The 1,153,433-nt window shown below is 45.9% G+C and overlaps 2 protein-coding genes and 1 long non-coding RNA gene across 6 annotated transcripts in view; 1 reads left to right on the top strand and 2 right to left on the bottom strand.

Annotated features, from left to right (window-relative positions):
- The window catches only part of MYO1B (myosin IB), a 1,142,119-nt gene extending 711,464 nt beyond the window's left edge, over nucleotides 1-430,655 (bottom strand). For 3 of the 4 annotated variants that reach the window (XM_069615681.1, XM_069615682.1, XM_069615683.1), the window contains exons 1-5: nucleotides 430,485-430,619; nucleotides 277,561-277,701; nucleotides 225,787-225,902; nucleotides 70,422-70,516; nucleotides 4,022-4,126 (exon numbers count right to left, since the gene is read on the bottom strand). In XM_069615681.1, coding sequence (XP_069471782.1) covers nucleotides 4,022-4,126; nucleotides 70,422-70,516; nucleotides 225,787-225,902; nucleotides 277,561-277,695 — 451 coding nt within the window. In that variant the 5' untranslated portion in view covers nucleotides 277,696-277,701; nucleotides 430,485-430,619. Of the gene's footprint in view, nucleotides 1-4,021; nucleotides 4,127-70,421; nucleotides 70,517-225,786; nucleotides 225,903-277,560; nucleotides 277,702-430,484 lie in introns of all 4 variants that reach the window. The other variant, XM_069615684.1, reaches the window with a different exon arrangement.
- Nucleotides 430,656-504,110: 73,455 nt separating this feature from the next.
- Nucleotides 504,111-1,136,406, top strand: STAT4 (signal transducer and activator of transcription 4). Its single transcript, XM_069615680.1, has 24 exons — nucleotides 504,111-504,405; nucleotides 546,861-546,989; nucleotides 600,297-600,441; nucleotides 681,815-681,913; nucleotides 701,567-701,659; nucleotides 720,458-720,536; nucleotides 759,762-759,859; nucleotides 810,337-810,488; nucleotides 818,049-818,207; nucleotides 840,924-841,016; nucleotides 841,473-841,532; nucleotides 842,145-842,165; nucleotides 861,480-861,570; nucleotides 870,088-870,132; nucleotides 890,648-890,731; nucleotides 899,571-899,669; nucleotides 904,932-905,067; nucleotides 972,916-972,968; nucleotides 980,347-980,441; nucleotides 994,480-994,616; nucleotides 1,014,149-1,014,340; nucleotides 1,047,080-1,047,140; nucleotides 1,066,331-1,066,442; nucleotides 1,135,327-1,136,406. Exons 2-24 carry the CDS (start codon nucleotides 546,862-546,864, stop codon nucleotides 1,135,351-1,135,353), a joined length of 2,259 nt encoding a protein of 752 aa, XP_069471781.1. The 5' UTR covers nucleotides 504,111-504,405; nucleotide 546,861; the 3' UTR covers nucleotides 1,135,354-1,136,406.
- Nucleotides 959,256-974,613, bottom strand: LOC138488585 (uncharacterized). The gene is made up of 2 exons (XR_011274687.1): nucleotides 974,481-974,613; nucleotides 959,256-962,945 (listed from the first exon to the last, which is right to left on the bottom strand). It is a non-coding gene; the product is annotated as an uncharacterized lncRNA (long non-coding RNA).
- Nucleotides 1,136,407-1,153,433: the final 17,027 nt, after the last annotated feature.

Genomic DNA, 1,153,433 nt, shown 5'->3' with positions numbered 1-1,153,433 from the left:
GACTGTGTCAAGGTCTCATGAGACTTGGGAGAGCAACCATGTTTTAGCATTGTTCTTGAAGGAGTGGAATGATGGTTCAATTCTGATAGGTGTGGGCAAGGTGTTCCAGAGTTTGGAGGCCAGGACGGGGAAGCTCACCCCACCAGCTTTTTGGAGTTTGCATCTAGGCACGATGAGGCTGTGAGTTTGGGCTGCTCTGGTAGGTCGAGTGGAGGTGTGGCGTGAGAAGCGAGTGGACAGGTAAGGTGGGGCGTTGTTGTTCAGACATTTGTGAGTCAAAGCTAGGGTTTTCAGGGCAATTCTCTGTTTTACCGGGAGCCAGCATAAGTCCAATCTGACGGAGGAGATATGAGAGCGTCTCGGGATGTTTAAGGCTGCCCTTAAGGCATTATTTTGTACAGTTTGCAATTTATTAAGGTTAGACTGACTGGTCCCTAGGTAGAGAGCACTACAGTAGTCGATTTTGGCCATAACAAGAGTTCTGGCGAGTGTGATACAGTTGGTGGAGTTTAGGAAGGGTCTACAGGCAGTGATAAGTTTGCAGGTATAGGCCGAAGCTGACCTAACTGCATTTATTTGTCTGTTCAGAGAAAGCGAGGAGTCAAGATAGACCCCTAGCGTCTTAGTATCTTTGGAGACTTTAATGTCATTGCCATCAATAATGAAGGACTTGTAGGTTTGGTCTAGTTTGTTGAGCCGATGATTTGATCCTAAAAGTAAGAGCTCAGTCTTATCATCGTTAAGGCAGAGTTTGTGCTGTGCCATCCAGGCCTGGATGACCGAGTAAACATCGTTAAGGGCTTTGGTGTCAGCTGTGTAGTCTCCTGTGATAGGGATGAGTATCTGGGTGTCGTCCGCGTAGTTAGTGTAGGAGACACCCAGATAGTCAAGCACATCGAAGAGGGGCTTGGTGAATACGTTATACAATGTAGGGGATACACACGAGCCTTGAGGAACGCCACAGTGAATGGGGGAGGGATCCGCTGATGCCAGCGGTGAGAAGACCCTCATGGATCTATTGCTCAGGAATGAGTGGATCCAGGCATTGGCAGAGTCGGAGAAGTGGGCTGCGGATTTGAGATGCTGGCAGAGTATTTGGTGGTTGACCAGATCAAAAGCCGCAGAGAGATCGAGGAGAAGGAGAAGAGCTAGCTTCCCATTGTCCTTCAGTGACTCCATCTGAGTTTTCAAGTCGATCAGAGCTGACTCCCTGCCATGTTTAGGGCGGAACCCTGATGGTCTTAAGCCCAGGAGATGGTTTAGTTCGAGGTAATCCTGAATCTGCAGGTAGGCTGCGTGGTCCAGGATCTTGAGCAGGAATGGGACTGTAGTGATAGGTCTGAAGTTAGTTGGGATATTAGGGTCAAGGGAGGGTTTTTTGAGGAGTGGGATAACCCATGCATCCTTTAGGTTGTCGGGGACAATACCCGTCTTGAAAGAGGCATTTATGAATGCTGTAATGAACGGGGTTAGCTCATGAGATGCTTCTTTGATAATAGGTGCTGGGCAGGGGTCGCCTTGGCAATTGGAAGGTTTTAAATTGTTTATGATGTTTTCTACTTCGAGAGTAGTGAGTGGGGAGAAGGAGAAAGGTTTATGCGGATAGGTTAAATGTGTATTAAGTGTAGGTGTGGTCGGTGGTTGGTCAAGCTGTAGGGATTTCTGTCTGTCCCTGATTTTAGATTGGAGGGTAGCAATTTTACCCAGGAGTGCTGACTGAATATTGGTGCACCAAGTGTTGTCTTTGGAGCAAGAGTCAGGGGGGGCTGCAGGTGTCTCGAGTTCCTTAAGGATATTAAAGAGTTGCTTAGTATTGGACTGGGCTGACATAATGCGGTTATTATAAGAATCTTTTTTTGCCTGGAGTACAGCTTCTTTATAGTTAAGGGTGGCTATCAGAAGACTGTCCTTGTGGGCGTCGGAGTGGTGACTTCTCTAGCGTGACTCTGCTGAGCGTTTCTCTTTGCGTAACACTCTAAGCTGGGGAGTAAACCATGAGCTAAGGTGTGCTCATTGTTTGGGTTTCCTCAGTTTGAGCGGGGCGATAGAGTTGATGGCTGCAAGCAGTGACTGGTTATACATGTCGGCTAGGTTGGTGGGGTCTGAGCGAGTGTCAGGAGCGTTATTTAGTGTGGGAAGGATAAGGGGGAGTATTTTTTCTGTCGTAATGTTCTTTTTATTTCTAGTGAGGGTGGCTGGGGCGACCAAAGGCCTGGGTGGTGGGGCTGCTTCAATGCTGAAAGTGATGACATGGTGGTCAGACCACAAGCAAGGGGCATTGGAGATTACGCTAATATTGCAATTGGTGTCACTAAGCCAGTCAAGGGATCGCCCTTTAATGTGGGTGGGTTCCTGTATGTGGTGAGTGAAACCTAAATCTGTTAAGGTATTAGCTAGGTCGAGGGCCGCAGGATCATTAGGGTCTTGATGTCCTAGATTGAGGTCGCCAAGAATGATGGTTTGGGAGTTGGATTTAGCATTGTTGAGTACTAACGTAGAGAGATCATCCACAAAGGATGTGGGTGGACCAGGGGGTCTGTATATTAGGTGGATGGTAGCCGTTTGGTTAGCTGAGAGTCCAAGCTTGACAGAGAGTAATTCTGCAGTTTCCACCTTAGTGCTTGGGATGGTTCTAAGTCCTAATGAGTTTCTAGCGATGAAAGCAATTCCTCCAACTCTCGAGGTGCGATCACATCTGATGATGGAGTAATCAGTGGGGATGGCCAATGAGAGTGCCGGGCCGGAAGCCGCGTGCAGCCAGGTCTCGGTGATGGCGATGAAGATGAGTTCCTGAGTTTTGATAAGATCAGCAATGTCCAGAGCGTGCGCAGCTAGGGATCTTGCGTTAATCAGGGCAGCTTTAATTAAACCAACGTTGCTTGATGAAGCTGTGATGGTTTGAGTGTGATGGGGCGTGGGTGAGGTGGCCGTTTGTGGAGGCGGGCTGTGCGTATGAGTTTTGAGGTATGAACTCAGGTAAATGGGGTGTCCCTTCTTACCCATAAGTCTAGATCCTAATCTTAGGTTTCTAAGAGTGATAGGACATGGTTGGTTAGGTGAGGGTTTTTTGGCGAAATGGTCGAGCCACAGGGCCGGATCATTGAGGTAGATGTTGTGGTTTGAGGTGCAGTACTTTGGTAGGTATCAGGAGATCTGTGAGAGGTGGCCATGGATGAGGTGTGCAAGGAGCTAGGTGCAGCTAAATCGGGAGGTGGTAGGTGTGATGACCTGGTAATTGACCACACAGAGTAGTACTTGTAATGAGGAGAGCAGTGACCTTAGGGTGGACCAGCGTGGTAGCATGTTACCGAGGCTAGAGAGGAAGGGCTGCTGGGTCTGTGAGGCAGTTATAGGTAAGCGTTACAGGCACTATTTGGCTAGGCAGTGCGTGCTCTGTACGAGCAATGCAGGCTAATGAGTTTAAGACAGGTTAAGTCTACTTATTCAGAGTCAAACAATGGGGGTGCATCAGATCAGGGTACACAGGCAAAGCAAATACCAAAGCTTGCATATACATTAGCATGTTAGGCAGGGAACAATGCAGAATGCAAGAGGCGTGATCTAATTGTAACGGTGCAACAATTCAGGCAGAGAAGACATTCTTGTGTTGGCAGCAAGTATTGGCAGATCAGGTAAATGTCAAGTTGACAATGTCAATGCCCCCTCACTTCCAAAGTTCATGAATAAGCTCAAGACTCTCCTCTTCAAGGAATGGCTCCCCCCTAACACCAATTTCCACACAATCTCCACACTCTAGATAAACCGACTGGGTGATCTGCTCAGCCTCTTTCCAACCAAGGTTGTTTGCACATCCCTTGCTGCCAAATTGCCCACCTCCCAGCCTACATAGTTAGCAACCCACTTCCTTATATTGATCCCTTGCAATCTGCTTACCTGGTCATTTATTTTCCCCTATGATTTATAAAGCAATTTATTGATTCCCAAAGTTAGGTCTGCGCTCAAATACCCTACGACAAACAAAAATAATAATAAGATCAAAGAACAATGAACAGGCACTTACCTTCTAGCACTGGATTTGACTGTAACAGCTGCTCCTTCACCTGGTTCACTTCTGCCCCTTTACCACAGACTGCAGCCACATAGGACATAACCAGCTTGCTCGCCTCTGCAGGACAAGATGTATTTTATTAAAAGTACACAATATTGAACTTCAAATCGTGAACCTGCATGTTTTAAAATAGCCAAAGATAAAATGAAATCCATTTTGTCAAACTTTAACGAATTATCAACACATCAATACATTAAATAAATAATGTTTACAAGGGTCAATATGGGAATACATTCAGCTGGTCTACTACAGCATGGTCAATTTGACAGTGCAGCAACAATATAATGCAGCTAACAAAAAAAGACAGGATGTCATACATGCTAAAAGTCAAGCCAGTACCATTGTATTCTGTTAGAATATGCTAATACAGAAAGCAATTAATATGCTAATATAGAAAGCAATGCATACATATAATATAATAGAAATGCGAGCAATCAGTAGCAGATCTAAAACCGATTCATCAAAATTGGGGTAAATGTAAACACTGTATTCTACTTCAGTTACCTGCAAGTATGTCTAAGATTCTAGGATTGAAAACACCATTGTCTGCTATGATAGAAAACAGTACATTTATGGCCTGCACACATTTCACTCACTAACCAGAGCTTCTTTGGGGATTGAAGAAGCTCTTGTTTGGGAGTGAAACAAAAATATTCCATGAATGCAGTTCAATTAAATATACAGAAGACTCATGTTTTATGCTTTATATCATATAAAGGTACATTTCAAAAATCAATCTATGGTGCAATATTTGCAATTAAAGAATCGTACAAATACGTTAACAATGTAGTAGGCACATAGTCTACTATCTATTGCCAACATAAAAAAGATGATCAAAAACAAAATTTTATATAAAAAGCTGTGAATGGTAATTAAAAGATTAAATGCAATCCAAAAGATAGCTGGCAGAACCAACAACTGTTTTGACTTGTTGGGCTCCGATTCCGGTGGCAATAGTTGTTCATACACAAAATTAAAGTTACTCACTGTAAATGACTAGAGTACTCATAGTCCTTAGTCCTCTTCCCCTCTATCTCGTGGGCGTCCCCCAACATGGGGACGGTACCGCAACCTTTGGCACCGAAAAATTGAGCTTCCCCTTTAAATTTAGTACAGTACGCAGACGTGCAGCCCGGGCGTGGGAACGCCTGAGTAAACACCCTCCAGCACCTCTCCTCACTCCCTGTTTAACACATTGGACACTTTAATACCTGGCTATGGCGACCAATTTAGCCCCTGGCATACACACGGGGGAAGGTGGGTGGGACGTATGGCGGATAGGGGACTAAGGGCTACGAGTACTCTAGTCAATACAGTGAGTAACTTTAATTACTACTACACCCAGTCCCATGTCCTCCATCCTTGTGGGTGATTCCACCGAATAAGACTATACGGTGGAGCTGTGACAACCGGTCTCATATTTAAAATGAAGCAAAATGATTCTTCAGAACCGCCGGACCAAACTCTGGATCTCGCCTGGAGCAAGTATCCAGGGAATAGTGCTTATAGAACGCTGATGGAGTGGCCCAAGTAGCTGCCCTGCTGATGACGACATCCCAATACGCAGGTCTCTGAAACGTGACGACCGTGGCCTTGCCTCTGACCCCATGGCCATATGTTTGCCTCCAAAAATCGTCTGGATCACCCAAAGGGTGATAAAACTTTAGAAGCTTGTGTGCCAGGAGACGAGCCCCGAAAGGTGATGAACAATGCCTCAGACTTACTGAAGGATTTCATCTGAGAGAGAGAGAGAACTGGAGGACTCTTGAGGTTGAGGGAATGCAAGGCCCTTTCAGCCTCAGACTGCAGGTTTGGAAAGAACATCGGCAGGCAGATTTCCTGATTCAAATGTAGTGTATGGACCACCTTGGGCAAGAAGTTTGGATGAGTGTGCAAGATGACCTTGTTGTAATGAAATGTAGTGAAGGGCTCACATGATGACAAAGCCTGCAGCTCTGAGTGCCACCAATAACACTGTCTTCAGTGTCACCAGCCGGATGTCCATCGAGTCCATCGGCTCGAAGGGCTGGCGCTGCAAGGCCGCCAGAACCACATTAAGGTCCCAGAACAGATGCAGCCTATGCACCAGAGGAAATTGTCTGGACAACACTTTGAGGTGGACCTTAACCAATGAGTTGGCTGCAGATAAAACGTGCTCTGGGGAATTCCTGTAGGCCCCAATGCGGGAGGTATCGACCTGAACGCCAGAAAGAGCAGAAAAAGCAGGTAATCCAGGGAGCAGGTAAGGGGATCCAGCCCCTTGTCATGAGCCCAGTGGCAACATCTAGTTCACCTACTCTTGTAATGAGATTGCACAGACAGCCTTCTGGCCTCTTGTATGATGTCCCAATTAGGGTCCGAGAACTGAGCGTGGTGCAGTCTCAGCTGGTCAGGAACCAGGCTGCTGGACCAGCTGGCTGGGTCCGGGTGCTCCACTGCCCCGCCCTGCTGCATCAGAAAACCCCTGCTGGGGATCGGAAGATGGACGGGCCCCTGGAAGCACAATTGCACCAGATCCGAGAACCAAGCCCTCGACAGCTAGTGAGGGGCAATCAGGATGAGGCTACAGCCCACTGACACTCAGTACTGGTGGAGGGTCCGCTGGAGCAACAGAGGAGGAAACACATAGAACCTGCAGCCTTGCCAACAGAGCTGGAACGTGTCCCCCCAGGCCCACCTGTCCCCGCCCTGCCCACAAAGCAAACCAGAATTCAGAAGAGATGCAAATGAGTCCAGATCCGGAAACCTCCATCTCTGGAACAGGGGCAGTAAACAGTTGATGTGTAACTCCCATTTGTAGGTGTTGAACCCCAAGTGGCTGAGCTGGTCTTCTTCTGCATTGCTGTCCCCCGGGAGAGGGACCGAGGAAATCCATATCCCCTCTGAGAGGGCCTATTCCCAGATTGCCACCGCTTCCATGCACAGGAGGGGGGAAGGGGAACGGGTGTATAAGGAAGGCAGGGTATGGGGCGTGGCTACGAGAGCCATGTAGGAGGACGCGTTCCAGCGGAGCTCCCGAGATCCTGAACAGATCCGGGCAAATCAGTGCAGTACGACTGCTTATTGAATACCGACGATATGCATGCCAGCGTGTGAAGGTGCTACCGAAGTACTGTGAACTTTTGGAGGTCATAGTAGCTACGACGGCTGAGATCGGAGAAGAAAAGTCGAGAGACGCTGAGAACAAAGGGCGACTCAAAATGGCCGACATAGACCTGAGACGGGATTGAAAAGAGTTGCTGGAAGACCTAACCAGGTCAGCGTGCAGTGCGCCCACTCATCATTCGGAAGACCTGCACATCCTCAGAACCATGTCCAGTAAGGCAGTGCGACCTAAGGCGAAACAGCCCACGCTGGATGACTTCACCAAAACGTCCCCGGGCTCGGACGCCACCAAGAATAAGGATGCACCGGTCGTGGGTAGCGCGACGACTTCGAGCTCTAACCAAGAAATCCTAGCAGCGATTGCGGACCTGAGAGCGGCCTGGGAGTCGAAATTAGAACTGGCTGTCTCTGAATTAAAAACGGCATTGGACCTCAAAGTTGGGGAGGTCCAGGAAGACGTCAATCTACTGAGACAAGACGTTAGGGTTCTGGCGGAGCGCACAGAGTCCCTAGAAAAAGAAGTTGGCCCGAATACGGCGGACTGTGCCACCCACAAGGCAAAACTGCACGCCCTAATCCAAAGGGTGGGCAACCTGGAAAGTAGAGCGGAGGAGGCGGAAGGACGGGCCCGTCGCAACAATATCCGCATTGTGGGCCTACCGGAGGGGACGGAGGGCCGTGACCCTACTGACTTTGTTGAGACCATGTTGCTGCAAGAGATATCCGGAGGGGCCTTATCCCAAGGCTTCGCAGTGGAGAGAGCACATAGAGCCCTAACGAGGAGGCCGCCTCCTGGAAACCCGCCCAGACCCATCATTGCCAAAATTCTTAACTATCGTGATCGGGAAAGAATATTAGAACATTTTCGAAAAGGAGGCACGATCAAGAGAGGAGCAGCAAACATCACGGCGTATCCGGATTACACCCTAGCTGTGCAGCGGAGCCGCATGAACTTTGGGACTGTGAAACGGAGGCAGGTTACAAATATATGTTGCTTTACCCTGCAAAACTGAAGGTCATACAGGCGCATAAAACTTTATTTTTCGAGACCCCAGAGGACGCCATGGAGTGGCTCGACGCACAAGGGTGCCCTCAAGAATCGGCGGACCGGCCCCAGAAGGACTTGGAGGAGCTGCGGAAGACGTAAAATGGCGTCGCAAGATGGCACGACTCAGGGACCCTAAGACTTGATTATAGTCGGTTCGGAACCTTCGGTATGGAAGGTCAGTTGGTTGTACTGTTTGTCACAAACATTGAGATTATCATTGAACGGGAGCCCCATGGAGCGATACTCTCTCCCCACAATAGCTTAGGTTAGGTGGCCATTAGGGCGACCTCACCCTACTGGGCTCCGTGCACGGACCGGTGTTTGCGGAACCAGATGTGGGGGTGCCTGAGCTCTTTTGTTGAAGCTGGGCAACAGTTGGGGTGTGTGGTGTTGGGGGGAGGGTGGGAGAGGGAGGGGAAAGGGGGTTGGAGTTTGGTTGTGTGTGTGGTTAGTTTGGGAATGAGCTTATTCGCGGAGTGGCTGCAGTGGGACACCTTCTGTGTCATGAGAACTGCTGGAGGTTCCCGTAAGTGGGGTGGGAAGACACATAGCTGCCATGGGTGACCTCAAGATTGCCACCTGGAACGTCCGAGGCCTCAATAATTACCTGAAAAGAAATAAAGTCATGTTGTATCTTAAACGACAGAAGATCGACATTGCCCTGCTACAAGAAACGCACCTGGCCCAACATAAACTAGACCTTGTTAAGAAAAAATGGGGAGGTACAGTGGTGGGCTCCCCGTACTCGGCCTATGCCAGAGGTGTGCTGATCTGGGTGGCCCCGCATGTCCCACTCAGAATTGTACGAGAGGAGGTAGACACGGAGGGTAGGCTGGTAATACTGAGGGTACTGATTGAGAACAGAGGACTGAGTATTATTAATTCATATGCCCCCAATCAGAATACTGCTGTATACTTCAGAACTCTATGTACACGCCTGGGCCAGTGCGCAGGGGAACCGATCATCTGGGGGGGGGGACTTTAACTGTGTTCTTGACCCCAAGATAGATAGGTCCGACAGGAAAGTAGACAGGCCCACCCCAGCGGCCAGGGCTCTACGGGTACTATTAGACGACTATGGACTAGAAGATGTCTGGAGATTGAAACACCCCACGGCCTTGCAGTACTCTCATTATTCGGCCCCTCAACAGTTGCACACGAGACTAGATTACTTCTTTGCTACGCCAGAAGTGACGATAACAACTACACAGGTTGAATACAGAGCGAGGGTCCTGTCGGACCATTCGCCCTTGGTGATGGCCTGGCAATATGGCCGCCCCAGAGGGCGGATTCCAACATGGCGCCTTCGGGCGGAGGCGCTCAGAGACCCGGTCTTCAGAGAAGATATTAGAGAGACGATTACAAGGTATTTTGAGGAGAACACGGGCAGTGTGGATTCGGCTGGTACACTTTGGGAGGCCTTCAAGGTGGTAGTGAGGGGCGACGCTATTTCTAAATCAAAGGGCCTTCAGGGGGGTGTTTTAGCTGAGCTGGAGAAAGTGGAGAAAGAATTGGAGCGTGAATGTACCAGAGGGGGAGGGGACACAGACCTAGTACTCGAATTACAACAACGATGCTCAGAGCTTTGGGAGCGGCTTTGTGACCTCAATTACAGGAAATATGTGGAGAGGCAACATGCAGGAGGTGACAAAACTGGTCGCCTACTGGCATGGCTTTATAAGAGGGAAACCCCCAGGGCCCCGGTCATGATGATAGAAAGGGAAGACGGAGAGGAGGCTCACACTCAGGAAGAGGTTAACGCTGCTTTCTTAGATTATTATAAAGCGCTGTATGAGGACAAAGGGGAAGACAATCTGGATAAAATCAGGGACACACTGGAAGATATAGAACTGCCCAGGATTAGTGCAGAGGAAAGGGAGGAGTTAGATGGCCCCATTACGCTAGATGAACTGGAAGAGGTGGTGAAACGGCTGCCTACTTGTAAGACCCCGGGCACTGATGGACTCCCGAGTGAGTTCTACAAAACGTATAGCGCAGAGATACTCCCCCCTATGCTGGAGATGTACAACGAATCATTCGAGGGAGGCCGATTGCCAGACACGCTCAGAGAAGCGCTGATCGTACCACTGCCCAAGCCTAACAAGCCGAGACAACACTGTGGATCGTACAGACCGCTGTCGATGTTAAACCAAGACAGTAAGATCCTGAGGCGGCTCCACCGAGTGATAGAAGAAGGGAACAGAAGAGATGAGGAAATGGCAGTGATCTCCCTAGACGCAGTTAAGGCGTTTGATTCGGTGAGGTGGCCATGGCTGTTTGCGGTCCTGAGGGAATATGGATTTGGGCCAGGCTATATCAGATGGGCGAGACTACTGTATAGCCAGCCTACGGCTAGGGTGAGTACGGGATCAGTGATATCCGATAAGTGGCACCTAAGTAGGGGTACTAGACAGGGATGTCCTTGGTCCCCGATGTTATACATATTGGCCTTGGAACCCTTAGCGGTATATCTTAGACAGCAATATGACCTGGTGGGCATCGAGGTGGGAGGAAAGAGCCATTTGATATCCTTATATGCCGATGACTTGCTGCTGTACCTAAAGTATCCGGAAGAGAACCTCCAGTATGTTTTGGAGGTCATGCAGAAGTATGCCGAATTGTCCGGCATAGTGGTTAATCCTGACAAGTCGAGCATGTTCCCCCTAGGGTACTATTCGAGGGTCCCCACGGAACGCTTACCGGTATTGCCCGTGCTTTGGGCAGCCGAGTCCTTCCGATACCTCGGAATAGACATATCACACTGTGGGAAACGAACATCTGCATAACACCGAGGTTGCTGTGGATAAAATCCGTGCGTCTATGCGATTTTGGGAAAAGCTGCCGCTAGCGATGATAGGGCGAGGGGCGTTGCTTAAAATGGTTGTCTTGCCTAGACTGCTGCATTTCTTCAACAACATACCATACTTAATAGCTAGGAAGTTCTTTACCAAACTCGATAGTATGTGCAGGGACTTCCTATGGCACGGCACTCGCAACCGAGTGGCGCTGTGGAAGCTACAAAACTTTTACGATAAAGGAGGGATTAAATTACCACATTTTGAGGCCTATTATGTAGCGAGCCAATTGCAATATGTTACACAGTGGCTCTCTGATGAGGAATCTCCCGAGTCCAGGTTGGTTGGGACAGATTGCATCCCGTTTTATTTGAAGGAGATCATCTGGGTCCCTAGACAAGACTTAAATCTTTGCCCTGGTATGCTGTTACTTGGGTGGAAAATGTGGCGTAGAGCATGCCGGCTACTGGAAAGCCCGGATCCGTGTTCGCCGCAGGTGCCACTGGTTGCCTTGACTGCGGGGGATGGTCAACTTAGAAAATTGATCAGAATGTACTGGGAACCGGTTGGGTTGGCCACGTGAGGAGATATATGGCAAGATGGGGCCATCAAGGATTTTGCAGACTTAGAAGAAGAAGCTGGGTTACATGGGGGCCAATATGTTACATACCTCAGGTTGGTACAGATTATCCGAAAATCTTGGCCTGAGACGGTGTTAGCGGAGGATCCGGACGCCCTGATTGATACAATATATGACATATCAGAGGGCGGACACGAGATCTCCAGATTGTATGAGGTGGTGATGTCCCGAGTGGGAAAGGACTTGACAGACTTGAGACTAGAATGGGAAATGGAGGTGGGGGTTCAGATGACTGATGGGATGTGGGAACGGGCTGTGGGATATCATAAAAAAGTGTCCAGAAATGCTAGATTACAGCAAATCCAACTATATATCACACACAGAGCGTATTTGACCCCCAAGAGAATAGCTAAGTTTGCGAACTCGGGCAGGCAGGCATGCCCGAAGTGTAACGAGGAGAACGCAGACATGACGCATATGTTCTGGTCCTGCCCAGTAATTGAAGTCTTCTGGGGAGAAGTGTCACAGAAGTTGGCTGACAAAGGGGTCCCGATAAGCATTGACACGACCTGGGCTTGCCTTTTAGGGGGGTTCTCCAGACCAAAGAACACCAGACATCTGGGGAAACTGAGAGACCTAGCGTATATACTCGCTAAGAGGAGGATAGCTATGAACTGGAAGCAATGCTACAAACCTAGGAAAGAGATGTGGTGGAGGGATCTCCAAAAATGGGCGGAAGCCGAAACCATGGTCTGGCAAGAGGCATGCAGTAAATGCGGGGAGGAGGATGTGGGCAACCTAGTAGCCTGGAGGTCATTAGTCACTGGTCTGTTTGGGGCACGAGGAGAACCTACTGCCTCGGAGGAGGAAGTCACCCGGCCACACCAGGTCGATACGGAACTACCCTGTGGATGAGCTCTTGGGGGGGAGGGAGGAGTGTAGTGTTGTGTTTTGTTAAGTGTTTATTGGCTTATTGTGTATAATGTCACAAGTTTGTTTATACTGTTTTCACTTAAAATAAAATAAAAATATATTTTAAAAAAAAAAAGGAAGGCAGGGTATCAAACAATAAGCCAGACACAAGTAACAGTTCAAGGATGTTTATTGAACTTCAATTGGGTTTGAAAAACACCCATCTAATCCTAAATCTAAAGATGGGAGCAAGCTACGACCATCAAATAATAATAACGAAGTCCTACAAGTGCCTGGTCAAAAAAAAAGGGCCTTTACTAATAACCTATTGCCAATCCTTACTTCTAAATACAAATAGTGTGGGAAACTATGTTATGCAAAAGAAAAGGGTTGAAGATAAGATATGTCAGGATATTCAAGCCGCTGGCTTCCCTTCTCTATGTTTTCAGCACAGGACAATGCGGCACACTCACGCTTAGCACAGTATCTGGCTTCTCCAGTACGAGGATGCAGTTCAAGACATCAACATCAGGACCTTCTGTGCCAAAGTCTCTGTCATTCAAAGTCTCTCATTTCAGAGGGCCTGATGCAACACGACAAAAATATAAGTTCCTTCTTTCTTAGGATTTTCCCTAATACAACTTCTCAGGTGATTTACTATTCCCACCCGGCTCCCCTGCCGCCGAGCTCAGAACCACTAACACAAAACCTTCAATTGGTCTCCCTCCGCCGGTCTCAGACCAAATTTATCTACTGTTATTACTTCACAGCTGAGACCGTTGAATGAGCATCCACGCGGTGCCGGACCACTCCTTCAAAAGGTATTGTAGCTTGCTTTAAAGTTCAATCACTCATCAGCAGTTAAACTTGACTCGCGTCTCTTATCACAAACGTTTTAACAATGTTCATTCCAGCGCTCGCCATACAATGTTGCTGCTTGCAACCTTGGCTTCAACACAGACCTGTCTTGTATCAGTCTCACCAACTCAACGGCTGTGTTGCTTTCAGTGACGCTGCTTTGTTCTTGGAGTCAAGGGCGGTACCACAACGGCTGGTGATTCTCCCCGCCTGGATTATTGATGCAGGAGGGCTCTGGGTATCTCAGACACATAATGCAGGATTATTCAGCCTGGTTTCCTGGTCTTACACCTTCTATTCAAGGTTTTTGTAAAGTAGGAATAGAGCGGTGTCAAGGTGCCTAATGGAGGCTAGACGCAAAAGGGAAGAGAAAACAGTGAAGGAAGGGAGCAGCCCAAGATGGAGAGTGTAGGTTGGTGAGCAGGATGCGACAGGGGTAAAAGTTGGCCAGGAAGAAGCAGACAGAAGATACTATTTGGGCTACAAAGTGGCTATCGGTAACCAAGAGACTATAAACAGGCCCAGAACAGGCATGTTCCTTGGTTCTTAGAGGGAACAGCAGTGAATGGAGTGTTACCATATTGAAGGATCCCTGGTGTGTTAGCAGGAGTCATGCAAGGGTGAGCACAGTGATGTCCTGGCACGAGCATGGGTCTTTTCCCAGCCCTAATGGGCAAAACAGGGAGTTGCCCTTTGCTGCTCATGGCCCATAGCTGCAGATGCCCGGGCTGGACATCTAAACTAAAACAATTTCAAAAATCTAGCACCAATACAATCAAGTAAAACACCTGTGTTACTAGCAATACATTTCCCAACCTATCAAATGGTCACACAGAATAAATGGAAAACCGTTAAGGTTTTTTTTAATCCAGAGGTTAAATTCAGACAACGCTGCTGTGCATGCCATGCGGCAGCGATAAACTGATGTCGAAAATGCAGCATCCATATATACATGGCTGTTTAACAGAAAATCATGGCACCAGTCTAATCCTTCTCAGAGGCAATCCACATTTTCCTACCAAGTTTAAGTAGAGAGGAGCATGAAGTGGATTAAGTGCACATTGTGTTAATGATATTCTCAAAATGTCTATTCTTCTCGGGCCAAGAGTGACAAATAACTAGATTTCATCCTCTTCTTCTAAAAGGTGTCAGATGGGACTCTCAGAAAACACAACGTCTTAGTGTAAAAGCATTGCCAGGATGTGCTGAAATACCCGTCACATGCAGAATACATTACTTATGAAAAAATGATGTTTTGATCCTGTGCAAAACTGTTACTCTGCATTTTTGAATTTCTGTTGCCGACATGGGCTCAGATTTAACCTCCTTTTAAACGTACATTAGACAGACCTTCAGGAAGCCCTTGGAAAGGTACTGTTATTCACTGCATATCACAAGAAACTATTCTGATTATGTGGGTTGAGTGTTTAGTGCATTTCCAATTGACTTGCTGCAACCCTAGATGCTGTCCAGATATTGCTCTAAAGAATAAAGTGTCTAGTTTAACGTCAACAGAGCTAAGAATGAGCTGTTGGGTGGCAATAGGACTACGTGTTTCTGACACCTGAAGTAACTGTAGATAAAGGCAATAAAATAACCGATATGCCTGGTGATATTAATTGCAGAAAACAGTGTGCGGTCAATCAATAACACAGTGGACAGTGTGAGAAATCTGAGGGCATTCTCACTTCTCCCTTGGGATCTTCTGTACAGGTGGCCAGGGAAAGGCCATCACTCATATATCCTGACCCTGGGGGTAGAGAAGCGACTGAGGATCGCCTGGGTGGAGGTTCCCTAGAGATTGGGAGTAGGACATACTCAGGCGAGACACAGTACTTCCCATTTCCCTTCCAAGAGGAACCCTCTATTCCAAGGCCAGCAATGGTATATAGTTATCCATGTGCCATTGACCAAGAAGACAGTATGAGATACCATCAGACTATACGTACCAGAAAAAGGCTAAATATGGGGAATCACTAGGCAAGACATAATACCCCTCTTTCTGCTGATGCCAAACCTGGCCAGCCTCCCGACCATTATGGGCCATTATAAGCCAGCTCCCCTCATTTTTCCACTCGTGACATTTGACAGTACTGGGACGAGGAAGAGACGACTAGGAGTTATCCACACCACTTTTGTACTGAGACAAGGAAGAGGGCCTCAGAATAGTACAGTTGTCAAGACCAGGCATGTCTTACTAATCAGCCTAACTATAGCCAGACAATTAAGGGAACGGACTCGCACCTGCAACCCTTTTACACAAGCCAGGTGTAAAAAAGTGGTGTGGACAGGAAGGGGAGGGTGGGAGGCGAGACGCTGATGGAAGCCGTGGCGAGCCGTTCTGAAGCCAGAGAAGCACACCGAGGACAGAGGTAGCTGAGGGCCCTGACGTGGGAAGCAGTGAAGTGGGAGCAGGAGCTGCATGGTTCAGAGGTGAGGCAACGGAAGGAGACCAGATGATGGGTCTGCAAGAGCGCGAGAGTGCCTAAGGAGCGGAGAGAGACCCCTGGAAGGAAGCGGCCAAGTTTGTGACCAGCATGATATGGAAATGGAGTTCACAGTGAGTCAGTGATTTTCCCAGATTGAGAAACCTGGTATTACTGTAACCGCAAGGCTAATAAATGAACTGCTATTGTTAAATGGGAGCAGAGCCTGGTACAATGTAGCAGAATGGTTGCATGCCTTGTTAAAGGAACAATAACGCTTTTGAATGTCTCTGGATGTTATGCATCCTTCCTTTTGAACCAATTAAAGTGTTGTTGAAGTTTTTGCATGCCTCAGAAGGAATGTTATTGTGAACTGGATGATGACATGGACACGGGACGGCCACAGACAGAACCGCGGACGGAGGCTCCACAGTCAGGACAGCAGAAGAGAGGGCCTCAGACGGAGGTCCCAGCCGCAACGGAGATGAGAGAACGGACCCGAGGGGGAAAGTGACTCACGGCCGAGTCTCAGGACGGAAGGCGTTGAGATAAGCCGATAAGCTGCAGGTGCTCTTCCGGCCTGGCCACGTAGGGGCAAGGTAGGGAGGTGCGAAGGGGTTAAGTGGGACCTTGGCGTGGAGAACCCAAAAGTAGGGGAAAGAGAATGGTGTCTCTGGCTTCCTTTCATAAACGGTCATGCAAAGGAGGATTATAGCAGGCGGACAGTAGCAGACGCCGAGCAGGGTGAACCGCGTGAAACTGACTGCTCGGTACCCGCTCCCCTATCACACCTGAAATCAGAACACTCGCCTTTCTTTCCTTCCAGCAGTGCTTCAAGTGGGTCGGAGCCTCCAGGGGTGCCCGGGGGTGGCAACCGCTTGCCTTTTGCCGGTTGTAGCGGGAAGGACATCATGGCAAACTTAATTCAGAGAGAAAGGGGGCAGGGCTTGTGGGGTTACTTATAGACTATTAAACCAAACCCTTCCTAATTGGCTAAGACCCCTCCAGCCCGTATATAAAGTAGACACTAATGATGGACTGGGTGTGTTTCGTCTGATCTCTTTCAGAACAGAGGGAGAGAGAGCCACACCGGAGACACTCTGTGCATATACAAGGATTAACCTATGGAACCAGCTGGTTCATCCTTACAGAAGAGCGAACAGAAGACTGAATTGAAGTCCCTGATTTTTTTTATTTTTTTTTTCCTTCTGGACTCCTTAATCCTGAATAAAAGGCTAATTCAGTTAAAACCACTCTGCCTTCCCGCCTCATCCTTACAAATTTGGTGGCATCGGTGGGATAAGGCAGCACGCAGTGGAAGGCAGAATAAAAGCCTTAGCTGAAGGTCAACCGCAACTTCAACAAATCATACATGTCCAGTATCACCAGACACTGACAGATCGTCAAACCTTATAGCAAGCCTTACAGCTGCAGATGTCAGTCAAGACGCTCTAAAGAAGGTAACTGAGGCTGTGGTGTCTAGCAGAGGAAACCCCATGGCCCCAACGACAGTCCTACAGAAATTCCAACCCGGTGAGGACCTGTGCTACTTTTTTACCAATTTTGAAAGAGTAGCCCTCAACGCCCAGTGGCCCGTGGAGAAGTGGGGTAACTTCATTGCCCCCTTGCTAACTGGAACCATGCAGGGTGCATATCAGGCCGCTAATCCAGCTGGGGACACATTTTACGCTGAGATTAAAAGGACAATACTCGAACGTATGGGCATGGGCGAGGAAGTTTATCGAATCAGGCTCAGGGACACCAAGCTAAAGCCAGGGGAAACACCCTGACAGTTGTACTACCGCATCCAGGATATAACGGACAAGTGGTTAAAGCCTTCTAACAGTAGTGTCCAAGATGTGGTGGACAAAATAAAGCTGGAGCAGTTTACGGAGGCCCTGCCCGCTCAGATGCAACGATGGGTTCGACAGCACAAACAGACTTTGGAGAAGTCGAGAGCCCTACTTTCTAGACGTCCGAGTGAATGAACACCCAGACAAGCCCTCCTAGACAGCGGAAGTGAACAAACGGCCGTCAGACTGGAAGTAAGTGGGCCCGGGGTAGGGGTGAGCCTCAGATACCTATAAAATGTGTACACAGGGACACTAACTCCTATCCCTCAAAAGAAGTTACCATAGAAGTAAAAAGGGTGGAGTCTGAGATGAAGGTTGCCATCATGCCTCATATACCAACACTGGTACTGTTAGGGACTGACCTTTCCTCATTTCAAGATTGTGTAAAAGATGTAGAATGGTCACAAACAGCTCCATGCTCTCGAACAGACCTAAGATTTCCACATACGAGACCCCACAAGAAAAGCAGAAATGAAGTAAGAAGAGTAAAGAGGGAGTGGGCCGAAAGGAACAAGTTTACGGGAGTCATAGACTGGTTACTAGAGGCTAAACAACATATGTATCTAAGTGAACTAGGATCCAATCCCACCTCGAGAACGGCATGGGAACAGTCCTTTGCTCATCCCGAGACGGGTTCAACCTATCCGTGGTTCAAGTCATCAAAAGGACCTTTTTATCGAGTGACTAGTGATCGAGCAAACCAAGAGGTGGAACAATTGTTAGTACCCCTAAGTTTCAGGTCAACGGTAATAAAATTGGCACATGATGAGACAACAGGTGGTCATCTGGCCAGGGAAAAAACCCAAGAAAAAGTGTTAAAAAGGTTTTATTAGCCTGGGGTATATCAGGTTGTGACCCGATACTGTGAGGAGTGCGTTGTCTGTCAAAAAACCAATCCAAGGTTACCTCCTAAGGCACCCTTGCACCCAATGCCTCTGATAAAAGAACCCTTCTTCAGGATAGGGATGGATATCGTGGGACCCCTTGAGCCTAACAGCCATAGTGTCATGTGCACGGGCGCATGGAAGATGAGGCAACGGTTTCGTTGGGGCGGCCATTAGTGTTCCGGAACGTTTCTTCCCCCATCCTGGGTGACGGTCTAGTCTTTGCACGTTATCTCAGTTGCGACCGCGGCTAGCTGGGAAGTACTGATTTCCGGTCTTCCCAGCTACCGGCGCATTGCAACGTTTGTGATACGTTTTCCGCTTGCTCCTTGGTTGCTGCAACGCTTTTTTCTCTCGTTTTCGCACTGCGTGTGAATTCGTTACGCTCTCGGCACTCCGGGCCTCGCCCCAACCCTCTTTACATTTCCTACTTACCTTTTGTCTTTTTTTGCTTCTACTCGTCTCGCGAGTGTCTGCTCTTTTCTGACTGGCTCTCGCTCTTCCCTTTGCTCCGGTTACTTTCTTTTTTCTCAGTTTTCCCTCGTACTTACCATTCTCAGTTCTGCAGTGGATTCTTGTTGCTCTCACGGACGGCTCCTCGTTTCACAGTTGGAGAGCTCTTGTCGCTGGATTGGATTACTCTACCTGCACTTTCCTAACAGACATCTCAATGGATACCGCACCAACCGGACCACAATCTGGCATAGGGTTTTTTTATGCCTGTGGCTTTTTCCCCTATTTTTTTGCCTGTTTCGGTGGAGGGGCCGCAGGGGCCACAGCTCACAGGTGGCCGCTGTGGCTTCCCACCGAGGAAGGCTTATATCTCCAACCACTCGCCAGTACAGGGAGCCAACACAATACACCACTGATTCCAGTTCCACAGGTGAGGAGTCGGAGGAGGGTAAAGGGTCTGAAGAATCGGAAACTTATTGTGACACATAGCCACCAATACATCCTGGTCATCGTGGACTATGCAACAAGGTACCCAGAAGCTTTCCCAATCAGCAGAACAAGTGCAACCCAAGTATGTAACCTACTGGTACCGCTCTTTGCCCGGGTGGGTTTACCCGCCGAAATAATCACTGACCAGGGAAGACATTTTGTCTCCAGGGTAATGCGTAAAGTCTGCCAACAACTGAACATCAGGTAGATCCGAACATCGGTCTATCATCCCCAGACAGATGGCCTTGTGGAACGGTACAAGACCATTAAGCAGATGTTTAAAAAAATAACCAAACCTTCAGGGGCAAATTGGGACAGAGTACTACCATGGGTCCTTATGGTGCTAAGGGACACCCCTCAGTCTTCCACAGGGTTCTCCCCATTCAAACTGTTTGGACACAAACCTCGGACAGTACTTGATATAGCCAGAAGTGAATGGGAAGATCAAGAAGAGGAGACCCAGCTCACTGACTATGGTATAGAACTTCGCAATAATCTCACAAAACTAAGAATTGGCCCAAGAAAACCTCGGCCGGTCCCAGGCTACACAAGTGAAGTATTATAACCGCAACGCCAGGGTACGCACCTTTCAGAAAGGGGATAAGGTACTAGTGTTATTACCCACTTCATACAACAAAATGCTGGCCCAATTGAGGGGTCCATATACTGTATCAGCGCTGCTAGGGCCAGTCCATTACTTAATAGAACAACCAGACAGGAAAGAAAAGACCAAGAACTATCACGTAAATCTTTTAAAAGAATAGAAGGAACCCACTATGATCCCAATGGGGGTGCATGCAGTTATTTAACCAACCATCAACAGTGTGGCAGAGCCACCTGCCCTTCAGTCGGTTCAGTGCGGACCCGGGTTGACAGAAGAAAAGAAAAGAGAACTGCTTGAGTTTCTTACACCTTTAAGTAGTGTGTGTTCATTTTTTCCTGGTAGGACCACCATCATAGAACACAGCATAGAGACACTTCTGAACCGGTTTGTCAGAATACGGCCCTACCGGTTGCAAGAAAGCAAAAAGAGCAGTAGTTCAGGCAGAAGTGGAGGAAATGTTGAAGCTGCGAGTCATCGAACGCTCTACAAGTCACTGGTCCTTCCCAATAGTGTTGGTACTCAAACCGGATGGCTCCACCCGGTTTTGTATTGACTACAGAAAACTAAATGACATTTCTACCAACCAAGCCTATCCTATGCCTCGCATAGACGAATTATTGGGAAAACTAGGGGCAGCACAGTATCTTACCACAATAGACCTTACCAAAGGTTACTGGCAGATACCTTTAAGACAAGAAGACAAGGTCAAGACGGCTTTCACTACGCCATCAGGGATATATCAGTTCACTGTATTGACTTTTGGACTACACGGCACCCCAGCAACTTTTCAATCACTAATGAACATGGTACTAGCTTCCCATGGAGACTATTGTTCAGATTACTTAGACTATATAGTCTATAGCAATTGCTGGAGCAACCATCTCAACCATCTGCAGAAGGTGAGAACAGAACTGGGTACAGCAGGTTTAAAAATCCACCCAAAGAAGACAACCATTGGAGCACAACAAACCCGGTATCTGGGTTATCTGGTTGGAGGAGGGAAAAATCAGACCCCAACTAGATGAGGTAGAAGCCATTCTACGTCTGCCAATGCTAAGTAACCGGAAAACGATAAGAGCCTTTTTTTGGGTTTTGTTGTTTATTATAGGCGGTTTATTCCCTTACTTTCTTCAGTAGCAGCTCCATTGACGGAAGCCCTGAATTCTACCTACAAAAAGGACACACACTGATACGGATGCCCTTCAAGCGTTCCACCGATTGAAGAGAGCCATCTCAGTCCTACCGGTTCTGCGCTGTCCCAATTTCAAAGAGGAGTTCTTTTTACAGATGGATGCCTCTGGTTCTGGTTTAGGGGCAGTACTCTCACAGGGGGTTGAGGAGGATTTATACCCTATTGCTTTTATCAGTCGAAAACTCTTGCCTCATGAGGATGCTTACTACACTATAGAAAAAGAACGCCTAGCCATTAAGTAACATTAAGGTATTATCTCTTGGGCCGGACATTTACGGTCTTTACAGACCATGCCCCTTTACAATGGTTGCAATTCAAAGGGACTCCAACCAGTGAGTTCTAAGGTGGTTTCTCACCCTGCATGCTTTTTGTTTCAAGACGGTGCACAAACCCGCATCATTCCAGGTGGTCCCGGATTACCTGTCCAGGAGCGTTGATCGACCCGAAAGGCTCAATCCTCCGGGGAGGGTTTGTCAACTGGATGACATGGACACGGGATGGCCACAGACAGAACCGCTGAGGTTCCACTGTCAGGACAGCAGAAGGAGGGCCTCGGACGGAGGTCCCAGCCGCAACGGAGATGAGAGAACGGAACCGCAGGGAAAGTGACTAACGGCCGAGTCTCAGGACGGAAGGCGTTGAGATGAGCCGAGAAGCTGCGGGTGCTATTCCGGCCTGGCCGTGCAGGGGCGAGGTGCGAAGAGGAAAAGGGGGACCTTGGCGTGGAGAAGGGGGAAGAGAACAGTGTCTCTGGCTTCCATTCATAAACAGTCATGCAAAGGAGCAAAGGAGGAATATAGCAGGTGGACAGTAGCCGATGACTAGCAGGGTGAAACTGACTTTTTGGTACTCGCTCCCCTATCACGCCTGAAATTAGAACACTCCCCTTTCTTTCCTTCCAGCAGCGCTTTGAGTGGGTCGGATGCCTCTGGGGATGGCAACCGCTCGTGTATCGCCGGTCTTGGCAGGAAGGACATCATGGCAAACTTAATTCAGAGAGAAAGGGGGCAGGGCTTGTGGGGATACTTATTGACTATTAAACCAAACCCTTCCTGATTGGCTAATGCCCCTCCAGCCCCTATATAACTTAGACACTAATGATGGACTGGGTGTGTTTCGTCCGATCTCTTTCAGAACAGAGGGAGAGAGAACCACACCGGAGACGCTATGGGCATACCAGGATAAACCTACGGAACCAGCCTTACAGAAGAGCGAACAGAAGACTGAATTGAAGTCCCCAATTTATTTATTTTCTTTTCCTTCTGGACTCCTTAATCCGGAATAAAAGGCTAATTCAGCTAAAACCACTCTCCTTCCTGCCTCATCCTTACAGTTATCAAACTGTAAGAAAAGTCTTCAACCAAGGAATGAAAGTAAAACATGTAAAGTGTGTTAACTGTGAATTGAGAAAAAGCCAATGCATGCTGAACTCTGAACTAAAAGGGAAAATGTAAAGAAAGTCAATGCATATTGAATACCGAACCCAAAGGAAATTTACCAATGAAGCTACCAGTATAGTTTTAATACTGAATGCATGTTGCACAACAAATAAACTCAAATCTTGAATCTGAATATGACTAATCAACCTAAGACTGGATTAAATTCTGAACTGCAATTGAATAATAATGAATGGTTGTTGCACAACGAATGAACCCAAACTTTGTGATTCCCTCAGCCTTTAATATATTTAGCTTGAAACAGCAAACTTAAGTGAATACAGTGTGACAAGGCTACCATTTCAAAAGGGGTGTTTAAAACATGCTGGCAGAGCAACGAGGTGGCTAAGGAGAAACCAGAGGAGCCCAAGAACAGATCCTAAACCATGAAGCCAATTAAGGAAACCAAATAAAGGTGACTTGGTGCACAGGGAAGGGAACCCAGAGACTTGGCAGGTCTATATGTGTTGTCTTGGGATCAAAGTCTCAAGATGCCTTTTTTGATTGGATTGTGTTATTTGAAACTTGGGAAGGGAACCCCAGGATTGGTTCTGAACTATATTGCCTTGAACTGTAGAAAGGTAAATCTCAAGACTCTTTTTCATGGAACTTTCTTGTGCTTGTAGAAGGGGAGCGGAGAGAAAGCTGTGAGCTGGAAGAAGCTCAGAACTTTGAGTTAAACACAGTTTATTTTGATTTTGACATCCCTACACATTTGTTTGGTCTAGTTGTAAGGGCAAGAATAGGTTTGGACACAGACAGAATATTAAATTGAACTCTTTGACTCAGACTTTCTCCAGTTTCATTCATGAAGAGAAATTCCACCTTAGCATAGGGCAAGTTAAACCTTCAACCATCCTGACATTTGATTTAATAAATATTTATTGTTTGAAATTTAAGTCGGTTTGTGTCTTGCTTCATGATGCTTCAGTATTTGTGGTCCTTTATTACACTATATAATGAAAGAAAAACAAAGGTTTTGGAACATGAAAAATGGAAACCCAAAACAAAGGTAAGCTTAGCGGATGTTCAGCAATCAAGAGAAAACTGTTTGCAAAGACATCTTTGACAATCTATTTCAAATGTTAGGACATTTTACAACAAAGAATGGGATATGGGTTCAAGAAAGTAAAGCATGCATGTCAAGATTGTTTGAAAAACTACTGGAGACGTATGGCTGGTAACGGCAAATTGAAACATATCTGTTCAGGATTTTCTACTTTTGTTTTTCACTTTTGCAGGGCACTGAACTTACTTTTGGGTTAAAATCGCTGTACTTGGGAACAGTAACCACACCATAATTAATAAATCAGGACGTAATAAAGAAAACAGGGTGCAGCATTCTCCATAGGAATCCCAGGTAAATCAACAGATAAAGAGTAAATGGTGCTTGGAGGAAACTCAAATTACATCATGACCCTAATAAAGTTGCTGTCTTAAAAAAAGTCTACACTAACTGCGACTGCATGCATGTAGATTGTCTAGTGCATTAAATGGTGCTGTTGCAAGTAAAGTTCAATAGCAAAACAAGAGGTTTGTTATGAAAACAGTGCCACACCTTACACAGTAGCAACCAAGCACAAAGAAGCTAAATACTCCAAATATGCGAAGACTGACAAAATGGTTATCATTTGCCACTTCCAAGCAAGACTTGTGTGTACATGTAAATTATTTTTCAGAAATCTCACAGAACTGGTTTACTGGACTGAAACGAAAAATCCTTCTGAGCGTTTGAAACTTGGGTGACATCATTCCATCTTGAAACTTGTCTAGCTACATTAACAACATTTTCTGAATTCCACAATGTGGGGAATTCATGCTCTCGCCATTTGCCATTTGCTTCCCCACTCAAATGATTACTGAACAGGGAATAAACACTGGAAGGAACAAGTTACCTACCTGTAACTGTTGTTCTCCAGCATGGGTCTGGCATGGAAATTTCTCATCGTCAGGACGGGAATCCTCGGTAAAAAAAGGAAGCGGTCTTGCTTTTAAGCTTGAAAGACTGAATTTCTCACTCTAACCAATCACTGATGTTTGGGTCATACTGCACCCATCCAATGACAACCATCTCCCTAAACCCCCAGCCACGATGGCCATCTCAGTTTCAAAAGCATGCGAGTTGACAGTATGAACCAAGATGAGCCACATCGGGACGGAGGGAGGGTTCGCATGTGAAGCCATGCCAGACCCATGCTGGAGAACAACAGTTACATGCAAGTAACTTGTTCCTTCTCCAGCATGGAGTCTGGCATGGATTCACATGCTCATGAAGCAGTACATAAAACAACCACGGGAGGTGGGAAGGCTCAATAGAAGTACAATCACTTACTCCTGGAACAAACTCAACTCAAACAGACCAGTTGCGTTGCACTGCCTGTCCTACTCTGGACTCCTCCATGGAATCCCTGTCGACACAGTAGAATTTCATGAAGGTGTGCATAGACCTCCACGTAGCAGCCCTGCAAATATCCAGCAGGGGAACACTAGAGAGAAATGCCGTTGTTGCTGCAATGGCTCTGGTGGAATGGGCTCTCGGCCGGCGTGGGATAGGTCTGTTGGCCAGGCGACGGTGCTTGATGCAGCCAGAGAGCTTTTCGACAGGGCCTTCCTGTGACTCACAGGTCCAAAATTCACAGCTGAGACCCCTAACGAAAATCCTTTGTGTGTGCCACAAAGAACGTCATGGTACGAGCAACGTCCAGCGCATGCAGAAACCTTTTAGCAGGTGCGAAAAAGTATTCAGAAAGAACACTGGAAGCACCAAGGGTTTGTTGAGATGGAATTCAGAAGGAGCCTTTGGCTTAAAGGTGGAATGGGTACGAAGCACCACCCACATAGCATCGAAGGACAAGTATGGGTGCTTGCTGGAAAGAGCCTGAATCTCCCATTCCCGCCAAGCTGAGGCAACGGTCACTAGGAAAGCAGTCTTCCACAAGAGAAACTTCAAAGCGGCCTGATGCAATAGTTCGAATGGAGGCCTCATGAGTTTAGTAAAAATGACATTGAGCTCCAAAGCCGGGGCAGGAGCCTTCACCAGTGGAAAAGTTTTAAGAGGGCTTTCAGAAACTCCTTGAAATACCTGTGAGACCACAGCGATGGCCTGTGCGGTGACCGGGTGTACTGGGATATTGCCACCAGATGCACCTTGATGGAGGTGTAGGCAAATCAGGCCTTGGCTAAAGACAACAGGTACGGCAGGAGCTATGGGGCTGTGACACGCAGAGGTGTAATCTTTTGCGCCCTGCACCACACAGTGAAGCGCTTCCATTTGTGGCTGGAACACAATGGTGTAAAGGAACATTGGCCAGGACCTTCCTACATTCTAGAATATTGTCATAATACCCAAACTATAGGGCTGCAGGAGCCAAGCTGTGAGGTTCAGCGATGCTGGGTCGAGGTGCCGAATCGTTCACTCTTCTCCGGAGAGGTCGGGGAGAAGAGGTAGCCGGGTGGCCAATGCTACTGCCATGCAGAGCAGTTCCAGGTACCAGATCTGGCGAGGCCACGCTGGGGCGGTGAGTATTATATTGCCGCAACAGCGTCTGAGTGTTTTGATCACACGTAGCAGCAGCGGGATGGGAGGGAACCTGTACAGTAAGAAGCCCTCCCATGTGAACGGGAAAGCACCTGCAAGGCTCCCCAGGTGAGGTGGGGAAACCTGCTGGCGAAAGCCTGGCACGTCGAGTTCGCTGCTGTCACAGAGAGGTCGATCTGGGGTCAGCCCCAAATGCTGAAGAGACGTGACGTCTCTGCCTGCTGGAGCTCCCATTCGTGCAGGACTGCAGTTCCCAGTTTAGGGATGCCCACCAGATGAAATGTGCCAAGAAACATGTCCTATGAGAATGGCCCAGAACCACGGGGGCTGCGTCTCCAGGGAAAGAGCGGGGGAGTGGGTCAAAACATAGTGGTCGTGTTGTCTGTAAAGATCCTCACCTGCCGCCCTCGCAGAAGAGGTAGGAAAGACTTGAGGGCCCAAAACACGGCCCACAGTTCCAAAACACTTATGTGCAGAGCCTGCTCCTCCAGAAGCCAGAGGCATCTGGTGTGTGATTGTCCGGTGTGAGCCCCCCATCCGTCCAGAGAGGTGTCCATGGTGACCATAGCCTGCACCGGGGGAACCTGAAAGGGGGCTCCCTGTGTAAGGTGCTTGCGTACTCCCCACCACTGAACAGCTTGTCTGAAGTCTTGGTTGAGGGCAACCCCGTCTGTCCACTTGCCCATGATCTAGAGACACCTAGCATCAGGAAACTCCTGCAGAGGTCTCATCTGTAGCCTGTAAAACTGAATCGGGTGAATGCAGGACGGCATCATGCCCAGGAGCAACTTGATGGTACAAACTGCCGTGGAGTGAGCCGTGGCTAGGCGGTGTAATTTCCCCAACATAGCTCCCACTCTCTCCTCCGAGGGAAATGCCAGAGATGCCACGGTTTATCAAGTTTATACCCATCGAAGGTATTTGGGACCCTACACCATCAAGACGATTATCAGTCCAGCGGCCGTCAAGTTAGATTTACCATCCAATCTACGCATCCATCCGGTATTTCATGTGTCCCTTTTAAAACCAATGCAACCTTATACACGGATTGAAGCAGCTCTCGAAACCCATTCTTGTCGATGGAGAACTTGAATTCGAAGTTAAAGGCATACTGGATTCTAAGTACTCAAGGGGGAGACTATACTATCTAATAGATTGGAAAGGTTTTGGACCCCAAGACAGAGGGCCTTATCACGACTTTGGCGGTAACGCCGGAGGTATTAGCCCTACCGCCAAACTCCCCGGCGCTAATAGCGCCGGATCACGAGTTTGGCGGTAATGTTAATCCCCATTCACCATTCAGCCCATTCGGGAATGCCCCATTCCAAATTGGGCTCAATGGGGAAAATTTGCGCTCTTACCGCCAGAGCTGGGGCGAAATCCGCCAAAGTCCTTATTTGGCGGACCCTTAAATCCGGCGGTAATAGCGCTACTGCCGGATTTAAGGGTTACCGGCAAAGTCGTGATCCGGCCCAGATCCTGGGAATCCTGTGAAAATGTTCAAGCACCGCGTCTGATCAAAAGCTACCATCGAAACTTCCCAACTAAGCCTGGGCCGGACAGAAGGAACACCTTGAGAGGGGCCTTTGGAAGGGGGGCGGGGGGGGAGTGCTGTCACAACCCACACTCTGAAGACCCCCTGACCAAACTAGGAGCCAGGGAGAGTCTTGATTCCAGTCCCCACTAAACCCAAGAAATTGCAGCCTAGGCCTTCTTGGGGCCAGTCCTGGCGCCTTTGGCGCCAGGCTCATGTTTGAATATGGACTTGTGCTTTGGGAACTACTTTTCATTAATGCAAGTCATGTGGAGGCATCCTCATAACCTGGCTCCTTGAAACCAGGCTTGCAGTGTAGTGTTTTTGGGTGTGGTACCATGGGGCCTATTTTACCTGGACTTCTTCTTGAAGCTATTTAAACCACTCCCGAATAGACTGACACGCTTCGCGTTAGTTTGCATTACTGCAACGTAACGCTCACCGTGTTCAGCTTTAGCCACGAACCTCGTAAGAACAGCACCTGCAAAGGAAAGGAGAAGACATCGTGAGAAAAAGGCAGCAGCTTACCTGAACTTCATCGCCAGCAGTCCGCAGCTCTTCTGACCATCATCCTGGAACCAGCGCTCCAGGGAAGAAACAAACCATTAGACATTGTACAATTAACGAACTGTGCTTACCTCGCCAGCCACTCCTCAATCAGCATCACTAGGGAAATTCCATACTCCGGCTGAGTACCGCGAACTGTGAAAAGGAAAAGATAACAGGTTAGCAAAGAAAAGGCATCTTAAGCGCAACGCATAGCACCTACTCACCGCATCAAGGCGCTCCAAAAACACCCATACTTACCGGCGAAACACAGATTCTGCCTTGCCACATATTGGACTTCCGCATATCTAGGAAGAAAAAGACATTGTTTAAAAGGCATGCAAGAACAGCAATATTCACAGCAATAAGACCTACCTGAAAGACTCAAGACGGGCCAGCATCAGTGAAGCAACTCGATTGCCATTGCCCACCAAGCTCAACACGCCCCTGCCAAGACAGCAGGACGGAGAACCCGCCAACATCTAAAACAAGGCTGAACTCTTCCGCTGGTCGCATCTGGGCATTGCACGGAGGGACATCTGAACCCCAACTGCTGGGTGGCGCCCCCGTGGAACCAGGTGAGCGTAACAGTATGCCCTTGAGACGCAGGTGCGCTGCCACCGGGGCCAGGCACTTCCTGAATACCATTGGTGCAGATTTCAGACTGAAGGGAAGACGCTTGAACTGATAGTGACGTCCCAGAAACACAAAGCGCAAGAACGTCTGATGCTTCGGATGTATGGGGACATGGAAGTAGGCATCGTACAGGTCCAATATTGCTAGGAAATCCGCTTCTTGAAGCTGGCCGAGCGCTTGCTGCAATGTGACCATCCTGAATTTTTGGGATTTCCGATACCTGTTGAAGCGTTGCAAGTCTTGGATCGGACACCACCCTCGACTTCTTCCAGAGCAGAAAGTATCTGAAGTATATTCCAGAGCCCCGGAGGCACGAGGGGATGGGATCCATTGCCCCTTTTCTTAACATGGCCTGCACCTCTTGTAGCAGTTGGGCCATGTGCAGTTCCTTCCTTGCCACTGGGAGAATGCGAGGGTACCTGTGTTCGAATTCCAGAGTGTGCCCTTGATGAAGTATGTCTAGCACCCACTCGTTGGTTGTGATGTTCTTCCACTAGTGGACAAAGTGCATCAGACGTCCCCCCACAGGGGTGTGAAAATGGGGGTCCGGCCCTGGGCCGCATCAGGCTTGCTTGGGCATTTGTTTCCTGGCTTGCGGACGACACCAGCGCTGTGCCCCTCCGCCAAAAGCCTGTGACCGGCAACTCTATGCCTCCAGGGAGGTGGAGCAGGAGGGTTGACCGTACGAGATGGATGCGTAGCCCTTAGAGGATCTGCCGAACTTCCCTCTAGAAGATCAAAAGGACGAGACTGTCACTGTTGCAAGGTCCCCAGCGATCATTGTTTCAGTGTCCATTTTAATAGCTTGCAGTGTTTCGTCCTCCACCTTGCCGAAGAGGTTATCCCTATCGAAGGGCATATCCAACACCTTGGATTGGACATCCGGTCTGAAATAAATGTGTGGCCTTCAGCCAACCTTGGCATCTGAGTGGCGAAAACCTGAGTCTGCGACATCCAACGCCACTGTGATGGCGTGGTCAGAAGCCACCTCGCCCTCCTGAAATACAGGCTAAAGCCTCAGTCTTTTTGCCCTGAAGCAAGAAATCTAGGATCGGGCCCAGCTTGATCCACAACTCCCTGTCATACTGGGCCAGGGCATTGGCGGCGTTCACCATTGAGGCAGCGGCAAAGATGATAAGCTTGCCCATCGCATCCAGCTTCTTCCCTTCCTGGTCAGGGGGAACCATGACTGAGGATGACGGGTTTGCTGACTGCTTTCTGGTGGCAGTTGAAAGAACAGAGTCTGGGGACGGCTGCGATCTGAGGCATTTAGGGGCCGAGTCAGGCACCCTTTACTTTTTCTCAAGTCTGTACCTCTTGACTGGCATAGAGCTTGGGGTCTTCATGAGAGCTAGGCCTTCATTCCAAACATCCTCCAACAAAAGAATGGACATTACGGTCTTCCTGGATGATGCACGTCTCTGATAAAGGATTCCCTCCTTTTGCTGAGGAACTAGGTTGAAAAGGGTAGATGCCCTGGAGAGCATGGACTGGAAGGAAACCACCTCATCTGGTGGTGATGCCCTGGGAGTATCGTCAGCACCCAGTGGTTCTCCATCCAGAGGTACAAAGTCATCCAACTCATTGGTCTCTGTAGTGCCTGTATCTGTGTCCATTGCAGTGTCCGCATGGAGTGGGATCCACCACTGGTGTAGCCCGAGTGGAGGGTGGAGTTGGCCGCCTCAGTATAGGACGACGCTTTGGAACACGGGGAGGAGTTTGTGCTGTGGACTTGGTGGGCTGTGCCTAGGGGGTGCAAGGGGTACGCACTGGAGCGGGATCCGTTTTTGTATCTCGGACACTGAAGTGTGCAGTGTATTCAGAATATACAGAGACATGTCTCTAGGGCCCTGTTGAGGGTCCACATGGGCTAGCACTGATTGAGGGCTTGCATGTTTGCCGGGATCAATGGCCGTACACTTCCTGGTCCCATCGGGTTGTCCCCTTCCTGGTCCGAGAAGCAGTCATCTCACAATGACTCCTTGTCAGAACTTGCGTAGATTGCCATGACAGGATCCCTTGCTACCTCCTATAGAACCATCATAGGTCTGGGGAGAAAACCAGTCGGTGGCAACAGCTCTCTTTGCCTCCTATGGCAAAGAGACGACTGGGGCCTTCACAGCCTGGGTTGTCGTGGTTGTGGCGGTCCCAGTCGTGGTGGGGGCGTGAATAGCCGCTGTTAGGCAGAAACCTATGCACTTCCCTTAGGGACCACTGCAAAAACTTTAGGACTACAGGAGTTAGCAGTAAACCCAATTGGTAGCAGTCTGCACCACCCAGATTTACCCGGTAGCTGTGGCTGAGCAGTCAGACTTCTCTCAAGAAGAGTTAGGTAGTATACAGAGCATACACAATAGGGCAGGCAAACACAGTAGAACAAGCAAACACTGACCAGAGATTTGGTGTAAAAGATGAACAAGTTACTTCTTACCTTGTAACGTTCTTTCGACGGGATGTTCCTCCGACGTATTCCTCATCTTAGATATATCCTTCCAGCTCTGCTGGCCTCGGAAAATTTTTTCAGTAGAGGGCGCTGCGCGTCGCCGTCCCTCGAGTCGATGTCCCTCGACAGCCGCCGTATCGACGCTCGACGTCATCCTGCCCATAAAGGCCGCGCGCAGCGTCCGTTGCTCAGTTCCGTTTTGAAGCCCACAGTATTACTGTTTGGACTAGACTAATCACCCTGAAGGAGCGTAAGCTGCAACAACAAGGGAAGTAGAACTGCGGGGATGGATGGGAGGGTCGATGAGGAATACGTCGGAGGAACATCCCGTCGAAAGAACGTTACAAGGTAAGAAGTAACTTGTTCTTCGAAGGGATTGTGTCCTCCGACGTATTCCTCATCTTAGATAGGCTCCCATAGCAGTATTCTATGTTCGGAGGAGGGAGTACTGACTTCACGCTGTCTTCTATTGATGAATAGAATGTAGTACAGCCCTTCCAAACCTAGTCTCTTGACTAGAGGAGGAATCCAGATTGTAAAAAAGTGAAAAGGTATGGACAGACGACCATGTGGCGGCCGCACAGATGTCTTTAACCGGCACGCCTCTTTTGAGGGCCGATGAAGCTGCAATACCTCTGGTCGAATGAGCCCTAAGGTTTTGAGGGGGCTCTTTCCCTGCCAGTTTATAACATTCCAGAATGGCTAGAATGATCCATCTGGAAATGGTCTGTTTAGTTATAGGTAACCCCAGCTTGTGACCTGCGTAACCTACAAATAGCTGGTCTGCCTGTCTTATCCTGGATAGTCTACTAATGTAAAAACTTAAAGCCCTCCTAGGGTCTAGTCTGTGTAACCTCTCTTCCTCTTTCCCCGGGTGAGGAGGAGGATAGAAAGATGGCAGGGTAATCTTCTGAGAGATATGGAACTCAGAAACTACCTTTGGGAGGAAATTAGGCTTCACTTGTAGGACAACCTTGTCTTTGTGAAAGATTGTATGAGGGGGTTTACAAGAAAGAGCTTGTAATTCGCTCACCCTTCTAGCAGATGTGAGTGCTGTTAATAAAACAGTCTTAAGGGTAAGGAATCTTAACGAACAAGAATGGAGAGGTTCGAAAGGTGTACCCATCAGGAAAGTTAGTACTAAGTTTAAATCCCATAGGGGAACTTGGAATGGTCTTGGGGGATAAACATTGGTTAACCCCTTGAGAAACTGTATTACCAAGGGTAATTTGAAATAGGATGGCTCCTCCGCAGTCCGCTTAAAGATAGATAGCGCTGCGAGATAGCCCTTAATGGTACCAACTTGAAGGCCTGAATTTGCCAAATATAGTAAGAAGGACAAAACCATTGGAGTACCACATGAAAATGGGTCGATATTCTGTTCTCTACACCAGCTGCAAAATCTGTTCCAACGGCAGCGGTATAAAGACTTAGTTGCTGGCCTCCTTGCCGAAAGCAACACCTCCATAACATCATCAGGGAGGTCCCAATCCTTGTACCTCAGCCGTTCAGAAGCCAAGCGTGTAGGTTGAGGGTTTTGATGTCCGGATGGAGAACCTGACCTCCCTTCTGAGAGAGAAGATTCTCTCTGAGCGGAAGTCGAATTGGAGGGCAGATGGACAAGTCTAGAAGGTCCGGGTACCACGTTCTCCTGGCCCAATCCGGGGCAATTAGGATCATGGTTCGCCGGAATCTTCTCAACCTCCTGATCATTTGAGGAATGACAGGGACCGGTGGGAACGCGTACAGAAGCGGAAACTCCCAGTCCACTATGAATGCGTCTCCCAGAGCTCCTCTCGGAGGAAATTCCCTTGAGCAGAACAGGTCGCATTTCCTGTTTAGGCTGGTGGCGAACAGGTCTACCTGAGGGGTTCCCCAAAGGGCGAAGATCTCTTGAAGGACTTCCTGAGCTAGTTCCCACTCGTGGGAGACTGTGTTCTGCCTGCTCAGAGCGTCCGCTGTCAAGTTCTTCTCTCCGGCTAGGTGAACTGCCGATAGAGAGATTCCTTCTTGGATTGCCCAAAACCAGAGCTGCATCGCCTCTCTGCACAGGGGTAGTGATCCTACGCCTCCTCTTTTGTTGAGGTAGTGCATGGCCACCGTGTTGTCCGTCATTATCAGGACGTTTTTCCCCTGTACAACCGGCAGGAAAGCCTTCAACGCAAGTCTGATGGCTCTCAGCTCTAACAGGTTGATGTGTAGTCTGGACTCCGATGGAGACCAACGACCGCTGATGGTCAAGTCGTTGGCGTGGGCTCCCCACCCCGTGAGTGAGGCATCCGTGACTACTGTTATCTCCGGCCAGGGTTGCCAAAACTGTTCTCCTTTCAGAATGTTCTCCTGACAGGCCCACCACTGAAGGTCTCGAGCCACCCTGCCGGGAACCTGAAGAAGATCTGTCATTCTCCCTGAGAATTGTGACCACTGAGTCCTCAGTGCCCACTGGAGGGATCTCATTCTCAGGCGAGCCTCTGGCACAAGGAAAATGCAGGATGCCATGAGGCCCAGCAGCCTCAAAAAGTCGAAGGCTGGGAGATGTTGGGCATGTTGGAACTTGGTAACCATCTGTAGAATATCTTGAGCCCTCACCTCTGGTGGCGAGGCTTTTCCCAGGGAAGTGTCCAGGATCGCTCCTATGAACTGGAGTCTCTGCGATGGTATCATTTGAGACTTCTTTAAATTGAGGGAGAAGCCCAGTTTGTGAAGGGAGTAGCACACGTGATTTAGCTGGATCTGAGCTTGCTCCGGAGAAACAGCCCTGATCAGCCAATCGTCCAGGTAGGGGTAGATGTGAATCCCTTCCCTCCTTAGACTTGCAGCCACTACCGACATTAACTTGGTGAAAACCCTCGGGCGGAGGTCAGCCCAAATGGCAGTACTCGAAATTGATAGTGAGAGTTGCCAATTGCGAACCTCAGGTATTTCCTGTGTTTGAGATGGATAGGCACATGGAAATAAGCGTCCTGAAGGTCCAGAGATACCAACCAGTCCTGGAACTGAAGGGCCTGGAGGATCTGAGAAAGAGTGACCATCTTGAATTTGTCCTTTCTGAGGAATTTGTTCAATTCTCGCAAGTCCAAGATGGGTCTCAGTCCTCCGTCTTTCTTCGGAATGAGAAAGTAAGGGGAATACCAGCCCTTGTTCCTCTCCGCTACAGGTACCGGTTCTATGGCACCTTTCTCTAGCAGGTCTGAAATTTCCTGCAAGAGGAGCGGATCTGGAACTTTCTGAGAGCTGATCCCCGGTGGATGACTCTGAGGTGTACGTAGGAAAGGCAGGCAGTAACCTTGGCCGACTGTTTCCAATGCCCAAGCATCTGACGTGATAGCCTGCCATACCATCAGATGTTGAGTCAACCTGCCTCCTACAGGTGTCCTGTGAGGGGAGTCCTCAGAGTGGTTTTGGGGCGGCTGATGCAGATGCCGATGGTAAAGAGGCACCTGCTGTTGCTGCGGCTTTAGAGTATCTACCCCGTCCACCTCGGGTAGTTCTTCTTTGACCCCTTTGAGTCGGTCGTCCTCTACCTCTTCCGAAAGAGGAGTAGAAGCGAAAGGACTTGCCCCTCGCAGAGGTTCCCGTGGGACGAAAAGGAGTCTGACGGATTGCAGCTCCTAGGGATTTTGCTGCTGCCTTTGAAGTTTGCAGTTTCTCTAAACTGTCATCCACCTTTTTCCCGAACAAAGAAGAGCCATCAAATGGCATGTTCAAGAGCCTGGCTTGCACATCTGGGGCAAAACCCGACTTTCTCAACCAAGCGAACCGCCTGGTTGATGTACTTGCCGCCATTGCTCTGCTGATACTGTCAGCCGAATCAATGCCCGTCTGGAGGGATTCGCACATAGCGTCTTTACCGTCCTGTATAATATTCAGGAACGCATCCCTTTCTTCTCCCTCCGGGATGCAGTCAGCCGCTGTAGAAGCACACTCCCAAAGTGTATGGCTGAACCTAGCAAGAGTGCAAGTAGCATTAACAGACTTTAACGCCATGCTACATGCTGAAAAGACTTTCTTTGCCATAGCATCATACTTTTTATCGTCCCTATCCTGTGGGACTGTAGGATAAGCCGTCTTGACATCGGTAGAGGATGCTGCTTGTACCACCAGACTTTCTGGGGATGGATGTTTAGACAAGAACTCTGGGTCTGTGGAAGATACCCTGTATTTTGCAGACAGTTTTTTATTTACTGCTGGTATTACATCTGGGGTTTCCCAGTTTGTCATGATCTTTCTCTGAAGAGCTTTATGAAAGGGCACCACTGGATCTTCTTGTGGGCCTTTATCAAGAATATCCGTGAGGTCATCTTGCTGAAAAGATTGTGAAGGTGTAGACCACCCCATGAACTCCGTAATCCTGGCCATTAAGGCTCTGTAGGGAGTTTCAGCATGCTCCCCCGGGTCTGGTTTAGCAAAATCCACCTCAGGGGAAGTGTCTAACCCACTTGCCTCATTTAAAGAATCATGAAGATCCTTTAATCTGCGCTCTTCAGAGGAAAATTCCTCTCTAACCGGGGTTACAGGTCCCTGTAACTCAAATGTGTCTTGTTCAGACAAATCACCCTCTTCTAAAATTGAGGATATAGTTCTCAATTGTTCTGAACTCATAAAGGGAGTAAATCCCATTTCCAAGGCAGAGGGTGCCGACGTTGTCATAATTGGCCTCGAGAGTGTCGATGTCGTCGACGCCGACGTCGAAGGCTTCGAGCGTGGCGTCGAAAACAGAGGTGGAGGCCTCGAGGACCTCGACAGAATTGGAATTCTACTCGACACTATCGACGCCATCGACGTCGAGGGCCTGGGGATCGTCACTGGATGTGTGGACATCGTGACTTTTCTCGGCGTCGACGCCGGTGTCGAGGCCGGCGTCGAGTCGACAGACCCGTGTGTCGAAGGTCTCCTCGACAACGGCGTCGAAGACATCGACGTCGACGGAACCGTCGTCGACGGCGTCAACGGAACCTTCGAGGAAGGTTTGGAGGTCATAGTCCTACTCGAGGCTTCGAGACGCACTCGAGAGGTTTCTTTCGCCGGGTACTGCGACTCGCGGCGTTTTTGACCTTCGGGTCTTTCGACCAGAGCATCGCTCTCGGCAGTCTTCGAGGGGGTCAAGGCCGCGTTCTCGAAGACGCTCATCATATTTTTACTGAATTCCTCCCATTCAGCCCGGGAACTATGTTTCGTGGGGCAAGGGATTATTTTTGGCGAAACAGAGGAAGAGGAAGACGGAGATCTTCGACGTCTCCTCTTCGAGTGTTTCGATCTCGAGGAGTGAAGAGACCCACTCCGAGACCTGGAGCGTGAATGGTGACGAGGAGACGAATGTCTCGACTTCGTCGACGAAGAAGAAGCTTTAAAAGTCTTACCTTTCTCCAGCTTCCCCCTACGCTCCTTCAGGGCCTTAGCTGTCATGGACATACAGTCCTCGCACTCCGAACAATGGTGTTCGGCTCCCAAGCACCACAGACAATTTCTGTGAGGATCGGTCAACGACATCTTTTTTCCACAATCTCGACATTTTTTGAAGCCGGATCGAGGAGTTGTCGGTTCCGACGAGGAAGCCATCGAGTACGGTATCGAATAACTCGAGGTAAATAGTATTTATTAAACTAATAACTGAGCAACGGTATTCCGAGGCACCGAGTAGCGCGGAAAAACGGAACTGAGCAACGGACGCTGCGCGCGGCCTTTATGGGCAGGATGACGTCGAGCGTCGATACGGCGGCTGTCGAGGGACATCGACTCGAGGGACGTCGACGCGCAGCGCCCTCTACTGAAAAAATGTTCCGAGGCCAGCAGAGCTGGAAGGATATATCTAAGATGAGGAATACGTCGGAGGACACAATCCCTTCGAAATATAGTTATTTATTTAAAAACACATCTATGAAAACACACTGGCACGAATATCAAGCAAGTTCAAAAACACAGTCACTAAAGTATATACACTCCCTTAAAAGAATATTAGACAAGTCTTAAGTAAAGCCCCACTTATTTTCAGACAGCGGTGAGCGCTTAACGCAGATGGCACTCTAATAATTCGGTTTCGAAGGGAGAGAAAGGCAGAGCATAAATTGAAACAGATCCCAACACTTTCAAAAGAACACAGCAAGAGAGGAAGGCAGAATCAAACCGTGAAGTTAGAGTTCAGAAAGCCAGATTGTCATGATGCCCGCTCCCGGGGAGCCGGTTCAAGCCCTGTGTCCCCGAAAGCGGACATCCAGTCCCCAAGGAAGGACCCAGCAACCCCATATAGGGGCCCTTTGGACATAGGCGCCAGGCTCATTATGGGAGTGCTTGGGTGCACTTACCTGATGCAGACCATGCTGCAGGATCCCGGCCTCCTTGAGGCCTGAAAGGAACTACTTTACCTGTGGGACTAATTTACCATCCGGGCGTGGTCGGGGAAGGATACATACCTGATTGGAGGAAGGATACATAACTGGAACTTCTTCCAAGGCTATTTAAACCCCACCCGAACAGCCACACGTGCTTCGCGTTGTTCTGCATCTAGCAGCTGGACGCTCACCGTGTCTGCTCCTGCATCCTGACTTCTGCCACGCCTGCCAGCATCCTGGATCACCAGCAAAGGAAGAGAAGAAGAGAACAGAAGAAGGAAAAGTCCTTACCTGCTAAAACCGCATCCCGGAGACATCTCGCCGACAATCCTGAAAAGGAAGACTTATTTAAAAGCTCATCGCGTCGATCGCTGCAGCGCCGCATTCCACTCACCTTTATAGGGCACCTCCATGTTCAGCAGCGATCATCCGGATTCGCAGTCACGCCCCAGCGCCTAGGGAGAAAAAGACCAGAACAAAAGGTGAGAGAGAGAAGGGAATAAGGAAAGCTAAATCTCCATGTTAAGACTTACCTGTTGATTCATTCCCTCTCCATTTCAGGTCCGCGCCGCATTCTGGCATTTCCGGACCCCGGCCCCTAAGGGGAAAAAGAGACATCAGCGTTAATGAGCGAATGAAAAGACATTACAAAAAAACGCTCATTAAAGACTTACCTGATTTCTACAAGGATTTCACCTCTCATCTCGGGTCGGTGCCTGTTGCCCGGCATTCCGTACCCCGGCCCCTATGGGGAAAAAGACACTAGCATTAGTACATTAATGCATGGCCACAAGGGGAACCTCTTATCAAAAAAACTTACCTGGAAGCCAAGCAAGTTTGGTTCTCACCAATCTGAAAATCCAGTGAAGTAACTGGATACCAACGCGCCCCTGCATCAGAAGCAGGATGGAGAGCTCGTCCTTCCAGACCCTAAGGTGAGACGCTACGAGGAATCACAGAAGGGTTTCGAGGAGGGTGAGAGGGGAAAGTGGGAGGCCGATTGCATTACCCCACAGACAGTTAATCCCCTATTTTCGCCTACAGAAGAATACTTCTGCGAGCCAGACAAGCCAGATTTGGGGGCCCGGTGCAGTCCGTCTTCCGAACCCTGCGCATCACCTTAGAAGAGGTCACAGCAGCGCGAACCAGGCCAGCGCCTCCGTGGGAGTCAGGTGAGCTTCACACAGATCCGCTTTAAGAGGATCAGAACGAAATGTGTCCAAGGTCACATGGTTGAAAAGTGCACAAAAGTCTTGAAAAGGTTCAGAAAGAAGTTGAACCAAAAGAAAGGGACCAGTTAGATGGTCAAGAGGCCAGCCCAGTCTAGAAGGTTAAGGATTTACTGTCACCTTGTAGCAATCTATAGAAAGGGAGGCCAGGCGGACACAGTACCTTGAAATGGTGAGAACACTCCAGCGGGGGCAGTTGTTCCTGGCAGCGGTTGCGAGTCGGTGCTTCGTCCGTCAGAAGAGAAGATCTCGGCAGGGAGGAAAGCAGGAGGTCGTTGTGCTGCCAGGGAAGAAACCAGCCGTGGAGTTTCTCGATTAAAAGGAGTGGTCCTTTCTTTCGCGGTTCAGTGGTAAGTGGCTATCCGGTTTCTGGGGTGCTTGGCAAGGGCAATTCGAGCACTAGACGTCCTGGTAGGCGAAAAGGAAAGCGAACTGGTTGTCCCCACCAGCTCAAGGGGAAGAGACTCTCCGGCAAGAAGATCTCCTCTGTCGTCGGGAAGTGGTGAGACGGTTCAGCAGGGCTCCACCGGTGGTGTCGTCATTGCAGGTCGGCTCAACTTCTCCCTCTTCGGATTCTCAGGTCCTGTGGCGACTTCTGAAGTTCCAGTCACAAAAGCCCTGCTTTTATGAAAGATACCCCCATTCATTCAGCCTAGCTGCCAATCAAACATGCTAAGTGGTGAGCCGGCCGGATCACCACTTGGGCCAATCACACAAGAGTGCGACTTGAGTTGCCAAAGCAACTCAGTCCAGGGTGCCTAAACCCCCTCCCACACCCCCTGTGGTACCCAGACAGAGTGGCACCACTTTTGGAGGCTTCTGTGGAGAAGTCCACCAAAAAGTGGAACAAAAGAGCTCGAATTGGGTTGGAGTCACAGAAGAGAACACAAACACCATTTTAGAATCGAGTTCTGGCAAAAAATACCAACCAGTGAATTAATATTAAATCAATAACCCGGCGGTATGTTCGAGGCTATAGGAATTAAATAATTAAAGTTGGTAGCCTCGAACAATGGGAAAATCCCATAGAGATATATTCGCGGTCGAATATAAGAAGTAGTATCCACTGCCACCAGCCAAAACTCGATCAGGGGGGACGGAGACGTGCCCCCTCGAATAACAAACCCCGGGGCAATCGAATTGCCCCGACCAGTACGTCCACAATATGATGGTTTGTACTGGTTTCTGTTCATAATTCAGTACTAGTAAAGCCAATGGTGACTTTACATGCCCTGGGAGACAGTAGTCAGTCCCAGGGTATGGAGTCTATGGTGGGGTGTCACTTCCATTTCGAGACGCCGGTCCCTCTGCTGCTCGCCGTGACTTTTTGCAGGGCATACGAGACAGCAACCCATTCCGAGCCACTCAGCCCTGATGACTTTGCTCCTGGCTGCCTCCTGACTCGGCCCCCCTCCTTCTGACTTGGGCTGCGTTCACCAACCAGTTCCAGGTTCGATCCCTTCGGACCTCCATTGGACCCCGCACCCAGCACCAGGGGTCCCGCACCAGTTGCCCACGGGCCGCCCACCTCCACTCTGGCCGTCCTTTCTACCTACGCCTCCACAGACCACTCCTGCGTTACCATCTGCCCTACGATGAAACCCTCTTGTGTTTATCTGCTCCGACTGGAAGCACGACCAGTGAGTCTCCTGACTTTTTTGGCCCCAGAAGAAGGCTACCATCCATTCTGCCGAAGACACATGGCAATATAAGTTCGGTCCAACCTATTTGTGTGCCATTTACCCAACAGTCAAGAGCCTCTAGGCCAGTCAACTACTGGAAAGGCAGTCTTCCGCCCACCAGGCAGTCGCTTTTTGTGTACACACCAACTGGAAATATATGGTTTGGACATCATGGTTTCTAGTGTGTGGTTTCTTTCCCGAAGGCACAAATGTTTGAGGCTGACGTACTGCTAGATATTGAGAGGTCCCCAACTACGCACAAAGTGGAAGAAATCACTCATGGGACATGCAATGCCACATTGGATGCAATGTCAGTGCTGTTATTACCGCAATGCCACACCAAGGTGCCACCAGCCCCCAAACCCTCCCCAACCCCCAGACAGTTAATCTCCTACAAAACACACAGTACTGCATTGAGATTGAGAAGCCTCTAGCAGGCTGCGTGCTTGCACCTTTCAGAGGGAAACTTTCTGTCTACGAAGGATGCAAAATACAAGTGGCTCCGTTTTCTGGCACTGCACTAAAACTAAAATGATCATACCGGAGATGAGCAACAAGACAGAATTTTCTTTTTTTGTAAATCGAAGTTTATTGGTTTTGAACAGTGACAAGCACCGAGAAAAACAAACACAACAGGAGCATGCCCTCTACAAAACCTCCAAACGACTCTACTTATCCCCTCTGAAACTCCTCACCTCCCCCCTATAGCCCTTAAATTCAATTAAACTCTTCAATAGGAAACTGAGTAAGACAGACTGTATGCTTATTGATCGATAAATGTCAGGTGGTCGATAAACACGTGCTTCACCTTATATCACGGTCGGTGAAGCACCCCTACAGTTCAACGTTTTTCCGGACCATGCCGGCATTCTCCTTGCAATCCATCCTCCCACTCAACCAATTGCACTGCAAAATTGGAGGCATTCCATCTATATGGATGCACCTGAATTGCTGCGTTGATCCTTTTCATTGCATATATGCCTTTTGCTGTATTTTACCACTCTTTTACTGTGGGAAGGAACATCCTTTTCCAATATCTAGCACGGCAGGCTTGTGCCACCAAAAAGGAGAAAGTGCACCAATGGTGTGAGGGGAAGCCACTGATCCTCCTGCCTCTCTAACCCAAACAGTACCAGCATGGGATTGAGCGTGCATTGCCCTCCCCTTGCATCCTTGATCCAGCCTTGTACTTCCGTCCAATACACCTGCACCCTGGGACAGCCCCACCACATATGCTTGTAGTCGGCCCTGGCACCGCAAACGTGCCAGCAGTGAGGGTCAACCGTGGTGAACATTTTGGACAGGCGCATCGGATCATATTGCCACCGGTGTAACAATTTCACGTGAAGCTTGTACTGACATGCTATGGAAGTTTTAAAGGCTCTCTTACAGATCAGCTGCCATAGGTGCGCCCTCACCTCCATCCCCAGGTCCCTTTCCCACCGTGCTCGAAGCCCCAGTATGGCCCCCGACCTTCAGTTCAAAGAGGGCTCCATAGAGACATGAGATAAGGCCCCATTTCCGTATGTCCATCCAGAAACTTTTCAACTGGCGTGAGCTCTCTCTGTATACACTCTCGCCACTTCTCTGTTGTGAAGATCCCTTTTAACGGACAGCATTTTTTACCACTGGGTATATAAGCGCTTTACTGCCAAGGATGTGGTAAAGTCTATGCCCTGTGTTATCCCTACAGAGTGCCAGGATGTGGATGGCCAGGTCTTCTAGCAGATGCTATGATTGTGGGTGCAGCATTTAGTATTTTTTTTTAAAGGAGCATTGGGATTAAAGCAATCTAGCAATAGCTTTTAATTCTGTGCACACAAAAGATAATTACGTTATGTTATCTTATGTTAAGTTAAAGGTACTTATATAGTGCACAGTCACCAACGAAATTGGTCCCCAGGCGCTCTGGCGGATCTGTAAACAGGAAGGGTGGGTATGGTTAGTCTGGAGGAGGGGAGCAGGAGAGGTGATGTACTGTTGGCAGCTTCAGCTCGGTATACACCGAGTGCTGGGCTTTGGTGCTAGTATCGGATCGGGCGAGACCTCGAGTGCTGTAGGTGATGTTTATGTGTTGTTGACGCAGCGTGGTAAATTGCGTTAGGATTGCTGGGAGACAGGTGGTTTAAGTATGCAGAAGATTGAGGGTTGGGTTAGTGGGGTTTGTGTCCCGATTCAGGTACTTTCTGATTTCGTTATAGTTGTACCCCTGTGTGCTGGTTCCTCGTGGGCCGACTCGCTTTGTTGGTGCTGCGCTGACCCGCAGGCTGCAGGGTGCTCCATAGATGGATGAGCGCTGTACTTTATATCAGAAATTAAATGCATTTTCCTAAGCCAAAAAAAAAAATCTTTCACTGCTTTATTGAATTCTAAGTGTTTTTATAACGTAATTGTTCCAGTCTTCAAGATGATAGAAATGTAGATAAAGAGAAATCCCCAATGTCCTCATTTCATGGGACTAACCTGCTGACCCATTTAAACTTGCACAAGTATTTTTGATATTTTTTATTTCCCTTTTTGCAGAAAGCAGAAATGCGGGTTGAGCAATTATGCTCCAACATGAGTGAGGGTGAAAAGAAAGCGTGCTTTCTGTGCAATAAGGTAAAGCTGCTTTCCGATACACGAGGCTGTTCCCTATATCCATCGCATGAACACTGATATGTAGTTGCTGCACACAGTGGATTGAGGCAGGTGAAGATGCTGCTCGCATACAAAACATGTGTCAACAGGATAGCATTTCAGAAGAGAGGACAGCTGTACATTCACAGCTGAACCATCCAACAAAGGTGCAGGTCTCTGTGCACCATCTCCAAGAGTAGCCCAGTACAGGGTCATCTTTGAAGGGATAAAGGACATAGACGTCAAGGAGAACATTGTGAAGTGCTGTATTCAAGGGGGTTTTATGCTGAAGACACCCGTAAACTTGGGACAATAATGGCCAATAGCCTAATACATTCCTCTGCTATTCCATCGAGCACCGGAGGACCGGTATGGGTCAAAACTCGGTGTCCAGGTCTAAATTCCACTGGAAACGGAAGGGTGGCGTCCTACCACATATATTTAATCATTTTACATATACATTTTTTGTAAACACTTAACCATTTGGCATGCTTAGTATATGGAGAGCTGTGTTACTAAGCTGACTCTCATACAGAGAAGGTGAGCAGACAACCCGTTAAAGAAACCACTTAGGCTTATTTATTTAGCCAGTGTTTTGAGGTGCAGATTCAAATCCGCATTGTGTTCACATGTACAATTTTAGCATTTCGATTGTATTCAAAGTCATAAAGAGACAAAAGCATTAATTAAATCAACAAATATATAGGTAAACATTTACAAACAAACATGTACAATCACACACTGAGCAGTATCAGAGCCGTGAGTCAATAGTGGTTGGTCTTAGTGTACAACATATACAAAGGAATAATCTTGAGTTCTTTCATAAGGCAACCACTTGCATAGTACAAGATATTCAAAATCAAAATCCAAAGGACCATACTTTCTGACATTGAATGTTTTAAAGTTGACTGGTGGGAAAGGGACCTAGTTGTTGGTCTACGTCTGGAAGTAGATCGAACTGTGGTGCGGGATGAGGGCTGGTTAGTCCTCAAGATGGAGTGATCCCATGACGTTTCTGCAAGGAAGCCTTCTTCATGGGCCTCGACCGGGTATCCTTACACGGGGAACAGAACAAGGGAAAAAGAGGCTCAGACAATATGGAGGTCACCTTGGAAAAAAGGGCCTAGTGGCTCTAATGTTACTGACCTGGAAAAAAGTCGGGTGTGGCACTTCTTCCAGTGAGGGAGAAGCGAAGGGGTCAAAACCCGTTAGTCTGGGGGAGGTAACTCCTTGGGACTAGTATGGCGACTAGTATACTGGATGCACTGGAGAAGTAGTGGTAAAAACAGGGTGGCTTTTAGTGGACTGAACAGGTCCTATGAAGGTAAAAGCAAGGCTGTGCAAGGAGGTGAATAAATACCTGTGCTGCCGGGTGGCGAGCTAGTGAAGATGCTGAGCTGGGCAGAAATGGTTGTAGACCAGAAGCAGATTCCTGCATGGAGAAGAAAAGGAACTGCCATAAATGGGATGAAGACTGGCTAACCACGTATAGAGCAGTAAGGTGATGGCACTGCATATAGATGTGGGGCGGCTGTAGATAAAGAGCGTCATACCTGGATGTTCGTGGTACAATCCAGGTTGTAGATATGCAGGCTTTCAGGCCAGTGTGGTAATTAGAAATCCGTGAAGCTTCATGGCACTCGAGTCAAGCGAGTCTTCTGAACCCTGGAAATGGAGCAGGGCAGGGTGTGTTGACAGTGCAGATTCTGTGTGTGAGCTGGCAGGGGCTGGCAGGACGGTAATGTCCAGGGTTGGAGGGAGCTCAAGTGAAGGCTGGCCCAGCGTTCAAAGATTCCTGAGAGGGAAAGTACCAGGCTTACCTGGAGGGGCGAAGTGTGTGCGTGTGAATCGCACAGGACGCGGACAGCATAGAGACAGCTGTGCAAGCAGCAGTTCGTTGATTGAGCCGTGTCCTTGTATCGAGCAGCGCATGCGTCCGAAGGTAGTGTGCCTATATGGGCGCATGTGCGCTGGTGTTGGTGAGCGGGTTGGTATGGCAACCTGAGTGTGTATGTTTACAAGCGAGGCACTTTCCCAACGGTGCATAGCCGTGCGCCCATGAGGTGTGGGACCCTACTTGTGTGGCGACGGATATGGAGTATGCAATTTGGACGTATTTATGAGTATACACATATTCAAACATTTAAATAAACTCATGAATAATAAACAGTCACATGAATGATAAAGTAACAACTTGCCAGCCAAAGTTGGGAATGGGGTGTTGTCCCCCGCTCCTGTAGTGATGGTGCTGCTGTGAGCACCTCCAATTGGTCAATAATAGTGGAGGCACATTCATAGCTTGGGCATTCAAGTATAGGTAATCGGTAATGCATGTAGTGCATGTTGTCAGTCTGGGCCTATTACCCGGGAGACGCCGGGAACTGGTGGTGCAGTGATAGAGGGGAAGGTCCATCCTCTAGAACTGACGCTGGGGTACTGAATTGGGTTTGGTGTGGTATGGCAGTGTGGTGGAGCTAGACACGTGGGATGGAGAGATGGCTTGCAGTGTCCTCTATTGTGTCAGAATGAGGGAGGATCGCAGATGAGGCGGGGCATATTTGGGACCATCTCAGTAAAGGGTGGTCAACTGGAAACTGAGATGGTGGAAGTTGGACCCAGAAGTGAGCAAGTGGAAGGTATTTCATGTATAGGTGGTGAGCATCGCTTCGTTGAGCCCCTTGGTGGTAGCTTCAAGTTTGAAAATCCACCAGGATTCGTTGCGATTCAGCACATTGGAGGTATTGGTGGTGTTGAGGATGGTGTCCGCAACCCACCATTGCATGTCATCCGCACTGTGTTGGTAGTCAATGTAATGTGAAACTAAGGGTGCTGTGTGGACACGGCAGCGGATCCAAGATCGATGCTCGCCAATCCTTTTGTTCACTTGCCTCTGGGTTTGACCTACATACCTCAGTCCACATGGGCATTCGATTATGTAGACAACATTTGTAGTTTTACAATTGGAGAAGTGTTTGATCTTCCATTCTTTTTCTTCGATCATGAATGATGTCTTTTTCGTGAGTCTACACACATTGCATGTACCGCAGGGATGGTGCCCCACAATTTCACGCATGCTCCAGAGTTCCGAGCTTTGGGACTTTTTGTTGAGCCTTGCATGTGTCAGCATGTCTGAGGTTTCTACCCCATTTGAGTGCCATCCTAGGGATTGGTTCATTTGGAAGGCTGAGCTGTACCAAGGGTCCAAACTTTCTTGATGACGGCCTTGAGTCTGGTCGTATTAGGTCCAAAGGTGGTGACGCACGTCATTAACTTTTGACTGTCTGTATCTTGTACTCTTGGTGTGAGCAGGGTTTCCCTTGGGGTATACCGTGCTCTCTTTATAGTATTACGGACCAGTTTCTTCGGGTAGTCTCTGTTTTTGAATTTGTTTTGTAATACAGTTGCATGTTTTTTTATACAGATAGAAACACCCTCCTCCACTACAGGAGCAACCACCCGAGTAACCCAAGGAACGATTTACCATTTAGACAGTTCTTACGGCTTAGACGCAACTGCATGGAGCTTGAACAATATAAAAAACATGCCACTATATTAGAAAACAAATTAAAAAACAGAGGCTACCCGAAAAAACTAGTCTTTACAAACATTTTATATGTAAAGTGATTAAATATATGTGGTAGGACGCCACCCTTCCGTTTCCAGTACTATTAGCTCATAAATCCTCCCACAGTTTCTGAGCTGTCCCTTCAGTTACCCAGGTCTAAATTCCAATCAAAATGTTCTAGGCACACCTCAAGAGTTATTTGCCAAACCCAGGAGAAAAGCGGAGCTGTTGCAGGACATCAAAAAGCATTGGTTGTAGGTACTTTCAAATGACATTGGCTGTGGGAAAATGGAGCGTCAGAAAAGGTGCCTCCAGTCGATATTGTAAAAAATGGAGCCAAGAAAAACATGTGATCCTCGATCCCCATGATTGCCGTGTACCTCAATAACTGCTTTTGGCCTGGGCAGAACTACTATAAATGTATTCGACAATTCCTACTCATTGCAGGTTTTGCCAAATAAGAGAAAGGCCCAAACCCCGCTTCCAACGGTCATTAAGACTCCTCTCCTCCCAGACTCGGAGAACTGGAGGCCACATGGCACTGCTGGATCCAGTATGGACTGCTCACGCCACTTTACAACCACAAACATGCCCAATGCTGGTTTCCACTGTGAAGCAATAAACAACAAGAGCACTAAAAAAAACAGAACAGGAACCAGTTTGTAAAGAATACAAAGTCCAGGCTGCTAAAGGCTCCTTGACCCACCCACAACTGGCGCACCCCTAATGTCACCATCACAGTAGTTTGAAGTGTTCAGACATTTTAAACCATGCCAGGACAGTAAAAAGACTGAGGGAAAACAAAACTGAAAACCAGCGTATAACACAGGCATGGAAACATTTCATATTTAAATCCATGAGAAAAAAACCTCCATTTGGATACAAGCGCATATTTCCTTTCCTCATTCATTTATACGAACCTCAGAATGTAAGGTCAAGTAGCTAAAGTCCATATAAATTAAATTAAATTGAATTCCCCAACCATTTTCACTATTCTGCCCTTTATTATGGCAGGTCACATGCTTTGCACTCTTACCAGGGAGGATAGCTCAGCGGCAACGTGCTAGTCTTGGAAGCAAGACGACACAGAGCAACACAGGTTCGATCCACGGTGCTGCGCTTAGAAATCTCTGGGTATTAAGCGCGTTATAAATAACATATACCAGAGAACCTTAAATGAAAAGGTTACCACGGATGAAAAAGTTACTTACCCCTGGTAACGTATTTTCGACTGGATGTTCCTACCACATATTCCGGCTGGATGTTGCTCCCACATATTCCTCATCTTTTGACATGTATTGTCCGGCTTCAGCTGCTTCAGAAAACAAAATTCGGCAGAGGGTGCTGTGAGTCTATGGCGTCGACTCAATGTCCCTCAAAGGCATACATAGCCGGCGCAGCGCCCCTTGGCTTCAGTTCTGTTTACCCCCCCTTTACAGCAGAAATGCCCGCATAACCACGGGAATGACCGTACTCCGCCTTGAAGGAACGAAAGCTGTAACAGCATGGGAAAGTCTAATGTGGGGTAGGTTGGGAGGGCTATGAGGAATACGTGGGAACATCCATTCGAAAGACCGTTACCAGGGGTAAGTAACTTGTTCTTCAAATGGATGGTGTCCTCCCACGTATTCCTCATCTTTTGACAGACTCCCAAAGCAGTATTTGATTTGGAGCAGGGAGTAGAATATTACTTTGCATGTTGTCATGAACCGAGCGCAGGACTGCTTTACCAAAGCTACCATCATGACCGAAGGAAGATTCCAGGCAATAATGCTTTGTGAATGTGTGGATAGTATACCATGTTGCCGCTTCATAAATGTTTATTGGTATACCCCTTTGCAGGGCTGTAGAGGTAGCCATGCCCCTGGTGGACTGTGCCCTTAAACCTTCCAGAGGCTCCTTTCCTGCCAATCTCTAACATTCTGAAATGGCCAGAATTAACCATCTGATAGGCTCTGCTTGGAGACAGCTTGACCCAGTTCATGACCTGTATATCCAATGAAAAGTTGATCAATACGCAGTTTTGACATTCTAATCATAAAAGATTAAAGCACTACGACGGTCCAACCTATGTAGGATTTCCTCCTCCTTGCTAGTATGAGGTGGGGATAGAAACAAGGCAGATCAATTTTCTGTCCTACGTGGAAATCAGAAATGATTTTGGGCAAAAAGAGTTTGACCCTTAGAACAACCCTATCCTTGTGGAAGGCAGTAAAGGGTGACTTGGACAAAAGTGCCTGCAACTCACTCACTCTACGGGTTGATGTTAGAGCTATCAATAGAATGGTTTTAAAGGTTAGCAGCTTTAAAAAGGACAATGGTTCAAAAGGTGCACACATTAGGAATTTTAGAACCAGATTAAGGTCCCAAATTGGGACCTGGAAAGCAGATGGAGGGAACACATTGATGAGTGCCTTTAGAAATGTTGTCGCTAGGGGAATTTTGAAGTAAGAACATTCCTCTGATGAGCGCTTGAAGATGGACAGCGCTGCCAAATAACCTTTAATAGTACCAATCTGGAGCCCCAGATTAGCCAAAGATAGCATAAAAGATAAAACATCTGGTGTTTTACACATAAAAGGATCTACATTCTTTTCTTTGCACCAGTTGCAATATGTATTCCAACGGCAATGGTACAAAGGGTTTGTTGCTGGCCTTCTGGACAAAAGAAAAATCTCCATTACGTCATCCGGGAGGTCCCAATCGTATCTCAGCATTTCAGAAACCAAGCGTGAAGGAAGAGTGTCTTGACCTCTGGATGGAGAACCCGACCCTCCTCTCACTAGAGAAGGTCCTCTCTTTTTGGAAGACGTACTGGAGGGCAGATGGACATGTCCAGAAGGTCTGAGTACCACGTCCTCCTGGCCCATTTGGGGCAATTAGGATCCTGTGATTACTGAACTTTCTCAATGTCCTGATCACTTGAGAAATGACAGGGACTGGAGGAAACGTGTACAGCAGTGGAAGCTCCCAGTCTACTATGAACGCGTACCCTAGAGCTCCACTTGGGGGAAATTCCCTTGAGCAGTACAGTTCACACTTCCGGTTGACACTGGTCGCAAACAGATCCACTTGAGGGGTTCCCCAAATGGCAAAGATCTCTTGAAGGACTTCCCGAGTTCATTCCCACTCGTGGGAGGCACTGCTTTGCCTGCTCAGGGCGTCTGCCACCGTGTGTTCTCTTCTCCTGCTAGGTGAATTGCCAGTAGAGACCTTCCTTCCTATATTGCCCAGAACCAGAGCTGTATTGCCTCTCTGCACAGTGGTAGTGACTCTACACCATCTCTCTTGTTGAGGTACTACATGGCCACTGTTGTCCGTCATTATCAAGACATTCTTTCCCGTACAAAGGGCAGGAAGGCCTTCAGCGCTAGTCTGATTGCCCTCAGCTCCAAAAGATTGTTATGTAGTTTGGACTCCGATGGAGACCAACAACGGCTGACTGTCAGATCTTTGGTGTGAGCACCCCACCCTGTGAGAGAGGCGTCCGTCACTACGGTTATCTCCTGCCTTGGTTGCCAAAAGGGTTCTCCCTCCAGAAAGTTGTCCTTGCAGGCCCACCACAGAAGATCCTGTGCGATCCTGCTTGGAACCTGAAGTAGGTCCGACATCTTTCCTGAGAACTGGGACCATTGAGTTCTGAAGGCCCATTGAAGGGAACTCAGGGATCTCTTTCTCAGGCGGGCCTCTAGCACCAGAAAAATGCAGGATGCCATGAGGCTGGACAACCTAAAAAAAAACAACAACAAAAAAAAAAGGCCTGGAGACACTGGGCACTTTGAAATTTGGTGACCAGTTGAAGAATGTCTTGAGCCCTCACCTCGGGTGGCGAGCTCTTTCCCTAGAAAGTATCCAGTACAGCTCTGATGAACTGGAGTTTTTGTGAAGGTATCATATGGGACTTCTTGTAATTGAGGGAGGAGCCCAGTCTGTGAAGAGAGTGGCAGGTGACATTGAGGGAATCCAGAATTTGTTCAGGAGAACGTGCCCTGATCAGCCAATCGTCCAGGTAGCGGTAGACTAGAATCCCCCCTTCTCCTGAGACTCGCTGCCACCACCGCCATCAGTTTGGTGAAAACCCTTGAGCGGAGGTCAGCCCGAATGGCAGAACTCGAAATTGATAATGAGAACAGCCAACTGCGAACCTCAGGTATTTTCTGTGCTTGAGATGAATTGGCACATGAAAATAAGCATCCTGAAGTTCCAATGACACCAATCCTGGATTGGACGGCCTGAAGGATCTGAGAAAGTTTACCATTTTGAACTTGTCCTTCCTGAGGAACTTGCTCAAGTATCTGAAGTCCAAGATGGGTCTCCGTCTCCGTCCTCAGTCCTTTTTAGGTATTAGAAAATAAGGGGACTACCATCCCTTCTTCCTCTCCACTACAGGCACTGGTTCTTTAATGCCTTTCTGCAACTTCTCAAGACTCTCGTCAGCCTTGTTGCCAAAAAGGTGAGACCTGTCCAAAGGCTTGTTGAGAAGTCCGGATGCTGCCATGGAAATGCAGTCCCATAGAGTGAATGGAAACTTTCTGAATTTGCGAGGGCACAAGTGGAGTTGGCAGATTAGAGTGCCATACTCCCTGCAGAAAATACCTTCCTTGCCCATCCATCTACTAGTTTGTCCCCATCAGGAGGGATAATAGGTTATGCAGCTGGTCTAGATGTCGCAGAAGCTGTCTGCACCACCACACTCTCTGGAGTGGGGTATTTTGACAGGTACTCAGGCACACTACTGGAAGGGCGGTACTTCTTGGTCAAGTTCTTATTAACCACTGGATTTGACTCCAGGGTCTCCCAATTCGTTGACACCCTTGTCTGCAAAGCAATGTGAAATGGTAATATAGGATCAGACTGTGGACCCTTGTCTAAGATGTCAGTAAGGTCCTCCTGTTCGTATGGCAATGACGGTCTACTTCAACCCATGTAGTCCACTACCTTTTACACAAGTTGCCTGTAGGGTGCTTAGGCATGTTCCCCAGCCTGCGGTTTCCGAACCTCCAATACAGGTGAGGTATCCAGCCCACATGCATTCTGCAGCTTATCATAGAGGTCCTTCATCCTGGACTCCTCTGCAGTAAAACTCCCAGGAACATTAGGCGTACCATATTGTAGGTAAAATGGGGCCTCCTCATCAGACTGCTCTTCCTGTTCATAAAATGGGAAGAAAGACTTCCTGGGTAGTGGCCCATATATTTTCTCAGGGATAATGTTTTTTTTTGTCCGTAATGGGTACGACACTGTAGTAGTCGTCAAAACCTTAAATCGGCACCATTGGTTTAACTGGGGCGCTCAGTGTCGATGGCGCAGCTGGCAATGAAGGCACAGCTGTTGACGTCGACGTCAAGCATTTGGCTGGCATCTAAGGCGCCGCCAGGGTCGAAGGTGTCAATGGCGTCGACTACCTAGACTTATGTTTGTGGCTCGACTGATCCTTCCATGAGACTTCATCAGATCGAGGCCTTGAGGGATCACAATGCGGATCGGGCCTTCGTCCCGGGCTCAAGGGCGCATGGGATTCAGGTCGAGCTTCTTTCGAAGGCGCAGTAGGAGCATGCCTTGGAGGCTTTCGTTTTTTGAATATTTTGAGCATCTCTGCTCGCAAGACCTCCCACTCGGCCAGAGTGGACTTTTTGGTTGGAAGAGCAACTCTACTGGGGGAAGCGTCCTGCTGTGCCTTCTCTTCGATTTCTTCGAGGACGAAGAAGAGTGGTGTGAGCCACTCCTCCATCTCTACCGCTTGGCCTTCTTCTTCCGAGGAGAGCTACCTCTCGACTTGTCGTTCGAAGGTTTCACGGTCCAGGTAGGGGTTTTAGGAATTCAGCCTACCTTCAACTTCCCCTTACATTCCTTCAAGGCCTTTCCAGTCATAGACTGGCACTTGGAGCAGTCTGAGGTGTCATGGCCCGCCCCAAGGCACCAGTAACAAATTTGGTGGGGATTGGTCAGACATTTTCGTACCGCAATCCCGACACGTTTTGAAATCGGACTTCGGAGTCGTCAGTGTGTTTGATGAAGACGGAACAAGTTACTTACCTGTAACTGTTGTTCTCCAGCATGGGTCTGGCTGGATTCACATGCTCATGAATATTCCCCGTCGTCAGGCTGGGATTCCTCAGCAAAGAAAAAAATCAGTTTAATGTCTGAACTGTCTTTCTCCTAACAACCAATCACTGGTCTCTGGTCCTACTGCACCCAGCCAATGACTGCACTCTACCTAAGCCCCTCCTCTGGCATCCATCTTCAGATTAGGTAGCACGTAAAGTGGCAGTATGACCAAGAGAAGAGCCGCAGAGGGTTAGGTGGGAGGGTTCGCATGTGAATCCATGCCAGACCCATGCTGGAGAACAACAGTTGCAGGTAAGTAAGTTGTTCCTTCTCCAGCATAGGGTCTGGCATGGATTCACACGCTCATGAATAAAGAATACATAGCAGTACACACATGCAGAACCACGGCAGGTGGCAAAGGCTCAACATAAGCATCTCTTACCTCCTCACCATCAAGCGAACAGCTTGTGCAGCACTGCTTGGCCGACTCTGGACTCCTCCATGGAATCCCGGTCGACGCAGTAGATTCTCATGAAGGTGTGCATCGACCTCCACGTAGCCGCCCTGCAGATGTCCGGTAGGGCCACACCAGACAGGAATGCTGTAGTTGCAGCGATCGCTCTGGTCGAATGGGTTCTCAGACGGCCAGGCAACGATCAGTTTGCCAACCGGTGACAATTGGTGATGCAGCCGTAGAGCCACTTGGAAATGGAAGCCTTGGAGAGGGCCTTCGCATGGTTCACAGGGCCAAAGTTCACGAAAAGTTGGGACGTCTTCCGGAAACTCTGTGTGGTCCGCATAGAACTTCAGTGCTCTAGCCACATCTAGTGAGTGCAAAGTCCTCTCAGCCAGCGACGAAGGCATCGGAAGAATACAATTAACACAAAGGGCTTGTTTAGATGAAAGTCCGATGGCACCTTGGGAATGAAAGAGGGGTGCGTCCGTGGCACTACCCTCATCTCGTGAAATGTCAAGTAAGGTGGTTTACTTGCGAGGGCATGGATCTCTTCCACTCGTCGTGCGGAGGTGATGGCCACAAGAAAAGCTGTTTTCCAGGACAAAAATTTCAGCTGCGCCGAATGCATAGGCTCGAACGGGTGGCCCATGAGCCTAGTCAGCACCACATTGAGTTCCCACGCCGGGGCTGGAGCCTTCACCGGCGGTAACGAACGGAACAGTCCTTTGACAAACTCCTTAACCAGGCGGTATGACTAGAACGACGACCGTCCGAGATCTGGTGTAGCGAGAGATAGCCGCCACATTAACTTTGAGGCATGCGCCAGTCCAGACTTGGCCAATGACAGCAGATACGGCAGCACCTGGGGAGCCGTGACTCAGAGGGTCGATCTTCTGTGTACGGCACCACATGGAGAACCTCTTCCATTTGAGTCCATAGCATTTAAGAGTAGACTATGCCCTGGCCTTGGCAAGCACCTCCTTGCAGTCCGCTGGGAGATCATATCCCACGAATTCCAACCCTGCAGGAGCCAGGCCTTCAGGTTCAGCAATCCTGGGTCATGGTGCAGAATTGCGCCTCCTTCCCTGGCGAGAACCTCTGTGACCATTGGGAGCTTGACTGGAAGGAACGTTGACATGCTCAGAAGGTCCGGGTACCATATCTGCCTCGGCCATGCCAGTCCGACGAAGATCATCCTGCACCGGGACCGGTTGAGTTGACTGATGAGTCGAAGATGCAGCGGCAGCGGAGGGAACGCATACAGAAACAGGCTGTCCCAGGGGAATGAGAATGCATGCCCCATGTTCCCCGGCTGGGGAAACCTGCTGGTGAACCTCTGGCACTTGGTGTTTATCGCCGTATTTGTATTTATTTTATTTATAAAGCGCTGCCAGGCCTAGGGGCAAACGGGCGCATAAGTTAGATCTGGTTAAAGTTACAATTGAAAGCAGTCAAAAGGGTTACGTTACATTACAGTTCCAGGTAGGTACAAATTTAGTAATGCAAATGGGTACATACATAGACTAGTATAAATACATTACTTACAATAATGTGCCAGTGACGGTCAATCATGCTGGGAGCAGGCGGTTAGGCTGTCATAGAGTCCATGTTGTGAAGCCAACACTTTGTGTTGTGTTTAAATAGATTAAAAGATGTTTCTCCTCGCAGAAGCGCAGGGATTGTGTTCCATAATTTAGAGGCTTGTACAGGGAAGCTAGCACCACCCGAGTTATGAAGTTTGAATCTCGGCATGGACATGGTGTTAGCTTGTGCTGCTCTAAGTGGTCTTGAAGAAGTGTGAAGTGTAAGTTGGTTGGTGAGGTAGTCTGGTGCAAGGTTGGCCCTGGCTTTGTGTGTAAGGGCCAACGTTTTTAAGGGAAGTTCTGTGCTTGACTGGGAGCCAGCGTATTTTGCGTATGGTCTCGGAGATGTGCATCTTTTTAGGGATGTTGAGGGCGGCCGTAATGGCATTGTTTTGAATTACTTGCAGTTTGTTGATATTTTTGTGGCTAGTACCTAAGTAAAGGGCATTACAATAGTCTCTCTTGGATAGGACTAATGCTCTAGCAAGAGTAATGCAGTTGGGTGAGGAGATGAACGGCCTACATGCAGTGATCAACTTACAGGTGTAAGCGGCTGAAGATGCTACTGCATTAGTTTGTTTGGTGAAGGATAAGGTGGCATCGATGTACACACCAAGTGTTTTGGTGTTATTTGACACAGGTATGAGATTGCCATCTATGGTGAAGGATTTAAATGCGGGATTGAGATTTTTGAGTTTGGCGTGAGTGCCAAGGATGATCAACTCGGTTTTCTCGTCATTAAGATAGAGTCCATGATGTGCCATCCATGCTCGAATTACTGAGTAGATTTCATTAAGGGTTTTGCTGTCTGTTTCATAATTACCAGAGATAGGAATGAGTATCTGGGTGCCGGCCGCGTAATTGGTATACGTGACACCCAGATAGTCAAGGATATCAAAGAGGGGCTTTGTGAATACATTATATAGTGTCGGGCACACGCAAGAGCCTTGCGGGACTCCACAGGGTACTGGTGAGGGTTCAGCAGAATCAGTGAGAGAGAAGACCCTCATGGTTCTGTTCGCCAGGAAGGAACTGATCCAAGCCGTGGCTGCGTCAGAAAAGTGTGCTGCAGTTTTCAAGTGGTGACAGAGTGTTTGATGGTTGACCAAGTCAAAAGCTGCTGACAGGTCAAGCAGTAAGAGGAGTGCAAGTTTGTCATTGTCTTTCAGGATTTGGATCTGGGTAGTGAGATCTGTTAATGCAGTTTCCGTGCCGTGTCTCGGTCGGAAACCTGATTGCCTAAGTCCTAGGAGATTGTTTGATTCTAAGTAGGCCTGTATTTGTAAATAGGCTCCTCTGTCCAGTATTTTTAATAGGAAAGGTACAGTTGTTATCGGCCTATAATTAGACGGGTTGACTGGATCAAGAGTAGGTTTTTTAAGGAGTGGGATGACCCACGCATCTTTTAGGTTATCAGGTACTACTCCAGTTTTGAAGGAGGCATTGATGAGGTTGGTTATGAATGGTGCCAGATCGTGCGCAGCAGCTTTGATGATCGGGGCAGGGCAGGCATCGCCTTGGCAATTTGAAGGTTTAAGTTTCCTGATGATGTTTTCTACTTCCCAGATTGAAAGGGGTGAGAAGCTGAAAGGTTTACAGGTGGACTTGAAAGTAGGCGATTTGTTAGGTAGTTGTTTGTAGTCCAGGTTAGCTAGTAGTAGGGATTTTTTGCATTTATTTTAGATTGTAGGCAAGCTATTTTGTCTAATAGAGCTTTCTGTATATTATTACAACATAGTGCCTCTGTAACACATTTGTCTATGGGGGCGATAGGGGATTCTAGTTCTTTCGGAATCTTAAAAAGTTCCTTTGTGTTGGATTCCGCTTGTGTAATCCTTTTGTTATATGTGTCTTTTTTAGCAAGAAAGATGGCTTCTTTGTAACTAGAGGATGCTATGGTTAGCTCAGTCTTATTGGATGGTGTGGGGTGTTTTTTCCAATGTGCCTCTGCGGTTCTCTTAGTTTTGCGTAATTCTCTTAACTGCGGCGTGAACCAGGTGTTAAGGTGACGCTGTGGTTTGGATTTCCGCAATTTTAGGGGGGCAATGGTGTTCAGTGCTTTGAGTATAGCCTGGTTGTAGATATCCACTAAGACTGTGGGGTCAGCATCTGAGTCGATATTGTTCAGAATGGGCAGTAATATAGTTAAGAGTTTGTCAGATGTAATATCTTTCTCATTTCTCATGCTGGTGGCTGGGGCGATGATAGGCGCCAGGTGAGGTGTATTGGTTTTGATAGAGAAAGTTATTGTGTGATGATCCGACCAAATGCATGGGTCATTGGATAGGAGGTCGATAGAGCAATTGAGGTGGGTGTGCCAGTCCAGTGTTCTGCCTTTGATATGGGTGGGCTCGTGAATAATGTGCGTGTGACCCAAGTCAGATAAGGTGTTGGCTAGGTCATGGGCGTTAGTGTTCTTAGGGTCGTTAAAACCAAGGTTAAAGTCCCCAAGTAAGATGGTTTGTGAGTTGGGTTTGGTATCTGTGGTTATGAGTGATGTAATGTCCTCTATAAATGAGAAGATGGGACCTGGTGGTCGGTAAATAAGGTGCATAGTTGCCGTGTGGTTGGGTGATAGAGGTATCTTGATAGACAAGGATTCAGCAGAGAGGATTTGTGCGTCCTGGATGACTTTAATGTCGAATGTATTTCTGAATATGAGGGCTAGTCCACCTCCCTTCGTTTGAGTGGTGTTTCTATCGCATCTAAAAATAGCATAATCATTAGGTATAGCAAGGGCCAGAGATGGGCTGGAGGCAGCATTAAGCCAGGTTTCCGTGACTGCAAGGAGATCTAGCTTTTCGTGAGATGTAAAGTCAGCGATGTCGAGAGCATGGGGAGGAAGAGACCTAGCATTCACCAAGGCTGCTTTAATGAGTTTGTCTTTTTGGGTAGGTTTTTCAGGTGGTATGGGTAAGTCATGCGAATGGGTCTGGGCTAACTTGTCTGAGTCAGTGGTAGAATTGGCGAGGTTGTGGTCAATATGCGAGTGTTTAATGCTGCGGGCTCTTAATTTAAAGTTTCTGGTTAAGATGCTAGGGTGGAAAGAGCATGGAGAGGTAGGTAGGCTGGTTCTGGAATTCAATCTAGAGTTTCTATTATAAATGCTAGGGTGGTGCGAGCATGGAAGGATCGGTAGGCTAGTTCTAGAATTCAATCTAGTGTTTCTAGTAGCAGTAGTACAAGGTTGGTTAGGTGTTGGTCTAGTAGCAAAGTGGCGTATCCAGAGTGCTGGATCATCCAAATACAGGTTAGCAGGTGTCATTGTGCTAGGCCACGAAGTGAGGGTGGTGGTTATCATACGTGTGCAGATGTAGGTGTCTTGATTAGGATATAGAATAGGTTGACTAGTCCAACGTCTAGTGTAGATATGCAGTAGGTGGATGAGAGTAGAAAGGCACCAATACATGATGTGGGTAGTGTTGCTTGTAAGCAGGGGTTGCAGGTGTGGTCTATTAGCGACCAAAAGGCACAACACAAGTCAGTCAAATGTGGTCTGTAGGTGACCAAATGGCGTAATACAATCAGGTGTGGGCAGTAGGCGACCATAGGGCACGACACAATTAGTCAAGCGTGGTCTGTACACCATAAGGCACAACACAAATCAATCAAATGTGGTCTGTAGGCGACCATAAGGCACAGCACAAATCAATCAAATGTGGTCTATAGGCGACCATAAGGCACAGCACAAATCAATCAAATGTGGTCTATAGGCGACCATAAGGCATAGCACAAATCAATCAAATGTGGTCTGTAGGCGACCATAAGGCACAGCACAAATCAATCAAATGTGGTCTGTAGGCGACCATAAGGCACAACACAAATCAGTCAAGTGTGGTCTGTGGACCATATGGCATAATACAATCTAGTGTGGTCTGTAGGCGACCATAAGGCACAACACAGATCAATCAAATGTGGTTTATATGCGACCATAAGGCACAGCACAAATCAAACACGTGAAGTCTATGGTTGGCCATAGGGCGTGACATTACCAGGTGTGGTTTATTACTGACCATAAAGGCACAAAATAATGACTTAATAGGGAATAATCGTGTGTAGTCTGTTTAGAGACCATAAGGCGCACTACCATCACAGGACATGAGTGCCAGCAATAGGTATCAGTGCTACAGATCGTAGATTACTGGTGAAGACTGTGGTGAGCGCTCTACACATGCTTGGTGTACATAGCAGAGTAATCAGGCAGTATGCATGCATTGCAGTGAGCAAAGACACGTATCAACTTCATTAAAGGCGGCGATTTGGGCAAAAGTCTTACCGGCCTTCTACGGATGAGGTTGTTCAGGTTCGATCCTGCTCGTAATTAGGCAGCATGAGTGCGTTGAGGTGTGGGTAACGTAATGGGCCCAAAGAGTAACGAAGAGCAGATATGCAGAGCAGTGTCACGCGCCGTGCCGCTGGTGCGGACAGGTGCAGACAGGAAGGGGCCTTACTCGTTGTGGGCCTTTGTTGGGGTGGGCTGGTTTCCGCCTCCGGCTCACCATGTGAGATTTCAACTCGTCACACAGCGGTTGCTAGGCAACCAAAATAAACAAAGGCTGCGCGAGCAGGGCGGTGGCCATCTTAGCGATCGGGGAATGGAGCTCCGGCTCCTCGTGGTGGTAGGAAGCCGAGTGGCGCTTCATACCTTGCTGGGAGTCGAATGCAGGTGATCGGAGGGCCACGATGGGGAATACGCAGGTCGAAGATGATAAGCTCCGTTGTCGGGAGCGCAGATGCTGAACTGCTGGGCTGACGTCCAGCTGCCCCTGCAGCACACGAACTCCGTAGGCAACGCGGTGCTGCTGAGTGAGGCAGGGCTCCTGCCCTGGGGAAATGAGCTGCAGCTGAGGTGCAGACAGGTCGCTAACAGATCGACCTGGGGATTGCCCCATCTGCAGAACAGCTGATCCACTTGGTCCTGCCGAAGTGCCCACTCGTGGCAAGAGCGCAGCTCCCGGCTGAGAGAGTCGGCGACAGTGTCCTTCACTCCTGCCAGATGAAACGGGATGCAGGACATCCCCTGGGTTACGGCCCAGTGCCATAGGTCCTGCTTCCTGATGTAGAACATTGTGGTGGTGGTGTCCGTGAAAACCCGTACCACTTTGCCCTTGAGGGACGGAAGGAAGGACTCGAGGGCCCAAAACACTACCCGCAGCTCGAACACGTTGATGTGCAATGTCTTCTCCTCCGGTAGCCACAGGCCTCTTGCGTGAAGACTTCTGGTGTGCGCTCCCCATCCTTCCAGGGAGGCATCCGTCGTGACCGTCTCCTGATGAGGTGGGGTCTGGAAATCTGTGCCTGTGGACAGATTTGCGCGCACACCATACCACTGTATCACTCGACGGAGCCTCTCGTTGAGTGTGATCTTGTCCTCAAAGCTTCCGACACTTGTATCCAACGGGCATCGAGGAACTCCTGCAGTGGACGCATCCATAGCCTGCACAGCCAAATTAGGTATATGCACGACGACATCATGCCAAGCAGGGACTTGATGAACCTCACCCTTGCGATCTTCAGGGCCAACAGCCGTTGTACCTTGCCCAAGAAGGTCGTTATCCTCTCCTCTGACGGAGATGCCAGGCACGATACGGTGTTGAGTCGGGATCCCAGAAACAGCGCGTCCTGCGATGGAATCAAGCAAGACTTTGCATAGTTCACGTGAACCCCAGCTCAGTGAGCAGGCGCACAATCTTCGCTGTATGGTCGACGGCAATCTCCTTCGAGCTTCCCGGATGAGCCAGTCGTCCAGATAATGGTAGACGTGAATCCGCCAGTAGTCGCAGCTGCGGCGCCACTGGCGCTAGGCACTTGGTGAAGACCCGTGGCGCTGACTTCAACTCGAAGTGAAGGGCCTTGAATTGGTAGTGCTTCCCTTGCACCATGAAACGCAGGAACTTGCGGTGTCCTTTGTGAATGTGTTGGCTTTTGCAGTGTCACAGAGAAGTCCTTTGGATTTCACTTAAGGTTTAAATACCTTCTCTTGGTTAAACTACTGTTCCCAAGAGTAGTAAAGTGAAATTGGCTTTACTTACCAGTTTTTCCTATGTAGGTCCAGTACAAACCATCTTATATGTGGAAGTACTGGGGGGGTTACTTAGTAGCCCCTTTTCCTACTTTCTCATGTAACATTTTTATGTTACCCTCACTACAATTAATGGCTGGTGGCAGTGGTTTTAATTTTCCTACCATTGTGCGTTTTTACCGCAGACTGAATCCTCAGCTGCAGTATTGCACCCATGGGTGCCCATTTTGTCAAAATGGCCCGGTCTTTTTTTTTTAGCCATTTCTTGCTTGTCAGGTCTTTCCTGGCTTTTACTCTGCGTGCCAAACGAGGTTTGGTCCCATTGTTTGTTTTGCTTTGGCGTGCTTCAGTGCTGAAACCTGCCTCAGGCTCCAGTGTGTCTGGCAGGGCTGCAAGCGAGGGAGGTTCCCGAAAAACTCCCTGTGCTTAGTCTCCTTGGTTACAGCAATGCACCCAAAGGTGAGTTGCTGGCTGGCTGTCCTTGGAGGACAGCCACCATGCGGTGCGAGTGACAGTTAGGCTGCGAATGAATGGGAGAAACCTGGATAAAAGGCGAGATCTCTTGGAGAGAAGGCAGAGTCGACCACTGGACGAAGGAACCTAAGAAGAAACTGGAAGAGAAGCTTGCTGCACCCTCCTGGACTGTTGGTTTGCCCAGTGAATCCTGCTGCAGTGCTGAAACTCCAATTTTCGTATCCACTAGAGAAGCCCGAAACTGACTTTTTCCCTAGCGTTGGTGGGACCAACTGACCCCAAGACAAACTTGACTGGAACCCCTCTCCCTGCTGGCTGTATTGCCAGGTGACAGGAACATCGGGAACGAGTGCATCGTCTAATATCCTGAGGACACTCCTGAAGCAGGGTGGCCCAAGCCTGAGCCACCTCAACATAGTGCTGGACCCCAGAAGCAAGGGGAGCCCACAAGGTGTCCAAGAACTGTGGTGGGGCTATTTACTGGTAGCTGAAACCGTAAAGTGCCGCTGATCTGGAGTAAGCACATTGCTGCCAACGACCCTCGAACTGCAGGAGTCCTACAGACGTCCTACATACTAGAAGGTCGCCCCATTCACTCCCTCACCTTCATGTGTCCGCAGAACATAATCTCAGAAAGATCCCCAAATGTCTTTTGGTCTACATCTGGATATAACCATTGCGGTATAACCCTCTGGCCTTTCATTACACTAGGTTAATTATTTGAGCCACTCTGCTCCAGCAGGAGCTGTTTGGAGTTCTATTATTTCAAAATACATTTCTTAGCAATCCTTTAACTCAGAATAAAGAACCTACAAATCTTTACAGTGACCTTCCTGATGTCTCCCAGGAGGTACTTAGGGGTAGAGAGAGAACGGGGGGTATTTGCACAGTTTCATACAAGATGTCTGCAATCTGTTGCCAGAACTGTGTAATCATCAGGCATTCCCAGAACATATGGAATGAGTCAGCATTAGCCCCGCCACATTTCACGCATTCATTAGCAACATTTGGCGAAAATTGTGAAATGCATGCAGGGGCATAACATAATTGATTCAATATTTTAAACTGTCTTAAACGTAACTTTACCTTAAGGGAAACCTCTTTCGTCAGACGACACCAGCGCAACCATTGGTCATCTTGTATGTCAATACGTAGATCTTTTTCCCATTTTTCCCTAGCCGCATTGACTAATATCTGACCCGCCTATCACACCATGTATAGTCTAGACCCAAGTCTCCTAGGATCCCCACTGCTTACTATCATTTTGACAGGCTTGCAAGTATCTGGCTCCTGAGGGAACAGACACCATTGGCACTGAGCCGCAGCCCTCATTCTAAAGTATTGTTTTGTGTCCTAATCAGGTTGTCACCCAACTTGGCCACAAAATCCTCAAGTGTAACAAACATCCCATCGAAGAATATATCAAACAAGGTCATTAATTCCCCCGCATCCCATGTGCTCTTAATGCCATTGTCATATGTTGGAGGAAGTCCTGGGCAATTCCAGGGGAACAGATCTGCAATATGTGGCCGTCACGTCTAGCCTCTTAAATCAATCTCACCCATGCATTTACTGTTGTGCGCACTGGATCAAACAAACACAAATCATCTTGTTGATCAGCAAAGATAATAAACTTCAAATGTGATGGCCCAGCACTATAGGACTCTAGAGTCCGATGTATCGGTCCTGGATCTCTAGAGTACCAGTGGCCAACAAAATGTGCCTGTGAGATAATGTAATAGAGCTCAAAGTCAGGTGCAGCCAAGCCCCCTTGATCAAATTGCTCGGCCAGTCCATCCCATTTCAATCGTGGCCCACCTGCCCCGCCATACATATTAAGTTGTCAAAGAACAGTCTATTAAAGAACACTCGTCCAGGCCATATAGGGATATTACTGAAATACAGCAGTTTCGGGACCACCACCATTTGAGGTAGGGAAAGTCTCCCATATAATGACATTGGCAGCTTAGCCCATAATTGTAACTTAATTGCCAGGGCATAGAGAGAAATCTCACGATTGTCGGCAAGTAAGGAATGATGTGAGCGAGAGACCAGTATGCCCAAATATTTAAATCTATGTGCGACCCATCTAAATCACAGCAAGTCCCCTGGCATGGGCGTGCTATCAGTCAGTGGGAACAATTCTGACATTGCCTCGTTTATTCGGTAGCCAGAATAGAGTGTAAATCTATGAATCTCCTCCATCATTGGGGCTATGTTTTGGTTCATGGTTATATAGCAGTGTAACATCAGCATACAAGAATGTAACCTGTGGAGGGCCTGCTGTACAGATCCCCCCTATGACTGTGCCCATCACACATTATTTGCGCTAGAGGCTCTATCGGCAGAGTAAATAGTAATGGGGACAGCGGACAAGACTGCCCCATCCCGTGCTTCATATAGAAGGTGGTTGATAGCATGCCATGAAACTGCCTTGGCCCTTGGGGTTAACTGAGAGATGATACAAAAGAGTCTGTCAATTAAGCGCAGTGGACTTCTCCGGGATAAATCCAGATTGATTTGGATGTACTAATTCTGACATACATGGTAGCAGGCTAGTCGATATTTTTGCAAAGACCTTGGTATCAGTATTAATTAATTTCAGATGCTGGTCTATTTGGTTTAAGTAACACTGTAATCACATCTACGGAGAGCGTAGGTGGTAATCGACCGAACTGTAGGGATTCTTCCCAAACCTTCAACAGTTTAGGCGCCAACAACTGTCAAAATTCCTTGTATAACTATCTATTCCATCTGGACCCGGGGTTTCCCAGACCACAAGGCCATGATTGCAACCATAGCTTCCTCTAGTGTAATCGGTTGGTTAAGAGTCACTTGTGCCTCATCAGAAAAGCTCGGGATGGAATCTCCCTCTAAATATTGGGCTAAAGCGTCATCCGTGGAAGTATCTGTATTGGTAAATAAAGCCTCATAGTATCAATGGAATTCTCGGTTAATTTCCCCATGCGTGGTTAACATGTTGCCCATCTGACCTTTAATCCCCCTGATATGTTGTATTCCCCTTTGACCCCAGATTACACTGGCCAAGAAACAACCAGGTCTATCCACTTCCCCCATATCGTCTTGCCTGAACAGGTTGACTCAAATCTGCCAGCTTGCAGCACTTCAATAAATTCCCCTTAATGAGCCCAAATAGTGCTCTGTCATGTGAGGTACCATAGTCGTTTCCAAGTTGTCTTAAATCTATTCAAACCGCCCGTAATTCTCTTCTAATCTCTTTCAAATTTCCAGTAGTCATAAAAATAATTTTCTCTCTCGACTGTACCTTGAAAGTCTCCCATACACAGTAGCAGAGTGGAGAACTGATCCCTCATTCCTTAGAAAAATAAATCTTCAATCCTATCTTGTCGCGTCATCAACAAGTCTGCATCCAGCAGAAACCAATCAGTAATCAATCCTGCACTGTGCATCGTGGACCGTCCAATAATAAGTGAACTCACGCACCCCAGGGTTACAGACCCTCCAAACATCCACCAACTCCATCTGTGATATAATTTGACAAACCATGTGCACTGCACCAGACAGACTACACAGAGTGTCTCTGGATCAGTCAAGTACACAGTCCAGGACCATAATAACCGGGGCAGCAGTCCCTTCCAATAAAATCTCAGACACGTGCCCGTAAAACACAGGGCCATCAAGTTTGTGGGCCATTCGTGTTAAACAAAACAGTCAAACCAGAAATCTTTCCCCATAACATCACATATCGCCTTTGAGGGTCTATACAGCGTTTTTCCTCCTGGAAGCGCAATGAGTGGTGTATCATGGTAAGCAACCCCCTGGCTTTTGATGAATAATCAGTATAGCAACATTGATCTCCCCACCTGGATGCAAATCCCTTATTTAGCGCCCCATAGACATGGGTTTCCTGCAGCATTACAATTTTAGGAATGTGGTGATTTAAATATGCAAGTACCTTCCTTGCCTTAATTGGTTTATTAAGTCCACAGCCATTCCACATCAAAAAAGCTTGTTCACCCATATGTTCTACTTGTCTCATTAAATAAGCCCATCACGCTCTGCTATTTCTGCAAATAGTTCTATTCTCATGTTGGTCAAAAAACAGATCTGCTGATTTTCAAAATAAAACAACTTAACTTCATTCCCCCCCAGCGCCCCCAACAGTTGATTCCCGTACTCACTGCCATCCCCAACTCGACCCACCCATACCCACACCTCCCTCATCACCATGCCCAACTTGATGATGTGGCCCAACAACAACTATGGTGACCTTCCGGGAAGCATTGCGATCAGCCATAACGACCATAAGAGTCAAAAAGAGTGACCTGTCCCAAACACCAAAAGAGTGACCTGTCCCAAAACATAAGTGTTGTGCGCCAGAACTTATTCATATTGCAAGCAGACTATCTTAACCGGTGCAGTTCAGTCCCCCACGTCAGCATGCAACCCATTATTTTGTGGTCGAGGACCACGATCGTGGCCGCGGGCCTGCTGCAGGACAGGGATTGATGCGTCTATATATGCAGTGGCCTTCAGTGAATTCTCAAAGAAACGTGCACCACCTCCATATTGTATCCACAGCTCGGTTGGACACATAAGGGCATATTGTACATATTTGGCTCAAAGAAGCTTCTTAACAGAGTCATATGATTCCCGCAAAGCCTGCACATTAGCAGCAAAATCTGGATAAATGTGAATATTGTGAGCCTCATAGTGAAGTGTGCCTTGTTCCCTGGACATCCAGAGGATAATGTCTCTATCCCACTAATTGAGTAGCACAGCTAATTGAGTGGCACAGCTAATTGAGTGGCACAGCTAATTGAGTGGCACAGGTACCAAAGCACAATGAGCCCATTCCACCAAAAAGTGTGAAGAGAATTTCGCAGTATCAAACTGTTTTCAATAATTCCTCAGACAAATGTCTCCACAGGACCCCTACATGCCGCCTCAGGGACACCGACAATATGGACATTATTTTCGCACTTATTGCACATTTTGTTCACTTCCAGCTTCAGATTGGTTATGTCACCCCGATTCTGGTCTCTGCCTCAGTGGGTTCCAAGTTCTACGACTGCCTTTTAAACTAGTACATAATTACGAAAAAGGTCACATTTTTCCTCCCCAAAACTGGGTTAAGAGGCAGTCGTAAAAAAGACGGTTGATGAAACAACGTTATACCCCTCAGAGATGCGCCCACTTTCTTTTTCCCATCTGGATTTTAATGAGCCAATGGTAGCCACAATATCGTTCAACTTCACATTTACTGACATAAAGCCCTTTTGCATCACCGCCATTAGAAGATCCTCACGGGCGAGGTCGTACCAGGGTCTTCATTGGAAGTAGCGATCGCAGATCCAGAAGCCTTTGCCCGAGTGTTGGTGAATTAATCCATGGGTCCCTTTTTTTCCCCAGCTCCTTTGGTCATGACTCCACACCGATTGCAGTCGCTGATGGCAGCCAAGGGACTGGAGTGCCGAGCCATCCAAGTATCTGGGCTTCGGGACCACTCGAGCCAGATGGGTGCAGCCGAAAGAAGTCGGTTCCCAGAGCAGCCCCTCAGTTCACTAGGCAATGCACTCCCATGACAAAGTACAGACGCTGATATGAATGCTGGCAATTAAGTCCCAGGTCGGCCGTAGTTGAAGGGAGCCAGCCCAATTGGGTGCAACAGCAGTGTTTACTAGAAGAGAGGCAACTACAACACAGCTACCCATACGTGGGTATGTCAACCCTCACTCCCGTATATTGGTATAATGTCAGGTGTTACAAGCTGCAGGAGGATGTATAGACCATTCGTTTGTTCCAAGGAGTTATTCAGGATGATTTCGCAGTGTCGTTTACAATGCCAGTATCAGTCCGGTCCAATCGGTGCACACAATGGCAGGTCTGTGTCCACTCAGCGTATATGCAGCACGCCGAGATGTTGGGTTGCAATGAGTGTGCTTGCACAGTCCCACACACCTCAGCGTGGGTCAGCAACTCTCAAGGTGTAGGCCAGTCCTCCCCACCGAACAATTAATTAGCCCCTGGGCTACTGGCACAGCAGCAGATTATCAGCACATATGTTGTGCACATAGGAGCATAACTGAAATGGCCATTGAGAGCAGGGTAGGTTTAACGAGTGAGAAGTGAAAGTACAGGCACAGTGAACACCATTACAATGCACACCCACGCAGGATGGTACCCGATCTCACTCCTTGCAAGCCCACTAGTTCCAGGAAAGTGCAGCGCCGGAAGGTCAAGGACTACCGTGAAGTCGGCAACACAGGAGCACACAGCCATTCATATAAGAGTTCCTCAGGTGCGAAGTATTGCACAAAAATAATGAATCGTGGTCAGCTGCATGACACCTGGCACTGCGCTCCGGCACATTATTTGTAGCACCAAGTGCTGCAGGTCAGGCCTCTCCTTCATGCAGGCTGTGTGGCTCAGTGAACCGGCGCCCCAGGACCTGGAGATGCCAATGGGCCGAAGTTCTCCCTCACTCCGCAGTGACTCACAGATCAGCCTGCGCAGGGCGAAACAGAGCGAAACTCGGTCCCCAGGCGCTATGTGTCGTCGGTTGTGCACCAACAGCGCTTGGATCTGTGGCACACAGCAGGATCTGCAGTAAAACAGGATTATAGTGGACCAGAGCTCAGACTCAGGCCACCATCGTTCTTGCTGCTCATCAGCACCCCCTCAAAACCTACGTCTATCCTTCACACTAAATAACTAAAGTGAAACAAAAAGTGCCTTCTTTAAGGAGAATGGCTCACTTCTCGTTCTTGGGTAATGTTCAGAAGAGTGTTCTCTCAAACCAAAACTACCAGGGGGAATGACTTACTTCCCCTGGTGTCTGCAGCTCAAGTCTCAGTTCAGAACCAAGAGAATGCCTCCCTTCTCTCTGTATATTTTTGCACAGTTCAACACAAGGCCTGGGGGGGAATGGCTCACTTCCAATGGCGTCTTTATCAGAACTCCCAATGTAGTACCAGGAGAATTACTCCCTTCTCCTGGTAAGGCTCGATATTTCTTTCTCAATGTTTTCAACTTCACACAAACTTCGCCCTGTTCTCAACAAAATCACAATTATTGTCAGGGTCCCAGACCCTTTGCTGCTAGTCAGTGGTTCTCTTTTTACAACTGTGATGAGGAAGATGTTCTCTGATGCCTTCGGTCTCCGATTTCGCGCCCCAGACACTTCTCTGGTGTCCAATGGTCTCATCCACGCCTCTGGGATGAGGAAGCATTCCCTGGATGTTTTCTGCATCAGCGGTTCCTTTTGTGTCCCCACCGGTCCTCCCATGACCCCCCCTTTACCTTCACGCGGGGTCAGGAACTGCTCCGATTCTTCCAGGGATTCAACTTCCGGTTTGCTGCTTCCAAGCGCTTGCTCCTTTGGCAAGCTGGCCCCAAAGCATTCCAGGTGGATTTCCCAACTTTGCGGTCTCAGCATCTCTGTGGGACCAGTCAGTCCACCTGGCTAAGTTTATGCCACCGCTCTTCTCTACAGCTGGGGCAGAAGAGCCTGCTCCTACAGGGTCCCCGTCGGACTCTCACAGCGTCTCGCTGGCATATGCTGCTCCGCCTGCTTCGGTCGGGATTTGAATCTCCAGGGTTCCTCTAAGACAACCTCAAGTCCATCTTCAGTTTTCTTTATGTAGGACTGATCCCGCCTCCGCCTATCGTCAAAACCTGCAGTGTACGATTGCGGGGCGCTCTTCATGCTGCTGGTGGCAGTACTTGAAGGTGGTATCTTCTTACCTCTGTTCTTCCTCATCCTACTTGGCTGGTAGCATCACTATCATAATAGTACATATGTCTGTTCGCTAAAGAAGGATTGCAGGTGGAGTGTACAACTAGATAATGTGTATGGGTGATGGAATTGCCAGGGCTGCACCCCAGGTGGTCATCCTTGTGCCCAGAGGGGGTGTCTCTCCCTATTCGGTCCTCCTGCATTAAACCCCTCAGGGACTATTGGGTACTGGCCTCCCCTCCCTAACCTCATGATAAGGGGCTCCCCTTCGGGAGAAGTGACAACACCTCGTGAATGGACACACCTTAAAAGAACATTCACTTCCTCTCCTGGCCTCCCACTGCCAGCAAAACAAAATGCAACACTACCAAAAAGCTCTCGCCACTCATACACCAACCTCCTCAGTACAAAATCAAATGGGACAGACAAGCCTGTTTTTGGACCACGCACGTGGAACTTCCTTTCCCTGTATTGTAGAGCCATACAGTCTTCCTGCTCTTCAGGGTTGGAATTTAGGCCATCCTTTTCTAACCTACCCGCTTGACTTCCCACTGGACTACAAATTCGACCTCCTTTTCGCTGGCCTTTTAAAATGTGACCCCCTTTTATTCTTCCTACTCCCATACCCATCAGAAGTGACACATTCCTTTGCCCAGCAGGAAACTTAGTTTGTGTTCTGCAGGATGCACATCGAAATAAGCAAACAAACCCTTTAGAGTCGTATAAACTTATGCTATGTTGGAAGGATGACGCAAGTCGGAGACAATTCTTTGAAATAAAAAGTGCAACACACACATGCAAAAATAACATTCTCTTCTTACTTTGATAATCTCTCTCCATCTCACACTTTAGTATTTGTTCTAGTTACTGGAGCCCCAGAAGAGGAGGTTGTCTGAACTACCCTACAAAACTAAAAATTGTGTTAAAATCCCAAAATACTTAAATACTGGGTACCTACCTTACTATTCAGCAGAAAGATAGGGTGAATGCCAAGTGTTTCTATTCCTGCTCTGGCCCACAATATTTCTTTACACTGCTCTCATATGCAGAGGTCATGATAAATTTTAAATTTGACTCGCATTCACTGAGGATTTACAAAGCTTTGCAGTGAAGGTCATATCTTCTGTTTCTGCACTAGAAAGCTAAGACGCCAAGAGAGAAGCACCGATATTAAACGGTACGAATAAAAAGAAGGTCACGCTCTACTAGAACCAGATCTTGTAGGGCTCCTTTACAACTTCTTGCAGTTGTTCCAAAGTGCTGCTTTGTACAAAAAAAAAAAGATGACTTACCCGTCTTTCCAGCCCCACTTTCCCCAGTGATTAAAATGCACTGGTCTTTGTCCTGGTCCCGCAGGGATCTGTATGCCTCATCTGAAAGAGCATATCTAGAACAAAAACAAAGAATATGTTGAAAAGACCGCATACATTAAAGAATGATTGCTGTTCAAAATTGACACATCTTTACTAACACAACATCATCTAATAATTGTTGGATAATTTAAAATGTAGTTTAACAAATATACTGCAAGCAAAAATATGAGGGCTAGGCAAACAATCCACATTTCTAGGCTGACGAAACCATCCAAATAAATCGAAAAAAAGGGATATGAGTGACTGCATTGAGGGTTCAAATGCCTTGTGGGGCAATGTATGGAAGATTCACAAATTACATGTGGGTAAACGTGCTGGAGAGCAGAGGTGTGGTTCGCCTACCAAATTTACAATCTCCATTTCTTACAAATATACCAATATTTTACAGCCCACACCATCCAAGCATCTCTAAGCAGTGTTAAACTGAAATAAAGACTATTATTATAGTGACAAAACCAATTCTACAGGCTGGGCATTTCTTTCATAGCCCACTTACCTAGCTATACAATCTCCCTCTGTACTCTTTGCTAAAATCGCATTTGCAAATCCAACACTACAATACTATTCCCACTTCCAGAACCAGATATGCTGCCTAGTAGGTCCACATTCACTGCAATGGTCTCCCCTGGATATGGAGAGCATCTACCGCCAATCTAACTTCCATGCAAAATGTTCAAGCAGCTCTCCAGAATAAGTGCCTCCTACTTAAAGATCCACAAGAGTTAAGGAGCCTGCGACGCTTACACGTACAGATTGCACACTGTAGACCTTCTGGCCTGATATATATATATATATATTGCCATGTCATTGTCTATTCTTGGTTTTAATCCCTCAATTTAGGAAAGTTTTTTCCCCCACATTAATGGGAGTTTGTGTAAAGGCTTACTGTAGTATTCCTAAGCTTCAGTCCACCCACATCGGAAACCAACTATTCACAGATTTCAATGCTCAATGGCCTCTCAACTTACACCTGCCTTTTTCGTAGCTTAGCTCAGCTAACAGCATAAATACTGCAGCAAGTTCTTGGAGTTTCCACAGGTGGCACAGGATGCAAACAAAATGGCCGCCGGTGGAAGTCTTTAGCAAGCCATAGATAAGGGGCAGAGTCAGGATGAGAGATGTGGCCTGCAGGGATAAGTTACGTTTATCATTAGTCATTGATCTTAAGTGCTTCAGAGGTAGAGATCAGTGCAGAAAGTGTTAAAATTAGCCAGTATCTCTTGGAATCATTACATTTGATTATTGAATGTTCTCAGAGTGGGAGCTCATGCCAATTCATTTGAAAGCACAGATACTCATTTGAGCGTGACTTGTGAGTGATGTATTCAGCCACCTGACCATCCCATCCAATTAGGAGTAGGCACGTAACCCCAAGGCATATAGCACGCTCGGCCACCTCAATATGGGAGGAAGCAAGCAGGAGTGCAGATTTGCAGTTGAGAGCAGTTCTCCACTGCACATTGATGCCATTCATCTTTTAAAATATGAGCCATAATTCAGAAAATGACAGTGGAATGAAATTAACCTTACAAACATCTACACGTTTTGAAAATAGGAGGCTGCTTGCACACTGAAATGGTGGAAGTCTATTCATCCTAGCGACCAGCTGGGCTGGTCTTAGAATCTTCTGTCCCTTACAAGAATTATTTGTGAAATCTGTTGCAGGCATACGGGTTACCATCCAAACCGATTTCAAGGTGAAGTCTCCAAAGTGGTTACATTTATTATATATGAATATCCAGCAGTGGTGTAATCATATATATATATATATATATATATATATATATATATATATATATATATATATATATATATATATATATATATATATATATATATATATATATATGACAATGCATTACTTACCGTAAAAGCATTTCTGATGATTGTATCTGCTTAGATTCACATGCTGTGCATAGGTCCGACATCCAGTGGTCACTGCGGAGTATTGAATTTTGTTTTTCGTAGTCGAAAAGGGACGTCGACAAGGCGTGTCTGAAATACTATCCCTATAGTGACGTGTGTTGTACCCACAATCCCTCACGCGTCGAGGTCCCTCTGTTTGTATTTTTCTGCCCTGAGGGAGCCTTCTAGACGTGAGTGAGTACAGAAAAGAGATATAAAAGGAAGTCTATGTTCCTTCCATCCGAGCGGGGAGGAAGGGTGGGCGCATGTGAATCTAAGCAGATACAATCATCAGAAATGCTTTTACGGTAAGTAATGCATTGTCTTCTGATGCTTGTTAATCTGCTTAGAATCACATGCTGTGCATAGACTAGCGAGCAGTACCCGGAGTTGGCGGTGGGTTATGAGAAGGAACAGTAGAGAAAAGATGTCTTAATACTGCCTGACCCACCTGGGAGTCAGATCTCGAGTGTGCATCTAGACAGTAGTGTTTTGTAAAGGTGTGCACAGAACTCCAGGTAGCCGCTTTGCAGATGGACTCAAGGGGAACATTTGCAATGAATGCTATGGACACCCCCGTGCCTCGAGTAGAGTGTGCTCTAGGCTTAAAGGGCAGTTCTCTCTTAGCAAGAGTATAGCAGAGAGTGATGCATTGAACAATCCATCTAGAAATAGTGGACTTTGAAACTGCATCCCCTTCTCTTCCTGCTGCCACCGAGACGAAGAACTGATTCGTCTTCCTCAGTGGTCTGGTTCTTTCCATGTAGAACATGACCGCTCTGCGCACATCTAGTGTGTGCAGAGTTTTTTCTCCCAAGTTGGAAGGATTTTGAAAGAACGTTGGCAGTTCTATAGACTGGTTTACGTGGAATTTCGATATGAACTTCGGAGCAAACCTTGGGTGCGTGCGTAGAACCACCTTATCTCTGTGAACTGTAACGAAGGGGTCTAGAAAAGAAAGAGCCTGTAGTTCACTTACCCTCCTGATGGAGGTGATAGCTATTAAAAAAGCAATTAAAAAAGCAGTCTTAAGAGTGAGGTCTTTAAGAGATGCTTTGTGCATGGGTTCGAAAGGTGAGCTCATGAGTCTGGTAAGTACCACGTTAAGGTCCCATCCGGGAGCTGGGTCAGCTATCGGGGGGTGTATTCTCTTTATTCCCTCCATGAAGGCCTTTATAACAGGGATCTTCCACCACAACACCTTGAGTTGGGAAGTGGTGTATCCAGAAAGTGCCGCTAGGTGGACTTTAATGGAATTGAACACTAGACCTGAATCCAATAAGTGGGTCAGGTATAGAACAATATGTGTGGGAGAGCAGTCAATTGGGTTGATGCTTTCCCCTCTGCACCAGATGACAAATCTCTTCCACTTGCTAGAGTAGCAGTGGCGAGTGTTAGGTTTTCTGGCTTCCCTAAGAATGTCCATACATCTCTGCAGGAGCAGTAGATGTCTAAATTCTATGATCTCAGGAGCCAAGCTGCTAAGTTCATGTTCTGGGGGCATGGATGCAGAGTCCTGCCCTTGTCTTGTGACAGCATGTTGTACGGGCAGGGGAGTTTCACTGGGGGAGATAGAGACATCTCCATCAAGTGAGCAAACCATGGCTGTCGGGCCCACATTGGGGCCACCAGTATCATGGTTTCTTGTTCCTGGTGCATCTTGTGCACCACTCTGTTGAGAAGGGGAGTCGGGGGAAAAGCGTAAACAAATTTCCCTGACCATTGCATCGACAGACCGTTCCCCTTGGATTGGTTCTGGGGGTACCTGGAGGCATAATTTAGGCATTGTGAGTTCTCCAGGGTTGCGAATAGGTCTATGTCTGGGAATCCCCATTGTGTGAAGACGTCGAATACGATGTCTTCGTGCAGTCGCCATTCGTACTCTTCGGGCAGGGGGAAATCTCTGCTGAGTTTTTCTGCCAGCAGATTGAGTTCCCCCGGTACATGTTCTGACAGTAGGAACATGTTTTGTTTGAGAGCCCACTTCCATATATTTTGGGCCAGTTTGGACAGTCCTGGAGAGTGGGTGCCCCCCTGCTTGTTGATGTAGTACATGGCTGTGGTGCTGTCTGTAAGGACCAACACAATCTTGCCTTGTAGGTGTTCCTGGAAGGCTTTTAGCGCCTTGAACACCGCTAGTAGCTCCAGTAGATTTATGTGTTTGGATGCTACGTTCGGAGTCCACACTCCGTGAGCAGTCTGATGGGATAGGTGAGCCCCCCATCCTGTTAGGGATGCGTCTGTAGTTAGAGTGGCTTCCGCCGCGGGTGTGGCAAAGGGTTTCCCTTTTTCCAGGTTTTCCTTTGTCCACCACCGTAGCGAGAGAACCAAGGCCTGCGAGACCACCACTGGATCGTCCCATAGTCCGCTGGCCTGACACCACTGGCTGTTGAGCCACTCTTGCATAGGGCGCATGCGCAGGCGCGCGAGGTACCAAATAAATACACGACGCCATCATGCCTAGCAAGCGCATTGCTTTGCGTACCGTCACCTCTCGACCGGTCACATATTGAGGGATCTGAAACAGCATGTTTTGGACCCTCTCGTTGGAGGGGAAGACGAGGCCGTCCTTTGTTTGAATTAGAGCCCCTAGGAATTGGTTGACTTGGCTGGGGTCTAAGCTGGACTTCTTTTCGTTGATGGAGAAGCCCAACTGGAATAAAAGGTCTACCGTCTTTTGGGTATTGGAGAAGCATGTTTCGTAAGAATCCCCTGTTATGAGCCAGTCGTCGAGGTAAGGGTAAACTGGGATGGACAACCTGCGCAGGTGGGCCGCTGCCACTGGCAGTACCTTTGTGAATACCCTTGGTGCTGATGCTATGCCGAAGGGTAGCACTCTGAACTGGTAGTGTTTGCCCTCTATCATGAACCTGAGGTATCTTCTGTGCGCTGGCAACATTAAAATATGAAAGTATGCATCTTTCATGTCCAATGTTGTCATGTAATCTCCCTGTGATAGCAGTGGGATCACTTCCTGTAAGGTCACCATACGAAAATTCTGGGGTTTGATAAACTTGTTTGCTGGGTGCAGATCTAATACAGGGCGCATGGTTAGATCCTTTTTGGGTACAAGGAAGTACACTGAATAAATACCTTCCGTTACCTGAGATAGAGGCACGACCTCTATGGCTCCTTTTTCCAGCAGTTGTTGTACTTCTTGGAGAAGGATAGCAAGGTGTTCCGGTGTCATGCGTCGTCCCCTCGGGGGTCTGTATGTTGGGGAACTGTTGAATTCGATGCAGTATCCGTGGGCTACGGTGGAAAGTACCCAGCGGTCTGACGTTATTCCCTCCCATGCTGGAAGAAAGGATGTTATCCGGCCCCCGACCGGTGTTGCATGGGAGGGGACGCGAATCTTCGCGTCACTTGGTGTTGTTGGGGGCTTGGGAGCCTCTGGGGGTGGACCCCCGACCTCTTCCTTTGCCCCTGCGCTGGCCTCTTTGGCTGTACTGGCCACTATTGGTCTGGTAACTGGTGGCAGGGTACTGTTGCTGCCGATTCTGCTGTTGGCGTTGGACACGAAAAAAGCGTTTGTTGCCATAGCCGCGTCTGGTAGTGGGTTTAGAGATCTGGTCAAGAGTTTTGATAGTATCGAACTCTTTTTTAGCCATTTCCAGAGCCTCATCCACCGCTTTCCCGAAGAGGTTTGAGTCTTCAACCGGTTTATTTATTAAAGCCGCCTGTGTCTCCGGTTTGAACCCCGAGTTGCGCAGCCATACATGGCGTTTTAGGAGTATTCCCTGAACCAGGGAACGTCCCGCTCTCTCAGCAGCATCCAGAGAGTTCTTTACAATACTCTGGTTGACCTGGGTTCCTTCGCCAATAGTTGATAGCAGGCGTGTACGTAGTGGTTCCGGTGCTTCTTCGGCGTCGTTGCGCAGTTTGGCCCACTGCGCGTCCGCGTAGCTAGCTAGCAAACAATTGTTGTTCGCAATTCTTGCCGAAAAGGCAGCCGAGGACGTGACTCTTTTAGCAAGGGCATATAACCTCTTGCCCTCCTTGTCAGGTGGTGCATCGCTGGTGGACAGCGGCACCCCTGCCCTCTTCCTTGTATTAGTGACTACAAGGGAATCCGGAATGGAATGTCCCCTGATGTACAGCGGGTCTGAGGGTGAAGGAGTGAAAAGTTTTTCAATCCTTGGATTAACTCCTCTGATTAGTGCGGGTGTGGATAGCGAAGGGATGATTCTTCTCTTCACTGAAGCGAGGAGGGGAATGGTCTGGCTGACTGGGGGTTTCTCCTTAATTACTCTTTCCACAAAATCTATTTCCGGAGAGATCTCCCCAGTGTCCAGTTCGAAATGTGCTGCTGCTCTGCGCAACAGGGCATTGAATGTGGGCTGATCGTCAATGGGAGATGTGTTTCTAACAGGTGAATTGTCAGGGGATTTAGGTTCAGGACATCAGTGTCCGAATATACTGATGGGGATTGCCAGGGATGAGAAGGTCCTTCTTCTGGATTTTCTCCGAAGCCTTCTCCTACCATGTCTGGGCTGTCTTCCAGACCTTCCTCTTGGTTCTGTCCCTCTTCATTGTCCACAAATTCATCCTCCTCTTCTAAGAATTGTTCCTCACCAGTGAGGTCATACACATTATGGAAGTCTAAGGCTGTGTCCTGCCTTGGATATTTGGCCCTGGGGTCCTCCTGAGGCCCTTCTCTTGTTCTCTTGGGAGTAGGAGGGTTCTGGGTGTTCATAAACCTCTCCATTCTCTCCATGCAGAGATGGAGCCTTTCCATGGTTTCATGGGGTACCCCTGAGCGGTCTAGCGGGGGAAAATTAGTGTTATCTTGCTGAAAACGGCTCGACCTCTCCCACAACGTCGAGGAAAGTGTCCCGTCGCCCTCCAAAAAGCCTTCCGGTGTGCTGGGGGTTCCCCCGACTGAAGGGGGTAGTCCCTGTTTTTCTTCGGGCTTTTTCGGCGTGTCTTTCGACCTTTGCGTAGCGCTCGACGTGTCCTTCGGCGTACGCTTCTGGGCGTCGGCTACAACGATCCTCGCCAAGCTCTCTGTGACTCGTTTGTCAGCAGAGGGCTGTGGTTTCGACGTTACGGGTGTCGAACGTTCTACGGCGGCGTGTGCTCTCTGCTGGTGCGCGCCGGCCGATGGTTTTGGGGTGGCGCCCTTATTTGCCGAAAGCCCAGTCGCTGGTCGCGGCTGCGGTTGCGAGAGGGGCTTCGAACCCGAACGGTCAGAGGAGGCCGCCGGTGTAACCTGCGTCTCCTTGGGCGCTGATGCTTTCTTCGTCTTCGACGAAGAAGAGCTATGGGTTGTGTGTTTATGTGTTGTATCGTGTGCGTCAGTGTCGCCGGGGTGTTCATCCCCATAAGCAGGGCGTGAGCTGAGCCCGTCGGGGCCGGGGACAGACGACAAAGAGCGCGAGCGCTCTTTAGAGGGGTGTATGACTTCCGTAGCGGAGGTCGTGTTATCACGTTCCTCGTCACTGTCGGTGGTAGCAGCGGCGGGTGAAGACCCGGCCTTCGACATAGCGTAGGCCGCCCACCTCTTGACCCAACGGTGTTTTAGAGTCTTTGGCTTTAGAAGCCGACAAGCCGAGCAACCCTCCTCTACGTGATCGAGGGGTAAGCAGCGGTTACACCGTGAATGCTTGTCCTTCCAAGTAAACTTGCCCTTACAAAGTGGGCAAAACCTAAAGGGTGTCCTCTCCATAGCTGAGGCAATAAACGGTGATAACTACCCAAGGGAAAGGAAGGGGAAAAGGAAAGGCATTCTCAGAAAAATAATCGGAGATGTCCCACGACCCCACTCTCCCTACTGTATTTGGCCTGCGAGGCCAGGCCACGTGTTCGGCAACGCCGAAGGATCCCCTCCGCTCGTCCCCTCCGTCGAAGATATATATACTGGGGAGGTTTTCTGGCACTCATATGGCTCTGCAAGAAAGAGGGCAGAGTGCATTGGTGAGGGTAGAATGATAGGATAGGATAGGCCCAGAATCAGGAGAAACTCCTGTCTGTGTGTTGGCTTGTAGGTCCGTTGGTAGCATGCACTGGCTTGTTGTATCCGTAAGGGTAAGACCCAATGCTTCAGTTGTTTGGTATATACGAATGGTGTTATGTTGGGTGCGTGTGTGTTTCATGTGTGGTTTTGGGTGGTCGTTTGATCATGTGCAATGGCTTTTATCCATAAGGGGAAGCTCCATTGTCCTGGTTGTTAGTTGCATGCAGGTGAATGTTATGTTGGGTGTGGGTTATAGTGTGTTTCATGTGTAGTTTGGCTGTTCGTTATGGTTGTGCGCACTAGCTTGCTGTATCCGTAAGGGTAAGGTCCAGTGTCTGGATGGTTTGTTGTGTGTTAATGTTAGTAAGTTTGTTGTGAGTTTGTGTGCAGTTTGGCTAGCCCACAGGCTTGTATAGTACTTGTGAGGTATGTTGAAGGGGAGCAGGGGGGTTAGCACATTGGTTATGTTGGGAAGGGGGGGGGGGACAATCTTCCAACACCCCCAAGCGGTTCAGATTAAGGCAAAGGCTGTGAAATGTAACATAAGATACCAGTGGGTGAGGGAATACTCTTAGGGTCCTTCACACAATCATATTATAACATTGCTTTGTAGACATAGGACACATGTGGGAACAAACACCATCTTAGATATTAGCAGCCATATTGGGACAAAACGCACAAACATGGCGCAGTAGCCAGCAACCCAGGTCTAGGCAGCAAACATGAGGAAAGGAATAGGTTGTACCTCAGGCACTGATGAGAAAGGCCAAAGCTACAGAGATCCATAAACCCTTCATTGTCTTAAAAGTTGCCAGCCTTCGTGCACTGGGAAGAATGTGCCCTGCAAGGCCATGGAATGAGGGTTGAGCTTCTTTGTGTAACACAATCCCACGAGAAAGAGGGCACGGGCCTCTGACCCCCACCAGACCCAACTAGCACCCAAATGCCCCAGCCTGAAGACCTCTGAATTCCAAGGTACCAGCCAGCCCCAGACCACTAATCATAAACCTGTTAGACCCCTGATAGATCAAGAAAGACCAGAAAGCAGGATTTTCTGCCTTCACTTCTGGGCTACGTGATTTGTGTTGCGAGGTGCGGGGAGGGACACAATTATAGCCCAGAATGAGGGTGAAGACCTTGGAGAGGTGCCGGCCAGTCTGGGATCGAATGAGGTTTGTGAGTTGGTATGACCTCTGCTTTTCCCCTCGGGCCCCTGTCTGTTTGTACCAGGTGGACTGCTAAATAGAAAGGGATGTATTGTTTATTTTGTACATGATCGCCAATTAGCTGCCACCTCATGACCGATGACGACTGCAGCTTCACCCACGTGGAAGATGATGGACAGAAGGGGCTGGGACCAATGGCCTGTCATCCTCTATGGAGCAGGCGGCCTATGTACAGGGTCTCACCAACCAGCAGCGCAGGTTTCTCCTGTATGTAATGATGTCACTGATGATGCTATGTACCTTCTTAATGTGCTGCTTATGCAGATTTTGCCAGAACATTCGGTAGCAGCAGAGCTCTTTGATGACGCGCTCCATTTTTTTCGGAATAGCATACTTGTTAACCTTGCAAGAGCTGCCTTGGGCCTCTTTCCCTAGTTGGTTGTATTTTTTCTGGTGTGAGCGTCGAGGGGCTTTCCTACAGTTACTCACAAAGTTCTTCCAATTAGGTCCTCAGAGCTCTTCCAGCTGCAACTCAATGGTAGCCTTCAATTCTTCATGCTGTGGCACACTGGCCGCACAGAGCCCCACCACCCAAACAGCCCTCCAAGCTCAATGCACTTGTTGCTCCCACAAATTCCTTGCAGTGCAATACATTGCTAGTCCCATTAGTCCATCTCTGCGCAGCAAGAATTACCAGGCACAAAGTGTGCTTCTGGGTGTAGGAGTGTTAGTGGTCAGAGCCTTTCCTTCAGTCCCTATTGGTATTGCTGGTATTTTTCACTTTGTGCTGGTGATTGCGGGGTTGAACAGCCAAGTTTTCAGTCGTTTTGTAAATGTGACATCGTTTTGAATTGTCCCGATTTCCTTTGGCATTGTGTTCCAAAAGTTGACAATCGGGCGCGAGAATGCTGTTCCTCAGAATGTCCTTTTTTCATATTGTATCCTTTCGATTTGTCGTCACTTGTTCGTAGTTCTCTTCATATCATATATGTAAAACTATACACAATATCCACGAACTGGGTTGCGAGGGAGGAGGGGGACCATGATGGGGACAAGACAAATCCCAAAAATCGCCTTCTATTAGCTAACAAATTTCACCTGGCCATTTATCGAGTGAGCTGTTCGTGCTATTGCAGAAAACATTGTAATTTGACGTGTTACATGTTCTCCTTTATCCTACGGCAGAAGAACAAATGCACGCCACCTTTCTAGAGCGAGATCATTGCCATCTCATTTGTACTCAATCCAAGGAATCGGTGAGCACTAAACAGTGGTTTTGCCCACTGGCTTCTGAACTGTAGGCTGCAGCGGTCCTAGGGTCGACCCTTCCTTCTTAGCGGAAGAAGTTCCATTAGTCTTCACCCCTGCATGTGGGAGAACATGTATTTGCTGACTCAGGCTCAGATTGAAAGGTTTGCCATATTGTGTTGATGGCAATTCATTAATCCAGCTTTCTTTAAAGTTTAGAAAATACACATTTGTCTTATTAAAAAATCAAATGATCTAGGAATTGCAGTAGACAATCACCCATCACTCAGAATGTCTATTGTCACCCAACATATGTATAAACTGCCAAGTAGTGACCAAACTGAGAATTTATATCGTTTTTTCAAATCATACTTTTGAAAGATAGTTTGGAGAGGCAAGTCGACCATAGTGAGCATAAAAATACTACAACAGCAGAAAAAAGAAATAAGACCACATTTGTATCTCAGACTTGTAAAACTACATTATTACTGCACACCATGGGGTGCGGACATGTTGCTAAACTAAGCCTGTGCATGCTTCCGGAAACACATCACACATCGATTGCAACATCGGATTGTGTCAGCCACTCCCAGTAAAGCTGTTATGGCTTGTAAGACAGCCATAGTTACACCCTTCATGGATGGATATTTGTTTCCCCTTATTGTCTGGCTATATGCCACTTTAAAGAATCGTTGATCTAGCCAATTTATTATACCGTGAATTTTACAGTGTTAATGAATGGATCAACATTAAATATGGTGTGTACTTATTTCATTTAAAATAGCCTAACCATTAAAACTGCAAAGGTCCAATCCTGCTGTGTTGACGGTTTTTCTTTTGAACAGATTTACATCAGAATGCCGAATTTTTAAGATGTTCTAATCAACTCTCTAGATGCCACAAGGAAGTCATGCTTTTATAGGCAATGCTGCCAAGATTTTTCCCAAAAGTGAGTGGTACATTACAGTTTGCAAAAGCTTTTAGCCAGAGAAAAAAACATGTAAAGACCCATGTGGGGCCACACCAATACAGAATTTATGAAAAATCCACTTTAACTATTATGAGGGGACATGGAGGTAATGGAAACTTAGACAAGCTGTATTCATTGTGCTAACCATTTGGCACATCCAGATACTTTCATTACTGTAAAGATGGACAGCTACCCAGTCTATAAAGGAGTCAGATCTTGGAAGCTAGAGGTACGTAAATAACATTTATACACATTAAGATGAAGGGGACTGAAGGAATGGGAGAAATATAGCCTGGTCAAGATAGACATGTGAAGTTGATGAAGCAGTGTTTGCTTTCTGGAGGAATCCGACCTCATGCATTATTCACAAAATGCGCAAATAGGTCTTCATCGAAAAGCAGAAATTATGCATTTATTACAAGGAAAATTCCAATGGGGAAAGAGGTAGTGGCAGAGTTTGAAAGAATGATAACTTTCACGAGCTTGACTTGTCAGACTGCTTCAAAGTATTTGGTGTATTTTCAATTAAGCAATTTTCAGCTAAATGTAAAATAAAGTGCATTATTACGTATTCCATGCTATGACAAATGGTAGAGCTCAGTGAAAAGTAAGGCAGCAAGGCAACAATGTATTCATTAGTCTAACAATTCGACTGCAACATTATTACTGCCTTGTAATCATAAAGATACATTTACTGGGATGGACTAGCTTTGTTCAGGCACCACTGAAGATGGTAGAGTTAGGAGCCGCTAAACCCAGGAATGCTGAAAAGCTTAAGTTCCTTGCAGGAGAACACAGAGAAACTTACTTCTACCCGTGGACCTCCTGTTCATCGCGATTAGAAATTAAGTATTAACAGTACTGAAAACCGTGAATAACATGAAACTGTTCTAGGCGGATGACCATCTGCTAACACCATCAAAGCCAAGTAAATCTATGAGAGAGGTGATGAGTAGTGAAACAGTTTTTGCATTTCTCAAGATGCAATGGCAATTGACTTCATACTACTGTTCTCCATCATTACAATTTGGCTGAAAGATCAAAATATAAATTCCACTGTATGAGGAATCGGAGGGCATCCTCACTTCTTTCCCCAATATACGCTCCCCCCAGGTGGGCAGGGAAACTCTGTCATTTTCGGATCCTGACCGCAGGGGTATATTTGCAAGGGAGGTTCACCTGGGTGGAGGAGACTTGGAAGTGGAGATTAAGCACCCTTGGGTGAAACATGGTATGCCACATTCCCTTTTCCAGTGAACCTAAAATCCCCCAGACCTTTATAGGTTACCGTCAGTCCCTTCCCCATCTTTCCCATACATCATTTCCCAGCAGAAATTAATCAGGAACTGGGACGAGGAAGAGACACGACAAAGTCATATATCATCTTTATAATGATACTTAGATACACAGACATCACTTTGGTACTGAGATGAGGAAGAGGCATCAAACACGGAAGAAAGAATTGGTTTGACACTGAGCGGTCTAGTCTGACATCAAATAAACGCCGGGAACTTTAAAATCGAGGACACAATGGCAAGATCACAGCAGGACACGAGAGGAGAAGTGGGGAGGCTGCAGAAACAGACTAACAGGAACTGCAGAGCAGCCAGGTCAAGACTTGCGAGAAAGCTGGGAGAAGTGGAACCGGCGCTGTGGGAAGCTGCAGAGACGCCGAGAGAGGAGAGATGCTCCCGGGGCATTCGCAGCGTCAGGATCACGAGGACAGAGGGCATGTTTAACGTTGATGCCGAAACCCGATGCCCGCTGCAGGCCCTACATTCGTCACTGAGTCTTCATTGTGGCCGAACCACTTTTCATCGAGGAATCCCGACAGCAGAGTTCACATTCTTCGAAGACTCTCGGCCCCTTGTGGCTCCTGCTTTAAAGGGAGTCCACCCTCGAGGGATCAGACGACGAACCGTCGAAGAAACTCTGCAAACTCGGGTACATTGGGGTAGTTCATTTTTGACTATTTTAACATGAATGGACTTGTTAAAACACTTTATTACAGGTTGCCCAGGTGAGGGGGAACCTCACTCAGCATTGTGCCTTGGTAGAGGGAGATAACATTCTGCCATTGTTTAAACTAACTTGTCTTCCTTCTTATGCCCTATGCCGATACACATTACTGTTCGATTTGTATGCCACTTGAACTGTCCGCAGTTAATGCATTGTAAAGGAGTCAATAGTTAAGTATGGTACCACGTAGACATTGTATATACATGTGCCATAATAGATTTACCAAAGTACAAAGTGTGTTATTAATTGTGTACATATATTGAACCTTATTTTTATATAAAGAACTGTGTTAGTACATAACAGTGTGTGGACATTTTGTGGGGGGCTTGGGCACTACACTGTACTTAAGAACCAGCCTGCATCACCTCCTGAGAGCTTATACCTTGGTTGCTCGTCCTTAACTACCCTATAGAGAACCTTGGCTGGGGTGCTCTGTGCCTCTACTCTGCCATATAGAGAGCAGGAGTACAGATACCCCCTCCAGTCTTTACAAGGCCAAGTATAAGACACAGACAGACATTTGATTTGGACTTCCTGACAAAAGGATAATTAAAGATCTTAAATAGCGGATTGTGGTCAATATAAGGATGATTGTTATACAGGCAAATAATCTGCTTACACTATGGAAAGTAGAATTTCTGGCTTTGATAGATGGAATGCTTTACATTTTGCCTTCAGGCCTTAGAAGGAACTAAAATGACAACCATTCCTAAATAGGATTTAATCTTTCAAATGACATACATGTACCTTTTTGAAGGAAGGATGTGGTATTTACGCCTTTAACATGAGGCGTGATGGATAAATACTATGCTTAAATGATACATCGGGCCCAAGTCTGGAGACCTCAAATTTCACTTTCTGAAACTATTACTTGACTTTTCAAACAACATTTCTAATGAAGAAAGTGCAGAACTCTGGACACTCACCTGATTGGCTCATAATTTGAAAATCATTGTGCATTGGGTTGCCACCAGGGATTAGCTCAACGTTGTTGAAGCCTGAATGTCTAAAAATTCAATAAACACTACAACCACACAATGAAGCTCAAGACTACAAGGACCACTCAGCGTTGATACACTTATAAGCAGCCTTTCCACTTATAAGCAGACTTTACACTTATAAGGAGGCTTTTGGAACAATTACAAATAGAAAATAGGGGGATCCTCTTTAGATGACACTAACAGGAGAACAATCTAATACACAGGGTCTGGATGGAAGTGCATATAATACAGTTTGAATACTTACAAAGGCAAATACATTTGTGCCAACTGAAAATATCTACAGGTTAAGATAAATGTATATAACAGGCCATCCTTGAGAGCCATCTGTCTTGGGTCGATAAAGCCATGTATAAAATAGTGCCGCTTTGTAAAACAGAATTTTCTGAAACAAAATGCATGCTTTTGAATAATTTTCGTATCGACAATGCATTGCTCGTTGCCTCTGAACTGGAGGGGAACTAGGGATTGCTAGTGGGAGGTGCTGTGGAAACTTGGCTGAAATGGCCCATTCTATGCAGTCAAGACCCCTGGGCGTAACCTGCAGCGGTGACATAACACAAATAGTAGCACTATTTATCGACTTTAACAGAAGTGTATTATATGTAATGTAAAGTAACCATATTCATAGAGCGATATCTACTGTCCAAAGGCATCTAGGTGCTAGAAAGAGAGGAACGGAACGAAAAAACAATTGTGAGCAGGATAGAGGGAAGAAACGCGAAATAAGAAAAAGTCTTCAAAGCTTTACAGAACCTAAGAAGGTGTCTAGTTTCGCAGAGCTGCAGTGGAAGGGAATTCCACATTGAGGCCCAAGAAAAAGCAAACAAGAAAAAGCGAAACAGAGTTCTTGGTGGCGCATACAGAGTGAGATTTTCTTGAAGATTCTCTGCTCCTGCAGAATGGACTGCCCGGTGAACAATGCAGAGCACCTTAAATATAATATGGCTGTTGACCGGGAGCCAGTGGAGCTGAGGGGTGGGGGGGGGGGGGGGGGGGGAGTTCCTGAAAATGGGCAAAACGGGTGGCACCAATGGCAAGCCGTGCAGCAGCGTTTGGAGTAGTTGAAGCCGCTGGTTTAGGAAGGCAGGCTGTCGCAAATAGATTCCATTACAATAATCCAGGGAATCCATCTACTAGATGCCTGCATGGTCCCAGTTATTCTGGCCAACAATTAGTGGGCCAGGCAGTCTCAGTCTCAGTTCCGGTGGGCCTACCACCACGATCTCGATTTTATTTCGGTTATGTTTAAGGCAATTTTTGCCCATCCATTGCCCTATTGCTGACAAGCTATTTCTAGGCTTGGGAGAGGGGGAGATAGTGGGGGTTGAAGGGATACACTGGGAAGCCCAATCAACATGTGTAAAAACGCACCTTGTGCTCATAGATCAAATCTGCTAGTGGTCAGAGATCAAGATTAAAAAGAAGCGGGGACAGGGAAGACCCCTGAGGGATCCCACAGGAAAGGGAGAGAGAGAGAAACTCTCTGGCTACCGTCAGAGAGGAAGGATGTAAACCATGCCAGAGGTAGGCTGGAAATTCCTGCCTCTTGCAGGCGGCAGAGAAGGATCTGGTGATCCACAGTATCAAACACTGCAGAGAGGTCAAGGAGGATCAACACTCTAACCTCTTCATGCTCTTGAAGCGGAGCCAGATCATCCAGAACCAATATCAGTAACCTTAGAAAGCTGGAAACCAGATTGATATGGATGGAGCAGGAATTGTGATTCAAGGAAAGAAGAGAGCTGAGCAGTTACTCTAATTTCCATCAACTTCATAAAGAACGGAAGAAGTGAAATAGGTCTGTACTTTACTGCCCTGAGATGTGTCAAGATGTGGCTTTTTTGATAGAGGGGACACAACGACATGCTTTATTTGGGACGGAATATCACCTGTGGACAGGGAAAAGTGAAGGGCTGCAGTAAGCAGTTGAATAAAGATAAAGGGTAAAGACTGACAGAACCAAAGAGGAATGGAGTAAAAAGGAGATGCTGATTTGAGTTTATGGCGGGCACTCATTGCTACCTCATCAGTGACCGGCTCAAATTGGAACCTGTGTGGGGACTTAGTTCTGGTCGGAGGCTGCCCTTTGTGTATGTCTACAGTGCCCAGTTTTTCACATCAGACGATGGATGGCCTGGATTTTCTCATTGAGAAAGACGCTGGTCAGGTCACATTGTGTTTAAGTACGAAGTGGGTCACTAAGGGGTACCACAGCCAAAAGTTCCTTTGCTACTTTAAAAAGTTCTTGTGATGAAGCGGAGGCAGAAAGAATATGATCTGTATAATGTTGGGATTTAGCAGATTTGATGGCTTTATGGTATTGTGAGATGGCCTGCTTATAAGTCAGCTTGGAAAGAGTGCTGTTGTCCACTTGCTTGCTTCAGAAGTGGTATAGTCTCCACTGGTTAAGATCTACAATTGCAATGGAAACTTATCAGAAATATTAAAACTAGTTTGGAGACAAATTACCCATGGATGAGAATTCTATCCACCACATGTAAGATATCAAAGCAGCAAGAGCAACATTTGCAGCATTCAATTGTTTACTTTAGTACAATGACCCCCGACCCTTCGAAATTAAAGCAGATTTGACAAATAAGGACAACTGAGGTTTATCAAAGCAGATTATACATACATTGTGGAGCTCTCCTAAATTGGAGGATTCTGCATAGAATACATCAAGTGGCAAGTGCTAGGTTTAAGGCACAGAGAGAGGGTGTCTGATGAGTGCAGAAGAGGGGGGGCTGTAGGGTTACAGATACAGACCAAAGTGCAAGGGTTGCCAGGAGGCAGTGCGAGTGTGTGGCAGGGTGGGCAAGTACCTGGGCCCGAAGTCAGAGGGAAACCTGATGCAGTGCCCAAGCAGAACAGATCAGCAGGGGAGAGGCAAAGAGAAAGGTCTTGAGGTTCTTCCGGAACCAGAGATGGTTCTCCTCAAGTTTCAGAGTGGCAGGGAGGCTGTTCCATAGGGCAGCCCCAGCCGAAGACAGATCTACCCCCGAGATCGTTTCTTTGAGAAACGACTAACCATGAGGGAGTTGGAGGTGGAGGAGCGAAGAGCTCGAGTGGGAAGGTATTTACGGAGGGAGAGATGAAGGTATTTTGGACCGAGGCCCCAGAAAGCCTTGTGGACAATGCAAAGGGTCTTGAATTTAATCATTGCAGCTACTGGGAGTCAATGAAGAGATTTCAGGGCAGGAGAGATGATCCCAGGGCTGGAGGTCAAGGACAAGTCCCGCAGTTCTGTTCTGGATGAGTTGCAAAGGGCGGAGAGTAGAAGCAGGTAGATTTAGAAAGTCTGTTGCAGTAATCCAGCCTAGAGAACCAGGGCTTCAGAGACAGTGAGCTTCTGGGTGAAGGAGAAGAAATGCAGAATGCCTCTGAGGAGGTGCAGTTGGAAGTTTGACTTTTTAGTGACATCAGAGATGTGGGCTGAAAAGGAAAGCATGGGTAGAGTCTTAGATGACCCAGAGGTTCTCAGCCTCGCAGGTGGGGGTAGGAAGAGTGCCAAGGGAGGCCGGCCAGAGAGTGACAGGAACGGAGGATGAAGGTGTGCCAAAGGGGAGAATCTCCGTCTTGCTGGCATTAAGGGAGAGGTCGTTGGCGGCACACCCCTCCTGAATAGCAGACAGAATTTGAATGGGGAATTAGAAGACACTTACATGCCTGTCTTTTAGCTATTAAGTTGTATTGTAGATAAACGCCAATTCCTGAGGTTCAGGTTAAATCTCGTACACATGTGGGAGATTTCACATATCCGCTCTAAAAACAGAAATCCAGATGCTAATTTTTGTAATTTCTTTAAGAATCTAGATGCGATACAAACCCTCAAACACATAGTGTTTGAATGCCCTCTGCTAGTGTAAGAAAAAAATACTTGGGGCGTTGCTTTAGATCGAGGCAAAGTTTTTGTATAGAAGATATTTTGTATCGTGTAAGCGCAGAACATTAACTTTTCTTTAACTATGGAAGTTGTAGAAATGTTAGATGAAGTAGTTATTTTATTTATTAGATTAAATGTGTATTTTACAGAATCTAATGAGATATATATAATGATTGATCATGTACACATTTTATTTTACTTTTTTATTTTTTGTATCGTTTCTAAAAATGAATTTTGAAAGATGTTTTAAGTGTCTTAATGTTTAATCTGTTTAATTGCTCAAATTCATGGATATTGTTTTTAGATTCGTAAATGTTTAGTGATGCATTTCTTTTGTGAAAGATCAGATTTGATCATAATAAAAAAAATATAAAACGCCCAATGAAAATGTATACGACATAATGCGTTGAATTGTGGGTTTTGTTAAGTTAATGTGCTGGGACTGCAGGAAATCTATATTCTTAACTTTTTTATAACCGAATATATCTTGCACAGAGACAGGTGCTCCTTATAGTAAAGGAACCCAGGGTTGCTACTCCCACATGTCCCCAAACAATGACTATTTCAACCCACAGCGAAAATAAAAACGAATTTGGCCCCAATTCACTCTTACCGCTGTGTACTTACTCCATTTAAGTGCATTACACTCCTGCAGACCTTTCATCATTCAAATCACTACAGGAGTGCCTATTCCTAGACTTCAATGCCCATAACATTCAGACTGGCATTAGCAAGAGTCTGCAAGAGAGACACCACCCCCGCTCTGACAAAGATGGCAGTGCTCCTCAAGTAGTTACATATTTCAGGGACATACCACATGCGATAGACAGTGGATACAGGTACTGAGGTTGTGTTTGGAAAGAGAAAGACATCAGGGTTAAATGGTACACACTTTCAAAAAGTTGCGAGAAGGGAGTCTGGATTCTCCCATTCTGCTCCACTAACACTGGCATGTGGGAATGGCTGTGGTTTTCCCCTTCTATCTGTACCAACGGACGAACTTTGAATAGCAGCGGGCAGTTTGCAAATCAAATACTCGTGGAAGAAGCTTGTTAATATACTGATGAACTAGGGTATTGTTGATTCTATGGTTAACTGTTTATATATATCTATATGAATTTTCTTCTGTACAGTTAGTGGTGTTCGTAGAGATTTATTGTTCTATGAATTATCTTTTTGTAGAATTGTACAGTGTGGAAGTTTCAGATTGTTGCATTATTTTGCTTGGAAACTAGAACACAACATAAATAAATAATACTGCGTAACAACTCCGATTACATGGTTTGGAGCATCACTGATAGCCTGGGTCAAGAAGTGCAACGCTGCCGATGAAAGCACAATTTTCACTAGACCTTCTATACACAATTAGGGGGTTGAATTGGGACTTTACATCTGCCTTGTATGCAGGATGTTAAAGGCCTCAGGTTGCTAGCAGGAAGGTTATACGTTTTCTATACTTACCCTCCCATCTTCAAGTAGGTTTCCTGACTGGGTTTATGTTCCACAGGGTCAACTAATATTTAGATGATAATTCTATTTCATTGGAGGACTATTGCTAGAAATGCCGAACCAAAAGCCTAATCTATTTGTTCTGTCAATGTTAACTTCTTGGCTATAGTCTGCTTTAAAATTATGAATGCCATTTTGCACCTTGTTGATGGGCGGGGGTCATCACTTACAAGACACATTTTCTTGGGTTGTAACTTTCACAGGTTTACCTACCTACTCTGCCAACCAATACCTTCCCCCCCCCACTTCAAAGCTCGCCAAGACCACGAAGACAAGATGGATGAGAGAGAGAGAGAGAGGAGACAGGGTTATGGGGGTGGGAGGATGCACAAAACACTGGAAGCTGGAGGCAAAGGATGAGAACTAGGAGGAAACAAACTGCTGTCTACTGCCAACATGGGACCTCTCAACCAGCACATGGAAAGGAATTGCCGAATGAGTGTGCAAGGTGAGGTATTGGTTGGTGAGAGAAAGTGGTACTTGACTGATAGAGTGAAAGGGTGATTGGGAGAGCAGATGCGAGTGGAGGGAGGTGTAGTAGTTTTTTTTTTATTTTTATTGACATCAGTTTGTACACAAACACACAAACTTTTTTGTCATTTCATCTCTACATTCAATCATTGACTTTATACTTCATTTCCGTTCATTTTATCAACTTGTTTCAGTCTATTTGTTACGATCATGTATTAGTTATTTAAATTCCAGCAATTCCTTAAGTATCATTTAATTTTCTCAATTTTCCAATTTCATGTCTTTATATATCTGGCCTCCTTTCTTATGATTTCTCAAGTTTTTGGTAATATCATATCCATGAAATTTATTACTGCAGAGGTTAGTTGGGTATTTGTACCCGAAATTAGATAACTCCACCATAGTTCCAAATTCTCGTTTTTTGGTGCAAAATTCTCCAGATGAAGTGACCGTTGAGGCGTTATTTTGGGACATTCAATTATTAAATGTTTGCTCGATTCAACGACCATTTCACAAAAGCGGCATTTATTGTTATTAGTTTGCAAGTCTTTTCTTCTCATTAAAACCTCGTTGGTGGGATAGAGGTTTAGTCTTAATCTTAGGAACTGATTCCGATGATACTGAGACGGAAATTTAGCGAGGTACCTCGGTGTTTCTCCCATTTTGTGCCATGCCATTCCCAAATCAATTGTAGATGTCAGGCGATTACGTGCCTCTAAGTTTGCTATCCAGTGCCAACGCCTAAAATGGACCTTAGCTACTTGCGGAATTTGTAGGACAAGAGACCTGCTTATATTGGCTGCTTCAAGAATTGCCAGTAATTTATCTTCCCAGATGTTCAGAAGAGTAGCAGATGGATCCTTACATCTTTCCTTTAGAATGTTATATGGTTTCACTGTCGGTTTTAGGCGCATTTTGCGAAGTGCTGTGATTGATTCCCACACTACTATAGAGTGTAATGAGTCGAGACCAAGTTCATGTCTCATTGCTGTCATTGAGGTACTCTGAGGTACTTTTAGTATTTTTTTCCAAAAAAGCCCCTCCAATGGACAGCCTTGTTTTATCCCCTTCGTTGTTTTGATGTTATCAGACAAGGCGCCTTTGTTATTTAGGTGTACTCGGATGTTGGTGTTTGCATACAATGCCATCACGGGTAACAGTAGGTCATGCAGACAACCCCAGTTTGCTAATTTTGTCCACAGTAATTCTCGGTTTATACTGTCAAATGCCCGTTTTAAATCTACAAACGCCAGGAATAGCCTTTTCTTGCTTCTTAAGGCTTCCAGTTTTGCCATATTCAACAGTATTAAGTTGAGCTCCACTCCTACGCCTTTCGTAAATCCCGTTTGCCTCTCATCGATTCTATTCGCAGCTTCAGCCCAAATCGCAATTTTCTTTTGGAGAAAAGATGCAAATATTTTCCCCATTGTGTCCATTAATGCTATTGGGCGATAGTTTTCTGGCTCTTCTCGATTTCCCTTTTTGAATATTGGAACCACAACTGCACTTGACCATGAGTCCGGTATTGTCGATGTTACTGCAATTTGCTTAAATAGCCCATGTATGAATTTTGCCCAGTTTTCTTTATTTGCTTTCAGCATCGAATTAGAAATGCCATCAGGCCCCGCTGCTCGCAAGGTTTTTAGATGTTGTATGGCATTTTCGATGTCTTCCCGGGATTCAATTACTCTCCATTTGCATAGTTCAGGGCTTAACGTTATGATGTTATCTGCGTTTTGGTTATTGAAGACGTTATAGTAGTGTTTTACCCAGGACTTAGCATTTACCCCATTCGATAGCGCAAAGCCCCGATTTAAATTTCCGTTGTTAATTATTTGCCAGATGTTTCTGGTGTCTTTCGTAATTATTAGCCGCAACATTAGTTCAGCTTGTTCTTGTAACCGAATTTGGTTGAAGGATTTTAACCAGTTTCTATAACGGATACGTCTTTTAGCAATTAGGACCCCTTGATTTATTCCGCCTGATCTCTTTAGCAACCTTAGATCTTTTTTTAGTATTATTTTTGCCTTTCTTAGCACCGGGCTATTTGGATGTTTGTTGTTTTGTATCTTTAGATTTTTCTTGTGGGCCCCTGTATTGAATTGCATCAACAGTGGAGTATAATTTACCTCCAAGTTTCTTATGGTCATTTGTTGAAAGTCTATTGCCAATTTGTTGATCTGCTTGGCATTTATTCGGAGCCGGTTTTGAGCTTTGTTAATGTTTAGCGTAGTTGAGTATATTGGCTGTATCTTATTCTGGATCTCCCAGTCAAGAAGCAGAACGTTGTGGTCACTTTTGGTTGAATGCATTATTGACAGCTTTACTATATGTTCGTGCAGGTTTTCCGAGACATATGTAGTCAAGAGTTTTGCCTGAGTTTCCGCGATGCCAGGTGTCTGCCGCCGGAATGTCACCTCTGGTACAACCATTTAGCATCACGCAATGGCTTAGTGCTAGTTCGTATTCCCACTTGAGACCTCTATCATCAGTTTCGGTCAGGATTTTGGTTTTGTCACAAGTATTGCGTACTTTTTCCTTATTGAACCAGCTGTAGTTGAGGTCTCCACATATCAGAATAAATGGATCGTTGTACTCGTCTACACAATCGTCAATTTGCGAAGTAATTTCTGATATAAAGGCAGAGTCACTTATCATTATTGGATTCCAATATATGTTTAAAAGCAACAATTGTTGTTGTTTTTTTGTTTTGTTCATGCGATTTCCACTTTCTCGCTCTAGAGTTAGTGCCTGAATGAACAGGTTGGGATTCTTTGAGGTTATTTCCCAACCTGACGAATTGTCAATCATCGTTACTAGACCAGAGAAAGGTCGGCCAAATAGATTTTTCCCAGCTTTATTTAAGAAGACAGTGTAGCCATCGCTCATCGGTACTTCCCGTAACCATGTTTCTTGGAGACAAATTATTGCACTCTTTATCTGCTTAGGGCCTCCTTCTTGGAATAGATGGGCAAAACCTCGAGTGTTCCAAGATGCAAGTAGGTGGGTCAAGCTTTTTGACCCTTCGTGGTCCTACATGTCATTACGCCGGTTTCTTGAGTTAGCTGAAATATTGGACTGACTTTTCAGCTCTTTCCACAGGTCCTCTCGGAGTTAACCCCTCATCATGTACAGATAAATCAAAACCGTAGCACAGTAACTCTTCCTTTACTTCAATTATCGGTGTTGCTAATTTCTTTGACTTCATATGAAGGATGACCCAGTCTGATCTTGCTTCCGATTTATATTCAACTATTGCAATATCGTCAGATCTTATATTGCGTAGAGCTGGAATATAGTGCAGAAGCCTCATAACGTTTGCTCTATTAAGATTTACTTCATTTTGTTCCTCTAGAATGTTTTCCAATTCCAATTTAAACCCCCTTGCGCTTACACCTTCAAGAGCTTTTGCTTTCTTTCCTTTTTTGCTGTACTTGTTTTTGAAGTTGAGCCACGGTTTGCTTTGGGTTCAGTTTTGATAAATTCGTTTGGTTGGTTTCTCTTGACTCTTCTAGGTTCATTCTTCCCTGGTGAGACTCGTCTTCCTCCCCATATCCTCCATTTTCTCGTGAAGAGTGATGATTTCTAGCTGTATTCCATTCTTGACTGGACCTCTGTTTTTTCTTGGTCGGTTCAGTGTTTAAACTTGACTCTTGGGGCGGTCCTCGCCTACTGTCAGTAGCTGTTTTACTATTTGCCAGATCGTCTACTTCTTCTACTGAATAGGTGGAAAGATCAGCCAAATCAATCGAAGCGTCGGTGTCACTGTCGTCGGACGAGGCAGAGACTTCCCGTACTCGTTTTGCAGCAGTTCGAGAGGTTTCCATCGCAATGTTACTGCTGCTATCAGACGCTTTTATCTTTCCTTGCTCTGTCCCTGTCGCTATAGTTTTCGCGACCTCTTGTCGAGGGGGCGTTGAGAGGTTTCTTATGAACTTCTTTGCCTCATTTGATCGTATTCTCTTTGGAGCGGGCGCTTTTAAAGTAATTTTCCTATTTGTTTTTGTCTGTTTAATCTTAAGCAGTGCTGGGTTTGTTGTTGTTGATATGATTGATTTTGCCGAGCCTGTAAAAATTCCAAACAAAATGTTTTGTCCCACTTGTGCTACATTTGCTCCATTTTCATTTTGTGATCCTGAAACTATATCTTTTGTTTTGTTACTTTGTGTTACTATAGGATCCGCAATTATCTGCTGCGTCTTAGTTAGGTCAATCGCATCTATCGGGATTGTCTCAGTCTTGATAGCTCCTTCTTCATTTATTTGTAACGATTTTTCCTCACCTTTTTTTTTGTTTTTCTTTCCCTTCTCAACATTCTTGGTAGGTTTATTACTATCTGTTTGGTTTTGTGGTTCCACAGGTTTCTCCCGATTTACGTGCTGACTTTGTGAAGTTTTGTGTTGATGCAAATTTTGGGTGACGTTGCTATTTTTTAGGCAATTACAGCTATGTTCAATAAGAGAACCACGTGGCTGTACCGCTACGTTGTGTCTTATCCATTTTGTACATTCTACAATAGCCTCACCTAGGTCAGCTTTCTCATGTGTTTCTCTCTTCGTTATTTCGTTCAGGCGTGCGTGCCATCCATGGGAGACTGCCGCTTCTGAGTCAAGACGACGAATCATGTACTCATTGAATTTTTCTAACTCAGTTACTTTGTTGTTAGTTAAAGCTAGTAGTGAGGTCTGATCCCGTAAGGTATCATTCAATGACTCGTATAGCTTCATGAATGGCATTAAGGCTATAGAGGTGGCTGCCAGCACGTTGTTGTGAATTTGGAGTCCTGCTGCAATGGATATGTTTCCTTTAGATTCACTCGACTCGAACGATAATCTAGACGCTGATGGAATGTTGCTTTCTGAGTCAATGGAGTCTTTTCCAGGTTGAGTCTGTGCATCCTCACTAATTCGCGGAGGGCTCACTTTGATGTTTGTCTGTTTGCCGGTATATTCATTGTCTGATGTGTCGAGGTTAATTAACCTGACTACCGGAGATGAATTATTCAATTTCAATGATTGCTTTGTTAATTGTGTCGCATTCTTGATAGAAGTGCTAGTTGTCCGTTTCTTGCCAGAATTTGTATGCTGTTTAGTTGCAAAGCTTTCATTCAAGCGTTCGCTCATTAGAACAAAGTCAGCCTTCAATCGCTCAGATAAGCGAGCTTCGCGTGCCACTATATCGTATGACATGGCAGTACCCACAGACATTTCTTTAGATATATCCTTTATTGACCCTATAGAATCAATTTCTCGTTTGTCATTGGATACAAGTACTGATTTCCCACCACGTTCGTTCGCAGTTCTCAAATAACTCCTTTTGTTTTCAGTTGGTTCTGTAGTTGTCTGCGTGTTTTTCAATATCGCCGTATTTCCGTGGTCCCTCACATTTGCAGGTCTCTCAGGTACTATTCTCTCCTCGGACAACATGGAATAGTTTTGCTGCGTTTCGACAGCCCTTTGGATCTGTAGTGGCAGTGGTGTTGTTATTTGCACCTCCACTGGTGATCGTATAGTCAATAAATCTGCATCTGTTATGTCGAAAGAAAAGGTGGCATCTGAAGCATCGAGATACACAGATGGTGGCGGTGGTGAATTTTTTGCTGTCATGTTTTCTAAACTTGAGTTGGGTGTCTTTTCAGGAATGTTTCCTTGTGTTTTTGCAAGCATCTGCATAGGAGCCAAAATATGTATTTTGCCTCGTTCTGTGTTGGGAGTCAAATGATTTTCCTCGTTCACATCCATACTTAGTTTCCTCAGGGTACAGTCAATCGCTGCCAGCGTGGTTAATGGCAACTTTCCTTCTAACCGCTCGGGATAGAGTGGACCAAGTGTTTCCAATGATACAGGTGTTTTGCAGTTCATTGCTACATTAGTTTCAGTGGCCACTACTACTTCTGAATACAGGTTTTGAGGTGCCACTACAAAGCCTGTCCCTTCAGTGTGATTACTGTTGTCACATTGTGCAGAGGCATTTTTTGTTATTTGAGAATCGCTTACCTTTAATTTCGCTGTTTTCGCATGCTGTAGCTTCAGCTGATGTAATCGATTACGTGTGTGCGGGCCGGCGTCGTTTACTGCCATGTCCGTTTCACTCGCCGGTAATGGCTCCATCACAATGTCTCGGATTGATCTAAGCTGTACAGCAATCGACACCGCACTCCGCTCTTGTTTCAGTTGTTTAAGTGAAGTTTTCTGTCTTCTGTTCTGCACCGCGGAACCAGCCGTAAACAGTGGGAAACAGTGAGTTCAGATGCCCTTTACACCTTACAGGCTTCACGCCGCAAGGGTTCTGGTGTCGTTGATTTATACGCCCTACTACATCCGGTGGGCGTGTACTCCGATAACAGCTGTGCAGTTCGATGGGCGAACGCACTCACTTTCAACTGCTCCTGGGTCCACCCAGAAGTCTTACGCAAGTTGTAGCGCTGCTTGCTCAATTTTCTTCAGTGCTCCCGTCACTCCTAAGGCACTTCACCAGCCGGACAGTGGGAAACAGTGAGTTCAGATGCCCTTTACACCTTACGGGCTTCACGCCGCAAGGGTTCTGGTGTCGTTGATTTATACACCCTACTACTTCCGGTGGGCGTGTACTCCGATAACAGCTGTGCAGTTCGATGGGCAAACTGGCTCACTTTCGTGTAGTAGTGTGGAGAGGGGGTAGAAAGGAGATCGTGGGGTGGCACACAGTAAAGAATGTAGGATGATTATAGTAGAGGGGGAAAGAGTAGAAAGTGCAAGGGAGGGAAAGGAGGGATGGTGGGTGGAGTAGAAAGAATGAGAGAAGAAAAAAAGGGCGAGAGACAGAAAGATGTAGGGAAAGCAATAGAACAACATAGAACTAAGAGAAGTCGGGCCAGAGTATTTGAAGGGCACCTATCCTTGCAGACTGCTGCCTTCGAGGACTAGGTCCGGAGCCTAGATTGTTCCCAGAGTGAGCTAGATAAGGCGTTCGCCTTTACTCCATCAACTTCAGTCACAGCTATCAAATAGCAGGGGCTACCAACTCTAGCGACAAGCCTAGGGTGAGTAACAGCTTGGTTAGGGAGGGAACGGTCCGCACTAGACGAGAGGGATGGCCACAAGGGAGCCCCTTGACAAACCCTAACAAAATAGCTTGACCTGTCGAGAGTTGGTGCGTTCTTGCTGTGACCTGGGCGTTATGCATACTGGTGGGTATTTTGGAAAGCCTAGCCCCCTTTTCTGACCAGAATGTTAGATATTGATTTAAAAGGTAACTTTGCCAAGCTCGTTCTGGTTGTTGTTCCAGAGGAGGCATTACGTTACAAAATATCACTTATTGTCTGGGTTTGGTGTTACTGATGGTGTGGAATTATTCCCTGGACACAGGACAGACTGGGCAAAGCATCTGCTCAGATAGTTTGCACCAGGACGTCCCTACCCAATGGTCTAATTCTGCTCCCAAAAAGCTGAACAGGACGGCCATCCAGCATACGTTAAGATATGTTTGACTGCATATTTTATGAAGGAAAGGAGCCAAACGGACTCCAGTCTGGAAAGTACAGATCTATCCGATGGATAACCTGAAACACTGATGCATAGAACTAAAGACATCAGTGCTGGAATAGCATTGTTTTTTTTTATTATTGCACAATGCACCTATTATTGGATATGATATAAAGTAATCATTGATGTACTGTCCACCGTGGGATTTGAAAGTTTATTTTACATATGCTCAACTCTTGCCAGTTTTCTTACTGTATTGGAAGGACCATACACTGTTGTATTGAAGACGCATGCTTGTTGCATTCATTTCTTTCCAACAGACTATGTCCCATGTGGTTGGAGTGAAGTGGTGCTTTTAATTTGCTGTTAAGAGACTGATTTGGCAAAGAGTATGTGTGGGACGAGATCGGGGAATGGCACAGGCCAACCATATCCTCAGTGTCAGGGAACTGTTATTCAACCAGCACAACATGTTTATTCTTTACTTAAATGTGTTGAGTTTCAAATTAGAAGAGCGCGTTGTGGGCCCTTCAGATCCCCCCACTTTCGAAAAGCTCTCTTAACACACAAAATATGTTCGCCATGCCAGTTTTCGATAATGCTGACACTCGCAATGTAATTTTTAACATATGCCTGCACAGCTGCTTTTGAGTAAAAGCTCTTAGGATGTATTTATATTCTAAACTTTTATAATGACTTGTAACTGTGGTATGTGGTTTAGGCCCGTAGCTATAAATATTGACAGGACAGATAGTCATTACAGTTATTAAGGGGTAAAAGAAAGTGATGGAAACTTTATGACTGAAGGAAAAATGCTTAAGATCTTGGAAAATTAAATTTAGCTCAGATTTTGGAGGCGCAGTAATTGACCGTAGACTGCTAGAATGATGCCATCTAAAATAAATTTAGAACACGAGGGTGTGGTCTCAAGAAATTATACGATAGGTCTCCTTTTCCTTTAACTGGAGACATGGTTCTGAATGTGCTGGTGCCAAGAAGTCCATGAACTCTGATGTAAGGACAACTCTCGACTTCCCTTCCCCCCTCGTCTACACGGTCTTTTGTTCGTGCTGTTGTAGTAAGCAGCAATGAATATTAAGGGCATTGGAAGCAAGCTGAATACTGCAAAGACAAAGAAGCGTGAAGCCTCGGTTTTAAGGTAGTCTCTTTGCAGGGACGGCATCCCAAAATCAGGTTGCACATTGGCTGCAAGATATGGTATGGTCCTACAGCAGGGTGCACGAATTGCAGTTGTCGCTAAAGATATTTGTGTGCTATATGTATGTATACAATTGAGGTGGCTAGTGACGTTATAGCTGGCTAGTGGATTGCAACTTGGATTTTTTTTTAACCCCTGTTCTGGAGTCTTGCTCTCTTCTCACCCTCCTTTTTGTCCCTCTTCCAGGTAAGTCTTTCAGTAAAGTGGATATCTCGAATCAGAGCTCTTCTCTGACAGCATGGCAATCATGCGAGAGACCACAGACACCCACAGGGGCAGATGCTAATAGGTCTTTTTGGCCCGATATTCTGTGCCCATATTTCAGACGGACCGATGGATGATGCCTAGAAGCTTGGATGCCACCCTCTCTTCTTTTGGGAGTCGGTAGACCGCTATCCGTCCAGGTGCAATACAATTTGGTTTTTTGTATTCCTGGAACGAATCTGGGCACTCTGTTCTAGACTTGTTCAAGAGCTTTGAGAGTGTGCATAGTTAGCCCTGCATAGGATTAGCACCTAATCGATATGACAAAAAGTTCACTAAATCCCAAACGCACCATTACAGTGACTTTTGCGCTACTGACAAGACTGAATCCCCTTTCCCCCGTCAAGATGATCAGGGATTGCAGGGATGTCCCTCGCTTCCTCTTTTGGCATAAATACACTGGAGGGGCTCTACAGGTTTCCCCGCTTCCATTACAGAGTGCGAAAATAGTCGCATAAAGGGGATAACAACGTTAAGAACAAAAAGACACGCACTAACGCGGGAGTTCCTGCCCACTTACGGAATAAGGAAAGCAGGTTTGCTACACACGGGACAATCGAGGCATCCTACACGAGGGAAGCAATCCAGCAAAAACATGAACAGTTCTGTGTCAACGTACAGGTATCACGTTAGGTTTGATTTTAAACCAAAGGACTGGTTCTTTTCACTTTACATAAAATTTCCAAAATGGAGACGATTTTTCACAGCATTTGATGTTGAGAATGGATACCACTCATGTTGAGCTGAAGCTGTGGCTGAAGGGTGCACACAGACATGCGTCATGATAGGGGGAATAATTAAATGTACCAATCTTTAGGTTTTCCTTTTAACTTGCATGCATTTAGAGGGTGTGGGCAAGCCACTTGTGGATTTGTTGCAGGAAACTTATTGTGTTAAGGAGGTTATACTAGCTATTGTCCAGATAGTCTTGCAACTGTGAATCAGTGTAAGGTAGACGAAAAGCAGCAGAAATCTATGACCCTTGTCGGAACCTGTATGATTGGCTGTATGGTTTTTAGTGGAAGGTTTGTACAGACCAAAAAAAACAAAGAAAACCCAAAGCGAGTTGGCATTCCAAAACTAGTGTAGAGAATTCCATATTGTGGAAGAGTCTTCTGCATAGGTCAAAGAGAATTCTTTCTTGGCTGGTTGCAGACAATGGCCTGAAATATTTGATTCCTGAGATGGAGGGATGTGACTAAAATAATAAAGGGAATTCATCCTCTCTTCCGAAGCGGGAGCCACCCCCTTTGGGACCAGGGAGGTGAGCCCACTCAGCTTAAAACCCCCTAGGGGGCAGGGCAAGTGGGATCCCACTGGGTTGAACGCCTGTCTCCACTCATTAGGAGACAGGCAATCCCCAAAGAGTTATATATATTATCCTCCCTTGCCCCAAGAGTAATAGTGTTGGTTATATGGGAATTAACTTTTATACTTACTTGCAAACACAGATGACCAGCATGGTTTCTGACCCTTTTTAGACTCTGCAGAAGAGCAAGCAGGACACAGACCCACAGTCGGAAAGATAAAGGTCCAACAAGCATTGCTGGAATGGAGGAAGCAGTGGAAGAAGCAGAGCTGTGGGACTGCAGGCGGCGAGACATCACAGTGGGGAGGTGTTGCAGGAGGAATTTAATACTCTCCTGATGTGGCGGATTCAGCAGTGGCAGAGCCCACTGAATGCTGAGAGTCTCTGCTGAGTCACTACACAGGAGAATCCAAAGCAGGAAACTGCTGAGCAGTCAAATCAGCTGAAGCAGTGGAGTAATAGCACAAAAGGGAGGCAGAGTCCCCGCGGGAATGCAGCGGGAAGAGAGCAGCAGCTCTGAAGTTTGTGGCACACCAGAGAGGACTCAGACAACCAACACTGTGTCGGGCCTACCTGAAAGCCCACAGACAAAATATACACGGTTGCCCCAGGAGGAGGGCAGAAAGGCATACCAGAGAGACCCCATAGTGGGGGTAGCCCAGAGCAATCCCCAGGGCAGGGGTAACCCAAACCAATCCCCAGGGCCAGGGTAACCCAAACCAATCCCCAGGGCAACCCAAACCAATCCCCAGGGACGGATGCCAGAGAGTCAACCCTGAGGCGGGGCATCCAAGATCAAACCAAGGTAACCATAGCTAGACCACAGGGTAAGGTATATGCAAACAAACCCCAGGGAGGGGTGACACACACGAAATCCCAGAAGAGAGAGTGAGAGGGGAGAAGTGCAGGAGGATTTAGAGGATGCAAGAATGGGAGCAACTGATGAACGGTGTGCGAAAGGAAAGTGAGTGGAAGGAAAGTGAGTGGAGGGAAAGGTGGAAGTAGGAGTAGAAATGGGGAGCGCAGAGAGAAGGCGGCAAATGCAGTTGGGAGAGAGTGTGTAAAATCAAGATACAGAGGAGGTGTAGACAGGGGCTGCTAAAAGAGGTGGGTGCAGGTACAGAGAGAGGACAGAGGGGTCAAGAGAGAGGTTCTGGTAGTGCCAAGTGGCAGAAGTAAGGGGGGGGACTAAGAGGGGAGCAAATCGAGTGAACGAAGTGAGAGTAGAAGGAAAGGGGTACTAGAGAGTGAGGGGTACTAGGAAGGTCACAGAGGGAGTGGAGATAGCGCTAGAGGGAGAGATCAAGAGAGAGAAGGGGAGATAGTGGAATCGAAAACTCTGGTGACATCCGGCAGTCCCAACAGAGGCATTCCAATCATGACCGTGACCGGTGGAAACAAGGATCCCTCCTAAAAGTCAAAAGACTGAGTTTGATGTTTTGGGGGCCAAGTCCCGGTTACCCACTCACGTGTGATGCACATTACCAAGAGGTAGCATTCTATGTCACATGATGCCTCCCAGTTCCTTTTATGGTCAGAGTCCTCCCTTTTCGGTTTCAAGACTCCCAACTCCCAGAGTGCACCTTGGAGCCACCAAGAAAGCCCAGACTGGAGCCAAGAGAGCAGAATCAAGAAGAGACATGGAATTAACTGGTACGTTATTTGCCAAACACACATTAAACACCCTGCACCCGGCCTACCAACTCCCACACGTGCCCCCGGCAAATGGCAGGCCCTTGAAATAAATTGCCGTACGAAGAAACTTCAGGGGAACAGGAGAGAAAAATAAATCCTCCCCCCAAACGGAATTAGCAACAAACCCCACAAGAAGCAAGGAATCCTCAGGAAGTGAAAACATTGCGAGCCCCATTAGAGACTGCAAACAAAACAATGCTGGAAAAGAGATTGGCCCACAGAGTCAGATGAGAGCTGAAACCAATGAGTGGTGGGGGTTTAAAGGCAGGAGACACATGGAAGAAACGTGTGGTGCAGGATGAGATCAGGCGGTAGACCAAGAGACCAGGGTTAGGATTGATGGATGAGTGGAGTGCTGAAAAGTTGTTGGCAGAGTTGGAACAGAGTGCAGGTGAGGTTTTTGGGTGAGTGAGTAGTTCTAGTCATATGTGGTGGAAGGTGAGAAAAGGGGTGTAGAAGAAGAGCGGAAGAAAGACTGATGGAAGAGAGAAGGGGAGAGAAGGTGCAGTATATTCGAGTGAAAGTGAGTCTATGGGGAAGGGTGGGAAGAGGGTACCAGGCTGTAGTGGGAGTAATGGTAAGGGTGGAGTGAAGCAGGGGTTAAGGTAGAGGTAAGAGAAAGACAGAGTGTGTGCGGTAAGGCATGGATAGAGAAGAGGGGCATAGTGAGTTGAGCAGAGGGATGTAGTGAGAGGTATGGGAAGGGGTTAGTGAGTGGTGTGGTGAAAGGTAAGGAAAGACTAGAAGGACAGAGGAGGGAGGGACAGGAGGACGAAGGAGGAGCGAGAAAGAGGGAGGTCAGTGGCTAAGGAGCAGGGTGCCTGAGTCTGGCAGAATCTTAGCAATGAGATTTGTATCCAGGGAAGGCTAGGGTACTCTTAAGAAGAACAGAGGGGAAAAGATGGTTAAGTCTCTGGCCTTTAGTCCTCCCTCCAAATCCAGCCAGTAATTAGGTAATTGGGGTAACCCATCTCTAGTGACCATCATCTTGAGGATGAGGGAAGCCTGAGTGAAGGTGGAAAAAGCCCACAGGAAATGAGTGAGTGGGACCATCCCCTTAAAATTAATACAAAATCTTGAAATGTGAGACTGTGTGGGTGCGTTATTGAGGCCATATGCCACACCGTTAAGACTTAGCATGGGGTTACACCTTGCTTTAGAATTTATATTTTTTGGGATTTAGGACTCCAGGGGTAGATTAATGGAACCATGGGCACCCACTTTGTTTCAATCATCTTTGTATTCCCAGACCAGTTCTTTAAAACATTAATACAACACCTTAAAGCTACTTTGTCCAGGAATTTCTGATGCCATCTGTGACAGTTGGGATATTTCAGAAGCAGTTACACTTGCCTTATTTAGCTTGGTGGAGACCATTTGTATTTCAAAGGAGGGAGGAGGTGGGGTGTGATGGGGCCAGAATTCCACTGAGCTACGACCGTTTTCCAGAAAATGGTTGGTTCATAAACATGACATTTTAATACTCAGTTCCACTTTTATGAGAAGACCAACTGATCTGGACATGAAGGATATGTAAGAGGATGTAAGGTGTGTGCAAGATTGAATGTGGTGGGCTCGTAAGAATTTACGGCAGCTGCAATTTCTTCCATTTTGTTATTGAAAGTGGTTGATATGTCAGTTTCAGTATGAGGGCCATAACCTTTTAGAGCTTGGAGGGACTTAGTTAGCTTGCATATTTTGAAGGTTTCTACTTACATGGTAGATTTGTTAATAAGTTGATCTATACATTTATAAGTCAAATCATCTTCAAATATCCTTAGGAGTGGATTTTGTATGCCAATCTCAGACTCAATTTGGCCCATTCTTTTTCGAATCATTTGTTGGCTGTAGGTGGTTGCACATCAAGGAGTTTTTTTTTTTATTTGTGTTCTTGGTTTATATTTAAACCTTACACAATAAAATGTTACATAAAGTATGCATGCAATACATAGCACTAAGGTATTTAAAACTAAAAAGACTTTGGCATTTGTGACAAATCTAGGGTATTCGTCCCTTCTCCCCAGGGGGATGTCAGCCCTGTAAGACTAGGCAAGTGAGCCTGCTCATCAAGAATCTCCCTAGGGGTTTGGGCAAGTGGAACCTCACTGGGATTGACTCCCCTCTAGGGAACAAATACTTCAATTTCCACGAGGAACTACCTCTGCAAGCAGAAACATTTGTATGCGTGGGATTACCTTTGAATACCAATAACATGCTTTCCTTTCTATTGGCTTCCTGTAATGCTGGATAGGGTACGAAACCTGAAGAGAAACGCAACGTGTTTTGGAACTCAAAACAGCCTGTAAAAGGAACAAGTGAATCATTAAGGCGGGGAGAGAAGCATATGCAGGGAAAGCCCTCTGACATACGCACGCATTGGAAAGGCGGAGCAGGATTGATCCACGGAGCCAGAGGCAACCTGAGAAAAGGAGAACACCACTGGGAGACGCCAGAGGCCCGGCGTAGCACACAGCTCAGCAACTGCTGTACGGACGGGGATCAAGAGACCGTGCTGAGGGGTGGAGTGACCATGAGAGGATCATGATGGGTCAGGGATTCAGCTAACAATGTCGAGACCCTTTACAAACTAGAGGGACAAATCCTTCTGTCTGCTGGTCCTAACCTTGAAAGCAGAACATGTCTATGCACTACCTTCCGGGATCACTGCAATCACTTGCGCAGGTTATGTTTGCTGAGCAAATTAAGGGTTACTCGCCGGAGTGACTAACGTACTCCAAGAACATACTAACCAACAAGAAGACCCACATGGGAGGGGGTCTTAAACTCCACTGTGCATATCACTAAACTAATGATTCTATGTTCTAAAAACCTAAAGTTACATTATATTCAGGGATATTCTTACAGCAAAGACTACCAACAACAGACTCAGTCCCCTAACGAGCCTGACACCGAACAGTAACTACGATACGTTTTTGGTCTATCAACTGTGCATGTCCCTCACTTCTACTAGACATTTCTGGCTTAACAAGATTGTTAACGTAATCTACACGTTGCTAGGCACCCACTGATTGCTACCCAATTAAACACTTTACAAATGTCCTTAGGTTCTTAGATTATATGGTGAATAGTTCGGTTTCACAAGACCTTTTAGTGGTTATTAGTACCACTGGTAACCAAGGTGGTGGTGGACACAGTGATGCATGGCGGGTTATCTTTGTGGTCCCACATATCGGAGAACTTGTACACTTTAAGAGAAATTAACTCACAATGTTCATGATGATGTGTATGTCACTAGCTCTAAGGGCATACATGCTAGAGAACACGCACACAAAAAGAATACTTAAGTTACAATGTAATATGAAATAAGTATAATATTATGACAAATTGCTCAATGTTTTTACATATTTGTTATTTTTAATTTTGCTTCCCCCTGCTGTGGAACAAACCCCTGGTACATGACCCGGACAGTATTCAACATTTATTAATGATTTCTATTATGTTTCTTCTTATATTTACTGGTACCATGTTGATTGATGTAATGTTTAATTTGATGGCACATGAAATATTATCCAATTTGAAGTACTGGTGTGATCAAATGATAATGTAACAGTGCAATGTTTAAAGGTGATTTACCAGCCCTGATGAAGACCTATGTACTGGGGGGGTCGAAACACGCGTTGGCAGGAGTATGAAAAGCACCATAATGGTATCAATATTAAACTAAGGACATTTGTAAAGGGTTTAATTGGGTATCAGTGGGTGTCTAGTAACTTGTAGACAGCGGTAAAATTCTTGTTAAGCAAACGTATATAGTAGAAGTTGTGAGGGACATGCGCAGTGGACAGACCAAAATCATATTGTAGTTACTCCTAGTCCATAGTCCCCCTTCTTCCATCCTCTATGGGTATCCCTCGCGAGGAACGGGAACTGAACCCTTTTTCGCCAGAAAAATAACTTGCCCTTTAAATTTACAGGTGCGCTGGGGCGCAGCACCAGGAGCATGAGCTCCCTTAACCCTGCCCATCGGTGCCACGCCTCAAGAACCCTTTGACTGTTATGCTGAACAACCTCGCTGCTCTTATTAGGGGTAAGGATGGTGGGACATATGGAGGAAAGGAAACTATGGGCTAGGAGTATGTTAGTCACTTTGGTGAATAACAGTTAATTACTCCTACATCCCATTCCCTTCCTCCATCCTGTATGGGCAATTACCACTGATACAACCGCCCTGGGGAGGAGAGCTTGCCACTCTATGCAAAAAAATGATGCAGGACTGCTTGGCCGAATGCTGCATCGGCTCTGGCACTGGTATCCAGGCAGTGACTTTTGCAAAAAGCAGATGGGGTGGCCCATGTTGCCACCCTGCTAATCACCTGCCATGATACGTAGCGCTGAAAAGCGACCACTGCTGACTTGGCCCTGATAGCATGAGCATGCATGCCCATTGCACACCTTGTATGCCTCTTGGATCGATGTGGTCATCCACCTGGCTATGGAAGCTTTGGACACTCTGTGACTCGGCTTTGAGCTGCCGATCATGATAAACAAGGCGTCCGTCTTGCGGAAGGCCTTTATTCTGTTCAGATAGAATTGTAATGCTCTCCGGACGTCTAGGCAATGAAGAGCCCTTTCTGCCTCTTCCTTGGGGTCTGGAAAGAAAGTGGGTAGCACAATCTCCTCGTTAATTTAAAAAGAGGAAACCTCTTTCAGGAGGAACTTCAGGTGCGTGCGGAGCACAACTTTGTCCCAATGAAACCTAGTATAGGGCTCTGAAGCCACTAAGGCCAGTATCTCGCTGACTCTGCGAGCAGAAGTAAGCCCCACTAAGAGTGCTGTCTTTAGCGTGACCAGTTTGATATCTATTGTGGCCATGGGTTCAAAAGGTTTGTGCGTCAGGGCACTGAGCGCCACATTAAGATCCTAGAGTGGGAGCAGGCGTTTGACCAGTGGGTACAGTCTTGTGAGACCTGTCTCTTTACGACAGGATTGGCAGAAGAGAAAGTAAAGTAGTCCGAGTTTGTGTATGCGCCGATAGCCGCTAGGTAAGTCCGGCAGGTGTCCACCTAGACCGCTGATCTAGCCAAGTGGGCCAAGAAGGATAAAACCTGGTCCAGAGTGCAGGTCAGGGGATGTGCACAGTTTTCTTTGGACCATAAGCGGAACCCAGTCTATTTGCTTTTGTACTGCTTTCATGTAGATAAACTCCTGGCTCCCTGAATGATTTCCAGGTTGTCACGAGACAGCTGGAGATATTGAAGAGTTACAGACTCAGGTACCAGGCTACTAGTACCTGTGCCAGGAGAGGGCCCTTCCCGAGCGAGAGGGGCATCTCTGGCAGGGCTGACATCTGACAAAGGTCGCAGAACCAGGGCCTTGCAGGCCACTCCGGTGCTAGGAGGAGGAGACGCAACCGCTGGGATTGTCTGATCTTGCCAACTACCTTGTGAATGAGCGGTGTGGGGGGAATGCGTACGCCAGCATCCCGCCCCAGGGTATCTGAAGCTCATTCCTAAGGGAGCCACGCAAACAGGTCTGTGGCAGGGTGCCCCCATTTGTTGAAAATGTCCTGGAGCACTCTCCCATTCAGTTGCCATTCACAATTGTCGGTGCTCAATTTACTGAGCCTGTCCGCCTCCAGGTTTGATTCTCCAGGCAGATGGATCACTGAGATCCATACCTCTTGTGCAATCCCCATTCCCAGATGTCTAGGGTCAACCAGCTAAGAGGAGGGGCTATGGTGCCCCCTACTTGTTTAGGTAGTACATGCAGGTAGAGTTGTCAGTTTGAATACACACTGCACTGCCCCCGATTACTGGAAGGAAAGACTGGAGTGTGTGCCAAATGGCCATCAATTCTAGCCAGTTGATGTGGCTCTGCTGTTCAGTCCGAGACCATAGCCCATGCACAGCCTGTGCCCCTAGGGATGAACCCCACCCCTGGAGAGAGGAGTCTGTTGTCAGAGTATGCTGTATTGTAGGCAGTCAAAACACCCTGCCCACCATTAGGTTCCCACCCTGGGCCCACCATTTGAGGTCTTGCTGTAAGTGAGGAGGGGTGATCACTAGTGCCCCCTGATCGCCTGATTTCTGGTCCCAGGAGGCTGTGAAATGCAGCTGCAGCCTCCTCATTCGGAGCCTGGTGTACAGAATAGCTAGGAGACATGCCGGCAGCACTCCCAGCAGGTGCTGGAACCACCACGCCGTTACTGTTCTGCTGTGGAAGTGAGCGACAAAAGCTTTGATAGCTGCCAACTTCGACCCCGGTGCCAATACCTTCTGCTTCTGCGTACCCCAGAGCAGCCCCAAGAACACCAGAGTTTGAGTAGGGCAGAGCTGTGATTTCTGGCAGTTGTAAAAGAAAAAAACTGCTCGTAGAGTGTAGTCATGAGTCTCATCTGAGGACCTGACCTGCTCCGGAGACGTCCCTCTGACTAACCAGTCATCAAGCTAGGGATATACATGCAGGTCCTCTGTTCTCAGCAGGGCCGCCACAGCGTTTTTGTGAACACACTCTAAGCTGAATTCAGACCAAACGGTAGCACCTTGTATTGAAAATGCAAGCCCATAACCCGGAACCCGAGGAAGGCAAAGTGAGGTTGCACTATGGGGACATGAAGATATGAGTATTCCAGATCAGGGGAGCACATCCAGTGCCGGCCCACGCAGCATCTCAGCTACAATAGCTGGCGTCACCATTTTGAACTTCTGCAAAGGTAGGTACAGATCAGGAGCAAAGATCTAGCACCACTCACAGGCCCGCCTAGTTCTTCTTTTGAATGGTGAAGATGCAGGACTAAAAGCCCTGGCCCTGTTGAGGGAGAGGAACCTCCTCCACCGCCCCCCTCTCCACGAGGGAACAAATCTTCACTCAGAGTGAGGACGTTCTGATCTGTGGGAGGGGGGCATAAGAGGAAGGGGATGGATAGGGAAGCCGGAAGCCTGAGGAGACTACTGAGATCACCCAGGAGTCTGAACAGTGACTGCGTCAAGCTGGACTGTGTAGGGCCAGCATGCCTCCAGTTGGGGTGCTGTGGACCTGAAAAGAGCTGTCATTGTACCTTTGGGTCTGAGGCCAAGGACTAGAAGAACCCCTTGTCAGCAGACTAGTGATATTTCCGCCTATGCTGGCTAGGGGACCTGTCTGGTTGCCTGGTTCGGCGGTCCTGCAACCCCCGGAATCCGCTGAAGGAGCGTCCCTTGTCGGAGTGGGATTGGCTCTGAGGGAAGGCTTTTGCTGCCGACTTGGTCAGAATGGCCAGGGTTTTGGCCATCTGCGAGCTGCTTTTGTTTTTGTAGAGCTCTTCGTCCAAAGTGTAGAAGAGATAGCCACCCTCGAAGGGCAGGTCTAGGATTCTCTCCTAGACGTCCGGGTTGACCCTGGTGGCCTTAAGCCAGGCCAATCTCCTCATGTCGGTTTCCACACAGATCACCCTACTAGCGGTATCTATGTGGGTCCTGGTGGCCTCCACGACATCCGGCTCCACTATTTTTGCCTCGGCAAGCTCAGCCTTGAAAGAGGCTTGCTTGTCTGTTGGAATGTCCAAAATAAAGTCTGCCATCTCTCTCCACAGCCATTGACTGGCCGCCGCCAGGATGGCATTGGCGTTGGTCTGTCTGAGATGCAGGCCCACATTGGAATACATATTTTTTCCATAGGACTCCAGGGTTTTCTCCTCTTTGCCTAGTAGTGCTGAAGAGAAAGTACTCGAAGAGGAAGCCTGAGGCTTGGCATTCATAGATACTGCTGATCTAACTGAGGATAATGGCTGCGGGTGTACCGACAGGAGTATGGGGTCACCCTCCACCTGCCTGAACCTTGCATCCAGCCTTTTGTTGACTAGCTGAGTGGAATGTGGTTTGAGCCAACCCTTCTTAGCCAGTACTTCGACATATTTCTGCAGCGGGATGCCAGACCTGCTTGTTTTAATGTTGAGCACTTGCGCCAAAACCCCCGATTCTGGTTGCTCCTTCTGGGACTGAGGGATGCCCAGGTATTCAGCTGGGCCCGCTATCCTGTCATGAAAGGCTCTCTCTGAGGAAGGCATGTCTTGCTCTTCTTCATCAGCCTCAGTCTCATTAGTCGGGACCACTGGGTCCGTAGGGGGCGTTGATCAGTACTACTGCTACTGAAACCGGAGTTACCACCACCATGGGTAGCGGTGGTGGTGGAGTAGGCTGCGTAGGTGCCGGCTGAAGAGGCATTGCGGGAGGCAGCATGTTGTGTATTAGGCCCTTCAAGATGTTACCCATTTGCGGGGACCTCATGAGGGCCAAAACCCGTCAAAGAGGCAATCCCCCCCGAGAGTACATGCCCTCATTGTACCAAGCTCCAGTGAAGGTCGGGTACGACGTGGTGCAGGTATCTGAGTCATTGGAACCCAGTCTGACCTGGCTGTGGGTCCGCGCCTCTGCGGTTCACTCAGTTGGCGGGCTTCTGTTCTGGCTGGGATACTTTCACACCTTGGGGGTCTGGCCGCCATCTTGTCTGCATACGCCACCATCTTGTCCATGCCTTCCGCAAGTGGGACCGTGGTCGATGTCGGCCTGGGCTCAGCCTGCATGCCTCATGGCATCAGCTCTGCACTGCCCTGCACCTCAGGTGCATGTCTGGTAGGCGTTGGCCCTTGGCCATGGGGCCAGTAGTACTGTGTGCCGCGTGTAGGCACCCCCCCCCCCGTGTGCCTGCTAGTGTAGAGCTAGGCCCCTCGGGAAGTGACCCAGTAACAAAGCCTGTGGGCTCCTCGGTGGTGGAACCAGTGGAGCATGTAGTCCCCTCGGCCATTAAGCCGGTAGCTGCAAGACCCTTGGTGTCCTTTATGCCAGTGTGAGAGTCCAAATGAACCCTCCCGTGAGCAGACTTCCCCGGGAAGGAGATACCTTTACGGGTTCTTTTTTTTTTTTTTTTAAAGAGAAGAGTATGCTTACCTTCCTGGTCCTCCTCCTTATGTATTCCTTAATGTTCTCCGGCAGAGTCCTGGAGAACACCTCACGAGCAGGTTTTTGGGGGACTGTGGTGCGGGAGCATTGCACGCCAAGCAGTCTTCCCATTCGTGGCCCTCGCCAAGGCACTGGAGGCAGAGCGTGTGCCGATCGGACATGGGGAAGGAACTGTCGCACGATGGGCACCTGCTGAAACCGGTCGCGGTGGACATGCACCGGGGACAGACTAGGGCACTGGTATACAGTGTTCCCAATTTCTGAAAAAAATGTTTTAAATGTTATATTAGGGACAAAGCGTGTGGAATTGCAAGGCTTGAGGCCTCACCCAGGAGTGCTGGTGAAATTGGTCCACTCTCGCATACGCAGAAAAGAGGACTGGGGTGTGGCACCGGTGGGCGGGGTTAAAGGAGCCTGTACTCCTGGGGCCGTGCCCCCATGTACCTGTAAATTTAAAGGGAAAGCAATTTTTCTGGTGAAAAAGGGTTCCGTTCCAGTCCTTCGGGAGGGATGCCGATACAGGATGGAGGAAAGGGGGCAGAACGTAGGAGTAGGGTTGTGTTACATGTCAGATACTATTAGATCAAATAATGGACTTTAAGGTTAATAAATTAAGGTGCTACTCATTCAATTGTTACAGATATTGTGCCAAGTGAATCAGCACAGAGGTTTGTGTGGCTTGAATATATGAAAAAACAACTGAATATGGTTGCCCTGCCAGAATATGTCAGTAAATTCTAGATCAACGTGGTGAAGAAAGTCCCCCTTTGAGAATTACGTTCTAGAAGAGATGACGAACTACACAAAATTGTCTGCGCCTATCCGCTGCTCCTGAAAGGTATGGAGTACATTCCTGAATGTTTTGGTAGGGCTAGGGCATTAAACAAGGGGAACTAGATTACCGACAAAAGCAATGCGTTGCCCCTAGCCACAATTTCTAAGTGGGAAGGAAAAACGAACTGCATAGATCACTTTTAGGAAGCAGAATTTAAAACCACCATGCAATTTATATTGTGCTATACTCTATGTAGCACTGCCAGACTGCACCCGATTGAACCCACTTATTTTATGTATTCCTTTATTGTTTGCTTGTTAGGCGCTTATACAGCAAATACATTCTGTTTCAAGCACTCATTTTATCTTATTGGTTGTAATAAAACGATTTGCTGGAATTTGCAAGACTTTTAGCGAAAGGTCTCTACTGGACACCACCTTATGAATTCACTTTTGATACAACAGCCAATAATTGGGCAAGGCTTGGCTTTATAACATCAAAAAGTCTTTGTTCGAATTGATGAATGCAATTCATAAAAGAAAAAAATATATATCTTAACTAGATAAAGGAGAATCAGGTAAAAAATAAAGTACATATCCATTTATTTATTTTTGCATTTGTAGAGTGCACAAAACCTGCAGGCATGCAGGCGCTGATTGTGGAGGGGAGAGTGGAACGGAAGGGGGCATTAGAAGGGATGAAGTACAGAGGATTCAGTTGAACAATCTGGTTCTGAGTGGTTTCCTAAGTGGCCAGTATGCAGTGTCGGCCCTCTGATGGGGCAGTAAGGTGTTCCAGAGACATGCAGCAACGGTTGGGAAACTGCCGTCTGCAGATTTTGAGCTTGAAAATCGTGAGACGGTCACTGTAGTCTGCTCTGGTAGGTCTGCAGGAAGTAGGTCTGATGATTGTGTGTGCGCGAGCTAGGGTGGTGCAGAGCTCGAGTGGCAGCGGTGGGTAATCGACTTAACTTCAAAATTCTCGGTCTCTTACGGTTAACCAATGGGCGGCTTTTCTGTGGGCTGACCGATGATCCCGTTTGGCCAGGTTCATGGCTGCATGGATAGCATTGTTTTGTATCATTGTTGGATAACACTTTTCTCCCAAAAATATTCTTTACATAAAATCAGATAATTAAAAGCCAGAGCACTCTAAAAACCACCATCAGGTATTGTTTATACAACAAAAGTAATGACCGGTGCATGCATTTGTACAAAGGTTTGCATGCAAGAGTAACCTTGGTTTTGCAAATTGTATTCACAGAGGTAAACATTTCAAGGTATTAGGCAGCCATAAAAAGACACCTCAATTCTACACATACACACACACACACACACTTCTTACTCGGCAAGAGACAGTGATTACCAACCATGGTAATATTAGATTGTCAGCCACGTGATTTATAGCTTTCGAGACTTCAGAACACTAAACATTTACTTTATATTTTCAGCAATTAATCTGGGCTTTTTAAAATAAACTTAATTTTATAATTTGTGTGCATAATAAATCTCGTATTACATGGATTTCTTTCTTTCTGAATAAAATTGTAATGAACGAACAAATGAAATGTTTGAATATATTGCCGAAGGTCACCAGAACGTCCACCATATTGCTCTTTGGTTGCCAGAATCGAAACCTTCTAATTTATTTCTCAAATTTGGGGTTGGTAGCAGCCTAGTATTTTAAGTGAACTTCCCGTGTGTTCCTGATTTGAGCAGTGACATCACCACATTGCATTAGCAGCTGCTGTTACTATGGTGACACGTTCACTCCAGGGGGCAGTGCTGTGCTGAGGACGGCTATGCTACTTGGATGGACCCCCGTTGAGTGGAGCGGCAGGTAGTGTAATCAAGTGCATTGATTGTTTTCACAGTTGGCCCTGTGAGCGAAGTGCACGTAAGGGAGTGGGTGGCTGGGGAGATTAGTGGTCACAGGTTCTGGAAAGGGGACACCCAATCATGCACCAGAACTAGGTGTTTTTCTTGTGAAACTCGTGTTCCTTACAATATACAAAATAGATCATCTTGCTCTGCAATTGTAGGGTTTTTGGTTCACAGAACATTCTATTAAAAGTAATAACGGACTGAGTTTGGGCGTCTGTGGAGAGACAGTAGGACTGCTGACAGATTAGTATATTCAACAGAATAAGGGTATGCATGCCTCTCTGCAGTGGCTTGCTTAATTCGTGGCCATCTAGGAATTTCATTATGCTTGGGTGCTGTATCGGAGTGTCACGCCAGTTCTCCAATTAAAAGGTACTGTGATGCAGGAAGGCCCTATTAAAAGGCGCATATACAGGACCACCAGGCCAACATGTATACAAGACATTGCTTTGATTTAGGCATTGGTACATACATTATAGGGACCTATAGGTGCTCATGGAGAGAAGTGCAGCTGCGATGCAGGTGCAATACTTACATTGGTGTACCCCACAGGTATTCCTTCGCAGGCTTAGTGAAGTACACATGCGCCCATAGAATGGCGCTAGAATTCAAATGTGTTGACTAATGCGCATCATAGATTATCTGGGGAGAAGACCACTCCTACTGCTCTTCTAATTCCAGCTAATACGGAAAAGGTGCAGGAGGGCACATTACTGAGAAGCTTTGAAAAAGAAATGGACCACGAGTACATATTTACAGTTTGGCTGTATGCATGGTTGTGATTTAGGGGTATGCTGATCCATTTAAATGAATTTAATGCTAACAAGCAGTACAGTCGTTTTAAAATACCCTATATCAAATTGCATCCAAAGAGTACTGGGATATTTACCAGCCCATTACCTGTCTAAATTGTAGATTTTCATTTAGAAAGGAGCAGGGAAAGAGGAAGCTACAAGAAGCAACCCACAAATGGCCAAATACGTGTTTAACATGCAGGCAGCATTAGGCTGCAGGCCCAGAAGGATAGATCAATTATTTGTGCTGCTTTTAGAAACAAATCGTATTCAAATGAATGGCACTGGTAGAGCATACTTTCAAAATGAAAAACTAAGTTGTATTTACAGTGACACATTTGAAAGTTTAGACAGCCACATAGGACATTACCCCCAAAAATATGAGATTTTATTGTAATATGTCTCAACGTTTAACATCTCTCAATGCATTTTTAAGTTTTTAATAAAACAGTTTTAAGCATTGTTTACCAGCCATTCTTTTTAACCTCCAAACCACGCTTAAAATAAGTAAGGATTATTTAGTATGATGTCACACATACCTTTCTACCAACCAATCCCCAAAAACTCGTGTACTGTCGCATACAGAAACCCTTTAGCCTGTGCTCAAAACATAGGACCGCCCAATCCATGTTTTGGAGTTCTCAATACCCTTGCCCCTATTTCTCCCCAGAGACTAAATAACTAATTCTGCAAGTAGGACATTTTAATGGAAAATGGCTTCTCTTGTAAATGCAGGAAGGGGAGATACAATTGTTCACCCTCGAAACAGTTCAATCATCCAAATATTGTCAGTAAGCATCAATGGCGCAACGACCATTGGGCTGATCAGGCTTTAGCCGCCCGAAATGTTGGCTATGCTGACCTAGCCAACCTACATAGCGGTGGCCGGACAGAACAGGACAAAGGCATTAAACGGTGCCTGGGCGCACTCTTAACAAAGGCCCTGCAATTGCTAACTTTAAGCATTTCACTGGTAGCACCTGCATGCTTTTGCATAGATTTTTAGGCAATTGAAATCGTGATGGGAGTTAGTACTTCAAGGTAATGGGCACAAACCCATTATCACATCAGGTCTTAAGGGTGTGGTTTCACACGCAAAGGAGAGTTAACGTCTTGTAACATTGAATCTGCACTAGCATAGTCTCATTAGAATGTGTAAAGAAGTTAGATTCCCTGACACTAGTAAGTTTGCCCCTCCCACACAGTCTCTGAAGTGAGCCCCTCTCCCAACATTTGAGGGGTTAGCTCTCCCCACTCCCTCCTCCGAAAGTTTAGTCTAGGTGCACCCCTGTGTAGCAAGATAGCAATAAGTGGACGGTCAAGAAAATAAATAATGTAGGTGCAATTGGCCCGATAGTGCTGTAAAACCTGCAGTTCCTATTAAGCCACACGGATGGCTACACAGATACTTTTCTCAGCAGCAGGGCTGATTGGGTGCAGCTCGTCGGTTGCGCAGTGCAGCCGAGGATGGCGTGCACATTTCCGATTGGTCTGACACGAAACACACCTTCTCCGTCAAGTGCTTGGACAGTGTTCCTATTGGCTTGCCCGTGACACACCCAGGAACGTGGACAACGAGCTTCCCCTGGCACCTAGCAAGGTCGACCTGTGGTACGGGTCTCTGTGACAACGTGTATGCCACGCCTGGTCTGCCTTTCACGGTGGTCCATTCTATTAAAATTATTCCCCGTACGATCGCACAGATGTTTCAAGAACTCCGGGATCCATGACCGGAACGCAGCTAATCTCTTGCTCTTCGAATATCGCAGTACTTTGAAGGGTTTCGTATGGCCACCAGGTAGGTGAAGTACGGTGGTTCCTTTTTTGTTTCAACCAAATTGCAAGCCTCGGCTAAGCTACTGAACACAAACACATGCAGGTTCTAATCCGTGACTCCGCATTTGTTTCTTACCTTTGCTACCTATGCCTTATCAAGTCTCGGCACGCAACAACTTTGAAGTTGATTTTCAGCGGTCGAGCTGTATGCACACAAGGATCGCATCACAGTGGTTTTTCAAACATCTACTATTACATGGCGCAGAACAAAGCTGGGTAAGACTTACCTGGCCTGTTCTTATTTGACGGCCTATCCATCTACCGCATTTGGCCGCACATGGCTTAACTCTTTCATCATGCCCTGTTTCTGTGCCGCCCCCCCTCTTCCAGAATGACGCTAACACATGGTAGCAATCCAGCACAATACAGGAATTCCTGATTAACTGCCAGAATCACAACACTCCCGATTTTTCATACCCACCCGAGCCCGGCAGCCCATGCGGATCTCGTGTTTTGGGGCCCAGCATTGAAGAAAGGGTACCTCAGAATCTCATGGTAAGCGCTTTACCGTGAACATTTCTGACTGCTGCCAGCCAAAATAATCTTTTTGGATTAACTTTTCACTGTGACTCAAGCCTCCTGTTGCCAAAATATACATAGAGCCCTGTAAATGTATCCTTTTGTATATATATCCAACAAGGTCTTCGAGTCACAACCTGACGAAGGCGGCCCCACCACTCCGGTGCCGCCGAAAAGTGACTAACTAGGGGTTTCCTTGGGGTCCACCTGTTTGACACTATCTACAACCAGTGGATAGCTTTTCTTCTTGTTCTCCGTCCACACCTGGTCGCGTCGGCAGACCCTATTGATGTTCACTTCCAAGGCTGATGAAACACTGAACTACAGCAGAACGAGGAATTGTACTGTATACACTTAATAGCAGCTCTTCAGACTTTTTTCAAATGTGCAGAATGATCAACATATCAATGTGTGACTACTTATTTTGTAAAGTTACGGTAAATCATCTTTGTGGGGTTTTATGCCCCTCAACAGACGTACCCATTGACTTATTTCTCAAATGTAGATAAAACTATATCCACTAACGGCAGTATTTCGGATACTGCCCTGTTAAGTTGTGGTACTGTCTGAGGATGACAACACCATTTTTTGTTTGTTGTAAAATTAAGTTCAAAGTCCTTAGTAATAATTGGACTTCCTTGTAAATATTCATATCTGTCTTTTGCATCCTTTGTACTCCTGCTGCCCAGCTTTGGTCCTGCACACCTTAGCACTGGGTCTCTTACTAATCACAACACCACATAAGTACTTATTAACATAAGGTTGTGGATATATTAACCCACTCAACCGTATTTCCCCACATCACCAAGCTGCATTTGCGCAAGAAACGGCATCTTGGCTGCGCTGGCTCCTGTGCGCACCAGGACCGCAAAACTGCATTTTGGCAGCAACAAAAAGATGGCTGCACCATCCTGCCTAGCACACTTCAGGCAAAATGGAACAAGGGGACACACTGAAAAAGCATGCCAGTGTGTTCTGAAACCTATAAATGGAATCAAGTGAAAAGGCAAGCCTGCCATTGCTGCAAAAGCCAAAAATCCCCTTCAAAAATTAAACATTTTCACCCTTTAAAAATGCTACTTTGATGCTAATTCCATCTGTTCATTCTGAAACCACTGATTCAAAAGGCCATGTCATGCCCAGGATATTTCACTGTGCTTCACCAAAACCAGACATATTTCCCGAGTGACAAGCCCAGTCACACCAACTCTGAGAGAAATCAATAAGCAACTTCACTTTAATTTGCACGGGAACACGCGTTTATTTCTTTTCAAAAAGTATCCAGGCTCAGCAGTTCAAAGTGACTAACTCTCTGAGCCAGGCCAAGTGTAAATGTATCTATGCTTTAGATAAAACACCTGCATTCAAGGAAATGACTACAGCTGCAAAGACAGTATGGGCATCTGAGGGAGCTGGCAAACCAAATTTAAAGAAAGAAATGCTAGCAGTTTTTAACACATATGGAAAAATGGGCTTTGCTGTCTGAAGGAAAAAAATGACTGGTTTAAAATAAATTGTTGAATGAAAGCCTGCTTACTTAGCAATGTAAAGTGGTTGTGTTAGTGGTGATAATAAACACATAGGCTATCTTCTTACACAGATTTGTTTTAATTCAGGACCCAAAATAAGAAATTAAAGAGTTTAAAACCCATGGGCTGGATTTGCAAGCTCTCAGAAAAACCAGTCATTCCAGTTGCCAGCCATGAAACTTCCCCAAGGAAGGGAGATACACCATACATCCAGGACACGTAACTGATAATTGTCAGCTTGAAAAACTTTTAATGGGCCAGAACAAAGAAAGTGCACACGCTCGCCAGACACTCGTCTGTGCTCCAGGCTGGGACACTAGAAGTCCTGGGACACTAACCTGTGAAGTGTAAGGGGCAATAAAACCTTCAATTAAGATGAGAAACTCCCACATTGCCTTGAAGGAAATGACAGTTGGCAGCAGTTGAAGTTAAAGAAAAAAAAATGACCCAACAAAGGAACTGTCATTTGGTGCCAAAGACTATATTATAAAGAAACTTTAAAGACTATCTCTGCAGCAAGAATTAGTAAAAATGTAAAAAAAGGTTCGCAGTTTCAAATATAATTTATAACATATCTTTCATGTTTAAAATTACCAAAATGTATCAGAAGGGCAAAACAAGGTCGCACGAATTGAGGCTTGGGCTGATATGTGCTATACATAATATGTAACCTATGTGTATAATTTGCCAAGAGATTGCAATGGTGTAAATGTACGTTTTTGCAAAATCAGATTTTCAGTAAAGTAAATGTGGGAGTTTTTGGACATTGTAAAACTCGCCTCAAACCTGACATCATTCCCTTGGAAATCCAACCAGTTGTGAGCGAGGCAGAGACTAGCACCCCTGCCCAACCCAAGTAGTTTAGGGTAGTGCGTAGTTAACCCTGCCCAGCTTAGACTTGGATGTCATGTTGCACTATAAACAAGGGTCCCTGACAAGGCTCTAGACACAGATTCTTCCTGATTTCATGCACTGCGTTCCGGTACCCGTCATCTATCCAGACTCCAGATCCCAACTACAAGGCCAAGCTTTGCTAATCCTGCTCCAGCAAGGCCTCAAATTCTGAAAACCACTACATTTCCCATTAACAAGGGGAAAACTGTGGTACCTTTGGCATCCTGATCCAGCCTTGCTTACCGCCACTCACTGCATGCTGCTGCCATCCTGCTACCCTGATGATCTATATTATCCAGTGACCAGAATTGCCAGTCCAGAAGTGCTACCGGGTAACCAGTCCATGCCCAGCTGATCCTGTCCCGCTGATTTTGTCCAGCTGTCCTGTGTTAGACCAGATCCGTGTGGTGACCAGAACGCTGATTGTCCAGAATCCAGAAACTAAAAAGTGGACAGAGTATAAATTGCTATCCCACCTAAACCCATAGCCTATCTTGTCTGTGTCCTCATACCACTGTCTAAGTCACCCTATCCTTATCCCGATACCTTGTTCAAACTGTCACAATCATTCTTTCCACCTTGCCTTTGATTTCTGGTGCTCGCGCCATCTTTTAGTAATTTTGTCTTGCGTAAATCCTAAACTATTAATCCTATTTCGAGTGATTGGACTGGTTCCGCCAGGGTGGGTGCTGGGGAGCTAGGGTTGAATTTGTGAATCAACCCTGGAGCTTAATGTGTCCCTCTTTGATAGTCTAGTCTGAATGCTCTAGTGTAGAGTAAAACTGTTCTTGCCAAAACGGATTTCCTTTCCTTTTTCACTGCTCCATTTTACTCAAAGCGCACCTCACTCTATCTTGCATAACTCACTCAATATACCATCTAGAGACCTCATTTCACTTTCATATGGTACCTATGATCTACAGCTACACCCCAACACAACACATATTTCACCCGTATTTATAAAAAACCTTTTAGGTAATTTCAGGCAGGAATTGCAAAGTTTGCAAAGTTTCCAACGTGTCATTTGCTGCCATCTGTTTTAAATCTTCCACTCACTTTTTGAACTGTATGCTCTTGCTAATCCATTGCTTGCGATTGTTAGTACCTTTACATTGTTGCTTTCGTGAAGAACTGCATTTGTTTCAAGGTTTTTGCACACATTCATTATTTTATTCATCCATTTCCAAGTGTCATTTTTAGCATTGCCAGGCTTTAAAATCTGTTTTTCTCTCTTGTTTGGGGAGGGAAGGTCGGATTGTAATTCTGTTTCCCGTTTGTCATTCCTGATTACCCGCTGCTTCTGTTTATCCATTTAGAATTGATTATTTGTGGGTTGAGGGAACATTGCAGGGGGAAATTCTAACTCAAGTGCTATTTTACCTAAAATCAAAAAGTGCTCCTATTCCCTGGTGTTTTGCAGAGGTGTCAATTGAAGGTTAAACTAAGTGCTTGCTTACATTCCTATTGTTCTTATCACCCCATTTGTGATTGTTGCCCCACATTAAAAATTGTATGATTTCTTTAAATTTTCAAATAAATATTTTTTACCAACCAGCCTGGTTCATGGTCCATTGTGACCCGGGGCATTTGAAAAGGGTGTGTGTTTTGAGTGGTGTACCATCTCAATATTGAATCTAACATAAACATAAGCATAAGCATTTAAATTGTGCGCTGCATACTAGGCCGAGATCAAGGTGTGCGTCGCCTGATTGAAATCCTTAACAAGGTATACATATTGCATTGGATTTATCATTTTGGTTATTACACATTATAGTGCAATGAAATGTGTTTTTATTCCATGCTGAAATGTTAATAAAACAACATCTCATGTTTTATGAATACACTAGAGTGGTCTGTGTGTTTTTGGCATATAACTACTTTGTTCTGATTTAATCATTTCTCAAATCATTGGTTGATACCAAAAAGGTTTTGAATTATTAACCACAGTGATATCAACCTGTGGCAGCAGTTCCTTTTTGTTTTGGTGTAAGTACTATTATTGCCCATTCTGTCGCCTGTCCACTACGGCACCCAAATGTCCCTGCCTTGTAAAACCATCAAGAAGCTTAGGCATACAGCAAATACGCAATACTGAAGCAGGTACGTGTGCATCATCAAAGCGTCAATGTTCGTGTCACCAAAAAATAACCCATTTCTGTTGAATGGCAATACTTTAATCACTGCCAATGGGGTCTGATAAGAGCCTACAGGTCACAATGAAGCCTAGCAAGCCACCATCTTGTTTCACTGGGCAGACCAGACAGTGGCACTGGTACATTGACCCCGCACAACCAGTCTACCAGTGCCAGGCAGAAACTACATGCTTTAGAAAGAGTCAAAACAAGACCAACCCTCCACAATTATGCAAACAGTTTACACATCAAATACTAATAACTAAAATGTCCCCTCCAGAACAACTAAACATCAAATGGAGAAAAAGAAAGTCTTCAAAGAATTCATAAACGTATTATTGAAAGGTTGAAGCCTCTTTAACATCATCATAGCATCTCAGAAATTAACTTAAACATTATCCTTGATGAACTAAAAGCTCAGAAACCCTCCAATCACGCATTTCGCAGATCGACTCCTCTGAGCAGAGAATGGCGAGTACCTTTGTCACTCCACAGACACTATCCGCTCACACTTACATCACACCCCTCCCAATGAGAAGCTGCTTCTAATGCAAGAAGGATGCAACCTGTGGTTCACCAGGTGTTTTGTACTAAGACTTCCCTGGCCGTCACCATGGACTATGCAGACTAGACCTTAATTCAGCACTAGTCCAAAACCTGTGAGGATCTCCACGGCATTTACATTGGTGTGCACCGTGCCAATGCACCATGGATTGGCTAGCAATCCACAATACTAAAACCTGCCTTTCAGTATTCAGAGAGAGGCAGGAGAGCATTTCCTTGACTTTGGGAAAGATAACTCATACTCTGCCCCAAGTAAAAACAGACAACAAAATAACCATTAGTTTAGACTGGAATAGCACAAAGAAAACCATACCAGGGAAAAACACAAATAGTAATTTCATGTTTGCATAGGTAGCAAGCACAGCTGTTCTTTGTAACCGGCTATACACAAAAGTCTGATCAGGTGCATAAAGTTTTTAAGACAATCCAAAAAGTGTTGGCAAAGCCAATAGGTTTTGGCCTTTAGTCAATGGCAGCCTCAAATGTCCTAAAATCCACCATGTCATGATTTAGGGACAGCAATAAACTTAAAACTTGATAAGAAAGATAAAGTACTGTACACAGAACAAGCAAATACAAAAGGCAAAATGTACTGTATTTTGTCAAATGTTGGCCTTTCAGCAAATCACAATTCTAGCAACCTACCAAAAGACGCAATAAAATCACCAAGCAGATGTGTGTTCATGCACATTTGCCATCGACCACTATCCACATCAATAGTTTTTTGCTCCACTTGGTTGCAAAATAGACCCCCACAACACACAATCCAAATATGTCCTTATTCTCCCCACCTCACGGCTGGTTTTCCCATTCCCCACTATTTGATCATCAGCATCCCTTATCCCCATTTATATAATGGCATTTCTCAAAGTAGCTAATGCCACCTCCCCATAACATTTCAGCCATACCTCTTGCCTTGACTCTTGTCCTTGCCTCCTGCTAAAACACTGGGGTTCCTAGTGCTTTGGCGTTCCTCTGCATACACCTCCCCTCCACCCCCTCATCTCACCAGAGCTGTGTATTAAATATTGTAGGATTTGGAAGCCGTTTTTGACATAGGTTCTCTAAAACAGAAAACTGAACATGGCTTGCTTTAGAAATCCTGAGCTTGCAACAACATAGAATGCCCATGTATGAACTCAGCTGCCCCCTTGTGCTTACAAAGCAAGCTTAGTATGTTATATAACCAACGAACAGCTGCAAGAGTACCCCTCCCCGAGAGGCCCCCAGGGATCGGCATTGTCAACACTTTTGTTCAATGCCTAAATTAACCCTTTGAGGAAATCAATTGAAATAAATCTACGTGTTTTACAATGGTGCCGATGATTCACAGCTAGTGGTCCACTTGCACCCAGAAGATAGAGTCTACTACTAACTTTTCATCAACAACTACATCAGATAGACACGTGGCTGCCCAAAAGACAAACTAAACACTCCACAAATGGAAATTATGATTGTTGGGACAGTGACACAAACCTATACCATTCGAGACTTGGCCCACAAATTAGGCCCATCCCAACAATTAAGCCCTCTTCTGGTCAGTATCAAAGAACTTGGGTAGTGATGGGCATCTCCCCTTCTCTGCCACTCCAAACTGTGTCAGTTTTGTAGATCATATCCATTGCTTAGAGGCGGCCCAGACATTGGCAAGGTCTTCATTAGATTATACAAAGAGCGTGTCTATAGGACTTGCGCCATACCTCCTAAAGAGGCAGCAGTGTTTACAGACTACAGCTGTCAGCATGTTGCTGCACCTCGAGCTGAGAGACAGAAATACCCCTTGCCCTCTCTTTATTTACTACCAGTTTATCAGAGTGTCTAGTTACAAACGTTTTAGATAGCAACCAAGCTTTTATGGCAAGGCCCTTCCTTTCTGCTAAAAACACCTGCAACACTGCTCCAGAGTGCTCAATGCGATCATCAAGGTTTTGCTGCGTATTAACATTTGATAAACGTGCATTGGATGGACATTGCTTCACAGTCCTTCATGCCAAGCAGTGGTGTATTTAGGCTTTCTGCTGCCTTAGACCCAAAAAAGTGCAGGCGACTCCCCCAACTTTACTCCACTTCTCCACCTTCACCAGATTCCGTCCCTTCAACAAACTGTGTCCGTGTTGTCCAAAATAAACCCCTTCGCCCCCATGTTGTCCCCCATTTTGGCTCCATAACATTATAAAGACATTTTTAAAGCTGCAGGCATTGGAAAGTTAGTGCTTCTGCTCTATTAATTCAAGCCTGTTATCTTCTATGTTATGATAGTTGAAATAGTGTTTTCAGATCCCTGCTGCCCACGATTTGGAGAAGGCAGTATGTTCTACAGCGGAGTGCACTAGAGGCAATTGTTGTGGCTAATTTTCTACTTTCGGTTAGGTCCTAAAACAATCTTTTAGAGGAAGCGATGAGAGCACAAACTGTCTGCCAACTGACAATTGAGAGAAGGTTGGAACGAGGAATTTTGGTTTCAATGCTAAAGTCTGTTTTCTCTGACAAATTGCCATCACTCTCTGAGAAGCACCTATACTTATTTGTAATATTAATGCAACATAACTATATGTCTGCATTTGGTCTTGTGAAATGGTAATGTTTACATATGAATTATATGCAAGTGGTACAGGCACATTTTATACAAATGCTGAATGAAAAGAACTCAACCCCTTTCTCATGTTTACATTTCAGGTGTGAGCAGCGGGCAAAATGGAAATAAGGCAAGTTACCTGCTGCAGCCTATGTACCTCCAAATCCCTTAGGCTGGAACGCCATTACAATATGGCAAAATCACAAGTGAAGTATGTAAACTCTTCCTAGGCCTAAACACCTCAGTAGAGCAAAGACAGTTGGAGAAGGTTCTTGGAATCTTTGGCTTTGCGTTCTCACGGCGGAGTAGTGGATAAGGTCAACCCTAAACATTTGTTTGTGAAAAGCAACAACATTCCTAGTAGCTGCACAATGCAGGCACCTTTTTGTAACAAATGAAGTGGTGCATACGGTTTACATAATTGCTGTTTGTGCAATTGTTCAAAATACCCAACACTCCAAGAGTAAAACTGAGCAATGGATCGGGCATTTCAACACAGTGTTACCTTTGTTGGTGTGGTTTTTAGGCCATGGGTCTTGCCAGCTTACGTTTAAAGGATAGTTCCGGGACTTTTTTTTTATTGTCCCTACGGGTCGGCCATGTGTTTGTAAGCATAAATCGGTAGATCGTAGGAAACTTTCCTATGGACCTTACCCGACTTTTCGCCCATTATCGCACTCGAAATCAGCCTCCATTTTGTGATAATCCTATCATTTCGCCCCATCGACCTGGCTCACCTGCCTTTGCGGCACTAAATCAAATCCCCCGCCCCTGAGCCTGACATCAGCAGACGCGTACTGCCCATTTCAAGCACGTCTCGTGTCAACAATCGCTGCGCCTCAGCTATTGACGTGTTGCCATGGAAATGGCAGGACGCCTCTTTCCCCAATAAGTATAAACAGACCGTTTCACAACATACAGCAGCAGATTTTCGATTCCATTCCTCTCTCTGTGTTACTTTGAGTATTCTGTGACTCGTTTCAGTGCTCTGGTCAGCTACCTTCGCCGCTTGTAGCCCGTGTGAACACCTGTACCATCTCTGTAAATTATTTTACTATCTTTACCGCACAATGGCCACAATAATGCCGTATATGTACGAGCCCGAGTACACCGAGGAGGAACTACTGGAAAGGCAAGCACGCGAAAACGATGGGGATTCGGACGGCAGTTGGGAGGACCAGTCAACGGATGAAGAGCCTGGACCATGTCGCATGGACGGCGTCTCCACCTGGTGCACGTGCAATCGGTGCGAGCTAATGCCAACTGAGGAGGAGAACTGCTGCTGCCGTGAAAATTCCGGGTGCTTGGCCTACATTTCGGAAAGCGAGCAAAGTCTGCAGGAAGGCGAGCAAAGTCCGCAATGCATCACCGAGCTGCCAGAGTTCAGGGAAGCCTGCCTCTCACGGACAGTGTTGAGGATGATGATGGTGCTTATGCACGAACTTCGTGGCACTGTTCGTCCGCGTAATCCGAGTAACGAGTAAGTATACTCTGTTTGTGATGTCAGTGATGCCACCACTATTTCATGGTCGTCTCCCACATATAAAATTACATTTACATATCATTCGAACGCATGTAAATTGGTTCCATATAGTGCATTTTCTAGATATAATTTTTTTCTAAGAAAAATGACATGTGTTACCTGAATCGACATTGATAAGAAAGTTTGGTCAGTTTAATACAGTTTGCATCTTTTTTTTCACAGGTGGTACAGGCTGGTGGCCTATCGTTGCTTCACTTGGTGGCTTCACGGGAGGCTCGGACACCGCGTTCGGAGAGTAATACCTGCCTGTGCGGTACTTGCCATTAGACAACATTTCCCCAGTGACAGTGGACAATACCGCGGATTTTCCCTCGATGTGCTGCAACCTCAACTTTACAATGTGTAATGTTTATTATTTATGTTTAATTAAAATCTAAAATAAAGCCCAACATATATTTTAACAATGGTTGTTTTGATTTTTTAAATGAATCTAGTGTGTCTCCGTTGAATAGCCTTCCAGTGCCTTGTCTTGTCACACCACATGTCTCCGGCCAGCATCCTCCCTCACGCTGGCCGCACACCTTCAATCCACATAACCGTTGAACCCATATATGCAGCAGTCATACATATATTATTTTGTGGGTTGGCATCAAGCGTTGGCAATAAAAAGCTGTTGGATTTTATTGATACAAAACATGGTTATAGGTAAATAATAAATATGGTTGATCATAATAAATCCTCTTTTTGGGCACCGGGTACAGAGATGACCCCCATATATTCTCCTGGGAGGGTGAGGTATTTATAAACTCACCCCCCTGCCTTCCATGTAGTAGATCCTGCAGCCATCCTCTTACATTCAGTTAGATGGCCTCTCCTTGGTGAGGCCCTGCGGCAAACGGGTCTTGTCTGCACGACCACCGTCCCGATCCACCCCCCGCCCTATCAAAGGCAGTTCGCACCAGGGTACTTGCGCTGCTGGCAAGTGGAGCTGTCAGGGAGCGATAAAGGCCAAGAGGTGCCAAAGACCATGTACACTTCAAAGTGGTCTATAGAGCATGGGTTGTTGTTCCCATGTCTACCTCCAGACCCCGTGTCTCCTGCCAAGCATCCCCCCTCACGCTGGACGCCCCCCTGCAATCCACATAAGTGTGTCTCCATTCACGAGTCTTCCTGTGTCTTGTCTGCACGACCACCGCCCCGATCCACCCCCCGCCCTATCAAAGGCAGTTCGCACCAGGGTACTTGCGCTGCTGGCAAGTGGAGCTGTCAGGGAGCGATAAAGGCCAAGAGGTGCCAAAGACCATGTACACTTCAAAGTGGTCTATAGAGCATGGGTTGTTGTTCCCATGTCTACCTCCAGACCCCGTGTCTCCTGCCAAGCATCCCCCCTCACGCTGGACGCCCCCCTGCAATCCACATAAGTGTGTCTCCATTCACGAGTCTTCCTGTGTCTTGTCTGCACGACCACCGCCCCGATCCACCCCCCGCCCTATCAAAGGCAGTTCGCACCAGGGTACTTGCGCTGCTGGCAAGTGGAGCTGTCAGGGAGCGATAAAGGCCAAGAGGTGCCAAAGACCATGTACACTTCAAAGTGGTCTATAGAGCATGGGTTGTTGTTCCCATGTCTACCTCCAGACCCCGTGTCTCCTGCCAAGCATCCCCCCTCACGCTGGACGCCCCCCTGCAATCCGCATAATGCCACGACATATACACGTCATTCATTCACAAACACACCCCTGTTTCGAATTCTTTATAACCCACTTCATATTTCTAATGAGAACTTCTTTGCGCTTTGCTAGTCAACCCGTGAAGGTGCTGGTTATCTGCTCTTCGTCTCTGTGAACTTCCGTGACCACTTTGAGCAAACTCGTCAGTTTGCAACCTGTGAACTGCTCCCTGTTCTACGACAAGAAACTACTCTTATCCCTGCATCTAACTGTTTGTTCATCAAGGTAAGTCCATGTACCATAATCATTTTGCGTCCAATTTTTTAATTTATATCTATTTGCTAGTAGTCATCAAATTGCATCCATGTTTTCTTTTCGTTCACGACAGTACATGCAAGGAACTAGTCACATGTTCTGAGTTTAGTCAAATTACTTTTTCTATTTTTTGAAAGTTATTGAAATACTTATCCGCATGTGAATAACGTGTATAGTTCCAAGAACCAAAACGGACCTCGCATTGAACCTTTTATGTGTCATTTAATGTTTTAACACATTGGTATTCATAGAGAATTGTTGATCTTTACTTTTCAGAACTTTCCATAATGCCTGCCTGTTCCATTGGCGGTTGCCCTTCGAAGACCCATAACAAATCTGAAGGTACTATAATGCATGTTTTCCCTAAGACAATAGATCAGATAAGAGAATGGGTCCGATATTGCGGATATCCAGCCTCTGAGATAGAAAGTAGAGTCCTAGAAGTCTTTGCGGACAAGAGGGGTGATCGATACCGCATCTGCAGCAGGCACTTTAGCCCAGACATGTACTCCACATCATTGCTAATAAAGAAGAAAACACCGCGAGCGAGGCGAAAATTGCTCTCAACCGCTATTCCCACTCTATTCGTCCACATCCCTCCACTGGTGAGTCAAGTTTACGTATTTATCTCTCGGCATTGCGGTAGTGTGTAGCATTAGCTAACAATAATTTCCCCATTTATGTATCCACTCAATATGAAGGCGGAAGATTCTCCATCCGTGTCGTTATTGCAGTCATCAGCCACTTCAAGCGCCTATCGGGTAATCTTACTTAGCTATTCTGACACTGAATTGTTTTAGGCATGTAAATCAATAGTTTTAATTGATCGTGTAATTATTTTACCTAATGGTACACCACAGTACTCGTCCTCTAGTCTTTGTTTTCAGTTATAATTATTGTTATCCAAAATAATGCAAGTACTGTCTTTCAGGGAGATGCTGAGGAGTCCAACGCATTGACGACAACCGTAGATGTCACTCAGATGCTCGAGGTACGTTTCCGGACAGTTCCATCGATGGAGATCATCAGATCTTGCATTCTTGTAGCGTGATTGTTACACACAATGTTTCTTTCGTTTTTAGCCATTGGTATGTCCTTCTGTCGTCGCCCTCCTATGTGTCTTCTTTTTTCAATATTGTGTTCATTACCAATGAAAGTCCTATGTTTCAGGGAGTCGATGGAGCATTAGTCCAAGAAGAAGGGGGAGCATGCAGTTACGGGTCGGCGCAACAGCTTGCAGAAGTGTGCACCGCAGTTACAGCGTCCCTTGATGTTCTTATGCATTTCGAGGTATGGATACTGACAGATGAATCATGCGAGATCAAATGACGTGATTACATCCGCTATACTTCCTTCTTTATTAACGCAAGTACTATGTTTCAGGGAGCTGACGGAGCTTCTTCAACAAGAACATCACCCCTAGTAGTTGATGCAGATCTCTGGGTGGTGACACTTCCAACGATGGAGCAAATCGAATAATATTTAGATATCCATTATTTATTTTAGACAACTGATCATTTGTGCAGGTCTATTTAGATGAGCCGTTGACGCCTGCAGAAAGTTTATGTTCTTTTAAACAAAATAGAAAACCATACTAATGCAATTACTGTGTTTCAGGGAGTTGCTGAAGCGTCATCTTCAATAATATCATCAATGGAAGTCTATGCGGAGCCCGAGGTATGGATCTTGACAGTTCAATCTAACTAGATCAACAATGCGTGAACTATTGTCGTTTGAATGTTCTACACAATGCGTTCATTCGTGTTTTGCTATTGAGATGTACGTATGGGTATTGGTCCCCAAGTACATTTTGTGTTTTCAATATTATTATACATACTAATGAAAGTTCTATGTTTCAGGGAGTCGATGGAGCCTCAGTGAGTGATGGATGTGCTTATCATGAAAATATAGTCGTTTCAGCGCGAGAGGAAGTGGAGACATGCACACACGAGTCGGAGCAACAGCGTCCAGATGTTGAAGTTCGAGGCAAGAAAGTTTCAAAGAAAAGAAAGCAAAAGAAGGTTAGTGTCCTGTTCACTATATTATGTTGTCTTTCACTGTCAATAGTTCAATACTGTAAGTTGTGTTTAAACTGAACATCCCTTTTCTAATCTGTCCTCTAGTTGCGAGTGGGTGTAAGAACTAGATCTACACAGACAGTGAAGCGAACGAGAGATGTTGCTTGTCAAACCTTTTGGCAGGGACTTGAGACTGGAGATGCATCGTGCCAATGGGAAGAATATGAAGTGATTGACAACGGAGCTATACCACCACCAGCCATTGATAGTGAATGTCCTCCTGGTAGTTTGGATGCAGTCGGAGATCAATTCACAGAATCCACACCCGCAAAAAATAAGAGCGCGCGAAAGTTGAAGACATTGTTTTTTTCTCCCATCTCCGGACAAGGAACAGTTGTTGCAGTGGAAGAGAATGACATGGACGACAATGAAACACCATCAATATCACTCAGCATAGCGGAAGACGTTATCAGAGATTGTACCTTTCATGCGAGTGACATGTCCTCAACGTTACAGGCCGAACCAGCTGGGATGCAGAGTGACAGTATAAGGAAAGAGGCCAAATTCATTGTATTCGATAGCTGTTTGATGGATATTATTATGATGATGAAATGTGGGCATTGGGTTGGTGGGGAAGTATGTGGGGAGCCATTGATTAATGTGACTCGTGCAATTCGAGGCACTAACCTTAAAATACATGCCACCTGTACACAATATCATCCGTTCGCATGGTCTGCACAACCCATGCTGGGGCAACTGCCAGCAGGCAATCTACTTTGTGCAGCGGCCGCACTTTTTAGTGGTTCAAGTTTTAAAAAGTTACAGTATTTCTTTCAGTTTGTGGGAATCCATTTCATTGCGAAAACTCAGTTCTACAAATACCAAACCGATTATCTATTTCCAGCCATCAGCGAAGCTTGGAGAATGGAAAAAATGTCAATGGAAAGTACATTCGCGGGCAAACGCTTCAGGCTAGCCGGTGATGGACAGTGCGACAGCCCAGGATTTTCAGCCAAGTACTGCACCTACCACTTTCAGGACATGGAAAGTAAGAAAATTGTGAGTTCGGTGGTCGTGCAGGTGTCACAAAGTACATCCTCAGTGGCCATGGAGAAAGTTGGCTTTGTAGCATCATTGCAAGAACTACAATCGCGGGGAATGGTGATCGACCTGATAGCCACGGACAGACACGTTTCAATTGCCAAGACAATGAGAGAACAGTACAAAAATATAAATCACCAATTTGACGTTTGGCATCTTGCAAAATCAATCAATAAAAAATTGTCGGCTGCAGGTAAAAAAAAAGAATTGCAAGGTATTTCACAGTGGTCCAAGTCAATCAGCAACCATCTTTGGTGGAGCTCAAAAACATGTGAAGGGTCGTTGGAAATTCTACTGGAAAAATGGCGGTCAGTAATGTTGCACTGTAGCAACGTACATCGATGGTCGACAAATGAACATTTCCACAAATGTGAACATGGCCATTTGTCCACAGAGGAGGCACGGAAGAAGAAGTGGTTGATTCCTTCATCACCCACTCACAAGGCCATTGAAAAGATTGTATTTGATAAAACTATAACAAGAGATTTGAGGGGACTCACGGAATTCTGCCACACAGGAGATTTGGAGGTGTTCCACAATATGTGCCTAAAGTACAGGCCCAAAAGATTGCATTTTGGCATGGAAGGCATGATAAATCGGACTCTTCTAGCGGTCTTGGCACATAACCATAATGTTGGCCGTCAACAAAGTAGGACGACCGGAACTTTAGGGACGCTTCGCTACAATAAGGCCTTCACTAAAAGAAGTAAACAATGGGTGATCAAACCAGTGTTTGAGGATATGCAATATGAGTTTATTGAGAGACTTATCGTAGATGTCCTCGATAGGCACATACATGGAGTGGTGAACGAACCTATGCAGGGGACAACTGCATTGCCACCCAACATTGCCTCTGTTCCATGTCCACCTAAAGCAGAGCTCATTGAGAAATACACATCACGGTTTAAATGATTGTAATTTGATTGTCTGTTCTCTCGAGTCTCCTCATGTTGCAGGCCCAAACTAGAAATGTGTGCTCGCTCAAAGTGAAGGTCAGCTGCTTTGATGTTTTGCTCGGGTGGCGGAACGGCCCACGACCCAGTATAAGGTTCTATTGTGATTTGACCTTGACAGGCCGGGACCATCCCGAAAGACTAAGAAAAGATAATGAATAAAATTTCAGAAACGAAACGATGAGCCACGTTCATTAGAAGAAGTAACGTCGGCAAAGAAGGAGTGGTGTTTCGGGTCTGCCCTACACAGACACAATGGAAAATGCAAATATAATGTAAGTAACTTTTGATGAGTTTATACCGCAATTTCATTACTATACAGTGGCTTTAAAGACGGGTTCAGTTGTACTTGTTCGTTCTATGTGGCATATTGTTTTCTACCGCGCACTATCTTGAGGAGAAACATCTGCTTTTACTGAAGTACCTCAAAACCTTCCTCTTTGCTTCTGCTTTCTCTCTCCCTCTCCCCTGCTACAACTGGTCCACTGTCTGCGACCTCGGTCCTGGGCCCTTCCACTCTCCACCTGCACTGCCTCCCTGTCAACCCCTGCACTGGGGGACTGTCTCAGTATCCTACAGCCCCCCCTTCCCAGCACTTGTTCTGCACTTACCTTGCACTTGCCACCAGCTGGCCCTATTTATTTATTATTTTATGCTACTTACCTTGTACTCCACTCCCCCCCCCCTCCATGCCTCGCCACGCCTTTAAACACTTGTGTACACCCAGTAGCGCTGTCCTCGCTATGAAATGAATAATTTTAATAAGGATCTGATGGTGAGACTAATTTCATTTTTTATGTTTTTAGGTACATCATTCACTACTGTCTGTGTCACGAGTACCAGACACCGGCGGACGGCTTCTACAGCCGCCAGTTGCTTCTCCGCGTGAACAACGTTACCACCCTGACCATTTTATGGGACGATCGCCAAGTACAAGTATGCCCTTACGCGGTACTAACGGTTAGATGCAACATACCTACCGTTGTGGTGGCCTAGTGCCTCGTTGTTGGAACAGCCATGCGATTATCAGTGCGACCGAAGAGCTTATTTTTATCGTAAACCAACACCCTGTGTACTGCACGCGAACATCGCTTCCCTCAAGACGAACTAATTTGGATCGAGAGCAAAGAAAAATGCAAATCGCTGAATATTCTCTAAACATTTGATGTCCAATAAATGTACTTTGCCAAATGTACAATCTTGCCGTTTGCTTTTAAACCACGGTTTCACATTCCGAATTGTGGCGCTGTATTGTGAGATGCTCTAAGACCCTGTGTACAGCAAAGGACCATCGCGTTCCTCAATACGAACTTTTTGGAACATGAGCAAATAAAAATGCAAATCGCTGAATATTCTCTAAACATTTGATGTCAAATAAATGTACTTTACCACATTTACAATCTTGCGGTTTGATTTCAAAGTACAGTTTCATATTCCGAATTGTGGTGCGCTGTATTGTGAGCTGATCTGTGTTGATTTCCGGGGTCTGTGTGGAGTCGCGTAGAAGACGCCTGGGCGCGTTTGCCTACGCAGCTCAGTCACGTCACGGATAGAGGCGGGGAATATGAATGTTTTGATAAAGTCTGTTTCAGGGGCGGGGGATTTGATTTAGTGCCGCAAAGGCAGGTGAGCCAGGTCGATGGGGCGAAATGATAGGATTATCACAAAATGGAGGCTGATTTCGAGTGCGATAATGGGCGAAAAGTCGGGTAAGGTCCATAGGAAAGTTTCCTACGATCTACCGATTTATGCTTACAAACACATGGCCGACCCGTAGGGACAATAAAAAAAAAGTCCCGGAACTATCCTTTAAGGTCATTTTTTTGTTGTTGTTTTAACTCTGTAGAGTTGGTTGGACTGTATAATGAATAGGAACATTTTGAGATTTGTGGGTGTAGATATAGATGTCCTGCTATAGTATGAAGTACTGTTTCAGAGTAAAAGTCCTACCTTGTATTTAAAATATAATGAATGTAAAGAGCACTTATAAACATCACAGTTATGCATTGTATGACATTTTGCAGTTGCTTTTTCTGGTAGTACTGAGCATGCAGCAGAATGTCAAAGACACATGAAAAACCCAGCAGGGAGCCATTTGCCTGCTTAGCACTGAGCAGCTTCTGTAAAGATAACTGAATGGATATCTTTATGGGACACCTTTACAGCTGTGAAACGGTGTGTACCTTTGCCACACAGTTTTTGTTCTCACCCTTCTATGGCTTTGGGTATGCTTTCACAGGTTTCTTGATGCTCTTGTGCATTCAGATTTACTTGTCATTTTAACTTCTCTATTATCTTTTTCATGCTTGCACCTTTTGGGCGGCCACAGACCTCTGAAATGTGAAGCCGGGAAGGGAAATTAGTGCTTCCTTCTGAATATCATTTTAGTGCCACCTGTGGGAACTCTGTGCTTGACTTAAGCATAGGCATGCATTTAATTTTGTAAAATTATTAATCATTTTAAACCTTTACTTTTCTGAAGGGGAAAACCCTCATTTTTTAAACGGTTTAAAAAACATGTTGTGTATTTGAATATAAAAGTGATTGCTTAACACAGTTGATGTGTATATTGATTAGAAAGAACTCCAAAGAGAATGTGAATTGCCACCAATAAAACCAATGAGGCTTTAGCTGTTTTGCGTATTAAATAGCATTTTGGGAAGATAAGAATGACTGAAGAGCTTTATATCGGTCATATATGTCTGAGAGAGTTGTATGACCATCACTAAATACCTAAAGCACATTTTGGTATGCGTTTCCTTTTTTTTCCTTTTTATTTTTCAACAAAAGTCACCCTAACAATAAAGCTTTTGTAAATATCAAGCATAAATACATGTTTGGCCATCAAGCACTTTAGCTGTGATAGTGCAATGACTGCTAAGAACTCAAAATTACTCACAGTTTTGTGGATCAACCAGACTTGAAGAAACAAAATTGCAATATTTAAAAAATGACAACCAGTTAATTGAAAAACAATCCTACTCCTCTGGCAATCTGCCACTCTAGTCGGCCTTGTTTTAAATACATCTATGCTACCAAGACAGTAGAGTAACCTGCTCCTTACTCTACAAATAAGGTAGACCCTTTTTGGAACAAAAAGACCACCAAATGAATAGCTTGTTAGAGCTAGGAAGCTACTTTGGAAGCTGCTTGGGCTCTATAAGAAACATTTACATAGCCTAACTTGGCTAACACCAGCAGAATACATTGTTGATATTCAGAGGCTTGGTGAATATCCCGTTCCAGTGATACGCTACCTGTATTTTGGAAGGCCAGCTGAACCTGGCATGATAGAGGCTGGCTCCCTCCAGAAGTCGGTGGAAAGTCTTTGCAAATAAGGACTATAACAGATGAACTGGATATAGGTTCACAAGGCTCTAATTAAATAACTTAACTATTATTGGCATAAAGTAAACTGATGTTTGGAATAAAATGTATGGGGTAAGGGCATCCGTTATCAACTTGCATACATCCTTGCATTAGCACTTTAATGTTTCATAATCTTTTTATTGAAGGAAATCTCACGAGTCAAATGCACTATTTAAAGTAGAATAGAGTGGGTTTTGCATTTGAGTTGGGGTGAAAGAGGATTTCCGCTTTGGGGGGGATTTAGCATTAGGAATCATATTGCAATTCAGTGATCGAAAGCTGTAAGACAGTTTGCAAATAGTTTCGAGATGTTGGGATGAAGGAGGGGAAGATTTGTGTTGTCAGCAAAGGGGTAGTATTGAAAGCCAAAGGGTGAGAGGAGTTTTTCTAAGGGATGTGGTGTAGAGCGTGAAGAGGAGCAGGCAGAGGATGGAGTCTTGGGGGGATTCCCACTGGAAAGGGTATGGGAGGGAGATGCTGAGCTACGTGACGAAGGAGCGGTCAGAGAGATGAAAGGCTACTATGATGAATCTGATGGTATCATCACTTCTTTCCCTGAAGTAGCCTCTCCCTACGTGGCCAGGGGACAGCAGCCGCTACCTGATCTGGACCCTCCAGTGGCTATATGAGGAGGACCACCTGGGGAGAGGCGACCCTCGGGGGGAAGAGATATTTTCGGGGAAAGACACATCCCCCATTCCATTTTAGAGATATTCCTTCCATTTCTCAGACCTTAATGGCATATTTCACCACTCATCCATGTACTGAATCCAGTATTACTATTCCCTGACATAACCAGACTAATACATTACTGAGATGAGAAAGATGCAGGAAGCAGTAATGATTACTCCCGAAACAATCCCATACCAGTTTCCTAAACAACACACAGATCAGTAGATTATCATCCATCAACTACTGAGATGAAGAAGAGACGAAGAACACTTAAGATCACCAAGTCTGGAAAACCAATGATGTGGTCTAGTCTTCGGAAACTCTTTAAATCAGACTGGGAAGTTCAAAACCTGCAAAGCCGACAGCAATGAGAACAAGCTGCAGATGGTGAGCTGTGCGCTTACCTGCATGAGTACTAAGCTGCGCGCTTACCTGCACGAGCACTGGCCGAAACGTTGGTGGAGAAGACGCTGCAGAAAACGCTACCGAAGCTAATCCGCCCAGCAGGAGAAGGAACTAGAGTGCAGAGGACACGTTGCCTAAGAGAGGAAGGCAGTAGAAACCCAAGGCCACCAGAGGTGCAGCAGATGACAAGTCACCCACCAAGCCCACAGCCCAAAGAGAATGGAAGCAGAGATGTATGAGAGACACTTGGGGCACACGGTAACCTCAGGGAAGTTGAATGGGTTACAGGGTCCCGCGAAAGTGTGTGCTGCTTTTCTGTGAGCAAAGTGAAGTTGGGAAGAAGCAGACAAATCTAAAAGCTATACCATAAGTGAGCAAAGTTAATTATGTGAAAAAGCTAAAAGACCCATAAGCAATTCCATGAACGGGTCGTTAAACCCACATCTTAAAGGGACAGAGGGAAAACCGAGTAAAGGTGAACAAACTTGAGAGGGGGGCAAAAGCCCAATATATGAAAGAGAGCCATTCAAGAAATAAGCCAACATTGGCCCGGTATTGTTTCATGGGTAAAATTATGGTATGAAAGTCCTGGCAGCAGAGTACACCATGTGAAGAGAAATGTTGTATGGAAGTCCTGGTAGCAGAAAATACCAGGTGATGTTAAAATGTGTAAACAACTGTAAAGAAGTCCTGGCAGAAGAATATACCAGGCCAAATCAGGTGTGTGTTCAATTCATAAGACAATCTCAAGGAAGATACATGTCCTTGAAACTGCAAAGTAAAAGAAGAGTGAAGAGCCTGGCAGGCAAGTATACCAGGTGACCTGCGAGTCTCGCACCCGCATCCAAATTCAAAAGTCAGAGGAGAATCCTTAGGAAGTCACCTAAATTACGATCTTGAAAAATGATTTGAACCTACCTGCTAAACGGAAGTTGAGGAAGGGAACTATTTCCCCAAGAACTGTGTGTGTGCCAAGAGGTAGGTGCCATCCTTTTGGGCTACAAGACTCTTGCATATTGGTAACAGGAATCTGGAGAAGGGAATCACTCAATGGAACTGTGAACATTGCACACTTGGAACTTTTTGGTTGAAGTTATATATATATTCCATTGAATTGGAACATGTGTGCACCTTGAGATCTAAAGAGAACATCCTTTGCACCTACATTTTTAGAGTGTGAGGGCCAGAATAGGATTACGGACACAGGATTTTTCATTTATCTATTTTTTACATTTGTACTGCGCACAAACAGCCCTTGGGCATCGAGGAGCTGTTACTTGCAGGGAACTTAGTTACAGGGGGTACAGGTATGTAATGCATTTACAGGTCATAAAAATCATACATTAGGGTACAGTTTAGAAAACATTTTGCAGGTTACCAAGAGATGCATTCCGCAATTACAGGTGATGAAAAAATAAATAAAAAATAACCAGTTTTTACTTTGGACATCTTGAAAACGGACAGACCCCCCCCCGCCCTCCCCTTAGTTGTTTTGGTTGAGATAGGGAAATATTTCCTAGGATAGGGATGGTAAGGCATATCCCCAACTCTTCTGATTTTGAATAAAAGTGTATAGCCAAAACTATGAGTCCTCTGTGTCCACATCGCATAACCTGGCTCTTCACACTATCCAGTTTCTAAAGGAGCTGAGGGTTAGAAGGAGGAAGCGATGGTCCACATTGTCAAAGGCTGCGGAGTGCTGAAGTAGGATAAGAACAGAAGAGAGGCGAGGGTGGTAAGTAGTGGTTAGAAAGTTGGGAATGTGGGTTAGAGCTCATTCAGTTGACTTGTCTGCTACAGAAGCCTGAATGGATGGGATTGTAGAGTGGTCCTTGAGGAAGCAGACTGTGCAGTTAAAGAGGACTCGCTCAAGGACCCTGCTACTGCAGTGGTGGTGTTGGAGAGGGACTGCTCTGCAGAGTGCAGTTGTTAGGTTAAGCCATAGGTTTCTTAATTATGAGCATGGCTGTGGCTAATTTATAGCAGGCAGAGTATTCTATGCAAGCCGTCGCTCTTACTCATTAGATGAGAACATGTAGTGCAAGTGATGTTCTATAGCACATTTGTGCCACTTTTGGTGGCCATTGCTGCAAGTGGATCTAAGAAAAATGGGGGGTAGTTAGCTGCACTTCTGAAACCTGTGGTGCGATTGGTGCAGGTCAGAAGTAGCCAGTTCCTGTGTGACAATCTCCTTTCTATGGGTTTGGCAGAGAAACGTTGCGTATGTTATCCATAGGAGAGAGCTCACGTTCAGAAAGACTAAAGAGCAAGGGGTCTGGTTAGCCACTGATGCTAGAGAGTGTTATGGGGGGGGTTCTAAAAAGGAGAGCTTGGTAATTGCTCGATTATGTTCATGTGCTAACGGCTAGGCATGTGTTGGCAGTCTGTGGGGGATTTGTGTAAGTAGTAGAAGGTGGCAGACCTAGCTTAGAGGGAGTTGGTTGGTCAGGGGGTGAGGAGGGAAGAGGTAAGTATGCCTTAGAAAACCATCTGCAACCCTGCACTCCTACCACTGCCCTTTGCATTATATTTGCATATCAATCTCTGTCCACATTAGCAGATTATCCCATCTCACCTTCTTGTCAGGCTGGACCACAGTTCTCTGTGGAAGCATTTTGTCAGCACTCTGACAGGGGGTGTGCTGGTGAAACTCTGGCAGACCTCTGCAACTCCACTGAGAGACTAGCAAACATTCTGCTACTGTTCCAATCCCTTGGAGTATCTCCAATGCTCGAGCCTTAAGAGGCACCAAGGCTTCAAGACCAGGTTGATGGCGATTTGGCTGGGCTTCCTAATCTTGGCTCCTCACTTCTTCTTGATATGACCTTTCCACAAAGGGATAGGAACCGCTCTCATCCTGGGGTAGGAGGCCTACCAGGGTGCAAGCCAAAAGTCTGTCGTACCCCAAAGGAGGATGGTGACAATTTAGGGGGCCCCCAATTCCCGTTTGCTCCTCAACATGAGCAGTACCCATTTTCATCACCCCATGCCTCTTGACAAATGCTGACCAAGTACTTTCTTTTTTCTAGATCCAAAGTTAACACTGCAACAACATGGGGAAATCAGCAGAGAGAGAGCACTACCCATCAGCGCTCCATGGCATCTGCATTTCAGCTACAGAGTCCCCAAAACAGCAAGCAGAGAGAAAGGAGCATGCCATGCCATGCACTGCTCACCATTGAGGACACGCACAGCAGCAAAACTGCTGCAGTCATCCCCAGACCACGAGGGACTTGCAGAGTCGCAATCACAAAACGAGACTGTACGTACCACACAAGGAAAGCTACACCAAGGCCCTAACATGGACTTGGACACTGCAACATGTGCCACGATTGCTACTCATGGCAGCCCCCAAGCAGCGAAAAGGGGTGGGGTTTAACTTGCCATTTTCTGTTTGTAACACCACCCGGGTGGGGAAGACAGGGCCAGATTGGCCAGGAACAGCAATCCAATGGGAGACCGATGGGAAGGATAAAATGAGCAGTATTAAGCTTTTGGTTGTTCGCATATGGTCAGAAGAGGAGACCAATCGACCAGTAGAAGGACTGTGGATTGCTGTCTAGTGGGGACTTGGAGAAAAGGTGAGGTATTTGTTGATGAAAGCCTGTGATATTGTGTTCCAAGTGTGCACGCAAGGTAGGTCAATAAGTGTTAGAGGGATTATATAAGGAGCGAGTGGAAAGTGCCTGAGCAAGTGAATGGAGGATTTTCCCAATTTGTAAGACAGAGGGCAGTCCCATATCATGCAGAAGAGATCAAGCCTGGGCTTCATATTTAGAGTAGATTTTTTAATTTTGACTAAAGAGGAGATACTGTACTGACAGAATGCCATCTGTGAAGGTGGAATATCCTGAGTAGTTATGTTTTTAAGTATGAAATGAAGCTGGTCATTCCATCTTAAAGTTAGATCTCTTAATCAGACCTCACTTTCATAATGCTCTCTGCTCAAACAATCTAGTGCAAAAATGCAACTGTGCGAGGACGGTCTACTGACTCCCACCGCAGCTGCCCTGCCATTTGGCAACATTGCATTTAGAGTAACGTGTACATTCCTGAAAAACAAACTGTTAAGACAGGTGAAGCTGTCTTTCACTGTGGGCATACCTGATCTAAAATCTTTATAATTGTGTGCCCCCGCAGCCCGGTGGCAGATCAAAAACCAAATTGTCTAGTTTGACATGATGGCCTCTGGGAAGATGCAATGTAACCGGCCAAAACCTATTACCATCACATTGATGAGTTAATAGGGCCTGGGATATTTTACATTATTTTACAAAACATCCTGTCTCACACTTGATTGTGTGGCCCTGTGGGGAATGGCAGAGCATGCATATAAAAAAGCTGGACAATGTCAGATCGTCTAACAAGTCCAGAGGACAAAACCACACATTGTAGCGGACACTAAAAGCATACCAAAAGAGAGTAGTTAATACTTCACAGAATGGATGTTTTGGGGACCATCTGCTGATTATTTCAGGCATGTTTAAAAGGGAACATAATATTTGCTCAACTGAAGCTCGGTTTGTGGGGCAGTCCTTTTCTGAAGAGTAATTTATTAATTAATGGTAAGAAGAAAAATACAACGTTATCTGTAAGAAGGTAGGGTAAGTGACTGATTAACTCCCTTGCCTTATTTTGGGGATCTTTAGTTGGGGAAACCAAAGGCACTGGATATCTCCCTTAACTAGTGGATGATGGTACATGGGTAGTAGCGGGAAGATAAGTCTGGTTACCCCCCCCTCCCACTTAGTCCTGCTACTGAGCAGGCGACAGCCACATGCGCTACCAAAACGCTAATGGCCATTTAAATGAGAAGGCTTTAGACCGATTGCATAATACACGCACAGCAGATCTAGTAATAATGAGACAGCGAGTGTGCAACTCCCCTTGCTGGCTAAGTGTACATGCACCACTAGTTCGGCAGGGCCTGGGAAAGCTTCATCTCTGCTCCTAGAACATCAAGCGTAATTTAGAACACACCCACAGGGAAGGTGAAATTCCAAGATGGTGGGTTATCTAGAGAATCTGCCCACAAACAGGTAATCACGACGAAAGCTTCCACAAACAAAACACAAACACCAATACAAATGGGCCAGTCACAATCGGACATTAATTTCCCAATACAGGTCAGAACCTTTCCCATAACAACCCCAAGCAGAGGAGAAACCGAGGTATAGAAGGGCCGCCCATCAAGGGAGTAGTGGGGATGTTTATAGAAGGGCGTAGTCCAGGTTTAGAGCGAGTTGGCAGTAGGACGCAAGTGGGAGAAAGTCTGGAGATAGCGAAGAAAGCATAGAGGAGCCTGTAGCCAATAGGGGGAGAAGGAATTTCAGGGTGACCACAAAATCAGGACCATGAAAGGTGACAGCGGCAGGACAGGACATCAGGAGATGGCAAAAGATAAACTGAAGGATGCTGGGAAGCCAAAGGATACATTGAGCACAAATGAGATGCAAGATAGTGCGAGCAGGAAGGAACAAAAAGGTACATATCACCCAAGGATAGTGTAGATAGTGGAGATACCCCGATTAGAAGGTATTGAATATAGGGGCGAGGAGGTAAACGTACATAGCAGTGTATCAAGGAGGGTCAGTACAAGAGAAAGGGACAGAGTACACCTCAGAACCCTAGAGAAAGCGTTCTTTACTCTCAGAAACCAGAAATTGTATGAATTGTGAAAGGAGACTCTTGAACTGGTGAAACCATATTCAAAAAGCACTATTCTGACACTTCTATGTTTAAGTTTGAACTCGATAAGGAGTTCATTTGAGTTTGGGGAAGAAAGACCGGGACATAAATACTGCCTCAAGTGAAAAGGATATGGGTTAAAATTACATCCACACCCCAATTATTTTATGGTTCCTGTACATTAATTGGTAATGAGCAATAAATAAACCTCTTACCAGTCAAGCAAGGCTTGTTCTGGTTTATTGATTATTGCCTTTGATAAAAATGACAATCTGTTATCAAGTGTTTTTTCATTATGTACCATTTAAATAAGTTTCTTTGATTAACTGGACTTCCTACTAAATGTACAAAGTAATGCGTTAAGCCAGGTCAGTTCCTAAAAACAACACTGGTACATTTGTATTTGACTACGCAATAAACAATTGTATACAGCACCGAAAAAAGCAGTTGATACATTAAGAAGGAACTATTCAGGGCATACAGTCATTAACAATTTAATTGCTGAGATGACAGAAAAGCTGCAAATGGAGACATTTGAAACTGTGAAAAAAGCACAACTTGAGGCATCTATTTTAGTTTAGTTATCTACTGAGCAGCAGAAACAAGGGACTAGACTATATAGATTGCAACATCCCATCAACTTTAATTTGGAGGTCAATCTAATTGAGAACAATCACAAAACATTGGGACATTCTTATCATGCCCTCAAAGCAATAGTCTAAACATGTCCAAGGGCCGGCACCCTCCGTAATTCAGGGTGTACAGAGTTGGAAATCAAACATGAATTTTGGACACAAAAGGCTGAATTAAATAACGTGAATGATGTTATGCATTCAAAGCTAATGTTAAAAGAAAGCTCAAAAAGAAAACCGCGCCACACTCAGAACTAAACATGGAAAATATATTCAAATAAATTAAAGAGGCATGCAAAGAGATTCACAACTATAGGCCTTTTCTTCAAGGACACAGACCACCAAATTACACAGTGAATATCCCATTGTATTTGGTACACTGACCCCCTTCTCCCAGGAGCTTTGTGCACTCCCAATGAGCCACTAATCTGGTAAAAAGTGTTACTAAGTGCAATTTTACCCTGATCTTATTAAGGGGCTCTGGGGCATAGAGTCTTCCAAAGTCTCAGTGCCTATGTAGCCTGCAAGACCAGAGGGGGTGGGGGCAGAAAGAAAGGTCGCGGTAGAGAGGTGCAGAGGGGTGGGGGGAGACGAGGCGTGCCTCAGTGCATATTGGATTGCTGCGTGTGCATTAACAAAGTCTCTAAGCAAGCCTCAGCAGCATGCTGGGGGGTGGGGGCTTTTTCAGGAGGCATAGTGCCAGCATAGTGCCAGGCCAATGCACGATAATTTGGAGGCATATACTGTCACCAGGATGTCCTTAATCAGGGGCGATGCCAGAAGTGCATGGGGTCCTGTGTCGGGTCTCTGCTGCACCAGGAACTGCACAAAATAAAGCGGGAGGGCATTCTCCTCTCTGTACCCGGCTCACCTACAGGCCCCGATGAACCTGCTCCCCTTTTTAGATTTCGTTTCACACACAATGGGTGATTGGGGATAACCAGTGTGGGAGTGTGGGAGACATTTAAAAAAATTGGATACAGGGCTCTTGAATACTTAGACCCCTTCGCCGTGGAGTGGGCAGGAGCCCCCCACCACCGTCCTGGACATCGATACAGACGACTCGACTGGGCCGAAAGCATCGGATCACACGGCAGCGGTGATCCATTCATAGGATCCAAAGCAGATCCCTGTTGCCCCTGCATCTAGCCAATCTGCCCCCCCAGGGCACCCCACCTCTTCAAAGGAGCCCCCGCAGCCTCTACATCCCCCAGGTCCGCTCGCGCCGACTTTTAGAAAAACAAAATGTCGGGCGCGACACGGCCTGAAAGCGAGGCTGAGCGTCCCACGTTGCTGAGCAACCCTGCGTAGGCTGCTCTTAAGCCTAAACATCCGCCGGCAGGCGGAAGCCGGCGGCCACCTCAAGGCCACCATAAGGCTGCTTGCCCTGTTTGCCCCTGTTCGCCACGGAAGCATACTGTTGGACCCCGATTACCATCATAAAGGTCGCGCTGTACAATTGCCTCATATGGGGAACTCTGCTTCTTTTTCAATTGCATGCTCTGTACGTGGATGATCAACAGTATACTGGACCGCAAACCACGTGAGTACAATCACTGGCTGCTCATTTGCTATGCTATGCTAGGTGCAGTAGTGCCTTCCCTGCTACCCTGACAGATCTCGAATCTAGCTGACACCATATCTGACACCTGTGTTCACTCAGCTTCTTTGTAAGATCCATGGTGTCCTTGCATGAGCTGCCTACTTGCCCAAGCGCCCTCGTTTGAAACTGACTTCACAATCTCGCTAGTACGCCACCACTCGTGGGCATGCGAATTGCATTTCTGTTATCGTGATACTTCCTGTGTTGTGCCTTATGGTCGCCATTAGACCACATTTAACCTATGCTGAACCCTGTGTTGTGCCTTATGGTCGCCAATAGACCACATTTAACCTATGCTGAACCCTGTGTTGTGCCTTATGGTCGGCAATAGACCACATTTAACCTATGCTGAACCCTGTGTTGTGCCTTATGGTCGCCAATAGACCACATTTAACCTATGCTGAACCCTGTGTTGTGCCTTATGGTCACCAATAGACCACATTTAACCTATGCTGAACCCTGTGTTGTGCCCTATGGTCGCCATTAGACAGCTCTCTCCTAGAACTGGAAGGATGCCACACCTAGCATTAGCCCTCTGCATCATGGCTACATTCACACAATCGGTCCTCAGCAGTCACATCCACATTACTCAGTCACCAATACCTACTTCAAACTTAAGCCAACTCACTACTAACGATATGCAACTTAAGCTCCCCACATTCTGCAAGGCCCAAGAAACAATACTATATGCCTCCCTTCCTTGTACCACTCCTAATAGAAACAACAGACTCCGCGCAAGACTAACCAAATTACATGAACCATTGAGAAGAACCCTTCCGGCCTCCAACCTCAAAACCAATTACAAACCTAGCTCACGAATGCCTAGCCATTCCAAACGGCCTACTCAAACATTTACCTCGAATGAGAACACCCTCCAGCTTAATAACCTCCATCCCAAAGCTTGCACTACCACTGACAAACCCATCCGAGTCAACAAAACTCCCGAGGACCCCCCTCTCAAGGGAGCGCTCCTTAATGCTAGATCACTAGTCGCTCACGCTACGGATATTGCCGACTTAATTACAGAAGGGAATCTGGATTTTCTCGCAATCACGGAAACGTGGCTCCATACTGCAGCAGGACCTACCCTCATGTTAGCTGTCCCAGACGACTACACCATTCTCAGACAAGACCGTGATAATACACGAGGAGGCGGCATCGCTATCATCTCTAAAACGGCTCTTGGTCTCAGACTAGCCCCCACCCAATCTCTACAATCATGCGAATCCCTCACCGCCAAAATGCAGATTAATGAGTCACAATCCATTACCATACACCTCATATACAGACCACCTGGCCCTCTTGGTACCTTCGAGGAAGACTTGCATAATATAATCATGAACAACCTGAAACCCTCCACCCAACTACTTATATTAGGCGATTTCAACTTAGGATTCAACGACCAGACAGACAAAAATGCCACAGAAATAGCCAATACGATCAAAGCACTAGGCCTTACTCAAAAAGTCTCTACACCCACCCACATAAAAGGGAGAATACTGGACTGGGTAGCCGACCTCAACTGCTCTGCCACTATCACATCCATCCTGCCTTTAGCATGGACAGATCATTCTTTGATCTCCTTTCTCTTATCCACTGTCAGACCCACTCCACTGGTCCGACCACGAGCGCCACCATGCCTAACCAGAAGTAATAAAAGTATTACGGTAGAAAAAATCATCCCCGCCATACTGCCTACTCTCAATACACTGTCTGATAATCTCGACCCCAGCGGCCTAGTTCAGGAATTCAACAATATTATGCTTACCACTCTGGATAAAATTGCTCCTATCAAACTCAGACCGAGCAAACCCATAGCCCACCTAAACAAATGGTTCACCCCACAACTCAAAGACCTTCGCACCCTAAAGAACAAAAGTGAAACAAACTGGAGACGATGCCCATCTAGCGAGAATAAAGCCAAATTAACTGTACTCTCCTCACTCTACAAAAAGGAAATCTGCCAAGCAAAACGTAACTCATATGACCAACGCATTGCTAGCTCAAACTCAAGCATGAAGGAACTCTTCTGCATACTCAAAGAACTAGAGTCCCCTATTGCTACCCCGGACGTCTGCACCAAGGACAAATCCTGGTGTACTGACATACAACAAGCCTTAGAGCATAAAATCGATACACTTCAGAACAAAATCCAATTAAAAAAGAAGGCTCTAAACTTACAGCACCTCCCTAACATTCTCCAGCCCAATGAGCCACCACCGGCACACAATGCCACATTCCACTTCTCAAAAATGTCCATCCTAGAGGTAGAAAAAATCATCCTATCTTTAAAACCCTCAAACTGTAAAGGGGACATCTGCCCTGCACAGCTAATAAAAGACGCTGCTAGAGAACTCTCCCCATTTATAACTAAACTGATAAATGCCTCTTTTGCTACAGGTACTATACCTGCCAACCTCAAGCAATCCTGGGTGCTACCACTCCTCAAGAAACAGACACTTGATCCCCTCATTCCCACTAACTATCGAACTATTACCACGGTCCCATTTTTACTAAAAATACTGGATAAAGCCGCCTACACTCAAATACAGAAGCATTTAGAACTGCACAAACTCCTGGGCAACAGACAATCCGGCTTCCGTCCAATGCACGGAACTGAGACTGCCTTAATCGACCTTAAGCCCCAGATAGACGAACTGAGAGACAAAGGAAGGACGGTACTCCTGCTCCTACTCGACCTTTCCGCTGCTTTCGACCTGGTCAACCACAAGGTCTTATGTCGGCACCTTGACTCTGCAGCTCACTTCTCCACGGACGCTATCAAGTGGATCGAGTCCTTCCTGAGTGAGAGGACCGTGAGAGTCTTCTCCTCCTCAGCATCTGCCGAGCCTACACCCATCCTATGCGGCGTTCCGCAAGGATCCTGCGTCTCGCCCACCCTATATAACATCTTCACTAAGCCATTGTTCGACGATCTGGACCAGCTGGGTGTCACCTACACAAACTATGCAGATGATACTCAGATTCTCCTACCACTTTCTGGGGATTACAGTGCGGACACGGGCCTAGTGAACAAAATTTACCTTATCATCCAAGCATGGATGGCCACACACGGCCTATGCTTGAACGATGATAAGACTGAACTAATAATATTGGGTTCGCAGGCCAATATTAAAAAACTAGGTCAAGATTACTCTTCCTTCAATATTGACGGCAACACCATTAAAGTCTCCAAGGAAGTAAAAACCCTGGGATTCTACTTGGACTCCACACTATCCTTTGACAAACAGGTCAAATCCCTTACCTCGTCTACGGCTTACACATGCAAACTTCTTAGAGCTGGTAAACCATTCCTCTCTGACTATAGCTGTCTGATCCTGGCTAGAGCTCTTATACTCTCTAGAATCGACTATTGCAATGCCCTTTACATTGGGGCTAACAAATCCACCACTAATAAACTCCAAACGCTACAGAATAATGCCTTAAGAGCAGCCCTTGGCATAAATAAGAAAACCCACATCTCTGCCTTGAGACATCAACACAAATGGCTCTCCACATCCAATAAAATACTTCTAAAAACACTCTCTCTGACACACAAAGCTTTGAACAACGCGGCCCCCAGTTACCTCATAGACAAACTTCAGAGAAGAACTTCTCTCAGACCCACTAGAATGGGGAACACTAACTGCCTAAATATCCCCAAATACAAACTGACTACCATCGGGGGCAACAGCTTCACTGTTAAGGCAGCCAGAAGCTGGAACTCACTGCCCCAGGAGTTAAGAGCTGACCAACCATATCCACTCTTCAGGAAAAACTTAATAAAGCATATCACTGCCACCAATCCTTAGTTACCCTTCACCCTTCCCTGAGGACACTATCCTGCAATCAAGAAACAGTATACCTTGCTATACTCTCTCTTTATGTAAATACTGCTGCCCATGCATGTGTACTCATATAAGTTTTATATCCTAGTGCACGCACCTTTGATCCAGCCCTATTGTTCATATTGTATATATCCTGTAATCATACTATACTGCCACAGCCCTATTGTTCATATTGTATATTTCCCGCATTCATGCAAACTAGCCACAGTCCTATTGTTCATATTGTATATATCCTGTCTGTAACCTGTGTAATCATGTAAGCCTTGCATTTCCTTGTCATTGCGCCCTTTTACTTACGAGTCTGGTGCGCTTAACAAATGAATAAACAAACAAACAAACAAACAAACAAACAAACAAACAAACTTAGCATATTTGACAAGATATGTCTTGGTCCTCGTGGTGTGCAGGTGGTCAGTACAAGCCAGGTAAGTTGTCACAGGAGCGTTCCCCGGTTATTGCTGAGCCGGTAGGTATTTAGGAGCGAGGGGGGTGGGTCAGACCTTGTTCACAAAGGCATCTCTTGGTTCAGGTCTTTCGGGTTTATAAACGTTAACAATAACCATGATCCGAAACCAATCCTTTTACATATGGATCCATAATATCTGGCATTGAGGTCTTTGTAACATGTAAAGCTCTCCTCGATGGAGGACAGGTTGGGTTATCGTGAAGCATCCAGAAAACAATGATTTTGGGTGGCATGTCGGGTCACATCCTACCTAGCAAACACCAGTCCACCAAGATGGGGAACGACCCCTAAGCCACACTCATCAAGGATGCCAAGGCCCCACTCACAGTCACAAATAAATCACTCATTACTCAAAGAAATCACTCATTATTAAAAAATCTGTATTAGAGAACCCACAAGCCCAAATCGCTACCAAAGTCTGCTGAATCACATAGAAGTGAGAAATCACTAAATGTCCTCATACCATGCCATTAAGGTCACCATGTCTGGAGGCAAACATCCCACCAGAGGTCTGGTGCCTGAGTTCCCAAACAAATTTAAAAAAAGGATAAACAAGAAAACAAATATTTAATTGCGACTGCTCCAACTATACTTCAAGAAATCAAGACTTATAACTTGATAAGACAGTCACTAGATCCCAACAGATCTCACCTACCAGCTCACCCATCCTTCCTCACCACTTCTACGGTTATATTGTACATCCATGTGTCCAGTGCTCCGTTCCTTCGCAACTAGGTTTCTACTAAAGATATCTCCATGCATAGGGAAGCCACCTGTTCCAAACGTTTCCTGCCCAGTTTTTGGCCCGTTGGAGATTGGCATTAAAGAGTAGATTTTCACTGCCTCCACCACCCCATCAGCCTCTATTAAACACTACTGCATTGCAGTGGTGTCCTTTACTTCTACGCCCAAGAGTGCTCTCCAAAAGAAACCATCTGAAAAGAGGAGAATCATGTACCATGAGATTACCTCCTCTGCTCGTGTCCTTCCAAGGGGTGGTCACTCTTTGACCTCCATTATCCCCTTCTATTTTAACATCCTTCTCCACTTTGTAATAGTCTGGCTCCTCCTTCACACCTAACCTGATCAGGCCGCTCTCTCCTCTACTCATGTACTTCCTTTACCCTCTCAATAGCTCTCAATGTCAGGCTTATGCTCCCCTTCTCTCATACAAGATGTTTTCACTTTTCATGTCTAATTTCAACATGTCATGCCTAACCCAGACTTGCCCTTTCAAATGAAGGATTAGGTTGAAAACTGCAAGTTGTATTTTGTCACTCTAGAAGCACCAAATCACATGTCCTTTTGGTGCTCAATCTTGGGAGTTATTTCTGGGAAAAAATGTTTTAGCATGATGATGCTTCAGAAGTTCTGTGGCTTCTGACGGAGTAGATCATACGTTTTTCCAGACTAATATCTACAACTTACTGAAAGGGATCCACTGTTGCTCCCTTCTTAGGTAGAATCCAGCAGTTCTCGGTGGCAGAATGGCCAAACAAAACACAAACAGTTACATTTGAAGACTGTTTTCGGGTAAGGTGGAGATAAATGTATGTATTGGTGAGGGTTTTACCTACAACTAAAAGGGTGTTCCTATCTCGGAACAAAAAGGTATCAGCATTGAGACTAAAAGGTGTCAAGGTTCTTGACCTAGTAAGTTTACTAACCAGTCTTATTTTGCCGCTGCTTTAACTAAGCTGGCTTTCCTCTTTGTCCATTTCACCAAGGGCATCTGCCTTTATTGGCTCCCAATCTTTTTTCAGACAGCTTTCAGCTCCAATCGCTTACCCCACCCCGCCCCACACATTCGCCCGACAAGAGAGGTCCACATCAGCACAAAAGGTGACGGGCAATGGAGGCCATCTTTGTTGTTGGCAGACATCCTGCCCTGTATCCGGTGCTTTGTTCCAGCAGATCATGGTCCTTAAGCAGCTGTCTGTTCTCCGGCCACACAACTGTCCCCCAAACGTTGGCTTCTCTTTGGTTACTGGTGAACGCTTGCAGAGCCAATCTGCTGCACAAGTGCCCACATAGCATCTCGGCATGCATTGACTGTTTTTATACACTGGAATTGATCGTTTTAATGTGTTCACCATCTCCAAATTTAAAATGATGCAAAACCTTCCTACCCACCTCTTCCTGAGACCAGATCTCTCCTGCCCATTCTTCAGCCACTGGCATCTTGGAATCATGGCAATACAATTTAAGTGGCACAACACATATCGTGGAGCTTCATGAGACCACGTGCGTGTATACACCATCTATAAATATTCAAATAACTAAGAAAAGTGCACTATAGGGATAATGGGGATTGAGTTCATAAATACCTACATGCACACATGTGACAGCCCTGTAAAATTCATGTATAAACCACCAAACGTGGTGCCCTACTACACAGGCCACTAATTCAGGAGATCTCCAACATAGGCACCAACCCAGGTGACTCAAGACAATACAGAGTACACCCAAGCAGACAGAACTAAAGCGATGCATGTGTGCTTCCACTCCCATATGAACCATATCTGCCTTCCTAATTGGGTATTGGACGGAAAGAAAATATTGTAAATTAAAGTTTCTACTGTTAAATATTAACCAAACTTTAAATGAAAAACGCAAAATTCCAAGTGATTACAAAATCAATAATTAAATATGGGAAGAATGTGTTCCGTATTTAATGTACTGCTGCTCTTTCAATAAAAAAGAAACAATGTAAACCAAATAATTAGTTTGGCTAGGTTCTTCTGTAGGTCATTACAATCTTCAAAACCTTGACCCTGTATATGAAAATGGGTCGTCCATCCTGTTCTGGAAGAATTGCAAAGCTTCCATGCATGATGTGGGATTCCTTCCAGAGAATACCCAAATAAACACCCATAAAGAGGGTGACTGGGTTCCAATGAGAGTACAGATGTGGGGGGTCCTCTATAATAAACAACCAGGGGCCTGCTCCGCTGGTATGACTCTCCCTATGACTTGTATGGCATTCTGTTGGTACCCAAAGCTAGGTCCCCACTCAAAACCCCAATAATGGTATGGATATATGGCTTGGAGCAGACATTGGTATGGGTGAGCCTCCGCCCGTGCAAGATGAACTTGGCACGGTTTCTGTACAGACTGCATTCCCAAGGTCTGCCTCCACTCGATTTTCCCCTACTTTGTAAGTAATTTCCCTTCGATATGACACCACCTTGTGTTTTTATAAATACAAAGAAAATACTTACAAGGGTAATTCGGTACCAATATTGTGGCACAATGAAGATTCCCCCTGCTAATAGCACAGGGAGCTCTTGATTCTATTAAAGACAAGGAGGTGAGCATTAAGCTTTCTCTTCTTTATTTTTCTCTCTCCAGCAGTTTCAACAAATAATTTTGTAAACTTTCTTTTTTTTAAAAAAAATGTTTCTTTTTTCTTTTTTTTAAAACTTCAAGTCCCATCATTTCTGTAGTCCTCTAGTTCCTGGTCACGTGACCTAGTCCTTCCTTTTCCCCTGTCCTTCCTCTTCTTTGACCGCTTCTTACTGCAATCGTCTCTGAACTGTAATCAACTGGGTCAACCTGTGCCCTGAACTTCTTGCCTCATGCTGAGCTGGTGGTCTGCATTTTAACTTGCAGACTCGCTCCGAGGAATTTGCTTCTCAAGTAATCAGCTATTGTTTTGCTCATCTCCTATTATCAAAAGAAACAATCATACATGTTAGGGCGGGAATACACACCCTATTCTGAAAGAAAAGTTCAAGTCGATTAATGCAGTACATCATTACAACATTACATCCTGACTCATGATTGTGTATTCAGGCTGGGAATGTAATGCTCGCCTCCTTGTCTTTAATAGACTCAAGAGCTCCCTGCGCTATTAGCAGGGGGAATCTTCATTCTATGTCAAGACGGAGGCGAGCATTAAGCTTGTTCAAAGCTTCTTGCTACTACTTCTGCCATTGCATTGATCGGTAGTAAAACGTTCTGAACGTAGTATCGCTAGTCCAATCCGCGGCTTTCATAATGTCCTGTAGCGCTGCGCCTTGCCCTAACGCTTTCGAGGCGATAGCTCCTCTAACCGAATGTGCCCCGAATCTTGTCATGTCTATGCCCGCTAGACTCATGATGTTTCTGACACATCACGCTATGGTGGCTGTTGCCACTCCTCTGTGCGGTTTCCTGCGTGCAATTAGTAATTGGGTTGTCCCGGCTGGTCTTATCTCGTCTGTTTTGTTTTCGTATTCCTCTATACATGCTGCTACACACCATTTTGGGTGCTCTTGCATGTACGTGTACGCGATCGTGGTAGAATCTGTTTTAGTCCTTCTCGCAAGGTTAAACGTTACGCCTTCCGGTCCGTACGTTTTCCTATTTACTTCTAACGCTCTCACGTCTGCCACTCTCCTGCATGACACCATGCATAATAACATGGCTAGTTTCTCTGACAACTGTCCTAGTGACAAATCTCTGTTATCAGGCCATTCCACTAGCAGTTTCAATACCACTGATACGTCCCATAGAGACTCGTATCTCGGCTGAGGTGGCTTCCTGAATCTTATTCCTTTTAGAAGCCTAATTACTGCTACATTTTCTCCTACTGATGCTCCTTCCACGGGCAGGTGACCTGCTGAAATTGCAGATCTGTATACTCCTATTGTTCTGTATGCTTTGCCGTCTTGGAGGAGTTCAGCTAAGAAGTTCAGAACCTCGACTAGAGGGTCAGAAACGGGATGAATATTTCTCCTTCTGCACCATGTCGACCACTTGTTCCAAGCTGCGTCGTAGCTCCTTCGAGTTGACGGCGCACATGACTCGGCGATGAGGCTTGCAGCCTGAGCCGAAATGCCCGGGAGGTTCCAGCGTCTCCTGCTATCTTGCACGCCATCAATGGCAGCGTCCCCTTCACTCTGAGAGGGTGAAATGACCCAACTGGGTCTGTGAGGAGGCCCTCTCCTTGGGGCAGAATTCTCGGGTGATCTGCTATTAGTTCCATGAGTGCTGGGAACCATACTTGTGACTTCCAGATCGGAGCCACTACTATCAGTTTTGCTGCCTCTCTGCGTACTTTTGCTAGTACTTGGCTCATCATTACAAATGTGGGAAAAGCATAAAGTGTCTGCTCTCTCCAGTCTTGCAGGAATGCATCCACTCCGGCCGCAGCCGGATCTAATCTCAAGAACCTTATTTTCTGGGCGTTCAGCCTGGATGCAAACAGATCTGTGTGTATCGAGCCCCAAAGCTTTCCAGTTTCTGAAATATCACTCGGTCCAGCATCCAGTCACTGGAATCAGTGATGTTTGGAGTTCCAGTCCGCCACTACATTCAACAAACCTGGTAAGTATTCATCTACTACTGAGATCCCTGATTCTAGGCAGGAATGCCAGAAATCCTTGGCTATTTCCGCTAGTAATTTGGATCTCGTTCCTCCTAAATGGTTGATGTACTTGACTGCCGAAATGTTGTCAATTTTCAGCAGAATGCAGGAATTCACTTTCCTTCGTAAATGCCTTGATCGCAAAGGATCCGGCTAGTAACTCTAGACAGTTTATGTGTAATTGGAGTTCCGTTGCGCTCCATCTCCCTCCTGTCTGGGGATCTCTGCAACGTGCTCCCCAGCCTGCTCTGCTGGCGTCTGATTCTATTATCAAGTCTGGGCGGTCACCGAAAATGGCTCTCCCGTTCCAGGCTTCCATGTTCTCCAACCACCATTCCATCTCTGTCCTGGACTCTTGGTCTAAGAGTACTAGCTGATGGTAGTGTAGGCCTTGTTGAAGATGTCGTATCTTCAGCCTCTGCTGGGCTCGGTAGTGTAATGGCCCTGAGAATATTGCTTGTATCGATGCTGCTAGTAAGCCTACCACTCTCGCTATGGTGCGGAGTGAAATACTCATCTTGCTGAGGCAATTTCGTATCTCTCTTTTTGTGTCGTTGATCTTCCTGTTTGGGAGTTCCAACGTCGATGCCTTGGTGTTTATGATAAAACCCAGGAATTCTATCCTCTTCGCTGGTGTCATCCCTGACTTCTCGCGGTTCACTAGGAAACCGAGCGAGGTCAAGAGTTCCACCACCCAGTCGGTCTGATAGGTCAGGGTCTCTCAGCTGTCGGCCATCAGTAGGATGTCATCTAGATATATAATCATCCGAATCCCCTTCTGTCTGATCGCCGCAGCTACTGGTTTCATGATCTTCGTGAATGCCCATGGAGCTGAGGAGAGCCCGAATGGCATCGTTGCGAACTGCCATAATTGCCCGTCCCAGTCTAACGCTAGGAACGGACAAAATCCCTCTGTACGGGAATCGTTAGATAAGCATCTTTTAAGTCTATCCTGACCAGCCAGTCGCTCTGTCTGAGCGTGTCTCCGAGTTGGTGGATTCCTTCCATTTTGAAGTGGTTGTAGACCACCCAGCTGTTCATGTGTTTTAGGTTTATCACTGGCCTCACTTTGTCTTTCCGATGAACCAGTATTGCTCACAAATTTTGGTGGTGTTATGCATGGTTCGATCGCCCTTTTCTCTGCCAGGCTTTGCAGTTCTGCGTCTAGCAGCTCCTTCTCGGTCTGTGTCGCTGCCAATGGGCGCGGAGCTTGCGCTTGGACGGGGATCCCTATGAATTCTATGTGCATTCCCTTCACTGTTTGCAGGACCCAGGCGTCGCTGGAAAGTGAGCGCCAATTTTCCCAGAATATAGCTGTCCTCCCCCCTACTGGTGGGTATGTAAAATTTCTCACCTGTGGGGAAGTTTTGTCCTCTTCTCTGTCCTCTGCCTCGTCTTCCTCTAGGGAAGTGGCCTCTTGGGGAAAAGACGGTATCTGGTTGTCTGGACTCCCAGTATTGGTTTGTTGTTTTGAGGCCTCCTAAATGCTTGGTACCGACCGGTCGAGCGGCCTCCGAATGTTTCTCCGAGCAAAAGGCCCTGGGCCGCCTCGCCGGCCTCGTATGAGGATCTCCCAATTTACGGTCAATTTTTAGAAGGAGGCCTCTCCTGCGCTCAGATGAAATAGCGCAATTTGCATTTCCTAACATGTATACGGCCCGCTGGGCCCAATTCGCCAAGACTCCAGGGTCTACTTCTTCACCTGTATCCTTGGCTCGCTCGGCCAGGTCCATTATTTTGGCAAGAGGACCGGCTAGGTCGAGGAGTTTTTCTTGACAATTTCTCCACGAGTGGTCTATGCCGTTTCTCAGATCTCGATTAGATTTGGAGACAAATTACAACATTTTAGGGTCCAATTCCGGGGCTTCTGCTACCTTCCCTGGCAAGTCCAGTCTTGGACATTCGGCTCTCATTCTTTGTCTAACCTCTTTTTCAAGAGCTTTCCGCAATCTTTGCGTCATATACTTCGCGATTCTCAGCGAAGGTACCCACTCCGAGGATCTCGGATTCCTGATTTCTTCCGGTTGAAACTTATCTAATGTTTCATCCTCTTCTATGTGATGGTTTTCACTGCCTTTTCTTAGGCGGAGGCTGGCTCCCCTCGTCCCCTTCATTATCTGCATCCTCTTGAGTGGATGTCGGGGATATCGGCGGCTCCTCTTCTGGAAAGCTTTCTGGGGATTCCTCCTGTGGGTAACCCATATGGTCTTCCACTGGGTAGGGGGTCTGAGAATCTTTCATGAACGCTTCTTTTAGTCTGAAGAGTGCGTCTTTAGCCTCTGGGGCACTTGTACCCGCCCCTTTCAATTGGCCCGGGGGGTCAGAAGAGTCTTTGCTCTTCCGGGCCTTATTACACCCCTTAGGGTCTTTCAAAGTTGCTCTTGTGGACGTGCTTTCTTCCTGCTTGGTGCGTTCTTCCTTCTGGCTCAGAAATAGTTCTATGGTATTTAGCCTTTCCTGTAAAGGTGTGACTCCTTGAGCCACTGCCTCTGTCAGTGAATCTCCCAGCACTTCTTTGAAGCTATAGGCTAGGTCTTCCTGATAGACTGCCTCTTGCTCCTCTTCGCTCCATTCGAAGTTTGACATTTTCTTTGTGTGCTGAAAGGTGCCTTAAACAATACCTTACTAGGTGTAGTGTCACGTCCACAAATTCACTTTGCTTTGAGGCTGCACCTCCATTGCACAGTATGCTGTATGTTTGCAGGATGTATCTTGCCAGAGATCCCTCCCAATATTGGGAAGAATACTCTTGTTTCTGTCTGGTAAATACTCTTGTGTATTGGTGCGACTCTGCTCCGTAACATACAGATAAGGGAATGAATCTCCCTCGGAGCGTTCTGTATTGTGCCCCGCCCCCGCGAGGGTGGGGGCCGTTGCTCGGAGCAGTGCCTTTCTATTGGCTTGCTGCATGCCCGGGGCCCGCCCTCGCGAGGGTGGAAGCCGCTTTTCATTAAATCTCGGCTCGCATCGCGAGCTACGCGGACTGAGCGCTCCGCCCCCACACCGGTGGGGGCTGCCTTCGGCTCTACGTGAGGGGAAATCACCTGCTAGTGTTCAGCTCCGCCTTTCTAAAGGAATGGGAATTCGGCAGGCCCCTGATGTGTCGTATAGTGCGGCACAGGGCCTCACTTACGCTGCTGCTTCACACGCACAATTCTATACGTTACTATCTTCTATATCACTGTGGATACATTTTGTTAGATTTACTACATAATACATTCTTTTTGCAAACTCTACGCAGCTAAGATCTTATGGTACTTATCTTGTGGAGAGCAGGAAAAGAAGAAGAGGAAGGACAGAGGAAAAGGAAGGACTAGGTCACGTGACCAGGAACTAGAGGACTACAGAAATGATGGGACTTGAAGTTTAAAAAAAAAAAAAAGAAAAAAAATGATTTTAGAAAAAAAAAGTTTACAAAATTATGTGATTTGTTGAAACTGCTGCAGAGAGAAAAATAAAGAAGAGAAAGCTTAATGCTCGCCTCCGTCTTGACATAGAATCCCCAGAAAGTGGACTCTCCAAATGGGCACATGCACCTGGGCGCCATTGGAGTATGGAGGCATTTAGTCCCTGATGCAATGATTTTGTGTCAATATTAATTGTTGAAACTATGAGCAAATGAGAAGAACGCTAGAACGACTATGGTTTCATTAAAAACATACTTGCAGATTGAAAACTCCCATTCACAATGACCGTGCTATACATTTTCTGGGGGAATGGGGAAGTATGGGGGGGGTGGGGAGTAGATTCAAATGCCTCTAATGTTTTAAAATGCCACACTGCTCACCTAACACAATGTTTCGGGGAGCACCACCGAACTGCTAATTTAACTAGAAGACCAACTTTGTTTTAAATAACCCACTTGTCTCTCAAGTTCCTGTTTGCATACAATATGCATAACTGTTACCTCAAAGGCTCAAGGACCATTACTGTTCTGGGCCGGTTAAGTGTCTCTTGGTTCCCTGTAGCCTCATTCTAACCCAACTCAGAATTTACACCTGCTTCTCAGCCAACCACCTCCTCCTCTTTCAGCTCACCCACCTAGCCCCCCCCCCCTCTGTGTTTGTTTGTTTGTTTATTTATTTATAACGCGCACCAGACCCAAGGGTATTAGGGCGCAGAAGAGGGAAAAGAGGATTGTTCAGCTTAGGTTACATTGCTGTGCGTTACAATACACAATATTAATAAACAGTGCCGGCATGCATCATACAAATGAACAAATGGTAGCAGTGATCATCAAGCAACAGTTATATATAACATATACAATTATACGCAGTAGTGGACAGTGGTAGGCAGTGTGGTAGAAGGGCAAATGTCATGCTCCTTAATCCATTGGATGAGGTTAGATGTGAAGTTAGGGAGGCTGATTTGAGGAGAATGTTATCTTTGGTGGAGAGCCAGTTGATGGATATTCTAAAGTCAAATATGTGGGCTTTCTTGGGAATGTTGAGGGCTGCTCTCAAAGCATTATTTTGTAAGAACTGGATATGGTTGGTAATGTATTTGTTGCAGCCTATGTTACGCTCACCTGGTTCCCACAGGGGTGTCGAGCGGAACTGGACAGCCACGGTCTCCACCAACGTGATGCGTAGTGCAGAGATGACTGACTGGACTGGCCCACCTAGCAGGCGGAGAAAGGGAATTAGCCACCCATGGATTTGAGTAATAGCCCCTCACTGCGTCCCCATTTATCACCTCTGATCTTCCCGTTCACAAAGCTCACCTTATCGTTTTGAATGATGAGCTCTCCAACCTGCGAGGAATGCAGGGGCGCATTGATGGCCAGTTACTTCACTGGCTTGAGGATATTGGAAGAGTTCTAGACAAATCTTGGCTCCAAACTTCCTGGCGAAGGACCGTAAGTATATAGTTCTTAAGAGTTCAAAAATGTCTGAATAATCACTCTTGTCCAATTCCTCTGTTTATCTTGCAGCTTAGACCCAAAAGAAGATCGTACTGTGGCAGCGGAAAGCGTTCAGGTAAGAGTCTGTGCTATCCCACACTGTCTGTTAAATGAAGCCAAGGTTTAACTCGCTGCTTTCTCTTTTCTTACAGGTGCGGCGTAAGAAGATTTGGCGTGCTGGTGAATAATACCTCCGGCGGTAAAATCAGGTAAGTATATGGTGGCAAGAGATTGTCCTCGCTTGTTCCCTCGGCTCACCTTGTTGTTTTCTTGTCCCCCTTAGGTGCTGGAATGCGGCAACATAATGATGGAGACAGTGCCGGATCGTAGAGATGCTGCGAGGAACGGCGAGTATGGCGCGGCGCTGCTGCTGGCGATGCGACGTGCTTAAAATAAAGTCTGTTTCTGGTTCAAAGGTGCGATGAATCCGGAATCAGGTAAGAAACCCAATAATGTTCTTGTTCTAACCTTTCTTCTTCTTTCCCTTCTTTCTAGGTCCTCTGCACTCGAGGCGGGCGTGGCAAGAGGCTGGATGCTGACTGCAGGCACAGTGAGCGTTACACTGCAGGATGCAAAATAACGCGAAGCGTGTGCTGCTCTTCGGGCGTGGTTTAAACAGCCTCCAAAGTAGTCCCAAGTAAGTATTCCTCCACAACCACACACGAGTAACAAAATAGTCCCTAGGTAAAGTAGTCCCTTCCAAGCCTCACATGGTCTTGGATCTCTTGCAGCATAGTCTGCATCAGGTAAGTTTTAACATAAGAGCCTGGCGCCTATGGCGCTAGGACTGATGCCCCATATAGCCCCTAACAGGGGTTGCTGGGTTTGCTCCAGGTAACATGATGCCTGCTTCCGGGGTTGATGGACTTGGTCTGGATGCCCGGGGGTAGGCATCATGATAGCCTATGTATAGGGCGTTGCAATAGTCCAGTTTAGATAATGCCAGGGCTCTTGCTAGAGTAATGCAGTTGTTAGGTGTAAGGAATGGCTTAGCTGCTCTAATTAGCTTACACGTGTAAGCGGTGGCCGAGGCCATGGAGTTTACTTGTTTTTTGAAAGTGAGAGTAGAGTCTAGGTAGAAACCAAGAGTTTTCAGTTCCTTGCCTACTGGGATGTTGTTGTCTATAGTGAAATTAGAATATAGAGGGCCTAATTTATTGAGATTAGCTGTGGTGCCCAAAATGATGAGTTCCGTTTCATCATCATTCCAGCATAGTCCATGAGAGGCCATCCATGCCTGGATGATGAGATATACTCTGTTCACAAAGGCCAAATCCTTGTCGTAATCTCCCGTCAACGGGATGAGGATCTGTGTATCTTCTGCATAGTTAGTGTAGGTGATACCCAGGCCATCTAGATCATCAAAAAGGGGCTTTGTGAAGATGTTGTACAGAGTGGGCAAAACACATGAGCCCTGAGGCACACCACAAGTGATGGGGATAGGGTCTGCGGCTGCTGAAGGTGCAAAGACCTGCATGGTCATATTGTCTAAGAAGGATTGAATCCAGCCTATGGCTTCTTGTGAGAAGTGGGTGGCTGAGTCTAAGTAGTGGCAGAGAGTCTTATGATCAACCAAGTCAAACACCGCTGAGAGGTCAAGCAGCAGAAGTAATGCTGTGTTACCATTGTCTCTCAGGGTGTCCATTTGTGCTTTAAGGTCGATCAGTGCAGTTTCCGTTCCATGTTGCGGTATAAAACCAGATTGACGTACTCCTAGGAGGTGGTTGCATTCCAGATATTGTTGAATTTGGAGGTATGCTACCTTGTCCCGAATTTTAAGCAGGAATGGCACTGTCGTAATGGGACGATAATTAGTGGGAATGGATGGGTCAAGTGTTTGTTTTTTTAGAAGTGGGAGAACCCACAACTGTTTCAGATTGTTGGGAATGGTACCGGTGGAGAAGGAAGCATTTACAAGTTTGGTTATGAATGGGGAAAGGTCCCTTGCGGCATCCTTTATGATTTGTGCAGGGCAAGGGTCGCCGTGGCATTTGGACGGTTTGAGAGTTAAGATGACTTTTTCAACTTTTAGAATGGATACTTTCTTAAAGTTGAAAAGGGGTTTGGGTAATTTGGGCTGGGTGAGAGGTGAGGTGTTCACGGGCACATGGGCCGTAATATTATTAGAGTCAAGGAGGAGGGATTCTTTTTGTTGTTTATTTTAGCCTGCAGGGTCGTTATTTTATTAGCAAGGGCACTCTGAATGCTGGTGCACCAGGTTTTGTCCTTAAGGCAGGTGTCAGGGGCTTGGATAGGTGATTCCAATTCTTTAAGCATTATGAATAGTTCTTTTGTATTGGAGTTGGCTTGGGTGATACGCAAATTGTAGGAATCTTGTTTAGCAAGGATTATTTCTTTTTTGTATAGGGAGGCTAGTTTTGTGAGGTTGTTTTTGTTGGTATCAGAAAGGTTTAATCTCCATATCTGTTCACATTTACGTTTCTCAAGTCTAATGGCTTTTAGGTGGGGAGAGAACCATGAATTAACATGTTTTTTCTGTTTGCATTTTCTGATTTTCAAGGGTGCTATAGTTTCCAAAGCGGATAACATTACCTTATTGTACTCTTCGACCAAGGTAAGTGGGTCTGCAGAGTCAGGGAGAGAATTCAAAGAAGGGATGATCAGAGGAATTAGTTTGTCTGCTGTAATGTTCTTTTTATTCCTTGTAGGAATAGCATGCGCTATACTGATGGTATGATCGGGGGCTGTGACTTTAATGGAGAAAGATCAGGTGGTGGTCAGACCAGGGCAAGGGTGTTATGGCATTGATGGACGTTACACAATGGTGTTCTGCTATCCAATCAAGGGTTCTGCCCTTAGTGTGAGTGATGCCTGTTACCTTTTGGGTGAAGCCTAATTCCACGATGGAATCGTTGATCTGTGTGGCATTAGGATCTGAGGGGTCTTTGTAGCCAAGATTAAAATCTCCTAGGAGAAGAATTGGTGATGTATTTTTGAGGTTATCCGAAAGGATGTTAGTGAGATCTTCAAAGGATCCTAGAGGACCTGGAGGTCTGTCAATAAGGTGGATATATATGGTTTGAGTAGTTGAGGTAGTTAGTTTGACGGTCAGGAGTTTGCAAGAGTCTACCTTTAGTGGAGGGGCAAGTCTCAGTGCTAGGCTAGCTTTTGCAATTATGGCTAGGCCACCGCCTCGAGAGGAAGTGTGGTCTATTCTTAAAAGAGTGTAGTCATCAGGAATAGCTAGCATAATTGCTGGGCCAGTTGCTGAATGCAGCCAGGATTCCGTAATGGCGAGGAAGTCCATCTCTCTCTCTCTCTCTCTCTCTGTACCCCTTTACTGTCTGTGCTAAAACATTTCTTCTCCCCGCCATCATGCACCCTGACTTTCCTACATTCCTCCTTGCACTCAACTCTTCTCCTTACCTTCTCTCGAAGCCTACAGCCTCAACTGAGTCCAACTTCTGCCTCACGGTCCCCCCCGGACCAGTTCTCTCTCCTTCCTCCCTGCACCTTTCAAACACCATCTGTTTCTTTGAGAACCTCGAATATCCTCTTATCCCCTGGCCTACAACACATCCTCTACTCCTGTCCCCGACCTCATATTACTCTTTTACTTGGCCACTGTAATGTACACTTCCCCTGCAAGAAGTCTTTTGACCTCAAAGACCACTTCGACTCAACTCCCATCAAATTTCACTTCTTGCTACCATAGAAACCTGGCTCTCCCCCACATGACTCCTACACTTGCAGTTCGCCACACTGACCCTGTGCCTTCTCTCACACTTCCCGACCTGTTGGGACAGGTTGCACTGTGGAGCTTATCAATAAGGCCCTCAGTACTGCCGCTCTACCCAGTACCCAGTCTGATATCGCCTCTTTTGAACATGTGAACACCTCTCACTGTTCTGCCTTTCTATAAACCTCCTGGTTCTCTCAACTCCTTCCTTGACCTGAACCTTCTCATTAAGACACTTCATACCAATATCTCCATTATCATGCTGGGGGACTTTACCTTTCCCAAGCCCTCTGCAGCTACCTGCCTTGCACTCTGCTACCTCCTATCGGACCACCCCATCTTCTCACTCCTCAACCACCCTACCAACGCTAGCAGAAACTCTTCAAATATCTCTCTAATTCACTCTCCTCCTCTGGCCTCTCCACTAATCCCTCTCCCTTGGATTACTTCATTCTTCATTTTAACATCCCAGGGCTTACATATTCTACTTTTCCTCAACCCACTTCAATGATGAAGAGTAAATTTGGGTAGGACCTTAACCTTACACAATGATGACCTCTCTCCTGTCTATCCCCCATTCATCCCTCTTCCATCGACCATGCTTTGTCCGACTTTCACTATGCGCTTCTAACTCTTTTAGATCAACACTATCCTTCTACACATTCCCTTCCTCAGCTCAGTATCATCTCCGATACTCAGACCTTCAAAATACATAAGCACTTTGAACTACAACACTGGTGTAAATCACAGACCCCAACCGTACTCCTAGCCTACAAAATGTCACTTGCTGATCTCACCTCTGCAAAGGACTCAAAACTAATCTTGGCCCATCACAATCACACCACAAACTTTCATCTAGCACGCAAGCTTTGCTCACGCTGACGAACCAATATCCATCATCTCCTTCCTTTTGTCAGATTCCTTAGATATTTGCCCCTTGTTGAACACGTCGTGAAGTAAGGAATTCTTCCTATCAATGTGATTCTCAGGGGTACCAGAGGACAGACTGAGAAACTAATTGATCGAAAGATGTAAATTCGTTGGAACCGCAACCGCATCACGAAAATGAGGACATCCAGGTTACTCCCAATAACTGCAGAAATATACAACAAATTACCAACTATTATAGAACTCTCTAATAATGCTTTACAATATTCAGAGGACTAACCTGCAGAGAAACGTGACATTAACCAAAGAAGTTCCATATAAATTGGTCCTCAAGGCTGGTGAATTCTGTAGACCACAAGAAAAAGGTGTTTAGCAGAAGAGGTAACAAGAGATACAGAAAAATGGCAAGAGAAGTGAAAGGTTCTTACCAGTGTTCTCAGGGTGTGAGAGATCCCAGACGAGTACTTGTCCTTGTCATCTCTCGGAAATCCACTCCAGTTCAAGGGTACGTGTACTCCAAAACACCAATCACCTATCCCGACGGCACGAGGACGCCTACGGTGCCAAGGCAGTCTCTAGTCCAGCACCTAAACCTGTGCCCGCCGGCACGAGGACACCTGAGGGCTAAACGGGATGAATGGAAGGAGGAACAAGAATAATAGGAGAGCTAGAAAACAAGCAACCAAGTACAAGTCCCAGAATAGAGGAGAAACAAGCGGAAAGTATCAGAGAGGAAGCGGTCACAAACCCACCAACGTCCAGAATCTACTAACACAAGATCACTGGGCAAGACAATCCTAGAACGATCCGGGGTCAAAATTCCAAGAAACAACAAGAAAGGGTAATCCAGGCAAGGAATCCAAAAGACGTAATCCTAGGTCAAAAAGTACCAGAAAATCCAAGCAAGAACAAACGCTGCTGTCAAACACGATCAGAAGCAGCGACTGAAGGGCGAGGAGGAGTTAAATACCGGACTACCGGCAATAAGTCGATCACATGACCCCTTACGTATGGAATCATGTGGGACACGACGCGGCCACTGCCGTAATCGCCATGGTACCTTCCACACAAGGCGTCGGAAACGCGGTTTCCGACGAACGCGTCTGCAAAAGACGGTTCGTGGACAAGACACTGCTGCCCCCCGTCTTTCATCCGGTAAGAGCACCTGCTGCTGCTTGCGAGAGGACAGGGTAACGGGAGGGATGTTGCGAACCCGGGACCGTTTACTGACACCTTTCTGATAAGTACTTTGCTCACATTTCCTCTCAAATTAGTGACACCATCACAGCCCTGCTCTATCTCTTGCTCTGCCTCTCTCCATCCCCAATCCTCCTCCTGTCCATTACCTCTCACTTTTCTAATCTGGACTGCCTCTACCATAAACACCCATCCTTTGCAATGCAAACTCATCTTGTGCTACTATTGACCCGTTTGCTATCCAAATGGTCAAGAACTTCGTCCTATTCACCTATCCTCATCTCTCTGAGCTATTTAATCTCCCTCCTTCCCTCCCTTCCTCCTTTCCTCCCTCTGCTGAACTCTTCCCTGCCTCCTTCAAATGTGTAACTACCCAAGCCATATTGAAGAAATCCTCTGCTGATCCAAACATCAGTGAAAACTAACACCCAGTTTCCCTCCTTCCCCATTATTCAAAGGTCCTTGAGCGGGTGGTAGTCAACCAGCTCACTAAGCACCTGAAGAATAATGGCTTTGGAGATCCACTACAATCTGGCTTCCGTAGTAAACACTAATCCAAAACTGCATTTGGGCATGTCTCCAACTTTCCCTCGGATGTTCACTGCTCTAAACTCTGCTTTACTAATTCTTTTGAACATCTCCGACGCTTTCGACACAGTTGGCAATGGTTCTCTCCTATTCACTATCAAAGAACTTGGGTTCCACAAATCTGCTCACCTGGATCTCTTCCTACCTGTAAGGTCACATGACCACACCCCTCTCCCAGTTGGCATCCACCCTCCAAGGATCTGCTCTTGGACTGCTGCACTAGGAAGACTAATCTGACTCTTTGGTTTTCAGTATCGCCTCTTTGCTGGTGCCACTTAATCTTTTTTCTCTTTTCCCTCTTTCACCCTACCCATCTAGGAGCAGATTACCAACAGGTTCACTACAATAAGTCATCGGATGGCTCTGCTCTACCTCATGGTGAACTCTTCATAAATGGAGATCATCTTTCTCCCAGCTTCCAAGGCCATGCCAACTCTCCTCTCTCCTATCTCCTAGCCACCTGACCATCTTGCTTCTTAGCCAAAGGCTGATAACCTTGGGGTTCTCTTTGATAGCAACCTCTGATTGCAACAATGCATCACTACCAATGACTTTTCTGCTCCTATCAACCTTGTTAACATTTGGAAAATTCCTCAATTTCTAAGTAACCAGTCAGCGAAAACTCCAAGCTTTACACTCGTGCTCAAGAAACTGGAATACTGCTCAAGCCTACTCCTCTTCAACGCTTGACAAAGTCCTCAACGTTGCTATCCACACACTCTACAAGCTCCCCAGATCCTCACCCACATCTACCTACCAACAAGAAGCTGATTGAAACTCCATGCATAACCACTCCCTTTTTCAAGCTCTGAATGGTCTTGCACTTCAGTACACGTCTAATTGTACCTCTCTGTACTCACCATCTCATTTGCCCCCATCCTCCGCTGCACTCCACCTCATGGTTCCATGGGTCTCCCCCTGTGCCTCCCTTTACTTCGGCTCTCGCTCTTCTCCCCTGCTCCACTGGAACCAGCTACCCATTGCAAACATGGCCAGCCCAACTGTAGATCACTTCAAAGCTCAGCTTAAAATTGATGTACTTGCTAAAGAGGGAACTCTCCTGCCCTCTCCCGCATCCCATATATGTGATCCCACCACTCCTTCAAGTGAAATGTAATTTTGGATATTTCTATAATACTCTTTATTTTGAAGCACTTTCTCCCTTAGGTTAATGTATTTTAATCCAATTTGATCACCACCTGTTCTAAACTTTGTGCGGGGGCAATGCTTCCACAATCTGTAATGTATTAATTTAAGTAATTTCTGATCGAAATTTACATCCATGCTTTTCAAATAACTACGAATACAAACTACAGCATGTATTTTGCATTTCAGTAGCTACTGGTTTGTTGCAACACATTTGTACATTTCAGCGGTTATTTATTCATTGAGGAGTGCCCTCTCGATAGACGCGTGACCTCTAGTTTTTGGGCCTCAGGTAAACAAACACCTGTGAGAATCTACCTTTACTCTAATGTCATAAGCTATTTGGGATGCCCATATGCAGTTTTAATGATGCACAGTTAAATGTCGCCCATGCAGTATTCGAAGACATTCAAAATCTCACTTAAACTGACTCAATTTATTATTGCAGCCCAGGTATTCCTGGATGCTTCAGACTTCAATGTTAAGAGTGAGCTGGTCTCCAGAAAAGTAGGCTCCACTGCCCTAAGGCAATCAGCACCCAATTATTTTTTTTAAACTGGAAGCCTAAAGGATGCAATGCAGCACGAAGCCAAAGAATAGCTAACATCCGAAAACTCGTTTTAAAAAAAGAAAAGTGACCTATTGCTAAATTTCTCCAATTATTTTGCGCATTCTACTAGCTTCAACTTTCCTAGAAGAAACGCCCCAAGAACGTCACTATCTTTTGATTCAGTTCGTTCCCGCTGGCTGCTTGCAACATTTAATTTTCTGGAGCGGTTCAAAAGATCATAAGACTAATTATGTCACATGTGGAGAATTTAATCGCTACAAAAAAAATGCATCTAGTTTCCGACAGGTCCCTGGGGACAAAGAAAACTCATGCCAGATGTTCTGGTTACCGGGAAAGGGAAGTGAAATGGTAGCTGTAGAAAAGGCAGAAGCATTTAAAGTCCTTGGGGAGTTGCAAAGCATTTGATCAAACAGCAAATCAAAAGTCACTGCTTTACCAGCCTTTACACAGCCCAGCCATCGACATGTGCACGTCCATTACTAAAGGGCAAAATTCTCCTCTCTCAATGCTCCACTACGCTAGGGCTTGCCCAACTCTCTGCAGCAAACCAGTTTACTACGACTAGTCCACCTTTCAGCTAAAAAATCTCTAACCTGGAACCACCATAACTTTCAACACACTGATGCAAGAGATAATCACACTCTTATGTTACTCTCTGGTGGGATATGGTGCATCTGAGTCCATCACATCTGGCAAAAGTCCCTTTGCTGCACTGCAACTCTACCGGGGCAGGTAGCTGCTTTTTAAGTGGGAAAACTAATGCATAAGTATGAACAGAATGTATACCATTCATGATCCAAATCTCAAAAGGGAACCATTTCTGTCAATCCATAGTCTGGTCATTTGTACACTCACTGCAACAAATGTGTTTTAGTTGAGGGTATTACACTATAGATAAGGCACAAGCCCTGGATCTCCCTTTATCCAGACAGAGGAGAGAGTGCAGATGTACACCAATGTTTCAGAACGTGCTTTACACTCAAAATGCTTTGTCAAGCTCAAAAATACTTTTGATCTCCCAATGTAATCCCTGCTCTGTCTATGGGATTCATTACTCCAATTAGGAGCAGTCCAGAGCCTGCCAGGCAAGTTCTGTTCAAGATTCCACTGTACAAGCTTGTTTTTAATACAATTACTTATTGCTCATGTTCAAAGCATTGTAAAACACCAGGTGTCGAAAGTACAGTGGTGCCTTATGTAGCCGTTTCCAAACAAGTATACACAGCTGAGTGTTAATGGGACAATTGGCAACATGTCCTACTAATGTTACAAACACAAAAAGGCTGAAGTCATACACTCTGCCCATATACTACAGACCCATTTTTATAATTGTATCCATTGCAGTGAGCTTTAAACTATATTCTGCTAAATTGTAATTAAGGTTTGGTAGAACTTGCTCAGTTGAAACTACCTGAACCTCCACCTTCCCTTTCATCGCTGACACGCAATGGAACTCCCTTCCACCCCACCTGTGATCATAAACCTCCCACCTAGTTTTCCGTAAAGCAATCAAAACACTGCTATTTGTCTGAACTTTACAACTGTTAGCTACGCACACTAAACCATGTAAAAATGCCATTTGATGTAATACCCAACTGTATGTAATCTGCATATGTAACACCTCGGTATGTGCATTGTAACCAAGTCTCCTTCTTGTAACAGTGCAATGATGCCCCAGGGCTGTTGTGCGCTTTATACATTTAGAAATAAAAAATAAAATAGGTTGGCGGTCCTGTACCAAAAACGCAATGCAAATAACAAATCCATTGCAGATGCCAGTAAGGCATTGTCACAGGTAGAAACCAAATTCAGTGAATGTGAAAAAGCACTTGTGACGACTATCTGGGCACTACAACATTTCCGCCCCATTATACAAGGGGAATGGGTGATTCAAACACGTCATCAGCCTTTACAGTTTTTACAGAGCAAAAGAATCTGATCAGGGAATTTAGCCCAGTCAGGAATTACTTCATGGTTGTTAGCGTTGCAGGGATTCCCAGTGGAAGTGAGAAATCACAGGTTAAAAACAGCACAGTTTCCAAGGGACTGGCAGATTTACATGATTGTGCAGGTCTATGCACTTGAAAACACTAGAAACAAATTTAACTGAATTTGAACAATCCCCACACAAGGCATTCAATGAAGAAACATGCAGTGTATGAAAAGGAATTAGTGTGAGAATAGGAAATGTTTGGCTCAAGTGTAATGACATTTCAAGGGCAAGCATGATATTGGGCCCCAAAAGCAGTCAAGTCGCAGAATTGGCCGCCATCGATAAGGCAAATTTCCACAGCAGTAGAAAATTATTTCAAAGAAATAGTTTTAGTCAACGATTGTGATTATGCCCAAAATAGTTTTGTGGAATATTTACCCTTGGGTGGGGGGGGAGGGGGCGTGAGATGGAGAATAATGGTCACATATAACAAGAAACCTCAACCATGGCAAAATGATCCAAGCCATAGACAAATTTGTTTCAGAGAATTGCCCGATCATTCACTGGAGGAAGATACAAGGCCATCTGAAAACCCCAGGGGAAGACAAGGGAGGGAATGACAAGGCAGATCAGTTCGCCAAGATTTGGGCTGTGATGGGGCTGTTCTTTCCTAATGAGCACCTACTTGGTGAAATCCAGGTGGATGCAAAAACACACTCCAAATCTCAAGAAATAGTTGAACAGCCTGTGGCACAGTGGAGTTTTGATACCCCTGATCAGGACTTGGTCAGGGGCACAACAAGACGACCCTATTTTAGGCCTATTATATAAACACTTGCTTAATGCAGAGCAAACTCCTCTGAACGAGGAGGACTGTAAAGGGAAAGAATAACTGAGGTCATTTCCAGTGCAGAATTTGATTGCAGGATGGACTGAAGATTCAGGAATCTGTGTCAGGCCAAATTAGGATGGGTAAATGTAATTTGTTATTTATAAACGTGCTTACTATCCATAGGTTTCTAAGCACTGACCCGGTGATAGAGCCTGCGTTGTTCCCCGCATCGTCTTGCTTCCAAGGCGGGCACGTTGCCCCTGAGCTATCCTCCGGAGTCGTACCATTGTCATTTTGAGGACTGATGCTACATCATGCCCATGATGTCATAACTGTAGGCCACATAGGTTCCCAGAAAACTTTGGACATTTTGAAAGCTTGTGCCCATTTGCCACATGTCCCAAGATGTAAAGCTATATACAAGGGGATGCTTGGTGTGGTCACAGTTTCAACCTACCTCCCCAACACACAGGGCGCCTTTAATGAAAAGAGGTTGGACACTTCCATGGTCAGATTTAGAAATTGAATTTATTGGTCCTGTGCAAATGTCGATACGGGGAAACCGGTATTTGTTGATGGTCGCTTGTTTAATGTACAAGTGGCTGGAATACATTCCAGCACCAGATTGCAGTGCGCAAACGGCAGCCACTTTGCTAGTCAACCATATTTTCTCTAGGTCTGGTTTACCTCAAAGGATAGAAAGAGTGTGGGAGTTTTTCACCAAAGCAATGATGACAAATATGTGGCAAAATGTGGGTGTAAAAAGGAAGCTGCACATTGCATACCGGCCCGCTTCTTCTGGGGATGTGGAATGTTGCAACAGGTCAATTGTTGATATTTTAAAGAAGTTTGTAGCCGAGGCAGGTTCCAGTTGGGATTTGTGACTCCCTCTGGTGCTAATGGCTATTAGGTCAACACTGTCCAGATGAACAATCTTAACACACAAGGGAAGAATACTCAAAGGTATACAGGGGACAAATGAGTAACAAGATGAACACACGTAGGGGAGTGCCCCGAATGAACCATTCAGCAACTAATTTGATAGCCCAGTTTTAGCTCATACTAGGTCCCATTCCATATGCTGTTTTAATCACCACACAGAATGTAAAATGTAATACACAGTGTTTATCATTTTGTACAAAAAAGTAATAATTTATTACATAGGCCATTGGTCCTACGTTTACACAAAAATATAAAAAAAGCCACATGAATACATATATCAATATGGGAGATGTATATATACATCTGATGGCATTTTAGTGATTTAATCATGAAACGAAAGGTGACACAAAAACAATTCCATAGTATGGAGGAAAGCGGGCACAAACCACTGTCTTCCTGGCCCTATCTGGCTAATAAGTCACAGAAATCCTCCAAAACATGTCCTGGGATGTGTATTTTTAGTCAAGTACAATTCTTGTCATGCATAATCAATTTTAGAATATGTATTAGGTGACACTATGTTTTGGAGGATTTCTGTGACTTATTAGCCAGATAGGGCCAGGAAGACAGTGGTTTGTGCCCGCTTTCCTCCATACTATGGAATTGTTTTTGTGTCACCTTTCGTTTCATGATTAAATCACTAAAATGCCATCAGATGTATATATACATCTCCCATATTGATATATGTATTCATGTGGCTTTTTTTAAATATTTTTGTGTAAACGTAGGACCAATGGCCTATGTAATAAATTATTACTTTTTTGTACAAAATGATAAACACTGTGTATTACATTTTACATTCTCTGTGGTGATTAAAACAGCATATGGAATGGGACCTAGTATGAGCTAAAACTGGGCTATCAAATTAGTTGCTGAATGGTTCATTCGGGGGACTCCCCTACGTGTGTTCAGATGAACAATCTAACAGGCAGGAAGATGGTATTGCCACAACATTTACTGTACCGGTCCAATGAACAGGCTCTCGTAAATGCAGCCACAATTCACGAATATGTGGAAGAGCTGAGAAAGCACTTGCAAGATTTTATTTATTTATTTTACATTTGTATAGCGCACAAACAGCCCTTGGGCATTGAGGCGCTGTTACTTGCAGGGAACTTGGTTACAGGGGATACAGATACAGGTAGTTAATGCATTTGAATGTTATACAATAGTACAGTAGGGTGCAACATATAAACATTTTGCAGGTTATCAAGAGATGTGTTCCGTAGGTAAGGATTAGGAGCCCCATCAGGTGAAAAGTGCTGTTTTCATGGCTTTGCAGAAAACCATGAGAGATACCTCACTTCGCAGAGTAGGAGGTAGGGCATTCCAGTGTGAAGGTGCAAGGTAGGGGAAGTTGGCGTCACCTGCTATGGCTCTTTTTACCAGGGGTACGCTCAGCATGTAGGCGTACGGTGTCCTGGTAGGCCTTGTAGAGCCCATGCATTTGCGTTTGCACAGCGGAATCTGGAAAAAGCCGCTGACAGTGCAAAGTCATACTATGACAGGAAAACATCCGTGAGGAAATATGAAGTAGGTGATCAAGTCTATAAGATGGACTTTGGGAAAGGTAAAAATAAAAATGCCAAATTCCACGCATCCTGGTGTGGGCCATTTAAAATTGTGGATCAGGTTTCACCTGTGGTCTACCGGATTTCTGTAAAGGAGCGAGAGTTGACTGTGGAACAATATGTTCATGTTAACCAAATCTAACCATTTCACCCGAAGCATGAAGTGAGAAGGCTTGAACGAACTGGAGAAGCTAGTAGGGAGTAAAAGATGTAGTTGTATTCAAGCACTGTTACCTCGAGGAGGTTCACAGTAGCAGTTAAGTAGGTATTATGTAAATACTGATTTAAGTGGAAAAAGGGGGGTAATAGAAGGGTACATCAGGTAAGTGTGAGTACAATAAGATTTATGTAAAAATGGAGGGATGAAAAAAGCGAGTATAAGTGAAAGTGTGAGCACAAACTATGTAAAGAAATATATAAAAAGAAAAGTATAAATTGGTCAAAAGTTCCAGATTGGCCTTTGCTTAGTTTAGTAAGTGTCACAGGTTGATGTTCGATTAGAATAGCATGTGTTTTGAATCTGTGTAGCAATGATTAACTGCTTTCTGTTTCTTAATTGAGAATGCTATGTTATGTTGAACCCATTTTCATTTCCAGCCAAATATCAAAGAAAATGTAATAATGGTATGGTTTCCATGTTTAACCCATTTGTTTATTCCCAGCTAACTATTTAGTGCACGTGTTTATTGCCAGGTGGTTATAAAGGATCATAATTGTATATGCTATTTTGCTTAATCCAGTTTTATTTCAGGTAAACCTCAAAGGAAAGGGAAAATGAAAGGGTTTGGTGTACTGTATTCTTAATCTGTCTTTTCTCTTTTGATTTAGAGACTAACTTATTGTCCCTCCAGTGCGCCTGGAGTTGGCCACCAGATCCTAGCACCTTGGAGTCCACCGGATGCACGGAAGTCCCCTGGATGGATGAAAAAAAAAATGGCACCAAAGAAGGGGGAAAAGATGTACGACTAGCAGACCTGAAGGAAGCCCTAATTGCAGAGGAGAGAAGTTTGCTTCATATTAAGGGAAGCTGCGGCAAGGGCACAGGCCCGTTTGAAAATTCAGCATTAGGCTTTGCTGAAGTAGGAAGGGAGCCTTAAAAAAAATGATATTGAGGGATGTTGTGTTCATAGTCCTACCTAAAAGAAGCTCAGTCAGTTTAGGCGGATCATCATTCTCCGCCTTGGCCCTCCACGCTGTGGAACGCACACCCACCCTATATCTGCCTAACTGAAGATCTAATGTCTTTCCGCAAACTACTGAAAAATTGTCTCTTCCCCTAAAACCAACACCGTACGCAAACTAACCGAAACTGAATAACAGCATCTCAATGACACCAACCCAACAAACTACTAGATCTTGAATAACAATAAGACAAATAACAATACAACATCAAGATCCATGCGAGAAATTGACAACTAATAACCGCCAATGTAAACTAAAAGGACAGACAGAATAAGAACGAGTAAAGTAGATCAAAGCAGTGAAGTGGATAAAAAGAATAAATCGTACGAAAACTGTAATGAGGTTTAAATTAATGAAATGGATGTAATGAGTGCAATGGACAAAATTAACAAAATTGGGCAAAATGAATAAAGAGAAGATGATGGAAAGATGAATACAAGAGACTGATGAGTACACAGACAGAACACACCGACTGTATGAGTGCATGGCATAAATGAAAAGTACAGAATAGACGATTCAAGTACATGAGACGGGTGTAGTGCATGAAACAGATAGAGAGCACGGAACGGATCCAGTGCGTATGACTGTGACATGGCCTGAACCGATAATGCATGATGAATGAACGAAGTGAATGGAGCGGATGAAATCGTTAGAATGGATGAAGCGCGTGGAACGGATGAGTGCGCTGAGCAGATGAATGCGTTGTGCAGACGATTGTATAGATCGGATGAGTGTATAGAACGGATGAGTCTGTAGAGCGGATGTGGTGTAGTGCTGATGAGTGCGTAAGTGCTGAGGAGTGCGTAGAACGCAGGAGTGAATAGAGCAGATGAATGTGCAGAGCAGAGGAGTGTGCAGAGCAGAGGAGTGTGCAGAGCAGAGGAGTGTGCAGAGCAGAGGAGTGTGCAGAGCAGAGGAGTGTGCAGAGCAGAGGAGTGTGCAGAGCAGAGGAGTGTATAGAGCAAACGACTTTGTAGAGCAAATGAGTGCATATAGCTGATGAGGGCGTGGAGCGGATGGGTGCGCAGAACGGACGAGTGTATGGAGCAGACGAGTACGTAAGAGTGGAGGGGTGCGTAAGAGCGGAGGGGTGCGTAAGAGCGGAGGGGTGCGTAAGAGCAGGTGAGTGCGTAGAGCGTGTCAATGCGTAGTGTGTGCATAGGCATAAAGCGGACGAGTGCCTTGAGCGGATGAGTGCACAGAGCATGTAGAGTGGGTGAGTGCCTACAGCGGATGAGTGCCTTGAGCAAATGAGTGCATAGAGCCGTTGAGTGAATAGAGCGGACGGAACGGGTGACGTATGTGGATGGAACGGGTGACGTATGTGGATGGAACGGGTGACGTATGTGGATGGAACGCGTGACGTATGTGGAGGGTATGGGGAAGTATGTGGATGGTACGGGTGAAATACGTGGATGGAGTGCATAAAACTTTATATATAAATGCAAAGTAACATAACATAACATAACCACCATCACCGCCAAGTTAAGAGAACTACTATCTTGTACTTGGTATTATGCATCCTATCTTATTCTATGTTTTAATTAACCTGCGCTTCACGACCAATGAAGGTTGAACACTAATTTTGGGAGTACGTTTTCTTCAACAGAAACATTGATTTCAATTGATTAATTCCTAGGGTTGGACTGATGCAGCCATCCAATCATAGAATAGACACTATGAACAACAAGGTTTTAACATTTGGCTTTTCTTTCTAGAAAAGGGACTAGATATTACTTGCGCAATGATTATTTGTAAAAAAAAAAACTCAAAGAAACAAAAAGATAACTAAAAAAAAAGAAAAGGTGATTGAAAGAGAATAATATGTATAAAAGTTGATAAAGCATTAAAAAATCTAAAAACATCTAAAAACAAAATTAAATAAAAAACTAAAAGTATTAAACATTTAAAGAAAATGCTATCCATTTGAAGATTTTGGGGTACATAATGCATGGTATTGGATAACATGAACATGCGCGAGCGATTTTGCGTACAATTTGCTGAAGTCAAAATATAAGAATTCCTTATTTTCATACAATGTGCACAGGATCACATATTGGGATGAAACAGTAGCCGAGATTATTGTTCGTGTCTGCAGAGACTCTTCGGTCAGCTCACGACAGAAACAAAAACGGCAAAAAGTATATAGAGAAAAATAGGCTCTGAATTTCAGCCAGGACAGAATTTCAACAAAAACAAAGACTGAAAATAAGAGGTGCGAGACTCTGATGTGAATCTGGTGCGAGTCCACTCGGTTTACAAATCGAGAAGAAAAATGTGAACCTAGCTTTGCATGGGAGCCATACCGTAGCATAGAGCACCAGACCATGGTATAGCATCGCTAAGTTGTAATGAAGCATCACATTAATTATTAACCCCTAACCTACTAATCCCTTGCTAATATTTACAGCTCAGTCCATAGCTCATTGGTGCAGGACAAATTGACCCAATTCATGTGTTTGCAAACACAAGCTGCTTCTGCAATGAAGACGTGGAATGTGAAAATCCACGTTGCTCAAAGTAGCTCCATTGTTCATGTTCTGCTGCAGGAAGACCGCATACAGCAATGTAACTTTATGGCATCGGTTTGCTGCCCTGAATCTCTGTGGAAACTTGTAAAAAATGTGTTCTCTGGAAGATTCTAGAGGTTTCGTCAGAGGAGGCGGTGTCTGATTGGCATGTGACATCACAGTCAGGGGCAAGCAATTCTTATATTTTCTGTAGGTAAATATACATCAAGGGGCAGATCAGAGAAAGGCCTTGAAAAGGGGGAAGTGCAGGGGGTGTCTCTCAGAGGACCTGCTGTTTTTGCTGAGTGAGGATCTGGTGAGTGATTTGCTGGGTTTGTCTTGCTGCAGAGGAAGGAGGGTGCACTGAGGGGGTGACAGTTGTGCTGAGGCCGAGGGCACACAAACTATGCCTTGCAGAGTCTGCTAGTGTGAATATTTCAAGCATTCTTTAGGTGAGAATGAAGCACAAGTGAGGTGTGTGTAACTTTTTACAATTACAAACGTAGATGCTATTTTCATGCGTTTTTCCTTCACTGTCCAAGAAGCAGCGATATATTTACATATATATATATATCTCCAAAAACTCACTGGTGTACAAACAAAGGCATAAGTGAGTTGCACTCACAGTCAAAGAGTCAATGAGTTAGCAGTTCTCAATCCCATAAGAACACCAGCATGCACAGTATTCAATTTAAAATGTCCTCTTTATTTTCAAAAAACAATATAAAAGTTTCCTCTATTTCACTCCAAGCGAGTTTTAGCAGGGGGCAGAGGCAAACAAATCAAACGTTTTGCAACACCTGGTTGCTTGGTCACATGCATACATACATATGTACACACTCTGAAAGCTCAAGGCTATGCCAAAGTGAATGATACTTCTGAAGGCCATTAGAAAGCAGTGTTTTGGATCGCAATGCTTGAATTGTCATTGAAACCTATTGTGGGAGCAAGGGTTTCATCGCGGGGAGGCAGTTACTGTGAAGTGTGCCCACAGCTCTGTTTTGTCTTGAAGTCGGGAGTCTGCCATCACTGAAAAAGGGAAAATATGAAATAGCGGTGTGTGCTTTCATTTCTGTATTGCAGAAAATGTCATAATGAACTTATTGCACATGTCATTTTGTATTACTCATCAACCCTAAGTGCTTATAAAGTACCTGAAAAGAATTAGATCAGCATTGGCCTATTTAGTTTGTGTTCTAGTTACTCTTGATGGCAAATAGACCGGTACAAAGCTAAGGAGGTACTTTCTATTAACGCAGACGGTTAAACGCAAGGTACACCAAAACACTGATCTGGGGCAAATCATAAAGAGCTGATTCCCCATATTACCGTTTCCAGGTGACCTGGTAAGTCTATTCAGAGTCCCTGCCACCAATAAAATACCACCAATGACATACCACCAAGGCAATACCACTATGGTGTGAGCACCAGGTCCAGTTTTTTTTCTAGCCGCTCATGATACGCCAACATAAGAACACCACCAGGTAGTCCTGTGTCTCTGGGGCTCACAAAATACCCCAACACCTATACGTTTCTTAATTTTGTAACTATTAGATTGATTTTAGTATAGTACATATAATAGAGCCCATAACAGAACTTTAATCACTACGGTGTTTCAAACTACACCATATTCATCAGCATCGTGAGAATACATTTTCAAAATTCCTAACACGAGATACATTGCCCTCTCCGAATTCCAAGTATTTTGATCAACCTCCCCTCTCTCCTCCCACCTCAGATGCAATCTAACAGGGTGTCCATTGCTCTTCCCCATCAGATGGTCAAGTAAATTCACTGCCATCTACACATATTTACCCTGGTGTATTCAGTGTGGGTTAGTATCCAGCTCCCACGGGAGTTAGGATATGCAAGCTAGCCATACATTTATGCAAGCACCGAGTATGAACAGGAAACACAAGCTGCATCCACTTTGGAGTCAATAAATGTTTAACTATCAGAAATGCAAACCCAAACTCTGTATTTACATTTCACTGTTGGCTTCACGTTTACCAAGCTGTGATATGTGGATACATTGGAAGTGGCGTTACAATAAAGTAAAAATCGTCTTTGACCAAATAAGGGGCCTCTGCGGACATTGCCATGACAAGTGGGGCACATCACTAGTGTCAAGGAGTTCCCCCCCCCCTTCTCACCTGGGTCCGTTCTTTGCTGGAGTCCTTGGTCGCTGCCTTCTTGCGGATGGTCCAGGTTTTGAACAAGGCTGCCCGAGTCTCTTCCGACTCCAGAGTGCGTTCAGTTTCCGGGATGCGGGTCCAGGACTCTGGGGAACTAGGAAAGGTGCAACTAGCACACGAGTCCAGGAATTAGGAGGAAAGGAAGGGGCAAGGAACGGGTAGATAGACAGGTACAAGGAAACAATACCGCGAGCTACGGGACACACGTTGGATCGCTACTTTGCAATAGCATTGAGACTTGCTGAGCCACGGAAGGCATGGTCTATTAATAGAATATGTTACATCCAGCGCGTGGAGCGAGAAAGGGGTTTCACGCTGGACGACCATGTTGTGAGTATTATGGAGTGCAAGCCCCGTTGTGACAAGGACCAGGAAGTCCAAAAGGGACGTGTTCTGTAGTTCATGACAGCATGCCTCCTCCGAAGACCCTTTCCTCCAGGTTTGCCCGGGTGTATGAGGTGAAATCCTCTGAGCAACCGAGGGGCCTTGATATTAGAAATAGGTTCCCAGGTTCTTTCACTAGGAGGGTATCCTTTCCATTCAACCAGGTATTGAAGCTGGCCCTGTTTATACCTGGAATTGCAAATCCGGGATACTTCATATTCCAGTTGGTTGTCGACCAGCAGAGGAGGAGGTCTAAAGGAATGTAGGATTTCAATAAAGCGGTATGAAAAACTGGATGAATTTTCTTCCAGGAGTCTGATAGTTTGATCCGGTATGAGACGGGGTTAATAATTTCCTTGATAGGAAATGGACCATAGTACTGGGGGGCCAATTTGTTTGGTCTTAGATGTCAGGGTAGTAATTTTGATGATAACCATACTTGGTCACCGACTGCATAAGAGGGGAATCTGCATATCTCTTGGTCTGCGATCTGGCCTTCTCTAAGTATTCCTTGGCCTCCTGGTGTATGTTGACGAGGGTTTCGATCCAGGAGTCAACAGTAGGTACCGGTGTAAAATGAGGAAGGACAGAGGGTAAAATCGATGGATGGAACCCTTGACTACAATAAAAAAGGACTGGTTGTGAGCGCTGAATGTTCGGAGTTGTTGTAGGTGAATTCAGCAACGGGTATCAGGAGTGACCAGTCATCCTGGACCTTGGTGGCGAAACATCGAAGATACTATTCCAGGGTCTGATTCGCACATTCTGTGGCTCCGTTGGTTTGGGGGTGATACCCTGAAGAGAGGGCACCTTGAATTCCCAGAATTCGACAGAGATGTTTCCAGAATTGTGAGACGTATGGAGGTCCTCTTTCAGATATGATCTTGGAAGGAAGTCCGTACAGGCGGAATGTGTGTTCCAGAAAGATTCCAGCTAGTTCGGAGGAGGATGGTAGTTTACTGAGGGGAGTAAAATGAGCCATATGAGTGAACAAGTCTATGGTAACCATGATAGTAGTGTATCCTCGAGACGGTGGTAGTTCCACAATGAAGTCTGTAGCGATGAATTCCCATGGCCTAGTTGGCAGTGTTGGTTGCAGTAGAAGACCCGTCGGTCTCTTGTTATCATGCTTATTTTGAGCACAGACAACGCAAGCTTCGACGTAGTGCTGTACGTCATTCTTCATCTTAGGCCACCAGAACTGTCTCTGTATAAAACGGAGGGTATTGGTGATGCCACGATGCCCGGAGTGAAGTGTGCCACGACAGAGGTTTATTATTTTCTGTTGTAATTTCTGTGTAGGAATGAGCAGTGCATTGTCCTTGAATAAATAACCTTCCTTGGCTTTTAGATTCCATTGATTTTTCCTCGACATATCCTTCCATAACTCAGAGGATTGGGTTTGCGCTCAGTTTTCTTCCAGGAGGTTGACTACTTGAGCTACGAAGATCGTGGGGGAAAACATCTTAGGATATGCCTTATCTTCAGTGGTTACATAGTCAGGACGTCGAGACAAGGCGTCAACAATCAGATTTTGTGATCCGGGGACATGAGTGATGTGGAACTGGTACTGGGCAAAAAAGTAGGTCCAATGCGCCTGACGACTATTTCTACATTCCAACAACTGTAGAATCTGAAGATTCCGATGGTCCATACAGACTTGGACTGGAAGTCTAGCTCCCAGAAATAGATGCCGCTATTCAGTGAAGGCTTGGCGGATGGCTAACAATTCCTTTTCCAGAACAGAGTAGTGTGTTTCACTCGGAGTCAGGGTTCGTGAAAGATAAGCAATGGGGTGTTCCAGCTTATCTTCTAATTTCTGTTTCAACACTGCTCCTATGGCGTAATTAGAGGCATCCGTTTTCACTAGAAATGGTCAGCTTATGTCGGGTTGGGCTAAGATAGGAGCTTGTGTAAACTCGGTCTTCAAACGCTGGAACGCTGTGTCTTGCTGTGTGGACCAGATAAAAGGGGTGTCCTTCTTTAAGAGAGCAACCATCGGTTGAACAATCTCGGAAAAGGTGGATATGAACTTTCGGTGGAAATTGGCAAGTCCCAGGAAGGAATTAACTTGTTTCACGGACGTGGGAGCAGGCCATCCCAGAATGGCCTTTACCTTTGAAGGGTCCATACCAATTCCCTCTGGGCTAAGGATAAATCCTAGGTAGTGAACAGAGGTAACGTGAAACAAGCATTTTTCGGGTTTGAAAAAGGATTTGAGAAAGGGTTTTCACGCTGGACGACCATGTTGGGAGTATTATGGCGTGCAAGCCCCGTTGTGACAAGGACCAGGAAGTCCAAAAGGGACGTGTTCTGTAGTTCATGACAACTAGTGATCAAATGTACATGATCAGCCAAATATGAAAAAATGTATGCTAATCACCCGATTATCTGTGTATACTTAAAACGTAATTTTTTTGTTGTTGCATTTTGCATTTTCCTTCCCTGTCGCGCCACTATCTTCACCAGCAGAAGCAGGCCATGACAGCCCACTACCCAGCTACTAGCCTGTGATGAAGTTTGGCAGACACTCAGGGGCTGAGAAAGGGTGGACATTCAGGTAAGCTTCAATTGTATTAATGAACTGAAAAGTCCACCAACTGGGAAGCCGGCAAACTTTTTGGTTGGGGCACCGCACAATTTCGTTTTTTTTAGTCCTGTGGCAGACTGCAGCTGATTTGTATAGGATAAGCGATGCAAGGTTTTCTTTTCTTCATCCTGAAGCAAGTAGACAAATACAGGAAGCCATTTCGAAGCAGTGTGGGAAAAGTACTTGTCTGTCAACATTTGTAGATTGTACTTCAAAATCCTGTTATGTGCATTGCATAGAGGGGATTTTATAGTGTAAGGAACCTGTAAGGGCAAGGGCATCAGTTTTAAGTTATCTACTTACTCTGTTTTTACTTCTTTACTGGAAGGTGAGGAACTCTGAACTCAATTTCTGTTGCATTGTAACCACTGTATGGAGGTATAAGTTAATTCCAAGAATAGTAATGCTGTGATGTGAGTAAGAGATGACAGAGTATGAGATCGTGAATAGAGAGACTAAAGGCAGATCGAGAGGCTGCGCGACAGGATCATGGGTATGACTGTAGTGTTAAGCAGGGCTGAGGTTCCCTAGCAACCTATCAGGGCAGTGCTAGAGCCAGACCTATCCCAGAGGATGTGTGAGTGAGTTGATGGGAACCCATGCCCTGATTATGCATGTAGCCGTGAATGTACATTGGTGTCTCCGTCTCTGACACAATACCCATCAGCCTCGGTACTGGCCAGGTCTTCTCCTCTACCAGGTGGTTCCTGGGAGGCATCAACATTGAGAGAAGAACTGAGAAAACGGGTATCACAATGCTCCTGGGCCAAATGGATAAGACCCAGCCTGGAACTGCAGGAACAAAATGGTTACCCAAATGGAAATGCAATAGGCTTCTCCATTGTGGAGCCAAATGGAAGACCAAACAAGCACAACAGACTACCCAGGCATGCTACAAGGGAGCGGCGGTGCTCGAAAGCACAGTGACATAGCCCTAGGGGAGACCAGAGAACACTCCAAAAAGGTTTGCAAACATATTTAATTTAGAAGGGAAACAAAGAAGATGATGCAGGAGACTGCATGGCAAGCTGGAAGGCAATGGAGACTAAAAAAAGGGGGTGGGGTCAAGTGCCCTTATGAAGACATCCCTAAAAAGTCCAAGCCCACAAAGGGGAGATTTGGGAGTAGCTTACCTAGAAAGTGGCTCATAGAAGCAGCTGACTCACAATGAGTGCAGAGGGGACTTTTGAAACAGGAAGGAGAGGGCTATTAAAACCCAGCAGAATCTGCTGTCACAGAGTGCTTTATTGGTGGGATAAGAAAGTATGTGACGAAGCAAAATACCACAGGGAACTGTGTAACATCTGAGGGATGGGCGTTTTGAGTGCTTACAGCGAGAGGAGGAAAGGTGTTAGGGTCAGAAATGAGTACCAATTGGTTGTGAGTGGGACAGGGATTAAAGAACATTTGGGAGGGAGAGTAGGAGGGGAATTATGATTAGGAGTGAGATGAGGGGGTAAGTGAGAGACAGGAGGGTTTAGGATAGAAGAGCCAGGGAAAGTGGGGGTGGGGAGCAAGATCTGGACGGAAGCAGATAAGACCAGGAGAGAGCTTGAGAGCAAAAACAAGATGGAGACAAAAGTGAAGTAAAGGTTGAGACACTCATCTGGAGGAAGCACACCAGGAGAATCAGTCTAACCCCACTGAATCACCTAGGTAGTCCTTGGGGTGGGGGGAGTTAGATATGGCTTGAGCCTTTAGGCCACTTTACAGCCAAGCCAGCCTAGACAGTAGTGACAGCTGACTAGAGAGACGCTGTAGGGAAATCTATACAAAAGAAAAGGTGCAAATTCAAATTTCACATTTAAGAAGTATATGAACTGCATTCTATGCAAAGTATTTGAAAGATACACATGCAAGAAAACGTAACGACAGCAGACCAAATACAACAAAAGTGCATTTTCTCACAGTAAATGACAAGGCGCAACAATAAATATTTTCATTTATATGCATGTATACAGCAATCTGTATTACATGAAGAACACTATCTGGGCTGCAAAAGAACAGCATTTCATAGAGAAATGGAGTGCTACATTATTTCTGCTTTTGTCTTTACAGGACTTAGAATCACCCTTATACAAGACTCCTACATAGACTTGTGTAAATTGATATCGACAGGAGCCGGATGGCAAAAATGTTATAATACCCAGTTTAAAAAACAAAATATAATGTGGAAATGAAAGTGGCTTCATATGTTACATTTGTGCATGAAGCCAGCGACATTGGCTAAAAAATCAAATGGCATTTTCTCTGACCCAGCAGTGGTGCCGAGAGGGAACATTGTGACAAGAAATGAAAAGAGGGCCTTGAGTTAAGACAGCGTCCTGGAACCAAACGATCAATTGCTCTCCTTGTTCTGAAAGCAAGGTAATAAAACTAATGATGCCCATTAACAGTTTCCATTTGACACTTGTTCTATCCGAGGATTCCTTAAAAATACAGAAATATATTTTGAAACCTGGGCTCACAGTGGATTGGCCCAAATCAATAGTAACTTTCATCAAACAGGCCTTGCATTAAGGATGTCATTCACGCTTGCAGAGACCAGGAGTCTGGAATTTGTGACAGTCAGTCTAATCAGTTAAGAGGCTGGAAGACTCAACATTTTGGCCCTGAGCCACCGAATTTCAAAGGATCATCTGACAATAGTGCCATGACAACTAGGCCTCTCAACGGTTATAAATGGCCTAGATCTGTGCCTCAAAGAACTGACACTGTTTGTTGCCAGGCCAGAGAATGGGAACTGCTAGATAATACATTTTTCAGACCCATTCAACAGACAGGAAAATCAATGCATCTTTACATTTTACATATGGGATAACGTTTTCCTCAATATGATTTGATATGAGTGTTTTAGCAACTTTTTGCACTCTAAACAATTTTTACATAGTATACACCGAATGCCAAACTATATTTTCTGATACATTTAACTATGCAAATTACATGAACATATCTTTTTGCACAGAAGCATTGCAAAACGGTGGTTCATATATCCTAGCCAATATTCTGAGATGGGAATAGAATATTTGTGTGAAAGTATCAGAATAAAAAGCAAAACTCACATGCACATCACACGTCTTGCCAAGATGAGACCAATACAATTCCAGGGTTCGAAATTGAGGGGAGCTATTTAGATCCTGGTTGTAGCATTGAATAGTCCAATTAGATGGACGCAAACCGCTACAAGGAGCTACTTTTGGCTGCCCCGGCCAAATGAGGCCAAACAATCACAACAATGTGAATTTAACTCTGAGTTTAGGACAATCTATAAATTAGTGTTAGGACACATCTATAAGACATGTAAAGCATAAGGTGAATAATGGACATTTTTAAGTTTACATCTTATATGAAAGTTAGATTTGTGGAATGCTATGTACTAGCTCCTGGTTTCCTAGCCGTAGCTCCTGGTCACTGGTAAATGCTGGATTCACAGAAGCCGCCTTTAGCTACCCACTGGTAAATGCTGGATTCACAGAAGCTGCCTTTAGCTCCCGTTTAGCCAACCTTAATTTCGATCCCTGCATTTGTTTCACCCGAGTGAGAGCAATCTGGCAAATTAGTAACTTAATCACTTGTGTGGAGCATAATGTTTTATAAAGTCACATTTGTTCAATATAAAATATCTAAGATGAAATCACCTCAAATTGGAGGGAAACTGGGATCGAATGTTATTACAATTGGACTGCTCTCCATTAGTATGCCCAATTAGTACAAAGGGATGATTTAGTCACATTTAGAACACTGTCCAATCACACAGAGTGGTCAATTAAATTAGTGAAATGATGCACACCTTTAAAGGAGTGGTTTCTAATCAATGAAAGTCCAAACCTCAGATTTCAGGGGACAGACAGACTGACTGGAGCCCAATGTGAAGAAGGATATAGGAGGAAGAATTGACAACAGACATAATACAATAGCTTGCTTTCCTTTTGACTCATTTTGGATTGCTGGCAGACCACTGTGAGAGGCTTATATGGAGTTCAGCCCCAGGCTTTGATCAGTGGAAAAGGAAGCAGATAGGTCTAATAAAGAAGCAGAGAAACTAGGCGGTGGAGGGAAGCTACCCATCTTGCAGACTGATGCCCACCTCTTACTAATTCCACCAGTCATTGAGAGGGTACCCACCAGCCGATGCGAAGGCCAAATGAAATGCATATGCAAGCATATTGACAAGGGGAAATATAATTCTTCGGGGAGGTACACACTAAAGCAGGAAAAGTTCAATCCCAGCCCCTCTAGCCTGCGAAAGTACCGACAGTGGTATATTACTTGAATGCACAAGCCTAAGAAAATAATATAATTGAAATCATTCCCAGATTATATCACAGAACAGAGTCCAGTTACTAGCTCTCAACCTCTCAAGGAGAACGGGAAAGGGCTTTTAACTTCCACCTGTTTTCCCACTTTAAATTGCCCATTGAACAATGAGAAATGTGCAATTCCTATACACTAATGCACTAGAAACAACATCAAAGGGAATCTATGAAACATGCAGGTTAAATAGACATTTTCCTTTTTGCAGCGATTTACATGCAGGAATGTCAAGTAACCAGCCTTTAAATTGAGTTTTCTGGAGTGCTGTTTGAAATACCAACATATCCACTGAAGAAAAAAAAGGAGATATGTATTTAATAAACAAAAAGTAGAGAAATTCAGATAGGGAAGAGATGTTCAGATTATATTTTGGTTTTCTGTAAAATTATAGCTTTTCCCTGAGCGCTCATTCACTTTTCTATGCATGGTGAATGTTCGCTCGGGTTAAAGGTAAATCAAATGCACAAATGTTGATGTGTGTGCTTTTAAAAAAGTTTGCATTCAAGATAAAATGCAGCTTTGACAATTGAACTGACCACGGTATTGATTAATCATAATTGAAGTAAGCATTGACATCAGGAATTCATAAGCAAATAGAAAAGTTGTATAATTTGTTTATATTTCAAATTGGTTTGATTATATCCATCTTAAAGAAACCTTCCGTGCAACAATGTATATTTATTTTCCCAAAAAGGGGGGGGCAGCAGGGAATCGATACTAGTAAAATGGTGTCTACAAGGCCAATAAGAACTTCTTTAAGTAAATAAAAATTGTGTGCACCCGATTTGGGGTTAAGGGAAAATTTCCTGAACCAGAGGTTGACGGACTAAATCAACCTCTTAGTCGGTCCTGGCACCAGACCTCATTGAATAGAGAGCATAGGCTAGGCAGGTGGCAGCCCCTTCATGGATAAGGGGAAGGATACAGGGAAACACCCTTAGACCTGGACCCCAATTGTGTCTCTGTGCTTATATTTGTAGAATAAAATGAATTAGACATGTCTTATGGCCCATTGGCAGGTTTTGTCACAGTGGCTAGAAAGGGGACAGCATGAGGTTGAAGAAAGAACAGGAAGGAGAGACGAGTAAAATCAAGGTCGGCTTGGGAAGCAGAATGGAATAAGTGAACAATTAGGAGCAGGACCCTGCTTCTCCATCACACCCTATCAGCGAGACCTGCCGAGGAGGGAAACCCTAAACTGGGACAGAGGAGGAGACCAAGATCGGCATTTCACCAAAACACACATCTCGGGGAGCTGTGGAACTGCATCAGAGGACTACCCATGGAACAGGGAAAGAGCTGGAGGAGATACTCTCCGCTCCTTAAGGGTAGTAGACAAATAAAGCAGAGCACCTCCTAGAAAGGACTTGCATAAAATACCTTTATTTGACTTTGTTGAATTTTGGGGTTTAGATTACCAGAGTTTTTAGATTTTTGTTAGACTTTTGGAAATCTGACATTGCACTGAGGAAACATCTTTGGCCTAAGGGGAAGTTCTATTCTTTAAGATTCTTGTGTTAGGATACCGCTTGGCCAAACGCCTCACTTAGCAATGCAAGTTTTGAAATCCTTCAACATTTTACTTTGAATCACCCTCATCATCCCGACGCTAAATATTTAGTTCTGGACAAAACCTGTTTCTTCCACAATTGTTAATAAACCTTTATAAAACCTATCTTTCTATATGTCTCTAACTCTAGTAGCACATATGACGAGCTGGGGAATCCAAGTAGATTTACCACAAGTGTGAAACATTCACTCCTAAACCCTGCCCACTGCAGTAAGACCATCTATTTGGAGTAAAAGCCTACTGTAAAAATACTCATCTCAATTCATTTAAATTCTGCCCAAGACACACAATCTATTAATTGCATAATACATGATTCTCCAACCCTTGTGAATTTGTGTTTTCTGAAATGCAGTGCGGCCTAGGAAACATTTAATGATTTTGAAAGTTGGGACCCAAAAATCATAGCTCCATGTCACAGCCATAGTCATCTTTTAACTAATAGCACTTTACATGCCCACAAAAAGAACAAAGGAATTGGCTCAAGGTGTTGCATGGCCTGGGGCAACTTGGTAGGTAAGCAAATATTTCCCTCTGGGAAATGGAGCCCCAAAATAAGATTAGTTGACAAAACACTGGGGAAACCTCAACCACGTCTGCTTACAGAAAATATAGACTTGCAACTTGTGTGTGCAGTAAATGTGCAGCTAGATGATTCCACCATGATGTGCAGTAATGCAACAAATAATGTGTACATGTGGATATACTGTTTTGTTTTGAACTATGACACTTTGCAAGAGTTAGAGGACACGTTTGTCCTTTACTCATATCGCACACCACTCTGCCAGCCTGTGGTAAGGTGCTTCCAAGGTAGCCCTACACATACCCGGCTAGAATGCATGTAACGGGCTCACTAACAATGTGTGCTTCTTACCAACGCGCTTAAGCAAGGGCTGCGAGTAGCACCGAATAGGCTTCCAGGCTCCTGGAGATGTCCCCAGTTTACGTTTTTTTTAGGGAGTCAACATGCGAGTTTGAGAGGAATATACCTGCCAGCATAAAAAAAGAAAAATGAAAGAAGAGAGTTCGGATAGATGCAGTAAACAGTAAGAATCATGTACTTTGGAAACCCACAACTCTCCTATGAAAATAGACATTTATGACAATTAAGTTGGTTTTTCCTAGGTCACTTTCAAGCGAGAACGAGCCTCAGTTTGCAGTTGCCAAGAGTCGGTTTGCCAGGCACCCATTGATTTCTGCAATTCGGACCCTCTTAAACTATGCTATGCTCCCCTGGGGACAATCTGTATGTACCACCCCTTTCCAACCTCCCTTCCTGAGCTGCATTTGCACACAATAGTACAAAAAATAGTGTCCAAAATGTAATAAATCCGTTTCCTGAGAGCCCTACTTTTTAGCTGAGACTTTGTTGGGACAATTGTTTATGAAACTGATAAGTTAAAGGGGGCAAAATGTAGATGGTAGTAGCAGTGGTCAGCAAAAAATGTTTTAACATTATAAAAGTGGGTATGTTTTACAAACTAAACCGTTTACATAGTAATATCAAAAAATACATTAGTCAAATTACATGTTATACCATAAATAAACGACTAACAATAAGAAATCTTAAGCAAGCATAACATCCTATAATCGGTGTTCACATCGCAGGGGCAGAATATAGTGTAAAACTAGCTTCCAGCTAGATGTGTAATGCTGCCAATATCAAAGAATTTGCTTAAGTTAGATACACCCAAAATTGGTTAGTTTAAATCCAAGCTAGATGGCATACAAACGTATATCCTGCAATGTTGCAATGTATGACATTAAGTCAATATATGACTAGATGTTTCAATTCTATCCTGATTCTAGAAGATGGATATTCTCCCCAGCGTCAGGATGTGAATGTCGGAATTATATTAAAGATGCACAATGAATCTTTTTAGATTCAGGTTATTTAATTTAATAATTAATTAAAACGGACAAGAAAGGGAATACCTTGCTTGACATCATCAGAACAAGTCTTTTCAGTAGCCAATAGGTTTTGATTATAGAATGCAAGTGTTTCGAAGAAGGAAGCCGACACAAAGGTGGCATGTTTGTAGCTATAAACTTATGTATAGTAAAAAATAAAACCCTCACTCTCACTATCTTCTAAGAGGGGCTTATTTCCCTGCCTCAAACTAACACTAGAGGATCTGTCGGAATGTCAGTCAAAATAAAACTCCACCATCCTGTTTCACAACCTACTTCGATCTATTACACTACAACTAAACAATAATCCAACAGAAAGTTCCTTCTCCAGGAGAATGACTTCCTTCTCCTGGTATTCGGGTGGCGTTCCCAAAATGATTTGCTGCAAAAAGCTGCCAGGGGGAAGGACTCCCTTCCCTTGGCTTGTGGTTCCAATAAGACCTTTGTACAACTCACTTTCGGGACCAGGAGAATTACTCCCTTCTCCTGGTATTGTTCACAACAAAGCGAGGGGGAATGACTCCCTTCCCCTGTTCTCTTGAGTATATTCAAAGGCTTTGGTTTCTTCACTGGGAGAATGACTCCCTTCTCCTGGTGTTTGAGAGTTCTTTTCCGTATCTTTCAACTTAATGTTTATTTTGCCACTCTCTCGCATTATTAGCAAAGTCCCAAATCCTTTTCTGGGTTTAAGTGGACATCTTGCTCACTGCAACAAGGAACATTTTCTTGGATGTCCGTTTCATTGCTGTTGGGGTCCCAGACCCTTCTATGGTGGTCAGTGGGCTTAAGTATGCAACTGAGACGAGGAAGTTCTCCTCTGATGCGCTCTCCTCTTTTCCCCAATAATTTGGTGGTTAGTACTGGGCCAGGGGAGAACCGCTCGAGCCTGCCTCTCTTCCACCCTGTGTCTCCTCCGGGTCTCTCATACCTCCCATTACCTTACCATTACCACAGGACTTCCTGGGACTGGGGCCCATCTCTCCGGGCTTCTCTCCTCTGCTTCCGCACTGTACTTCTTGGTTCTGTTTTCCCCCCCGTAGTGCTTTGGTCTGCTACAGCTGGACCCACAGAGAACTCCCTCAGCGATTCGCTGGCGTCCTGCGCTCTTGTGCATCTCCAGTCTGCTGACAGGATTTGAAACTCTGGCTCTGAATGGTTTGCACACTGGTTGCCTCTCCGGGCTAGGCTTGACAAGTTCTTTAGTCCATCGTCTCTTATACATTGCCGCCAGTTCTGCCCTGGTGGAATGTAAGTCCTGTGTTTATTGTGACACCTTGATCTGCATATCTCTTAAGGTAAGGGCCACCTCGTAATAGTACTAGCACAGTCTGTAATCTTCATGTCTTCTGTGCTCTTCTTCGTCCTAATACTTTGTTTTGTCCGTATCCCATGTACTACAGCAATACATTGGTCTACTCTAAAAAAATAATAAAAAAGTGGTTTGGAATCGAGGGGGGGGGGGGGGTTGGGAAGGTTGCGGTGTGATGTTGTTCAGTGGGCTGTACCCTAGGTGATCGTCCTTGTATCCAGAAAGGAAGACCCTCTGCATGAAGAGGTCCTGCATTAAACCACCCTTAAATCACCCCTAGTGGGAGTATTGGGTTGCGGCTGCACCTCCATAGGCTCATGGGAAAGGGCTCTGCCTTGCGGAGAAGTGTTAATACCTGGCGAATCGTCACTAGATAAAACCCCATACTAGGGTTTTTGCCTGAATTTCTTTCATGAATATGACATAATTAAAAAGACGCAGAAGGAAATCAGTCAATATCAGACTGGAACCTCTCATAAGATTTAAAGAATTAAGTCAAAGTGTGATTCGATAAACGTTTTTTTTTTAAATCATGTTTGCAAATAATCAGAGATCTATCATTGATGTGTTCTGAAAGAAGTTTCGTATAAAGGCAGCTGCAAGCAATTTTCCAGAGAGTAAGAAGCGAAGTGAGACTGAGTTCACAGCAAATTGCTTCAATTGGAACCGAACGAGGAAGACCAAGGACAGGGTGCCATAGCTTCCCCTCAACTAATGTAACCATGTAACAATGCTTCTCAGGAAAGCTCTCCAAACCCTAAAGGATGCCAGAGAGGATACTGGTTTTATATATTTTAAGGAAGCCTTCACTGGAGAAGAAACTCCTTGCAGAAATGTAATCTTGAATGGTTCCAAGCTTCCTTAATGCCTTGGGAACCCAAATGTTTGAGGAACCCCTTACTAGGGGATGTTATGAAGAGGAATCCCTAGAAATGTGCATCTTCTAATTACTTCAATAGGAGTACCATCGAGCATCCATATGAAGTTGTTCTTTTTGCGGCTAATAATAAAAATCCTAGTTTTTAGATTAAGGTTTAAGGTATTAACGTTTGAATAGTTATAGAGATCCTTCAGGGTGCACTGACGGCTCAATGGAGTGCGGACTAAGATAACAGTATCATCTGCGTAGGACTACCACGCAACATGTGGGTTGTCAATACGAGGTGGAAAGTTGTTGCCGTTTTGGACAGCTTCATGCATATCAGAGACAAATATTGTATATCTGTTTATTTATTTGTTTATATAGCGTTAAAGCCCGCGGGCATCAGAACGCTTACATATAGACTGGACAACAGAAAAAGAGACAGGACTAGGAGAGAGAAGGCCTAAGTTAACTCAAATTGATTCAGTATGTTACCAGGATTTACTTAAAAAGTAAGGTTTTCAGTTTTTTCCTGAAGGTGAGGTAGTTAGGCTCAAGTTTTAATGAGGTGGGTAGGTCATTCCATTTTCCGATGGCTAATGTCGGGAAGGCCTTGCCAAGGCCATGTTGTTTTTTTAGTTATAATGGTTTGTAGTTTGCCTGTATTTGATGATCTGAGGCTCCTGGGTGGCTCGTACCATTTAAACTGTTTCTTGAGGTAGGCCGGGGCTGCGCCATATAGGCAGCGATGTACCGTGGTAAGAGACTTGAAGGAGATTCTCTCCTCCATAGCCAACCAATGGAGGGCTTTCCTTTCTCCGGAGATGTGTTCTCTCCATGATTTTCCAGCGATCGTTCTGATGGCGTTGTTTTGGATGGTTTGACATCTTTTCAAGCACTTACTATTGGCTCCCAAGAGTAGGGAGTTTCCGTAGTCCAATCTAGACAATATAGTGGCCGTAGCGATGATGATGCTGTTCTTTTGGTCCAACAATGGCCTGATCTTTTTAAGGAGCATCTGATGGTACTGACAGTTTTTTTTAAGGTAGCTTGTATGTGCTTCAGCGCCTAGAGAGGCTTGAAGATACACACCTAGGGTCTTTACTTTTGCTGATATTGGAATCTGGATGTTTTTGATGGTAAATGAGTTAAAGGCAGGGTTCAATTTTTTTCTGGCCTGTGTAGATCCGAAGATCATGAGCTCAGTCTTAGAGCCATTTAGACACATCCAGTTTTCTTTCATCCAGAGTTCGATGGTGTTGTATAGGAGAGAAAGTTTATCATTGTCTATTTGGTGGTTCCCACTGAGTTCAAATACCAGTTGGGTATCGTCAGCGAAATTGGTAAAAAATATACCCATCTGGGATAGCATGGTGCAAAGGCATCGCATATAGAGGTTAAAAAGTAAGGGGGAGAAACTGGCTCCCTGAGGGACCCCACAGTCGACTAATTTGGTGTTAGATGCTTTGTCCCCCCAAACAATCTTGGATTGTCTGTTTTGCAGAAATGAGGCAATCCATTCGATGGCTCCTTCTGAGCAATTGCCTGATTTTTTGAGGGCCTCACGGAGTTTGACATGATCTAGCAAATCAAACGCCGCCGAGAGGTCCAGCAGTATCAGTAGCCCTGATTTGCCTCTGTCCAGAATGGAGAGCATTTCAGTTTGGAGGTCTAATAGCGCCGACTCAGTGCTGTGGCTGGATCTAAACCCAGATTGTTGTGGGTGAAGTAAGTTGTTTTCGTCTATGAAGCTTTGAAGTTGATCAGTAGCTATTTTATCCATAATTTTCAACAGAAAATTGCAATTTGTGATGGGCCTGAGGTTGGCAGGGTCCTGTTGGTTAAGGTCTGGTTTTTTTGGTAAAGGAGTGACCGTGACTGTTTTGATGATGTTGGGTACAGTATGGTCTCTGAATGAGGCATTTACCATTCTTGTGAGAAAGGGACCAAAGATATCAGGGTTTTCAAGAATAAGTTTAGGGGGAAGAACATTTTCTGAGCACGAGGTACACCTCATGGTGGATAGCGTTTTCTTCATAATATCAACTGTGGTGGGTCGGAATTGGAATTTAGGGGTTTCTGTCTCGATGTTGTGTTCTATGAGGTAAGTTTTAACTGAAGTGTTTGTGGTCTGGCAGTTAATGATGGTTTCTCTGGCTTTATAGTATAGGGGAGGGCAAGGACACATTGCTGTTTTAGGCAGTCTCAGAGGGAGAGGAAAGAAGGCCCATAAGATTACGTTTCATAGTGACTGTAGTGTCCTGATATTTTGGTTGATTAGACTAAGCAAAGGGGTGTCAATCCCTCATCTTTCCAACTTGCACCACAGTGGAACAAACTACACTGTCAAAGTGTCCTGCATAACCGATAAAACAGAGGTATAAGTGTGATCCTGGGGTTGTTCTTGTTGAACGAATAAGATATTGAAGGGACCGCATGTTGTTCAATGTTCCCAGGCCCTCACAGAAGCCCGTTTGTTTTTTTATTAATAAACACTTCTCTAGAGCCCATTAATTTATTTTTTCAGTAAAATATTATCAAACATCTTGCTTGATGAATCAAACATTGTATGCAATCGATAATTAGACGGATCCTAGCACAAACCCTTTCTATGATTCGGAGCAAGTATCTATTTCTTCCAACTTTATGGGATGCAGCACTCCTGGGAGATTTAGAAGAAAAAAAACAATTGTAAAAAAATACAATACAAAAATCAAAAATATCAAATCAGCCCAGAGAAGGTGCTTTTTTTTTTAAATCGCAATGTTGCCAATGCTGTCCAGCCCAAGGGCCCTGAAGGCTTGAATCAATGAATTATGTCCAGAATGTCTTCCAAAGTATTTCAAAGAAGGTAGCAGGCGCTCCTCTGCAGAAAGAACATGGCATGATAACCTGAGAGTTTGCAGCACACGCTTTTTGCTCACTGTACCTTTCACAGATGGGAAATACTCATTTGAATATCAGTCTTTGTCCCGCCCACATGGGCAGTCCAGCACCGAAATGCTAAGGCAATTCCTCTCTGAACAAGAGTACCAAAAGCAACCCCATACACGTGTTTCAGCCTTGTTGGGCCTCATCAGTGAGGTGAAGCTTTGTCTCTCTGAGCACAGTGAGCAGGGAGTCCACGTCTAGTTGCCCCCAGGTAACTCAGGGTGACCAACCCCAAGTTCCTTGCAAACATTTCAAAGAAGGTAGCAGGCGCTCCTCTCCAGAAAGAACATGGCATGATAACCTGTTCTGAGATGACAGTTTGCAGCACATGCTTCCAAAGTAGTTGCGTACTTGAAGGGTGAAAGGAATGTGCAAGATTTATCAGATTTAGTATTGGGATTATGGGGAACATGATATAAAGTTCTGTGTTACACACACATCAACTCAGGTATGGGATTAGTTTCATGTTTGCCGGACCACTGACATATACTTTTGATATAAATGTCAACACTTTTTACTATCATTGGTCCAAAGGGAACTGAATACTTGCTGCCACTGTGCATTCGAAGTCGAATATTTATGCAACGTGAGCCAGTTTTCATATCGCATTCTTAGACTAGCCATGAAAGGTGCCATCTGAATAGGCGCGTTAATAATTACACTTGGTCCATCTAATGTGGGACTTTATCTCTTTTCCTTGCTGCTATAGCTGCATAATAGAAAATAATTGCATCAGACGTAGAAATTGTAATCTATTTCTTGGGAGCTATTCCAGAAGGAATTAGAGTTTGAATCTCCTCTAGGATGGCATCCACACCCAAACTATTCAAAAAGCCAGTTGAGAAATGTAATGTAGAATTAATGATAAATGTTATATCAACGTTTGATTTGCTCCAGATAATTCTATTACCCTTGGTATTAACCATTCTTTCTTCGGCATTTAAAAAGGTTTATCAGTACCAAGTGTACCTAGAGTGAATTTTAGGATATAATGATCACTTAGGTATGTTAGGTAATGTCCCAAATGAACCACATTTGGCCCCTAGAACTCCCATGATCCTTCACGATTCACTATTATGGCTTCGGATCTGAGAGTACTAGTCCTAAACATCTAGAGAGCCAAAGGTTGCAGACCTTGGCATCTGAACACGAGCTGTGAATAAGTGACTGCCAAGCTGGTGCTGTGGGTGGGAGGAATACTTGGGTGGTCATGCTGTCCGCAGGAAATTGCACCCAATTGCTAGGAGACGAGGGCTACCCAGTTTAGAATACTTTTTCTGGTATGCTTCTGGGTAAACAGGACATTTGGAGCAACTGAATACCACTTATTGGAACACATGCATTAAATCAGATTTTGGGATGTAGTGGGTAACACCTGTGAAAGTAACAGCAAACCTGGGCCAAAACATTAGTAGAGCACATAGAAGTCAAAATCCACAAACATTCCTCACCCCTTCCTTCATATCAGCTGAGCCTGCCACGTCCATATTTAAGGTCTACTACAACAACACGATTTCAGACTACGCAGATGTCCCTACAACGCATATACATCTAATGAATTGGGGGTGGGGTGTCTGTTTTCACCCCCACCCCCCTGCTGAGCGCAGATCCATGCCACCCTAGGAACTCGACAATGGTATAGTGAAGGGGTTCTGGTGTACACTAGTGGCATGTACAGAATAGAATAATCTACTCAGCTGCAACAACCAGTAATTCCACTTTCTACTGCAAGCACTGCAGTAGTTCTATTAGCTATTAAGTTTACCATGAAAAGCTGTGAAAATATAAGGGGAAGAAATGTGTGATGAAATCAAACGGGGCATATACTTGGGAGATAAACAGTGCCGAGAGCCAACGCTGCTCTATGGAAAAGGTCTGAAACCATGTTTTGGGCTACAACTAGCATCAGCGCTAACCAGCATAGACAATGGCGAGGAATCGTGTAAGCCATTGTCCAAAACTTCAAGGGAGAGCCAAAGGTTGAAGACCCCTGATCTATGGGATGCGATTATCAGTAGATCAGCAGGTTCACTTTTGCGTGGTCGCTAATGTCAAGTTTGTGCAGATGATATCCATTGAACAGTAATTCCCGTTACTGAATGCCCTTTCATTGTTGCTTTTGAATCCAGGACCAGGCATCATTACCAGTCTCACTGGGCATCTGTAGTAAAATACAAAGGCTCAAGCAGGGTCAATATGTAGTAACATGCTGCAACGTTAATGTTAAAGGATATTTGTACCGCGCACTATCACCACTGGAGTGGTCCCCTGGCGGCTCTGAAAGAGATGATCCTAGGTAACGCTCTAAAAGGGGTTACAGGGAACTAATGAGTGGGTGTCCAACTAAATGTATTTACCAGAGAAACATTTTTGCCACGGAATCGTCTCCCTGCGTTATTTGGTCCGACTGCTTCCCACTTCAGTGTGGGTTGGGCCATCACACCTTCTCAATCCTTAACAGCACATGCAAATCCAATCCACTGCTTTCCCAAGAGACGCTTTCTTAAGCTGCAATAGACGCATTATGCACAATGACCTTCAGACCAGAATCTCTGGCTCACGTCCTCTGCTTGTACCTCCATAAGACTGACTTACTCGAAGTCCAGCCCTGCTGGTTCACACAACATGCAACAAATCGCATGTTCGGGCCAATGACGCGAGAGAAAGCTTCATTCAGTTTCAGTTCTGGCCTCCTCTAAATTCAAGTTTTCATTTATACTATGACAAATTGGAAACTCGATTGATAAAAGGTCTATTCTCAGCTCGCCACCTCAGCGTTAGTGCTTCCTAGATTTGAACAGATCTCGTTTTCATGAAACATTTCACCAGAATGGTTTTGAAATACTGGTGTAGCCTATTTTGGGTCCTGGTCCTTTCTGAGGTTATTCTTTAGAGCCCATAAAAAATACACGATATTACTATTTCCATACATACAGCCTTTGTTGCGGGTTACTCGTGTACATCATTTTGCCTGTTGCTGTAATTAGTAACTCTAATGAATTTCTTCTTGACATTTTAATAGTCATGCTCTTTATGTTTTAGATACAAGTCGAGAATGGCGATTGGGCACTCTTAAAAAAGATGCCACAAGAAGCCAGAGTGTGCCACCATCAGTGCCCAGAGACGTGGACTCACACAAAGCCAAGTCTCTGGGCAATTGGACTCCGATGCTGAGAGACTTTTCGCATGAAAACATTACTCAGGTTATCAGAACGGTTTTCAAGAATCTCACATTTCAACAGAATTATCCTTCATGTAGAAACCTAACCCCACAACCTAAATATCCCTTTACTGTTTTTTACTGATCAGCTAATAAGCAAACAAGTCACATTTGTGGTCCATTAACTGCTCTTCTCATCGTTCTTAAGATCAGGCTAGAACCCACTGATTTACAGTTCACATCGTTTCTCAAAACCCTTCTTCAGTTCATCTCGCAGAGTGCTTTATATAAAACCATCCTGCAAAATGCTTTATCAGAAAATCGCATCGTAATCGGTCTTGACCCTGTAGTTTTAATGATTGTAGAAGCATTCCAATACACTACGGACATAAGATACCAATTACTTGAAATCTTAAATGTATATCCAGACAACAGGATGTGGCTATACGGTCACCAGACAGTTTTAAATACCTCGGGTGCACTGTACATTACACAGAATGCAAGTGCGTATCTTGAGTAATTTACAGGTATTTGTCTGGTCACTATCAATACAATTCGAAAAATGGGGAAGCCTACAGCTTTTGATGATTGGACAAGTGGCGATAATCAGTTTTTAAAAAATTGATCACTTTTCCGAAACAACCTTAACAACCGCTTACAAACACCCATACGAGGTAGACATCAAGATATTTCATAAGTCAAAATCGCACAGTTAAATTACATCAACAGAAAGCATAAGACTGGACCCTTATTTTTATTTTAAATTGTATTGCCTAAGCGCTTATACAGTAAGTCAATTCTGTTTCAAAGCGCCCACAGGGCAACAGGGGGAGGGGGGGAACATGAGACTGAAAAACAATGAATACAGTGGAAGATAAAGACAAGCCTACTAGGCCTTGTGAGTATTCAGAACGTGCAAGTGCAGCGAGAAGAGGGGAAGTGGGGCTAAGTGCTGAAATGTCCATGCTTGTGGGTGAGCAGCAGATGAAGTGCAATGGTAAGTGCTATGCGGCCTGGGGCCACACTGGGCAGAAAGTGCAAGCCTTCAGGATTGAGGCCAGTGGGTGCCGAGATCAGTGCTGAGAGGTAGGCAGAGGCTGGGGCATTTGGGGATGGGAGGCAATGTCCCCGAGGATACATAAGGGGCCTGGCCACCAATCACATCGACTGTGAGATTAGGAGAGGAGTGATGAAGGGAAGTCTTGAAGAGCTTCCGGAATTTGAGGAAGTCCTCCTCAAGCCGAAGAGGGAGAGGGAGGCTGTTCCATAAGAGGGAGGCAATGAAAAAAGTGATCAGCCTGTGGCCCTCTTTTTAGCTAAACACTTAACACAGAGAGTTGGTGCAGGAGGACCGCGTAGGCTTAGATGGAGAGTATTTAGTAAGAGAAAGTTGCAGATAGCATGGTCCTAGGCTCCAGGCAGCCTTGTGGATGATGCAGAGGGATTTGAATTTAATCTGTGCCTCAACCGGGAGCCACTGAAGAGTTTTTAGGGCAAGAGAGATATGGTCCCTGGGCTTAAGGCCAAGGATAAGTCTTGCTGCCTTATTCTGGATTAGCTGGAGGGGTCGTAAAGTGGAAGAAGTTAGATTCAGGAAAAGGCCATTGCAGTAGTGAAGCCCAGAGAGAACCAGGGCTCAGGTAACATTGAGCTTCTAGGGAAAAGTGAGGAAAGGGAGAATTCCTTTGGGAAGGAAGAGTTGAAAGTGGGACTTCTTGGCAATGTCCTGAGTGTGAGGAAGGAAGGAGAGAGAGGAGTCGAAGACGATTCCAACGTTGGATGAAGGAGCAGGGGAATAGCCCACAGAGGATGGCCAGAGTGAGGGGGAAAGAAAGAGCGAGCAGGGGTCCCAATGGGAAGGATCACAGTCTGACTGGCATGGACGCAGATATCATTGGAATTACACCAGGACTGGATGGCAGATAGGCAGTCTGGGATGATGGAAGATGCAAGAGGGTCAGCAGCACTGGAAGTTGGCGGAGAAGGAAGAATTGCAGAGTGCTAGCAGAGAAAGGTACTTGTTGAGCCGGGGGGAGAGGTTTGAGCCCTGTGGCACACCACAGATGGAGAAACGTATTTGAGGAGAAGGTGCCCAAAATGACTTGGTATGAACTGTTAGGAAGGAGGTAAGCCAGTCCAGTGCACGCTCCGAGATACCAACAGTATCATGGAGCTATTTTATGAGATGGAATGGTTAACCGTATAGAAGGAAAAGGAGAGCTCAAGTAGAATGAGGACAGCTGCAGAGCAGGAGTCCAGAGATGTGAGCAGTTCTTCACAGGTGTTCAGGAGAGCATGCCTCTAGATGCTCGGAATCCAGATTGATGGTCATGGAGACCACCAACAAGTTCAGTGTGTGAGTTAAGTTGTGGAAAGGCCAGCTTCTCCAACAGTTTCCCAAGGAAGGGGGTGATAAAATAGGGCGATAGTTGGCTGGACAAGTAGGGACTGCTGAATGTTTTTTCAGGAGGGGGCGCACAGGGGGTGCTTGAGGAAGGATGGGAAAGATCCAGTGTAAAAAGGGTGGTTGCAGAGATCACCGAGTGCACGGGCAAGAGAGCCAATAATGTCCTTGATGGTTCTGGAGGAGCAAGGGGAAACCTGTTTGGAAGAGACCTTCGTTGAGCGGACAAGTCTGGTGACTTCTTCAGGTGTGACCGGGGAAAAGGAGGAGAGGACGGAAACTAAGAAGCCATAGGAAGAAAGGGACTGAGGAAGGGGTTGGGCGGGAGGGTAGCAAAGGTGCTCAGGATGTCCAGAGATTTAAAGTGTGTACCCATGCGTTGCAGAGGCCCTGGGACAGAAGAGGGGAGGAGGGGACTGCAGAAGCGTTGGCTAATTCCCTGCATATTTTAAAGAGTTCAGCCATGTTGTTGGATGCACCCAATATCCGTGGATGGATGTGGGCCCTTTTCTTTGCATGTATGGAGAGTCTGTATTGCCTTTGGAGCAGGCGGTAGGCCAGTTTGTCAGAGGGTGAACCTGAGGTTTGCCACTTCCCTTCTCAGCTCTGCACTTGAGATTCAGGGTTGCAAGTTCAGTGTCGTACCAGGCGTTACATTTGAAGGGAGGTTTCAGGGGGATCCTCATGACTGGGGCAAGAATGTCAAGGGTATTGGTAATGGCAAAATAGAGGTTAATGAGATTAGAGTTGGTGGTAGAGTCTGGGGGTGGGGGTAAAGTGGGGGTGAAGGTGGATGCTAAGGCATCAGCTGAAACTCGTTTCATTGGACAGATGTTCGTGAACGAGGTTGGCAGAGCTTTTGGAGGGGCTGTCAAAGGGCCGCGGGGACCCAGGTGCAAGGAGAGAATGGTCTGACCAAGAGAGTGTAGTGACCAGAGGGGGAAAGGAGGAGGGTCGGAATGGATGAGGGTGTCCAGAGTGTGTCCATCCGAGTGGGTTGGGCCAGAAGGGAGAATGGAGAGAAAACATAGCAAGCTAGTTGAGCGTAGTTGTGCAGTTCCCAGCTATACGAGATATGACTGGGCCATACAACTTCAAACTTACTGCCAATCAGTGTTGCAGGGGGCATGTTGCCTGACTGAAACTGTCCGTAGGTGAAAACTAAAAGTGTTATCCCTGTTAAATACTTTTGGAATACACACCAGTAGTTGACACCCTGACCGCTTTAGTCAGGACTTTCTGGGATAGTGTAAAGGAACCACAGGGAATGATGAAATCAGTTTAGATAAATATTAGCTAACCTTCCATATCTCTGTACACATCTGAATAACATTTTTACTGATTTACAGAGGAGGGCATGGTAAAATGGCTGGCATTCTGGGAGCAGGAATTTGCTATAACAGAACACCTCTAATGCAGACATAGGGCTTCTCTGCAAGTCAGACATTCAGATATATCCAGTTGCAAGACAAGAAATTCCATTTGGGATGCTGGCGGTATTTCCTAGGCAGTAAATTGACCATCATATCTTGCAGGCTGTATCCGACTGCCAGATTCTGGGAAACATAGGACTCTTGTTTCATAAGGCAGACTAGGCAGTGGATGAAGAGAGGGCACACGTGCACAAGGACCAAGAGAGCAGGCAGCGATGGCAAGAGTGGGCGGGTAAGGGCAAGAGGTGTTGAAAAGGAGTCAGAGACCTTTGGATGCAGGCCTAAGCTTCTCTTAATAGGTATGCATTAAGAATTTGGGGGTCACTTACCTTCAAGCTTCTTTATTTTGAATTCAGGTGAATACAGCAGCAGCTCTCAACACACCTGCCCTCACCTCTAGGTCTCTCCCCCTTCTTAACATAACATTCCAGCTCCACATAGTAAATTCCACAGTAGCCTTCAGTGAAGCTTCCAATTGCAGCCTCCTGAACTCTATCGATCTCCACCATTTACAAGCTGTTTTAAACGTCTGAATATTGGCAGTGCCAATTTATAACACCCCCACCCACCTCTTTTTGGATCCCAACAATCAAAACGTACCAGTATTTACAATCCGTTACTTAACATGAAGAATATTGGCAATCCCTTTAAAGATCCGAATAGTAAACTAACAAAAACATGCAGTCTCCGATGCCTGCTTCTCCGGTACTCTTACCACCCTTTCCTTTTTCCACAAATCTCCATTCTCCATTCTCACTGAATAACCCAAATCCTCCACAACCACCATCACCCTTGAATATCTTGAAAGCCACTTTTGAATGTTCCTTGCCAATTTAATCCTCACTAAGGTCCCTCGAGGCATACAGACTTCCCTCGCACAATTCAATCTGTAGTACCTCTCATACGTTAGTAATCCTCACCTCCTCCTCTACATTATTTCTCCTTTATCCAGCACAATCAGAGCTGCTCTTTTCAACCATCCCCGACACAACCTTATATTAGGTTTTTGACAACTAACACTCTCAAACAGACATCCATATAGCATCATAGGGCGTCATCTTGTATTGAAATACCCTATCACCCCTCGGGTCCAGTCACCCCCTGTGGCAGTGGCTAGCCTGACTACGTACATCAACATGCGATTAAACCGCTCTACTACTGTGTTCCACTTGGGATGATACAACAGTCGTTGCATGCTTCATTCTATTCTCCTCCAAAAATTCCTCAAACTCTCTAGCTGTGAATGCCAGACCATTATCCATAATTACCTTCCATGCAAAACTTCTCTCCAAAACACTGATTCGAAGAACTGCAATATTTTCCTTGCACCAATGCCTTTCATCACACACACTTCTGGCAATTATGTCAAAACATCAGCAGACACCACAATGTTGCTCCCTTGAGCCCCTCTCATACCCAAGGGTCCCAATATATCCACTTCCACCACATCCCAAAATGTTTCAGGCACTACAACTTCCTACATGGGTGGCTTCCTCACCTGCAACGCTTGTTAACTCTCTCTACAATTCTCACACTCCTTCAACCTCCTCTCGATATCTGCATCCATGCCACTCCACCAATAATCTGCTCTCAGCATTCCCGTGGTCTTAATCATACCTAAATGTCTCTGCATGGTCAATTACTATAATCATCTCCCTCATGCCTTCCGGCAGCACCACTCTTCCCGATCTGACCAGCCATTCAACTTTCCATTTCTAGACCATTCCTTACTCTTTTGCATCCTCTGAGCTCTTACCTAGGCCACCCATTACACAAACTTCACTGTTTTCTTATAATTTTCATTATTCTCCCAACACATCCTACATACCTTTTCATCAAAAATGTCATTACTCACAAATATTTCACCTCCTCTAGCCGCAACTCCTCGAACTTCCACTTCAACCTCATCTTCTAGATTCCTTGACAAGGCATCAGCAACTACCTTCTGGTTCCCTTTGAGGTAGTCCATATCAAAGTTGAGAACTTGTATCCCACTTATTTACCACACTATCCAACTGGATATTCCATTAAGACCTCGCCTACAAAATATCCACACTACCGGCTTGCGATTGGTCACTATGGTAAAAGGTCTGCCACTCACATAATGCTTAAACCCTTCTACTGCCCCCACACATGACAACGCCAAATGATCGAGGCTCCTGCACCTGCAACACCTCTTGGGTCCATTATATCTCGTGTCAGCCTTGGGCTTTACTTCCACTGTCTTCTTCACAGTGTGTCTTAACAGCTCCTTCCCAATCTTCTTGCTGGCCACTTCTAACTTATACACTGCATTTATATTATTTGACTGATTTTCTTGCCTGGCTGTCCAATTCCTTAATACATGTTTCAGTGTGTTCCACTATCTTGGCCACTTCTATGGCCCTCTCGAGGGTTATGTCACCCTCTCTCCATAACACCTCCCTAATCATCCAGTTGTAGCACTTAATCATCAACTGACCCCCCCACACACCAAGTGCCCCGGGTTGCGGTGTTCAAATCCACGTTTTATTGCCAACCCTTGCAATACCGTGAAAAATTCTTCCATCTTCTCACTCTTCTTCTGCTCTCTCGTGGCAAAGTGATATCTGGCCAGTATCTTGTTGCCTCTGACCACAAAGTGCTTATCTAGTTTCAGGAAGTTTACTTCAAAAGGTAGATAAGCCTTCCCGCTCCACCTCTGAAGGTTCAGGTAGTCTCGTGAATATTATTTGACCTTCATGCTCAGGGAAATGGTATAATAAGGAGTCCTTCCTATCCCATGCAAAGGATGCGCCGTATCTCTGTGTATATATATCGGAGGAAGCCCTCCTTCCAGTCCACCCATTTGATGGCGGGCTCCTCTGATGTATGCCCAAAGTAAGGTGGCCCGTTATGTTTGCCATAATTATCAATATCTAGCTAAATCCAGTCAATTGCTGCCAAATGGAGCAGAGTGTGTATGCCATACTTACATTCTCAATCTCCAACACCCGTGACCACAGCTGCACCACTGTAGTCAGCTGTTCAGTATGAGCCGAGTTTGCGTACTGCCCATGATTATCAGCTGCCTATAGTGGTTACCTGCCTCCCTTTTAAGCAGCAATGTCTCTTGACCTGCCTTGTTATCCTGTACTTAGGCCGAGAGCTGTGGCTGCCAGGACTCGCCATCCCTGCGTCGCTCATCTTCCAACTTTATTTTCAATTCCATCGAATACAGCAGCAACCTTTAACACAGCTGCCTTCTCTGAACTCCCTCCCCACTGTCTCTCCCCCTTCTTAACATAACATTCCAACCCCAAATGCTACATTGCATAACAGCATTCAGTGAAGCTTCCAATTGCAGCCTCCTGAACTCCATATCTCACATCACCATTTACAGGCTGCATTTTAACAGTATAAGCAATACCCGTATATAACATGCAATAGAGAAAAGCAAGTACAAAGGTTAAGAAGCTCTCAACCAATGAATGTCAAACCATGGAACATTTAAATGGCGAAAATATGATCCACATTTGGAGGAGTAGGTTTTTTTTTTTTTTACAGACAGATAAGGATCCAGCCACAGTACAGCCACAGTACAGGTGCTGCTTTCCTGTTAAGTTGCCCGGAATTCCCCGTATTTTGGTCCATGTAATGTAAGCAGATTTCAAATGCAATTGTATGCAAATAACGTGTACAATGGAACACTGCATTCCTTAGTCGACTGCAAAAAAACTGAAGAAATGTGAAGTTGAAACCCTTTCAACTGGCTAAGCAGCATTTTTTCATGGTGTCGACGTGTAATGAATGTCACAGATTTCCACGAGGGCGGGCCGATTTACAAGAAATGTCCGTTCAACGGTGCCAGCTTTTTTTAAACCAATGCACGGGAGTGTAGGTTTTTAATAATACGCCCGATGAATATGGAATAAACTAATGACACTGACGTTTTGTCGGGATATAAATATATTGACTGACAGAAAGCTAGTATGCTGTTTTTTCATATAGACCAAGTGCACTTTACATTTTTCGTATTTTTTTTTAAACAGACCTAGTCCTGATGTAGAAAGGGGTTCCATTTTGTGAATAACACTGTCCTCTGCATTGAAACATGTTGACAATATGGTCTGTGACAATACCATTACACAGGTATAGAAACAGGAACATGAATAATCAAATGAGACAACATAGGACTAAAGAGTAATATATGTTAACTCCGTTATTTAGGCCCTTTTTTTAATTCTATACATTGAAATGAGAAGTTTAACCTGCAGTGTACTAATTTAGCAAGACTTCTATGAATGTTACGAATGGAGAAACGTAGTGGTTAGTAATTTTGTCATATCGTAATATTGACCCATTTCCAATGTACCTTTCATGAGGCAGGATAGATGTAGGGTAAAACCATTTCATGAGCTAAACAACCTATGCAGTCATCTTATGGAGGGGTGGGGTGTATAAAATACCAAGGTGACTACAAGGGTGGCCATGTTTCTTTTTGGTAAAAATGAAACCACTTCTATTCTGCAACTGCCTACGTTACTGTCGTACAGCACTATGTTGCCTAGGTGTGCAGTGCTCTTTGGTTCGCCTCTGCACTGCTACCATCCATTCCAGCTCTGAAAACAATGGTGGTTGGTGGCTCACTCGTCACACCGCTCGTGAGCGCAAGGTTTGTGATGAGGAGTACAACTTGCAACTGCCCAATACACAATGGTTTCCCCTGTAGGACTGAACAAACCTTTCATGTTGAAGGAAAGGTGAATGGCCCCGAGCAATAGCTGGAGAAGCACAGGCACCTATGGTTACCCCTCAGCTGCTGTTAACATTACATTTGCTTCCCAGCACATACATCGTGCCTCTAGCTTAGACGCTACCTGCCCAACTCACAGTGGCCGGTTCTCTGCGTTTCTCACACATACGTTTTGCAGCTTTTTTTTCCACTGCATTTGTATGGGGGTGCATGGATAGGGAATATTTTCAAACATTTAAGGGTAGTTGGGGGAAGTGCTACAGGGCCCTAGAAGAAGACTATGGGGGCTTGCTCCCTCCATAAAAATGCCACAAGAAATGCAGGGAAATGCCTGCAGTGGGTTGGCCCACTATAAGCTGTACCAGATCCCTTTGAACTACCCAGAAGAAATGTTTTGCATTCGCCCTCATGAAAGATCTGAATTCTGAAACAATATTTAAACCAATAATAAATCATGTCTGAATATAAATAAAAGGCGAGCAAGTGGAGTATGACCTGGTTTAAAAATCTCACATTAAAGAGCACAGTGTATTTGGCAAGATTACTAGTGTGGCCCCAAAACATCCTTCCGATTATTAATGTATTTTCTTGCATTAATCTGTCCCTTTGTCCCCGAGACATGGTACTCTATTTAAAAATCAAGGCCAACGCAGCTCACTTTTATTTGTGAAATCTAGTAGTGGTGATATGCCAAGGCTGGAAGCATGCCCTTCACAACTTAAAACATCAAAGGGCGATTTGTTTTAAATTCGAGCAAACAAAGATAATTAGCATAGCCTTGGTAATTCTTTGCTTTGTCTATTCGCGAAGGTCAGTAAACATTAGCAAATAGGATGGTGGAACAACTTTGAAATACACTGAACTCATTTTCATGAACTAATCTGTAAAAAAAACTTTAACCCGCTAGACCATATACGTTTTTATACGGTTCCGGCTAAGTTTAGTCACCATTTCTTTTTGTAAAAGTCTTTCTCGCGTTTTACTCTGCGCTCCAAACCAGGTTTGGTTCTTTTGTTCGCTGTCCTTCCGCACAGAAGCCCTCCTTAGGCACCTGTATGTCTGGGCGGGACAGGATGCGAGGGAGGGGTTTAGGACTCATGTCATGACTGATGTCGCACTCTGATCTGATTGGTTGTGGTGACTGTCCCGGCGGGACAGCCACCCTGCTGTGTGATTGACAGCCAGGCTGTGTGAATGGGGGAAAACTGCATAAAAAGCAGGTCTCTGGGGCTGGAAAGTCAGAGTCGCCACTGGAACGAGAGAACCGAAGAGGAGCTGACAGAAAGGACCCCTACCACGACGGACTCTCCCGGTGAATCCCTGCTGCAGGTCCGAATCTTCATACTCCAACGACAGGGAAGATCTGCAAGGAATCTTCTCCCCTTGAGCTGGTGGGAACAACCAGTTTACCACACTGCTCGCTAGGCCTCCCTTCTCTGGTCGTTTTTGCTGTACAGAGCTACAGTGAATCGGATAGCCAGGAGGAACGGACCCTGCTTGCGTTTTAAGGAGCGCACATTTTATTTGTTGCTTTGCTCTGCTGCTGGTTTCTTCCCTGGGCACTGCAGGACCCTCCAGTCTTCCTACTTCGTGTCAGTCTGACAGTCGCTTCAGGAACCGTGAGCCTGCAGGACCTGCCAGGAACGTCCGCCTCCTCTACAGCCTTCTTCTCCATTTAAGGTACTGTTCAAATCTGGTTGTTCGTTTCGTCCAGCCGTGGTGAAAGTGTGTGAAACCTTTCGCCAATCCGAGGGCTTGTCCTTCTCCCTTCTTTAAGCTTTAATTTTTTTGCCGGCCAACTTTGTCCTGAACTCTTGGCAAAGACTTAACTGTGAACTACCCTGAACCGTGTGATCTAGAGCAACAGACTTTGACCCATTAACACTGGCCCAGGCCTATTGAATTGATTTCCTCACTGTTGTTCATTTTTCAAGATTGCCCTGCCTATTACTTGTTGGTACTACTACACTGTTTTTGAGAACTGTCTTTCCCTCCCTTTTTGAATTACTGGAGTGCCATTTTGCTCACACTTCATTTTGAGCCTAACTTGCCCAGAATCTATTGGGTGTGGTGTAGTGTATTAAGAGTGTGATTTTTCAACTGGTTTACTTTAGTGAAATGTTTTACAATTGAGGTGTAAATAAATGTATATTCTTTTACTCAGAAACCTTGAGTCTGTGTTTGTTTGAATCATAGTAATTGCTGTCCTTTGTGTAAATATTGATACTGCTCACTTTACTCTTGAGATACGTCTGGCTGCTCAGCCATCGCTGTCACTTTACTGTGTAGTACAGGCTTGTACCAAAGGTGAATTTGTACTGTCACTTGTAGTCCTAATTGTTTGTGGTGTTCCCAAAGGGTAATGCATATAATTCTGCCTAACAAACAATATTATAAATTACCATGTATGGGTACAAATACATTTAGAATATGCCTTTGCCTATTCCTAAACTACTCAGCGGAAGCATACATGTAAATGCATAACACTCAATGCGTGAGCCAACACACACACTACCCGGACTCACCAACTCATGAGATGGAGAGCAAGATCTCTCAGAGTTGAACATGGCTACCTCATTGGTAGCTTTACCAAGCTGAAAGTTGTAATGTTCAAACATGGGCAGCAACGATTGTCAAAAAAACCTCACGAGATGATCATAATATCCAAACAAAGGAAAGTCAGGAAATACGAGAAATATAGAAATAGATGCCACTTCTGTTTGGAAAACAGAATGTAATGCCACAATCATAAAGTAGATATAACTGGGTGATTTCAAAATAAATAAACCCATTTGGGCACCATTAAAGTGGATGGCAGTTGAGAAATGTGTAAGATATGTTGAATTTCATAATTTACAGCACAACCAAAGATAGCACAATATTTGGCCACAGAATCATCACCAATTGCTGCATTCCACCGGTATGGAATGAAAGGGAATTAAGTAAAAGGTGTAGAAATTCCAGTTCTGCATTTTTCACTGAACAATGGAATTCATGGCTGTTATAATCCAGGCTGGAAAGGGCCAAAGCCTGCTAAAGTTAGAGGGTGAGGCCAAGGAGCAACATTACCGTGGAACTTTATTCATTTGCCAAGACAAATGTTCACTAATACAAGACCTGGGTGATCAGGTTGCCTAAACATATTTTAATGCCAGTGTACTGAAAACCATTCAATCAGGATCTCTTGCAGATGGGGCCCGAAGTAGAGGTTGGTTGATATCCGCTCTATGGAGAGTTTTCAAAAGATGCTGGCGCAAAGGTTGTCCAATATCAGCAGCATAGCTTCAAGAGGAATCAGTCTCCTTTCTAACGAAGATGCATTTATCTTGCTGTGTGGATCATCAGGTGAATTCTTTTAAAATTTTTGTTTACTTGAATACATATATAACCTTTTATTCGACAATTCTGTGTTGAACAATTCTAGGATAATCGGAAAGGGGGATAACCATCCATTCAGTGACCTAAAGGAAAGTTCTGCTACTCAAAATGGCGAACCCGAAATCCAGCAAAGTCTTTGAGAAAGTCACTTCTGGCAAACGTGTTGCTCTTTACATTAACTGGCAATGCTTCTGGTTGCTAAACCCAAAGATTCAGGACATGTGGATGGTCTCCAATGTTGTCCATGTTTTACCCTGGGACAATTTTCTCACATACACATCCAGAGAAACTGGATGAACAAGGCAATGTTAACAAGAGCTACTTATGTGCTAGCCCTGGTCAACTTCGACAGGAGAGATTATATCCCGCCTGCTTCAAAATGTCTCTATATAATTCATCTTGCAATCAAAGTGTGTATGTGTACAGTTTCTTTTGGCACTCCAAATTTCATAATATAAAAGTGTTCATAGACTTCAGATGTCCTGTCCATGCCTGAAAGGAAACGTCCAAAAAGACTGTATAAAATCCCGAATGGGAGATTTGGCCGAATTTAGGCCGTTTGAAAATTCTAAACGGCCGAAAAGTTTGACTAAACCCCACATTTGGGGGCAAGGGCAGCGGCGGTGTCCCCTCATTTTCAGTTTCTCCCTCGAACATTTAAGCCACGGGCTGCCAACCCCAATCTGCCTGAAATACTAATATTCCCCATTTTAATCACGCATGCATTGAAATAAATGACCTCCTCAAGAGTACTCAATTGTGAAACTTACATAAGTCATTGAGGCCTTAATAGAATTGCAAGAACATAACTTTGTAACTAGGCCCAGGGTACACATCCTTAGCGTACACATTTAATGGATCTATGTTTTGCTTGAAATATAAAACTTTTAATACCTTTTGACTGCATTTTTATGGTGGGATAATGGGTACAAAAATAAAAAAATAAAATAAAAAAAAATCAAGAACATCTCTTTTTGTGGTAACATTTTCTCAAAACACCCGTCATTTCTTAAATTAGATAAATATTGTTGTGAACATTTAAATTCACTTACTGTACCATAAACTCAAGCATGCCAGACATGAATCTGCTGCTGCCTAAAAGAGAAAAATACGCCAGAGCCACAATGCAATGTTCGTGTGAAAGTATTTAAAGAACCCACACTGTTAGTGACCAAGATGCAATTCTTGTCTACACTTCAATCTTGAGTGAGGTTAACATGATTAATGTATCTTGTATATGAAGGGAGACCAGAAACACATGGAAAGAATGAAGGGAGACCAGAAACACATGGAAAGAGAAGGCTAACAGTTTTTTTTTGAGTTTTTCAGTGGTTCTACCAATGGAAGATATAATGATCTCCCAGGCGGTGAAAACCCAACTTTGCGTCTTAAGCGATAAGTGCCTTACTGCTACTTTACAGTAAGGTCACTACAGATAATCAAAAAAATCTTGCAAAATCACAATTCTACCAACAATGCATCCTTAAAATGGTCTTACATTTGGACAGGATCACTGGGATTACTAGGCAACAGCTCAAGAGACTTCCTTGATCTTTTTTATGGAGTTGGAATTCACTTCACAGTCCTGGTCTTCAAAATAACTCCTCCTACCCAAAAACCATGTGGTCAGCCTACCTGCTGACTAGGTTTGAGATTTATTTGGCTGTTTCACCCAGTCCAGCATTCTATACGACCAATAACCTTTAAGCAGTCTGCTAGTCAGAATTATAATTTCTGGGAGGATTTGCATGGAAACCCTTGCTTAAACTTAGGTTCCCATACACATTTAGCATAAAAGCTAGTTAAAATTGGGTGATTATAAAATGTGTTATAGAAACAATGTGACAGGCAGTCAATTGACATATTGATTTTAGCTCATTCTAAACTTTTGCATATAATATCGAGCATTTCTGTTCATTCCTCGTGCATGACTATCCCTCCTTGCAAACCCCCATGCATATTTGTACTTCCCATCGCCATATATTCATCTCCTCACCCCATTGCTCTATATTCTGGTTCTACTTACTCACTACTACCCTTCGTGTATGGCTGCCCCTACCTCAATTTGCATCAATCCCTCCCCCAACACCAGCTACAACGCCTGCCTCAAGGCTTGCAAAGAACTAAACCTTCAACCATGTATTATCTCTACTTACATGGTTGCCAGTATTCACCCAATTAACATATGGTGGATCCATCCCCACATGACCTACAACTACTAAATGCTCGGTCTTCACTCTTCTCAGCTCACTGGACTACTTCTGTATCCTCCTTCAGGGTCATCCTCTAATCTGCTGACTAAAACCTTCGCCGCTCCAAGTCCAACAGCCCTCTACCACAGGTCTTCATGAAGGATGGCTCTTGATTCAACACCGGCCCATCATCAAATGCCTCCTCTGTGAATTTAAACATTTTCACAGGCTTTCCCCACATCACACCCTGCCATCGCAAGCACTGATCAATTTGCCTGTCCTCATATCCCCCTTAAACCTTCATGCACCTTGCCACTGTACATTCACCCCCCACCCCCGAGACTCTAGATCAGTGAAGTATTTTGTAGTGGGAGGATTTTACTCATTCTTTGAAATTGTGGGTAAATATTTTTTTTTTGAAGCATTTCCCATACCAAATGGAATTATTATTTAAGAGGGGGAACATTAATTATAAAACATGTGCTTTTGGAACCATACTTCTTTGCACCTAATTCATGCAAATTAAAGGTGCATGTTTACACACCCTCTTCCTCTCATCTTCTCCCTGCTCCTTTTTCCTCCAGACAGTAAGGCCTGGATACTACAGAGCAAAAAATGCCAATCTCCAAACAAGACTAGGCATTTCTAAAACCACTACGATGGGTACTTGGCACAGTATAAAAGCTTTACACATCATAAGATAAAACCGCAAAAAGTAAAATATGTCCTAATATGCGTGCATTTGTGTCTTCAGAAGCAGCCGCTATAGGCTTCGTACATTTTTACTAAACATTTTTTAAGACTTGCTAGAACTAGCAGCCTACCTTAAGCTAATTAGTGCACACATCACATATGAAATGATCTGTTTTATTTTTTTAATTTATTTTAAGAACAGTGATGTCAACTTCTAACAGAAATTACTTACAATAACATTTACAGATGGCGGAGGCATTCCCACAAAGGGTGCCAGTACAATAACACAAAGATGAGAACAAGTGGTGAGCCAGTTTAGGAGGTTGTAAAAAAAGTGGGACTTAAAACAGAGACAACACAAACAGAAAAATATATCAATATACTTAAAAAAAAAACAGGTGACTTACAAAGGTAACACTAACCTAAGGGAGCAAGTGCTTCAAAAAGGAGTACTTGAATACACAAAATCGGATTATTTCCTGTCACTTGTGGTGGTGGTGGTGGTGGTGGGGTCAAGTAGAGAGAATAGGAGAAAGGGCAGGGAGTACTTAAATACACAAAAATGGCATTATTTCGTGTCACTTGTGGTGGTGTCAAGTAGAGAGAATAGGAGAGAAAGCAGGGGGATCGGACCTGGAGGGCAGAAAGGCACCCGTGAGCACAGCATGTCGGATGCACTGGCACCGTTATAAACAATACTGGTGCATCCGACCTCCCCATTCCCATTGAGCCCTATGGGGCTCAAATGGGAATGAGGAGTAATGGATTCTGGCCCCTGGCAATGGGGAAATAGAGGGTCTGCCAAAGTCGGAATGGCCCTGTATGTCCCCATTGCCAGGGGCCGGAAAAAATGCAACTCCGGCGGCAGCCGGCTACCGCCAGGGTTGTAATGAGGCCCATTGTGTAGAGTAGGGTAGGTGTCCGTAATTTGCACCAGCGCCATAGGTCACAGCGCAGGTTTGTTTAAAAGGTCACGGAGGGGAAGGTGTGCCTGTGTGAGGTTAGTGTTGGCCAAATGGAGCGATAAGTGCACAGTGAAAGTCGGAGGAAAGTCAGAGGAAGCATGGTCAATGGAAGAGGCATGAATAGGGAAAGAAAAGTACTTTTAAACAGTAAAATAATTGCTAAACATGATAAAAACCAACCCTAGTTTCAAAACACATTGCAAAGAGTAAAGGCAATAGATTGTGGAAGGAAATTATTTATGTAACGAAATAAATCAATTGAAACCGACACCCAGGATTTTAAATATTTTTAATTTCATTTACAATTATACAATAGATTTATGTTCAATGTTATGGTCTGGAAACATCGAACACACCAAAGGCATAAAAATGCTTAGGACCGGTTAAAAATGTCTTTCTTGCCTTTGCCTTATGAATTCAATTGAAGTGGGTGCACATGCTCTTTATTAAAGAGAAGCAACTAGCCTGATCAAAACAGGACAGAGATGCGAGCAGGAGTGACACATCCACCATATCTGCCGACAGCAGTGAAGGAGGCCTTTATCCCCCTTCTCTTCAAACGAGCTAATTGCTCTTACGCACAATCGCCAGTAAACGTTACTCATGCAAGACTGAGAGCTGTAATCATTGCTCGCTCTTTTCACAGGAACAATCTAGCTGGCCCTCTGTCTGCAGACAAAGGCGGCCGACAAATGCCAGTTCCAAAGGGCTTCTCTGCCTTTGTGTGTTGGGCCGAGCTTGGCATGACTGCCCACACTTACAATCCATAGTTTCATAAATGCTATTACACAAGCAAGATTCCCTGGCAAGAGCAAATGTCCAGCAGGTCAGTGCTCCCTCTCTGAAATCCACAGGGACGAAGTGCATTTCAAGTGTTCAAATTCCACCGATGATTGCGGCTGGTCAGCAGCTCAGGCCTTTCAAAGCAAGCGTTTTGTCCAGAGAGCCTACGGGTCGGGCACAAGCCTAGCTGACACTTGATAGAGGATGGTTTCATTCCTTACAATCCAATGAAGATCAGACTGCATCAGTAAGCCCTACCTGCAGCTCAGGTTTGCACATGCGTGGTGTCAAACGCTGAAGACACCCCCTAGTTCTGGATGACCTTTCATTTCAACAAGTTCACTGATCCGAGGAAAGCTACTGGTTTGGCAGTGGACTTTGTGCTCGCTGCAGCTCTTCAGTACACAACGCTCCAATTCCCAGATAGTGCATTCATTGAACGAGGTAAACCAGATCAATGGCCACAAAACGAAAAGGAGAAGGAGAAGGCTAACGCATCTATTGAGGCAGGGACATGGCTGGCCACTCACTGTAAAAGGTACCATGTATCCTTGCTGAGAGAGCACTGAAGTGGTGTGCTTCTACAGCAAAGGAGGAAATCTGCCTTTTAAAGAGGAAGCCTGTATCGAAAGAGGTATAGTCATCAGTCGCAGTGCACCCCGCCACAACTGCAGACACTCATTTTGAAACCCAATACTTGCTTTTAAATTTCACTGCACACCTTAAATTATTTCATTTACTGAAGGTTTTTGTAAAGCACTGCATTCTTCTGTGCTCTCCAACCTGCTCTCTTAAAAGTATGCAGTCAGTGCCATTCTGGCCTTGTTGTGGTTTGATTGCGAGCAAGCCTTCATCCACTTCTTTTGTAGGCGATTCAGTTCAAAAAGGCGTGGATGTCGAAAACAGTTTGGGGGAGATTCTTTTTCAGTGAATGGAGCCAGGCAGATAAAAAGAGAGCTTGAAAGAGGTCTTTCCTGACTCTTTGGTAATTGTCTTGTGATCTCAGCGAGTCATCCACACTGTTGCATAATTTGCGGACATCTAAGGCACCAGTGTTCTTCCTTCATCCTGTTCCATCTGAGCAGGCTCCAGGTTGGGCCATACTCGGGAGCTTTCAGAGGCAGTGTTAACATGATTTGTATTCTACAAGGTGAAGCGTGCTCTTGCTGACTTAATCTCCAGTCAGAGAAATTTCAGCATATTGGATTTGAAAGACCCCAATTTTACCATTTTGCCGTCTCCACTGATGTAAAAAGCCAGAAAAGCACACTTCCTTTTAGGCGTATCATCCTGGATACATCCGTCACCTGCACTTGTTAAACACCAAACTCACTTCAATCCTACACTCACAATCTTTTTATTTTGAAAATATCACTTTGCAACCAAAGATGTCCCCAGTCTGTAGCCCACCAGTAAACCTCGACCCCTCCCTCGATTTCAGTTTTCACATTCATATCCTTGTTGCATAACCTACTTCGTTCTTGGTCAGCGTTGCTAAAATACACAGATGCTCTATCCAGTCCCTGCTAAAATCCTGCTCTTCTCACATGTGGTTCTATTTAGTTACGACACAGCCTTCCGCCGGATGCTTCAACTGATCACATCTGAGTCACTCAAACTCGCATCCGGCGCATTCCTCAATTCTCAATCCTTTCAAAACCTTCCTCATTGTAACAACTACTCCTGGTCAACAGTTACCTACATAGCCTTCACATCTCCTTTCCCATGCTCTCAATGTACACCTTGAACATAAACTCTACTGGATGCCCCTTGCCCTCTTTCCTGCCCCAGTTTCATTCTTGCATTCTAAGCCAACCTGCATCGATCATAACTTTGGAATAATTGATTACCCACATGTGTGAGCAATGGCTATCGTCGATGTAGGGGTCCCTGTAACTTCTTTCACTGCTCCCTGGATGGCACAATGCCGCCAAAACCTTGAATATCTTAACAGATTGCATTCTTATGTATTGCTAATGAGTTTTGTAATTTACTGTACTGTAATAAAGAGACATGCAATATACTGAATCGTATATACACACATATATATGACAATGCATTACTTACCGTAAAAGCATTTCTGATGGTTGTATCTGCTTAGATTCACATGCTGTGCATAGGTCCGACATCCAGTGGTCACTGCGGAGTATTGCATTTTGTTTTTCGTAGTCGAAAAGGGGACGTCGACAAGGCGTGTCTGTAACACTATCCCTATAGTGACGTGCGTTGTACCCACAATCCCTCACACGTCGAGGACCCTCGGTTTGTATTTTTCTGCCCTGAGGGAGCCTTCTAGATGTGAGTGAGTACATAAAAGAGAGAAATATAGTAGAGGATGTCTATGTTCCTTCCATCCGAGCGGGGAGGAAGGGTGGGCGCATGTGAATCTAAGCAGATACAACCATCAGAAATGCTTTTACGGTAAGTAATGCATTGTCTTCTGATGTTTGTTAATCTGCTTAGAATCACATGCTGTGCATAGACTAGCGAGCAGTACCCGGAGTTGGCGGTGGGTTATGAGAAGGAACAGTAGAGAAAAGATGTCTTAATACTGCCTGTCCCACCTGGGAGTCAGATCTAGAGTGTGCATCTAGACAGTAGTGTTTTGTAAAGGTGTGCACAGAACTCCAGGTAGCCGCTTTGCAGATGGACTCAAGGGGAACATTTGCAATGAATGCTATGGAAGCCCCTGTGCCTCGAGTGGAATGTGCTCTTGGCTTGAAAGGTAGTTATCTCTTAGCAAGAGTGTAACAGAGAGTGATGCATTGTACAATCCATCTAGATATAGTGGACTTAGAGACTGCATCTCCTTCTCTTCCTGCTGCCACCGAGACAAAGAACTGATTAGTCTTTTTCAGTGATCTGGTTCTTTCCATGTAGAACATGACAGCTCTGCGTACATCTAGTGTATGCAGACTTTTTTCTCCCAAGCTGGAAGGGTTTTGAAAGAACGTTGGTAGTTCTATAGATTGGTTTACATGAAATTTCGAGATGAATTTTGGTGCAAACCTTGGGTGTGTGCGAACAACCACCTTATCCTTGTGAACTGATACGAAGGGGTCTAGTACAGAAAGAGCCTGTAGTTCACTTACTCTCCTAATGGAGGTGATAGCTATTAGGAAAGCAGTCTTAAGAGTGAGGTATTTAAGAGTTGTCTTGTGCATGGGTTCGAAAGGAGTGCCCATGAGTCTAGAAAGTACCACGTTTAAGTCCCATCCGGGAGCTGGGTTAGCTATCGGGGGGTGTATTCTCTTTACCCCTTCCATAAAGGCCTTGATAACTGGTATCTTCCACCACGACACTAAGTTGGGAAGTGGTGTATGCAGAAAGTGCCGCTAGGTGGACTTTAATGGAATTAAACACTAGACCTGAATCCAGTAAATGGGTCAAGTACAGAATAATGTTAGTGGCAGAGCAGTCAACCGGGTTGATGTTCTTACTTCTACACCAGATGACAAATCTTTTCAACTTGCTAGAATAGCAGTGGCGAGTATTAGGTTTTCTGGCTTCCCTGAGGATGTCCATACATCTCTGAGGGAGATGTAAATGTCCAAATTCTATGATTTCAGGAGCCAGGCTGCTAAGTTCATGGTCTGAGGGCATGGATGCAGTGTCCTGCCCTTGTCTTGTGACAGCATGTTGTACGGGCAGGGAAGTTTCATTGGGGGAGATAGGGACATCTCCATCAAGTGAGCGAACCATGGCTGCCGGGCCCACATTGGGGCTACTAGTATCATGGTAACCTGCTCTTGGTGCATCTTGTGCACCACTTTGTTGAGGAGGGGAGTCGGGGGAAAGGCGTAAACAAATTTCCCTGACCATTGAATCAACAGACCGTTCCCCTTGGACTGGTTCTGGGGGTACCTGGAGGCGTAACTTTGGCATTGTGAGTTCTCCAGGGTTGCGAACAGGTCTATTTCCGGGAAACCCCATTGCGTGAAGACGTCTAAGACGATGTTTTCGTGTAATTGCCATTCGTACTCTTTGGGTAGGGGGGAAGTCTCTGCTGAGTTTGTCTGCTAGCAGATTGAGTTTCCCTGGTACATGTTGTGATAGTAGGAACATGTTGTGTTTGAGAGCCCACTTCCATATATTCTGGGACAGCTTGGACAGTCCTGGAGAGTGAGTACCCCCTTGCTTGTTGAGATAGTGCATGGCTCTGGTGCTGTCTGTGAGGACCATCACTGTCTTTCCTTGTAAGTGTTCCTGAAAGGCTTTCAGTGCTTTGAACACTGCTAATAGTTCCAGCAGGTTTATATGCTTGGATGCTAAGCTCGGAGTCCACACTCCGTGAGCAGTCTGATGGGATAGGTGAGCCCCCCATCCTGTAAGGGATGCGTCTGTGGTTAGAGTGGCTTCCACTGCGGGTGTGGCAAAATTTTTCCCTAATAACAGGTTTTCCTTTGTCCACCACCGTAGCGAGAGAACCAAGGCCTGCGAGACCACCACCAGATCGTCCCATTGTCCGCTGGCCTGACACCACTGGCTGTAGAGCCACTCTTGCATTGGGCGCAGGCGCACGTGAGGTACCAAATAAATACAGGACGCCATCATCCCTAGCAAGTGCATTGCTTTGCGTACCATCACCTCTCGACCTGCCACATATTGGGGGGATCTGAAACAGCATGTTTTGGACCCTCTCGTTGGAGGGGAAGACGAGGCCGTCCTTTGTTCGAATTAGAGCCCCTAGGAATTGTTTGATTTGGCTGCGGTCTAAGCTGGACTTCTTTTCGCTGATGGAGAAGCCCAGTTGGGACAAAAGGTCTACGGTCAGTCGTCGAGGTACGGGTAAACCGGGATGGATAATCTGCGCAGGTGGGCCGCTGCCACTGCCAGTACTTTCGCAAATACCCTTGGTGCAGATGCTATCCCGAAGGGTAGTACTCTGAACTGATAGTGTTTGTTCTCTATCTTGAACCTGAGGTATTTTCTGTGCGCTGGCAACATTAAAATATGAAAGTATGCATCTTTCATGTCTAGTGTTGTCATGTAATCCCCCTGTGATAACGGTGGGATTACTTCCTGCAAGGTCACCATACGAAACTTTTGGGGTTTGACAAAGTTGTTTGATGGGCGCAGATCTAATACAGGGCGCATGGTTAAGTCCTTTTTGGGTACAAGAAAGTACACTGAATAAATACATTCTGTTACCTGAGATAGGGGGACATCCTCTATAGCTTCTTTTTTCAGTAGCTCTTCTACTTCTTGAAGAAGAATAGTGAGGTGTTCCGGTGTCATGCGTCGGTTCCGTGGGGGTCTGTATTTCGGGGAACCGTTGAATTCGATGCAGTATCCGTGGGCTATGGTGGATAATACCCAGCGGTCTGACGTTATTCCCTCCCATGCTGAAAGGAACGATGTTAGCCGGCCCCCGACCGGTGATGCATGGGAGGGGACCCGAATCTTTGGGTCATTTGTTGGTATTGGGCGTGGGGCCTTTTGGACTGGAGCCGCGCCCTCTTCCTTTGCCACGACGTTGGCCTCTTTGACTGAACTGGGTGCTTTGGTTAGAGGGCCAGTTGGTGGCAGAGTAAAATTGTTGTTGGCTTTGCTGCTGTCGTTGGCCACGAAAGGAGCGTCTATTGTTATAGCTGCGTCTGTTAGGTGGCCTAGAAATTTGGTCAAGAGTCTTGATGGTATCAAACTCCTTCTTCGCATGTTCTAGGGCTTCATCAACTGCTTTCCCAAACAGATGTGTTTGCTGTATGGGCTTATTTATTAGGGAAGCCTGGGTTTCTGGCTTAAATCCCGAATTGCGCAGCCAGACATGGCGTTTGAGAAGTATTCCCTGAACCAGGGAGCGGCCAGCTGTCTCTGCGGCATCTAAGGAGTTCTTTACGATGCCCTGGTTTACAAGAGTTCCCTCTGCTATAGTAGCCAACAGGCGTAAACGCAGGGGTTCTGGTGTGTCCTCTGCTTCGCTGCGCAGCTTGCTCCACTGTGCATCTGCGTAGCTAGCTAGTAGGGAATTGTTATTCGCGATCCTGGTTGAGAAGGCGGCGGATGTTGTGATTCTCTTCCCAAGTGCATAGAGCTTCTTGCCCTCTTTGTCAGGTGGTGCCTCACTAGTAGATTGTGGTACCACCGCTCTCTTTCTTGTGTTAGTCACTACCAGAGAGTCCGGAATAGAATGTTCCCTGATGTACAAAGGGTCAGAAGACGAAGGGCTGAAGAGCTTTTCTATCCGAGGGTTGACCCCTCTGACTAAGGCCGGATTGGAAAGGGAAGGAGTTATTCTTCTCTTTATAGAAGCCAGGAGCGGAATGGACTGGCTGACCGGGGATTTTTCTTTAATAACCTTTTCTACAAAGTCTATGTCCGGAAGGGTCTCCCATGTGTCTATTTCAAAATGCGCTGCTGCCTTGCGCAATAGTGCATTAAGTGAAGGCTGGTCATCTATGGGGGAGGTGTTCCCAATAGGTGAGTCCTTGGGAGGAGAACGATGAAAGACATCAGGGTCTGAGTGCACTGATGGGGATTGCCAAGGCTGCACTGATGGGGAGTGCCAGGGCTGTGAGGTAGCTGTATCTTCTTCAAAAGCTCCTGCGCTAGTGTAAGGGTCTTCCTCAAACCTCTCCTCCTCAAGTTCTTCCTCTCCACCTAAACACTCCTCATCCTCCTGGAGGTACTGCTCCTCTTCAGTGAGGTCATAAGCATCTGAAGAAGGGGTAAACAGCCTAGGAATCTTGACCATAGGGTCATCCTGGGTCCATTCTCTTGGTCTTTTGGGTGTGGGTGGGTTTTGGCTACCCAGAAAACCTCTCCATCTTTTCCATACAAGAATGGAGTCTTTCCAGGGTCTCATGGGGAACCCCTGAATAGTCTGGAGGGGGGAAATCAGTGTTTTCACCTTCAAAACGCTTCGAACGCTCCCACAACGTCGACGAAAGGTTTCCGTCGCCCTCAGAAAAGCCCTCCGGTAGTTCAGAAGTGCCTTTAGATGGATGGGGCAGTTACTGGCTACTCTTGTGCTTTTTCGGCGTTTCTATATCCTTGGGTGCGGTATTCGACGTCTGTTTCGTCGTCCGCTTACGTTTGTCCTCGTAAACAATTCTCGCCAGACTCTCGACGACGAGTTCGTCAGTCGAGGGTTCTGGAGTCGGCGTTGCCTGCGTTGCGCGTTGTTTTTCGACGGCCGCTCTATGCAGCATTACGTCGGATGTTTTTGGGGTAGCGCCCGTATTAGATAAAAGCCCAATCGCTGGTCGCGGCTGCGTTTGCGGGTGGGGCTTGAGCCCCTTGCGGTCTGAGGTCGACGCCGGAGTGCCCTGCGTCCCCTTCGGCGCTGGTGGATCCTTCGTCCTGGACGAAGAAGAGCCGTGGGTTGTGTGCTTAGGCCTATGGGGTCTGTGTGCGTCCTTGTCGCCGGGGTGTTCATCCCCATTAGCAGAGCGTGAGCCGAGCCCGTCGGGGTCGGGGACGGACGTCGAGGAGCGCGAGCGCTCCTTCTGGGGGTTAATGACTTCCGTAACGGACGTCGAGTTATCACCCTCCTCGTCACTTTCTGTAACAGCGGCGGCGGGTGAGGAAACAGACTTCGACATCGCGTAGTCCGCCCACCTCTTAACTTTCCGTTCTTTAAGAGTTCTTGGTTTCAAGAGCTTACAGGCCGCTCAGCTGTCCTCTTAATGATCGAGGGGCAAGCAACGATTACAGAGCTTGTGTTTGTCCTTCCAAGTGTATTTGCCCCTACAGCGTGGGCAAAACTTAAAAGGTGTCCTCTCCATAGCTGAGGCGATAAAAGCTGGTGATAACAACCCCAAGGGAAAGATAGGGTAGAAAGAAAGACATTCTCGACGAGAAGGTAAAAGTTCGAAACCCCCACTCTCCCTACTGTATGTTGGCCGGCGAGGCCTGGCCACGTGTTCGGCAGCGCCGAAGGATCTCCTCCGTCGAAAACTTGCTCGGCGGAGAAACAGCTTCACAGCTAACGTCGAGGGTAGGGATCTTTAACAATAAGTATATATTAAGGACCGAGGTCCGTAGTAATTGTTTAGCAATGTCTCTCTAGGAGCTCCGCGTAGGGCGACCATAAGCTGGGCGGAAAAAAACAATCTGAGGGACCTCGACGCGTGAGGGATTGTGGGTACAACGCACGTCACTATAGGGATAGTGTTAGACACGCCTTGTCGACGTCCCCTTTTCGACTACGAAAAACAAAATGCAATACTCCGCAGTGACCACTGGATGTCGGACCTATGCACAGCATATGATTCTAAGCAGATTAACAAACATCAGAAATATATATATATATATATATAAAGCGGAATGTATGTGTATGTTTGTCCAGCTATACAAATACACAACGCTGAACGCACTGCTACCACATTTTGCATCGATTCCTCATTTGTCTGGGACGAGATTGTAGCCTATGTTTGGATGCAAAGAATTCACTCCGTAGACACACTCATTTACGGATGCTCACCCAGATTCATTATAGTAGGCACTAGGAGGCAACACTTGGAAAAGTGTCTGAAGCAAAATATTCAATGTGTTGGTTATTCCTTTGAAATGTGTTACTACTGTATACAGTTCGAAAGTGTTTGTTTTATTCCATTTAAAAATGCTTTAATAAACAAAAACATGTTATATCACACCACTCCAAATATGGGAAATGGCAAGGTTACAGTTGGATTAGGTTCATTCACAAGAAGAGAGCACAATCAATCTTTCTTGGTAACTTTCTCAAATGTGCTAAAGCCACTGAGTGACAAACATGTCACACAAAAAAACTAACATCACTGGGAATAGCTCCATCTGATGCAAAGCAAAAAACAATATCAAGAGCTTCTGAAACAAAACAACAGAAAGCAGCACGACTTGCCCACCAGAGGACAAGAGCAACTTTCTCCAGGGCAAATGAGATGCCAGAGCAAACTGAAGCAAGACTTGCTGACATGAGGACAAGAGCAACATCTTCCAGGGCACATGATTGAGACAGCAAACTATCAGGACACGGGCAACGCCGGGTACCCCAGCTAGTCACTTATAAATTGAAAATGAGCCAATAAAGTAATAGAAGCCTGTACATGCAGCTAAAAAAAATACATGTCAGGCACCAGCATGACTCCCAAGCAACACCTATTCCCTGCCTCAATGAATCCTCTCTGAACAGTGCTACAGTTTCATTCTGGTGTAGCCGTTTGCATAAAGAAAATCCAATCAATAAATCGGACACAGATTAAAAATTGGCAATGCTATTGGTGCTTTTACGAGAAAATGGCAAAGTTGAGAACAAAAACATTAGGATTTTCACTTCATTCACAAATTGCAAATCTAAATTAGGATATTACACTTTAAATCAATAATAGGTAAAACAATCGCATTACACCAATGACACTAAAATCGAATAATGTTTCAATATTTATACACAATGTTCCAAATTTCAATATCCATGTGTGAAAGTGTATGAACTTTATGATTTAGTACCTTGTGACAACGCCTCGTGTAGAGATTATGTGAACAAAGCTTTTCCTGCAACTGTGCTCAGTTTCTCACATAGTTATGTTGGCCCATTTCTCCTTACAGAACTGCGTGGACGTGGTTACATTTGAGGGCCTACTTGCGCTGACAGATCACTTCAGGTACTGCCACAATTGTATGAAGGAGTTTATGCCTGAGCTTTCATCTGGTTGTTCTGAAGAGCAGTTTGGGGGCTTAGGTCTTTGCCTTGCTGCATTACCCAGTTTCAGTACGGCTTTAGCTCAAGGACATTCCAATTTAGAAATTCCTGAGAAAGCAGAATTCACGGGTGTGTCAATGATGGCAAGGCATCGAGGTCCTTAGGGGGCAAAGTACATTCAAAGCACTGCACTCCCACCACTTTCCTGGATTGGTGGAACAAGGTTTCCTTGTTCAAAATAAGCATGTTTAGGTGCTGCCAAACACATTTCTCAGTCATGCCAAAAAGTTATATTTGTGTCCACCTGGCTAATCTTCGACAAGCAAGAATTCTTGGTATTTTTTTTGCAGATTGTGTCATGAATCCTCACATTAGGTGAGATGAGAGGCCTGCATACCCTACGGTGTGCCTGTGGGTGTTGTGTGGACTTCCTGGATTACTTGCCCGTTTGTTCTTAGTACAGTTTTGATAGGACTACTCCTCTTCGGTGCAGTGGAATATGAAGAACGAACTTGCACGCTCTCCAAGACAGATGTAATGGAGACAGCTAAACATCTCATCTGTTCTTCCTATGCGATAACAGCGCTTAGACAAAAAAAGCACATATAGCCACAGGAATAGAGGCTCAATTACAATCGGAGTCAGACACAATATGGGCCCGCTATCTTAAAAGGTAATTCCATTCCTTTTATTTATAATCTGACCTACTTATGGCTACACAGTAAAGTTTAAAAGTTGAAACTGGCCTGTCCCTTGTGTAGGAAGTTGAAAGCTCATCATGCAAGGTAGACCAGGACACAGAGGAAGTTCATTAATCTCCTTACTGATGGGAATAATGTAATGGTACGAACTTGAGTACATTTTATGTTTCTATGTGTGTATGTATGCAGTAAAAGCGAATATTTTGTCGGCTGCATTACTAACTGGAATAATTATTTTATATGTTTTTTGTATGTGTATTGGCTATATTATAATACAGATTTTGTTTCAAATGGAATTAAATTAATTTGAACCCTTCTAGGATATTTCAGAAAATACTAGTTTTGATTCAAGAAGCCCATCATGGAAAAACGATGAAACGATTGAACTTTTGTAATCATTGGGCTTCACAATTATTTTCTAGACACTGCATCATAAGGATGTCTTCACTACCCCCAACATCATGCCACTTCTCTTTGCAGACAATTGATAGCAGTAGCAAATTTGATGCATAATGTCAATATAGGGAAAATGCCAGGATTAGAGCAAGCAGGTTGGAAATACTAAATGTGACTAAGGATTAGTTTTGGAAGTACAAACCCGATTAGTGCCTTCAGAAACCCTTGAAAGTAGACCATGAGGCTGCCACACAGTGTGCCACAGCAATTTTTCATCTTTAAAAAGCCACCCACTTTGCCATAGCTGCAACAATTTTAGGAAAGAAACTTGGATGTGGTAGCAAGCGGGCCAAGAGAATGCTTAGTTTACGTAAAAAGGCTTCAAGTTACCTACAACCCTGGGATACTGTGAACCAGAATATCCTGAGAGCTATAGCCGTCAACACTCTCCAACTCCACTCTACCCCTTGGCCTGCATGTCAAGTGCACTCGTCTTTGGGATGATGTTGAAAAACAGACAGTTCTCTACAGCCTTTTAGAGGGGTATAGCTTGTGAACTCCTGGCCAAGAATACAGAATGCACTCACATCAAATCAACCAAAGGAACTACTCAATGAAGCAGATTATCAAAATTATACGCAGGGCTCATATCGTTCCTCGTAAAGTACCATACTAGCAGGGAGTCAAAATCTTTTCATCAGTTTCAGGATCAACATTTCATACCATGTTACACCAAACAACCACTGTGCAAATAAAAGTCACAATACTTACATGTGTGGACTGAGTTCATAGAAGTTCCTGTTCCTGTATTCCTCCACTTTCTCAGGTGTATAAATGGGTAGGGACCGGTAGGGATTTACAGATATAACCACGCTGCCAATGTAGGTCTGTAACAAGAAACTCACAACTGTCAATGCAGCACTATTTCTACTCATTATTTCATCAGTTAATATTATTCAAGACACAACGTCATAATCTTAAAGCAAATTCGACCTGTGACCGCCATTTATTAACTGGACTCTTTTGTGACCTTTTCCCTTTTGAGTGGGGATCTCTCTGGATTAGGCCCAATAGCCACTTGAACAAGCCGTAGCACAGAGAGACTACCACAGTGGTACAGGGCGCAGTAGAAATATTATATTTGATAATGCATACTGACTGAAAGACTAAAGCAAAACATGGCACACCTCTGCCCCGAAAGCATGGGGCCACCTCCTACCACAAAAAAACCTAGTCGTGTCCACTATGAAAATCAGGTGAATAAACTAGCCCATAGGACCAGTGTATAGTGTGTAATGTTTTTGACATTGCTCATCAGCATACTTACAATAATGTACTAGTGACTTTTCATGAGATTGTGTCTATTTAGTCTACCAATATGCACAAAAGCTTTGATAACTTATTGGTCTAACTGAACATATTATGCTGACACGGTACATTCGTTTTTGAAGTCCCGCAGGCAAGTAATGCATTTTACCTTGTCTGCATAATATTGTCGGTTAATCCATTAAAGAGATCAAAACGGGTTCCCATGCGATTTTGAAACTGGAGTAACAATGCAACAAACATATCTTTGCATATTAGGATGTTGAACAATCTGAAGAGACTACAAAGCTGTACTAATGGGTGCTAGGCAGGGGATGGCTTGCCCAGATTTCCACAAATGCATGAGAACTAGAATAGACCACATGCGGTGGCTTTGGCACTTAAATAGTGAGTGTCAGTGTCTGGACATGAGGCAACAGGTATCATAATTCAGGAAGTATTGGAAGCAAAAATGATGGCTCAATAAGTGGTCAATATCATGCAGCCAATTCCTTAAGCCAAACCCATGAACATTGTGGAGTAACCCCTAAATGTTCACACCAGAAAAAATGCAACCCACTAGGGAAAAAAGCCCAGCAAACCTCTTGCAAGGAGAACAAGGTTGAATCTCACTAAAGATACAAGTACGCGCAAGCAAAGAACTCTGCTGCCACAGAACACTCTGACCAAACAGCGTGAGCAATAGGTTTTAAACGTCCACAGCGTCACCACAGACGTACATTGCATAAGTTACAAATTCAGGTAGCTGGTTGGTGCGAACCTATACACCTAAAGTCTGCTCCATACGGGATGCCAGGCGAATGGTCCCAGCATCTTCTGTCCATCTTCTTCCACGTTGGGGTCTTCGTTCCCTGTCATTGGGAACAGAGGCCCTAATTGGCAATTGAGTTACACAATTTACTAGTTGACAGTTTCTACAGTGCACCTGGTACCAGGAACATGAGCGAGGCGGGTACTTTAGAGGTTGTGACAACTTCTCAGGACTATGTGATTCCCCCGCTCCAATCCCAGACATGTTGGCACCTCCAACACCTTCCCACCTGCGGCATACATTTGTTACCTTCTCCCCTGGCACCTTGCAGCACAAATCACATGAACCGATAGTGGGGGCAGGCCACCCATGTTCTCTGATCTTCCTGATCAATTGGTCCTTTTACAGTTTTATGGTCAAGAGTCTTGGGCTGGTTAGTGCACTCAAATGTTTGTGTCTGGGGTTTGGACCATTATAAGGAACAAGTTACTTACCTGTAACTGTTGTTCTCCAGCATGGGTCTGGCATGGATTCACATGCTCATGAATATTCCCCGTCGTCAGGCTGGGAATCCTCGGTAAAGAAAAAACCAGTATCAGTTTCGTTTCTGATCTGTCTTTCGTAGTAATAACCAATCACTGGTCTCTGCGTCATACTGACCACAGCCAATGACTGCCCTCTACCTAAGCACCGCCTCTGGCAGCCATCTTCAGATTTGGAAGCACGTGAAGTGGCAGTATGACCAAGTGAAGAGCCGCAGAGGGGTAGGCGGGAGGGTTCGCATGTGAATCCATGCCAGACCCATGCTGGAGAACAACAGTTACAGGTAAGTAACTTGTTCCTTCTCCAGCATGGGGTCTGGCATGGATTCACATGCTCATGAATAAAGAATACATAGCAGTACACACATGCACAACCACGGGAGGTGGCAAAGGCTCAACATTAAGCATCACATCAACTCAACATTAAGCATCTTACCTCCTCACCAGGCTCACCTCAGGCGAACAGGTTGCGCAGCACTGCTTGGCCGACCCTGGACTCCTCCCTGGAATCCCGGTCGACGCAGTAGAATTTCGTGAAGGTGTGCGTCGACCTCCACGTAGCAGCCCTGCATATGTCCAGCAGGGGCACACCAGATAGGAACGCCGTGGTAGCTGCGATCGCTCTGGTGGAATGGGCTCTCGGACGGCCAGGCAGCGGTCGGTTTGCCAACCGGTGACAGTACATGATACAGCCGGAGAGCCATCTGGAGATGGAAGCCTTCGAGAGAGCCTTCCCCTGATTGACAGGTCCAAAGTTCACAAAGAGTTGTGACGTCTTCCGAAAACCCTTCGTGCGGTCCACGTAGAACTTCAGCGCTCTAGCTACATCCAGCGAGTGCAAAGTCCTCTCAGCCGGCGACGAAGGCGACGGGAAAAACACAGGTAACACCAAGGGTTCGTTGAGATGGAAGTCCGACGGTACCTTGGGCATGAAGGAGGGGTGCGTCCTGAGCACTACCCTCGTGTCGTGGAAAGTCAAGGTCGGGGCCTTGCAGGAAAGGGCCTGGATCTCTCCCACTCGTCGTGCGGAGGTGATGGCCACAAGAAAAGCTGTTTTCCACGATAGAAACTTCAACGGGGCCGAGTGCAGAGGCTCGAACGGAGGTCCCATGAGCTTGGTCAGCACCACGTTGAGCTCCCACGCCGGGGCCGGAGCCTTCACCGGCGGGAACGATCTGAACAGTCCCTTCATGAACTCTTTCACCAGGCGATGAGACCACAAGGACGTCCGCCCCGTGGTTCTGGTGTATCGGGAGATCGCAGCAAGATGAATCTTGATGGACGCGTGTGCCAGCCCAGCCTTGGCCAGCGTCAGCAGGTACGGCAGTACTTGGGGAGCAGTAATCCGTAGAGGGTTAATCTTCTGTGCGTGGCACCAGACAGAGAACCTCTTCCATTTGTGTCTGTAGCATTTAAGAGTCGAGGACGCCCTGGCCTTTGCAAGAACCTCTCTGCAATCGGCCGGTATGTCGTATCCTCCAAACTCTAGCGCTGCAGGAGCCAGGCCTGCAAGTTCAGCGACTTCGGGTCGTGGTGGAGGATGGCGCCTCCTTCCCTGGAGAGTAGATCCGCGTCCGCCGGCAGCTTGATCGGCGGGGACGCTGACAAGTCCAGCAAGTCCGGGAACCATATCTGCCTCGGCCACGCAGGTGCGACGAGGATCATCCTGCACCGTGACCTCTTGAGCTGATTGACGAGCCGGATTAGCAGAGGCAAGGGAGGGAACGCGTAGAGGAACAGGCCCTCCCAGGGGAACGAGAAAGCATCGCCCATGCTCCTCGTCTGGGGAAACCTGCTGGCGAACCTCCGGCACTTGGTGTTCGTCGCCGTCGCGAACAGGTCGATCTGGGGTGTGCCCCACCGTCGGAAGAGGCGATCCACCAGATCCTGCCGTAGTTCCCACTCGTGGCACGAGCGCAGCTCTCTGCTGAGTGAGTCGGCGATGGTGTTTTTTATCCCTGCCAGATGAAACAGCACCAGAAAAATCCCTTGGGCGACGGCCCAATGCCACAGGTCCTGCGCCTTCTTGGACAGCGCTGGGGACCTGGTTCCGCCCTGTTTCCTGATGTAAAACATGGTGGTGGTGTTGTCGGTGAAGATCCTCACCACCTTGCCCTTGAGGGACGGAAGGAAGGACCTGAGGGCCCAAAACACTGCACGGAGCTCCAGGACGTTGATATGCAGGGACTTCTCCGTCGGGAGCCAGAGTCCCCTTGCGTGCAGATTTTCGGTGTGCGCTCCCCACCCTTCCAGGGAGGCATCCGTGGTCAGTCTCCTGGTGGGCTGGGGTCTGGAAGTCCATGCCCGCCGTCAGGTGCGCGCGGGTGCCCCACCACCGTATCGCTCGTCGGAAGTTCTCGTCGAGCTTGATCCTTTCCTCGAAGCTGCCCGTCGTCTGGATCCAGCGCGCATCCAGGAATTCTTGCAACGGGCGCATCCGGAGCCTGCACATGGGAATGAGGTAGATGCAGGAAGACATCATCCCGAGGAGGGACTTGATGGACCTCACTTTGGCCGCGTCGGCCACCAACATCCGTTGCACCTTGCCCAAGATGGTCCTGGTCCTCTCCTCCGACGGGGAGGCCAGAAGGGACACTGTGTCGAGCCTCGCTCCCAGAAACAGTGCGACTTGCGCGGGCACCAGGTGGGATTTGGCGTAGTTCACGGAGAATCCCAGGTCCGTGAGGAGTTGGACGGTCCTTGCCGTGTGGACCACGGCGAGCTCCCTCGTCTTGGCGCGGATGAGCCAGTCGTCCAGGTAGGGGTAGACGTGAATCCCCTCGCGGCGCAGCTGCGCCGCCACCGGTGCGAGGCACTTGGTGAATACCCTGGGTGCCGACCGTAGTCCGAAGGGAAGGGCTTTGAACTGGTAATGACGCCCTTGGACCACGAATCTGAGGAATTTTAGGTGCCCCTTTAGGATGGGAATGTGGAAGTAGGCATCCTCCAAATCCAACGACGATAGGAACTCTCCTTCCTCCAGCTGACCCAGGACGTGCTGGAGGGTGACCATCCGGAACTTCTGCGCCTTGATGGACTTGTTCAGACGTCGCAGGTCTAGGATGGGGCGCCATCCTCCCGTCTTCTTCTTCACGAGGAAGTATCTCGAGTAGACTCCGGAGCCCCGAAGCCTCTTTGGGATGAGTTCGATGGCGCCCTGTCTGAGCATCGCCTTTACCTCCAGGAGAAGTTGAGGGACGTGAAGTTCTTTCCTGGCCACGGGGGGGACGCGCGGGCACCTTTTTTGAAACTCGAGCGCGTGGCCCCGGGCTAGGGCGTCCAGCACCCAACGGTCGGTGGAGATGGACTCCCACACGCTGACGAAGCCCGCCAGCCGGCCTCCCACCGGGGTGCTTCGGTGGGGGCCCGACCCCACAGCCGGTTCAATCCTGCTTGGACGCGGCTTTGCCGCCTTGACCTCCTTGGCGACGACGGCGGGGTCCGCTAGACTTGCCTCGTCCTCTGTAGGCCTCTTGCGACGACGAGCGTGCCGCTTGACGGTAGGAAGCGAAACCGCCGCCGGAACCTTTGGAGGCGCCCTTGCCTCCGCCGCTCCGAAAGGGCGTCCGTCGTTGCTGCAGGACTCCAAGGGCCCGGGCCGTCTCAGTATCCGCCTTGATGGCCTGAAGGGAATCGTCCACTGTCTTGCCAAACAGGTTGTTCCCGTCGAAGGGCATGTCCAGGACTCTGGTCTGGACGTCCTGCCGGAAGTCCGTAGCTTTGAGCCATCCACGACGTCGAAGGCAAACGCCGTTGCCCAGCTGGCGGAACCCAGTGTCGGCGATGTCCGTCGCCACGGTGATGGCGTGGTCCGAGGCCACCTCACCTTCCTGCAGGATCTCCAGGGCCTCCGCCCTCTTGTCGTCCGGCAGAAAATCCAGCAGGGGAGCTATCTTGTACCAGAGCTCCCTGTCGTAGCGGGCCACGATAGCCAAGGCGTTGGCCGCCTTAATCGTCGTTGCTGCCGACGAGATGACTCTACGTCCCATAGCATCCAATTTCTTTCCCTCGCCGTCCGGCGGGGAAGTCGATGTGGAGGCCGCACCCCCCCTCCGTTTTCTTCCTGGCTGCCGCGGAGACGACGGAATCCGCGGTAGGCTGCGCCCGGAGGCATAGGGGGGCCGTGTCAGGGACCCGGTACTTTTTCTCGTACCGGTCTCTTCTAGCTGGCGTCGTGGAAGGGTTCTTGAGGAGGGAAAGGCCCTCATCCCAAATGTCGTCCAACAGAGGCACTGCGAGGACCGTCTTCCTCTTGGCCTCGCGCCGCTGATAAAGGAAGCCTTCCTTTTTCTTCTCCTCAGGGCAGAGTTGGAAAAGCTCGGAAGCCTGGAGATCATGGAGTGGAAAGATCCGATCTCGTCGGGCGGAGAAGCCCTGGTGGGAGGCGACGACGGAATATCCTCGTCGTATGCCTCGTCGTCCGTACCCGTCGCTGCCGTGTCAGTCCCCGTATCATCCCCTCGGGTGGAAGGGGAGGAGGGCTGGACGGGGCGCGACGGTTGAAAAGGAGGTGGTGGATGGATCCTTCTTTTCTTGGTAGGGGGAACACCAGAAGGTCCCGGTTCTGGATCCCCCGACGGGAGAGGTTCCTCCGTCGGTAACGGTAGCCTCGTCCTTATCTCGGAGCATAAGGACTGTATGGCCAACAAAATGGCCGCCGAGTTGTCTTGCGGCGCTGGCAGAGGGGAATCCGACGGGCGAGCAGGGGCCCCGTCGGTATCCTCGACGATGTCGTCGTCGTCACCTGCGTCGGGGTCCATTCCGACGGGCTGGCCTTGTTCCACGCCTAGGCCGTGGCTTAAGACCTCGATCAGCTCCTCTTCTGAGGTTGAGGCCGAATCTACGACGACGCCCTGCCCCCCCTTCTTCTTCCCCACGGGGGGTTTCACGGGGGTCCTATCGATGGGCACAAAAGAAGACTCCCTCCGAGGAGGCATGGAGATTCTGGGCCCTGAGGTCGCCACCACTGGTGCAGCCTCCACAGGCTGAGCCAGGGCCGCCGCGACCGTTTCGATAGAGGGCTTGGTCGGATGGATCAAGGCCTTCACCACCTTAGGTGCGCTCACCGCCTTATCCTTGAGGGAGGGGGCACTGCCACGCTCCTCCTCTGCCTTAGAACTCGACCGGGGCCTCTCCAGGAGCTTCGCCGGGTGCTCGGCCTTCCTCTTACCCGACCCAGAGCGTTGGCTCGTGGTTGATGGTGCCGGGGAGGGTGCGCCCTGCCTGGCGCCCGTAGAGCCCGACCGTTCGGCGCTCCCGGTGCCAGCGGACTCGCGGTGCTTGGCCTTATGTTGGGCCCCCGTCGCCGGGGCGCCCTCAAAGGTCTTAGAAGACCGCTCGGATTTCTTCTTCTTCTCGCCAGACGGGCTCTTACCCTCCAGCCAGTTGGCGAGACGTTGATGACGGTCCTTCATGGTCCGTTCCGACATGTTGCCGCAAAACGCACAGTCCTTCTCCACGTGCGTTTTGTCCTCATGAAGGCAGTAAAGGCAGAAAGAGTGTTCGTCCTCCTTAAAGACGTTCTGCAGCTGGCATCCAGGGCAGACCCTGAACAGCTTTCCGGGCGTCGAGCTTCCCTTCTCCTGGGCCATCTCCGAGCCGGGCCTGAGAAGCTTCTGGAGTCCTCCGAAGTGTAGCTCGACGAAATCTTCACCCTTGAGGGGCACAGACGAATCCGACACGGGTCCCCGTTGATCGGATGTAGGATCGGTGGAGCTTGAGGCTCTTTTGACCGAAGGAATCGAAGTTTTTTGTGAAAAAAAGCGCGAAAATAGCACTAACGCTCGAGAGCAATAGCACGAGGATCCCAACACATGAACGTGCGGTAAAAATCTGAAGATGGCTGCCAGAGGCGGTGCTTAGGTAGAGGGCAGTCATTGGCTGTGGTCAGTATGACGCAGAGACCAGTGATTGGTTATTACTACGAAAGACAGATCAGAAACGAAACTGATACTGGTTTTTTCTTTACCGAGGATTCCCAGCCTGACGACGGGGAATATTCATGAGCATGTGAATCCATGCCAGACCCCATGCTGGAGAACTTATAGATCTGGACAGTGAAGGCATAAAGCCCTTGCGAGCTGCATGCACTGCTGATAAGATGCAATAGAAGTGTGTGTGTGTGGTGTGTGTGTATATATTCAAGGAATTAACCTTCTGCGAAGCTGCCAGGGCTGCGAGCAAAGAACGCACCGACACCTTTCTAACCCTCGGGAATTGATATAAGTGTACTAGCATAGCCGTGGCACTAGGCCTCAATTTCAAGATGGCGTCTAAATTCTAAAGTGGAGTTTCATTGCATACGTGATTCTAATGTTACAATTCACTACATTTCCACTACAATCCAGCTTCTATGAGTGTACCCACTCCATTCTCCAGGATCCCCTACAGCATCTCCTTCTACAACTGCTTTGTCCTAAATTGCCTGGGGGCCTGGGACTTTTGCCCCTGCTTCCCAACATTATAACAAATAATTCTGATGCATAGCTGCTGAAATCCCTAGTCTTCAGCAGCAGTCTCTAGATTTAAATAATATTCCAATGTCAGATGAGCCAGTAAGTGGGTTTTTGCAAGTGGAGCAGGAAAAGCTGCTCGAAAAGATAAAAAGGTATCACTTTTACATGTTTATTGGCAGACGAGCACATGCGAGTTCCTCCACATGCACAGCCCACCTTCTACTTGTGTATCAACAACCATCACATTCCTCTCCATAGTGCCCCGCCCCCAAGGCCCCATCCGAGGCAGTGGTAGCTCAATACATGTGCAGTGTCATGAAGCCGAGTGCGAAGGAATGAGACATGTAGAGTTGAGGTTTTAAAGCAGCTTTATTTAAAATAAAACAAATAAAAGGCACAATTCAAGCACAGAATAGGAAACGTCTTAAAATGGAAAGAAGGCAAACCAATATTTGGATGGCCCTTCCCTAGGTTGAAAAAAGTAGTTTAGAAGTCACTCTTAAACACTACACATTCTCAATTAACTGTTTCAATGCAAAAGCAATGCAAGGGCGCGATTTTCCTCACCTATGAAGGTCGTTCAAACACTCCCGCCCAGTCCTCTTGGTGTCGTCCTTTTCAATAGTGACAGGAGAGGAGGTCCAAGGGCCGCTCCCAGCTTTTCTCTACAGTGGGGTGATGTCGGATTACAGTGTAAAGGAAGTAAAACAGTAATCTCAGTCCATTCCCTGGTTTTAGTAGCTTGGCTGTGGTGCCGGAGGGAGGGGCTTCTGCCTCTGGTTTCGGGGCTTCTGTCTCTGGTTCCAGGGATCATTGGCCACTCGAACCCTTTATCATCATTATGGCTCACCTCCTCCAGGCCCCCTTCCTGGGTTTTGTCTTCATTGCATACTTTGTGCTCGACTCCGGACACCACCTCAGCGCTCTACCGTATGCCCTTACATCCTCCACGCCACAACTGGCCTACCAGATTGGAGCGTATCCGCGGGTGATACCCGCTCTGCCCGTCTGGGCTATTCCACTTCTCCATAGGTGGCTTTCCTCTTCTCCTTGACCTTTGATCTCAAAAGGCATCATTTAAAACAATGCACGCAAAATGCTTAAAAAAATTAAAAAATAAGGTTATCCTGCCCCATCTCTTCCCAGGGTACAAATGTGGGCAATACTCCGATTTACCAAGCTATGGCAAGAGTCACAATGACCAAACATGTCTGTTCGGAAGGCTGGGATTCCACGCTGCATTGCCTGTGTACACACTAGCATTACTCCTTTAAGCAATGAAAGCTCACTTCCTACAGCAGAAGTCCACCGATTGTCTGGTTTTGTTTCTAGGCAATCGTACTTCTAAAATTAAGGCAAAAGCTGATGAATGACTTTCTTACAGGGATATTTTATTTTACAGTGGTGCAGGCTCGTTTCTGGTGCCTTTAAATTTCTCATAGGGCGGCCTATGCTATTTAATGCCATTCAAGCTATGGCATTTTACGAAACATTGGAATATCTCATCGACCATTCTTTAGGTTTAGTCTCCAATGACACAAACCCATCAATAATACCAGACGATTAACGCATGCTTTAGAGAACACAGGGTGGAAAAGCAGAACCAAGCCGTTCATCAAAAACTGGAAATGGAAATCCATTGTTGCTAACCACAAGGTATCCAAGGTAACAAACAGCAGCTTTGTCGGTACTGTGACTCAGGAGACGAGGTTAAGATAGCTTTAGTACATTTTACTTCTGAGTCGTTAAAACCTCTAATAGTGCACATTCTAATAAAAGCTCCACCTACACCACTTTTAAACACCAGCTATTAACACCTGTGCTCTTTCCAGGATCGGACTGACAAAGGGCAACGATCAACGGCCAACCCGTAAGGCCACTATGGGCGAGTTTGATGGCTAAGCACCGTTACTTGATATTTTTGATCAAGGTTACAGATCCAATGTTCTTCAAAATAAACAATTTGCCATGATGTTCTAAATAATGTGTTGTGAAAAGTCGAAAATTGCAATCAGTGAATGTATGCTACTTTTTTGGTGCTCAGATCCATTTGTCATGGTCAAGCCCTGGCTCTTTCCAAAAGCTTCCAGCGTTCACAAATGTGAAAACTGCGCCCTAATGCAAAATTGCATTCAGTGAAAGAATACCTTATATACACATCAATGTAAATGAATTTACAACCATAGACCAGCATCACTCCTTTTAACTAATGCAGAGGTGCAGGGAGCAAGGGCAGTGCATGCAAACAGAGGAAGCTTAAGGGCAAAGAGTTGAAGAAAGACAGATGAAAGTGGCCCTCGTTGCACCGGTCCCCCTCGTCTCGATGTTAAAGGCATGAAAGATGTGAGAAACGCTATTCACTCAGACAACCATACAGACCCTACCCTGATGGCGTCGGAGAGGAGACAACCTTGCAGACAATGGAGCAATTGGACGGACTGTGACAGTGCAGGGAGCCAATGACATCATGGCCAGGACCAAGACAGATGCGTCAGAAACAAAGCATATACCCATCCATCACAAAGGCACACAAACAAATAGGCCATACTGCACATTGATACGAAGAACATGCTTTGACCCACTAACATAGATGACATATACTCTTTTGCTATTCTGAAACGCAAGACGCAGAAGAACAAACAAGAGGCTTGCACAATGCAGAACGCAGTTAACATAAGTAGGCATGGAAATCAAGGTGGAAGATGCAGCCACATTGAAGTGGATGGAAAGCACTGGGAAGGCTCAAGGACACAGGGAGAGGCTCAACTTGCTGATTTAGCAGAAAAACATAGACCGGACTGCTTGTGCAGCAGGTGCACATATTTATTGCCAAGGCTATCAAGGGAGGGAGAGTTTCACACCAGCACCTCAAGGTAGACAGGGGCAGACGTAAGAAACAAATGTTGCTGGCAGGATAGACACACCAAGTCTGACTGAACGTGAGCGAAACATAGCTTGAACAAGTCTATAAAGGCTAAAAAAACCTAAAATATTTAGCAGGAAAATCAAGCCAGTGGTCTCTACACACGTGACTCGAGACTGACGGACAAAGCCTATTCATTTGAGCCAGACACAGACCTTCATTCCCATCCATCTAAGGACAGACCATACAATGTACTACTAAGATGAAAGCTAAATGTCCAGACTCAGATCGAAAATGGTAACCTTATTGGTACAGACAGCATCTTTGGGGCTGTTCTCATCACCTTGAATTGTTGCTCATGGGCTGGTAACCTACCAAGGCTGAGAAGGCCCTCATTGACCAATCCCTACATGCCTCCTGCGCCAATCCACTCTTCGTTGCATCGACCAGTTATAATGCGCTAACCTTACATGCCTTGATTTGCAATATTTAGGAGGTGGTCACAGGTGGAGCCACCAGATAATGTGTAACCAATAGGAACACTAACCATATATGGATGCTATGTATAGTCTCCACCACTAACCAACCCCAGTCTACCTTAGGTTTTGTGGAGTCATTTGTCATTTCTAACGTCATAACCCTTAAAGACCTACTGACAAGCCTGTAACTAGACGACATTGGAAATCCTGAGATGTCCATTACTGTCCCTGTTTCACAAGATCTTGTTAATAAAGCAGTGGTTGCGTCACATTTCTGGACATTTCAGTTTTTTTGGGCATAAGGGCTTTCCCCTGAACAAAACATCTTGCTTTTACAAAGGGGACTTTCCCACCCCTCCACTAGAGAGTACATAGATTAACCTAAGCGAGCAGTGATCTCCCTTTAACTTCAATGCATAAAACAGTACCCTGCATGTTTAAACAAAGTCTTGCCTTTCACAAACCATTAGTAACCATATTCCAGAAACAGATCAGCAAATTAAATGCTTGCTTCACATATTTCTTCTTAACCTGCAGTCATAGGGTCAAATAAGAGCAGGACAGGCTCAGTCTTTTGTGCTTTTGATAAATCATGTAACATAGGTGTGCAATAACACTTTAAAAAGAAAACCCCTCAAAAATAAAAAGGTTTTATATTGCGCTTCATGCCGGACGCCAGCATCCAAGCGTATTTCCGGTACTTGGTACCGGACATGTGCTGCTCAGTTGAACAAGTTACTTTCTTACCTGGTAACGTTCTTTCGATGGGATGGTCCGACGACGTATTCCATATCTATGACAGGTAATGTCCACAGCTGTGCTGCTTTGGAAAATTTTTGGCGTCTGCGTCCTGCGTTGATTACATCGATGCGCCGTCCCCGAGGACCTCCTCCGACGGCAGATGTCACCCGATGTGATAAATAGGACGCACGACGCCTATAGCCTCAGTTATAGTTTTTTCCCAGAACGTGTGCCACCAGTTTTCTGCCAGTCAGTCACACAAGGCCTTGCGGAACGCAAGCTGTAATCGCAAAAGAAATTCTGCAGCGGGGAAGGCAGGGAGGGAGCGATATGGAATAAGTCGTCGGACCATCCCATCGAAAGAACGTTACCAGGTAAGAAAGTAACTTGTTCTTCAAGGGGATTGGGTCCTCCGACGTATTCCATATCTATGACAGACTCCCAAAGCAGTACCAAGCAAGGAGGTGGGAAAGAATTTAGAATACAAATTTAGCATGCCCAATCAAATTGCGGAATAGAGAACTGCCTTGCCAAAGGCCAGATCTTGCCCTCTGATGGAATCGAGGGAGTAGTGACGTACAAAAGTATGTACTGAAGCCCAGGTGGCTGCATCACAGATGTGGCGAATAGGAACTCCCCTCTGCAGGGCAGTAGACGCAGCCACTCCCCTGGTAGAATGGGCCCGCAAGCCAGCCGGAGAGTCCTTACCCACCAAGCGGTAACACTCGGAGATAGCTAAAATAATCCAACGAGACAAAGTCTGTTTCGTCACAGCTTGTCCCAAACGCTTTCCAGCGTAACCAATGAAAAGTTGTTCATCCACTCTGACCCGGAACATGCGAAATATAAAAGCTCAACGCTCTCCTACGATCAAGCCTATGGAGCCTCATCTCTTCCTTACCAGGATGTGGAGGAGGATAGAACGCCGGAAGAACACCCTTCTGGCTCAAATGAAATTCCGAAACCACCTTTGGAAGAAAAGAAGGGCGAACTCTAAGGACAACCCGGTCCTTCTGAAACACAGTGAAGGGTGGCATAACTGAAAGTGCCTGTAACTCAGTCACTCTGCGAGCGGAAGTAACCGCAACCAAAACACAGTTTTCAGAGTCAACAGCCTCAAAGGGCAAGAATGTAAAGGCTCAAACGGAGCACCCATAAGAAACTTAAGAACAAGGTTCAAATCCCAAACGGGCACCAGAAAAGGTGACGGAGGGAACACATTAGTGAGCCCTTTCAAAAACTGCGAAATCAAAGGAATCTTAAAATAGGAACACTCTTCAGACGATCGCTTAAAAATGGACAGTGCCGCCAGGTAACCTTTAATGGTCCCCACTTGCAAGCCCCTGTGGGCCAAAGAAAGCAAAAAAGACAGAACCATGGGAATGTCACATTCAAAAGGATCCACATTCTCAACCGCCTGGCCGAGAGCAACACCTCCATCACGTCTTCAGGGAGGTCCCAATCCTTATACCTCAACCTTTCAGAAGCCAAGCGTGAAGATTGAGGGATCTGACCTCTGGATGGAGAACCTGACCCCCCTCCCGTGAGAGCAGATCGTCTCGGTAGGGAAGACGACGTGGAGGGCAGATGGACAAGTCTAGAAGGTCCGGGTACCACGTCCTCCGGGCCCACGCCGGAGCAATGAGGATCATCCGGGAACCGAACCTCCGTAACCTCCGCAGCACTTGCGGGATGACGGGGACTGGAGGAAACGCGTACAGCAGTGGGAATGACCACTCCACCACGAACGCGTCTCCTAAGGCTCCTTTTGGAGGAAATTCCCGCGAGCAAAACCTTTCGCACTTCCGGTTGACACTGGAGGCGAAGAGATCCACTTGAGGGGTCCCCCAAAGGGCGAAGATCTCCAGGAGAATCTCCTGAGCCAGCTCCCACTCGTGAGAGATCGAGCTCTGCCTGCTCAGAGCATCTGCCGTCTCGTTGTCGTCTCCGGCCAGATGAACAGCCGAGATCGAAACTTCCTGCTGGATGGCCCAGAATTCGAGCTGCATCGCCTCCCTGCACAACGGTAGTGCAAGGCCACCGTGTTGTCCGTTAGAATCAGGACACTCTTTCCGTGCACAGTCGGCAGAAAAGCCTTCAGGGCTAGCCTGACGGCCCTCAGCTCCAACAGATTGATATGGAGTCTGGACTCCGACGGAGACCAACGACCGCTGACTGTCAACTCGTTGGCATGAGCTCCCCATCCCGTGAGGGATGCGTCCGTCACAATCGTCACCTCCGGCCAGGGCAGCCAAAATGGGGCCCCCTTCAATCAGATTGCCCTCGACGGCCCACCACAGAAGGTCCGGGGCCACCGAGGGCGGCACCTGAACAGGGTCCGACATCCTGCTGGAGGACTGAGACCACTGGAGATTGAGTGCCCACTGCAAAGATCTCATCCGCAGACGAGCCTCTGGCACCAGAAGAATGCAGGATGCCATGAGGCCGAGCAGTCTCAAGAACTCGGACGCTGGGAGATCCTGGGCAAACTGAAACTTGTGCACCATCTGCTGAATGTGAAGAGCCCTCACCTGAGGAGGAAAACACTGCCCCAGGGACGTGTCGAGCACTGCTCCGATGTACTGGAGCCGCTGCGTTGGTGTCAAATGGGACTTCTTTAAATTGAGGGAGAAGCCCAGCCTGTGCAGTGAGTGGCAGGTGACGGACAGATGATCCAGGACTTGCACGGGAGACCTCCCCCTCATCAACCAATCGTCAAGGTAGGGGTAGACGTGAATTCCCCCTTTCCTGAGATGCGCTGCCACCACCACCATGAGCTTGGTGAAAACCCTCGGGGCGGAGGTCAATCCGAACGGCAGGACCCGAAACTGAAAGTGCGAGTCGCGAACCTCAGGTACTTCTTGTGCTTGGGATGGATCGGCACATGGAAGTAAGCATCCTTGAGGTCGGGAGACACCAACCAGTCCTGAAGTTGAAGGGCCTGGAGGACTTGAGAAAGAGTCACCATCTTGAACTTGTCCTTCCTGAGGAGTTTGTTCAAACCGTGCAAGTCCATGATGGGTCTCAATCCCCCGTCTTTCTTTGAAATCAAAAAATAAGGGGAATACCATCCCTTGTTCCTCTCAGCTACAGGCACCAGTTCTATGGCGCCTTTCTCCAGCAGGGCTTGAATTTTCTGCGAAAGGAGCGGATCCGGACACTTCAAAGAGAGGTTCCCTGGTGGATTGTCGTGAGGCCTCTGCCGAAAAGGAAGACAGTAGCCGTGGGTTATGATCTCCAGAACCCACACATCCGAAGTAATGGCTGGCCACTCTACAAGATGATGCGCCAGCCTTCCCCGAACCGGCGAACCATGGGACCTAGCCTCATGACTGAGTGATAGCGGCTGCAGCATTGCCCTAGGGTAAAAAGGCAACTGCCCGAGCGGCCTTGGCACATCGAGTACCTTTATGTCCACCTCTGGCACACTTACGATGGCCTCTGACTGCTAGCTCCCCTCGCTTTACTGAAGGACGAGTAATAGCGAAAGGAACCTCCCCCTCCATTGCTGTCCCCTAGGACGAAAAGGCAGAGGTTGGCAAACTGCAGCGCCCAACGACTTCGCTGCAGCTTTGGAGGTCTGCAACCTCTCAAGGCTCTCGTCAGCCTTGCTGCCAAAAAGGTGTTCACCGTCAAAGGGCATGTTGAGGAGCCGGGACTGCACATCAGGAGCGAACCCAGACTTCCGCAACCACGCAAACCTGTGCATTACGGTGCTCGCCGCCCTGGACCGGCTGACACAATCCGCCAAGTCCAAACCCGACTGAACGGCCTCACACATAGCATCCTTGCCATCCTGAACTATAGCAAGGAAACCATCCCGTTCGTCCCCTTCGGGAATATGTTCAGCCGCTAATGCAACACAGTTCCACAGAGTATGTGTGAAACGAGACAAGGCACATATGGAGTTGGCCGCCTGAAGCGCCATACGCCCTGAAGAAAACACTTTCTTCGCCCAGCCGTCGAAACGTTTGTCGTCCCTATCCGGAGGGATGGTAGGATAAGACGCCTGCTTTGCCGGGACCGTAGCCGCCTGCACCACCAAACTCTCCGGAGTGGGGTGCCTAGACAAGTAGCAGGGGTCGCTACTGGCTGGATGGTATTTTCGCGACAAAGACTTGCCCACTGCCGGGAGACTCTCCGGAGCAGTCCAAGCCGACGCCACCCTTCTCATATGAAAAGGCAAAACCGGGTCAGTGGGGGGCCCGAGATCAAGGATGTCCGTGAGATCATTGTGAACGAACTCCCCTGGGGGAGCTGACCAACCCAAGTACTCGGTGACCCGAGACATAAGGCGCCGATATGAAGAATCGCCTCGAGTGCCAGGCTCCGGCCTACAAAACTCCACCTCCGGAGAGGTGTCCAGTCCACTGGCATCATGCAGCGACTGCCTCAGATCATCAAACTGGCTATGGCCCGAGATAAGGTCATCTGGAACCGTAACCTGAACCAAGCCCCCATCAGAGCCTTCATCACCCTCTGAAATGTACTCCAGGCGGGGAGAGGAAGACCTCTGTGGACCAAAGCAGTGCCTGACCTTAGCCATAGCCTTTCTAGGGGCAAACCCCGTGCCACGGGGCCCCTCCGACACCACCGCCTCGAAAGGCGTCGAGGGCGCCGAACGAGTCGGCATCGACAGAACAGGCGTCAACGTCGGGCGAATTGACGTCAGCTGCAGCGCCGCCAGAATCGGCGGCGTCGAAACAGGCCTTGAAGCCGGAGCTCCGAGCGGGTCTCTCGACGACCTAGGCGCCGACGGCGTCAGACGACCCCCTCGGAGGCGGAGCCTCAAGAGAAATCGTCGATGACCTCGGCGCCACAGGCATCGACGTCTTCTTCAAAGACGGCACAGGATCACGCGGTCTCGAGCGCCTCCAGGACCGGGACCTGGAACGGGCATGGCGAGAACGGCTACCCTTGTCCGAGCGGGACCTCTCCCGCGAGCCGTGCCGACCACCCGAGCCCGAAGGCGTACGGGCGGTGTCTCTCGACCGGTGCCGACCGACCCCACTCGGAGGCGCGGACGGACCGGTAGCTGCGATTCAAGAGTCGCTAGCATCTGCTTCCCGAAGGAAGCCCATTCCTCCGGTGTCGCTTGCATGGAGGGATAAGCGACCCGCCGACGGGTGGAGTCCTCGGAAGAGGACAGGGAAGGCGACCTATGCCGGCGCTTCCGGGAATGCCTCGAAGAGGCAGAGGAGTGGTGAGACCGACTCCTGGAAGGAGACCCACTGGACTTCCGATGATGACGCCGAGAGTCACCCCTCGAGTCATCCGTCGAAAGCCCCGCAGACCTCGACTTCCGGGGCTTAGACACCCGCCTACAGACAGCTTCTTCTTGCGTTCCCGCAAGGCCTTTGCCGTGAGCGACTGACAGTCGACACAGTCGTCCGTATCGTGGGCCTCCCCGAGGAACCAGAGGTAGGCGTTATGCGAGTCCGTGACCGACATCTTGGACCCACAGTCCCCGCAGTTCTTGAAGCCCGGACGCGGGGTTGAAGATGAGAAAGACATCGCCACGAACAGGTCTTCACAACAAACCGAACAGGTTCAACGAACCGAGAATTGAAAACCGCAAACTCCAACGAGTCGAGGCGTAGCGAGATTCACGAAGCGAACATGTTCGCGGAAAAAACGGAACTGAGGCTATGGGCGTTGTGCGTCCTACTTATCACATCGGGTGACGTTGGCCGTCGGAGGAGGTCCTCGGGGACGGCGCATCAACGCAGGACGCAGGAGCTAAAGATTTTCCGAAGCAGCACAGCTGTGGACATTACCTGTCATAGATATGGAATACGTCGGAGGACCCAATCCCCTCGAATAGTCTTGTTTACAAGACTAGAGTATTGCCCCTGAACTATCATTCAGTGTAATAGTGTAACTTCTATTTATACAGAAGATGAATCTGATCCCAAAATATATGCAACTTGACATTACTGCAAAACTTCTTATGAGGTGGTTGAAGGCCAGAAATCTAGGCAAAGCCTTTTGAAAGAGCTAAAAAAGTGCAGCAAACGTAATCATTGGCAATATTTTTTAAAACATGTTTAAAGTTATTAGAATGCCGATTTAATTATCAAAATGTTGGAAAGTACAAGGCGAGAGGCACAAGTGGATGCCTTGCCTACTATAGAAATTAGTACTCGGGAAAATTACTAAAAGTGCACAAGCTCTGACAGTGCACAAATGCTTTGCAGACGGTAGAATGTATCAACAGATTGGTAGTGTGATATGCCCGTGACTATCTAGCAAGTGATTTATATCAAGGATCAGAAATTCAAGTTGCAAGCTACAACCAATCATAGGAAACTCACTTTCCTCCTCAATTCTTTAGATACACACAATTTCCTACTCGCCTAGAGTCAAATATCACTAGCCAATGGCCAGTGGCGAGTGCACATTTTGTTCCCAGTTTATGTGTCTGTCTTGATGATCACTTTCACTTTTTAGATTCACCATAGTTGTCTTTCTTTGAAATGAATCTATCAAGTTCATTGATTAGAAACTCAGAAGAAACAAGTTTGCAAAACATGAGAATTTGTTAAAAAGTAATCCAGTAGTGTTCAATGCTACCATCGAGAAAATATATTGAGCTCATCAATACACAAGTACTTTAAGTACCACAACTTTAAAAACTAGAAAAGAAATGAAAAAGGCACATATTAAAACAATCAAAAGGAGAAAACGATTATTCAGAGAGCCCAAACTCAGAATGGTTTTAGGATGAGGGCAGTAGAGCAACCCTGACTGGGGGCCTATCGAGCATCGGCCAGAATGCAAAAGTGCAGAAGACTGGATGAAAAACTTGGTTTGCAATTCACGCTCAAATAGAAAACTGAAGGTTTTGGCTAAAAGGTCTGGGCCTTACCCCGTACAAATAAAAATCATGAATTTACCTATCGAGTATAACAAGCAATCATGCATGGAATTAAACTAAATCATTTGTTCACATGCAAAACACATTTTAGGAATACAAACCCGTCACTATAGTGTGCCATCTCATGCAATGGCATCAGAATCTAAAACATATGATGTGACCGCATTGAGCGTCATTCAAGAAAAAAAACAACAGCCTGCCTTCTATAAATATAACAAATGAAGAAAGAAAAGAAATGTGAACATTCGCCAATAACTGCAAAACGGTCATTGGAGCCGAGGATAAGGGGCGTTCAATTGTGATTGTCAATTCACATTATTACATCGATGAATGCATCAGCATGCCGCAGGACAGATACTATATGCAACTTCCAGATGATCACACAAACACTCAAGTAGACAATTTTCTTACCAAACAATAATTTGCCCAGTTATCAAATACTCCAAAATCTACAACCGATTTCACAACTTACAGATCGCTTTTGTAAGGGCGGTCACTCCAAAGATTAAATCCTTAGAGACACTGTCCCGACAATTGCGATCTTTGATGGACAATTTTCATGTTCAAACAAGATCTCTTTGCAACTTTGGCTATCAATTCTCTGTATTCTTACATCCCTCAGATGGAAACAATAAGGACTATTAAACTAATGATGCAAAATCATACAACCAATTTACATATTCCGGATGATTTGATTCTGTGGTGCACAGATTATGCCTGGGCACCGTTTTTTGAATTTAATGAAATTTTTCAGCAAGTGGAAGGCACTGTAATGGAGGCCAAAATGGCCCATGCTTAGCCAAAACATATGTAGAATAGTTTGAGGAGACTTCTCTATATCGCCACACCAATCCTTGTCAACACAACATAACGGCATGGAAGTATAAGATTGTTGAATTTTTTGGAGGTGTCGAAAAGAAGTCTAGCTAAACCATTAAAATTACATGGGTAAATTAATTCCCTCAATCAGCCTATGAACTTTAGCTGTCAAGATTGAAGCTAATAAACTCAACTTAAACCATGTACAGTTATGGGGAAAAACTAAAAGTAAAACCATTCTGTAAAAAGGCCTGCAGGAATTCCCTTCTATGCCATCAAAGCTTCCATCCAAGCTCTTTAAGAGAAAACCTCCTTTGCAGGCACTGTTTGAACATAATTCAACAGTAGTAACAGCATGCATTGCGAGCCATGTCTCAGCTCTTACAACGAAACCGCTACAGAAATGTTACTTGCGTGAAATTCTAAAATCTGCCAAGAAAATAAAGTGGAAGAATTATGGACCTGCTCTTTTAGATCCAACACGAGTAAAATAAAGTTGAAAAAAATGAGAGAATGGTTACAATCGAATCCACTCTGAAAAGATAACAAAAATCAGGAAAACGCATTTGAAGTCCTGCAAAGTGGAACTTATCCAGTGCCTCTCCCCGTTAGGTGTACAAAAGAAGCAGAAAACAAAGACTTGATAACAGGGAATGGCATCAGGCTAATAAATAAGCCAGCAAAAGGAATTGCATCGACTGTTCTCCACCTACCCCAGGACATGGTGTCATGATTGCCAGGTTCAGAATCCCCAAACATAGAGGTGGGAGTAGCATGGAAATGGTTGAGTTGGACCAGTGTCAGGTTATGTGTGAGTGGTAGTGATTATACACTAATACTGGTTGGTTGGAGTGGTAGTTTGGGCCTGAATTTATATTTTGCTTAATTAATTGGCTTCATAGGCCACCAGGGAGTTCCAACATGGCAGCACAGAGGAGACTGCAGGAGTCACATTTGAGCCGTTCTTGACCAGCAGAGCTCTGTGCGGCTTCCAACAGGCTTTCATCTGTTGAACTACAGCAAGGGTGGAGGCTTCTCTCTTTGCTCCAGCTGCAGGCCTCCTCCTGCATTAGTTAGCATCTAATGTGTGGTTGGAATCGATGGGATTGGAGGGCTGTTTCTGCAGGTTCTGATCATAAAGAAGAGTGCAACCTACTCAGCCTCTAAGCACTTAATGCGCATGTGCACCGCAATGACAATGCTGAGCAAGCTCGAAAGAACTTTGGAGACACCATCATTCAGAGTAGTGTTCCCAACAATGCAATGGCCAAGCTAGAGTTCGGTCCTTCAGATACATTCGCCCGAGCGCACAGCTAATGGAGGAAGTCGGAGTTGCATGTTTGGATGGGTCTGGGCTTCCTTGAATAGAGTAAGAAACTTAAGACCGACAGCAGGGAAGGATGCACGTATGCAAAAGGAACTACAAGGGTTGCAAAGGTGCAGCAACATTTTCTAGTTCAGACAGCATATCCAATGTTAGTCTAGGGAAATTAATTTGTAGTACAGACAGCATGTTCTAGATTATTTAGGCTTTCAGAGTAAAATAAAAGATCTTAAAGCCTGAAGGTTACAAGAGCAAGGCACTGTACGATAGTTTACTAGAGCCAGCAAAATCGTTTGACTCCACTCAAGATAATGAACTCAACATTTTACGTGGTTGACTGTTTGCAACCTCTCCCTGTGCCACTCTCCTCCCCAGCCCAATTTTTTCTCCAGCTGCAAACTACTAAACCTGCACTTGCCTTTGATCCCACCACTGCTACACCCTGACCTCCCATGCCTCTTCCACTACCACGGACCACTCCTTCAGGGCCACTATAGAAATACCAAAATTTCCTCGAAGTTCACGTTGGTTATTTTCATCACAGCCAACGTAACGGAATCTCTGCTCCTCACACACTACATTTTCCTCCCACTAAATAAATACAAATCACCCTTAACACCCCACTGGTTACCTCACATGCTAAGGGCAATGAAGACCTCTGGGAAGCAGCTACTGATACGATGGGTTATTTATAACGCGCCCAATACCCAGAGGTTTCTAAGCGCGGACCTGGGGATCGAACCTCTGTTGCTCGTGTCGTCTTGCTTCAAGGCGAGCACGTTGCCGCTGAGCTATCCTCCCGAGGATGGCAATTTACCACCAGTTTGAGGTTAACCAAGCTCAGTGAGGGACGTTGCAGTTGACCCCAAAGCAGGTTGCACTGCCAACTCACATCTAAGATCCAATTGTAGCTCCTGTACAAAGAACAAGAACTGCCCTTTTCAAGAGAACTCTGCTTTTCCGGTCACCACATTCCAGATTCTAGATCTCCACGTGGCATACAACCTACAACATATCAAGTGCTTCCATTCCCTATATTGCAAATAGCATAACTCAGCAGCAGGGTCTCATTCACAGGCAGCTCGCCCGCATCCCACAATTGATCACAGCATTGAGGTTCAAAAACCAAAACCTGGCGAGGCAAAATAACCTACCTCCTCTGTCCAGGACTCAAATGATCCTTCCTGGTGTGTACCCAAAGTGCTGCTCCACCAAGACATCACTCAGGTGACATACCTGGTCAACAACAGGATGCTTTCACAAATAACGACGTATGTTAGACTAACGCAATATCAACTTGCAAGGAAAGGTGAACACAACATTTACATGAAACTAGTAAGTCAGTTTTCTGCATGGAGCCCATGATTTGCCTTCTGTGGAGTTGCTAATGCACCATATATGAATCGCCATTTACAGTTTCACGCAATAACTGTGGCAAAAACAGGCACTGTGGTTGGGCGGTCCTTGCATAAGCGCATTTTTGCTCATAGCCAACTGAGGTTGGGCGGTTCTTACAGAAGCGCATTTTTGCTCATAGCTACAATGAATTGCGATGCTATGGTAAGCCGGGTTTCATACCTCCAACTGCAGTCAGCGCACAACAATGCAAATAGCAGGACTAACAATGAGCATGCAAAAACATACAAACTAATTCGTTTTGCTTTGTAAATTATGTTAAAAAGGGAGGTCATTTAGTTTTTCACCTCAAGTTGAGTCGGTAGCGTGGCAGTAACTGTTTAAAACAAACATCCACAATAGACCACATCTGACCACGTCCTCCCCCCACCGCCCTTCCCACAATGCACTGTTCGCTGCCCCCTGCAGGAGATGGGCAGTTCAGATGGAGTCCAGACTCATAGGAAAGAATTTAAGAAATGTCTGGTAACATGCCTTTCAATAGCCACTTTAACATTAATGGACACAGTTCATGAGAATTCTCTCTTCCCAGGGTCAGGCGAGTATTTTGCCAATCCCTGGGGACTCCCTTGAAATGTAAACAAACCCCAAGAATTTGCACCAGTACAAAAAGTTAGACCATTACTTCGGTGAAATAGAGAAAAACAGACAAAATACACAGGAAGGATGAGAAAGGCCCTGATTAATATAAAGGGCAGGGATGGAAAATAGAGATTTTTATTCAAGGTGTAGTTTGAAAGCAACAAACACATTTTATTCTAGATTCCGCTGCAATTTTACACAATTGTTCTCTCAATTGAAATGATGACCTTACGGACTGCGATTCCCCACCTGAAAAAGTGCACCCTGAAGACAATGGCCCTGTTGGCACCAAATAGGCTGATAAACACACAAAAGGTCATTTTGGCCAACAAAAAAAAAAATGAGGGCCAAGTCCGTAAAACGCGCAATGTTGCATTTTTATTCTGAAAATCACATATTGCATTTTTTTTAGAACACAAAATCAGACCTCCACACAGTACCCGGCTATATCCGAACTGCTGGCACCAACACAGCAATAAAAGCTACAAATCGTGCATGTCTGCACGAATGCACATCTCTCCCCACTAGCTTAACCCACCACCCTCAAGTGTCAGAGCTGCACGGTGTAAATCGCAGTAACAAACCAAACGTGAAACCTGTTCAACAGACAACGAGCTAGGACTCGTAACCAAATACCTTCCATTGCCACTTTGGGTGTTGATGTTCTCACCGACAAGTTGAAAGATGCGTAACCACCAAGTATGTAGGTGACAACTGCTAGTAGTGCCAGCTCTGTCCAATAGAACAAGTGGCTAATCCATGCAGCGCAGAAAGAGCCTTGCATTTCTTATAAAGGTTCAAGAGTGAGTCATATGAACCTATCCCTCTCCTTCACCCCACTAGACCCAGATAGTAAATGCATCAGCCTCTATCCACAGTTGGCTCAAAGCAGGTATCGCCCCCATCATCTCCCTTTGCCAGACACAGGACGGACGTGTGTAAAGAGCCCGACTGCTGATCATTGATGGGTCCCCTGCAAAGTCATCATTATGCTCATTAGGAAGCACTAATCGACCTTGTGTGCCACTTGTAAGATGTTATGCAACTCACGGAAACAGTGTGGTGAATCTAAGGGGAAATAATTCACTGTAGTCCTTGCACATTTATTTGGAAATCAATTCTCTAAAAGCAGGTAGGCAAAATGTTTGCCAAAAACTGGAATTCAATATTAAATAAAAGCGATGGATCTGGAGTTGGGGAACAATCCCTCGACTTGACCACTATTTACACTTCTCTCATAATGGCGGTAGGGTCCCCCATTCCTCAACATTTGTGGAATACGCTTTCCAACACGCCCACATGGCTTCCTTCACACAAATTGCAAACTGGCAAGTCACATCGCAGCAGCTTTCATTGTGGGATTCTTTCTTTTAATGGCGTTTCCCCTCGCTGCTCCCGTGCCCAGTCCCCCCGACACCATTTTCCACCCCCCTTACACCACTGACCCTTCGACATGTATCTGTTAACCCACCACAACCTCCCAAGATAAACCTCAACACAATATAACTGACCAATTTGTATGGATGAAACCATGGAATACACTTTCCAACTACAGTCAAATATTGTTCCCCAGTCAGTCAGGAATCTACCGATCTTGGTGTTCTGGTGGATTATCAATTGGGCTACTTGAGGGCTATGATAATATCCTCAAAAGACTACAGTGATTTGCTCTCTTCCTACCACCGCCGTCCCTCACCTTCTTAGAAATCAATTCACGATGCGAAAGGCAGACTAAACTATACCAAAATCTGACAGACTGAAATATAAGTTTACATTACAACAATCAACAACCAATTACCGTATTCTGCGCAGTCAGTTTTTGATACTCAGCAGAGTTGTTCAAAGAAGGAGTACTATTTTGAACAGAGATGTTCTGGCAAATCAGAGGATTCAAACATTCACCCAAAATAATAATTTCAGAGTGACCTCTAAAGAGCCTGACGCGTAAATTGAGCAGCACTACTTGCCAAAACAAGCATAACAGAACAAGGCCACAACCGTTGTCCCACAACCTTTTTCTAAATATGCAACCATTAAGAAACTCATCCTGGCACATTTAGCATTTGCTGAATATAAAGATTGAGCTTTTTACAAAACATATGTGGTGAAAATAAAAAAAAAAAAGAAACCTAGATCAGCTGGTGTATAATATGGGGTCCCCGGCCTTCACCCATGCAGATGTTCAAATCACCCTCTATTATCCACATAGTAACATCGGGCCTAGATTCCCACAGACTTTTCTTATATTCATTAAATGCATTGAAAGAGGCTCCTTGGGGAGCCCTATTTGCATTATACAAATTCCTAGAACCAACTGGGCTATTAGGCCGAACGGATCTCCACTTCACACAATGCAAGATGCCATTCACTTTGCATACAAATTCAGGCAGCTCAGTCATTGAGGAGGACACCAGAAATGCCCACCTACATTTCGCCCCTTCTTACTTTTTAAAGCCAGTAACATGAAAGACTAATAGCCCTCCATAATAATGTCCTCATTTTGTCATGTCTCCTATGTCTCCATCGTAGTTATAAATAAATTAAATATAGCTGGGGTTTTTCATATACTCTTCAATAAAGAGCTGATTACAGACAGGATCTTAAAAGGTTCCCACATCAGTCTCAGTTCTGGTTACACACAGCACCTAAATTCTTCCTGTAGTTGCGGGAGGAGCGGCGAAGACCCATGGCCCTGGGCAGCATGCCTCCCCAAATTACATATGACACCAGGCAGCAGTTGAGTTTTTATTCAAGTAACCGTTAAGAAGCTATTTGTTATTGTTAACAGTTGTTAGTTTAAACTTCTGTAAAGATGGTACCACGAAGCAGAGTAGGATCATTGGGAGGCACACCCTGCGCTGCATATACAGGGTTGGGACAAAATAAGAAGAGGCTTTCTCCTTAGGAACAGTGTAACACTATAGGACTCTTAAAACCCCACCAGTGTTCCCCCACTGAGACAGGTTGGCACTTCAGTAACTCACATTCTGGGGTTTTTAAAGTGCTCCCCGTGTTTCTTGCTGGTGCCCTTGGACTAAAGGTTCAAACCCTCTTCTCTGACTCGGTTACAGGAAGGACGTCTTCTCCCAGGTTCTTGGGCCTTACTGATGCTAGGCCAGAGATGCTCCGAAAGCTGGTGCCGAGTGTCCGAAAACAAAATCTTAAACAAGATGTGGACCACATAAGATTATCTACAGGCTGGGCCACCTATTCTTGCCACCCCTGACTCTTAGGTTCCAGGCCTTACTCCTCTCACCAAGGGTTGCAACGGTTTCTCACAAAGTTACAAGTCCAATGTACTGCACCTCCTTCCGACACTTTGCCACATGATATTACCTCCATCCCTCCCACACTTCCTGTTCACAGGCTTGTATGTGCCTGCTCCTTCCCAACCACTCCTCTCAAAGCTGCTCATCTCCTCTTCTAACCTCCCCACAAGCATTTGGTTTTAAATTTCGCCATACGATTGTCTCCAACCTTTTCCTCAATAATCCCCATCACCTCTTTATGCTTCTTCGGGTCAACTCCCACAAACTCCGCAATGCACTCTCTCCGTCTCCTTTTCTGCTCCCAACAGCCACCTCTCTCCAGTCACCCTGCTGCCTCCTGACTCCACCACAGTGGACTTGGCTGTTTCGAAAAAACATCCACCACTTACTCGCCAACTCAGTCTGGTTTGTGAATGTGTATACCTGTGCACATTGATTGGTCTTGTAACATGATTGGAGCTGCAGCTCTGTGTGGTCAGTCGCACCCAAATGCACAGAGGTCTGAGCTGGTGGCACATTAATGAGGGCCAAACCCAAGCCGCTGATGCTGCAGAGCGGTCTGCTTGTGTGTTGACGTCAAAAGAGAAAAGAATGCACCGCCTACACTGCTGCCAGTCTACCATGGAGACAATCCTTAGAACCAGTGTCTTTCTCATTTCCGTGACTATATCCAGTCACTGTACAAAGGGCTATTCATTCTAGAGGGTTGAACAGAAATATAAGGATTCCTTGGGGCCAAGGCAGCAATGTCAACATTGGGCCACTAGTAGGGCTACCCAGCCTTAACACGTCGAGGGGTGGTGTGAGTGAAAGGCATCCTCCATGTCCCTCCTCTAATCCCTCCATCATGATGCGGTAGTGGCATCACATTCCCATGAGCACCCCATGCTCTGTCCACAGGCAGGAGATGTCATCATAATGGACAAGCACCAATTCATCCCATTTGGCAAGGGCAAAAGGTCAAAACTCAAAAACCGGTTTCACCATTGTGGAGGTCACGCTATATACACCCAGAGTGGAGATTCTGGTATTGGCAGCTCTCTTAGGAATCCTAGGAGAGCTGCATCCTAAGAGAGCTAGCAGGTAAAGCAAAGCAATTAGGTAAAGCGAAGCGCTTAAGCCGGATTCCAGTGCATTACATGCTATAGGGCCCAGGGTGTAGAGGACAAAGTCCGAACAAATGAAATCCAGATGGTTGGGAGTGGGGAGGAGTGAGGGGTAAAGAGTCAAGAATACCAGGGTGGTTAGCTACATTCTTCGCGGGGTGTGAAATCCTACACTTCAACACCCACAAACTCGACTGCCTGCGAGAGAGAGGCACAGTAATTGGTGACCATTATAGCAGTTGCAGAGAAACGCACATTACAGGGACATAAACCACCACCTACTCTACCACCAGAGGATGGACATTTCCTGATGGATGCCCTTTTCAGGTTTCATTTGATCAGATCATTTATAATGATATGATGGCAAAAACCACCAAGAAAACTTATTGAAACTGGGCAATAGGTAAACAGCCAGTGCCTAAAAGGTGACGACTACCAGTTCTGGTCTAATCGGAATACCTGCATATTGAGAGACCATCATTTATTTTATTTTTATGGCATGGGACAAAGCCCTCTGGCATAGGGGCGCCTACACAGAACAAACCTAACAGTACACAAAAAACAGATCTGGACACAGAGAAGGGCTGGGCTGAAAGACCGTCGGTCGAGGACAAATATACTGGATTATAATAGTTTCTAGACATCGTTTGAAGGCAGACAGAGATGGGCATGCTCTCAGGTCAGGCGGTAGTGTATTTCAGGTTTGTGGGGCTCCATAAGGAAAAGAACTTTGAGCAACGGAGGACAATCTAGCCTGCGGTGTAGCCAAAAGACAGAAGTTATTGAATCGTAGGACTCCGACAGGTAGCCAAGCAATGCAGTTCTGCAGGTACTTGAGGCTTTTACCATACGGGCATTTGTGTGTAATACAATGAACTCTAAACTAGATTCTGCTAATAGGAAGCCAGTGCAGGGCACTGCGAGCTGCAGAGACATGGTCTATTCTACGAAGTCCCTCAACGATGCGCACAGCATTATTTTGAATGACCTATAGTCGTGTGAGTTTGCCCTTAGCAATACCCATCAGAAGGCTAGAGCAATAGTGAAGTTTGGCCCTTATTATAGCATGCGCAATCTTGGCACAGTTGATAGTGTTAAGAAATGGCCTTAGCTGGACCAGCAGTTTAAGAGGATAACAAAGTTACTCACTGTAGTTACTACCTAATCCCCTCTCCTCCATACTTGTGGGACATTCTGTCCTTCGGGACGGGACTGGAGCACTTTTGTTAAAAAGCATCAAAAATGAAAAATGTTGTCCTTCTCTTTTTACGCGGGGTACTGTATGTGCCATAACCCAGCCTCCTGAGCTCCACTCCGCACATCGCCCTTCAGTCCTTTTCTATCGCCAGGTCTGCAACCATTTAAGCAATAATAGAGGATACTAATTAGAGGGGACGGTGGGTGGGGGTATGGAGGAAAGGGGACTATGGACTAGGATTAAGGTAGTCACTACGGTGAGTAACTGTTATACTCTTACGTCCTGTCCCCTTGTCTCAATACTTGTGGGAGATTCCCAAGCATTCCTCACAGGTAATATGGATGGATGGAAACTACTTACTGAAAAAGGTTTTTAAGAACAGCCTGGTCGAATTGAGCATTGGCCCTGGAGCTCAGGTCCAAACAGTAATGCTTACAATAAGCTGATGGGGAAGCCCATGTAGCCGCCTTGACAATGGTTTCCCAGGGAACATATTTTTCTTTTTGGAAGGCAACAGCATCCGTTTTCCCATGTACAAGATGGGCATGAATGTCCTTCGGGGGTTGAAGGCCTTGAATGGTATACGCTTCGGAGATACAGGAGGCAATCCATCAGGAGATAGTAGCCTTCAAAGCAGGTTTCCCTTTCGGGTCTCCAAACTTAATGAAAAGCTGTGAGGAGCTCCTGAGTTCAATCCAGATAAAACTTCAGGGCTCATCTGACATCTAAATTGTGTAATAGTCTCTCGGCCTCTGAGGCCAGGTTCGGAAAAAAGACAGGTAGGGAGATAGATTGGTTCAAATGATAATCAGTCACTACTTTAGGAAGGAAAGAAGGATGAGTGCGGAGCACAACTTTGTCCTTACGGAAGGAGAGAAATGGAGGTTTCACAGAAAGATTGAAGCTCGCTGACTCGCCTTGCCAAAGTCACTGCAATCAGTAAAGCGACCTTCCATGAAAGGTATTTTAGATCCTCCGTAGCCATGGGTTCAAATGGTCTAGGCATAAGGTGTTGTGGACCACATTTAAATCCCATTTTGGATGAGGATTGCATACAGGCGAAAAAAGATGCAATTAACCTGTGAAATGCCTTTTAATGACTGGGTTTGTCAAAGAAAAGGAACAGCTGTCAGTGGACAAATAGGCGGCAATAGCCGACAAGTAAGTCCTACTAGACAAGACATTGATGCCCGAAGCCGCTAAGTGAGATATGAACGAAAGAACAGCATCAATCGTAGCGTGCCTAGGGTCGAGCTGCTTAGCTAAACACCAGTGGAAAACCAGAGCCACTTGGTCCTGTATTGAGACCTCGTAGACGGTTTCCTGGCTGCTTGAATAATGCACATATTGTCCTCGGACAAGTTAAACTGCGCTAAGGTTTTGAATTCAGGCACCAGGCTGCCAAGCTGAATGATTGTGGGGAGGAGTGCCTATCTGCTGATCGCATCGGTGAAGTAGGTCGGGAATCAACAGCAGTCTGATCGGTGGGCAAATCGACAGATGCTGAAGTTCTCAAAACTATAATCTGTCTGGCCGCCAAGGAGCTATGAGCAGGATAGTGCAATTCGACGTATCCCTGAGCTTGCAAAGCGAACGATGAATCAGAGTAAGAGGCAGGAAGGCTTGTATCTTCATGTTGTGCCAAAGAATAAGGAGGAGGCCCTGATACCATTCCTGGATGCATAAAGAGGAAGTTTCTTGTTTGTTGAGGTCCACTTCTGGAGTGGCCAACAGCTGAAAAATGGCGGAGAGAACTTCCGTGTTCAGTTCCCACTCGTGGCTGGTTGCTGTTTGCTGGCTGAGTGAGTGAGTCTGCAGCCACATTGAATTGAACCAGAATGTGTACAGCCAGTAGCCAAATGCCGTGCTGGATGGCCCATTCCCACATCTGAATAACAAGGTGCACAAGAGGGGGTGGTTTGGTGCCACCTTGCTTGTTGATATAAAACATCGACACTGAGTTGTCCGTACGGATGCGGACCACCCTGTTCGTGATTGACAGTTCGAAAGCTTTCAACGCCAGGAAAACAGCCTGGAGCTCCAGATAGTTTATATGAAACTGCGCAAGAAGAAGAGCAAGTACGCACAAAGCCATGAGGCCCAGAAGTCTCTGGAACCACCAAGCCGTCATGTGCTCTGACTGGATGAAGAGCTGACACGTGGCAAATAGATCTGCAATCCTGTCTGCTGTCAAATACACTCTGGAGTCGACCGTGTTCCAACAGAAACCCAGGAAAATCAGGTCTTGGGAGACTGTCATGGAAGATTTCCGCCAGTTCACTAACAGCTCAAGATGGAACAGGAACTGGAGGAGAGACTGGAGATTGCACAAAGCCGTCAGAGGACAAGGGCTGCTTTGGAGCCAGTTGTCCAAATACGGATATACATGAACACCCGGTAGCCGAAGGAAAGCTGCAGTGATCGACCTCTTCGTAAAGACACGCAGCGCTGAGCTGAGACCAAACGGGAGCACGCAAAACTGAAAATGCTCCTCTCCCAGGGAGAACCACAGATATTTTCGATGCAGCCTCCATATCAGGATCTGCATATACACATCCTGAAGGTCCACTACACTGAGCCAGTCGCCCTTCAGAAGAGAGGACTTTATTTGGCAGGGTGCGATCATCTTCAATTTCTCTTGGAGAGAAAAGTTAAACTGGGAAAGGTAGAGGATGGTGCGCAGGCCAGCCTGGTTGGGTTTGGGCATCATGAATAGACCAGAGTAGAAGCCCTCCCCTTGCTCCCCGAGGGGAACAGGTGCCATTGCCCTGAGGTCTAGAAGCTTCTGAACCTCGGCTCTGCCGGAGGTTGTACCGACCTGTTGGAAGGGAGGATTGAAGAGTGGGGTAAGGGGGAGGGGCAAGCAAAAGCCCACCCGCGCGATGGACAAAACCCACCGGTTTTCAGTGATGGTCTGCCACACCTTCTGTTGAGACGAGATTCGTCCTCCCACCCGAGTTTCGTGCGACCAACAAAAAATATAATTTTGCAGATTTGTTGGCAGGGAGACTACTTGTCCCTGGAGAGGAGGCTGATGGCCGAGAGAAAAACCGACCACGTTGTTGTTTCCGACGGGTGCCACCAACCAGAGGTTCAGTTCTGCGTGCCCAGCAGTCCGGAAACCCCCTGAAGGATCGAGACGGAGTTCCTGACCACTGAGTATAAGGGGCCTTAGTTGGACCCTTTGCCAGGACCGTCAAAGATTTGGCGGTATGCGTGCCAGCCTTGGTCTTTGCAAGTTCGTCATCCATAGAAGAATGAAACAATTCCTTGCCGCCGAAGGGAAGGTCCCGAACTTTATCTTGCACCTCCTTTGAAAAATTCATCACATGGAGCCATGCTTGACAGGAGGTGTTTGATTCTCACCATAAGGCCTCCAGCTGAGGTATCTATGTGGTGTGGTGTGCCGTAGCTTCCAGCAGATCCTGTGCCAACACCCTGGCATCTGGCAGACCAGCTTTGAAGTCGTCTAGCCTATCCGCAGGAATACACTCCTGGAAATCAGCCAACTCCCTCCATAGCTTGATATTGGCTGCAGCCAGGATGAGCTTGGTATTTGCTTGGCGAAGTTGAAGTGCTGAATTGACAAAGACTTTCTTGACCAAGGAGTCTAGAATCTTGTCTTCCTTGGATAGAATCTGAGCCGCAGCTGTCGATGTCACAGAGGCCGGCATGGATTGAAGCATGGCCGAAGCTACCACCGTCGAGGAAGGGGGCGGACAAGACGCCAAGGCCATCTCCTCAGAGGTGTGTAGCCTACAACGGGCTTCAACTCCCTTATTGATATGTAGCCCAGTGTGGGGCTTATCCCAGACCTTGCGGGCCTCAGCCAAGATGTCAATCTGGAGAAACATGGTGGTGCGCTCCTGTGGTGACAAGGTGAACGCTCCCGAAAGCACCCCCTCCTGCATAGTGGGTGCCTCAGGTAGTGGCATATCTAGGTGAGCCATCATATCCAGGACCCGGTCATGGAATGCTCTAACAGAGCGGGGCTGCTCATCACTATTGTGATCTGCTTGGGGGGGCATCCAGCGAATCGGGAAAGGGTGGCTGGGGCCGTGCCAAGTTTTAAAGTGCCATCCCGTTCCACCGGTGTCTTCTCTATGAGAGACACCGGAGGTAGGGGAGGAAGAGCTAGAGGCAGACCAAGAGGTAGAGGTGGTACCAGCGCAGGAGCTAGTGGAGCCGCTGGGGTAGAAGGTGGAGGCAGAGACGCAAGGTAGATTTCTTTGGAAAGACCCATTAAATTACTCCTTCATAGGGTCAGAGTGCATGAGAGTCTGAAATTTCCTGAAAAGGAACAAGATACTTACCTGTAACTATTGTTCTCCAGCATGGGTCTGGCATGGATTCACATGCTCATGAATATTCCCCGTCAGGCTGGGAATCCTCGGTAAAGAAAAATCAGTATCAGTTCCGTTTCTGATCTGTCTTTCGTAGTAGTAACCAATCACTGATCTCTGCATCATACTGACCACAGCCAATGACTGCCATCTCCCTAAGCCCCGCCTCTGGCAGCCATCGTCAGATTTGGTAGCACGTGAAGTGGCAGTATGACCAAGTGAAGAGCCACAGAGGGGTAGGCGGGAGGGTTTGCATGTGAATCCATGCCAGACCCATGCTGGAGAACAACAGTTACAGGTAAGTAACTTGTTCCTTCTCCAGCATGGGGTCTGGCATGGATTTACATGCTCATGAATATAAAAATACATAGCAGTACACACATGCACAACCACGGGAGGTGGCAAAAGGCTCAACATTAAGCAATACAACGACTCAACATTAAGCATCTCTTACCTCCTCACCAGGCTCACCTTAAGCGAACAGGTTGCGCAGCACTGCTTGGCCGACCCTGGACTCCTCCCTGGAATCCCGATCGACGCAGAAGAATCTCGTGAAGGTGTGCGTCGACCTCCACGTAGCAGCCCTGCAGATGTCCAGCAGGGGCACACCAGATAGGAACGCCGTAGTAGCAGCGATCGCTCTGGTCGAATGGGCTCTCGGACGGCCTGGTAGCGGTCGGTTAGCCAACCGGTGGCAGTGCATGATGCAGCCAGAGAGCCATCTAGAAACAGAAGACTTCGAGAGAGCCTTCCCTTGATTCACAGGTTCAAAGTTCACAAACAGCTGTGATGTCCTCCGAAAACTCTTCGTGCGGTCCACGTAGAACTTCAGCGCTCTAGCCACATCCAGCGAGTGCAAAGTCCTCTCGGCCGGCAACGAAGGAGACGGGAAGAAAACAGGTAACACCAGGGGCTCGTTAAGATGGAAGTCCGATGGCACCTTGGACATAAAGGAGGGGAGCGTCCTAAGCACCACCCTCGAGGCATGGAAAGTCAAGTACGGTGCTTTGCAGGATAGGGCCTGGATCTCTCCCACTCGTCATGCGGAAGGTAATGGCCACCAGGAATGCAGTCTTCCACAACACAAACTTCATCGGTGCGGAGTGCATCGGCTCGAATGGGGGCCCCATGAGCCTGGTCAGCACCACGTTAGTTCCCACGTCGGGGCCGGGGCCATCACCGGCGGGAACAACCGGAACAGTCCTTTCATAAACTCTTTTACCAGTCAATGGGACCACAGGGACGTAAGTCCTGTGGTTCTGGTATATCTGGAGATCGCCGCCAGATGAATCTTAATGGAGGCATGGGCTAGCCCAGCCTTTGCCAGCGATAGAAGGTACGGCAGCATCTGAGGGGCCGTAATCCGTAGGGGGTTGATCTTCTGTGCTCGGCACCAGGTAGAGAACCTCTTCCACTTGTGACCGTAGCATTTGAGAGTCGAGGACGCCCTGGCCTTTGCAAGAACCTCTCTGCAGTCGGCCGGTATATCGTACCCTCCAAACTCTAGCGCTGCAGGAGCCAAGCCTGCAGGTTCAGCGACGCCGGGTCGTGGTGGAAGATGGTGCCTCCTTCTCTGGAGAGAAGATCCGCGTCCGCCGACAGCTTGATGGATTGGGACATTGACAAGTCCAGAAGGTCCGGGAACCAGATCTGCCTCGGCCACGCCGGTGCGACGAGGATCATCCTGCACCGGGACCTCTTGAGCTGGTTGATGAGTCGAAGCAGCAACGGCAACGGAGGGAATGCATACAGGTATAGGCCGTCCCAGGGGAACGAGAAGCATCGCCCATGCTTCTCGGCTGGGGAAACCTGCTGGCGAACCTCTGGCACTTCGAGTTTGTCGCTGTTGCAAACAGGTCGATTCGGGGTTTGCCCCATCGTCGGAAGAGTTGATCCACCTGATCCTGGCGCAGCTCCCACTCGTGACACGCGCGCAGCTCCCTGCGGAGCGAGTTGGCAATGGTGTTTCTTTCTCCCGCCAGGTGGAAGGGAACGAGGAACATCCCCTGGGCGACCGCCCAGTGCCACAGATCCTGTGCCTCCTTGGATAGAGCTGGGGATCTGGTGCCTCCCTGCTTCCGTATGTAAAACATTGTCATGGTGTTGTCCGTGAAGATTCACACCCCCTTGAGCGACGGGAGGAACGATTTGAGAGCCCAGAACACGGCTCGGAGTTCCAGCATGTTGATGTGCAGGAGCTTCTCCTCCGGGAGCCAGAGGCCTCTTGGTGAAGATCTCCGGTGTGGGCGCCCCAACCTTCCAGGGAAGCGTCCGTTGTCACCGCCTCCTGGTACACCGGCGTCTGAAAGTCCTTGACCGCCGTGAAGTGCGCTCGAACGCCCCACCACTGAATCGCCCGCCGGAACACCTCTTGAGGGGGACCCTGTCTTCGAAGGTGCCCGTCGCCTGCATCCAACGGGCGTCGAAAAAATTCTTGAAGAGGGCGCATCCGTAGTTTGCATAGGCGCACCAGGTAGATGCAAGAGGACATCATCCCCAGGAGGGACTTGATGGACCTCACCCTGGCCACGTCCGTGGCTAGCAGGCGCTGCACTTTGCCCAGAATGGTCTTCGTCCGTTCTTCCGACGGTGCCGCCAGGTGCCTCACTGTATCGCGCTTCGCTCCCAGAAACAGGGCCACCTGCGACGGCACCAGGTGGGACTTTGGATAATTTATGGCGAATCCCAGGTCTGTGAGTAGCTGGACGGACCTCTCAGTGTGTTCGACGGCGAGTTCCCTCGTCCTTGAGCGGATGAGCCAGTCGTCCAGGTAGGGGTAGACATGAATCCCCTGCAGGCGCAGCCGCGCCGCCACAGGTGCTAGGCACTTGGTAAAGACCCTGGGGGCCGACTTCAATCCTAACGGCAGTGCTCTGAATTGGTAGTGGCGTCCCTAGACGACGAACCTGAGGAACTTTCGGTGACTTTTGAGAATGGGAACCTGGAAGTATGCATCCTCCAGGTCCCGCGACGATAGAAAGTCGCCTTCCTCCAGCTGTCCCAGCATGTGCTGGAGGGTGACCATCCTGAACTTTTGTGACCTAATGTCTTGGTTCAAACGACGAAGGTCCAGGATGGGGCGCCAGCTGCACGTCTTCTTCCTGACGAGAAAGTACCTTGAGTACACCCCGGAGCCTCTTCGAGACGGGCTCGATGGCACCTTTCCTGAGCATCGCCCGTACTTCCAACAGCAGTTGGGGGACGTGATTTGCCTTCCTGGCCACAGGTGGAACGTGAGGGCACTTCTTCAGGAATTCGATAGAGTGTCCTCTTGCCAGGGTATCCAGCACCCAACGATCGGTGGAGGTGGACTTCCACACGCCGACAAACTTCGTCAGCCGGCCTCCCACCAGGGTGCTTCGGTGGGGGCCCGAGGCCATGGCCGGTTCAGTCCTGCTTGGAGGTGGTGGCCTTGCCGCCCTGGCCACCTTGCCGACGGCGGCGAGGTGCTCCCTGCTTGCCGCGACCCCTGTAGGCCTCCTGAGACGAGGAGCGTGCCGCCTGGCGGTAGGACGACGAGCCACCGCTGGATCCCTTGGAGGCCCCCTGTCTGCCTCCGGAGCTCCGAAAGGGCCGTCGTTGCTGAAGGGCTCCTAGGGCGCGGGCCGTCTCTGTGTCAGTCTTCATGGCTTGGAGGGATTCGTCCACTGCATTCCCGAACAAGTTGCTGCCATCGAACGGCATGTCCAACACCCTGGTCTGGACGTCCTGACGGAAGTCGGTCGCCCGGAGCCAACCCCGTCGTCGTAGGCAAACTCTGTTGCCCAGCTGGCGGAACCCGGTATCGGCAATATCAGTTGCCACTGTTATGGCGTGGTCCGACGCCACCTCGCCTTCTTGAAGTATTTCCAGGGCCTCGGACCTCTTGTCGTCCGGTAGGAAGTCCAATATGGGGGCCAGCTTAAACCAGAGTTCCCTGTCGTAGCGGGCCACGATCGCCAGGGCGTTGGCCGCTTTGATCGTCGTCGCCGCCGACGAAATGACCCGTCACCCCATGGCGTCCAACTTCTTTCCCTTGCCGTCCGGAGGGGAATTCGACATCGAGGCTCCCGACCCCGCCGCTTTCTTCTTCGCCGCCGCCGCCGAGACGACCAAGTCTGGCGTTGGCTGGGCCCTGAGGCACAGGGGAGCGGTCTCGGGGACCCGGTACTTCTTCTCGTACCGGTCCCGTTTGGCTGGTGCCGTGGAGGGGTTCTTGAGTACCGACAGGCCCTCCTCCCAGTTGTCATCGATTAGAGGCACCGCGATGACAGTCTTCCTCTTGGCCTCCCGGCGCTGATAGAGGAAACCTTCCTTTTTCTGCTCCTGCGGGCAGAGCTGGAACAATTGAATGAGCCAATCTCGTCGGGTGGAGATGCCCATGCGACGGGAGACCCGTTCCGTCGTCGTCGCCCTCAGAACCCGTCGTCGAGCCCACCGCACCGTCATCTCCCGACTCGTGGGAGGATGAGGAGGGAACTGCAGGCCTTACGGGGGCGAGCGGAGGGGAGGGTTGGGTCCTCCGTCGTTTGTTCCGAGGACTTCCCGACGGGCCAGGTTGCGGGTCCTCCGGCCTGGGCCATGGTAATCTCGTCCTTATCTCAGAGCATAAGGACTGGATCGCAAACAAAATGGCCGCTGAGCTAGCCTGAGGCCTAGGTTCCGGCTGCGCCGGAAGGGAAGGCTGCTCTTCCTCAACATCGTCGTCTTCCTCGGTTATCTCTCGAGGATCTTCCTTGCGGGACCGAACCTTCTCGAATTGGACTTCGAGATTCCTCGCGACCTCGGTCAGTTCCCCCTCCGAGGCTGACTCCGAGCTCGAGGAGGCTACTGTGCCCCCCCCTTTTTCCATCACGGGGGCCATGACGATGGGCTGAAAAGAGGATTCCCTCCTTGGCGGCAGGGAAACTCTAGGCCCGGAGGCAGTCTCCGCTGGCGGGGTCTCTGCCGGTTTAGCCAGAGTCGGCCCGATCGCCTCGATAGAGGTCTTTGCCTGCTGAGTAGGGGCCTTCACCAACTTAGGTGCGTCCTGGGCCTTCTCCTTAAGGGGAGGGGTGACGCCTCGCTCCCCCTCTCCCGAGATCGGACAGGGCTTCTCCCAAAGCTTACCCGGGGTCTCGGACTTCCTCTTCCCCGAACCGGAGCGCTGGCTCGTGGTTGACGGTGCCGGGGAAGGTGCGCCCTGCCTGGCGACCGAAGAGCCCGACCTTTCGGCGCTCCCGGAGCCAACGGACTCGCGGCGCTTGGCCTGGTGTTGGGCCCCAGTCGCTGTGGCGCCCGCACAGGACTTAGAAGCCCGCTCGGACCCTTTCTTCTTCTCACCCGTTGAGCCCTTCTCCAACCAGCTGGTGAGACGGGATCGACGGTCCCTCATGGTCCGCTCTGACAAGTTCTTGCAAAACTGGCAGTCCTTCTCTACACGAGTCTTGTCCCCATGAAGACAGTAGAGGCATTGCGAATGTTCGTCCTCCTTAACATTCTGCAGCCCGCATCCAGGGCAGCTGCGAAACAGCTTGGGTTCGGGTGACAAACTCGCGTCCTGGGCCATCTCGAAGTAGGCCGCGAATCTTCTGGAATCCTCCAAGAGGTTGATTCGACGAAATCTTCACCCTTGATGGGCATAGGAAAATCCCGCAACGGGTACCCGTTAACGGGAGTAGAAACGGTGGAGCTTGAGGCTCGATTAACCGAAAAAATGTGAAAATTCACCTGAAAAAGAGCGAAACACGCAGCAAAAGCTCGAGAGCTAAGCACGAGGACTCCCAACACTTGAACGTGCGGTAAAAATCTGAAGATGGCTGCCAGAGGCGGGGCTTAGGGAGACGGCAGTCATTGGCTGTGGTCAGTACGACGCAGAGATCAGTGATTGGTTACTACTACGAAAGACAGATCAGAAACGAAACTGATACTGATTTTTCTTTACCGAGGATTCCCAGCCTGACGACGGGGAATATTCATGAGCATGTGAATCCATGCCAGACCCCATGCTGGAGAAATACATCCTCTGATGAAGGTGTAGGTGCTGTGGCAGGCAGGGGACTCTCATAAGTGCCGTAATCCCACGAACACAATGAGGATGGTTGCCAGAAAGGCCCCCCACCAATCGGGTCTGCATAGATCAACGGAGCAGAAGCAGGCAGAAGCGAGACAGTATGAGGCAGTGGCATCCAAGCACGCCAGTCATAAGAAGGGTGGAACAGATTTTTACCTTCACCATAAGGTGAAAACGGCTGCTCAGCCCCAAAATGTATGCTCCCAGCACCAGTTGTCGATAACGTAGATGTAAGAAGAATCCAAAATGGCCACCGTGGACCATGAGGGTTGGGCCGCCATTTAATCGATGCCTGAAGAGAACTGCGTCACATGTACAGGTGAGACAAACATCTCCTCAGGCTGGTCAGTGGACTTACACCTTAGCCTTGACACAAGGATCCTCGGCAGTGCCGGTACTAGGGGAGGGAGGGGGTCTCGGCTGTTTACTGGACATCATGGAGGTACCCCCAAAAGTAGCCTCCAGAGGAGGTACCTCGGCAGAGCCGGTAACAAGAGTTTCAGTCTATAACCACCCTCTCTTCCCCCTCGACAAAGCCAGTATCACTGCGTCCGAGCACAGGAATGCTGAGGTAACCACCTCACAGATAAGACCTTCAGAGCAGGCCTCTCGGTTTTGCTGGTACAGCCCTTAGCATCGAAAAGAGGGACCTTGGGTTTCCTCCCGGTATGTGTAGCTCCTGTGTGAGGGCCCTCAAGCCGTGGCTTGGTGCAGAAAGATCCAGAAAAGGACGACTCTGGGCATACCCGGTGGTGTCCAAAGCCGCATATGAACTGGTGCGAAAATTAGCACCCGACAGGTGAACCTCGGAACGTTGTTAGATATTGGCAGGTTCATCGTGGGAACCCTCGGAGAGAACTCCGGTACGCCTTTTAGGCCTGCAGGGCACCTCAGGGGAACCCATGGTGGTAGAGCTGCTCGAGCCCCTCCCGGACCTAGAAGACCCGTCCCCCTGCCGGGGCGCCCTAAAAAGTAAGGAACTTACCAGACGTCTCTTCTTTTCGTCGATGAAAAGCTGAAGATGAGGAACACGCTGAAAGACATCCTCCCACTGAAGAAGATGTCGCTGGGGTGCCCGGACAGAGTTGGAATCGCAGTAGAAACACGAATCCCAGCGATGGTCCGGACTGAGACACTTCAAGCCGAGGGAATGGGGATCCGTCCTAGGGAAGCAATGTTCGAATGAAGAACAGGACACGAATCCCAGAAGCCCCGGCAAGACGGAGGACTAAGCAACCACAGAACTGGAGCAGAAGCGAAGGACAACGGGAACAAAAGAAATCTCCCCGGTGATGTAGGGGCTGGATGCAAAATTTTCATTTTTGATGCTTTTTAACAAAAGTGCTCCGGTCCCGTCCCGAAGGACGGAATGTCCCAAAAGTATGGAGGAAACAGGACAGGTCGCAGGAGTATATGATGCTCCAGAAATGAGGCTGCTGACATTGGCCTTCATGTTCAGGTCTTGACAACCAGTGTTTTAGCTTTGGTTTGTGTATTGATGGCACAGCCAGCAATGTTAAAGCTCCGATACTCTGGGCCCAACTTCCAGAGCTGCGCACAGCCATCCATGACCATCAGATCGGTGTCAGGGTCACTAAGGGCGAGGCCATTTATGCACATCCAAGTTTGAAACCGGCCAAGGAACAAGGTACTTACCTGTAACTGTTCTCCAGCATGGGTCTGGCATGGATTCACATGCTCATGAATATTCCCCCGTCGTCAGGCTGGGAATCCTTGGTAAAGAAAAAATCAGTTTCGTTTCTGAACTGTCTTTCTACTAATAACCAATCACTGGTCTCTGGGTCATACTGCCCCCAGCCAATGACTGCCCTCTACCTAAGCCCCTCCTCTGGCAGCCATCTTCAGATTTGTTAGCACGTAAAGCGGCAGTAGGACCAAGAGAAGAGCCGCAGAGGTGTTGGAGGGAGGGTTCGCATGTGAATCCATGCCAGACCCATGCTGGAGAACAACAGTTACAGGTAAGTAACTTGTTCCTTCTCCAGCATGGGGTCTGGCATGGATTCACATGCTCATGAATTCAAGAATACATAGCAGTAAACACATGCACAACCACGGGATGTGGCAAGGCTCAACATTAAGCATTTCAACAACACAACATTAAGCATCTTACCTCCTCAGCAGGCTTACCTTCAAGCAAACAGGTTGCGCAGCACTGCCTGGCCGACTCTGGACTCCTCCCTGGAATCCCGGTCGACGCAGTAGAATCTCGTGAAGGTGTGTGTCGACCTACATGTAGCAGCCCTGCAGATGTCCAGCGGGGGCACACCAGACAGGAACGCCGTGGTAGCAGCGATCGCTCTTGTTGAATGGGCTCTCGGATGGCCGGGCAACGGTTGGTTTGCCAACCGGTGACAGTGCATGATGTAGCAGGAGAGCAATCTGGAAATAGAAGCCTTCGAGAGGGCCTTCCCTTGGTTCAAAGGTCCAAAGTTCACAAACAGCTGTGATGTCTTCCGAAGACTCTTCGTGCGGTCCACATAGAACTTCAGCGCTCTAGCCACATCCAGCGAGTGCAAAGTCCTCTCAGCCGGCGACTGGAAGAAAACAGGTAACACCAAGGGCTCATTGAGATGGAAGTCCAACGGCACCTTGGGTATGAAGGAGGGGTGCGTCCTCAGCACTACCCTCGTCACGTGGAATGTCAGGTATGGGGGTTTACAGGAGAGGGCCTGTATCTCTCCCACTCGTCGTGCGTAGGTGATGACCACAAGAAACGCTGTCTTCCACGATAGGAACTTCAGCGGTGCCAAGTGCAAGGGTTCGAATGGGGGACCCATGAGCCTGTTCAGCTCCACGTTGCGCTCCCACACCGGGAACAAGCGGAACAGTCCTTTCATAAACTCCTTCGCCAGGCGGTGAGACCACAGCAACGACCGCCCCGGAGATCTGGTGTAGCGGGAGATCGCCGCCAGGTGGATCTTGGAGGCATGTGCCAGCCCCGCCTTGGCCAGCGACATCAAGTACGGCAGCACTTGAGGGGCCGTTGTCCATAGCACTTAAGAGTCGAGGACGACCTAGCCTTTGCAAAAACCTCCTTGAAGTCCGCCGGGATATCGTAGCCTCTGAACTATAGTGCTGCAGGAGCCAGGCCTGGATCCCGGGTCATGGTGTAGGATGGCGCCTCCTTCCCTGGCGAGAAGATCCGCATGCGTTGGCAGTTTGACTGGGGGGGACGCCGACAAGTCCAGGAACCATATCTGCCTCGGCCACGCCGGTGCGACGAGGATCATCCTGCACCGGGACCGTCTGAGTTGATTGATGAGTCGCAGAAGCAACGGCAATCGTGGGAACGCATAAAGGAACAGGCCGTCCCAGGGGAAGGCGAATGCATCGCCCATGCTCCCCTGCTGGGGAAACCTGCTGGCTAACCTCCGGTACTTGGTGTTCGGCGCCATCGCTGACAGGTCGATCTGGGTACAGCCCCATTGTCGGAATAGGAGGTCCACTTGATCATGCCGAAGCTCCCACTCGTGGCAAAAGCACAGCTCCCTGCTGAGTGAGTCAGGGGTGGTGTTTTTCACTCCTGCCAGATGACAAAGTACCAGGAACATACCCAGGGTGACGGCCCAGTGCCAGAGATCCTGTGCTTCCTTGGATAGGGCTGGGGATCTAGTGCCCCCCTGCTTCTGAATGTAGAACATTGTGGTAGTGTTGTTGTCGGTGAAGATCAGTACCACTTTGCCCTTGAGGGACGGAAGGAAAGACCCGAGGGCCCAGAACATGGCCTGGAGCTCCAGGACATTGATGTGCAGGGACCTCTCCTCCAGGAGCCAAAGGCCTCTTGCGTGGAGATCTCTGGTGTGTGCTCCCCATCCCTCCAGGGAGGCGTCCATCGTCACCGTCTCCTGATGCGCAGGAGTCTGGAAGTCCATGCCAGCCGCAAGGTGCACACGGGAACTCCACCACCGGATCCCTTGACGGAACGTCTCGTTGAGGGATATATTGTCTTCGAAGCCGCCCACCGCTGGCATCCAACGGGCATCGAGGAACTCCTGCAGTGGCAGCATCCGCAACCTGCATAGACGCACGAGGTAGATGCAGAATGACATCATGCCGGGCAGGGACTTGATGGACCTCACCCAGGCCACTTCGATGGTCAACAACCGTTGTACCTTTCCCAGGATGGCCTTCGTCCTTTCCTCCGACGGTGAAGCCAACCGTTTCACTGTCTCTAGTCTGGCTCCCAGGAACAGGGTGTCTTGCGATGGTACCAAGTGGGATTTCGCGAAGTTGATCAAGAATTCCAGATCCGTGAGCAGGCGGACGGTCTTTGCTGTGTGATCGGAGAGTTCTCTTGACTTTGCTCGAATGAGCCAATCGTCCAGGTAGGGGTATATGTGGATCCCCTGCAGACGCAGCTGCGCCACCACCGGTGCCAGGCACTTGTTGAAGACTCCCGGCACCGACTTCAACCCAAAGGGCAGGGCCTTGAACTGGTAGTGTTGCGCTTGGACCACAAATTGTAGGAGCTTTCGATGTCCTTTCTGTATGGGGATGTGGAAGTAGGCATCCTCCAAGTCCAGCAACGAAAGGAAGTCGCCCCCCTCCAGCTGTCCCAGCACGTGCTAGAGGGTGACCATCCAGAATTTCTGGGACTTGATGTATTTTTTGAGTCAGCAAAGGTCTAGGAAGGGCCGCCAGTCTTCTTTCGGAAAAAGAAGTACCGCGAGTATACTCCGGAGCCCCGAAACCTCTTCGGGATGAGTTCTATTGTGCCCTTTTTTCAGCATTGCTCGTACCTCCAGAAGCAGCTGTGGCACGTGGTTTTCCTTCCTGGCCACGGGTGGTAGACGGGAGCACTTTCTTTGGAACTCCAGAGTGTGCCCATGGGCCAGGGCATCTAGCACCCAACGGTCGGTGAAGATGGACTCCCACACGCTGACAAAATTTGCCAGACAGCCTCCCACCGGGGTGCTCGGGTGGGGGCCCAACGTCACGGCCGGTTCAGTCTTGCTTCGCTGAGGCCTTGCCACCTTGGCGACGATGACTGTGTCCTCCGGCCTTGCTGCAGCCTCTGTAGGCTTCCTGTGACGAGGAGTGGGCCGCCTGGCGGTACGACATGAACTGCCACTGAATCCGTGGAAGGCACCTTGAGACTTGCCTCCAGAGGTCTGAAAGGACGGCCATCGCCGATGGAGAACCCAAGGCCTGGGCCATCTCGTTGTCCGCCTTGATGTCCTGCAGTGATTCGTCCACTGCCTTGCCGAACAAGTTGTTCCCGTCGAAGGGCATGTCCAGTACCCTGGTCTGCACATCCTAACGGAAATCCGTGGCCTTGAGACAACTGCGCCGGCAAAGGCAAATGCTGTTGCCCATCTGGCGAAAGCCGGTGTCGGCGATGTCCGTGGCCACCATGATGGCGTGGTCCGAAGCCACCTCACCTTCCTGCAGGATTTCAAGGGCTTCTGCCCTCTTGTCATCTGGGAGGAAGTCCAGGAGGGGAGTGATCTTGAACCACAGCTCCCTGTCGTAGCGTGCCGCGAGAGCGTTGGCCGCTTTGATGGTCGTCGCTGCCGACGAGATGACCTGTCGTCCCCTGGTGTCCAGCTTCTTCCCCTCGCCATCCGGAGGGTGAAGTGTAAGTTGATGTCATCGCCCCTGCCGATTTCTTCTTGGCCGCCGTGGAGACCACCGAATCCGGGGACGGCTGAGCTCTGAGGCACATAGGGGCAGAGTATGTGACCCGGTACTACTTCTCGTACTGGTCCCTCTTCGCAGGAGCCGTGGACTGTTTCTTCAGCAGTGCCAGTCCTTCGTCCCAGATGTCGTCCAGTAACAAGACTGAGAGGACCGTCTTCCTCTTGGCCTCCCATCGTTGGTAGAGGAAACCTTCCTTCTTCTGCTGTTCGGGGCATAGCTGGAAAAGCTCTGATGCCCTGGCGATCATGGCGTAAAAGGAGCCAATTTCGTCAGGAGGGGAGGCCGAGGCAGGGGGTGATAGGAGATCAATCCCATCGTCACCACCGTCGTCATCCGTCCCCGCCGTCTCCGTTCCCGTCTCATCCCTCGGTCATGGGGATGAAGGTGAAGGATGGCAGGGAGGGGGAGGATGGATTTGCCTCTGCTTGCTCGGTGGGCTCCCTGACGGTCCAGGCACCACTGGATCATCCACTGGGGGTAAGGGCAACCTTGTCCTTATCTCAGTACACAGGGTCTGCAAAGCCTTCAAGATTGCACCTGAATTGTCCTGTGGCGTAGGCATCGGGAGTAATGGCTGGGGCATGGATTCCTCCGTTTCCGCCACGGGCAGCGGCTCCTCGTCGGCTCCACCGTTGCTCTCCACGTCCACCTCATCGGGATCCCTCCCATAGGACCGGACTTCCTCAAACTTCTTGTCCAGGATCTTTTTGACGCCAGCCAGCTCATCCTCGGAGGTGGTATCAGTGTCTGTTATCGCTACCGTGCCCCCCTCCCCCCTTGCTCATCCCAGGGTTTCACAGGAGTCTTCTCGATAGGCTGGAAAGAGGATTCCCTCAGGGTGGCTGGGAAACTTTAGGCCCAGAAGTCGTCTCCACTGGGGTGGCTTTGCCAGGGCCGCCACGACTCCTTCGATCGGGGCCTACGCCGGGTGAATCAGGACCTTCACGACCTTGGATGCGTCGGAGGACTTCATTTTAGGGGGAGGGTCGCCACCTCCCCTCCCCTTGGATTTCTCCGTCAGGATCGACCAGGGCTTCTCCCGAAGCTTACCCGGGTTATCAGACTTCCTTTTCCCTGAGCCAGAGCGTTGGCTCGTGGATGATGGCGTCTGTGACATTGCGCCCTGCCTGGCAGCCGAGGAGCCCGAACGAACGGCGCTCCTGGTGCCCACGGACTCGCAGTGCTTTGCCTTTTTTTGGGCCCCCGTCGCCAGAGCGCCCTCAAGATCTTAGAAGACCGCTCAGACTTCTTCTCACCTGCTGCTGGGCTCTTCCCCTCCAGCCAGTTGGTGAGCTGAATATGACGTTCCTTCATTGTCCGGACGGACATGTTCCTACAGAACGCACAGTCCTCCTCCATGTGAGACTTGTCAGGGCCTCAAAGGTCTTCCGGAATCCTCCAAGAAGTGTAATTCGAAGAAAGTCCTCCCTTGAGGGGCGTAGACAATTCTAAAATGGGTTCCCGTTGATCGGAAGGGTGGAGCTTGAGGCTCGAATAGACCAAAAAAATAAGAGTAAACTCTTTTGAAAAAAACGCAATAGGCAGTAAAAGCTCGAGAGCTACAGCACGAGGACTCCCAACACTTGAATGTGCGGTAAAAATCTGAGGATGGCTGCCAGAGGAGGGCTTAGGTAGAGGACAGTCATTGGCTGGGGCAGTAGGACCCAGAGACCAGTGATTGGTTATTAGTAGAAAGACAGTTCAGAAATGAAACTGAAACCGATTTTTTCTTTACCGAGGATTCCCAGCCTGACAACGGGGAATATTCATGAGCATGTGAATCCATGCCAGACCCCATGCTGGAGAAGTGGCATTGATTGCAAGCGAGTCAGGGGCATAATTCCCAGTCAGAGGGGGTGGGGGAATCAGGCCCTGTGTGTCAACTTCATAGTTGGCATACATAATGCCTTCCTTGTCCAGCTGGTCGAACAAGGGGCAACATCAGGATGTTAAATTAATGTAGGTGACACGCACAACCCTGTGGTGCCCCAAGGTTTTCTGAGAACTCCTCAGCCATGGCATCATTGAAGAAGACCTTGGCCATGCAGTTTGAAAGAAATTATTTGAGCCAATCAGTTGCTGATGGCGAGAAGTCGGCAGACTGCTGCAATCAATCCATAAGAATGGCATGATCCGCCAGATCAAATGCTGCGGATAGGTCCAACAGTGCGAAAAGTGATGTATTGCCCTTCTCAGATGTTAGTTTTCGAATCAAGCAAGGTTGATTCTGCGCTATGAGCGCACCTAAAGCCTGATGGTTTCTCTCCCAGGATGTCATGCTCCGAGTGAAACTCCTCGATTTGTATATGGGCCACCTTATCAACGATTTTCAAGAAGTAGGGCACATTGGTAATGGGCTGATAGCTGCCTAGCACATTTCTAGCGATGGCTTTTTGATCAGGTGCGAGACCCAGGAATTTTTGATACAGAATGGAACCCAATTTTCTTTAAAAGAGGCATTGATGAATTTAGTGATGAGCGGAATTAATTGAGGTGCACATGACTTCAGTTTAAGTGCGGGACAGAGATTTGTGGGTTTGAGATTCTTCATGATTTTTGTCATTTGATCTTCGCTAACTGACAAACTCACAATTGGTGGGTGTACTCTTATTCTTTGCCGGAACGTGTTCCCTATTGAAGTTGTTAAATGGCAGCTGTTTATCAGCAATATCCTTCTGTATATTTTTAAGCTGGTCTGAAAAGGCATTTTGAATGTCCGTACACCAGCCAGCGTCTTTAAATCACCTGTGACAGACACTGGTGTGGATCCTCCAACTCTTTCAGGATTCTGTTGAGTTGGAAGCAGCATCCAAGATCTTTTGGTCATAGTATGATTTTTTGGGGGGGAATTGCAGATAGCAAGTCTGTAGGTTTTAGCAGCAGAGAAGTAGCTTATATTATACTGGGGGAGGGGGGTTGGTTTTTATCCACCGTTTTATTCTTAATTTGTTTAGGTTTCTGAATATGCTTTTAGAATCAGGCTTTATTTGGCTGTGTTCTCAAAAGGTGGGCTTTGACTGGGCTAGCCTATGGACTACATTTGAGTAGGTTCCAATATGCATCAGCCAATTCTTTGGCCGAGTTCACGTTGGATAGGTTATCTGTAACAGAAGACCCACCGTTTCTCAACTCTGGTTTTGACATCTACCAAAGCAAAAGAAGTTCGAGAATTGTTAAGGGGGCATGGCACTGAAGTTCATCCAATATTGAATATCAATCTAAATCCCTGTTCTCAGGTGGTCACGGATGGCTTAGACAGGGCATTTGTAAACATTTCAGCATGCGGGAGAACTTTTAATTTCACTGCCACTAAATTAGAAAACGGTGATAAGCTATAATGCTTTTTCACACATATGTTCTGTTATTTGATAATTGTATAGTCCCCACAGCCATTAGTTATGGCTTTGAAGCGCTGCAACGGATTAAACGCCCTTTGAAGACCATAGTATGTGGAAACATAAGAATAAAAGGAGCAATACAATGCGAGTGAACAGTAATTGACATTCAATGTTAAGCAGAGATGACTAGGTTGAAGTATTTTAAAGAACGACCGCTAGGTTACTGGCTAAGACAGCTCGACTGAATTCTTTGTGGGACTCGGCTATATTCTATGGGTTGCAGCGTGAAAGGGGGCAATAGTATGGTAGTGTATCAATCCGCAGGGCAACTGTCTACATTTGGAGGCTCTACTATACTTTGCACGCAGAACACCTGCATCAATGGTTAACATGCAATCAACATGCAAATTACATGCAGTTGTCAGATAAGAAACGGATACCACCATCGTAGGTCTTGTCTATAGCATCTCGTTATTGCAGTCAAACGTATGATGGATTCAAATGTGGCGGCGATAACGCGTAGTCACCTAGAGAAACATACCAAACTGGTTGTCTTTGCCATTGCCAGTCTCCAGTCCACCTGGTCCTCTAGAGAGCAACTGCTTGCTACCCTCCTCGTTGACCCATCCACCCCAGAATGTATATTTCCCACCTGAAAGTTGACTGCCTGATCATATCCGCCTAACGTGGTAGGGGAGCCAGAGGGAGAGGCTGAATTCCTACTGGGAGTGAAAGTTGCAGAAGGCTTCATATCAATGGGGAATGGGATGGGCTAGAGAGGCTTATGTTAGAAGACTAATTTCATAAATTCAGAGGCAAGTGGGCTCGCTCTGCACATTTTAAACCTACCTCTTTGGTAGAAGTGGGTTGAGCCTGGAAAGGTAAATGAATAACAGTTGAGGTGCTGCAAGGATCAAAAACAACTCAGAGTTTAACGCAACTAAGGCTGAAGGACTCTCTTCACCCCCTCACCTCCCACCCCCGCATCCAATCAATAAACATCTCTGTGACATATGTACCATGAAGGGCAAGATAGGAAAATGGAACACATGGATTAATTTGGTACATGCACAAAAGAGGCTCTATGGACACACTGCCACTAGTTTGAAGAACTATAACAAACTGACGGGTCAAAGCTATAAAGCTCTCGACCCTGCGGTAGGAAGAGGTTTTAACACCACACTCAGGAGATAGAACCTCAGCAAATTCTTGCAGTACAAAAAGGCTGAGACTACCCAGAGGCAGAGCACGCCTCTGCAACCCTGCCATTGGTGTGATTTACAAGTGCAATTTAACAAGCATGTGTTGTAGAAACACTTTCTCCCAAACAAACTGCACAGAGAATATCCTTTGCTCCAACCTGTCACTTTTTGAGTGCAATGACTGGAGGAGATTCATTTTCTTATGGATATAAAAGGAAGGAGATTTGGCCTTCCAGCTGTATTTTCATCAGGAAGGGTTTTCCCTATTTGAAAAACGCTCCAAAACTATATTAGAACAACTCTAGGAGTATCATCGCTCTTCCATCTCTGAAAAATCAAAAATGATATCACAATTAACTGTTCGTCATGTCCCAGGTTAGCACTGCAAAATGTAATCCCTTTTAGCAGCCAGTGATCGTCAATTACAATGAACATCACACATCTTAACAGTGCTAGGCACCATACATGGGGCTGTGCACCTGAAAACAGGGAACTGTTGGATAAGGACATATCAATGAGCTGTGCGCCAGAGTTTATCTCCTCTGTGCGCCAACCAACAGCTAAGAATTTCATCAGTGACTGGAAATTCTAGGTTGTGGTTCACCAAAACCTCTTCTATCAGAAAAGCAAGACTTCTTTATTTCTTGTTTTTGTCAAGCACAAGAACTGCCTGCAGAGTGAGTGTTTGCATAGAGTTAGAGAAACATGAACAGCATAAATAGATAGGGCTCAGATCAAAAGAAATATCTCAAAACGAAGCTACTTTTCCTTTGCAGAATATGATGATGTCCACTTCAAAGTAATGAAATGCAGAGAAATGAGAATTGTACCCTCAAAACACTTCTCTCACTTGGCCGGGACACAGTTGGTGAGCAGGAGCAAGTGGGTCTAGGTCACCTGGCCTAAGCCCCTCCCACCTGTCAATCACATTAAAACTGCTGTTGCCTTCCTATTTTGCCACCCTTTTCCTCTACTTAAACAGCCAAGACTATGGAACCTCCTCCCTGTCAGCATCAGACTCGCCCCCACGCTCCTACAATCCAGAAAAGAACTCCAGACCCACCTCTTCAAGCAATCTCTCCTCCTCAACACCTAGCCCATCACGTCACCCCTCACGCCACCTGACTCGCTAAACGCCACCCCGCCCCTTTCCTCCCCGGTTCAGCTGTATCCGTCCTCTGTGGCCCTCTGTATCCTATCCCCCCGCTGTATATCTGTTCTGCTACCTCTGAAAAGCACTCTGTTATGGATCTGTATTGGTGTATACCTCTGTAAAGCGCTCCGTTGCTTCTCGAAGCTAGGTCCGCGCTCAATAAATACCACAATAATAAACTGTTTTTTACAAAGCCAACCTTTGGTACTTGTTCAACTTATATAGTACCACCAAACTTTACAGTAGGCTGGTACTCTGCCATTCAGGGCTTTGTTAACTTGGCAGCAAGATTGATACACTATATTGTGAAACTAAGCCAGTGAGCCATTGTCTGGGCTAGTGTGGTGTGTTCCAAATGTTTTAAGCTTAATGCAAACCAAACTTAAGATCTGGACCCTAGTGAACAAACTCTGTAGATCCTATTGGAGTACTCCCACTGTAAAATGGGTAATGCAGGTAATGGGTGATGCCTGAGGCAGCATTAACAGTCATAGGCACTTGTTTCAGCAGCAAAGGTGGTCAAAGCAATGTGAACACTATTTTTGCCAGGAAGAAATGAGGTTTGTTGTCAAAGGTGAAACATCCATTACGGACAATGCGAGGACGGTATGGGAGGTGGGCACTTCAAACGGCAGCAGAGTGGTGGTTAGAGCAATAATTAATAAAAAAGTTCAATTAATTCAGAAAGGTAATCCACCAGACAAGGAGAACGATGATTTAACAAGAACGTGTACGACAGCCAAAAGGATTGCATACCAAGGTACAGTTGGTATCATCACCACCGCTGGGCACCATTTGTGATCTGCTTAAAAGTACTTCATGGGATGTGCAATTGTATAAACACATATGTTCTGCTGCTCGTTACATTGCCTAGATCAGTCCATGAGCACTTACAATGGCTCATAAGATTAAAACAAAAGAAAACTTAAAACTCATTTGCACATAAAGTCTTAGAAACAACCGCTCCAGCTCATGATAAAAGAATAATTTAAAGAAAAGTGAAATCCTAACCGACATTACTACACCTCACCGATATTCCCAGTTTGCAACACACTCCTGAAATACTCACATAGATTTCACCATGGTCGAAACGTTTTTTGAGGTTGTCAATGAAAGAGTCTTCATTTAAGGGTTCCAAAAGCACCATGTCTCCCAAGCCTATCATGTTATCCAGAAGAGAGGTCTTTGCCTCCATCCTGGCCATTTTGACCTGCAAACAAAAATCGAAAGATAAAAAAAGCTGTACTTCACCCCGTCTGTTAATAATTGCATAGTATGTTGACACAAGTAAACACACATCATGAAACTAAAGTGAATCATAAACATGCATGAGTGAACCACATTATTCTCATGTTCATCCCAATCAGTCCAAAACATTCCCTGGCAACCTGCTCACTTAATTGTCCGATAGTTGAATGAAGGAGTATTTTGCTTAATGTTTCGAAGTTCAAATGTACGTCCTTGGTGACCGCAATTCCTTTCCATTAAATTTGTGCAACGCAGGGTTCGAAATTAAGATTGGATAAGCAGGAGCTAAAAACAGCTCCTGGGTATCCAGCATTAACCAGCAGCTTCCATGGGGGAACGAGGAGCTAGTACATAGCGTTGCGCAAATCTAACTTTGAGATGACAAACTGTAATTATGTTCATTATGTTTGACCCCTTATGCTTTAATGGTCATACGGATGTGTCCTAATGTTGATTTATAGATTGTCCCAAACACACAAAATTAAATTCACATGGGTGTGTTTGTTCAGCATCAGTTGGCATGGGGAGCCAAAAATAGTTGGTGTGAAGCTAACTAGTCTCTTGTAGGCTACAAGCGGGAGCTAAATAGCTCCCAGCTGCCCTCAATTTCGAACCCTGCAGTGGCTGAGATGACAGTAATTTGTGAGGGGCCAGTCAGTCCAAACCTACTGTCCAAATTAGCACATTAGCATCCTTGTTATTCCGTCCAGGCAAACAGTCCTGGCCAGGGCTTGGATGATCATGGAGCGAGTGCACCATGCCTTTCCAGCCTGAGGTATGATGCAGGCTGGCTGGCAGGCACAATGAAGTGCCAGTTCCAGGGGCAAGGGAGTAAGAAAATGGGCAATTAAGGCCCACCAATATGGGTTGGGACGTTGCCTCTGCCTTAATGAAATAATGGGGCAACTGCACTTTGTCTTGAATGGAAGAATTCTCAGCACCAACCCTGCAGAACAGATTTTGCACAGCCCCAGGAATTTCAGTTTCCTATGAATTAACCACAAGCTAAGATGTGTACACTTTCTGGGATGTAGAGAACGTTGTGGCAGCAACATTGCCCCATGCAGGCATCTAATGTGAAGCCAGGACTGACTAAGTTCATACACACTAAACCAGAGACAGACAACCTAGCGATAAACACACGCCATTCGGGAGAATCAGATACCAAATTATCGAGAGGAATACAGAAGTGCACTTGGGCGCTGCTCAGTCAAATGTACTGGCAATAACACACATCAGCACATCCTCCAGATAGACAATGCTGAAACTGGGCAGCAGCCAGTTTTCTCATCTCTTCGCAGGATATTAATCTGATTATGAATGCCTTGAAACGGAGAAAAGAATGCGTTTTGACACGGTTTATTGAAGAGTGACGTATTCACACATCTCCTCGTGCTAAGATAGAATCCCTAAAACCAGACCATGTGCAACATAAATGCCAGATTGCATCTTAAATCACTGAGAACAGGAAATGCAGCCCCGGGACTGCTTTCTCACACAGTTAGAAAACACCAACCCCACAAAGAAATTAAATCTAGGAAATTCTTCCTGTGCAATATAATGAATCCCCTGCAGGTTGTAAGGCAAGAGAATGCCTCGTCAGTACTTCCATCATGAAAACTAGAAACTTGGAGAATGCATTAGTTCAACAAAGCTCAAGAGGCCCAAGGAGCAAAGCACCCACATACACTGTGCCACCATTATCAAACCTTCCCAACCATTAACCAACTCAACACCCTCTGCCTTTTCCCACCTTATATTACAAATAATCAAACATGTGCACAGCATCCATCTGGGCACTCAAACAGTACCCTATTGCACAATAACCAAACCTCATCCTGCCAACTGTTCCACCAATGAACACCTCCCAAACTCACCCATGCGCTCAGTGTGAAACTCGTTCCCACACAACCTAGTATACCATCAACAGAGGTTCCCCTATAGCAACCTTAACCCAATTCGGAGAATCTCACTTGCAAGCTGAGAACGGGAACTTTTGACCCTCGAGCATCTACTAGGTTTTACATTTTGCATTTCCCTCTGCTTCCACCAACTCCACCCTACCCGCTCTTGCTGAACCAAGCACCAAGTGGTCATCAGCATGGCGGAAGGTGTGTTATACTAGACAGGTTTTGAGCCAGTCAACGGTTTTCTGTGCTTTACCTTTTGACAGGATTTGGACATTTTTATAACAGTGTGTCAGAAAGGATGGTCAGTGGACGATATTTGTTTAAAGAAAACGTGCAATGAGATTTGCTGATTATACTTCTCCCTAAAAAGGGTTCGACAATCAAGAGTAGGTTCTTCTGCTTTTTTCTCTGTAAAAAAGTGTTTTACATGGCACATTTCTTGAAAAGTGCCTGCCCATTTAAGTGGCATACAATGCTGTTATGACACATAAAAAAGTGCCTTACTTTGGAATTTCCTTTGCTAGATATGCACTTCAAGTCACAAGATCAGGCTATCCTATTAAAGCTTGTTATGGCACTATAATTCAGGGTTGCTCTTAAACCAGACCATCTAATAAGGGACTGAAAAAGGACTGGACGAGTCGGCAATGGTAAAAGAATGACAAATAAACAGGGTAGGTGGGAAGGAGCAAGGGGCAACCAATGTTTTAAGGGATTGTAGATTGGACGGGTTGAAAGCCAAGTGCGTAAAATAGGCAAAACAACAGGTCCTCATTAATTTCTCTCAGTTGGTCAGTTAGAAGATGTCCATGTGGCCTTTCTGAAATCAATCACTTCTACTTGCTGATGTTAACTCTGCTGGAAGCCATACTTAACATCTAAATGAACATCACCGGCTTCAACAGGGGCCTGCCATAAGGAACACGTGTGCTGTTAAAGAGAATTTGGTAATTGAATCCCAGGCCTGAATCTTTTATCTCCTCTAGTCTGACAGAGTATGAGGGATGAATAGTTTGTGGTTCTGAAGTATTACAATAGTCCAATCGACTAGTCACTAAGGCTCCCCACAATTGAGACACTTGTCCAGTGGCATAAAGAGGTAAAACCCATGTAGCTACCCAACATTAAAGTACAATTTCAAACTGTCTCTCAGCCATTAAATATTGGATGGATTTGCACTTTCTGATGATAAACTCAACCAACACAGAGGTGCTCTTCTCTAACAAAATCTCTCTCTCATCTCTTGATCTGCCTTTCAGTTCCCACCTGACACTCACCTAGAAATCTCAGCATCGTCTATGACCCATCTCCCAGCATCTCTAATTTCATCCCCGAAACTGGAACAGCAGCTCACCTCAACCTCCTAAATATTAGGGGAATCAGGCCTCCTCCTTCCTTGCAATACTGCAAAGCATCTCTTGTCTTCTTTAAACTGGACTACTGTGCCAGTATCCTCTTTGGTCCACCTAACTAAGTAATCTGTACTCTCAAGAAGATCATTAACTTTGCTACCAGGACTCTTTGAACTCCCTCACTTCACACCTTCTTGCTCGTATTGTCACCAGGCTGGATGGCTGATGATGCAAAATAGGGCCAAAAGTTAAATGTCTTCTCCCGGTTCACAAATCTATCAACGGTAAGGCACCACTGTTTCCATCCTCCTCCATCCAACTCTACAAGCCTTTTTGTAACCTCCATTCTGCCTGCTCGACTACCCTTGTGGCTCCTCCCCCTCCCTGTGCTTCCTCTTGCATCTGCTCTTTCACTCTTCTTGCTCCACACTTACATGGAATTCGACATACGAGAAACAGTTCACACTGATTTGTCCAATACCAAACGAAAAGCCTACTGGCTAACAAGTTTCCCCCTCATCTCGAACCTTCGTGTCCCTCACTGCCTCAACTCTAGCACTTGACCCATCATGTGTATCTATTGTACAATCTTTTGTGATAGAAAAAAACTTTGTTCCAGTTTATAAATCAATAAATAAATAAAACTGGAGCATCTAAGCATTTAACCTGAGCCAACAACATGGCATGTTATTTCTTTTTATTTTATTGTTACGATCGGAAAAACCGACCTTCTAACTTTTGACTTTGTTACATAGAATAAAAAGACATAAAACATACATACATAAATTGTGAATATACAAAGAAATTATCAAAAAATATAAAATACACTCATGCTTAATTCATAGGCCAGTATAACGTCATCCTTCTTAATTTGTAGAGAACTTAAAAAATGTACAACCGCATATCTTAAACATTTTCTATTTCCACTGTGTAGTTCCAACCATAGCCGATCAGACGTTAATACTACTTCTTCATTAGAAAAAAAAACATTTAAAATGAGGTATCCTTTGTGGTAGTAAAACAATACACTCTACCAATAGAAGTTTCATTCTTTCCACCTCTTGTTTACAAAATCGACAGGTTGTTTCTTGTATAAATATGCTCTTCCATTTATACATTATTTCTTTTGTTGGCCATATGTTTAACCTAAACCTCATCAAGTCTGCTCGATGGGTAGGATTGGGGGACCTCTGCAAATACTTTCCAACCACTCCTTGAAGTTTTAGAGGAAAGGGATTTTGATTGAATTTTTGGATATTCTGACAGGCATCTCTCGTTGTAAACTAATCCGATTTCCATATATTTGACTTAGCTCTGTGTGGGTTTTCAATTAGGAGTGTTTCAGTTATGTCTGCTCCAATCAAAATTTTCTATGCTAAAGTACGCCAAGATCTGGCAAAGGGATCATCAGCTAATAGTAGATGTTTTGATATGATCCTAAGGAGACCATTGTCATTTACTCTCATTACACACTTCCTATACAGTTGCCATATTTTCCACTTGTAAATCGCATAACATGATATTAGTCCTAATTCATGTCTAATGACAGGCAAGGCTTCGAACATTGGTAACATTAAAGCTTTCTTCCAGTATGAACTTTCATACTTTGACCAATAGGCATAGTTTTGGCATTTTTTTGTCTCTGAACCATACAGAATAGTTGGTATGTACTTTTGCTTGTAATAGATTATCAGGGGATCTATTGTGAATTTACAATACTTGGCTCTTATGGTTCTCATTTGTGACAAAGCTAAATTATATTTTGTTTGCAAATGATCTTCATAAGGTTTATCCGAACGGTTATTAATACAGATGCTCATATATATATATATATATGAATTTAAAGACTGCGAGGTGGTATTCTGCAACTGCCATTCATAAGAGTTCTGCCCTTTGTTTGAGCCAAACTGCATCACTTGAGTCTTAATGTATATGCTAATGCAGCTTTTTACAGCGTATCTATCCCGAGCTTTCAACAGGGTACGTAGCCCAGAAGGGTTTTTGATATGAGCATCATGTCATCGGCATAAAGGAGCCAATTTATTGCGATCCCATGCAGTTTTGGTGGATCAGCGATCAAGCCCCTGAAGCTAAACCTATATCCAGCAGGAAAAAATTGAATAAGGCAGATGCCAACGGGCATCCCTGCTTCAAGCCTCGGGTTGTTTCTATTACTTTAGTTAGTAATCCATCGCTACTTATCCGGATTTGAATAGTTGTATTAGTATGGAGTTGTATGATCCATTTCAGGATATACCAGGGACACTGTAAATCAATATGTTTTTTATGCAGCAATTCCCTTGGTACAAGGTCAAAGGCCGACTTAAAGTCTACAAATGCAGCGTAAATAGGTTGCTTGAGTCGTTTTCCTTCTTGAATGATAGCATTGAGGGTTATAAGGTTAATTGCAGTGCCTAAACCTGGAAGAAACCCAGTTTGAAATGGATCCCTATGATGTAGGTTATCAAGCCATAATTAAATTCGCCCAAGATCATACGTGCAAAAATCTTTCCAGGGAAATCCAAGAGTGCAATGGGCCTATACGAGACCGGATCCGCACAATCCCCTTTTTTAAATATGGGTAGAAGCAGTGATTTTTGCTAAAATGGCGGAATACACAGACGCAATGATGTTTTTAAAAATTAGATATAATATATCCACCCACAAGTCGAGGTTCTCCTTTAACATACGATTGTGGAGTACATCAGGACCAGATACCCGGGAGTTACTCAGTTTAGTGATGCAATAACGGATATCATCCTGGTTAAATGTTACCTCATAATCAGCAATTATTCTGTTCAGATCAAAATTTACATCAGGAAAAGGTGTGCAGTAAACGTTGCCAAAATAGGAGGACCATAATTTTTCAGGAATGGGATTAACTTGAACTAGGGCTTGATGTTTATGACAGCCATTATTGAGGAGTACCCAAATTCCTTTGGACGATTCATTACGATCTGGCTCATCATAGCTTCTCCATCATGTTGATATTGTGTGGCACGTCTACTCCGATGCCACTTTTTATAGGCATTTTTCAATTGCTTTATTCACGTCACATTGTCTAATGAGGAGGCATGCATCGTATTAGGCAGGTTCCTTATATTTTTCCCTAACTCATACTTTCTCCATTTTACCTCAAGATCAAAAAGGCATGAGTGTGGCCTTGGTGGATCCGTTGACGACGCACCCCTCCTGTCAAACATTTGCATAGTCTGGACATAACATTTATCCAGATTACTAAAATGACAGTATTTATCTTCCAATATTTGCCTGAACGCAACCAGTTTTGAGGCCGACCATTGTATCGGGTTTCCAGCATTATTGATCGTTACTTCAGTTACATGGCAATTGTAATTCTGTACTCTTGTCATAGGCCATTCGCATTTTAAAAATAATTGGTTATGATCACTCATGTTTGACAGTTTTACAGTAAATTATGTTATTTGCGTCATAAATTGATTATTAACATATATATAATCCAATATTGCTTGATGTCCATCATTATGCCAAGTTTCTTTCGGAGGATGATCTCCTTGCATGGACCCATTCAACATAACATAATTTCTATCGGCCATTATTGTGGACCATAGATGTTTATCCACTGTCCTGGCATTAATGTTTGAGGACAGAAGATGAAGATTTAAATCACCCACAATAACTGTATTGGTGATAGAAGTGTCCAATAGCAGCTGATCAAGTATGCTGTTAAGGTGTTCAAAGAACTCCTCGGAGGACAGGTGTTTCTTACCCCAATATATATTAACAATGGCACAATAGCTGTCACCTCTGGATATCTTTGCAACTTGAAAACATGGTGATGGTGATTTATGCCAGATAACTTCTTAAGATGTTTATTTTTTCGAAAGGCCATCAACAGGCCCACCATTGGTCACCCTTGGGTTGGCTCGATCGCAGGGACTATATGAATATCATAGAGGTCCCATACGGGTGACATTCGTAGCCAAGTCTCCTGGAACACTATAATATCATATTGGAGGAGATCTTCACTTCCCTTGTTAATAAAATGTTTGTACCCTCTAGTGTTCCATGAGACTAGGCTAAAGGTATCAGATAGCTGGGGTTGTTATGATTTCATCTCCTGATTTTGGTTCTGCCAATTTTTTGCACAGTTGCTAAAGTGCTGAGAGCTGCTGAACTCTTATCACCATATATTCTCGCTCTTGGAGGAGCAGACACTTTTTTCGAATTCTCATGAGAGGGTGCATCTTGCTCAGGACAAATCCTAGTGGTAAAAAGCAGTTCGAGCCAACCATAGGGTATTCAAAACAACACCTGATTGAATATACAATTGGGCTTCTGACAAGACATTTTCATTAACAAATTCCACTAAGCTAATATCTGCTGACATCAGATCTTCTAATGCAGTAATTTCTGAGCAGATGTTCAGGAAGCTGGCACGATTTAAGTCATATTTTTGGAACAGGTGATTACGACATTTGATCAGTAATCGATGATGATTTTTATATTGATTCCTTCCTTTATAGCTTGACATTTCAGACTCTCTGTCCTTATGATCTATTAGTGTGGGTTTACCACCTATAGACCCCCGTGACAGGGGGACGAGACCTCCATCAATCATCTCATCTTTTGTAGTACCCTGTTGTAGTTGATAGGGACCTTTAAGAAGTGATTCAATGTTGGGTACTGCAAGATGTGAGGGTCGAACCTTATTTTCTGACGGCATCAATAGACTCTCCACCATAATTTTTTGATTGTCTCATTCTCTAGCTTATATTTTTCAAAGGAAGTCCGAATTTCATCTTGCAATTCCTGCATTATACAGTAATTTACTCTATCCTTCTCCCTTTCAGGTGAGTTATTTTTTAATACACATATATCCTGTTGATCAGCGGTTGTATTGATTTTAGTAATCATACCTCCTGCATTTGTGGATAGTTCGGGTTGCAGTTTAAGAGATGTTTTTGAAGTCATGTATGATTGAGGGGGATCTCCGCCCTGCATTGTCACAATGTTTCTCACGGGTGGTAATGCAATGGCAATAAGGTCATCTAGGAGGTTTGTATCTGAGAGCTGTACTTGGCATCTGCACTGGTGCTACTGTATTGCTCAGCCGTCTTCTTTTCTTGGCTGCTGTGACCAACCTCGCCGCTTTTCTAGCTTTATTAATTGTTTTCCCCAAATCGGATGTATTATTTGGAACTGGCTGCTTGTCTTTATCATTTGTAGCCAAGATGGCTTTGCAGTATGTTTTTGTATTAATGAACAAGGTTGCAATCCCCATGCTCCTGGGTTTCTCATGTGCACTTGCAGATGGAAGTGTGACTGGCTCTGGATGCACTCTACTAGGAGTTTGTGGTGAGTCTACTGTTGCTACCTCTGTGGTCATTTCATCTTGGGGCTCCCTAGATGAAACAATCTGGGATGGAAAACATCCCTCTTCCCAGTCTGAGTGTGCTGATGCATAACGTTCTGCATCTTCTGACTCTTATCTTGTGCACCAGTTATTAATAAACCATGAGCATCCGAATGAAATTTAAGTAGTAAAGCTGTTTGATTTTTCACTTTGTCATCCAATGACTCGTATAGCTTGGCCATGGTTAAAAGAGCTGTATGCATGGCGCTTAGGGTGTTATTTAGGGCCGGCGCCTCAGGGAAAGAAAAGCGGTTGCACATAAACCCAGCTTGACTCTCTCGTATAAAAAAAGGTTGTTTTTCAACAGGTTCACTAAATCTGGTTTGTCTAGGAGTGGGCGCAACAAAGGATGGTGATCTATTCGATTCAATGGATGACGATTTTTCAAACATTATCGGTGATTTATATAGAACCGACTTGTCGGCTTTCACCCGGGTTTTCATTTCTATTTCCTTGTTTACCACTTCATTGGCAAGTTGTTGATTGCCAGAACCCTCGTCAAACTGAATCAGATCGACCGTGTTAGTACATATATATAAATCTGAGGTATCAGCCTCATGATGGCTTGACGTGTTCATGAAGTCCAACATTTCTTTATCAACTTCACCAATCACCGTTAGTTTATCATATGCTTCTCTCAGCGCATGTTGCGCCTGAACAGTACAGAATGGTGGATTCTTTAAAGGTGGATTATACGGAACTGGGGGCAGTTTGTTTTCTCCATCGGGGGCTTGAGTTAAATAGGTTTCCCCTGGATTGCATGCAGCTGTTATTGTTAAATCAGACATCTCCGTCCATATGCAAAGGCGTTACAGCATTGGTCATCCCTGTGCTATTAATACATGTGGCCATTATATAAACTGGTATAGGTTGTATGCATTGCCTATTTGTGACCTCGGTGGCAGTTAGAGGATTTAAATTACACTCTTTTCTGCCATCCGCTTTGTAAAAGGCTTGAATATCGGTATTTAATGAGACCGAACGTTTCTGATCCTTATTTTTTTTTAAATGAAGGCCTTTTTATTTTGAAATGGTGAGAGGTTGTATATCTCTGGCCTAATATTCGGCATACGAGATTTTAACATATAAATCTGACTTGTCATGACAGTAAATATTTACAGTGCCCAATAAAAAAATGTAATAAACAAAACCATACAAATTACAAAAAGCGTTTAAGAATTACCACGCTATGTTTGCCCCCACTCTCGCTGTCCAGCTAGACAGCGAGACAGCGAGACAGCCAACACACTTAGCCAACGCACTTCCACCAACGCGCGGGCAAGATTATTTTGTAATGTGGAAGGCAGGATTCAGATCTAGGCAAAAACAAATAACAGGAGTGGGGGGTTAATACTAGCCCTTAGAAAAAGGTTGGCTTTCCAATAAGTCCAGTCCCAGTCCTTAGACTGGAATGCAGCCTACCAACACAGCCAATGGCAGAAAATTCTCCAACATCCACGTCCGTATCGCAGCAGGGAAAGAAGCTCCAATATCAAAAGTGCAAGAAAGCAGGTCACGCACAGCGAGACAGCCAACACACTTAGCCAACGCACTTCCGCCGACGCACGCCATGGCATGTTATACAAAAATATGGTGGAGATGGGGGTGTTGCTAGAGATCTTTTATTGTTAGCAGAACTTCCTCCAAATTCAAATTAAGATGAAGGCAGATGGAGTGCATCAAGGATGATAGGTCATATATGCGTGTGACTGTACAGTGAAACAGATGTCAGTTTAGCTGTAACTGTTGTAGGGTGTTAACATGAAGATCTACGTTTTAACTTTAAAAATAATTCTTTAGCAATGGTGAAAATGGTTGTAAAAAAAAGTAGTGGAAATGTTCACAGTAAGCAATAAAACATAGTGCTACTACACGCCCAATAGCTCCTGCTCACTTCAACCTCGGCAAGCGGGAGTTAAATGTAGACCTGGGGTATCAGACATCACTTAGTAAGCCATTTCTGCACGATAGGAGCACTACAGCTTTGTGTCCATTACATGGGACCAATATTGCTTCAAAGGCTGCCTCGAGGTTACTTACCATCCTGCTCAGATATAACCATTCCCAAACCCAAAATTACTCTAATAAGATTATCATTTTAGGATACCAGTTGGCTTAAGGAATGAAAGGAAGGGCACAGCTAACCAGGATCCAAGGGGACAGAAGGAGCACAAAACCTCCAGGCAATTCATCTGCCGGCCAGTCGAGGCACAGATTACATTTTAAATGAATGACCTTGTCCAGTGAACGAACATTTATTCCACTTTTCTTTTGTGCATGACATAGTGGAAATCCCGTAATCCCTCATTGAAGCACATTTGACATGTGTCACTGGCCATATTAAAAATTGGAATGTAATAAATTGGAATGTAATAGGGAGGTTGGAGGATGTCCACCCCTCCGCTAGCAATCCCCCTCCCCGAACCCACCGCGGCACGCCCATGAGATTTTTCTTTTAAAAAGGGAGTACAAGCCACTTTTTTATACAAATAAAACCAACCCATTAAACTTGAGTCCCCCCCCCCCTCCAAAACATTGGACAATAATCGAAAATGGTACAGGTTTAAATTCTGCAACGGCAGTTCCCCCCCCCCCCCCCCCCCCAAGTACATATTGCCCAGTATTTCCCCCCCCCCCCTGCTCCCCCAAGTTAGCCCCAGACCAATACACATCCTGTCAACATTGTGCAGAGTGGCCTTTGCTGTGAAGGCAGCGTGATCCTTGCTGTGGCACAGAGCATGGGACAGAATGGCCAGGGATGTGCTCTCAAGAGGAAGAGGCTTTCTGTTCTGGCCCGGGCAGCACAGGAAAGGAGAGAGAGGTAGCGCAGATCTTGAGAGGGTGCATGAGCCAGTGGCATAGGAGCACTTAATGTGCATCTAGTGTGATCCAAACAATGCGAGTGCATGATTGGGTCAGTGTGAGCAGAGGGTGATAAACCAGTGTTGGCGGTGTGAACTCAGCAGTGCATTGCGATTAGTGTAGTGTGAGCAATAAACTGTAGCAGCTTATCTAGACTCGGGTCCTAGACACAGTAAACAACGAGAGGTGAAGGGTGACAGATGAAGCCATCTGAGGCCTGCGCCATTTATTCTCCTGGGCTGGGGCTCCTGGGGGGTTGCCTCGGCGACTTTTTGTCCTGTGCAGATCAAATAAAATCAGTTACTTGCCGGATAACGGCAGGCCGGCCTGGAGGGGAAGAGGTTCTAATGCATTTGACTTCTGCCGCAGTACGAAGCAGGACAGCCTCCTCCATAGACAAAGCAACAGCTCGGCCTTGCAAGAGCCCACAATGCAGCAGCAGAGGGCACACGAGGATGGCTTTCACCTGCAGAACAACTGCACAAAAAGCACGGTTTTAAGTAAGGGACGCTCCACTAACCCCCACCCCCTCCCCCGCCCCCATTTTTAAAACGTGTACATCATGCATTGGCTATCGGTCTTCGACATTACAATCAAACAATTACCTTCTTTTCTCATCACCAGCTGAGAGAGCTACAGCTTTCTTGACTGAGCATGCTCACCATCAGCTTTTTGGGGACGTTTAACATCTCTGCAACTATTTGCCTTTAATTCTAAAGAATCAACACGGACTTCAATTCCATATGCAATACATTGGAAAAAAATAGGCTTGCTTTTCATTTTTGGATTTAATGCATGCTTACACTCAAGCCTCATTTTCTAAATGTTGCCCTTATTATATCACAAGTAACTCGAGAGAACAAACATGGTGGGGCTCGATGCTGTTACAATTTGAAATCATACATGGCAAAAAATAGAGTTCCAATCCTGACATATTATAGCCTTATAAACTGAGGGAGGGGTCGTTATCGTCAGAGAATTTCGCCTCCGGTGATAAGTTGGGGGGAAGTGTCATTATCCCAAGCGATAACACCTCCCGAGGTCTATAATCCAACTAGAACAGAGTGGTAGCAGCAAAACATGGTTTGGAGTTTTCGTGAAGTAAGCAATGGCGCTTAAAGAGTGAGTAAATGTGGTTTTGATTTGAAGTATTTGAATAACATGGTTGTCTTAATAAGTAAAGTATTTTATTTGCAACTTGGTTGACCTGGAACAGGTTTAAAATGAGCCTGCATTAGGTTGCATGTAAAAGTAAAGTTTCTCTATAAGAAAATGAAAGCATTTTTCAATGTTTGATCTTTCTCTTTCTGGTGTGTTAAGTAGACTGTTGCAGCAGGTCCTGCCAGAGAGGAAGTGTCTTGTTGAAATCAAATCTGGCTTGAACATTGCATTGTTGTTTCCCGTCTGTTTCTGAACACAGAATGTTCAGAATGCAGTCAATACAAGTAGTTATTGTATACTGCAGTCGGAAGCGGCCGCCCAATTCTCTGATCGACTGAGTGGGAGATTGTCTCTGCGGTGCGGCTTGACTGACGGCCGGTTGTTGCCAGAGGTTCTTTCCTCTAGTCCTCCAACACTCGCGTCTACCAGCTCCCGGAGTGTTGTGGGGAAGCTGGGTGCCGAGTGCTGGGCGTTGGGCATTGGAGCGCTGTTGGAGTGACCGGCGCGCTGTCGGGGGAACCCGGCCGGAGAGGCAAGTACTCGCTGCGAGTGGTGAGCTGCAGGGGGCCTCTTACGGTGGTCGACCCGCGCTTAGAAAAACACCTACACACCGAGTGTTGAGAACCTATACTTTCCCCCGACGAGGTGGAAGCGCGGAAGGAAGGTGCGGGTACGGTGCGGGTACGGTGGCCAGGACCGCTGTATGTAAGGTACCTGCATAGTTGGTGCCTATTTGTGACCCTACTGGTGCCTATTGGTGTCCTTGCTCCCCCCCCTTCCCCCTCTTCTTAGCACATTATAGTAAACAGCACCTGTGGTGTAGGGGACACCCTAAGTCTTTGCTGGGGTGGTGCTAGAACTGAAAGAGGGGTGGGAAATACTCCCTGTATCTACAGTAGAAGAGGCCCAACGGAGCCCCCCCCCTCTTTATTATAACCCCTTCTTTTTTGTGTTTGTATTTTTGCTGGGGGTGTGACGGACAGGATTACCACCCTCCCTCTAATTATGCATCCAGGGAAGAAGACAGCACAAAACAAATACAATCTACGAAAGACGTCGAAAGTTCGTGAAGTAGAGGCATTGTTGGGTGAGGAGAAGGGCAGTCCTAAGGAAACCTCTATGAAGAAACTCAAAAAATCCACCCTCCCAGGTCAAGGGAAGATTACTGGTTTTTTCCCTACAAACTGTATACCTGAAACTAACTCAACGATAATAGAGGAACCAACATACACTGGAGGAGGTGGGGGTGACTGTATGAGTTCCACTAATTTCGATGACATTGATAATAATTCTCTACTTGATTTATGCCTAAACATACAACGTGGGATGACCCCCCCTGATGCCTAAGAGGCAGGATGAAAAAGATCTGACACAGGGAACGCATCCTGTGGCTTCTCCTGTCACCATCTCGGGCTATTCTGAGCAGAGGGGCAGATTATCAGCCTCCCCCAACCTAGTAATGGTATCTATGGAGGACGTCCCGAACAATGAGGATGTGGACCCTTCTATCCTGTCTCCAGGAGCAAACGCAATAGCAGAGATACAATCCTCTGTAGCCTCTATTCAGTTCGCCCTAAAAATTCTGCTCCAAATGACCGGACGCATCCTAACCAATACCACTGCGCCGATTATTCCCCAAACTGATGAAAATCCTGTGGAAGATGAAGCAGAAATCAATTTAGCAGAGGCTATTGATATAGCTGAAGAGATAAATGTTTTGCCCAATAAAGAAGCATCCGCAAACATGGACCGGAGCGAGATGGTTTTTTACTCTCGCAAACAGCGCAAACTGGCCAAGAAGGCGCAACAAAACAGGAAAAAACTGTCAGAGTGCCCCTCAGTAGAAGAACTTGCGAAAACCGGGGGCCGTTCAAAAAAAGCAAAGAAGAGGGCTGCCCGAGCTAAGAAAAGGAACAACTCTGGAGGCGGTTGCCTGACTAGTTGGCTGATTACAGACCAAGATCAGAACAAGGAACAATCGAAGATGCCGTCAATGCCTGCCAGGGAGGATGAGGATATTGAGGCTAAAGGTACATTAACTTTGGATGACCTAGAAGCATTGGACGAAGAGTGGGAACAACTTGAAGATGAAGCTCAGCTCACTGAGGAAAGGGAATGTGGGCCCTCGGTGAAACCATCCCACCCGCCCCCCCCTCAGGCTAAAACCATCCATCCTCCTAGTAAACCTATGGAGGAGGGATCAAGTACTCCGTTCAGCAGGATATGTCGGATCAAGAACCTTTATAATAATGGCGGGCGCAGATGGTTGTCTCGGTCAGAACTCTTAACCCGCCTACATTCTGTTCCGGAATTGCGAGTATTGCAATCTGATGACTTTCAGTTTGTGGAGCCATTGAAGGGGCGGAATTCGTGTGTTTCTGCCCTGCATTGCAAGTTTCTTTCTACCGCACAGCTAATCAGGAAGTATCGTGACGAACTTTGGGCAGTTGATGTGGAGATAGATGCCGACTTGGATGATCCTGACACCTGTATCGATAACGGCGAAACAAGTGGTTTAGCTGTCCTAGATGTATGCCCGATTTTACCTAAAGGAAAGAAAGTAGAAATGGCAGAAATACAACGCGTGCTAAAATGGTTGGCTGAAACGCTTCCTGAAGCTCTATCCAATCATTGAACCTGGACATTACTGTCGTGGAATTGTAGAGGATTTACGCACCTGCTGTCCCCCGAGGGGTCAGCAAACTTTGTCGCCAAACATGAGTTACTATGTTTACAAGAGACCTGGGCGATGGACCCATTATTATTGGATGGTTTTGTGATTTATCAGTCTTTTGCGAATAGGGGAGAGAAGGGCAGACCATTCGGCGGGTTGTTGATTGGGGTAGCAAGTTGTTTGATCTCTAAACAGATACCCTGTAGCCTAGACAATAATCTTTTGGCAGTGGAAGTCAAATATGGGCCTAAGGACAAAGAAGAAAAGCTACTTTTGATAAATATATATAATCCTCCTCATGCCCGTATAAGTGAACCACTTCAAGCGGCCCTTCAAGAATTGTTGGCCTTCTGGTCAGCAACTCAGGGAAAGGGCGCGGTAATGGTAGTTGGAGATTTTAATTGCCGAATACCAGGGGAGGGAGGGTTACACCCACAAAATACTAGGCTTAGAAACAAGCGGTTACTCACACATAGCAAAAAAGATACTGAAGGCCCGCAATGGCGTCTTCTGTTTGATGACTGGGATCTTGAGATGGTGAACGGTTACACTATTAGTGATCATCCAGGAAAACAAACATGGACCAATGGTTCTTCCTCCAGTACAATTGACTATATATTTATGTGCCCTAAAATGTTGCAATGTGTTGTTGACCTAACGGTATCTTTAAATGAATGGAGTGACCATGCTGCACTTCAGTGTGTATTAAATATTGTTCACACTAAATCGAAGAAGAGCAATCTGGGTACAATCCAGGTAAATAAAAAGGGCTCTAGCATCAGGTGGACTGCCCAGAACATACATTTAGCCTCAGAAGCATTAAACATGGAGTATTGGTCCCTATTACCCAATTTCAATGATATGTCTATAGAAGCCATAGAAACCTGGATCAGTCGTTTTTCTAATATTCATGCCTCATCCCCTAATCGGTGTATGATCAAATTAGAGGGTGGGATACCCCCGTTTAACAAAAAGATTAGAGACATTAAGAGGGAACATAGAAGGGAGCTGCGCATGATCAATCAAAGGAGGGAACCCTTAGAAAATCTTAGGGCGGCTCTTAGGAAATGCAAGAATAAATATAGAACTAATATCAAAAAACTACGGCTTACCGAAAGAACTCTGGCATACCAGAAGTTGATTCACACCATCTGCTCGAAAAACACTCGTAGCATTTGGGCACTCCTGCGTGAAGCTAGAGAAACTACTAAGGGGCAACTTGCAAATCCTATTGGTGTAAAGGAATGGGAGAATTTCCTGTTGAATCGTAATGCTATCATGCAGCAAGAGGAGAGTCTGCCATCGCTTCTGCCGAGATCAAGTATATCATTTGACATGTCATACACAGCAATACTTTGTAAGATAAAAACTCTAAAATCCTCTAGAGCTCCCGGCCCTAATGGCCTAGCGAACATAGTTATCAAAACCCAACCTGAGTTTTGGGCGGGATTGTTGACAATTATGTTTGAGAAAATTCTGAGCCAAGGAGTTATACCGAAGACATGGCAAACTGCCGTGTTGATCCCGGTATTTAAAAAGGGAAACCGTCTTGACCCGAATAATTACAGACTCCTCTCTATGCTAGACACGACAGGCAAATTGTTTGCCGCTCTGTTGCTTAAGGACCTTCAGATATGGGTAGATGAGGCCCATATATTATCCAAATTTCAATGTGGTTTTAGAAAAGGCTACTCCACAGGTTATAACTTGATGGTAATGAACCTACTAAGAGCAAGAGCTCGCAAAAGGGATGAGCCACCATTGTATGCACTATACATTGACTTTAAAGCAGCTTTTGATATGGTACCCAGAGAACGCCTATGGTCTAAACTGGCTTCCCTAGGCTGCCCTGCTGACATACTATATTTTCTCAGATTACTGCATCATAACACCTCAGTCAGGTTAAAACTGGATCAGGAGGGGCATCTGACTGGTAAGGTATATCAAAACAGGGGGGTCAAACAGGGCTGTGTGACTGCCCCTCTAGTGTACAATCTTTATGTGCATGATATCCCGCTTGCTCTATCCTCTATTCGTAATTGCCCCCCCAAAATAGGGGACTCCGCTTGTACCGTCATGGCATATGCTGATGATTTGGTCATTTTTGACCATACCATCAGTGGCTTACGTAGATCAGCTACTGCATTATGGGAGTATGCCGAATCTAATGGTCTTATCATTAATCTAGACAAAACGAAGGTACTGAGATTTACTAGCAAAAAAGTGTCTCGTGTGAACCTTATGGTAAATAACAACCTGATTTCATACGCCCCACTCTACCGTTATTTAGGTATTGATTTTGAACCTAATGGGGACTATGTGGCCCTTAAGCTTTCACGTACGATGCGAGCAGCACAAGTAACATCCTTAATAGCCAATTTTACTAATCAACAAGGAGGATTTACACTTTGGGGTACGCGTCAATTATATATGCAGGTATTTATCCCTATGATGACCTATGGTCTAGATTCACTCCTAGAATTAGACTTTAGTTGGCTACAAATCATTGAGGGTAAGTTCTGGCGTCGCATACTTGGCCTGGGCCCGGGAGTCCCGATGGCAATTATTCGACTAGAACTAGGGTTACCCTCAATGAAGGCTATCGTCATGAAAAGGAGATTGGGGCATTTTCTGAAAATGCGCAGTACAACAGCTAATCCGCTCCTGCTTACCATCTTCCAAGAATTATGTAATAGACAAAACCCTCAGTCTCCATCTGTGACGATGACAAAATTTCTTGCTACTATTGGATGGACCTGGCGAGCAGGCCCATATACCAAGCAAGTCCAAAATGCACTTGATAAGAGGGTAGAAATGTGGGATTGGCTAGAGAATTTCGATCATCTTAGTACGTTAAAAAGCTACGCATTTGTACAATATAGGTTGTACTCTTTCTTGCAACCTCAAGGGTATCTCAATCTATGCCCCTCAAAAAAACTGCGACGATTTATCCTTTTATTAAGGATGGGCCAACTGCCCATTCTGTTGGTCACGGGCAGAAGACAGCAGCTGCCATTGGAACAACGCATATGTCGGTTGTGTGTAAGAAACAAAGTATTAGAGTCAGCAAGACATGTTTTGACAGAATGTGGCACTATGATTGATGTAATTCATTGTCATCTGGGAAAGTTTTCTCATAATCTAGCATCAATCGGAACGTCATTATTCTGGCATCACTGCATGAACTCTGAGAGCATGCGAGAAATGATAGCTCTCTTCAATATCTGGATTAAGGTAGAAGAATTATTGAATATTCAGATCTAAAACCAGTATCCGTAATTTTTAGCTATCTTTGACCTGGCCTTTTGGTCTTCTCTTTTTTGCACTTTTTTGTTACCGGAGCTTTGAGCTTTGAGATTGATTTATATGTGAAAATAGGTTATTATTATTACAGTATTGTATTTTTGCTATATTGTTATTATTCTGTTTGTGGAAGTTTAATTTTTATATATGATGTTTACTTATTAACATGTGTAAAGTTTATTAAATAGACTGTATCACATTAAATAAATAATAAAGTTATTGACTGCACTCTAAAACTTCCAATTGGCTGAGAGGAGGTTTCCATGTGCTAATAAGATTCCCTTCTAGGGTGGATGACGCTCTGTTGAACAGTGCCAGAACCAGCAATAGTATGTAAAGGTATTTCATATAGATTAACAAAAATCTACGCTACTCAAGTGTATTCAAATAATGATTTCATTATTTCGCAATAAGAGGAGATCAGCAAACCACTGGTAACAGATCATGCTTGTCAAGTTACACTAGATCCATTGCCTTTGACAGGTGCTCCAGAACAAATCAGAGGTACTATTTCTTGATTCTTGAAAATAACCACCTGCTCGTAATCTGCAAAGAGTATCTATCTGCTCATTGCTGGTGGAACTGGAAAATGCAATTGGAATGTTAAGAGAAACAGCCTATGCAAAAGGTTTGTAGTCGGACTAAAAATATGCACCCAAAGAAATGGTGTGCTATATACATGTGGGGAGGGCAAATGACTTTATGCCCGCTTAGTAGTTTGCAACATGGCATTTTCCCCCCTGGTTCTACACTGGGGCATGCCATCATATGCTTTACTGTGGTAAGATGCAATCTTTTCATGAACATCCTCCATTTAGAATGGCACATGCATAATATATTTCAGGCTAAGTACTGCGCGGGAGGAGTGCTTGGCTTTGGACATTTCCTTCATCTTTGTAGCTACTTCGAGCAGATCCATCATCTTCAACTCGTGCTTCAGTTAATAATGACAGGAATACACACTTGCTGAACTTTTTGTTGATTATTTGACTTTGATTGTCTTGTAACTTTTTTTTATGTAAAATAAATGTGTTGAACCGAAAATCCTCAATTAAAATTGCGTGCCAACATCATCACAACCAAAAGAAAAAGTTGGTGATACAAGATTACAGTGCCAGTTCACGATCTTTGAAGTCATGGTGCTAAGAGGTTTACAGCCTCATCATGTGTGGGTGGAATACGCATGTCTACATTAAACAAGGTGCGGGTGGGTGCAGACACAGACACAGACACAGACACACAGACACACACACATAAAACCTTTGATAGAGCCTCCCCTCCCCGCCACCACGGGTGCACAGACTGACGGAAGAAAAATGCATGTACTCCTTGGGTGACCACATGAGAGGTGCACCCAAGACGCACTGCAGCTGACCCCCCCCCCCGTCCCCCAAATTCCAATATTTTATATACACCTGGAGGCAAAACGAGACCACTTTTTAAGGCATCTATACTCTACATTGGGTTTGTGAATGGCTTAATAATCCTAACAGAGTACTAAACACTCATTTACAAGCTATACTTGCACAGGGAAAGGGGACACATACGCATCCTTCACACCCCTTTTCCTTCCCTTACCTTCCCACACAGTCACTGCAATCGTTGTGATCATCCTTTCCCACCTAGACTATGCCAACGCTCTACACCTAGGGACGCCTGCATCGCAGCTAAGAACTTCAATGAGTACAAAACTGTGCTGTGCGGTTCCTCCTAGACTTAGGCCCCAGAGAACAATTCTCCCCACACTCCGTGTCCTTCACTGGCTTCCGATCGGGCAGCAGTCCCCCTTTCAAAGCCTCAAAACGTGGCTCTCCCCCCCTCTACACCCTCGCACACTTCGTCCGGATGTCACGCCCAACTCTACATCTAACCCCCTGCCCATCTTCCAGCACAGGAATCGAACAAGTGGAGTCAGTTAAGTGGAACATGGCACTCCTACCCATGCCCCCACAATAGACGCCGCATGACTAAAGCCAATATGCTTCAGACCTACTTCACCCTATCCTCGTACACTGCGTCCCACGAAAAATTCAGTCCAGCTGTTCACATAGCTGCACACCCTTTGCCTTTGACATGAGTTATTTGACTAATACCTTGCTCTAGACCTACATCACATTCGACCCCTGTGCATTACAACCCATAGAATACAGCTGAATCCCACGATGCATTCCGTCCAGCTGTTCACATAGCTTTTGACACTGTCACTTTGACACACACCCGTCATCTCCACCCGTCATCTCGTCTTTGCAATACGGTTGCTTTTAGTCCACTCTCTGCCTACCTTCAATTCGGCTATAAAGGCACACACATTTTACCACTCCTCTCATTACATATCAACACAGACTACAGTATTCCAAAGTGCTTTCATCCACCAGAGCGCTTTAAGGCCATACCAATGGCAGTAGGAACAATACAAACATCACAACAAGGAACAGAGTTGGTGCCAAATGAGTAATGAGTCAGGGACTTGACATCCCAGTTTCCAAACATGCACACCAAATAGGCCCAGAAATAACAGCCAAAACGTTTGGCATATACATTTGTTTGGACCACAAAGCTATTAACAGTGTTAAAAGTATACCTTTGCTGCACTAGTTTATTCACCTGCATGCCAGTCCAGCATATCTGAATGAGGTGAGACAACAAGACCAGGGAGGCCAGCACGCAGAAAATTCATAACTGCAGCTTCTAGTGTCAATGGACACAGAATATTTACTTATTCCGGTTTAAACAAGCGGCAACATGCAAAGTGATTGCTTCAGGGAGCTTAGCATTAAAGAGGAATAGGGGCCATTGCCAGGGATGTCATTTCACCAAAATGCCAGGGGTAGCGGACGTGACATCAGACGGCCCTTGACCTCTGATAAAATCACAGGAAGTGATGTAATTTGATCCCACTCTGAATTTACATCACGAGAAGCGATGGAACACAACCTTTTACCCCTTGACAAAACAGGAAGTGGCATCACATAGCAGCATTGTTCCTAAGTACACTACAAAAAATATGGTTACGACATCACTGTAATGTGATATACATTTAATACAAGAATGAATCACCATATGCATCTTTAATATCAGTGTGTATAGACCCATATTACCAAATTACTTTCAATGCAAGCAGAAGTCCAAGGCCAAATGATAATGATGCGTTACTATATAGCACTTACGATGAAGCACTTTACATAGAACCAATATACATACAATAATCACCCAACCGGTGGTGGAGTTCTGAGGCGGCAGAGTTCTAAGGAGGCGGAGCTAGCAGTTGCACTCCACTCAAAGGAAATATTCAAACAATAGTTTACAAATGATGAAATTTATTTCATGCTGCTTTTTTCCAAACTCCACACTACATCAATTCCACTTTTAATCATTTCAATGGCAGTGGTGCACCCAAAGTAATGTTGGTAATGCAGTTATTTTTCATACATTAAGGGATCTATAGACCCGCTTTACAGTACAAGGCTACCAGGGAAGCTCAGCAAGTTGGCAGACTGTTACTAAGATTTGTTGTATTCAAAACTTGTTAATCGTGTGACTTTTTACAATTCCTTATAAAAGAATACAAGTGCTATCAAATTATAAAATGGGTTTGGCCAGGGGATGGGTTGGGCTGGTCGATGGGGATGGGTTGCTTATATTTAGGGCAGAGGTGGGGGTATTTCTGCCCCTGTAGTGGAAATCAAAAGTTGGCACCCATGAACCAATAACGGTCAGCAAAACAGAAGCATTTATTTGTGATTAACTAGTTTGGCAAGCATATAACATCTTTATAAATTTAACCTGTGATGAAACACAAACCAAGGGGCACACAAATTCCAGAGTATTGTTGTGGTACTCCGACAAAAAAAAAACATTTAAAAGAGAACTAGAGAACGCAAGCAGCATTTTTGAGTTTGGAAATGACTGTTTTCTATGAAAGTGTAAAATGCACATTTGGAAAACAATAGTGTGCCTGGCATGAAGAATGTCCTTTTTCAACAGTGATGCCCCCGCCCCAGTGATATTCATGGCCCATTGATTCCCGTGGTGTCCTTTACAGGACAGAAGAAAGAAAACAGGCTGAGCAAATAAAACCAGGAAACATGCGGCGACGGCTGGGGAAAGGAGGACAGCGCAGATTATGTCCAAGCCCCGTATTCCCTCCGTGAAGCTGGGGGCTCGGTAAAAGCCTGTTAAGGGCTGAGGCAGGCCGGGTTCCGGGATCCGGCCAGAGATCTAATGCCAGATCTTAGACCCAGCAAGAGCCGGCTCATTGACCAGTGCTGGCCACAGAATAAGGAGAATATGTTACTGAGAAAGTTTATGGGGAGGTGTAGATTATAAATGATTTAAATGATGTGTAGGAGCCCCTCTGTGAATGAATATGGGTCAAATATCCTGTTCTATGGAATTTCATCAACTCAGGAGGGTCTACAACTACGTTTTAGCTCAGTGCAACCTTCACAGAGGAGAAATCTCCATTGCATATCAGTCTTGTCCCACCCACAGAGGATATTTCTCCTCTGTCAAGGGTGCAGTGAGTTAAAACGCGGTTGTAGACCATTCTTAGAGGGAGAAATCACTTACAACAGGGTATCTGGCCCATATTCGTTCTCAGTAGAGAGGCTCCCACACCCTTGTTTAATTTGATAAACTTAAGTGACCCAGGGTAATCCAGACGTGGACTCCATGCTCCCTGTGCTCATAGAGGCTCGGATTCACCTCACTGATGAGGCCCAACAAGGCCAAAACACGTGTCTAGGGTTGCTGTTGGTACTCTTGTTCAGAGGAGATTTGCCTTAGCATTTCGTTGCGGGACTGCCCTTGTGGGTGGGACCAGACCCATATGAAAATGGAAATTTCTCCTCTGTGAAGGGTGCAGTAAGCTAAAACGTGGTTGTAGACCCTCCCGAGTGGGAGAAATCCCATAGAACAGGGTATGTGTTAAAGGGGTACCAGCGTTCCAAATGATGCACCGTCAGTCAGAGCTTGTGAATATGTTCAGAGGAGGGGTCTATATATCAGCCCAAATTAGCACCAAAGATGTGTGCATGCCCACCAAAGGGAGTAAGTCACCCTGGCCATAGCTTAGTTATAGATTTTGTAACCAGAATTGTTTTCAGATTGTACCCAAACAGTTTCAGATTTTGGGAAACATTTTAAAAATACCATAGTCCCTCGTCCCTCCCCCCCTCCCCCCGGCCCCCTTATCCTCCACATACACAGCCGGGGCCGCGATGTCATTGAGCTAAATCGGACTTCAGCCCCCTGACTCCCCACCCACCCCCGAAATGTGAGTTGAGGGGTGGGGCTTCCGTGCCGAGCCTTTATTTATTTATGGCATTTGTTAAACGCCCAAACCCAGGGATATTACGGTATTAGATACTTTAACAGTTCAAAGGATCAGGGACATAGTCCCGGGCGCATTTTGTTTCTTCTGAGGCAAATCAACCTGCTCGACTCGGATGATCAAGCACTGCCCATTTCCCCACGGGTCACTCGTACCCCCACCCCCGAGACACGCAGGCTGCGTCCCTGGCTCTGCAGCCAGTGCCTTAATGAACTCCAACACGTTTCTTTTGTCATCGGCAGCATAGCCTTTCTTATGCACGATGGTGAATATCCAACTGAAAGACTACCAGTCACCTTGCAAATCTGTGACTGTTAAAGTGAGCAACACAAAGCACCCTTTGAAATATTTGTTCATACCCATCATGTCTTATCTTGATATGCTAAAAACTAAGTTTGCTTTGACATCCTTAGTTGAATGTTCCTAAACCCATACATATCATGGTGGAGGTTTGTGACGAATCTCCAAACCTAAGTGAGTTTTTTACACAACTTCTTTTATTGAGTATCTTAAAGGGCTGAAAATAAAGTGGGTCAATAGATATTTTGCTATTTGCATCTTATTTTCGACATCCTGAATGGAAAACTATATGGTATACGGATATTATTTTGGCTCAACAGGCTGCAGTAAGGATTTACATTTTGTCATGATGCTCTACTGTCCAGAGTATTGCCCACACTCTGCTATGTCCGATTATGCTACGATATGGAGTCTTTCATTGAACACCATCTGCCATTTTCACACTTTCTAGGAGCTTCAGGTCATGCAAGAAATAGTGTAGGGGGCTAATGCAGTAGCAGAGGGAATCAGGCCAAGATTGCTTTGTTACAACATTGAGTGTGCAACATTGATGTGTGAAGATCTTAAAAGATATGGCTCTGTACAGTGAACGTTTTAGATATTTTGTCAGCTGTGTGGAGCAGTGGTTATGTGCGTTTCAGGTGGCTAAGGTACTTTTTTGTGTGAGTGACAGAAAATTGAAGAGTTTTGCTTCTTGTTGTTGTCACCGATTCACCAGAGAGCCAAAGACCAAAGGAGGCACTGACCAAAGGTCCAACTCACAAGGGAGTCAAGGAAAAGAGGGGCAACTGACAAGAGAGGTTGACTTTTATCTTAGTTTTACATCATTATATTTTTATTTGGCTGCATGCTGAAACTATTGAACTGCAGTACAATTAGGAAGGAGAGGACTTGTGAGGAAGGATGCACAGCTTGAGGGTTTATTTTTTTTAAACCAGCCCACTGACTGCCCATAGCCATGCTAATTCCTGTGGCCAATCCCCCCCCACTACCTGCCCTTCCCAAAACACATCGTCATGGGATCTCTTTGAGCTAGCTTTATCAAGCATTAACATCAACCATTAGCCATCCAAGGTTATTTCTAAGCAGTCTGCTGAGAGTTAATGGCTTAATTACAGTTGTAAATAGATTCTGGTGTAGTAAAAAAGCCCCAGCCAAGTGCGCCTTCAGCCACTTGATTTAGATCAATTCCATGCACTGAACGCCTTTTAAAAACAAGCAGCCACAAAACCAAGTGTTTTGGGTTGAACTATTAGAACGGCATTTGCCCGTTAATGCTACCATATACCTAGGAAATCACTGTTGCCATCTTACCGCAAGGTGATAATACCATGAAATCAGTGCCTATCCCATACTTGCACAAAAGCCCAAACTGCTGCCAGTGCTGGTTTCTTATTCCAGGCAAGGTCTAGTCTAGTCTAGCCACAAAGCAAAAAGAGACATTGTAGATGGCAAACCAAAAGTCAAACCCATCCGGCAGTCCTACCCTCCCCCACCTCCCACAATCCTGCGCTCTCCTTTTCGGATGCAGAGTACCACCAGTTCCTTTTATCCACTTCCCACACTGTTCTGAATACAGCACTTAACACAAATTAACAACTTTCTTGGCACAGGATGCAGCGCCAACTCTACTTGAACTTGCCTCCTTTATTCGAAAAAGGTATGGTTTGGAAACCTAATGTAAGCTTTGTATGGAATTAAAGGCATTGAAACATGCATCAGGAGTGACGGTGCTGGCATGTGGGTCGCAGGTCAGAAGCACCAGAGTCTTGAGTGATTATCTTCTTCAATGGGTTTGGGGATATGTTATGAAATGTTGAGAACCCGAGGTCTGATCCCTTGAAGTGTGTTGTGGAAACAATAGTTCTGTAAAGCATTTCATTCTTAGCACCTGCATTCATATGCATACATTTTTAGGTCATAGAAATAGTGATGTGGGGTTAGTGCTTACATGCCAGGAGAGGGATTGGAAAGGTGGGGGGTTAGGGGCAGGAGACAGCAGATTCTCACAGCAGTCCTTAAGTAGTAGCTTTAGACTTAAAGGAGAGTGTTAACTGCATGTAACATCGAAGCTGCAGAATAGTCTCATTACAATGCGTAAAAAAGTTAGATGCCCCTACACAAGTAAGTTTGAAGTTAGCGCCTCTCCCAACATTTGAAGGGTTAGCCCGCCTCCCTACATTTTAGCCTAGGTGCACCTCTGGACGTGTGCACTTGCTTTTTGTTAGGCAGAGAGGTGAGGAAAGCCTTTCTCGCAAATGCCGGTGTTATGTTTTACTCTGTTTGTTCAAGTATGTTTTTCTGAACAAACGCAGTAACTTTAAAGCTGCTACTTTCAAGAAAGGCTTTGATCGCCCCTTTGCATACTGCGCTTTAAAATGTACCATTTGATAGTTGGCCCCACATCAGACAATGGGGGTGGGGTATGGAACAGTGGGGTGGAGCCTCCAGGTTTGCCCCACCTATCTTCTGAAGTGGCCCCTCCCATCACCACTTAGCACCTCCCCACCCCCAAAATGTAGGTTTTATTGCACCCCTACACACAGCACATCATTTTGCACTCGCCAAGAACAAATCATCATCACTGGCCAATGGCTAGTGGACAGTGCATGTTTTCAGCCCTTTTCTGATGTGCCACCTAATAGTTAGGGTTGAAGATTCAGATTTGTCCCAAAAAAAAAACTGACCAATATTAAGGGTGGTATATTTTGTTTAGTTAACTATGGATGAGACCGAAGTACCCTTGCTCCTTCTCCCTGCTCGCTATAAGGCATCAACAACCACCTCCGTTCTAGGAGCCATCCAGCAGCAGTTAATTTCCACTGCTTCATCAGCCATGACAGTTTTCAATACTTTTTGCCAGAAGCACTAATCAGTGGCCTAACATTAGCAAGCACCTCACTTTGCCTGCAGAGGCCAAGCAATGAATGGGCATGAAGTCTGAACTATTCTCAAACTATAGAGGCTTGTTGCACGTAGATTTGCAATAGGAGAAGCACAGAAACACTGCCTGAGACGCATCCACAGAAGCCTCCAATGTGCGTGGCTCACTCCTTGTGTGCAATGGATGGACTGGAAAGAGACTAGGGGTGTGGGACACACATCGAGGAGGCTGCACAGTGTTCCATGTCATTTTCAGCAACACCCATTTTAACGACAGGTGTTTTTCTGCTGAGGTTTTGCCGAAAAAACGTTTCAAAAGTATTAATTTTTTTTGTGGGGGTTCCCCCCCAAACCCCCTTTCATTTACGCATTTTCTAACTCCCAAGCTCTGGTTCTCTCGAGGTTGGACTATTGTAACAGCCTCTTTCTAAATCTACCTGCCTCCACTCTCAGCCCTCTGCAACTAATCTAGAACAGGACTGCAAGACGTGTCCTTGGCCTTAAGCCCTGGGATCGTATCTGTCCAGCCCTGAAATCTCTCCATTGGCTCCCGGTGGATGGAAGGATTGAATTCAAAACCCTCTGCATTGTCCACAAGGCTTTCTGGGGCCTGGGTCCAAAATACCTTCAGCTATCCCTCCGAAAAAATTACCTCCCCTCTCGAGGTCTTTCCTCCTCTACCTCCAACTCCCTCAGGGTCAGTCCTTTTTCAAAGAAACGAGCTGGGGGTAGAGCTGTCTTCGGCCGGAGCCTCCCTCTGGAACAGCCTCTCTGCCACTGTGAAACTTGCGGAGAACCACCTCTGGTTCCGGAAGCACCTCAAGACCTTCCTCTCAGCTTCTGCATGTCCCCCCCCCGGCCCCCACACCCTCTCACCTGCAGATCTGTTCTCTCTCAGAGGCGTGCACCTGGCCTACCCTCGGTCTTCTGGGCCCAGGTACCTGCTCACCCTGCCACTCACCCGCAATGCCTCCGGGCCACCCCTCGCACTGGGGTCTGTATCTGTACCGGTACAGTGCCCCCCCCTTTTATTCCTGCACTTATCAGACATACCCTGTCTGATGCCTTAAACCCAGTACTTGCCACTTGCTGGCTGGACTACCACTGTTTGTTGCCTCCATCATTTATATATTATTTATCGGTTTCTCCTCTGCTCCGCACTTTTCCACCCCCCCCCTTCCATGCCCTTGACCCCTTTCCCTCTCCCATGCACTTGCGCGTTCTCAATGTCACTGGGCCTAGTAAGATCGTTGTTTTTGTCCTCCCCTGTTCCCCTCCCTTGCCTTGTTGCGCTCTGAAACACTTGTGTACGAGCGTGATACAAATAAAATATCAAGGGCCGACTTATGCTTCTAAATGTGCATCTTCGATCAGAGCTTTGAAACTTTGAGGAGTCACGCCGTGAACAATGATCCATTCGGGCGGTGTCAGGGCCTTTCAATACTTTCAGTTGAAAGGGGCCTCCGGGTAATGGGCACAGCAACTGCCCCCATGTTGCCAGTCAGTAGTCTTAGAACACGCAATATGTTCCTTTCTGATAACGTTCGTGCTGGAGCTTAAAATGTGTGCTTTGCAGCGCTCACCTTACAATGTGCGTTTGCTGGAGCCCTTCCAGTTGTCACTTCCCTCGGGCTATGCAGAAGTATTCTCGCCTCGTGGGCTTTTGACACCGGTCCCTCCAAATGATCCACTTGCTGAAAAGAAGGATTTATAGCTTTTCAGTGGGCAATGCTTTAGCTCCCTTTGGCTGTCCATCTCTTGATACTTAGTGGCTAATACCCTTCGGCTGAGTGCCTTTGTCCCCATTACAGTGTATGCAGCCCGTGGGTGCCTCGGAGGGTTTTCCACTCTAAGCAAGGCCCCTCCCAAACCATCAAGTTGAAAATGGTCCCACACAACTTCAGCCAGGTCTGGAACCAGTCTAGGGATTGTAAAATGCTGTTGAGGTGCGGGTTTCCTTGGAAGGGTTGAAAACGTGCAATACAAAGGGGGTGCAAGCACATCCTGCAGAGGGTTATAAAGTTCAAGCAGGAGCCAAGACTTTCCTTGAGCTTACCACATGCCCCAGAGGGGATGAATTGGGCAGGAACAAGGCAGAGTTGCGCTCTGCAAGACCGTTCTGTTTAGACGAGGCCAAAAAAACCTAGCCCCCAAGGTGAGGAAGCTCTCTGCCCCCAGACTGCCATGAGTTTCCTAAACGCTGTGCCTCGAGTTTTGCCGTGGATCAGATAAAGCGTTCAGGAAACTGCTGCAAGCGGCAGTCAGGGGCAGAAAGCATCCTCGACTTGGGGGCGTTTAATGGCGCTCGTTGAATATCGCTGCTCAGCTGCAAACATAACGACACAGCGCCAGGCAGTGTTTCTACGCGTGCAGCTGAGCACCGACAGCAAACGACTTTACAGACTGCATCTGAAAGTCATCCTTTGCTCAACAGCCCAAACTCCAGCAATAAAACCATCCAAAGCTGTGGCTCATGCTTTGCCCACATTTTACTGTGAGGGTGTCTATTCGGACCGAAGAAACTAGCACCATACCAAGTGTGCATTGCATGCTCAGAAGCAATGACTGTTTGAATTACCAGCACAGACATGTTTAATAAATTGGTGGTCATTCTTATATTCCCAAAATACACTTGGTTTTTATGCAAAGCAGCCAGCATTCTACATTCAGGTATCGCACATGTTCGTTATCCGTACTTGTAGAGCACACATGCACCAAAGGCATCTTGGCACTGAAAATACTGCAGGAACGATTAAGCAAGAAGATCCAGAGAGAACTAAAAAAAGAGGAGTCTTCAACATAATCCCAAACTTGGGCAGATTTTCAGTAGCCCTAAGGGAAGGCAGTACGGTTTGGCAGCTCTGATGGAAAAGGAGCGATCACCAGTCCTGGTTAGCTGAAACTGGGGAACAAAAATCAAACGAGCATCTGGAGAGCGCAAAGAGAGCAGCAGGATGAGAAGGTGAAAATATATCCTGCAAGTATTCTGCGCCATCACCATATAATGCCCGAACCATTAGTGTAGAGAGCGGAGCGTCAGGGCAATATGGGAACCGTAAGAAGGGTCAGTAGCTACCCATGAGGCCAAATTCTGGAGGAGCTGAAGACGCTGAATAAGGTACAAGAGTAGGGCAAGAAAGTAGTCGATCGACTCAAAACGGACGCTGTTGGGTCTAAAAGAATTAAATGGCCAACTACCCCCATGTCAACCAACCGAGTAAGATCGTCCATGACGTAGACCAGCATGCTCCCCGTGCCATGGCCCAGCAGAAATCCCGACTGAAAGGGATCAAATAAATTAGAATTCTCCAAGAATGAACTTAGAAGAGGAGAGAGCAGCAATTCTAAAGGTTTTATTAAAAAAAAGAAAGAAAAGAAATAGGGCAGACATGAGCATGTATAGTCAGAAGGAAGGCTTCTTCCAAAGAGGAATGACAAGTGGTCATGCAGGAACAATTCACTGCTTGGGCTACCCAAAGGGGCAATAGCCAGCATAGTCTCCTTGAGGATACTTAAAGGAATGGGATCTAATGGAGAGGATGACTTAACGAATCTTGTACAGCAAAGAGACAAGAGGGTTATAGTAACCAGCTTAAAGATTCTGTGATCTCACAGTTCTCTGAACTGCCAACCCGGGTCCGAATCCCGGACACAGCTCTCATCAAGTGGTCAGAACACTTTTTAAAATGTTTTAATGAATTGAAAAACACACAAGGGGACATGGTGCACCTGTGTGTTTCCTCAACTTGAGCGCTGGTCTATTTTTAGCAGATCGGTCTTCCGTTTGCCGGTCAACGAACCAGGAAATGACTGATCTGCTGGGGTCAATAGTTTTGAAATCCCCTATGCCACCAGACCAGGTCTTCGTTCACCTTGGGGTGGCAGAGAAGCCCTCAACTGTGTGCATCCGGATCCCGCTAGCAACTTAATGCACAAGCACAGAGGGTATTCTAATGTTTAAGGGGCAGGTGGAAGGACACAAAAGTCCACCAATTATGTGCTTTGTCTGCAGCGTCCGATAGCCAGACTACACTATTTGCCCACATGTGTCATGTGCAACCCAAACATAAAAGCAAGGCTGGCACACATCTACCGTCCTCCCATGAAGCTGAACGCAGAAAGGGGTTGCCACCGTTATAAGATTTAACTTCAATCCCTAGAAGACAGATAGTAAGGCGGAGTAAAAGAATCCGACCATATTGGAAGTCTGGGGAGGACATTGGGGTGGGGTGCTAGGAACTTGCATTTGTGGAAGCAAACCTTAGCGGAGGCTTCGGAGAAATGATACGAGTGCAGGCATAAGCAGGGAGAGGTAGCGAGGCCTGCCCAAAGTGGATGAAAAGACCACAAGCATGCAGCAGACCCCATAAAAACATTTAAAAAACATACTTGTTTACGCTCAAGGCATACTAGCAAACTAGATTACCCAAACTTTGGTATTTGCTTCTAGGTTCCAAGGATGTCAAATATTTTAGCACGCAAACTAAAACGTCAAACGTGCTTTCGCTGTGACAAAAACATACCCCACACAAAGGCGTTTAGAAGAAACAGTAGCATGTATTACTTTGAACGTGCATACTTCCCAGGAACACCATGTCACCTCCCCCGAATTCACAGAATTTAGCTTTTTTAGCGATGACGCCTGCAGTGTAGCGGAAAGAAGGTCGTTCGAGGAGAATGATGCACTCAGAATTAAAAACAACTGCCTGGATCTCCAGCCACACAACAGGATGCTGACGCAGTTACAAACAACTCAGGATTCAGAATGCACAATCCAGTTTAGATGCTGCGGGGAATTAGAGCCATGATAAATCGTACATCACAAAGGGGTTTTCATGGTTTTTATTGGGGTATAGTAATGCAAGGTTTTGGGCTGGATAAACGCCAAAAATGTTCTAGAAAGAAGCTATTCTTTAAAGCAGGGTCAAGGGTGGGGCAAAACCAAGTGGGTTTTTCAAGGCGATCCCTGCATTTCAGGGTGGGGACATCTTGCCACAAATAGTTGTAATCTTAAACGAAGTCCCTCCAAGGTCGCCCTAATCGTCCAGGGGTCTGGAACTATTGCCTTTCCAGATCTGTTTTTACTACATCACCCATCAGCCCTAGCCATCATAGTAGGAGGTTAGGAATGACTGAGCCTTAGTCCAAAACCTCTGGTGAGCCAGAGGATGCAACTCGCCACAACAGACCTAGAAAGGGAGGAAGATGTGTGTTCCTGCCTAATCTTTATTTATTTATTTATTTTAGGATTTTTAAAGTGCTCACACAGCCCGCGGGCATCGAGGCACTGTTACATGAATTGTTTGTATTTTTTAGTTTCGTAATAGGTTTTTTTTGGTCTTAGTTGAATAGTGATAACGCGCTTAAATACCCAGAGGTTTCGAAGCGCGGACACGGGGATCGAACCTGTGTTGCTTTGTGTCGTCTTGCTTCCAAGGCGAGCACGTTGCCGCCGACCTATCCTCCCGGGACAATGTAGTGCCTGCATATCGTTGTGCCTGCAGAAATCCATGGCTGCCCTCAGTTTTCTAATGCCCACTGATCTTTTTTTGGCTAAAGTGTCAGTAAAAACACGTTGTGCAGAAAGACACACTGCATGGTCAATCATACCTCATTGGCAAATTCTTATTTGGTATGCTTCCACCAAAGGCTGCACAATCCTGCTCCCATTTGAGGATACTATGGTTGAGCAGGTGACCATGTATGATTACCTTGGAGTGAGGTATGAAAGCAAGTGGGGACGGTCCAAACAATGCGCTAAAGCCGAACAAACTCTAGAGAGTTAGTAAAGCTCTACTATGTTATGGGAATGCCCAAATGCATACAAGCACCACAGCATTGCCCAAAGTCACTTTATGGTGCACAGCCCAGCTAATGTGGTGGACTGCAAATGAAATCATTTCATTTGTATTGCTGCACAGCAACTGGGGACTGTGCACCCCACCAAGGCCAATGGCAATCCCCTTCACTGGAGAAAATGCACAACAGGCACCTATGCCAATTACAGCCACACGACAAGAGCATCATCCTTCTTCTCTAGAGCAATAAAGTAGCAATACGTTCACTCCATTAACCTCCATCAACTCTGAAACGGAGGGAATGGACGGAGAAGCAGATGTACAGTTAGTGTTCAATGTCAGCGTGGACTCAGATCTGCACAGTCTGGAGGCTAGTTCAGGAGATGTCAAAATGACGGTAGGCCATCTCATCCTTATTGGCAGACACATGGCTTCTTCCGGCAGGCGTGACTGGAACTTAGAACTAACCAATGTAATTGCAGATAAGGTAGAAAATGGCCTATGCTGTGGAAGGAGAGATTGCAAGGGAGTGGCAGACCATATAAAAGTTGGTTTATGAGACAAAGAGGGAGAAGTCATCCTGACCTTGGAGGAGTGTAGAGGGGTCAGAGAAGAACTCGAGAGAAGAACAAGTCACTTACCAACTGGTAACGTTCTTTCGACTGGATGTTCCTCCAACGTATTCCACATCTTTGACATGTAATGTCCACAGCTGTGTACTTCGGAAACTTTTTCGGCAGAGGGTGTCCTGCGTTGATGGCGTCAGGTCGATGTCTCTCGAAGGCACCCGTCGAGGGCGACGTCACTGGATGTTATCAATCGGACGCACGGTGCCCATAGCCTCAGTTTATGTTTTTTCCTCCAGAACATAGGACATGCACATATCGAATGCCTGCTTGACTGCATATAGCCTTGCGTGAACGTAAGCTGCAATGGCATAGGAAATTCTCCAGAGGGGCAGGCTGGGAAGGCGATGTGGAATACGTCAGAGGAACATCCAGTCAAAAGAACGTTACCAGTTGGTAAGTAACTTGTTCTTCGAATGGATTGTGTCCTCCAACGTATTCCACATCTTTGACAGACTCCCAAAGTAGTACCAGAAAATGGAGGAGGGAAAAGAATTTAGAATACCCAATCAGACAGCAGAATAAAGCACTTCCTTACCAAAAGCCATATCTTGACCATGGAGCGTATCCAGGGAGTAATGTTTGACAAAGGTGTGGACAGAAGCCCAGGTAGCTGCGTCACAAATATTCCTTATAGAACTCCCCGCCGTAGAGCTGTGGAAGTAGCCACGCCCCTAAAGGAATGCGCTCGCATCCCTTCCAGAGGGTCCTTGCCCGCCAATTGGTAACATTCAGTAATGGTGAGGATAATCCACCGGGACAAGGTCTGTTTGGTAACAGCCTGGCCCAATCGGTGTCCAGCATACCCCGCAAAGAGTTGATCGTCCACTCTGAACCTGGACATCCTAGAAATTTAAAAGCTCAGAGCTCTCCTAGGGTCTAACTAATGGAGTTGCTCCTCTTCCTTACCAGGATGAGGAGGATGATTTAACGACGGAAGAACCACTTTCTGGCTTAAATGAAATTCAGAACACTACCTTAGGTAGAAAGGAAGGACGTACCCTCACTACAACCCTATCCTTATGGAACACAGTAAAGGGCGGCTGAGATTAAAGTGCCTGCAATTCACTCACTCTTACCCAGAAAGACAACTCCAACTCTGCTCAAGAGTGTCGTAGGACCATGTTTTGTAGGAGCGTATGTTGTAGGGGCGCATGTCATAGGAGCACGTGTAGTAGGAGCACGCATCATAAGAGTGTGCATCGTAAAAGTGTGTGGGATGTGTACATCATAAGAGTGGGTGTGATTGGAGCAAGTGTTGTATGTCCATATGTTGTAGGTGCATGTGTTGTAGGAGCGCTGATATATGTGCCCATGTCACAGGTACACATGTTTTACATGCATATAGGACTTCTACAATTTGTACTTTTATGTAATGTATAGCTCTAAAAACGTATAAGCCCTGACTTTCCTGTCATTTTTCAAAAGATATAAATTGCATTATCTACGAACTATGAAAATCATACGCCTTATGGTACAGTTCTTATTAAAAACATTTTTTTTACATCCCCCGAAAACTAACATCAAAATCAGCCCCGACTTTAATGTCAGTTTACAGATGTGAACTCAGGGATCGAAATTAACATTGGATAAAGTAGGAGCTAAAAGCAGCTCATGGATATTTTGAAAGCATCATAAAGTAGACACAGAAAACAGGTTCAAGTTCGGTTCACAAAAGTTTTATTAACTTAAAAGGCAGGATGGAGTAAGCCCTATCTTGCCTTATGTGAAGGTGGGATTTCCCTACTTAAAGAAAACTAAGGATACTCTGTGTCCGGAAGTCTAAATCAAATTTCTGTGTCCAAAACCTATACTTGCCCTTACAACTAACCGTAGACAATGTGCAGGGATGTCAGCAGCAAAATGAGTAGTGCTCAAAATATAAAGTTGCTCTTGGCTTCAAATCCGCTTCCCCTTCTCCAAGTTCAAAACTGACCACATAGCATTGGGGTTCCATTCTCCAAGAGTTCAAATCTTCCAGCTTTTCAACAAAAGAAAACAGTTCCTTGGGACTCTTCCTGGCTCTTTCAATATTGGCAATTTTCAATAATTCAGATATGCCGTTCTGTTTCTTGACTTCAAAAACACATAAGAGGTTGTTGAAAAACACAAGCTTCTTTGTGGAGACTTTCAGTGGCTTTTCCATACAGGGGCCCTCGGTCTGGGTGCAGTTGTCGGACCACACGGTCCACCAATCACAGGTCATGCACTTGACTGCTTTCCTTCAACAATGTGCCACTGGGGGGCGTGGCTAGCAGCCATCCGATGAGGACGTGAGCTCGCGCTGCTCCCGCACCACTGGCTCCATCCTGCGAAATCCTGACAAAATAGATCTTCGTGCGAAATCCTGAAATAACCCAGCAGTGGGAGAGACTCTCCTGCACCGAATCGCGGCGCTCCGACACAAATCGGTGTACGGATTCACCGTCCAGACCGTGTGGAAGCGACACGACCCGCACCAAGTGTTGAACTCAAAATGGCCGCCATGTCTGCGCACTAATTGTCGACCGAAGGCCGGGGCACGCAAATCCGGGCCGGGCGACGGTGGCATGGACCTATTGGCCGTGGTCCGATACATCCAGCGATGTGGTAAGGAGAGGTGGAGCCGGAGCAGAAGGGGCTGGTGAACGGGCCTTTCCCCCCACGGGCGAGAGACCCCCGGTCGGAGCTGCGACTCCCGCCTGCGAAGACGGAACCTCAGAGCTGCTAAGAGCGGGGCTGCTCGTGGAAAGAGCCAGAGCGGCAAAGACACAGTCGGTCGCAGTGCGTCAACACCGGCTGCCCCCCTACGTTTGGGATTAGACATCGGTAGATTGTACCAACACATTGCCGGACAGAGAATGGGCAAGGAGAAACCCAGGAAAACGTCCACCCAGAGCAGGATCGAGCAATAGGCGGCGATGCCAGCACCCCGCTCACCAGAGAGAACGCCGCCGGTCACCCCGGACCCCATGGATAACATTTCCCTGAAAGATATCATGAGTGCCATCACCAGCTCCAGGACTTCGATGGAGAAAAAGATGGACAGCATCGGTGCAGATGTGTCCCTATTACGGCACGACCTCCAGAAGCTGACCGCCCGAACGGTTGAGGCGGAGGCCCGAATCTCTGAAACCGAGGATGGCCTACGTGGCGTCAACAGGCAAGTGACGAACATGTTAGCACGGATAAAGACCCTGGAGGCAAGGGTGGACGATAGCGAGGGCAGATCCCGACGTAACAATGTCCGCATAATCGGCCTGCCCGAAAAGGCCGAAGGGGATTGTATGGAGCTTTTCCTGGAGGACTGGCTGATGAACATTTATGACAGAGAGGCTTTCTCTAAATTTTTTTCTATTGAACGGGCCCATCGCATTCCGACTGGCAGAGTGATACCTGGGGCCCCACCACGCCCAGTGATTGCCAGGTTTCTGAATTACAGAGACAGAGATACGGTACTCCAGCTAGCAAGATCGAAGGGCATGGTCACATTTAACGGATCCAAAATAGCCTTTTTCCCCGATTTCACCAAAGAAGTCCAGAAAGCACGCCAATCATTCGATCCGCTTAAAAGACGCTTACAATCAGCAGGCGTCAAATATGGTCTGATCTTCCCGGCCCAGCTCAAAATATTCCACGGTGGCACGTCAGTGCACTTTACCGACCCCAGAGAGGCATGGAACTGGGCCGAGCGGCACATAGAAGGGGATTGGAATGCGGAGGAGAGAAGAAGAGGCAGACGCAACAGCCCTCGACCGGAGCGCCCACCGGAGCAAGGCCAACAACAGCACCAACAGCCTGCTAATCCGCCGCAGGGAAATATTTGAACTGGGGAACAACACGGGAACAACACGGAGCACGAAACTACGATACTGGGATTTGGACTACTATCGAGTAAACTTGTGCCCCCTCCCCGGGCAGGTCAACGCACGGATTGCAACCAGGCCAGTGGTCGGACGGCCGCCCACCCCACGGGCAAAGTCTAACACCGAGGAAGCCCACGACAGCACCACGGACAGTTGCGTAAGCTATATGGTGCAAAGGCCACTGACTGTGGCTTAGTTTAAAGTTTATTTGTTCTGGTTCAAACTTCGGGCGACAGATACTCCAAGTTGGGTGGGAGTATAGGGAGGGGGGATAGATAACACAACCGGGGCGGTAGATGCCCCCAAGGGAACAAATGTTTGAACAGATGGGAGGAAGAATCTACTCCCGTGTTTGGAGGCTTGTTTTCAGGTTCGTTTTAAATTTTATTCATGTATGGTCCGACAACAGTACACAACCACTTTCACGCGCTTGCGCCTCACAGCGAAACACCAGCGCGTGCATCCCCACGGAATCCCACACATTCTGCTTCACAACAACCCGCTCCCCAGCCAGATGACGCATGACAGATATGATACGAGAACATTGCGTTTTCTTACTTGGAATGTCAACGGGCTGGGTAGTGGGATTAAACGCAAACTTGTCACCCAAACATTAAACAGACACGCGCCGGATGTGGTGATGCTCACGGAAACCCATCTAGCGGGTTCCACATGCAACCTATTTAAACGAGGCCACTATCATATTGCACTACACTCAGGTTTCACCACGGGCTCCAGGGGGGTCCTCATACTGATTCACAAAAGGCTGCCATTGACTCTATCCAGTGTGTCACAGGACAGGGGGGGCAGATTCGTGCACATGACAGGATCCCTATGGAATCGAACCATAACAATAATAGCCGTGTACGCACCACCCGCGCTGCTGCCAAGTCTCATAGAGGACATAACTCCCCGGATAGCACAGGACTCCTCAGACACACTAATCCTTGGTGGCGACTTCAACGAAGTCATGAACCTGGGCATGGATCGCACACACCTAAGGGGCAGGAATCCTGAACTACACACCAAGCTAGCCTCCTTCATATCAGCACTGGGCCTGAGAGACGTGTGGCGGGACCTTCACCCGGGGGAGCGGGAATACTCTTTTCATTCGGGCGCGCACGCTTCCCTCTCCCGGTTAGACTACTTTTTCGTGCCAACCACCGAGATACATAGGGTAACTAGTGCCGCACTACTTCCACGCGGCATTTCTGACCACTCTCCCCTACTAATGGAATTATCAACATCACGACCCATTCCCCCACCCTCATGGCGCCTCAACAATTATTATCTAGGCTTCCCAGAGCTAGTTGAGCGAATACAAGAAACCACAACCAAATACTTCGAGCTGAACGCTGGGTCAGTAGACGACCCGAGCTTATTATGGGAAGCGTACAAGCCGGTCTTGCGGGGAGAGATCATCTCCTGGATAGCGGCGCAAAAAAAGGCCCACATGCAAAAATTACACGAAGCGGAAGATCAGGTGGAACGGGCAGAAAGTGCGCATCTGGCGCGAGACCTGCCCGAAACGAACCGAGCTTTAATCCTGGCCCAAAAAAAACTGCACAATGTAGCCTTAGACAATGCCAAACAGGCACACGCCACAATGCGAGCCAGATTATATGAGACAGGCGATAAGGCGGGTAGAATGTTGGCCTGGCTGGAACGTAGGGATGAAGGGCACAAACAGGTCAGGATGATCAAACCCGACAATTCAGAACCGCTGTGGACAGACCAGGCGATCGCAGAAGGCTTCGCTAAATACTACGCAGGGCTCTATGGGTCGCCGGAAGCCCCCATTGATCTCTCTGTGCTGAACGGGATCACCCTACCCAGCCTAACGGACACACAAAGAGGGCTGCTTGAGGCAGCCATTACCGAGGAAGAGCTTGGGGCGGCCATGTCTCAACTAAATCCTGGGAAAACTCCGGGACCAAACGGCTTCCCGGTAGAGACGTGGAAGGGGGTGGAACCGAGTGCGTTAATCCCGCATCTCTTGCAGATGTACACTCACTCGAGGGAGCAAGGGCAGCTTCCCCTGGACCTAAGAAGGGCCACTATAGTGGTGATCCCCAAAGCAGATAAACCACCAGAGAGGTGTAGCTCATACAGGCCCATCTCATTACTTAATACCGAGACCAAAATCCTGGCGAAAGCATTGGCAATCCGCCTGCAGAAAGTTATCTCATCACTTATACACCCTGACCAATGTGGCTTTATGCCCCAGCGGTCAACGCGTATGAATATCCACCGACTGCACACTGCGATTGAAAAATCCCCCCTATTGCGGGACCCCCTAGCCCTGCTAGCAATAGATTTTGAAAAGGCTTTCGATTCGGTACACTGGCCAGCATTGTGGGAAATAATGCGCCGAATGGGCTTCGGTGACCAGTTCCTGGGATGGGTACAACTACTATACGAATCCCCTGAAGCTGTGACCAGAGTAAATGGTTGGTCTTCGCAACCGTTCAGACTGGGCAAGGGAACACGACAGGGGTGCCCCCTGTCTGCAATGCTCTTTGCGCTGGCCATAGAGCCACTGGCAATTCTATTACGTGAATCTCGACTATGGAAGGGCTTCCGGTGGACAGAAAATTGGGAGGATAGGGTCTCGCTGTATGCGGATGATCTGCTTTTGTATCTAGCGGACCCCATAGTCTCGTGCCCAGTGGTGATTGGTATATTGAAGGATTATGAATCCTTTAGTGGGTTGAAGGTGAACTGGTCGAAGTCCACACTATTCCCACTGAGAGAGGTGGACAGCGCTGAACTACGGGACTACCCATTTCGCATAGAAGTTGACCAATTCCGCTATCTAGGGGTACAGATAACGACGAATCTGGCCGAGTATGTAGAGAAGAATCTCCACCCGGTCACTAATCGCCTTGCGGACGACGTCAAACACTGGAACGCCCTTCCACTGACCCTATTAGGGAGAGCAGCGTTATTCAAGATGTTGGCGTTACCTAGATTCCTGTATATACTCCAAAATGCCCCGCTACACATCCCCAGACATGAGTTTCACAGAATTGACAGGATCCTTCGGAAACTCCTGTGGAATAACGGACACCCAAGACTGGCGCTCCACATCCTGCAGCGCTCCATCTGGGAGGGAGGCATAGGATTGCCGCGTATACAGACATACTATTGGGCGAGTCAAATGGCGGTGATAAACGACCTCCTACACGGCGATTCCTCGCTACCCCACATAAAATTCGATACTCTCGATGGGACCAGCACAACCCCATTAGAATCCCTATACCGGAAAACTAACAGCAGTAGTAACAAAACAATGGCTAATCACCGAACGCTAGTCTGGGAAGAGGCACACAAGCACATACACTGGGAGGGGAGAACCACACCAGTACAGCCACTGTGGGCGAACAAAAATATCCCGGAACTGGGCAAACTTCCAAAATGGCGGAACTGGGTGGCTGCGGGAATTTCCAAAGTAGGAGATGTGTTCCGGGAGGGGAGTCCGGTGACATTTGAGAGGTTAGTGGAGGATTCTAATCTGCCCGCCACGGACCGATATCGGCATGTGCAATTGTGTCATGCTTTACAACAGCATTTACCTGCACTACGAGATATGGCGGACTGCACCCCCATAGAAAGAAACCTGGTTCTGGAGAGCATAGATGTCAAAATTACCTCAGTAATGTACAATGTCCTCACCTCGTTTGCCACGCCGGAGCTTTCAAGCCTAAAGTCTAAGTGGGAGAGGGATGTGGGAGCGATATTGCCCGAAGATTGGATAACGATCCTAATGTACCCAAGAGATACGGCCATCTCGGCCAGGCTACGCCTGGTACAACTCAAAATCCTGCATAGAATATATTACCCGCGGGTAGCGTTATACAGATGGGGCAAGACCACAGACCCAAACTGCTTGCGATGTCTTCAAAACGAGGGCACCTTCTTTCACATCATATGGGATTGCCCACACATCACGACATACTGGCAGCACTGTTGTGACACACTCAGTAAGGTTTTGGGTCGAACTGTGCTCAGAGATCCAAAGCTGATGTTGTTGGGAGTGGAGGAAGAGGGTGAAATGTCTCGCTCCGATAGACTATTATTTGCAACCTCCACGGCACTGATTAAGCGCAACATTGCCAGGCTGTGGGGCTCGAGCGTTACCCCTGTGCACGCACAGTGGTTGGATGATGTGGAAGCATGCATTGCGATGGAGCGAAGGGTATATGCGGCCAGGGGATGTCCTAGGAAAGCGGGGAAAATCTGGGAAAAGTGGGAGAATGCAGTATGAAATTCTTTAGTAGGAACTAGGCCGACGGCCAGCATGTGATGGCAGAGCAAGAATGTGCATAACGCTGACAATGTGTCCTCAAGATGTTGTAAAACGGACCATACACTCTTTACTGTTTATGTTATTATTGATGGTCGGACCCTTCAGGGTCACTGTTTTTTCTTGTATGATGTAATAAAACCAATAAAAGTGTTTGATCAAAAAAAACAATGTGCCACTGCTTCCATTTGACAGTGATTCCGGCTTTATTCACCTGTGTCACACTCTCCTGACACTGTACAGTGGCTTGGTTTGCCACCATGCACTTTTTACACTTTCTTGTATTCTTCTGGTATTCAAAAGTACTTGTAATGCTTCTTTCGGTATTGAAGCGCCCCACTTGTTACACTTTTATATTCTTCTGGCTCTTGCCAATGAAGGTTTCCTCACAACATACAGTGCCTTGAACTCTTGGCTGTTGCCAATACTTGTTTTAGTATACAGTGAAATTCCTTGAATTCTATTGGCTTTAGTCAATACTTATTTCGTTCGGTATTCAAAAGTACTTATAATTCAACCATTTATAAGGGCTCAACCGCCCCCTCGCCATACCCGGGCCCCCTCTTTCAGACGGACTCACCAGTTTCTGCAAACAGCGGTTCTGCCAGTCTCCCACCTGCCACACTTCAGCTTCTTCATACGGCGTCTTGCATCTGGGGTGGACTGGCGTTCAGCGGCTTTGCTTCTTCCACCGGCAGGCTGTCAGCGGGACAGAGACTTCCTCGCGAGTCCTCCGTCTATCATCTGCTTCACTCCAGCAGCCCTGCCTGCACCTCCCATCCCACTCTGCCTCCTCCTTCGGCTGTGCCAGCTCTGCACTCCTCGGTACTCCTGCAAACCTCTCGCCTATGAGCACACCACAGATTGTGGCTCCGGCTCTGCCAGCTGGCTTCAGCCGCTCCGACTCGGTCTCCGTTTCTGCGAGGCTTCTGCCTTTTAAAGTTCCTGCGATCATGATTGGACCAAAAAGACTAGACCGCTCACTGCTGAAGCGGTAGTCCTGCCTAACTCTTGCTGTCCTCCTCATCATCTCAGTTGAGGTCTATATGTGTGTACATTATTAGAATGAGGTGTTGCTCTAGTTGGTCTCTTCCTTATCTCTCTCCGTTTCTGCGAGGCTTCTGCCTTTTAAAGTTCCTGCGATCATGATTGGACCAAAAAGACTAGACCGCTCACTGCTGAAGCGGTAGTCCTGCCTAACTCTTGCTGTCCTCCTCATCATCTCAGTTGAGGTCTATATGTGTGTACATTATTAGAATGAGGTGTTGCTCTAGTTGGTCTCTTCCTTATCTCAGAGTACTGTTGATTCTTTGGGAATGTTTCAGGAGAGAGAGGGAAAGGGCTGACAGGATGGAGGCTGTAGGACAGAGGGTTCATTATGAAAAGGAAATGGAGGGTACCATGTCTAACCCAAGGATGCCCTCTCCCCACTCCCCAAGTTCCATCCATCTAGGTGATCCTCCTTCGCATATCCACCCCCCAGGGTCAGGATCCAAAAGCAATGGCCTTTCCCCGGCCATCCGTGAAGGAGGATTCAGGGGGAAAAGAAGTATGCCCTCAGGTTCCTCACCGTATCCAGCAGCTACCACTGAGGAACAAGGAGTTAGCCTACTGTAGACCAATTGATCTAGCCTACTGTTTACTAATTGATCTAGCCTACTGCCTGCTTACCAATCGATCTAGCCTACTGTTTACCAACTGATCTAGTCTACTGGTTACAAAGTGAATTAGCTCATTGCTCTACCATTAGAACTAGCCTACCAAGAGCCAAGTGAACTAGCCTACTGCTTACTAGCTAACCTACCCTTTTTTCTTATCAATTGAATTAGCCTACTAGTCCTAGATTGTTCAGCAACGCTCCAAAAACAATATCCGACAAATGTATCTCAGACTGCACAAGTCAGCAGCTGCAACGCCAGGCTGGCTGATAATACTACTGCTATCCATAATTAATGCCCAACAGCAACCCCACCATCCTAGTAAACCCACTACAGACTCGGATCCCTGCACACTCTCCACCTCTAAAGAAAAGATCACCCATACCACAGAGTTCACCATATGCTCTAGAGGCAACTTCATCCATCTAAGCTTAGGCCTAGTGTGCATACACTGCCCCAGACACCTCCCATTGCAATGTCCCACCTCATTTCTACCCAACACACCAGCATTCATTTCTTTAACCACCACCACTCACAAAACACCCACCACCATACCCATCACAGGCACACAACGCCAAACTAGGCTCTCCTCCAGGACACACAGACTCCCTACATGCACAAAGCCCATATTAGGCCCTATGACAAAAATAAGACTTTCCAGCTGTACTACCATCAAACATCACACCGCACATCATCCTAACACTACAGGCACTCAACACCCAACCAGCACCCTCAAAACCTTGAATCATAGTACACTGTTGCTCACAAAAGCTAATAGCAAGCAAGTTGTTAGACATAATCCTGTTGCACATCCACCACGAGAACACCCAATACCCACAATACATAACCCCACCAGAACACACCACCACTAACAGGTGCACTACTCAATGTAAGAGCACTAGGAGCACATGACATCGACATACAGGATCTCATCCTCGAATTCAAACTTGACTTGCTAGTTTTAATGGAAACCTGGCTACACACAGCTTCAGGTCTATTACTCACCTTCGCCATACCAACTGACTACACAATTCTCAGAGCTGACCAGCAAGAGACCCCGGGTGGCAGAGTAGCCATCTCCTCAAAATCCTCACTCCAATTTAGAGAATGCAATACCGAAACCTTACCAGGATACAAACTCCTAGCTCTCAAACTAGCAACCGACTCGAAAACCACCATCAACTTCCTAATAGTTTATAGAGCCCCCAGTTCTGCCAGTAGTCCAGACACAGAACGTCCTCTCCTCATTTCCCCTGCTCTTAAACCCAATACTAAGTGAATTCTCCTAGGAGACTTCAACGACGCATCCAACCTCAAGGCCAATGCCTTCCACAATGCATTCCGAGAAATGCAATTCTCCCAAACTGTTAATGCCCCAACCCACTCAAAAGGTTGAATCCTAGACTGGATCCTCACAGTGAATACCACAATTCTACTAGAAGAGATCCTAGAAATCTCCTGGACAGATCACTTCCTTATCAGATTCAATATTGTCGTATCCAAAGAATCCTCACCACCCGTTCCTATGCTAGCAATCCCTGCCGACATCTCGCTACACTATCACAACTGCCTTAAAACAGCCATAGATGACATAGCAACGCTCAAACTTAAGCACCCTAAGCTTAAACGCAGCAACACATGGTCAGAAGAAAAACAAAAAGAGCTCTAGAACACCACTATAGAAAAAACGCCACCAACAAATCCAAAAAACAACTTGAGGATATTTCTAAAACCTATAAAGTGGAAGTATTTACCCAGAAAGCCAACTCCAACGTACGCATTACTAACGCTACCTCCAACAGTAAAGAACTATTCTCCATTCTCAGAGAATTAGAAATGCCCACGCCCCCTCCCCACCTAGTTAATGTAAACAAGGAATGGTGCACCACCATTCAGAATGCTCTAGCATCTAAGATAAACACTCTCCAAAATAAAATAGAGTCACACAGAAAACTCCTGGCTCCCACTTCTGAACAATCATTACCAGCGCCGACACACGCCACATCCAACTCTCCCGAATTTCACTTCAAATCAGTGAACACTGATTCCGTGCTTAAAACCATCGCCTCACTCAAACTTTCAATTGCAAAGGTGACAGTTTCCCAGCCAAACTAGTTAAGGACTGCGCACCCATCATCACCAACTTCGTTAACGCCTCTTTTAAATCTAATACGTTACCAGCCAATATCAAAAAAGCCTGGGTCACCCTACTCCTCAAAAAACCCACAGTAGACCCCACTGCACTCACAAATTACAGTCCCACCACCACAGTGCCCTTCCTCCTCAAAATAATAGACAAAATCGCATACACAGAAGTCCAATCCCACCTTGAAAGCAACCAACTACTAGGTGAAAGACAATCAGGTTTCCGCCCCAGACATAGTATGGAGACTGCTCTACTGGACCTAAAAAAACAGATGAATACCATCAGAGACTCAGGTAAACTATGCATCCTACTACTCCTAGACCTATCAGCGGCCTTCGACTTAGTAGACCACAACAAACTGTCTTACGCTTGCTAACAATGTTCACTTCGCTAAAGAGGCCACTGCTTAGATTAAGTCTTTCCTCGCAGACCACACCTCGGGAGTAGCAATAGGAGATGTTGCCACAGACCCAATCCCAGTTCCACTGGGAGTCCCCCAAGGATCTTGCCCCCCCCCCCTGACACTCTACAATGCATACACAAAACTACTATTTGCAGTACTTGACGCCACGGGAGTAATATATACCAAATTTGCAGATGACACACAAATACTCATCCCCATCTCTGGCAATCTCGAACAGGACATCATCACCATAAACAAAATGTACTCAATCATCCAGAATTGGATGGCGACAAATAGCCTCTGCCTCAATGGAGAAAAAACAGATTCCGATAGTAGGATTCCTAGACCGACTAAGCAAATTACACCCACACTACACAGCCATAGTCATAGACGGAACACCAATCAATATTTCCAAACAAGTCAAAACCCTAGGGGTTTACTTAGACTCGAGCCTTACTATGTGCAAACACATTAGTGCTCTGTCCTCATCCACAGCATACACAGCCAAACTCATCTCCCTAAGCAGACCTTTTCTCACACCGCAGAACTGCACCACCCTAGCCAGAGCCCTCATACTAGCAAAAATCGACTACTGCTACATACTACTACTAGGGACCTAAAAAAAAAAACCTAAACAAAATGCAACTAATTCAGAACAAAGCCCTCCTCACAGCACTAGGCATAAAAAAGAGAGATCATATCTCCCACCATAGGAGAGCAGCCCACTGGCTGCCAATACAAGCTAGGATCCATCACAAAAACCTCACTATAGCACATAAATGTGTTACAGGTACAGCTCCAAGATACCTCAACCAATGCCTAACTCGCAAAAAAGAAAATCACCCAGAACACTCAGATCCAAGACACTCTCCTTTGCATCCCCCGCTTCAAAAATGTGAGAACAGTTAACTGCAGTTTCCCATTAGCAGCCCACAGAATCTGGAACTCACTTCCAACCGCCATCTCCAATGAGCCATCCTTCCCCAAATTCAAGAAATCCCTCAAAACCTGGCTTTTCAACAAATTCTAAAAAGCCCCAAAATCCATACCACAATAACCAAAACTGAAAGTATGTATTTGTTGTAAGAATGTATATATATATATCTACTGTAAGTACTACTAAGCTCTGTCTGACTCTGTAACCCTATGTAAATGATCTGCATAACGCATTAAGAATAATTATTGTTCAACACTGTAACCCTATGTACATAACCTGCATTAACTCATTAAAATTCAAAACTGTATGTTTACAAATATGCCAATATTCACCAAGTACCAAGTTATCCTGTAACAATTAAGCACCAAAGTATTCTTGTAACCTATGCCGTGATACCCGGGGGTTTGGGCGTATAACCAAATGTAATAAATAGAATATTTTGACTATAATCTTCAGTGTTACGTTTCTACCGTAATATGTGTTTCTACTTAATTGAATGGTAGAAAAGGCGACACTGGTGAAATTAAATATCTGTATCACATAGACTGAATTTAATTGTATGTGGCAAGTGCTTCACTCACCAAGCTCTTGCTATATGAATAACACACGCTCTCACACACATTACACCATCAGTTATGATTATCTGGACTCCAGGGTTAAAGAGACCTTTTTGAAATTTGTATTAAAACTTTGGTGCTCCTCAACAAAACTTTACATGAATAATGAATATGTAAACGTTGAACGCTGAAGTTTTCCAAGAAAGTACAAGCGATATTGCATGTACGTTTTACTAACTTTGTAACTATAAACATGAGGATGACGACAGAGCTGCTGGATTCCTGAAGGCTCTCGATTAATAGCTTGTAGTCATTTCTTCAAAGAAAGTAACATTTTTCTTACTGATCTCGTGTACCAAAAAAGCATTCAGACACCTTTGTCTCTATTTTATCATAGAAAAGTACATAGTACCACCAAGATGTCCATCGGAGGAACACCCTGCTGTAACAGAGGTTGCATTAACTACTACCACCAAGATGTCCATCGAGGAACACCCTCCTGTAACAGAGTTTGCATTAACTACTACCACCAGGATGTCCATCGGAGGAACACAATGCAACCTCTGTGACAGCAGGAGCTACTACCACCAAGATGTCCATCGAGTAACACCCTGCTGTAACAGAGGTTGCATTAACTACTACCACCAAGATGTCCATCGAGGAACACCCTGCTGTAACAGAGTTTGCATTAACTACTACCACCAGGATGTCCATCGGAGGAACACAATGCAACCTCTGTGACAGCAGGAACTACTACCACCAAGATGTCCATCGAGGAACACCCTGCTGTAACAGAGGTTGCATTAACTGCTTGAGAAATAAGCCAAGAACAAGAGCCGTTTTGGTATCCATGCTGCATCTATTGCAGAAATTGAACACAAAAAAAAGTTGTGCTCAAATCAAAGTTCACCCACAACTTCGAATCTAAAAGCACGATTAGTGTTTTATAAATGTCAGATTATGTCATTTTGATTGGCCCATCTAAAATTTAAAAACCTCATTGGGACCATGACGAGTGCAAAACCTACATCAGGGCTATTAAAGCCATCGCTCTTTCATTGTCATAAAACATGAAACTTGTCATGTATATTCTAATCGCATCAACTTAAAGCGAACATGTGAATTTAGAGTAAAGTTTTCATCTGAAGAAAAGGGTTTGATAGGGGCTCCAGATAAGATTTCGAAATCAGTATTCTACAAAGTTCGTGCAAAAAAGTAATTTCCATTCTTAATGGGGGTATTTTAGGCAAATTCAAATATATTTGAACTCTACGTTTTTAAACCACACTTTTTTGCACCCATTTATTTATGCAAATCAAATTAAGCAAGAGATTTTCATCTGGAAGTACTTCTGGTCAAGCAGTAACATAATGCAGTGCCTTTTTGTGGCCACGCTCTGCTGGTACACTGATTCAAGCCGATCTGTCGAGCAGTGCTGGTGGTAGCACGGGCCAGGCTCCTCTGGGTCAGTTTCCTAGTTTTTGTTTGGAGCAGTGGCTTGTTTTTTTAGGAGTTAAAGTGGCTGCTATGCCACTTATCTATAGGATAGTTTCATTTTGAGCGCACCAACTTCCCCTTTTGTGTTTCTCTGCAGTGGAGAAACAGTAAATCAGGATGCCGTCTTTCAAGGTACAGGAAGTAGGTGAAGTAGGGAAAAAGCTAACATTTTAACTGTTCTATGTTGTTTTATGCTATGCTAGTGAATTACCTTGTGGTAAAATAACCCTTAAAGTTTCTTTTTTATATGGGTGGTCCCACCTTCACCCTCGCACCCCTCCAATACTCCTTACTCCTCAATAAAATATATTTTTACTTCCCTGCACAGTTATTTTGTCGAAGTGAATTACCACAAAGTGATTCCTTTCGTTAAATCAAAGCTATACGGTTCTTATTGTCCTTTGGAGCAAAGTTCAAACGTTTAGCAGATGGCACACCGAGAAACCCACTGGGGCCAACCACCACCTCGGTCTGCCCTCCTTCAGCTGCTGCTGCAAGAAAACTCAGCCCACACTCGCCCCACATTCCACACTGCCGCGCTCCAGACAAAAAAAAAAAACAAAAAAAAAAAACACACACACTTCACTAGCACCATTCCAAGTTCACCATTTCAGGCGAGTCAAATTACCACCCCCTGTTCCTCAATGGCACCAGTCAGAAAGAGCAGACAGTGACAGGACTGGGAAGTGTAAAGTCACGCAAGTCAGAGGCCGATTCCTCTGCTGTTCTAACATGCAGCGTTTTCAAAAGATGGAGTCATTTACTTATGCAGTAATGCGGCATTATGACAGTATTGCCGGCTGGTATAGCACCGAGAAAGGGGCGTTACTGCGACTGTTAAAGCATGCCACCCAATAAGGGTAGAATGTAAGGAGAAAAACTAGAGTGTTGGGATGAAGGACTGCTACTTGCCATTATTGGCCCCTGCCAGCCCTGCAATGTTCTAATCGATGGTTGCCATGGTAGAGTTTGGCTGTGTATTGAAGATAGCAGTGAATTCCCTGAATGAGATGCTTTTCCCGCAAATTTAATATCGGAGCCAGCAATATGGGAATGTTATGAATACTCCGAAGTTCTGTTATGACATTTGCGCTTATGGCAAGTCGAGCGGAACCCTGGCCGCAGTGCCACAATTATCCCATGTGGTACTTACTCACCACGCAAGGCACCCATATCTCAGTGCATCAGCTGGCAAGTGATCTTACTGTCCCCAATTAAACAATTGATCTTTTAAAACCCCTTAAGTGCCAAGGACGAGTATGCTCGTCCTTTTTGCATAGACCTGCATAATAGCCTGGCACTTAAGGAAAGTGTTCACTAGTCTTAATAGCGAATTGCTTACATAGGTGAACAATCGTCCCAGATGATGAACATGTTAGGTGCGGCTGTACGTTTTCAATAATCCTGGCTTAAAATATTACACCAATGGGCTAACCGTTGTGTGGGGACAGCGTCACGTACACTGCTCCCTTGGTTCTGGTGAAACGCCACTAGACTCTGGGTCCACCTTAAAGAAGTCTGTCAAAAAACATTATCCCAAATGTATTAATATCAAAGAGACGATAAAGAAATAAAACCTTTTCCACCACAGGTCTGCCTTTCTAGGATGCCTCACGATTTGATGCAAGACTTCAGAATCGTGCTATCTAGTCTTGCCTAAAGCATATTCAATGATGGGCTATATCTAAAGTGCTGGGTACCAAATGTTCCTGATCTAAATTATACAACAGCATGCTAGACAACAACAGCATGCTAGACAACAACAGCATGCTAGACAAATTTCCATTTTGGAGGGATGGTCAGTCGCACTCTAATACATTGACGACAGTGGCAGCGTTTTAAGAACAAGCTGGGAATATTGGCTGGCCAAGCAGTCGATCAGCATCTTCAAGCGAGAAGAGCAGTGCAAGAGATTTTTTTTGCTGGGGTACAGTGGTAGTGAGCCGCACTTTCTTCAACAAATGCCACCTCATTTGCCAATTACAGTCGTGCTGCTTTCTGGGAGTGTAAATATATTGAGCTTCGAAGATAACTAAGACTCATTGGGCTGGACATAGCCTTGGCGGGGAATGATTCAAGGGAATAAAACAATACTGCAAAGACGCACAGCAGGAAGGGAAACAAGCAGTCTCTGCAAGCACTCCAGCACCCGCGCCAATCCTGCCAGGGATCCTCCAAGGGGTCGTCATCTGCATTTGGGAAGCAGTAGGCAGAAAGTAGACAGAGTGGCAAGCGTGAAGATTAATTGCACGCATCATGGGCCTAGAGCCCACAGGGACAGTTCAAGCGAGCAGAGTAAACCTGGACGCCCCACACAGTCATTAGAAGCCACAACAGGAGGAGATATAAAGACCGTCGGTTTGGTCACAGCGAGTTTTTCTGCCTTCAAGTTCTATTAATCATGGTAAATCGGGAGAGCTTCCTATTGCCACACGACCCTTGACCTCATGCTTCAGTTGAAGGTTCGCAATACTTGGTGGCATGATATGCTTCAGGCGCCCAATCCCTTTATTGTATGTTTCCACATAGCGCTTAGACTAGCATCTGTTGGGATTACAAAAACCAACGACAACCTGACTATTTAGTAACAATTTATGGCTATGTGGCTACCGAGTTCAAAAGGTTGTTTTTTTGTAGGTATTGGTTATAGCGTGGACCCATTGACAAGCATCAGCAGATCACGTTACACAGATTTTGTCCATCATTGCATTAGGAGGACCCAAAACACAGAGGCACTGCACAAGTAAACACAGAACTCAGACCAGCAAAGTGTACGCTTGGTCCAATGGAGGCAAGATTACAGAAAACCAGGATGTGACGAAGAAGGGGTGGGAACCTACAATCGAGACAATAGCAGAGAGGACGTGGCATGGTCAATATTCCCAATGTTTTCCTAGCGCTCAAATTGCAAATATAGCAAAGTGAGTTCTCACAAAATTGGTCAAGTGACGAAGCCAGGATTACAGTCCAGGTTTCCAAGTTTTAATGTCACTAAGTTACCTACATCAACACATGACCACAGCGGCTGCAAGCCTTCCAACAATGCAGATTTGATAGCGCAGTAAACAGGTGATGTACACTGAATAAAAGACAAAAAACATGGCCACAGAAGATGGAGGAGGAGGCCAGTTATCCTACGGGTCTGGACACTTCATGCGCTTACCAGCCAACATGCATTTATAATATGAAATGGGATGTCAAACACTTTAGAACAATTCCAAATCTAGCCCCATTCTTTGATAGCACCAAAGAATGAAAACCCTTTACCTGATGAGTGTTTCTGAAAATCCCCAAATCTCCCATCAGTATTTGCTATAAGAATATCTTTAGGGGTTATGTTCCCGTGCACTCTGCCCCAGTGTTCATAAAACAAGTAGACTGTCCCACATCAAGAGCGACTCTGCAATTACAATGCTGCTGCATTGTATTGTGGCGAGAGTACAACGTCTGTCTGGCAACTGGAAAACAAATAAAATAAAAAAAAAAAAAAATATATATATATATATATATATATATATATATATATATATATATCCCTCGCCTTATCACATGCTCGGGTCTTCCATATCCAGTGCCTATCCATAAGCAGCAAGTACCTACCTTGCTACCCTCTCAGGAAGCGCTAATAATCCTCTGGGAAGTCGCCGCTGCTTAGGCAGGAGTCAGCCCTGGATACTCTTCCCTCCAAAACGGAAAAGCCCCAAACTTGGCCACCAGGGGATTGTGCACGCTTGGGATCCCGTCATGCAACTGTCGGGCACACAGACACTGAACACTAACCTCCTCGCGCTCGACAAATAAACAGCAAGCAGCACAAACACACACAGATGCAACACCAATTTCGTTACATGGTCAAATAAGAAAACACTTTCCAGTTAAAGGTCACAGTTGCTCAGTTGCTGAAAAAATAAAACTGCCGCTCTTCGGCACCTTGCAATAGCCTTTGTGACGGGGCACAAGCCGCCTCACCAACCGCATTAAGTGAAAGTATATAACTTTCAACGTAGCCAGTCCCTCAATGCACGAGTACAAAAGAACAGTTACCTCGATCACACACCGGACAAACTGCTTCAGAGAAAAGCGCAACTCCTTGTTAGTTCAGCCTCCCTGTGTTCAGAAAGTATAGCGGAGAGTGGCCTAGAACTGCTACCCAGTGGTCGGCGAAAGAAACTGGCTGAAGGAAATGTGGGCGACTCCTCAAGTAGTGAAGTACCCAGAGAACAGTGGTCATCAAACTGGGGCTACCCTCCACCTTCCTATTTGGGACCCAGAGGTCTCCCCGGGGGTGCGAGGCTCCTTTAAAAATGAGTAGGGCGACTCTGAAGACCTGACAACATGGGCTCAAATGAGTCTCAGCATAAAAAAAGCAAGGACACCCCTGCCCCCAGGCAGAAGCTGCATTACACTCAATTGACCACCACACATGCAATCACTGGTGCCCGAAACGTAATTATTCCCACATGAATGGTGTGCATGCATGTCTAAGGAGTACAGCGTCATACAGGCAGAGCCTTTCTAAAATAGCTGAACCACTACAGTGACAGTACTTTTGTAGCGGCACTTATTACAGAAATAGTTCATTATGTTAGAAAAAGCATGAGAGATTTTAACATCAAAGCACTGACAAACTCAATAGGCTTCAAGGAATAAAGCGTGTGTGTGTGGACGTTGCAAGATACATGGGTGTGTTGGCATTCTCAGAGGAGAGGGCAAGGGGTGAGTGGGGAATCTTAACAACCCAGCCATATTTTTGGGGGACGATGCTAAAACTTATTAAAACAGAGGATATACTTTTGTTAGTACTGTAGTGATAGGCGTTGGCAGCTTCACTGGAATCTATGGTTTGAACAGGTGTGGTGCTTGGACTCCCCTTTTACACCGCTGAACAGCTGTGCTGCACACAGCAATTTGGCCCACCAGGCTGCTTTCAGAAATGAGCCCAGCCCCAAATGTGACTAACATGAACCCAAGCATTTATGCAAGGTCCTCAAAGGAAAGGCCTTGGTTATGCATTGCAGCAAAGCAGTCGCAAAGTGAGCCGTTCCTCCGAAACTCAAAATCATTCCCCAAATAAAAAGCATTTACAAAAGCATCCACAGGAAATGGAAAGAGACTGTAGCAAATTAATGCAAGGACATGTTAAATGTAAAACCTCCAGGTACTGTTATGCCGGGGGTCATTAGATGGAGCGAAGCCGAGCGATCCTTCTCTTAACGGATCCTGATCACTGCATATTAAATACATAAATATAACATGCCGTATGAAGATTTGGGATAGCAGGACAAGTGAATTGAAGCCCTGAACCTGTAAATGGCTGAGAGCAATGGGAAAAGCAGGGACGATACTACAGCAGAGGATGGAATGCTACGCTGCTGCTCAGCCAGTGCTGCGTGCCACATAGACCCTATGCATCCCAGCAGGGTGCCCGCGGCGGCCTCAGGTGCTGGAGTTCAGGACACTGCAGCTGTTCTGGAGGAGGTGAAGGAGGCATCCAGAGAGGCTATTACTCCCAAGGTAGAAGATGTGGCTGTGAAAAATGGACCTTCTGCATCAGAGGGTCCATGGCATAGGGGAGCAAATATGTGCAGCCGAAGAGAGAATAAGGCCCAAGTGAACAAGCTAGAGAATCAGGTTAGCTCCCGCTCAGCCAATGGCAAAGAGCTCCCTGCCAACGTTAAGGATACAAACTACTCAGCGATATTGGTTATTTGTTTGTAATTACACCTCATAAGGGGATTAGGACCTTCCTGTTAAATGTAATCGGTTAATAACACACACAAAAAGAACAGGTGTACAGTCAATTTTTAACATAATTTGCTTTGTCTTTTATTGCATTCCCGGTCTCTAACCCTAATAGGAAGAACACTCTGTCCCTCTGTGATGTTCTCACCCCTGGTAACGCTGGTGTAACGCCTATCTAACAGGATAGGTAGAAGAGTGAGCTGACCCTATCGCTACAATGAAAATGATATTCTTATCATTTAATAAAACACAATCGGGGAACCAGTCCCATGATTGAGAGGCGGTATCCTGAAGCAGTTCACATGGGACTATTCAAGGAATGCTGTGTACCATATAATGTATTAACCCTCCGTGAAGTGTGCTTCACCCTACCGAAAGTTGAGGTACAAAATGGAGGAAGTGAGGATAGGCTCACTTCAGAAATTCTTTCTTAAAAATACATAGGTTACTTCTTACTCATTAACACAAAGAGGACTTGGCAAAATCAGTGATTGCATCTCTTTGGGCACAAGTTATGGAAAACATAATGAATGTAAATGGGACTACTATTGTGTCATATAGACACAGGTTTTTAATCAGAGACAGTCCTGCCACACCGGTGGGGTGAGGCAGTTGGGAGGGCCTTTATCTCTGCTTCCTTGTATGTGCACTGTTCAATGAATATGGTGCCTCTGTCAATCACTCCATATCTCGTCTGTTTGATTCTGGACGGTGTAGTGAGTTTTATTTCTGAACTATCCATAGCGGCATGCTAGCCACTAGAGACAGCAGTGAGCTGAATGAAGAAACCAGCAGTCCCAGCAACATCTCTGAAACTCCAGCACTCCAAGAGCTACACGCCACGCAGGAGCAACTAGACTCCCAGCGACGCCCAAATACACTGGGGCAGAGCGAACACCAACTTAACCAGAGCCTCGAACCAGCTTTGAATGTCACTTGGGAAAAGGCTGGTGGGGCCAGAAAAGTGGTTAATCAAGACTTGCCACACGAAAACCCAAACCTGGGAAAGAACCTGGAGGTAAGTATAAAAGACCGGCCAAACAAAGAGCGGAGGTCTGAGGTCAGGAGAAGAGGAAGTGGACCAAGATAACAGTTGGAGGATTGCCGGTGGAACAGCGCAGTGAAGAGATTTTGGAAGAGATTGCTGGTGAGAGCGAGTGGTACAGATAGTGAGGCTATGAGAGTGTTTGGTGGGGTTTAGTGAGCAGGTCTAGCTGTAGAGCAAAGGGGATGAGAGTCTAGGTGTAGAGGAGTAGGGGGTGAGAGTAGGCGTAGAGTGAGAAGGGGGATGGAAAGTCACAATCAGGAGATGCCCAACTCGTGTTTAGTTTTATTCAAGTACCAAAATGCCCTATCCTACACCTTCCCTTACAGTCCCTATGCAAGATGAAAGTAAAGAGTTCAAAAGGGTGCACATCAGAATGTCCTACAAAATAACATGTCTGGCATCTAGAAATATATCCTACCCCAATTCCTGCCGCTACCACTATATAAAAGAAAATAATCTAACAACCAAAAGGGTATCATAAGTGTCTTTTACCCAAAGGAAAAAGGGGTCTGGTTTCTGAACACATCGTAAAGTCTCGCTGGATTACAAGAGGTCTTTCCGCCAGAAGCAAAAGTCCAATGAGGTAGATTGCAAATGCATCTGGGCTTATTGCCAGATGCACAGTTCCAATCACGTAGCTAGTAAATATCTTCTAGGGTTTTCCCTTCATTAAACAGTTCAGGCAAAGTTATCAGTAAGTGTCTCTAGGACCCATTGTCCATTACACCGCATCCCGTCAATTGTTTCACGAAGTCCTCTCTTTCTCCCTTGAACACCGGAGCCGCTACTTCCCCTCTTCGGAACCCCTTTGGTTTCTATCCCACCTTACGGTCTTGGGTTTCCTATCCCCCTCTTGGGGTTGATCGGTTTCTTGCCTACTCTGGGCCCTTCTGGTTCTCAGCCCACCCTAGGGTCTCAGGTAGCCTTCTCTGTCCTCCTCCCGGGTTCTTGGAGCGACTGTGTACGTTGGCTCTTAGCGTGGTGCTCCTTAGAGTAGGAGTTTCATTCAGCGAACTCAGCTTCTCTATTCCGGCTTCATCCAACAGCTCTGCACTGGCTACAGAAGCTATGCCCTCCTCCTAGGGGTGTGTTAAGCTTAGCAGGATCACCTCCCTAGACCCAAAGGGGTTGGCGGCCCCTTGGGAAGAAGGTGACGAATTCCCTGGATTTGTAACATTAGGTGTAGTGTGAGGAGGCGGTGAAAGAAACTTGGTGTAGAGTGAGGAAGGGGGTGAGAGACTAGGTGTAGAGTCGGGAGGGGCGTTGATGGGGACTAGGTGTAGAGAGAGGAGAGAAGGGAGTGGAGAGAGGGTAGGAACACTGCAGAGACAGACAAGGGATGAGGATAGAGAAGGAGAAGAGGGAGGGGGGTAAGAGTAGAATAGAGTGAAGAGAAGGAACATCAGGTAAAGAATGGAGAGCAAGCAAGTGGAAAAAGACAAAAAGAGCCAGGTACCTACAGAGGTAAAATATTGATAATCTTCTACGATCTGATCAGGGAGTATCGGGATAGGGAATCCCGTAAAATAACTCCAGAGGGAGCCAGTGAAGGCTGTGACCTTTTAGCCATATTTTAGATAGTAAGAGTTAACTAACGTTAGTTACCACACCGGGATTTAGAAATGCCTGGTCTAGGAAGGTGGCAGCCAACTAGAGTACGAGAGATAACAATCCTTGAATACACCTTCGAGTCAAACCGTTTTGGTGAAATGTTGAATCCTGGATTAGAAACTGAATATTCAGGTTCTAAAGTTCCCAAATTAGTGGCTAGACTACATCTGCCTTTCCCCCTTCATCCACAATATTATCTATTTTATCACTTGATGCTGGTGGTCATTTTATTTCGAAGCTCGCTCATTGGAGTACAGAGAGCTAAAGCGGTGTGCCTCAAATCACACCATCTTTGCCAAGTGAGGAGTGCAGAAATAGAATCCATATCTTCAGGTTCACAGCGCTCTTGACCAGTCTTTTTTGGTTTAGCAAAGTGTGTTATAGTGGTGTTCAATGTATTTCAAAGCAATCAAATTAGCTGATCAGTAAACAGAAAAGAGCAGTTTGCCCAAGACAACGCAATGTTTGTCAAGTTAGGATGCCAAGATTAGAACTCTGAATGTCTGGTTCTAAATTGGCAGTTTCCAAAAGACAATCCATTTAACTAGTCTTCATTCTCCCCTCCTCTCTTCTTTATCCCCACAATTCCCCTCCTATGGTCTCTCCTACTGCGGCTGCATGCGCAAATCAAAAGCTGCATGGAGGTCCAGGGTGTGCTTCGAAAAGGGAACATGCAGGGTGTAGTAATCGTGGGTTTGGTAGGGTTGTGATTTGCATATGGGTTGGGTTAAAGTAGTGCTATGCCTTTTATGGGGGCACTTTGGGTGGTTTGAGAGCAGGGCACAATATATGCGAGGGAAAATGAGTGCAGTGTGCAGAGGGGTGTTTTGGTGTAGAGCGTGCAGATTTGTGAATGGGGTACCGTTAGAGGCTAGGGTTTTAGCTGTGAGGGACGGGGGCGGTAGAATTCAGTCTGCAGGATTGCGAGAGGAGTGATGGAATCTCTCTGTGGGGGGAGGGGGTGTTTGGGTGGATGGAGTGTGGTTTAGGGCCACAGAAGGTGGAAGATATGCCTGTGTGGGGAGAGTGGGGCTTGATCTGTGGAGTACAAATAGATGGAGATTTTATTGCTCATTTATTCAGCCTGTCTGAGGTGACTTTGTTGCTGAATCTGCAGGGAAATCATTGCAGATAATCCAGTCGGATTGCTTTCATAAAACCAAGTAAAAAAATGTAAATCAATAGTTGATCCCCTGTTTGCCCCCATCACTGCTAATGGTCTGCTAATTGATCATTAACGAGCCTTGGGGCATACAGTGGTTATTTGGTGCAGTATAAATGCTTATTAACTTAACAGTATAGCAAATCTATCTGCTCATCAGCATAGGGAACCGTGCTTGGTGGTCATTATTACTAATAACTCCAAGGTCAATAATGCTAGCCCTTTGCCTGCCAGTCAATATTGTGACTTCTAGACGAGGCATATATCTCATTTTCACAAACATGTACCATTAAGAGTAATTCTTTTTCAGACTATTTAAATAAGTACAGGAGCCAAACCAGGATCAATTTTGTCAGGTTACTCAAAAGGCCATTTATAGCAGGTAGGTAGACACTGTCAAAAGTGCAACGCCCTATGTTATTGTACTAGAAGTCAGAACAGTAAAAACAAAGTAAAACAAGGCCGTGTTAGAGGCTAGGTGAACACGACCCAAATAATCAAAACCCGTACACAGTTAAAAATGACCAGCTACAACAATGCAGGTCCCGTTACTTGATAGCAGTGTTCTGCACAATCCACGTTGCCACAAATGGACACTGAAATGGCACACACTGTTGTGTGCCCTTCCGCAGACCATATGGACACAACCCTGGACACTCCCACCTCTTATCAAGATACATTTTGCAGGTTAGCTAAAGATACAGTGATAAGAATACGGAAGAAAACAACCCAGATGTGTGTCTGAATAATGATAAATCGCAGCCAAAACCACTTCAAAAGAGCTGGCACCAATTACAGAAAGTTTAGAGAAGAAAAAAAAGCAAGGTATTATTTATAACAATTAGAAGCCATATACAAGTTCACGACAGACAATGAGCTAATGAAAAGGCTGGTTATTCAATTTGAGTTAAACATATTTAACATTTCCTGGAAAGACTAAACTGCAATACAAGTTCACCCTGCCCCATCTTTAAAAAAAATCTACCATCTTCGCTTCACTTAAGTAACTAGCTAGCCTCATCAAACGAGGTCAACCACTAATATAGTTAAACAAAAACTAGACCTTTCAGATGCCACACCAGGAAACGGTTACTCTCTCTGGAGCAAGAGGGTGGGGGGTGGGGGGGTGTATGCAGGAGGCGGATGGTTGTAGTGTCACATTCACTTCTGATTCTTTGATTTTTGGGATATATCTATATGCACTCCCTTTACATAAATCCATGTTGTTTTCTTGTCTCTTATACTACTCTATGGTAGCCATTTTCAGTCAAATACTTTTTTTGTTAAATACTGTATGTAGAACATGCAGGATGAAACCTAACAGTTTCACTGTACCCGAGTGGGGAAGCTCAAATCAAGCTAGGCAACCAGCCCTGGAGCCAAGTTGTTAACCCAGTCTCATTTGTCAATATTCTGATATTGCTTAAAGCCTGTACTGTGGAAAAAGAGTGCACACTATTTTGTACTCAAACTTTATTATTAATGTCATTGAGAATTCTTTGTGAATGATTAAAGAGGATTGGGCAGCTTGGCTGCTGGTACATTAGGCAAACTCCATCTGAGGTATACCGAATGGCCCGATTGGGTAGCACAGCCATGTAGAATGTGATGAATCCTGCAGAGTCCTCACAGAAAGCCTAAGTACCCAAGTGAGCAGGCGAAGGCAGCCGCTACCTGATCCTTAGATTAGGCAGGTGGATTACCCGTGAGAAGGGCCCCAAGGGGATGGGACGACCGTTAGGAGAGACACAGTATTCTCTCTCTCCAGGGGAAGAGAGATCTCCATGATGTGAGAATATCTAATGGCTGGTTGTCAAGAGTAAGGCTTCCCTTCCCAAAACTACCCACTTTGTTAGTAAAAAACGTATGACCAACATGGTAATAATGTATATAAACATCAAGGCATTAATACCTTAACATCTGATGCTTACGATTCTCCATTAGGTTTGAGCTATGATGTCAAAAATAAAACATCACCTCCTCTAAAATCCTCCCCTAAAGGTGTATTCAATAAAGAGTGAATTAAAAAAGGTTGGACTTGAAATTAATGATACAAAACGTAACCAGATCATTGGGGACTTCAAGTCCCACAATGCTCCAAGTACTGGGATGAGGAAGAAGGGCTCGGAGGCACAGAAATGCAGTATGCAGTCTAGTGGTTTAAAGGACCCACACCTGAACGGGACCTTTGAATGTTTAAAGCCCCTTCAGCTGCAGGCTATTAGAACAAGAAGGTGGAGAAGTAGAAGTTTCCAGCCATAGTTGAAGAAGCAGAGAAACGAAGACGCAAGTACCGCCTCCGTTTTTGAAGCAGATGTCAGTGCTGCGAGAGTCTTCGAGATTGAAAACATTAAGGGCAGAGATCACGCAGAAGGAAGCAGTGTTTTAAGAGGCTTTCCTTATTTCGTGCCTTGTCCTGGTGGCTGGTGAGCACCAAAGTGCATGAGAAGCAAGAAAGGCTCCTTTCCCGATCAGTGCGGGCCACGGAACTACGAGCAAAGCAGTCAGATGTTCAAGAATCATCAGAATAAGCAGAACTGGCAGCAGTGCTGGCTGTAGCAGACTCATATAGAGAGACCAGTGAGTTGATCTAGGTTAGGTGATCCCGGAAGACTCCATAGTCGACCACTGGCTGTTAATAGTTTAAATACCAAACTAATGCAAGAAAGCCATATTGGCATTTTAAGCACTTTGAAAGAAGACAAGAAAGGAAAGGCTACAACTATTATTGCCAAAGCAAAAAGAGGGAACTGTTAAACCAGGACAGAAACCTGCATTGTCAAAAGTAAAGCAGTCAATACTGAAGAAAATGTATAACCACAATTGCCAAAGTAAGAAGAGAACAATATAGCAAAAAAGATTGTAACCATCATTCCAAAAGTTAAGAAGAGGTAATAGTTGAGCAAGACACCAAAAGCATTGTCTAAGCCAAAGAAGTGCAAGTATAACAAAGACACCTCGTCAGCCGATACTTAATGTGAAAGTAGGAAATCAAAAGTGCCAGGAGAGAAGCCCTCCTTGTGAAAGGTATCAAGGACGAGAGGAACATACTGCACTGCATGTTGCAAATAAATCAGTGGAATAGACAGCACAAATGTGTACAGCATCCTCACAGAAGAAGTTGTGAATCTCAATGGTGTTGAAAGTCGAAGACTTTTCTAAAAGTTTGAAGTAAGACTCACCACAGAGTACTTGTAATAGTGTTAGGAGTTTCTATCCTGCCAGAGGAGTGTATACCAGGAAAAGTATGTTTAGTGGTAGTCCTGGCAATGTTAGTGGACCGGGAAGAGGACATTCATGTATACAAGTATAGGATTGTGGTTGAAGGTTGTGAAGGAAAGAAAGTGCAAAGGCCACTAAATGTGTTCGATAAACTGTGGTAAAACCATCCTGACAAGACATTGTTGTTGATGAAGAATTGTGAACGTGTTTTGTTTCTCAAGGAGGAGATTGCAGAAACATTATCCAGACAAACCTTGTTGTTGATAAAGAAGAACTGTGAAATTGCTTATTTTTTCAAGAATGAGAAGCTATGTTGAAATATTGGCTATAAGTGTGAAGACAAAGACTTTTTCTTTTTGTCGAGACTTTGCCAAAGGCCAAGTGGAAGACTTTTTGAGTGAGAACTGTATATGCGCAGAACCTGGCTATTAAATGAAACTTTATTTTGAATTTGGAGTTGGAAAATTCTGCTTTAAACCAGGAGAAGGGGAATCAGACCCTGGTTAAACATACATGGTTACAAGGTCCACGTTTACCGCCTCGCATTTGACCCCTCACAAGAAGGACAATGTGGAAAGCAGGCTGGTGGTCTCTAACGGATTAATATTGTCAAGGATAGTGAAATTAGGAAACCAGAGTTCTAAACCCAGTCTATTCCCACACCCACACCCACACCCACACTGGACCAAACTGCATGATCCACGGACACGGTCAGCATGTACCCGATTTTCACTCCCTGGAAGATTTTGGAACACAGAAACAGAACCAATAAAAAGGGCTCTCTAAAAACTTAGCATCTACATTTGCAATTACAACATGCGTGCCTTCACACAGAGTTGAAACTAGCATGCCCGTTTAAGTTCTAAAACATATCCTTGGCCTAAAGCGGCTTGCCTGCTTTTCCCGGCTTTCAACCATTTAAAGTTAGGAGAGGGAAGATATAATGAAAGTGGGTAAGAAGGTCATAGGTATCTTCCAGAACCCCCTCGCATTTAAAGGGGGATTCTGGGACATCACAAGGTCAGAAGAGTTCACTCACAGCACCTATCTCGATTCCCCAATGTCCCGCAGAGAAAGAAAAATGTTACGACCCTGGTAGCCATCACCGAGTATGGACAGCTGCTCTCTGCCGGTCCCACGCAAACGTGCTTGGCCACCTCTTGTGTTGGTGAAACCGTGTTCACCAGGGGGCTTGTGAAAGTGTTTCTCTTCCGAAGGACTTGGGAGTTTCCGTCTAATTGCCAGATCTACCTCGACTGCAAAGACAAAAAGGCAGTGGGGTGAGCGCAGTGGAGCGAAGAATTGTCTAGGGAGGGAGTATAGAGGAAAGAGGATGCGAGGCCATTTTACCAACAGGAAATTAAATAGAAAATAAAGTACACGCTGTCAATTGAAGTTGGTCATGTTTTCAGTGTATAATGTATACGCTTGTATTAGTCCTTCTAATGAAAAATCTAAAATACATTTAAAATTCTTGAGGCGGATTACCTAAAGGGCAGTATGAACAGTGCTGCCCCCCCCCCACCAAAAAAAACAAAAAAAAAACCAATCAGTGACAGTGGCAAAATACAGCCCATTACAGAAGGGGAAAGCATTACCTCAAGACAAAATTCTACTGCCAGTGGGAACTTTGCCTTCGGTTATCCCAATTATAGAACAAAATACCAACCAAAAATTACTTCCCAAAATAAGATTAACTGTGAGCTGTTCTAAAAATAAAAAAAACATTTAAAAAAAAAAATCAGTACTATTTGGTGCAGTGAGTAGAATCGATGTTGAATGGTCGTTACGTACTCAGCATGACTGCCCCTGAAATATCAAGGTTATGGGTGGCAGTATTTTTTACCCTGAATAGTATTTTGGTTTCGGGAAAAAAGAAGATATGAGGTTCCAATGAAACCACACGAGGGTCTGTGCAGACTTAAAATACTGCACCCAGCATTTCTGAGATATGTGGCCATATTGGGAGATCTCCCATTCAACATTAAATACAGCAGAGGTTTTGATGTACATCCACACACACCCTTTCCACCGTTAATTACATATTCAAGTACCTCCGTCATCTACTTAAAAATATTGTAGAACAGCTAGCACGCGTCTCCTTTGCCCCCTTCTGGCATCCGCAGCCTTTGTGGGTTTGGCATAATGAACTAAAGAGCCATTGGTTTTCACTGGATAGGACCATCAGAAAGGTTCAAACAAGGACCACCACATAAATCAAACAATCATTGGCAATGCCAACAGTTTTGGCTTTTTGTAGGCACAGGAAAGGCATTTGGTAGTTACTGCCGTAATGGTATTAACCTGTGATCAATGGGAGCAGCTGCAAAATGGTGCGAGGACCTGGGCATAATAGCAGTTCCTGGCAAATTCCTAATACTTCGACACAAACCAAAACGGTAGGCTTTGCCAATGCTTGTTTTAACCAGGACTTCAGTGAAGGACACGAAAAGTGCTTATAAAACAAGTGGCAGAAGCCAGCTAGAAAGAATGTTTTATTATACCTGTACTATGTTTACAGCTCCACTTAAGTAATTAACTGCCAGACCACTGTGCTCAAAGTGCATCCCCCCTCACAAGCATCCTTTACAATCTAGAAAGGGAACATAGAACCCACGTGTAATGCCCAGGCAGCCCTTGCTAGAAATCCGGAAATAAGGGACCTATTAGAAAAAAAAACTCTTATGCCGGCTTACCATCTGCATATTACTCCCAGGCCAGAAAATTCCCCATGGAATCCATATAAAACACAATATTGAACATGGGTTTGTTTGTTTGTGCATTTATATAGCGCTACGAACCCTCAGGTATCTGAGCGCTGCTTATTATTTCCCACGGTGTGTGGTGCTCATTTATCGACCTCGGAAGAATGAAAGGCTGAGTTTGGCCCTCCCGCATCGGCAGGCTCGGGACAGTTGTCAAAGCAAGTGCTCTGCTCGCTGTGCTATCTGACTATCAACTAAGAGGGTATATTCCACCTTGGGGCTCCGAACAAAGCGCAAATTCTCCATCAGCTGTGATTCAGGACCCTTCGGTGGAATATGTCTCCGTAGTGGACAGTCACCCTGGCACAGTTCTGCATGAAATCCATACATCCTTGCTCCTAAAAATTCATGCAAGTTAAAGTCATTATTTTTGCCTTACTATTCCCTCTTCCAAATCGTGTTGCTCAAAAACAGCCCATGCACATGTTCTGCTGTCCTCACCCATGGCTGTGCTATGCTTTACAGTTCATGCTCCCAGGTGTGTTACACAAACAGTACTTTTGGCCTCCACGGTCATTGACCTTCTGCCCACTCAGCCTCTTCTCATTCACCTAATGATTGGATCGCATTTGTTTTTGCTTGGAAGGGTCGGCAGACATTTTTGAATTCCCGACAGAAGACGCATTAGTGTATCCCATTATAGGAAAGATGTATTTGCCATTTAGAAACCTTTTGACTTTGCAGCCTGTGTGAAAGCATATTCTGGAGAGTTAAAGTAAGGAGCATCAACCAAAGGGGTGACATTTTAAATTGTCTGGCGTTTGTGATTCGATTATATTTTCTTGCGATCCACAAGCCTCACCCTGGGACAGAACTTGCATATTCAGCAATTGACCCCTTTAGTAATGGTGCCCAAAAGGAAGATGCAGATCATTGGCATGAATAGAATGGTGGTATAAACAGGTACAGAGAGTATAATAGACTAAGCAACACCAGTGGAGCACGTGCAGCAAGATGGAGGAGCTCAGTAAATGGACACAATCCGGATCTTCCAGTCATGGCCGCAACTTGCAGGAGTAAACAACTGTGTGTGGAACAGTGACACTGTGGGGAGCCACCTGAATGGAAGACGAAGGTGGTTGCAACATACAGCATGTCCGCTGAGAGGCTACTTTCAGAGCTAGGAACAAAAGTAGTGTTTGACGCCTTTACCAGGAAGAGAAGTAAAGCAATCTCACGCTGGCGAGGTGATTTTCCAGACATTTGTGCTTGATCACATCGTGGTGTTTTTAGTTGGCCACACCCTCCCCCGCCTGCGCCACAGACCTTCAATTCAATCAGGAACACTATTTTCTTCGGTTTCATGTATGACCTCATAATTTCACCTTTTAATACTGGCGCTCGATGACGGATTCTTCCTGCTCCCAAGTGCTCCCATGTGCTGTAATAGGCGCCATTACTCAGGTCAAGGCATGACAGCCCGGTTTCTTCAATACTATAAACACACATCCAATTATCACTGAATTCAAATTCAGTAAAAACTCAAGGAAAAAGTGAAGTGTTTATGGGGTGCATACATTCTGTATAACACTTCCGTTCAAACATGTTGAATGTTTTACTGGATTGGCTAAACTACATAAAATCTAGAAGGGCCCTCTTCTTTCGTCTTCCTGCGAGGCAAAAAACCTTGGTGTCATCTTCGACTCCACTCTTTCCATCTCCCCTCACTGGTTCTCTCTAGGCTGGAATTACGGGTGGACTGGGAACCAAAAGAGGCCCTCAAAATAATGTTCAAAGGGGCCCCATGTTACACATTTTCAGCAAGCCCAACACTTTTGCTATGAGAACATTTGGAGAGACAACACAAAAGATTCCCAGGCTGCGGAAGCCTGTCGGGAAAACTCCAGAGTTCCCTATAGGCCAGTCCATCCCTGGCTGGACTACTGCCACAGCCTCTTTCTCAATCTGCCTTCCTCTACTCTCCGCCATCTTCAACTAATCCAGAACAGGACTGCAAGACTTCTCCTCTGCCTCAAGCCCAGGGACCATATTTCCAGCCCTGAAATCTCTACACTAGCTCCCGGTGGCTGCAAGGATCAAGTTCAAGACCCCCTGCCTCATCCACAAGGCTTTCTGGGGCCAGGGCCCGCATTACATCCAACTCTCTTCCTAAATACCTTCCTTCCGGAGCTCTTCGCTCAGCTACATCCAACTCTAAAGTAAGACCCTTCTCCAGGCAGAAAGTGGGGGGGGGGAGAAGGGGTAGATCTCTCTCCTCTGCAGGTGCCTCCCTCTGGAACAGCCTTCCTACCCCTCTCAAACTTGAGCCGTACCACCTGAAGGTCCGGAAGCAGCTCAAGGCCTTCCATTTCTCTTCCACTTTTTCGCTTTCCCTCCCCTGCTGAGCTACTTGTTTGCTGCGCCAACTGGTTGTCTGGCTACCCTCAGTCTCACCTGCACTGCCTGCTGGCTTGCCGCACAATTAGGGGCTGTAACTGTAACCTCTACAGTCCCCTGCCTCCTTGCACTTACCCAGAGCAGCGCCTCCCTGGCTGCACTCCGAGCATTGCTGCCCTGACTGCACCACCCCCCACTCCCCAGCACTCCTCCCTCTCCCTTCCCTTGCAATTTGCGTTGTCAGACTTGCACAATCTGAATGACAAGGCCTAGTAAGATCATTTGTCTGGTCCTCCCTTGCCTTGATACGCCTCGAAATACTTGTGTATAGGCGCGTTATAAAATGACATATCACAAGGATTGAAAACAAAGCAGGCTTTTAAGAAATAACCTGCACACCCCTCTCTAGTCTGGTGTGTTTTCCTTAATTCGAGAACATGACAATATATTTTGTATATCCAATGGTCCCACAGATATTGATACTCTATAACCAAAGTGAATGATGCAGGGAACATCTTAGAACAATGAACAAGTCTGTTTAACCAACAAGTGAAACAATGAGGCCAAAAACATGAATGACATTAAGATGCTGAAGAAAAAGGGAGAAAACCAAAAGCAGGTGAGAGTGGACTATATTCTTTCCAATATCCAAATTGTGGGTTTCACCTAGGACGTGTACATTCAATATGGAGTGTTTTTCAATAATAATGTAATTTCTAACAAGACTTAAGAATGTGCTGTATTATCTTTGAAGATCCATCAAGAGTCCTCCAACATTGCGCCTGCGCCACATAGCTTGTGAAGAGTCCAGTGACAAGGATGCAGTATTGTAAACTGCATGCATGCGAGTCTGGACTCTCTTGGAACTGTGCTTTAACCCTCTAGTATAAAGGACCTGCAAATTAGTGACATTTTGCTCCTCAGGCCATCTTCAATTTTTTTACGTACATCTTTTATGGTAGACAAAAGCGTATTTCAGCAAGCTAAGGCGATTCCCTTTGGCATCAACATAGGGGGTTAATTATAGTGGCCATTGGGGAGCCAACAAGTGTGTGTTTAATGGAGCGCAAGGCAATTTCTATAACACATTTCAATTGTAAATATCTCCACGCGTCACCTCTCACGGGGATGTTGTGCCTCTAATGTGTCAAATGGCAAAACTCTTGCTGTGTACGAATCCCAGAGTCCCAACCTTCCCAGAGAAATGTTTTGCCATCATTCCATAGCATCCCAAGTAGTTTGTGTAGCAAGTAAGAGGTACAGACAAGAATGTTTGGTTACTAGAGATTGATGACTGTATAACCCAACAGTCTAATCTACTTTTTCAAATGGATTTGTCTGTGTAGAACCAATTGTGCATGTGTGACGAATCCAGGGAATTTGTCTCTTCTCCCCAAAGGGACCCCACTGAGACTAGTTAGGAGAGACTGCTACGCCGAACACTCCCAAAGGGATTAGGCAAGCAGGATCTCACAGGGGGGGGGGGGGGGGGTGGACCCCACTAGGGGACAAGGATTCCCGTGTGAAGCAACCTGCACCACGTCCCTTGACCCCCCATGTCCAAGAGGGCTGTTGCATACATGCAAGATGATCACAATGTTAAAGAAGTAGGCCCTTTAAAATTGCTGGGATTGGTTGCCGACCACTCTATGAAGCTGAAAATTCATGACCAATGGAATTCCATCTTTGGTTCCCAGCCGGAGCAAATAAAGGATAAGCCTCTTTCTTGAAGGGGGAGCGGAAACGCAGAAGAGGAGGACCCGCACAACGGGCCAGCAGCAGAGACCCAGAAGAGCAGGAGCCACTGAGGTCGCCTGGAGGCACTACAACACATACTTGGTGGGCAGAAATCCAGCGCAAATCTGCCGGTTCCAGGAACGCTGCAGATTCCTATCCCAGAGGTCTCTGGGAGAGACCGCACAGCTACTGAAGCAACAGACCAACGGGGCTAAACTGCTACACCCGAGTGAAGGAGGAAGCCGAAGAAATTAACAGGGTGGTTTCCACCTGGAAAGAGCAACTGCCTTCCCAGACGACAGACCCCCCCCATGAGACAAAGGTACGGGAGGAGAGGAAGAAATTAGCTAGGAATGCTGGTAGATAGAGTTAACTGTTTACTCTATGCCAGGCAGATATTGCACCCATCGGCTATAATTGCCTCAAATGTATCTTTCATGCTCCTTAACAACTTTATGGATTACAGGGTTTGAAATTGAGGGGAGCGCTACCTGGAGATGCTTTTGGCACCCCGGGCCAACTGATGCTGAACAAACATGTATTTGAATTTAACTGTGTGCATTTAGGATAATCCCTAAATAAACATTAGGACGCATCTATAAGACATTTAAAGCATAAGGGGTCATAAATACATTGGACAAAATGATAAGTTTGCATGTTATGTGGAAGTTAGATTTGAGAAGCACGGTGTACTAGCTCCTAGTTCCACAGTGGTAGATCCAGGTCACTAGTTAATAGTGGATAGACAGGAACTGATTTTTGCTCCTGCTTATCCAACCTTAATTTGGATCCCTGGGATTACACAGTTTCAAAAAATGAACAGGAATGACAACAAGTCAAACCATAGCTTATGACTTGGGGCTTACTGTAGCCCAGTAGGCAATCGGAGAGTTTGGAGAAGGGAAGTGGGGCATTTGTTTTTTACAGCAGCCACAGTACAATAGTCAATATGTAAATATTCAATATGTATTTGCATAATCAGTGATCATTCTTATCTCTCCACAACTAAACTTAATGAGGAATGAACCTGTTCTGAGCCCAACATTGCCTCATAAAGGGTGGCCAACAACCAGATAAAGTGTTATTAGTTCTCAGACACTGCTTGAAACATGCTGGCATACAGGCCTGGTCAAAGGCTAAATTAATTTGTCAAATACGGTCATGGAGTTCTCGCAGTAAACAAATTTATTGAGTTGTCAAATGCAACTCGAGGCTTTTCTAAAGCTCACCAGAATTTAGAGTGATTAAACTGAAAAATGATTGTACTTGGGTGTTACCCAATGGGTATCCTGTACTTCCTCATGGCTTTAATACAGAGTGATTAAACTGAAAAATTATTGTACTTGGGTGTTACCCAATGGGTATCCTGTACTTCCTCATGGCTTTAATCTCAAACAAGTAGAACCTTTCATTGCTACCAGCTAGAGCAGGGTGTGACATTTCAAGTTGTAAGCTACTGGCCAGCCATAAACAATTCACCCCCCACCTCAATTCTAAAGATGCAGACAGAACACAAGTTCTTTCTCACCAAGAGTCAAATTTTCACCCTGATCAAGAGACTATTTCACACCTTGGAAGCAAGAAGACACGGAGCAACGCAGGTTCGATTCCCGGGTCTGCACTTACAAACCTCTGGGTATTAAGCATGTTATCAATATCCTATCATATCCGCTCAAATGTCCAGTTTGTAATGTTTGCACATTCTTGTGCCCATTTACATCTAAGAGATTCTTACATGTTTTTCAAGTTCATAAGTCAGTTTTCCATATTTTGCTGCCATTACAGATCACAGTACTAACCTAAACTCCAAATGTGCCCAGCAAAGAAAGCAGTGTGAAACTTCCAATGATTACAACACACAGCAAGTGTGTCATGGAATTTGGCAAATAAAAAGATGTCTAAAAATACTTTCTTCAATGTGGGAATCCTACATACAGTACACTCCAGATGGTGTAGCCAATTGCTTCATATCTGCAGGGAAATAACGTGTTCAGGTCATAGGACTTTTCAGGAGCCTTCTCTGATCCCTGTGCCTAAGGACTCAGATGTGCAAATCCTAGAATTAGTTGCAAGGCAAGTTCTTGATGAAACAATTTCATCTTCAAGCCTCTTGTTTGCTGGTTTCGTCATTACCGTACAAATATATGTGTATGAATTAAGTTATAGGTTCAGTTAGGGCAGCACAATTGGTTTCATGCTCCCTGATATACAATTGCCACCCCACAATTCTCTGCAAAAAATAGGCAGCACTTCTCAAAACTCAAGGATTAAAAGAAATGAACAATTCCAACTAAAGCAGTCTCCAGCTATACACCAAAAAAAAATCACTACAATGTGATAAGCTGAAACAATTTGTCAACACAACGTTTTACCCATCTACATGAATCTCACTAGTTGAGTTCACACCAGCATTCACTTCCATAATCAATTCTAGGTATATGTTGTACTCTAAAAGACACTAGGCACTTTAAATATACCCTTTCTTTGATGGTTTCTATCTAAGCAACACAGTATACTTCTATGATAAGTTTTCAACATGAGGCATTGTATTCAGATATCTTGAAATATCTCTATTGTCCCGTAGGACACCTACCATTTATTTATCAGAAACATGTCCCTGCATTAAATGTGGCGCAGAGGTTTCTTACAAGTTTATGAAATATTTTCCTAATATATGCGTGCAGCTTCCAATGAACATTTGTATGCAACATTCAATCTATATATGCATGCACAGCTTTCAGCCTATATGCGTTTTTGGCATGGTTTTGTACCATTCTCCAGTAACCGGTACCAGGTTAAAGCATCCTGTCCTTTGGCAGTACACATAGGTCTGCATATACAATTCAAGATAAGGGGCTGCAGGGGTTTAACACTTGGCACAATTTTCTATAACAGAATGAATAGTATGTGCCAATTCTGGTTGTGCAAACATAATTTATTAATAAAATCAGGCAACAGTATCACATGACTATACTATGGCACGCATAAGCCCATGTCGGCATGAGTCAAGGATTCCATTTTAAATTGGTATAGTTCTACAAAAGCAATGTGCATTCAAGTGCACAAAATGCTGTCAGTTTTAAGTTACGCCTCCCAAGATAAAATGCATTGGGTTTTAAGGAAATAACACCTCACTTTGTGCACAATTTAACACTGCACCCGAGTATTTGTCATTAACATTGCCCTTGATTCCTAGCCCCCTATTCCCTGGATTTTACCATGGATACTATATAAGAATAGTTTTGGGTTTACCTCATAGTTTCTACTTGCATTGTCAGCTTGGACCCTCCTTCTGGAGGTGCCGCATTCAGCAAATTCCTTTTCAGCTGGTTGTTTGGAACCCAGTTCCAATACGGATTTGCTGGTCTCTGAAGATGGCTCTTTCCAACCAGCATGCAACTCAATCCTGCAGAGGGCATCAGCTCTCCAGGTCTCAGTTCTAATCTTCAATATTAATTCTTCATATTTTCTTAATAGTCTTCCCTATATGCAGGATTATTTATTCTTTAGCTCCTCCCCATATCTTGTGATGGAAATGTGGCTTCCACCAGTCCCATGGCAGAAGAGGGGGGGAATCACTCCCAAACCTATGAAGAAGCATTTCTTGTATGCCACATACAAGTTTGAATGTGAATGTGCGAGATTAATAAAATACAGCTCAATTAAATATACAGGTCAGGAGGAAGAATTCCAAATGCGGAATGTCACGGTGTGCTAAATATTTGCAGAGAAGCACCCCCCCCAATCTACCTCTGCATTTTCCATTACACCCATGGTGAATTTTAGAAGGGGTGAAAGACATTGTTTTATCTAGGATTTGAAATTCACATACTTTTTAAAACCTTCCCTCACAGAGATATGATTTATGATTACATTTTTGATTTAAAATACTATCCATTAGCTTACTGTTCAGTTTTGAAAGTGAGGAAATTCTGACTTCACTCCACAGAGATCACTACAATATATCCCCTGCATACACTCCATTGTAATATAAATACATGTTATGGCAAGGTTTGTTTGGCTGCACCGAGATCTGATGAGCTGTTCTCATGACCTTGGCTAATGGATTTTGAGTGGGGCATGAAGTTTGATATATATGCAACAGGTCCCTTTGTTTCTTTGTTTTTCACATGAACCAGCTATTTGGCAGTGATTTTATGAGGCTCCAATGTGAAAAAATAGTTTCAGTATAATAGACCAGGGCCTGTGTGGCCTCATGTTTGGTATTGTGAATTCCTGAACTGGGGGGGGGCGGGCTTTAGGAAGGTTAACTTTCAGTCAATTCAACTTACTTCCAGTAATATGTTCACAGCATTATTCAAAGTGAAATGAAAACGGGGCAAAACACAATGCTACTACATTAGAAAACACATTATTTTGGTTAACACAATTGGTAGCAACTACAGTAATTTACAACAAATATACGTTTCTATAATATACAAGTGCATCCTGCTATGTGCTTGGGATCCATGACATAACTGCAATGGCATCCAGACCTTTGCATTTGTGTTATGTTCTCCAATCAATGTTCTGCATGCTGCTGAATTCTTTTGGTAACAAAATACACTCTTTACATGTGGAGCGGTTCCACTTCCATGTGCCTTTTTCCAGATGTGTACCTCTTAATGTGGCAATAGTTGAAGAAATGTGTAATTTCCATGTATGTCTTTGATACATGAAATCAGGCCTTTTGCACGGTAACATGTAGACTGTTCCTGTTTGGTTCTGGGCCTGATCTTAGCATTGACAAGCCAGTCTATTGAATCAGTGTTAAAGGCCACAGAAATGTTTGCAGTCTGAAATTACTCTGTTGAAAAATGTTTTAGGAGATGCACGCAATGATTTACATTTTGCATTTTACAGGGTCATGCTTTTCATCCTCGCAGCGAGCAAGATGTGTAATCTAATGGATAGCATGCTTATGTAAATGGTGCCTCCCTCGCTCTTTCAGAAAGGCTTTTCTATTGTCAGTTGAGCCAGGATACAGCTAGTGGACATGCTTACGGCCATGCCTGGTAGTATCTGCATGATTTCTCTTTGGTGCCATGGGTGCTGCAGCTGTCACAGAGAAGGACTCCTAACAAAACTGTCAGCACCCATGGCACTAACCAGCCCTCCATGCATTACCTCAGGGAGTACCTGGTGCTTCTAGAGTGTGATCAGTGAAGCAGAAACTCAAGAAGCACTAAGAAATAGCATGCCCTTTGTGTACCATGGGTAGTACCAGGTTTAGTGCATTCAGTCAATGCTTTACTTTACTTTATATATTTGTAACGCGCCGCAGCTCGCAAGCATCAGGGCGCGACAAAAACACGAAGGGAGAAGAGATCACAGGACTACATAAAACAGAGAAGAGATGGACTCAATAAGAGTCCGAAGCAGAGTATGTAACAGATTACCGAAAGAGTAATGTTTTCAGCTGCTTTCTAAAGGGAAGTTAGTTACTTTCCAGCCTAAGATTGCCCAGAAGCTCATTCCAGAGAGCAATTGCCTTGGTGGGAAAAGCCCTCCCAAGTCCAGTGGCTTTTACTCTGGTGTGGCCGGATTTGAGTAGCCCTTGTTTAGCTGATCTTAAACTTCGGCTTGGTTCGTACCAATTGAATTCCCTTTCGAGATATGATGGAGCCGTGCCGTATAGGCAGCGGTGGACCAACGTCAAAGATTTGAATTTAATGCGCTCCTCTATGGCGAACCAATGAAGGCCAATTCTGTCTTGGGTAATATGGTCACGCTTCGGGTTCCCGGTGATGGTTCTGACGGCGTTATTTTGGATTATTTGCCATTGTTTAATGCAGTTATTGCTAGACCCAAGCATCAATGCATTCCCATAATCGAGTCGGGACAGAATAGTGGCTCTGGCGATGGTGGCGCTATTTTTGGCGTTAAGATATGGCCTAATGCAGTGTAGTAATCTCTGATAGTAGTGGCAATTTCTTTTTAGGTATGAGACCTGTGCCTCTGTTCCTAATGAGGATTGCAGGTATATGCCGAGTGTTTAAACTTTGTTTGTGACTGTGTTATTGGAGTCTTTAATGTTAAATGTAGAATACGCTGGGTCTAGATTAGATAGGGCTTTTGTGGATCCAAATGTCATGAGTTCTGTTTTCAAACCATTCAAGCACATCCAGTGAGCCTTCATCCAACTCTCTATGGTGTTATAGATGGCTGACAGTCTTTTATTGTCTATAGCATGGTCTCCACAAAGTTCTATGATCAATTGTGTGTCGCCTGCAAAATTAGTGAAATAAATCCCCAACTGTGAGAGGAGGGTGCAGAGACAGCGAATGTAAAGATTAAAAAGGAGAGGGGAGAAGCTGGCTCCCTGTGGGATGCCACAGTCCATGGGGTTAGAACTAGTGGAGTGTCCACCCCAAGTGATTTTGGAATTTCGGTCTTCCAGAAAGGAGGATATCCATTCAATGGCTTCATCAGAGCAGTTTCCTGCTTTTCCTAGGGCCTCTCGGAGCTTCCCATGATCTAATAAATCAAATGCTGGCGATAGGTCCAAGAGGACAAGCAGGCCGGCCTTTCCTTTGTCAAGGATACTCAGCATTTTAGATTGGAGATGAAGTAGTGCTGATTCTGTGCTGTGTGCACTTCTAAATCCTGATGCTAGGGTGCTGCCATTGAAAAGGCATTCAGCATCACTGAGTAGCACACTGGCCCTACCTCAGTTGCACTTGGACGCTGATCTGCTCCTGGCAGAAACTCGAGCACCCAAACAGAAGGGATTGCAAACAAGAAGCAAACTGATTTAGGAGCAGCAGCTGTGGAACATACAGTTGACCTATAGGAAAAGAAATAATACTCCTTGCGACTGGCTGCATAACAGGCACGATAAGCAGCATCTTTGGCACATCATACCCTGGTAGATTAAGCAGCAGCCATAGTAAATTAAGCATCAGCCCATGTACATTAAATATCTATCCTCTATACTGACCAGGGATCAGCAGACAAGTTGGAGCCAAATGTGAATTTAATTTCTTCTTTTATTACTCTTTTAACAAACACAAGTGAACCAATGGAACAAGTGAGGACTTGTATCAGTCTTACTTAGTGCTCTGGACCTCAGCCCTTTCCTCGCTTACTTCTCTTTCTGCCTTCCCCCACCCGTCCCCAAAAAAGCAGGCGTAACTGATGTAGAAAACAATCACTCACAGTCTCGGACATGTATAGTGCCCACACTTCTTTCTTTGCCTTTGCCGTATCTTTGTTGCTACTCGTTTCATCAGGATGTTGCAGCGTTCTTTCAGGGCTCGCAGTTTTCCTTGCATCAGCATCCCCTGGTACCTTTAATCATCTGGACAAGGGGTCAGGTTTCTGTCTCTTTCGAATTAGTGATACACCAGGGGTTTTCAAACTTTCCCCTCAAACAGATTGCCAGCTTCATCTTGCAGGCCAGTAGGAGTTGTGACTACAGCCTTAGAACTTGTCACAGATGGCCTTAATCCATAGAAACCGGGGAACAGTTCAAGAGTTTATTTTTTTCTTAAACCAGTTCAGAGAAGTGAAGGGTTTAGCCTGAATAGGATCAGATCGTTCCACATATGGATTGTTAAATATATTGCACACAGCTGGGAAAAGGAGAGAGCAGGGATTAAACTAATGGGGGTCCCCCTCATCTCCCATCGGCTTTCCCTTGTTAGCCCAAGCACCCCCAGGTCCTGCATTTCCCCATTAGTGATCAGTAACACCCATTATCTAAGGCTAACTTAAGGTCCCAATGGGAAAATTCCTGCTCTGTCCATCAAGCTCCATCACCCAACTCTTTCCAGGACCCAAGGGATGAGCTGCTCCTGACAGGCCACTGGAGGGATACGCGGACACCTTTGCTGAAACTCCAGGGTATGTCCTTGGGCAAGAACATCCAGCAAGCATCCATTTGCTGATGAACTTGGTCAGCTGGCCTCACACCAAGGTGCATCGGTGGGGGCGCAACATCCAAGTCGGTTCAGACTTGCTTCAGCACCGGCGTCCTGCGGGCAATGCTGTCCTCTGCCACTGTACACCTGGGAATGGACTCTGTAGGCTTCCTGAGTCGTGGATCTGGAAGGCTGACTGTACGATGAGGAGAAACCTTGCTCGACTTTCCTCTGGAGGATCAAAAGGAAGAGCGGTGCTGCTGGAGGGTGCCCAGGGAATGGGCCGTCTCTGTATCTACCTTGATGGCCTGTAGGGAGTCATCAATGACTTTCCCCAAATAGGTTATCTCTGCCGAAGGGGCATGTCCAGTACACCTTTGCTTGGACCACGTGGTGGAAAATCATGGCCTTCATCCAGCTTTGACGATGAAGGCAGACAATGTTCCCCATTTGCCGGAACCCTGTGTCAGCAACGTCCAACGCCACTGTGATGGTGTGATCAGACGCTACCTCCCCTTCTTGGAAGAGAGCGAATGCCTCCATCTTCTTATCGTCAGGACCCAGCTTGTACCACAGCACGCTGTCGTACCTGGCTAGGATCGCCAGTGCGTTACCTGCCTTGATGGTGGACGCCACGGTGTAAATCACCTTCCTTCCCATGGCGTCCAACTTCTTGCCCTCGCTGTCCCGAGGGACTGAAGACGAGGACGGGTTAGGCAACCGTTTCCTTGCGGCCGCCGATATCACCGATTACGAAGATTGTTGCAACCTCAGGCACTTGGATGCGGATTCCAGCACCCGGTACTTCTCCAGCCTATCCCGTTTGGCCAGAGCCATGCAAGGGTTCTTCATGAGGGCCAGGCCCTCCTCCCAGACGTCATCCACAAGAGGCACTGCCATGATTGTCTTCCTCTTGGCCTCGCGCCTCTGGTACAAGAAACCCTCCATCATGGTTTCTTCAGGCACAAGCTGGAATAGTCCGCAGCCTCTGGCTATCATGAACTTGAATGTCCCGACCTCATCCGGTGGGGACACCCTAAGTTGTGGAGACACGCCACTCGCTGCAACAATATCCTAGTCGTCTGTCTTTGTCGTGGCCATATCCATTCCTGCGTCTGGTCCGCTGGGGAAGAGGGGGCCCGACGCGGATGTGGAGGCTTAAATGGGGGCGTCGGATGACACTTTCTCTTCTTCGCTAGAGGCTAATCGAGAGCCTGGGGGACCATTGGAACCGAGCCCTGTTGCATCCTCTACCGGATCTCCGACACCAAGGTGTGGAGGGTCGACAGGATGTCCAGAGATCCATCCCTCGGCAGAGCTGGTGGGATAGGAAAACTAGGCCCCGCGCCGTCGTCACTGTAGTCATCCTCTGCCACATCCTTGTGGACAGTGTGTAAGGACTCGAGGTCTTCGTCGTCCGTGGACGAGACCTCCATGGATTGGGCCACGGCCTGTGAGGTCTATTCCGGGGCCTTCTTGCCCCCTCCCTTTTTCCCAACTTGAGGGGCTGGAACTGGGGTCTGTCGACGGTTTTCCCTTTTCCGGTGTGCCAGCAGACTTTGCCAAAGTCACTGTGGCGGCTTTGCGCCTCGGGGGCAAGGATATCTTCTGCGCTGCGGGGCTACCTTCACAGGGTCAGCCCCCTTAATGTTGTGAGAGCAGCCGCCACCAACTCTATCATCGACAAAGTCTTACCCTGTGCCAATTGGGCCTTCTTGGCCAATTCGTCCTTCTCCTCCGTCCTCGGCTTCTCCGCAGTTTAGCCGGGTTGGATGATTTCCTCTTTGAGGAGGAGCTCGATTGCGAGCTGGCAATGGAGGCAGAGGGTGATGAACGCGCCCTGTTCACCTTGGAACCCGCTTCCGCGGCAAACCCGGTGGAGTCTGACTTCGGGTTCTTGGCCTTGTCTTGGGGCCCCCAAAGATGAGGAGCCCTCAAAGATGAGGAGCCCTCAAAGGACTTAGAAAATAGCTCCTCGGACCGGCAGGTCCCGGGTGAGGCATGACTTTGCTCTGAGCACGAGCAGAGGCTCTGGCGTTCAGCCACCCAGCCAGTCTACTGTGCCTATCCTTCATTGTCTTCCTGGAGAAGCCGAGGCCTATCTCGCACTCGACTTCCTTGTGGTTCGGATGCAGGCATTAGAGGCATTGCAGGTGCTTATCCTCAACAAACATTCCGTAGCCAGCACTTGGTGCAGGGCTTGAAGAGGGATCTTCCTTCCTTCTCCTCTGTCATGGTGGGAGGGCGCAAAGTAGGCCCAAGGGCCTTCTGGAATCTTCGACATTCTTCACAGTTGAGGCACGCGGAATTCACAGACAACGGAGCCCAGCTGTCAGCAGATGGAGAAGAGCACACGGGCTCTTTTGAAACAAAAATAGAAACTTTTTCTGTCGAAAACACGCTAAAATGTAGAAGTAGCTCACAGAGCAAACTCGAGGACTCCCAACACTGAAGCGTGCAGTAAAAATCTGAAGCTGGCTGCCAGAGGAGGGGCTTAGGGAGAGGACTGCCATTGGATGGGGGCAGTATGACCCAGAGAACAGTGATTGGTTTAAAGGAGAACTACAGCTTGTAAGTGTAAGTGAAACTTTTCTCTTTTACCGAGGATTCCCAGCCTGATGACGGGGAATATTCATGAGCGTGTGAATCCATGCCAGACCCCATGCTGGAGAATAAGGCATTTCTAGCCAATTCCAGACGGTTCATCATTACATCGGGAGCTACTCAAGATTCTGAAGCAGAGTAAGTTATGGATGCATTATTAAAATATAATTTGTTGTAGAAAAATCCACTGTGACCCCTACTAACACAACCCCATTTCCTGCAGGTATGGCTACCATGTCAGGTAAGGCAAAAAGCACTGCCAAAGTAGTAAAGAGAGGTAGGCGCAGTGCTGATGTAGATGTAGCAATAGAACAATGTGGTCCAAAGGCCAAGATGAACAACCAGCGCTAATACTGAATATTAGGAATATAAAAAAGGCAGCGTTCGACTTGAAAATTTGAGGGTGCCTGGACCAAGAACCCTCAGTGAGAGACAAGTTAAGTGTAATCAGTGAACTGCGCCAAATTAACAATAATACAATAACAATTGAGTTATATTTTTAATTCCATTCCACAGCCTGACACATGTTTTAGGCAAAGCGCTCTCCCTTGGATACTGTTGTTGCCGGAAGGCTGATTGCCTCCAATTGTTATTGCAATTGCAAGTAATATTAAGATTTCTTCTTGGACAAGGTTCATCGCCTTTGAAAAAGAGCTTTGCTCGAAACACGTGTCAGGCTGTGGAATGGAATTAAAAATATAACTCAATTGTTATTGTATTATTGTTAATTGGCGCAGTTCACTGATTACACTTAACTGATGTAGATGTAGGAAGGGTTGATTCTTATCTAACAGATACAGATAGAGTATAAAATAACGTGTGGTACAAGCACATGACTAAAGCAGGCAAACAAACCACTGGCGAGAGCTGCTTTGTCTGCTCTCTCACCAACATTTGTGGCAACTGAACTCCCAGCAGCACGAGCACAGTGCCTTATGTAACTATCAATGTGTACCACAAGAGGAAGGTCCCAAGGGACAACGACAACCTTATGGTGGATGTCGATGACATCTTTTCCTTATGAAGACAGCTATATAAAAACCCAAGACACGATGGACAATTACTGGAAAAAGGACCAGGCTATAGAATACATAACTGAAGGCCCACAAAAAGGGAGAGACAAGAACCATAACATTAAAGGAATTTCCATGACCCAAGACGGGACCAGCAGAAATAGGAGGAACGTCGACCGTCAAGGGCTTCAATGCTATAAAAGAAGAGCTCTGGCAGCAAGTTTAATGGCTCAAGATTGGGTCTTCTTGCTGTACATTCGCTCCAGCAAATGACAGACAACGGCACACTCACTAAAGCAGTTACCAGGCTATCACAAATGAATGCCAAAACAGAAGCAGAAGCAAGATACAGGAAAAGATGAAGGCTGGCTATTATACATCTTCTCATGGATACCAACATGGATGGCCAATGGACTGAAGGTATTTCAAGCTGCATTTGTACTAGGGCTGCTAATGTTCTGCATCATCAGACTATGCCGAAATACAACCGAAAAGACTGTATGCATGAAAGTACTGGTAGAAACTGCTTCCGTAGATAAGATAATAGTAGCTTGTGATACCCTGAGAGCACAGATAACCGGTTGTCCTCGGTTTCCGACTGGAGTAGTGTTTGAGGACCCCAATGACTGCAGAGACTATTGGGGAAAATGGGTTTGGTGCAACCCTGGAGGAGACTTACCTGGCATAGAGTTTGGATGACCATGCAAGATTTTATGGACACCAAGGGGGAGTGACGAAGATTTGGCTCGCCAAGTTGAAAAGGTTTGGAGAAGTGGCTTACAGGTCGACCAGAGTTGGGACTGAAGAGAGAGACCCTGGATTGGCCCTTGTGTCCCCTATGTGAATGTCAGCCCGAAGAATGAGAAACGAACGATGCAACTCACTGTTCGGCCAATCACCAGGTGCGCCAGTGTATCCTACATATGCAAAGAGATATTCTCAGACGACCTTTTAAACCTTATCCAGTTGACGGTTTCGAAGACACAGATGCCTCATTGATGGATCAGGTTGACTGATGACAAGATCCATCCGTGATGACATTACTAGTGGCAACACGACATAGCAACATTAGTCACAATGCAAATTTGCATTCCTGCACGAAGATCTGCAGACACACAAACACATACACGAAGAACATACTTAAAGCTTCTATAGATAGAGGGCAGACGCACGTACATACCGTCAATAGCTTTTTCCTTTTCATTAGCCAAACGCAGAAACGCAAGAAAGCCAAGCCTACCTGGACCGAGTTTGCAACCGCTTTATCGCAACTAATCATAAGGAGCTACGGGAACACATAAGGAACCTATAGGGCTCCATCACGACTAGCCTCTAAAAAGATATCAGAACGCATAGAGAAACCATAGAATGACTAGTAGAATCCACATGAAACCCCAGGCCTCAAATACATGGAGGGAAAAGTGCAGTCCCTGCAACATGAAGCGCAGAGACAGTGTTCGCAGCCAAGGACAAGGGGTGGGTGGAAAATTCCAGATTCCGGAGGTGGCGAGTCACCTGCGAAATGCAGAATAAAATCCTTGTAATTGTAGACAAAAAGGCTCAGGTTTGTGGTCCTCGCACACCCCTCACGCAACGGAGCCGAATAGCTATTTACTCATGGTGAGGCGAGGAGCTGTTCCCAGCGAAGCAGACAAGATTGATACATGTGTTGTCGACCAAAAACTGTAACCTACAGGCACTCTCAGGCTAGGTGATGACACCAGTGGCAACAATGTGGACACCTAGTCTCTCTCATTACCTTGAAAAGGTACACCGAGCGCAGTGAACAGAACAGGGACACAGGCATGGGAGAACGTGCTCCAGCCAATTCAGACGCTCAGATCATGGGATGGTGAAGAATGTTCCAGAGGCCAATCGTCTTCGTGTGACCCTGCAACGAAGCAATGGACAGTTTTGTTGGAAAGTCTCAGGCGAAGCCACCCGACATAGGAAGACCAGTGAGAATCCAAGTTATGGTTCTATAGGTAGTATGCTCGAGCTAACTGATAGGGGGCTCCCGTAGGTTTTGGGTATGGTGTTAATGTGTGCGCGTCGCCACAATACAAAACTGGGTGACAGGCTCAGACGCTGAGATTGCCTGAGATTTATTTGTTTCCTGCACGATCCTAGTCTATTGGAGAATAAAAGACAGTTCATTTGCCCTTTGGCAGTGTTCTCTGTTGCCGGGGGGAAGGTTCCGGATGGGGCCAGATACTCTGCTAACTTGTGGTATTGTTCATGCGAACACCCACCACCCCCGTCCTCTGGTATACTATTACAATGGTCAGGTGTCTCAAGAGGGAAAAGAAGGGGAGCTGACCTACAATAGCCCATAAAAGGTCAGGAGAGGGTTAGGCTGGTTGTCACTAGGATAAGGGGGATTCCATGTCTCGCCAAAGGCACCCCACTCCCAATCTTCAAAGACCCTTCACACAGGTGATCCTCCCTCGCTTGTCCACCCCCAGGGTCAGGATGCAAAAGCAATGGGCTTTCCCTGGCCACCTGCGTAGAGGATCCAAGGGGAGTAGGAGTGAGAAACCAGAGGGTATTCTCACAGCACCCAGCATTTATTTAATGGACACACTTTCCTGGTGGTCACAAACATTTGAACGCCATCCAAAACCAAGACCATTAATATTTCAGTAAAACTTGCGAAATGCTCAGTTTGCCCTCATTTATTCAAAAATGTCTTGGGAAGAAAATGCCAAACATCAAGCCCACTCTGTGTGATATGGGCTGGAATTGCAAACACTTCCAGAGAAGCTTCAAGCTCCCGGAGTGTCCAATTGTGACAAAGCACATAGTAATTTTAGGTCTCAGCGGGGGCATTGCTGTGGAGGTGGGGGGGCTGAGGAGGCTATAGCCCCGGGTCTTTTTGTTGTTGCCCCGTATAGAAGCTCAAGGGTTACAACCAAAAAGGCTAGCTAGCCCCCAGCCCTGACAGTCCCAAAATTAGCAAAGCCCCAGATCTTTTCCAGACCTCGCAACACACCTGGGTCTTAGCATGTCAGATTCCATTACTACGAACAGATAAGCGCACTATGTTCCCCCGAAAATAAAGCAGAGCTTTTGTATCTGCACTCCAGTGAGCAGGGAAGCCATAGATTTGTATTGCAGAACAAAGCTTAGACTGTTTCAGCTCATTGCTGTGCAGCAACAAAAGATGTACCCGTCCAAAATGGTGCAAGATTTCCTTCTGTGCAACGCTCATGTAGATTTATTTAGTAGACCTCTCTGTTGGTCTGGCGAGCAAGGATACCGTTACTAACATTTAAAGATGCATCACCTACAACAAAGACACGTTAACCTAGACAATGTAAAAAATTAAGGGCCATTAATGACGACAACCTATTTGACAAAGTTATTGTCGGCATGCTTGGAACATAAAATAAAAAAATCTTTCATTGGCAACTATCAGTGAAGGATGTTTGGGCAATGGCTGGCTATGAAGCTTCATTAACCGTGTTAAAAAAAGTTGTGCATCGTTTAAATACGGTAGAAGTTCAAATCAAGGTGAAAAATGTAAGGTTGCAAGCTACTAAAACCAGGCAAAAAGTTGCAACTGCCGGAACGCACCTTGTAGAATGAACATGAAGCAATATAGAGAACAGGGTCTGGAGTGTGCTCCTATCCTAGCCCATTATCCCTTTTGTCTGCCTTAGACAAACACACGACTGCTGATCCACATGCTAGAAAAACTCCAGCTGTACACTCAATATTACAGCATGTGCTATGTGATTTCATTGAGGAGATTTGGTCGAATCAAAATCCATCCAATTTATTTTTTACCCACCCCCACATATATTTGCGGCCAAAAAGATGTGGTTGAAGCCAAATTCATCAGATCTCCTGCGACGAAACCTCCCTATCCGGTTCCAATAATTGGAGAGTCCATACTCTAAAAAACCTCTCTATACTTTTTCCAAAAATTAACGGGTGTATTTTTATTCTCAAGTTAGGACAGAAATATTCCTGGAAGCAAGCTTAATTCCTGCATTATTTAACCAGAGATTTTGTATAAGACCTTCCCTGGAGCTTTGGCTACAATTCAAGGTACCACATCACTAAAAAGGAAAAGCGAAGACAAAAAGAAAATCTGCCTGCCATCCCAGGCCTTACCGATGTGAACCGGTGCCCATAACATGATTGCCCATAAAGCAGCAGCGCCCTGACTCAAACCTAAAGATGTGTTCAGAAGACCAATTTCTTCAACACACGAGTTCAGATGTCCTCACAATGTTGCAGAAGAACGAGATCACTGCTTAGCGTAACAGTATGTGAGAATCTGTTGCTGGGCCATTAGGTCTTGCTCCAAGAGTTGCATTTTTATGTTTAAGCATGTGTAAAATGCTGTTCAGGTATTGAAGCACGTAAACGATATGTACTTTCTGGGACAACTATTAGTACATTCTAGAAAACCATGAGCGTGTCAAGCTCCATCCACCTTTCATAATTCCGAACTTAATGCGCCAAAACAACAGAAAAGCTATCTGGGTGCTTACCTCACTTCCCACTAACCTAGTCACCCCACCTTTCAGATCCGCCAGAGCGCCTGGAGACCGTGCAAATGGCAGTGGTACGCCATATAAATCCCGGCAACATACCGTAGCATATCAGAGTGTTAAGCGGTCTTAAGAAGAGGCTTAGTAAAGAGGATTGACAGTGTCACGAATGTAATTCTACCCTGTGACTAATTGACGTCTGCCCTACAAAACAAGAGCCAACACACAGTTAAAACAGGCACAGTTAAGTGAAATACCTCCTTCACTTTGTGGCAAAGTGGGCAGAGGGAAGGCTACAGTCTCAAGAGGGTTGTGAATGTGTCATGTAGCAAACCACACAGCAAGGTTTAACAGTCCAAAATACAGGAATGTCCAATGAAAGGTCTATAAAAATGTATACTTTAATCAAAATCACAAAGTACAATAATAGCGAACTAGACAAAACTAAAAAAAAAAAAAACACCCATACAGAAGAAAAAGAATATGCAAAGATAGAATAGATGTAGCACTCTGGCTAATGAGACAGGGGAGAAAAGGCCATTAAAAGACCCCAATTTTCAAAAGGATAGGTCTTCAGGTGCAAAGGGGGATGAAAGTGAACAATCCATTCTTTAGGTCCCAAAGATGGACCAAGGGGGCAGATATCAGTCAATAATACCTTGACTCAATGACGCTAAAACAGACTTCTGCGTGCAGCTCGGCGGTTATATGCGAAGATGCAGCAGGCACGCTCATTCAGCTGTGAGCATGTGTCAAGCAGGAAAGTAGCTGCAGTTCGAAAACATTACTCCAGCGATTTGGAATTGGCAGTAACAGGGTTTGGTTTGACAGTGGCGAGCTGGAAACCGGATACGCAGGTATCTCGGTTCGATGCTCAAGCTTGAAGGTCATGGTTTGAGGGACACCAGGTTCAATTGACTTACAGTGGTGGCGGCAATGAAGCAAATGGCGGTCCAAAAGCTGTTCGAGCAAAGGCAGCAGTACTTTGTGGTTCAAGCAAAGGCAACAATGCGCTTCAGCTGACAGTGCACTGGCGAACTGGGTTGAATAGGTGAACTTGTGCTTCATAGAACAAGGATATCCAAAAGGCAGCTCCAGAGGGTCCCGTTGGCTCGAGCTGTGTCGAACATGCTTGAATCATGGCTCAAAGTAGCTTGATGGAGAAAACACAGGGATCTTTACTGTTCTGGCTTTCTGGTGCTATGACCCCCCACAATATAGGGACTCTGGGGTAAGATGGGTCCTTGTTCTTATGCTACCAACCCGGGGAAGGCTGGCACAAGCCTGCAGTGATCCTCCAGCATGGTGGGGTCCTGGGTACTGCTGTGGCTGGCAAGAGGAAGGTGTTGTTCCAGCAGCAGGTCACCCCCAATGGTCCCTGGGGATTTCTAGTAGACAACATCCACCTTCCCCTCACAACTGGAGGACACTGGAAAGGACTGATCTCCCAGTAGTGTCCAACAAAATCTGCTCTAGTGATGATCCAAAGATGCTTCACAGAAGTGGTGGGAGACCCCTTTTTAGAAAGGGGAAAGACTGCAGGTGATTGGACGAAAGGTAGCCTGCCTTAGTGGTCCATACCTCTTCTTGAAAGGCGTGGACCTTGCCCTTCTGACATCACACGCAAAGTGATTTGCTCAAGATGAAGTTGAGGGGACAGGAAGGAGAGAGAGGGGCAGAGAAAACAAAATTAAGGTGTCTGTGCTGCCATTTGCCAGGTTCAGCCTGTCTGGCCAGAACACACACCACCTTCCACCACTGATCTTGGCTCACAGGAGCCATCACATTTGTGATATTAAAGTGGATGCGGCTGCGTTGATCATAAATTGTGCCATGCACCATGCTTTAACCCAGGCATAGCTAATATTTAGGAGTTTACCCTGCTATCGGCACAGACCAAATTATAGTTTTGGTACAGGGGTGCGTATCTTAAATGCAGCCCCTGCACTGGTGAAACTTGGCTGTTGCTGCAGCTGTCAAATGGGTATCTCACTTCTGAACCTGGTATGTGCCACTAGTAGAGCAGGCGCTGCAAATCAGGATACTGATGCAGCAGGACACATATACACACACACACTATGCCTTTGGTATGGAACGTATGAAAGGAGAAATCTAATCAGCAGATGCCCTTTCCGAGATGGAATTACCTGCATCATTTAATTATTTAATAAAAATCAAAAAGATCAGAGCCTACCCAGTCATGCCAAATCCCGACTGTAAACACAGTCCAAGAAAAGGTGCAGAAAACGTTGAGGTTTAGCCTCTCCTAGGTTTGCCATAGGTTCCTCTGCCATTCTGGACTTAGTGGGAAACTAGAGTGGTGGACTGGAAGGCTTGGAATGAACACCAACCACTGGTATAGTTCTGGCCAAACCTCCCTGAGGAAAAAAGCATCCAATGGCCAGATCGAGCCAAGTTCTCGCATTAAAAAACGAAAGGACAGTTAGGTATGCACATTTTTAGAGAGCACATCCAACCAAAGGCCTCTTGGCACTATCAAAAAGGACAGCATGATCGCGCACTAAACAGTTTGGAAAAAGAGGAGCAGCAGGACAAACCTAGAGTATTCGACAGCATGCGTAAGAATACCAGAGAGCAGGCACCCAGAGCAGATAAAAGGAAATCTGTGTAAGAATGACAAGCTGCCTTGGTAGCCAGATGGGCAGCCGTGTAGAGACCAACATGAAGAAGAGAACACAAGCACATGTTAAGCACCAGAAACAGACTGGATTTGCATTGGCCCGACACTGGTACGGAGAAACGTTCTTTTAAAATAAATACATCTTACAAAGGCAACGTATTTAGCTCCATTCTGCAAGTGAAGATGATGCAGAATGTGAAGGCCTTACCATGATTCTAGGACACTGACATTGCATTATTGAGCCAGGAGAGCAATGCACTGGCCTCCTCATCTGGGGCGGCTTAACTATCTTTTCAGAACAGATTTCTGCATTTTAAAGAATGCTTTCTGCGTAGGTCTGTTAGACACGATGGACGTTCACTCCCAAGTTTTTGATCTTAGGAAGCTCTGTTGTCAGTAGAGGGATTATGACCAAAACCCGTCAATAGATTCCACTGTTACTCACCGGCCGGATAGTAAGCTGGGCAAGCGACCAGGATGGTTGTACTGGATGTTGCTTGAAGAGCTCGAGATGGAGCTTCCACCTGAGCCTCCTCTCTGTTGAGGGAAATAAGCTATTTTTGATGATATGACTCTCTGCTGCGCTAAATCACAGACAGGGAGACCGATCTCCCAAAAGAGCGGGGAGAACACACCGCCATGGACCCAGCTAAAAAGAAAAAGACAAATGGTAAATACTTGGGGAGAGCAAAGATCACCACAAGGAAAGCCTCACAAAAGCAGGAAGTACCTGGGTCACCCACTCCCCCTGTAATTGAAAAGAACAGGAATGGAATTTCCCCTGTAAGTATAGAAAAGATATTAGATTCTATTTTGATGGTTTCAGATAGGATATAATAAAGAAGAGTTAAGGAAATCTTACCAGAACAGGAATTGAAATAACCTAATCAATCCAGGCTATAAAACAACAGAAGTACAAAACAATAAACAGGAAGGTTAGTAGGGATGCTATACCCGGACGGCACGAGGAGCGCACTAGATACGGTTAGGTGCACTTCTCAGCAAGGCGTCCCTGTGTGCACTTTCAGAAATGAGTCTTTGTGTACAATCAGCAAAGCGTCCTTGTGACACTTGAGGAAATAAATCCAAAACAACGGAATGGAGTCGGAATCCACAAAAGAACACTTGAATTGAAGAAGGATACAGTTCACGGTATACCTAAGGTGAAGTATTGCAGGAGGCTACACAAATAAGATAGACATGTTTCAGTAGAAATTGTAACAGGAAGAACTCACCCTCGATTTTGAGAGGTTGAAGCTGAGAACTTGGAGTCAGCTGGGAAGGTGAGGAAAACCAGGTGAAGGCGGTGGTTGGGTAATTCAGGACAGAAGTTTCTGTACGGGAAAAACAGCGAAAGGCAATCCAGTGGACAGGCAGCGAGGTCTGGTACACAGGCGAGCTAAAGACAGTACAGAATCAGGAAGCAAGCAAACCGTAGGGTAGGCAAAGGTCCGGTACACAGGTAGGCAGTCCGTAATTGGAAAACAGGAACTGGTACACGGGAAGGCAATGACTAGAAAGGCACACAAGACGAAACTTCGGATGCCGGTTGCAACGTTAATCAAAAGCAGCGCCCTTCCCGCTGCAGTGCCTAATATTACCCAGGAGGCGGAGCGCCGTAAGCCTGTCAGAGCTCACGTTCCGAATAGTCGGAACTACACGCAAAAGGTAGGTTTCCTGGGAGTTGTAAGCAAAGGCTGGGTTGTTGATACTTTTGATGTTGTTGACCCCAATCTCCAGGGTAACCGCCACCGAGAGAAGTAAGGGGCTGAGAAACGTCAGATACTGTGGCAAAGCGTCACGACTTTGGTAGGTGCCTCGAAAGTGGTCTATTTTGCCTGCCGTGATGAGGAGGCGCGCGGGTCATTCAGACCCCAATGTGTGACATCCACAGCCCAACTCATCATCTAACGGTCCTCTCCAAGACCATCCCCTACGGCAGACTCCTGGGCAACTTGCACTAGGTAGGACAAGATTGCTAAAATGCCAACGGAATCTCAAAGGGTCCATGTACTTAATCCACAGACAAAACAGAACAGGTGATGGCTTGACAGTTTAGAATTAATCTTAACCTTCGGCACTGCTCTGAGCAACCCTCCAGATCATCATTCTTCACCTGCCAAACCAATCCAGAAGATAAAAGACCATATGCAAATCAGTCCTGGTCCCACCCCAAAAGGTGCAGCCCAGACTGCTTGGTTACATACCCTGTGCACTGGGCAACAGGCAAACCCAAACAAGTTTCGGCCTCGCTGTACGCTAGTGAGGCTCCGCTTGGCAGGGGCCAAACTGGATTTGCGGATGGTCCATCCCCTTTCAGTAAAGGCTCGTCAGGCTGAAGATCGATAGTCTGGAGGTTTTTTCAGAGTAATTGCCAGAGGTTTAAGATTAATTCTGAAGCTTCCAGCCATCACCTCTTATTCTTATTTTGGTTCATCAACAGAAGCATTCAGATTGGCAGTGAGGATCTCATGAATGAGCGCGGCAGAGACTGGAGGATGATGGTTTCCCTTTTCAAGCTCCATCACAAACGTGGAAGCGCACCGATTTGCTGAGAACATCAAGATGAAGCAAAGAATTTGACACGGATCAGAACTTTGTACTAAGAGGAGGGCTGATAGTGAGGGTTCAGCTTTGTGATGAGGCGAGCCTATGTTGAAGCCAGGTTTTCTCAACCAACCTTGTGCCCTATACAGGAATTTGCCCATCTACAGGTAGGAAAAAATTCAGTGAGGACCTTCTAAGCATTAGCTATGGAGTGCAGATGCTCCAAGCAGATGGCTGATGTTCCACTATGCAGGGTAACAATGCTTCAAATTCCTTCGGTCAGGACCGCATGGAGGTCAGAATGCGGTCCAGTGCGTCAGGGGATCTGAGTGATTTATCTGAGGTTCCCGCGACAGAAATGTTTGCATGTGAAATGTACACATTACAACATTTTCGTACATTTCCCATGCAAACGTTTCCATTGCAAATCACGCAGATTTCCTCACTCACACCCTCACTCGCACCTTCACTCACACCCCCACCCCCTACTTACCTTTCCTTTAGACGCGCTGTGTCCCTTCAGCGCTGGTTCCCTTTCACTTCTGTGATTGGGAACTGGCGCCCCAGGGTCTTTTTTTTACTTTATCTCGGGTGAGCTGCAGGTGTCCCTCCCCCCCCGCAAACTATACTGTATGGTATAGTGTGCGGGGGACACCCCCGCAGCACCCGGCTTTTATTTTTTTTCCATTTTTAAATTTTTGGCTAGGGTGAGCTGCGGGGTGTCCCCTGCAACACCCCGCTCACTATACTATACAGTATAGTGAGTGAGGTGTTGGGGGGGGGGGGGGGAGTGGTGGACACCGCCACAGCCCCCGGTTTTTTTTGTTCTGGCTGGAGGATGGGGGGGGGGGGGGAGAGTGTCCCCTGTGAAACACCTAAACACATACCACAAAAAGTTAGAACTTTTCGTGGTGTGATTTAGGTCTTTTGGTGGGGTCGGTAATTTTAACTCTGACATTTTCGTCCTTTTCCGGGTCAGGTGCAGGGGGGCCAGACCAACTTGGGTTACTTAAAGTAAATGAGTTCCAGAGCAGACACAAAATTGAGAATTGTGTGCATTAGAACATCTACACGAAAAATGCACTTTAAGGAGGGACACCACTTTCCAAAGGATAGCACACTGCATGCAGAGAAAGAAGAAGTGGAACATAGAATTGAAAAGGTCCATTGTGCCTGGATTCTTATTGGGGCCAGTGGGAGGTTGCCACATTGAGTCTCGGAGTCAGTAACAAGCGCTTGACTTTGACATCTACTGCAACGTTGAAGATATGTCCCCCTATTCGAAAGACTGCCAGGGTAATGCACCGTCAAGATGGGGTGGAGCACATTTACAAAGTTTTACGAGGGGTGCGAGTGGCCCAAGCGGAGGGTTCTCCTCCTGTTCTATTCTCTTTTTGTTGTATGTAAACAATAAAATCCAAATTTGGACAAGAAAAAAATGGGGTCCCTTGTTGAACTATGATATTGCATTTATAATGCGCCTATACACAAGTGTTTCAAGGCGCGACGAGGCAAATGAGGGGTAACAGAGGGAAGACAGAGACAACGATCCTACTAGGCCAAGTGTCATTCAGATCGCACAAGTGCATGGGAAGGGGGAAGGGGGAATGGGGAAAGTGCAGGGAGAAGGGGACAATGCAGTACATGGGATAATAGAATAAATAAACAATAAGTAAAAGTATGGCCAGCTGGTGGCAAGTGCAGACATCAGGTGTCAAGTGCTGGTAGTGGGACTGTAGAAATACAGAAAACAGTCCCCAAGTGCAAGGGTTGCCAGGAAGGCAGTGCAGGTGTGCGACTTGCGGGGGAGGGGACGTGGGCCCAAGAAGAATGGAAACAAATGTCCTACTAATGGCACACTTCTCTCAGAGGAAAGCACACATTTCAAAGGCATACACCAGACACCCTATATTCACCTAACAACATTTTTCAGGAGACACCGGCCTGTTGCTGGAGGCATTGACCTGCATCTACACTAGAAACACAGCTGGGAAATGGCGGCAGCGCTTCCCATCAGTGCAGCCCTGCCCATCACAGCGGCCCGGACCAGAATTCAATCCAACATCCCTCCCATAACATTTTATATTTTACACAGTCGCGGGGCGATTGTTAATAGAATAATTATTATTTGGTGTGCTTTATTTAGATTGACGTCATACCGTTTACTCAGCACAGATTAGGGAAAGCAAAAGGACGAGAAGGCAGCATTAGAGCGATCCATCGCACCCCATTCATAAAAGAACAAAGGAGCGGCAAAAATAACTCCCTTCCTGGAGACAGAGAACACAAATCACAGGCCTATTTTTTTACCTCCTCTTTATAGGATACCTTCCGACATCTGTGTCCCGGAGGGGGGATTGGGGGGGGGGGGCTTTTGAGCAGGATGCGTTGGGTGTCTTTGAAATGTTCTATTTTATTAATTTGCTCAGGTTTCAAAGAAGACCTGCCTTTTTGGGTAAGATCTCCAACAACGGCGCCTGGCCCACAGTCGACAGCCCTCCTGGTGGCTTTTTCATTCTTGGTTGAACGAAGTTTGAAATGACTACTTTTTACATAATTTTACACAGTGGTGGAAATGGATCCCACAACACAAAGGGCGGGGTGGGGGAGGAGTTTGGTGATGGGCTGTGCCTGAGGGGCGTGGCCTAGAGGGGGGCAGGGCTCATAGTGGACATCCAGCAATGCTGGAATACTTAAAAAAATAAAAATAAACAAACACCCGCGACGGCAGCATTGCCTTTTACTGCGGCTTTGGCACTGGTGTGTAATGCACAATGCTCGCTTTTGGCACTGGTGTGTAATGCACAATGCTCGCTACATGTACAATAAACTGGACATGTAGCGAGTATTGTGCGTTACTCAGCAGTGCCAAAGCAGCGGTAAAAGGCAACGCTGCCATCCAGTGCCGCCGGCCTTAGCAGCAGCAGCGCCCTGGCCAAATTGGCGCCCCTGTGCACCTTTAGGAGCCTCACACAGTCTTTATGTACAGCATTCTTCTATACGCATTAACACATGCCATGCGGGCATGTATTAATGAATATGCTTACCAGCCAGAGCCACCTAATTGACTGGGTTCAAATCCCAGCTTCACAGCCTATTAATAAATCTTGTGACATTGGGCACAACGTTTTCTTTTGCTGCGCCCCATCCGCCAAGATGCGGAGTCGGTAGAAGCGACTCAGTGTAGGCTTTGCAAACAAAGCAGTCATAGTGGAAATGCGAACCAATGGAATGCACATCACACACTTTTTAACTTCTTGTAATGCAGCCTCCCACGACGCACCCGAGAATCAAAGGCTGACTTAACTCCTTGTTTCGTCCGTTGATGTCCACACATATGCACATTATGGCAGATCTTTCACTGTTTCAGTTCAGACCCACCAAGGATCCCAATGAGTGTGCGGAGGAGGGGCTCATGTGAGGCAGGTGCATTTAATAAGAAAAGGGTGCCTGCCACGCCTTCTCCCAGCTTCGGGGAGCGTTTGAAAGACTCCCCAGTGTGGCGCCATGGTCGCCTGGCCTGCCCGAAGGCCGGCCCTGCTGCCGTTGCGTGCGCTTTTCTTTTTTTCGTTTTTTTTTTTTTTTAAATCTATTCCATCGCGGTTAATGGTCTTGGGCGGCTGACTCTGACCGGATCCCGACATCCGGCTCCATATCTGGTGCCGGATCTCGGATCCGCCGGGAGCCGGCCCAATGACCAGCACTGATTTTACACACATTTCGATAGCCTGACATAGCGGGCAGCTACTTAAGTTGGATCCTATAAACTAACTCTATTTCCGGTATACACTATTCCAAATTGAAATGGCGCCCAGTCATTGTGTGTTGCGGTGTCCGAGTGTACAGGGCCCCGCTGCTTAAGGGCTCTGCAAGGCAGACCCTCTGCCCCCCATAATGCACTGGCACAGCGCTGCATGCAGAGGCAGGAAGGAGTCTGGTGGCAAAGGACTCCATCAGCAGCCATTATTGAGGCTTGAACCTCATTACTCCATCCTCTCAGTTGGAGTGTGTAGTCGTGGGTTGGATTTCTTCATGGCCTGTGTAATGCTGGCTTCACAGGGTCTTCGACTGCCGAGCAGGAAGCCGCTCGGCCCTTTGAGTTGGTCACATGGTGGCGCACCATGCAACATGGCTCTGGTCACACAACATAGTGGAAGTCTTGCATACTGCATACATGAAAAGCTACACAAACAATTCAAACGTGAAGGCAGAATACTCCATCAACACAGGGACACATTTCTCTCCACACCCACACCCTAAAGCGGCTGCCCTCAGTCTAGCCAATCAAATCCTTTAAAAGCAATAAGGCAGAGAGAAATGCTGGTTGTAGCAATGACCCAGTTGTAAAGCAACACGGGCACGTCGGCTTGCAGGTTTGACAGCTGAGCGGAGGGTAGGTGGCCAGGCGGACAGGCTTATCAGGTTATCAGTTCACGGGGGCAGCTGGTCCTCGTCACAAAAAATGTGAACGCTGGTGCACGTCCCCCACACGCACGCCCCGTCAATTGGGAGCGTTGAGATATTCACAGTGGAGCCGCGTGCCTCAGATGCCCGCGCGCATTCTAAAAATAAAAGGGAAAGACAAAACTGCAACAACATTCATTTTAACACACTGCAACAGGTGGCCATTCTCTACGTAGATGTAGGTATGCAAGATCACTACCCACCATGAAAAGAAAGGGGGGGGGATTCCATATGGCACGCATGTTCTCTCTTGGGGGAGTGGGGGGGTGGGGGGTAGGCAGGGCCAGCCTCAAGTGCAGCAGCGCCCTGGGCGAATTGGCGCCCCCCCCTCGCCCACCGCGCCTCCTGGTTAACAGGGCCTTGAAAGACCTCCCCGCGCTGGAGTGGCGGGGGCAAAAGCTCGCCCCCCACTATGGCCGGCTCTGGGTGTAGGGATTAAAGAGAATCTTTAATGTTGAGTGATTCAACAATAAAAAGGTACCCCCTCCCTTTCTCTTGAAAATGGATGTGTTGCTCCTGCGTAATCTCAGTCGAGGGTTTCTCAACACATAGCCCACAACAACAAAAAGTTCACAGCGCGCACAGTCTGCTTCCCTCACACGACTGACCATCGGCCTCTCCTGCCTGCCCATACTCAGGCACCCATTTGTTGGACCTTCTATGTGAATCGCATGATAAAAATTGCTAGGCTGCTCTTACCAAGGGATCCCAGCAGGCCTTAACCTGGATCTTCATTTCATCATGATCAGATTTCAATCTTCCATTAAATCCAAAAGTAAACTACACCCCCCCCCCTGCGCTCTTACTCTTAGCAGTGTCGACCACCAGGTGCACTGGGATGTCCATCATGGGGCTGGGGTAGGCAGTCGGCGCAGATTGGTTGCTCCTTCCAGAAGGAACACCTGTAGGGTTGGCAACCCATTTCTTGCGCTTCTCACCAAGTTCTTCAATATAAAGATTGAGTTTTATGAAAGTACAACAATAACAAAAACTCATCACGCCAGTTTAAACAAATGCTGAAATGCACTGTGGAGCTCACCGACTTAAGCAAGCCTAGCTCTTGATGGAGCATGTCAAGCGATCGGTCCCCCACCTCGTTTACATAGGAATAAGTAAAGCACATTGGTGATGAGGAGTGGACTGGAACGGACGATGAGAAAGAGGAGCAGGGGCCTTCCCTTGGGGTGCTGGGAGTACCTGTCCTGCCCACAACAGGAAAAGAACTGCAACCACATGTAGTTCAGTGGAATGTGCAGAGGCATGCAATGATGAGACAACGCAACAGGGAATACGTGCAGAACACATTGAAAGTGTTAGGGTACAGAGGAGATGTCGGTATCAACGGAAAGTGGATATTGGGATCCATTTCCCCCCAACACTTAGTCGTCTACATTCAATCCTGTATAATAAATCGGTAATCAGATTCTGAAGAAATTCGGAAGAAAGTTCAGCATAGCAGATTCCCCTACTGTACTTGAATGCAAGGAATGCAATTCTGCAACCTTCCCCATCGATTAGGTCTTTTCACTGCTTTGTGACTTTGATGCTATCTAGAACACATAATTGAGGCTCCTGGCATGAGATTCCATCTAACAACAATGAAAGACAGAGTTATGTTTCAATGACGACAGGCAGGACTCCAGGACAAATGACTCCCTTCTGATGACTACTGGTCATTAAGTCTATGGGTGTCTATTCATTACAAAACAAAGGAAACCACGCTGAACAATTGGTGGATCCAAGATTCTTCTTTGTCTGGTCTTTTTAGAAATAGTAAAAGAATGAAAAAACAACCAGAGACGTTGGTTTTGCTCCAAACCAAACTGACAACTATAGGGATTCCCGAATCTAGGAGCACCACACAGTGCACATGATTCAGAACAGGACGCGACAGTGCACTCCGAAGTGGCTGAAATGCATAACAATGTGGACAAGTAGTCTTCAGGTCTTGGAAATAACCTGTGCAGACCAGTGGGAAAAACCAAAGACCCCACTTGCTAGAGTGGCGACCTCATCGCTTATGCAAAGATAAAAGGGGAGCCACTGAGCCCATCAAGCAGTCAGAATTATTTCTTGGACTCCTAATTGACGGTGACGGATATAGATCAGACTCAAAACTTTATTTAGGGGGCTTTTTTGCATGTGGCCTACAAGTGACAAAAAGTTTGGGTAGGGTGGTTTGCTCAGAAATGACTACTAGCATCTACTGTTACAGCACCATGCAGCTAGTCAGTGGGACAGTAAACAAAGATGTTGACCCCCCCCATTGGTAGATACCCCCACAACAAGTTATTTTTGCCGCTCCTTTGTTCTTTTATGAATGGGGTGCGATGGAGCGCTCTAATTCTGCCTTCTCGTCCTTTTGCTTTGCAGGACCCCCACACACCCCTTCATTAACAGAGCAGGCGTGGCACTCGCATTCACTAATCTGTGCTGAGTAAACGGTATGACATCAATCTAAATAAGGCACACCAAATAATAATTATTCTATTAACAATCACCCCACGACTGTGTAAAATATAAAATGTTGTGGGAGGGATGTTGGATTGAATTCTGGTCTGGGCCTCTGTGATGGGCAGGGCTGCACTGATGACGCCAAGTGCTGTCGTTGCAAACAAAGGCGCGCTTCTTGGGATGAGGATCTTGGGCACTCCATTAACGCAACTCTCTATATTTCATCTATAAGGACTCTGGAGATGTGGCCTACAGTCTCAGACACTACATTGTGGGTGTACTCTTCTCCTCCCCTCTCCCTTGCCCTTTCCCCCTTCCCCCTCCTCTGCACTTGCACGTTCTCAATGTCACTAGGCCTAGTAAGATTGCGGTTTTGTCCTCCCTTGTTCCCCTCCCTTGCCTCGTCGCGCTCTGAACCACTAGCGTATGAGCACGATACAAATAAAATATATCATACTCGGTTTATAGACATAATTTCGAAATCAAAAATTTCGAAAGTCAAAAAGTCGAAAAAAAAATGTCGAAAAAAATAATGTCGAATTTATTTTTTATGACTTTTTTTTCGAAATGGGGGGGTTCCCCCCCAACCCCCGTTTTTTCTTTTTTTTTTTTTGTTTTTACATAAACTAGAGCCCAAAAAAAAATATCGAAAAAAAAAATAATTCGACATTTTTTTTTTCGACATTTTTGATTCGACTTTTTTGACATTCGAAATTTTGTATTCGATATTATGACTGGACACCATCATACTCCTATGGTCTTGTGGTTACACTACTCCTGACGCAGCCCATCATTCTTTGCCCCACTCATTTTAGTACTCTTCGACTATCATTGTCCAAAGTACTGATCACACTCTATAGACTTAAATGAAGCTCTCATCACACTTTGTTGCTCCCCAATCGCTCCTTTGCCACCTCTAGTTATTGACTATGAATTTTGATGCATTAAACTTTTGTCACCTCACAAATCACGTCTCCATTGAAATGTCTTCCTTATATCCCTGTCCTTGATTGGTTACCATTCTGGGTGGCCGGAGCACACCTTCAAACAGCAAGGCACTACACACTGTCTTTCAGTTATGGCTAACCTGCTTCTATGTGTTTTAGTACGAGCTGCCCACTTTCTTCGAGAACATTTCCCGGCTGCATTCACATAACAGCTGCCCGTTGGGGGTAAAACGCATGTGCTTACTGCGTAACCCGGAAGCGGATCAGACGGCGGCGCAGGCAACAGGCCGTGTGGGGAGGAGGGAACAGGAGTTGCGGGAGACAGGAGAGGGGGGCGGGGGGTCGGTCTCACGATTTGGGAGCAGTGAAGTAAGGGGCAGAGCAAGGCAAGGTTCCCCTGTAGCGCCAAAAGCAGGATTTGGTGAAAACAGCCTGCAGGGAAACAGCATAGCTTCTTTTAATAGACATCTTTTTAAATGTGTGGACTTTTTGTCAGAATGAATTTAATCAATATGTTTTTGATGGCTAGCCTCCCTCTAGCCTTCACTCCCATACACATGTATGTCAAGGTAAAAATTGGTTGATTTCGACCAAATGGGTACACTTTTAAAAAGAAGTCTATGAAAAGACGTATTATAGCGTACCTCAAAGAATGTGTTTTGAACCATGAACCATTGGGTTCTAAAGAACCAACTCAACAAGCATTTCAAACAGTTGTGAAAACGTTCCTTACTACAAGAGGGCACGATTTCGTGATGGTGGGACCCTGGTCTTCCACTCGCAAATAAGAGGATCTCATTGAATCTAGAATATATGAAGATGGCACCAACAACAATGGATTTTAGAAGAAACCGAGGTGGCATAGATGATTCAGTGATCAATATGAACTTCCAATAAGCATCTTATTTTATGCTTTGTAGGGGTGTCGAAGTAATGCTTGCTACAATGGTGGCATATTTTTGGGTACAGATTTTTATTAATCAAAAAAAGGCCTTTGTATCCATAAAGATGAGGTTTCCCTGCCTCAAAGAAAACAAATGAAATCGTATGGATGTCCAAAACCAAAAGGTCTGTCGATGTTGGGTCTCAAAAGCCTACCTCTGTCCCCAACACTAAAAACTTAAACCAACTGTGCAGGGAGGAGTAAAGCGTTTATGGTGGTTCCAATCAACAGAAAAGTTCCCAGTCTCTCTCGTAATCAAAAGTGATGAAAAATAAACAATGTTCATTAATCTAGAATTCCAAGGCTAGGGTTGTGTTCCTTTCTCCTAGACTTCTACTTTGCTTCCTTTTGGACGTCTGAACCCAGTATCCTTTTAAGTAAAGGTCACTTAGAAATGTAAAAATAAACACTTCTTAGCTTCACAGTTCTCGTTTGCTACCAACTTGGCACACTCCCGGACCAAGCATAGGATTGTGTCCTTTTCACTTTCAGGGTCCTTGACCCCCTTATTCTCAACTTCTTGTGTGGGTGCGGGTCCCAGACTTGCAAGGATCCGAATGACATAGTTTACTCTCCTGCCGAGCCATTGTACTCTCATAGACCGTCTCTCTTCCTCTTGTTCCTTGTTACTTCAGTTCTTTGCCTTTCACGTGGGTGCGGGTCTCATACTAGCAATATGGAATTGTATCTGCTTAGTTTACTCTCCTGCCAAGCATACCACTTTACCTTGTTTGCTGCTTTTTCCACTTAAGGTCCCAGACTCTCCCACTCTTGACTTCTCATATGGGTGCCGGTCTCAGTCTCGCACTGTGTTCTCATATCCGTTTGGTTCACTCTCCTGCCAAACATACAATTCCTCTCTCTTGGTTGTCTTCGGGGTTCCAGGCCCTTTTATACTTTGACTTCGATATGGGTGCGGGTCCCAGACTCGCAATATCCCTTCAGGGTCCCAGACCACCTTACATCAGACTCTCTCTTCACCCCCTTACTTCCCCGGGCCTCCAATGCCTCTCGAGTAACCCGTGTACCCGTTAGATTTTGTTTTGTAGGTACCAGCGTTTCCCAAGCCGCTGCATAGTTTGTCGAGACTCAGTAGCATTTGGGTAATCGGCAGGCTTTGCAGCAGGCCTACAGACATCTGAATCCACCCGGCTGCGCAACCTTCCTCGCAGGTGCTTCGTCAGGGCCTGGGGTGCCCAGAGGTTTATCAAAGAAGCAGCAGGAGGGATCCTTAGAGCTTGGACCAGGTTTGCATTCTCCCCCTTCTCTGTTCACGGCTTCCCGTTGGCTCCTGTCTGCTCGCCTGATGCACAGCTCACGCAGTTCCTCCTCAGAGGATCATTCACCTTTTGCATCCCAGCTGAGCTCATTTTAAACTCTTGCGCTGGTTTGTTGCTTTCGTTTGGGACAATAACATCTCATGAGAAGCTAGACCAATCACGCAGATCCTTCAAATGGATCCTCATACTCTCGGTCATCTTCTCAGTACTTCTTTTCAGACTAAATGTAAAATACTTGGTTGGTATTTCAGTCTTGTCAAGTAGATTATTTTGACTAATTTGACAATAGGCCACACTGGCTTTGGCTAGAGGGGGAAAAGGCATACTGTGTCTCCTGGGAATAGCCCTCTCCAATCCCATAGGGGGTTTCCTTCCCCATGTGATCCTCCCTCAATGCACAACCCCCAGGGGGATTATTGTACTGTGGATGCACTGCCCTGGTCGCACGGGAAAGGTCTCCCCCTAGGGGAGAAGGAACGACATCCTCAGGATTCGTCACAGCTTCCACTCTGGCTTCACACAAGAAGGTACAGCTTGCATCAAGATTCAAGGAAAACCTATGCAATGGTAAAAGGGAACTCCCACCCACTCTCCCCCAGTTATGCCATCCTCCATCAAAATACTGCATGCCAAGTGGCCCAAACACAAATAAGCCAAACAGGTTACATTCCCATTTTAAATGCAACAACATTCTTCACATACTTAACGGCGTTCACATTTCTGGAGGTTTGGAAATGTCCATTTTATCCCGTTTAAAAATTTATTGCTGAAAGCAGGTCAAGCTGCTTCCAGAAAAACTATCCATATCCTCGGATTAATAAATTGGAGCGCAGCAACAGGTGTTGTGCTAATGCATGAATGCAACCGTGGCAGCAAATGCTTAGGTTATAAAGACTTTGTGATATAAGAGCTGTGGCGTGAGAAACCAGTGTAGATTTGCAGTCCTACCCAGTGTGGTACATGGCCTGATTTCACAAGTTTATAAAACATGACACATTCTCCTCAATCTTGGACCATAAAACTAACATCCACGGGAAAGGCATGTGAATGGGTCATCTACACAAACCTTTAATAGTGTGCACCTGAAGACTAATTCACACCCCACCTCAGTGATAGGGTTTGGATATTGGCATGATGCGTCTGCAAGGCAGCACTGTATCAGCGACAGACACATGAAAACAAGCATTGGAACGGCCATCAGTTTGGGATTTTGTGCAGGCATAGTAAAAGGCATTTGCCAGGCACTGCAATAATGGGAGTATAACTGGCCATTGATGATAACGGGTACAAAATGGTGCAAGTACCTGGGCATGTAATAGCAGTGCCCAATTATTGCCCAATACCTGTACACAAACCAAAACTGTTGGCTTTGCCAATGCTTTTTTTAACAGGACTTCAGTAAAGGACACTCATAGTTCTTATAAATCGAGTGGGTTAAGGCAGACCTGGTTAAGACATTGTTTAGTATACCAATAGCCGGTTTACAGTGCCAATTAAGTAATTAACTCTCAGAAGACTGCTTTGAAGAAAAAAAAACTGCAGGCACTTGAAGTGCAAAGTTTGATGGTAAGGCTTAATCAAAGCGAGCACAAAGAGTTCCCATGGGAGGCGTTTTGGGAGGGGCAGGAAAAGGATGGGAATGGCCATAAGGATTAGCAGGACCATAGGCAGTCAATGGGTGGGCAAATACATAAACCTACAAACTTTGTGTACCTCTCCACAAATGCGATTTCTCCCCATCTGTACTCTAATGCAATAGTTTTGGCTAGAGGTGGCGCTTTTGGCGAAACCCAATGGGCTAAACTAAAAGTGCAGTCAAAACATAGATGAAAAACTTAACAGCAAAAAAAAAAAAATGAACGCATAGTTTGGAAAACTAAAAGGGTATCAGGTCACATTTAAAGAGTGGATCAAGAGATACAGAGCAAGTTTATCTGGGAAGGAGAAAATCATAGCCTGGGCACCACCTAAAACTGAAGGTTCTTTTCAGGTTTGCAAGCAGCATCCAATGAAGGAGTAGAAAAAAACGAGAAGGCATTTTATCGTCACGTGAAAGCCCTAGCTATTCGATCTTCCGAAGAGAATATTGCTGGGCCGTAACTGTGGTTGTTGTTGCTACCCTGGAGCTAAACCAGAAGTGACGAAGGGAAAACCTCTGGACAATGGTTACCAAGCCAGCAGGGAGCACATTCCTCTCAAATACAATTAACTCCTGACGAAATCAAACGCAGCCGCCACCAGCAGCTCACCCGCGTGATACCAGAGGAGGGATAGCCGGCATGATAGAGGCCCGCGTTCTTGCTGGCTACGGCGATGCGCGGGTAGCCGCAGTATTTGGAACCTTGCTGGCCACCATACTTTTTCCACACTTTTCTAAGGGGTTCCGCCGACAGATTAAAAGCGGCAGGGATAAATCCAGAGGCAGATTCAGCAGACAGGGGACAAATGCCCACTAGGTTCCCTGCTATGACCCCTTCACCTCAAAGTAAACAGCCCCAGTTGCGCAGGGCTTCCCACTGATATGTTATCCCTTTAACACGCCTAACAAGCACACCATTTGTAACAGGAGCGGATTACTGATGTTAACAGGTTACAATCGGGGCTCAAGTCCAGGGTGCATGCAGGTGGAAAGAGTCCCCCCACTTTTTTCGGAGGGCACCTTGACATGCTAAATTCAATTGGTATGTTCATTGTGGTGTTGTAACCCTCCCACGTGTGTTGCCCTTTTAATGGGATGTGTCCCCCCCCCCATGTGTTTTGCTCTTTTAAGATGGGCCAGTCATGGCCCAAGCTAATCAAAGGAGTCCCTGCAGGCACTTGCCCTACAGTGACAAGTCCACACTGACCAAGAAGAATCCTAACCCACGACTACATACTCAGGCGCAAGCCCCGGTATCCAAAAATCACTGCTGAGGGATAAAACCTATCAGGAAGAAAAAGACAGACGTGCATTAGAATGGCTGCAGACTCCCAAAGTGGAACGACTGCGTCGTCCCTCATTTAGGCCTGCAGGCCCACGCCATTAGAGCATAGACCTGCAGGCCATGTTGTCATGGGGCTCTCTTTCGCCAGCAAGGTGGCAAGGGCCCGCATGTGCTGGGTAGGGTCAGCACCGCCCCCCCTCCACCCCCCCCCTCCCTCAATCTAAGACCACATGTTCCCTGGCAATCCCCTGAGGAACTGGGCCTCCAGGGTGCAGGTATCCCATAGGGCTGGCTTGATGCCAATAGCTGGTCCCCACAACATTAATGAGTCCGCCACTTATTTTTTAGGACTTGAACCCTGTTTACAATTGTACCATGACTAAAATCACACTTGTGAGCACCATAAACTCCTCACAGCCCAAGCTCCACCTACCCAGGGAACTCTGTCAATCTTACCTAAGGGGCCGTATGCCTTAAATTTGCCACTGGTGCACTCCCAACGTGCATCGCGCCTTTCTACTGTATTGCGGCAGAGATGAGACTCGGCTACCGTTTGCCTGAGAAGTGAACGGGAGACTAGCTCTTGCTGTTAAGGGATTGTAGGGTACTTGCACTGGGCAAATATTTCTTGGCATGCATAAGCCTCTAAGTGGCATATGTCAACTTGCTACAACGAAAACAAAATCCGTGTCTTTTCTCCTTTGAGTCGTAACCGGCTCTGAAGTAACGAACAAGGAAAAAAAGTTTACAAGTGGAGACAATGTTTGTAGAGTCAATATTACAAAGAAAGAAAACTCAGATCAGCAGCTGCCGGGTGTTGAAGGCATTAACAGCTGTGGCTTCAAACAGTTGTAAAAGGTCTGTTTCTCAATGTGATGGAGGCAGGAGAGTGGGGTGGTCGCCGAGATGTGCCAAGTTTCCCCAAGACAATAAAAACTGCAAACACTGCAGTACTCTACTTATCGTCCCCATTTATCAAGACCTGGGAAAGTGTCAACCGGTGCCTGCACGCCTTTGTTGTACCTAAACATCAGCCTGAAACCAGAAGCCGAAGTTCACGCCATCAGATGTTGCTGTACTAATAACATCCATCATCATCATCATCTTCTTTTAGCTATTACTCTTCATCTTCTCCATTGTCTCCACTGACTTTTTCAAGATCTTGTAAAAATCTTACTTTGATTATACACAAGTAAATACAAAATAGCATCTATTATGAGAAAAGAGGTAAAACTAGAAAGGGCAGACTAAGGAAACGCCCTCCTTCCACATCACACCTTCACCCAGCAATCCCTCCTAGAAAACATTCCAAGCAGGGAATTTCCAGGATCAGCAGACGGACGAGAATGAAAACTATGGTAAATATGCCATCTTTTCGTTAATCAAGCCCACACTCTCATTCCAGGTAGATGACATCTAATGTGTTACTGGACGTCAGTTGGTGAGAAAGCAAGAAGTCCAACAAAACAAACCTCATACCTGGACAAAATCAGATCATAGCAAGGAAATTGCCACGATTTTACTAACAGTTGTCACATTCAAAGTTTCGAGATATATATATAAACAAATAAAACACAAGACAGAGCAGTCTGGCTTTGCTTGGGAGGGGAGAGAGGAGCGCTTCTGAGGCGCTTACCTCTGTAGGTTAATTCATTTGAAGTGGTCTGCGCTTCTTAGCCTCCATTCAGGAATTCAAATTATCAATCCTGTATAATGATCACATGTGTTCCTGGTTCATGAGATAGAACGATTATGTTGACCAAAAATACAACTCCTTCCCAGGACTCCGTGCAGAAGTAGACTACCTATTGGTTGTCTCATCCAAACAGGTGCTCCCCTGCTCCTCCAGAACTATCCAGGACAACATTGTCTCCCTTTCTCCAGCCTTGGCTGATTTTCCCAATCACTCCTTTTCCACTAGATCCTTCCCATCACTCCTAAAGCGCTCCCTTGTGCACCCTCTCCTCAAAAAGCCTTCTGCCAACCCTTCCTGTCTGGCAAACTGCTGTCCTTTCGCCATTACCACCTTTCCTTGGCAAACTCTTGGAAGAAGCTGGCCATCTCCTATCTTATCCACCACACTGAATCGGTTGGTTGTCTGCACGACCACCAGTTTTGGCTTCAGAGCTGGAAGATGCACGGAAACTGCACTCCTGAACACCCGTTAAGACTTGCTCTCTAATCTCAACTGCAACTCTCGTTCTTTTCTGAGCCTTCTTGACCTCTCCCTCTGCCTTTGATACTGTCCATCATGCCACCCTTATAAATCGGCTCCTTGATAACATTGGCATCACAGACCTGGCTCACCTACCTCTCTGAACGACCTTGCCGGGTTCAACTGGGCCCTTTTATCTCCTCCATCTCATTCTCCACCTGTGGTGTCCCTCAGGGCTCTATTCTCTCACCTTGGCTTTTCAGCATCTACCTTGCCCCCCAACACATGTAATCTCTGCCTTCTCTCCTAACTTCGCGTTATGCGGATGATACGCAACTCCCCTTCAAGTTTCCCTCCTCTGCCTCCTCCTCTTTCTCCCTCAGAGCCGACTGTCAGCTATTCAGGCATGGTGCACTGCTTGCGATCTCTGCCTTAATGCCATTAAGACAGAGATCCTTCTCATTGGGACTCCAGCTCCCTCCTTTCCCCCTACACTCTGGCCGCCCTTCATGGGTTTCACCCTCTCCTCACCCTCCTGCAAGACAAAAAACCTTGGTTTCATCTTCGACTCCTCTCTCTCCTTCCATTACGGAAATTGCCAAGGATGCGCACTTTCAGCTTCACCTCCTCAGAGACATTCTTTCTTTCCTCACCTTTCCCCAGAAGCTCAATATCTCAAGAGCTCTCGTCCTCTCCAGGCTGGACTTGTCTACCAGCCTCTCCCTCAACCTACCAAACTCCTCCCTTCACTCCCTTCAACTAATCCAGAATAGGACTACAAGACTTATTCTTGGCCTTGAGCCCATGGACCGAATCTCTCCAGCCCTAAAATCTCCCCATTGACTTCCGGTGGTTGCGAGAATCAAGTTCAAAACCCTCTACATCATCCACAAGGCTTTCTGGGCCTTGGACCCCATTACATTCAACTCTCTCTCCCTTAATACCTCCCTGCTAGAGCCCTTCAATCTTCTAGCTCCAACTCCCTGCAGATCAGATACTTCTCCAAGCAGAGAGTGGGGGGGGGGGGGGGGGGTAGATCTCTCTTCCGCAGGTGCCTCCCTCTGGAATAGCATGTAGTAGAGCCAGACCTTGGCATAGGAAATCTGGTAGGCCATGATCGTCTCAGAGAAATCTCAAGCCTCAGAGAATGCTGTGCAAGCAGAACCACCGTGGCGGGAACAAAGCCCCTGCCAAGGTTGCAATGTTACAAATTACATACATTACTCACCCTGAACCAAAGTAACACAGGCTGCAGGAGAAGTGCGTTCTCTGCCAAATACAGAATAATTCAGAGCCCCTGTGCTCACAAACGTGGCCTCCAAGCGCGTGATCCGGCCGAGCTGAGGAGGAGCCAAGAATTGATGGCTGGGAACAGTAAACCGTTGCACGGATCAGACAATTAAATAGTTACATTAGAACTACAGTTCTGTGTTGGGAAACGGAGCGCTCTCATGGTAGTAACGGTCCATGCACGGTTATGGCTCTGACATATAATTGCACCTTACAAACACATAGTTGCATGTGCACCGTGAATAGGTGTCTAGCGGGCTGAGAACTGATGTTGTCCCAGGCTTGGGGGCCCCTGGCTTAACCAATCAGAGATCATGGCCCTAGAGGTGGGTAGCGGGGGTCACTGACCAATCACAAAGTCTGCATACTGTAACAAATATTATCAGTTTTCGGGGATGGTGCAAGCCTAACACCTGATGCAGCCTTATCCAATAATACACCTTGTATAGGGGCTCCTATATGGGAACTACCACTCAGCAACCTATCCGCAGTGGAGTTAGGTTTTTGAGAAGGGCCTAGAATGTGACGCAGATTAGGACGTCACACGTCACCAAAAACGGCCTGCGAGCCTGAATGCAGCGAGATGTGCCTGGACTTCCCTCCGTGGATAGGATCCCTGCGGTTTGTTGGCTGTAATAAACCTCTGTTACACCTTGCTACTAGTGTGGACCTTGCGTTGTTTTGGGCAGAGGAAGGAGTGAGGCCTTCTGTGAGTTCCGCATCCGCAGACTCCTAGCACGGCTCTGTCTGCCTGGGGGGGTCACCCTAACAAGAGGTATACAAATATCTATATTTCAGCACCTTCGATATTTATTAATGAAACGCCATTTCTCACCCTCAGTATAGTAATTTCAGGGGTGTCGGAAGGTTTCTGAAGCAGGTGTTTTTTGGTAAATGTGGAGGACAACTTTAACCAATGGACTCCTCCAAACCAGGAATCTCCTCAAAGATTTAGCAACATATCCTGCCATTCCATGACTTAACTGCCTGTGCCACTTTTCATCAAGGTCTAGAAAAGGACAATGGTATACATCAAGTCATATAGAACTAAATATATAAGAGAATAATTTTGCACAATACTAGTTATAGTTACATCATGTCTTGCAAGCACCACCAGCATTATTTTGATGTTACAGTGAGATCTGTTCAAAATATATTAGAGATCCCCATTCGTGCATAATGCAACATTTTGCGGATAAAAAAACAAACACCTTTGCAACCCTCAGGGCTTCTACCTAGAGGGCAGCAAAGTGCTACTTCATGGTGTACAGGTTCACTGGACCTCACAAGGAATGGCCCACACACAAGCAGACCACAGTTCTCTGAAAAATGTAAGGTGTGGCTTATTTATTTTATGACTTTGGGGACTTCTGAAGATTACAAGGGAAAACCTCTTACTGTAAAGGGAAGCAAGAAGAGAATCCCTGGTGTAGGCCCATGAACTAAAGATCACAGTTCAGAAGAACCGTTCATATAGCATCAAATCGGATTGGGTTCTCCTTTCCTTACCTAACCGCTATCCCCTGTAACTCTCTGTATCCCCTCCCACCATATCCCAACAGTACACTTAACAGGCAATCCGATTTGGATCCATATTACTGAAACGTGTTAGTGTACTCCTTTTATAGCTTCAAAGCCTGGCCTGTGGCATATGAAACTCCACATGAGAGTATCGGCACGGCTTTCAAGGGAAGAGACTCCCGAGGGCACTTGAAAAATGACATACTCATTAATGGGTAGCCCGACGGAGGCGGGTCCCCTCACCCAGTGGAGGGGCCGCAGGATAGGTGTGGCGGGAGGCGCCAAGAAGACTAACAAGCCCTCAGCTGGAGCAATGGCAGCCACCACATGGTGCCGATAACAGAGACCAGGGGAACAAGGTAGGAAAATAAGCCCTTCTACCTCAGTTCCCGATCCAAGTAGACGTCTCCTGGAGCTTCCTGGAAATCCATGCCTGCCGGCGACATCTGGCAGCACGTAGGCCGCGCTCCAGGTCAGGTTTTGTTTCGCCGTCTTCACCGTCCGGGGACCTCCGAGGGATCACACTTGCTGGGAGAGGGCCCGCCTCATCTGCATCTGGGGATTCCTGCGGGCTACGGGTAAAGCAATTGGTTATTTCAATTGTGTCCTTGGCCCGGGCTCGTTGGACTCCTCTGAAGTGCAGGTAAGGAGGTGGGTGTTGCAGGGTTTCTTTTGTGCTCTCTGCAGCTGTACTGCTTCCTTGTGTGTGGTTGGGCGGTGGGGATAGCGGAGCCGGCGGTTCGGGAGCAGACAGAGGTGGGCAGATGTTTCCTCAGTGCTCTGCGGGATGGGAAGGAGGGGAAGTGTGTGTTGTGCAGGTTTGGGGTAGATAGTGCCTGTGTCAGGACAGCGTGGGCTCAAGCGGTCAACATAGCTTACTGTGATCGAGATACAAAGCGCGAGGAAGGATAGGATTGTTTACAAATTGGTGCGAAAAGAGAACACATTTCAAAACAATAATGCAATGGTGCATACAGAGCTGCGAAGGGCAGTGGGAAAAGGTGCAAAAACACCTAGCGCACTGGGTGGGGACCAACGGCAGGAGCAAGAGGGGTAGGTCCTCTATTGGGGGTCAGGGGTAGTCCCCAGGGCCTCCACTGCAAGCACAGGGACTAGTAACCATCGGATCGGATGGTGGTAGCACAGGGGGCTCCGGTAACCCAGCAATATGGCAGCAGTGGTAGACAGGCAGGAGAGACCCAAATTAGCGTGGGGTCAGCAGATACCAATACAGTCAACAGCAATGGGTGAGCAGGCATTACAAGTGGAACCCCAACTTGGAGGAGGGTTGGGAGGTACCAGCACGATCGACTTACAGGCATTAATACGGAGCCCAGTGCCCGGGGGGGCCCAACAGTGGTCAGGGGAATTTACAGAGACGAGTAGAGATTTACTCTGGGGAGCAGGCAAAGCTGGATTGGAGCACATGCGGCAGGGTCATGCAGACTGACCAGATGAGGAATGAAGGGACCCCTGGGAGGCAGAGGGTCCAAGGGTACAGAGGGGCAGGAGGGTTGGCACCCACGGCTGGACAATGGACATCAGGGTTGGGGAGCATTGAGCTGGCAGGAGGACAAGGGGCCAACAGGGGACTTGGGGGAGCTGCTTTACAGGGACAACAGGGGGGGTAACTCAGGACAGGGGGGCCACTGACGCGTGGGGCAGGTCAGGCAGGGGCACAAAATATGATGGGTATATAGGCGAAACTGGCAAGTTTGGGGAGATGGGAGGGCACCAATGGCCCCCATTATTAACCAGTCAGGTATGCTCACTTGGCACGTAACCCCAGACATAAAGGAGAAGATTTGGAAGGGTAGATTTGTAGGTATATTTTCCTTGTAAAATTATGCAGTATCAGATGAAGTGAGGGAAGCAAAAAGGAGAGGGGAAGGAGAAAGGACAATTGTGAATTGGACATCAGGGTTCGCGATAGTCACTGCAGTAATGTCTGAAAAGTATCCAGACCTGCATCAGAAATTTTACTTACACCTCATAAGGTCTATGAATCAGGATTGCGCATTCGGTGCCTGGTTGAACTATGACGAAAGGTTCAGGGCTTCCAAGGAGGGGAGCGTGCAGCTGGGCTCGGGTACAAGAAATTTGTGGGCCAGCTACACCACAGCTCGCCAACAGGGAAGGAAGTATCAGGGGGCCTGGGCACAAGAGGCGTGGTTGCCCAGACAGTGGCAGTCCTTTCGGAACCCTCCCCCTATAGTTACCTGTGCCTGTGGCAGCCATCTGCAAAATTCCTGCATCTTAAAACGAGACAATACATCGGCAGCATTATTGTGTATCCCCGGGACGTGCTTGGCTTACAAATGCACCCCTTTCTCCAGTTTACTGGGTTTTCAGGTGGAGGGGAGGTTTTACTTCGACAAATGCATGCCAATGGGTTGCACCAGCTCATGCAGCTACTTTGAGGCGTTTCGCTCGTTCTTGGAATTGGTCACAAAGAGACAAGTGAGAGGGGCAGGAGTGGTGCACTAACTGGATGACTTCCTTTTCCTTGGTCCTCCCAAATCTAGTAAACGTGCGGAATCATTGAGGGCTTTTCAAAGAGTGACGTAAGAGTTGGGGGTACCATTGGCACTGGAGAAAACAGACAGTCCAGTCACCCTCATCACTTCCCTGGGTATTGAAAGATTCAGTACAGGGGGCCGGCTAGAAAGGTGGCTGAGTTCAGGGGTTCAGCATACATATGTTTACAATCAAAAAAAGGTCACCCTGGTGCAATTATAGAGCCTAGGGCAGTGGTATTCAAACTGTGGGTCGCGACCCCCTAGGGGTCCGCGGGTGCATCCCAGGGGGGCCCTGAGAGCTCAGCATGAAAAAAGATTTTTTTTTTTTTTTTTTAGATTGGAAGAAATGGGCAGGGGTGGCCCACATGGGCGGGCTGAAGCATGAAACTGTCTCAGGCAACAATGAAAAAGTGGCCCACAGTTGTAAATGGATATTCATTCCTTTAGTCACAGACTGGGCCTCATTACTACTATGGCGGACCAGTAACAACGGTGCTGGTAAGCTACCGGCACCGTTGCTACCGTTCCGCCATAGTAAGAGTTGTGCTCGTGGGTGCTTGACAGCCCCCGCCAGGTCTGACCTCAGCTCGTCGGATGCACCAGCACCGTTATTAACGGTGCCGGTGCATCCGAGCTCCCCCTTCCCATTTGAGCCATATGGGGCTCAAATGGGAATGGGGATCTACCGGCACCTTCGAAAGGGCAATTATCATGTCCGCCTAACTCGGCATGACCTAGTAATTGCCCATTCGCGGGTGCCAGACTCGGATGCAACTCCAGTGGCAGCCGTGCCGGTTTTACCGGCACAGCTACCGCCAGAGTAGTTATGAAGCCCACTGTTTCAATAGTACCCAAAGGGGTGCTTTGTGTTAAAATGTAAGTAAATTGTGATATATTCAGCAACAATGGTCAACATTACTAACTGCATAGTGGCCCCTCACCCATTATGGAGGAGCTAAGGAGCCAGCCCAGTGAAACAGTGAGCACTCCCTCAGCTGCTTTATCCAGCTAATGGAGTGCTCCTGGGCTGGCTGAACTGTCAAAGGGAAACACTGTTTCCCTTTGACAGTTCAGTTTAGTTCCCCAGCCGCACATGCTCACTGAGCCATGCAAGTGCTGGGGCGTTTTGCTTCGCCAGCATTGCATAGCTCATTGGAAATGCTGGCTGGGGCACTGCATGTCTGTATGTCCGAGGGGGAGCTCCTGCGCCTCCTCGCACATACGGACAGAGCAGCTGGAGCAGCACCCACACACAGGCCAATGCAGAAGGTACGTTTATGTTCATTGTTTTTATTTAAACATGTGTATGGATGCGTTATGAGTGAGTGTATGGTGATGGATGCTCATGTGAATGATAGAGTGATTGCTGTATGAATGTGCAGCGCCTTGCATATACACATAATCATGTTCATTGTGTTAGGACCAGTGGGGGACAGGGATGGTATCTTTTTACCGGACATCTATCATTCAAAACCCTCTGCCTTGTCCACAAGGCTTTCTGGGGCCTCGGTCCAAAATACCTTCAGCTATTCCTCCGCAAATACCTCCCCTCTCGAGCTCTTCACTCCTCTACCTCCAACTCCCTCAGGGTCAGTCGTTTATCAAAGAAACGAGCTGGGGGTAGATCTCCGTCTTCGGCTGGGGCCTCCCTCTGGAACAGCGTCCTGCCACTCTAAAACTTGAGGAGAACCATCTTTCTTCCTGCACTTATCAGACCTACCCTGTCTGCTGCCTTAAACGTAGCACTTGCAAATTGCTGGCTGCACTACCACTGTTTGTTGCCTTTATTATTTATTTATTGTTATTTATCTGTTTCTCCTCTGCTTCGCACTTTCCACTTCTCCCCCCTTCCATGCACTTTTCCCCTCACACTTGCGCGTTCTCAATGTCACTGGGCCTAGTAAGATCGCTGTTTTATTCTCCTCTGTTCCCCTCCCTTACCCTGTCATGCTCTGAAACACTTGTGTACGAGCGCGATAGAAATAAAATATCAATGCCTGCCCCCTGGACTCCCAGCAACAATTGCAAACTGTTTGGCTATTTACCCATTTTTTGTTAAAAGTATGCTCTACAATGCAACATTTTAACCTATTATTTAAAAAAAAATTCACAGGGGGAAACCCCCCCGAACCTCCCCTTAATGCCCCTCCGCTTAAAAAAGATTCACCAGCCGCCACTGGCCCTCAGACTGTGTTGGGAACGGGATGGGGGAACCGAGGGACTATGGTGGGAGCACAATGGGCGGGAACCATGGCATAGTGATGGGAGCAGAGTGGGGAGAGCCCTGGGTGTGTGATGGGGTGGGGAGAGACCAGCGACTGGGTAGGAGTGGGATGAGGGAGCCCAGCGACTTTGATGGGAGCAGGTGACGGCGCGCAATATATACTGTCCATTTGGCATTTCTGGGGGGTCCCGACCTGCCCAAATTTTGCTCAGGGGGGCCCTGGCCAAAAAAGTTTGAAGACCACTGGCCTAGGGGGACATCTCAACTTTGCTCTGAGAATGATCCCAATAGGGCACCCATTCTTGCGCGCCATCGCAGGAGCAATGTCCGGTCTCTCTGAAAAACACCACCACACTAGACTATCGGCTTCAGTAAAAGGAGACCTCGGGATGTGGAACAATTTTCAGACAAATTTCAACGGGCTCCAGGTATGGCCAGGGAAAGTGCAGCCCAGCCAGATCATCAGGCTTTACATGGATGCCGCAGGAAGTGTGGGTTTTGGTGCCATTTGGGGTAAAAAATGGTGTGGGGGAAAATTGCTGGAGGAATGGGCCTACAGGAAGTTGATCAGGAACATAAAGTACATAACCTTTCTGGAACTATTTCCTATCATAGTAGCCTTAACAATTTGTGGGGGAGGAGGTGGGAGGGCCTGCGGGGGAAGCATGTAGTATTTGTGTTCGACAGCATGTCTGTGGTAATGGCAATCAAAGGGTATCGTGCCCATGGTACAGACATTGCTAAAATATATGGCGATTTGTTTAAAGAAAGGGGTGCATTTGTAAGCCAAGCACATCCCGGGGATACACAATAACGCTGCCGATGTATTGTCTCGTCTTAAGATGCAGGAATTTTGCAGATGGCTGCCACAGGCACAGGTAACTATGACCTACCCCCTTTCCCGACACACTCTGGAATTCTAGTGTCCCAGTTTAGCACCCCTGATCGCTGGATGCCGGACATAGAAGACAAAGCCAGCTTATGAGAATGCATTTCAGGAATATTTTGCGGAGAGGAGAGGGGTGATGTTCCACAGGGACACTGTAATTGCATACTTGGGAGGGTTGTATGACGCAGGGGTTTCCCCGGGTATGGCAAAAGGGAAGATGGCAGCAATCAGGTTTGCGGCAGGATTGCACGGGATGCTAAGCCCCACCTATGACTTTGCAGTAAGGAAGGCATTGGCAGGGGGGAGAAGGATGGGGGTCAGGCAGATGGACACAAGGCGTCCACTGGACCCACAGAAAATCGTGAAGATGGTGTGGGTTCTGGAGGGGATATGCACGGATGGTTATGAAGGGCTGCTGTTTAGGGCAGCGTTCATCACGGTTTTCTTTGCAGCATTCAGACTGGGTGAAACTGGCGGGGGCTTCCAAGAAAGACGCAGCAGTGGGACTAGCTTTTTCTGACATGGAGTTCAAGGGATTAAGAAGAGTTTTGGTATGGGTAAAAAAAGTCAAACACAGACCAGGAAGGAAGAGGGACTGTAGTGGACCTGGCAAGCAATGGGAACAGGACGATCTGTCCTGTTGCAGCACTATAGGATTTCATCAAGTTCTGAGGGGACTCGGAGGGGCCGTTCTTCAGGCACCTAGATGGTTCCAGCACCTCTAAGTTCCAATTCAGAGTGATTTTTCAAAGTATTGAGTGAGCTGGTTTCGGGGGTATGGGGTTTGCGCCCCATTCATTCTGGAGAGGGGCAGCAACTACTGCTGCCGTGCTCGGTATGCCGGAGGTTGATATCATGAAGATGGAAGTCTGGGACATACAAAGGATACATACAACACCATTTGACCCGTTAGTTGGGGAAAGTAGCAAGAAAAAAAAAATAAAAAGAGGGGTTGGGGGGCAAGGGGAGACACCAATACTGCTGCAATAAGAACAAGGTCTGTTGTACTATGCATAACATTCCCATCTCTTCCGTTATCCATAGAGGATGCCACGTGCGCAGATGGTGTGTGTGATCAGCCACTCCTTCATTAGAGGAATGGAGAGGAGGCTAAGAAATCGGAATAGGGTGCTCAGACACAGAGGCAGCGATACACTGGATTGGTAGAGGGGGCATGCGAGTATGCCAGGTGCGGAGCTTCATGTTGGAACACAATGCATAGCATTGGTTGCCAGAACCAGATTTGGTTACAGTGCACATTGGAGGGAATGACTTGGTGCCTATAGTAAGGAAGGAGCTGCGACTGGCATTGGTCTCCCTGTACGAATGGCTGGGCAACTTTTGGCCCTGGGCGGTGATCGCCTGGTCCCAAATCATCCAGAGGATGAGACGAGGGGTCACGCCGTCAGCCAGACCACTAAACATGTCCGCAAGGAAACTAAACAATGAACTAGCACATCTAGCAGGAGGCTGGCTACTGATAGTGGCCAATGGATTGGTAAGAGGAAAGGAGAACTTGCATCACGATGGAGTACATTCAGACAAAGTAACAGACCTGCTCTTCGAGAACCTTTTGGCTGTGATATGCACAGCTGGGGAGGGTGGCGGGGGGCACCCCCGACCGGTTGGTCGAAGGTCCTGTGGCAGGCGGGAGTGGATCATGTGGTCAGTGATTTGCCCCTCCTGGGAGAGGGGTGGGGGGCAGAGGGAGGACCATGAGGCTGGTTAGGTGCAGTGGCAAGTGCTTTGTCTGCCTCTAACTGGGATGGCTTTGGCCCGGCAAAGGAGACCGATGGGAAGGTGGACGGGTGAAGGGGGTGGGGGTGTCGGACAAGGGAAGGCTGCCTCCTAGGATCACCCCCCAACATAGGGTATGGCAGGGAGGTCTGCGACAGCATAGGAGGGACCTCACTGCTGTACAACACTGAAAGGGGACGGAGTTGGCAGTTCCACCTTGGTCTGCCTGTCACAAGGAGGAACCAAATGTATAGATGTGTTATGAAAAATGAAAATGAACTATTATGATTTGTTGTGGTGTATTAGTAGGGTCGCGTTTAAACTGTGTTGATTCTGCTTCGTAATGTTGAAAGGATTAAACGTGGAAATGTAGATTTTCCAAAAGAAACAAGAATGTGCCGGTGTGGTTTTCTCCAGTCTTATCGGGCACTGCCTCCCTGCTGAACCCACTAGAAGTCATGCCATCATGCGTGCACCTGTAGACGGATGTCCCAATAGAGCGCATTCAAGGTGTCAGTGGCGGGAATGTATACAGGGACATGATGGTGTTAGTGAGTCAGACAACCCTTGCCAATTCAATTTAAGTAGTACTGAATAATGTGCATCACGCTAGGAAACACATGGGATTTGAATAGCACAGACGCATGCAGATAGTCAAGTGCTTTTCACAGGGCAAACAAATTCCCAGGACTAGAACAGTTGGCACGCAGATATTTTCTAAAAATGCTACGTGGAAAAGCATAGATCTTAGGAGTTTATACATGCTCATACTGACATTAAGCAGTTTTATGCAGCAAAACCAAAGGCCAGGACGATTAAAGGGCTCAGTGTTTCGCTAAAAGATTTCCGCACAGTCGCAGGTTTCCCCAGCAGATTCTGTTACCAAGTAAGATAATGTAGCGACAGCCTCCATTTTGGACTACCGGACCGACATCAATGCCAGCACGGACGCTGCCCCTGGTTAAGAAGAGACGGCAGTAGGAGAGGAAAGGGATTGCCAACCATCATGTGGGAACCAGTAATCCAAAAATCTAGCCTGCCAGTTCCTGCTCACATGTAAGCCACTTCTTCAAACTATATGCAGCACAAGGAATGAGCCAGAACAAGACGGAGCGGCGCTCTGGCAGAAAAACATCTTGCTCCGTCCCCCAGACCCAGGGGCTAGCACATGACTGTCCCAGATCCCGTGCCTCAACAAGCAATGCCTTGTCTTCTGAAAGCCGCCTGCTCATCAAAAGTGCAGGTCGCTCACGCCAGCTATAACTCCATAGTGCGCTGCCCTTTCCCCAGTCCCAGGGGCTCGCACAGAAATCTACCAACCAGATCTGAAGCTGCATTATCACACTTATTACATGTCCGAGTAACGCCTTCATATTGGCACTGGATATTGCATACACAAACTGTAATGCCTCACATACAGCGTTGCAGCTGTCCAAACTGATATATATGTACTCCAATTTACAGACATCTCTTTATTAGGGTGACTATTGTGACCAATCAAAAGGAAAGAGTCAATCATTTGCTTTAAAGGGTTTCTTACTGAATCACTATAAGACATGTTTAACATTTAAAATTGTGGACAAAATAATGTTCCCATAATGCCATTTGCTTTATACAAATGGCCAGGATTGGGTTCTACGAACAGATACTGTGTTGCGCAACCTGGCTGGGGCCATACCCCTCGGCCCGCCCCCTTCTTCCCACAGCCCTTCCTGTCCAAAGAGGCGATAGTTCCCCCAGTAAATTATTTCCGTTTCCAGCACGGACTATTGTATGACTGGGAATGGCTCTGATTTTACGATAACAGCCCGGGGAGTTAATGGACCTGTTGTGAACAACAGTGGTTCAACTTTTCCCAATTGATGAAAAGTCCTATGAAGCCACGACAGAGTAGCACCAGTTTTTGACAAGAGTTAGAACAGCCTTAATCAGGAACTGATATGTAGGACGTGGTTCCAATTTGGGAAACCCATGTCCGGTCGTCATAAGGACCCCATATGCCTAGGATTGTAAGAGTGGAGCATTTTCAGCTTTTGGAGGGCAACAAACAACTTTAGGAGGTCAGCAAATGCACTGTGCATGGGCAAAGAGCCACTATTGGAGGGCAAATGCACCGAAGTGTGCAAAATTTGAAATCATAGGACATGGCAGGCGTTAAAAGAGCAGAGAGCTGTGCCCTGCATCAGTGCTTTAGGTACATAGCTCATGGTCTACTCACTGTACAAACACAAGTGAGAAAAAAGTGTAACATTTGCACAGCACCTTTTGGTAGGGTGACTTTCTGAAAGGCGTGCACCTCAATGACCCCTCACTGTGGCGGATGAGCCCATACCAATTTCAGCAATATGGCAGCTAAAGAGAAGCAGGAACCTACAGCATTAAAGGAATATATCAGGGCTCCCAAAAATAGTCAGAGCTCGAAATTTGGATTGGATAAGCAAAAGCAACAAGCAGCTACTGGTTACCTGGTGCTACCACTGGGAAACGTAGAGCTTGATCATAGCGCTACGAAAATCTAACTTCCACATAAAATGCAAACATATAATTGTATTAATTAGCTATGACCTATCCCTCGATGCTTTAAATGTCATATAGATGTATCCTGTTTATTTGTAGATTGCCCCAAATGCAGAGTTACAGTTACAAAGTGGCTGGTTCTTGACTTATTTCCTTTGTGCTGGCTTCCTTCTGTGGCGTTTGGTTTTGTCCTGTTTGGCACTGAGGCAACTAGGCATGATGTGAGTTACAAGAAATAAATGAAATAGTCATGTTTGTTTGGAATCAGTTAGCCTGGGAAGCCAGAAATAGCTCCAGGTAACTACTGGTTTCAAGCTAACCAGGCTCTTCCAGATTATAAGCAGGAACTAGCTAGATTCCAGCTCCCGTCCATGTCGAACCCTGAACAGTCCTATGTGAAGTTTATGCCCCATCATAGAGTCTCACGGTTTTTTACTTTAGGGACCAACTCCCATGTGTATTTACTGAAGAGTTCATTGGCAGCTCCATCTTAAGCTGGGATGTCCATCTGCAAACACATTCACGGGGGAAAAAATAAATGACCACCACCAGTCCTCAATCAAGACTAAATCAAGACACAACTCGAATACAGTCAATACTTTTTACATCAAATCTATTTTTAGAAGCTGCGCACAGCCTGAATGACAGTGATATTCAGTGTGAATGGGTATATTCTCCAAGGGCTGGTTTCAAATCACAGAAGACGCAATGTTTCTGTGGAGGTCTTAATAGACAATAGAACCAGAAGAGAGAACACATTCACCAATATGTAACAGTTGCTTCAATGGGGGTAAAACTTTTAAAAGTGCGTTTATTACACCGAATTTTAGTCAGTGCAGACGGTCGGTGGGCGGCACCCTAGAAAATTACACATCCCGTGTACAGCAGTTTCGGGAAGGGATAAAGCCGCAGCCCATATTGTTACGTTACGCCCATCCATTCACTGTCCCAGACATTAGTCTCCCATCATTTCCCAAGCGGGTCACCTTGAAATAAACCATTTCTTGACCATAGAAACACATGTGTGCTGTCCAAAGATGCAATAACTTCATACCACCAATCCTTTTCCCATGGTTACTCAAGACCAGAGGCGGATTTAACAGTCGCCAGGCAGACAAATGGTGAGCGGGCCCCTGTGCCTTGCCCCGCCCCCTCCCCTATCTCCCCCACTCATCAGATTGCACTTTAAGAGCTGGAACAGGGTCGGGGTGTTGTGTAGTTTGTGTGGCTGCACTTGGGGGGGAGGGGGTGCAGCGGCGGTGCTCATGGGGCCCTGCACAGAGGGTGCCATTGACTCGACTCAGTCCATCCATCCATCCCTTTATAGCAGGCTGCAGTGTGGGCCTTGTGGTAGTGATCTGTGCTCTCACTGCTCAGGTACACTCACGGGCGGCCCATGCCTGCAGGCGGCATCAGAGAGAAGGTTACAAAAAAGTTATGTTATGTTGAATGTGCGTCCAATATTTCTAAAACTTCTGTGCTTCTCTTTATGTACTTTAAACAAGGATTAATTTATTTGTGCGGATGAAATTAAATATACACCCCTGGTCGGTTCTTTCTAGTATGTGCTCCTCACATGACACCCTCTTTCTACGACTTCCAGGCAGGGTGTTTGCTGAGCCTATCCAACAGCAGAACGTGTTGGTGGTCTCCCTTCATTTGCCTAAAGCTAGACATGCCATCAGATATGGATGGCAATTTGCATAGAACCCTACATACGTTTCATAGAATACACTGATCATTGTCCAACAATTAACTATTTCACACGTTCCTTAAATGAATAGCTTTACTCTCATTAGGATATGGGAGCTGATCTCTGGCTTTTCAGTCAACACTTAATGTGAAACGCAATGACGCTATATTTTGCTTATCAACACTGTATCCGGCGTTGTAAGCCACTAACCATGGCTTCTGAATGGTGTCTTCATGTACCATCCATGAATGCAGTGGATGTGACTGGATACTTTTCGGTATTAAAAGGTAATGCGTGTTTTACTTCTGTATGTAACAACTCAATAGTTTGGGCGCACTCCCTTAATTACATTAGTAATATTTCAAGTGTGTGGGGTAAGGACACGAGCAGCGACATGCACAAAAGGTTTCTGCCAGCTGTAGGAATTATCCCATGACATCACCTCCTGTAGTGTCCTCTCCCATTGTCCTGAACCCTTTCATGGCAGACATTGGCTTCAGGTTTGATCTTTCAAAATTACCACCGTTGACAGCAAAACCTGGCGAGGAGGCCCAGCTGTGTCTAGCTAGAGTCACACCCCCAAACACAGAAAACTTTTTTCAAAAACTGAACTTTAAAAAAGGAATCATTTATCCCCAAAGTACATCATTGTGCAACTCCTCCCACTATAGGCTCGGCCTCCATGACCCGCCCACTTAGGGCCCTCAGTCAGTTTTGCCCCCAGGGCCCTTGCCTTAAATCTGCCACTGCTCAAGACTCCTGCCCGTACTGATCAGTCTCCCTGCCAGCACGTCATCACGTCATCACGCTACGACTCTACAGCACTGAAGCCAGAAGAATGTGAAAGTGTGCAGACAAATCACAATAGTATATCAAGTAAAGTTATACTCCTCTGGCGCCAAAGCGGGTTTGGGGGGCATGCACACTAAGGCTGAAATGTCAGGAATTCTTTCTCGACCAATGCATGCCAGCAGAGATCTTGGCAAGAGCGTTGAATGCGGTGCAGATGAAAAACTCTGGCAAAAAAAAATGAGGGCTGTCAAAATGGTGGTACTTTTATTCAGCGATGAGAGTGATCGTTTTTTATGAGAAAGTAATGAAATACATCATCCACAACACTTTCATAAAGTGCAGGAAGGTTTTACATTGGGCGATCTGGGCGCATGCATATTGAAGCGAGTGGGCCAATTTTATTTTGTGGGCTGAAACAAGCCATGGAAAGCTTAGCCTATGGGCCGCATGGAGCCGGTGTCATTTCTTCAGTAGCCTCATGCGGTTGACAGTTGGCTTCATATAAAGTTTTGAACATCTTGCAGATTCATTTCTCTGATGCACTAGAGCACATATCCACGTGGATTTCTTAAGTCAAAGGCATGATGCTTTCGATGTGTGTTTGCATTTGAAGATGCTATAATTCAGAAGCAAACAGCAGCATTCAGGTGAGTAATCATACAAGAGGCCTTGTACTTACAGTTAAACCTACAGATCAGAAGCTCAGCTTGGGGAGGGATCAGGGTCAGTCAGCTGGAATATTGCTTACTTTTTGCATGTTCTAATAGGTGCTCAGGTGTGTGGAGTATCTTTGGGATTTTCAGTGTTTAGCATGTATAGCCGTTACCATAAAAAGTGCAAAATCCAATTTGGAGAGCAGGCATATGGATAATCTACATAACCCTCAGGTAGTCTTGCTGAAAAAAGTACACCATCACTAGGAACGCAAGCAAATGTTTTATTTTCAGCCTGGTGGCATCAGGCTTCTGTGCCTTTTTAATAGCACATGGTTTGCCAAGGTGTCAGCTAGCACCGTTACTGCCAGAAGGATCTCACTCTGCCTTTTTCCTTTGGGCATGTAAGCAGAAAGTTCTCAGAGCACTTTGACCAGGCTGCAATTTGGAGTACTTGTTACCAGGGCTGTAAGGGGGTTCAAATAAATGTTCAATGTCAAAAAGGAAAATTAATTTATTTGGGTGAAAAATTGGACATTTCCACCTGAGAGCATAATCTTTGGATACAGGCTATTAAAATCATCATCGTCCCAACACAACATTATTTACGATATTTTCAACCATTAGTATCCCATAAGGGGGAGTTAGCCAATCAGGATGCCCAGAATGAGGGCTATATTCACTGGTAGAAGTCTGCATCCCGAGCAGTCTGAGGGTTGGCTTGGCCTATGTCCCCTTTACCCATGCATCCCTTACATGCGTGCGCTATGGGTGTGTGTTTCAATGAAAAAAACATTTTAAAAAACAATTACATGAGTTATGCGCACTATTGACCCTCGGGCATAAAGGCGCAGACTACAGATAAGGACAAACAACACTGACAAAGTAAATCAACAATAAAAGTAGAGGTCCAGGAGGCTTTAAAGGAGATTTTTTGAGATCCCCAATCAGAAGACGGTACCATAGCAAGTATCCGAATTTTTTTTAGAGATGTCGGCCGAATAAGAGGGTCTTCAAATCCTTCTTAAAGGTGGAGAGAGAGGGGGCGTGGCTACGAGGGCCATGTAGGAGGACGTGATCTGGAGGAGCTCCCGAGATCCTGTAATGATCCGGGCAAAAAAGTGCGTAATGATGGGCCGACGACCGCTGAAAATACACATGTCGGTGTGTGAATGATCAGGCCACGCGTGGTGAACTCCTGGATGGTGCAGGAAGAACGGCGGCAGTGATCTGTCCGGAAAAGATAAGGAGCGCCGGAGACGAAAGAAAAAATGGCCGACCAATGTCCGGAACAAAGGAAGGAGCAGGCCGCACGGTGACCGAGCGAAAGGGGTGTACTGAGTGCACATTCGTCATTTGTGCAAAATACAGGTCCTCTGGGTCATGTCGAATAGAACGATGAAGCCGAAGGCGAAACAGCCCACCTTAGATGACTTCGCTAAGACGTCCCCGGGGCAAGACAATACCAAGAGTAGGGACAAGCCGCCTGCAAGCGGCATGCCGACTTTGGGCGCCAACCAAGAAGTCCTAGCTGCGATTGCGGACCTAAGGGCGGCCTGGGAATCTAAACTCGAACTAGCCGTCACTGAACTGAAAACGGCACTGGACCTCAAGGTCGGAGAGGTGCAGGAGGACATTAATCTACTCCGACAGGATGTCAGGGCCTTGGCGGAGCGCACAGAGTCCCTTGAGAAGGAAGTTAGCCCAAATACTGCGGATTGCGCCTCCCATAAGGCCGAATTGCATGCCCTGATACAAAGAGTGGGCAACTTGGAGAGCAGAGCGGAGAAGGCGGAAGGACGAGCCTGACGAAACAACATCCGCATCGTGGGCCTGCCGGAGGGATTGGAGGGCCACGATCCCACATAATTCATTGAATCCATGCTACTGCAAGAGATACCCAGAGGAGCCCTATCCCAAGGATTTGCAGTGGAAAGGGCACATAGAACTCTAACAAGGAGGCCGCCGCCGGGGAACCCGCGTAGGCCGGTGATAGCCAAAATTCTTAATTATCGAGATCGGGAGAGGATATTGGAACACTTTCGTAAGGGAGGAACGATTACACGAGGAGCAGCAAACATCACAGCTTACCCGGACTATACCCTATCTGTGCAGCGTAGCCGCATGAACTTTGGGACGGTAAAGCGGAGATTGAGAGAGGCGGGCCACAAATATGTTACTGTATCCGGCAAAACTGAAAGTCATTCATAAACACAAAACTTTGTTTTTTGAGACCCCGGAGGATGCCATGGGATGGCTAGATGCGCTAGGATGTCCCCAGGAGTCAGAAGTTCGGACGGAGAAAGAGCACGGAAGAGATAAGTAATGCACGAAGGTGACACAAAATGGCACAGCACGTGGAACTTGAATATAGTCGTTCGCGCAGCCTTCAGTAGAGAAGGTCAGACTATTGCACTAAATGTTACAAGCACTGTAGTTATTATTGAATTAACAGGAGCCTTACAGAGCGGTTCTCTTTACCCCATAACAATTTTAGTTAAGTGGCCATTAGGGCGACTTCACCCTACTGAGCTCTGTGCATTGTTTGGTGCTTGCAGGGCTAGATGTGGGGGTGCCCGAGATCCGAGAATGGAGCTGGGCAGCAGTTGGGGTGTGTGATGTTGGGGAAGGGACGGGTGGGGGGAGGGGAGGAAAGTTGGGAATTTGCTGTGTACATAGTTATGGGGAGTTTGAGCTGGTACAAGAAGCTACAAGCAAAGATGGAGAGCTGTATCTGTATCACATGGGCAGAGGGGAGTCGCTACACGGAAGGCAAGAAGACACTCATGAGCCATGGGGGACCTTAAGATCGTAACATGGAATGTCAGGGGACTTAACAGTTACTTAAAGAGAAACAAAGTCATGATTTACTTAAAAAGACAGAAGATTGATATCGCGTTGTTGCAGGAAACACGTTTGACCCAGCAAACATTGGAACTGATGGGGAAGAATTGGAGAGGTACTGTAGTAGGCTCATTGTATTCTGCCTATGCTAGGGGAGTGCTGGTCTGGGTAGCACCGCACGTTCCGCTCCAACTTACACAAGAGGTGGTGGACACGGAGGGGAGGTTGGTGATATTAAAGGCTTTGGTAGAGAATAGAGAGGTGTGCATTATAAATACGTATGCCCCCAACCAAAACACTGCAACGTATTTTAGAACTCTGTGTACTCATCTGGGCGCGTGTATGGGAGGAGCGGTTATCTGGGGAGGGGATTTCAACTGCGTGCTCAACCCAAAGGCAGACAGATCTGATGGGAAGATTGATAGGCCCACCCCAGCGGCCAGGGTATTGCAGACATTACTAGATGACTTTGGGCTGGCGGATGTTTGGAGACTGAAACACCCTAATGAAACACAGTACTCGCACTACTCCGCTCCGCAGCACCTGCACACGAGGCTGGATTACTTTTTTGCCACGCCAGATGTGGTGATAGAGACCACCCAAATAGACTATAGAGCGAGGGTCCTGTCGGACCACTCGCCTCTGGTGCTGAGCTGGCAGTACTGCCGACCCAGGGCGCGGATACCGACATGGCGCCTCCGGGCAGAGGCGCTCCGAGACCCAGTCTTCAGGGAAGATATCAGGGATGCGATCACACAGTACTTTGAGGTAAACACAGGCAACGTAGATTCAGCGCGCACGCTCTGGGAAGCCTTTAAGGTGGTATTGCAGGGTGCTGCGATTGCTAAGTCAAAAGGCCTACAGGGTGGGGTCCTAACGGAACTAGAGGAGCGGAAGAGAAACTGGAGCGCGAAAGCAACAGGGCGGGAGGGGATGCGGAACTTGTACTCAAGTTGCAGCAGAGGTGCGCAGAGCTTTGGGAAAGGCTCTGCAACCTTAACTACAAGAAGTATGTCGAGAGGCAACATGCAGGTGGGGATAAAACTGGCCGCTTGTTGGCGTGGTTATATAAGAGCGAAACCCCCAGGCCCCCGGTTAGGACAATAACTAGAGAAGACGGGGAGGTGGTTGACACCCAGGAGGGAGTCAACGATGCATTCTTGGACTATTATAGGACATTATATGAGGACAGAGGAGGGGACAATCGGGATGAGATTAAAGAAACTCTAAAAGACATGGAATTACCTAAGATTAGTGCTGAAGAAAGGGAGGAGCTGGACGCACCGATTACCTTAGAGGAATTGGACGAGGTGGTGAAGCAGCTGCCCACCTGCAAGACCCCGGGCGCGGACGGATTCCCTGGAGAGTTTTACAAAACATATAAAGTGGAAGTACTCCCCCCTATGCTAGAGATGCTTAATGAGTCTTTTGAGATGGGTCGGCTACCGGAATCGCTCAGAGAAGCATTAATTGTGCCGCTACCTAAGCCCAACAAGCCAGAGCATAGCTGCGGCTCCTATAGGCCGTTGTCAATGTTGAACCAGGATAGCAAGATCTTGACGGCGGTCCTGGCCAATAGGCTGCGGAGGGTTATTAGCAAACTGATACACCCGGACCAGACAGGTTATGTCCCCAACAGAAATATAACCCACAACCACAGGCGACCCCACCGGGTGATCGAAGAGGGAAACAGGAGCGAGGGGGAAATGGCAGTGGTGTCCCTAGATGCAGTCAAAGCTTTTGACTCAGTGAGGTGGCCATGGTTGCTGGCGGCCCTGGAAGAATACGGGATGGGGCCGGGTTATGTTAGGTGGGCAAAATTACTACACAGTGAACCATTGGCCAGAGTACGCACAGGATCGGTGATATCTGAGAGATGGCAACTCAGTAGAGGCACCAGACAAGGGTGCCCCTGGACCCAGATGTTATACATTCTAGCCCTGGAGCCCCTGGCAGTGTACCTCAGACAACAATATGACATGGTCGGTATTGAGGTAGGGGGAGAGAAACACCTAATATCCTTGTATGCTGACGATTTACTACTATATTTGAAATATCCGGAAGAAAATCTTCAGTATATTCTAGAGGTTATGGAAAAGTATGCAGAACTGTCCGGCATAGCGGTAAACCCCCAAAAATCGAGCATGTTCCCATTGGGGAGCTACATAGGAGCCCCTCAGGAATGGTTGCCAGTGTTGTCCGTACTTTGGGCGGCTGATTCCTTCCGCTACCTCGGAATAGATGTGTATCATACGGTGGAGGGGTAACACTTGCATAACACCGAGGTGGCTGTGAAAAAAATCCGAACAAATATGAAGTTTTGGGAGAAGCTGCCGCTGGCGATGATGGGACGGGGGGGGGGGGCGATGCTCAAAATGGTGGTCCTGCCCAGGCTGTTACATTTCTTCAGTAATATACCATACTTGATACCCAAAAAGTTTTTTGTCAAACTGAATAGCATGTGCAGAGACTTCCTCTGGCATGGCACTCGCAATAGAGTGGCGCTATGGAAGCTACAGAATTTCCATGATAGAGGGGGCATTAAGCTGCTGAAGTTTGAGGCCTATTATGTAGCTAGAAAGTTGCAATATGTAACCAAATGGCTCTCTGATGAAGTAACTCCTGAATCTAGGCTGTTTGGGCAGGACTGCACCCCGTTTTACCTAAATGAGATTATCTGGGTGCTAGACTCGAAATGAAAGAACGCCCGGGTATGCTGTTGCTTGGGTGGAAGATGTGGCACAGAGTATGCCAACTGATGGAGAACCCGTGCCCGTGTTCCCCACAGGTGCCGCTAGTCGCCTTAGCTGGGGGAGACAATCAACTCAGAATGATAATTAGGACCTATTGGGAATCGGTTGGGCTGGTCACGTTGGGAGATGTATGGCAAGAAGGGATTATCAAAGATTTTGAAGAACTGGGAGAAGAGACAGGTTTGCATAGAGGCCAATATGTCACGTATCTTAGGCTAGTGCAGACTATTTGTAAAACCTGGCCAGAGACTGTACTGGCGGAGGAGCCAGACGTCCTAATGGGAACAATATATGACATATCAGAAGGAGGGCACGGGATCTCTAGACTGTACGAGATGGTGATGACCCGGGTGGGGAAGGATTTGACTCATTTGAGGCTGGACTGGGAAGCGGAGGTGGGGGCACAGATGACCGATGGAATGTGGGAACGTGCTATAGGATACCACAAGAAGGTGTCCAGAAACGCGAGATTGCAGCAGATACAGTTATACATAACGGATAGAGCCTATATGACCCCGAAGAGAATATCTAAGTTTGTAAATGCAGAAAGACAAGCATGCCCAAAATGCGATGAAGAAGATGCTGATATGACACACATGCTCTGGTCTTGCCCAGTGTTTGAAGCCTTTTGGGGGGAAATGGCACGGAAACTAGCGGATAAAGGGGTCACGCTCAACATAGATACGGCCTGGGCCTGCCTGTTGGGAGGGTTTCCCAGACCACGGAATACTAAACATCTTGGGAAACTGAGGGACCTGGCATGTGTGCTTGCTAAAAGAAGGATTGCCATGGGCTGGAAGCAGAGCCACAAGTTACGGATTGAGGTATGGTGGCGGGACTTGCAGAAATGGGCGGAGGCTGAAACGGTGGTGTGGCAGGAGGCATGTAGCAAGTGCGGGGAAGAAGAAGTGGGTAACCTGATGGCTTGGAGAATGTTAATAACAGGACTGTTTGGCACAGTGGTGGATTCTGCAGCTTCAGAAGGAAGCGATACCCAGCCACACGCAGCGGATACAGAACGAGAAACGCAAACAAGCTCTTGAGGGAGGGGAGATTTGGGGAGCAGTAATGTGCGTTAATTGATGTTCACAAGTCTGTTGTAAATAATGCTGCAAGTTTGGTTTGTACTGTTTATTTGTTTTCAAAATAAAAACATTTTTTTTTAAAAAGGTGGAGAGAGAAGAGTGGCTCCTGAGATTTATGGGAAGATTATTCCCAAGAGAGGGGGCCTTCACATTGAATGCTCCCTTTTCCGCCTTTGATGTCTTACATCTTAGCTGTATGATCAGGTTTAGGGAACCCAATCTCAAAGATCATTGGCTACACTTCTCTTTTATGTGCTGTTGTAGATATGCTGGCATTATTTGAAGCTGGCATTTAAATACTATAACTAGCACTCTAAAGTTAATCCGGGATTCGATAGGGAGCCAGTGCAAGGAGCGTCTGGCCTCTGTTACATGGCTGTGCCTGGGGAGTCTGAGTATATGGGCGACCTGAAGTCTATGCAATTCTCACTGACTGATGCCCAGCAGGGGACTGCAACAATAATCCAATTTAGCACAGATTATTGCCCTGGCTATTGTCTCAGCGTTTTCTTGAGAAATCATGGGCCTCAAGTGAGCCAGCAATTTAATGTAATAAACTACCCCCGCCACCACAGACGAAACATGTGCTTTCATGCTTAATGTCGGGTCCAGTATTACTCCTAATATTTTTGTTTTTGATAATGGTGAAATGATGTCATTTCCCAAATTAAATCCACTATAGGCTTGATTTAAGTTGTTGAGCGCCTATCAATCTTGCCTTTCTGACTAACGCTGCGTTGTATTTTCAAAGTCCCTTTTCCATGTTGATGACCTGAAGGTCATCAAAAACGAAAACAGACTTCTGAAACACTGCGTGGTGCCAGGCAGCACAGTAAGATTTCCTTTTTTTATTTCAACACACATTTAGTACCCACGTGTGAGGAATAACAGCACCCACCTCACCATGGTGTTGCTCAGGGCCTTAATGTGGGTGGCTGGCCTTTACCAGTAAGGTCAGCCCACCTCCTCCGGTTATAGCGCCTCAATACCTGTGAAATATGGAATAAAGCCATGGAGAGCTGCTTGCCGATACCCATCCATCTCATCACAGATGTTTCACTTTATTTGGTGAAATGGCCATGTGGCAGCATTTTTCATTAGTTTTTGATTAAAATAAAAAAATAAAATGTAATGGTGGTTTGGTAAGGGAACATTAAATGATTTTTATAAAGTAATGGGGAGGGTGCGCTCCCCATACAAAAATAAAAGCGGCACAAAATATTTGGCAAAAGAATCAGGTGAGCCAGATCCAAATCGTCACCACAGCAGTTTGTTGATGTTGTCTATCTAGATGTACCTGGGAAGATTACTTTCATGAGTGTACAAGGCACATCAACAATTGATTTTTGCACTCACGTCCAACACTGGCACTTAATTGTGAACTTTGCAGTTGTTGAGGAAATAGTCAGTAACCACTTCCGTCTGAGGTTGGTCTTAAAACAGGATCGTTCGGCCACTCCCATTGTAGTCCATCAACTGGACCTATGCGAAATCAACCCACATTGTAAGCATAGGATAAAATGGGCCAAATGGGACCCGACAGCTGTTCAAGACCCTGTGGTACGCACAAAACTTGGATCCTATTGTACGTATCCTTGGCCATGACGCCGAGCCACTTCAAACCACACACGACTCTGAAATTCTGTGGTTATCCCACACAGATTTCTTTCAACGTGATTTTAAAACAAGTAAAGCCAAACCAACTAGCTGGTTCCGCGAGACATGCGGGATAGCAGAATAGTTTTAAGGGAACATTAAGCAACAGGAATAGTACAAGCGGTGATGTCACCAAGGCATGGACAAAGTACAGGTCGTCAGTGGAGACCAGGTAAAATGTATTGGAGGAAGAAGCATGGGAACAGTTAGTCCTGGCAGTTGCCAATAGGTCTTCTAAAAAATGTTGGTATTTTGTTGCAGGAGGACCTAGATATAAGCGGGCGATGACACAAGGAAATTCATGTGGGACCCATAGCCTGGTCAGACCACTTTTCATCTCTATTTAAAGGGCACTTAGCAAGATATGAGGGGGGGTGATCGGACCTCTACCATATGTCTGTCCTTGAAGTAGGTGGAAACTGCAGTTAAACAACAAGTGCAAAACCACGCACCTGACCCAGATGCGGTACCTGCAGATCTACTTAAGGGGGAATTAGACTTGTGGGTTACACTTTTGACTATATGCTTTAACTCCTTTTTACAAACTGGAGTATTCCCACAATCATGGAAATCTGCAATCCTCCATCCTATATTCAAAAAGAGCGATCCTGAAAATCCCTTAGAATACAGGCCAATTTCCCTTTTAGGACTGGATCCATCACAGCCAAACCCTCTAAGAAATCAAATATGGCTTCCACCCTGGACTGGCTACCCGAGAGCAAGCTCTCAAACTACATTTGGTCGGGGCGTCCTCCATCTTTGTAAAGGAAGAACCAATTTACCTAGCCTTCATGGACGTTAGCACAGCCTTTGATAGTGGATAGGGCCTCACTGTGTAACAACTGAAAACAGTCTTTGTATATTAAAATTTAGAACTACGTCAATTCAACATAGCCAAAATTACCGAAGAAAGCTTACAAATGAATACAAAAATGTGCATAAAACTATGATTTCTGGAACTAAAGCATGCATTCCATTGTAAGTATTAACTCAACTATGGAGTGAAAAACAAAATCTAGAGTCTAACCAAAACTGTAACTATGCACTAGAGATGTAAAATAGACTATCAATTAAAACAAAACTATTTTCAGATTACAATAGTCATAATTATGACAAAAACCCTCCTGATGAACTGCCAATACCTTTTGGCAAAGAAACACGAGTCTAGGGAACAACTACTGTTTTTCATTTTTGGAAATTGCTCACATGTATGAAGGACCATTGTGATTCGAAAGTGAACTATAAAAAAACTTTGATGAAAGAGAAATAAACAAAGTGTGGCGCAAACTACTGGATTTCGATTCTAAATTCTTTCTGCCCATCAGGATTTGCACTAGATTAGATCTCAGGAGGCCAAAAGAATACAAGGAGGAGCAACGGCACCATTTAACCCCTTAACTGCCCCTACAACATACCTATACATTTTAATCCTCTGAGAAGGTGGGTGCAGTCCACCTCCCAAGGCAATTCTAGTGGAACATTAGAAACAAGTCCATGGGACAAGGGTGCACAATGACCTTCAGAGCTAAAGGTCAAACTAAAGACATCAAACTGCATCACTACAAAAAGAACCCATCTGACCAGCAGTTTCTCTGCTGCTATGCCCACAGCACTTGGGCAGAGGGGAAATCTTCAAAGAGGAATCTTCTTCTGCACATTTAAACTATCTTTTTTATTGATGGTTTTATAAAAAAGCTTTCACCTTTTAAAATCAATTAACACATTGAAAATTCATCACATGATTTGTAAAATAAACTTCTAAAAAAACATTTAAAATTATTACATTTTTGTAATATTTCTTGAAATTCTAACCCGGACTCTATACAGTCTCCAATTTAAAAACAACTTAAAAGGGGATATGAATTGATTCCATGAAAATTCCCTTGACAGTGACGTTGACAGCAACACAACTTGGCTCAAATGTTTAATTCCGGTCTACCCGCACAGTCAGTTAGAAGATGATAGACTCCATTACTCCATTACCCATTACAAAATCAGCAGACTGTTTTATCCCTGCACAATCCTACTCTTGGTCCCACCACCTCAAGTGTGCGTAGCAAGTTGAAGTGGAATGGAAGGAAAATAGATCCAAGCTTACTTGAAGGAAATGTGTTAATACATACAGGTAGCCCATCTCCCCTTCAATGCAGCTTTACAAAATCCTTGAACATTGGATGCGATTCAGAATCCCTTTTAGTGGTTATCCAATCAAAGTGGAGCGGTTTCTTCGTCAAGGAAGGGATTTCCAACAGTTAATTTTCATTTGAGTCTACCTTGTTTATCACGGCTGTGCCGTGGATCACACATTTCTCTACCTCGAATACCAAGTAAACTCTAGAATTCTCCTTAATGTCTTCGAGCAGAGTTTTCGTGTAGGTTCAGAATTTTTAGCTAGTACTAATCTTTTCTACAATACATATTGTCGCGAGGGACTACAGTCCCCACTCAGCGCTTCACATAGGTAAGGATCAGGGTGGTTCCCCCGCCCCCCCTTATAAATTATATCCTATTTTCAATTGCAGTGTTACGGAATGCCGGCCGGTCGGTCGGTCGGTCGTCCGGCCAGGTTTCAATATGCACTCACGCATAGATCAGAAGGGGCTGAAGTTCACTTTTGATACAGCCGTCTCCATGTTTATTTGCACAATACTGAAATGGATTGATTTTTCTAATGGAGACCTGTCACTGTTAATCAATGCTGCATTTTCTTTTACTTCATCTGGGTTGAATGTTTGATTTGTTTTAATGTGAAGGTAATAAAGGCACTTTTTGTTAGACACATTCTTTTTAAATCACCTCAAAATTCATTTTGTTCATACCATTTTTAATGTGTGTGATCTTAGCGAAAGTATACTGAACCGATTTTTCAGAAACACAGTAACCTTGTGCTTTAAAACAATTAAAGGAAACAAAAAATATCCGATTATAAAAGCATATTTTTCACAACATTTAGCTAAAATACAGCACTTGTTTCCACCTCCAAAAATCTTTCCATCTTCTCACTGACATGCGACCAGAATAAAGAAAACAATCCTGCTCACAATAAATCTGGTTTAATTGAGTATGGCCACGTGTCACAAATCCATGTGTCTAGCAAAAGATTCCACTGCAGGAAATGTGTTTCTCTTATGCAGGTCAATTAGAAGAAACAGTCCCACAATCAAACATTTTAAACAAGCTATTTGCTGACATCAGTCAACATCCCTTAAAAACGTTAGCTCACGCCAAGCTGTCTTTTTCTACAAATTGATAATTGCCATCTAGTTGGTGCAATTGGCAATGTAATGTAATACAGGCTTGCAAACACTTTTTTGCCTAGCCCTTGATTTCTTTGAATAGGATTCATAACGCACAGAAAATATAACAAATCAGTCCTAAAAACATTTTTTTAAACTGTTCTAAAAGAAAGAATACAAAAACTAGTTAATATGTATGTATATAATTTTTTTTTCTCTAAAGAAACAAACCCCTTGATGCCTATTAACCGTTGGGCAACCAGTGAATCACAAAACGTAAACGATCCTGAGCATAACGGAAACTAACATCTGAAAACTCATGACTAAACAGCAATTTGGTCATCATATTCGCTCATTCCTTGACTGGCAAGCCTGAGCCTGAATCCCTTTTGTAAAATAATCATCACAGACAGCTCATGCTGCCAAGCCTCAGTGTGGAATTGTCCACAGAAAACCCTTACGCCAGGCCCGGCTCCAGCTCCACGGTTACTTGGCTTAGAACGGCTTCCATTTCATTGTATTCCAACTACTGCCAGACTCCTGCAGGCCTCGGAAAGTACTCTGGAAGAAGTGCTAAGAACGGTGGGTCCCCGACAGGCTGAGGAATGCAATGACTTCAGGGGGGATTGCGGAAGACCACAAATGAACTGGAAACCTCATGTACATATGGAAGAGGCATGGGCGTAACTGGACGCAGACGCCAGGTAGTTTTTTTTGGCAACAGAGTTCAGACTAGCAGAATGGGCTCCAGGAATCCCCTTTTAGCATCAATTTGTGATCTATTTATAGAGCACCTCCGGACAACTGGCATAGTTTGTTCCATCATATGGCCAGGAGCAACACCAAAATGGCATGCACTAATGTAAAGCAAAGAGAGGGCACGATATGGGAGTTCTGACCACTGACTAAAGATGCCAAGCTCTGGCAACACAGAGTGGAAATCAACCCAAAGTCAAAAACAGAGGGCACTAAGCCTAGTGAATCTAGAACCTGGCAAAGGATACACTGGGCCCAGAGAGATCCCTGCCAGCAGGCAATAGTGCACAGAGTATACATCACAGAAAGGTAGTCCTCCAGGCAAAGACAGCACCAAAGCGGCACTCGAGATAACCTGCAGATACATGAAGCACACAAGGGAGCAAGCCAACAGGCAAGAGCTGACCTATGAAGGATCCATTGGCAGAATAGAAGACCCCGTCCTCATTAGTCGCAGTAAGTGTCCTAAAAACTGGCTATAGTGTAGAATGCGGAATACAAAAGTTACAAAACAAATCAATTTATAACTAGATTGGTTACTCGCTGAAAGAGAAAGGAGAGGGGGAGAGAAACAGAAGAATGGTCTCAAGTTCGTAATTCACAACACACTACCAACCAAATCATGCTGCGGTGCATCGCAGAGAGCAAGATCCAGTGAGGCGAGAGTTCGTTTGTAAAAATAGTCAGGGAGAGACGGTAAGAAGAGTGAGCTGAAATGTGAAAGACAAACTAGTTGGAGACAACAAGAGGAACCATGGAAACAGACAGGCGAAACTGGGACCTGGCAGAGCGCATGGAAGCAAGACATGGCACGACGTGTCTCGGTCTGACAGCAGATCTTCCTGGCATCGTGCTTCTAAATCAAGTGGCCTCCTTCGGTCTAGACCAAGCATAGTTGCCTAGGTGACTGCTCCCATCTGCTGTAACTTATATCGTCTCCCCACTTGTGTTCCCTTTTGAAAGCATTTAGGTGCGTTTGAATCCAAATTTAAACATGGGTCAGTCAAACTCGAAGGCTGCAGTAAATGGAGTTCCAGGAGCTGTGCTTTAAGGAATCCAGGTTTGAATGGAAATGCCGACCCTGCACAGCATACTCGCACCCCCCCAAACACAGCCAGGGCTGACCCCCAACCAACATGTTGCTGAACACAAGAAGTAAAAATTCCAACAGGAAACCAGACAAGCACCCAGGTACCTACCCGTGTATGAGTTGCAGTAATTGCAATAACGTGATGAAATGAAACACTATAATGCACCCCAAAACTGGAGCAAAAATCAAACTGAGCTATCATGCGACTTGTTTATCAGAGAATGTTGTCTACGCCATAAGATACCCCTGTGGCATCTACTATGTAGGAGAAACAGCGCGTAAAATACAGATTAGGATAAATGAACACAAATCATGTATTCGCAACAGCAACATGACCTCAGCCATAGCTACACATTTCAAGGCGAATGGACACTCTTACACAATTGAGGTTTGCAGTACAATTGAGGTTTGCAGTACTGGAAGTACTATCTACCAAGAAAGAAAACAAAGACATGAAAAAATGGAGAGCACAACAAGAAGCATTCTGGATAGACAAACTGGACGCATAAGGCTCCCGATGGGATCAACGAGGAGTTAGATTTGAGTTGTTTTTTATGAAGACGTTTCCTTTTGGGATGTTTACTTTTTTACTATCTTGATGGTATCCAATGTCCAGGTTAACGCACAAGATGACAATACAACCATATCATGCTACTATAAACTGTGACTGTTGTCGGGGGAGTTGATACCCAACTGTATATTATGATTGTATTCTACTGAGGTCGCTAGTTCTTGGCTATATTGACATTATATATCAGAAGACACTAAGGTTATATAGGTCACAACATTTAAGGTAGACCACTCGGGATTAACACTAATATTAAGAAGGAAAATATTCTGTGAAAGGTACAGACACATATTACCTAGACAGCTGCCCGTGTTAAGGGTCCTTTATCTAGATTTCAGCTCTAGTTAGTGATTAATACTCTGACAGACCTTTAGGGTCAGCTTCTGTCCATCGGGTAGAATCAGGAGTTAAGTATCGGAGATAGTGCGTTTTCATGCAAAAAAGTGGCACTTAACGTTCCTGTGCCATATCTACACAGCCCTATTCGTTTTCTTATTGTACAATACACTGCGTCTCTGCATATAACGTTTTAGATAATTACAGTGATTTTTTACAGATGTGAGCATTTGACATGTCCGGAGACAGTATTTCCGTACTGTTTCCTCCAGCATACATTACTAACTAGCCATAGATTGAGATACTAACCTGACGTCCACCACCTTAACTTTTGTGGAGTGACGTGCATGAATGTTTACCCCCTCACCTTGTTTCACATCCTACGCACAGTCCTGATTCACTGCACTAGCGTTCTCTATCTGAGGACGCACACATAAGCGTTTCATCCCTCGAGGAACACACGCATCAGATGATATATACATATCATAGGCATGAACCCGCATCCTGACTAGTGTTACCCACCACGGTTTCTTTTTGGTTAGGTGACTTTGCTACTGTATTTACGCTGTGTAGTGATTACAGGATGATGAAACCATTCCGAAACGGCAACACATGCACTGTTTTTTCGAATCTTTTTTTTCTAATGAATTTCGATTAATTTATTTTTTAGTGTTTGGCTAAACAGATGAATTTGTATAAGTATATGAGACTATTTTGGGACAGTAAGTAGATGTTTATCTTAGTTTTGTCAGGTTCTACATTGTGATGGCACCATCCTAATATGGCCGCCGCTTTTGAGCGTGAATCTCCTGTTATAGCTCCATGAGGTTTCCATGGTTACTTGTGAAAACAAAATAACTTGCTGTGAAACGCGTGTCCACGCGGTTTCACCGAGAGCTGAGGCGAGTCCTCATGCAGTATCAGGTAAGCCTGTACTCCGTTCAGCATAGTATGCGCTACTGATAGATTTTATAAAGAGACTTACATATCCTGTATACACTCTTACAGATTCACTTGGGAATCCCATCTTTGGCACACAAACGCATGTGATCTCCCTTAGAGAACGCCCAGCCATTTTGCAAGCTCTACTTTTTACAGGGATACAAGGTCAGTGTTCAGTCTATACTTCTAGCATTATTACATTTTTTCTGACCTCTGAATGAGGATTAAATTATATTTCTTTGCCTTTTGTCTTTTCTTTGATTGATACGGCTAACTCTCTGTTTTCAACAAACTTCATACCCCTATGTATATTTTCAAATATTATTATGCATTGTGCACCGGTGGGTTTAAATGGTGGCACATCTTATTTTGCACACATATTGACTTATGTAAATGTTGGATAAATGCTTATTGAATCTGTGATTTAATGAATGTGATTGGCATCATCTGTGCGCATCCTGGACATTTTATCTGTGGTTATCTTTTTTACTTTTGGCGATATTTTGGTGTTGTGAATTCTCTTTTTTGCAAAACTAATGAAGATGTATAGGCCCAGATGAAGGATTTCATTCCGAAATGCAGTGGCCTTCCCACTAGGCACCTGCATTGAGAATACTTACCAATTGCAAAATAACTTGAATAAAACTCAATTATATGAGAGATAAACGTTTTATATGAGCTTATTTTATGTGAGTGAGACATAATTCACCATTTACCTAAAGGAACCACTTTCTAGTGGAGATAGGAGTGCAGCCCGCACCGCTGGCCTCACAGCCAAGGTCTTTGAACATTCTGACCCCAACCTTCCCTTTCACAGAGCCTGCCTCCCCCCTTATCCGGGGCAGGTTCTTTGAAGTCCTTGATGGCAGAGCTTTTACAGAAGCTGCGTTCAATGGGCTGCACCTTGGCCAGTCCAGCACAGCAAGGGATTGCAGCAACCCACCCAAACTCCTCCAAGGAGGGAGACCCCAGCAGTCATCCAGGAGATGGCATAGTGGACTGTCTAGTCCTTCGACTCTGTCAAACCTTCCAACGTGATGTCCCAATAAAATACAATCGTTTCTAGGAAAAGAGGGTACTTCCAGACATCATGTAGCAATGAGCCCAGACTCAAACCAATTCTCTTCTTCCCCTCCAGTACAGTTGTGTCCCCCCACCCCCACCCCCTCTGGCTACTGGTCAGTATTACCATCACCGAGCTAAAAACAGTCCAATGACAAAGCCTCGGCTTTTGTTATACCGGTTTTGACTTTCAGAGAAGGCACCGAAACGTAATGAGCATGTAACTGAGGCGCGCTCTCCGGTTGTTGCTCTTCTTTTGCCAGGCTGTCTCTCTCATTACGCTGCAGTGGTCAGGCACAGCCCTGTAATTTTGCAGCCCGCCTCTATGTATAGGCCTGCCACGTTTCTCAGTAGCCGCTAACTAGTTGTTGACGGAGCTGCTGTGCAGCACTTGCCAGGTGTTCACTTAACAAGAGTCACCAACACCCTTCCTTTTGCCATCTTCGCTGGTGGGCTTGGCCACCAACCCAAACCCCCGGCATATCCTTTGCAACAGTAACCAAGCCAACGTTTCTCCAATTGTGGTGCCACCCAAAACACGTGTTGTACACAATGTTTCCACCCTGGGTTTGGAGGTTTAATGCAATGATGCATAGCTAAGAAAGCGATGATTCACTGTTGGGAAGGAGTGGCAGCCCCGGATTCTTGTAACATACAATAAAACAATGGACTAGCCGAATCATCAATCACATCCGGGGCATGATAGCGCGTGACTAAATAGACGCCGCTGTCAATAAGTTAAGGCAGCAGAGAGCGCTCGCGCGACCCTGCAGGATACCGACCAGGTCATAGAGTTCGAGACGAGCTATGTTCAGCCACCCCAGACCTCACCATAGAGCCGAACTCAAGGCGAAGGGGCCCCCAAAACAACGACTTCATGGCAGGACTGCAGACGTGCGACCTATTCCGGCTCGGCAATAAAAAAAAAGCCAAAGTCCGCAGTGTATAGTGTGAGTATTTGAGACAAAAGAGGCAGTGTTCCGAGTGCCCTGACAGGTCTTCAGCACATAACAGGCGCCGATCAGAAAGGCGATAAGAAGCGTGTTATGGAAACAGCGTGCGTGCGCGGCAGCACTTTCACTCCCTGCAAGAACAGTCCCCCGTGGTCTTTCGCTGCCAATGGATGTCTCCCCTTTATGCTTGGCCAACCTCCTAAAACTAACACACTGCAGGTCCTGAAAGGAAATTGCAAGTTTCTGAGGAACAGAGAGTATAGACTTGGAAAGGACAAAAAAATATATATTTTTAAAAAACCACACATCTGTTTGTTACAGACACAAAAACCTGTTTCGCGGAAGGCTTAAATAGTGTTATAACAAACCAAGGTAAGAGTCAGAATAGGGCTACGGTAACATTGGGGCACATCTTGAGCAAGTCTTTAAACAGGGGCGGTGGGGATATCAGGAAAGAGGGGGGTGAACTCGGAAAAATGGAGAATAACTGGTTTCAATTGAAAGTGAACCATTCTTGTATGGGGGAGGGGACTGCAATATTTTTTAGTTATCAGGGGGTGGGGTCTCAGCATAATCAAGTTTGGGCACCAAGGACCAGAGGAGGCTCAAGGTGCAGTCACACAGGGGCGCCGCACTGCAAAAGGGCGCTGCCAGCTCACACAATCTAAAGTGTCATCACTTTACATTGTGTGCACCAGCAGCGCCCTCTACATGACCCTGTCATTCACTAATAGAAAGACATTGACTGAGACTTATAAAGTGTCAGTTAATGATGTTCTATTAGTGCGGGACGGAGTCGTGGCACCAGCGTCTATTTAACAACCACGCTGCGCCAACAGCTGGGGACTCACCCGGCGTGAAAAATCTCACACACGGTGCTGTAAGACCTGGGGCCAGCACTGCCAGGGACCCAAAGGCAGCTGTGCAGGAGTGCAGTGTTCACTACTGTCAGGAAATATAGTGTGGCAGAGCTCAGAGTCCCAGGGGTGCCTCACCACATTCTGCAAGTGGGCCAGCTTGTGACAGTATGCTCAGGGGTTGTTAGGAAAGATTTCATAATTGTATGTAATTTTCCCTCCATGTGTACACCTTCAAACTTGTTGCTGCTGTTTAGACACCATAGACAGACTTTGCCAGAGAAGCACAGGCTTCACTGCACTCCTCTGGTTTTTCGCTCACTTTTAAAGGGGGAAACTGACATGCCCTTAAGACAGTCAGTACTGGGAGACTGTTTCCCTTAGTCCTTTTCTTATGTTGTAACTTTTCTGCAACATGTATCAAGTGCACAATGTACCTTACAGTACAGTGCACTTTGGTCTCATATTAAAATGACCCTAGATACTCTCGATTGACTTTTTGCGAGATGTGCAGATGTGTCATGGACAGGGCTGGTGGCAGCGTATCTTTTCATAAAATGTTAAACCTTTCCTGCCATGTTAACCGCGTTTGCCACAAAAAGGTGGCCTGCTCCAAAAAGGCCATGTCACAAGGTTCTCTGTCCTGTCCTTTGGCCATCTTGCCCCTTTGCCTTCCCCAGGTCGGGCCGACCCAGATCAGTCCTTATTTGGACATACAGTTTCCCGTGAAATACCAAGCTTTCGCAGGCTTCTGCATGCCTTGTGTATGTGCCTCCAGGATGTGGGCTGGGGTTTCTGTCCCCAATACACATCCTGGGTGCCAAAGAGCCTGCAGTGCCATTAATGACTGGGACTACCGTGGTCCATGATTGGTCCACGTATGGAGTGTGCGTTTGTGAGCAGATCTCCCATTGGGTCCTCTTCGTTTTGACGCAAAAGGACTTTGGATAAGAGGAGGCCAAAAACACTCATACCATGTGGATCCCTGGAGTTCTCACAAACGAAGGATAGATCCAAGAATCCTGAAACTAAGAAGCTGAGTCGAGGAACCGCTGGGAGGTTTGGCACCCTGAGCTCGCTGTCGTCCCGTGGGACCCCTCTGCATCTGGTCGTCCTAGAAGGTCTGCGAAGACACTTCGACCCATTAGAATAGTGGGACCAACTATTCTCGGCACCTTCATCAAAACCTGCAAGCAAGCTTTCTGAAGTGTCCCTGGGCCAACCAGTGGGCCAACCATCTTACCCAGTTGCTTTGCTCTGTCACCGCTGCTGTTATGAGGAGGCCCTCGAAACTTGGTATACTGTTAGCTCTTTGTCCGTGGCACCCTCGCACCAAATTTCGTACACTTGGCATTCCCAGGTCGGAAGTGAGACGAGTGCGCCAGGACCGGAGCATACGCTCTTACTGTGTTGCCATGCCGTATCAACGACCCTTGCAAATGCACTGTATTTGTGACCCTCTTGCCCCTGAAGCCTGCTGCAGTGAAACTGGGTCTATTCATCCACCTGGAGCGGAGAAATCGACACTGTCCCATTTGGGAATCATCACTGTATCTTTGGAACTGAAAGCCGCAGAGACGTCATTTTTGTCGTGTTCAAACCTGCAAGCCAAGTGGACTGAACTGGCGAAGTTTGGGTCTGAGTGCACCTGGGACCGCCGAATACTTACAACACTAACCAGTGACCCCTAGCGCCAGGGCCCCTTTTGATGCACGAGTGGCCCCTGAGGGTCCCTCTCCTTTCCACTGCTAGTGCGAACTAGCGACTCCATCCCGCACTCTGGTACTGCTTCTGCCTTCAAGTGGAGGTCCTCCCTGAATAGTGGGAACTTACTCTTCATCGCCTCATCCACCCTCCTGAGCTGCTAGAGACCCCTGAAGAGACCCCATGTTGCCCATTGGAACAACGGTGTGCGCTTGCATTGCATGTACTATTGAGCACAAGGCTCCTCTCCTCTTAGGGCTTGGACTGCCGCTTAGTTAGGTGTGTTGTCGATATCGAAGAGGCCAAAGACTACCTGCACTGTCTGTTTTCTCCCCATCTAGGTTGTGAACATATTTCATGCATTTAACCCTTTGGACCCCATTGGTCTTGCATTGTATTGATTGTGTTGTGGTGGTTTAGTTAGTATTGCTGTGATTCTTTTGCTATGGTCTGAGTTACAAAGGCCTTGTAATAAATGTGTCTATATTTTTGAAATAACACCTGTCTGGGAGTAATTTTAAGTGTCCTTGCTGTGTGTGCTCATTGAGGTCTTTCAGTCACCTTCACCCCTGCTGAGACTAACAGGCCGATTTATGGAATTAATGTGCGCCGAAAAAACGGCGCACGCGTGCGAAAACGTGCGATTCGCAGTGAAATAGCGAAAATCGCAGTGCAAGTGCGATTATCGCACATCAATTCATGGAAGTCCGTGCACGCGCAAAATGTGGGATGTGTGCTGAAAAAGTGCGCGGCGCACGCTGGCGCACAGGTCATCGAACGCCGTGCGATAAGGCCACAGCGAATTCGCACATTGCGCGGCGCACATAACAAAAGTAGGCGTAACACGGGGCGTCACACGCAGAATGGGGAACAACTCGTGAAAATGTGGGCATCACGGGGGAAGTACAGGAGGCAAGCGCGCAGAACGCCCACAACACGTATTCATGGAATCGAATAGGGAAAAACAGCGCACGGCCAAAGACGCGCACATGCCCATACATGTCCGCCACACGAAAGCAGGCGGTAGCGCCCCTGCGCAGGAAAAAAATGTGCGCCAAAGTCCTACATGCGCGAGAAGGCCCACACGCGATCGGGCCTGGGGGAGCGTGTGCGTCAGAGGTGCGCGAGAAGTTTCACACGCGATCGGGCCTGGGGGAGCGTGTGCGTGTATTTCAGAGGTGCGCGAGAGGTTTCACACGCGATCGGGCCTGGGGGAGCATGTGCGTGTATTCCAGAGGTGTGCGAGAAGTTTCTCACAGCGATTGGCCTGGGCGCGTGTATTTCAGGGGTGCGCGAGAAGACCCACACGCGATTGGCCTGGGCGCGTGTATTTCAGGGGTGCGCGAGAAGTTCCACACGCGATCGGGCCTGGGGGAGAGTGTGCGTGTATTTCAGAGGTGCGCGAGAAGGTCCACACACGATTGGCCTGGGCGCGTGTATTTCAGGGGTGCGCGAGAAGTTCCACACGCGATTGGCCTGGGCGCGTGTATTTCAGGGGTGCGCGAGAAGTTTCACACGCGATTGGCTTGGGCGCGTGTATTTCAGAGGTGCGCGGGTGTTTTCACATGCGATCGAGCCTGGGGGAGCGGGGTACGTGTATTTCAGGGGCTCGCGGGTGTTTTTACACGCGATCGGGCCTGGGGGAGCGGGGTACATGTATTTCAGGGGCTCACAGGTGGTTTTACACGCGATCGGGCCTGGGGGAAGCAGGGTACCACTCACCGCCTGCCTTGCGTGTAGAAGAACGCATAGCCAACACCCACCCGCTGTGAAGTAATAGCGTGTGAACCCCAACGCCTGCAAAACACACGCACCGCACCCCACGAAAAGCAACGCCCGTGCGCGATACGTCACAGACACGCAAAGGCGCTAAGGGCCTTTGGTCCAATGTTATCGCGTATGCGTGCTGACGCGCTTACGCGCTAAGGGCCTTTCCCCGATTCACACGCTGACATGCAGAATTTTCACGTGCCAAATCACTCCGTATCAAGCTGGCCACGCGTAAGCACACGGAAGACCACGCTCCTACCCAAAAGGCCAAATTACTGCCCCCCAGAGCCCCGAGCAGCCTCCCACGAGCCATCTGCTGCTGCCTGCCTGCCTGCTGCCACCGTGCCCTGCCATTTGGTGCCTGCACATCAGCCATCTGCAGGGGTCCAGTTGCTGTGTCCACCCCTGCTCGAACAGAACACTTCCGACTGGGATACCATCGCTCCACAGCCCAGCCCCAGGACCCAGTTGCCCACCCACGCCTGCCTCGGGGGTCGCCATGTCGGGGCAAACACCATCCGAGACCACTGGCGACCCCCAGCCAGAGGGGCAGAGGGCCACCAGCTTCAGTCAGAAGGAAGTTGGTGTCCTGGTGGAGCTTGTCCTGGGGCATTATGATGCCCTCTTTGGATCACCACGCGCCGACAAGGAAGGACGGGACAGGATCTGGGACGACTTTGTGGTTGCCATCAACGCGGAGGGGGTGGCAACCCGCAACATCAAGCAAGTCAAGAAGCGCTGGGAGGACTTCAGGTCCAGGACCCTCAAAGGCCCGGCGCCTCGTGGAGGGGGGCCGGGGCAGCATGAGTACCATCCAGCTGAGGGTCCTGGAACGCGTACGCCCAGCGCTCCATGCCCAGATCCTTGAGAGGCAGACCCGTCTGGAGTCGAGCGGTAAGTGGCCAAGCATTGCTGTGTGAGACAGGGCATGTTGCAGCGTGCTGGTTGTCTGATACTTGCCTGTATGTGTGACATAGGCCATGTACGCGTGTGTGTGCAGGGACATCATGGTCATGCATGTGAGACCAGTAATGTGTGAAGCACACGGTTGGTGTATGTGTTTAAATGTAACATGGGGAGCCCTATGCGGAATGGACACATGAGAGCATGCCAGTCTCTGTTCCTGGACATGGGTGTGGGTGAGGGATGGGTGCTGATGCCATGTACATGTATGGTGTCCATGTCTGTGTTTCTGACCTGTGTGTCTGTGACTTGTGGATGCCATGGATGCATGACACATGTCTGTGACAATGTTCAGATTCACTGATGCAGCCTAGTTATCCTTGCATCCACTGTGTCTGGGGTGTACGAGTCCAGATGGATGAAAGTACGTTGAAGTGTGTGCATGTGATAGGCATGACCCATGATGCATGTGAGTCCAAAAACAACATTGTATGCTTCAAGAGTCCCTTGGACATGTTTGCTTATGTCCATAGCATGCGCCATGCCTGTTACTGCATGTGTTTTGCCTGCACTGACCCATGTGTTGTGGAGGGACATGATGGAAGTGATCTTTGACAGTGCCACTCATCTGCTATTGCTTCCTGTCTAGGGGACCATTGTACAGTACCCTGATGCTTGTGTCCTATGTCTCCCTCTACACAGCGTAAAGTGAAGAAGAGGGCGGAGACGGCGCTGTGGAGCTAAGCGGCGGGGATGCCCCCGCGGCTGCAGCGGAAGGGGTGGGAGAGCCCCCACAGGGGCTTGCAACGGCGGAAGACGGTGTGGAGCCATCCAGGTTGGTAGTTTCCACAGGAGGAGGAGGAGGCCGCTACTGAGCCACACATGGGGCCTGGTGGGGGCATCCCTGCTGGTGCAAGTGGTGCAGTCCAGGAGGCAGCACAGGTAGCCATGGAGGTGCCTGTGCATGTCACTGTCCCCGACACTGTGACTGCACCACCATGCACCAGCAGGGATGCCCCGTCCCAGGCCCATCCGCAGGTAGGGGGGATGTCCATGTCATCTGACTCCCCTCCACCTGCGGACGAGGGGACCCCTGGCCGTATGGAGAAGGTCCTGATTGGTGTCGCGTTGCGCACGGCTGTCAATCGTGATGAGGTGCGTGCTTCCCAGGGGGAGCACGCACGTCATCACGAAGAGCACCGTGCCAACGTGGCCCAGTTGGGAGCGGTCATGGTCGGGGGTCTCGTACATGTGTCGGGCACTCTGGCGACCCTCTCCTCCTCTGTGGAGGCTATGCGCCAGTCGTACTCCATGCGGTCTTCCGGCCCAGATGCCACCAGGGCCCCCTGTGGACCTGCCCCGACCAAAGCAGCCACCTCGGTGGGGATCCCATCCCTGCCACAGTCGGGAGTCGGAGGTCCAGCAGGGGTGGACACACCAGCAACTGGACCCCAGCAGATGGAGGATGTGACGGCATCATCGGGCAGGGCACGTGCACGACGGCGTCAGTGGTTTCCATCAGCCTGGATGCCGTCGTGCTGGCACAGGCAGTTGCGTCGGAGGCAGCGGCAGGCTCGACGTGGGAGGCATCATGGCTCGGGGCCATCAACAGCAGGGGTGCAGGCATCGGCCGGAGGGCAGGAGAACCCTGGAATGGGAGTGGCTTCCGTGTGGGAGCGGTTGGGCCAGCAGATAGGTGCGGAGCGGCAGCGGGCAGAGGAGGAACGGCTCACAATGGTCAGGGCGGAGAACTCCATGCGGAGGGCGCTGAGGCGGGCTAAGTGCCTCGAGGGTCTTCGCAGGGAGTTGGAGCTGGACACTGCATTATCCCTGTGGGACCTCGGGGCCAGGGAACATGCCCGCCTCCAAGCCATTGTACAGGAGTTTGATGATGCCCGGGCCCATGACAACAACCAGTGAGCCGTCGGACTAGCCCGCTGCCCTTGTAACAGTTATGTAGTTAGTGTTAGGTTTCCTTTGCTTTTTTATTTATTTTGGACCTTTTGGACAATGGGCCACATTTTTGTATATAGTTTTATTTTATTAGGTAGTATTTTTATGTAGGTTTCATTTCTTCAGTTGGGAACATGGACCCTGGTTTGTTTATCTGTATATAGTTGACTGTTGGATTTTTTAATTATTTTTTTGGATTTACCCATGGAGCAATGGTTTTCGGTTTTGTTTTTACCTTGGATTTACTTTCTTGAACTGTGACTTTGGACACCTTTCCTTTGGATTATGATTTGTCGTTTTTCATTATTTTACGGACATGCTGCTTTTGGTTTTTGATTCCCATTGTCATTGGTTTATTTTTAATTCCATTTATGCTGTTTTTAATACATTTTTTTCATCAAACTTCAATGTGTAGTATCATCTCATTGGTATCATGCATATCATGATATGGGTTTTGAGATTCACTGACACCCATTGGGTGTATGTGAGGGCCATGTGTTCATTTCCAAACTTGCTATTGGGGTTCTATCATGTCATTGCCATTTCTAAGTGGGTGGATGCAATACTTGAGTGGGTGTTTTGCATTTGGAGGCTGACCATAAGGGCCAGGGATCTAGATTGTGATGACATGTTGGCTGGGGGACATGTGTGGGGGCCTGCTGGCAGGTGCCCCGCAATGCTGGGGGGTGGGGTGCAGGGGGACATGAGTGGGGGCCTGCTGGCAGGTGCCCCGCAATGCTGGGGGGTGGGGGTGCAGAGGGACATGAGTGGGGGCCTGCTGGCAGGTGCCCCGCAATGCTGGGGGGTGGGGGTGCAGGGGGACATGAGTGGGGGCCTGCTGGCAGGTGCCCCGCAATGCTGGGGGTGCAGGGGGACATGAGTGGGGGCCTGCTGGCAGGTGCCCCGCAATGCTGGGGGGTGGGGTGCAGGGGGACATGAGTGGGGGCCTGCTGGCAGGTGCCCCGCAATGCTGGGGGGGGTGGTGCAGGGGGACATGAGTGGGGGCCTGCTGGCAGGTGCCCCGCAATGCTGGGGGTGGGGGTGCAAGGGGACATGAGCTGGTGATCAGTAGTGCAAGGAGACATGTGCCTTTGCTGGGGGGCATGCCCATGTTGGGTGGGCTGCCTGCGGGACATGACCAGGGATGCAGGGTAGTCCCCTGTGGTGTGGGCTGCCTGCAGGGGCCGTGGAGGGTGTACAGGGGACACCTGGGAGGACCCACACTGCCAAATCACATGTAGGACTCCCCGGCACCCCTGAAATACACGTACCCTGCTGAAATCGCGTGTGAAAATTCTCGCGCACCCCTGAAATACACGTACCCTGCTGAAATCACGTGTGAAAATTCTTGCGCACCTCTGAAATACACACGCCCAGGCCAATCGCGTGTGGAACTTCTCACGCACCTCTGAAATACACGCACACGCTCCCCCAGGCCAATCGCGTGTGGAACTTCTCGCGCACCTCTGAAATACACACGCCCAGGCCAATCGCGTGTGTAACTTCTCACGCGCCCCTGAAATACACGTACCCTGCTGAAATCACGTGTGAAAATTCTTGCGCACCTCTGAAATACACGCGCCCAGGCCAATCGCGTGTGGAACTTCTCGCGCACCTCTGAAATACACACGCCCAGGCCAATCGCGTGTGGAACTTCTCGCGCACCTCTGAAATACATGCACACGCTCCCCCAGGCCAATCACGTGTGGAACTTCTCGCGCACCCCTGAAATACACGCACCCCCAGGCCCGATCGCGTGTGGAACTTCACGATCGCGTATAGTACTTCTCGCGCACCCCTGAAATACACGCGCACAGGCCATTCGCGTGTGGAACTTCTTACGCACCCCTGAAATACACGCACCCAGGCCATTCGCGTGTAATACTTCTCGCGCACCCCTGGAATACACGCACACGCTCCCTCCCCCAGGCCAGATCGCGTGTGAAACTTCTCGCGCACGTGTGTTCCCGACACCCGTAATACTCGTTCCCCGCTTTGCACTTGCTGTTTGCCAGTCCGGTAAACTGGTACAGGGTTGGCGCAGCCCTTTGCGATGGTTTTGCGATCTTGATGGCTTTTCCTTGCGCGAGGGCGTTCTTGGGGGCGTAACTGGCGCTGCTGCAGGGTCTCTGCGCCACGTCTGCTTTTGGAGGTGAGAATCCATGAATACGCTGTGCGCAGAAATTGATTTTATCGCACGCGGCTGGCGCAGACATTCGCACGGGCACGCTGTGCGTCAGCCGCGTGCGACACTTTTGTGAGGAATTACATGAATCGGCCTGTTAGTCTTGACCGCCTGCCATTGCTACCTCGATTGGTCTGGCTTGTCCAGAGTTTAACCTGTTCCAAGAAACTAGGCTGACCTTCTGAACCTCTGCCCACCAGATGTAGCTTAGGCTACATTTGGGGGTTCTGAGCACCCCCAAAAATCTACGTATTGTACCCACAAATAGGAGTTGGTAACTATCAAATCTTTGTCATTTTAATAGAAACAATTAGCTGCATGTTGCTGCATCTTCGACTCCATTGTTCTTTTGTCCTACATTTGCTGGGTGCATCTCCGTCTTTATCACTTCCCTTCTGGTCTTCTCATTTGCACTCTCAAATCACCACCCCAGCCACCCTACACCCACAATATTAATGTTGTAGCATCTGTTTTTTCACATAGATGTAGCCATGAGTGACACGTAGCCCTCTTGAATGCACTATATAATAAACGGCATACCCAAAAAAGGGGAAACATTCAAGCTGCAAGCTACTTGCCAGCCACCAAGGAAATTGCAATTTTGAAAGGAAATGAAAGGACAGTAACGCAAAGTTGATTTTGGCCAAGATCACATACTTTGGTCAAGTGGGGAAGTTGATATTATTGTGATGTCAGAGGAGAAAAGGTCACATTTCATTTTCAGAACTATCCATGTAATTTGAATGACAAACCTTTACATAGCCAAACAAAGCCTCCTTTGGTGCCAAGGAAATGTGTTATTCAACCCAAAAAGTCAAACAGCATACAACAGCCTGTTAATTCTATATTCAGAATCAGGGCCAAAAGGCAAACGCCTCGACACACTACAAGAACACTCACGCTGCAGGACAGTGGACTGGCTTTGGCGATAGCCTCCGTAACACTGTACTCTTTAAATATTGATTGACGACGGACGGAGGAACTTTTTCTGCCAAATGGATATTTGCGTTCACACACAGTAATGGGCACACAAACAGGGGAGAACATACCTTCTAGAAAACGTTATGCAACTCTGGAATAATTGCGACAAGCCAACTGCCCACATTTGCCCGACAGTCTCAACGAGAAGCATCCATAGTCCCCGAGATACAAAACACTCCCCAAATCCCTCTGAATGATACACAGACAAATTGGAACTGAAAACGTGGAGTTATTTTGGAATGCAGATGTCACCACCATGGTGCTCCAACAGCGCAGAGTCATTTCCAAATGGAGCATTGTTCCTCTGCGAGAGGTGTCGAGAGCTTGGCCTGCAAGAGTTTAGAAGAGGCCAGCAGAGATGGGTATAGGGGACAAAAGCTTAAAAACACACATGAACGTTTTATACAGGTAACAGGGGCACGGATGGAGACTTCGTTCACTTGCATGGCTGTAGAGTCAGCGTAGAATGAACAATGCATAGCACAGATTAGGAAAGGGCAACTGCTTAATGCAAAACAAAAGGAGGTGATGGCTAGAAGGTTTATAATTAATCTTAACCGCTGGCATTGCTCTGGGCAACCCCCGAGACCATTATTCTTCGCCTGTCAAGCCATTACAAAAAGGGGAAGACCATATGCAAATCAGGCTTGGTGCCACCCCAAAGGTGGCAGGCCAGCCCAAACTGCTATGTCACATCCGTTCTGCACGGGACCACAAGCATCCCAAGCATGTTTCGGCCTTGTTGGGCTTAATCTGTGAGGAGTAGCTTGTCTCTGTAGGCCTAGCAGGCACAGGACCCACGACTTAGCCTACCCGCCCCACTCATGCCATGTGTGCACAGAAGTCCTGAAATTAATACGTGGTATGGGTGCCAAAAACATCCATGAAGCATGCAGGCCTTTTCAATTAAGGGTTACCATATTCTGACCGACAGAGTGAAATCTGATTGCCCAGCCAACTGCTAGAAGTTACAAACCCCAGAATGGACTTCGGGCAAAGCAAATGTGGAAGAAACACTGGGAGGGGGCGGACTTTTGGTTAGACAAATCAGGTGTGTGGGCCATCCCCAAAAATGGCTTACTTGCATGGCCACAGGTTGAGGGACGGGTTAGAGTAAAGGAATAGTGTAATATTCCGAAAATGCATTGTCTGAGCAGGCAGTCGCAGCACTGCTCAACGTTCCTGTAAGGGGGACTGGGGGAGCTGTGTGTGTCACATGATTACCACATATGGTTATGACTCTTGCTGCATTATGCCTATAAAAATAAATTCCCTGGATGCGACCGAAACACAAAATCCCAAGCAATGTGCACAAGTGTTGTTAAGTCAGGGTATTCAGGGGACACATTTAATTAAAGGTGTGGCTGGCCATGGGCAACAGCCGGGGCACACATTGAGGAAAAGGGCCACAGCCAGGACAGTGTGTTAAGTCTCCCACCTGGAAGAGCAGTGAGCGATTGCATTTTTACATCGTGAACAGGTACTGTTGGGGGGGTACAGTGCTAATTCACGAAAAGCCTACACAGTGCAGGTTCACTCCATAGCAAGCCCCAGAGCTAATGGGCTGTGTGTGTTTTTAAGCAAATATATTGTGTTTTACATCCCCAGCGATTGGGCAACCATCAGCATGGAGAGAATGAGGAGCCATCAGGGTAATTAAAGATGCCAAAAATCCTGATGACCCCAGTCCCCACATGCTAATTGAAGCAGTTTGGCCCTAGACTACGAGATCTAATACCCCTCTCGTAGGCACCTTCACCACTAATGGTTGTCCCCGCCCCCCTTGTTAGGCTGTTTTGTTCCAAAAATTGAGTGTGTTTTTTTCACAATTTACAGCACATCTTGTATAGAGTCAGGGACAGTCTCTTGGCCTATCCCTCTTAGATAGGCGTTGCACCATGCGCTGTCTAGGGACAGGCACCGCCCCCCCCTAGGGACAGGGTGTTCTTGCCGAGGGCCAAAATAGCTTATCTTGTTTCTTTCCCTTTGTGACTACACCAAGTTGCCATAATCACCCATTTTGCCTTCAATTGCAAATATACCTTTGTTCTCCCAAGGAACCGTCCTTTTGTGTGCCTGTATAATAAAGCCTACAGCCTTATGTTTTTCGACATATACCTCCCTCCTTGGTATTATTGAAAAACAAACTGCATACGGTAAGGGGGGGCTACATAGACCCGCAGTATGACACTTCCTGGTTTATGGATTCCTAAAATGCTCTTTGCTTTTATGGAAATAGCCAGAAGTGGGTTCTCTGTAGAGATGGGGTGCTTCTTGCCTTAGGCTGGGGATCCGCCCACTAACCCCGACCACCCGCAGGATTGAGGGTGGGCTCCCAGAGTAAAAGTTCCCTTTACAGCACTGAACCCATTTGCCGCTGGCCTTTAACCCATGACTACCTACTGTAGACAATTGTCCACCAAAAGCCCTTTTCCCCATTACTGTGCCCGTCGTTTACAGCACGGAAGGGCTACATGCGTTAAAGAATTAAAAAAAAATACTTCTAGCGTGCTACTGCTTTCAACATGTTGCAAGTTGCATTGCGTTCTAGCCTCCAAAACATTTTAGAAGGCCCCAAAGCCTGTCCATTTTGGATGTGTTGCAAATAAGCAGCGTTTACATGGACGGAATAAACAAGGTGAGAAAAGGGTCACCAGGGGCGCGCATCTGCAAGAGTCAGCAGCAGGTAACAGCCTACGCTGCGGGGCAGCGTCAAGCGGCACGCACAGCGCCTCCCGGACAATGGGACGAACAAAACATCCTCCTCGTGACAACCCAGAGCGCCCTCCTGCCTGGAGAGGGCTGCCTTCTAGAAGTAGTCTGTCTACAGCAGACGTGCCGCCTCGCCTGCCTGGCCCCCAGCACTGGCAGGGTTCAGATGCAATCTGCGGCTGCTCCCAATCTGGTAACAATCATGGGGGCAGCGTGAATCACGTCAGTGTGGGAAACAGAGCCCCGGCATTCAAAGGGAAGGCAGCGCCACACAGCAGAGGACCCAACACCCCACCCCCCAGACGCGGGGGGAGCGCACCCCGAGCATGGCCATTAACGCACGGGGGGGGGGAGAAGAGATGTAGTGCCATTACAATTCCCGTCTGGGCGGAGGAGGGGTTCTGTGAACGTTCCCCTTCCCACGGCAGCGCGTGTTCACTAAAGTTGGATGGAGTGGAGCGGTGCCGAGGCGTTTGTGATCATCAGCGTGTGAGAAATGCAACATTACGCTATATACTCGCGCGCACACACTTCATGGCATACATTAAAACACTTCCCGCGTGTAACCCAACAGCTTTCAAACGGTTACCGTGCACGGTGTGGCGTGTCACTGCCCGAGCGAGGCAAGGATTCCCAACCGTAAGACATAACAATGCGCTCAGAAGCATGTAGAACTATTTCACCTATAACCATTCTCTGACAAAAGAACGAGCATCTTGGCCGAGTGTGTGTGTTTCGAAACTCAAATACAACCTAAAGGTCTAACACGGGTTGAAAGCATCCTGCAAAAAAAAAAAAAAAGCGGGGTGGCCGGCCCGAAGACCTTCAGTGTGAAAGTAACACAGTTCGAACATATCGACAAAGAGCTTGGGAGCGGAAAAGAGATAGTTAACTCTGGGCGTTCTGTTCTGCACTTTTCAACAGAAAGCGCACACCTCTTCCCCGCACAGGTGAGGGCTATTCCCCCACAGGGCGTAGTGATTTAATTCCCGGAATACAAAGTGGGCGGGGAGGGATACATTCTTAGCTGGAGGCTCGCGAAGCACATCCCCGCCCGAATGGAGCGCTCCCCGAGTCCCCGCAAGTTTAAGAAGAAACCGGCACGCACGTGGAACCCCAAATCTTGCTAATAAACCATTATTGGCTCGCAGTGTTTACACCCCGGCGCGCTGCAAAAGCTACCACAAGGAGTAGGTACTTAATGACCATGCCTCGCCCCCCGCCCTGCCTCCGCCCCCAGGTGGGGCGCGGGACCCCTTCCGGTCAAAGCAAAGCTTTCAAGCTATAAAAACTCGTTCACGGGACAACGTTTGGACATTCTTAAGAGGGGGTAGGGGGCGTGTATGGCAGAGGAAGGATTGAACAATAGACCCAAACTGTTGACAATAAACGCTACATTTAAAAATGTCACATTGAGAATACGCTAGGCGTGAGAAAACGTAAGCAAAAGTTACGTATGTTGGTTAAAAGTGTCTTGCTAGACATGCGTCCCATATTTACAGAGCTTCGCTCTAGATGAAAGGTGTCAGCCAACTCAAACACGCTTGCAACAATGCCACACAGAAGAACACATGTTAGCATTCGGTGCTGGGTACAATGGGGAAGGACGCCTCTGGGCGTGAGGTTGAGCTCCAAGGATGGCATGGGCAATGTACTGACCTGGCACCGGCCTGCTGGCGCCTCCGCTTCCCTTCCCTGGGCACAACCGAGTCAGCAGCGGCACTTGGCGCACGGACCCGGGCTGCAGTGTGTGTGTACCGGCTGGAGGAGTTTGGGCTGCGGGAAGCCGGCTTCTTCGCTTCCTCCTCCAGTCCTGTTGCCTAGGAAGGCCACGCCTAGCGCGAAAGCCGGGAGGGTGGAGCAGCACGGAGCGAGGTAGGGCTGGCGTGCGGCACCCTGCAACGGCGCCCCCTGCCGGCGATACGCTGGCGGCGCACTTCTACCCCTGCTGATCACAAAGTGGTGTCCGTGTGCAAACGGCACCACCTTCTGTTACGTGAGTGCAAAACAATATTACTCCAGCAGCACCTCTTCCCGCGTGAATGCATTATAGAGTGCAAAAAAGAACTTCCAAAGGCAGTAGTTTTGAATTTCTCTCTGTGCACATCTTTTCGATTTTTTAACACAATCTCTAAGGCTGGTCAAAGATGCAGGATACCACTTCAAAATTATGTTGAATTAATGGTCTGAACCCAAACCTGCTATGACCAAAATAGTGGCTTTTGGTCACAAATAACTCCTATTCCCTTGGCTGATCAACGAAGTCCAGATGGAAGTAGTGAGTACTCATCGCTACTTGGGGGTGTTCTTGGTTCCCAAACCTGGAGCAGGTGGAAAGTCGTCTTCGCACAGGCTTGTGCGGCCTGGCGTGATTTTATTTTAAATTTGGCAGGCATCTGCTGGACAAATGTATTCAGGTTCTGAGGGCCAAGCTACGTCCGGCCGGCCTCTGCAGCAGCGAGATGTGTGTCAGTACGAATTGCTTTGCCCTGGAACGCATGCAAGTGCTTCTTAGGAAGGTACTGGGATTGGGACAGAGGGCCCGCTGGGTGGCTTCAAGGTTGGAAACTGGTACCTCATGTATTAGTGAGCTGATTAAATTAACGTTTTTGGATTTCTGGCGGAAATTATTTTCTGGCCCCTCAGAAAATACAAACATTAAAAATTTCATGGGTGAGTTGGTGTTAAACGGCTCCCAGGATATTTATCCTTGGTTGAAGAACTGTACTTCTATATGTAAAAAGTGGCGTATCGACACACAACAGCCCAAGACTGGCGCAATCAATAAACGGCCTAAAATGATAGCGAGGGATTTGAAATCTGGCCAGCCCATGAATACCATTACCCACTTGTGCCAGCTGAATTTCTTGCCTGTTGGCGGTTGTGCTTGTTCTGCGAGCAGAGCTCTCCGCTTTCAGTACTGCTTTCTGGCCGTTCCTCGGATGGGAACTAGACAGTGGGCTAACTGAACACTGGAACTCAGTGCCGAGCGCGAGGCGCGTCGGGTCACACACAGTTGCTGCAAGCCTCGGCTGCGCAGAGACATGTAGTGCTCTTCCGGGTTTCTGCCGGTTTTCCATGTGGGCGGACTCAGGCAGGGCGGAGCGGTGACGAAGAGGAGGGAGTTGGGCTTGAGGAGGCTGAGAGGTCTCCTTAGGCGAGAGCAAGGGGAAAGTGTGTCCAGAGGAGGAGGTAAGGATGGGCAAGGGAGATGGGAAGCCTGGAAAGAAAGGAGGGGTGGAGGAAAGGGAGAAGAGGGGAAAGGTGACAACTGTGAGATCCTCATCTGTGGAGGAGGGGAAAGGGGGAAATGGAGGACGGCTTCGTAGCAGGTCTCCTCAGAGGAATAATGAAGGAGGGTTGGTTCAGGACTCCTCAGGGTCAGAGTATCAGGAAAAAGGTGATTTGGAGGAGCTGGGGGCTTTGGGGAGCGGTGTGTTGGAGGCAGAGAAGATGCAGTATGATAGTTTGTGGAAGGTGGTATTGAAGCCTGATAGTCGCAAAAAGACATTTTTGGGGGTGAATCCATTGGAAATTGCTAGATGGATAGAGGCAGCTGTGGGGGAAGTTACTCGGATGCTAGTAGTGGCTGGGGGTCGGTTGCTAGTGGAGGGAATGAATGCTGATAGCAAGGCTAAGATTCTGGAGGTGCGTTGTTTGGGTAGACATACGGTGCATGCAATTGATGAAAGTGGTGTGTCGTGTAAACGGGTGATGTATGGAGTGCCGGTGACTGTGAATATGTCTGAGATAGAAGATAAATTGGTGGATGTTGGGGTGGTGGAAGCGTGGAGGTTGGGGAGGAGAGATGCACGTGGGGATGTAATATCTACGACAGTAGCAGTGAGATTTGCGAGGAAGGAGTGTCCGGAAATGGTGGAGTTGGGTTATCAGAGGTTCCGTGTAAAAGCTTATATAGTGATGCCAATAAGGTGTTATAAGTGTCAACAGTTTGGGCATATGGCGAGAGTATGCAGGAATGAGAGACATTGTGGGAGGTGTGGAGGGGATCATGTCATTAAGGAATGCAAGGTGGAGACCCCGATGAAGTGTGTGAATTGTGGGGGAGGGCATTCTACTGCGTTTAGGGGGTGTGAGAGTCACAGGGTTGCGAGAGAGGTGGTGCAGGTTAGGGCGGCGGAAGGTTTGTCATATGCGGAGGCCGTAGCAAAGGTGAAACCGGCACAGGTAGCAAGTGAGGTGAGTGCGAAAGAGCTGGTAATGGAAGAGGGTGTGGGAAAGAAGAAAGTGATGGATGAAGTGAAAGGCAAAGAAATAGTGATTGTTTCAAAAACTGAGTTTGTGTTTCATAGTAAGTGTGCTGGAATTGGTTCAGAGGAATGCGTCTATCAGTGTGTCGGATCTTACGAAAGGAGTGGTGAAAGCGGGGAGGAGGTATTTGAGTGTTGTGGATGTGGTGGAAGAGGATGTATTTAAGATGGTTGCTAAAATGCGGAAGCAGAGTGGGGTCCCGGCATGAGGATTTTGCAGTGGAACGCGAGGAGTTTGTTGAGGAATGGACAGGAGTTGAAAGCGGTGTTGTGCGGGGAATTGAATGTTGACGTGGTTTGTATTCAGGAGACGTGGTTGAGGGGTGATCTGAGGTTTGTGATTCCGGGTTTTGAGTTGTTTCGTAAGGACAGGTTGGAAGGGAGGGGGGGGTGTGGCTCTAGCGGTTCGAAAGGAATTGGTAGCAAGGGAGATTGTGGTGGATGGAGAAGTAGAGGCGATTGGGGCGGGGATACGGGTAGGAGGATCGGAAATATTGGTGCTGAATTATTATAATCCGTGTGAGGTGGTGGAAGTGGGTGTGCTGTCTGAAGTGATAAGGGGACATGTGGGACCTTGTGTTTTGTGTGGCGATTTTAACAGTGCCAACACGTTGTGGGGTAGTGAACGGACAGATACAAATGGGGATATGTTGGAGGACATGGCGGATGAATTGAGTCTGGTTTTGCTGAATGATGGTTCAGGTACGCGGTTGGATGTGAGGACTGGGAAGTTGTCGTGCTTGGATTTGACCTGGGTGTCTGCTGCTATAGCGGGTGAATGTGATTGGGAGGTGCGTGTGGAAGGGGACATGGGGAGTGATCATTCTGGTATCTTGGTGACTTTAAGGGGTGAGGTAGGGGTCAGGCCACGGATGACTGTGAAAAGGTTGAATTTTAAGAAGGCTGATTGGGAAGTGTATAAAAGAGTGTGTCAGGAAGTGATTGTTCCTCGAGGTAGGGATGAGGGGGTGGATGAATGGAATGAATATTTGGTGCAGGGAATGAGAGCAGCGTCTGAGGCGGCAGTTCCAGAGATTGAGAAGGGTAAGAGTGGGAAGATTGAGGTACCTTGGTGGACGGTTGAATGTTCGAGAGCTGTGGCGAAACGTAAGAAGGCTAGGGCCAGGGCGGTAAGGTCAGGAATGATAGTAGATTTGGTGACATAAAAAAAGGCTAAAGCTATGGCGCAGAGAGTAATTAGGGAACGGAAACGTGGTTATTGGAGGGGTTATTGTGGGTCCCCGGGGAGTGATTCCGGTGTGGGTGAGGTATGGAAACAGTTTAAGCGGATGTCTGGATTAACGAGATCACAGGGTGGAATGTCAGTGTTGTTGAAAGGAGAAGAGGTGATTAGTGAGGATGGGGAAAAGGCGAATTTGATAGGGGAGTATTTTGCGGGGGTGCACAGTTCGGGGAATTTTCCAGAAGCGGTGAGGATACGAATGGGTGCGGTGGAGGAGGAGATGCGGGAGGTGTTGGCGAATGTTGGGCCTTGGGAAGAGCAATATGAGGTCCTGTTTTCGATGTTGGAGTTGGATGGTGCGATTCGGAAGGGGAAGTGGTCAAGTCCAGGGGTGGATGGTGTTATGTATGTATTTTTGGAGAAGTTGCCGGTAGAATGTAAGTTGGAAGTATTAGCTCTGATCAATGAGATTTGGAAGAGTGGTGTTTTGCCGAAGTTGTGGAAAAGAGCAATTGTGGTGGCGATTTTGAAGGGTGGAAAGGTTCCAACGGAGTGTAAGTCATATAGGCCGATTGCGTTGACTGTTGTGATGTGTAAAGTTATGGAACGGATGGTGGTTGAGCGATTGGGGTTTTATTTGGAGTCGAATGGGTGTTTGAGTGATTTTCAGAGTGGGTTCAGGAAGAATCGGTCGGTGGCTGATCCATTAGTGAGATTAGTGACTGGGGTGGAGGAGGCAATATGTGATGGAGAGTTGGTGGGAGAGTTCTTTTTGGATCTGGAAAAGGCTTATGATATGGTGTGGAAGAGTGGGTTGTTGGTAAGATTGTTGGAGATGGGTGTGAAGGGGAGGATGTTTCGGTGGATAAGGGCATTTTTGGCGGATAGGACCTTTCAGGTGAGAGTGAGGGGGGTGCTGTCTGAAGTTTGGAAGATGGAGAATGGGACACCGCAGGGAAGTGTGATTAGTGCAATGCTGTTTAATGTGATGGTGGATGGACTGATTCGGGCTATGATGGGATTCGGGTGTCAGGTAGATTTCTTTGCGGATGATGGTGTGGTATGGGTAAGAGGGCGGAGTTTGTTGATGGTGCAGAGTCGTTGCAAGCTGTGATAGTATGCATGGAGGAGTGGTGTGGGAAATGGGGCTTTTCGGTGTCTGTGGAAAAAAGTGTGAGTATGGTGTTTTCGAGGAGAAGCGTGCAGCAGGATTTGAACTTGGTTTTGAAAGGTGTGAGGGTGAAGAGTGTGAAGGAGTTCCGATATTTGGGGGTGATTCTGGATAGAAAGTTGAATTGGAACGTGCAAGTGGATGGAGTGATGGACAAGTGTAAACGCAGGTTGAATTTGTTGCGGGCAGTGACTGGGAAGGAGTGGGGTGCGCAGCAGAAGTGTTTATGAATGTTATATAAGGGATTGATTTTGAGTGTGCTAGATTTTGGATGTCAGGTGGCAGTGGGTTTCACAAAGAGTCAGAAGTTGCGGTTGGATAGGGTGCAGGCGAGAGCGTTGAGAGTGTGTTCGGGTGTGATGAGGTCCTCTCCAATGAATGCGGTTCAGGTACTTGTGGGGGAGATGCCATTGGGATTGAGAAGGGATGTGTTGAATATGAGGTGGTGGGTGAAGTGTAGTGCGAAGAGTGTGGCTCATCCGGTACGTGAATGTTTGCGGTATAATTGGAGGTTTGACTATTATGGGGATCGGTGGAGGAGGAAAGGGGGCACTTTGGGGTTTCACATGTGGGAGAAGGGGGTGCAGTGGGGTGTGGGCGAGTTGATGGTTGTGACAGATATGGATCTGGTGAGGTGTCCGATGTGGATGATGGGGTCTCCAAAGGTGTGCTTGGAGTTGACGAGTGTGGTGTCAAAGAAGCGGGGATTGCGGGGTGAGATCAAAACTTTGGGTCAGGCATATGTGGCAGGGAAAGAAGGGTGCAGGGTGTTCACGGATGGTTCAAAGGATCCGGTATCTGGAAGAGTGGGAATGGCGTATTATTTGGAAAGCACTGGGGAGTATAAAGTGGGGCGTCGACGGATGATGTGTCAATTTGTACGGCTGAGTTGGTGGCGATTGCAATGGCGATTGAAAGGGTATGCGAGTTGAGGTTTGAGAAAGTAGTGGTATTTTCAGATTCATTGAGTGGGTTGCAGGCGATTGTGGCAGGGGATGGTGATAGGAAGGATGTGATTTTGGATATCAGGAGAAAGATCGATCGGTGTGTGCGTGGGGGGATGGATCTGGAGTTGGCGTGGGTCCCCAGTCATAGCGGCATTCTGGGAAATGAGTTAGTGGATCTGGCGGCGGGTGAGGGTATGAGAAGGGAAGCGGTTGATGTAAGGTTGCCTTTGAGTGTGGATGAGACAAAGGTAGTGATGGTGAGGCGGGTCATGGATGAATGGCAGGAGAAGTGGGTGAGAGGGGTAAAAGGTAGGTGGATGTTTGGTATTCGTGAGAAAGTGTCAGTAAAGGTGGATCCGGGAAGTCTAGAATGGAGGAGGGGGGATGAGGTGATGCTGAATCGATTGAGAATAGGACATGCAGGGCTGAATGAATGTCTGTTTAGAGTTGGGAAGCGAGAGTCAAGGGAATGTGCGGTGTGTGGAGAGCCTGAGACTGTGGAACATTTTCTCTTTAGGTGTGAGAGACACGCTGTAGAGAGAGAATTGATGAGGGTTCGATTGTCTGCGCAGGGTGTGGTTGAGTTGAGTGGGAAGGCTTTGTTGGGAGGTGACGGGGTGAGTGGCAGGAGGAGGAGTAGTGTGTTGTTGGATTTTGTGAGGCAGACTGGGCGGTGGGAGGAATTGTGAGTTTTACGTAGGTTGAATGCTGAATGGTGGATAGGTGCACATCATCCAATTGGATGGGGAAGTGCCTGCGTGGGTCCGTCCATGCCTACTCTAATTTAAAGAAAGAGATTTCTTGCTTCTGCTCGCAGTTCATCACTGGTTGCTGCGTCACTTTGCTCACTTCCTTCCCCGGCTCACAGGCTTGTAACGGCGTTGCTAAGACTAGACCTCTTACCGTTGAGAGCCCGCATGTCCTGGCTGCATGAGGATAAGTATTGCCCTTGTGACCGTGGGACTGTCGAGGCCTTGCTGCACTTTCTGCTAATATGAAAGCTGTTGTCTGACTTAAGGAGGCAGTGGTTACATCAGCATTTTATTCATAATAATGTCAGAACTATCAGGAAGCAATGCAGTTTATCGTGTCTTGTACTGAAAGCTGCTGTGTTTCCGACTCCTGTGACTTTAATAACACCGCTTTTGAGGGCCTAGGCAGGACATTTAAATTAATTATTAGAAGCTCAGTCGTCTGTATATTTTAACTGGTTGTGCATCTACAAGGGTTATATTCAAATCGAAAGTGTAATGTTTGGTTTTATTTCACTGAATCATGTACTTTGTACTTATATCTTAATGGTGAAAGCCGAATAAAGTGTTAGTAGTACTTCTTATTTGCGAGCACTAAAAAAATAACACATCAGCCTTAAAGTGTGGCTTCGTTCTTTGGGAAAATCCTAGATAAGAAAAGGCGGCAGTGGCCAAGGCTTTGCAGATGATGAAGGGACGGGTTTAGTTGTCTCTGTGCAGCAGAACAAAGACAGTTTATCGACAGGGAAGCTGAAACCCTAAATGGGACTTGAGAAACGCTATTAAGTTTACTTTCTCTGTTAAATGATACTGCCCACCCCCAGGAAGGGGGTGAGGTGTCCATTTCAAGTGAAAGATTGGAAATACCCTTACATCACCCTGCCAATGTCACTGAAATTCCTCTGCACGCCTGGTTAGTTTGGTGCCAAGGCACTGTCTGTAGGGGTCCAGAAACGTACTGATATTCAAGGAAGAAAATTGTACTTTTTGTACTGTCTTGCACTCGTTGTGCTCTTGGTTGCTGACTTTGCTTTTCTCAAATGGGACAATTTGTCTTTATTTCTTATTTAAGAAAGCAAGACAACAGCGAATGAGCGGTGGTATGTGTTCCTGGAACTCCACAATCCAGCCTTGTTCCAAAGAAGTACTCTTATATCAAAGCATTGATAGTAGAACTGCTAAGCAAGCGAGGACAGAGAGGACCTGACTTAGGCAGACTGAGCACAATACCCCTATCTGCTGTGGCACCCTGGGGCGCCGAGTACATGGGTGCTCCGAGGCCCGGGCACCTCCATGGAAAAAGCCATCTGTACTAAGAGTCCCTTATACTTTCAAAGGGACATCCTAGAAATATGCCCACTGGTACCCCATGGAAATATCAAAAGTCAGCTCCCCTGGTGGCACCAGCCACTAGTGGAAACTCCAGTCACTGGGGGCAAGAGGGCAGGTCCGCAGTGACCTGAAGATTGACTTGAGCAGGTAATCGGCCACAGGTGGAAGCAGATTCATGTCCTAGGTGCCTCTCCAAGGCTGTGAGGGCTGAGGCAGAGATGGTCACAAGCCAAATGCACCCTCCATCTGTGAGCCTACACATCTGCTGACGAGGGAGGATAATGAAGATTGGGTTTCAAGTTTCTCTTCAGACATCTAAACAATGATTCCTTTTTTAGCTGCATTGTATACTAAGATAATTGAGACATTTTTCTATCAACAATACAGCCAGCAAGTTTGGAATTAAAACCAAGCATAGTCCCACTGCACAAAATATTATAGAGGAAATGAAAGAAATCGGGTGCTCATAAACCTAAGAACTCTGCAATGGGTTTCCAAGTGTTACTTTTAGTTTAGTTTATTAATTTATAATGCACACTAGTGGCCCAAAGACATAAGGGCGCACAGAACAAGCAACTAACCATCGGAACACAAAAAGGCAAAAGATGGTTATAGAACCATACCTGACATTGCTGCTTGACATAAAGCACTATCTAATCATAACCATAGAAATATAATTTAAAAACTTTAAAAAAGAAAAGGAAGATCACTCAATCCATGACAATTCTTAAACTCGTGGTAGATGATAACTTTCCTAACAGGTTACAACGATTGAGGAAAAAATGGCAATTTTCAACAGCCAGAACCAATAACAATGCAATCTAAGGCCTTCTTTGAAGACCACTTCTTAATTTGAACCCTCTGCACACATCTGACATCTTGGGTTCTAATGCACCTGCCCCCAGATTTAGACCATAACCAATCCAGAACTTAGTTTCGAACGACTTCTCTCGTCTCGGGTCCCTTTACATTATTTACACTTTGTTTCCAGATGCCCTGTGCCCTGCAGAGAAACAATGTTGCTTGCCGCCTGGCGGGATGACGCAGCAGGAGCCACATAGGCACAGCGCCGAATCATGACTTCTCTGCAGCGTGCACATGGACTCATGATAACATTATGCCAAAGGGAGGTTTCTGTCCCATTGCTCAATAATAAAGGGTTCAGCTGCCCCCCTTTTTTTTATTGCTGTGTACTCGGCACTGTTTGGTTGTGCTGGTGCTCAACACACAACACATCTTGTCTTGTTTGTTTTTAATATTGTTTTATTGCTTATAAACTGCTGTAATTTTTTTGCAGTGCTTTGTAGTAGTGAATGGGCCTCATTCCGACTTTGGAGGTAACAGCGCCGCTATTTGCGGCATGGCTGCCTCCAAAAGCATTCCGACTCCGCCCTGGTGAATGGAGTAATTACCGCTCCATTCCAAGGTTGGAGGGACTGGTAATTCCCCATTCACCAGGGCCCTTCCCCATTCCCATTGAGCCCCCATAGGGCTCAATGGGAATGGGGAAGGCGCTCATAAAGGTACCGTAAATTACGGTACCGTTATTAGCACTAAAGTCCCTTTGCGGGTCCCATCCTTAATGCCTGCTAAAAGCAGCATTAAGGAAGGACCCGCAAAAGGAACTTGTAGTAGGGGGGTAAGGGCTTAAAGGCACCAGTCTCGTTACCGGTGACCGTTAACCCTTACCGCCCTACTCGGAATGAGGCCCAATGAGTTTCTAATTATATTAAAATGTGTTTTTCGAGATTTTAATGCAGTCACATGTAGGGTTTGAGCCCCTTCCTATGGTGAAATAAATCTGAGGCCCTTCCTATTGTGAACCAAATCAAGTATACTCAAAAGAAAAAGAGATGACCATTTTTATAGGAGCACGAGAAAAGCTCTAAACACCTGTCACTTGGAGTTTCAGTGATCATTATAGTAACAAAACAAATTTAACTAAATCCATGCATCGCTCCAATTCCACTGATGAAAGCAGCCGTCTATCACCCGCAGAAAACTCACGTGCCTGCAGGTGTCTGACCCATTCTGAGGAGAAATGACTGTTTTGCCAAGTTTTAAAAGGCTTCTTCAATCTAAAAATTATTCTGTTAATTATCAGCAACATCATTTCCATTCTGTCAGAGGTCTCCATGCTTTAGAAGACAAAGCTGACGTCGCTCTTGCTAATTTGTTGTGGGTGTTGTTTTGATTGCCCTTGGAATGTTACTCCATCGCTGGTGATGCAAGGTGTTCTCAACTACTGCAAATATGCTAATACGTGTGGATGGAAGGAATGGTAACCTAACAAAGTGTTTCGACGAGTGGTGGAGGTCTTCTCTAGTCCCACCACACATGTTCTTTGGCAAAATGTTATCATGGTATATGAAAAGAATGATTTGATGTCATCCAACAATGAATGCAAATGTAATCTTCTGATGTACGAGGTTGGTCTGCAAGGTAGTTTTATGTGTTTTGTGTTCTTTTCCACAAGGCAAACATACAATCAATGTATCTTGCCCAATGGAATATGTTTATTATCCTCTCTTTGTAGGGGTCCGGAGATCTACTGCGACACCAAGAACGAAATGTTACTTTTTCTACTGCCTTGCACTCGTGCTTGTGTTCATGGGTGCCGAGTTTGGATTTTCCCAAATGGGGAAAAGTTGTATTTATTTATTATTTAAGCAAACAAAGCAAAAGCGAAGGAGTGATGGTATGTGTGCCTGGGAATCCACAGTAATGTTAAGCAGCCCTGTTCCAATACTGCACTGTTACATTAAAGCTGTGATAATAGAACTTGTAAATTAACCACTAGAGAAGCAGAGGTTAAAGAAGACCTAAACTTAGGAAGACAGGGCACAATACCCCTATTTGCTGTGGCACCAGCAACACATGGAACCACGTGTCAGTGGGTGTAAGATGGCAGTTCTGCAGGGACGTGAAGATTGGCGTAAACAGGTAATCGGCCAATGGTGAAAGTCAGGTTCATGTCATTGGCATCCCTCAAAGGATGTGAGGGTTGGGGCAGAGGCAGTCACACGCCAAATGCACTGTCCAAGGTCTGTGAGCTGACATATCGGCTGATGAAGGATAAGGGAGATTGGATTTCAAGTTTCTCTTCAGACATCTAAAAATGTTTCCTTTTATAATTGAATCTTATTGTAAAATAAATGTGTCGACAATACAGCCAGCCAGTTTTGAATTAAAACCAAGCATAGTCCCACTGCACACAATATTACAGAGGAAATAACAAAATCAGGTGCTCACAAATGTGGCGATTCTGCAGTGGGTTTGCAAGTGTTATTTTGTTTTCAGACGTCCTGTGCTTTACAGAGAAACAGTGTTGCTGGAGGGCTGATGGCAGCAGGAATCACACAGAAGAACAACGCTGAATGATGATTTCATTTGCAGCATGATCACATTATGCTAAAGGGAGGTTTCTGCCCCATTGCTAAAAAATAAAGGGGTCAGCGGCCTCTTTTTATCCATATGTACTCAGTGCCTTTGGTTGTGCTGGTGCTTAACACACAAAAAACATCTTGTCTCGTTGTTTGATTTTAATACTGTTTTATTGTTTATGAACTGCTGTACTTTTCCACAATGATTAATTACTTCCTAATTATATTAACATTTGTGTTCCGAGATTTTAATGCAGTCACCTCATGTAGGGTCTAAGCCCCCTGCTCAGGTGAACTAAAGTTAACTAAACTAAAACAAAAATAGGTGAACACTGTAACAGGAACCACATGAGGACCACAAAAACACCTGACACTTGCATGTTCAGCCATCATTGTGGTAAAAAAACAAACTCAACTAGATCCATGCATCGCTCCAATTCAACAGATGAACGCAGCCGAGTGCCACCTGCAGAAAACACGCGTAGCCGCAAGTGCATGACCCATTCTCAGGGGAAACTAAAGTTCTGCCAAGTTTCAAAAAGCTCGTTCAGTCTACAAAATATTCTGTTAATTAATCATTATCAACAGCGTTCCCACTCTCTTAGAGGTATCCCTGCTTTAGAAGAGAACGTTGAAGTCCGCTATTACCAATTTGTTGTGAGTGTTTTGTCTTTTTAATGCTATTACTGGTTGGGCAGGAAGCATTCATTTTAGTTGGTTTTCGTAATTGTAGATTAACCCAGTCGTTTGGGTGGTTTTCTTGATTTTTGTGAAGTGGGGTTGCAGGGAGGCAATATATTATTAACACACAAATCACAGTGCCTGGCTTGGGTGCATTTCTGGTGATAAAGCAATAAGTTCCAAGAAAAGCCAGATCCTTTTCCTATGGCTTCAGCCAACAATATGTTTGGATAATGTCTCAGCTGGAGCTTCCATACCCTCTTCTTTTATTGTTCCTGGAATGTTACACCCTTGCTGATGATGGGAGGTCTTCTCAACCACTGCAAATATGCGAATACATAGCTTAGTGAGTGTGGATAGAATGAATGGTAAACTAACAAATGGTTTCAACCTGTGTAATTGTGTATAGAACCACAACACACGTTCTTTGACAAATTGCTATTTATATATAACAAATGATTTGATCACCTCAAGCAATCTTCGGATGTACTTGATTGGTCAATGTCTCAATGTCTGTAAGGTAGTTATTTATGGTTGTGTTCTTTTCTGCAGGACAAACATATTACCAGTGAATCAAGCCCAATAGAATATGTTTATTATTCATTCTTTGTATTTGACCTCAAATAATAGCTTGTAAAGATTCACCAAATTGGAAATAGGTGCCATGAATTCGCTTGTAGTGAATTTAAATATAGCTGAAAACACTTGAGTCAGTCCAAATTCCAATAGTTATTTAAAAATGTTTGGTTGCCTTTCAACTACATTTTCTTTCAGACTTTTTCCTTAAAGAAGTCGTGCGGTCACTGATGAACTTGAAACATGTAGATCTACAGAGGGGGCTTACTGTACAGTTAATGTTGTCTTTCAGAGTCAGTAGATCTGCAAGATGCAGACCCTCTCACATTCTAAGAAACCCACTGTTTGCTTAGCTGCATATTTGGTTTGTTATTTTTGTAGACCTACTTTCAAAGTTTATGCTTGATCAAATGTATAATCAATCCATTGTGTCATGCCTTCTTCTTGGAGCAATTCCCGTTGTCACTATATCAATGTTTTTGAAGAACTACAAGGACCTGCTGCAAACGTAACAGAGAAATAATGTGTCTATGAAGCTAAAAAGTGGCACGCTACTGCAGGCTTATGTGATGAATCCAATGGAGTCATCACTGATTTCCCGGTGGTGACCTCCTCATGGCTTCATTGGATGAGACGGGGTATCCCTTATTTGCCCTAAAGGATAATCTTCCCATACCCAAGACCCATATGGCTCATTGTCATTTATCTACACCTCTCCCTTTGAAGCATAGGGAAAACCCTTCCCCACAACACACAAGCCATACCTCCAACCTTGATCTATGTTATAGAAATTACAAGACCACCTTTTCCAGGTCAAATTTTCAATCATCCAACAATACGTTATTTAAAACTATTGCAAATTATTATTCAAGCTCTGGAAATCAGTTACCAACAATGGACTTCTTGTCCCATAATTCATCAAGTATTGGGACGAAGAAGAGGGAAAGAGTAACGCAGAATGGGAGAAACCAGAAGCACAGCAAGTGTTCTAGTCTTTCCCCGCAAATACCTGTGCAAGAGAAATTTAAAGGACGGACACAAGAGGCTACTGTTGGCAAGAAGATGTTTCAACAGTCTACGAGGCTCAGAGAACCGGAAAGCAGAAGCAAGCATGGTGAGGCCAGGCGGCTCACCAGCAGAGAAGAGGGGAGATGCTGACAGAGCGGGTTGTTCTGCCGAGATGCTAGGAGCCAGAGGAAGACTCCTGGGCATTTGCCGACCACCGCACGCAAACCCTTGCTTACCAGAGCCAGAGGGAAGGCGGGCATGTGAAACAACCACCACGTGGGATAAGAAGCAGCACAGGAAACAGCAACACAGGGAAACCAAGTGGCATACCTTCACTGAAGGACCACAAATGAGCCCGACAATGCCGGCAAGATCCGGTGAGTCAGCCCAAAGGCGGTGGGGTCCCTGGGGCGTATCGGCAACCGAGCCAATGACTAATAACCGTAACAAGAAGCAGAGAAAGTGAGAAAACAAAGAAACTAACCTTTCAAAGATGGCCACCCGTGCCTAGTGCACCGGAGTGCTTGGGGCCATGCTATTCTGCGACCTGATTGGCAGGAGCGTCATTCAACTGGCCTATTGGAGAGCCAGCAGGCTTGGCCGGCCCTCCCACCAAAGGCCCACTCCTGCCCCCTGTCAGCTACCTCTCCGCTACTGGTACACCAAGGTCGCCTGTGATGCTGTGTGCCCCCCACCCAACTCCCTTGGTTGCCTGTGATGCAGTGTGCCCCCACCCACTTGGTCGCCTCTGATGCTGTGTGCCCCCCACCCCCTTGGTCACCTGTGATGCTGTGTGAGCCCGCACACCCCTACCTTGTTCTTCCCCCTCCCCTTTTACATCTCCTCCAAGCCACGCCCTCCTAAACAGACTTTCTGCACTTGAATGCAGCTGCCGCCCTGCAACATGGGGTTGGGCAGCATGTTTGTGCCACCCACATTGATTCTGCGTTGTATGCTGCTGCTGCCCTGCAACATGTGGTTGTGCAGCATGTGTGTGCCACCCAAATTGACTCTGCATTGTATGCTGCTGCTGCCCTCCATCATGGGGTTGGGAAGCATGTTTGTGCCACCTATACTGACATTATGCATTTGTTTGCTTCTGCCGCCTTGCAACATGGGGCTGGGCAGCATGTTCTGTGCCACCTAAATTGACTCTGCATTGTATGTTGCTGCTGCCCTGCAACATGGGGCTGGGCAGTATGTGTGTGCCATCCAAATTGACTCTGCATTGTATGCTGCTGCCGCCCTGCAACATGGGGCTAGGCACTCTGTATGTCTTTGCAAGCACTTATGCAACTAAGTAAGCTGCCCTGCAACATGGGGCTAGGCAATATGTATGTATGTATGTATGTTTTTGCAAGCACCTATGTAACCAAATAAGCTTTCTTTAACAGCGCTGTGATGCCTGAGGGCAGTTGTGCGCTTTTTATAAATGCAAATAAATAAAATAAATGAATAAAAGGGGAAGAGAAGTAAAGCCCTTATCAGTGTGTGAATGAATGGAATGTAAATATATGGGAGCATCAAAACGAAATGTATATCAAGAGAATGCAATATCCAATCAAGTGAATATACAGTTGTGGAAATGGTTACACACCTTATGTGATTGCAAGAAGCCCTGGCTAGAGGAAACAATGGGCAATTACAAGTTTGTCAATACGAGAAGGCCTGGCAGGAAACTATACCCGGCAATAACAAGAGTGTGTGAATCCGAAAGTCCTGGCAGGAGAGTATACCAAGCAAGTTACAAGTGTGAAATAGCAGAAGTCCTGGCAGGAGAGTATAGCAGGCAATGACAAGTGTGTTAAGAACTTTTAAGTACAGAAATATCAGAACTGTGTTAAGCATATCAAGAAAATCCTAGTCCTGACAAAAGAATGACAAAGCTATGAAGCTTTATCTGTGACAGTGCAATTGTGAACCAAATCCGACACATGGAACTGTTGTATTCAAGGAGGAGAAACCCAGGGGAAGGGAACCCCACTGTGGAACAAGAGCTCTTCCAATGTAAATAACTTTTTGTGTTGAAACTTCGAGGAAGAGAAACCCCTTTGTGGGGCAAGGGTACACCCAATATAAAGAACTTTTTGGGTTGGAATCACTTATTCTTCTTTTAAAGGAAACTTTTGCAAGAACTTCAAAATGTTAGACATTTCCCTCTTCACCTTTATAATTTAGTTTTATTGTGAGGCTTAGCATAGACCTTTTGGACACAAGGACAGTATGATTTTGACATCCTGTCACAGACCGATCCTTAGTTTTGGTTTAGGTTTGTAAAGTCCTCTTAGAGTAGGGTCAGAGCAGTCTTTTCCCATCCAGTTTATTTCAATAGAAGTCTTTAACCAACTTGTGTCCGAGCTTCATTCCTGACTCCTCATACTTAGCATCAAACTTTGTGCTGTCACACACCCATGCTCAATAATTTTTTTATTTACTTGTCTTGTCATTTCTCAGACATATATCTGTCCACTTGGAATTTTAATGTATGAAGGGCAAATTCCAATTGGCATGTTGTTAATGACTGTAATGGAAAACGTTTCCCAGAGTAAGGATGGGGAATTGTGCCATCTTGAATCACATTTTTGCAGACACTGTAGCTGGGACAAGGGTATGTGCCATGGTTCTGTGGTGCAAAAAGATGTTGGAGGTAGAAAACAGACTTGATGTTAGCTCTTACTAACTTGTTAGGAATGTTGTTTTTTCTTTTTAATGCAATGACGGGTTGTGCAGGAAACATTGTTTTAAGTTTATGGACATTTTTTAGAATCCTATATAAAAACGTCTCTAAGGATGCCTGCTCCCACCCCCGACCTCTCAGTCCTTCCGCTTCTAAAATTCTATAAGGCTCCCACACCATGTGCCATTTGGGGAGAAGAAATGTTTACATCCAAAAATGAGGACCCTAATGGAGTGATAGATGTTGCAGCTGTTTTGTCCACACATCCTAAATCTGGGGCTGCCCGAATGAGTATATATGTTTCATGGTTACAAACTCTTTTATGTTTGGGTAAGTGTTTGTCAAATATAAAGATTTGTGGTTAGCCTTACGTTCTTAAAATGCCCTTTGATTTAATGCAAAGCAGCCAAGAATCCTCATTCGATCTATGTGTCCATTCCCCTATTTCATAAGGGTATTTTGAAAGCAAACAATATGAGTGTACCAGTCTTTCCGTGCTGGAACAGTAAACTTCTATCAGAATGTATTCTATATTCTATTCTTAGTCAAGGCTTTGATACTGAAGAGGGGTGGGGGATCCTGCCACCACTCCGCCCTCCCACTAAATTCATGACAAGGCGGAGGCCAGAAAACACTGCAGTCACCCTTTCTATTTTGGCCGAGTTCTTAATGGGCCTATGATTGACAAATATGTTGAGAGGTATCCCCTCTGCCAGCCATAGCACCCAAGGGACATACAGATCTATCCATGCGTGAAGGAAGAGCCGCAGGCCATGCTCAGAGACAATTGTATGGACAGCTTAGACTAAACACCAAGAAGCCATGTTGCTGATGTCGTGAGAGACACAACGACATAGAAGCGTTAGGCATGAAGCACTTGTGCCATCCACACTTTGGGACACAAACACACACTCAAATACATGAAGAACACGAGCATACAGTTCTATAGTTAGAGGACAGATAAATATATATATACATACTGTCATTGCTTTTATTATTTTTGCCATTAGCAAAATGGAGTAACGCAGAAACCGCAAGGCACAAGAGATCCTGAGCAAAGCTTGCAGATGCTTAAACACGAATAACCCCATGGAACTGCAGGAGCACCTATGGGACCTGACAGAGCCAAGTGTGACTAACCTATGGAGAGGTAGTATAACATGGACACTGTAGAAACTGCATTATAAGGCTAAGGAAAAGTACAGCAGGCCCCAGGCCTCTGAGCAAGAATGCAGCTGAGCTGATTCAGGCTGGACAGAGAGCAAGACGTGTGAGACAGAAACCGCAGCCAAGGTCAAGAGATACAGATGACATTCCAATCCCCAGATGACAAAGGGACCAGCTGCAGAAAATACATATGAATAAATCCTCATAATTCAGAGCTGCAGAGCTCAAATCCCTGGTCTCTGAACACGTGACGCAGCCGAAGCAGACAATGGACAGCGATCGGCGGTGGGAAAGGAGAGACAGTCCCGGGTTGCCAGACACAGACCTCTACAAGTATGTAACAGTATGCAACAAGTGTTGCACCAGACAAGAGAGCACTTTCATAAGGCAAAGGTGGTACACACAAGTTACAATAAAGACACATAATCATTCTCATCACCTTGAAGAGGTACACAGTGAGCTCAGAACCTTTTCGGGTCCCAGACCTGGGGACGTCAGCACTAGCCAATCACAGTTTAGTACCCTTGGAGTGGGTTGCCACGGGTAAGAATCAATGGTAAGTCCACAACACTGCAACTATGTTATAGTTAGTGAACTAAGGCTGAGACAGGCCAGCCACCTGACATGTGAGGGCCAGTAGAATAACATCTATAATGTCATGTATAGGATATAGAGTGCTCATTACCAAACCACCTGGCCTGATAGGTCTTCTAAAGAGGGGCCCAGGTTGTGATGAAGTGCTGATGCCATTTGGGAGTAAAACCGGCCTGCAAGCCGAAGAAGAGCGAGATGTGCATGAATATTCTCTGTTCCTATGCTGATCCCTGTTGATTTTGTCTATAATAAACCACAGTTTGAACTTGCCGTTGACTGAGTCCTCTGTGTATCCTGGGGGAGGGTGGTGGGCCTTCCAAGTCCGCAAACTTCCAGTGTCCCTCCGGCATACCTGGTGGTTCTTCCGCAAAAAGTTGGTAGCAGAGTGGAGGGTTGGCTGCGCCAGCCCGGCACCAGGTCGTCTCCTCCACACCAACCTGAGAGGCTGCAGGACCCTCACATATTTCGAGAAGACGGGAAAATGCGTGCCCATGGAAAGGCCGCCAGGAGCCCTTTGAAAATCATCCTGTCTGAAGTCAGTGAGGAGTCCAGGCAGACCAGGACCGGGAAGTGAGCACCTTCTGAGGAAGTCGGCAACCGAACAGCACCGCAGCGCCAGCAGACCATGGAGTGTAATTATTGACCCAGTCTAACGACAACTGTGGGTGTGAGGGAGGGTATTGAGAATTGTGGAGTATTGTTTAGTATTGTCGCGTATTGTCAAAGTATTATTTAGTATTATCAAGTTTAATAGAGACAGGAGCGGCGGGTAGATGTCCTTCTTCTATGTTTAGCGCACATTCAGTTTTATAGGTAAACGGTTCTGATGACAAAAGGTATGTAAATAAGTGGATTTTCTGTGGGTTGGGCATTTTAGCTCGGGTCATAGATGACGGTATCCTGTAAGGGTTAGCAAGGGAGCTGGCCTAGATTGCGGAAGGTGAGTTGACTGATTAAGTCTCCTGGAGTGAGACATTTTGCATGCTAGGTGACGCAGCGGGTACAGTTCGATCTCAAAATAATATTGGTGTACTCCCCCTGGAGGCGAGAAGACAGCTGTGGGTTTTTTGTGTGGTTTGGGAGTAACGGGCTATTGCAGTGTTCACGTGATATTTGATTGTTCAGCACTACCTTGTTTACATTGGTGACGTCACCCATAGGTTTGCACATATGCCACGGCGAGCACGAGACAGTGAGGAGTTAGTATTGGAAACTTGAAATTGGCAGACGAGTTGAACAATCGGCGGTGCGCGGAAGGCGCATGCGCAGGATTGTGAGTGTGCCTGAGGAGGCAGTGATTGTGAAGGAGGGGCGATGCGCGGAGCACACTTGATAAATTGTGGAGCAAGATAGGCCTGAATAAACTAAAAAGTAATGACATTATATTGTACCTTTTTCCCTAAAGAGCGGATTGTCCAAACCCTCGACGCGAGGTCAGGTAAAGGCACGAAAACATGTATCGGGGGAAGAGCGGGGGGACACGCCCCTTCAGAACTTCTGTAAGGCACTCCCGCCTTACAGGCAGAAGATTTGCAAGTATAGTATAGAATGGTCCAAAGGTACAGAGGGAAAGTTAACTAAACCATGGACACCTTGTGGAAGTTTCTCCAAAGATGTGCAGATATCACTACTAACACACATACAGGGAACCTATAAGGGGAAGAAGTGAACAAAACACATCGACATATTCGAGTTGTGGCGCATGTTTCAGGAGGGCGAGGAGGATGACGCGAGGCGTCAGTGGATGCTGAGCAGGCAGGAGGTGAAGGAGCAAGGTACTCATCCCTCAGCACCTCACCATGTCCTTCCAAGTGTAGTATATAATAACACAGATGATGAGCACGGGATGTACCCAATACGAGAATTAAGGGTGGCAGAGGCATACTTAAACCTGACATATAAGCGACCACCATATACTAATGAGGAGAGGCCAAAAGGTGCAGGACAGCCAGCTACTGATCAAGAGACACGCAGAGGGGCGCTTGGGAGGGACTCAGGAGCATAGCCTGAAGCTGGAGGAGAAAACAGATGGATAGGCAAAAGGGGTGACTAAGGTAATGGAGGGTCTGAAGAGAAGCAGCGAAGCATCAGACTGGGTGGAGATAATGGATGAAGAGGACAGGAAGGAGAAGGAATGGGAGGAGGAATTAGAACGAGAGTACAGGGAGAAGAGGAGAGAAGAGAAGCTGGAGGGGGAGGATAGGGAACAAAGGAAGAAGGAGGAGAAGGAGCACATAGAAAGGGAGGAGGAGGAGACAATCGAAAGAGACCTTTAGGAAAGGAAGAGAGCATAAAGGGAGCAGCAGGACAGAAGGGCAATTGAAGTGGAAGAGATTGAGAGGTGAAGGGAAGTAGCAGAGCGGGAAAAACGCAAATGTTAGCTGAGAGGGAACAGAGGAAGTTACAATTGGATAAACTGGCAAGGGAAAGAGCGTGCAGGGAGGAGGTAGAACAAGCAATGAGGGTGGTAAAGACACAAGGAGCTATAGACAGAGGAGGAGACCGACTCGGGGAGGACAGACAGACGGAACCAGAGAGCACAAGCTTGCGGGGTAGGAGCACAGGAGAGAGGGACGGAGCAGGCCTAGGGAACTGGGGGAGGAAGCAGGTATGACTTGAGGGATATCGACCTCAGCACAGAGCCTAATACGGACTTGACATCGAGGAGACTGAGCTTTGCAGATGATTTCTGTAGCAAAATGGACACAGTGTCTGATAATGAGGACAGGAACAGTGAGGAAGAGAGGGGGGAGCAGTTCTAACCCCAGTCAAAGGGCACAAGGACAGACCAGCGGGTTTCATGGGAGTTTAGGACACACACATGGGGAGAAAAAGGGGGTAGCTCGAATGAGCAGGCATGACTGGCAACCGACTTACACACCCTACATGACACCACTACATATAGCGATTGACTTAGAGACCTCCCAGGATGAAGGAAAGGGGAGACAGCCGTGGCTTGTTCAAGGCAATGGTTAACAAGGAGTTGACAACAGTAGTTTAGTACCCATACTAGGGCCGATAGATGTATGCGCAGGCATCGAGTGTGAAGGAGGGGGCCGACAAGTCAGACTGACTAGATGAACGCATGAGGAGGAGGCGGGCAGTTCACACATCTGTCCTTATTAGAGAGGGAAGGAGTACGACCTCAGTATGTACCATGGAAGCATGCAGAAAAGAAGAATGCGAAGTGTAGGCTACCATCGTTGAGTGCAGGGGCTGGAAAGTGGATCTATGGGATGGAGAAAATGACAGCAGGACATAGGCTAGCTGTGTGAGATGTAAAGACTCTATTAGTGTTGATTTTAGGAGATGCAGTTGATGACATATGGAAGAGGGCGGGGTACCCGGGGGTGACGACACAAAACACAGCACATGACGGTTCGCTGTTTGCAAACTGCAAGGCAGCAGTATGGCAAGCACTTAGGACACAATACCCAGACACATCAGACATTGGGGCGATTATGTTTTGGAAGATGCAGGAAGACGAAGACCCTGTGCACTATATTCAGGAGATTCAAGATCTTTGGCTCGAGAGCTGTGGGACAAAACAGTACTAGTACAGGGGCTGCCAGAGCATATCCAGAAAAGTTTAATGAAATTGGTAGGGATGGAAGCAAAGGGGTGGCCAGAGCTACATCTCACGATAGTTCATCATTGTAGGCTATGGCAGGAGAAGATTAAGAAAAAAGGCAGAGGACAGGAAGATGGACGAAGCGAAACTAGTAAGAAAATATTATCGGAGTACACGATGGAAGGTGCGGTCTTAACCAGCCCCTCCCCATAGGGACAGTAGAACAGCAGCAGCAACAGCAGTTTGAACCGCCCATGGGGGTGGGTTCATGGGGTTAGGTGGCCCACAGCAAGGGTTCCGAGGAAGGGGGTCCAACAGAGAGGGCGTGGCTTCGGACCACAGATGCATCACAAGCAAGGGGGCTTTCCAGGAGGGTTTCAAGGATATGGGCAACAGATGCAGCAAAACCCAGGTGACTTTTTGTGGGTTTTCCAAGGGCAAGGGAGGGAGCCACTACAGTGCTAGACATGTGGGTAGTTAGGACAAATTTAAAGAGTGTGTCGGTATAGGGGGATGCAACAAAACTGAGGTGCACAGGGCCAGCAGTCCTATCAAGGGGACCGGGTTGATTACTATGCACAGGACCAACAACAGCAAGGACAGAAGCAGGGCCCACATCAACAGATGCCACACGCACAAGTTTGAGCCCCACAAACACAAATACCACAGATGCCCACGCTTGTACCACAATATTTACAAGCACCATAGATTTGAGGGAATACACAGCAATTAGCACAGATACAGAACAATGACGCAGTAGCACATGTGAACTCAATGGTGACATTTCCCATCTGACAACAGGGAGGAGTTACCACGGTAGGGAACAACCCCTTTACAGGGAATGGGATGTTCTTATACCCTCAATAGGACAGCCCACAGATGAAATTGATGTGTCCCATCCTGTCGATCACACCCAACCCTGCGGAGGAACCTCGCATGGGGTGGCGATAGGTGACAAAATATTTCCCTTTCTTGTTGACACAGGGGCGACTAGGTCCTGCATTAGGGAAAGAGCATTTACATTGACAGGCGATGCCATGAACACAATATCTCACTTTCTATAGGAGATCATGATCTATCTCTGCCTTTACTTAACTCTCGACAGACACCTGTAAACATACTGGGATGAGACATTATGAGCAGACTGAACATGACCGTTTCATTCACAGACAAGGGAATAGTGTGCTCTACACCAGGCATATACATGCTCAATGTAAAACAGATTGTTCAAGCATATTGTGGACACATGCTACAGAGGTGGGGTTCCAGTGGATGCAGAAATGTTCCAGTATGGAACTGAGATTGCCATTGCATGGCTTCCAGGAATTGCAGGAAAGGTGTGGCGAATTACAAATGAATACCTATTCAGGCCTAAGCTACAAATGGACGAGGAGGAAGCAACCATAGTGCCAATAGAGATAGAGGCAGTGGTGGTGAGGGAGGATTGGATAGCAGTGCATGGGATGGATGGAGAGCAGTGATCACAGTGGCAGAGGGGTGCAGGTTGACCAGAGTGACAGATGAAGAGCTCTTCAGTGAAGAGAGACTATAAATAGAGATGGTGTTCGAGATGAGTGTGACTTACTGGTTATAGATACACCACAGGGAGGTACAAAAGAGGATGGCAATGTGTCAGGAATCAGTCCCGTTCCACTCATGCACAAAGAAGGCAAAGTACTAGGCATTCCAGCTGTAAGTACCCTTGCTCTGCGTTTACTCGGCGTTCTCCGTTCCTGTTTAGATACGGGTTACCATGACGACGGTTTGTGCCTCCGTGTGCAAGACGATCACCCGGAAGTGATTTCACAGCTGTTCGCCGTAGCGTTCGGAGGCGTACTCGCAGAAGTTGTTAAAACACGCCTTCTTTCTGTAGTCGGCGCTTCTGATCGAAGTTGCTTCTCCACATTGTCTGCCTAGCCTTGTGAATTTCAATTTAGTTTCCTGCCCCTGCTTCCGTCCTCCTCTGTGTTTTGATACTTCGTTTCTACGTCTAGCTGTTCTGTCCCCTTCTGCCCTTATCCTTGTGTTCTCCTATGCTGCTGGATTGCCCGCTATCAGGACTCGGAACGCTACCTGCTTGTCTTTGCCTTCCGCCATTAACCTGAAACTACCCGCACGTTACCTGACCTCGGATTGCTCAAGGGACTCCTTCTTCTTATCGACTGCACTCTGTTATTACCAGCACATTACCCGGACCCGGAGTGTTAAAGTTAGTCTGTTAATTTGCACCAAGACTAGAGACGCTGTTGCTGCCAGGTGCTTCCTCCACGGATACGTTCTATAGGCACCAGGACTAGAGACGCTCTGCTGCCAGGTGCTTACCTTAGGCATCCTCGTGCCGGCGGGGTAGGCTTGTCCCCTATTGGATTTATGCGTACCCGTGCCGTCGGGAATAGTTCCTGGAAATGACTACCTTTCACCAAGAACTGACTGCCTACAGAAACGTCCTCCTACCACGGATCAAAGTATACTTCATTCATCAGAAACTTGTTACTGTCATATACCCTGTTTAGTACTCTCTTATCCTATTGGGAACATTTATCAGTTTGGTTACTTTCTTTAGATCTTGTACGGATACTGGGGATTCGGAAAAGCCAATTCACCCGCCAGAGTGAACCTATCTTTGGAATATCTCCAGTCAAGAATCCTGGGCGTGTCTCCTCTTCCGACTGCTGAATCTTTCTGTCTGTCTATTATAACAGCAGAGAGGTACAACAGTAGCAAGAATTCTTCAGCTACTGCTACAGCTTCTAGATCCCTTCCCCTACCACATAGTTCTCTAGCTGTAGGTGGGTTGCGACACAATGGCACTGGAAGCGCCACCCCAATTCTGTGAAGAGGACATGGCTAAGGTACCCCACACCCTATGGACTACAAGTCCCTATGAATTGGGTCACATAAAGAGCATAGGGGGAGAGTGAAGATCAAGCTGAAGCTATGAGCAATTTTACCAAGAGTGAAACAGTACCACTAACTAAAAGAAGCAGATGAGGGCGTTTATGAGACAATCACAGCCCTGATCGAGAGAGGCATGCTTGTAACCTCAGAGTCCCCATGCAATACCATGGTGTACCCAGTGAATAAAGCTAAGGGTGTCAGAAAAAAGAATGTGGCAAGCATGAGCAAGGGGAGAACTGTAGCTTGTGGTAGTATTAGGAGAGAAATACAGCATAATATCCTCAAGGGAGGACCTAAATATAATTACTTCAGGAAGCTCCTATGCTCCCATTGCAGGAAATGGGCTTGGCGTGGAGGAAAAAGGACAAAAAACGTGAGAAAGGCCAAGGAACTACACTACCCAGGAGGCCTGTGTGCACACCAGCCTTCCAGTGCAGTCAGGACCACGCTTAAACATACGCACATATGTGTGCCACGCCCAAAAAGCCTTTGCTTATGCTACTGGCTATCAGAGGAAGCAGACGTGTGATCCAGCAGCTACTGCAGGATACTCATCCCAGGGCCGTTCCCCACCTCTATACATTGCAGGCCCCACTCATCACAACAGATAAGTGAAGCAGTATATCGCGTTTGCATGCAAACTACATTTCGGAGTGTCTAAATGGAACGCAGCTGAGTGTCCGGTGTGCCAAACATTCTGCACCATTTCTGTGGAGTGGCCCGTGGAGCTGTGCTGGCAAGATAATAAGGACTTGGAATTGTACTTTTGCAAAAGTTATTGCCACGGACTAAAGGAGTGAAGTGGAAATGTGAACAGAGTCTGTTTTCACTAGCAGTTTCCCAGCCCGGAACGCTCCGCCTCCTGCTATCGCCCGCTAACAGTCATAATCCGGCTGTTTAGCGAAGCGTAGCGGAGTGCAGCTGAGTGTCCGGTGTGCCGAACATTCTGCACCATTTCTGTGAAGTGGCGCATAGAGCTGTGCTGGCGAGATAATAAGGACTTGGAATTGTACTTTTGCAAAAGTTATTGCCACGTACTAACGGAGTGAAGTGGAAAAGTAAACAGTGTCTGTTTTCACTAGCAGTTGCCCGGCCCGGAATGCTCTGCCTCCTGCTATCGGCTGCTAACAGTCGTAATCCAGCTATTTAGCGAAGCGTAGCGGAGTGCAGCTGAGTGTCAGGCGTCAGAAGAGGAAGAAGAAGACCGGGATTCTGCTTCAGAAGCGGTAAGTGAAATCAAAGAGTGATGGACATGGAAACTAACTCAGATACTTTGCAACCCCCGACTCAACCTATATAATTACTTCAGGAAGCCCCTTTGCTCCCATTGCAGGAAATGGGCTTGGCGTGGAGGAAAAAGGACAAAAAACGTGAGAAACGCCAAGGAACTACACTACCCAGGAGGCCTGTGTGCACACCAGCCTTCCAGTGCAGTCAGGACCACGCTTAAACATACGCACATATGTGTGCCACGCCCAAAAAGCCTTTGCTTATGCTACTGGCTATCAGAGGAAGCAGACGTGTGATCCAGCAGCTCCTGCAGGCTACTCATCCCAGGGCCGTTCCCCACCTCTGCACATTGCAGGCCCCACTCATCACAACAGATAAGTGAAGCAGTATATCGCGTTTGCATGCAAACTACATTCCGGAGTGTCTAAATGGAACGCAGCTGAGTGTCTGGTGTGCCAAACATTCTGCACCATTTCTGTGGAGTGGCGCGTGGAGCTGTGCTGGCAAGATAAGAAGGACTTGGAATTGTACTTTTGCAAAAGTTATTACCACGGACTAAAGGAGTGAAGTGGAAAAGTGAACAGAGTCTGTTTTCACTAGCAGTTGCCCGGCCCGGAATGCTCTGCCTCCTGCTATCGGCTGCTAACAGTCGTAATCCAGCTATTTAGCGAAGCGTAGTGGAGTGCAGCTGAGTGTCAGGCGTCAGAGGAGGAAGAAGAAGACCGGGATTCTGCTTCAGAAGCGGTAAGTGAAATCAAAGAGTGATGGACATGGAAACTAACTCAGATACTTTGCAACCCCCGACTCAACCTTTATTAATCTTAACACCAACCCCCATGAACGCTCCCGTGGTTGATTTATTTAGTGATACAAACCTTGAAGACAATTGCTCTACCCTCAAAGAGAAAGGTGTGTTCCCGCCTCACGAAGACGCACACCTAGACTCTAACCCTAATAAGATGTCCTGTCCTTTTAATATAAATGTTAACATCGGGTCGAGCACCGCTATACATATTGACACATGGTCTAAACAAACTAGGGAAGATGAAAAGAGGAACCTCCTTGACCCGACATTAAGAAACCTTGGAAATGAAATAGATTTGCCTGACTCAAGTCCGAATAATGAGAGAGAGACAGAAGTACAGATGGACAATTGCAAATTTGATCAAATAATCATCCAGAATAAACAAACCGAACCTCAGGACACTCTAATCAGGGATAACAGATACCCAGAAAATGGAGACACCGATAAATCGATCGTTGGGCCGTTGAAGGGGACAAAAGAAGACACAGTCCCGCCCCTGAATTCTAACATAGAGGAAGACGTTTGGTTAACCGTCCGCACTCATAACAAGGAAGCTACTTCAAATAAAACAGTGATAGTGTGACCAGCCCAACAGAAAGATATATGCTGAAAGGTTGGCCCCAAAAAAAAGAACATGTAAAAATAAACAGCAATCTAATGCTATGGAAACAACAATGTATGAACAGAGGAAGAGGCCATATTAGACCGGATAGACAATATTTACTGCACCAACGATGCAAAAAAAATATTTGGAAACCGCAAAGACTGTCAATGTTCAACGGACTTGGGGCGGTAAACCCCTTTCTCGAACTAAAGGCAACTGAAAACACACAGAGAGGTTTTGTGTTTACATCACATGAACGTAAACAAAATCAAATGACACAGGATGATGAAGTTTCTGATGCGCTCCTACTGGAAACTTCCCTGATGTTAGACAGAAATAATGAGAGGGTGGACTCAGCGACCCAAACGTCAGGAAGCAAGGACTACCCCGCTCAAGAAACCGGGCTAAAACTGGGGCAAAGAAAAGAGCAAGCCACGCAAACTTAAACTGTTGAAGATTCTCGGGTCATAGGCTTGCCGCCAATGACCCAGGCACAGAGCGTGAGGGTTCCTGAGTATAACCCAGAAACCCTGACACAAGATAAGCCATCCAAATACCTCAATAAGACAATTTCCTTCTGATATCCACAATGTCTGTTATTTTAGCCCTGTTTATGAAGCTACATGAAGATGCTACAGATACACTAAAAGATCACACTACTCGTTTAGCCATGGTTAATTCAAAGATTATTTTCATGGAAGGCTTCATCAACTCCCTGAAAAATAACATGGATAATACTGAACAGAGGATCTCACAACTCCTTCATATGATCTTAGTGCCAATTATGAAGGAAAAGAGAGATAGATGGAAGCAACTGAGAAGAGAAGGCTCATTAGGGCACTCAGACAGCCATTCAGAATCACCTCAAGCAATACCTGACAAATACCTAGCCAACGACCAATTAAGAGAGGAAGCTCCAAGACTGGAGATAAATAATAAAGAAGTTTATCCGAGCGCTAAAGAAGGTCAGAACAATTCAGAAGCCTCCCACACACACGGGGAAACCCCAATTAAAAGGTCCACTGCAAAAACAATGTTACCAATGGACGAGGAAGCTATAAATGATCACATTACACTGAACACATCATCGGATGATGTAATACCATCAACCCAGGATGATCCTTTAACAACACAGGTGAAAAACCAAAAAGAAGGACTGCACAAAGAGAAGGAAGGAACAGAGACTCCAAAAGCTACCGAAGATGAACGGTTGCGTCCGAGAAATAGACAACCTAAACTGGGAATTAAGGACACTCAATTTACCAATTCTATGCCCAAAGTAAACGGTTCAGTAATGGATACTGACCAAATGAACATCATTGAACAAGAGCAACAAGTGTCACTAGTCCCCTCGAGCGAAGGGCCCAATAACCCTACAATTTCTGAAATATTCACTAAAACGGGAATGGTAGCAACAAAAGAACAAGTAGCTCCAGTGAGCGTAGGCAAAGGTCGAAACAACATATTACAAAGAAGACGGCCTTGAAACGTGCAAACAGGGAAAAAATCCAAGAACCAAGCTCCTCAGACCGCACAGAAATCAAATAAAAATAGAACATTCATTAAAAATTTAACATTGCAAAAGGAACCTAACTTTCGTAATAATGTTCACTTGGACAAGAGTGACCGTAAAGTCCCACCCAGGGAAATAAAACATTTTGAGACAAAAGAGCCGAACTTATCAGACTCATCAAACATTGATCTCATGGATATGTCCACCTATACAATCTCAGAAGAAGAAAGGACGAGACTGGACGAAGACATAGTCACAGAATATATGTCAGAAGGTGACAGTGAAGAAGGATAAACGGTCAAGTTCGGAGTTCGATTCTATAGATACATTTGAAAAATCACAAGCAAATTTAGTGGGTGTGCCTCAAAAATATCCTGCAACCAAATTAAAAGAAAACTCAAATAATAAATTACACAAGGTGCAAAGCCCGGGCATTTCAGACCAAGCTACAAACCCATTGGGGTCATCAAATGTTAAGCTCAGCCAAATAGATGACGGAAAAGGCCTATTTTTGGAAAGAATTTTACATCTAAATGATGGTTTGATCTCAAACCGTAACAACGTTGTGAGATTATTCCCTCATGTGCCAGTCTTGAGATTAATAACTTCAAAGGTCTTTGCCCTAATAGAATTCCCAGATGAGAAACATACGGACCGTATCCATGTTCATACTGTGTCAAGACTAGTGAACCAACTGTTATTAGTGGAAGCACAGAATTTGAGACTAATGGGTTTTGACCTAAGTGAAAAAATGATAGAAAAAGCTGTGGAAAGGGACAAAGGGCACACAAAACAACAGAAGAAACTGCAATTTCAAGAGGACTACGAGAATCATAAAAAATCAATGATGCAGAATCAAACTAAACAGACCAGTGATGAAGAACAGGCCAAAAGGAAATGGCTGGCAAACTTAGCAGCAGAAAGGATGCAAACACAGTAATAACTAAAGAAATCCCAAAGAAAAGAATGGTCACTTACAACATGGAACACCAGAGGCTTTTGTCACTTACTGACGTAAAACAAGTTTGGAAAGGGATTCCCAGAAATCATATGCCTCCAAGAAACCTGGTTAAGGGACAGCCCACTGATGGAAGTCTATTGTGTTTTTATAAACCCAGCACTGAAAGGTATTAAAGGAGGTCCGATGGCAGGTCTAATAATTGCAATTAAAAACTATCTGAACTGGCCCTCGTTGTATAGTGAGAACCTGATATCCTACATACAGATGGTGGCACTTGAACTACCTGAATTTCACAATGTTCAAAAAAGGCAGGTCCTAATAGTAATAAATATATATTGGAACCCGGCTATTGCTCAGAATAACACTCTTCTGGCAGACATTCTCTCTTTAATAGACGAACAGAGAAAGAAATGGTCTGACCCATTTGTGATAATTGCTGGAGATTTTAACTGTTCCTCAGTGGTCAAAGTGTACGAAAAGAAGTAGTGGAACTATGTTCCCTACTAGCATGCACCGCTCCCCACAAACCCCATCGCCAAGTCCGCTCCCATGCACAAATCAAATCCCCAAACACATGTGACTGCTGTTAAAGGGAACATCCACTGCAGTGCACTGAAAGTGCAAGTTTCAACTTCTTCCTAAACTTTTATTTTTAAACGAAACCGTTCCAGAACAGTTTCTTTTTAAAATAAAAGTATAGGGATGATAAAAACGAATTAAAAGTAGTAGAGGAGCATCGCTCCCGAACGCTCCCGCCGTCTCCGACCACTGCTGTTCCTGCATAGACAAAGATAACAATGAAATTGTAGACGACTTAATAAAACCAACAGAAAAACAAAAACGGGGTGTAGCATGGCAAACTGCCCTGCAATCACGAGACTGTACAATTTTGAATGGGATAACGAAAGGAGACATTCTGGGGAATCATACGTAGCACGGAAAAAAATCTGCGGAAATCTTAGATTATATCACCATCTCATCAAACTTGTCTAAGTTTATTGAAAAATTAGAAGTAACATCTACCGAGTCCAGTGATCATAGCCCAGTCAAGTTAACCTGCTGTAACATGATTTCGTATAAACAACAGCTATATGGATACCCTATGTCAATAAATCCAGGTAGAAATAGACTAAGAATCCAAACTGAAAAGATACTGGCTCTAAATGATAAACGAATGACCACAATTACCCAATAACAACAAAAGGATCCTTTGCAAACCATTGACTATGTGCCACTATTGAAAATCTTCCAAACTACTTCAAAAAAAGGTAGTAAAAAAAAACGATAATATCATACCGCCACATCTATGATAGGGCAATTGTCCTAAAGAAAAAAGAACAAAGGACTAACATCAAACAATTGGAAAACACACCTTCAGATACTAATCAGTTGGCAATTCGAAAAATCAAACAGAAATATCACAAATGGCTGTGAATGCATAAAAAAACAATGCTAAACCAAGACTCAGAACGAATATTAATGAACATTGGGAAAAGGCACACTGCAGGAATCTGGGCATTTATCAATGAAATGGACGCCCCACAAGAGGCTTTAACTGCTAACCGATATCGGAGAACAAGTGGCGCACTTACTATAAACAACTGCAAATTCCGACCACAGCTGTTACAAGAAGAGAAATATTGGCAAATGATGCAAATAGCCTTTTACATATTGAGATAAATACAATAGAAAACATAATTAGAAATGTAAACAACTCAAGAGCCCGGGGCCCAGATGGGCTGACGAATGAGGCTCTAAAAACTGATCCAGAAGAATGGGCAAAATTCTTACCCCAATTGTTCCAATACGTATTAACATCTGGAAGTGTACCAAAATCCTATAAGGAGAGCATTGTGGTCCCAATTTTTTTTAAAAGCCTCAAGAACAAACCCAGAAAATTATAGGCCAATAGCTTTATTGGACGTAACTGGTAAGATCTTTGCCTCAATAGTGCTCAAAGCCTTAACAAATTGGAGCAAATTGACAGACCATAGAGATCTATGGCAATCCGGATTTGTTAAGGGGAGGGGCACCTCATTAAACATTTTCATATTAAATCTATTGAAATCAAGAGCTGTGAGGAACAAAGAATTGAAATTCTATATTGCCTTTATCGACTTATCAAAGGCCTTCGACACGGTCAAAAGATCTGACCTATGGACGAAATTAAGAAACTGGAACTGTCCGGAAGTGGTGATCAAAAACATCATAGATCTACATGAAGCTACCACAATTAAGGTAAGATTGGACAAGGCAGGCCATTTAACAGAGAATATATCTATTAACATCAGGCTAAAAGAAGGATGTGCCTTAGCACCTGAACTGTTCAACCTTTTTATATCTGATGTTGAGGAAGCCTTTGTTTCCACAAGAAATTTCCCTCCAAAGATAGCTGGAACATCGGTAGGGAGGCTAATATAAGCTGACAACATAGTCCTGATCGATCAGACTCATATTGGACTTCAACACCAACTAAAAGCTCTTCAGGACTATGTAGATATAAATAAATGTACTATTAATCTGGAAAAATCAAGAATTCTCAGACTAGGAGAAACTGGCAAAAGAACAGACACCAAAAAATGTGGATGGTTCCTAAAGGAGAAGAAAATATTAGAGGTAAATTCCTTTAATTATTTGGGTGTCTGTGTGAATAACACTATAAATGAAGCTCGAGAATTGCTGACCTCAGGAACAAGGTGAAAAACCTGACGTGTCAAGCCAAAATCTTGCTAAGAAGATTCTGTAGATTCACCTTGACCCCTCTGGTGGTATTTTATAGATCAAAGGTCATTCCAATCTTGACCTATGGAGCAGAAACTGTGTTCATGCTGCCGGTCAAAATATGGCCACTACTGGAAGGATAATTTTGGAGGACAATCCTGCAATTGCCTAAATCCTTCCCCATTCAAATACTTAAAAAAGAGCTGGCATTAACATCTTTAAAAGCAATAGCGGATTGGAAAGTCATTTCTTTCTATCGGAAATGTTTAGAAGAGACATCAACTGTAGGTTTCAAAATTTAAAAAAAAAAGAAATTGAGGACCATTCGGAGTCAACATTGACTGAATGGGAAACAATCTACCAGTCCATCTTAGAAGATCTGAATGAATCGGAAGAAACCTTATCCAGAAATCCTGGTAAAATAAAGAAAAACATGTTTACTAAAGATTGGATCCAAACGCAGGAAGATATTTATAAGTATCGAGGTCACAAAGATTTTTGGTTTCACTCTAGAAAATTGAATCAACTGCCTAAGTACTTGACACTATTCCCAAATTGGTACCTGCGTTCTAATTATCTGAGATTCCGTCTTAACGTCCTACCCTGTAGAGACAATAACTACAGGAAAAGAAGCCTAAATGAACCCAAATACTGTAGACTGTGTCAAGACAGTAAGGAGTTGGAAAATTTGAAACATCTGACACTTGAATGTACTAACCTTAGAAAGGAAAGACAATTACATTTGGGTGACATTTGGCAAGAAACTAAAGTAACAGAGAATACCAGGTCTATCTAAGCTATATGGTCTAACCTCGAGAGAACCGTTAAATTTATAAAGGCAAACAAAAGACCATAAAGCGGGGTACTCTGTGTGGTAAGCTCTAGACCAATGAACACACTTACACAAGAAATATATCATGTAAAAACAAAATATATAAAGTCAATCAATCCAATTTACTTTACTAAACTCATTTTTAAATTTTAATTTTATTATTTAATAATAAATGTTTTTAAAAAGATATACCAATCCAAAGTCATAATATATATCTAAAAATCATCCATCGTTCCAACCTAATAGCACCTCTAAAAATATATCAGACACTCAAAGTCAGTCTCATACAACACTGTATTACCATCCTCTCCCAGAGACCATACTGCAAAGACACTTCACTCATACTCAAACATTGAAATTCAATTCACCATTATTTCTTTCAGTTATAATTGTTGTTTCCTTCAATTATAACAATTCACAGACTACTATAAAACAGTATACTAAAATATAAACTCCAATACCAACAATATATCGGAGAGTATCACAGTGGAATTACAAAATATTCTACATAATACACAACACTGTGATATAAACTTCTGTCTTTACTACAACATCAAATTCCCCGGCCCAACATGTTTCTTTCTATATATATTCAGTTTCTTTAGAAATTCCTCAGGGGTAAGTGGGTCCAGTATTTTCAGGGGAGTTGGAATAGAGATACAGACGTGTGGACAGGACACAGAGCTTACCTGAAAAATAAAAACACAGAGAAACACAAATCGGGCTCGAATGCATAATTTTACCAATTAAGAACTGCAACACCCACTAAATCAATAAGCGGGGTGCACACCATGGGGTACTCAAAACCCCACTACGTCCTTCCAATGAAGAAATCACAAGTACCCGGTGGGGGACTGTGATAGGGGGATCATCTCAATTGTATCTCTCCCCAAAATAACCACCATCACCACACCAGTCACTGTAAACCCCCTTAAATCCATCATAATCACCTAGGTTTAAACAAGAATGTAAACAAAATCAAAAAGTGTCAGACATTGACTTAATAATAAAAAACACTAAACCATGCCACCACCGGTGAACACCCTGAGTGAAATCCGGGTGCCCAAACTCATATGGAAAAAAACTCACAAGGATGCACCGTTGATTCCCGGCCAGGCACACCCCTGGCTGTACGGATTCACAATATGACCCCTTCAATGGGTCTGTTGGCAATGCTGATGTTTTTTTATATATATGCCACAATTGTTTCGCCCACTTGGTCAGGCTGGAATTAATGAGCCGCCAAACAGCAAAGCAGCGCACATATAAAGGAGACAAAGAAAAGAAAAGAAAAATGGAAAAAAATGGAAAAAATGGAGCCAGCTCCATATCAAGAGTGTCAGCTAATTGTCAAACAGTTAATCCAGCCAATAATCACTGTGCATACTATAACCTTTAGCATAGAAAAAACGACTGGTTATCCAACCGAGTAGTACTAACCTGATGTTCCTTAAACACCTTCTTTAGCGCATGACGTGAATAAAGCTGCCAATCATGCCAAAATAGTGCCAAGATGATACAAGTCCAACAGCGCGCACTGGATTACAATATCCATATGGGGTAGCATATCTAAGAAGCAAAATAAACATAGCCCGCCATATTAGAAGACCAGTACAAATATCGTCAACTATCCAACATCCTGAGTGTCGCTGGATATCTCCAACGGCACTATTACAGTGGCGTGCCACAGTATAACTGCGAAAAACGTAACCACATCGGATCTCGCCCAAGTACTAATCTCATGTCTTGGTTCTAATGTGTTCCCGGACATGAATCCAAAATATATGCTTACCTACGAATTCAAACGCGATGTAACCCGTCCACGGCAACAAGCAAACAAGCTGCCATGATGAGCCACGTCTGACGCCTAAATGCTGTCGAGTTTCACGTACAATCACGTGATACACGACGCAGTTATTCATCTGTGCAAGTCCCGTAGCATCACCTGACCAAAACATGAATGTACAAGTTTCAAATGCTGTCATTGCGTTGTCTACGGACACGATGTCTTCACGGCCCATAGAATGTAAGCAACCTGCTCATATCTATACAACCACAATTGATGACATACTTGTTTGGAATCTCAAAATCGATGAGCCAGAGAAACAGAAGAAAAAAAGAGAAAAAAAGAAAGCAAAAGGTAAAGTATACAATAGTGTGTGTCATCACGTTAGTTACATGCACACTTACACTATTTTAAACCATTATTTGCAATTACACTATTTCACTATTTCATTTGATAACCTCTGAATGAGATTGATCTCCACACTTATATATTCCAATCAATCTGTTCATTTAGACCTACCAGGTGACTACTACTCAAAAAAATGAGTCTCATCTCTTCCCTGGATAAAGTTTGTTTATCTGTACTCTTATTGTTAGTAATAGGAATCTTTTTCAATACTGTCCACTTCAAGTCATTGCAACTATGGTCACGCATAATAAAGTGGCCAACCAATGGTGCTGTTAAGTTTCTGGTTCTGATACAGCTTCTGTGTTCGTTTATTCGCACCTTAACTTTACATTCTGTTTTTCCAATGTATAACTTTGGGCATGTACACCAAATCGCATATACCACATTGCTTGAATTGCAATTGGAAAACGATTTTTGTTCCCACAATCTTGGTAATCCAATGTCTACCGCAGTAGTGCGGCTCGTGAACTGGCAGCATATACACGCGCCACACGGTGCATGGCCTTTAGGTTTAGGCAAGCCCCATTGTTCAGTAATGGTGATCTGGGCATCACCCTTAATACTGACATCATTTCTACTGACCAATTCCTTCACGTTGCGGCCACGTTTAAAGGCACAACGTGGAGGGTTAATAGGTATTGTCGCCCGGGCCAGAATATGCCAATGTTTTTTAACAATCTTGACCACTTGATTGGATAAGTGATTAAAGGTGCTCACAAACACCAATGTATCTCTCCCATCAGGAATTGGTTTCAGACTATATTCCAAAAGGGCCTCTCGATTGTTGTTAAATGCCCTCTTTAAAGATCTTTTAACAATCTTCCTGGGGTAACCTCGTTCCTCTAAGTTGTTACTCAAGATAGTAGCTTCTGACTGAAACATGTCTCGACTACTACTGTTCCTCTTGAGCCTCAGAAATTGACCGAAAGGTAAATTGTCCCTCAATGCTTTCGGATGGAAACTCTCATATCTGAGGAGTGAATTCCGATCGTTAACCTTATGAAAAGGTCTGAGCTCAAGTGTTTTGGTGACTCGATTGGAAACGATCGTCAAATCTAGAAAATCAATCTGTTCCTTATTATAGTTTAACGTAAACTTAAGGAACGGGTTCAGCCCATTTAGCCATTGGAAGAAAGCTAACAAAGTGGTTTCCTCTCCGTGCCACACTAGTAGCACATCATCAATGTATCTTTTCCACACAGTAATGTGTTGTTTAAAGATGTTATTCTCATTATAAACACTCATATGTTCAAAGAAATCCACATATAAGTTAGCTAATGTCGGGGCCACTGCCGAGCCCATGGCTGTTCCATGGACTTGCTGGAAAAACTGTCCATTAAACTGAAAATAATTCTCGGTGAGTGATAGCATAGTGCACCAGACGATAAAAGAATTAGGTGTCATACCCGAAGAGCGTTTGGTTAACAATAACTCTTCTATAACCTCCAAGGTAGCTGATTGAGGAATTTTCGTATACAATGAAACTATGTCCATGGTAACCAAAATATCCTCACTGGGATCAAAACGAAAATGTTCAATCAAATTAATGACTGCCATGGAGTCCTGAATGTATGATGACATCTTACTTACAAAACCTTTCAAAAAGGAATCCGCAAATTTTGCCAGTGGTTCCAGTACAGTATTAGTCCCTGACACTATAGGTCTGCCCGGCGGGTTCACAAGAGTTTTATGAACTTTGGGCAAGATATAAAACAAGGGAACACTAGGATCACGCTTGATCAAATACTCTGCTTCTTTGCGTGTTATCCAGCCCCTGTCTGTGGCTTTCTCAACTTTATGAGATATCAACATTTTCAATCTTCCTGTGGGATCTTGCTCAACAGGTTTGTAAAATGTAGTATCAGACAACTGTCTGGAGCATTCATCAATATAATCGGAGCGATTCAAAATCACGATCGCCCCGCCCTTATCCGCACTACGGATGACTATGGACTTGTTATTTCTAAGTGAGTCAAAAGCTTTTCTCTGTGCGGACGAACAATTCTGAAATGCATGACGCGTGTTAGTGCATTCGAGTTGTTCCAAATCTGCCAACACCCTTCTCTCAAACACTATAGACCATCAAGACCATCATTCCAGAGGGATTGATACTTGATAGAGAATCTTCCTTGATGGTGAATAGATGCATATCAATCTAGCATTGACAAGATTCCTATTAGTAATCTTTAAGAAAATTGAAGATTTAACTGCGTAAAATGTCAAGGAACAGTAAGCTAATATTGTCATGTTTTATGAAATTGAGAATCCAGCTAATGGGCTACAACACATCTTGAACTAGAGACTTATACATCTGACAGTCGCTTTTGATGTTTTTTTAAAGAAAAACCTTTTACTCTGTGCTCATATTCTTTATTTTTATGCTAATTTTGTACATTGTCCTTTTTTTCTATTTTATCTAAATGAAATCAGAAACTGAAATGAAATAATGCAAGAGCTAAAGGTTTTCATTTTTGTAAACCAAAGTGCTAGTAAAAATGTTTTAAAAAGAGAATGCTTTCATGGTAACGCAGCGCTCGGAGGGCATAACTGACAGGGATAACTTGTTTCCGTGGCACACGGCGAACCAGAGCATTCCTCAGCCCCCAGCTGAGTCCAGAAGCCGATTTGCCCACGTTAAGGCTGGGAAATGAATGCTACGTGAGACGGTTGAGAGTCAGCACAGATGCTAATCCTGAGCTCTCAACTTCGGAACACTTCACTCATCACTTGTTGGCTAACGCATAGCGAATGGCAGTTAATGTGAAGGCGGCTTCCCGCCCATGAGTAATCTTTGCTTCCGCTGCGCACGCTCTCAGTTTTTCTGGCTTGCTTTGTAGCAGAGCCTCCGTGCCCACGCAGGAGTTGGACACCCGAATCGCAGTATGTGGACAGAGCAGCCCTGCACAACCATTCGAAGCTAAGTGCTGTTACAATTGTTTAAGGCTAATGTGTGCTGGCTGTGTGGTCTAAAAAGCCAGCATCTTGCATGCAAGTACAGTTTAATGTGCATGTGTTTACTGTTGAGGTGCAATGATTAACATGAGGAAATGTTATCCACTTGGTAGGTGCACACTATGTTTAGGCAGTCTAGTAGTTAGGTTCAAGGGCCAGAAGCCCAGTGGGTGACAAGGAGCACGAGGCACATAGAATGCATGAGAGAATGTGCTGCGACTACACACCCCCGGAGGGGACCTCGAGGCATGCTCTTCCCTAACACCCCCTACCCATCCACAACCTCTGCCTAACCCACTACCCGGTTACCCTAACTACCTCTACCCATCCAATCCTGTGGACCTTAACCCTCTTTCCCTGATGGGTTGCAGTGGCCTGTGGTTTTACACACTCCCAGGTGCCAACACCCTACGGGGGTTAGGTGTTTATGCTACCTCTGCGCAAAGACTGAAGGGATCTAATAGAATCACAAGTCCAAGTACTGTTAAACACCCGGGTAGCACGACCAGCCATGGATGATATGCTAGCCTTGTTGCAGGAGCTCAAAACGGAGCTAACTGCGACTAGACAGGACTATGTTAATCTGGCCAGTCAGGTGCATAGCATAGCAGTTCAGGCCACTGCCCCTGCTACGCCATTGCCAAGGGATCTTACTGCACCCACCCTGGCCCAGGTGTCTATGGAGCCCTCACTCCTGTTGGCACCACCCGAGAGATACCCTGGGGATCCGCAGAGATTCAACCAGTTTGTGATGCAGTGCGAACTACATTTCTTAACTAAACCAACCAACCATTTTCCAAATGGCCCAAGCACGCACCGCCTTTGTGATTTCCTACCTGGGGGTGATGCTGTGTCCTGGGCCACGCCTCTAGTGAGCAAGGACGACGCACTCCTGTATAGTTGGGACACTTTCCTTGAATAGTTTGGCAACATATTTAACCGAAGATCGGCATTGTTAATTAAAGACAGGGAGTTACTCGCTTTGGTTGGGGGACTAGGGACTTGGTAACCTAAGTCACTAATTTCAGCCATTTGGCTGTGGAGACTGAGTGGCCTCACGAAAAGCGGATTGCTTTATTTTACATGAGGTTGAAGTATGAGATAAAGGACCTAATAGCACAGGTGGATCCACAGCCTGACAATTGCTCTTCCATGATACATCTGGCCTTGCAGTTGGACCAGAGGCAGAGTGAGCGAATACAGCACCGGAGGAAATGGGAACCTAAGCTGTTGTTCGTTTGGACCAGCAGAAACCTTACAGAGGGGCTGAGAAGAGCCCTGATGAGCCGATGAAAGTAGGAACCGTTCGAGGGCCATTGTCTAAAGACGAGAAAGACAAAAGGCGACGGGACAAGCTGTGCCTCTATTGTGGAAAGGCAGGGCATTTTGTCCATGAGTATCCCACGAAGCCCAAGGGGGAGCAGTCAGGAAACGTAAAAGCTTGCCAGTGAAGGTGGCCCAGGCGAGCCGAATGGAAGACACCCATAAACACTTATCAAACACTCAGCCGGCACAAGTTGCATACGTAACAGTCTCCGGTTATATAAACTGGCAGGATAAATGAGTCCCAGTGTCTTTGATGGTAGACTCTAGAGCCACGGGGAACTTTGTCAATGAGGAACTGGCATCCTAGTTGGGTTTGCCGCTTGTGGATAAAGAACAGGAAGAGGAAGTCAAGTCAGTGGATGGCTCACCATTGGTCTTGGTACAAATTAGAAACCAAACTGAGTATGTTCGCCTGGAATCTAACCAGCAGCACCAAGAAGAGATCGAGTTTGATGTCATAGCAGCTCCTCATTTCGGGTTGATCTTGGTTTACTCTGGTTTGGACTCCATAAACCTGTGGTTGACTGGGCCCAGGGTTCCATACAGTTCTCGTCCAGGCATTGTTTGAAGAATTGTCATCAAACAACTGAAGGCCATTTGAATCAGTTCAAGTCGGAACAAGAGAAACACTTAATCAGGAGCACTGATACCATCTTGCCTGCTGTATATCAGGAATTCAGGGATATCTTCAGTAAGACGACAGCCAAAACTATACCACCTCACTGAAACTTTGATTGCAGGATTGACCTAGAAACTGGAGCCATCCTACCCTGCAGTTGGATCTATGCATTAACGGAGGCAGAGAACGAACACCTGAAAGAATATATTGAGATCAACTTAGCTAATGGGTTTATACGGGATTCCACTTCACCAGTATCGTTGCCTTTGTTCTTCATCCCGAAGAAGACCGGGGACTTGAGGACCTGTATTGACTACAGAGTGGTAAACTGCATCACGGTAAAGAACCGTTACCCCTTGCCGTTGATTCCTACCGTGCTAGACCAAGTATGGGGCTCCAAGATCTACACCTACCTCGATTTACGGGTTGCTTACCATCTGGTGAGTGTGCGTGAGGGGGACAAATGGAAGACTGGCTTTAGAATGAAATTTGGACTTTACGAGTATCAAGTCATGCCATTCGGACTCTGCAACGCACCCGCAGCCATTCAGCACTTCCTGGACAAGGTCTTATGAGGGTACCTTGACATCTTTGCAGTAGTCTATAACGATGATATGCTCATTTATTCCCGAACCTTGGAGGAACATCAAGACCATGTCAAGGCTGCCCTTCAACGCTTGTGAGAACATCAGTTGTATGCCAAACTTGAAAAGTTCGAGTTCCATCAGACCACTGTAGAGTTTCTGGGGTTTATTCTTTCACCAGAAGGTGCGACCATGGACAAAAAGAAAGTGCAGGCTATTGTGGATTGGCCATCGCCCACGTCAGTGAAAGATGTGCAGATGGTACTAGGCTTTGCTAATTTCTATTGGCAGTTCATCGACGGGTTTGCTAAAAAGGTACAACCAATCACCCTGCTGTTGAAAAAAGGGGTGGTCTTTCGTTGGGATGCAGCGGCTGAGGCAGGGTTCCAAGCTCTGAAGACGGCCTTCATTACAGCCCCATTGTTACTCCATCCTGACCCAACTCAGCCTTACGTAGTGGAAACAGACGCTTCCAGTTACGCCGTAGGGGCGAGTTTGTCGCAACATGACAATTCGGGACAATTACATCCCGTGGCATATTATTCCTGAACTCTTTTACCTGCTGAACAAAATTATGTGATTGCCGACCGGGAGTTGTTGGCAATCAAATGGGGGCCCAACACACAATCACTATTCTAACGGACTATCAGAACCTGCAATTTTTGAAATCCCCCAAAGCACTAAGTCCCAGGCAACTTCGATTGGCCATGTATTTTGCAGATTTTGATTTTGTGGTAACTTACCGGCCCGGAGTAGAGAACAAGAAGGCTAATACCTTGCATCGCTATCCTGAACCTCATTTCAGATCCAAAGAGGAAGTAGAAGAACCTAAAACCATCGTGCCTCTGCACGTATCGTTGGCAGTATCGTGGTGGATGATATGTTTGACAACATTTGAAAAGCGATGATGGCACAGGAACTCGCCCAATGGAATGAACCAGATAATTAGGGATGGTCTTCCCTTCTACGATTCAGCGTTGTACTTCCCAACCCAGGCAATTCAACAACAAGCTATCCAATGGTGTCATGATTCACCATTCATAGGGCACCCTGGGATAGCCAAAACTCTAGTTGGTAGATCATCACTTTTGGTGACCTCGTATGAAGCAAGACATTCAGCGGTACATTCTTACCTTCGAGAACTGTTTGAGAAATAAGTCTGACCATCAAAAGCCAGCCGGGTAGCTGCGGCCATTGCCTACACCACCCGTACCCTGGCATACCATATCCCTGGATTTAATTGTTGAACTCCCAAAAAAACATGGTTTCACTACGATCCTAGTGGTTATTGATTCACTAACCAAGCTGGCACACCTTATCCCATGTAGAGAAATACCAACAACAAAAGAATTAGTGGACCTATTTCTGCAAAATATAGTGCACCTTCATGGCATACGCCAACACATAGTATCAGATTGGGGCTCACAATTTACCTCACGTTTCTGGAAAGCCTTCTGCAAAACAGTGGGGATGGACATGAGCTTATCTACCAGTAGTCACCCAGAGACAGATGGGCAAACTGACCAGGTGAACTAAACTTTAGAACAATATTTGCATTGCAGGACACACGACAATGGGTCCTCCTGGGCAGACACCATTTGGTTGGCCTACAATAATGATGTACACGCTTATACAAAACCCCTTTCTTCAGTACTTATCGTTACCACCCAGATTTCGAACCAGTCCCCGACTCTGCAACGAACACGGTACCAGCTGCTTTGGCGCATAAAAAATATCTGTAGGGTGTGTGGTGAAGTATCTGTGCCACTCTTGAGGGGGCCAAACATACATATAAATTATACGTAGACAAGAAACGGAGGCCAAGTCGCGAGTACAAGGTAGGGGATACGGTATGGCTTGATTAGAAACAACATTTTTGTTTCCCTTCCCAGTGAACATGGTTTACGGCTTCGTCGGCAGGCACCATCTTGCAGAAATCCTCTGGAAAAGGGATTTCACCTGATGCAGCAACATGTTTTCTTTCACTTCTCGGTGAACATGGTATACGGCTCCGTCGGCAGGCACCATCTCACAAAAATTCACCTTTGTCTCCCAGGTCCATTCACCTTTCATATATTTTTTGTTTCCCTTCCTGGTGAACATGGTTTACGGCTTTGTCGGCAGGCAACACACCCACAAACACATTTTGACTTTTGTGTAAATCCAGGGAAAAAGGTGGGGTATCCAAATGTAGCTAGTAATGTCCAGAGGGTCCTAATAGATAACTATGCAAAGGTTGATTGGTGAAACAGTGTGGAATTGTATGAGGAACCACGCTTCGCCAAGCCACAAACCCAGAGACTTTTTCTGAAATCGAGGGAAAGGGGTGGGGTGTCCAAATATCATGCAGCTAGTAATGTCCGGAGGGTCCTAACAGGTGACTGTGCACAATTTGGTGCAGATTGGTGAAACTGTGTGGAATTGTATAGGGAACGTACGCAAAGCCACAAACCCACACCCACATTTTCACTTTTGCTAGAATCCCGGGAAAGGGGTGGGGTTTCCAGACATAGTGTAACCAGTAATGTCCAGAGACATTTGGACACCCCACCCATTTCCACTGATTTCATACGAGTCAGAATTTGTTTGTGGGGTTGTGGCTTGGCAAAGCGTTGTTCCTTATACAATTGCAAACTGTTTCACCAATCTCCACCCCATTTTTCACAGTCACCAGTACCTATGAGGGAATGAACCCGGGGCAGAGTTGTAAGAGAGCAGAACCCTTCACTGGAGCTTCCAGTGGCTTACCCCAACACCTTTAACAATCTCCCTTCTCCAGGTTCCCAGTTCACGTCGTGAGCCAGCCCAGTCTTTCTCTCCTCCGCGACTCACAATGTGTGAGCGCCTAAGTGGCCGTCTTCTGTCTTCTCCTCCTCCCTGTTCACCAGTTTCCCGACTCCCTATTCATCCTCCTCAATGCGCAGAAACCTTCTTGTTACTCCACCCTCTCCAGACTGTCCCTTTACGGACTCAGGGTTCACCTCTGACCCATGTACCCTTTTGTATTTTAATGTGCCCCTCTGTGATCTCGTTCCCTCCTCTTCTGGTTGTGTCTTAGTGTGTCCTCTCTCTTCATTCTTTTACTCTTTTCCTTCCATCACCTCTACTAAGGTGATGGAAGGGAACAAGTAAGTATGGGATGCTTCTCCTTCTCTCCTCTGCTCTCCTCTCACCGTTCTCCTCCTCTCTCCCCTTCAGACGTACTCGTCTTCCCTATTTTTCTCCATTTGTCCTCTTTTCCCGCTCTAAGTTTCGCCCTCAAAGACTTTAAAAATCTCTGCTTGCTCCCACTCAAAAACGCAATCAACCCTCATTCCTCCCTTTTAAATGTGTTTTGGCCCGCCCCGAGGGAGGGTTCTACTCCTATTGGCTGAACGTGTAAGCAGTTTAGATATGAGGGTGGGGATTGGTGGTTTCCTATGCTTGGGAGATCCTCTTCTGGCTTAATACAGCTTTGCCCCGCTGTTCTCCATGGACACAGATCTGCCTTGTAGGATTCTCACGCAGAAAAAAACATACATATACCACTAGCTACCCACCTCTAACACACCAAAAGGTGGCTTACTTGTGAGAAATTTACCTCACAGTAGGAATTTCATAGGATTATATCTCCCACCATAGACAAATAAATGTGTTTAGCATATTTTAATTATTATATCAAACAACATGGTAAAACAACATAAAAAACCTATTTCCAGCGTTCGTTATTTGTAGAAACACAAATGGGCGGAAGAAGCAGACACCAAAACATTTCCAATGTACAATTTGCGTGATGTTAGTAATGGTGTATTTTGATCGCATTTTCAATTATACAACAACATGGTATAATAGCGTCAACATTTGAATATGTTTCTAGGGAGAAGGACAGCACTGTTGCAGTTTAAAGCTCGTCAGTAAAGTCCAACGCCCCGTCTTCAGGACGCGATAGGTTAAAGAAACACGTTACACTGGCAACATGGCGCCGATGTGTCAGTGTAGTGACCTTAAAAGTGATTTCCTTTGGTGTGATGGGCAAAGCGATTGCATGAATCAATTTAATTGAGGCGGCGGACCAGTCCGTCTTAAGAATTCAAGCACTTTATGTGTAAGGCAGGGATTATTGTTTCAAGTCCTGCAGAGAAATTTCAGTAGTGTACCGAGTTTCTATGGTATTCCGGATACTACATGTCCCATAATGCATCATGGAATTTAGCCATAATGATCCCCACGGCTGTCTTGCATTGTTATATATTGGGTTAGATATTTTAAACCGCTTGCATGTCAGTGAATGGCTGTCGTGTGTGCATTTGCCTTCACAGAATCGCTTTACCACGACAGAGCCATTCACTGACATGCGAGCGGTTTAAAATATCGAACCCACTATATAACAATGCAAGACAGCCCTGGGGATCATTATGGCCAAATTCCATGATGAATTATGGGACATGTAGTATCCGGAATACCATAGAAACTCGGTACACTACTGAAATTTCTCTGCAGGACTTGAAACAATAATCCCTGCCTTACACATAAAGTGCTTGAATTCTTAAGACGGACTGGTCTGCCGCCTCAATTAAATTGATTCATGCAATCGCTTTGCCCATCACACCAAAAGAAATCACTTTTAAGGTTAGCAACCTGGCTACTTGTTTTGTATGCACACAAACACCACCATCACTGTTTTTATCATGTTTGATTAAAACAATTTTTATTTATCTTTTTAGGTCACTACACTGACACATCGGTGCCATGTTGCCATTGTAACGTGTTTCTTTAACCTATCGCGTCCTGAAGACGGGGCATTGGACTTTACTGACGAGCTTTAAACTGCAACAGTGCTGTCCTTCTCCCTAGAAACATATTCAAATGTTGATGCTATTATACCATGTTGTTGTATAATTGAAAATGCGATCAAAATACACCATTACTAACATCACGCAAATTGTACATTGCAAATGTTTTGGTGTCTGCTTCTTCCGTCCATTTGTGTTTCTACAAATAACGAACGCTGGAAATAGGTTTTTTATGTTGTTTTACCATGTTGTTTGATATAATAATTAAAATATGCTAAACACATTTCTTTGTCTATGGTGGGAGATATAATCCTATGAAATTCCTACTGTGAGGTACATTTCTGACAAGTAGCCACCTTTCGGTGTGTTAGAGGTGGGTAGCTAGTGGTATATGTATGTTTTTTTCTGCTGTATCTCTCCTCACATACCACAGCCCCCTTAAAAAATTGAGGAAACCCTTGTGCTCACAACAGTTGCTTATTCCCCCCCCCCCTTGTAGGATTCTCAGACAGATCTTAGATGGGGGAATTTCACTGCATGGAATGAGATCACTCTCCAACAGTTAACTGAATTTTCCAAGCTGACTCTGCATTGTGCCAATCAATGATTCTCTGTGTAAAGCGTCCTGCGTCCTCATGTTCTCGCTCCCTCATTGCTGTGTGGTGCCGGGCAAGTCTTGCCCTTTAGCTCCCAGCAATCAGATTCATAGGGTCATTTGCATTACAGGCTATGGGATTTAACTAGTTACATTCACAGCCCTTTTTTGGGGCATGGTGGGGAAATGGCATTTGGCAACATTTGGCCCTCTCTGGTGAATATATGGCCAGGTACAACAATAAAGTGCCCATTCCAAGACCGTGTGACCAGGCCTTATTTGACCGGGGGTGCCCTCATATACCCAAGAAAGAAAAGCAACAGGAAGCCCAGGGGCAGCTTCACATAACAAGGCTTCATTTCCTTTATGCCACCACCGAGCCTCATACTATGTGTCCAACTACAGTCTTGCATTTCCAGTGGAGCCTCATTAGTCAAATTGTAGTCTCGTACACCAGACCCAGACTCATGTCCAGCCACTTATGTTCAGATGCAACCATATATACCCGCGTTTGCCCCATATGCCAAGGTAAGCTTTATTTGTCCAGGTGCAGCTTATTTTGTGTGTACACTGGTTTGCCCCAGTACAGCGTTACCCCTAGGCACATGACACTAAACAGTGTCCCTGATGTGCCGCATGATAGCAAAAATAAAGAAGGAGTATTCGGTCAGAAGCTAATGACAAATGTATTTATTTATTTATTGTTATAGTTGTTTACAGTTCAAATAACCTTTACACCTGTTACAGCATAATTTTCCTCGTAACATTATGCAGAATTCATATCAATAATCATTCAATTAGTCAATCATCTACCATCATATTTCATAAAAATTCATAAACATTCTACTGCGCATACTTTCATTTCTTTAGTTAAGAGTTCTAATAGCTACACATTATAATTAACTTAATAGCAAACTTTCTACATTTCATACATAAACAGCGTATACCAAAGACAAATGAAAATTCAGAAATGGGAAAACGAGAGAATCGCCAAAAAAGAGGAGAGATTAATCGTGTATTTACTCAGAAAGCTTAGAATAGGAGAGACGGGAGAAGAGACAGGAAATGTGATGACCGATGGTAAAATAATGTGTTAATGCTTAGTTCTGGATTGTGATGTTGCTGCCAGTAGATGATATAAATAACCAGCAGAGGGCAGCATTGCAACATACATTGCTTTAACTGAACACTACACTCACACATAAATTAGTCCTGCATGCATGCACAGGCACGGCGGAGGATGTGTGTGGGCCCATTTCAACATGGTGGTTGTGCCCCCAGCCTCAGGGCCATCTTAAGCTCTTTTGGGGACCGGGGCAGGGTGTTAGGGAACATTTCAAATTTCGGTGCTAATTCCCTTCAACCTTGTATTTGTATTTTGTGTATTTATATAGCGCGCCGGGCCAGAGGTCATCTGGGCGCATATCATAGGAGGCAAAGTTACGATCACATACACAGGAGTAGGAGACTCTACCGGCTTACAATAGACATGCTGGATGCCGGTAAGGCTCCGGTAGGACACAAATATATACAGTATAGAATAGTATGTGGCATGTACAGGCAGGAAGGTTATGCAAACAGTTCCTCTAGATAATAGGGCATAGGAATACAGGAAGTTTCAACAGGAAAATATGCGCAAGAAGTTACATTAGCTACATACAAGGAAAGGATGCAAAAAGAGGAATACACGCGTTATCTATATACAGCAGCGTTCTAAGGTGAAAGAGACAGTGGCTGAAGCCGTAGTGTGGCATCAAATGTCTCCGATGATTTGTGCTGAGAGCCATCCTTTAGTTTTCTTCTTGAAGACTTGGAAGGATCAGCTCTAATGGCATTGGCATTGGGCAGGGTATTCCAGAGCTTCGAGGCGAGGACCGGGAAGCTTAGAGACCCCCAGCTCTTTTGCTAGACTTGAAGGCTTTTTAATTTGAACCCTGGAGTGAGTGAGACCTTTTTCTCACTCTCTCATGTATTTTTTTTACCTAATTTGGATTACGTGTTTCCTCTGTTTTTGGAGTCTGACAAACTCCATAGGCATCTACTTTTTGTATGGTGACACAAAGCACCTTCAGTGCAGCGTCACAGAGAAATCCTTTAGATTTCTCATAAGGTTTAAATGCCTTTTTCTTGTGTGAACTACAGTTCCCAAGAATAGTAAAATGGAATTGACTTAACTTACCTTTTCTCTTTGTAGGTCCAGCACACACCATCGTATGTGGAGTGCTGGGGGGGGTTACCTAATAGCATCTTATCCTACATTCTAATGTAAAAATGTTACGTTACCCTCACTACTTTAAATGGCTGGTGGCAGAGGTCTAATTTCCCTACCAATGTGCTTTTCTACCGCAGGCTGAGTTCTCAGCTGCAGTACAGCACCCATGGGTGACCATTTCTGTCAAAATGGCTCAGTCTTTTTTTTCTCTGCACTTTCTGTTTGTGAGGTCTTTCTTGGGTGTTACCCTGTGCGTTTAACCAGGTTTGAGCCCTTTGTTCATTTTGCTTTTGGCGGGGTTCAGCCCTGAAGACCGCATCTGGCTCCAGTGTGTCTGGAAAGGCAGGATGTGAGGGAGGTTCCCGAAAAAACTCCCCTGCCCTTTATCTCTGGGAGTGCATGAATGCAACCAGTCCTGATTGGCTGGGTGTCATTTTAGGCCAGCCACCCTGCTGTGTGATTGACAGCCTAGGCTCTGCATGAATGGGAGAAAACTGCTTAAAAGGCAAGGGTTTTGGGACTAGAGGTAGAGACAACAACTTGGAGAAATACCCGATGAAGAAACTGTGAACGAAGCTTGCTGCATCCTCCTGGACCTTTGAATTGCCCTGTGAAGCCCTGCTGCTGTGCTGAATCTCCTTTTACAATTCGACAGAGAAGCTCCGGAAGGGACAACCTCTTCCCTTGGGTTAATGGGACCAACTAACCCACGGGACCATCTTCCCTGAATGGCTGTACTTCTTCTATGCTGCAAAAACTGAGTGCAGGGGTCGAGAAATCCTTAGTCGAGTGCAATGTCTGAAATTAATCCAGAAGCTCCAGGAGTCCCCTAAGGACCCTCCAGAAGCAGGATGACCAGAGCTCGATTCCCCTCACCAGAGTGCAGGACCCAAGGAGTGAAGGAAGCCCAATCGATATTCAAGATCCGCAACAGTGCTATTTACTCAGCGCTGAAACCGAGAAGTGCCACTGAACCGAAAAGAGCCCATAGCTGCCGATGACCTCCAAATTGCTGCCGTAGGAGCCCTCCAGACATCCTCCCTCTTGTTGTCACACCTCAGGGAACCTGGCGGCTTTGGTCTAAATGGAAGCTGCGTCCTCCATTGCTGGTTCATTCACGCTTGCGAAGCGCAGAGTGCGGGTCTAGTCTTTTTCTCTACGCATTCCGACTCCGGTTCATTAGCCTCCCACTTCCGGTGTCGGATGCATTGCAACGAACAGTTTCTCTGATCGCCTGCGCTGCCGTACTCCTTGTACTTCGCTCCTCAGAGTTTTGTCTCCCTACCGTTTCTAGTCTCCCCGTTCTATTTTCCTCCCTTTCTTATTTCCAGCTATCCTCTCGCCTCTGTATCCTCGCCCTTCCTCGTTCTACTTTTCCGCTCCCGTCTTCCGCCTGTCCCTTCCTCCCGTCTTGTGTTGTTTTCCCTCAGGCTTGCCTTCTTTCACTCCTTTGTACTCCGCCCCCCCCTTTCCTTCAGTCTTTGCCATTCTGTGTATCGACCTCCGCCTGTACTACGGACTGCCTTGCCTCTTCCTGATTGGCATTATCCTGTTCTGTTTGTGTACCGACCTCTGCCTGTTCAACGGATTGCTTGCCTCTTCCTCAATTGATTAGTTGCTACCGGAACTTTCTACCTGTGTTTCTCTGGCACTCAACTGCAGTTCATACGTCATTGTTTACTACCCCTGGAGTTTCCTGATCAACTCATCTCTTCAGCAGAGGAATACCTTGCTGGGGTTTTTTATGCCACTGGCTTTTTCCCCACTGTTCAACGGCTGAGCAGGGCTGCCACAGTTCACCCATTGGGTGTCACTGTGGCGTCCTTTCACGGTCGTCCTTATCTACTAAAAAAAAAGGTGAAGACTCGAACTCAGGATAACCCGAAGCTTGCATTACACCGGAAAATCAGAGGTGAGGAGGAAGGGGAGTACAGGGAATCAGACTCTTCACAAGTGGAAGAGGATATAACAGATATATATGACAGTTTGCAACGCCCACAAATCATTATGGCCACTCCGCAACAGGTGCAGGAGTTAGTGGCAGCAGTCCAGAACTTGAACTTAGAAGTTCAAAATCTCAAAGGCGCAAATGCCACTTTACAGCAGAGAATTGCAGAACGGGACCCACCTACTACGGATCTACCTCCATTACCCCTAGTCTCAGGCAAGTTTGATGGGACGCCCAAGAGTCTAAAGGAGTACTTGGATGCCTGTAACCTGCATTTTTCTTTTCGTTCCCAAACATTCTCTTCGGGGCATGCTAAGGTCGGGTTTATGATTACTCACATGTCAGGCAATGCCCTGGCCTGGGCTACCCCGCTGGTCAACAGAGCAGATCCCGTGTTACAAGATTATGAAGCATTCAAGACATTGATGAAACAGACCTTCCTACGTACCGAGAGCACGTATTTAGCCTCCGAGGACCTGTTGGACATCAGACAAGGGAACTCAGACTTAATGTCTTACATCACGTTGTTCAAACAAATTGCCGCTGAGGCGGGTTGGCAAGAACAGGCACAATATGCCATATTCCGGAGAGGCCTGCGAGAAGAATTGAAGGACGAACTAGCACGTATAGAAAGACCTCTCACCTTCACGGATCTTATCACAGCCACATTGCGGATTGATTTTCGGTTAACCGAACGGTGAGCAGAACTTCGAAAAACAAAGATTGGGATCCCTATACCTCCAGTTTCCCTCCTTCTGACATCACCTTCCTCTACACGCTCCACTCGAGAAGAGCCTATGCAGATTGGTACTACCCGCGCCCCTCTCACGGTTGAAGAACGGAGGAGAAGGGGAGAAGGAAGCCTGTGTATGTACTGTGGATCTTCGACTCATTTACCTGAGACTGCCCAGATGTACCCCCGAGACGCTTGGGAAACGAGCACCCTCAGTAAGTTTGGGGACTCACTACCGAGGGACTAATACCAGTCCCTTTGTTACCCTTTCAATCACTACCTTGGAAGGTAGTAACGATGACCGTCTCATGGTGATGGCAGTTACCCTACTGATCGGCAAGACTTCGATTCAGACCGAGGCCCTCCTGGATTGTGGGGCCACAGGCAATTTCATTGACACTCAGTGGGCGGAAAGCCACGTACTTATTCGAGTAGCCAAGACCGTGGATCAGAAGGTGGAGGGTGTAGACGGCAAACCATTAAGCTCAGGCCTGATCACTCATTCTACAGAGGTCCTCACCATGTGTATCATGCAACATTCAGAACGTCTATCCTTTGACATCATCAGAGCAGCTCACTTCCCTCTGATTCTGGGCATAGGTTGGCTTCGTCGTCACAACCCCTCCATAGACTGGACCAGAAACCTTCTAAGTTTTCACTCAACCTTCTGTAAAACAAACTGTCTGCCTAAACCGACCTTTGCAGCGTTGCGAACATCCTGTGGAGTGGAATCCAAGACTATACTTTGTTTGCCCTCCTTTCTCAAAGAATACACCGATGTAGTGACGGAGAACATTCCTCTAGAGCTTCCTCCTCACAGACCCGAAGATTGCAGGATCAATCTACATCCTGGGGCCTTGGTCCCCTTTTGCCGGATGTTTCCTTTGACACTTCAAGAAAGAAAGTATCTGCGAGAATACCTAGACAAGAATCTGGCCAATGACTTGATTAGGCCTTCTAGATCTCCAGCAGGGGCCTCTTTATTCTTCATCCCCAAGAAAGACACACAGGAACTACGCCCGTGTATCGATTACAGGGGGCTAAGCAAGGTAACCACAAAGGACAGATATCCCATGCAACTTATATCTGAAATCATTCACGCCGTTCAGTCGGCCACAATATTTACTAAACTAGATGTACGTAACGCTTACCATCTGCTTCATATCCAATCTGGGGATGAGTGGAAAACTGCATTCAGGACCCCCTTCGGACTCTATGAGTATCAAGTAATGCCTTTTGGCCTTGTCAATGCTCCATCCATTTTCCAACACTTCATGGACAGACTCTTTTCTGATCTTTTGGGACACTCAATCATCATCTACCTAGATGATATCCTTATCTTCTCTCTCACCCAAGAAGAACAAAATATCCATGTCCAGGAGGTGTTTCACAGATTAAAAGACAATCATCTCTCTGTCAAACTTGAAAAGTGTGTCTTTTTGGCTAAGTCCATTTCCTACTTAGGTTACATCCTTTCCTCTGAGGGCATAGCCATGGACCCACAAAAGGTCAATTCCATCCTAGACTGGCCATCTCCTAAGACCGTTAAGGACATCCAGAGATTCCTTGGCCTTTCTAATTTCTACCGAAAATTCATCCCAAATTTCTCTCAACAGGTACTCCCAATGACCACTCTTCTCAAGAAGTCCTCATCTCTGTTCTAATGGTCCCCCCAGGCGGAGAAGAGTTTTCAACAACTCAAACGGACCTTTTGTTAGGCTCCTGTTTTAAGACAACCCGACCAGCACAGCCCGTTCATTGTGGAAACTCACGCCTCTTCAGCCGCAGTAGGAGCGGTCTTACTACAAGAACACCATGGTAAGGAACACCCAGTGTCCTATTTCTCCAAAACCCTAAACATCAGCCAACGTAACTACTCTGTTATAGAATGAGAATTACTCGCCATGAAATTAGCCTGTGCTGAATGGCGCCACCTTCTCCAAGGTGGGGAACATCCTTTTACCTTTCGAACGGATCACAAAAATCTGCAGGTATTACGCCAATTTGAATGCTATAATACCAGGCAGGCAAGGTGGGCGTATTTCTTCGTCCAGTTTGACTTCGATATTACCTATATCCCGGGCGAACAAAACCTGGTAGCTGATGCCAGGTCCCGACGCAGTGACTATCTGTCTGAACCGGAATCCATGACTGAGTTGATGTTTTCAAGATCTCAAAGAATTGGAGTTATATCTACTTTTTTGCAACAAGTCAAGGATGATTCAGGAGGAAGATTCGAAGATGAAATGCATGGCAACCTGACTGAGTACGTCGTTGAAGACGGACTTTATCTGGTAAACGACAAATTGTACCTATCCACTCCAGCTTTAAGAAAGATCGCACTATCCTGGTGTCATGACTCCAAGTTTGCTGGACATCGTGGCATTCGTTGCACTCAAGATTATCTGGTACAACATTTCTTTTGGCCCAACATGAGGGAAGATACCAAACAATATGTCCAGTCTTGTACCACCTGCCTTCGGAACAAATCCTCCATGCAACGACCTCTGGGATTATTGGAACCCTGTGCCATTCCTACTGGACCTTGGACCACTGTGTCTACCAATTTCATCATGGATTTGCCAGAGTTGCAAGGTTGTACCTGTATAATGGTGGTGGTTGATTCCTTCACCAAGTTGGCACATTTATCACCATTACCCAGAGTTCCTTCTGCCTCCTTTATGGCAGAGATCTTCTTGGGAGACATATTCAAGTTACACGGTCTACCTACTAAGATAATTTCGGACCGAGGCAGCCAGTACACATCCCATTTCTGGTCCGCTCTCTGTAAAGGGTTGGGCATAGAGAGAGCTCTTACCTCGGGATTCCATCCACAATCTAACGGACAAACGGAGCACCTGGGTGTCACTGTGGCGTCCTTTCACGGTCGTCCTTATCTACTAAAAAAAAAGGTGAAGACTCGAACTCTGGATAACCCGAAGCTTGCATTACACCGGAATATCAGAGGTGAGGAGGAAGGGAGGACAGGGAATCAGACTCTTCACAAGTGGAAGACGATATAACAGATAAATATGACACTTGTCCCCACAACTGAGGCTCAGGAACCCAGGGTCTGCCCCACTGCAACAAGACAGAATCCAGCTGGACCCCTTTTCTTCTAACCAGAGGTACTGTTTAGACTTGGGGTACTTACCCCACTGTCATTTTAGCTGTGTTCTTCTCAGTTGGGAATTGCATTAGCTTACCTTTAGAGTTGATTCCAACTCTGTTTTCCACAGACTCACAGCTTATGACCCTACAAGTGATTTCTACAAACTCTATAACTTTGTGCAAGATCTATTATCTAAGAAGTACCTCAGCTCCATAGACTGTGCTCCAATTGACTTTGGCTGTCCTGGCTCCCTGCAGACTCTCATAGCCCATTTACTTTGATATTTCTGTCCCTCTTAGGTGGTAACTTGTTTTAGACTGTTATTGCTGAGAAAAGCTTGACTAGATTTCATTGTAAGATTTAAGCATCCTCACATATACTGAGAACCTGTTTAACCTTTTTTCCTTCCCAAACCTTTCCTTTCTAAAACTTCAGAATCTGCAAAGTATAATCAGTGGGATATATAAATGCCATTACTGTCCTTGTGAATGAAGTCACCTCAGGGTGTAGGAAGTGTGTAAGAAGCATATCCAAAAAGTATCCACTAACTTGTGCAGATCCTGAAAAGTATTTTAAAGTATATTTACCTCGTATAATGAATTGCCTTTTTAACGAATGCGTCTTTAAAAATGGATGTAAAATAAATAAATAACTATTTATAACAGAAACATTGAGTGTATGTGTTACTTGGTTACCTATATTTACAAATTCCATTGCTCCTGCTCTACAGCTCACATTTACCTCTCTTGAGATAGGCCTGGCTGCTCAGTCACACTACCAACCTGTGTAGTACAGACCTATACCAAAAGGTGGGCTACCTAATACCAAGCAGATAAGTGTTGTGTAATCTTGCACAATATGACTGCATCAATTCCTACCTAACACACAGAAACCTTTGCCACCCTCCCCCCACTTCACCGAACCAAAGGAATTAAGGGATCCGGATATCTGGTTGCTCTCCTCTCACCGCGATCACCACTTATAGCTTGATATGCTGCCTCCCAGTGATAAAAATAAACATGGATACTCCCTTTCAATCCCCTTACCCTCTCCATCCTTGCTGTAATCAGAATGATGAACAAGTAGCACTCCAAGGGCAACATTAGCAATCCACAATAAGGGTACATGTGTTCTAGCATAGGCGCAGGACACTTTTCATCAATCATAGCCACGAGAAAGGTATAATGGCCATAATATAAAAGGACACAGATCGTATGTAACAATTGCACATAATCCATAATAAATACATTACCCTGATTAGCTGCCTCACAGAATGCAAAGATGTTCAAGCATGGATAAAGGAGAACAATCGGAGCCAACTAAAAGCTGCACATACCATAGCATACATAATGGATGAGGATTAGAAGCTACTAGAAAGGTGTCTGTTTCCAGACAGAGTAAGATTAGAAGAGATTATAAGAGGGACATGGTTTTCAAATAGTGCTGTCATTAGAGAGCAAAGACAAGTGTGCAATATATCAATGCTCACTATTATATAGAGGTAGCAACACTACAGCCTGTGAAACCGTGAGTGGGCCTATTTTGGAGATCATGCCCTGAGAACAAAATCACTCTGAAGGGTTACAATTTTGAAAGGCTTAGGGATGGGTAATTTTGACAGGTTAGGCAATACGAGATTAATGAGATGAGGATCACACATGGGTTAAGAGGTTAAGCTGGGATTTGCACCCACTCTGCAATTTCATCACTTTATCAATTTCTTTCCTGGTTTTACCATGAACTAAAACAATCACATTTTATAGAACTGACATGGAAAGTAAACAAATCACAGAACCCAACATGACCATTTTAAAAAGCAAAATGTTATAGAAGCATATTATGCAAAATGGGAATGCTTCTTGCATCATTGTCTCTATCATCAAGAGAAGTATATAAGTACTAGTATTCTAAATGATGTGATCTTAAAATATTTTGTGCAGGTTTCCTTCTTGTATTTTAAAGCTTTGAATATGCCGAAAACACAGGCATGTAAAATTGTTATTTATAGACAAGCAGATAAACCTTTGAATTGCACAAAAAACACGTTTTCTTTCTGTGTTAAATGAGCAGACCTTAAAATATGCTTGCCAAATGCGTACAATATAGGGTCAGCTTTCTTCTCTCCAGATCCCTTCCACTCAAATGGCCAATATAAAAAGAAAGATCAGGCAATGAGCTAAACAATACCAACCGCATTTGAGAAGCTAAACCTTTTCACAGAATACAACACAGTAAAGTTAATGATATAAGATGATTGACTAGGATCACACTGTCGCCTGCTGACAAGTCTAGGATATCTGGATGAATGCTTTTGCGCCACAGCCTTGAAGTTAGTTACCTTTACACTTCTCCAAACTAACATTTTATGTTCCTCATTAGGAATGGTTGCCTAGGTCTTACAACCAGCCTTCTGAAGAAACCGATTTCTAGACCTTTCCCATACTGATGCTATATTTGTTTTGTTTTTATAGCAACCGTTGTTTGGTGCCGGTACATGGCTGTAATAGTACCTGATGTGCTACAAATCAAAGTTCATGTAGATGCAGGTTTATCAACTTCAGACATAGGAAAGTCTGAGTCGGCCTTGCTGGAATTTGGTATCGTAATCTTGCATATGTACACAGATCTCTGCACTAAGTGCTTAACACACTGAGCTATCTTCTGAACCATCGCAGCACTCAAACCTTTAATATGAATTTCAACTTTGGCTATTGCACATTGTTAGGACAGTTTGTCTAAAGTCCAACTAAGGGTTTAGCAACACCGTTCGACTGATACAATACAAGACTCCACTCTTAGTATAAGGCTGTACCACCTGAGTATAGGGTAGTGTAGATAGAGAAGCAAGGCTTATTTTAGGAGGGAAATAGGGCTATAGGAAAGCTCACAAAACCTGTAGTATACCAATAGTTCAATAGAAACACTTACAACCAGAAGTATAATAAAAATAAAGGTTTATTATAAATACAAGTAGGCAAGTTAAGCCTTAGGGTAAGTACTGGTCATAGAGTCATAAACACATTTATAAAAACACACATCTATGCTTTAAAGTACACAGACCAAAGCATAGACCTTGTTCAGAAAACTAACAGCAGTTCTAGGCAAGTCAGACCTTATCAAACACATTTAGTATAGGACACACCTATTCACGGGGAGTAAAACCATAGGTTACCTTTAAATTACTTTTCAGTAAGTCAAGGGTAGTAGACCCTGTCAGTTATGCAGCGAAGCTCAGTAAAGGAATCACATAATCAACCAACCCTGTTACCAGGATACTTTTCTGAATAGTGGAACACAGATTCAAGGAACATTATTATATACCTATAACTACATTTATGATAACACACAGTTATACTAGGTGGGTAAGACATTTTGGTGTAATATTCAATTACAGTTGCTTTTCAGATCAGTGGACCACAGAATAAGGTGAGCAAGAACTCATTACACTAATTTAGGATTGTACCCCTACAGAACACTTTTTAAGAATGGCACACAGCTATTCTAAGCAGGTAAAACCTAATGTTGTAATATACTATTACAGTTGGTCTTTAGGTCAGTGGAACACAGACTAAGGTAAGCAATAACTTTCAGACTTATTTTAGATATGCTAACATCAAGTCTGGGGAAGCAAGACCCTGTTGGGGCATTCATGCATTTACATCCTAACACAAATAGTGAAGTGAAGCAACAGCATTACATATGGGGAAGAGGAACAGCCAATTCACTGGGGAGTTAAACAACCTTACTTATACTTTTCAGAATGGGACAACACACATTAGAGGTAAGGAAGAAGTTTTGTAATTGTTCACTCGCAGAGTTGCAGTTACCAACTAACTTGTTCTTCTTTTCAAGACAGAGGGCCTCATTATGAGGTTGCCTGTCCGGTAACAACGGTACTGGTAAGCTTTCCGGTACCGTTGTTACCGGACTGGAAAACTACGAGGTCTGCTTGCGGGTGCCTTTTCGCTTGCCAGGTCTGACCTGGCTGGCAGACGGGAACCCGCAAGCAGACCATGTCAGCTGCACCGGTACCATTCACGATTGGTGCCGGTGCAGCCGGCCTCCCCATTCCCATTGAGCCCTAAAGGGCTCTAAAAACCTCTTTTTTCATGCGCCCGCGAATGGCAATTACCGGGTCCGCCGGGGCTGTAATGCCCCAGGAATTGCCCATTCCCGGGTGCTGGAAAAAAAATGACTCCACCGGCAGCCGTGCCGGTTTTACCGCCGGAGTCATAATGAGGCCCAGAATCCTCTACTTATCTAGCCCTTCACTAGTCTATTGCATGAGTTTTCTCAGAGGCAGAAGAGGGACCCTCGTGGTCTAAGTGCAAGCTGTAGGCGGGGTGAGGTAGGGTTCAGTTGCAGGAAAAGTCAGAGTTCCTGTGGAAGACTGTTGAAACAAGTAGGTAGTTCACTTTAGAGTTAGCTAGGTCCAGGGACTTCGGTGAAGATACCCTAGGTGGATTCCAACAGTGGGCCTGAGCGAACTGGATGATAAGACTCACAATCACAGAAAACACCCTAAAAGCTTTACAGAAATCACACAGGCTTCAGGTAAGTAAATACCCCAGCCAACACAGTAACACAGCGTGGAAGAAGAGTTGCAGTGAAGGAGACTTCAGGATCTGCAGCCAAAAACATGATCAATGGATTCCTTTGTCATGAAGATGGAAGACAGGACACTGTAAGGGATTTTGCAGCAGAAATCAACGGGGAAGCCTCCAGGCAAGAGTTTCTTCGTGGCTTGATGCAGTTCTGTGGTTTTGGTGACCTTTCCACGAGCCAGAAGAAGACTGAATTTCACTGATTTGATTTGCGTCGCTAATCTGGTCTAGCACTCTGGTGCAGGGACTTCACGGACTGAAATCACGCCTCTGAAGGTCCAGCAGGATGCCACCAAAGTTTCAGCTCGATTTGGAATTCAGAAAACGATGCAACGCACAATGATTTGAAGTCCCAGGGTATTTGGGTTGCAGCCCCACAAGGTTGCAGCATGATGTGGGATGGCACAAAATGCAGGTCTTCTTGAATGCAGTGGATCTCACAAGGCTCTGGGTTGGAGTCGTCGTTTTTGGAGTCCCCAGGTGGCTTGGAAGGAAGGGTAACAACAGGCTTTTGTTACACAGCAGGTTCACTGGTCGCTGGAAATCGTCTCAGCTATGTTCTCTTCATTTTCCTCTTTGGATGCAGGTCCAGTGGTGGACTAGATCTTCAGCTTTCAGGATCAGACTTTTATGCAGGGACCCAGCCAATCAAACAGAGGCGCACATTGAAACCTGGGGGGTTGGCAGTCCTTTCATTGCAGCCAGCTGCCCAGTTTGAACTGGATTCTTGGGGGAAGGCTAGAAGACAAAGGGCTGCAAAGTCTTGGACTCCTCCCATGCTTCCTGCCTTCACAGACACTTTGGAGCCGGGGGGGCTTGACTAAGGTCGCGTACCAATGATGGAAATCACACAAAGGAATTTCCCACCCTGGAGGGCAGGGGGAAGACCAAGAAGGGACAAGAAATGCAAAAATGGCAACAAAAAAAAACACAGGGGGTCATTTTGGTAAAATGGGAACCCATGGGTGCCTTTACCGCAGCTGTCAAAACAGCCTGTAAAATGATCTGTGAGTGTGGAAAAAGGTTCCCACTCACTGATTTAAAGGAAAAATAATCCACCAGTCCAACAAAAAGTTTTGGGGGTCTCACAAGTGAGGTAGATTTAGCACTAAGGTTAAAATCTTATTTAACACACATGATCAATATGATACCCATAGAAAAATGAGAATGCTGCAGGAATTGTACCATGGTGAATGTACAAAATATGCATACCACAGTGAACAATGAAAGCATTACAGAATGAATTGATCAGAGCAGGGTGTTATTGTCAACCGCAGACAGGCAATAGTTTTAGCCTCAGCAGCACACCATAAATTATCCTGACGTGCTATTTATGTTTGGTGAACAATGGAAACAGACTACCTTAGATTAGGCAGCCATGTGGGGCCCCCTTCCAGGGTGGGGGCTTGGGGCAAGTGCCCATTTTGCCCTACTATAAAGACATCTCTGGGCCCCCTTGCTTAGAACAAAAACAGTTTGAGGGACCCGTGAGGCATATACATTAGAATGGCGACCCCCCCCACTCCTTGTTTACTTAAAGTGAACACCGTCGGAGGCACCTGTGGGTTGCATACATTACAAATGACGACAAAGATAAGGTTAATAGCCGCAGATTATCACGAGATGGCCAGCCATCAGGGAGCCTGAAACACTAAATTGCCACTGAAAAGCCACAAAGCATTCTTTGGCAGCAAGGGGATGATGTGGAGGAACCAGTGTAAAAGAGTTGATAACATTTCTGGATACCCCAAGGGAAGTAACGGGCTGAAGGGTTCCAGCAAATGCAGCCTGTAAGGCGAGCGCTGCAAAGCGCATATTTAAAGCTCCCCACTTCCCAAACGAAATATATAAAGAAATGTATTGCCATGCTATAAGACTGTGGCTGGAAATATGAGGGCAGCTGCGGGGGGCCCCCTGAGGCCCCAGGCCCCATTTGAAAAGAATGAAAGGCACAGACGCCTTCCCTGTGTATGCAGCATACATGGCATACAACATAGCAACCTAAGTGTTAAAACACATCTTCATTTGATGAGCTCCATGTATTCCTTAAATATAGTGGTCATCTTAACCACTAGATTTATTTATGTTTAGGATGACAATATATTTAGAGAAGCAAACGTACAGCACTGCTGAGTCCCTGCGCCCCGCTGCTTGCTGCATACAGGGTGTGCCAAAAGGGCAACTGCGGCCAACGCGCATGCCGAAATGGCCAGCATCCAAAGACTCGCAGAGAAAGAGGGCGCACCACAATCCGAAAAGCTATGAGACAGTCTAGAGAATGTGCTTTGTTGTAAAGTGTCGTTTCCCCAGTGCTATAAGTGGGGTGAGAAATGGAGGGTGTGTGACCTAAATGAGGGCTGTTGCCTGAAGTGTCCCTAATGCGAGACAATAAAAAAGTGGCTATCCTCACTGTCAGTTATTTTTTTATTGTACAGTTCTTGGGATTCAACCCCGAGCCCTGTTTCATTCGATAGCCTGCTTGACACAGGTTCTATATGTCAAACAATCTACTGAATGAAAGAAAAGTAGTCCAGCATCTCCCAAATAGCATAGTGTGATGTGGCGCTGGCTTGTCATTGTTAGGGCTTGGGTTCAAATCCCCAGCACTGGAAATTAAAAAAAATGTATTTCCTTGCCTTTTCTTTATAGTCCCGAACCCTACTACTGACATGCCAGTATCACATTGCACTGTGCTATTTCATAGGTACTTAATGGGCCTCATTACGAGGTAGCCGACCCGGTAACAACAGTACTGGTATGCTTGCCGGTACTGTTTTTACCGGACTGGCAAACTCCGAGTTCTCCCGCGGATGCCTTTCATTCTGGCAGGTCTGCCCTGGCTGAATGAAAGGCACCCGCGAGCATAGCATGCCTGTAGCACCGGCATCGTTATGAACGGTGCCGGTGCTACAGGCATCCCCATTCCCATTGAGCCCTATGGGGCTGAAATGGGAATGGGATATACCGGCACCCACAAAAGGGCAATTACCGTGTCCGGCAGGGCCGGAATACCCCGGTATTTGCCCATTCGCGGGTGCCTGATTTCCATGCCGATATGGAGGTAGCCGTGCCGATTTTACCCGCAAGGCTATCTCAAACCTCGTAAAGAGGGCCAATGTCTTTTGTTTCATTCAAAAGACTGTGTGACACAGAAAGCCCCAGCCCACTTAAAGCCCTGCATTTCCCCAAGATGATAAGGCGCTGCAAGTACAAAAGGAAATCTTCTGTGTGAGTTATAACACATGATAATTCAGCCCCAAAGATACACATGGCAAAGACTCAGGTAATATAGGGAAGACACCCACCAGCACCCCCCCCCCCTTTTTCAGCCAGCCTCCCTCCACCTGTCATACATAGGACACTCAGCAGTCTGCTCTTGCATTCTGCACTCAGTACACTCATGACATCAACATCCATGCATAGAAAACAATGCAGGAAGAAGGCACATTACTACACGTTTCTTGGTCACTTTTTTCTTTTTTTAGTTCTCTAGTTTCTATCTGTTTGGTAAACCAGACAGACTACAGGTATTATAATGCATACGGCAATGCATTGTGTTCTTTTTTCATTTATTTGCATTCAATTGTTATTTGGAGTGGAGACTGGCAAGAAGTGTTGTTGTAATAATGTTTTGCAGTTCCAACCTCTATAGAAGTTAGTTGTGCTACCTACTGCCATTTTTTTTTAGATTGTGCCTGGTACATTAAAAGTAGGTATACAACTCATTGATTTAAGAAGATGTTAGGTTAATACATTTTACCCATGATCTCATTCATTTTTATATTTGTCTTTTTAACTATGATGTTTGAATCTTAACATGTGTTCTATTTATTTCCATTCAATGATTGGTGGAGTGATGTTTTAATTTTTGGGAGGGGGGGGATTTTGTTTGTTTTTTGGAGAATATAAAATGTAATTGTTGTTATACCTTACCAGAAATGTGACATTCTGAATAAATGAAACTTGACAATGTTTTGTTAATCAGCATTGACTCGTTGATTTCTTTCTTGCCAGTTACAAATATTAGAATGTAGCATGGGAGCAAGTTTGGGCACACAACACCAGTTCCACATGAAATCTAGAAATACCAGTCTCTCACCAGTTTAAAACACAAGGCAGTGCAGGAAACCAGGGAACTGATCTTCATGGTTACTTGACTTCCAACACCGACAGGTGCAATGCTGGCAGATGCTGCCTGAAGCGTATCCATCCCTTCTAACCTCTCAACATTGACAATGGATGGTGGGAAGTCGAAAAAAATAAAAATCACTGACCTCCATGCAACAATTGAAAGTCCCTTCTTGAATTGTTCATATGCACTAGAACTAATTCACCAAATGCTGCTGCAAAAAGTGAATACATCAGAAGACTTTTCCCGTATTGAATTACCACATGATTATAATGGAGCAAATTTGGTGATAATTAATTTAGTGCCACCAATTTTAACTGAGCTAACTATCGCCCAATCACATTTTTTTCTGGAAATGGGCTATGAATTTGTTAAATGTATTGATCCCACCCACTGTAAGAAAAATGAAAAAAGTTGTAACCTGTCTATCTTCTAATATTCTGAAAGAAGCCATAATTAATGACATGGTAGTGAAAATCTGTGCGACCCTTGAAGCCACGTCGGATACTCTAAATAATCAAAATGAATATGATCTGCTCGCTTAAGATACTGACGAGCTCGATTGACAGACTCGCCCTGACAAGTCTGTTATCACTATTCGTTCCTGTAATACAAGAGGCTTCAGATCTTTTACTCAATATACGGAAGGTGTAACTTATCTAATAACCTCTGATATTTTCCTCTTGCAGGAAACTTGGTTACAACACGATTATCATTTGAATGGCTATGTCATTTTTCAACGCCTTGCACAAGGGAATGTGCAGCGTCGAGCCTCAGGTGGTGATATTGTCCGGGTTGCCTCTAATTGGAAGCCTGATCAATTTGCATTGAGAGTTTGAATTGCCAATTTGCTATCGCTGTCCACATTGAAGTGACTATAAAGGGTATTCTCGAATCTATATTATTAATTACAGTATATGACTCTCCTGGTAATGGTAGAACAGAATCGAACCTTCTAAATATTCAACAAATAATACAAATATGGCAGCTCACCCACGGTGGTAATAAGTACTTTATTATTGGGGATTGAAATAGCCATGGACATTTTGTGAATGGAAGCAGTCTTGATATGTTTGAGGACTACTTCCTATTCTATACTCCTCGTGGGACACAATTCATAGGCTGTGATGAGGAAGAACTGACTTGGGATAAGTCCTCCTGGACTTGTTTCATCCACGCACGACAGATGTTCCAACTAATCACAACAGACTATAAGGATCTAAATTATACCTGATCAAATTGACTCAAACAGTCCTGGGTTGATATTGCATTGGTCAATTTCACAGGTTCTGAGATTTGTAAAAACTTCAAATTAATTGCTAACTTCTTGAGTGACCACGTGGTGGTTGAGTTTGCTCTTGAAACATCCCCTATTTTAATCTTGATCGACTAGAGGGCGACTATATGGTTAATTCAACTGGGAATCGTCTAAAATGGACGGAGAGTAAGTTGAAGAAGTTCAAAGACCTCTTCTTGCCTCTGCTCGCTGATGACGATTCCACAATTGATTTTGATAGGAAGCACTTTTATGCTACTGTTAATTGGCACCTTAAATACCATGCTGCCTCACTTAGGAATAAAGGGATAAAGGGACAGTTAAGGGGAAAGATCATGAGGTATTGTTTAATCCCATATTGGCCAAAAGAGGAAATGTATGCAACGTTACATTAGCAACATTAAAAGAAAACACATGGTAGACTATAACTCACAACAGGACCAAATTAAGATCTTGAAAGGTAAATTTTAAAATTGGTTAAGAGGACATAGGGTTCTATGATGTCTGCCTGCTGACAGTCTTTGCATATGGCTTTAAAGTCTCAAGACCCACGTAAATTCTGGTATGTTTCCTATAAGTTAAACCTGAGTCCCACTAAATGTGATAGCAATCCAATTCCAATTGACAAATGAGAAAGGTACATCTTGAAACTATATTACAATAAAAATACATTTGAGCCTGCTGATCATTATGGTATGATTCTTGAGAAAGATTTCTTCACTTTTGATGAAGATGACATTATGTCAACCTACTTGAAACGTCCCCTCTCCCCTCCTCCTGTGCCTCCTCCTCACCTGAGTTGTCTGTGTCTCCGTCTAGCGGGCTGAGAGATCGGCGTGCTCTGTAATCCTTTTCCTTTTTTGTTTGCTGCTTGGGTCTCACACGGGAAGAAGCCACAATAAAGGCAGTTAGAAAGCACCCCCCTGTGACCCCTTTCCCGGGAGGGAGCAAAAGGTGAAAAAGCCAAACGTGGCAGAAAAAATCCATTGAATGGCTGGTCACGGCAGGACTCCTTGTGGAACTTGGGCTCGTGATGGTGGATATGACCCAAAGTACAGGAAAGCAATCCGGAATCCGAAGAAAATGCTAAGAAGGTAAGTAAAGGGCAATAAGTAAATAGAGCAACCAAGAAACACGGAAGAAACGCCAGAAACTAGCGCGAAGGAAAAGGAAAGGGGAGGAGTCAAGAGAGCGAGCACAGGGAGGAAGAAGGAAAAGGGCACCGAACGGACCGAAGCACGAACGGTGGAGGAAGTAAGAGGGGAAGGAAAGAGAAAGAGAGTAGAAAGTTAGGCCAAGTGCGAAGGCTAAGCAAAAAGTAAGTGAAGCGCAACAGCAGCACGGGAACAGCTGACCGTAGCGGTTGCAACGCAAGGAGTGCAAGAAGGGGCGTGGTTGAAATAGGGCTACGCAAATCCACGCAGAGAAAAACTAGACCGTTGGATGTACGTAAGTCCTGAACGTAACGGGAGTCAGGAAGAGTGTAAGCATACGCGGGGCCACAGGTGCCAGTTATGAATACGGCGCATGAGACGTCAATTATTGTGAATTTTAAGCCCTCTCAAGCACCAGGCCCTGATAGCTTGCCTAATGCTCTCTTCAAGAAAGAACCAAAAATATGGGCACAGGTACTTTTTGTAATCTTCTGGGAAATAGTTAAAACCGGGACCATCCCTGATAGCTGGCACGATTGTATCCTGGTACCAACATATAAAAAAGGCTCCAGAGATTCCCTGGATAATTACCGCCTACCTGCCATGATAGAGTCCAGTGCAAATATTTTTCCACAACTGTTGCTCACATATATAAATGATTGGTTAAATAAGGAAAATATTCTTAAGAATCAACAGACCGGATTTAGGAAAGGGTTTGGTACCCTGAACAGCTTCTGGTCTTTGATGTACTTTATCCGGGGGACACTGATTGACAAAGCCAGAATACTCTATGTTGATTTCTCTAAGGCATTAGATACTTTTAATAGGAATTTACTCTGGAAGAAGATGGAAGGCTGGGCACTGCATCCACAGATCCAATTTTTTGTCAAAGTCTTGTATTCTGACAATAGGGTCTGCGTAGGAGTTAACCAGGAGGGTTTTATAACTAAACCATTCCAAGTAAATCATGGTTTAAAACAGGGATGCTCTTTAGCACCCACTTTATTTAATATTTGCACTGGAGTTTTGGCTAACTCTTTGAATATCTGCGTCAATTCTCCCTTGCGTGTTAATTATCGCCCCATGTCCTGGATGTCCCATGCGGATGACATCCTCATTCTTGAACAAACAGCTATAGGTCTCTAGCACAGTTTAACTGCCCTGCATGAATATTCAAATAAGAATGAGTTAACAATCAATTTGAATAAGATAAAAGTCATGACTTTCAAAAAGAATAGGTGTAGTATAAAGAAATACCGTTGGCATATTCAATCCATCCTGATACAGGAAGTAGATAGTTATATTTATCTCGGAATACAAATTACCAACAATTTGGGCCAGGAAATCATATAACCAATAAGATCACAGCCAAATTTCAAGCCATTTGTTCTTCTTTTTTTAAAGTGGACAATCGATTGAAGGATTGTTTCATTGATGTATATCCTGTATTCTTCCAAGCATTTTATTTGGTCTGGAACCTTTTACTGCAGCAGAGGTCAGTTGGCTCAGGAGATTGGAGGGTAGGCTTTGGCAGAAAGCATTGGGTTTCTCCCGCTCTGTTCCGGTTGAAGCAATATGCAATGAGTTGGGGCAAACCACTTTATAAACGCGCAGCTTGATTTTTAACTGTATATTATGGTGGTTATATTATTACATAATTCAATGTATTTTTACTTTCCAGATTTGATTGATTTTAATAATCCTATCCTGCCACTAATAATATGGGGGCCGATTCATGGAACAAATGTGTGCCGAAATTCGTGGCGCAAGCTGGCGCAAGCGTAAAAAAGCAAGCGCGCGCGGGCGATTCATGAAAGGCCCTGCCCGTGTTTTCCCTGGGATGTATGCCAAATCCGCGGGTGGCGCACACGGGCGCACACGTCACTGCAACATTCCGAACTCCATGCACGAGGCGCACAGCGAAAGTGCACAACGTCTAGTGCACACACCAAAAGGGGGCAGAACACGGGGCGGAACATGCAGAATGGGGAACAACGTGTGAAAATGAGGGCGTAACTGGGGAAGTACTGCTGGGAAAAACACGGAACGCCCACATGCACGCGAACTACACGTATTCATGGAATCGAATAGGGGAAACACGCGCACGCCAAAAGACACGCACAGGCCTAAACACGTCTGCCACACGAAGGCAGGTGGAGGCGTCCCCGCGCAGTATAAAAGTGCGCACAAACAACAAACACGTATATGCAGCTACAATGAATGTCCCATTCTGTGGCCCCTTAGGAGAAATGACATGTCACGCAATGCTCAGGCATCACAAAAAAGCAAGTAAAAGAGATACGCGACCCCTGTAGCCCACGTGCGTGTAAAAAAACACACACAGTACGCTGTGGCAGCCAGGAACACAAAAAATGCGTACGTGATCAACAGGCAGGCTAGTATGCCCGAAAAAAAGGGGTACGCGACTAAGAGGGACACCCGCAGTAGGGAAAATAGTGTGTGTGACTCACCGTCTGCCTTGCGTGTAGAAGAAGAACGCGTAGCCAACACCCACGCCAAAAGAAGAAGTACGCACTGTAGCCGCTGTGAAGTAATCGCGTGTGAACCCCAACGTCTGGAAAACACAGGCACCGCTTTCCACGAAATGCACGTACAAATCGATGAAAACCCACATGGGACCTTCAACCCGTGCCGAGGGAAACGCAGGTGCGCACGTTACATCACCTACGCGCTTACACACCAAGGGCCTTTCCTTGGAATTCACCCAAACGTGCTGTTTTTCACGTGCCAAATCACTCCGTATCAAGCTGGCCACGCGACAACACATGGAAGAACACGCTCCTGCCCAGAAGGCCGAATTACTGGCCCCTAGAGCCCCGAGCAGCCACCCACGAGCCATCTGCTGCTGCCTGCTGCCTGCTGCCACCGTGCCCAGCAATTTGGTGCCTGCACATCTGCCATCTGAAGGGGTCCAGTTGCTGTGACCACCCCTGCTGGAACAGAAGATTCCCGACTGGTGTTCCATCACTCCACAGCCCAGCCCCAGGACCCAGTTGCCCACCCACACCTGCCTCGGGGGTTGCCATGTCCGACACAACACCTTCCGGCACCAGTGGCAACCCCCCAGCAGAGAGGCAGAGGGCTACCAGCTTCAGTGAAAAGGAAGTTGGTATCCTGGTGGAGTAAGTTCTGGGGCATTATGATGCCCTCTTCACACCATCGCACGCCGACAAGGAAGGATGGAAGAGGATCTGGAAGGCCATAGTGGGTCCCATCAACGCGGAGGGGGTGGTACCCCGTGACATCAAACATGTCCAGAAGTGCTGGGAGGACTACAAGTCCAGGACCCTCAAGAAGGCCCGGCGCCTCTTGGAGGCAGTGGATGCATTGGGGCGCCGGGTCCAGTTTACCACCCAGCAGATCAGGGTCCTGGAGCGCCTTAGCCCAGTGCTTCACCACCAGATCCTCAGGATGCAGGCCCGTCTGGAGTCGAGCGGTAAGTGCCCATGCATTCACGTTTAAAACAGTGCATGTTGCAGTGTGCTGGTAGTTAGCTACACGGCTTCATGTGTGACATGGGTCATGTTTGGATGTGTGTGTGTAGGGACATGATGGTGCTGCATGTGAGTCCAGTCAGGCGTGACCCACATGGATGGTGTATGTGTTACAATGCATCATGCGGAGCAGCATGCGGAATGCACACATGTATGCATACCTGTGTCTGTACTTAGACATGTATGTGATGTGAGAGATGTGTGTTGCTGTCATGGACATGCATGATGTACATGTCCGTGTGTCTGAGTAATGTGTGCGCCTTGGATGCATGACACATGTCCGTGACGATGTGTTGATTCACTGATACAGCCTACTCATCCTTGTATCCAATGTGTCTGTGGGTATACAGGGCCAGATGCATGACCCTCCGGTGATGCATGTGCATGTGATCAGCATGTCCCATGATGCATGTGAGTTTCAGCCCACCATTGGATGTTTCTACGGTGCCGTGGACATGGATGCAAATGTTTTTTGCATGTGCCATGCCGGTTCCTGCATGTGTGTTGCCTGCACTGACCCATGTTTTGTTGGGAAACATGATGGAAGTGACGTTTAACAGTGCCACTCATGTGCTATTGCTTTCTGTCTAGGGGACTATTGTACAGTACCCTGATGCTTGTGTTCAATGTCTCCCTTTACACAGTGGCTAGTGAAGAAGAGGGCAGAGACGGCGCTGTGGAGGAAAGCCTCAGGGATGCCTCCACCGGCCGGCGACGCAAGGCCGAGTCACCCTCCAGGAAATTCCATCATCCGGGAGTGAGGGGACTGGTGCCGCGTCGGCCACTACGGCTGCAGCGGATGGGGTGGGTGATCCCCCACAGGGGACTGCGACGGTGGAATACGGTGCGGAGCCATCCAGGTTGGTGGTGTGTACAGAGGAGGAGGAGGCAGCTACAGAGCCGCATATGGGGCCTGGTGGTTGTGGTACCACTGGTGCAAGTGGTGCAGTCCAAGAGCAGGGGCAGGACGCAACACAGATCGCTGCGGAGGGGCCTGTGCATGTCACTGTCCCTGACACTGTGACTGCATCACCATGCACCAGCAGGGATGCCCCGTCCCTGGCCTGTCCGCAGGTAGGGGGAGGACCACGTCAATTTGGCACTCCACTTTCTGCGGACGAGGGGACCCGTGACCGGATTGAGTCCATCCTGATTGGTGTCGCGTTGCGCACATGTGACATTCGTGATGACGTGCGTGCTTCCTGGGGGGACCACGCACGTCATCACGAGGAGCTGTGTGCCAACTTGGCCCAGTTGGGAGGGACCGTGGTCGGGAGATTCCTCCATGTGCCAGCCACTGTTGTGGCCCTCTCCTCCTCTGTGCACACTATACGCCAGTTGTTCTCTGTGCCGTCTTATGGCCCAGATGGCACCAGGGCCCCCTGTGGACCTTCCCCAACCAGCGCAGCCAGCCTGGTGAAGATCCCATCCCTGCCGCAGTCGGGAGTCGGAGGTCCAGCAAGGGTGGCCACCCCACCAACCAGACCCCAGCGGATGGAGGATGTGCCGGCATCATCGGGCAGGGCATGTGCACGACGGCGCAGGGGGATTCCATCAGCCCGGATGCCGTTGTGGTGGCAGAGGCGGTTGCGTCGGAGGCAGCAGCAGGCTCAGCGTGAGAGGCATCATGGCTCGGGCCATCAACACCCCAGGGGCAGGCATCGGACGAAGGACAGGAGGACCCCGGACTGGGAGTGTCTTCCGTGTGGCAGTGGTTGGGCCGGCAAATAGACGCGGAGATGCGGCGGGCGGAGAGGGCACGACTCAGGATGGTCAGGGTGGAGAACTCCATGCACCGGGCTTTGAGGCGGGCAGAGGGCCTCGAGGAAACTCGTAGGTAGTTGAGGGATTCCATGGCTGTATGCTTGCAAGACCTCGAGGCCAGGGAACAGGCCCGCCTCCAGAACATCGACGTGAAGTTCGATGATGCTGTGGCCCGGAACATCACTAAATGAGCCTTGAGACTTGCCCGTCACCTTTGTACATAGTTCTTTAGGTTTAGGTTTCCTTTGTATTAACATTGTTTTGGAGTTCATGGACTTTGCTCCCCTTTATGTATATAGTTTTTTATTCATAGGACTTTTTTGTAGGTTTGCTTTTGTTTGGGGATCATGGACCCTTTGGTCTTGTATTGTATATAGTTCAAGACTTGTACATGCTTTCTTTTTTCATTTCCCATGGATCAATGGTTTTCTTTTTGTTTTAATATTTAATTCATATTGACATTGGCGATGGACCACTTTTCTTTTTCATGTCGTGGATTTTTGTTTTTGATTGGATTTTCCTTTTTTTTGGTAATAGCTTTCATTATTTCTTAATTTGCAAGTTTGATTTTCATTATGTTATTTCATTCTGTTTTTTAATACATTTCTTTTAACTTCATGATTGGTGTTGTGCACTATCATTGGTTTTGTGCATGTCTCTATGAACATTGCCTCAGTCATGGGTTGCCACTGTGTGGCTCTGTTGTGAATGTATGCATGGCCATGGTGGTTCTTTTAAGACTTGCATGCCATGGGTAATTTGGTAGTGGGTGCAGTGGATGGTTGTGTGCTTATACTGGGGGGCAGGTGGGATTTGGGTTGGCATTAGGGCCATGGGCCTGTTTTGTTGGGACATGTTGTTTGGTGGGCCTCCCAAGTGCATGGTGCCATGTGGTCTGCCTGCGGGGCATGCCCAGGGGTGATGGGCTGCCTGTGGGGCATGCTCAGGGGTGATGGGCTGCCTGCGGGGCATGGTCTGGGGTGATGGGCTGCCTGTGGGGCATGCCCAGGGTTGTGGGGTGATGGTGGTGGGGTGTGGTGTTGGCTGCCTGCAGGGAATGGGGGGGCACACCCAGGAGGGTACACACTGCCAAATCGCGTGTAAAACTTCAAACGCACCCCTCAGAATACACGTACCCCACTCGAGCCAGCGAAATCGCATGTAAAACTCCACACGCACCCCCGGAATACACGTACCCTGCTCGCGCCAGCAAAATCGTGTGTAAAACTTCACACGCACCCCGGAATACACGTACCCCGTTCGCGCCAGTGAAATCGTGTGTAAAACTCCATGCGCCCCCCCGGAATATGTGCAGGCAGTCCATCACCCCAGTCCATGCCACGTAGGCAGCCCATCCACCATGACCCGCAGGCAGCCCATCACCCCAGTCCCTGACCTGCAGGCAGCCCATCACCCCAGTCCATGACCCACAGGCAGCCCATCCACTCTCCCCATTCCTCGCAGGCAGCCCATTCACCCTCCCCTTGTCCCGCAGGTAGCCCATCCACCATGACCAAGACCCGCAGGCAACCCATCACCCCAGTCCCTGACCCGCAGGCAGCCCATCACCCCAGTCCATGACACACAGGCAGCCCATCCACCCTCCCCATGCCCCGCAGGCAGCCTATCCACCCTCCCCATGCCCCACAGCCAGCCCACACCACATGGGGGACTTTTCCCACGCATTTTGCCTGACGCGAGCGGGGTACGTGTATTCCAAGGGGTGCGCGGGGAGATTTACACGTGATTTCGCTGGCGCGAGCGGGGTATGTGTATTCCGAGGGATGCTCGGGAAGTTTTACACGCGATTTCGCTGGCGCAAGCGGGGTATGTGTATTTCGGGGGGGCGCGGGGAGTCTTACATGCGTTTTAGTGGTTGGGGGGGCTGTATGCTGGTCCACTGGCCTTTGTGCCATGTACTGGATTTGTGTGATGTTTTTGGCGCACAGGGCGGGGTTGGGGGCGTAACTGACGCTGCTGCAGGGTCGCTGCACCACTCTGCGCCACGGCTGCTTATGGATGTATAAATCCATGAATACGCTGTGCGCCGAAATGTGCGCTAGCCGCGTGCGCCACTTGTGCGCTAAATTCTATGAATTACCCTCATGGACTGTTGCAATTGTTGAGTTTTTAAAGAAAATAGACTATGCTATCACATGTATTGGTAACTATAATTTGAAAGAAAAGGAAATCAAAGACAAAGGGGCCATTTGGGATCGGGACAACAGAGAGTTTTTCTCAGCAAATGCCCCCTGCCTTTATATTATCAAATTGAAAAATTCAAAAGTCAGACACTTCATAATGTGCCTCAGACTTGACCAGCTTCCTACACTCTCAAGGCTCGGTGCCTGGCCACATATTCCATGGGATCAGCGTCTGTGCCGTCTACGTGGTGCTGAGGCGGAAACTATAAGGCACCTAATAACAGGCTGTGAGCACTTGTTACATTATTATGAAAAAGGTTATAGAAGGCTGGATTATGACACTGGTTTTATTTTGGAGTTGTGTTTATTCTGGTGATAACACGGTGACGAATTATAACCTCTATTATATGTGGCAAGAGATATTTAAGACTTTTATCATTAATGTAAAGGGAATTTTTACTGCACTATCTTTTTAATGCGCTACCCTTTTGCCTTTCTGCATTTAAATTGAATCTGTAAAGAAATCTTTTGTATGATATTAATATTTAATTTGTTGTGTTCTTTTTCTTCGTGTGTTAAAGGTTAAAATTAACCAATAAAGCACAATTAAAAAAAAAAGATATGCCAGTGAAGTGTGGTAGAAAGTTTGGGCACACATCACTGCTTCCATATGAAGTCTAGAAATACCAGTCTCTCGCCAGTGTAAAACACAAGCACGAGACAGTGCAGGAAGCCAGGGGACGGATCTCGATGGTCACTTGACTTCCAGCAGGGACAGGTGCAATGCCGGCAGATGCTGCCTGAAGCGCAGCTCACAGCCTCACAGCGACGTCTCGAGACGGGGCGATTGTTTCCTTTCGCTGACGCGCAGGAAAAGGTGTGCGTGGGTGTAAGATTCAGTCACCAAACCCGGTCCTGACCTCTGCGGGCATTTGCCAAGAAGGTGAGCTGCCATGAGGCGGGAGTGACAGAGCGCCGGCGCTGCACAGACACAAGACTGCAGCGCTCACAACCTCTGACGACGTTTAATGGGCGTGCTGTTTTGGGAAGGACAAGATCAACCAGAGCATGTAAGCTTAAGCAGTTGCCCTTCTTCTGATTCGCTGATAATGTATGTTGATGTTTGATTCCATCCAGTGCTTTAAATGAAAAAAAAGAAGTGCAGGTAGTCGCCGTTCAGCCGCAGCGCTTTTGGTGCCAGCCGTTTCGGCGCAGCACCCTGGGCCCAGGTCCATTTTAGGCACAGCCTGTTTTTTGCAGGCAATGCCCAGTGAGATTAACAGATGTGCCAAGGAGCACACACTTTGGTAAAGCAGTGTATCTGAGATGCTTTCACCCAAACTTCCAGTTTGTTATGGATTATGTTAAGAAAGTTTGAATATCTAAATTAAATGAGACATTCTTTTTTCTGTATCAAACTAGCACATATCATAATTGTAAACTAAGCTACGTTTCATTTTTGCTCACTTTCATTGCCTAATAAGAAATTCGGTAGGTAACTGCAGCTGTGTGCGAGTTTTCAGTCGAAAATGTTCCATCACAGCTCCAATTACTTACATTTAGACACTAGAACAGGCCCTGCTAATAACAAAGAAACAAACCTAGAAAAGTAATGTCCCTGGCTTTCCGAATCAAGCCCTGCTCCATCAAAGGACACCGATGGTAACAGGTGAAGCCCACTTAGCGCACCAGAGTTCGGGGCCGAGTGTGCTGCGAGCACATTAGCTGCATATGTGTCTCTCCTTTTCTTCTGCGGGGTGAGCTCTGAAGGAGACGTCATGGGCACCGCAGGTGGTGGAGAGAAGAGGAGGAGGGAAGGTCATTGGTTTCCTCAGAAAAAGCTGCAGAGGGTCAGTCCTTTAAGTTGCGATAAAGTGAAATGAAACGTTTTCATTTTCACCTCGCAACATAGTTGAGTGCCGGCACTCTCTTTCAGGAGTTGATAAGTGCATGCACACAAAGGCTCAAAAATAAGAAGTGCAGGTACTGGGGGCTGGGAAGGACCAGCCCATTTAAAGCACTGGTTCCATCCTTAATTAGTTTGGGCTATTAGCAGAAATGATGACATTAGAGCAAATGAGGAGGCACACACTGTTTGCAGGTGTTGTTTGGTTATTTGCCCACCCATTGACTGCCCATTGCTTAACCTTATGTACATTCCCACCCTTTTCCTGCCCCTCCCTACCCAAAACAGCTCCTCATGGGAACTCTTTGGGCTCGCTTTAACCGAGCTTTACCATCAAACTTTGCACTCAAAGTGCCTTCCAGTTTTTTTTCAAAGCAGTCTTTTGAGAGTTAATAGGGCTCATCATAGGTTTGGTGGTGTGAAAAGGAAGTGACTGTAATTCTGTCACTGGCACTTTCCTGCACCGCCAAACTACACGTTTGCCAGTGGAGTGGCCTGATTTACCTCCAGCCAAGAGCTGGAGGGAAGTCGGGCACCCCATGGGCAAAAAACAGCCGATATTACCAGCAATCCCCCATGGAGTCCTATGGGGCTCCATGGAATGGGGAATTACTAACCCTTGCTGGCACTTACTGGCACCTGTAATCTGCTGGAAATGCCAAAGATAATGGTCATTCCATTTGGTGGTATCCCGCTGGATTTACCGGTGGGACACCACCAAACTGATAACGAGCCCCAATGTCTTAATTGGAGCTGTTAACCTTCAACTTGTGTAATGTCTTAACCAGGTCTGCCTTCAGCCACTCGATTTATAAGCACTTTGCATGTCCTTTACTGAAGTCCTGTTAAAACAAGCATTGGCAAAGCCAGCAGTGTTGGCTTGATTAAAGGTATTAGGCATGTTGCAGGCACTGCTAGTAGATCCCCAGGTACTTGCACCATTGTGCAACTACTACCATCAGTGGGCAGTTAATACCACTATGGCAGTGCCTGGCAAGTGCCTTTCTCGCGCCTTGAAACACTTGTGTATAGGCGCGTTATAAATGCATATCATATCATATCATGCATACAGAAAAGGAACTGTTGGCATTGCCAATGCTTGTTTTTATATATGCAAGGTCTCGGGAGGATATCTCAGGGGCAACGTGCTCGCCTTGGAAGCACCACAGGTTCGATCGCTGGGTCCGCGCTTAGAAACCTGCCGGTATTAAGCGTGTTATAAATAACCTATCCTATCATGTCGTAAGGTGGAAAGAAGAAATAGTGAAAAAGAGAAAGGAAGACGCCAGAGGAAAAGCATTTCTATCCGATCGGCTGCAGTAGGCTTTCTCTCTCTCTCTCTCTGCAACATTCTCGTGTTTGCATGCACCTTGCTTTGAGAGTTACACACTGTGAGTTGCTGAATAGTTAAGCCTGTGGCTTTGCTGTGTTGCTCGCATACCATACCGAGAAATGTGCTGTGGTAAAATTGAAGCCACAGAGTAAATTAGGGCATGTGAAAAAGTGGCTGCATTGAGAAAGAGATTTCATCTCACCATACAGAGGCAGCCCCTTGTGTAGGTAAGGATTTAACCCCTTGTGCCCAGAAACAGTCTGTGGCGTCAACCTGAAGGGAAATGGTGTCACAAATCGGCCCTGCGTCCACGAGAATGCAAACAAAACACACCATTGGGCGAGCCACTCACGCGTGCCATGCGCGAGCTCCTAACGCTCGGGCACCCGTCGGGCGCATTCTTTTTCGATGGGTATTGAATGCCGAGAGAACCTCTGGCGGTGCTGCTCGGTTTTCCAGAACGTGTTACATAACGGGAACACAGGACACAACTGTTTGCTACTGCATTTGGCCATTAATACATGGAAAGCTTTCGTTTGTAGCATGTTAGGTCCAAAACCTTTAAAAACCCAGGGCACTGATATGGGTTTGGCGGTACCAAATTGTAACACCATTACCTCGTGTGGTAATCATGCATTAATGTTACGGTTGCGCATGATTTAAAGTCATGTGGACTCTCCTGTTATTCCCCATTTTGTAGTCCCGCAGGACTCCACGTGGAACTGGAATTACCACGTATGGTCCTCGCTACACGGGGTAATGCCTCCACAAAAAAGCAGGCATAAATATGAGTTTCAGAAAGGAAACTCAGAATTTGGTTGAGTGGTAAAACATGCAGTATTCTCCGGTTTCCCCACTATTGCCAAACTTATAGTCATGCCTCTAATATCCATTCTGTTAATCACAACATGTACCATCGCCGTTGAGCCTGAAGCGGTACTGTCACCTCTCTAAATCAAAATAAACTTCAAAGAGGAAGAAATCAGAGCAATATATAATGGTAATGAACATGATCATAAAACCTCTGCCACACCCAGTGACATAATGTGGATTAAAAACTAGAGATCAATCCACTGTGTACTGTCGCCTCAACACAGTGTGGAACCCAACATGTTTCAGTTCCTTCTTGTGTGGAACCTTCTTCAGGGGGGTAAATAAAGTAGAGAAGGGTCATGATTTGCGATGGTGTTTCAGATGTCCGTGTAATATGGGTGCCAAATGATGTACCGTGTGATGGTCCCTGTCAACAATGTATAAAAGGACTAGATTATGATGTGTGACTGACAGCATGCACCGCCCCGTCTCTTGAAGAGTAATAAGTATAGAAACCAAGTAGGAACGAAAATTATAAGTCAGTCTTACTTGAAAAATGCTCTGAACCATAGAGCAGGGTTTACTCGAAATGACTGAAGAGGTCTTCACCATCCAGCTTGCTTCCCCTCTGTAGAAGAACCAGTGAATTCATTCTCCACAAGACTTCCATGGGGTGAGGAAAATATGACTCATCCATACCGGGGACACCCCACCACCACCATCCCAGGCCCCATCTTGCTGCCTGAACACGGTGGTCTAAGTAAAAGAGGGCCAAAACAAACCCCCCCACGTAGTCGTCCGCTATGTGCTTCATGATAAATGCCCATGTGCTAGTATGCCAACTGCGCACACAAGGGTGTCCTAAAATCCAAGTTCACTAACCTGATCAGCAAGTGTCTGGAGGTGAACCATTAAGGATGAAAGCAGCAGGTCTGAAGAATGGTGAGGCCACTCTCCTCAGTAATCTGATTGAACGGTCCTGGACAATGTGCTGTAGCTGCGGATCTAAAGAAAAGGAAAGTTTAGGAACAAGGTTCGGGGTTCGGAGATCAAGGACGCTGAACGCGGAAGTACGCTGTTAGGGAGAGTACGGGTGGGCGGCAGGTGGTAGCAGAGGCCTCATCACGGCTCGTGTTACCTGATAGCCAGAGGTGATGTCGTTCAGAAGCTGAAGTCGAAACTTGATGCTTACTCTCGAAGCCGAGCTGAAAAAAGAGGAATTGCTGCTGCTTTCCTTCAACGCAATCTGAAAGCTGTCGTGCCTTCTAGGACTGATCCAAGAGAGGACCTGGCTAGGAGACCTCTTACCGAGCTACGAGCGAACATCGTGCACCAACTAACCTTCACCAAGGCTCCCTGGAAGTCAGTCATTGAAAAGGCTGTCGCCCAGAGACGGGGCCGCCAAGGAATCTGAAGTGAAGCGCCAGGACGTCGAGGCCATCAACGATCGCCACCATCGCCTGAGGTTCAGAGGACGGCTGTAACCCCGCCAACCAGAGCTGCAATGCTCAATTGCCTAAGACACTTTAAAATCAAGGACTCCCTTGCTTATCACCATTGACCGCTTTCTCCTGCCGGAGAAAGTCAAGGTCGCTGACGAACTGAGGAGAATACGTTGGTGGGTTTCCCACCACCCAAAGTCCACAAAGACGCAGACGAAGATCCAAAATCCAGCAGTGATCAAGTCCCGATTGCTGACACCAAACGCCGATGACCCGACGCCCTTGCTGGCCCTATGTTCTTCGTTAAGTACTCTTTGCAGCAACAAACTCTTGTCATCGAGGTACACCGCATGCCTCATCTTCACAGGATGTCCACGACCAACCGTCGATGCACACCGCGAAGGTCGAAGCTGCGCCCTCGACGACCAAGTTAACCTTTTCCTTGAGGAATCTCAAGGACCCGTGGCTCCTGCCTTAAAGGCAGTTCACTCAAGAAGGATCAGTCGACGACCCAACATCGAATTCTGCTAAACCAGGTACATTGGGGTAGTAGAATCCTTTTAGAAGGAACCAAGACTATATTAAACAATATATGTACTGGGCTTGTTGATACACTTTATTTACAGGTTGCCAAGGTGGGGGAATCCTCACCCAGATCTGTGTATAGGGGTAGGGACACAGTATTTTGCCAGTTGTTTAACCCAACTTGTCTTCCATCTTATGACTGTTGTTGATTCAATTAACCTTTTGATTTGTATGCCATTGAAACTGGCAGCAGTTGGTGCATTTGAATGGAATCAAGAGTTAACTGTGGCACCACATAGACATTGTAAAGATTTCTCATTATAGTATTGCCTGAGCACAAAGTGTGTTATTGTGTGTGTATATAACTTGAACCTTATTTATATAAAGAACTGTGTTATCACTAACACAGTGTGTGGCCATTCCATTGTGGGGCTTGGGGACTGCACTGTACTTAAGAACCAGCCTGCACCACCTCCTGAGAGCTAAGCCTTGATTGCTCGTCCATTGCTACCAACAATAGATAATCTTGGCTATGGTGCTCTGTGCTTCTACTTTGCCATATAGAGGGCAGGATTACAGATAACCCCCATCCAGTCTTTACAGGGACTATGGTAAAATTGCCCTGCATATAAGACAGAAACCCTGGCATAGACACCACATGAGTGGTTGGAACCCTAATGAAGGGGTACAGTTATGTCGGCCATTCCAATTCTTCATTGAGTCCAATGATGTGAGAATCTGTGCGAAAAATCCATTTCTGTTCCATATATTTAAGTTTTTCTCAGCACTGGGACTGTGCAACTGTAACAACACGGTCCACTGTAGGTCAACTTTTGAGTGTTGGAATGTCATATAGTGGGATGTCAGAGGTGCACTCATGTTTTACGTGTGGATGCAATTTCTGTCTTCCGTTATGCAGATTTTGATTTTTCTAGTGGTCATACCTATATACATTTTTTGACAAGGGCGTTTTTTTTGCAATAGATTACCATTTTCGAATTGAAATTGGTAAACTATCGTTGTACCCATGGACGATCTAACCCAATGTCCACCGTATTCAATCTGCTTGTGAGATTACATGAATTGCAATTGCTGCAAAGGACATGTCCCAGACGTTTTGTAAGGTTGCACCTTTCTGACAATGTGGGGATCTGTACCCTGGTATATTTAATTATATCAGTACTCACCACTATGTTCTTTATACATTGGCTTTTTTTTTAAAGCAAATAGTGGGGGTGCCAAGGCCATGGGTCCCTTCTGTAGCAAGTGCCAATGTTTCTTAATGCATTTTCTAATGTCCCAAGATATGTCTGTAAAAGTAGAGACGCGTGTTATTCTTCCTCTATCTTGTTGTTGATTTTTGGGTTCAAGTAAGATGTCCCGCAAAATGTTGGAGGTCTGTTTTTTTGCTTGTCTAGTGCCTTCCTTAGGATCATTTTTGGCCCTTAATCTAAAAGCCAACTCATTGGCTGCCTCGTCGTAATCTGATCGATTCTAACTGTTGCACCTCAGCCGGATGAATTGGTCCAAAGGTAGGTTTTCACAAAGAGATTTAGGATGAAAACCTTTGAAATTCAGCAAAGCCTTTATATGGGCCTGTTTTTTGAAAGGTTCGACTTTCAGGATCTTATTCTCATCAAAAATTATGATATCTAGAAATGCTACGTATGTCGTAATGGTAGTATAAGTGAAATGGAGTTTGGCTTCTAAGCTATTGCGCCATGTGAAAAAGGATAATATTCCTTCAGTGGGTCGTCAATGTACCTTCGCCAAAATTGTATGTTGTTCTGGAATGAGTTATAGATGGAGAAGAGTAATGTTTTCTCAACATCATTGACATACAGATTTGCCAGGTATCGGGCCACTGTGGAGCCCATAGCGGTGCCTTACACTTGTTCGTTAAGGGTCTCCCGAAATCGAAAAAAGTTGTGAGTAATAGTAGTTTCTGTACACCAACATATGAATTCAATGGGCCTCATTAGGAGTGTTGCCGTAAGGCAACAACGGTGCCGGCATCCACCCCATTCCCATTGAGCCGTATGGGGGCTCCAATGGGAATGGGGACGTACTGGGTCCTGGTCCCGCGAATGGGATTTACCGGGCCCTCCGAGGTCGGAATGGCCCGGTAAGTCCCCTTTCGCGGGACCTGGACCCAGACCCGGACCAAGTTTGGGGGTAGCCATGCCCTTGATAAGGGCATGGCTACCTCCAAACTCGTAATGAGGCCCAATATGTCCAATAGACTGCTCATTAAAATTGCTTTCCGGATGTTCTTTCATGATTTGAACAATGGGGTGCTGGGGCACATTGGTATACAATGATTCAATATCCATGCAGATAAGTGTGTTCTTCGTGTGGCCAAAAGGCATACCTTCAATGATGGCGATGGCCTGCAAGGTATCTTTGATATAGGATCTCATTGCAGGGATTTCTTTTTTAGAAAAAAATCTGCATATCTTGAGAGCGGCTCAAGGATGGATCCAATGCTGGACAGAATGGGCCGTCCGGAAGGTGTTTTTTTTTTTTTGTCGACCTTTGGAACAATGTCAAATTGGGAGTCCTGGTGGTAGATGGACTCAAAAATAGTGCTTCTTGTGAGCAAATAATCCCCTTTTCCTCAGCTTCGTTAATCTTAAGGTTGATCACGCCTCTCAGATCATTCGTAGGATCATCCTCCAAAGATGTGCAGTGTTGTGTGTTGTTCAAAAGGTGGAGACATTCAACTATGTAATCAATGGTGTTGAGAACAACTATGGCTCCCCCCTTGTCCTCTGTTTTGATGGTGATATAATAATTTTTACCAAGTCTGCTGAGGGCAATTTTTTCTTTTTTGGTGATGGTCCGAAAACAATGCTTCCTATTCTGTTCTATTTTAATGAAATCGTTAAGTAACCTCTTTTCAAACACTTGGAGCTCCGCCGACATTAAAGCATGGAGAAGAATAAAGGTGGAGGTAAACAGTGAGGTTTTCAGGGCCCGCATGGTTAGTTTGTGCAAATAATTCTTTGAGCCAATTTGTTCTCTTAAATCGATGACATTTGATGGGAAATTTGAAGGAGTCATGTGAGTTGTGTAAAACATATTCTAACCCTTTCTGCAATGTTTGGGACTAGATGGGCGTTAGCACGTAATCTGAAGGCGTAATTATGGTTGCGTTCCACTTTTTGTCTGTCGCATCTCTTGTGCGAGTCATTGTTGGCTTCTCCCCCGTCCCCTGCCTCTGACCCTGCCTAAAAACGACTGGGCTTGTGTTTTTCCTTGTGGCATTCTTCCCCTGCGTTTAAGGGGTTGCCTGTCTTGGTTAGACCCCAACTACTGACATAGTTACTCATACCATTCCTTCCTGTGTCGTCACTACTTGAACTGTACGACGTATTGCTGAATCTCACCTATCTATTAGATGACGTGTCTCTGGTGTATGATCTATTTTGTGGGGTGAAAGTATACCCATCCTCTGAGTATGGAAACACCACACTGTGCTTGAATCTATTTGTCTGTCCGCGTCCTCTGGATTCTCTCCAGAGTGGTGAATTCTTTAAAGTCCATCAATTCTTTTTGGATTTCCTCAAGGTGTTTCTTAAACTCCTCAAGAGGAATCCAATTTTTGATTTAGTCTTCTTTCATTGTGAGGTCTGCCAACATTTCTTTTACTATTGAGTGGAAGCGCCCCCAAGTTAGCACGATCCTCCCCGCAATGGGAGACAATAATGGACACTCCCGCAATGGGAATAAGGCCAAGACAGAGTGCGGGTGAGCGTAAGTGGGAGTTTATCAAAAGAATATGGCATGCAAAGAACTCTGCAACCTCCGAGAGCGCTCTGCCTGACAATCGCAAAGGCAGGCGTATTTCTAATACAAAAAGCGTCATCAGAACCTACACACTATAGGGGGCACAAGTTAATTGGGATTGGGTGGCATCGACTAACTATAGGTGTTGCTGCAGCGTGGTTGGTCCGGGTGGGAGGACGTCACTGGTCAGCCTCGTGGGTTGGGTTGGGCCTGGCAGGCCGGCTTGAGATCATCCGGGCGGTGTTGGTACGCTGGGGCAGCCTGTGACAAAGATGAATACCTTCCCTGACTTGGGTGCCCTAGGTCATGCACATTGCAGTTACTTAAAACCCGATATCTAACTTCTACAGTAAATCTTTCAATCAATGAAATACAACACAGGAGGAATGCACCTTGTGAGGGGTCTGGTGGTCATCTATTAGATTTACCGGTGTTCTGACGTCTGGTATTTCAGGTCGAGGGGCTGGGCTCTGGGGCTTGGGCCGGGTGATACATGTTTTACTACTACGTTAGAGGTTACTATGAAGGGGGCTCTGTGTCTTGTCCCATTGTCGGGGGTAGTCTTTGTGCGGGGTCAGACTTCTTGGGGTGGTCTGGGGGGATTGTGGGATTTACGAGAGGGTGCTGGTAGATCAGTGGATTCAAACGTAAGTTTATTACCGTGCTGTAAATAACACAGGTGGCGGCCGGTGGCCTTGGATGCTGTGTTGGGGCCTCTGACTCTCTGAAGCGGTTCCAGCTTGGTCGGGGGAGGTGGGGGAGCACGGCACAGGCCTTAGCTTTTTTCTATTTGGCAGGCTTCGTAGGGTGGGAGGGAGAATGGCCTTGCATATATTCACAAAAGGTATTTTCCTCGTGTGTTGCCTAATTTTGAATACAAAACTTTTATATCATTTGTCTTATTTTGATCTACTGTACCACACATATATACTTCAAGTTCATTAAACATTTCGTTAATATATTCAGTCTGAGTACTTTTTCGTTACCTAACATTATATTCACTACAGTGTTTGATTATTTTATGTACATTAGACGTTACATGAGGTAGTTCTAGGTTATGGACTACAGAGATTGATACTCGCCGCTACGGGTGACTAAGAAAACATATACGAGTTCAGGTTTCTACATAAAACTGAAAGAACACTTATACAGATAAAGGTTATACGTTTCGTCGACATCTTTCTCTGTGGTTATAGCAGCATTAGTCCAGACATGGGGTGACATCATATAAACGTTACATCTTTATGGTTAATTCACAGTTTACAGAATCTGTTTAAAAAGAGGTAGTTCATTAATACCAATACTTGAATTATTTTCTACTTTCTTCAGATAGTGATGCTACAGTTTCTTCCCCGTCGCCCCGGCCTCGCGGACCAGGTCATGCGGGGTGCAGTATTACATTGTGAACGACGAAATGTTACAGTGTTAGCATCTCGGGTTAGCTCATACCCGACTTTCTCATGGGAACGCGCTCGCAGCGGATCTACCATGGTGCTACGGCGGCAGGGATGCTTGGAAAGCCCTCCAAAGGTGGGGGCCGCGCTACAGTGCGCTGAACTCACGCCATCTTTGCTGGGCACGATGGCTTCTAGGCCTGTCTAAACTTTAGTGTGTTGTGGATGATGGATACGTGGGGGCAATGTCATCGGCGGGCGAGCCCTCCTCCACCTGGGCCCGGGTGGCATGAGGGGACGCCCAGCGAGCCATGGTCCTCACCTGGGGAGAATAATGCAGGAGAGGGGGGCCTTCAAGGCCTGTCCTCCCCTACATTTCCCCCCTTTCGTTACTAAAGTAACGAATTCTTTAGGTCTTCTAACCTTCTGCACTCTTGTTCCTCTATTACCGCGTCATCCCATGCAGGTGTTCCCTTGATGGGCATCCATGCCCTGCACACCCCCCTTAAGCTCTCACCTCTTCTAGCATATTCGTCTGGTGTGCACGTTAAATATATACAGTCACCACTTTCCTCCAAATCTACCCAGACCTCTGTGTACCATTCTAATTCCACGTCTCGGGGTTCCTGGATAGTGGTATGCCATAGTTTGTCTACTATATACTTGTCACGGTACATAGGCACTAACCGGTACTGGGGGGTGTTGTCTGTTCCTGTCTGCACATGTACTTCTTGTGTTGCCCTGATTGTACCACCAGAGTTGCCCATTGTCACCATCATCATTGCGCCGTTAGGGACCGCATTTGCACAACATCGGAGGCCCACCTGGCACAGGCAGAACGCCACGAGGAGGAACACCACAGCTGGTACCAGAAATTTCATCGTCATTCCAAGCCATGAGGGAACCCAGGAGAAGATATTGTCGAACCACGTGCTGGCTTCTGCTCCACCTTCCATCTTCATCTTCTCTCCCAGATTGTGTACTGCTTCGATCACGTGGGATAGGGAACCATTTTCCGCGTCTTCAGAAGGTACGAAAGTGCAGCAGGCACTTCCTATTTTTCGGCAAACACCTCCGTCCATCGCTGTTAGCAGGTCCAGAACATACCTGTTCTGCATGGTCATCAGGCGTAGAGCTCGCAGTTCTACTTTTATTATGTTGAACCCTTCTTCAGTGTCATTGGCTAACTGAATCAGTTCCCACCATGTTATCTGGAGCCATTTTGCATTTGCCCTTGCTTGGACGCTTGAAATCAGCGAGGCAAAGAATGTTTCTACAGAGCTGAACAGTCGGTACCTGTCTGGGATCTGTGCCAATAAATCGGACGAAGCTTGAGATATGTAATTTGATGCCCGTCTGTTCCGTGATAGCTCTTCTCCCTTCCCTCCGGAGGACAGGACATAGAGGTGTGATTTTGCAGTGGGAGGAACCGCACCCTGGTGCATGTTCCCTGGTGTCCTTTTATTTTTGTCAACGTGGCTTTCTGGAATCACCATTAGGGCCGAGTGCAGAGTGGCCATCGAGCAGCTGCCGCTCCATGCCTGGGGAAGGTGCAAGTAGGCCTGGTTCCCACATACCCAGTATGTGTCCATTAATGCGGCTGTTCCTTTTCTCATGTCTGGGATGGTGAGAGTTTTGTTGCAGTTTTTATTCGTCCCTATCGCCACTTTTCCTTCTCCCTTAAAACATAGTTCGTTCTTGATCTCACTTTGTAGCTTGAAGGGTTTCTCCATTGCTGTTACCCATGTTAGTTTGGAAATGTGTTCCTTCCATACTGATGTGCACGTTTCTTCTATCCATCGTAGCCTGGCTGGTTGGACACCTCTCAGTGCTTCCGCTTTGCACAGTACTTCTTCATCTTTCCATTTGTTTTCAGAAAATAGTGTCCCTTGTATCGCAAAAAATGGTTCTTTGAGACATACCACTCCAGCTGCTTTTGGGTAGCACGTTTTTTCAGTCTGTATAATCTTGAAAGTGACGTCGTGTGCCTGGAAGGTGTTTTTTATTCGGCATAGCGTGAGATGAAGGAGACACTGGGCATCTACAATGGGCAATTCTCTGGGCAACAACACTTTAGGTGTGCCTGATGCATGGGGGATGAGCGAGCAGACATAACAGCTCTCATTTGTCGTTTGTTTGGCTGTGGCACTCATATCAGCATACCATTTATTTGCTTGGTGGGGGTGCCGAGGGTCTTCCATTTTGTCTAAGCCTAACCCATAGTACTCATCATACCCCCTCCTACTTGTCTCTCTTCTCCGCCTACTATCCTTGCTTCTCCTATGTCTGCTGCTTTTGATAGATGAAAAAATGGGCCCCCCTTCCTCCTTCCCACCCCCCTTGTCAAATTTCTGATATGTTTCCTTATGTTCTGTCATAGTTATAACATTCCCATCTTCCTCAATAAACAACAAATCACTTTCTTCTAATGGGGTGGGGAGGGTAGTGGGGCTGCTATATATTTCAGGTATGGACATTGTGTCGTTTTCCATTTCTGTTTGTATACCTCTTGAATCTGACAGGGCGACAGTGGGTGGTTCAGTGTAGTAACCCCATACAAAGTGTGATCCATCCCATACTAAAAAATCACCTTCTTTAATATTTACACTTGTAGTTGCATTGCTCCCAGGGGCTCGGGTGATGTTACTCCCCCCTCCCCCCTCGGTCATCTCGATAGAGATGAACGCTATAAACCAATATGTCACCAGGCAAAATATTGATATGAAGAACACAATAACACACATTGACAATCCGCATTCGTATGAATATGTAAGTCTATCTATCAAGATTTCTTTAATTCTAACAAATCTATTAGTTGCAGGCTGCCCATTAGATGCCATGGTAATTCCTGTTTGAGATACAAAAGTGCATTAAGTACAGGCATGTAAACATTTCCAACGTTGTTAACTTTTTTTTTTTTTTTCTTCACAAAGCATGGAAGTGGGTAGGGGAAGGGTTTGTTTCCACAGACAAGGGTATTTACAATCAGTACTTTTAGACCATTGTACAATATATAAAAAAGAACCTTCTTCAAAAGAAAGAAAAGTTTCAAAACAAATGAGAGAACAAAACAATCAAATAAAAAATTTTCTTTTTTTTTTTTCGTACGAATGCCATGTCATCAGTTGCATTCACTGTCAATCGCTGCACATACACAAAATCACCTTCACTCATTCTGCACAACTCCACTGTCCGCTGTTGCCTGTGCCTCGTCCTGCGCCTCACCTTCCACGGCGCTATAGGCTCTGCGTACGTCTGTCAAATGCACCCAGTATCTCAGGCCCTTCACCTTTACTGCCGTGGGCGTGCAAAACACTACCTCATAAGGGCCATGGAAACGTGGCGCATTCCACCTTCGCACAAAACTTCTGACATATATGAAGTCACCTGGCATTAGCTGTAATTGTTTGTCAGGCAGTGTTACTGTTTCTGTTGTATTCCCCTCCTCCCTTGTAGAGGGGGGGGCGAGTTGTTTCGCTATCATGCGCGCTGCCCGTGTCAGTTTTTTCAAGTACTCTGTGAACTCCTCTCCCAATACCGCTGCGCTTCTGTGTGCATCAGAACGTTCACGGAGAGGTGAATGTGTTGTGTGCATTCTCCTTCCCGTGACGATCTCATGCGGGGACAAATGGTGGTCTTTACTTGGCTGATTGCGCAATTCGAACAGGGCCAGAGGTAGGCAGTACATCCAGGTCTTTTTAAGGGAAAAACATAATTTTGACAATCTGCTTTTTAACAGGCCGTTCATCTTTTCCACTACGCCATTACTTTGAGGATGATAAATCGAGCATAATTTGTGCTTTATTCCCAATAACGTAGTCACTTCTTTGAATAGTTCATTAACAAAGTGTGTACCGTTGTCTGAGCGAATGACTTCGCAAATTCCCCAGCACGGGAATACTTCCCTTACTAGGAATTTTGCGGCGCTCTTCGCATCAGGACGCGCACAGGGACCTGCCTCCACCCACCTCGAAAAGGGACATACAACCACAATCATGTAGCGAGCCCCATTGCATCTTTCTCCCATGTCTACATAATCGATGTGGAGCTCTCTGAATGGGCCATTTGGTTTTGGTATCGTACCTCTCAATGTGCGCAATGTCATACCTGAGTTGTAAATTTGACATGTCGTGCATTCCAATGCCAGCCTTGTGATGTGTTCCTGGAGGCAAGGTGCAAACCAATCTTCTTGTATCTCCGCCATTATGTGTTGTTTTGCATTATGTGCAGGGAAGTGTAGTTGTTGAAATGCTATTTCTAACAATGTAACTGGCATCACGGCTTTTCCTGAATTTTCTTGTCGCCACAATAAATCTGTCGGCGATTTGCTGCATCCCCTCTTAGTCCACAGCAATTTTTCTTCTGCACTAGCTCCCTCTTGCAGCTCTATTATTTCTTGTGTAGGCATCATGTTGTATCCTGTGGGGACCTCTTGGCTTGTTGTGTGGTGCAACATGTACTCTCCTACCTCACCTTTCTGAAAATATGAAGCTTCTTTGGCGGCGGCGTCTGCTGCCGCGTTTCCCAAAGATATAAGATCTGTGTTTGTAGTGTGGGCTTGGCATTTTACGATGGCCACTGCCGTGGGGTCTTGCAGGGCCTCAATCAGTTCTTTCAATAATTCTGCATGCTGAACCGGTGTTCCATCTGCTCGTCGAAACCCTCTCCGCCCCCACCGTGCCAGCCCTCCGTGTACTGTTGTTGTCATGTATGCTGAGTCTGTATAGATTGTTACTGCGCACCCCTTAGCTGCATGCAATGCTTCTATTAGTGCTATTAGTTCTGCTGCTTGGGCTGAATAGTGTGATGGGAGGCGGTATTGCACTAGTGTCTCGTATTCACCTTCCTCTAATCGTACCACTGCCATACCCACATGTTTCTCTCCTGTCTCCATGTCTATTGAGGCTGACCCGTCCACAAAATACACCTCTCCCTCGTTCAGGGCATTCTCAAAAACCACCTGACCCTGACCTTCGTCACCTGTGTACGTCGCACAGTTGTGGTTCTGCATGTCTTCTATGGTGCACGCCTCTGTGATGAATGTGGCTGGGTTCACTGTTTTACATCTTACTATATGGATATTTGCACTGGACAATATTATCTCATATGCTGTGGCGCGTTGTGTTGTCAATGTGCTCTTTGATCGCTCTAATATTGCAAAGAGTGAGTGTTCCACAAACAGTGTCACTGGACAGCCCATTACTATCGTGGCACTTTTTTCAATAGCGAACGCGGCTGCAGCTAGTGATTGCTCGCACGCGAAGTGTCCTTGCATTACTGCGTCCAAAGTGCCACTATAGTAAGCCAGTGGCTTGTGCCCTAACGATGTCTTTTGTGTCAGTACTGCTGTCATCAGTGTTTCCTTGCAATGCGAAAATAAGAAGAATTCGCGTCCATAATCTGGATTTGCCAGTACTGGAGCGCTTGATATCAGCTCTTTCAGTGAGTTAAATGATGTGTTCATTTCTTCTGTCCATTCTATGTGTTTGTTTTCCTGCTGGGCTTCTTTGAGTGCCTGTAATAAGGGCCTTGTGTATGCTGCATAATCTAATATCCATGCTCGGCAGTAGTTGCACATACCCAGGAATTTCTGCATGTCTTTTACTGTTTTGGGCTCCCCAACTGCTCTAATTGCCTCTGCTCTGTCTGGTATGATCCGCTTGCCATCCTTCGATATCAGCTGTCCCAAGTATAGGACCTCTGTCAGGCAGTATTGTAACTTACCCTTGTCCACCTTGTACCCTTTATTGGCCAATAATGTCAGGAGTGTTATTGAATCCTTTCTACACTCTTCCTCAGTTTGTGCACAAACCAATAAATCGTCAACGTACTGAATCACCGTACTTTCTACAGACAAGTTCCCCAGATCTTCATGTAGTATCCTGTTGAATATGCTTGGGCTTTCGCAATATCCTTGTGGTAATCTGCAATGTTCGAACCTCCTTCCCCCTAGTGTAAATGCTGTTAAGTACCTGCTCTCTTCTGCTAAGGGAATTGAGAAAAATGCATTTTTCAAGTCAATAACTGTGAAGTGGGATGCCGTTTTTGGAATGTTGCATAGTATTGTCGCCGGGTTCGGCACTAGAGGGAACTCCTTCTGAATCACATCATTGAGTGGGCGTAAATCTTGTATCATCCTCCAGGAACCTCCCTTCGCCTTTTTAATCGGGTAAATGCATGTGTTACATGGGGAGTTTGAAGGCACTATTATCCCTTGCGCTAGCAGTGCATCTATTGTCTCTCTGATCCCTTCTTCTGTTTCGCGTGACAATGGATATTGTTTTACCCGGGGTAGAATTGCTCCCTGTTTCAGTTTTATTACCACAGGCTGAACCCCATGTAGTAACCCCACATCGTGGGGGCCATTTGTCCATATGTTGGTTGGTACTACCCTCATGTCGCCATCAAAAAATGTATGTGGTGCTCCTACTACTGCCATTAATTCAACTTGAGTTTCTCTGGCTGTAACTACAATGTCGCACGGCATTGCTAGTTCCATCACTATTTCGCCATCTGTCTCAGTGTCGGAAAATAGCTCCTCGTCTGATAGCTCTCGCAGTGGGATATTTGCATTTGTACACAGTACTGTCCGCCACTCACATCCTTCCATGTCAATGCCAATCACACATATTCTGTTTGCTGTTACGTGTACTGCGTGTAAATCCAACGATAGCACTGACCCGGGAGCTGTGTCGGGGCTCACTATGGGGCGGAAGAGGAATTCGGCTGGGATCCTCCAATCCATCCTTTTTAGTTCTGGTACTATGAGAGCCAATGTTCTCATGCCCTCAATAAACATCTCCTCGTTTCTTGGTAACCCTCTAATCTGTTGCATGATTGTGTGGCCCTGTATTATTGCCATTATGCGGAGGGGACATATGCCAGGTGTTGAACATACTATACCACTTTCTGTGAATGATATTGTCATATTTAGTTTGCTTAAGAGATCCCTCCCCAGCAAATTAATGGGAGAGCGTTCATAGTACAGTAAGGGTGCTTTCACTGTTTTACCGCCCACTGTCACATCCAATGCTTCTGTGTAAGGAACTTCAATTACAGCCCCAGAGAACCCCTGCGTCTCTAACGTTTTATTAGATAACGGGAACCGGCCCTCTTTAATACATGATTTTTCCGCTCCCGAATCCACCATGAATATGAACTGCTTGTCTCCTATCTGCGCTCCTATCAATGGTTCCTCTGATGCATTGTGGGTCGTAGATAGTACTGGACACGCAAGTGTTCTCTGTGGGCTGTCTCATTGCCCCCCCTTGATCGAAAATGTTCCCCGAAACTACTGACACGCCGCTATAGGGCGCGGGGGCAGGCGCTCCATTTGCTACTGTGGCGAAAGTGTTACCTGGCGTGTATTGTATATTGTCATTATTCTGTGGGTGGTTTTGTGTTCTGTACTGATGTCCGTGTAGTTGTGCGTTACTTCTTTGTCCTGCATTTCCTGGTTGTTGGTACTGTCCCATGGGGAGGCCGTATGGGCTTCCTGGGTGGGGGTGACCGTACTGCTCTGTCTCCTGAAACCCGTTGTTTTGTCTGTTTCGGCACTCCCTTGAGTAATGTCCCCATCTCCCACAATTCCAGCAGCTCCCCTGTGGACCTCTGGGACCCTGCCACCCATTTCCTCCCATTCCTCCATACCCTTGTCCGCCTCTTCGGCCCCTGTACCCACCTCTTCCCCCTCGTGGGGCCCACTCTTGCCACATTGGACCTCCGTTCTGCTCTTGTTCGTTCCACTGTCGCTGTCCTTGTCCTGCCCAATTAGCTGCTATTCTCCCTTGTATTGCTATCTGCCCCTCCTCCCCTTCGTCTCCCTCCCTCATGAGTGGGAGCCCGGCTACCGCTGCTGCAACCTTCACTAGCTTTGATTGTACCAACTTCGCTTCGTCTGCCAACCTTTTCTGTGCTACTTCCCTCTCTCTTTCTTTTATTCTTTTGCAATGGTGCACTATTATGCTTTGGATCTCTGGCCACCCCTTCGCCTCAACACCTGCTATTTTGTCGAGTGCCTTCTGCACCTCTTTTGGGAGCCCTCTCTTGATGATAAAATAAAACAGAGACGTTGACTGCTGCCAGGGTGTACCCGTTTCCGCTCTCCACATCTCCTGTACCCGGAGAATGTAATCCATAGCATCCTCCCCGTCATTCATTGTACATTGCATTACTGACTGTAAATCTGGAGTATCTGGGAACGTCTCCCGCAGTGCGTCCCACACCCTTGCTCGCACTGTATTAAAGGAAGCCCCATCATGGCGATCACAATCTAACGTCACGCCCGGGAAACCAGCCTTAGCCCATACTCTGTCTGCTTGGTCTCCTACTGCTGATACTAGTAGGCTTTTCACATCGCCTACTGCCAACGGTATGCCGGCGGTATGTTTCTCGAATGCATATATCCACTTGCTCGCCCCTCCTGACAACGGGGGCAATAACTTTATTAAATTAGCCTTATCCATCTGGGCCCAGGGTATATAGTTTGGTCTCCCTCCCCCTCTGTGTATCAACGGAAGTTGTAACTTCCCTTTTGGAGTTGCACCCTCTCCCACTTTAGTCGTTGCTGACTCCAATGACGCCATCTTCCCCACTCTATTCCTTAGTCGTCCCATCCATTCATCATCTATAGTCCCTAGCGAGCATGCACCGTCCACCTCCTCGCTTTCCCCTCCTACTGCCATACTCAACCTATCACTCTCATCCATCTCTCCTCTAACATCACATAGCAAGTCCTCTCTGATCCCTCTCTGCCGCGATACATCACCAATGCTCCCCTCTGCTGCTCCCACCTCGATTATTCGTGTCGGCTCTTCCTCAATTCTGAACAGTATTTCCCCCTTTTTCCATCCTTCCTCAATTTGTCTACTTTCGCTTGACGCTCTAGACGTGCGTCCTGATCGTGTAGGAGCGCATGCTGTGCGCTCACATATGTCCTTTATTCTCGAAAGTTCATCCCTGGCTACAGAAAGCCTCGATTCTAAGTCACTCGTTAGCTTTTCTATATCCACTCTCTGTGTGCTTGCCTGGGCACGCTCTCTAGTGCTTTCATATGGTGGGGGGGCTGTTGGTCTTTGGGGTGTAACAGTTGTGGGGGGAGGCACATAAGTAGGATCACTATATCCTGCTGCGGGGGCTGGTTTGTTTAATATTGGGTATAAACTAATCACCTCTGTAGGTTGTTCTGTATTTAACTGTTCCTTTTCCTCTCATGGAATCATGAGTGGGTTGTCTGTTGTGGACGGTAGATCGATATTTGGTGCTGGCTCTTTGGGTGGGGGTATTTCCTCAAACAGTCTCCAGAGATCTAATATCTCCTTCCTGTTTTGCGACTGTTTTCCCTTATACTTGATGCTAATGCATGTTCGTACCATATCTAGAACGCTTTTGTCAAAAGACCCTCCCTCGGGCCAGATCTGAGGCAATCCCTCCCCTTTTAATTCTGTTACCCATTGGTCGTGATATTTATTGATTCGTTCAGCGTACCCCGGTAAGCTCTTACAAATATGTGACAAGGGAGTTTCTGCCCCCATATTCTAGATCACTAGCAACGACCGTGTCCAACTCCCTTACTTTTAGTTAGGTGTAGATATATGTACTTATACCTTTATGGCACAGACAAGAGCGGACGTCTCAGCGATATCCGCCGAGTTGATTCGCTACGCAAATTCTTTATTACTCACCACGACTCATTGCCTTCCCATTCCCATACAATCTCATGTAATTTCCCTCACAATCAATCAACTACTAGTTATGGCCAACACTCTCTGGCACCCCCTCGCGGTCAGCCGTTCTTCTCCAATACTCACACGGTGCGCGCACCCCTCACAATGCTTTCCCACTCACACCTCGTTCTTTTTTTTTTTTTTTTTTTCCTCCCTTTCCTCCCTGGCCAGCTGTCCCTGTTCTTTTGCTAGAGTTACTGTGTTCACATCTGTACGTGCCACTACTTAATCCCCACTCCTATAAATGTGCTCCTTATTTTATAGTTCTTCTACAAGTATATTTATCGTATACCCCTTTCGCTTTCGACCCTTGCCCCGTAGAGAAAAAAAAAAGAATAGAAAGAGTAGCAGTTACTAAAAATATTCTCCGTGTCTCCCTTTGCCAGACACCAATAACTTATTTTTTACTTCTTCATATATTCCCAGTACTAGTTTAGATAGCACTATGCGGCGCCGCCTTCCACCCCCTTTCGGAGCTAGGTTCCCGTCACTTCTACTTCTTCATTTACTTCTTACTCCTAATGGCCATATGCAAAGAAAAGATAAAGAAAGTTTTAAGACCTGTCTTTAGTAGACACCCGTGATTCCCTCCTCTACCTGTCCACGTTTTCCTGTTCACAAGTTCCCCTCCCTCTCCCTTTATGATCGCTCGCACTCGGTACTCACGTGCCCGTCTTGAACCGATAGTCTCCGAAACTGGGTCCGTTCAGGCGGTGTTGCCTTTCTGCTCAACAGTCAGCCCCGGCTCCGGCGAGCGGTACTCAAAGGGGATTTTGCAACCGGGATCCCGTACCCCTTCTAGTTTGAGTGCGCACTTCTAAGCGTACCGGTCGCCGTTGGTGGGTGGCTTCCCGGAGCCGGCTCACCGTGCGTTTCCCTTTTTGACCGGAGATTCTCGTGCCAAAAGGGGGTCGTTAAAAGGAGTTTAGGAAAAATAATTTGGAAATATCACGTCGGGGTCACCACTGAGTGGAAGCGCCCCCAAGTTAGCACGATCCTCCCCGCAATGGGAGACAATAATGGACACTCCCGCAATGGGAATAAGGCCAAGACAGAGTGCGGGTGAGCGTAAGTGGGAGTTTATCAAAAGAATATGGCATGCAAAGAACTCTGCAACCTCCGAGAGCGCTCTGCCTGACAATCGCAAAGGCAGGCGTATTTCTAATACAAAAAGCGTCATCAGAACCTACACACTATAGGGGGCACAAGTTAATTGGGATTGGGTGGCGTCGACTAACTATAGGTGTTGCTGCAGCGTGGTTGGTCCGGGTGGGAGGACGTCACTGGTCAGCCTCGTGGGTTGGGTTGGGCCTGGCAGGCCGGCTTGAGGTCATCCGGGCGGTGTTGGTACGCTGGGGCAGCCTGTGACAAAGATGAATACCTTCCCTGACTTGGGTGCCCTAGGTCATGCACATTGCAGTTACTTAAAACCCGATATATAACTTCTACAGTAAATCTTTCAATCAATGAAATACAACACAGGAGGAATGCACCTTGTGAGGGGTCTGGTGGTCATCTATTAGATTTACCGGTGTTCTGACGTCTGGTATTTCAGGTCGAGGGGCTGGGCTCTGGGGCTTGGGCCGGGTGATACATGTTTTACTACTACGTTAGAGGTTACTATGAAGGGGGCTCTGTGTCTTGTCCCATTGTCGGGGGTAGTCTTTGTGCGGGGTCAGACTTCTTGGGGTGGTCTGGGGGGATTGTGGGATTTACGAGAGGGTGCTGGTAGATCAGTGGATTCAAACGTAAGTTTATTACCGTGCTGTAAATAACACAGGTGGCGGCCGGTGGCCTTGGATGCTGTGTTGGGGCCTCTGACTCTCTGAAGCGGTTCCAGCTTGGTCGGGGGAGGTGGGGGAGCACGGCACAGGCCTTAGCTTTTTTCTATTTGGCAGGCTTCGTAGGGTGGGAGGGAGAATGGCCTTGCATATATTCACAAAAGGTATTTTCCTCGTGTGTTGCCTAATTTTGAATACAAAACTTTTATATCATTTGTCTTATTTTGATCTACTGTACCACACATATATACTTCAAGTTCATTAAACATTTCGTTAATATATTCAGTCTGAGTACTTTTTCGTTACCTAACATTATATTCACTACAGTGTTTGATTATTTTATGTACATTAGACGTTACATGAGGTAGTTCTAGGTTATGGACTACAGAGATTGATACTCGCCGCTACGGGTGACTAAGAAAACATATACGAGTTCAGGTTTCTACATAAAACTGAAAGAACACTTATACAGATAAAGGTTATACGTTTCGTCGACATCTTTCTCTGTGGTTATAGCAGCATTAGTCCAGACATGGGGTGACATCATATAAACGTTACATCTTTATGGTTAATTCACAGTTTACAGAATCTGTTTAAAAAGAGGTAGTTCATTAATACCAATACTTGAATTATTTTCTACTTTCTTCAGATAGTGATGCTACAGTTTCTTCCCCGTCGCCCCGGCCTCGCGGACCAGGTCATGCGGGGTGCAGTATTACATTGTGAACGACGAAATGTTACAGTGTTAGCATCTCGGGTTAGCTCATACCCGACTTTCTCATGGGAACGCGCTCGCAGCGGATCTACCATGGTGCTACGGCGGCAGGGATGCTTGGAAAGCCCTCCAAAGGTGGGGGCCGCGCTACAGTGCGCTGAACTCACGCCATCTTTGCTGGGCACGATGGCTTCTAGGCCTGTCTAAACTTTAGTGTGTTGTGGATGATGGATACGTGGGGGCAATGTCATCGGCAGGCGAGCCCTCCTCCACCTGGGCCCGGGTGGCATGAGGGGACGCCCAGCGAGCCATGGTCCTCACCTGGGGAGAATAATGCAGGAGAGGGGGGCCTTCAAGGCCTGTCCTCCCCTACACTATGTCTCTGGTTGTGCCAATTATTAGAAACAGCCAGTTACAACTTGAAGCACACAATACAGCCGGTTCTGAAATGACACAAAATGTCCTTTCAATGGAGTTTCGACTCTCCCCTTCTTTTGAAACATCAGTCCAAAACTGCCCATTAACCACTGCTACCCAGTCAGCCCCATGATTTGAATAGAATTGCAGTGTGTGCTCCTGAAGAAAAGTATCGTAACTGTAGATGTGTCCATTTTATTGAAGTTTTGCAAGGTGCACGGCAACAGAGAGCAATCTGATGTGTGTTGTACCTCCATTGGTGCCCTCCACAGTAGCACCTTCTCTTCGGACATCGGGGACAAATAGATCATGGAGCTCACTTCTGGTTTGTGTCAGGCTCTGGGCATAACTGATCAGAGATCTCTCTGTGCCCAGACTGATAAGTAGTGGGGCCTTGATGACCCGCTGGCAATGTCCCCTCCATGCTTGGAACGGGTGAGACCCTATAATTAAGCCTGGCCCTAGACTGATCTCTTCAGAGGTGACCCACATGCCTAAAATTCACTGCAGGAGCGCCCTGGTTGCTAAGTTATCTCAAAATCGTTAAAAGAAAAATCTAGTTTAAGAGCGGAAGTCGATGCAGTATGCAAAAGCTCTATCCTTGGTTTAAGTGAGAGCTTAATATACAATAGAATGTTTTCATGTTTCATACAATAGTTTTCCAAGAACCAGGAGAAACGTTTCCTACAGTGTCAAGGGGAATAACCGAATAGCGAGGGGGTTGATCAGCCACCAATCGCCACTTGTATTCCAGGGTAAGGCGAGGACCCCTCTGTACATTAGTTTACTTAGTAGAGGATCTGGTATAACTACCTACGACCAAGAGTCAGACCAGAGTTTTGGCCAAACTCAATCTTGGGGTGGAGCGGATTCGAAGAGGGATGGGGGGGTTCAATCAGGAGGATGGCTGGGCTGTGAGCAGAAAGGTCTTCCTGTAGCCCAATAATATACTGCATTTCATATTATCATGTTTTTATATAGCGATTTATATATGCCTCACACTTCTAAGCACTGTAATAATAGTTATTATTACCCACTAAACTGGTACTCAATGTATCACCGTCGGGCAGATGAAGGGCTGAATCAGCCCTGCCTAGGATTCAAGCCTGCAAAGTTCAGGCTTCCCTATGTCAGAGACGAGCACTTAATTCCTGAGTTATCCACCCAGTGGGGTCAGGCTCAGTCACATATGCACCACAAGGGACCACACCCTTCTACTCACATGGGTGATGGTGGCCAATGCATAGAAGTCTTTACATTTCCACCTCTATTTCACGGTAAACATTTGAACAATCAATTGACACAAGTGTGCTGTCCTGGCACAAACATTTCCATTTGGGGTGAAACAGTGCAGGCAGCGGTCTGAAAAGATCCCTGTCTGCTCTACAGCCTGGGATCCACCTGCCAGTGCCTCGGAATAGTACCACCACACAGATGTGTCAATGGGCAGAAACTCCTTCTATGAAGGCATTTCCAAAGGCAGTTTCCCTTTGGTAAATCTACCAACATACAACCTGTCTATGTTTTTTGCACTTGTGGACACATGTGTGAAACTATTCTGTAGAGCAGGGGACTGCAACTTGGAGCTCTCCAGATGTTTTGGACTATAACTCCCATGATCCCTCCTCATCGACTATGGTGGTTAGGGCTGATGCTAGTTGTAGTCCAAAGCATCCGAAGAGCCAAACGATTCAGACCCTTGCTCCTGAGGGTCCAGTAAAGGTTATTTAGAAAACATCCACCCAAGCATATATAGTTCAATGTCTAATTTAACATTTAAATCCAGTGAAATACAAACGATTTTTGTATCTTTTCAGAAGTACTACCTATTTTTAGTGTTTTGTTCATTGGTGAAAACATGTTCAACCTTAACAGCACATACAATAACAAGCTAACTTTCAAACAAATGTAATATTTTGCAATTTAACAACGTTCTACCCATTCATATCAGTTGGCTGTTCCTTCAGTTTGTTGGTAAATAGGCAAGTAAGCAAATGCAAACATATTAATTAGGATAATACTGAACATAAATTAAAGTTGATTAATTTACTGCACTGCTGTAGTGCATGGAGTCTCCAAGGTCCAGTCTGCTTTCGCCTCATCCACGCCTAGTTTCCGGAAACCACTGCCTATGCACACGACTCACTGCCGTCCGTCAAATGTCTTATGAGTGAATATCCGGAAAAAATGGAGTGGATTTCTCTTATGAGAACCGGACTTAGAGAACACTGGTGTAAAGCAATGCAGTGCACATTTAAAAGCGGTTACAATGCCTGATGTGCCCAACACTGAGGGAATGCATTCTTAATCTCATCCAGTAAGTGGTAGAATAGCCAGTTGCAAGCCTATGGGTAAGGCAACCGCCATTGGGCCTCATTTTCGAGGTCCATGCAAATAGCATGGAGGGGGCAGTAAATGTGTGCACTTCCAAGGACGCAGTCCCCTCTGTGCAGTTTTCACTTTTTTCACTAGGAAATGCAAAATGTACAAAAATCCGCCAGACCTGGGTTTCTGTGTATCACTGCGGATTCCATAGGCATTTCCTTCTGCATCAGAATCAGATGCTGGGGGAAGTTCTAGGAATCCTTCATTCAGATCCGTGCTCCTGCTCCGCCAAACCAAACCCCACAATGATCTGCCTTGTAACTAAAAGTATGCCTAAAGATTTACACATGTTTATTAACAAATGCTTTTTTACTATACGTGTAATTGAAAATGATCCCCATTGTCTGTTAGCGTTGCCATGAGTCACTTCTCTGGATTGCAGATGTATCCGGTGTGTAATACAGAAGAGAATATGTGTACTGTAGTGCACATGGGACTTCTCATGTAAGGAGCCAAAATCTGAGCCCATGGATCCTGACTCAGGTTTTACAACTTGTCAGTGTTTTATTGTACATTCATCTTTAGCCCGATACTACAAAAATAAATATTAGAAAAAAAGGCAGAGCATGCCTGGTGTGCAGTATTTTCTGGACTGCTAGCACGGCAGGAAAAAGGTCCAGACATATGTTTCTTTTACAGGGAGTAGGGTGGCGCTTTGTGTGTTTGGGGTAAAGAGGTAGCTAAGTAGGAAAGTGATGGAAAACGGAGAGTACAAGTGCCATCTAGGTACAAAGAGCAGTGCTTAGTCTCACATACGATCTAAGTGCAATACACTAATACCCACTGAGGGGTCAGTAATGTGAGGCGGACAACTGTTGGATGATTCATCAAAGTATGCCATTTTATTCTTAAAATAATATTAAAACATGCCTCACTGTCCCTACTCTGCTGAGGAATTCCCTGCCTAACCAAAGCTAAGGAAATACACTCTAACACAGGAATTCTGGACCTCACACTAAACAACAAACATACAAAGACAAAAGATGGCAATACAACATGACATGAATACCATTCACGGTTCTTAAATGACCTTCTAATGCCCTGGGTAATTTCCCTTCCCCAGGATTCAAAGTCACTTCTGCAAATGTTCAAGCAAAGAAAGAAAATGTCTTGAATCTGTTCTTGACGTTTCAAAGTCAAAGTAAAAGTTCCTTAAATAAAGTTCCACTGACAACAAATCTCTTCTCCTGGGTGAAATATACACTTTACACTTCTAGCCAAAATAACACCAAAGGTAATGCTGGCCATAATGCTGGCCATAATGCCCCGGGGCCCATAGTTACAGGCCTGAGTGTAGCAAGGGCCTTAACAAAGGCCCCAGGGCCATTACCAGACACGGTAATGGCCCCCGGGTGAGGGGGTTATTGCCATTAATAGACCAGACCGTTAGACCAGGGTACTAATAGTGTTTTTTCTCGGTTGTGAGATGCGTCGTGTTTCGCAACCAAAGAAAATAAATAAATAAATGCCTGACACGGACTGAGAAACGTAGTCTGTTCTCCCCTTCCATGGTGGCCATAGTAAACAAAGAAAATGAATAAAAAGGTAAACAAAAAAATGGCCACCAGGGAAGAAGGAGAAGGGGCTACATGTAGTCCCTTCTCCCTTTTCATGGTGGCCTGAACAAAAAGAAAAACAGAAGACCGGTGTGAGGGACATGCCACAACGTGTGCGGGCTTACCATAAGGTAAGAAATGAAATGATGTTCGCTCCAGGTGGCTGGCAAGCACCAGAGTGTGAAAGGGGCAGTGCAACCTCCTTTTCCAGGTGGCATGGCCTGCTGAAGAGCAACCAAAGTGGACAGGAGCCCTTGAAGCAGGAGGAGAAGTAGTGGCAGCGTTTTGCACAGAGGCGAGCAAAGAGACAAGTGAGCTGGCCTAAGCGTGGAAACCCCGGAACGCTCCATAAGCGAATGCTCGCCTTTAATCATAATTTTGAATTCCAAACTGATATTAAGGAACCAAAAGGGCAGAGCAGAAAGATTTTGAACACCAGAAAAGGTTAGGGTTGTTTTAACAAGGATCAAGTTAATTACAAATATAAAAAGGGAAGAATACTTGAACAAGTCAACCAGAACTATCATTGCCAAAGCCAAGAGGGAGTGATACTAAAGAAACCATAACCCCCACTGCCCAAGTCAGAGAAAGTGACTCTTAAGCAAGCTCTACCAACAATACAGAGAAAGAGCAATACAACAACATAATGGTTATAAACAATGTTGCTTAAGACCAAGAAGGGCAAAGGTGATACATTAAGATTGTTCAGAGTGGTTTATTGATAGAAAGTGCAACATGAGTGTCAGGAAGGCTGCCCTTCTGGTAGAAAGTATTCAGAAGGAGTGGAGCATAACGTTCATTGCATGGGGCAATCACAAGTGTGTAACAAACAGCACCAGTGTGTTTCTTGTTTATCCTGAAGAGATTCCTAAATTTGATAACTTGAAGCAAGAGACATTTATAATTTGTTGGACGCTTACCTTTACCACATAAGTACTTGTAGTAAGTGGTTTACTATGGCCTGACAGGAGAGTACACCGGGTTAAAGGAGTGTGTAGCCCTTTTGTTCTGTTCTGGCCGGAGAGTACACCAGAGCTGAGAAGTTTGTAGTAGTAGGCCTGGCATGGGAGTAGACCAGGTGGAATTCAAAGAAGTACTGTAGTGAGGTGGTGAAATATTGTAAAGAAGAATTGGCTGAACCACTAAAATGGTTGTGTGAATTGCTACAGAAACATCCTGGCAAAGATGTATCGCTGAAGCAAGTATTGGATGAACAGCTGCAGAATTATCCAACATTGATGAAACAAGTGTTTTGTGAACTGTTGCAGAAAACTCTTAACATAGACATTTTTTGTTGTTGATTCTAATGAAACAAGAAAGCGTTCTTGGTCTAGGAGAATAAGTTGCTTCGAGCTCTTTTTCCAAAAGTAAAAAGAGGAAAATCTTGTGGAATACCTTTGAACTGTTGGTTGAGTTCAAGTTGGAACAAGTAGAATTATATTGGAACTTTTGTTGTCAATTTGAAACCAAAAGAAATGAGTTACAGCTTTATTATAAGACAGGATTTCCTTGTTCTTTGGAACTGTTGAGTTGAATCCTGCTTGAATCTGGGGAATGGGACATCACCCAGATTGGAAGCAGAAGCATTTATCAGACTGTGAATCTAACGGTTATATTTTTCATTTTGATTTGCCACATATTACCTTATTGAATTGTTAGTGAGGCATTTATCAAACATTTTAAGTTAATAAATGGCATCTTTTGAAAAATCTTCACAAAGTTGTCCACCTCACATTTCTGACCCCTCGCAGCATGCACTCTACATGTGTGCCACTTGTGTAATTTTAACATCTCCAGCATACTCCAAGAGTGTCATTTAGAAGGGGAAAATTAGAAGCTTCTCATGCTGTCATGTAAATATGTACTTAAACACTACGTTTGAATGTTTTCAAATGGTTTAAGGAAATACACTTACATCCACAAACAGCAACCTAACTTGCGTAATTGTTGTACGGTCAACCACCATTGACATTATTAATGAGCTTTTATATTTGTTTCAGTATTAGGGTAAAGTAAGAAAAAATGGTCTTGCATGGGGCTCTTCTGACATTTTATCTGGCCCTGCTGCATGTGACTCTGCAAGTACAGAGGGAAGGGTTTGTTAGTGGGAAATCAGGAGACGCAGATGTGAAACCTGTAGTTTTGATGAGTGCAGGTCAGTAGGTCCGGACAACTTTGAGATTAAAAGCCATTCTGACCACTTTTATTTTAATAAACACCCGTGGACTTTCAAAAAGCAAAACAAAATGAAAGAAGTACTCACGTCCTGTGTGCCGGTATGATTCTATACGTTTGGTGGAGACACTTGGGAGCATGTTAGCCGAATAGAAGAACATACTCTCTAAGGCTAATTTGGGTATGTTAACCCGTAATATAGGGGAATATGATGAGATTAGAGAGAACAACTAAGTCATTACTTTATTATTGTGCAAGTCGTATTGACTAGGCATGTGATCTATGGGCAATTTGTGTGTGTAGTGTAAGGTAGAAGATTTTGAGGGGAGTAGGTTAGTCGGTTAGAGGAGAGGAGAGGACAAATGGGGCATGAGTAGTTCAGAAGAAAAGATTTTAGGTTCCCTGTAGGGGGGTGGTATATGCCACCCACAAGAGTGAAAAAGGAGTTTCTCTATATGTTTGCGGTGATATTTGTAGGATTCAGTTTCACTTCTCTTGACTTAGTTGTCCAATTGGACCACAGACTACAGAACAGGAAGGCAGATCGTTCCAAATTTGATAACCGAGTGTTTTCTAAACCACAAACCTCTACTAGGGGAGCTGACACGGTGGAACCCATGCAAATAGGGGGCATGAAAGGACCTTTAACCCAGAAAGAGCGGGAAAGAAGAAGGCAGCTGCAATTATGCCTCTATTGCGGAAACTCAGGACACTTTCTTCGGGACTGTCCAGTGAAACCAGCTAAGAAGGCTGTAGAAGCCGCGGATACCTGTACCACACATTCTGAGCAGAGAAACGACCTAGCCCGACAAGAGTAGAGGTCCTCTTGCCGAGCGTTAAGATTTGTCCCGTGACCTCGCATTTCGTGGTACCCATGGTCCTCATTAGTCCTGAACGTCCGGATCGTTTGCATGCAATTGAAGCTTACATCGACAGTGGAGCAATCGGTAATTATGTGGACCGTGAAATGGTATCAAGGATGAATCTACCCCTTGTCCCTAAGGCTGTAAAAGACGTCATTACTACTGTGGATGGCACGGAGATAGCCTCCGGACCAGTAACGCATGCCACCCAAGAAGTGACGCTAGTGAGTCAAGATGGACACCGGGAGAGAATCGTGTTTGATGGGATCAAGGCTCCTCAGTTCCAGATCATTCTGGGAATCCCTTGGTTAGAGAAGCACAATCCTCAGATCGATTGGCGAGCAAAGACGGTTTTGTTTCCAGAATGTTTTACCACTTGTTATCCTAGGCCTGATGTTTCACTGGCGGCAATCTCTTCGGAGGAGGTTCCCAAATTACCTCCCGAATACCAGGAATTCCAAGACGTCTTCCGGAAGGATCAAGCTAACACCCTGCCTCCTCATAGGTCTTACGACTGTCAAATAGATTTGATACCCGGAACAACTCCTCCTTGCAGGATTTCCTCATTCTGCATCGCCGCCTGTGAAGACAAAGTTTAGTTACAACTTACTAGCATTCCGCTGACTCCGGCGCTGCAAAACAACATCTGAAAGACGAAAGAAAAAGACATTAAGCAGGTATTTACTTACGCCCATCACGCTCATCGCAATAAAACGCCTGCGAATACTCCGGCGTCTCTTTAACTCGAACTAAGCTGCAAGGAAAGAGACAGTTAGAGCGCTTACCATACTTACAAATTTCCAGGCGCTTCACTCCATCTTCCATCCCAAGAGTCCTGCAATACATAAGGGAAAAGCATTATACAGAGTCTTCAATATTAACGTGCCACGCATTTAAAGACTATAAAGACAAAAGGTGTCCAGAAACTCACTGCTCATGCAGATAACGACGGTAACCATCCTCTGAATTCAAGAGGCCAATGTTTCACCAGTGAAGGAACTGGCAACGGCACCCTGCACCAGACGCAGATGGAGAGCCCAGCATTCATCTATCTAAGGTGAGCACGTTGACCTGGGGGGGGCTCTACAGAAAAGCTGGGAAGAGAGAGAGAGAGAGGGACATTCAACAACCCAGGCCATTAACCCCCATATTCTTTCACCTGCAGAAACCTCACTCTTCGAGTTCGACACACAGTGCGAAGAGGTTCGACCCCAGAAGCCAATCGAGTCCTGCACATCACTTTTCGAGTCACAGACACCCTCCTGCCAAGACCCGCGCCTCCCTGGGAATCAGGTGAGCGTTACAGAACGCGAAGCCCACCACAAAACTCCTACCCAGGCGCAATGGAAACCTCAGACACTGATCACCTAGCCCAGTTGCTCGGAGAATTAAGAGCAGAAGTACATGCAGCTCGTCAGGAAACGAACTCTCTAAGAAGAGAACTGATAATTTCCAAGGAGCGAACTGAGGAACTCGCTAGGCAGTTGCTACAAGTGCAGGCAGGACAGACACCTTTGCCCGCTCCAGGAGGAAGCTATCCTTTTGCATCATCTTTAAATCCAGTGCAAATCAATCTGCCCGGTAATGTGCCCTTGGCTCCGCCCGAATGCTTTTCAGGTGATCCAAAGAAATTCGCCGTGTTCACCAACCAGTGCCGCTTACACTTCTTATGTCGACCAGCTGCTTTCCCAACAGACCAGACCAAGGTGGCTTTCGTGCTTTCTTATCTCAGTGGCAGCGCCGCAGATTGCTCGATCCCTTTAGTCACCCAGGATGATCCGGTTTTACATGATTTCCAGGCCTTCCAGTCCAGTATGGAGAAACTGTTCGCAAGACATGCACAAGGGCAGGCCTTGGACAATGAACTTCTTTCATTACGACAGGGTAATCAAGACCTCTTGACTTATATAGCCTCATTCAACAGACTTATAGTGGAAACTCAATGGCCCGAGGATAATAGAATAACGCTTTTCTACAGAGGCCTGCGTGGAGAGCTCAATGATGTGTTAGCTCAAGTTGTGAATCCTCCACAAGAATGCTCAGACTATATTGACTTAGTTGTCCAATTGGACCACAGACTACAGAACAGGAAGGCAGATCGTTCCAAATTTGATAACCGAGTGTTTTCTAAACCACAAACCTCTACTAGGGGAGCTGACACGGTGGAACCCATGCAAATAGGGGGCATGAAAGGACCTTTAACCCAGAAAGAGCGGGAAAGAAGAAGGCAGCTGCAATTATGCCTCTATTGCGGAAACTCAGGAGACTTTCTTCGGGACTGTCCAGTGAAACCAGCTAAGAAGGCTGTAGAAGTCGCGGATACCTGTACCACACATTCTGAGCAGAGAAACGACCTAGCCCGACAAGAGTAGAGGTCCTCTTGCCGAGCGTTAAGATTTGTCCCGTGACCTCGCATTTCGTGGTACCCATGGTCCTCATTAGTCCTGAACGTCCGGATCGTTTGCATGCAATTGAAGCTTACATCGACAGTGGAGCAATCGGTAATTATGTGGACCGTGAAATGGTATCAAGGATGAATCTACCCCTTGTCCCTAAGGCTGTAAAAGACGTCATTACTACTGTGGATGGCACGGAGATAGCCTCCGGACCAGTAACGCATGCCACCCAAGAAGTGACGCTAGTGAGTCAAGATGGACACCGGGAGAGAATCGTGTTTGATGTGATCAAGGCTCCTCAGTTCCAGATCATTCTGGGAATCCCTTGGTTAGAGAAGCACAATCCTCAGATCGATTGGCGAGCAAAGACGGTTTTGTTTCCAGAATGTTTTACCACTTGTTATCCTAGGCCTGATGTTTCACTGGCGGCAATCTCTTCGGAGGAGGTTCCCAAATTACCTCCCGAATACCAGGAATTCCAAGACGTCTTCCGGAAGGATCAAGCTAACACCCTGCCTCCTCATAGGTCTTACGACTGTCAAATAGATTTGATACCCGGAACAACTCCTCCTTGCAGCAGGATTTATGCCCTCACCGAGCCAGAGAATCTTCACCTCAGACAATATTTGGACCTATACCTAGCTAACGGGTTTATCCGTCCTTCAAAATCTAAAGCTTCATCGGCTTTGTTCTTCGTTCCGAAAAAGGAAGGAGACCTTAGGACTTGCATAGATTATCGCGCCCTGAATCAAATCACTGTTAAAAACAGATACCCGTTACCTTTGATCCCTGAACTCCTGGACCAAGTCAAAGTTGCATGTATATATATAAAATTGGATCTCAGAGGAGCCTACCACTTGGTACGGATAAAAGAGGGCGATGAATGGAAAACGGCCTTCCGCACCAAGTACGGACTATTCAAATATCAAGTGATGCCCTTTGTACTTTGTAACGCTCCTGCCGCTTTCCAATATTTTATGAACGATGTCCTTAGAGAACTCATAGACGTGTGTGTTGTTGTCTACATTGATGACATTCTTGTCTATTCATCATCCGAAGAGGAACACCAGAGACACGTTAAAAAGGTTCTCGAGAGATTGCGTCAACATAATCTTTTTGCTAAGCTTGAAAAATGCGTTTTCAACGTAACTGAAGTCGAGTTCCTGGGATTCATATTGTCACCTAACGGAGTCCATATGGATTCAAAGAAAGTCGATGCAATCATCAAGTGGCCATCACCAACCTCTGTAAAAGGAGTTCAAAGCATGTTAGGCTTCGCTAACTTTTACCGCAGATTTATTCCTGAATTTTCTCGGATAGTCCAGCCCATCACCGCTCTGTTAAAAAAGAACAAACGTTTTGAGTGGTCTTCTGAAGCAGAACAAGCTTTTCAGGACTTAAAAGCTAAATTCATTTCTGCACCTGTTCTAAAACATCCTCGCCCAGAACTCCCCTACATCATGGAAACGGATGCTTCTAGTCTTGCTATGGGGGCAGTTTTATCACAAAGAGATCCGGTCACACACCAGTTACACCCTGTAGCCTTTTGGTCTCGCAAGTTTTCGGCTCCCGAGATCAACTATTCAATTACAGACAAGGAACTTTTAGCTATCAGATCGGCCTTTAAAGCATGGGGGCATTATCTTTTAGGAGCCAGACACACAGTCACCGTAATGACTGATCACCGCAATTTACAAAATCTAAAGACGGCCAAAGCTCAGTCTTCCAGACAGCTTCGCTGGGCTCTGTTTCTGGCTGAATTTGACTTTATAATTACTTATCGACCAGGCAGTAAGAACGGAAAAGCAGATGCCCTCTCCCGGATGGGAGTAGATGAACATTTGACCACTCCAGAACCAATAATCATAATCCCAGAACAAAGGATTTTGGGTTTGGTCAGCACTCAATCTTTTGAAGACATTAAGACCACGGTTAAATCACTCCTAACTCCGGCCGATTTGCAGGACTGGCAATTAAAGGTAAAAGAATTCTCAGTGGATCAAGACCTACCATATTTCCGAGGACGATTGCACTTGCCCTGTTAGAAAATACAAAAACAAGTAATCTCCTATTATCACGACTCTCTAATGGAGGGTCACCCTGGCATTACCAAAACCATGGAAAAGATTAAAAGACATTTCTGGTGACCATCATGGAAAAAGGATATTTGAGACTTTGTAATCTCCTGCGGTGTGTGTGCCCAAAATAAAAGTCAGAAGCAGAAACCAGCCGGCCTATTACAGCCACTAGACATCCCTCCCTGTCCATGGCATACCTTGTCCATGGATTTTATCACGGACTTACCTCCATGCTTGGGGTATACTACCATTTTAGTAGTCGTGGATCTATTCTCCAAGATGGCTCACTTCATTCCCCTGAAGGGTCTACCTTCAGCCTCAGTATTGGCCCGAGAATTCTTGGAAAACATTGTTCGCTTACACGGTTTTCCCTCGGTTTTAGTCTCCGATAGGGGAAGCCAATTCATCTCCCACTTCTGGCGCAGTTGCTGTCGTCTAGCCCAAATTGATGTAAGACTTTCGACCAGTCACCATCCCCAAACTGACGGACAAACCGAAAGGACAAATCAGACACTAGAACAATATCTACGTTGCATGCTCCAACAAACTGAAAACCCCTGGAAGGATATTCTTTGGATCGCTGAATACGCTTACAACAATTCGACTCATTCTGGAACCGGGAAGACTCCTTTTTTCCTATTATACGGACACCATCCTAGAACCTCCAACCTGGATCCTCCCCAAGAATTTGAAGCACCTGCTGTGGATCACTTGCACTCGGAGATCACCCGTGCTTTTAAGGAAGCCACTGCCCATCTGCAAAGAGCTAAAGCTCAATTCAAAAAAGGAGCAGATCGACATCGTAAAGAGGCCCCTCACTACGCTGTAGGAGATCAGGTCTGGTTATCCACTAAGCACCTGCCTCTAAAAGGACCCCACACCTTCATCCCGAGATACCTTGGACCCTATCTCATATCTGCCATAATTAATCCGGTGGCTGTCAAATTGGAATTACCTACGCATATGAAAATACATCCAGTATTCCATGTCTCCTTATTAAAACCAGTACAACCAGAAACCCGATTGACTGAACTTCCAGAACCGGTTTTAGTAGATGGAGAACTTGAATTCGAAGTGAAGAACATCCTAGACTCCAAAATCTCCAAATCTAAGTTATATTATCTGGTTGATTGGAAAGGATACGGCCCCCAGGAGAGGTCTGGGGAACCCTCAGAATATGTCCACGCACCTCGCCTGGTCAAGAAATTCCATCTGAATCACCCCAACAAGCCAAAACCCCCGGAGAAGACACGCTTAGGAGGGGCCTTGAGGGGGGGGTGCTGTCATGATCACTGTTTCCAAGGAGCCAAGACCAGCCCAACGTCCTTGGAAGCAGGCCCCTAACCCTAATCCTAGGCACCAGCCGGTCCCTACTGGGACCTTTTGGACCCTGTCCTGGCGCCGGTGGCACCAGGCTCATCAAAACCATCGGTCCCGGCACTGGAAGCGCCGGGCTCATAATTGGTGTGAAAGTGCTTGGGTGGACTTACCTGCGGCAGACCATGCTGCTTACTTACCAGCCACTTAGAAGCCCTCTGTGAACAGGAACTACTTTATTACCTGGGTGGGGCAACTCCACTCCCTGGATACAGCACTGGAATTCTTCTGGAAACTGGAACTCTTTTCTTACCTAGGCGGGGCCGTGGAAGAAGATGCCTCATCACTCCAAGGCTATTTAAACCACACCCGACAGATGAAACGTGCTTCACGTTATTCTGCATCTGCAGCAGAACGCTCACAGAGTCTGTTCCAGCCTTTCCTCTTTCGATCCTGAACCTGCAAGAATTATACTTACCATTCCTGTATCCAGTCAACATCACCACCTGCAAAAGACAAGAAACAACAGGTTAGCAAGACAAACTTTACACACAGTGCTTTCTCACCTGATCCATCAGCAGTGGCCGTGTCTTCACGCTGCACCTTCGCCTTCAAAGACAAAGGCATTGTTGTACTTACCGCCACGCCGTGAATTCCGGATTTCTTCATTCTGCATCGCCGCCTGTGAAGACAAAGTTTAGTTACAACTTACTAGCATTCCGCTGACTCCGGTGCTGCAAACCAACATCTGAAAGACAAAAGAAAAAGACATTAAGCAGGTATTTACTCACGCCCATCACGCTCGTCGCAATATAACGCCTGCGAATACTCCGGCGTCTCTTTAACTCGAACTAAGCTGCAAGGAAAGAGACAGTTAGAGCGCTTACCATACTTACGAATTTCCAGGCGCTTCACTCCATCTTCCATCCCAAGAGTCCTGCAATACATAAGGGAAAAGCATTATACAGAGTCTTCAATATTAACGTGCCACACATTTAAAGACTATAAAGACAAAAGGTGTCCAGAAACTCACTGCTCATGCAGATAACGACGGTAACCATCCTCTGAATTCAAGAGGCCAATGTTTCACCAGTGAAGGAACTGGCAACGGCACCCTGCACCAGACGCAGATGGAGAGCCCAGCATTCACCTAAGGTGAGCACGTTGACCTGGGGGGGGGCTCTACAGAAAAGCTGGGAAGAGAGAGAGAGAGGGACATTCAACAACCCAGGCCATTAACCCCCATATTCTTTCACCTGCAGAAACCTCACTCTTCGAGTTCGACACACAGTGCGAAGAGGTTCGACCCCAGAAGCCAATCGAGTCCTGCACATCACTTTTCGAGTCACAGACACCCTCCTGCCAAGACCCGCGCCTCCGTGGGAATCAGGTGAGCGTTACATAGAGTTCCAGAGTTTGTTGCTAGGTAGGAAGAGAAGGAGGATACTCAATGCTGCTTTCAGTTGAAGCATGCTACCCTCACTAATAAGTTGTTTCTGGATTGCATTGCTCGTGAAGGTATGTAATGTGAGTATTTCCATGTGAGGAATTCCAAGGCTCCGCCCAGGTATGCATGGTGAGCGATGCATAGAGTTCTGAAATGGATCCACTTTTGGATAGGTAGCCAGTGAACATTGCAGAGTTGTAAGGTGATATGTTTGAATTCAAAATTTTGAGTAATCTAGCTGCCACATTTTGAACTCCTTGTAGTTTTTGGAGTAGATATTCTGAAAGTTCATGTTAAAGGCAGTAGGTGTAATCAAGTCATGAAAGTACCAGACAGGTAACTATGATGGTCCTGTGCATCAACTTGAGGTAGTGTATCATGCGTGGAAAGTTGCAGAGGTGGGAGAAGCAACTCCTTACGATAGCTTGAACCTTTGGATTAAGTGTAATTTTGCTGTCCATTGGGATTCCAAGGCTCCTCACAATAGTAGAGCGCAATGGGCAAGAGCCAATTACGTTCAGGTATTTGATTTCTGTGAATTAAAATTAAGTAACTACATTTGGAATTGGAAACATTAATACATACGTTAGAAAATGCAAGCACTAGGCAACAAAAGTCCGTGGCAAAGACAACAAACCTTTTATTAAAAGCATGCAAAATCAATGACATTGGCAAATTAAAAAAAAATATGCGACTAAAAAATGTGCGACTAAAAGAAACAGTGATACAAATACTTGAATTTCATGATCAATGGAGCAATATTATTGGAAATAATACTTACAAAAATATCAAAACCATTGGGCAGCGATGGTATTACCACAAATGGAAACACTGATTACTTCCCTTGTAAATGGTGACAAGACTTCCACTAAAAGAAAGCGGTTTATTGGTGTATAGATGTCCAAACCTGGAATCCGATGCAGTGGAAAAGCCATGTGTACTTCCATTAACATCAAACTTACAGTGAGGACCCAAGAATTCAGATGACTTCGTAAGATAAGATGATCTTTCAATATTCTGATATAGATGGGCAGTTTGTTCCACAGGATGGATCCAAGATACAGGAAGGTTTGACACCCTACAGTTTCTAAATATAACTATTTCATTGCCAGGACTTCAATGCTTTCCCATGGAAATTAGTATATATGACAGTGGAAAGGGTTAATGGAATTTACTGGGTTGATAGGTATCAGCACTTCAAAATTAATCTGTGTGTCATCAGCATAGATTTAAATCTACAGACCAAATCACCTGACCAGTCTAGCCAACGAGAGAAGGTAAATAATGTGGTCCTTTTGAGAATATTTTTTAAGATTTCTTCTATGTGACATTCATTTTGTATCACAGATTTGTTTTCGAAGGGGGTGTTAGGCATGGAGGGTCTATTTGTGTTTCCATATACTTGTTCTGGGACATTCTCTTACCTATAAAATACCTGGATTTAGCCTTCAGTGCTGGGGTATGTTAAAGTGACTGAATGGTTGTGTAAGGCCTACAAACTAGAGAGGTAGGGATTCAACTATTATTTTCCTTTTCTTGTGTAAAAAACATGTCCACCTCACAAGCTCAATACTAGCTCATATCTCCTTTTTCCTTTTATTTACTCAGATTTTATTTGGGATTACCCTTTATTACCTTGCACCTGATTAAAACCCCACACTTGAGTGGGGATTGAAACATGTAGAGCTTTGTTATGTTTACGGCATGCACATGGAATTATTTTTTATTGTGTTTCTACTGCACACTGTATGGTGATGTTTTGTTTTAACATAACCTACATATGTATGTGCATTATTGTTTCACATGTTTTATATTACAAATGGTGTTTTAGGGGGATGTCATTTGTAAACAAGTAAACAAACATTTGGTACATTTGAGGAGGTTTTTTTTGTAGAAGTGTCCTATGTGACATGTTCATTTTGTATCACAGAAAACATTTCTTGAATGGGATGTTAGACATGCATGGTCTATTTGTGTTTCCAGAAGCTAAATGTACAACTGAAGCAGCAAAGGGAAATTGGCAAGCCCTGTATGTTTATATAGGAGGATGGGGATGTACATTATAATATCGTATCCCAAAAAAACGAATTACAAAATCACAGAGCCCATTAGCCCGCATTTTGTAATTCAGTCTTTTGTCATTTTGGACGTTTGTACCCTGCACTGCCTATAATGTATGTGGAGGACACCCCCACAATCCCCACAGCCCATAACACCGAACTGGAGGTGTGGGGGACACCCCTGCAGCCCTGTTCGGTATTATGGCCGTAGATCTTATCTACTATGCCGAATGCGCTCTAAACGTGTATTCAGCATTTTAGATGCAATCCTTTCGTGCAATCCCGACTGGGAAGGGGTCCGAGAACATTTGCTAGCTTCTAGGAACAATACTATTTATATGTGTTAGTGTTAATGTTAAGGTATTTATATAGCGCACCGTCACCAACGGAGTTGGTCCCCAAGCGCTCTGGCGGATCTGTAAAACAAGAAGGTGGATGGGTAGGGTTAGTCGGGTGAAGGGGAGTAGGAGAAGTGGTGTGCTGTTGGCGGCTTCAGTTTGGTATACACTGTGCGCTGAGCTTTGGTGTGAGTATCGGACCAGGCGAGACCTTGTGTGCTGTTGGTGCTGTTTTATTTGTTGTTTGTTTGTTGATGATGCAGTGTGCTAAAGTGCGTGAGGTTTGCTGGGCGAGATATGTTTGTGTGCATTTTTGGGGTGGTTAGGTATGCAGAGATTTGAAAGCTGGGTTAGTGAGCTGTGTATCCTGGTTCTAGTACAACCTATTCCATTTAAGTTGTATTTCTATAGGTGAGGTTATTGCTGATTTTCTTTGTTGGCCATCTGACTGTTGTGTGTGAAGGCGCAGCGCGCTCCCCACTGTATTCTAATGAACTTTGTATAATGTGATAGGGTATGTCTATTTCTCTTACACTGGTGTAGGAGATGAGGATTGGATGCTCCCTATTCCCTTGCTATCTATTGTGACATAGGTCTGTTGGAGCTTGGGTGTGGTCCAGGCCAAGTTTCTGATGATGAATAGTCCTAGTCCTTCCGTCTTGGTCTGCCTATGCATTCATCTTTACTGTCTTCCTATCATGGCTATCTCTCAGTTAGTCGTTTTTTATGTCATGTAGCATCTTCCTTAGATTCCATTTTTGATTGCTTGGCTGGAATCGGGATCTGTGTCTTCATTCATCATTTTTTTAGTTGTGTGTGTTTCCCTGTGGGCGGTCTTCTAGTTACGAAGTGAATAGCCAGGATTTGAGCAGTTTCCCGAACAGTAGGTGGTTTCTTGTGTTGCGTATGTTCTCTGGTAGGTCATTGGAAGTTTTCCGCGCCTGGTGAGAGAAAGAAGGTCCTCAGAGTTTTCTTTTATTATAGGGTTCGGTTCCAGGCGGATGTCGTTGCTTGATCTGAGCATTCTTGCTGGTTGATGTAGCCGTAATTTGTCTCTCAGGAACTCAGCGCCTTGTTTGTGTATTGCTCTGTGCGCCATGCACATTGTTTTGAATTTTATTCGTTGTTTTATTGGTAGTCAAAGTAGTGTTTTTAGCGCAGGTGTGATGTGTTCTCTTCGGGGTAGTTTGAGAAGCAATCTGGCTGCCGCATTTTGTATGTGTCGTAGTTTTTTAGATGTCGTTCAGGCAGACCCAGGTATAGGCTATGGGCGTAATTTACTCTGGACATGACGAGAGCGATGATGGTGATTGTTTTGTTGGCGAATGACAGGAATGGTAGGATCCTTTTTGCCGCTCACAGGAGAAAGAAGAATTTCTTGAGTAGAATGTTTACTTGTGGATCTAGAGTAAGATTGTTGTCCATCAGGTTTTTGATGGTGCTGGGGTTGTACCGAGTTCCCTTGGCCAAGGTATGTAGTGGTTGTCTGCTCCATTTTTTGTGATGATCATTATTTCTGTTTTGCCTGAGTTGATTTCGAGGTAGTTTGAATTCATCCAGTTGAATACATCAGAAAGGCAGTTTTCTAGTGTTGAGTTTTTTTCTTGAGTGTCTTTCATTTTGAAGATTATTTGTTTCGTCGGGGTAGTTGTAGCAGGTGCGGTCGTGTCTTTTGATGATTTTGATTAGTAGTGATAGGTACATATTCAATAATAGCAGGCAGAAGGATGATCCTTGTGGTACTCTGCATGTGGAATCTCTTGGGTTGGATTTGAAAGGTTTCATCCACATTGTTTCCGTTCTGTTTGTTAGGAAGGATTTGATCCACATTAGGGCGGTGTCTGTTACTCCCAGCCCTTCTACTCTCGGTATGAGGATGTCGTGGTTAACTGTGTCAAATGCTCCGGATAGGTCTAGAAGTATCAGGGCAGTACTGTTGTCCGAGTGTGCGATTGTTTTTAGGTCATCCCATATTGAGAGGAGAGCTGATTCCGTTCCTCTCGTTGGTTCGAAACCAACTTGTGCCTGGTCTAATAGGCAGTGCTCTTCTATGAATTCTTGAGTTGTTTTGTATATGTACGTTTCGATGAGTTTGGCTGTGTGCGAGATGTTAGAGATGGGTCTGTAATTGGAGAGGTCCTCTACGGTCCCTGCTGTATCTTTGATTAATGGTCTGGTGTACGTTGATTTGAAGGAATGTTGCACGTTCCCAATCGAGATTGAAAGGTTGAGGACATTCCTGTGATAGTCCATGGGAGTTCCTTGTTCAAGAATTGATATATGTCAAGGAAGCCATATGCACTAAGCTAATAAAATAAGTGAATGAGATAGAATTCGAAACTTGTGAATAATCAATACAAGTATATGTTATCAACCTTTTATAATTCTGTTTTTAGACATTGGTAAAGCTTAAGTTTGAAATAACCTTCCAAAATCCATCAATATCCTGGATCTATCATTATGAATCTTTGCCATAGGTTATCATAAACATTATAATGATGGTTAGAATTTATCGGAAAGAAGACTCCAAGCAAAGCTCCTGCAATATGGTCTGGCTGGAACGTGGGGGGGAGGGCAGTGGCCCAGCAACACAGGTTATCGGCCCGAGCGAAGTGAGAGTGGTTAACAAGGGTGATTAAGGCTATTAGCACCCTGGATTGCCAAAGCAGTAACCCGGGGTGCTAAAATAAAGTATTTTCCTTTGTTCACCGTCCACTTGAACAAAGGAAAATACTTTTAGAAGATAGCTGCCATGGAAAGGTAAGAGGTACTCCGTGTGGAGCCCCTCTTCCATTTCCATGGTGAGCAGAGGGAGCCAGGGAGAAGGAGCGACTGTGGCGGCAGCATTTGCCACCACAGAAATAAGGTAAGTGTGTGATGGGAGGGTAAAAAAATAAAAAGGGATGCGGTTGGAAGGAAGATGGTGGTGTGGGAGCCGGCCGTCATGCGGCATGGAATGCAGGCTTTCACCAGCGGTTCAAGCTAGCATTCCTAGCCACCTGATTGGCTGGCTCCCATCGCCACCAGAGTGCTAATGGGAATTAATGGCAACCCTCCTTTTTTGTCACAGAATGTCTCAGTGGAGTCAAGTGCAACAGCTGGAGCCTAAATTTCTGGAGCAGGTAGATCAGTTTTATGATGACAGCTTTCCCATGGATGTTCGCGACCTGCTTGCCGAGTGGATAGAAAAACAAGACTGGTAAGGTTAAGACCAGAACTACTTCTCTTTTTGTACCTCCCACACTCCATGCTGTTAAAATACATTCTACGTCATTACCTGAGTTGGTTAAGGTTATGCCACTAGTCTTTGATGAAGCTCAGTAAAGTATTCATACAGCCACATTTTCCCCAGCATAAGCCTTCAAATTATGCTGCAGGTCCCAGACACCTGTTATAGGCTAATCGTTATGAGCTGACAGATGCATAAGGCAGGGAAACTCCAACAGTGAATTTCGCTCTGTGGAGCCCAATCCAATATGGCAGGGTAGGGGTCTGAGGAGATTAGAAGTGTGGAGTGACAATGCATCCTTTGACTCTTGTTTGGAGTTAAATAGAGTTGCATTTTTTCATAAGGTTTTGCCAACCCTTTTGCTGTCTTTAGAACTTGCCACTATGAAGGTAAAGCTACTTGGGATCAAGGACAGCAGTTATAAAGCCTGGTATACTAATGTGTCAAACTGAGATTTTATTCCATTTTCACATAATGCTTATTAACATCATGATCCAATTAGTAATGCATGTAACAGATGCTCTCATAATATGGCAATATCGCAAATGTACAGAAGACTCTCTCCCATCTTTTTCTATGATTATGCTTAGCAATAAATGATGGCAGACCTTTGGAATGCTATGTCACACAATTTGGCATTGCATAATGCTGTGGGCCCCATTACAAGTTTGGCAGTGCGGTAAAAAAGTGGCGAAATTACTACCGCATTTACTGCACCGCCAAACTAGAACTTTGGCCTGGAAGTGGTGGATTTACCTCCAGCATGATGCTGGCGAGAAACCCTCCACTGTAGGCCAAACTACTGGTGGATTTACGGTGGTGGAAATACTGCTTGCCAAAATCCCCATGGAGTCCTATGGACTCCGAAAATGTGGGATAAGACCAGCATATTACCACTCGGAATTCTGTGGTAAGTCCATGGCACTGACTGGCAGTAATGGTAACCGATTTTGGCTGTATTTCAGAGGATTTACTGACGAATTACTGCCAAACTCAGAATGAGGCCTTTCTGCCTTAATAGGCATCGTGGCTGCTTACCATAAATATTTGTTTACATTAGCCTCTGCAGTCCTTAAAAAGTCATGTGTGTATCTGGGAGCAAGGTTGTGCGAGTCCCTTATTCCATTGCCAACAGTCCTGACTTCCCCCCCTTTGTGGCTTCCAAAACATTGTAAAGCATTCAGTGCCTCATTACAAGTCTGGCGGTTCCGGAAAGTCAGGCGCCGGTAAATTGTAATTCCCCATTCCCATTGAGTCCCATAGAATTCAATGGGAATGGGGAATACTCAAGCACCGGAACCGTTAATAACGGTTCTGGTGCTTCCGTTACGGATTGCTTACCATGGCCGCTGTGTCCGGCAGGGTATGCCCTGTTGGGCATAGCAGCTCCGGCAGGCAAACCCATAGTGTGCCGGTCCGGAAACAACGGTGCCGGTAGGCTTACCGGTACCGTTGTTTCCAGACCGGCACACATGTAATGAGGCCCAGTGACTTTGTAACAGGTTTGCGCTGTAGAACTGCCTTACATACAGAGTGTCATGGAAACTAAAGATGGACTGCACATGCTTTGGGGTCCTGTGTTGCCTCTGTAAAACCAAATATTCTATTCAAGAACTGGAATTGTTTCAGATCAGGCCCATCTAATCTCATGTGGGTTTTGTTATGGGGACAGACCCCCATATCCCTCTTCCAGGCCCCCCACCCACCTAGAACCCCCAAAATCAATTGTAATGCACAACCTGGCCCAGCCCCTAAAAAAAACATCGAAAACTGAGGCAACTCGGTCGTTTTACCAATTGCAGTAAAACGGCCCCATTCAGATGGGCCGGTACAATTGCTTCCACAAGGGGTTCTGAATAAGATGGTGTTTTGGTAACAGGGGAGGTATATGCTTTGCAGAGCTTGCTGCTATTTACTTGATCGCTCACCACAGTGAGAAGGCATGCTGACAAAAAAGAAAAAAGAAAATGCTTTATTATTGAGGTATTATTAGCCGATTACTCAGGGTGACAGCTCAAGTGCCTTGGAATGGTAACAACACCATTAACACCTGCACCTGCCCATCGTGAGTGCTAATGAAAATCCACGTTTGATATAGATCCGTGGTAAAGAGAGTATGATTTATGTAAGTGTGCTACCAGATCTGACTTTCTCTTTATTAAATTCCAGTTAAATTCAAGATTCTCAATTGAAATAAAGTGCAGTTACTTAGTGTCACGTGGCAGAAGGAACACACAATTACTGATGCCAGAATAAAGTTAAATTGGGTCTCATCAGCAGTTGGGCGGAGCAGTAAAAATGCAGCTGTAATGCTATTACTGCTGCATTACCGCTCTGCCCAATCCCGAGTTGGGGGAAACTTGGAGCATTTACCTCCAGCTCCACCGGCACCATTAGTAACTGCCAATGATTCAGGCATTTATCTGCTGGTCGGGACCTCATCTACCAGCAGGTCAGGCCTACCGGCAGACTTGGAGTTGGCTGGTCCGTAAATGTGCCGGTATACGTTGTTACTGCCACTTTAATTCCAGACTGGCCAACTCGTAATGAGGCCTGGTCCTTCAAAGCAGAATTATATATGAAGGCAAGCAGCAAGCAGGGATGTCATTTCACCAAATGCCAGTTGTAGCGGATGTGACATCACATGACCCTTGACCCCTGATTACATCACAGGAAGTGATGTCATTTGACCCCACCCCGAAGTGATATCGCGGGAAGCAATGGAACACGACCTTTCACCCGTTGACAAAACAGGAAGTGGCATCACATAGCATTCTACACTATGAAAAATATGGTTACGATATCACTATAATGTGATGTACATTTCATGCAAGAATGGATCGCCATATGTATCGTTAAGATAAGTGTGTATAGGCCCATATTACCAAATTACTGTGAATGAAAGCAGACATCCATGACCAAATATTAATGATGTGTTATTATATAGCACTTACGCTTAAGCTCTTTATATAAAAAATATACACCCAATATCACCCAACCTGTGTTGGTGCCCATTTATCGACCTCAGAAGGATGAAAGGCTGAGTTGAGGCGTTTAAAAACAGACTAAATCAGTGACTCACCCACTGAAGTGTGCCTGAAATAAACCTTTAATGAGTCTAGCAATTATTGTATAGAATTCCAGAACGACACATTATTTGGTATTCCTATTATTTCTTATTTAGGGTCAGTGCTGAAGTGTTAGACTTGTGGCACTCCTGTTCTTATTTTTCTTCTTTTTTTAAGGGGCCTGAACAAGAAAGCGAGCCACTCCAGAACTAAAGAGCCACATGGTGCTGGCCACAGCCCAGGAGCTTGCATTACAGAAAAAAAGTTTTTGTTATGTATTTTTTTTAGAGGTCGCAAGGGAGACCTCAGAGGTCATAGTCGCGACCTCTGGTAACCCCTAAATGACGTCCCTGGCAGCAAGAAAGGCATACCGTCTAGTGTCAGTCTGTATCTCTTCTTCTGTGGACCACATGGCCTCTGTGCCTCTCTCTCTGGATTTAGGGCTTCTTCTGTTTGCCAAGTGTCTCAAAAGTCCTAACCTTCACTGGGGCACTCCTCTGTTACGTAGTTCCCTCTTCCAGGGCCAAGGGGCTCTGCCCCTCTGTTACGCATACCCGCTTATGGGGATTAAAGTCACTCTCTCGCTACTGCAGCACATCCTTTTGCTGGGCTAATGGGGCTCTCCTCCCCATCACTGGAGCACACCCCTCTTTTGGTGTCTAAGGGGCAGTCCTCTCCTGTTACACATCCCCTCTAGCATGGCTCAAAGTCATTTTTTCTCTTACTATTTTTCCCCCCTTCCCCTTCTCCTGGGTTAGGGGTCTCTTTCTTCTGGTCTCAAGGGGCTCCCTTCCTCCTCACTGGAGCACATTGCTCTTCTGTAGTCCAAAAGGCTCACCTCTTACTTACTGGAACACGCCCCACTTTTGGGTTTCAAGGGGCTCTTCTCCTGCTCACTGGAGAACGCCCCTATTCCGGGGTCCAAGGTGCTCTTCTCCCCCTCACTGGAGTACACTACTCTTCTGGGGTTCAAGGGGCTCTTCCCTCCCACACCGAAGCACATCCCTCTTCTGGGGTTCAAAGCACTCTTCTCCCCTTACTGCAGCATGCCCCTCTTCTGGGCCCATGGGGTTACCTGGTGCTCTCCAGCTTTTCCAACAAACTCCTTTTGTTAGCTCCCAGATCAAAGACACTGTGGATCTTTGCCTCAGTTTAAAAGCCTCACTGCCCTCCCATTGAAGAGGTAAACTGTCAAATTGATTGGTTAATTGGCTTACATTTTCCAAGCAAGGGGAGGGAAGTCTTTGAAAGGCTCACCGCCATTTTGGACTTCTTGCAGTTTGTTTCCAGTGCAGGAGCTGGTATGTTTCTGCTGCTCTGCTCCTGTCTGGCCTCCTGGTTGTCCCCCTGAATAGAAGTGTGCTTTGTGGGTTTAGAAAGCCATCATAAGCAATAGGAAAACCTATATTGTTTTTCCTTTGGGAAGAGGGATGGGAGTATGCAGCAGCCGGGGAAGGAGAAAACTGTTGCTCACAAGCACTGCTGCTGGGGGCGTGAGGGCTGGGATTCATTAGGTTCTTCCCTTGAGGTTCTGCACATGTTGACTCAGGGGTCTCTCTGGACGTGCTGGTGTTTCTCCATAGCATATATTTTTCTGAATCTCTGAAAGACATTCTGGGATCCATTCCAGGCTTTGGATTTCTAAACCTGATGTATCTTGCAAGATGCAGTTCTGAATACCCTGTTCCCTTGGCACCTGGTAGTTCCTTGCTCTCTCGGGTGGTTCAGGAATAGTTCGAGGCTGCTCATGTGAGTCCTGTTCTCGAATGGACCATGTGCTGGATGCAGTGTTAGAAATGCGACTTTGTCACATTACAGAGAAAATGTGTTAAACTGTGTACAGACAGCAGATTGTCATGAATGCACATGTAGAATGTCTCAATTGTAATTAACCGTGTTTACAAGGGACATATAGCATTAAGGGCCAAGAGACCAGACAAATGGCAAACATTGTGCACAATAATATCCAATACATGTAAACCTTTGCAATCAAACGTATTTTTTACAGGGTTACTGCCCCCCAACTAAGCAGATAGAAAAACACTGCCGAATAAAAATTGTAACACCTTTAGACCAAGAACAGATATACTTTTTTTGGGAAGAGCAAACCAGAGAAATGTGTATTATTGGTGGTAGTGTGCGGGGAGGGGGGACTATATAGAAGGGCATCTTAGTGAACGTGGCAGAGCATTCCAATGGGAATACTCTGACCCAAGTGGGGGAAGACCATGGAGAGAACCGGAGACCATATAATTGTCTGGAGAAGGATTTGAAAGGCCTTGGAATGGTCTGGAAAACTGGAAGAACCAAGCGACTGTGGAAAGGTCTGAACCGTGAGTATTCCCTGGCCCTTTGTGGAAATATTGTATGTGTTTTGTTTGTAGATTAGGAGTGGAATTTGATAGAGTATTGTGTCAGGGTCAGTAACCTGGCCTTGTCAAGGAGGGATGGAGACCCATCTCAGTCTGGGGTGGGAGGTCTACCAGGGTGGCAACCAGACCATTTCCTACCCCAGAGGGCGGGCGTGGCAGTTGGGAGGGCCCCAGTCCCTGTCCATGGTCGTTCTGCCTGTACTACTCTTGATCAAACAATATCTGTCTGGAAATGCTGGCCCGATTGTTCTACTCTTTCCAGAGAACTACCTGGACCAGTATTCCTGGTGGAAAACCAACAAGAAAGCAGCGCACCAGAGCCTCCATGGAAATGATGCCCGCCAACACTCCCTAACCGGCTGTTGACAGAACCACTACGTGCTGCAGCACTGGCAATCACAACGAGCATCAGCATGGACCACTGCAGGCCAATGTCATACAAGGACTCACTCACCTATAAACCAGCCGAGGGGCAACTAATTCAAGAACAAATTAAATCGAAGAATGCTCACATGAACTGGGAAATATTTCAGACCTGGACACCATTGTCATAGACTTGCGGACCCGCATGAGGAAATGGGCAGAGCGTATCGCCCTTTTTATGTAGTTGCCCAATTGTGATACCTTTTGGTCAGGGAAGGAAGGCACCAATTGTCATGGGCGTAATTTTAGGGGGGACAGGGGTGTTTGTGCCCCCCAACTTTCATGGCACACCATTTTGTCCCCATTCATTTGGCTGGGGCAGGTTTTCTTCAGATGCCATGTCCCCCCCAACATTTTCAGCAAAGTTACTCCACTGGTCATGGGAAACCAGTGGCGGAGCACCAATGGAAGAAGGAGTGGAAGGAGAGAAACTGGAACAGGTACCGGATGGTGTTGGTTGCTTGGGTGAGATCTGAGGAGGATGTGACATACCAAGAGAGCATACGGAAGAACGATGTTGCAGAGTAGTGTGGAGTTGATTTCTAGAAAAGGTGAGGTATTGGCTGGTGAGAAAATGTGGCACTGTGTTGTGAATGTGTGTGACAGTTGTGTAAGTGAAAGTGTTAGTAGGGAGGTAGAGAGTGAGCGAAAAGCTTGAATGAGGGAGTGAAAGGATGGTGACTGAGTAGTAGTGTGAAGGGACTGGTGGTAATAGTGCGGAGGGAAGAGTAGCAGTAATAGTGAGTGGTAAAAGTAGTAGTGTGGAAGAAGGAGTAGTAATAGTGTGGCTGAAGGTGTAGTAGTATGAAGATAGGAGTGGTAGTAGTGTGGAGGGAGTAGTAGTAGTAGTGTATAGGTGGAGAGGAAAGAGTAGTCGTGGTTGTAGAGTGGAGAGTAATAGTGAGAGAGTGAAAGTAAGAGCAAAGGGTGGAGCGAGACCTTAGAGAGATTAATAGTGGGGGCACAGAGGAGCAACAGCCTGTGAGAGATAGGAGAGACAGTGGGCGGAGTTGGACGGGGGAGAGTAGGAGTAAGGCGAGGAATATCAGTCACAGTATGACCAGAGAGGGTAAAGACTAGGGTGTGTGGAAGGCACAACCCTCAAACCACACCTTGGGTAAATTAAATTGTTGATAGGAACCTTTGCTTGTTCCCCTAGCCTTCTGGCCATCATCTGAAAGTAGATATATTATAGATAGTAGGGATTCCCGATCACTAGCACTGATGCAGACTCGAGGGACTTCTGGGTTATGGTGCGATGGCCCATCCCTAGTTTAGAGAGAGAGGCCCAAGAACATCTAGAGAACCCAACTTTGTGTTGTCCCATCCTTGCCATTGTTTTACAGATTGACTCTCTGTTTTTATAGCTTAATTCCCCAGCTCATATAGGTGCTTTTCCAGGCCAATCCAACCCTGAAGTAATTAACACTTAATAAGGACCAGTTAAGCTCCACTCTTGGGCTCTCTTGTTCTCATTTCACAACATTAAAATAAGATTGCACACCTCCCACGTAAGGCTACTCCATTCCTGCTCCACACTAAGCCTCCCCCTTCTCCTCCACTCCTTACATGTGTTCCTCGAGCTATCTTAGTGGCTTCCTTTCACTGTCTCGTCCTTCTCTTGGATGTTTCTCCAGTTCGCCGCCTCTCTCAATAGTTTTATCAAAGCAATTTCTTATTTCACTCCCTTACTGTTTGCTAACTCCTCCTCAAGCAGCTCTTCCTACTCTTCCTAACTTCTTACTGAGTCTCACCTCTCCCAGCATTCTTGGTCCCCTCTTCCAAACCTTCTGGATCTCTCTGCTCCCAGCCATTGGGAGCCACTCTCGTCTCAGTGTTCTGTAATATGCTCTCTTCAGCTATATTGGTCCCGCTCTTCCCAACCTTTTGGGTCTTTCTATCCCAGCCATCTGGGTGCTTTTCCCAGACCTCTGGTTCTCTTACTTCTCTTCCTTAAGGTTATTTCTCTTCCCAGGCTCTTTGATCCTTCCTGCTCCAACCTCCTGGGTCTAACCCCCCACCCATTATTTGCTGCATCTATGTCCCCCCAAACACATGGATCTACTTTTCCCCAACCCTCTTGGTCTCTCCTCTAGATTCAGATGGTTTAAGGATTGGCTGGTGGGCCCGTGCAAAAGATGGCTTCCGGTTCTGGTGTGAGACTTGGGGTTGGCTTGATGAGCACTTGGGCAGTCCTCTCTCTAGTTGTGACACCTTGTACCCTGCCTTCAAGGTGCAGTTCCCTAGCCTATTTGGTCATTACCTATTTCTTGTGATATTCATCATGTTCTTAAACACCATATGAATCCATAATTATACAGATGAAAGCTTTGCCTTCTCAAGCTCAATGTATTTCAACATTGTACCCGCCCTATTGTCATGCTGATAGAAGCACTATTTTCCGCTGAGTAGAAGACATTCTGCATTAGGATTCCATGAGAAAAAATAAACTGCAGTGGGTAGTTCCTATGTTTAAGTCCAATTTGCTCTTTTGCATTAATAATAAATTAATATTTTCCAATGCTACCACTTCCAATTGCAATTGTTTCAACTTCATAAATGAGTGCGCCCAATTATTTTGTAGAAATGCACGTCTCGTTGTGGCTGTGTACCTGTAGTCCAGGGGTTGAGCACTGTAAACTCTCCAGAGTGTCGGTGTTCTGTCATCACTGTGCAAACGATGTGTGCAGACCTGGCCTCAGCCCATCACAGCAAAAGAGTATGCTATGTGAGCCATGGCCAACTCAACACACCATGCATACACAACCTTGATTTGTGTGGTGCAGGGACAGTACAGGGTTCTAAGGTCTTTCAGAGGATGGTAGTCTGTCGGTGGTCTCATGATACCAGACCAGAGGAAATCAAGGTTAAGCCCAGCACAGGGCCAGGAAAACGGTGAGAGATTTACTAGGCAAGGAGACGAGTACATGGAAAGCCAAAAGAAAGGCACAGCAAAAGGCAAGGAGGTAGGTACGGGCTACAAGCAGATCAGAGAGGCAAGGGTGCAGAGAGGAGCCAATCCTGAAGATGAGAGAAACCAGTGAGGAAAAGCAGAATTCCAAGGAACAGAGAATAGCGACAAAGGTTTATTGTCATTGCATCGAATGCCATACCAGAGTAAAAAAAGCATCGGAAAAAAGGATCAAATGCAATTTTTTTCATTTTTTTTTTATAATGGAGGGGTCCCCCCAAAACCCCCTTTTAACCTTTAAAACCCATTTTAATTAAACTAAACCCTTTACCTTTTTTTTAAAAAAAAAAACATTCAATGCTTTTTTTCGATGCTTTTTGTTCTCTGGTATGGCATTTGATGCTATTGCATTCGATGCAATGGGCAGATACCGAGACAAATCAGAATGGGGTATCTGAAAAGGAGTGAAATCCACACGGAGGTGTTGAAACATGCAGAGTAACTTACACAGTGTCCTAAAATATGAAACAAACCAAGAGAACAAGGCTGGCCTCAGTTGCAGGGTTGCCCTAACAATGTGGGTCAATGGTCACAGTGCACATGCGTCTTGTACAGGCAATAGGTCCCCGTTAGTTCCCTGTGCATGTGCCTATCTCTGAAGAAGGCAGTGCCAATAGTCGCCATCCAGCTTGTCCAAAACATCAGGTGAAGAAATCAGGGAGCATAAAGATGAAGGTGCCAGCTGGGGTGGAGTCGCCACAACCCCGACATCTTTCTTTCTTCATAGTCGTAGTCTTAAAACCTACTGCTCTCCACTGCTTCCACCTCCCCACCTCCCGTTACCAGTCTCTTCTTTCCACAACTCTCCAACTCTCGATCTCCAGCTACCTCCAAACTCAAGCCTCTTGCAACCCACATAGACTGATTGTGGTCTTTGCCTTAAATCGGTCTCTGTTCCCTACCCTTTGCTTTGACTATTTGCAGTGACTGCCTGCGTGCTCTACGATAGACAGGCTGGGATTAGCTGCTTTCTCCAGATTGGCCTGCCCTTCCTCTGGGGTTAGAGGGCCTGATCAATCCAGCCAATTCAGCCACACAAGGGTGTCTTTTTTCTGTGTATGGTAAATGTATTAATTGTGTTCCTATATAATACCTCATAAGATGAGTGTTGTTATTGCCACCAATTCATGGTCCTCAATTTGTTGTGAGCTCCTCACCTGGACAGGCCCAACTCCATCTTTGACTTTATCCCTGTAGGTCACCGCTGAACAGCTCCTCAAAGGGGCCAAAACACAAAGAAGAGATCCTGATTTACCCTTTGCAGGGGTTATTTAATTCACAAAGAAGTTTCCAGAAGTAGCTCTGACTTATTTCCGACTTACTCTTCTCTTTCTAGGATAGTAACCTCTTTGTGAATTGACCCCTTAGAGTCTATCTTTATTTCTGTTTAAAACAAAATGCCTTCATTTTGCTAGTACCCTCTCTCCACCTCTTACATTTATGTATGGTTAATGTTTTTGAGGCTCTTTTAGTAGGAAAATAATGTTTGTCCTGTACATCAGGATGTTTGGACCCCTTTGTCTTATTTGAACACCAACATGATGCTGGGAGGTAACGACAGCATTCTTAGCAATATAAATTAAAAAAACAGTGATAAACACTATGGGGCAGATTCTAAAAACATTTAAATTGAAAATGGTGCAGAGATGTGCTTGTGCAAATAAGCAACTCACTGCGATGCATGAATTCACCAAACAATGGGCCTTCCAGAAGAGAGCACAATTATTTGCGCAAAAGAAGTGTAAATAAGTGGGCATTTAATAATGCATCTCACACGATTGCATGTCTCTGGTGCATCCGTCAGATGTGCACGTTTCAAGTGAAAAAGCTGTCACGCACATTACGTTGGTTGCATCAAAAACATGCGCCTCGCATTAGGCAAGGCTAAAATGTCTGCAACTCCGTCAAAAACTCAGGAAAGCAGAATTTGGTCTGCAAAACCATATTCCACCAAGCAACGTCTTTGGAAGGCGGGAAACTTCATCCACCAACCTCCTGGAAGCACAAATGACATCAAAGTATAAACGCGGTAGCCAACAAGGGGGAAAAGGCACAGAGTGACAAATGTCATCCAGGTGGACATGGACATCACAATTAATTGTATGTCTGATCTTTTAGACACGCTTATTGATCTTGATGGCCAAAGGCCAAATATTGTACTAAAAAGTGACCCATCGAAAGAAAGTAAGACTTATGTAAATGTTCTAGGTGTGGCAGAATGCACCGCAAAAGAAATACAAAATGCTGGGTGGACATGAAGAGACACCAAGCAGGAGCTGGCCAAGTAGCAGGGAGGTCCACCTGCTGACAACACCTTGACACCTTGTCAGGAAGCTCTCTAGATGGCCCTTCGTCTGGTCCTTTTGGCATCGGTGGCGATGGGGTGAGCCAGTTCAAAGATGGTGCGCACCCATACCAAGATGGCGACCGTGTGCTTATTTGTGCACCCACACCAAGATGGTAGACAGAAGCCCTCGGACCTGTATAATCACTGCCAGTTATAATTGTTCCATCACAGAAGCACAGGTTCGACACAACTGTGGTTACTTTGCCTGTTGCTGTTTCACTCGTTTTTTCTCTTCTAGTGTTTACGTGTCTGCTGTTTACCGAGCAACACTTTGCTGCAAATCTCCTTGCTTCTGTTCCTCTCTGGTTCCACAGGACCTGTCACCTGATGTGTGCTTCTTTCTCCTTATGCTGCTGCGTACCATACTTACGTACCATTTCTACACCAGCAGCTGCTAAGCTGTTCCCCAGCTGTTCCGTCCTGCTAGAGTTACTCACGTTGCTTACCCATACTTGCCAATCCTACTGATTTAGGCAGTGGCTACTGCTTTTTAAGCAGTCCTATCGCCTACAGATTTGGGTGACAGATCCTACTGCTTTTTACAGGGGCAGGCAATGTATGTGACTCTAAGGCAGGCTGCTTGAGACCGGCCCAGGACAAAGCATGCAACACATTACTGTCATGACCCACAGAATGCGTCCCTTCTGGACTTCCTGGTCCTTATCGCGGCGGGGCTTGCATTCATTGTTTCTCCCAACATGGCCATATCACGTGACACGCCTTGCACCAGCCTTCACGGCAGACGTAGTACATCTCATAAATATGTCACGCCCCTGCGGCCCAGCGCGTCTCAACGCTATCAACAGGTAGTGACTAGACGTGTACTTCGCAGCTTGGAGAACCCTTCTGTTATCCAAGTTCCTGGACCCTTATTCCCACTCCTTCCACCCTCTCCTTTCCACCCTGTTCCTGGAATCCACGTTTCCTTGCAACAGCTTCTTCCTTCCTGTACGTCCTGAACCCGCGAGTATCCTGGAACGCTGAACGCACGCTGGAGTCGGAAGAGACTCGTGCCGGCCTGTACAAAACCCGATCCGCCCGCAAGAAGAATCTTCCCACGGATCCCTGCAAGAAGGGATCTCAGGTGAAACGGGGGGAGATCCACAACAGTTTGAGACGCCAAACGACCGACATTGAAACCGATATGGAAAAGGCAGTCCAGGATCTCATGCGTGGCAAGCAAGAACTAACAACCGAGGTGCAGAACTTAAAAGCGGAGAATGCCGCATTAAAGCAACTTGTTTTGTCTCGCGATTCCACTACAAAAGAGAGTGTGTTACTGGGTGGTGTCGTAGACAAGTATGATGGGTCTGCGAAATCCCTTCGTGGATTCCTGGACTCCTGTTTGGTACATTTTACCTTTAAGCCCTGTTATTTTTCAACTTCCAGGGCAAAGGTGGGCTTTATAATCTCACACCACGCAGGAAATGCATTGACTTGGGCTACTCCCTTAGTCAATTCTGGAGATGCCCTCCTAGATGATTATGAGGGATTCATACAGGCTCTCAAAACCATGTTCGACCGCCCAGAACAGGTTTATAGTGCCCAGGAACGCCTACTTGACTTTCGGCAAGGATCCCAGGACATGCTAACGTATGTCACAAGATTCAAACAATTGGCCAAGGAAGCAGATTGGTCCTCAGAAGCAAGTTTCACTCTCTTCCGTAGGGGCCTAAACGAGGATAAAAAGATGAATTAGCCAGAGTGGTTCGTCCTAGCTCATTGCAGGCTCTTACGGATTTAGCCATGCAGATAGACTTTCATATCCAGGAAAGAAAGGCAGAGAGAAAAAAGACCAAGATGCCCTTCCAGAAAAGTTCTCTTGAGACTTCAGTAAAAACTGATCCTGTTCCAACCCCTGACACTGACCCAGAACCCATGCAAATAGGAGCCTTCCGTGGACCCATTTCCCCACAAGAAAGGATGAGAAGGATCCACACAGGCTTGTGCATGTATTGTGCATCGGATAAACACCTGGTTAGAGAATGTCCTCTAGCCCCTCCACGGCGTTCGGGAAACGCCAGCTCCCGATCCTAGATGGAGCGAGGTGTCGGGAGAGAGATGTTTGCTCCACATCTATTCCATCATTGAACTCTCCTGGACAGAACAACCTAGTGGTTCTACAAGCCTTCTTATCGTTATCAAAGAAGGAGACCTACCCCATCCTGGCCTTGGTGGATTGTGGGACTATGGGAGTATTCATTCATCAAGATTGGGTCTTTAAGAACCACATTCCATATGAACCCTGGGGTGTAATGCAACCTGTGGAGGCAATTGATGAAGGCCCCTCAGTTCAGGACCCATATCCATGCAGACCAAGGAAATACAACTTTCAATAAACCATCACCAGGAATTGATCAAGTTTGAGATCATCAAATCAGCCCACTACCCCATGGTACTAGGCATGCCCTGGTTGCAGAAACACAATCCATACATCAATTGGACAGCAGGATCCTTGTTTCTTGGTTCAGAGTATTGTCTGTGTCATTGTTTATCCCTGGATCCCTCCTCGATATCGTCTGAAAGTAATCCAGCAGATCCACAAGAGGCACTCATGGTTTCCAATATCATTCAGGTCCCAAAGGCCTATCAAAGTTATGCTGATGGGTTTTCAACTGCCATAGTTCAGGCTCTACCCCCTCACAGACCTGAAGACTGCGCCATAGACACAAAGCCTTCAGCAGTGATTCCCTTTGGGAGGATGTTTATCCTATCCGAACCTGAAAAAAAGGCCCTCCGAGAATACTTGGATACCAACCTTGAAAATGGCACCATAAGACCATCGAAATCCCCAGCTGGAGCCTTGCTGTTCTTTGTTCCCAAGAAGGACACCAAGGAACTTAGACCTTGCCTCGATTATCGTGGATTAAATCAATGCACCCTCAAGGATCGCTACCCCTTACCCTTGATCTCGGATATCCTGCAAGCTGTGAGAGGAGCAGTAATCTTCACGAAACTGGATCTCAGGTGTGCCTATCATCTGATTCGTATCAAGGAAGGAGACGAATGGAAAACAGCCTTTAGAACACCTTTTGGACACTTTGAATATCTGGTCATGCCCTTTGGACTTGCTAATGCCCCTGCAGTCTTTCAACGATTCCTGGATAAGGTGTTCTCTGACATGCTGTTTCTCTTCGTCATTGTCTACCTGGACGATATCTTGATTTACTCCAAGGACCTTTTAAAGCATGAAGAGCATGTAAAGGCAGTCTTACAATGACTACGTGAACACAGACTCCTAGCCAAACCTGAGAAATGCCTGTTTCACGTTACTTCTGTTCATTATCTAGGATTTGTCCTTAGTCCAGAAGGAATTGGTATGGATCATTCGAAGGTAAAGGCCATACTATCTTGGCCGGCTCCCACTTCCGTGAAACAAGTTCAATCCTTCCTGGGGCTTGCCAATTTCTACCGAAAGTTCATACCCACCTTTTCTGAGATTGTTCAACCGATCATCGCTCTGTTGAAGAAAGACACTCCCTTTCTCTGGTCTGCACCTCAAGACAAGGCATTCCAACGCCTAAAGACAGAGTTTACTCAAGCCCCCATCCTAGCTCAATCCAACATTAATCAGCTGTTCCTAGTGGAGACGGATGCCTCTAACTATACCATAGGTAGTAGCCTTGAAGCAAGAATTTGAGGACACGTTGGAACACCCCATTGCTTACCTTTCACAAACCCTGACTCCCAGTGAGACACATTATTCCGTCTTGGAAAAGGAACTGTTAGCCATCCGCCAAGCGTTCACAGAATGGCGACATCTACTCCTGGGAGCTAGACATCCAGTCCAGGTTCGCACGGACCATCGAAACCTTCAAGTTCTACAATCCTTGGAGTGTAGGAACAGTCGTCAGGCCCGTTGGGCCTTCTTCTTTGCCCAGTACCAGTTCCACATCAGTCATGTTCCTGGATCACAAAACATAGTTGCTGACGCCTTATCTCGACGTCCTGATTATGAAACTATTGAAGATCGGGCCTATCCCAAGATGTTTACCCACAAGATTTTTGTAGCTCAAGCAGTCAGTCTTTTGGAAGAAGTCTGGATGCAAACCCAATCCTCTGAGCTCTGGAAGGATATTTCAAGGAAGAATCCATGGAATCTGAGAACCAAGGACGGATATTTGTTCAAAGATAATGCTCAAGTCATTCCCACACAGAAACTACAACAAAGGATAATAAACTTCTGCCACGATACCCTCCACTCCAGACATCGTGGCATCACCAACACTCTCCGTCTTATACAAAGACAATTTTGGTGGCCTAGAATGAAGACTGACGTACAACTGTACACCCAAGCCTGCTCTATCTGGAGTCAAAACAAACACGATAACAAGAGACCGGCGGATCTCCTACTGCAACCTACACTACCGACAAGGCCATGGGAATTCATCGCTACAGACTTCATTGTGGAATTTCCACCTTCCAGGGGATACATGACTATCATGGTCACCATTGACTTGTTCACTCATATGGCTCATTTTACACCCCTGTACAAGCTAGCATCCTCATCAGAACTCGCTGGAATCTTCCTGGAACACATTTTCTGCCTTCATGGACTTCCTTCCAAGATCATATCAGACCGAGGACCTCAATACATCTCACAATTCTGCAAACATCTCTGTCGCATTCTAGGAATCCAACGTGCTCTTTAATCAGGATATCACCCACAAACTAACGGAGCTACGGAACGTGTAAATCAGACCCTGGAACAAAACCTTTGTTGTTTCGCCACCAAGGTACAGGATGATTGGTCGCTCCTTATACCTGTGGCTGAATTCGCCTACAACAATTCTGATTACTCAGCAGTCAAGACCAGCCCCTTCTATTGCAGTCAAGGATTCCACCCGTCAGTTTTACCTTCTGTTCTTCCAGATCCTACACCAGTACCTACCGTCGGCTCCTGGATTGAAACTCTCATCAACATACACAAGGAAGCCAAAGAACATTTAGAAAAGGCCCAAACACACACTAAGCGTTATGCGGATTCCAAGAGAAGACCAGGGCCTTCTTATTCAGTCGGTGATCAAGTCTGGTTGCCCTTGAAACTACTACCACAAAATTTACGACCAAACAAATTGGCCCCCCGGTACTATGGGCCATTTTCCATAAAGGAAGTCATCAACCCAGTCTCATTCCGGCTCAAGCTACCAGATTCCTGGAAGAAAATTCACTCAGTTTTTCACACTTCTTTATTGAAACCCTACATCCGATCCTCCCGGAAATCCTGCAGACCCAGTCCCGTGGTTGTGGACGACCAACTGGAATATGAAGTATCCAGAATATGCGATTCCAGGTATAAACAGGGTCAACTTCAATGCCTGGTTGAGTGGAAAGGATATCCTCCTAGTGAAAGAACCTGGGAACCACTTTCTAACCTGAACGCCCTTCGATTGCTCCAAAGATATCATCTCATACACCCGGGCAAACCTGGTGGAACAGGTTTTCGGAGGAGACATGCTGTCATGACCCACAGCAGGCGCCCCTTCTGGACTTCCTGGTCCTTATCGGGTGGGGCTTGCATTCATTGTTTCTCCCCACATGGCCGTATCACGTGACACGCCTCGCACCAGCCTTCATGGCAGACGTAGTACGTCTCATAAATATGCCACACGCCTGCGGCCCCGCGCGTCTCAACGCTATCAACAGGTAGTGACTAGACATGTAGTTCGCAGCTTGGCAAACCCTTCTGTTATCCAAGTTCCTGGACCCTTATTCCCACTCCTTCCACCCTCTCCTTTCCACCCTGTTCCTGGAATACACATTTCCTTGCGACCGCTTCTTCCTTCCTGGATGCCCTGAACCCCGAGTATCCTGAAACGCTGAATGCACGCTGGAGTCGGAAGAGACTCGTGCCGGACTGTACAAAACCCGATCCACCCGCAAGAAGAATCTTCCCGCGGATCCCTGCAAGAAGCGATCTCAGGTGAGACGGGGGAGATCCACAACAATTAGTCTGTCTGTGCGGTGGGTGGGTAAGTGATTACTTTGAGTGATGGGTTCAGACCAATCCACTGACTTCACATCTACATGACTCTGCCCTGCACTCTAGCCGGGACAGGTCTTAGGTGACCCAGCGGTGAAGGCAAGTGGCAGAACGTACCACCATCACACAGCATCTGCATATTAGACTGAGGGGGTATCAGTCTCCATGTTGTTCAGTCATTCATCTTGCGCTGCAGGAATAAATATGTATTGGCCAGGATGCTGCTGCAGAGCAGTGGCAAACGTTGCCTACCAGTTCTGTGTGATTACCTTCTGTGAAGTTAGGTAATTGAATTCAGTGTGAATTTACCATTCAGAATTATACATTTTAACCATTTGAGCATCTTTCCATGTTGTGCTGTTTGATGGGTTGTGTATTTTAGAATACTCCAATGGTGTATTTTCCTGTGATGTAATTGTTATGCAAAGTATTATTTTTGAATCTTGAAAAATCCTACATCTTTTGGTCACAGAATGTTGGCAAGTATGATTACCCTCCTCGGAGGCCAGTACTGTTGCTGCTACCTTCGACCACAACCTTTTGTTACCTTCTGAAAGTGGGCCAAGACCACTTTCTGAGGTTTTCCCCCCACAGGATCATCCTCCTTAGGGTCTGAGCCCCCAGGAAACCCTTCCATTTATTTTGCCATTCAGATGTCGAGGTGGCTTCCTGAGGGTCCAGGGCCCTACATCTTCTCAACCTCGGCTCGGGTACTGTCTCTGGAAAGGCGGGTCACAGATACAGCTGCAGAGGAGGGGTTAGCAGGGATGCTCCATCTAGAAGCTGTCAAGGGCATATACACAGCAGCTCCTGAGCCAGGTGAGCATTATCAAAAGCCTAGAGCCCTGTCTGTGTCCATAGATATGTATTTTGTGAAGGTGATGAGAAATAGACTGGCCTGCCACAGTGTTTACCCAACGTGCGTACTCCATAGTATCTTTATAACTATGACTGCCACACAAATAGATTCATTTGTTTCATGGGGTCTGCTGTGTGTAAATGGGTTCTGGTGTCACGTTTGTTTGGCAAGTCTCACTCTCTTTCCGTATTGTGTGTCCAGCCCGAGGCTCTGGGGAAGACTTGGTATGCTCCGCCAGCAGGGGGAGCGGGTGTGTGACTCAGGTGATTCAACCTCTGTTCCTGTCAGATGTCTCCCGCCAGTGAGCAACTGGTGGGTAGGGTCATGGAGATAAAGTGTGCCACAGTGTGGCACAAAGAGGATCACTCCGGGGGAATCAGAGAGGGCAGCCAGGCTCTCTGTTTCATGGAAGGTACGTCCCCTGTAGGCCGTCCTCGTTCCAGGATGGCATTTCCCTCTTCCCAGCCCAGGGTTTAGAGGGCGTGCTGGTACTCAGAGCTGAGGTTTATAATCGGCTTGGGCATTTGGGAGTGGATTGGCATGTGGCCTTAGAAAGATGCATTGAGGTTGCTATCTTGCTACACATGCATACTGTCATGGGCATTGCCCATGAAGAATGATTGAAACCATGAAATCAATCATGTTTATTAACATGAGTAGACATGGCCACACGTGATGTCCACAACTATGTGACATCAGTGGTATCTGCGCCTTCACATGTGTGCACATGTGAGAGTTGTGAACACATAAAGAGAAACAAATGGGTCTATTTGTGTGGCAGTCATAGTTATACACATACTATGGAGTAGACACATGTTGGCTAAACACTGTGTCAGGCCAGTCTATTGCTCATTGCCTTCTCAAAACACATATCTATTGTAAGGTGTTTCTCCCTAATGTATCTGAAAGAAAGGGTGGGCAGCAACCTGTAGGAGTCCTGAGCCTTAGATACTTACACCTTACCGCACACATGTGCAAATGACAACCTGGAGAGTGATGGGGGAGATCCTCCTATGAGGGCCTCTGACGGACCTCAGAGTGGACAGTATGATCTGTGGGAGGGACGGCCCTCTCCTATTGGCCAGATAGCCCTGAAGGCTAACCGTGAGTACCGTACACCAACGGTTAAATAAACAGTCACAGACTTATGTCATTTGACAGCTAGACAGCATTCTTTATACGACAGAAAATGCAAAAACCAGATCCTCAGTATAAAATTATTACATGACATGAACAGTCAACAGTGAGCAACAGTTCACCTTTGGTAAATAAATAATGAAGTATCATCAGTTTGACCCCCTGGGAGCGAGTTCACATGTGGTACATAAATAGTTAAATCTCATAAAGTGGGTCACCTGCGAGCGAGCCAATTCACATTTGGTAAATAGATAATTAAATATCTTCACATGGGTCACCTGAGAGCGAGTCAGTTCACCTTTGGTACATGCACAGTTAAATATCATAAATTGGGTCACCTGTGAACAAAGTCAATCCACATTTGGTAAATAAATACTTACATATCTTCAATACTTTATTTGTTAGAGTACTGGCCTCTCCTTTGCTTTTTATTTTGCTTGAACATGTTTTACTCTTAGCTTACCCCAGTACTCGTGAGGACCTGGTAGCTGCAGACTACCACATGACACACTACGACTAACATAAAGACTCCCACAGACACGACTAACACGAGAAACGTTCCACCACGACCCTGTGCGCAGTGCGGGGTAATTGATTGACAACTGAAACATCCGTTTTCCCACTGACTCCCCTATGTATACTGACACCAGCCGATAATGTCAATATCATCCTGCCCGTCTCAACACGCGATCAGCCCAAGGGTTGGAAAACTACTGGGACCGTAATATTACCTGGCCAACCCTACTTTGAAAAAGTTCCCTCGTTGAAAAAAAAAACAACGGGTGGCGACGCACCACCTGATTAAGGAGTGGTGGTGCGAAAGGGGGTGGGGGTTACCGGCCAAAGTTTGCTGCTACCCAGTCCTCCAAAAACCTACGTAAAACGCTGTCCCTTGAGCGGGGTCAGGAAACCCAACAACTACGTAATGATCAAACAACCAAACCCTGTGTGTGAAACTCGGGAACGGGTCAGTGACTGCTCCCCTCACTTTCGCTTTGCTTGAGTTTATTTCACTTGCATTCTACTTTTTCACTTAGTAAAGATATTCCCTCTGTCCCTCCACCAAACAACAAGTACCCAACGGGGCAATCTACGTTGGGCGGGATAAACAAAACTCCTCAGCCCATAATAAGGTACAGAAGAACAAAAATCAGGCCACTCTGCTCCTCACACTGACAGAACTTATACACTGACCAAGCCTGTGTATGAAACAACATGCGAGACAGTACTGCAACGCAGTTTAGGAATGCCACTCCTCCCCCTCACTTTCCCGCTCCTACCTCGACGTACAAAGCGTACGCCAATGTGCAAGAGCGGCTCGGCTCTGACTTAACAGAGCGGCGGGGCGATATGGCACAATCCAACTATGAGCCATTCTAGTAGAACTGAGAATGTGGGTAGATGTCAGGTGAAGGAGGTGTCAAGGTTTCACCATACCTGGACACATGGGACTTTGTAGCTGCTCATGATATGATAGGTTATTTATAACGCACTTTATAGCAAGAGGTTTCTAAGGGCGGACCCAGGGATCAAACCTGTGGTGCTCCATGTCGTCTTGCTTCCAAGGCGAGCACGTTGCCCCTGAGCTATCCTCCCGAGATCATGACAAATGCATACTAATATAGTCACTTTACAATGTTCACTGTCTCTTCTATACCGATGCCGCTCAACGGGGTACCGTGTTAGCAAACGGGGCAACGGGCTGCAGTGCACAGCGTGCGGGCAAATACACATACACACGTGCCACCATGCAGAATGGTTGGCAGCTGCATGTTGCACTACAGCAGCCCTTGAGGGGTAGGAGCCACCATGGCCACTGGGTTTACTAGGGGCAGTGCCAAAAGTATGTCCTCACTGGAGCTGCCTGACCAGCCCTTGCACCACAGCCTACTGCACAATCTGGGTCACCTAAGAGTGAAGAGGGCGTAAGCACGTATGGGGCAACCCTCAGCCACAGCAAGCAGCGTGCGCAAACATTACGCTAGCATTATTTTCTTTCGGTTCTACGCTACGTTCATTCATTTGTCCATTTTTAAAATGCTAATGGTAGTTTATTCTTGCTGTCTAAAGTCTGAAATCAAAACATGAATATGCCATTTCTGAAACACAGCTGTGTCTTGGGCCTTCTTTGTAATGTGATTGCTTTACTTACGGGATCGAGGGAGACATTTGAAATTTCACAGGAGGCCATTTGGCCATGAAAATCAGGAGTGTAGTTGAGCTATGCCTATGCCTGGGTTATTTGACACGGCCTTGTCAAGAGGGGATGGGAACCCCTTTCAGCTGGGGTTGGGAGAAATCCAGAGCCAGCCCTTTCCTGGAGCAGGACATAAGTGGCAGTTCAGAGAGCCCCAGTTCCTGCCCCCCCCCCCTTGTGCCAGTATGTTATTGTGCAGTACAAGTTTGTCTCACGTCATGCCTTGCAAACAAAATGCTCGCCAGAGTCTTTCTGTTTCTCATAGGAACAATTTACCAGGCTGAGGAAGCAGCAGAGAGGGAGAGAGCACTGTGAAACACAGCCACGTCTGAACAACCCTCCAGTGGTCATCCAGTGGCTGACGCGGAGGTAGCAGAATAGTGTAGGACGGAGAAGATCAAAGGGTGGTGGTAAGAACTAGGACGACTGAAAACCTTGAAGAGCCAGGACACTGGAGGGAGGAGTGAGGTGGAAAATGGAAGAGGACGTGTAGAAAGGGAGAGGTTAGAGTGAGCGAGTTAGATCTAAAGAATCCCTGGCACTAACCTGGGGTTACAGATGTCTGGGCTAGGGTGGAGGTGCATATAGGTGAGAGAGAAAGAGGAATGGCCCCAGGGCCCGATACATTGTCAAGAAAAACCTTTGCACCGCCTCTAAGACTGGGACGGATTCTTGCACCACCTGTGACACCAGCAACCATGATGTTGCATGCAGTCAGAGGGTCATTTAGTAGTACTCCCCAGAGTGGTCAAGGCACCTGAACTTTGACTTGAGTATACCAAATGTACACTATGGGATTCCTGGTGTGTATATGTTCAGTGTTATAATGCTGATGCCCCCTACTCGCTGGGTTCCTGGAACGTGTAAGTAGGTGTTCCTCAGTGGTATTATCCACTGTCATCTATGGATGAGGGAAGCATCATGTGGTGTGTAATGCCAAGCGGTCACGTGGACGTGTGCTGAAGGTTGTGTGTCTAGACTTACCAAGCAACCATGTCTCGCTGTACCGCCCTACCTTACATTGTTGTGCAGGTTGATGTGGCTGTCGTGTCTAACTCAAGGGAAGTTGGCTTTCACTTTTTTTTGTTGATCTTACCTGCACTGTACATCATCTGTGCATTCACAAAATGCCAGGATACCATATCCATGTATAGGTGTTCTATAGCTGCTCTGCGTATGAGGGCCATATGGGGCAATCAAAGACTGCCAAGGTACGTGCATCATGTGACATGGCGTCCTTTAGCCTGGCAGATGGAAGGATCACATATAGGACCTGGTGCAGGGTCTGTGACTGTGAGGACTGGAAGTCCTCACTGTGATGCCACTTGTCCTCTAGCAGGAACCTGTTGTGAAAAAATGCAAGACTGCCTCTAGTGGTGGTAAGGCATGTCCTCACATTATAGATGGGGTAGGCCTCTCCTCCCGCTGTCTTAGCATCCCCAGTATGGTTCCATGTGTTAATTCCCCGCAAAAATATCGCCATACAAAAATATTGCCATATTAAGGCATGGAACCTGCGGGGGACACCCCCGCAACCTCCGCATTATTTAAAGGAGCAGGGGACACCCCCGCAACCCCGCTCCCAAAACCCCCCAAAATGATCCCCTCAAAAAATATTGCCTATGGCCGTTCCAAACGACCATATATATACGGCAATATTTTTGGTGGGGATAATATGTAGTGATACCCCCAGTGTTCCATGTGTTAATATCTGTTACCTGGGAGAGAAAATGATGCCTCAGCACAACCTCTCAATCTGCTAGTTCAAATAAGGGAATCCTCCTATTGACCCTCCCCCACCCCCTCCTTCATCCCCTCGTTAGATAACTCAGAAGCATGGCATGATGCTTACTTAAGTGAAGCTTCTTTAATGTGCTGGCCTTTAATACTGGGTGTTGTGTTCTGCTTGAAGTGGCCTCCGTCACTTATTTTGGCACCCAAGTAACTTGCACACTTTTTGCGCCACTTGGCCCAGTTTGTAATTGGGGTAAATGATGATGGCCATTTTTTTTTAGCAAATCATGTGCTCAAAATTTGAGAGTAGGGTTTTGGAGCATTTTATTGGTGGGCCATTCCTCTCCGGCATGCTTAATGTGGCTGATGTACATGCTTTCCGCCCACGTTGCTCATCTTTTGCGCTCAGTTTGCACATGTTTCATGTGCTAGTTCATCTCGGAGATGCACATTGATAAGGAACACGCACATCTTTTTATTGTGCAATTCTTGAGCATTTCTTGCACATCTCAGATTGGTGCCAAACATAAGGTTGAGGATCTGCCCCTGGTTGCGTATATATTTCCGGATCCAATGTTTCATCAGACTGTGCCAGTGCATGCTTGAAGGGCACCATTTTGAATTCCTCCCTGAAACCAAGTTAGGGCAAAGGGCGTGCCCTCCTGAATCCCCTTTGACAAGCAGGGGACTCACCATCACATCGTGTTGAGTCTAATTGAAAGACAGTCGACAATCTAGTAAAACAAGGTTTCTGTGTGCCAAAGTAGTTAGATGCAGTGTCTCTAAGCACTCTGAGCCTCATTACGTGTTTGGTGGTAATTCAGTGGTAGTTCTGCCGAATTACCACCAAAATCATTTACCGTTACTGCCAATTCGTCCTGTGTGGTTACCACAGGATTAGAAGTGGCGGTAGGGTGGTGGAATTCCCCCTTTTTGGAGTTCATAGGACTCCACAGGGATTTTTGTCAGATTTACCGCCAGTAATTTTACCGCACAGTAAGTCCACCGATTTCTGGAGGATAAGTGGAGTATTTATCTCCAGCAACAAGCTGGAGTTGAATACTCCACTTTTCCTCTGTAAATCGGTGGATTTGCTGTGCAGTAATGCTGCCGGTGGTGTATCTGCCAAAGCCTATAATTTGGCTGGGCAGAAAGGCAGTGGTAATTCCGTTACCACCCAAAAAGGTGGCTGTAATGAGGCACTCTGCTTTGCACACTGTGTGCCCCAACATAGTGTTGATATTCTTCATTTCTAGCGTAAACTGGCAAAGCTACATCAGGTTTCTTTAATATGGTGTGGCAGTGCTTAAAGTGAGATAAAACATTGTTGGGAAGCTCTGTCTAATATTTTAAGGTGACCCTGGTGGGAAATAAGAATCACGAGTAGATCAAAAACAGTTAAAAAGACACATGTCCGATGTAACTCAAGGAGCGGTTTGAGTTTTTGTGAATGCCATGAACGGGATTAAAACCTATTTTAAAAGGTATGTTATACAATGAAACAATGATACCTGTGTGGAGGGATATTTAGCAGTCTTGCTTCAAAAAGAGCGTGAATGTCTCACTGAAATGCTTCACCATCTCGCTCTTGGCAAGACAGGCGAAGGAGGATGGGGGACAGATATTCACAGCCTTTTTGGATATGAAAAAAGAATTCGACTGTGTCAATCGTGGATTCTTGCTGTCCAGACAAAAGTCCCAAGGCTGTCCACCTCCTGTACTTGATATGTTGATGGCACTACGCGAAGAAGTGAGACTTAGGGTGAGGTTGGATGGCACCGGGAACTCTTCGGGTTGGATAAAGAGTGAGAAGGGCCTGTGCCAAGGATGCGTTTTGGCCTCAGACCTAGATGACACCTTGGAACAGGCGAAGATTCATTTGCCGAAACCTAGAAATGTGTCTACACCGTACCTGTTGTATGCAGATGACCCGGTTTTATTAGATTATACTCAAGTAGATCTCCAGAGAGTGTTGCAAGCAGTGAATTTCTACTTTAACGAGATGGGTTTGGAGATGAATGAGGCCAATTCCAAAATTATTGTCCTAAATGAATTAAGAAAGAAGGAGACTAAGAAATGTCAGTGGAGAATTAACGACCAACAACTAGAGCAAGCCAAATCTTTTAAATATATGGGAGTTTCTATTTGTAGCACCAAGAAACTATGAACAATGCCCAGTAACTAAGACAGCATTAATTCCTTCGTCATCACAGTTAAAACAACTGGGCAGGAAATTTGCAGGGTTCTCTCTCCTCCCACTATTAAAATTCTATAAGAAAAAGATTATTCCTCAGGTAATACATGGTGCCGACGCCGGTCTTAATGATGAACAGTGGCCTCTTTTCGAGGGTAAGATTTGGCGCAAGCTACTTTGCTTGCGCCAAGGTACCCCAGTACAAGCTTTAAGGCACATATTAGGTCTTACCGTATTCCAGACGATGATAGACTGGAGAACCCAGCAATTGTACAGAAGTTTTTCATTGTCTTCGGCCAGATTTTATTGTGGAGCTACAAGGTGTGTTATCTTCAGATAGTTGTAATGCCCTGCATCATGGGCATAGAATTGTATTAAAATGATGGTGCATTGTGGTATAACTGAGGAAATGCTTTTGTGTAGACCAAACACAGCTAAGAAGCATATTTTTGAAGAAGATTGGTCGGATAATAGACTTCGGATAACCACAAAGAGTCTTTGATCATTACATTTATGATATAAGATCTGTGGGATTCATGGATGTAATATTGCTAAAATATCCCTCTATGAAATTAAAACGAGCTTTGCTGTACCTAAAGCTGAACCTGTTTGTACCACTCAAAGTGAAAGGGGCGCATGCAAACATGCCCCGGAGTGAGCGATTGTGCTGTCTTTGCTCCACTGAAGTTGAATCCCAACACCACCATGTAGTAGTTTGCCACTAACTTAAAGTCTACGGGTTAAAACATTTGCTAAATACCTACCATTTGAAATGCTTGTATTGCCCGAAATCATTGTGCACACCCCACTTGGAAATCCGCCAATGTCCCATGATGATTGCTGCTATGAGATTTCTATATGGAATATTCCCTGGTCAATTGTGTTTTTATAGTAAAATGAGGTGACCAGTAATGATGATTTTTTATTTATTTTCTCTAATGTCTAGGAAATATATGTTTGACTTTTAATAGAAACTACATGTAGGCTGATTTTTAAATAGAGCTGATGGAAAGTGTGAGGAAATTTTGTTGGTGTGCTCTGACCTGATGTATGGTAATATGTGCCCTTTTTATCCTTTTGTTCTTAAGCTTGTTTGGTGATAATAATGAGGCATAACTTTGCTGCTATGTGTACAATTTTCGAGTTTTGATCTCTCCTTTGTAATGTGTTTTATGTGTAATGCTTGATTTTGCGTGAAAGGTTTGATTTTAAATTTGAATACACAATAAATAAATAACAGTATGTTTGGTATAACATTATGGATCAGCAATCAAACAAATTGGCAGAAATACAAATGCTAAAATGTAAAAACTTAATAACATAAAAGTATGTAATGCAGGTTTAAATCCCTCAGTTCTTTTGAATGAAATGCATGATTCCTATGTGTTTATTAATTGTATTAAATCATTCTAATAGCATGTTGCAAAAATCAAACAATGCATTTGCTATGCTAGATTTCACAAAACACATACAGGGTCATTACGATTTGTCTGGTAATACGGCAACAATTCTGCTGGGTGGATTTACAATTACTGCACTGCTGCCTGGCGGAATTACCACCGCATTACAACTTGTCAGGGGTGTGCACACACCATTGACAGAAATGGTAATGGTCAAGCTCAGAAAACCTAAATTCATTGGGGGAGAGCTACAGGTCACACTGGTAGCATCCCACACGAAAGAACTATATGGCAGCTGCCTCCGCAAAACATCAGGGCAGCGTAGGTCAGCCATTTGGGCGTCCATCTGGCAGAAGGTGACAGCTGTAGGCACAGTCCCCCAGGATGGGGAGAACTGCAGAAAAAGATGGAATGACCTCAAGGTCAGGGTGCACAGCCTCTTTTCAGAACACCAGCAGGAGTTATTGGCCACAGGAGGTGACACCATGGAGTGCATTTTCCTGCCCCCAGGGAGGTGAGGGTCATCTCCATCCTTCTCAAGGAGGGAATCGAGGGAGTCGTTGGAGCAGAGGCCCGAGCCAGCATCCAAGACTAATCTAGTGTGTGTGAATGTCCCCCCATTCCCCTCCTGACAATGCACTGGGCAAAAGACCACCCCAAGGATATGTCCTTTGGTTTAGATGTGTCACGCCTCAGGGAACCTGGCGGCTTTGGAAGAAGTGGAAGCTGCGCCCGCCATAGCGAGTTACATCACGTCTTTTTGGGAAGCGCGCTGTGCAGGTCTAGTTGTCGTAGCGACGTTCCTGACACCGGTATTTAATCCTTTCACTTCCGGGGTCAGGTGCGTTGCAACGTACAGTGTTTTCGTCTTGTTCCAGCGCTGCTGTTTTTTCGTGGAATTTCCCGTTTTCCCTCCGTTGTCCTTCCTTTCTTTTCTTTTCCCGTTCCTTGCGCTCCGTACCTTTAACCAGTATTTCTCCTCACCTTCTTGACTCCTTCTCCCTTGTCTGTTCCGTTCCCGTCTCTTATCCTTCCTCCCTTCCGTCTTGTGCCTTTCTCTCTATACTTATTCGGTTTAATCTTGCTTCCTTCCTGTATGGTACTTACCTCTCTTGGTCCTCTTCTTTGCCCTCCTCTGTTCCTATCTGTTTACATCTCCGTGTACCGACCATTGCCTGTCTTGTGGATTGCCTCGCCCAGCCCTCACCTGCTTATCCAGTATCGGAACTACTTCCTATTGATATCCCGGTTTTGACCTCAGCCTGTCTTGTGGATTGCCTCGCCCAGCCCTCACCTGCTTATCCAGTATCGGAAATACTTCCTATTGATATCCCGGTTTTGACCTCAGCCTGTCTTGTGGATTGTCTCGCCAAGCCCTCTACTGTTCTATCTGTTCTGGGACTTTTCCATTTATCTGGTTTCATTCCCGATTCTTATTGGAATTTCTTCTATTTCTGGACCGTGTTCACCAGATTCCTCTCCCTCTGCTGCTGCCTCCGGAGTGTGTTGATTACAACCTCACTGCGTTTGAAGATCCTAATCTTCCGGGGTTTTTTGTGCCACTGGCTTTTTCCCCATTTACCAGCGACCGAGGAGGGTTGCCACAGATCACCCAAAGGGTGTCACTGTGGCGTCCTACCTTGGTCGTCCCTATCTTCAAAAAAAAGGAGTGAAGACTCGAACAAAGGACAATCCAAAGCTGACTCAACACCTGAAACTTCAAGGTGAGGAGGAGGGGGAGGAAAGGGAGACTGGAGCATCTCAGGTAGAAGAGGAGATTACAGACCTTCCTGACAGTTTGCAACGCCCCGAATTCGACATGGCCACTCCGCAGCAAGTTCAGGAGCTAGTAGCAGCAGTCCAAAACCTGAGCCTGGAAGTCCAGAATCTTAAGGGCGCGAACGCAGTGCTACAACAGAGGATAGCAGAGCGGGAACCACCGACTACCGACTTGCCTCCCCTACCGTTAGTCTCTGGGAAGTTTGATGGGACGTCCAAGAGGCTAAAGGAGTTCATGGATGCGTGTCACTTGCATTTCTCATTTCGTCCACTGGCCTTTACTTCTGATCATGCCAAGATTGGGTTTATGATAACCCACATGTCAGGCAATGCCTTGGCTTGGGCCACCCCTTTAGTCAATAGAACTGATCCTGTGCTTCAGGATTATGAGGCTTTCAAGACCTTGATGAAGCAAACCTTCCTTCGAACCGAGAGCACCTATCTGGCCTCCGAGGATCTGTTGGACATCAGACAAGGAAATTCTGACTTAATGTCCTACATCACCTCATTTAAACAGATCGCAGCGGAAGCAGGTTGGCAAGAACAGGCACAGTATGCCATCTTTCGGAGGGGTCTGCGAGAAGAGTTAAAAGACGAACTTGCACGGATCGAACGCCCCTTAACCTTTGCTGACCTGATCACTGCAACACTTCGGATTGATTTCCGGCTGTCTGAACGGCGAGCTGAGCGACGTAAGATAAAGAGTGGTATTCCGATGCCTCCAGTTCCTTCTCCTTCTGCACCACCTCCCTCTACTCGTCTCTTTCGTGAAGAGCCTATGCAGATCGGCATCACCCGCTCCCCTCTCTCGGCTGAAGAACGCAGGAGGAGGCGAGAAGGGAATCTATGCATGTACTGTGGATCTTCGACTCACTTTCTTCGAGATTGTCCTGATGTGCCTCCCAGACGCTCGGGAAACGAGCACCCTCGGTAAATTTAGGGACGTATTACCGAGGGAAGGATTCCAGTCCCTTTGTTACCCTCTCAGTCACCACTTTGGAGTGTTCTGACGATGATCGACTTATGGTGATGACAGTCACCCTTTGAGCGGCCAGACCTCAATACAGACTCAGGCCCTTCTGGATTGTGGAGCCGCAGGAAATTTCATTGATACCCACTGGGCAGAGAGCCAAGGGCTGACTCGGATAGCCAAGATCGAGGACCAGAAGGTGGAGGGAGTAGATGGCGAGCCTTTGAGCTCCGGCCTCATTACCCATTCTACTGAAGTTCTCACCATGCGTATCATGCAGCATACAGAACGCCTTTCCTTTGATATCATCAGAGCTGCTCACTTCCCTTTGATTCTAGGCATTGGATGGTTACGTCGGCATAATCCCACCATTGACTGGTCCAGAAACCTGTTAAGTTTTCATTCAACCTTCTGCAAGGCAAGCTGTTTGCCGAAACCAACCTTTTCTACGATTCAAACTTCCTGTGGGGAGGAATCTAAGACCATACATTGCTTACCATCCTATCTGAGTGGATACACTGAAGTGGTGACAGAGAAAATCCCGTTGGAGCTTCCTCCTCACAGACCCGAAGATTGCTGTATTGAATTGCACCCAGATGCCTTAGTCCCATTTGGTCGCATGTATCCCTTGACTATGCAAGAAAGGCAGTATCTGAGAGACTACCTAGACAAAAACCTAGCCAATGAGTTGATCAGACCATCCAAATCTCCTGCTGGTGCCTCTTTATTCTTCATTCCCAAGAAAGACACTCAAGAGCTACGCCCCTGTATAGATTACAGAGGATTAAACAAAGTAACCATTAAGGACAGATATCCTATGCCCCTCATCTCTGAAATCATTCATGCCGTGCAGTCGGCTACTGTGTTTACTAAACTAGACTTGCGTAACGCTTACCATTTGCTTCGGATACAAACCGGAGATGAGTGGAAGACTGCCTTTAGGACCCCTTTTGGTTTGTATGAGTATCAAGTGATGCCCTTCGGCCTTGTAAATGCTCCATCGATATTCCAACGTTTCATGGACAGACTTTTTTCGGATCTCCTGGGACACTCTGTCATCATTTATCTTGATGACATATTGGTCTTTTCCCACACCAAGTTGAGCATAACACTCATGTCAAGGAGGTTTTTCACAGACTCAAAGACAATCACCTCTCCGTCAAATTGGAAAAGTGTGTGTTTTCGGCAACGTCCATTTCATATTTAGGATACATTCTTTCCTCTGAGGGTATTGCCATGGACCCTCAGAAGGTCAATTCTATTCTAGATTGGCCGTCTCCCAAGTCTGGTAAAGACATCCAGAGATTCCTGGGTTTATCGAATTTCTACCGGAAATTCATACCAAACTTCTCTCAACGGGTACTCCCGATGACCTCGCTTCTTAAGAAATCTTCCTCCCCTTTCCAATGGTCTACTCAGGCCGAGGAGAGTTTTCAACAACTCAAACAAGCTTTCTGTTCAGCTCCCATATTAAGACAACCCGACCAGCTCCGTCCCTTTATAGTGGAAGCTGACGCATTTTCTGCTGCTATCGGGGCAGTGTTACTGCAAGAGTATGAGGGGAAGGAACATCCGGTGTCCTATTATTCCAAAACACTGAACCCCAGCCAACGTAACTACTCTGTGATAGAGAGGGAATTGCTGGCTATGAAATTAGCCTGCACTGAGTGGCGGCACCTCCTCCAAGGCGGAGAACACCCTTTTACCCTCCGAACGGATCATAAGAATTTGCAGGTATTGCGTCAATTTGAATGTTATAACACAAGACAGGCAAGGTGGGCTCATTTTTTCGCCCAATTTGATTTCAATATTACTTACATTCCGGATGAACAAAACTTAGTGGCTGATGCCCTGTCCCGACGCAGTGACTACCTGTCTGAACAAGAAGCTGCTACAGAATTGATGTTTGCAAGATCTCAGAGAATAGGAGTGGTGTCCACGTTCCTGCAACAGGTCAAGGACGATTCTGGAGGGAGATTTGAAGCAGAAAAACATAGCGACAAGACCGATTATGTTATCAAGGAAGGGTTATATATGGTCAAGGACAAGTTGTATCTGCCAACTCCGTCGTTAAGGAAGACAGCAATATCCTGGTGCCATGATACCAAGATTGCGGGTCACCGTGGTATTCGTAATACTCAGGAACTCTTATCAAGGTATTTCTTTTGGCCAAAGATGAAGGAAGAGACCAGACAATACGTTCAGTCCTGTGTTACCTGTCTTCGTAACAAGTATTCCACACAAAAACCTCTGGGATTGTTGGAATCCGGTGCCATTCCCACAGGCCCATGGACCACTATATCGACCGACTTCCTCGTAGAGTTGCCAGAGTCTCAGGGTTGTACCTGTATAATGGTGGTCATCGATTCATTTACTAAAATGGCACATTTTTCACCTCTACCTGGGGTACCTTCTGCATCTCGCATGGCTGATGTTTTCCTGAGAGACATATTTAAACTACATGGTATGCCTACTAAGATCATCTCAGACCGTGGCAGCCAGTACACCTCTCATTTCTGGTCTGCCTTATGCAAAAGATTAGGCATTGAAAGGGCCTTGACCTCGGGGTTCCATCCACAATCAAATGGACAAACTGAACGTCTAAATGGTACCTTAGAGCAGTATCTCCGGTGTTTTGTCAACCAACAACAGGATGATTGGTTCCAGTTACTCCCGACGGCCGAATTCTCCTATAACAACACTTGCCACTCAGCCCTCGGTTCTAGACCCTTTTTTTGTACGTACGGTTATCATCCCCGTACCTTTCTTCCCTTGACCAACATTGAGTCCTCTGTGCCCTCTGTGGAAGCTTCGTTAGCAACTATCCGAGAGGCCCAAAACAAGGCTAGGCTGGGACTCATTGAGGCTCAAGAGAGAAATAGATCCCAAGCTAATAAACACAGGAGACCGGTGCCAAATTGGGGAGTCGGTTCCAAAGTACTACTGTCCACAAAAAATGTACCACGTTGGGTACGCCCATCTAAGCTGTCCCCTAGATTTATTGGACCATACAAGATAACACAAGTAGTCAACCCAGTAGCCTTTCGCTTACAGCTGCCTTAAGTCGTGTACATCCGGTGTTTCACACCTCTCAATTGAAGGCCTTCATGGAAGATAAGTGGTCCCGAAGAAGGAAAAACACTCCAGTCCCACCAGATCCCGCGGAAGATATCTATGAGGTATCCCAAATATGTGACTCTCGATATCATAAGGGACGTTTAGAGTACTTAGTCCACTGGAAAGGATACCCGAGGTCTGAAGACACGTGGGAACCCAGAGCACACTTAAATACCCCCCTCCTGTTGCGTAGGTTCCATTTCAGACACCCAAATAAACCTGGTGGGGTGGACCTTAGGAGGGGGCATACTGTCACGCCGCAGGGAACCTGGTGGCTTTGGAAGAAGTGGAAGCTGCGCCCGCCATAGCGAGTTCCATCACGTCTTTTTGGGAAGCGCGCTGTGCAGGTCTAGTTGTCGTAGCGACGTTCCTGACACCGGTATTTAATCCTTTCACTTCCGGGGTCGGGTGCGTTGCAACGTACAGTGTTTTCGTCTTGTTCCAGCGCTGCTGTTTTTTCGTGGAATTTCCCGTTTTCCCTCCGTTGTCCTTCCTTTCTTTTCTTTTCCCGTTCCTTGCGCTCCGTACCTTTAACCAGTATTTCTCCTCACCTTCTTGACTCCTTCTCCCTTGTCTGTTCCGTTCCCGTCTCTTATCCTTCCTCCCTTCCGTCTTGTGCCTTTCTCTCTATACTTATTCGGTTTAATCTTGCTTCCTTCCTGTATGGTACTTACCTCTCTTGGTCCTCTTCTTTGCCCTCCTCTGTTCCTATCTGTTTACATCTCCGTGTACCGACCATTGCCTGTCTTGTGGATTGCCTCGCCCAGCCCTCACCTGCTTATCCAGTATCGGAACTACTTCCTATTGATATCCCGGTTTTGACCTCAGCCTGTCTTGTGGATTGCCTCGCCCAGCCCTCACCTGCTTATCCAGTATCAGAACTACTTCCTATTGATATCCCGGTTTTGACCTCAGCCTGTCTTGTGGATTGTCTCGCCAAGCCCTCTACTGTTCTATCTGTTCTGGGACTTTTCCATTTATCTGGTTTCATTCCCGATTCTTATTGGAATTTCTTCTATTTCTGGACCGTGTTCACCAGATTCTTCTCCCTCTGCTGCTGCCTCCGGAGTGTGTTGATTACAACCTCACTGCGTTTGAAGATCCTAATCTTCCGGGGTTTTTGTGCCACTGGCTTTTTCCCCATTTACCAGCGACTGAGGAGGGTTGCCACAGATCACCCAAAGGGTGTCACTGTGGCGTCCTACCTTGGTCGTCCCTATCTTCAAAAAAAAGGAGTGAAGACTCGAACAAAGGACAATCCAAAGCTGACTCAACACCGGAAACGTCAAGGTGAGGAGGAGGGGGAGGAAAGGGAGGCTGGAGCATCTCAGGTAGAAGAGGAGATTACAGTCCTTCCTGACAAGATGGGCCCAATGGAAAGTGTGAGAAGTCACCACATGGCCATTGGAAACACCACCTAATGTGTACCCAAGCAGGCATAGGTGATCCACACATCAACTCCACTGATAGCCAGGGGTAGGGGGTGCGCAGAATATCATTGTTGCCAGTGCGCTGACACAGCAAATGCCTTCACTGCATGCAGGAGTAGATGGATACCTGTGTATGTAACCATGTACAGTAGTATGAATGTGCATGGGCGCACATGCATCTACGTGCAGCAGCCATGTGTGCTGATAAAGGCCAAGTGCCAAAGTGGACCCCCAGCCCAACTGCATGGAAAGGCCACCTTGGTAGCACAAGGGGCAAAGAGCACCTGTCAAAGGGAAGTACACCCACAGAAGCCACTACACCCACCTTGCTATGGTCATATGCAATGGCCTGCAAATGGCCATACCCTTCAGTCCACATTTGTGGGATGTCCCACCACCATGTAGCATGTGTGACTAGTAAGCCAACGTACAAGTATGCATGTTGACTGACAGCATGCCATTTCTCACTGAGGGTCACAGCCAGCTCAGGAGGAAGAAGAGGAGGAGGAGGAGGAGTAGAGGGTAGGGCCATCAACATTTCATGGCTGGGCTTCCAGGGCTATACCATCACCACCACCAGTGCAACACCTGGTGATAGGAAGGGCAAGCGAAAGGGACGGCAGGTGAACACCAGGGTCCTGCAGCACCACACCTGTCAGTGCCAGCACCAGCACTGCACCTATTGGCAGTGATGGAGATATAGGGCCTCATTGCGAGTGCAGCAGTAAGGGGTTAACGGCACCGGTAAGGATGCTGGTGCCATTAACCCCTTACCGCCACATTCCGAGGTCCCTTAGCGGGTCCCACTAAGGCCGGTTGGTAAGGGACCAGGGAGCTAATAATGGGCCCGTAATTTTTGGGCCCGTTATTAGGTCCCTCCCCATTTCCATTGAGCCCTATGAGGAGCTCAATGGGTATCCGCCTCTTTAGGGGGTGGCATGTCCACTTCAGGGTGTAGAGGGACATTCCTCCTGAGGCACATATTGTACAATTTTGCCAACCTTTTCAGGCCTCTACAGGAGTAGCTCTCCGGTCTGGTCCAGGCAGCAGAAATGGGTTTTTCGTAAAGCCGAAGGTCCACTCATTACGGAGGCTGGTCCTGCTGTATGCGTCATTGTCTGTGGATCCGCACAGGAGTCATGAATCATGGCAGCTCGGGGTATCCAGAGTCACCTGCAAGGACAAAGGTCAAAGGTGTCAGTCACAGTGCATTGTGGATGTGTTGCCATTTACTGCAGCATGTTGATGAACATTCTGTGCTTGCATTCTGAATTTCATCGCACCAAATGTCCTGCTAACACATTATGTGCATGTGGAATCAATCAGTATCTGCACTGTTGGGTTACCCCATGCACCCAGCTCACTGCCATCAGTTGCCATTTGCAGAGTCTGTGGTGCCTGTTTTGGGCCTGTACGTTGCTTTCGGGCATGTGCCGTGATGGTTGGTTAGTTTTACCTCTGCATGTTTCTGTTGTCTGCGTCTATTCCATGATGGCGTCATCTACCGGAGTACTTGGCTGAACACCTGCCAGTGTTACATTTCGTTGGTGCTGTGTAGCACTTTGTGGTACAATGATTAGGGATGCATCAGGTTGCATTGTGGTACCTGTATTCAGGTGTGTGTGTGTTGGTAGGCGGTTGTGCCAATGTGCATATGCATATTCATACAGCGTTGTCCACCATTGTCTAGTCCTATAGGTTGTAGGCTGTAATTTGTGCAGTGAGAGGGTAGGTTCTGCATGTGCATGACCTTGTCAAGGCATCAATTCTTCTGTTGTGCCTATGCACCACCCACCACAATGCTTTTCTGGAGTGCAGCAAATTAACATTGTGTGATGGCACTTGTACTCACCCACTATCCACGTCTGTTGGCCTCTGTGCCTCTCCATGTATCCAGGCAGTGTACTGTTGCATAGGACCATGGCATCTTGGGTGGAACCAGGGAAGCAGGCCCAGCAGTGTGTGATGTAGAGGTCTGGATCACAAGTCACATGGGCGTTGGGTGAGTGATAGTACTTCCTGTTGCGGTACATCACTTCATGTGCCTGGGGGGCCACCAATGCCACATGGGTGCATAGCAGGGCTGCAATGACGTTTGGAATGTGGGCCACACCATGAAATCGTGCCTTCATGGTATGCTCCTGTGCCGGAATGGTGGGCAGGGAGATATACTGTGATACATGGAGCAGGAGTGCTTCCAGCACCTGTCCAGGCACGATTGGAAATTTTGGCTGCCACATGCCCTGCAGCATGGCCACGGAGTGCTGAAAGATGCCAGTTCCCAGAAATTGCAGGATGGACACTAGTTTTGGCAGCTGTTCTTATGTTAATCCTGCTCCCAGTGTCCCCCTGAATAATGGTGAGCAGCTCACCTATGGTCGCCCTGGTCAACCGTTACAGGGTTACCAGCTGGATGTTCGTGAGGGTCCAGGGTGAGGACCTGACCCTGGGTATGGGTGTGTGCCTTTCATGGAGTCTCCTCCTCATCGTCATCCTCCTCTCTGCACCCTGTGCCCTGTGTGCTGTGCGGATTTCCCAGCCTCTGTAGAGCAGCTGCATGTCCCATTTTGCAATGGCTAGTGGCAGCATGCTATTGGAAAGTGTTTGGGGAAGGTGTCTGCTTTATGTAGCACTCTTGAGTGGATTGGGTGCACCTGTGGCTTCATTTGTGGCACCTATATGCAATGACCTCCATCTGAAAGGTGGAGGTAACTACACCACATTTTTGGTGGTATTACCGCTCAATTTCGGCAGTATTACTGCCATATCCCAACTTGAGATACAACAGTTACACAGCTTTTGTGCTGTTGGCAGTAATACTGTCAACTGTAATTCCACCGACTGTCTCTCAGTCAGTGGAATTACCATCAACGGTATTATTGCCGACTCATAATTTGGCAGAACAGCAATTGTGGCAGTAATTCCGTTAACCCCACTTTTACTGTATACTGCCCAACTCATAATGAACCCTATAATCTAACTCCAAATGTCTGAAACTGTGTGGTTCTAAATATGGATTATCTATATATATATTTGTGAAAGTGTGTTTGTATGTTCAGGGTTGGCTCCAGCCCCTTAACAGTTGGTGGGCTGAGGTTTTGGCCCGAGGTCAGCATACCAGTCTGGGGTGTACTGGCGATACTGAAATTTGACCAACCCCACCCATTTGGCCTGCACAGGGCAGGGTCTGGCCGTGTGCTTTCAGTATAGATGATTTCGGGAGATTGGCGATTTTGCGATTGTTGGCTCCAGCACCACAACAGTTGGCAGCCTGAAATTTGGACCCGAGGTCAGCATACCAGTCTGGGTTCTACTGTCAATACTGAAGCCTGACTAACACCATACGTTCCCGTTCCACGGGGCGGGCTCCGGCTCTGTCCTTTAAGTATAGGTGATTTCAGGAGATTGCCGATTTTGCGACTTTTTCAAAAATAGCAAGTTAGGACACAAGGTCGGCATACCAATCTGGGGTGTACTGGCGACAGTGAAATTTGACCAACCCCACCCATTCTCCCTGCACAGGGCTGGTGCGGGGCCAGCCCTGTGCTATCACTACAGGCGATTCCAGGAGATTGCTGATTTTGCAATTTTTCAAAAATAGGCAGTCAGGACACAATATAATAGACACAAGGCTGTAGCACAACTCCACGTACATGTCAGCTACAGACCCGGGCAACGGCGGGGGGTATGGCTAGTAGTAACATATAATGGAGAAGAGCGGAATTGTCACCCATTATCCTTTTATGGATTTTTAGTGCAGGGAAATCAGGTTGGGGAGACCCGGCAGAACTCTGACTGGCAGGTAATTTTTGGACTGTGCTGGGGATGAGCTCTTGCCAGCCCCAGCCCACTGAAAGCATATGGTCTGGCTGGATTCCTAGCAAACAATGTTGTTTGTTGCATCTGCACGTGTTAATGTGGGATGAGGAAAGTGGTTATTTCGATTGTGTGCTTCTAGTTTAGAGGAGTAACTGATTTACTAGATTATATATCATTTCTTCCATACGACCCAAGCGCACACCATTCAATTTCACTATAAAATATTTAGGCTGTACCATTGTGTTAATTGCAATTTGTACAATACACATCTATGAATGTAGATTTTGCAGCAATGTTGGCTTGCTCTGGGGTTTTAGGCCAGAACCTATATGTGTTTTGTGTGTGTGTGGACTGAAGGTTGCATGGTAGGATGGTGTCCATTATATCATGTTGGCTGTCGTGTGTGAGAGTAAGAGGAGTATCCTGGTGTTGTGTTCTTTTTGCCTCACCTAATGTGTGCCTACGTAGGTGGGACAGATGTTAGACGCATGATAGGAACACACTGTGTTAATCATAAGCTGGATGAATCATGTTGGGAAAGCACTGGTGCGGTGCAAGGTGCAACGGAGATGTGTGTCTTATGTGGCATTAGTGGGTGACGTGCATCCTGATTGATGTGTTTCAACCGTAGTGTTGTGAGGGTGTTGTCATGGCAATGCATAAGCAAGCCACGGGGAGGAGTCTCGTTGTGACTCTTGTTGGGCAAGCTGGAGTTGTTTGTGATTACTTGTAATTGTGTCTCTGTGGATATTTCAGCATGTGCATGATATCTGCATTGATAAACAGGCATCTCTCTGATGATAGTGATCATAGTCTGGAGTGGCCTATTATTACAGAAGGTCAGACCAGACCCTCTGGCACCTGGGAACAGCATCAATATAAGTAAGGTCTGGACACCTCTAACCATCATCAGCCGTCCCAAACCTCCACACGCCTAAGGGGGCAAACCCCAGGATTTAAGGTCTTTCCTTAAAGTACGGTAGACCACAAGCTTGCAGCTGCAAATGTGGCATGGCTTCCACAGCGTGGCACTCTGTCCCCACCCCCCTACACTGATTCTCTCTGTCACTCTGGATATTTGATCTTCAAGACTAGACCCTTTGCTCTTGATGATGATGTCTTCTCTGAAATGTAAACCACCACCTTCCTTCTGTTGATTATATTTCTGGAGAACGCCCACATTAGTCTGAATCTTGAGCCCATCTTTTAGTGGCCAAAGCCTAAGGCTGTTGGATGGCACGCGCTCTGGGCAACACTGCCTAGACCCCTGCACTCCCAATGACTGAGGTTAGAGAAGGTTTATGGAATCCCTTATGACAGAAGAGATCCGCTCGGATACTGGCGATCGATGTCAAACAAGCACTGAGCAGTGAGACCCAATGGCCCCTTGTAGGGGTCATTCAAATACATTTTCTGCAGAGAGAAGCCATCTATTTTCAGTGATTCCCAAACTAAAAACAATTGTGACCAGTAGGCCTAATGCAAGGCAACATCACAGAACAAAGACCATAACAGCAGTTTGGTGTGTCACAGATCCATTCCAATCTACAGAGACAGCGGTGGGGTTTGAGGGATACCGACCTCCTCTCTGTTGGCCCAACATCAGCAAAGGCGTAGCCAGGATTGTCTAACAAGTGGGGCCTGAAGCTAATGTAGTTGGTCCCACCGCAGTGACATTAACATCTGTAAATGCCCACAAAGTGCTGCTGAGTAGACATTTGCAGATGTTGGGTTGACCTTGCCCGGTCAGACCCTACCCTGTCTACGCCTCTGCCAACATGCGGTCCAATTAAGGTAGCAATGCTTGAACTTCACCTGAGGACTTCAGCTTACAAAATACCGGGCCTTATGGAAATGCTTCAGTCCTAATTATAAATATACGAGGTGATCCTTTCATTAAACACTGGGTGAAACATGCAGCCAAATCTCGCCAAGCGCTATCATACCTTTTATGTTATGTTACTAGGGTTTTATAGAGCACAGACTATCACCCGGGGGCATCTTGGCGCTATGGAAATGAGTATCCGAAGGCAGTGGAACTGAATTGTGTGAAAATCAGGGGAGATTAAATAGACACGCCATAAAGTTTTTCCTGAAGTGAGCAAGTTAGTCTCTTTATTTAAAGACGATGGAAGTGAAGGCCAATGTCCAGCACCAGAACATTGAAAGAACGCCCCCCCCCCCACCCTGCCTCCTGGCTTTTCTTCATATAAAGAGCAATACAATTTGTCCTATTAGTCTGAGATCTAATGTGGGGTCCTGGGACTTACAGCTGGAATTCATGAGATAATGGAGTAGTACAGTAAGCATTTGAAGGCCAGGCACAAACTTTTAAAGATAATGGGCCTCATTACGACCCAGGCGGTAAGTTACCGCCTGGGCAGTGACTTTACCACCATGGCGTAAACTACGTTTACGCCATGGTGGTTGGCGGACTTACCGCCCCATTCCGACCTAGGCGGGGCGGTAAGTCCCCAATCCCCATTTACCCTTCCCCATTCCCATTTTTGCCCCATAGGGCATAATGGGAGTGGGGAAGGCGTTAATTACGCCACCGTAAATTACGGTGGCGTAATTAACTCCATGGTCCCTTAGCGCCATGGATTTTAACACCTGCTAAAAGCAGGTGTTAAAAGCACCATGGCGCTAGGGGACCTCGTAATTGGCGGTAAGGGGTCGGCGCAGCTAACGCTGGCGTTAACCCCTTACCGCCAGGGTCGTAATGAGGCCCAATATGATTGTTTACTGAGAGCCAGTGAATGGAGCGCAGGCCTGGAGATGCGTGACCCAATTTCTTTAATCTTGATGAAGGTCTAACTGCCACATTCTGACCCCCATGCAGCCGTGAGATCAATGTAGTTGATAGGCCCAGGTAAATGCTGATAAAATCCAGGCTAGCTGAAATAAAGGTGTTCATGTGTGCGGCCTGGCGTGAGAAAGCTAGCAGAGACAGCAGGTGTTTCAATTGCCTAGGATAGAAGACGCATGATTTGGGAAGCAGAGTAGCCTGGTTCGTTAAGTTCAGGTCATTACGCAGGATAATGCCTCGATTCCTAACCGCAATCTTAGGTTTTGGGATGGGTCAAGTGTACTCAGCCAGAATTAGGGATTCTATAGATTAGATTTATTTACTGGACATTTATATGGCGCCGATACACAGATGTTTCCAGGCGCCACAAGAGAAGATAGGAAGGACATGGGAATCAAAAAAGTAGAACAAAAACGGTTATATTGGCCTTGCAAAACTCCTACCGTGCAAGTGCAGGACAAGGTGGTAAGTGCAAGGGGGAAAGGGTAGAGGGAGAAGTGCAGGAGTTGGGTACCCACCAAGGGTGGGGGCAGACAAGTGCTGGGCGGGCCAAGACAGAAGTGCCAGGGGAAGGGGGGCAGGGAGGATGAGTGCAGTGGACAGGGAGGACCAAGTTGGGCTAGTCCGGGGAAGGGAGCCTAGGGCAAGTGCTGGCAAAGAATGATGGTGGGACTGGTAGGGGGTGGTCTGGCCCCTGTAGGATTCTGAAGGGACCAGGCCCCAGTCGCAGTGGCAGATGGAGAATTGGCAGGGGAGAGGGAAGGAAAACGAGAAAAGGAAAGTCTTGAGAAGTTTCCGAAACTTAAGAAGATCTGGCTCAAGTCTGAGGGGGGAAGGGAGGCTGTTCCAGAGGGAGGAGACAGCAGAGCAAAGGGATCTACCTCCCATTCCCTGCTTGGAGAAGCGTTTGACTTTCAGAAAGTTGGAGCCAGAAGACCAAAGGACTCTGGCCGGGAGGTATGTAGGTAGGGAAAGTTGGATGTAGAGGTCTCAGGCCCCAGACAGCCTTGTGGATGATGCAAAGGGTTTTGAATTTGATCCTTGTGGTCACCGGTAGCCAGTGGAGAGATTTAGGGGTGGAGAGAGGCTGTCCCTGGGCTTGAGCCCAAGGATAAATCTTGCAGTCCTATTCTGGATTAGATGAAGAGGGCGAAGGGAGGAAAGAGGCAGGTTGAGGAAGAGGCTGTTACAGTAGTCTAGCCTAGAGAGAACCAGGGCTCTGGAGACATTGGGCCTCATTGCAAGCCGGGCGGTCTGGAAATAAGGGTGCCAGTAGCAGCGTAACGGCACCCCTTTCTGGACCGCCAGACTTACAAGTATGCCTGCAGGGGCTATTGCTCCCGGCATATCTGACCTGCCAGGTGCACCGACCCCTGCAGGCATGGTTTTCACGGAAGCAACAGCACTGTTCGCAATGGTGCCGGTGCTTCTGTGTCCCCATTCCCTTGGAGTCCTATGGGACTCCAAGGGAATGGGGACTTACCCTTTCCGCCACCTGACATCCTGGGTCGCTGGGACTTGTAATGTCCTGGTGGCACCGGGATATCAGGCGGCCAAACGGTGTTACGAGTTCGCCCGCAAACCGCCAGAAGCACCGGCGGATTACCGCCAAACTCCTAATGAGGCCCATTGAGCTTCTGGGGGAAGGTGAGGAAAGGTACAATGCCCCTGAGGAGATGCAACTGAAAGGTGGACTTGCCAAGGTCCATTATGTGTGGACAGAAAGAGAGGGAGGAGTCAAAGATGATCCCAAGGTGTTTTGCCTCACAAATGGGTGAGGGGAGAGGACCCAATGAGTCTGTCCAGAGAGTGGGGGGAAACTAGGAGCAGGCGTCCCAAGGAGAAGGATCTCTGTCTTACTGTCATTAAGACAGAGATCACTGGCAGAGCACCATGCCTGAATAGCAGTCAGGCAGTCAGGTATGAGGAAGGAGGAGGAAGGAGGAAGAGATAGAGGAAGGCAGCTTGAAAGAGAGCTGTGTGTCATCTGTGTAACACTGGAAGTGAGGGGAGAAAGTGGAGATCAGGTGGGCCAGAGGGGCCAGGTAGATGTTGAGGTGCCATGGCAATAGGATAGAGGCCTGAGGGACGCCACAGATAGAGGGTGAGGTGGAGGAGAGAAAAGGGCCCATTTGCACTTGGGAAGGTATGTTTGAAAGGAAGGAGTTCAGCCAGTCCAATGCCCAGTCCAGTGATGCCGAGGGTGTCATGGAGACGGTTTATGAGGATGGAGTGGCTGACTGTGTCAATAGCAGAAGAGAGAAGAAGGAGGATTAGAACAGAAGGAGTGTTAGAGTGCAGGTTAGAGAGGAGGTCTTCATGGGTTTTCAGGAGAGCAGTTTCTGTGCCTCTGACAGCCCTAAAACAGGACTGGTGATCGTGTGGAGAGTCAGTTGGGGATGACCAGCTTCTCCATAAGTTTGCCCAAAAAAGGGGTGATAGAGATAGGGCGCTAGTTAGTAGGGCAAGAAGGGTCAGCAGACAGCTTTTTTAGGAGAGGGTGCCCAAGAGAGTGCTTGAGGGTTTGAGGGAAGGAGCCAGTGGCAAAGGAGTGGTTGCAGAGGTCAGCCAAGGCTGGAGTGAGAGAGGCAATGTTGTCCTTGATGGTTCTAGAGGAGTAGGGGAGCACCTGTTTAGAAGAAACTTTCATAGAGCGGCCAACTTTAGAGATCTCATATGGTGCATTGGGAGAGAAAGAGGAGAGAATGGGTAGTAAGAGGGGGCCAAGGGAGGCGAGAGAGGGGGGTGTGGGGGTGGGGAGCCGATGACAGAGAGGACTGGATGTACAGAGTTTTGGAGGAAAAGTGGACGGCCAGTGCAGAGCACATGGCCTGGAAGGGGGGAGGAGAAGAGGATACAACGGTATGGTTGCGGTAGATGTGACATTTACTACTAAAATGTATTAAAAGACTCAATCGGAGGGTGTGTAAAAGTATAATACAAGTGCTTTTGAGGCACATGTAAACTGAATGAGGAAAGTAGGTGTAAGGCGTATGTCTAACTAGACATGAGACATTAGCAGCACAGGCCTTAGGTTCTAGCACGGCCTACCTCCACAGCTCCATTGCCCCCAAACTTCCTGGACGCCAATTACGATCATAGATCACCCTAGTGACCCCAGGATTCAGAAGAAAAAGAGCAGGAGGTGTTAGTTTCTGTGCCACCGCACCTTTCCTTTGGAACTCCTTGCCACCCCTTATCAGAAATGAGTGCGCGTTCCTTTACTTCAGAAAGCTCGTGAAAACCTGGCTATTTAACAAATATGATTAAAGACTTAATGTTCATCACGCTAAATCTAGCTATGTAACTAATAAGATCTTTATCAAAAATGTATCATGCATTTACTATTCTTCTTTCTCTTGGCGCTGTACAAACTCTGTGATACCTCCGGGTCTGGGCGTCACGCACATCTTATAAATACATAAATAAATAAATAAATAAATAAATAAATACCAGTATGTTTGTAACAGAAAGCACCTCTCCCCCACACGGGGTACAACACAATGATCTAACATCAGAGCACACTGCTAGGATCAAACCCCCAGGACACATGTCTGTGTTGAATGTCCCAGTGAAAGTAGAAATGACCCTGGAAACGAGCCACCCTGACTGGACAACCTAACGGCTGGATGAGTTATCGAGGTGGAGGAACCCCTAGATGAAATCATACAATCACAAAGAAGGACCCAAAGATACTCACCCTAAAATCTATCAGTGTGGGCAAGCACTCGAAGACTGAACCATCATAACTGACCATATCAACCTTTATGTTTATTAGAACATTCAAGTGCTGGACCCTTTCAGCCATCCAAATGTTAGACACTAATCAGCCTCATATTACACTGGGTGGTGGCCCTGGATAGGGAGATACATGGACATCAATTAGGGGTCGCCAAGGGTCGCAAATGCGACCCCTGTCGTGTCCCTTGCTACCCCTAAAAAAATGCATTGAGGCACATGGACTATGGCCAGCAACATGTGTCTCTTTGTTTCTGGAGTGGCTGGTTTTCTGATGGCTATAGCCGGTATGATAGCTCAGAGGGTTGAGCGCTGGCTGCTGCAATGTGTATGTGATCAGCATGTTGCAGGTTCGACTCCCAGCAAGGTCAACTCAGCCTTTCATCCTGCTGAGGTTGATAAATGAGTACGGACACAGGTTGGGTGATATTGTATGTATATTTGTTCTATATGAAGCGCTTAAGCGTAAGTGCTATATAATAACACATCATTACCGTTTGGCCTTGGACGTCTGCTTGCATTCACATTGATTTGGTAATATGGGCCTATACCCACTGATATTAACAATATATATGGTGATCCATTCTTGTATGAAATGTATATCACTTCACAGTGATATCGTGACCATATTTTTCATAGTGTACTCAGAAACCGTGCTATGTGATGCCACTCTCTGTTTTGTCATGGGGTGAAAGGTCGTGTTCCATCACTTCCCGTGATGCCACTTCGGGGTGGGGTCAAATGACATCACTTCCTGTGATGTCATCAGAGGTCAAGGTTCGTGTGGTGTCACTTCCCCTACCCCTGGCATTTTGGTGAAATGACGTCCCTGGGTAGATAGGGGGTGTCACGTGCCAAGAACCGTCATGACTTCAGCTAAGCACTGTCTTATCCTGTGATGACTCTGCTTGGACATACATTGAGATTGTAGGCCTACCCTCTGGTAGACAAGCAGCATTTTATAATTTCACCATTTGCTCACACCTGAGAGCGAGTCTTACTTTGTCTTCCTATGTCCACCATTCATTGGCTAGTAGGTGGTTTTCCAAATCCAAAATAAGATGCTATTTTTCAGTCCAACCTTTCGGGGTCCCTTTTCATCATAGCTGGGTGGGGGGGTGGGAGGGGGGTAATGGACAGAGTAGCTTTGAAAAAAGCACTATTTTCAGCCACGCTATACCTCCTGCGACACATTAATGCACATTCAATGGATTCGGCACTGCCGTCTGAAGAAATGTGTTCATTATTTTGCCTAAAATTGCCATGTTTTGTGCTGGCCATTTTTGCATTTGAGGTTTGCAGAGTACACTCATTCCATTGCGCTCAACGGTCATCCCAACGGGCGAATGTATGTTTAGCATGCAGGTTCATCTTTTGGATTCAGGTAAAACATCGCTTTTAGATGAGGTATAAGAAACGAGCACCTTTTGTTTCCCGGCAGCTGCAGGGAAAGAAACGCACAGCTCTGATCTTTCAACGCGTGTTTTATGCTCCCACCAGTTTAACGCCAACAGCGGAATTACACGTTTCACATACATGCGTATGATTTTCTTAACTTCTCCCATAGCTCAGTCTCCATAAGCGCGGTTTTTTCCACATACATTCTCTGTGTGGTTTTGCTTTCTCGCCCAGTCCTACATGTGAGCCATAAGTAGAAAGTAGATGGCAATTCATGCACTCTGCACAATTCTTAGTTAATTGGAGCGTGGCAAGCAGTCCTAGTTAAGTGTCATGAAGGCACGGTCACCAGGGGCCAGTAAGTTCAAGTAGAGAGTCTGTCTGTTATAACAGCAACGTCACACGTTGCCACTGAGAATTATTTTGTGTTAGGTACATATTAATTTTGTTTTCGCACACAGTCAGAAAGCCTTTGTCTCTCATTGGTGTTTGAAAATACATGTGTTCGATTTTAGCAAGCTCAGGTTGTCCCACTCGTCTTTCATGCCTTCTGGCGCTTTCTCAAGGTAATGATTAGTCAGAATAGAACCTTTCGAAAATATATAGGTCACAAACATAAATAAGACACTTAGTGACATAATGAATATTTCCATTGCGACACCTAGTCAGTCATGTTACAATTGTGTAAGTGTTCATATCTTGTAGATCACAGAACCGGATTATTATTATTTATTTATGGCAGTGTACAACCAGTACACTTGAAACTCTTACAATCAATGGATAAAAAGTGAGCAACCGGATTAAATTGAGTCTCAATATCTATAGAATACGTAGGAAACCAAAAATAATTCATTGTATTGTATTCGTCATTTATATTGCGCCCTTTCCCCATATGTATGGCCTCAACGAGCTTTGTGGTTGGAACGGTGACCCAAGTCCATGTGTAGGACGTTCTAAGAGGTTAACTTAAAAGATGCTTGCATGCATTTTTGCCAGGTTAGGGCTTGGATTGGTCAGCTGGCTAGGCTCCAGTGAGCAGCCCAGAGGTCACACACATGGGTGGGTGCTGTTGGTGGTTTAGGATACAGTGCTATTGCTGAAGATTCGATGTGTGCCCAGCTAAACTGAAGGTCTTTTTCGTTGGTTGCCGCTGTATACTAATGGCAGAGGTGTTGAGGTACGTCAGATGTTTCAGTGTGGATGGCTATGTGTGCTTATAGACCGGAATGGCACAGCCATAGCTGCTTTGTAGGGTGCATGGATGGGTGTCCGTGCCTGTCCACAGACGTGGTGTAAGGTATACATACTGTATGCATGGATGGAATTCGACTGCAGTGTTCTTTTTTGTGGCCCAATACGGTTGGCTGGTCCCGCTATTTGTGGTCTCACTGGAATGAAAGTCTGACAGTGGGAGATCGGCTCAGAGGGAGGAGGCGGGGGATGACGATAGGGGAAGACAACAGTTTGTTACAGTGTGCCGCTGTGAACGCTGCCGTTATCCATGGGGTACTGGTGGATAGGAATGTTGTGTTTGATCAGCAAAAGAGTCTACAGAGGGGGAGGGTTTCAAAAGGAGGGAGGGAAAGCCAGGTTTGAGGGCCTTACTGAATGCCAGGTGATTGTCAATATTGCAAATGTGTAGGGATAGGGAGTCCCAGATGATCAGCGTTTGGATGGAGAACGAAGATCCAAATCGTTTGGCAGAGGCGTAGATAGGGTAGGGCCTGAGCGGGCAAGGCCCACCCAAAATCTGTACATGGCCACGCAGCAGCTCTGTGAAGGAATTTACAGATGCTAATGCACTGTGGCCGGCCCAACTACATTAGCTTCGGGCCCCACTTGTTAGACAATCCTGGCTATGCCTCTGTCGTTTGGAGGAGTTGTGAAGTGGGTCCATCCATCCTCGCCGAGGGTAGAGGGCAGGAGCCCCCCCTCCCATCCCTGAAGCTGCTCCACGCACATGGAGTGCATTGCAGCACCATCGCCGGCATCATAGAAGGGCCTGCCTGACCCTGTCCTCAAAGGTGCCTGACTCCCGCATGCCGGGCGCCGCGCGGCACGAAAGTGAGGCTGATCCTCGCTTGAAGCAGTGTAAAACTGCATTCATCCGCCGGTAGGCGGAACCGCCGGTGGCCAGCACGAAGGCCACACAAAGGCCTGTTCCTGCGCCTGTGCCCCCATTCCATCCATCCTCGCCAAGGGTAGAGGGCAGGAGCCCCCCCTCCCATCCCTGAAGCTGCTCCACGCACATGGAGTGCATTGCAGCACCATCGCCGGCATCATAGAAGGGCCTGCCTGACCCTGTCCTCAAAGGTGCCTGACTCCCGCATGCCGGGCGCCGCGCGGCACGAAAGCGAGGCTGATCCTCGCTTGAAGCAGTGTAAAACTGCATTCATCCGCCGGTGGCCAGCACAAAGGCCTGTTCCTGCGCCTGTTTCGCGCATGGGAGCGCGGCATGGCCACCCCCCCTGCTCAATTTAAACTTCCCCGACCGCCTTCCGCAAAGTCCGAGGCAAGCTATCGGAACCAAGTATCCAAATATCTCCATTCATACAAGGAGAACCTACTGTAAGTACTTTGCCCCTGTCCTTGTTCCAATTACTGACATTGCAATGATACGACTCCCCCTCAGTCGGCTTATATCTGTACTCCATTTACTATGTGGACCGTCATATCTAGGAGTATAATCACGCATGCCAGTCCTGGAGACACAACTGTAAGCATGTACTCTGAGCCACTACTATTCGAATGTGTTTCAGGCCACCCTTGAAACTCTCGAACCTTAGCATATCATAAGTATTTTGTGCCTTTTGGTCACTAGTAGACCACCTTATAACTGTATTGTGCCTCATGGTCGCTTACAGACCATTTCAATTGTGTTGTGCCTTAAGGTCGCTTACAGACCATTTCAATTGTGTTGTGCCTTAAGGTCGCTTACAGACCATTTCAATTGTGTTGTGCCTTAAGGTCGCTCACAGACCACTTCAATTGTGTTGTGCCTTAAGGTCGCTTACAGGCCATTTCAATTGTGTTGTGCCTTAAGGTCGCCTACAGACCATCTCAATTGTAATGTACCCTATGGTAGCCCACTGACCACTTTAACGGTGTTGTGCCTTAAGGGCGCTTCAAATTGTATTGTGCCGTGCCTGACTTGGGTCACGTCTAATCTAGGTTTACCACTGCCCCGGCGACAGCCTGTGATTACGCTAATCTAGGGCTGCCCTCACCTGTGCATTCCAGCCATTGGGTTATCCCTATCTAGGTGCCCAGGCTTCCAGCCATACCATAGCATCCTCACTCCCTTCCATTATCTCACCAGTCCCACTCAAGGAGACCCTATCTTGTCCCTGTCAACAAGCTCATTAGGGAACCTATTCTGGCAGCCAGCACCACCATCATGCACATCAGCGTGCGCCTTCTACTGCACTACCTCCTAGCCACACACCTTGCCCTATTCACTCAACCACCCAAGTCAACCACTCCTACCTTTGAGGTTAATAACCTGGCCTGCCCTTAACTACGTGACCCAGCGTCACCCACCATGACTTTGACACCCTCAACGAGTCCTTCAGCAACTACCGTTGACGCTCACCACCCCTGCAACCAGATTAAGCAATACCTTAATGACCCAGCTCTCTGGCTCAAACACTTTGCCACAAAACCAACTCCTAACCAACCTTGCCCCCTCACTCTCAGGAACAAGAGACTAGGCACCAGATTCCGCATTCGTCCTTCCCACACCAACACCACTAAGCAAGCCCCACGCACACCACCCAGCCCGCCTTCGCCCACCGCCACTTGCAAAACTAAGACCACAGGGGTTAAATTGCCTGTGTTCAAGGGTGCCCTCATCAATGCTAGATCTCTCACAGCACACGCTCTTGACATAGCCGACCTTATCACCACTGCCGACCTTGACTTCATTGCCATATCCGAAACCTGGCTACATGCCGCCTCTGGCCCTTCTCTATCCTTGGCCTTACCGCCTGACTATGGCATCACAAGCTGTGACCGCTCCTCTGCCCATACTAGAGGTGGCGGCGTGGCATTCATCCACAAAAACTCCCTTGACCTAAGAGTGGTATCCGACTCCAAACTTGAATCAGCTGAACTGCTGACAATCAAATTACTACTAACACCTAACCAAACGGCCACCCTTCACCTTATCTACAGGCCCCCAGGGCCGGCACCCACCTTTGTCAGTGAAATGTCCACTCTTCTTCTTGACAAAACAAAAAACAACTCCCAAAAAATAATCTTAGGTGACTTCAATCTAGGTCGCAGCGACCCTAAGGATCCTGTAGCAACTGATCTGGAGTATGCTCTTACTGACCTTGGCCTCACCTTGTACATACAAGAACCGACCCATATCAAAGGCAGGACCATCGATTGGTTAGCCGGTTCCAATTGCAACATCCAGGTCCTCAATAACTCCCCATGCTTATGGTCTGACCATCACATCATAACATTTAACATTGAAGCTACCCCGCGAGCCCCAACACCCATAGCCCCAGCCCTCCCCACCCGCAATAAAAAAAATATAACAAGAGAACAACTCCTCCCACTGTTACTCCCCTCTCTTAATGCGGCGACCAACGCCTGCTCTGATCCCACCTCCCTAGCAGACATCTACAACCAAACGATGCTCACGGCTATTGACACTATAGCACCAATCAAACGTAGGGAGGCTAAACCACGAGCACATCTCAACTCATGGTTCACTCCACAGCTAAGAATCCTCCGCAAAGCCAAACGCTGCGCGGAAAACCGTTGGAAAAGCCACCCATCTGATGAGCATAAAGACGGCTTCCGCCACGCCTCCCTCACTTATAAAGACGCCTTCATCATTGCTAAAAAAGAATCGCTTAATAATCGTATCATGCAAGCCGACTCTAATTCCAAGGAACTCTTTAGAGTCCTAAAAGAGCTCGAAACCCCAGTCTCCCCGCCAGACACTTGCACGAAAGACAGCAAATGGTGTGCTAACATTCAAGCAGCCCTCCTAAACAAAATCTCTATGCTCCAATCTAAAATAAAAGAAAAACAGGACTGCCTGAGGCGTGACAACCGCTCATTCTCCCCTACTAGGCCCACCCTCTCCAACTCTGCCAACATCAAACCTTTCACCTTCGCACCGCTCACTGTCACTGAAGTAGAAAACATCATCCTCAGGATGAAACCATCCAACTGCCAAGGTGACCCGTGCCCAGCTCCCATCATTAAGGACTCCGCCCATGACCTAGCCCCATTCATTACAGCCTTCATTAACTCATCCTTTGAAACAGGTATTGTCCCGGACAACCTTAAAGACGCCTGGGTGATCCCGCTACTAAAAAAACCTTCCCCTGACCCAAGTATACCCACGAACTTCCGACCTATTACTACAGTACCATTTCTGCTGAAGATACTGGACCGTGCAGCTTACCTGCAGATCCAAAACTACCTTGAATCAAACAATCTGTTAGGTCTACGACAATCCGGATTTCGGCCCAGACATGGGACCGAAACGGCTCTATTAGACCTAAAAACCCAGATCGAAGTCCTGAAGGACAAGGGCAAATTAGCAATGCTATTACTCCTCGACCTTTCCGCCGCATTTGATTTGGTTAACCACCAGATCCTTTGCAGGCACCTCCACTCTGCTGCCAACTTCTCTCCCTCTGCAGCGGCCTGGATCAAATCCTTCCTGAGCAACAGATCTATGAGGGTCTTTGCACCTTCCGCTGCCGCAGCTCCCTCCCCTATTCATTGCGGTGTTCCTCATGGTTCTTGCGTGTCAACTACTCTTTACAATATCTTTACAAAACCACTCTTTGATGTGCTTGATTATCTGGGTGTCTCCTACACCTACTATGCGGACGACACCCAGATACTCATTCCCATCTCTGGTGATTATCTTGCTGACACCAAGGCCCTCAACGACGTCTACTTGGTCATCCAAGCCTGGATGGCCCAGCACCAGCTATGTCTGAGCGACGATAAGACGGAGCTACTTATCCTGGGTACATCACAACGCCTGAGCAAACTTGAGCCATCCTATCAGTCATTCATCATAGACGGCAACTCCATACAAGTCTCGAAAGACACTAAAACACTAGGCTTTTACCTGGATTCCACCTTATCCTTGTCTAGACAAACTAATGCAGTCAGGTCCACCTCCGCCTACACGTGCAAACTCATTTCAGCCTGCAGACCATTCCTCACCACCCACAATAGCGTCACACTAGCGAGAACACTTATCATGGCAAAAATAGATTACTGCAGTGCTCTATATTTAGGCACCAGCCAAGAAAACCTGTCCAAACTCCAAACCACCCAGAACAATGCAATTCGAGCGGCCCTGAACATCCCTCATAACCACCACATCTCAGAAGCCAGAACTAGCCTAAAGTGGTTACCCGTGAAGCAGAGAATTTCCCTAAAAACGCTTGCCCTCACGCACAAATGCCTAGCCAACAAGGCTCCGATCTATCTCTGCAGTCGGCTTTCCCGCCACTCCACTGCCCATCCACTAAGAATTGCTCAGACTCACTGCCTTACTATCCCTAGGTTTAAGCTCCAAAAAGCGGGAGGCACTAGCTTCCCTGTCCTAGCCTCCAAACTTTGGAACACCCTCCCCGCTGCCATCAGAGCTGACGACTCCTTCAACACCTTGAAGAATAAATCCAAATCTTGGCTCTTTGACCAGCAATAGTTGTGTTAGACATCTGTCCTACTTACCCAGCCTGCCTGTTCCCCTGCACGATTTCCGGTCTGCTACCTTCCCAACTACCTCAGGGATACTTCCTCTGCGGAGCCTAGGGACACTGTACCATGTGTAATATATGTAATTATTAAGATTGTTATTATGCTGCATTGGTATACTTTATTGTAATCTATCTGCCTGTATGTTCTTTTCTTGCAACCCTGTACAAATTGCGCCCTGATGCCCCCGGGCCTGATGGTCTGCGCGTTATAAATAAACAAATACAAATACAAATACAAATACTGGGAGAGATGCTGTGCGAGATCTGAGAGTCCTTGAGGGGTGGTAGCAAGTGATTTTGTCTTAAAGGAATTCTTGGCCGGTGTTGTGGAAGGCCCGGTCGGTGATGCACAAAGCTGACGAGTTACCAACAGGTTATGTTTCTAGTGTTGTAAGTATTGTGGAACTGTTCCATAATACGAGTTGGTGTGGTTTTCTAAAAGTCTCTGGGTAAATAGTTATTTTTTAGTGAGCTATCAGGCCAGGTACATATTATTTACAAGATCCCAAAAGACATGCTATTTAAACTTTACAGTATTTACACCTACAGGGATTGTTTTTATTTTTTGAATCTATCCCCACCCCCAAATGTCAACAGAGAATAATTTGGTTAGTGTTGGTCAGTCAGCATGAGTTAAGTCTAGTGTTGCTGGTACCTAAACTGTAAGCCCAAGTATGTATTTATTAAGATATTAACAATTAAACCCATCCGAAGACAGATTGATATTTGTATAAAGAAAGTTTATTTAAGATTAAAACTATGTACATTTCGCTTAAACCTCTCCAGGGATGCTGCTTCCAACAGTGAATCGAAAGCTGCAATTTTGCTACAGAATTTATTGCTCCAAGTGGACGAACAGTTGGGCCGCGTCATACAAGAAAACAACCTGGTCTTGAGACACAGACTGAATAGAATCCGGCTCCTTCTTCAGGTAGGATCCCTCGCCCCAGCATCCAGGCCTTTGTCGCTGAATCTTGCTATTGGTTTCCAGAGGACGTTTCTAAAAAAAAATAGATTTGGGGAAATTTGTCACAACTCTGGAATTGTTTTTTAATCCATTTTTTTTTTTAGTAAATCAGAAATGTGGAACTGAACTTTTCTTTTTTGCATGCTACTTGCCTCTGTACAGCATTAAAATCAGTTGTCCTGCATTCTCCTAAAATGCGTTCTTCAAATCGAATAAAAACAAGTCATACTTTCATAAAGTTGTTCAATCCAATGGGCTACATTTGGATTTTCAATTCCATCACAAATTGATTGGGCTTTATAGACCTAGCCCAAGGGCCGTACCGGGAGTTATGGGCCCGAAGACCAAGTTAAAGGCGAGAGAATAGCGAGCCATCAGAGTGCCAGATTCATTTTTTGAACCCCTGTTGCTGCATAAGATCACTGCATCCTTGGCAGACTACAATGCCAGCATGCCACTGACAGGGGAGATGAGCTGTACTGGCCTTGTACACAGCACTTAAGATTGCATAAATTCACCAGAGGTCCCAAAACGAGAAGGTAACACACCATGTCACCCAACTGCGGGACGTTAGTTCCCAGAATACCTTATGTGAGGACAAAGCGGTCCATGGAACGGAGCAACAAATCTCCAGAGATAGTACTGCAGAACATTGCGGAGCCACAAACCTCAACCTAGGGAGTACCAAGATAGCATAGTTCACCATGTGCGCTTATAAAACGGTGCAGTCCCAATTAAAACTTAATAAAACCGATACCACATTAAACAATAACTAACTTCAACGAATAATCACATCATGAGAGGAAGAATGATGCCAAAGGGGAACGGCCAATCCCAAGAGAGATTTACTAGACCACATGGGGAAGAACCAATCAAAGCCAGCTTTAGAAAATACCCCAGAGACTGATTCGTTTAAAACAGGCTGGAAAAGTTCACTCAGTGTCATAAACCTGGAGGAAGCAGATGTGCCTGCTGATGATCCCTTGATAGAAGCAGAGGCTGCTTAGAGTGAAGACTGTAAGAACTGCTGACTCAAGGAAAGCAGTGCAAGCCTGATGAGGCTAAAAGGAGAGGTGGAAAGCTGCCTTGCCCTAGGAGCTCTGGGTGAGTAATGCTGACCTGAATGACGCAATAACCCATCTCTGATCTCTGGGTGAAATGGAAAGCCAGAGCCAATGATTTAATACAGTGATTCCTACGGAGCCTAAAGAATTGCAACTGCCCAAACAGTACCGTGATTGAGGGTGGGAGAAATACTCATTAAAGTCACGGTCCAGGAGGGACGGGATAAAAAGCCTGAAACAAAGGTCCAGGAAGGATCTGTTGCGAACGTCGAAGGATAAGCTTAAGAAGGATCCTGATACAAAGAATGGTTCAATCTGATAACTGCAAGAAGCCTTCTGGAAGTAGGGAGAAAGTAGAAATGCTGAATGAAGTCTGCATTGGGAATAGACCTGAGAAGAGCCTTCCCTGTAGGCACTGTTAGGTTTTGGGTATCTTAGGAGTGGACTTCTGAAGTGTACATTAAAGAACATTTATGATGATCACATTTTAAGACTTTTTAAATAATGTATGGGAGCTTGAAGGTAAAAAATGAATTAAGATTAGGTTTTGCGTCAAGGGGGGCGTGGCTAACCGCCATGTGAAGAGGACGTTCGCTCCTTGCGCTCCGCTTGATGCGACCATCATAAGCTGCTTTTAACTACTTTTTTCGGGGGCCCCGAACCCCACGAACCGCCTCACCGAGGGCCGACATCCTGCTGCACCTGCGAGTCGATTCCTGTGACCCTGGAGGACCGGTCTCGTCCAATAGACCGTGTGACACGATCCCGCGGACCAGAGCCAAGATGGCGGCTCTCGAGCCCTGCAAGACGCGGCGGCCCGCGCCCTAAAGCCGCTTGCGCCGTAACACTCAGCTGAGGGCCGAGGACACACGAACGCCCAGCCGAACTGACGAGGGGGTCCCGCGGGGCACCCGCGAAGCTTGGAGCGCGGACGACGGAAGGTGCCAACGGGACGACCAGCCTGGAACGTCCCGGACGAGGGCGCTGCCAGCCACAGAACCGGGAGCCAGGGCCTCGGAGGCCTTTCGAGGTGAGCGGGGGGGACTAACGCAACCGACACACACAGGCGTGCCCGGCCTGGTAATCCAAAGAAACGGCACACTACCCGTCCCCCCTGCGCCTACGGAGCCGCCCACAGCATACAGAGATCCGCCGTCGCGGCCCACCCGATAAGGCTTCCTCGGCCACTCCATAGCGGCTCACCTCGGCCACCTCGTCAGCAGTGAAGCCCTGAGGCTCAGTTGACATGTCTACCAAAGGAGCAAGGGCTAAGCAACGCCAGACCACCATCGACACGTTCACGGCGGCGGGGCCCACAGCGCCAGATAACATGAGCGAGACTCTTGCTGCAGACCTGCCTGACCCCTCGGGGCCTTCAGCGGAACCTAGTAACACACAGATCCTTGAAGCTATCAAACTTTCCCAGGCTGCCGTGGAGCATAAAATAGACGCTGTCGCCATAGACTTAAACCTCCTGCGCCAGGACGTTCGATCCCTGGCCGGCAGAACAGAGGTGCTGGAGGCCCAGGTCCGCGAGAACACTGAAGCCAAGACAGCGCTCCTCAAAGATGTCGATGTACTTCAACAAAAAGTTAAAAACCTGGAAGACAGGGCCGAGGAGGCAGAGGGGCGCGCACGCCGCAACAACATTCGCCTCCTGGGGCTCCCGGAGGGCATCGAGGGATCGGACCCCACGAACTTCGTGGAGAATCTCCTGATACAGGAGATTGGAGCAGAAAAACTCTCTCAGGGCTTTGTAATCGAAAGGGCTCACCGATCCCTCACATCGAAACCCCCTCCTGGCAACCCACCCAGACCCGTGATCGCAAAAGTACTTAACTACCGAGACCGGGAAACCATCCTCACCTTCTCGCGGTCAGGCGGCCAGATCTGCAGGGGTCCAGCCAAGATATCCATCTACCCTGACTATACCTTTCAGGTGCAAATGAAGAGGGCACAGTTCATACACACCAAAGCAAGACTGAAGGCTGCTGGCCTACGCTATATGCTCCTCTACCCCTCCAGATTGAAGGTGATACGAAACAACAGAACTCACCTCTTCGATACCCCGGCAGAGGCCCGAGACTGGATGGACAGGGAGCAGATCCCAGATGTCGAAGTCAAAAAACGACAACCCCGCTGAGCTCCATCTCCCAGGGCCTTTCGGGGGCCCCACCACGGAACGGCCACTTACGCCGCAGCTGACCAGATTTCATAACATGAGGCGCCCGGATGAACACTCTCCTACCCCTGGAAGTTCTTTCTTGTTAAGGGTATTCATTACCCGCCCGTAGGGCACCATGCGACCGTCCTTCGGTCTAAAGGAGCGGAAACGGGTCTGTCATAGTGAGGAGCTTCTCACTCGACCTGGTTTATGTTGGGGAAGTTCACAGTTACGGGGGGGCGGGACAGGGGAAGTTGGCACAGTTGTTAAGTGCCCGAATCAGGGACAACCAAGACCATCTACATCCATTTCAGTCGGCACGGACGAGGCACCTACCCTCCGCTGGATAGGCTGGCAGCCACCGAAGCAGAGGTTCGGGGACGCAAGTAACCCGGCTGAGACCCGCATGCACGAATCTCCTGGAAACCACAAGATCCCCACGATCCTCCGGCCACTCGTGGTGCTCCCGGTGGCGTTGGACATGGCCACCAGAATCCCAAATCCCACATGGCCGATACGTTGAAAATCCTGACGTGGAACGTCAGAGGCATGAACAGCTTCGTGAAACAACGGCGCATACTCTCCTATATTAATAGAAGCAAAACCAAAATAGCCCTGCTACAAGAAACACACCTTACATCGGACAAACTGAAAGCATTGGCAAAGGCCTGGCGTGGCACCCTGATAGGTTCCTCCTACTCCTCCTACGCCAGGGGTGTCCTGATCTGGGTGGACCCCTCTGTCCCCTTCCGGTTGATCGGCTCCAAAGCAGACAATGAGGGCAGGATGGCAATTGCATGTGGTACCATTGAAGGGAGAGAGGTTTGTCTAGTCAGCACTTACGCACCAAACCATGATGCAACCACCTTCTTCCACTCCCTGTATCCACGCCTCGGCCCTTACAGGGACCAAACCATGATATGGGGGGGCGACCATAACTGCACCTTAGACCCCCTGAAAGACAGGTCGGACGATAAGCATACACGCCCTTCCCCGCCTGCCAAAATCCTGTCAAGGTTGATACAGCAGCTACAACTCCAAGATTTGTGGAGAGAACAGCACCCAGATGCACGTGTGTTCTCCTTTTACTCCCCTCCTCACGCAGTCCACACCAGGATAGACTACCTCTTCGTGAGCCTAGAACAACAGGCAATGTTCGGCGGTGCTCAGTACCAGCCCAGAGTGCTGTCCGATCATTCCCCACTAGTAGCCACCTGGGAGATCTACCCGCCTAGACCCCCGGTCCCCACCTGGAGACTTAGGGCTGAAGCTCTCCTAGACATAGCTCTCCGCGAACACATCGCTGATAGGACTGAAGACTACTGGGAAAGGAACCTCAACAGTGTGAAACACATAGGCACCGCCTGGGAGGCATACAAAGTGGTCCTGAGAGGGGAGATGATTGCAACCATGGGTGGAGCACTGAGGTCGATTACTTCCTCCTTAGAACATGCAGAGAGCGAGTTGGGGGAGCTCGAGGGCAGACTAGATCCATCCCCAGAACATTTACAGAAGGTGATTGACCTCAAACAAACCTGTCTCACACATTGGGAGTCCCTGGGGAGGCTGAGCTATGCCAAACACACTGAACGTACCCACGCTCTAGGTGATAAACCTGGTAAACTTCTAGCTTGGCTGTACAAGAGAGAAGCCCCCAGAACCCCCATTTGCCAAGTACTCAAACCAGATGGCTCCTTAGTGCACACCCAGACCGAAATTAATTCGGTGTTCTCTGATTTTTACAGCAATTTATACGCCGAACCCCCACCCGTAGACGTCTCCGACATAGAGGACATCCTAGACGACATAGATCTCCCCAGGCTAGAGCCCCATATGACGGAAGCCTTGGACGAACCCATCACCCCAGATGAGGTCAAGGCAATCATTAGATCACTCCCGACCGGTAAGTCCCCAGGCACTGATGGCCTCCCCGGGGAATTTTATAAATTGTATGAGGAGACCTTGGCCCCATTGTTGGCACAGGTGTTCAATGAAGCCTACGAGCGGGGTGCCCTCCCCGACTCCTTGAGGGAGGCGGTGATTGTCCCTCTCCTGAAACCCGGGAAAGACGGATCGCACTGCGGCTCATATAGACCCCTTTCCATGTTAAATGTTGATTGCAAGATCCTAACCTCCCTGCTAGCTAGTAGACTGCGAAGGGTAATTCCACACCTGATCCACCAGGACCAAACGGGTTACGTGCCCGGTCGCTCCATAACTGAGAACCTGCGTAGGTTGCACCATATTATATACAGCACGGAGCAGAGGCCTCAGAAATACGCGGTGGCGTCACTAGACGCCACCAAGGCCTTTGATTCAGTGCGTTGGGAATGGCTTTATGCCACTATGGCTAAAATGGGGATAGGACCTGTTTTTCTGAGATGGACCCGGCTTGTCTACACCAACCCCACCGCTAGGGTGCGCACGAACAGGACCTTCTCAAACAAATGGGCGTTACATAGAGGCACTCGCCAGGGCTGCCCACTCTCCCCGATGCTATACATCATCGCCACTGAACCCGTAGCCACGTACCTCAGGCAGGAATACGGAGATGGGGGTATTGTAATTGACGGAGAGACCCACCTCGTCTCTATGTATGCGGACGATACGCTATTGTTCTTACATAACCCCGAACACCTCCTGCCCTACATCCTAGAAACACTGGACGGATTCAGTAGATACACGGGTATTCGTATTAACAAAGAGAAGTCCTGCCTTTACCCTCTAGCCGCCCTACACAAAAATGGTCCTTCCCTCCCCGCCCTGGATCTGGAGTGGCAAGCGACCTCCTTTAAATATCTGGGAATCACCATACACCGGGACCCATTCACGGAACATACACTTAACACGGTGAGAGCCAAAGATGCTCTTGAAAAATCCATGGAATTCTGGGGTAAGCTTCCGCTTTCGATGGCCGGTAGGACCGGTCTACTTAAAATGGTTGCTCTCCCCCGCCTACTGTATAACTTTACAAACGTTCCCTACAATATCCCCCCCTCCTTCTTTAAAAACATAAACAAACTATGCAGACGGTTCCTTTGGCAGGAGGGCAGACACAGGGTGGCGCTGGACACACTCCAGAGACCTTACGAGAGGGGAGGAGTTAAGGTCCCTAATTTCGAATTGTACTATCTGGCGAGCCAGCTGAGGCATGTGATGCGATGGATGGCCGATGAGACCACCTCGGACACTAGGCTCCTCCAACCTGCATTACCCGACCTCCTCCTGAGGGACCTATTGTGGGCACAGGGCAGATTCACGCAGCCCCTTCCATACTTAATTAGACTTGGAATAAAGCTCTGGAACAGAGCGTGCAAAACTGTGGGGCCAGCCGATCCTTTCTCACCTCAAATCCCTATAGCAGCAATTATGGCTCATCAGCCATGGGGCTTTCACGAATCGCGCACCCAGTGGGAGCCTCACGGAGTGGCCACCCTGGGAGATCTAATGCGGGACGAAGAGATCATGCCCTTTCCTGACCTTACTGAAGCTACGGGATTACCCGCTGGCCAATTTTTGCTCCACGGGGCGGTGACACACGCCATTAGGGTTAGATGGCCGGAGGCCACCACCCCCATGACGGAAAATACGGTCATAGAAGCATTATTGAACACAGCCGAGGGCGGACATGAAACCTCGCGATTGTACGAAACCCTGCTCCTGGGCACGACCAACACCGAGCTTAAATGTAGAGCAAAATGGGAAATCGAACTAGGCTTAGACTTCACGGATGACGTATGGGAGAAAATAACCCATTATCATAAAAAAGTCTCCAGGAATGCCCGTTTACAGCTCATCCAACTATACATTACTAACAGATCCTACCTAACTCCAGAGGCTATATCTAATTTCAGGGGAGCCGAGGTCCAGCTGTGCCCCAAATGCAGGGAGCCGAAGGCGGGTATGACGCATATGTTCTGGGGCTGCCCGGAGATACGCCACTTCTGGACACAGGTTCAGGGGAGGGTGGCGGACGCAGACATCGAGCTAGAGGTGAACTCCCCCGCTGTATGCATCCTGGGCAGATACAAACGCAACCACAAAAACAAACCTCTGAACAAGCTCAAAGACTTGATCTACATAACTGCGAAGAGGCGCATAGCCATGGGATGGAAGAGCCCTAGGGCCCCGCATGAGGCATTGTGGTGGGGGGACCTGACTAAATGGATAACGGCAGAGACTGGAGCGTGGGAAACGGCAATCCTTGAACAAAGGCTAGACTCCAGCGGAGAACTACATCGTTGGGTGGCCTTGACTGAGCCACTTCTGCATCCTAATAACTCTGACGATGCCTCGGATGGATCGGACCATCCTAGCCATCAATCTGGCCGACCGTAATGGGACAATATTGTTTACTTGGTCTTGAGTTGGGGGGGTGGGAGGGTTACGTTACCTTTCGATTATTTGCCTGATACTTAATTGATGTATACTTGTTTTTGTTATTCCGTTAAAACCAATAAATACATTTAAAAAAAAAAAAAAAAAAAAAAAAAAAAGATTAGGTTTTGCGTCTTTGTAGCCTACTGCTTTTTGGACATTAGTTGTATATTAAGGTGTCCCAGAAGAGGCAAGGACTCTCAAGCTAGTCGTTTGGTTTATGGTTGCGTCCTTGGAATGGTCTTGCAGGGAATCTGCTTCGTCTGGTAAGAAGAAAGTGGGAGGCGGACGTTGTCTGGCAAGTCACTGATGTTGAAACAGCCGCGGTACCATGCTCTTCCAGAAGAATTCGAACTATTCCAATCACGGTGCAAGGGCGGAGTGACCTGGAGTGTGTTACCATGTGGATACGGTGGATACTGCCCTGCTGCCTTGCTGCTAGAGCTACTGGTGCAGTCTTTCTTCCCTATTCATTGTTGGAGGCGGGCTGCCCATAAGAAATACTTGCTTTCCAAGTGGAGCGGAGCAACGCAGAGTGACCTGAAGCCTGTTACCATGTGTTACTGTGTTTCTGTGGATTCAGTGGTTTTGGGCCACACGTCTGGCAGCAGTAAGTGGTCTTTCCACTTCGTTGTGTGAGACATAATGGGCCTCATTACGACCCAGGCGGTAAGTTGCCGCCTGGGTCGTACCCTTACCACCATGGTGCAAACTATGTTTACACCATGGTGGATGGCAGATTTACCGCCCCATTCCAAGGTGAGTGGGGCTGTAAATCCCCATTTCAGATTTTACCCTTCCCCATTCCCATTTTTGCCCCATAGGGCATAATGGGAGTGGGGAAGGCGCTAATTACGCCACCTTAAATTACGGTGGCGTAATTAGCACCATGGTCCCTTAGCGCCATGGATTTTAACGCCTGCAAAAAGCAGGCATTAAACTCACCATGGCGATAAGGGACCTCTGAATCAGGCGTTAAGGGTCGGCGCCGTTAACCCCTTAACGCCTGATTCGTAATGAGGCCCAATATCTATGATACGATAGAACATTTTTAATCCAAAAATTTGAAAAACGTGAACATTTTATTTTTGGCTAAAAAGGCATGGGTCAGACTGGCACTACTCCCCCTACAGTGCTGGAGTCCCGCAGCCGCAGTTTGTAGGTGCGGCGAGTGATTGGCTGACCCCGTTATTTGAAAGCATTAGTCTTGGTGTCTAGAGCACCGAGCAGAGCCGAGCAAGCTTTGAATCAAATAAGCTCTTGAACAAACCCAGAAGCAAATGGGCCCAAGACAAACTGCCATGAAATAACGGTCAATAATCTGCAAACTGGGAAACGTAATTCCGGGCTGGCAGTTTCGCAAGCTACCGGTTGTTCAGTGCCACTCATTCAGTTAACGTTTCACCCTTGCATGTTGTATTATAGAGGCAGGATCTGTGCACCTTAAGGCCCATAATCTATTGGCAACCAAAGCCCAAGGGCTTTCAGACCTTTGGACTTTCAGACTGCCACTTTCCGCCCATTCTAAATTTAAGATGTGTGATGTGTGGTAGCAAGATCATATTAGCAGAGCAGCACTAATGCCCACGATCTACAATCTAAGAAGTGGGAGTCTGAGAATCGACCCTAGAGCAACAGAAATGGATGACACATCATGGCCTGACAATGATGAAGTTCAGAGACATCAGCCATATAGATATTCACCTCCCCGGGGTAAGAAATGCACTATATGTGTCCTTTGGTCGAGGAAGTGCAGACTTTAATATCTGCTGCTGTGTCCTCTCATTTGGAATGGACCACACACAGAAACAACTTGGAACATACTGTGAGAAACCAAGGGCTATCTTACCTGCTAGCTCCCAGGGATCTCTCTCAGGTGGCCAGGGTATCAGGTAATATTATCCCCATATATATGGTCGCCGTATATAATATCGCTGGGAAAAGGTTGTGGCGATATTATACGGGTCACCATATATATGGGGACAGGGGCAGCAAAAAAAAAAAGAAAAGGAAAAAAATAAGGGTTTGGGGATTGCGGGGGTTTCCACCGCATGTTCCATGCAATAATGTCCCCACAAAAAACGGCCATTTTTCGGCGACATTTTTGCTTGCCGATATTTTTGAGGGGACATTGTTACACAGAACCGTAGCCAGGCCACAGCCATTGCCTTTGGATCCAGCCTCTGGGCTGGATCCAGTGGGGGAGGATCACCTTGGTGAAGGGTCTTCGGAGAGTGGGGGTGAGGAAGCCTATGGTGAGATGCGGTATTCCCTCCTTTCCCATATACCTAACCCATCCTATTTCATCGGATTCCCAAAGTGCCAACCGCCCCCCCCCCTTTCCACACAAACACTGGGCAGAGGAAGAAGACGACTGAGAGTAACAACACAAACTCTTACACATCGAAATGGACCTGTCCTGCTAATTGGGTCAGGCAAAGTCAGGGCCTTAACTCTAAGTGCATACATATGATACCAATTAGCTCTCCTCACACTGATAAAAGGCAGAACACAGAGACAAACTCTGAGAAAGGTGGAACACCAGTAAGAGCAGAACTTCTGGGTCAAAGGCAAACCTACTGGAGCAGAGCAACAGACCGAAGGACGAGAGCCACGGGTAGAGAAGCCCAGGAGTTCCCTGCAGGAGGTTGTTGCCTCCAAAAGGCTGCAAAAGATATGTGGAGAAAGCCGAATCCCACACAAGAAGGCTGCATTGTGTTTCAAGGATGCCAGCGATGCTCCTGGGTGAAAAGCAGAGTTGGGGAGGCGAGACGAAGCCTGTGGTACTAACCTTGACTCCCAAATTGGAAGAAAGTGAAAGACAAGAAAGAAACGCACACAGCCAGTGAGTTGGCATTTGATGTGATGGACCATTGTTTGCTAAAGAAAGACTGAAGTGGCAACAATATATCAAAAAAGGAAAGGCTGCACGCTTGTAGATGAGACGCAAAGAAAGGCAGTCCTGCAAATGAACTTTGAAATAACGACAGCTGTAAAGTCAGCGATACTGTGTGGCAGAGTGGTCCGCCGACAGGAAGTAGCCCACTCAAAAGTTTATGTGAAAGGTGAAAAGGTTTTTAAAAAGAAAGCAAATGAACTGTAAAAGTGAGGTGATTGAAATTAACCCAGAGAGAAGGGGAATGTAAAAAGCTGAACGTTGAACTTTGGTGCATAATACAGTAAACTACCCAGACCAGAAAGCACTGGGATACATAATATAGGAGTGTGAGTGAAAAGCTGGAAAGTCGAAGTGGTCCTGCAGAGGTCTGTCACAAAAGCCATACACATTCGAAAGTCTTCGACATCAGGAAATGGTCCGAGCCCGAATGAGGCGGACCAGAAGTATACACATTTTAGGGGAAGAGAACCCCTGAAGCATGAGTTGAGCTTGGGGAAGGGAACCCCTGCAAGTGTTATGAACTTTTTGCTGTGAAAGGTCTTAGCCCGACAGAGGGGGATCGATGTGAACTTTTTCTTTGAGAGGTCTTAGCCCGACAGAGGGGGACTGATGTGAACTTTTGCTTTGGAGGTCTGAGCCCGACAGAGGGGGATAGACGTGAACATTTTGTTAACCTATGTTTTTGGAAATTGGAAAGAAAGACTTTAATGTGGAAGGCCAAGCAGGTCTCGGTCCACATTTAGAACTGCTTGTGTGTTAAGAGCCTGAGCCAGAGTGTGTCCTCTTGTCTACAGGGACAGCCTTACTCCGTGCTGTCCAATGTGGGGAGGAGAACTGACTCAGCCGCATTTATTCTTTTGAACTATGACTTTCCTTTGCATATACATATTCCTTTTTACACTTTTTTTTACTAGATATACGGCAGGTATGAGGTTTTATTAGTATGGTCCATTTTGATTTGACAGACACAACTAGTACTGTTTTGTTTCCGATTTGATGGTCGAGACTACTCCTATCCTAGCTATAGGGCAGTGTAAAAGTTCTCCAACCCCATTGCAACTTTAATAAAGGTTTTACAAATTGTACCTTTTGTGTCAGTGTCATACTTGCGATACCATGCCTCCCTTACATATGGTGTCAGAACTGGGATACGACTCAATTGTGACAAACTGGGGTACCCTGAAATTCCAGAAACCTAGTCACAGAGCCTCAGACACCTCTACCACCACAAAATAATCCATAGTGTTGGCTTAGGTATACCAGAGGGACTGGAGTTCACACTATGAGCTCATTTTTCTCTCATCATGATCCCAACTAGCCCTCCCCCAGCACACAGATGGAAGACTCAGCCAAGGGCAAGTTAGAGCTGTTGTTTATTACACAAACAGACAGGGATCATTCAGGACATTGAGAATCTCCCAAAATCACAGCTTCTGAGACTGTGCCAGGCAATTTTGTTCAGTTACTGCATCAAAACATGGGGCTTCTTCCCAAAAACCTATGAGGATAAAGGATTGGGTAGTTGGGGCGGTAGTGCCTAAACACAGCACCTATAGATGTTACTACATTGGCCCTCAATGTCAGGTGGCTTGCCTGACCCATCCCTGAAAACGATCTATTACATTGTTGAAAGGCCACAGGATTACCATTGGCCCTTGCCCTCTGCCAGCCACCCCTGGATTTGTGCTCGCTGATTGGCTGGAGCTGATCTCTGCAGGCCTGGGACCCAGCTCTGTTCTCAGTGCACCTTCTCAAGGTGACGAGAAAGACTATGTGTTCCCAATGTAACCGTCAGCATTACCACTTTGCCTTTGAGAGTGCCTGCAGGGTTGCAACATTGTTAAAGAATCCATGTTTCACTTCATGTCTGTATCGTGGGAACCTCTTGTCGTCCCACCGTGGGTGAATGACCTTTGTCTGGCTCGGCTGCACCATGTGGTTGAGGACCGCAAAATTGAGCTCCCTTGCCTGCAATTTGTGAGGATTTAAGCTAGTATTTTGAGGGTTGCTCCTTGTCTCCGAGGCCCAGGAATGTTCTGCTCATCGCTGACCTTGGCTGCAAGCTCTGGCCTGCTGCTTTGTGCAGACTAATTCTATTTGTTGTTGTCAAAGGGATTGTCGAATGTTATCATCTCAGTCGGGAACAGTGGGCACTCCTTTATTTCCACCCTCAGGTTATTTCTCTCTTCTACTATCTGGTCCTTGTTCCCTTCAACATTTATATCTACTAACACTTTCATCCCTATTGTTTTCTCAATCATTTTGCGACATTGTGTAATGCAGATCTTGATCACACACAGTCCTACTAGCACTGGAATCAGTGCTCCTAGTAGTACTTTTTAGCCTGTCTCGCAGCCACGTTGGCATCCAGGAAAATATATATGACAGCCAGCTCTGATCTTTTCCTGTTCCTTTGGCTTCTTCCTCCATTTTGGCGTGCATTGTTAACAATCTTGTTACTGCTTCTGTCAGTGTGCCATTGTCTCTGTCATTTGTGGACACAAACGTGCAACAGGAACTCCCGATCTTGGCACAAACTCCTCCTTCCATTGCTGTGAGAAGGTCTAGAACATACCTGTTCTGGAGAGCCATCCACCTTACTGCTCGGAGCTCTTCTTTTGTTGTGTTGAAGCCATTTATGTTTGAGTTTATTGTCTGCATCAGCTCCCATCTCATTATCTGCAGCCATTTTGCATATGTATATGTCTGTACAGCTGGAACTACTGATGCAAAAAACATTTCTGTCCTACTGAACAGCCGGTGCTCAGGTGGCACATTGTCCAGTGATGCTTCTGATGCTGATGAGAAATAGTTGTTTCTTTTCACTCCACTCACTTCTACTGACCTCTTCTTTCTTTTCATATTGTCCAATTTAGGAAAGTCATCTATCTTAATGTCCTTCTGTGGTACTACTAGTGCAGCATGTTGATGTGTACCAATGAACACACTCCTCCCCAGTTGGGTGGCAGCTTCTCCTATACCTTAGGTCGGTGTGCAGTGAAAAAGTCAAAAACATGTCGAAAGTCATAATGTCGAAAAGAAAATGTCAACATTTTTTTTTTCAAATGTTTTCTTTTTTTATTTATATGCTTTTTTTGGGTTCCGCAACTAAAAAAAAGGGGTAAAACAAAAAGAACCCCCCATTTCGAACAAAAAATAAACAAAAATAGACATTTGAAGAAAAAAAATGGTGACTTTTTTTTCGACATTATGACTTTTGACATAATGTAATTCGGTAATATCACTATAAACCCCTTAGATCCACATGCCCAATAGTGATTCATTAATACTGCCTCCCGACTCTTCATTACTGGATGTTTCTCTGTGTACCTGCACTCCTTGTTTTCTTCAACCTTTACTGCTCCATCATTCTGGAAACACAATGCTGGTTTTCTCAGTGGCATTATAGGCACTGGTCCATCTTCATTTTCCATCCAGGTCAATAACTTTGTGCTCGCATCCCATTCTTTTAGACACTTATCATTTTCTCCTTGTACTTTGTTTACTGGCGCTTGTACTAGGGTGTGTGCCTTGCTACCTACAACTCCCTCCTTCCATCCTTCAGCTGTGTATACTTGCCCATACACAAGCATTTGTGGTTTTTCCCAACATCTCGGTACTCCTTCTATTTCTTTGGTCCTTTCTTAGGGCATGGTAATTCTTTCAGTGTTGTTGTTTTTGCCTCTCTTTTCTGTGGGCCACCAGTTACATATTGTATAGCCTGGTCCAGTTGCCAGTAATTGTTCATCATGTCATGTTCATCATGTCAAGTGTCTTTATATAACTGTCCAGGAGGGCGGTTTACCCCATCCCTGGTTTGTGCACCTCAAGAGGGAATTTTCTGTCCTTGGCCTTGGGAATTTATGGGTTCATTCTGTGACAGTTAGCACAGGCTCAAAAGCTAAAGTTCTACATGCCCTTAAATTGGAAAGGATGGGGGCAATCGAGGGAAGATTGGACAACTCCTTTAAATGTAGTACCTATTGGGCACTGAAGCAGAAGCAGGGGTATGAATCCTACTTAGACTGCATGAGTCCTAAGATTATGCACTCATTATATCTTAAGCTTCGACTTGGTATTCTGCCCCTTGCCTATGTGAAGTGCAAGTGGACTGTTACTGTTAGCCCACATTGCCCATTTTGCCCTGGTGTCAGGGAGGACAGAGTCAATTTTTAGCTATTTTGCCCTATGTATGTGGACCTTAGGAAGAGGTCTGTAAAACTCCTCTTCCAGCAGAAACAGGTCCTAACTGTTGCCAAGGCCATTGCGCTCTGTCTGGGTGCCAAAGTTCCCACAGCCACGTTTACTACAGGCTAGTTTTGTTAAGGGCCTGGTGCAGGAGGATGAACCTTAGTAACCTGGTTCCATGAGTACATATATTTCCTTTCTCCTTTTGTGACAGGGGCATTTTTCCCTTGTCCCCCACAGCGGAAAACTAATCTTAAACTGTGTGGGTGCCAATTGTGATTGCTGTGTATTCCTAATGAAATGGTTATGTATTTCTTATGTATTTAAGCATCCCTGCATGTTTTTATTGATGTTGTCAAACTTAGTTTTATTCCATATTTGAAGAGATGTAATCTATTTTTTCCTATCGGGTTTTAATATTTGTATCTGGGCAATGTTTATATTGAATGTACTGTTTTGTATTATGTTGGCTTTTATGGTACATTTGTTATGGAAAAATAAATCTGAAATTAAATTAAAAATAACTGTCTTCATTGGGAAATGTTGCCTTAGACATCCATCCCAATGTTGCTGTTCTCCCTTGGAATCTTCCTCTGCTTGTCACCATGGATAGGTACATAAGGCATTGTACTTTTGCTGCTGGCATTTCAGTTGCTGGAGGCACTCATGGCATAGGGGATTAGTGAGCAGACATAGCAGCTCTACCCAGTGGTTCCTTTACCTACTTTGGTCATGTGCTTGCCCCATGTGTTGTTAGATACTGGAGTAGTATCAGTGAGATAGAGTTCCACCCCACCCCCATGTCTGCATCTGCACTGCATCTACCTCTCTTTAGTGTTCCTACAGTGCTTATCTGTCCACCTGACATAGTCGTTCCACCTGCTAGAATGGGGGCTATGTTAGTAGAGGATACAGCAGCATTTCTAGCAACATAGGATACTCGCCAAAAGATGAGGGCAACAATACTACATGAGAATAAGCCACAAGACACAATAGTCATTCTTTTAATAATGCCTTCCATAACTAACATCTGTTTGGATCCTCGTCTAGCTGAATATATGAGTTGCCCACCTGAAATGTGCAAAACAAGCTTTATCGTGTTAATATGGTATTAATTCAAGCCCCACGAACAAAATAATCTGCCATAGCAAGAAGGAATAGCTGTTCCTACACAGCTTTTATTCTGGGGTCATGGAATACTGAGTGCATAGATGGATTTACTTGGGACAAATAAGCTATGAAGAAGCAGAAATACACGCTAGGGTGGCATCTTCTGGTACTGTTTGATCGCCTACCAAATTGGACAGATTGGCCTTGGAATGTTTCAGGATGAGGATCACGGGGAATCATGGAACAAATGCATTAAAAACAGTCGCTCTTTCATGATTTATGTGTGCAGAAAGAAATAGAACAAACAGACAGTGTGCCCTCACTCTGCGTCACGACCCTCAGCCCTGACCCCCACTGGCAAGCCCATTGGCCAGGTGGAATCAGGACTTTGATCGCTTATAAGGCCTGCCATCCACTTCTCAGGCCCTCTTGGGGCCAGTCCTGGCGCCTTTGGCGCCAGGCTCATAAGCAAAGATAGACATCAGCTTGTGGAACTACTTTTTAGGGCGTTCATTCAACATGTAGGCATCCACATAGCTTGATTCCTAGAACCAAGCTATGCGGTATAGTGTTTTGGGTGTGGTGGCCTAGGGACTACTTTACCTGGACTACTTTGCAGTGCTATTTAAACCACACCCGAACAAGACAACACATTCGCGTTACTTTGCTACTAGCAATGTGACGCTCACCGTGTCCAGCTTTCTCATGAGTCTGACGAATTCCGGACCTGCAGAAAAACAAAGAACATCGTTAGCAGCAGAATCTTACCTGTAATCTCCATCCTTCATTGCTCACAGCTCCTGGGCAGCTCCGCTTGAAGAGTTTGCCTCCCGGATCGAAGGACCTGAAAAAGGGAGAAAGACATTATTAAAGGAGGTAGAAGAGACATTACAACCACGAAGCGCTTAGAGACTTACCTGGCTGGATGACTTTTGACCGGCAAAGCTCCGGAACTCCATCCGCGCTGGGAGCACACCGCGACCTACAAAAAAGAGAAAAGCACAGGTCAGTGAAGACAAGACATCGCTGTGCTGCCAAAGTGCTTCCTTACCACATCATAGCGCTTTGGTGCACCATCATTTACCGGCAAGAACCAGCCTACCCAGTTTTCCAAGCGGACACTCCGCGCACCTAAGGGAGATAAAAAGAGACATTTTAGAACAGTGAAAAGGCATGCAAGAATAACAACTTCATAAACTCGCAATAAGACCTACCTGAAAGACATTACTAGGGCCGCAGTCAGTGAAGTAGCTGGACAGCACATGCCCACCATAGACAACACGCCCCTCCCCAGAGAGCAGGACGGAGAGCCCACCAATTCCGACAACCAGGTGAGAAGAGAACCCGGTGGGGCTGCAATCACAAAGGAGGTGGGAAAAAACGTACCTTGGTCGTCCAGTCCTAACGTAGTCTTCATTTCCAGGCGGAATCCCACCGACACCGAGAACCACACCAGGGAAACATTGAGAAGGGCATCGGCGACCAACTGGCTGGGTGGCGTCCCCGTGGATACCAGGTGAGCGTACAACTCTGGAGGTTTCGGAAGTCTCTGCCCTATTTCTCCTGCATGTGAGCGAGTAACCATTGGATGTCCCCTGCTGGACTGTGCTGATTCTGAGTTATTGTTTTGCTCTTCTGTTTGTGGATTATTGCCCCTTTTGATACTGGTGCGAGGAGAGGCCACCGCTTTGTAGGGCTTGATGTCCCTGAGGTGGTTCCAAGTATTCTTCCCAACCAGTTTCACCGCTTGCTCAGTGATTAGTTTAACAATTTGTGGTCCTGTAACGCGCGGTGTGTCCCACTTCCTGGAGAAATTTCATGAGAGGATTTGGTCCCCCGGATACAACGGTGGCTGCCTAAGTAGGTCCTCATTGGCTTTGGTGTTGCTGCTCTCTTCTCCTGCTTCAGGCCTCTCCTGTTGTCTCTGCAGTTGACAAGAAATAAAAGAAGCACTAACAATCAATGAAGCAGTGTACTCATACATTTCCTGACCCAATACATCAGATACCTTCTCTGCATCTTTGATTGGCCTAGTGGGAGGAGCCAGGGAAAGTCGCATGCACCATCTTGTTACTACCTCATGTGGGGTTAAATGGTGGTCGGAGCATGTTTTATTGCACAATGCGAACAATGCTAAGGGAAGACAATGGAGCCAACTTTTGTTCAGAGTTTTTTGGGGTTTTGCTATACCTTCCTTGAGCAAGCTGTTGAGGCGCTCACACATCCTGTTTGCTTGCAGGTGATAGGCACAAGAGAATTTATGTTGAATTCCTAACAAGGTTGTAATGTGCTGGAACATCTCATTGGCAAAGTGAGGGCCATTGTTAGACCGCAGGACCTCACACATGCGTCATCGTGGGAATATCTCCCAAACCAGGAATTTCTTTGCTCTAAAGGCATCAGGATGGGAACAAGATCCGGCTTCGATCCAACAGGAACATGGGCATACAGCCACTATCATGTAGCAGTAACCTTGGCATAAGTGGATCATGGCGACATAATCGATGTGCAGGTGTTGGAATGGACCCAGTGGGCGAGGTATGGCTCCTCTTACTACCCTCAATGTATGACCTGCAGTAAATTGTTTACATACTAGACAATTAGTCATGAATTCAACCACGTGTTAGGACAGAACCATGTTTCTCCAATATGAGCAGCAAGCACCTCCTTCCCTATATGGGTTGGATGGCATAATAGTGTTAGTGCAGTCTGCAATAATGAGAATGGCATTACACTTTCCCTGTATTATTTTGCCACCATAAGGCTCCTTTCGGAGAAACACTGTACATCCCCTCTTTATCCACAACTCCTTTTCTTCCCTGGGTGCATCTCCCTGGAACTCAATAATCTGTGTCACTGGTAATGTGTTATAGCCTTCCTTTAGTATCATTATTCATGCACAACTCCATGCGTGGGATGAAGCATCCATTTCCAAAATGTCCCCAAAGTAGGCGGCGCATTTTATTTCCATGTCTGCTGCTTCATTGCCCCTGGAGACAGGGTCCTCCCCACTTGTGTGTGATTAGCACTTCACTACTGCTATCTGCTGTGGTAGGTCTATTGCCTCTATCAGTCTGCCCAATAGGTGTGCGTGCTGCACCGGTGACCCATTAGCACATCTGAAGCCCCTCCTCAGCCAGACGTGACAGCCCAGAATACACTGTGGATGTCACGTAGGCTGAATCTGAATACACTGTTACTTCCTTCTCCCTGCTGTCTTCTAGTGCCAACATTAAAACTACTAATTCTGCTGCTTGTGCTGAAAAATGTGACGGTAGACGTACACTTGTCACTACCGCGCTTGTCCCATCCTCTCTCAATCTCACTACTGCTGTTCCAGTATATCTTTCCCAGTCATTTAGTCAATTGTTGATGACCCGTCAATTTAAAGCATGTCTCCCCCGTCAAGTGCGTTCTCCTGTTCTTTTCTCATGTCACTGAATTGTTCTATGTTTGCTGTGCAGTCGTGTGCATAGTCACCCTCCTGTAAGATGTCAGCAATGAAAGTTGCTGGAAGGGCCTTACTTAGGTGCTATATGGGCATAGCCCCCCACTTTTCCCCTAATACATTTCTTTATACTCCCTTGACCTCAAGTCGAGGTTTTCAACACTCCTGTTGTAATTCAAACACAAAAGTACTTTTAATCTTGCTTTTCTCAGCTTCACAAATACCAGTTCTTGTCAATTATCACGAGCCTCTCTGGCTCCCAACCAACCTTTCAAGCGTGTTCCGCGCATCGCCGTTCTACAACTCTCTGCCTTCTCAGGCACACCCACCAATCGTGCGCAAGTGCCTTCCACGCACCGCCTCTGAATGGCTTATACTGTCAATTGTAAGTTGTGAAAACGTACTTCTACACATCCTCGTGCTCTCCTAGTCCTATGCACAGGCCTTATGGGTGACGTTGCCGCTTCACTACATAAGGGAATGATAGAAATCAGTGGCAATGCTCACAAAGCTATTATTCCATTAAGCAGACATTTTCACAAACCCGACATATACCCCAGCTGTCTTCCTTCCTCCTAACAGAGGATACCAATATTTCTCATGCTCAATCTGTACCTACAGCATCATCTTGGAGATAAAACGCCTCCACGAGACTAAACCAGAAGAACACCTTCTGCAATTTAAGCTAGCTCCATTTTCAACACCCTGTACACAGGGATACCATCATCCATGACCAGAGCTAAAATGCCCAATCCACACGGAATCCAATATTTACATAACTTATTTGTCATCTGTACCCTTAAGTCAATAGTCTAGGTTATTCATCTGAATCTTTTACTTCAAGACCAAATGCTCCTTAACCACAAAAATGACATCTACCTTCGCTCCTTTCTTTACTATACTTCACAATATTCAATACTACTAAACGATACTCAGTGGTACTTCAAAGATACTCAACAACACTCATCACCATCCCACACCCAACAAGTCTTTACAACACCCCTCAGTTGCCGTGTGGCTGAGTTAATAATTACACTTCGTGATCCACTGACGCTGCTCGGCCTCCGGCACCGCCAAAGCTGCCACATTACCCTTCTGGTGTGCTCGGCTCCTCATGGACCGCAAGTAGGATATTCTCCAAACTGGCTCCTGGCGGCCTCTGCACAGGGGTGCACCTCCCGTGGAACTCACACTCCGTGAAGCGCCTCACAGCCCTCCAGGTGCTGCGACAGAAAGGGCGGCTTATGCCGAACAAGCATAGTGAACCATCCCTCTGCTACCAACTTGTCGGCTTAGGTATACCAGAGGGCCTGGGGTTCGCACTACGAGCTCAACATTCACTCACCAAGGGCCCAACAAACCCTCCCCCAGTACAGAGACGGAGGACTCAGCCAAGGGCAAGTTAGAGCTGTCATTTATTACACAAATAGACAGGGATCATACATGACATTGAGAATCTCCCAAAATCACAGCTTCTGAGCCTGTGCCAGTCAATTTTGTTCAGTTACTGCGTCACAACATGGTGCTCATGCCCAAAAACTACGAGGGTACAGGATTGGGTAGTTGGGGTGGTAGTGCCTATACACAACAGCTATAGATGTTACTCCATTGACCCTCACATGTCAGGTGGCTTGCCTGACCCTTCCCCAAATACGATCTATTACATTGTTGCAGGGTCGCAGGATTACCATTGGCCCTTGCCCTCTGCCACCCACCCCTAAATGTGTGTTTCCTGATTAGTTGGTGCTGATCTCCCCAGGTCTGGGACCCAGCTCTGTTCTCAATGCTCAGTGCAGCTTCTCAAGGTGATGAGAAAGATTATGTGTTCCCAATGCAACCATCAGCATTACCACTTTGCCTTTGAGAGTGCCCGCGGGGTTGCAACGTTGTTAAAGAATCCATGTTTCACTTCATGTCTGTGTCGCTGGGAACTACTAGTATTCCCACCACGGGTGAATGACCATTGTTTGCCTTGGCCACACCACATGGTTAAGGACTGCGAAATCGAGCTCTCTGGTCTGCAATTTGTAAGGATTTATGATAGTGTTTTGAAGGTTGCTCCTTGTCTCCAATGCCCAGGTATGTTCTGCTCATCGCTGACCTTGGCTGCGAGCCCTGGCCTGCTGCTTCATGCAACCTAATTCTGCTTTTCCTCCCACCTCATCCCAAGGCCCGTGGCCTCATGTAACCTCACTACAGTTATACTATGATTTCTATATATCTGTACCGTTCCACTTTCTCATAGGTTAGTAGTATGTGGCTCTTTCAGGCTCCTTATATGACCCTGTAGTTCCATACGGTTAGTTGCAATAAGCGTCTGCAAGCTTGCTCTGCATCACTTCTTATCCTTGTGTTTTGCATTTCTGCATTTGGCTATTAAGAAAAAATAATAAAGGCTCTCGACAGTATGTATATGTATCTGTCCCTTATCTACAGAACTGTGTGAGTATTGTAAGGATGACATGGTATCAAGAATAGACAGACACAAGGGATAACAGTTCAAGGGTGTTTATTAAACTGTATAGGTAGGGTGGAAAAATGCGTAATCTAAACCTAATCTAAGATGGAGCAAACTACGACCATCAAAAGCAAAATAAGGCAGTCCTAGTGGCCGCTTGTCAAATAAAAAGGTCCTATACTAAGAAAAACCTATTGCCAATCCTTACTATTAATACGAAAGGGTGTGGGATAAGATTTACAAGAAAGAAAGAAGTGTTCACAAATGAGTCAGGATGTGGTAGCCGTGGGTCTCCCATCCCCACGTTTTGAGCACAGGACAAGGCGGGACTCCTGAGCATAGCCCACGCTCGAGCTTTACAAGCACGAGAGAACAGTTCCATCTTCAGCTATCAGGACGTTTGGTGGTTAAGTGTCTTTTCTAAAAAAAGTCTCTTGCCTCCGAGGACCTGATGTGCTCCAAAAATAATAAACAAAATAGCCTCTACCCAAGTACAATCCCATCTTGAACATAATCACCTACTAGGGGAAAGACAATCAGGCTTCCGCCCCAACCACAGTACAGAGACTGCCCTACTGGACCTAAAACACCAGATGGATGCTATCAGGGACTCTGGCAAACTGTGTATCCTACTACCCCTAGACATGTCAGCAGCGTTTGATTTAGTCGACCATGACAAACTATGCCAAACCATATCCACCACCTTCCACTTCTCACATAAGGCCACCGCATGGATAAAATCCTTCCTCTCCGATCGCACCTCAAGAGTTTCCCTAGGGGAAGTTGCAGCAGACCCCATTCCGGTACCACTAGGTGTACCACAAGGATCCTACCTCTCTCCTACCCTTTACAACACCTACACTAAGTTACTTTTAACAGCACCAGGTGCCATGGGAGTAATCTACACAAACTTTGCTGACGACACACAGATCCTTATTCCCATCACAGGCAACTTGGATCACGACACGGGCCACCATAAACACTATATACTCTCACATCCAAAACTGGATGGCATATAACAGCCTCTGTCTTAATGGAGATAAAACAGAGATTCCCATAGTTGGCTCCCCAAACAGACTCAGCAAACACCAGATTACACCGCCATAGTGATTGATGGTACACCCATCAATATCTCCCACAAAGTCAAAACCCTAGGAGTACACCTTGACTCAAATCTCACCATGAACAATCACATCAGCGCCTTCGCCTCTTCAACAGCCTATACTGCTTAACTCATCACACTAAGCAGGCCTCTTCTATAATTTGACAATTGCTTGACTCTTGCTAGAGCCCTCAGCCTAACAAAAAAAGACTACTGTAACATTGTACTGCTAGGTACCTCAAAATAAAATCTAACTAAACTCCAACTCCTACAAAACAAAGCCCTCAGAGCAGCTTTGGGCAGTAAGAGAAGAGAACACATCACACAACACAGAAGAGACGCACATTGGCTTCCAGTTCAGGCTGGAATCCTCCATAAAACACTCACCACCACCCACAAATGTCTATCTGATACTGCTCCTACCTACCTCAACAGATGCATTGCATGCAAAGCCCCACCTAGATCTCTCAGATCCAATGCAAATACCCAGCTGCACATCCCCTGCTTCACTCCCACAAGAGCAGGTAATGCCAGCTTCGCCATTGCAGCCCCCCGCATCTAGAACTCTCTTCCATCCCATCTATCCAATGAAACCTCACTACCAAAGTTAAACAAACAACTCAAAACCTGGTTGTTCAACAAGTACTAAAACTCCTTCATAAGCTTCTCACTCCAAGCCTGTAACCCCCTAGTATCACTAGATTACGGCTATGTCATATGATAACCTATATGTATATATGCCTGTTCTGTTTCTGCAACTTAAAATGTATGTAACCCTGACATGAAAACGAAGATATACGTAAATTACACTGTGATACCCAAGGGTTTGGGCGTATAACCAAATGCAATAAATAAAAAATAAATAAATAAAGGATGACATGTATCAAGAATAGACAGACACAAGTGATCACAGTTCAAGGGTGTTTATCAAACTGTATAGGTAGGATGGAATAATGCCTTATTTAAACCTAAATCTAACATGGGAGCAAGCTACGACCATCAAATGAAAAATAAGGCAGTCCTAGTGGTGTCTTGTCAAATAAAGAAGGGCCTATACTAAGAAAAACCTATTGCCAATCCTTACTCCTAATACAAACTTGTGTGGGATAAGATTTACAAGAAAGTGTTCACAAATGATAAATCAGGATGTGGTAGCCGGGGGACTCCCCCACGTTTTGAGGACGGGACAAGATGGGTCTCCTGAACACAGCAAACGCTCTAACTTTTCAAGCACAAGACCACTGTTCCAGCTTCAGCTATTAGGACCTTTGGTGTTTAAGTGTTTTTTCTACAAAAGTCGCTTGACTCTGAGCAACTGATATGCTCCCAGGAAAAGAAGTTCCTTTCAAAGTTACGTTGGGTGATGACTTTTCACCCTTGGATCCTTCTCCTCCGGGCTTAGATCTACACGCAATTCTTTTTTATATCGGGACCTTCGGTGGTTGACTTTCTTGCTTCCGAGGGCCTGATAGATTCAGATATTACAAACAAAAGGTCCTTATCAGCCTCTGTCCCGTCGGGTTCACTCCATCTTATATTCAGAATGATTTATGGCTTGCATTCATATGTTGTTGGGTGATGGCTTCTCACCCCTGGATCCCCCTCTTCCGGGCTTGGACCCCTTCAAACATTTTCTTCCCTCCTTCAGGTTCACTACAGCCTTTTTCAAAGATTTTTCACCATGGCGTTCACACATCCTAATGTCTTCTTAAACAGTTCACTGTGGACATCCTTCTGCCGAGTTCACTTTTGTCAACACACTGTTCGTTGGGACTTAAGAATTTGCCCCTCGTTATTGACATCCCTCCCTCAGGTTCACTCTTGCCTTTTCACAATTCCTTTCTCTTAATGTGGGATTCACTTCCCTTGCGTTTCTTTATGTTTTTTCGGTCAAAGACTTTCAACTGTACAGGGATTTTGCTAGACCCCTGTATGACCACTTTGACCTCTCTTGGCAGCTCTCCTACAGCCTTCTGGTATCAGTAGTTTCCTTCAAACATGGGATCAACCAGAGTCTCTCGAGTGAGCACCCACATGGTGCTGATCTCCTCTGTAGCTGGTCTTCCCTTAACAATTTACAGTTCTTTGAACTTTCCTCAATGTGCCACTTTGCAACTTTCATTCAACACAGTTAATTTCTTATCGGTTCTCCCCTCGATTCACCAGCTGTGATGAACCACTTGGCTTTTTTATATTGGGAGTCAAGGCCGGTACCACAGTAGCAGGCATCTTCCTCTGTCCTGCTTATCAACGTAGGCATGCTCTGTGTACCGTTGATATCTGCTGCAACACACTTGGGCTATTGTTTGCGGTGTTACGATTCCTTCCACAGAGGTTTCTCGGGTCTGGGTCAGAAAGGGCAAGGTCGCTTCTCTCCTTGTCAGCCTCTTGCCGCTTTTCTCCTCCTCTTGAACTACTGGGCCTGAATAGCTCTTACGTCGTGCGGTCTGCCTTGCTCGTCCTGTGCTCTCATGCTCCACCTTTATTCCCTGTGGGTAAAGGAAAGGGCCGTCAGGTGTGTGAGGTTCTGGTCAATTGCCTGACTTTACCTGACCCTTGGGTTGTCACATTGTCAGGTAACAGTTTTATTAGTCTGTTGCCTTTCATGTGGTAAGACAGGGTTCATGTCGGAAAGGGGAAAGATTAGTGTGGTAGGACGGTGAAAAGGTGCTATATGGAATTACAACCCTCATACCAGGGAGTTTGATAAACTTAGAAGGGTGAGATTGATAGGGTTTGTGAGACAGACAGTAATGAACGGGTTTGTTATCGTGAAGGGAACAGGGGGGATTGTGGGAACGGTACTGTTTAGTCCAATTAGACTCAGTGTTTGGGAAATAATAACCAGAGGGATGTGGAAACGAATGTCCAGGAGTGTTCAGGTGGGACACAGGAAAACAGGGATTCTGGGATAGATAATCTTTGGGTGCAACCGGGTTCGAGATCTAAGGGGATTGCTTCTGCACAGAGGGGTCATTGAATCTGGGCAGGAGAGATTTAAAGGGAGGAAGCGAGGCAGATGTATTATAGCCTACAAAGGCCAAAGGGATATCATCCACCTCTCCTTTGTCCTCTGCATGGTACTGCGTCTCACCTGGGGCATTCCCCTGGACATAACCCTGGGTTTGCTTACCCAGGTGATCCTCCCCCGTTTGTCTATGCCTAGGGTTGGACTTTGAGAGAGCCAGTTCTTCCTTGGCCACCTGAATAAGGGATTCCCAAGATCTACAGGTTTGTCGCACTATGTTGTTCGTTTGTGCACGTGTGTGTCCGTGTAACTTCGTGCATGGGTGCAAGTTTGCTTCATGACTAACGTTGCTATGTCGTGGTGTCATGAATGACACCAGCACACTGGATGTTTGGTATTTATTCAATCTCATCCATTGAGGCATTTGGATCTATGATCAGTCGAGTGGCACCTGTATCCATAAAGATGTTGACTGGATAAGGTTTTAATGGTTGTCTGAGAGAATATCTTTTTGCATATGTGGATGTCACTGACCCTCCTGGGGGCTGTCCAAGCAGTGAGTTGCATCTTGTGCTCTTGACTCCTCGGGCTGTCATGTTCATGGGGAGTGAGGAGGGGCATTCCTGGGACCCTCTCTTCAATATCCTTTGATATATGTAGCAGCAGAGAAGCCACTATCCCTCCCAGGAAAAGAAGGATGATTCCCACAGACATAGTCCTAATATCCCCTGTGGGTTTTTATATAAGACTGGCCCCAAAATCTGGTCTGGCCTGGAAGTTTGGTCTAGATGTCCTAGCAGGCGTTATAGACCAAGATTTTCGGGGAGACATAAAGGTTCTCCTACAGAACCATGGCGAAGCTCCGTTTGCAATACAACCTGGGGATACAATTGCACAGGGAATGGTTGAGAAGGCTCTATTTCCCCGTTTTGAGGAAAAAAGTGAACCAGAGAAAAGTAAGAGAGGTAGCTTAGGCTTTGGAGAGGCCGATGAGAGATGTATCAATGCAGCAAAAAAGAGAAGAGGAACCTGCCATCCATCCCGATCTAGCTTTCGCCCAGCAAAGTGATCCAGTACTCGCAGAAGCTTTCCTACAAGTATTCCCTGAGGGACAAGGACAAGAGAAGGGAAGCCCCTTTTTCTTCATGAAACAGGGATTACTATATTGAACGGAAACCTCCAGGTAAGGCCTAAGTAAAACTCAGTTAGTAATACCCAAAACCCATCACAAAATCATGCTAGAGATCGCACACTCCCATTTGACAGGGGTACACTTGGAACAATCTAAAAACCTAGCTCACATCAGTGGGAAAGGCTATTGTCTGTGTATCCATTCTGACATAAAGAACTTCATTCATACATGTGAGATATGCCAAAAAAACAGCTCACATATTCCCTTACCTCCCCCTCTAAACCCATTACCGATAATAGAAGTCCCTTTCTCCCGGATTGGGATGGATATCATTGGGCTGTTGGAAACTTCCAGACTGGGTCATAAATATGGCCTAGTAATCGTTGATTATGCTACCCGGTATTCAGAAGCCTTTCCCAGGTGGAATGACACAACCCAGCAAATTTTTAAACACCTGCTGCCATTCTTTTCTCGGGTTGGTTTCTCCAAGGAACTTCTAACGGATCAGGGATCTAATTTCATGAGTAAGCGTATGGGTGAAGACAAGGAATTACTACACATTACCACCTTAAGAACCTCAGTTTAACACCCCCAAATGGACTGATTGGTAGAAAGATTTAGCAAAACCCTGACAATTAGTTTGAGAAAATTGATAGGTAAGGATGGGAAGGACTGGGATCATATGATCCTGTGGGCCCTATTTACAGTGATAAAGACCCCACCGGATTCTCCCCTTTTGAGTTACTCAACGGTAGAGAACCAAGAGATGTCTTAGACATGTTCCTGGAGACCTGGGAGGAAAGAGAAGAGGCACATATTCCCCTCTCACAGACAGCTACCCGATTGCACGAGCACATGAAACTCGTCCAGAGTCTAGTCCACACTCACATGGAGAAAGCTCAAGCCCAACAAAAATCTATCTATGACAAGAAAGTACATTTAAGATAATTTTCAGTAGGACAGAAAGTATAAGTTCTCTTACTTAGCTCTGAAAATAAATCTGTATCAAAGTGGCATGGGCCCTATGAAGTGCTAGAGCTAACTGGAAACTGTACCTATAAAATAGTCCAACCTGATAGAAGGAAAAAGACCCACCTCTACCACGTAAATCTCCTAAAAGAGTGGAGAGAAAATCCTTCTGCTACTACTATCCTCAATATTGTCCTGTTTGGTACCCGAGGAGATAGACAACTCTGAACGTATTCCCTATGAACTATGTAAACAGAAACAAGAAGATTTAAACAACCTTATTATGGCATTCCCTGATGTAATCTGTGAAAAACCAGGAGAGTACACAGTACTTATCATTATACCAAAACTCCAAAGGGAAAGGTGGTCCATTTGAAACCCCAGAAGCACGTAAATAGCTAGTAATTGATGAAGTTAATAAAATGCTGGAGGCAAATATTATTGAGCCCTCTTCGAGTCCATGGTCCTCCCCTATTGTGTTGGTGACTAAACCCGATCGTTCTTGGAGGTTTTGCATAGACTTGAGGCAGGTCAACACCATCTCTGCCTTCGATGCCTATCCTATGCTGTGCATCGATGAGTTGATAGATAAACTCGGAAATGTCACATTCCTGTCAACCCTAGATTTAACCAACAGATATTGGCAGGTCCCTGTATATAGACCTGATAAAGAAAAAACAGCTTTCACGACAACAATGGAACTATTCCAATACAAATAACGTGTCCGTGTAGCAAAGAGCCCTCTATTAGAGGGCTATTACGACTTCACGGGCACAAGCTTTGCGCCATGCCGGTAACGACCTTACCGCCATGCCACTAAAGACCCAAAAATCGCCCATAGTGGCATCGAGGGAAGCGCAGATAGCACCACCGCCATCCATGCCTCCGGCATTAGCGGTTACCGCTATCAGCGGTGACCACTAATAGCGGTCACCGCTAATAGCAGTGACCCTAAATAAGCAGAACCGGAAGTAGCGTCACCGCACAGGAACGGGAAAGAGCACGGCGGCCATCTTGAAAAACACATTCCATTGCCATCCTCTGCACCCAGGATCCACAGCAGCACCACACCTGTCCCAAAATAAACCAGCAGCATATTAGAATGCCCAAGGCACTTAAAAAAGGAGCTGCGCGCCTGCGCAAGGAGCGCCTCTCCGAAGAAGAGCTCAACATGCTCGCGGACACCTTGGCTGAAAATGGGGATGTAGTGTTTTCTAATGATATGTGTCGACCAGCACTGTTGCGCAAAAAGAGATCTGGCCGGAGGTAGCGCGTAAAGTGAGTGCGGTTGGAACCACCCCACGCACGGTGAAAGATGTCCGGAAGCGCTGGGATGACCTGCGCCTACGTGTAAGGAACATCCTCGCAGCAAACCGTAACCAGGGAATGGCAACAGGTGGCAGGGGAATGACATAAAGATGACTCGCTGGGAGGAGACTTGTGCGAGCACCATCGGAATGGAGGCAATCGAGGGAGTGGGGGATATGGAGCGTGGAGCCCCGTCATCGGCTGATGCAGGTAGGTGTTCCAAATAAACCACTGTAATGCAAACCATGAAGATGTCCCCCGAACTGACAGTGAAATTATGCAAAGCAGGGGCCACCAGACACATGTACGCAACCCTGCCTACAGGCAGTGCCAGCACCATCTCGTCCACATGCATGATGCACCCCATACATGTGTCGGCCCAGACGCATCCCTGCATGACCCACCCATAAGGCTAGCAACCCGTATGTCACTACTCCAATGGCAAATACCTGTCATTCCATAGAATTGCAGCTACCACAATGCATGTCTGATGCACGTAGACCCATCACTAATGCTCTCCCTCTCTTGGTCCCCCACAGGCACACAATCTGACAGCAATGATCAGGACCCCACGGAGCAGCCCGCAACAACAGTGAAAAAGTCCAGGGGCATGGAGGGGGCAAACAGGCCCTAAACATCAAGGCGAAGAGTGAAACCTGGACTACCTCACAACGCCAACACAGCCCACGAACCTACAGCACCAATGTGCAATAGGGCCACCACCACAGCACCCACACCAGCCACCACCACACAGGAGCCAGTGCCTGAAGGCTCTGTATCCATTGGAGAGGCAGCTGCCACGGCAGCGGTGTCAGATGATGAAGCACATAGTCCGACACCCGGAACACCTACCGCTACAGGCCCCATGCATTCACCCCACCTCTCCCCACCCAGCAGACACAATGCCAGCAGCCATGAGCTGTCTGCTGTGGAGTCATGGCCAGGGAGCTTCAGCTCCACGGGGAGCATGCATGAAGCACCAACCATGTGGTATGCAGCTTCGGCATCCACCAGTGTCTGGGACAGGCAAGAGGGGATCACGGTAATCCAACAGCACCAGTAGGAGCTGACAGGGCTGGTGACCCAGCACATCATTGAAAGTGGCCAGGCAAGGGAGGATTTCAGGGAATGTGCAGCGTCCCTCAAAGCTGCTATTGAGTAAACTTCTGCAAACATATGCAACGAATTGGCGGCTGTGAGGCAGGTCCTCACCCGAATGGTGGATGCCCTGGAGGCCCTGCATCCCGCACAGGTGGTTGAACAACCAGGCACCTCCTCAAATGCCAGCTCCACACAGACAAGCCCTCTGCGTAGGTCTGTGCGGAAATTGCACAGGTCGGACAGGGGTCCACCCGATGCTGGCAGTGGACAAGGGATGTAGGTGCAGCCTGCCATTCTGAACTCTTGAAGACTAATGGTGCATGAAAGTGCACACCATGTGTGGGGAAGTTGAGGGGGGAGGTGGAGGGGAGAGAGGTTGTGTGGGGAAGTTGAGGGGGCAGGGGGAGAGGGTCTGTGGTGAAGTTGAGGGGGGAGGGAGAGGGGGAGGAGGTATGTGGGGAAGTTGAGGGGGGAGGGGGAGAGGGTGTGTGGGGAAGTTGAGGAGGAGGGGAGAGGGTGTGTGTGGTGGAGTGCTTGTGCACATTCAATGTTCTATCTGTTCAATACACCTGTTGTGAAATGAGAATTCACATGACCAGACATTGCTGATTGTGTACGTGTGCTTTATTGGTGAACAGTGTACAGTGTCCATGCCCCTGACACACCCAGTGCCCTGAGTCCCACCTCCATGGCACACTCCGCATCCATGTATGTTAGAAACATTGGTTAATCAAAGTCTGGCGCACGACACGTCCCGCAGCAAAAAAACTGAAGTGACAGAGGATACCAGGTCTATCACTGTTCTATGGTCTAACCTGGAAAGCACCGTTATATTTATATGAACACAAGAGACCATAGAACAGGTTTCTCTGTGTGATAAGCTCTGTCAAAGTACACACAATTAAACAGTAATTATCTCATTCAAACATGCCACAGGATTGTTAAATGTCCACATATCACAAAGAGTGAAGCAAAACAACTAAATTTTCTTCACTGGACACAATAGAATATTCATTATTTATTAAATTGTACAGAAAAAGACATATCAAAAATGCATTTATCATGTATATCTAAAAATCATCCATAGTGCCTTAACAATAGCACCTCTAAAAAATTATGAATAGACAAATTCAATATCATTCAACACACTATTCACATTCTCACCCAGAAAACATGCTACAGACAAACCTCACTCATACACAAATATTCAAAATCACACCACTGTTAATACATTCAATTCAAACAAATGATAATCATTTCTAAAACAGTGTTATAAAATACAATCTCCATTGGTTACAAAGACAAAAAAGAGATCCTGACAGTAAGGTGACCAATCAGTAATCAAAGTATTCTAAACAATACACAACACTAGAGACGGCGTACACTCGATATTAGGTTAGTAATACCTGTATTTTACGACGAGTTGGTTTATCCGCTTGTTTGGGCTCTTGTATGTGCTGACTGTTGTTTAGCTCTGAGCTGATGTCTTTGATAGAGTTTCTGTTCTGTCTCTTTTGTCTATTTGCACATTTCTCACTCTGTTGCGTTGAGACGCGCTGTTTCCGTGCATGCAGGGCTTTTTTATAGCCCGGGACCAAAGCGAGGCCTGGGACGCATGTCCCTGTTACTGTGCATGCATGAAACGTCGGATGCTGACGATCCACGCATGTGCAGAACATGCAAGATGGCTGCACCCAGGGAGCCGGCCCGGACCGTGGGGCGTCGCAGGGAAAGACGCCAACGCGAATAGAGTCTCCAAGAAGGAGCCCACTGCGGCCGAGGACCCGGGCCCCCAGAACAGGTAAGTGGCGCACGTGCGCACTGCGTGACACCATACCCCCTCCCGGACAACCCCGGGGCACCAGGTTTCCAGGGATAGCGGAGATAGAAATCCCGAACCAGGCGCGGTGCATGCACAAAGGAGCGAGGCTCCCAAGTGTGGTCACAAGCCGGATAACCTTTCCAGCTGACCAAAAACTGCAGCGCACCACGCCTAATCCGCGAATCACAAATCTCCTGCACCTCAAACTCAGGAACCCCCCGAACCAAGACCGGGGTAGGGCGTGAACAGGGACGACCCAGAACATCAACACCATCCCCAAAAACCTAAGGGACATCCCAATTGGTTAGCTCGGGTCTACGACCTATGGAACAAATATACATTTGGATTCCCACTGGTCTAGCATGTCAGGTGACTTCACCTGAGACATCCCCAAAAGACTATCTATTACTTTCTTGCAGGGTCGCACGAAGACCATTGTCCCGTGCAGCATTCTACACCACCCCATAATCAGACAGTCTGGATTGGCTAAAGCCGGTCCGCCCAGGCCTGGGACCCTGTTCTGTTCACAGCGCTGGGTGTACCTTTTCAAGGTAATGGGAAGGGCTATGTGTCCCCATTGTTGCCACTGGTCTGATCACCTAGCCTGAGAGAGTGCCTGCAGGTTGCAGTTTTGGTGGGCAATGCATGTATCAATTTTCTCTGCTTCGCTGGGAACTGCTTCTCTTCTCACCAAAATAGCCATTTATCGCCTCTGCTGGGTCACGTGTGTGAAGACCCCAAAATGAAGTTTCCTGTCTGCAATTATGAGGATTTATACTGAATTCTCGCAGGTGGCTCACTGTCTCAGGAATTAGGAATTTTCCACCTGCCCTTGTCTTTGGCTGCGAACACCGTCTCTCTGCTTCGTGCTTAGTGATACAGAGCCTGCGTCTCTCCTTCCATGTTTTTGAGGCCTGTGGTCTCATGTGCATTCACTACAGTTATTCTATATGTTCCCTATGTGTTCTAATTTCTTCTTAGAGGTTAGTTGCGATAGAACCCTATTGGTCCCTTATATGTTCCCATAACTTCTTATGATTACTTGCGATAAAGCCGCTGCAAGCTTGATCCATGAATGTTTGGCTTTCTTGCATTTACGCATTTGGCTAAAGAAAAGCTTTTGACAGTATGTTAACGTATATGTCCTCCATCTACAGAAGGTACAAGCATGTGCTTCATGTATACGTGCGTGTTTCTGCGTATCTTCAGGCAGGAGTGCATCATTTCCTTCGTGAGTAACGCTGCTATGTTGTGTTGTCACTAGTGACGTCATCACGGCTGGGTTTTGTCATCAGTCAATTTGATCCATCGGTGAGGTACCTGTCTCCTCCAAGCCGTCAATTGGATACGGTTTGAAGGGCTGTCTAAGAGAATATCTCTTATCATATCTCTAATATACTGGCGTACCTTGCGGCTGACCAAACGAGTTTCACCTTTCATTCTTCATTCTGAGGGTTGACATTCGCATAGGGGACATGAGGTCCATCACAGGGACCCTCTCTTCAACCGTGTCTTGCTCCCTTCGTATAGGAGTGTGTGGCATTCCTCCAACTAAACACAGATGGACATGCATGCAGAGAGCATTGTAAACATTGCTCGTGAGTGCTTTGACGTCTGTGGCGTATGGGTTCATGGACTCCATCTTTAATGGACAGCAATGCTCAATTCACATAGTGCTGAGAATATTGCGATGGCCTGGGCACAACCAGGACTGTCCAAGGGAAAAACAAAGCAATGGCGCATTCCCCAAGTTCCCATTGGAGAGGCATAACAAATGAAGGCGTGAGTCCAACATAGCCATGCACCTCAGTATTCACCTAGTGAAATGGAACACCTGGGAACTAAGTATGGGTGGTATATGGCTGACATACACTTGGAGGGACCAGTGGGCTGAAACATGCTCACAATAGCATCTAGTACCAGCAGGTATGCAACTGACAGGGCAAACCCAGATCAAAGCAAAGGTGAGCACTTAGTACTAATGGACCACATTGAAGACACAGAGGGAACTCCTCTTAAGGGACAAACCTGTGCAAGGTAGGCAGGGAGTGGTGGAGGCACCAGCCAAAACCTGAGGAAGCCTAAGGGAGAATCCCCCGGAGGGAGCAGTAGGCAGGTTCAGATAGCTTGTACGCATGACTGGGGCAGGCTAGCAAGTGCAAGCATGCTGGAGCTGGTAGCAAGCCTACCGGCGGGGTACCGTTAAAAGCTGACCCCATGGGAGCACCACGAAGGGACAAAACTGGGCAGCAACTAGTGCAGATATGAACGATGTTTATTGTGGTCCAGCAGGTGGCATGGACATGTGTAGTGCAATCCTCATGAGGTAAGCAACGCATGTATGTATGTGTCATGTGGTCCTAACAATTGGGCACACAGGGCTGGATGTACGATGTTTTCAGATAAGCATGTGATGTGAAAGAAAAATAAATATCTGTATTTTCTCATGCTTCCTTGAAGAAGGGACGTGGCCTGTCAGTTGCGACTGGACTGGCTTTTGGGGGTGAGACTGACATTTATACATATTGGGTTTCCCTAGCAAAATACTTCACATAGCCAAAGATCAATGTTCATCCTGCAGTATAAAAGTGTGAATCTCAGCAAAGCAGATTTAAATGAGTAATAATAACACCTAGTATTACTGAACTCAGGAATAGGAACAATATAACCTGCTTTACGTGAATATTCTGTAACAGCGCCACAATGCCTCTGGCCGCTGGGCACTTTATAAATCCAAATAAATAAATAGAGAAAGAAAGAAAGAAAGAAAGAAAGAAAGAAAGAAAGAAAGAAAGAAAGAAAGATAGAAAGAAATGTGAAACTATTGTTTTAGAACGCCACAGTGTTACAGACAAGGGTGCATGGAATGGAAATGTGTATAGAGCATTAGCAAGTGGTTGCGATTATTTTTTTATCTCAAAGCGTTCCACTCCTTGCTTTTTACTGGTGCAAACAAACTAGAATCCCACCAAGAGATACAGCACAGAAATGAACTTAGCAATGAATGCTAACGTGTGAGCAACAGTAAATGTCACCGCAGTGTCGAATGGGTCAGAAAAATGTCAAATAAGTAAAATGGTCAAAACGAACCATTACAAATGATACTGTAAGGTGTGAATATTTTTTTTCGTGAGAATGCTCAGCAAAGTCCAACCACTTGCAACTGCCCTTTCTACATCCTCCTCCTATCTGGTTTAGAAAACCACAGCACGCTGCCCTTTCATTCTGCTGGCACGCAAGTCCGAAGCAGAACAGCGTTTATATACGCATGCCACTTCCTCATATCTTTGAGACTATGCCCTGTGCTGCGGTTTTGTTTTGCTCAAGATTTTCCTCGTGCCTTTTGTCACAAAGCTGAGCAGGAGCAACATTAGGCCGACACAAAGAGCTGTGTTTAACGAAAGGTTCATTCGCTATCGTTATAGGGTTGGGCAAACTAAGGATATGCAACTGAAAAGCTTTAGTGATAACCTTGGGTTCAGCAGTTCAGGTTTTCAGTTCAGGGAAACTCAAAATGGGCGCCCTCCGAGGGGCTGATGGTCAGTTCACAGAGACTCCCAGAGCTGGGTCTTTCAAGCGTCCCCCTACCTTCTTTCTTGGGTGCGCTGTCCGTTGACTCTGCTCCTCTGCTTCATGTCCTCGGTTCTGGAGTTCGATATTGTTCAACTTCCACCATGATGTCCGGAAACGGATTTTGCCTAGAGAACCTACTTTCTAGCTCCCTCCCTCGCCATGGTTCAGGTTCGGCTCCTCAAAACCCCATGCTCACCTTCTTCCGTGACGGTATGCTGCTTGGGGAGGTCTTTTCTTTAACCTCCTGTACCCTTCTCTCCCACATATCTCCCCTCCAGCACCTACTGGTTGCTTTGGCAAGAGCCAATCTGCTATTGGACTTCTGGGTTGCTTTGAGTCCCAATCCAGGAGTTACAGGACAAAGTGAGTCCTTCTGATGCACTCCAATTCCATGTAGATTGACTGCCCCCTACAGGTGTTTGTTCACCTCAAGTGCCAGGGCCCTGGTTCCAGGGCATCCACAGTGAGGTGTTGGTCCAACATCAGTTTGCCCCAAATGTTCTGTGGGCATAGTTAGGGAGCAGAGATTTCCTCTGCCTTCTATTCCTTCTTCCTTCACCTCCCTGACAGAGGACTTTGGAATGCACTGCAGTGCCAACAGAGGTCTAAAAGTGTTCTTCTTAGAGTCCATGAAGGAATGAAAAAATGGGGGAACAAGTGCAGCAAGCATGATTGAATTGAGGATTTGTTTGTGTTGAAATGCGCTGTGACTTGAAAACATCTCTGTTGTTTCTCAAGTGCCCTTCTTGTTGAGACTGGTTTTTCCCAAGCAAGTTAGCCTAGTGAGCTGAGCTCCTTTCCCAAACCCTTGTGTTTTAGCCTGCAGAACACATGTGCACATCATGCTTTTTAGACTGTTAAATTGAGTACTATTCAATTGTATAAAAATAACATCTATTTATGCAGCGCTTAGAAGCAGGAGGAATTCAGCATTAAACATGTTATTATTTTAGAATGGCAAATTGGTATAAAAGAGATTGTATGGAATGCCATTATGAAAATAGCATTGGATAGTGGCTACGATTAATTTCATTCAAAGCTTTTAATTCAAAGTGGTTCCAACCAATTAGAAAATCAAGAGGATAAAGCACAGAGATTAACTAATCAATGAATTGCACTGTGTAAACCAAAAATAAAGGTCCTTGACATAATGAAAGAGTACAAAAGATGCATGCCAGATAAATAACAATGTTCAAAATGAGCTCAATGGGCATATTGAAAACCCTACAGTAAGCTAAGAATACTTTTTTGGTGAGAAATCTATGTGAACATTGACCACATCTTCCTGCCCTTTTTAAATCCTCTAGAAAACCACATACTAAGGCCATTTCATTCTGCTGGCATGCAAGCCTGAAGCTGACCAACCACTATTCATGTTTTTGTCGCTTGACTGCACTTTGCAAGACTAGAAGCTGTACTATTGTTCCGTTGGTGCTCTCCAGATTTGCTCTTGCCTTCCTTTCTCACACTTAAATGTGGCGGTTAAGTGCCTTGCACAGTGCAGTGTATGCAGTGTTTACTTGTACTACACTTATGTTTTTCTTGGAAAGTGGATTGAATAAGGAATAAGCTGTATTACTTCTTCTATGCTCCTCAGTCTTCAAACCTCCACCACTCATTTCTCCAACCTTTCCTGTTGGGGTAGGCTGGCTTGTAAGGCCAATCAGCAGATTTCCCAATAACCAAGTTCTGCCAAGAAGCCAATAATGGTTGGGAAATGTCGGCTCTATCGTGCACTGCTTGACATGTAACTGACTCATTTCCATCCTTATTGACCTAGAAGAGGGATTCGCCTGTTAGGATCCAGTCATCCTCCTATCCTACCATGTTCACCAGCAGAGAATATCTCTTTGACTATATCCCATAGGTCCATCACGGCTCTCGCTATACAACATCTGGCAGACTGATCCACATTTGAACTTTAAAGATTTGCCAACATGAAGTTCCTCTGAGAGAGCTCTTAGTATAGGTCATGTCACTATAGCTGGGGTAACTGGCTAACCAGCCCTACTAGGCTCCACTACCTGTAATGAATCCTTCAAGTTTCTTCATAGGAATTTCCCATAGGAACAAACCATGCTCACGTATCCCTCATCGCCAATATTAAGTCACACAATATTTAATTCCATTATTGTTTGCAAACTGCCCTCTAAACATGTCTGTCTTAGCTTCAATGCATTGCATTCAACTTTGAAAGCAAAATATTCAGCAGGAGCCGGATAACAAGAACTATTTGGGCAGAGCCAAATAGCAATTTTTCAGTCTGAATTTAGCCGAATACTTACTCGAAGACAAAGTGTGGTACACGCTATACAAGATATCAAATTTAAAAAAGAAACATTGAAAGAAAAGACATGAGATAGATAAGTGGAGGCTTGGCACTTTGGATATTTGAATTCAGCAGCAAAAAGATGCATCCAAACTACTGTAAAATGGTGGATTATTAGGTTAAAAATCATGCAACAGAAACAATATGGAGACTCCTCAGAAGCAATAGCTGGATCCGAATCATTGGAAGATAGCAGATCTATGTCCATTCTATAACTAGCCTTCATAGTAATGAGCACGAAAAAGGACCCAGTTTATGGAGGAAGATACAAAACATTTAACTTATTCAATCAAAAGAGAAGACTGAAGCCCTCAAATGCACCGAAGATGGTGGATTTGGTCCGTGAAACTTAATCATGTGAGATACAAGAGATTAAATGAGAAAAACAGTGCCTAATGAAATTAGATAAGTCCCAAAAAGTAATGTAAATGATAAATTGCCAGTTCAGAAAATATGCAAAGCTTAGGACTTTGACTTAAATTTGAACTCAGCAGCTGAAATCAGAATCCAAACCACTGGTGGATCAAATATGATGAACAATTAGTTTGGGTTGCAAATTTGAAGACACATGGAATGTAAAGATTAATCAGCAGCAATAATTGGCTATAAACCATTCCAAGATGGTGGAGCCTAGAAGGCAGGATTCGGCAAAATATTTTCGCACTCCCTAATTTGTGCCTAGGGAGTCTATCTGTTGTGAGATGGGTCTCACCTCCCTATCGACACATTGGAAAGTGGCCTCTGGTCCTTTTATTTGAAAATATGAGAGTCAATCATGAATCCTGAATCCTGAATCCTTGCCCACATATTTTTCACAGATGGGCAATGAGGAAACTAAGAAATCTGCTACGTTTTGCAAAAAGAATCTGAAATATTGAGTTTTTATGAGGTCATCAGGTTTTCGAGGGTGGAGCAGGATAACCTTATGGTGGCCTTAAGCATTTTGAAGAGGAAAGCTAATCAATGGGATTGGTGTCCGCTTATTGCTAAACTATCCATAAATTCTAAGGTAAAGAGTATGTAACTCGAGGTTTTACATGTCCATACTGTTTTGATTATCTTACTAAACTTTTAAATCCGTCAGTGAGAAGTTTTACATTACGCATGTGATTTCATCAGTGGCCGACAAACAAAGTTATAGGTGCCTGGTATAATATTCCTCGTGAGTTAAGACTATGCAGACTGTGGAAGGCTGAGGAGGAAACTATTCCCATGTGCTCACCTGTTGTAATAATGTATTGCCTGTATATTTGCAACAGGTTTAATTGACCAGGACCGGGAGTGCGCGCCTCACCCACCTTCTTTTTTGTACTGAATGCTATGGGAGTCCCGGGCTCCAGAGGCAGCGCCACGGGGTGACTGTGCCCCACTTTGGAGAATCATAAAGATGGTTCTCTCCCCTCCCCCAAATTTGGGAAGGACTTGTGCTTTGGAGGTGTGTCGGTTGCTGGTCACTTGAACAGAAAAAAACTTTTTCACTACAGCTACCAGAATCCTTTGAGTCTATTTAGACACACCTGCTCAACAGCCTCCCAGATGATTATTTGAGATGGGAAAGCGCTAGGAGGAGAACAACTACAGACCACCGAACTGCAGCTGAGGGATCTAACCCTGTTAATACTGAGTACCTGATTTGCAGCAAGGGATCTAACCCTGTTAATACTGAGTACCTGATTTGCAGCAGAAGGGATCTAACCCTGTGAATATTTGTCCATTTTTGGATGTGACCCAGCTACTTATTTTTTGCAACAGGTTTAAGTGACCAGGACCGGGAGTGCGCGCCTCACCCACCTTCTTTTTTGTACTGAATGCTATGGCAGTCCCAGGCTCCACAGGCACCGCCACGGGGTGACTGTGCCCCACTTTGGAGAATCATAAAGATGGTTCTCTCTCCTCCCCCAAATTTGGGAAGGACTTGTGCTTTGGAGGGGTGTCGGTTGCTGGTCACCTGAACAGAAAAAAACTTTTTCACTACAGCTACCAGAATCCTTTGAGTCTAATTAGACACACCTGCTCAACAGCCTCCCTGATGATTATTTGAGATAAGAAAGCGCTAGGAGGAGAACAACTACAGACCACAGAACTGCAGCTGAGGGATCTAACCCTGTTAATACTGAGTACCTGATTTGCAGCAAGGGATCTAACCCTCTTAATACTGAGTACCTGATTTGCTGCAGAAGGGATCTAACCCTGTGAATATTTGTCCATTTTGAGATGTGACCCAGCTACTTGTTTTTTGCTACAGTGTTAATTGACCAGGACCGGGAGTGCGCGCCTCACCCACCTTCTTTTTTGTACTGAATGCTATGGGAGTCCCGGGATCCAGAGGCAGCGCCACGGGGTGACTGTGCCCCACTTTGGAGAATCATAAAGATGGTTCTCTCCCCTCCACCAAATTTGGGAAGGACTTGTGCTTTGGAGGGGTGTCGGTTGCTGGTCACCTGAACAGAAAAAAACGTTTTCACTACAGCTACCAGAATCCTTTGAGTCTAATTAGACACACCTGCTCAACAGCCTCCCTGATGATTATGTGAGATGAGAAAGCGCTAGGAGGAGAACAACTACAGACCACAGAACTGCAGCTGAGGGATCTAACCCTGTTAATACTGAGTACCTGATTTGCAGCAAGGGATCTAACCCTGTTAATACTGAGTACCTGATTTGCAGCAGAAGGGATCTAACCCTGTGAATATTTGTCTATTTTGGGATGTGACCCAGCTACTTATTTTTTGCAACAGGTTTAATTGACCAGGACCGGGAGTGCGCGCCTCACCCACTTTCTTTTTTGGTGTGAATGTAATTAATTATAGGTTCATTTTTTTATGTGAGTTGGTGGATATGTATGGGAATATTTTTAGTATTTAAATGTTGTTCTAAATATTTAATGTGGCATATGAAACATGATGGATTTTATTAGATTGTTAATTTGATTATAACTGAGATTATAATGTGTTTAAAGTTTGTAATAAACTGAATTACACAAAATAAATTAGTTTATAATCTAGTTATATGTATTACGTTGCTCATGGCTGGCAAATTGACCTTTATTAAGGCCTGTCCAGGTTTAAGTTCCAGACATCTTTAAGTAAATTGGTCACCCCATTCTCCTTCTCACATCTCCACTAAAGTGATAACATTGGGCATCTCCAACATTAAACCTTCAGAGTTACCAGAGGATTACTGCTTGCCTCACTTCTTTAAAGAGATCACTTCAACCATTTCTCCTGTCATTTCTCACCCCTGCAACCAGTTTATCTCTGTTTTTCTTTCTTTTCATGACAACCTGAAATATCGTGGTTCCAGCAAAGGTAGAAAATTCCTACCTTTTACCCCAACGACCATGCCGTATACTGTCGTTTGCCACACTACCATTAATTGCGAAGGTCATTGAACCACTGGCAAGCAACCAACTTTCATCTTATCTCAAATCCATCCATGCCTTGGACTCGATCCAAATCAGGATTTCATCACAAAAATGGCACTATGGTAAAAGTAGTGATGACCTTAGACGAGCAGCAGACTCCTGCAGATGTGGATGCTGGTTATTCTTGATCTTCCTGCAGCTTTTGACACTCTAGATCATCACATCCTTCTGAATCATCTCACTTCAGTTGCACATCTTTCCCTTGTATCCCTAAAATGGTTAAATCTGTTCCTCCCCAGCCGATTCTCTGAAGTATGTCAGGGTCCTTTTACTGCCACAGCCATTCTCTCCACCTGTGGAGTCCTCCAAGGCTATAATCTATCTCCCACCTTCCTATATAGATATTTGCGACATTTAGCTAACATTCGCTGGGGTAGGATATTACATGTATGCCAACGACACACACATCTATTTGGTCATCCCAGGTGACAGATCCACGCAACTAAAGGACATGATCTCCACAATAAACCAAATCCAATCTTGGATGAATGCCACTATTCTCTATGGGAACACATCTAAAACAGAATAGGCCTCATTACGACCCTGGCAGTGACGGGGGTGGGGAGCATGGTTGCACCGGCACCGTTCATACCGCCCCGCCGCATTACTAGTTCTGCTTGTGGGTTCATGACAGCCCGCCAGGTCTTACCTGGTGGGCTGTGAGGCACCCGCAAGCAGAACTCCTGATTGCACCGGCACTGTTATAAACGGTGCCGGTGCAACCATGTTCCCCACCCCCATTCTGCCCTCTTGGTGATCCAATTGTAAGACATTGGGCCTCATTACGAGCATGGCGGTAGCCGTGCCTGTATGGCAGTCACGGCTACCGCCATGCCCGCTACCGGGCCCGCGATTGGGCAATAACTTGCCAATTTCGAATTGAATTGCCCATTCGCGGGTGGCGGTAATGCCGGGCTCCCAAGCCCTATAGGGCAGAATGGGGATTGGGAGCCCGGCATTACCGCCACCCGCGAATGGGCAATTCAAGTCGAAATTGGCAAGTTATTGCCCAATCGCGGGCCTGGTAGCGGGCATAGCGGTAGCCGTGACTGCCATACAGGCACGGCTACCGCCATGCTCGTAATGAGGCCCAATGTCTTACAATTGGATCACCAAGAGCTCTCTTCCTAATCTGCTACATTTTGCAAAAGCCCAACCATCCTTGATCATGACATCTTCAAAGCCTGCTGTCCTAACTTGGAACAGTGGTTTAAGACCCTGCTGTGCTAACCGGGAGTCTAGTGTCTGCACTTGCTGTTCCATTTGCATGTAACGCAACGTGCCACTGCAGTGATAACTGGGCACATGGCAACCTGGCATTGCTATGCTAACTGGATATGTTAACATTTAGCACAGCTGTGCTCAATGGATTTAATGAAATCTAGTTGTGCTGTCCTAAATGCACCTGATAGAACTGGACACTGATATGCTAACTTGGCATGTAGTTGAGACTGGTGTGAATACTTGGGCATCCAATGGCAATGGTGTCAGTACCTGGAGTTGTGATGGCAATACCTGTCAATAGTTTGCTGTCAACACCTGGAAATAACAGATTTTGATAACAATACTTGACATATGATAGGAATAGCTGCCATATGATGAGAGTACCACAGCATATCATGGCAGTACCTGACAAATTATGGTACCCCTCAGGCATATGAAGGCAGTGTGAAAGACACAAGAAACGTTATAATACAGTCAAAATAATTAAATGAATCCCATCTTCAGTTAACATGTTGAAATCTTAAGATGACAAGTTCAATATATTTCGGGACATGCCCTTCACGATCTATTCATCAACTTTTTAAATATATTAAATATGGAGATATACCTGATAGGTGTTTTAGAATAACAAAATTAATAAGCCAGTAGGTATCCTTCACTAAGGGCTGAAAATAATAATTGCATTTAATGCTTATTAAATGTCCTTCGGAGGAATTTGCCTGAAAAACTCATCAAATTGTATAGGTGGTGGGCATAAGGGGTTAAAAGTGACGTGCGCTAGCATAGGGAAAGGGGTGACTTGGGGGAAACCACCAAATAAAAAATGATTTTTTTCTGCCGAATTCCTTCGAAGTAAATTACTTCGAATGAATTCCTGGAGGTAAAACAACATGGGACCCCTTCAAATAGTTGATATTTGATTTCGGTTCCTGCAATGGTAGCACGCCCTACTTCTTCTTTTGCAAGAACACTCAATGTGTGGATGTTGCTTGCAAATGAACAGCCAATGTTAATTTCATTGATCAATTCCCAGTAAAAATGACCTGGTGTATATTTAAGCAATAAGCCCCGAGTCCTGGGGCCATTACCGAGTCAGGTAAAGCTCCGGGGCCCATAGTAACAGACTCAAGGGGCTTATTGCTATTAGTACCCCGGCCTACAAGACCTGGGTACTAAGAGCATTGTTTTTCTGTTCCCAAACTTTCCGGCGTTTCGGAACAGAAAATAAAATGTCAAAAGAAATGGCTGCCGGGGAAGGGAAAATGGAGTGCGTTTTCACTTTCCATGGCGGCCATTCATACTGAATGGAAAAAGGTAAACAATTAAAATGGCCGCCATGGAAAGGAGAGAAGTGACTACGTGTAGTCCCTTCTTCCTTTCAATGATGGCCTTTTGCGAATCGGGTGGGGAAGCGCTGGGGACAGAAGTGTTCCGAGCGCGTTTGCCCCCGAAATGTACCAAAAACCATGTAAGTGGGGTTGAGCGGGCGAGGAGGGGATTGTTGAATTGGGGGGAGCACAGGGGGAGGAAAAACACTTACCTGAATCCCCGAAAGGGGAAGATGGCAGCCTCCAGCCATGTGGTGGCTCAGAGCGGGGATTACCCCGTTCCAAGCCTCCTCATTGGCTGAGGGGGTGCCACACCCCTGCCCCCCCCTGCCGGGGACAAAGGAAAAGAACATCGGGAGAGGGATTTCCAGTCGGGTAATACCCTGGCGAGGGCCAATCAGATTGCATGTTACAATCTGATTGTCCCTCGCCGGGTACTAATAGTCATTCATATTTCGATTTTCTTTCAAAAGTTGTTATTGATTTCCTAATAAGATTTCAGGAAAATCTTCTATTTATTATCTGTTTCCCCCAAAAAATAAGTCCTCAAAGGCTGATCTACTCCAAAAAATGCCCATGTTAGGGCCTTTCCCAACTAAAATGTAAGCAACTAAGAATTTACTCTAAAGCTCCTCATAGATACTTCACCCGAGAGTATACAATAGCTTACTTGTACTTAGTTGCGTTCTCCAATGCAACATGAAGCAATCCACCCTGGTGCGTGGAGAGTAAGAAATCACATTTATTTACCCCTTGTGAGGCAGGATCAGCATAACACATAAGTCCGAAATATATCATTCAGCAATACTTATTAACCTTCAAGGATGAGTGTGAGAACACCTACAGGGTTTCAAACCAAAAACTATAAAGGGTGGCAGAACTAAAGGTGTAGGAGAGTTATTCAGAATGGTCCAAGGCCTACCAAAGTGACCACTAGTCTTTCCAGGACTCCATAATCTAATGTACACTCTCAGTGATATAGTACTGAGCTCACTTCTTGGCTTCATATTCTCAGTGACACATTCCCCTCTTGATTTCACAGTCTTGGGGTTATAATGCCTAGTCCACTCATTCACTTTATATTCTCTAGGATAAAGTGCCCAGATCACTCCTTGAATTCACCTGACTAACAAGGTACATGTCAGGCATAGATACTCTCATCCTTCTGCCATGGGGCGCCCTACTGTGCTAGTGGAAAAAACCCCAAGACACAATTCTACCAGCAAATATTTCTTTACCCTTGACTAGGGTTTTGACAGGCTGAGGTGTTGTTTCCCACCAGCCATGGTTTGCCCTCCTGAACCACTGTGTCATGGGTCTCCCTGATCTGGCATTTGACACCATCAGAAGGATCTCCCTCCACAAGTTCTATGAATTCCCTCTTGGTCTGGTCTCAGGCATTGTCTGAGATGGATCCCTCTGCATGCTCTCTGGTCACTCTCCCCTTTGTCTGGTCTCATCAATTGTTTGACATGTTATACTGGAATCGGTCAAAATTACCGAATATACATTACTGACCCCACCAAAATACCTAAAACACATAACACGAAAAGTTCAAACTACCAAAAGTCATCTTTTTTTTAAAAAAAAGGCTGCGGGGAGCTGCGCAGGTGTCCCCTGAAACACCTCACCCACTACACTATATAGTATAGTGAGCAGGGGTTGCGGGGGACATCCCCACAGCACACCCGACCGAAAGAAATTATAAAATAAAATAAAAATAAGCCAGGGGCTGCGGGGGTGTCCTCCGCAACACCCCGCTCACTATACTACACAGTATAGTGAGCGGGGGTTGCTGGGAAAACCCCTGCAGCTGCCTGGAAAAAAAAGAAAAGCACCTGCGGCACCGGTACCCGATCACGGAAGTGAAAGGGAACCGGCACCGCAGGGACACAGCGTGTAAGAAGTAAAGGTAACTAGGGTGGTGGGGGTCTGTTGGGGGTGTATGTGTGTTGTGAGTGTGGGTGTGGGTGGGGGTGTGTGTTTGTATGGTTTTGGGCTTTTGTATTGCGTACATTTCCCATGCAAACATTTCTGTCGCTGGTTATTCAGCTGCGGGAAAATCACACAGATCCATTATACTCAGAAGGCTCTCTGGGCTCTCTCCCTCTCGCTCCTTGCTCTGTCTCAGGCAATGTCTGCAATATAGCCCACCACCGTCGTAACCTCTGATTTTCACTACCCAACATGCATCTTTGAATGGATTGTGTCCTCCCACGTATTCCTCATCTTTGATATTCAATATCCAGCTTCAGCTGCTATGGAAAAGAAATTGGCAGATGTCGCTGCGCGTCGATGCAGTCGACTTGATGTCCCTCAATGGCCTCCGTCTCGAGGATGATGTCATCAAAGGCATCAATAGCACACGCAGCACCCGTTGGCTTCAGTTCTGTTTTTCCGAGTAAGCTTACGCTTCGAGAACTACAGCGCTCTTCAGTTTTTCCTCGCGAAATATACAAAAATGTCTTTGTCTTCGACACCGACTACCCCGAAGCCCGGGTTTAAAAAGTGTCATGACTGCGATGCCAAGATGTCACTAACCGATCGGCATCGAGTATGCTTGTGGTGTCTCGGTGTAGAGCACAAGACCTCAGCCTGTTCAGAATGTCAATCGATGACCGGAAAAGCTTTGAAGGAGCGAAAGGGGAAATTGACAGTAGATAGATTCCCTAAGAAATCCCATCGACTACCCCGTTGAAGAAACCTTCTTCTGTCAATGCAAGAGGCGAAGCTCCTCGAAGAAACAAGGCAAAAATGTCCAGGTCAAGGAATGGCTCCCACAACTCCTCGTCGTCATCGAAGAAGAGGCACCATAAGTCGCCTACTTCGACGTCCTTGTCTGAGTCCTCTCCTTAAATTGCAATATCCTGCCCAGCAAAGGCCTCGATTCCTGCAGAATGGGAAGCATTCAGGCACAAAATAGTTAAAATATTCGAGAGCTAAATACCCTCGACAAGCCATGCTCCTATCGCGCCTTCTAAAGCCAGTAAGGAAAGGACTCGAGCCAAATCCTGTGCGCCCTCAATCCCGGGACGAAGGCCAGATCCACATCAAGAGTTGTCAAGGTCTCAACATGAAGAGAAATCATCGAGGGATCCTTCGAGTCATAAGTCGAAAGAGAAGTCGAGGTCAGTGGGCCCACCAACACCAGCGGCGCCATCGAAGGTTCGTAATTTTCAAAGCCTTCAACGCCTTTAACTGAAAAAACCTTCACTCCTTTACCAAGAAAGGATTTCTTTAAATCTCTGACCTCTACTCATGAGGACAATGATCCAACTGATAATGATGCACCCTTCGGTTTGCAGTATGGCACACCAAATGTCCCGGATAGCTTCATTTCAGAGGAGTCCAGACTGAAAGATCTATATGAAAATGTGCAGACAGCCAGTGGAGTGGACACTTCACCAGAATTAGAATTTGGAAAGCCTGAGTCAGATGAACAGGTAGATGCCTCTTACCGGCAGTTGATGACCAGGGTAGTGGATTACCTGGGATGGAGCAGACCTGCCTGCCTTTCGCACAAGATGACCTTACAGACATCCTTGATAAAGGTGCTCAAAAGGATCCCATTTTTACCTTTCCACATTGCTTTTCAGAAGAGAGTAGGTGCTGATTGGGAAGCACCGGAGTCAAGTCTGGCAGTAAATAAGAACTTGACAAGAAAATACTGTCCATCGAGTAGTGACCCCAGCTACTTATCGAAACACCCTACCCCCAGAAAGTCTGATGTTGCAGGTGGCAACTGCTACCTCAAAACAGGCAGCCTATCCAACCATCACACCTAATAGGGATGACAAAATAGTAGATGCCTGGTCCAGAAAGGTATTTTCCACTGGGAGCATGGATCTTAAATCAGCCAACTCCACGTGTGCCTTGGCAAAGTTTTCATACACTCTATGGGACTGCATTTCTATGGTGGCTGAGCATGTTCCCCAAGGGGAGGAAAGAGACGGTTTCTTAGCCATGTTTGGCCATTGTTAACTAGCCACCCCATATCTAGGCAATCCATGGTGATCGCTCCATGTTTACCCCACAGCTCCTCCTTGCTTCCCCCTCCCATCCCAATCCCCACCACCTCTCTGAAGACTTACTTTGGCCAGCCTATCCACACCAACTACACACTCATCTGCTCATTTGGCTACCACCAAGAACTATCCCTATTCCTCCTATCTCCTATACCCCCACTAAAATCACTCTGACCTTGTGGAATGCCCAGTCGCTGTGTGATAGACTTCCTTCATTACTAACCATATTGGCTATCACCAAACTCATCTCTCCATACGTCTGCCGGTCAAAGAATCCTGTAATCCCCCACATAACACTGCAACACGTGCTGCTTTATGTGCTGATTCAATCACCTCTTCCCACTCTCCTCACCTCACTAAGAAAGGCAAAGCTGTCTGACTCATGATCAGCAAAGCTGCTCCAGTCTCCACCCACCGCACTCCCAACCTTACTTATGGGATTCTTCAACCACCCACACTTACAAAGGCCCACGGAATCCTGGTGGACTCACGCTCTCTGGCCACTCTCTGCTCTCCCCTCACAATGAACAATCACACAGTGTCAGCAACTCACTTGACCTAATTTTCCGACCTTCCTCACTGAACTCGTTATCCCTTTCCGAATGGCAGGGATAGATATGGGCGTTGGGTTGGTGATCACCTTTAGGATTTCTTGTAGATCTAAAAGGGCCCCCTTGTTACCCGCAGTGTAGTGAAATGGAATTAACGGGTACCAAAGAGGAGCATATGGCCCCCCCGTGGGCTCTGCTACTGCCCCCTCGGTTGATTTGTCTCCTTCTGAACACTCTATCTTTCGCAGCGCTGCCTCTATGATATGATATGATCGTTTATTTATATAGCACCTATACACAATGTGTTTCAAAGCGCTTCAAGGCAAGGGAGGGAACAAGGGAAAATACAACCACATTCTTACAGGCCATGAACAGTAAGGATGTGAAATTAACTATCGTACTCGGCCTGACGACATTTCAGATAGTGCAAGAGCTAAGACATAGATAAGGAAGGGAGGGGGAGAGTGGGAAGGAAATGGAAACAGACAGGCGACTACCGTACTAGGCCTGACGACATTTCTGGTAGAGCCGTAGAAAAACAAAAGGTGAGGGAGAGTGGTGCAGAAAGGGAGGGGAGGAACAAAACAAGCAACTATCTTACTAGGCCTGACGACATTTCAGATAGTGCTGGAGGGGTGGTGGGGAGGAAAAAACAGTAATGGGAGGGTGGAGGAAACAGACGAGGTTGCTATCATATTAGGTCCAGGGACAATTCTGATAGAGTAAGTGCATAGAAGAAAGTAAGGGGAGGAGATAGGAAAAGGGAGAAGGGAAAGGAGGAGAGAAAAGAGATTAAGCAGTCAACAAGAGTGGAGAAGCAAGCGTGGAGAGCGAATACAATTGCAGAAGTCAGTAGTAACACATAATGGGCCTCATTCCGAGTACGGCGCTAACCAATGGCGCTATTAACGCCTTGGTTGACGCCGTACCCGGACCGGCAGCGCCTTGGTGGATGGCGGAATTACCGCCCCATTCCAAGGTTGGCGGGGCGGTAATTCCCCAATCCCCATTTACCCTTCCCCATTCCCATTCTTGCCCCATAGGGCATAATGGGAGTGGGGAAGGCGTCAATTACGCCACCGTAAATTACGGTGGCGTAATTAACATCAAGGTCCCTTAGCGCCATGGTTTATAACACCTGCTAAAAGCAGGTGTTAAAACCACCATGGCGCAAAGGGAACTCGGAGTATGGCGGTAAGGGATTACCGCCACCGCTTTCGTTAGCGGTGGCCGCTATCCCTTACCGCCATACTCGGAATGAGGCCCAATGTTGCTAGCCAGGATACAAGATGAAGATGGGAACAGCATGATTCAGGGCCACCATGAGTACAAGATGCAAAGGAAGTCCAGCATGAGAGTTGAGAAAGAGTGACGCACCGTGACTGAAGTCCATAAAAGTCAAATCCAGCATTGGCCCAAAGACAGTGATGGTGAAGGAAGGCACCAGGTGGGCGGGGCTTGCTAAGTGGTGAAAAAGAGCAGCAGGCAGGAAGGTACCAGGTGGGCGGGGCTTAGGCCAGGTGACCTAGATCCACTTGCCCCTGCTCCCCATCTGCAAAGGAAAAGAAGCTGGAGGGCTCCTTAAGTAGGGAAACAGAGCGGCAAGCAGGAAGGCACCAGGTGGGCGGGGCTTGCTAAGTGGTGAAAAAGAGCAGCAGGCAGGAAGGTACCAGGTGGGCGGGGCTTAGGCCAGGTGACCTAGATCCACTTGCACCTGCTCCCCATCTGCAAAGGAAAAGAAGCTGGAGGGCTCCTTAAGTAGGGAAACAGAGCGGAAAGCAAGAAGGCACCAGGTGGGCGTGGCTTGCTAAGTGGTGAGAAAGAGCGGGAAGCAGGAAGGCACCAGGTGGTCTGGGCTTGCTAAGTGGTGAAAAAGAGCGGCAAGCAGGAAGGCACCAGGTGGACGGGCTTGCTAAGTGGTGAAAAAGAGCGGCAGGCAGGAAGGCACCAGGTGGGCGGGACTTGCTAAGTGGTGAAAAAGAGCGGGAAGCAGGAAGGCACCAGGTGGGCGGGGCTTGCTAAGTGGTAAAAAAGAGCGTCAGGCAGGAAGGCACCAGGTGGGCGTGGCTTAGACCAGATGACCAAGATCCATTTGCACCTGCTCCCCATCTGCAAAGGAAAAGAGGCTGGAGGGCTCCTTAGGTAGGGAAATAGAGCGGCAAGCAGGACGGCACCAGGTGGGCGGGGCTTGCTAAGTAGTGAAAAAGAGCGGCAAGCAGGAAGGCACCAGGTGGGCGGGGCTTGCTAAGTGGTGGAAAAGAGCGGCAAGCAGGAAGGCACCAGGTGGGCAGGGCTTGCTAAGTGGTGAAAAAGAGCGGCAGGCAGGAAGGCACCAGGTGGGTGGGGCTTAGGCCAGGTGACCTAGATCCACTTACAGCTGCTCCCCATCTGCTACCCTCCTTCACTCTTCCTCCCCTGTCCTGCCACCATCACAAAATGTAAATTCAAGCCAGAATGTGTGATATCCTTCCTTAAGCAAGTTGGATAATCTCTACAAGCTCTTACTCCACCTCTCACAGACTCAATTGATCTGGGTTTTGTAGATGTCAACATGGCACTTGGATCACCTTTTGAACACTTTGATGCTTCTCACTCCTTTACTCCATCTCATCCATCGCCCCAGCCCTGGACAGCAGTGGACATCCACAAGTCATCACATGTGCCACTAGTGCAACATCCAGTGTTGAGCTCTTCTGTCTTACAAGAAATCACGCATCGCTATCTCCACTGCCCACAATAGCAGCAAATCCCTCTACTAACTCCATCCTCTCTCTCTCTTCTCATTCATGTAAGGAATCCAAAACCCTTAAAAACATTCTTCCACCTCCTCTGCTCCACTCCCTTTCCTCACTTCTCTCTGCTGACAGCTGTGCAAGCTACATCTCCTTGAGGGTCACCAATAAACAGGGCTCAAATCGAGGGTACATGCGGGGGGACACAGTCCACCAACTTTATTCTGAGGGTGGACTCAGTCCCCCCAGATAAAATGAGAAAGATTGATTGTCTTTTTGGAATTTATGAATCAAAGCCGACCAAAGGCATCAAAAACCACAGTTGTCTGGTTTGCAGGTCAGACACTTCACCACCAAACTATATAACTTGATGAAAATTAACAAACAACTAAAGGTGAAATGTCAATTTTTGGTACTGCAAGCTCTAAGGAAAACATTTGTATTGGTTCTTGGAGTTTAAAACATGCACACCTTTTAACGTTTTCAAAAACACTATTAGAAGAAAATATCCTCTCTTGGTTTTGTGTGTGTTTTGATTTTATGAAAGGCAAATGCCATTCGCCCTGTGCAGTTTGAGTGGTTATGCAAAGGCAATTTAAAGAAATGTGCATATTTCACTTTGATATGCTCATTTCTGGCAAGGTCACATCGCATTGCGTTTGTTGATAAGTCCCCCCACTTAAATGTTTAGGACTTGACCGCTGCCAATAAATGTAACCCCCTGGCTTCCCTCCACACACTCTTCATCCCCATCCAGTTTCTCTCAGCCAGCCCACATGTGTGCACCCCTCTCTATCATACTTCACTCACACCACACCAGCCGAATGTGAACCAATGTTCGTATCTGCTAATCTATCCTGTATCCCTGCTGACCCGACAACTCTGCAGACATACACGAGCTAGCCCGTTTGGCCTACTGCTACCCATCTCTTGTCTTTAACCAGTGGCTCCTCAGACACCTTGCCCCTATGCACATTTATTAACCTGCGCTGTGGAATGCAATCAAATTGAAAAAGGCGATTAACTTTCAATCAAGAAAATGCTTACTTTTGTTTTTTTAAAAACGAGTTACCCAAATGTCTTCAACACTTGCCAAGCACAGCAGAATTCTAAGGTTATTTCCCCAACAGAGCAAAGCGACGAAGAACGCAGGGAAACGCCTCAGTGTGCGGGCAGCAGTGTTGGGGGATTTTGAACCGCACCCATTCTAGAACGCGAAAATGCCCTCTATGCAAATCAAGTACCTGAGTACATGACTTTTAACAACTAACACACAGCCCGCAAAGCTGCACGTTGAATAGAGTGGCGTTCGGCGGTTATGTCAACAGGAAGTGGCTTCCGCCTGTGTATATAGAACGCGGCAAGGAAAGCCCCTTTGGTCCACTTAAATTCAACGGTGTCGACTGTTTTTGTTGTTGTTACTGAAGTACAGACAACCTCATTTTACACTGCATTACCAAAAAGCACCTTCACCTTTGGGAAGTTGCACCCCAATACATCTGTCTGTAGATCCACTCTCACGTGTTCCATGGCCATTTTACAGAGCCATGGCGATATGACACTCCTGAGATCCCTCCACCCCTAGTTCTACCACAGCCAGGGGTCAAGTCCTAAAGAAAAGGAGGCTCATTAACATACCAATTGAATGTGTCTTCACCAGAAATTATCATATCAAGGTGCCCTCTGAAAAAAGTGGGGGACACCTTCCACCCGCGTGTACCCTCGACTTGAGCCCTGGCACAACCCTCCAACAAAAGTGCACACTTCGGGACCACCATGTATCAGAACTTTTGTGCTCAATGCATAATAATGGCCCCATCCTGTGCTGCCTTCCAGGCACAACCAAAAGCTGGCGAGCCAAGGCAATTTCACGGAGAATAGGCACAGGTTTATTGAAATGTAGTATTCAAGCCTAAGTTCTTGTAAAAACTCTTGCAGGTTGTTGTTGTAACGGCACGGAGGTAGGTGGCGTTGTGGAGGGGTGATAGCCACCCGCCACTCTCTCAGTACCAAAAACCCCCAGTACAGCTGCTTGGTCTCTATTTGAGAGCTGCCGTCACGGGTACCCTGGGTGTTGGGTTGACCTCTCCGGTGGCTTACTGATTTGGTAACCGGTCTCTGCTGGAGAAGCCCGATTTTCAGAGTTATGGGCTCAACCTGCAAGTGTATTCATGTCTTCTGTTTCTGTGGTGTCTTAAAAGAAAAGGGAACCTGATTTCCCTGCCTATTTTACTTGCTGTGCCTGGGGACTATGTTACCTGGTGCCGCCTGGCTAGTGGGAAATTGGGGCATGTGCTCTCTAGGGTCACTTGCATCTCCTGGGCCGTGCACAATTTGGGACGCTGACCGACCATCTTCTATAGCGACGATAGAGAACCTTCTGGTAAGCTGTTGCACTTTATTAAACCTCCCTAACATAACAAAATAACAGGCACCACCCATGACTCCTCAATGCGAACATTTCGGCAGTGCTGGCACATTGCTAATCATTTAATTCTGTGGTGAAATGTGCAAGCACTCTATAAAGCTGCCTACAGTCTCAGGCTGCTTTTTTGGCTTACAGTGAAACTACTCACTTTTTATTATGAGAGATCATTGGTTTTGGTGAATATTTATGGCACTTGCTCTACAAAATTGCCGAAGCCATTGTCACAGAAGAGAGAGAGGGAGTGGGGCTTCTGAACTGGGAATATCTGCTTGGCATAGCAACTGGCAATGTCATGGCATGAAATGGCCAAATCACTGAACTCTCTTTTTTCCATACTCCTCCACTGTACTACCCAATGAGAAGCTCCCTAACAATGTTTTCTCCAATCAGCAGCTTTGTAAGAAGCAAGTTGGGTGCCAAGCTTTCCATTTCCCAGCTGCACAGTAATTTCTAATTGGGCTTTTTTTAGGCTATTGTGGGGACAATTGGGCTATTTTCGGGTTACTTTGGACACAGATCTGTTTTTTTGTCCTCCTGAGGCTGTCTTTCTGCATCCACCCACTCCATGGTCACTCTCCCTACTTCCACCTCACTCTCTCTACCTCCACTCACCCCACTACCCTACCTCCACTTACCTATCCCACCCCATTACGTGTGCTGTTTGGGTTTTCTTTGGGCTACTTTTCATGAGTCCTCCTGAGGCTGCTTTCTTCTTCATGTTTTTTGCCCCCAACCAACTACCATCACTCATCTCCACCTACCCTACCTCCCCCCTCTCACCCAACCTACACCCTCTATACCCCCACCCATCAAATCACCACCTTCTCTACCCTCACCCACTCTTTCCCCACACTCTTTACCTCCACCCACCCACACTACCCCCAGACTCTTTAGCCCCACCCTCTCTACCACCACCGACCCTACCACATCCTCTCTACCCCCACCCATCCTACCCTCACCCTCTCTACCTGACCCACACACCATACCCCACCCTCGCAAACCCCCATCCACCCCATTCTCCCTACCCCAACCCACCCACTCTACCCCCACCCTCTATACCCACACCCACCCTACCCCTACCCCTACTCTCTTTACCCCCACACACCCACCCTACCCCTGTTCTCTCTCCCACACACACCCACTCTACCCCCACTCGCTCTACACCCACCATACTCCATGCTCTCTACCTCCACCCACCCTACTCCAACTCTCTCTACCCCCACCCACCCTACAGTCACTCTCTCTACCTCCACCCACCCTACATCCAATCACTCTATGTCCACACACCCACCCTATCTCCACTCATTGTACCCCCCGCCCACCCTACTCGCACTCTCTCCACCAAGCCTCCACTCTCTCTAACCCCATCCACCCACCCTACCTCCACTCTCTCTAACCCGCCCACCCTACCTCCACTCTCTCAACCCCCACCCACCCACCCTACCTCCACTCACTCTACCCCCACCAACCCACCCTACCTCCACTCTCTCTACCCCCACCCACCCACCCTACCTCCACTCTCTCTACCCCCACCCACCCATCCTACCTCCACTCTCTCTACCCCCACCCACCCACCCTACCTCCACTCTCTCTACCCCCACCCACCCACCCTACCTCCACTCTCTCTACCCCCATCCACCCACCTACCTCCACTCTCTCTACCCCCACCAACCCACTCAACCTCCACTCTCTCTACCCCACCCACCCACCTTACCCCCACTCTCTCTATCTCTACCTTATAACTGGGTCTGTGGCTCAGTGGACTAATGCATCCACCACTTGTGGATGCATTAGTCCACTAGGACTTCTGTTTGAACTCATGGTCACAGTTTCAAATCCTGGCAGCCCTTCATCCCTCTTAGGTCGATACAATGAGTACCATTAAGTTGGGTAACAATAAACACCTGTTATCAGCGCCAAGATGCCCCTTCAGGGGTGAACGTGCGCTTTACAAATATGCCTGTTATGTTATGTTATGTTATGTTATGTTACCTCCACCCAAACACCCACCCTAGCCCCACTACTCTACTCCCAACCACCCACCCTACCTCCTCTCTCTCCACACCAACCCTACCACCACTCTCTACACCCGCCCTACCTCCACTCTCTACCCCCCCACCCTATATCCACTCTCTGCACTCCCACCCACCCTACTTCCACTCTCTCTACTCACACGCACTCACCCTACCTCCACTCTCTCTTCTACACCCAACAACCCTTTCCCACTCTCTCTACCCCACCCACTCTACCCCCTCTCTTTGTCCCCACCCTCCCTACCCCCACTCTCTCTGCCCACACCCACCCTACCCCCTCTCTCTCTACCCCCCACCCACCCTACACCACTCTCTCTACCCAAACCCACACACCCTACCCCCACTCTCTCTTCCCAAAGGCACGCCCCTCAAATACTCCCACCTACCCCCACCTACCCCCCACTCTCTCTACCCACACCCACCCTCCCCTCGCCTCACCACATCCACCCTATCCCGACTCTCACTATCCACACCCATCCACTCAACTCTCTATAGACCCCATCCACCCAACCCCCACTTTCTGCCCTCTCTCATCCTTCCTCTCACAGTCTCGCTTTATTGCTTCCCCTCTCACTCACAGACTTTCTCACTCATATTTCCTCTTGCTCATCAATGCTGGCACCCTCTCTCAATCACCTCCTCCCTTGCTCTATTCTCTTTCTTTGCACACCCGCGCCGCTTCTCGCATGCCCTTGGAAACATTCCACTCTCCTCCTTGCACCCTGGTGCCTATAAATGCAAAATGAAAAGAACAGTAGTAAATGCCAAAACCCCCAAATGCCGAATGCTTGGTTTTGATTTGCCAGCCCTTGTTCTGCTGCAGCTGGGCATTTTCTATTAGTTTTATATATGTAAAAAACAGCAAGACGAGTGTACAAGGGCTTTTCACCATGAGAGAACAAACATCTTCCCACACCCAACACAGGAGCAACCTTTCCTGCTTGGTGTGCCTTAAAGACCATGCCACTGTGACAAAGTGTCAGGTCACCACGACAAAAGGATCAGAAATGTTTGTTAGCCCATCCACATCTAGGGACAAAGCAAAGGGCCACATCCACCTGGCTAGAGACAAAATCTAAACGTTCTGTCTAATAAATCTCCTTCCGGATCAAGAGGGAAACAAGTCCAAAGTCGAAGGCAACTAACCTCAAAGCTACTGGCGTCCTCGCAAGGAGGAAATCAGCACAGGAGCAGTGTGTGTTTTGGTAAAGAAGCAAGATGGACAGAGAGCTGCAGAGGCTTGGTAGAGAGCTGCCCAGGGAGCTCTGTGAAAAGGAGGTGCTCTCACTTTCTTGAGGTTGCACTCAGTTGGACCTGAAATCGATGGTGGGACTGAGGCCAAAGGAAACTCACCTGAGATGTGGCAGACACTTGCCAGCCAATCAAATCCCAAGAATAGAGTTCCTTTGAAGGATGGAAAGAGGTGGTGAGTTTTTGCAAAGCAGAGAGGCGTACTGCGATAAGGAATTGGGCTGTACCGAGGGAACTGGCGAGTCAAAGGCACTCCTGACAAAGAGGATTTCAAGTAAATTGAACGCATTTTGGGGACTGAAGTTTGCTTCCGCACAAGACACTACAAAGGCATTTCAACTAAAGTGAATTGTGTTTTGGAAGTTATAGATTACTGCACAAAGCTACTGCAGAGATATTTCAGGTAACGTGGATTGCAATGTGGGAGTCACTAGTGACTACCAAGAAATCGTACATAAAATAAGTATTGGCAAAGCCAACAGTTTTGGCTTTTGCCTAGGGATGGGATAGGCATTGCTACGCACTTTCCCCTTCTGAAATGGCTTGACAGGCTGAAAGCCGATGCACTCTAGGGTAGCAGACAGCAATGTCCATGGTTATGTTTAATTCAAAACCTTCCATCCATCATCTTCAGTTTTGCTAATGTCACTCCACGTTGCACAGGTATTACCAGAGGTCTGGGTTTTATGTAGTCCTGTGAGGAAGGGAAGTGACCATGCAGCTCAGGCTGGACTGCTTCTTTTGGGTTCGGGACATGGCCTACTTGATAAGTTCTTTTCCCTTCTGTTATGTTATTGTGATTTACACTGAGCACCACTGCCATTTTCATGGTCTCCAGGAGTTTGAGTGGATCTGTAAAGGAAGGGGGTTGGGAGAGGTTAGTGGGATTGAGAGGGAAAAGTGCAAGAGCATTTTGATGGGCTTTTGGTAGCTTCAGATCAGAAAAAAACAGTCACTGTGTGCTGGTTTGTTTTTAGTTGGTCTATGTTATGTGGTGTTTGGTGCATAAGTGTGTATTGGGTGATTTGCGTGCGATTGGTTTAGTTTCTAGTTGGGTGTTGTGAATTGTCTGTAGTTTGTGATTGTTTTTTTATTTTATTTTTATGTATTGATTGTGGTATACGACTTTGCAACAACATGACATTCCATAAACATGCTTAATCAGAATCATTCAATATAGGTATACATCATGAGATATAGTACTACGGAGTAACCATATTACTAGGCCCTGTCGGGCTACTGTTATCTGAATCCGCCTCACACAGATACATCCTGAACGGGGCCCAGATGTCCTTAGGTTTCCATGAATTCGGGAGTGACATCACATAGCGTTCCTCACATTCATTTACGTACGTCAGTTCCTTAAAGGATAGTTCCGGGACTTTTTTTTTATTGTCCCTACGGTTCGGCCATGTGTTTTTAAGCATAACTCGGTCGATCGTAGAAAACTTTCCTATGGACCTTACCCGACTTTTCGTCCATTAACGCACTCGAAATCAGCCGCCATTTTCTGATAATCCTATCACTTGCCGCATCGCCCTGGCTCACCTGCTTTTGCGGCACTAAATCAAATCCCCCGCCCCTGAAACAGACTTTATCAAAACATTCATATTCCCCGCCTCTATCCGTGACGTGACTGAGCTGCGTAGGCAAACGCGCCCAGGCGTCTTCTACGCGACTCCACACAGAACCCGGAAATCAACACAGATCAGCTCACACAACACAGCGCGCCACAATTCGCAATATGAAACTGTACTTTTAAATCAAACCGCAAGATTGTAAATTTGGTAAAGTACATTTATTTGACATCAAATGTTTAGAGAATATTCAGCGATTTTCTTTTTTATTTGCTCACGTTCCAAAAAGTTCGTTTTGAGGCACGCGAGGTTCCTTTGCTGTACACAGGGTCTTAGATCATCTCACAATACAGCGCCACAATTCGGAATATGAAACTGTGGTTTAAAAGCAAACTGCAAGATTGTACATTTGGCAAAGTACATTTATTGGACATCAAATGTTTAGAGAATATTCAGCGATTTTCATTTTTATTTGCTCTCGATCCAAAATAGTTCGTCTTGAGGCAAGCGATGTTCGTGTGCAGTAAACAGGGTGTTGGTTTACGATAAAATAAGCTCTTCGGTCGCACTGATAATCGCATGGCTGTTCCAACAACGAGGCACTAGGCCACCACAACGGTCTGTATGTTGCATCTAGCCGTTAGTACCGCGTAAGGGCATACTTGTACTTGGCGATCGTCCCATAAAATGGTCAGGGTGGTAACGTTGTTCACGCGGAGAAGCAACTGGCGGCTGTAGAAGCCGTCCGCCGGTGTCTGGTACTCGTGACACAGACAGTAGTGAATGATGTACCTAAAAACATAAAAAATGAAATTAGTCTCACCATCAGATCTTTATTAAAATTATTCATTTTATATATTCGGTCGGGAAATTATTTCATAACTAGGACAGTGCAACTGGGTTTTAAACGTCAAGGGGGGGCTGTAGGATACTGAGACAGTCCCTCAGTGCAGGGGTTGACAGGGAGTGCAGGTGGAGAGTGGAAGGGCCCAGGACCGAGATCGCAGACAGTGGACCAGTTGTAGCAGGGGAGAGGGAGAGAGAAAGCAGAAGCAAAGGTTTTGAGGTGCTTCCGTAAAAGTAGACGGTTCTCCCCAAGATAGTGCGCGGTACAAAACAATATGCCACATAGAACGAACAAGTACAACTTAACCCGTCTTTAAAGCTACTGTATAGTAATTAAATTGCGGTATAAACTCATCTAAAGAGTTACTTACATTATATTTGCATTTTCCATTGTGTCTGTGCGTAGGGCAGCCCCGAAATACCACTCCTTCTATGCCGACGTTATTTCTTCTAATGAACGAACATGAAATGGCTTTCGTTTCTGAAATTCTATTCATTATCGTTTCTTACGTGGTCCCGGCCTGTCAAGGTCAAAATACAATAGAACCTTATACTGAGTCGTGGGCCATTCTGGCACCCGAGAAAAAATCAAAGCAGCTGACCTTCACTTTGAACGAGCACACATTCCTAGTTAGATACATTCAGTGTAAGGCATTCTCACAGGACTTGAAATTTACACCCCATCTTTGCATTTTGTCTGCGTGCTTTGCAGCCCCACAGAACCATAAATACGGAGACATTATATATTTTTTGAAAAATTATTTATATTACTGTTTGGTTTAATTTAATGCGCAAATGAACAAGGTTGGATAGATACACATATTCAATGGGCCTGCGACATGAGGAGACTCGAGAGAACAGACAATCAAATTACAATCATTTAAACCGTGATGTGTATTTCTCAATGAGTTCTTCTTTAGGTGGACATGGAACAGAGGCAATGTTGGGTGGCAATGCAGTTGTCCCCTGCACAGGTTCGTTCACAACTCCATTTATGTGCCTATCTAGGACGTCAACAATAAGTTTCTCAATAAACTCATATTGCATATCCTCAAACACTGGTTTGATCACCCATTGTTTACTTCTTTTAGTGAAGGCCTTATTGTAGCGAAGCGTCCCTAAAGTTCCGGTCGTCCTACTTTGTTGACGGCCAACATTATGGTTATGTGCCAAGACCGCTAAAAGAGTCCGATTTATCATGCCCTCCATGCCAAAATGCAATCGTTTTGGCCTGTACTTGAGGCACATATTGTGGAACACCTCCAAATCTCCTGTGTGGCAGAATTCCGTGAGTCCCCTCAAAGCTTTTGTTATAGTTTTATCAAATACAATCTTTTCAATGGCTTTGTGAGTGGGTGATGAAGGAATCAACCACTTCTTCTTCCGTGCCTCCTCTGTGGACAAATGGCCATGTTCACAATTGTGAAAATGTTGGTTCGTGTTCCATCGGTGAACGTTCGTACAGTGTGGCATTACTGACCGCCATTTTTCCAGTAGAATTTCCAACGACCCTCCACATGTTTTTGAGCTCCACCAAAGATGGTTGCTGATTGACTTGGACCACTGTGAAATACCTTGCAATTCTTTTTTTTTACCTGCAGCCGACAATTTTTTATTGATTGATTTTGCAAGATGCCAAATGTCGAATTGGTGATTTATATTTTTGTACTGTTCTCTCATTGTCTTGGCAATTGAAACGTGTCTGTCCGTGGCTATCAGGTCGATCACCATTCCCCGCGATTGTAGTTCTTGCAATGATGCTACAAAGCCAACTTTCTCCATGGCCACTGAGGATGTACTTTGTGACACCTGCACGACCACCGAACTCACAATTTTCTTACTTTCCATGTCCTGAAAGTGGTAGGTGCAGTACTTGGCTGAAAATCCTGGGCTGTCGCACTGTCCATCACCGGCTAGCCTGAACCGTTTGCCCGCGAATGTACTATCAATAGACATTTTTTCCATTCTCCAAGCTTCGCTAATGGCTGGAAATAGATAATCGGTTTGGTATTTGTAGAACTGAGTTTTCGCAATGAAATGGATTCCCACAAACTGAAAGAAAGACTCTAATTTTTTAAAACTTGAACCACTAAAAAGTGCAGCCGCTGCACAAAGTAGATTGCCTGCTGGCAGTTGTCCCAGCATAGGTTGTGCAGACCATGTGAAAGGATGATATTTTGTACAGGTGGCATGTATTTTAAGGTTAGTGCCTCGAATTGCACGAGTCACATTAATCAATGGCTCCCCACATACTTCCCCACCAACCGAATGCCCACATTTCATCCGAATAATAAGATCAATCAAACAACTATCGAATACAATGAATTTGGCCTCTTTCCTTATACTGTCACTCTGCATCCCAGCTGGTTCGGCCTGAAAAGTAAAGATCAACAATTCTCAATGAATACAATTTGTGTTAAAAAATTAAATGACACATAAAAGGTCCAATGCAAGGTTCGTTTTGGTTCTTGTAACTATACACGTTATTCACATGCGGATAAGTATTTGAATAACTTTAAAAAAATAGAAAAATAATTTGACTAAACTCAGAACATGTGACTAGTTCCTTGCATGTACTGTCTTGAACGAAAAGAAAACATGGATGCAATTTGATGACTACTAGCAAATAGATATAAATTAAAAAATTGGACGCAAAATGATTATGGTACATGGCCTTACCTTGACGAACAAACAGTTAGATGCAGGGATCAGAGTAGTTTCTTGTCGTAGAATAGGGAGCAGTTCACAGGTTGCAAACTGACGAGTTTGCTCGAAGTGGTCACGGAAGTTCACAGAGACAAAGAGCAGATAACCAGCACCTTCACGGGTTGACTAGCAAAGCGCAAAGAAGTTCTCATTCGAAATATGAAGTGGGTTATAAAGAATTCGAAACAGGGGTGTGTTTGTGAATGAATGACGTGTATATGTTGTGGCATTATCTGGAGGTAGACATGGGAACAACAACCCATGCTCTATAGACCACTTTGAAGTGTACATGGTCTTTGGCACCTCTTGGCCTTTATCGCTCCCTGACAGCTCCACTTGCCAGCACAAGTACCCCGGTGCGAACTGCCTTTGATAGGGCGGGGGGTGGATTGGGGCGGTGGTCGTGCAGACAAGACTCGTTTGCCGCAGGGCCTCACCAAGGAGAGGCCATCTAACTGCATGTAAGAGGCAGGCTGAAGGATCTAGTACATTTTTGGGGGAGGAGGCAAGGCCGGGAGGCTTGATGCCAACCCGCAAAATAACATATGTATGTCTGCTGCATATGGGTTCAACGGTTATGTGGATTGAAGGTGAGCGGCCTGCGTGAGGGAGGATGCTGGCCGGAGACATGTGGTGTGACAAGACAAGGCACAGGAAGACTATTCAATGGAGACACACTAGATTCATTTAAAAAATCAAAACAACCATTGTTAAAATATATGTTGGGTTTTATTTTAGATCTTAATTTCAATTGAACATAAATAATAAACATTACACATTGTAAAGTTGCGGTTGCAGCACATCCATGGAAAATCCGCGGTATTGTCCACTGTCGCTGGGGAAATGTTGTCTAATGGCAAGTACCGCACAGGCAGGTATTACTCTCCGAACGCGGTGTCCGAGCCTCCCGTGAAGCCACCAAGTGAAGCAACGATAGGCCACCAGCCTGTACCACCTGTGAAAATGAAAGATGCAAACTGTATTAAAATGACAAAACTTTCTTATCACTGTCGATTCAGGTAAAAAATGTCATTCTGCTTTGAAAAAAATTCTATCTAGAAAATGCACAACATGGAACCAATTTACATGCATTCGAATGATGAGACGACCATGAAATAGTAGTGGCATCACTGACATCACAACCAGAGTATACTTACTCGTTACTCGGATTACGCGGACGAACAGTGCCGCAAAGTTCGTGCATAAGCACCATCATCATCCTCAACACTGTCCGTGAGAGGCAGGCTTCCCTGAACTCTGGCAGCTCGGTGATGCATTGCGGACTTGGCTCGCCTTCCGAAATGTAGGCCAAGCACCCGGAATTTTCACGGCAGCAGCAGTTCTCCTCCTCAGTTGGCATTAGCTCGCACCGATTGCACGTGCACCAGGTGGAGACGCCGTCCATGCGACATGGTCCAGGCTCTTCATCCGTTGACTGGTCCTCCCAACTGCCGTCCGAATCCCCATCATTTTCGCGTGCTTGCCTTTCCAGTAGTTCTTCCTCGGTGTACTCGGGCTCGTACATATACGGCATTATTGTAGCCATTGTGTGGTAAAGAAAGTAAAATAATTTATAGCGGTGGTACTGGTATCTGTTCACACGGGCTACAATCAACGAAGGTAGCTGACCAGAGCACAGAAACGAGTCACAGAATACTCAAAGTAACACACAGAGAGTAATGGAATCGAAAATCTGCTGCTGTGTGTTGTGAAACGGTGTGTTTATACTTATTGAGGAAAGAGGCGTCCTGCCATTTCCATGGCGACAGTTCATTAGCTGAGGCGCAGCGATTTTGCTTTGGCGTTGGGAAATGGGCCCGTACGCGTCTGCTGATGTCAGGCTCAGGGGAGGGGGATTTGATTTAGTGCCGCAAAAGCAGGTGAGCCAGGGCGATGGGGGGAAATGATAGGATTATCAGAAAATGGCGGCTGATTTCGAGTGCGTTAATGGACGAAAAGTCGGGTAAGGTCCATAGGAAAGTTTTCTACGATCGACCGAGTTATGCTTAAAAACACATGGCCGAACCGTAGGGACAATAAAAAAAAGTCCCGGAACTATCCTTTAACAAAGTGGCTTACCCGTGGAGCCTGCGTGCTCTTCCAATTTTTCAAGATGCATTTTTTAGCCAACGCACATGCAATATTAAAGAGTCTTCTGTTTTTTTCTGACTGTTTACCTATATCCCCAAATAAGTATTTTTGCGGCGTGAGGTCCGCCGGTACCTGAATCACCTCCTCTAGGATTTTCGCCACCTCTCCCCAGAATACACCAATGCGAGGACAGCTCCAGTACATGTGCACTGAGTCCGCCCGGTCTGCACCACACTTCTGACAACTACTTGTACCATTATTTGTGAATTTCACAATCTTTAGGGGTGTATAGTGTAACTTGTTTAACACTTTAAATTGAATTAGCCGGAGACCCGCGTTCATGGATACCTTCTTGGTCAGTTCACAGTACCTTTCCCAGGATTTTTCGGGTATGACAGCACCCAGGTCCGTTTTCCAGGAAGTTTTCATCATATTTAGCAATAGAATGTTGGCCTGTATGGCCATGTACAGGCCCGAGACGCTAGTTCCGGCCCGGGTTGACAAAGCTATCAGACATGGGTGTGGTGGGGGTTTGTCCGGGAACATTGGCCACCTAGCCTTAAAAGCCATCTTCATTCTTTTTTTTTTTTTCTTTATTGTATATTGGTTAAAAAAACCTTTACAAATTTTTCAATATCAAAACATATAAAATACTTTATCATTTTACACAGAAGAAATCAAAATTATTATTATATCCATACATCAAAAATCATTTCAAACTTAAAAAAAACAATTTTGACATTAAAATATCTCACAGACAATTCTTGAATTCCTCTAATTCAATTAGAATTCGTTAGATTTCAATTTCAATCACTGATATGCACTTGCCACAACCCTAAGTTTTCCTGCCTAGATGTAATTATTTCATATCAGAGCTATCATAACTCTTTTTAAGTCACTTTACAGACATTTGTCAAAAACGCTATGATCCTTAACTTCAGTTTGATATTATGTCCATGAAGCATTTCATACCATACTTGCTCTCTTAATACATAGGAAGTGTCATATACAAAATCCGAAAAGTAAACAAGTCTTTCTTTCATCAACATCGGGCAACCCAATAACAAATGCGACAGTGTTTCTGGAAAATCCTCGTTCCTACAAAATCTACAGACCTTCATAGTCGCGGGAATCAACTTCCTTATCACTCTTATCTCATTAGTATTCATCACATTAAAACGGAATCTCATAATACTCAGACGTAGTTTCCGTGAAGGACATTTTACGAGATATAGTTCCGGTTCCGGGAACCATTTCCATGCTGCTAAGACTTGAGCATACAATTTTGAATTCATTATTACTGCATTATTCGCCACCCAATCAAATGCTTTAATCATTGTTTTAGTTTTGGTAGGTCTCTCCAAAGGCATTTCATAATGACACCAATATTGCTTAGAGTGTTTTCCACCTCCATTTTCAGGTTCAACATGTATTTCCCTTTGTCATTACTGCATACTTGAAACAGAGAGTTATGCTTAGCTAGGACACACTTTCGATATAGTATCGCTTTTTACAGTCCATACAGCATTTTAAGGAGTTCATGCCAAATTTATATCTTATTAATTCAAACGGTACACATTTTGGCAGAAAAAATAATAGCTTTTTCCAGATTTTGGATTCAATAGTTTTTAACTGCAGTACTTCTTTCTCAGTATAGAATTCTAGGCCATATGTCAATCTTAGAATCACCTTCATCAGGTAGAAATCCCTACACACACTCATTGAAAATTTACCATATTTACTTTCGATTACTCTTATTTGTTTCGCAGCATCAATGGCTTTGAGTTCCAGACATTTCTTTACAAAACTATAGGACATATTGCTTGCAAAATAATAGCCTAAATACTTAAATGCTTTCTGTAATCGAATTGCTGTGCCTTCTACAAACCATACAGGATTAACACAGTTCTTATTAGTATCACCCAGATTAATCACAACTGTTTTCTGAGGATTAAATTTCAATTTCAAATCTCTGATAAAGCTGGCAAAAGCCTTTGCAGCCCAATTTTAGTTTTATCAAAGAGCATGAAGTCATCCGCATAGGCCACCCACCTGATCGCAATTCCTCCCACCTTGGGAGCTAGCAAGCCTGAGGAATCCAATCTAGCATTTGCTCCTGAAACATACAGGTTAAATAAAATTGCTGCCAGGGCGCATCCCTGTTTCAACCCATTCCTGGAAAAATTGTCCTTAGACATCAAGCCTTCTGAGTTAAGTCAAACCTTTAAAACGGTGTTTGAATACAGATGAATAAGCATAGAAAGCAGCCCCCGATCTATGTTTAGTGTTACAAGTCTTCGCCATAAAAGCGGCCTGTCCACCATATCAAAATCTGCCGAGAGATCCATTGACGCAGCATAAATAGGTGCATTCCCTGTTTTCGATGTTTGATTCTGCAGAATATTAACTAGTAAACTCCCGGCATCAGTACCCAGTCCTTTCCGAAATCCGATCTGACGGGCATCGAGAATATCTTTGTCCTCTATCCATTTTAGCAGGTTTTCTAGAATTATAGCTGAAAATATCTTTGTCTCGATATTTATAAGGGATGTAGGTCTGTAATTTATCGGATTCTGGTGATTGCCTTTTTAAATATCAATATTACATATGATACTTTCCATGATTCTGGCGTGGATTTTAGCTCAATTACATCTTTAAAAACCATATGTAGTAATTTTGCCCACAGACGTTTGTTGTCCTTAATCAGAGCCATTGATAAATTATTGGGTCCCGGAGTATAGGAGGCTTTCATTTTCTTGATTATCGATAGTATTTTTTCCACAGATACGTCAAGAATCCAATTGTAGTGTATCTGTCCTATCGCAAAGTCATTACTATTAGAACGTGCATATAATTTCTCAAAGTGTTCGCACCAGACCTTTTCACCAATAGGATTTGCATTTAATTGAATTTGTGCACTCTCCGTACTATTAATCAGAGCCCAATAATTTCTCGAATTGGATTCCCTCATAGCTTTAAGCAAGGTTTCACCATCCTTCTGTAATAAACAGGCATAATGAAGGATCATCCAATTCCTGTACGCCTGTCGCCTCACTCTACACAGATTCTTGAGTTCAGCTTCGGGCATCATCTGTTTTTTTAAGGTATGCAGGTCCCTATTTAGCCTAGTTCTTTGCTGCTTAGTTTCAAGATCAAATGTGTGTTTATTACTTTTTTTCTGAGAGGATACCCCCGATCATGGATACTCAAACTCAGCTAGCGTTGAACCCAATAGCTCACCAAATTTATTAACCGAGTAGAGCTTCTTTTTCTCCTCTAAAGCAGTATTCTCGAAATCAAGCAACATTAGCATATTAAATTGGGATGTTTTTTTTCCATTCCACTTTATTCTGGATCCTCTAGTATTTACTACCATTTGAGCACAATATTAATTGTTGGGATAGGTTTGTTTCCTTACATTCATGTTCATGAATAACATAGCATGATCGCTTGCAGGATTACCTTCCACAAGCATATTTGCCTCATTTCCAATTAGGTGTTCACTTGCAAAATATAATCAATAGTAGAAGATATGCCTCGAGCTTTCCATGTGGGTTTGTCATTATATAACCGTATCAAGCCCCAAGATTTAGCAAAATTACACCATAAAGCCCCTCTGTGCAGTTTTTTATCTATACGCGTACCTTTATTATTAGGTCCAGATAGACTCCATGCACTCTCACTACTTGTTAGGGTACAGTCTGCAATTCATATCGCCTGCCAAGATTATTAAACCCTCTGGAGTAGATATCATCCATTCTTCTAGCGCTAAATTCAGATTGCAAATCAATTTTTCAAGCATACTAACATCATTGTCTGCATCGTTCCAATAAACATTGATAATCATCAAATGGACAGTATCCTTCACGGTTACAATTCGGAAAGTAGCAACAATACAGGACGCATGCAAGTGTAACTCGTTTACCAGTGAAATATCTTTGTTGTTACGATATGCAAGGGCCAAGCCACCCTTGGGACGCCCTCTTGGTCCTTCCGTACCAAACAGACCAAGGACAACAAAGCCGTTCCATAACAGCGGCCAACAAGCCCAAGTTTCCTGTATTGAAACAAAATCAAATTTCTCTAAGGACTTACAGACAATTTTGTTTTGGACCAAATGCGTATGTCCTGTAGAGTTCCAGGACACCAATTTATAGGAATTATCGGCGCTAAAGGGATTTACCTATACATTTTAGTTGTTCCAGAGATTCCTTAAGTGAAACCGCCATTGATCTCCACTCTTTCATTTCACTCAGGGTTAGGTTATCCCCACCTACTTGATTCATGTCCCATTGATTCTCTCTTAGACTATTGTTTCGAGATAAGTGATACTCATTTCTCATTGAAACATTATCACTATGATCCACAAACTCATATGTATCGAAACCCCTCTTCTGCAAAGCCCCAGCTTCCTTAAGAATCATAGCAGGCACAATTGGGGAGGCAATCACCAGTCGTACAAAATCCATCCTAAATTCCTAAATGGGTGGATATAATCCACTAGTTGGATGTCACAGGATGATATGAGGGCTAGCTCTTGTATGTCACGAAATAGACTCAGAATGTATGGTCTGTTTAGGATTGGGGAATAACCATCCTCAAACACATAGTATAAAATCAAGCTTGGTTCATTAGGCCAGTGAAGCCTCCTGAGTTTTTCATTAGGGTTACTAAACTGTTTATTCCCTTTCACATAGCTCTTGTATGAAAGCTCTTGAGATCTGTGGGCATACGAGGTTTCCTGAGGTGCCTCACGATCTCTCACAACATCACCGAATCGAATGTTATCACTCGCCAGGACTCTAGGTTCGTATTTTGAATTTAGGCCAGATCTTTTGCCTGGATCACAGTGACTATTATCATTCGGCATGATGTTTCTAGTAAGTGTGGTTTCTGTAAGAGGCGTCCTACCTAAATTATTCGTCAGTATTTCCTTTATTAATGCTCTTACATGTTCATCAGTCAAAGGACGGTCTCCATCACGAGAATCATCCTTATTGAGTGATGAATGATCTTTGTTTGCAATGGATGTGGTTTATTAGGCATTTCAGTACGGTCAGGGTTATTAAGCAAAGAGTCAATATTAGCTTGCACCTCATTAATCGTACATGCCTGTGCTTTGTCTATGACTCCTTTATTTGTACCGTCGGTACATCTCTTTTCATTCATAAGTTCTTGTGCAGAACCCGAGGACTCCACATGTATTTGGTTCGCCTTTCTGATACTCTCATTATCATCATAGGTCTTTTGAACCCCATTCCCATCTCTGGGATTTATCATTATTCTCATCGGAGCATCAGGGTTCTTAAATAAATCAAAAATGTCGAGCATCCCCAGCTCAATATTTTTTATGTTAGTGTCAATTCTATTGGTAACAATTTTATTTTTCATAGCATCTGAAAGTTTACTTACAGCATCAGAGTATCCGGTCACATTTATTTCTTTAACTCTACCGGCATACCCAGTCACATTTGGTTCAGTTCCAATGCCGGTATACGGTACAGGCTTAACAGTTTGCGCCTCAGACCCTGCCTTAGACTGTGGTGTATCCTTTTTCTCCACAATCATCACATCTGGGTCGCGTATGTTAATGTCTCTTAGGAACTTTAAAGATGATACGTTCATTGCCTTTTGAGCACGCACCTGTTTTTGCCTATTTTCTTTCATTTTTTTTTTAGATAACTTAATGTTAAATATTTCTGCGACTTTGATCGGTCCATTAGCTACAGTTGGAATTTGTAAGTCTTCCACATGGCTATTGGTAATCAGAGTGTTGGTTACATCAATAATACTGTGGTCCTTAACTTCCAGCTCGCTCCTAGGTATAAGCAATTGCTGATCACCAGGTACTAGTAGTCCATTACCTGTGATAGCAATTAGCTTATTAGGGATACCATCACCTGTCGGTACATACATCTTTGCCATATTTTCAGCTAACATTTCAGGGAATGCTATCATGGCTAGCAAAATTTCTTTCAAAATACAGGTCTGTGATTTTACTCCTTTTAATATGTCACCTTGTATCCCATCAGTTCCGTCAACATTCCAAGGCATACCAATCCTCCTCATCTCACTCATCACCTCAGCTGGATTCACTAAGTTGCATCTTGAATTAGAACATTGTGTGGATGATTCAAGATGCTCAGATAATCCTAACATAGCTTTAATGTTAGTCACCATTGCTGCGTAACGTTTACCACCAGCAAGCTTTCTTTTCATTACTCAAATCACTCAAATTAGGCAAAACAATTTCCACCCTTTAGAATGCACACAACAAAGCAGCTTATTATGCCTAGAACAGACACCTCTCAAGGCCGGATCGCTCAATAACAATACAGGTTAAGCTCTTAGCATGCCTAAGTGCCTTGTTCAAAAGAAGGGCTCAAAGATTATAACCATACCGTAGCTTTTAGTCTGCGCACTGCGCAACGCAGCGAACAGCCAACAGCCGTACTTTTCCCTACTTTCGTGTGCGCGCACGTGTGCGCTACACACACAGATTTTGAAAGTGGAGGGGGCGGAGTCAGAGGCAGGCTTTTGCCACAATGGCCCAATCAATACAGGCTGAAAATAAGTGAAAGGGGCAGCGTTAGGTGTATATGGAAAAGGGTTGATTGAGAACCAAACGTGATTACACCGAGTCAACAGTAAACAGGATTTCAATAAACGTGATTACACCGATATTTACATCAGTCAAATGGGAAGTCAGGCAGCTTCCTTGTTCATGAAGGGGACATCCGCTCAGCGTTACTCTCACCGCACGGCAATGGAAATCCTTTCAAGTCTGGGACGGCAGGCAAGTCCAAGGTAGTGCTTCCAGCCAACAGCCGTACTTTTTCGTACTTTCGTGTGCGCGCACGTGTGCGCTACACACACAGATTTTGAAAGTGGAGGGGCGGAGTCAGAGGCAGGCTTTTGCCGCAATGGCCCAATCAATACAGGATCAGTCAAATGGGAAGTCAGGCAGCTTCCGTGTTCATGAAGGGGACGTCCGTTCGGCGTTACTCTCACCGCACGGCAATGGAAATCCTTTCAAGTCTGGGACGGCAGGCAAGTCCAAGATAGTGCTTCCAACCAACAGCCGTACTTTTTCGTACTTTCGTGTGCGCGCGCATGTGCGCTACACACACAGATTTTGAAAGTGGAGGGGGAGGAGTCAGAAGCGGGCTTTTGCTGCAATGGCCCAATCAATACAGGTTCAGTCAAATGGGAAGTCAGGCAGCTTCCGTGTTCATGAACGGGACGTCCGTTCGGCGTTACTCTCACCGCACGGCAATGGAAATCCTTTCAAGTCTGGGACGGCAGGCAAGTCCAAGATAGTGCTTCCAACCAACAGCCGTACTTTTTCGTACTTTCGTGTGCGCGCGCATGTGCGCTACACACACAGATTTTGAAAGTGGAGGGGGAGGAGTCAGAAGCGGGCTTTTGCTGCAATGGCCCAATCAATACAGGTTCAGTCAAATGGGAAGTCAGGCAGCTTCCGTGTTCATGAAGGGGACGTCCGCTCAGCGTTACTCTCACTGCACGGCAATGGAAATACTTTCAAGTCTGGGACGGCAGGCAAGTCCAAGGTAGTGCTTCCAGCCAACAGCCGTACTTTTTCGTACTTTCGTGTGCACCATTCTCATCTTCATTCTATGGTATTGCACGATCATTAATTGCCCCTTCCCATCCCCGTTTTGAACTCCTCCAGCGTTATAAATCTACCATTAGGAAATATGTCTTTAATTTTAAAATCTCCCTCTGGATCCCATGTCTTCCGCACATCCGGATCATATGTGGGCGGTATACCGGGGAAGTTCCAAAACGGGGCCTCAGCATAGTAGGGTGTTTCCACTTCAAGCCTACGGTAAATTCTGGACCATGCATCCACAGTTGTGATAACTGGATGAAACGGACATTCATCTCTGTGTTTTGCCTTAAAAATTACTGATCTCAAGTCGTTGGGCGTGCGGCATGAGTTTCTAAGCAGATGTGGGGTGAAGTATCCTGCTCATCATACCAGTGTTTGACGAACTGAGCCTGTGCTGTCAAATAGTATAATTCAAAATCAGGGGCTGCTATCCCCGCCTTATTGTAGGGTTCCACTATCTTCTCCCACTTCATTCTGGGCGTCCCGCCACTCCAGACAAACTCAACCACCAGAGACCTGAGAGTGTCAAAGAATCTCCTACCAGGCCATATCGGAATATTAGTGAAAATGTATAGTAGTTTGGGGAGAATTACCATTTTCAATATAGCTATCCGGTCCATGAGTGAAATGGGAAGTTTGGCCCAGAAACAGAGTTTAGCAGCCATCGTGGTCAACAAGGCCTCATGGTTGTTGGGGAGCAGGGACTCCTTGTCTCCCGACACAATTACACCCCGATACCTTATCTTATCAGGGGACCATTGTAAGCCGTGTGTGTTGCCTGGACAGGTCGTGGCAGGAGTCAGGGGCAAAATTTTGGATTTGGTACGGTTGGTTTTGTATCCTGAATATTCTGAAAATTTATGTACGGTCTCCATTGCAGGCCCCAGGTGTATGTCCGGTTCCCGGATATAGAGCAGGTTGTCACCTGCATATAGCGATATTGACTGGGTTAGGCCTGCCATCCATATACCCCTCTGTTTTTGGTTGCTGCAACCGGCTCCATAGTAAGGGCAAATAGAATGGGAGAAAACGGGCAGCCCTGCCTTGTACCCCTGCCCAGCCAAAACCACTCTGACATGGTGCGGTTGGTCAGTACCCTGGCTCCCGGGTTATGGTATAGTATCTTGACACAGTTTAGGAAGTATGGGCCTATTCCAAATTTCCCAAGCACCATGAACAGGTATGTCCATGACACTGAGTCAAACGCTTTTTCAGCGTCCAGGGACACTGCAACCGCCTGGACTTCAGGTCTGATTTGCCCATGACACCAAACAATCTACGCAGATTTAGTGCTGTTGATCTGGTGGGGATAAATCCGCACTGGTCCGGGTGTACCAGCACGGGCATGGTGGGCAGGAGCCTAGTGGCCAGGATTTTCGCAAATACCTTTGCATCGCTATTTATAAGGGAGAGGGGTCGGTATGAGGACTTCTCGCTCGGTGGGCGCCTGGGTTTGGGAAGTACTGTTATTATGGCCTCTCTCAAGGCCGCTGGGAGTGTGCCTGTCTCAATGGCCTCCTCCCACACTGACAATAGCATCGGGGCCAGCTCTTCAAGGAGCACCTTATACAGCTCAGCCCCCAGTCCGTCTGAGCCGGGAGCCTTCCCATTAGCCAATAATTTCATTGCTTCCTTTATTTTATCTATCGTTATGGGCTGATCTAATAGTAGTCTATTCTCTGCTGACAGTGTCGGGAGCGTGATGCTATCCAGGTACTCCTGGATGTCATCGGGAGTTTTCAGATCGTGGTTGGCATATAGTTCTGTGTAAAATCGGGTAAATTCTCTGTTTATGCCCTCCTCGCTCGTGGCTACTGTGCCATCCCCTGATACTATACCGGGAATCATAGTGTGATGTCTTTCGGTTTTCAATAGGTTGGCGAGGGTGCGACCCACCCTGTTCCCCTCGCCATACCAGCGCGCTCTAATTGGAGTAGCCATGTACAGAAGCTCCCTGGTAGCCAGTTTATTACATTCTTGTAGGGCACTATTTATGTCTGCGAGGGTACTATCTTCGTGCTGGGCTGTATATCGCTGTTCCAGCACCCCCAATCGCTTCTCTATTTCGGCCAATTCCCCTCTAACCGCCTTCAGCAGCCCCGTGGATTTGGAAATCAGTATCCCCCTTATCCATGCCTTAAATGTCTCCCACAATGTTGCAGGGCTGTCAACAGAGTTCCTATTGATTTCAAAGAAGTGTTCTACCTCCGTGTGTAATTCCTCTGCCACTGCGGGGTCTTCAAGTATGCCAGGGGGCATTCTCGACCTCCTGGTCGGGGGCTTCAGGTTGCCTAGTGTCATATCTAACAGGACGGGGGAGTGGTCTGACAAGGTCCGGGGAAGTATTTTGCTGTTATCAATATGGTTTGCGAAGGACGCAGAGACCAACCAGTAATCTATACGGGATTCGGTATCATGCACCGAGGAGTAAAAGTAATACTGCCTTCGGTGGGGGTGCAAAGTTCTCCATGCGTCCACCACTGTCGATTTTGACATTATTTGTTGTAGTATAACATGCGTTTTTGTAGGATTACGATGTGTGGATGTGGAGCGATCTAGTGCAGTGTCCAATATGGTATTGAAATCTCCCCCCCACAATATTTGCTCGCCTCCAGAGTAGCCCACCTCTTGCATTACATCAGTGTAGAAATCTGGATCATCTAAATTCAGACCATAAGTGTTTATTAACATCAATTCTACCCCAGCAATATTGCCCCACACTATTACGTAGCCACCCAAAGAGTCAATTTTACTTTTCCCCAATCGGAACTCCACAGAGGGGTGGATTAAGACAAGCACTCCTCTGGCTTGCCAAGAGTATTCAGTATAATATCTATGCTTACCCCACCGTTTCAAGAATTCGGTGTTAACCTTCTGGAGCTCATGAGTTTCTTGTAACATAATTATCTGGGGATGGTGCCGAGTGACATAAGCTCCCACCTTTTGCAGCTTAGATCGGTTGTTCAGTCCCCGGACATTCCATGTAAGAAGTTTAAGTCTAAGCCCTTGGGCCTTCATACCAGGATCAACCATGTCTGTATACCCTTGTTATGTCTCTAAATTTACGGTTACTCAGGAGAGTTCCATGCGCTGCAATGTTACCACAGTTTTTAACTTGTGGGACTCTTCCAACTGAGTCCCAAACCCCCAGTTCCCCCCACCCTTGCCTGAATTGCTCAACGGAGCTAAGCATCCCGTAATCCTTCAGCCCCCTACCCACATCATCTCCCCCAACTTGACAATGCCTCCCCATGTTGCTCACCCCCTTAAACTGGTGGAACCTTCCTGAAGGTCACCCGTTGCTTGCACCTGGCTTACCCCGATGGAGGCTCTCGGCTCAAAAATCCTAAGTCTGTATCCAGTCCGTCCATGTTGTAAAATGTCCTTGCTCAGAACGGTGAGGAGCCGGCCACCCCTCTAGGAAGAAAAGAGAACAAATTTCCCCTGCTGATTAGTGTTTAGAGCAAACAGTGTACCCTGGTCATTCAGCCGCATCCAGTATTTCCTCTCCGAGTGGCGGTCTGGCGTTCTGGTCAACCACCCGGTCTCTGGGAGGTAGTGGAATGGAGGTTTCTATGTATTGCATGGCTTCCGTGGGGTTTTTGAAAAAATGAGCTCGCCCTCCATGCTGTATTCTCATTTTCGCTGGGAGGATGAGGGCGTACTGCACATTACGCATTCGCAGCTGTTTTTTAACTGGTTCATAGAATCGCCTCTGCGCCTGTATACCGGCAGAGAAATCCGGATATATATGGATCCTGTTGTGCTCAAAATGTAGAGTGCTTTCTCTCTGGACAGTCTGAGTATTAAGTCTCTGTCCCTATAGTTGAGAAGGCGAGCTATTATTGTGCGGGGAGGTGCCCAAGGTTTCGGTACTGGTGCCAGCGTACGTTGGGCCCTCTCCACTAGGAAATGTTCGGAAAAAGAGTCTGTTCCTAGGATGTTTCTCAAGAGGTTTTCCACTTGTCTTTCCATGTCGCTTTTCACAAATGTTTCTGCGATTCCAACAATCCAGATGTTGTTCCTCCGAGATCTTGATTCCAAATCTTTGCATTTGTGTTGTGTTTTTCGCAGCTCTGTCTGGAGGAGGGCTATGTCTCGACTGTGTTGTAGGATGGTATCCTCGTTCGTGCTTATCCTGTTCTCCACTTCTGTGATTCACGTGCTCTCCTTCTCCACCCGGGCCTTCAGGGACCCAATTGTAGCGACTATGTCATCGAGTTTTACATTTACTGCCATGAATCCATTTTGGGCCAGTGTCGCCAGACGATCTAGAGGGTCTTCCCCTTGCTTGCCGTGGTCTTGTGGCACCTCGTCGGCCGCCCTTTGTAGCTGGGAGCTGGCGAAGGAGTCCATTGGGCCAGTCTTTCTCCCTCCTGTGCCTTTCCTCTCTGTGCGTCCCATGTGGCGTGATGCACGGCCTTAGAGTGGACTTTAGAGTGGATTGTGTCCTCCCTCGTATTACATGCTATTGTAAAGAAGTTCAAGGTTGTCAGCAAGGTGGGTGGTGCAGGTACAATTGGCCTACTGTGCGTCTTGCCTGCAGCAGGACCAGGATCTTCTCCGGCTAGGCCCCAGAAGTCAGCTGCGGCAGGAGCTCTCTCTCAGCGACCTCCGCCGCGTTCCCTGCGCTGTTCGTCGGGGCGCTATCCTCTTTCTTTATATTCTTGCAAAGGATTTTGAAAGAAGTTTGTTTCAATAAATGTATTCAAGTTGTGTCTTTGTTCACTCCCGTGACTCGCAAGAGGGTTATGGTGTGGCCCCAGCATCGTTGTGGTGGGGAGGGGGCCCCGCTGCACTTACTTGTTATGGGGGGCACAACACGGAGCCCCCCTGTTCCTGCACGTCTTCCTTCCGTGTCTCACATGGCCCACCGGCACCGGGGACGGATGGGCTGTCCCGCCGCTGCAGACACGGCACCGCGCATATCACAGCCTCGGGGCCGCCTCCGACACCTTCGCCCTCGCGGCCTGCTGCACGCACAGATCCTTCGCCGAGCGTAGCTGCGGGTAGCGGCAGCCTCCCCTCTCTCTGGACCAACAGCAAGAAAGCTAACGCCGCGCCCGGTCCCCGCAGCGGCCCGCCTGCTCGGCCCGCCTGCTCGGCGCACCACCGGCACACAGTGAATAATCTGTGGAGCTGGCGGTCGGCCTCGCCAGCTCCTCCCGACTGTCAGAACTCTTCCTGTCGATTGTGAGGGGTTCGCAGTCACCGATCTGCTTGATTTTTCGGGTGCCTGCTCCCGGAGTTCTCTGCCAGCAGATTCTTTCTCTTTTAAGCGTTTGGGACGGCAATGGAAGGATTTTCGAGCGACAGGATTTTTTCAAGAGCTGGAGCTCTCCCTCAGGCGGCCATTTTCCGTCGCGCGCAACAGCGCCTCCGCGATTGTTTATTTTTTTCAGCATCTAGGTGTGTACCTGATCTGTTCAGTATTTGAGGGTGAGTGTGCAGAGTATTAGAACATTTTTAGTAGAGTTAGTAGGAAGTCTTCTGAGTTCTTTTCTGAAGGTTATTTTGATCTAACAAGTTAATATTATTCTGCCGTGATTTGCGATAGGATGCTTTATTGGTTTGGGTTTTAAATGTTGAGTAGTATTGGTGAGAGTAATGAGCCTTGTGGGACATGTTGTTTTTATCGGGGTGGTATCCAAGTAATTTCCGTTCTTCCGTTCTTTCTGTCTTGAAGCATTTTAGTCAGAGTAGCGCTGTGTTGCCGATTCCAATATATTGTACAATTTTGATGAGTGTTTCGTGTCAGACTATGTCGAAGGCTGCTGATAGATCAAGTAGTATTAGTGTTGATTTGACGTCAGAGTCTATGTTAGTTTTTAGATCGTCCCATATGGATAGTAATGCTGTTTCTGTTCCTCTGATGGGTCTCAAGCCTACTTGTGCTGGTCTAGTATCTGATTGTTTTTAACATGTTCTGGGATTTGTTTGTAGACAATGCTTTCTAGGAGCTTCGCCGGGTATGGGATGTTTTAGATTGGTCAGTAGTTGGTTAGATCTTCCATGTTTCCTGATGCATCTTTAAGCAGTGGTTTGATGTTTGCCCATTTGAAGGCTCATGCCACAGCTCTTGTTGCTATTGCGTGGTTCAAGGGGTTGAGGAAGTAACCTGCAGGTGTTTTCAGGGCGAGGATAGTCTTGCATACGTCTTGTGGGCAGGGGTCTGCTGAAAAGCAGGCTTGGTTGCTTTTGATCACAAGGCTGTGGAATCTTTCTATCGACATTGGTGGCAGATAGTTTATTTCTAGTAGATGGTTCCTATACTGGCTGGTTCTAGGGGCTGTTGGTGTTTTTTAGGCATGCTCTTTTTGACTTGCTGGATGTTTGTGATTCTGGTTTTGAAGTAGTCTGCAAGGTCATCGCATAGTTTTGGTGATGGTTGGTGTGCTGTTGCATGCTGTTGGGTTTCTTCGTTCATTGAGGATTTTGAACATCTCTTTCTGGGTGTTCCTTGAGTGTGTAATCTGTTCATTATACTATGTCTTTTTTGATTTGATTATTTCAGTATTGTAAAGTCGTATCTGTCTTTGATATGGGATTTATTTTTCTGGTGGTTGTAGTTTTTCCTCCATTCTTGTTCCAGTTTTCTGTTCATTTTTCAGTGCTCTGAGTTGGGGTTTGAACCATCTCTCCATTGTTTTCTTTAGTGAGGGGATGACTGTTTTTTCTGGTGCAATGCCATCTAGTATTTTTGTTATCCATTCTTGGATTGGCTCAGTTCTTTCTTCTATGCTGTTTGAGTCTGAAACGATGCTTGAGGGTTTTGCGGCTTCCAATCTGATGTTTAGGTCCACAATGTTTACGGTTTTCCAGTTTCTTATCTGAATGGGGGGATTTTTGGGAAGATGAGCTCGTATCCACGTTGGCAGGTGGATCACGAACAGTATTATGATATGGTCGTTCCAAAGGATTTGTATGTATTGGAGGTGCAGTTGTGATCAGGTTTTTGTTGCAGAAGATTGCATCTAAGGTGTGGCCTTCTGTGTGTGTCACTCCTATCACCAGTTGTTGTAGATGCATCGTTGCTAGCTGATTTGTTAGGGTTTTGAGTAATGGCTGAAAAACATGGGGCCTCATTATGAGTCTGCCGCTAACTCGCCCATGCTACTGTCAGACTCGCCTTACCGTTACCGGTGTCCGATATCCTGGTGTTACCAGGATATTACTGCCACCGGCAATGACGGTAAGTTCCCATTCCATGGGCTCCCATAGGATTCCATGCAATGAGAGCTACTGAATCACCAGCAGCGTTGCTAATGATGCCGTTAATTCAGTGAGTTCTCTGCCCGTAGGGGCCTGAACTTCCGGCAGGTCGGGCCTACCAGTAGTTCACTGCGGTATTAGCCCATTTGACCTAAAACATTTGACCTAATGACCAAATTGACCTTTTTGTAATAGGCCAAATTGACCTTTTTTTGCATCTAGCCCAAATTGACCTTTTTTGTTTTAGGTGAAATAGGCTAATGCCACTTACCTACTTACCTGAACATGAGGTGTGGGGGTGTCCCCCGCTCCTCATGTTCATGTAAGTAGGTCAAAAGAGGGCTGCGGGGTGTCCCCCGCATCTTTAACAATGGAGGCGGGGGAGACAAATAGAAATAAAAAAGTATGTGTGTAATATATTTGCACCTATTTATGTTTATGTGTTTGAAATTGTGTGCGGGACAACTCTTTCATTTTTTTTCCCGCACACAATTTCAAACACATAAACAGAAATAGTTGCTATTGTATTACAAGCATAAAATACCATACTTTCTAATCGGGTATGCGTGCAAATATTTTTCGGTCAAATTGCTGTGGTCAATTTGCACACGGGCAAACATACCCAAACAGTTCACTTACCCCTACTGGCAGATTTGGAGTATGTCGGTCTGGGAAAAATGACGGAGCCAGTAGTACTGCTGTTTTACCAGCCTTTTTCCCAGACTGGCCTAATCCTAATGACTCTCATGGTCTGGGTGGTTGGCTAGAGAAATGGCCATGATTATAATGAATTCTAAATCTTAAAGCCATTACCCTTCAGTTGTGATTATGGTACTACATGTCCATACAATGGCAATAGTTTGAACATTGTGCATGGAACCTGTGCATATGACGTGAGTCCCTAGCAAATTCCTATCTAATACCTATACACAAGCCAAAACTGTTTGCAGTGCAAATGCTAGTTTTTAAGAGAACTTCAGTGCCTGGAGCAGATGCAAGGGTACATATATGGCTTATAAATCAGGTGGCTGAAGTCATACTTTGTTAAGACATTATTAGTACAAAAGCAGGAGCTCATTTACAGCACAGCAGCAATTAAGCCATAACTTCTAGGAAATTGATTAGAAATAACAAGGCAAGCGCAATACTGCACAAAATTGGATATTGCTAGCTGAAGGAGATCCCGGGAGGGATTTATTTTGGGTGCAATGGGCATGTAATGAGTGGGAATGGCCACAAGGATTAGCATAGCCTTGAGTGGTCAATGGGTGGGAAAATAACCAAACAATGCCCAAGGGAGGTGGGTCCCTCCTCACACCCCATCTCCTCCTTATATGTACCTCAATGTAATAGCTTCAGCTTTTGGGTGGTGATCAAGTTGCACGTAATAGCCACAACTAATTAATTGCATTGTGGAAACAGAGGTTTGCTGCCTCACTAGCAACTACAGAGACATTTCAAGTAAAATGAACTGCATTGTTTGGCACTATGTCATAAATATAATGCACATACAGAAGAAAAGAAGGCCATTATTTTCATGGCAGATTGTAACGTCTTTTGCTTTTCTCCCTCAGATGGAAAGATGCTTTGAGTCATGGGACACTCCTAGGGGATGAGGGCAGAAGCGAGGGCACAGCAAGGAGGATGGAGAAGATGTGTGGGTCTCAAATACACAAAGGTCATGGGCAAAGGAGTGAGCGGGTTCAATGGGCCCACCTAGATGACGTCTTAACAAGGGAACCAGGAGGTGCCAGATACCCTATTCTTAAACCGCCAGGGTCAGAGCCGTGATCGTGGGACCCACCCTGCTACATGTAACAACAATAGGGAGGGTACCCCATGTCGACCGCCCCCACCCAGCGAACTGAGCAAGTGGAAGGGCTAGTTCCTGAGTTGTGCGTGTACCACAACTGTGTCCTCAAGGGCGGCACCTGCAAGGGAAGTGTTTTTGTAACTGGATTGTACGTCAATGAACCTGTGTAATTTATTCTCCTATAATTTTGCCGGCTGCTAATTTGTGGGGTGGCCGTGTATTTGGGGTGTTTATGCCATTCTTAATAAATGCATGCTAACCTATGTCACTAGCCCACATATTTTTAAAATATCGAGCTGCGAAAACATGTTTTTCTATATTTGTTGTTATTTACATGTTATTTACATGGAAGTTCAAAGGTCAATGGGGCACGAGCAGATTTTTTTATATTTGAGCATATCTCCCTATAACCTTATGCAGCATCATTTACGTCATTGCTTTCTGTTCCCAGGGCAAGTATCAGTGCAACCCTATGCATATGGCGGTGGTCATCTCCAATTGCCTGCGAGAAGAGCGGCGAGTAGTGGCAGCGGCGAGCATGCCCATACAGGTATTTCATTGGCTGCTTTCCAGTGCCCACATTCCTTTCCTTTCTTCCCGTGTCATTGGCCAGCAGAATGTCTCATCCAGCGCATTGCTTTTTATTTTTTATTTTTTGTATTAATTCTTTACTTATTGCATTGCTCTATTTGTTGACTTCTGTGAGCTCTGCCATCAATGCTGTCACCCCGTTTTACTTAGCCAAATATTGGTTTCATCACGTCTGTCAATTGAATTCAAACATGAAGTCGCTACAGAAGAGGAAAGAGGAGTGGCGCAAATATTATGACTTTACCAGTAGGAAAGAGCACACAGCTCCTTTAAACAGTTTACCATAGAGCTGTACCTCTTGCCAAACAAAAAGATGGGCACACGATTATTGTGGATGCTAAGTACTGACCCGGAAGCCAGAGGCGTTGCAAGGGGGCGGGGGTGGGCTAAGTTGGATATAGCCCCTGGTCTTTTGGTTGAAGCCCCGGATAGAATCTCAAGAGCTACAACCAAAAGGCTACCTAGCCCCAGTCCTGACAGTTCTGACATCAGCATAGCCCCGGGTCTTTTCCAAACCTAGCAACACACTTGCCGGAAGCTGTTTTCTTCAGTTCAAGCATTGCTTGCTCTACCAGGCCTGTCATTCCTGGAGCTGTGCCAGAACTCCGTCAGACCTTGGCAATGTTATGAACAAGAACGTTTTGGCTATCATATAGGTATTGGACCAGCATTTTCTGGAAAATGCCTAGCCCATGCCTTCTCAAAAGTCAAAACTGTTGACTTTGCCAATGTTTATTTTCACCCTTGTCTGCCTCACAATTGCCCGAACACCAGTGCCCAGGTCCTCCGTCACATTAGTTTACAGATGTTCCTTTCTACCCTTATATTGAAGGGGAGAAATGCCTAACAAGACCCCTACTTGTAAAAGGACTGGGAACATGTCACTAGCACGAAGTGCGTGGTCCATAGCATGGAGGGCCGGACTGCAACAGATTGTGAACACTGTATGTGCAGGTTGCTGTGGCAACATAAAGATATAACATGAACATCACAGATGCGGACTTCCTCATTTGTGAATCCAATAAATATATAAACAAATATATACAAGAGGGGCTCTGCTGGTGTAATGTTAGTTCCTGCCCTTTTAGAAAAGTGACATTTTCCTCACCTCAACCCCTAGCCCAGGGGTCTGCAATCTGTGTCGCTCCAGATGTTTTGGACTACAAATCCCATGCGGCCCTACTATTGACTGCGCAGGATTTGACTGACGGGAGTTGTAGTCCAAAACATCTTGCGAGCTAGCAGTGGCAAATCCCTGAGCCTAGCCAAAGAAAGAGAGAGTTTTGCAAAATTATACATATTTATGCCCCATTCTGTTTCTTTTTCTGTTACATTTTAACTGTGTTATAGACCCCAATGTAGAATATCTGTGTAAAAAGGCCAGATGCAGCTTCTCACAGGTGCAGCAATCTAAAGAAAAAACACAACATCTGCATACATTTGAAGAATACATGATACTGTGGGCGGGAGATTTTCATTTCTCTCTCACTCTTGATATGGATAGGGCTAGCAAGACCCAAGTGTGGCTCCCCAAGGCAGTTGGGACATGGAAAAGCATTGCAGAATATCACAGGCTGGTAGACGCATGGAGATTTAAATGCCCACTGTAGAGGAACTATACATACTATTCGAGTGCATATGACTTTGCATCCGAAATAAACTATATCATAGCTGCCCCTAATGTGGCTTGACGTGTGGAGGATGTGGAATTGCTTCCTAGAACGCTGTCTGATCACTCCCTAGTTGTTGTTACATGTAGCAGGGGTGGGTCCCACGATCACGGCTCTGACCCTGGCGGTTTAAGAATAGGACACTAGAGGACCCAATCTTCCGGGATGAAATGGTACAAGATATTGACAATTTTTTCTTGGATGACGTAGGCTGAGTACAAGACCTAGGGGTGGTGTGGGAGACCTTTAAAGTGTGTATTAGGGGCAGCTCTATGTCAAAGAAAGCAGGGGTCCTCCTGAAAGCTCTGCAAGCTAGCCTCAGAACTCTGGAAGATGAAATGAAAACATTGGAGATCAGGCAAACGGAGGTTGGCGGGAGGTGATTGCTCGAGGGGGGAGGAGGGAATTTGCAGATTTAGCTGCTAGAGAGGCTACATTTATAGCGGGCCGGCGATGGCGGCATCGTATGAAGAGGGGAACTGCCGGAGCCGAACTTTGGCCATCCGTAAAGAACTGGAAGCAGTGAATATTATTCAGGTTAAGTCAAAAGACTAGCGAGGTAGTAAGAGATGAGGACACCAATTAGATATTTCGGGACTACTATAGATCCTTCTGTACGTCTCGGTCGGAGGCAGACAAGACTGAATTAGGTTATTTTTTTGACCAGATTACCATGAGATGTCTTGATCCCAAACAGGCTATATTATTAAACACCCCACTAATAGCGGAAGGGATAAAGAAAGTGATTGTGTCCTTACCGAATAATAAAGCCCCGGGACGAACGACCTCACGACTGAGTTTTACAAGGAATTTGCAGACGGGCTTGTTCCTCACATCTTGAGCATTGACGAGTCAGCCTTGGGTAGAGGTGTGCTCCCAGCGTCTACGTGGTCCACACTTGTGATGATCTTACTAAAACCCCAGAAAGATTCAGCGAACTGTGCTTCATACAGACCACCATCGCTGGTAAATACTGACAATAAAATGTTGGCTTGACTGCTTGCAAACCGATCACAACCGCATATGCCAGTTATAGTCTGCCCAGACTAAGCAGGGTTTATCCGAGGTAGATCAACTCAGAATAACTCACAGAGACTTTTTGCTCTCAACCACAATATTAGCATATCAGTACCAGCTATAGTGGCCTCTCTTGACGCAGAGAAGGCGGTTGACTCGGTTCAATGGCCTTTTCTATTTAAAGTTGTGCATTGGTCAGGGTTAGGCAACGTGTATATACAATGGATATGACTCCTCTACTCTTCCTATAGAGCTATGGTTCTGACGAATAAAAAGCTATCAGCTCCATTAAGCCCAATTCGGGGTTCAAGACAAGGCTGCCCTCTCTTGCCCCTTCTCTTTGTTAAGGACCTGTTAAGGACCCCAAGAACAACTTGCTCCCTCTTATACAGGATGTACAAGCATTCGGGAAACTCTCAGGGTTGAAAGCTAACCGGGATAAGTCGGAGGTACTGCCATTGATGGCTGCTGTCATGTGGGAGGATATAATGGCAGAACTTAGATGGTGCCTATGGGGCATTAGATATTTGGGGGGGTTGATAGCTATGGATATCTCGATTCTCTGTGCTGAAAATTATGTAAAGACTTTGGAGCAGATAGAGCACAAGGTTGACACATGGATACCTCTCCCTATTTCTCAGGCGGCCTGGCTCTCGTTGGCCAAAATGGTACTGGTTCCCAAACTTCTATATATTTTTTATAATGTACCAGTGGTACCCCCTATGCAGTTTTGGACAAGGGCTAGACGCCTAATGATTAAACTAGCATGCGGAAGACAGCAACCCAGGATTGAGTATGACATTCTAACTAACCCATCTGAAAGGGGAGGATTGGTGTTCCCTTATATGTATATTTATTATCTTGTGGTACAGATTCAATAGGCAGTATGGTGGTGGGCTCCCTTGGGTGAAATGTGGGGAGAGCAAAGGCTACAATCCACCCGGAGAACCTCAGGGTGAGCCTATGGGGCTCCTGTCAGACTACGCGAAATGAAATACAACTGGTAGAAGTCACATTCTTAGCATAGGATAAGATGGCGAAGATTATAGGGGAAGACCGGCTGGCTATACTCCCGTGAGTTCTCAATTTATGGAGCACGTGGAATAACTGTGAAAATGGAACAAATATTTAGAGTATACTTTGAAGGGTTGGGCATTGATATAATGTAAGAAGGAAGGTTTTTAACAATAGAAATTCTTTCTTTTTTTTCTTTTTTTTCTATTCCTACATGTTTGTATCCTTTATGCTGTGCTATGATATTTTGTGATTTACTGTTCAGTCCTGTTCTAAGTACTAAAATTAAAATAAAGAATTAAAAAAAAAACAATAGAACAGCTGAAGGAACAGTCCGTGTAATGCGATCACCGTGCTCTTATATTACAGGTTGAGACAGGAGATACAGACAGTATGGCATTGTTTCCCAGGGGAACCAGTGGCAAACACGATTGCACTGTATATCACAGGCCCTCTTAGGTACTCCGACTAGTGTCTTTAGCGAAAGGTGGGATAGTGCTATTGGGATTACGATGATGGATAGGCAGTGGCTGCCGGCATGTACACAGACAAGGAAGATATCCATGAATAACCGGTATAGGTTGACCCAATTTAAATGGTTACAACAAATGTGTTATACCCTGGCACAGCTCCATAAGTATTATCCCAATAGGTTCTCCGAATGAAGTGTCATCAATAGAATGCAGACTTTATGCACATGGCGTGGCAGTGCAAAGATGCGAATAATCTGTGGGGTCAAATAGTGGAGGCCATAGGGAAGATGATGGATCAGCAAGTATCGGACACACCTAAGGCTTGGTTGCTAGTTGTCTTTGAGGGAGTGGGGATTCTTGAAGGAACAGAGCTAGGGATTGGCGTCAGTGTTGGGGTGGTCATTGATAGCGAGAGGTTGGAGCAAGAGACAGGACCCAAAATGTAAAATGGAACTGGCTAAATCTCTTTGAGGAAATTGGTCAATCTACTTGTGTCCTGTTTATCACTATTCGTTGACCTGTCTTCTTGTCAGCGCTCTGATGCCCGTGGGCTTTCAGCGCTTTACAAATAAATAAATAAAATAAAATAAAATAAATAAAATAAACAATGGTTGAGATGTATGTTGTACTGTGAAGAATGGGAAACAAGATACGCAGCGTCGCTACCTGCGCGTACCAGGCCCAAAGACATCTGGACGCCTCTGAGAACATACCTGAGGGAACTTGATACTCCTGACGTGCCACCGTGAGGGGTTTTAGGACCTCTGGAGTGGGAACGGAGGCATTAAGAGTAATAAGAGATACACGGTACACAGAGTTTGATTTGGTTTATGTACACAAACAAAATAAAAAATTAAGTAAAAAAAAATAAAATCAAGAAAAACCCACAGACACGATGCTGACATATTGTAGGCTTAACACTTTTTATTTAATGGCACGTGAGCGCTGAGTCTATGCGGCTACATTAACCCAGAATGTTCAGGATTCATGCGTCCGCTGAACCCCCGGACACAAAGTCAACAGTAGAATTATTATTAGCACTGCAATGTACAGGCAGCGGAAGGCAGGCATGACTGGGGAAGGGTACACAGAAAGGCGTGTTTTACAATGAGATAAATATCATGTTTCTTTATTTTTCCTTCTATTTGGGTTGTCGATTATGTTAGCCAAGCGTATTACAAGGGGCTCCATTTGGAGACTTGAGTATGAGTGTTTTGGGTTTTATATAGTGCTATATAGTACTTACAAGGATTTACAATCACTGCAGCAAAACAGCCAACAGTTTTGGCCTTTGTGTAGGGAGACTGCTTAAAAATAACACTGGTAGGCCGAAGTTTAATGTTAGTGCTTTATAGAGCTAGCTCAAATGAATATCTGGGGGATGTTTTTTGAACAGCGAGGGAAAGGTAGCGACTAGGAATGGCACAAGGGATTACCATGGACTTGGCAGTAAATAGCCAAATACCACCAATAAACTGTATGTCCCTCCTTACATGTGCTTTCCCTCATACCTTTACACCAATACAATAGCTTTGGCTTAAAGGTAGTAAAGAACCACCTAATGGCCAAAACTAAAACAATAAGGGCATAAGTGCGACTGACAATCTTATAATCCCCCCACAAATGCGCTTCCCTTCCAGCACAAAGCCTCCCCCACTTGCTGTCTGGAATAGTGTTCATTTATCTTGTTACGATTTAAAGCCATCAACCCCACAAAATGTGTGGTAGACCTTGCCTTTGCTCAGTCGTTTGTCCCTTTCATGACTAACATTCTTAGTGTCACCTTAAGGCCGAACAGTTGCCCAACTTGCTGGAGAAAGGGATCAGTAAAGCGGTATTAGAAAAGCTCAGCCTGGACCGCCTTTCACCATCCACCTCCACCTGGCTTCAGTCTCTGAGAGTGAAGCAGTGAAGCAGACACACTGCCATCTTGAATCTCAAAATCTGCTCCATCCTCTGGTGCTATGCCGTTGCTCCCTTAGAAAGCGTGGGTAACAGCCAAGCTAGAGCGGACTCTATCCAGCCACCTCTGATGGTGTGCTGGGACATCTCCACATCCATCTACAGAATATGTTTGTCCATCTTGCTTTCCCCTCTTGTCAGCCGTCCTCGAGTATGTCCAGGCGCCCTATGATCATTCACGTCTTTCTTAGACAATTGAGTCTCTGACAGGAGTTTGCAAATCCCTACATCAAAAAAGGAGTGAGTGTGAGAATCCAGAGATCGCCCCACTCTCACGGGCGTACTTAACATTTTCCCTGATTGTTCTAATTTCCTCATCTGGTCTGGCCTGTCATTCATTTGCTGATGATACATAGGTCAATTTCGGTTCTTCTGGCAGGCTGGGGCCAATTCACCCACTGTCTAAGAGCAGTAGGCAGCTGAATGCAGTGAAAACGACGATCATGTTATTGGGTGGGGGTCCTGCTGCCCTTTACCGCATCCTCCGAGCATCACGGACCCTGATTTTTTCCACACCCTCGTTCGAGCTGAAGACCAAAGTTAAGAACTTAGGCTTTTGGTGAGAGCGGGGAACATCATTGTGCACTCAAAGCCAGTCAGCAGTGAAGTAAGTTTTCCTTCTCCTTCACCGAATGATGCATACTATATTCCTAAAACCAATGGATCCAAGGTTAGAGCGACCCTGACGAATTCCATACTTAACGCCTGCAATATCCTCTACTCTCCACTATTTATATTGACGCAGTACTTTCACTTAGCCAACAATACTAGAAGTAGGTTGCTATGAAGGGCAAACAAATGTGATAATCTTTCTAATGACAAAAAAGGGTTTCACTAGTGCCCAATAACCCAGCCCACAGTGCTGCTAGGAGCCCAACCCAGAGCCAACCCTGTCAGCTTTACAACAAAACCATCTTCGAATCAAGCCTCCTACCTCAGCTGCATTCAGCACATCCATAATCTGAGTCCATTACTGCCCAGTGCTAGAGTGCAGACTTGCACAGAAAGAAGCCTTGACTGGTAGCCTAACCTGTACACAGTGCATCCCTGTCTGCAACCCATTCTATTCTCAATTCAATGCCAACGCATGTTCCACGCCAAGCGATGTCCGACGTAAAGGCCTACCAGGAACCCTTCCCCTACACCGCTGGGTCGAAGCTCGGCTGAAAACCTAGCCAGCCATGGGTACAGTCCAGCTTGAAGGTCAGCTCTACCAAGGTGTCAGCCAAGAACCCTGTTCAGCTTGCAGACCAGTTCAGAGACCAGTCATGCCTTGACCCCAAACTCCCTGAAGCCCAACCTGGATATCAACTCTACCCAGAACCCAGTTCAGAACTTAACCCAGCCTACAACTCAGGAGTTCTGCCCAGAGCTACCAACTTTCAACTGTCATGATACCACACACAGTCAAGAAGCCTGCCCTACCGGGGACGGCATCATACCAAAATAAAGGATGTAAAAATGTCAAAGCCCAAAATACCGAATTTCGAGAGCCCCATTCTACTGTACGTATATATATATATATATATATATGTGGGGCGGGGGGAGTGGATTATTGGGGTAGGAGAGCTGTGCGGGGAGTCTCCCCTGCATACATGTTATGTTATGTTATTTGGAATTTATATAGCGCTCTATATATCATTGGTATGACCTCAAAGCTCTGGTAGGTTGAACGCCCTCGGGGACCGTAAGTTCAGGTCATTTGAGAGAATGAGGTGTCATAGGGTGCTTGGGTGCACCAGTTATGTGTGCAGCTGATGCGATTGCCTGATGGTAGCTGCATCCTAGTATTAGGTGTGGTGCTGTTGATACCAGTTGAATGTGAGCAGTCCGGCGGGTGGACACCAAGACTGGGTTCTGGCTGCGTTGGGCCTGTAGGACGCTTATGTGTGCAGCTAGGCCGGTTTGTCATGGGATATAGCTGTGTCTTATTAGAATGATGAGGTGTTTATGTGTTAATGTTCGTATGTGAGCAGCTAGGCCGAAATTGATAGAGGGGTTTAGCTGCACTCTAATTGAGTGATGGTGTAGAGACGAGAGTAAGCATAGTGATATGGGAGGTGAGAGTTTGGGTTGAGTTATGATCTAAAAGATAGGTAAGTAAATTTCAAAGCTATCTTAGGCGGCACTTTCTAGTTGTGGGTTGAGCGAGTGAGAGCAATTCCAATTGGGCAACGCATGCAAGTGAGTCTCAGGGGCACTTTCAGGATGTGAGTTAAAGTAGCTTTCTAGAAGTGAATCAGTCTTGCAAGAACTAGTGTGTAAATTAATCACATTATCATCATAGCGTGCACCCTGCGATAAAATTGGGTAAAAAACCCAGTATTTTGGGCATCGGTATGTAATTTTCGAAAGAATTACATAGAACCGTTTACAGTAGACTTGAATGTTTTAAATGCTTGGACTGTTGTCTATTTACTGCACATTTCTAGCTGCTCCATGGACCAGCCATGGATGACATTAATAAAATCAATATGGGTTTACCAACTAATTTGTTTTCGAGGTTGATTTTTTGAGTCACTCCACTACTGGGCAGGATGTCGATCTATAAACAAAGCGGCCAAATTGTAAAGTTAAAGATGGAGAATAGAGGGGTTCAGGCAAGAGGTTAGTTTGCAACTAGTGAAATAGCACAAGGAGGCATAGATTGGGAGAGTATGGGCCAAGTTGCTACAGCTACATTTCTGCAAGCTGCCTTGTCACATCAATGGTAATGTATGAGTTTATCATTGATGGGACAGGAAGTAGAAGAGTAGAAGGCAAACGGGGAGGAAGAAAACACCCAAAAAGTGGGGGGGACATACAAAAAACATGGGTCACAAGTTTGCCCCCAGGGGAGAGAATGGGAAGAAAAATCAGCGTTCACAGAGATGTGCCCAATAAGAAGGAACAGCAAGAAGCCGATCAGACAGGGGAGAAAGAATGTCCTCCTTGTTACAGGGCACAGTGGCCATTCCAGGTGGGCTCTGCAGCCCAGAAAACTAGAGCGTGAAAAGGAAAAGAGTTTAAAAAAACGAAAAATAGGCAGTGGGATTATGTTGTGTGGGGAGGTGGCAAAACAGGTAGGGCTTCACCGGTGGACCACGTGGAGTTTGGAAGAGTGGTCCGAAAGGGGCAGAGGAGTGGAGGTGCCACAGAGAGAGGGGTGCAATAAAAGAAATCAGCCGTGGTAACATCTAATGCAGAAAGATGATCCAAACTGTTGGGGCTAATTCATAAGGTAGCATATCAACAATGGAAAAAAGCAGGAAGTGGTTCGGGGGCATGTCACATAGTGGACACTTAGTTTAGTTTAGTTTATTTATTTATAGAGTGCTCCAAGCCCTCGGGCAGCTGGGCGCTAAACTTGCATGGTACTACAATACAGACAGTTTGGGAAGACAAGATAGAGCAATTTTTACAAAATATACAGTTCGGTAGCAGTGCAACAAATATTTACAGCAGTACCGTAAGAAGACAAAGATCACTAGATTTCCATATATACAAGTCAAGTGAGGGTCTATGCAGTGGTGCGGGTTAGGCAGCTATACAATAGTGGAGGCAGTTTACGTACATCATTAAGCAGATGGTCTAGGATCTTGCCCGTGGAGCCAAGCTTTGGTTTTATTCCAGAATCCTTGATAGGAAGGTTCATCTCTTAAGGACAGTGGGAGGGCGTTCCATGTTTTAGCAGCAAGGACAGGGAAGCTAGCCCCTTGTATTCAAGACGGATGCAGGACCAACTATTGTCATTCCATAACATCATCAGGGATCATTACGGTTATGGGTCATCGCAAATATAAAACCAGGATATTCACAAGAAACAACAACCAGGGTGGTGTTCTCCCAGATAGAAAAACAAACAAACTTGTCTCATCCAAAATGTCTTTCCAGCTGAATGTGGGTGGCCAGGCCTTTAGGACTCTCAAGCCAATGTACAAGTATTTATAGTTTGTGTGAGGTTGCCTCGTCCCCTCTGGAGTGCTGTTGGGGGCTCGTGGGGCTCCTGGTACCAACCCAGTAACTCTTGCAGCAGCTCTGGGGGACAGATGGGTCATCGGTCTTGGCCATCATGAAGACCTAGAGAAGGGGCCCTAGAGAAGGTTGAGCAAACCTTGACATCTTCCCCATCACCTCTCTGTTGTTTGTAGCCTCCTTGCACCCTCATTGGTCCTCCTCTCTCCCTCCCTCCCTCCCTTTGCACATGCCTGGCCCACTGGAACCTTCACATGCTGGCTGAGCTCTGTTGTTCTTCTCTCTCTTCTTAACTTATTGATCTTCTCTACTTTCTTCACACCTACTCCTTGCATCTCTCTTTCTCTGTTGTGACTGTTTCTGTCATATTCCCTGGCCCTGATACCTGCACCCCTTTCAGGATTTTACCTCCTCCTCGTCAAGTTGTCCTTCTGCTCTCACCACTTTCTCTGGTTGCATCTTTTAATCTGCTATTCCTACTATTTCCATCAACCTCTTTCCTCCCGTTACCTCCTACTGTCCATTCTGAACCTCTTCTGCTACCACTTTCTTCACTGCTGCCACCGCCATCAGTCCACGCTTGCTCCTGATGGGTTCCATGTGCTGACACCCTTTTTTGTAGTATTTTTCTACAAAGCAATTACTTCGAATTGTTTTTTTTTAATGTTGGGGTATCCCCCCAAAGCCATCCCTTTCCCTATACTATTAACCCCACCCCTTTTAACCGTGTACCTCCTATATATTTCAATACATTTTTCAAAGTAATGTTTTTGTTGAAAATCACTTTAGAAAAACGGATGTCAGTAAAACAATGCGCTACCTCCTGATGTTATCACCTCCTTTGCTATGTCTTCCTCCTGTTTATTCTAGCCTTCGGCTTCTACAGCCTTCATCATTTTGTCACCACATCCTCCTGATGTTACCATCTCTCTGATCCCTTCAGCATCCCCTCCTGATGTTACTACCCCGATCATGAACTCACGACCACCTCATTATTATATTGCCACCTCTGTCAATTCTTCACCTCCTTCAGAAGTTACAACCTCATTCAATTTGATAACACCTCCTCCTGATGTTACCACCTCCTCCCACTCACCAGCACCTTCTCCAGATGTTACCAACTCCTTCAACTTGTCCACACTTTCTTCTGATGTTGCCACCTTCTTTAATTCATCACCACCTCCATGTGATGTTACCACCTCCCCATCATGTTACCATCTCTTTCTGATGTAGCCATCTCCATTACTTCTACCTGCTCTTGTTCACTCTTAGCTCTCACCACCTGCTCTAGCTATCTACTGCTGCCACCTACGGCAGTGGGTCTGTTGCTCGAATATTTTACTCATCTGTGTGTGGGAGGGGGTAGAGGGCCAGGGGGTGGGTGGACTGATAAACACATGTTTTAATCAATAGACACACAACCCAAGCGCCATGCACCTTCTGCGCCTCCAGTCTCCCCTTCTTCCACCCCTCTCCAATCTCAACCCTTAGAATGCAAGCCTCCTGCTCCATCAGCCCACATTCAGCAATTAGGGCTGCTTGCATTTGTACTGTGCACCAGGGGTGTTGCTAGGTCTGGAAAAGATCGGGGGCTACACTAATGCCCGGAGTTTCGGGACTCGGGGCTAGCTAGCCTTTTGCTTGTAGCTCCTGAGCTTCTATCCGGAGCTACAACCAAAAGACCCAGTGCTATAGCCCCCTACACCCTCCCCCCAGCAACGCCTCTGCGTGCACCCTCCTCCTCCCCCTGTGTTGGCCTTTCACTGAGGGGCTGCACCTGTGAGTGGCAGTTGGGTGAGTGCTGGGATTGACTAGCTTCCTGAATGCACCTGGTTCTGCTTGGGGTTGAGAGGGACATAAATATGTATCTTGCCTGGTCGCCATCTTGCAGGGCAGTACTCCCTCCGTTTTTTTTACCGTGTGCTACTTGCACTGTTCTGAGAGAGCCTGCCTGCAATATAGAAAACAGACTGGGCAAGCTTTCTCCATTCTTCGCGTTCTGAATAGTCTGTGTGACCGGGAAATCGGATACATTGTATTTCCAGCAAAGAAACGCTGCCAAAAGACAACGCTTCTTTAGCTTCAGTTTGGCTTTGATATAGTGCCCTGCTGGAAAGCCTCTGTGATTCATCAGGTTTTTCTGTTGTGAAGTGAAATGACACTTATGATGTTCCAGGTGACATTTTCATAGGGTTACAGTGTATGTCTGCAGCATCCAGAAAAGGCAAATGTTCTCCCTTACGGGGACAGGCACATTTTACTGGAGTGGGATGTCTGTTTAGAAAAAGCTGCAGGCTCTCTCAATACAGAAGGGGCTACCTTGTTTGCCTTCACTGGTGCTAGAGGCTTGTTTGGAAATGGCTGAAGGCTCCTTCAATTGGGGAGGGTGTGTTTATTTTTTGTGATGGGAGTATTTTCCGTTGCGTGCGGTATAAATAAACGGGGCGTTTCCCGGCCGCATTAGAGCGACCGGGAAGCCCGAACCAAGACGGACGTGTGGGTCTGTGTTCTTGGGGCCGGGGCTTACGGCGAAGCGCGCGGGGGGCGCCAGTCACCCTCAACAGTGGCGACGAGTGGGGGAAACGATGCCCGGGCCCGGCGGTGACAATTTGAACAATTTTTCACCCGTTCGAGGTCGAAGGTCAGACTTCGTTTCATGCCGCGGGTAGTGCGTTGCTCACGCGGCTGGCGGCCATTTTTTGCAACGGCTGTGGGACTTCATGGAGCTCCGGTTTGGGCCCTGAAACGACCCCAGGCCTAATTTTTGGACACCTCAGTAGCTGACAGCTACATCTACACAGAGGTATGCATGTTTAGTGCATTAACTCAATTTTGGGCTTACTACATCGAGTGGAAGCTAGGAGAAGGCCTATCTTGACTGGGCCTGCTGCATCCAGTTACTATTCTGCTACCAATTTTTGGAACACTGAAAGGCATTCTGCTTTTTCATCCCCTTCATCATCATCCTGGTGACTCCATCCATCTTCATCCTCTTCATCATCACAGAGGTGGTAGGAGTCACTGCATCCACGGTGGTCCATGCTGAGAGTCACTGTGGGCTGAAGAGTTGAGTTGCGGCCCCGATCAGCACTATGGGGGTGCCTGTGCGCTCAAGCTCATGAGTGACACCGAGGACCAGGACGGAGCACAAGGTGTGGCGGCGCAGTTTCATCCTCGTGCACCAGTGGCCCCGCAGGGTCTTCCACCCCCAATGCAGCAACCAGCAGCTCCAGTAGATGGTCAGGCAGCGGTTCCCGCCCTTCAACCCCCACTTCAACCTGCTGTTGCTCCTGGTGTTCAGCAGGCAGCGCCTGCCATGGCGCAGGTACGTGCGCATGCTGCCCTGCAGCCCATCCCCGAATTTGATGTGTCGGGCCCGCCATCCAGCCTGGGGCCCCGATGGAGAAGGTGGGTGGACCGCCTGGACATGTATTTCAGGGCTGCGCAAGTGGTTGATGATGACACCAGGTTGGCCACAATGTTGTACTCGGCAGGGCCCTCTGTCCAGGAGATTTTCGAGTCTTTGCCACAAGGGAATGGAACCTATGATCATGCAAAGGCCGCCCTCCAGGCATACTTTTTGCCATTAGCCAACGCGGACTATGAGCGGTTTGTGATGCTCTCTGCCAAACAAAAGGACGATGAGACTTTGGACACGTTCTACGGGCGCCTGAGGCGTCTGTCACTCGCCTGCGCCTGGGGTGATGCAGAGGACATGATCAGGACCATGCTTATCCAGGCGTGCTCATCAGGCAAGCTCAGGCGCCAAGTGCTGAGAGAGCCGGGAATAACGCTCCAGCGCATCCTTGAGCTAGGAAGGAGCCACGAGGTGTCAGAGGCGAGAGCGGCAAGAATGGAGGCCGGGTCGCGCCCCATAAAGACTGAAGAGATCTGCGCGATGTGGTGAGGGGGAAGAGGTGCTAGGAGGTATGGCGGCGGCACACAGGACAGAGCTGGGAGGGCAGGTGAGATTTGCCAAAAATGCGGATACGACCTGCCTCACCCAGCGGAGTGCCCTGCCGCTGGAAAGACATGTGGACGATGCGGTTTGCCAGACCACTTCTCAAGAGTGTGTAGGGCGGCTTTGCCCGTACTGGTGCCAAGGGGTCAGGGCCGAGCGGTCGCCGTTCGCCAGGGTTGGGCGTCCAATGTCGCCCAGGTGGACCAGGGCGAGGAGGAGGTTCAGGCAGAAGAAGCAGAGGAAGAAGATGAAGAGAACATTTTCTTTGTATCAAGTGTGGAGCTCCTAAGAGGCAGAAATCGACGGCAACCTAGGTGCGTGGTTGAGGTGAACCAGTCTCCGATCCCTGTACTCGTGGACACAGGGGCATCGGTGAACGTCATGGCCCGAGGACACTACAACGCCATGGATCGGCCGCCCAGGCTGGTCACGCCAAAGGCCCGCATCTTCGCCTTCGGTGGTGTGGAGCCCATCCCTCTGGACGGGGCCTTTGTGGCAAAAGTGGAACACGATGGCTCCCACATCACGGCCCGCTTCTACGGGACGCCAGTGAGCAAGAATACTTTGCTAAGTTGTGCAGCGGCGGAGGCTCTCGGCATCGTAAGCTTCGCGTACTCCGTCTACCTGGAGGACATTAATGACCTGCTGGAGAAGCATCATGCCCTGTTCAAGGGGATTGGGCAGATGGTCGGAGAGCCGGTACGGCTGCACATTGACGAGTCGGTACAGCCGGTGGCCCTCAAACATCGGAGGGTACCCTTCCACCTCCGTGAGCAGGCAGACAGAGAATTGGACAGCCTCGTTGATCTAGACATTATCGATAAGGTGGAGGGACCGACTCCCTGGGTGTCCCCCATAGTGGTGGCAAGGAAACTCAAGCAACCGGGCACAGTCAGGATCTGCGTAGATATGAGAATCCCCAACAAGGCCATCAGGAGAGAGAGACACCTCACACCGACACTGGATGACATCATTGCGGAGGTGCAGGGCGCTCGGTTCTTCTCGAAGCTCGACCTCAGGGCCGGATACCATCAGGTCGTCCTCCACCCCGACTCAAGGTACATTACCACCTTCACCACGCACCGGGGACTATATCGCTACAAGAGGTTGAGTTTTGGGGTGTCCTCGGCCGCGGAAGTATTCCAGAACATCATTCGGGGTGCCCTGGCCGAACTCAAGGGCGTCCTAAACATAAGCGACGACATTCTGGTCTTCGCCAGGACCAAGGTAGACCACCTGAGGCATCTGCCGAAAACCTTCGAGAGGCTGCAGTCACTGGGACTCACACTACATAAGGAGAAGTGTGAATTTCTGCGCCCCTCCCTGGAGTTCTTTGGGTTTGTGTTCAGGGAAGGGGGGGTGTCTCCTGACCCCAGAAAGGTACTGGACATACAGAAGGCCCAACCACCGGAATCTGTGTTGGAGGTGCGGAGCTTTTTGGGCATGGTCACTTACTGTGGCCGATTCATCAAAAACCTGGCATCCAGGTCTGAGCCCCTCCGGGCCCTGACAAGAAAGGACACTGTCTGGGGTCCACTGGAACAGGCGGCCTTCGATGACATTAGGGGCGCCCTCACGGCCGAGGACACAATGTCATTCTTCGATCCCGCCCTACCATCGGAAATCATCGTTGATGCTACCCCATTCGGCCTGGGGGCGGTGTTGACACAGATTGACCGTGATGGCGGCGTCCGGCCAGTCGCATATGCCAGCAAGGCGCTGTCAGACGCCGAACAACGCTACTCGCAGATTGAGCGCGAGGCTCTGGCGGTGCTGTGGGGATGTCACCATTTCCGGCTGTATGTACTCGGACGCCCGGTGACGGTGGTCACTGACCACAAACCTCTGCTGCCGATCCTAGCGGGGTCATCATCCAAACCGCCGGCACGCATTGAGAGGTGGATGCTGGCTCTCTTAGAGTATGGGGTGACCCTGGTTTACCGGCCAGGGGTAAACAACGCTGCTGACTATCTGTCCAGACACCCCGGAGCGCCTGGAGAAGGAGATCGTGACGTCTGTGAGCAAGAAGCTGAGGAGCATGTCCAGGTCGTGGTAGAGGTTGCCACGCCGAATGCCATGCCTCTCCAGGAGCTGGAGGCTGTGGCGGCACAGGATGAGTGCTTCAAAGTATTGAGGCAGTCCATGCAGCAGGGCTCCTGGAAGTCAGCGCTTGAGGCCCTGGCGGGACGCACTCAGGAGGCCCGGACTGGTCTAGAACAACTATGGAAGGTTTGTGAGGAACTGTCTTTCTCGGCGTCGGGCCTGCTGCTCCAGGGCGACCGGATTGTGGTTCCCCAGTCGAAGGTGGGTGATGTGATCACGCTGGCACACCGGGGCCACCAAGGGGCCACCAAGACCAAGGCCCGCCTCCGGATGAAGGTGTGGTTCCCCGAGCTGGAACGCAAGGTGGACGAGTTTGTGGCGGCCTGTGTCTGGTGTCAGGCAGCATCGCCCTTACAGAGGTAGCCGGTCATCGAGGCGATGCCAAGGGGGACCCATCCGTGGGAGGTGGTTCATGCCGATTTTGGGTCCACCACCATGGGCACCCACTTCCTGGTCCTGGTGGACGAGTACTCCCGCTACCCCGAGGTGGAGTTCGTGGAGTCCGTGGCGTTCGAACACGTGGTGATGGCGGTGGAGAAGTTGTTCGCGGCTCACGGATTCCCTCACACGCTGTGTTCGGACAATGGTGCACCGTTTCAGGGTGAACGATTCGCTGAACTGATGGTGAGCTGCGGAGTGGTGCACCGAAAGATCATGCCCCTGTGGCCTCGAGCGAATGGGGAGGCAGAACGCCTGATGAGGACCCTCAATAAGACATTTAGAATTGCCCAAGGCCAGGGGCAGTCCCTACAGAGAGCCCTGTACCAATTCTTGAGAGTATACCGCACCACGCCACATGCATCCACGGGAGTGGCCCCGGCGGAGGCGATGTTCAGGAGATGTCCGCGAGGGCTGTTGCCGGAGGTCGGAGAGCGGGAACCTGCGGTGATCGACGACCAACGGGTCGAGATGGACCGGCAAGCAAGAACGGAGCAAGAAAACGTGCGGAGGGGGCTTCGCCCACAACAGCTGGAGCCGGGCGATGAGGTTCTCATTCGCAATCGACACCCGCATGGGAAACTCTCTTTACCGTACGAGCCTGAGCCGCTGGATGTCGTGGCCGTCCGGGGCTCCATGGTGACGGCGTCGGATGGACTGTCGGAAGTGACGCGGAACGTGAGTTTCTTCAAAAAGATCAGAGACCCCAGAACTGACCCACCTCCTGACCCGGACCTGGGAGGAGTCCTGGAGAACGAGGGAGACCCACCCTGCATGCCGGAGTCCCCAGTGCGGGGTCCGTCGGCGGACCGATCACCCGTGCCGGAGGCGAGCAGGAGGTACCCCCAGAGGACTGGGCGAGGGAAACCAGCTCGCCTCACCGATTACGTGCTGGGACAATTGGCTGAGAATCCCGAGGGTGAGAAAGTCTAGTTAAGGGGACCCGGGTGGATGCTAATAAAGGGGCGCTCATGAGACAGGGTTTGTGTGATTTGTTTGTGTTGTCCCATTGTTCTCATGACTTGTTTCAGTTGCAGTGTTTTGCAGTTTGCAGTGAAAAGTTTAATGATGGTTGTTGGTTCTCCCCGAAAAAGGAGGAGTGTGGCGCTGCCCGATGACGGGCGCGCACGCGGCGGCGTGACGTTGCACGCCGTCGCGTGCGGTATAAATAAACGGGGCGTTTCCCGGCCGCATTAGAGCGACCGGGAAGCCCGAACCAAGACGGACGTGTGGGTCTGTGTTCTTGTGGCCGGGGCTTACGGCGAAGCGCGCGGGGGCACCAGTCACCCTCAACAGCCTCTGTGATTCATCAGGTTTTTCTGTTGTGAAGTGAAATGACACTTATGATGTTCCAGGTGACATTTTCATAGGGTTACAGTGTATGTCTGCAGCATCCAGATAAGGCAAATGTTCTCCCTTACGGGGACAGGCACATTTTACTGGAGTGGGATGTCTGTTTAGAAAAGGCTGCAGGCTCTCTCAATACAGAAGGGGCTACCTTGTTTGCCTTCACTGGTGCTAGAGGCTTGTTTGGAAATGGCTGAAGGCTCCTTCAATTGGGGAGGGTGTGTTTATTTTTTGTGATGGGAGTATTTTACTCCCTATTTTTTTAAAGTTGGGAGTAAAATTATTTTTTTGGGGTGTAAAAATGTAAATCCCATTCCTATATGCAAGAAAAAATGTTTTAACTATAAAACAGAAATGTTTTATAACACATGTTTCTTTGCACCTACTTATTCATGCATTGTAATGGGGTGACCCGGGACAGTCCGGGGAAAATGGGTGGCCACAGTAATTAAAATTGTAAAAAATGTTCACAATACTTTCAGAATTGTGTAGTTGGAGGATTGGCTCGAACCCCCAACCTTTCAGATACAAGGCACAACACATACTGACTGTGCCACAGACACTTGCTTAGTAATTGTTGTACAGCAAGTAATGTAATATCAATTAGAGCAAACGCTTTTTTTGAATTAACATGCCAAGATTCACAGACAAAACTTCACAAATGAGATCATATACAGCTTATAGAAAGGAGAAGTGCTGAAAATATGATTGAGTGGTGGTTGTAAGGGCGTGTTGGTGGGGGGGTGGTAATTGTGGGCTGGGATGCAGTAGTCCCTCTTTTATGTTGTCGGTCGTCCCGTTTTTTGGTTAACTGTAAACAATACATTTTTACATCTTCAGATCAGCCAGTAATAATAGTAGTTTCTTCCTGTGGCACTGTGTAGTGTATACTACTGAGCCAAACAGACCTATGGAGGTGTGTGGGGAAAGCAGGGAGCAGGATGTTCCTGTTTCCTATTTTTTATTGAGAGTATTTTACTCCCTATTTGTATTTTTTGGGAGTATTGGCCTATTTTAAGGGAGTAAAAGTGTCCGCTACACGGCTTATCTCTAGGGCTGCCTGCAGGTATTCCCCAGGTTTTTGGGGAGGGTAGGGCTTTCGGTATTAAGCTGCTCTAGAGTGGATTGATGCACCGGGGAGGATATAGAAGCCGAGGTCCGACCTCCGCTGAAGCAACGTGACTGGCCCCTGCCAAGCAACTGGGTCTGCAGGAGAGTGAACTGGGGATCCTCCCCATTTCACCCCCAGGTTCCTCATCCACTGGCAGGGGACTGTGTCCCCCCACATCCCCTGAATCACCCTCCTGGCAATCTTTGTCACAGTGACAGAGCCAATGGCAGAACAGTACTGTAGAGGTAAATATACTGTGCAGAATCAACACCGTGCACTCTCATTATTCAGGACATAAACGCACATTAGAGTTGATTTGTCATTTCATATATTTGCCATTTATAAAAGCTCTTACAGCCACAGGAGTTTGATGCATTGTTTTTGATTCTTGGATTCATGTTGAGGGTGAATTGTTGAACCCACATCATTTCAAATGTAGGCATGTCTGTGCAAGCCCAGTGGCCCTTGGGGGGTTATGTAGGGGCCTGTGCATGATGTAAAACAGTTAGCAGATAAAGTCCAAATAAAGCACATTGCTACACAATTTGTCTCTATTTTTTAGGGGCCATTTGAAAAATCAATGCAGAGCACTGTGGTGTCAGAGCGGCAGAGGACGGTGGAGCACAAGGTGACAGCGATCAAAAACAGCGCACAGGTACGCGCGATGGCCGGCGACTGAAAGGTGTCTGTATCGATGAAAGAAAGATGAGCCGAGAATCGACTTTTGTAATGGGGTATTGTTAATCCAGCCAATTAGCATCAACATGATGTTTTAGTATTTTATATTAATCAAAGTAGTTTGCTTTTACAGCTTTTGTTTTTATTTTGTAAAAAAAAACTATTATTTTAATTTCCAAACTTCCTTGTGGAATCCAGCATGCTCCATCAAAGGCATTTATGTTCTGTTTTCATATAGTGTGACAGACTAGTAGATGAAACTTTGTTTATCCATGTTATTTCTAATGCACCGTCAGCCGTTGCAATATAATGATTGAGAGCCTTAGAAATAACATTTAGGAGAACGCATTGTCTTTTGTAAAAGCATGACGGCACCTACATTTATGTTTCTCCTTTTTGTAAGTGAGCAGCAAAAAGGGGAACAAGCATTGGCAATGCCAACAGTTTGGGATTGTGTGTAGGCATGGGAAAGGCACTTGCCAGGCACTGTCATAGTGGCATTAAATGGCTATTGATGGTCGCATGTGCGAAATGGTGCGAGTACGTGAGCATCTAATAGCAGTGCCTAGCAAATGCCAAATACTTATACACCAGCCAAAACTGTTGGCTTTCCCATTGCTTGTATTTAACAGGACTTCAGTGAAGGACACACATAGTGCTTATCGGGAGCCAGAGCTGCAGAGTGGGGACAAGAGAAAATGGCATGCCCTAACATATCCAGGGAGGTAGATGCATCCAGCATGATGAGATGGGTTTTACCATGACATTTTATTTATTTATTTATTGTGCATTTGTAAGGCGCTTATACATCAAGTAAATTGTGTTTCAAAGCGCCCACATGGCAACTGGGAGGGAACATGGGAATGAAAGCCAACATGACAACGAAAGAGAGAGGCGGTCCTACTATCCCTTGTGAGCATTCAGAGCGTGCAAGTGCAGAGAGAGAGAGAAGGGATGAGGGAGTGGGGTAAGTGCTAGGAGTACTACGGAGGGAAGTGCTACGGAGTAAGTTGGAAGCAACTGTTAAGTGACTGGCAGAGATCACTTGGCAAGAGTGGTCAACTGCCAATAATAAGTGCAGGCCTGTGATAGCACAGGCCAGTGGGCGGCAGGGCAAGTGCTGGAGACGGGCAGAGGCTTGAAGGCGATTGGGGGTGGGATGCCAGGACCCAGATGACAAGTAATACAGTTATTACCAGGGGCGACCCTCACAGTGCATAGCGCAGAATCCAAAGTGAAGGGGAGGTAGGACAGTAAAGGTCAACATGATCTGGTTGTAGAACCCATTTGAAGGAATTTAGATTGGGCATGAGAAAGCTATTTGTGACCAGACTCCGTTTGCCAAACCCTCAGGTGTAGGTGATGGTAAAGGATAGAAATAAGAAAGAGTAGAGTTATATGGGGGAATTCAAGCTTAAATAAGATACAGGAATTGGGTTTAAGCCTGAACAAAAGATTGAAAACCAAAGGATTTCTACACAATGATTGAGGAATGGATAAGGCAATAGAACTGGTGCAAAGAATCAGACAGTGGATTTGAAGGGAGTGGTGATTAGAGGGTGAGGGACTCCGCGGAGTTGCTGGTTGGATAGGGCCAATCATGGTGAGAAAACAGACTAGAAAAAGAGAGCACGCTGGAACTTAGTGATTAGGGCAATTCCACAGCCTATACCGGGCCGGGTCCAGATAGTCACTACCAGAATAGCCTGGGGAGAGGGGAGGGGAAGAGAGGTGGAGAAAAGAATATTTACACCCACATCAGACATGTGCAGATCGAAGGGGAGGATAGGGAGTGCCAAAGCGCTCTACTGGCAGTCCACCTGCATTGGCAAGGCTCCAGGGCACAGATGGCCTCCATGCTCTATGATTAGTAGTATGAAGCAAGTATGCCCTGGGCAAGGGATTCCTGCAGCACACATGCACAGATGACCTGGAAGGGCACCCAGAGGCAGGTCCACTTTGCTGGTCCCGGATCACATTCTCTATCCTTGTCCTAGCTGCTGTGTAGACACAGACCATGTTTGGTTCGGGTTGGCTGGAGGTGGTGCAAGGGAGGCCAGTCTCGAAAGCAGCAAGGTTTCCATTTTCTGTGAGGCACAGAGGGCATTTGAAGGACAGAGTTATGGCCAAAAGAGAGAAGGACACTGCGGGACGAGAAAGAAGTGGCAGTGTCCAGTTACAATACTTCCGGTGACACTACAACAGTTAAGAGGTGACAAAGGGATGACAAGTTTAAAAAGTATCCAATCCCTTTAAAGTTTGGAAATGGAGAGGTACTATACCAAGGAGGGAGATGGCACAAGGGGAATCATCTCTGGTTCCGGAAGCACCTCAAAACATTTATCTTTGCTTATGCTTTTTCTCCTCCTCTACCCTGCGGACTTCCTGGCTGAAACTGAATCTGCACTGGTTATCTGGCCACCCTCTGTGCTCGGGCCCAGATGCCCTCCCCTGCCAGTCGCACACCTGCACTGCCTTCCTGGCAACCCCTGCTCTTGGGACTGTTTCTGTATCCCTACAGTCCCAATAGCAGTACTTACACCTGATGTCTGTACTCACCCTTGCACTTGACACCTGATGTCAGCACTTACCCTTGCACGCACCACCAGTTGGCTGTACCTTACTTACTTATATGTTCTATTATCCTATGTACTGCACTGCCCCTTCCCCCTTCCCATGCACTTGCGTGATCTAAATGACACCTGGCCTAGTAGGATCATTGTCTGTCTTCCCTCTGTTCCCCGCCCCTTGCCTCTTCGCGCCTTGAAACACTTGTGTATAGGCGTGCTATAAATGCCATATCATATCATATCAAGGGAGGTCTGCCCTATACAAGGCCATATGACGGACTCAAAGCAGGAGTTGCCATCAGCGTATGTAAGTGGAGATGCAGTGGTGGCTGGAACATGAGATGTGCAGAGGAGAGCATGTGAACCCAAAAAGCACATGACCACCGACAGGTGGAGAGGGGACCAAAAAATAAATAAATATTTTTTTTGGCCATGGGTAGCAATGAAGCACGCAGGCGTTGCAGATGCAACCCCATGTGACCCCCAAATGACGTCCATGGTGGTCTGCCTCGTAAATCCATACTTGCCAACATTCTAAGACGAAAAGGCTGTACCATTCTTCAAGTTTCAAAAATAATAATGAACATATCATAAAATCACCTGCCACATGGCCCTAAACAGAGATGGCATCAGAGCCTTTCAATCTTGCAATTGAAATGGCCCCAGCAACTGCCCCCATTTTGGCAGACAGCAGTCTTATGGCACAGCAATACACACGTTTTATTTGGGACTTTAAATGCATTTTGAAGTGCACATATTACAAGCTGCATTTACTAGAGCCGCTCAGGGCGCCACCCCCCACGGGCCTCTTTGGTACCTTTTTATTCCAGTTGCTCTACATTAGCCCCTTCCTGACAAAGAAATATGACTACATTTTTCGGTAGACATTAGCTCCCTGCTATCTGTCTGTTTCGGGATAATCTGTGGCTATTAACCGCCTGGCTGTCATTTCTTTGTCTCCATTATAATGTATGGACCCCACAGGTGCCACTGACTGTTGTTCTTCCCTCTAAGCCAGAGGGGCTCCCAACCATCATGTTGAAATGGGCCCCCACGAGCAGTGACACATCTTTAGCCGACCCTGAACCACAAGGTTCTAAGCATAACTAACAATGTGAAATTAATTGTAGAGGTTTTGGGAGAGGGAGGAAAAGCACAAGAGAAAGGTTGCGAGAAGCAAAAGCAGCAACACATTGGGTAAAGCAGGGGTGACCAGGGCAAAGAGAGAGAAAGAAGAACTCAATAACTCAAGAGGAAATGGAGAGGGCAAGGGACACATTGGGTGCCCGGTTGGGAGGGTAGCAGATACCAGGGAGTCCAAGTTGAGGTTGGCAGTTGGCCAGAGTATGGGGCATGCACATGACTTGGAGAGCGAGCAGTTAGGCAAAGTAAGTTGTGATGGGGATTGGTGAAACGTGATGGGTGCTGGTGACTGGGGGATGGGAGACATAGAAGGGTAATATTTGTACCTTTACAAGTGGCAATGATCATTAACATTAATAATGTAAAATGAGCATGAACTTCAAGCAAAACATTAGAATAAAAGAAATATTGTTATATCAAGACTGGGACATCTGGGACTCTTTGCACCTGTCACCCTGTGCCTCAGTGCTTGTTCGCTATCACTTATCATTTAGCAAAAGTTTGCATGGCAGTGGGTCAGGACCCTTAAATAAACACAATAATCAATTTCTATAATTTCAACTACAAGATATAATTTGAAAATTCACAGAACTAAATACCAGTGGCTGCAAAAACAGCAGGATTCAGTAACAAAAAGTCATGCACACTAGAAAACAAGGAGCCGGGAGGGCAGGTGATGAACTGTGTGATGATATCCTGGTCGTTATGCCTGCTGCATGTGCCTTGGTAGGGGGCCACACCCGGTAAAACTGAACTGGATAAAGGAAAAACAAAGGCAACTTTACGCATGCCGCAATTCTTTGGAGAATCTGTGTTTTATTGGCCAGTTGGTACTGGAGCATTCAACATTTTTTATTGAAAATTGCCTTCAAGCTAGTGTGGCCTGCATGTCTAGCAGGTCATAGTTAGTAATAATTGTAAGAAATCAACAACATTCATGAGCAGAACAGCCATGACGTGTTTTGACCAAAGGGTCTTTGTCGAGGCAATAGTGGTGGTCTTGGGAGTCCACCAGGGAGATGTCAAGATATTATGATCACTAAAGTTTGAACCAATCACAGCCATGTTCTTACAAAAGTTAAACAATTGATAGTCCACAAAAATGTAATGAATTACGGATGAAGACACCCCATTCTGCCAAGTTACTGCCTTGGTGGAGTCTCCATCCACCGTATCAGTCAACTGCTGTAAACCACACGAGAAGAAAGTGGCCTGCCACATGCTCCCATCCCTAACTTTTTGTGTGCATGACTCGGATAGCCACACGTCCTGCAACTCCTCATCCTCTTCATTCTCTTAAGCCACACAGGTTGAGTTTAATTCACCCCCGACCATAATTAATCCCACCGGGTTTAGTTATTTGCATTCTTCAAGCATTTTTTGCACAACCTCTCAAAATGAATGGGGATGTGCGACACCAACATGCCAATACATTTTAATAACTAAGATAGCCATCAGCCCCCCTACTGGGGGTTTCACCTTAAAATCCATATCTAATGACCCTAGTTGGATTTGGATACATTTAAACGCGTGAACCGCAGGACCCAATTTCACCGCTGTTAAAAGACCACCCCAGGGTCTACCCCCATTACTGAGTCTAGCCGATTGGAATGCTGATGTGTATCCATCTGTAACCGGTTCATTTAATTGCCAAACCTCTTGCAGCAATATTAAATTGGAGGCTATTAAAGACAACCCTAAGGATTCAATTCCAAACAAGTACCCATGCCCTCTAGAATTCCAAGAGTTAACTTTCTGGGGTGAGTTAAGATGTTGAGATCATAAGGTCACCCCGAGTTATGACAGCACGATGCCCTCGATACCCAAGGCCAATCTTGAGCCGCCCTCACATTGGCACTAGCCAACGGAGCTTCACCGGCCTCACGCTCATTCATTCTATCCCTATAAAGAGCTATCAGTAACTACTTATTGCGCTGTATTGACGACCCGCCGTCTGGGCCATCGACATGCCCATTCATTCCATCCCTATGAAGACCTAACAGTAACTGCTTAGTGGGTGGTATTGAAGACCTAGCCTCTGGGCCATCAACAGATTCCAATGGGGGATGAAATGGGGTAATATCATAGCCTAGTTGATTTAGCACCTGTGCTTCCCTTAGTATAACATCATATACTATTTTAGATCTTATGTCCAACGTAGCCAGATCTAATCTTCCATCATCAATAAATTCCACACTTACAATATCCTCTGTCTCAATCGCTCTTAGGTTAGGGATTTCAGAAAATAGTACAAGAATATTTTGTCTATTCAAGGCCACCGGGTGGATTTCTTTAAAAATACGCAAGTCTTAGTCTGTTCTCCCACCTTTCCAGTGGCCCTGTGGGAAGGTAGAGTTTACATTTAAATGCCCTTTGTATTGTACGAGCCATATTTACGGGCCCCTCTCATTGATGATCTGATGATTTGGCACCTCTAAGGATACTATACACTTGATTGTCCATCACTTCTCATCAAACCTCTGCCGCTCCTGCACAGCATCACACCTCTCATTAAACACCATACCTAAGAGTATCACTGCTAGCGTTGTTATCAAGAATGACCGCTCTTACTTGATGACCACTTTATTCTTTATTATCCCTGGCATCACCTGACCTAGACACAGCCTTCAAAGGTGATGTCATGCGCAGTAATGATTGGATCAAGGTCTGTTGTTCCTTATGCTGGTGTTGCAAAATTATGGCCATATCATTTTGTATTTTTTCCCAAAATTGTCCACCATTTCCTTTGTGTTATTAGCCTGATCTTTAAAATCACCCACCACCTCACTGTGCCTAGAGTCATGTATCACAATACACTCTTCCAACACAGCTCTATCTGGCAGAAACTGCCTTACAATCATTGCTGACCAAATTCAGCCGTCTCTCCTTCATCACCTCAGCCGAACTCTTATTGGATGCAGCAAAAATATCAACGCCCTTCAACTTTGTTGGTGATTTCATCATTTGCATTCCAGGGTTTCCATTACTGCACAGTTTGTACATTTGCAATGTATAAGGGCCGGCTACACAACACAAAACCCACTCAACATTCAGTGCCTAACTTCTGATGTGTACTCTCCTCCTCAAACCCCCTGATGGTGTCGGATACAAGGCTCTTCCAAATATCCTTCTGTATGTCGGTCTGCCATGCCCTGCCCTCACTCAGAGCCGACCGCTGACAGTTGTGACTGCTGATTGTCTTCCTCGCTTCTCTGTGTGCACTGCGCCCTGCAGCAGGTATTTTGAACTTTCTGCTAGCAGGATGAATGAGCCGAACACTGACCACCACGAGCACAGAACAAAGCAGTTGAGCACCGGGCCAGCACCTCCTGCCGTCTGTCTTCCTCTTTTCTCGGTGCACGCTCCGCGCTGCAGCAGGGATTTGGAACTTTCTGCCAGCAGGATGAATGAGCCGAACACTGACCACCACGAGCACAGAACAAAGCAGTTGAGCACCAGGCCAGCACCTCCTGCAGATTGTCTTCCCCACTTCCTCACTTCTCCACACATGCTGCGTGTTGCGGCAGGGATTTGGAACTTTCTGCCAGCAGGATGAATGAGCCGAACACTGACCACCACGAGCACAGAACAAAGCAGTTGAGCACCAGGCCAGCACCTCCTGCAGATTGTCTTCCCCACTTCCTCACTTCTCCACACATGCTGCGTGTTGCGGCAGGGATTTGGAACTTTCTGCCAGCAGGATGAATGAGCCGAACACTGACCACCACGAGCACAGAACAAAGCAGTTGAGCACCAGGCCAGCACCTCCTGCAGATTGTCTTCCCCACTTCCTCACTTCTCCACACATGCTGCGTGTTGCGGCAGGGATTTTGAACTTTCTGCCAGCAGGATGAATGAGCCGAAAACCGACCACCACGAGCACAGAACAAAGCAGTTGAGCACCAGGCCAGCACTTCCTACAGACTGCCTTCCTCACTAATCCGTGATTTACTTTTAAAATTTGTAACAGCATAGAGCATGGCATGTTTGGCTACAAATGCTGCTGGCTACATAGGAAAGGGAGAGATTCCCTGGCTGTTTCACATGACAGGTGTGCTCATTTAAAGTGTTTTCTAGTGTGCATGTCTCTTTTATACTGGATCCTGCTGAATTATCTGTGTTTTTACAGAACAGCCACTGGTATTTAGTTCTGTGAATTCACAAAGTATAGGTGGCTGGAATGTCTCAAAAACAGTAGCCTACAGCCTAAATCGAAAGGGTTGGCAAGTATGTGAATCAAGTTACATTAACACAATAACGCAAACATACACAGAGAACACATACAACGCAAACATACATAGAGAGAACACAAACACAGTATGTTGAAACAAAAAAAGTTATAATATTTTATATTATTTCTTTTTTTAATTAATGCTTTTGGCAAATTATATGCCTTTTGCATATGAAGACAGTTAAAAAACAAATTGTTACACACATAAAAAATACACATAAATGTACATTCCTTAATTTCACATTTCTTGACATTTCTTTAAAATAACCATCAACTTTTAAGATGCAAATCAATACATTTAATAGTGTGGATCGTTGAATTCATCAAATCCCTGTACATGTACCCCGGACGAAGCTCATGCTGTGTTGATGGGTCTGTTGGTCTTCCCTCAAGGGGGTGCCTTTTGAGCAAACCTTATTCCTCCTGAATTGCCTCCATGTGTGGTGAGCAGCGCCAGTAATGACCAGAGAATTAGCCATGTAGATCGTTGACCAGAATTGATCGGAGAGGTACCCATTGCCTTCGTTTAAGAATCTACTGAACCCTTTCTTATTCTGGGAAAAAAGTAATTTGCAACTGTTAAGAATGTGTCAGGCTGTTTCTATCTGATCGAGGCATTGCCTACATATATACGACTTTCCCGGGGTATGCCCTTCCATGCACCAGTATATTCATGTACCGTTAGTATGTTGAAGCGCAGGATTACTATGAGTTTTGCACTAGACCACTTGGTGCGATAACTATGAGTGGTGTTCAATAAAAAGCTGTGCTTTGCATATTCTATACTTGCATTTTATGTTTCTGATAACTACAGCCTATTTTTCATTTCTTGTATGCAAGAAACTTATAAAAGCACATCATTGGATTTCTTTGGCCTCTGGTCTGTTGCTTAACTGGTCCTTTATTAACCGATCTCTCAAAGTTTTATGTTGCCACGGTGCGTGAAAACGCACAATTTTGTTTTTGGTAGGTGAGTGCCCATTGAATTGTGTGGGTGTGAACGGGGCTTGGTGGGTGAGGCCTTCAGCCCTCTGATCCTTGGCTCTCTTGAATGCCTCTCAGGTAACCCCAACGCACACGAGGCACTGTGATTATGTTTAGATGTTTCTTAATGAATGCTGGGACTGGTATTTGTGTTCTTCCTATTATAAGAACGGGCTTACAAGTACCAGCATGCAAAGTAATAATCCAGGACTGGTTTATGGTGTCACTCCTGACAGGGCCCAGTTGGCAGCAATGCCCTTGTGATTGGTTGATTGGTCCTCTGGTCAGTCACCCTTCCAGGGGTGTTGCTAGGTCTGGAAAAGACCCGGGGCTACGCTAATGCCGGAACTGTTGGGACTGGGGGCTAGCTAGCCTTTCGGTTGTAGCTCCTGAGAATCTATCCGGGGCTACAACCAAAAGACCAGGGGCTATAGCTCCCTTAGCCCCCCCCTAGCAACGCCTCTGCACCCCTCTAGTGCTTGACTCCCTTGTGAGTCACTCTCCACTGGGCAGTCTCCTTTATGATCCTGGGCTCCGTGGTGGGCCACTCTCCTCTGGTCTTCAGCACATATGGTCCAGAACCCCTCTGGTCATCGGCTCCTTGGTGGGTCGTTCTTTTCAGGTCTTTGGTTCCTTGTTGGGACACTCTCCTCAGGTCCTCGGCTCATATGATCCATCAACCCAGTGGTCATTGGCTCCATTGTGAGTTATTCCTCTGGTCTGTTGTTTCTCTGGTACTTGGCATGTGGTGCATGGTTAGCTTTGTCAGCTACTAAGTGATGGTACATATCGAGCTCCATTGTGCCATAAGTATCTTTTTGGAATAAGTGGGAGATCTCTGGAAATAGATTAGAAACTATGGTCCCTAAATCTTTGCTTTCACATTGAAATACTTGATTGAGCAACACGTAGCCTCCTTCTCCAGGATTTACCCAGTGATGTTTACCAGTCTTCAGAACTCTATCCCTTTTGTTGCATTTCCCCCTCCCTCTTCCTCAAGACACCCCTCCCATGTTCTTGCCTTCTCTGTCTCCTGACATGTAATTCAATAAACATTGTGTTTCCAAATATTGGAAAATTTGCTTTTATCAGTATATCCTTCTATGGATTTACTTTGGCAAAACCAGATATGTGAATGAACTAAGTAAATGAAGTTTTGCAAGCTTTGTGATTTCCAATTCTGGGCTACGGTAAGTCTGAGAGCATTTATACACCTATAATTCATGGAATGTAAAGGATAAACGTCATGTCATCTCTAGTGCCGACTAGTGTCACCCATGGGCGAGGTGGGCGCTGAATACCAGGCGCAAACTTAACCTTGCTCAGTGTTTCCTTTAAAACCACTAGGACTTGGGTCATGGACCACACCTGGGCAGTGGGTCCCCCCAGGCCCCACACCCACTTGTTTTTCTTTTGAAGCATTTGTGTGGTGTCCTTTAATTCTCCTATGGTGAGTGGCCTGTAAATGTGGCTTGATTGTTCTTTGGAGGTTTAACCCTTACAGTGTATTTGTTTTATCCTGTGGTATGTTTTCATTGGAGATCCTTCTAGCTGGACTTAAACTCAGTGAGTGAAGCACTTGCTGTTGAGCTATGTGTTCATCTTCCAGATACAGGAGAGTGCTGTGACACCAAGGACTCAGTATTTTATCCATCAGAGGTGGTTACTAGTAAATGGGGAACAGCTATAATTTACAGTTCCATAAAATGGTAATAGCTGCAAATGTTGCAGTAGCAAGTGTTATTTGTCAAAGCACTTCATTATTCACATAGGTTTGTTCTTAGATCAGATTTTACTATCAGCCCCTCTCTGGATCATTGTCAGTTCTTCCTCTATTTTCTGTCATTGTATGTGACATTTGTATCCTATATTAATTGAAGGAATAGTGCCATCAAAATGTTATTGGCTCAAAAGATGGGCCATCATCAAAAATATATATAAAAAACATTCATTAAGAAAGTTCCTATGTAAACTTTTGAGCAAATGAGGCTCAAAGTCACAGATTTAAAGCACTAGGAGGCATCCATTTAGTTAAATGGATGAGCCTCCTGTGCTTGTGTTAATTTCTGCCCTTGCAGCACTTCATTATTGCCGGAGAGCAGAGATTAACACAAGCTGGTAAGTGCTTTCAATGTCCTTTTTTTAAAAAAGCACTGCAAAATAAATGCTGCAGTTTTCTTTCTAACTTAGAAAGAAAACTGCAGCATTTATAACGTTATATTTATGTTTGCTGTGGCTTCAGCTTTGAGTCTCCTGGTCTCCACCGACCCAGGTCGGCGAAGTCCAGGAGACACAAAGCTGAAGCCACAGCAAACCTAAATACAACGTTGTTGTATTTAAAAATGCTGCTGTTTTCTTTCTACGTTTCCCGAAGCCCAAGAAACATAGAAAGAAAACCGCAGCATTTAGAAATACAACAATATTTTATTTCTGACTGCAGCGGCTTTCACTTTGAGTCTCCTGGACTCCCCTGACCCGGGGGAGCCCAGGAGACTCAAAGCAAAAGCATCACAGTCAGAAATACAACATTTTTGTATTTGTGAATGCTGCGGTATTCGTAGAAAGAAAACTCCAGCATTTAGAAATACAACAACGTTGTATTTCTGACTGCGGTGGCTTTCGCTTGGAGTCTCCTGGACTCCTGCGACCCAGGGGAGCCCAGGAGACTCAAAGCGGAAGCAGCCGCAGTCTGAAATACAATGTTGTTGTATTTGTAAATACTGCAGCATTTAGAAATACAACAACATTATATTTCTGACTGCAGCGGCTTTCATTTTGAGTCTCCTGGACTCCCCCCACCCAGGGGAGCCCAGGAGACTCAAAGCAAAAACCGCTGCAGTCAGAAATACAACAATGTTGTATTTATAATTGCCAGACCTTTGCTTTTTGCCTTTCATTTTACGTTGTCTGTGCTCCCTGGGCTTGGGGAGCACCGACAACATAAAATGAAGAGGAATGCAGCCTCCTAAACTCCTGTACAGCTCTGCTCTGGCTGCAGTAAGCAAAATCTCTCAGTAGGGGGCTTTTGCTGCTTGTTTAGTGCCGCCAGGGCAGACCTTAACATGAGCTGAGGAGGCTGCCTGAAATGGCAAAATGGATGCTCCCATCTAAACGCTTTGAGCCTCGTTTGCTTTCATAAAAATTATGTTAATGCATGTTTTTCATTATTGCCCAACTGTTGGGACAATAATATTTTTGAGCACACTATTCCTATAATTTGGCTGCTTTGTGTTCTTATTGTGATCAGTTGTGCTGTGTGTAGTTCACATTTTACTAGCTGTCTATTATTGCAGGATGTTTAGCGTGTTATGTGGATCTCTTTTGCGTGCTGTTTCCTCAGTGATCAGTGGCTGCCCTGATAAAGGATCCTGTTAGCACCTGGGTGCATCCTGGGGCCCCATTGGGGAGCTCAAACTTTTAGCCGCTAGTTATAGGAGCACCTGAATTTGGATCGTAGGAGGTAATGAGGGTCGGGTGGGGGCTCTTGTTTCTGCTACAGATCGGGCCGCCCTAGGAATCCCACCCCCAGTGTCTTTCTGCCACAGATGTTTACTTATTTCCTCCCTCCCTTTTTTGCATGTCAGTCACAGAAAGACATCAGAACTAACATTTGAAATGGAGCTCACTCTTTTGTATGTTTGGACATTTGGCAATGATGGGAGCCATTTTGGTAGGTAACAATCTATGAGGGGTCTTTCAGATAGAACTTCCATTCGATGCGAAATTCGTAAACATATGCAAAAGAGGAGAGCGCTCTTAACACGGCAGAGAACAAATGAATAATTGTCAATCATTAAAGGGCTGCCAGCAGCCCATTCCAAGAGCTCTCTGGCCATGACTATGTGTAATGGGCTTAGTTGTGTCAGCAAGTCCAGTTACACGTGACTTTTGATGAAACAAGCAGACAAAAACAGCGACAAGTGACCTCAATATTGTATAAGTGACTTTGGGAAAAAAACAAGCCTAGAGTCGCTTACAATCGGACTTGGCAACACTGAAGGGAAGCCTTTGTGTGGCCCATTGGGGCAGGACAGCAGCCCAAATATTACCCAGTCAAATTGTGACCAATCAGCTCCAAGGTTCAGTGTGTCAATCAACAGCAATTATCACAAAGTATCCTTTTGGGGAGGGGGGTTTAAATCTTGAAAGTGCATTTTAAAATATTAGAGGGCAATTTGCTTTTTACAGTTTCAAGTGGGTTCATTAATATATAATGTTGCTTTGATCAACAATTTCAAAACGAATGGAAGCGTTGAGCAGTCGTGAACTGTAGAAAAGTTTGGCTTAGTTGATGTGCAAATTAGTGCTATAATAAATGCCTGCAACCTGGTCCAAGTAGTGTGAAACATGTATAATTGCACCTACAAATCGATATGACTTAGATTACTAAAGCATTGTATTATTTTAATTGGCTAATGAAACCCACACAACATTCAAAGACAAAGGGCCTCATTACGAGTTTGGAGGTAGCCATGCCCCCTCCAACTCGGGTCTGGGTCCGTGGTCCCTGAATGGGGAAATACCGGGCCAATCCGACTTTGGAGGGCCCGGTATTTCCCCATTCAGGGAACCCGGACAATCCCCATTCCCATTTGAGCCCCCATAGGGCTCAATGGGAATGGGGCGCATGCTAACAACGAGCCCGATAATGACGGGCCCGTTGTTAGCATGCTGGTCCCCTTGCAGGACCTGCAAAGGACGTCTGGTCTGACCAGACGTCCAGAGCGGGTCCCGCGAGGGAACCTCGTAATGAGGCAGTACGGAGTTAATGGCGCCGGCACCTTAACCGGCGCTGTTAACCCCTTACTGCCTCAGTTGTAATGAGGCCCAAAGTGTTATTACCATTTTTCCATTCTACATTCTACAGCTGACAGATTTTCAAATGAAAGTGGGGAGTCACAAAAAAATCCAACCAAAACTCAGTACGTTTTCCCAACATTGAAACGTTAAAGGGCTCCAACACAAATGTTGAAAGTATAGGTTATTGTTTCCCCAACATTTAAATCCAAAAAAATCCATTAAAAATGTGTGGCTGGTAGTTCGTGTTACTTGATTGTTTTTACTGAGAAACAAGTTGTTCAACATCACAATAAATCGTCCAAGTTAAGACACAAAAAAAATCATTGTTTGTAAACAAAATCCAAAATAATTCCTAAAAACTTGAAACAAAACAGAAGTAATCCAAAAAGTGGATTTCTTTTCCCAGCGTATATAGTATGCTTGGTGCAATCACAAGCTATAGGAAGACTCTAGAATTTAGAAAGAAACACCTGCCTAGCCTGTTAAGAGTCCATTGCACATTGTCAACTCGAATTGATAAAACACTGGTCTATTGTGCTTCCAAGCAACTTAAATTTGAAGATCATTGTAAAACATGCATCCTTGAAAATCAATACAATTCCTTCCAGATAATGAGATAGGGCCTCATTACACGGATGGCGGTAAGGGTTTACCGGTACCATTAAGGGTACCAGTGCCGGTAAACCCTTACCGCCTTACTACGAGGTCCCTTTGTGGGACCCTACCTTAACGGCTGGTTTAGCCAGCCGTTAAGGAAAGGACCCGCAAAGGGACCTAGGAGGTAATTACGGTAACGCAATTTGCGGTACTGTAATTACCGCCTTCCCCATTCCCATTGAGCCCTATGGGGGCAAAAATGGAAATGGGGTAGTGCCATGGTGAATGGGGAATTACCGCCCCCACACACCTTGGAATAGGGCGGTAATTCCGCCATTCACCATGGCAGACTCTGTAAAATACCGGCAGCAACCATGGCGCAAATGGCGACATGGTTACCTCCGTCCGTGTAATGAGGCCTAGAGTCTCTTGTTTTAGTGAAATCATTCCAAATCACAGATTAGGTTGTCTCACATTATTCTGAGTAATATGAAACCACAGAACGTATGTCAGCAATCACGTTTTTGTTTCTCATAGAACCCCACAATTTGTTGGTTGGTTGAGGATTCAGAAGCGTTAACACGTTAAAGAAATTCCTTATTATTTCCGCTTCGTTTGACGTCAGCACATCCCGTTCAAGGACATTTCCCTTATTCATTGCAGGATCATTTGATGTTGAATTAAGTCGCTAGCATTTAAGACCAAGCATTTCCATGTAAGTGGTCCAACTTGTCACATCCCACACTTGAAGAATCAATGTGAAAAGAACAAGTCTGTGTTTGAATGCTCCCACAGTTCCAAAGAGATTAAAACACCAGCTTGCATTCTCATGACATCAATGTACATTCCCAGTATAAAACATGCGGTTGATTTTTTAAATGCATTAGCTTTCTGGAAACATTATATACCACAACCAACATTTTTAAAGTGAGTTTTTATAACCTTATATTCAAAGTGAGTATTCAGAGAGCGGCACTACAACAGCTTGGCTGTAGCACAGCAAGAGACCATGCACAGACAACCGCCCTCTCACCCTCCCGCTTAACAGCCCCCACTATCCTGACCAACCATTCACCCTAAGCCCAGCTAACTCCTCATTTTGTATTGGTTAACTCTCATTATCGCTAATTGTAATAGCCATTCTCCCACTCTGCCTGCAGGGGTGCTATAGGACAACACATATTTCTATGTTCTTAGTTCTTAAGTGAATTGACATGATCACATAATGGTTTCCTTTGCATTTGATTAAAAAATAACAGGTACATTCACACAGAGCTAAATAATTGTTCTTTATGTATGTTCTAGCTTTGTTGGACTATGACCCAAACAAAACAATTGAGAGCACACCAATGTACCATACTGAAAACAGTCTCAAGTGCAGCATCTTTTACCAGTCTGCGTAAACCTTTTAAAAACGCGCACTCCCCATATGTGTACGGCCTTCTCGATGTCAGCCCAGCTACTAGAGCTAGCAATGACTTCCATTATTTCCAATATGTCCACATTAATATACGATTTTATTGTTTTATTTGCAGATAAAAATTATAGCTTTTTCATCCTGGGTGTGCTGTTAAGCATACAGCTCATTAGTAATTTAGAAATGTGTGTATTCACTGCAGTATTTTAATGGAAAATACAAAGGCATTTGCATTTATTGTCATTTGTTTGCACAACTAAGGGGGCAACATCTATAACATTAGGAAGTACCATTAAAATGACAAGAAACAGGCTATTTACATTTCTATTCAGGATTCGCCATTAATCGCCATTTAACAAACGTTGGTTGGGGTGTAGCCCAAAATAACCAGAAAGCTGCAAGGCAACCGACCCACTGGAGCCGATTGCCTTTTAAGGGGGTGAGACGACACCTTCTGTTGAATCATCTCTGGGCTGTTGAAGAAGGATTTCCTCTGGAACTTTGTTGGGAGCACAGTCTGCTTCAAAGTCCTCTTCCATAGAGGTGAAGACAAAGACTTCCAAGATAAAGGCAAGCCTTTTCCCCCAATTATCCCAGAGGTACATTTGGGGTTGCCTCCTGGCTGGACAAGGTGTTCTGCAAGCTGAGATAACTGGCACTCGGTAACCAGTTCAGTGGAGGTAAAAGAACCCTGCAAGTGCTCTCTAAAAACCTTCCCGGCTGGCAGGTTCAGCTCAACAACTTACCTTGCATCTGGAGATACTGTACGGGGTCCTACAGCAATCAGAGGTTAAAGAACAGCTCTGGACCCTGTTTTCCAGCTTTCATCAATTTTTGGCCTGCTCAATCATTTTGAGCCACTGCAAGCACCCCAAACTGCCCTTGACACTCTCCACTATCAATCAACTGTCAAGCTGTCGAGCCAATGACTAGACCCACCCTTGCCTGCACTAGAGCCGTTTCCGAACAGACCACCACTGAAGTGCTCTTTGTCATAAATCTCCCCCCGTCTCACCTGTGATCGGGATCTCCCTTGTTTGGCCGCAGGACTCTTACTGTGGGTGGTTCGGGTCTTGAACAGGCTCGCCCGAGCCTCGTCAGGTTGCAGAGCGCGTTCAGAGTTCCGGAAAGTTTGTGGTTCCAGGGTGTCCAGGATTAGTGATAAACAAGCAATGTAGAGGGGAAGTCCAGGAACAGGAAAAAAGGCAAGGAAGGAAGTATGAGGATCAAGGAAGCAAATGTAGAGAGCAAACACAAGTCGGGTCACTATCGAAGATAGCGTTGAGACGCGCGGACCCGCAGGGGTGTGACCAATTTATAGTACGTGCTACGACGTGAAAGCTAGTGCATAGCACGGAGCCTGGTACGGCAATGTTGGAAGGAACAAGGAGTACAAGCCCTTCGTGACAATGACCATGAGGTCCAGAAGGGGCAATTTCGCTGGGTCATGACACTCTTCGCAATACTGGACATTGCCGAGCTGATTTGACTGATTCGAGATACCATCCGGACCCATCATCTGCCATGCTTGAACTGATTTGAGCTAATTGCTCCTACAGGACCGCACGGCATCACTGGACCACCTTCTCCCAACTCAACTTTCTCGATACCAGTGATCCATTGAGAACAAACAACTCGAAAAGTCTCACTAAAAACTCTGCATGCTCTGGTTCTTCTCTTACAGGCCTGGGTTCTATTGCGTTTTATTATTGTGTTTATATTTTTAGCTCAATTAAAGTGTCCTATTTCTTATTGATCCTTGGTTGGACATTCCTTTATTTTGGAAGCACACACTGTTTGTGCTACTTCTGTGCTACCTCACATCCCTCCTGTAAAGTATAGCCTGGCCTCGGCCCATGCTACCTTGAAGAGACGAAGGTGGCTTCCCTGTAAGTTTGTTTCCGTTTCACCTTTCTGCTTGTGATCACTGCTGGTTTTGTTATTAGTGTGGGGCTGAGTAGGAGTTTACCCATTGCTCATCTCTGTACTCCTGCAGAGCTGTAGTCATTTCATCAGTCACAGATTGAAATGTACATGTCTGCTATTCTGCACCACACCAGGTGCCAACAACGAATGCATTAACAGCGGCATCCGGCTTTGATGCTGGCATAGATGCATTGGATTTGTGTCTAACCCGCCAGCTGTCAGTAGCTGCTAAAAGCTGGTAGACTCCATAGGAATCCATGTTGCATGCCTCCTGGCACGCATGCGTGGCAGTAGGTATGTAAGCTTGTTAAGTGTATTTAAATTGGGGGCAATACAGGGCAACGTTAAGCACCACCTGTGATGTATTGCCACAAGAATGGCTGGCTGCAGGTTCTACATCAAGCATTCATTACCCCTGGTGCCATTTTACAATAGTAAAGTTAAATTAGGTTGTTGAACAAGCCCACACTATGTTTAAAAAATAATGTCATGTATGGCAAATATTCGAAATGAGAAAATCATACACTCTGACAATGTGTCTATATATGTGAATTTGTATGTAAGAATGAACAGAATGCAAACGTTCAATATTCTCCGTTATTAGCAATGCTGTGTCCTTGACCTATACATGTTTCACTCGCTGCTGGAGCTTCCACAGGACCATGTAATGATTAGTATGATTGAATTTAACATTATGAAATGTATCACACAGTGATGATGTTGCTAGGTGATTGCTCTGTGTTTCCTCCTGTTAAGGTTTTAAGCGTGACTTGCAAGGATAAGTATTCTTTGTTAAAATGTCATGGTGCTAGTGTGGTTCAACGGGAATTGTTGACTGCCCTTGTTGGTTAATGTCTGTAAAGACGAGTTAATGTCTGCGGTGTGTACCTGGGCTCTTTAGTCAATGGTGGTCCCCAAGCCATGAAATAACTCATCTGAACACAGAGCTTCATCTAGAACCCGCAAACGAACTTAACTACGCTATGGATAAGAAGGAAAGTTACTAATTAAGGAAGAATGCTCATCCATGCATGTATTTTGTTTAGAAAAACAAGAGTACGGTTATATGATTGATAAGTTTTAATCTATTATTTCTCTTTATGCAAGATGACCGAGCAAGATGTCAAATACCTGGAAAACCTGCAAGATGAATTTGACTTCCGGTATAAAACGTTACAAAGCAGAGGTAATGTTATGCATTACATTTTCAATGTATAAAGTACAGTGCATGCTTATGTGGTTGACCAGTGTAGGTTCATCTGTGAGAATGACCCAAGGAGGGACATATAGAAAGGGACTTAATAACTCAATTTAAAACGTCATTTATGCATATCAAATGATTATTTGATCATAATCACTGCAGGGCACCATTAATGTGCCAGGGAAAAGGAATTTCCTAAATTACTATGAACAAAGCTGTCGTAGAAAGCATACTCACTCTTTAAAAGTCTTATTCCTGTTAAATATGGCAACCACCAAGAGCGAAATGTCGCTCTCCTGTCTTATAAGCCACACTGCCTGCAGTCAAACGTAGTTGTTGTAGTAAAGGTGCCGCTTCGGCAACGTGTAACTTTCTATTGTCCTGGAAAGATGACAATAAGGAGCCACATCACTAACATGATTTCATCCGTCAAAGCAACTATAAGGGTTACAGAACAAACCACGGCGTCTATCTCCTCTAGTAGACAGCAAATTTAACTTCTCCTCCGCTTCATCTCTGTTTACTTAGGGCTGCTAGCACCTCTGTTTTACACCCAATAACAGATACGTTTCCAGTTCCCCCTGCACTTAAGAAGAGCATGCTTCTACAACACGTCTACTATCTGGGTACTATCCTGCTCCCATTTACTTTCTAGGACATACAACATTCCAGTGTGAAGCATGTAACCAAACCAGCCACTAACCGACTTACTTTTATGCCGTCTGCCGTTTAGTGATTGCAGAGATCTTGATCGGCCACCGTTCTGCAGCGTAGAACATTGCTGAGCAGTTCTTTCATATCTCGCTCCCTTCACAGTATCGTCCTTACTGGTGTACGTCACTTGACTGCCTAAACTCACAAAAGTAAACAAGAGAAAAGATTTTGTAACTAGAGTTTATAAAGTTCTGGGTACCTCCATATTGCGCCACTACAACGCAAGGGCTTACGGTGCTCATTGTCCTGCGCAAGTCCTTCTGGGTCATTTTCCTTGTGACGGGAAAGTTGTTACTCGTCACCATGGTGATATACCCTAGATATACTGGGTTCTTTCTTCTAACTCTCCCTCGTTTCGGCTTTAATGATGAAAATCGCAGTAGGGTTAAAGTGTCACTAGCTTGACCGTAATGCGCCCATCTCGCATAATCAATTCTGATATTTCTTTGTAGTTAAGCTCCATACCGTGCATGTTCCAGCTGGTCAGCTAATCCTCCATGCAGTCTCACCTTGTTTAAGACATAAGCCCTGTGCCCTAGAACTATCAAACATATCTGTTGATTACCATTCTTCAGCTCGTTCGTTCAGGCTTAGGATAACACTGCCATGGCATCATCCAGAAAGAGAGAGAACGAGAACCTAGGAGGACCTGAGGTGGAGAAAGAGAGAGGAGTGCAGAGAAGGAGAGAGAGTACACAGAGAACAAGGGGGAGAGCAAGGAGGACAGGATCTTAGAAAAGAGAGAAAGAAAAAGAGAGAAAAAGTGTGTGGGTGCAGGCACCATCTTAAATATTATTGATCGCAATGTGGAGCACCCGGAGATTAGGCAGTCTCTAGAACGTCCCAGAGGGAGAAGGATAGGTAAGGCTCCAGCTTTTAGGCCCTCACTGCCAGATTAGGATAGCTTAGAAAGTAGGGGTTACCAATCACTAGTTCATTACACCACTGGGGAATAGGGAAGCTGGTTCGAGGGTGCCCATGGGAGGTTGAGGGATCTTTCGGGAACATTCCTTAGTTGAATGAACCTGCAGTCTTTCAACCATAAAAAAACAACTCAAGAAAACAATATAAGTACCCTTGACTTGTTTTTCCCTGAGTTTGTTCAATTATTCAAGCCATCCGTTACATACTTAGGAAATATTGGTATGTTATTTTTCAAATTAAATCATAATTGTCAGGGGCAATGTAGACGATAGAATGATAAACGCTATCATGGCTTTGCTGAGGGAAATGTAGAAGCAAGTATGAAAACATGTTTTACTGCATAAACATTGATTTAGCTTTTTTGTGCTTGCTAGCACACATTTCTAGGACAAATGTAAATACCAGTATTATATTTTTTAATACGTCAGCACTGCAATATGATTCTTTAAACATGTGTCGTAATTTTCTGTGGACAATGCAGAAGTGTCTTTATTGCTTTGTTGATCCCAGAACATTGTGATGACAGTTTAAAAAAAACATATCTCAGTGTTGCCTCAGTAAAGCATACTTAATGATGGCGTGGGACAAAGTTGGCACCACACTTGCTGAACATGGAGCCTGGAATCATAACTTCTTGGGCCATTGTGTAGGCCAGCAAGATGAAGTATTTTGCTGGGGCAATCCTAACATATATGATGGATCCAAAGGAGCAATCACTGTGTTCCCACCGGTAACCTCCTCCCACGCGACCGGGGAGATAGCCTTCAAGGAAGTATCCTGACTTCATTGGGTGGGACGCAAATCAATGGATCCTACATCCCCTTCATGCAACTCTAAGAATAAGGACTACCCTAATGGGCTCATGAGTTGCACTTATCTTGCCCGTCCCCTAGAAAGTACAGGGATGAGGAAGAATGGGAGTATCCTATATGAAGATCACTCTCCCAGCACTACAAGGAGGAAGCAGCGAGGAGCAGTGATGATCACTTCCCATAAGAACTGCTGTCAGCATTCTAGTATTTCCACAACAAATGAGACGAGAAAGAGGCAAGGAGTAAGGATGATCACTCCCCATAAGAACCACTATCAGCAGTCTAGTCCTTCCCCAAATGCTATTGGCAACAGCCAATATAAAAAGGAGGAAAGACTCCGGAAGTGTGAGAGATGCCCTCCCTGGAGGACCTGACTGCAGGAATCCTGTGCTGGAGAGAGAAGGGCTTTTTACTATTGTGCCAAAAGAAGCAAGGAAGAACCCTTACATCACAACTGCCTGTGGGGAGCTGTAAAGCACTGGAGGTGTCAAGGTGGCCAGTTTGTCCCCTCCAGGAAGAAGGGGAACCCCTGGACATCCGCATAGTGCCACAGCCGAGAAGAGGCTGCAGTCTTCCTCACTGTGGGGATTGTGGGGACTAGAAACTGGCTGTTTCTTTGCCTAACTGAGGTGAAGCCCATTGAAGTATATGGGAAGAAGTCTGAATTACTTTGCTGGCATGAGAGGACTGGCCCTCTCAGAGGCTGCTGCTGTTTGGTAGAAGTCATTGCACCTCTCTGCGAGGCTTGTGGAGTGTGAAGGCACCAAACAGAGTGGCACAGCCAAGCGGCTCACTGGCGAGGAAGTAGAGGAATGCAGCAGTGGAAGGATGTGCCGAAGACACGCCAGGAGCCAGTGAAAGACTCCTGGGCGTTCGACAACCGAAGAAAGCGGGTTTCACCCACCAGGATCTGGAGCAGGAAAGGCGTTCAGAAGCAAAGCCACGGGGATACCGGAAAGGCGCAAGAGCAGCCCAGAGTGGAACGCGGGCGGCAAACGAATGCTGCATAAGCCCGAATGGGACCGAAGACACCACACAGAGCCAGTCAGTCAGCCCATGCATAGTGGGGACCCCGGGGCATTTCGGCGACTGCGCAAAGTACAAAGTATAACATTTAAAACTGCAGAAACAGAGGCATTAAAGAGACTGATTGAAAAACAAGAAGGCATATTGCCAATAAGGACCCCAGCTATATATGAATGTATGGAATGTAAATATGGGGAGAACCTGAAGTGAATGACATATCAAGGAGATGTATGATACCAAATGAGATATACGCAACTGTGAAAGTAAAAGAAGAACCACATGTGTAATTAAGATATCCTGTCAGGTGTGATGAAGCCTGCAGATCCCTCACTAAACCCCTGCCTAAAGTCTCCTCCCAAGTGGCCAGGGAAAGGCAGATGCTTCCTGATCCTGACCTTGGGGGTGGTGCTCTGTGGGAGGATCACCTGTGCGGAGACAAGGCTCAGGGTGGTGAGGAGATCTTGTGGGAAGAGACATAGTATTTGATTCCAGAAAGGAAGAACCCTTTACAAGTACCACGGCATGTCATGGCTTATTGTTGTTATGATTTGTCTGATCCACCAATTGAACATCTTAATGTGGATAAAGCTAATATAAAATCCTAAACATCTTAAGAAAGGAAAGCCTGTCTGAACCTTATAAAGTTAGAAATCATCTTAACTCCCAGAGGCACAGTGAAAGGACATCTGTAACTACTGGCTTAAATGAACTGCCTTCCCCTTTTCTTGAAAATTCTTGTGATGTCTCCTTAAATACACTTAGGGGAAATAAGCCAGAGTTTAAAAGAAGAAAGCTGACTATAAAACCTGATTTTGTGGTTGGGGACTTGAAGTCCCATAATTCCTGAAGTACTGGGACGAAGAAGAGGACTCACGAGTTATACAACAGGAGTGGTCAGCTTGTTACGGCAAATGACCCACACCTGAGGGAGGCACAGAGGCTTAAAAGGCCCCCCTCGGGTGCAGGCCATTAGATGGAGATGGAGGTGGGGGTGTCGCAGCAGCAGTAGCAGGAGAAGAAGGAGAGAGCAGCAGCAGGCTCGTTGTTTGCAAATCCAAGCAGAAGTTGAAGGAAATGGAGGGTTCCAGGACCACTGCAAGGCAGATTCCAGTTGCCAGTCTAAGAGGGTCCTTTTCCCCATAAGTCTGAAGTGCAGAGGATGCGCAGTAGGAAGCGTGAAGGAAGAAGGCTTTTCCCCCATACGAACAAACTGTAGAGACTGCGCAGCAGGAAATGTGCTTCAGACCGTGGCAGGTGACTGGTTTCCACTCAAGGGTCTCAGAAGCAAGCCGAGCTCTGTAATTAATTGGCGGGAAGAAAGGCAACTCAACGAGGGGGTGTGTCCATTGAAACGCAGCCAAAGAAGTGGAAGTCCTGCTGCACATGAAGGGATAGAAGAGAGAAGTCAGCAATTGTTACTGAGCATTCTAAAACCTTGCGTGTAACAAAGGCAGGCAACAGTAGCAGAGAAGAATTATCTGTGTGTGAGTGGAATTGCTGTGAAACTGACCGTTGGATGTCGGACAATAAATGCAACAAAAGTAGCACTCGCATATGAGTGAAATCTCTGGCATATCACTAATTGAATACAGAGGAAAACAGCGTAATTACGAATCGTGTATACTTACAAATGATCCCAAAGTGACGGTAAACTAAAGTATCATTTCGAAAGCAGCAGAAACCATTGGAGTAATGAACTCAAGTGGTGAAGCAGTATAAAACATTGTAGCATTGAACCCAAGGAACCGAACTTTAAAGATTGTGAGTGCCAGTGAACAAACAAGCGTTGCCCAAAGCCAAGAGGGGTACAAACATTACCTAAAGCCCAAGAGTAGTACAAGCATTACCCGAAGCCAAAGAGTGATGCAAGTATTGCTCAATGCCAGGAGTGGTACAAGCATTTCCCAAAGCCAATAATTGCACAAGAATGTCCTAAACAAAAGAAACTATCAACAAGGCATACAGTTAAGTCACTGTGGTATAAAAACTTTGCCAAAGCCAAAGTTTCCCAAAGCCAAAAGTAAGAAAGGAAGAATCACACCCTTGAGGGTATTTGGTTACTGGATACTGGTGTTTCAGAAGGACAACAATGGCAAAGAGACTACCCTGCTGTATGGTTAATGTTCAGAAGAAGAGTGCCTTGCTTGCATGGAAGTGTTAGAGAGCACTAATGTGAATCTTGTCTTTTTCTGAAAAGTTGTTGAAAATTATAAAACTGCAAACTACTGAAGCTGTTGTCAGTAGATTTAGAACTTCATAAGCACTGTTGTTTGCGGAAAGCTATCGGGCAGGTGAATAGACCCGCATGGTGAATGCTTGTAAAAGTGGACCTGGTATGAGAGTAAACCAGGTGGAAGTGGACCTGCTCTGAAGTTATCATGACAGAGATACAAACTGTGATTTATGGTGTTAAAAGGAGAGTTAAGAAAAGCTAATATTAACAAGCTGTGTTTCTTTGAATTTTATAAGTTGTGGAAAATCATCCTGACCAAGAATATTATTGATGCTTTTTGAAGAATTGAAAATAACTATTCAATGAAGAAAAGGAATATTTCTCTTTTTAAACCTTGTATTAATAGAGCTCTCTTTTGACCAATTGAGGAGCAAAGAACTGCGTTGGAATTGTGTTACAAATCTGGATTTTCTTGTTTCTTTTTGTTGAACATTGGAACTGACACTAACTTAAAACCTCGGGAAGGAGAGTTCACCCAGGTTGTACAGTGAGACTGTGAATATATTACAAATGCAGTTTTGTTGGTGTTGTGAATTGCCATATATTTTCTTGTGTATTGTATGTACAAGTGTGTGGGACAGATATTCTTTGTAAAAGTGTTTCCTTCAGTTTGTTTTAGGCAGAGAAATCCTTGCCAGGCTAGGGATAATGAGGCATTTGTTGAAACTTATGATTTAATAAAATGGCATTTGTTGAGAAATCCTCTAAAAGTTGTCCCCCTCACATTTCTGACCCCTCACACAGGCAAGTAAACCAGGCATTTAAAAGTGTGTGTGAATTACAAGAAAAGTCCTAGCAGGACAGCATACCAGGGAATCACAAGTGCACAAGATGTCCTGGCAGGGGACTATACCAGTGAAAGGAACTCATGGTGGCAACAGTAAAGACAGACAAGTGATCACAGCTAAAGGGTGTTTATTAAACTGTTTATGCGGGTTGGAAAAATGCCTATATCTAAGATGTTAGCAAGCTACGACCATCAAATAATAATAAGGCAGTCCTAGTGGCGCTAGTCAAAATAAAAGGGTCTATACTAAAAAAAAAGCTATTGCCAATCCTTACAACTAAATACAGAAAAGTGTGGGATAAGGTTCTTGAGAAAGAAAGATGTGTTCACAAATGATAAGTCAGGATATACTAGCGGGGGGTCTCCCTTCCCCACGTTTTTAGCACAGGACAAGGTGGAATTCCGGAGCACAGCACACACTCAAGCTTTTGTTAGCACAATCCTACAAGATACCAGTAACTCTGGCGGTTAAGTCTATTTTCTACACAAAGTCTCTTGCTGCTGAGGACCTGCTGCATACAAAATAACAAACAAAAGAGTTCCTTTTTGTCAATACGTTGGGTGATGCCTTTCACCCCTGGATCCCATTCTTCTGGGCTCAGATCCCTCAAAGAATTTCTAGCAATATCAGCACCTTCAGTGGTTATGTATCTTGCTTCCGAGGGTCTGATGGGTTCAAAATAACAAAAACAAAAGTTCCTTCTTGATTACACTTCGGTGATGATTCTTCACCTCAGGTCCCTTTTTCCGGGTTCAGACCGCTCTCGATTGTTTGCTTCCCTTTTTGGGTGATGCTGGCTTTACCACTAGGTCCCCCTCTTCTGGGCTCAGACTCCTCTTGAATGTTAGCCTCCCCCCGGCGGGTTCACTATCGCTTGTATTGTAAGGGGCTTTTAAACAATCTTCTCTGTTACATTCACAACTCTTAATGTCTTTTTAAACAGTTCTTGTTGAACCCCCCAACCCCTTGCTCAGGTTCACTCTTGTTGGCACAAATGTTCATTGAGGCATCAGGCTTTACCCCATTTTTTCGGCATCCCTCTGTCGTGTTCACTCTTGCCACTCTTTTATCTCGTCTTGCGGGATTCGCCTCCCTTAGCTTTTCGTTACTTGCCGGTCAAAGACTTTCGACTACATAACGAATTTTGCTAGACCTCTGTATGACCACTTTGCCACTTTCTCATGACTCTTGCACAGCCTTCTGGTATTGATAGTTTCAACAAAAATGGGGAATCAGCTTAGAGTCTCTCAACTTACACCCACGTGGTGTCGGACCCTTTTCACAGTTCTTTGCACTTTCCTTATCTTGTAACTTTCATTCAACACAGTTCGGTTTATTATCGGTTCTCCCCTCAACTCACCGGCTGTGATGTACCGCTTGGTTTTCCTTGTTTCTGGAGTCAAGGACGGTAATATGGTGGCAATCTCCTTCTGTTCTCCTGCTTATTAGCGTAGGCGCACTCCGTGTACCATTGACATCTGCTGCAGCACACGTTAGCTTTTGGTCGCAGTCTTACGATTTCATCCACAGAGGAATCGGGGGTTTGGGTCGGAAAGGGCAAGGTCGCTACTCTCCTTGTCACCCTCTAGGTTCTCAACGCCTTTTTCTTCCTCTTGAACTGCTGCCCTGAGATAGCTGTCTTGCTGTGCTGACTGCCTTGCTTGTAGTGTGCTCTCGGGCTCCACCTTTTATCCTTGTGGGGAAAGGAAAGGGCCGCCAGGTGTGTGAGATTCCGGTTAAATGTCAGGTAAACGGCCCTAGAGTTAGTTTATTGTCTTTCATGGTATGGAAAAGTATTTAAGTTGGAAAAGGAAGGAGGGGGGTAGAGTTTCCAAATATTCTGCTGGGCATGATGGGGAGAGAATGTTATATGGAATTATAACCTTCATAGTAGGGGGGTTGGTAAACTCAGAAGGGTGAGATTGGTAGGGTTGGTGAAACAAACCAGAATGACTAGGATTATTATCGTGAAATGTACAGGGGGGATTGTGGAAATGGTAGTGTTTTGTCAGAGTAGACTGGGTGTTCCGGAAAGAATAATCAGAGGGACGTGGAGACGAAGGATAGGGAGTGTTTGGGTAGAAAACAGGAAAACACAGATTCTGGGTGTTGCGGTTTTCAGTGTAATGAGGTTGGGCTCCTAGATGGTTTACCAGAGGTGTAGGGGTGGTTGGATTTTATTAAGGGAGCTTCTTTGGGTGGAAGGGAGGTAGATGTGGAATAACCCAAATAAATCTCAGGGATTTCATCCTCCACTCCTTCTTCCGCTGTATAGTACCGCGTCTCACCTGGGGCATTTCTCCAAGCATAACCCCGGGCTCCTCTACCGAAGTGATCCTCCCTCACTCGTCTACCCCCAGGGTTGGGATCTGAGAGGGCCAGCCCTTCCCTGGCCACCTGAACAAGGGATTCTCGAGGTCTACTCAGGAGAATACCTTCAGGTTTCTCACACCAGGCAGTTTCAAATCTACCAGAAGTCACAAGAAAGAATATAAACTGTATTTGCAGAACAAGGAGGATTGCATGCCAAATCCTGACAGGGCAGTATACCAGGCAGATGTTTTCGGTAAATTGACTGGGTACCAGTGTAATTACCTGGCTAGACTGGCATTTGAGTGCCGACAGTCTAGTCATTTCTTAATGTGGCATTGTATATTTTTCTAGGCATCTGTGATAAAATAACCATGATAAGTGTTGTTGCTTCAACTGGCATTTTGGTGCAACCAGTTTAGATAAGTCTAAATGTGGCCTGTCATGCTTTACTTTAATATGTTATTAAGTGGCTAGGCTGGTCTACATTTTGCAGCCATTTGGACATGTTTTCGCTCTGGCATGGCATTTTTAATAGCAAAGCATTCCATTAATTAAACATTAATGTTCTTGTGCACTGTTGGTGACTTGCAGGTATTGGATTTTTGAATTGGTGTTACCATACAAAACAATTTCAAACGATCTGGCCAATTTTTCTCAGAAAGTGTGCTGCATAATGTATTAAAACACATTTATATCTTTCTCCTAGTGCAGTGTGCGGCGTAACCCTACAGCAGCGCGTTTCTGCGTATTGCGCAAGCGTGGTAATCTAGGCCGGCCCAGAGTGTGGCACGACCTGTGATTTGTTTCTGAGCTACGGGGGAGGGCCCCCTTCCCCGCAGGGGGACCCCCTGATTTTGTGCTATGCCAATGACTAAGCAGCTTTGTAAATAATAGTATTGATGTAGGCTAAGAAAGACTAAAATAATTGTTAGACCAAGAATCGTTTACATTAAGGAAGAAACCATCGGAAGGGAAGCACCCTCTGGAACCAAGGATTTTCGACATTGGAGCACTTTCAGGTTGGAGCTGTTAAAATTTCCTTTATGAACTATTTTTGCAATCACCTCAGGTTAAAGACATGGCATTGCTGGGACTGGTGTCTCCATTTTCTGGAGGCACCATGGAGTCATAGTGCACCTGGAAAATGGTAATGCCTTTTAAAAATGTCATGCCATTGTGGCCCCAATAATACACAACAACAGAGTACATTCTGGACCATGTGGCCCTTTAGAGGACAGTGAAAATGTGTGTTTATTTTTGGACAGGTGTCTTATGGACAGATCTTTTCGTATTAATGAGCAGGGCAATTTGGGGCTCCTGTAGTACTCTCGAAGCATCTGTTAGGTGTGAGCCAGTGCATTCTGGCTTCCAACATAACAGAAGCATTCATAAAAATGGAGTCATGTGGATACCTTTTATACTAAATGGTGCAAGTGTTATTCCTTGGCATGTCGTCCTGTCTATGTTGGATGTATGGGGGCTATGGGGGCTTCTGAATTAAGTGGAACAGACTACTTCATGAGATGTAGTTCTGCTGTGGCATCTGTATTAATAGAGGCTGACTGCATTATGGGGCACATAGTGAGCAGCACTGACATTTGGATAAATAGCCCAATGTGGATATCTTCACTCTGAGAAGCAGAATGCATGATATGTAGTACTGTGGATACGGATGTACTCAATTAGTACATTTTGGGACTAGAGTGCACTGTGGCATATGTAGCCCTGTGGCAGAATTTGCACGTTGTGAGGCAAACATGTTATGGGATATACAGTCTTGTGCAGGAGCATGTACTGAGTGAGGCAAAGTGAATATATATGGTGCCATCAGTAATGAGTTGTGAATAATTCATTCTGGGACCTATAGTCCTGTTCTATATCAGTATGGAGTGAGGCAGTGTGCTTTCTTGGAAATTAAGGCCTGTTTGGCCTCTGCATAATGTTAGTCAGCTATGTAGTTCTGTTGGGAATGTCTACATAATGAGAAAGAGTGCAATCTAAACAATGTTTGAACTTCTGCATTGAATATGCAGGCTGAACTGTGGGAACTGTAGTCACCTGGTGCCTGCATACTTTGTGAAAGAGTAAGCATTTTGACATATACATTGGATGCTCAGGCATATTTGAACAAAGTGTGGCATTTTATTATGGTATCTGGGAATGTGAGGTTGTAACCAACATACAAGGCTGGTTTTAGCGTAAGATCCATGCCTGGGTATATTATGGCTATACATGATACTGTGGTGGGATGGAGGAGCACCCCACACTGCAGCCAAAGGGGAGCAAGCCACAGCAGTTTGCATTGACTGGTCCACTGTCCAATATGTCAGGATGGATGAGGAGGGATCCAGCCTACTTGCTATTCACAAAGATGCTCAAAATCCTTTCCTCAAGAACAGCCATGGGTAGTGTTGCACCTGGAAACTCCATTCCCAGAATACACCAGAGGAAAACAGACTGGGCAAGGACTGAATTATAGAAGCAAGTTATGGGGCACTTGCTGACCATATACTCCAGTGCCCAAACCACGTGAAATGCCACACCCGGCGACAGAGATAGCACAAACCCTGGCAGGCTGTTACACGTGAAGTACCATCAAACACTGCAGAGCAGCTTAGAAACAGCAAGGGATTTCCAAATTCCACTGCAACTCACAGACACAAGGAAGGTAATCACTACGCCCATTGGGCAATACCAATGACAAATCAGTAAAGAGATGGTAAGAGTAGATGAGGCCATCCCTAAGACTTAGCAACACTGTTCCTGTGCATGAAGCGACAAACTGGTGGGCTAGAGAGCAAGACAGACAGTGGAACAACACAACACAAACATGTACCGCTTGGGGTAAAAAAGGCAGGAACTGCAGGGGGGTTAAAATAGATAGTAACAAAACCCAGGTAAAAGTACGAAACATGGGATTGTCTTTCACCAAGAATAAGTTCCAGTGCCCTGGTCTTCCCCATCCCTATGAATCTAGAGAGCCAGCACAGGGAACAGGAGTGGCAGTAGTGTCAGACACAGGACAGTGAATAAGTTCCAGTGCCCTGGTCTTCCCCATCCCTATGAATCTAGAGAGCCAGCACAGGGAACAGGAGTGGCAGTAGTGTCAGACACAGGACAGTGAATAAGTTCCAGTGCCCTGGTCTTCCCCATCCCTATGAATCTAGAGAGCCAGCACAGGAAACAGGAGTGGCAGTAGTGTCAGACACAGGACAGTGAATAAGTTCCAGTGCCCTGGTCTTCCCCATCCCTATGAATCTAGAGAGCCAGCACAGGGAACAGGAGTGGCAGTAGTGTCAGACACAGGACAGTGAATAAGTTCCAGTGCCCTGGTCTTCCCCATCCCTATGAATCTAGAGAGCCAGCACAGGGAACAGGAGTGGCAGTAGTGTCAGACACAGGACAGTGAATAAGTTCCAGTGCCCTGGTCTTCCCCATCCCTATGAATCTAGAGAGCCAGCCCAGGGAACAGGAGTGGCAGTAGTGTCAGACACAGGACAGTGAATAATATTTTGGACATCCTGACAAAGACTGGGCCAATTGTTAGTTTTATTGAGGCTGGGAAACCTCTCATAGAGTGAGGTCTAGTGAGGCATTTTCCCACCCTTTTTAATATTTGAATAAAAGTAATGTGGACCAAGCCAAATCGTGTCTGACTCCTTACTCGGACTCCTCACAGTAGATATAGGAAGAGGGAGAGGACCAAATGTTTAGTGGGTGAGTTTGGATTGGGTTAGTAAGTTTTGTGACAGACTATTTTCATTTTGCCACCTCAATCCGGTAAGATTTCTGTAGGATCTCTGTGGAAACGTGGCAAGGTGCACTTGGGGGAAAAATATGGCCATGGCCAGTGGGCGCTATAGAAGATATAGCATTAGTGGGGGACTGTGATAAGAAAGGAGTGATGTGGAGTTAGTGGGGGACTGTGATGAGGACGAGTGAGGTGGAGTTCGTGGGGGACTGTGATAAGGAAGTGAGATGGAGTTAGTGGGGGACTGTGATGAGGAAGAGTGAGGTGGAGTTAATGAGGGTCCGTAACAAAGAAGAGTTAGGTGGAGTTAGTGGGGGACTGTGATGAAAAAGAGTGAGGTGTAGTAGTTGGGGGCTGTGATGAAGAAGAGTGAGGTGGAGTTAGTGGAGGACTGTGCCAAGGGGGAGTGAGGTGGTGGTAGTGTGGTACTGTGATTAAGAAGAGTATGGTGGAGGCAGCGGGTGACTGTGATAAAGAAGAGTGAGGTGGAATTTATGGGGGACTGTGATGAAGAAAAGTGAGGTTGGGTAGTTTGGGACTGTGACGAGGAAGAGTGAGGTGGAGTTAGTTGGGCACTGTGATGAAGAAGAGTAAGAAGTAGTTACTGGGGGACTGAAGAAGAAGAGTGTGGTGGCATTAGTGGATAGTGTGACGGAGATTGAGGTTGAGTTAGTGGGGAACTGTTATATGGAAGAGTCAGGTGGGAAGTTGGGGACTATGACGAGGAAGAGCAAGGTGGCACTTGTGGGGGACATTGATGAGGAAGAGTGAGGTGGGGTAGTTGGGGACTGTAACAGTGAGTGTGGAGGTATATAGGTAAGTATTCTATTCAGAACTGAGATGCCTAGGTAGGTACTGTGACAAAGAAGAGGGAGGTACAATCATGTCGATTTCTTCCTACCTCACATCACCCATGAATCGAGAACATCACTGTTACGTCATATGGAAAGCTTGTTCAATCACAACAGAGGATATAGTAAATAAGCATTGGCTTTCTCTGGTGTTTCATTGCAGACGTTCTAATAAACTAATTAAGCAATCATAGCCTTTATTTAAAACATTTAAAAATACAAAAATACTAATACCCCCTACTACTCCCCCCTCACATTTTAAGTTAATTTAGGAAGCAAACCCTCAACTTTTGTATATTAAAAACCATATTGCTTCCTAAATTAACTTAAAATACTCTTCTTAGCCTAACTAGCAAGCAACGTTATTGCCACATCTCAATATATTATAGTTTTGAAGTAATTACATGTTTTTGCCATTCATGGTGGTTCTGGAACTTGATTCTCGAATCAGGTAATGGCGGTTTTCAGAAATGAATTTTTTTGGCACCAGCAATGCATCATGGGAGATATAACCAACTTATTGGGTACAGGGGCACCCAGCTCTACAAACTACTGGATGCATTTACGCCAAGCCAACAAAGGATTTCCTTCGAGTGCTTGGTACCCGACTTGTTTCTTATTTGGCGCAAATTCATCAAGCAGTGTGGCCTGTGCGCCTGAGCAAAAATTAGACATTTCCCTTATGGGAAAATTAATGAAAAGCTGAAAAACACACCCTTTTTTTACCCTTTATATCGTTTGAACTGAACCACAGATTTGCATGAGAATTTTCAGTTCTAGGGGCCACTGGTCCCTCTTGGAACTTTGCTTTGATGCAGGTTTCTCAGTAGGTCCCCTCAGGACTTTGCTTCATTGTAGGTTTACAACAGATTTCTCCTAGACGTTGGTTGGGTTCAAGTTTCTTCAACAAGTCCCTCCTGGATCTAGGTTCGGTTCAACTGTTGTAATGGGTATTTATCCCCCCATCATTACAGTCCTTGTCAGCCAGACATTATTATTATTATTATGCCCTCCTTCCATGGGCCAATGCCTTTCTCATTTTCCATGGGGATGCTGGTTGAGGCCTTAGGCTCTTGACCATCCAATTCCCTTAAGTGGTGGAAGGATCGTTCTCAACGATTAGCCTTCTCTCTATGGTTCCCAGGCATGGTCAGCTTCCGTCTGTTCTCTTACAACTTTACCCAGAAGCTGCAGTATTTCACCTGCCACTACTTTGCCTTGTAATTCCTCCTTCTGGACTCTCAGCTTTCAGAAATGTGAGCACAAACAGGCACATCTGCCTCCTCAAGGATTCTCTCTCTTTCTCATGTTATACCTCCTTGCCTTCTAATATGACCTCTAATAGGCTGTTCCTCATTCCAGTTTCAACTCTCAGTTTTGATTGGTTATTTCTTGAGCGTGCTTTGACCCCTTTCATTATGATATTATTAGAGTCACGCTCAGATTGGGTAATTACCTGATGTATTTGACTGTTAGTGATGAGGGTTGGCAAGGAGTTAAAGGGGAGTGCGGCATTTAGCGCCATTTTGGAAACTCTGCCTATGTGGGAAGCAGGGCGGTGTGGTTTCACATCTTCTCTGTGTTGTTAATACTGACATCACACTGGGACTACTGCAGCATGGAGCAGATGAGCTTCCTCCCTCTAGCTACCTTCCAGCTAGCAATCTAAGGTATTCTCCGCAAACTCTGTGAATGCATAGCATTTGTCGACTTGATAACTGTCAAACGGATTCAGCATAGCATTCGATTCTGTTATTAAGTTTCAGTAGTCTAGGGTAACCTGGGACACATAGTTCAGAAGACCTAGCTATCCCCAAGCACCCTCTTATGGGACAATACAATGTCTTGTGGGGAGATCAGGCATGTAGGATCGTGCCTAGTCCACACTCGGGGAAACAAAATAGTTAGCAGTCAGACCAACCTCTCCCTAGTGGCTCAATGCTGCATTTTAGCATAGGGAGTTTTGGGAGCTTGCCACAGGTGACCAATAAAAAGACATCACAAATGGGAAACGAGTTGCTTGCAAACCTCTATGGAAGGCTGAAGCAAACTATTAAATTGAGTTGGGGTGTGGAAACAGGCTCAGCCACATTCTGAAATCTCCCAGCGACCGGTATCTACGGGGCTGAAGAATACACATTAGGGGGTCACTTTGCTCTACTTAGCCACTCTACTTCCTCTCTTCCTCCCTTCTATTGCGTTCTTCCTCCACTTTATTCAATTCTACCTGTCTCACTAAGCTCGGACTGAGCAGGCTAGTAACTCTCACTCTCTCTCAACTAGTCTACAGTCCAATTATTTTTCATCTACACCCTTCGGACGCCAAGCCCCTCCAATGGTTCAGGTCAAGGCTAAGTCCATGCTGGACACTTTTTCTGGTGGGTCTCCGGAACAGGCAGATCTATGCTCTCCAAGGTCAGATAAGAATGCAGAGTGTGTGGTCCTCTCTCCACCTAATATAGGGGGAGGGGCAGAGTATTACCAAGCCAGAGGCTCCTTCAATGAACGGTTTTGATTGATCTCTTAATGGACCACCCTTGGGACATATTGAATGTGCCACCCGCAGCTTTACTGTTCTTCCCTTCTCCTGTCTAAACGCTGACTCTTATTTACATTGACCTCCCCTCCGTTGGGTCACCCCACCCAGTTTCTGGAACACTTGTTTCTACTTTACCACTTTTCTCCTTAAACATTCCTGCCCTCCTTCCAGGCTGTTAGCAGGGGAATGATGTCCCGCATCATGTACATAGCAGAAAACATGAAGCGCTTCATTTAAAAGGGCCCGCAAGCAGTCAAAACCCACACGAGAGGATCAAAGATTCCAACAACAGCACATATTGAACATATAGCTATTTACACCTAATACTCTTGGCACCCTCACAAACGATAGTTTCAAACTCTGTGCTAAACAGTCTCGAAAGTAACATTAAATAAACATACTCCTAAAGAAAGTCCCATCAAACCCACACCATGGTGCGCAGAAGAAAGGGAGCCATACCTTGCCAGCAGAGGCACAGGTGCAAGACATAATCTGACACTGATCTAGATCCTGAAAACTGAGCAGGAAACAAGGAAATTACATCACTGGTGCCAGCCACTCACAGTACTCAGCGACATTCTCACCTCATTGTCTGCAACCTCATAAGTGGACAACATCCTTCCACCTTCAGATGTGAAGACTCTCTAAGATTAAGTCCTCTTCCCCTTTCTAGTTATTCCTCTCACATATGGACATTATTGGGGATCTGTGAATGGGTCCTCCTACTACACAAGTAGCCAACCATACTATATCACTCAGGACCCTTCCTTGAGAATAACCTCCAGAAGGCAGTTGCCATTCAACTGCATGACCACGTTGAGAAACACAAACACACGTAGTCCTGTCAATCCAGCATTGGTGGCTTCACTAATACAGAAATGGCCACCATTCAGGGAGTAGACGATGCTCTCGACATCCCAGATAACAGTTTCCTATGCCTCTGAGTGCTAGAAGCCATTTTCTGTCCTTTTAATACAGTCAACTTTCGGGGGGATAGCTTAGGGGCAACGTGCTCACCTTGGAAGCAAGACAACACGGAGCAACACAGGTTCGATCCCCGGGTTCGCGCTTAGAAACCTCTGGATATTAAGCACGTTAAAAATAACCTATCATATCATAACTAGCATGCTGTGACGAATCGTGGGAATCCGTTCTTATGAGGAACCCCAAAAAACACAGCATCAATAAACCTCTAAAAACATTCTGGGAGGAAAAGTTTGACGAGCATACAAAAATGTGTTATTGTCATCAGGAAATCTTGATAAACATGAGAGAAAAATTGCCTACACTGAGATGAAAAAAACAATTATGGAAAAATTCAGAGTGTCAGAGATCAGAGAGAGAGAGAGAGACACGAGATGCACAGTGTCGGGAAACCGATCGGAGAGAGAGAACCTGTGAAATTCGAATCTGTGGACAGGTGAAAGTGGATGAGAAAGCAGATGTGTGGCCTTCTACAGCCGAGGCGAAGCTGAGTGAAACCGCAGCTCTGTGGCATCAAGAAGGGGAGGCGTGCAGAGAAAATAAACTGTACGTAAGACACCCTTCCCGCCAGGGAAGGAATAAGTGGAGGAGTAACCATTTGCAAGCCATGGCAGAGTAGTGGGTCTGCTAATAATGCTGAGACTACCCCAGTGGAATACAAGTCAGAATACTAGATACCAAATGGAACTTGTCAGAAAAAACAGGAAAGAGGAATATCCAAAATACTCCATGGAGCCAACCTCACAAAGCACAGGAGGAGTACTATCCTATCAAGAAACCCAGTGGCGCTGTCCCTGAGCAGAGCGGGTAACAAGGAAAGAGGGAGACCGAGCAGGGAGATTGAAGAGAATCATTACTGGAACGCTCATACTCGTCCCGTACAGATAAAATATTGAAAGTGAGTGAAAACGAGGAAATTCATCATTGGAATACTCATAATACTCATCTCAGTACAAATAAAGTACTAATCCAAGATATCAAGTGTTGTGGCAACTCTTGTTTACAAGGAAGAAGAAGAGAACGTTTGAGATATAAAAAAATACAGCAACAAAGTGAACTGGGAAACCCTGAATACTGCAGTATGAAACAAAGACAGAACCCAAAGTCAGTGGAGCTGGAACAATTATTAGAGCGGGGGTGCTGATTAATAATGCCATGTCACCGACATCATAGGGGTGTGAACAATCCTGATGCTAATGAGTCAGAAGGTGCAGCCATTTTGCTAACTCCCTTCAGCGGAACTGTGTGGTTTGTGAAAATGCCTTCAATGTATTTTCGAACAAATGTGATATGGTGGGGTATTGAACACATTTTCCAACTATATAATCAATATTGATGTGCCTGGTGTACCTTTGTTTTTTGAGAAAAGGTTTACCACTTAAATGGTCTCATAGGTTGCCGTAAAATGGCTACGGTAAAGAACCGAACTGCTGCAGTTACTTTTTGGTCAGCTTTTTCTGCCCATTTTGATCCATCACCAAGACCGCTACATAGAGGGGTTGTCATGGTCATATCACCACAGTTTAGTTTTACTCTATCCTATATCCTATGGAAAGTACAGCAGTCCTGCTGAAAAATGCTCAAATGTCCTAAAGGAAAGGGTGGAACACCTCTATTCCATGTAGTGTAGTGAAACGGCACATTACGGGCATACCGACACTCGTCTTGCTTCCAAAACTATGTGGGAACCCCAGAAATTGCACATAATGCGGGTGGGGTGGTCCAGCTAGACTGATTAATCATAAGGGCCTACCGATGATGACATTGATCAATTTGATTGGCTCCATTAGATGTTGTCAGGTGGAAACAAATACAGGCAGTGATGCTTTCCATTCTGGAATTGGGGATAAAGGAGGTGTAGAGTGTTATATCCTGGCAGCATGGCCTATACGACCGTAAAGCCCTATGAAAAACATTGCAGCCATGCTAATACGTGTCAGCACTATATGATTAAAAGTAGAGCCATTTTGATGAGACATGCCTTGCAATCTATTTTAAAAGTATAGTAGTCCTGAAGAAAAGTACCATACTGCTCCATTAAATCTATAACAGCCAGGCAGAGAAGTGTGGCCCTGCTACATTAACAATCTGCCCGTTTAGTTGATCAATGGAAGGTTAAATCAATTCAGCTCTGATCCAAACGCATGATCTGCATTTTGAAGATATATCTGTGCAGCAGACACATTATCTCACAAAGCAAACGCACCAGGATTGGAACCTTGCAGCAACAGGGTGGACCTAGATCCTGGCACTAGGAGCATTAGCTGATTGAGTTATGCTTTGTACCAGGCTGGTGACCTAAGAACATGGGCAGTGTTAGTAACATTTAACACTTGCCTGACTTGTGACTGGCATTACTTGAGCTCTATGAGATAATGAAAGTTCTGTCCTCTATGCAAATAAGGAGATTTTTCTCAATATTTTGGTGCCTTTGAAATGCTGGTAGGTCTGGTACACTTTTCGTTGCATTTCAGTCATGATGGAGAGGCCACGAAAGGTGCCGGATTGAATCCACTATGCAGGATGTCACTTATAGCAATTCAAGCCTCACGCTGCCCGCAGGAGATTATAACTGCCCATGAAGAGGGCGAGATGAGTTCAAACATTGCTTCGACAGTCCTTTAACTCTCCTCCAAGACATCCAACAAGTGTCAGTAGGGTGATGTCAACAGTATAGAAACACCTCTGGAAGCGTATATACTGTCTCAATGAGAAGGAATATTAGTCCTATTGAGAAATACTGGCAGACCCTTAAAATATATATATTTATTTCTGAATTGTTTTCATAATGTTTTTTAAAGCATGTTACCCTGGTTAGTAACAATTCTGTACTATTAGAATGAAACTGTCTCTGCTAGAAAATATGGGTACTCTTCCTCAGTGATAAGGCTGCCCACCTTTGTACTGGTGGTAGCTACTCACAGTGCCTACCAAAAAGCAATACAATTCCACAGGTATAAAGGGGTGGGGGGGTTCTTCAGGCTGTATGTAAGTCCATCTTTACACTCTGTTAGATTGCCAACAACTATCTTCACTCTTTTACACAAATGAATGGACTGCCAGTAGGCCATTGTGTGCCACTTGTATGTGTTACATTTGAGAGGCAATGTGTCCTAGTTTGATGACTGAGCTCACAGTGCAGCTGGCAATTTGGAACAATGTACCTGGCACAGTGAGATTTAAAATGCATCCTCTACCACATAATCTATGAGAAATGCACACCTAAGAGAATCTTTTTTAGTTTTGGCTAGAAGGTGGCGCTTTAGTATTGTTTCTAAGCTGTCAGCTGAGATTTAATGTCTTATTGCAGTTGTAAAATGCACTGGTGCAATTAATACTGGTGTAATAATATGTTAGTATTAAGAGAGTGCTGTGTCCACGTAGTCTTTGAAATCTACTAATTAAGATCACAATTAAGAGCTACAACAGCTCCGGAGCCTGTATCACAGGTAAAATCACATAACAAGCCACACTCCATACCCAGCAGCAGGAGTCTGCTGTGTGCCTGTAGAGCATTTCCAGATGCATTTGGCATCATGCCACTAGAAAGCTCACCAAGATTCACTATTCTACACCAATCTCCGGGTGGGTCCAAATAATTAATATAATAGGCCCCCCTGAGGAATGTTCTAAGTTAAATGTACAGAAACATGTTGGGGTTTAAGAAGCAGTAGGATGTCGTCCATATACTGCTCTATTACTTGAAAACTGGCAATTGGATATTTATTATTTTCTTGTTTACACTGAGTCACTTAGGTAAGGTGATGGGTAGTTTTACTCATGTGTTTCAAACTTGTGATTTATGTGGTATAGTTACATTTTGGATACACACATTTTTGTACTTTTAGTGTATTTTGTTCAATGTATTGTCCAATCGTGTTTGAGAATTTATATGTGTTCAGTAGACTAGAGGCAAAGTGATACCGTAATGGTTATGGTTATTACCCTGTCTTTCAATGTGTTCTACTTGGAAAATTTCCAAATTGTCTTTTTAACAAAATAAATGAATCATTTATAAAAATAATAAACATAAATACATTTTTGGGTACATGTATTGATTCATACAGTTGTGTGTACTATGGGTTTCCTATCTGGTGTTAATCAAGAGTGGTAATTTGTTGTGTAAGTATAGTGTGACAATCCCCGAAATATCTCCTCTTGGTCCAGCACTCTCTAATTGTGTTTGAATGATAATAATACATCTCAACAACCAAGTCTACCTTCAGCCCCTGGATTTATATCTGTTCCTTGCACTGGCGTCCTGTTAAAAACAATCACTGGTAAAGCCAACAGTCTTACCTGACGTTCTCTTACATGGGGCAGGGTGAGAGTAATGTGTTTTTATTTGACTATTACAAAAGGCAGATTCCGCACCTTAAAATGTGCTAATCCCGACATGCTTTGTGGGTGCTATAACATGCCCTGATTTGTGATTGCTTATAAGTGATTTTAAACCGGTATTGCCCATTGCACACCGTCATTGCATTTTATTGAGTGGATGTATTCTTTACATCTAACCATTGATGAAGTGGCCATCATTTTGTTTCTCAATAAATAAGCTGTAGCCAATGCGTTATCACACTGTCATACTCACGCCTGACCTTCGTTACCTGAATATCTTTGGTCATTATTGGTCCAAACGTTTAGTGGACAATGGGTAAGAAAAGCCTGAATATTGATTTTCGAATGACAATTATTAATTAGTAGCCAGTGCTGTTTCTGTGCTGAGTGGGAACATTTGCACAAGTGGCAGCTTTCAAAGGGCCCCACAGTACATTCTTCCACCCCTTTGATTATTTCATAGTTTAATGCCAATGTGTATTCTGCATGCTACACGCTCCATTCTTTGTTTGTGGAAGACTACACACACATTTCCCTGTGCCTGACTATTAAGTGGCCACATGTCATATGTTTGCATTTCCTAGAACCTTTACCGAAATATTTACAGCAACTCTTTTCGTTGTCAATTTGCACTGTTATAGAGACTGGTGTGGTTATTATTGGGGGAAATCCACAGAATATCACCCTAACCATTGGTTTGCAGACAGAGGGAAAACAAGATGCTGTCTTGAAGTATGTTTGAGCTCACTGATATTGCAGTCTAAGATCAAATGTGTAAACTCTTAAAGTGACAGGGAGGCCGGAATCGCAGAGCTCTCAAGTTTCCTTTGGCCATGCACAGGGTGTGAGGAGGCCATTGCCAAACTGCAAGTCCCACAATCCAAAGGAAAAAACAGGACTGGATGGCCCTCTCACACATGGCAACTTGAAACTTGAGTGCTACGTAGTCAGAAGTTACCAATTAAGTGTTGCTTTAATCACGTGCTATAATCTTCCACTATTGGCATGGAAAGTGAAGCTAAGGGTGAGATGGGTTGTGACGGGGACACACATGTTGTGGGAATTGCTTGGATGGGTATCCATCCATTGACCACTCATGGCCATGGAACTTGCTATGACCATTCTCAAACATTCCCTGTCTCTCCCAATCTATAATAGCTTCCCCCAGGATCTCTTTGTGCTAGCTCTGTGCTACTTTTTCCTGGAAACCTATGTTATTTCCAAGCAATCTACCATAAGGTAATTGCATACTTCCTTGTTTGATTAAAATACCTCAACCAAGTGTATCTTCAGGCACTTGATTTATAATCAATATATGTATCCTTGCATTTGTTTCTTGCACTAAATTCCAGTTAATAACAAGCATTGGCAAAGTCAATAGTGTTGGATTTTGTTTAGGCATGAGATAGGTATTTTCAAGACACTGTCATTGTATACCCAGTAGCGAACACTATTTTCCAGCCTTTGCCCTTTTATGGCCAGCTACCAGCATGGCAGTACCTGGAAAAATTCTCTCCTATTCCTACATAAAAGCCCCAACTGTTGCCTTTGTCAATGTTTGTTGTTTGTGCTCTTGCCTATTTTTTAAGACCCCCTGGATATTGTGGAATTGAATTCCACATTTTGCAAAAACAAAAAGCAAATATTGTGGTACAAATATATACTTGTTGTGACATTTATGCTTAATGAAGGTAGTCATGGGTACATATTTCCATTTCCATTTTTTTATTGTGACTCTAGATTGAAAGCAATCTCCCACACCGCGAGTTCCTTCATATACACTCTGTGTGGGGCTTGGGTCCATTGGTACTGTGGGCACTGGCTATTAGAAATTGACATGGATGTGTTGATCATACTTATTACAATAAGTGGCAGAGGTGTAACATTGAACATTGGTCTCCTTTTTAGCAGTATTTAATGAATTGTGCAGCACATTTAAATTACAAATTGTCTGTTTTTTGTCACGGGCGAAAAAATCGCTATTAGCTGGATAGTCTATTTTTTGTTGCAGTCCAACCCCGATTACAAAATCCTAGGAAATCCATGCAGGTGAAAGGCCTCCATTGTAGGCAATGTGAACAAGCGAAAGGGGAGCAAAAATGCAACTCCAGCCAAAGGCACATTTTTACAGATCTCACACATTAAACTTCATATGAAAAACAAGCATGCTTTCAAAAATTCTCTAATGTTCAAAAATAATGTAAACACAATTATGCAGAATCAGCCGCTGTGCTCGAAATGAAGTGAAGACTTGAGTTGGAAAACAAAATGAATACAGCTTCCACGTCCATCATTGAAACTACCAGCATCTTAAATGACGCAACAAAAACACAGAGCACCAAAGAGTCTCCTGAGGTGGAGAGTTAAAAAAACAGGGCATGCACCTTGCCAGCAACCTGCTTGTTTTGAACCAAGCCACTGCCTGCATCCTTTCCAGGGTAAAAAAAAACTGATCCACCATAACGTTTGCATTCCATGCTGTCATGAGTAAGATTTCTTGAAGATGTATGGGGGAGCTGCAGCACCTCCAGCAGCCCTACTTCCAGCGCCAATGCCCAAAGTAAACCCAGAGACAGTGATAAAGATATTAGGAATTCAGAAAGACAGAGAGAAAGTCCAATAAGGCGGGTGAAGCCATCCCATCAGAAAGAACGAAAGAATAATCACATCCCGTCATGGCTAAGAGCCTGAAGAACCCAGTCTCAGAATTGTGGGACTTAATCAAAATAGTTACCTAAAACTACTCAAGAATCGCTTACTGAACTGCATTTGGCGAAGAACCAAGCTACAGGAGAAGGGAGTCAATCACCGGACTTATATTGTTATAATAGTGGTAGGGTCAGAATAGGGTAGTTGGGACTGTAGGGTATTTTGTGGAGATTTGGGGCCTGACGGTATTTTCTTACCGCCGAAAAATAACTTAGCAACAATCACTCCTTGTATTCAGATTGGGCCATGTACAACAATAATACAGTGGACATGCATTATTTCAGCACACAGACATGCGTATTTGGTATGCGTGGTTGGTATGCGTGGTTGGTGGTATTTTGGTGAGCATAATTCCCTTGTTTTATTTGTGGCCCCAATATCCAGAACCCCTTATTTTTGTTTAGATTTTTTCGTGTAATCACTAGAGAGACCTCAGGCTTGCATTTCAGGAACACCACATTTTCATTTTTAGTGTGCCACCATGGGCAATTTCTCTCTGTCTTATCTACGGCAGCGAGCTATCATGTGGTATTTTCACTATCTTATATACGGTAGTGAACTATGTCCCGGGCCTCCCTTTTTGCCGACTCATAGACCTCCGACAAACTACAACACACACAGTTAGTTATAATTGCTCATACTGAACTACATTGTGCACACGGCTGCAGCCAAATTTGATGTTTAGCTACCTTGAAAATGACAATTGCACTGTCTAAACATCTCCCCACATCATCAGCACTGTATTGGTAAATATAAAACACACCACCCGTCTGCTTTCAAATATTTTTGTGTATTATAAAAGTTGCATTTAAACACGATCTCACTCTTTACAGAAATAAATAAAATAGCACAGTAACAGCATTGTCTGTGATACACTGAAAAGAGAGTGGCGGAGACAAGAACTCAATTTGCAACATTAAACATGTGAGTAAAGCACAGGAATCTCATTTCCTACACTGACTGAATATTCTCGAACACACTCAGCCCCCACACTTCTGTAATTACCTTATCTGTTCAGCATGAGTTTTCTTCAGTTGTTCTCTTTCTGAATTTGGCTCCCTTGAAGATTAACCCCATTGAAAACAAGCGTCTTTCGTTCTCAAACCGGGGTTATTGCCTGGAATTCTCAGCTTTTGCAGCAGGAATGCTTCAGCCAGGAAACAGGTCCTTCTCCCAGCTCTGCCAAATCTCGATTGTCCTCCCCCTCTCCTCAAGCTCCCCCAGCAAAACTCTAATCACTGCCTCTAGCATGATACTTGCTATGACGCTGCTCCAATCAGAATCAATCATGCCATCTCCTCCCTTACTACACAATGGCTCATTTCTACAGTAACCATTTGTAACCAACTGATTTCCTGTTCCTTCGAGCCCTTTGCTTCCTGTAGTTATGTGGACAGAGCAGCAGAGAAAAAGAAAAAAAAATGAATGTGAGTTTAAAAGTTCACTTTCAGAGTAGGCCTATTTCTGCAGTGGAGACACATTTTTATTAGTGGGTTATGTTTAATGCAGTTTTATTAGTCAGGTTAGTTATTAATAAGGTTAGTTATTAATTTTCAAATGTGTCTCTTGCACCATAGGCATTTCAGGTGAAAAATAGTGTGCATTTTTGAATGTGCACGTGTGCTTTTAACTGTAAAAATAGATTTGCATCTTATATGTTAAAATCTTTTTTGACTGAATAGCCTGTCTTTACTTATATGTCCATGTTAATCTGGCAACGCATATAGCAATGCACCACACCCATGTGGTGGTGCTGCATCAAAAAAAAAAATTGCTACCTGTGCAGTAGTGCTGTACTCTGTGCTGTAACACGCCAAATATCCTTACATACCCTCCTTTTGTTTTTAGAACTTGGCTACGATCCAAGCCAATTCCTAAAAACAACTTGTTCTTTTTTTCTTTTAAAATGCATGTGTATTGGGATATCTTTCTCTTCCTGACGTAGCTGGTAAAATCAGTAACATTTTCATTTTTACTGATAGCACAATCTACCATCCACCCATGATTAGCACCAGGACAGCCAAACCCACTATTGAGCGTTTCCCCCAGGTTCCCCAATTAAATCTTTCCACTTCTATTATCCCCAGATTACTAATTGTAATATTGTTTTTTCTCAAATTCATTTTTATAACATGTCTTTCTTTGTGATTCAATAAATATTCCACATCCGGATCTATTGGAAAAGTATCCCTTTGAAAAAAATCGATATTTTCCACTTGGCTTTCCCAAACATCATTTGTTACATGAAACAATGTTAACCCCCCAATTGACACAATTGTATCCTTTGGAACCTGTAAATAAAAAACATTATATTTCATCTGTTTAACCACGTATGTTCCATGGTTTAAATGTACTACCGTCATGTTCTTTAAACAGGTGCTGACCAACCATTTACCTCTGACCATCTTAGCCTGTGCCATTTCTTCACTCCCCATATTGCTAATAATCACTTCACATCCCTCTGATATACTTGGGTCAGATTTCAAACCACAAATAGCATCTGTGGCATCAGGAACAAACGGTTTACCTGGACACATATAATTTTGTTCTTTAAATTTTACACATGTTTCCAGGTTTGGTATTAAATAAACTTCAGGTTCCCATGACTGAAATGCCACCACTTCTGGAGTCTTAATCTTAATAAATTTGTCCTCTTGCCAAAATCCCACGTTGTGTACCCACTTCGTTTGATAAATAAGTTCAGGGGCTACATATGGGATGCATAGCAAAAATCCGATCCCTAGTCTTTCCAAGTCCACATATAACGGCATTGCATTAGCCATTTCGAATGCAATTTTTACCTGTATTATATCAATTTCCCTCCTGGTCAATCTTTCTATCATTTGACGAATAATATCCTGCGAAACAAAATACAAGGGGATATGTCCTTGAATCAATTGTGAAACTGCAGTTTGAACTTCTCTCATATAATTCGTTAATAGTCTATCAACAGGACTCATTATGTTCAATATTTCATTTAAAGTTCTGTCATGCTTAAGTATTATTTTAGTCGCCCGTTGCATTACATCCGCTTGTTCATTTAGAATGATTGCAGTTTCATTTATGAATCTTACTTGTTCATCCAGTCCCCCTCTAATTCCATCTAATGTTTTTTGTATTATTTCTAGGTCAATACTCAGTTGTTGCGCTTTAGTACTCAGTGTTCCTACCGAAATAGAATTGGCTGTTGATATTGTGGTACCTATTATGGCTCCAACTATAGACATTACCAATGATATCGCGAGCATCACCGCACCTCTCTTTCCTCTCCTCTTCTTAATGTCTGCTGAATTCACGAATGTTTTTTCCAATTGCATTAATATATCTCTTATTGACTGCTTAGTGTCCTCTTTTCTTATTTCCAGCCACTCTTTAGTCCGTTCAATCTTAATTCCGGTATTGTTCAAGTGTTTTTCAACCAAAATCTCAGGATTCAATGGTATGTATATATTTTGGAAAATCATCCTTCTATCACTCATGATGAATCCTGGTGCCTCTTCCACCGCGATACCAGATGCTGGTCCAGGTTCAATGACAACCTGTGCTTCTGAATTCTTGAAGATCCCTCCAAATATCATCATCATTAACCATATCATCGGTATCATCTTCAATGCTGATCGCTTTGCAGCCTTGGTCTTCACCCCTCTTTGGGGCTTTCCCGGAATCCGTCCACGTGGGCTCCAGGACTCCATCGTCTCCCGTGGGCTTTGATCCCGGAACCTCTGACCAAATAATGTTAATTTTCTAAATCAAATAGAAAATAAACAAATTAAGTACATAGCACAATACTAACTTCACCCTTTTGCCAAAAATAAAACATGCTTGGTAAAAATATTTCGTTTTATTTTTTATTTATTTATTTTTTTCTGAAATTAAACACAAGTTAAAAAGAAAACAAGCACATATAAAACAGCATTCAATATTTAATACATTTTCTCTCTGCACACCAACCATGAGCTTCCATTATATATATTTATTTATTTATTTTATATTATATATTTTTATATATATTACAGTGTTTATGTGCCATTATAACAATCAACTTTTTAACTTGAATGTCACTGCCTCCTGATTGTACCCATTTATTTTCTCTTTTTGTGTTCAAGGGACTTTATCTGTTTCTACATGCTCAAGCTGCCTGATCTCTGGGATGGCATGGTTTGATTTGATTTACATGGACAAACTGCTCTATTGCCGTTTCACCTTCATTTTTCAAAGTTTTATAAACTACAGGAGAGACCTTATCTATAATTCGAAAGGGCCCCTGCCAGGCTGCTAGAAATTTAGAATTTTTCTGTTTACTTTTTCCAAAATGAAACTTGTACACTGATCCCCTACACTGTATTCCTTTACTGATGTCTTTTTGTCATAATAAGACTTTGCACTGTCAGCAGCTCTTTCCAGATTTCTCTGCACAAAAGCAAATGCATGTTGCAAATGCCTCCTCAGTTCATCAATATATTCATGAACTGTGGATGCACTCACAAGTGTCTGCTCATGTGTTCTGTATAGTAGGTGTTGTGGTAACACCATTTTCCTACCTGTCAAGACCTCATGGGGGCTAACACCTGTTGCTTTGGCAGGAGTTGATCTGATTGCCATCAAAACCAATGGTAAACGTAAATCCCAGCTGGAACCTGCTTCTGCCACAAATTTCTTTAAAATATCCACAACAGACCTATTGCTTCTTTCAACTGTACCTGAAGACGCTGCCCGATATGCAATATGTAGTTTCCTTTTCACACCTAGTATTTGCCATAGCTTACTCATTAGAGTACTTGTGAAATGACTTCCTCTGTCTGACTCAGTTCTTTGTGGCAACCCAGACCTTGAGAACACATGGTTCACCAGCAATGTGGCTGCTGTTTGCGCACTACAATCTGGTGCAGGAATGCATTCAATCCACTTCGACATCAAACATACCACACTCAAAATATAACGGTTTCCCCTGCTCGACCTTTTTAAAGGACCTACATAGTATCTGACCATGGGAGAGTTAGGCCTCTTTTCATCAATGGTGCTCTATGCATTGGTGAAGCAGGTTTAAATTGGGCGCATACTAGACATCCTCTAGTATATAATTCCACATCTTGGGACATATGTGGCCAGTAAGCATAATCTTTTAGTATTTCTAATGTTTTTTGTGAACCTCTATGGCCTGCAGTTATGGCATCATGTGCATGGTGTAGCATTAGTCCTCTGAATGAAAGGGGTACTACCCACTGTATTTGTCCTGTTATGGACTCTCTAATCATGAGTCCATCCTGTAATCTAATTCGTGTTTTGTTCTTTAATAGCACCCTCAACTCTTCTTTTCCCATACAATAATTTTCTGTTAAAGAATTTTGTTCAGGATCTATCAAATGATTATAATAGATTCCCAAAATTCGATAATTCTTTTGTGCCTCAATCAAATCTTGGTGCTTTAGAACGTGTCACTGCATCAATTTGTATTTCACCCATTAAATAATCAATAGGTAGCAATTCTCCCATCACAGCCCCAATCTTAGCCAGGTGGTCTGCCTTATCATTTCCCGCCTTATCCTCTCCTGGTGTTTTTAAATGCCCACGAATTTTTCTCCAGTATATTGTTAAATTATTCTCTGACACCAATTTGTCTATGGCTTGTATCATTTTTCCATGTTTAAGTGGCTTTTTGTTGTATGTAACCATGCCTCTTACTTTCCAACCAGGCAAATACTCCACAAAGCTATTCCGTGCATAGTCAGAATCAGTCACCAGGACAATTTCACTGAACTTTTTATCAACTGCAGTAGCAATTGCTTTATAAATGGCTGCCAATTCTGCCACCTGACTGCTCCTACCTCCAATCCTCATCCCTATACTGGGGACGCCTTCACATTTCAACCATACATTTCCTATTCCTGCCACTAATTGTTTATTACTGTCATTTTCAATGTGAAAAGCACAACCATCCACATATACAGTTGGCAAATCCTTGCATGTTTTTTCATCAAAAGCTTTGTGTGGTGATTGTTCAAATTCCTGCAAACTAGTTTCCACTTCCATTTCATTTGGTATTTGTTCAGCTGCACAGTCATGTAAGTCAGCTAACCCTTGAGCAATTGGGTTCTTTTTATTTTGTCCATATCTCACTTCTACGGGAAAACCTTGTAATGCCAGCGTCCATGAAGTGATTCTGGACTGCGCTAGATTACCTGATCTAATTCTTTTACTCTCTAAAAATTGCAAAGGTTGATGATTTGTTTCAATAATCACCTTTTCTCCCTGAACAATGGGGCGGAAATGTTGTAGCGCCCACACGGTGGTTAATAGGGCCTTTTCACATTCATTAAATTTCATTTCAACTTGGGAAAATGCCTTACTTGCATAGGCAATGGTTTTGTGATTCAAATCGTGTTTTTGTGATAACACTGCTGACATACAATGTTCAGAAAAACCTATTTCTATAAAGAAATCGCTGTCCTTTATGGGGTATGCTAAACATGGTGCCTTTACAAGACATTCCTTTAATTTAGCCACTGCATCAGACTGCTCTTTTTCCCATTTCCAGGGAGTATTCAGTTTAAGCAGTTTAGTCAATGGTTGAGTGATTTCTGCATAATTTCCAATGAACTTTCTGTTATAGCCTGTCATCCCTAATAAACTTTTTACTCCTTTCACATTTTTAGGATCTTTTAATCTTTGTATGGCCTCTATTTTCTTCTTTTGTGGATTTAGCCCATGTTCAGTCACTTCATGCCCTAGAAAGTTCACTTTTTTCTTGCACCATTGTGCTTTTTGCAAAGATACTTTGGCGCCTGCTTTCTGCAATTGGCCAAGTACATGTCTTATTTCATCAAAATGGCTTTTCAGGCTTTTATTTTTTATCAGGACATCGTCCACATAAACTATTGTTCCTCTTTCCGCTGCATCCGGCATGGCCTTTCTCAAAAATATGCCAAATTCACTCCCACTATTGATGTACCTGAACGGAGCTCTAAGCCAGGCATATTGAGTCCTGTCAAATGTAAAGGAAAATAAATGTTGTATCTCCTCTGCCAATGGCACGCACCAATATCCAGAGGTGAGATCTAATGTGGTAAATACATTTGAACCATGTACCTGAGCTAGGCCCTGATCAATGAATGGCAGTGGCCATCTAGATACTGGTACTCTTTTATTTAACTCTCTCAAGTCTGCACATTGACCATTTGGCTTTAACACACCTAAAATAGGTGTATTGGATGTGCTATGAATGGGCCTGATGATTCCCCGCGATTCCAAATTTTTAATAATCTCTGCCAATGATTCTGCCAGCGGTAGTCTATACTGGCGTACAAACACTGGATTTCTGCTACACCCTTCTGGTAGTGTGGCCACATGTAAATCAGTTAAACCACAATCATAAGCATCTTTTGCAAATACATCCTTAAACTCCATAAATATCTCCCTCAGATTGTCCCTATCCTCATTGCTTTCACACGCATCCGCTAAGGAGATCTGCTCTTCTACCATTTTGGAAAATTCTGGAAAATCTTCTGGTAAGGGAATCTCGGCGCTTTCCTCTAACTGTGTGGCTGTGTCTTTTTGTAAAGCTGCCACTTTTCAATATTTTGGCATATCAGCTTCCACTTCAATGGGCTGATTTTCTGTTTCATTTTCATTTAAATTAAATATTATGCAATCCTCCTGATGGCAGCACACTGCCTCATTTGAAACATAAGGATACACATAATGAATTTTAAATATTCCTTTGGGCTGAGAGTCCAGGTGTCTGGCAACTCACCCTTGGCATCTACATACTTTTCAGGAATATTTCCAATCACCATGTTATTTAAATCTGCCGTATAATGTGATTTTTGTATGGCCATTCCTAATGGGGAGTTTTCCTCTAAATGAATATCCTGACAACCTTTATTATTTACCATAATTATTACAGATCCTTCACCAATATCTACCAATGGAATGTATTCATAATCCAGGCCTTGCTGTTTCATGGATTCATTCAGGCATACAAATGCATCAGAGCCTTTCATCTGCTGTCCATTTTTGCATTTCAGTGTTATTGCAAACTGTTTTGTAAATGCAGGAATAATAGTATCTTTCCTCATTTGTAATTCGATTGCATAAGGAACCAGTTGTGCACAATGATAAGCCCTTCTTTTGTCTTCAAATTCAGGTGCCGGACCACCTAGGCGTGACCATATTTTTTGATTAAGGAAATCTAACACCATACACATTCTGTGCATGATGTCATTGCCCATGTAAAATTCATTTTGTGCTCCACTCACTATCCATACATTATGGTAAATTGTTTTCTGCCCAATGCTAATTTAAGCATGCATCTGCCTGCAATTCGGTTTTCAAAGTCTGGACTGTCCAACCCAGAAACATATTGGTTTTTAATCCTAAATCTCGGGATTTCTTCCCTCTCCATTATTTTTTGCAACAATTTCTCATTAATGAAACTCCTTTCATGTCCAAGCGCTAAAGTGGCTTTTACTGTTTTAAAATAGTCATTTATACCAACATGAACCCATGGTTGCTCATCTTCCATGTGTATTTCTGCCAGAGTGGTAATGTGTTTTTCTGAATCTGTTTTAGGAGCAATATTCTGTTTGCACGTTTTCTCTTTTAAATAAAAATGTAATGTGTGCTCATCTATGGCAGTCTGCCAATTTTTCCTTGGGTCCAAGTATATTTGTACAGGTAGTTTTTCATTGTCGCTCTGCATTTTGTCTTGACACATTAATATAACAGTGACACTGGGTATGGAGCTATTCTGGAGATATACCTCCACAGCATCATTTGTTTTGGCAACGGTGTGACATTCATTTATATTGCTGTTTTGTGATTTTAGTTTCTTAGGCCTCAATGGTTTTTTGGTTAAGGACCACAGCACTCCATTCACCCCATCTATTAGAGGAGACAATCTTTTCAGGCAATCTGTCCCCATCAGAAATGGAATTTCACAAATAGATGTGATCAATACCTCTTGTTTCATTCTGTGCTTTCCTATTTTTATGTCAATTTCAGTTACACCTATGATGGGCACCTCCTCCCCATTAAAGTTATGCACTGGGCCTTGATTTTCCTTCACTGTGATCTGACTCTGTGGGGGTCTCCCTTCATTGATACTCTTTACCAGCTCCTTGGACATAATTGTGGCCTGTACGCCAGTGTCAATCATAGCAAAGGTGTGGCATTTTTCTTCTACAGAGATGGGTGCATAATATCTGTCCTCAACTTCCTCTAATACACATAAGAAATGTGAATTCTTACTGATTTCAGGGCTCACCTTTCTCAGGTCTTTTTCACTTTTGGCTAAACACATTGGTAAATGGAAAGACATTTTTCCCTCCTTTTTACCCATTTCTGCGCGAGAGACTTTATTCATTTCTCCATGATCAGAGGTTTTTTGGAGTGTGGCCACTGTTCGCCCATCCATCTGGGTAACATCAGAGACCACATTACAACCTTCCAACTGAACATGTGTAACAACATCATTCAGCAATTTGTCATTTTTTAATTCTGTGCATTTGTGATCATTTAGTGTGATACCAGCCCTTTCAGCCTCTTCAAAAATATGTGGCTCAAAGAATTCTTCAGGTGATTGACTTGTACCCTCCTTGTGAGTATTTCCTTTTTCTGTCTGTGTTGGGTCATTGTTTTGCTTGCCCAGGGAAGGAGCTTAGCATCCCCACTTACTCCCTGTCCACTGGTATTCCCCATGCATGAGTCATTTTTCTTAAATCTGTCCCTTTGTTCTAATTCCTAATGTTTCTTTTTCATTTGTACAAATCTTTACTGTTTTATTTAGCTCTAGGTTAAACCGTACCTCTTTTTTAGAAGTATTTGCACTTTCGGTCACAAGTTCATTTACTGGCACTTTCACATTTAATCCATTAGGCATCTCAGAGTCGTTATGCAAAATTATATCAGAGCAATCTGTCATTTTGGCACTGCAGTTATCATAAGTACTTAGTCACTTTTCGTAAGCCCCCCGGTCATTGCTATGGCCATCAGCCCCCTCTTTGGAAGGTTGTTTTTGCGCTGTACAGAGCTTTCCTATTTGTTCAGCTAACATTTTCACTTGGGCCTCAAGGCACTGGAACCTTTCCATCTCTCTAGGATCCTCTTTCTGTGGCCTAGGTCGATATTGGTTGTTTTCCCCCTGATTGGATCTATTCTGATGCCTCTCAGGTGATTGATGTCGGTTGGGATGGTTTCTGAACTCTTGATTCATTTGTGGAGGGGAGCGGGTTGCACCCATCCTTTGATTATAGTCCCCTGGTGGGGAATCATTGTACTGACGTGGATTGTAGTTCACGTTTTGCCTCATGTCCTGTCTCTCAGATTGTGGGTACTGGCCCTTAGGTTGATTTCCATTATCAGTAAATCGATCCACATATCGGGGCCTATCCTGATTACCATATATCATGGTGTTGGGATCAAATCTGCTCTGTGTCCCCAATGACTGGTAGGGACCATCATTTCTTTGATCTTGATTTTGTCTCTGGTTATTGTTCATACCTGCCATATCAGGCCGATATCCTACCCGGGGTCTGTCCCCTAAATACCTAGGGCTGATGTAGCTCTCTCTATTACTAGGATCATGTGATTGGAACATTGTTACAGGAAATGGCGATCTTTGTTGATTACCCCTTTGTTCAGGTGTCACATTATTTTTACCTTGGCTTTGAGCAGACTCAAGGGACATTTTGGCTGACCTGATTTCCATTACTGTGGCTGAGGGTTCTTTAGATTTAGGTCTAGTATCTTTCATTTTATCACTTTCTCTACCCTGACAATAGAGTACCTCATATAGTTTTGTGCTTTGATGTACAATCCATTCAAGGGACTTGTCACGGTCAAATTCACGGACCAATTGGGATATGATGTCTTTCTGTAGCCCATAGAAGTATGTAGTTTTAAACTCATTGGAATTTGAGTCAAAAGATACATCAAAGCGAGAAAATGCTTTTTTTAAGTCTTGTAAAAATTGGCGAGGGGATGTATTAGGTCCAGCAGTAATTGTGTAAGCGACTTTCTTTGCCTTCTGCAATGACTGAAAAGGAGAAAAATGACGCCTAATTTCTTTTTCAAACTCCAACCAGGTCATATTCTGCTGTTCATTTAATCCCCTTATGATGCTGGCCGTCGGGGCATCTAAAGTTAAATGAAAATATTGTCTGTACTGTTCCTTAGGTATCTGGAGTGCTTTAAAAATGTCATGCACCGCTTCTAAGTGATCCTCAATGCAGCATTCACCTCCCTTTTTAAATGGTTTGATCAGGGCTTTAGTGGATTTCATTATTTTTATGGGGCTACTTGTTGCAATGCATGGAATTGCACTATTTTGTGATTCAATCCTATTTTCAGGTGTATGAGATTGGTGGCTGCCCCTAATGGGAGTATCAAATCCCCCAAGGGCGCTGCAACCAAGTTCAGTCACCGGCCCAGTCACTGGAGCACTAGCTCTTTGGGCAGAGCTAGAATTCACCTCCACTCCATTGAATGTGGTACCCTGCCGCCTCTCCTGGGACCTGGGAATGCACATTTGCTGTTCTAAGTCCTTACACTTTTTAAGGAGTCTGTTTGCTTCATTTTGCAAATAGTTGTTTTCATCACTCATCTTATTAATCACCTCCTGCATGTCGCACATTTGCATTTGGCATTCATTGAACTCTTTATTTCTCTTGTCTCTTTCTTGAATCATTTTAATCATTTCTTGTTCTGCACTCTGGAGATCACATTCTTTTTCACAATGTTCTTTTTGTAAAATCTGCATTTCTGAAACAACCTCATCTTTATCCTCTCTAATGTGGTCCACTAAGGCTTTTAAGTGTACCAATTCTTGCTCACTATCCTCAAATTGTTTCTTGCTTTTGGATAACTGAGCATCAAAGTCTCTGCATTTTAATTGCATGTCTTTTTGGCATATATCCAATTCTGCTCTCAACATTTCCTGATTTTTACTTGCCCCATTTAATTCAGTCTTTAACCTGTTAATTAGCTGAGTATCATTCTCCTGCATTCGCAGGGACTTATTCAAAATAAACCATATTTTGCCGCATAGCCGTATTAAACAGTCTTTCTCTGCACTTTTATCGGCTGCATTGAATAATCTTGTAAGGCAGACCTGAATTATGCTGCCTTCTGCAAAAATATTGTCTAGTTTTTCTTTCTGCACCTCACCCTGAATGCGTTCACGCCATTCTAATGTGCTATTCGACGACCAAGTCCCATGTGCAAACAACTTTGCCTCTAAATATTACACTAGGTCTGAGAATGTGGTTTCCCTTTGTGACATTCTGAAATTCGTTTTTAGTGGCACACTGCTATTATAAAATGGGTTCCCTTTAATGTGCAAATGGCAGTGTGAGACACGCTTGCCACGCCCAGTAGGTACTCTATGATCACTTTCCCGGCCTGCAACGCACCATAAATGTGTAGGGTATTTTGTGGAGATTTGGGGCCTGACGGTATTTTCTTACCGCCGAAAAATAACTTATCAACAATCACTCCTTGTATTCAGATTGGGCCATGTACAACAATAATACAGTGGACATGCATTATTTCAGCACACAGACATGCGTATTTGGTATGCGTGGTTGGTATGCGTGGTTGGTGGTATTTTGGTGAGCATAATTCCCTTGTTTTATTTGTGGCCCCAATATCCAGAACCCCTTATTTTTGTTTAGATTTTTTGTGTAATCACTAGAGAGACCTCAGGCTTGCATTTCAGGGACACCACATTTTCATTTTTAGTGTGCCACCATGGGCAATTTCTCTCTGTCTTATCTACGGCAACGAACTATCATGTGGTATTTTCACTATCTTATATACGGTAGTGAACTATGTCCCGGGCCTCCCTTTTTGCCGACTCATAGACCTCCGACAAACTACAACACACACAGTTAGTTATAATTGCTCATACTGAATAACATTGTGCACACGGCTGCAGCAAAATTTGATGTTTAGCTACCTTGAAAATGACAATTGCACTGTCTAAACATCTCCCCACATCATCAGCACTGTATTGGTAAATATAAAACACACCACCCGTCTGCTTTCAAATATTTTTGTGTATTATAAAAGTTGCATTTAAACACGATCTCACTCTTTACAGAAATAAAAAAAATAGCACAGTAACAGCATTGTCTGTGATACACTGAAAAGAGAGTGGCGGAGACAAGAACTCAATTTGCAACATTAAACATGTGAGTAAAGCACAGGAATCTCCTTTCCTACACTGACTGAATATTCTCGTACACACTCAGCCCCCACACTTCTGTAATTACCTTATCTGTTCAGCATGAGTTTTCTTCAGCTGTTCTCTTTCTGAATTTGGCTCCCTTGAAGATTAACCCCAGTGAAAACAAGCGTCTTTCGTTCTCAAACCGGGGTTATTGCCTGGAATTCTCAGCTTTTTCAGCAGGAATGCTTCAGCCAGGAAACAGGTCCTTCTCCCAGCTCTGCCAAATCTCGATTGTCCTCCCCCTCTCCTCAAGCTCCCCCAGCAAAACTCTAATCACTGCCTCTAGCATGATACTTGCTATGACGCTGCTCCAATCAGAATCAATCATGCCATCTCCTCCCTCACTACACAATGGCTCATTTCTACAGTAACCATTTGTAACCAACTGATTTCCTGTTCCTTCGAGCCCTCTGCTTCCTGTAGTTATGTGGACAGAGCAGCAGAGAAAAAGAAAAAAAAATGAATGTGAGTTTAAAAGTTCGCTTTCAGAGTAGGCCTAATTCTGCAGTGGAGACACATTTTTATTAGTGATGTTTTATGTTAAATGCAGTTTTATTAGTCAGGTTAGTTATTAATAAGGTTAGTTATTAATTTTCAAATGTGTCTCTTGCACCATAGGCATTTCAGGTGAAAAATAGTGTGCATTTTTGAATGTGCACGTGTGCTTTTAACTGTAAAAATAGATTTGCATCTTATATGTTAAAATCGTTTTTGACTGAATAGCCTGTCTTTACTTATATGTCCATGTTAATCTGGCAACACATATAGCAATGCACCACACCCATGTGATGGTGCTGCATCAAAAAAAAATTGCTACCTGTGCAGTAGTGCTGTACTCTGTGCTGTAACACGCCAAATATCCTTACAGGACAGTGGACTGTTCATCACTGACAACTGACGAGCACTGTAGATGTGTTAGGTAGGGAACACCCTTAGTACAGGGACAGTTAGGAGTTCAACTCTATTTTTTTTTAAAAATAAGCAGTGAGATGACTAGTCAGACTCTGTGTCCTTCTCCTGATCAGCCACAGTGCCCTCCTCACTACTCTAAACACCTGTGTGGGCATAGAAGGCAAAGTCTTAGGGCCTCATTACATGGTAGGCGGTAAGGGTTTACCGGTACCGGTATTTTACCGGTACCGGTAAACCCTTACCGCCTTACTACGAGGTCCCTTTGCGGGTTGGAGAATTTAACGCCTGCTTTTTGCAGGTGTTAAAAACCAACCCGCAAAGGGACCAGGGAGCTAATTACGGTACCGCAATTTGCGGTGCTGTAATTAGCACCTTCCCCATTCCCATTATGCCCTATGGGGCAAAAATGGGAATGGGGAAGGGCAATGGGGGAAGGGGGAATTACCGCCCCACCAACCTTGGAATAGAGCGGTAATTCCCCTTTCCACCAAGGCGGTGTCGGTATTTTACCGGCACCTTGGTCCACCGCCGTCCGTGTAATGAGGCCCTTAGAATGAGTCCATGGAATCACCACCACCATACCCAGCTCTCCTTAAAGGTATCTTCCATCAATGACATCACAATGCTTTAACTTCAGAATTGCAACATACATCTTGGAGGAAAGCATTCACAATCTCCACCCTAGAATTATAAAATAACAGCCCCCTTCCAGATCCCACTTTACTCAACCAGAGCCTCCTCTATCTCCACTGCTCGCCTCTCCCTCACCACTCATGCAAACAAGCTTGAATGGTTTTCCTCTGCTGACAGAGGCAGCTTAATATTATACAATGCACCTTTTTCATGCACAGCACTGTATCTTGTCTGTACGTGAAGTAGAATAAGGTGGGTAAAGATTAATAAACAGCGACGTCATACATAGTTTGGTGAGGAGAAGTGTGGCATGCTTTACACATTTTGTAATGTAAATCGTATTTATTACTGCAACTGTATTACTTTTAACTGAAAGCATTGTTGTTCAGTATGTACAAGAATACCTTTAACTTGAATATTAACTTAAAATATACAATTCTTGTTTCCCAACACAGAGAATGGGGACAACAACTTCCCTGTCATATCAAAAAGCATCAGCGACGAGGTTCTCCATTTGCAGGCAATGCTCAATGCCTTAGATAACAAGCGAAAGGTAACTGAAGGGTTCTGTTTAATCATTTGGGGTTGCCTCATTTGCTTGCAGCTACAAGTCCTGCTCCCCTAAACCCTGCCATGGTGCCAACAACATGCCTGCATCGGTTGCAGTAACATTTTGTTAAGTGACAAAATTGAATGTTCATCACTGTTGGACAAGAGGTGTGTGAATTTTACACATTTTCTGCCCAGGTTAAAAAATGAGAAGTCATTGAAGGATTATGCTACTTTACTTTGTTGCTCACATCCCTCTTTACTAACTGCAGGAAGGAGCAGGAAGATAGCATTGCTACAAACATGTACTGAATCTTGCATTTGAACGTTGTATACTGTTACGTGTATTTTTTAATATTCAGAACTATATCCCCAGAAAATAATATATGTAAAAGGTGAACTACACCCTATACAGACATATTAGTTTGCAATCAGTAGTGTGGAAGTATATCAGCCAAGCCATTATACCCTGGTAACCATAGTTTCACTCGGTTTTACTCTGTCCATTGTAAAGGCGAGAGTACAAATACTAGAGTTTCAAGGCCGCAGCTTGGTGTTTCCAGAGGGCCCCTTAAGCATACAGGGACCCAGACGTGCATGGGGCCGATGGACAAAGGCAAAGCTCTAGGCAGCCAAACCGCTGCTAGTGGCTGGACACAAGGGCAAAATAAGGTAGCAGCGTACCGGCACCCTTTACGGACCGCCAGACTCCAAGTATCCCTGCAGGGGCTGTTGCTCCAGACAGGTCTGACCTGCCGGGGTGCCGGCTGTTAGGGAGAATTCTCTCTTGAGGCTGAATTTCCTAACCTAGTGAGTCCCCCAGCAGCTTTGCTGGATTTCTGGAGTTTGTTTTTTTCTCCTGCCAAGAGTGAGACTCTTTTTCTCCCACTCTTGGACATGATTTATGGTGTTCCTTTGACTGTTAATGTGTTTTATGGGCTATGGGGTCCTTTACTCCATAGGGTCTCATGTATTTTTACTATCTGTGTCACACAGCACCCACCGTGCAGTAACACAGGGGTGTCATAGTGACACCCCACCATAGACTCCATACCCTGGGACTGACTACTGTCTCCCAGGCATGTAAAGTCACCATTGGCTTTACTAGTCCCAAATTATTAACAGAAACCAGTGCAAACCATCATATTGTGGACGTACTGGTCGGGGCAATTCGATTGCCCCGGGGTCTGTTAGTCGAGGGGGCACGTCTCCGCCCCCCCTGATCGAGTTTTGGCTGGTGGCAGTGGAAACTACTTTTTATATTCGACCGCGAATATATCCCTATGGGATTTTCCCATTGTTCGAGGCTACCAACTTTAATTATTTAATTCTCATAGCCTCGAACACACCGCCGGTTTATTTAATTAATATTAATTCGCCGGTTGGTATTTTTTGCCAGGACTCGAATCTAAAATGGCGTTTGTGTTCTCTTCTGTGACTCCAACCCAAGTCGAGCCCTTTGTTCCACTTTCTGGCGGGCTTCTCCACAGAAGCCTCCAAAAGTGGTGCCACTCTGTCTGGGTACCACAGCGGGTGTAGGAGGGGGTTTAGGCACCCTGGACTGAGTTACCTTGGTAACTCAAGTCGCACTCTTGTGTGATTGGCCCAAGTGGTGAGCCGGCCGGCTCACCACTTAGCATGTTTGATTGACAGCTAGGCTGAGTGAATGGGGGTATGCTGCATAAAAGCAGGGCTTTGGGGACTGGAACTTCAGAAGTCGCCACAGGACCTGAGAATCCGACAAGGGAGAAGCTGAGCCGACCTACCACGACGACACCACCGGTGGAGCCCTGCGAAACCGACTCACCACTTCCCGATGACAGAGAAGATCTCCCGGCTGGAGAGGCTTCTTCCCCTTCCTTCTGGTGGGCACAACCAGTTTACCTTCTTCTCTTCGCACCCCAGACCGGTTTGTGGTCGAACTGCCCGTGCCAAGCACCCCGGCAGCCGGATAGCCACTTACCACTGGACCGCGAATCAACAGACCGCTCCTTGTACCTGAGAAACTCTGTGGCTGGTTTCGTCCCTGGCAGTGCAACGGACTCCTGTCTTCCTCCCCGACGAGATCCTCTCCTCCCCCGGACGAAGCACTGACTTGCATCCGCTGCCAGGAACAACTGCCCCCGCTGGAGTGTTCTCATCACTTTTAGGTACCGTGTCCGCCAGGCCTCCCTTTCTAAAGATTGCTACAAGGTAATAATAACCCCTTAACCTTCTGGACTGGGCTGGCCGCCTTGACCCTCTAACTGGTCCCTTTCTTTGGTCCAACTCCTTTTTGAACCGTTACAAGACTTTTGTGCACTGCAACCGTGTGACCTTGGACACATTTCGTTTGGATCCTCTTAAAGCGGATCCGGCCTACTGACTCTGAATTCACGGTGTTACTTTGCCTTTCTCTCTTGTTGTGTTTGTGAAAAAGTGTTGGGTTCTGTTTCAATTTATTCTCTGCTTTTCTCTCCCTTTTTCTAAAACAAATTATTAAAGTGCCATATACGTTAAGCGCTCACCGATGTCTGAAAATAAGTGGGGCTTAACTTAAGACTTGTCTAATATTCTTTTAAGGGAGTGTATACCTTTTAGTGACCGTGTTTTTGAATTGCTTACTATTAGTGCCTGTGTGTTTTTCTAGATGTGGTTTTAAATAAATAATTAAATCTCTTTTACACCAAGTTCTGGTCAGTGTTTACTTGTTCTACTATGTTCTTTTGACCTACTGTGAATACTCTGTGTACTCCCTAACTCTTCTTGAGGGAAGTCTGACTGCTCAGCCACAGCTACCAAGTGAATCTGTGTGGTACAGACTGCTACCAAGTGGGTTTACTGCCAAACACCTGTAGTCCTAAATCTTTTGCAGTGGTCCCAGAGGGAACTGCACAGGTTTCTGCCTAACACCGGCTCCTGCAGACATGGTTTTCAATGAAGCACCAGCACCGTTAGCAACGGTGCCGGTGCGTCCTTGTCCCCCATTCCTGTGGAGTCCTATGGGACGCCACGGGAATGGGGACTTACACTTTCCGCTGCCTGACAAACGGGGCCGCTGGGACTTTGGATTGGCAGGATCATTTTAAAAGACTTGCTCATTGGTTTAAAGGATTCAGGGAGACAGAAAATAACAATCTGTGATTTTTGCCAGTTGCCATGCCAACCACATATCCTGCTTTCCAAACCCCGTTTTTCACTCTTTTCTGTTAGCAATGATTTGGCACATAGGTGGCTAGCGCCACCAAATGTGCCAAAACCAATGCCACCAAATGCGCCAAAAATCAAAAAGGACTTTTGCAGCACCATTTCCAACCCGCAGGCAGAAAAGAAGAAGAAGGGCTTAAGGCCTGCTTTATGTCTTCTAGTGATTATAACCTGGTCCCTGGGGAAAAGAAAGACAGTGACTGGCCGGAGAACCAGCTGATGGAGGCAGCCCATGGAGCGTGATGGTGAGGCTAAAAGGGAGCAGAGAGACCAGGGCTGTGTGAATTGTATGTGTCCGGTCAAAAGAGGGGAAAGCTGACAGAGACCAGGAGGAGGAAGGACGGTGCAGTAGAATGTGGAGGCGAATTACTGATAGCGTGTGCAAGGTGAATTAGTAGTTGCTGAGAGAAAGTGGTACTTGAGTGTGAGAGTGCAAGTAAGCGGAGTGAGTGAGGCTAAGGCAGCGTGTAGGGCAGTATAATTGAGAGTGGTTAGCAAGGGTGAGAGGAAGGAAGGAAGGAAGGAAGGAAGGAAGGAAGGAAGGAAGGAAGGAAGGAAGGAAGGAAGGAAGGAAGGAAGGAAGGAAGGAAGGAAGGAAGGAAGGAAGGAAGGAAGGAAGGAAGGAAGGAAGGAGACTGTGGGGGAAGGTGTGGTTGGAGGATAGCATCGAGTAGAGGGAATAAAAGGTGTAGTATAGGGAGGAGAGTGGTAGAGGGAGGAGAGAGTAGTAGAAAGTAGTGGGAGGAAAGTGTAGTGGGAGGTGAGAGTAGCAGAGATTAAGATCTGGTGGGTAGAGATCAGGAGTAGAGAGAGAGATTTGAAAGGAACAGCCTTGAGCTGTGCGCTCGACTTTTTACTTTAAATGTTTGATTTTCACATTTACTTTCCTTTTCATTTTACTGGATTGCATTCCATGCTACAGCGCTTGACTGGGCGTACTTCCCTGCAGCCACGCTACTAGTTAGCGCTCTAATTTTATAGATGCTTTCATTTTAATTCTTCTACTTTTTATTTTTGGCATTATTTCCTTGAAACGCCGTCTACCGGCTGAGGGTGCCTGGACTCTGTAGTGCTCCGAGGATCGTGACCGGTTTGCACAGTCTATGTTTACTTTCCTGACCTCACGCACCATCTGGGGTAGTCTGTCCTCACTGCCTGTGGGTAGGAGGACTGGATTGGCTCTGGTAATATCCGGTGGCTGAAATGGAACCCTTGCATAGACAGCGCAGCGGTCGTGCGCAGCAAGCTCGTGCTGATGTTGCGCCAAAGTTAAGCCCGCCCCGGTCACAAACGGACTCGAAGGGGAGGCTTTGTTATTTCGAACTTGCTTGCAGGATGCTCTCCTTGCCCTCTGCCCAACTGGCTTGAGCTTGCTCATGGGCATGTCTGAAGTGAAACTTTCTGAGGAGGTAGTAAAGTCTTTGGAAAGGTATCTTTGGCTGCCATATTAATTTATGCTAGATCTATGGTGGCGCATGCTCAGTTTTTACACGAGAAATTGGTGGAGATGTTGCCGGACTTGGTTTTTGTGACGGAGACCTAGCTTACAGAGTCATCCACCCCGATTTGTTTGCATGCCCTACCTGCTCAGTTTAATATTGTTCATTTGGATTAGCTCTCTGCTCATCCAGGTGGCAGGGTGGCGTTGATATTCAAGTCTTCTCTTCACATCCCGACGACTCCATTAATTCATGAGCTCGACATGGAAGCACGGTTAATTTGTCTAACAAATCTTTCTCTGGGCACTTTCATGTGGTTTATCGCCCACCAGGTCCTTACAGGTCTTTTCTTAATCCTTTTTTAGAGCTAGTTGCAGGCGTCCAGTTAAAGTATGGGAACATGATGGTGTTAGGAGATTTCAATATGAGATTTAATGCCCCTGGATCTGTCTGAATTTCATGAGGGTATGTCAGATATGGAATTTTTGCAATTTGTATGTGACGCTACCCATGTTCAGGGGGTATTCTGGACCTTATTTTTTCATAAGTGTCTAGTATTTCCTGCGTACAGGGGGAACAGGTGACGTGGTCCGACCACAGCCTTATCTCCTTCAACACCCTGGCCCCTAGAGTGCAGGCTGAGGGACGAGCGGCGACATCTTGGAGACGCAACTGGTCTACAGTTCACTCCAAGCTGCTCTCTGCTGAGATTGTGGCTCATTGTAGGGGACTGCGACTATTGATCTTTTTTCCCTTCCTTTGATTCTTGTTGATTCCGCTAACATTCTGGCCCAGCTTAAACTATTCCAGACTCGGAAACATCAGTTTGAGCCATGGTTCACGGATGTACTTAGGGCTTCTCACCTGCAAGTTAGACAGGCAGAGCCTAAGTGGCGTTGTGCGTATGGGTCTGCGGAAAAGGCCATCTACCGCGATTTGGCCAAAGCCTACCATCAGAATGTGGTGATAGCCAAGCAATCCTATTTCACTAATAAGCTCTTAACCAATTTAAGGCACTCTTAGTGGTAAACTCTTTCTCTTCTGCCACTCGTTTCTCACCTAGGGTGCTGGCTTCTCAGGTTCTCTTTGACTCTCTGTCAGATTTTTTCTACACTAAGATAGTGGACATCTGTAGTAATATCTCAGGCGGCCAGCAGCATTTAGCTGCAAGCCGGAACACTGAAGAGGTGCTCACTGGGAATACGGGATGGAATTATTTCCCTGAATTCTCAGCAATCAAAGTTTTGCGTGCAGTGGACCGCCTTAAGTCTGCAGCCCCGTCTGACCCCATCCCACTGACAACTCTTAAAACCATCAATCTGGCCATGATCCCTTGAGTTGTGGATGCTGTGTACTCCACCTGTCAACAGGGCTTGATCCCCGCCAAGCTGAAGTGGATGATTGTGTTCCTTGGTGTTTGACCCCTTTCAATTGAAGTTCCGACAGGGACGAGGTACTGAGAGTGTCCTGGTGTCTGTGGTCGATGATCTGACCATGGTGGTGAATCGGGCTGGTTTCAGGGCCCTGATTGTATTAGATCTGTCGGCTGCATTCGGCACAGTCGACCACGCCGTTCTGTTATCTCGCCTACAGGCAGCTGGCCGCTCTGGTCCCGTCCTGGCCTGGTTTGTTTTGTTTCTCACAGACAGGAGTCAGTTTCTCGCTTTGCCTCCCTTTCTATCTTCCTCACGCACTCTATTCTGTGGTGTTCCGCAGCGGTCGGCCTTGTTCCCTATGCTTTTTAATATTTATATTCAGCCGATGATTTGCCTCATCCGTTCTTACGGCTTCCACTGTTATTCCCACGCCAACGACACTCAGATCCTGGTCCGCGTTGATCGGGTGCAAGCTTCCGCAGCCCAGGAGCTGCAGGATTGCTTTTCGGTGGTGGGGAACTGGATGAGTGCAAACTGGCTTAAGCTGAATGTGGGACAAGACCGAAGTTCTGGTGGTGGGTCCCTGCTAAGTGGTCCGCTCCCTTTTGGCCCTCCATTCTGGGTAATCTCCTGGTCCTGGTGAAGGTGGTGAAGAATCTAGGGTTTCTGCTTTTGTCTGACCTATCTACGTCACCCCAAGTCAGTGCAGTCTGTAAGACTGGACATTTTCTCCTTAGTGTGCTGCGGAGTTCTCCCTTTTCTGTCTGAGCGACTGCGACCCTTGGTAGTTGCCTCATTGATTACGAGTTGAATTGACTATAGTAATGCTCTTTATTTGGCACAACCTCTTGGGTTGATACATCGCCTTCAACTGCTGCAGAACTTAGCTTCTAGGGTGGCAACCAATGCCCCCTTTGGCACCCATATAAGCCCTGTGCAGCAGGCTCTGCACTGGGTCCCGGTGGCCCAGAGGATTACATTGAAATCTTTGTGCCTGGTGCACTGTGCCTTCTGTAGACAGGGGCCGGAATACCTGCGGGATACATTTCCTCCTTATGTCCCAAGTCGGTCACTTCGTTCAGGCAATGCCAATTTAGTGGTAGTTCCGAAGGTTCGTCTGGCCTGAATAGGCGGTGAAGCCTTCTCATATGCTGCCTGCAAACTGTGGCATGGGCTGGTAAGGACCCTGAGAGGCACGGTGAACCACTTACAGTTAAGACGGGTGCTGAAAACTTTCTTGTTCTAGGGCAGTGCTAATTGGTCAGATCCTGACTTTTCTTCGCGCCAAGATGCCTTTGAGTGAAAGTGCGCAGTATAAATGTGGTTAACATAACATAACAGTGAGAGAGGAACATCAGAGAGACTGAAAACGCAGTGTAATTGAGAATAAGGAGAGACAGTGGGAGGAATAGCAGGGGGCTATTTGGAGGACAAAAAAGGAGATAGAGAGAGGCTCAGGGTGAAGACTACAAGAGCATGAGAGGAAGGGGCAAGTGGTGCATTGGTGATTGGGAGGTACAGTCGTAAAGATCACTGTTGTTTCTCTGGGACCCTTGAATAGGATTTACCTAGGCATTCCCAGAGGAAGTCAGATAGGCATTTGCCTTTAGGTCATCAGAACCAGCAATTTGGTTTCATTTGGCAGTTTGTAGATTAGTTTAAACTTGTTAGATCCTTCAGGTTTTCCTTTTGCTTTTTATTTTTTTAAATATTTTTTTTCATTTGTATTTAATCAAGAAAATAGATTTTTCCAAAATTGAGGGATACTGTCAATCAGTTAATCTCTATCTTGCACTTCTTAGAGTTCTGAAGTCCAATTCTAAGGTAGTTTGTGTCAATTTTATTGGGTCAAAAATGAGATGAGGTTAATCAGGTGATTCTTATGCCGATACCAGGCAGAGTCAGCATCAAGTCGCGATGGGTTGATTTAGCAGACATTTTATATGCTGCATAATTTTGAAGGTCGCGATTAACCATTTAGTTGAGTCGCCGCTGATCAGTCTAGACCAGCATGTTGTTTCGTCCATCAACACAAAGTCTGACAGGGTGTTTTTTTTTAGTCGCCGGTGATCAGTCTAGACCAGCATGTTGGTTTGTCCATCAACACAAAGTCTGACACAGTGTTTTTTAAGTAACACAATCTGATCGGTTGGTTCACTGGGCACTAGAGCAGCAGATGACGTACAGTTTCTTTTTCAGTTTTCGAGTTGCAGAAACAACATAAATTGGTTGTTGTTAGGCCTCTGATGGCCAAGATTTCGTTCATAGGAAGCAAGTTGAGTCTGGCTCGCAACAGGAGATCTCGTCCCTGTTTGTTAGGGAATTTTTTTAATGTAGCTCTTGAGCTCATCCAGTTTTTTGTGTTAGGTGGCAGGTGAGCAGTCAATTTGTTTTTGCCCGCTGCTTCAAATGTAGATAGCCAGTCTTGTTCCTTTAGTTTCGTTTGGATTTTGACAGGGTTGTTAATTAAGGTGTCTTTATCGCACCCAATCGAGTCCAGAGCGGCTGTGTTTGCTTTTCTAAAGTGATGTAATGTGGTAGGGCATGTAATGATACACAAGACACAGAAAGATTGGCTTAAGCTGAATGATCTTTATTACAAGTGTTTTTACAAGGGGTTGGATACATTCCTACAGGTCCTAGGTCAAAGCTACAGCAATAGAGGGTGTATTTGAACTAAAGCAGTGGGGAGGTGGTGGCAGCGCAAAGTAGGGGTTAGGCACATTCAGCATTTCTCTTCTAAGAGTGGGGAATGATGCCTTATTCTTGTGAGTCTCTGTTTCTTCTTGAGACACCTTATTCTACACCAAAACAAGATTAAAAAAGGATTTCCAGCTTAAAGTTCAAAAACTGATCTTAATCTGTGCCTAGCCCCTTGGCTACCCTAGTCTGTACAACAGAGAGTTACACTGAAATGATCAACAGAAAGGTTCACAAACTACACTTTAGAAAAAAGAACAATTTGATTTAACAAAAAAGGTTCTTGTCAGGCTCGGATCTTGGGGCAGGTCTTGCCCTTTTGGCTCCAGGGATGTTGATTCACCAAATTGCCAGGTGTAGCAGGACTGACATCACACACCTGATGACATCACAGGAAGTGATGTTACATGTCCTTTGACCCGGGTGGCATCAGTTCCTCTTTAACCCTGAAGACATCAATGGCTTGTGGGCAGGAGAAAAGGTAAATAAATGTGCAACTTTTTAAAATACAAAATAGCTACTAAAGCAGACTAGAATATTTGAGATACCAACCACATTTTAACAAGGGTGCTGCCTTCATATGCCATGGAAGAGGTTATTATATGATAGTGTTAGACCCAATAGAATCAGCATAGGCTGTGGCACTTCCATAGATATGCCACTTTAACATTGTATGGCCAGTTACTTCCATATTATTCCAATTATAGCTGCATATCACGCATTGTCATTGAATGATAAGTATAGATTTAACATTGCCAGCTGCTGCAATATTATTATTATTTTTTTTTATTTATTTTTTTATTTTTTTCATTTAGTTTATACAAACTTTTTGAAAAAGCAAAATTATACACACAATTATACACACAATTCCTCCCCTATCTATCTATAGGGTGCTTCAGAAATGGATCATTACGGTGCATTTTTCATAGCAGAGAATAGCGTTCCATGACTTATTGCTTCCCCCCCGACTTGGTTGATCTCACTTTTCATTACTCTGTTCGCTGCAAATGATTCATTACTCCATTACCAATCCTTTGTCTGGCTTTGCTTCACCTCTTCACCTCATCTCAACATTTTTGAAGCACCCATTACTTTTTAGATTCTTTCTCCAATTTAGTTCTCTTTTAGCAAACTTTCAAGTATTTCCACAAAATATGTCAACCCGAAAGTGTCTTTTTCACATGGGTTATGAAATTTTCGCCATAGATCCTCTCCACTTAAGGTGGCGTATTTTCGCACTATATGTCCTAAGTGTACAGATCTCTGATTTTTCAGGGCCTCACAGTACAGTGTTAAATGTTTAAGGGTTTCTTGGTGTTTATTACAGAAACGACACCTGAGTAATACTTTCAAGTTCCTCGTTCTTATTGCTCGGCTTACTCTGGTGTTTATTAAGTTCATACGAAATTTCATATAGTTTGCTCGGTGTCTTGCATTAGCTGATCTCATCAAGTATTGAGGCAGTTGTTTTCAATCTTTTGCCTCGATAGCTGCATCTTCCATAAGTTTGTGGCGATTGCGATCATCAACTGTCGAGCACCAATCCTGTTCCCATAGCTTTTTCTTCACATAATTCGGGTTGTTTCTCAGGGTATCTTGATCAGTTCCCAGTAGCTCTAATTGCTTTTTACACCCGACTGCCCATTTACATAGTAGAGTTTCTTTGTTGCCCTTCATAGCATTTTGTAAGATCTTGAATTGAGGCAAACATTCTACTGTGATGATTTTCCGATATATGGATAGCATGTTCCATAACACTCGGGCATGCATGGATATTAAATTAAGTTCATATCTCACACATGCACTCGAGATTCCTTTTTGTAAATGCAGGACTCTCCTCCAATATTGATTTTCTAGTTCTGGCCATAGAGTGGCAGACACTCCTAGGGCACTTTCTGCCCCATAGATCAGTGATGGAATCACTTTTTGGTTATAGTGGGCTATTACTGGTTGTAGCGAGAATTTCCCAAACTTTTTATTTATTACTACTCCTTGACTTGCTAGTTGTCTGCATTTTTGTTTAGCATTCTCTGTCCAGGGAGCATCATTTATGTTACTATTAATCCAAACACCTAGGTACTTTGTCTTTTTCACACATCTTAAGATGTCATTTCTCAGTCTCCACTTTGGGATGCTTTTTGTACTCCGTTTATTATTTCGTGTTAAATCTTGCCGGATTATTATTTCAGATTTTGCAGGATTGATTTTTAGTTTATTTTGTTCTACATATCTCTCTAGAGCCGCTAGTTTTCGAGTTAGTCCAATTGGTGTTAGGTCCAGTAATGCAATGTCATCTGCATATAGCATCCAACTTATTGCCTGCCCATTTATTTTTGGTGGGAAGGAGTTTACATCTGCGAGACTATCGCCAATATCGGATATAAATAAACCAAACAGCGTTGCTGCAAGCGGGCAGCCCTGTTTCACACCTTGGTTCATTTCGATTGGCTTGCTCAACGTTCCACTTGAATCAAGTCTGATTTTAATAACTGTGTCCGTGTGGAGTTCCTTTATAGGTTGTAGTAGATTATCTGGGCACTTCCATTTCTTCATCTTTTCCCAGAGCATCTCTCGGTCGATGGTATCAAAAGCGCTAGATAGATCGACAAATGCTACGTAGATCTTTCTGTTTTGTCGAATTGCTTCCATTTTCCGAAAGTTCAGAATTGTTAGATTCAGCCCGCAACCAACTCCTTTCACGAATCCAGTTTGTCGAAGGTCGTATCTTTTGGTGTCTTGGATCCAACGTAATAGTTGGTTTTGGAGCTGGGAGGCAAAGATTTTGCCGACCACATCAAGCAGAGCTATCGGCCGGTAGTTTTTGGGGTCAGTTCGATCGCCTTTTTTAAAAATTGGTACTACAATGGCACACCACCAGGAAGATGGTATTTGTTTCATCTGGAGAATGGTCCGGAATAATAAGTAGCAAATATCTGTCCATAGTTCTGGGTGTTGTTTTAGGTGTTGATTTGTTAGACCATCTGGTCCTGGTGCTCTGGATGTGCTTAATTTTAGAATGTTTCTGTAGATTTCCTCTTTTTTTATTTCAATTGACCACTCGTGCTCTGAGGATGGTAAAATTCTTATATTGGGTTGATTGTTATTGAATGTTTCTGCGTAGTGTCTGATCCATTGAACTTCTGAAATCATAGATTTCATAATGGCTCCCTGGGGTGTTGAGATGTTATTCAGCAAGGCCCAAAAATCTCTAGTCTTTCTTTTAGCAAGTACTTCCATCATAATTTCGGCATCTCTCTGTAACATGATGTGTTTATGGCTGATTAGCCAGTTCTTATAGGTTTGTTTCAGATGTCTTATCATGCTTTGGTTATTTGTATTGGACTTGTTTTTGAGCATTCTCAGTGCTTTTTTCAGATTTTTTTTCTTTTCGTTAACTTCTGCATCCCATGCATGGAGCTGTGTAAAATCCGGTCGTACCTTAGTGTGTTTTTTCTCCCGCTATATCTCTAATAGAGTTGTGTACTCAATTTGTTCCGTTTCTGTTGTATTGTCAAGTGATTTCCTTAGTGAGATGATATTGTTCTCACTCAATCTTTGCCTGTTACGGCCAGGACCTGCTTCAAGTGTCGGTACTTCATTGACAACTGGTCTTCTAGGTTCGTTTGATTTCAAATACAGCTTTACTAGGCAATGATCGCTAACCTTCATTTCGATGATTTTGAGAGACAAGACCTCGCTTCTTAGGATTCCGTCTACGAACATGTAGTCAATTGTCGAACTTTGCAAAAGTCTTCTCCAGGTTGGATGGGCGGGAATGTCCCCTGGCGTGTTGCCGTTCAGCAAGTGTAAGTTCCAAACTTTCATTTCTTGCATCCATCGCCTGGCTGCCTGTTCGCCATTGGTTATCTTTTCTTCAAGGGAGTCGTTTATGATAGACAGACAATTTATGTTTAGGTCGCCACATACTAAGATGTTTGTATCCTTTTCATTCCTTTTGATATTACAAATTAATTCTGAGATGGTTTCCATGAAGTTGTCTAATAATGTTGTTGCCAATATATATTAATCAGTATTAGTACATTATCTTTGTTCACGTATCTCTCCGGAAGTTTCACTTTGCACACTTGTATATATGGTGACACAATAGTATGAGATAAGATACGTATACCACTTTTTACTTTGGCGAGCGTTAACATTCCTGACATGGGTCGGCCTTTTTCCCCTTTAATTGCTCTGTTGAAGGCTATCTCAAAGCCGTCTGCTACTGGTGATTCCAGTAGCCAAGTCTCTTGTAAACAGAGCAAGTCTATGTCCATCAGTTCATTAGATGTATTTTCAAAGAGATGTGAATGTCCTTGTGTGTTCCATGAGGCGATGCATATATTGCCAGTCTCCTTGATCTTTGGGCATTAGCTGTGTTTTGTGTTGTTAATAGTTTTAGCAACCCATGACCAATCCATGTCTTCCCTTTGTGGATTGATTGTTTTCTTCATTTTGGAATACATCTGCTCAGTCGATACTTCAACTAACTCTGTTTCTGAAATATGTGTTTCATTAATGATGTGGCACTTTGAAGGGGCATTTTTGCTTTTTGAGTATAGTTCTTCAACACGTTGCACACTTTTATTCTCAGTTTCAGGATTATAGACTAGTACCAGTCCTTTGTTCATCGGTTGATCTGCCTTCTGTGAATTTTGAATTTCATGTATATCAAACCCCATAGAGTTCAGAATGGTTCCAGTGTTTAAAAGTGAATCACAGATGATTTTAGAGGCTATATGCAGGATCACACAGTCATTATTTTTCTCATCCTCGAATTCTACTATTAGGATGTCATCAGAGGCCACAGTCCTTAGTTGTGGAATATGATCTAATAGCTTCATCACATTATTCCTATTCAAGAGAAGGTCATCTTTTTCTCTCACTATACGTTCTAAACGCAACAGATATTTTCCCATTTTCTTAGATTTTCGAACTTGTAGGCTGTAATCAGGGCCATCAGCGTCGCTTGCTCGTGCATTATGCTGTACTTTCAGGTATGTCGGTTTTAGTGGAATCCAATGGCTCTTTTGTAGCGATGATGGAACTTTTGAAGACTGTTCCAAAGAAGGTTTGAGATTATGGGGAGATCGTACTTTAAGATCAACTTCCCTTAACAGAATAGGTTCAGTTAATCCTTTATCCATTAGCGCCATTTTAGCCTCCAAGATCTCAAGGTTTCGCTCATATTTCCACAAGTCCGAGTTACTCGAGCTATGCTTTATCTCAGATTGTGAGAGTTTCTTGGTGGCTAAGGTTAGCGCTCTTTTAGCCTCAATTGTCATACATTCAGAGGAGATTTCCACTACGGTGGGTAAGATTGTGCCAGAGTGTTTGGGAGAATCACTGTTAGTGTCTTTTTGTTGAAGTGCATGTGTCTCATGATCTGGGCAGCCAGGTTTGGAAGGAGGAGTGGTTCTACTAGCCGGCTGCTTTGCAAGAATCTTCGTTTTAGGGAATACTTGGTCTTTTTTCCCTATATTGAGGTCAATGTTGATTAAGGCGTCTGAGGGGGGCCGATCCTCAGACATGGCCGAATCAGGAATCTCAATCCAATCATCTTGCTCATATGTTGAGAGATCTAAAAGCTCTTCAGAAATGCTCACAATTCCAACAGGTTGGTCGTTTGGTGCGTCTTTTGAGTTTAGTAACTCAGCTGGTATGGAATTCTTCGCTGTACAAGGATTAGCCTTAGCGGCGGTTTCATCCGCTTGCTTGATGTTTATAGTAGAACAAAGCCCTTTGATGTTCCTTAAGAATGATCGTACACTCGATCTACATTGGTTTTTTCTTTTTTTTTCCTTTTTGGATTTTTTCTCAATCATCTTGTCTCTGACTTTATTATTTAGTGTTACATCTGGGTACATCTCTTTTTGTATTGAATCTGGCTTGGCAGGAGAGACTGTCACACCAGAACCTTCAATCATAAGTATAGAGTTCATGAGGTCTTGTGTCTCGGGCTCATTGACGCCTTGTTCTCATTGAGAAGCTGAAGAAGCAACGTCCATTATACACTTGTCTACAGGATTTGCTGACATTAAGTCCTCATCTCTGTCAGAGGGAATGTCCTGCATTTGAGGTAGGTATGGTTTCTTATTTAGTTCACACCTTTGTGGAACATCTTTTAGCTGTCTGGTGAGCGTAATCGTTTTTTCGCTACTACAGATTCTATTTCTCTCATTTATGCAAATGACAGCTTCTCGTGGTCGTTTTGATTTTTGTGTACATTTCCTCGGGGGAGCATTAGCATCTCTTTTTTCACACCGCGTCTCTTGCGTGATTATCTCTGCATTTAAACTAGTGTCTGGGATCATAATTTGGGTCTCATAGTCTATTGTATTGTTTGCAGCAGGTTCCTTTGTTTTATCATCATTCTGCTCTATAATCTCTTTAGGTATCATTGATTTAAGAGCAGGATTTGATTTATGTTCTTGCAGTAGTGTTATGGCTTCCCGAGCTACTTCGGCGAACAGTCGTTTGTCTATCACACTATTTTTGGTTTGATCCACAATGGTCTTAATATATGCATCAGCTCTTAGATGGTCATGAGTCCAAGTTTGTTTCATCCAATTTAGATCTTGATCCACATTGATAATTTTCGAGTTCAACAAAGCTATGAGAGTTGTTTGATCTTTAATATTCTCATTCAGCTGTTCGTACAGTTTGATATATGGCGACATCGAAATTGTATGAGCAGCCATTTTGAGTGTATTTAGTTCTCTCGTAATTTCTTTAGCCATAAGTTCTGCCATGGTTAATGTTTGGCTATTCTGTTTGTTACTTTTCTGAGGTCTTATTCGAGAGAAACTAGATTTTTTCTTACGTAAATTCGATTTTTTCTTAGATCGAGCATCTGGCTGTATATCTACCACAGACGGTGGACAGTAGATTTCCAATCCAGTGAAAGGAGAGCCAGCTCGCTCCCTTTCATCGGCGAGCCTTTTTTGTGATGTAATAATTAGGTCACTAAAATCATCATTGATGGATTCTGTACGTTTCCTTTTCGTCACTGGTTTTAACCAAGGTTTAGGAAGTTCATTTGGGTTTAGCGGGCCAGCTGGGAGACTGCAGACATGCTCCTCAGAGGTCGAGAATACCTCCAATGGCTTCACTTGTTGCGAGGGGTTGCGGGATTCAGCCGATGATATTTCCGTTCTGCAGTCTACACGTCTCATATCTACTAGGACCAGTGGGCTACATCGGTCACATTTCTTCTTGACACATGGCGGGCAGTCCGAAGCAGATCCAGGACTAGGCCGTGTTATCAGAGCTATTTCCCCGGGAGCAGCATCCATCAATGGAGTTTTTCTGAAGAGCTCACTGTGGGCCACAATATCGCCAGTTTTTCTTTCCGCAATCTGGAGGATTTTATTGGGGCTATGTAGAGGTCCGGCAGGCCGTTTGTCGTTAAGTTCACAGCCATCACTAGCCACACCACTAGCACTATCTGTAGGGTCTATGCAGTTGGTCATGCCTCCGTTAGTGGAATCACCGACAGCAATACTCATCTCCTGTACGTCTTTGTCAAAATCAATTACCGTTCCGGCCATGCTTGAAAGAGATTTAGTAAGCAGCAGTTCATTACCTTTCTCCGCATTAACTATTGTGTTATCCAGTCGGGTGTTTGTAGATGCACAGCTAACAATTACAGAGTCCAAAGATGCCCTATGAGCATCATCAACCACAGCGGGCTCTCCCTCCTTCGCCGCATAGGTTATGTTGGGCTCTGTTTGTAATGTTTTTAGTGTAGTCGGAAGCGGGGAAGTTGGCGTTGCTAGTGGATATAGGTCAGTACTGCACGAAACTAAAGTGCTATCCTGACAATCAAAATAGTTCTCAGAGTCTATGGAAGTAGAGGAAGCACAGTTCTTTTTACGGAACTTGCAGCGACTTACCATTAGTTCCAAGCGCGGATCAGTGGGAGTGCAGCCGCCTGCAACCAGGAAGCGTCGTTGCCGCCGTGTGAGCGGATGAGTGGCATCTTCCTCTCCTTGATACACCACTGCATTGTCCAAGTTGATCCCCGAGGGGCCAGGGTCTAAGGTGTACACCACAGAAGTCATAGGGATCACGTAGAAGTTAAAAAATAAAAATAAAAATAAATGCACTGAGAGACGCGTGCAGGCACAAAACACGATTGGAGCTGCAAGGAGGAAAAGCGAGCGGAGTTCGGCACAGAGGCGTGGGCGGGGGCCGTGGCGGCTCCCAGCTCCCCAGGCGCTCCAGGCACCCCAGGCACCCCAGGCAACACTGCCAACACTCAGTGTCACTCCGCGTCGCTCCGCGACCTGTGCTGGGTCTTTCAAGGGAAAAGCGACTTCCTTTCACAACGAGGTAGTCAGGCAGCAAAACAGAGTTCCCAACACTGCCAACACTCAGTGTCACTCCGCGTCGCTCCGCGACCTGTGCTGGGTCTTTGAAGGGAAAAGCGACTTCCTTTCACAACGAGGTAGTCAGGCAGCAAAACAGAGTTCCCAACACTGCCAACACTCAGCGTCACTCCGCGTCGCTCCGCGACCTGTGCTGGGTCTTTGAAGGGAAAAGCGACTTCCTTTCACAACGAGGTAGTCAGGCAGCAAAACAGAGTTCCCAACACTGCCAACACTCAGCGTCACTCCGCTGCTGCGATATTACAGTATCCAAAAATCCAATTGATGCAGGTCACAGACAGTGCACAGGAGCATTAATGCTTTCATTCATGATAACGATTTGTTATTTATGTAGCACTTTCGCAAAAGCACTATAGCACATATATACATAAACTTATCATCTCAACTGAAGGTTGTACTCATTTATCAACCTCGGAAAAATGAAAGGCTGAGTTGGCCTTGCCGGGATTCGAACCTGCAGATCAAGCATCACTCGCAGCAGCGAGTGCTCAACCTGCTGAGCTTTCTTACTGCTTTGCTATTAAAAATGCAATGCCACAATACGAAAACATGTCAACACTGTCTGCACAATGTAGGCCAGACACGTAGTAACACTCATCTTGTTTGCTGTAGCCTTGATGATTCACAGAAAAATGGTATCCCACAGTAAGACATACCTAGATGGGCTGAACCAAAATGGCAATCTAATCATGTAATAACAGATATAATGCTTACTCTATCAGAAATGCCCAACAAAAATAGGCCGTGCTTCAGTAAGTAAAGGCTAGACTGGCTGCACCCAAAGGCAAGCCTAGGCAGGTAATTACACTTATCATGATTGCTTTATCAGAGATACCCAGTATAACATGTCAAGCCACAGTAAGAAATGGCTATACTAGCTGCATCAAAATGCTAGTCTAGCCATGTAATAACACTTATCCTGCTTACTTTATTATAGAAGCCCAGCCACAGTAAGGAGCGACTAGAGTGGCTATACCAAAATGCCAGTCTAGTCACTAATACATATCATGCGTGCTTCATCACTGATGACCATTGTGTATGAGTGCACCCCTCTCTTGCCCCACCTTTCCCACACATCCCCTCTCCCTCGAATTCTCCTCCTCCAACCCCCAAAATCACCTCCTCAGCCGAGCATTACAACCACATCCCTCATCCTTGACTCAGTACTTGTGTTACCTTCCTCTCAAATCCATTGCTCCTCCTCTGCAGGCATGCCTCAGGCTCCCATGCTCCAGCACGCATGCAAGGAACCAGCTCTTGTTCCTGTCATGTGCAGAAGAGCATAGGAGACAGAGATTTCCATGTCCTGGGAGAGGGGATCGGAATGAAAAATGAAATTTTGCACCAACCGCCGGCAGTTTTTGCAGATGCACTCCTCTAGATCGCCAATGATACCCATCAGCTGTGGAGTCCCGCAGGGTTTCATCCTCTCCCCAGTAATCTTCAAGCTATAGATGGAGCCGCTGGGAGCCCTCCTAGCGACATACAACATCCACATCCACCAAGACGCCGACGACACACAGCTAGATCGACTCTATCAAGGACATCTACAGGCTCAAAGTCTGCCTCTTGCTGATCCAGTTTTGGATGTCCATTGCATATTTGAAGCTCAACCCCTACAAGATCAAATTCCTACTCTTCACCAACACCACCAAACCCCCAGACATACAGGCCTGGCTATCAACCATGAGCCCTGAGGGCTTCACGCCCGAGCTCATCTCCTATGCCAAGGCCCTCGGGTTCCACATCGATAAACACCTCTCCTTCAAGAAACACATAGCTAAGAAAACTCAGACTGATTGGTATCAGGTCTCCATCCTGCGAAAGGTCAAACCCTGCCTGCCTCTGGACAGCTTTATATCCACTATTCAAGCCCTGGTTCTGTCCCACATGGATGGGGGCAATGTCCTCCTAGAAGGCCTCCTGTCGCCCTCTCTTGTGCACCAGAGAAATGTCCTTCACACAGCTGCATGCATCAAGGGTCTGCACAGATAAGACCACATCGCCCGGCCCTCATCGACCTTAACTGGCTCCCATTGCATGCACAAATCACTTTCAAGTCTTTTATAAGGCAGTCACCCTCAAGTCACCCAGCTACCTTGCAGAGAAACATAACATCTCCAGCAGACAGCACACCACCAGAAGCCAGGGCACCTGCAGACTTGAAATCCGCTGCTGCAAAAAGGAAAGGACCAGGTAGGAAGCCTTCTCTGCCTTGTCCCCAAGACTATAGAACCTCCTCCCCGTCAGCATCAGACTCGCCCCCCCCCCGCTGCTAGAATTCAGAAAAGAACTCAAGACCCACCTTTTCAAGGTGTCTCTCTGCCTCAACACCGAGGTCATCACATTGCCCCCCCACCACCTGACTCGCCAGACATCACCGACACCTCTCCTCCCCGCCACCCTGTACAGCTGTCCCCCTTCTCTGTGCCCCTCTGTATCCCACCTCCTCTGTATATCTGTTCTGTTGTTACCTGTGAAAAGTGCTCTGTTATGCATCTGTACTGTTTCTAGCTTTGTAAAGCTCTCGGTTATGTATCTGTATTGTTGTATACCTCTGTAAAGCGCTCCATTGCTTCTCGAAGCTAGGTCTCCACTCAATGAATACAATTATAATAGTAAATAATTTCTTTGTTAAGTCACTCTGACTGATTTAAAAAAGAAATAATTTCTGTTATTGAAAACCAAAATGGAAATCATTTCCTTTTGAAGTCAGAGTGACTTGAAAAAGAAACCTATTTCTTTTTGAAATCCGAGCCCTCCTCCATAGCCAGGAGTCACAAAGCCAGTGCTAGGGGTCACACGGGGGTTGACAGGGGTCGCAGTTGCAACCCCTAGTTACCCCAAAATTACGTGGCTCTCTGATTTCCCCTTGTTCCTTCAACACCTCAGCCTCAGATTTGAGCTCCTGGCCTTCTCTTATGTTGCATTTTTCTTAGATCTACCTTACACTCTGATGTACATCTTTAGTAGTGGAGCTTTCTTAGAGTCACTTCAAGGCTGTCCAACCATAGTCATTTTGATAAACCTTTGTGAGCAGTCTCTTTCAGTCCTTGCCATGTGTCAGGATTCTCCAGCGGCCTCTTCTAGAGCTTTATAGGTACCTCTTGAAACTTGAGCTCGGGGGGGGGGGAGCGCTGTTGAGCAGCCAGCAAGATGGCCGCTTAGCTTTAATGCTTCGTGGCCCATTGGCTTCAAATCCGCCTCAATCAGTGGTTCTACAAACTTATTGCTGCTGAGACCCGGTGCACTCTGCTGCCCGCCGCCTCTACATCATCCTGTCCTTTTTTGGGGCGAAATCAGCGAATTGGGGCTGTTCTACCGCCGGCTGAGGCCTCCGGGCCGCGCTAAGCCTCTGCTGCCCATCCCCCCCGTCGCCCTCCGAGGGATCACTCCGCGGCGGTGGCCAGCTGTCTGGCTTCCCTATCTGCTGGCATGGCGTGTGACCGCCTGAGACACGGAGGTCCCCCCTCCCGCCCTGGACAACACCGCTACGTGCAGCTGAGAGGCGCTGCTCTTCGCGCCCCCGCTCTCCCCGCGGGGGTGCGCCTTGGATCGCGGCCTGTCAGCGCACCTTCTCCCGCCGGCCCGCTCCTGATCGTGGGCGGCGGTGACCCCGGATGGGCGAATCTGCTCTGAATATAGCGGGGGCCGCTGGAGTGGCCCCCCGCACAGATAACATTTCTTCATCTCCGCCGAGTTTGCTGAGTCTGGTGGCCGTGCCGGAGCCTCCTCGCCGTCTTGCTCCTGCAATCGACTGGGCCCCTGCTCCTGGATCTGCAGCTACAGGTGGGAGGCCTGCCGCCACCTGGATGTTCATCTGCGCTTCGCCCCTGCACTTCTCTCTGAGGGGTCCCGAGGTGAGGGGGTTGAGGGGGCGGGTCGGAGCGTACTTAGCCCATCTGTGTCTCCCTGATCCTCGGGCAGCACTTGTCCCGTTCCACTAGGGATAGTGGCCCCCGCGCATACCGGCCCCCCCACGACCGCTCACCTGATATTGGCACTCCCCTGGGTGCTCCACTACTCTCCTCTCCCCTGTCTACGCACATACCTGCTAAGCCCTGGGTGCACCAGGCGCCCCTGACTACGCTGCTCTCCATTATTTGATCCCTCTGCCTGGGCCTCCTGACTCGGAGACGGGCGCCACAGGATACGGACCCTCCCAGACCGTACTGCCGCTGGAACAACTTGCTTCCCTCACAGAGAGGCCCCGCCGCCCTAAAGCACGCTTCATGAGAGTGCTCCTAGCTCTGGCCTCCTAAGCAGTTGCCGACTCATCGCCGATTAAGGGCCTAGTCCCTCTAGAAACCCTTTGGTCCCCATTGCTGTCTTTCTACAACACATTCTCTGCTTACTCAAAGCGCCCTCAAAGATGTCTGGCAAAGCCAGTGGGGCCAACAAGGCTGGGACAATGGACAAGTTTGCCAAATCGCTTGCCAAGCAGGACCAGGCTGGGGCTGCCCTCCTTCAAGACAACCCAGATGCATCCTCATGTTGCCCTCAGCCGGACCTCACGACACTCATGGAGTCTATGGCCAAAAACTTTGCGTCATTTCATGAAAAATTAGATGACATTAACGCCAATGTAGCCTCACTACATACCAAATTGGATCAGCATGGCACTAGGCTGGTGGAGGCCGAGACCAGAATCGGGGCCACTGAGGATGAGGTACACGTGCTCCAGGACACGGTCTTTGACTTGGTACGAGATATGAAGCAGGTCAAGGCGAAGTGCGATGATTTAGAGTCTAGATCCCGCAGGAATAATATCCGTATTGTGGGGGTTCCTGAGACAGCCCTCAAAGGCAAAATGGAACTTGCAGTCGAGACCCTTCTGAGAGACCTCCTGGGTGATCCCCAACTCTCCCCTTTCTTTACTATTGAGCGCGCCCATCGCTCACTGGCCCCACGCCCCAAGCCAGGCGACTTCCCCAAACCAATTATAGCCAAGGTTCTCAGCTTCAGAGATAGAGACCACATTCTACGGCTTGCCTGAGAAAAAGGGGAACTGAGACTTGAATCCCAGATTATCCGCATCTTTCCTGACTTCTCGGTCAGCGTTTAAATGGAGCGCAGACAATTTAATGGTGTGAAAAAAATGCTTAGAGAGAGGAAAGTTGAATATGCCATGTTGTTCCCTGCAAGGCTGAAGCTCACCCACTGTAATAAACTGTACTTTTTCACGGTCCCTGAGGAGGCTGTGAAATTTATTGAGGCCCATATGCCTGTCCCTGGCCCTGAAGGTGACCCTGTGGATGAGGGTTGAGCCGGCCTGCCATGCACCCGTTACTCAAATCATTGTGGTACTATTACCACGCCTGACATTTGCATTTTCTTGTAATTTCATGTGTTCTCTCCTTCGCGTATTCACCTATTGTCGTAACTCGTTGTGAAGTTTCATGAAACACAACATGGGTCACAGCTGTACGGATTACGGTATATTGTACCTCTAATGTGATCCTCTACTCCTATAACCCCTTCTTGCCGTACCCCGCCATGCTGTCTCCTCTAAAACTTAACTTAGTCACCGCTGTACTTAATTTGGTGTACTACACCGTTCAATTACTTTAATCGGGCTCAAAACAGCAGCTTCCGCCGCTGCAGTTGCAATGCCGAGTTTGGCTTGTTTTGTTCAATGGTTGCTCCCCTGTTTGGTGTGGGGGTGGTCTAGCCCCGTTGGGTTTGGCACAAAAGCCATGAGACCTTGGGTGGGTTTTCAGGCACTGCTGTGTTGGGGGAGGCAGTGAGGGAGGGGGGAGGTGTTGTTGGGGGGTGTTTTAATTACAAAAATGGTGAGACAATGGTAGCTTTTGGTGTGACACTTCTGGTCACTGTACTGGTGGCCGGCACTGGTTCAACACGATATGACACACACTACTCGGATCCCCCCTAAACTGTTACTGAATGGCCATTAGGCTAATGTCTTGGAACATCAGAGGGCTCAGCAACTACACAAAGGCACGCAGGGTCATGGCATACGCCCAGAGGCACGGGGTCAAAATACTTCTCTTACAAGAAACACATGCTCTCGCACAATTGTCGTCCTCTCTAGCCCCGGCATGGGGCCCCAATAAATACTACACTGTGTTCTCCTCACAATCCAGCGGGGTCCTCACCCTGATTCACAAATCCCTGGAGTTCTCCCTTCGCTCCAGCCATTTAGATGCACAGGGCAGATATGTGATCCTCCACTGTTTCCTTGCTAAAACAGAATGCCTTTTGGTCAACACATATGCCCCATGCATTGATGTACCTGATTTTTAACCACATCCTGGACATCCTCCTTGGCTATGTTGGGGTTCCCATCATCTGGGGGGGGGGGCATGAATCTCATTCTGGAATCCGACCTGGACAGATCCTGTGTTGCACACAGAATATTGTCCAGAACAGCTCGCCGTCTCAAGGAACACATGCTCACTGCCGGTCTGGTGGACGCCTGGAGAGTACTCCACCCAATGTCAAAAGAGTTTACATTTTATTCCTCCGTACATGACAGTCATTCCAGGATTGATCTTTTCCTTCTCTCCGCCGGGCTCATGGGCAAAACACTTACCACACAGATTCTGCCTCGCACACTCTCCGATCACTCCCCGATCACATTGGACATTACTTTGCATCCGGCCCTCCCCCAACACTCTCACTGGCGGTTTAAGTCAGACGCACTGCACGATATAGTCTTTAAGGCTGACATCCTTGCAGACATCACCTTGTTTTTTGATAGTAACAAACGCCACGACACAACGGATGGGGTGAGATGGGAGGCCTTTAAGGTTTTCATCAGGGGCATGTGTTTCTTCAGGGAGGGTGGGGTCCTGAAGGACATTAGAAACTCTCTGCACCGCTCTGAGTCCAGACTTGGGGAGCTAGAGCGCGAGTATGCGACCACCCCCTCTCCGACCAAACTGGCACAGATCAGAGCTGAGCTGACCTGTTCGAATCCTTCGCCCACAACGAGATAAAATACCTTGCCCGCCCCATTGCGGCCCGTAAATATAGCGAAGGGGAGAGGCCGGGCCGTACCCTTGCCTGCCTCGCCCGTGCCGAGGGAGGTAGAGCTCGGATCGATAGTATCATTGACAATGACGGAGTGCGACATTGGTCGGACCGGCCCATTCTTGAGACCTTTGCAGATTACTATGCAACCCTCTATGCCCAGCAACCGGAGCACAACCCGCAGGATCTGGACGACCTCCTAGACCGCATTCCAATGTCCCTTATATCTCTGGCCACCAAAAAACAATTAGATGCCCCCTTCACCCTTGACGAGATCACCACTGCCATCTCTGTCCTCCCTAAGGGTAAAGCCCGCGGACCTGATGACCTGACCGCTGAGTTCTATCAGGAGCACGTCGCCCTCCTTGCTCCACGCCTTCACGAGGTTTGGGAGGAGTCGATGCGTTTCACTGCCCTCCCCCAGTCCCTGCGTGAGACCGTTCTTACTGTACTCCCCAAGCCGGGTAAGCCTCTGGATGAATGTGGCTCTTATAGACCTCTATCCCTCATCAACACCGATACCAAGATCTTCGCTAAAATCATAGCAAATAGGTTCCTCCCCATCATGAAATATCTGATTCACCCAGACCAGAGCAGCTTCGTCCCTGCCCGATCCACTGCCTTAAACATTCGGCGATTATTTAACGTCATCTCTAGAATTGACCCCCAAGCCGACGCTGTGGCCGTTACAGTGGACACCCAAAAAGCGTTCGACATGGTCTTGTGGCAATACCTGTGGGCGGTGCTGGAGAAGATGGGGATAGGTCCATACATGATGTCCTGCATTAGACTACTATACACTAACCCTGTAGCCAGAGTCCTGGTTAACTCTCACCTGTCGGCTCCCTTCTCCCTGCACAGGGGGACACGACAGGGGTGCCCGTTCTCTCCCTTGTTATTTGCGTTGGCCATCGAGCCCATGGCTGACAGTGTACGAAACAACCACGTGCGCAAAGGGATTCGCCTGCGTGATACTCCCGAGATTATATCACTGTACGCCGACGATGTATTTCTATATATTAGGGACCCCTCAGTCCACCTCGACCCGATAATGCGTGAAATTATCAAAATTGGTACATTCTCGGGCTTCACCATAAATTACTCTAAATCAGAAATCTTTCCCCTTACTCCTACAATCTCCCAACCTACATGCGAATTCCCTCTCAAATGGGCACCTGAGGGCATCAAATACTTAGGGGTCCAGGTATCCCTCTCTAAATCCTCCTTATTGTCTGATAACTATGGGGCGGCCACACAATATACTAACACCAAGATGGAGAGATGGCGAAACCTCCCCCTCTCACTATCAGGGAGACTGTCACTAATAAAAATGATAATCGTTCCAAAACTCCTGTACATATTTGCTAACGTTCCACTCTGGCCCGGAAAACAGTACTTTGGGGACTTGCACGCGGGGTGCGCCCGTTTTCTTTGGCATTCGGGGGCCGTGCGCAGAAAGTGGTAGCATATGACCCTGCCTTACGAGAGAGCTGGCTTCTGTGCACCTGATCTCACCCAGTACTGGATAGCCGCCCAGGCCCAGCATGCTACATACTAGTACCATCATCAGGAACCCCCCCCCCCACATGTTAAACTTGAAATCCGGCGACCGAGGAGGTAAATGTCATGTCCTTGATCCTTTTTCACTCGTATCGATCGCAGGCCCCTGCTGATCCAGTGGCCTCCACCATAAGGGCATGGCGGCAGATTCTGTCGCCTGGTTCTGGCTCCCCTCCGTATTACAAATGGCTTCCCCTCTGGGCTTTCCCTGGCCTCACCCCCACACAGGATAAACTCCTCATGCGTCACTGGTCTGACCTGGGATATAGATCATTCTCTGACCTGTTCCCCGATGGGAAATTCATCACCCCAGACACGTGGAGGCCAGGGCACTCCAGCTCCTCACTGGAGCTGCTGCAATACTTCCGACTTAGGGCGGCAGTCCAGGACATGTGGCCGTCATATCCGGATGAACCCCCTGAGTCCCCCGAGGTCTGCTATATTGCCAATTCCGCTGGTGGTAGAGGTCTTGTATCCTCCTTGTATAAAATGTTGATGGCGCATGCTGTTGAACCGCCCCACACGGCTCGGGATGCCTGGAGCCGTGACCTGGGATTAGACATCACGGATGATATGTGGACCAAAATGTGCATGCATACTCGCAAGGTTTCTCTTAACTCCAGAGTTAGGTGTATTCAATACAAGCTACTCAATCGCCTGTACTACACCCCCTACGCGATTGGGAAATTTGCCCGAGATCAGTCCCACCCCTGTCAGAGATGTAAATCTAACGAAGCGGATCACGCACACATGTTTTGGTCCTGCGGGGCGCTGGCCCCGTTCTGGAATGCGGTGCTGGATACCCTCTCCGAAATAGTAGGGTTCTGTGTGGATCCTGAACCTTTGGCTCTTCTGTTTGGGCTCCAGGAGAGGGCTGAGGCGAAACGGGTGGCTAAAGTTTTGAATGTGGCGGCGATTGTGGCTAAGAAATGCATTCTGCAATGTTGGAAGTGCAGATCCCCCCATGCCCTAGAAATGTGGCTAAAGGCCCTCACCTGGACGCAATCCTGTGAAGAAGATTACATTAACATGTTGCCTAGTAATGCTCCCCCCAAAAACATATGGACAGAGTTTTGCAGTTACTTGAACTGCAAGGTGGACCTGGAACTGCTGTCATCCTCTCCTTCTCCTGATCAAGGGGCGGATCACTCTACACGATAAATGCTTCTATTGTAATCAACCGCTGTCAAGATTGCATGTGACCTTCTGTGAAACCCGTGCTTTATCATTCACGCTTCAAAATGAATGCATGTCATTGTTGTAACCTGTACTCTACCAACTGCTACTTCTCGCCAATAAAGAAAAGTTTTAAAAAAAAAAAGAAACTTGAGCTCATCTAGACTTTCTCAGCTTTTCCCTCCTGACCCTTTAGTTTGGCTCTGCTTTCATATCAGGTTCCACTTGGACCTTTGATTCAGTTCTTGTTTTGCAACAGGTCCTCCTTGGCCCTTTAGTTCATTTAGGTATCTCAGTAAGTCAAACCTGAAACTTCAGCTCAGCTTTGGTTTTGCAGCAGGTTCCTCTTGAATATTCAATTCAACTCTGGTTTCTTCTCTTCGGGTCCGCTTTGGTATCACTGCAGGCCCCACCTAGATCTTCCCCTCACTTTTGGTATATAAGCAGTTGAATGGGTATTTCCCACACATCGGCCCAATTAGGGTCCTTTTCTGGCAGACAATATACCAATAGCCTTCTGCTATGCATTCAGACCTTCTCCCTACTACCTTATTTTGGGGTGCTTGTAGATGACCCTTCGGCTGTAGGCCTTCCAATTCCTGCAAAGTGTTGCAAAGGTGTTTGAATACCCTTGTCAATATTTCCCTCCAGGGATTCCAGGCAGGTAGTGCTTCAGGTCTAGTCTGGTTAACTTCTACCAAACCTCTACAAAATTGCTCTAAGCTGTTCTCCTTATTATAATTGTTCTTATGATTCCTCTTTCTGGTCTCTGCCCTTGAATCGAGGGAACATGAACAGGCATGTCTACCTGCTCCAGGATGCTCTCATACTCTGATGACTCATAGCCCCTTTTATCCTCCTTCAGGAGGGGCTTGGTCTCAATTCTTTCTTCCAATTGGTTATTCCTCATGCTGACTTGGATCCTTGAACCTGATTGGTTATTGGTTATTCCCTAAGATTTTCTAAATCCTACTTAATAGGGAATTAAGGTTCTCTCCTGAGGATTGGCTAATTATTTTTCTGTCCCAATTAGCTTTGTTGAGAGCAAGCCGGGAATTAAAGGTGTATGCAGGATTTAGTGCCATCTTGGAAATCCTCCCTGCATGCCATATGGCTCTGCGTGTCTCTCGGTCTGCTCATCAGTTCTCTGTTGCTAGCGTCATGCTGCAAACAACAACGCACAATGCATGCAATACTCCTCTCTGTGTGTCTCATTCAGTTAAGGTCCGCTCTGCATTCTCTGACCTCTCGGTCGGTGGCAGTCCAACAGGATCCTGTCTCATCCGCCCTCTGGGAGGCACATTGGTTAAAAATCAGGCCAACCCCATCCCTAGCGGCCCACTAACATTGCATAGCAACATGGAGAAGTCCAAAAACATAACCCATGCAATTAATGCTTTTTTTAAGGTAGTCAGTAGGCTGTACTTTAGAGATTTATTGATGATAAAGGGCAGAGTAATGGCAAGTGTAGTACAATGGTCTTCAATGACATTGACTTGATATGCTTGTCTAGGCGCTGAAGGCTTCTTCATCATTATGCCAAAACATTCGGATTATACCTAGATTCAACCCTTTCTATGACACGGCAAGTCAATGCCATCTCCTCATCAGTTGCACTTATGACCAAAATCATAAATGCTTTTAAATCATACCACTGCTCCAAAAACTGCCTCTCCATAGCCAAAGCCACCGATGGAGCCAGGTTGGACCATTGCAAAGTTTTGCTTCTATGCACATCATCAAAAAACACGAATAAACTTCAAATCACCCAAAACAACGCCTCTAAGCATTCCCAAAAGTGAGCACATCTCCCAGGCTAGATGGGACACCCACTGGCATCAAGTTAAAGAGCGTATTCTCTTTAAAACCCTCTCCATCACACACACGTGCCTGCCACACACAGCTCCTCCCTACTTATCAGAAAAATTTCACTGTGCCACATCAAACAGACCCAAGCGGGACCAGCAATGCAAACAGCTTACTGTGCCAACTTTTAAAAGATCCAAAGCAGGAGGCACTTGTTTTCCCTTCGTAGCACCTAAGAATTGGATGCGTTACCGTCCTCTCTTAGGAAAGAAACCTCCCTCACAGTGTTCCGCAGAGTGCTCAAAACCAAGCTCTTTAACTAGCTCTGCCTTAAGCACAGTCAGCCTCCCTAGTAACTGTTGAACCTGAGATATGTCCTGTAACTGTATTACCATTCGCCTGACTGTACACTTTCATTACCATGTAATTTGTATTACTACTGCTCGACTGTACTAATGCCTAACTGTATCATATCACTGTACCTTGTTTCCCAAGCAAGTAATTCTTTAACAGCGCCACGATGCCCCAGGGCCGTTTGTGTGCTTTATAAATTCAAATAAATAAAATAAAAAAATAAATTATGGCCTTTTTGATTTGAGATTCCTCAGGTATTGGGGTGATCTTGCTGAGCATTATATTATGGCCTGGGGGAAGCAATTTATCAATAGTTGCTTCTTATATTTGCTTTTCAACAGAAAAGTATGCTTTCTTCCACTCTGTTTTTCTTGAATCTTATCACTCAGCAATTTCTATTTCTATTCAACAACTCCTTGTTGTTGCATTTTCTGTAATGTAATTGCAGTTTAGTATATATTATTTGTACAGCTGCATGAAAGTTTAGGTCTAGGTAATGTGAGAAAGGAAGGAGAGAAAGTTTCCTGTGATGCTGTTATTGATATGTTTTAAAATTATTTGTAAGACTGATTTACTAGTGACCATCAGTTGACAGGGCAAGGTTTTGATTCCAAATGGTGTCACAGATGGCACAGAAAACACTTTGAGTCTTGAGGACATTTTAAGGATTTTTATTTTCATTTGAGGGGCCTACGGGCCATCCCACTTTCTCTCACCTGCCCACAAACCTTCCCCTATCCAAGGCTTCCGTAAACCGTAGTTATTTCTAGAAATCGGTAACTCCTATTGCCTACAACCTTCTCTTCTTCTAGAGACGATCTCCATAAAAGCAGGCTATCTAAACTTCCTCTGGGACTTCCTAACTGTCCGTACCCTAGCAATACGTTAGGGACCTAAAGGGAATTAGGGTAGCTGTTAGAATTAGAGAAGCTGGGGATGCCCCAGAAAAGTGTCAAAAAAGGAGGGGCAAGAGTGGCAGCGAGGGACCCAGAAGTTTCAAAGCAGTGGCATCAGGGAAACCGAAAGCCCATGCAGAATGCTGCTTAATGCACAGGCGAACAGTCATGAAGAAAATCCATCGGAGTCGGACTGCAGAGGAGCAACCTATAGAGAACCTGACAGGAAGAAGATGGTCCCAGGAGGGACGTTCGAGGATGACTGGCCAAAGGTAACCAAAATGCAGAGCACCAGCACTAGACCCATGGGGGTCTGTTTGTTTGTGGAGAGTCCCAGGAAGTGGGCACACGAGGAAAATAGTGGCCAGAAGGGTGAGAGAAAGGAAACCCTCTCCGTGCCGATACCACACTACAAAAGAAATGCCAAAGCAAAGGTGGAGAAGGAGACGTGATTGACAGTCGTCCTGACAGGATACAGAGCACAAGAAGAAGAGAACGCTGACCCGGTGACACGATCCCTTTAAACATCAGGTAACGGGGAAAGCGGGAGACCCGGGCAATGCAGCATTTATAATGATTAGCATAAAACTATTTGGTTACCCAAGAAAAACAAATATGATTGGAGTACTCTTACTTGTTGCAGTAAATGGCGAGAAGCGACGAACAGTGATAAGTCTTCCTATGGTCAGCCTACTCGTCCCAGTGAAGAACCAAGTCATTAGAAGAGTAAAAAACTCTAAGGGATACAGACTACTCATCCCAGTGAAGAAGCAAGTCATAAGAAGAGTGAGCAACTCTCAGGGAAGCAGCCTACTCCTCCGAGTGAAGAACCAGATAAGCAAGAGAGTATGAATCCTCCAGGGACACAGTCTCCTCGTCCCAGTGAAGGACTAAGTCATAGGAAGAGTGGGAAACTTTTAGGGACACAGCCGCCTCATACTATTGAAGGAACACGTCATAAAGAGAGTGAGAAAACATCAGGGACTCAGCCTCCTCGTCCCAGTGAAGAGCCAAATACTAAGACGGTTGAGAATCTTTTAGGGACTCAGCCTCTTCGTCCCATTGAAGAGCCAAATACTAAGAAGAGGGAGAATCCTTCACGGGCTCAACCTACTCGTTCCAGTGGGTGAACAAATCATAAGGAGAGTGAAACTAATCACTGAGTACATGTCACAGATCCCACTGAGGAAACGAATGATCATAAAGATATAGCAAGTGCTAAAGGAGAACTGTGCAACTGATGAAAGAACTAACCGAAAGAGAAAGTCCATCCATTGCTATTGAGAAGGCCAGAGTAAAAGAGTATACAGGTACCAGGGTACCTATAGAGAGGACTTTAAGAAAGCAAGGAGGGGTAAAGAAAGCCATGTGGAAAAGTCCACTACTAGAAATGAATGAACTTGTACAAGAAATAGCTTTTTGAAAATCCTATACTGAAAATGATATTGCTGGAAAGCAAGCCCCCGGAAAAGGGAGTCAGACTAAACAACTAAAAACCAGGACAATAGGTGGTAGTGTCAGCATAGACTAGATTTGGATGGAGGACACATTGTTGCTTTGGACTATAGAACGGACGACGAGCACCCTAGTTTAGTTTAGTTCCCCTAGTTTAGTTTAGTTCCCCTGATAATAGGGAAAGTAATTCTTGAAATGGCAAACCCTAGGTTACCTCCTCCTTCTGACCCACAATACTATCTTCTCTGTGGGTGGATCCTATTTTACCTCTGGTCCTATATCCCAAACAACTCCTTTTTTCATATGACATGTGATGCTTCACATGAAGAAGACATCTGGTTTGAAACAATAGCAGCCCCTCATTTTCAGACCTTACTGTGCATTCCCTGGCTGTTTTATCTCAAACCTTAGATTTAGATCATTCCTAATTAAGACTGTGTGTGTGGAATACCGCCAGTTGAATAGTATGACAGTGAAGAATCTGTATCCCGTTCCCTTGATCCAAGTACTAGAGAAAGTCAGAATTAGTTGCATGTACACCAAATTAGATTTGAAGGGTGCCTATAATTTGGTTAGAATATTCCCGCAGGATGAATGAAATACACTGCTACATACTTGATTGATTAACTACGAATACCTGGTGATGACTTTCAGCCTTTGCAATGTCCCAGTCACCTTCCAAAAGAAACAAAAATGTGGCCAGAATGCACCTGGATGCAATCAACAACACCCAGCCTTGAGCCAGCCAGAGGAATGTGTCAGGTGCAAAAATGGAAATGTACTGGAATTTCACCTTCCAGAACTAAAGAAGACACCAAACACCCACCCCAGAACCCAAGGTGAATTGCCCGGGAGATGGGGCAGTAACCAAAGAAGTGAAACTGGCAAGAGACTGCGCAGCAAGAGGGAAAGGCCCAGAAACACATCTCAACCCCTCCTTGCAGAGAGAATCACCCCGAACAGAAGAAAGCTCAAGAGAAAACAACCTGACTGAGCACATTGATGTCTGCAGGAGCATAGGTATGCAGTGATTATATCGTAAAAAAAAAATGAATGAAATAATACCGAAAAATAACTAACAATAAATATATGGCGGTGGGGATAAGGGTTTATAAAGTGTGGGGGTGTTTTGGAGTGGGGTTAAATGCATGGTGAAACGGGGGGATTGGAAGGGCGGCCTCCCACTTTGAAAAAAAGTTATCTTATTTTCTCAGTATTATTTGATTCACTCTTTTTTGATTTGTTATAATCACATGTAACCGGAGAATACAGTCTGGAAAGGGGCAAGGCTAAAAGCCTTCTTAAAGACTTCCAGAGAATGTCCTAACCCACAATGGAATAGCTCAAGAAGTTTGGCGAAGAAGGACGCTGACTAAGAGAGCAAATGGGAGACACAGGGAACTCCTGAGCAGGAAGGCCCAGGCCTTAAAAAGCCAACAGTTTCAGTATGGGGTGAAAAGTGTTTGGGCGAGGTTAGGAGCAGAAAAGGTGGACAAAGAGACAAGCAAGGAGGGTATACTATGTGGCGAAGGTTTTGTAGAAAGTTGGTGGAGTGTCGGGAGAGGGTGAAATGAATGTGTTGGGTCAGATAGCCTGATATCAATTGGGTTGTGTTTGTGTCAGTGAGAGACTGATTTGGATGCTGAGGCAATAAAATGGGGGTAGAGGTTGAGAGTAGAAAAGGGGGGTTCACCGGGAGAGGTTACAGGTGTGTGTGTGAGGGGCGATGACAGTGAGAGAGAGACAGGGGGATGTGAGAGGCAGCAGCTTAGAGGTGGATATAAAAGATAATTTGTGTTTTTTCCTTCCCAAAAGAATCTTTGTTTCTTCTGTAAACTCTTCCTATGTAAGCTCCTGAAGAAGGGCTAATAGGGGTTTCATGCTTGAGAAAAATAGAGAAGTAAATCTAGTAGAAAGATATACGAGAATGGCTAATCTACATCATATTGATGTTCCAACACTTGCAGAATGCTATCAAGCAGTCAATAAATGGCAGACGGAAGAAGGTGCTATCAATCCTTACACTAATTGCACTGTGGCAGTGGCACAACCAGGAGGTCTGCCTCGGGAGGCACTTTTCACATTCACGAAGACACCCGCTGCAAAAGTAGTGTGTTTATTGCAAACCCTTTGCATAAGAAACGGTGTCTACCAAATAGAAAATGCAGCATAAAGGTATTCTGAAATTACTTTAGAAAACATAGACCCTCACAATTGGTTTGGGGGCAATTTAAGATATTCTGAGAATGCTAGACATGGCCCATTAACATGTGAGGGATTAACACTAAAACACTTAGTCAGATTTCAAAGAAACAGAAATCATACTGATCCTTAAACTAGACAGCATTACATAATTCTGAGGAGACACTTTGACACAGAGCACATGGTAGGGAGATAGCAGATTTAGGAGCTACTCCAGCAGCAGGCCATGCTTCAGCTAGTGAAGAAGGGGGACTTTCACTCCATACCCTCAAAGCTCTGCTAGGTTCATGCACAACAAAGCAAGAGGTGAAACCTAGATGAAACCCACTTAATTGAGTCAACTTGAGGCAACATTTCCTCTGGTCACTCCACAACAAAGGCATTGGGCCTCATTACGAGTCCGACGGTAGCCGTACCGGAAAAACCTGGCATGCTGCCGTCAGACTCATAGTGAATTACCGCCTCTGTGATTGCCGTAATCACCGGGGCATAACAATGGTGACCCGGTAATTCCAGAGGCGGAATCCCATTAATCCCCATTCCCATAGGACTCTAAGGGGATGGGGACCATGGAAACACTGGCACCATAAATAACGGTGCTGGTGTTTCCATTTCTGTCGGCAGGCGGGTGGCGTTACTCCCATCAGGTCAGACCTCGCAGGAGTGACACCACGTGCCTGCAAAACTCATAGTGTGCCAGTCTGGAAACAATGGTGGCCACCGTTGTTTCTGGACCGTCAGGGTCATAATGAGGCCCATTGATCATTAGCAATTATCATACCAGTCCACCATTGGGAAACTGCAGTAGCTGGGTTTCAGTTCTTAGTAGGTTATATTTGGAGCTTCTAGGAACCCCATCAATTACAGCATTAACCAATATCATTAGAGAAATAGTAAACACCCAAGGGGCAACAGTCGCAATGAGCTTATGATTAGCCATAGGAAGGGGAAATTATCATATAGTTGAATGCACAAGAACCTGCATGATTAGCTGCTGCAAGGAGACTGGCTTTACATCTTAATTAACAAGAGAGGAAATGCACATGTGGCTGATATGATATCTCCAAATTGAATTCTCTAGGTAGAGATCACTTGGGTGCATGGCCCAGTAGAAGGGTGCAGAAAAGAATCAAAAGACAGAAAGCAGGAGAAAAGGGAGGAATTCCATAGTAAACCTGACAAAACCAGAACTACTGTCTCAAATCAAGGGAAATTAAGTACACAGCACAAATCAAACCTAGTCAATGTAGCAGAGGAGGGTTATAGTGTTCATGGCAATAGCTGTGACATTTGCAATTTCTTATGAAAGGACATTTCTTTAACCCTAAACAGTGATCCAATTGGACCAAGGGTCAGGGGTAAAACTAAAGGTCCAATAACAATCACATATATTCTCAGAGATAGAAAACAACTTGGAGAACCTCACAAACTATCATCTGTACCTCCTCAGAGGTATTCTTCCTTTCCTCACTTTCCCACAGAAGCTCACTGTCTCCAGAGCTCTGGTCCCCTCTAGGTTGGACTACTGCAACAGCCTATTTCTAAATCTTTCTGCCTCTACTCTCCGACCTCTGCAACGTATCCAGAACAGGACTGCAAGACTTGTCCTTGGCCTCAAGCCCAGGGATTGTATCTTGCTACCTCTGAAATCTCTTCATTGGCTCCCAGTGGTGGCAAGGATCAAGTTCAAGACCCTCTGCATCGTCCACAAGGCTTTCTGGGGCCTGAGACCGCACTACCTCCAACTCTCTCCTCATAAACATCTCCCTCTTGTGCTCTCCGCTCATCCACTTCCAACTCTCTGAGGATCAGTCGCTTTTCCAAGCAGAGTTTTGGGGGCCTATCTCTATCTTCAGCTGGGGCCTCCCTCTGGAACAGCCTCCCTGCCTCTCTCAAATTTGAGCAGAATCACCATTGGTTCCGGAAGCAACTCAAGACCTTATTCTTTGCTTCCGCTTTCTTTCTTCCTCTACTCTGCTGATGTCCCGACTGCTCCACACACTGGTCACCTGGCTACCCCCTGAACTTAGGCCCAGGCTCCTGCATGTCCACTTGCACTTCGCTCTGCCTCCCAGCTCCCCTAGCACTTCTGGTATGTATCTGCAACCCTACAGTCCCTTCTCTCTGCACTTTTTGAGCCACTTGTTGGCTGCACATTTTTGAGTTACCTGCACTGAGCCACACGCTGGCTGCACTTTTGAGTTACTTGCACTTCTCCCTCGCCCCCTCCACTGGCACTTCTCCCCTTCCACTTCCCTGCACTGGTGCCCTCTGAATGACACAAGGCTTAGTAAGATCGTTGTTTTGTGTCTTGTCACGCCTAGAAACACTGGTGTACAGGCGCGTTATAAATGCCATTTCATATCATATCATATCAAGTACAGAGATGAAGACTATACTTTCTCTCGCAGACAGAAAGAAAGAACACATATCTCTGCATCAAGGGGAGAACAAAAACCTGTGGGAAAGCAAAACAAGAAGGGGGAGAAAAGCAGACAGCAGCTCTTCAATGAAACAATGGGGACTCTCCAAACCCACAGGATAATGCCAGTAAACAAAAATGCCAGTGACTGGATGGAAGTCCTTTTAGATTCTGCTTCGGACATTTCCATATTTGGACAAAAATGCAAACATTATACTTAATACTACTTAATTTAATGTATATACTAACAAAAACACAGTACAAATAACAACTCCCACAGGAAAAGTTGTAGAACAAAATGAAATTCACTTAGTAAAAATCCACCTAGATGGGGAGCAACCAAAAGAAATTGAGGCACTGTTTTGGCCCCATCTACATTTAAAACAAGAGGGTCTTTTGGCAAGTAGATTCTGTAATCCACGATACACTAGAGAAAGACCTAGGGGACAAAATGTTATTAAACCAGTTTCTCAAAAGAAGTTGAGGGACACTTAATAAAAGCTTATGCAAAATCCTGGAATGCTCTAGGAGCGGTTCAAGTATTCAAGAACCATATTGGTCATTATATTTGCTATCCATCACATAAAATATTGGTTTACTCAACACCCGGTCCTCAGAAAAAATACCCTATTAAAGCACAAGCTTTCCCTTATATAAAACTGATAGTAGACCAATTGTTATACCAATGAGTCATAACACAACTGACAAGTCCATACAATCCACCCATTCTTCCAGTGGCCAAACCAGATATTACTTATCATTTAGTTTTAGACCATAGAATACTCAATGCACACGCACTGAGGCACTTCCAAATCTTCACAGTTCTGGACTGTTGAGTAACATCCAGAGGTACAAACACAAAACAGTCTTAGATTTGGGTAATGGGTTCTTTAGATACCATTTAGACCAAGACAGTTTCAAATACACTGCATTCACCTTCCAAGGGAAACATTCCTGGTTCAAAATCAGGCCTTCAAATGCAGCCCAGAACATTCTGAAGTGGATCAAGGAGCCCATTAGAAGGTATTTCAAATTGTTGGCAGTACATAGTTGACATCTATTGTACTGATAAAGATGTGAACACCCAACTCAGGAAAGAAAGTGGGCTCAATTATGAAGAAATTGGCTTAAAAAGAATATATAGTCGATTAAAAAAACACAAATTGCACAAAGAGAAGTTATATTTTTGCGCTTTTCATTGTAGATGAGAGGAAGGGGCTTTCCCCACAATTTCTAGAAAAATGTGCACTCTTACAGAATCCTCACATGCTAAAACATCATCGAGCATTACGGGGTTTACTAAACTATAGACGAACATATGTGCCTAAAAATACACATTTGGTAAAACCACTCTATGCATTAGCGAAACAGAACTTCCATCCATCAAACTGGAAACTAAAACACACAAGCATCATGCAACACATTTACAACAAAACAACTCAGACACCCTTGTTCAAGATGGGAACACTGATAATGATTTAGAAGTAACATTAATTCCTTATCAAGATACCTTTACATACACAGTTTGTAACTACGGTGAAAGTAAACCAATAGCATATGATGTAGATGTTTACACAATACCACAACAAACACAGCAGTACAGGTTATAGTGCAAGTGGCGGGGCTCTAACAAACAATGCATCCAAACACTAGATACTCCACTAGTTCAGCTGGAAGCAGCAACACCTTCACTATACACTACGTGTATTCAATGGGCTGATAGTCAGGTTGTGCCTGATGTCAAGTACCATTTGGGAATACCTATCAGGGCACAACCAATCAAACCTCCTTCAAAAAGAGGGTCCATTTCCGCAATACATCTTACAGTTCAAGTGACGATGGGAGCACAGGCTCCACGGGCCAAAGGAACCAACAGGATACAGGCAGAGGTCGAGGACAACGGTACCAAAATAAACAAAGACAAGGATGTCCTTTTTTAGGACAGGGACCCAACCGAGGGGATTGGGGGAATCAGATACAAACATGCAGCAGGGCGAGGAATCAGTGGTGATTAATCTGTCTAATTACATCTTAAGCAGAAAGGAAGAACTAGTACTGAACAAAGGCCTTAACTTTGTCACTACAAAGTTTCATGATCCTTTTGAGTTTAGGTCTGAATTTCATAGTTTCATACCCAAGGTTCACCTGAATGAATTTTTTAAAGATGAGAATGCCTATGAAAGTCTCAATCGCACTGGTTTAAGAAACAAATCGACTTTCAATGCTCCTACTCACAGTTACACTTCTGAATCCCGGGTTTTTGAAAAACAGGTGCTCAAAGAGGTTTACAAATTGGAACAACAAGGGATTCCGAGACATTCCAATTTTGGTAATACCCAAAGGGCATTAATCTCCAAATTGGCTACGATAGAGGATGTCATTGTGAGACAAGCTGACAAAGGTGGGGCCATTGTGATCCTCAACCGTGAGGATTATGTGGGTGAATGCCTGCGATTACTTAATGATGTGAAAAGCTATCACCCCATCCCTGCTGATCCATCGACCACACTGATGGAAATCATAGAAACAAAGGTTTCGAGGGCCTACGAGGCAGAGATGTTTAGCAAGCAAGAATGTGATTACCTCATTAGAAAGCAAGGGCGAGTGCCGGTATTTTATATCTTGCCTAAAGTGCATAAAAGCCTCATCAATACACCAGGCAGACCCATTGTATCGGGAGTCAACTCCATACTAGAACCTCTATCCAAATTTGTGGATTACTACTTAAGACCATTTGTTCTTAAAATGAGCAGCTATTTAAGGGATATCTCGGATGCCATAAATAAAATTGAGAATTTGCCCTATAGCCCTGACAACTTCTTATTGATCAGCCTTGATATACAATCTCTGTATACAGTCATCCCACAAAGGGCCACACTAGAAGTAGTTGAAGAAATTCTAAGAGACAGAGAAGATGGACATCCTGTCAGCAACGCTTTCATTATGTGGTGCGCAGAATTTGCCTTGACTAGAAACTTCTTTCAATTTCAAGGAAGTTTTTATGAAAAAATAGAAGGCACTGCCATGGGTGCTGCCATGGCACCTAATCTTGCCAATCTATATGTGGAATACTTTGAAAAATTGGTCATCTATCCCGTTACCAATCCTTTTAAAAAACATCTAGTAAAATGGTTACGGTTTATAGATGATATTTTCATAGTATGGGAAGGCACGACAGTGGAGGCTGAGTTGTTTGTGGAATGGCTCAACACACTAAATCCGTTTCTAAAATTCACCAAGGAAATTAACTCGCAAGAGATCAATTTTTTAGACATCACTATTTTCCATCATGGAGGGAGTCTCAAAGTGAAACCCTACAACAAGAAAACTGATAAGAACGCCCTCCTACATTTTTCAAGTCATCATGCCTACCACATTAAAACCAACTTACCTTTTGGGCAATTTCTGAGACTCAAAAGGAATAGTAGTCTGCAGCAAGATTATTGTGACAGTGCAGCCTTTTTGTCTAGAAAACTACGCAGCAAAGGCTATCCAGCCAAACTAGTGAAAACATCCTCTAAAAGAGCATTCAACAACATCGGGAGGCATTATTAGAAAAGAAGAAAAGAGATGATAAAGAGAACCGTATTGTGTTTGTGAACACTTTTTCAAACCTGTCCTATAAAATCAAAGGCATCATTAATAAAACATGGAAAACGGTTTATAATGATAAATCTGTCCTGCCACCTTTAGTGGCTTTCAAAAAAAGTCAGAATATCAGAGAAATGCTGATTAGAAATGACATATCGGTGAAGCATATGGCAGTACCAAGACAAACAACACTATGGGGTTTAACTCCTGTTAAGGGCCATTTTCCTTGTGGACAATGTATTATGTGCGCCTATCCAGGGGTGCACAACTGATTTTGACAGAGGGCCGAAAGTACCTTACATGAGGGCTATAGTGGGCCGAAAAGTAAATGTGGGCGGGGCGCTAGGCGGGGCCTGGCAGGAGGCTTTTTAAACCCCCAATTTGTACTAAACACATGGAAAAAGAATGTTTTTGAGGGGTAACGATTTTTATTTGCATTTCAAACTTACATTTTGTACTACACATTTTCCATTGTTATAATTTATTTCTATTTAGTTATTGTATCTCGCCTGTTTAATTAACTTATATATATTTTATTGACCCTAGATTGGACATGCCATTATTTTGGACTGCTACAGTTTGCTATTTGGGTTGCCCAAGAGGAGTATGGCCTTCGTTGAGTCAGGTTTCCTCAAAAAGCCAAAGATGAACATCTCGTAACTGTGCCTGTTTTAGCTTTATTATTGGGTTCACTCTTGGAGTGCAACACTATGCCCCATGGCCCCCTCACCCTCAACCAAACACTATGCCCCATGTCCCTCACCCCCAACCAAACACAATGCCCCATGGCCCCCTGACCCCCAACCAAACACTATGACCCATGTCCCCCTCACACCCAACCAAACACTATGCCCCATGGCCCTCCCACCCCCAACCAAACACTATGCCCCATGTCCCTCACCCCCAACCAAACACAAGGCCCCATGGCCCCCTCACCCCCAACCAAACACTATGCCCCATGGCCCCCTCACACCCAACCAAACACTACGCCCCATGGCCCCCTCACCCCCAAACACTATGCCCCATGTCCCTCACCCCCAACCAAACACTATGCCCCATGGCCCCCTTACACCCAACCAAACATTATGCCCCATGGACCCCTCACCCCCAACCAAACACAATGCCCCATGGCCCCCTCACCCCCAACCAAACACAATGCCCCATGGCCCCCTCACCCCCAACCAAACACTATGCCCCATGTCCCTCACCCCCAACCAAACACTATGCCCCATGGCCCCCTTACACCCAACTAAACATTATGCCCCATGGCACCCTCACCCCCAACCAAACACAAGGCCCCATGGCCCCCTCACCCCCAACCAAACACTATGACCCATGGCCCCCTCACACCCAACCAAACACAATGCCCTATGGCCCCCTCACCCCCAACCAAACACTATGCCCTATGGCCCCCTCACCCCCAACCAAACACTATGCCCCATGTCCCTCACCCCCAACCAAACACAATGCCCCATGGCCCCCTGACCCCCAACCACACACTATGCCCCATGGCCTCCTCACCTCCAACCAAACACTATGCCCCATGTCCCTCACACCCAACCAAACACTATGCCCCATGGCACCCTCACCCCCAACCAAACACTATGCCCCATGGCCTCCTCACCCCCAACCAAAACCCCCACCCCATGGCCCCCTCACCCCCAAACAAACCCCCCACCCCCCAAATCAGCACATACAAACCAGCACCAATACAGACCCGAACCCCCACCCCCCAACTCAGCACACACACAAACATGCACCCATAAAGACCCGAATCCCCCACCCCTCCAACTCCAAACCCCCACCCCTCAACTCAGCACACACACTCTCAAGCATGCACCCATACAGACCCGAACCCCCCACCCCCCAACTCAGCACACACACAAACATGCACCCATACAGACCCGAACCCCCCACCCCCTAACTTACATTTTGTACTACACATTTTCCATTGTTATAATTTATTTCTATTTAGTTATTGTATCTCGCCTGTTTAATTAACTTATATATATTTTATTGACCCTAGATTGGACATGCAATTATTTTGGACTGCTACAGTTTGCTATTTGGGTTGCCCAAGAGGATTATGGCCTTCGTTGAGTCAGGTTTCCTCAAAAAGCCAAAGATGAACATCTCCTAACTGTTCCTGTTTTAGCTTTATTATTGGGTTCACTCTTGGAGTGCAACACTATGCCCCATGGCCCCCTCACCCCCAACCAAACACTATGCCCCATGTCCCTCACCCCCAACCAAACACAATGCCCCATGGCCCCCTCACCCCCAACCAAACACTATGACCCATGGCCCCCTCACACCCAACCAAACACTATGCCCCATGGCCCTCCCACCCCCAACCAAACACTATGCCCCATGTCCCTCACCCCCAACCAAACACTATGCCCCATGGCCCCCTCACACCCAACCAAACACTATGCCCCATGACCCCCTCACCCCCAAACACTATGCCCCATGTCCCTCACCCCCAACCAAACACTATGCCCCATGGCCCCCTTACACCCAACCAAACATTATGCCCCATGGCCCCCTCACCCCCAACCAAACACAATGCCCCATGGCCCCCTCACCCCCAACCAAACACTATGCCCCATGGCCCCCTCACACCCAACCAAACACTATGCCCCATGGCCCCCTCACCCCCAAACACTATGCCCCATGTCCCTCACCCCCAACCGAACACTATGCCCCATGGCCCCCTTACACCCAACCAAACATTATGCCCCATGGCCCCCTCACCCCCAACCAAACACAATGCCCCATGGCCCCCTCACCCCCAACCAAACACAATGCCCCATGGCCCCCTCACCCCCAACCAAACACTATGCCCCATGTCCCTCACCCCCAACCAAACACTATGCCCCATGGCCCCCTTACACCCAACCAAACATTATGCCCCATGGCACCCTCACCCCCAACCAAACACTATGCCCCATGGACCCCTCAGCACCAACAAAACACTATGCCCCATGGCACCCTCACCCCCAACCAAACACTATGCCCCAGGGCCCCCTTACCCCCAACCAAACACAATGCCCTATGGCCCCCTCACCCCCAACCAAACACTATGCCCCATGGCCCCCTCGCCCCCAACCAAACACTATGCCCCATGTCCCTCACCCCCAACCAAACACAATGCCCCATGGCCCCCTCACCCCCAACCAAACACTATGACCCATGGCCCCCTCACACCCAACCAAACACAATGCCCTATGGCCCCCTCACCCCCAACCAAACACTATGCCCTATGGCCCCCTCACCCCCAACCAAACACTATGCCCCATGTCCCTCACCCCCAACCAAACACAACGCCCCATGGCCCCCTCACCCCCAACCAAACACTATGCCCCATGGCCTCCTCACCTCCAACCAAACACTATGCCCCATGTCCCTTACACCCAACCAAACACTATGCCTCATGGCACCCTCACCCCCAACCAAACACTATGCCGCATGGCCTCCTCACCCCCAACCAAAACCCCCACCCCATGGCCCCCTCACCCCCAAACAAACCCCCCACCCCCAAATCAGCACATACAAACCAGCACCAATACAGACCCGAACCCCCACCCCCCAACTCAGCACACACACAAACATGCACCCATAAAGACCCGAATCCCCCACCCCTCCAACTCCAAACCCCCACCCCCCAACTCAGCACACACACTCTCAAGCATGCACCCATACAGACCCGAACCCCCCACCCCCCAAATCAGCACACTCTCAAACAAGCACCCATACAGACCCGAACCCCTACCCCCCAACTCAGCACAAACACAAACATGCACCCATAAAGACCCGAACCCCCCCAACTCCAAACCCCCCACCCCCCAACTCAGCACACACACTCTCAAGCATGCACCCATACAGACCCGAACCCCCCACCCCCTAAATCAGCACACTCTCAAACAAGCACCTATACAGACCCGAACCCCCACCCCCAACTCAGCACACACACAAACATGCACCCATAAAGACCTGAAACCCCCCACCACCCCAACTCCAAACCCCCCACCCCCAACTCAGCACACACACTCTCAAGCATGCACCCATACAGACCCGAACCCCCAACCCCCAACTCAGCACACACACAAACATGCACCCATACAGACCCGAACCCCCACCCCCCAACTCAGCAGATAAAAAACATTCAAATCAAAACATTCATACACATCCAACAACCCCCCCGTATCTCAACATACCCACAAAATACATTCAAATCCAAACATTCATACACATCCGACACGGTTTATAGTCATAAAACCGAAAACAAAAATCCCGAATACAATAATCTCGAATCCAAAATCTCGAAAAAAAAAAAGTCGAATTTTTTTTTAATGACGTTTTTTGTTCGAAATGGGGGGGTTTCCCCCCCAACCCCCCTTTTTTCTATTTTTTTTTTATTTTAACCCATTTTTTTTACTTACCTGACCCCAAAAAAGCATATAATTAAATAAATAAAAAATTCGACTTTTTTTTTTTCGGGATTTTGGATTCGAGATTATTGTATTTCGAGATTTTTTTTTCGGTCTTTTGACCGACCACCATCCGACACACACCCCCGTATCTCAACATACACACAAAATACATTCAAATCCAAACATTCATACACATCCGACACACCCCCGCATCTCAACATACACACAAAATACATTCAAATCCAAACATTCATACACATCCGACACACACCCCCACCCCCGCATCTCAACATACACACAAAATACATTCAAATCCAAACATTCATACACATCCGACACACCCCCTCCACCCCCGCATCTCAACATACACACAAAATACATTCAAATCCAAACATTCATACACATCCGATACACCCCCTCCAGCCCGCATCTCAACATACACACAAAATACATTCAAATCCAAACATTCATACACATCCGACACACCCCCCCATCGCAACATACACACACAAACATAAAGCAAAACAAACCCGACACACAAACACAAACAGACCACTTACCGGAGACGTGCTGGAAGGCAGGTAAGCGGCAGGTAAGCTGGAATGCTGGAATTGTACTACGGCTGGCGTGGTCCAAGGCTGAAATGCCTTCCGGCATCAAGCCTTATGGACCACGCCAGCCGTAGTGCTGGCCCTCCATTGGTGCAGCACACATGCATTACGTGGCTCGTAGGAGCGACGTGGTGCGTGTGTGTGCTGAGCCAATGAGGGCCAGTGTTTTGTCCGGCCCGGAAGACAACAAAGACTTTCCTAATGGAGGGCGGCCACGGGCCGCCCTCCATTAGGAAAGTCTTTGTGCCTCCCGGGCCGGACAAAAGAGCATGGCGGGCCGCAACTGGCCCGCGGGCCGTATGTTGTGCACCTATGGCCTATACCAAAGAAACTAAGCAGATTGCACTTAATTCAACTACCATATGGATGCTTAATGACATGACCAATTGCAACACAGATAACGTGGTTCATTTAATCACATGTCCATGTGGACTACAATATATTGGAAAAACCAATAGGAAATGCCGTACACGGATGGTGGAACACCGAAGTTGTATAAAGAACCAAATATTAACGCCAGCTATGGTAAAACATTTTGTACAAATGCAGCATTCACATGAAGATCTGAGGTGGGTGATTTTGAAGAAGGTGTTTGGCAAAAACAAGTCAGAAACAGATCGCAAATTAATACTGTTTGAACAGAAAATTATTTTTAAATGTCAAAGTAATGTCATTGGTCTAAATGAGGAAATAGATTGGTAGCACACGCATTGTTAAAATAAGAAATTTGATGTCAAATGCAGGAAAGTGTTGTATTGGAGAAATTGAATTTTAAATGGAAGAAATCTTAAGAAAGGTTTTCTAATTGTATGATTTTTTTTTAAAAAAGTATACCCTGCTGGAGCTACATCTCCAACATACAATCCAGCGCCTGTTCTTTACCAAAAACTTTTTTTCATCAATTTGTTTGGAGCCCTGTCATTTGCATTGGTGTCATCTACATCGGGCAGGTACTGCATTTAGTCTGTTTTTTATGTTCACTATTTGAATATAGCGCTTTATATATTTTTTCCATGTCTAATTTTTTGAAATATGTTACCATTGTGGGTTGTGCGGATCTTTTTTTATCCCAAATGTGTTGGTTGGAGCTTCATCAGTATGATTGGCGATGTTGCATATTTCCAGACTCATGGGTGTAGAAACCCGGTGTGAGTCCTCTTTCTATACCCATGATAGTGAGTGTTCGAGTCTTTTGTCTATTGTGATAGGCATAATAGAGTTGATATATACGAGTTTGCGAAGAGGTGGAGTAGTGTGGCTCGCATACACGTGGAGTATTGGAGTATCCAAGGTGTAGGTATGGTTGTCACGGTTCTGTAATGGAGGGAATAAGTAGTGAATGTGTGATTGTGGTGCAGTGGTGTCTTTGGTGACAAGACGTGTTCTCATGTGGTCCCATATGGAAATATAATTATGGGATGGTGTTGTTGTTGTTGTTTTGCAGCACTGTACGGGACCTACAGCTATTTAGAAGCAATGAATAAAGTGATAGAGACTTGAATTTTGGAGCCTGCAGCTATTCTATGGTATATTGAAATACCAGCACTATTAAAATCATACGAAGAGGTATGTAGTTTGTTCTACAGATTGTGAGGCCAGGTTAACAGGAACCTGCATACTCATCCAGTACATTGTGATTAAAAAGCATATGGTTTCTGGTTGTTGAACTATGTTTCAAGTGTATACTGACTTTTGTAGATGTATGATGACAATGTCCAGTGACAGCCCCTCCTCCTTTGTGTATCCTGGTTTTAGGAACATTTTTGGAATCTCTATGTGTGGCCCTGGATTGCATGGTGGAGACTAAGAAAATTGAGTTCTTCCCCTGAAGAAAGTTTGGGCAATTAGTGCAAGAAAGAACTGAAACATGTCAGGATTGTTGTTTATCTGAGCTAGTATACTCAGTTTTTGGAAAAGTGTTAAAGCCATTTGTGTATTTTTGTATTGTTTTTTACTATTGTATGTGGTTATATGTATGTGAATTTTGCGATTTGTATTGCTTTTACATCATGCTGTGTTGTGTTGGGTCATACTCATACAGAACATTTTTATGAGCTTTTTATTATTGTGCAAAACTTTATTAAAACATATTTTTTTGATACTGTGCATAAGTAACACGTATTTGGTCTATTTTTTCAAGACTAGAGGTACTGGGAGGTTTGTTGTTCATCAGACAATCTGCATAAGATCAGTAAATTTTATAAATTGTATAACTGTCTCCTTGATATATAAACAGTTGTGGTCACCCCCTGACCGTGTGAGAGAGGGAGTATTCTAAAGGGGTACTTTGGCCGTTTATAAAGTTGATAAGTACCATTGCAAACAATTTGAAGCCAATATGTGATCTTGAGTAGTCTTTGCAAACAGAAACAGAAGTAGTCGTACTAAACATTCCACTTCTGATGTTTTCTGAAGTTCTTTACTATTATGGTTCAGAAATTCCAGCCTTTAGCACAACATCTACTTACTAGGCTGCATGCGATACAACTTGTGTACAAAATGGTTTTAAAGAGTCCAAAGGAAATCAATAGTATCTAAACAACTTTATTTTTATTTTATTTATTTATTTTAACATTTTTATAGCACGTTTAACCCAAGGGCATCTAGGCGCTTGTAGCATCTTGGTGAGTTACAGACAGTTAGCAGGAAGAGTGCTGCTGATGAGGGAAGCTGAGAAAGTTACAGTCAGATAGCAGGAGCGCAGCTATTAGTGGAATAGGAAGGTTTTCAGTTTCTTCTGGAACATCGCAAGACAGAAGGTTTGGAACATCAAAGAGCTAAATCCTCTAGTTTGGGTAACGCACACTGAAGCACATAGAACAGATTCTGTGCACCGTGCTGGTAATGCAGTAGCAGACTTGTCTGGAAGACAGCAGACAACAGGATTTATGGTTGCAGTTTTAACGTGCTCCACTTCATATATTAATGAGGAAATTAAAGGCTGCCTTGATCGAAGCTGTTCTAACCCTAAATAATTCCCTAAGACATATTTATATTGTCTGAAAGACAACACAGTACTAGACACTATTCCCCAAACCATTTGGTGGCCCTGTTGAATGGGTACTTCCAAACAAGCAGGACGGTTTGAAAGTAAACTCTGCTGCTCATGCAGGAAAGGCATCTGCCCACTTTCGGATATTAGCCACTTTTCAGCTTTTGCTGGTAAGATATTGTTGGTCAGAGCTGAGAAAAGATGTAAACAGTACATTGATAGTTGCTCAACATGCTTCAATGCACTATGGATCATACCAGTTAGCTAAAAGAAGCTCTTCTACTGAAAGGCTACAGTACCATTTAAAGCCATGTTCATGGATCACATTGGACCCTTGGTTACAGTTAAGAGTACAGATACTTGTTGATTGTAGTAGACTTGTGTACTAGATTCACCTGGATCTTTATAAAGTCTTAAAGGATTTTTGATCTTGTGTAGCTATACCAGCACCTTAAATACTCCAAGCTGATAATGGGCCAGCCTTTTTGGGTAAAGCCTTATAAGAAGCCCTGTCTTGCTGTGCATGTTTCTTACAATTCTGAAACCTGCCTTGGTCTCAGGCTAATGGGATGGTTGAGAGAAAGAACAGCATTATAAAATAGGCACTGACCAACTAAATCCTTTCTCTAGGGGTAACTGGGGTGATCACTTTCCTCTAGTAATGAGAAGTGAAAATAATTCACCAGGCCAATCACACTGTGACAGTAAAACACCATTTGAAATACTGTTTGGCATGCCAATGTATGTGCCTGACTTCTATCACCCTTTCAGTTCCCTATCAAGGTCAGATTCACTGCTTGTCACCCAACACCGAGAGATTCTCTGAAGGCAGAGAAAGAGCTCCCGGTGAAAACAAAATTATTAGGGAGGATACCTTGGTTTTTGAGAAACTGCATGACAGGGGCGTTGCTAGGGGGGGGCTAAGGGGGCTATAGCCCCTGATCTTTTGGTTGTAGCCCCGGACAGAATCTCAGGAGCTACAGCCAAAAGACTAGCTAGCCCCCAGTCCCAACAGTTCCGACATCAGCTCAGCCCCGTGTCTTTTCCAGACCTAGCAACTCCCCTGCTGCATGACGTAGGCATTTTTGGACCTAAGTACAGGCAACCGGTGCTTGTGATCAAGCTTGTGGGTACAAGAACAGCAGTCCTTTCAACTGACCACCGGAAACAAGCTCCAGATGGTTACTCCGCTGTACCCAAAAGATAACTTTTATCACCTTAAACTTCCTCAGCAAAAGGCAAGAGATGGTGGAGTGGAGTAAATGATGAAGGAGATTAAAAAAGAAACATTCCATTTTAGCTGTGTAATTGACAAACTAATAGAGACTTTTCTAGACATAAAGAGGGAAGCATTTCCACATTCCACCACCAGCCATTTCCAAAAGCAGAATGGGAAAGATCATTTTTGGGACTATAGCTATGTCCCTGTTATATTTATTGCTGTGGACGATTCTCACCTTTTTGTAAGCATTTTCGGGAACCACTGGAACATGTTTGACACCTGCAGCAACATATCCTACTAGCAGTCTAGTTCATCTGACTTTAAACTGCCCACAGTAACTTAATTAGAGGCATGTGAAGGATAGTCCATTGCAGCCATAGGCTTGGGGCAGATCCTGGCATGTGAACCTCGGGACCACTTGGGTTCTCATTTCATTATCAACCTGCTGAAAATGAGGAACTTTCCCCAAAAGGGGTTAGCTAGCAGAAGTTGTTACAGGCCTGCTCCTTCAGAGGGATGAACTCTCACTTACAAAATGAGGGGCTAAGTGTCCGGATTAGTATACATATTTCTGAAAAACTAGTGACCAGTGAATGCTCAGACAATTTCTGAAACCAATCAATAACCCCACAGAAGGTGATATCTTGTTAAATTGTTAGGTGGATGGGAATAGGACGGATGCTTTCACTTTCCTGCATGAATTTCTGATCATTTTGGAAGCTCATGAAACCACTTCAAACTGGAGATGCACAGGAATGGAAGCACATGTGGGGATGAGAAGGAGGGGGGGCTACAGATATGAAATGATCACCAGTGTGGGAAATAGAACTGAAATTGTGAGAGCAAGTTGAAAGAGGGTGGAAAACAGCAACACAATGATGTGATGTATTGTTTAAAATAACCCTCATAGAGTGTGTACACGTACAAACCTAGGGAACCTCTAGGCCAACTTCTCATTTTTTCAGACATTCCCAATACAACCCACTTTACTCAGGTTGCACTCTCTCACCAGACCCGTCCTATCGCCATTCAAACCTGATCACTTGAGGAAACGCCACACCCGCTCTCACAGTCATTTGGAGCTATGAGCATGGGGTAATCTCCCAGCTAAGTATAAGCCTCTTTGGTATATGCCCATAGTGTTTATTTGGAAATTCTGCCCTGACCTACAGGTTCCTGAGCACAGCGTGGCACACATTTCTAGACATACATTGTCCTTGTGCATCTGGAACTATTGCAGATGTTCTCCATCTGTGCTGGGACATTGTTTGAGACACCATTGCTTGCTTGCAGGAGATTGTATTAAACATTTCTGAAATGATTATTCCCATGAATAATTAGGCTTTGCAAGCCATTAACTTCCAATTAACTGGTGAGTTATTCTGGCAGTACAGGCAGCACTGCCACTAGTTGTTCATCTCTTAATTTGTACATGAAACTGACACTAGTAGGCGTCTCCTGCTTGAGGTTCATGCGGCCAAAGCAACCTTACAGTTACACGTTTCTACATTGTTTTGTGGTGCCACACTGTGTGATAGAGCTGTACCTTGAGTAATACAGTTTGCTCTTACTGGATGATGTACCTGGCTATTGCCCTACCACGGCAGACTGATTGAATGTTTTTTGTACATGTTTATTTCTAATACCATGGCCTCTTGACTTTTCCACTTTCCGCAGGAAGTACTGACTAAAATGACCCAGATAATAAATGAAACTGATGTCCTGATGGAAGGCATGCTGGTAGAAGAGCTAACAGATTGGAAGCGCCGGCAGCAGATAGCTTGCATCGGAGGTCCTCTCCACAATGGACTGGATCAGTTCCAAAACTGGTATGAGAAGCTGAACCTGATGTAGGTTAATGGGACAACTTAAAACTTAGGACAGGGGTGGCTCACCTGGTCAAGAATGGAAGGTTCCTGCAATTAATGCACAGCAACAGGCTCAACTAGTCTCCTTGATTTAGTTTGGAAGCTGAACTCAACTCAGTCTGTTATCAGAAGGGAGAGAAGCCTGGACAGAAAGGGGTCCACGCTGCAGGTAAGCATCAATGTTTGATAAGGAAACATTTCACACTTCTGTGCTGTTCAGAGACTTCTGCATGTGCATGCAGCAGTGCCCAGTATGGAAGATCTGCCACAGTGATGAAGGAGGAAATATCTTTCATAACTGAAGGAAGCTTTCATTGGAATGATAGTTATCCTGAAATTAAAACAGAAACAAGACCCTGGCTACAAAGCCGGCGGTGTGAGCTGCACTCCCCAAAACCACATGGTGGTGTGTAATATTCTTGATCAATTTAAAGAAAAAATATATATTCTGAAGGTATCAGATTCTTCAATATTCTTTTATGCACAATTTATCTTAAAAGATGATTTACTATTCATCAGTAGTCAGCGGATGTATGTTAGTGCCAGGGCTATGAATTTCGCACAATGATGTCCTTCATCAGGGCCACTGCTGTCTTTTCATTAGGTTAGATAATTGCAATTATGACTCGTACCCGAGCCAGCACGGAAACCGGTCTGTGTGAAATGTAATATCTTAGATTCATTCACCCATACCTGAAGTTCTTCCAACACAAAGATCGAAAATGTCATGACTGTTACATCTAACATAGATAATAATCTATAATTTTCTGGGAGATTTCTATCCCCCTTTTTGTAAACTAGTAGTAATATCGCCTGTTGCCATGATAGTGATATGTGCTGAGTCTGACAAACCTTCTCAAATAAAACATTTAGTATAGTGGACCACTGGTCTGGATTTTTCTTAAGCACTATGTTTGCCAGACCATTAGGGCCTGGCGATCTGGAAGATTTCAAATTGACAATCACTTTCTTGATTAACTCTTTCGACAATTTCAATGGCCAACCCCCTATATTGTAATCTGGGCGCGCATGATATGCTTGAGCAGTTTTCCTCTCTTCCAAGCAGACTTTCCAGATGCTTTCCTGTGTAGGGTGAACTGTCAACTTTCTAACCTCACCTTTAGCTTGTGACAGTTTTGCCCACATTTTCCAGGGGCAGTTACTCTGCAGCGCTTTAATCATTAAACACCAGTCTAAATTTTGGATGGAGGCGCTCCTACGTCTCAGCCATAGTTGGTATCCATTTCTTTACATTGTGTAGCCAACACCAGACTCTTAACACCACTTCTACGTAGCTTACGCAGTTCTCTACGCATCTTACATTTTTCATCCAGTATATTCTTATCATAAACGTACTTGGTTTTATTACAGATAGCCAGCTCTACATTCTTTATGGTCCCTGCCTCTTTTGTTAACCCATGAATCCACCTTTTGATCTCTTCAGCATTCATTCTTTCAGCCATGTTTAGGCCAATCCCAGAACATTCCACTAATAAATCTTCAATTCTTGTAAGATCATTATCTGTCCAACGCACTACATATCCAGCATGGTTTACTACAATATTCTTGATCGCACATTTCCTCCCCTCCTGTGGGCATATGTTAATATCTAATGTCAAAACGTCATGATCACTCTGTTCTGCATGTATTACTGATAATGTGTTGCCAAACAGGTAGCCCAGAAGCCCTTCCAAGTATAGGCACCAGGTATATCGCCCACTGTCCTACCGTTCAGATCCACATTTCCCACTCACTGAAGAAGGACATCCATTTATCGCCTTTATTATTTCCTATCCACTGCATCATCGTACTCCTTGGAACAATATTCTTATAACTTGCTCTGAGTTTAGAATCTACACAACAGGAATTCAGATCCCCACCCACTATATTCAATTGTGTCTTTCCCACCCCTTCTGGTATTGCAAATACCTCTTCAATACTATCTTGAATGTCCTCGAGGCACTTTAAACCAGGAGGGGCGTACACATTTGTCAATAGTAACTCCCAATCAGTGGTTCCCTCTTGATCCACCACTACCGCCATACAGCTACCATTGACCGAGTCAACCAACACACGTCTAGATCTATATCTCTGACCTACTGCTATTACAAGCCCCCTATATGGTCTGTCTTGTTTACCCTTTTTGGCTGCCTCTTGGTGTATATGAAAACCATCTATACACAGGGGGCTGTCTAGCCATGTGTCTTGCAGCAGGAAAATGTCATATGTTTTTAAAAGTTGCAATGAGTCGCCATTATTCAGCAGGTGCATACATCCTCGAGTGTTCCAACTCGCAAGTCACAAGGGTCAGTGGGCCGGTTTTTACCATCTTTGATATGGCAGACTTTTGTCAGCTTCCCTGAATGTGATACCACATTCTTGTACGTTGGATTTAATATATTTTCTTTCTTCATCCCTCACTTGTGACTGTCTTGACCAGTCTGCCTGTCTCTGGTCCACCCTCTCACGTCCTTGCTGAGTATCGCCTTTTAAAGCATTTCTATCTATGTTCTGTGGCCGGGCCTGGCATACTGTTAATTTGAGCCCAACTTTTAACAATGCTTGAGCGTTTTCACATAACAGTGATACTGCAACTTTATTGTTAAACCGTATAACTGACCAGTTTGTTGAACTTCCAACTTCAGGCAGCATGATCTGCGCTATGTCTTTTGTTGTTATTAACGGCAGCCAGGGCATAGTTGACCATAGGCGCAGCAAAGCTGTTCTAATAAAAAAAAGGACTTGCGTCTGTGGTGTTAATTTCATCAAGTCTGACCGACATGCCCAAGGTCTCCTTATTATAATTAAAAAAGGGCACTTGTGTCATAGGTATTTCACTATCCATAGGCAACCCTTGATACATAACTGTAGACCCCAGTGTGGACCCCAATCTACTCCTGGATATTCCAATATGATTTGCGTCTGGGATTTGTGTAAGATATTTTGTGGGAGCTAATGTGTGACCTACCAACACCCCGTCTTGTTGTCGAATGGCTGTCTTCCCTACATCTCTTGTTACAATCCCCTGGACTCTCTTCCGGGTCCCCCCAGGGGGGTCAATTTTCCCTTGTTTCCCCCTACTTAGTATTGATGCTTGCATTTTATTAGAGTTAACCATTTCAGGAACGTGGAACTGAACCCATTTGTCTAAAGGGCCCATTTAATACCACTGATCTTGTTGCATCCTGATGGATCTTTGTGATTGCCCTCTGACCTGTTTCCAAGGTCTGGCCTATGATAATGCTATGTTAGTCACTGACGCTATTTTCCTTATTTTCTCTCAGCCCTGTTTGTGTGGTATTGTGTATAACTTCCTGTTGTGTATCTTTGCTGGTCTCTGGTGTGGTTGCTTCCATAAGCGAGATTTCCACACATAGAGCATCTATGGCGTCCTCCTCTGTTTCTGCCGCACTATTCACTGAATCTTGGGAACAACAAGTATAGTTGGTCGTATCCAAAATAGTAATGATATCAGGATTTGCCGTCGGCAATGGAAGGGAACACCTCTTATTTTCAAATAAGCTTTGTGATTCCCTCTCTGTGCCGGCCATCGTTTTTGTTAATTGAGTTTTGGCCTTACTGGGTGCAATAGTCTGAAGGTTTGATGATCTACCCGGGACGTTTGGCAAGATCAACTTTGTAGTAAGGGAGTACAGTCTTTGCTGCTCTGCTGCCATGGCAGAACAAGGCAAAGAGAACTTCTACTTTCTCTGACAATGCCTCTATCATAACATGCGTTGCATTAACCGAGTTTGATGGCCATCTCTCTCTATCACTCCTTTGTGTGGGAAATCCATCAGCACATAAATCTTGTGTCACTGTGGCAAAAACCCTACCGTCCATATTTGGACTCGACGATAAATTGGTAAATTGAGACTCTCTACTATTTCCCTGTATCCCAAATCCCATGGACTTCCTTCCCACATGTACACACAGGGTCAATAGTGGCCCATTATTATCCAATGAGCCATCATTGAAAAGCCCTCTATTCTCCAATCAGGGGAGAGCTACTTCGCTCGCAGCCCCCGGCTGTACCTTAAAAACAGATCAACTGCACATCTATACGGTATATTGAATAACATACAGGAAACAGCTTAAATTAAACAAGATTAAAAGGATCATTTTGTAAACAACAATACTGCAATGGTTAATAATGAATGTTATAATATAAAACAAATCCCCCTTATATCAGAGTTAAGATAGATCCTTCCAGACACACTTTGGAAATTAAGCCAGACCGCAGAGCCTATACACTCTGGCTCAAATATAGTCTGTGTTTCAAAAACTCGGGAGGGGGAGGGACACCCTCGCAGCCCCCAACCGTAATCTGTTGACCGCTTGACAGCTGCTCAGGTAGTAGATATCACGGCTTAATTTTATTTAAGGTCTTTATAATGACAGGGGAATACAAGTAAAGGAATAAGCTTCCTTATTCCCTCTTCTCTGACAGGGCGGGGAACGCCCGACAGCTTGGGGAGCTGCTCTAGTCCGACTCTCCCCCCCCCCCCACCCAAGCCTGTCAGATTCATATTGAGTTTTCTCTGTACCTCGTATCCCCATAACAGTCCTGTGTCAGACCAAGATCATTTGGATGGACGAAGGAAAGCAAATCCTTGATAAGGCGTAGATGTGCACTTAGATTTACTGCATAGCCAACTGCCAACACCCCAACAGCCCAACAGTTATTCAGCACCCTTCACACGCAGCGGGTCCAACCCAAGTTGTGCTACTGATACACCGGCCAAAACTATAGAGGCTGTTGTATATGGGGTTAGTGGGTGGGAGCTAGCTAATACTGATGTGGTACTCTGGGGAGAAAATTATTTCTTGAAGAAACTACTGTGCCTCCTAAAGGCAACACCTGTATTTGCATTACACCACAAACTAGGGGTACGCGTTTTAAGTGATGCCATTGCTCTAAAACCATTATTGATATGGTACTCCATCTGGACTAATCAAGCTTAGGAGGATCATTCTGAGTGATCTGTTGAAAAGTGACACCCTTAATAATGCTGAGTGTATAAATTATGTCAGAGTTCATCTAGACAAACTGGGCTTCTGTTCCCGGGTTTCCAAACCCAGGGTGGTTAGAAGCTGAATCTAACGTGCTGCATGAATATGCTGTGAAGACCATTGTGATCTGCAATGGGACGACTCCATGGGGCGGCTCATTCTAAGTTCCTTGGTCCGGAGAAATGTTGGTAAACATGCTGGAAATTGCTGGTGGGGGCACAAATCTCCCGGCCGGACCGACCTGATCCCTACCGACAAATAAATGCCAGAATCACTGGTGCCGGTACTACCATTGCCGGTAATTCGGGCAATTGCATCCCATGAAGTTCAATGGGACTCCATGGAATGGGAGCTTACCGGCGTCTCCTCCACCCGTAATATCCCGATAATACCGGGATATCAGGCGGGGAGACGGTAGGGGAGTTTCCCAATGCGGGATACTTGGAAACTTGTATGAGCCCCATGTGTTTAGCAAAGCCTTTGACTAGATTCTCCCCAATGATGCAGACTGTTGCTGGCCCAGAGAACTATGTACTGCAAGTTAGGAATTTGTAATCATGCTCCGTATCTTTAAATGCTATGACATCAAAGTGGATTGGAGAAGGATACAGGAGGAGAGAGCAGTTACTGTAACCCTACCACAAGCAAGTACTTGCTGCATTTTACGGTTTTATGTTCATTTTATAATTGTCTGAGGAAGAAAACGCCTTTTCTGGTTCATGGATCCTCTCATTTTAAACAATGTAAGATCCTCTAATGTACCTTCAGTTGCTCAAGGATGAGTTGGTGTGCCATGCCATGGTGTTACTTACTACCGGTTCTGGTGAATCTAGCATTAATTTGCTGCTACGGGCCAGATCTACTGGCAGGTCAGGCTTGCCGGTACATCTGTGCCCAACCGGCAAACTGTTTCCCCGGTTCAGAAAAAATGACGGTGCAGGAATTGCTGGCATTTTTACTGCCATTTTCTTCTAGAGCGGGGAACTTATAATTATCCCTTTAAGTCTTATTAATTGTTTTTATTTTGTGGTGATTTCTACAGCATAAAAGCATGCGAAATCAAAACTCACCTTAGGGAAAGGGAGAGGGCTGGGAGAGGAAAGTGTTAGAGGGCTTTGACTTGGAGACTTGGAGGCGGGAAGATGGAGCATAGATGTGCAGTAGAATGGCCAGCAGGACAATGACCACCAGCTAGCTGCCCGAATGACTCTAAATAGCTCAGAGAGATGCAGCAAAATGGCCAACAGAAAGAGGACCTCCACGCCGGCTGTACTCAAGGGGCCATGACGCTGTCCGAGCCAGACATGGAGAGTGGAAAGGAGGTTCATACCCGCCAAGGGGTGTGTGGAGGGCTGATGTGGGAAAGACGTGCTCCAGGGGCAGGGGGAATGGAAAGGAGGGAGTAAAAGAAATGCCAGCATGTAAAGGGCACCAATACCCACCTGGAGGAAGACATTTACCGGTGAAGGATGAGGGAGAATGAGCAGGAACAGGGTGGAGATGATGGGAAACATGGCGGCTGCAGTGGAATGCAGGAGAGGGGGAATTCAGGCATATAATGTCAGTGTCAGCTCTGTTGCTTGCATCCTGACTACTAGCAATTTTCTATTTACACTCTTAGATACTCAGGCAACCATTTTGCACTATAATATTTCCTTTGTAAGGTTGATGCGTGATTTAACCTATAGCAGTTGCTCACTGTGGAAGACCTTTTGAAAAGACGGCCCTCATTTTGAGTATGCAGGTTTGGGAAAAATCCTGGTAATATGGCTGGTAATACCGGATCTGGCATTTTCCCCCAGACTGGTATACTCTGAGTGTGCCGGCAAGGGCAGTGAACTACCGGCAGGCCTGACCTGCCGGGAGTTCAGACCCCTAGGGGCAAAAAATTGCCCCTATCACTGGCACCATTACTATTGGTGCCGGTGATAGGGGCAAACCCATTCAATGTGGACCCCATGGAATGGAAGCTTACTGCAATTTACGGCACCTGTAATATCCCGGTAACACCATGATATGGAGCGCCTGTAACGGTAAGGCGGGCCTGTCGTTAACCAGCAGGCTCGCAAAGAGGAGTTCTCTCCCTAAAAAAATAGGGGAAGAATGCTAGTTAAGCTCAAAGTCAAATCATGCTCACCGCATGTCAAATGAAAACTAAACATTTTGTGATGTTTAGCATTATTTTAGGGTGGTCCAAGATGTACTAGAAAGTTGATACAATAGAGGTTATCTCAGTACTCAAAATGAACCATCAAAGACAGGTCTGTAGCAGTCACAATGTTTAGTAAACTTACGAGACGTTTCATGTACCTTTCAAATACTAGCCAGAAATGATTTTCTAAAAATGAGGTAAGACATCCTGTTGCCTGGATACCACAGTGATCACACAAACTGATACAGTAGCTGGGCCAAGAATTGGTTCACTGCATCTCTCCATGAGAGTCTGATATAGAAAATGTACCAAATACTTGTACAAACCCAATAGCCATTTTATATACCTTCCTTTAGGTTTACCCTGCTGGCCGAGAGTCTCTTTCAAGTAAGATGGCAACTGGAAAAGTTAGATGAACTGTTGAAGAAGATAACCTATGAAGGCGACCCTATCCCGCTGCAGAAGCCACTCCTGCAGGACCGTGTGGATTTCCTGATCTACAGCCTTTTTCGGAGGTACGGATTTAGTTTGAGGCAAAACCATTTTATTTTATTTTATGTATTTCTATCGCACTTCGGTCAGATTTAACTCTATCCAAGCGCAAATGTTTCTTTGCGGGCGCTAAGTCCTCAGCCACACCAATATCAATAGTTCTCACACCAAGCAGAAGAGAGATGATAGACACGTCGCTTAGCAAAATAGGTGAGCTTTTTGTCCTTGATAATTGTTTTATCCCCATGTCATGGGCTCATACATAATTAAGAACATTTCGTTTTATCTTTACTTGACTTTTCTTGCAATGATACAACTATTTTAAAATAAAGTTGAAATGTTCCTCCATGTGAAAGATGTACAACTCTGTACCTGTTCATCCTTAGCTTAACATACGAACAAGGGATACCTTTTGGCTAAGGATTGTTCAGCAGATTACCCATGGACACCCAGTGTTCTGTGACCTGTCATGAACACTGTCGTATATAGGATTTAAACATGATACCTGATTTTTCCCAAAAATGTCAGCGGTGCCTGCTTTGGTTTTAACTGCAGCTGTACCTGCCTCAGAACACTAACTTGAAGATCATTGGTTCCAGAGCAACATGTCTGCTCGCGCGCCACTAAAATAGAACCATGTGAAACATGCACTTAACTATCTCCCAAGTTGCATTTATACAGCTGTAGCAGTCTTGACTATTTGAGTCCATTAAAAGCTTAGACTCTGGGCCACATTACGACCCGGGCGGTAAGGGATTACCGGTACCGTTAAGGGCACCGGTGCTGGTAATCCCTTACCGTCCTATTCCGAGGTCCCTTTGCGGGTCCTCCCTTAACGGCTGGTTAAACCAGCCGTTAAGGACGGGACTCGCAAAGGGACTTTAGAGGTAATAACGGTACCGCAATTTGCGGTACCGTCATTACTGCCTTCCCCATTCCCATTGAACCCTATGGGAGCTAAAATGGGAATGGGGAAGGGCCCTGGTAAATGGGGAATTACTGCCCCCGCCAACCTTGGAATGGGGCGGTAATTGCTCCATTCACCATGGCGGAATCAGTAAGGTTTTGGAGGCAACCATGGCGCTAATAGCGCCATGGTTACCTCCAGGGTCGTAACAAGGCCCATGTACATTAGGATAGGGGATAGTTGGGGGGCAGGGGAATCCCACTGATATAATTCATATGTTCTTAGTTTTGTCTTCTTTACCATCAACCGTTGATATGGTACCTAATGTATAGACCAAAGCGACAAAGATTGGTAGTAACAAGGAGTGATTAAGCAACCTTGTGAAAGCTCATGCGAGAAAAATTGGAAGGTGAATTAATATCTCCTTCATCATCAATCTAAATTGGTTTACAATTAGAACACAACCAATTCCACGTACATAGCATAGAAAACAAGGTAGGCTTAACTAACAATACAACTTTAAAATGTGATTTTTCCCTTCTCTTTAGAGAGGTCAGTGAAATCTGTTTCCATTTGCAATAGCTTAGCACTAGCACTCAACACAAACAATAGGTGGTTACCAGATCTGCTGTTTAGATTTTAAATGCAGTTTAATTGACAGGATTTCATGTTTAACTTAATTAAATATAATTTGTCGAAAAAGGCCCTCATGCTAGTGCTTGTGGTAGTGAGTGGGGAATTGCATTTTGATACATAATGCTACTGAAAAAGGCTGCAACATAGCTCCAATTCGCGTTGACGACCACCAGCTGTGTCCCGCCACTACAGGTTCGTTTCAGTGTTCGTGACCATGTTCAGGTGGGCATTCTCTTTAAAATCTTGTCTTTCCATCTCGCAAACCTTTTTTGATCAAGTGTATCAACCACGTTGCTACTGGTCGTAGACCCTGCCATGTTCTAAAAGCACTTTGGTCTCAACCACCTTGTTATCTTATTGTCCCTTGGTGTGGGTACCTCCTCCACATTAGCTATCTACACCTTCCTGGGTCGGATCTTCTCCTCCTTTCTGTTCTCATGTTCCTCGCTTCTCCTTTTCTCTTTCAGGATTTTTCACACTCTGCTCCTCTTGTCCTCTCCTCTTGGCTGCTCCCCTCTTCTCCCCCAGCTTTCCTTGTGGTAACTACTGGTCCACCTCCTCTCCTCCTGTTTAGATTTCTTGCCAATACAATCATGCCTCTTTCTGGCTTTCAGCTCTACACCTTCTGTTAGCTCCTCACAATCTCCTTCACCTCCTCTTTACTGCTCTTCTTCTCCATAGCCTCCTCTGCCTTAGTTGTTCTCTCCTCATCCCCTTGCTAGCTCCTCGAACGTCCCTCACTTCCACTTTATTGTAAACTACCACCTTGGTTGTTTTCTCCTGTCGTTTCCTCTATTGCCTCCTCTTAACCTCCTCCATCTCTCTCTCTCTCTCTCTCTTCCTGGCAGCACTCATCTAATTCCTAATTACCACATGTCCCTTTTTATAGGACAGCAGTTCCACCCACTGCCAGGGCAATTGTGTGATTACATTCATCAGGGTTTCCTCGCTGACACATATTCCCCTGTGTGCAGCAACCTAGTGCCACAGCTGATGATGTTAAACTAGGAAACCACAATATTCGATTCTTTCGCAGATGGGGTCACTCTACTGAAGCTTGGAGTCCAGCTATCAAACATTTGGCAAGCATCTGCATCATTGCACAAAGCTGTCCTCCACAAATCTCAGCAAGTTATGCTCATGAGCACAGTCACAGGGAGGTGCGCAAATGAACATTGTCTACATTTGAACCTGGATTGTGTATTTACTTTATCCCTCTTGTGGTGTCCTATCTGTCATGCGATCTCCCGCATGGAGATTGTGGCGGCGGTTCCGATGGAGTGGACATTAGAGAATACACTGGCTTTTTCTCTTTCTCTAGTAACGGTCTAGTCTTTGCACGTTTCTCTACGTTGTGACGTAGCCATTGCCGGAACACTTACTCCGCGTCTTCCTGGCAAACGGCGCGTTGCAACTGTGTGTTTTCTCGCTCTTGGTTGCTGTACGCTGTGTTGTGTTTTCTTACTGATCTCCCTGCTCATTACGACCCCTGTCGTTTCCCATTTTCCCTGCCTCCACTATTCCTCCATTTTTCCCCTTCCTCGCTCATTCCCTCTCCGCTTGTTTCCCAGCTATGGCTCTCTGGGTCCCTTCCAGACTCCGCTGCTTTCCGCGATCCTCCTTCATTGGACCACACAATCTCCCGGCACTTCCTGGATTACGACTTCACCTCCGCTGCCTACTACTTGGACCATCAAGAGGGTTTTTTTATACGCCTTTGGCTTTTTCCCCTACTTTCACCCGCCTGCAGTGACGGGGCCGCAGAGGCCGCTGTTCACTAGCGACCGCTGTGGCTTCCCACCGCGGTTGGGATACCGCCTCCGCTGGCTACCATTATCTTGAGGCTCAGCAATACTCTACAGACTCAAACTCATCAGGTGAGGGATCAGAGGAGGGAAGTGGGACTGACGAGTTTGAAATTCAGATTGTTAATACGGAATCTGACACTATCATAATAGTCACATGCATAGATACCGACGGGACACCAATGCAAAGTCTATACAGTCTCTACAGATATTCTCAATAAAGGGTCACATTTATGTATACAAATTCTGGAAAAAGTGTCACATTTATGGACACATATGCTGGGTGAAAAATTACAAGCCAAATATACATCTAATTGTACAAAAAGAAGCAAATTGTTTGGACTCACATGGAACGTTGGCAGCATTAGCGATGATGGCATTTGCAGGGACTGCATTATTGATGGCGCCGGATTTAACCATTCCAAGATGGCGCCTAAGTTGATGCATCTCTTCCTCGATACTAGTTTCGGTTCTAGGGGTCAGTGCTGGCACGCCGCAATGAACAATGAACGCCGGAAAGAAGGACACTGGACCTTCATGTCTGATTAGCGTATTTCTTTGCTAGGTGTGTTTGCTGCTAATCCTCATATTCCTCGTACCACTTGTTCGATGTTCTCCTTCCTTCTTCCCTACGCCTTTCTGTTGCACAGTACTTGGTTACACTAGCCCTTCTGTTTCCCCTCCATTCCTGGATTATCTTTTGGGACTCTGTCCTTGGCTCCTGCCTCGCCCCTTCAGTATACCAGCAACTTCCTTAACTTCTGACTAACTGCAAATAGCCGTGGTGTCTTCGCCTGCCCTCTCACCACATTAAATAACTACCATCCACATTGCAGGTTTTCCCCTGTTGGGTTTTCCCACAGAGGACTGGTTCCTCTATTTGGGGGTGACCCGGTTGGCAGTTATCTGTGCATACATTGGTTTCATCAGAGGGCCGGGCAACATTCATCAAAGACGACACCCGAAACCTCTGGTTAGACGAGGCCCTAGCAGAATCAGGCGCCAAAATATCAGAACACAGATACTACTAAAATGAACCAAGAACCCCAATTACTGGAGGCTGTCCAGACATTGACAGCCAAAATACAGGCCTTGCATGAAGAGAACATGATGCTTGGGATGCAGTTCATGTGTAACCAACTTTGGGGAATCTCTCCTGTGGAAAATGTACGGGTAACTGAAAGGAGTTAACGAATTCTTGAATGCTTGTTTGGTTCATTTCATATTTAGGTCAATGCACTTTGTTACCAATAGAGCCATAGAGGGCTTTATGATTATTCAAATGACTGATAGTGCATTACTTGGGCTTGAGGGACTCCTATGATGCCTTAGATTGGTTATTTCGAGAAAGGTTTGGCTGACCTGAACTTACCTACACAACCCAAAGAGAGTCTCCTAGACTGCTAAGAAGGATCCTCAAGTGTTTTGGTTTATATCATTCATTTCAAACAGCTATCCATAGAAACCAACTGGCCAGAAGATGCTCACTTCACTCTATTCAAAAGAGGACTCAGGGATTAATTAAAAGACGAGCTTACTCGAGTCCCCAAACCAGCTTCCTTTCAAGATTTGTTAACTAGGGTTTTACAGCTTGATTTCTGACTCTCAGGAACAGAGATTGGAGAGAAGATGCACCCGAGTTCCTCCATCAATGGGGTTCAACAAGGTTTTTACAAGTTCCGCTCAGGGTGGATTCCGTGGAAGCAGACAATTTCGTTGATGACAAATAGGCACAAGTTCTTGTTCTGCCCCGACGCAACAAGGAGGTTGCAATACCAATCAAAGGTGTTGATGGACAACTATTGGTCTCTGGACTTCTCTTGAAGAGATGCAACTGATCAGTATAAGAATTTGCTAAACACTCAAAGACCGTAGCATTTGACATCAACTGGACCGCATATGTCCCAGTTATTCTAGGAATGTCTTGACTTTAGAGACATAAGGCCTCATCATGAGTTGGGTGCTAGCCCTTAAATCCGGCAATAACAGTATTAGCGCCGGCAATACCGCTGCACCAGATTAAGAGTCAGCGCAAATACTGCCGGTCCCAAAAGGAACCAGCGCTATTACCACCAGCGCAATTGCAACCAATGCTATTATTGCCAGCGCAAATAGCGCTGTCAATACAATGCGCAATTCCAGCCGTATCACAAGTGCATGTACGGATGTATTAGTGCCGAAACTGGCGCTAATACAGCTCAAATTTACCCTCAGCCTCCAGATGGAGGTAAATGAACCCCAGGTGCCAAGAATCAAGCCACAGGTTAACACAATGCACAAGAGGCCAGACCTCAAAAAATGATTTCAACACCATGCTGCCATTCATCACCGCAGACTTTGACAGGCATTTGCTCATGCTGTGCCTGGACCGTGAGATGGCGGCCAACAAGACCAGGGCACAGGGAGCACGGGGGAGGAGGGATGAGGAGGAGGAGGAGAGCAGCCCCAGCAAGTGAGCACCCATCCCCAGGGTCAGGCCATCACTGTGGGCCCTCAGCGACACCCAGCTGGTAACTGACTACCGCCTGAACAGGGAGACCAGCACTGAACTGCTGGCGACAATTCATGAAGACATTGGGAGCAGGATCAACATTCGTACAGCCATGCCCCCATGAAGCTGGTGGCAGTCCTGCAGTTCCTGTGAACAGGCACAGTCCAGCACTCTGTGGCCATGATGCACGGCATGGCACAGCCCACATTCAGTGCAGTTCTGGGCCAGGTGCTGGATGCCCCCCTGTGCCATGTCAACTGACATATTGCAGTGCCCATCACCCAGGCCCAGGTCAACAACATGAAGTCAAGGTTCCATGCCACTGCACAACTGCCTAACGTCATAGCAGCCATTGACTTTACCCATGTTGCATTGGTGGCGCCGGAGGCCCATGAGGCCGTATACAGAAACCGGAAGCACTACCACTCCCTCAACCTGCAGGTGACCTGCGGGCCTGACCTCATCATCACTCACCGCTGTGCCCGCTACCCAGGTTCCACCCACGACTCCATGGTCCTACGCAACAGCAGATTGCCAGGATACATGGAGAGGCACAGATGACAACAGACCTGAATTGTGGGTGAGTACAACCCCTGCCACATATGCACAGTGAAGCACTAGACCAAAAACGGGGGAAATGTGGCATAACAAGAATGAAGCATGGCATGACAAGTGGATGCACTGGCAGCACCAGCACCAACAGCAGAGGGCAGCCATTGGAGCATGCACGCATCAGACATACATAGACACACACGCTGACGGACACACACTACTGCCAACGCAGCGGCACATCATACCACATGTACCACAATGCATCATGAATGTGGCAGAGCACAGCCCCACACAGCAACATCCAACAGCATGTCTATCGATGCCACAGCCTTGTGCCCATGTGCAGTAAACTGAGACATGGCACAGAACACCAACCACATTGCCACAGGCTGCATGTAGGCAAAGGCATGCATGGCACCATACACAAACACCACACGGATAGCACACATTGAATGGACAGGATGTACACGTCGACCAATGCCCCGACACAGTGTCTGATCATACCCATGTATGAGACAAGTGACTAATGCCAGTGTTCCCCCCCATGCAGGTGACTCTGGATATCCACAGCTGGCATGACTGATAACCCCCGTGCATGATCCACGTACACCACACGAGACCGCTTACAACCATGCCCACAGCCAGACCCGTGTATGCATAGAACGTACCTTCGGACTCCTCAAGACACAATTCTGTTGCCTAGATCATACTGGTGGAGGCATGATGTATGCCCCTGACAAAGTTGGAAAAATAGTCTTGGTGTGTGCAATGCTCCATAACATTTGTTTGAGGAGGAATATGCCATTACCCGCCTACACGGACAGGCCACACCCAGAGGAAGAGGCAGAGGAACAGCATGAGGCAGGAGCCAGAGCGAACACTCACAGGGATGATGTGAGGGAGGGAGACAGGCCTGGCAGGCACTACACAATTATTTCTAGAACAATACCTCCAGTCCACTACCAGCACTGTGAATAAACTGCACATGAGCACAATCACAAATGTCCACGCATTTTTGTTGTTCAACTAACGTTTATGTAACATTTTGCTTAAACCAACCCCCTTCACACCCTACAACCAACACCCCAGCACACAATCCACCCTCCCCCCACCAACAACCCAGCACACAACCCCCCCACCCCAAAGCGCACCCTTTGCCCAAATGCCATCAGTGTGACGGCGCATTCAGTAACGACCCACCAGGTCCTCGCATTGTCCTGCGCAATCCTTCTGGTTGCCACCTGGATCGCATCCCTCATTGGGCCTCATTACATGGACGGCGGTAACCATGGCGCTATTAGCAGCATGGTTGCCGCCGGTATTTTACCAATTCTGCCTTGGTGAATGGGGGAATTAATGCCCCGTTCCAAGGTTGGTGGGTGGTAATTCCCCATTCACCAAGGCCCTTCCCCATTCCCATTTGAGCTCCTATAGGGCTCAATGGGAATGGAGAAGGAGCAAATAACGGTACCGCTATTAGCGGTACCGTTATTTGCCCTGAAGTCCCTCAGCGGGTCCCTTCCTTAATGTGTGGTTTGGCCACACTTTAAGGACAGGACCCGCTGAGGGACCTCGTAGTATGGCGCTAAGGGATTAGTGGTACCGGTGCCCTTACCGGTGCCGGTAATCCCTTAGCGCCATCCGTGTAATGAGGCTCATTGACTCCATATGGTTAGAGTGGGTGCGGCTGATTTCCCTCATCTCCCATTGCCTCACTTCCATCTCAACCAGCCTCTGCATTACCATGCCCAATGTGACTGTAGGCTGTGTCGGTGATGGGGTACATCGCCGGGGTGTTCGGGCAACAGGGGAGCCGATGGAGGGGTTGGCCCTGTCCAGCTCGGGGGCATGTGTTGTGCTCCCAGGTGCGGCGATGGGTTGCCTGCGCAGACTGTGCCCTAGGGTTGTGGGCAATGCCGCCTGGTCACTGTCAGTGCTGCTATCCCCCTGTTCCTCCAGTGTTATGGTGGGTGCAGGTGTATTGTCTGCAGCAACTGGTGTGCTCCTGGTGGGCCAGGCTGGGGGTGTGGGACTGCCATTGCAGCAATGGGGTGTAGTGGGCTGTGTTCTACACCTATGGGTGGCGTTTCTTACCCTTTCCAGGGTGGTGGCGGTGACAGTGTCATGTGAGGGCGCACTCCCAGATGGGCCAGCCGCCTCCTCCTCCTCCAATGCCTCTGGTGTTGCTTGTGTATGTGTAGGGGACATAGGTGATGCTGTTAGGTCACATACACCCACATGTTTTGGCATGCATTACAATGTATATATGTTGTTATTTGGGGCAACGGGCTATTGTTCTGATGTACAGGCCTTGTCTGGGGTGTTTGCAGTTGGATTGACAATGATGGGAACGGGTGCAGAAAGGGGGGGTGCACATAGGTGGTCTGCATTTGGCGACTGAGTGGATGGCAAGACGACATAGGTGGGCTTGCGGTTACTTGGCTTGCATGCATATGATCCCCATGGACCCAACGTTTGTAAACGCGTGTGGTTTGGGGGGGTAGGGTACATGGCACTGTCTTGTCCATATGGGGCACTACTGTGTTCCTGCCATGGGTGTGTGGTGCACTGGCACATGTAAGCTGAAGTGGGTGGCTGATGTGGCACCCACTAACTGCCCCCGTCGCAATGCCCGGCTCATGAGTCTGTCCACTGGAACATTCTGTGCTGGTCTGGCATTGTTGCATGCACATGATTGGGGTGGTTGACTCACCTTCTGCCTCCTGGCAGCTGCCGGCTCCCGCCTCTGCACCTCCGCCACCCTCGGTGCCCTCCATATCAAGCACTGAGCTGCACTTCTGCTGCCACGCATCATTGCAAGCGGTGGCACTGTCTCTCCACCAGTGGGCATGGTATCCTGCGTGTGCTGGGCCAGAAGTCCCTGGACCCGTAGGTCATTCCACCTCTTCCTGCAGTCTTCCCCGTCCTGGGGGACGTGGGCTACTGCAGTGACCTTCTGGAACACCATCTGGCAGATGTTGGTGCGGTGTTGGGCAGAGGTTTTGCGTTGCCTCACACCATACAGCTCCTCATGGTGGGCCACAACCTCATCCACCAGCACCACCAGCTCCCTTTCTGTACATTTTAGCTTTCTGGAACGATCTTGTGCAGCCTTGCCCCAGACCCTCTCCTGGGACATTGTTGCTGTTTAGATTAAATGGATGGCTGCTGGAGGATCGGATATTTGATGGATTGTGATTTTTAAAACGCCCACCGCAGTGCTTGCCATTCCGTCGGTGACGCGTTTCCCGCCGGCACTGATTGCTCTTGTGCTGATTGTGGCGCCAGAGGACTGTACCACTAATTGCGCCGCATTTTTCAGTGGTGTCAGAATTTCAGCACTTTTATCGGGCCCGCCAGCCAGTAACGCTATTTCCATTCTAAGGAAATGGCACCCCCTTAGCGCCCAACTTGTGATGAGGCCCATAATCCCTTCATAAACTGGGTTGCAGGCTCAATATCCCTATGCTCTGAATTGAGCATTCAAAAATGCCTTTATGAGAACAAGCCATTGGAAACTACCTCAAACCAAGTAAAACATTTCTCAAATGCCTCCTACATCTCTGTTATTACCTCTCTACCTGTCAAGTATCATGACTAGGCTGATGTGTTTAGCGACGAACGAGAAAAGCGTATTCCTCTGCACCACCCTTGCAACTGTGTGTCGAATTACAACCTGATGCAGCAGTACCGATGGAAGAATGTTAATTCTATCTGAAACTGAGAAGGCAGTAACTGCATAGTCACCTAAAGAATGGGCTTATCACTGAATCTAAGTCACCAGCTGGGACCTCATTATATTTTGTCCCAAAAAAGAATAATACCAAGCGTTGACAAAGTCTACACTACCGAGGGTTGAACCACATGATCATCAAGGATAAATGCCAGTTACCTCTGGTCCCAGACATTTTGGATGCCCTTTGAGGGTATTCTCCAAATTGGACTTATGTGGAGCATGCAACTTTATCTGAATTTGCAAGGAAGGCAAGTGGAAAACAGCATTAAGCACCCCATTTGGGCATTAGAAGTAAATGTGCCTTCTATTTTCCAATGATGCATGGACCACATTTTAGGTGACCTACTGTTTCACAGCATGATTGTCTTTTAAGACAACCTTTTGATTGTCTCTGCTTTAGAGCCTGAACTCAATACACATGTGAAAGATGTTCTCTAGAGGCTAGATGACAGACATTTGCTGGCCAAATCAAAGAAGTACCTTTTTGATCAAACATCGGTTTCGTATCACAGATACATCCTTTCCCTCGAAGGCGTAGATAGTAACCCGAAGCAGATCAGTGCCATTACATCTTGCCCGGAACCTCGAACATCCAGGAAGTACATAGTTTCCTGGGTCTATTTCATTTTTACAGGAAATTCATCCCCAATTTCTCTCACATAACAGCACCTATTATGAACATCCTGAAATGGAAGGATCCTTTTACCTGGGCATCAAGAGCAAGAAAAGCCTTTCAGGATCTTAAGTGACTGTTTCTTTCAGCCCCTATTCTTTGCCGCCCTGACACAGCAGAACCATTAATTGTGGAAATAGATGCCTGAGCTCATCCATAGGTGCGGTTCTAAATCAGCCAGCAGAAGACGGCACAGCCCTGTGGCTTATTGATCTCATAAGCTATCCACTCAGGAATACCACTGCTTAGTCGTGGATGTCATTTTAGGGTCGTCAGGGGTAGCAGCTGCGAACCCTGGTGTCTCCCCTGCGACCTCTGGCACTGCCTCTGCGACCCCTGGTATAGGAATGCAGAGACAGTGTGGGAAAAAAATAGAGCTAGTTCTTAGAACCCTCTCTTTTTTTGGAAAGCCCTTTGAAGTTTCGCTTTCTCTAATGTGCTATATTCGCAAAGGTGCAACTGGAGATTAGTATTTATGTATATACCCAGAAAGACTGGCTGCCCAAGATGAAGAGCTACTTATTTTGAGTCTACTTGTTATGTTTCTGAGGCCTATAATTTTTTTCAAAAATACTCGACGTTTTGATGTTACTATGGCCTAGATTCTGCAATATACCTGTAAAATAGTCTGAATTATATCATATTTGTATGTATGTCTTACACCTGATTCCTCCTGTTTCTAAGCGCTGTAAAAATAGGTGTTATTACTATGAAATGTAACAGCACTTAATATATTAATCTGAGAAGGATGAAGGTCTAATTCATCCCTGCTAAAATATGAACTTGGAAGATGCAGGCTGGCATGTGTCAGAGTTGAGGTTTAAACTTGCTAAGCTATCCAATTGCGACACAATATGCTGTTTAATAAATTGTGCAGTCCTTTTTTTTAAAAAAAGTATAGCACTACTATTATGAGGTTTACTATTTAGTTATTTTATTGAGCATTTGTTAGGCACCTTATACAACAGAATTGTGTCTCAAAGCGCCACAAGGCTAAATGGGAAGGGAACAGGGGAAATAATAACAATAGCAAAACAGTAAAATACAGTCGTGGTGCTACTAGACTTTGTGGCATTTGGATGTGCAAGTGCAATGATGAAAAGTTCAGGAGATAGGGAGGGAGGAGGGGGGGAGAGCACAGGAGTGGACAAGTGCTGGTGGAGGGTCTGGGAGGAAAGTGTTAAGGGGAGCCAAGAGGGAGAATCTCAGGTTAAGTGCTAGTGCAGGCGACTCCCAAGGGTGGGATGCAGAGATGCCAAGTAGGGGTTAGCAAAGGTAATGCAGTGGGGAGGGGAGATGCTGGTATCGACTGGGAAGAAGGGCCTAGAATCCTGTAAGATTCATGAGGATCACACCACCGGTCACAGCGGCAGTGATGTGATTAACAGGGAAGGGAAGAGATCATGAGGTAGAGAGCAGCAGAGTTTTGAGCAGTTTCCGGAACTTAAGGAGATCCAGCTCAAGTCTGCGATGGGCAAGGAGGCTGTCCCAAAGGGAGGGGCTAGCTGAGGAGAGAGACCTGCCCCCCACTCTCTGCTTGGAGAAGCGTTTGACAGTCAAAGAGTTGGAGTTAGGGAGTTAGATGAGTTCAGAGCTCTAGCAGGGGAGTCTTTGGGGTCTTGAATTTGATCCTTCCAGCCACGGGGAGCCAGTGTAGAGATTCTAGGCTAAGGATAAGTCTTGCAGCCCCATTCTGGATCAGCTGGAAGGGTGCATAGGGAGGATAGAGGGATATTGAGAAAGAAACTGTTGCAGTAGTCCAGCCTGTCGAGGACCAGAGCTCTGGAGATATTGAGATTCTGGGAGAAGGTCAGGAATGGAAGAAGGCCTCTGAGGAGGTGGAGCTTGAGGTGGAACTGCTTAGTAAGATCCATGATGGTAGGGGTGAAGGAGAGAGTGGAATCTAAGATGACCCTGAGGTTTTTGGCCTCACAGGATTGTGAGAGTAGAGGGCCCAACGAAGGTGGCCAAAGGGTAGGAGGGACTAGTGGGCCATCACATATGCCTGCTGCTTTTAAGCACTATAATAATAAGTGTTATATGAATTAGAAATGTAACCCCCATACTCAATGCATTACCAAATGCATGCTGTATGCAAATTTAAGGAGAAATAGCTATTAAGGTGGTTGACCGGGTTAAGTGTTGACTGCTGGGTTCTATGTGTGTTCTGCAGGTCACAGCTTTTAATCCTAGTATGGTCTACTCAACCATATATACCGCTGACCATTTAGGTCAGACATCTATAGTTAATGGCCTATAAAGCAAGGGGCATATATGAGTACAATGCAGTGGTATCAGCTTTCTGGTACTTCAGATGAGGATCCATGTACGGATCGAAACATGTTGAGGAGTCATAGGTTCCCTTTGTTTGTTTGTTGTGAACATTTGGTTTCAAATTTGATTGATGGATATTGCCTCTACAAACTTGACATTATGATGAACGTCTTTATGTGATAAAAAGAAGAAATAAGGGGTTCTTTGTTACTTAACACAATGTGTGGGGTTTTGTGTCAGTTGGCTATTCCTCTAACATTATCCAGCACCAGGTTTATGAGGCCTTAATTGACATTAGGTTGCATTACTGGATATTCGAGGATGTACTTGGCATATGAAAGAAGCAACTGGGTATTGTGAAGATGTAGGAGTAAGACTCAGACACAAGAGAAAGTAAGTTGATTGGCAAATACTTTTCTTAATAACAAAAATAAGGGGGAGTTGGAGGAAATCCTAACTAACCCTGACTCGGTTAGGAAAACGTTCAAGAAAAATCTCCTGGTCTCTAACCCAGGCCTGCCCATTGCTGCTACCTAGGTCAACGCCTCTTCCAGGCAGACTGTCAATGACATGCTCTTTGCGGCATCCTCACTGGACCCTTGGACTCCCACATGGTCTCTGTACTCTCCCCTTTCTCTTTGTCGCCCATTAATGGTGGCACCAGATAGGAAGCGTAAGACGAAGGTGTATCTGGCTCTTATTGACTTTTCCTACGTGTTCGATAGTATTAATCGCCAGAAACTATGGGACAAATTATGTAAATGGAATTGTCCTCCTAGCTTACTGGCTGCAATACAAGATCTGCACACAAATACGAAAATTAAGATCCGCCTGGATCAAAGTGGAACTCTCTCGGCTGAAATAGACACATTTCGGGGTGTAAAACAGGGATGTCCCCTAGCGGCTATCATTTTCGCATTGTTTCTGTCAGATATTGGAGAGTCAATCAATGGTGCACATTCATTTCCCCCAAAATTCAATAATACGCATGTTAGCTGGTTATTGTATGCTGATGATTTGATCCTGATGGACACAACGCCTATTGGCCTGCAGAGGAAAATAGCCGCAGTTGAAACCTATGTAAAAAGGAAAGATTTACTAATAAACAACAAAAAATGTGAAATTCTGATTCAACAAGATTTAAGATCCACAGGGAAAATCAACAGCAAAAAATTCAAATGGTTTTTGGGAAGGAAGCTTTAAACATTGCAACAAATGCAAGGTACCTAGGAATGCAGCTCAGTGCTTGTCTAAATGATAGTCCATGGGTTGAAATTGTAAAAAGCAAATGTAAACGATTATCATCGCAAGCATACGCTCTCAGCCAAAAATATGGTAAATTTTCCTTAAAGCCTGTACTTACCTTCTATCAGCAGAAGGTAGTTCCAGCTTTGATCTACAGTGCAGAGAATGCATTTGGATGCCCTAATGATTTGCGGGCTACGTTGGAAAATTCATTTTGGTCAAAAGTATTGCAACTACCAAAGGGCATGTCAACAACTTGCGTCAGATACGAACTATCGCTTATATCCATTAATGCCCGAATAAGTTGGAATTTGGTATCGCTGTTTCGTAAGACCAAACAAAAGGCAAACATTCCGCAATTTGAAATTTTCTACGATCACGTTGTCACAATCCCAACTCTATTCTAGCAAGCTGGAACACCCGCTGCAAGGAGATCCTAAAAGAATTTGACATTGATATAGACCTATTACATGAAAACCCAAACTTGGCAAAAAGAAAATGTGGCAACAAGACTGGTATTCTACTGAAGAACAGTGGCGTCAAATCAGCAGTATGAAAGATGCCTCATGTGAAGCAAACAACTATGGAAGGGCACAACCATATGTTACACTTTTTCCAGATCCTAGACTAAGAGTCCTGTACCTGTGCTTTAGACTGAACGCTTTTCAGACAAAGGATAGAATAAAGAGATGGGCGAAATACGCCAATCTTAATCTGATGTGCAGATTTTGTTGACAGGACGAAGAGACCTTAAACCATCTTGTCCTATTTTGCGGAGAATTGCGTTCAATAAGAACAAGACGCCTAGGAGTTCTCTTCTCAAGTCAATCGACACTATGTGCAAACGACTGGTGGCAAAGGATGTTTGATGGTATTGATAAGAAGTTGATTTATGCCTTAACTAACTTCCTAAGTGACATTAAAACAAAGCTGGCCTTAAAACTTCCAGAAGATGAAAACGAACAATGAAAGGGACATAGGAATTCGAAATGCAGAATCACTTTAAATGCGATTGATTGTTTTATCTTGCTTTCTACTTCCCCCTTCTACTTTCCTGTTTTCCTCGAGATGGGAATGGTTGAAACTTTGACTGTGATTTTGGAATTTTAATTTTTGACTCATATGGTTAGTTGGAGAGCCTTATTGTTTGCTATCGTCTATCTGATGTTGAGGACGCTAAGGATGTCTAAGACTTTTGGAATTATGTTTTCTTCTTTTTTTGTTTTTTTTAAAGGTTTGTATAAGCCAATAAAAATAGGAAGCACTCCTGGCATGCTTCTCATCCTCTAGCTGCATCATTAATATCTATCAGAAATGGCACTGTCATAGCCCATGGCTCTCAGCCCAACAACCTCCTTCTTGATAGGTGTCTTCAGTCTCTCATCAACTTCCTTGCTTCCCCTCCCTCTCCTCTGTCTGCCACCCCCTTGCTGTTTCCCCATCTCTGACAGGCATACCACATCCCTGTACCCCTCCTCAGAAGACCCTCAAAGGTGGCAACCAGCTTCACCTAGCTACCCTCAACTCTTGCTCTCACTCCTCTGATATCTGTCTCCTTCGTGAAGACTTTGACCTTGATGTTTTCGCTCTTACTGAGATGTAGTTCACTGCCAGTTCTGTCACTGCTTTTGACACACTCCTCCCTGAGGGCTACACAATCCTCTCCAAGACCAGTCCTAACCAGTCTGGAGGCGGAGTGGCTTTGATCTTCCCTGAATGGGTCCCTGCTACGAACGTTCCAACTCAGACCTTTTCGTCTGTATGCTTGGTGTCTCCCCAACCTTCTCGATGACTTTGCATACCAACTACAGGAACCTGAGTCCAGTCTCCCTCTTCCTCCCAGAGTGGTCTGACCTCTCTTCTTCTCTTCTTGCCTCCACCTCCAAACTTCTCCTCCTCTGAGACTTCAATATTCACCTTGACTCTCCTGATTTGGTCACTGGACTCTTCCACAGTCTCTATAACTTTCTTTACCTCACCATTCATCCCTCTGGTCCGACTCACTCAGCCGGACATACCTTGGATGCCCTCATCTCAGCAGACATCCCCATCTCCAACCCTCTTACTACACCTCTCTCATGGTCTGACCATGCTCTCCTGTCCTCTCACCTGTATCTCTTAATTCCCTCGGCTAAGCCTCTGCCTGCACAGCACTGCCAGTCTCCTTCTCCATCATTCGATGGCTGAAGCAAGTGTCGGATGAATCGAGTGTCAGCTGCTGCTTTTGCCGCCACATTCATTCCCCCTCCCATTCCTACCAATGACTCCCACATTGGCTCTGCCCATGCTAATCTTCATCTCCCTATCACTACACCCTTGACATCCTTGCCCCTGTCATGAGGATCGGGATGAAGCCTGCATCCAAGTGCAATACCTGTATGACTCCGACCTAGCCTCTATGAAGTCAGGCACCGGCAAATTGTGAGTCCCCATTCCCACAGATTCCTATGGGACTCTATGGGAATTGGGACATTGAAGCACTGGTGCCAGTGCTTCTGTGAACAGTCTGCATACCATAGCCGCAGTGCCTGTCAGGGTCAGACCTATCAGGCACAGCAGCCATGGCAGGCAGACTCAGAGTTTGCCAATCTGGAAACAAGGGTGCCGGTGTGCTTACCAGCAAACTCATAATGAAATCTTAAGGACTCCTAACAGGTTTCACTCTCTCTTAGACTTTGGGTTTGAGGATTCGCAGAAGGCCTTGGGTTTCAGACTTTCTACCAGGTCTCTTCCTAGACTTGGTTTTCGGCTTTACAGCAGACCTCTCCGTCCGAGCCACTGGGTTTTGGATTCACAGCAGCTCTCGCTCATAGGCCATGGGTTTCATTGTTCACAGAAGGTCTCTTCCTAGACCTGGACTCCCCCATCATGGACTAGTATCTTCTGTTATTTTTCCCCAGGAGTCACTGTTGAAAATCCTCAGTCTTTGGCTCTGCAGGTCCCCCAAGGTGTGGAGAGGGGCTATTTTACACTTCTGGTCAGAATTTGTCCTCCAGGACACCTCTCCTTGCAGCATCTCCAGGCTTGTACTGCGTCCCTCCACACAGCTGTCCTTCCACGATTCTTCACTCCACGACACTCTCTTTGAACTAAGGGAACACCAGCAGTAACAGCAAATCTCTCAAGACAATTAATGTATTTTCCCAGCCCCTTTTATACCCATGAGGTTGTTGGGTGACCTAAGGCTGAATGTGATTGGTTCTTCCCCTTGTGCACCTTTACTCCCTCCTGGGATCGGCCATTCCTGTTATGAATCTTAATTCCCCTCATTATCTAATTGTTGGTTGAGGACACTGATTTGTTAATGAGGTAATAGCTTCCTTTAGGGTTTGATTGGACCTGTGAGATGAATGAACGTCGTACCAGAAGGTGTTGCTGGTCTCATCCTCTTTATGCAATGAATAAAGGTAATAGAATACATGTAGCTGTTTTGGTCACACATGCAGATCTAGACAACCTAAAATTATGGAGTAATGTTTCCAGCAAATTCTTCAATAAAGAAAATCCTTCATATATGGCTGCAGAGAACACCTGCAGAAGTGCATATGTAAAGCTCTCTGTAATGTGTGTTAATCCACTATCACCTGTGGATATAGAGTCCTGATTGTGAGCAGTAGTCAGCCTCCTGGAAGTTCCTGGAGAGTGGGCTGTGTACTAAGTTTGGCTTGCAATGTGAAGGTGACATGACCAGAGGCTGCATGGATGCCAGAAGCCCCTCTGCCTGGAAGGTGAGGGTGACATGTACAGAGGCTGCATGGATCCTGGAAGCCCCTCTGCCTGGAAGGTGACAGTGACATGTACAGAGGCTGCATGGATGCTGGAGGCCCCACGTCCTGGAAGGTGACGGTGACATGTACAGAGGCTGCATGGATGCTGGAAGCCCCTCTGCCTGGAAGGTGATGGAGACATGTACAGAGTCTGCATGGATGCTGGAAGCCCCTCTGCCTGGAAGGTGACAGTGACATGTATAGAGGCTGCATGGATGCTGGAGGCCCCACGGCCTGGAAGGTGAGGGTGACATGTACAGAGGCTGCATGGATGCTGGAAGGCACTCGGCCTGGAAGGTCACCCCTGACATGTACAGAGGCTGCATGGATGCTGGAAGCCCCTCTGCTTGGAAGGTGAGGGTGACATGTACAGAGTCTGCATGGATGCCAGAAGCCCCTCGGCCTTGAAAGTGAGGGCGACATGTACAGAGTCTGCATGGATGCTGGAAGCCCCTCTGCCTGGAAGGTGATGGAGACATGTACAGAGTCTGCATGGATGCCAGAAGCCCCTCGGCCTGGAAGGTGAGGGTGACATGTACAGAGGCTGCATGGATGCTGGAAGCCCCTTTGCCTGGAAGGTGAGGGCAACATGTACAGAGGCTGCATGGATGCTGGAAGCCCCTCTGCCAGGAAGGTGACAGTGACATGTACATAGGCTGCATGGATGCTGGAGGCTCCTCTGCCTGGAATGTGAGGGTGACATGTACAGGGGCTGCATGGATGCTGGAAGCCCCTCTGCCTGGAAGGTGACAGTGACATCTACAGAGTCTGCATGGATGCTGGAAGCCCCTCTGCCTGGAAGGTGACAGTGACATGTACAGAGTCTGCATGGATGCTGGAAGCCCCTCTGCCTAGAAGGTGACGGAGACATGTACAGAGGCTGCATGGATGCTGGAAGCCCCTCTGCCTGGAAGGTGACAGAGACATGTACAGAGGCTGCATGGATGCTGGATGCCCCACGGCCTGGAAGGTGAGGGTGACATGTACAGGGGCTGCATGGATGCTGGAAGCCCCTCTGTCTGGAAGGTGACGGTGACATGTACAGAGCTGCATGGATGCTGGAAGCCCCTCTGCCTGGAAGGTGACAGTGACATGTACAGAGGCTGCATGGATGCTGGAGGCCCCTCTGCCTGGAATGTGAGGGTGACATGTACAGGGGCTGCATGGATGCTGGAAGCCCCTCTGCCTGGAAGGTGACAGTGACATGTACAGAAGCTGCATGGATGCTGGAAGCCCCTCTGCCTGGAAGGTGACAGTGACATGTACAGAGTCTGCATGGATGCTGGAAGCCCCTCTGCCTAAAAGGTGACGGAGACATGTACAGAGGCTGCATGGATGCTGGAAGCCCCTCTGCCTGGAAGGTGACAGAGACATGTACAGAGGCTGCATGGATGCTGGATGCCCCACGGCCTGGAAGGTGAGGGAGACATGTACAGGGGCTGCATGGATGCTGGAAGCCCCTCTGTCTGGAAGGTGACGGTGACATGTACAGAGCTGCATGGATGCTGGAAGCCCCTCTGCCTGGAAGGTGAGAGCGACATGTACAGGGGCTGCATGGACATTGCAATGTTCACAAAACAAATCAGAGGACATTTGGTTCCCTTTACACTAACTGTGGCCCTGAAAATACCTTACGTATATTTGCTGTTTATTGTCGTGAGCTCCCCGGTCTTTCCTTATCTACTTAGTTTTGTCTTGTTCATGGTAATGCTCTTTTTAAACTTTGAAAAAGGCATGAAGCCATTTCCGCTAGAAGTGGTTGTGGACACAACAGATGTCAACACTACACCCTACTCTTTATCCTATAAGTGGTGGCATTGTTGCAAGTGTCTATTTAGAATAGGAGAGGCATGGGTAAGGGGACACATCAAAAGCAATATGATTTGGTGAACAGCGGGTTAACATCTGGTTCCCCTTGGCAATGGTATGCTATAAATCAGGCAGAGTTTAAAATCAACTGATCCATACCAAAGGGAGTCTTTAGCACAATGCTGAAATGAATACAATGATATCTGAAATGAAGGGTGCATAGTGCCACCATTTTTATATAATCTTCAGATAGCGGATCTGCATTTCAAAATCCGACAAATCAGATGTTTCCCCAAAATATTTAGAAATAAGCATATCACTTGGATGGTTTCTGCTGATGATTGCATTTTCTTTGATGTCACTAAGATCAGTTGGAGGAGATCACTTAATGCTGTAGATGAATATTATGTCTCTGGGTTACACGTTTATTGTACAAAACCAAAATATATGTGTTTTTTAGGGAAAAAGGAAAACAAAAATATAATTTGATCTTGGGGCATGAGATGATAGAAGTCTTAAAGGATTTGTTCAATCTGGGTGTACTTTATGATAATACATTAAACTGTCTATACCTAACAAGACATCTTATTTGATTGCAACTTTAACTGGTTTTGATCATCTCCTTGGGGATACTGACTGGTTCCCATTATAAAGGCTCAGAAACAAAACTTCAGCTTTGTTAGCTTATGTGAGACAGAGATATGGGGCTACGCGAAGAATACTAATATGTAGTTAGACAAATTAGAAGGCCATCTTTCAAAATCGAGCCTTGTTTTACATTAGGGTTTGCCAATCGCGTTTACAAGAGCCGAGGTGGGTATTACTTCCTTATGCAACTTGGCTAGATGTGCTAAATGTGTGGCAGCCTGATTATTTCTCAAAATCCTAGGTGCAACAAGAAACATATTAGTTAATTTATTCTATTTTTGTTTTATATTATTGCATTTGTAGAATGCACTCTAACACAAAGGCACCAAGTCACTTTACAATATTGTCAAAACAATAAGGATTTGGTGTGGGGTCTATATTTTAAGCACACATTGATAGTGCATGAGATTGATGTAGCACAGGGTGTATCCATTGTTTGATGATTTAATGATGGATCATTAATGGGACATTTTTGTTCTCAAGTGTTGTTTATATGTGTCTTTACATTTTGATAAAGAATAACATTTGGTTTACATTTTTGACTTATTGTTTGGGGTTCTCTGTTCTGTACACTACTACTTTGATCCAGGCATTATTTATGTTTTGATTGTTTAGTGAGTCCGGGGTAAGATTGTATCATCAACACTACATTTCTTAGTGTTGAATCACCGGGAGTCTCTTTTTTGGTTAAAGCTTTACAATATTGCACATTTATGAACACCAGAAATGCAGAATAATATACAATAGAAAAAAGCTAAATCACTAAACCATATAGCCCATTTAAACACTAAGTTGTAAGAGCCTTTTTAAAGTCAGTAAAAGAGAAAGCCTGATTTGCAAGTTGCAAGTGCTTGCATGTTGGGATCTCACCACTCATAAGATTTAATATTGTCATATCTGATTACCGGAGACCTCCAGATATAGTCAACATATTCACCAAATAAGAAGGTACACCCTGATTAAGTGCTTTATAAACTAGAGAAAAGATTTTAAATTCAATCTGGTAATGTAGAGGAAGACAATACAGCTCACACAACATTAGTAATTTGATCAAATGTCCTAATACCAGTCACCAGTCTGACAGCAGAATGAAAAACAGACTTCAGCTGGGCCAAAGTAGAAGCAGGCAGACCCGAAAGTAATGTGTTCCCACCATTCACTTTTGAAATAACCGGGGCATGAACAGCAGCCAAAAATCTGAGGGGCTTAGTGAAAATTGTTAGTGTCTCAATAAAGACAAAGCATGTAGACAAGACTGGACTATTTTAGCATTGCATTACGGAAATTCATAGAAGAGTCCGACACAAACCCTAGTGTGCAAACAGACGTTAACAAAATAGGGGGCATTACCACTGAAGAAAGAACACCAAGCCAGTCGTGAACTAGAAGAGACGTTAACAATGGTAACTGTACACACTCCTGCTTGTGATTTACCATTAGATCTCATCATAAAATGTGAAGTACCCTTTTAGGATTTTTAACAAAATCTTTTCTCTGAACAGGCTTTCTTTCCTCATAGCATATAGCCATATGCCGTTCCTTCACACACAAGACATTAACACTCAAATAAAACGTACCCAACATTTGCCAGTACAGCTTAATGTGCACAGAATACTTAAGCAAATTACACTAAACAGCACTTGCTGTAGCTGTCAACATTCCTGAATATTTTAAAAGAAGGCTATGAATCTATATGGTCTCTGATCACATCTCTCGCCATCGCTCCTGTGTCATGATGCCTGGTAGGGGTGAGTCGAATGTCTGTCGGTGGGTCTGAATCAGAAGATTCAATGGATCCCATTCGTTAATAATGAATTTCACTTCTGTTGTTCGCCAGCAGCTAGATCAGCTAGAGAGTCTTCTAACCAATCAGAGTAGTTGATTGAGCCTTGCCAGATCGCGGGATGGTCTACAATTTGTATACATTATTACAAACAAATGCATGCTTGGAGCGCATAATGTAAGTGAAGACAATCTACGGAGTGTCGTATGCATTATCTTATATGAAGAAAAGCATTCTTCAACAAACCTTTAAAAGAAAGAAAATCCTAGTACATGAAAATCAAAATAAAAAATATTACGCAGTTGAGAATAGCTTGGGCAAAAAGCGCAATATATTCAAGTAATAAATCAACTTTTTGGAATAATTTTTGCATATCTGTTTTTAAAAAAAATCTTTATTTTCTTTTTAAACAGCTCATTTATAGTGGAAAGACAACCATCCATGTCAACACAATCTCACAGGCCATTGGTGCTTAAAACTGGTGTGCAGTTCAATGCTAAACTACGGTAAGAATGCATACATTATATACTAGGTCCTTAAAAAGATGGCGTGTGTGTGTCTCTGTGTCTGTGTGTTTCTGTGTCTCTGTCATTTGTATGGCCTTGAAAGGACTGACCGGTGTCGATGAAAGGTGCCCAAAACATAGGTATGCATGGTGGGATTGGCTGCTATCCCTTGTACCAGCAGCCAGTCCAATGTATGCACGCAAATCCCTGCTGACTAAAAAGGTTTGGTCAACAGAGAAAAGGCGGAGAGAGGATCTGAGGCACAGTTTCAACCTTGCATCCCATGCCAGTGGATCTTTGTGAATTAGCCTGCATATGCATTGTGTAAGACATTTTATAATTGATTGATTGACAGTTTATATAGAGTGCTCGCACACCTCTTAGAGGCCTCATAATTGTTGGATGACATATACATATATCCTTCAACTTATCTTGGTCACTTTGTTGATTTTACAGTCTCCTGATTAAATTGCCCGAACTCAATTATCAGTTACGAGTTAAAGCAACCATTGACAAGTAAGTAACAGGCACCCAGTTTGGTGGTTGAAGATATGTATACAGTGTCTTTATTGTAGAACTAGTTTAACAGAATGTTGTGTACTGGAAACTGAAACAATTGATACATGAGCAGGTCAAAGTATAAAGAGTCTGTACTGGGAGAAAAAGGGTCAAATATAAATATTTGATCTTTTATTGTTTTCTAAAACATTGGCTACATAAACGTGATATGATTATTGATGTTGCCGTGATGCCACAGTTTCTGCATGTACAAAATGGGTTTATGGCATAAGAAAATCCCACAGAACAATTCTCCTCTGCCTCAGGGCTGTCAAGCAGAGGAGAAAACCCCAAATGAGGGGCATTTTTGTTAGACTATTTGGTTATGACCTAATCAGCTAGACTGTTCATTTGAAATATATTATGGACACTAAAGTTTTAATGGAGTGATAAAGCTGAACTACACCATACATGTTCATTTTTAAGTCCAGAATGGGTTGGAAGATATGCAGAAATACACATTTCTCATTTTCATCTGAAAAGCCTGTCATAACAGAGCCTTTCAGGTTAAGACTGTAGCATTAGAAATGATTGTCATTGACTAAAATATTGCCTTATTCCTTTTTTCAGGCACACATCGTCAAGCGGGAGGTGAGCAATATATATACCCTAACCCATGCTATTCCTTTAAATTCTCATTTTGTATGTGTCCTCCGAATCATTCTCCAAGATCAATTAGTATTATCACTTATTTATACATTGTTTCATGCCTATTTCATCTCATGTCTAATCTTAGGTGTCATTGTTACCCAACTCAATGAAAACCATATTATTGAGCCCGGAAGCGCTGAGTGGAATCTGTCAAGATTTAGTCTTTCATTTTCACTTCTGGGTGTTTTCCATGTTTTATGTCTATTTGAGATTGGTTCTACATAGTGTGGAGTTTCTTGGTGATGGCCCCCGGTAGGAATGGACTGAAATTCTTTCATTCTTTCGTCTGGTGGGTGCACTGGTGGTTGATTGTCAGCACACTCACAGAGGTAAAAGGGCACTTTCAATTGAGATTGGTTTCTTTTCCTTTCTTGCATTTCTGTTGGTTTTATCTTCTCTAGACAGAATATCCTTTCTATGGAAGAAGATTCCTTCCTTTCTTCTTCTTCCTTTTTTAGTCTTTTAACAATATTAGTAATTTTACATATCACATCCACAGAGCTCCAACTTCCCTTGGGGTCCTGATGAAGGCAGCGAAGTAGAACAACTGCCGAAACGTCATGCTGACATATATGCAGCACAGATTATTGTTCCTGGTTTTGGAGACCATATCCAAGACGTAGACCTGGGGTGTGTGTTCAGATCATATTGGCGGGAACTATAGGGTTTTGGTAAAGATGTTTTCAGTAGTGTACAGTTAAGACAAGGACAGAATAGGATTAAGATCATCTTCCCTTTGGATTGGTCCATATATATAAAAATAAGTCTTTGTTACCATTAACCTGTGTGGTATATCCTGTGTTTTACCTTTGTCTCTTTTTATAAAATTACATTGTATGGGGACTTCTCAACACTGAATCATAAGTGCTAGAATCTGCATCAAATGCATTCTGCATAGATGTCTAGGTAATGTGTATTTTGCACTTGAGATACAATGTGTTGGTTTGTCTCTGAATTGTCTAACGATATATATGTGATGTTTTTAGTATATGATGTTATGAAATCTTATCACAATTGCATTGTAGGATGTCATAAACCTTGATCACAGTTGAATTAATTCAAAATTGTGTAATAGATGTTTTCTATGTAAAGTGATTATATAGCTTTTCACTCTTAATTAAACTTAATAAAATAAAAATCATTTTATTTAATGTCTAGATGTGTGCTGACTTATGGATTCAATCAGAATTTCAAGTAGAGTCTGTGCCTGAATAGTGGCCAACCAGTATGAAAAGTTCAAAAATGTGAATGGTTCACCCTGGGGACCCCTCATTTTTGTATAAAGATTATAACTTGCAACTGGAGGTGCACATAGATCTTAACTTGCTGCGCTTTCATAACGGCTTATCAGCCTCTAATATTAAGAACATTGGCCAACAAGCGTCCAACATGCCTGGCTTCTATTGTCTATCTTACAGAATACATTTTGACTCAAATTTGGTATTCATTTCGTATTTATTAGATTGAAATATCGATTTCATCAAGCGATGCACAGGGAACAAAAACGATAAAAGAGTATGAAGTAATAATAAATAAACAACCACAAAGGATGCAATTTACATGTGAGAGACAAAGGAAAAAAGATAAGATTTGAGACAAAGGAAGAACATAGTTAAAGATGAAGAGGACATAATACAGGCAGTGAATTCCTGTGCTTTGGAGCTGGAAGAGGGAAGGAAGGAAAGTGGGATTGAGCAAAAGGGTATTTAGGAACAGAAGGGAGATTTTGTGATTGAGAATGAAGCAGACAAGAAAGTTGGTAGAAGGTGCTCAAAGAGGAACGATAGAGTAGGGCAAGACCATGGAAACATTGATATACTATGCATAGAAAGTGGAATAGGAGAAGATAATCAAAGGCAAGCTAAGTGTTCGAAAGAAGAGAAGAAACAAAAGAATTACAAGGGGAGAGAAAAAAAACAAGGCGTATGTACGAGTTAATGACTGATCGAAGAGGAGTAAGGTGAGAGACAGCAATTCCTACTAATAGAGCATTGCTTAGTCAAGTCGGGGAAAGATAGGGGAACAAACAAGAAGCTTGGTAGCATTACGGAGCGAAACAAGCAAGCTTTGTGCATAGTATAGAGATAGATGCATGCAGTGTTAGAAATGTGGGGGAAAAAAGAGAGAGAGGGGAGTCGAAGATAACAGTGAGATAGCCAGCAGTTGTAGAAAAAGGCAGAGAGGAAGGAGGAAAGGACAGGGCTCGGGGAGGCATTGTTGGGGGTAGAGTTGTGGTGGATAAGAATAACACCTCCCTTTTAGCAGGAACACAATGGGAATGTATCCATGACTGGTTAGCAAGGAGACACCTAGAAAAGTGGCATAGAGGAAGTCAGAAAATCCGAAAAAGGGGAAAAGGAGAGACAAATCTGAGAGTCTTTTAGCATGGAAGCGGCATGAAAGATGGAAATAGGCAACAAAGGCAGAGAGAGAAATGGTGTAGAGAGAGAGAGGATGAAAGGGCCAAGGAGAGAGACCTGGGATACCGTGAAGTTGAGAGGAAGGAAAGAGGGAATTTAGCCAGCCCAGGAAACAGAGTGCTTGTCATCTATTAGGTAGGGGCTGAACCATTGGAGAACATAGTCCAAAAATCCAAGTGAGGAAAGTGTGGAGAAGAGAGTGGGATGATCAACAGTTGCAAAAGCTGCAGAGAGTCTAAGAGGATGAGAATAGAAGATGGATCAGCATGGCGAGCTCTGAGCAAGGAATTAGTGGCATGAAGTAGAACTGTTCTAGTGGAGTGGAAAAGACGAAATCCAGACTGATATAGAGAGAGAACAATGTTGGTCCCAAAAAAGAGAAAATATGGGCATACCGCACACGCTTGTGAACTGTGGAAAGAAAAGGAAGAAGTGAGCTAGAACAGAAGTTGACAGGAAACGTAGGGACAAGAGAGGTTTTTTAAGTTCGGGAGAACAAAAGTGTGTTTGCAAACAGAAGGAAAGGAAGAAATAGGGAGAGATTAAAGAGAATAGACAAGAGAAGATGGCAGCACATCATGAAAGGCAACAAGGTGAGCCCTCGTTAAAATAAAAAAGTAGCGAAACCAGAAAAAAGCAAAGAGGAGGATGGGGAGGTAGAATGAGAGACGAATGGAAGATCAGAATGAGAAGAAGAGGGAGCAAATGAAGAGCACAGAAGAAAACCTTTGGGGTAAAGTAGCTAGCAAATCCAGAGGAGGAAATGGAAGAAGATGAAGAGGGATCAAGAGAGGGTGTTGCCAGACACGATTGAGGAGCAGAAAAGGGCGCCAGAGGTAAAAGTACACTGAGAAAAAGCTAAATCTGAGCAGTCATATTTTTTTAATTGTAGGAGGAGGGAAGGAAGAAAGAAAGGTGAAATTAATAGTGGAGCCATTTCTTCCACTGCCTTTTCATCGTGGCAAAGGGAAGCTGGAAGAGCAAGGAGAGCAGGAAAGAGCCAGGGCTGAGATTGTTTGTGGGAGGGAGTAAAGCCTTAGGCAGGGAAGAGTGAGGCAAGGATAGAAAAAAGTCCAGAATGCAGACAAGAGGAAGCCAGGTTGACTGCAAGAAGTGAGATTGCATTGGGCGAGGGAAGGGATGAAAGAAGAGTAGAGAGAAAGATAGGAGTTCCAAAGTTACATATATCACGCTGAGAAAAGACTGAAGTGGATGGAGAGGTGGTGAGAGAAGGAGATAGTGTTGTGGATAAGGAACGCAATTGGAGGACTGAGGAGTAGATTGAAAAAGTAGAGATAGTAGCATCAGAAGGGAAATAGCAAAATATGAGGTAAAGAGAATAACCTGAAGCATGAGAGGGTCATGGAGATTGATAAAGATGGTGAGATTCAAGAAGAGAAAGAAAAGGGCAAAAGGGTTAAGTGATAGTCAGATGAAGATTAAAGACACCAAGAGCAAAGAATGGGACATCACGCGGCAGGAGAACAGAGAGGAGGGTGTCCCCGTCTCAGCAAAGAGTGGGGATAGGGCCCGGAAGCCTATGGAAGATCAGGAAAGTGAGGAAAGGTGGTATTCAAAAGTGAAGACATGTTAAGATTAAGAGGGGTGACAAGAAATTAAATAAGATGTCAAATCCCCCTAACCCCCCGCATTTACCAGTACATTAAGAAGTATGAGAAAGCTTAGTACAGGAGAAGGAGACAGCAGCAAAAGTGTTGAGGAAGTGAACCAAGTCTCGGTAACACTAAAAAGATGAAGACTCAGTCTGAGGTAGATGTCAAGAAAAGGAAGAGACCTATTACAGACAGAACTTCTATTCCATTGTCCAAATGAAACTGGAGCGGGCAGTGAGGAAGACAGAAGAATAGGACAGACTGGATACATTGTGAGTACAAGTAGAATGCTGAGAGGCGAGCACAGCGAGGAATCTTGTGAAACATTGAGGAATAATTGTATTTTACCTGATACCCCATGCAGGACTGCGCAAGTGGCTACTGAGGAAGTGGCTCAGGGGTCAGGGGTCAGAGGTAACTGGAGGCTACCACGATCTAGTGATGGTATCAAAAGCGGTCGCACAAGCTCTGTAATGGTAGAATGCAACACACATGTTGATAGGAAGACAGTACTACATCTAGCAGGGGTGCCCCTCGTGGGCATGCGTGGTTGGGGTCAGGACACTGTAATCAACACAAAGATGTCCACGCTGCAGACAACTTTCTATGTTGTCCTCGTTACAATTATTTATAAAAATTCATATGGTGCTCAAAAAGTCGTAGAGCGTATCTCAGATATTCACATTGAAGTTTTTATATGCAGTAAAAAAGGAACTTTCGTATTTTTCGCATACAGATAGAACACAAAGAACATATTTACATCCACCAGAAGGTGAAACAAGATATGGGCCTCATTCCGAGTATGGCGGTAAGGGATACCGGTCACTGTTAACGAGACCGGTGCCGGTAATCCCTTACCGCCACATTCCGAGTTCCCTTTGCGCCCTCGTCCCTAACGCCTGCTTTTAGCAGGCGTTAGGGACGAGGGCGCAAAGGGGCTTTTAAGCCAATAACGGTGACCGTAAAGTACGGTCACCGTTATTTGCAATTTCCCCATTCCCATTGAGCCCTATTGGGGCTCATTTGGGAATGGGGAAGAGCCCTGGGGAATGGGAAATTACCGCCCTGGTCAACTCGCAATAGGGCGGAAATATCCCATTCCACCAGGGCGGTGCCGGTACGGGTCCGGCGCCGACCAAGGCGCTAATAGCGCCATTGGTTAACGCCAGACTCGGAATGAGGCCCACTGAATCAAAGACGATGATGAATTCAAAAATATCACATTCACAAAAATGACAAGGAAAACAAAACCATGAGTTGGTCAAACAAATAAGTACATCATGTATAGATCATTTGTAAATCGAGTTTCTGAAGTACTCCGAGGTATTAATGATAATACCCTGAAGGTAAGGCACGATTAATTGATAGGCATGCCTAGTGTCTGCGCAGGAAGACAGTTCTCAAGGCCCCTAGTGCAGGTGATTCTTATGCTAGATGCCTTCGTTGCAGCCGTGGCCCCTGTCCACTCTGCCACAATTTGAATAAAATACCTTAGCCCACTGGCCGTGGCTTTCGGCTGTGGCCCACATCCCCCTACCTAGTAAACAATCAGGAATTACTTTAGGCCTCTAGAAAATGCAGCGCACATTTTACTGACTCTCTTGTTCAATAACAATGCAATATTCAGCTCCATTCCAAAGTGGCTGAATGGCTCCCAGCACCTGTACATGTACCCCAATGCTTTGCCGAGGTTCCAAAATATGTATTGTTTGGAGGCGCAACATCCATAGACCTGATATTGCTTTTAATCTCAACCTAATGCTTAGCCTATTTCTCTGGGAATCTTAATCAAGAAGATGTCAACACACTGTGCCACGCACGTGTGCATCTATTGTCACAGAGTGTGCCAAACAAGACATGTGGTATGAGGTGCAACAGGTGTTTCATTGATTAAATCAAAAACATAATGTTGTTAAGGTACAAGGGAATGGTGAAAGTAGCTATTAGAGATCCTTAGATGATGTGGATCAGTTGTAAAAGTTTGCTTTTAAACCTAATACAATTAAAAAACGAAAGTAGCTATTAGTACTGTGGGGAAATAAATGAACCTTTCAGCGAGGGCGACTGTTCCTTCATGTCTTCTGCAGGGACAGATACTACAATCTTTATGGTCCCCCAAAACGAATGTGACAATATTTTTCAGGGTTCCAGAATAAAAGCTTAAGTGTCCAACATACGATTGTGAACAAAATAAAGTCTTGCAAAGTTGTTGGTTTGGGCACTAAATGGACCTAATCCAGAGTCCAAGAAATTATCCTTTCTGTGTCTTCAGATTGGAGTTTTTGGAGTTCCCGAACCCTGTGCTCTGGGTACAGCCTATCCTAGGCCAACAAGTTTCAGGATGGGAATAGTTTGAAGGTCTCCATCAACTCTGAGGTGACACTGGATCTTCTTTCACAGTGACTGCTCCCCCACGGTCTGGAGAACGGGATGTAGGACTCTGACCTTGCCTGACGCCCTTTCTCTGACACCTTACAGCCATTAACTGATAAGGAACTGTTTATGGCAGCATGGGCTTCATTACGAGGTTGGCGGTAACCCTTTAACACCGATTCCGCCATCTAATATCTCAGCTATATCGGCATATCACAAGTGGCAGCGGAACGGTACATCAGCGTTCACATGGAGCCCAGTAGGACTCCATGGGAATGGGGACATGGGGATTGTGACAAAACCCACCATCCCCTACCCCCGCACCCCTAGGCAGGTGTACCCAGACCATAGTCTATAGTATGGAAGAGTAGTATGGATAAACGTAACAATAGAGAAAGCCACAGTGAAGTGATGAGATACACTGAGACACAAGTGATGGGAAAGATTGCAGTGAAGGGTGGTGGCATAATGATGTCTATATGTATGCCTAATGCGTGATGTTGGGAGAATGTTTATGATGAAAGTATAGGAAAACGCAATTCCACATGGAGACAAATATTTCCCACCGAAGACAGTTTTCTGAATATTCTGAGAGAAGTGTTTGGGAAATTAGTGAAGCATAAATGCATAATAGACCCGAGAAGTGCTCGGGTGTTCACTGTTAATGTGTTGGCCAGAGATTGTTGGGTAGCAGTTATACGCACCCCCTTGTGTGCCAGATATGTAAAGAGGGGTCTGCCCGGCCATTTCTCCCAGACGATGTGTGAAAGGATGCAGGGCACACAGAAGGAAAGCTAGACGAGGGAACCGAAGCGCCCTCAGTCAAGTAAAGGGCCATACCTTCGTGTCCTCTTGATGATGGTAAGACCATTAGGGTAACATAGTGGTGGGGCAGCCTTGGCATAATGAAGAAAGAGTGCGGGTAGAGAGAAAATACTCAAGGAATATTGTTTATCTCCCCTCCACTGACTCAATAACCTGCCTATTTGACCTTTTGGCCCGTATGGTCCGTCCCCCCTACTTCTCCCCATAAATGACATTACCATTCTCCAAAACTCTTGCAATAGTTTCCCTGACCACTAGTCCCCAAAACATCCAACTACTTGCCCAGAATCGTCATGTGTGCCAAACCTTAGGCTGTTGGTAAATTCTAATTAAGTTATGTTAAGATGCCTCGGACCGCACCAAATCGCCACCACAGCAGAACCACTGTGAATAGCCTGTCGGAAAAGGGCTGGCAGATTGACAACCTGGCCATCCAGATTGTGGTCTGCAAGATGGGCACGATAAGAGGAGGTAACAAGGGTGAAGAATAAGACATGCGGTGGCGTTGCAACGAGCGGAAGAGATTGGATGTATTGGTGTGGTCACATGTGGATCCTACGAGTGGACTTACCACTGTTAGTCAGATCTGGAATTTTAAATTCCTGACAGTTTTGCCCGGTCTGGGCTAAGAGTGGCCCAGTCAAGAGTTGACCAAGTGGAAGATGGAAGGCAGCTGGAGAACACAGGGGGAGAACATGGGTCTCATGGTCTGTCGATAGCGTTCCAAGAGATGATGCCGGTGTGGAGATAACACATTTTCATGAGCAGTGATCATCAAAGGCTATGCTCTCAGGCTTTCGCTCATTATTAGTTTTGAACTTAGAACCCAGAAACAGTTTAAGTTGTAATAAGAATTGAAGCCAGGTGGTATTCCGCAGTGTACTAGGTAGCGAAAAGTGGAGGCTCAGAGCGCTAGTTAGGTGGTTGCCAATATAGCATGTTGTGAATCTGACGTATAGCGAAAGTGCTTGATACATGCAAATGACCATGATCTCATATTCCCTTATCATTGTTTCTTTTTAATTGTTATATTCTGGTCTAACAGGTCGAATATATACCAAGAAGCTAATTCATACATTGATCTTTTAGTTCATGCAGAAACATTACAAGGCGTTATAATGTATTTAAATAGACAAAGGAACGCAGTTCTTACTAATTCAAATTTAGCAGACAAATGGGAGAGCTGAATCATAACAATTCACAGAGGTATGTTTACGAGACATATAGTAGAGATGAGCATAGCAATTCACATAGGAAGACATTTTGCAGATAGCCACTAGCTGCACTAGGCCCAAGTGTAGAAGTAAAATGGTAGCAAGCAACAAGCCAATTTACACATAGGTGTGATATGCACCAACAGTTGGGCTATGCTTACATTAGAAAATAGACAAGGGTTGTCACGAGCATTTGAATTGTATGTACATTTTCGCTGTGCAGGGCCGGTAAATAATATTGTAGAGGCAAAATGATAACAACAGGAATATAAGATAATATTTTAGAGGCAAGATACTAGCAATGAATAGGGCAATTTGATACAGGTGTGGCATGTACCAACAGTCAGTCTATCCTTTAAGAACAGAACAGAGTCGTATTGACAAGAGGCATCAGTGTTGCGTGTACATATCGGCCAAGCAGGGCACGTATATGACTAATAAGGATTGATAAACCCTTTGGTACAGAGTTTATTGAATTTCCAACAGGTCAGAGTCTTCCCATGTCATTTAACTATGTAAGTGTCTGGATGGCCTGGTAGGAAAAATAGGAGTAAGCCACAGTGTAGGTTGGTAGTATATTGAGGTGGGGGGTGCCCTTCTACTGTCTAAATGCTGGCTAGGTTCACTGTGGAATAATGAATGAACCCAGAGCTCACTTTCAAGTCTTTTGAGTGTATGGATGTACAGACAGAGAGTAGGAGGGAAAGGAACTGTATGGGGAGGTTGACCTAAGTAGCATGAGGCTGCTGGAGTAAAAAAGGGTGAAAGATGTGTAAGGACTTTGAGAATCTGGGTGTAGTGATGGATATATAAACAGACTAGGTACTTTGAGCATCCAGGGAGCGTTGTAGAGGCAAAGTGATGAGTTGGGCGATGCAAGCTAGTCTGCAAGATTTGTCTGATGGTATTTTAAGGTTGACAAGGAGGGCAATGAATAGGGTGAGAAGTAGTCTAGTTGAAGCGTGGTGGGATAGCCTGTGTGCGTGTACAGCTATGAGATTAGTGGTGGAGAACCTAGATGGGGACAAAGAAATGTGAACAGTGTGTTGCAAATTCCCGGCTGTACTTTCTACCAATGATAAATTCTATAACCCAGTGTGATGAAGACCCCTGAAGCCCAGTGGCAAAGATGCAGAGATAACAATGTATCCTCCAGGGCAGTGTGGGGTGGGGATGCAGACATGGAAATATTTTGGAACCATTAATTGTGTGCCCTGAATGGTCCTCAGTCTCCGCTGGCTGTTTCTCGGGCACTTGTTCAACTCCACTCCATGCCCGCATTCTGCCATCTCTGCCACCTCCCATGACATAGCGGAGCTGCCGTCAAAATGCATACATCACAAATTGTTCGTCCTGTCATATGCTTGAGTTTGAGTGGCCAACAAGAGATGTCCAGCTCAGTAGAGCCTGGCCGCACACCCACTCACATCCCATCCGAAGCTGCAACCACCCCACCACCACCCCACTCCAGATAGAGACACCTTCAGGGCCTTTCAGCTTTTTCAGTTTGAAGGGACCCTGAGCCTCAGGGGGGGCCCCCAGCGACTGCCCCCATGTGGGCCGCCAGCAGTCTTATGACATGGCACTATACGCCTTTCATTCGTGACTTTAAATGTGTGCTTAGCAGCACCACATTACAAGCTGCATTTGTTGGAGCCCTTCAAGGCAACTCCTGCCTCGGGCCTCCGTAGTACTTTTTTACTTGGGTCTCTCTACGTTAGCCCCTTTCTCACAAAGAACGAATAATAGCTTTTCAGTGTAAGTTTAGTATTAGTATTTCAGCTCCCTGCTGGCGGGTTGTCTTGTGATAATCTGCGAGTATTTATTTATCTTAATTATCATGTATGCGCCCCACGGGTGCCCCAGACTGTTTCTCCTCTTTAAGCAAGGGGCCCCCCGACCATCAAGTTGAAATGGGCCCCCACAAGATGTGACACATCATTAGCTGGTCCCTGCCCACAGACACTCCCACTCACAGGTCCCTTCTCAACACCACCAGTGAGATGGCCCCTCTCAGCGGCCACAATCAGACCGAAGCGGCACCACAAAGAAGTATGAGCTGTTCAAACCCCAGAGTTTAAACACCCAGTTCCGTCGAATATCTCTAGCTCCCATCGCCATGAAATGGGTGACTCAAAAGGTCAACCAAATGTGTACAAGCACAGCACCACTTAGACACAGGAACATTACAAACAAAAGTCCTCATAGCAGCCACAATAAACCAAAGAATGAACGCATGAAAAGCAAAGGTTGGATGCTAAGATTTTAAATGAATAAAGCATAGATAGCCTTACCTAGTCCCGGAGCAGTCGAACAGCACCACTAATGTAGAGGAGCAGCTGCATGCTTGTTTGTTTGTTTGTTTATTAATTTGTATAGCGCACCTGACCCAAAGGTATATGGGCGCTTAATCTTCGAGTTACAGGCAAGGTAGGGTACAATTATACAGTGATGAAGCAAAGGTATACAAGACAGGATAGCAATTCGTGCATACACAGTAATATGCTGGCATGGTGAAAAATACAATCAAGCAGGAGGTATGCATTCAATCATGGTAGGTTAATTGTTGAGTAACCAGGTGATGACCTTAGTTCTGAAAGGTTGGAAGGTGGGTGTAGATTTGATATCCAGTGGAATGGTATTCCAAAGTTGTGAAGCCAGAACTGGGAAGCTGGAACCACCAGCTCTTTTGAGGGAGAATTTGGGCACAGTCAATTGTAGTGTATTAGAGGATCTAGTGGTTCTAGTGTTCTGTCTTAGTGTGAATTTGTTGGTGAGATAGGGCGGGGCAAGGCCGTTGAGTGCTTTATAGGTGAGGCAGATAGTTTTTAGATCTATTTTTTGTTGGATGGATAGCCATTTGCATGCGATTCTGGTAGCCGAAATATGTTCTCTTCTGGGAATATTCAGGGCGGCACGGAGTGCATTATTTTGTATAACTTGCAGTTTATTGATTACCGTTTTGTTGGCACCTACGTAGAGACTATTGCAGTAATTTAGATTGTATAAGTGCTCTGGCTAGGGTGAGGCAGTTGTTAGGGGAGATCAGCGGTCTACAGGCCCTGATTAGTTTGCCTGTGTAGGCCCTGGCTGAGGCAGTCATATTAATTTGTTTGGCTAGGTTAGTGTTCGTGTCGAGGTAAAAACCAAGGGTTTTTACATTCTTGGCGATAGTGATGGTGTTGCCGTCAATGGTAAGGCTAGTGTAGCTAGGACTAAGTTTCCGAATGGTGTTGGGTGAGCCGACAAGGAGCAGTTCAGTCTTGTCATCATTCAGGCAGAGGCCATGTGTGGCCATCCATGCCTGAATGATGGAGAAGACTTCATTGATCCAAATGGCGTCCGAATTATAGTTGCCGGTTAAGGTGAGGAGTATCTGGGTGTCGTCTGCGTAGTTGGTGTAGGTGACACCCAGATGGTCCAGCTTGTCGAATAGGGGCTTTGTAAAAATGTTATACAAAGTGGGTGATACACACGATCCTTGTGGGACACCACAAGTAATAGGAATAGGGTCGGCCGCTGCTAGGGGTGAGAAGACCCGCATGGTCCTATTGTCCAGGAAGGATTGGATCCATGAAATTGCGGAGTGGGAGAAGTGAACTGCCGATGACAGATGGTTGCACAGGATTTTGTGATCAACTAGATCAAAGGCAGCGGATAGGTCAAGAAGAAGAAGGATGCCAGCTTTACCTTTGTCTTTGAGGTCGTCTATCTGGCACTTGAGATCGACCAGGGCCGTTTCTGTCCCGTGTTGTGGACGAAAGCCGGACTGGCGAATTCCTAGTAGATGGTTTGTCTCAAGGTAATCCTGGATTTGTAGATAGGCCACTCTATCAAGAATCTTTAGTAGGAATGGGACAGTGGTGATGGGTCTGTAATTTGTGGGTATATCTGGGTCGAGGGTAGTTTTTTTTAGTAGTGGTAGGACCCAGGATTGTTTTAGATTACTAGGGACCGAGTTATCAGAGAAAGACAGGTTTATTAATTTTGTGATGAATGGGGAGAGATCCCTTGCAGCATCTTTTATAATCTGAGCGGGACAGCTGTCCCCCTTGCAGTTCGAAGGTTTCAATGACGCTATGATTTTCTGTACTTCGGGTATGGATACCTTTTTGAAGGTGAATCCTGGGCTGGAGGCTGTAGGAGGGGGAGGGGTGGGACTGGAGGTCGGAACATAGGTGAGTTGTTGTTGTTTATTGTCAATTTTAGATTGGAGCCCTGAAATTTTGTTGACAAGGGCATTCTGGATCCCTGTGCACCATTGTTTATTTTTAGTGCAAGTATCCGTGGGAGGAATGGGGTTTTCTAGTTCCTTTAGGATCTTAAAGAGCTCCTTTGAGCTGGAGCTTGCCTCCAAAATCCTGGAGTTGAGCGATTCTTTCTTTGCGCGTATAATCTCATTTTTGTAGAAAGTGGAGATATTAGTGAGATTCGTTCTGTTAATTGCTGAGGGCGCTGATTTCCATAGTGCTTCAAGTTTACTTTTTTGTTGCCGGAGGGATTTAAGTTCTGGGGTGTACCATGTATTCAGGTGCGCTTTTGGTTTCCCTTTGCGCATTTTTAGTGGGGCAATAGTGTCAACAGCTATGGCCATGGAATTATTGTAGACGTTGACCAATTGGTTCAGGTCGGTTGTGGCTGGTAGTGCGTTCAGGATAGGGGTTACCAAGGGTATTAAGGCTTCCGCTGTGATGTTACTCTTTTTCCTAGTTAGGCAGGCTGGTGCGGTAACAGGCTTGTTATGCACTAGGCTGCTAGTGTTAATGTCAAATGGGAGGAAATGATGGTCAGTCCATAAGAGCTGTATGGGATCCTTCATGGTAATGTTGCAGTTAAGGGCGGTTACCCAATCGAGGATTCTGCCCTTCGAATGGGTAGGTTTGGAGCAGAATTGTTGGAGGCCATGCTGCTCTAATGCTGTGGCCAGGGCAGTGGCTGGGACGTCGAGGGGGTCATTAAACCCAAGATTGAAGTCTCCAAGTATAATCATTTGTGCTGACAGTTTGGAGCTTTCGGCAACTAGTGAGGTGATGTCTTCCTCAAAGGAGCCTGGTGGGCCCGGGGGTCTGTAAATTAAGTGCATCGTAATGGTGTTCTTAGGGGACGTTTGTAATTTGAATGTGAGATGTTCACATGATTTAAGTGGGGGAGACGAGGCTAGTCTAATATTAAGCGAGGACTTGCATGCCTATGCAGGAAACCCTGCCCCCCTACCTCCCATATGTTGGAGACCTGAGATCGTGCCGTGTTTGACACCAGCAGTTGTGCCAATACCGTAACGTGTGTTTGAAAAACGATACCCATTGAGACAACCGTACCGAATGTATTCCCGAAGCGATGACAACCTAAGGGATAAGGGAGGAACTCCCTGAAGGAATATGAAAAAGAGCAGAGAAAGAAGCCAGTGACGTCACAAGAGACATATACAACTTCCCGAGATACTTGCTAAAGAGGAAGTATGGATCCTACAGAAACTAATGACGAAGTAAAGAACCAAGTGAACTTCTAAATATGAAAAAGAAGATTACACATGCACGAAGTGCTGCAGAGAATCAACCATACAACAACTGTACAGACGCTGAAATGCAAGTAGACTAAGTCATCATAGAAGCTTGCAATACGTAGTGAATAGAATGCAGGCAAAGCCGCCATTGAATAGAAGCTGGACATCGGTATAATGAATATATTAAGTCAGGACCCGTGATGAAGGAAAGGAAAAACTGGGTCGCAGCAAGAATAAGCTGAATCGTGGAGCTGCATGACGAGGTTGTCTGGCCTGGAGTCAGGACTGAAGCAGCCAGGGTCAGCTATCTATTCTGGAAAGGAGCGAATGTGCGAAGGATGAAACATCCCTTGTTAAGGCGCAAAGAAAGAACATCAAGAGGACCAAGTTTAATTTGTTTAAGACATTTAAAACCTGCAAAATGGACCAAATCGTGTTCTCCTGTCACGTGAGCTAAGGATGAAAACAGAGTTCGGACCTGGAATCCCAGAACACAACAGTGAGAGACTGCACTCCCATGTATTCTGAAAACAAGGATACTTTTGCCAGGCCAAGTTCAAAGACAATGTTCATGGCAGACGGCATGGGTGATGAGAGATACTGGGCTGATTGGGTGGGGAGGTAGAGTCATGCCTCATCACCTTGCACCTCAGTCTGGGATTGTGTGCTGCTAAGTGAACCAAATGTTCCAGACATGGCTTAAGCGTGCCAACCAATTACAGTGGTCCATATAACGAAGGACGTTATAGTTTGAAAAACAATGAGAAAACGTGTATCTAATGTTTCTGAAGATTACCTCTTTTAGAGGTAGGCATATATTGTCTGCCTGACAGTGAGCAGCCCATCACAATCCTAATTCCTATAGAAGATATACCTAGATGTTTCCCTTAAGCCTATCCAGACTTTTAGTAGGTTTTTCATTATTTGCCACGTAGCATGACATCACCTCTGATGTATTTCTGATATATAACCTCTGTTTTGTGAAAAGGTTGCTGAGAGAAATCGAGTGTACATCCGTTGATGTTCGTTGTAACTCCCTGTTTTAGATAATTGTTAATAAAACAGTACTTTGCCATCTTCCTGAGTTGGTTCGGTTATTCTGTGTGATCCCTTCCATTACATGCACGTTCTTAAAGGCCCAAGGCTCACTAACCTGGTGGCCATCTTGGTAATGCCTGCTATGGCAACATTCCTACGGGCCAGACAATGACATTGAATGTATGCAAATACCAGGCCGTTCTCCCCCTCGGGAGGGCTTATGTCACTGCTTCTCCTTTTCTACTTTTAACCATACAAACACTCCCCCCACCATCAAGATATCTATGCTTTTTCTCTGGTCACAATGTTGTCAGCAACAGCTGGGGGGCTCTCTTAAACGTGCAACATGCATATGACTATGCGACTATCGCCCACAGAGATGGACAAAAAGTGAGACAGAGAGAGAGAAAGGCAGCTCTAGAACAGCGTATGATTTGCCGGATCCAGCTAGTCATCATTATCACATCATCTAAAGAATGCTTTGGAACTATTGACGTCCCTGAAAAAGCACCAGGTGTAGGGTACCAGAAGGATCTCACTCTCTCCTATCCTCCTCAATGTGTACATAATGGCCCTTCATGGCATGTTGCCAAGTACTGGCATGGGCTTATACACCTACACTATTTAGCACCTGAAACATCTTTACAGTAAATGGAACTTACACCCTAAAGACTATATAACTAAAAATGCACACAGATAAAAGAAGCTGTTAGTCACCAATTCAGCCTCAACAGTGACCAATCTCTTCTTATGTGGCTCCAACAACAGTCACTGCAAATAGACACTGTTAAACAGCTCAATCCCACTGGTGATATCATTATACCAATGCAAAGAAAAAACACAAGGGGCCTGATTCCTAAAGTTTTGCATTTGAACAAACCAGGGGATGCTGTGAACATCTCAGATTGGTATCTGCTGCCTAATGTCTGATTTCTAAACCTAAAACTGGAGCAAATCCATGGAAGCCTAGATCATCTCTGAGATGCTTTTGAACATAACATTGTGAGTCACTCCGGCACATGAACATCTCAAAGATTCTCCAAGCATATCTGGATTTTCTCAATTCTTTGGCTTTTAGAATCGGGTATACGGTAGCAGGTGCAAATTATAGATGCTCCTGTGCATATTCTAACATCCTGATTTTGCTTAAATCTAAATCTTTGAGAATGAGGTCCTAGGTGTACAATTCTGTACAAAACGAACCATGGAACATCTGGTTAACCAGGTAGGAAGAAATGCACCATGTGCTACATATGGTCTGTAACAGTCCCGGGATCAACATCAACTCAAAGCCAAGTTGTAAGACAATTGAGGGATTAGGTTTAGCTGAGGATACTTTGTAGGAATTCAAGAAAACAAGTTTGGATTCTCTATAGGAGCATGGTCCTCAGTCTCGCTGTCTCTCTCTCAGACTTTGATTTGATCTTGTATAGAAAGGTACTCATAGTCTTTGAGGTAAAAAGTGCCCCACACCTCTTTCTTGGTGCTGAAAGTTACTTGCTTGGCTTTCCTAGAAATGTTCAGGATGTTGCGCTCTCTCTCTGGCAATACGAGCCCCACCACTCCTCATCCCTTGAGCCTTGCAAATGTGAATCAGGAATCAGACACTTTAAGACTGAGTTGGGCCTAACAGTATCAGGCTAAAAACATTCCTAGGCAGCCGGGGACTGTCCTGGACACTACTGCTGCGGGCTAGAGGTATTTCCGGGAGTATGAGTCCCAAATCAATCCATCTCTGGTTTCCCTCCTTCTTGAACATCTTTTTCTCCTTCTCTCTTCTTTTCCCCTTACTAGTCTTCATCTCATCTTCCCTCTCATATCCTTCTTCTCTCTCCTCCTTTTTTCCTTGATGTTCCTTCATGCTCAAATGTTCTCCTCTTCCACCCGCTCTTCCACATTTTATATTCTCTTCCTGATTGGTCATTAACTCTTCCACATTTTATATTCTCTTCCTGATTGGTCATTAACTCTTCCACATTTTATATTCTCTTCCTGATTGGTCATTATCAATCTCTCCTTTTTTAATCTCAATTGATTTCCCTCCTCTTCTTTTCTGATGTTCTAAAATTCCTGTTCTCTCACTTTCTTAATAATCCTCTTTTTCGCTTTATGGGTTTTTGACACCTTCTCGCCTTGCTCTCCTCTCAACCCCTCTGCTGTTCTCTCCTCCTCCCTTCTGCTCTACCTCTCTGACTAATGTTTTCACTTCCTCCTCATGTCTGCTCATAGTGCCTCCTTCACCTACACTCCCTCCCCTCTGCACATTTCCTCCTCACCAATCGTTCCAGAACTGGCCTTCACCTCACACCTCCAACTCTTGATCCCACATCTATCTCTGTACTCCTTCCCTTTTTATACTCTAACATGTTTAAACACAAATCTTTTAATTGTGGAATGGATTTCACATGGTCCACTGCGGTGATCAGGCCCTGTGGTTGGTGCACTCACCTTGGAACTACTAATGCTTCGGCTGCGAGTGGTTGTCAGATGAGCCAATGCGCGGCTCTACACTCCGAGAGCAGATGGTTGCTGTTTGCAATCTTGGGCTCCTTTACCTTGTTGTAGCTGTTGCAGCTGCTCTGCAGACTCTGGAGCAGTTGTATGCTGGTGGTGGGTAACTATCTTTTGCTGGCACCCACATACAAAGGCAATATGGGAGCATGTGGGCTCATGCTATCACCCGCCAATGTATTTTCTTAGACCATTCCATAATAGTGTTCTGACCTCTGTAGAACCCCTCACTAGCAGTCTTGCAATCCGCCGGCCAAGGTGTTTGTAGTCTCGATTGTTTGTAAAACTTGCCCTTTTTTGTATTTTTTTGTACATTAACAGCAAGTCATCTTTGAAAGGAAGTAGTGGCATTTCTTTCAGGGAAATGAGCACGTTTTCCCTAAATGGTAACAGTGGCATTTCTTTCAGGGATTCTAGCGAGCTACCAGAACCCCTCTTTGATCTGTTCAAAGGACCTTCCTTATTCGCGGGGCAGTGACTTCCAGGGACTGCTGTAAGACTTAGATAGAGGAGGAGAGGGACCGACTGGGGATCTTGGGGATCCACTAAATACTTCCCCTGAGGCTGATGGGGTGGCCTAACCAACTTAAAAATGGACCTCTTTCCATTTAATTTCCAGAAGGTCCCTTGTGGGGGGAGCACCCTAAACCTGCAGTAAAAGGTTATTTTTGTTGCCTACCACTTTGTTTTACCAAAATAACGGACCCCAACTGCATTAAAATCCACAATCTCCCACAAAACTCTTAGGTGAATAACGCCCAAAGTCCAAGTAAATGGTGTTTACAAACTCTTTTGACCAGTGTTGTTTTTTTGTACTTATTAAATTGGTTTAAGAGAAGTGTACCTAGTAACTGAGTTTCGAAGCCCAGATCCGGGATTCGAATCTCTGTTACAGTGCGTGCTCTTGTGTCCCAGCCCAGCGCGTTGCCCCTGTACTATCCTCCGTTCACGATCATATCCAAATAGTTCATTTTATGACCAATGTCATTATCTAAGCATGCATAAACAGATACTTTTCTACCAAATCATCACCATTTCTAGCAGGAGATCTCCAAGCCCTCTTTAATAATTCTTGTGCCCTGCTAAGAGAACAATCAATGTTCCCCATCTCGTGTGGCTAGAAATGGCTGCTTCCCTGGTGGCCTAAAGACTCTTTGTAAACAGCAACTTAATCTGAAATGCAGTTCAAGGCATTGCAATGTGCCTAGACTAGAATGACACCTGACAGATTACAGTTCACTACATCACTTTAACACGTTCCATTAAGTGCATTACAATAATTTTGTGTGCTCTAAACATGTTGCCACAAATTGAATGCCGACATGTTATTTGTTATTGTCAAAGTACAGGTGGTGCTCGTCAAGTCAATTGATTTGCAAATGTTGCTCATTGCCCACAGATAGTTGGGGACCACGCTCTAAATCATCAAATTCTCACTTGAGATTGCGAATGTTGACCTTTGCCTCGAATGGGGGGGGGGGGGTGTCTGTAACCCACACACTTGTAATATGCTCCTTAATGTGCAATTTATGCCCCAGTTTGCTGTTTTTATGTCTGCACACATAGGCCAGGAAATCCCCACAAACCTCCAGTAGCTTTTAGACTAGGCATCTATTTTTCCTGTGGCACTAACATGTTGCAATGTCCTGTTGCCTATCCTGCCTATCCTGATGCCCACCCCAATAGCCCATAAAGCCAGCCAGCAGGTGCCCATGTAATGATATGCCAGGGTATAATTCTTCTTTGTTTTCTTTCAGTCGTAGATTTGTCCTTTGGGGAACGAACATAAAGGTGATGAACATGGAAGAGTCTGCAAATGGAAGCCTCTCAGCAGAGTTCCAGCATCTGGTACGCCAATCTACCTGAAGTATTGTGTGCAAAAATGGCAGATGCACTAAAGGGTGGCCATTGATATTGTGCGGGTGAACTATGCTTATTGAAAACTGTCATGATCGTAGTAACCTCAACACTATAAGCCAAACAGGAGGAAATCATGAACATATGTACAACTCCTTACGCCGTGCAGGCCTCCTCCAGTTCCCGGGCAAAGAGACCGTGAGAGGCCGTCGTGGCTGAAGGAGCATCCCCACAAAAGAGGAGTGCAGTGTCACTGGTCCTGGTGCCCCTCAATGGACACTCCTTGAGGCATGTTGCCTCCCATCTATAACAATTCCCTTAGCCCCCACTGGCTGGTTCTGAAGCCCCGTCCAAGAGTCAGTTAATGGAGATGCCACAAGAGCCAACTATGCCCCCAAAGGATGTAGCCTCACAGCATGGTGCCTGGGCAGTGTAGAGCGGTGAATGCAAGGCTTTAAAGGGAAAACCAGCAGGGGAAAACCATGTACAAATCAAGAGTGAACCCACCCCAACGAGACAGTCCAGGCCAAACGGATAGCTAAGAATCCTCCTGCACAAGATCACAAGCAACCCCAGACTTATTTCAGCCTCCTTGGGATCAGTTTGAGACACCAGGCACAGCAAGCTCGGGGCTCCCGTCTGGAAGCTTGAGAACCATGTATGATTCAAGGGTAATCATGGTGCTAACACGCCACCAATGAGCTAACACTATGGGCCTTATTTTGGGTTTGGTGGTATCCGGGCGGTAAATCCACCAGGATACCACCAAACTGTGTTACCATTACCACCACTTGGTCCGGCAGTATTACTGCCCGATTTCAAGTGGCGGTGGCAGTGTACGTATACATTCTTTTTTGGTTCATAGGACTCAATGGGGCATTTTCAGTGGAATTACTGCAGCAGTAATTCCGCTGAAAATGGGTGGAAAATTGGTGGGTTTACCTCCAGCTCAAAGCTGGGGGTGAATCCTCCAACTTTCCACTGAACGCATAGTTGGGCGGCGCTGTAATGCATCACCAACTGCAATACCGCTGCATTTATCCCACACCACCCAACTCATAATGCGGCCCAATGGCTCCTCACTAGGTGGTGCCAAAGCAGCACACATGAGCCAAAACTAAGCCGCCTTAGTGCCTCTGCAGGATATTTCTGCATCCGCCATTCTATGCATCACTTGAAATATACTGTGCCAAGATTTTTTACTTAACAGGTGACAACAAAGCAGCAAGTAGCAGTCAAAACTAGTAAGTGTGTTAAGGCTGGTGACCCTTGCTGATATTGTAGGAAATTCGGAAATGTATGCTTTTTAAAAAAGAAAATGAGTTGGTTGATATCATTCTCTTACCGTTGATGTTTTGCTGACGCCATCTTCCTGTCACGTGGCTGGTGGAGAGTACTGAGGAAGCAGTGACAGAAAAGAGGTGAATTGCAACTCTACTGATCTCCATCATAGGTGCCGAACTCTGAGGCAGTTTCTCCCTGAAGTGTTGCTTTCTAAAAGCCCTGTAAGATTCCACGAATTGACCTATGTCTCTCGCCATTTATCTTTTCACTGTGGAGCTATGCAGTTTTCAGTTCGCATCTGGTTTCTCTCTGGTTATCCGAGAAGGTAGGGCGGCAACAGGTAGGTTTCGTCTTTTTCTCCTTTTGTGCAAAACATCCACTCGGTGTTATCTTCCTCCTATCCACTATGTGGCGGGAAAGGGAGGAGTAAAACTATGCACTTTTCCACCACATTAGTGTCAACGTGTAAATGCCGCCTCCAAACTATGCTTTGCAGGTGACATTTACAATAGATTCCCGTGGAATCCGCCTGCTTTCACCACATGGTCATTTCCGGTGCATTCCATCGTAATCCCATTGCGTTAACGCCGGCATGAAAATGCATGCTGGCGTTAATGCACCTGCATTTGTCAAGCAGGGAGAGGGAGCGATGGCGTCTGCCCTGCGCCCCAACTCCGACTCACGAATGCAGGAACAATTAAGTGGATCAGTGAAAGTGGTGGAAACAATGTTTTCCGAAACTTTTGCTAATCCGCTTTGCCTTGAAACTGACCCCCTAGGAAATTGAGAAAGTAATTTGATCATAAACTGTTTGTGATGACCTAACACATACCAAAGAAAAGAGGGTTATGCTGAGCTTGTTGAAAAACCTGTATTGCTCTGGCTGCTGCTAAATGTCCTTTTAATACCTTTCCAAAGAAAGAGAAGGAGTATGACAGCAGTTTACACAGTGGGGGTCCTTTTCTGTTTCACGGGGGACGCGGGGGGGGCACTTTTGCTCATCCTTTTGCAGCTGTGGGAAGGAAGCTGTGCACAAGGCAGTGCTTGTGATACCGTGCAGTGTTGTGTCTACCAGTGGCAGCGGAGCACCCATGGGATTGTATTTCTCTCCTACACGCTTTCGGGCAGTACATTGTCATGTGAATTTTAATTATTACAGTCGTTCAGGTACATGCTTTCCTGAACGCCCACTACCTCTTCCCACAATGTGTAAATCGACTTTGGACAAAATTATATGGTTTGAAATGTTAGACACCTAACAGCAACAACGGTTAAATGAAATTGCCATTTGGAGCAAACATTAAGTACTAGCCATTACATGTGCGATGGTGTATTTTGAGGTAATTTCTATCAAATATAGCAAGCGCTGAAATGTTGTATGCACAAAGAAACTACACTGTGCTCTACTGATCCAGTAACAAACTCACAAAACTGAGGCCTGGCCACAAAAATAATTCAGTGAATAGGACCAGTGACAAACTTGTAATAACACACACAACAAAACGGTCCCATTTAAGTTTTTGGAAGAAATCAATCATTTCTCTAACAACCATAGTAAAAAGATTTTTTTTGTTGCATAGTAAGATATTTTTAATCGACAAAAATGAAAGTAAAGTGAAATGGATCAGTCAAGGGAATACATACACAATCATGTCTACATAGCATGTAATAATGTAACCAAACAACCACAACTTATCCAGTAATGCCGTTTGTTTGTAGCAAGCAAAATCTGCCCATTGTCAGGCCTGATGGAATAGAGCAATTCTGACAGGTTACTTTATTGCATTTTCTTTTGTTGTGTCTTTTAGTCCAAAAGCACAGCTGCAACCCCCCGGGGTGTTTTTTAGGCGTGTGGTATTTTGCTTTCTGGTACTTGCACTCTTCCATTCAGAATGGAGACAGTACAGCCAGAACTCGTTTTGCTAAACATATTTCCGAAAGGATGTATACATTGTCAGGTATATATGTATACATATGGTCTGAGCTCCTCTCTTCTCTAACTAAAGCGCATGAACCTTTGCGTAAGGTCCTAAATCGGAACTGTAAAGCCATCGCAGCACCTATTCTTTCTGAGTGTCTAAATGCCCTACTGAGCAAAACAGAGGACTCTGGTGACCCTGACACGCTTATTAGATTTTTTTAAAATGAGGAGATAACAAGTATGTTAGACAGCTATGCTCCACTGAAACCCAGAGTAGCCAGAGATACTCCTAATTACCAGAAATGTTTTTCTCCGGCCTTAGTGAAACTTAAAGCTAGTAAAAGGCATATGGAACATGCCTGGTTGAAAGGAAAAAAGCTCTGAAAATCATGCAGCGTGGAAACTCAAGGAAAAAGGAGTATAGGACCATGATTATAGGAGCAAAATGTAGCCTTTCCAATGACCAAATAAATCAGGCCGGTAACCAAACAAAATAACTTTTCTGACTTCTGAGAACCTGGGAAAAACCTACAGTCACAGACCCTGTCATCAAACCCACCAAACAGTGGAGTAACTTTTCTGAAAATGTTGGGTGGGGACATGACATCTGAAGAAAAGGTGCCCAAGTCAAATGAATGGGGACAAAATGGTGTGACATGAAAGTTGGGGGGGGGGACAAACACCCCTTTCCCCCCCCCCCTAAAATTACGCCCGTGCCACCAAAGATGACTGTATAAGAGTTCAAAAAGCCTTCTCTGACAAATTGCATCAAGTGCAAAAAAAGATCAAGGAAGAGCTAACTAGGCAGGAATCACACCCAACAGCCAATATCTCTTGCGGCAATAAGGAAAATAAGGACGAGAGCAATGTAAATGCTAAGGCGAATCCCCAGAGTGAGGGGAAAGACCCAATGACTACGGCAGACATTCATAATGATCTTAAAACTATGCACCCCACTAGCTGCCCAGGAGAACTCTTACCCTCCAAGATAATCCTGGAGCATAAGCAAATCCTTGCGCCGTTTCTATGCAGGTTTGTTAACGCCTCATTTCGTACAGGTGTCATTCTGCAGTCTATAAACGATGTGGCAGTTACTACGCTGTTAAAGAAGGTGGGTTCTGATCCAAAACACGCTGCAAATCTTAGGCCAATTACGAATATCCTTTTCTTCTTGAAATTGGTTGATAAAGTTGCTACTGTGCAACTATAATCTCATATTTCGGGTGCAGGCATTCTGCATAAAAAGCAATCTGGTTTTCTCAGCTTCCACAGTACCGAGAGTGCATTACGGGATTTACAGACTCATATGTTATCCAGGACAGAGCCGAGTAAATCGGGGCTGCTGTTATTGTTAGAGTTATCGGCGGCTTTCGACTTGCTCGATCACATGATTCTGCTAGATCGGATGGCTTCCGTGAGGGGCCTTTCAGCAGAGGTTATTAAATGGCTAAAATAATTTCTCGAGGGCCGTTGCTCATGAGTTCTTTGGGGTGAAAATCCTCTGATTCTGAAATCACTAACTGTGGAGTCCCTCAGGGGGAATGTCTTTCCCCCTTGCTTTTTTAATATATACATATTATCCCTTTGTGTATGGACTATGAAAAATTGGGTTTCTTTTTCTCTAACTACGCAGACAATTTCCAGTTGGCACTTCAGATCAGAGGTAATCACAAAACTAATCAGGGAAAGCTGGATTTCGTCTATCAAACCATCAAGGGGTGGAGGACAACTAACTGGTTATGTCTAAATTCAGCAAAGACCAAGCTCATGATCTATGGGTTTCGGCATGCCAGAGATAGGTTGAGTGAGGCTTTTGCAAGTTTAATGATTGATGGTAGCCAGATAGCAGTTATGTCCAAGGTGAAAACCTTGGGCACTTACCTGGAAGCCAGCTTAAACAGTCGTGAAAAATACTAATTACCATCTTAAAGTGTTACGCCAAGTTGCCAACTTGGTCTCAAAGGAAAATCGTGTTACATTCGTCAGAGCGGTGATACTCCTACGAGGGGACTATTGCAATGCCCTCTTAGGTGGGGCATACAAGGGAGATGTCCAGAAACTGCAAAAAGTGCAGAATGCTGCAGTACGCATTATACATCAGATGAGTCGTACTGGACCTACCTCTGCGGCTCGGAGGGATCTGCATTGGCTGCCTGTCTCAGTAAGGATCCAGTTTAAGTTGCTATCTATCATAGATGTGTCTTTGGAAATGCTCTGACGTATCTTAAGGATAGGCTGAATGTCTATTGCCCAAAAAGAAATCTTCGATCTGCCAAGGCCTGCTGCCTAGAAGTTGATCGCATAAAAAGAGCCAGTGGAAAAGGTTGTGCTTTCCATGCCCTAGCAGCACAAGCTTGCAAAATCTTCACAAGGAAGAAAATCACCTAGCATTCAGGCAGCACCAGAAGGCTAGACTGTTTGAATAATACAAGAACTGATATAGTATATAATCCTCTCAGTTGGGCGCCTGGATGCCTACAGGCTTTGGCACGATACAAATCCATTAACATAACAGAACATAAGAGGTTGCTTTATTATGTGATTGCCACTCAGTGGGTCTTATTTTAGCTCTTGAAAGCCACTCTTGGCGTATTTGAACCAACTTGGGTCGAGGAAATAAATGGCAAGTGCCTAAATTGCAAACATGCCTCAAATCCCACTTCAACTAAACTGTGTGATCCTGGGCTCAAAGCAAGCGGGCAGCAATCCATTTGGAAACACGTTTTGCAGTCATTTTCTGAAGGCTCTAGGTCACTTCTACAAGTGTTTCTCATCCAACACAGGTAGTAGTTATTTCAAAAAAGGAGGTATCTAATAACAGCATATTTTAATAACTTACATTTTACAATTTGTGGAATGATGCTAATATGTAACTTTGATGCCTAGAAGAAAGTCGGTGCAAACTTCTAAGAACATCTATGTACATGAATTAAGATCAATTGCCCCATTGCGCACCTTTTCTTCAACATAAGACCCTTTGCACCTCTCCCACCTTGGCCTGAACCAACTGGTACGAATACGTTTACAGAAGCTCTCGTAAATTAGCACAACTCCATCTTTCCTGTAATTATCAACGTCACATCTTAGTCGCATACATCCTTTCCACTAAAGGTAAGATGCCGTTTTAGATTTTAAAAAAACTTGATGATAATAGAGACGAGCATGCCCATGCAGTGCGGGCAGCAAGTGGAATAGACTTTCATGGTGCCCGCCCCCAACCCGCGTAAGTGGGTCGGGGAAGTATGATAGGCCTCAGACGTCAGAGGCAGACTTCACCTCCCTACCAGCAGAGGTTCTCTGCGGATGCTGCAGGCCGGGGCCTACCATCTTGTCCTTTCCCAACCTGTGCGAGAGGAAGCTTACGTGAGATGCTTGCCAGCGTTCATCATTTGAGATGTGGTTAATGGGGCCTGGTGGTTAAGATGGGATGTGGTGTAGTAGTTAAGTTGAGGTGGTGGAGTATTTAAGTTGAGATACGGTGGTGTGAGTAATGCGAGATGTGGTGTAGTACTTAAATTGTGGTGGTGGAAGAGTTAAGTTGAGATGTGGTGGTGTGAGTAATGCGAGATGTGGTGTAGTACTTAAATTGTGGTGGTGGAGGAGTTAAGTTGAGATGTGATGGTGTGAGTAATGCGAGATGTGGTGTAGTACTTAAATTGTGGTGGAAGAGTTGAGTTGAGATGTGGTGGTGTGAGTAATGAGAGATGTGGTGTAGTACTTAAATTGTGGTGGTGGAGGAGTTAAGTTGAGATATGGTGGTGTGAGTCATTTGAGATGTGGTGTAGTACTTAAATTGTGGTGGTGAAGGAGCTAAGTTGAGATGTGGTGGTGCAGTTAATTTGAGATGTGGTTTAGTACTTGAATTGTGGTGGTGGAGGAGTTAAGTTTGAGATGTGGCGTTGTGAAATCTCTCATGCCTTTCCTGCGAGTGAGATTGACTACATCATTGTGAGTTCTGTAAGTGTGTTCTATATTGTATTTATGTAACTTATTTTTTATATCCGTACATTACCCCAAGGTCATTATTTCACAAAATACTCAGTGACGTTGTGCGGAAATGAAAGTGTAATGTACACACCAAACAAAGGGTAGATTTAATCGGGTAAAGGGTGTAGAAGCCGAGACCAACACCCAGCCCTCTACAGCCCACTACATTACCCACACACACGGCCACCAGTTTCCCTGGCTGTCTGACACTAGTGCGCCAAAAAACAGAACATGTCAAATGCAAGGGGCTGTCAACGCATGTATTACAAAAAAATGAAAGCTGTTACAACATAGCAACTACGGTGAAATGGCAAAAAATGTTCCCGTGTCAATTCACAAATTACCGTGAATTGCCATGAAAAAATCCAGGTGTACAGGTGTAGGCATGTTTAGCAATTAGCATAGAGTAAATGCACTTGTGCATGCATATATGGGCTAGTGTTGGCAGCATTCAAGAAATTGTGGTCAGTGCCACAGCGCAAAGACCAGCGCTCATAGCCACGTTGCGGTGACATTCATTTGCCCTACTGGTCACAAGCACATCACACAAGAGCGAAATGGAAGTGTGTTGCACCTTCTAGCAGCCCCAAAGGACGTGTTTCACTTTGCTCAGTCCAAACGCAGGCCAAAGTAAAACAGGTCCTGTTAAGCATTAGCTCCTGGAAGGTGAGGCATATTTCTCTCTCTCTGACATGAATGTACTAATTGCATGGTGTTACCTACCACAATGCCATGGAATGTGCCAACAGTAGTAGCCTTTGTACGTGGTTGATTACCCCACTGCACACTTTGTTGTATAGTTTAGTTAATTGTATAGTTTAGAGTTAGTTCAGAGTACGTTTAAAGACTTCGTTTACAGTTTAGACTTAGTTCAGAGTGCTTAGAGTTAGAGTTAGGATTTCAGCGTTTACTTTTTAGAGTAAGTTACGAGTTAAACGAGCCACAGACTTCGGCGGCTGTCTCAGCCCTGCGGTTCATTTCCTATTGGTCAAAACTCAGCATTACACTATTCCGAAATGTGTCAACTTTGTGATTCGCCTTAAAAGTTATTCCAAGTGAGGAAATTAAATGAAATATGAACCGTCTGCTCTTTTGAAAGTGTGTGCCCACTGTGATGTTTTGAGGGGTCTTAGTGGGGCAGTCTGGGAAATCCCTCCCCGCCTGTATTGCTGTATTCTACTTGGCCTCTAGTTAAACATGCTGGCATCTTATCCAGAAATCCAGACCCATGAGCTAACAATTCTAAAATACGTGTGTTTTAATTTATATTGTGGAATGATTTTTATATGTTAATGTTTAATATTCTATCCTTGTAGAAAACGAAAGAAAATAAGGGTAATGCTGGAAGCAAGGGGAATGAGGTATGAGTTTGTCCTTCTATTCCTTCATGTTCCACCCCCACCCCAGCCTCTGTCACTGTGGTATTTAAAACAATTGCAGACACAATAGAAGAGACCAGGCCTTATTTACAAAGCATTTTCAATGAGGTTTTCCTATTTAACAATGCTTTTGTAAATCAGGCCCACTGAGTTGTGTGGGTCTTGGGGAGGATTGGTTCATGTCTTCTTGTTTACAATGTTCAGATCGTGGGTATATGGTGTAAGATTTAAGAAACTACATAGGATTATGCAAATTAAGCCTGTTGTGTTAAATTGCATTTTTGTGTTATGTTTCTCTGGTGGTGCTAAATTGCGAAGGAGAATATTACACCTGGGACCTATAGGGATAATTAGTGCACACATTTCAACCGTGCACTAATTTTAGCAGTGCCACTGACTTCAACTGTGGTAAGGTGCACTATGCAACAATTGTGCTAATGTCCTGATATGTGTGTGGCTTAGTGCTGATGTGAGGCATGATTTGGGAGGTAGCTCAGCGCAGTGTAAAAGAGGAAAAGGAGAAAAGTAAAAGAAATTGGAGTGCTGGCTACGCTGTGCAGTGAGGGCAAATATAGCTGTAATATCTAATTAGAGATAACATTATCATAATTAGTGATGTGTCAAACTAGGCACGAAGGGGGAAACCTGTTGTTTCTTAGTGCACCAGTGAACTGATGTATTTTCCTGTGCGCAGGCACTTATTTTAAAGTGGGAGTTTGCAGCCCTGCTAAAGTATCAGTAATGTGCTCAATCACCTGCATTATAACCTGGGTATCACTGATCAGGCCCTGGCCTGGCTGACCTCCTTTCTCACTGACCGACCCTCCCAGGTACAACCAGGGTCTTTCCTCTCCTCTATCCCTCTCTCCACTCGTGGTGTTCCCCAGGGGTCTAACCTCTCTCCCTGGCTTTCAACCAATAACTGTCACCGCTTGCCCACCACATCGCTTCCTTCAGCTCCAACTTTCAGTGTTATGCGGATGACACCCAGATATCCTTCAGGCTCCCCTCAGCTGCCTCTTCTCCTTCTCTCATTTCAGACTGTCTGACCGCAATTCTGTAATGATGTGACATCAGTGATCTCTGCCTTAATGCCACTAAGATTGAGATCCTCCTCATCGGAACAGAAGCTCCATCCTCTTCTCATCCGCGTTCTCTCTTCCTCTCCCCAGCTGATGTCCCAACTGCTCCACGCACTGGTCACCTGGTTACCCTCTGAACTTGGGTCCAGGCTCATGCATGTCCAGTTGCACTTCGTACTGCCTCCTGGCTCCCTTCACCCTTGTTGTCTGTATCTGCAACCCTACAGTCCCTTCTCTCTGCACTTAAGAGCCACCCGTTGACTGCACTTTTTGAGTTACCTTCACTTCTCCCTCCCGGCCCCTCTTGGCACTTCTCCCCTTCCACTTCCCTGCACTGCGCAATCTGAATGACACAGGGCCTAGTAAGATTGTTGTTTTGTCCTCCCTATGTTTCCCCCTCCTTGTCTTGTTGCGCCTAGAAACACTTGTGTACAGGCACGTTATAAATGCCATATCATATAATTTCAAGGTTACATATAAAAATGTGTGTGCTCTGCCAGGTTTGCTAAAAGAGAAACCAGTTTCAGTGGTGGCGAAAGTGGATCAATTGTCTTAGTGGGGAATTAAGAAAGTCTTTGCCAATGCATTACAAATATAAACGTGCTGACAGATTATGAAAACTGCATTTTCTAAGCTGCATTTCGACTTTTCTTCCTATTTCTGGCACGTGTTATGAGATGCAATGCTCTTGTTTTCTCTGCGTTTGTTTCATCCTGTTCTGCTAAATGAAGATAAAATGCCAGAGAGTGTTATTGTATTGTGAAAGCCATGTGTGGTCTGTTATTGTGTGGTCTGTTTATTTCATGATACACAGAGTGTGAAGCGTGGTGCTTCTGGTACCGTCAGTACACGAATTTCAACGGTGCACCAATTATTCCTACAAGAAACTTTGCACACATGCAAGTGCAATGTTGCACTGTATTAGCACTAGGCCAAAGTTTGCCCCAATCGAAAGCACATTTCTTTTGATGCATTTTTCCCACAGGGCAAGGTTTACCCTTGTGCTATTACGAAATCGTATTAGCACTAGGGCAAACATTGCCCTGATGCAAAAGGCATTGAAAGCATATTATGTGTGCACTAGGGCAATGCTTGCCCTAGTGCTATTGTCAAAAACTGCACTGGCACCAGTTCATTGTTTGTATAATAAGAGCCACAATGGCAAAGTTGCATAGGCTGATGTTGTCCAGTGGTTTTGATTTTTGTATAGTACAAGGGTTGTGAACATATGCAGACTATACATTAACAATGGAAAAAACACACAAAGGTACAGTGCATGACAACTGGAGCATGCCACCTGGCACAATTTACCAACACCATGTGCGATAGTCCCTGCAGTAAAAGGAGCCTGAAACGTCATTTGAGACAGCAATATTCATTTGCACCACCCAGAGCAGTTCACGTAACTTAGAATTCCTCTTCAGATGAATCCTAGAACAGTCTGTAGCAGTCATGGGGTTACTTACCTATCAGTCCATAGAGGGCAACCCCACTGTGCAGTAAGCAGTTTCTAACTGATCTCTTCAGTTTCAGAGTTGCTCTGTATTGAACAGAGAAATCACTAGTGACTCCCTTATGTGGTGCAGCAGGCACGTGTGACAAATATGGAGCGTTGGCAGTATTACGTTAAGTTCAGCCCATGCACAGATGACAAATGTCTTTGGTTATTACAGAAGGTGCAGCTTGGCCCTTTCTGTAAGCAAGTGTTAATAATCATTTTTGTTCTACGGTAGAGGGCAGGACAAAAATCCTACTCTTTACATTTGCAAAGCCAGACCTATTGGCTTTGCCAATGTTTGTTGCATGTGTTTCCTCAAAATTCAATAGGCCAGGGTTCTGCAATCATTGGCTCTACAGATGTTTTGTACTACAACTTCCATCATCCCTAACCAGCATAGACAATAGCCGGATATCACGGGAATTATTGTCAAAACCTCTGGAGAGCCAACGGTTGCAAACCGCTGGACTAGGCAGACCTATCGGCTGATTATATGTGGCTCCTAAACTCCTCCGCTTCCCTCTGATGCAACTGTAATTCACTACAAATGCACAACAATGACATGTACATTGTTTCCGAAAGACAGCATTAAGGGCCGAATTGAATAGAAGATGGCAACCGCTATCCGCATAACAACAAGGAAGTGCATACATGTATACCATCCTAACTATACGTAATATAATGCAAAAAATAAGGCAAGCTACTAAGCAGCTTGATAGGGGCTACACATTATTTTCAAATAATAGTCTTTATAGTGCATGGTGGTGGAGGTCTACGACCTTGTGCACTTAGCCTATTTCAATAGGGAAAGCCAATGGGGAAAATAGTTTTTTTTAAATCAGGCCGCTGTCTCTTTGCAAGGACCAAATGAGTCCAGGCGCAGTAGCTCTGCACTCATTAGTGGAAGACGGACACCTACTTTTTGGCAGCAGATTATTGGTGCCCTGGCTGGCACAGGAGCAGAGTCATGATATTTTAGGCCTGTTTCTTTCCTTTTGCAAATATTTTCCTCATTTGCAGATTGGTAGGAAGGGTATATTTTACCGCACAGACTACATTGATGAAGGTGTTAATATGCTGTGTCCTGTGGAGAAATCAGGACCTCAAGCAGCACTTCTGACTATTAGAGTTGGGGATTATGCTGGTGCAGCAGCCAGCAATGTAAGTCAGTAGGCACTTAACATCCATGTGAAAGGATAGCGGCAGTTTAAGCTGGAATACCATGAATTCAGGAAGAACAGAGAAGACAATACTTTGAAAAGCAAAGTGACAGTGTTTGTTGATAGGCCCTATAAGCGAGGGAGATGTGATAGGGGCTTGGGTATCTCGATTCAGAGGGTGAATATCTGAAGGCGCGCACACACACTCACTCAGGCAGTTTGCTCCGTCCTGTTGGAGCAGGTTAGTTCAGTCCACCATGGAGTCTCTCACAATTGCACTGATGACCACTGAGCACACCTATAATGAGGTTCTAAAACACAGCCTGGTCAGAAAGCTTCCATGTCCGGGGTCTACAAACTTAAGCTGTCCAGATTTTTAGGACTACTACTGCGCTCAGCGCTTACTAGCATAGCCAGTGGTAAGCAGTCATGGGAGTCGTAGTACAAAATATCTGGAGAGCCACAGGTTGCCCGCCCCTACCTCAGGTCTTTTAGGACTACTACTGCGCTCAGCGCTTACTAGCATAGCCAGTGGTAAGCAGTCATGGGAGTCGTAGTACAAAATATCTGGAGAGCCACAGGTTGCCCGCCCCTACCTCAGGTCTTTTAGGACTACTACTGCGCTCAGCGCTTACTAGCATAGCCAGTGGTAAGCAGTCATGGGAGTCGTAGTACAAAATATCTGGAGAGCCACAGGTTGCCCGCCCCTACCTCAGGTCTTTTAGGACTACTACTGCGCTCAGCGCTTACTAGCATAGCCAGTGGTAAGCAGTCATGGGAGTCGTAGTACAAAATATCTGGAGAGCCACAGGTTGCCCGCCCCTACCTCAGGTCTTTTAGGACTACTACTGCGCTCAGCGCTTACTAGCATAGCCAGTGGTAAGCAGTCATGGGAGTCGTAGTACAAAATATCTGGAGAGCCACAGGTTGCCCGCCCCTACCTCAGGTCTTTTAGGACTACTACTGCGCTCAGCGCTTACTAGCATAGCCAGTGGTAAGCAGTCATGGGAGTCGTAGTACAAAATATCTGGAGAGCCACAGGTTGCCCGCCCCTACCTCAGGTCTTTTAGGACTACTACTGCGCTCAGCGCTTACTAGCATAGCCAGTGGTAAGCAGTCATGGGAGTCGTAGTACAAAATATCTGGAGAGCCACAGGTTGCCCGCCCCTACCTCAGGTCTTCTGCAGCCATGCCTGCAAAGCAGCACAGGGCACAGCTGTGGCTCCATCCCCTCCTCAGTGATGACTTTGGGGAAAGATATTCGGGCACAGAGTCTACACCCTTTAGAGCAGGGTTTATAGCTGGGGTTGTCTCTTGATGCCTCACCCTGGGAAATAACAATGGTTATGCATGATATGATATGATAAGTCATGTATAACGCGCCTGTACACAAGTGTTTCTAGGCGCACCAATAGAAGGGAGGGAAGACACCGGAGGACAAGCCAAGCGATCTTACTAGGCCTTGTGTCATCCAGATTGTGCGAGTGTGAAAACGAGAAGTGCAAGGGGAAGGGGGGAGTGCAAAGACGAGGGAAGGGGGGAAAAGAGCAACATTGCTCTGTGGAAGTGCTACCATGGCAGCGAAGCATTGGGTAAGTGCCAGGAGGCAAGGGACTGTAGAGGTTGCAGTTACAGCCCCTTAGTACATGGTATGTCCGGAGGCAGTGCAGGGGCGACTGATCAGGAAAGATCCTGGTACCCATACATGTAAAGAATACACCGATACCTGTATAAATCCCTCTGTAAGTAGATTGGCATATGTGTATCTTAACTAGTTAAATGATCTATTGTAGATCAATGGTACCACTCTTTCAATAATATATAATATCAATTAACTGGTAAAAGGCCATCACAATAATGCTGCTTTTCTTCTCCCATTACAAATATGAATGCCTTCTTCTGCAGGTTCCTATCTCCACCAAGAGGAAAGGACACACGTTCTCCCCTTTCCGAAGGCAGGGTCACTGAGACTCACCAGTGGTCACAGGGAATAGATCTAAGATCGGCATGCTTAGCCCATCTCCTTAAAAGCACTAACATGTGGCTTGGAGCCATGGCGGTCGGATCTGCTCTGTGAGAGCTCCCGGCTGGCGCCACGCTACCATCGATTATGCTCCGGTGAAAGATTAGATCCTTAAGCCAAATTTAGCGCTGTCGAGAGCTGAAGTGCGGCGGCATTCTTTGGCCGCATATCGACGCTCCACGAGAGCTAGCCTCATAGATCTGGTGGTCACGGGCTGGCCGCTGTGGACAGAGCGAGTGCGGGGGACAAGATGGCGGACTCCTGCCTAGCCTGGTACTGATCTTGGGGCTGGGGGGTCAGAGACGAAGCACACCGCTGGAGAGACGCAGCAACGGATCTCCGTCACCCTCCCTGAGGCTCACCGGCATTCCTTCTACCCAGCGGGATACAGCTACTCACTGCGCCCACCTCTCCTGCCCCGGAACCCTTGGCGCCAACGGCGGATCCAGCGAACCTTGAGAGTCTCCCTCCCCCCCGGCCCGCACAGAGTGCTACACTTCAACCAAACAGCCTTGACTCCTTGACTCGTGTGCCCGGTGTGTGGTGGCTGGGGGCCTCCTTGCTTCCCCCCTCCCTCTGGAGTGAACTTACCGGCCATCGGTGTCTGCGGATGCTTGCCTCCTCTCCGCTTCCTGACCTCTGTGGGGGCGGTTTCCCCTGAGGTTCCGCTTGGCGGACCGCCGGCCGCGGCGACTCCTCTCGGCACCCGCTGCCTGGGATTCGAGCCAGCAACCGCACTGAGCGATCTGTGAGACCCCCACCCTCGGTGCCGGACCAAGGTTCCATCTTAACAGCCGCCCAGGACTGCAGCGCGGGCGCTCCTCTGCCCCCTCTTCTCCTGGGGAGTGCCTGATTCCCACCAGCTGCAGCCTCATAAATCTTCCGACGGAGGGGAGTCTGGCCGGGGCCCGATCCATTCCATCAGGCTCCTCCCCCCCGCCCAGTTGCAGCTGCCGTCAGGTGCTCGGCGTCTGGAATCGCCCGCGTCGGAGTGGACTGGGCCTGACTGCCACAGGGTCCCCGGCAGTCTCTCCATCAGGCGTGACACCCAGGGGGGGCGCCCATCTCCCTCGGCGGGCCAGCTGAAGGCCCAACGGAGCTAGTCACCGCTCCTGCAGCAAGGTGGTCCTCTTGGGGCCCCTCAATAGCCTCCACACTCCTCCTGCCATCCTGAACTGATCCGCAATCTCACTGCATCAGATCCGCCTTCAGCAGGAGCCACGGAGTCCCTTCCTGATGTCTGCCTGTCCCGGGGGCCTCTGAGGGCTTCTCCACGGTTCCAACTCTGCAATTGGCCTCGCACCCGTGCTCCCATCAGCTATTGCCCCGTGCCTCCCGGCTCCTAGACTATCACTAAACACACAGCTCTAGCTCTTCACCAAGGGGGGAATCGGCCCCGGAGCACCCTCTCGGGGGTCAACAATGACCCAAAACTACACCAGTTGATAGTACCCCTCTCCGGGGCGGATCGCCCTCGCTACGTCCCTATCACAAGGTAAGGCGGCACCTGCGGCATCACGCTCAACGGGGCAGCGCCGCAGGGGCCCGGGAGTTGCGGAGGAGCCTATTGATTTGTCCCCCCCCCGACGCAAGGTTCCCGGCGTCTGATCACCTTGACTGGGTCTCAGCCCATCCTGGACGCTCTGCGGCCTCCTGGGACTGGCTGGGGACCGGGTGCCCGTAGTGGTCTGGCGCTGGTTGTCCCCCCCTCTATCCTATTGGCACGGGCCACGTTGAGTCACCATTTCCAAATCCAGTAAATCCGCCAAGCAAACGGACATCTCAACACTATTAATCATGCCTGCTGGGGGGGGGGAAACAAGAAGGGTGAGCGCTACGAAGGTGGGATGGGGGATTCCTCCCTGATGACCGGGCAGCCGGGGCATCTCAGGGGGTTACAAAAGCAGACTTTCATGACCTCCTATCAGCCCTCACCAGCGAATTCCAGAAGGGTACTGAAGACGTAAAGAGTCAAATTGCCCGGCTGGACAAGAGAGCAGGGGAGATTGAATCAAGAACCGAGGAAATTGAAACCACGCTATGTGACCAGAATTTTGAGATCGGAGAGGGAGCTGACAGGATTAGGGCCCTGGAGTGCAGGTGCGAGGCACTCAAAGCCAGACAAGAAGATGCTGAAAACCGCTCGAGGCGGAACAATATCAGAATCCGGGGAATTCCATCTGCAATCTCGGAGAAAGTCCTCCCATCATACGTTTCTGACCTCCTCCGCCACATCATCACCCTCCCAGATAACTCTGTCCTGGAGCTGGACAGAGTGCACAGGGCAAGACCCAGGCAGAGGCCCAATGGGGCAGCTGACGTTCTGGTCAGGGTCCATTTCTACAAGCTCAAGGAGGAGATAATGCAGGAGGCCAGGGCCATTGGTCACATCCACTTCCAGGATTCAGAGATAGCCCTGTTCCAAGATTTAGCAGCATCAACCCTGGCCCAACGAAGAGCTCTTAAACCCATGGCTGACTGGCTACGCGAACGCAAGATTCCCTACCGCTGGAGCTTTCCTTCAGGCCGCACCTTCACCTGGGAGGGAAAAATTCAGCAAATCCCCTCACCTCGGGAAGCTGAAGCGTTTATGAACCCGGACACGGAGAAGGAGGTCCCGGGGGGCTCAGACCACTCCCCTGGACGGGCTGGTGGGGAGTCTCTCTGTCCCTGGTCCCGGGTATCTGGTCGACGTAGGATGCGCGGCCCTCCCGCAAGCGGGAAGAACATCAATAACCGCTGAGAGCCCCATCCGCCCTAATCCTGGTACCTCCTCCTCGGAGAACAGCAGCCACCCTCTCCCCCCCTAGGGGCCTAGACTTTGAACCCAGAGCCTCACAAATGATCTGGCCACCTAGGGCCTCTGCTGAAAGAATCCCAATTCAACAATCTCATTGGCCGGGGTGGCCTGCGGCGATCTCTCTCGAACTGCAATATTTTCACCACTACAGCATGAGACCCCTTGGTCTCCGACACAGCTGGTAGCCACGGCCCAGCGACAGCCCTGTTGGTAGAAGGCTGGTCTGGATACCGTCATTTGTTTCTTGTTTTAGGTTTTGTTCTAGTTCATTTTGTTGGTTTAACTTGGTCAGAGGGAGAGGAGGAGCTGGAGCGGGGGAGCGGACTCGAGGCGGGGGGAATCGAGTGTCAAAGCACAAGTTGACAGAGGGCTCATCTCTCTGTTCGGAATCGCCACGTCAATGGTGCATTGGCCCACCGGAGTGGGGGGTTTCAAGCTTCGCAAACTGAAATATGCAGGGTAAATCAGCCATCATACCTACCCACTAATGTCTCTGCCGAATAGGGAGCTCTCGATCCTGACCTGGAACGTCCAGGGTCTGAACTCCCCCCTGAAAAGGAAGTCTGTGGAGCACAGGCTTGCCCAATTGGCACCCGACATTATTTGCTTGCAGGAGACTCATCTTCTCAGGATTGACGAGCGCCGCATAGCCTTTCAACGATACACAAAAAGGTACTTCGCCTCTGCTGATCTCAAGAAAAGAGGGGTTGCCATTCTGCTATGCCGTGACTTACCCTTAACTAACATAACCATCAAGAGGGACCCGGAGGGTCGGTATCTCATGCTAAAAGGCCTCCTAGTAGAGCTTCCCATCACCATAGCTGCCATATACTGCCCAAATACAGAGCAGAGCACATTCCTCCGAAACCTCCTACCCATACTTAACACCTTCACTGAAGGTCGCTTACTCATAGGGAGTGATTTCAACTTGACTCCAGACCCAAACCTGGACAAAACGCTCCCTCCATCTAAGGAGGACTTCAGCAAGGTCCTCTCCATGGCAGAATTCCTGAGGGAAACCGACAATATAGATAGATGGAGATGGGCCAACATGGGAACAAGGGACTACACTTTCTTCTCTCACGCTCATCTGGGGCACTCAAGAATCGACCTGCTACTCTCCAGCGCTCTCATTCCCTGCGTCAAATCCATCCAAATTGGGCACAGAGCCCTTCCGGATCATGCATCAGTCATAATGAACCAGAGGGTAGCGAGCTTCCCCGAGCCGCCCCAGCGGCAATGGAAGCTTCAAGACCAGATCTTAACAGACATGGCAATCAGAAAAGAAATGGCAGAAGCCCTCAAGAACTACTTCAGGGAAAACACTACCAGAGACACATCAGTGGCCACGCTTTGGGACGCTATGAAGCCCATCATTTGGGGCATGGCAAACGACTGCACAGCCCGACTCAGACGACTGCGCAAGCTGCAACAAGATGCACTTGAGGCGGAAGTGACAGAAGCGGAACGCATCCTTAAACTAGGCCAGAATAGGAAAGCGAGTCGCGTGCTCCAAAGGGCGAAACGATCCCTAGAAATGCACCTAGCCGACAAAGCGGACAGAGCACTAACATACACCAAACAGTTTTACTATGTGCACAGCAACAAAGCAAACCGGCTCCTGGTCCACAAACTGAAAAAGCTGCAATTGAGAAATACCATCCATTGCATCCTGGACGCAAAAGGGACTCCTCGCTACTCCATCACGGAGAAAATGGAAATCATGACAGCTCATCACAGGGGTATCATGACGGGTGCCCCCACGGCCGCATCAGCACAAGTCAAATATCTAGCAGGAGGACAGTCGGTCGATCCACATCCTCAACTCACGGCCCTAAAAGTCCCTATCTCGGCAGAAGAAGTGAACGAGGTCATAGCAAAATTGAAAAACTCAACCCCTGGTCCGGGTGGGCTTACAGCGCAATTCTATAAGATGTTTTCATACATTCTCTTGCCCCATCGTGCAATCCCTCTTCAACTCGTTCCTATCAACAGGAACGACCACCCCCTCGATGGAAGAGTCACTAACTGTGTTGCTATTGAAACCTGGAAGGGACCAGAGTCATTGTGCCTCCTACAGACCTATCACCCTCCTGAACTATGATGCAAAAATCTTCACCAAAAGCCTTGCGAACAGGCTGGCTCCCTTGCTTCCAGCCATTATCCATCCGGACCAGAACGGATTCATCCCTGGCCGCAGCACCCATGACAATATAAGAAGAACCATAAATGTCATTGAATCAGCCAACAGGAAGGGGCGGGCACTGATGGTACTAACCCTCGACGCACATAAAGCGTTTGACATGCTCGATTGGGGCTACATCCAAAAAACACTACGACACTTCGGCTTTGGCCCGAATTTCATAAAATGGACATTAGCGAACTATCAGCAGCCTTCCACCAGACCAAGGATCAATGGGGTCAGGTCCGAAATAATCAAAATTTCAAGAGGCACCAGGCAGGGATGTCCTCTGTCCCCCCTGGTATTCGCCCTCTCCATGGAGCCATTCGCGAACAGGGTACATCAAAATGTAGAGGTCCAAGGCCTGACAATCAAGGCCCAAACATATAAAGCCGCCCTGTACGCCGAGGATGTCCTCCTTATGCTGATCAAACCAAGGAATCCATGAAGGCCCTATGGAGGGAACTGCTCGAATTTGGGGATGCATCAGGATTTAAGGTCAACCTATCCAAATCAACAGCGCTGAGCATTAACCTGCCTCGACCTCTAATGTCAGATCTGGAAAAAGAATACCACATACCCTGGGAAAAAAAGCATCTCCCATACTTAGGGGTCCAGCTGCCATGCGCACCCAGCAGACTATACATAGCCAACTTTCCGGCGCTTCTTGAAGAATTCAAGAGTGACCTGATACGCTGGCAAAAACAGGAGATTTCCTGGTTCGGGAGAATCACGGCCCTGAAGATGAACCTGATTCCTAGACTACTTTACCAGTGTGCAGCCTTACCAACCACCATCCCGAAGCAGGCTATCCAGAAGTTGCAAAATAACATCATGAGTTACATTTGGGGAGGAAAACAGCTGCAAATCCCAAGGAAACTCATGCTCCGAGGACGGGCGTTGGATGGACTGGGAGCGCCCCATGTGGCCAGATATATCCTGGCCGCTCAGCTCTCATACGCGTTCACTTGGCTTCCCTCCACCCCAAGGCCCCGCTAGCTGGAGCTGAAAGAGGACTGGAGCCCAAACCCAATAAACTCTCTACCACACCTGAAACGACCCAGCGTATGCGAGGGCATGGGACCCCTGACGGCAACCGAAAACACGGTGGTGAGCTGGAGGAAGGTGGCGCGGCTATGGAAACTGTGCAGCACAACGGGTCCACTCACCTCGGTCTGGAGGAACCCGGAATTCACTCTGGGCTATAACCCCAAGAAATACATGAGGTGGAAAAAAGGAAGACTGGAAAGGGTGCAAGACTTTTATGAGGAGGGAAACCCCCTGGATTTCGAGGCCTGCAAGGCGAAATTTAACACGCCGCAGAGCGAGAGATTCAGATATACCCAGCTTCGTCATTGGCTCTCGAGTAGGGACATGAAGCACCTCTGGAGCAGAGACCTTACAGCCCTGGAACTCACTCTCACAGCATCCCCACCAAAGGGCAGAATATCAACCCTCTACAGGATCCTGGATAGAACAGACCCAACCCGCAAAGAGCCGTACATGCTTAAATGGGAGAAAGACATTGGGAGGCCCATTGAACTGGAGGAGTGGGACCACATCTGGGCGAGGGCACACAGAAGCTCGAAATGTGTCTCTAACAAGGAGGGAGCATTCAAGGTATGCTTTAGGTGGTACCGGACCCCAGAAACACTCAATAAATGCAACCCGACAATTCCACCGGCGTGCTGGAGAGGATGCCCAGATAAAGGCACACTCTGCCATTTGTTCTGGACATGCCCCAAATCCATCCAATTTTGGAAATCCGTGCTGGATCACATCAACAGGATCACAGGCCTGACTATCCCATGGGATCCGGGCATTGTCTTACTAGGAGCAAGCGGGGAGGGCCAATTCCCCCTTTCAGGGCACAGAGCAGAGCTATGCTCCCACCTGCTGACAGCCGCTAAGATCTCTGTGGCTAGACTGTGGAAGAACCCAGAGGACCCGGCAGTACAAATGTGGTGGACGAAATGCTGGGATATAATTGCAGTGGAAAAAATAACTGCCCTCTGGTTCGGGAATAGAGACAAATTCTTCCAGACGTGAGCCCCTTTCCTGGACTATACTCAGAAATACCCAGGCCTGGCCCGACAACCACCCTCTCTACGATGGATGGACAAAACTGACTGAAAAATAAGGGGGGCAGTGCACAACAGAGGTACTGGTTGGTGGAGCTTCCCCCATGCTTGCAAGTCCAGAGATAAAACAATGAAGGCCCAAGACGCCGGTGATCCCCTTTTTCCGCCCATTGCCCTGATCCCCAAGCATGAACAATTCCCCTTGACCACCTTCACTCAACTAATAGCTACTATCTTGGCACCCCTGCCCTCTTGGCTCCCCCCACGAACATTTCTCTGACCTGTTGTTGTCGTTTATGTTCTTTTTGTTTATTACATGCACTTTTAAGCACTGTTCGCTGCTTGCAGCGCTATTGAAGTATATGCCACATGTGACATAGTGTATGTATAAAATCAATAAAAATATATTTCGAAAAAAAAAAGCGCTAACGTATGCGCTTGCGGTCTGGGATTGGTTATAAAGCACCAGGGCGCATGACATGTGAATATCAGTGTGGGGCAGAAATATGAGTTAAAGCTCCTTTTCCCTGAACCCTTTTTTAGGACCACTGTGAATAGACAGCCATCAATATTCTCCAACGCAGGCGTGTCTAACATCTACGCCCGCTTTGGTCCAACATGATGGGCCGGGCCGCATTGAGCAAACATAAGATGGCTAGGTGTGGGCTGCCAAGACCCTCCATCCCAAGATAAATGGCTCCTGTGTGGCCATGAAGGATTGAGAGGCTCATATCGGGTTATGAGGTTATGAGGTTCCCAATCCATCATGGGCACCATAATGAAAACAGAGAAAAGCCTGCTTATTTATGTTTTGGTAGCATGATCCATGACTGATTGGTGCCTTGTAACAATACTCTTTTTCTAAAATGACAGCTAATAGAGTTCTAAGAATAATAATCACAATAATAAGGACAAAATGGGATACCACTCAAATGTGTGAATAAATCAATGTATCAAGTGCCATGGAAACAAAAGGAGCTCTTACAAGCAACATTCACACCAACCAATGGCTGCTGTTTTGGATTGGAAACCTTTTTATTATATTCGTTAACCGCACTAATAATTGCAGCATACACAAATCAAGGACATTCTAATGCCAACAATAATTTAAATAACCAACGTACACACAAGTCCTGGCTTCTACAAACTTGCTGATAGTACAGTGTAGTAGAGCTTTCAGCAATATGCACTCTTTCTGCATCATGGCAGAACTGGACACCAGGGCCCCTCTATATATTGCTGCACGTGCTGTGCCAGAGAACTCAAGTCGGATCTAAAAAAGAACGCATGCCGATTATATATGCAGGCAAAGTGTTCCATATCTGGCATTAAATCATGCCTACTATATCTGCAGGCAGGTGTTCCATATCTGGCATTAATTCATGCCTACTATATCTACAGACAGGTATTGCATATCTTGCATTAATGCCTGTCTACTATATCTACAGGCAGGTGTTTCATATCTGGCATGAATTCATGCCTACTATATCTACAGGCTGGTATTCCATATCTGGCATTAAATCATGCCTACTATATATGTAGGCAAGTGTTCCATATCTGGCATTAATTCATGCCTACTATATCTGCAGGCAGGTGTTCCAAAAATGCATTAATTCATGCCTACTATATCTACAGTCAGGTGTTCCATATCTGGCATTAATTCATGCCTTCTATATCTATGTGCAGGTGTTCCATATCTGTCATTAATTTATGCCTTCTATATCTATGGGCAAGTGTTCCATATCTGGCATTGATTCATGCCTACTATATCTGCAGGCAAGTGTTCCATATCTGGCATTAATTCATGCCTACTATATATACGGGCAGGTGTTCCATATCTGGCATTAATTCATGCCTACTAAATCTACAGGCAGGTATTCCATATCTGGCATTAATTCATGCCTACTATATCTGCAGGCAAGTGTTCCATATCTGGCTTAATTCATGCCTACTATATCTACAGGCTGGTATTCTATATCTGGCATTAATTCATGCCTACTATATCTACGGCAGGTGTTTCATATCTGGCATTAATTCATGCCTACTATATCTACAGGCAGGTGTTCCATATCTGGCATTAATTCATGCCTACTATATCTACAGACTGGTGTTGCATATCTTGCATTAATGCCTGTCTACTATATCTACAGGCAGGTGTTTCATATCTGGCATGAATTCATGCCTACTATATCTACAGGCTGGTATTCCATATCTGGCATTAAATCATGCCTACTATATATGTAGGCAAGTGTTCCATATCTGGCATTAATTCATGCCTACTATATCTGCAGGCAGGTGTTCCATAATTGGCATTAATTCATGCCTGCTATATCTTCAGGCAGGTGTTGCATATCTGGCATTAATTCATGCCTACTATATCTACAGTCAGGTGTTCCATATCTGGCATTAATTCATGCCTTCTATATCTATGTGCAGGTGTTCCATATCTGTCATTAATTTATGCCTTCTATATCTATGGGCAAGTGTTCCATATCTGGCATTAATTCATGCCTACTATATCTGCAGGCAAGTGTTCCATATCTGGCATTAATTCATGCCTACTATATATACGGGCAGGTGTTCCATATCTGGCATTAATTCATGCCTACTAAATCTACAGGCAGGTATTCCATATCTGGCATTAATTCATGCCTACTATATCTGCAGGCAAGTGTTCCATATCTGGCTTAATTCATGCCTACTAAATCTACAGGCAGGTATTCCATATCTGGCATTAATTCATGCCTACTATATCTACAGTCAGGTGTTCCATATCTGGCATTAATTCATGCCTTCTATATCTATGTGCAGGTGTTCCATATCTGTCATTAATTTATGCCTTCTATATCTATGGGCAAGTGTTCCATATCTGGCATTAATTCATGCCTACTATATCTGCAGGCAAGTGTTCCATATCTGGCATTAATTCATGCCTACTATATATACGGGCAGGTGTTCCATATCTGGCATTAATTCATGCCTACTATATCTACGGGCAGGTGTTTCATATCTGGCATTAATTCATGCCTACTATATATGCAGGCAAGTGTTCCATATCTGGCATTAAATCATGCCTACTATATCTGCAGGCAGGTGTTCCATATCTGGCATTAATTCATGCCTACTATATCTACAGACTGGTGTTGCATATCTTGCATTAATGCCTGTCTACTATATCTACAGGCAGGTGTTTCATATCTGGCATGAATTCATGCCTACTATATCTACAGGCTGGTATTCCATATCTGGCATTAAATCATGCCTACTATATATGTAGGCAAGTGTTCCATATCTGGCATTAATTCATGCCTACTATATCTGCAGGTAGGTGTTCCATAATTGGCATTAATTCATGCCTGCTATATCCTCAGGCAGGTGTTGCATATCTGGCATTAATTCATGCCTACTATATCTACAGTCAGGTGTTCCATATCTGGCATTAATTCATGCCTTCTATATCTATGTGCAGGTGTTCCATATCTCTCATTAATTTATGCCTTCTATATCTATGGGCAAGTGTTCCATATCTGGCATTAATTCATGCCTACTATATCTGCAGGCAAGTGTTCCATATCTGGCATTAATTCATGCCTACTATATATACGGGCAGGTGTTCCATATCTGGCATTAATTCATGCCTACCTAATCTACAGGCAGGTATTCCATATCTGGCATTAATTCATGCCTACTATATCTGCAGGCAAGTGTTCCATATCTGGCTTAATTCATGCCTACTATATCTACAGGCAGGTGTTCCATAATTGGCATTAATTCATGCCTACTATATATACGGGCAGGTGTTGCATATCTGGCATTAATTCATGCCTACTATATCTACAGTCAGGTGTTCCATATCTGGCATTAATTCATGCCTTCTATATCTATGTGCAGGTGTTCCATATCTCTCATTAATTTATGCCTTCTATATCTATGGGCAAGTGTTCCATATCTGGCATTAATTCATGCCTACTATATCTGCAGGCAAGTGTTCCATGTCTGGCATTAATTCATGCCTACTATATCTATGGGCAGGTGTTCCAAATCTGGCATTAATTCATGCCTACTAAATCTACAGGCAGGTATTCCATATCTGGCATTAATTCATGCCTACTATATCTGCAGGCAAGTGTTCCATATCTGGCATTAATTCATGCCTACTATATATACGGGCAGGTGTTCCATATCTGGCATTAGTTCATGCCTTCTATGTCTATGGGCAGGTGTTTCATATCTGGCATGAATTCATGCCTACTATATCTACAGGATGGTATTCCATATCTGGCATTAAATCATGCCTACTATATATGTAGGCAAGTGTTCCATATCTGGCATTAATTCATGCCTACTATATCTGCAGGCAGGTGTTCCATAATTGGCATTAATTCATGCCTACTATATATACGGGCAGGTGTTGCATATCTGGCATTAATTCATGCCTACTATATCTACAGTCAGGTGTTCCATATCTGGCATTAATTCATGCCTTCTATATCTATGTGCAGGTGTTCCATATCTCTCATTAATTCATGCCTACTATATCTACAGTCAGGTGTTCCATATCTGGCATTAATTCATGCCTACTATATCTACAGACAGGTGTTGCATATCTTGCATTAATGCCTGTCTACTATATCTACAGGCAGGTGTTTCATATCTGGCATGAATTCATGCCTACTATATCTACAGGCTGGTATTCCATATCTGGCATTAAATCATGCCTACTATATATGTAGGCAAGTGTTCCATATCTGGCATTAATTCATGCCTACTATATCTGCAGGCAGGTGTTCCATAATTGGCATTAATTCAGCCTGGTATATCTTCAGGCAGGTGTTGCATATCTGGCATTAATTCATGCCTACTATATCTACAGTCAGGTGTTCCATATCTGGCATTAATTCATGCCTTCTATATCTATGTGCCGGTGTTCCATATCTGTCATTAATGTATGCCTTCTATATCTATGGGCAAGTGTTCCATATCTGGCATTAATTCATGCCTACTATATCTGCAGGCAAGTGTTCCATATCTGGCATTAATTCATGCCTACTATATATACGGGCAGGTGTTCCATATCTGGCATTAATTCATGCCTACTAAATCTACAGGCAGGTATTCCATATCTGGCATTAATTCATGCCTACTATATCTGCAGGCTGGTATTCTATATCTGGCATTAATTCATGCCTACTATATCTACAGTCAGGTGTTCCATGTCTAGCATTCATTCATGCCTACTATATCTGCAGGCAGGTGTTCCATATCTGGCATTCATTCATGCCTACTATATCTACAGGCAGCTGTTCCATATCTGGCATTAATTCATGCCTACTAAATCTACAGGCAGGTGTTCCATATCTGGCATTAATTCATGCCTACTATATCTGCAGGCAGGTGTTCCATATCTGGCATAAATTCATGCTTACTGTATCTACAGGCAGCTGTTGCATATCTGGCATTAATTCATGCCTGCTATCTCTACAGGCAGGTGTTCCATATCTAGCATTAATTCATGCCTACTATATCTGCAGGCAGGTGTTCCATATCTGGCATTAATTCATGCCTACTATATCTGCAGGCAGGTGTTCCATATCTGGCATTAATTCATGCCTACTAAATCTACAGGCAGGTGTTCCATATCTGGCATTAATTCATGCCTGTGGCCGTTGTACCATATCTGGTATTAATTCATGCCTTCCATATCTACGGGCAGATGTTTCATATCTGGCATTAATTCATGCCTACTTTATCTACAGGCAGGTATTCCATATCTGGCATTAATTAATTTGCCATGCAGGGGTGCCAATTCTTAATAATGGAATCACCTTTGGAAATAAGCATGCATTTGGGCAGGTAGGCCATAAGAAGGAGAACTGAAAATCTGCCACCTGCAGGAGACATTTAGTCAGTCTGCACCTTCAGGTCGCTGTGTGGCAGTTTTGCATGGATAAGGAACTTCTTGGGACTCATTTATGGAAGTAGCTCAGCAGGGGAGTCACACACTGACTGAGCCTGTGTAAGGAAGGTTGGGCTGCATATGTTCTAACCATATCCCATTGTTTTACCGACAGTAATTTATTTCGAAGTAATTCCTTCGGAAAAACTCATCGAATTATATAGGTGGTGGAGGGTAAATGGTTAAAAGGGAATGGAAGGGGTTTGGAGTAGGGGTAGTAGTATAGGGGAAGGAGATTTGGCAGAACCACACAATATGTTAAAAAGAAATTCAATTCGTTTTTTCGAAGGAATGACCCTGAAGTAAATTTACTTTCTAAGTAGTTCCTGTCGGCAAAACGCCAGGTTCTAACACTGCCAGCGTGGCTGGAGCCACATTGGAAGCCTTTGCACATGATCAACTTGAAGGGCTGTGGTAGCCATCCACTGACCAGGGGATCATTAGTATTGCTTGTCTGTGAACATTGCTGGCACTTGTGAACACATGTTTATTGGAAGGGTTCCCTGTCTCTGTCGGCGTCTGACGCAACCCGTGTTCGTACGCACTACGTTCCGTATAGGGCCCAAGTGTACAAGAGAAATAAGCAGTGTGTAAGTTCCAACATTTGAAGCACAAGAGCCTGTTTCACAGAAGCGTTGTATAATGGCGCAGTGCCATTGGGAAACACTTTTTGAATCAGGCCCTAAGTGTGCTAAAAAATGAAACATAATTATAGCTCTGGCTCGTGGAAAGGAAGCCGTGGTCATCTCCGGGCTGCGGATTTAATTGGTTGCCTGATCAGACCACGTGACAGGTAATTTTTCATGTAAATGGTCTCTTCAATGAAATGTTGAGAGCTAAGGGTTTTCGAAAGACAGTTTTAAATACATATACAAATTGAATACACAAGACCAACAACACTAAACACGTTTTTAAATCATGTTTTTATTGAGTTTCTGTAAGCCACGAGTCCACCAAATAACAGCCAGAGTATTCTAGGTTTACAAACATTGCTTAGATCAATAAACTGGATTTTACATTCTTAGGCTGCATCAGAGAACTCATTTTACGACCTAGAAAAGAAGGGAGGAAAAGAGAAAGAGGGGGGAAGAAGGGCGTCAGAAACCTTGAGGCTGCATGCCCCACACGATAGCAGGAAGGGGGTTCCAGATCTTCCATTGCTCGCCCCCGGCTAAACTTTCGTAATGTACCAACGAACAATCACCACATTTTAGCCCACGGCTTTGCTCGTTATGCCTGTATTGCCGTGTCTCTCTCAAGCAACTGTACTTTGATCAACGTTGCATAGTCGAAATTGACCAAATTACCTATTCACACCAGCCACAACTAAAGCAAGACATGTCAAGGCCACTTACATGATCTCATGGGTGCTGATTAGCATGCCCGTATCATGAGGCAGATTGCAGCATGACCTAGGCTTGCAAATGGTAGCGTCTATGAATATAGTCTCGGCTCGGGAGGATAGCTCAGCAGGAACCTGCTCGCCTTGGAAACAAGACGACACAGAGCAGCAACACAGGTTCAATCCCTGGGCCCGCACTTAGAAACCTCTGGGTATTAAGCGTGTTATAAATAACCCATCACATCATATAGAGGAATTTGGATGCATCAATAACACATGGCTAAGATATCTCCGGGTCACGTGATGACTTGAAGGTGGGTGAGTGTAAAGAAATCCCTGCAATTAAAATTCATGTTTGTTATGTATTCTTTAGGGTCCTCATTTAGTGACGGATGAACTTCACTCAATGAGCTTTGAGACGCAGTTTGAACTCTACGGACTGACCATGGACTTGGAGGTAAGTGTTGTCTATTCGTTTTGCATTTCATGGAAAATATGAAACTGTTCAGAACATGCATAGGTTCCTCGAATGCTGTCACCCAGATTCTCCCGGCACACACCATTGAAGGAAGATCCCTGGCTGAGGTACATTGATGTGTGTCACGCTAATAGGTTGCTGAAGAAGGTACACGTTGACCTTACAGGGACAGCTGGCTTTGAGAAGTCATTTGTGATTTTTCTTTAGATGCTGAATTTTATTTCGCTTTTTGATGGTTTTTGGGGGTCTACCATTATCCCTCCAGGTTAGCATTCAATGAAAACAAAATAGCACCTGGTGTATGAGTTTAGTACTTCTGCTAAACGGTTATGTAGGAGGTGCAAGTCGTTATTCTTGTAACAGAGTCACATTTGAGGGGCCTAGATGGTCTCTGAAACCAGGAGCAGCTACCCGCTCTATGATGCCACTCCTGAAGGTGTTGCAAAGAGGATTATCCCACATCTATCTAGGCCCCCCCTCTGATAAATTGCCCTGGGTCATGCAGCCACACTACCAGGAAGAACCTTCCCCACGGTAAGCGCAATGCAAAGATTGTGGAACATCTCGTTAGGCTGGTGCACGGAGGGGCGACATGTCCGCAGTCCCCAAACCATTTCCTTGCATAGTTGAAGGATGTTTGTACAGACTCATAGGCACTCTAGGCAGACACTACACTATTGCAGGTTTTAGAGACTCACAGTGAAATTACCAACAGTTGAAAGACGTCCAGCGACGTGCACACTTCAGGTCACAGAAGCGTGTAGAGGGGCACAAACAGGAGCATAGAGAAACATGAAGACTTGTGGACCCCTGCATGGGTGCAGGGACGAATATGGACTGAGCGCAGGGATAGAGAATATGCATGGACACAAGCCAGCGCCCCAGATCACCGGAGCATGGGCTCTTCTACCGCCATGTTGAATTGACCAGATTCCAAGACGGCAACCAGCTCTTTTGATCGCTTAGTCCAGATGAGAAAGCCAATTTAATTTAGACCTCAATCAATCTGAGTATGCTGACTGTTGCAATATAATAATGGGGAGAGGCGTTTCACCAAGAAGGTGATGGGTGGTACACCAGCCAATAACAAGATACAGGGTAATAAGAGAAAGGGCCGACAATCACTGCCATTATAGAACAACTTGCGTCACGGGCTACAGTATAAAAAAGGCAGAAAGAGGCCAGTGGTTTGGAATGCAGGATGGCATTCCAGGGAGTCTGTGTTGTTATAGTAAGAGGAGAGGCAGAGGGAGTAGGTAGGTGGGATGAGAGGCACAGTGCACCCGCCTATAGGGTTGGAAACGGCTAATATAAAGGGACTGCCGTGTGCAGTCCCTTATGGTAAACAAGAAGGAAGAAAAGACAAGGTAAATAAGATCATTGGAACAGGAACAAAAAGCAGACCCTGATGGTGAACAAGAAAGGATGAGAACGATGGACTGGATCAAAAATTTGGAATCCCACCACTGGTGTACAAAGGTCGGACGTGAGAATATCCACAGGAATAAAGGATGCTCAATTCCTCTTTGCAAGTTACTCTTACATACACTCACCCTGCAAGCCCGAGGGAAAGGCGGCATTGAGGGTTGCTTCTGTGTCTGGAACGTAAAGGGGACACATTGAGTGTACCTTCACGGGACAAGCCTATGTGGGTTCAGCCGGAACATACACTGGATGCCTTATGTGGGAACAGACATTACGCATCACTATAAACTGCTGGTAACATGATGTAAAGGAAGGGGCAGAGATTCCTCGTAAGTATAGGAGGCAATATCTATCTGTACAAGGAATATGCAGAGGCACAACAAAGGACACTATAGAATACTTACCAGAGTCTAGGAGCCAAAGGAAAGCAGTAACTAGGAATGCAGAGAACTGCAGCAATGCACTAGAACTGGGTCATGTGTATTTATTTGCATACATACATACAGGGAAACAAGCTCTATTGGCCACAAAGGATCATACGAAGTGTAATATAGCAGATACACTGGAGGAATTAAGCCTCTTTTAATGGGGAGAGTTCGAGTGACATGACGACCGGTTTGGGAAAGGGTATACTGAACAGATACGGGGAACAATACGGTGGACACATTTAGGACAAGTGTCACTGGGCAGGCAGTCTAGCCATGAGCTGTGACCTCAAAATATTGCGTGTTACTGTTGCAGGGAAAAGAGGGGCAAGAGTCCGGTTAGCGGTGAGGAAAGGTGTAAGTAGTAAGGCTGCAGAGGTGAATCAAGAGGACAGCTCACAAGTGAGGAGGTGGGCTTGCAATGTGCATTTGAATACATTGGTGTGGACCATGTTTTGAATTGCAGAGGGGACTGAGTTCCAAATATGCATAGCAAGAAGGGTGAGAGGAAGCAGAGGGTGGGCATGGTGCCACATGGTTGGTGGAGGAGAGAGAGCGAAGGCTGTGAGAGGGTTTGTAGGGGTTGATAGAAGAGGATAGATACAGTGGTGCCTAACAGTGGATGGATCTATACACTAGTGGAAGACATTTAAATTTGGCCCCATTTTGCATAGTTAGCCAGCCAGCCTGCTGACAATAGGAGTAAGTAGGGGTGAAGGAAGGGGGTTCAAAGAGAGTCATGGCAGCCAAGTTGACAATCTTGTCAAAGGGACAGAATGCATAGTTCAAAAAACTAAAGAGGCTATTGGCACAGTTATTCAGTTTAGAGACGATGCAAGTGGTTAGGAGATGTTTGGTGGTTTTGAAGAGACGGAGGTGCCTGATTTTCCTGTTATTTTAGAGATGAAGGTAGAGAATATATGTGAAGGGTCGTAGATGACACCAAAGTTTCTAGCTGAAGAGGAGTAGGGAAGAGTGTCCGGTGGAAACTGGAAAGGCAGGGGAGGAGAAGAGAGAGAGAGGATTTGACAGGAAAGAAAAGCACATCTGTTTTGGAGGAGTTCAACATAACAAAGTGCGATTCCATCAAGTATTTAATCGTAGAGAGACAGTCAGAAACTTTGATAGATAGCTCAGTGAAGAGTTCATGAAAAGAAAAAAATATTTGGGTGTCATCTGCGAAGAGTTGGTACGAGAGACCAAAGGAGGAGATTAGTGCCCAGAGATCTGAAATGTACAATGTGGAACAGGAGGGGACCCAAGACAGAGCTTGCAGAACACTAACAGTAAGAGGAGTGAGTTGAGAGTTGTTGTTGTTACAGGAAACAGGGAATTGATGAGGTTCCATGTAGGGCTCAATTAAGGCAAGTGCTTGATCACAAATCCCAAGCATAGAGACTTGAGGAGATCAGAGTGATTGACGGTATCAAAGGCAGCAGATACGTCAAACAGGATTAGGACAGAGGATAGGTTGGAATGTTTAGCAGAAGCAGTAAAAATGGAGCTATTCATGAGAGCAGTTTCAGTGGAGAGGCAGGAGTGGAAACCAGCTTGGAGGGGGTCACAAAGGTTGTGCGTTTCAAGCAAGTTAGTAAGGGAGTTGAATACAACTCTTTCCAACACGTTAGAGTAGTGACGATGAAGGAATATGATTAGGAAGTTAATCTGCATGTTTTGATCTGCACCTTGCTTTTCCAGGAGAGGGATGACCATGGACATTTGGAAAGTAGGGGGGGGGGGAGTAGGTGGAGCCGAAGGGCAGGTTGAAGAGAATAGTAAGGTGAAAGGCCACTAGAGAGGCAATAGGTTTGACAAGTTGAGGATCTGATGGGGACCAGGAGGTGTTGGCCTTCATCGGCAGTGCAGTGCAATGCCTGTTGGTATGACTGAAGTGTCAAAGCTGGTAAGCCAGTGGTAATTCTGCCAATTTTGATGTTTTTGGCTGTAAGGCAGAGGATTTACCTCCAGCATTTTGCTTGAGGAAAATCCTCTATCTTACCAACAAAGTTGCAGTGCGGCGGTGTGGTAATACAGTGGTAAGCACTGTTTATTCCCGCGCCACCTTACTCACAATGAGGCTCTTTGTGGTGTCTAGTCAAATGGTCGACAGACAAATGGTCGACAGACAAATGGTCGACACAATTTGGTCGACAGGTGAAATGCTCGATTTCTTTTTTATTTATGTATATATATTTTAGGTTTTTGTTTAGGGAAAAAAGGGGTTTTTAGCAAAAACAAGGGGGTTGGGGAGGGACCCCCCCAAAAAAAGAAAAAATGTGAAAAATAAAATAAAAAAATTCGACCATTTGACCTGTCGACCTTTTGGTGTCGACCATTTGTCCTGTCGACCATTTATATTCGACCAAATGACCTAGAACCGCTCTTTGTCACTTGCATCCCCACATTTATAATGGAGGGACAAAATGCCATTCAAAATGTAGTGATAATACACCTGTTTTTGCAGCACTTAGAAGCTGGAGCAGTCTGGCATGGAGCATTATATAAGAACACAATGCTGTTATTATTACTGGCCACAGGTTCCCCCTATGGAGCTCACATCTCGCCAGTGCTTCGCCAACTTCACTGGCTCCTGGTGGCCCAGCGAGTTAAGTTCAAGTCACTATGCATTGTCCACCGGGCAATCCAGGGCCTAGGTGCTGAGTTTCTCCAAACTAAATTTGTCCGTTATATACCAGAACGCAACCTTCGCTCCCTGAACACCAACCTTTTGGTGGTTCCTAAGTACAATCGGGAAAGACTCGGCGGCAGAGCATTTTCCATTGCTGCGGCAAGGCTGTGGAACGCCCTCCCACTGCCACTCAAGTCTATCTCCAACCATTTGGCTTTCAGGAAAGCCCTGAAAACTACCTTATTCTAGCCCCCCGACTTTTACTACTCTTCCTGTGTGACAGTTTCCTCATCAGCGCCATGATGCCCCTGGGCGACCGTGCGCTCTACAAATTTAGGTAACATAACATAACATAACATTATTTACAGCCACCACAATACCACACTCACACCTTAGTTGGGGCATAATAACATCTCTGTGCTTATATTTGTCGCACCTGCCATCATTTTAATTGTTCTCTGCGCCATAACCTGCAAATATTGCAGACAGCACAAGTAGTCCCACATCATGTGTAAGCAGCCATCCACTGCACCTTCATTTTGTTTGCATGCATCTTCCCAAATTTCTGCACTTACAAAGGCAAAAGAATACAATTCGGTTACTAGAATGTGCAAAATACACAAGGCAAGCAAAGGCAAGACAAACTATTCATGCATGATGTGTGAGGGAGCCTTTCTCGCCTTCAAAACCAACACATGGATTAAGTAGGAAGTAGTAGGAAAGGGGATAGCAGGCGGATTGTCATTGTTTTCACCTCCACGCCCACATCACCCAGCATTCCAGTACCTGTGGGCCTGCACTTATAATGAGAAGATTCAAATTCAGTATTGTTACAAACCTGCCAAATGGGTTTTGAGACAAAAATCAAACATCCACCGGAATATCTGAAAACCCCTGCTGGACACCTAAGGATCAATAATTCTGCATGTTTTTGAGAAATTCCTGGGAATGAAGGAGTGATAATAGATAAAAATAGGACATGTTCTCACTCAGAAGTTACCTCACATGCAGACTGCACTTGTTTGGCTGAAAAGGGAATGTATTACAGGGTCCATGATAGTGACCCTGTAGTTATAGTTACGATGCCTTTGCCATAGGAGGAGCCGTTTTGGGACATCTTATAACTGTGGCGCTGTTCAATTAATCCACAAAAAACTTTGGAAAAAAAAGTATAGACCTGAATGAATTTGTTTGCAAGGTTTGGTGTAGTTGTAGGAGGGGGTACCAAAACGTTTGAAATCCGGATGGACATAAATGGGAAAGAAAATGTACAACCTAAACTGTTGGTTGGATCTGCACCAAACTTGCGTGAACAGGGGCGGCCTGGTCTCGAAAATGTGCTTTTGCAAATTTGCTTTTAATCCATCCAGTCGGTAATTCTGGCAATCCCATCTCATTGAGTGCAATGGGACTCAATGGAGTAGCAATTTACTGGTGTCTCTGCTGCCCGTAATATCCCAGTAATACCGCAATATCAGGCGGCGGAGACAGTAGGGGCAGTTTCCCGGTATCCTGCCGGAATTAAAGGCGGGATATCAGAAAATGTATGAGCCCCATAGACCCAACTTTGAATGCTTTACAAAGTCTGGTGCCATTTCGCCAAGAGCTGGGAAAATTAGAGAGAGGCTCTCACAATAACCTTGGTGCCGTTTGACAAATCTGCACACATGTTTGCAAAAAGATTTTACACCCAACTTTGAATGTTTGTGCAAAATTGTAAGGTCGGGTCCCAAAATGTTCAAAATCTGGATACCCTTGAATCGGAAAAAGAAATTCTGCTCGTTGCTACAGCTTCAGGTGCTGGACGGAGGCCATGCATGGACAATCTGGCCATTGGTCATGGCCAAAGGGCCTTGTTATGGGGTTTAGGTGGGCATGGGCCCCAGGGACCTGCTAGGTGGTTAAAGTGGACATTGAGCCAGGCCCCCATCAAGGACAGGTGCAACAAATTGTAATATAACTTTGGTGTCTAAGGCAGAGTCCCAGACAATCTTGCCACTGGCCATGGCGACCAGGGACCAGCGAGGGGGTTAAAGCGGGCATGGCCACCAGGGACTGGCTATGTGGTAAACGTTTCAAAATCAGGATAGACTTCAATGGAAAAAAGAATTCTGCTTTTGGCTACAGCCAAATTGGTGGACGAGTTTGCAGTAAACCTGTGTGAGGCGCATCAACAGGGTTCTGAGAGCATGCATTTGCAAATCTGTCCTGTGTTTTATTTTTTTTAAAGTGTCAAAATGTAGGTACAAAAAATAGTGATATAACTTTGGTGCCTGGGCAGAGGGCCTGGCCCCCAACACAGACAAATGTCTACTCTGATTTGCTTATTTTGTCCTGCAGCAGGGCTGAAGCCCATGCCCCATGGATTGTCCACACTGGCCATGGCTTCAAGCCATGAACACTAGCAATTGGTCACATTATGGAGGTATAGTGGGCACTGGACCAGGATGCATGCCAGGTACAGTGGCTAACAAGGGTGGTTTGGAGGGGCCAGGGTAATGGTCGAGCCTCATGCCCTAGGCAATGCAACCATGGCTCGCATCCCCAGCATGCGCTACTGAAAATGACATGCATCGCTGCAAGGTAAAATCAAAAAACCAAATACATTTTCAGTTATGGTCAGCTATGCAACCATAACCCATGCCACTGCCATGCAATGCTAAGGCTAACACCCAGGACATCAAAGATGACATACAAATGGCATCATCTATGACATCGCTGATGACATCACATATCCAGGTGGTTGTTTTTGTTCAGAGACGGTAAGAATTTTAAACAGAGGACTTGATTGGGTCATACTGCATTGAAAACATGATACTGTGACGAATCCGGAGATGAGCCCTTTCTTCCCAGGGATGGAGCAACCCCCTGTGAGCTTCCTAAGGGGGTGTGCCCCCTAAGAAAACCCCACCCTTGGGGTTGGGGAAAGTGGGACCTCATTGGGAGTAACTCCCCCTTAGGGGACATGGACTCCCATTCCTGTGTGGAACTCCCTGTAAAGAAAGCAATATCTGCATACATGGACATTTCCGGAAGATGTTTCATTTAACCATGTGACTCAAAGCAATTTTGAAACTATCTATGAATATTTGGCTCAAGAAAATGCTGGTTACTACAAGAACTTGGTAGCTGATCATACCCAACACGACGAACAAAAAGAAGTCGAAATGAGTGAGGGACAACACCCAGGAGAATGCTGGAGAGAGACACTGCGAATTAGTCAAAGCCGCCTCAACGGAGCAAGCCCCAGGTCATAGAAGGTACAAGGGTTGTTTGCAGTAGAGGGTGACAGAGAAGCTAGAGAGAGGAATGGGAAACAGGAAGAAATGCCCGAGTCTCAGATCTCAGGAAGAGAAACAATAACTTAATTCTAAGGATTGTGAGAGGGCAAGAGACTGTTGCGATGATTAGTGCACACCCTTCAACCATGCAGTAATTTCAGCTGCACCACTCACCTCTGTACAAGGGTGTGTGTACCATTTTAGAAATGATGCCAATGTCGCAGCATGTGTTAGTTATGTGACTTAGTAATGATGTGAGGCATAGAGGGCAATCTAAAGAGGGGTGATTTGGGTTTTGCATGGCATAGTGTAGTGTGCTAACAATCTTAACACAACTAAACTGCTGTTGATTCTGATAGGTGTCAACTTATGATTCTACTGGCCGAACATAGCAGATTAACAACATTCTACATTTATGGTCCATGCTGCAGCCATTGTCTATGTGTATGTATTATTAGGTTGCTGTTTCAATAAGTACATTTTGTAATAAATGGAGTAGTTCTTGAGTGGTCTCCCGATCACCCTTCGTATGTTGCTTGCCACACTCTGAACAAAATCGCTTCTAGGGATTTTCCATCAGGATACAGAAGAGGGTTGTCATTTGTGATATCACTAGTGATGTCATTGAAGATGCCATTTGTGATGTCATCTTTCATGTCCTGGGTGTTAGTCTTATCAGTGCGTGGCGGTGGCGCGAGATATAGTTGCATAGCTAACTATAACTGGCGCATTTCTTTGGTTTTTAGATTTTACCTTACAACCATAACATCCTTTTAACAAAGGCCTTTTCCAATGAATTTCATAGGTTTTTATTAGTGCAACCTAACCATAATGTCTCTTAAACAAAAAATTTTCAGTGAATCTATTAATATAACTGAAGTGCATTCAATCTGGGGGTATTACTTCCTTCTGGGAACCAAGCTCGGAATTCAACAGTGTGTAAAAAAAACAGGTGGCAATTCTGTTACCGCCTGTTTTTTTCACATAGCTCCAAACTCGTCACAAGGGCTATGCCACTGGGTGTGTCGTACTAAACATGTGTGTGTTTCTTTCACCAGATCAGTTCACTGCCTCTAGTGATTATATCCAACGTCAGCCAGTTACCGAGTGCCTGGGCGTCCATCCTGTGGTACAACCTTTGCACCAATGACCTTCAGGTAAGAGCTAGTCTTATTTCTGTGTCTAGCTTTTTCTCGAGCAGGGCCGGTTGATTCTTGCTGTCACTTTTAGAACTATAAGTGAAGCATACAAAGAAAGAGATTCCCTCTTGTTTTGTTTCTCATTTTCATATTGACCAAATAGTCCTTAGAAGTAAACTGCAGTTGTCACTGTTGACACCTATCTTCCTAAATAAACTTAATTACAATTGACTTCAGCGTGTAAACTATAACAATGTGTTTTACTTCTGGCTGATGGCTGCCCCTAGGTGAGAAATGAAAAGAGCCAGATATAGCTTATAACAGCACATGCATTGAAGATACCTGCCTTTCCTATTGATAGATTTTTTAGGCAACATCAATTCTTGCGACATCAAGTGTAGCCAAAACGAATGCTATGTCGATTTTTCTGTGGACTCCCGTTTATTGTTTACAATTTGCCCAACACAAAAGACTTCCTGTGCCCAATGCAGTTAAAGAGAGTTTAAACCAGTTTGATAATCGTGACTCATGGATCTCACATGTAAAATGGCCGTTTGTTTGTAGCCCCACATTTGCCCATGAACATTTCCCTCAATTCGCCTCTTAACATCGTTGGTAGTTCCACCTGTTTTCACAGTGGCAATTTTAACTGTTGGCATTTTAACCGTTGAGTTTTCACTATGGGCGTGTTGGCAGGATTTTTATTTTTGTTTAAATTGGGGGTTACCCCCAAACTCCATCTAACCCCCCCCCCAGTCCCTCCCAATCCTCTACCCCAAAGATATATATATATATATATATATATATATATATATATATTTTTTTTTTTTTTTTAAAAAACATTCTGCGAAAACAGCTGTGGTGAAAACTACACAGTTAAAATGCCAACGTGTAAAGTGGCTACGATGAAACCACGGTAAGCACTTTGGTAGGTCTCCCAAATAAGCATAATTTCAGAGCAAATTGTGCCTTGTTTTTTGTCATACTGTAGTATACACAGGGTACCACTTTGAGATGACAGTTGCCAGCTGGCCCGAGGTCACCAAGAGCAGATCTAGCCAATTCCCAAACCTTTCAGCCAACAGCACTTTGCATGCTGGGAGTTGTATGTAGACGTAATCCGAGAGTGTATTAACCCTATCATGCAACCAGCCGTTGGGGAAATAGCCAGTTCTGCATAAAAGATGGCCATGGGGACACAGGGCCCGTCCACATAACAACTGAAGAAGAAGATACTGCAGTCATGGCCAACAAGTACGTGGAGGCTGCATGAGCACATTATCACAACAGCCAAGGGCAAATTGAGGTATTGAGGCAGAATGAGGCAGCGGAGGACAAAAACGTGCATCTTCCAATATCCGAGCTTTGCTGCTCAATCGAATGTAGACATCTCCAATATTTGGCTCTCCAGACGTTTTGGACTAAAACTCCCATGAACCCTCACATCGACTATTCTGATGTGGGCAGAAGGGAGTTGTGGTCAAAAGCATACGTAGAGTTGAAGGTTTCAGACCACTGAGATTCTAATGTATGCAAAAAATAGGCAGGCCCTTTCTTGCTGCCACAGAGTTGTATGTAGCCTGGGCGGGGCTCAACCACATGCTCTACTTGTGAGTTTGAATAGTCAGCCTCCTTTACTAATGTCAATTCATACAGTAGGAATAAACATAAAGAGAAACTTGGGACCAAACAAAGGCAACCATTCACAGTAAAATATTGCAGAAGTGGTAACATGAGCATGTGGGTGCCTATCACCCATTACCCACATACCTATTCATTGAAATGTGAGTTTTTGTTCAGTGCTGGTACTACCCAGAGGTTGAAAAGGTAGGAAGTGAAACGAAGCTACAAAATGTTTTCAGGATGGGATGGGATGGGAAGATTAGGATAGACAACTGGTAGCAGGAAAGTGGGGGGGCAGGGTTATGTATGAGGGAGCAGGTATGTTTTAGGCTCTTTCTGGATAGGGTGCTGGTAGGTGCAGTGCAGATGTGAAGTGTAGGGCGTTCCAGGCACTGGCTGCCCATTGGGTAAATGCTTGTTTTGGGGGTGCACAGTGGAATGTGTAGGAGATGCTGGCTCGCTGGTCTGGTGTTTGTGTGGACGATGGGTTTGCATTTGTCGTGGTGAAAAGTTTGGGCTTTGTGGACGATGGTCTTGAAAACAATGCAGCCTCATTTGAAGACAATTCTTTGGGGCACGGGAGCAGGTGAAGCTGGGCGAGAGCTGAGGTGATGTGGGCATCTTTGGTAGGTGGTGAATGGGTCTGGCTGCTATAAGGATACTACCATAAATGCAGCGGTCACTTTCAGCCGCCTCTGCTGTGCCAAACAGGTTGATCCTGATATCATGCACTGTATTATGGCACAGTCAGTCTGTACCTTGCATATGCAGATTGGCATATTATAGCATTATTTCTCATAGGATGAAAGCACCTGCTAGGCTACGCCTTACACATGCTGACTTACTAGGACTGTGAGGGCATTATGAAGGCATATGAGGCTTCATTTGGCATATGATGGCAGCATCTGCACATGAAGAGGATATCTTATACGTGATGATGATACCAGTCTTATGATGGCATAATTGGGTCATTTGAGGGTACTATTGGCATATGTTGACAGCACATGCCTATGTTGGGCTATACTTTACATATGCTGGCTACACCAGTTGTACAATTCATAAATGGAAGGTGATTAGGTAAGAAAATAGAGTTCAAAGTATTTTTGTTAAAACAGATTGTCAGATTATCCGAAATTCTAATTTATTAGCTGCATTTCAGTGACTTTATTAAAAGCAGGTGGTAATTTTGGCTTTAGATTCCAGGATTCAATATTTAGTCTTTCATGCTCCCTATCAAGTGCACTTAGGAACTTGGACTTCAAACTCCAGGACTTAATTGTTCTCTTGTCTTACTTCGTATCACATTATTAGACATGTTGACTTCACGCTTCAGGATCAAAGTTTCCCTTTTTCATTTTCCTTTCCAATGGCTCTAGGAACTCTGTCTCCAAGTTATATCATGCAGTGTTTCTCCTTTCAATCACATTATTATATGTGTCAAGGCCCTCAAAGTTCTACCATGCAGCTTTTCTCCTTTCAGTTAGTTTCCCCAAATGGCTCTCGGAACTCTACTTCCAAGTTCCAGCTTGCAGTGTTTCTCCTTTTATCACCTTTTCAATTATCTGTTGGAACTTTGCCACAAAGTTACAGCTTTCGACGTATCTTTGTTCTATTACTTCGTAAATGGTTGTAGTAACATTTCTTCCAAGTTCTAGCTTTCAGTGTTTCTCCATTCAATCACTTTCTGAAATGGTTCCAGGGGATTTTGCACCAAGCACCTCTTCCCTGCTCTGTGGTCCTATCCTGGGTTCCCCCTTCCTATAATTGCACAATCCACAAGCCTCCTGTCTCAGCTTTATTCACTTCTTTCAATCCAACTCTTGTTTCAGTCACTCACATACTCCTCCCAGTAAGGCTTACCTTAAGTAGATCCCCATGGGGCCAGCATCTGGAGTTTGTGCTGCACCTCTCACTCTCGACCCCTAAGCACAACACCATCTTGCTGCTGGTCTTGTGCTTACAGGTACCGTACCCAACCCCTGGCGTCTTTGCAGAGATTGGGCTGACCTCTCATGCCGACCTTGGCTCCTGGGACTTTAGCGACCCTGGTTCTCCCTTGCCTGGCCTCATCCAGCCTAGTCGCCTCAGCCCCATGTATCTTTATCCGCTCCCAGGTCTTCCTCACCTGGCCTCACCTAGCCTCCCCGAACCCTCTGCCTACCTCATCTGTGTACTTTCCATACACACCCTGACAAACCTCTCTGTCTCAACTCTGGCCTTCTCTCTGAAAAACACCCACAAGGCAACAGAGCTTGTGGAATTGTATAGCCCTGTGCCCCCCCCCTTTTGTGCTTGGCTCTCTGTGGAGGTCTTCACCTGTGTCATGAAATTGGTGGGGGACTGAGATTGATTTCCCCCTATAGGTCCGCCTCAATATATTCTGGGTTTTGGGGACTTGGCAAAGCCTTTTTTGGCCTGTCTGCCATCTTGGAATCCACTTCCCATGTATTGTTACTGCAGAGCACTGCCTGGGAAGGACACCTCTCCCCAGCTTCCCCAGTGTGTGAAGTTGATGCTGGCAAATCTTTGAAAAGTCTCTTTAATACTTCTGAGTTTGAAAGAAAGGCTTGTCTTCTGTAAAATGGTTACTTTGTATCAGTTGTGAGCGAAAACTCTGCCTTGATCTAACGGATTGGTAAGGTTCTATAATGTGCATGTGGAAATGGTGCCGGTAAACAGTGAACCGGATACATTGTATCACTCACAGGAACTTGAGGCTCGGAAAGAGTGTTTCCGGTATTTTGCAATGAGTTATTCTTTAATGCGAGAACTTTGGCAACTGTAACAATGTAGGTATTAAAAGTATTTTGTATACAAAGCTGAATCTTGATGTGTTATTGTGTTTGTGTTTTGGGTCTGGCTGGTGGGACTTAGAGAGCTGCTGGTACATATTCCTTTAGTGATTGTCCCCTGCCACGCTGCCACATGACAGGGACTGTTGGAGAGTGACTGTGTGAGTGACCAGCATGGGCGCCAATTTAGAGGGGGACAGGGGTGTTTCCCCCCGCCTACTATCATGGCACACTATTTTGTCCCCATTAATTTGGCTGGGGCACCTCTTCTTCAGATGTCATGTCCCCTCCAACATTTTCACCAAAGTTACTCTACTGGTGACCAGGAGTCTTCTCCATTCCACCCCAGGCCTATCATCCTCGTCCTCGAGCTTGGGGAGTCACGCAACCCCGGGGGTTACCCTGCTAGATGTCCTCAGAACGAGGCAGGAGATTGCATCCCAGAGACACAACCTTTTACAACTACTATGAACATTCCACATCATTGATAAAACACCACCCCTAGCAGGTGGCGACCGCGAAAAGTACACACATTGCAGCATAACATTTGCAAACAACTGAGCATTACAAGCCTGGAAGTGCACATCACCCTGAACATGCGTCCCCAGAACAATATCAGTGGGTGATTCTTCTCCAGGTCCTGTGGCCTCCACATCCACACGTGGGGTGCTTCATTAGATCCACATCATTTGAGTGAAGTGAGTGACGCGTAATAACCTGAAGTTCTAAATCACGCAGAGAATCATTTCTTTCCCTCAAACCTAATTATGAACTTGCCATCTTATGTACAAAATGTTGGCATTTGTTTCGTTTTTTTTGCAATAAGCCCGAAGTACCTGTTTGACTGCTATCAATTTTTCTACAGAACTTGGCATTTTTGAAGAACCCTCCCGCAGCCTCTCTCAATCAGCTGCTGGAGGTACTGAGCTGGCAGTTCTCGTCATATGTCGGTCGCGGACTCAGTGCCGAGCAGCTGAACATGCTCGCGGAGAAGCTGCAAGGTAAGGGTCATCTATGATTGCGCAATGTGTACTGTAATCATTGTGTCCTAGACAACCTAGGATGAGTTTAATTGGGCCGACAGAAATCATTTACCTACATTTGCAAACATGGATTGTGTTTCCTAAATTCTATAGCACTAGTCTATGGACAATTGTAATTAATGTGTGCAATATGCAATTTTGCACTTGGCAGAACAGGAGAGCGGAGTCGCGATGAGTGGAGAGTACTGAAAGGGGATCTGAAAGGAGAGGAGTAGACTGATAGTTATATGTGGATTGAACAAAATGTATTTCTTGGGCAGAGGTTGTGAATGATGCAGTGTTTGTTTGCTTACACTGGAAGTTACAAATGGTTCCAGTAGAGAGACTGTAGGAGGTCCAGTAGTGAGGTTGCTGGAGGGCATTATGTTGAATGCTTAGAAAAATTCTGTAGCCCTGCCAATTGCTGTAGAGCAGCGGTCTGCAATTTATGGCTCTCCAGATGTTGTTGACTTCAACTATCATGATCCGTCACCATTGATGATGCTGACTGGGGCTCATGGTGGTTGTAGTCCAAAACATCTGGAAATCAAAAGGTTGCAGACCCCTGATGTAGAGGCACTGCAGGGAAGTGAACCCCCAACAAACATTAGCAGGAGAAGTTGGCAATGAATCTGGTTTCTGCCGCTGGACACGTCTGGCTGCATGAATATCAGCAGAAACATGGTATGGAAACGTGACTGTACCAATGGTCCACAGGAAGTAGCTCAGATCACAGGGAGGCACTGTCACAATAGAGGGGCAACAGAGAGCTAGTCTTGACAGCAAGATACACCAGCCTTGCTGCACTGGTACAAAAATGAAACCCTAAGTCGGGGCTGTGCACTATCCAACTGCATTCAGTGCCGTAGTCAACAGCACTGTAAAGTGCACCTATTTCAGAACTGGATATAGGGCCCTGGGTCTGGAGGGTCTGTAGCATTGCTTCATTTGCTCTCCTGCGCCTCCTCAATGGAGAAGGCTGCTTGCAGGCGTGGCTGATTGATGTGATTTGGGCAACAGTGGTGAAGGATGCGGTGTGATAATTAGCACACACATGCACATTGTGACAAATCCCTCAATGCTTTCACTTCTCGCCCGGAGTGGGACCCTTCACATGGGGCCAGGCAGGTGAGGCCACTATCCGATAGTCCCCCGGGTCTGGTACTCAGCAGGAGTATCCCATGGGAGGGGACCCTATCTGTGGGAGAGGTGAAGACCATCGAGGTAGAACGTGGTATGTTCACCATCATGCTACCAGACATTGTTCACCCAACAGCATTGCTAGGGCCCAAAGATCCAGGATCCCACTGTGTTGTCGTGGGATTGCTTGTTGATTTGTGATTAGTGTATTAACTCGGAAAAGGTCTCTGGAAAGAGGGCCCTCACCTAGTGTGAGGTGTCTGTCCCTAGGGGAGGGGTGACGTGCAGGGCTGGGGGTTGAGCAGTATCACAATCACTAGGGCCACATTTTTGTGAGGAGCTATTTTTTGGGGGCCGTGAACCCCTCTACATTTATTCGACCTGCAGGGAAGTGTGTGGGCCCTAAGTTGTTGACTGCTTGGTGTATTTAAAATAACGTACATACAAACATTAAAGACATCAAAATGCAATTGTAAAAAGGACGCCCTTTTTGATAGGGACAGGGATTAAATAAGGCTAGATGGGTTCAGTGGTCCAGCCTTAGGGTGGTCTCGTCGTAACGTTTTTCACGGAACACAGGTTGCTTTTGAAGTTCAGAGGCCAATATCCATATTGCTGAAAAGGAGGGGTTGGAGAGTTATTTGCAATCGGTATCCCTGCGTGTTCCTTGGGATATTCTGTTAAAAGAGGTCGACCGGTTTCAATGACTTCCTAGTTTGTCATCTTCTTCAGGACCAGATGGTTGACTCTATCTTGCATGAGATCAGCGTTTCGATATAGCATGGGATATATCACCCCATCTACCTCATAACACAGACCCAATGGTGAAGGTCTGTGTGTTTTTAGTTGATGGCTGTCCAGACATTCATAGGTCATTGAGGTCTGGAACAACCCTGTTTGGGTCAAGGTACTCCGTATATATCGCTGAGTTTCCCGAGCTGGAAGTACCACGCAGCGTTCAGTGTTGCTCTCTGTGTCTTTTTTCTTTTTTTTTGTTTGGTAGACACGGAGAGCAACACTGAATGCTGCACACTACTTCCAGCTCAGGCAACTCAACGATATATACGGAAAACTGAGAAAGGCGTCCAGGACCCAAGTATTGAGAAACTGAGAGAGTTTTACATGCGAGATAATGCCTGCCAGGATAGTGAACTGGGCCTAAGTAAGTGTTAGTTCTATATAACTACGATATGATTAAAGCAGTTGTTACCAAAGGTTTCAACTCGCTCACCTTGACAAGTCGAAGAATCCAATATGGAAGAGGCAAATGCGGCTGTGAAGGTTCCCCTGAGGCAATCCTGGCCCCCCCGAACTAGAAATAGAATTACCAGGGGAGAGGACAGGACGGCCAGGGAAACCCTCTAATGGGAAGAAAGCTTACCCGGGTGAATGAAAAAAAAACGGTGCACCAGCCTAGGTGCATGAACCCCAGAGGCTGGTTCCCATGTCCTTCCCGCTGGGGAATAGCCCTTCCAGTCAATCAAAAACTGCAATCGGCCTCGTCGATAACGAGAGCCACATATATCAGCCACCTCAAATTCTGGACCACAGTTCGTAAGGACAGGAGGTGGAGGGGCACCTCCGCTCCGGTAAAATCGATCTCGCACAACCAATTTAATCTGAGACAGATGAAACACAGGATGTATCCGAGACCAGGAGGCAGGCAAAGCCATTTTGACCGCCGCTGCACCCACAATGGACAACACCTTAAATGGTCCAAAGTATTTTGGAGAGAGTTTCGACGGGACAAGGCGGCGGGGAAGGAAGCGGGATGCCAACCAAACAGAGTCACCGATGGTAAGCGTCGGGGCTAATCGATGAGCCGCCAGAAGAGATGAGCCGCCAGAAGAGATTGTTTAGCCAGTTTCTGACCCTCTTGAATGTCGGCAATAAGTCTATCTACTCGCGGGCAGCTGGAAGTAGGAGTCAAAACAGTTGGAACAAAGGAAGGATGGTAGCCATAAGAACAATGAAAGGGACTGGTCCGGAGAGCAGAATGGTAAGAATTATTGTAGGCGAATTCAGCGAATGGAAGCAATTCCACCCAATTATTCTGAGCTGCTGATACAAAGCATCATAGATATCCCTCTAGAGTCGGTTCAAACGCTCCGTTTGCCGATTGGTTTGGGGATGGTATCCCGAGGAGAGGGCTCGTTTGACCCCTAAGACTTGACATGCTTTTTGCCAGAAGAGGGAGGTATATTGAGGAACTCGATCTGAAACGATAGTATCTGGTAGACCGTGACGAGAGAAAATTTCAAAGAGAAAGATTTTAGCCATTAATGTTGCTCCAGGTAATTTCTCTAAAGGGGTGAAATGAGCCAATTTCGTGAAATAATCTATAGTCACCATAATGGTAGTCTTGTTCTCAGATAGTGGTAGATCAGACACAAAATCAGTGGATATAATTTGCCAAGGTCGGTCTGGGATAGGCATCCTTGTTAGTAATCCCAAAGGTGGGGTTCGTGGAGTCTTTGCACGAGCACAGATACTGCAAGCTGCAACATAATCACGGACATCAGATCTTAGATTTGGCCACCAGAAATGTTGTTGTATAAGTTCCAACGTGGAAAAAAACCCTCGATGACCCGCAGCCTGTGAATCATGACACATTTGTAGCACTTCCAGCTGTAATGAAGGAATGGGAATCAGAACCTGCGTTCCATGAAAGAAATAACCCGTTTCTTCAGTAAGATGACGGGAGGAAGCGATACTCTCACACAATGATCGATTTTGCGCTGTAGCTGCACCTTTTGAAGAAAGTCTGTTATGACAGTGATGAATTGAGCATTGGGAAACATTTTCTCCGAACAGAATGTAGAAGTAGGGGAATCCTTACGGGATAGAGCATCTGCCCTTTGATTGTGTTTCCCTGGCAGAAAGGTGAATTCGATCCGGAAGGGAAGAAAAAAATGAGCCCAGCGGGCTTGTTGACTGTTAGTAGTATAAGCATTTTGGAGCACTCTAAGATTCTGATGGTCTGGCGAACCTTAATAGGATGGGTAGATCCTAATAGTAAGTGTCTCCATTCCTTGAAGGCCTGTTTAATAGCAAACAAGTCTTTCTCTACTACAGAGTAGTTCTGGTCTGCTGTATTGAAGGTTTCAGATAAGTAGGCTACTGGTCGTTCTTCCCCCTTCTCCGACGCTTGTAAAAGTACGGCTCCTAAAGCATATTGCGATGCATCTGTTTCCACAATGAATTGTTTAGATTGATCGGGTGTGATAAGAATGGAAGAAGAAGTAAACATTTCTTTTAAAGCTTGGAAGTCTTTCTGAGCCGAATCGTTCCAAGAGAACGTGTTACCTTTTTTCAAAAGTCTGGTGATGGGTAGAATGATTTCGAAAAAAAGGGAATGAACTTCCGGTAGAAGTTAGCGAACCCTAAAAACCTCTGCACATCCTTTACACTTGCAGGAGATGGCCAATCCAAAAATGCTGATACTTTCTTCGGGTCCATAGAAATTCCCTGAGACGACAGTACAAAGCCTAGGCAGTTAACTTGTTCCCGATGGAACTCACATTTGGTGGCTTTACAGTAGAGTTTATTCGATTGAAGCCATTCCAAAACTGTATTAACATGTTGGATATGATCCTCAGGGTTGTTGGAATACACCAGGATATCATCCAAGTAGACAATGACAAAATGAAATAAAATGTCGGCAAATAGATGGTCCATAAACCGCTGAAAGATAGCCGGGGCATTAACCAAACCGAACGGCATAACGTGATATTCAAAATGACCAAAAGGCGTGCGAAAAGCAGTTTTCCATTCATCACCTGGAGCTATTCGTATGAGATGGTATGCACCTCTAAGATCGAGCTTTGTGTAGAGTGTCGCTCCTCGAACTGCTTCGATAATGTCCGTTATGAGAGGCATGGGGTATTTGTCATCGAAGGTTATTTTGTTTAGACCCCGGTAGTCAATACAAGGGCAGAGTTCATCTGAGTCTTTTTTGGGGATGAAAAACAGAGAAGCTCCCGCTGGTGACACTGATTCGGTAATGAGGCCATTACGTAAATTGGTTTGAAGGTACTCTTTCAAAACATTCTTCTCACACTGGGAGAGTACATACATCCTACCAAAAGGAATGGGCTGTTCAGGAAGCAGATCAATATGGCAATCATCTCTCCGATGTGGAGGTAACGTAGGGAACTCGGGATCTTCAAAGATAGATCGGAATTTCCAATGACATTTAGGGACAGTTTCTAGCAGATTAATGGTTGCTACAGAAGGATTAGGAGCCTCTACAGTGGGGATATGTAAACCTACCGACTCCTGGGAAAGGCAATGGTGTACGCAATATTCTGACCCTAGAAAAAGAGTACCCGCTAACCAGTTAATGAAAGGATTGTGGAGTCTCAACCACGGAAGCCCTAAGATTACAGGAAAATGGGCAGTTTTGATCAGTTCGAAAACTAGGGTTTCCTTATGGTTGGCTATCATGCAGGTAATTGGATTAATCTGTTCTTTAATAGGACCAGAGCTTAAAGGGCTCCCGTCTACTCCTTGGATGGGAGTAACAAAGGCCTTGGTTATGTGAGGAATACTGTGTCTCTTTGCCCAATCGTAATCCAAAAAAATACCTGCTGCACCGCAGTCAATCAAAGCGGGAATACCAGGTAGTATATGTTCTGATAATATCATAGACAAGGATACTACCACCATCGTCTGGTTATTTGTGGCTTAGTCTAAAGTCATATTGGTTTGACATGGGGAAGGAGGATTCTGTTTCCCTACCGTTCTTCCCCTAACGGTAGGGTCTTGGAGTTTCCCGACTTGGTGTTAGGACTGCAACATGGGGGCACCAAATGACAATCTTTTAACACATGGGAGGAGGACCCACAGTACATACATAATCCGAGTGTCTTTCTCCTTTCTCTCTCGGTCGTCGATAACGGTCCTCTTATGTTCCCTATCTGCATAGGTTCTTCATTTTGAGGGAGAGTTTTATTCCCTGTAGAGGAATAATCACTATGTGATCGTAGTGCTTTGCCCTTTCTTCTTTCGTAAGAACGTTCATGCATCCTATAATCTACCTGCATAGTTAGAGCGATCATATCAGCCAAGATGGCTGGGCGGGGCACTTTAGAGCGCTCATCTTTAAGTTCTTCTGTTAAGCCTCTATGAAAAAGGGTAAGAAGTCTGTCATCCGGCCAACCCAATTCCGAGAACAATTGTTTAAATTGGGTGATGTACACTAGTAAATCCTTATTCCCCTGCTTCAGATCAAGGAGCCTTTCTTGTGTAGCAACTGTTATTTCCTTCCTGCCAAACATAGACTTAAGGCTGTTAGAGAAGGATGGGTAAGAGTCAAGAATCACATTGTTAGAGGTGACTAAAGGAGTGGCCCAAGCTAATGCAGGGCCCGAAAGATGAGAAATCACATACCCCACTTTGTCTTTGTCTGTAGGAAAGAAGCGTGATTTAAAGGTAAACTGTACTGTACAACTGTCGAGGAATTCTTTAAGTTTATAAGGATCACCATCATACATGACTGTGTGTAAGGAGGATGGGGGAGTGTCTGAAAAAGCTCTGGCGACTTGCTGTCGCAATTGAGCATTATCCTGTTTCAAAGATTGCACCTCTAACGACATGGCTTGCATGGCCGCCATTAATTGCTGCATTTGTTGTTCCATGAGGATACCGACTGTCAATATAGGGCGTCGCTTACTGTTAGTTCTATATAACTACGATATGATTAAAGCAGTTGTTACCAAAGGTTTCAACTCGCTCACCTTGACAAGTCGACAAATCCAATATGGAAGAGGCAAATGCGGCTGTGAAGGTTCCCCTGAGGCAATCCTGGCCCCCCCGACCTAGAAATAGAATTACCAGGGGAGAGGACAGGACCGTCAGGGAAACCCTCTAATGGGAAGAAAACCCTGGTCGAATCTGGAGTCTCGAGGATCAGGCGGGTGTGGAAGTGAAATGTTCCTGATGTGTGGTAGAAAACTGATGATGTCCCCTGGGAGACTTCTTCTGGATGCACGAAAGGAAAACAAGAAGAGGATCAGAATGGAAATGAGAGTTGGATGTTTAGAAAAGTGCCGAAGGAGGATCCTCTCACCGTTAATAGAGTCTAGAAAGGCTTAGACTTGACGAGATGGGTACTCGAAAGGTTTGCAGGTAAGCATCAGGAACTCTATAAGAACAGACAGGGAGGAAATGAAAGCCGGAGAGACTTCTCTCGAATCGGCTGGGTAATGTTGGATTAGCTGGGCTGGTCTGCACTCACAGGGAACGGGGGCTGAGTAGAACAACTGTAGAAAATGACTGAGAGATACAGAATCAGAAGAGTAAGAAAAGATTAGCATGAAATATTCAGCAAAGTAGGCAAGGGATGCAATAACAAACTCACGGAGCATCAATAGCAGAAGCGACGTGAAGATCCGTAGGCTTCGAGTCCGGAAATAGGGTCACGTGAGCGGTCTGCAGCGTCTCGCAGGGACGTGGAAATACTGAACCGCTGCTGTCAGCTCGAAGGTTTCTATGGGCGTCCATCTTGAAACTACTTCTCCAAAGGATACCACTCAAGCGGGTACGTGTACCGCACAATCGGGTACGGGACCATAATGACCATCTACGGCCATGTGTAACAGTAAGAGGCATTACAGAGCTGAGAGGGAGGTCTGGGAGAGGAGCAAATGAGAAGAGAAAGATTATCTAATAAAAGTCAAGAGAAGGCCTAGGGAAGAGAAAGAGATACTTTGGCACAAGTTATGAGAAGACCAGGGGAAGAGAAAGAAATCCTTTGGCACAAGTTATGAGAAGACCAGAGGAAGGAATATATCTCCTTTGGCAGAAAGATAGACAGTATTAATGCGATTGAGAGATATCCTGTGAAAGGCTGGGGAAGGGAGACTCTTTCCCAATCTTGTTTTGGAACTATAAACAAATCACCTGAAAAGGCATGGGGAAGAGAGACCTCCTCCCCATCTGTGTGGAACAATACAGAAAAGCCTAGTGACTGCTAGGGGAAGAAGGATATCCCGCCATCATTCATGAAATGCCTAAAACATCCTGAATAAGGGAGTCATCCTGTTGGAGCCAGGGTGTAGCTTACTTTATAGATTTCTTTTGAACTGTAAGGGACACAAATAGGTTTGGGACATATGATAGTGAACTATTTGTTTTTGTTGGGCATTCTGACTTTATCCTTAGTTTTGTTTGAGGCAGGGAAACCCCTCTTAGTTATAGGGACAGGTAGGGTTCTTCTTTATTTTCTGGTAAATAAAAGTTTGTGTCAACAAGCATGCTAGCTTTGTGTCCCGTGCCTAGTTCTGCACCCTTCCAACATGCAAAAGCAAACAGCCAGGATAGTACTTTATGGCTGGGTATGCCCTCCAACTTCCATCCCATCTGTCCTATCCGAGAATGATACCTGACCAAGTTAGCGGTCAGAATGTGGGGTAGGATTGCAGAAGCTATGATTCAGTCCATACATTATGAAAGTAAATGATCAAATATGTTTAACTTATGCATACTGTTGGGAAGGAACCAGGGTCCACCCCAGCCCCCAAGCGCTTTAGAGTTAGTTAAGACCTCTTTTAGGTGCTATAATGGACTACGGTGGAGGAGGGGCACTGGGAAGGCTCTCTCATGCGAATATAATCACATACACAGACATGGGCAGGCACTGAAGAAGGCAGTTGCTTAACTATAAGGTGCAATTAACTATTAGCTGGATAGATTTGTAATGTCAGATACTAGGCATTGTAAATTCTTAGTACTATAGAGGAGCCTAGCTCCTTCCCAGAAGAAATGTGGCCTATGAGATTCTAAAAACTGACTACAGGCGCTTACGCGGTGTTCGTCACTATGGCTAGCACTGGCAGCACACAAACTGACTCACCAGCTACTACTGTCTACTGTCTGTCAAGGGTCCATGCACAGTAAAAATGGGAATTATATGTTCTGTGCGACAAAATGTAGAATGGGGCAAATTATAAAAAATAAAGTGCGAAGGAGACTATATGCCCAGATAACGTTAGCAGGAGCAGTGAAATATGGATAGAATGAATGAAAATTGTTTATAAAAATGTTTAGTTTTTCCCTTGAGTTTGGCCTCTAGGTTTGTAAAAGCTTGCAGAGTTGCAGTGTGTTTTGCATAGGAGGAAAGCCTGAGCCACAGTTTGTTCGTGCAGAGCTAGCCAAATGTAGAACAGCATGCCCTGACAAAACCGCTGACAACGAAGAAAGAAGGCTTTGGTGCATCCCTATTATGGAAAAAGGACGAATGGGGATGAAGCCATGATCCATATCCAGTGACACCCCCACAGCAAGCCAGGACTATATAAACCCCTGCCTGGCACCACTTTGGCAGGAAGGAACGGAAGAGGGACAGGAGAAGACCGTCCAGGCAGCAGAGTCCTTTGCTACCATCCTCATTTTGTAAAATTAAACTTGTTATCCTTACAAGATCGATTTTTGGCCTAATTCCCCTAGAGGGTGTATTTATTCTGGTGTGAGCATAATTAGGGACCCTACAATACATTGGACAATATATTTACGAAATTGCTTCAAAACATAATACTCCTGGGACAATATATGTGAATGCTGCACAGAAGTCCAGGGTACCACGGCATATGTAAAGACATTTAACTACGGCTTGGACTGATTTTAATTGACAGTATCTGACTCCATGCATCCATGCATTTGTAATGGTACCAATATTAACCCTTTACATTCCTCACTTTTTCTTTTCCCCTCTTTCCTGGGATGTTTTGCTGTCTCATTCTCTTTGTCATGTACCACGATATATTTCCACTTTCTCCTGGCCATAATATTCCCATAATCCTCGAAGTTATGTTTAAACCTGTCCTGTCTTGAAGATCAATATTTTGCATCTTTTAATTGGTGTTTGGTAAGGTGCCGCACGACAGTCGTTTCTGAGTGTCATACGGGTTAGAGCCTTTCCTGTTTTCCTTTTCTCGCATCGTTTGCTTCTCTGGATCTGCAACTTCAGATCCCGATCGTGAGACGCTAGATTCCCACTCGTGAATCCGTCTTGCCAGGTATAGCCACTGTTAGGGAGAATTCTCTGTTTAGGCTGAATTTCCTAACCTATTGAGTCCCCCAGCAGCTTTGCTGGATTTTCTGGGTTTATTTTTTCTCTCCCGCCAAGAGTGAGACTCTTTTACCCTCACTCTTGGACATGTTTGAAGTGTGTTTCTTTGGTTTGCCTTGTGTTGAATGGGCTATGGGGTCTTGTACTCCATAGGGCCTCATGTGTTTTTGTGAAATGGGTTACACAGCACCCTCAGTGCCGTAACCCAGGGGTGTCCTAGGGACCCCCCAACATAGACTCCATACCCTGGGACTGACTACTGTCTCCCAGGGTCTGTAAAGTCACCATTGACTTTACCAGTCTCAAATCCTGAACAGAACCAGTACAAACCATCATATTGTGGACGTACTGGCCGGGGCAATTCGATTGCCCCGGGGTCTGTTAGTCGAGGGGGTACGTCTCCGTCCCCCCTCATCGAGTTTTGGCTGGTGGCAGTGGAAACTACTTTTTATATTCGACCGCAAATATTTTCCTATGGGATTTCCCATTGTTTTAGGCTAATACCTTTATTTATTTATTTACGGTAGCCTTGAACATACCGCCGGGTTATTTCTTTATTATTATAACTCCGGTTGGTATTTTTTGCCAAAACTTGATTCTAAAATGGCGTTGGTGTTCACCTCTGTAACTCTGACCCAAAGTGGAGCCCTTTGTTCCACTTTTGGCGGGCTTCTCCACAGAAGCCCTCCAAAGTGGTGCCACTCTGTCTGGGGTACTTAGGAGGGGTGGAGGGGGATTTAGGCACCCTGGACTGAGTTACCTTGGTAACTCAAGTCGCACTCCGTCCTGATTGGCCCAAGTGGTGAGCCGGCCGGCTCACCACTTAGCATGTTTGAGTGACAGCTAGGCTGGGTGAATGGGGGTTTGCTGCATAAAAGCAGGGCTTTGGGGACTGGAACTTCAGAAGTCGCCACAGGACCTAAGAAGCCGAAGAGGGAGAAGCCGAGCCGACCTGCCAAGACGACACCACTGGTGAAGCCCTGCCGTACCGTCTCACCACTTTTTCCGACGACAGAGGAGATCTCCCGCCGGAGAGTCTTCTTCCCTTAACTGGTGGGGACAACCAGTTGCTGCCTTCTTTTCGCCGTCCCGAAGCATCTCGTGGCCGCCTTGCCTGTGCCAAGCACCCCGGCAACCGGGATACCACTTTTTACCTCAACCGCGAAAGAGGGGTAAAAATCCTTTGTGACCGGAGAACTCCACGGCTGGCCTCATCCCTGGTAGTGCAACGACCTGCAGCCTTCCTCCCCGTCGAGATCACCTCTTCCTCGGGACGACGCCGCGACTTGCACCCACTACCAGGAACGACTACCACCGCTGGAGGAATCTTTCCACGTTTAAAGGTACTGTGATCCGCCTGGCCTCCCTTGCCACCGATTGTACGGGTAGATTTAGCCCTCGGCTCTCGAACCTGGGTAGGCCTGGGTCACCCTAACTAAACTTTTCAGAACCGTAGTAAAACCTTTTTCTCTCACCTGCAAAGACTGATGACATTGTGTGATCTTGGGCACATTTTTCGCCTGGCTCCCTCTAAAGCGGGCCCCGAACTAATTCTCCTTGTTCCACCATTGACTGCCTTTGCTAACCTTATGTGAAAAGTGTTTTACCTCACTGCTCTCTTTATTTCTGCCTTTTCCCTCCCTTTTGGTAATACTTGTTGGAGTCTCATCTAACGTTAAGCGCTCACCTCTGCTTGGAAATAAGTGGTGTTAACTTAGAATTGTCCAACAAATGATTAGGGATGTACATATGAGTAATAGTAACTGTGTTTGACTTTCTTTTCTTTTCTAGTGTGCTAGTGTAATTTATGAGTGTACCTTTAATAAATAAGTTAATACTTTTACACCTAGCTCTGGTTAGTGTTTGCTTGTGCTACTGTGCCTCTGTACCTATTCTGTATTCTCTGTATACTGCCTAGCTCTTCTTGAGGGAAGTCTGGCTGCTCAGCCACAGCTACCACAGTGAATCTGTGCGGTGCAGACTGCTACCAAGTGGGTTTACTGCCAACACCTGTAGTCTTAAATCTTTTGCAGTGGTCCCAGAGGGAACTGCACAGGTTTCTGCCTAACAGCCACGTTGACTTTGGGGTGACAGGGTTCTCTGGTGTTCTTCTTTTCTGTTTCAGATACCCAATGACAACACAGGCTATGTTCAGCAGCCTTTTTGTCTGACCGATTGGTCCCTGTGTTGTTTCCTATGCAGGGGTGTCTGATAGGTCAGGGTAAAATACCTCCTTGTTAAAGCCCTTCTCCGGGGGTTTGCTATGATCCCTGGCCATAGAGCTTGACAGTAAGATAGATACCCTAATTATGTTTGCTTTTGGGGTACAGATGTCCATTATTGTTGAATGACTGTCCTGTTGTGAAAAGGATAAAGTGAGGCAGTATGCTGTGTCCAAAGGAAAAGTGTATTTTTTTTGGAACAAGTGGTCTTTTGATCAAGGGTAGTTGGTATTCCCAGGTTTGTGAGGGGAGGGAGTTGGAAGGTCCAACTTAGTTGGAAAAAAGGGGAAACGTTTGCAAACATTTTCTTCCAATAATTGTTCTTAAGCTGTCAGCCACAGGTCATTTTCTGTCGGTGGTGTTTGCTTAATCTAGTTTGATGTATCATTTGCAGTTTCTTTTTTTTGAGGAAACCATAAGGATCTGGAATTGAGAAATATATTTAATTTTTATAAATAGTGTCAAGTGTCAGGGATTTAACCCTGTCGAGTGGCCTGGGTGACCCCTCTCAAACTGGGGCAGGAGGCCTGGCAATGTGGTTGCCCCATCCAGCACTTTCCCAGACGAGAGCATGGGGAAATGGGAGGCCCTTAGCCCCTGTCCCCTCTATCAGTGCCTGGCTACAATTACAGAGTTCCACTTGTGATCATCCAATACCTGCCGTACAACATGCTGGCCTGTGTATTCTCTCTTGCCATTCTGGTCCTCTGAGACCAGAATTCCTTCCATTGGAATGGAAATGTACAGCCCTTCGTGAGAGATGGGTTGACGAGCATCAAGGCGGCATAACATTGCTCACAGCAGACCATCAATCCAGACGCTCATCTGACAAAATATGAACTTTGAAATAGAATCTGGATGCAGTGGTCCCCCATTGTGGGACACAGGCAGAACCAGGTCTGGAAAGGGGGTTGGCTTAATTGGCTCTTTATTGTTTCCCATCTCTGTAACCCAGCCCTTGGGGCAGAGTAAGACAGATCAATAGGGTCAATGGAAGGGGGTGGGGGAGTAAAAAGCCATGGGAAGAACAGGGGAGTGTGGACTGTTCAGATGAGGTCAAGAGAGAAGATGGACCAAGGGATCAGGTGGAGGAAGGACGGTGGAGCAAAGTATGGAAGAGACTAACAAAGAGCATGTGCAAAGTCAAGTATGGGTTGGGGAGAGAAAATGGTACTCGGGTGTGAGAGTGCGTATATGGTATTTAAGGTGAATGAGTAAGACTAAGTGGGAGTGTAGGGGAGTAAGGAGGATAAATGAGAAAGGTGAATGATATAGTGATAGGAGGGTGACTGTGAGAGAGGGAAGGGAGGGGGGTAGTGTACATTGGGAGCGAAGGCTAATGGGAGAAGATGGTAGTCAAGAGTAGTCAGAGGAGCGAGTAGTGGAGAGGAGAGTGGAGAGCAGTGGAGTGGAGAGGGAGAGTAACATATGGTGTGAGATGCATGTACCCACCCTATGTAACTGCTAAATATTCTTTTTGCCTCTGTACTCCTTCCTGTACCGTTGCATTATATGACTGTATATCCTATTGCACTGTACCCACGTATGTCATGTATGTAATTAACGTTCTGTAACTTGTATATGATGATATGCGCCCAGATGCCCATGGCCCAGGCGTGCTATATAAAAAAACAAAATACAAATACAAAATACAAATGCAAGAACATTGAAGTGACAGAGAGGTAGAGAAAGAGGAGAGTGTACAAGTAGTACTGCATCAGTGCCAGGAAAAAATGTCTATAGGGTGTATGTGTCATAAATCACCAAAGTATCAACTGAAAAGGATATAGTAACCAAAAAAGGATACAATTTGGTAAGGCTTTTCCGGATCCTATCTTCACACGACTTGATTGAAGGCAGGTCAAATTAGACCTTCCAAATGATACAACTCTCTGACTGAATAAAACAGGCAGAGAGATGGATCACTGGAAAGGGCCTGGGAATTGTACAGGAAGTAAGCCTAAAATAGATAAGTATCATAAGACACTGTCCCAAATTAAATACTAAGAAACACAGAATTGGGATTAATTCAGACACTGACCTTAAGGCTAAACTGAAGAATTCCAGGACAATATCTTGAAGAGTTCAAAGAGTTGAACAACGACAAAGGAAGGGAAGATTAGTAAGGGAGACTTATCCCGAACGGCACGAGGCTCTCGCTAGATACCGGGTTGGTGCACCACAGGGTAGTGTCCAATGTACTGTGCACATTCACCTTCCAATAGTTCATGAAATACTTCCTTTCACACAAAGAACAAAAATAAAAATCTCACCTGTTGACTGTCACAGGTACCAAAAGTTCGAAGAAGTTCAGAAAAACACATGCAGGATTGCACGCGACAGCATACACGCAGCCAAGCCAGCCGCACCTGTAGACAGCGTTTCCGCGTGAAGAATTAGACACGCGAACAGGATTCATGCAGCTCTGGACAGCTGCGCTAGCAGACAGCGTCCGCGTGGAGATTTGGCACGCGAACTGGATTCACGCAGCTCAGGACAGCCGCTCTTGCAGACAGCATCCGCGTGGAGATTTGGCACGCGAACAGGATTCACGCAGCTCAGGACAGCCGCGTTTGCGGACAGCGCCCGCGTGGAGATTTGACACGCGAACTGGATTCACGCAGCTCAGGACAGCCGCGCTTGCAGACAGCGTCTGTGTGGAGATTTGGCACGCGAACAGGATTCACGCAGCTCAGGACAGCCGCGCTTGCAGACAGCGTCCGCGTGGAGATTTGGCACGCGAACAGGATTCACGCAGCTCAGGACAACCGCGCTTGCAGACAGCGTCCGCGTGGAGATTTGGCACGCGAACAGGATTCACGCAGCTCAGGAGAGCCGCGCTTGCAGACAGCGTCCGCGTGGAGATTTGGCACGCGAACAGGATTCACGCAGCTCAGGACAGCCGCGCTAGCAGACAGCGTCCGCGTGGAGATTTGGCACGCGAACAGGATACACGCAACCCAGGAATTACCGTGTGGAGGAAAACAAGCTCAAATTAGGCCAAAGAGGTTTGCTGACAGGAATGCGAGAACGCAGGTCTGGGGTTCAGCTACAAACGCCAAAATTGACTTAATCAGAAGCAGCGAATGGAGTTTCCACGCTGCTTATGTACGCACTGCCGTGATACAAGTGACGGACCTAAGTCATGTGAAAATTAACGACGTGAAAAATGCAGACGTCGTTTTCCGGGCAATGTATCGAACAACCTCCATTTTGAGTAAAAAGGTCTACTGGTTCTGTGGGCGTAACTCATCTTGTATGGAGAAGTTGTTCCTGGTCCAGGGGTATGTCCGGCAGGCATGACAGTGCCACCCCCCAAAGGAGCAGCTTCTCCCCTTTTGGAGTGGAATCGCCTTAATAAAGCAGGAGCATGAATGTTTGACAGAGGTTCCCAGGATCTATCTCGGGACCATAACCTTTCCAATCTACCAGATAAAATGGTTTTCCAGACCGCAACCTCATGTCTAGAATGTCATGCACTTCATATTCGTCAGACCCTTTCACTGAACTAGCAACAGGCCGTACAGGTAATCTAGTAGCATCCGAACACGGTTTGATGAGCGATACGTGGAAAACGGGATGCAAAGCCAAACGGACAGCAGCCGGATTTATAACGTGGAGAACTTCATATGGCCCAATGTATTTAGGCAACAATTTCCTTTTGCCGGGTATTCTCAAGTTTTTTCGTGGACAGCCATACCTTCATTCCTGCTTTGTAGACAGGTGCAGGAATTCTATGAGCGTCGGCATAGTACTTGTCTCGTTTTTTAGCTTGTTCCAATTGCTGCTCAACTTTTTTCTGTAAACTTTTAAGATCCCTAAAAGTACGTCCTGCTGCAGGAGTATCCAAAGACAAACTGGAGTCAAAAGGAATGGAACGTGGTGTTGCCCATACAAAGCATAGAAAGGTGAAGTACCTATAGCACTATGATAGGAATTGTTATAGGCGAACTCTGCTGCCGGCAAAACATTGAGCCAATCTGACTGAAACTGCAAGCACAAACATCGCAGATATTGTTCCATAGTGCTATTGACTCTCTCAGTCTGTCCATCCGTTTGAGGGTGATAAGCACTAGACAACCTGTCATCAATTAATAAGGCCGAATTTAGTGCCTTCCAAAAACGTGACGCAAATTGTGATCCCCTGTCAGTGATGATCACTGAAGGTAGACCAAAAAACCAGAATATATGCCGGATGAATAGGTCAGCCAGACCAGCAGCTGTTGGTACACCAATACAGGGGATGAAAAGCGCCAATTTTGTAAAGTAGTCCACCACCACCGATATGGTATCGTAGCCTTTATTTCTTGGAAGTTCAACCACAAAATCCATTGATATCATGTCCCATGGTTTTTTGGGAACTGGTAGAGACTGGAGTAAACCCACTGGTTTGCCAGGAGTAGTCTTGCATTGACTGCATACTGAACATGTCGAAACATAATTTATAACATCTTGTGTTATAGACGGCCACCAACACCATCTTTTCATTAGCTCTAGAGTCTTCTTCTGTCCAGGATGGCCGGCAATCAAAGAATCATGACCCCAACTGAGGGCTTTTTCTGAATGGTATCAGTTGGTAGATAGAGTACTGCTTTTTTAAAAGGCAAACCATTGTATAAATCAATGTTCAATTCTTGGATCAATTGTGGATTTAGTTTCACCCACTCCTGTAATTCGTTTTTTAGAGAAGGTTGTGCAGAACAACTACATATCACGTGATCTGCCAACAGCTTATTTTGTACCGATGATTCTTCTTTCACCTCTTCACCGATGCGAGACAAAGCATCAGATTTGACATGTTGTCTGGCAGGGTGATAAGTAATTTGAAAATCGTATTGAGCAAAGAACACATGCCATTTGGCCTGTCTAGCTGTGAAACATTTCATAGTTTTAAATGACTGAAGGTTTCTATGATCGGAATACACCATCACCTGATGTTTGGCCCCAAGAAGATGATGTCTCCACTCTCGGAAAGCATCTTTGATTGCAAGTAATTCACGCTCAGTGACAGTATAGTTCTGTTCATAAGGGGTAAGTTTACGTGAAAAGAAAGCAACTGGATGCTCCTCCTTAGTTTCTGCACAAACCTGCGAGAGTACTGCTCCTGTAGCGACACTGGATGCGTCTGCTTCAATGATAAACTGACCATCAGGATCAGGATGTTGAAGTACAGGTGCAGTTGTAAATGCTTGTTTTAACTTCTCAAAGGAAGCTTGGGCACTTTGGTTCCACCAGAATGGAATTTTAGAGCTAGTTAAAGCTGTCAAAGGGGCCACTGTTTTGGAAAAAGAAAGAATAAATCTGTGATAGAAATTCGCAAATCCTAGAAATCACTGTAGTGACTTGACATTGTGTGGGATAGGCCAATTCAATATAGCTTTCACTTTAGAATGACTCATTCGAACACCCTGATTGGTAATGTCATAACCCAGAAATTCCACTTCTTGTGTATGAAAAACACATTTCTCGGCTTTAACAAAAAGTTTATTCTCTCTAAGTCTTTGTAAGACAGCTGAGACGTGTTTAACATGTTCTGGAAAGGATGATGAATATATCAAAATGTCATCCAAGTAAATCACCACGAATTGATCCATCATATATTTGAAGATATCGTTCATGAAGAACTGAAATGTGGCTGGAGCGTTACAAAGACCAAAAGGCATCACTAAATATTCGTAAAGGCCGTACCGCGTCTTAAAAGCGGTCTTCCATTCATCTCCTTCACGAATGCGAACCAAATTGTAAGCGCCGCGCAAATCCAATTTAGAGAAGTACTTGGAAGTTCCTAATTGGTCTAACAGGACATTAATCAAAGGTAAAGGATACTGATTCTTTATGGTGATGTCATTAATAGCCCTGTAAGGCCTTAGGTCTCCTTCCTTCTTTGGAACAAAGAATAAAGGAGAAGCAGCCGGCGATTGAGATGGCCGTATGAATCCCATATCCAGAGCTTTATCGATATATTCTTTCAAGACAGCATCTTCTTTGAGAGTCAAAGAATAAACTCGACCAGTAGGAATTTTAGCTCCAGGAATCAATTCAGTTGGACAATCATATTGCCTATGTGGAGGAAGCTGTTCCGCCTGACCTTTGTCAAACACATCGGCAAAATCTGCATATTCACTTGGTATATGCGTACCTTTTTGATGTACCACATTGATAACAGAGATCCCCTCAATAGAGGCCAACATATGTGATTTATTTGATACCACCTGGCTGGTAAAGCAATGTTCGTTACAAAAAACTGAAGGATATTGGATCAATCCCGTAACCCAGTCTATGGCGGGATTATGAAGAGTCAACCAATTAAGTCCTAGTATTATTTGGTATTGAGGAGCCGCAATGACATCAAAGACAATTTTCTCCGAATGACCATTTGATAAAGTCATCTGAATAGGTACAGTCTCCTGAGTTACCATACCGGAAATCAAGATTGATCCATCCACTGTATTAACAGTTTCAGGTTTGTTCTTGTCTATAAGGGGTATAGAACATTTCTTGGCATATGTGATATCAATGTAATTATTAGTGGCTCCCGAGTCAACCATAGCCTTGGAAGCCAAGTCTTGATCATTGAAACGTAACATCATCTCAACAGCTATCGGTGCATGAGCTGGAAATGTAATGGAGTCCGATGTAACACTCGACACAGGGACTCCTGCTACTGTCGAGTTTTGGCGTTTCCCGAAGGCTTATTTGGTCTTTTAGGACATGCCGCCAATAAATGCTCGGAGGAACCGCAATACATACATAAGTTATTTCTCTTTCGGTTCTCTCTTTCGGCTTTAGACAACCGGCCTCTCACTGCGCCAATTTGCATTGGTTCAGGATCATTCGAAGAATGTGCCGGTGTGTCAGAACGAACTGGTGCCGGAAGAAAGGGTTTTTTCTCTACTTTTCGGGCATTTCTTCGGGCGTCAATTTGTAAAATTAAATCAAGAAATTCTGAAAAACCTGTAGGAACCACTGGGACCGTGGACAACGCGTCCTTGTGTTCTTCTGAAAGACCTTTGTAGAAAACAGCCGTCTTCTTGTCTTCCGGCCATCAGGTTTCGGCCGTTAATTGGTTAAATCGCGCAATGTAAGCCAACAGAGGTTGAATACCTTGTTGTAAATTCAACAACTCCAGATCTGTGACTTCAGTAGCATAGAGCATATCAAAGACTTTGTTCATAGCCGCCAGAAGATCATCGCAATCGTACAACAAGGGGCTATTTGACTCCAATAAAGGATTTGCCCAAGCAGCAGCTGTACCCCCCAAATGAGAAAGAACGAATGCTGCTTTAGTAGTAAGATCAGGAAATTAATTAGGCCGGCAAAGGAAATGAAGTTGGCACTGATTAACAAAGGTTCTATAGGTTTTAGGATCACCTGTGAACCTTTCCGGAGGAGCCAAGGGAAACTGTGTGGGCATAACCACTTTAAGAGTTTCTTGTGATAATGATGGTGTCGTAGTCCCAGATCCAGATGCAATGGCTGCTGGAATCTGTACTCCCTGAGGAGTGACTTGCATGGCATCTTGCATAACATCCATTCGATGCCGTAGCATATCCTGTGCCGAAATCACTTCATTTCTCAAGTCAGAAATTAACTGAGTCAAAACAGTTATAGGATCCGTACCCTCCATGGCTTCTGATTCTCTCATAAATCACCAAAGTATCAACTGAAAAGGATACAGTAACCAAAAAAGGATACAATTTGGTAGGGCTTTTCCGGATCCTATCTTCACACGACTTGATTGAAGGCAGGTCAAATTAGACCTTCCAAATGATACAACTCTCTGACTGAATAAAACAGGCAGAGAGATGGATCACTGGAAAGGCCGTGGGAATTGTACAGGAAGTAAGCCTAAAATAGATAAGTATCATAAGACACTGGCCCTCATTACGACCCTGGCGGAAAGCAACTGACCTGACCGCCATAGCGTAAATAGCGTTTCCGCCATGGCACGACAGAGTAAAGTGCAGCTAATTCTGACCCATCGGGCACGAGCACTACGCCTTGGCGGAAGTGCAAAGTCCGCGATGGCGGAAATGTCCCCAAAACGCCCCTCACCGCCGTCGTACGGCGACCTAGGTGCAATTCCACCACCGGACATAGCGGTCACCGTAGAGAGCGGCAATCGGAAAATACGGTGACCGTAAATATACGGAAACGGAAGCAAAAACATGGTCCCGGAACGGGAAACAGCACGCCGTACACCTATAAAATCAGAACATTCACACAACCATTAAAAACACTACCCTGAGAGACATCCCAACCCGTCATCCACCCTAGTGAAACCAAAACAATGGGAAAAGTAGCGAAAAAAGCGTGCGACCGCAAGCGGCAGGTCCACTTCTCACGTGAGGAACTCACGGTGCTCACAGAGACCCTCCAGGAGAATGCTGCCGTCGTCTTCTCGACGCAAATGACCAGGACGGCACTTGCGAACAAGAAGGCCATATGGGCCCTGGTGGCACAGCGGGTAAGTGCGGTGGGGACCGCACCCCGCAACCCACAGCAATGCAGAAAGCGATGGGAGGACCTGCGGATCCGCGTCCGTAGCATACTTTCTGCCAACCGAAACATTGCCACAGCTACCGGGGGAGGATCGGAATCACCCATCAAGCTGACCCCCTGGGAAGAAATCTGTGCCTCCACCATTGGAATGGAGACCATAGAGGGAGTCGGAGGGATGGAGAAAGGAGTGCAGACATCCGAAGAATCAGGTAGGTGGCCCAAATAAAACTATGCTAAAACCACAATGTTCAATCATGTGAAGTACCATGTGTCCACATAGTGCAACAGAAACACATGTCCAGGAGAACGTCCACTCACATTGGCCTGATAGCGGACATTAAAAGTCAAATTAAATAAATAAATAATTAAAATTCCTAAAAACACCCTCTACACGTGCAGCAGGCACCCCCTAACTGCAGGCTGCAATACAACTGCACCCTCATTCCACACAAAAATGAAACCACCTCCAAGGCCCTGACCCAAATCACCCTCAGGTACCACCCCAATGCATGTGATACATTGCCATTCCAATTTCCACAGACCCATTAATAACGCTCGCCCTCCTTTACTCCACCACAGGGTCCGATTCAAACGACGAGCTCCAGGACACCCCTACCAGCACACCTGCAAAGAGGGCCAAGACCAACGGCCAAAGACCCTCCACCTCAGCTGCACGCATCAAGACACGGCAGCAGCACAAATCAAGTGGCAGCACACAGGAGGGGACTTCAACAGGCACCCCAGCAGCCAGCATTGCCACAACACCACCACCACCACAGGCCCCCCCAATGGATGCCACAGAAGGCACTGCTTCTGGTGGCAGCAGCACCATAGGTGACACTGCATTAATGGCAGCATGCTCCGACACAGAAAACGGTGATGTCGATGTACGATCCATCCATGACCTGTCTCAATCCCCCTGTTTGTTTCATCCCGTACAACATGAGGATACCACGCAGGGGCACTCACAAGACGACGACTGGCCATCCCCCACAAGCCCTGTGTCAAGGCAACATGAGGTGATCAGCCCCTCTGTGACACCACCGCAAATGGCCATGGCCCAGCAGAGGCAACAGTCCCTCGACCAGGTGATCGAGCAACAGCAGCAGCTGGCCACGCTCCTCAAGGAGCATGCTGATGAATGTGGGGGTACCAAGGCAGCCATAGAAACATGTACAGAGACACTAAGGGCAGAAATGGAGAGAAGCACCGAGAGCCTGAGAGAACAAATGGAGAGAAGCACCGAGAGCCTGAGAGTACAAATGGAGAGAAGCACCGAGAGCCTGAGGGGGGAACTGCATGCGACGTCCAAAGACGTATGTGCTGAACTTGCCGCTGTGCGCCGTGTGCTCACTGAGCTCTCACAAACCCTTAGGGACATGCATGGACGTGAGCAGGCAGAGACATCATCCGTTGCAAGTTCCGTCCAGGGCAGCCCCCAACGTAGATCTGGGAGGAACCTGCGCTCCACAGGCAGGGGTGCCCCTGATACCCGGAGAGGGGGCTTGCAATAGCGTCTGCCCACTGACAATGAGCATCCTTGGACACTGGTGTTCGGGGGGGAGGTAGGAGGGTGGAGGGGGTGTGTTGGGCTTACTTGGGTGGCGGGTCGATGGGGTGTGTAACACAATTTCACATTTGCTATAAACATTTCACAATCATCCAATGAGATATGTGGACATTGATCTTTGTGTACGAGGCCATCATAGGCGTACAGTTCATATTGTGCATGTTCCAGACACACACAGTGCCACAACTCCCGTGTCCATGTATCAACCACCAGGCGTGAGTGCTAGAAGCATGATTCTATGATAATCTGACGAATTTCACGGCCCTCCTGTGCCTCGCGGACTCCTTCAGGTTCTGCCACATCCCCACCCACATTATGACCATATTCTGGTGCTTGCAGTTCTGCGTCAGGGGGCATGGGCACATTCCTACGTATGCACATGTTGTGTAGCATGACACATGCCATGACCATCTTAGCAACCTTCTCATGGCGGTACAGGAGTGCCCCGCCAGACCTGCTGAGGCAGCGGAAACGACCCTTCAGTAGGCCGAATGCCTGTTCTATGACTACACGGGTACGTGAGTGGGCATGGTTGTAGTCCTCCTCATGCTGGTCCTGTGGGTTCCGGAGTGGTGTAAGGAGCCATCTCTTCAGTGGATACCCGGCATCACCTGTATGTGGACAATACAGGATGTTTGAGGAATGACATTGCTACGTAAGCACCCCCCCCTTCCTGGCAGCTCATTGCCGCATCACATACCCCACATTATCATGCATGAAATGAGACTCACCGAGTAGCCAGGATCTGTTCCCTGCATGTCGCTCCATGTAGCGTGGTATTGTAGAGTTCCGTAAGACCATGGAATCATGGGTTGATCCAGGAAATCGGGCACAACAATGTGTAATGATCCTGTTTGAGTCACACACCATCTGTACATTAAGAGAATGATATTGTTTTCGGTTGCGGTACTGGGCCTCCATGGCATGTGGGACAACCAATTCCACATGGGTGCAGTCGATGGCACCAATGCAACCCGGTATGCCGGCAAGTGCATGGAATCCCACTTTTGTGTTCGTAATTTCCTGGTCCGAGCGTGGTAGAGAGATGTAGTCGTCTGCGTGCTTCAGGAGGGCATCGAGCACTTGCAATAGTGTCCGTGACAACAGTGGCTGTGAAATGCCATGCAACTATCCGACTGTGTGCTGGTAGGTGCCTGTGGCCAGGAAGTGGAGTACAGACACCACCTTCAGTAGGGGTGGGATGGCGGTTGGGCTATCTATCATGCTGACAAGGTCAGCGTGTGTCATGTCCACAATGGCGGTTATGGTGTCCCGGTCCAAACGGTAGAGGGTGTGGATCTGCTCATCAGTGAGGTTGAACGGATGTGCTCGGAGGCGTGGGATTGCGGGCTGCCTGCGTGGTGGTAGTGGCTGTGCTGGTGGGCCTTGCTGGCCCTGCCTTGCCCTCCTCCTCCTCCTGCGTCTCCTCTGTGCGGCCGGTTGTTGTAGTAGTTGGTGTTCGTCTTCTTCTTGAAGTTGGAGTACTTGCAGTGCTATCAGGTCCCCCAGGCCCAACATCGCAAGTCCTGCCGGTAGCATTTTGGAGTGGGTGTGGTTGTGGGAGGGGGTTGGGTGTGCAATTTATGTGTTTCCAAGCTGTATAGCCTCCACCTGTGGTGATTCATTCCACCTGTGCAAGCTGCAATCCCCTTTGGGCGAGCACGTCCCGCACACAACGCTGCAAATCGACGCATGGCATCTTGCTATTACAATCATGTATTTCATCCCGATGGCAGTGAGATCTTGCTTCATATGTTCAATCTGCTATGCTCCCATTGTTTCACATACTATCTTTGCAGTCGGGAACATACTTGTGAAGGGTACGTGGAATGTAGTACTCGATTAACGGTGGACCCTCATGCAGCGCTGTACCGCGGTTCACCGACGGGCGGGGCGTCCCATTTGTGAGTGTAGCCAGTTGCCATTTTCACACACTGCCGCACTAAATGGATGGATTTGTGATTTCAAGCGGTCACAGATGCCTTTTCGACGTGATGTTGCAAATGAGGAATTCAAAGGACAGCGCTTTCGGTTTCCAGCTAGCGGTGAGGAGACGCCCACAGGTCTGACTGCAGATAGAAAGTTCTATTGTTTGATGTCCTTGGGACAGGGGCCATGCCGAGAATGCAATGATTGATATGAATAGTATGGGATGCCCAATAGCGTAGTGGAGGATAAGGCAGGACATTCCCTAATACATGTTACTTCACAACACTAGAATTCCGGCCTGGAGCACAGTGGATTTTGCAGACTGCATTTAGCACAGATTCAATGGAAATTTCTAATGTTATGTGAGTAACTAATCAGGCGTTTTTATACCAGGATGAGGGAATGATGTATGGATGCATGGACAGATGATTTGATAGAGAGTCTGCCATGTACATGGCTTTTTGGAATCTATCAACTTCCTCTGCGCTATGTGATGCAGGGCTGCCATAGTGGGACCATCGTCTATATGCCCTTGTTGAACCCTCCCTGTCTCGATGCACCTTCAAACACTTGTGTCTATGCACGTTACTAATCCCATCTAATGGATTCTGTTTTAACAGACGCATGCACACAAACACTCGTTTGTAATAGTGTTTTCACCTCGATTTATATGGTTATGATTCGCAAGTGATTATTGGGTGCGAATAATCCTTTTGAGTGGGCTAGCATGCATATGGCTGTGGATTTAGTGTGATCTTTGAAGTGAGTAATTCAAATGGAGTTCAGATGCCCATACTATTCTTTTTCGTTTCATTTGGGTGGCAGGTATCTCCTCCCCTTTTGCCGCTGCCATCTGTATGCCACTCCTGCAGATGGCTTTTACTCCCGACACCTGCTGCTTCGTGTTAATCAGTGGAGCACCATTACGATCTTATGGGACGATCGCCAATGGCCCACATGCCCTTACGCAGTACTAGTGGCTAGGAGCAACATTTCAAGCTTTCAGCTGGACTAGTGCCTACCTAATGGGACGGCCCTGCGGTTCTAGGCGCTTCCATGTTGCCTTTTTGAACGTGGATGTAGCCCCTGTGTACCATGGAGGAACAGGGCGTCACACAAGAAGAAGCTGGTCAATTATTGCGGATGCAGCCCACAATTATGAGATATGATTTGGAGTTCATGACCTAATAGCTGTATGGCCCGGGTGATTTTGTTGTGCATTAAAATTTGATTATGATATTGACCTTGTAGCGTTATTCTTTGCAAGTTATGTAGCATATTCCTATTTGTGGAGCGATGTATTGTGAGGAGATCTGCTTTGGGTTCGGCCTTCTGAGCATAGTTGCGTGGTACTGTACTGGGCGCGTTTGCCTACGAAGGCCAGTAAGGTCAGGGATAGGGGCTGCCATTATGACTGTTTTAATGATGTCATGCTCATGGGAGGGGGATTGGCTTTTGTGTAACAGATGCCGGTCAGCCAGGTGGATTGGTGGAATGATGTGATTTTCAGAATATGGCTGGTCACAGGTGCCTGTGTTTGCGTGCGTTTCTTTGAGGGAGACTGAGGTCATGTCCATTGGAATGGCTTCTGTATTCGTGCCATCTGTGCCCTGCTGCTCCCATTGGCCCCTCTTGAGATGTGCCTGGCTGCTCAGTCACTCTGCCAACTTGTGTGGTACATGCTTATGCTGCTGGTTGGTTTGTTTACTGGCAGGGGTACAGGGCTGGTGCAGTCTCACTCAGGATACTGCTTTGTATGTTGCCTTGCACTGGTGTCAAGCGATGGGGGGCCTGTTTTTGTTTGTCTCAGTTTTCAGTTCATGTTGCTGTACTTGGAGCTTCACATGCCTGTGCTGCATCAGTACAGCAATGGTGCCATCGCTAATATGGATGGCCACTCACAAGGCACTTGGAGCCCCTACATTCATTTGTTCGTTGGCATGCATGGGTGACTTGTACATTTCACTGGTTGCATTGTTTGACTTCATTGCACCTACGAGGAGTTGTGCAATGTGGCCAGGGAGTGGTGTACAGGCACTCAGTAAGGCCTTTTACGGTTGGTTTGCGATGCCGTACTTCTCACCATGGCGGAATGGTACTTTCCGCCATGCTTGATGGCGTTAGGTACATGTCCGCTAGGGTCAGAATTCCCGTACCGTTGCGCCATGGTGGTAATTACGGTTTCGCAGTGCGCGCGTGCGCGTACTTGGTGCAGTTAGCGTTGGCGTTCACTACGGTGTCGCTAATGGCATCGTACTTTACGGTGACGGGTCATAATCGCAACGGGCGGTATTCGATGGCGGTATTGCATTTCCGCCATCGTTTTTCGATTTCCGCCAGGGTCGTAATGAGGGCCACTGTCCCAAATTAAATACTAAGAAACACAGAATTGGGATTAATTCAGACACTGACCTTAAGGCTAAACTGAAGAATTCCAGGACAATATCTTGAAGAGTTCCAAGAGTTGAACAACGACAAAGGAAGGGAAGATTAGTAAGGGAGACTTATCCCGAACGGCACGAGGCTCTCGCTAGATACCGGGTTGGTGCACCACAGGGTAGCGTCCAACGTACTGTGCACATTCACCTTCCAATAGTTCATGAAATACTTCCTTTCCCACAAAGAACAAAAATAAGAATCTCACCTGTTGACTGTCACAGGTACCAAAAGTTCAAAGAAGTTCAGAAAAACACGTGCAGGATTGCACGCGACAGCATACATGCAGCCAAGCCAGCCGCGCCTGTAGACAGCGTTTCCGCGTGAAGAATTAGACACGCGAACAGGATTCATGCAGCTCTGGACAGCCGCGCTAGCAGACAGCGTCCGCGTGGAGATTTGGCACGCGAACTGGATTCGCGCAGCTCAGGACAGCCGCGCTTGCAGACAGCGTCCGCGTGGAGATTTGGCACGCGAACAGGATTCACGCAGCTCAGGACAGCCGCGTTTGCAGACAGCGCCCGCGTGGAGATTTGACACGCAAACTGGATTCACGCAGCTCAGGACAGCCGCGCTTGCAGACAGCGTCCGCGTGGAGATTTGGCACGCGAACAGGATTCACGCAGCTCAGGACAGCCGCGCTTGCAGACAACGTCGGCGTGGAGATTTGGCATGCGAACAGGATTCACGCAGCTCAGGACAGCCGCACTTGCAGACAGCGTCCGCGTGGAGATTTGGCACGCAAACAGGATTCACGCAGCTCAGGACAGCCGCGCTTGCAGACAGGGTCCGCGTGGAGATTTGGCACGCGAACAGGAGTCACGCAGCTCAGGATAGCCCCGCTTGCAGACAGCGTCCGCGTGGAGATTTGGCACGCGAACAGGATACACGCAACCCAGGAATTAGCGTGTGGAGGAAAACAAGCTCAAATTAGGCCAAAGAAGTTTGCTGACAGGAATGCGAGAACGCAGGTCTGGGGTTCAGCTACAAACGCCAAAATTGACTTAATCAGAAGCAGCGAATGGTGTTTCCACACTGCTTATGTACGCACTGCCGTGATACACGTGACGGACCTAAGTCACGTGAAAATTAACGACGTGAAAAATGCAGACGTCGTTTTCAGGGCAATGTATCGAACAACCTCCATTTTGAGTAAAAAGGTCTACTGGTTCTGTGGGCGTAACTCATCTTGTATGGAGAAGTTGTTCCTGGTCCAGGGGTATGTCCGGCAGGCATGACAGTATGCTGCGACCAAGCCCCATGCCCACTTTCCAATAAGAGCGGCCAATAAGAGTGGCTACTAAAAGTGGGCAGAAAGTCTGGGCTCCCCTTATATAAAAGTGCTTTTACCCCCAAGCACAGGCAGCAATATTGTTCACTGATTCGGCAGAAAAATATCTACTTGTTTTCAATCATGCTGCTCACAACAACCAACTGTCATGGTCCCCGCTCCAACTTCCTGACAATATTTAAAGTTTGACATTATTATGATGCTCTCTTTCCCCTTACATGATGTAACGGGTATGTCTGCGGACACCTAAAGCAGCGTCATCATTTAACATATTCCACCCAATACTGAGACCCATTTATCTCTCCTGAGGTTGTTTTATGCACAATAGTAATAGAATGTTATGTTTCAGGAACTCCTTTCATCATGCTGAATACAAACCTCATACGCTGTCTGCATATCAAGCATGGTATCAATTTCAACATTTCTACATTCCTTACATTTTCTTATTGACCAATCGACTCCATTCTGCAGTGTCTTTGAATAGCTAGGCTCCCTCTGATTGGCCGAGAGGTGTCAGCGGAAACTGAAACATGATGTGAGTCAGTGGACCGGACTGAGATATCACACATTTTCTCTACATAGCGTTCCAGCATTTTTGAAAAAAAAAGCTGGACTGATTGACAACAAATTCGTAAAAGACTGCTTTTGGAACCTGACTGCCACTCCTTGAACAAATTTGGTAAAAAAAATCCATACACTGCTTAGGATGTAGGTACGACAGAAATTGTTTTCAATGCAAGTCAGTTGGTATTTTCAAAGGTTTGTGAGCCCCCTTACAAATGTTCCTTGCTTGACAAAATCACAGAGAACTTTCCCAAACAATTCAGAGTTGGGTCTATATGTTTTTTGGAAAGTTTCATGCAGATGCGTCAAACAGTGTCAGAGTTATAAGCCATCAAAAAAAGGGCTCTTCCTGTGAGCAGAGCAACTTAACCATGACGGCATGATCCAAGTAGGTCCCAAGACCCCTGTAATATATAAACATACACACATGGATATATCTCCTCAGAATGGAACCATTTCGGGAATGACACCTGAAGCTGCATATGGTGGCATCCCGGCTAATGATTGCAGTCTTTTATTTTGGGTCGGCACGCAGTTGTCGAATGAATGTGCTTACACTCCTTTCACGCCGGAGCCACCATCCGACTCTTAACCAGTGTTCCGCACAACATGCAGTTTCCTTACACCTTACTTCAAAAGGGCAGGCAGACCTTGACCACTATTGCATCACCCCAATTAGGTTACAGTATCAATAAGGAAACAATAAGCAGCAATGCCTGTTGATCAGTAGGGGTGTTGGGAAGACTCCTGGTAGGATGCAAGTGATAATAGAACCAATCATGTTGTAAGAAATAAGAGAGACCACAAAATAACCAATCGTAATCATAACGGAAAATCAAGTTAATCATGAGCACTATGAAAGTACCCAGGGCCTTGCAGGAAGCATGGAAGGTTGAGTTAGAGACTGCAGAGGAAAGTGCACGCTGAAGGGCTTGCTGAGAGCTATGTGCTGAGAGCTATGCAGCCTAGCCAAGCAATCAGTTCTTCCTATCACTCCTACAGTTCACGGAGAATCCAAAATGGCAGACGACTTCTATATCATCTTAGTCCAGCCCCCTGGCAAGACACCTAACACATGTCCCAAGCAGGAGAAAGACCTGCCCTTGCAGCCTAGGTACAACTTATAATGCACAACAACACCCGAGGCAGTAGGGACTGGCCTTTACAAGTTAGCCTGCCCACTCAGTGCTTGGGGAGCTGGAAGAAAGAAAGCAGAGTTTAGGAGTCCCCAAGTGTAGATACTTGAAAAAATGAAACTCCAAAGGAAGGGCTTTAAAAAATGGACTGTGGCTTGGTAAAGTAAGAGACACCTGGAAAGAGTTGTTTTAAGAAAATAGAATTTAGCAACGCTTGAGGAAAGTGGCTATTTTGTGAAGTAATGTAAACACGTGGTTGGGAAGAAAGATACTGAGTTGGAGCAGGAGAGGAATTTTGGGTGGCAGGATGGGGAAACAGTGATTGGGAGCAGCAACAGAGTGGTACTGTCTGGAATAATGAGACAAGGTGCATCATCTGGAAAGAAGAATACATCATCGTAGTACAGGAGGGAGAGAATATTAGAAAGGGGACAAAAAGGGATATTGTTGTAAACAACATGGCAGAAGATAGCAGCTTTGAGATATTGTTGAAGAAAGGACAACGGGCAATACCATAGGTGTGAGCTGAATGAGATAGAGTATTGGAGATACTGGAAGAGAAGGTACTACTTGGAAGAACAAAAGTCAGGACCTTGGAAGAGGAGAGAACTATCGTGAGGAAAAGTAGAGGGACAACCAGAGATTGAAAGAGAGTTGGGGATTGGAATAGAGACCTTTGAGAGACACAGGATAGGGTTTGAACCCTAGAGAGGTGGAGAGACATAGACCATCAGGGAGAATCTATCAGAGAGATATTGTTGAGGAATGGACAGAAGAAAATACAAGAGGGGAGAGATACAAGGGAGAGATGATTGGAGAGACAGGAATGGAAGACACCAGCAGAAAGGAGTGTCAAGACCAGGATTGTTGTGAGGAGAAGTGGGAGATTAGAAGCAACTGGAAGAGGGATGGGGATTGAAAGAAGGATACTTTGAGAGAGGCAGGAAAGATTTAAAGCCTGTAGAGGGTGGAGAGGCATAGATCATCATGGAGAAAACAAAGAATGGGAGAGCCACCATTTAGTTAGAGAATACCGGGAGGTTCCAGAGAGCCAAGTTGGAGGAATGCCTAATCCGGGGGACAGGAAGAATGGCCCAGGAGTAGACAGGGTAGAAAAAGGCCCAGGGCGAACCCCCAGGGGAGCACTGGGTGATAAGGGAGAACATAGCTACGCTTCTCCACCAATCCAAGCAGGGAACACTAAATCCTCTCAGAAGCATCAACCTGGGCCCAGCCTCTCAGGAAGTTGTTGCCAGTCCCCAAGGGAAATACCCTGTAGAATACCACCAGAAGGCAGCAAGACAGAGGAGCCCTGAAAGCACCTGGGACCCCAAGAACCATATCTCCACATCTGGAGGACATCTAAACCCGAAACAATGACATCCTTTTTGAGGAGTGAACCTTTTGATTTTTCCCATTATCTTTTGTTCGACTTGGAGGAGAATTCTGTGTTGCACCTGGGTTGGATTGCTTGAGTTGTCTATACCATGATGACGAATACTATTTTGTTAATGGATCCCCTTGGGAGAAAGAGGGGAGATTCTTATTCTGTTGAGAGACTGGCCCATTCCTTCACCTTACACCCTGACACTTGGAGACATGGAAGTCCTGGCACTTTGCTTATTGAGGTATTTAACTATCCTGGAACATCCTTCTCTAGTTCGTACACCAAAAGGGTAATAGCATGCCTTAAACTGTATGTTTGTGTCTGATTCGCTATTCTGGAAACATTGTGATGGACTAATGAGAATTCCTGGGGTTCACCACCGCCCTCGTCTCAGCACTTGGTTTTTTACCTTGCTCTCAGGTCCAGCACAGGGCAAGCCGGCCTGAGCCAAGTCTAGGACAGGTTGGTCTGTATAATTGACCTTGCCTCGTGGGTGGATCTGCACCAGGCCTGCAGGCTTAAATACGTTGATTGATCCCGTGGGCCACCAGCCTGCTCAGGGTTGGGCTGCAGACCAGCTTGGATCCCACAGGTTTAGTACTTGGGATTGCTTTAGCCTGTAGATCTGTCACAGGACCTGGTCTAATTATTATTGCTATAATTGGTTATTTATAACGTACTTAATACCGAATAGGTTTCTAAAATCAGAACCGGGATTGAAACGGTTGCTCTGTGTCGTCTTGCTTCCAAGACGTGTGTTGCTACTGAACTATACTACCCACGTCAAAGCTGTGTCTGAAGCTATGTCTGAACATGTCATGTGCTGGCCCATGGACCTTGCGCAGTGCCCACAGGCAATGGGCCACTTCTGAACCTGATCTGGGAATGCCATGCACATCGAGATTGAAACCTGCAGACTGAATGCCAAGTCTGACTCATACAGAAAATAGAATCGGGGTCGTCCCTTAAAGCATAAAGTGGATTGGGACTTTGATGGGATATATCTATTGTTAAACCAAAAGTATCCACTAAGCTGAAGTAAGAAGAATATTATTAAAAAATAGATTCAGCCAACTTAATGTTGTTGTGTATCCTAAGTCTGAGACATGGTCCGTGGCCATGACCCAGGTACAGTGCCCACAGGCACGTCCTATGACCTGGTTCGATGTACATCGTGGTGAGCAAAGAGATGCCAACGGCTTTGGCAAAGGTCATACCTCAGTGAAAGTGTTCACATTGAGTGACATGTAGGTGCATGGCCAACTAAGAGAACAGAACAGGGGGATGGAACACATATCAAGGAAGTGCTACTGCAGAAACCATAAACTTGCCTAGTATCAGCAACTCAGAATCTACAGGACCAGCACCTTGAAAGCTAAGGATTTCCACTATGTGAATCAAATTGAGCAAGCACAGTATCAATAAAGCAAAATGTCAAACCGTATTGAGGCGATCAAGAACCTGTCAGCCTGCAGCAATAACCTAGCTCTTAAACAAAACATGTGGGACCCCAGCTCATCCCACTTTACCGATAAAGTGACACAGATAGACTAACACCTGGATCGCAAGTGCTCTACCTTGGGCCATGAGAGCAGGCCCGAGTCCATTGCTACTGCTTCACACTTCACCAGCTTGACATTGCTTGGTCCACTCTAAGAGCAGGATTTCTCAACACTAGTTATTGGCAACAATCATGCAAGATCACCAAAGGACACATATTCTCCAAATAGCTATCAAAACATCCTGCAAAAAACGACATACTTGCCCACTTCTTCAGGACCTCATTCAATTGCTCTTTCTAACAAGGAAATGTCCTATGAGTACACAACACCCTCAAGATCAGCCCACACAAGGCCCAACACCATGGATTTCACAGCACCATGCATTCGCTCCTGCTCTTCAATGCTTGGTACCACAGCCCATTGTGTACTTATTTCAAACAAAATAAAGCTTGTTTCCCTTGCAAAGAGGTGCACCGAGCCTTTTTCCCTAGAGAAGAGTTTTGTATTGTCTGGTTGTCTGGAGGGCTTGCCTTACAGAACACTACATCACAAAACATTCATTTAAAACACAGGGGGTCCTAATTGAGAATGACAGGAGAGGTGTTATGTATAACAGTGCGCTGGTGTAAAGCACCTCCTTTGGAGTTTTTTGCATCTTGAAAGCAATTCTTATTTTATGTGCTTCATGGATTGCACTCTGATGCCCCTGGATTAGAGGCGCTTTATAAAAACTAATATGAATAAATACAATTGTCCGTGGTATCTTTGATGGACGATTGTAGATACGTAAGCGAAAGTATGGTCCAGTTAGGTTCCTATTAGCAAGGCTACTAATTGAAAAAGAAGGTAATTGAGCTAGGCTTCCTCGTGTTGTGGTATTTTGCTAAATAGGAAGTTAATCCAATAATTACTTTCGTTTCCTCGTTCCTTGCTTAGTTGTCTCTCTTAAATGTTGAGCATAGTTTGGGTTGTGAATTGTTCTTACCCAGGTGCACATGTGTTTTAAACTTCCCATGAGACTGCCTCTCCTTCAAACATAACTTCGAGAGTGGGGCCCCCCTGGGAGACTAAAACGATTTCCTATGGGAAGTCACATACTCATCCTTTGCACTTAATGATTATAAATTGAGTATTTTTTATGTTGACCACACGAGGGCGCAAGAGACGCTTCAAGAAGAAAAATAACTCAAATTGAATTTGTACTGTGGAAAAGAGGGTGGGGTTCATAACGGGAATGTATTATTAGGGTTATGTATGTTTCAATTGAGATAAAAAATATATATATTGAAAAAACCTTCTGCAACGAATTCCCGCTAGGTGGCAACCTCGGCTTTATACGGCACCGCCTACCACCCTCTTGGTTCTTACTATTAATAGCATTTGTTTATATGATACAGATGAACCACTTATTTCAGCTTCAAGAGAGATGTTCAAGTCTAAAGCAACAAACCGTGCTTCAAACCTGTGACGTGCAGGTTGTTTATATATATATATATATATATATATATATATATACTTTATAATACTTACTTTGGGTGTCCTTGCTTAGTTTAAAATAGTACTGGCTGTTTTGACTGTGCATGGCTATATTTGAAGGGATTTGAGATTGCATTGTAAGGGTTTTCAACATGTAACCTCTGGTGCCTTAACCAGAAGGGCTATCTTATTAACTTATCAAGTACAGTTACAAAACAAAGCATGAGCAAAACTGCTCCTACCTCATAAAAGACCCCCTTTGCAATTCTTTGTAACTTGCCATGTTTGCTTGCTGTCACCCACTCTTTATTAACATGCTGTAGCCTGGAGTTTTTAAATTAGATATTTTAAAAATGCATTCATTGCTCACCACCACCATGAGGGTAAAAAAAAATCGTCACTTGGCCAGCAGCCATGATTTTGATTGAATGACACCAGTACGCAGACGTATTTTATTATTCATGCAGTTCTCGTGCCAAAGCTTTCGAATGTTCTGAGTAAAGCTGGGGACCCTTTAGAACGAAGGAGTTTGCTTTGTGCAATGGACGTGCCAGATCTTCAATTGTAGAGACAGTTGGCCTGATTCACAGAGCGTGTTCCTATGGGATTGCGCCATTATAAAGCGCTTCTATGAATCAGGCTCACACACTGTGTCCATGTATGCATGTTATTTGCTAGCTCCTCCTGACACCCTTCACTTCATGCATTTACAGCATCGCTCCAAAATATAACCGGTGCCACAATATCTGTTCTATTCATGTGTCATTTGTAACCGTTAAGTACACACACAATATAGTTGCTGCGCGTGTTTTATATTTTTGTTTTCGCTATAGCTCATTGTGTGCACATTTAAAATCAGCTGCAGGGTTGTTGTTGGCAGGGGTTCCCACTTTTAAATTCACTGGGGGTTACGGTGGGAAGGCGGGCTGAGCCTTATAGCATGATCTAGTTTCACTCAGGTGATGTTATAGGAAGTGACAAAAAGGGGAGTGGCATCACAGGGCATGACATCCAATCTTCCCAGGCCCCTTCCTAACCAAGTGAAGGATGCCTGCATCCTCGACAGAGGGCACTTTTTTTCTTTTTGGGAGGGACCGGAAGTTCCTTCCCTCCCCCACCACTCACATCACATCACAAATAGCACCTGCCCGGCACGAGAGGGATGAAGGTGACGAGGAAGATTAGGACTTGGTGTAATGAAGTTTGCCCCCTGTAATCAGGGCGTTACCTCCTCGCTCCTCTTCCTCATCACCTGAAACACTTGTCTACGAGCACGATAGAAATAAAATATCAATCAATCAATCAATCACCTTCCATACCAAGTGAAATATAATTTAATTTAATTGTTTTTTATAACGTGCCTAATACCGTACCTGAGTACAGTTTCTAAGCGCGGATTTGGGATTCAAAACTCTGTTGCTCTGCATGGTCTTGCTTCGAAGACCAGCGCATTGCCCCTATGCTATCCTCCGTTCACAATGGACGTCCTATACCAAGGCAAGACAAACAGATATTGCAACCCTGATATTTGGGGCCGGCGATGGTTACGCAGCCGGCCTTACATGTGCTGGGTTTGCCGGGGTCAACCAGACCTACGTGTGTTGTGGGGCAGGACCCTGTGAGGCCATGGAGACACGGCCTCAGTGTCGGAGCAGCTTGGATGCCAGTAGCATCCTGGATGGTGGGTGCCTGGGGTGGACCCAAGGCACCAGGCTGGTCTGGGGGGCACAGAACAGCAGGGACCTGCAGGACCATGATCACACGGTGTGGGCCTGCAGGCCCAAAGTGAGAGACGGATACAATAGGACTTCCATTGTTGGAGTCTGCAGCCGTTCTGTTGCACTTGCCTGCAGTTGCTCTTTTTATTAGGTCGGGCCATTTCACAGTCATGGCCCATCTTAAAAGGGCAATACACTTGGGAGGGACACTTCATGGCAAAAGGGCAATACACAAGGGAGGGTCACACATAACACTCCTCCTTTTTCATAACAAACAAACAAATGTTGCTGAAACATAAATGATTCGCCCCGTTACAGAATACTTATACCGGTTGGGAATTGTTGGGTAGACAAATAGTAGGATATGCCACTCATATGTACATAGGGACTCAGGTAGTTGTAGACATAAAACACATACCAACACCTAAGCCTAATCAGCGGGTGACAGTCGTGGTTGTGGAACCGCCGGTGGAATGTTGACAGTTCTACCACATTTTACAAGACCCTGTATTAACCTGGGGTAAGTAGAACTTCAATCACTGAATGACGCCATTGCTAGCTGTTGGCACCATTTAGAGCATGCCTACAAACTACGGGAACAAGGCTTCACATCCATTTAACTCGGACCACTCTAAGCATGTAATCTACATGGAGGCTCACAGCATCTAAACATACTGAGTCCATACTGAGTCTTCTCCGAGCACTTGCAGGATTGCAGGAGACGAGTTCACTTTGCTTCAGTGTCAGTTCAGGATAGTCACTACCACGGGTCCAGGTCTATTGATGGTACAGTTCAAAGGCCGACAATGCCGCACCTGGGGAGCACAAGGGCCAAATCAGCTTAGTCCCTTGATGTTGGGGCAGGCAGTGAGATGTGGGTATCAGGGTGTCTAGGCTGCGCCACATTCAGGCTCAGTCAGTCCCTTGATGTTGGGGTAGACAGCAAGACACAGGTAGCACAGTGTCTAGGCTGTGCCACATGACATTGACAGGGCATGGGGTGATAGCATGTTACTCACCCCCTCTTCTTGGTCACGCTCCCCCAGGCAGGAGTGTCTCTCTACTGTGGCTGCATAGGAAGGTGCACAAGCACTTGTGCAGAGCTATAGCCCTCACTTGCTTGTTCCACTTCTTTCTGGTGGCGAGTGTCAGGGCCGCAAGACGTTGGTTGGCCAGACACAGCTGACAGAGTGTCTGGGACATATCTTCTCCTCCCGCAGGCAGGAGTCACTGCTGTTGATGGGGCAGAAGTGCTGGCCAGTCCACTTTTCCCTTCTTCCAGACAGGACAAATGAGCAGGTGATATCCCAGTTTGCGGCTGACAGGAGTCGCACCGAGGACCACTTCAGCCTGGTCTATGGATGGTGGGCCCGACAGGGAGACACAGGTGGCAGGGTGTTGGGGCCCACTCGCTGGGCAGGCAGAGCGACATTAGTGGGTGAGTGTTAGGGCCACATGCAGAGCATGCAGGGCGACATTGGTGGCTGGGTGTCAGCCTTCACAACTTCCTTTGCTCCCCCAGGCAGGATTTGTGGGCCGGGCACTGCCAATAGCAGAGGGTCCACAAGCACTCACACTGAGCTGCAACCGTCTTGTGTCCTTGCATTGCATGTGCCAGTTCAGTTCTTCTATTCCTTGTAACCTCTACTATGGAGCAGTTCCCACTTCCGAGGTGTGCCAGGAAATGGTCAGCACGTTAACTACAATGACATGGTGGCATAGAAACAGAGCTTTCCACATGCTCAAGATGGGCACTGCTGCAGTCAGTGATTGTTGTTTTATTTCTTTTCCCATCAGATAGTGAACTAGCGTTGTTGCAGGACTTATCCAGTTACTGTGCACCCACACACAGGCAGCTGTGTTGCTTCTTTTTCTATTTGCTTCTGGTGTAGCCGAGTAAACCCACACAACGAGCAGGGGTTTCAGCACAGCAGGGTGCAGGCCAGCTCGTTGTATCAATGAGAGCGGGCCATCGCTTATGGTTTTATTTTATTTTTAGCTCTGATCTAGATCATATTAAAATTCCCCGACCAGCTGGCCCAGGATGTTTTTACCTCTTTTCTTCGACACAGAGCATTTGACTGCTTTCACCGCCGGGAGGCCCGGGATCTCAGTGGAGTTCATACAGTTCTTGTAGTTGCACCGACGCACAGCACTTCATTCTTTTTATTTCGCCTGCACACAGCGCTCATGTATTTCACTGCCAGTGGGCCTGGGCATGCCTAGGGCAGAGCAGTCCCCTCTGCACATCACTGCGGTCATGGGCATCGGCCTCTCCCTCCAGCGGTAGTTCCCTTAATTCAGACGCGGCTACAGCCGCTTCACCACTTTGGGAGCTGCCATATTTACTTTTCCCCACACTGGTTGGCCCATACTTTCAATTTCAGCCCATTCATGGAGCGCTGTAGCTTCACATTGACAGTCACTGCCGGCTGGCCTCGGACATTGCTGGGGGACATGGTCCTTCTTTCTACATTGGGCAGGTATGGAGCGTATTCGGTTGTCGCTTGGAGGCGGGGTGGCACTCACCCTCGTTCTTCCTTCTCGGCAGCGGATGCCGCATCAATTTCACTGGATCCGTGCCGGTACCCTTGGCGAAATGCCAAGGACACTGCAGGCGGGCAGGGTCTCTCTCTTCCATCATGCGGCAAAGGCTGCCCAGCGGCGTCTCTCTTCTCTGTGGCGGATGCCGCGTGGGGCTGTGGGCAGACCCTCTCCCCGGCCACACCAGTGCCCTCTTCTCAGAGGGCCGCTGCCAGGGACCATCCGCTGGCAGGTCGCCGGGCATGGCATCCACCCCTCTTTTCCAGGGCGGTGGATGCCGCCTCCTCCATTCTCCCTCCTCCTTCTTTTGAAAGATAAGGACAGAGGGGACACGGCACATCACAGGGTTCTTCACCACCCGTTGCCAATATTGTGAGGCCAGCAGCGGTCACCCGGCCGACCTCAGAGGTGCTGGAGGGCCCATAGATAGAAATACTGTTTGCAAAAGGTCTTTTGAAACTTTAATTTAAAAACACTGGCTGTGGAAGGCATTGCAAAAATATGGTGATAGTGTTTTGCTAACTGAAACTAATGTCTGTTTTTTGCAGTAGTTTAACAACAATTGTTTTTATTTTGATAGTGTGTATATTTGGGCATATTGTTCAAATTAGCAATATGCTTCTATTTCAGATAAGGAGGATTTTGACAGTCAAAAAAATGAACAGCAAATAATGAGTACATTTATGAAGTGCTGCTCACTACAAAATGAGAAACAAGCCTCATTGATGTACCCCCTGATCCTTGATTGGAGAGGTGAGCAGGCCAAAACTGTTTGCCGGGTGTAGAATAGCAGGGGATCATATAGCCAAAAGTTGCAAAGGCAACTGAGCAGGTTGGGAGACAGTTGATGAGATGTTATATGTTTCGACTTTCCTGTAAATCATATGTCGTCTTTCCTATTCCTGTAGCAACATGAATGTGCTGTAAAATGTGTTGTTTTCACATAGGGATGAGTATGGCTTCTGCACTTCACTTAGTGTGGGAACATTTGCCCCCATAGCGAAAATCAAAAGCTGGCACCCAAGAAGATACGCAAAGTAAATGAACATGTCTTCACGTGAAAGATACAAATTTAGTTCACTTGACCTTTCCCCCGACAAGGGGAAAGTGCACCAGACAAAAAAGTAATCAACAACAGAAAAATAACCTGAGAGTGGACATTTTTCATTAAATATGCAGGCCAAGTATAAAAGGTGCTCGCCTTTTTAACCCAGCAATATGTAGTGAAATATTCCCTAGAAAACAAAATCCCAATACGAGCATGTGCTTTGATGATCATTTTATGCGTCTTGTGGGTAAGTGGCTGCACTGGAAACATGACAACCTGGGTGAAATCCTGGTAGCCAAATGCTTGAGCAAGCTTGCTGACCTCATAAACACCCAAGGGGGTTGTGAATGCCCCCTGAAAAAAGTTAGTCAGTCAACCCACATGTTTTCTTTACTTGTTCCCTGAAAAGCAGCACATGGCCACAATCGGAAAAATAACTGCACCACTCTCCAGGATTGCAACCTCTCTTGCCACATCCTGGGCAAATATTCAGGACTTGCTTGCCCTCTCATCATTCCCCCTCCTTAACCCCACGCCTGGCTTTCAACAATACTTTTCTTCATAAAGATGACTTCAAAAGTACACATACCATAGTAAGGTACCCATTCAGATATGTAAATCATTATGGCAATATGTTAAGCAAAAAGTGTACAAATGTGCATTGTGACCCCCCCCCCCTTTAATACGAGGCTACAAATACCAGAATGCAATTCAGCAAAATGCAAAAAAATGGCAATTGGGTTTTAAAAATGTATTTTCAAGAAGTATAACAACATGCAATGTGTGAAAAGGTTACCTTTTGTGTTTGACCAATGCAGGGTTCATATATGATGTGATGAAAATATCACATTCTACCAAAAGTAAACTCTTTTTTGTGAGTTATATATGAACTTCTGAATAAAATGTAGCTAATTTAAAACTGTTTTCTTTTAAATATTGTAATTGACCCAGAGGGGAGCATTGATGTAGGCAGCTAATTGGTGCTTTGTGTGTGCTGTCAGAATGCAAATGCCTATTTGCATTTCTTAACACAGAAACGTTATGAACATCTTCTCTAAATCCCCCCCCCCACTTTAATGCGCTGCTTGAAGAAAGAAAGTGATAAGCATTCATTAAACGGCCTGCAGCTGCTGATGGGCCGCTGGGAATGGGTGTTTCTCTCTAGAAAGCCACAGGAGGTTGTGAGGCGACACTACATTGAACTTCATACATTGAAGACACTTCATACATTGAAGCTGCGCAGCAGTTGAGGCAGACACTGGTGCCTTGCGGGCTGCCCAGGATGTTAGATCTACCCTGCACCGAGGATGGAAGCGCCACGAGTATGCCCCAAAAATGGCTACTATGATCCATCTGCTCGATCTATGAAAGTATCGTCGAAACAAGTTCACCCCTGTTCCTCCAAAACTATCAAGGACCACATTGACTCCCTGGCTCCTGCCCTGGCTGATTTCTGCAACCACTCCTTCGCCACTGGAGTCTTCCCTTCCCCCCTGAAGCCCTCCCTTGTGCACCCTCTTCTAAAGAAACCCTCTGCAGACCCCTCCTGCCCGGCTAACTATCGCCCAATCTCCATCCCTGGCCATCTCCCAGCTCAATCTCCACACTGAATCTGTTGGTTGTCTTCATGACCATCAGTCTGGCTTCAGAGCTGCCAGAAGCACGGAAACTGCTCTCCTGAACATCCGTGAAGACCTGCTCACCAACCTTGACTCTAATACCCTGTGCGTTTTCATCTTGCTTGACCTCTCTTCTGCCTTTGACACTGTCAACCATGCCATCCTGCTCAACCGTCTCCATGATAACCTGGGTATCACTGGTCAGGCTCTGCCGTGGTTGACTTCTTTCCTCTCCAACCGACCCTCCCAGGTACAACTGGGATCCTTCCGCTCTGACATCTTTTTCTCTACCCGTGGTGTCCCCCAGGGATCTAACCTCTCTGCCTGGCTGTTCAACCAATACCTGGCACTCCTTGCCCACCGCATCGCCGCTCTCTGTCCCAACTTTCAGTGCTATGCGGATGATACCCAGCTCTTTTTCAGCCTACCCTCGGCCTGCTCCTCTCCTTCCCTCATCTCTGACTGTCTGTCTGCCACCCAGGAGTGGTGTGCCACCAATGATCTCGGCCTTAATGCCAGTAAGACTGAGATTCTACTCATCGGCACACCCACTCCCTCCTTCCCTGCAGCTCTCTGGCTGGCCTCTCTTGGTCCTCTTCCTACTCCTACCTGCAAGGCTAAAAACTTTGGGGTCATCTTCGACTCTGCTCTCTCCTTCTCCCCTCACATCTCTGACGTCTCTAAGAAGTCACACTACCAGCTGCGCCTCCTTAGAGGTATTCTTCCTTTCCTCTCCTTCCCCCAGAAGCTCACTGTCTCCAGAGCCCTGGTCCTCTCTAGGCTGGACTATTGTAACAGCCTCTATCTAAATCTGCCTGCCTCTACTCTCCACCCTCTGCAACTTATCCAGAACAGGACTGCGAGACTTGTCCTTGACCTCAAGCCCAGTGATCGTATCTCTCCAGGACTGAAATCTCTGCACTGGCTCCCAGTGGCTGCGAGGATTAAGTTCAAAACCCTCTGCATTGTACACAAGGCCTTCTGGGGTCTCGGGCCGCAATACCTTCAACTCTCTCTTCCTAAATATCTTCCTTCTCGAGCTCTTCGCTCATCCGTCTCCAACTCCCTCAGTGTCAGTCGCTTCTCCAAGCAACGAGTTGGTGGCAGATTACTCTCTTCGGCTAGGGCCTCTCTCTGGAACAGCCCTCCTGCCTCCCTGAAACTCGAGGAGAACCATCTCTGGTTCCGGAAGCACCTCAAAACCTTCCTCTTTGCCTCTGCTTTCTCTCCCCCTCTCCCCTGCTGATTTCTTGACTGAAACTGCTCGGGTTACCTGGCCACCATTTCTTATCTCTGGCCCAGGCCCCGTCAATTGCCCACTTGCACTGCCTCCCTGGCAACCCCTGCACCTGGGTACCGTTGTTCTGTAGCCCTACAGCCCCCCTACCAGCACTTTTGTCTGCACTTCTTTGCACTTGCCACCAGCTGGCCGTTTATTTATTTTTCTTATTTATTCCACTTTTTCCCATGTACTGCACTTTCCCCTCTCCCTTTCCCCATGCACTTTTCCTTTTGCCCCTTCCCATGCACCTGCGCGATCTGAATGACACTTGGCCTAGTAGGATCGTTGTCTGTCCTCCCTTTGTTTACCCCCTTGCCTCGTTGCGCCTTGAAACACTTTTGTATAGGTGCGTTATAAATGCCATATGATATCATATATCATATCTATGAAGAAGAAGATAGGGGTGCCCTCCTAACTGCCAAAGCGAAAGTCACCGGAAGCGAGTCACACTCCGACAAGGGGACATTGTTCTCAGGCAAATGAGAACTGCTCTACAAACATCCAATGTATGCATATGGGATTTCTCCTCTGATGATCGGTAAGGGAAAAACGCAGGGAGACAGATTTCCTAGTTCACATGAAAAGCCAAGAAAACCATGCCGAGAAAAGATGGCCCTGCGCGTAGAGGCAACCTGTTTGGAAGAACCTACAAATCAGATTGGGAAGCCAACAGGGATCTAAGTTTGTCGAAATGTCTAGCAGATTATTTGATGATAAAAAAGTTGGACTTCCAAGAAAAATATTTAAAGGGTACCTCCTCCAGTGGCTGAAACGTGTCCCCCCTGTAGAGCTCCGAGCACAGGCAGGAGATCCCATGGGGCAAAATTGTCTTGACTGGAGGCCTGAGGAGGTCAAAGCTATGAAGCAGTCTGGGGGCATAAGAACTGGTTAGGGAGAGGTCACTCCAGGGATCTCTGAATGCCTGAATGACTGACCATGAGAGCCTTTCCCGATATGGCATTACCATGATCACGTGACCCCCTTTCCCTCCACACTCACAACAGTACAACCCTGATCAGGGGAAATGGGGGAAATACATACAGAAGACAAGGGGGCCATGCCAGCAGCATGGCATCCAGAGCGCATGCCTGGAGCAGTACCAAGGTCTCTTTGCATTGAGGTGGATTTCAAGGAGGTCTATCTCTGGCGTGCCAAACGCGGCACATATACTACAGAAGATCTGAGGTGTCAATGACAGATACTTTAGAGAGGGGAAAACTCGACTCAGGGAATCCGCTACCTAATTGTCCACCCTTCAGATGTGAACTGTCAGTATTGATAAATGAGCTTCTGCACACGTGCCCATATCTATGGCCAATATGTTCAAAGAGGGTGGCCCTCCCACCCCCCAATTCAACCCTGCTGTCCGTTTGGACTTTAACTCCCTACTCCTGCAGCTCGGATGGGAAGAACGGGAGTCCAAAGGATCGCAGCCAACTCCCCTCAATTTGAGAGCCTGGTCATCTCCCATTGGTACACCTTTCCTGCGTTCCTCAACCCCCAGACACTTCCGTCCTTGGTGACCACATTGAAGAGAGGTGGTGACAATTGCACCCCTTTCCTGGGATTGCTGGGGTCCAGCCACCACTGAATAGCGGCTGGGAGAGGGGAATGAGGGATTCCTGATGGTCTTTGGAGGGTGGCCAATGGTGCAGAATGTAAGCAATCACTGGCATGAGATGCCAGCCAGCCCATGTCACCACACATATAGCTGCATCCATGTCCCCCTGAGACCTCAGCCAGTGCATTGATGATGCCTGTCGAGTGAGAGTAGGTCCTGGAGATGCTGGTGTCGGGTGAGAGTAGTTCCCCGAGATGCTGGTGTAATCTGCTGATTCTCTCCTCTGGAAGGCAAACCTCCCCCTTCCTTAACAGAAACATGGCTCCTATGAACTGGAGGAGGTCCTGAGAAGGAATCAGGGAGGACCCCAGTTCAGCAGGGTCCCAAAATGTTGGAGTGTGGAGACCACCTCCTTAATGTGAGCTGACGCCTCGCTGTGCCTTGGGGCATGCACAGACGTCTAGGTATGAGTGAAAGAGAATTGCCTTTAAATGGATCTGGGCTACCAACGGTGAAAGAGGCTTTGTGAAGACCCAGGAAACAGGCTTCAGCTATAAGTGCAGGACCCGAAACTGAAAACTCAGAATCTGGAGATATGCATCCAGCTTATCCGGCGCACACATGAAATCGCCAGACTCACCATGGGTATTATATGTTATAATGCAGCCATCTTGAAATGAATGACCATGATAAACGTGTTGCAGTCCTTCCGATCTAATACCGGACGACACTCTCCTGCAGGTTCTCTGACAAAAAAACAGGGTGGAAAAGAAGCCTTGCCTCTGGGATTCTTGCACTGCTTCTTCTACGGCCTTCTTCAGAATCAGAGTTCTGATGCCTGTCAATAGAGCCTCTTTCTTCTCGGGGTAGAGGCGTCTCGCAAAATATCCTGTAACCTTCCTTGAATACCGCAATTGGCCAGCTGCTCATCACCTCTGCCTCCCAAACACTTGAAAAGTAAGCTAGACTTCCTGCCAACAGAAAATATCCTTTTCTGGTAGATAGTCAGGAGCGAAAAGGCCCTGCTGCCTTGGGAAGAGCCTGTTTTGGCGTGTTCACATAGGCAGGCATTGAGGTAGATTAGATGCTGTGTAGGCAGGGGGAAGCCTCTTAACAATTCACATGGGCCAAGCACCAATGACTCTGCTGCACTACTTCCCTGGCTCGGTTCCCCTTCACTGTCTTGCTCAATTCCCTGCCTTATTTCCACCCTGCGGCTCTATACATGCAGCCCCTTCATACTACCACAGAGAGACGTCACTAGGTGGGGGGCTAAGGGCAGAAATAGTCCCGGGTCTTTTGGTTGTAGGCCAGGATAGAAGCTCAGGGGCTACAACCAAAAGGCTAGCTAGCCCTGAGTCCCAACATTCCCGACATTAGTGTATCCCCAGATCTTCTCCAGACCTAGAAACACCCCTGCTGTACCACACTGTGCAGTCTTCTGAGAGTCTGCGTGGGGATGGCCTCCGAGAGGGATGCACTTGAAACGTAAGGAGGACCTTCCTCCAATTGTACTGCATCTTTATGATGGGGCAATTGAAGGTGTCAAATTGAGATATTCTCCACTGATATTCAGAATACTTTCTTACCTTGTCTCTCTTGGACACAGGCATGATGAATCGAAATAATTGCTTCAGGAATTCAGTGCATCCTTAATCGAATGGTATGGCTTCCATACACCTGACCGAAAGGCAAGGTAGCACTGCCGCTACTCAGCTCACCATTGCAGAAATCATGTGTGTCTGTCTGCATGAGTAAATCACCAAGTGTTATAGGAAGTGTCAAGTGTTGCTGTTCTGGTGAGCGATATTTTATCTGTATGCTAAAAGGTCATCTTGGAAAACAAGAACATTAGTTAGGCCTCTCAATCCCCGCTCCATGATCCATTGGAAAACAGCTGCAGACTCTAATCCAAATGGCATCTGACAAAATGTATATGCTCCAAAGGGGGCAATAAATGAGATCAGGTGCTGGCAATCCTCCGTCAATGCTGATGATAGGTCAGTTACATTGAATATCTTCGCAGCATCCAGCATGGCCAGCATCTCTGATATTTTCGGAAGAGGGTGCCTGTCCACCCATATATACTTGTTAAGGTCTCTAAGGTCTAAACACATGCAGATGCTGCCATTCGGTTTAGACACAATCGCAAAGGGTGCATGCCATTCAGATCCAGCAATTTGCGTGATGACCCCCAGGTTCAATAACGTTGACAATTTCCATTTTTAGGGCGTCCCTCACTTTCCCTGGTACAAGGTGCACCTTATGCACTAATGCAAGGGTATTCTCCTTCAGGATGATGCAACGTCGGAACCCTCTAAGTTTCCCCAAATTATCTGAGAATACATTTGGATAAATCTCCATCCACCTGTCACCGCTGAAACCGATACTGGGGTGAACTCAAAGGCTTCTATGCGGCTGCAGAGTTTATCTTGTTCTTCCTATCCTAGCAAAGATGAGCCCTTTATGGCCACACATATCCAAGCTTCACATTTGTATAATTTGAATTTAATTTGTGCCAGAATTTGGCAATAATTCCACTCCTAATGTCTCAATATGTTACAAGATCGATGTCAGGTGGTTCCAAGTCCTTGGGATCCTTGCCTAGACTTCTGTAAGTGTCGATCAATATTATCGTCCGCCAAGAAACACAATTCTGTTGTATAACGTGCCTAACAAATGCTCAATAAAATACAAATAAATAAAATAAAGCCGCTGTCGACCTTCACACTGATTGGGGCGCCATCTAACAGAAATGTGTCGATTGGTCCTCTGCGAGCGGAAGTAAGTGCTCTAACCTCGACTAAATTGCAATCGGGCACAGGAGCCATTTCAGCCCTATCCATCCTTTGTCCATGTGCAAATGGCTGCAGGCTCTGACCTAGTGCCCTCTCCTCTTGCATCTCGTGCAGATTACAGACCTAGCCGGGCAACATTGGCTATTTGCATAATGGTTAAACTGCTACCTCAGAAGCATTTCTCTTCTCTCTGACTTTCCACCCTCTTCCTTTCTGGAACAGCTTGTTTAATAGTCGGCACTTCATGTGTCTCAGTTTTTCTATTTTCATTTCCTTTACATATTTGGTGGTTTCTTCAATGCTTCGAGCAATGGTAACTGGAACTCCTAAGGAGGGGTCTTTTGCCAACAGTCGTTCTTGAATCTTCGGGTTGCTCGCGCAGCGCACTAACTGATCCCTGACCAATTTTCTCAAATGAGCATGTATTGCTAAGTGTTCTGAGCGCAGCCACATCATTTTCCACAGCTCCACTAGGACCTTGCACTCTTTCAAATAATTTGTGACGTTCAAATATGGTATTGCCAAAATGTTTCACCAATTTGATAACAGTCTTAATATAATTATCCATGTCCCCTGCTTCTTGCACCGCTATATCAGGTAAGCCATCGTAAATGGAACGCCCCTCGGACCCTAAGTTATGGAGTAAAATGGCCTCTTTTCTAGATTCTGAAAACTATAGCCGCAAGATAAGTATCAAAAAGCCTTTTCCACTTTTTCCATAGTATGGGAGGTTTGCCAGCTTCTGCTAGAAAAGAGGGTGGCGGGCCATGCTTGCAGCAGCCATGTCTCTGTGAAATAGGGGCTAGATTCAATAAAATAAAGTAAATGAAATTCCCAGCAAATGGCTTAAGGTAATGTTTGTAGGGAGTCACTGCCAATCTCCCCAGGAAGAAATTGAACGGTCTAGACTTTCTGCAAGGAATACAAATATGGCTGCCAGGAATACACGTCCTCACATTATGGTTCGCTTTTTGAGAAGTGTTCAGGTCAGCGCCCTGTGCGGCACTTTCTCGTCACGGCTCCCCCGTGGATGCCAGCGTGCTGGCGAGCACCCGGTGGGGAAACGCGGCTGCCGGCCTCGAATGCCACAGGGGACACAGTGTTGCCGCCTTTGGATGCCAGCACTGCTGGCAAGTGGCTGTTGCGAGGACAGGGGCTGCTGTATTCGCCATTGTGGTGCGCTGGAGAGACGACACTGGAGAGAGGCAAGCGTAGGGTAAGACACTTCTCTATTTCAGCAGTCCCTGCCCCAGGCCGACTCAACCGTCCTTCCTGCTACGCTCCCTCATAACCTGACTCCCCACAAGCCACACTGCATGCGCCCCAGCAGACTGCATACAACAGTGCCCTATAGACCTTTTCATTTGGCAGAGTCTCAGTAAATTCCCACTCCTTTCTCAGGACCTCGTTAGAGTGAAGTCAAAGTTTGAGGCACACAGGGGTGAGTGGGACTGGGTGACTGGTACTAAACCAAGGGATATAAATGGGGGAAGAACAATCTGAGTAGGTGGAAGGCACACCTGCCAATTTCTATATGCAAATTATATTAGTGCCACATGCGGGTTTCTTGGGGTCTGACACCTGTTAACACAAGGCAAGCGGCATACTCAGTTTCCAAAAGAGGAGACTTTTAGTCGGGATAAGTTGTTAGCTTCGAGATGCGCATTAGAGGAGCAGATGGGATAGGCAAGCCCGAGACAGTGGTGGTGAGTATTTGCAATATGGCTAGAAGAGGCAGCAGCGAGACAAAATGCATCGAAGATAAGAGGGCTAAAAGATTCTACTCAGCGACTGAGGGGACACATTAGTTTCCTTAGAGGACTAGTAGCTGGTGGACCGTCTACTTTACTATGCCCCCAAACAATAAATGAGAAAGCAAATGAGGAAAGCAAGATGAGTGACCCACGGAGGACATGATTGACTTCTTCACTAGTTTCCACTCTGTGACATCGGGGGGACATACACCTGCTACAGGGATGCAACACATGCTGCTATCTATTGCACCAGTGCAGCCAGGACCTAGCACTACCACCTCCAGTGCCCCTGGACTTCTGTTCATGCCATGCGTATCTCCCTCTTACACCCCATCACTGATCAGGAGAGGTGCAGCATATATGATGGGATCTGCTCTCCTCCCAGCACTGCTCGGGCAGAGGCCTGGATCTCTGGTGTGCAGAGAGGGAGAATACCCTTATAGTTACTGTCTATGCCCCCTGGACATCTGGGGATTTGCGTAACCTACCTGAGAAGTTCCCCAACATTAGAGAGGAGCATCAGAACATTTGGGAAATATTCACAGTCATCCAGTGCTACAGCCCTACCTGGACTGACTTGAACCAGTTCATGAGGATAATGCCTCTGTTGGTTAGACACAGCAACTTCTTCATGTGTAGTGCAGGTTAGTACAAGCAATTAATAGAATGTGCCATGAGAGGCAGGCATGTGCCTTCATTAGCCAATTCCTTCATGCACCATTGTGAGCAAACGAATGCACTCAACATTCAACTACACAAACACAGAGATTGTACTGTCAATTGGTTATGTAACATAGACGATATTTTTATCTGGCAAGGTAGAGAAATGGAACTGAACTGGATAATGATAAGTTTGGTGGCCAATTCTTGACAACAAAATAGTAGCCAAGAGGTTCAGAAAACCCACTGAGGTTCATTCAATTGTACATGTAAATAGTTCTCACATGAAACATGTTAAAACGAATGTCCCAAAAGGGGGATATACATACATGAGAGCCAAACAGAACTATAGTCCAGATGAAATCAGAAATGAAGTTGAAACTAAAAGGGAGATTCACCAGAGGGGCGGGGATCGATCAGCTGTAATAAATACAGCTATGGATGTAGCTAACAATCGTGCAAGTAAAGAGTTACTTATTCCTAGAATATCACACAGGGAAGTGCTTTTATTACACAATATTCAGCTCAGAGTAATATAAAGTATGTTGTAGTCTGTTAAATAAATAATGTAATTTGTTGCACCTGGATCCTTTTTTCACACAGATGTAGAAAAGAAAGCACAGATGTTGAGAAACAGTCCATCTCCCAGCCATCTTGCCACCAGTACAAAAAAAGTTACCTGGTCGCCTCCAGTCACAACAGACTTTTAGAAATGTGGCATTTGTAGTGCATGTCGTTTTGCCTTGAAAAAAATGTAATCACAGAGTCCTGTACAGATCCATGAGATAGAACAATGAATTAACTGCAAAAGTATGTTTGTTATGTACACGACTGTACGTCTATGCAATCAGCTTCATAAAGGAGACACAAAGCGACAATTGAGGACACATATCCTGGAGCATATAAGAAACATAAGAAACACAAAAGTTCAACATCCACTGTGACAGCATTGGATATAAATACGTTTGGAAGAAGCAGTGGCCAAGTTGGGATTCCTCATTCTTGAAAGAAAGGCAATCAAATAAAGAGGGGACGATACAAGTCCTCTGGCAGGACAACGTTTGGTATTGCTCAGAGTAAATAGTCATTTCTATGGTTAGTAGAATCATGGATGCAGCAAGTATGGGAATTGTAACATGCAGTGTTATCAATGATGTGTGTGGGGTCCTGGGTTCAAATTTCAACTAAAGTGAAAGAAATTACTTAGTTGCCCAAATTGCAGGAGAGAGGTAGCTCACCCCCCTATAGCACTACAATGTTTATATGACCCTAAGGACCACATAATTTTTCAACATGATTGATTCATTGATTACTTTGTTATTTATTATGCGCCTATACATAAATGTTTCAAGGCGCAACAAGGCGAGGGAGGGGGAACAAAGGGAGGACAAGACAATGATCTTTGTAGGCCTTGTGCCATTGAGATCATGCAAGTGCACACATGAAGTGCAGGGGGAGGGTACAGGGAGAAGTGCCCCCAGAGCAGGAGGGCCCTGAGTTAAGTACAAGGAAGACTGGGACTAAAGGGGGCAATCCCAGCCCGGTAATACAAGGTGCAAGGTTAGCCAGGCGGCAGTGCAAGTTGAGCCAGGCGTGCAAGTGCAGGGGGACTAGTCGGGGGGGGGAGGACCTGGTGTCCTGTAAGACTCAGAGGACACTGAGCAGCCAGTCAGCAGACAGAGCAGGTGCAAGGGAAGGTTAGCAGGGGAGAGGAAGTGAGAAAGAAGAGGAGAAAAGGAAGGTCTGAGGAGCTTCCGGAACTTAAGGAGATCCAGCTCATGGCGGAGAGAGGCAGGGAGGCCATTCCCGAGGGAGGCACCGCCTCATTCTCTGCTTGGAAAAGCGACTCACCTGCAGAGAATTAGAAGTAGATGAGCAAAGGGCTTTTCTTTTACTGCGATCCCAAGAAAAATGATGCAAATTCACATGAGCACCTACAGCTTCAAGTGCTAAGGATTCCATACCATGATGGCAAAATGCTTCCATGCCATGATGGCAAAATGCTTCCATGCCATGATGGCAAAATGCTGGGACAGATGGGCCTCCTTACGAGATTGGCGGTGCGGGAAAACAGTGCCAGTGATTCCATTACCGCCCCTTTTTCCACACCCCCTAATTATAATATTTGGTGGATTTACCACCGGCAGAATTACTGAGTGGTAAATCCGCCGATTCTTGGAGGAAAAGTGGAGGATTTACCTCCAACTTGTTGCTGGAGGTAAATCCTCCACTTCTTTTCCAAAAATCAGTGGATTTACCACTCATTAAGTCCTCTGGTGGTAAATCCGCCAAAAGTCCTGATGTGGCAGGATTGCTATGCGATACTATGTTATGCTAGGATTGTTATGTTATGCTATGTTATGCAGGATTGTTATGCTGTACTATGCTATGCCATGCTATGGTATACTACATTAGGCTCTCTCTCATACATTTAGACCTCAGATCTTCACTCTGCCCCACTCTGCATGCAGCAACCCAGACTAATATTAATGCTCTTACCGCCCTTATCAAAGATAAATACCCTGTCAAATCTGACTGGTCGAAGATCGCCACTTGCAAACAAAAGCAGTCGTAATCTCCCTCTGGCCACCTGTCTAGTTTAACTGACTGTTTCACTAAATACTCCAGTGTTGCAAACGCTGGGGAACAAGCTAAACCTGCATTAATTTCTCATTTTGTGAATAGTCTTCTTCCTGAAACTCTAAATGATCAAATTGGGTGGCAAGCTGAATCTATTGAATTGAAGTTCATTTACCTGTCATCAAGGTCCAACTTGCAGAGTGCGGCCACCATCTCACCTGACATCAGCAGGTGAACCATTGCTCTCAGAAGTTTGCTACACTTGTCTTCTACGGGTGGCCCATCGCTCACAAAAGTTTGCTACACTTGTCTCCTATGGGTGGACCATCACTGCACACTTGGAGTGTAGGTACATAAGTCCTTCAGCTCAAGGCCTTTTTTGGAGGGCAGCTGATTGTGCCCAGCACCTCAACTGATTTCTCGCAGCTCTATGCATCTGTCTTTGTCATCCTGGCAGGGTTCCTGAACTTTTGCATCATCGTCTCTCCTGTCTACCGGGTCCTGTAACGACTGACACTCTTTGTAACTTTTGGGTATAAGGCCACAATCTCCGTAGGGTTGGACTGCTAAAGCTAGGAATAACGCTGCTATTGCATTATTGAATATGAATTGTGTACACAATGTTGCTGTTTCTACCCGTGGTATTTGCTCTGGCTCACCCTACATCCACCATCCTACACCCAGACACCAACACTTGTGGGGGAATTCCCTTCATAGCCATCCCGTTCAATGTTGCTGAATGGTGTTATGACCTCCTGATCAATTACTCTTCTTGTCCCAATATGACCCATTCCTTTCCCCAGGGATTATTATGCCAAAGCTACGCCAGTACTTTACCTCCCAAGATACCAACCACATTTGTTCCACACACTCTTATCTCTTTCACAGTGATAAGGACTCTTCTATGGGTATCACACCAGCCACCTATGTCTTTCAACCGAAGTTCTTCCACCTCTACCTATAACCACTAAGCTGTCAGTAGGATAGGAAAGTTGCATAGTGTCTGACACTGAGTAGTATGAATTTTTGAATTAGGACCTTAGAGGCCGACAATCTATGTCTCTAAAGCAACATCCTCTCTGTGACAATGCCTGTGCCTATCCACCCTATCCCTGTGTCACCCGTGTACCTGAGCATCTTTGATTGATGCTATACCCCAGTCCTGCTCCCTTTGGTCTACGCCCTGGGTGATTGATGTGGCAGGATTGTTATGCTATGTTATGCTAGGATTGTTATGCTATGCTATGTTATGCAGGATAGGTATGTTATACTATGCTATGCTATTGTATACTACATTAAGACCTTTCTGTTACACTTAGGCCTCAGATCTTCCTTCGGCCTCCCTCTTCATGCAGCACCCCAGACATGCCCAAACCCCTCTTGCAGCAGATGACACATCAGACCTTCTCTTCCGCTTATTCTCTACAAGTGTAGCATTAGCACTGTATATGGGAGATAAGATTAGGGGTTGTGTGAATGCCGCTTACCCATAATACAACACAATGTCCCTGCAAGGCTGTGTCACATGGTCACAAGTGAGCTGATGAGAGTTCTCGCTAAATGTCTGCAATATCATGCCAAGTAGCACTCCTCATTGTGAAAGTGCTATAATATATTAGTGATTGCTTATGATATTCTATATAACCTGCATTCTAGGGGTGGTCCCAGGACAGCTCTTTGTGCCCACTGCCAGGACACTTTAGGAGATTTTGTTTTATTGGGGTAAATTCAGGATTTGGCAGTATTTTCTTACCATAAAAATATTGGCGGTAATTTGGCAGTACATTAGTGTTACATTTAGAGTGGGTTTGGTATCACACTATTTTAGTGACCATACCTTGTTAGTTTGTATTGGTGGTAATTTTAGGGGAATCTTGTTTTGCAGTATTGTATTCCTGTGGTATATTATTCCTGTGGTATATTATTCCTGTGGTAGAGTGGTGAGCATGGTTTCTTTTTTATACTATAACCCCATCATAAAACAAACCTTTCCTTTCTATTAGAATACCTTCTAGTTGTCTGTAGAGATCCCCAGACTTATGCATTTCAATGAACCCAATGAGTTTATTCAATGCGCCACATATAGTTTGTGGCTAGCATTACTGGCTTATGTACATCCAGTAATCTATGTGCCATTAGAAATTACTGGTTTATGTACATCCAGTAATCTATGTATCAGATTAGACACCTTCTCATCAGAATGCAAGGAAGGGCTCACTCATGACATAGCATACACATCCTTTACTTGTAGATATTTAGTACTGGCTTTCTCTTATTTGCTATTTCAATTACAGTGGTAAGTTAGTAAGTGCACTACAGCACTGACATAAACCTCCCCTTTGTACTTCACTTATGTAAATAATTCACAGATGCATGAATGACATAAAAATCCCATTTGGTTGTATATATGCTTTTTGCATTGCATCTCATTTACAAGTCACAAAATCGTACCATGTTATTTACAGCATCATCTGAAATATAAAAGAACAAATAAAACAAGCAGGTATTTTGTAACATGGATTAATGTTCCTACATTCTGAAAATAGAGAAAAATAAACATGCAATGATTCCCTCCTAAAAATAACATTGACACTCCTGGCTTCAAGTTCTCCAAAGTATCCATTATTGAGACTGAAAAAATTATACTGTCACTCAAACCATCAAATTGCCAGGGAGACCAATGTCCAGCCCAACTGATAAAGGACGTAGCCAGAGACCTGGCTCCCTTTATCTCAAAACTCATCAACGCCTCATTCGCAACAGGGTCTATACCAAGTAACCTAAAAGAATCCTGGGTACTCCCACTGCTTAAAAAACAGACCCTAGACCCAGCCACACCCACGAATTACCGCCCAATCACTACCGTGCCATTCCTCCTAAAAATTATAGATAAAGTGGCGTATTCACAAATACAGAAACACCTAGAAACTAACCACCTGCTAGGAGTACAGCAGTCTGGCTTCCGTCCTCAGCACGGGACTGAAACAGCCCTCTTAGACCTAAAGGCACAGATCGACGAGCTGAGGGATTGAAGGAAACCAGCCTTACTCCTCCTCCTGAACTTATCAGCAGCATTCAACCTTGTTGACCACAAGGTCCTTTGTAGGCATCTGGACATGGCTGCGCACTTCTCTGAAGAAGCCACAGCATGGATCCAATCTTTACTCAATAATAGGACCATGAGAGTCTTCTCCAGCACAGCGGCAGCAGACTCTATCCCCATCACATGCGGCATTCCCCAGGGATCTTGTGTTTCTCCTACACTCTACAACATCTTCACATAGCCCCTTTTTGTAGATCTGGACCTTCTTGGTATCACCTACACTAATTATGCAGATGATACTCAGATTCTCCTACCACTTACTGGTGATTACGATAAGGATTTGGCCTTGGTGAACAGGGTGTATCTCATCATCCAGGCATGGATGGCCCCTCACAGACCATGCCTGAATGACAACAAAACTGAAATCATTATCCTTGGCACACCCTCTACCCTCAAAAAACTGGGTCCTAACTATTCCTCTTTTAACAACGATAACAATCAAATCGCCACCGCTCACGTAGTAAAAACTCTGCGTTTCTACTTGGACTCTAACCTCTCTTTCAACAAGCAGGTCAACACGATGGCTTCTGCCACCACTTCCACCTTTAAACTGATAAGAGCAGGCAAACCCTTCCTATCCAACAATAGCTGCATCACACTTGCTAGAGCATCTCGTTTTATCGAAGCTGGACTATTGCCACTCGCTCTACATTGGGGCCAATAAGGAAGTTATCAAAAAAGTTCAAATCTTGCAGAACAACGCGCTTAGAGCAGCATTAGGTATTCCCAGAAGAGCCCACATCACTGAATTCAGAAAAGCCAATAACTGGCTTTCAACTTATGAGAAAATTCAGCTAAAAGTAGCTTCACTTGTCTACAAATGTCTAAACAATGGCGCATCACGTTACCTTTCTACGATATTCACGAGAATAAATCCAACAAGACTCACCAGATCCTCTAACTCCAACAACATTTTAACACCTAGATTTAAATTGTCCAGAGTTGGTGGCTGTAGCTTCCAGGTCAAAGCAGCCCAACTATGGAACTCCATACCTTCCACCTTGCGGACAGATCAAACATACCCCACTTTCCGACATAACCTCACAAGGTGGATCAAAGACGCGGACAAATAATAGACTACTATCTGCCGGGACCTATTCCGTATGTCCCTCCACTGTTTGTATTTTTGCACACACCTACCCCTCAGCATTTACCGCCTATCTGAGTAGGACTGTAAATACTTGTACCATTATTTTTGCCTTTTGTATATATTTGTGTCTCCATGTTTGCCCCTGTGTTTCTGTAACTAAGCTGTAAGTTGTCATGTGCAATGCGCCCGGTTACCCTTGGGTCTGGTGTGCAATACAAGTAATAAAACAAACAAACTAACTTCCCTACACTGCAATAAACCTTAGTCACACATACAGCATTTTATCTGGTCCTCACTTAGCACTTAACTTACCAAGGTCGGTAATTCTTTGAAGTCCCCACACAACCTCGCTGTGTTCGCAGATGCAGACCCGGTGTCAGCGCGAAACTCTTCTGTAAACTTGTGTGGGGGAGCGCCAACTGATTAGATCCCAAAGTCAGCACTCTACCCCCTGGACACTCCGTCTGTCTGTCTCCTCAGCCCAGCATGAACTAACTGCTCTCCTCATTTCTATTTTCCAATAAAACTTTTACCCGTCCCTTTATTGACGTGGCTTGTCTGCCTACATTTTCTCCCAATCAGGTTAAAAAGAATGTGCTCTGTGCCAGCCTTCGTTTTCAGAACAATGAAAGCTTCAGGGCCAGAGTTACTGTTTCACTTTAATTCCAGCAGCTTGCATATTTTCTGTTCTCCACAAGCTGAACAAAACGCCAGTGTGCATTTAAAAATGAATCTCAGCAGTGCCACCAAAACATAGATTTCATCTAATTTTGCATAGAAGACTACCTTCTCATGTTAAAAGTTAGCATTTAGTAGTTATGTTAATAATGATAGTCGGTTATGTATTCTAATGTAGTCTCCATACATGAAGCATCCAAAATACATAGTGTACTTCATTATTTGAACCTGGCAGCACACTAGGTTTTTCCATGTGTGCTCTGAATATCTGCAGTTTCAAATTGGGCCTGGCTGTGTTATAAATCCTGTACTTTGCATACTACCAATAATGCTATACATTATACTGGCAAAAAAAATGCTATATTACATATTGGCAAAATGCTATTATCTGCTGGCAATACCTGCTGTATGCTGACAATAAAAATGGTGTGTATATCCTTACATATACCCTCCTTTTTACAACAATTCTGGCTAACAAACCCATAATTGTAAGAAACCTTTTAAATGTACAACTCTCTTTTTCCATCATATGAATTACAATTGAAATAATAGCGACTTCATAAAATGAACATTTAAACATTTGATAACTAACTATTGCTTAATCATAATAAAAGTAACATATCCCAAATGGGTCCTTGAGTCCTCATACACATGTGTATGTTTCTTTCCAACCGAAGTGTCCATGTATATTCAAATGTTTTTATATAGTTGTGAAATCAACATTTTAGTTATAACAACAAAATAATAAAATAAAACAAATAAATAAAACAAATAACTAACATAACTAATTAAAACAATTAAATAAAATAATAAAAATTGTGCGACTCCATCGCCCTTACTTCCAGTCACATTGGATGATATTATGCTCCACCCACAACACTGCAGGATTAAGTTCAATTCACTACTGTTCCATTAATGACATTCACCATCTTTATGAGTGCACCTCTGAGATGTCCTGATCATCAACTTTTCATCATCTGGTTCATTCGGTGAAACTCTTTCATCCTTTGGCTCTTGGGTGCTTTTTCATAGAAATCATCTCTTTAGGCATTCCAGTCGCTTTGTCTTCACCTCCATCATTTGGTTCGGAGGCTTCACTTGGGCTTCATCCCGTGGACTCCAGGACTCCAGGACTCCATCATCTCTCGCGTCCTCCGGTCCTGTGACCTCCGACCCCATCCAAAGTTAGTTAGCTTTCTAAATTAAATAGAAAAGAGACAGATTAAGTACATAGCACATTACCAATTTTACCCTTTCTAGCATTCTGTTAAAAGCAAAAGTGTGGCTCAAAATATGATTTTAATACCTGCAACCAAGCACATGTTAAAGATAAAACAACAATATACATTTGACATCATTATACATCAAAAAAAGTTATGTAAAATATTTCAGCATTGTGCCATAGTAAGTCAACCTGATTCAGCACCTTATATCCATTTTTATCACTGCACCTTTCTCAAATGTGGTATTTCCATCTTTATTTATCTCCACAATAAACATGATATCTATTTTTTTTATGGCGTGGGACACTAAGAAAATAGTCACTGCATCTTTCTCTCCATGTACTCAGGGCATTTAAGCTGTCTCTACTTGCTCAAGTCTCCTGATTTCATGTTTGGGGTGACAGGGTTTAATTTGGTTAACATGAACACATTGTTCTGTTACCATTTCACCATCTGTCTTTAATATCTTGTAAACTACTTCGGACACCTTATCCACTATTTGAAATGGCCCTTGCCAGGCCGCAAGAAATTTAGAATTTTTATGTTTACCTTTTCCAAAATTAAACTTATATACCTGATCCCCTACATTATATTCTTTCACAGATGTTTTTTTTATCATAATATGACTGTGCATTGTCAGCAGCTCTTTCCAAATTTCGCTACACAAATGCAAATGCATGTTGTAAATGCTTCCTCAGTTCTTCCACATATTTGTGAACTGTAGATGCACTCACAAGTGTCTGCTCATGTGTCCTGTATAATAAATGTTGTGGCAGTACCATCTTCCTTCCTGTTAACACCTCATGAGGACTGATACCTGTCACTTTAGCAGGAGTCGATCTTATTGCCATCAATACCAGAGGTAATCGTAAATCCCAACTGGAACCTGCCTCCGCTACAAACTTCTTTAATATCTGTTGCAACGTTCAATATTTTGAGAAGAGGCGGGCCGGTACACAATATGCAGTTTCCTTTTCACCCCATATCTGCCACTCCTTACTCATTAAGGTGCTTGTGAAATGACTTCCTCTGTCTGACTCTATTCTTTGTGGTAATCCAAATCTTGAAAATATATGATTTACCAGTAATGTAGCTGCGGTTTGTGCACTACAATCTGGTGCAGGGATACACTCTACCTATTTCAACATCAAACAAACCACGGTCAAAATATAACGGTTCCCCCTACTCAACCTTTTTACAGGCCCTACATAGTCAATTTGCAAATCTGACCATGGAAGGGTTAAGCCTCTTTTCATCAGTGGAGCTCTATGCATTGGTGAAGCGGGTTAATAAAACTTTTCCCTGTCCCTTTATTGACGTGGCTTTTCTGCCTACATTTTCTCCCAATCAGGTTAAAAAAAATGTGCTGTGTGCCAGTCTTCGTTTTCAGAACAATGAAAGCTTCAGGCCCAGAGTTACTGTTTCACTTTGCTTCCTGCAGCCTGCATATTTTCTGTTCACCACAAGCTGAAGAAAACACCAGTGTGCATTTAAAAATGAATCTCAGCAGTGCCACCAAAACATGAATTTCATCTCATTTTGCATAGAAGACTACATTCTCGTGTTAAAAGTTAGCTTTTGGTAGTTATGTTAATAATGTTTGTCGGTTATGTATTCTAATGTAGTCTCCATACATGAAGCATCCAAAATACATGGTACACTTCATTATTTGAACCTAGCAGCACACTAAGTTTTTCTATGTGTGCTCTGAATATCTGCAGTTTCAAATTAGGCCTGGTTGTGTTATAAATCCTGTACTTTGCATATTACCAATAATGCTCTACATTATACTGGCAATACAAATGCTATATATATATATATATATATATATATATATATATATATATATATATATATATATATATATATATATATATATATATATTCTTACAACACTTGTCATGCTGTGTTCCCTGCTGATAAGCTGATCACTCTTTATGCTGTATATCTGCTATCTAATAGTGGAAGCTTGGTCTACCACCAGTCTCTGTCTGATCTCATTATTTGCTGTAAACTGTAGCTAATACTGAAACGGGGCCCTTGGGAAGGTGCCCGAACTTGGCCACCACAGTCTCCAATGGTGTCCAAAAATGTGTGACGTACACCACCTACCACCACTTGTAATGCCTTGGTAAACCCACAGGAATTATCCGTTTGGCAATATTTCAGCAGATTTATCACAACATACAGCCAAACTCATAATGAGGCCATTATCCTCTTACCATTGTTACTTTGATATGTGAGACTAGAAACTAATAACTGTGTAACATGAATCCAGCCTTTTTTTCCCCTACAGGGAATGCACCATTCTAGAGTTCTAACTAGACAGAGAGTTGCTATCATACCACTATCAGTCTCCAAAACAGGAATTATTTCACAGTATGCGAATTGATAAATTAATTTCATTTATCTTTGTACAGCTCTATCGTGCTCCTTTTCTCTTTCCGATGCAGTACGTTTATGGCTCTAGATATCAATCCTGTCCTCATTGTTTCTCACACCATAGGGATTTGAAATGAGATTCACTGCTTACAGCACTGCATGTTGGGACTGCAATGCTGCAGTCACTTTTTCCTTAAGTGACTATTTCCTAATATTTAATTGGTGAACTATTGCTAAATGGGCTGTTTGTCTACTGTGAGAACCTTGTAAATAAGTTGGGTAACAATATCAATAGGTTTTCATTTTTTATTCTAAAATAACAGGCAATTGGGGCAAGGAGTCTAGGGGAGGCCGCTGTATGCTTGCCCTCAACCTTGAAGTGGGCTCTGCCCTCCCAAACCAAGGCTTCCTGTTCCCAAATGGCTCAATACAATATTTATTCACTATATCCAGGGTACCCCTACTGTGTAAGTGGTGCCTAATCCTGGGTAGCCTAAAGGCCATTGCCTCATCACTCTATATCTGTTGGGGGATTCCTAGATGACCTAAACCGGTGTAGCCTAATTGTGTTGCAGTACGTTTCTCTTCTGATAATCTTTCAGTCCTTATCCTCACTCTTTCCTTTCACACCGCATCTCTAGTCTACCTCTCACTCCGCCTCTCCACCCTCCTGGTCTTATTGCTTCTTGCACTTCTCCTGTCTCCACTCTCCATCTCCCTCTTGATCTTGCTCCCCTCACTTCACTTCTTCTCCCCCCTCCTGGTCTAATCGCCTGTTTCCACTAACCTCCTCCCTCCTAGTCTACCTCCACCCTAACCCCTCATCTTCGCTCGCTCCTCACCCTCCAAATCTCAGGAATATGCTCTTACTTTGCAGAACCAGCCTGGACACGTTTTCTTATACTATCATTACTGGCATGATGACCTAGGCAAACATGAGTATGTTCGTATATGGGAATACCAGCATATATTGATGCAGCAATCATGGACATGCATGGGCACAACAAGGATGAAAATGTTTTATACTGGCATATATTGTGAGCAAGGGCATCATAAACATGTGTTGGGAAATGCTCCATTGCACTGTTGGTGAATTTCATCCATTGGATTTTTGGATTGGAGTTACCCTACAAAACTGTCTGGCTTTTTACCCAATTTTTCACAGAAAGAGTGCTGTATAATACACAATTTCAAACCATTATTCTAAAATGTTTCTTGGGCACGCTCCTCTTAAATAAGCTTTGGTTGTTTGGGCTCCCACGCTACGCTCAGTCACTCTGGCATATTCGTGGGAAATGTTTATGCCCCTCCAAGTAAAACATTCACCAGCCACTACTTAGTGAATGGGTATGAATGTGTGCTTACAAGCTGGGGCCCTGGCAAGGGACATTGGAGCATGAATGTGTTCTTAAATACTTTTCTGGTATATTTGGGCAAAGTCAAGTTAGTGCATGGGGAAGGGTTTACAGCACAATGGGGCAAGCAGATTGGACACTTTAATTCTGTGGCATGGCATTCTATACTCACATAAGAGGCATGGCCAATATGATGTGTGTTCTTACATGGGAGGGTGGAGGCACTTGTGTAGTTGGGGAGTCATTGTTTTCTTACTCTGGCATTGCATGTTTTACTGGTGTTATGGCCAAGGTCAACATTATGAGTGTTCCTACATGGTGGGTGGAGGCACTTGTGTATTTGGGGAGTCACTGTTTTCTTACTCTGGCATTGCATGTTTTACTGGTGTTATGGCCAAGGTCAACATTATTAGTGTTCTTACATGGTGGGTGGAGGCACCTGTGTATTTGGGGAGTCACTGTTTTCTTACTCTGGCATTGCATGTTTTACTGGTGTTATGGCCAAGGTATTTGGGGAGTCACTGTTTTCTTACTCTGGCATTACATGTTTTACTGGTGTTATGGCCAAGGTATTTGGGGAGTCACTGTTTTCTTACTCTGGCATTGCATGTTTTACTGGTGTTATGGCCAAGGTCAACATTATGAGTGTTCCTACATGGTGGGTGGAGGCACTTGTGTATTTGGGGAGTCACTGTTTTCTTACTCTGGCATTGCATGTTTTACTGGTGTTATGGCCAAGGTCAACATTATTAGTGTTCTTACATGGTGGGGGGAGGCACCTGTGTATTTGGGGAGTCACTGTTTTCTTACTCTGGCATTGCATGTTTTACTGGTGTTATGGCCAAGGTCAACATTATTAGTGTTCTTACATGGTGGGGGGGAGGCACCTGTGTATTTGGGGAGTCACTGTTTTCTTACTCTGGCATTGCATGTTTTACTGGTGTTATGGCCAAGGTATTTGGGGAGTCACTGTTTTCTTACTCTGGCATTACATGTTTTACTGTTTTACTGGTGTTATGGGCAAGGTCAACATTATTAGTGTTCTTACATGGTGGGGGGAGGCACCTGTGTATTTGGGGAGTCACTGTTTTCTTACTCTGGCATTGCATGTTTTACTGGTGTTATGGCCAAGGTATTTGGGGAGTCACTGTTTTCTTACTCTGGCATTGCATGTTTTACTGTTTTACTGGTGTTATGGGCAAGGTCAACATTATTAGTGTTCTTACATGGTGGGGGAGGCACCTGTGTATTTGGGGAGTCACTGTTTTCTTACTCTGGCATTGCATGATTTACTGGTGTTATGGCCAAGGTATTTGGGGAGTCACTGTTTTCTTACTCTGGCATTACATGTTTTACTGTTTTACTGGTGTTATGGGCAAGGTCAACATTATGAGTATTCCTACATGGTGGGTGGAGGCACTTGTGTATTTGGGGAGTCACTGTTTTCTTACTCTGGCATTGCATGTTTTACTGGTGTTATGGCCAAGGTCAACATTATTAGTGTTCTTACATGGTGGGGGGAGGCACCTGTGTATTTGGGGAGTCACTGTTTTCTTACTCTGGCATTACATGTTTTACTGTTTTACTGGTGTTATGGGCAAGGTCAACATTATGAGTGTTCTTACATGGTGGGTGGAGGCATGTGTGCAGCCAAGCAAGGAAATGGTTCCTTACTGTAGCATTATTTGTTTATCTGGCGTTAAGGGCAAAGAGAACATGAAGAGTATTCTTACGTGATGGTGCCGGAGTTGGAATAACATTTGTGCACCAGCACTAACATGTTTTCTTCTGTGGCAGGAGGTTTTTTTCTGGCATTAAGGGCAACGTCAACAAGAGCATATACTGGACAGCCAGCGTGTACATGTTTTCTTATGGTAACACTACTCTGTGTAATATTACCGGCCAGAATTGTGTTACGCCACTGTTCCCTCACTGTAATTAGGCCTCTAGGAGAGTACAATCTATACAGTGGGATCCTACATTTTGACAGTGGGTTGGACACAAACAAAACGCCTTGTTGGCCCTGATATTGTGTTGCATGTGTTTCTTTTTTTCTGCTTTCTTTTTAATGAGGTGTGAACAACCACATGCACACTTCCAAACAACTGACCCCCACCCCTGCGGTCTGTTGCAACACATCTTTTATTTGTGTTCTTCCAAATGCATTCTTTCCTCTCATCTCATTCAGTAAACCTGGTTTCGTCCACGTGTGCTCTTAAGCAGCATGATTGGGTTTCTACATGTATTGACTTCTAAAAAGAAAGATGGCAGCTCAGGGAGAGTTTTATAAGACACACACTAATCTAGTAGTGCAATCTATGAGTGGTAAAGGTTGTGGTGCAATCACGGGTTACCATTGTAACCCATTCCCTTACAAAATTCGATTACTAGATGTAGTATTTAACTTGCATGTTAATACTATTTGAAGAATATAGTCATTGTTTTTGTAAAGACTAGTGTGAAAACTATTCAACATGCTAAATATATGCTTGAGTGTTGTACACAAGGGTTCTTTGTTTTTATTTCCAAAAAAATGAAAAATACTGAATTAAAAAATATATATATTTGGGGGGTTCCCCTCATCTCCCCCATGTCCCTTTGTCTATCACGCCACCCCAACCCCCATACCCACCCGTTTTACTCCCTTACCCCGCCCCATATATGTTTTTTTTTAAATTCTGTATTTTTTCAGTATTTTGGATTTGTTGAAAAAGGTTTTTTGTAATTTGTACCAGCGCATATGGTCAATAGGAGCAAGCCCTTCACATTAGCACACGCTGCAGAGGAAATAATGAAATCAATCTACTGGGCCTTCCTTTGAAGCCACTATACTAGAGAGTCCTCTTTTGGATTTGATTGTAGTTCAGGAGCCACCCCTTCTTCAAACCCCCCACCTCATCAGTCATCTCCCCCGTAAACCGTGAACTGTAGATTAAGGGCAGCCATGTCTTGGAGCAGATCCCACATCCTGGTGATCGAAGCTCGTGATTATGAGAGTCACAGCGTTGGTGCCAACGTTGGCTTCAAATCTTGCTGCAGTATACCAAAGCGGTGGTCATCGGTTCCATTTCAACTTAGTGAAGTGAAGTAAAATTGTTGACTATGATTCTATTAAATATTTCCAGAGCTCTGCAGCTTCAGATGCCACCTTCTGACCAGGCCGCCACTTTTGCAGGGATGCATTACCCTCCTATGATCACGGAGTGCTTTGTATATGAAAATCACGCGCTATTCGAGGCCTTACATGGACAGGAAGATGCAGCACGGTTTGCCCGGCCTCGGGTCCATCCTTCACGGAGATGGCAAGGGAGCTCCCTAGTGCCTTAAGTGGCATGGCAAAACGAGCTGGGGCTCATCAGAGGGCGTGGCCTAATGTTGGGGGGTCACCCCGCCCCTTGATGATCCCCTGCTTAATGGCCTACAGGCACCCCCGCCAGGCAGCCCTTTGTGGAGATCTCCCATAGGATCTCTGCATCTATTACCTAAAAGGGTGCCTGGCGGGGGACAGCAGCCACATGTTTTCAGCCTTAATGGTGACGCTGTCCATCGTGTTACACGATGGGGCAGTAGCACCATTATAGAAGAAAAGGTGAGGCCGCTGGAAGCCGACGCTTTTTTCTTGAAGCATGAAGCTCCGGTGAACGAGCAGGAGCTTCAGACTTTAGAAAAAAAATGCCCTGGGCTTCCAGCGGCCTCACCTTTTCTTCTATAATGGTGGCACCGCCCACAGAACATTTCTTGACTAAAAGGGATGCCTCATAGGTGCCAGAGCCACCATTATTTCTGAAGCCTGAAGCTCTCGCACATGAGTGAGAGCTTCAGGCGTTGGAAAAAAAGCTTTGTCCTCCACCAGCAGGGCCTGCCAGGGGACATCAGGGGGCCGCAGCAGCGCCCTGCCTCAGACCCATATTTCTGAGCTTGCTGGGTCTCTGCCCAGGCTAGACCCGACCCACTTTAAGCCGGGCAGTCCCGAATAGGTCACTGGCCTTATAGGGCCTCAGGTCGCAAAAGCGCGCAATCGAGCGCAACGGGCAAACCAAGACATGACCTGGCACCACCAGTGTCCAGTTCATGAGAGCAAAACACAGCTCAGTCTTCAGAAACACTCCGGATTAACTAATGTTATGCTGCCCAAAGAGGAACGTCATGGCGAGTCACTTCTTCTGGCGTGCAGGTCTTTTTGTAGTGGCTGCACCCTTTGAAGTGCCAAGTAAACTAATTTACATGATATGAAGAGATCCATCATCACTTTATCATGAAGACTTTCATTTCAATGGGAACTTGCTTCAATTTTAGTGGTTTCAGTTCCCTCTAGATTATTTGGGCCTTTTCTGCCATGGTTCCATCGCAGTGTCGTGTGTCTCTTCAGGCTCCATTCGGATGTTGTTACTCAGGGAATGGCGTAAGGGCCTTTAAACTGTTTCAGCTGAAAGGGGTCCCCCGAGCCTCAGGGGGCAGCGGGTCCCAAGCAGCGGGTCCCAAGCAGCTGCCCCCATGGTCTAAGTCTCACTATACAGCAACACTCTCTTGCCCCGCCCCTGTCTACTCCCACACCAGCCTTCCCTGCACTGCCCAGCAACCCCATACTCACCCCCCCAATGCTAACACCATACCTCACGTTTCTCCACTGCACCTGCAATGCTGTGTTTGTTTAAGACAGACGAGAACACAATGAAAGAAAATGCAGCATTTAAATAACAATCATGAGCTGGTCTTTGTCCCCCACAGCATGCAGCTTTAAGCAGCCTCCCCTTCTAATCAACCACCTTTCCCACCACTTAAGGGACACTCCTATGGCTATAACCACACACCCCTAGACATTACCTGTACAGTGGGGGTCATTACGAGTTGGGTGGTATTCCAGCAGTAAACCTGCCGGAATACTGCCTAACAGATTTACCGTTACTGCCATTTGGTCTGGCGGATTTACCACCGGATTACAAGAAGTTGGTGGTGGAGTATGTCTCCATTTATTCAGAGTCCATTGGATTTTTGGCGCAATTATTGTGCCGGAAAGTCCACTGCGGTAATTCCACCAAAACTTGCAGGAAAGTTGGCGTATTTACCTCCAGCTCTTGGTTGGAGGTGAATACTCCGATTTTCCGCCAAACTCGTAGTTGGGCTGTGTGATAATGCAGCGGTAACGCTATTGCCGCCACATTTTTACAGCACCGTCCAATTCATAATGGGGCTCAGTTGTGTCTGCAGCAATTCATGATTAATTGCAGAAGGCACATATCAGTGCAGAGAACAGGGCTTGTTGACTGCTTGACAATGAGCGTTATGTCCCATACGCTCTATACAAAGGAACAACAGCAACCTAGCACCTGCAAGATAGCTCAGCATGGTGAGCCACTGGAGTGTTACCTGCATGAACCAGGTTCAAAAGCCCAATTGAGAAGAAGGTGTTAAATACATCAATAAAGGTGTCCATCACTGCTGTTCTGCAATGCTTCTCCTGGTCAAATAAAGTCAGGGAACGATAACTGATTTCCCAAGAAAGTAAGGGAATGCTGTACCCTTTACTTCCCACCCACTTTGACCTCTGCTGAGCAACATTTATGTAATTCATGACATTAAATGTGCCCTTAGCGGGCTGTCCTTTTGCCGGCTACTTTCATCTTATTTCAAGACTTTAAATGTACGCTTTGCGGCTCGCACTTTACAGACTGTCTTGCTGGCACCCAGCAGCGTTTTAATCACCTTGTTGCATTTTTCTCCAGTTTTGTCTGCATTGGCACCCTGCTGACAGAGCAACTACAAGCATTTCAGCTCCCCGATGGCTGCCTGCCCCATGAGAAACTGCATCTTTTAACATCCTCACTGCATTCCTTTGCATACATTAATTTTTAAGCACCCCACTGGTGCCTCAGACTGTTTTTCCGAACTGTCGGCAAAGGGGCCACCAAATAATATATTGAAATCGGTCCCCACGAGCCCTGAAAAACTTCAGCCGGCCCTACCCGAAGCTTATGTGAACTATATTTTACAAGCTCTATTAGTCCTCTGAACCACAAGCAAATGCATATTTTTTTATCAATGTAGTAGTAGTAATGTGCATGTTAATTATTTCTAAAGCCCTAAATAAGGCCTTTTTTGAAGCAATGTCTATGCATCAAATGTCAATGTCTATGGAGCAAAATACGGAGAGAGCTGGAGAAGAAAGATTAACAATGTATAACATATACTGTACTGTCCTCATTCTAGGGCAGCAAGCCATTTACAGCGATGCTCCCATTTCCTGGGCCAAGTTTTGTAAGGTAAGCTAAATAATGTAAGCCTACACTCCTCGCCGCTTCCGTTTTGTGGTAATGCTAGCAAAAGAAGACCACCCAACAGGGAACACTTTTCACAAATGCATTTTCACATTCATCTTGGGGGACCACACATGTATCCATGTGGATGCTCCTGTGGGAGTATCAGGATTAAATATGCAAACGCACATGTGTGTGGGTTGGACGTGGTTGTAGAAGTGAATGTATGAAGCCGACAAAGTTTTGAGGAGATAAATGAACACGGTTAAGATTCTGAATACCATAGCATATCCACTGTGATGCCTACAGAAGGCAGTATATTGTTTGATCACTGGTGCTAAGGAAACTTGATCCTACAGGTGATATGAGTGTACATGTCTACCCCTAATTAGTACCACAACCAATATTTCTGAAAACTGGGTTCTGCTGGATTCTGTGTTTGTAGCCTGGACTCTAGTGGGAAAATGGGGTACCTCCAAATATTGGGAAGAGCTCAATTGGAATGTTTGTTGTGTATTTTAATGCACACTGGAAAATCATCTGCTAGTAAAAGCTCTTCTTTCAGGCGCAGTTAAATCCCACATTTTCTATGAGGCTGATTTCCTAACGAGGACTTCACGGTTGGCCCACATGTCTACAATTGTCAAACCATTGTGTGTCACATCCTTAATAACTTCGCCTTCCTTATAGTCCTCAGCGGCCTCTGGATAGGAGACTAGACCCACCTAAAATCACCTTGGTCCACTCTAACCGAGGATGGGAACCTTTTAAGATATAGTTCTGAAGGTTGTGACAGAGCAGGCACACATTGGCATATTCTTAACGGGAATAGCACCACACGCCCATCTTTCAGATTATAAGAACACATGCAACGTCTCATCATAATATGCCCTGTTACTGTATTCCCCAGAGCGCTCCTCATTGCCAATTTGTTGAGATTCCTAAAGCCCAGAGGAAAGGCTGCAAAAAGTCTGCAAACCTTGAACAGCTCCTTCAGCATGAAGGCAGAATTCCATTCATGGCCAGATCCTAAGCACCCAACATAACTCATAGTCCATCTCCCTGTAGTCTTCTGCATTCCTAGATTAATCCTATTTGTAGTAGATGAATGAAATATATGCATCTTCAACAACTGTAGATGGCCAGCGTGCACTTCTAATATCGTTAGTAGAGATTGAGGTGTATAGTGGCCAGCCCCTCACACTTTATCAACAGATCACAATGAGTAAAACTCTAAATCCCATATTCTATGGCATAAATATTGACTAGTCTCTGACTCATAAACTAACCAACTGAATTCTACAGACTCTCAGTATGGGACAAACCATGCCAATAAGGTCTTAAGCATCATAGTTACTAAACCATCACAATTCAGGAACACCCTCCCTGTGTCCAATGGAAACTTCCCTGGGACTAAGCAAATCATTTAGAACCTAAGTTCTTGCTTATGGAAAAACAGCTTTTATCGGTAAAGAACATTTACATTATCTTTTATAATGTAGGAATCAGGATTCAAACCTCTGCTGTTATGCTTCCAAGACATGCGCGTTGCCCCTGGGCTATCCTTCCAGCCCTACAAAATGCATTTAGAAGAGGCGACTGCTCCATTCTCCTTTTGAATCCAAACATCACTCTGTGATTCCTTCGTTTGGTTGATCACACTGAAAATAAAAATCGAGGAGAAATAATTTGCTTTGAATATATGTGACATCACATTAAACAGTCAAAATACCTGACCGGTTTCACTAATGTGTACAGGGACTGAGACCACATGCTCAGTCTTCATACATGTAAAGAAGAATAGATTCTTATCATTACAGGGACATTCTACACTGGGGGTTTCATTCCATTTAAGCTTGGTGGCGTTCATGTCAGGAGGTGAAATTACCTCTCCTTATTTCCTAGTCATGTTCAAGGCCTTCCATAGAAATGTAACAGACAATCATGAGAGTGGCATAAAAAAAGAAAGGTGGTAGGCTGCCTTCAAGCCTCTCACACATTTAGCGCCCCGGTTGTTTACTCTTTCATAGAAGGCTTTCTTACCAACAGCAGAATAATTCATCAGTTCGGCTTCGATGTACAGTTGGTTTCAACTTGATTTTGAAAAATAATATGGACTGCTTTGACATGTCCTAGGGAGATGTTCACAGTGGTTGTTGTTACACTTCACGACTCTGTACCTTTAAGGCACAGAGAGGAGACCAGGCGGGAAGCGGGAGGAAAGGGAGGAGTTGTGGAATCGAGGGATTATATGTTCCACAGAGAGGAAATAAAGAGAAGGTCCTACTCTTGCCCAGTGTAGTGTCCTTTTTTCATAAACATATATATGTATATGTTAAAAACTGGCGACAAGGTCTATTCCTGCACACCGGCATCCACTTCCTCCTCAGGACAGGCATTTCCATCCGGGCCCGCTTCCTCACACAGCGATCCCACTGCAGCTCCAACGTGTGCATTCCTGAGGCGATCCTGCCCGTATGACAGCACACTCCTCCAACAGGTGATGCCACCCGCCTGCAAGCTCCTCAATTCTCCGGCGATCCTGCGTGACATCGCGTGGCTGATTCCACCGGACCAGAAGCATTCCAGGGTGACCCCGCCCATGGCAGCCTCCCGCCCGCTCCCGCCCCAACATAACACAGAACCAAGGACATTTCCAGCGCGCTAGCGGCCGCTGAAGCAAGCAAAGCGATCTCACTGTATGAAGAAAGAAAAAAAATACATTTCTTCTTTTTTTTCTCTCTTTTCTCGATACATTAACGTGAGAGTGAAATCAGAAGCAGCAGCAGCTCCATCCACACAGGAGCAACCGAACGGCAGGGATCTAACCCACAGCTCCATTGGATAAGTGGCTCCAACAGTAGTCCAAAGAGGCCTGGAGACAACCACGCGCCAGCCACCATCTCCCAGGCGGCAGCCATGCCCAAAAAGGGGTCCAGTGACCATGCAACTGTGAGGTCGGTGCACCAGACGACAGTCAAGGACAGAGGTGCTGTGCAATCCGCAAACCATGTTGTAGCACCTAAGCTATTTTCTGAGCCCAGGCCTGCACCAACAGTAAAATGAGTGGTCCGAGCTTGCTCGATCGCCCTGGGGCTCAGGCCCCCACAGCACCACCTGCATCCAAAGCTGCCCTGCTGAGGGAACCGCTCCCATTCACCGTTGTGCCACAGACCGACAAAGGACCGCGATGGATCAAATGGGTAAGTTTAAGCAGCAGAAGAAGACACATCCCACACACTAAGCAACATGTTCATCAGCTAGTGGGCATTGAAATCAAAACCTTTGTGAAAACCATACCCCCAGAAGAAATCCTGCATGACATCGGCTGGCTGATTCCACCCGACCAGAAGCATTCCAGGGTGACCCCACCCACCGGAGCCTCCAGGGCGCTCCCGCCACAACATATCCCAGAACCAAGGACATTTCCCACGCGCTAGCTGCCGCTGAAGCAAGCAAAGTGATCCCACTTTATGAAGAAAAAAAAATACATTTCTTTTTTTTCCCTCTCTTTTCTCACCACAATAACGTGAGAGTGAAATCAGAAGCAGCAGCTCCAACCACACAGGAGCAACCCAATGGCAGGGATCTGACCCACATCACCATTGGATATGTGACTCCTACAGTAGTCCAAAGAGACCTGGAGGCAACTACGCGCCAGCCAACATCTCCCAGGCGGCAGCCTGGCCCAAAAAGGGGTCCAGCGACCATGCAACTGTGAGTGCCAATCCAGAAGGGGAGTCTGCTGCACTCCTGAGGTCGGCGGCACCATACGGCAGTTAAGGACAGAGGTACTGTGCAACCCGCAAACCGTGTACACAGCGCCTAAGCCATTTTATGAGCCCACGCCAGCACCAACAGTAAAATGAGTGGTCCGAGCTCACGCGATCGCGCTGGGACTCAGGCCCCCACAGCACCACCTGCATCCAAAGCTGCCCTGCTGAGGGAACCGCTCCCATTCACCGTTGTGCCACAGAGCGACATTGGACCGCGGTGGATTAGATGGGTAGAACTTTGTTAAAGCGGCAGGCAAAGACAAATCCCACACACTAAGCGACATGTTCATCAGCTAGTGGGCATTGAAATCAAAACCATTGTGAAAACCATTCTCCCAGGAGAAAAGACTGACTTTGCCGCCCTGATTACGGCCATCAACACGAAAGTGGTACGTGTTTGATCAGTGCAAACAAAAGATGGAAGAATCGGTTGATGAATTTATCACATGCCTTCTTGTGAAAAGTACCCCCTGTCAGTTCCACCTCTTCTGTACAGACAAAGCCATGAGACTACAGATGATTGAGGGCAGCACGTCACCCGCATTCCGGAAGCCACTACTAAAGAAGCTCCTCACCATAGATGATGTTAGTGAGCTGGCAAGAATCTTTGAGAGGGTGGATGCCCAGGCCGCATCCATTGAAAACCACCCAGGATACAAAAGCGACTGCCATGAAACCATGGCAGTGGTACAACAGCTAGCTCAAAGAACAAGAGGGAGAGGAATGCCAATTGGAAGACCAGGCGACCGGAGCCCCCCAGGACACTGAAACAATGCTACTGGTGCGGCATAAACTTTCTGCACTCCGGGACCTGACCGGCTCTGTCCCAGAGGTGTTCAAACTGCGGGAGAGAAGGGCACTTTCAATAAGATTGCAGAGAGGGGAGACCATTTCCTACCCCTTGGTCGAACCTACAACCACAAGGTAGACCCTACAACCGACAAACGCCGCCCGAGGCTACCCGCCAAGATACAACATTCCAAAGTATCAAGGACAGAGAGGATACGTGAGGGCAATTGAAGAGATGGCATGCCAAGAACCCAACCAAGAATACGGCCCGCAGGAACAATATGCCAGCGACAGGGACGAATACGACGAACCCCCATACCCCTACCAACAATACAGGGACCAACAATGTCAATAGCAATATAAATATGTTGCCGAATGTGACCCGAATCAACCAGATGAGTATGTCAACCTCATCCACGATGACCGAGAAGCGAGAGAATCCCTGTCAAAATAGCGAATACACTATACTGCTTTCTGGTTGATTCAGGTGCGACCGTGAACATCATGGGAGAGCAGGAGTTCCACAATATGCCAGAAAAACCAACACTTGCAAAGAACCCCTCAAGAATATTTAAATGGGAGGCAATGCAAGCCCTGCACTCTATCGGGCAGTTCCAAAGAAGACTGTTATACAATGGAAATGCCATTGACACCACCATCCACGTCATACGCAGCCCTACGAAAGGCCGCTGCCTACTCAGTTATCAAACAGCCAGCTGTCTCGGCCTCATTGACATGCAATTTCAGGAAGGAGAAGTGATCCAGTCAACCACATCGCCCATAAACAATGGCGAGTCTGTATGTGCTCTCAGTGGGAGCACGGAAGGGGACTGCACCATCACAATAGAAAAGGCCAGCTCCTTCAGAACGACATCATCGAACATGCCCCTGGTCCAACTCTGTTGGTGTCGCCACTAGTTATTGTCCCAAAGGGTGAAGGTTGCATCAGAATCTGCGTCGATATGAGGATGGCAAACACCACCATATTTTTAGGACAAAGGAATGACTCCAGACCTAGAAAAAGTATACACCATCACCAACCTCCAGGTTCTGACACAAGTGGCGGGTATGAGATCCTTCCTTGGCTTGGCTGGATACTGTGCAAGCTACATCCCACACTACGCAACACTCACTGAGCCCCTACGAAGGCTGCTACAGAAAGACTCTGGGTTCGACTGGTCTGCCGAGTGCCAGGCCTAATTCGACAGCATCAGCGCATCGCTTGCAGAATCTCGACAGCTAGACTACACCAAATAATTGCCAACACCAGCCCAGTGGGCCTAGGTGCCATCCTTGCCCAGAACAGTGGTGAAGACACACATCCCAGACACATAGTTGCCTATGCAAGCAGGGCACTATCTCAAATGGAATCAGCCTACTCCCAGGCCGAAAAGGAAAGCCTTGCGGCGGTCTGGGCATGTGAACACTATCATAACTTTGTCATCGGCAAGAGATTCAGCCTGGTGACTGACCAACAATCTTTGCTCTCCCTGTTTGGAAATCCTCGCACAAAGATGTCACCAAGGATCGAGAGATGGGGCACCCGTTTACAAGAGTATGACTACGAAATCATTTATCAAAAAGGGGATGATCAAATCCCTGCAGACTACATATCACGCCACCAGAAAGGGGCATCGACCACCAGCAAAAGGAAACACGCAATATATAATCTATGTCACCGAAAACGCCCTGCAACCCGCACTATCGCTAGGAGCCTTCGCTTCCGCATCAGCTGCAGACCCGTCCATGGCCTGAAATAAGGAGTCTATTATGTAGGAATCAGAAACCAAAGTTCTACCTAACACCCAGGTGGAAACCCTAGAATAAATTCCAACGCAGGGGGAAAAATTAACAAGTTATGTAACCCTGCAATGGAGACTGCACAGTGTTGGGTTCTTGGAGTAGGAAAGGAGCAGAGTTCAGAGTGTGTGGTCAATTTAAAAGCGAGTTGGAAGAAGGGGAAAGGCAAGAGACTGGAGGCAAGAGGGGGAGAAGGCAGAATAACAGTTGGTGGCAGCAGGAGACCAGGTTGTGGCTGAAGGAAAACAGAAGGTAGCTGTCAGAGAAGAACTGGTAGTGGCCCGAGGAGAGCAGCAGGTGGTGGCAGGAAGAGAACAACAAATGGTGGCAGGAGGAGAACAGCAGATAGTGGCAGGATGAGCACATCAGGTGGCGGCTGGAGGAGAACAGCAAGTTGGTGAAATGGGAGAGCCAATGGGAGGAAACAGAAACTGAATCATTGGAATTAATTAAATATCTTCCAGCATTGACATATTCCAAAGCATTCTGACTTTAGCAACAGCCTGAAAGGTAGCAGACAAATATTGCCTTCATCTTCCGTACAAAGATATCTTCAAATCTATGGAAAGAGGCTTTCTTGAAGTATTCCCTTCAACATATTTGGTCATTCAACGGTAGACCAATGGTATTTCAACCAACAAATAACTAGGGGAAAGCAAAAAAAAAACAGTGTGCAAAAAGTCTTACTATGCTTGCCACAAAATGATGATAGACCTTGGGATTGATCATTATCGAGTCACCTCTGGACATAACTCGGGTTAAGTAATCACCTTCTTCATCCCCATTCTTTAATGCTTCAATAGAATCATTGGTGTCTTTATCATAGAAGTAGCTCACACCAAAGTGCTACCATTTCCACCTAATCTCACTTTGATTTGTCCTTACATTACAGACTGGCACGCTCCTTACTCCATTGTGGTTGCATGTGTGTCCATATGCATATAGATATTCTCATATCAGAATGTAGTTTGCCTCTAAAACTCTATGCTAATTGTGTAAATTCTTACTGCTATTAACAGGAGCATTTACCAGGGAAGAACTTTTCATTCTGGGGATGGCTAGAAGCAATATTGGAGCTCATTAAGAAGCAACTCCTTCCTCTCTGGATTGATGGGTGAGTGAAAATGTCATCAAAGTGCACCAGTTTATCCCAGCTGAATCCTTGTAATGTCCTTCATGGCCTTCTAGTGCAAACATCACAAGATAGTTAGATTAATCTTTCTAGGCTCTTATTTTTATGTGGCATTTGATATGATATGCCACAATACGGTTCTTGGAAAGTGCAGGGGACTTGAAAAGTCATAGCAACATTATTGACTGTACAAAATATGTGTTGCCCAAAAATTGTAACTGCTGAAAGAAAACAGAATTGAACCATTTGCAAGTATCTCTCAGAATTTGTGAATTTTGCACAAACACACATCGTCTCTAACCCTTAAGCAGAACATCATATATATATATATATATATATATATATATATATATATATATATATATATATATATATATATATATATATGTCAGAAAAGACTGTTTTCTCTGCAGTCCATGGAAAGCACTCCCCCATTCGTAAAATATTGCTCCAGGAAGCCGGTGTTTTGTGCCCAAACAAATGTTCTTTATTGATTACAATTGCGCAGCATATGGCTCATAAAAATCCATCAACATTGTGGTCCTCCCAAAATTTGTGGCCCTTGCATAGCAGAAATGACGCGTTTCGCGGTTTCCTCACCGCTTGTTCATTCCAAGATGTTGATTTAAATGTTAATTCTTTTGCTTGAAGCATCATTCTTTTCTCTTTGATGTGCAGTATTTTAATCACAGAAACACCTAGGGCTTACCTGTAAACCATAGCGGTTAATATTGCATTCCTGCCGTTAAGGCAAATAGTTTTATCACAAAAAAACGATGCTAGTACTGGATAGGCTGTTCGCCACTAGGTTTTTCCCCTCTCTGAGGGTTTTTAGTTTTAACATTCCAGAACAAGTTCCGATGTGACAGGGGCCACTGCCCAATTGGTGATTAAAACAAATATATAAATTCCAGGCAGTAGGAGTCCCTTGTTCCACACGGATGAGACAAGATTTAATGGATACTGCCTCGCTACACCCTTACACACTTGTGTCTGGTCTTTTTTAACTTTATTAAAGGTATATGTGTGTACTAGCTGATGAGGGCGAGCCTTCTTGCTATCCCTTTTAGATAGACGGCGCACCACTGAGCACCTAGGGAGAGTTACTCTGTATAGGGCCAGGGTGTTCTTCTCAGCAGGGACAGTCTTTATATATGTTCTAGTTAGCAAGATGTGAGTTTTGTCTTCTTGTAAATGCTTCTCCAGTATTATAATCAACTATTTGGTACAGCCATGGGCACATTGTTCGCTCCTGCTTATGCAACTTTGTTTATGGGGACGCGGGAGGAAGAGATACTACATTCTGAACATTTTCAACAGTACACATCAAAAGTGGTCATGCAGTGTAGGTACATTGATGACCTCTTCATTATATGGGATGGTACATCTAAGGAACAGTTGGAATTCATTGCTATATTGAACAAGAATGAAAAACATCTATGTTTTACAGAACTTCACAGCCATGAGGAGGTTGTGTATCTGGATATTAAGATAGTGGCCAAAGAGCAGAAAATGATAAGTGAGCTTAATCGTAAAGACACGAGTACCAACTCAGTCCTGCATGCTGATAGCACTCATCCCAAAATCCTCAAGTGGAGCATCCCGTTTGGGGAATTTTTGAGAATGAGGAACAATTGTACTGAGAATACCACTTTCCTAAAACATTCCCAAATAGCAGCAAGGAAATTCTATGAAAGTTAATATTCAAAATATATCATCAATCATGCTTAAAATAAAACATGTAAATGAAAGAGGACAGATATCATTATCACTAGGAATCAGACTAGAACATCAGAGAATGCAACATCGGAAACCCTTAGATTTATAACCACTTTCAATAATGGGGCCAATGACATTAGAAAAATATTGAATAAACATTGGTAATCATAAAAAAGGGACAACTATGTAAACCCGTATATATGACCATGCTATTATAACATTCAGAAAGGTGCCATCTACACGATCTAAGTTAGCTCCTTGCCTCTTCCAATCCAAAATTACAACATTGGGAAGTAATTGGCTTACCAATAAACAAGTTGGTTTATCCGGGTGTTCTAAATGCAAGGCTTGTAAGTATGGTATTAATGTTCAGGAGTATAGAAATCTACACATAGGGTGCATGATTAGAATTACATCTTGATTAACATGCATGACTAAATATGTTATATATGTACTTACCTGTGATTGCAATCTGAGGTATGTAGGAAGCACCAAACATTAAGCTAGAATTAGGGGTTTCCAACCCATTAGGGCGATTACAAACAGAGATCCCACATACTCATTTGCGAAACATTTTGAACACTCAAACGATATGTCATCATTAAAATATTTTGTGATTGACTATATATTATCCAAAGCATGAGGGGGAGATAGAGAAAAAAGACTTAGAAACACAGAGGCTAGATACATTGTGGACTATTCACCAAAACCCCTAATCACCACAATAAATATGAAGAGTTATATGCATTTATTAGCCAGTAATATATATATGGATGTTGAAGAAAAGTAGTGTTTTCCCTATTTCCTTGCCATAATAATTTAAAGTAACTCCCTCCAAACCTTGCGTAAGGCAGTGTCTGTAAATAGTGTGATTGTGTTGTAATTATGAATTGGACTGGAGAGATTTGATGATTGAATTGCCCTTCGTGAAGTACCTGAGTTAATTTGAGGATATCATTGAAATGTAAGGTTAATAATGCATTCATGCATAATTATTAATACAAAGTATAGTTTGTTATAACAGACCCTCAGATAAATGTGTTGGTGTGCATTAATGCACAGGTATTTGTTCTATATATAGATATTTTCCATTTCTCACACACACATAGGAGTATTATATGAGTGAGGAAACACTATACAATCTAGATCTATGTGTGTATTGTCCCTTTTTTATTGGATTCCTTTATTATTACATTTAAAACAGAATGATAATTAAAACGGTGCTAAACTGTTACATTATGATGTAAAAAAGATAATTCTATATAGATGTACATGCACTTACACTTTATATTTATTCCAGTGTGTGTTATGTTTTAAAGTAAATACAGTAGCAGGCTATGATTGGTCTTTCAGGAATATATGGCCATCCATGGTCATATAATGAGGTATTCCTCTGTGTTTTCTAAAAGTATATGTTCCTTTCTTGTCAAACTCCTGGAAAAGTTGGCCATCTCTCAGCTTAACCTTCATTCCAATTCGGTTGGCTGTCTCCATGACCACCAGTCTGGCTTCAGAGCTGCCAGAAGCACGGAAACTGCTCTCCTAAACATCCGTGAAGATCTGCTCACCAACCTTGACTCTAACATTCCATCTGTCCTCATCCTCCTCGATCTCTCTTCTGCCTTCGACATGGTCAACCATACCATCCTGCTCAACCGTCTCCCTGAAAACCTGGGTATCACTGATCAGGCTCTGGCCTGGCTGATCTCTTTCCTCTCAGATCGACCCTCCCAGGTCCAACTTGGGTCCTTCCTTTCATCTATCTTCCTCTCTACCTGTGCTGTTCCCCAGGGGTCTAACCTCTCGCCCTGGCTTTTCAACCAATACCTGGCAACTCTCTCCCACTGCATTGCCATTTTCTGCTCAAATTTCCAGTGCTACGCTGACGACACTCAACTCATTTTCAAGCTGCCCTCTGCCACCTCCTCTCCCTCTCTCATCTCTGATTGCCTAACTGCCATTCAAGATTGGTGTGCCGCCAATGATCTTTGTCTGAATGCCAGCAAGATGGAGATCCTCCTCATCGGCACCATCCTTTCCCCTCACTCTCTGGCCGGCCTCCCTTGGCCCTCCTCCTATCCCCACCTGCGTGGCTAAGAACCTCGGGGTCATCTTTGACTCCACCCTTTCCTTCTCCGCCCACATCTCTGAGGTCTCTAAAAAGTCAAATTTCCGACTGCACCTCCTCAGAGGTACTCTGCCTTTCCTCTCATTCCCCCAGAATCTCATGGTATCTCAAGCAATGATTCTCTCTAGCTTGGACTACTGTAACAGCCTCTTTCTAAATCTACCTGCCTCTACTCTTTGCGCTCTGCAACTAATCCAGAACAGGACTGCAAGACTTGTCCTTGGCCTCAAGCCCTGGGATCGTATCTCTCCAGCTCTGAAATCTCTCCACTGGCTCCCAGTGGATGCAAGGATTAAATTCAAAACCCTCTGCATTGTCCACAAGGCTTTCTGCGGCCTGGGTCCAAAATACCTTCAGCTATCCCTCTGCAAATACCTCCCCTCTCGAGCTCTTCCCTCCTCTACCTCCAACTCACTCAGGGTCAGTTGTTTTTCTAAGAAACGAGCTGGGGGTAGATCTCTGTCTTCGGCTTGGGCCTCCCTCTGGAACAGCCTCCCTGCCACTCTAAAACTTGAGGAGAACCATCTCCGGTTCCGGAAGCACCTCAAGACCTTCCTCTTTTCTTTTGCCTTCGCTCCCCCTCTCCCCTGCTGATCTGTTCTCTCTTGGCCACCCTCTGTCTTTTGGGCCCAGGTACCTGCTCATCCTGCCACCCTCCCGCACTGCCCCCGGGCCACCCCTTGCACTGGGGTCTGTATCTGTACCCATACAGCCCCCCCTTTTTCTTTCTGCACTTATCAGACCTACCCTGTCTGCTGCCTTAATCCTAGCACTTGCAAATTGCTGGCTGCATTACCACTGTTTGTTGCCTTTATTATTTATTTATTGTTATTTATCTGTTTCTCCTCTGCTTTGCACTTTCCACCTCTCCCCCCCTTCCATGCACTTTTCCCCTCCCCTCTCTCCCATGCACTTGCACGTTCTCAATGTCACTGGGCCTAGTAACATCGCTGTTTTGTTCTCCCCTCCCTTGCCTTGTCGCGCTCTGAAACACTTGTGTACGAGCGCGATAGAAATAAAATATCAATCAATGTGATCCTTTTACAGATATTTACTATTGTAGGAATTATATATTTGATAAAATACATGTTAATGCATTTGCACTTTTAGAGTTTATTGCATGCTCTTTGAGAGAATGTATGAGCAGCATTGGAATCTGAAGATCTCTGCAGGCATTTGCACTTTTTTGCATGCACTGGCACTTTATGAAATAATTGCCTTCCTACTGTGGGCCCTGTTCTTGAATGTATTGTATTGGGCTAATCAGGATATTCTATATTTAATACGTGACCAATTAGAACATAGACAGTAATAATATTCAGTCATCTTGGCTATTTACACTTTCGAAGATGGTGCTCATGAGTATTTTATTGTATGCACTTGCACTTTATGGAAAATAGTTAACACAATAATTGGGGCCCATATTTGTATTATATTGTACAAAGCCTAGTGTGATAATTTATATCAAACACGTGACCCTTTTAGGACTCTAGCAATGTGTATCCTGTTAATTCATACCTTTCAGAAAGGCACTCCTGATTGCCCTATTTACAACACTGAAGTTAAATAAATGCAAAGGGGAAAAAGCAATAGAACTGTATATGTGTTTCTCATTCATGACCATTTGGAATTATGACGAAGCCTAGTTTGGGTTTAAACCAATAAAGCTATCACTTGAAACACTTTCCGGCCTGGAGGAGATCATTTTTGGAGTTCCGCCACATATATTTATTTTAGTGTCTACCAGTCACCACACTATTGTTAAGTTGAATATTGAGTTTCATAGGAAACCCGAAAAAAATAATTGCTAATAACGTTTGACTTGTATGACAGATTTGGCTGACAATTTGCAAACGAAATTGTACTCATGCCGCCCCCGCAGTCCCCCCCCCCACACCACTGATCCCCCAAGACTGGGAATGATCTGTTAAAAAATAAAAAAGTTATTGAGAAAGTAATATCACGGCATATTTATCATTTTCATCAGGCAGATAAGGAAGGCAGCACTGCACCAACGCATTTCGCACCAAGTAAGTGCTTGATAACATGCAAACAGGATACATGTTCAATGTAAACACAAAATGGTCATATCTCTGTCAAAAAACTAGACTGGTCATTGTAATGAATGTCTGATGGCAAAATACGTGGCCATGCTGGAATAAAACAAGCACAACATTTCACATCAAACAAATCATAGCACCAAAAATGGATAGTAAATGTGCATACGGTATGCATTATAGAACGTGCAAAGTGCTTTATAACACGCTGCTCAAATGGCATACACCTCATTCCAGATCCAATAAAGTGACAAGCGTTGGAAAACACACAACGTAAAGTGTGTAGTGCTAGAAATCCAGGAATACATGTGTATCCGGAAGAGTCAGGGTTAAAAGACTGTCTCCAATAATTCACAATAAAGTGCTTTATGCATGATTTAAAATCAAACACATCCATGGTGTGTAAAATAACGTGTTATAACATATATATATATATTTAATATATATATATTACAGGGTCTGCGGTAGCGGCCCTGTAGTTATGGTTCAGCTGCACTTCCCATAGGAAGAGCAGATTATGGGTGGCGTATATCTTTGGCACCGTTTGACGAATCCAAACGAAAATTAACAAAAAAGTGTACTCAGAATTTATTTTGTTGCAAGGGTAGGTTCTGTTTCATGAAGAGGGGATACATTCGTAGGGAAGGGGGGGTCCCAAAATGTTTGAAGTCCGGGTACAAATGAATGGAAAAAAAGTAGCAAGAGGGTCCCAAACGCATCACGCAAATATGGTGTTAATCTGTCCAGTAGATTTTTTTTAAATGCCCAAAATGTAGGTAAACAATTATTGTGATATCTATGTCCAGTACCAGACTCATTTCCTGGTTCGGTGTCCGCAGGCGCCTCTGAGACAATCAGGGAGCCACGTAACATTCTTTGACATTGTACGCACCTGCTGATTGGTCAATTAAAAATGCAAGGTGAGTCAGCAGGAGTGGCAAAGGATGCAGGAAGGGGAGGATCCTTACCAGTGGAAGAAGAGAGCTTGGAATTAAGGGTCGCCGTATGCCGGGTAGGGGAGAGGGGGACAAGGAAGGTTTAGGTGGGAGTTGTGGGGGGGGGGGAGGGGTGCAAGTTATAAGTCATGGATTCTATTTTGGGGGGTCTTTATAATGGAGGGAAGTAGCAAATCGAAGAATGTTCAGGCCAATAGTAGATGGCGGCAGTAAACGGGGTAGGATGATATTGATGTTTCCTGAAGAATGGTGGTAATATATACTGTTGTAAGAAACATCCCTTCCTGCACTGCTTGCATAGCTGGAGTCTCAATATTATATAATGACCATCTCGATTGAACAATTACAGTTCTTTTAAGAATTTTTAATATTCATTAAGTTAAATCTTAATCACACTTCAGTTACACAAGAAACTATAAGCACATATATACAAGACAATAAAAAATACATCGGTAACATTTAAAACACATATTTAAAACCAAATCTAAAGTTTCATGTGCCAAAAGTGTCACCAATGTAAAGGTATGAGATCTTCAAAAGGATCTTCAGAGTAGTTGTATTATTTGCACAAACAAAGGTTCACAGAATCGGTAGCACTCAGCACAGGGACACTTTTGGCACACTGCACTTTAGATTGGGTTTTAAACAGGGGAGTTGCTAGGTCTGGAAAAGACCCGGGGCTAAGCTGATGTCGGAACTGTTGGGACTGGGGGCTAGCTAGTCTTTTGGCTGTAGCTCCTGAGATTCTATCCGGGGCTACAACCAAAAGATCAGGGGCTATAGCCCCCTTAGCCCCCCCCCAGCAACGCCCCTGGTTTTAAATATGTGTTTTAAATGTACAGCTGTATTTTTATTGTCTTTTATATATGTGTTTATACCTTCTTGTGTAACTGATTACACATGGTTAAAAGAACTGTAACTGTTCAATTGATATGGTCAATGTATAGTATTTAGACTCCACCTATACAAGCAGTCCATGAGGGTTTGTTTCTAAAGAAAAGCGGGTCAAACCAGGGATACCCCTCTGCTGCTATATCAAACTAACCCTGGGCTATCCTATAGTTGTAGTAGGCAAAATAGCCTGCCAAGGCAACCAATTGTTTTTGTGTCATGTAAATGCTAAGAGACCATAGACATTTTCAGATGTCCGCGGACATCGGGGGATCAGCCATTCAGGTTTTCTGAGTGTGGTATACAGGACTGTGTTTATTTTATAGTTTATTTAGCTCGGGAGGATAGCTCATGGACAACACGCTCGACTTAGAAGCACGACGATGCAAAGCAACACAGGGTTGATCCCCGCTTAGAAACCTCTGGGTATTAAGCTTGTTATAAAAGACCAATTACAATTTACAATTTAGAATACGCTTAATACCAGGCAGTAGTTTCTAAGGGTGGAATTGGGATTGGAACCTGTGTTGCTTGGTGCTGTCTGGCTTTCAAGACAAATGTGTTACACCTGAGCTATCCTTCGTCCCCCACAAGAGACGGTAGCAGGAGTTTTGTTTGATGGGTGCACTGAAGATGGCTATGGCTATATCTTTGAGGAAGCAGAGTGTACGGATTCTGGGAGACTTTTGGATCCATTGGCTGAAGGTGTATTCTGAGCACTGTGGATTGTCTGAGAATCTTGGATTAGATGAATTTCATGTTTCATGCTATGGAGTTCAAGGAATGAAGTGGATGGATGTTCTCCCATTTTGTGAAAATATGGTACACTTGAAGCATCCGGACATCATTATACTTCACTGTGGAGGCAACAGCTTGTGCTATGTTTCCGGAATTTCATTACAGTTTGCAATGAAGGATACATTTGGAAAGTTGATGGAACTGTTTCCACATTCTAAAATTATTTTTTCTCAGATAGCTCAGAGACAAATGTGAATGCTTTAACATTTATTGGGCCTCATTACAACCCAGGCGTTAAGGGGTTAACGGCGCCGTAAAAGGTGTCTGCGCCGTTAAACCCTTAACGCCTGATTATGAGGTCCCTTTGCGGGTTGCACTTTAACGCCTGCTTTTAGCAGGCGTTAAAAAACCAACCCGCAAAGGGACCTAGGAGCTAATTACAGCATTGTAATTTATGGTGCCGTAATTAGCGCCTTCCCCATTCCCATTGAGCCCTATGGGCCAAAAATGGGAATGGGGAAGGGGCCATGGTGAATGGGGAATTACCGCCCCGCCAACCTTGGAATGGGGCGGTAATTCCGCCATTCATCATGGCGGACCCCGGCATGGACCAAGGTGCTAATAGCACCACGGTTTAGCGCCGGGGTCGTAATGAGGCCCATTGTGTCCAGAAATTGAGAAACCAAGGCGCAATGTGAACAAAATTGTATGTGCTTTTTGCAGGATGTGGGAATGAAATCTTTTCATTATGAAAATATAAAATGTGATATGGTCACCATTTTTCGAACAGATGAAGTGCATCTGATAGATGTGGTAAATAGATTTTTCTTGAAAACATTCAATATGCATTGTCGTGATGTCATCATTGATGTCCTGGGTGTTAGTCTTGGTATGCTTAGCTTACCCTAACGGGTGAATTTATGGGGGTTTCTGGTTTTACTTGTAACCATAAAGTCGCTTTAACAAAGATTTTTCACTGAGTTTAATAGGTTTATATGAGTGCAACTTAACTATAATGTCCCTTTAGCAATGTTTTTTCAAAATGTATATACACAAAAGGTTTGAAAAAAAAACGTTCACCTGAAATGTGGAAGTAAAGTATTAGAATACATTTGAGCCTAGTCACACATTTCCCAACGCCACCTAGTAACCATCCTAGTACCCATTGCTGGTAGTCAGGTCTGAGCCACAACAGCAAAGCATTGTCTGTATGCTAATTATCTCAAATGCAAGCCTTTTCCAGTCTTTTTCCAGTTTTGTATTTTTCACCATGCCCCAACAAGGGATTCGTATATGGACGGCCATTAACACACTGAGCCTAACAGGCCATTACAACCAACCATGATTGGAAAATACAGGACCTGTTAACCACAGCCCATACAGGGCTAGACACCCAGGAACATCCGAGCCCACATGCCTACAACATAGCCTTGATAAAGACGCCAGAGATCGAAACACGTGTCAGCTGACCACGAAAAGACTATGGCCTTATTACGAGTCCGGTGGTAGCTGTGCCGGTAAATCCGGCAGGCTGCCGCCAGACCCGTGAAGACTTACCAGCTCCAGACTTGCGGGAATCACCGGGCATTACAACCCCGGTGATCCGGTAATTCCGGCGCCGGCATTCCGTTACTCCCCATTCCAGTGTAGTCCCATTGGACTCCACGGGAATGGGGGTTACGGAAACACCGGCACCCTGAGGTAATGGTGCCGGTGTTTCCGCATCCGTCTGTGGATGGTGACGTTACGCCCTCCAGATGAGGCCTGGCGGGTGTAACACCACACAGCCACAGAAATCGTAGTTAGCTGGTCTGGAAAACGGTGTTACCAGCACTGTTATATCCAGACCGGCTAACTTGTAATGAGGCCCTATTTGTCTTCTTCAGAATAAATACCGGTTAAACCACCAAAAAACTGTGCAGATATTTATCCTTTTCCACAAACCAAGTTCGAGGCATCCGGGAATCATTTTTTCTTATCTATACCAAGGGAGGTGTGAGCACCACCTCCAACCACCCGTGACCTTGTAACTGTAGAACCAGACCACCCTAACCCAGAGCAAAGCACAAGAGTTTTCCAATACTAGTGCCCACCTGTTTCATATAAATGTTATGTATTGAGCATTTGCAAAACATGCAAATCAAGAGTAAATATGTAGGTGGAGGAAAGAAGATCATAGCTACCCTGCGTTTGTGAAGCAAAGGCCGCTCTTCGACTATGCCATCACTGTTTGTGTAAAAACAAGAAAGAAATAAGTGAATGGAAAAAGAAATAAGTGAATGGAAAAAGTAGATCACAGAAACCACAGTAGATAGAACTCATTCACTCCCGCTGGAGTTAATAGCTAGAGTCACACACGCATGTGTTGACCCTTCAGCGACCTACATCTCAAAACATTAGTGTTAATTTGAATCGTTGGGTTACAGGCCCAAATCTGGATGTAATCGCCTCTCGAATTTAGCAAGAAGGAAGTCTCTAGTAGATCCAATGGCAAAATGCCTTAGGTGATAGAAGTCGCAATGATGCCAAATCAAGTGTCGGCTTATAAGGGCTGAGTTAGTCCATCGGACCCAGCCTTCTTCAAGGCCACAGAAAGGTTTGTGTCTCGATGACAGAAGACAAGCGGTGGTTAGCAATCCTTTCCTGTGAACAAATGTCCAAAACACAAAAGCTCATTTAGAGGCATACTAGTGTGTACAACAATTCTACTTATATCCAAAACCACAATATTTCACAGAACAGATGAGTACAACTTCTGAGCTTTACCTCATAATTTGTTAAGCTTACAACGACATCAAATGAACTTTGCACCAATTTAAAAACACCAGACAAAGGCACCGTCTCAGAACTAACGCTATCGGACTGCCACACCCAAGTCTGCAACAAGAGAGCAAAAGGTTGGTTTGTGGGGGAAATAGAGACCTTGTTCTCTCGGAAATGTATGAACTCAAATCCTAAATGTACAATGGTGTGGGTAGCACCAAGAAACTGTGTCCACAGCAAGAGCAGACTGCAGATTCAAGAAGTTATGTAACATGAAAGGGGCTTGCACCAATGCGGTCACTCTTTTGAAAGAGTATCTTACTGCAAAAAAAAAGAATGCATCTTACAGCATCCGCTGTGACCAATAAACAATAATAATGTATGGATGTTTTACTTATCCGAATAAAGAATGTATTTATTCATTCAATAATAAAAGTGTGCAACAACCTTGTGGCATACAGGCCTGCAGTGTATGCGGCAAGTCGAGTCTATATAACAGAACTGCAGAATCAAGACATTCAAGCAAGTCTGAAACATTCAAATCACACTAAGAAATCGGCGGAATAAACCAAGAGGAGTCAGTCAGACTCAAATGGTATAGAGCAGATGTATACCAAGTGTTGTCGCAACATCTCCACGCGCAGCGCTCAATTTTACCAAAGATAGCATTCGTCCCTGCTCCTCACGTCTCAAAGTCTCTGAAAAGAATTCAAGCCGGTGGATTGCGTGTTCAAACAAAATAAAGGCGGCCTGAGATGCAGAAAACGCCACTCGAATTTGGCGAGTAGCCATCTTGAAGTGGAGTGGACTATAGATGTTGTAGGCAGTGTCCTCAGTCTCCAGTTATGTTAATGACTAGGGTCCATTCTAAACCGGAGAAATCCTGTGTATTTGATAGCTCTAAGAAATGTAAAAGAATTAAGATGAGAAACACCAGTTCCTAATGGTTTATGTTGAGCTCAAACGAGAAGGCCCCAAGGTTCAAAGCCTTTCCATGTGTCTAGAAACAAATATACAGACCTGTACCTGAGCATGGCTGCGAGTATGTGCACCAGACCACTGGTCAATAGATGGTCAGGAAAAGATGTCAATTAATCATCACCAGAATAGGTTTTATTTTAGGGCAGTCTGTTACTGAGCATTGTTTCCGGGTTAAAGGTAATCTGGATGCATGAAACAAGGTTCCTTTGTTCATCAAGAGGATCTCCTCCACACTAGGGAGCCTCGAAAAGGTGGGGAGCTTTGATACAACATCTCAAATGTAAGGAGGGGTAGGAGGGGTGTGTCTTCTCATGTCCTCTCAGACCTTGCCAGGAAAGCAGCGCTGAAGACCCGACCAAACAGAGAGATCTCACATACTTTCTGGGAGCTACCATCTTGTAAACCTAATGGAAAGCAAGGATATTAGCTTCCCAAAGAGTAGAGTAGAGTTTGTCTCTTTTCATTAGCTGGGGGCCAGGGCTTGTGGAAGGGGGTCATGAGCAAATCAGCTATTTCAAATCAAATGCAGTGGGAATTGATGTAATTGTCAAAGGTGGGCAATGTGTTGTCATACTCCTTCCTACTGCACAGCACCTTCTTATGCACTAGGACGATACTGGAATGTCTGAACTTTCTAGAACTAACTTGGTTAGAATTCAGTTGGATAAGTGGAGATAAGTCGGAGTGTGTATTTTCCACCCGTAGCAAACAACCATTTGCCACCTTAAATTGCCTCCTCTATTCTCCTGGTGATGCATCAGCTTATTACCCAAGCATGTTATTCTGAAGTAATAGCAAATGTTCTGTTAATATGTTTGTTCATTTTGTCAGAGTAGAGGCTCCATTTAATAGTTACCACCTCATTGACCAGGTCATACTTTTGCCTGCTGCAACCCCCACATGAAAAATCATTGACAGCGTATAACCGAGTATAGCCGTCTTATGCCAGAGGCTATTTTTTTTATTCTCAGATAGTGCCTATGCCCAGGAGCTCCTCTTGTATGCCTGATGCGGTATCATTTGCCCTGATTCAGTCATCATGTGCCCAGCCGTAGCTTCCTAAATCCTGCTATACCCTCGTATGCCCAGGTAAAAATGTATGTGCATAAGCCGTGTATTGCGTCTTATGCTCAGGTACTCTGATTGTGCCAGATGCAGTCTCATACTCCATTACCACCTAGAGTAAGCATAGCTATTGTGTGCCAGGTGCTGGTTTATATCCTCATTTACGGCTCACGCAGGTGTGCTAACATTGTGTGCCCAGTGCTGCATCATATGCACAGCTACATCACCTTATATGGCCCACTAGGGCCATTATAAGCGGAGGCACTGCCTCCCATCCCTAGTTACATCCCCACATGCCCATGTACATAACATAGCTATCACCATTTTGCCATCATGGATTCCCACAGCACTCGCTGCAGTGAACGGAGGCGCAGATATACTGTAGTACAGCTCCATAAAGCCTGGTAGCAGGGTGCTAGAATAATACAATTGGCACAACTTCATGTGTCCTGGTGAAGTTCCCTCACACTTTTTCTCTCACCAGTTCCTGTCTTACTGTGCTTTCATGGAAATTGATTAGTCCTATGAGAGGGGACCTTTCTTAATCTGAATTGACCCTTACATTCCCAGTGGTAATTGTTCCTCAAACATGCATGTTACATCCTTATGCTTAGAACAAATTGATCAAATTGATTTTTTTTAAAAAAAGGAATATGAACAACATGTGAGATGTGATGCCATTGTGGTAAAACAAACGGTAACCCTTTCGTACACTTCTGCAGGTACATCATGGGATTTGTGAGCAAGGAGAAGGAGCGAGTGTTGCTGAAGAACAAAGTCCCGGGAACATTTTTACTCCGCTTCAGTGAAAGCTGCATGGGAGGCATCACTTTTACGTGGGTTTTTAAATCAGATAATGGCAAGTAGAGCTTTCCTTTCTAAAGGAGTTAAAGATTTAACCTTCCCACATTTTCCACAGCAATATTAAAACCTCCAGATGTTTTCTTTTGACACAATGCTGAGCTAAATCAGTATCGGGTGAGCACTGAAGTTGATGGTTATAAGATACTGGTGTTAGGGATTGTTGTACAAGGGGGGCAATTAGGGGGAAGGTCCGTCATCAACAGGATATATTCTCTTAAAGTCCAAGCCATAAAGTCCCTATGTTCAACAAAAGTATCTCTGATCAACACAGGCCTCTGTGTTTTGTACACCATAATCAAGGGATCCCTTCCTTGGATATATTGGCCTTTGTCAGTCACCCAGTCTTGGAGGTTTGATGCCGGCACACTTCTTTCTTGGCTCTTCGGTCTGTATGTTTAGGTCCTCTGCTTCTCATCCTTGACTCCTGGGAAACCCCTTCATATTAGGCCTGAGCAGTGGAAGAAGCTAGGGATGGATGAGGAGAAAATGAGCCCGAGAGCTGACACCCACAGGTTGGCTACCTGAGCTTCTCTACAGCTTGGGTAAGAGTGCCTTCTTTATCTCCTTGTTGTGAGGTCCTGACTCTCGTCGCCCACCAACCTATTCTCGTTAACCTCCCCCATGAGTCCCAATCATCTAATACCCAGGGAGTACTTTCCTTTTCTTCCTAACTAATCCTGTCCGTCTCACTTTCTTCTCCTTCTTGACAACTCCTGACCAGGTTTTACTTCCACCCCTCCTGCACTCACCTCGCAATATTAGGGTGTGTTTCCTTCTCCACTGCAAACCTAAGGTTTTCATTTTCAGTCTCCTCCTTCACTTCTCTATGAATATCTTTTTCCACTTCTCTTTAAATGTAATCTTCCTCCCCTCCCTCGGTGCTTTGTCCACCTCATCTGCCTTACTCTCCTCCAGCCCTTCCTCACTCCTCTTCACCTCCTCCTGGTTTTTCCTTTATCTCCTCCTTAATCCACCTTATATTTTCCCTCTCACAACCTCATTATTCTCTTTCATCTCCTAAACACTCCTGATAGCTTCCTCACCACCACCCATGCAGATATGAAAGATCTTTGGTGATGATTGTCCTGTGAGAATATGACACAATGTACTGTTGCCTTCGAGTTCTCTGTATTCCACAAGACTTTTTTCCTTTAAGAGTAAGTCCGTCCTAGACCCCGAGCTTTAAACGATGCTGTATGATTGTCCTGGGGTAATATGACACAGTGTACTGTTGCCCTTGAATCTTCTGACTGTTGTGTATTCCACCAAACTTTTTCTTGTAGATAATGCCTGTTCCAGACCCCTAGCTTCAAACCATGGGGCATGTAACTCTTTGTACTTTGATTTTGATAATTATTTAGAAGTGCGAAGGAATATATGCTTGTAGATGGGGTCCATTATTTTGGTCCACCAGAGAACACCTGTCTTGACATAATACGTTTCAACTTGAATTTTTTTGACGTTTACGTCTTTAATTATATTTATAATGGCCTTTAAAATCTTTTCAATTTGTGAACTTGGATAATATCTGTAATTAAACGACATTTCCCATTATATTAGATAACATTGGTGTTGAATTCTGTTTCAAATTCAATACCCATTATGGCCTCTTAAGTGAAACTTCTTGAAGTCAATGTTTTTTTGCCTTATTTGTAATGACCCTTAAAATCTCTTGTAAATTACTTTTCGGTGTATTGGGACAATGCTTGTAGACAAACTACGATTCCCATTAACAGCAGCAAGTATTTTTGTTGATGCTCACGCGGCTGCATGATGACATCAGGGCGTGATCATGTAGTGACGTCACCGCTTTAATTTACTACGTGAAATACGCATGCACGTTATAAGTGGCATCTTGAAAGGCGGCTTCCTTTAGCACGTAAACAGTTGAAAAAAGGAGTTACACAAAAGAAATCGAACTACAGGGGTAAGTGTGATAAATTCACATTAAAACTTGCCTTTAACACTATCATTATCTTTCTTTTTGATTCAATTTACCTCAACTTACTATAACATGCTCTTTTCCTATCCCTATATATGGAGATAAGGAGTTGGGCATTTTGAACCATAAGGCCTACATTGAGAAAACCTAGAGTATTTCTCTCCTCATGCATACAGAAAGTAGCATATCTAAAGTAAGTGTGGGGATTCCCCTCTCTTTTATTCATTTTTTTCAGTTTGGCAGGAGGCAGGTGATATATGCTTGTACATTACTCACTTTTTTTTTTATCAAAGATTTTATTGATTTTAAACATAAAACAACATCACACTTATCTCTCTGCAATACCGGGTAGGGACGTGGGGAAGGAGGGGAAAGTTTGGGGCAATAGCAGAAGGGAAAGAAAGGGGTGGACTGGAGAGGAGAGAAACATATGCAAAATCTACATTTCCAGGTACATGTGATAGGATGTGGAGAGAGAGAGACAATCAATCAAGAAACAAAAAACATTCAAAAACTCGACTTCCGGGACCCTGGTCCGACAGACCGTCAACCTGACCACAGATGACCTCGTGGCATAGGCTATTCTCTACAGAGGCGTCTCCTCCACTCTCCCGGGGCAACTCTCAGTCACAGAGGCTGTGGAGCCATTCTTGTCCTTTAGCTAGCCCCTTCCCATCTTCTCCATATTTTGTCCGCTTTCTGTGTGCAACCCCTCGCCGCGTACACTCTATGTTCCATTATAGCGCATATGTCCACATCCGTGACCCACTGTTCAAAGCTTGGCGTACGTTCCGATCCCCACAGTTGCGCAATGTTCCGCCTGAGAACTGCTACCGCAGTCGACCAGAACAATTTCTCATAACGGGACAGGTCAGTGTCACTGGAGATCCCCAGGAGAAGGAGTTTTGGGCATCTCTGTATCTCTTTACCTATAACGCTAGACAGTTTATAACAGCATCTCTGCCAGAGCCGCTGTATCCTGCTACATTCCCACAAAATATGGAAAAAGGTACCTTCTTCACTTTTGCAGCGTAGGCATCGTGCGTCCGAGGATTTGCCCCAGCGGAAGAGAGGCACTCTCGGGTAATAGGTGTGGTGCAGGATCTTCAGTTGGACCAGTCTAAGTCTAGAGGAAATGGTCGTTTCTCGCGGGTACATCAGGGCCTCCACCCAGTCCTCCGGTTGAAGGGGACCCACATCCCGTTCCCACTTTGCCTTCAAGCTGGTTTGTTCCGGTGTCGCAAAGGATGTTATCACATTGTACATGGTAGAGGTGACTTTCTGGTCCACCCGGTCCAAAACTATGTTTCTCTCTAATGGGGAGCTTTCCGGCATGTCTCGTGTTATGTGTCTATGGGTCGTCCAAGCATGTTTCAGCTGTATATAGTGGTACCTCTCTGTGTCTGGGAGGGAGAACTTTTCATGCAATGTCTCGAATGGTACCAGGTTGTCCTTGTGAACCACATCTCCTATACTGGCGATTCCTCGCTGGGCCCACTCAGGCCATCTGGGCAGCTTTCTTATTTCGGGAAGGTTGCAGTTGTTCCATAGGGGTTGTGCCAGCGTTAGCTTCCCGCCCCATCCTAGGTACTGATGTGAATCTTTCCATATTCTCACTAAATGCGTTGCCATATCCGTGTGTGATGTGCGGTTCAGGCCTCCATTCAGATGCTCTAGAGGTGTGGTCGTGGCATTACAGATAAGACCTTTGATATGTGGGAGGCTTCCGTCTCCGTGGAGCATATCATTTACTACCGCCATCTGGCTGGCCCAGTAATATGACTGTATCCTGGGCAGTCCAATGCCTCCTTCCCAGATAGACCTTTGGAGCGTGGCGAGAGCAATTCGTGGGTGTCCTCCCCCCCATAGCAGCTTCCGAAGGGTGCACTCTATTTTGTGAAATTCTCGCTGGTGAATGTATATACATTACTCACTTTTTGAGTGAAGTCTGTTGCCTTGTTTTTCTCACCCCCTCTCCTTCCTGTGTTTTGTAGTTGCATATGCAGCACCTTGTGGCAACGCTATTGTGCCTACCTGCCCAACTACTATATTGAAGGGTGGACAAACTTTATCCCCACGAGTTCAATCCTCACAGGTATGAGGATTATCCATGATTAAAGAATATTGAATGTTTATTTCTAGTTCAATACATTCGACTATAGTCTCAAGATAGTCCCTCTTTGTCTCTATCTGTTTTAGAATAGAAGAAAAGGTGGAGTGATATTCCCCAGCAAAAGGAAATCTTCCATCTTATTACCATGTTTTGGTACACTACAGGTTGTGGAAATCTTCTCCACAATCTACAAGGTATGTGTGAGAGATACATACCTCGCTTCCTAGGTGGATCGGGAGTATCCTGATCAAAGGTCTAATGATAAGATCCTAATGATAATAGCTAAACACTAATACTAATACAGTGTCTCTAGCCTACAGGGCTCGTATTTTTTAATAGACTTGGCAGAAAAGGAATGATAGGAAAGAAGACTCTATCTCCACTAAAAACACAAGCAACTGAATATCCCTGATGAATGTCCTACATGTACCTGGGCTTTAAGGCCAGAAACGTGTGCAAGTTGGGTTGTATATAAATAACAATATCCCATAAAAGACAGAAGTACAACTCCAATGTGAAGTATCACATGGCGTTGATCTAATTGTTGGAAGAACTAACCCATTGTTTGTATTTCTTGTGTTTTGCGAAATATATGTCTTATGTTTTTACAGAGTTTTATGCAATGTGATCATTTTATTAGTATCAGCATTTATATGTTTAATAAAAATATGTTTTATGGTTTATGTGTGAATTTTGGGTATTAAATATACCCCTACCATTGAATTTTTTGGCTTTGTGGTTTGAGACTCTAGTCAACATACCTTCTTTTTGTATAATATATATCTTCCTCACCACCTCCATGTTTTCCTTCAACTCTTGCATACTCCCGATATCCTTCTCGAAATCTCTTTCTTCTCTTTCACCCCTCTTCAATCCTCCTGGTATTCCTCCTCATCACTTCTTCATTCTCCTTCACTTCCCCCTTCACATCTGCTGATATCCATACTTACCATCTCCCAAGGCTGGGAGACAGAGAAACAATCATTTGCCAGGAAGAAGCTAAAATGATTTGCAATCTGAGGACCACTACCGAGCGACTCAACACGGATAATGAAATGCATTACTTTTTTTTAATAGAATATCCCCTGGAACTCAGAACAACCCTAATGTTTGTGTATAGCAGGGCTTACATGAATGAGCATCATATGGAAACTCAAATAATGCATACAATCCCTAAATTTTCTGTTCTAAAACTACAGACACTAAGCCATTGCAAATATAAATACAAGGAACATACCAGTTCAGTCAACCTACCACCAGACAATGTGCACCATAGCCCAATTAAATGAGCCTAACCCTTGATTGATGTTTAAACCAAGCTCCATGTTCACAATTGCAATTTTTGTAACTTAATCAGCTGCTCGGACTTGTTCTGGAAACCCAGAGACCTTGTCATCCAACTTAACACCTATAAGAATAGCTATCACAATTCTGGGACCTGCCAAAACGCATACTTAGGCTTGGCCAGTCTGTACCCTTATACGGACCACTGCTCACTCCTTGACAACAGCAGATTGATTGGCCTTATTATCCCCTTGATAAGCCAATGGGATCTATTAATTTACCTTTTGTTTCCCCAAACCCTTTGGCCCAACTATACTGTGATGAACACTGGACCCCTGTAGGCTTAATGAGGACACAGGCCTGCTACAATCCTCTTAAGGGACACATGAGGGCACTCCAAGAGCAAACTGAAGGGCGCACTTATACAATGCAAAATATCAGAACCTCTTCTCGCTCTTTGATATTAATCACCACATGCCGCCGTCTCCTGCCACAAGCATTTAATGTCACAGATTCAACCGCGATCGAACGGCGATGACATCATCGTGTTTCTCACGCACGACGTGCTCGGTCAATAAATAGTAATTCTCAAGATGGCGGTGCTCCAAGACACACGCGGAGCACCGCCATTTTCCAGAGAGGCAACAACCACCTATTAAGCTAAGAATAACCTAGACACCACGACCTGTTGTTTAACAACTGTTATCAGGTCACTTAGTCTCTTCCATCTCTTCTTCTTCCTTAATAGGTAACATATAAGAATTTACTTGAGAGCTAAGAAACAGCAATACCACGGGAAAATGAAAGGGAAATAAAACAACGTTGTTTCGCACAAGGTAAATAGGACGACGTAATTATGGAAACTAGTTTATCTAGCACCATAGGCTTGAACCCCCTAGTAAACCTGCTTCACTGCTACACTAAACCTATAACCTGTCACCTCTATTACCTTTCATCATGTAGATACATTTGGAAATGAATTGAAAAAAGGACTGTACCACTAATTTGTGCTCAGCCTAAGAGGCTATCTACATGGAGTCTAAGGGTAAAAATCAGTCTGAATGGTTTCGCACTAGGCTTTTTCCACATTTTAATTCAGACAACTGCCACTTGCTCATCATAACTACCCGACTCATGACTCAACACTCTGTGCTACGCTATATATAGATCCAAATGCGACCAATCTGGACTGACACTATATACCACTGAGTGGTCTCTCTAAACGTATTCTTCAACCTCACTATTGATAATTAGCATGGATGCTATAAAGTATTCAACCAACCAATGCCTCCACTTTCATTATGGAACATTTGTGCATGTTCACCAACACAGAGCCTAATTAGGAGATATGAATTAGGCCCTTACAACAAGGCTAACATCCCTAACTCTTTCTTTTCACCTTCTGTTATCCTGCTATACCCCCTCAGTTCTTCCTTATATTTACAGGTGTAACTGGAATTTAGGCAAGTGCTGATATTGTGAAGTGATTTTAGGACTGCACCAAACAAATGCATATAAATGGACAAGTATAACATCGCCAATAACCTTGTAAATCCTTTGAGAAATAGTTGTAAATTGTGAAGTAAAAATGTATTAAGAACACCTTGACGGAAAACTAATTGTAACCAACACAACAGGTCTTTGTGTTTATAACAGTTTTTTGATTGTGTAAATGCCTTGAAAAAGCCTGATTAAGGGAGAAACATTTGCACATCGTCAACATCTGGTTAATGTTGGCCCATAAACAGGTTTCTAATAATGCATAGAACGTTACTTAGGACTGAAAAACAGTAACAAATTACTCTTTATAGACACTCAATAAATCTATTTTCACCCAAATATCTTGTTTTGACTGTCCATAATCCTGATGCAGTACTTTACCCAACTATGTCTACACCAAGCTGGGTTTCCCTTTGTAAAAGTAAAGGATTTTGGGGGATGTAGTTAGTTAGCTGGCTCCAGATAATTTGGACTTCAATCATGTTCTTCTGTGTCCCTGCTGGCCTCATGGAACTGAGTAGGGTTTCTACATAGTGCTCATTCTTCTGAATCCATAGTTGTCCCTCCCCGTAATCATTGCAGGCTTGCCCCAAACGCAGAGGGGAATTCTGGGAGGTGGATACCCTAAATGATGGGTTTCCCACAATAGGTGGGGTGACAGGGCCTAGGTAAGCCCTTTAGCTTATAATGGCTCCAAGAACATGGAACTGTCATGCCCAGCTCCATGTAATGATGACTGCAAGATCACTTGGATACACTTTCAAAGTGCAAATGGCAAATGCAAAAAACAAGTTTAGTGTACATTGCTACACTATTGTTCTATAAGATGTTGAATGGCTCTATTTGTTTTGTTGTTGCACCCAAATGTAGCATCACCAATCCAGAGAAAAATAACTCCCAGTCCTTAGAGGCTCTAAGAATGCAAATTATCACACTGATGAATATTTCAATTAATGTATTACTGTATGCTTTTGCATACTTCAAACATATGCAACTGTAATAATGATTCTGCATTTGTCAAGAGAGAAGCCCCCTTCAATTTTCACTATCTCCACTCATTCCTTCTTCTGCATATCCCAGACCCAGGTATGGCAACCCAGGTATGGGCCCAATACATTTTTCTCTGGATGCATTTCAGTGCCATGGGATGAGATCACTACAGTGGTAGAGTAACTGTCATCGACAGTTGTAATATTGGTAAACACATGATGGACACTTGCCCCATTTGAGACCTGCAGCTTGATTTATTTATGTTGTTACATGTCAATGGGCCTCATTATAACCTTTGCGGAATGGGTTAACGGGTGCCGCTAATGGTGGTGGACCCGTTAAACCCATTCCGCAAGATTACGAGGTTCCCTCGCGGGACCCGATGTGGACCATGGTTTTACCAGATGTCCATAGCGGGTCCCGCGAGGGAACCAGGGAGCTAACATCGGGCCGGTCGTAATCGGCCCATTGTTAGATCCCGCACCCATTCTTATTGAGCCCTATGGGGTCTCAAATGGGAATGGGGAAGGTCCGGGCCCGGGTTCCCTGTAGGAGGAATTACCGGGCTCTCCAAACTCGGAATGGCCCGGTAAATACCCATTCAGGGAACCCGGACCTGGACCCGGTTTTGGTGGCAGCCATGCCCTTATTAAGTGCATGGCTACCACCAAAGCCGTAATGAGGCCCAATATGTCTAAAGACAAAGTAACTGCACCTCCCCAGTCTCTCAACAGTGTGGCATTAGATTGAAACCGTGCAGTCCATGCACAAGGTTTTGCCTCAGTCAAGTGCAAGATGGCGTATGGTGGTACGCTAACGCACATCTGTACTTCTTCAGTGTTCACGCTCACGGCAGAGAATTAGCATGTGGATACAACATGGCCTTCCGAATGATGGGTTAAAATTCTACCTGTGCCAGTGCCTTTTTAGAATTGACGTTGCATTTATTTGAATGGCAGAATTATTCAATAAACAGCCTTTCTTCATTAAAATATGCCTTGCTCGTATTAATACGACAACAGCAACTAATCTCACGGCTTTGTTGGCTGAGGACAAAAGTTGAGCGAATGCCAAAGTTCCTGCTTCACGTTAATCACCTTGTTTTGAAAACCAATGCAATTGTATTCTACACCAAATACAGCCCACTACATTAGCTTGCAATGGCTTTGTTTATTAGCTTTTTTATTTTATTATATGTGATTTATTTTATTGCTTTTGTAAAGTAAAAACATGATCGCAAACAGTAGGAACAAAATGACAGGCACTACACTTTGTCATATCAAAATGGTGTCATAAGCAGTACAGTACACTGGTGGTCAGTTTAAAAGTGCTCACAGATTGTTGCGCTTTCACGACCAAATCTCTTCTATTGTTATGGCTGACATTTCTAATTTCTTTGATCTCTTGACTCCTAAAGTACCTCTCATCTTTTTCATCCCCTCCTTTTAATTTTCGGTTTAGGTGTGGTGGAGCTGTTAACCTCTTGCACAGTGCCCGGTCCTAGTTTTGGGCAATTGCAATGTGTTTGTACCTTTGCTTATTGGTGATTTATGTCTGCCCAGGCAAAAAATAAAAGGAATGGGCCCTGGTTACAGAACCAGGGCTTGATTGTTGTACTTAGAAAAATACAATTGTTGCTTCACCTCTAGGGATCTTCTGCTTGACAGGTCTAACCTCTGGCGAAGCTGCTCCCAACTCCTCCCATCGCCTTCCCTTGTTGGCTGCGATTTCCCCAGAAAGTCTTAATAAGGTCTTTTGCCACTCCCCTTTTAAGCCTCCATTTCCTTCCAACTTGCCTTGACAGGCCGTCTTCTGCATCGTTTGCTGTCTGTTTTCCTCATGGATCCTGTAAGTAATTGTCCAAAACATGTTTGGGGCATGTTCCCTGCTCTCCCCTAGTTCTGTGACATTCACTGCTGGTTTCTGCCACAGCACTGCTTCTCAAATGCTTCTCTGCAGCATGTCTGGGCAATCTGTAGTGGGTGTTTGTTCTCCCCTTCACATAAATGGTGGAGCCTAGTTATTCTCATTTTGTTTGTCATTCCGGTACTCCTATTACAGACATTGGACCTCATTACGGATCCGGCGGTAACCCGCCGGTTTTACAGGCGAGTTGCCGCCTGACTCATAACACTTTTCCGGCACCTGATATCCCTGTGCCACTGGGACATTACAAGTTCTGGCAGCTCGGGATGTCAGGTGCCAAAAAATCTTGTTCCCCATTCCCGTGGAGTCCAGTAGGACTCCATGGGAGTGGGGAGATGGAAGCACTGGCACCGTTGCTAACAGTGCTGGTGCTTCCGCCAAAACTCTGTGGGCGGGTGCTGTTACAGCTGGCAGGTCCGGCCTGCCAGGCACAGGCACAAAGGCCCTCGCCCGCAGAGTTGTTGTGTGGCGGTCCAGAAAGGGTGCTGGTACGGTGCCACTGGCACCCTTATTTCCAGACCGCCACAGTTGTAATGAGCCCCATTGTCTTGTCTGTTGAGCCCATTGTGGTACTTGTAGTCCCAATTCCTCTCTGTATTTTGCTGCCACGTGGGAATCGCCTGAAAAATTAGACAGAAAAACCTGGCCAGGAAAGAGGTTGATATGCATAGTGTTCCAAACAGAGGTACCAGTGTGCATACATGTCTTCATACATACTGGTGAGCCATGGTTAAGGGTTCCCCTCAGCGCCCCCACAACACCTCTGGAATCCTTGCCCCCCCCCCTTGAGAGGGCCCAACCCATATAACTGTCACACTTGTCGCTCTAAGGATTTCCCTCATGCTGTCTGTCATTTATTAGCACACTAATGGCAAAGTGCATCCACAGAAGAGTGTTGTAAAGAGTTGTTATTTCTCAACTTGATTGGGCTACAGTATCCAAACTAGGAATATTATATGTTTAATATTTTATGTTATCACCTATATCTGCCAATTGCTGGGGTTGTGCAAAATAAAAATACACTGATAGTGGCAATATTTGGTGGTGGGTTGCGACCCTAGAATTACAGAATACAGGCAATTGCACAAAATAAGTAAATTGCCACTGTGCAGAGATGCAATATACTAGGAGGCTGTGATAAAGGTTTACTGGAGGATGATCCTGTTGAAGTGTATGGATGTTTTTGAGTTATGGAAGGCTTGTTGGGAGGATGGGAGGTTGAAATTGGTTGTGTGCATACAATGCAAAGAATAGTCAGTTACCATATATTATATTTGGTGATCATTTCTTTCGGTACAACCATGCCTTATTCACTATATTCACCAACTCTACCTTGCCCCACTTATGCATTGAACCTCACCCCACCCTACCTCACTGTACTCACTCTATCACTCTCCACACTTACTTTACCTCACCCTAGTAAGCCTACTCACCCACCCTCCCTCACACTAATGAATCCCTCTATCTCACCTCACTCATCCACTCTCTCTCACTCTGCTGACCTGTTCTACCTTATACCTATCATTCACTCTACCTCACCCTACTCATCCACTCTATCGCACCCCACTCTCCCATTCAACTGCACCCACTCAACCTCACCCTACTCACCTATTGTACCTCACCTCACTCACCCACTCTATTACACCATTTTTATCCACTCTACCTCACCCAACTTGTCTACTCCACTGCACCCTTTGCCCACTCTACCTTGTGCCACTCACCTGCTCTGCCTCACCCTACTCTACCACATGCGATTCACCTACTCTACCTCACCTCCCTCACCCACTCTATCTCACCCACTCTTCCTTACCACACTCGCCCACTCAACCTCACCCCACTATCCCACTCTACCTCATCACTGTACCAGTATCCTCATTCTGTTTACAAACTTAAAAATGTACTTCATAATATACTGTTTCCAATCCTCCTTATCTGCAAACAACCAACAAATTGATCAAAAGCTGTTTCTTTTCATTAACCATGTTAGGACCATGTTAGGATATATAACCAACTTTTTTATCAAAAGATCACCATTTTGAAAAACATTTTAACAATTCTGTTCCATTTTATATGATTCTCTCACTATTAACCTTGAGCATAACTTAACCATATCTCTTTCAATTGTTTCTACGTGATCAATTTCTCCTTTTCACAATGAACATTCTGTATGCTCACCATTTCAAAATCCTAAAAGGAACTTCTAATTCGACCTTAAATTCAATACAAATTGTCTCACAAACCATCTGTAAATCTGTAAAAGAAAAACACCTCATATATCTATTTATGCCTCCATTATTCCATCAAGATGAGATCAAATTAAAAATGTTGAGAAAATTATTTAGCGATAATAGGGACTGTCAAGTAGATCAAATATACACTTATCCACAGGAAATGCTCCAATGTCTACACCAGTGAGCTCAGATGCAGCATGTACAGACAGTATTGAAGGATCCAGTTGGATCATAAATACTTCAAACCCATAAGAAATTACTTTCTAGAAATTTGACGATAGAGAAAAGGAAATATATAACAACAAAATAAGTTTGAAAATAAAAAGAAGGTGTCTTTTTAAAAACCCAAGGAAACATCTGGAGACAAGGATACTATCAAATGAAAGGGAGGAGGGGAAAGAGGGGAAAGGGTACACAAGGATCCAAGAGGAATATTAACAAGGTCCAAGATCAAACGCAGGATGGTTATTTAAAAGATACAAAAAGGGTTAACATTCACACCAAGTGTGAGGTTGAAACCGATTGATTTGCATGTGGATGCATACAAATTCTGTAAGAAATGTTAACAAAAAACATATTTTCTGAGATAAATATTGATACTACACATGAAAGGATTGTAGCATCTGAAGGATCAATACATACAGTAATGGATTTGGAACACATTAAATTGCTTATGTCCTTGGAAGAAGAGATGGAGCCTGTTATGCACGCAATCATGAATGATTTAGTCATTGAGTTTACGTCTTGAATCTCGATTTATTCCACCTTTACCAAAAGAAAATTTGATTGAAGTATTTTTTGATTCTTTGGCTAAAGATATCTGCAAGTTGGATGATACATATAGAAAGTCTAAAGTGTTCATGAAATGTAATTTGTCTATTGAGCAACATAAAACTTTGAAGGCACTACAACAAGATTGTGAAATTGAAATAAAGTCAGCTGATGAAGGTGGAAATGTGGTTGTCTTTCCACAATTTCCGTTTATATATTTTCTCCCTAAGTTTCATAAATCATTTGATCATATACCAAAAGGTAGGAGAATAGTCAATAGAATAGGGTCAACTTTGGAACCGATTTCTGAATTCCTGGATAGTTTTCTAAACCCCATGGTGAAGAAATTACACACATATACTGCATTTAACACAGATCACATGGCAACCTAAGTACTGGTTAGTGACATTAGATGTAGTAGCATTGTACACTTCGATTGAACATGCGGCAGCTCTAGAGGCATTAGAATTTTTTTACAACAAGAAGTCTGCAACTTTCGACCTAGAAAAGACAATGTTGAATGATGTAATGAATTTGATGTTGAAAAATAATGTCTTTCTTTTTAATGGTCAAATTTATTAACAACGTTCAGGAGTAGCGATGGGGGGCTAAGTGTTTCCCATCAGTGGCACATTTATTTATGGGGTACACAGTAGAAAAATAGATTTACACAAAACAAACAGGTTCTGTTATAAGATGGTGGCGTTATATAGATGATGTACTCATAATTTAGTCGGGCACAGAGAGGGACCTAATAAAGTTTGTTTAAACTTTAAATGCAAATAATTGAGGCATCAAATTTATTGCTCAAACAATAGGTCGTATATCTGTTTTATCGATCAAGATATCAGAATCAGCAATGATATGATTCAGGCAACAACATTTAGAAAGGCGACTTAGGCAAAGACAACGTTGTGTGCCAATAATTGTCACAACAAAAGTATTGTAACAAATTTACCATATGGAGAATTTGTAAGGGCAAAGCAAAATTGTAGGATACTAGATCTATTGAACATCAAGGCGATATTTTGAAAGAGAGATTTTTTCAAAGAGGGTATAGTCAGAGCATAATTTAAAAGGCAGTTCAAAAGGTCAATACAAGACCGAGTGAAGAATTGTTGACACCAAGAATACATGAAGAAGAAATGTCAAATAGATGTGGATTTATAACTAAATATTCTGCACAGTCACATTATATATAAAATGCTTAAAAAACATTCGAACATATTATTATTAGATGAAGACTTGCCTGAGTTTATTGAGGAAACACCAGCGATTGTGTTTAGAAAAGCACCCACAATTGCAATTTAATAGCTCATCTTTTTTAATAGAGAAGAAAAGTGTGCAGGATGTGCAATGGTTGTCATCTGGACTGAAATGTTTCTTTAAATATGGAGAAAGCAATGATTGCAAATATATGACAAACTGTAAAATGTTTTCAGATAATGGAGAAAGATGTGTACAAATAAAATAACGTATCAATTGTAAAAGCTGTTATCGATTGTATGTGATCACCTGCATATGTACAAACGTATACATTGGTAGTACAAGAGACAATTTAGAGTGAGGATTTATGAACATCTAAGAGCTGTGATAACACATGATGAGAGATATACTTTTCAGTTCATTGGCATTCAAATCATGAACATGATAAATTACACAAAATTCTGATTTGTGGTATAAAGAGAATTATGTAGGATCAGGGAGGAGGGGACATGGAAAAGAATGTAAGACAACAGGAGGCAAGAATCATTTTCTATTTTAGAACTGCTACTCAGGGTCTAAACAAGGATCATGAATTACATGCATTTTTAAAGTAAAAAAAGTTGTAATGTAATGAATGCTTGGAGTATTCATGAGGTTGCCACTATTTCCCAGGAATTTAAGGAAAACAAAGGGAGGTGAAATATGATGGTTATTGTACCGATATAAAGAATTTATGGACACAAAGATTATTACAAAAATCAACCTTGGGCATGCAAGCCTGATTATTGCAAAATATTGCAAGTGGGTGTAAAGTCGGGGAGACTAGCGGACGGTATATTTGATTAGATGAAGGAAGAATAGGAAATTTGTGATATTTGAAATGGTAAGGATAGGGGACTAACTTGTAATATGAAGTGAAAATAGGATGAGTGAAAATTCGTTTGGTCATGCTTTTTGAATGTGAAAAATATAGTATGATCTGGCATAGATGTAATGAAATGCCTGTTCATAGAAAAAAGCATCAGAGGGCAATAAGAATAGTGTTTTCAAAATGGTGGACAATTTTAATAAAAGCAAGAAACTAGAGGATGATGTTAAGAATATTCCTTTCTTGATGTTTACCCAACGGGATACATGAAGTATTTTGTTTGAATTATTGGTATGTGGGTAATTCTGTTGTCAGGTTGAATGGATAGGAATGCTGTAGAGAATTAATGAAGTGAAGTACTTATAAAATGGTGGACACTCTTTGAAAAAGCGTTTGAAGTTTAATTTCTATTTAGCGAATGGAGTCTTCCTACTTTGTTCACAAGCATGTGTATATATGCAGATTTCAAAATGGGGCTTGCTTAGAAAGGAACACTGAGAACCATGTGCTTTTCATGGGCACAGGAATCATTTTGAAAAAAAGGCAAAGTTTACGGGACATTGCAAATTGACAGGGGATTGGTCATTTTAAAAACAACAGTTTCTTTAGGTGGTTATTTGCAGATACATGAACACAATTTACATATTAGAATTTCTGTAAAGAACAGTAAAGCTAGAACAAACTCAGGTCATCACAAAGGTACTAACATTTTTTGTATGAAATGGAAAAAGTTGATGGAATAATGGAGGGCTAGTTGGATTTTTATGAGGTGTTTTTCTTCTACAGATGGTTTGTGAGACGATTTATATTGAATTTATGAAAGAATGGTCGAATTAGAAGTTCCTTTTAGGATTTGGAAGTGTTGAGCATACAGAATGTTCATTGTGATAAGGAAAAATGTAACCCGTAGAAAATATTGAAAGAGATATGGCCAAGTTATGCTCAGGGCTGATAGTGAAAGAATAATAAAATGGAACAGTATTGTTAATATGTTTTTTTTTAATGTTGATCTTTTGATAATACATTTGGTTATGTATCGTAACATGGTTACTAGGAAGAAAAATCTTTTGATCAATTGTTTGGTTGTTTGCAGATGAGGAGGATTGTAAAAAGTATATTGTGAAGTAAATGATGAAGTTTGTAAACAGAATGAGGATACTGGTACAGCCTTGAAAAAGCTCACTAGGCTCAACTAGGAAGATTGTGTTGAGTCCAAGCAAAGCACATGTTGGCAAATGAATATCAGTATTCAGTGTTTGAGTTATACTATAACAGTGCATTACTAAGCAAATGTTGAATAATTTAGCTTGTATCATGATGTATGTGTTTTTAATGAATGTTAATTGAAGGGTGCAAATAGGGTTCAATGCCGTTTTGATAACCAAACAACATCTACATCCTTTGTGTCCCTCCTCATATACCATCTCCGTCCTAGCTGTACACAAATGCAATAGTCTCAGCTTGCGCCAACTGATAGACAAAACTAAATATGTGCCAGGGCTCTGAGCTAGCTGATAATGACACCTTGCTGCCTGTCACCAAGTCTATACAATTCTCTTATAGTTCTGGTCTAAGGTACACTGATACTGCTAAGTGAAGAATAACAGCTTCATTTTTATTACATATATTCACTATAACAGAAATCTTGATTTTTAAAAAACATTTTTATGATTTGTGTCAGTTGATTTCCAAAGGTGCGTTGACATCATTGTAAAAATGGATACGTTCTTCACAGGATTTGTATATACAAATCATTCTCATGCAGGGTTGTTCAGAAATGTTCATGGTTTCTATGCTGTTGGCAATCTGATTGGCTAGCTAGCTTGGAGCATTGCTTTGTGCAACGTTCTACACAGGGCATTATGCCATGTGTTTCAGGCATGGATTTCTTAAGTTTTTAATCTGAATTCGGCATCTGAATGAAGAAAAGAATCAATTTCCATCACAGCCCTTTTCATCCCCAAATGGATTTGTTTTCTGTTTCGGCCCATAGTATTTTTCATAGTTGCTATTGTATATGGATTGTGCATTGCTTTATCGATTTTGTGAAACTTTAAATGTCAAACATATAAAATGAACATGCTGTGCATGGCTTTCCATATGGATAGTTTGGTGAAATATGACAGAGGCGAAGACCTAAACAAAATACATAATTGAGTAAATGTGTGTGCCCCATACCTATGCAAATTCCCATTTGGAATTCCGTTAACTCGCTGTTACGTTTTAGGTTGAATCTCCTACCAACTAAAGAAAATGCTTTCCGGTTTAGAAGAGAATTGGTTAGTTGGAGAATCAATAAAATACCTGGTGATCATCTCAGAGAGAATATAGGGAAACATTTTTAGAAATTGTGTGTTGAAATTTGGAGTGTTGTCTGAAGAGGACATGTGGCTATAGAATCTGTAGACTTGGGACTGGTGCGAAAGCCTATATCAGTTTACATTGGGTCTGGAGTTGACTGCTTATAAAGAGGCCGCCTAAATGTATTATGAACTTGAACTCCTGATTATGGTAGCATGTGATTGTATGGAATTTTATGATAAGTCTCGAATGAGTTTTGAAATGGAACAGTGGTTGTACAATAAAATTGCTTTTATATGTTTCGTTTTATAATGTTTGATATGTAATTGTTTGTGCAAGGTTTCACTTTTCGAAACCAATTACACAAAACAACAATAATTAAATCATTAACTCTCAGAAGACTGCTTTGAAACAACACTGGCAGGCACTGTGCCCTGATTCACAGAAGCGTTTTATAACAGTGCAATCTCATAGGAAAGCGATCTGTGAATCAGGCCCTTTAAGTGCAAGGGTTGTTGGTAAGGCTTGAATTAAGCTAGCTCAAAGAGTTCCCATGAGAAGTTGTTTTCGGATGGCAGGGGAAGGAACTGGATGGGAATGGCCATAGGGATTAGCATGTCCTTGGTAATGAATGGGTGAACAAATAATTAAACAACACCTACAAGCTGTGTGTCTCTTCTAATATGCCATTTCTCCCAATCTGTACTCTAACGCAATAGTTTTGGCTCATAGGTGTTGCAAGCACCACCTTATAGACAAACTAAAAAGGAAAATATTAAATTTTAAAAACATTGCAAACTGGCTTTTTAAAAAAGAAAAAGAAAGTCCAATGTTCGTTTCTAACGATCACTTCCACTATATATTGTAATCATAAAAAGAACAATACATTTGTCTTATTGAGCAAACACAATATCAAAACAGAGAACAACCTTATGTTATTTTCTGATTTTCTGATAGGTTATCATTCCAAGTTGGGCAGACTGGTACACTCCTATTATAGTCTTTTGAAACGCACCTATGAGTAAGTGGAAGGAAGACAAATAAGAAAGCAACAAGATTCCAGCCTGCTTTGCATAGAATCAGAGTATTTAGGAACATAAGAATAAATGCAGACGTTTATGTTTGACAAACCTTTCTGTGACAAAAGAGTTGCAAGCTTGAATCACTAAATACATGATGCACATTGGGCTTGGTGCCCATTTCATTTTTCATAATACTCATTCCAACATTAAGATGTGTGTAACTTTGATCCATGTATACTGATCCGGCCAGCCTCAGGATTTGCATTTGAAGATAGAATGGCTACAACCCCAGTCACGCCATTGATGTCCAAGTGCTGTCAGCAGATAATCTTAGCCATGTTTAGGGTAAGGGTAGCTGTGCACAGGCCTTGTTCCCAATATGCAGTCATCCTAAAAGGATTACATATGTGGCATGGGCTGTATCTTGTTTGCTGTTGGTCCTTGTGAAACCGGATTGGGGTTGGAAGAACGTGGCTGATATGTTTGACTGAGAAAAGGCTGAAAGTCATTTTTCCGAAAACCTTCGCTCTTTTCTCTGCTGAACATTGCAGTCACGGGCTTCCAACCGCACCCACACCCACCTCCCATCCCCGTACTTACCCTGCGGCGGCACACTTGAATCTGTGCCGCCGACTCGCTGTGTCCCTGCGGATCCTGTTCCCTTTCACTTCCATGATCGGGAACCGGCGCCGCAGGGTCCTTTCCTTTTTATTTATTTTTTACTTTGTACAGGATCGGCTGTGGGGGACTCCTCTGCAACCACAATTGACTGTATAGTGAGTGAACAAGGGTGTGGTGGACACCCCCGCAGCCACCGCAGCCCTTGCCCCCGAATGGGGGATTTGGTCGGACTTTTCGGCCATTCGAAATTTTGGAACTGCCGAAATTCAACCAAATCTCCCATTCAGACTTTTTTCCTGGCTTTTTGGACGATTCACATGAAACCATGTGGCAGCTTCTAACTGCTTTTAACTTACAGGTAAGAATTAGAGGCCTGTGGAAATAGTTAACTAACCAAGAGGGCTGATGAGGTCATTGCTGGAGTAGTGACTCAATGCCACTACATCTAGCATCAAGCAATGGTACTTCAACCACTAGATGTCACTCCTCATTGAGATTCCTGACTGGGTATTTTTCAGTGTGTTTAACTCTTGCTCCCCGGTGTACGCATGTTACATGCAGACAGCAACAATGTGTGGACAATTGATAACATATTTAGCATGAATATTTTGTATTACTTTTATGAAATGTGGATTTGTGAAATTGAATTAAATGTAAAACAACAGAAAGCTCTTTTCTGTTCACTGTGTTAGAATATCTAGATTGGCAGATGGATCCTTTTAACTCTGTATTTTGCCTTTTCCACCCTGCAGGAGAAGAAAGGTTTCATTCAGTGACGCCATACAATAAAGTCAGCTTGAATGCCCTGCCGTTCGCAGACATAATACGGGATTACAAAGTAATCGAAGCAGAAAATGTTCCTCAGAACCCTCTGAAATACCTGTATCCAGATATCCCTAAAGATAACGCCTTTGCCAAATACTACAACACTAAGTCAAGCGAAGGTTGGACAACATTTTGTTTTTTCTGTTTTCTTGAAAATATTATTTAACTGCCAATATTGATAGGAAAGTATTACATAGTAACAAAAAAATGCTTCCTTTCCTACCTCTTTATGATATGAGAGCCAGTCCATCCTCACTAAATTCCTCATTGCTAGTTGAAGGAATGTGTCTGAAGGCTTCACTCTAGAAGGGATGTGCATTGTCAGAACTTCATACTGGTATATCAGACCAAATTCATGCACTACTTATGCAAAAGACATACAGATCCATATTGAACCCAGACTTGCACATCGAGTCAGCCGAGAACTCCGAGGTCTCAGCTGACCAGCTCGCACCTTAGCAGAGATGCACCCCACATGCTTCTTTATTTATGCAGAGTTTTGGAACGCAGAACAGTCTAGGCACACATCAGAACATAATCAACCACCTTTGTTTGGTATATTTTCCATATTTCCCAATCCCCTGAGAGGCATCAATACGTCGTCTTTGGTGAGGGATAATGTTCACCAGGAATCTGTGCCCTTCCGTCGGCCTAACATAGTTTATCTTCCTTGAGATGGATATGGTCTTCTTCATCGCTGAGCTCCATGCTCACATCACATGTGGGTGGTTAAGTGGGGTTCATCTGAGCCCGCAGGTGAGTGGGAGAAGAGGGGGGCGGAGCACCTGCTTCAGAGTTGGAGTGGGATTGGTATATACAAAGGTGTCTGTGATTGACTGAAAAGTGTATTCAGCCCATGGTGTTGATGCTTCATGGATTGAAGAGACAAGGAAGTAGATGTGCAACAGTGAGTCTAAGGAGGCTTCTCATGTTTCTGTGAAGTTAGCTTTTCACATAAGCCCTTCTGGGGAGGTTGGGTTGGCTGGTGAAAACCACTGCCACTAGGGAAAAGTCAACAGTGTCATGGACTACTGGGTGTTGTGTACAGTGCAGCTTGACGTACACCTCAGACCTGAATAGGAGTGTCCCTGTTTACAGTTGAGGGATCTTTTGAGGGGAAGGATAAGGAGATTGGGGATCTAAAGGGTTTGGAAGTGGGTGAGTCCAATCTGGACTGAAAATGCTACATTTGTATTTATATATATATATTTTTTTTTAAATGTATTTGTGTTAATCATTTCGATTTTTACAAAATCCAATGAAAAGACAAACAGAAAAGTAACCATGTGAACATTATAATGTTGTTGTTGTTAAAGGGTGTGACAAAAGCAGAGCAGTATTCACGTATTTCAGAATGTTAAAAGTTGCCAGCTGCCACGATGTTCTGTCACCCACTATGATTTTTGCCCAACAATAGTCTTGATCACTTAAAATGTGGTCTGAAAAGATATCTTTCAGGTAAATAGACCTTATTCTTCGTGTGCTAGTGCAAGAGTGAAGCAAATGGCGAATAGTCTATTGCTGCAGGCTGGCTACAGAAGCGACAATCATTTGTTGTTGATAAACCTCTAATTGCCAATATTTAATTTGTCTGCAAGAGGTTTAGTCTTGCTCTCATTAAAAGGTCACAAGCTGAGCTGGCTGGGAACTTTTTGATGTAGGGCTGCAGTTCATTTAGTTTCCTGGTGTTAAAGGGAAGATGATGTATCAATTTGTTATTAAGTGCTGCTTCTTTAGCCCGTATCCAATCAAGCTCTTTTAGTTTTTTCTGAATTTTTGTGGGCTTTGTAATTTGAGTCGCTTCGTCACATTCAACCGAGTTTAGCGAGTCTAAGTTTAGTTTACACCAGGAATTAAGCATCTTGTTGTTTGTACTGCTGCTTTCTCTGCGTATAAGGTTATAAATCAACAGTTCGTTGGACATTCTACACTTACGAAATAGCATGAGGGTATTTATTTTCACTGTTCCTCCCAGAGACACCAAGCTAAGTTCTTGTCTTATTACCACCACTGAAGTGGAGTTTGGCAGGCCCAGTACTGATCTCCAGAACAGCGCCTCCAATTTCGGCCAGAGTGTAGCAGGTAGGTTAGGCATCGTGTCCGTGCCGTAGGTTAGGGTCGGTACCACCTTTTTTTTTATAGAAATCCAAGACAGGAATCAGGGAAAAGCAGACACATTTTCTGTTGATCGCTTTACCTTGCGCTGCCAACTTTTTGGTAGTTAATGTCAAATGTTCTTGCATGGCCGTTTCATGTCTTGAGCTGTCTAAAATCACTCTGAGGTATCTAAATTCCTTCACTTTTTCCACCGATTGACTGGCCAAATGTAAAACGATTTTTTCTATTTTCTTGGTGGATGCAGAAATAATCATGAATTTTGTTTTTTCTTCATTTATCTTTAAGTTGTTATTAGATGTATACTCCTGAAGGTTGCTTAGTTGGCGCTGCAAGCCTATTGGAGTATGATGCAAGAGTATTATATCGTCTGCCTAAAGTAATCTATTTACATGGGTTTTGCTCATTTTAGGAGGAAAGCATCGCTCTGTTGGACTCATTTCTTGCAGATCTCCAATAAATGCCAGGAATAGTGCCGGGGCCAGGGGGCACCCCTGCTTTACTCCTCTAGCTGTTGGTATGTCCGGAGAAAGGAGCCCTTGCTGATTTAACTTCACTCTCAAACTGGTTCCTGTATAGAGCGCTTTGATTGGTTGCAGAAGAGGTTGTGGGCATTTCCAAGCCTCGAGTTTAGCCCACAATAACGTACGATCTACTCTGTCAAAGGCCTGGGTTAGGTCAATGAAGGTGATGAAAAATCTTGGACCTCCCTCCAGCACTCTGCTTTTTAATGCACTTATCAAAATATTGGCAGATGTTCCCAGATTTTTCTTAAAGCCAGTCTGCAAGTAATCGTTACAAGGAGCCGTTTTTGCCCATTCGTTGAATTGTCGTAGCAATAAAGACCCAAACACCTTCCCGATACAATCGAGTAAGGCGATCGGCCTGTAATTTTTAGGGTCGTCCTTGTTTCCTTTCTCATAGACTGACGATGGCAGATTTCCATGACGGCGGGATTGACTTTAAAGTTGAGCATCTGCGGAATATTTTGCTCAGAAATCTCGCCCACTCTAACAGAAAAGCTTTCAAGTCTACGTTAGTAATGCCATCAGGGCCTGGCGCTCTGGGGTTTTTCAATTTCATTATCTGAGTCGTTATTTCTTCTGTATCATTGAGGCATACCCAGTTTGTAGATTCCACACCAGAGGTCTTTCGGCGCGGGCTTAGTGTCTTCTGAAATAAGGTCTGAAAAAAGTTGACCCATGTAGTTTCTCCAATATTTGAAATAAAAGCTCGCTCAGTGTTTGAGTTAGATGAATTTAATAGTGACCGAAACTTGCGGCTATTGTTAGAAGTTATCACTTTTAGCATGTTCTCTGCATCCTATTGGAATAAAGTAAAGCAATGATTTTGGAGCCAGGCTTTGTATTGACGACACCCTTCGATTGCAGCCGCAATTGTAGCTGGTGACCCCAGCACTTTAGCCCGTCGTTTCAGTTTTCTCATCTCCTTTCTTTTTGTGACCAGAGTCTTGTCATACACGTGGCTTTTGGTACTCTGAAAGCCCTTCTTATGAACTTGGTGTTTATACGTCATCAATAATGGCAAGTAATCAATTTGTTTCTCTGACTCAACGTGAGTTTGTATTTGGTACTTGGACATGAGATCTCTTATTACTGAAACAGACAAGTTCAATCTTGAGCGCTGATTGTTAATGCTCATTTGGGGATTGGAGTTTGCCTTTGAAGTCAATTTTGTTGGCCAAGACGTTGAAAGGAGATTATGGTCACTAGCTGATGTACCTATTACTTCAAATGATGTCATCACCGGGAGTAACATCGTGGACACGAAGATGTAATCTATTGTGGCACTTACAGATTCTCGCTCCCATGTAGGCAAACGTCTAGGGTCAGGAAACACCATGGCCCTCATTACGACCCTGGCGGAAAGTAACTGACCTGACCGCCATAGCGTAAATAGCGTTTCCGCCATTGCACGACGGAGTAAAGTGCGGCTAATTCTGACCCATTGGGCACGAGCACTACGCCATGGCGGAAGTGCAAAGTCCGCGATGGCGGAAATGTCCCCAAAACGCCCTAGGTGCAATTCCGCCACCCATCATAGCGGTCACCGTAATGAGCGGTAATCGCAAAATACGGTGACCGTAAATATACGGAAACGGAAGCAAAAACATGGGGCCTGAACGGGAAACAGCACGCCGTACACCTATAAAATCAGAATCCCAACACAACCATGAAAAATCCTACCCTGAGACACATCCCAACCCGTTAGCCACCCTAGTGAAAACAATCAAAATGGGAAAAGTTGCGAAAAAAGCGTGCGACCGCAAGCGGCAGGTCCACTTCTCCCATGAGGAACTCACCGTGCTCACAGAGACCCTCCAGGAGAATGCTGCCGTCGTCTTCTCGACGCAAATGACCAGGACGGCACTTGCGAACAAGAAGGCCATATGGGCCCTGGTGGCACAGCGGGTAAGTGCGGTGGGGACCGCACCCCGCAACCCACAGCAATGCAGAAAGCGATGGGACGACTTGCGGATACGCGTACGGAGCATACTATCAGCCAACCGTAACATTGCCACAGCTACCGGGGGAGGATCGGAATCACCCATCAAGTTGACCCCCTGGGAAGAAATCTGTGCCTCCACCATCGGAATGGAGAGTATAGAGGGAGTCGGAGGGATGGAGAAAGGAGTGCAGACATCCGAAGAATCAGGTAGGTGGGCCAAATAAAACAATGCTAAATCCACAATGTCCAATCATGTGAAGTACCATGTGTCCACATAGTGCAACAGAAACACATGTCCAGGAGAACGTCCACATACATTGGCCTGATAGCGCACTTTAAAAGTCACATTAAATACATAAATAATCAAAAATCCTAAAAACACCCTCTACACGTGCAGCATGCACACCCTAACTGCAGGCTGCAAAACAACTGCATCCTCAATCCACACAAAAATGAAACCACCTCCAAGGCCCTGACCCAAATCACCCTCAGGTACCACCCCAATGCATGTGATACATTGCCATTCCAATTTCCACAGACCCATAAATAACGCTCGCCCTCCTTTACTCCACCACAGGGTCCGATTCAAACGACGAGCTTCAGGACACCCCTACCAGCACACCTGCAAAGAGGGCCAAGACCAACGGCCAAAGACCCTCCACCTCAGCTGCACGGATCAAGACACGGCAGCAGCACAAATCAAGTGGCAGCACACAGGAGGGGACTTCAACAGGCACCCCAGCAGCCAGCATGCCCACAACAGCAGCACCACAGGTCCCCCCAATGGATGCCACAGAAGGCACTGCTTCTGGTGGCAGCAGCACCATAGGTGACACTGCATTAATGGCAGCATGCTCCGACACAGAAAACGGTGCTGTCGATGTAGGATCCATCCATGACCTGTCTCAATCCCCCTGTTTGTTTCATCCCGTACACCATGAGGATACCACGCAGGGGCACCCACAAGACGACGACTGGCCATCCCCCACAAGCCCTGTGGCAAGGCAACATGAGGTGATCAGCCCCTCTGTGACACCACCGCAAATGGGCATGGCCCAGCAGAGGCAACAGTCCCTCGACCAGATGATCGTGCAACAGCAGCAACTGGCCACGCTCCTCAAGGAGCATGCTGATGAATGTGGGGGTACTAAGGCAGCCATAGAAACATCTACTGAGACACTTAGGGCAGAAATGGAGAGAAGTACAGAGACACTAAGGGCACAAATGGAGAGAAGCACCGAGAGCCTGAGGGTACAAATGGAGAGAAGCACCGAGAGCCTGAGGGGGGAACTGAATGCGACGTCCAAAGACGTATGTGCTGAACTTGCCGCTGTGCGCCGTGTGCTCACTGAGCTCTCACAAACCCTTAGGGACATGCATGGACGTGAGCAGGCAGAGACATCATCCGTTGCAAGTTCCGTCCAGGGCAGCCCCCAACGTAGATCTGGGAGGAACCTGCGCTCCACAGGCAGGGGTGCCCCTGATACCCGGAGAGGGGGCTTGCAATAGCGTCTGCCCACTGACAATGAGCATCTTTGGACACTGGTGTTCGGGGGGGAGGTAGGAGGGTGGAGGGGGTGTGTTGGGCTTTCTTGGGTGGCGGGTCGATGGGGTGTGTAACATAATTTCACATATGCTATAAACATTTCACAACCATCCAATGAGATGTGTGGACATTGATCTTTGTGTACGAGGCCTTTATAGGCGTACAGTCCATATTGTGCATGTTCCAGACACACACAGTGCCACAAGTCCCGTGTCCATGTATCAGCCACCAGGCGTGAGTGCTAGAAGCATGAATCTATGATATTCTGACGAATTTCATGGGCCTCCTGTGCCTCGCGGACTCCTTGAGGTGCTGCCACATCCCCACCCTCATCATGACCATCTTCAGGTGCTTGCAGTTCTGCGTCAGGGGGCATGGGCACATTTCTACGTACGCACATGTTGTGTAGCATGACACATGCCATGACCATCTTTGCAACCTTCTCATGGCGGTACAGGAGTGCCCCGCCAGACCTGCTGAGGCAGCGGAAACGAGCCTTCAGTAGGCCGAATGCCTGTTCTATGACTACACGGGTACGCGAGTGGGCATGGTTGTAGTCCTCCTCATGCTGGTTCTGTGGGTTCCGGAGTGGTGTAAGGAGCCATCTCTTCAGTGGATACCCGGCATCACCTGTATGTGGACAATAAAGGATGTTTGTGGAATGACATTGCTACGTACGCATCCCCCCCCCCTTCCTGCCAGGTCATTGCCGCATCACATACCCCACATTATCATGCATGAAATGAGACTCACCGAGTAGCCAGGATCTGTTCCCTGCGTGTCGCTCCATGTAGCGTGGTATTGTAGAGTTCCTCAAGACCATAGAATCATGGGTTGATCCAGGAAATCGGGCACAACAATGTGTAATGATCCTGTTGGAGTCACACACCATTTGTACATTAAGAGAATGATATTGTTTTCGGGTGCGGTACTGGACCTCCATGGCATGTGGCACAACCAATTCCACATGGGTGCAGTCGATGGCACCAATGCAACCCGGTATGCCGGCAAGTGCATGGAATCCCACTTTTGTGTTTGTAATCTCATGCTCCGAGCGTGGTAAAGAGATGTAGTCGTCTGCGTGCTTCAGGAGGGCATCGAGCACTTGCAATAGTGTCCGTGACAACAGTGGCTGTGAAATGCCATGCAACTGTCCGACTGTGTGCTGGTAGGTGCCTGTGGCCAGGAAGTGGAGTACAGACACCACCTTCAGTAGGGGTGGGATGGCGGTTGGGCTATCTATCATGCTGGCAAGGTCAGCATGTGTCATGTCCACAATGGCGGTTATGGTGTCCCGGTCCAAACGGTAGAGGGTGTGGATCTGCTCATCAGTGAGGTTGAACGGATGAGCTCGGAGGCGTGGGATTGCGGGCTGCCTGCGTGGTGGTAGTGGCTGTGCTGGTGGGCCTTGCTGGCCCTGCCTTGCCCTCCTCCTCCTCCTGCGTCTCCTCTGTGCGGCCGGTTGTTGTAGTAGTTGGTGTTCGTCTTCTTCTTGAAGTTGGAGTACTTGCAGTGCTATCAGGTCCCCCAGGGCCAACATCGCTAGTCCTGCCGGTAGCATTTTGGAGTGGGTGTGGTTGTGGGAGGGGGTTGGGTGTGCAATTTATGTGTTTTCAGGCTGTATAGCCTCCACCTGTGGTGATTCATTCCACCTGTGCAAGCTGCAATCCCCTTTGGGCGAGCACGTCCCGCACACAACGCTGCAATTTGACGCATGGCATCTTGCTATTACAATCATGTATTTAATCCCGATGGCAGTGAAATATTGGTTCATATGTTCATTCTGCTATGGTCCCATTGTTTCACATACTATCTTTGCAGTCGCGAACAAACTTGTGAAGGGTCAGTGGAATGTAGTACTCGATTAACGGTGGACCCTCATGCAGCACTGTACCGAGGTTCACCGACGGGCGGGGCGTCCCATTTGTGAGTGAAGCCAGTTGCCATTTTCACACACTGCCGCACTACATGGATGAATTTGTGATTTCAAGCGGTCACAGATGCCTTTTCGACGTGATGTTGCAAATGAGGGATTCGAAGGACAGCGCTTTCGGTTTTCAGCTAGCGGCGAGGAGACGCCCACAGGTCTGACTGCAAATATAACGTTCTATTGTTTAATGTCCTTCGGACAGGGGCCATGGCGAGAATGCAATGATTGATATGAATAGTATGGGATGCGCAATAGCGTAGTGGACGATAAGGCAGGACGTTCCCAAATACATGTTACTTCACAACACTGGAATTCCGGGCTGGAGCACAGTGGATTTTGCAGACTGCATTACGCACAGACTCAATGGAAATTTCACATGTTATGTGAGTAAATAATCAGGCGTTTTCATACCGGGATGAGGGAATGATGTATGGATGCATGGACAGATGATTTAATTGAGAGTTTGCCATGTACATGGCTTTTTGGAATCTATCCACTTCCGCTGCGCTATGTGATGCAGAGCTGCCATAGTGGGACCATCGTCTATCTGCCCTTGTTGAACCCTCCCTGTCTCGACGCGCCTTCAAACACTTGTGTCTATGCACGTTACTAATCCCATCTAATGGATTCTGTTTTAACAGACGCATGCACACAAAGACTCGTTTGTAATAGTGTTTTCACCTCGATTTATATAGTTATGATTCGCAAGTGATTTTTGGGTGGGAATAATCCTTTTGAGTGGGCTAGCATGCATATGGCTGTAGATTTAGTGTGATCATTGAAGTGAGTAATTCAAATGAAGTTCTGATGCCCATACTATTCTTTTTCATTTCATTTGGGTGACAGGTATCTCCTCCCCTTTTGCCGCTGCCATCTGTATGCCACTCCTGCAGATGGCTTTTACTCCCGACACCTGCTGCTTCGAGTTAATCAGTGGAGCACCATTACGATCTTATGGGACGATCGCCAATGGGCCACATGCCCTTACGCAGTACTAGTGGCTAGGAGCAACATATCGACCTTTCAGCTGGACTAGTGCCTACCTAATGGGACGGCCCTGCGGTTCTAGGCGCTTCCATGTTGCCTTTTTGAACGTGAATGTAGCCCCTGTGTACCATGAAGGAACAGGGCGTCACACAAGAAGAAGCTGGTCATTTATTGCGGATGCAGCCCACAATAATGAAATATATTTTGGAGTTCATGACCTAATAGCTGTATGGGCTTGGTGATTTTGTTGTGCATTAAATTTTTATTATGATATTAACCGTGTAGCGTTATTCTTTGCAAGTAATGTAGCATATTCCTATTTGTGGAGCGATGTATTGTGAGAAGATCTGCATTGGGTTCCGGCTTCTGAGTATAGTTGCGTGGTACTGTACTGGGCGCGTTTGCCTACGAAGCCCAGTGAGGTCAGGGATAGGGGCTGCCATTATGACTGTTTTAATGATGTCATGCTCAGGGGCGGGGGATTAGCTTTTGTGTAACAGATGCCGGTCAGCCAGGTGGATTGGTGGAATGATGTGATTATCAGAATATGGCTGGTCACAGGTGCCTGTGTTTGCGTGCGTTTCTTGGAGGGAGACTGAGGTCATGTCCATTGGAATAGCTTCTGTATTCGTGCCATCTGTGCCCTGCAGCTCCCATTGGCCCCTCTTGAGATGAGCCTGGCTGCTCAGTCACTCTGCCAACTTGTGTGGTACATGCTTATGCTGATGGTTGGTTTGTTTACTGGCAAGAGTACAGGGCTGGTGCAGTCTCCCTCAGGATACTGCTTTGAATGTTGCCTTACACTGGTGTCAAGCGATGGGGGCCTGTTGTTGTTTTGTCTCATATTTCAGTTCATATTGCTGTACTTGAACCTTCACATGCCTGTGCTGCATCAGTACGGCAATGGTGACATGCCAAATATGGATGGCCACTCACAAGGCACTTGGAGCCCCTACATTCATTTGTTCGTTGGCATGCATGGGTGACTTGTACATTTCACTGGTTGCATTGTGTGACTTCATTGCACCTACGAGGAGTTGTGCAATGTGGCCAGGGAGTGGTGTACAGGCACTCAGTAGGGCCATTTACGGTTGGTTCGCGATGCCGTAATTCTCACCATGGCGGAATGGTACTTTCCGCCATGCTTGATGGCGTTAGGTAAATGTCCGCTAGGGTCAGAATTCGCGTACCGTTGCGCCATGGTGGTAATTACGGTTTTGCATGGCGCGCGTGCGCGTACTTGGTGCAGTTAGCGTTGGCGTTCACTACGGTGTCGCTAATGGCATCGTACTTTACGGTGACGGGTCATAATCGCACCGAGCGCTATTCGATGGCGGTATTGCATTTCCGCCATCGTTTTTTGATTTCCGCCAGGGTCGTAATGAGGGCCCATGTCTAAATTATGCATGTCACAAGATTTCATCAACTTTAGCCATTCCACTCCTCTTCGAGCCGCTGGACTTAGCGTGCCATGTAGATTTTGAGAGTTAGCAGCTAATTTGCATGTTGCGTTAATATCGCCACATATCAGAAGATAAGGAGCTAAAGGAACTGCTAAAGCTTCGTCGATAGCCGCTTCTAGCATTTCCAGATAAGAGGAGTCACTGATCACCGTTGGGTTCCAGTAGGTGTTTGCTATGATGAAAACTGAGGACTTTCCCTTTTCATCCTTCGCGTCGCTGCTGGACCATATGGCTTTGACCATAAGAAGTGAGGGATTGCTGATGAGCGTTGCTGCTAGTGAAACGCCACTTCCTTGGCGACAAGCTGTCAAAATGGCAGAGGATGGGCACCCCATCTGCCCCTTTTTTGCTGGTGATAAGGAGATTTGATAGCCCTCTAGCGTCGGGGCTTGTGTAAGCCAGGTCTCCTGAAAACACAAGATGTCATAGTCTGATAGTTTTATCTCTCCTTGTGCCGACAAGTGCAAATGGCCCCTGGTATTCCATGAGCCCAGCCCAACGTGGGACCTTGATGTCGTCTCCGAATTAATGGAGTTAACACTGGGCTCATGGTCCTTGCGTTGCTATTTTTTTGTCTCTCTTATTAGAGCTTTTGGTAACCAGGACCATATGCTCTGAGGCATCTTGGTCGTTGGCTCTGAGCTCGACCTGTCTTCTTGCACCAACTTCATGATGGTTCTTGATATCGTAGTGTCTTTACTGGCATGATTGAACTCCTTAAATTCTCCTTCAGCCGAACTGGCAAGGTTTGAATGCCTTGTGTCGTTTTCTTCTGTGTTTTTAAGTTGGTCTTGTCGAAGGCTCTGCTTCTTCACACCTTCTATGGTCCGTCGTCTTTTTAATTGCTGATGTTCTTTTAAGACAGGTTTGTAGGTTTCTTGAGGAGTCATTCCATCCGATCAATGGGAGCGGTGGTCCCTATTTACTCTTCCTTCACCAGATGCGTCAGATTAAGGCCTCTTGCTCTTCCGATTGTACCCTGTTGATCTGGAGGATTCGGTTATGTCGTATCCCATTTTCAGCAGGGACTTTGTTTCTTCTTTTAGTAGAGAATGGACTGTTTTAGAGCCAATGTAGAGTTGAGCTATGGACTTTCGATGTCTCTGACTGGGGTCAACAATCAGTAAGTCCTCTGTTTTAATGCACCTCAAGTTTGGGATGAAGTCGAATAATGTTAATACAGATCCACGGTTTAGGATATCATCCTCTTCATTCCCTGGGATCTGTTCCAACTTGAGGATCCATCTCGTCTTCTCATGATTCTTCTCCGACCTGTTGTATTGGTCAGTTCTTGTTACATAATGAACTTTTTCATGATGTTTAGAAGAAACTCGGTGTTGAGTTACTGATTTATGAGGAGGACGGGATCTCAAGTTGTCAGTACTATTACTTGCTTTCTTTGAAATATTTCCATGTTTTTGTTGTACCAGCATTTTCTTCTCGTTTTCCCTACTGTTAATTTTCAGAGGCCAGCTGTCTATATCTTGGCGCGTCACCGTTGAATTAGAGTCGCACCACCTTACTTTCTTTGATAGTTTCTTGCAACGCTTCTCCAAAGTCATAAATCCACAAATTTCTAGCTCCTCCCCAATCTCATTACTAGTGCAACTAGTCTAAGGTGGTGCCTTAGCAAATGGTGCGAGTAAGGTTGACAGTTTCTCATCACATCTTATGTCTTCAGACATATGTTGGCTCAAATTCATCATTACTTCGTCTTCAAGGAAGTCTTCTACAGACCTTGGTGAGGAGACAGTTCCCCGGATGTCAGACGTAACCCAGTTCGGCTTAACTGACACCTCTTGTTCCCCTAGCACCAATTTTGACTCCTGACTATTGGATGAGGTTACTGGTCCCTTCGTCACAGGGATTTTTCTAAAGACTGGTTCTGAGGGTTTTTTGTTTTCCGACGTCAAGATCGACACTGATTTTGACTTAGGTTTCTCTCTTGTTAATTTCTCTCCCGGGTTTTGCTTGTTGTGGCCTTTAGCTACTTGAGCAGCCGGGGAATCCTCTGCATTAATTGTTGTTATGTCTGATGTAGGAAGGTCCATTGCATTTCGGACACCATGACCTGGAGGGGTGTTTACTCTTCCCCCCTTTCTTGGATTGTCCATGGTCAGGTCAATCGTGGTTTCTGTTTGTGTAATGATGGACTTTCTCTCCTCCGCGACTATTGGCGAGGTTATCCGAGGTGCTAAGGAAGAACAGGAGTCACTCACCGGTAAACGTTGGGAGACACCTGTATTTCCCCTTGCCATAATATATGCTTCCAGAAAGATCAATTTGCTGTTCATTATTGCTTGTATAGTCGTATGATCTTTTAAGTTGTCACTAATTGTTTCATAAAGCTTCATAAAAGGTGCTAAAGCTATTGTGGTGGCCGACATTATGGAAAGCATGTCTCCTTTCTTTGACGGTGTTTCCATAGGTGTTAAGTTTAAAGAGGTGGAAAATTTGGCTTTCTGTGGCGTCTCCATAAGCAAAGGTTGTTTTGATAGTCGGTGCCTGTTCTGAGTTCACGGAGAGCCCAGTGAATTTCTCTGGTTGTCAGACACTGTTGGTACGTTCCCCAAAGAGGAGGGCTGGAGGATTTCGTTTTCTTGACCACTGTTTCTTAACTTGTTTGGAATAACACTCTGAGCGAGCTCCCCCGTAGCTCTCAATGAGTTTCGTGTACCACTTCCACTTGTAGTTGTTTGAGGAGGTGGGCTCGTGTGTCTAGGGCCCCAAAGGTCCTCACGCGTAGGTGCTATTTTGCTAGGTGGTATTAGATCATTGTCACATGCCTCGACATCTAGGATGAGCTGCTCCCCGTTTTCAGCTGTCTGAAGATTTGTTATCCCTGAGACCGTTTCTTGTTCATTAAGAGCTGAAGGAGACCGCGTAGTTACAGGGGCTCTCCCTGTTGTAATTTCTCTCTCAATCCTGCCCTCAAGGCACTCTTTTGCCCCAGACACCTCAGTTAGATCTTTAGTAAGTATTTTTTCCGCAGATTCAGAAAGAGATTGTGGCAGAACGAGTGTCAATGGCTCTTCAATTCTGCAACATTTGGAAAGCGGCCAACATTCCTTAAAGGCCTGGAGGATTTCTGCTTCGGATAGTTCTTCTCTGTGTGTATTGGAAGACTTTAATCGACATTGAAAGTAGTTCTTTAAACTGTTTCCCTCATCTGTACACTTTTGGTCTTTTTTCGTATTTGACTTCATGAGTGCATTTCTCACTCCATCTAAGGTTAGGCTTTTTTTTAGTGAATTTCCGTGATTGTATTTCTTTTTGCTCTGTACTTTTGAGGCAACCCGCTTTCTTCTGGCTGTGGATTCAATAATTTTGTCATTCTGTTGTCTTTTTCTCTTTATGCCTTTCAGCGTTACTAGAGCTGGAGAATTTGGTGGACCTTGTTCCAGCTCGAGCCTCTCCGGCTCTCTTGACATTGAATTTCGTCGTTATACTGATGCGATGAATGAACCAGGGCTTTCACTGTCACAACGCCACCTGGCTGCGCCTCTTTGTTGATGATGGGCAGGGCCCTCAATGGTCGCTGCCCCCCTGCCTGGTCCTCCATTGTCTCGTCCACGGTGGAAGCAATTACCTCTTCACCGCGGGACTCCCTCGATCCCCCTTGTTCCACCTCTGCCTCCACGTCCCTCCCTCCACACGAGTCCCGACTCATGGGTGCCGCGCCCCACTCCGCGTGACACTCGGCCGGGACCGAGGCCCGCCCTGCATCTGACGCACCGTGGTCCAGCTGCTTCTCGGCAAGGGTGCCCCGCAAAGTTAGTAAAGCAGGGGCACTCACGGTGGATTGGCACAGGAGACGGTTCAAAGTTACCGTGCAAGCGGTCACTGAGCCCAAGGTCGGGTAAATGGCCTCCTGGACTCCTAATGGCGGTGCTGAGCTTAAAGAATGATTCGGAGCTGAGCCGTTATCTAACGTGGGTGAATGAACGATGAATGTGGAACCAGGGGAAAGCAAGGCTTCTTTAGGGTTCTGTGGTTTCCGCTCACCTTTTTTAGCGATGACAGGCTTGAGGACTGTAGGCTGCAGACCCTCTGCCCCCAAACGAGGAGGCAAACTCCTTAAACACCGGCATTCCTCTTCTTCAAGCGCAGAGTTTCCAAATGTTGTCCTGTCAGGCCTGACAGGCATGACTGCAGGACTGCTTCACTCTGCTATCACTCCACAGACACCAGGCAGTGTAAGTACTTTTCTCCTCCCACAACAAACACAGTGGACAGACTGCCGACTGCAGGACTGTTTCACTCTGCTACCACTCTGTGTTCCGCTCCGCGGACACCAGGCAGTGTAAGTACTTTTCTCCTCCCACAACAAACACAGTGGACAGACTGCCGACTGCAGGACTGCTTCACTCTGCTACCACTCCGCGTTCCGCTCTGCGGACACCAGGCACTGTAAGTACTTTTCTCCTCCCACAACACACAGTGGACAGACTGCTGACTGCAGGACTGCTTCACTCTGCTACCACTCCGCGTTCCGCTCCGCGGGCACCAGGCAGTGTAAGTACTTTTCTCTACCCACAACAAACACAGTGGACGGATGCCGACTGCAGGACTGCTTCACTATGCTACACTTCTTATTTATATATTGGAAGGTACTGCTGCAAGAAGTTTTGGCTACTAAAACCAATGCAATCCTTTTTTTTAAGTGGGGGGTTTGTGCAACAGAAGAGAGACCAGGAAGACATGCATAGTGGTGTGTAGCATGTTTAAACATTTTAGGGAATCAAAAAACAATAACATGAAGATCGAAGCAGGAAACAGGAGAAGTGTCCTTAAGGATGGAACTCCAATTTGACCATCATTTTGATTTCTAAAGTCCCCTCAGCATCTAATATTTTGTTTCCCTGATGCTTTGTAATGCGTACAGTTACAATAAGTTATTTCACAATGCATAGGTGGAAAGAAGATAAATGTGTAGTGAGAGGAAGCATGAGAAAAATGAGGTGGCAGTGACAGGTATGAGGTGGACAATAGATGGAAGTGTCACAACAAAGTTCCAGTAAACCACATATGGAATATTAGAATATAGAGAAGGGAACAGAGTAACTGGGGCTGATCTGCGGGCTCCTAATTATTTTGTTTTTAATACTTTATGTTTGCATTTTGTCAACACAGAAATCAACACCATCAACAAAAAAAACAAGGAGTCCAGCCCCACAGTGGCTCACCCTTAGCTTCATCCAACGAATCATAGTTATATACATTGTAAGTGTTCTGATCAGATTGTTATACAAATACTTATTCACATGCCGTAAGCAGGTATTGAACATACAGAGCCCACACATCTGGCAAGCAAGCATGCAGTGGTAAAGTTCGAATGAATGCCATCTCCACATCATGAGAATATGCTAAATCCAGGACCAGCAGCCACATTTGCACATCAGGCGGGCGCTCTGTTCCCAAGGACATCAGAAAGCCAAGAAAAAGAAACATTCTAATTCTTGGTTCTCCAGTGAGCTCAAAGAATTACACGCCCTCAAGTGCAAAGCGCTGAGCAAATGGCACGGGGCCCCACAGGATTACACACTAATGGCCTCCAAAACACTGGCGGCACAATACAAAAAAGCTATAGTTCTAGCAAAATCTACAGCACATAACGCTAGGATCTCCAACGCTACATCGGAATCAAAAGAGCTGTTTGCCATCTCCAAAAAATTCGCCACACCGGTCACGAACACTCAGGATGTTGTGAAAGACGAATCCTGGTGCACTAATGTACAAACAGTGATTAATAATAAAATTGACCCCTACAAAAGAAGATCAACGCCCACCACAAGGCCCTTTCCAAAGACAATGTGCCTGCGCCCCATACGTCCAACACAGATCCCAAAGAGAAAACACTTTTTTCATTCAGGGAAGTAACTGAGACAGAAGTACTTGACATCATTCGGCAAATCAAACCGTCTAATTGCAAGGGTGATGTCTGCCCAGCCAATCTTATTAAAGAGTGTGCAGATACTTTAGCCCCCTTTTTGACAACATTAATTAATGCCTCATTTAACTCCAATACCGTCCCTGATTGCCTTAAAGAGGTGTGGGTCTGCCCACAATTAAAAAAGCCTTCCCTAGACCCTGAGACACCCAACAACTACAGGCCCATCACCACGGTCCCATTCCTGCTAAGAATTCTGGAAAAAGTTGCCTATACTCAAATCCAGCAGCCTTTGGAAGCGAACAGCATTCTGGGCAAGAGGCAAGCTGGCTTCTGCCCAGACAACAGGACAGCGTCTGCCTTACTTGATCTCAAGATCCAACTCGGTGACATTACGGACAAAGGCAAGCCGGCACTTCTCCTTCTCCTAGACTTGTCGGCTGCCTTTGATTTTGTTGACCATGATACCCTATGTAAACAACTCAAAAATGCCGCACACTTCTCCCCTGATGCCACATCATGGATCTCCTCCTTCCTGAATGGGAGACTTCTGAGAGTCTTCTCAGCCCAGGCATGCACAGCACCCAACACCATCTACTGTGGTGTCCCTCAAGGATCCAGCACCGCTCCCACACTCTACAATATCTTTACCATACCTCTTTTCAACGGCTTGGATGAGCACGGCATAGCGTACAGAAACTATGCTGATGGCACGCAAGTCCTACTCCCTCTCACAGGCTTCTATGAACAGGACGGAGCCACCCTAGCCAACATATACGCAGCCATACAGGCTTGGATGTCAGCTAATGGCCTATGTCTCAATGGAGATAAACCAGAGATCCTCCTGGTAGGCATGAAAGACACTCGCAACATGCTTGAACCGCAATACAGGACCTTTAACATTGACAATACATTTATCACTGTGGCACCAGCAGTCAAAATGCTAGGGCTCTACTTTGACTCCTCTCTGTCCAAGACGCGCCAAGTTAGCACCATTATGTCCTCGACAGCACTCACAACCAAAATCATCAATGCGGTCAAACCCTACTTGTAAACCAAAAACGGCCTCACAATAGCCAGGGCTACCATTGGGGCCAAACTGGACTACTGTAACGCCCCTTTCATGGGCACTTCTGCACAAAACCTCAACAGGTTACAAGTCACTCAAAACAATGCTCTCAGAGCAGCGCTGTGCATCCCAAAATGGAAACATCCCTCACAGATCAGAAGAGATGCACACTGGCTGCCAGTTAAAGAGCACATTCTATTTAAAACCATGGCCATCACACACAAATGCCTCTCTCGCACTGCCCCCTCACTTATCTGAAAAAATAATACCAGTCACCTCCACCATACCCATTCGAGCCCACCACTCCAACCAGATCTACGTCCCCACGTTAAAAAAAGCCAAAGCGGGAGGTTCCAGCTCCCAACATCTAGCACCAAAAAACTGGAGCGTCTTGCCCACTTCACTCAGAAATGAAGCATCATAATCCATCTTCCGTAAAGCTCTTATGACCAAACGCTTCAGCTAATACATGTAAGCTAGTCACCATACCCGCCAGCACTCCACCTGAACTGTAGTTTAGCATATACCTTTGTGTGTATGACTTGGTTCCTCTGTAAACATGGAACCATTATGCCAAACACCCTACTACTGTCACTGTAATTCATATGTCTCTGTTTTTTCTCTGACTCTCCCCGTGCATCTTAGTCTTCCCCACTGCATAAGCCACCACAAACTGGTCCCATTGAAACCAAGGGACAGCTGGCTAACCCCACCTTGTAATTGTAACTCTCACTGTAGTTTTAACCATGTTTTGTTTGTCATCATTATCCTTATGCTGTATTCCTCTCACAACTAAGTAAGCTTACTGTAACAGCGCCACGATGCCTAAGGGCCGCATTGTGCCCTTTATAAATGTAAATAAATAAATCACCACCCTACTCCAAGCCACCACGAGGCGCAGCCCTGCCAGATGTCTAACCACTCGAAACAGGGACTTAGTACATAACAGAAGCGCCACCACGGGATCAGGCTCTATCCATTCCCCAATAATCGTGGAAACCCTGGCAATGATATCCTCCCAGAACTGGGACACCCCCACGTCAAGTGCAAGAACCCAGCCTGACCAGCGCCACATCGAGCGCCCGAGTCCGGGGTGGACGGAAAGTGTCTATGGATACGGATTGGGGTGTGATAAACTTGGTGTATACAATTGAAATGGATCAGCTTAAACCTGGAGTTCAGGGATACTTTTTGGGTGTGGTGCATCACATACTACCAGTCCTCATCTGCGATGGCCCCACCAAGAGCTCGCTCCCACTGCCATTTTGGTGCGTCGTCTTCCCGTGGGAGGTCAGCCATGAGTCCAGTATAAAGCCGCAAGCCCTCCCCTGCACTTGATTCACCCGGTGTAGTAATGCCCAGGTGGAGGCTGTCAGGGAAATTATGGAAACTCTGCTTTCAGGACATTCTGCACCCAGAAATACATGAAGTTGTCCAATGGGGTGCCCCCCTTATCCTTTCCCTGCTGTAGTGAGAGGAATTCACCTTCTAAAAAAGTCCCCAAAAGTGAGGACACCTGGTTTATCCACCCATTTGAGGTATGCTCTCTCCCGAGTAATCTCCAACCCAGCTACATGCCTGACGGGCAAGAGGGGCAAATATAAGGTGTGAAAAGCCCATCCTATATGCCACCCTGCTCCAAATCTCACAGGTGATCTTTACAAGGTTCAGGGAGGCCGGTGTCGCTCTTGGAGACCTAAGAATCACAGAGCGCAGCAAACTGGGGGCAGCTAGCGCCCTCTCCACCAGTACATGTGGCCGAATGAAATCAGTAGCATAGCAGTGTGCCAGATAGTAAGGCTCCGCTGCCTAGTAGTAGCGCGCCAGATTCGGTAAAGCCAGTCCCCCCGATTGTAAGGCTACATCAATGCAGAGTACGCCATCCTCAGCGGCTTCCCCACCCAGATGAGTGCCAGCCTCAGTCCCTGCAACCGCTGAAAAAATGGTGTTGGAAGAAGCAGCTGGATATTGAGAAACAGGTAAAGGAGCTTGGGAAGTATAATCATTTACGCCTGATCAAAGTATGGGGAGCAACCACGATCTCGCCATCCTACCCTGGAGGGACCCAAACACTCGGCCATAGTTATCCTGGTGCAATTCTTCAAGGTCATGTGGCACCTTAACCCCCTGGTACCGACCACTAGATGACTCCCACTGAAAGCCAAACTCGTCTATAAACTTGCCGGTCCCGTCTGTGAGAGAGAAGATCACTGATTTGCTGTGATTAATCCTCAGGTCGGAAAATTCCCCAAATCTCATCTCCTCCTGCATCACTGGGCTGAGATTACGTTCTGGGTCACTCAGAAATAGGGCCAAATTATTTGCGTATGAAGATATTATCAATTTATGTGGCCCTAGTTGTGTGTGCTGCTCCCGCAGAATGGAAGCTAGCGGTTCCATCGCCAGGGCAAAGAGGAGCAGGGACAGTGGGCAGCCCTGCCTCGTCCCCCGCCCCATATCAAAACTATCGGACCGCCACCCTCCACCACTATTCTCGCAGATGGATTGGCATAAAGAAGGGAGACTAGAGAGATATATCGGGCCCCAAGTCCAAGCTTCTGTAAAACCACAAACAGGAAGGGCCATTCGACAGAGTTGAATGTCTTTTTGGCATGGCAAAACAATCCCTACCGCCTGTGCCTCTGGTTCCAGCACCACCAAAACCCTGAAGAAACGACGTAAACCGCGTGTTGTATTCCTCCCGGGCACGAAACTGGCCTGATCTGCCAGCACAAGGCCTGGCATCAAGGGAAGAAGTCGGTTGGCCAAAACCTTATTATCAACGATTAAAGAGATTGACCGATAGGACGCACACTCATCGTCCGGGTTCCCTTTCTTGTGTATCATAATAATATTAGCCTCTCTTAGGGAGTGGGGGAGTGTCCCCAAGACCAGGGACTTGTTGCATGCCTGGAGCAAGATGGGGGCCACGATGGAGGCGTATAGCTTATAAAACTACCCTGAAAGGCCATCAGGGCCAGGGGACTTGGACCCCGGAAGCTCTTTAATCACTGCTGGCATCTCCTGCAGGGAGAGTTCACAGTTAAGTGCTTTGCAGAGTGGGGGTCCAACCAATACAGCTCCACCCTGTCCAGGTAGAGCTGGAGATCCTCCATATCCTGGGAGTACCTGGACCCATAGAGGCACCGGTAAAAGGCACACAATTCTGCTGCAATATCCTCCTCTGCTCACAGCATAGTTCCATGGGGTTCGCTGATTCAATCTACCTGTGCGGGTCGCCTACCCGCCATCAACAGCCGGGCCAACAAGGCCTCAGGTTTCTGACCCTTTTCCATATTGGCGGACCATATGACCTTGGTTTAAAATCTTCATCTCCCGGCCCGCCCCTCCCGTATCATGTCCAGCACCAGCCGCAACTCAGCCAGCACCTTTGGGTCCGCAGAGGATTCATAGTCGCTTTCCAGGTGCTTCAAAAGCATCTCACTAGCCTCCAATTCTCTCCTGATCTGCTGAAGGATCCTCTTTTCCTTGGCCATACAAATCTCCCTTATGAAACATTTGAGGAGACCAAGCCTTCATTGTGAGGATAAAAAAAAACAATTTTGTCACGCACTTCCTGTGCGAACACTGTGTCCAGCATCACAGCCAGCGTAAAGTAGGGCCCCCTGTTTCCCCCACCCAGTACGGACTCCAGAAGCACCAGTGAATGGTCAGACAGGGTCCAGGGGAAGATCTGACTGTCACCCATATGAACAAACGAGAGCCACCGTCACCCCCTCCAAGATGCCACGAACCAGCAGGGTCTTCCCTTCATCGTCCCTTGCGATCTAGCCCAGGTGAAATCTGGTTCCTTTCGCAATTAATATGGCCACCCGCCTTGCATAGGATCAGTAGGACGAGAAGTATCAATGACAACCCCACTGGGATTCCCAATGGGACTCTGAGGCAGGGGTGAGATGAGTTTCCTGAACAAAGGTCACTTCCACCCTGTGTCAGTGAAGATACTGTACCACCCTTCTAACCTTAGAAGGCAGATTCTTGGATTCCCCCCACGCATGATGTTCCAAGTAGCTACCCTAAGGGTAATTCCAGAGAGCCCGGACTAACCATGGGCCATTCATCCCGTGCCCCCAACCGAATCGCGCCTTGTACTTCCTTGTGTAGACAGAAGGCCATCTTGTAGGATCAGACTCCAAACACATGAACAACATAAGACCCACCTCCCACCCTTTATACCTCCCACAGTCCCCTCAGGCAACCCCCAACCCGCCTGAAGAATCCCCCCCAAACTCCACCAGTCCCAATCTCAACCAAGGCAGGAATATTGCCTCTGTCCCCCACCTCCCCTTCAGGACCCTGTGCCCATCCATCCCAACCCCAGAATCCCCTCCCCCACCACACATGTATCCCCCCAACAAATCAACACGTGCAGCACTGCAGGGCACTGGTGCAAGCCCAGGATGAGCCAGCTCTGCTCCAAAGGATCCATCAGCCCCCTACATGGGGACTCCAGGCTGTCCATGCTAAGAGATCATTGTGTGTTTGCTTCATCAAAGTCTCATGCCAGTTCTCCAGGCTGAACCCAGGCTAACCCAGGACAGCATCGATCGCAGGGGCCCTTCTGGCCCTCCCTGCCATGGTTCCTAGCACCATTGCTGGGTCGATCATGGTTCAGCCTAAAGTGCCTTGTCAATTCAATGGAGAAAGGAGCTAGCAGACTCTAGGGACAGGAATAACTGCATCTTTCCTTCATGTTGGATCCTCAGCGTTGCGGGAAATAGCATGGAGTATTGGATATGACTGTCTTTGAGTCAGCACTTCAACCCCACAAAGGATCTCCTGGACACCTGTACAGCTGCTGAGAAGTCAGGGAACACATGGAACTCCTCCTCATTGAATTGTAGATCACCCCTTTGCCTGTCCAACCGCAGGATGGTGTCCCGGTCTATGTAATTTAGCAGACAGGTCACAATTGGTCACGGGGGGGCCCTGGCACTTGGCCGGTATGCAGTGCGCCCTCTCGACCACCAACAATAAGGAAAGTTCTGCATCGCCGAAGACCGCTTTGCACACGGATTCAACAAACTCCTCCATCTTGACCTGCCCCTGGTGCTCTCGGATGCCGACCAATCGGATATTGTTCTGGAGGGCCCGCCCTTTCTAAGCCTCATTTTTGTCACTGACTGCCTTAATCTGCCCCTCCAAAGCCGACACCCTGTCCGCGAGAGACACTACACCATCTTTGACACCAGACACTCTTTGCTCCATCTCATTGAGACAGTCCCCATGCTTTTCTAATCTATGTTGTTGCATGTCTACCTTGCATGAAAGTGTGTCCAGCTTGGCATCCAGCCCCCAATCCTAGCCTTGAGGTCCAAAAGAACAGCTTTCGGCTCTCGGCCCGCCACCTCTGTCTCCCCCAGCTCCAGGGCCCCAGGTTGAGCCATTGTGTGGGGATGTTCTGGACGAAGAGCTTCCCCATCACAGGTCGAGCTATGCCCGCAGGAGACTGGCCAAAAAAATCAGGTTTCAGCCGGTGGGCAAGCCCAACAATCTCAATGCACAGTATAGCTCCCAGGGCCTCCATGGGGGGCCACCACCCCAGCTTAAAATCGCCCTATGATGCCGGCCAAGTGCCCCTCATGCTAACCCATCCCCCAATGATGTCAGAAAAGGGGTGCCCAAACTGTCTCCAACCCTGGACAACTCTTACAGAGCGGAGAATCAGTGAGGCTCCCTTCACGCCCAACCCCACCAGAAGCCCCCTCATCAGACTTGGCTGTCCTTTTAGATCAATCCCAGAGCACCATCAGAGGAGGAGTCCAAGCCAAGGACACCCGTTAGGCTGCTTAACGTCTTCACTCCTAGTCGGGCCCTTTCACCACACAGTCTTGGGGTGGGGGGACTCACCTCACCTCACAATGGGAGAAGTTGTAACTGGGCGCCAGCCACCTTCACCAGCTAGGTCCTCACACTCTCACGGGCCGGGAGGCCCTACGTCCTGCCAAGGGGCCACCACACAGTCAACGCTGGGCTCCAAACTGCCTCTACCAGCTATCCTGCGAGCCCTATCGCCTCCTCTGCCTCTGACGAAGGACTATGCTGTAGTGGCATCAGGCGGGCTCCAGACTGCCTCTGCCTCTGCCTGCTGCCCCCTGCTCCCCACTGGCCCTGCAGGGTCTGGCTCCACACCAAGGAGAGCCGTGGCTAAGGCACAACTCCAGGGGCAAGGCCGGCCGACGGGCTCCAGACTGCCTCTGTCCGCCGCCTCACTGGCTCGCCACTCTCCACAGCACCTTAGGCTCTCAGCACAAGCGCACTGGGCACGGGGGTAGTGCAGCCCGGTATATGGTAGCAACGGGGCATGCTCCCAACCTCTGCCGCCTCGATATGCCACAGCTCCACTTCTTTCAGCTGCTGTCAGCCCGCCCGGGGGAGAGTGAGTCACCCGCCGCTCCTTCAACCTCCTCAGGGGCCGCCGCATCCTCTCCACACCTCCTGGCAGGCTAGCGGGAAAAGGCAGCCACTCCCTCGCCTCATGGCCGCTGCAGTACTTATCTGGCCCGCTCAGCCATGGCCCACCTCCACAGCCACCCCGGCAAGCAGTCCACAGCTATCCTCCGCTCTGCCATCCCACCTGACCCAACCTTTGTGATCCGAAAAGTAGTGGCACACTGCGGGACACGTTTACTAACTCAAACAGCTCAGGCATATACAATTCAGGATTAATGGGAGCTGACAAGCAGAGCTCACAGGGAATCTGCGATTCCTGGTTGGCTCACTAGCGCCCTCTCCACGGGCTCCTAATTATTGCTGTGGTGGTTTGGTCATAGAAAATATTTCAGACAGGTTAGATCTGTGCCCTCAAATCCCATGTTATCATGCATCTTATCTAGAAAGATTGTATGGCACACCATATCATAAGCTTCCGATAGGCTAAGGAGAATCAGTATTGCCTGGATATTTCTGTCATGAAACTTCAGGATTTCTTCTATCTGAAAGATGATTGAAGTTTCAGTGATTTTGCCAGGTCTGTAGCTTTAGTGATTGTCGTCAAAGAGATTGTGAGATGTGCTATACTACGAATTGAGTTCTTATGAGCGCTTCTTAGATGTTAGCCATGAAGGGGATATTTGTGATTTGGCAGTACATTTCCAGGTTTGTCCGTTCTGCAGAGTTGTTTTTCAGTACATGGGAGACTGAGGCATTTTTCCACTCAGGAGGGATCCTGTCTGAGTTCTTGGAGTCATTGAACAGTCTCGCCATGGGTATGGCTAATGTGTTGATACCGTCTTTGATCAGGGTGACTGGGTAAGTCTCTGGTTGGGACCAATGCGCTTTCATGGTGTAAGTTTGTTTCACAAGATTTCCTGGAGATCATTGGTTGCGGAAGGTCTGTGGTGGCTTCCATTGTGAAACCATGTTATTTTGTATTTGAGTTTGACCTTTGATGTTAGGTTAAATGTTTTGCATTTTATCAGGGAATACCTTTGCCATTTTGTTGGCAAAGTTTATGGAGAGTAGTAGGGTAGCTGCAAGTTGTCAGAGGTGCTGAGTTCTCTGATAGTTTTGAAGATCTAGTAATGTGACTTTGAAAACAAAAATTCTCCTAACCATCATGGCGTGCTAGCCTGCTGTAAGGTTATTTTGATTGAAAGTGTGGTGAACAGAGATTAAAGGCAACACCATATCCCGCTGCATGTTTGACCCTGGCACAGCCACTCTACTACACAGTTTTTGGAGGACTGCAGCAGCTGCCACGATGGCCCAAACCCTAGAAGCCCAGTCAGGAGTAGGAAATGACAAAGAGAGCTCCACGAAGGCTGATGTGCGGATGCTCCTGGAGGAGATCCGATCAATAAAGCCGGGCCTAACAGGGGCAATATCAGACCAGCAGGAGCGTGTTCATAAGGTAGAGGAGAAGATAGAGGCCCTTGAAAATTACCAGCAATCAGTGGACCTGATTGAAATGAGAATGGAAGGCTGCATGCAGGATCTTGAACAGAAGGTGAGGGATCTGGCACTAAGGGTAGACGACCTTAAAAATAGGGAACAAAGGTCCAACATCAGAATTATAGGTATGAAGGAACCACAGCCCGAATCCACAAGTGCCCTCGAACAACGAGTGAAAGTCCTTGTTAATGAACTCTGCGACACCCCACCAGAACCAGAGATTACCTTTGACAGGGTCCAAAGAGGAGGGGGCCGTCTGGTGGCCCAAGATCAGTCCTGGTAAAATCTCCTTCGAAGGAGCTCAAATCAGAATTTTCCAGAATCTCTCCCCTGACCCAATGGCTGCAAGAAAACGGCATGCGCTGCGGTTGGGGGTTTCCATTTGCGTTAACATTTAAATACCAGGGAGAAGACTACAGGGTCACCATGTGAGAAGAAGCAGAGGAGATTTTGAAACAACTGAGATCGGAGGGCAGCACCTCAGAAACAAACAAGGCACCCATTGACTCAGGCCCTGATCGGGGGGCACGAATCAACTTCCCCAAAAGAGGCAGGGATGAGGAAATATCGAAGACATAACACCCCATAACTGGCAAATTAAATCCCTAGTAGCAGTTTCTTGGGACTCCTTCAGCAACAGCATACCCTGGCCCCAGGGTCTCACATCAGGCCGATGGCCGGATCCTCTGTCAGGCCATAGTTCAAGTGATGTTATTGCCGTTTGTTTCTTGATTTTCACACAGCAGTTAGGTTTGTTGGAGGGCGAGGGGCCCCTCCTGGTTGGCCCTAATTTCCCAAGGCATCTCCACCATGAGAGATGTGTTCTTTTTCCTGTCCACATGACAGGGGCTGGAGGGCCAGGCTAGGGGTTCAGACTCCAGGGGGACGCTAGACAAGATCTCAAGGGCAGGAAATGCACACGAGTAACCATAATGTTGCTTCAAGGCTTGGGTCATTGAATGTAAAAGGGCTAAACTCACCCCAAAAATGCTTGATGGTGCTGTGTGAATTCAAGACATTCGGCTTGACATTCTTTTTTTACAGGAAACAAAGTTCAAAGAGGGTGAAGAACATACCTTGAGAGGAAAGAGGTTGGAGCACGTGATATGGGCATCGGGTCCCTCCAAAAAGGCGGCGGTGGGGATGCTGAATCAAAAACTAGGCCTAGAGATTCTACAGGTTTAAAGGGGAATGGAGTAGAGGATCCTGGTGGTAAACTGGAACATAGGCTGCATGGCAGTAACTCTATGTTCGATGTACGCTCCCAATCAACATGAAATTCAGTTCTGTGCAGCCCCGTTGGAGGCCTTGAGCCCATGGAAGACTGGCCTACTCATCTGTGGAGGAGACCTAAGCCAAATTTCTGATCCCACAACAGACTGGATGTCCCTGAGACCCGATGCTGCACCCCCGCCCCCGACTCCCCAGGAATGTGTCTCTCTGCAGACGTTTTGCTGGAACTGTTCGTGATAGATTCATGAAGAAGGTTCCACCCACACTTACAAGCATTTTCTTCTTTCTCCCCGCCCCACTTGACCTTCACAAGTATTGACTATATCCTCCTAGATGCCTCATATGAACACACCATAACTGATGCAGACATGCATATAGTTGAGTGGTCAGATCATGACATGTGCAGGCTAACTTTGGAGATTGGGCCTCGCACTACGCTAGATTCCCAATGGATCTGCAGTGACACCTTATACAGAGATCTGGTTTTTAGGGAGACCCTCCGTGAAGGGATCAGGGAGTTCTTCCAATTGAACATAACGGGCAACACTCTGCTCCACATAATTTGGGAGGCATCCAAAGCCACCTTCCGCAGTCTTCTGATCTCAGAAGGGAGCGGCAAAGAAGAGAGAAAGAGCGCTGTGCAAAACAGATTTGAAGGTGAAAATCAGGGGAAAAGGACTCTGAGAGACATGGGGGAACGCTCGGAAGAGAGGATAGCAGAGATTAGGGACCTCAGAAAAGAGCTCAGATACATCTGGATGGAAGGGTAGTTGCAGAGTTGAGACGCGTTAAACAAAAGTGTTATGAGAAAGGGAACAAAGCCTTTGCAATCCTGGCGGCCCGTCTCAGGCGCCAAAGGGCGGAACGGGCAGTCTATAAAATTAGGGATGACAGGGGCAAGACGGGCATGCAGCCTGAGATTATAGCACAGCACTTTGGCAAATACTATGTTCAACTGTACTCTACGGAAAGCATAGGACGGGAGGGGGAAACGTGAGTGTCCCTCGCGGGCTGACATTTCCAGTGCTAAGCTGCCTTAGACTCCCCAATAAATAATGAAGTGCTCACGGCCATCTCTAAATGAAAACCTGGCGCGCCCCAGGATAGGACGAATACACTTTGCCTTCTATAAACATCATGGCTCTTTATTGGCGCCATTCCTAACACAATTATTTAATAGCATGATGGACGGAGGGCAGGCTCCAGACTTGTTCACTCAGGCACGAATCATAGTCCTCCTGAAGGAGGGCAGGGACAAGCTAAACTGTGGGTCTTATAGGCCCATCTTGCTGATAAATGTGGATGCCATGATCTACGCCAGAGTTCTGGCAGGCAGAATGAACACAGTCCTCTTGAAACGTATCCATACCGACCAGGTTGAATTTATAAAATATAGGCAAGGGGCAGACAACATCCACAACACTCTGGACATCATAGCTGGAGGGACAGATGCTCTAGAGGACCCACTATCGTTATCAGTTGACACCGAGAAGGCGTTTGACAGGGTCAAGTGGCGATTTATGGAACAAACCCTGTGCAAAACTGGCCTTGGCCCGAGATGGTTGCAAGGGCCAAGGTAGTGGTCAGCAGCGTGGCCTCCCCTTAATTCCGGTCAACCTGTAGGATGCGAAAGGGGTGCCCGTTGTCTCCACTGATCTTCGCACAGACCTTGGAGCCGTTGGCGGTTGCTGTTCACAATGGGGAACAAGTACAGGGAATTGGATGAGGCACTAGGGAGTACAAACTGGCTGTGTACACAGACGACATACTTGCAGACATTACCTGTCCAGGCTCCTCCATCCCTTCTTTTCTTTTCACACTTGGAGAATATGGGTGTCTGTCTGGGTTCAAAATTAATATTGCCAAAACCCTAGCACTCCAACTGATGCCTCCCACCCCACCCACAGTTGAAGCCTTGACGCGACATGGCAAACAAGTCCAGATTTCCGGCGTGAGATACCCAAGCATGTTTATCACCCCGAACTATGCAGACTTGTACAAGAACAGTTTTCCGCTTCTCTGGGGTAAAATTAATCAAGATTTACAAAAATGGTCCAAGCTGTCAATTCTTGGGTGGGCCGACACACAGCAATTAAAATGAATGTCTTACCAAGGCTCCTCTGCCTGTTTCAAAAGCTCCCTCAGACACTTCCCACTTCCTCTCATGACGAAGTGAACATAACCATCCTCACATCTATATGGGGGGGGGGGGGGAGGCCAAGGATTGCTTATAACACCTTGATATGGCCCAAGGGGAAGGGAGCAACTGGCTTCCCAGTCGATTTTACGAGTATTATCGGGCAGCCCAGCTTCGGGTCCTGATGGACTACTTACGAGATAACGGGGAGAAACAATGGGTTGTGATGGAGTATAGCCTATTTGCGCCCATCACACTGGGGGAGTGGCTCTGGGTCCCGTACAGGAGACTTCCATTGAAAATTCAATCCCACATGGTGCTTTCGGTCCTATGGCACTTATGGAAACCCTCCGCCAGCATGAAAGGAGTCACCTCTTGGCCCTCCCCCCTAAGCTGCATCTGGGCCCCCATCCCCATTAGAGATAAGATTGTGGAACCCCTCCGATTTCAATCTTACTACGAGCGGGTTTGATCAGGGAAGGTCAAATGTGGAACAGGGGCACATTTCTGCTCAAATCCGAACTGGAAGCAGCATTGGGGACAGTCATCATCCCCCCTCTGACATTCCTCTAACTTAAAGGGGCACTGACAGATCAGACCTGTGGACTCAAGCTAAAAACCTTTTGACACAATTCGAGCAAGTCCTCAACTCGTTCACTGACTCAAAGAGCCTCATCTCAGCACTTTACACCTCCCTTCTAACCACAGGCCACATATCGGTTCCGAACACACACAAATTGTGTTCCGCAAACCTGGGCCTTCTGGATGGTGCGGACCTGTGGCACACCATATATAGAGCTATTGCAACTCAGTATAAGATGCACAACAGCAGGCTCCTCTTTAGGTGGCACTTAACCCCGCAAAAGCAGAATGCACCCTAATGTCAGCCCCCTATGCTGGAGAGACTGGGGCGAGACCAGCAAATACTGGCACATTTGGTGGGATTGTCCGTCCGTAGCCTGATACTGGAAAGAGTGCTGCGGTGGATTAAGGATATAGACGGCATTGATAGGGTGCTGAACCCTATGCTAGTTCTTTTTGGGATAGAAGGGAAGGGAGGGTAATATACACTCCTACCACAAATGCAAAGGAACCTTCACTCTCCATTGGAAGAGAAACCACCTCCCGACAAACTGAGAATGGCTCGCGATGTCCCACAAAATATACGATATGGAAAGTCTAATGGCCATCCTACTCGAATCGCATAAGCAGCATAAGCACATAGCTGTACAATGGCTCCCATTCATGGAACCCTACCACAGACATGCAACCAGAGATAGGCCACAAACATGATGGACATGCAACCCTTTGCTCCCATGAATGCCATGTGTCCCCCTGCACGGTCCTTGCCCTCTTTGCCGCTTTGTCCCGCTGCTCCTCACCCACACTCAACAAACCAAAATGTCAGTAAGCTCCTATCAACCCACCGGGGGGAGGGAGAAGAAGGGAAAGAGGTGGATGGGGAAGACAAAAAAGTTATGATGTTATAAGTGTCTAAAATTGATACTCTTTAAGGTCGGGTTGATTATTGAATTGCTGGGTCCATGTGTGAGAGGTACTGTTTCCCCTTTGGGACCCTCAAAGACAGCTCTTTCTTTCTATGGAGATTCACTGTATCTGTGTCCCACAGTGTACTTGTAAGTCTGACACCTGCCTATGATAACATCAATAAAAACATATTATCAACAAAAAAAGTGTGGTGAAAATTAGGAGAATTACCCTATTTTTATTATATTTATAATTATTTCTTTATTTATACACAGGAGAAACCAATGCCCCTCTGATCACAAAAGAACGTACAATAGATAAGAAATCAGATTTGACGGGAAGCAGTGAGCTTCTTACAATGGGATGAGTTTGAGGGGCATTCTGACCAGGTTGTGAAGGGTACTGAATGGGAGAGATTTTAGCCTGATTTGCTCAGACCAAGCTCTCAACTTGCTGTTGTTCACCTTTCTGTTCTATGTGGGCGGTTGCAGAGTAGAAATTGATAGTCTGACCAAGTTATCAGAAAATATTTGGGTTCCATTAGAGGGAGGTTAGTGGTCCAAATGATGTGAATGATTTGGCCATCTCTGTTCATGGGGTATTTAATGTAATTGGTAAAATTAAAGTTATTCATAGTAGATATGGATTGTTAGGCCTGGTTTTTACTAGCTGGTTCCAGCCTAAGTTTCCTTTTGTTGTTGTCTCGAACAACCATAAACTATCAGTCTCCTCCTTAATATCTCCCCAACTAACATCCTAACACAACTCTGCTTCCAACTTGGATTTTACTGACTCCTTGCCTTGCTCTTTCCCCACCTCCTGAAATGTAAATTTAGCTTCAAACTCCTCATCCTCACTAATGTTAACCAGGGCCATCTCGCCCTATGGCCTTTCAGCTCCTCTTCTGTCTAACTCTCCAAATTCTTTCAGGCTCCTTCTGCACTCCTTCCTCCAGATCTTCTCTCCAAACGTCTTCCTGTCCTGCCACCATCCGCTTTCCTCCTATCTCGAACACTTAATGAGTAGGTGTCTGGGTGCATAAAGTACATTGGCCACTCCTTCCAGCCTCTCTATGAGGTAAGCGAGCTACACATGTGTGCAGACATGGGTGGTTAGGTATTGTTCTCTGGGCATGGGTGGTTCTTTAGTGACTGCTGGACCACACCCTCAGGGACTACATCCCCCATTCTGGAAATATAAACTCCCTCTTCAGGTTATTGGTATAGACATTGGTTGCTATGTTCCTCCCCTGTTCATGGCTTCTAGTACTGAGGTGGAAGTAGGGGCTCATTGTCAGCATACTCTGTGAGGGGAGTCAAGTGCATAGACACTAATGGCTCTCCAGGACCACTGCTCATCGGTTCCCTTAAAAAGGCACCCCTACTTATCCCATTGCTTCTAAAGGGGCCTATATAATGATTGCAGCAATATTTGGGTGATCCCTTAATGGGATCTATATTTTGGCATGTGGTTGGGTATGACCCATAAGTCCCCTATTCATTTTAGGGGGTCCTTGAGGGTGCCTGTCTGGGCATGGTTAAAGCGGTTAGAAGGTGTAACCTCTGATTCAGTCCTGGCGATTATGGGAGCTGTAGTCCCCATGTAACTTGCCCATGCTATACAATGAGGCCGCAATGCCGTACCCATGGGTTGCACCATCCTGAAGCCCAGGAATCCAAACCCCCTAGGGTCACTGCACTAGTGGCTCTCAAAGCCAAGCAGGGGACTTTGTAACATCACCTATCCTCAAGGTCTTATTTGTGGAAACTATGATAGTAGATATTTACTCTGTCCATTCCTGCAGGGCATGAGTATGTTTTCTTGTTGGCCTTCAGATAGAGATGCAGGGTGTCTTTTTATCATTGATGTATTTGCATAGTTACACTTCTAGAGTAGCCTAACAGTAAGATTGCTTACAATAATGGTATTTCGAAGTTTAGTATCTGTGAGTGTTGGCTCAGGTTCATAAGCGTTACTAGCATGTAGGTTTTAGGGGCAATTTCATGAGTTCAGGGGACTTCATGAGTGCGCAACTGTAGGTTGGTGCCCAGAAGGTTTTGAATTAATCCTAAACTCTAGCATGGCCCTGGGTAACCCTCCAGACCATTGTTGTTCAGCCTTCCAGGCCATTTCAGAAAGGGAAAAGTCACATCCAAATTAGCATGTACTAACCCAAATGGCTAGGTCACGTGGTTTCTGCTCGAAAACACAAGCAACCACAGCCACGTGCCTGCTTGGCCGCTCCGTTCATCCTCAGACTTTTTGATTCTAGTTCCAAGACAACATCGAACTAGAATAGGCGGCCAAGAGTTTTCTGTCACAGCTGCACACCTATGGAATAAGCACCCTCTCGCTCTGTAACAAGCAACTGACCATCTGGCTTTTTGGTGTCATCTGAAAACGTTCTTATTTAATTAAACTGTTGTATCTTCTTTGACCATCCTCTGCTCTCACTGGACTCCCTCGGCGCCATGTTGCCTATGGGTGTAAGTTGCGCTGTATAAAATAGTTTAACATGACATAACAGACGTGTCACTTTGAAGAGCATGCAACACTTTAGAAATCATGTGCACTCTCAACATGCTACTGATTTGTTTCTATGTCCTTTATGTTGCAGAGTCAAGTCCTCCAGTTAAAGAACATTATGTTGCAGCATCGTTTATGCCTTTTTCCAAAATGTAAGTAATTAAACAAGCAGGTTGCAGATTTGTTCTGTCATTTTTTTGCTTTCAAATCTCAGTTCTCCTAATGCCTAACTCCTAATTAATCAACAGCAAGAACACATCAAATGAAGAATGCATTGCATTTAGGTCTAGCAAGTGAATTTATGAATGTTTATCTTTGTATATTGGTAAATCTCATGTTCATTGTTGGACTCTAATAAAAAATTGCCTTTTAGTTAATTTCTTCACTAGGGGTATTCTAAGAGCCACATGGACGATGTTGCATTGATGCCTTTCTGTGCAATTGATACATTGCCACTAGTGTTGATTCTGAAGATAAACAGTCACTCACAGACTCTGGGATTTCTAGTGTCCTCACACTTACTTCTTGGATTATTTTTCATTGGTCAATGGGTCGCATTGCTCCTCCTGGTCCAATGCTAAAACCTGCCGCCACCACCCTGCGCCTTGTGTTGCCTTGATGAGTCTCAGGCCTCAGTCTCTTATGCAAACATTGGACCAAAGGCTTAGTACCCCTCACTTTCCCCCTGGTTGGGATGCAGGTCTAACTCAGCTGGTTCTTCCAAGCCTTCAACTAACAATCAAGCTCTTTTCCCCACTGGAAAAAAACTTTGTGGATGTTCAGAACTCCGAGGACCATTTCTCTCCCCCTTCACCCTGGTATAGATGTTCGTAAGGGGCTGGTAGTCCACAGTATTGAGAAATCTGGAAGGCACAGAAAGCACAAATCACCATAGGCAAAGATACAACAAGCATTGTAATCTAGTATTCAGTACTACCAAGATATCTCCAGGCTACCTAGGAATAGTCCATCACTCCTCACTAAAATGTAGGGCCTTCTAGAACCTCTTGGGATCCGAACACAGGTGCTGCAGATCCTCCTTTGGGGACAGACAGATCTCCTTGCCTTGGATAGCCTTTTGTCACACATTCCGGCAGTTCCCTCTGCTACTTCTGCATTGTGCCAACATGTGAGGTTAATGAACATGGACCCTGCTGGCGATCATTGTGACTGGAGATGATTGCGTCTCCCAGTATGTGCCTGTAGGCATAAAGCAACTTGCCTCTTCAGGTCTTTCAGAAGAACGGAGGTCAATAATGATGAAGCAATATATGCTAAGGCCACCTGGGTCCATGAGGGCATTTCTAGTAGGAGCAGAATTTGGCTAGTTTCCCTTGAGGAGGGGGTGGCTCCCTTGGAAACGGACCATTAAGAAAAGCTAGACTGGGCCTGAAAATCTGATTTGTGAGCATTTTCATGATTCTTGACTGTAGAAAAAAATGCTTCTAAGTGGTTGTTTTTTTTACAGAATTTCATGAGATGTTGCAGAAATCTTGTTAGGCAGTGGAAAGTGGTCCACTTAGCTATACCCAATAGGGATACTGGCAGAGAGTTAGTGATTTGGGAATATACTTTTATCAAATTGTGTTAATCTTTTAATGTTTTAACTACATATAGATTTTCTATAGATTATTGATTGGTTGTTGGGCTGTTTCGAACTGTGCATGGCAAAGGAGATTTCTTCACATTGTATTGTAAAAAGTAGTTTTAGGGGGTGCTGTTGTGCGAGCCACAAGATGGCTGCGTCCTGAGAGCACTCTGGTGATCGACAGCAACATCCTTAAAATAGCATCCTTTCCTGGTGAATATTTTTGAAGTTCCTGCACGGCTAGGCTACCCCGGATGTCCTGACATCTGGAGACCCAAGTTTGGAGACTGGACACCGCTTTCGAGAGGAGTGGTGCCTCGGGCCCAAGTCAATGGCAGGCGGCGACAGCTACAACATGGTGATGGTCGACGGGATAGATGAAGGTTGTGCCCGCCTAACCCAACATAACAGAGTGCCGGTGTCAGCAGCACTGTGCAGAGAGAGAAAAAAACGAGCAGGCGGGACTCCTGGAAGAGTGTGCATGTGAGTGAAGCAGCACCTGGCCACGAGAACGGACTGCTTCATAAACCACGGAGCAGTGGAGAAGAGGCAGGCACGTGACATCCGAGCAGCCGGCAGCGAACTGAGGCACAGAGGCTGTTGGCTCTCCCGTGTCGTCAGTGTGGCCGGCAACGGGTATCTGAGATGATGGAGAGGCACTGTAGTACTGTGGCGGGCACAGCGACCTCCGTATGATTATCCAAAGAGGATGAGGGAAGGACACACCAACTGCTAAATGCTTAGGGGTGGAGAGATGGCTTCAAGATGTCCGTGACGGGACAGTTGCCTTTTTCAGCCTCCAAAGGGGGTATGAAGTAAATTCTGGTGCAGCAGGCTTCAGGGAACTGGAGAGCAAAACAGCAAGACACCTACAGCGACAGTCACCAACAGGTAGTGATGTGGGAATCACAGATGAAGCAGCATTATGCAATCTCCTTATTTAGGACCTAGAGGAGCTATGCCTGTGAAATTTGGCAGGAGAATGCACAGGACCACAAACAAGTGATATCCCAAGTCTTGTGTTGCAACTCGTGACAATAGCGGTTCTGCAGAATACCCTGAGGTAGAACTGGACAATTCGCTGAATGGCCAAGGAGCACTTCTGAAGGGGCTCGTTCAGTGGGTAGGCAGGAGGCATGGAGAGTAGTTCCCACTACTCCAAAGGGGCAATGCGCCTTGGCAGGTCTTCTTGATCGAGGAAGAAAGCAGGGGTCTGACGGGACAGCAGAGGGCCAAGGGTGCCAAAATCTTCCAAAGCATCTCCGGCAGTTTCACAAGTCTGTTTCTTCATGCAGGAGGCTTGGCTCATCTGTAGTTCGGTAACCAGTCAGGTGATAAACCTGGAATGGATGCAAAGCACATTCTTTTATCCAAGAATAGCTTTGCACCAAAATCGAGGACTTCCAATCGAAGATCTGCTCTCATGCGGGGATCCCAGTCATGGAGCAATCACGGTCCACAGTGGTCTCAGTCATTCAGGTACTCCAGACATCCTGAGACCAGCAGTGTGGATTGGGACTAGACAGTCCCACCCTGCTTCCTGGGCCAACACATGTGAAAGGCAGAAGTCTGAGAAAGAGATCAGTTTTCACGGGAGGCTGCATGCCCAAATAAGGAAAACCCAGGTTACTCAACCTGGGTGAAGGCAAGGGACAAAATGGCCATGGGACAGAACAAAAGACTTTGTGGCTCTGCCATTTTCAGACCTGGCCACAGTCTTGGACCAAATGCGGTAAACACAGTGATATTCAGTAAAAAGAAGTAAAACACTATTTAAAGTAACTGCTGCCACCAGTTCTTCCGGGGCACACTTGTACAATCACAAAAGAAACCTTTGAGGGTGTCTAAGGCCATAAAACAAAAAGGACCCCAGCGCACCGTACTGAAAGGTACATTAGGCACTGTTAAAAGTTACCATGAAATGGCAACATGGTCAAAGACAAAGGGAAACATAGTTTCCCAGTGCTGACAGTCTGAAGGACATGTCAGTTTCCCCATAACAAGTGAGCAAAAGCCCAGGCGAGTTCAGCTGAAGGCTGTGCTCCACTGGGAAAAGACAGCATAGGAAAGCCAAACAAAACCAAAAAGGTTAGGAGTCCACAAACGGAGGGAAAATTACACGTAAATGAAATCTTTCCTAACAGTGCTATCCTCCTTACTACTGGACATGGTGAAGACAACTTTCCTGCTCTAGCACTGTCTGGGACTGGGTGAGTCCACTAGAGAGCACGAGGTAAGGCACGTGGGAAACTGAAGGGGCCTGTGGAGGGGAGCAGGCATACCTGTCCCACAAGGAAGAAGTAGGGCTCCAATCAATGGACGATTCCAGGAAGAGGAAAAAAAGGGCTGCAATACCTGGACAGTAGGAGGAAGAGGCCCCTGAGGTGCTGCCTCATATATCGACAAAAGCGGAGACACAAATTGCACGCCAGAGCATGGCACCTCACAGTGGGCCCCAATCTTGTGGTATACGGAAGGTAATCTTAGGAGGAGGGGGTCCCTGCAATATAATTACACGAAAAGGGGCCACGTGGAGTAACGGAGGTACTGAACGTGTGTGTTTCATCACCATACTCTAAAGGAGTCCACCTAGTCTGGACTACAAGGAGAGGGGGTGAGGACGTGGGCTAAGGGGCTACAAGGACGGATTGAGCCCATATGGGTGTGTGTTGGTATGGCCAACCCAAAAAAACAAGCTAAATTGGGCCACTTTACAAAAGCCGCCCGTCCCCAACCACCGGCCTCGAACCAGGCTCTGTGCATAGCAAGCATGGATGTCACGATGTTGAACCAAATGCTACTAGCACTGAAGGAGAGCACAGACACATTGGGTAAGAAAATTGAGAACTTAACCTGCAAGGTGGACCTATCAGTTGTGCAGATTGAAAAGCTCTGCGGACGCATGACGGAAGTCGAGCAGATGATTGGGGAGGAGGAAGATAAGATCACGAAGTTGCAAAGTGAAGTGTGAAGAGCAGAGTGTGAAGAATGTCACAGCTAAGAATGATGACTTGGAAGGGAGGTTAGGTACAATAATATGCGATTATCGGGGTGCCTGAGTCAACCGTGATTGTCAACATTTAGAAGGTTGTTGAGATGCTATTAACGGAGGTACTAGTTAAGCCTGGAGTTTCCTCTTGTAATGGCAGAAAGGGCACATCAGTGGTTTGCCCCAACACCTCCGTCTGGGGCGCCTGGGCGTTCCATTATCGCCCGTATATTCAGCTACCAAGATAGAGACAGACTGTTCAAGGTGGCCAGAGAGAAAAATAACTTAAATTCGTATCAGTGACTATAAAGATATTCCCGGACCTTAGCCTGCAGGTGCAGGAGCAGCAGAAAAGCTTTCAAGAAATTAAGACCATATTGTGCAAGAAGGAGATCCGTTATGCCATGCTGTTTCCTGCTAAATCGAGGGTTAAACATGAGGGGAAAGCAACTTTTTTTACGATCCGAAGGCAGATGGAAAGTTTGCCAAGGGCCTGCCTGGACCAGCCACGTTGAGTGGGGGGACGGCTGATGGGCAGATGGCATGCTTGTCACACTGCAGTTGTGTCCGCATTGAATGCAGGTGGGAGAAAACCAACTGGGTGAAGGAGCTGGGAAGTATATTTAGTGACAAGTCGACTGCCATATGGAGTAGCGGTGGCCCACGCACGCAGCTACTCAGAGCAGTAACTGAAAGTTTGGGAAGTTACCTGTTTTTATTTTCAAGGGTGGGGGGATTGGCCAGTATGTTGAGGTTTCTGGCGTGGGAGAATTGGGATTTATGAGGATTTGTTCTCTTGTTTATACACAGTGTGCACAATTGATCAACAGGAAGAGATATATGTTGCTGGAGCCCGTGAGGCCCCTACTCCTCGACTATATCTTGGGGAGGATAGGCTGCGTGAAGCAGTATCAATCTGCTTGTGAAGTGGGTAAATGTGGGGTATGGATAGGATCATGATAATGACCTGGAATATTAGAGGATTCACGAATGACAAAAGAAATCAGGCAGATAATGGGCTGTGCGAAACAACGTCAGGTGACAATCTTGATGTTGCAAGAAACACATATGAACAGGGAGGGTAGACTGCCGGGTGCGCAGGTTTAGAGTATGCATGGATATGATTCTTCTTTCACTGCCCACTCCAGGAGAGTGGCAACATACATACATAGGTCCCTACTATTCAAATGACATGCCCAAATAAGGGATGCGGAGGGTCAGCACCTGATCTTAGCAGGGGAAGTACTGAACCTCAAAACTCTACTCATAAATGTGTATGCTCTGAATATAGGCTCTCCAGAGTTCTTCCAGAAAGGCATGAGCTACATTCATAAATTTGATGGCTATGAGATTATATGGGATATTGATTTAAATGTCCCCCTTACGCTAGGGTTGGATAGGGAGTCCACAGCGCAGGTGAGACTGCCGAAAGCTGCAGATGCATGGAGACAGATAGCAGAATACGATGGGGTCATTGGTGCCTGGAGGTATTGGAGCTTCTTGTACTCCGGGGTACATGACAGCGCTTCCAGGATAGATTACATAATGGCCACACCGGACACAGTTAGAGGCCTTGTAGACTCAAAGATTCTTCCCAGAGCACTCTCTGACCACTCGCCAGTCTTTATCACATACAGAGAGCCGAACAACACACCCAGATTCCCAAATGGAGGTTCAAAAACCGTGCGATGGAAGATCCGGTATTTAAGAGTGAGATTGAATGAAATATAGAAAGATACTTTCAATCGAATTGTGGGTCAGTGCCAGACTATGGGAGGCTTTTCAGGTTAATATTAGAGCCTGCTGTATCTCTAGAGATCCAGGGGTACTAAATGCAATACGAGGTAGTATGGGAGCTCTGGCAAACTAAATTAAGCACTTAGAGAAAAGACAGGTAGTAAGGGGAGATCTCGAATTTACACTTTAGTTGTGTGGGAGTAGGAAGGAGTTAGCAATTGTAGCGCATAGAGAGACCAGGTTTCTGACAGGACTGGCGATAGCAGTGGCATACGGGGAAGGAGACCAACCAAGTATGATGATTGCATGGGCCATTCGTAAGGAAAGGGAACCCGACAATATTGTCGAAGTGGAAAGTAAAACAGGGGAGCTGATTAAGGATAATGAGGGTATAAATGAGGTGTTCTGGGAAATTAAGACTTCCTATACATAACCCACATACAAGCAGAGTATGGGAAGATATGCCCGTTTCTGGATGAGTGGCACTGGGATAGCTTGATCCTGAGCAAGACCTTGCTCCTGAATTCACCTCCAACGGAGGAAGAATTCAGGAATGTGAAGTCTTTACTGAATTCTAAGGCCCGTGGGATGGACGGCCTTATAAGGAACTAGCAGAAGTACCCGTTCTCTGAAAGGGTTCTGTAGACAGACATGATAACACTGATCCTGTCAGTCGCTGTTCCGATTCACTTATTACTTGATGTGCTTTTCACCCTGAAGTGAACTGCACTGAGAATGGCGGCGTGTGTCTGACTGACATACCTTGGTGCAGACGTTGGGGGGAGGCGAGAGTAGGTGTGCTGCTGCATACTGGGACCATCTGTGCTCTCTCCACACCTGTCGCCTCACCCTGGTGGGGTGCAGTTCATTGTGGTGCAAATATCTTCCAGGGGTCGGATGTCCAGATATAATATAGCCAGTAATGTCCGGAGGGTCCTAACAGGGTGCACAATTTGGTGCAGATTGGTGAAACGGTGTGGAATTGTATAAGGAATAATGCTTCACCAAGCCACAAACCAATTTTGACTTGTGCTGAAATCCAGGGAACCGCCGTGGTGTCCAAAGGTAATGTAGACAGTAATGTTCGGAGGGCCCTAACAGGTAACTATGCAAAATGTGGTGCAGGTTGGTTAAACAGCATGGAATTGTATAAGGAATAATGCTTCGCAAAGCCACAAACCCACAAACAAATGTGGACTTGTGCTGAAATCCGTAGAACGGGGTGGGGTGTCCAAATGTCATTTAGCCAGTAATCTCTGGAGAGTCCTAACAGGTAACTATGCAACATTTGGTGCAGATTGGTGAAACAATGTAGAATTGTATAAGGAACAATGCTTCGCCACAAACCCACAAACAAAGTTTGGCTTTTGCTGAAATCCAGGGAAAGGGCTCAGGTGTCCACATGTCATGTAACCAGTAATATCCGGAGGCACATAACAGGCAACTATGCAAAATCTGGTGCCGATTGGTGAAACAGTGTAGAATTGTATAAGGAGCAACGCTTCGCAAAAAATCCCACCACAAACAAACACATTTTCACTTTTATATTTATAGATATACCACAGAGCTCGTTCCGCACCTGTTAAGGATGTATGAACCAACACTTGGTAGCGGGCAATTACCTGAATCCACAAGGCTTGCTCTGGTAACCGTTTAATAGGAGCCCAATAAAGATACAGCGAAGTGTGCCTCTGTCATAGGTGAACACAGATAAAAAGATATTGTCCTGACTGCTGGCACACTGGCTACAATACATATGCCTTCACCGGTGCTACCGAATGAGGCCGGGTTCATCCCGGGAAGATCGACGCAGAACTACTTGAGAAGGCTCTTTGCTCTCCTACATAATATTAGTTAGGCAATACCAGTAGTGGTGGCCTCGCTTGATGCCAAGAAGGTATTTGAATCAGTGGTATGGCCATTTTTGTTTGAGCTGTCCATAGATCTGGGATGGATAATGTTTACTTTCAGTGGATTTACCTGCTCTTTTCCTCACCTAGAGCATTGGTGCTGACTAACCAAAAGGAGTCTAGGGCTATTTACCCAACTCGTGGAATGAGACCCTTATCCCCCCTTCTTTTTGCACTGGCTATCGAGTTGCTGGCTTGTTAAATTAGGGAGTATCATGGACAGAGAGGGGTGTCGATATACACACAGTTCAGCATTGTCTTACTCTACGGTGATGACATGCTGCTATATGTAAAGGATCCCAAGAAAATTTGCTGGAAATAGTGCAGGATGTACAGAGATATGCTCCCAGGGCTGAATGTTAACTGGGATAAGTCATGAATATCACCTCTGACACCCAAAGTCTCACAGGAAGAGGTGCGGGCCGACTTTATTGTTTTTTAAACACAATGCCATAACATACAAACAATCACCCCTCCTACCTCCCCCGCCACCCCTTCTCCACTTTATTTGGTCCGTTGGCATATTGGTCGTACCGCTTCGTACTTGTCTTTGCAGTTGCGTAACCCACTGCTCTATTGTTGAGTGTTCTCTCGTTCAACCCTTCACTTCGTCGTGTTGGTTCTCAGTTCACACCCTCCTCCCACTTCCCCCAGATCTTGGTGGCCTTAGCTGGGCATCCCCATGCGGTGTATATTCTATGTTCTTTCGCTGCACAGATGTCCATTTCAGCGGGCCATTGGCCCAGGGTCGGACACTCCGGGGCTCCCCACTTCTGTGCGATATCCCTTTTTATCAACCCCATTGCAGTAGATAAGAAGATAGTCTCCCATTTGTTTATGTCATTTTCGTCTGGGACCCCTAATAACCGTTTCGCAGGTTCCAATGCCACTGTACGACCCAGGACCCTCGTCAGTCTTTGGCAGCATTGCGTCCAAAAGGTTTGTATCTGGGGACGTTCCCAGAGCAGGTGGTAAAAGGTGTCTTCCTCTCCTCGGCATCTTAAGCAGTTGGGGTCTGAGGCTCGCCCCCAGCCGAATAGGGCAGTTCGGGGGGTAATAGACCCGGTGTAGTATCTTGAGCTGTATCAACCGGATTTTGGAATCTATGGCGATTTCACATGGGTGCATAAGTACTTGAACCCGGTCCTCCGGTTCTATGGCGCCCACATCCCTTTCCTAATTAGTTTTAAGGCTGGCCAATTCCGGGGTAGCAAACGTGTTTATGGCTTTATATAGAATTGACGTGACTTTGGTTGGGATGTGTTGTGGAAAAAGGTTGCATTCGAGGGGGGTACACTCCGGTGTTTCCGTGAGTGCCTGCCTATGACCACCAAGGGCGTGCGACAGTTGCACGTAGTGATAGCGCTCGTTCTCGGGGAGTCTGAATATTTGTTGCAGCGCCTCGAACTGGGAAATGGAGCCCTCTGTTATTACATCCCCGACTGTGGTTATTCCTGCCTCCACTAGATGGTAGATACTTGGGTATAACTGTAGCTATGGATGTAGACACCCTGTATGTGGAAAGCTACGTGAAAGTGCTGGAGCAGCTGGAAAGCAGGGTTAACACCTGGATACGGTTCCATGTGATTTAATCGCCTGCACTTTCATCGCAGGGTTTTTTACCGCAGATTTTTTTTTCGAAAAAATCATCGATTTTTTTTTTTGCGGGGGGGGGGGTTACCCCCAAACTCCCCCTCCCCTTTAATTATTTTTATATCCCCGTACACCCACAGACAATTTATATAATTTTTTAAGTCCCCCAAAAAATTCGATTCTGCTGCAAAAAAAACCTGCGAAAAAACATCCGGCGATTAAATTACGTCGTACCCTGGATACAGCTCCCAATCTCGCACGCGGCCCGGCTCATGCTGGCAAAGATGGTAATTGTTTCCAAACTTCTGCGTATCTTTAATAATGTACTGATCGCGCCCCCTGAAACGTTTTGGTCATGAGTTAAGCGGGTGATGATTAGGATAGCACGGGCAGGCAAGGATAGCTTATGGTATTTTAACTAAACCATACGAGAGAGGGAGTTGAATTATCCAGATATGGATATATACTATTTAGTGACCCAAGTGCAATATATTGTATATTGGTGGGCCTGACGTCAGAACTGCCACACATGGGGATTGAGAGAGCAACGACATACCCAGCGGTGTTGAAATCGGTATTATGGGGAAAATGTTGGAACACGCAGAAGGAAGTACAACCAGTTGATAACACATGTGCAGCATGGGATAAAGTGGCGAGGATTATAGGAGAAGAGCAGTTATATTTGCCGGAGTTGTCTATATATGGAGTACGTAAGTTGGAGGTGACATATGAAAAGATATTTAGGATACACTTTAAGAGGCTGGGAATCCACACTATAGGGGACATGTTTAGAGAGGGAAGTTATCTAATTACTGGAGCAGTTGAAGGAGCGAGAGGAGTGCAACGCAGTTACCATACTCCTCTACTATAGACTCAAGTACACGCTGCAGGCATATTGGAGGAGCTTACCTGGGGAACCCTTACTATCAACTATAGAGCAGTATGTAGTAGAACCCCCCCAGATACACTAAACGTATCTCTTCAATATATAGGATGATAAAAAGGGTGAAGGAAGATTGAAGCGGGAGACAAAGCTAAGGAGACATGGGATAGGGCTCTAGAAGTTATGATAATGGACCGACAGTGGAAAGTGGCATGCATCCAAGCCAGAAGGATATCTCTAAACAATAGACATAGTTTGACCCATTTTAAGTTTCTGCATCAAATGTATTACACGCCAGAGCAGCTAGATAAGTATTATTCTAGTAGATCTTGCGAAAAGTAACAGATGGCGTCATAGCCCTGCTGACGTTCTACATATGTCGCAGTATTGTGAAGGAGTGAATATGCTACGGAGGCAGGTTCTTGAAGTCATGAGCACAATGCTATCTGGGCGGGTTACTGATGAACTGTTGGCGTGTTTGTTAGCAATCTTTGAGGAGGAGGGTCGAATCACCAAAAGGTTGTTGAGCATGTATTTGATAGCCAGAACGTGGGTTAAGGGCTTGAGGCCCACATTCAATAGCTGGGGTACATGGCAGACTGTGTGGCAAAAGGGTCGTAGTTTGTAGCATTGTTGCCCTCAAGAAGCATTCCTAAGGGCATTTGGGGCCCGCTAAGGACATACATGGTGTATGTACATCATGAAGTGAACAACAGAAGGATGGAATATAGACGAGTAAAAGAACTTGGATGGAAATGTGTATGATCTATCTGAGGGGAGGAAGGTGGGATCTATAAATGTGGAGAATACTGGGGCCCTGGGTGGGGGTGGAGGTGGGTGGGGGCGGGGGGTGTAAGGGCTATTAAAGGGAAATGGAGAATCGTGTGCAAAGTGGGGGAGCAAATTAAACATGTGTATTGTCTTTTTTTTAACAGACTTTATTGATTTTTATCATACACTTACAACAAAAAACACAGGCTGTAACGCATCATGGTTATTGCAAAACCACCAAAAAGACCGTAAATACAATTAACCCCCAACCACCTGGTTCCTCCACCCACCTTCCCACACCCCCTGCTTTGCCTGGAGACTAGTACCATTCAGGGGTTTGCGTCAACTTCTCAGGGTTGGTTTCTGTATGGGAGTCACAGAGGTGTATCTGCCTGATCTGGCTCCAACTCTGCTTGTGCAAACACGGTCTGTGGCAGAACATTCCACGCTGGTATATCACTGTTAGCGTCCAACCAGCACAGTTGTATCGCTCGCCCTCAGGCCACTGTTTTCCGCCAGAGCCCACTTTTTCAGGTCCCTCCACCAATCTTCTATACTTGGGCCCCTCGGGGATTTCCGAGCCATAGTTATTCTGCGCTTTGCCAACATGTACGGTAGATCTTTCATTTTGTGTATATGTCCCATCTGGAGGCCTCCCTTGCTCATTCTTGCGTTAACCTCTGCCCAGTATTCATTTAGGATGTTGCATGCCCAGAACATACGCAGTATACACGCCTCAGTGGCCCTACAATGTGGGCGGTGTTGTGCTGGGCACCTGAGAACGTAGAGATTCTCAAGGGTGTCATGTATGCTCTGTGAACATGTGTGCATTGTCATTACTGATGCAAGGGTTACACTGCGTAATTGTTAAACTGTTTGACCATTAGAAAAGGTTTACAATAATTAAAAAAAGCAGTTTTAGGAGAATGGCATAAGCAGTTTGTTTTATGAAAACATTTCATGAGGACATATTTTTGTAGAAACATGTAGTTTGAAGTACTTTACTAATCAAAGTGACCTCACAGGATAATTTTCGGGATCTTAGGGTGATCAACCATTAGAAATGATCTCTCGTCATCCGTAAGTAGTCCTTCCCTGTGCCATTTATAAATGAGGTCTTTGGCTTGTGCTGTGACCTCCTGTGTGGGGTTCTTAGAGAGTATTTCATAACAGCCTGATGTTTGCAGGAGATTAGTGGACATCTGTCCTTTTGAGAACAACAACATTGCCTCCTTTATCTTCTTCCTTAATAATGATTTGTGAATCTGATTTCAGTTTTAGTTTCGTTTTTTGAGTGAGTCCCCTTAAGCTTTGACTATTCACTGTAATTAACCAAGTCTTCTGTCCCATATCCCCATTTTTGATGTTATTACTTATTACAGAAATCCTTTATGGTATCAGCCTGCAATATATTTGTTTTCATATTCGACTCCAAGGAGAAACATTGGGCTACGCTTGACTCAGCAGAAACATCTATTAAGAATAGGTAAATAGGTGAGGGCCGAGCACGTCGAGGACGTAATCACCCAAATATAACAGAAGAAATCCTTTATGGTATCAGCCGACTATATATTCAACTCCAAGGTGAGATATTGCGATAAGCTTGACTCAACGGAAAAACCTATTGTGAATAGATGACACTTTTCGATATGATAACATATTCAAATGCAAATTAGAACATCTCAGGGGGATCCCCAACTAACAGCACTAATAATTCTTTCCTTGCTCCCTTTCCTCCCAGCCCCTTCTCTGTATTTGATGTCTTAAACGCTTGTCTTAATGTTCCTCTATGCCCTTCAACACACAAGCCACGGGCACACACAACTGACTCTTATTTACCACATATTCAGTTTATTTGTAATAAATGTATTAGACTTGCAATCGCTTACACTCATGGGACAACACACATATTGGCGATACTCGTAAAACTGATTATATTCATTGACAATAACAAGCCTTGAAAAAGACCTCTGAAGGTCGAATCACGTGTCAGCAAAACTAATAAACACTTTTTACAATCTCCAAATTAAGATATCCGAAAACGTATTAGAGAAGCATACTCTCCAATCCTATTACTAGTACCTGGTGCATATGTGGATGATCTCAAACCAGTCCTCACATGTTTTCATACAGTGACATGCCAATATTTACTGACATTATGGGCAAAGTCAATGGGTCTTATTACAGTTTTGGCAGTATTCCAGTGGCAAATCCACCGGAATACTGCCAAATGAATTTACCGCTGCTGCCACATAGTCAGGCAGAATACTACCAGATCACAAGTGGTGGTGTGGCAGTGTTAGTCCTCATTTATGGAGTCCATAGGCCTCCAGGAGGATTTTAGTAGATTTATCGCAGATGGTGGTTCCGCCAATTTCTACTGGTAATGCGGCGGAATTACCTCCAGCATTTTGCTGGAGGTTTTTCCTCCTCCTCATCGCCAAACCTATAGTGCGGCTGCGCGGTAATGCAACAGTAATGCAGTTACCTCCATTTTACTGCCTATTTTTACCCCACCACTGTATTATTATTATGATGGTATTTGTTGAGAGCAGACCTAGCTTCGAGAAGCAACGGAGCGCTTTTCCGAGGTATACAACAATACAGATACATAACAGAGCGCTTTACAGAGGTATACAGAGCTGTCCTTATAAGGAGGCCCAATGTGACTATTCTTACATGCGGGTACCGGATTACAAGGCATGTTTTCATTCAGTGGCACTGGCATTATGGTGGACAAAGACAATGTAAGTGCATAGTACTTGCATGGATGTATGGGCCTATGTATTCATAGCATTGGCAATATTCATAGTATTATGAGCAAAGATAATGCGAAAGTTCATACGTGGGGTACTACTCAATAGTAGCACTGCCTGCATGGGCATGTTTTAATAGAGTGGCATAGTAATATTAATGACATTAGGGACAAAGACAACATGAGTAATCTTACATGGAGCTAGCCTGCCTGGCCATGTTTTTCTGCAACAACAAAATAAGAAATTACGGCTGGTAGGTTTAGAATTAATGTTAACTCTGGCATTGCTGTGGGCAACCCTGGGCCTCATCAGTGAGGAGTAGCTTGGCTCTCTAGACCCATCAGGCACGGGATCTAGGTCTGGGCATGCTCGTCGCGCTCGGGGTGACTAGATCAAAACAAAAGAGGTGATGGCTGGAAGGTTTAGAATTAATCTTAACTGCTGGAATTGCTTTGGGCAAGCCATTACAAAACGGGAAATACCATATGCAAATCAGGATTGGTCCAGTCCTAACTGCGTGGTCACATCTCCTCTGCACGAAACCACAAGCATCCCATCCTTGGTCATATCCCTTCTGCATGTGACCACAAGCATCCCCAAATTTGGCCTTGTCGGGCCGCATCAGTGAGGAGTAGCTTGGGTCTCTATGCATTTTCCTGCAATGGCATGGCAATATTACTGGCAATGTGTACAAAGGAAACAGGAGTGTTTTTTGTAGGATAATGGCCTATAGTGACACAGCTTGCTTGGACATGTTTTCCTATGGTGGCTTGGCATTGTTACTGCCATCATGGTTAAAGCCAACCTAAGTGATCTGCTGTGGTGATACTGGCCTATAGTGGCACAGCCTTCATGTACATATTTGTATAGGCAGCTTGTCAATATTTCTGCATTATGTCAAAGTCAGTGTTTTGTATGTGAGACAGTGGCCAATTAGCGACACTGCCTGCCTGGACATGTTTCATACAGTAGCATGGCAATATTACTGGCATTATGGACAAATACAATATGAGTGTTCTTATTTTGAGGTACTAGACTATAGTGGTACAGCCTGCATGTACATAATAATGATACTGTGGTGGCTTGTCGATATTCCCTGCATTATTTTGAAAATCCAAAGTGAGTATTTTTAAGTAGGATAATGGCCTATGGTGGCACATCCTGCCTGGACATAATTCATATAGTGGCATAACATTATTCCTGACATTATGGACAAAGCCAATATGAGTTTTCTTAGGTTGGGAAACTGGCCTCAGGGACCAAAGCCAGTATGGACATGTTTGCTTAATGTGGCACGACAATTTACTAGCATCGTGGGAGAACCAATGTGAGTGTTTTTATGTGGAATAGTGGCCCATTAGCAGCACAGCCATCCCGGATATGTTTTCATACAGTGGCATGGCATTATTACTGCTACTGTGGGAAAACCAATGTGAGTGTTTTTAAGTGGGAATACTGACATAAATTGGCCTTGTCTTGTTACATTGGCATTATTGTATTTTGTATTGTATTTGGAGTTTTCTATAGCACAAACCTAGCTGGGAAGAAATAGAGTGTTGTACATGTTGTTCTGGGTAAGACATAAAATAAGGTGTGGTATTACAATATGTGACATGGGGTGTTCCGGCCATGGGGTTGGGATGTGATGCAGGAACAAAAAGGAGAGAAAAGAGGATCCAAAAACGGAACCCTCCCGTCCCTTGCACACCTTGATAAGATGGAAATGCATTATAGATTACATAGGCACTGGTCTACTACCGAATAATTATAAATGAATTGCTTACCAAGACTAAGGAAGACCTGTAATTCAGTACATATGGAAAGCGTTTCCATTTTATCATTTGAAAAGCGGCCATCCCTTGTCTCGATAGTCTGTGACTCTGGATACTATTAAAACACAGAGAATGAATTTCTCGAAACGCGTCAGCCACAATCAAATGAATTGAATCCTCCCTGTTTTTTGCGTTTGTAATAAAGAATCCTCTTTACATTGGATGTCATTACTGTATTTTCCTTGAATTGTACTACCATTTGAAGTTCGTTGGAATATATATCTAATTTATCTCGATGAAAGTGAATCTCAAGACGTCACACTGACGCAACCCTAAGGTGTGCAAGGGACGGGAGGGTTCCGTTTTTGGATCCTCTTTTCTCTCCTTTTTGTACCTTTAGTAACCCTGTGCCAGGGCTACATTTCCTCCCCTGCACCCTAAAATATTTTCAATTGTTGTCAAATTGTTATTTGAATCAGTGTCTCTATAATCTAGTGTGTGCACCTTCCACCCTCCTCCATGTGATGCAGGAACGCAAGAAGCCTACGAGGCACCTTGGTATTGAATGAAGAATAAAGTATTGAGTTCCTTAATGAACTGCATGTGTGTTGATGTGGCCCAGATTATTAATTTGAACCACACAGCCACAGCACAGAACAATGATTGCACCAGTGATGTACAAATCCTTCGATTTGTTTATTTCTGGTATTTGTGGAGCACAGCAGCCACCTTTAAGCAGCCTAGCGGTGTAAGTGGGAGGCAGGAGCCACAAAAAATAAGTCGTAGCACAATATGAAAGAGGTCTGTGTGTGCTGCCCTTTTATCAGCAGGTACATTATGTTAAGTGATGTGTAGCAGAGTTAGGAAGGCATTACTAAGGTGCAGCCTGAGATAATATGTCTACAGCCATGTTTGCACAGTGATATTTTGTCTCACTGCACAAATATTGACCCTTGTTCTTGTTCTTAGTCTCTGTAAGTTTTAGATTATATGTCCAATGGCGGATATCAGTTTACTTCAGGTTAGCTGTTCCCAGACCTCTCAACCATTGACAGGGCTGTGTGACGGATCTGGAGACTTCATCCCTTCTTCGCTAGAGGGAGAGACTCCCTTTGAGGCTATGGGGGTGAGCCTGCTCAGCAAAACCCTGCCTTGGGGTTTTCGAAAGCGGCAACACACTAGGAGTGACTCCCCTTTAGGGGACAAGGACTCCCATATATGGAACTCCATTTACCTAAGGCATGCTTTGCCTTGATGGGAGTAAGAAATACTGGCATTTCCTCGATGTGTTTGGCTCACGTTAATGCTGAACTTCCAACATGGTTGACAACCTGTGATGAAAAATACGCCCCTTTCGAATATCGGAGCAAGAATAAAGGGCCAACAACCCTTAAATGGAGGAGGAGAAACCCAATGCGGAGGCAAGACTCAGATGTGAGAACATTGGCAAGTGGCAGAGCCGTGTAGACCAGCATAGCCGGCTGCAGTGATGAAGGACGCGGATGTCCGAGGGAGACACTGTCCGCCAGACAGGGATGTGTTCGGGGCCTGAGAGGCAGAGGCTGCATGAAGTGAACCAGACCTGGAAGCATGACCACGTAATAGGACGTAGTGGGCCCGTAGCCCGCAAACGGCTGCCAAGTCCAGGGACAAAGGGAGGACTGGGTTCTCCGGTATCTCAAACCGAGAGTCAACAAAAGAGAGCGAGCCAAGCTGAGCGGAAACGCGAAGACCGTTTGCATCCAGCGCGGTAGAGCAGTAAGCTGTGGTGAACACTGCTGTTGTGGATGAGACGGACCTCACTGGAGCATGCGCCTCAACACAGCAGGTATGGGGGTTGTCCAGATCAGAAGGAGGAGAAGAGAAGAGAGAATATGAGACAAGGATAAGGGTTACAGGAGCCTGGGAAACCTGGGCAGCATAAGCCTCAAGAAGGACCATAGAGACCTGAGAAAACTAAAAGAACCAGAAGGAGAAAGGGCTCATAGAAACCCTCAAGCCCTGCTTGAGATATTGGGCTAGGGGAACTCAACACAGCCACGGGCACAATAGACAGAGTGAAATGCAGATATCACGACAGCACGGAGACACCCCAAATGTTGGTCAAAGTATGGAGAGAACGACCAAGTTGCTGGAAAGTGATCAGGGAAATATCCCTCCACCTAAACAATGTTGGACATTTTGTTTTTCCAAGAACCTGAGACTTTTTGTTTGAACTTTGGGAAACGTTTGGGAACATTTTATAGACTGACAAGAACTTTTTTCTTTGAGAAGAACTCTTACTTATAGTTATAACCATTGAATCCAGATCCATTAGGGATTTCTGGAACAACCAGAGACACCTTTGGGGAGAACCAAGAGTGCAAGGAACTCCACCCATTTTTGTATACGTTTTGCTAAGTGGTGGGGCCAGTTTACTGGATAGGTTTGGACCAAGGACTACTTTTGATTTTGTCTATAGACAAGCACCGTAGTTTAGTTTTGTTAGGAAGGAAACTCCCTTTTAGTAGTGGGGTCAGGGGGGATTTTTCTTTGAATTTAAATTTAAAAAGTACATGCAAACACGTCCTTTGGTCAGAGTCCTTCTTTTGGCTTGCCACAGTTACAAAATCCTGAGCGATACTTGATGAGAAGCCACAAAGGGATTTTGTACTAGGCTGAGGTTCTCGAAAGGGTCTTCTTGACTATGGGACACCAGTGCTGGGCCCTTCAGTGCTGGATTCATGTAATCCGAAGATGAGTCCATCTGCATAGTGTTGAGTTTTTGCCGAACGCTCCATGGCTACAATTGAATTATCAGAGCATGCATTCCCATTTACCTGCTCCTCTTGGTTTCCTGAAACTTTCAGGGGCCTGGCCTGAGTTTGATCTGGTCATTCCTACTGAGCAAGTGGCAGTAATGAAGCAAGTAGGAAGTCTATGCCACTTAACACTTATGCAGTTCACATCCCTCTGGCTGATCCACATCAATCCAACTAGATGTATTTGCACACAGTAGACAGCTATATTGCTCCTCCCCGAGTTACTCCCACCTAGATTAACTATACTCAGAATTCATAAGGCCATCAGTATTTGTTGTTCACAATTTCTCCATTAACATTGAAATGTATCAATTGATATTTTACATGTAATCCTCTTTTAAATGTGATATATGAAAATATGTTTGATTGTGTACACCCAACAAAGAAATGTAAAACACATCTCAATGTGACATATTGTGTGTTTACTTACTTGTCACTGTATTACTCCATTAGTAGCAGTGTTGCACCCACCCAGACCTTTCTGAGTGGTTACTGATTAAATTTCAGGATGCTTCAGACACATTTCTATTTTTATTTTTCAGCCCACAAAAGGATTGTCGATCTCCTTGCTCACTTTTGGATCTTCTTCCCATGTCTCCACGGGAATATGCCGTGCTGAGAGAAGACCTGAGTTCTTCAGAAATTGAAACAGCGGTACGGTGACATATTTAGACATTTTCTATTTCTTTATCCTGTGGATGTCTTTTGTTTGTACGGCGCGTGGAAATGTGGTCTATTGAATGTTGCTGCCCTTCATCATATTTATCTGTTGTCGCAGATGGCCTCAAGAACACACCGACACTTGAGGACCATGAAAGGGTGTTTATTGAAGGTTCCGCAATTGGGCTCGCTAAGGTCTGCCCCCTTCTTGCTTGTCTCCCCCAGGCAGGTTCCTCCCTAGTGTAGGTGTCCCTCCACACAAGGATGGTCACTAGAGACTGATAACCCCTACTCTCTACCCACTGACTGGCTGGCTGTGATGGCCTAAGTGCTAATGCCCTTTCTCTCTTCCTTCCGGAAGAAGGTAGGTGAATCCTAACCTAGGGCCCACAGTACAATAGTACAAGAATATGTCCTTTACAGACACTCAGGTCTCACTTGGTCCTTCCCTTTCTGGCCCTTATACTCCTCACCATGATATTCTATCTTTCCTCTCACTTCTTTTTCTACTCTCCTCCCTTTCTTCCTCCATCTACCTTTCATCTCACCCTCTCTCGAGCTTTCCTTCTGTCCGTCTGATACAGGTGTACAAGTGCATATAATGAGCGTCAAGCCCCACATCCTTTTTGTATGCAGATACACCGTTATTTGGAAATGAAGGCTCGCCCAACATGTTGTCATTTTAGGAGTTTGTATTATGTTTGACTTTAGTGTCCAAATTGCCTCTTTGTTCATACAAGGACTGTACCACGGTCACACTGGAAGTAAACACATGGCTGCAGTCCATGTCAGCGGAAGCGTCTAGATTGCTGGTTTCACATGTAGATCGTTCCACAGTCCTGCTGCTGTTAACATTGAGGTTGGTGTCTGGATCCTGTAGTGTGCCTGGATTGTTGGTTAGATCGGAGGGTAGAATAGCTGTGTTGATGTTCTTCACTGGCTCTTATCAGGTGGGTTTGCTTGCTCTCTCGATCGTCAGGCCTTCTAGGTGATGTAGTGGTATGTGAGAAACAGAAGGAAACCGGCCAGCCTTGTGCAATAAAGGTATGGGGCAAGAAAAGGTGGTACTTAATTCTCTGAGCTAAGCACAAGTAGAAGGGACAGAGTCTGAGGCCCTCCCAACTACCACAGCTCGCCTCTGGGGCGGGACAGGCTCTGGTACAGACCCTAGTAGGACTCCCATCCCGCTCAACCTACGGTCCCCCTGCCCACTTGACAGTGCTTCATTTGTGGGGGTGTTTGCCACGGTTCAGCCCTGGCTCTTATTTCTGAGCCCCGGCAATTACTGCCTCAGATTCAGTTTGATTATGATGTGGTGTGTTGGCAACTTTATTATTGTAACTGCCAGTCACAAAATAAACACGTATAGATTCAGAACAAAATATAAATGATGATTGTATTTAAAGACACACTTAAACATTGGTATCATGTCAAGACAAGACGAGTATGCTATTTTATGTGTATGTTGATTGGTATTTCTAAATCACACATCTGCCGTAATGAGTACATCCGCCAACCAAAATAAGCTTATGGGAGTTGCAGCTTTAACCCCATACATGTTGACAGCCTGGGGAGCAGCCCTGGGTGGTGGCAACAATGGACAGGGAGCTGCCCATCCTGACGTGTAATGGGTGTCATAGAAAATATTTGAGCGCCAGCACTTATTATTTTACAATTTAAGCACTGTTGACAGGGTTATCTCTCTGACCCTGTCATACAGTGTAAATCGCTAAGTGCCACAATTGTGAGTATGGCTAGCCAAAATATGTCAAAAACAACTATACTGTGCACCATCAAAATGACCTGCTCCCATTGTCCCTGTCAGTCACATTGTGGTTACTGTAATCTGGTTTGAAATAGGACTCTGTCACTATACTTATATGTACAACACCTCATGTTCTGCTACAACGATCATTCTGTGTAATGTCTGCTGCTGCTCCTTAGAGGTATGACGGCACTTTATCTAACACTAAAAAAGACTACAACCTTCTAATGATGTCCTGGGGGGCCCAGGCCCAGAAAAAATCATCTACCCGTCGGCATTGGAACCTAATAAGCAGCAAACCCACCTACGCTAAACATCAGGAAACATAAGAAGAATAAAAGAAAAACTAACCGCGGCCCCAGTTACTACGGCACTCCCCTCGCTTATTCAGAGACCGGAGTATCTACCCTTACTGATGGCCCACAGGATCAGTTTTGCTGGAAGCAAACGGAAACAACAGCGATACAACCATACCTTCGACCTCAAGGTTGTCCTTCAACGCCGTGAATTGAGAAACCTGAAAAAAACTGCTCTGCTCCGACAAACAGAAGAGGCATGGGCCGCATACTACAAGGGGGCTACGACCTACAAATCTTGGATCAAGTACAACAGACTGTCTCTATACCAGAACGATGCCGAATCCATGTTGAAAATTTGCGCCTCCAAAAAAAACAAAGATTTCTGGAACCTACTCAAGAGTGTACATGGCCAGAAAGTTGCACCTGTTTCGAATTCCGTTCCAGAACAAAAATGGGTCAGCTACTTCACAGATCTGTTTCGGCCTCCGTCACCCCTGGAAATAACCAAAACACAACTGAGTCAGGAACCCTGGATACCCTTAGCTGACGAAGCTGACATCATAACAGCAATAACCAAACTCAAGTCCTCGAGAGCCCCAGACCCTGACGGCCTCACAAACATTGATCTGAAAAGATATCCTGATGAGTGGGCAGCAGTGATCAGCGAAATTTTCAAACAATGTCAAAAATCAAAGCTAATTCCGGAATCCTGGATAGAAGCCGTTCTCGTCCCAATATACAAAAAAGGCTGCAGAGAAAGCCCGGCCAACTACAGGCCACACTGCCCTCCTATATATCATTGGCAAAATCTTTGTGACCCTGTTGCTCTCGCATTTTCAGAAATGGGCAAGAAGATCTCCAAGCTCGGATGTGTTCCAGACAGGATTTCTAAAGGACGCCAGCACGGCAGTCAACCTATTGCTCCTGAACATAATAAAATCAAAAGTGAAGGTAGGTGCACCTAAGATACATCTGGTGCTAGTAGACCTCTTGCAGGCCTTTGATAAGGTCGACCGCAGCAAACTGTGGTCCAAACTAAAAACCTGGAAATGCCATCCGCCAATACTCGAACCAATAATGGCTTTGCACACGAAAACATCTATGTGCGTCCGCTTAAGCCAACAAGGACAGCTCTCAGACATCATCTATTTGGAACAAGGGGTCAAACAAAGCTGTCCGCTCACCCCAGCGCTATTCATCGCCTTCATTGGAGACGTCCACGTCTCCGAGAATAAAATCAGAGCTTTCCCTCCTATGGTAGGACAGAGCAGAGTGTCAAGACCGTGGTATGCATATGACCTGATCCTACTGGATCAGACCAATATAGGGCTTCAACACCAACTAGCGAACTTGCCGTGGTACAAGAAAAGTAACAACCTGGAGATTAACAAATCAAAGACAAAAGTCCTCCTATTCTCCAAATCCACCAAGGAAGGAAAAAACAAAGATCACCCAGCATGGTATCTAGACAACACTAAGATCGAAGTGGTCAAAGAATACAAATACCTCAGCACATGGATCGACAACTCGTTAAAAGAAAACACCATGCAAAAGTCCCTATGGGACAAAATATGAAACCTCACGTCCCAAACCAGAGCAGTAGACAAAAAATTCAGAAAATGTTCTTGGACCCCGGCCTTACAATTCTACAAGTCTAAAGTCGTGCCAGCGCTGACATACGGAATGAACGCAAACCTTACCATGCCTACATCAATCTGGGTCCAACTAGAAGGTTTCCTGTGGAAGTCGGTCCTGGGCCTACCGAAGTCAGCATCAATGGCAGCGATCTGGCGAGAACTAGGCCTACTGTCCCTAGCAGCAGTGTGGAACAGAGCGCTATGCAGCTGTATAGAAAGACTGTACTGACCGACACCCTCCCAGTCTACCAGGTGTTAGTGGAGGAGATCAAGAGCAGCGCCTGCAAACCGCTCAACAACTGGGTAAGAAAACTCCAAGGAAAACTGGAAGAGTTAGCCTGCACTGAAGATCACCTTATCAGCAACCCTGCAAGAGTGAAAACCAAGATGGAGCTGCAAGACTGGATCACCATGAACGACAAGATCTTGACCAACAACCTATTAAAGCACCTCCCGCCCGGTCACAAAAAACAAAAAACTCTGTTAAAGTACTGTGAAAAATTCCCGGATAAAACACTGAGGAAACTCTTCATGAGAGCCCGACTTAATCTGCTTCACACCAGGGAAGTCCTAGCTATCAGATCTCCGTCCACCACAAATGTCTATCGGCTATGTGAACATCAGGACCAACCAGAAACTATAAGGCACTTGCTCACGACTTGTCCCCAAATGAGAAAGGAAAGAGAGGCGTACTTATCACCACTTATACTCTATTCCTCTGCGATAGATGAAGAAACCGGATGGAGACTATTGATAGAAGGAGATTCGGCTAGATGGTCTATGGCGGCTGCAAAACTGGACCTAGCTCCGAAAAAACCAATCTCTCAATGGAAATTGCAGATCCAACATAAACCGCAATCTACACCCCGCCATTAGATCACGACTTAATCCTCACAGTCTGCCGACAGTTTTTTTGGCCCATGGGTGCCAAAGCCAGCACTCTTCGCTTTTCCTCTTCGAAATAAATTGTGACGAAAGTACAAAACAGTAACTATGATCCAAAAAGGAAGCTTGTAAAAATCTTAAATGGTTAAACACAAGAATAAAAAAAAAGACTATACCAGAACAATGCTGACTGAAAGGTCATTTCCTGACAACAAAGGATTTATTTGCTGGAGATACAGTTGTCAATGTCCTCCCTTAGGGAGTTTTCTTTTCAAAAGGAAAGAGAATGTTTCAAACTTACCAGAGCTATATGAAATAGTTGAAGGCCCTAAAATAGATAAGGTGCAGCCCACTTCCAGCCCAAATGACCCAGGCCACATGAACACATCAGGCTCAGTATAGCCAAGGCTCACAGAGGTGCAGACCCTCAGCCAGAGCCAAATGTAGGAAGAGGGGAGATGGCTGCATATAAGCAAAATAGCTCAGTCTGACAGACTTGGTTGTTGGAGAAAGTGCTACAGAGAGTACATTTTTCGTGCCTGGCAAGTGGTGAGGAGGCAGAAAGGAGATTCTGGAGGAGCGTGGAGAGGAGCAGGGAACAATAAGACAGTGAAATATTAGAGGCTGTAGCTGAACATCAAGCGAGGTAGGAGGTGGTGGAGAAGGATTGGAGGCTGGAGGGTGAACATGAGTAGCAGTAGGAGGAGGTGAAAAAAGAATTGAAGGTTGGAGGGGGAGAATCAGGAGGGGGAGAAGGAAGAACCCTGAAATGCAATAGGCAAGGAGGACGAGGAAGGAGGGCGAGAGAATGTTCTGGTGGACCAGGCTAGTCATAGGCAGGGGGAAGTATGTGTCAGTGTACCTTATCTAGGGTGAAAGCGGTTATTTCAGGTTCAGAGAGGTTCATGTGATCCAGGGATCATGACCCCGGAAAGTGGGAGACAGCCAGGTCCAGAACCTGCTAGAAATACCCAAGGATTGGGACTTTGAGCACTTTTAAACAGACCAGGGATCCAGGAGCAACCCAAATATAATCCAGATTCAAACAAGGTCAAATACTATGCAAGCTGCAAAAGGAGGCAAAATCCTTAACGGGCAGAAAGTTGATACACAGGCTATGTTCAGATAGTAAGATGATCAAATTAAATAATACCGGAGCACTGACGCAGAAAGGTCGATCAGGCAGCGGGTCAGGTACAGACTGGCGATCGATAACTGAGCGTTCAAAATGTAGAATCAGGAAACAAGCAGAAAATACTACTCAGAGTGACGAACCCCATTGGGGGAGCGAGTCTCTGGACTGATGGTGGATTCATGCTAATTTATATTCCTTGAACCAGAGCTGGGTGTGACATCATTCAAGTAACAGGGGGGCAAGGTTTCAACTAAATTATATTAAAAACCCTATGAACCCTCCAGGCTTTCAGAAAGTGGAGACAAAATGCCACAGGATTAATCACCAGAAACCCTTTATAGGGGTGTTACTCTCCCTGGTACTTTGGGGGAAGTTTCCATGACCTTAGAAGGTGAAGGTGTGCAGATGACAACCACATATACTATTTGACCTTGGATTTAAGCACTTTCCTTTGATGATTATGTGCAAACAGTTTTTTTTGTCATGTAACAGGTTTCTTAAAAATGCACATTGAGTATCGCACATGCAATGGGTTACCCCATTGCCCAGAGGCACCTTGGATTCAGCTGGCTCAGAGACTGGCAATATGCGCATATGCTGACCAAATATAGTGTAAAATGGAGACACCCCTGTTATAGAGTGTGTTAACCTGTTCTATGCATACTCTGTGGTTCACAATGAGAATCAGCAGGTCTTCTAGTGCTGTAGACAGAAACCATGCAGATTTTGCTTGAGGATCTGGCTTTATTTGTCCATCTGCCCATCGGTCTATAAATGTTAAGCAGAGTAAAACTCTAGCCTAGATCACCACCAAACGAAGACTGTACAGCTGGATATATGTTGGAAAAGGATATTTGCTAGACCATGGGCAGAAGGAATTCCTGAACATGGTGCAAACAGCTAAATTCAAAAATGAATCTTCTCGTACTCATATTGTGATAGTCCTTTCAATCTATGGCAATTCTACAATACAATCCATGGATAGCATTAAACATGGCTTATGTGGAGTAGGCCTCTGTTGCAGCAGAGCAAAAGGCTTGACCCGTGTTGTTTTAGATTGGGTGCAAATAGCACTCATCAACACATAGACTATTTTGTCTTGTTTCTTTTAGGCCCCCCAACATTTGCGACAGAGCCAATAATGGGCCACATTACGAGTTTGGTGGTAATTCACAGTAAATCCGTTGCATTACCACCAAACTTGGTTACAGTTATCACCACTCAGCCAGGATCATGAATGGTGGAATATTGGTGTAAAATGTCAATCTTTGGAGTCCATAGGGCTCCATGGGCATTTTGGCAGAATTACTGCAAGCAGTAATTCCACCGCATTCATTCTGCTGATTTGTTACCTTAAATTGGAGGATTTACCTCCAGCAAGGTCAATGTCAGAATTCAGCAGTGCCGTAAAAAAGGCTGTAATTACCACCAAATAAAGAAGCAGTAAGAGGATTACTGCCACTTTTTTACCACACCATCAAACTCGTAATGAGGCCCATGAATGGCTTCAAATTAATGGGCCTCATTACACGTTAGGCGGTAAGGGTTAACCGGTACCGGTAAGGGCACCGGTACCGGTAAACCCTTACCGCCTTACTACGCATTCCCTTTGCGGGACCCGACCTTAACGGCTGGTTTTACCAGCCGTTAAAGTAGGGTGCCGCAAAGGGACCTTGGAGCTAATTACGGTACTGCAATTTGCGGTACCGTAATTAGCACCTTCCCCATTCCCATTATGCCCTATGGGAGCAAAAATGGGAATGGGGAAGTGCCTTGGTGAATGGGGAATTACCGCCCCCGCTCACCTTGGAGTAGGGCGGTAATTCCGCCATCCACCAAGGCGGACACAGCAAAATACCGGTGGCAACCATGGCGCTAATAGCGCCATGGTTACCGCCTACCGTGTAATGAGGCCCAATGTCTTCTATTGGGTGGGATACCTTGCTAACATATTATCATGAAACCATTAAATAAGCTAATCATCGTGTTTTATCGGTAGGAAGGAACAGATATTTCTGAATGAAAGGTATGCGTTCCTACAACAGGATATTCTGTGTTTTTGCCTCTCGTGAGTGCATAACCACTGTTTTTCTTTTATCAGACTTTCTGATGATGTAAACATATACATACACACACACACACTACATGGTTTATGTTAAATAAAATCGTAATTTGACGCGGGAAGCCATTATGTTTGCACTGCAACATTAACAGCTCCCAGACACCAAATGTTCATCATTTGCACGTCGGGGTGCAAAAGTGCAAGGCACCCCGACAAGCATAGTGAGTAAATGCTTGCATGCCAGGCAGCATTTACTTTTAGTCGTAATCCAGTTTAGCCATCTAATAACACTTATCATGTTTGCACAGCACTGGCCATCAAGCGTGAATCAAACTTAAGTGTTGTTACATGGCTAGACTGGCCTACATTGAATGTCAGTGCATCAAGGGTAAAGCAAACTTAAGTCTGATTTCTTGGATCGACTGGCCTGCATTCAATGTAGACCAGTCTAGCCATTTAATAACACTTATCATGTTTGCTTTACTCTTGATGGATAGATTTTTATGCCGGTGCAAATGCTAGAGATCCCTATGGGGGCATCAGCATAAAGCAAGCAGTCCCCATAAGGAGCCATTGTACATGCTGCCTACCATGCTCGCATGGCAGAGAGTGTGCACAATTACAATTAATCCCTGCCCCACACGCATGTCGGGCAGGGTTTAACTATTATTTCTGGAGCAGATGCTGGAGCATTTGTATGGCGCAGAGGAAGGAAGGCGGCAGACACGCAAGTTGCATTCCAACTCTCCTATCCGCCATACAAATAAATTAAAATGGGGTTACCGTTAATGGAAGGCATAAAAGTCTTACACAAGCCCGTATGTGCTCAATGTGTCACACTTTTTTCTCAGGAATAATCAGTCTATTCTGCTATTCACACATACAGTGTGGTGTCCGCTTTGTGGTGTAAGGACTCTGTGCATTTGTCACCATGAATTCAAAACAGAATAAACACCAAATGTCATCTATCTAGTCTGACATTTGTGCATTTCCCTGGTCTCAATGCCTGTAAGTTCTGATGATCTGTAGAGACAGTATCCATGCGTAGGACCTGACAAGTGTTGACACCACTCTCCAAACACCGCTAACTATTCCCTGTAAGCATTTCATTTCTTATCATTGGAGTTATTTTACATAGAAAACATGCCACCAGGTGGAAACGGTGGGATACAACATTGTGGCATGATGTCCTGAGAGCAAAGGCAGAGGCAGTGTGGAATCTGTTTCCACTCCGGATTCAGGTGCAGTATGGCAGGGTCTCTAGTAAAGGCCTGCTTTAGCACATAAAACACCACCAGAGCTTTAGTTATTCAAACAAATGGGCCAATGTGTTATGTTGTGTTAAATCAGTGCGAGGGGTGACTGTAGACCAATAACCACGGGTAGAGCTGTTAGGGAGGATGTACCTCAATGCCATCCTTCAGGAACCATCCTTCTACCACTCTTCCCTGGGCCATAGCAAAGGTGGAGAGGAAAGGGATTGGCCCCGCAGCAGCCCAGCACCCACTACTGTAAAAAGGAACAAGACATGTGTTGGTACAATCAGAAGGTTTTTCCCTCAATCCCTCCTTGTCCTAAGTCTCTTGTCACAGTACCTGCGTGGCGTCCAAAGGGCAATTGATTGAGGGGCTTCCGCGGTGGTCCACAGTGTGTAGTCCAAAAGCCCCGCAAGGAAGCACCCTCTGATGTGAGGGGGCAACCTGCCAGCAAGAGGATGACACACCAATCCAAGACAGCAGGTAAAACCAGGTCCAAGTCCCAGGATATGGTTCAAAAGACCAAGTCCTTCAGGGGATTTTCAAATCCCCAATATCCAGAAAGGTATTTCCCACTCCGACTCCAGGTATCTTGTGGGACACCAAAAAGTAGAGGGAGAACCTGTAGGGAATAGCTGCAGAGCATGCTAAAAGAAACGTGAGAAACAGCGCTCCAAGCCGCAGTGGGAGACAAATGAAAGTTCAACAAACAAGGTCTGACCAAATAGGGAAACACCAAGAAAAAAAAAGAATGTAGGCAGGTAAGCAGAGCCCCCTCTTTCCTTCCATGTAGCATTCATGAGCATGGATGGATAGAAAAAGGGAGTGAAGCAGAGTGTTGTTTGTGGTCATCATTCATTCTCAGAGGAGCTGCAGCTACAGTGTTTTTTCCACTTCAACTGCCTTGAGGAGGAGTTTTCTGCTTAAAGACACTCCACAAACGCGGAGCGTAGCAGAGTGAAGCAGAGTGTTTGTGGTCATTATTCATTCTCAGAGGAGCTGCAGCTACAGTGTTTCTTCCACTTCAACTGCCTGGAGGAGGAGTTTTCTGCTTAAAGACACTCCACAAACGCAGAGCGTAGTGGAGTGAAGCAGTGTGTTTGGGGTCATCATTCATTCTCAGAGGAGCTACAGTGTTTTTCCACTTCAACTGCCTGGAGGAGGAGTTTTCTGCTTAAAGACACTCCACAAACGCAGAGCGTAGCGGAGTGAAGCAGAGTGTTTGTGGTCATCATTCATTCTCAGAGGAGCTGCAGCTACAGTGTTTTTTCCACTTCATCTGCATGGAGGAGGAGTTTTCTGCTTAAAGACACTCCACAAACGCAGAGCGTAGCGGAGTCAAGCAGAGTGTTTGTGGTCATCATTCATTCTCAGAGGAGCTGCAGCTACAGTGTTTTTTCCACTTTAACTGCCAGGAGGAGGAGTTTTATGCTTAAAGACACTCCACAAACGCAGAGAATAGCGGAGTGAAGCAGAGTGTTTGTGGTCATCATTCATTCTCAGAGGAGCTGCAGCACAGTGTTCTTTCCACTTCAACTGCCTTGAGGAGTTTTCTGCTTAAAGACACTCCACAAACGTGCAGAGTAGCGCAGCGAAGCAGAGTGTTTGTGGTGTTCGTGGGGTGAGGTACCTAAAGGTAAGACTCATGGGAACCTTGAACGTTATTGACATGGCAGGCCCCCTAACGCATCTACCATCACAGTTGTAGCGCTTAGATGCGATGCGAACATGCGCGCGGAAAAAAGCAACTGTTACCTTAGCGGCTTTCACTCATCCGCAGACTCGCCTCCTATACAGACTATGTAATTCAGCAATAGATCAAACAAGCTTTGACTGAGCAGCCTACCAATATATCACAACACAGCAGAACTCAAATGCAGGACACCGTGAGTCACGGAGAAAAAACAAATGTCACACACTTACCTTCCCGTTTATCCTGCGAATTCCAACTCGGCCGCAGCTCGCATTTCCGTTGGACACTGGGCGGCGCCAGGTGCCTGGTGTGCTGGCCGGGACTGCTGAGCTGGCGAGCAGATGGGCAGGAGCCTCGCCTGGCCTTGCTGGGCAGGCGGGGTTGGCAGGGCAGGCGGAGGACTCGGAGATGGTCACCGGAGGTCGGCTGATGGCTGCTCTTGGTGCTGCAATGCGAAACAACTCAAGCCTCCAAAATTAAAACTATGATACTAACAACCTGAGTCAGACTATAACAGAACAGATCGACTTTCCTAGTGGTGCAATTAAACAGAGACGTTTGGACCTGAGTGCCCAAAGAGAGATAATGCCCTTAATGCCCTTCCAAAAAAGATTGCATAATAATCCTCAAAAGGATTGGGACAGAGAAGACGTTATGAATCCAGGTGAGCACCTCAACACCTATAATAGAGATATGGAAAGAGACTCATCATCTGAGGATAACTCGTCCGACTCTTCAATTGCTGAAAGAGCCTTCCCGAAAGTTAGAAGAGTAACTTGTGGGAAAGCCCATCCACTAAAGCATGACCTTCACTCGACAAGCTCATTAGCCGAGATGATCAGTTCGGAAATGACGCCTAAAATATCATCGGCCATTACAATAGCAACTGCACTGTTTACCAAAATGTATGAGCAATTCAATGACAACTACAGAGATCAAAATACACTTATTGCCCTACTAAACTCAAAAACGGTGAACATTGAAATTGAAATGCAAGAAATGAAAATCCAGATGTATAATGATCTCCAAGCACTGGAAAAAGCAAATGACCTATTAAAGGAACAACTGCGCTGCTCTGCAGATGACAAGAAATTGCTAGCAGAGGTAGCAAGAGAAGCTCTCTCAATTCTTAAAAAAAACACATCTGGATGACATTGCCAAAGTTACAGGGACTCTGCCCACCGGAAATTACATAAGTCATGGCAGCCCTGGAAGCAAACGGTTATGCTCATGTCTGAGGGAAAGAGACGATGCACGAATCCGTAGTAATCCAAACGATCAGGACAGACTCCTAATGACATCTGGTAATGTGGAGATGGCATCTTCTTTATCAGAATCAACAGAGCTAAGAGCATCTAACTTGGAGCAGCAACACAGCTATAGGCCTGTCATCTCGACGCAAATAGCTGTAAATAAATCCATAGAGAGTGGGAGTGTTCTGACATCAAAACCGCAAGAAATGAGCGTTGTTACAATAATGGATAGCAACAATGTAGCCTCTCCACCCAATTGAAGCGCAGTGGTAATTAATGTTTCAGAGAACTTGCCCAGAGAAGAACCCCCCTCAACTTCTGCTAAAGCCATCCCGATACCGGAATCTATGGTGGAAGAGATTCCAGTCGAAAAGAGCTCTACATCTTATCCAATAGTTGAGAAAAGAAATCAACTCCCACACATTCCGCAGCAAGAGGTCCAACAAAAACAAGGGAAGTGCAAAAAGAAAACTAAAAATTTAACATGTACGAAATGACAAAAACGGGAATGGATTGCAGACGTTTTTGAGGAATTTGAAATTGCTAAAACTTGTTGTGCACACAGCTGGCGCAACAAGTGGAACAACAATAACAGGCAGCACCGAGACAGTGAAAAATGCAAAAACTACAAAGGGAAAAGAGAGTAACTCGACTCTAGAAAACGATGGAGAAACAATTGATGAATTGATGGATGTATCGACTTACGAGATAAGTGATGAGGAACAAATCGGACCGGACGAAAGGATGGACTCCCTGGCTGAACCCCAAGCATGTCCTCCAGGTTCCAACAAGGAGAATGCTGTGGTGATCTCAAATCACACGCCTTTGAGGATCACAAAAACACAACCTCAAAGATTGTTTGAAATGGAGGCCTCTCCTGAGCCCAAAAATGGCAAACAAACAAATGCTACTGCTTGAAAGTCTGTAGCCTTAATTAAGTTCCTAACCATGGAAGACAAAAGAAAAGCCGTACAACAAAAAGCTACGATGATGAGAATTCCGTCTTTTGTAGACGTAACAACAAAGATTCGGAACAACAGAGTGGAACCTGAGCCAGAAAGAATACTGAAAAACCTCTTACAGAATCAATCTAACACTCTTAGGAAGTTTCAGAAAACTTCTGACTTGAGCTGGAGAGAAGACCCTCGAACAGCAATTCACCAAAAAAAACCTCAAGAAAAGAACTATGAAAAAAAGTTAGCCTCCAATTATTGTATTATGTTGGAGGCGAGCAACCACTCCGAAGATGGGCTAATTTTAAACAGGAACAACGTAATAGGCCTATTTCATCATATCTCCCAACTGAAATCAGTAGCATCGAAAGATATAAAAACTGTGGAATTTCTAAATGAAACCCAAGCCGACGTGTCCTTCTGCCTATTCACGACGGTGCCATCAAGGATCAGATACTTGAGGGTGCAATAGTTCTGAAACAGATGGGCTTCGAAGTTGCTGAAATATTAATGGACAAAGTACAGATGCAAGGTACCTTAAACTTGGCAGGAAGTGACAGCTGGGGTATTATTGGTAGAGAACTAAAAATGACATCACACAAAGACAAACTCCCAATATACCCTGTATCCCACTGCAATGGACCAGAGAGGCCCATTGATAAAAATGAAATAGAAGAGGAATCAACTACAGCCCCAAAAAGACAAATAAAAATCACAATTCCTCGTGATAACAATGAGAATAATAACACCAGAGAAATGGCAAAGCTCGAAGCTAACCAGTCAGCTGGAAACTGGAACTGGATAGCTGGAGTGTTAAACTCAAACAAAACCAGTTAATGCTCAAGCCACGTCGATGAGGAGTACATAAAAATTGGGTTGTGGACCACAAGGGGACACTTTCACCTTTTCCAAGATCAACCAAAGGATCTAATTGACTTGGACATTCTGTGCCTACAGGAAACATGGCTGGCAACAACACTGATTGCTGCGGACTATAAAATAGCCATGAATCCTGCCATTAAACCAAATAAGGGTCATCCCATGTCTGGGTTGATCACCCTAGTTAAAAAACAAAGTGGACTGCAAATTATAAAAGCCTTGTAACAAATCACCTTATATTCAAATATCAACGATGGCCCTGGATGCCAGTCAAATGAGACTTAATCAATGGCTGCTAATAATAAACATCTATTGGCAGCACAAAGCCACCAGGACTTGGGCTTTTATTGATGGGCTATGTGAAATTATAGACAAACTAATGTCAACGGGCGAGACCACATATCATCATATGTGGTGACTGAAACTTGGACTTTCTGAACACGACCCCAAGCTTGAATAACAACAAAAAGGTGAAACAAAGAACCCAGTGAAATAACCTTGAGATGATGTCAGATCACTGGAAACGTGAAATGAACATGAGAGAATTGAGAATGCTAAATGGGAATACTCCTGGTGACATTCCCGCACAACCAACGTGGAATTGTGATAAACAACACTCTGGTCTGGACTACATCTTTACCTCAAGTTGGATTGCCAATAATAAAACATCATTAAAAGTATTCAACATGACACAGAGCGCTCACAGCTTAGTTACTATCGCAATGAGAAACTTAGCTCATCCAAACACCAAAGAAATGTATCCCCACGATGTGGAAGTTGAACCAGGATGGAACAGACTGAGACTAAATGGCAAAAATAAATCCATCATTACAGAGACGATCGAAGGAAATCTTGACATGAACTACATTCAATTGTTCGATCAATATAAATAAATCAGGGCAAACAACATAAAACAACAGGGCAAACAACGTAAAACAACAATTTGAACCCTTAATTAGCTTTGACCATGAAATTGTAACCAAGAAGCGTGAGCTACGGCAAAACATACGTGTACTGAAAAATCAGAACACTGTGTTGAACAAAGATGAGATAAAAAAAACTGAAAAGAAAATACAACTATTGGATAAGATCTCACAAGGCAATCATGTACCAAGACGACGCTGGACTTAAGCAATCAAGCATGGTGAACAAAACCTCAATAGAATTTTGGGCTATAATAAATAAAACTGAAGTACAACAGCAAGCCCTAACCAGTGTCATGGTAAATGAAGCACAATGGATCCAACATTATATGGATCTATTTAAAAAACATGATGTGTGTGCTCAAGAAAACTTTGTTGAGGATGCCCCCAATGAATCTCACCATAATAAAAGAAGACATCATTGATAATATCAAAAGATTGAATTCCTCAAGGGCTCCTGGCCCGGATGGCCTGACGAACTGCATACTAAAACAAAACCCTGAGGAGTGGGGAGATTTTTGTGATGTGTTATTTAGGATCATCCTAAGCGAAAAGAGAATACCAACATCTTGGAAGAGCGCACTCATAGTTACCATTTTTAAAAAGGAATACGTAGTGAACCAAGAAACTCTAGACCGATTGCTCTATTGTATGTAATCGCTAAAATCTTTGCCACCCAGCTGCAAAAACAACTAACAGCATGGATCAAGGAGTAGGGCAACTATGACGTCAGACAAACCGGGTTCATAAAGGATGTAGGATGTAACTTGAACCTACTGATAATCAACATGCTAAAAATGGAGACAATTAAAAAAAGACAACCCATATATTCAGCATTTGTGGATCTAGCCGACGCCTTTGACGCAGTAGACCGGGATCTGCTATGGAAGAAACTAAGGGAGAGAAAATGCCCTGAAGGTCTTATCCGGGCAATAAGACAATTATACTCTGATACCAACATAAAAATTTGCCTGGATGGCAATGGCACCCTGTCGAAACCAATAAACACCGAGCGAGGTGTCAAACAGGGCTGCCCCTTAGGCGCGGTCCTGTTTAATTTTTTTTACATCAGACGTTGATAATGCATTCAGAAATACGATATAATTTCCAACAAAACTTAATGGAAGCTTGGTAGACTGGATATTATATGCCGATGATATAGTGCTCTTAGATTTTACCTGGATAGGCCTACAACGAAAATTGTATGCCTTGCAAGAGTACATAAAAATGGTCTTGAAATTAACATCTCAAAGACAGAGATTTTGGAATTGAAGAAACTATGTGGCCAAAAAAGAACATTGATTGAAGAATTCCAATAGAAAATCGGCAAACGTGAGGAGAGTCAGTCAGACTGTGATGATAAGCTCAAGTATTAATGATGATCCTATGGCAAAAGTAATCCATTCTAAAAGCAACATTTCACCACCCAGGGAGTAATGATAAATAATAAATACGTGAAATTTTGTTTAAAACCAGTCCATGACTTTTATAAAAGTAAGGTAGTTCTGGCCCTAATTCATGGAGCTGAGACTCTGTTTGGATGTTCCTATAAGGTATGGGAGGCGTGTGAATACACGTTTTGGAAAAAGATCTTACAGCTACCTAATGGAACTCTGATGGCGTGCATTAGATTTGAGCTGGGACTGACGTCAATAACCGCCAAAGTCATGTGGAACTCACTTACCTTATATAGAAAAGTGTATGGCATGGATAACATTCCGCAATTCCATATACTGAAAAAAACCCTTGATAAAGGAGATCGAATGATACAGGGAATGTGGGAGAAGAGTTATATGGACTTGATTGAAATGCTAAACACAACAAAAGGTCAAGAAAAAGCTCTGGCAATGGGATTGGCTGCTAACAATACAGAAAAGAAGCCTCCATAAATGTATGCAGCTGGTACCACCTGAAGCGAAAGCGTACAATATTTTGGCTAAATATTTAACTAAATTTCTGGATAGAGCCTCACGGGATCTCTTCTTAAGATTTAGATTGAACCAACTTGAAACAAAAGAAATTCTAAAATGAAGGGTACAAAAGTTTGAGAATGATACCACTGGTAGGCTCTGTCGAACTGTAGAAGAAAATCTAAAACATTTAGTACTATTCTGTCCCGCTCTACGAGATCTGAGAACAACATTGTTGGGATCAGAAATCGAAAAAAAATCCACCTGGTGTGGCGAGCAATGGTGGGCTGCCATTTTTGAGGGTGTAAACAATAAACTAATGTTTGCCCTGATTCATTTCCTGAAGAAGATACTAGGAACTAGGACGAGAGCCCTATGTCTGGATCCCACATTACGAATGGTATTGATAGTGCTAACTGAGGTTGGGGCATAGTCATCTACATCTCCGACAGCGCTGCTGTACTACCAAGAATAGTGGACTGCAATGATAACCCAAATAACTTAAAGAATGTTTACAGATGAAAACTGCTTTGTGGAAGAGCGATCAGAATCCTAATAACTGAACTTGTCTTGTCGTTCGGTAACATTGATCTTCTTTTTTTGTGTCTCCTTTCTTTTTAAAAGTTTGTAATAAACTGTATAAAAATAAAATAAAAAATAAAAAAAGAAAGGGACCTAAGCAGAGTACATGCTATCTGAGCATGCCCATAGGTTCAGGAAAGATCTAGGCACACTCATACAGACGCAGCAGGCACACTCATAGAGACACAGCCTCCACTCCTTTCCTCTGTATGCAGTAGAGCAGACTCCTCAAAGATGTCCCCAGAAGCGCGTTGCCATAGCTGGCCGCCACATGGCTAGCGCATCCATAACGGTTTCCAATGCCCTAAAAGGACTTTAAGGCTTTTAGGGAGCAAGGGTGTGGTCAGTTTAGCACTGCCCATACTTTAGCTGTGTTCTTCTCTACCCTGCCACGTGTCAGTATGAACCCTAGGAATTCTACCTCTAAATAGACACTTTTCTGATTTGGCATGGAAGGATGTTTCCAAAGACAAAGTAAAACTGTCTCAACGTGTTGTACGTGATGTTCATAAGACAAAGAATACATCAAGGTGTTGTCAAGGTGCACAACCGTAAACTGCTGGATCGAGTCTTTAAAAATGTTATTTATGATTTATTGAAATGTGGCAGGGGCATTACAAAGACAGAAGGGCATTAACAAGTATTTATATGTTTCGTATGTGACGAAATGACTTCAGCCCGCAAGAGTACAAAGATGAGAAGTGGCTAAACTGCCTATTAAGGGTGTGAATCGTGAATGCTCTCTGCTTGTTAGATTATATTCAAATCAAGTCCAGCCAATTTCTTTTTCGTGTATGGTTTGTGTGTGGGGGGTGCAGCCCACTAATTGGTGCTACCTTGCTGGGCACTCCAAGTAAGTAGGAAATTGAAGAGACCTAGGCTAATCAACTTTCAGTGTGGCCTGCACATCCTATTTCCAACTCAGTGGTTGCATAAGGTAATTCAGAGGTTAAAGTTGGTTTTTAAATCTTTCATTGTATTTTATGAGTTTAAATATTTTATTAATTCACAGAAGAGTGCAGATGTGAAAAAATGCCAATGCATTTCTGTTAGGATAGGCATCTCTCTATACATCTCACACTTACAGCCTGCGCTGGATATTTACATGTCATACCTGCCAGCCTTTAAGTGTTTAATATATACATCACATTGCCTTCTGTCACCTTAGTTACATTAGAACTGCATTGCATGTTAGGAGTTCTAGTGTGCAGAGTGAGAGGAGAAGGTTGACTGAAGGAGGACGGTTGTAAGCCTCCTGCTGGGGGTCGTCTTATGTATGCAACTGAACCTTTCTAATAAAAGTCCTTGTGATAAACCATCAATTGTCAGCAGTCTACCTTGCATCATAACATTTGGCGACGAGGTCTAAGAGGAGCGGACTCCTGGAGACGACCCCTGGGGTGACTGGTGGATCCTGCTGGTGTTGTAGCTGTGGAGCGGTGCCACAAGCGATGGCGAGTACTCATCGCCCAGTGAGGACTTTTCGGCGTGGCAGCCGAACAGAAACCCAGCAGTGCGGCGGGAGGCGCTCGCAAGGCGGACTGAGCAGGATCCTCGGGGATTACGGGAGGTACTCCCTCTATCTCCGTACCCCTTTCCCAGAGACTGTATAGTTGGGATGATTGGGCGGCAGCAGCTAGCCCACTAGTGCCATTACTATTGTATCCCTCCATTGCCGTCCCTTCCCGGAGACTGGGTAATTGGGATGATTGGGCGGCGGCGGTTGGCCCACTAGCGCCATTACAATTGGATTTAATTTTGAATAGTCTTCGCGTTCGCTTACCTGTGTGCGCTTGCCTGTCTCCTCACGTCACCGCTGGGACGCCCTGGCGGCCAGCCTCTGTGTAACCCTGTGTCTCTCGAGTGACGTCCTCACGTCCTAGAGTAAAGGACCCAAAGACGTGGCGACCATTTTGGTTTGACTTTGTTTCCATGGTAATTGCAGCCGCAGTCGGGAGTTGCAAATCAGCTGATTTTTGGTTCGGCAGTGTGCAAGCAGCCACGTACGATTGTAGGCTGATCAAGGAGAGGGAGTGGTGGCCACAATCAGGTCTACGGTGGATCACTGGCACTGCAAGTGACCACTTGCACTGAGGAGACTTATGGTGAGTGTGTAGGAGACTTTACTGGGCATCCCGAATTCCTGGGCACTCGAATACATTTCTTACGCACCTGCAACTTTTGGAGTGAGACATGGCGGATGTGCCTGCGCCTGTGTTTTTTCTTTCGGCACCAGGTGAGCCCAGGGTGCGATGGGTGGACTGGAAGGAGGGCTTCAACAAGTATGCATTAGCAGTATTTGGTGCCAATTACTCCAATGAGCGTAAGGAGGCGTTGTTGTTCCATTGTTTAGGAACTGCAGGGCAAGAAGTTTTAAAGAGATTACCAGAACCCACCGATATACTGGATGCAGGCCCTTATGAGAAAACATTAGCGAAATTAGACAGGCACTATAGAGTGGAGGAGAACATCATACTTGAAAGATATAAATTCGCCACGAGGGAACAGAAGAGTGGTGAAAGTATTGAAGATTTTGTTACAGCTCTGAGGGGTTTGGCGGTGAAATGCAAGTTTACTCACTGTCAGGATGGGCACTTAAGAGATCAATTGATGATCAAATGTTCCAATGACAGTATCAGGAAATAACTATGGAAAGAGAGGAACCCCACATTAGATCGAGCAATTGAGATAGCGAAAATGGTAGAACACACTGATAAATGCATTAAAGTGCTTCAGACAGATACTGTTAACAATGGAAAACCCAAGTTGGAGGAGAGCTAAGGAGCAGTACAAAAGGTGTCAAAAGTTGTTCAGAGACAGAATACAGGGAATTCAAGGCGTTCCATGCAGTATGGGAAGACAAGTGAGGAAAATAAGCCAGCAACTGGCAGAGGGTGGCAACAATGGGTTCCCACAAAAGACAGTAGAGGAATGCCCAGAGAATTGAGTTCCTTTAAGACGGCTAAGGATTCTGGGACTTCAAGGGGTTTCCCAGGGAGACAGTGTTTTAGATGTGGAAGTTTATCGCATATAGCGTCTGATAAGGAATGTTTTGCTATACATATCATATGCAATGAGTGTGGTGTGAGAGGACACATTGCCCGGTGTTGTAGAAACTTCAATGCTGGGTCAAACAAAGTGCATGAAATAAGTGCGAGTTATGAAGATGAATCATATGGTGAGGATGGTGGAGAAGTGGTGTTTACAGTAAATGCCATCGATGGCAGGGTGAAGAAGCAGAAGCCTTATGCTGAGGTTGTAATTCGAGGAGTACCCATACGCATGCTGATGGATAGGGGGGCTGATTACACATTAATAAGTGTGGAGGTGTGGAAAAATAAGTTCAATTGTTGTTTCTTGTGGGAGAACACTGTCAGAGCAAATGCTTACGGTGATGTTCCCATAGACATTATAGGATGCTTTGATGCTGAATTACAATTTAAGGATAGAAAGTCCACAGGCTATGTATATGTTACCAACAAAGGGGGAGAGTTGCTATCATGGAGTGATCAGGCCGAATTGAAGATAAGACTTGAGGCAAGTCATCCTGAGCAGGTGCTGTCTGTGGTGGGTGGAGACGCCACAGAGGTGCAAGCAAGCTCATCTGGGAAATTGGGGTGTTTGAAAGGCTTTGTTCATGTGATTTGCCTGAAGAGGGGTGCGGTACCAAAAATTGCAAAGCTGCGAACCATTCCCCTCACCCTTAAACAAGATGTAGATGAAGAACTCAAGAGAATGGAAAGTGATGGAGTCATTGAAAGGATAGAGGCATCAGAGTGGGTCAGTCCCATAGTGGTGGTCAGGAAGAATAATGGATCTTTGAGACTTTGCATTGATTTTAGGCATCTGAACAGCATGGTTGTGGCAGGCAGGTTCCCCCTGCCCAGAATAGATGATTTGATGGTGGGGGTATCTGGCTCTAAGGTATTTTCTATACTAGATTTGAAGTCGGCCTACCATCAGGTTGAGTTTCACCCTAACTCCAGAGACCTTACTGCCTTTATCACGCCAATTGGTTTATTCAGGTGTGTGCGTATGCCGTTTGGGCTAGTCTCAGCGGCAAGTGTGTTTCAGAGCATTATGCACAGATTACTTGGGGGAGAGAAAGGGGTGATGTGTTATCAGGACGATGTTCTTGTGTGTGGGAGTGACGAGAAGGAACATGATCATCGCTTGAGGAGAGTGTTAGACATATTGAAGGAAGCAGGACTTAGGGTTGCCATGGAAAAATGTACTTTCAAGGCTAACAAAGTGGTTTACTTGGGCCACGAGATCACAGGTGAGGGGGTCAAGCCCAAAGAGGAAGCCATTGAAGCTATAAAGAGAATGGAGGAGCCCAAGTCTAAAGGGGACATACTGTCATTTTTGGGACTGGTTGAGTTCTACAGTAAATCTGTCAGAGGATTATCAGAAATGTCAAGGGACATTGCTTACCCGTAAGGGAGTAACCTTTAAGTGGGATGAGCATTGTAAGAAAGAATTTAAGATGATAAAATAGGCCATTGTCAATGCACCCATTTTGAAGATATTTGAAGAAGGTAGGCCTACATTGCTTTTTGTTGATGCTAGTGATTATGGTGTTGGGGCTGTTCTGATGCAAGAGGATCAAGCAGGTTTACATACAGTGGCATTTGCATCCAGGTCTTTAAAGGGACCAGAATCTAGATACTCCGTTGTTGAGAAGGAGGCCCTGGCATGTGTTTGGGGAGTTGAAAAGTTTAAAGGGTTTTTGTTGGGGGAGGAAATTCACCATTTGCACAGACTATAAACATCTGGTTGGGATTTTCACAAAAGGTGGTTTGGAGGGAGTGTCAAGGCGCATTATGAAATGGGTCACGGCATTACAAGGTTTACAGTATACCATGCTCCATGTCAAGGGGGAGGTCAATGTAATTACAGATGCCTTATCTAGATCGGTTCAGAGAGAATTGTCGAGTGGTGATGGTGATGATTACTTAAATCCAGGGGAGAGTGCAGAGATATTCCAGGTACATGAAACATTAAGGAAGAATGATTGGGATACTGCCTGCAGTGAAGACAATGTTTATCAAAGTTTACTTACACTGGTTGTGGAAGGTAAAATAAGGAGTCACCAAGGCGAGATGAGTGGTTTTGCCAAGGTAAAGGAAGAGCTATGGGCTCAGGATGGCTATTTGTACAAAGGACATCAGATGGTTGTTCCAGTTGTAATGAGGAAATCAGTTTTGGATTTGGCCCATGTTGGGCATTTAGGTTTTGCCAGAACGAAGGGCTTGGTAAGATCTGAATTCTGGTGGCCTGGTATTGACAAAGACACTGAGGAACAAGTCAAAGAATGCGTGGAATGTTTTGAAGGGAACAAGGGGCTGAAGGTGCAGAAGGTTCCCATGATAGTGAGGGATTGTCCGCGTGTTCCTTGGGATGAAATTGCTTTGGACCTTCTAGGTCCATTTAACATTGGTGGTGGAAGGGATAGCTACCTGTTAGTCGTTATGGATTTATTGTCGAAATGGCCAGAGGTTTGTGTACTTAAGGACATTTCCAGCAGTAGCATAATGAGTTTTATGGAACAACTATTCTGGAGAGAAGGGTTTGCAAGGAAGTGTTTGTCCGACAATGGATCCCAACTTGTTTCTAAAGAATTCAGAAAATTTTTGGATAAGCATGGAATAGAATGAGTGAATACTTCCTTATACCACCCCCACAGTAATGGATGTGTAGAACGGTTTAACAGGACTCTAATGGAAGCTATCAGGATTGCGGTAGCTACTGGAGGGGATTGGGTAAGGACGGTAATGGAACGAACTTTCCAGTATAGGTTAACTCCCCACAGTGTCACAGGTGTGACTCCATTTGAGATGTTGAGAGGAAGAAAGCCAAATACCCACTTGTGTCCAGGATGGATGGGTAAATCAAAAATGGTTGGTGTGGATCTAGAGAGTGTGAAAAGGAAAATTTTTGAGTCTGGAGTTAAATCCAAGGAGAGGTATGATCAGAAAAATGGTTGTAGGGAACTCAAGGTTGAAGAGGGTGACTGGATTAAAGTTAAACTTCCCACCAAAGTTCACAAGGGAGCTTCTTTGTTTTCTGAACCCAAACAAGTCATGAAGGATTTGGGTTCATCAGTATTAGTCAAGGGAGGAGGTATTTGGAATAAAGAAAGGGTGGCTCTTCTCAGTAAACCAAGAGGAGGTGAGAGGAGGATCACGGGATGAGGGGAAGGTTTTCTTCTGTAAGTCCATCAATAAGACCTTGTCAGTGTACCTCATTTCCAATTGTATGCAGTGATTTCTGTTCAAATCATTGTTGGTTGCATGTTTTTCTGTATGTTTCTTTACAGATTTGTATTCATTGGGTACTCACCCACACAGTTACTTGTTCATGTTTAAGGAGGAGAGGTGTTAGGATAGGCATCTCTCTATACATCTCACACTTACAGCCTTTAAAACTGCAGCGTTTTCCAACACAATAACGTTGTATTTATGTTTGCGGTCGCTTCAAAAGTGAAAACCTAGAAAAAAAAACGCAGCTAGTGCTTATTTTTTGTAAAAAAAATAAATAGCACTTACCGAGATTCAGCTGCAGCTTTCCTGCTCTGGTCTCCGGTCCGCGTCCTCCGAGTCCCGGCACTAATGAAGGGAAAGCCACCCAGCGGTAGACTTTGTTTACTACAGCTGGCTGGCTTTTCCTTCATTAGTGCCGCAAAAGCAAAAGCCAGCACAGGAGGGCCTCCATTTCACAAAATGGCTGCGCCCCTGTGCTTGCTTTTTCGAATTTTGAGCTTGAATAGCTCAAAATTTTACATAGGAAGTTTTAAAACGGAGGATGCTAGTACTTTTTTTTTATGTGGCCTATCTATTTTTGAAATAACATTTTTTACTAGACCATCCCTTTAAGGCAGAGATCATTGGCGGCACACCATTCCTGAATTGCAGCCAGACAGTCTGGCATGAGAGAAGAAGCAGAGGTGGCTGAGGGGAGCCTGAAAGAGAGCTGAGTGTCGTCCGCATAACATTGAAAATTGGAGCAGACAGTAGCGTTGCAGTGGGCAAGAGGTGCCAGGTAGTGGTTGAAGAGCCAGGGAGAAAGGTTTTACCCCTGCGGAACACCACAAGTAGAGAGAGAGATAAAAGAGAGGAAAGACCCCAGTTGGACCTGAGAGGGTCGGTCGGTGAGAAAGGAGGTCAACCAGGCCAGGGCCTGATCCGTAATACCAAGGTTAATGTGGAGGCAATTGAGCAGGATGACATGGTTGACCATGTCAAAGGCAGAGGATAGATCGAGGAGAATGAGGACAGAAGGGAGATTAGAGTCAAGATTGGAGAGCAAGTCTTCATGTGTGTTCAGGAGATCAGTTGCCATGCTTCTGCCAGCTCTGAAGCCAGACTGGTGGTCATGGAGGCAACCAACAGATTCAGTATGTAGATTAAGCTTGGAGATGGCCAGATTTTCCAAGAGTCTGCCCAGGAAAGTAGGTTTGGGCGATAATTACCAGAGAGGAAGTATTGGCTGAGGGCTTCTTTAGAAGGGGGTGCACAAGAGAGTGCCTAAGGGGAAGGGGAAAGTTCCAGTGGTAAAGGAGTGATTGCAGAAATCGACCAAGGCTGGAGCAAGGGTGTCGATGTGGTCCTTGATGATTCTGAATGAGCAGGGGAGAACCTGCTTTGACAAGACTTTCATAGATCGGACTTGTCTAGGAACATCATCAGGGGTGAACAGGGGAAAGCAGGAGAAAGGAGGAGGAGGAGGGACGGCCTCAGACAAGCCAGGAGTGGTAGAGGAGGGGGAGGTAGAGAAAGAGAGGGTGGATAGGATGTCCTGAGTTTTAGTAGTGAAATGAGAGGCCAAGGCCGTGCAGAGGGCCTGGGAGGGAACAGGAGAGGTAGATACTGCAACAGGATTGGCCAGCTCCTTGCAGATTTTGAAATGTTTGGCAGAGTTGTTAGATGCTGCAGAGATGCAGGCTTGGATGTAGGCTCTTTTCTTACAGAGGACAGAGAGTGTATACTGCCTTTGGAGCCGGCTGCAGGCCAGTTTGTCAGGGGGTGTGCCCTCCACTTCCTCTCCGCTGCCCTACACTTGTGTTTAAGGGCCGCGAGGTCAGAATCGTACCAAGAATTGCACTTAGATTTGGGCTTCATGCCGATCCTCATGACAGGGGCAAGGACATCCAGAGTGTTAGCAATAGAGAGATTAAGAATAGAGAGGGCTGTCTCAAGGTGTGAGTCAGCCAAAGGTGCAGGAGGAGAGAAAGTGGCTGCCAAAGCCTCAACTAACACACGCTTCATGGGTCGGATGAAGGTAGATGCCAGTGCTGGAGTTGGCTTGACCTGCGGGGAAGACAGAGAGAGAGGTGGGAAGAAAGGAGAAAGTGATCACTCCAAGAGGGAGGAGTGGTGAGAGGGTTATAGAAGGGGAGGTCTGAGGAGATCAGAACATCCAGGCTGTGCCCTGCAGAGTGAGTTGGGCCAGAGGGAAGAATATATATAGAGAGAGAGAATCGCAGATTTTGCTAAAAAAAAGTCTTGAAGAAGGGCTGGTAGCATCCAGGTGGATGTTCATGTCTCAGAGGAGAAGTTGAGAGGTAGAGGCAAGGAGCGAGGAGGAGAGGTCAGCCCACTCGGAGAGGTAGAGGACGACCTGATCAGGCGGCCTGTAGATAGTGGCCACAGTGAGAGGGGAGGCCAGGAAGGATAGAGAGCCTGCAGACCAGGCATTCAAAGGAGGAGTGATGCTGCATTGGAATGATAGAAGCAGGGATCAACTCTGGGAAAATCAAGGCTACACTGCCACCGGGATGGTTGGTTCTGGGTTCGGAGAGTATCTTGTAGCCATCGCGAAGGTGAGTGTCGAAACTCGCGACAGAGCTGGCTGTGAACCAAGTCTTGGTGAAACTGAGTATATTCAAATCAAGTTCTTCCAGTAGACGGCAGATGTCAGAGGAGTATTTTACAATTGAACGAGAGTTGAGAGTAGCGATGTGAAGCAGGTTGTCACATTTGAAGGACTTCTGGGCAGTGGTACAGGCCAGAGGTACACCCTGCGGAAGTATTGGAGGTGCTTGAGGATGGGCAGAGGAGGAAGGAAGAGAAGGCAGGGTAGGCAGAGTGGGAGAAGAAAGTGCCAGAGGGGCGGTGGAGGAGGGAGGCAACAGGGTGGCCAGAGAAGCAACAGGGGGCCGCTGAAGAGGTGGCAGAGGAAGGAGGTGGCAGAGGAGCCAGAGAGGGTACGAAGTGATAGCAGGAGAATAAAGGAAGTTGATAAGGCACGGGAAGCATCTATCAAAGAGCAGGAGATTGGCCTGAGGGCCCTGGACCAAGACGGTGCCATTTAAGTAGACATTAATGATAGTTTTAGAGTAGTGGAAGGGGGCCAGGAGGGCCTCGCATCGGGTACCACCATTACTGGAAAAAGAGGGAAAAGGAGAGAGAACAGAGACCATATTGGGGTCCATAGGCCTGGAGAGGGAATGACAAAGAGTATGTTGGTAAGGGTCTGTCTGAAGGAAGCACTGGTATAGGTATCAGTGATAGGGAGGCCTGGGTTGGAGACCAGGATGTCCCTTTTCAGCTTCTTCCTGCCAGACGTAGTGAAAGGGATAGGATAGTCGGTAGAAAAGCAGTTAGAAAAGATAGGTAAGACAAAAAGCACCATAGGGGTTGCGGGGAGGGAGGGTGGGGTAGGGCGAGGGGAGCCCTAGCAGGGAAGGGGAGGTCATGCAGGGGTGGGGCAGACTAGAGGGAGTCACAGGGGAGACACGAAAGGGAAGGGGGCACAACAAAGAACAAGAACAAAGGACCTACAAATCAGATGCAGTACAGAACCACCAGCAAAGAAAAGAGCACAACAGGGAACCCAGAAGTAGAGAATGCAGATGTAGTACAGAACGAAGGCAAAGCACAAAGCACAACAGGGAACCTGGAAGTAAAGAATGCAGATGCAATTCAGGACCAAAAGCAAAACACAGAGGTCAGAAGGGAACACAGAAGTGAAGAATGCAGGCAATTGCAATGTGATGCCACAAACCGTGGATAGCAACACAATATCAAGAATCATAGAGAGCAAACACAAAGTCATTACAGTCAACAAGGCACGGAACACAACAGGAACCTAGAAGAAGAAAGCAGGCAATGCAAAGTAATACCAGAAAAAAAGTGGAGCACAAGATATTGTCGGAATAGTACACAATAGATCGAAGAGGGAAGGACTGGGATGCAAAAGGAAGGAAGGGAAACGCAGGAGGAGGGACCAGAACAGGATGTGCGGACCTACGATGCAAGGGAACGCACACGGCTACAGAAGCAAGGTAGCCCATGTAGCCAAGTTGTGAGGGAGCACATGCACACGTACAGGATGAGGGGACCTACGATGCGAGGGAACGCTCGCGGCTATGTAAACAAGGGAGCGCACGTGGCCTGAAGTTGTGGGGGAACGCACACGGCCTGAGCTGAAGGGAGCGCATGAAGCGGGAAGATGCAAGCGCGTGGGGGTAGGAGGATCAGTTGCAGGGGGAGCAATGCGTATTCAAGAGGGGGAAGGGGCGCAAGGTCAGGGGGCTGCGTGTAGTAAAGCGAAGCTAACACTCCCCAAACCTTCTCACCTTGTGGCCACAGACAGTAGGGTGAAGTTGTCCGCGCTCACAGTCTGCCTCGCTAGCCCATCGCCACCAAACACCTCCATCTCTCAACACCGCGGCCTTGTCCTGCGAGGGCTTTGCCGCAGAGGGTGTGAAAACACCCAGATTCGATTTTCCCTGCAGGGGAAATAGGCTAAGTATTTGAGCACAGCACAATACAACACACCCAGATTTGACTTACCTAATCAGTCGCAGCAGGTGGATGGCTGCAGGCTATGTGCTACCACGGTAGACATGCCAGACACCACTAGAGCTGTCCTTATCGTCTGGTCCCTGGTCGAGGGGGCTGCCACGGTAGGGGATGCCTTGGGTGGGCGATTTAAAGGGCCTGCCAACCAATGGGAGCACAGTGGGAGGAAGGGAGGGAGGGATGGAGGGAGGGCAGTACGGAGTGAGGGAGGAAGGGAGTGAAGAGGGCCAACAAACAAGGAAGCAGCCTGGACAAAGGGAGTGGGGTGCAGGCACACACACGTTGCGGCACGAGAATAAAACTTTTAGTAATGCTCAACTTACTTTGCCACGGAGCACCTGTCCTCACCATAGCACCATAGAAATTGACGTTGGCGTTCCTGATGATGGTGAGGATGGCCTGGGGGAACAGACGGAGAAAACATGTTGGTGCATGCTTACCTGCTGTCTGACCAGGGGTTCGAGCCCTGGGTCCTCCTGGTCCAAACAGGAATTGCCCTTTTCTTCGTCATTCAGAATGGAAAATATACAAGCACTCTGGATACTTAGCAGGGAAGAAAAAGGCGATGATATACCACAATGTTTATATGGATATGCTTCTTGGCTACAAATGTGCAAAAAGGGCTTAGCCAGTCTCTAGGGTCACAACAAGTGGACCAGGGGAGATGGAGCCTTCTAACAGTAACTTTTCAGTTCTTGGCAGTTTGACTGCAATGAACCAGGCTTCATCTCATTGTTTGGGCATGGGCAGGTCAGACCAGGTTCCAAAGGGGTTGCGATAGTCTAGATGAGGAGCAGGCATCAAGTCGGGTTCAAAGAGAGGCTCTTTGCAGTTCGGTGTAGTGTTCCAATGAAGCGGGTCGATGTGACCACCAGGGTCTGTTCAATGTTCGATTGCGTGTCGAAGACGAAGATGCTGGTGACTTGATGTGCTTGGTCGAGACATGACAGTTTGAGGTCTTTCACAACGGCGAGCAGCTTGTTCAAGCCGGTGCAATGACGCTTTCAGCTGGTGCGTTGTGATGGCAAACTAGTTTGAAGATGCAGCAATAGCGGTTTGATGATCTAGAGACTGCCAAAAAGAGTACCGGTGGGTCCTGTTCCTTTAACAATTGTTGAACAGGGTTCACAGATGGCTTCAAGTGGTTCAACAGCAAAAAACAGGGATCCTGGCTGTTCTGGCTATCAGGATGCTCTGAGTCCAAATCCTGGGGCTCAGGGATAAGGTGAGCCCTTGTTTTCTTTTCTCTCAATACAGGGGAAGCTGGCAAACTACCTCAGGAGTCCTTCAGCTCCATTGAGATCCTGGGTACCTGTTTGGCTGGCAGAGAGGAAAGTCTTGCTCCAGCAGAAGGTCACCCACAATGTGCGCTGGAAGTAGTAATGGAGCAATGCTTGCATCTGCTATGGAATATTCAATCTTCACCTTCTGGTGCAGGGCTCTGGAAAGATCAACCCTCCCAAAAGAGGTCCAAATGTATGCTTCTTGAAAGTTCACAATTAATCAAAGAAGAGGTGAGGGACCCCCTCTTTTATAGACAAATGTCCACAGGTATTATATTTTTTAATTATTATTTGTATGTCGTTTTAGAATAAACCTTTACAAAATTACAAATAGCACAGTGGTACAATATAAAATGTATGCAAAATACCTACAGTGCAGTTTCAAGATCCCAATGCTTCTTTCTATAAAGAAAAAAAAGAAAAGAACAACATAAAAAGGAAAAAGTAGGGATTCCAAGATGGTGGACTCCGAAGAGCAGGGGATATTTCCCACGCAGCGAGAACCACAAGCAAATCCGGACCACAACACGGCTCTGGAGCGGCAGTGACCCCTGAAGCAGGCCGAAATAAAGGACTGCAGCGGACAGTCAAGATGCTGTTTGAGGGACAGAAGATGTCGACCCAAGCCCCTCCCTGGAGACGCAAAGGTAGGGAAGCATATTGCACTATCGGCGGAAAAGAATCCGGTAGGGGATGCCTCACAAGGTCCTGGCCCTAACCCCTCCCCAGGGACACAAAAGGCAAGTGAGGGAAGCATGCCGACGGCAGAGGAGACCTAGTCTGGGGGCATCTTAATCGGCATTCACCAGAAAAAGCAACCGAAGGGCAAGAAGGATCCACAAATATAGAGCCATGGGAGAGTGGAGTCATCCGCAGCAGTGGCGGACCCTTCAGGGCACCAGTGAGCAATGGACAGTACAGTGAGAAGGTGGCACGCCGCCGCTGAAGCAGAGCCCCGCCAGGGAGGAAGGCCAATGCGCCCAACAGCCCGGAGAACCAAGTACACCCACCCAGAGCGGCACCCTCGAGGGAAGGAAACAACGGTGGGTTCAAGCCCCATTCATCATCTGGCAGCGGGCCACACGGATGCGACAAGGCAGTGAAGTGAGTACCGGCAGGGATTCAATGGCAGGGGCACCCCCACGGACATAAAGCGGCACATGAGAAGCGATCGGAGCTTCAGACCATACCGCTGCACACAAAGTAATAACAAGCTACTGGGAAACAGCAAGAACAGCACAAACTGAGGGGCAAGAAACAAAGAAGGTCTCTAACACTAGTGAGGGGATGGCCTACAAGTGAGACCGACGACACAGCACTGAATACTATCTCCCGCAGGGTCAAGGAGGCTCCCCCACAAGCACAGCAAGTAATAAACACCAAAACCCTGTAAGGAGGACCCATGAACATTGGGGAGCCCCAAGTGGCAAGCAGAATTGGAAAAGTCAAGGAAGCAACACCACACCAGACCACCATTGAAAAGGACTGAGAGGATAAGGTGTAAGAGAACCCCCTCCACAAAGCGGAACGGGCGAAATGAAGAGGAAGACGCCAGGCAATCACTCAGCATCAGCACATATAGCTGTAATTTGCAGAGGGGGGACCCACTCAAGGATCCAGCACAAACCAGAACAAACCACAACTCAAGGAACACCTCAGGGAGAGAGAGTAAAGTAACACCACAACATCAGCATTTATGTACAAATCCAGACTGAAAACCACAACCCCAGCACAACTAACCCCCCAAAGGAAACAACCGAAAAACTTAAAGCAGCTGTAGAGCACGGACGACACAGTGACATCGAGACAGGGGAAACCAGTTGAGACCCTCCCGTCCAGGAGCAGCAAGCAATGGGAGAGAGCACAATGACTAAAGAGGGCATGCAAAATGGCTTTAAAGAATTCCAGAGCCAATTTCTACTCTCCATCAAGGAACAATTCAAAATGCTGAAGGAGGACATGAAACAATCTCTACAGGAGGTAAAGATAGACATTGTGAAACTGGAGGAAAGAACTGACACACTGGAAAAAGTGGTGCAACATATAGAGGATGACACCCAAAAAATGGACCAGGTACTAGAACATCTATCTCACCTATCCAGCAACCTGGAACTCCAATGTGAGGATTTGGAAAACAGATCAAGAAGATCCAATATTAGAATTAAAAACCGACCGGAATCGGTGGATGGCAAAGACCTAGCCGAGACGGTCCTCCAATTATTTTCAGAAGTACTGGCAAGGGACCCGGAAACCCCAGTCCAGGTCGACAGACTGCACTGTGTAAGCCCAAGAAGATCAGCCGAACCAGGGTCACGACCAAGGGAAGTGCTAGCAGCAGTAACATCATACACCCAGAAAGAGCAAATCCTTTGAACGGAGAGAACAACAGGACCACTGAGAGTGAACGGGCACAAAGTACAACTATACCAGGACCTCGCACAATTCACACTCCAGAAGAGAAGAAGAATGGGTCCAATTGTCCAGCATTTAATGACCAACCAAGTAAGATACAAATGGACGTTCCCGTTCGGGCTCCTGTTTACATGAGAGAGGCAACAACACAGGATCACAACATGTGAGGAAGGAGAACAAATCCTGCACATGAACCAGGAAGACGGTGACGATCTGGGACAAGCACAGGGACGAAAAAAAGGCCCAGGAAAACTAGAGGGCTGGAAGACACTGAAAAAAAGGAGTCGAGGAGGAAGGAGAAAATGAATAGCTTTCAAGTTCTAAAACCTCACAAGTAAGCATACACTCCGAGGCCCAGGGGGAGCAGGACAGAGGGCATTGTTGGAATCCTATGTGGGGTTTGGGATCCACCACAAGTTAATTCTGAGGTTGTTTGGGTGCCACGCGCGATGGACAACTCATCCGTGCACTCTGAGGAATCTGGCCCCTCTTAGGGGCTAAGGGAGGGGAGGGAGGAGAGGAAGAGGGCATGGAGAATGGGGGGGGGTGTAAAAAGGGGAATGGGATAGGGAGAAGAGGAGGATATAGGGAGGGGTAGGGGATAAGGGGAGAATGAGCCGGCGGTGAGGTCTCAGCTCTACAGAAACTAGACTATCAGGATATGGCTAACGGGAACACAAAATCAGTGAGAATCGTAACATATAATGTCCGGGGGATTAGCACCCCGATCAAGAGGAAAAAATGTGAACGAGAGACCTGGAGAATGAAAGTTGACATCCTAATGTATCATGAAACACAAATTAAGAAAGCAGAAAGGAGCCAAAATAAAATCAAAGGGGCATCAAAAGTATACCAATCGAATGTGGGGGGAAAAGAGAGCGTGAGTTTGAATCGCCATACAAGGTAGGCTAAATGCTCGTTTCCAGAACTCCCTAGCAGACAAGGAGGGGCGCTACCTCTTCCTCAACACTGAGATAGGGGGAAAGCATCTGACTTTAGCATCGCTATATGCCCCCAACACGGGGGGCATATATCGACACTACTATTTATGTCTTTCTAATCTTAACAGAGAAACCTAAAGACTGGGCCTTTTCTATTCCTCTCCCTACAGGACTTTCCAAAAGAAACCTGTGGTCTGTTGGAGTGACCGATATTTTCCAGTCTCTCCCTGTCTCACTCTATTTCTCACTCTCTATCTCTAGCTCGCCCTCCAACTCTATTTCCACTCTCCTCCCTCTATGATCTTCCTTGTCTCCCTCTCTCTACCTGTGCCTGTTTCCTTCCCCTCTCACTTCTCTCCCTTTCCCGTCTCCTTCCCCTCTCCCCTCTCTTCTGCCACTCTTGACCTACCTGCATGTCCCTTATCTTCTTTCACTCCTTCCTCTCTCACTTTCTCTCTACCTGCACCCCCTGCTCTCACCTCTCTCCCCTACTAGCCCCTGCCTACTCCACAGTCTCCTGATCTTACACACTCTCTATGGCCTGTCTCTCCCCACTACATTCCTATTTCTTCTCTCCATCCTACCCACTACTACTTCTACTACCACCATTCATTCTCTTTCCCTCTCTCCTGTCACACACATTCTGTCAAAACAACTAGACCACACAGTCTCTTTAATAGCACCATTGATCATGTTTAACTCTTTGTCCCTCTTACTCGTCCCAGTACCAAAAGCATTATGGATCATGTCTATTTAGTTCAGATTGATTTGTAAACTGAAAGTTATCAGAGTTAGGAGATGCTATGTGAATGGTATGTGCTTTGACAGAGGGGTTAGGACTGCTACCTAAGTCAGAATCATGATAATTAGAGGATGTCACATTGATTCATGAATTCCCAAGGTACAAAACCTATTCTGTTTAGGTGACTTTCCATAGAATGTTCCTTGGGTTCCTCATGGGAGGGGTGTGTGCAGTGACAGTATGCCATTATATATTTGTGAATTAAAGGATCCTTATCCTCATAAGAAGAGGAATACTGCACCCCTCCCAAGGGAGTCGCCACTTCCCCCTGACAGCCATCTCCTTCCATGTGATCCTTCCTCTTGATGACCCCCCACCCCTAGGGTTAGGAACAGGTAGCAGCTGCCTTCCCCTGGCAACATGGGAGGAGATTTTAGGCTGGGGCTCAGTGATGACTCTGCAGGATTCATCATAGTACACTGTCACAGTCTCCTCAATACTCCACTCCACTGCCCACCATATTGCTTGTCTCTTGATCTACCACTGCTGCACATGATATCACCCGGACACTTTTCAATTGCCTCTATGCTACCTGGTCTTTTGTATACCAGTCTTCCCCATTCCAACAATCCTCCAGGCTCCCAATAGTCACCCTGGTCACATGCTTCCCATGGCCAGTCTCTGGCTCAGCTATGCCTAGAAGGCTTCAAAAAAGATGTATAACTTGGCTCCTATTCTATCTCCATTTGCAGAGTAGCAGCCATGTGCTCAGGCTGCTTTTTTTCTATGTGACATTCTTCAGGTGCTGGTCAATGTTGCTTCTAATTCAGGTTTGGGTCTTGTGTCTTTGCTGCTCCCCTTCAGTCCCTTATCACGCTCAGTTCGTTTTCTGTTGCCCCACTATTTGTTTGCGGTCCATTTAGTGTTGGTAGGTTGGGTGTTGGATATCACACCTCTGTTTGGCAAGGAAAAATGCCAATCCATTCTGTTTCTATTCTCGATTCCATTCCCCTGGTTCTCCATATTTTTTGTGGTTGCGCCCATGTGCATTCTGGTAGTTGCTGTCCTAAAAAAGAAAACCGAGAACTCGGACATTGTGGCAGAGACAGCAGTACCAGTAGACATGTACAATGCACACTCAGGGTGAGCTGGAACTGCCATCCCGCACCAACTCCTTCACCCCACCGCTGGGGCAGGATCAGCTCTGACGCACAGCCTGTTAAGCAGCCCACCCGAGGCTGGGAGGGGTGCCTTTTCTCCCCTGACCCTCTCACATTGCTAAAGTATTAGAAGTAAGCATGTGTTCTGCATCCTCCATGCAGTGTGAGGGCTGTGTAGTGACTTCAGTACAGTTCCTTGAAGCTTACTGACTGCATTTAATTTGACTACTCTGAAATCCGTTCCCGGTGCCCAATACTGCCTCACTGTGCCTCATGCATGATAATGACTTGCTGACCTGCACAAATGGGGCAAATACAACAAATGTTACCTATGTATGCCTGGGGCAAAGTCTACTCTTATTGTATTGCATCTCATGGTCAATAACGGGTGCCAACTATTTGAGCTTGGACGCCCAGGAATTCCATTGTTAACATCTTATGTCCTAAGCTGTTAAAGTTTTTGAAGAGTAGTGTCCTACAGCGATTGCTGATAAGTGGTACTGGCAGGTTGTCCTCTGGTGCTGTTGATGTCATTGCTTTGATAGTCCTGGACTTAATATTGCCCATAGTGTGTCATAAATCCTATATCTATGTTCAGACCTTCATTGTTTAGATTGAGAATCGAGAAGTTCTTGAGCTCCTACATTCTTCTGTATGTGGAATTTGAGATCGCACCTTTTATTATCATCACAGATCCTGCAGTGTATGGCCATGCTGTGCGAAATGGCAACTACTATTGTCTCTGCTTTGTGGTTCAAAATGGTGCATCTATGTAGATTCATTGGTTAACAAAGATCCTGGCATGTCTCACCAACATATTTCCGTTGGGGGCATTTCGTACATTGCATGAGGACTACAACAGCGGATGATATGCGGTTGTATGTCCATTTAATCTACATTATTTTAATATGTAGGTTATGTGGCAGACCAGAAGCTCGTACTCGGACCGGCAGAGATTGTGTTCAATGCAATTAGTAATATGAAATTAGCACAATACTCCAGCTCGGCTGCGCAGGATCTACCCGGATTCGTCGGGAACTTGCTGGAGGGGATGCGGCCAGGAGGGCACTGCGGAACATATTCGGTGGCGATGCCCAAAAATAGTCCCGTTCTGGGGAGACATCAAGCAGGCGATGGAACAAGTGTTTGGGGCAGGGGAAGGCATACCCCCGGAATGGTCACTATTAGGCTTAAGGCCAGCAGAAGGGCCGGCGGGTTCGAGGGGCAGGGAAAGAGCAAGGGTGATGCTCACTCTGGCAGCAATGACAATCATAGCCCAGAGATGGAAGAGCTCGAACATACCAATGTTTCAAGACTGGTTGCGTAAAGTCTGGGAGATAGTAGCGATGGAATGGGCCTCCTATGCAATGAACAATACAATACAAAACTTTGCGGGCGAGTGGGGTGAGGTCCTTTCCTTTCTCAGAGATGATTTCAGGATCGGGTGGCGCCCGCAACGTTTAAGACTTTTGGATCTGGAATAACCCTGACTAGACACTTTGTGATGACAGGGAGCTACGGAGACTTTGGAACAGCACCGGGGGGAGGAGGGGAGAGAGGGAAAGGGGAGTTATGGGGATTGTAAAAGTTGTTGAAAAATTCAATAAAGAGAATTAAAAAAAAATATATGAAATTAAAGAAATGCCTTTCTATCCCTATTGCTGCCTCACCCTAAGACTATGGAACCTCCTCTCTGTCAGCATCAGACTCGCCCCCACGCTCCTACAATTCAGAAAAGAACTCAAGACCCACCTCTTCAAGCATTCTCTCCTCCTCACCAGCTAGGCCATCATGTCACCCCTGTGCCACCTGACTCACTAGATGCCATCGACCCCTCTCCTCCCCACCACCCTTTACAGCTGTAACCCTCCTCTGTGCACCGCTGCATGGGCGTAATTAAAGGGGCACAGGGGGTTTTGTCCCCCCAACTTCTGTGGCATGCCTTTTTGTCCCCCCCATCTTTTGGGCTGCAGTAATCAATTATGTAATAAGACAGCGCAAGCCCGGCTAGGGTGCCCAACAATGCTTCTGCTGTCTCATTACATAATGCTGAGATGCATGGAAGCCGCGCTGCAACACATTCAGGGCCAGGATGCCCTGCGTAGCTCAGTCCTGGCCTGACTCAAAGTCAGCAGCCAGGGTGGCGAACTGGGTGTTGCAGGGCCTGGAGCCTGTGCTGCCACGCTAGCAGCAGCACTATCAGGGGCTGCGGTGCAGACAATCGCTTTCTGGCTTTTTGTTCGTGTGACACACAGACAGGAACTAGGAAGCTCATTCAGCTTGCTGGTTTCATCTGGAGGTGCGTGAGTGCAAAGAGGTTAGGTCGGTGTAACATAAAACGTGGCCTGGGTGGCATTTGAAAGCAGAGCAGAGGTACTTTAAAAAATGAAAATGTTTCATTGTGTTTGTGTATGTTTGTTGTGTGGCTGGGCTGCGGGTTTACCCTAGTGAGGGTGTGTGTCACATTTGGACAATGTGAGCAGAGCTCACAGTACACATTAATGCCCCAGGTATGAAGACACTAATAACAAATGGGGTATTCTCTGTGGCAAGCCACAGCTCTGCAACACTTCTAAAATTAGTCTTGCCACTTTTCAGATGCTACCAAAACACCACCATCCTAATTTCAAAATGAAGTTGGAGGAAAGTGCGCTCTCCCCAAGTAGAGTGGAAAGAGTCAAGCTGAGAAAACCTGTGACCCAACACTGTCATACTATGCAAATTCTGAAAATGAATTTGAGTGCTATACGCCTTCCAAACATGGTGAACTTTTGTTAAGCAGTTTGTGCTCTAGGTGCACAGAAGCAACCGTGTGGGATTTTATGTTAAAGGCACACTTTTAGGAGCCCTGTAAAACTTTTCCCCCTGCAGCCAAAAATAATCTTCACCAAACTGGCAAAAAGTATTTCGAGTTTTGCAGACACTTTTTCAGGACGGTGTGGTGCAAATTTGTAAATGGGTGTCATGGTTCAAGTTACAGGCCACCAAAAACTGCTTCACTTACCAAACTAAGCTGGGGAGTATCCAGCATTGTAAGAGTGTGTGGGGGGTGGGGGTGTAGGGCAAGCAACAAAATGCAGTGTGTGGAATTCCACATACTCTCATTAGCACCCCCAAACCGCCCATCCCTGCGCCAATCTACTGTTTTGGTAACATTAGTGGAAGATGGCATTTTAACACAAAACAAAACAAATAAAACTGCAGGATCATTCCAGATGCAGGAAACTCATCTATTAGAGATCTGGCCAAGCCCTCTGAGGCAAAATACATGCAAACTTCCTAATTATTATTTGGATTGCACCAACAGAAGTGACTTCACAGAAAAGGACATTGCAAGGCGCATCATCAGTCTTTGATACTTGGAGGCACCATGGAAATGACTTTAAAATAAGTTGCCATAAATAAGCCAAGTGACACAAAAGTTTGTGGAGCAAAATACCTAAATTGCACTTTTGTTATATGTGGAGCAACTATGGTAATTAGGCTTTTCCATTATAATACCATGATACATTAACATAAGCTTTGAAGTGAATCAGAGTCACTTGCAGAGCTGCAGATAATGCACAATGTGATTAAATGATTTGCTCAGGATCACACACTTGGTTAAATGGTGAAACTGGGAAGTGATCAATTTAAGCGACCTCGCACATCTTTTCAGGTTTAGTTGATATAGATATTTATTAAGGTTTTGCTTTACATTTCATGTGCCTAAGTAATTATTTATAGCAATGCAAACCACATTACATAATGAACTAGCCTTTCATAGTATTGGTATTGATGTGTTATTTATATAGCGCCTTAATCCAAAGCGCTTTACAGAGCACATATTTACATGCAATATCACCCAACCGAAATTGGTACTCATTTATTGACCTCGGATGGATGAAAGGCTGAGTTGGCCTTGTCGGGATTCAAACCTGCGACCTGCAGATCACGCTCCGGTCGCAGCAGCAAGCACTCAACCCGCTTAGCTATCTTCCTGGCCTAGTAAACTAACCATACACTATATACATTGTCATAGAAATATGTTGAGCAATGGGAGCATGGTTTTAGTTTTATTCTCCCCATTCTGCATGCAAAGTCACAATAGCATTGTGTAGATTAATGTGAGACTAACAAATCCCCCTTGGGTTTTAAAGCCATCGTCATTATTTCATAAAGCATGCAACATTATGCACCCTTCTCACTTCAGATCACTCCCTCCCATTCACATTTCTAAAGGGACAAAAGCCCCTGCTAATAGTACCCCCTCCCTCTCATCAGTGCCTCATGGCTCACATTGTAATGCTCTGTTGATACAGAGCAACGTGAGGACCCTCTGCTGCCCGGAGCTCCTTGGGACATTGTCCTGGCAGCGGGACACCTCTACCATTCGGAACAGGTAAGGTGTCCTGCTGCCAGGACAATGAGCGTGCTGAGCAGGAATTGCTCAGCACACATTGTCCTGCGAGCAGGACACCTTTGCCGTTGGGCGCCCTCTTTGATGTGCCAAATGGGAGAGGTGTCCCAATGACAAATGTCCCGGTCTGGCTCTTAAAAGAGCCAAGGTGGGCAGCCTGACCCCCTGCCTCTCCCGCTCGGTACTCCACTGCTTGGAGTCATTTGAACACAGGAAAACATACCTTAATTTTTATCAGTCAGGATCTTGTAGGAAAAATCTATCAGCATGTACACATATAAGGTGTTGTGCAGAACCCAAGTTTGGAGATATATGGCATTTAAAAATGTATACCAAGTATACTTGATCCCCCACTGCACTGCATTAATCGATGGCTTCTGCCTTTGAATGAAAGGATAAATCAAGGGAATTGCTGACATTCCAGTGAATCTGTTCCTTTCGGCCATGGCTTTATAGTTCAGCTAGTTCAAGTCAATTTAGCCCAACATTTCAGGGATCAGGGGGTGATAAAGTATGGTTGGCTCAATGGACGCTGCGCCACTGTTTCCATGTGTTATTTTAAATGTACATACAAATGTTGTGTGCACACAGTTTATGTCAATGGAGGTGCTGGGTGTATTTGTGTGTGAGATTGTATGCAAGCATATTTGTGTTGACTTTTGTGTCTGAATGAATATTAAATAATGCATTGTTTGTATGTTCTATTGGAATTGTTTGTGAATGTTATGTTGTGTCACTGGGTGCATGGCCGGCTGGCTGAAGATGTGTGGGGGCCCAATTGAATTTTAAAGATACACCACCAGTCTTATGAAAGTTAGAACAGAGCATCAGCAATGGAATCTTGTGGTGTAGTAGTCTAGTGTTATCCCTCAGGGATTTAGGTTGTTTGACCGAGGTACAAAATGATAGCGGAATTGACCATAGTCATTTTCGCTGCGAATACGTTTTTACCTCGGTACAAAAAACCAAACCTATGTACCCCCAAACCGCCAGTACATGCATAAAGCCCTCCTTCTCACCTTTTCTCCATCCGCCACCTCTTGTGTACCCTGCAGTGTCAGATACATCTATCTAATGCGGGTTGGATCTGACGCTGCAGGGTCCCGTTTCTTCCTTTTTTTTGTTGGGTCCCATGCCAACAATGCTGAGGAAGCGGGGGACAACCCAGCAACCACCGAAGCCAAGAATACCGAACAAGGGGAGCGGGGGAAACCAATGCAACTCCAGGTCTTCATGTTCAGTATCTTCGGCTTCAAACTAATGGTGGTGACCGAATTCAGTCAAATCTACCATTCAACCACATTTTTCGATCAATTTGGCCTAAATGATCCCTAAGAGCCACCATCCGCCCTACTTCCACCCCACCCCTGTTCCCCTAACATTTTCAGCAAAGTTACTCCACTGCACCTCTGTATCCTACCCCCTGCTGTATATCTGTCCAGTTCTTACCTCTGAAAAGCATTGCGTTATGCATCTGTACTGTTGTATACCACTGTAAAAGGGGTTGTGTATCTGTATTGTTGTATATCTTTGTAGAGCGCTATGTTTATTCTCAAAGCTACGTCCACGCGCAATAAATACCATAATAATAATTATTATTATAATAATAATAATAATAATGCTAAAGGAAGATTCCCTGCCTACAAAACTATGCTACGGTGCTTGTCAAAACAATAAATAAAGTCTTCCGTTCAAACCTATCTCCTACCGGACCATACCACTAAAGGAAACGTAACTTAAATTAAGCCATATAACATGCTTCTGGAGTTCGTGTAATTTTTACCTCTCCTCGGTTTGTGAGATATTTCTTCTTGCCTTTACTAATTATTGTCTTCATTTAAAAAGAGCTCACAACCCAAGGCTTGCCGAAAACCCACAAAGTCTCAAGTTTTGATTTGGTGTAGACAAAAGGATAGCTCCTTAATCCCTTTCCACCATCTGTTTTGGTACCTCTTCCTATGGTTCACTCTTAGCTTGTCACTGACTTTCTCCACGACTTGTTCTAGTTGTGTCTCTTTATATTCTTCAGGTTCCCCCAATATCGCACTCCTATTTATCTCTCATGTTTGATGATAACCCCCTTTTAGATACAGTTCTCTTTGTTTGGCGTAATGCCTATACTCAGTCTGATTCCTTATTATAACTGGGCCGTCTGCCCTTTCACAATTGTTCTCTTTAAGATAATATTCCTTTTCCTTAGGGCATGTGAACCTGTGACCTGGGGTCAGGGCAATCCTTTTCACTTCCCTTGCTCCCCTCTGCTCTCTCTCTCCCCCTCCACCATGAGCACCTTGTGTACCTTCTCTGACTGGGGGCTCGCTTCGGTGAGGCGATTTCTATTCTCTCAACTTCTAGCCTTCTTCCGTCCTCTGGAGGTTTGCTTGGCATTTCCTTCTACGCTGGCTCCTTCACTGTTGTGAGTGGAGGAGTCGTTGCTCCGTTGTGGGCTGGCTGGGCATTCTTGGTGCGGTCACGCCTCCAGCTGGGACTGGTTTTTCTCGGTCCTTGTCTTGCTGTGGTATTGCGGTTCTTCACCTACTCGGCGGTGTCTGTTTGGTATGCTAATGCTGCTCTCCGTAACAGCTGGTTCCGCTGAGAAGCATAGCCACACCATCGCCTGATGTGCGTACGCCAGAGGATCACCTCCGTGAATCTCTTCTCCTCTATTCAAAGCAGAGCGTCTTCTTATTTGTATCCATGACCAAAAGAGGGCGTGTTGGACAGGATTAGCTCTCACGTCCTCCTGGTAACCAGCATTGGATTGATGATTTTTGCAGATGCAACAACAAATCACTAAAATTGACTTTACATTTTTGAGGTGGCAGGACAACATCTTGGAGAGTGGCTTGATCTTTGCGCGCAGTAAATCAAAAATCACTGAGTGACAGGATTTTTGCAGGAGAGAACACACAATCAGAGAGAGCGATTAACACATTTTTGATGAGGGGAAAAGAACATCACAGAGTTACATTTGAATTTTACAAGAGAGATTAGAACTAAAATCAGTGCCACATGCTTTTTATTGCCGCTGACTGGCAAAGCCGTAGAGAATGGCAAATGATTTTACCAGGTGACAACAATAAAATCGCACACTCATGCAGGTGGCATGACAAAATCACAGAACATGACAAATGAATGTTCAGGTGAGAACACAAATTCACTGACAGTGACTTGCAGTTTTAGAGAATGAGATTACAACACTAAATGACAGAAAGTGATTGCCAGATTTTCTCTGCAGCAACAGAAAATCACAGAGAGTGACTGTGAAGAAGCCTCTGCGTGACCTTATTGGTAGATGATATTTGCTGCCACAAGCCAGGTGATTCAGGGCCTCGAGGCAGTGAAAGGTTCCCCTGGATATCACCACCATACCACATGCAGGAGGAAGGGGTTTGTCTCACATCCTGTGAATACAGAACTCCTATCCAAAACCACATCGGGAAGGAGAAAAAGGTGAACTAAGACATCACATCATCAGTTAACCAGCCAACACGCAAGGTCTCCACACACGTGCATATATGCCTGTTAGACTAAGGGAGTCCACTTCAAGGGTGGGGTCAAGGTGTGACAAACAGAGAGAGAACTGCCCATTGGGAGGGAATGATCAACCCCACGTACCACATCAAAACTGCAAGCCATCCCAGAGGACAGAGCCCATTAACCAATCACCATACTAATTATATAGGAAGACTCATCTGAGTTCCTTTAGGCCAGCGAGAGTTGGGAAGGAGGGATCAAAGCCCTATGAAAGGGAAGGTTGTAAGCAGAAGGGTGCCGATAGAAGGAGCTCGTTTGGAGGAGCTGGCAAAGAGTGCAGAAGGAGCAAGAGGCAAGAGGTCTAGGGACTGGAAAAAAAGGGTGGAGGACACTGGCGTTTAAAGGAAATAGCGGGCTCTAGTAGAGACCCAGGAGGCTGGGGAAGAGAGACTGAGGGCCTATGCAGAGAAAAACCTATGGCGCAGGGATGGGCTAGGAGTTGTATGAGGGAGCCCAGAGACTGTGATGGAAGCAGGTGGGGGAGCCCAAGGACTATACTAGGAGTAGGGTGCGATGACATTTGAACTTACTGTCCATTTGGCATTTCTCTCGGTTGGGGGGCAGCCTGCCCATATTTTGCTCAGGGGAGGGCCAGGCCAAAAATATTTTCAAGGCCACTAGTTTAAAAGATGGCCTTTGCAATATGTTTGGGTTTTTCCTAATTGAATCAAACAACAGTTCAATAGATAGGGCTGTTTCACTGGTAAGAACATTTTAGGCCACCCATTCTTTGAACTAATAATTTATTTCTCATAGTTCAACTTGACAAGTGGCTCAATAATTTCCATATAATGTTCTAAGAATGGAGAGGTAGGTTTGGGTGGCAGTACAATGAAACAAACTTCTTGCATCTTGGTGACAAGTTGCTACTTAGCATGTAAGCCATTAAAGGTGGGATACAATGAAGTGCTCTTGACAGTAACTTCAAGAGATTTCCAGCCAATAATCTCCACTCCACCCTGCCCACATGTGCTCCTCTTAACTTTTATTAACATGGAATATTCTTGGGGCGTAATAACTACTAGTAAAAAGGTGTTTTATTTTGAATCAGGTTTTGATATGCAAATAAAATCTTTGCTGTTATCAATTATCATAGCATACCTTGTTTACCAGTTCTTCACTGCCAATCTAGCATTTATCAAGCAAGGTTCAATACAAGGCCCATTATGTAGTCCATTGATGTTGCCATTAGTCAGAAGTAATGCACAATGCACAATAAATAAATACTACAAATCTATCTCCAACTTTAAACATTCATTCAAACATTCATCATCATCAATATTACTTTATTTCGGCTTGGAAACCATAAAAGCACACAGCTAACTATAATTCCATAAACCATAATACAAAATTGATTAAGGTAGATCAGATCGGAATTAAAATGGGTAATGAAAGTTCAAATCAATTGTGCGGACTCAACATACCCATAAAATCCCCACTTATAAATCTCAGAATGAGCCCTCAGTTTCCAGACCTCTACACTAACCATTGTATACCACCTCAGCCAGGCTCTATGGATATATTTGGAAACTGTAATAACCATGTGGGCCTACCCAGAATACAAGTAGTACGCCATAGCCTGATCAATCTGGAGAATACCTGCTAGTTTCAGCAGTGTGATCAGATATGTTCTCCTAAAATCATCATACCCCCTGCAGATAAACAGAAAATGCACGATTGATTCATCCGGGTCCTCACACATTGGACAAGATGATTTAGCTGCCCCCAGCCAAGCCTTGGTTAGAGACCCCAGTTTTAAGGTATGAATTTGAAATTCTATGTACAGGCGACGTGTGAAGCAGGGGCCCACACCCTCCAGATAGGATTCCAAGCCAAAGGCTGGGTTAAACCTAAGATATCTAGTTCCAGTTGAGAGCTTTCTGCATGCTGCCACCACAGAGTGACTAGAGTACTCAGCGTCTGCTTGCTTAATTATCCCCCTGGCCTGACTGTTAATGGCTTCCGGTTCAGCCCAAAATTTACTTGGGTTTAAATTTGTCAGCCATGTTTTGACATGCTTTACCCCTGGCAACGACTTGGACCCCTCCAAGGATAGCATGTGTTTCACAACCTCTCTATAGCAACACAAACCCGGGGAGGACCAAGGTCTTCCCAAACCAATACTTTCTTCAAATTGGTGTAGACCTCTAACGATAGGAGATCATACTCCAATCATAGACTAGCTCCAGGTATACTTATGGGCAATGACAACAAACGCTTTAGGAATTTTAATTCGGAAACCCCCAGAGTTTCAACGTTAGAACATCCCCATATCTCTGCCCCGTACAATGCAGAGGCAAGAGCCTGTGATCGACATAGCTGGATTGTCATGAATCGGCACGCATAGCGCTTCCGCTATACCATTTCTAACCAACACGTGTAGTGGTATAGTTGTTGGGATTGTATCGGCCAATCAGTTTGCCTTGTTTCACGTACCTAGAAGCATTATATTCCTTGCAGAAACCAGAGCCCTTGCATTGCAACTCTTCGGTAAGTTGCAACGATGCTGTTCTAGATCTCTCCGTCTTGCTTGATTCCTTAGTCTGTGCCTTGAGCTTCCTGCTTGCCTCCTGCTTGCCTCCTGCTTGTCTCTGTCTTGTGATTCTCTGTGCCTTAATGTTGCTCTACCTGTGCCCTGTCTCTTCAGAACCTCTGGATCTGTACCTGTTCTCTACTTGGCGCTTTCCTCCTCCCTGTGGAATTCCCTGGCAGTGGTTCCTGCCGTGCTCAGCAGCTACCTTAACAAAAACACTACATCACCTATTGGACCCAAACACACGATTCCTCGGACAGAAGAGAACTCGTATTTGCAACATCAGAGGTTTTTTTCCCCAGAGGGTTTCCCTTCTGATTTTCAGATCCACCATAGTGGTGGCCTGGCAGGTCACCTTGTGGATTGTTTTCGGGTGTCAGTCTGGCCACCCCCAGAGATAGACCCTACCTCTTCGTCAAGAAAGGTTGCGCCTCTCCAAAAAGAAAGGGCGCCAGAAGCAAGAGGTAAGGAGGCCACCTCTTTGTGAACTGACAGTTTGCAACGCCCATTACCTCAGGAAGGTATGGTGCAAAGGCAGGAAATCGTGGAAGCTGTGCAGGGTCTCATTGTAGAAGTCCAGGCTCTTCGTCTCGAGAACCAAACACTTTGACAACCCTTGGTTGCAAGAGAAGGCGTACCATTAGATGTGCCTGACAGTGACTCTGGTGCCATGAAGTACAATGGTTCCCCACGTAACTAAAACAATTTCAGGATCACTGTTTCATTCAGTTTACGTTTCCCCCTCAGCGTTTTCAATCTGACCACGCCCAAGTAGATTATGTCGTCAGTAATATGGTGGGGAGTGTACTGGCTTGGGACACTCCTGTGGTTACCTCTAGAAATCCCGCATTGGACACTTTTGATACTTTTTTGGCATTGATTAAGGAAACGTTTGAAAGACCTGAGACAGCATACAATGCCCAGGAGAATTTGCTCGACTTCGTACAAGGGTCTTTGGACGTGAGTGCCTATGTAACCCGGTTTAAACAATTGCCAGATGAAACCAGTTGGCCCGAAGAGACACGTGTCACACTTTTCTGCAGAGGTCTTCACGAGGAACTTAAAGACAAACTGGCCTGTGTTCTTCAACCCAGACGTTTTGCATAATTAGTAACCCTGGTACTACAGTTGGGGTATCGTTTCCAGGGGTGTAGGACAGAAAGAAGAAAGCACAAGACAGCCCAACCATGTGTCAAAAATCTTCCCTTATCTCCTTCAATTCAGTCTACACCAGAGACGGAACCAATACAGATCGGAATAACAAGAGGCCCTTTGTCAGATTCAGAAAGACAAAGAAGAAGGAGTCAGGGTTTGTCTATGCATTGTGGGAATAAGTGTCATCTGGTGAAAGATTGTCCTATCGCTCTAGCCCGATGCTCAGGAAATGCCAATTTCCATCCCTATTTTGGAATAAAGGGCGGGATGTGTCTGAAATTCCCTTCATGATGTCCAAGATTGCGATGTCTTCCAATGATACCACCCTCCTAGACATCAAAGTCCAAATTACGAACATGGAGAACAAGGAATTAGTACTTCCGGCCTTATTAGATTGTGGCGCAGCTGGCATATTTATGGACTTCTCTTGGGCCAAGGAACACCAGTTTACAATCATAGAAAAAGGGCATTCCGTATCTATGAAAGGTGTGGATGGAGTTCCCCTGAGTTCAGGCCCAGTTCTGTATGAGACGGAAGATATACCATTTCATATTGGGAACCATCACGAGAATCTGTCCTTCGATCTAATAAAGACAGTCCACTACCCGATTATACTGGGTATGCCATGGCTAAAAAGACATAACCCTTATATCAAATGAAGGGCCCGTACAGTATCTTTGGCATCAGAGGAGTGGGTTCTGAACTGCTTCAACAACCCAGCAGATTCTGGCACAGATGAGTCTGGGTCCTTAGCACTCCATAATCTCAACACTTGGACACCCAAATACCAGGAATATGCTTCAGTGTTTGTCGCGGAAGATGATGCACAGCTACCCCTCACATGGACGAAGACTGTTCTATTGACTTATTGGATGGCACAACAATTCCCTTTGGTAAGATGTTCACTTTGTTGGAAAATGGAAAAAAAGCACTTCATGACTATCTGGACAAGAACCTTTGAAATGGCTTGATTACACATTCTAAGGCACCTCATTATTTTTTGTCCCTAAGAGGGAAACATCTGAGTTGAGAATATGTCTGGATTTCTGGGGTTTAAATCAAATCTCCAAGAAAGATAAAATACCCCTACCCTTAATCAAGGACATTTTGGAGGCGGTTAGAGGAGCAAAGATCTTTACCAAACTCAATCTCCAGGGGGCCAACCATCTCATCAGAATGAAATCCGGAGATGAGTGGAAAAATGGCCTTTTGGAACACCCTTTGGATTATATAAATATCGAGTGATGTCATTTGGTTTAGCGAATGCTTAAGCAGTGTTTCAACGCTTCGTAGACAGGATCTTTAGCAACTTGTCTTACACCACCGTTATACTATATCTCGATGATATACTCGTGTTTTCTGCAGATCCATGTCTTCATCAAGAACATGTCCGAAAAGTTCTCCGCCGACTATGGATTCATAAACTGAAGGCCAAATTCGAAAAGTGTATCTTTCACTCCTCCTCAGTCTCTTACCTTGGTTGTATACTATCTGATGCAGGAAAAGCTATGGATCCAAGAAAAGTCAAAGCAGTCCTGAATTGGAAGACACCCACAACTATAAGACAGATACAACAATTCCTCAGTTTGGCTAACCTCTATCGCAAATTCATCCACCATCCAATGGACAGACCTAGCTGACTAATCAAGTTCTTGAGCAATATCTGCGGTGCTTTGCCACTTCTACTGATGACAACTGGGCGGTGTTGCTACCAATGGCTGAATATGCCTATAATAATGCCTACCACACTGCTATAAAGAATACTCTGTTTTTTATGATGTACGGTCAACACCTGCAATGCTTACCAGATACCCCGATTCAAGAGACTCAAGTGACCTCAGTAGACCAATGGATTTTGGAACTTCAATCTACTCATCATCATGTGAAACAACAACTCACCCAAACCAGAGAATCGATGAAGAAGTTTGCTGACAGACTTAGACAAGATGCCCCTTCGTGTAACATAAGTGATCTGGTTTTGCTGGCCTCTACAACCTTACTCAGACATCTGGTTCCTTCCAAACTGGCCCCTAAGTACCTTAGACCATTGAAAGTACTTTGCTGTGCCAATCCTGTAGCTTAAGTTCTGGAATTGACAACCTGATTTTCCATACTTCTCTTCTTTGCCCGTATCAGGGCAGGCCTGCTGATCATTCAATCCCAACTCAACCCCCCCCTGTTAATGTTGAAGGTGAAGAAGAGTACAAGGTAGATTACATCTGTGATTCCGCTTCCGCCAAGCCATTCTCCAGTACCTTGTTCACTGGAAGGGTTACAATGTCTGTGATAGGATTTGGGAGCCAGCCATGTCCATGCACCTGTTTTGGTCCGTAGATTCTATCGGTTGAAGCCTTTCAAACCAGTCTTTGACCATCTTGCGAGGGAGCATGCTGTCATGAATCGACACGCAGAGCACTTCACTATGCCCTTTGGTACCGACATGCTTTGTGGGGAAGACACATGTAGCGGTATAGTTGTTGGGATACCATCCGCCAATCAGGATTACTTGTTTCACAAACCCAGAAGCATTATATTCCTTGCAGAAACCAGAGCCCTTGCGTCGCAACTCTTCAGTTAGTTGCACTGGCACTGTTCTAGATCTCTCCATTTTGCTTGATTCCTTCCTCCTTGCCTTGAGCTTCCTGCTTGCCTCTCACTCGTCTATGTCTACTGGATCCTAGTGATTCTCTGTGCCTTCCTGTTGCTCTACCTGTGCTCTGTCTCTTCGGAACCTCTGGATCTGTATCTGTTCTCTACTTACCACCTTCCTCCTTCCCTGTGGAATTCCCTGGCAGTGGGTCTTGTCGTACTCAGCAGCTGCCGCAATGAAAACACTACATCACCTCTTGGACCCAAACACACAATTACTCTGACATAAGAGAACTTGTACTTGTGACATCAGAGATTTTTTTTTCCAGAGGGTTCCCCCTCTGATTTTCGGATCCACCTTGGTGGTGGTCTGGCTGGTCACCTTATGGATTGTTCTGGGGTGTCAGCATGGCCACCCCCAGAGATAGACCCTACCCCTTCATCAAGAAAGGTTGCTGCCTCTCCGACAAGAAAGACTGCCAGAACCAAGAGGTAAGGAGACCACCTCTTTGTGAACTTGACATGGATGGCTGGGCTAATGGCACCGCTGGCATGTGCATAATGGAAACTTAATATACCCCTGATATACTTCTCAAGGGTCACAGTAGCCTTTTCAAACTGGTGGGTCCATAGACCGTTTTCCGAGAACCTTATTCCCAGATAATCATAGGTATCGATTTGCTCCTGGACAGCACCATCGATAGACAATTCAGGATTCTTCTTTCTGGCCAATCTATGTCGGAACACCATAGTTTTGTTTTTTTCCGTGTTTAATAGCAGTCTTAATCCCTTTCACTTATTTAAGAATATTCTCAGGGGGAATTTGAGCTCCATCAGAGACGTTGCCAACAAAACGGCATCATCAGCAAAGATAAGACAGGGGAAAATAAGGTTGCCATCTTTGGCGTGTCCAGGTTCCATGCTTCGAGCTTTTCAATTACTTCATTGATGTACAGATTAAAAAGGAGCGGTGCCAGTATGCATCCTTGCCTGACTCCCTTTTGTACTTCAATGGGCTCAGTCGTCTCCCCTCCAGGTCCTCTTCTAACTGTTGCTCTATTGGTGGTATAGAGCAATTGGATCGAAGACAAGAGGTCTGGGGGTATGTTTTTTCTAGCCAGTGCATGCCAGAGCAGATCCCGAAGGCAGTTCTGAGGTCCACAAAAACCGCATAGACCCTAGCCCTGCCCATAGACGGTGTCATTGTTGAAGACCTGCACCAGGCGAAAACACTGGCCCACCGTACTAATCTGCTCTTGAATTCCGGCTTGCACTATACTTATTATCCCTGCAGACACAGCCCACCCCTGGAGACGTTCCAACAAGACCTTTCCAAAGACTTTGGCCCTCATTACGACCCTGGCGGAGAGGGGTTTACGCCAGCGTAATGCATGGCGTACCTCTCCGCCAGATTCCGACTTCCCGCAGCGCCATGGTGATTTTTACGCCTGGATTTTCCGGGCGGAAAAATCCATGGCGCTACGGGACCTGTTGTTAATTACGCCACCGTAATTTACGGTGGCGTAATTAACGCCTTCCCCACTCCCATTATACCCTATGGGGCAAAAATGGGAATGGGGAAGGGTAAATGGGGATTGGGGACTTACCGCCCCGCCAAGGTCGGAATGGGGCGGTAAGTCCGCCAACCCCCATGGCGGAGTTGGCAGCTCTGCGCCATGGACCATGGTGCAAATTGCACCATGGTCCTCCGCCAGGGTCGTAATGAGGGCCTTTGCCTGCTCCGTCCAAGAGCGATATTGGGTGATAGTTACTGGTTGGTTTCTATCTGCCTTTTTGAAAATTGGGTTTTTTTCTGCCTGGCACCCAGGCATAGGGATCATTACCGTACTGTTTGCCGCGTTATAAACCCTACTAAGGACTGGTGCCCCGTGCCCAAATCTCGAGGTTGTCTTTGAAGAGGTCTCTGGGGACTTTGTCAGGGCCTGGCGTGTTTCCACCCTGGAGGGCCCATATGACTCCCTCCACCTCCTTCACCGTTATCACAATGGGGCCCCAATCCCAACGTTGGCTCCCTTGCTTTCCTCCCGAGCAGTCGTGCAGTTTGGGTAGTACGAATACAGTTCTCCAAAGTGTTTGTGCCAAATTTGTGGCAATATACTGCACAAAGGTGTACTAGTAGCCATGTTGATAGAACTCCTTCTTTCCCTTAGTTAACGCTTTGTAATAGGCCCTCTTCTCTAGTATGTCCCCTTTTTGTAAAAACGGCTTAGAGGCTCACCATCATTCCATCATATTGACTTAATATACATTGATTATCTAGTGTGTCACCATAGATGAGATGTTGGTCAATATGTGGGTATACATTTCTGACCTCCCATCATTCCAAAGAATGTCTGCCCATTTCCCCTTTTTCCTAGCTTGTCCTACAGTGGAGGGATTAGTTGTAAGCTTCTCGGACCCTCCGGCTGTTCTTTCCACACCTAGATAAAATTCAATGGTCGGCTGTTTCATTATAAGAGTTCTTTTGCTTTTCTTGGGCATTGAGTGGATTTTCTTCGACTAGATTTCTTACAATCCCAATTCCACCCATCGTTGTCCATCACTTTACTTAAAAGCCCATAAGGTCTTATTTTGCAGTAATTACGTAACGAAAAATGTGTCAAATGTATGCTGTTGATTGTCTTTTGGTCAAACTAAACTGCAGTAAAAATCATTCAGAAAAGCCAGGGAACGACAGGAAAGAGAGTAGGAAGCAAGATTTGTAAACAAGATGAAGGGCAGAGGAAAGGGGTATTGTGGTAGTGTAGAATACAGTGGGCCTGATTTACAAATGCGTTTTACAATGGCGCAGTCACATTGAAAACCGCTTTGTAAATCAGGCCCTCTGACTTAACATTAGTTACTGGAGCGTGAGTCTATTTACAATCATTGCAATTTTGTCTTCATGAACTTCTGTTGAAATTTTCCACCGATCTGGGGCCAGGTTATCATCGTTTTTCAGGAGAACAAAGACATTATTGTGTGCATGTGCAAACGGTGTTTACACATGCACGATTGCGTCCGTCCATCCATGCACAGTTGCGTTAGCGCTAGTGCAAATGCAACTTGCATTACCACACAGATGCAATAGTGCATGCGAAAATGCTGTTTTCACATGCGCAAAATGCATTTCTGCTCCTGCTTTTTTTTATAATCTGGCTCCTAGAATAAAATCTGTTTCCATACCTAATGAATGTACATTCAGTGACGACTAATGCCTTCAGTCTCAGACATTGCTTTGCTCTTTGTGTGCCTGTAGCAGGAAAGCGTGTGACCTTTAACCCTACAGGAAATGCCTTGCCTGTTACTCCCTATTGATGGAGATTGCATGATGTACAGCACTCCATTGCTTCCTGAACACAGATTTGTGCTTAGTACATACCCAAAATAATATAAACACAAATAAATAAGCCCGTTATTGCATGCTGAAGATCCTAAGCAGATAGCTCATATACTGTTTGGTTTTTGTTGATGGCTCCTGATTTTAGTATCCACAAAGAAATGAGGTGTCAGGACCTCACTACAAAACGAAAGTAGAGCAGCTTTATTTCCGAGAAAGAGAAACTGAACCGGTTTCCCGTTAAGAGACTGCTGATGCCAGCTGCGCTTCGTCCTCGCTGTTCATATGAACTCTCGGCAATAGACCACTTCTGACTTAGCCCACCCCACAGCGACCTCCCACCCATCCTCAAGTTTGCTTTGACATGTGGTTTCCAAACAATCTAAAATAAGCATTGGCAAGGCCAACCGTTTGAGCTTTTGTGTAGGCATGGGAAAGGCACTTGCCAGGCACTGCCGTATGGGGTTAAGTGCCCATTAATGGTAGCAAGTGCAACATGGTGCCAGTACCTGGGCATCTAATAGCAGTGCCTGGCAAATGCCTAATACTTATACACAAGCTAAAACTGTTGGCTTTGCCCATGCTTGTTTTTAACAGGACTTCAGTGAAGGACACGCAAAATACTTATAAATCGAGTGGGTGAAGGAAGACCTAGTGAAGACATTGGGCCTCATTATAAGTTTGCAGATCCGGTAACAACGGTACTGGTAAGCTTGCCGGTACTGTTGTTACCGGACCAGCAAACTACCAGTTCTGCTCGCAGGTGTCTTCCCGCCCGCCAGGTCTGACCTGACGGGCGTCCCGGCACCCGCAAGCAGACCATGTCAGTTGCACCGGCACCATTCACAAATGGTGCCGGTGCATCCGACCTCCTCATTCCCATTGAGCCCTAAGGGGCTCAATGGGAATGGAGAGCATTTTATTACAGCGCCCGTGAATGGGCATTTACCGGGTTCGGCAGGGCCGTAATGACCCTGTAATTGCCCATTCATGGGCGCTGGAAAAAAAATTATACCGCCAGTATCATAATGAGGCTCACGGTTATTACATTAGTAGCACGTTTACAGCTCCATTTAAGTCATTGGGCCTAATTAGAAGTTTGGTGGTATCCCGCGAGTAAATTCGGCGGGATACCACCAAACGGTATTGCCGTTACTGTCACTTGGTCTGCCGGAATTACTGGCAGATTACAAGTGTCGGTCATAGAACTCCTTGGGGGTAATACCGGTGCCACTAATACTGGCCTTTTTTGGTGGTCGGGTGCCGGAATTACCGGCAGCTCAGAGCTGCAGGTAAATCCGGCCATCCCACCGCCAAACTTGTAGTTTTCCGGTCTGCAAACAGAATTACTGGCACATTCATTCCAGACCGGCAAACATTTAATGAGGCACATTATCTCTCAGAAGACTGCTTTGAAAACATTCTGGCAGCCACTTGGAGTGCTAAATTTGATGGTAAGGCCTGAGTAAAGCAAGTTCAAAGAGTTCCCATGAGGGGGTGTTTTAGGTGGGAAAGTGTCACGCATTCTGCTACACACACCTCTGACAACCCTAGGGTTCCCTTGGCCCGCCCATGTCCCTCAACCTCTCCACATTTCCCTCATAAGGTACGGGACTCACGTTTGCAGCTAGTTGCCCCTCGAGTACGGACGCGCCATGCCACCAGCATTGCGCAGTCCCGTTTGCAGCCATTCTTTCATTGGCAATTGTCTTGGCGCTTGGGAGAAGGGATAATCAAACAAGCACTTCCGCGTCACGTGACCGCCGGCTCCCCCTCACGTGATCCGGGATCCCGTTCACGTGATGCGGCTACGCGTCACATGACCAGGAAGTAGCGAGCATTTAAGTGTTGTATTCCCGTACAGTCACCGCTTCACAGCTGTTCTTCAGACTCTGTTTGGCGCCACGTACCTGTTTTGGATCTTTAGAAAACTCGACCTTGGATTTGAATTTACGGACTTCTTTTGGATTACCCTTATTGGCTGCTGGTACCTCAACGTTCAACTGGTGAATGACCTCGGACTGCCTCCTGGACTTCCTCGAATTTTCCCTCTTGTCATGAATCTTGTTATCCTGATTTCTTGGAAACTGTTCCACAGGTATCTGGCTCATGGCTTTACTTTCAGGTGGGCCTTACGACCACAACACCTCAGTGGGTCTTTCCACCACCAACACCGTAATTTGGAACTGCTGCCCACGTGAGTCCCGGAACCCCCTGATCCCAAAGGGTTAGCAGTGCCCTCACTGCCCTTCCTCGGTAAGCTCTTTATTCTACTTCCTTCTGCAATAGTAACAACTGTTATTGCCTGGTACTTAATAACTGTTTCCTTTACAGCGGTTTCGGGGTCTCCAGAGTTCCGTGGTTCCGGAGTTCAACATCTCCCACCTGTGGCCTCAAGGGTTGTGCAGAGAGTTGCTTTGGTTTCTTTCTATGCGGCACTTGGGGACGGAGGTCTCTCCTATCTACATGACATGCAAGTCACGACAGACTGTGAAGCCTTTTGTCGTATTGATTATGGAGGGAGCCACGGACGACCGCATGGCCGCTATGGTCAAGGCTATCACAGTACTACGGGGTGATATGGCCGCTGCTAACACAGCTATCCATCAGTGCCTTGATACGATACAAAGTGTGCGACATCCCCTACCTGCGGACCCAGAATATGGGTACACAACACCAGCGCCACAACCCCATCCGCCGCCTGTTCCCAGCACCCAAAAACCTGTCCCTGTGGTACTCCCCTCTCCATTCCCACTAGCGCCCCCCGAGAGGTACCATGGTGATCATAGAAAATTCAGAACATTCCTCAACCAATGTAAACTGCATTTTTTGTGCAGACCACTGGCCTTTCCTGATTCCACCACCAAGGCAGCATTCACGTTATCACACTTAGCTGGCACGGCCGCAGCATGGGCCAACCCCCTACTAGAGAATGACAGCCCTGCCCTTTATGATTTTGATCTTCTCGTGGCTGAAATGTCACGGGTATTTGACACTAGGCACAAAGTCCAATCCCGAGACCTAGAGCTATTGGATTTGAACCAGGGGAGAGGGTCCCTTATCGAATATATCACCCGGTTCAACCAGCTGTCAGCTGAAATGTCCTGGCCTGATAGCAAGAGGGTGGTAGTGTTCTATAGAGGGCTAAACAATTCCATAAAGGATGCACTCTCAGTTGTTCCCTCATTGCCAACTCAGTTCCCGGATTTAGTGGATTTGGCCCTTCAGGTAGATGCCCGGCGATCCAAACGCAGAGCGGAAGCTGGGTTTACCCATTCAACAGCCTTAGCTGCCCCCTCGTCTTCTTCCGAATCCTCTGGGGAACCCATGCAGTTCGGAGGTATAAGGAGTCCTATCACCTCAGCAGAAAGAGAACGAAGAAGGGCAGACAACGCTTGTTTCTATTGTGGGTTAAGTGGCCATTTTGTTAAGGAGTGTCCTCGTCGCCCAAAACCCAAGACTCAGGTTTTTCAGACTGCTCGATCATAGAACCGGGGGCTGGATCGAGCACTTCTTGTTTTACCCCGAATCCTGTTCCCACTTTTGGGCGTATAAGACCCATCCATGTACAGGCAGTCTACCCCAGAAATCACACACCCAGTCACCATTATCATTGATTCAGGGGCCACAGGCAATTACATATACATTACTTTGGCCCAATCTCTGAACCTGCCCCTAGTGAACAAGCTCGGCCAGAACTCGTACAGGCGGTTGACGGTACTGCCTTGGTCTCTGGTCCCATTAAGCAGCAGACGGCACCATTGCTCCTGACGATTCAGACTATCCACAAAGAAACAATACGTTTTGATCTAATATCCATGCCACAGTTCGTTCTTATATTGGGGATACCTTGGTTGCAGGAACACAACCCGCTTATCGATTGGAAGTTGAGTCGGGTGCATTTCGAATCAGCCGTGTGTCAGAACTTCTGCCTTCCCACGTCCAGAGGGGACGAAACACCAGCACAGGCCTTGGGGACTATCGCTCACCTTACCTTGGAAGACGTTGCGACCCCATCAACTGTTTCTCATGTAGTAGAGATGGTTGCCACAAACGTTCCCGCAGAATACAGGGATTCGTAGGTCATTTATCTGGATGATATTCTTGTCTTTTCTCAGAACCTGGACGAACACGTACAGCATGTCCGAGAGGTGCTTTCGCGTTTCCAAAAACACTCCCTGTTTGCAAAACCTGAGAAGTGTCAATTCCAATTGGATAATGTCGAGTTCCTGGGGTTTCATATCACGCCTGGTGGGCTAGCTATGAACCATTCCAAGGTGCAGGCAGTTTTGGAATGGCCCACTCTTCTAACGCTTAAGGCCCTGCAGTCCTTCTTGGGCTTCGCCAATTTTTACAGGCATTTCATCTCCGGATTCTCCTCTATAGTGGCACCCTCACTGATCTGACCAGTCCCCACGCACCCTATCATTGGTTGGAGGAACATCAGAGGGCCTTTGATGCCTTAAAGACCGCCTTCAACACAGCCCCAGTTCTCCAACACCCTGATCCGGAACTCCCTTTCATTGTTGAGGCGGACACCTCGTCTTTTGCATTAGGGGCGGTACTTTCACAGGCTTGTCCTACCACGGGTCGATTACATCCCATAGCCTTCCATTCCCGCAAATTTACCTCTACCGGGGCACATTACACTGTAACAGAGAAAGAGCTTTTGGCAGTGATGGACGCCTTCCGGGTTTGGCGACACCATCTCTTGGGAGCCAAACACCGAATTACTGTGTTTTCGGATCACCAAAACCTGCAAGAACTGGCCTCCCTCAAATGTGTCAACAGTAGACAGGTTAGGTGGCACCTGTTTTTTGCAACGTTTGATTTCCAGATCAAGCACCGCTCTGGTACTGCACACGGGAAGGCCGACGCTTTATCCCATTCTCCTGGGGAGGTTGCCTTGCTGGTCTTTCCTGGCACACTTTTAGATAAGAGTAATGTTATCTGCCTTTGTACTGCATCCTTGCCATTGTTAGACGCTGTTCGTAAATGGGTAGCTCTTCATCCCGATCAGTTGTCAGTCTGGGACCCGGTGTATCATGACGGGTTGCCTTTCGTGCACAACGGATTTGTTTTGCCCACCACTGACACCCACAATCTGGCCCTAGAATGGTCTCACGATGCCGCCATTATTTGTCACCGTGGCCAGAGGCGAACCCTGGCCCTATTACAACATTGGTGCTGGTGGCCTTCCATGAAGCGAGACGTCAACTGTTACGATAACACCTGTTCCATTTGTGCTCAATGCAAACACCGTAGGGGTCGGCCGGTAGATCTATTGCAACCATTGCCCTTAGCCCCGAAACCTTGGCACACTCTAACCATGGACTTCATGATAGATCTACCCCGGGTGCAGGGATTCGATACCGTATGGGTGGTTGTTGACTACTTCACCAAAATGGCTCGCTTCATTCCATGTAACGGAATACCTTCCACTCCTGTGTTGGCCAGGCTATTTTGTTAGGAGTTTTTTTGCTTGTTTGGCTTGCCTTCTGTTCTTGTCTCTGATAGGGCATCTCAATTCACATCCCGCTTCTGGCAGGCGTTGACCAGGTTGCTTGGTGTTGACGTGAGGTACTCCTCGGCCTACCACCCGGAGACGGATGGTCAGACCGAGAGGCTCAATCAGACAATGGAACAATACCTACATTGCTTAACGTTGCAGCAACAGGCAACCTGGTTACGCGTCTTGCACCTCACTGAGTTCGCTTATAACAATGCTGTTCATGCTTCCACTGGGTTCTCCCCTTTCTATGCTCTATATGGTCAGCACCCCCGTCTCCTGCCCATCCCTGACTTTTCTCTTCCTGTGAATCCTGCTGCGGATGTGTCACAAGTCTCTCCCCTTCTCACCTGTTTTTCCTGTTTGCTTGCGACCTTCTTTGGTGATTTCTTTCGCACGGTCCGGGATTTGTATAAACCCGTGTGCTGGTCCTCGGGTTCCAGCGTGAGGATAGTAATCCAACACCAGGATACGTTCAGATGTCCAGGACAGGAACCAGGAAGGAACAATGTCCGAGCTCGGAGGCACGGAACGCCGTGACCCGAGCGCAGGCGAAGTTCCCGGAAAAAGCTTGGAGGTAAGTTTGAGGGAAGGAAAGGAGGAGGATTCAAGGAACCGGGAAACAGGATTCAGAAGAAAGCCCCGAGCCGACTCCGGCAACACACGTCCAACTACAGCGAGCGGTAGCGTTGAGACACGCAGAGCTGCGGGGGCGTGTCTGTTTAGTAGAACGTTGAACGGGGCGCGCAAAGACTGGTAAGCTGTGTTCCTGTAACGCTCCCCTGATTCCCGTAGAGGCGCCGGTCTTGACTGGGCGTATACCGTATCTGCAAAGGTGATGTGTAACACACGGCTGGCTCTTTGGGCTGGACCTCTGTGCACTGTATGTCTGACTTGATGGGTAAGATGTCTGCAGATAGAAAATATGGGATTAAGGAACTGGGTTATTGAATGTCTCTCGCTTCTTCCCTTTCTCTTCTCCTGTAGAACCCCAAAGGTTAACGCTCTCACCTTAGGTAAGTGAACGCCGTGCTCTCCATCTGCCTCGGGGCAGGGTGCTGTAACCAGTTTCTTCACTGGATAAGGGGAGCAGGCCTCTTGACTTCAGAGGACTGCTGTCCGTCGTTTACTGCACGAACGGTAAGTTTCGAGTAATTCTAATGTCTTTAAAGTCTTTAGTAATGATGTTTCTTGTTTTGCAGGGTTCCGGCGATGGCGGATGACGGGCTGAAGTGAGTTGAAGATGGAGCCCGTGTGATGAATAGAAGCGCCTGGAAGCACGTAAGTAAGCGCTTGTTGCCTGCTTCACGATGCGCTCTAACTGTCTTTTTATTTTGCAGGTACAAGTTCGGAGCGGCTGCAGGGTGCCGGAATACCCACTGGGTTAGATGTGGAAAGGAGTAATGGCACGTGAGTATTAAAGTTCCCCAATGTCTTTGAACGCACCTTGTTTTGTCTTTCAGATGCGGGATGCAGCGCCGAAGGCCTCCGGAGCGTGCGAAGAGTTGGTAAGCTTTTGTCTTTCAGATGCCGGAATGCAGTGTGAAGACCTCCGGAGCGCACAAAGAGTAGGTAAGCCTTTGTCTTTCAGATGCCGGAATGCAGCGCGAGGCGTTGGTGACAGCCGATGGACCAGGTAAGTGAAGAGCTGTCACTGAAGACCGTAATGCTAACCTGTTCTTTCTTGTCTTTATAGGTGTTGCTGAAGACTGGATTCAGGATGGTAAGCCTTTTTCCTTAGGCCCAGGATCAGATGCAGAAGACACGATGAACGTTCTGCTGCAGAGGATGCAGAATAACGCAAAGCAAGATTCATCCATCGGGTGTGGTTTAAATAGCCTCCTGTAGTGCTTAGGTGTCTCCTTCCACAGCCACGCCTAGGTAAGAAAAGAGTTCCTGCTTTCCAGAAGGGTTCCAGTGTTCTGAATCTAGGGAGTGGCTCCTGCCCCACCCAACAGGAAAAGTAGTTCCAGACAGAAGAGGATCAGAGGCTCAACTGGCAGGCAAGTAAGCAGCATGGTCTGCTGCAGGTAAGTCCACCCAAGCATTATGAGCCCGGCGCTTCCAGCGCTGGGACTGGGCATATTTATGAGCCTGGTGCCACTGGCGCCAGGACTGGGTCCAAAAGGTCCCAATTGGGACTGGTTGGCACTCGGAACCTGGGTTATGGATCTGCTTCCAAGGGAGTTGGGAAAACCCTGACCTTTTGGAAGCAGAGATCATGACAGTACCCCCCCTCAAGGCCCCTCCCAAACCGGGCTTCTCCGGGGGTTTTGGCTTGTCAGAAAATGTTCGGTGAAATCTTTTGATTAGGCGAGGAGCGTGGACATATTCAGCAGGTTCCCAGGATCTCTCTTGGGGGCCGTAGCCTTTCCAGTCAATTAGGTAAAATAGTTTAGATTTGGAGATCTTGGAGTCCAGAATGCTTTTGACTTCAAACTCGAGTTCTCCATCAACTAGGATAGGTTTTGGAGATTTAGTTAGTCGGGTTTGAGGTTGCACGGGTTTTAATAGAGAGACGTGGAAGACCGGATGTATCTTCATGTGCGGGGGCAAGTCCAACTTGACCGCTACTGGGTTTACTATGGTAGTGATGGAATAGGGACCAAGGTATCTTGGGTTGAATGTGCGTGGCCCTTTTAGAGTTAGATATTTGGTGGATAACCAGACTTGATCCCCTACTTGATATTGAGGGGCTTCCTTCCGATGTTGATCTGCTCCTTTCTTGTATTGTTCTTTAGCCCTTTGAAGGTGAGAAACAGCTTCCTTAAAGGCTTGGGTGATTGTAGAATGCAGGTAGTCTACTGCTGGTGTTTCAAGATCTTGGAGGGGATCCAACTCCGAGGTTCGAGGGTGACTGCCGTACAAAAGAAAAAACGGGGTTTTCCCAGTTCCCGAATGGACAGAGTTATTGTAGGCATATTCGGCTATCCAAAGGATGTCTTTCCAAGTTTTTTCAGTTTGTTGCAGCATGCAGCGTAAATACTGTTCCAGAGTTTGATTGGTCCTCTCGGTTTGTCCGTCGGTCTGAGGGTGGTGACTGGTCGATAGTCTCACATCAATTTGAGCCGACCGACAGCAACTTCGCCAAAAATGAGAAATAAATTGACTACCTCGATCCGAAATTAGAACCGAAGGAAAACCGTGCAGTCGGACGATGTTTTCGAGAAATTCTCGGGCCAGAGTTGCTGCTGTTGGCAAGCCTTTGAGCGGAATGAAATGCGCCATCTTGGAGAATAAGTCCACGATTCCTAGAATCGTATTGTATCCGGAGCATGGAGGTAGATCGGTGATGAAGTCCATAGAAAGCGTATGCCAAGGGCGAGGTGGGATGTCAATAGGGCGTAAGGGGCCTGCTGGTCTTTCCTTTTGACTCTTGTTTTGGGCGCATACTCCACAGGACATTATAAAGTCTCTGATATCTTTTTTCCAAGACGGCCACCAGAAGTAGCGCTTGATCTTTTCTGAGGTCTTGGCCATACCGGGATGTCCTTCCATTAAAGAATCGTGATAACAAGAGATTACTTTTTTCTGTAAATCTGTGCTGGGTAGGTATAATCGTTCTTGGAAATACAATAAGTTGTCCTTTACTGCAAAGTCCTTTCCCTGCAGATGCGAATTCTGTATGTCTGCTGGAGTTACAAGTTGCCTGGCCTTATCCTTAACTTCCTCTATGGATTCTGTGGCGATTACACCCAGAATTCTTTGTTCGGGAATGATTGGTACAGGTTTAGGGTTGATCAAGTGTTCTTCCACTCCCATCCGAGAAAGGGCATCAGCTTTACCGTTCTTTGTACCAGGTCGATAGGTAATTATGAAGTCAAACTCGGCAAAGAATAATGCCCAACGGAGTTGTCTAGAGGATTGGGCTTTTGCGGTTTTCAAATATTGCAGGTTTCGGTGATCCGTAATCACAGTAACAGTGTGTCGGGCCCCCAGCAGATAATGCCGCCAAGCCTTAAAGGCAGACTTGATAGCCAGAAGTTCCTTGTCAGTAATCGTGTAATTGATTTCAGGAGGCGAGAATTTGCGGGACCAAAATGCCACGGGATGCAACTGATTGGTTACCGGGTCCTTTTGTGATAGAACTGCCCCCATGGCAAGGCTTGAAGCATCAGTTTCCACGATGTAGGGGAGTTCGGGGCGAGGGTGTTTTAAGATTGGTGCAGAGATAAATTTAGTCTTCAAATCCTGGAAAGCTTGTTCCGCCTCGGTAGACCATTCAAAATGTTTGTTTTTCTTTAACAAGGCAGTGATGGGCTGGACTATTCGAGAGAATTCGGGGATAAACCTGCGGTAAAAGTTAGCGAAGCCTAACATGCTTTGCACACCTTTTACGGAGGATGGTGATGGCCATTTGAGAACTGCATCGACCTTCTTTGAATCCATACGCACTCCGCCAGGTGATAATATGAATCCCAAGAATTCAACTTCAGTCACGTTGAAAACACATTTTTCCAACTTAGCGAAAAGTTTGTGTTGACGCAATCTTTCGAGGACCATTTTCACGTGTTTCCGATGTTCAGATTCCGATGAAGAATAAACGAGGATGTCGTCAATGTAAACAACAACACACACATCTATGAGCTCTCTGAGGACATCGTTCATAAAATATTGAAAGGCGGCCGGGGCATTGCAAAGTCCGAAGGGCATGACCTGATATTCAAATAGTCCATACTTGGTGCGGAAGGCCGTCTTCCATTCATCGCCCTCTTTTACTCGTACCAAGTGGTAAGCTCCTCTAAGATCCAGCTTTGTATATATGCATGCTTTTCTGACTTGGTCCAGGAGTTCAGGGATCAAAGGTAACGGATATCTATTCTTAACGGTGATCTGGTTCAGGGAGCGATAATCTATACAAGTTCTAAGGTCTCCTTCCTTTTTTGGAACGAAGAACAAAGCTGAAGAAGCAGGGGACTTGGAAGGACGAATAAACCCATTTGCCAGGTATTGATCCAGGTATTGTCGAAGGTGAAGGTTCTCAGGCTCGGTGAGGGCATAAATTCTACTACAAGGAGGAGTAGATCCAGGTATCAGGTCTATCTGGCAGTCATAAGACCTATGAGGAGGTAGAGAGTTAGCCTGATCCTTCCGGAAAACATCTTGGTATTCTAGGTATTCGGGAGGTAACTGGGGAGTCTCTGAAGAAATTGCTGCCAGTGCAACACCAGGTGGAGGGTGACAAGTAGAGACACATTCTGGAAACTGGACCGTTCTTGCTCGCCAATCGATCAGAGGATTGTGTTTCTCTAACCAAGGTATTCCTAGAATAATCTGAAACTGAGGGGCCTTGATCACATCGAACACGATCTTCTCATGGTGTCCATCTTGACTTACTAGCGTCACCTCTTGAGTGGTATGCGTTACTGGCCCGGAGGCTATCTCCGTACCATCCACCGTAGTAATGACGTCCTTTACAGCCTTGGGACAAAGAGTTAGATTCATCCTCAAAACCATTTCATGATCCACATAATTGCCGATGGCACCGCTGTCGACGTAAGCTTCAATTGCATGTAATCGATCCGGATTATCAGGTCTAATGAGGACCATAGGTATCACGAAATGCGAGGTCACGGAACTGGTTTTCACGCTCGGCAAGAGGACCTCTATTCTTGTCGGGCGAGGTTGTTTCCCTGCTCAGAGTTTGTAACTTTGGTAACTGCAGCTCCTACTGCCTTCTTGGCAGGTTTCACCGGACAGTCTCGAAGAAAGTGCCCTGAGTTTCCGCAATAGAGGCATAATTGCAACTGTTTTCTCCTTTCCCGCTCCTTTTGTGTTACAGGACCTTTCAGACCCCCTATTTGCATGGGTTCCCCGGGGTCTACTCCTTTGGAAGGAGTTGGCGGTTTGGAAAATACTCGAGCATCAAACTTGGAACGATCGGCCTTCCTGTTCTGCAGTCTGTGATCTATTTGAACGACTAAGTCTATATAGTCCGAACAATCTTGTGGGGGATTCACTACTTGGGCTAACACATCTTTGAGCTCTCCACGTAGACCTCTATAAAACAGCGTAATCCTTTTGTCCTCAGGCCATTGAGTTTCCACTATCAGTCTGTTGAAAGACGCAATATAAGACAAAAGGTCTTGATTACCTTGTCGCAACGAAAGAAGCTCATTGTCCAAGGCCTGCCCCTGTGAATGTCTTGCGAACAGTTTTTCCATACTGAGCTGAAAAGCTTGAAAATCATGGAGGACCGGATCATCTTGATTTACTAGAGGGATCGACCAGTCTGCCGCATTGCCACTAAGGTACGAAAGCACGAAAGCTACTTTAGCTTGATCAGTTGGAAAGGCTGCTGGCCGGCATAAGAAATGCAACCGGCACTGATTGATAAATACTGCAAACCTCTTTGGGTCACCAGAAAACCATTCAGGCGGAGCCAGTGGTACATTCCCAGGTAGGTTGATCTGCACTGGATTCATAGAGGATGTAGAAGGAAGATTTCCCCCAGATGCGGGTAACGGGGTCTGTCCGGCTTGTGACTGTAGCAATTGTCTAGCGAGATCATCTGTTCGCTCCTTGGAAATAATCAGTTCCCTTCTTAGAGCGTTCGTTTCCTGACAGGCTGCCTGCACTTCTGCCCTTAGTTCCCCAAGTAACTGGGCTAGCTGGTCGGTATCCGAGGTTTCCATAGCGCCTGGACGGGAGTTTTGTGGTAGGCTTTGCGTTCTGTAACGCTCACCTGATTCCCGTAGAGGCGCCGGTCTTGACTGGGCGTATACCGTATCTGCAAAGGTGATGTGTAACACCCGGCTGGCTCTTTGGGCTGGACCTCTGTGCACTGTATGTCTGACTTGAAGGGTAAGATGTCTGCAGATAGAAAATATGGGATTAAGGAACTGGGTTATTGAATGTCTCTCGCTTCTTCCCTTTCTCTTCTCCTGTAGAACCCCAAAGGTTAACGCTCTCACCTTAGGTAAGTGAACGCCGTGCTCTCCATCTGCCTCGGGGCAGGGCGCTGTAACCAGTTTCTTCACTGGATAAGGGGAGCAGGCCTCTTGACTTCAGAGGACTGCTGTCCGTCGTTTACTGCACGAACGGTAAGTTTCGAGTAATTCTAATGTCTTTAAAGTCTTTAGTAATGATGTTTCTTGTTTTGCAGGGTTCCGGCGATGGCGGATGACGGGCTGAAGTGAGTTGAAGATGGAGCCCGTGTGATGAATAGAAGCGCCTGGAAGCACGTAAGTAAGCGCTTGTTGCCTGCTTCACGATGCGCTCTAACTGTCTTTTTATTTTGCAGGTACAAGTTCGGAGCGGCTGCAGGGTGCCGGAATACCAACTGGGTTAGATGTGGAAAGGAGTAATGGCACGTGAGTATTAAAGTTCCCCAATGTCTTTAAACGCACCTTGTTTTGTCTTTCAGATGCGGGGTGCAGCGCCGAAGGCCTCCGGAGCGTGCGAAGAGTTGGTAAGCTTTTGTCTTTCAGATGCCGGAATGCAGTGTGAAGACCTCCGGAGCGCACAAAGAGTAGGTAAGCCTTTGTCTTTCAGATTCCGGAATGCAGCGCGAGGCGTTGGTGACAGCCGATGGACCAGGTAAGTGAAGAGCTGTCACTGAAGACCGTAATGCTAACCTGTTCTTTCTTGTCTTTATAGGTGTTGCTGAAGACTGGATTCAGGATGGTAAGCCTTTTTCCTTAGGCCCAGGATCAGATGCAGAAGACACGATGAACGTTCTGCTGCAGAGGATGCAGAATAACGCAAAGCAAGATTCATCCATCGGGTGTGGTTTAAATAGCCTCCTGTAGTGCTTAGGTGTCTCCTTCCACAGCCACGCCTAGGTAAGAAAAGAGTTCCTGCTTTCCAGAAGGGTTCCAGTGTTCTGAATCTAGGGAGTGGCTTCTGCCCCACCCAACAGGAAAAGTAGTTCCAAACAGAAGAGGATCAGAGGCTCAACTGGCAGGCAAGTAAGCAGCATGGTCTGCTGCAGGTAAGTCCACCCAATCATTATGAGCCCGGCGCTTCCAGCGCTGGGACTGGGCATATTTATGAGCCTGGTGCCACTGGCGCCAGGACTGGGTCCAAAAGGTCCCAATTGGGACTGGTTGGCACTCGGAACCTGGGTTATGGATCTACTTCCAAGGGAGTTGGGAAAACCCTGACCTTTTGGAAGCAGAGATCATGACAGTTCCGTATCAAGAGGCCATGTTGGGAGGATCATTGCATTCAGTCCTCTATGGGTCAGGGTCCACGAAGTCCAGAATGGACGCAGGCGACGGTTCATGACAGTATGCCTCCTCTGAAGCCCAGCTCCTCCGGGTTTCCCTGGATGGATAAAATGGTAACTTCGAATCAGCCTGGGGGCATTCATGTTTGACACGGGTTCCCAGGTGCGCTAACTGGGAGGATACCCTTTCCACTCGACCAAATATTGTAGTTGACCACGTCGGTACCTAGAGTCACAAATTCTGGAGAACTTGTATTCGAGTTGGTCATTGACAATCACTGGAGTAGTTCTTGGAGCAGTTCGTGAGGGCTGAACCTATGGTTTTAACAGAGAAGTGTGGAAGACTGGATGGATCCTTTTCCATGATTCTGGTAGTCGGAGTTTAAAGGCCACTGGATTGACGATTTCTTTTATAGAAAAGGGCCCGTAATACCTGGGAGCCAATTTATTTGGTCGTAGGTGACGAGGAAGGAGTTTCGAGGATAACCAGACCTTATTGCCTATTGAATAGGAAGGCCCATGTCTTCTTTTGGAGTCAGCATAATGTTTAACGTCTCCTCGGGTCTTTTCTAGGTGTTCCTTTGCTTCTTTGTGCACATTAATTAGTGTTTCAATCCAGGAATCAACCACAGGAACTGGGGTAGGGTGTGGAAGAATAGACGGTAGGACTGAAGGATGAAATCTTTGACTACAGAAAAAGGGACTGGTCTTGATAGCAGAATGATCCGAATTGTATGCGAATTCGGCCACAGGTATTAAGAGTGACCAATCATCCTGGACCTTGGTGGCGAAGCAACAAAGATATTGTTCCAGGGTTTGGTTTACTCGTTCAGTAGCTCCATTGGTCTGTGGGTGATAACCCGAAGACAAGAAACGTTGGATTCGCAGTACACGACATAGCTGTTTCCAGAACTGGGATATGTACTGTGGTCCTCAGTCAGAAATGATTTTGGAAGGTTTGATTGATTGATTCTTTATTTATATAGCGCCTATACACAATGTGTTTCAAAGCGCTTCAAGGAGGGAGGGAACATAGGAAAATACAGTTACATTCAATAAAAGTCCTTGAAACAATACAGAATGTGAAAAAAAACTATCGTAATAGGCCTGACTACATTTCAGATAGTGCAAACGCATAGAACAAATAAGGCAAATAGGGAAAGGAAAAGAAGGAGAACAAAGCAAGCAGTAACATTACTATGCCTGACGACAATTGATGTAGTGCAAGAGGTAAACAAGAGGAGAGGTGGGAGGGGGGACGGGGGATAAGAGAGGGGAGCAAGGGAATAACAAGACACGCTACTGTGCAAATTAGTCAGCGACAAACTAATAAAGCAGGGGAGGGGGGAGGAAGGAGAAGACAAGGAGGGGAGGAGGGGAGACAGACAAGCTGCTATCAAAAGTCACGGGAACAAATGATAAGAGTAAGTGCTAAGAGGGGGGAAGCAATAGTGGAGCGAGAAAGATAGTGGGGTGAGGTGTAGGAAGGTGGCAAAACAAAATAGATTAGGGGAGGGGGTAAGGGGCAGAAAGGCAGTTTAAGGGGCAAGGGGGCACACAGACACTCTTGGGGTGGGCAAGGGGGCACAGACACTCACGGTAGCCCATGAAGCCGGAATATGTGTTCTAGGAAAATCCCAGCAAGTTCGGATGAGGATGGTAGTTTGTATAAAGGCGTAAAATGAGCCATATGTGTGAACAAATCAATGGTAACCATTATAGTTGTGTAGCCCCTGGAAGAAGGTAGTTGGAGCAGGAGACCTGCTGGTCTTTTATTGTCATGTTTGTTCTGATTGCAGACTGCACAAGTCTGGACATGGGTCTTGATATCATCCTTCATCCTTGTCCACCAAAACTGTCTTTGTATTAGATGGAGGGTGTTGGTGATGCCACGGTGTCCTGAATGGGAAGTATCATGACATAGGCTTGTGATCTTTTGTCTCAGTCCAGGCGTAAGGATGACCAACCGATTATCCTTGAATAGATATCCGTCTTTTGTTTTGAGATTCCATCGATTGTTTCTCTTAAACTCCTTCCAAGGTTCAGAGGACTGAGTTTGGATTCGAATATCCTCCAGGAGAGTAATTGCTTGAGCAACAAATATTGTGTTGGGAAACATCTTAGGAAAGGTCTGATCCTCAAGGGGTTCATAATCAGGACGTCTGGATAAGGTAAGAGATTGCAGGTGTGTTTTGGGCAGGGAAGGACAGGTGGTGGGTGGGAATGACATTGGGGATAGCGTGACTATGGGTTGTCAGTGGGCCAGTAAAAAACCAAACAGCCTGAAACAATGGGCCTCATTACGAGCATGGCGGTAGCCATGCCTGTATGGCAGGTACGGCTACCGCCATGCTCGCAACCGGCACCGCCTCCCGCGATTGGGCAATAACCGGCCCATTACGAGATGAGTGGAGTGGTAATTGCCCATTCGCGGGAGGCGGTAATGCCGGGATCCCGATCCCCATTCTGCCCCATGGGGCAGAATGGGGGTGGGGAGCATGGTTGCACCGGCACCGTTAATCACGAGTTCTGCTTGCGGGTGCCACACAGCCGGCCAGATAAAACCTGGCGGGCTGTCAGGGACGTGCAAGGAGAACTTGTAATGTGGCGGCCCGGTATGAACGGTGCCGGTGCCTTACCAGCACCATTCATACCGTGGCTGCCACTGTTATAATGAGGCCCAATGTGTCCCTCCTCATATCCAGAGGTCAAAGTGGGCGGGAACTAAAGGGTATGACGTTCCCTTACTTTCCAGGGCAATCCTTCGTCGTTCCCTTGCTTTATGCGCATGAATGGCTGCAGGCTCAGGCCTTGTTTGCAGGCAACGAGAGGGGTGTGTGTAGCTGGCATGTTCTTGAAGAGGCGGGAATGGCGGCTGGTGAAGGGGAGGCTGCATCAAGGTGCATGTTTATGGTGTAGTGGTATGCATATAGAGAAAGAGGGTCAAACTCCAAGGAGAGTAGTTCACCCTGTGACATTTCCAGCCATGGGAACACATCTCTTCAGAAATAGAAGCTGTGTAGACTGCCAATGATTTGTGAAAGATTTCCTCTTTTCTTCTTTTTTTCCAGATGAGTTCCCCCTACTCGACGGAGTGACGTGGTGGAGTGCTGACACCAAGTACAAATGCTGGGCCTCCAAGAAGAATGTGTTTACATGGCCATCCTTCTGCCAGATGTGAACTGCACATACACGCGCTGCTAGAAAGGGAATGCAGAGGTGTCTTTATGAAAGGGCAAAATGGCTGCCCCGACTGGCTGACTGTGGCGTGGACGTCAGCCCACACAGCTCATGTGTAAAACATAAATAACTCATGTGATGATGTTGTGAGATATGATGTTGACTGCTGCCTGTATCTTATTGACAGCTAGAGTCTGATCTGATCAGTTAATCCTGTAATGTTTTCACCAGAGATTAACCTGTCTAATGTGTTAGCCCTTTTTTGGGCAATCGATCGATCATGTGAAATAACCAAAGTTGAAACGCATATTGATAAGTTTGAGTGCCAAGACGGTTCAATAGATAGCTCAGGGTGTAAGCGCAGGTTGCAGAGATCTGCATCCATATGCCAAGTCATAGTTACAAATCCAGGCACGGTAGACTCAGCCATTCCTCTCTCGCAGGTTATAACATTGAAAGTGTGACCTTTGCTGACAGTACAACAGGAACATTTAACATAGCATCAGTATTGTGAGTTCTAGAGCTCAGTCCCTCCGAAGGAGTGTTTTATCAACTCAGTAGCTATCCCCAAATAAGGGCATAATGCATTAGCCAGGATAGGTGATTAGGTAGCCAAATTCGAGACAGTGGCACCAAAGTTTTGAAGCCAATATCCCGGCTTCGCCACCAGACCATACTGTGATCCTGAGCAGATCATTAGTTCTCATTGTATAGTACTGTGCGGTCTTTGATGAAAAGATTTGCAGTCTGACATTGCTTTCTCTTTTCTTTTCATGACGCCCACTTGAGAGCAATAGGTCCTAAACGGGAGCGGGCCAGCAAATTGCACATGCCTCTGGTGAGCTGATTTTCAGGTCAGCTTATTTGACCCAAAAAAATAAATGGTTCGCTTTTTTCTCAACAGGTACTGTACTTGCAGACTTCAATCTATTATGGAGAAAATAAAGCTACAATCATTCTCTTTGTACAAACATGTTTCTGCAATGCTTTATTTTTTAAAATATTGTCATGTTGATGTATTATGTGCGCTGCGTGCCTTCAAACGAGGTCTACACAGAAGGGACGTATTTCAGTTCATGATTGTCATACATGGATAAATAATTGCACCTTGCTTTACGACAAAAATGTGGTCAAGTGCTGAAATAGTTGACTGGTCTCATATTTCAGCTCCACAACTTAAGTAACCTGTGTTATCCTGGGCAAAATTGCCTGGCCCTAAATATTTAAAAATTGCTAGCCTCAGATTTTGTTCTTACAATATGCGCTTCAAAAAAGCCTCATTCAGGGCTTAATGGAAATATTCACCAGCGTGTTTAATTTCACTAATCGTAATGACATTCACATCCCACCATATATCGATGTATTCAACTTTTTTCATGAAGCATAGCTTACATTTTGAACAATTAATTTGTGTGAACCGCACGTGCTCCCATCCGCCATCTTGTGATCACATCATCTCCAGCGCAATCAAGCTAAGGTCAAGTGCTCTGGTGGCAATAAAACATAGCAACCCTCCCCCTAGCCCCCCTTGCTCTTGACCTCCATTGCCGCAGCTGCAAAATCATGCCCATAGTCGTGATGTGACCGGACAACGCAGCTAAATGTGCTGTAAATGCAATGAATTCATGTGTTGTCATGGAAATGTCGCAGGACGCTTCAGCGGACAATAAATATCAACAAAGCCCACCTACGAAGCAAGAATCCTGTTGTTCATCGATCCCTGTGCCCCGCATAGCAGTCCAGAGCAAGTTCAGGCCCTGAGGAGGAAGGAAACTGGGGGGATCCAATCCTTACTCCTTTCCTGGGTGCCAGCTCATATGTTGGCATTACACCTTTGTTCCGTGCCATACCCCATTGCCAAAATGCTTGCCCGTGTTTTCTTTCATTTGCAGAGTTCACCAAGATGGAAGTGAACAGAGAAAAGAAACTCCAGACATGATAGCGGGACACTAGGGGCCGCCGCAGTTCCAAAGAGCCGCGAGCAGAGCCGAGCCAACGCTGAGCCCCAGGGCGAGAGCCGGAGGCAGCCGCCGGATAGAACCGTGGCCCTACTCAGCATTCAGGGAAAGAGAGCGGCCCACACAGGAGCATGGGCGGACCCCCGCATACGCAAGCTGAACCGCTAGGCCACCAAGTAATGAGCAACGGAAATGTGTAAAGTTATCTACTGATTTTTGGAGGAAAAGTGGTGGGTTCGCCTCCACTTTCTTTCTGCAGGTGAATCCACCACCAAGAAGATGGAGGTGAATATACCACTTTTCCTCAAGAAATTGGCGGATTTACCGCAACGTTGTTATGTTGGCGGTAAATCGTAATTCTGTTACTGCCAATAAAAGGGGTGGTGACATAATGCATGCCACTTTTCCCCCCACATGGCCCAATCTGTAATGAGGCCCTTGATATTCTGGCGGAATATCACTCACAGAGGGAACCGTGGCTGGGCAAGCGGTGGTCAAGGCCAGTGCTATCACTAGGCAAGGTTAAGTGTTTGCCTATATGTTCAAAATGTGCTGCCTTGCCTTGCCTGTGATAGCACCAGCCCTGTCCCCTGTACACTGTCTGCAGACTGGTGCTGGCGGCAGCAGCAGCAGAGTCAGAGACCAGGTGGCACCGTGAAGGTTTCCGTCAGGTCAGGCCTGGGACACGAGTGGCAATGGCATCATGGGTGTGGCAGCGCTGGCTGGCACCTGCGCATATGAACGGAGCACTGCACGTGCCCCTTTGCTCTGTCTTTCTTCTGTGCATCGTTAGAAGTATGTGCCAGCCATCCCACAATATTCAAATGGATGTTGTGGAGAAAGCAGTGCAGGCAGCTGATGAAGAAGAGTTTCCTGCTACTGCCTTGGCAGAAGGAGCAGATTCATCAGGTGAGAAAGCCCGCCCCTTCCCCCCAGCTGTGTCATACCAATGTCCCTGTTGCTGTTGATACCACTCTTGACACCTGTACTTCGGCTGGCTCCTCAGATATGATCGCATTTTAGGCCTTTTGTGTGCAGCGGACTAGCACCCTATGGAGTCCGGGACCCATGGGCTCATGAAGTGCCTTAAAATTGGGTTTTGAAACACCAGCACTGATCCTTAACCAGATAAATTCCAAATCCTCTGCAGAGCAGGGATCATAGTTAATCATATCTGTGACCATAGGCGAAGCACCAACGGCAGCGTTGCTAGTCCGGCCATCAAAGTAAACATCACACATTTTACATACATGATAATGTAAGAGTCTGGCTGAGAATGTAGATGAGTATGGCTTTTTGACTTTGAAGGATAAATGCATATTCACAAGGTTTGTTGGTGGACTGTTCAGGGATGCTTGTCTCAACGCAATTAAGAAGTACCCACCTTGCATTGCCCACAGTGAGTAATTATACACAGAACACAGGAACTGGCAAGACCACCCGCAGGTGAAGAAATCACTGCAAGTCTTGCTAAAATCATAGAGCTCACATGTTTCCACTCCCCTCATTCTGCATTAGGGGACAGCCACAGCTGCCCAGCAGCACCTCCAAGTTCTATCATTTGAGATTGTTTGCATTTGAGGCCTTCAAGTGGTGTGTACTTGCGAAAAACTTTAAAAGACAAATAACTTCTGGGAGCCTTCCATAAATGCAATGTTGGGAACTGTAAGGCTCAGTGATTTGGTGGCGCCAGGACTGGGTCCAAAAGGTCCCAATTGGGACTGGTTGGCACTCGGAACCTGGGTTATGGATCTGCTTCCAAGGGAGTTGGGAAAACCCTGACCTTTTGGAAGCAGAGATCATGACAGTACCCCCCCTCAAGGCCCCTCCCAAACCGGGCTTCTCCGGGGGTTTTGGCTTGTCAGGAAATGTTCGGTGAAATCTTTTGATTAGGCGAGGAGCGTGGACATATTCAGCAGGTTCCCAGGATCTCTCTTGGGGGCCGTAGCCTTTCCAGTCAATTAGGTAAAATAGTTTAGATTTGAAGATCTTGGAGTCCAGAATGCTTTTGACTTCAAACTCGAGTTCTCCATCAACTAGGATAGGTTTTGGAGATTTAGTTAGTCGGGTTTGAGGTTGCACGGGTTTTAATAGAGAGACGTGGAAGACCGGATGTATCTTCATGTGCGGGGGCAAGTCCAACTTGACCGCTACTGGGTTTACTATGGTAGTGATGGAATAGGGACCAAGGTATCTTGGGTTGAATGTGCGTGGCCCTTTTAGAGGTAGATATTTGGTGGATAACCAGACTTGATCCCCTACTTGATATTGAGGGGCTTCCTTCCGATGTTGATCTGCTCCTTTCTTGTATTGTTCTTTAGCCCTTTGAAGGTGAGAAACAGCTTCCTTAAAGGCTTGGGTGATTGTAGAATGCAGGTAGTCTACTGCTGGTGTTTCAAGATCTTGGAGGGGATCCAACTCCGAGGTTCGAGGGTGACTGCCGTACAAAAGAAAAAACGGGGTTTTCCCAGTTCCCGAATGGACAGAGTTATTGTAGGCATATTCGGCTATCCAAAGGATGTCTTTCCAAGTTTTTTCAGTTTGTTGCAGCATGCAGCGTAAATACTGTTCCATAGTTTGATTGGTCCTCTCGGTTTGTCCGTCGGTCTGAGGGTGGTGACTGGTCGATAGTCTCACATCAATTTGAGCCGACCGACAGCAACTTCGCCAAAAATGAGAAATAAATTGACTACCTCGATCCGAAATTAGAACCGAAGGAAAACCGTGCAGTCGGACGATGTTTTCGAGAAATTCTCGGGCCAGAGTTGCTGCTGTTGGCAAGCCTTTGAGCGGAATGAAATGCGCCATCTTGGAGAATAAGTCCACGATTACTAGAATCGTATTGTATCCGGAGCATGGAGGTAGATCGGTGATGAAGTCCATAGAAAGCGTATGCCAAGGGCGAGGTGGGATGTCAATAGGGCGTAAGAGGCCTGCTGGTCTTTCCTTTTGACTCTTGTTTTGGGCGCATACTCCACAGGACATTATAAAGTCTCTGATATCTTTTTTCCAAGACGGCCACCAGAAGTAGCGCTTGATCTTTTCTGAGGTCTTGGCCATACCGGGATGTCCTTCCATTAAAGAATCGTGATAACAAGAGATTACTTTTTTCTGTAAATCTGTGCTGGGTAGGTATAATCGTTCTTGGAAATACAATAAGTTGTCCTTTACTGCAAAGTCCTTTCCCTGCAGATGCCAATTCTGTATGTCTGCTGGAGTTACAAGTTGCCTGGCCTTATCCTTAACTTCCTCTATGGATTTTGTGGCGATTACACCCAGAATTCTTTTTTCGGGAATGATTGGTACAGGTTTAGGGTTGATCAAGTGTTCTTCCACTCCCATCCGAGAAAGGGCATCAGCTTTACCGTTCTTTGTACCAGGTCGATAGGTAATTATGAAGTCAAACTCGGCAAAGAATAATGCCCAACGGAGTTGTCTAGAGGATTGGGCTTTTGCGGTTTTCAAATATTGCAGGTTTCGGTGATCCGTAATCACAGTAACGGTGTGTCGGGCCCCCAGCAGATAATGCCGCCAAGCCTTAAAGGCAGACTTGATAGCCAGAAGTTCCTTGTCAGTAATCGTGTAATTGATTTCAGGAGGCGAGAATTTGCGGGACCAAAATGCCACGGGATGCAACTGATTGGTTACCGGGTCCTTTTGTGATAGAACTTCCCCCATGGCAAGGCTTGAAGCATCAGTTTCCACGATGTAGGGGAGTTCGGGGAGAGGGTGTTTTAAGATTGGTGCAGAGATAGATTTAGTCTTCAAATCCTGGAAAGCTTGTTCCGCCTCGGTAGACCATTCAAAATGTTTGTTTTTCTTTAACAAGGCAGTGATGGGCTGGACTATTCGAGAGAATTCGGGGATAAACCTGCGGTAAAAGTTAGCGAAGCCTAACATGCTTTGCACACCTTTTACGGAGGATGGTGATGGCCATTTGAGAACTGCATCGACCTTCTTTGAATCCATACGCACTCCGCCAGGTGATAATATGAATCCCAAGAATTCAACTTCAGTCACGTTGAAAACACATTTTTTCCAATTTAGCGAAAAGTTTGTGTTGACGCAATCTTTCGAGGACCATTTTCACGTGTTTCCGATGTTCAGATTCCGATGAAGAATAAACGAGGATGTCGTCAATGTAAACAACAAAACACACATCTATGAGCTCTCTGAGGACATCGTTCATAAAATATTGAAAGGCGGCCGGGGCATTGCAAAGTCCGAAGGGCATGACCTGATATTCAAATAGTCCATACTTGGTGCGGAAGGCCGTCTTCCATTCATCGCCCTCTTTTACTCGTACCAAGTGGTAAGCTCCTCTAAGATCCAGCTTTGTATATATGCATGCTTTTCTGACTTGGTCCAGGAGTTCAGGGATCAAAGGTAACGGATATCTATTCTTAACGGTGATCTGGTTCAGGGAGCGATAATCTATACAAGTTCTAAGGTCTCCTTCCTTTTTTGGAACGAAGAACAAAGCTGAAGAAGCAGGGGACTTGGAAGGACGAATAAACCCATTTGCCAGGTATTGATCCAGGTATTGTCGAAGGTGAAGGTTCTCAGGCTCGGTGAGGGCATAAATTCTACTACAAGGAGGAGTAGATCCAGGTATCAGGTCTATCTGGCAGTCATAAGACCTATGAGGAGGTAGAGAGTTAGCCTGATCCTTCCGGAAAACATCTTGGTATTCTAGGTATTCGGGAGGTAACTGGGGAGTCTCTGAAGAAATTGCTGCCAGTGCAACACCAGGTGGAGGGTGACAAGTAGAGACACATTCTGGAAACTGGACCGTTCTTGCTCGCCAATCGATCAGAGGATTGTGTTTCTCTAACCAAGGTATTCCTAGAATAATCTGAAACTGAGGGGCCTTGATCACATCGAACACGATCTTCTCATGGTGTCCATCTTGACTTACTAGCGTCACCTCTTGAGTGGTATGCGTTACTGGCCCGGAGGCTATCTCCGTACCATCCACCGTAGTAATGACGTCCTTTACAGCCTTGGGACAAAGAGTTAGATTCATCCTCAAAACCATTTCATGATCCACATAATTGCCGATGGCACCGCTGTCGACGTAAGCTTCAATTGCATGTAATCGATCCGGATTATCAGGTCTAATGAGGACCATAGGTATCACGAAATGCGAGGTCACGGAACTGGTTTTCACGCTCGGCAAGAGGACCTCTATTCTTGTCGGGCGAGGTCGTTTCCCTGCTCAGAGTTTGTAACTTTGGTAACTGCAGCTCCTACTGCCTTCTTGGCAGGTTTCACCGGACAGTCTCGAAGAAAGTGCCCTGAGTTTCCGCAATAGAGGCATAATTGCAACTGTTTTCTCCTTTCCCGCTCCTTTTGTGTTAGAGGACCTTTCAGACCCCCTATTTGCATGGGTTCCCCGGGGTCTACTCCTTTGGAAGGAGTTGGCGGTTTGGAAAATACTCGAGCATCAAACTTGGAACGATCGGCCTTCCTGTTCTGCAGTCTGTGATCTATTTGAACGACTAAGTCTATATAGTCCGAACAATCTTGTGGGGGATTCACCACTTGGGCTAACACATCTTTGAGCTCTCCACGTAGACCTCTATAAAACAGCGTAATCCTTTTGTCCTCAGGCCATTGAGTTTCCACTATCAGTCTGTTGAAAGACGCAATATAAGCCAAAAGGTCTTGATTACCTTGTCGCAACGAAAGAAGCTTATTGTCCAAGGCCTGCCCCTGTGAATGTCTTGCGAACAGTTTTTCCATACTGAGCTGAAAAGCTTGAAAATCATGGAGGACCGGATCATCTTGATTTACTAGAGGGATCGACCAGTCTGCCGCATTGCCACTAAGGTACGAAAGCACGAAAGCTACTTTAGCTTGATCAGTTGGAAAGGCTGCTGGCCGGCATAAGAAATGCAACCGGCACTGATTGATAAATACTGCAAACCTCTTTGGGTCACCAGAAAACCGTTCAGGCGGAGCCAGAGGTACATTCCCAGGTAGGTTGATCTGCACTGGATTCATAGAGGATGTAGAAGGAAGATTTCCCCCAGATGCGGGTAACGGGGTCTGTCCGGCTTGTGACTGTAGCAATTGTCTAGCGAGATCATCTGTTCGCTCCTTGGAAATAATCAGTTCCCTTCTTAGAGCGTTCGTTTCCTGACAGGCTGCCTGCACTTCTGCCCTTAGTTCCCCAAGTAACTGGGCTAGCTGGTCGGTATCCGAGGTTTCCATAGCGCCTGGACGGGAGTTTTGTGGTAGGCTTTGCCTTCTGTAACGCTCACCTGATTCCCGTAGAGGCGCCGGTCTTGACTGGGCGTATACCGTATCTGCAAAGGTGATGTGTAACACCCGGCTGGCTCTTTGGGCTGGACCTCTGTGCACTGTATGTCTGACTTGAAGGGTAAGATGTCTGCAGATAGAAAATATGGGATTAAGGAACTGGGTTATTGAATGTCTCTCGCTTCTTCCCTTTCTCTTCTCCTGTAGAACCCCAAAGGTTAACGCTCTCACCTTAGGTAAGTGAACGCCGTGCTCTCCATCTGCCTCGGGGCAGGGTGCTGTAACCAGTTTCTTCACTGGATAAGGGGAGCAGGCCTCTTGACTTCAGAGGACTGCTGTCCGTCGTTTACTGCACGAACGGTAAGTTTCGAGTAATTCTAATGTCTTTAAAGTCTTTAGTAATGATGTTTCTTGTTTTGCAGGGTTCCGGCGATGGCGGATGACGGGCTGAAGTGAGTTGAAGATGGAGCCCGTGTGATGAATAGAAGCGCCTGGAAGCACGTAAGTAAGCGCTTGTTGCCTGCTTCACGATGCGCTCTAACTGTCTTTTTATTTTGCAGGTACAAGTTCGGAGCGGCTGCAGGGTGCCGGAATACCCACTGGGTTAGATGTGGAAAGGAGTATTGGCACGTGAGTATTAAAGTTCCCCAATGTCTTTAAACGCACCTTGTTTTGTCTTTCAGATGCGGGATGCAGCGCCGAAGGCCTCCGGAGCGTGCGAAGAGTTGGTAAGCTTTTGTCTTTCAGATGCCGGAATGCAGTGTGAAGACCTCCGGAGCGCACAAAGAGTAGGTAAGCCTTTGTCTTTCAGATGCCGGAATGCAGCGCGAGGCGTTGGTGACAGCCGATGGACCAGGTAAGTGAAGAGCTGTCACTGAAGACCGTAATGCTAACCTGTTCTTTCTTGTCTTTATAGGTGTTGCTGAAGACTGGATTCAGGATGGTAAGCCTTTTTCCTTAGGCCCAGGATCAGATGCAGAAGACACGATGAACGTTCTGCTGCAGAGGATGCAGAATAACGCAAAGCAAGATTCACCCATCGGGTGTGGTTTAAATAGCCTCCTGTAGTGCTTAGGTGTCTCCTTCCACAGCCACGCCTAGGTAAGAAAAGAGTTCCTGCTTTCCAGAAGGGTTCCAGTGTTCTGAATCTAGGGAGTGGCTTCTGCCCCACCCAACAGGAAAAGTAGTTCCAAACAGAAGAGGATCAGAGGCTCAACTGGCAGGCAAGTAAGCAGCATGGTCTGCTGCAGGTAAGTCCACCCAAGCATTATGAGCCCGGCGCTTCCAGCGCTGGGACTGGGCATATTTATGAGCCTGGTGCCACTGGCGCCAGGACTGAGTCCAAAAGGTCCCAATTGGGACTGGTTGGCACTCGGAACCTGGGTTATGGATCTACTTCCAAGGGAGTTGGGAAAACCCTGACCTTTTGGAAGCAGAGATCATGACAGTTCCGTATCAAGAGGCCATGTTGGGAGGATCATTGCATTCAGTCCTCTATGGGTCAGGGTCCACGAAGTCCAGAATGGACGCAGGCGACGGTTCATGACAGTATGCCTCCTCTGAAGCCCAGCTCCTCCGGGTTTCCCTGGATGGATAAAATGGTAACTTCGAATCAGCCTGGGGGCATTCATGTTTGACACGGGTTCCCAGGTGCGCTAACTGGGAGGATACCCTTTCCACTCGACCAAATATTGTAGTTGACCACGTCGGTACCTAGAGTCACAAATTCTGGAGACCTTGTATTCGAGTTGGTCATTGACAATCACTGGGGTAGTTCTTGGAGCAGTTCGTGAGGGCTGAACCTATGGTTTTAACAGAGAAGTGTGGAAGACTGGATGGATCCTTTTCCATGATTCTGGTAGTCGGAGTTTAAAGGCCACTGGATTGACGATTTCTTTTATAGAAAAGGGCCCGTAATACCTGGGAGCCAATTTATTTGGTCGTAGGTGACGAGGAAGGAGTTTCGAGGATAACCAGACCTTATTGCCTATTGAATAGGAAGGCCCATGTCTTCTTTTGGAGTCAGCATAATGTTTAACGTCTCCTCGGGTCTTTTCTAGGTGTTCCTTTGCTTCTTTGTGCACATTAATTAGTGTTTCAATCCAGGAATCAACCACAGGAACTGGGGTAGGGTGTGGAAGAATAGACGGTAGGACTGAAGGATGAAATCTTTGACTACAGAAAAAGGGACTGGTCTTGATAGCAGAATGATCCGAATTGTTGTATGCGAATTCGGCCACAGGTATTAAGAGTGACCAATCATCCTGGACCTTGGTGGCGAAGCAACAAAGATATTGTTCCAGGGTTTGGTTTACTCGTTCAGTAGCTCCATTGGTCTGTGGGTGATAAACCGAAGACAAGAAACGTTGGATTCGCAGTACACGACATAGCTGTTTCCAGAACTGGGATATGTACTGTGGTCCTCAGTCAGAAATGATTTTGGAAGGTTTGATTGATTGATTCTTTATTTATATAGCGTCTATACACAATGTGTTTCAAAGCGCTTCAAGAGGGAGGGAACATAGGAAAATACAGTTACATTCAATAAAAGTCCTTGAAACAATACAGAATGTGAAAAAAAACTATCGTAATAGGCCTGACTACATTTCAGATAGTGCAAGTGCATAGAACAAATAAGGCAAATAGGGAAAGGAAAAGAAGGAGAACAAAGCAAGCAGTAACATTACTATGCCTGACGACAATTGATGTAGTGCAAGAGGTAAACAAGAGGAGAGGTGGGAGGGGGGACGGGGGATAAGAGAGGGGAGCAAGGGAATAACAAGACACGCTACTGTGCAAATTAGTCAGCGACAAACTAATAAAGCAGGGGAGGGGGGAGGAAGGAGAAGACAAGGAGGGGAGGAGGGGAGACAGACAAGCTGCTATCAAAAGTCACGGGAACAAATGATAAGAGTAAGTGCTAAGAGGGGGGAAGCAATAGTGGAGCGAGAAAGATAGTGGGGTGAGGTGTAGGAAGGTGGCAAAAGAAAATAGATTAGGGGAGGGGGTAAGGGGCAGAAAGGCAGTTTAAGGGGCAAGGGGGCACACAGACACTCTTGGGGTGGGCAAGGGGGCACAGACACTCACGGTAGCCCATGAAGCCGGAATATGTGTTCTAGGAAAATCCCAGCAAGTTCGGATGAGGATGGTAGTTTGTATAAAGGCGTAAAATGAGCCATATGTGTGAACAAATCAATGGTAACCATTATAGTTGTGTAGCCCCTGGAAGAAGGTAGTTGGAGCAGGAGACCTGCTGGTCTTTTATTGTCATGTTTGTTCTGATTGCAGACTGCACAAGTCTGGACATGGGTCTTGATATCATCCTTCATCCTTGTCCACCAAAACTGTCTTTGTATTAGATGGAGGGTGTTGGTGATGCCACGGTGTCCTGAATGGGAAGTATCATGACATAGGCTTGTGATCTTTTGTCTCAGTCCAGGCGTAAGGATGACCAACCGATTATCCTTGAATAGATATCCGTCTTTTGTTTTGAGATTCCATCGATTGTTTCTCTTAAACTCCTTCCAAGGTTCAGAGGACTGAGTTTGGATTCGAATATCCTCCAGGAGAGTAATTGCTTGAGCAACAAATATTGTGTTGGGAAACATCTTAGGAAAGGTCTGATCCTCAAGGGGTTCATAATCAGGACGTCTGGATAAGGTAAGAGATTGCAGGTGTGTTTTGGGCAGGGAAGGACAGGTGGTGGGTGGGAATGACATTGGGGATAGCGTGACTATGGGTTGTCAGTGGGCCAGTAAAAAACCAAACAGCCTGAAACAATGGGCCTCATTACGAGCATGGCGGTAGCCATGCCTGTATGGCAGGTACGGCTACCGCCATGCTCGCAACCGGCACCGCCTCCCGCGATTGGGCAATAACCGGCCCATTACGAGATGAGTGGAGTGGTAATTGCCCATTCGCGGGAGGCGGTAATGCCGGGATCCCGATCCCCATTCTGCCCCATGGGGCAGAATGGGGGTGGGGAGCATGGTTGCACCGGCACCGTTAATCACGAGTTCTGCTTGCGGGTGCCACACAGCCGGCCAGATAAGACCTGGCGGGCTGTCAGGGACGTGCAAGGAGAACTTGTAATGTGGCGGCCCGGTATGAACGGTGCCGGTGCCTTACCAGCACCGTTCATACCGTGGCTGCCACTGTTATAATGAGGCCCAATGTGTCCCTCCTCATATCCAGAGGTCAAAGTGGGCGGGAACTAAAGGGTATGACGTTCCCTTACTTTCCAGGGCAATCCTTCGTCGTTCCCTTGCTTTATGCGCATGAATGGCTGCAGGCTCAGGCCTTGTTTGCAGGCAACGAGAGGGGTGTGTGTAGCTGGCATGTTCTTGAAGAGGCGGGATTGGCGGCTGGTGAAGGGGAGGCTGCATCAAGGTGCATGTTTATGGTGTAGTGGTATGCATATAGAGAAAGAGGGTCAAACTCCAAGGAGAGTAGTTCACCCTGTGACAATTCCAGCCATGGGAACACATCTCTTCAGAAATAGAAGCTGTGTAGACTGCCAATGATTTGTGAAAGATTTCCTCTTTTCTTCTTTTTTTCCAGATGAGTTCCCCCTACTCGACGTAGTGACGTGGTGGAGTGCTGACACCAAGTACAAATGCTGGGCCTCCAAGAAGAATGTGTTTACATGGCCATCCTTCTGCCAGATGTGAACTGCACATACACGCGCTGCTAGAAAGGGAATGCAGAGGTGTCTTTATGAAAGGGCAAAATGGCTGCCCCGACTGGCTGACTGTGGCGTGGACGTCAGCCCACACAGCTCATGTGTAAAACATAAATAACTCATGTGATGATGTTGTGAGATATGATGTTGACTGCTGCCTGTATCTTGTTGACAGCTAGAGTCTGATCTGATCAGTTAATCCTGTAATGTTTTCACCAGAGATTAACCTGTCTAATGTGTTAGCCCTTTTTTGGGCAATCGATCGATCATGTGAAATAACCAAAGTTGAAACGCATATTGATAAGTTTGAGTGCCAAGACGGTTCAATAGATAGCTCAGGGTGTAAGCGCAGGTTGCAGAGATCTGCATCCATATGCCAAGTCACAGTTACAAATCCAGGCACGGTAGACTCAGCCATTCCTCTCTCGCAGGTTATAACATTGAAAGTGTGACCTTTGCTGACAGTACAACAGGAACATTTAACATAGCATCAGTATTGTGAGTTCTAGAGCTCAGTCCCTCCGAAGGAGTGTTTTATCAACTCAGTAGCTATCCCCAAATAAGGGCATAATGCATTAGCCAGGATAGGTGATTAGGTAGCCAAATTCGAGACAGTGGCACCAAAGTTTTGAAGCCAATATCCCAGCTTCGCCACCAGACCATACTGTGATCCTGAGCAGATCATTAGTTCTCATTGTATAGTACTGTGCGGTCTTTAATGAAAAGATTTGCAGTCTGACATTGCTTTCTCTTTTCTTTTCATGACGCCCACTTGAGAGCAATAGGTCCTAAACGGGAGCGGGCCAGCAAATTGCACATGCCTCTGGTGAGCTGATTTTCAGCTCAGCTTATTTGACCCAAAAAAATAAATGGTTCGCTTTTTTCTCAACAGGTACTGTACTTGCAGACTTCAATCTATTATGGAGAAAATAAAGCTACAATCATTCTCTTTGTACAAACATGTTTCTGCAATGCTTTATTTTTTAAAATATTGTCATGTTGATGTATTATGTGCGCTGCGTGCCTTCAAACGAGGTCTACACAGAAGGGACGTATTTCAGTTCATGATTGTCATACATGGATAAATAATTGCACCTTGCTTTACGACAAAAATGTGGTCAAGTGCTGAAATAGTTGACTGGTCTCATATTTCAGCTCCACAACTTAAGTAACCTGTGTTATCCTGGGCAAAATTGCCTGGCCCTAAATATTTAAAAATTGCTAGCCTCAGATTTTGTTCTTACAATATGCGCTTCAAAAAAGCCTCATTCAGGGCTTAATGGAAATATTCACCAGCGTGTTTAATTTCACTAATCGTAATGACATCCACATCCCACCATATATCGATGTATTCAACTTTTTTCATGAAGCATAACTTACATTTTGAACAATTAATTTGTGTGAACCGCACGTGCTCCCATCCGCCATCTTGTGATCACATCATCTCCAGCGCAATCAAGCTAAGGTCAAGTGCTCTGGTGGCAATAAAACATAGCAACCTGATATAATCTAAGACTCCTTCTCAATCATGGAACTCCAGAAGGTAATTAGTTACATGTAAGTTTATTCTTTAAATTCATAAGTAGAGAAAGCACTGGGACATCCATCTGGTCCAGTATGTTAGGTCCAACTGCCATCAGTAGAACCTTCCACACCCAACCTCACCAACATTCCACCTAGAGTCCCAGTGACATCACCCTATCAACATTCCACCTAGAATGTTAGTGACATCACCGCCCTTCACCACAACACTCATAGCCATACTCAATCCCACACAGATTATGACATATGTCCTTCTCTTCAACCAATACAACACACCAAGCAATAATCAATCCCACACAGATTATGACATATGTATGTCCCTCTCTTAACCAACCCAATACTAATAGCCATAATCGGGCCCAGAACAGGTCATGACATATGTCTCCCTCCCTTGCACTGACACATCACAACCCCCATGACATCACCCACCATGAGGATGGATGAACCCCCGCAATAAATGTTCCGAACTAAATGGCTCATACCATCTCCGAACAGCTCCCAACTGAGCCCTTGTACTACACCACAATTCTAACCCATAATCTGTAAAATTGACACACACACACCACACAGCTGGAACCCAACCACAGACCCTCCCCAAAGCCTGAAGGCACCCGCTATGAACCCGCTGAATAACAACAAAGGAGAACGGAACCCAAAAATAAAACTTATGACCAAACATCATCTGGCTGCCCCTTAACCTACACACAGGCTCTGGCTGCCCCTTGAATGACCAGACAGCACCTAGCTACCCTTACCCAAAACATAGATATCATCTAAAAACCCCTTATTACCGCCATAGCAACACTAACTATCCCTAACCAAGCCCTAGACAGCACCTAAATAAACCTTAAATCAACAACAGCACCTCGCTGCCCAACCAACAACCAACAGCACCTGACTGTCCTAAAATCAATATACCTTGCTACCCCACCAACAGCATGTGGCCAGCATCTCACTGCCCCTACAACCCTAGACAACACCTCACAGCCCCTAAAACCACCAGACCGCACCTGACTGTCCCTAAAAGCACCAGACAGCACCTGACTGCCTGATGGACAGCACCTCACTGCCCCCTCTACACCCAGGCAGCACCTCACTGCCCCTAAAACAACCCACAACACCTCACTATCCTTACAACACCAGGCAGCACCTCACTGCACCTAAAACAACCAGACAGCACCTCACTGCCCCCCAAAAATGACCCAAACAGCACCTCACTGTCCCAAACACACCAAACTGCACCTCACATTCCCTTAAAACTCCAGACTGCACCTCAATAACCTAAAGCCAACACAACACCTCGCTACTCCACCTACCAGCATGTGGACAGCATCCAGACACCACCTCACTATCCCTACAAACACCAGACAGCACCTCACTGCCCCTAAAACAACCAGACTGCATCTCACAGTCCCTAACAACACCAAACAGCTCCCAACTGCCCCTACCAACGACCAGACAGCACCTCACTGCCCCTAAAACACCCAAACAGCACCTGACAGTCCCTAAAACACCAGAACACAACCAGACCGCACCTCACAGTCCCAACAAACACCACCTCAGTGCCCTAAAACCCCTAAAACACACCAGAACCAACCAGACAGCACCTCACTAAACTCTAAAACAACCAGACAGCTCCCAACTGCCCCTACCAACGACCAGACAGCACCTCACTGCCCCTAAAACAACCAAACCACACCTCACTATCCCTACAACACCAGACAGCACCTCACTGCCCCAAAAACAACAAACAGCACCTAACTGCACCTCACAGTCCCTATCAACAACCAGACAGCACCTCACTGTCCCCCAAAATGACCCAGACAGCACCTCACTGCCCCAAAAACAACTAGACTGCACCTCACAGTCCCTAACAACACCAGACAGCTCCCAACTGCCCCTACAAACGACCAGACAGCACCTCACTGCCCCTAAAACACCAGACAGCACCTAACTGCCTGATGGACAGCACCTCACTGCCCCCAGAAATGACCCAGGCAGCACCTCCTGTCCCTAAATACACCAGGCAGCACCTCACTGTCCCTAAAAACACCAGACCACACCTCACAGTCCCTACAAACACCACCTCACTACCCTAAAACACCCAAAACACACAGAACACAACCAGACAGCACCTCCCTAAACTGTCCTTAAATACACCAGAAACCAACCAGACAGCACCACACTGTCCCTAAAAACACCAGACAGCACCTCGCTGCCCAACCAACAACCCACAGCACCTGACTGTCCTAAAATCAATATACCTTGCTACCCCACCAACAGCATGTGGCCAGCATCTCACTGCCCCTACAACCCTAGACAACACCTGGACAGCACCTCATTGCCCCCAAAAATGACCCAGACCTCACCTCACTGTTCCTAAAACACCAGACAGCACCTCACAGTCCCTACAAACAACCAGACAGTACCTCACTGTCCCCCAAAACACCAGCAGCTACTCACTGCCCCCGAAAATGACCAGACACACCTCACTGCCCCAAAAACAACCAGACAGCACCTCACTACCCCTGGCAACAACCAGACAGCACCTCACTGCCCACTAGACAGCACCTAACTGCCCCCAAAAATGACCCAAACAGCACCTCACTGCCCGCTGGACGGCACCTCACTGCCCGCTGGATGGGACCTCACTGCCCCCAATGTTGACCCAGACAGCACCTCACTGCCTGCTAGACATCACCTCACTGCCCTCAAAGATGACCCAGGTAGCACCTAACTGCCCGCTATGTAGCACCTAACTGCCCACTAGACTGCACCTTACTGCTCCTAAAAACACTGGCAGCATGACCACATAACCAGGAGACATACCCCTACAAACAACAACCAACAGACGTCATGACACCCAAGTTCTTGCACCGTAATGGCGCCAAAGTTCTTGCACCACCCCCAAAGTATCCATAAAATGCACACATAATTGCAATTCCTCTGCGCCACAATCCCAGCATGTGCATACAGTGAAAGCACCTCACTGCCCCCAAAAGTACTGGCATCATCCACACATAACCTGGGGTAATGCCCCTACGAACACGACAAACAAAACACTGCAGGACAACATGTAAAACCCACAGTAAGCAATAACCTGATAAAGTCCATGGCGCTAAAAACCCTGCGCCAAACCCCAACATGTCTCTGAAATGCAAAACACAAAATGCATGGCAAGTAATTGTAAATGCAAAAATGGATGAAAGTGACATGGCGCTAAAGTCCCTGCGCCATACCCCCACCCACATGTCCACTTCAGCCAATCTGCAAGAAAACATTGCATACACAGCATTACAATGTCCCATGGACCCTACCCCCACTAGTCCATAGTGAAAACCCAAAGACATGTCCTAATAACAGGCCACCTACATAAACACAACATCAGTACATAAATGACAGGCCATAAAATGCTAACATCAACCCCAGAACCCAGACCATAATTGTACTAAACCCAGAGGCCACAACGTAAATACAAACAGCATTAACCAATAAAACCGGCCTCACCAAACACATACCTCTATTTTGTGCCTTGTCAAATCCCTCATCACAT

The sequence above is a fragment of the Ambystoma mexicanum genome, chromosome 9, assembly GCF_040938575.1.
Source record: "Ambystoma mexicanum isolate Mex_15411 chromosome 9, UKY_AmexF1_1, whole genome shotgun sequence".
Taxonomy (NCBI): domain Eukaryota; kingdom Metazoa; phylum Chordata; class Amphibia; order Caudata; family Ambystomatidae; genus Ambystoma; species Ambystoma mexicanum.
The sequence above is the reverse complement of the archived record's forward strand: the minus strand, read 5'-3'. Positions and strand labels throughout refer to the sequence as shown.

Excerpts from the sequence above, each read along its gene's own strand:
- STAT4 (XM_069615680.1), top strand. The coding sequence starts at position 546,862 with ATGTCTCAGTGGAGTCAAGTGCAACAGCTGGAGCCTAAATTTCTGGAG. Across the intron at positions 841,017-841,472 it reads CAGTTCAATGCTAAACTACG|TCTCCTGATTAAATTGCCCG; the intron begins GTAAGAATGCAT and ends TTGATTTTACAG. Across the intron at positions 841,533-842,144 it reads GTTAAAGCAACCATTGACAA|GCACACATCGTCAAGCGGGA; the intron begins GTAAGTAACAGG and ends TCCTTTTTTCAG.